This window comes from Sturnus vulgaris, chromosome Z (genome assembly GCF_052056855.1).
Source record: "Sturnus vulgaris isolate bStuVul1 chromosome Z, bStuVul1.hap1, whole genome shotgun sequence".
In the NCBI taxonomy this organism is placed as follows: domain Eukaryota; kingdom Metazoa; phylum Chordata; class Aves; order Passeriformes; family Sturnidae; genus Sturnus; species Sturnus vulgaris.
This window is the reverse complement of record NC_142283.1, coordinates 62838485-63966584: the sequence shown is the minus strand read 5'-3', so window position 1 is coordinate 63966584 and position 1128100 is coordinate 62838485. Positions and strand designations below refer to the sequence as shown.

General features: G+C 37.3%; 8 protein-coding genes and 2 long non-coding RNA genes across 17 annotated transcripts; 4 read left to right on the top strand and 6 right to left on the bottom strand.

Annotated features, from left to right (window-relative positions):
* The first annotated feature begins 27859 nt into the window (after window positions 1–27859).
* On the top strand, window positions 27860–100314 carry LOC148219880 (uncharacterized). 4 transcript variants are annotated; one of them, XR_015799348.1, is made up of 7 exons: window positions 27860–28095; window positions 63513–63647; window positions 70485–70712; window positions 85162–89977; window positions 91639–91777; window positions 92056–92117; window positions 98215–100314. It is a non-coding gene; the product is annotated as an uncharacterized LOC148219880 (long non-coding RNA). The 4 variants fall into 4 exon arrangements; XR_015799349.1 differs by lacking the exon at window positions 70485–70712 and having other exon boundaries at window positions 27862–28095; window positions 85162–86459; window positions 89770–89977; XR_015799350.1 differs by lacking the exon at window positions 70485–70712 and having other exon boundaries at window positions 86216–89977.
* Window positions 100315–178803: 78489 nt separating this feature from the next.
* On the bottom strand, window positions 178804–184672 carry PLK2 (polo like kinase 2). The gene is made up of 14 exons (XM_014881823.2): window positions 184375–184672; window positions 183849–183956; window positions 183568–183684; window positions 183253–183382; window positions 182885–182972; window positions 182515–182610; window positions 182113–182311; window positions 181876–182023; window positions 181362–181459; window positions 180592–180715; window positions 180113–180353; window positions 179890–180019; window positions 179693–179803; window positions 178804–179572 (listed from the first exon to the last, which is right to left on the bottom strand). Exons 1-14 carry the CDS (start codon window positions 184588–184590, stop codon window positions 179381–179383), a joined length of 1998 nt encoding a protein of 665 aa, XP_014737309.1. The 5' UTR covers window positions 184591–184672; the 3' UTR covers window positions 178804–179380.
* A 61509-nt stretch (window positions 184673–246181) lies between these two features.
* On the top strand, window positions 246182–371977 carry RAB3C (RAB3C, member RAS oncogene family). The gene is made up of 5 exons (XM_014881801.2): window positions 246182–246288; window positions 255862–256089; window positions 307017–307135; window positions 355988–356112; window positions 367484–371977. The coding sequence occupies exons 1-5, from the start codon at window positions 246265–246267 to the stop codon at window positions 367669–367671; spliced, it is 684 nt and encodes a 227-aa protein (XP_014737287.1). The 5' UTR covers window positions 246182–246264; the 3' UTR covers window positions 367672–371977.
* Window positions 371978–402060: 30083 nt separating this feature from the next.
* PDE4D (phosphodiesterase 4D) lies at window positions 402061–756647 on the bottom strand. 4 transcript variants are annotated; one of them, XM_088157223.1, is made up of 15 exons: window positions 756277–756647; window positions 500648–500839; window positions 488401–488437; window positions 486216–486289; window positions 485390–485439; window positions 448865–448977; window positions 419220–419313; window positions 415402–415574; window positions 414312–414410; window positions 414057–414221; window positions 412302–412401; window positions 408522–408676; window positions 407913–408035; window positions 407277–407459; window positions 402061–406723 (listed from the first exon to the last, which is right to left on the bottom strand). In XM_088157223.1, exons 1-15 carry the CDS (start codon window positions 756645–756647, stop codon window positions 406310–406312), a joined length of 2343 nt encoding a protein of 780 aa, XP_088013349.1. In that variant the 3' UTR covers window positions 402061–406309. The 4 variants fall into 4 exon arrangements, with proteins under 4 accessions (XP_088013349.1, XP_088013350.1, XP_014737280.1 ...); XM_088157224.1 differs by lacking the exon at window positions 756277–756647 and adding an exon at window positions 652294–653426; XM_014881794.2 differs by lacking the exon at window positions 756277–756647 and adding an exon at window positions 532473–532900.
* Window positions 756648–756903: 256 nt separating this feature from the next.
* On the top strand, window positions 756904–774941 carry LOC148219879 (uncharacterized). The gene is made up of 3 exons (XR_015799670.1): window positions 756904–757006; window positions 757111–757214; window positions 772150–774941. It is a non-coding gene; the product is annotated as an uncharacterized LOC148219879 (long non-coding RNA).
* A 184670-nt stretch (window positions 774942–959611) lies between these two features.
* On the bottom strand, window positions 959612–978032 carry DEPDC1B (DEP domain containing 1B). Its single transcript, XM_014881802.2, has 11 exons — window positions 977924–978032; window positions 977215–977480; window positions 973168–973303; window positions 970856–970983; window positions 967957–968087; window positions 967015–967062; window positions 966432–966572; window positions 963140–963306; window positions 961493–961669; window positions 960646–960831; window positions 959612–960330 (listed from the first exon to the last, which is right to left on the bottom strand). Exons 1-11 carry the CDS (start codon window positions 977969–977971, stop codon window positions 960169–960171), a joined length of 1590 nt encoding a protein of 529 aa, XP_014737288.1. The 5' UTR covers window positions 977972–978032; the 3' UTR covers window positions 959612–960168.
* A 3051-nt stretch (window positions 978033–981083) lies between these two features.
* On the bottom strand, window positions 981084–1013443 carry ELOVL7 (ELOVL fatty acid elongase 7). Of its 2 annotated transcripts, XM_088155895.1 has the most exons (9): window positions 1013271–1013285; window positions 997090–997187; window positions 993219–993307; window positions 991110–991300; window positions 988788–988868; window positions 988207–988263; window positions 986402–986507; window positions 983473–983609; window positions 981084–982226 (listed from the first exon to the last, which is right to left on the bottom strand). In XM_088155895.1, the coding sequence occupies exons 3-9, from the start codon at window positions 993280–993282 to the stop codon at window positions 982023–982025; spliced, it is 840 nt and encodes a 279-aa protein (XP_088012021.1). In that variant the 5' UTR covers window positions 993283–993307; window positions 997090–997187; window positions 1013271–1013285; the 3' UTR covers window positions 981084–982022. The 2 variants fall into 2 exon arrangements, with proteins under 2 accessions (XP_088012021.1, XP_014737295.1); XM_014881809.2 differs by lacking the exon at window positions 997090–997187 and having other exon boundaries at window positions 1013271–1013443.
* Window positions 1013444–1035339: 21896 nt separating this feature from the next.
* ERCC8 (ERCC excision repair 8, CSA ubiquitin ligase complex subunit) lies at window positions 1035340–1063906 on the bottom strand. The gene is made up of 12 exons (XM_014881806.2): window positions 1063745–1063906; window positions 1061686–1061781; window positions 1061437–1061538; window positions 1053390–1053513; window positions 1051751–1051832; window positions 1051049–1051117; window positions 1048475–1048541; window positions 1047104–1047207; window positions 1045928–1046052; window positions 1043481–1043678; window positions 1037264–1037350; window positions 1035340–1035703 (listed from the first exon to the last, which is right to left on the bottom strand). The coding sequence occupies exons 1-12, from the start codon at window positions 1063819–1063821 to the stop codon at window positions 1035635–1035637; spliced, it is 1200 nt and encodes a 399-aa protein (XP_014737292.1). The 5' UTR covers window positions 1063822–1063906; the 3' UTR covers window positions 1035340–1035634.
* A 59-nt stretch (window positions 1063907–1063965) lies between these two features.
* NDUFAF2 (NADH:ubiquinone oxidoreductase complex assembly factor 2) lies at window positions 1063966–1120260 on the top strand. The gene is made up of 4 exons (XM_014881812.2): window positions 1063966–1064226; window positions 1098051–1098140; window positions 1107072–1107112; window positions 1119181–1120260. Exons 1-4 carry the CDS (start codon window positions 1064100–1064102, stop codon window positions 1119436–1119438), a joined length of 516 nt encoding a protein of 171 aa, XP_014737298.1. The 5' UTR covers window positions 1063966–1064099; the 3' UTR covers window positions 1119439–1120260.
* On the bottom strand, window positions 1120247–1123118 carry SMIM15 (small integral membrane protein 15). Its single transcript, XM_014881813.2, has 3 exons — window positions 1122893–1123118; window positions 1122721–1122777; window positions 1120247–1122042 (listed from the first exon to the last, which is right to left on the bottom strand). The coding sequence occupies exon 3, from the start codon at window positions 1122013–1122015 to the stop codon at window positions 1121791–1121793; it is 225 nt and encodes a 74-aa protein (XP_014737299.1). The 5' UTR covers window positions 1122016–1122042; window positions 1122721–1122777; window positions 1122893–1123118; the 3' UTR covers window positions 1120247–1121790.
* Between the last annotated feature and the right edge of the window lie 4982 nt (window positions 1123119–1128100).

Here is a 1128100-nt window from a genome sequence, read left to right as displayed (position 1 = left end):
GCAAGATATTCTGCATGTCTCTGGCTCTGACCCCACAAGAAACTTCTTCCACCTCTCCCATGATGTCACGTACACCCAGCAAGCTTTCCAGAGAGAATTTAAAAATTGTTGGTGTTCTCTTCAAATCATCAAAATTACCCACAAACTGGACCTGCCTGTGCAGTTTGGGGCTGGAAGCCTCTTTAGCAGCTTCTGACTTCTTCAAGGCAAAACTCACTTCACAGTGGGAATGAAGAAGGCTCAGCATGTGCACAGCATGATACTCCCCTGACCCTTGTACTCACACACAGTCAACCTTGCCTTTGTTTTTTGCATAAAAACATAGACTTGACATCCATAATTTGCACCAATCTCCCACAACTCTCCACACAACTTTCCACAATAATTACTGGACTTCTGTAAGAAACATAAGGTATACCTTAATAATTAAAAATAGTTAAAATGTTAATTTACTGGGAAAATACTGCTCTTAATGTGCAGCATCCTTCAAACACCTCTGGGCCAGATTACTCAAAAAATTAGGTAAGGAATACTTACTGAGATATTCCTACTGTCTAGTTTTAGCCTTTGGATTTAAGTATTTTAAACTTTCCTGGCACCTATTTCTCTCCATTAATTACAAGAAGAACTCCCCTGTCATAAAGGTATAAAAAGAATTATACCTTTTTTATGTACTGAAAAGAGATACCTTTGTCAGATTAGAGTTATTAAGAATTTGAACAGAAACAGAACTCTGAGTGCCTGAAAAACGTCTCTGATCAGTGAAGACCAGTTCCTTCAGGGCTTGTTTTGAGAGGAACTGAGTGTGAAGAAAACAATCCTGAAGAGATTGGAATGAAATTCTGACCATAGCTAGGAAATGATATAAAGTCTTCCTACTTGATAAAGACTTCCCACATAAACAGAATGCCATTCATATCATTTGTTATCCTCCCACAATTGCCAAAAAATTCAGCAAAAGACAAAACAAAATAATGGATCAACAACAGATAGCAATTCTACTGCCAGTCTTTATGCTATTTACAAACTAACTCCAGACAGGAATTTGCATGTGACAGACTCAGGCAGAAGAAATTCAGATGCTACAAATTAGGCCATGTAAAAGATTTGAGGGATGTTTAATCTCTGAATAGGTGTTTTTTTTAAGCAACCTCCAAACAAAGGAACACTGCTCTATAGGCTTTGTCTTCTGATGATAGTCTTATGAAGGCTGTGGTAGGCAGTAGACATAGCACTTATTCAAGGTGACAAAAACAACTAGTTGTAGGATGAAACTGGAAAGCAAATGTATGATAAAACACGGAAAAGCACATGTTCTTGCAAAATTTCAGTATTATCCAATGCAAATTTTTAATAATAATAATAGTAATAGTAATAATGTTGTTACACAGAGAAACTCCTTCTTAGTAAATGTCGATTTGAAACTGAAATGAGTTGGAAACCTAGCTGTAAAGCAAGTGAGCCAGAGCAAACTACTAGCTAGCTATCAGTCCATCAGTCCTTAAAGTATTCCAAACATTCCCTGGAGGCAACAGGAAATTCTAGTCCAAGACAGTAATCCTGAAAATAAAGATATGTGCAAAACTGGCTTACCACACTATTCACGATTGATGTGCCTGCCTCTGTGATTTAACTGCAGGTTTGAAGACCTGCTCACCACCCAGACCTGGTAAAATTTCTATATTGATTGCAACTTGGAAGTAAGTGCTGTTTTTACTGTTGTCATGGCTCCCTTCCCACTACATATCATCATGCCATTCACACATTTAATTAAATACATTTCTCCAAGTGAGTTCTGATTACAAGGATAAGACAAATCTTGATGCATTCAGCTGGTCCAGGGTGATTACTTGCATTGTCCATGTTATTAGCAACAGTGCACTCAGTATCAATCTGGTAAAAGTTGCAAAATTTTATGGAAGATTCCCTTAAGAGGGAAAAAATTATATTCTTCTTTTTATTTCATCTTTTCAAGGGCCATTAATAGCCTTTACAGTACCTTTCTTCCTTTCTAATTATTTACAATATAACTTTTTTTTCTCCTTGCCATCATCATTATTACTTGATGATTTGAATTATTCTCACATCATTACTATTAGGTTATTTGAAACATTCTCTGATTAATATAGAAACTCCTGTTTACTAAACTTCTTCAATGAAATTAGAGTGTTTGCTAATCTTCTTAAATTATGGATCCAAACCTGGGGAAATAAAGAAAATGGCGAAAAAAACCCTCTGAAACACCTAAGAGAATAAAGGAAATTACAGGCTTGCATAACTTAATTACATAATATTACTGATCTTACATAACTATGAGAAGATCAGTGGCTGTAAAAATGCTTCTAGCTGAGGGATTCAAGCACAATTTAAAAAGGTTTGACATTGTCTGCTTATTCACCTAGCTCTGTGTGGCAGGTTTCAACAAAAAATTTCTGTGAAAAAAATCTGGAAAAATTACAAGAGATGATGAGATCAGGTGGACCTGGGAAAAGGTTATTTACCCAGTTCTTCATTACAAGTAAAGCTACATTGCCAAGGTCTGGAATACAGATTAATTTTAAAGATACCTGTTGTGATTACCTCATATAAACATCAGTTTTGAGAACAAAGGCAGTTCTCAAAAGCCAAAGATTTTATCATTCTTCTATGTAAAAAAATAATTTGTGTTTTGTTACAGAGAACTAACAGCTGGAGCTACCAGTCAGAACATTTTCAACTAAACATATAACCAAAGAGCTTCACTGGAGTGAAACTTATTTTGGAGAGACACATTAATTACAAACGTTTTCACAGGAAGTTTTAGGAGGTCATGGTGCCCCTAGGCATCTTCAACAAGAAGGGAAGGAGAAACAGACTGTAAACTTTACATGTGCTAGCTAGGGACAAGTAATTCCCTTAGTTAATATGTATTTAAAGGATTTTGTTATTTTTGTTCTGTAACTTAAAAAAGAATACTGAAAAAGAATTGGATTCTACCAGCCCTTTCTACTAATACCTATTTCTGGTGGGATTTACTTATCAGCCAAATAAAAGGCAAACCTTCCACAGCTGTAACCACAGACTGCACGGCAGAAAGATGCAGGGTAGACAAAGAGCAGAAGTGTTGAACAGCAGCCCTCTGGTCTGGCTTATTGTCCTGATTTCCTGATTTCCCTCCTCACTCAGCCATACAGTCTCCCACAGCCCTCTGTGATCTCAAGGAAAAGCAAGATATTTGTTTGCCAAATAGTGCTACATTAACATGGAGATACTCTGTTTAAATGTGAGTATTTGACACAAAAATCCCACAAAACAGGGACAAAGCCAAATTTTAACTTGATGGTCATTGCTGAATGCCATTTGGAAGGTGGGTTCTGAGTGTAGTGCTGCTTACCTTTACACCTCCAGTCTTCTTCACTAAGTTCTACTTCAATTAAACAGAAGATTCATAACACGATAAAAGCTAGTTAATTTGTAAACCCTAGTATTTTTTACCTTTTTTTTTTCTCAGTGACTGTGGGAGGTTGACATTATCAGCTTCCAAAATTATGGACCAAACCTATGTATCTCTCAGACCTGATTTATGGCCAAAACTTGATAGAGTTTGCAAAAATGAGTCTTGGAATGTACATGATCAAATTAACACAATTAAGATGAATTGCGCTTCTGAGCTTAGAGTTCATTATGTCAAAGCAAATAACTTTTGGGTCAGGTGGCCTTCCTTAAAATATATATAGTATGAAATAATCTTGTAGCTTTTCATGGTGATAAGAAGACAAGATGAAATAATATTTGAGAGCTATTCTTTCATGAGTGGAAAGGATAACAGGGAAAAAATAGGTTAACATGGTTAATAAAATATATATAGGAGTGGAACTATAAAGGGAGTTGATATTTTCTACAAGCTATTTGCAATAATATTAAAATGTACTATATGAAATTGAAATGTTACTATGAATTAATGAAGTCCAAAAGCAAAGGGACCTAACAAACAGTGTGCTGTATAGACTCTTTCAGTATGTTCCATGAAGATGAAATTGTTTACTGAAGAGAAATATCTATGGCCAGATGAAGGTCAGAACATAGGCAGTTACACCAACGCACCTTTTAGAAGTTTGTAAGCCTAGCTACTGGAGGAGGGAAAGCCACTGAAATAAGAGATACAGATGGAGAAAAAAGGGTATCCCTCAAGAATATCAGACATACAAATGTCCTAGGGAGACTCCCTAAACCGAAACAACAGATAACACAGGCTGCTAAATCATGCTTCTTTAAAAGTGCTGTGAAAAGTCATAATAAAGTTTCAGCAGCAGCATTAAATCTGCTAGAGAAGTGGCACCTTCTCATCTCTGGGAATTATTTTTACATGTTTGTTTGTTTGGTTTTTGGTTTGTTGTTGAATTTGGGCTTTTTTGGTTACTTGTTTTGGTTTTTTGGGTTTGTTTTTGGATTTATTTAGGGGTTTTTTGTCTCATTTTAGGTTTGTGTGTTTTGAGGGTTGTTTGTTTGTTTGTTTCTTTTAAAAATAGCTGACACCAAAATATACTTTTACTCACAGCATTTAGGTCTGACAGGGCATGACCTGTTTCTTCTACCATCAGTTCAGCTGAAATGAAGAAACTGATTCTGCTTTGTATAATATACAAGAATCGCTACCACTTCAGGTTAGAGAAAGAATTGGAGGGTGTGAAAAGAGATCTGGTACTTTCTCTTTCACTGTGATCATGCTTAGTAGCTTTAGTCAGCAGTCAAGGCCTAACAGCAATGAGAATTAAGATAATTTCATTAACAGATTATTTATAATCTTAGACTTGAATTCTGCTGTCACTTTTGGGTATGCACTGCTCTCCCATTGAAGACATTTTCATAAAGTCACTAGTACTATTCACATTAAGATTAAGCAGATATTGAAGAATAAATAATAGAACTAGGACACTGGCATAGTCTTTTGTGTAATCACAAATGACAGTAGTTCTGACAATGTTCTATAAAATACATGGACAAAATTTTAAGCAAAGAAAAGATTGACACTGAAAGCCTAGGTCACATCTAGATTTTGTCAAGCCCTCTAATTTTACAAGCACTTGAAAAGCTAATCTCTCTCAGTGTCAAACACCTGCCACATTTTTTAACACATATAATTGGGTATCAGGTATCACGAATTATTTTACTGAAAGAAACTGCTGTGAACATATTGTATGAATAAACAAATAAAGTGTGACCGATATGGCTTATTATTTTTTCTCTTAGGGCACAGGTATCTACACAGGATGCACAGGCACGGGTATGTGTGGAGGAGACACAGGCATGGATGTAGCTCTCTGCTGTCTTACCAAACAACCCCTGATTTGGCCTTCAGGTGCATGACCCATCCCACTGGAGGGAGTTCTGCTTGTGCAGACCCCTTACTGGCTCTGCAGCATCAGACCTTCTGCTGCTCCAGTTACATCTGAATTACAGGCTCAAAAACAAATGGCTGAACAATGTCCTTTTTGTCTTGCTCCACCTGAATTCCTTACCCAACCAAATTGTCCAACACTTTGCACTAAGACCACTGCCTTGTGGCTCCCTAAAATATTTACTTCTCACAACCATGTCATTTCTTGTCTATAATAATCTTCTCAAAAAACAGCCATTACAAAGCCCTAGTGATATAGTAAAACACTACAAAGATTATAATTAAGAAGTATGTGAATTTATATTGTTTCCGCCTATCAGATAGGAGGAACAGACAATTTACTGGTTGCAACGTTCATCACTCTTAAGATTTTGTTAATACAGAAATTAAGAAAGCAGCCTAGAAAACAAAATGGCAAAGCACAGGTAAAAATCTGTCATTACCATAAAAAAGATTATTTCACTTAGAGAGAGAAATTCTCACCAGTTGCCACTTGTGCAAAAAATATATATAATTAATAAATAAAACTCAGTGTTTTGAAAAGAAGGAGAAAAATTTAGCCAAACCAAAATAAACTAAACATACCAAACAAAAATCCCCAACCCTTTAAAAAGTAGAAGGAAAGATGTAATAAAATGAACACTTAAATATTTCAGCAAGAGTCTCTTCCTGAGTAAAAAACAAACCCAGGCTTACGACACCATAAATGAGAGTCACAGAAAGCTTATCTGAGAAGACAGAGACTAAATAAAGGTTAAGATGACCATTTAGCCGTGCATAGTGATATCAAATCCTACAGAACTATAAAATGCCAAAAAGGAAGAAATTTCGTATGGCCTAGCCATTTTATAGCACAATAGACTAAAGAAAATGAATACATTTACAAATAACACTGGATTTTCAAAGTTCATCAGCATGTCTCACATTGATTTCTTTTATCTACCAAAATGAAAACACAATTTCTGGAAAATACAGGTTTCTGAAAAACACAGAAATATGCCCTGAACACCTGTTTCTACAGTATAAAAAAAACAAACTTCAAACAAAAGCAAATCAACACCTTAATCCCTCAGGTTAAGGGTTTTTTCCCAAGAATAAAGTAAAGAAATTAGATGGATCTGAAAAAATGAGTTTCCCTCACATACAAAGTCATGGAAGAGATCGTAATGAAAGATACCTGCTCTTTCACTGAAGCCATGCCACATGCCTTTCCTATAAACTGTATCTCAGAAAGTTTGGTAAATTACAGAATAACTTTGATATTGCATCAAATAAATGAAAAGCTTTCATTAGAGTGTTTTACCTGTTTTCAGAATAGAAGGTTCATACAAACCACGTCTCTGAGTTACTTTTGTTTAAACACCAAACCCTAAATATATGTTTTACAGAAAGTGTAAAACAAAGAGAATTAGCAGTTGTCTAATACCATAGTAAATGAGAGCAGATGTATATGGAAATTCAAGCAAGAAGAATACTCCCATCAATTACCAATGGGTAAAATTCTTGAACTTTTTAAGCCATTCCCTGTATTGCTAGTAGTCCACTGCAATTTTCCTGCTCCTTTTGGCCCAATAGAGGTGTACTTGGTACATTCATACATTCTTCTGCTACTTTGTCTCCATATACTAAACCCACAAATATTTCTTATATTATTTTTGAGCTCCTCCACCCAGGATGTGGCAAATTGAGACATGTAGGAGCACAAAAGACATTTATTTTTTTGGAAGAATAACAGCTTTTCTCTTACAAATGAAGCTGACTACCAAGCTGAAAAGTGACACTCATTTTGGAATTGCTGTGAAACTTTGGTTTCTCTAAAATAAAGTTCAGCCTCAGCAGTGATCCTATCAGATGCAAGCACAACATAACAATTAGAAAATGAAGTGCATTTCAGCAAGAGGAGTTTGAGACTTGTGAACTGTCTGCATTAAACTGAATGTTTGTGAAAATATCGCAGCATAAATTCAAATTAAGTGTGCCAGAGGGACCTTCCCCGGCTCTGTAAACACCCAGTCTGTAACTTCAGGCATGTCATCAATTTCAAAGGCTTTCAGGCAGGGATTTTGTGGAGTCTTAATCCCATAAACCGTTTTTACCTCATGTGTAGAAACTTGATTTCACTTCAGAAACAAACCTTCAAAAAGATGCACTATTTTGTGTGTACAGCAAATTTGATTCATTTGACTTTTCTTATAGCTTCTGGGCAGCACTGAGCACAGGCTTTTGGGATGATATACAATCACAGGGATGAAAGGCTCCCTTAATTTCCTGTTTTAAGAATCCCTTGGGGGAATATGTATTTTACAGCTGAAAGAAAGTCATGTAATGTCAGCACCTTGACTTCTGTGCTTCCCTAGAACAGTGTATGCATTGCAGTTTGATCCAACATCAAAGATGAGTTGAAAAAGCCATTACTCACTGTCACATTCCCAATGAAGAACTGCACTAAAATCAAGGGAAAGTATAGCTTGTGTTCCCTTGGTAATACAGTCTATTCTTCTTTGTCTGCAAAAGTCTCACCTCTGTTTGTGTGTCAGGTGACCAGAGGCCTAAATATTTGCCAGTACATTAAAAGATTCTGTGTATTTGTGGTCATTGCACGGCCTCAACCAAAGAAACTTCAGCTGATGGAGTAAACACATATTTTTAGGTCCTTCACTTGGCTTCAGCTATGGACACAGCGCAGAAGAGAATATGGGTAAATGCTTTTTATAAATGTCTTAAGAATTAATTTTGGCTCAATTTTCCTATTTTAGAAATCTTCTACACAACACTGTGTATTGGCTGTCACAAAAGTCTCATGGATGGTTTCACCTCTCTATTGCCTCTTTTTCCCATGCCCTGCAAATGCAGAATGAAAGAGACGAGATGTTTCTCTGGCAGCACTGGTGTCCCTGGGAATGCCTTAAGGTGTTTGATCCTGCTGCTGCCAATTCATTTACATGATATAATACTGCTCTCACTCGACAGAGGAATTTGCCACTTTTCTTTAAGCGGCTACAAAGCAAAATAAAGCAAAGTGAATTTTTCACAATGAGAATGGAAATATATGTCCAGAGACTCTGTGGATCTACATCCTTACAGATTTTATAGGATAAGGCTCTGGACAACCCAAGCTGACTTTACAATTAACCTTCCTCAGATCAGTGGGCTGCCCTAAGTGCCACCCAGATGTCCTCTCCAAGCTAGGGTATGCTATGATTCTGATTGTTTAAAGCAGCATTTGCCAAATGAAGTGTGCAATTCTGCTTCATGCTGTGCAAAGGAAGCAAGGTATTTATTTTTAACATGAGGAATTCTTTGTGTTATGATTGCTGTGACCTTAGCACTTCTCTGCTGCTTTAGTATTATCCCAAGTAACAATCACCAGGGTGAGGAACTGTGTTAGTGGGTCCAACATATCTCTGAAACTGAAAGGCTTCTGACCACACAGTGATGGCTACAGCAAGTAAAGTTGCCATCAAAAATTACTTTTGTAGAATTCTTCGGAAGTTCAAAAAACAACTGGTTGCCACAGCCTGAAAAGACTGAACACTTACTGTCTGAAGGAGTATGAAACTTTCAAACTTTGTAATGGTGTTACAGTTATGAAGCAGTGAAAATAGCATGGCACATTTTCCTATAACAACTTAGATCCATTTTTGTGCACAATGAAAAAGAAAATTTTTGTAACAGTGAATGTCTGAGAATAGTGTCTATTTTTCTCTACAATCAGCAGTTATCATCCAGCTATGTGTAACAGAAGCCAGAATTTATAGAAAACAGCATGAAAATAACCTTTCCTGAAAAGTTAACATTGTTATTTTTCATACCTTGAGTTTTGGTAGCTATGAGTATATTTTCACTTCCAGAAAAGAGTTCTTGACCTGCAAAACTTAGTCTGAAGGAAAACATACACAAAGCTCAGGAGAGACAAAACATTACAGTTGTGTTCTTGCATTTGAACAGTGTACTTTCACCATTAAAATATTAGTAAGTGAATAAAGTAATTAACATAACCTATTTAGAGTCACAGCAGCCATGTCTGTATTCTTCTGCACAACGATACTAGAATAATGGCTTACTGCATAAACTCTCTTAGTCTAAACTTGCATTATGCTCACCCTTTTTGGATGCCAGCCCAGCCTTGGGTTATTCTAGGTAGAATACATTCCTCTGCAGTTTGCTATCTGGGCTAAGTTTTCTAGTATAGTACCTTGCAGCAGCCTGGTGACTCTGACTCTCAGATTTCTCACAGCTAACTCCAATATGTCTACCTGATGATCTGGGAATATAAATCAGGCAAATTTGCTACTAGATTTTCAGCTATTGTGCTCACCCAGGAAACAGTACACTTTTGGTGGTTATGAAATGAACGTTGAGGAAATTATTTTGAAGTTGACCTAAAAAGCCACTTTCATAACCTGTTCATGAAAATGTTTAGCCAAATGACATTAAATATTTGAATTCTTAAAACATTTAATTTTAAAAAATATTTGAATAGAGCATTGTTCTACTCAGTAAATCCTGGCAATGAAAGAGTGCTTTAGATTTTTGTTTGTCTTGTGTTACCTAATTGCTTGCAATGAGCTCCTTATCTGCAACTGTATTGATATATTCTTTTTGAGGAAAATTTATCAGTGTCACATCAGTGACACAGGAAGTGCATTTCATGCATGATGGTTTTGACTTTAGGTGAAAGAAGCTGTATAGAATGCAGACTTGGTCTAAATTACCTGGAAACTTCCCACTTGAATAAATTGTTACAATCTCCATTTATAGCAAAGCTATAATTGCACCTCAGCTTTTATGCTGTACAGAGGAGCAGCTGGTGGATATCACCTAAACCACCTGTTAAGCTTCTCTATACCTGATAAGTCCTTGATGTTGGAACTTTAATCTACAAGTATCAGTCTGTAATAAAATTGTGTTTTCTAACTAAGCATTCTGAACTGCTCTCATTTGTAAACTTACAGTGAATTCACTATCATTTCAATTTCACTTACTTTTATCTTGCTGGAGCATTCTAAATGCAATGTTTTGAGTGAATCTACTCTAAAGGTTTTAAAATGGTCATTAAGCACTTTTTCCACTTTTTAATATGATTAGATATAAACATATAGTGATAAAACAGTCTTTGAAGGATTGAAGTTCTGAATGACCCAAACATACCAAACCAGCAATTTTTACTATCAGCTGAATGAAAACAGTAGTTCCTTTCTCTGATGCAATGATTTTCAGCTTTGAATTTGACACCCATAAAGTAAAGTGAGGTATCCTTAGAATGATTAATGCTGCTTTCAAAAGAAGTACTCTAGTAAAAAGTGCTTGTGAGGATGTGTTATGTACACTGAAAGAGTTTGTATTGTAATTGTGTCATGTATTTGTACAGTGCTGATAGATCATTTCCTTTGGAAACTTAAAATTATATAATACAAATAATAGTAACAGAACATGCACTTAGTAGGTGCAAAGGATAAAACTATTGCCCCTCAGAAGACAGAGAAAACTTTGACAGTGACATCACTTAGAATTTCACTCAGAGAATTTTTTGCACCCTAGATCAACTACAAGCATTATTTACAATAATGTAATTGTGAGGTTCATATTTTAAATGGCATGATTGCACTTTAGTTGGACTATAGGTTGCCACATAATGCTTCAGTCCACAGATTACTGTTACTTCAGAAGGTTCCAGCTGAACTAGGTGCTATATAGTATATCATACTATCTGAAGTAGTTGAAAAGAATTTATCCTGCTGAGAATTTTATGTGGGCATATCTACACACCACTGCAATCTACAGGATGGACACAAAAGAGGACCATCCCCTGGGGATTGGCAGAGTCTTACTGTGGCTCTGATTCAACCTTACAGCTTTTCCTTTGGCTGAAATATTTTATGAGGTTTCTGTTCCTCCCTTTCACCTTTGTCCAATTCATTCTGTGAAAGAATATGGGTTAAATTAAGCCATCCAAATAACATTTTGCTTTTGAATTTCATTTTTTTGAAAATAATAATTTCACTGATTGAAAGGATTCCATGATGAGACTTCTCATTCTGACTAATGGAGTCAATAGCATCCTGATAATGGAAACAAGTAATTCAGGAAAAAAGGTAATGAGAAAGGCTTAACCAAGCAAGATTTCTGGAGAAAATGTCTGTGGACTGATCTCTCTGATGTGGGCATTGTTCATATGGAAGAGTTTGAAGAATAGGGTGATTAAAGCAGTCACTGAATCTGCTTGCAAATAATGCCTCAGTGCAGAACACAGAAGATGTGTTCTTCTCACTGGAAGTGTGTCAGTTTTAATACAGCTTTAAAGTAAACTATTTTCTTGGAAAAACTGTAGGACTGTGCTACATTTGAAATACTGCCTTTTTTTTTTAATGTTTATTGTCATGCTACGGAAAAATAAGTAAGCAATGGGATAAGATAATTTGCAAGCAGAGTTAATAGTGGAGGGAGGGACTATACACATGTAGAATTAATACTGGAATATGCTAGAATACTTTAAAAGACCTATGTGAATAACACCACCTCTTAAATCAGAAAACATTTCTGTTAATAAGTTCATAATTGTGTCTTGATTTCATGAAAAAATGGAGAATAGTTTAATAAATGAATGGTTTTGGTTTAACTTTGTGTGTCTCTAAGTAGTTTAGGACTTGTGCTGTTTTTCACACATCCATTGCGAATAGAATTGTATTTTTTTCATGCTCCAAATAGAAATGAGTTTAGAAATTGTTATGGCTGTAATGTTAATTTATGATGATGTTAACTGAGCTACTGAAGATTTCTTTGTAATATAGAATTTACAATACCAAGATAAAGATGAACTTAAAAGCACAGTTTTAAGTAATCCAAAGAAGATAATGTTTATTCTCATTAATATTTGATATTACCAAGGCAAAAAGCAAGCAATCAGAATCATGTGTTTCTTCACTATTTAAAATTCTTAGAATGAAATTTGGATTTTAGACGATCTCCTTCTTTCTGAAACGCACCAATGTGTAAACTGAATTTGTAGAGATTATTTCTGTTTTTAACACCTAAGATGGATTTGACTTCTTCAGCCAAGTTCCAATTGCTTTCTGATCTTCTGTTCATCTAACAGCTCTTTCTTTACTAACAGTTTATATGCCAAAATACTTTGAAATAGGAAAAAACCCTCAAACCAAACCAACAAACCCAAAATAAAAAAGAAGCAACTGATGATAGAAATTATACTGTGTGAAATTCATGACTCCACTGAAAGGAAAATTCTCTCTTTATGCCTTGGAAAAATATATATTTCTATATTAAATAATATATAAACTGAATAAAAGACATTGATGCCCCTACTATTAACAGAGTACGATTAATTGATAATTCAGGCAAGCAGGCAGTCACTAACGGAAATACACTGTGGTCGGCCTGCTGACAGTTCTGTCCAAGAAACAACAACCAGAAGTGGGTTCTTAGTGCATCGGTTCTTTATAATCCTAGTCCATGTAAAAGATGTAGGAGCAGCACTGGAATGTGACTCATGTTGCTACAGCTTATTCCTACAAAACCAACATTGGAGACTAAACCTCAATGACAGATATTGGGGCTACACAATGCATTAAACACCTAAATTCTTCCAAGCAAGACATTTCCATTTTTATAAGTTTGATCTGTAGCTGATGTTTCAGTAGTGTTTAGGATTACCCCAATAGAATCCTTTACTTTAAAAGTTGTAGCTTTATTCAATTTAGTTCATCTGATCTGAAATTTTCGATCCTAAAGATCTGAATCAGTCCAGAGCATGAGAAACACACCCAAAATACTCAGTCTCTGAGAAAAAATATAGAGTAAAAAAAGTCTTCCCCATGCCAGAAAATTCTGAAAATTCTGGGAACATCTAATGGCTTCTATTTAATATATGGCAATTCTCTTGATTTTATACTAAGAATGTGCCTTGTCTTGTGCTAAAAGTGTCCTAGATGCTATACCTGCATATAGCTAATTCAGAAATATCTGAGAGAATTTCCTAGACTGTAGGATACTACGGGTGGTAGACACTACTGATGCAGGAACCAGATCAGAAACAAGGGACACTGTATTGCTAGAGTTTTCTCTGACGTCTTTGTTTCATGCAGACAATGAGACGTAAACCCCAGACTCAGAGGAAGAAATACAGGAGGCAGGTGTTGGAGAAACACTCAGACTGTACAGAGAGTGGCAAGTGCCAGTTGTCTTGAAACTGTAAGAGAGGGGAAATAAAAAGCTAGGAAGAGAATGAAACTAGAGAGGGAGAACAAAGACAGAGAAAAATTCTGAATCTGAAGCACATCCATGTGAAACATGGATCTCATAAAACAGTAGCATGAACGATTGCCAGGGGAGGCAGACAAGCCAAATGAAATCACATGGACTTCACTCTAATGAGGAAGAGACTGGGACATGGATGTGAAAACTATTATCATGATAAGTGTCCTGAAAACACAACTGCAACACATACTGTTCTTCTAACATATCCCACTGAGCATTTTTGGGTCTGTGTTACCCAGTGCATTAACGTATAGATGTCAAATATGTGTTCAAATTTCAAAGCACAGAGAACATGGAAAGAATGTGTGGAATATCCAACACTGCTGGAATATAAGTATAAATCTGCTAAGAAATTCTTCAGCTCCTGGAGACTGAGATTTGCATACGTTTATTAAATGTAATTAAATGAAAGCTAGATGCTGAAAGGAGGGAAAAAACCCAAACCAAATCCACCCATGACTCAACCCTTTGCCATCAGTGTAAAATGATAGTTATGTTTCCATAGAAATAGAAACATCTACTCACACTGCATGTCAACTAACACATCCAACTGTTTGACATGACTTTAGTTTGCTATAGCAACCATATTTATACTGGTTTATTTAGGCTATAAAAAATAATTCAAAATTATACCCAAGGCGTCATAATTTGAATTTCATTAATGTTTTTGTAATATTTTTAATGTTTTGTAATAAAAATGTTTAATGTTTTGTGATATTTTTATATATCTGATAATTGAGAACTTGTTAGGATTGAAAAGGCAAACCTCTGAACAGGATCCTGACCATAGTGTCATAGACACTCAGTAACACCCCAGGCTACAGGATGTGCATTCTGGAATAATGAGTGTGTTGTTGACATGACAGCCATGATCATCTATGCTCTCTCTACAACATTATCGAGTGGAAAGGCTGGTGCTCAATGAATTTACACTATTGTGTGTATATAGGCTATCTTGTACAGGAAAACTTGAGGGTTATGAACAGTTATGACTTCATCTCAGAATGTAAATCTTTAGGAGGCACAGTGATCTACAGATGAACAGGACTGTAAATCAGATCCTTTGTTATGTGAAGAGAGAGTTGCCATACAGCATACATTTCCCTGAAGACAAGCACCTTAATTTGGTTTTGGAGGGGAGAGTAGACTGAAGTATTGAATTACTTTACTTTTGGTTTGGGTTTTTAAGTTAGGTTGGAATTTTTTGTTTGCTTGTTTGTTTTCGATTTTCTTTGGCACATATGATCTTTCTTGTCAACCATGCTCTTGTATGAATGAGTATATTTCATATGAATGACAGCTCTCCAGTAATCCCTTCTAATGTCTCTGGTGCAGCAGAACCAGCTGTTACTTTGCACTGTGTTCTCTGCAACTGCAACTAGGGCTAGGCAGAAGTTTCACTTTGAGTTTGGCAGATTACTTCACTGCCTAAACCACTTTTGCACCACTCAACCTGCTTCCCTTCACTGAGACTTACCTAAACCATTTAAAGAGACAAAGGTGTTGTTCATTCATTGCAATGAACACTTGTTTTCTCCCAATTTGGAGGGATTCAGTAGGTAATTTGGTTTTACAATGATTCCTTTTTTTTTTTTTTTTTCAATTTCATGGAAGTTTCTTCAGCTTTTTAAGAGAGTCACAAAATGATGGACCTTTGGAGACCATATTGCCCATATTGACCTGCTCAAGCAGGGTCACCTTGAACATGTTGCTCAGGACCATGTGCAAACAGCTTTTGAGTATGCCCAAGGATTGAGATTCCACAACATCTCTGGGCAACCTGTTTCCATGCTCCCTCACCCTCACAGCAAACAAATGTTTCTCCATTCTCTGATGAATAATCCTTCAGGTTTCTCAGCAAGAGTAAGTTTGTGTGTATATATACACATATGTATACCTATGTATGTATAGGTAATAGAATATTTGTATATGTAATAGCATACACTTCCAAAGATAGGGCTTATTTTCTCAATGCCTTTTTAGACAAAACCAAATGCTGATTCGCTGAATCATCTGAATACTTAATACTTGATAGCTCTTTAACTCCCTAAAGCCAACTTGCAAAGCCTCTATCAATGGTCTGCAAAGAATTCATTAGCCATGTCAGAACCATGAGAGAACTGGACAATCATTAGAACATTGCCCTCAGGATCTTGACCAGTGGTGCCCTTAGGATCTTGATCAGTGGTATCCTCAACAATATGAGTGTGCAAGTGCTCAAGAGGCAGTAGACAATCAGAGATTAGAGAGCTCTGTAGATGGATGTTCTGGATTCTCCAGTCCTCATCATTCTGCCTAGTAAAGAAATCACTGAAGTCCCTACTCCAGTGTGGTTACAGGTAGTAAAAGCTTAAAACTATTTTAAAACTGAGTGGATAAAATCACTCAAGATTTTATACGGAGAACTTCTAAACTAAAATATATTCCTCTCCTGCTAAAAACACCAGGCCCAGAGTACTGAGGTCAGTCAGCTCCAGGGAACTTGGCCCAAGCTGCACAGGACTTGGTCCCAGATTTCTTCAGTATTTTATGAATTTCCAAAATATTTTAATAAGTTTTGTGGTGGACAGTGGCTGTAAATGAACAACATGCAAGTAGTGTTACAGTCCCTCTAGGCGTGATTTTACCGTATGAAAATGAGGGGTTTAATGCATTCCCGCAGTGTAGTATGAGGGCAGCTATGTATGCTGGACTAAAGAAAAAGGAAAGTTGCAGAATACTGGAGTCAGACCAGATGCAGGCCTTTTCATTCTGCCTATGGGAACAGTCCTTGGCACAATACAGCTCCTTTGCACAGTTCTTTTGCATTGTCACAAAGACAGAGTTAAACAAACCCTACCTTGGGGCATGCTTGCAGTTAAGCATCATGGACACAACTCTCACAGTTAAGCTTGCTCACCAGCCCAATACAAAGCAGCTCACCTAATGGTGTAAAAGGTTGGCATTTGACAGAATAAAGCAGGGAAGCATCAGTGGCTTCTGGTCCCTTTACTATAACATTTCCAAAGGATTTACTATGTACAGAGTACTTAGCTAGATAGACTGTCATGTGGTTAAATACAGACTTCCTTGTATTTTTTTAAGTTGCTCTGGGTGTAGAAACTCTGTTAGAAACCCTTGTTCTGACAATGAATGAAAGAACTGACTCCAGCTGAGCAGTGGCAATTTCTTCCTTTCTAGGACCACAGTCATTGTACTGTTCTGAACAAATCTGGCAGCTGGCTGAGGTCTTTTGTTCCTGCCTACATCTTTTCTTCCATCCAGTTTCTAGTGCAGTGCCACATGGAAGGAAAAAAACCTCTGAAGAGCACAAAATCAGCATTAACTAAGTATAATTCATAATTATTCATGGTCACAGATTAATTTGAAGATAAAAAGTGTGTGTTCTACAGAGATCATATTGTAATTCTACACTTTCCTGAGATGTATGAAAAAATGTTATATTCTTCCAGCCATGACCTTAACGCACATGTTTTTTAGCTAATGTTGCTTTATTGTTTTATCCTTGCACTGTCTTCCCTGGGGGCCTGAATCATTACCAAGCTGAATGTTGCACCGAGTGTTTTCAGTAGATTTTGTGCTGGTTCAGTGTGCTTATAGTAGCCAGCCTGTTTTCTGTAAACAGTGGTGAAGGTAATTTTGTCTTGTTACCAAATAGACATTCCTCTTTTCTCCTGAGCAGCTCTCCTGGAAAACAACCCAAGAGGTTATAGAGGGAGAGGGAGGTGGATTCCCCTAGACTACTCTATCTGACTCTGTAAATACCTCTTCAAAGCTGTGGATCTCCAGATACTTTTAGCAATGTCCTTCCTTGAGTTATCTTGTTGACATGCCAGACGCCTGGAAAAGGCAGTTATTTAACCATGACAATGATACAAATATTCAGTTAATGTTTGTAAAGCCCAGATAAATCTATAGAGAAAAGCACCATAGATTGGTGTACTGGGTGCAGATTTCTGCCTAGGATGTAAGCTATTTCACCATTTGGGCTAATTTACTTTGTTGTCCAGGACTCCATGCCCTGCAGATGTATTGTAAATAGCCAGTGCTTTGGTAAGAAAGGTGCCTTCTCAAAAGGCCATTAAAGAAAGGTCAGGAAGGGACAGGACTATACTAAGGGATGTTTAGAACAAAAAACAAAAGTAGCACAAATGAAGAAAACAGCCTAGAGTGTAAGCACACAAGTTGTTATTTCAGTTTATATATGTGGTTTTGCTGGAGTGCTTGGAATCATTACTATCCTATTACAAATTGAAACATTGAGGCATGAAGGTCATGTTACAAATAACTATTAATTTTGAGAATAGTTCTCCTCAGTCCTTAACAAGGCAACATATTTTTTAGGGTAGTGGAAACCTCTGTGTTGCATTTTACCTGGCTTCTTGTGTGTGTCAGAAGTATCACAAGCAGATATACACATAAACACGTATTTCTAACACAGATTTTTTTTAATAGGAGGTTCTATTCTAATTTAATGAATTCACATACTAGGTATTATTGCAGGTGAAGAGATGATTTCAGTCTTTGTCCCTTCTCTTGGACGTATCTATGGGGTAACCATAAGCTGGACTTGAAATTTTTGCCATGGCTAGTTTTGGTTCAATATGGAGTTACTTTGTCAGGAAGTCCCAGAATATGAGATGATGATTCTTTGGTTATTTCAGAGCTTTGTATTAATGCACCAGGCCCTCCTCAGTTTCTTGCAATACGTAACTTGATACAAGAAGCTCCAATTACATATTTCCTTCTTCTGCTTTTGAGCAAGTGGCTCAGGATGACACTGCATACTAGATAGAAGCACAGTGGAGCTGTGCTGGCAGAAAAATTGGAAAATTTGTAGTGTCAATAGTTGCCTTCTGCACTGAACCTGTGAAATAAGAAGGGAGTCTTCTTAGGAGTAGCTGATGTCAGACAGGCACTGGAAACAGATGTGAAATTTTCAAAACACAAGCTGTAACCACAGACGAAATAATTGTATGTGCAAAATGTAACTTCTCACTGTTCTCTTAAAAATGCATCAGCAGGCTGCATCAGCCATGCAGGATAAAGCAGAATTGGGGTATAACAAAGAGGCCAAAAGAGCCAATCCTTTATATTCTTTGGCACCACAGCACCCGTGGCTCCTGCTCCAGGAGGCTCTTGTTTACATTCATAAGCAAAATTTTAGTACAACAGTTTACAACCCGTTACCTGATCCATCTTGCAGCATGGGCTTACCTGCAGAAGAGGCAGTGCCCAGCACTGGATATAACTACCAGCTCTCCCCTGTTCTCACTGAGATCATGTAAGAAGGAAAGGAAGTCATGGGTTTCTTAACAGTCTTCATACAAACGGCTGACGTGTCAGCTGCTGAAAAGGCAAGTACCATCTAATTCCAAGAAATTGATCCTAACTACAAAGATAAAGAAGAGGCTTAATTTTGCTGCCTGTTTTTCTATGAACCAATTCACTCTGAAAAATAAAATAAAATACTGGTCTAACTATGAAAATTTGTGATTTAGCAGCTCCAAGATAGAGCACTGACTTGCAGTCTGCAACCCCAAATTTATAAACAAAAAGCTGCCTCACTAAGTCATTAAAATACAGATATCAGTTAATAAGAGAATACTAATTCTTGAAACTATAGGAAAAGGAAGAGCTAGAGCAAAGTTGCAACATATGCTGTTAGAGCAATAGAAATGGGATAATAACTGATTCAGATGGTTTTTTTCTTTTTTTTCTACCAAACATTGTTGTATTGCGACTACAGAGGGGTTTTTTCAACAGAGAAGTTACCATGGGTGATCTACATCCAGGAAATATATTCTGAAGCAGCCTTTACCTACTTCCCCTCTTGACCTATCCAACCTTGATATAGTGCATAGGTAGAAGATTTGGCATAAAAATTGAAAAATATCATCCTGATTGCTTACTGCAACTTTCATAAACCATGTTGTGAGAGTTCACACACCTACCCTCATCCACCCTTTCAAAAAAAATATATGGAATAGAAAAGAGAGACATAATTCACAATATTCTTTGAGAAATACAAGCATTTTTGTTATGGTTAGGAAATGTAAGTTATGGGATATAGTATCTGGTGCTGTATTTTGAAGTTTTCAGAAGAAACATATTCTTAGATCATTTGGGAATTTATACTGGATCCAATCAAATAAATGCATTTTATAGTAATGAAATAAGTGCTGAAAAATAATTTGGTAAATGTTTATATATTTAGTATACAAATGATGGTATCACCATCGTTTAGCAATAAATAAACTTACCTGTTAATCTTGCTACAAAGTAAGCAAAATTATGTTACCTAAAAAATTAATTGTGAGTCTAGGAGATCAATTTAGGGACAAAAAATGTGTTTATGTCAGGTGTTAATTCAAGGAATACTACTATTCAGTTTCCTGACCAGCATATAATAGACTTTACTTTCAAACCTTCCTGTTGGCAAGATATATCCTCATGCCAATGCAAACATTGCTGAAGGAACCCTTTATTTTAGTTAAGAGAACTACTAAAGTAAACATTAACCAGTGTTGAGATGTGTGACATACTTCTCACACTCTTCAGAAAAGAGAACTCCTGATTCTAGTAGTAGTCTGGGAAAATGAGTTACTGAGTTGGAAGCAAATGTCTGAATATCCTCAGTGGTCCAGTAACGTTGTACATTCCCCTTTATACAAAGGCCTTGTTATTTTCAAAGTTTGACCAAGGCAAATTTTCTAAGAAAATATATTTTAGAAACTGTTTTCAGCCTCTAGTGAGTGAAAAGTTCATTTGTTGTGAATTCTCAGTTATTTATTCTGTGAGCATTACTTGAGGTTTTGAAGAAAAGAGATTTGACGAGTAAGTTGAGGAGCTCTGGACCACAGTAAAAGTTCAATTTCTCTTGGAGGTTTTCTTCCTTCACCGTGCTGCATACTGCTTGCAATAATAGAAATAATTAGTCTCGCTGACATTAGCTAAAATACACAGATACTTAATATTAAGTGTGTTAAATCAGACCAGTCAGGCCTCAGAAATTATCAGTTTCACCAGATATAATTAAGTGGAGCTGAAATAAAACTTTTTTTCCTTACTCTGTTTTTGTTAGTGGGTATTGGCTCATGTTATTCTATTGAAAGTGGGTTGTTTTTCAGCAAAGAAAACAAAATTTAAGGGACCAGCGAGACAATGAGAAAGGAGCATGGACTTAAGAATGAGGACAGGGCTGGTGTTTGGACTGGATCACAGACATTGTGTTACTGTCCTGCTTCAAGTGCCCTGAGGACACTGAGGGCTACACAGACAATTCTGTTCCCCAAAGTCCAGACGGGCCCATCTGGGCTATTCAGAGTCTTGCAGACCCTGTGGTCAAGAGAAAACATCATTAATTAGCTCTTCCCCACCCACCTTCTTCCCTTAACTCCCATTCAAGTGAAACACAGACGGATAACATCTTCCAGAAGCTGCAGAAATACACCCTATATTTAAGTACATTTTTCAGAGATGACATTTGACATCTCTGTTTTAAAGACTTCAACTTACAATCAGTTCATTATTTCTCTCTATAAACTGTTCGTCATGTCTAATTGCTCCTCAAAGACCTGTCAGGAATTTTCCTTTTATTTAAAGGTTAAGTTTGTCCAACGTGACTTTTTGCCCTTTAATTTTTTATGGCTTTTTCTGCAAGATTTAAAATGTCCTGACTGAAAAACCTTTCCATGTACGAGCAATTGTAACACACAATGGTCAAATCACTTCTTTGCGTTTACTTTGATAATCTGGAAATGCTGGTTTTCTTAGGATTAATGTTAAAAAGCTTATATGTAGCATCAGTTTCTCTTTCAACCCATTTGTGAACCAATTAATCCTTAACAAGGTCACTAAGCTTGACCCTGCTTAAATCAAGATGTTTTTATCTTTGTAAGTGTGAAAGTAAAGAACGCCAAAAGAAAATATTAGAGTTCTGAGGACTTCATAGATAGAGATTTTTGTGCCTATTTTTTTTTTCTATTTAAAGTAATTCAATTTTAGACTACATTTCTGGTGGAATAAACAAATAGTACATTCTTTTCAACCTCAAAACCTATAAAATATCTTTTCTGGTTTTTGTTTAGGCATGGCATTAAAATAAAAAAATCTTTTTTTTAGAGAAAAGTGAGAAAAAATTCAGAAGGCCAAAGATGGTGTGAGGGCTCTGACCTGGAACCAAGGAACATGTTTTCCTGGACATCCTGTCTCTCCCTCTGGGGATAAAGATATTTTTATGTGGGTTCAGGTTTGAAAATTTGGTCCCTGTTTCGCAAATATGCTCATGGTGTGATGCAATTTCTATTTCTTACCAAGCATAACATCATTGATATTGAAACATGTCAATAAACAAAAAGGGAGTACACAACCTGTTGTCCCTGTCAGAAATACCTGGTTAATTTGTAATAGAATCCTCTTTTAGTCAAACTTTCCCCTTCACATGGAGTCGTGGGATTTTTATGGGGAAGAAGAGAACAGGATCAGAATCTTTTTTAGTTATTCCTTCTTTAACTCTGCTGTACCATGTGATGTTTCTTCAGTCTCATGTAGTGTGCTGCTCTCTTCTCTGTGCTCAGTTTTGAGTGTTCTCTGAATCTTCACCAGCTTATCCTGTAGTTCTCTGGGTCCTGCAGATATTGGAGGTAGTACTTTAGGTTCCTTACAACATAGAGGATTACAAATTTTTACTGCATCACTAAAATTCATCACAACAATATAAAATCAAGAAGCAGACATTGAAATGGGCAGATTTAAAGTACTCATTTGAGCATTTCCCTTTTATTAATTTTACTATGGCAGCATTTGAAAATGCTATAACTTGTGATTCTTCAACAATTTGCTATTCTATGCCACTGGTAAGTGAGGTCTTCAGGCAGATAGACACAGAAGAGCTGATACTAGAACCTTTCAACCCTCTCAGATTTTGTAGGAATATTACAAAATGGTTTTTTTTGCTTTTCCATCACTATGAGAAAATGCTTGCAATAGATTTGTGAGAGGAAATGTTCAGAGACCATTAAGTATCTAACAGAGCTGACTGAGAAAAGCATTGCTCCTGCTGCTCTGCTGCCATAACCCACAATTGTGGACTTGGTTTCTCTGAAGCAGAGTTTGCTTCTCATACCAAATGATATGATAATTTTCTAACACTAAAAAAAGTCCCACTAACTCCTAGACCTGATAAAAATCCTGCAGTACTCAAGTGGAAGTTTTCCCTTCCATTTTAGGAGACTTTGGACAGAATTAAATGCAGCAACCTCCTTTCTGTAGGACAAGAAGCACAGTTTAGATGTATACTCTGAAAAAAGATAATGAATTGAATAGCTGAACTATTTAACCTCTGTATGGCAATTGTTTAATTTTTTTCAACATGCAATTTATTTTTCTCATCATTTCTCCATTATTCACTTCTAGGAAGCTAATTTCATCTCTTATGTCTTCCTCATTAAATTTAAGATCAAATATGTCAAAAGAAAAGATATTCACTTGATTAACTAAATAATAAACAAATACCAGGCAGCAAAAAAACCCAAAACCAAAACAACAATAAACACCTTAAAAACTCCTTACATTTAAGATCACATTAGATAAAGGTTCATTTACTCCCCATCTCCTACTCACTCCTGGACTATATCTCTCCACATTACAGACAGATACTTCCATTTAAGAAAAAGGCTAGTCTGAAACTCATTTGCCAGCAGTTTCTAAATATTTTATAAATGGAGTCAGATTATCTTATGTGACTATTAAAAAAGGTTTCTATTGTGAATATGAGAGTGAATGCAATAAATTACAATGGACACATCAAATTGAATTAGGGAATTGTAGTAATTGAAATAACTTGGAGAGAAGATTGGAAGGATCTTGGAAGGAGGATTTACATAAAGTATTATATGTTTGAAGCAGAAAATTATAGTTAGAACCATGTTTTCCCTTTTGGGTGACTGTTACATGTTTCTGTTTCCCCTTCTTGTTCTTCATCTGTTTATTTAAGAAGCATGACAGGAATGCTCACACAGAAATAATAATCTTCACTAGAAAACTGCTGTACCCTCACCTCTCAGGAAAGTCAGTTGATTTGGAGATTAATTGAAGAAATTTAGGAGGTCACTAATGTTAAGAGAGTTATGAATAAATCTTGAGCTGGTGTTTTCCATCAGGAGTGGAAATGGAAATATGGATGGTTTGCATTCTGGACAAAATCCTTAATTGAAGATCTATTGGGTATTTCTTTTTCCTTAGTATTAAATAAATCAGTTGCAATCACATTATTTTAGTGGCCCTGTTTCACCAGGGGTATTCTGCTACCACAGGCAGAGATAGCAGAGAAATGACTAAACATAGGGGCTGAGAAGAACAGAGCTGCTGAGTGCAACCAGGAACATGATGCTTCCATACATGCTAAAAAGTAAGGGCTTTAAAGATTACAACCCCATTACAAAGTTTATATGCCTCCAAATCGTTGTAATTAGAGAACAGGCTTCAGAATGGAAATTTTGCATGTAAAAACCTTCACTCTTCCTATATCCTGTCTTAGATACCTAAAGCTTTGCTTGGTCCAGGTTTGGGGACATGGTGACCTATAAATACTTAAGGAACTAGAGGTTTCAGCACTGAATCTAATGCATGGTGACTGTGGAAATTCATGAGCCTGATGTCTTAGTATTTTCCCATGCATGGCACTTGCCACCCTTTTGTCACTTCACTGTTTAACAATCTACAGCTCAAGCACACCAGCCAAGCAGCTAAGTGGGTACAGTGGACATAAATCATCTCAAGGGAAGTGGGCACAGCTTCTGGAAAGGTGAAGCCAGGATCATAAAACCCCAACACAAGGCAGGATGTAACCCTTTGCTTTTGTTCTCCACTAAAAACATAATTCAACATTTGTGAACACAGAAAGCAAGCAAGACTCTTGTCTGAGGTTTTGAAGGTCGAATGTCTGACCAACACTCATCTCAAATGAAGGAGTTGTCAATTCACAAGAGCTATGGTTATATTTCCCTCAGACCAACTGTCTTGAAGCCTTTCATTTTTAAATTTTAACAACAAGAAAGAAACACAAATAATTTTTCCAATGAAAATTAAATTTTTCAGAATTTGGAACTGGACCTGTTCTGATAACTTCTTTCCCTTTCAGATTTAGAAACCATACGCATTCATTAGATTTTCAACAAATATTTTGTTAATAAACCCTCCTCCAGTGCCAGATTTGAGTGGATAACAATGAGGAAATTTTGACAATGACAGTAAAAAAAAACCACCCAGAATTTTAAACAACAAATCTGATTACATTAACCGCATGCTTCCTCTATAAAACCTTCATAGCAAGTGGGATTAGTAGCACTATTATTTTCAACAGACTGCAAGCCTAGAGGAAGAAACAGCTGTGCATTTGGGAAAACGAAAGAGCTTTCTGTACAGAGAAGAAAGTACCCAATTCAAATGCACAGTTCAAGAATGCACTATAGGTTAAGGTTTAAGTTTTTTAGCTTTTCATTTCAGTTAATTTGTTCTCTGTCATGTGACTTGAGCTGAACATGTTGGCATAAATCCATTGCAGCTTATCCTGTAATTATGCTCCTCACCATAACTGAGGGAAAAAGCAGCCTGCTTTCTTGAGAGCTGCTTGAGTAACAGCCCTTAATGACAAACAGAGTGTATCTGAGGGGGAAAAAAATGAGTCAAACTGGAGGGACATTTTCCGCCGTCAGAATTACTAAAGGTCAGTTAAGCAAAGCAAAGCATCTCACTGTTTCTTTGAATTTAGATCTCCTCTACTTAGTTGTCCTTGAGATCAAAATGACATCTTATAAAGTGAAGGCTGATATTTCCCTGTTGATGTTTCTCATGTACTTTAAAACATGGTTAGCACTATCAGCTTCATGCTGAATAAATCAGGTGAAAACCTCGAGAAAAAAAGCTGGTCAAAATGCTGGTGGTGACATTATTTTTTCATCACTGTACCTTGTTTAGTTCACCCTGAGTTTTACATAATCTGAGTCTTTACCCACAGGTCAACTGTTTAAAAAACTCCCAAGGCCAGTTATGTATCACTGGCCACGTAATTCCACTTAGTTTTCTGTTGGATGTCAAGCTTATAAAACCATAGATCAGGCCAGGATGTATCCCTTCCTGTTTATTCTCTGCTAAAGGCTGGGTTAAATGATTGTGTATGGAGCAAAGAGTATTTTATTTTTCAGTTTAGGAGATATCATTTAGGAGATATCACAAACTCTGATATCTGAGGTCATAGTCAAAGAGACCTGAAATTACCAGTTTTTCACAGGCTTAATTCATCAGATTAGATTACATGAGAGATGCACAGAGATTGCTAATATGTACCAATGTTTTTCTTGGTGATTACGCTTCTTTTTTTCCACATGGATTTCCACTCTCAGCAACTCCAAGACTGGCCAAGCCGTGTAGATATTAGTAACAGAGATACCAATAGGAATGTATAAAGGACCTTGTGTAGGTACAGAAATGTTGCAAAGATGAACTGAAGATGTAAACAAAACTATTGTTACAGACATAATGAGTTTAGGATTAGTTTACAAACTAAAGCTCTTGGTGACACTTCTCTTAAATGTGTAATTTCATACTTTAGTCTTGGGCTTTGCCTAGAGGCAAAATTCTTCCTAAAAAACTGCCAAAGTATATTGCCTAAGTTCCTCTGGTTCTTGTCACACCATGCTTTCTTTTTGCCAGCCTTGGGGGAAAATCTGTGGGCACTGGCCTCAAAAAACTAATTTCCTGACAGTAGGTCAGTTCATGTACATTTACTTGCCCTGAATGTGGCAAAAGTTACTGCTATTTAAGAAAGCCCAAATTTCTATTTTATGACTCTGCATAAGCTCCTGCCAGGACATGTTGCCAATGTTTGGCTTCAAAAGGAGCGCTGAGGCCAGGAAACATGGAAACAACAGTTCCCAGTGGGTAGCAATGTGTCTCAGCAAAAGAACTGGGATAGAAGTGACCTCTCCTTTTCCACAGTTGTTAGGTGAGATATGCTAGCACACACTTCCTGAAACCCACAGTACTGAACAACATAGTGAAGGCCAATTCAGCTAGAATGTTCCAATAACGGATGGAATAAACAAAATATGAACCTGAAATAATATTTTGAATATTTTGTGAATATTGTATTTTGGTGAAATATTAATGACATGACTTGAAGATCTTACTCCACCATCTTGAAATGTGAAAATATGGATGGGACAACTGACCAAGATGTTATTTCACCACTGGCAGAAGTAAACAGTGTGGCCACTATTTTGGGGCTGGCAAGTCTCATGCCAGTGGTGGGGTCATAACAATATGAAGGCAATGAATGTTATTCTCTCTTCCATGGAAAAATAACTGAGTTTGCACAGAGTACCTTTCAAAGCTGGTAAGTGGGATTATTAAGGTGCATTTCTCTTCAGCCCTCTCAGTGCAAGCCACTACACAAGATTTTGGATTGCTTGGAGAATTCATGGATCTCTAATTCAGGATGCTGCCAGAATCATGATTTTGATTACTATCACAAATTTGCAAAAGGTATTATATAAATTAGGATATTTGGCCAGTAGAAACACAGTTAAGAAAGGGGCAATTCCTGGACAACTAAGACAGGTTCCCTATATTTATACTTACATTTATATGCAATACTTGTACATGTATCAAATAGTATTTTTCCCTCAGCTTTTTAGAGTTTGTTGATGTTAAAAAAGCACACCAGCTGCTGAATTGAAGTGAGAAATCCCAGCTTCAGATAGTTTCCTATCAGCCTTAGTGACTATAACTATCTCTTGTATACCTATTATAGGTAAGTTTACCTATAAGAATTTGAATGAAGCTGATGCTGTAATTCGTCTCTTTCATTATCTACATTTATGTCCACATCATCAGTCAGGTCTTTTATCTTCCCCACTCCAGGTGACAGTCCATGTCTTCCATGTAGATATGACTGGGAGAGAGAAAACTGGTAAGTGTGTTTTCATGCCCTTTTTCCTGATTGGTGTAGGTTTATGAAAATATAAACTACTCTTTTCTTAGTAAGCATTATTCTCTTTGCTTTTTCAATCTGGCACTAAAACTTCTGCTTGTTTAGACTTTTCTCTGCAGAATTATTCTGCAAAAAGGAACAATAGGCCAAATATGTAAAAAAATTGGTAAGTCAAGAATGGGTGGGAAACCAGTAATTGATTGTCAAGGTAAAGAATGGTGTTATGAGTCAGTCCGCTGCAGTTTTAAATGATGTTGCAGTGCTGCATATTACAAAGCAAGAGGAAAGATCAGCAGCTTGAGCAGGTGGAAGATAAACTCCCAGTTATCACATGCAGTGTGAGATTTTTCAGATGGACAGCATGATGGGGCTGCAGAGGCAGCACAAGAAGGTTTACACCTGGAAGACACCTTGGTATTTGCTTCTCTTACTGGACGCTGCGACAGCTGATGTAAGTTCCTTTATATTTTTCTGATACTATGAACCTTGTAAAAATGAGTTACAGGAAGGAGTTAGTTAGTAAGTAAGTTAGTTTAGTAAGGAGTTAGAAGAAGATAAGTGAAATATTTACAGTTGCTGGAAGGAAGCTATGCAAATATTTTGCAGTAGCCTTTGTAAAAACAGCAACAAGAATTGAAGACTTAATGTCCTGATTATTTCAGATTTTCCCTTAAATACTTGGCTACAAGAGATGTAGTCACTGGTAGCTGGCAACCAGCTTTAAACTTGGGCTTTAAGAGAGTTCATGGTCTTCTGAAGATTAATCAATTAATCAGAAAACAACAGCAGCTGGAAAAAAAAGGAAATTCTTTCCTTGACTTCACCTTTGCTTCATTCTCTGCAGTATTGTACAGCTTTCTTGATATTGCATTCCTCCCACAACTACTTAGATCTCCCAGATCCACTGCATACATTGTCCTTCCAGAGCTTGAGTTTTGCATCGCTGTTTCCCCTACTTTGTTTCAAAGCTGACCCAAGAGTCTGAGGTGTTTGTACCATGAAACAGATGCACTTTGAGGCATAGCCATCCATGGGGCTACAATTCCATAAAAAACCCTGTAAATCCATGGAACCAAAAGCAGAAGAGTCGCTAAGTGGGGCATGAAATTCTTACCAATATCATCTGGGCCATCTGTAGTTACAGACGGTTTCTCAGTCAGAGAGTGATAACGAGGTGAAAGCTACCCCTGTCCTCCCCTGGACCTCCGTGGGCTGCCTTGCTTGTCACACGGTGTATACAAGCCCTCTGCCTTAATGGCTGCTCCTCAAACTGCAATGAATGTGAAGCAAAAGGCAAAATGTTGCAGTTGGAGAGTGGAGATCCTTATATGTGTAACTAATCTACTTTGGGAGATAAGCTGTTAACTTGAAACGTGTTTCACATCTATGACTTGAGCTGCAAATGCATGAGGATTGATTTAATGTAGGAGTTTACCTCATAAAAAGAAGCTGCTGCATGAGTCTCAGAGTGTTAGCAACACATCAAGGTCAGATACATACAAGAAAGGTAGACACAAAAAATAAATGGAAAGGGCCTAGTCTCGAATTATCCGGCAGCAGGGGATAAATTGTTTAGGCAGCAGCATGCTGAGGTGTATAAATCTGAATATGCTACACCCTGAAAAGATTGCTTTATAGATCATCAAAAATTTTAAATAAAGTCTACATATGCGGCATGAAGAGCTTTTGTTTTGATATCTAGAATGCTTTTTGATACTTATGAAAGAAACTTTTCACTTGGTAGATTAATAATACAAAGTGAGAATAGGAAAAAGAAATATCTAGTGGTCACACTTGGTGTGGTGGAGAAATTCAGCTTCAAGGAAAAATTAGGGATGTCTCCATGCAAAATTTAAAAAAAGCCAGTCAATTCCTCAGAAAAAATTATCTGACGTAGAACAATTTTCTACTTGAAGTCTGAAAAAAAATCTCCGTGTAAGGAGTCTAGACTGAGGGAGGAGTGAAGAAAGAGTATTTGGAAACAAGCAGAAAAATTATGTGGAAAGAGGTGATTAGAAAGAATAGATTGTTTTAAAGAAGGGCCCCCAGAGACTGGAACTGTCTCACTGCTATGCAGCAATGATTTGGTTGCTAGTTATTATTTGATAAAGGCATGGCCAAGAATGGGTTGCTCTCATAAAAGATTACATTGTGTGCTCTGATCTTTGCTAACTTCTCCATTTGCATCAACTCTCTTGACCAAGGAGAGTTTCCCATCAGTCATTTTCTTAAGTTTGTGTTCCTCATGCAAATATGTGTAAATGTAAAATGAATTGGCACCAGAGGGAAAACATGTGAGTAGGACTACAGAGGCAGTACCCAGCTCCAGTCTCTGGTCCCACATTAGCTTCTCTGTCTTCCACCGAGCACAGGCTGTGAGCAGCAGCAAGAGCAGTGCTGCCCTTTTCAGTGAGCCTTACTAAGCCAGGCCTGGGCTGGAGCCCTGGGCCCAGTGGTGCTGGGTAAAGCTGCTGCACACCTGCACTGCAGCATCCCCTGCAACACAGACCTGCCAGGCATCAGGGCAGCAACGTCCCTGCAACCTGAGCATCTGACTTCACACCCGAGCCAGAATAACTAATGCTGTTAACTTGTCTGTCAGGAGGCCATTCTGATTCAGTCTAGCATTTGATGGCAAACAATCAGTCCTCTCAGGGTTGTGCTTCATTTGTCGAACAACCAAACTATTGTTAAACTTTGTCTTACCTGAGGGGAGCTGAGTTTCTCAGAAAACATTTAGCTGTTATCCAGGAAATTAAAGTTTTTCATAGTATCTGAATAGCCTGAGGGAAACAGGGATTTTATTTTTTTTTCCCTACTTCACATGCCACATCCTTGGTGAAGAACGTGACAACTGAAAAACTAAAAACAAGCTCTCATTTCTGATAATCATAAGTGCCTCTTAAATCCAGTGAGTTACAAACAACTGATATTTATTTAGTAGATGTGACTTGAAAAGAACGGGACTGCTGGAATTTTCTTACTGAAATATTGCCCAAGAAATTTGTATTTCAGCTTTTCATGTGGCTTGATTATTTTGGTTTTTTTTTTGTAAAATACTTATTCTGACTGACCTCTAACAATATTAACCACTAAAAGTTATTAAATTACTTTTCTTAGATACTTTAAAATATATCAGTTATTAATTCCAGCTTAATTTTTCTGTGGACCATTGAAACTTCTCCTGCAGTTAGCAAAGTCTTATGTCTGTTTTTTAATATAAAGTCCTAGTATTTTTAATTGCCTCCAATTACATACAGGGAACGTAAGAACACATTATGTTTCATAATACTCCTTATCTCCCTGCAAAAATTTAGGGAAAATTATTTTGTTCTAAATTTGTAGTCATGAACTTAAGACTGACTGGCATTACCTTCTGGATTCCATCAATCTAGATCAGAATTATTTCCATTACAATAGGTGTGTTAGAGAATCATAATTGTCTGAGTTGGAAGGGACCTTTAAAGGTCACCCAGTTCAGTTTTCAACTGTTTTAGCAGAATAAGGAGCTATTTTTATGCACATTCATCTTAAGAAAACAAAATATTCTGATTTAGCTGCATATTTTAAGGCTAATTGGTCTAGCACTGATCTGCTTGAAGTCATAAAAGATCAAATGGTTGTAGTAGCAGACAAAAGTGATTGCTGGCATAATATTCATCTGCCTAGCTAAGATCGACAATAAACTACTTCAGATATTCATTTCCTGCTCTATTTGTTCATCTATTAAGTGGTCTGCAGCTTATTTCAAGACATTATTGGATTATATTAATGAATGCACATACAGTTAAACAATGCATGTTTGTGTTCATGTGTATTAGCAAAGAATAGCAGTGTACCTTCTGTTCCATCCAGTGTATTATACTGCCTGTACCCAAAACTGAGCCTTTGGACTCTTGCCTTCTACAAGTGAGAACACCTTAAGATGCACTTATATTCAAACAAATGGTATCCTCCTTCAAAATAATATATTTTCTTCATAAAAAATACTCTTATTATACATAATGATTTGCTTCGTTAATTTCACAGGAGATGAAAATTTTAAAGTCCTATATTTTATTTTAAAAATAAAATTTTTAGCAGCACATCAGCTTTTCTGTTTGTGTATGCTATATTCTGATTATATTAGTACATAAAAATGTAAAATGTCCAAACCACAGACAAAAAAAACATATAAAGTAGAAAAAAAATTGCTTTTAATCTTAATAATAATGTAACAGACTTCTATGTTACTGTGGAAAGAGAGAATATTACTGATGAGAATCCTCCACTAAGAGAATATATAAATATTACACCCCCCTGATCTATTACTCTGTATCATAAATAATCTTTGGCCAATCTTTGACCAAAACAGGCAATGCTTTTCCTTTCCTTCCAGAAACCTGGAGCCCTGTGCAGAGTGGCCATCAGTCCATCTTATCTTCTAGTGCACTTGCTCAATGCATCTCGTGTGAAGTCAGCTATGGTTAGATGCAGAAAGAAATCTAAGGACATATTTTTCAGTTCAGATCTCTAGTCTTCAAAGATGAAGATTTGGCCTTTGAATTTGATTTAGTCTTTGTTTCTTACTATTCAAACCTATATTAGTTGACAAAAAATTAAATTTATTTTCACCAAATCAAGTCTGTTTTGCCTATCACCTTGATACATGATCGCCCTGTCTTTTCTTTGATCCATGAGTATTTTCATCTCTCCTGTCATTTTCTCTCCTATCCTGTCCATAAGAGGGTATAGGAGAGCAGCTGTGCATGTGTCTGGCAGCCAGGCATCAACCCACCACAGCCTCAAGGTTCAGTATCTGTTCATCTAAGACAATATTCCATAAAAATTTGATTTCCAGGAATTCTTCAAGAAATTTCAAAAAAATTCAAGAATTTTCTTTTCCCAACGAGGCATGCTGCATTTACATTTAAGCCTCTGAATTTCTTTAGTCAATATGTTTTACTACAAATTAACTAAAATCAAGCCTATATTTAAAAAACCTATCTTGTTTCCTTCTGAAGCAAAAACTCTTCAAGCATTAAATGCTTTGCAGTTGCTCTTTTTGCCTCTTTATTAAATAAGCATAAAAAATTTCTAGATCTCTTTGAAAGGCACTATCTTATGGCTGAGACAGCAACAAGCTCACATTTATGTCTTTAATTATTAGAGGTAGTTTGTAAAATTCTAAGACACAAAGTTTTTCATAGTTGGAAATGAGTCATCCTTTTTTGATGACTAAGTACGGAATACTCAATAACTATCTTGCTTTCTCTCTAGTATAAGGCACAGTTGATGGAAAAAAAAGGCAATTATGTGATGAAAGTACATAGTTAAAGATATTTCTGTTTATATATTTATCTGAATATCTACTGTTAAAATTCATAGTCTGTTTTTAAAGCAATGTTGTTGTTTTCCACAGCTCACCTGATCTGTATGCTGACTGAACATTTAAAAGAACAGAGTTCAACATTTAGCTGCTGTAAAAATGAATTGTGTGAGGGTAATAATTATGCTATCAAGTCAGAAAATATCACTTCTAATTTTGTCTTGCTAAAAGCATTGGATGGTGCCTTAGGCAAAATACCCAATACCATCATGTTTCCCTTTCCTCATACAATATCTGAATAATGATCTTGACATGGGATATTTATTTGGGAGACTTTGTTCAATTTGAAAAGCAGTTTGATATTCTTAGATAAAGAGGATGATTTGAATACAACCAGTTTTCTCTATAGTAATAATGGCTCCTATGACAACCACTTCAAAAAGACTAAGAATGTATTAAGAATGGAATTGTAAAAGTTCAATGAATTTGTTAAACACGCATTTGCTCTTATTTTTCAGAAGTCATAATTCATCCTTACTATGTAGTTTTTCTAGCTATCCTTGGTAAACCTGTTGAAGGTGCATTACCAGTACTGTCCTACTTTCACTTCTCTCTTCACAAGGTTCTCTTCATACCCTATTATTTTATGTTACCATGTCATTTGCTTACTCAGTTGGCTTCAGGGCTCTACATTTTATCTGTGACTTTTTCAGCAAATGCAAAGAAGGAGTCTTGTAAAACATAGAGCAGCCCTGTCCTACATAGCACAGGTATTTGCTGAAGATAAATAGGAATTAGCACTACAGATATGCTTATATGTTGATAAAAGATGGGTATACCGGTATAAACTGTCTCAAGTAAACAATTATAACTAAATTCTGAATCAAGTTCTGCTCCTAGGACATGGGTTCACCAAACCTGGGGGTTGTAGTTTGACCACTAGAAAAAGGATCAGTGACCTTCTGTTGGTGTTAGTGTTTAGGAGATTTATATCTGTGTCTAAAGAGGCCTATCTGCTGCACCAGACTGCACATACATTAGAGCATTGGGCAGCTTTGATCCAGCATCAGCTGCAGGAGGATAGACACAGCTGCACAGTCAGCTCTGCTCCTACCTCTCCTTGCTGGGAAGCCCAGCAGCACCATCCCTGACAGCTCCAGCACGGCTCACTCCACCGGGCAAACTCCAGCTGAGCTCAGGTGTGAAAGCTGGTGTCTGGGCTTTGTGCTATGCAGCTGCTTATCTCTGTGATTGAGGATGGTAAGTTACTGTCTGCAAGTGTACAGGAAGGATGTACATTGCAGCACATGTGAGACTTACAATTTCGGAAAGAAACATCTAGTATCCCAAACTTTTTGTGCCCTAAAGTCTGGGTTTTAGCAACAGGGAAGATATCTGATTTTCCCGTTTGTCCATGCTGGTAAATTTCTATGGTATTCCTGCCACTAAGTATACGATATCTCTTTTTATAATTAAGTATCTGATAACAATTGGCATATAACAATAACTTTAGGAAATACAGAGGCCCTCTGTACCTTTCTCTTTAGAGGGTCAGAGTAATTCTCAGTGTTGCACAAGATTGGTAATAGTGATCATAGTACCCACAGAGTACATTTAAAACCCCAATCAGCCCACTAGCATGGGGTGGGTTAGCTTTTTAAATCATCAATTTGCAGTTATATGTTTTATATATATATATAAAAAATAAAAAAGAATGGAGGGTTGGCAAATTTTTACTGGGACAGACACATTAACCTAACCAGTGGAATGAGGGTAAGCTGAAAATTTGGATTTGGGATCCACAAAAACAGACTTCCCAGCCAGCTGTGCAGATCAGATATCATTATGCACACATGACACATGTAAAAGTGTCCATGTTAGAATCACTCCCAAAGCATTTGCACTCATATTTTATGCATAGTTTATAAGCCCTCTCTTGAGCACATAATTCTGAGACTTAATTTTAAATTTAGAATTTTAAAAGAAATCGTAATTTTTAAAGAGATATTGTCAATTAGCTCTGGGCAAAGTTCTGTAAAACTGATTCCAGAAAAAAATCGTTTCTCCAAAGTATCTACAATCTACCAATAGAGTAAAAGAAAGGAACAGAGCATTTATCAGAAAAAAATGAGATGACAGAAGTCTCCAAATATTATAATTTTGAGGACCAAGCAATTTAGGGCCAAATATTATATTTTTCGTAATGTACTTCATGATTTATAATAGTACAAACTTTTTTTAAAATGTGGGTTTCTTATGACCATTTGTCAAAGAAAACAAGAAACTTTGAAAAAGAGGATGGAAGAGGAAAAGAAAGGTCTTTTGAAAACATTTAAAATTTCTTGAAAAGTTTTCCAGTAAGTGAAAGGCTGTAGGGTCCCTCTAGGCTTGAAACTCTGATATTTACATATTTTAATCCTGTTGAATGATACAAGAATTATAAGTGGTTATGGTAAGACAGTTATGGATAAAGAATTTTTATCGTATTTTAATGAAGGTAAGGAAATATTTTCAAGGGCATGACTCAGGATTATACCCCAACTTTTAACTGATTCATTTAAGATTAATTACATGATATACTATGCTTCTTTGGAGATGCATTTTCCTATATTTTTTAGGAATTTTTTTTTCTTTTCTGTCCCTTCCTTTGGAGGAAATGAGCCCTGAGAGGCCTTTCTGACTGTGATAACATTAAGGGTAGTCACTGTCAGACTGCTGCAGCCAGGCAAAAGTGAGTTTACCAAGGGAATAAGGCAAATATGAAACTGAGCTTGGATTATAAATAATCTGAATCCACCAAAGCTCTAAGCATTGAGAGACATCTGCTATTCATGCTTGCTTAGCAAGGGTTGACTGAGTTCAAGATTCAGCATAATTGCTGGCTTGCAACGTTGGAAAAACATACAGCAGACATTTCTTTGATTCTATGTTTCTCATATTTCTTCCCTCTCACCTAATGCTGTACTCTACTTGTGGACCTCAATGACACAGACTGACTAAGAGAAACTTGGCTCAGACTGCACTGCAGCAAGCACAAAAAGATTACATTGCATTCTGGTTCTTGTACATATATATGTGAAGCCTTTGCCTATTATTTAACATTGTAAATTGGTAGCTAAAGGAAAAAAAAACCCTTCCATGAACAGAAAAATAAATTAGTCAAAGATTTACATTCCCATCCAGAATGAATACAGATCTGAGACTAAAATGTGATAGGAACATGGGAATTGCCTACTTAATGCAATATTCACTCACTCACTTGTAGTCAGTCAAAATGGTAGAGGTTGCTTTAGAACAGTGCAGCTGAGAAGAAGAAATGCATATTAATTTTTCTACATAATGTTTAATTTTCCAGTCAGATTTTATTGAAGGCCATTATTAGGTTTATAACCTGTAGCAAAGGTTAAAGTCTGTAATCTTTATAACGGAAACACTAGTGTTTAGTGTTCACTTTCCATTTGTCATTTTTGCTGTTTTTTCATCGAGCTCAAGTGGGATTCTTGATACTGATGACTGAAAACCGATTTGGAAACCAGAGGCCATCTGGATGATGCACTAGAAGGATATTGCCTGGCAGGCACACAGAAAAATGCTACATCTCAGTTCTTAGCATCTACTAGAATGTGATTTACCCACTTTGCCTTTTTCTCTGTTTCATCTCAGACTTGAATCTGGCAGCTGCTTTCTCCAAAAAAGCCTGAAATAGAAACTAATGTCTCATCTGAAAATTACTTCAATTCCCACCTCTAATGCTACAGCATTGTAGCCTCTGACTTCAGCAGCTGAGAAGACATCAGCTGCTTAAACAAGATCATAACTGAAATCTAGAAAAAAGTGCAAAAGGTTAATAAGCGAAACATTCCAGCCTTAAGGTCTGGTAATTTTCCAACTGCCAGGATCAGCAGCATATTGGGGGAGGAGTTACTTTTCTAGAGGATGCCTCTCTTATGAGTGTATTGTGCAAGTATAGCTGAGAAGACAGAGAAGGTGAAAAAGCATAGGCACAATTCTGCAATGGCACTTGGGCAAAACTTGCATTGGCCAAAGTATATTTTCTGAAAACAGGTTGTTGTGCCCATAAAACAGACACCTATTCCTGTAGTCATTCACAGATAGATTTCAGATTCAACAGGATGGAAGGAAACTCTGGCATGACAAAGCAAGTTGTGAAAGGCTTTGGCATGTGATGAGTGACAGATGTATCGGGAGAGCTGCTGGTGAAGTGGCAACAAAGGCAAAATGAAACAGCCTCTTCTTACCATGGCATTGAAAGTTTACTGAAACACATCACAGTCTCTCTGATTGTGGTCAAAACAGGTCAGTAGGACTCAGATGAGCCAGGGTTCTGACACAGTGCATTATCTCTCATAAATATGAATAGTAGCATTCTCACAGCATGATCATTCAGAATATTCAATTGCTTTTATAATTCAATAATGATTCAAAATATATTTATATGTGCAAAACATTTATATAGTGCTATTATACAGTCTGTACTACAAGAAATTAAATCAAAGGAAAGAAAGACTGTGTCATACAACATTTCAAAAACAAATGTTTGAATTTAAATTTAAGATTACTCATTGCCTATCCTCTCTGTTCTAAGCATTTGACAGCACTCTTGAAAAGAGAATATTCGAAAGTATCATCCTGTTAATTCTTAAGGAACTCTGAAAAATCGAGAAACACGTTCCTGATCAATTACCAGATAGAATCAAGAGAGTATATCTACAGAATTGACTTAATACATTAATATTACGGGAAAGGAGGTATCAAAACATCGCTCTAATGCATGAATGAGTTAACAGCACTGTCTCTGTCTGCCAGTGTGCAGCCAGATATAGCAATAATAAACACTTCAGAAGCTTATGTAACATTTTCTGTTAGTGTAAGTGAGGGAAGAGTAGGAAGGGGCCACACCATAATATTACATTGAATCACTAAAGTATAGCAGCTGTTGTGCATAATTAATGTCCCAAGTAAGCAGCAACTATTTAGCTCCACTAACACTGGCTTTAACACAGCTAGTCAGGACTGCAGATGATTTTTCCAAAACGTCAATAAAAGTAGTTTGATTTCATTGTCACTGCTCTCCAGACCTGCTGCTAGAGGATAAGTGTTAATTGGACTGAAACAAGCATATATTGAGGTTCAATCTAGCACATAAAAATGTCAGATTAAGTTTCAGTTTAGCAAGGCCTAAAGCCTCACTTTAAGCGCATAAAAAAATCCTGCTGAGTCCTGTGGCACCACAAAATTGCTCAAAGTTGAGCAAGCTTACTTTACTTTAAGTTCTAGATGATAACAAAGCTGTTGTTAAAAAAAAAATAAATAAAAGAGGAATGTAAAAGAAGCTTCATTCTGTTGTACATTGTTTATGGATCTGTACATATCCGTATGATCTGCCAAACTGGGGAAAACACCGACCCGGATTAGTTTAATGTCTAGTCATGCAACAGAAATAGCATAGCCAAAGGAATGTTAATGTCTCTGACCTAACTATTTTCTTTGTTGCAACATCAGCAAGGTGCTACTGAAATAATCTCAAAGGTATTTTCAAAGGAGTGGGGTGATGCTGTTTCAAAATCTCCTTAACAATGTCCCTGCCTTTAGCCATACCTATGAAGAAACTTCAGTGCTAACTCCTGGAGCCACACCTCTCTATCAAATACCAAAGTACTTATACTTTTGTATAATAATAATTAAAATACAAAAATGCATTAAAAATCTTACAATCCTCCTCTATTTCTTACTACTGGCATATTATGATTTTAAGGGAGCCTGGGAACAAAATGAAATTGTCTTGGTAAGATAGTTCTCACTTGATTTCTAAATAAATGTTTGCTCTGTTTGCAGTCTGCATAAAACTTTGGGTAAATTTTAAATATATGAAATGTGCACTGGAATGGTGATTTTTTATGTACATCTTTCACTTTACTTCAGTGTCAGATCTCCAACTTATCCTAATGTTTAATTGAAAGGAAAGAGAGTGTCTTTTTCCTGAGTCACTAATTGATCTTAAACTGGCACAGACTTTTTAATATCAGCCGAAGTAATTGTAACTTTGAAATCTAAAACAGCAATAAACTTTCTTTTCCGTAACACAGTATAAAGAAATTATGGACAGTTGTTAAAAGCACCCAAGTGGACAAGTCCATCAAGGAGCACTGCATTGAGGGGAGATCTGCTGCTCACATTCATAGCCTGAAGACTGTGATGCAGTGAATGATGCATGCTTAACATGCTGCAAATTCTGAAGACAATTTTTGTTCTTCATCAGTCCACAAATTTTGGTTCTATATCTTTAGCAGGGGCTCTAACACTCACTACAGTGGAGACACTGCTTATGAAAAATGCAGGGTTTTTCTTGTTGATCAGCACAGTCTACTATGGCAGCCTAGATCATGGGCCATGAAACTATCATCCTCATTTCCATGAAATTCCCCACGTACTTCCTTTTAAAGAATGTTTTAATTAAGTTGAAAATTACAATTAAAATGTCATCTGATGTTATAGTCTGAAGAAATTGTAGAAAGTATGTAAAGGATGGGAGGAATTTAAAGGAGAAACAAATGAAATGAAGTGTTTCTTAATTGTCATAGCTTTAAAAAAGAGCTTGGAGATTCCTAGCTACTCAAGTATTATTTAAGAAGAGGTCTTATAGAAAGAACAATGTTTTTTCCTGGGCTGAAGACTTCAGTCAGGTATTTTAGACAATCTGATCATTCCTCAGATTTTAAGGATGTTTATTTTAATTCTATTAATGCAGATTACCTCTGGATTTGCACAGCTTCTTAAGAAAATAGAGAAAGAAATTTTAAAATTATATTTTAAGCTTCCTTACCTAAGACATTAAAATTATTCTGATCTGCAAAGCATAATATTAAAGTACTGAACGTGCATATTTCAGTGTATGTGAAAATGATCTGGGTAAAATTTGGCCGTGTGCTGAGCACAAGCCACTGCATCTGTTAACTTAATACACATAAAAATAATGCTAAATATTTAACTGAGGTATATGTGCCCATTATAGATTTCATACCACTATTTGTGAGTGCAAATATTTAAAAACTATTTAAACAAAGGAGTGACTACTCTGACACAATACAAGCTGACCAAAGCGAGGAAGATCAAAGTCTAAGAGTCAGTCTGTAAACATGAGGATGACATCTGAGACCAGGTACGTCTCTATCTCAATGTCCAGCTTCTGCTAGTTTGTACATTTGCATGTTATAATAACCTTCCTTTCCTAAGAGCATGCTTTCACACCATATATATGAGATAAAATATTATGTGTGTATACAAATAATATGCATGCATAAACATGCAAAAACATGCATAGTATAAAATTAAAGAAACCTTTCCTTTGCCTTCCTTTCTTTCCCTTTCCTACATCACTTGCACTAGCATGATTCTTTTGACTCTGAAAAATGAAACTGCTTAATTATCTAGAGGACTTGAATTAAGGCTTAATGGTATTAGGTCTGAGCAATTCCTTTAAAGAATCTAAACAACCAAATTCCGCTGGTAGGCATAAAGTATGTTATTACTTCTTAATCAGACTCTTAAGAGTCACCTGCTTAGAATACTGTCTTAGAAGTAGAAAACAGGAGACTTAAGGTCTGTATTTTTCTAAATGAAAGTTTACTGATCTGCTGGTGAGTTGGAAAAGACGTTCTGAGAAGTCAAGATGAAAACAGAGAAGAGGGCAAGCCTATATAATCTAAACGGTTTCTGTCCCTGGTTTTGTGTAAATATTATAAAGGGAAATTATTCAGAGAAGCAAGACTCCGTTCAGTAGTTTTGGAACACGTATCTGAATGCAAATCGTGGTCATCTGCTCACTGATTATTTTCACTTTTTATTATGTTGAAAAAAAAGTAATAGTTAATGGCTAATAGCACGAGCAAATTAATTTCACCATTCTAGATGTGTTTTCTATTTACATATCTCACTACGAGAAAGATGTGTTTCTCCACCAGTGCATGGGAACTAGCAAGCCTTAACTTCCATATGTAGTGAAACAGTGGCTTTTCCAGGATGTGATACCCCACCGGATGTTTACAAGAAGAACAATGAATTAATCTAAAAGATACGTTTTGTATTTTCCACCTAATTGTTCTCAGGCATCTATTTTTGCAACTAGTAAATTGCAGATTTAAAAAAAGAAAGAAAGAAACAAACAAACAAAAAACCCCACTCCACCTCCTTCATCCCCGAAGTAAAACAAAACAAAAACAAACCAGAAAACACGAAACTGTTTAGAAAGCTTTTTGGATGACTTTTGACTTTTGATGTGTGAGCAAACTGCTATGATTCTGTTGCCACACTTCTGTGTTTACATGAATTACTTTTTCTATGTTAACGAAGTGGGAGAAATGGTGCAAGAAACACTGAACCAAGCACTTTGCTATGTGAAGCACAGCCTAGGAAAGCACTGTGAAAATTACTCAAACAATGCAGGTAATTCCTATTCTACCACACCTTTGTTATTCCAATCCCAATTGCCTCTTGAACAGAGCAGTCAAATTGCATCGTATTTTGCAACCAGACTGCATGCCCAACAGACAAAGATGAGATCAGACTCTGGACATTTGTCCCAGGTGTTATTTGATTTTCAGTCTCCAAGATGTCCTCGCTTTTTGAGTAGTCAATCACTCATTGTAGCAGTTTCACAGGTGACAAAATGAAGCAGAAAGGACAGAAAACTCTTTAGGCATTTTAGTCCTTTCTGTTAGAATGAATGTATTAGATGTGCAGTGGAATTCACAAATACTAACTCTTGGATCAGTACTGCTATATTTAATTCATTTGGGTAACAATCAGTCTTCTAGGCCTGCTTTACAATACTGTACTACAACCAGTGGAAGAGTCCTGGAGACTGAGAACATCTGTGTGGATGGATTTTGCTTTAAATACAGAATATGGATAGACTGTAATTCAGAATTCAACTTTTAGCGAAAACCAAAACTGACTCAGACGGATCCAATTCTTTATTTTGCAAAAACCAAAAGCAAACAGAAATAGTTTTTCTTATCCTCCTGTCTGAGGCATTTAGGAAAAGCCTTGCTTTTCTATAGGTTCTACAGATGAGGAAGGATAGAAGCGTATAGAAGTCCCTTCTCAGACTTAGCAATTAAACAACCTTTCCCATTGCATTACAAGAAAATTTTCTATATCCTCCCTTCTTAAAGAAACTCAGAAGTTGAGAAATACTGGCTGCTCATACCTGTGTCATGTATCGTGTACATTTTCTCAGGCAGTCATGGAAGTCATGGTAGATACTTATTTATCTTCCAGTTGATATCCATAACAATAAAAAGATAAATAAACAGAAACCAAATAGAAAACACTGTTCAAGACTTTTTGCCAGTTTCAAGGGCGATTATCTTTTCGCACAGAGTAATATGTAAGTATATTTTCCCAACATTTACTTGACCATAAATAGCAGCAACTATTGCAGAAAACTAAGAAACATTTTAACTTTTGAAGTAATGGCAGTTCTAGTCTTTCCCCTGCCCACAAAAAGTAGTTACATTACACTGAGATAAAACCTGTGTCATTTCACTAACCTGGCAGCAAGATGTGTTTCTACTCCTACTTCCTGCAGATCATCGTGCTTTAGCTGCCAACACTGTGCTTCTGGTAGTATTTCCAAATTTTACTGATGTATATAGACATTAGAATATATCAGAGAAAGGATTAGTATATATTAAGTACTTTCATATATAGGCTATAAGTACTCTTGCATGCAGTGAAAGCACAGGATCATAGCCTTTGGTGTTACCACTGAGAATTAGCAGTAACAGACCATAAGCTTTGTAATGGATTTGTAAGTCTTCAGGAAAAGCAGGCTTATCAGGCCTGCTAAATCTGAACATTTAATGGCCAGCCTGCAGTTCTGGTTTATTTGTTTTAGCTGTGACAGTAATTTCTCTAGCTGATCAGTAGTCTGTGTCTAATTTATTTTCCTCATTATCTTTGTGTGGTACAACCACAGTTCTATATTGCTAGTGAACAAACAATTATTCTATAGAGAATTATAGGTTTGTATCTCTAACAAAATGATATGGTGTAAAGAAATACAAGTCTAGAATTATAACAGAGACCTTGAAAACACTGGATGCAACATAGTGCAGTGCAGGAATGTGATAATCTTGACAATAAAGACCTCCTCAGCTACAAAAAACTCCTTGATGATCAGTTAAGGAATAGAGTAACAAAGAAAACAAAGGAATAATATTTAACATACATAAAAGCAATGATATATAATATGCTTGGAAGAACCACAAGGCGTTGGAAAACACATAAAAGTAGGGTGGATACCATAGCAAGGTAAAGAAATCAGCAGTATGAACATCATAATCCATTTGGCAAAATACTTCAGATCTTGATAATTCAACATAAAACACTACCACCACCAGAATGAAACCACTTGCCTTAGGATCAGGAAAGCAGCAGTCAGGTGAGCATACTACCAGGAGAAGGAGTGGAAGCTAGCAAGTGTATATTACAATTTCAGCCATATTAGAGACCTTTTCCATATAGAAACATTCTAACTTAGTTTTCTTTAATTTTATGTTATATAACAGGACATGGGCTAGTATTAATTAAATTCCGATGATTTCAGGTGTACGAACAGGAAATTGTTGACTGTGTATGCTTATTACATATGGTGTTCTTCTTCCTCTTAGTCTATAAACAAAATTTGTGTGTAACAGTATGACTGGTAAAAGTGGGACCGTGCTGCACCCAGTGTTGCAATGCTGCTGTTCCTGAGATGGTTATCCTGGAGTAGGCATGTGTTCATCTCCTCTTTGGAATGCACCAGTTTATTAATTTCAATTTGCGACCAACATAACCAATATCATGAAATGTAAATGAGACACTACACAGCTCAGTGCTCGGTCTGGTGCCTGTCATGATGAGCACTTCTGAAAGCATCTTCCCTGTCAGGGCCCTCCTGAGTGTGATGGGGAGAGGAATTGCAGAGGCACTGGGCTACCTCTGGAAAATTCAAATACTAGGAATGAGAACAGGAACTCTTTCATCACTCAGCATGGGAAGATGGGTCAAGTTAGCTGACTCACAGGGGTCCTGGCCCTGGGTTGAGGCTTGTCATGCCTGGCTACAAATAGATGGCACAGCTGGCCATTTTCTATAGAGCATTGGGTCATGCACGTGACTTGTGGAAGACTTTAGCATGCAAAAGTGGAACAACCTTCATTTGCCTAGGAAAAGCTCAGTTTGAACTGTTATAGAGAGCCAGGGTAGAGTTTTAGACACCATGGGAACCCCTTTTCTTGTCCTTTTCTGCTGGGGAGCAAAAATGCTTGGACAAATTGCTTACTTTTAAAACAAAAGTAGTCCAGAGAAAAGCTCAGAGCTGCAATAGAAAAATATTATTTAATGCAAAATCCCTCAATCCCCTCTTTGTAGAGTAGTTAATAGAAACTTCCTATTGGGAATGCATCCTAGTTTGTCCTGAAAACTAGTCTGGGATTCACCTGCCAGTACCCTATCTGACCTAAATCAACAGCATACCAGGAACCGTGGCCACGGTAGGGATGACAACACATCTGTGTCAGACCTATGGCGTGACTACATTTCATTTACTAGCATAGAGGCAAACACTGAGACAAATTCTGCACGGATTGATGCTGCAAGCAAATTCACTGGGCAAAATTTTTATCTTCTCCTGTAGTTTAGTCAAGCCAGGCTAATCTGCTGGCTTCTGAGCTTTTCTGGCAATATTAGCCATGCAATAAAAGGAAAAATGCCTTAACATTTATGACATACTTTGCTTCAAGTCTGAACGTTCTGCTTTGCCATGGAAAAGTGTAAGATGCATTCCAGCACTGCAGAAGCAGGGATTAGCTATTGCTCATCATAGCAACTTATCTGTCAAAGCAGAGGGGTAGAAAAGCCTCATAATTTTTTTTTTAACTTAGATACATCTGTAATGTAAAATTTCTTGTGGCCTTTTCTTTGTTTTAGCTCAATTCATAGAAATAATTCTGATCTTTACACAACCCATGAAGATTAGAGAAATTACTCATTCAGGCACTGAAGGATCAAATTTTTATTTAGTTTTAACTCCTGACCTCAACAGCAGTGTTTTCAGAAGTGCATTTTTAAAGTAGTTGTATTTGAACACATTCACTCTGTTATTTATGTTTATAAATACAAGCACACATCTTACAGAAACTTCTTTCTGACACTGGGACTTTCCACTGTCTGACCTGAGAAGTTCTACTTCTGTTCCTCAGGGCTGTAGAGAGCCCATGTCCTCTGTGAGTACTTACAGAAGGAAATTGTAACACACATCTTAGGTTACATCACTGTGATTCACCTGTCCTACTCAGGCCACTATTTAACTGGATAGCTGCAAAGCACTGGCATGAATACAGCACCTCATCTGTCCTGCTACAAGGGAGTAAAGTTGCAGCTCCCTTACAGAGAGCGTGGTGTGTCTTTACCCTTTGACCCATCACTGCTGAGTCTGGCCAGCTGTATCCTACCTTTTCCTATCACACCTCAGGGACACAGGAAAGGCAGCTATCCTCGAGTGCCTAGCAGTGTAGTACAGACCCACGTAACATGGTAATGTTATCTTCTAATATTTTCAATTTTGTTGATATCAACTAAATATATAAGCAGACCATGCTGCATCTAACACATCATCCCTTTATATTTGGCAGCACAGACTTAGGCCCTTCTGTTGGCAAATGCCAAACTGTGCTAGAGGAAATTCACAAATATCTGAATATCTGCGTGGTGTTTTTCTACGCTGTAAGCAGTGTGGAGCAGGACATTCGGTGGCCAAAGGCACAGAGAACCTGATCCACAGCCATTTTTCAATTCTTGTAAATGGGAATCATCAATTGATGTAGATCTATAAACCATGGAAGAACTTCTATAGGTCTTTGGATAACCCCACGAAGAGTGGCTTTACCAGGCAAGATAAAGCATCTAGAATATCTTCTGAATATTGGAATATTTTCTAGAATATGTAGAATATTTTCTGGAGGTAGAAGGATGGGCACAACACCTTGGGGCTTTGGACAGACAGCTTAAATCATTTTACTAAGAATACTGATATGTTAAAAGCTCCTAGTCTATAAAAGTCTTTGGAGATAGACCACAGGATCATGAAAGCAGCTCAAACACATCTTTTGCAGCCCTTTTCTCACAGAATTGTACAAGCCACCATGACAGAGTATACATGCTCCAAACTTGATAAAATGAAAAAAATAATAAGCATTGTGATAAGCATGTGAGTTTCTTACTCCTTCTTTTAGAAAATAAATAAATAAGGGTACCAAAAGTATGAAAATGTTTTTGTTTTCATTAATTCTGTTATTTTTAAAATCAGATGTATCTTCAAAGGATATAAAGCTTGCACTTTAAGCAGTAAATCAAAGAGCATTATCAGTGCATATGTATAACACTTTAGAGTAAATCCTTTATCATTTCTGATTCAGAGTTATAGGGAACAGACCCAATTCTCCTATCCATAAATTCCTTCTGATGGGATGCCACTTATCTATAATAGCAAGATGCTTTTAATTAAAAGGAGAAAGATAAATTGAAATGATACCTCATGTCTGTTATCTTTATTACTCTGAAAGGCACACACAATCTTTTCAACTCTTGCCAGCCCAGATCACATTCTTAGTAACCAGATATGTAAAACTTAAAAATAAGTGTTTTTGGAAAATTGTCTTGGCCACATTTTTTTTTATTGAATTCATATCATCATTGTACTTTTACTTCATAGCTGAAAGAAATGTAATTTAACCAGGATAATATATTATTATCTAAGGCAAACATTCCTTACAAATGGTGAAGTCTGCATATGAACTGCCTTTCTCACTAACTTGAGATGAGTGCCAGGCATCAGATAATAAACCAACAACAACAGTAGCATCAGCAACGACAACAACAACAACAACAACAACAACAACAACAACAACAACAACAACAAATCTAGGGAATTTCTGTGAGCATCTGCCACATTTAATACTGTCAGTTTTTTATATCCTATTTATAACTCAGTGATACTCTTCCAAACTACCCATATGAAGACAAGCCATGTCATTAAAAGAGAAAGAAACAGTAAAACTTGGTTTTTATTTCCTTTTGACTTAGAAGGACTCTGTGCTTCCTCTGCATCAGTGCTAATAAAAATCCCCATTCTGAAATGGGAACACAATCTCTCTTTTCCTTCATTACTATCACTGGAATAATATTTCAAAACACACAGGGAACATGTGCAAACCGACTAGTGAGCCCCGTGTATATAATCTGCTGGAGTGCAGACAAAGAGAAGGAAATTATTTCCTTATAATTCGCCATACCAGCAGTATCATCATACATCTCAGGAGGCACACAGGGAGCATGCACAGAGTCTTTGTAGAAGATAGCATTTGCTGCTTTCTCTATAAAATGCCCAAAATACCAGGAGAATGTAGAAGAGCGTACACCCTTTAACGACCAGGATAGGCATTAATGCAGTCATCCAGGGAAAGACTAATTTTTTTTAATGGCCTATTTCTGACAATAGAGGTAGACAGGAGACTCAAATATTATAATTTGCATGGTCAATAAATGCTGGTTTTGATGTAGGCACTTGAAGGAAAATCCACTGTTGTGTGTCTTCACCACATGAAGAAGAAAGCCAAATGCACTGATCCACGTGCCTAAGACCCCAAGGGGTGGTGGGAGGTAAGGGGCAAGTCAGTGTTCAGCATCCTCTATTTTTCATCTCCTTATTCATCTCAAATTGCTGAGCTTATTTTTAAATGCCCACCTCGTCTCATAATTTTATCAGAAACCTAAAAGTATTACTTTAGGTTTAGAACCCCAGTCTGGTAATCATAGAGATAAAAGCTATATATAACGCTGCCTGGCTTGCAGCCCATGTAAATAGGTAAAATATAGTTTATCCCAAGTCATAAAAACAAGTACAGCCAGTAAAGAAGGGCCTGGAGAATGATAGCTAGAAAACTCAAGGTCAATTAAAATAGTGATGAAAAATTAACAGAATGAAATATTTTGTCCATGTAACTGATAAAAGATAAGGAGAGCTAGAATAGCCTTTGTATTCAAAGAGATGTTCTAAAAAAATTCAAAATCATACATTCACTGTCCAAAGAGAGTCATGATAGTTTGTACCAGGCTGCCTTCTCACCCAGTGAATTTAGGTTGAATGCAGAGCTGAAATCAATACTGAAGGCAACACTCTGTACTTTGAAGACCACTGTGGAAATAGGTTATTACATCAGCTTTGGTATTAAGTTTATAACACTCAACATGAAAGAAAGCAAAAATATCAAATGAAAATTCTGTTCAGTATACAAAGCAATCTCTCCCATTTATGGAGTTTTTACCTTTGAACCCAGCTGAGGCAGCACTTGAAAGACCGCTCTCTTAACTAGGGCAGCCAAATATCAGACTGTCTTAGAAAAGGAATAAATGGAGGGCTTGGGGCCTAGTTGTGAGGACACCTTTAGTGTCTTTTATTCACTATATTCATAGTGAATAAAATTCAGAACACTACAGAAAGCAGATGACCCAATTAACCACCTCTAGATATATAGGACTATTAGAGATATAAAGGGCTCATACTTGCCCTCTGCCCAGGTCAAGTGTCAATTCTGAAGATTACCAAGGACTTGCACAAAACTAGTTTGAGTTATTTGTTGCTCTCTACAAACTCAGTGTCCAGTAGCACACCTGAACTATTTTTCTGCCAGCCGATCCACCTGGAAACTTCTGTCCAAACAGAATTCTGGTATTACAACCTACTTGCAGCTTCACGGTGTTTCTCATTGAACAAGAAAAATATGGATTCTGCCTCTGAGCATTCAAATGAGACTGTGCATTGGACCAATAGGTGATGCCATGACTTGCCAAATTTCGCATCACGAGCAATTGCTTTTCTGTGATCTTGATGTCTGCTGCAGATAATGTACCTAAAGTTTTATTCCTGGCATTGGTTTTCTTCATATTAGTCTGTCAGTCTGTACTATTGATTATTTTCTTTTACCCACACTGGTGGGTATATCGACTAAAAGAAGCAAATTAATAATTTGCAATAGATAGTAGTGACCCTTAAAGTGGCTTGAAGCCCATAATGCCAGAAATTATCTCGATCCACAGAAAAAAATGGGTTTAGAACTGCTGCCAGATTTACAGGCTTGGGACCACAGAAGCCCAAGTGAAAGCCTACCCTCTCTGTGATATGCTTAGAGCATTCCTACAGATATTAAGGTGTAACACAAAAGGAAGCTCTGAAAGAATATGATGGCTTTGTGTAGAAATTATACTAGTGGAGCTCCAGAAGCATAAAACACTTTGAATCTTGGGAATAATGTAAGGAAAAGAGTTCAAGGGAGTGGATTGGTGTTGATCACAGAGAACAGCTGAAAATTAAGGAGAAATTTTCAGGCCATGCAACAAGGAGCCAAGTATGGCAATGAAACATGACCAAATAAGAAGGTAAAAAAGGTACAGTGATAAAGAATGCATGAAAATGGGAGGACAGAGAAACTAAAGATGGAAAATGAGAGCACTGCACAAGAAAACAAGCATTAAGAGAAAGACTGAAAAATAGCAAACTGAAAGGAATATGCAAATCTAAAAAAATAACAAATAAGAATCAGGTGGCATTTGCTCCCAATTTTAATTTTTAACTCTGCTTCTTGCCTTAGTTCAAAAGTAAAAGAGAGGAAGGGATATTTCTCTCATCTTTCTTTCAAGGTTGGAACTGGCCAATATCCCTCTGGAGGACTTGCCTATTCTGTTCAAAGTACTGTGACTACCTTCCTGCTCCTAGACAACTGTGAATTATGCAAACCCAGTATTTTTATGATGTATGTAGAGATTATGTGCAGACCACCAGCAAGGCAAGAGGAAATGTCTATGCCTTGGCTTCTAAATAAATCCTATGTCATTCAATACATTCATCAAAATCACTCTTTTAAGAAATGAAACTGAGAAGATATGAAATATTGATGTATTCTTACATGAAAAGGGACTATCAGTGGTAGATAAATCATATATCTTGCACTACTATCATTAAAAGTGTTAGATTTGACAACATGTTACAGAGCTTTTTTCCTTTGACAATTGCAACAAATCTGTGGACTTAAACCTTAGGTCACAACTCAAATCTCAGCAATTTACAGATGCAGCTGTTTCCTTTTGTTATCAGTAATTTTTATCTTCCCTTTGAAGTTAATCTATCCATCAAGTTGTACAAAGCTCAACAGGGTTTTCGTTTGCAGAAAGGACAAAGCCCTGTTTTTTTCAGTATTAAGTTTGGCTTCATTTTAAGCTTTTTCTTACTGATCGTACGTATTTGGTGTAAGTAGTGAGTTGCAGATCCTCATGGAAAGAAAAAGAACAGCTTTTGCTAATCTTTTCAAAAATATAAAAGAAATCCAAATCACTTCTGCATTAGTGGTCTTCATGCTAAGCCTTTAAAATATTCAATATGATATAAAATTTTCTTTTCTCAAGCATGAAGAGTAAGGAAGACAGAAGTGGATTTATAATTGTTATCTGCCTTTTGGGAAAAATCTTTGTTTTAAAGCTGGAGATATTGAATCTGTTCAAACAAAAAACAGCCTTTTTTTACAACTTCCTCTGAGCTTTGAACAATTTTTTTTTTTTTTAAAGTTTCAAGTACTTTGGGTTTTGATGAGGTTTTTTTGCAGTTTTCTTTGTAGCCCAGTGCTGGCATGCAGAGGAGACACACATTCACCTTGGTATTTTTTTGTCTTGTAAGTTAGTAGGAGTTAGTAGGACTGTTTGGTGGTATCAAGATCGCTTTTACTAAATCCCATTCCATTCCCTTTTCACATCTCAGTTTGCATGTTTTGTGGGAAATAGGGAGTGTCTGTAGGCACAGAACAATGATACTAGAAACAAAAATGGAGAAAAATACAAGAAAATGAGTCAATGAAAATACATTTTTGAAAGTCTATTGTGTAGCGACACATGAGAAAAAAGGGACATTTAGCCATTTTATTTCTTAATTTACTTTAAATGTCTTGCAGTTTTGTGCTACAGAAATGGATGCACCCTCCTTACAGTTGGTTTAGGATTAGCTGATTTGCTGCTCATTTTGTGCAAAAAGAAGGTTTTACTTCAGGAATGGCAGAGGAATTTTCAGCAGTTTTATCTTATGTGAGATGCTAACGGAAATATGAAATTTTGCCGTGAGGTCAGAGCTTCTGAAGGAAACATATTAATTGATCTTCTTGGCCCACCTACCATCAAGAGGCAAAATAAAATAAAAACAGTTCAACACTGTTTTTATTCTGGTTGGAATTGGAAATACAAATTAGTTAAATGAATGATGTATTAAAGTGCATCCTTAGATAAAGCAAAGTTAAACTGGAAAGCTGGACAAAAAATGTTCAAGGCTGAGGTAATGGATATGTGAACAAGACTGTCCGCAGTCTGAGTCAAAATCCTGTGGTTTACCTCTTTTTCATTACATCATTTAAATGTCATGGACCACATTGTTAGCAGGGGTACTATGATTTCTCAGTGTAAGCAAAAGCCTTAAAACTGAAAAAACTTGCTGCTGCATACACTTTGTATGCTCTGGATTTCCAGTGTATCTAACACAGCTAGAAGTTGGTACAATTTAAAAATAATAAAAATGAAAGATAGATCTCCTCTTACCTAAATAAAATCTCATTATTAAAGTGAAAACTTCTGAAAATCTTCTTCAAACTGGTACAATTAGCAAAATGAATGCATTCTAGAAGAATATGTCAGTATTTTTTTGACTGACAGAGAAAAAAATCTTTCCTGATTCAGTAAATAATGAGGAAGATCCAAAACCTTACAATTAATAATAAGTCATTTTTCTCAATTTCAGTAAGTTTCTTCTGTGGGTTAATATCATTTTTGGAATTAGTGAACATCAGGTAATTAGAAATGCTATGCAATAAATCTGATCGCTCTCACAGTCAGCAATCAAGGCTCCTCAGCCTAAAACCAGAGTAAAAGTTTGGACAGTAGATTATTTTCTTTGGGTTGCAGATGTCATTACAAACTCCTGTCACCCACTGATCATCTCTGAACTGGAAGTAAAATGAGGAAGAGCAAACATTCTTTGCTCATGCAGGAGTTCTGCACCTTGGGACCCTTTTGATAAGCCCAAGTGTCTCTACTAGCCTAAGCATCATTCAGTCACAAAAATAGCTTGCCCTTTCATCCCTGGGAAGCAAGTGATCTCATAAAAATGTTCACAATCTGCTACCACCCTTCAGGGACATGCTTTCAAAACCAGACACCCAGTTCAGGCTCAGAAAATCTTTGGGCTCTGACTTACTCTCAGAATGCAGCTTTTGTAAAGCATGCAGCTGAGTGCCAGAAAGCAAAGGCTCTGTTCCTGAATGGCTTTTGAGTTTCTGCACGGATTTCTGCAAATCCACTTTGACTTTCTGTACCACCTTTAACTTAAGTTCCACCACATATAAACACAATACAATGCTTATCTACCTCACTTTAAGGCTCCAGATTCTAGCATGGGATAGCATCAAAGGCATTCATTATGGAAATTACTGGACTTGTGAAGACAATAATTACTTATTCCTGTTGCACATGTCAAAGTCTATTGCCAAACATCAGTGTCCAGGAGTGCTACTTGGGCAAATCTGTCTTTACTACAAATGATTCTTCTCATCTACCTTCAAAAAATACCAAGAGTTATGCAAGTAACCTGAGATTCTCCTGGGAGATTTCAAATAGAAAACATTCTCTAATTTTTGCATGAGTGTACTTTGCTGACTGCTTCTACCACAGTTTTTTGGCTTTTTGTTGCTGTTTTGTTTGTTTGCTTGTTTGTTGTTTTCTTTTTTTTTTAATAACATTTAAAATTATTGAGAAAAAATAATTTACAATTATCAGGGAAAATAAGCATACTTGTTTTTAATAGTATAAATAAATTGCTTGAATTCTGTACCACAAGTTAGGCATCTACATTAGTATATCTCATGATCTTCAGCAACAACGGCTGCTGCACTCAGGGATTGCTAAAGCATTTCCCTCACAAGGAATGGTCTCTATGCAAAATAAACAGTCAATAATCAGATTGGTGCTTCACCTGTCCATGCTGAGCACTTGCTTCAGTGACCTCATTTTACTCCTGCAGATGACACCATCAGAACGAGCATTTTAAGATTGCTTAAAGAATCATGCAAAAGTACCAGTAAAAATAGTTTAATAGAAAAGTGTCAGTATGACTTAGTTCATTGGCAAGGTTCACTCTACTACTTACTAGATGGTTAAAGCACACTGAGGAAAAGCAAACAAAAATCCAGAGTCAAACAATTCAATCCCTCAAAACAACCAGTGGAGGAGGAAAAAGGGTGTGAAGAGAAAAAAAAAAAGAATAGAAAGGGTAAGGATAAAAAAAGAATATGGCCTAAAGAAAGATAAAAGGGAATATGACCTCAAGGTCCAACTTAACAGCACCTTAAACTTACCAGCATTTAATTTAGCTTATAACTTAAGCTAAATGGTTTAACAAAGGACTCATACAGGATTTACTATACCACAACAGTATCTTACTTACAGGCCTAACTTACAAATCTGAAGTACTTTGAGAATCTAAGAGAGCAGCATTTCTTGTGCATTTGGTACAGAATATGCACACTTGCATGCACACAGACACAAAGAGCCTGTACAAGGTGAAAATTTCCCCTCGAGGGTAGTGAAATACCCACTTCAGATGCCTTTGTGAAGGGTGGAGCCTCAGGGAGTCGGGGGTGTCACTGTTCAGGGATCTTCTGAGTGCAGCAAACTTGGGAGTTCCCTGGCTCTGAGAGGCCCCGCTCAGAGGGGCTTCACTGGTCACAGCTGCTGCTCCAGGGGAGCTTAAAGGGTCTCACTTTGGAACACTGTTTGTAGGGCTGCAAGAGAGGGGGCTTTGATGATAACAATGTTCCATTCTGGCCATGCTTTGGGATGGAAATTTTATTTGAAAGTCTGAGAAGAAAACACAACATATTATGCCACTTGGGTTCTTACTTAGGGAAAAAAGTTTGCAAGGCCGATCATTTAAAAAAATGAGCAGGAGCTCATTAGACATCACAAGTTCCTGTGAGTAGACAGTGTTTCTAATAAGCTCAAGATGAGCTCAGCCCGGATACTGCTCATCAGGATCCATTTTTAAAATTTCATCCTGACATTAAGAATGAGGAATGTATCATAAACACAATATTTCAGTGCATGTTACTCGCACAGAGTCATATTTGTATGATAAAAAGTTATTATAAATTTTTAAAATCGTGTTTTAATGGCACTTATTAGTCTGTAGACATATATAATAGTATGCTAATGTAATAAGAGAAAGGAACTTTCAATATTGTTATATTATTAATATAGAGAAGTAAGTGGCCTTAGTGTTTTAATGCTTGTTTAAAACTTAGAAGATACTCTGATAAATGTTTTGGACAAAAGCGTAAGTCTGTGACAGGTCAATATAAAATAACCTGTTCATCCTACACAAGCTGCAGTCTAAAAAACCACAATTTCCAATATAGTACCCTTTATATTGGAAAGACAGGTGTCCCAATGGCATGTTTTGGTGAAAAGTAACATATGCTCTACAGCATTGACTGGAATTCAGGACACTTAGGCTGATATTCATCTTCCTAAATTTTAGTCACCTGAAATTTGGACTTGTGAGTCTAATCTAGTGACCTTGGACTCTTTGCATAATCAGTGGAGAAAACCAGAGATATAGCAATTCATTGACATATCAATTTTAGTATGAAATATGCCTTCTTCTGAAGGCAGTTTCTAGGGTAAGTAGCTCAGACCTCAATATTTAAATTTTATATGTTGAAAGTTAGGGTAGAGAATTGTACCATTTGTTAAAATTACCTTGTCCAGCCTGAGTTTAAGAAAAACACAAAAAACCAGAAATTGAAAAGTGCTGTCTCATGTATCTAGAATTTTTCATTCTAGATTACCAGCACTCCATGAAGAATTATGGAAATAAATTGCCAGACAAATCTACTGAAATATCTTCAATAGAGTTCTAATAAAGTTCTTCAATAGCGTTCCAATTCTGTCTAACTGTAAAGAAGCCTTTTATCTTACAGAAATTGCTTCAATAGATTTGCAAAAAGCTATCACAATACTTCTCACTTGTCATGTATTAGGAAGAAATTCTGATGTGAAATATGCTGGTATTTTTTTTGCTGTTTTCCTGCATAGATGCTGTCAGTCACTTTAGAGACAAGACTCTTGTCAAGACACACTTTGTCCAGCTACTGTGACAATTCTTACAGTATCATTTTTGTCATAAATACATCATTGTCAATGCAATTACACAAATATGAAGTGAGATTATTGTGAACTATGGAATCACTTCCTTCCTCTATCTGTTTGTAGTATCTATGACCTAACTCCACAAGAAAAGGCACATTTGTCCTGAGGACATCAATGAGTAGACAGTGCTCTGGAACCTGTGATGTATTACACAGAAAAAGTTCCTGTATTGCTTATTTACATGATAAAATAAAAACATAATAATTATTTTGAGATATTAGAATATGTTTTTAAACTGCTGTTGGTATTCACATGTTATCTCTCTCTACTTGTGAGCCATTGATAGATAACAAGTTTTGGATTACTCAGTATATAAAAGACAATAAGATATGAAAACAAATCCATGTAAAGACCAGGTGAGGAGCTACTGAAAGGTAGGCTGCAGAGAAGAAAGTCAGATTTTCTCTGTTATGCACCAGGATAGGGTAAGAGTCAATAAATGCAAGGTGGAGTGAGGGAAATTTCAGCTAGATGTGAGGAAAAATATGTGTACTCTCTCAGTATACGAAAGAGGAGAGACTGTAGCATTTCCATGCTCAGAGACAATCAAACCCCATCTCCAAATCATCCTGAGAAATCTACTGCCTGTTTCCAATTTGAGCAGGGAGGGACTGCATTCAGTGACCTCTTCCAACATGAATTACTTTGTCATACTACACTGTCCATGCCCATTCACCCACAGAATGGGTGCTTAGTTTGAAGAACCCCGGCATTCTTGAAAGATTTATGAAGATTTTAAAACTATTGGTTTACATGCAGATGGAAGAACTGTGCACCCATCAGTCTTATCCAGTTCAAGAATGTAAATTGTCCTGGATTGTCTGTAAAATATCAGGGCAAACATAATCAAAACAGCATCAGTGTCAATGAGAAAAAGAATCCAATAAATTATACATGCAGAATTACCACAAACTGAGGGTTTATGCCTGAAGGATCGATTAGTTATTGTTACATTTTATGCTTAACTTGCATTCAGATTAAGTGTAAGATACTCACTAGAGAAATATCAGGATCAAAACTGTCTGTATAATTACTGTACATGTCTTTTTATAGTATGAAGATGAAGTTTAAAAGGAATTTTTAATTAGGTATAACCTTAGTAATTTAATGTAGCAATTACAATCCTTAATGGAACACAGTATTTTTCTTTTGAATCCCTTCCCTTTCCTTGCACTAATGGGATGAGAAAAGGGGATTTCTTTTTTATTTATTTTCCAGTTCTTTTTTGTATATACTTCATTAATCAATGGCATCATAAATTCCGTATTTAACAGTGGTGGTTTTGGTCTTTTGTACCAACATTTGTATTTGCGAAACTTTAGATTTTCACCGTGTTATAGCATACATAATAAAATTAAGGCATGTTTATATTTGCCAGCTTGGTAATATGTAATAATAAATTTTCATTTAGGAGTAGTAGGATATGCAGTGTGAAGTGACAAGCTCTTAAACTGACAATGACTATTATATCTCATAGGAAAACCAAAATTAGATATGACACATATTGAAATACCTGTAAATAAAATATACTGTGTTCTGTACCATAAAATATTTTTGATGAACATGCTTGCATATTAAAACAAAAAAATGCTACACACATTAATAAAATAGTACGTCCAAAAAGATGACATCTCTGTCCTTATAAGGACTAGAAAGTCAACAGATTTTATATAGAAGGGAAACTGAGAAAAAGAAGTCACTAATACCTTAAACTAATCGGTTTGAATTTTCTGTTTTTCATCCATATTACAGAATTTAATTTGGAGTTAAATCTATTTGTGGTTACAAGTAGATTTTTTAAAATTGCTTTCTTCCTCAGACTAAGTTCTCCTGTCCACAACATTGTTTTGGTTCCTGTCAGGTGAGTAGAGAAGTGAGTTTGCTTCTCTCTGCTCTTTCTTTAGTTTTGCTGAGTTTACAATTTAAACATCTTTAAAATCTCAAAGTTCATTTGAAACTGTTTCCATGGCATATTCAGCCTCTTTGACTTTACAGAGATATTTTGGTTGATGCTACAGTTTCACTCACTTTTACTACGGTTATTTCACACAGTCATTGACTTCACATTTTATTAAATCCCATTTAGTATTATCCTCTTAAAAAGAATTATTATGCAATCAGGTTATATGGCATTTTTTGGCTAGTGTGATGGTTATGATATCAATTTGAGCAAAATCTGACAGTCCTAACATGATCTGTAACATATTTCACACTACCCCAAATTATGAAGGCGGCTGCTGAAATAGCACTGCCAGAGAAAATCAGAAGTTTCTGTTGGTGAGCCATATTTCAATTTCTAATATATTAAAAACAACTTTTACATGAAACACTTATCCATGAGACAACCTGTAATATGTAGAATTTCTAAACAAAGATGTGCAGTAGAGATGGGGTAAAAGGTAAAGGAAGAAAGGCCTGAAGTCTGCACTTAGAAACCAAAGCTTGATCCACATATAGGGTCTGTCTGTAAAGGAAATTAGTTTCTGGAGATAATTTAACTCCCTTCCTTGTGGAGCAAGAGTTGCAGAGAGTACAATCCTCCCCATCACTATTCCTTACTGTTTCAGCCCGATGCACATTCCATTCCATCCAATCACACAAAATACCTGATGTCCTTGATACAGGAGCCATTCACAGGTAGGGGATATTTTTGCAAAAACAGTGCTATTTTGTGAAGAGGAATTTATGGTTTCTTTATGACTAGAGAGTAGCTGCCTAAATTATTTTAGCTCGAGCAGAGTGTTTTAAAATACCTAACGGCTGTTTGTCCACTGGCACTCAAGTGAGAATACATCTCCTCTACCATGGAACTGCATATGTTTTCTATGGAAATGTGGGATTAGAGAAAATAAGGGATGGGAAGGGGCTGCACAGTGCTCAGGCCTTGTCACTGCACAGACTCAGGGTGGAACATGCACCCAACCCAGAGCTTCGGGCTTTCCATAGCCTGTGCTTCAGCAATGTCCCACAGCACTGCTGAAAAACTACAGAGGTACATCTCACTACCAAAGTAAATCCTGATTATCCCAGTCCCTGCAGGTTTCGGGAAAATTATCAAATATCAAGAGCTGGCACTTTCACCAGCTGGGTAAACACAACCATTTTCTAATGTGATTTGCAATGCAAATACATGTGGATTTCCATTCTTTGCATCCTTAAGCACTGAAAAAAGCACATGCAAATATTTAAATTCTAACGTTGAATTTTTCTCCCGTTCATTGAGTCCTGCACTTTTTATACTCAATTTGTGGAATTAAAATGTTTCCAGTGTCTATACAGCTACTCAAAACACCACCACACAGTGCATCTGTAACAAATTGCACAAGTGGAGCACCATTGTAATTGTCACTAAATGGATTACCCTTTTCATTTGTGAAGTGTACTTTAAAAAGAGGCAAAATGTGAGAAGAAAGAACACAAAAGAGAGAATTTAATTAATTTTTTAAAAAATGATACTGGGTCAGATCACTGATGTGGAAACTCCTGTAGTCTTTGCTGTGTAATCAGGGGATTTCCCAGCAACCTAGCTGTCCTAGCTGAAGGTGAGCACAAGGATATGAGGAATGAAAGAACAAAATTGTTCCTTTCTGCTTTCACTTTGAGGATTTTCATAATCTTCATTGAAAGAGCTTCGTATACAAAACACCTTCAAGGATGTAAAAAATTTATTATTAAAGGAGAAGGAAAAAAAATAGAGGAAAAATAAAATGTAGCTTCTGTGACCTGCTTAAAGCTAGGTAGTAGTTTTGTGGTAGAGACCAGACTGCAGCCTAGAGTTCTCATTTAGGCTAAAACATCTGAGTAGATGAGGGCAAAGAATCGAAGTGTTTGGGTCATTTGGAGCAAAACCAGCTGTACTGGGAGAACATGAGGGACATGAAAAGATGAAGACAGTAAGGGAAAGAAACAAAATTACAGTGTGTTTCTGCAGGTAAAATGCAAGCTGTTGCCAGTGCATAAGTGCATCTGAGGATGATAGCATAGCTCAAAGGCTCTGTTTGGGGGGAGAGATAAAATGGAGAACAAAAGTTCTATGAGTAGGTGTCAGGCAGTAGTAGAGCCAGCATCATTGTGGGGGTGAGTATGAGTGTCAGCACTGGGGAGCATGAGAGGGAGGATTATGAGGAGATATGATTTTCACTCCAGGAGAAAAAATATTAGGCAAACAAAGAGAAGCAACAGAAGGCAAGAGGAATAGCAGGGAGGAAATTGGGACTGTGTGGTTAGGTGTGGGAAGAGTGTGGTCTGCAAAAAGGCTGCTGATGAAAAAATACTAATAATAAAGAAATTAACTCAAAGACAAATCACAAATCAAAGGAAGAAGAAGCAAACAAAGGTATCCCTGTAGAGGAGAAAAGTAATGCTGGAATGAGAACAAATCTAAGAAAACATAAACATGAATGAGAATATTATGAGCTTGCAGCAATCTTCAGAAATTATTCCTTATAGTTTTTATGTAGTTATGCAGGATTTTGAAAAGGCGGATCTCAATCTGCATAGAAAATATCATATAATATTTGGGTCACAGACCATTTCCCTGTAGCACACTGCCTTTCACATTTGCATTATACAGTCACATTATGAAATACAAAATTCATCCCCCACCACTCATTCACAGTACCTACAAGGAATTATCTATAGCTCTTATATATTGAGTTTTCTGAGGCAATGGGGTCTCCCTCCTAGAGCTATGTACCATTTGGGTGTCTATTTAAGGAAGACAACATAACTGAGATACGCATTTCATAAGGGTACCTAGGGTGGAAAGGATGACACTGTCAAGGAATTTTAATTTTTTTAAATAACTATCAGAAGATAGTCACTATCTGTGATAATTTTCTGTGATGAAACAAGTAATTTCATTTGTACAGACTTTGTGATGACAGGCAATTTCAGCAGATACAAGGCATCTGCCAGCATTCTTCAGGATCTTCCTGACAAATTGCTTGCCTGCAGAGCCATGAAGAGCAGGCTTCTCCTGCCAGAATCACAGGTAGCAGAGCAGCAAAATCATACCTCCCTCAACTCTCTCTCTTGCCTCTGAGAAACCGCTGTGAAAACCAGAGCACCATCAAGGCCATATCTTCCATGTGAATTCATTGCCTGTTCTGTTTCCCCTTCTCTGGCCCCGCTGGGGTGGCTGCCCCACCCTGCAGCTGCCCAGGCTGGCACTGGGACTACCACAGCAGGAGCAGAGTCAGCTCTTTCTAACAGCAGCTTAGGAAGCACCTGTTTAATTGTGCTGTGAGATTCATAATTGAATAGTTTTTGCTGTTTGTTGGAGATAAGATTTATTTCTTCACATTTTGGTTTTATTGGGGAGGGACTATTTTCATTGTTACTCTAGAAAGCCGGGCTCATTTCTCTGCGTTTCAGAGCAGAGGACATTAAATACCTGTGCAGCATGTAATACGTTGGGAAGATCAGGCAGTAGCTTAAAATTGCCTTTCTTCTTATGGCACATAATGAATGGGATCTGCTCCGTCAGTCCTTGGGAGGCTACAGAATTCAATTACTCTCCTCTATTTCAAAGAGCACCAGCAGCAAGATACTGCCTCCGACACGGTGTTACAGACAGATTTAAGAATGGAAAAGACAAAAGGTATTTACAAAGCATTTTATGACTGCTTTTCAGCTGTCCTTGGGCATATCCTTCAGAAATGGCTATGCATGTATGTGATGCTAAATGGTGGTGCTGCTTCACCTGAAGGTACTAAACTGTGTACATGTTTCCACTACAGGGCAAGGCTAGCCTGAGACATTCAGTCCACAGGAAAGACATTTTCTCTGTAAATCACCAGCAAATGTCAATGCTTTTACAATTTTAACAGTTGTTAAAGGCAGAATCTCAAGGTCAGTTCGAAATGGAATCAAATTTTACTGAGGATTAACATTTGTAAACAGCAATCTTTGAAAAACCTGTATCAATATATTTTGAAGAAAGCTATTTTTTCCTATGAAAAGAACACATATATGATCCCTTAAGGCTCTTTATGGCTGATGGAGTGTGCTGAACCTGAGCAGAAGATAAATAAGTTGAATTTGAGATTAATTTCTGAAAATGCAAGGCCTACAGCCATTCATGTTTGTTTCAACAGTTGCAATGTAGAGAAAGTCCAGCTCCTTTGAGAGATTTTAGCACGAATATGAAACTTGGTAGTAAATTTTATGGTTCTATTTGCTTTGCAGCATAACTTAGAGCCCTGTTTATTTACTTGTACACCTCACTGTGACAGACACGAGTAATGAAAGAGGCAGTGGCCCCAAGAAAGCTTGCACTGAAAAAGACAACAAAATCGCCTTTGCACGCTGGAAAAAACAAAATATTCTCAAGACCTTAGTATATAATGAGAAAAGACAAGACAGATTACTAAAACGAGAAAACAAAACAAAATAGGTGACACTGTCTTTTTCTTAATAAAGTGTTTCACTTTCAGAATGACATAGTTTTTAACCTTCTGAGAGGAAAGATGAGACATTCAGATAATTCACCGTGTAACAGGAGCAGCTGTTACAGCAGGCCAAGGAGATGCAAGTGGGTGTGGCAAATATCTACAAAGTTGTGTGAAAATCCTCTTGAGAGAATAGAACCCATTCCATCTTTTAAAAGTATTTTAAAAATTTAAGTGTTTTAATTATCCTCAAATTATTTGTATATGCATGTATACATCTGTATACATGCCTCTCATACTTTATTGCCTTTGAATAACAAGAAACAGGATCAGAGAATTGAAGCACCCATGAACTGGCAGAGCATATTTAGGAGAATGACAGGGAAGTCCATTTCATTGGCTGGTGGGGATACTTGAGGCAAAGTTTTCACTCCACTTGAAAACTTGCACTTGCATTACTTTTAGACAATGGTACTTTTCAGCAGCGTGTTGGCATCCCATAACTCTCTAAGTTTTTTGGTAGTTACACTATGAATTTAAAGAATATATGACCCAATAAGTAGGTTTTATCCTCTCCTTCAAAAACAGAAATCATAAGGTACATGCTATTCTTTGCAACAATCACCAGCTGAGCCCACCATGCTGCAGGCAGACGTGTGTGAACTAAGTAGAGATGTAGAAGCAGACCCTTTATGGTGCAACAATATGACTCAGAGCCCATTTGCCACAACACATGATTCACAACAGTGAAGCAGAAGTCTTCAAAGGCCATGAATACATTAAAAAAAGAAGTCAAGTTTTCTCTTCTGTCACCCAATCAGTCTAGATCTAAGTGCTATATCTGAACTAAGCAAGTCACACAGAGCTGAGGACACGCCTGTTTATCTGTGTCTTGTGTACCTATCTTGACAGGGCACTGAACCTGAGAAGTTGGAAATTCCATGGTCGTATATTTTTAAATAGCTCCCAGCCAGGCAAGTGGCTTTAGCTCATGAGCACCCACCCAGATAATTATCCTCTTGGCAACATCCTTTCCTGTGGAACACTCAGAGGCCTGCTCAAACTGCATGTGGTCAGGGGTCTGAAGCTGATGTAAAGACCCTCACCTACATCCTCTTCTCTCATCTCAAACTCCTCAAAATCACAGGTTTGCACAAAGTATGAAAACACACTTATGACAGTCCTCAGTAAAATAATCGGAGGATGACTCATATAACTCAATCTTATCTTTAGAAGAAAAATAATGACAAACAGCTGACATTTCTGGGGCTCTACAAATCCACCTCTGTATTGGCATCAGTCAGGCTCAGGTCTCTAGCTCATGAGAGCCACTTTGCCATATCTGTGTTTGGAGGCAGAGCAGATGCCCATGATGCAGTATTAACTGTGCTGGTGTGTGAAGTCTGGCAGGAGAATAAGGACATCTTCTGTATCAGCTGTAAGAGAAACTGGAGTCTGATCCAGAGGAACCACAAAATTGCCTTATGTGGCAAAGCCCTGACTTAGAAAAGTACAGAAATAAATGCCTAAGTATAAGACTAATACATAACAGAAAGAAAAAACATGGAACTAGACAAAGCATAATTCATACACATGGGAAATGCATGGCATCACATATCTGGTAAGAGGACTGAACATTAAATACCATATTTGAAAATTGGGTGGTTTATCTCAAGTGAAATAGGATTTTGTTTAATTTTTGTTTCTCTCAGAGCTGGGCAAATTACATTTAGTCTCCCAAATGTGAACAGCAGTTTTAAAACTTAGCTGATCCTAATCCTCTTCCATAATTCTTCTCTGCCCTAGATATTATCCTATGACCTCTTTGTCACAGCACTTTAAAAATGTGCAACTGCCGAACTCATTACACTTTGGACTGAAGCATGAATGTGTATCAGCTATTCTCGCTGGCCTGTAATGCTCAGAGGTCCTCTCTGAATGGTAAGTTACATCTCCCACAGAGATTGAGTGACTGAGACAAAAAATACAACAGTGAAATTATTTTTTAAGTTATTTTAGGCCTGGGGAGAATATCTTCTAGTTACATCAGCATTGGACATGCTGTAAGAAACACACTAGAAAGAGCTGGAACAGCATTCAGCCTCATGAGAAGGGAAAGAAATGGAAATAGGACAAACGAATCCAAACCAAACCAAAATCTATCATATCTGTGCCTTTTGTCAAATTTCATTTCCTTTTTTTTTACATATGGAAACACTTTTCTCTGAACCCCATGCTACAGCTCCCTTGACATTGTCTGTGGCATACATTTTAGTAGTTGAAAAGCCACTAAATTTTATAAGACTGGTGATGCAAGGCGATTAGAGACCAAAAGGAAAGGTTCGTGAACCGTAAGCAGTCAGCCTCACTTTCACAGGCAGTTATGACAGAGTTTGGTTTCATGTGAAACCTCCCTTCACATCCAATTAAGTCAACCTAGAGCTCTTTGCTGCCTTATCATACATTATGAATAAAGAAGAGATAAAGAAGACAGAATCCACGAAAGTAAGGAAAACAAAAAACAGTTATAGAGAAAATGAGCATTTTCTGCAATCTGACACTTGTCACAAGTTGAGTGCCAGTAGTTTAAACATTTCTCTCTCAGACCCTAGGCAAACTGAAGGTGCAGCCCACTTGAAGGGCCTCAGAAGTGAGGAAAGGAGAGAGAAGAGCAAAGAAAACAATTCATAGGAAATGTTCAGCTACCTCTTAAGTGGGGGAGCATGCTATCCTCAGGCTTCTGCTGTTTACAATAGATGTCTCAGAACCTTTGGGGTTACCTGCAAAAGCAAACACAGAAAGTTATGAGTAGGTTCTGCCCAGAGTGCACACTGGCAAATAATCATAGCCAAAAGAGGTAATAGGAGAGGGGAAAGTCCCGCCCTCCCCCAGAACAAAGGAACTGTTTTACAATGGAAGTGCAATGGAAATGCAAGAATAAGCTGAGAAAGAAGTTTCACAAGTGAAACAGTCCAGTTCCTCAAGTGAGTGATGCTAAATTCACTTCTGCACTTTGTAAACTGAATTAAAACCAGAATTATTAACCAGAGGGTGATTAATCTTCTTCTTCCAAATATGAACCTCTGAAATTTTAACTTTAATATAGGTGAAAAGATCACACAAGCTAAATGATTGGTGTGGTTTAGTGTGGCAGGCAGCTAAACACCACACAGCTGTTTGCTCACTTCCCAGAGTGGGATGAGACGGAGGACTGTAAAAAAGGGAAAACTTGTAGGTTAAGATAAAGGCAGTTTAATAGCATCTAAAAAGAAGGGAAAATAATAACGATAATAATAAAAAATATACAAAACTTATTATCTACAATGAAATTAGTCACCACCCACTGACTAATGCCAGTCCCCAAGTAGTGAGCTCCCACCCACAGCCAGCCTCCACCAGTTTTATTGTTCAGCATGATATTGTATAGTAGGGAATATACCTTTGGCCATTTGGGGTCAGCTGTCCTGTCTGTGTCCCATCACACCTTCTGGTGGTCCCCAACTCTTACTGACAGGACAGCATATCAAGACTTAGGGAAAGTGCAGCTCAGCAACAACTAAAACATCAGTGTGTCACCAGCATTATTGTCTTCCTGATTGCAAAATACCACTATACTATCTACTAGGAAGAGCACTAGTTCTATTCCAGCTGAAACCAGGATAATATTCCCTCCTTACTCTAAACCATATATGTCATGCCCAAATCCTACACTTTCCAATACATCCTGACTAATCATCACCTTTCCTGTCTTTTCATATACATACAGATATAGTTTCATTAGTCTATGGGTAGTCTCGTGGAGAAATTTAGTCCATGAGTTTGGGCTCCATCTGTCACAGCAGTCCTTCAGGGCAGGAAAGATGATCTCTGATGGATGCTGAAGCCAGTTCTGGTTCTGTCACTGCTGAGCTTGTCTGGTTCTGTCATTACTGAACTTTCATTGGTTTCATCAGAATTAATTTCTCATTAATCCAGATAATTCTTACTGCAGTAATGTTGATATGGCATATAGCAACCATAGTGGAGATGAAATACAGTATTATGCAGCAATTAACATCTTACAATTCAAATAGTTGTCCAGTCTTAGCCAAAATCAAATCCCCATGAGGTACATACCAGAGTTCCCGACCCTCCTGCATACCCACCAAGTGTACCCAGGTCCTTGAGCAAAAGAAGTCCTGTGGATGGATCTGCCACTGCCTGAGGCAGGAATAACCCAGAGTGACTTCCCCAGCATGTTTTTAATGTGCCCTACAGAACTTCATCCCCTTCTATAGTATGTGAATTTTTATTGGGCAGGGCCAGCTCAATTGGCAGATCACCTAGTGTTGACTAACCAGGAGGCTTTTGCTAAATTTGCATTCCAATATTTGAAGGCCCCAGCAGTCATTGCCCTCAGTGTAGTGTTAAGTCAGTTATATAATTTGATTTTCCGTCACTTGGGTGGATCCTGTTTGCTACCGGTGACCAGTATAAATGGCATAGCAAGTGACTGGCCATCTGTCCCCTTAGATTATGGGGGCTTCATTCTGCTCTCTGTCCCTGTCTTTCAGCTCAGAGAACTCTGTACCCCAAAAGCAACTGCTCTGACTATTAAAACTCAGGCAAAGAGGCATTAAGTATCTCAGCCTTTTTCTTATTTTTTTACCACAATTTTTAACCCCTGCTTCCAGTAAAGAATGAGATTTTCCTTAGTCCCCCTTTTGCTGCTGATGTATTTGTATAAACATTTTAATCATCTTTTATAGTGGTAGCCAGATTAAGCTCTAGTTTAGCTCTTCTAATTTTCTCCCTGCACAACCTCACAGCATCCTTGCAGGTCTTCTGTTTTGCTTGTCCCTTCTTCCAAAGGGCATGAATACTCCTTTTTTGCCCAAGTCCCAGCCAAAACTCCCTGTTCAGTCAGGCTGGTTTTCATCCCTGCCAACTTGTTTTATGGCACCAGGGATGGCCTGCTCAAAGCAGCAGCCCAGATGCTCTGCTTCCATTGCTGTAATCAACCCCACAGGGCATTTGCCAACATCCGTGAGTCAGTAGAGATAAAACACTGCCTCCTTTTCTCAGTCAGCAATATCTAAAGCCAGCTGGATGGCCTTCCCTTAAGCAAATTGGCTCTATTCACCTTCTGCAGCAGTTTCTGGGACTTGTCATGTAGTACTCCATACAGCAGTTTTCTACTTCTGATGCTTTCCTACAAAAAGACCAATTAGTGAACAGGGCATAATACTTCTCATTTTCTGGTAGTTTATTATACATTTGGACATCATCAGCACACTTCACCTCCTCTTCTGGCGATACTTCAAAACTTTGCCTTCTGTCCAGTTCATGATCTCTCTCCAAGATTTCTGGGCAACTGAGGTTTCCTAGTTGAGCTTGTGTGATCTCTATCCTTTGAACACCCAGCCCAGCACTGGCAGTCAGGATGCCAAGAGGAGCTACCCTTGAGTACCAATCATTTCCAATTCAATTCAAATCCTTTCTCAAGCTGACAGCACCTCTTTTTCAGTTGGAGTATAATGGACTTCACATCTTGTGTATCCTCAAATCTCAAAACCTAGGGTTTAACCTTGGGTCTTCCCTGGTGCTTTCTGAGAGAGACTGCCAGCAGGGTTATTTTCGCTGGCCATGGTGTAGGACACATATCTTACATCTCGTCTTCACCAACTGACCCAAGGGTTACTGTATGATCTCCTGTTTGATTTGTTCAAAATCTTGTTGTTGCTCAGGGTGCCACTTGCAATTTGAAATTTCTTTTTTTTTTTTTTTTTTGGTCATTGGATAAAGTGGGCTTACAATCAGGCTGAAATTTAGAGTATGGTCTCTTAAAAACCCAGAATACTTGAGAGAGCTTGTGCTTCCTCTCCGCTGTTTGGTGGAGACATTGTTATTTTGTTGATTACAAATCCAATGGCATTTGTGATGTTCACCTTGATGTTGGATACTAACAATTTTATTCATAAAAATTGGATGTGAAGATTCCTTGAACTTACTTCACTTTGTAGCAAAATCATATCATCTTTCAGAAAGGCTTGGATTATTTTCTTCTCTTTTCTAAAAATTTCTGTTGCTGTATTTCCCCATATATATGATCAACATATTGCAGGTGTTCCAGAGTTTCCCCCTTTTCCAGTGCAGTCAGGATCAGTGCATGGCGGGTGGTGGGCTTGTGTTTCCACCCCTGGGGCAGTAGGTTCCAGGTGTACTGAATATTCCTCAGGTTTGATCAACTATCCTCCATGTGTACTCTTCAGCTTCTGGTGCTCCCTAGTCTCTTCACATGTGGTGCATCATGAGGAGTTGATAAGTCCTTGACTTAGGGTAAATGCTGCTCAGCAACAGCTAAAACACTGGTGTGTTACCAACACTATTCTAGTCCTAAATCCAAAACACATCATTGTACTGGTTATTAGGAGGAACATTAAATCTATCCTGACTGAAAGCAGGTCAATGATCATGTCAACTAAACTGTGTGTTTTCTTCCAAGCTAGTGACCTTGGTAGCTGTTCAAGTCCACATTGAGGGAAATACTTTTATGAGAAAGTGTTAGGGTAAAGGGGAAGGAAAAAATGTAAACAGCTTTACTTTACAGCCAATCCATAAAATAATAGAATTCCATTAGCACATCCAAAAGAGCAATCTGAAAAATACTACAGCAAAAATATCAGACAGAAGGTGTTCAGAGGCATCAGATGGATACCTCAGGATAATATATACTTTAATCTTTATAACGTCTCCAGAAAAGAATTCTAGCAGCTGATTGTTGATATGGTGCTAATATTTTTGAGACTGACAATCATATTAGTACCAATCCTTACTTCTATGAGGAACTTCATCTGAATAAATAGACGGAAGCATTTATTGAAATGGACATATATGCATCATCCTCTGTCTGCCCTCTATGTTTTAACCAAGTTTTCCAATTAGAATAGTACTTATTTTTATATCCTAACTCAGAAATATAAAGAAGCACAAAGATGTCATCAGAATGCCTCAGGCTTCCTCACAGAATTGAAAGAAACAGTCATCTCAGCAAAACTCTCTTTTTCTTCCTTCTATTGATTTTTTATTTTAAGAAGCAACAAAAAGCAAAGCAATTTCTCATTCAAAGTATGGTGCCCATGCCTCAGTTTTCAGATGATATTTTAAGCTGTGCTGCTGTTTGCTGTGTTTTAGTACATGTCAGTGAATCTTCATAGCACTAACACAGAAATGGGAACTTCACATCAGGTCTGATACTTTACATCAAGTATACAGAAAAATGAACAACTATTTTGTGTCCAGATAAATTCAGATATAAGAAAATATAGTTTCTTATCTCGATGTCTCTGCAGCCTGGATTTCTCTCTAATGTGAACATAAGATGACATGATTAGTCAGGCTTTAATAGAGAAAAAAATTTTGGTTCACACACAGAAAACACAGAGGGGGCAGTGATGATTAGAAAATTGCAGCAGGATAGAAGAGGACTTTTTATTGTTACAAGCTGTCTGCATATGTCACCAGAATCCTCAAGAATTTATAAACATTCAAAAATTTAAATTGAAAGTATTGTTTTTTAATTTCTCCCTTTTTTCTCCTTTCTTCCTTTCTTGCTTTCTTTCTCTCTTTCCCACTTTATCTCTCTCTCTCTCTCTCTGTATCTCCCTTTTTCTCTCCCTTTCACTTTTAAAGATATTCAGGGTTTACCTTAACCAATAAAAGCATAATGAAGAAAAGCAATGTGAAAAAAGGGAGTGAGACTAACCTTATTCTTAAAATTTTACCTGTATTTTAAAATCTGGAAAAATTGTAGCACATGTTTATTCAGCATTTGCTGCACAAGCTTTCTATAAATATTACATTTAATATGTCTTGAAATATTCTCTCATGTACATATTAAAAGAATGTAGTGTTTTCAAAATTAAAATTATTAATTTGGATATAAAAAGTTAAGAGAAAAATTATGATAATAAAATTACTCACTACAATTTATTTGGTAACATAATTTGGAAGAAGGCTATTCTAATGAATATATGGTCATTCAGCTGACATCTACATCAGCACAAGCTGTGACAAAAATGGACTACCTTCATACCACAGAACAATATGGATAATGCAATAACAGGAATTTTAACTGCTCAGTAAGTTAATGAAGCATGATAATGAGACTTTATGAAAGAAACAGTCGTCACTTGAATAAAGAATTGCAAAAACCAGGAAAAATTAAGAAAATGACAGATTATGGCAGCAGAACAGGACAGACATCACATGCTGTGGGGCAAAAAAAATAAATGGATAAAATGCCAAACTAGATTTGTGGATGTCTTGTGTATATATCCTACTCTTCAGAATGTGAGAGCATGTGTATAAACACTGAGTCCTGATAGAAAATTGCAACTTGTCAGCAACTGCTGACAGCTCTATACAAGAACATAAAAAGCAGCAGTACTTTGTTCCTGTTAGTGAGATTATGGAGGATTAGACTAAGAACACTTCTTGTTGGAAAAATATTGCATAATTCTTTTTCTTTTACATGTGGGACATTTTAACTACAGGCCTTTTTAAGAACTTGCTAAGCTAAATTCACCCTCACAACTTTAGAAATATAATACAAACACTGAAAAAAATAATTTTGCTTCAAGGCAAGCTTGCTTTGTTGACTCTAGGTGAATGTCTGTGAGGCATTCATTGAATTCAACAGAGTTGCATAAATCACAAATGACAAAAGGTAGTGAATCTAAGTCTTGGGAATATCCATTAATTTTAAAATATAATTTTATTTTGATGTTTCAATTTTAGGTGGTGGGATGGATGAGCTTGTTTTGAAAATGTGACTTTGTGTCCCAGGGAATACTTCAAGAACCAGGCATGGGTGCCCAAGAACAGCAATCGCTGTCAGGTACCTGTTCTCACTGAGCAGAGACCAGGTCCACTGCATAGAGCAAGTGGGCAGAAGAGCCCTGACCTGAACCTCTCCTTGGTTTTCTTTTCCTGGCAGCAGATAACGTCCATTGGCTTTACACCATGGTATGCTATCCTTTACCCTACAATGAGCCCTGGTTTTCCTCCAGGACTGCAGATAAGATTGTTAATTAAGGCACACAGCTATCACATACTACTTAACTTCTGTGTGCACTTGAAAGAAATCCCACTATCCAACCCAAAACCTTCGCATAAATACACCTGCAGTTGTTACCTTTGTATAGACTTGAAACAAAAGGTATGAGGTCAATGTTGCACAAAAATCATATTGAATGTGAGCAAGTTGCTACCCCAAACACTTTTCACTTGAGAGCCAGGACCAGTCCCACTTGAGCAACTAAAAGTGCTCACTGCATCTTAGGCAGGGCAGCGGGCCACAACAGTGTTAACTCCCAGTTAGTGGGGCAATATTGACTCCTCAGGTCCTTTAAATTCTTTGTCTTTTGTCTGAGTTCGCAGGTAAACATAAATTAGAACTTTGCTAGAAAACAACAGACTGAATAACATAATCAAAATATCTAAATAAAAACATCACTATTGTAACATCTTTAAATATTTCATGGCCTGCACCTCTCTGAATGGCTAAATTTTATCATGAATAACAGTTTGGACTGTGTTTTCAGAAGAGAAAATTAGTTTTCCTGTGCTACCACTGGCAAGAGACTAAATTCTTTTTGGAAGTAAGGAGCACAAGACAAAAGGGGAATACAAATGTAAACTGGTTAAAATGTAACCCTCCTTTCTTCCCAGTGATACATAACACCCTAATTTCTTTCTACAGCTTCACACAGGCAAAATCTGACCTAGAAATCTTTTGATCAGAAATGTGATTAAACTTGTTTAAGAAAAAATTGTCTTTAACGTGTCTTTTCTTTGCCTGATCCAAACTGCTGAGAGTTCTCTTCTGCCAGGAGCAAGAAGTCCCCTGATCTACTTAAGGAGTCACTCCAATGGCCCTCAACCACAATCTTAACCTCTGTGGACACAGATTCTCATGCAAGAATGACTACACTTATCTCAGCTGCCACCCAAAACTGCAGATAAAAGGAAATCCTTAACCACTGTATGATTTAACTGTAAAGATCTTATGTGCCTTATGGCTCTGCTAAGAAGTGTTTCAACCTTGATGATTTGAGACAGTTCAGCAACTGATCCAGGATTCACAAGCTAATTTATCTTGCTTCCAAATTTCACCTGGCAACTGTGTGCTTTGCATGTGCAAGAGTGCTACACAAAAGATGGTCCCATTTCTCTTTTATTCTGGATATCTAGATGGCTACAACTCTCACCTATGACAGACAGGATTCCATTAATTTTTAACCCTCTTAAGGAGACTTACCTATCTGTTAGGCAGTAAGGTACTCATTCTGGAATGAGTACTTTACTTTTCTTCCTGGAATTGTTGCCAAATTTGTACTACAAAAACTTACACAAGAGGTAGAAAAAGTTGAAATGTGTGACACTGAAAGCTTCATACCATAAAAAAGCTGTTACCTAGAATCTTTTTCAATGAAAACTGGTTCATGCTAAACTGGCAGTAGGACAGAAACTAGAAGTCACCATTATTGACCGTAACAGTTTGAAACAGAAGCATGATTCCTTTGCCATTGCTAAATATTTTTGACAGAGAATTAGTTGTCATACTTCAGGAACATGCTTGTGGTTGTGAATACTGAACAAATGGAACAGGTCCCTTACATGCCAGTTGAGTTGTGAAAGTGTCAGTTTTAGCTCTCTGAGACTCACCCCTCTTTTCAGACTTGCTCCCATAGGTGAATATTGTCTTTCTTCTTGGAAGCTGGGCTTTGCAGACAGCATTCCTGAGCATCTAAGGTTATATTAGTACCTTTCAGATACATGCACCCATGTTATCCTTAGCTCTGCCAGCTCTGCACTCCTGAGGAGTATTTTCCAGAGGCACCACAAGGGCTGTGTTAACGCAGGATCAGTTACCTTTGGCACAGCCTCACGCAGATCCTGTGATACAATTTATAGACCCCAGGCAGCAAGGCTGTGCCACTTAGCAGGTCAGGAAACTGCTGCACTGTGTTTCATTGCACCCAGGTAGACATGTCCTAACTTGCTTATTACGTTTCATAATAAGTCAAAGAACCCACTTGTACTTTGTGAATTCCATTAAGTGCTTGGCAGGAAGATGCTGTTGACATGCAGCAGCAGATGAAACTCAGATGTCTGGAAGGATTAAGACCCTTCCTTGAGTACCCATCACACCTCATTCCTTACAGGGGCAGTGAAGGGGACATACTTTCACATGTAGTGCAACAATTCTTCTTTTTTACATGGACGCTGTAACTATGGTATTTAATGAGAACTGAAATTCTAAATTTGCCAAGTTTTTATCCGTTCTTGTTTGCACACTTAAATGTCCACATCTAGTAAGGGGGCATTGGCCTCTGGGGCAGGGAGTGATCATGTCAGATGGTAATTATGTTAGCTGTCTCCTGTAGCTGGCTGACACATGAAACAAGATTTCCCTTTATCAGTTCCTACTTTGTCCTGGTAGGTCCAGTCCTTAGATACAGCCCAAGCTAATGAATGACTTTTCAAAGCTTAGCTAGGATACCAAGAGTTAGGGGAAGGGCTGAAAAGCAGAATAGAGTAAAAGCTCAAAGGTTTGATAACCCATAGAGTTTATCTGGAAGGAACTTCCACATTTATTTTTCTAATTATTATGTTGTTAGTGTGCTTACAGATGATAAGACAGTAAACACTGCCAAGAAATTTACACAATTCCAATGGAATTCAGATTGCAACTGGCACAGCAAATCATTCATAATAACACTGAACTTTTCGATGTTGTCTGTACTGATGTCATTTTCCACATACAAGGCAGTGGAAAAAGGTCAGAATATAATTATTTGAAGTAAGCTGACCATGTCACATTACATCTTCTACGTAGTAAGGTTTAATCAGCTCCTCTGTGCTGAGACTAATGTTTGTAAGGGCAAACAAGAATATATATGTGCAGAATATATCTCAGCTGTGCAACCACTTGTTGTGGGAGGAAGGCAGCACAAATTTCAGCAGTTCACTTTAATAGCTGTTGTCACAATTACATATTAAATTTGGAAAATTTGCCTTTGAAAGCATCCTGAGAACTACTCTATGAACTAATTCTGAAGCAATTATACAAGACAATTAATAATTTTTCTTTATATGCCTTATTTTATGGGCTTTGCTTTTTGCTTTATTAATTAAAGGCATTTCAAATTTCTCTACAGAAAAAAAAATTACATTTTAAACAATGATGAAAGTTCACACAACTATTTTCAGAAAACGGGTACCAAACATTTACATCAGAAAATATGTTAATTAGCCCCTATATACCTCCATATTTATAAATCATTTCTGTATTATTGCAAATTCAGAATCCTAAAATATATTCAGCTTTAACTCAGAATATTTTGATCTTTACTATGATTTTAATACTTCTGCAAATCAATAATATTTTCCAAGTTGAGTGCAAGACTATGCTGCATGGGTTTGCAGTTTTTTAAGTGTCCTACACTATGTAGATTGCCGTTTCAGCAGATTGCCCCTCTCTACTATTACTGCACTCTCATAGTTCATAAATATTTGCAGTAAAGTCGACCCTTTAACAAGCAGTACTATAACAGACTGAAGAACAACTTGTGCAGCAAGAATACTTTGAAATGAATTTTATATCATCCATAATTTCATTAAACCTGAACAAAATGTCATAATAGCATGGGAATAGTACGGAAACAGCTCGGTAGTTTTGGCTCTGAGCTCATAAAATGCAGTCTAGTAAAAAGAACTCTCCTGACATGTTCTGACATGATGTTAATACAATTACAAGCATCACAATATATAGAGATAGGAATGTGGCAAGTTGAAAAAATTTCAAGTTTTTTTCCCCCTGGAGGAATCAGACCGGTTTTTCTCTTCCTGGCTTTGCTAAAATTGTCTTTGGAAATTGCAGTAAGACAAAACCTTCCTTGATTTATCCACAAAGGAAATAAGCATCCAGAAAAACCTTCCCAGCCAAAAGAGCAAGTCATTCTACTACTCGCTTCAAGCATGTCCAACTGCGGATCTTGGAGATGCTTAAGAATTACAAAGTAGAGAATAAACGCATTTAGTGCATTCTCCTGCCCTGTCCACAAACACTTCCTCTGTGTTGTGGCAAGCCTTTCTTATTTTTACAACTGCCTTGTATGGCTGTGTGAAGCTAAAGTGCAGCCCTGGCACAGATCTGCCACTTCCTATTATGGTCATTTTCTTCTCCGACAAAGGAAGATCTGTGGCACACGTCCCTGTGGCATCCCTGGGATGCTCAGATATCCCACTGGCAGAAAGCAGCTGCATCACTACTGAGCATTCTGTCTGATGAGTCTGCTCAGTTTTCTGCATGAATAAAATCAAACATGGCAGATTAAAGTCCCTTAGTTGCTATTTCTTTCATATTGGAGGCTAAATATTGCAGTGCTGACAAATACTTGTTTCTTTCCTGAAAAAGACCAGATTTAAGGGCCAAGCTGTCTTCATTCTCAGCTATGCAAGGCTTTCTGTCAGCAATGAAGTTAAGGTATGACATAATGAAAATTACGAGGATAAGTCTCTACTTCAGTGTGATAAGAAGACTTGCCTGATGCTCTCACGTAGTAGTGCTTTTACAGATATTTTGCTGTGTTCCTCAACGTTTTGGTTGTATTTGAACCACGTTGCTGCTGCATAGAAACTAAGAGAGTTTTTTATGAACATACTGCAGTGACAAGCAGGGACAATGATAATTTGTACTGGCAAATGCTGTTTGAAGCATCACCCCATTACCATATAATTATATACCTGTCTGCAGACATCCCTCTCCCCATCTTTCACATAGGTCTTTTTCCTCTTCCTCCTGACACTATCTTCTCCAAAACCACAGTTCTGTTGTAAATATCCTTCAGTCAGGACCCTTGTGAATCCCAGGCCACAGGTCAATAAACTGGTTTACAGCAATACTCTATGAGCAATGCTCAATGAAAATTTAAATTTAATTCGGTTTCTCTCCTGGACAAAAAGCTTCATGAATTATCAAGCTGAGGAGGTAGGTATTCAAACTGTTAAACTTATTCAATAAAATTTGGTTAATAAATTTAGTCAAAATATTTAAAATATTTTTATGCTTTCTTTATGCATTCAAAACAAGCAAAACAAAGTTTTATAGCAAAACAATTCCCCAAAATTCACTAAATTTAAGTTTTTCAATTGACGACAATAACTGGATCAAAACAGTCCTTATTTGCACTTTTCTATTAATTATAAATGCAAGTCTAGTGAGCAGTAATCTATCTCTATAGGAAATATTTGTACTCAGTATACAACACAAGGCCAAATACAGTATATCCCTAGCTTAAGGTCTAGTTTCACTTCTTTAATTTTTCAATGCTTTTCAGGGTAGACTTCTAAAATTCTTTGAAGGAGATTTTTATTTACTCATGGCTTTGTGATCTACCTGCCTTCCTTAGAAAGGTTCAACAAAATGATTTTGGAATTACCATCTTAAAATTTACAAAGCTTTTAACCGTTTTCTTTTAAAATTGAATGATCATAAAACCTTTGAAAGATAATATACAGTTCACAGAATACCTTTCTGTAGATTTAGAATTTACCAGCTTTGTGGTTATGCAATGGAATGAATCTTCATGACTTGCAAATGCCAGGAGTTTTCCACTTCTGATGCACAGTCACACTTCCCAGAAATCAGACACAATAATAAATAGTGTATTTTCATCTCTCTGTCAATGCATTCCACAAGGGAAGTGGAGCTTAATATTCTTATTTTAAAGAGAAAGAAACTGGAAAAACTCCTTAGGGCAACAGAGTTGCCCAGATCACCATCCTGGAGTGTGGACCCCAAGGAAGCAGTCCATATCTGAACCCTTCGTGGCACAGTTGTTCCCCAGAACTCTGGATTCCTTACTATGTTCCTCCCACTCTGGGGGATCTCAGTAGTGTGTTATGTTCACATGATGCTCAGGGCTTTGCAAGACCTTTCCTGGGTTTACCTGCATGACAGTAATACACTTGGGTTCATAGAGTGCTGCACCCCTGCAGCCTTAGTTTATTTTCAGACCACACCAAAAGGGTATGTGTAAGTTAATAGTTTTCAAAAAACAGGTTTTGGTTATTGCTTCTTTTTAAATAAACCATGTTCAGGATGCCTTCAAAGAATATTTATTAGATCTAAAGGCAAAGTACCTCATCAATTCAATCCAGACATGTCTCAGGCAAGCTATCACACCCAGATTGGAGTTCCCAGCAAGAGAGATCTGTTCTACCCATCTCTGTGCTCAGTGCATACACACATCACCTGATGTAGACTTCACTGCACAGCACTATAAATCAAAGAAGACAGTGGGTGTTCTAGGACAGGAAGGGTTGTTTTCAGTGAACACCTCTTCCTGACTGAAGGGAGGTGAGCAATCAGAACTTTGTCTAGAAGAACAATTTTGCTCATTCAAATAAATGTTCCCTCCAGGCTATTGTAACTTCTGCCAGGAACTGATTCATCCATTGACAGGCTTTTGAATCTGGGTAATGAAACTGCAATGAAAAGAGAGAAGCTTCAGTGTTTTTAAAAAAAATAAAGGGCTTCTTTCCAGGTTTTTTCCTTCTTCCATTCTCTTTTTGCAAAAGTGCATTATGCCACGGAGCAGTTATCAAACTTCTTAATAGCATTAGACAAATGTCTAAAATTAAATACATCCCTGAGAAAGGCATAGTGTTGCAGGTAAAAACTAAAAAAAAAAAAAAAAGGATATCCTGCTCCAATATTTGGTAGTACTGAAAACAATTTTGAAAACTTCAATAATTTATTTAGGTCCAACTGTGCACATGTAAAATTAAAATATATAATTCTTACGGAAATTTTTTCTGGATTCAGACCATTGTTGACTACTATGAAGAAAACATGCATGCAAAGGTATGCTTTGTTTAAAATGAGTACAGATTAACAAATAAATAAAGGTATCCCTTTCACATCTAGAAGAGAACCAAAGGATAAATGTTTTCAAAATCTTTTTTTCTGTGTAAAAAGATGTTGTGTTAACCCTGATGGAAAAAGCTTGTTATCCTCAATGCCAAGGAAAGAGAAACAACATAATAAAACCTGTAAGGAGAATACAATATGTAGGCATTTCATCATCACGAGGGCAATGATTCATTTGAAACACAAACTCATTTTTGACTCATGGAAACCAAATATGCTTTGCTTTTAATGCTGTAAACTACATTACTCAAAACAACAATCATATTTTACATTTTGATGGATCTTATCATGACCTTTCTATCATTTCTAATAGCTATTATGGTGGGATTCTCTCTCATTATAATGACATTTTAAATCACACTAAGCATCCAAGCACTTCAAAATGATCATTGAAAATTGGTCATTATTATATTTGCATTACTTGTAACGGAAGTCAAACTTGAAGAACTAACTTTTTAAAGCTTTCAGTCAGTTATTCTGTCTAAAGAGATTCAGTTAAGAGCACATTCACATAAGGATGTGTCCAGGCACACTCAGCACACAAACATTCCAAAGGATGTTTTAATTCCACCAGTCAAGTATGTGGAAGTAACTGCTCTGTATATATCTCATTTTCACAGCCCAATGGGAATACCACAATCTGTCCTGGGCAAGTCTCAGCTGGTACACAAGCAAATATCAAGTATCAGTGTGAAGACAAGCTGCCAGTTATAGCCTTTCATAAACACCTTTTAGACCTCTGTCACATTTCAAAAGCAGCAATGGCTGAGTGGCATGGAGCTGGTGGAACAATCTGCTGTCCTCTCCATAGATTTTGTCAGTTCTCCATGCAATGCTTCAATGGCACCGGCCAAGTTTAGGAGATTTGAGAAACACAGCAAAGAAACTGCAGGCAGTGTCATAAAGCTTGCAAAGCAGGAAAGTTACTTAGGTCATCTATGCATTGGGCAGCTGTAATGACTCACAAATCTTCATTGCTTTGTTTACCAGGAAAGTGGATACCTTGGGGTGCTTAAGCCTGGCACACACCGCTTTTGGAAGTAATGAGCCACTGCACAACCCAAGAAGGCTGCTTTTGAAAAAAAAAAAGCCTTATGTATACAAACATGCAATTTCAGTGTCCCAGGGTCTAGGACACTCTGATACTTAAAAAAAAGAGAGACACACAAATCTTTCATTCATTCTCCAAGCTCTAGGAAAGCAAATTGCAACAGAAGTTTCTCTGTAAAGTGACTAATAGGAAGAGAGTCTGGCATTACATAGGCATAAGCGTATAGGATTTATTAATTGTTATTAAGAAGTGTCATCACTGACCCACAATATTTAGGTCACCCAGACAGTCCTAGCACTCTCAGAATATTGATGCTACCTTTCTTTCATTCATATTTTATATCTAGAGTTAGGCTCTAAGCACCTGAACATCTGATATTAAAATTTTATCGTCCATAACTTAAGTTGTTCAGAATAATTTCTTCCTCAGGGGACATTTCTTGAACAATATTTACTCTTTTTCTACAGTTTCTGAATTTACAGAAATGTTTATTTACCTCTTGACCGAGCAAGTTATAACCCTGGATTTGAATTCTCAAAAGGTAAATTATTTGGTGGAACCTTCCTGTTCTCCTACTTTATTCCACCAGAAAAATAATTTTAGCAAAACTTTAAAAGCATCTTTATTTTTTTACTTTTCATTTACAGTTGCTTTTGTCTTCCTATCCTTAAAGAACAGAAAGCAAAGGAATATATTTCATTATAAAACTGTACCATTTCAAAATACAGTTTCAATGCTTTACCACACTTTTACATCCTATACTATTTCCATCAAAGTTTCTTTTTTTCCCTAACAGATGTAACTATCAAAAATTTCTTTTCCATATATTGTCAAATGCTAATCAGAGAGGAGAACGTTTAAACTAAATTTTCTGTCATGGAAGGGAACTAATTAAATGGGATTTAAAATCCTGATAATTAACTGTTATTTTCATGTAAATTAGTGGCAACAATACACATGTGAAGCTAATATTTTAAAAGCATATATACTATAAAGTTTCTACTCCCTGGTTAAAAAAACAAAATCATATATTCCTCTTGCAGAGAAGAAAAAGAACCTTTTGGTAACAGCTCCAGTATATTTCATATTAAATATTAACTCATACTTATCAATATCTGCCTTAAAATTTCTGAGTAACCTATAGATTTATTTAGTTAAAAATATAAAATACCATTTAACATCTCAGGCAAGAACTGATTCCTCTGAGCTTGTTCTTTTTGATAAGTCTCTGTTTTTGTCTCCTGACACTTCAGGTAAAATCATGGGCCTAGTAACATATTTCACAAAACTCTCTATGGATTTCAACAAATCTAAGTATATTAATTGCCAGTTTGTCCATTCCCTCATAGAAAAAAAGCCAAAACTACTCTATGTAATTGTCATGACTGTGGATCTCAACCCATCTGTGATCTCTGACAGGAATCATGTCCCAGCCATGGCAGGTTACTTGACTGCTGTGAAATTATGCAGCTGTGTAGTGGTGACTTCCCAAAGTCACCCTAGCCAAAGCAGCTCTGAAGGAGTGCAAGATAAATAACCACAAGTGAAAGTGAAGGTGAGACACCTCGTTAAGGACTGCAAAAGAAAACTCATGGAGAGTGGATAAAAACTGGATTAACCAACATTATTTGAGCCAAAAGAATAGAAGTAAAAGCTATGAGCTCACCACACTATTTCTTGGCAGAGGTGATGCATGGTGCTGGAGCCTTTAGTTCTTTTTTCTCAGGAAGTAAGGAAGGGAAATATATCCTACTATAGCACTGTTATTTGCAGTCAGAGGTGTGACTTTTTGCACCTAATACCTCTAGAGTTGTGCTTTTAAGAAAAGAAAGGAATAAGTTTCAAAGAACACTGTTATAATTGCATCAGGCAGGGTAATTTTATAAACTGTTTTACATGGGCACATTTATGTTTTTTGATGTTAAAACAACAGCACTATAAAATAAACGGACTCTTCCCCCTTACTCCTGTGACAGCTGAAGGACACCTGGTAGCAATCTGTACAGAAATGAAATATTTTACACATACCTCTTCCCTGTCCCTGGTTAGCTAGGGAACAGTGTTGCATTTTTCGTAGCATGGCTGTAGGGAGATAAAAGATGTTCGTGGTTTTAGGACATTATGCGCCAATTATTCAGAGACTATAAATGAAAATGTTCATCTGAGTGTATTATACAGCTTATGGATGTCACAGAAATCATGTACCATTTAGATAAGTAGTGGAAACAGACTGATTGCAGCAGTAGAACATATTTTTATATATGCTCACATTTTACATTTTTGCCATGGACTACTGATAACAACTGCAAGGATCACTGCTAGGTCAAATATCATGACCTACATGTACTTTCAGGAAGGTTAACAAGATCAGCAGGTTACTGAATAGCTCAAGTATTTCTTTCCAGTGCAGGATGGAAACAAGAGAAACTACAGAAGGCCTAGAGATAGGAATGAGGGTGATTGAAGAGGGATTCAGAAAGACCAAGGGACACTACAGCCCCCCTTAGGCTCTAACAGAAAGGGTGCAATACTCATGATGAAGATCGTGTGATGTGATGACTCGATAATTAGCTAAGTACTTATTTCCTCACCCACATTCCACAATCCACACTAACCAGAACAGCAATTACATCCACTCTTGGTCATATTCCCAAATAACCAGTATGAGGAATAAAAAATGCCATAGCATTTGAAAAGATCTGCACCTTCTTCTATTAGACTTATTTAAAATGTTTCCTTTCCGTTCCTGTAAGAGCTGGTTACCATCTATAGAGAAGCACTATCATTTCTAGTCATATATTCTCTTTCTTCCATATTCTGTAGGGATGAAATGCAAATGGAAGGAAATCCATAATCTTAGGACAAGAAAGGGGTTTTTTGTTTGGTTGGGTTTTTTTGTTTTGGTTTGGTTTTGGTTTTGTTTGCTTCTTTGTTTTGTTAGTTTTTTGTTTAGTTTGGTTTTGGTTTTGGTTATTTTTCACTGTCCAGTAATCAGAGACAAACTGCTACAGTGTTTTTTAAGTAATTTGTCTCTAGCTGCTGATTTGAAAACTGTGACTTTGCAGCCCTAGACAAAATATCCTGGGATGCTGGCTTCCATATATTTACTTTGTGAGCTAACACTTACCCTCTCTTTCACACTCATGTGTCTTAATACAATGCCTGTACAGCACTCACAACAAAATTACTGACATGAAGACCTTTACAGACTTTTGGCAGAAAGCTCAAATACAGAGATATAGAACATGGGAGGGTAGTTTTACGCTCTGCAGGAAGGAAATGCAGACAACTGCCCAGCAGAAAAGGACCTGGGGGTGCTGGTGACAGTGACAGAACATGAGCCAGGGTGTGCCCAGGTGGCCAAGAAGGCCAATGGCATCCTGGGCTGGATCAGCAATAGTGTGGCCAGCAGGAGCAGGGCAGGGATTGTCCCCCTGTGCTGGGCACTGCTGAGGCCACACCTCGAGTGCTGTGTCCAGTTCTGGGCCCTCCCTGCAAGAAAGACCCTGAGGGGCTGGAGTGAGTGCAGAGAAGGGAACGGAGCTGGGGCAGGGTCTGGAGCACCAGTGCTGTGAGGAGCAGCTGAGGGAGCTGGGGGTGTTTATCCCAGAGAAAAGGAGGCTCAGTGAGGAACTTACTAGTTTCTATGACTACCTGAAAGGAGATTGTGCCCAGGTGGGGGTCATTCTCTTCTCCCAGGCAACAAACAATAGAACAAGAGGGCATATCCTCAAGCTGTGCCAAGGGAATATTTAGATTTGACACAAGGAAGAAATTCTTCACAAAAAGAGTGTTTAATATTGGAAAGGTCTGCCCAGGTAGGTGATAAAGTCACTATCCCTGGAGGTGTTTAAGTAAAGACTGGATGTGTCATTTAGTGCCATGATCTATTTGACATGGTGATGTTCTAACATAGGTTAGACTTGATGATCTTAACAGGTCTTTTTCAACCTAAATGATTCTGTGAAGTTCTCCTAAAAGTTGGCTGAAAATCAGCCTACATTATTCCAGTTAAGAACCAAAGAAAGTGCCAGTTTCAGGTGTTTCTTGATGAAAATTGTAGAACCATTTATGTTGGAAAAATTCTGTGAGATTATTTGTCCAACCTTTGACTGATCACCACCTTGTCAATTAGACCAGAGCATGAAATGCCACGCCCAACTGTTTCTTGAGCGCTTCCAGGGATGGTGACTCCACCACTTCCGTAAGCAATACATTCCAAAGTTTAACAACCCTTTGCATGAAGAAATTCTTCCTGATATCCAGCCTGAACCATCCCCGAAACAGCTTGAGGCTTTATGCCCTTTTCAATCCTAAAATCACAGACAAAACCAGGAGGCAGCTTTTCAAAACTCAGCTGACAGGCCAAAGTAAAAATGTTTGTAAACAAACTGTCCATTTTTATGTATAGTAGCTAAGCATCTTGAACCCTCTTCCTAAGCTGTTCTAACAAAGAATGAATACTGACGCAACTTAAGCAGATCGGGCTGCGAGATAAGAGTGCTCTTGGAGCAGCTGACCTTTTCAGAGAGCCAGTCAGCCGGAAGATGAGGAGTTATGTAGCCCATTTACATCTGCAGGGTTAATGTGATTTTCATACCAACCTGTATTAGAGAGAGATGCAAAACAATGGTGCGTCTTAGCAACCTTAATTTGAGCCTGACTACAAATAAATCTATCCTGAGTTTTTCAGCAGACTCTCTTGGTTTTGTAGTGGGCAGTGCCATAGATTCAGGCTGGGTTTTTGGATCAGTTTTTTGAAGACTTTATGTTAATTTTTTTGACAAATGGCACCAACCATTTAAAATATGTGCATAAATCAAACACACAAATATATACGCACACACATATGTATATATAAATTTTAGCTTTTGCACAATATTTAAAGGATAAAAACAATAATGAAATGCTTAGCTGTACTGTTTTTTATTGACACAGTCTTCCTGTTCCTATGACTAGTTTCCTCTAAGGAAAATGTGACGTGTTGGATGATTTCCCATTTTCTCTTCAGACAGGAAGAATACAGGCCAACCAGCATTTGGATTTTCTGCTAATCTTTAGTCACTAAAGAACACCTGCAGCCTAACTGTTAGCTTGTTCTGGTACTCAAGGTCTCTATCAAAACACATTGTTCAACAAAGGAAAAAGTTGACGTTACACCACCTGGGAATACAGGGAAAACCCTAATTTTTATGTAGCAGTACAAAAGAGTCACACAGAGCAGAGGAGAATAGCAGAAGCATAGAATCATAGAATTATTTGATTTGGAAGGGAATTCTAAACGTCATCTAGTTCAAACCCCCCGAAATGAGCAGGGACTTCTTCAATTAGATCTAGCTGCTCAGAACCCCAAGCAGTCTTGAATTTTTCCCCAAGCTTGAATTTTTCCAGACACTTGGCAAGAATGACAAAAGAAGTCTGTTTGTTCTTCCTAACCTAGGAAGACAAAAAAAATCTTTAAAAAATTTAAGGGCATTACATTGTGCTTTCATTACAACAACAGTAATACTACTGCTGCAATCTCCAAGAAGAAAGCAGGAGGGAAAAATTTTCCCTCCCACTTTTTATTTCATCACCAGGTTGTTTAGTTACACATGTTAAAACATATCTCATTAGCTTTCTGATACAATGAGATGCTGTTGATATGATCAAATTGCAAACAAATTCAAGGAAAAAAACCAGGTACCTAGGAATTCCCAGAACACCTCCATAAATGATTCTGCACCACAGAGGATGAAATATTCTCTGCTCAAACACTCTGGCAGATGTTGGATCTTGGAGATACCAATAATATAAAAGAGCACATGTTGATATTACACATTTCAAAGCAGTTGACCACATTCCAAAGCAGGAATGTGTCTGGACCACAAATTCACTTCAACAGAATTTCATACTTGTTGAGGTCATGTTTTTTTCTCATGCCTTATCAATATCATAACATCTGACATCAGCCACTGGCGGGTTTTCTGTCATACTTTAAAATCTATAGGCAGAAAACTTCCTGGAGTTTTTTTTTTCTTGACCTTCCTATCTCATGCTATGAATTCATTACATCACTGGGGTTTTTATGACAGTCTGAATCAAATTATAAAGGTGATGCAGCACATTATAGTAGAATATCAGCACCTGAATGAAAACTTCCAGAAAATAAAATTTAGCATCAGGATTACACTAAAATTAGGAGAAGATGCAGGTAATTAGCAAGTCCAAATACTCCAAAATGTTTTTCGAACCTCTTAAAGTTTAGAGTACATTATAAGCATAGGTAACTTTAGTTAAGAGCAAAACAATTGCTTGTTGTTTATTACAATTTATTTCTTCTTCTTTTCTTATCTTACCACATTGTTATGCTGATACATCACACAAACATCATTCTTCTACTATTTTTCTACATCTGTATTAAACTACACATCGCTTCTTTTTAGGCTCTGTGCTGAAGACATCTTGGTATCTTCAAATGGGAAGAAAGAAATGGATAAATCCCATCAGAGGGAGGTGAAAGCCTTTCATCAAAAGAAGTAGTGCAGGATTGTCTGTTCAGAAAGATACATGAGATGAATACAGTACTTCCAAGGAAGTTGGTGATATTTTCACTATTAGACAACACAGAAAGAGTGGGAAAAAATGTCAGGGTGATGTCATTTGCATGGGATTCTGCACGTGTGCAGAGGCTGACTAGAGAGAAATCTGACTGTGGATGGAGGGAAACTGCAATTCAGACCAAGGCCTTGCCCAGAGGAAGGTTTCACAATAAATTTGAAGTATTTTGTAAAACTGACATGTCTGAAAATAACTGAGCAAATATAAATTGGCAAGGTTTGTTCTTATTCCTCCCTCCCTGCCATTATCTCATTGCATGACTCTTAGCCACTGTACATAGTACCTCAAATTGCCTGCTCTGAAACGCAGAAAGAATGTTGGCCTTTTCTAAATGTCTTTCTTCACAGCTAACTATTTTCAGAACATATAGTTATTGAAAGAACCAAAGCTCTTTCTAAAAAAAAAAAAAACAAAACAAAACCTGAAAAACTGGCAAACAAAAAACCCAAAGAAGCACAAGGAGTTTCGAAGTTGTTACATAATACTCAAAGAGGTGTAAATAATCAGATCTCTCTTATTTCCACCACAAACCTTGTCTCTGTCTCTCCAGTGACTATCGAGAGAGTCTTAATAGCCAGTTTAATGTAGATACCTAATGCAGACGACAGCGTGTCTCATTTGTCAGGAACTGAAATGAAGACTTATTGCTTAAAGACTGCATTCTAATGTAATATTTGTGATTCTTCCATACGTGTACCCTTATTGTACCGATAACCATGTATTTTTAAGTAAAAAGTCCTCTTTAATCTTCAACCATGATAGTAGTGATGGATTAGAAAACAAAATAAAAAAGACCTCACACTGATGTCTTTGTTTCCGTCCTGACCTGAGCAGAATTTATTTTGCTTTTACTAATTGTTGTAATCTCATTTAATTTAGGTGCCTTCGTGTCGCAACTTCTTTCTCAGAAGTAGCTTCTCTGCTGGCCTTTGCAACTGCATTGCATTTCATGCCACTTCCTTCCAAGAGCCGAGCTTCTGCAAGGGGATATTATGCACTTTCAAATTCCCACTGTCAAGAATTGAACACACTCTTCTGGACACACAATTAGAAAAGATCTGACATCTGCTTCTAAATGTGGGCTTGATCCTGAAGTCCTTATTTGAGTGATGCTACCAGTGAAGTCAGTAGAAATTTTGTTGAAATAAAAATGTAGATTCAGGTTTCTAGACTGCAAAACTATCATCTATAAATATATATATATTAAAATATATATATATAAATATATATAAATAAAATACATAAAATAAATTAAAATATATAAATCTATATTTAGAGGCACTGGGATTATATAAATACAAATACATGCAAAAATATATATGCATGCATGCATGGGTTTTGCTGAGTAGATGGAGATTGTCAGAGCTAGGAGCTAGAATTAATCATGCAACTCCCACTGATGCAGTACAAAAGCTCCTTCAGCATCACCTACTTATTTTTCTGATTTGGTGAAGCTGTGGCAAAGGGGATGTTTCACTGGTGTGAAACATTTTCCTTTAGCTGGTAGGTTAAAGCAACAGAAAAAAGAAAGCAAAGCCTCAAGGGAGCATTGAGAAGTGGGGAGTGGAGGCAAACAGACAGAAAGCAGCATCCTGACAGTGTCTCACAAGGGAAGAAAAGCAAGTCTGTCAGCAGTTCCACAGAAATCCATGGTCTCTAATGTTCCTTTTACCCTCTTATTTATTTCAAATGATACTCAGCTTCCACTGAATTCACATTTCATTTATTTATTTTAATATATTTATATAGTCATAGCCATTGTCTTTTGTGTAGACAGATGCAGTTATTTGCCCATTTCACTGAAATGCAACAGATTATTTACCCTGTAAGAAGTAACTTTCCCAAATTTTGTAAGTTTCAGAAGACTGATTTTTGAATCCATATAATTTAATTCAGTTCAGTAATTGCATTTTCTTTGATCTACAATAACATGCAAAGATATAGAGACACCATTGTTAAAAAGTGTGACCTGTTTACCTCAAGTTTCCTACAACGCATACAGGACGAGGCATGATTTGTTCAAAGTTTAGTGACTTTGCAGTCCTGTTGACTCTGACAGAGCAGAAGGGCAAATGACATTCAAGTCACGTTTTTTTGAGTGAAGAGTAAGACCTTTGCACCATTGCAGTTAAGTATGGTTTAGTATCCTTTAGCCACTGTGTGGCACAGGACTATCTAAATCTGTACTGTGCATCTAAAATTTGAATTGTCCCAGCTTGAGTACAATAAACAAGAGAGGAGCAATACTGCATACGCAGCCTACATTTGCCTAATTTCAGATCCTACACACTGATATATGACTGTTTTTAGAGCATTTATTTTAAAGTATTCCCGAATATCATTCCAGTGTTGGCTTTTTATTTTTACTTTAACCTTCTTCCTGTAGAAGGTTAAGCATTTCTTGCCTGTTTCCTTCCTGCTCCCAAAAAATAGAAAGGAAGTGATTATTAAAAAATGGTTACCCAACATGAAAATTCCTTCAAAGGAAGTGTGAAATTAACCAGTGCAGATAGTGCACACCACCTGCTATTGAGAAATAAAGACCAATTGAATAGCTTCCAGGTAAACACACTTGGTGCACCGTCTTTTTATATCTGTCCACTCTTTGCTAGTAAATAGGTCTTAAATACACCCATATGGATTCTGAGATAATTTATTTTTGCATTTGTATCAGTGACATATTGCAAATATTACCACTTCATAAAAGATAGTTGAAATTCTCCTGACATTCTTAGGAAGTTCTTCTTGTTAGTTTTCCTAAATTAAATGCATTGCTTAAGTAAAGGCAGAACACTTAATGTGTTTCTGTATTGTCACTTGGTTCATATTTATGGTAATGAGGATTTATCAGTTCTAGTTCTTTGCATAATATCTAATAGTATTCCTTATCCCTTGGACAGGCTTGCTCCTAGTTTATGAGGCCTGTGACATTTTGTTTCAGTAAACTCCAGTGCAGACAACCTGTCAAGTTGGTTCCCAGGGGTTTAATTTCTGTGTTGTTAAGTAAATTCTAAGTACATGAAAAAAGGAACCAAATATTTTAAGTTATCCACCATTTCAATTAGTAATTTTTACCATTAATTGTATTTTGAAAGGAATAAAACAAAAGCCCTTATGATGTTTGGCTAAAATATTCTGTATCCTTTGAGTGACTTTTCAGTCACAGAATTTTAATTGCATACCACAGAAATGTGTACTTTATTTTTCAATATCTGTCATCTTGTTGCCATTTTTCAGTGCTTTCTTCTGTTGCAGACAACTGTGAGTAGGAAATTACAATGCTCCATGCTACAGCTTATGATTACAAAAAACCTGGTGGAGCTAAACACCCTCATTTTTTGAATAACAGTCCAAAATTGCATTGTCAATGTCATCATCTTCACACAGTACCTTTGCATAGGACAAGTTTAAGTAAGCCATAACTTTTTTGAAATGCTATTTCACTTGCACAAGTAATGTGATTTTGCACACTGCTTTACTAGATTTCACTAATTTATTGCAATGCAATGCACTAGGATGAAGGATAGAGATCCCTGTTAAAGGCAAAAAAAAAAAAAAGGAAGAATCTCCTATGAGATTTTCAAATGCACTGTTGAAAGAAAATACACAATGAAATATTTGGGAACTTTTTGGTTGTTGGGGGGTTTTTTTTGGTTTGTTTTTTTTTTTCTTCTTTTTTTCCCAGAAAATTAAATACCCCTTAACTTAAAAAAAAGTTAAAAAGAAAGATATTATTCGCCAACATATTCAGGTCACTTAATATCATGAGGTGGTGTCTAATGAAAAAAAAAAAGGAAAAAAGAGAAGAACTAATCAGTGAAGCCGTTACTGGAAATATCCCAGCTTAAGAGGAAAGAATAATGAGAATAATACACATAGACACTAAAATTCCTGTACTAAGAACTGCATCACTTGGAAGTTTAGATGTATATTATTCCTTCATTGTACCCAAATTTTCTGAGGATTCCAGAAGGCACACTGAAATTTTTCATTATTTATATTACAAACTTGTTTTTAACAGTGTGAAAGTACCAGAATTCCTTACCCTCTTACAGAAAAGAACTTAGGCAAAATAGATTTCAGCGTTGCTATGAGGGGCTGGAGGCAAATTACTATTTAGATCCTATAATTTTATCTGCTATATCTTGAGTACTACCTTCTGAAGCAGGTAACAAATGTGTGTACCTGTACATCCAAAAATACAATCTTGTGCTGGATTCTAGATGCTGTGGCTAAATGGAAAATCTTGGACTTTTTAAAAGCTAAAGCAGCACACTTAAAGCAGTTCTGCTCAGCCAAAAGACTACAAATGTTTAATAGATTGTGCAGCAAGGCAAAAGTTCTGAAACAGATTAGTTCCTGTGTTACTTAATAAATGACAATTTTTATGCATATACAGCATTCATGAAATTTTGTTCCCTCTCTTGCTGCAGACCCTACTCCACACCAAATAGCACAGTGAGAGGGAAGAGGTGCCATGTTCTCTCCAGGCTGGAGCATGCAGTGTACTGCTGATTTTCCCTTCATCTCTACAAAACCCAGAGCCTTTGCCAAGCACCTTGACGAGTCACATTGTCCTGGTGCAGTGGCCAAGTACCCTTGCCACATCTGCCCCATTAGGACGTTGACTCTTTACACAAGGTTGGTGTGGTCTGCTTACTGCCTTCGCTCAATGTAATGCAGTTTGACCAAAACAAAGCCCCTAACAGATTGTATTCAATGATAGTAAAGAAAGTTTCATCTGCAGCATCTGACTTCCAGGCTCTGGATGAGAGAGAGAGGAAACAGGCTATATATCTTAAAGCTGGATAACCAACAGCAAACCAGCAAAAATGCTTTGGTTGTCTTTAGGAGATGGAGAGGTAAATCATGTATCATTATCACTAAGAATTTGCTGAAGGGAACAAAAAGATCTGCTCTGGCACACAGCCTGCCTGCTAGCTGGGATATTTTGCTGTTCCTCGCTGAGTGTTCTGCTTGTGCAACGCCTCCAAGTTTCCCCTACGTCACTCTTAGAGCCTGTTTCCTGGTCACTTTGGCCTCTGCAGGAAGTTGGCAAACCTCTTCATGTGGATGCTTATGTGTCAAAATAAATTGTCCCCTCCTATCCATCCACCCACCCACCCATTTAATAAATGTGCAGGATTTCCTCCACAGGGAATAGGCAGCCAATAAATTGCATGTGGCAGCAACCTCCACATTTCTGTGACTTAGACACTTTCCCCACAATCACAATGTGACAGCCTGCTCACACATAATGCCATCTTTGCACTAAAAACACACCTTACAGAAATAATTTTTCCCAGTTACTACCTCTTGAGCAAATACCACCTTTCCCAGTCATTCTCCCTTGACCATGTGGGGATTGATCCTATAGATTCAAGAAGTGGGTTCCAAATGGATACATTCTCTCTTTACCTCTGATTTCTAGTAAATATTCCAGTTTATAAACTGCCAACAGACAAAGACCAACTACCCTTCCCTCATGTTCCTCCCCAGGCTCCAGAGTCCACAACTAAAGCATGACTGTGCTGATCTCAGTGGATTTTTAACTTAAGTAATGGGTGAAAATGTCAAGATTTATGCTTATGCAGAAGGAAGGTTGCCTAACATGGGATTAATTTGACTATTTTTAGTAATCCTAGATATTTTATTAATGGGTATTGATACTCAACAAAGAAATCAGGTAATTCTAGCACTTTAGTGATTTCATCCTAAATTAGAGATAATATATTATTATCTCTAGTACAAACTTGTCTCCACTAGCTATAAAAAGTCTGGATAATCTGCAGGTCTGTACAGTGCAGGCAAGTAAGACTCTTGTGTCTCATGGCCTGTATATAAATGGTTAAACAAATACTAAACAGTAGGCTAAACAAAGAGACGGCATACAGCGATTCAGAGCATATGACTCGATTTGATGCTTAGATTTGAGAGCAGCCAGTGAAATGATTCATTAATAGCAATGCAGCACTTGACCCACTGCCAAGGAAGAGTGGGTGGTCTCTGTTACCAAAAAATCATTTGAAGAAGTTCATTCAGTCACTGAGAAGTTGAGCAGACTAATGTAATACTGGTGTATTTTAGACAGACCTTGTAGATCTGTTGCCACTAGTAAGAAGGGTCGCAAACAGGCCATTCTTTGGGCTGAATTCCAATGACTGCAATTTCTGCATATCTCCACATGTGAGTTATATTCATGCAACTGTGACTGTTACAATTTTGCAAAAACTGCCTCTTTAGTTTTTTTGCATTTTATATGCCTATAAATATGTTTTTGTTTTTTGTATGCCTAAATTCAGTAACACAGGAAGTTAATTTATAATCTGAAAGTGTACTTGCTGCTTTATATTCGGCACTGGAAAAATGGAAGTGAAGATAAAGAATCCTCGTCCAGATATCAAGTTTTTATTTGGATACCATCCTAAGTGGTTCTGAAGGGTGAGTATATAAACTCCTCCTAAAAACAGTCTTCTAAGAAGAAAACTTTCCAAAATAGGTCTTTATAAAGTTTTGTAGCTAGACTTTTTCAAACATGGACATAAATAATTTATTATTTAATCATTAACTATTTGATATCTGGGAACAAACTCCTTAATAAAATGTTCTAGTCTGGAAATACAAGATGCAAATAAAAAAACAGGCAGGATTAAATAATCTATAAACAATTTGTATAATGTAACCCTCGTACTGAATACATTCTGCTTTATCTTACTTAGTTCCCTGGATTGGAATAGGAAGTAGAAGGATATATGATGAAGAGAACATCCTGGAATAAAATGTGAGTGAAAATAGAAGACTCAGAAGAGTCTTCTGCAGTGGGAAATGGGAAAAATGAGAATTAGAGATGGACAGAGTAAAAAACATCCAGACATTAATCAGTAGCTAAACTAAATCAGTCCTGTCACCAGTGAAGAGGAACTGTTGGGACACCAAACAACGGTATTAACTGGGTGGTATAATTTGCTGAAAATTACTGTTAAAGTTCAAATTGCTCATTCTTTCAGATGTATCCCAAGCAAATTTCAAGCCAGAGAAGAAGTGCAAAAGATACTCAAATGTGTTGAGCAGTGATACCCTGCAATGGTCCTGTTGAATCTGATTAAGCAGTCACCTTGTGGAAGAGAGGGGAAACAGGTGTGAATTTTACCTTTCAGAAAACACACAGTAGTGAGCTCTGAAATTGAGATGCAAATATTATTCTCATAGATTTAGTAACTGAACACTGCATTACAAATGATAGCCTGAATTTGCTTGCTCAGGGTACACATCAGTCAGGATTTCCAGCCTAGAGCTGTCTAGTAAGTAAATCATCATGGAGAGTCTCATGGGAGGAAAGCACATCTTCAATTCCTAAAATATCCAGCCTCCTGCCAAGTCTGTCTTAGTGCTCTTAGCTATTTCAGTGAGTGGAAGGGATCCTGGTGAGAGAGACATGGAAGAAACACATCTCACAGAGGACTAGTTTTTAAGACTCCAGAAGATGGTGTAAGAAAGGGTAAGACAGTGATTTGACCATTTGGAAAAGTTGTGCTGGTAGTCACTTTAAGGGAAGAATACTAAGACCATAGGATAATCTTGAAAGAAATTATCCACTGGGAGGAAAATACAAGGTAGTTATAGCTAAAAACAGGGAAAATAAGAAAATGCCTTGCTTCCCCTGTAATTTGACACCATGGAGGAAGTGGATTTAATTTGTCCAAAGTTCTTCAGATCTTTCTATTTTCAAACAGTCATAGATTTTTGTGTGGTTTAGAGTTGGAAAAAAAAAAATCAGAAATTCAGTTACTTCAGTTGCATTTTCCAGCCTTTTATAATCCCAGAGTCTTAGGATAACAATTCCTGTTTTAAAAAGAAACTAAACTCCTCTCAGATTGCAGCCTTTCTTTCTGCTACAATATACCAGATCTCATATTTAGTGACCTTCTTAGTGTGTTGCAAGACTTCACTTCCCACATACCCAGCATATTTCCAGAACAGTTGGAACCCTAATAATTGCATATTTCTGTTCCATGATATAATTTTCAACCGTACTATCATAAAGTTAACTTTCTCTAATTGCTGGATAATCTGATCCAGCATTACTCAAATCCAACCTTTCTCAGAACTTCATATGAAACTCATTAGTCAGCTAAACTGTTGGAATCCCAGACAAGCTTTATTAAATTTAGTGATACTTCTCTAGACTTGCAGTAGTTCATGAGAGGGTCTCATCTGGCATGAAATATCTACTGCCTCTTAGCTTTGGGGCATTGTAAGTTCTAAATTATTGTCACTGCAGGTCTTAAATAAGGGGAGCAGTCATGCTTTGTGTGACAGGAGTAAAGAGCAACAAAAGGAAGAGGGAACCCTTGAGAGCAGGGTGCAGAAGAGAATTATGGGGAGAAGTTTGTGCCAAGAATAACATACTGGTTAGGAGGCCAAGGGCATGAGTGGAGTTTCTGAGATATCTGAAAGAGAAAAGACTCCATACTCAAGTGCAGCTCTACCATCAAACATAGGGGTTTTTTGCTTTTCTGGGAGGAAGGCTCTCTAGCTCACTTCCACCACTTCGATTGCAATGCCAGCAAACGCCTAGTTAAACTCAACTGTTTGTCTCTGAGGGGCTCTCAAAGATGGAAACATTTAGATCTTAAACCAAAGAATAGTAACATGGTTGCTAGCATAACATTTTCTTGGAACTGTGTGTCCAAGTCCTGTTTTCCATGGTGGAGCATATCCATGCGCTATACACTTGGCACAAAACTATTTCTTTACCTAGTTTTGTTTGTTTGCTTGTTGTTTGTTTGTTTGTTTGTTTATTCCCTTTAAACATGATCAATGTTAAACAAGATCATGTTAAACATGATCAACGGAAAAGGAGCCAAAATAAATGTAAGTCTTTCCTGAGAGAGGTTCACATTTTTAAACTTTGTAGTTGATTTTAGATGAGAACATCTGCCTTGGACTCAGTCTTATGAAGGCTGTCACCCTTCCGAAAGGAATTCCTGTTTCCCTTCCTTTCACACACATATGCACTGCCTATCAGGGTATGTAGAGGAACACACAGATCTGTGTGATTAAGAAAAAAATAAGATGGCCTGTCACTCATCATATCCCTTAGATTCAACAGAAAGGAAATTCATTTTAGTGAGCATTGAAACCAAACAATAGCAAGTCTGCAGCTGTTTCAGGGGTCTGATGTCAACAGTGCTATACACATTTTTATCTCATTTGAGATTTATTGAAAAAGCAGAGTGCTTGATAAACAGTGGCTGACAAAAACGAAAACAGATTAGCTCAGTAAGTAAAATGGGATAAGAGGAGAATTGTGCCTCATATACTTTGGAACCTATCAAAAAACATCAATTTATTATAAAATATTAGCTAGATGAAAAGAACATTTCTGTTAAGATTTATTCAGAGTTACATTTTCTTGTCTGTGTATAAGAATTATAAGTTTAACTTTGAGGAAAATGCCATTTTTTGAGATTTGTTGTATTTAAACATGTTAGAATTTAGAGTAGTTTCATCAGTATTTATTCATCTCCTTGGCTTACAAACCAATCTCTCCCTCTCAGAGTGACAATGTTCAAAAAAGAAAAAAACAACCACTATTCTTTAAAGCTTTCAGAGATGACATAGTAAAGGATTAGTTATAAAATCTTTCTGCTTGCTTTGTAATAGGCAGTATGATCCAATTGCTTTTTCTATTCTCTACATGGGATCTTCCTGTTTTCTTTAGCTCCCACACTTCTCTTTTTTATCTTCTATAAAAAATCCAGATGGCTAAGACTTAGGACAGCCCATGCCTGGTGACTAATGCCTAATGCAGAGGATGTTACGTTGCCTGAAGAATAGGCAACGAGTAAACAATCAAAAGATTGTTTACACTGTCTGCCAAAGAAAAAAAAAAGGAAACTTCTGAAAATTACTTTCACAGCATCCAAATCCCACCCTCCCATTCACAACATTCTTTAACACTCCGAGGATCTTTCAATGCTCTCCAATATTCCTTAAGAACAAAATGCTTCAGGGCTACAAAATGCATGCAAACCAGCCCCTCCCCCTCCCCTCTCCCCAAAACATCTAATGTTTATCTGTATAAAGGGATTTTCATGAAAATATGCCATAACGGACAGCTTATTTAAACGTGAGAATGGTCAGCCACTGGTCAAACTCCACCCAGAGTTCAGCACTGGGCAGTAAGTGGACCACCTGGTAGCACTGCAGGAGTCCTTAGACATGGAGACGAATGAGTCTGCTCTGTCATGTCCAGTCAAGAGACCAGGAACCAAGGCAGAAATGCAGAGTCTACATGAAAGATTGTCAGGGATTAAAGATTGGTGAACTGTGTGAGTTAAACCTTCCCACGGAAGGGAGTGAGAGGGGGAGGGAGGAGAAGCTTACTTCCTCTAAAGGATCAAAGCAGAAAAGCAAATCCAAACTTGTGAACAAAACGCAGTGCATCATCTTAAGATAAGTCTGTGTTAATAAATTAAATTGCACCAAAGAAAATTTCTGAGTGCAGTGCACATTATCAAAGGAGTTTGTGACATGGTTTTGACTTAAATGAAATATTTTCTGATATAGGACCATACAGGTTGGCTGGTTTTGGCATCTGTAGAGTATACGTTCAAAAGAAAATCTGTCCATACAAAGATGACTAATATCTCATGAATAAATATCTTAAGGTAGATAACACCAGAGAAATAAGGATTACAGGTATTACACCTGCTTATAAATATAGTTGCAATCAAGAGATCCTTACATACTTTTCAAAGTGAAAATATAATACTAGGATTTACAGATTAAGTCAGTTTGCAAATTTATGCTCCATTGAATGGTTAACATAGGCAATAAGCAGCACTATAAATTGCCTAAAAGATTGATGTCATGTTGGAAACAGTGGGGACTAGCACAAATGATAAAAAAGAAAAAAAAATTATGGCAATTAATATGCCATCTGATGTCTTCTCCTCTGGGAAATTAAAATTAAAAGGCTTATTACATGATTTTTTCAGAAATTATATTCCTTTGCAGTTAGCTTTTATGTGATACCCCCTTTAAGGCAGCATATACTTCATGGAGTCTGGAGACGTTTTTTTCCTCCAATTACTAGCCCCTGCTCAGGAAGAAGATATTGGCAGTCAGTCAGGACCTCTGCACCACAAGAACAATATTCCTAAGAAACAATGGTGGCCACCCCGTGACATAGTGACTTACTGGGAAAGTTCTGGTCTTGGTTTCTAAGTTTGGACAAGTAAAAATAAGTGAAGTATATGTTACCTGGAAGATTAAGGAAAACAGAAGCAATGTTTTCTGCCACTGAAACAGCTAACTGTTGCACAGTTATCTCCAAACCCATGACAATATGAACGACAATGATCCCAACTGTAAATGAGTAACCAAGCAGCTTTTGAAAGGAAGAGAAGCATGTTTATTTATCATGGATTGATTGCATGTTACAATACCAGATAATGCTATCATACAGATAGCAAACATTCCCTAATTGCTACCTCATGAGGTCGGTTTTACTGCTGAGGACACAGAGTAGGAGCCAGAGGATATCCAGGCGTGGCAGTGCATCATAGCCTCCCATCCAATGGCTCACTCCCCGTTTTACCCCTGCAGGACGGAAAAAGGTAGGCTGTGTTCTCACAAATAGGATTTTGGAGAACAGAACAGGTCTGTGAGCACAGGTTGCCCTCATTTGCCTCTGCACAGTGCTCACCCTGTTTACCTCTAAAAGCTCACTGTCTCAAAGGTCCAAATTCTTCAGTGCAACTGTAACTGCTTTGCAAAACAAAGAAGCCTTCATCTGGTTTATAGAGCCCATTAAGAATTTTCCTTATGTAATGCAAAACTCAGGTAATCCACAGACATGAAAGCAATGCCTTTTCTATTTGAACATTTCACACTGTTGCTAGGGGAGCATCTGAGGCAAATGGGCCATGGTTAAACATCTCCTGCTCTTAGAGATATTTGCTTCTTACAACTTTCTTCAGGCAGCTCCACAGAGTGCTAGAATCTTGGACTTGGCACAAGTTGTATCAAGGAGTGAAGAGTCGGAAAGTGAATTGCTGCCACCATTTTACTGAAGCATGACTTAGTTGTGGGGCAGAAGGGTTAAACTCCTGAGTGCCAAATCTGCACCACCCAGATCATTCCAGCAGGCTTTCCACTCAGAACTGCTTTAGGCAAATACATTTTAATTTCCAAATGTTTTTAATGGATTTGAGCAGCAACTAAAGAACAATGCTGCTGAGTTACAATAGACATTAAAATACCATACACTCTGCTGCTGGTATAGCTTTTGCATTCATTAGTCATATTTCTACCATGTTTGATTGTGCTATTACTATGTTCTTTCATGCTTTTTCCAGCAGTTACCTATAGTTACACCTGATGACAGTTATTTTTCCCACTATTGCTTTTCTAGTGTAGAGTCCGAAAAGGCATTTTGCTTTGCTATATGTAATAAAACATAAACAAAGTAAAAGAGCACAGAAAGGATCTGCCCTCTAAAAAAACATGTCCCTGACAAAGGAGTGGAAGTGAAAACCTACCATCCGGCACTTCCAAAGATGACCCTGGATCAGCAGATACATCATATACAGAAGATTAATATCTGTGTATATCTATTTTTTATGCCAGAAGACAAGAAGTACTAATTGGAACCATTATGTAAAACACATAATACACTCTATAAACAGTTTTGTTAGTGCAGGATTTATTAACAAGGAATTTTTGCTATTCTGAAATTTAAATTCTTTATTGGAAGACAGCAGACTATTCAGAAGTGGAATCTTCCTCTAGGATTCAAGAAAAAGGAAGTTGAGGTTTCTCAGGTCTATGATGCTGTTATTGTTATTATCCTTTCCTATTTTCTCTGACAGGCAACTTGTGGCAACTCCTCTGGAGTCCTAAATCTGGTTTGATGACTACAGAGAAGAACGTCAGTGTTGAGAAGACTAGAGCTTCTTTATTTAACTACAAGCTTGATGACCTCTTCTTTGCAGTATCTGCATAGCAATTCCTAATACAAGAGAAATAAAGAGGCTTGTAGCCCCAGAAGCATCAAGAGAGCAAAGTGAAAGGTTGAAGGAGCACATGGGCACTATGGTGCCATACTCCAAGCTCAGAATCCTCTAGGACTGATGGGTTCTTATGCAGAGCAATGGCATTCTGTTCCTTGAGACACTTGTGTATGCACAAGCCTGATCTTTTTTTATCCTTTAAGCTATTGTTCTTGATACTGAAGGATATTTTCACCATCTTATATTAAATATCAGACTGAAGTGCTTCAACTGATATTCAGGGCTGTTCATAGTTAATACAAGGCATCACTGAATCATGGGAAGAACTGAGGTTTGATGTCTCTCCCTTCATGAGACATTCAGTCAGCTGAAATCTTTCTGCCTAAACCCAAAATGTTTAAGTGCCTTTAAATCAAATTTAATCACTTATACTACTGAAATCCAAGACATTAACATATTTACATGTGGGGACTCTTCAAGATAAAATAAAATTAATTTCATATTCCCAAGAGAAATTCAGGCAGAATAAAATCCAGTTTCAATATTGTCCCCAAACAATTAAAAAATCCAAATCCTCCCACTGACACAAACCATAAAAGAAAGTAAAGACTACTATAAAAGAAAAAAAGAGAGAAGAGCATCACAGTATGTATTAACTTTGTGGTCTACTATATCATTTCCTTTAATACTTTCTTCAGCATTAGGAAATTCAGTCTAATCACATTTCACAGGTGGCAATTTAATACTAAATATTCAAAGTCTCAAAACATGTACAGTCCTCAGACCCATATTATCAGGTTTAAGTAAAGTCTTACAGTCCTAGAGCTTAGATAGTGTCCTCCAGGTCAGAATAGAAGCCTGTGTTATTAAATAGGTCTTTTAAGATCAGCACTAAATTACTTCTTGAGTCTTCTGGGGAACTTGTCTTTTAAGGTGTCCTTTAAACCTTCAGGTGTCCTTTAAACACCTGAATATGCTTTTTATCTGATGATGTTATGTAAGCCCTCTTACACTTAAAACAGTCATGGATAGTTTCTAAACATAGCTAGTGTGTCCAAATATTTATATACACTTTTAGGAATAAGCGATGCAAAGGACACTGAGAGAATAGAATAAAATGGAATGGCATGGAATAGAATAGAATAGAATAGAATAGAATAGAATAGAATAGAATAGAATAGAATAGAATAGAATAGAATAGAATAGAAATATAGAATATGTCAGTCAGAAGGGCTCTGCAAGGATCATCCAGTTCAACTTCACAACAACTTCAGGGTTGACAAAAGCCTATAGCATATTAATTAGTGCATTGTCCAAATGGCTCTTAAACATTGACAAGCTGGGGCCATCAATCACCTTTCTAGGAAGCCTGTTCCAGTGCTTGACAACCTTCTTAAATTGTGGGGTGCAGAACTGCACTGAGCACTGCAGGTGAAGCTGCACAGCACTGAATACAGGCAATAATCCCCTCTCTTGTGGCAGGCAGTGCCATGCTCAAGGCTCCCAGGATGCTGTTTGCCCTCCGGGCTGCCAGGGCACACTGCAGGCTCAGCCTGAGCCTGACGTTGACAAATTCTCCCCATGATAGTTCCCATGACATTTCCACAGGTAAGATCCTCATAATTTCCAAAGATCTTTCACTGGCATCTTGCAAACTGGAGGAAATGAGGAATGGCTATACCACAACCTCTGGGAATCTTCAGATCAAAATCTCCAGTAATCATGGCCATTAACATCTTTCAACAAAATGCCATTTAATAATGATATCTTTGGGAGATTATCTGAATTAATAGGTCCTTAGGGGGAAGATAAAAGACCAAACCCAAATAAGTCCATGATAAGCACTCAAAATATACATAGGCACTACTCAAAAACAAAGTGTTAAGGAGCCAGTGGCAGTAGCCATGTGTATAGAAAGACATAGACTTTAAAATAAATATATATGTTTTTTAATTAAAATAGCATTATGATTATTTTGTTCCAAAGCAGAGAAAAAGTCAAGCAAATAATTTTTTCCTTCCCAGTTTCCTGTATGAACTGTCTGCACAGATTTTTTTCCAGTAGACTGAAAATAAAACTGATGGGAATATTCCAGGTGGGCAGCAAGGGGTCAGCTTTTGTGTCTTCCAGGCAAAATATTGTGTTTTCCAAATACTTAAAAGGTCTCCTTGGGACATTTATGTGTTTTTTAAAAATGGGATTTTCAACAGAATATCAAGGGAAATTTCCATTGCATTATTCTGTACACAGGAGCTCAGAAAATATTCAAAGTAGAATGGTTTAAAAGTGCACCCAAGAAAAAATGGTGAGGGAGTGTTTGAAAGGAATTCCTTCTGCTCCTGCTGAATCAGTGCTGTCTGACTGCTTCGAAGAGCCTCTCTGTCCCCAAACTCACCTGGCTTGTGAAAACATTACAGCACAGCTGCCTTGCTAAAACAGAGTGGGAAGTATCATTCTGCCCCCTCTGGCTCCAGCCACAACCAAGAATGGGGAGCAAACTTAACTTTTCCAATTCTTATTCCCCTCCTCCTTTCCAAAAAGGACAAAACTGCCAGGTGACAGTCTATTTCACTGAATCAGGCCGCCCAACTCAACATCCAAATGCTTTATTTGATTCCAGCCAAAACAAAACCTTTGGAGAAGATAAGGTTTTCTATGAAAATAGGTAATCAACATTCAAAAGAAAACATCGAGGTTCAACAAATATGAGAAAAAAATAGAAATTAATGTGCCAGTTATAAACCCATTATATGACAAAAGCCTGATGAAAAAGCAGTAGGCCCTATAAAATTGGAAATTAAGCAAAGATCATCAAGGCTACCTAGAAAAGTTCTAAAAGCTTCAGACAGAAAAAGAGTAGGAAGACTGGATAATTTACCTACCGAAGAGATGGCAGGTATGAGAAGGGGTATCAGCAAAAGGGCATAATGGAAGTCTAGGAAGTAATGGGTAGAAGGGAGAAGGTAAGTAGAGCTTGACTGTTCCTTACCTCTTTACAGAACACATTTGTATGAAATTAAAATACAAGGTGATAGACTCAAAGCAAACAAGATCTTCTTCAACAATAGACAGCCTCTAGGCATAAAACCTTATAAGTCATGATGGTTTAGAATTAATTTAGGCCAATTCAAGGAAGTAAAATTATGCCTAGTAGCCTTCAATCACACGTTTAATGCTTCTGTTGCTTAAGGGAATTTCTTGGTCACAAATTCCTAGAACACTGTCCTTTTCTTGCAGCTTCCCTGTCGTAATATTGCTTGGTACTGACTCATGGCCACCTGCCAAGACAAGTTCAGAGAACAGAGGAACTTTCTTGTATGTTCAAACAAAAATATAGGGTATTGTAAAATAGCAGAAAAAAGCTTTTCTGGTACATTGGTAACCCCTAGTTTTTCAGCAGTGGCAATATGACTACAGCCTGATTAGACACCTGTAAAATACACTGACATTCCTTCCATAACTTTCAAAGGGATTCTAATTTGTGGATTTATACTATCACACTCAGAAACACATGTAAGTAAACACTGAAATAGAAATGAAATAGATTTATGTTGGTATTCAGTTCTCTGGCCTGCAGCCGCTAAAAGCTCAGAAGAACAAAGTAAAATGGAAGCTGGCTCAAAAAGGGAAATGGTTTCTTGGAAAGTCCGTTTTTCACCTCACAATGTTTTCAGCCCATTACTTAACAACAAACAATCCAGAAAGTGAACTTTGTTCTGTATTATCACGCTGGAGTTTTCCCATGTGCAGCCAAAGCAAGCTCTAGGATCCCAAACGCTGACTGCATATTGATTTTACAACAGACTGCACATACTTCTGAGTGCACCAATAACGGCTTTTACTATCAACACACCTCACTTTCCAACAAAGTTAGAAATAAAACCTTAGTCACCTTTCAGCTGAAAGATTTCTCCACTTTTGACTGTTTCTGATTAACCAGCTCATCTCCAGATGCTTACAAGTTACGTACTCAGTAACTACACATCTGATAAACAACAGCTCATTTTGAGATAACATTTTTCCTTTCAGAAACAGTTTGCTGAGTCACTTATACCCATACCTCTGAGAAAAAGCATAGTGGATTACATAGAGCCGTCCACATATTTAGGCTTTCACAACTATGCGTTTTATTGCATAGCTGTCAGAGGATAGCAATTTTCTTCTCCACACTTACTTGCCTACAACGGAAAACATTCTTTCAGGCTGTAGTAATTATCATTATCATTAAAAAAGTCTCGCATAATTTAGCCATGCAGGGAACTTGTGTCCTCTTTTGTCCCAATAAACCATCTCTTTTCACATGAATTATTTCACTTTACTGGATGAGACACAAACACATACCATTCCTAGTCTGGAACTGTATTTATATTTCTGTTCTGCATCTGCACAGTGCCTATTTGAACCTGGATGGCAGTTCATAAGAAAAGTGAAGTTGTTTTTATTATTGCAATAAAAGATAAGCACAGCTCATCAGCCCCTAAACATCAGAAATAAAAGCAAATTCTCAGTAATTTTGACTGCAAAGACAATTTCTTCTGCAATGATACAAGTAATTTAGCTAATAATTTTTAGCTGTTGCTCATACTGGCTTAATTCCTGCCTGTTTATCCCAGCTATATAGTACAGGCATGAGAGCAGTACAGGAAAGAATATATGTTTTAGGAAAGTGAACACACCTCACAATATTTCATGTTCCCAAGACACCACTGTGGTCAAGTTACAGATTATTTAGCTGTCCTAAGAACTTCCCTGACCTGTGATAACTGTGGCTAAAGTTTATCTCTCATTTCCTGCCCTATTCCCCACATCAATCCCAGCTCCTTGTTACACTGTTCAACACTAAAGTCAAGCTATGACTGTGTCACAGCTAAGGAACTTTGTGACAGCTACTGCTCCATCCTTGAGGCTGGCTGCTTCCTGCCTTTTCCTCTCTCACGTCTGGCATGAGTTGAATGAATCTCAGCACTATTGTCTAAATTCTGTGAGCCTAGAGACAGATTTACTGCTCAAGAATAAGCCCCTTTCAGTGAGACGAAAAATAGCAGAGAACTCCAAAACTACCTAATTTACTTACTTTCACTTGCACTCCATTTTCTTCACTAGAAAATGTGTCTATCACTTCACCTCTTTCCCCATGTGTCTTTCGTGGCTGTATAGGCTAGAGCATTCATTAAGTTTTCAGTTAATATTTATTGTCTGCCAGCTGTCCCTGAGAATATATTTGCCTTCCAGCAGGGCTGCCTTGAGCTCTCTAGCACCCCTTTCAAGCATCACCCTCGCACTGAACTGTGTTGCAATCATCTAAGGGCAGACTGTCAGTTCATAAACATCCCAGTTTCGAGGCACCAGAATTTTTTTGCCTTCATGAAAAGGAACCCGAAGCCAGTAAGTCTGGTACTGAATTGGAAGGCACAGCAGAGTGCATGCTCCTTTCAAAGTGGAAGCAGGCTCTGGCAACACAGGGGATTTATAGCTGCCTCAGCTAGTCAGGCACTGCCTTGCCCTACAAGCGTGGTCATGCTGTCTTCTGATGCCACATCTAGCATCCTTAGCCTAGCTCAGCTCCACAGCCTGCCTTGTTCCTAGATGTTTTGCCAAGCAACCTCTGAATGAAAGACCCTCTGCACGTATGACAGTTCTACACATTTAAAATCCAGACTCGGTTTCACAGGTAGACTGTCTTGTGTCCTGCAGAACTGGTGACTGTATGCAGGCCCAAGCACACACCTTTCACTATATCAAATCAAGGGCTTAGGGCACACTATATAGAGACAGAGAATTACAAGAAAATGTGTAATGAGATATAGAAGGTAAAACAAAGGTTCCAGGTTAATTGAATTCAAATTAAGAGTATTTTAGGCTGTGATTTTTCACAGGTGTTCATGTGAGCATGGCATCTGAATCCATTTAGAATTCAGTGTAACTAAAAATATCAATTTACATAGGCCTTTTTAAAGATTCCAGGATCCACAGACTTGTTTTCACCAATAGCAATTTTTTCCACATCAGTTTTGACTGATATTTGAATAACAATCTTCCTAGACTCCTCATTGTCATCTAGTACAAGAAGACTGTCCAAAAACATAAAACACACAGGCTGCCGTGCACAGTTACAAATGCAGTGAGCCTCATTATTGCAGAAAAGCTTACCTTATGTAAAATGCTGTAGAGGAGCAGATTTTTCTTGGGTAAACAAGCAAGAAACCCAGAAAAAAAAGCTGTAAACCCTAAAACGGTAACTTTCACAGTGATGGCATATGTCTTATTTCTGTACAAAATGGCTGGTTTATGTGCCAATCAGATTTTTAGATGCAAAGGCAAACTGTCATCTTTTATCAAGGAAGGGGAAAATTTTACCTGCTCTTTGTAGTAGAAGAAGAGACATGGAGCACACAAATAAACAGTCGTAGGTTAAAATCTACACACAAAGCACTTCTCTCACAGAAATCTCATGTAGAGGATGCACACTCATGGATGTGGACCTCAGAGTAAGGGAATTGATGGTAGGTGCAGCTGACCCACAAATGGCTACATGCACAATGCAGCCCAGAGTTATTGTTCATTATAATTGCATTAGTTCCTTTCCTAATTGTTGGGAGTTGTAGCAAAGTCTTGTTTACATGTGAATTCTGTTCCTCTCTTATTTTATTTTGCACAGAAATTTCACATTACCTCCTTTTTTCTGCATCCTTAACAGAAGCCTGGTTAGTAGGAGTGGCAGCAACATATTTTTTCTTTGAGATGAAGTTGATGAGATTAGAAAATTTGCTACTACTCCCATTCAAAAGTTATATTTGGATGTCTCTAATCCAATCTCCTTGCAGAGCTTGTCCATTTGCTTCACACGCAAAGGAGACCAAACCTAAGGACTGCATTTATACACCTTAAATACCTAAAGCAGCTCTCATTCCTGAATCACATCATCCAAATAAAATTCTATAAGCCAATTAGAAAATCAGGGTGTAGAAACACTGGATCACAGCTGCCTCTGGATGGATAGATAGAGAGATCAGCAAATTACTTTGCATAAAGCTTGGCTACACAAAAAATAAAGGAACCTCACAGGAAGTACCAAGATAAGAATTTCTCTAGGACCATGCTGACAAATTTTATTTTGAAATGTACTAAAATAGTTTTAAAATATCTTATTTATTTTTCTCACTTTTTTTCCTCTGGATTTTGGTTTGATTTAGCTAACTGTGGGGAGGTGGGGTGATTTTGTTTGGGTTTTGTTTTTGGAGGGAGGAAGGGAGGGGATGTTAGCTATAAATAATACTTGCAAAATAATTCCTACTAATTTTCTTAGGCAGATATTTTCTTAGGCACTTCCAAGAGCAAGGTAGCTTTGGTATCAGTACCCAGTTTTTGCCTATTAGTTTGCTGAAGATTTGCAAAAACATTTGTGTCCAAGTACAAACATATTCAGGGTGACTCAGCTGCGATTTTCCACAGCTACTATTGAATTTACATGCAAATTTGGAAGCTTGTGTAAATAGTCAATGAGCTCAGGAACTGAGGAAGAATAGAGCGGGACAGTTGCATATTTGCCTGAGACCAAAATCCGTGCATCATGAATTCTGCCCGAGTCACATAGTCAGTGGGAGTTGAGCCAGTGGCACTGGTAGCATGTATCTCTTCAAGTAGACAAACATCCTACTGTGTCCCCATACTAGCAAACTTACATAAGCAGGCAAGATGTGATGTTTATTCCAGTAATGTGTCGTTCATCCTGACTGTAAAATAGGGTTGAAAATAACTTTCAGAGCAATCAGTTTTGCATACTAGACCCACATATTGTGCTCATTTTAACTACCACATTATTTACTTCTAGTGTATTTACATAGCATCTTTCTGGTTGTATCTCTCTGCTGGTGAGCACAGTTAAACAAAAAAAAAGGCTGTGACCTCATTTGCAGTCTCTCAGAAGAAAAATACTTGCTAGCCCTGATTATTATCCTTGAAACCCAATCACAAAATATTTAGCATTGTAAATTTCTGTAACAAGAAATCTTGTCTTTCAAGATTTTGAAGCCATTCATGGACCCAGGGAATACAAACTCCATGTAGGGAAGCCCCATCACATGTTTAATCTACATCCCCCACTATCATGAAAGCAGCTTCCTATATCAAGAGCACATCTGCTCGCAGAATAAGGTCCACAAATTAGTGATAACATGTGCATATAAGATGTGCATCTTGCACTCCTTCAGTAGCTACAGATGAATGTGTGCATTTAGTGGGGCTGCAAGAAGAAGTCTGTAGCTCAGTATAGCCCTCAGGATCTCAGTGATATGCTCTGGAAAAGCCAAGTTCCCGGCCATTTCCTCAATACTTTCATCTAGCAGTGCTCCATTTTGAGCATGAAAAGATGTGAGATTAAAAAAGAAAAGCAGAAAAAGAATGAGGAGGCAGAAGGATGATTGTTGCTTGGAAAAGTAGCACTTCTTTTCTTGGAAGGCTTGTATTAAGGATGCAAGAAAATTGAGATAATGTGAAATCTCCGTGGGAAATGAAATAAAGAAGGGACAGGACTCCTTGTAAACAAGGCTATGCTACAGTTCACAGCAATTATGAAAGGAACTAATAACTCTGAGATTAGCTCAGCCGGTGAGAGCATGGTGCTAAAATCTCCATAGGCTGCAGGTTCAATCCCCATATGGGCAGTTTCCTTATATTTGGATTTGATGACTCTTGTCACTTGGAGCTCCTTTCAGCTCCAAATATTCCGTTATTCTGTAATACAATGATAATGAGCAATAACTCTAAGTTGCACTATGCATGTGGGTCAGTTGCACCTCTCATTACCCTCAATCCTTGCTGGCTTCATTGCATTAGAGTTAGAACCTGTCACATTTTTTTTCCCACAGCCATGGACCCTTCCTGGGAGAAAAAGCTGAAAAAAACAAAAAAATAGTGAAAACTCACAACCCTCTCCCAAAACAATTGAAAAAGAAAATGAAAACTTTCCACCAAACTCAAACCTTCCACCAAAAGGAGAAAACTGAAAGAGGAACTAAAGAACCTGAAATGATATAGTTCATATATAACTGTCAGGATAAAAATGCAGTACATAGCAGATATAATTTCAGGGCATGAACTGCAAAAAGGTTTGGTGGCTATGACTTTCTTGTGAAAGATTGAAGTTTATGCGACTGTGAAGTGTGCCTGTCACAAGGCCCTATTCACCCTTGGTGCAGCTCCAAACTCATCCTGATGAAGAGTTTTTGGTGTCTGCACCAGCTCTCTCTGTGGCATGGCTGAATTTTCTTCCCATCTGAAAGATGGTGTCATGCACTTTTATACAGATTACTCTTACAGAGAGATAAATTCATGTGGAAGACCAAGCCCATGGAGCTTTGCACTGGTAAGAGTGCCATGGTTGTTTTGTTTTCTTAATTAGAATTCCAGAGTCCAGAAGTCTACATTAATCCCCCACTAAGGCACATGACAGTCAAGCATGTGTACGTGGCCTCTCAGTTTTTGAACTGAGTGCTCAGATGGAATAACACAGCCTATGCTGACCTTAATAAATGTAAATATAGTAACATATAATCCAATTGTCAGAATGTAGGACCTCTTCTGCTCTGGCCATATCTCAAATTTGCTCTTAAGAAGATGTATTTAATCTTTAAAGTAATTTATTATATATGTTAGAAGTTTCCAGTTTGGTCACCTTTGTCAGGTAATGTGGTGATCACAACATAGAGAAATCTGCTATTTGTAGCAGATATGGCTTCAGCAATCTAAGATGTTACTGACTTCAGACACTTAATTCAGCCAGGCAACAGGAGGTGAATGTTTGCCTCAGATAGGCCTTGTCTCACACTTAATTGATATGGTCATTTCATCTTAATCTTTCAGTAATATACAGGAATGAATTATGACTGAGAAGATTATGCAACAGCAATTCTGAAAGTGTATTTATGAAGACAGAAATATCAGTAAGAAATACATTTTGGACAACAAAGGTAAGAGGATGGAAGTGCCTTGGGATGGAAAGGCCTTAACCCAAAGGAGATCACAGTTCTAAAGGCAGACTGCTTCATGAAGATATTTTGGAGTCAGCAGTCATAAATAAAATAAATTGCATCCCCAAAATATTAAAAACTAGCTTCTAATGCAACAGCTACATGCAAGCTTCTTGAGCAGATTTTCTCAATTTAATATGCTGAATAATATTTCGATTAAACAGTGCTCAGGCATCATTAACTTTCTCTTTGAACTTATGAAAGACTTCCTTGATTTTTCTTCAGGCCAATCACTTTCTGAACTAGAAGCAAACAACTTATAACAAAAGGTGTTTGTGTACAAAATGACTAGAACGTATGTATTCTTATAAAGTTAAAGCCTTGGTTAATAAATTAATCAACTCAAAAAGTACATCAGTGTGGTGGACAGGATGAACAACAACAGAAAACCTTGAGATCACATAAATAAAATTTGATTTGCTATATGGTCGACAGCAGAAGTAGTACATGTCATGACTTCCATGCCTAGTGAAGCAAGTTTTCAGAAGCTTAAAAAAACAGATGCCAGTTTTAACTATATATACTAATGTACATTAACTTTTGAAATATACCAGTTGAAGTAGAGTGGAGTAACTACATCAACAAAATTAAATTTAAGATTCCCTTATAGGACTAATCCTATGTTCCTTTTATCAAAGGATGCTTTTTCACTGGTGTATTTGTTTACTGTAATGCAAATGGTAAGTAATAAGTTTGTGATATAATACTCTGAACAAAGGATGTAAGCTGCTCAAGTTTATATTAACCTTAAACTTTACTAGAGTAATTTTTGTTTCTTCAAATGAGATTAGAGAAAAATAAGAACAGAAGGAGTTTTTGAGATTGATGTATTTTATCACAGGTGATTCCTCTGGTATCCACCAAAGCCGAATTCTTCTTTTCAAAAATAGGGCTCCCAAGAGGAGAGAATCTCCAGCTTCATCTAACTGCCTATTAATGCAACTGCCACACAATGTCTTCCACGTCTTAGTGACCTTAATGTGTGACTGTTAACACAGTCAGAACTGATCCATATAAATGGATGATGTGTTCACATTTTTGGCAGACATAAGATTAGAAAATAACCCATTGCTACTTGAGAAAGGTCAAACGAATTGTTTGGCATTGTAAACCAAAGTGATAAATAGGTCTTATGTAGAAAGGAAAGAGAATTGTAAATCTCATTTTCATATTTCATAAGCAGAGCATGAAATTATTAATAGTGAATTTTCCATTCAGTTTTTTGTTTCCTCCTGCAGATATCTGATGCCATGACACCATTCACTAAAGTTCTCTCTCTTTTTCTCAGATTCTTTTCACACCAGACTCACTGTTTTTAACTCAGGCAATTAATGCAACTTTTCATTTTGGGTGCAACCTCTCCCTCTCAGTGTAGGGCCAGGAAAATACCAAATAAGCTTTTACAGAAATGTTAACCTCTGAGACAAAAACAGTAGTGCATTCTCACCAATCTAAGAAAATCTAAAGGTTTTGTTCACTCTTTTGTTCATACAGTTTCAATGTCTGACAATCTGAAAGCCAGTTCCAGGGCTAAACAAACTATAGTAGCTGGTCAGATGCAATTTTGTGCTTCCTTTATCCGACATAAGCTTTCACTATGAATCTATAATAGCACTATAGAGTAAATAATCTTCCTACCAGCTTCTACTCAAAATTAAATTCCATTCTGCTAAATAGCCTTATATGTCCAAGCAGTACAGATCTGAATCTTCATTTTTGCAATGTTTCCTGGTTATTCTTTATTTACTATGGAAGAAAAAAAATTAGAGCTGTGTGAACATTTAATTGGCAGAACTGAAAAACATTTATGAGAAGTTTCAGAATATGAAATTTTGCTAAGACAAAACCTAAATAATTTGTACCTCTTTCCAAAGTTTACTACCTATTTTGTCATTTCATAATGAAATTTTCAAAACCCTAAGGTGCTTTATTTAATATAGCCTTTAATAGGATTAATTTTCCCTTCTAAAGGAAGAGATCTATCTCTCTCACACAGGAATATATGTAGTAGTATTTATTGCATATGCGTGTAACACAGACTTGGGACAAATTTCACAGGAGTAGGAAAACATTATGCATGAACATCCTGGTTTTCAGTGCTTTGCCTTTGTATAGAGACTGGCTGCAAAAGTTTAGTATGCTCCATTTTCTTTATACTTTTATACATGGAAAACTGTTTCTATTAATTTTATAGCTTGTGTGGATTTATAGCTGTTTTGAATTAGTTTTTCTCATTTCACTAAATTTCTATTCAGGTAGAATCCATACAATCTATGAAAAAGAGCACCCAGGCATAAATCTGTACCAGATTATCTGAATCTATTCTAAAAGTACTTTTAGTTAAGCAAAGACAAATAGTGTAACGACCAGCCTTTAGCTGGTTGCAATGCTTTTATCTATGTCGTATCAGGAGTGGCCTTCTAGAGAAAAAAATCTTAAACCCAGTCATCCACTAGGATTTGAAACATCATTTATTGTTTTAACACATAGTTTACCCTTCGGACCTCCCATTTGTCTTAACGTTACTTTGATCTTTGAGTGAATGTTTCCACTGTATCACAGTAAACCAAATAATCTTTAGAAGATATCATGGTTCTTAAAGAGGATTTAAAAATTGACTAACAGGTTGCCCAGCAAACTACATATGTCTGGAATGAAGCTAATCTCTAGTTGTTACTAGGTAGGAAAAATCAGTTTGGTTTCATACCCCAAACTCATGGTAAAACATGAGTGACATACATAAAATATTTATGTATAAATAAAACTAAGAAAGTTCCTGTTCAGTAAATAATCCTATCACATTGAATCAGTGGGGCACTTCCAGTACAGCTGTCTTTTCTTTCAATCACTGATTTTTTAAAATCTAAATTATTCTCTTCATTATGTATACATATATGAATGCATGACTGTGCAACTACGAATGCAAAACTATATGCATGCACCCTTCCACATCTTTCTTTTACACTGCTGATATTAGCATAGGTACTAATGGAAAAAAATAACAGTTATCATCAGCCCATGCTCCTAGTCTGTACTCTTCATGGCCTGACATAATTAAGGTACAATATCCAGTTTCCTCATATAAGAAGTGAAGAAAATGCAAGAATTTACTATGTTCTACAGCTATACCCAACATCAAGGTCTTAGGTTAGCTCAATTACAATTGGCATATGCAGCTAGAGTTTTCAAGACTAGAAAAGCACTGCCCATGTATGAACAGCAATCTCTCTATATAAGCATTTTAAATTTTTCTTCCTTTGTTTTTTTTTTTTTTTTTTAATGCCAGAGAAAACCAGGTCCACATTTGATTTGGAAACCTATACAATTATTATTGCCTTTTGACTGCATTCTTTGTCATGCTGATTGCATAAAATAAGGAAAAATGTGTAGTAAATGCATTCAGCCATGATTCGAATGAGGGCTTAAAGACCCTGAATGAATCCCTGTTCATCAAGGCCTGAAAAAACAATTAACAGTGGCAGTATTCTGTAAGGGCTATTCTCTTTTGATTTTTCTGATGAGGTGAGGGAAGGTGGAAGAAGTAAAGTGCAATTTGATGGAACAAATTTTTTTCCGAGAAACTACTGATGAGTTACTGGCAAAGAATGTGAACCATTTGAAAGGTGACAGACTTCAAGCACACTACAGAAACAATACATGAGGAAGAATGGCAAGTAAATATGATAGAGAAATTAAGGGGATGGTTTAAGTATTTAACACTTGAATGAAGCTTCAGAATGTTTTCTATTCCTTAAATGGTTTTCATATAAACTCCAAAATGCTCTTCCATGTAGGAAAATACGTGTTTTATTCTTGCTTAGATCTATGTAAGTTATGTATTGCTTACAAATAGCTATTTGATTTCAGTTTGATTAAGAATTTCCCTGGAGTTTCCCCACAGAGCCTAGGGAGCTGCTCCATTCATTCCCCTCTAACCTTCATGTGAGATTGTAGGTGTTAGCAGTGCTGAAGCAGCAGGACCCATAATGCAGGGCTTCTGCACATAAGTGTGCTTTAGGAAAGCAGTGACCCCTGCCCAGTCTACTGGGTTTGGCAGAAGGATCATAATAATAAATTGTCACATACTATTCAGATCAAACAGGACTAAACAGACAGTCTGGTGGCAGTAACATTAACAATCCAGAGCCAAATACTACATTTTGGGTCAGAGCTTCTATCACCATTGATAAGAACAGAGGGTCACAATGTGAAGTAAATCCACAGTGGCTGTGGACTTTTTTGTTTAAAACAGGCAATGAACTTGCACATTCCTCATCCACATAAGATCTACTGTTTTAGACAAACCAAAGAAAATGAAAGAATATGTTTGCTGGGAGGCCACAGGTAGTTTCATGCCAGGTTTAAAAGACCTTGGCATCAGATGCAAAGTGGAAATCAAAGCAAAAATAAATAAAAAAATTCCCTTGATCCTTCTAGATGAGCTGCTGCTGACACTGATGATATAGCAGCATTCATCAGCGTCTTTAGGAGGAAGGAAATCCCCTTACCTCTGCTTTCACAGAGCAACTTTATTAAAAGAGCACACAGAGCCACAGACATGACTCCTACCCAGCACACGCCTAGAGTTAACTGTTGTATTTTTGCACTCTGCAGTTTTGAGGTCAGGCTGTTTCTCAGTGGTAGCACAGCAGATATGCACTGGATATACAAATTCATAGTGGCAATTTTGCTCAGCAGTCCTGCATGATACCTTCAATTTGTAATGAAGAACTTGGGAAGTAGGTGGTTTGTTATCTGCTATCTGTGTAAATGTGAGGTTTGTCATTCTAGACAAAGAGTCCATTCCATGGTTAACTGCAATTCCAGGACTATACTTCCAGGACTTATTTCTTATGGTCAAAGACTGTGCTATCATTGCTCTTCACATTTAATAGTCAGTAGGGCTGCAGGAGAACCACACCAAAGCATAATTACATAGAAGCCTTGAAATGGATGCTCACTTTTAAAATACAATATTGTCTTACTAATATTTTACTCTAGTATCAATCTAACTTGCAATGTAGATTAGGCAGTGGAAATAAAATAAAGGAGAAAGATTGATTTCATAGCCTTAGGCTCAGGAAATCCAGACTTCTCTGCTTTGACTTTACTGATAGGAGATATCTATATAAATAAGTTCACAAATCCAGAGATTTAAGTGTAGATAAATGAAATGCTCTGATGTCAAACCAACATTATTTCTATTCTGTCAAGACTTGTGTATTCACTGAAATAACTAGAAAACCAGTGTACTATAATGCCATAAAATAAGATAGATTACACTACACTTTAATTTGGAAAACTTCAGTAAGTAGAAGACTTAAACCCTAAGGCAATTCAAGTACTTTAATGCTATATATTTTATTCGTTATTGGAAGGGAAAATAGTGAGTCATCCAAGCTGATATTTTCCACCACAGACAGGTTTAAACTTCAGAGTGAACAGGTCTATAACTGAAAGTGTTAAAGAAACAATTTTCCGTTAAAATCTACTACTAAATTCTAATTATTCCACATAATGAATTTCCTATGCGAAAATACAGATGTTAGAAAAAGAGCATTTCTATGCATTTAGGTTGATATCCTGCATCCTACTTCATAACAATGTAGAATCTAGTGGAAAACGATATTTAATTATCAATACAAAGGAAGCTTACACGAAGAGGTTTTCTAGACTGAAAACCTGTAGCTGGTGATGTTAAAATGGATTAAATTTGAAAGCCCACTGCACAGAGGAGATTAACTGGTTGCAATTGGTCTGATCAGTCCCATCAGATGTATGGTAGACAAGGCTGTTATTTTTCACTCTATAACTGGTAGATCCCAGGTAGCATCAAGCTCTGTCTAACTTAGAAAATTTAACATTGCACTTTTATGAGTGCATTTTAACTGGTTTAGTAAAGGCAGATAGGATCAAAATATTTACCATAGGTATTGTGTTGTTCTATATCTGTACGTCCATTACAATTTCTGAACAATCAATACAGAGTATTATATGAATGTGTCTATACTTGCACTAAACAACACTTGACTATTCCAGCTGTAGACAATATCTTGGAGGATACAAAGTAGAAATTTAATACACATATGCAAGTTTTGGCAAAACATGTTGTCATTATCACACTCCATAATGCAAGACTTGAGCTTTGAATTATTTGTCACTTAGACATATCTATACTCTGTGCAATAATACAGCAGTTTATCCCTACTGTCCTTGAAATACTGTAGGCTTAGAATTTCTGTTTAGGAGTAGAAACGCTAAAGCTAAGTACAGAGCAAAGTGGACTTTTTCCACATAATTTCCCTATGTTTAGTGTTCTTAGTTCATCCCTCATCTTTGAGAGGGGTAACACAGCCCAAAGGAAACAAGAGGCACCAGGAAAACAAATTTATCATGGGCAAAAAAATCTTTCTTCTTGATGTCTCCATGTGCAGTATATCTCACTTTATGAGTTTTCAGATATAACTAGTGTTAATACCTACTTTTATTACTTTTCTCATTCTTTTAAGTACGTGCTGTAGAGACAAATAACAGGTTCCTCTTGGTATTCATTTCTGTGGTGACAGGAGTCATCCAGACTCCTCACTGGCCATGCACAAACCCTTTGGGAGAGAAGTTACAAGACAGAACCACAATTCAAGTGCACTGTGGTTTGTGCAGTCCTCTTCACTTGTGGCAAGAAGGCAGGAAGGCTCAAATACAGTTCTGGTTTGCTGGGGTTTAGCAGCCTGAAGTAGATTTGCTGATGATGACGCTTATCCAGTTCTTCATAGTACAACTGGCACATTACTTCCCAATGGGAACTTTGGAGAAGTAGAACTTTTGTTAACAGCAATGTATTGTTAAGATCACTCTGCCTGCAAATTCATCAGGCTGACTGCTCTTATGCTCACCATCACCCCGACTAAGCTCCCACACCTTAGAGAGAACAGAAGATAATGGGCCTGGGTGAATACCTAAGTGTCAACACATCCATTTTTCATGTGTTTTTACTTCAATGTTAACACTCTCAGTTAAATACTTTTGTGTAATATAAGATTTCAGGTACAGGCAAAAATTTAGTCAATGTACATTATTACCTAGGTGACTACAAATAAGCAAAAATTAAAAATAGTTAGTTAAATGAAGCAAAAAAATAAACAATGAGAGCTGAAAAAATAGGGCAAAAAGGACATTTCAATACTAAAGTCAGGACCAGGCATGGTAAAAGCATTTGAACAAGGGCATATTTGGAAACATCAGTAATTTATATATGTTAGCTAATCTGATTTAGGTATGCCAACAATTTTTCAGGTCATAATAGTCAACCGTATTGGTTAAAAAATATAATCAGATAATGAATATTTTTCATTCTTTTAGTTTTCCTTAGCATCTTTAATCCATCCAAGAACCATTTTTCTATGCCAGGTCTTGAATTTAGATTACATCGACAGGTGATCTCATTCATTAACAGCTTCCATTCTATCTGCATAATGACACTCAATGACAGGTGTGTCCTGTGCTTTACTGTCAAGTAAAATTGCATTTATATGCACAGTCTGATAATGTAAGGGTATATCTAGAAATCACTAATTCAGGATGGTGTCATCTCTCTGCAAAATTCTGCATTTGAAGGTAGAAATGAATATATTGCCATGTAGAACAAAAAACAAAAAAACCACAACCCCCCAAAACAACAAACAACAACAACATCACAAGGCAAGAAAGGACTGAAACTCTAAAGATCTTGCTAAAAACTTAAATATTCCCACTTAGCTTGCTCTCCTTCATTATTTGCTTGTGCTTTTCAAAGCTATTGTTTTTCAACACCATCTTTTCTCTTAAACAGATATAGTATACATTAATTTCCCAGCTGTCATTCCTATCACCTTTCTACAGTACCAACCATCATTTTCACCTTTGTTTAGTGTCTTGCTAGGAATCTTTTGTCATGCCTATAAAGATCTTTTATGTTTGGCATGTTCTTGTTTCTTTATAAGCCAAATAGTCTATAATCTGAAACTGAAAAATATTCACTTATAGTTTAATGTTGCTAATTAAAATATCAGTTGGGATCTCAACACATTTACAGATGTGCTTCATTTTGACTCCAGTGAGACTCCTCCCAAGGTCAAAATGTTCAAATTTAAGTGAAATAAAGACATGGAGGGACCTATTCCACCACCAATAAATCCTTTGGCAGGCCTTTGCTTTTCATGCCATTGAGTGGAAGAGACAGAAAAAAACATATTAAGAATTTGTCCCACTCACCCGACTATTTGGTATCATAGAAAAACCTTAATCTCTTGGCATTACTCCAGCTGAGATAATAATTAAATATTCGCTGAGACAAAGAGAAGGAGAAAAGCACTTTCAGACTCAGTGTTTAGGGCACAGTTGGGAACAAGAGATTCCACTCTCTGCTTCACTGAATATTTATTTATTTATAAAGCAGAGCATCTCCCAAGATAACACTAAGAAAGATCCTCTCAAGAATAGATAGCAACCTGCAGATTATTGCATGATGAAACCTGGATTTAAGTCTCTGCCTCTTATCAGACAGGGTAAAGATTTAAAGCTCAGCCTTTTGTGATCATCAGAGTAGTCCAAACACTGGGCAGTTGAGTAGAACAACCCTAAACATCAGTATGATGCCAAAATCTCAGCCTTCTTTGGGAGTGCTTAGCTGGATGAATTTGCATCTGCAAAAGATAACAAGAGCCTTAGACTTTCATCAGAGTGTGGCCTGGTACCTCCAGCTAGCAAACATTGTGGATAAAAGTCCTTTTTCCAGCAGAAACTTAGGGACTGAACACTTAGGCAGCAGAACCAAGTACAGACAACCTGGCTTAAATTTTACCATATTGAATCAGTGATGTGCAAAGCATATCATAAAAAGAAGACATGTTTTGACATACTTTTTTCTTTTGTAATTGGATATCATTGTAAGAAAATGTGAGGATTTATTTCAATATTTTCTATAAGACCTGAAGTTTGGCTTCCAAGATTGGTCTGATAAACATTGAAACGAGTTTACTACATTATTTTACATAAATCTCTGCAATTTTTTTAAGTGGCAGCTTTCAGCTAAATGCTTTGTCTTCTTATCCATCCCCTGAAAAAGTAGGAAAATATTGAAATATTTGAATTTTTTTCTGTTCTGGAGAACAGATTAAGAAAAGTTTTTATCAGATACTAGACTCGAATCCTCCAGCCTTTGCGAGCACACATTAGATGTAAAGTCATAGAGATTCCTAAAAGCGAGTTTAAACTGCAAATAGAAATTTTTTGTCCTTTTTTCCTCTTCACCGTACACAAGCAGGTTTTAATCATTTTCTTCAGAGGCACCTCAGAGAGAAACAAGATTCTCATCCCATCAGGATAAAAAAAAAGCTGTTGTTTGCACCAGTGCAAATACCCGTGGCCTGGTTAAAATAAAAATCTGCTGCTTGAGCTGAACTTTCTTTTCAACAGTCGCCCTATTGGACATAGACAGCACAAAAACAGGGTTCCTTAGCATAGCAGTGCACTCTGTATTGATAGCTCTAGACAGAATTATGACTAGAGCCCTGTAGACTAGGGATCCTGTGTTCCTGGTGAGGCAACCAATTTCCTCCCTGTGCTCAATCAAGCTCATCAAGTGAGTCAGATTTTTTCATTAGTATTTCAGCACAACCTCAGGTAGATTGATACATAACACCTCTACATAGCTTATACATGCTCTTTTTTTTCCTGCACTGCTATGTGGGAGTAATGCTGTCTTTTCCCCATGGCTTTTTGTGCAGCTTTGTAGTAACCTAGGCAGTAACAGATGTTTTAAAACATCTAAAATCTTCTGACTTCCTCAGGCACAACAGAAATCAATATATAAAGAATGACCAAGTTCTATTTGATAAAATGTTTTACCCAACCTTAAAAAATACCACTTCATACTGTATGTAACATTAACAAAGTATTTTAAAGAGAAATTCAGTTTCTCTACTACATATACTGGAAACATGCACCTTGATTCACTGAAGAAAAAGAAATTCTAGGAGATGCATGCTGGAAAAAGTGAAAAGTTATATATTGTCAAAGCAGTTTACAATTTTTAGAATAAATAGTTATAGTTATAGTTATGTTATAGTTAAACTATAGTTTAACTATAAATAGTTATAGTAGTTATAGTTATAGTTATATAGTTATAGTTATGTGCAGCAAAAATCTACACAATACCTTCTAATCTTTTGGTTATTGTGTGAAAAAGAGAACTGTTTGAGAATAGACTTATGTCTATTTTTATTGTACTTCAAGGCTTATATCAAACCAACGAAAAGGTAAATGTGAATTAATGAAATGCTAAAATAATTCTGTCCATCCTAGGCAGAAAGCAGTGCTTCCTAGCACTTCCTATCCAAGTTCCACTGTTACTGGATTCAAGACTTATTTATTGTTACTGTAAAAACCAATAGTAAACCATGACAATCAATGTGGAGAAATGATGTGCAGCTGCAGCTGTGAAGATACAGCCATAAACCCAAAAGAAACAAAGGGTGAAGCAGGTTAGAAGTCCCTTGGTACATCAACCTGCTTGCTGGTTTTGTCTCTTAGCAGGTAGTGTTACTCTAGTCAATCCAGCTCTCTTACTGTTACCTGTGTTCTCAGTGTGAGCACTAAGGATATGACAGAGGTGACCTGCAGCAGGTCAGTGTGACTCCAGTGTGCTGGAGGCTTGGTTGCAGAAATAAAGGTAGAAATAAACACATGCGTAAAGGTCAGCAAGGTACAAATATATTTTGAAAACAAGCAGTGTTTTTCATCAGAGTCAATTGGAAAGCTTTAGCCTCTTTGAAAAAGAGGATCCAAGAAAGGAAAAACTGTAGCAAAAATTTGAGTCCAGCTCCCAAAGTAAGTGAGAGAAATTTCCAGGTACAGATTCTCGGTCATACAAAGGGTTAAAAATTTGAAAGAGGCAGGTACTAAAATAGTGCTAGAAATCAAAATACAGTAATAGACTAGTGAGAGATTTCACTCCTAGAGGAGAAGACAAAGCAGCTATGACAGGATATGGGAGAAAAGAACAAGACTCACTGGATCATCTTCTGATGTCAAGAGAAAAGAAATAAAGAGAAGCAGAGATAAACTGAGCATGCAGCCAAAGCCAGGACAACACTGACATCAAGGAAATGTGGTAGAAAAAACTCTGATAGAAGTAGTGGTATAAAAGTAAAAATTATTCATGAAGATCAGAAGGAAAAATTCAAGAATGTAATTTCAGCTTAAATACTTCTGAGCATCAAGAGCATGTCAAAGAATAAAGTGTGCAGAAAGAAGTGCAATATCATCATAGGGTTCTAGTTCTACTTATCTGTGGGAGACACAAAATAAGTCTAGTGATGCAGCAACTCAAATACCTTCTTAGACAAACTTCCTAAGAAATAATTGGATGAAATGAAAGGAAAGTATTAAAAAATATACAACAGTTGAGTAATCTCTGAAGGTGGAAGATAACTTGCATGAATTTAATGAGAAATTAAGTATCATTCTAGGGAATGGAAATATCAGAAGAGGAATAGTGTCCTACAGAAGAGCAGATTTCAGTAAATAAACTCTGCAAATTTGTAGGTCATATCTCTTGACAGTTTGGATTCAAGGAGCACTATCTGTAATCTAGGAATATATACAGCAGCAAAATGTGACACCTCTCCAAATATAAATAGATAGGGTATGTACTGAGAGTGTCTTATGGCACTCTTAAGCCTACACTTAAGCCCCTAAGACCTACAAGGAAATTTTGTATTATTTTAAAATTGAAAACAACTTAAAATTGAAGGTAGCCATCAGAGCCAAAGCATGTGTTTGCATAAAATTGCAAAATACAGATGATCAAACTTTCAAGTATAAGGACATATTAAAAATGAAAAGTTCCACAAATATATTAGAAATGGGAATACTGAAAGCAAATTCTTAGATCACTGAGGGTAACATCTTGATACAAGTGTTGAAAGAGCCAATAAGGAAAGGTGTGTTACTGGAACTTGTACTGACAAACCAGGAGGGACGGGTTGAAGATGTGAATTGGGGGCAGCCTTGGCTGCAGTGACCATGAGACAGTGGAACTTGGGACCCTGCATGGAGGAAGGAAAGCAGTAAGCAGGACTGAACCCTGAGCTGCAAGACAACTTCAGCCTCTTCAAAAACCTTCTTAGAGGAATTCCATCATTTAGGACTCTAGAAGATAAGGGAATCCAAGAGAGCTGGTCAGTATTCAAGCATCACTTCCTCCAAGCTCAAGACAGTGATCAAGATATCATACAAAGAGGGCAGGAGAACTGCATGGATGAGCATGTAAATCTGAAACAGAAGAAAGAAATCTATGGAATGGGAAAAAAGGGACAAACTTCATCAGAAGACTACAGAAACATCTTTAGAGGATGCAAGGATGCTAGGAGGAAGGCCAGGGATCACTTGGAATTGAGTCTGGCAAGGGATATCAAGGACTAGAAAGACTTCTAAGGGTACATCAGCAGCAAAAGGAATACCATGGAAAATGATGTGGTACAGCTGCTGAATCAGATAAATGTCATGATGAGGGAAGACACAGAGAAGACAATTGCTGAATGCCTTCTTTGCCTCAGTCTTTACTGCTGAGGTCAGTCCTCAGGAAACACAGATCTTAGAGGTAAGGGAGGGAGGCTGGAGAGGATTTCCCCTTAGTTTTGGAGGGCTGGGGGAAATATCAGCTGAGGAGACTGAACACTCACAAAATCCATGGCTCCTAATAGGATATACCCGTGGATACTGAGAGACCTGGCAGATAGATGTTGCTCTGCAGCTCTCCATCACCTTTAAAAAGTCATGGAGACCTGAAGAAGTACCCAATGACTGGAGGAAGGCCAATGTCACTCCCATCTTCAAAAAGGGCAAGAAGGATACTATTGACCAGTCAACCTCACCTCTGACCAAATGATTCTGGAGGTCATCACCAAGCACGTAGAAGAAAAGAAAGTAATTAGGAGTAGTCAGCATGGATTCCCAACAGTAAAACAATTTCACTGCCTTTTTGATAGCAGGGTAAGAGAGGCTGATGATAGGAGAGCCGTGGATGTCGTCTGCCTTGACTTCAGTGAGGCTGTTTGATACTGTCTCCCATAACATCCCTATAGGTAAGCTAAGGATGGGTGGGTTAGATGAATGGACAGTGAAGAGGCCCACGAGATCCTGGGGTGCATCAGGAAGTGTGGCCTCCTCCCCCTCTACTGAGCCCTGGTGAGGCCACATCTGGAGTGCTCTGTCCAGTTCTGGTCTCCACAGTTCAAGAAAGACAAGGAGCTACTGAAGACAGTCCAACAAAGGGTCACAAAGATGATGAGGGGTCTACAGCATCTCTCTTATGAGGAGAGATCAAAGGAAATGGGTCAGTTAAGTCTTGAGAAGAGCAGGCTGGGAGGCTCATTAATGAGTGTAAATATCTCAAAGGCAGGTGCCAAGAGGATGGTGCCAGACTCTTTCCAGTGGTGTCCAGAGACAGAACAAGGAGAAATGGCCATGAATTAAAACAGAAGAAGTTCCAGCTCACCATAGGCAAGAATTTCTTTCCATTGAGCATGTTGCTGGAGCAGGCTGTCCAGGGAAGTCAAGAAGTCTTCCCTGGAAACATTCAAATTCCGCTTGGATGTGTTCCTGTGTCACCTAGATGACCTCACCTTATTAGGAGTGTTGTACTACATGATTTAAATAAGTCCTTTTCAACCATAGCAGTTCTGTGATTCTGTGAAATTATGACACATGATATGCTTTCTGCTCCAGTCCTGACATATATAGTTACTCTGTATGTAATTAGATAAAAGACAGCTATGGACTTCTCTTTATCCCTAAAAGGCAGTTATTGATGAAAGTCTCTTTGGAATTCGTTTTTGTATTTATGATACACCTTTTCTATTATGAAATCACTAAAAGTATACCTAGTGCCACATAAAATATTTTGGATGTCATTCAATATTATATGTGGCAATTGGTATACAAAAGCCAGAAGTCCAAATACTGATCTAAGAAACATAATGCAAAATTTTCTGTTCAGTCTTGTTTTACTCTTTTATCTCAATACTCAATTTTTTCAGTGTTTTACAGTAATTGGAAAATTAATAATTCTCTATAAAAATCTTAAGGTTGCTTTTATCAACATCATACACGCTACTAAAATTGTATTATGGTGTTTATGTTTGGATACAGCAAGAGGATATGGATGAGGTTGAGAAACACTTGAGTGACTTTAGAGGAAGGGATCATAACTAACAATGAGCATAATACTTTATAACAAATTGCAAAATTTACTGGAAATCAGGAAAATTTTCCGTGTCTATCACATGGAAAGAGTAAAGTACAGAAGGTCAAAACTATTTAATGTATGTTCAGTGAAGTAATTGCTGTTCAGTCACTTTTACTACCATGACATTGCCCTCCTGATTGCATTTCTCAGGGGAAGACTAGTACAGAAGGACATGGAACAAGAAGTAACTTTCCCTAAAAATGTACAAAGTAATTTGATATCCATTTTACTGGCAACTGTGAGGATGGATTGATTGAAAATGCATCTAGTAAATGGAAAAAAACCACTCATTATTGATGTGCATTGTATTTAACCCACTCTCCTGAAGTCACTTTGCCTCACTTCATGTTCCAGTCACATTCCCACACAGCAACAGCCACCTGTTCCAGGGAGCTCGCTTTTGTTTACCACTGTTTAGGGCATGTCTTATTGTTTTAATATTTTCCCAGTATTAACAGATGACATTAATACAATAGCGAACACAAAGGGTGATCCCTTGACTTATCTTTGGCATTAAAAACTGTAATCTTCTCCACATTAACTAGTAAGAGATAAGGTCATTTTAATTGAAATGAAGCCAGGTTGATTTGTAATACTTCAATGGTTGCAGGCGTTTCTTGGAATTTTGCCTTTTATTTTTCTTTAGGAGACCAATCCCTACATACTACTATCATGTTGAAAAGCAGCAGCCTACCTAACTATTCTCAAACGTTATCAGCCTTCATACTTAAGAGGATTAGGAATATATAGACCTATTTTGACAAGTGGTGCCTATTCATTATTATGGCTCATAATCCATCGGAAAAGTTTCTCACGGCAAATGAGTTTCCTGAAAAAAGTGGGACAGGCAGGAAGTGGGGGCAGAAAGAAACACACTCTAGTAGCACCTACATGGCTTAGGAAAGTTCATTTTTTCTTTGCTGCAAAAATGCACTAGACAGTATTACTTTCCTATTCCACACCAGGGTAAAACCAAGATATTTGGAAACAATATGAAAGACACATGTGAAAGTCCTTATGAGAAGTACAAAGTGATTGAGAGAAGCCTAATCATTGGGGATCTTGTTTGGGATGCAAGAGACCCGGTTTTAAGTCCTTGGTATGCATTATGTACTGGCATGACTGTCTGGTCCCCTGCTTCCCCAGTAACTGTTCTAACATCTAAACTGATCTGACAAGTTGTGACTGAATTTATCCCATGCAGTTCTAATTGTATAAATAATTGAATGCTTTTTGGAGCAGAGATTTGAATCTCATTCTTCACAAATGGGTACTCTTAACTGCTGGACGGTACAGTTTTTTCTCTCACTACTTTTCTCTGATTCAATGAATATTCAATATTTTATATAAAGTGGAGCTGTTCCAAGAAGAAGAACAGAAGAACAAACTGTATTTTCTTTAAACTCATCTATTTTCTTTGATTAGCTGCTATGCTGTATTGGGCTCCCATTAAAAAAATCTGGCTTGGCACCATGCAGTCTATCAAATTCCCTTCATCCTCTTTTGAAGGGCCTTCTTTACCCATTGGTTTTCTAGTGCACCTTATCTTGATATTTGGTCAGTAAATTTTTAACATTCTCCCCCCTATGTTTTTGAAATGCCCCCACTTTTTATGAAAGTTTTCATTTTCACTGGCAGATTTTTCACAACTTTTTTTGTGATCAACGTTTATTTTCATTACTATGTGTGCTGTTGGCCTACAAAACAGGGAAAGGAACAAGTGAAAAACTTCAGTTGAAAAGAAGAACAGAGGGGAAATTGTAAGCTAATATGACAGTACTTCAAAGTGCAATGAATATAAAGACTAGAATCCTCCTTTGTTTGGCATTATTTATCATAGAAAAACTCCTAGGTGGACTTTGGAAGCCGTAGGAATAAATACACCTTTAAAAATAGAAAGTTATAAAAAATAATACTGAAAAAAATATGGTAAAGGAGTAATATTTATTCCTGGTAAAGGGGACCAAAAAGAAAGCCTGAAACTTTTCCCTTTTAGAAAAGGACATTTTAAGGGAAAAAAATCATTAAGACAGCGTTGAAATATGGACAATGCTCAAGAAATGGAACAGAAATCATTAGTGTGTCCTGTAGCTAAAGTGTAGTTCAAAGTGATTTATAATTCTCTTATCCTGCTTTTAAACAAAGTCCTTAGTAGAAAAATCTAAAGTATAGTCTTCGAAGTTATGACATACATAATAAAAAGACTGATTAGTGAGACTTTTTGCTATTTTGTATTAAAATAAAACAATATTAAAAAAATCAATAGAAATAATATCTCAGGAGAAAACTCAGAGAGTGAGAAACACTATCAACAGGTTGGAACAACATACACTTTTCTAGTTCACAGTGTAAACCAAGAAACTAGTCAATTTTATATTTCCTTGAAATGCAGCTATTACCAGCTTCATGAGAAAGTCTTTGAGGAGCGAGTCTTCTGTACCCACGACATTTGTATCAGCCCAACAGTCTTGCTCCTGTGTCACAGTTGTCTGAAACACGCAAATCATTTCAAATTCTGGTGTTTACATATTATACTATACAAACTCTGGTAGTTAGTATTTCTTAGAGCTAGATATGATACTCTACTGAGATTTCATAAAAACTATAATTTGAAGCATTCTGTTTATGCTGTTGCACCCATATATCCTATTTTTCAACTTCTTTTTATTTTGTTTGTAGAGTTTTGAAATGCCTGGGTGACCAGTCCCAGATGTAGGAATCCAGCCCTTCATTTGCTTGACACTGATTCTAAATGCTAAAGGGTATCTGAGTCAGTCTTCCTCAATATGTGGCTGCAGTAAGTACTGCATGTAAATAAAAAAGGTTAATGACATACCGCTGAATGACTGGAATCTTCCTTGTTCAGAAAATTTAAACATTAATACACCAAATATTTAGGCAGCATTTTGCCTCACTCTGAAGTGAAAATTCACTGAAGCTATTCTTCAATCCCAGAGAAATTAGTAACTTGTGGAATCTATACCTTTTGCCTGAAATAGTCATATAATACAGTTCAACTTGTAAGAATGAAGCCATTTAAAAAAAAACAAATTCTTCCAACTCTCAAATTCTTCTTTTCTACTCTTCTTACTATGTTATTTCCAGGTGCACTTAGTACAGAAATCCATCAGATTCAGACAAAGACAGTTGTGGTTTTGGTCAGTGAGCTGGCCCAAAACAGAACACTCCCATCCATCATTGATCACTTTCTGATCATGATTTCCAGCAAATTAAAGTTCTACATTCTGTCTGAAGAGTGAAAGGCAAGTTTAATGGCTCTACAGAATTATATCAGAAGCCATTGTTCACTATTTTCTTATGTTTCAAGTGAAGTCTTAATTATGGTATCACAAGGCATTATGCCAAGAATGCCATTTTGTTTGAGCAATCCCATTATCCATGTTTTTGCCTTCTGTGATTCAGCTAGATTATATTTTTTCAATTATGTTTCCATTTCCACTGTCAGCGGTGATGTAATTCTATTTGTACTCTTTTCCATTACCATTTCTTGGTAAATGGATTTGTTTGAATATTGCTTTTTTGTTTACATTTCATAATTAGCAAAAGAAATACTCCAGTGAATGAAGAAATTTTAAGTAAAACCGATTTTCCTTTGAAATATTATGCATATTCATAAAGAATTCAGACTTTTTGGAGGTTATAGTATATATATTATTCAGGCTATTTGGAGTTTATATGAAACTTAGAATAGATATTCTAAGGAAGATGTAAGGAATAGCTAAAACTCTTCTCTTTACAAGAGCAGAGTCTAATAGTTGGTAGCAGAGTAAGTGGACTTAGCTGCTGTCACATAATGTATTTGTGATGCTTTTACACTTCAGGTCAGTGGATCAGTGCAGCTGAATTATACCCTTCTTGGTAAAGAGCCAGGACTGAAGTATAGAGGCTTGAAAGGCGCAAATAGAAAAAGTTACAGAACAATGTTACACTGAGAAATGCCTATTAGCCTAAGTACTAAAACTGACAAGACTACAGACGTATCACACTTTTTATTCTATCAGACTGTGGTTTTTCCCTCCATTTTATCATCTGTTTTCTTGTGACTCTTGATGATGAGATAGAATATAAAACCTCTACATCTAGGAGTGACGAGGACACAACATAAGACACATTCAGAGAGGCATTTTTGATTTGTTCTTCCCAGGCAAATCTCAGTTGTACCAGTGGAAGATAGGAGATGCTGACATCATTTCCTGCTAAAGCTTCAGCGATGGAGAGCAATACAGTGCAGAGCTCTCCACTGAGAACTTGACAGACATTGTTGCAAGAAAAATAATTCCTTCTGTATTTATTGACTTCTGTTGAAACCTTTCCATAACAGCAATTTTCTCCCTTTAAATTTCAGTGGAAAGGCTACTTCATTTTCAGTAAGTTATATTTTTTTAGGACATGAAAGTAATAAATTTTCTTTCCTGAAACGACTTTACTTATTTTTCCATCTCATTTTATTTTTAAAAAGACTGCGCCTTGCATGCTGGCTCATTCTTCTTTTACAGTGTAAAGAAAGATCAGAAAAATTCCAAATTCCTTTTTATTATTCCATGTTTCATCTGTTTCCTTACTTAAAGTAATAAGAACTGTAAAAATATATTCTTCCTGTGAATATATGCACATATTCCCAGATATCAAAGGCTGAGATGTGGTCTGGAATTTTGAATGACGCATAACTTGACGGGACGTAAACTGTAATTGCTGTGTTGTAACAGACAAACTATTTGTCTGGTGCAAATGCTGCTTCCTCTCTTATTAAGTTGGCTGCTGCTTTATACTACAGGCTACATTCTGGGGAGAGGAACTGTTCAGCTTCTAGAAGCAGACAATCATTTATTCCTTTAAACTGTTAATTAAAATACAAACACAATGGTTTTTGAATCAGATTTAGCCAGCATTATTGGTTCTGGGTTTTGAAATGGAGATTGTTGTTGGCAGCTGCAGGCTGCACACAAAAAGTTAAGACATAAAAGACTAATTTCTTCTCATCACATGGAAGTGCAAATTACCTCCTTTCTTTGTGATGAACCAAACAAGCTGCTTAAGCTCTAGTATAAAACTGCAGAATTAGGCCAACCTACTGGGATAATGTCAGTGTTGGAAAATCAGCAGTATATGTGAGCCCCCAGTAAAGGCAAAGCAATGAATAAAAATAAAACAGAAATTAGTAATATGTAAGGCTTTGCACCCAAAAATGCTCAAATGTTATCATTTAACACAACATTATGTACTTTCCTATACCTGTTTAGTGCTGGAAATGCATGTGTGTGTTCGTCATATACAACAGAACTGTTGTTTCCTGTTGCTGGGATTACCCTTATAACATTCAAAACCATAATTTTTCCTTGTTTTTCAAATATTCTAAGAAGGATAGTGTTAAAGCATGTGCACAGACAACCCATTAAATCATATAGCTGGCTGAGGAGACAAATAACTAATGGAAGAAAGAAAAATACAGCAAATACTCATTTGAGCTCTTAAATTACTGAGTTTTGGGGGTTTTTGCATTCTGTTGTGCTTATTTTCCAGTAGTTATGGGTGAAATTGAGATACTTGTAATAAATATTTACTGGAATATTAAATTTGAGTGGCAATATATTAATAAAAATATATTTCAAATTGATATTTATTATATTCCACAGCAAAATACAATGGAGATAAAGAGATAAAGCTGCACAATTAGCCACAGCACGCTTAATTTGGAATATTCAAGAGCAACTTTGAAATAAATTTTAGACCTTTCATAGGGTAAAATGTCAAATGCTTTCATAGCCATGATTATTCCCAAAGAAAATAAATTAACCACACTATTTGTCTCCGAAGCAAATTTTTAAATTTTCAAAATTTATAAGGTGCCATCTGTTATGGAACATGCAGTCTTACAAGTAAGTCTGTCACCTTGTTTTTAATTCCAATAAGTACAGAAATCAGTGTCTTGTGTGATCATCTGTGCAATAGCTCTAAAGCTGTTATTGCTTTCTCTATAATCTCTAGGGCTGTACTACATGTGTGAATGTGGGCACTGTGCATGTTAGATATCCCATGGAGTGCAGGTTCACCAGGGATGGTGCCGGTTTTCCAATTGCCCTGTGTTGTTACTGCCAGGCCTGTGCAGGTTCCCCATGTCATTAAAATCCCTATGCCATTAAAGACATCACTGGACCCCTATGTATAGACTGCCATGGTAGAAATCTGAATGATCTAATGTCCAAGAATGTTAAAAGTACTCCATTCCTTATATACTTAACAACATTTTATCTCACATGAACATCTTCACCCCCAAAGTGAATGCTGGAAATTATTCTTCTACATTAGCACCAGCAATATTTACTGCACAGAATTCCTGCAACACAGTATAAGAATTCTCCAGACAGCAGGCCTTACAAGGACTTTACAACATAGTACAGTGAAGTCTTTTTGTGGAACAAGTACTTAGCAAAGTTGGCACAGACTAAACATCTCCATTTTTTGTCTGAACATGCCTTAGAAGGAATGATTTCTAAGTCATGCAGCAATTAGTTAAGGCATGTGGGTGCAGATGTACTTCGGCAGCTCTGAACGTGGCATGTTGTTGCGAGCTCTTCTGTATTTCAGCTTGCGCTCACACTAACCTGAAACACTTATGTTCAGTTGTAAGAAGACTGAAAAGACTTTTTTTTTAAAATCCAGCATTTAAAGGTCAATATATAAAAATCTCAATCATACATTTTAACACGAAAATCTAAATACTGAGGATAAGAAGAAATCTGGTATTTATTAGTTTAAGATTTATTGGAAGAGTTTCTTTAATTATTGAATTATTAAAAATTCATCTGGGCATATAAAATGTCTTTGGAGGAAACATAATACACAGGAACATAGCTAATATCCTATTGCAATGAAGTGGTAGAAGATAAAAAAGGCATGAGACGAAAGCATGCAATAAAGTTGAGCTATGAATCCAAAACAGAGTATAGATAACTCCTGACTGTTTAACAAAGCACCACACGCAGGACCCTTTCTTCAGAGACCTCCATTTCTGAGCCCTACTCAAATGTGTTTGACTGTATTTCTTGAGATAGCACAGGTCTATACATACAAGCCTTCAGCTGAGTCAATGACACGAGATGTAGACTGTGCAGGCAGGAGGGCTTGGATCAGCAGGCAACATGAGCCATCCCTCTTTGCCACTGAGATGATACTGCGAGGAATTGCTTTCACATTGCTTGTGAAGTGGTTCAGCTAGCCATGACTTACCCAGAAAGACATGGAAGTGGCAAAAGACAAGAGGCAAAAAGCCCTTAAAGGGCAAAAGTAGAATTCGATGGGTAAGGTAAGTGAGATCAACTAGCAAGAGAGATCTCAGGGAGGACAAGGCTGAGGAGAGAACAGGAGGAAGGCAGCCAAGCAGTAAGAGGAAGTGAGTTTCCTAGGACAGAGCTCTAAGTCGTGCTGCTAACCTCTACTCCAGGAGAACAACCTGGTGCTAGTTCTTCTTCTTCTTTGTGTCACGAGAGAGAGGGTAGTACTTTTGTGCAATCACGGAAAACACTGATTGAGTAACAAATTTAAGTTGGCATGAGTCTCTGGAGATCAGCTAGTCCAAAGGTCTCTTCAGTAAGGACTAAGTGCAGGATCAGGTGATATTCTAGTGTCTAATTGTTCTAATTAGCAAGAACTATTTTCCCTTTATGTCCAGCACGACTTTCTCTTGATATAAATTGCGACTATCACCTCATGATTTTTTGCTGTGCAGCTCTGAGAAGACTTAGTCTCTGCCTTATTTCTCGCCTTTCTTTAGGTTGTGGAAGATTGATGTTGGATGTCCTTTCCCTTCTCCAGGCTAAACAATTCCAGTTCTTTCAGCCTGTTCCTATCTTATATGCAGCAACCTCCTAACCATTCTGCTAGTCATCTGACAGAATTTTTCCATTTGCCTACATATGCTCTATCAGGGGCCCAGTATTTCAGAAGGAGACTTATGTGTCTAGTATAGAGGAAATAATATTTTTAATCAATCTGGTGTCTACAATCTTGCTTATGCATCATAGTTCATGGATAGCCCTTGATTGCTGACCCACCTTCAGCTTCTGTACCAGGACCACCAGCTCCCCTCCACAGAGGTGCTATCCAGACAGTCAGTCCCTGGCCAACACTGACACATGCAATTATTCTACCCAAGACTGCAGGACTTTGTTTCTGTAGAACTTTCTCAAGTTCTTTTCAAAGCACTTCTTCTGCATATGGTTCCCTAAAGAGCATCCTTGCCCTCCTATATATAATTTTTTCCCAATTTTGGTTATACCTACAAACTCAACAGAGGGTTTCCTCTGCCCCAATATCCAGATTTATTATCTCTTGCTGATGAAGATGTTCAATAGTAGTGCCTCCAGCATTGCCTTCTGAGTAATACCACTTGTGATTGGCTGCCAGTTAAAAGGGAAAGTAGGAAAAAAATTACTTCATAGTACTGGAACCTAATTCTGATTATATGTAATATTTTTCACCCTTTTCTGAAACCCTCTCATCTGCTGTGTGTCTTTTTTTTCCTTCCTTGTAGTATTTCTGTCTCTTCAGGGTTTTGTTTTAGCTTCCAAATTACAGTAGATATCTAAAAAACATCCCACACCTGACATAGCAGATCTTATTCACTGATTGAGCAGTTGTAACAAAGAGTCACACTGTTACGCAACACAGAAAGAGAAAATTACACTAATATTACCTAGTTTTGCTAAAGTGAAGGCATTACCTTGAAAATAAACATAAAGCTGATGCTTTTTGAAGTACTAATGAAGCTGAAAGCTTTTCATCTAGAAGCACAGAGTCATATAATGGTTTGGGTTGGAAGTGACCTTAAAGATCACGTTTTTCCAAGCCCCCTGTCATGGGCAAGGATTCCTTCCATTAGCCCAGTCTACTCAAAGTTCCATCCAACCTGGTGTTCAACATTTCCAGGAAGGGGGCATTCACAACCTCTCTGGGCAAGCTGTTCCAGCGTCTCACCACCTTCACACCAAATATATTACTTTTATCTAATCTAAATCTATCTTCTTTCCACTTAAAAACATTACCCATCATTCTGTTTACAGCAGCTGGTGATAAACAGTCACTCTCCATCTCTCCTGTAGGAGAGTACCCTTTAGGTACTGGAAGATATTCCAAGGTCTCCCTGAGCCTTCTCTTCTCTAGACTAAACTACCCCAATGCTCTTGGCATGTCCTCAGAGAGAAGATGTTAGAAGTTTTATTTACTTCCAAAACAAGGCATTTTCCAGCATTATGCCAGCAGACAAAATTTTGTTAAGAAGGATTTACATGCTGGGAGAACATGAAGAACAAGGAAACATATGCTTAAAAGTTTTGATTCAGTCTACCACTGCATGCATCTATTTCAAGAATTGTTGTTGAAAACAACATAAGTGGTTTAATGCACTGACATGACCAGAACTTCCAGATTTTCCAAGATCCTTATTATTTCTGTTTATACATAACCTTCATCCAGAAAACATCCTTTGCTTCTTTAAGGAATAGTTTAGTTTGCCCTAAGACTGAGGGAGATGGATGAAGGGGAAGGATAGGGAAAAAATGAAAGTTGTTGTTCTGGTCCCTGAATTAAATCAGTTGGCATAAAATGAAACCAAGCCTTAACAGCCTTTTCTTGAGGCCTGATCCTTTTGTCTTTCACATTTAAGCCTCTCATCGTGAGCTGATGCAGAGAAGAAATTTAAAGACACGCTAATCCTCCCTTTAAGGTTCATGCCAGGAGCAAGAATATGGTATGCAAATCTGCACACAGCAGAAAATAGAGGAAATATAGATCTCCAAGAAATTTCAGAGACATGAAGTGACAAAGAACATTTGGAAAACACTTGTTTGTCAGTGCAGGAAACTGATATCCTGAAAGTGCTCACAGGGAAAAAGATTAACAGAGGTTTCATCCCAGAAGTAGTAAAGTTTCGTAATACAAGTGGCCAGTTGCACCTACATGTGTTACAAGGAAAAAATGGAACTTAAGAAATATTTTTAAAAATATACATTTCCAAAGGAAAAATTGTATATCATTATAATTGCAATTCTAATAACTTCATATTGTTACATATCTCTACTTGGATACAGATAGGTATCACAGAGACCTCACTGTCTTGAAATTATCACAAGCAATTTGCAGCAAATGTTGGACCAAACTCATTCTTGTGGTATAGGAATGGTAGTTTGGAGCAGTGTGGTCTATTGGTATCTTCCTCGTGACATTCAAATTCTTGCATCAGAGATTTAAGTTGGCCAGTACCAGAATCAAAAATGTAACTGCCTTCTACCTTAACTGAGAGGATCCTTTTGACCTGGGTTTCAAAATAATTTTCTCAGTTTTGCAAAACTTGAATCCACAAAAAACCAAATCAAACCAAACCAAACCTAACCAAAACAAAACAAAACAAAACAAAACAAAACAAAACAAAACAAAACAAAACACATCAAAACAAAACAAAAGAAAACAAAACAAAACAAAAAAACCCAAGCCAAAGCAAAAAACCAAACAACATCAATAAAAACGATAAGAATAAAGACAATTTTATCATCTAACTAGACCAGAAAACCAGGAAACATTTTCTTCTAGTTATAATGACATGTGAAACTAAGGTACAAACTGGTTTAACAATCCATCATTTCATTAATATCTATTAAAAAAGGTCTAGCGGCAGAAAAGAACTAGAACAATGCAATGGTTTCAACTATCTATATATTTTGAGAAAGTAGGTCTAGTGGGAATGATAAATTGCGAAGTTTTATGGTCAGAACAAGTATCGATAATTCTCTCCTGATGCTTATAGACCCTGACTCTGATTGCCTCTTAAGTGAGTATATCTGGCATATGCTTAGTCCATTACCCAGCTATCTGAAATACTAAGCACAAAAACCAGCACTGCTATTTTAGAGTAAGGAAGGAAAACAGGGAAAAGAGAAGAAGGAAGAGATGGGACCACAATCCAAGTGCCATCAAACTGTCTGGGAGTGCTTAAGCAAAGGCAACCTAGATTTTGTAGCATGTAACATTCAGAAGTCAGCTTTCTAAAATAATTATGTTGTGATTTCACCCCAGACAGCAGTCAAGACCAGGCAACTTCTCACTCACTTCCCCATAAGCAGGATCAGGGACAGAAGGTAGAAGCTGGAAAATTTGTGACTTGAGGTACTGAAAATGTAATAGGGAAACTAAAAGCCCTGCACACAAGCAGAGCAAAACAAGGAATGAATTTAGTGCTTCCCATGGGCAGGCAGGTGTTCAGCCATCTCCAGGACAGCAGGGCCTTGTCACATGTAATGGTGACTTGGGAGGACAAACTCCATCACTCCAAATGTTCACCCCTTTCTTCCTTCTTCCCGCACTTTATATATTGAGTATGATGTCACATGGTCTGGAATATTCCTCTGGTCAGCTGGGGTCACCTGTGTCTCCTCCCAGCCTCCCAGGCACTCCCAGTCCCCTCACCAGTGTGGCAGTATGAGAAGCCTGGGCTCTGTGTGAGCTCTGCTCAGCAATAACAAAAACATCTCTATATTGTCAATCTTGTGCTCAGCACAAATCCAAATACAGCCCCATGCCATCCACTGGCAAGAAAATTATCTCTACCCCAGACAAAACCTTCACAATATAAAAGAACAAATTTTACTGCATATATAGTCATCTAGATTTATTTATTTATTTATTTATTTATTTATTTATCTAGATCTATTTGGCAGCACTTTAACCCTTTATGGCTCACTCAGTTTCTTCATTCTTCATGATATCATCACAAATCACTTAGATGAGCCAGGGTGACCTGGTTCTAAGGACACATGCATCAGTAAACCCACAACAACCTGAGATTCTTTCTTGCTTTCAAGACAGTCTCACATGTTGCCACACAAAATGTTCCCTTTTAGATCCTAGCAACACTACATGGCCATTGGTCTTGGTTGGAGTTGAATACAATCAGTCAAGCCATCCTAAATAAATTCCTCGGTTTTTACATTTTTGCTGGTGTGAGTGACCGAGCAATAATTCTGCTTCTGTGTTCCTGGATAGATCCTCAGTCTTGCACTTTTTTGGAACTGATTGGGCTGTCTACATATGCAGCACTGACACTGCAGGCAACCTGGAGTAGGAAGGAAAGTTCACTCTCTTTGCCCTACCAGTGAAAAGAAGACCTTTCAGAGCATATTTCAGCTGCAAAAGTAATAACTTGCAAGCTACCTAGCACAATTTTTATTGTACAAGTTAACAAATTTAGTTTAAAAACCCTGCAGTTACTTATTTAAGGCTTGCCACTAAGCTGATTTAGCTTTCTATGAAAATATTAAAATTCTATTCCCATATAAGGAGCCATAAGCATGTAAAAGGTGTAGAAAAACCTCACTTAACAGATATCCCATATGATTTAGCACACGCAGTCCAATGTAAAAGAATTTTTTCAGGATTAAAAGAGTTACAATAGCTATCTAAATTAGCAAATTAATTTCTAGTCATGTATGCCACATAGGACATGACTTCTGTATTATTACATAAAATCTGTATTTAGTGGAGAGCCAAGAAGAGAAGCTGCTCACAACAACAGCTTTACGATAAGATCACTCTGGTAATGTGTTGACTGCACAGGACTTAGTGAATCTACTTCTTCTCCTTTAGAATGGTGATGATTCAAAATTCTAGGTTAACAACACCTTGAAAGAAACCTACAGCCACCAGCAGGTAAATCTAAAGCTTTCCACACTCAGTCAGGCTACCCCAACCAAGGGTAGGAGATATTTCTACTAAAGAAAAACATGCTTGTCAGAACTGGAAAGTGTGGCACATGCCTCTGGCTCCAGCTCAAATATTACTTTACTTGCTCAATGAGGCTTAAGGGGAAGGCAGGCAGGAGGAAAAGGAAAAGGGAAAGGAAAAGGAAAAGGAAAAGGAAAAGGAAAAGGAAAAGGAAAAGGAAAAGGAAAAGGAAAAGGAAAAGGAAAAGGAAAAGGAAAAGGAAAAGGAAAAGGAAAAGGAAAAGGAAAAGGAAAAGGAAAAGGAAAAAAGAAAAGGAAAGTTTAATAGTTTCCTATGTTATTGATATAAATTTAGAATGATCAGATATGGCTTAATAATTTTGCTTCAGGCAAGCATTTTTTCTATGCAATGTTTTTCTGAACTGGAGGATTTCTTTTGGGGAAGGTCTGCTGTATATGGTTTCAGCACTGCCCGTTGTAATGGATTGTGTAATGGGGAAGAGAAAGCAGTATCTTGAAATACCACCATCCCTATAGCACAAACTTCTGCTACTTCCAACTCCTTGAACTATACCAAATATTAAATCTCTACTATACAGTAAATTACTATTTTTAAAATAAATTGGTATTAATATTAGTAAGTAGAATATCTCTACTAGAGGCATGTCATCAGTTCAGGATGCTATATAAGGTAGCATTTAAATAGGTTTATTCTTCTGTGCATGTTCCAGGACTTCTGTTTCCAAATGAAGTTCTGAAGGAGTTAGAAATTGTGTTTATTTAAGAAGAGTGCCCATGGACAGAGGAGTGAAAGATAGTGTAAGTTGAAGTACAGTGTAATTTCTCTTTTTTGATGTTGCTGAAGAAAGCACAATTATTAATAGATCTTTTGAAAAATGTCTTTAACTCTGACCTCTTTTTAAACATCCTCCCTCTTAGCCAGTTTTGGGTTAAGGCTGCTGCAATAATTTGGGACCGTCTCTAAGCCACACAGGATTTCTCAGTAGCAGTGGAGAAAAAGCAGAGCCACCAGACTCTTTCTCAATACATGCCCTCTTACTGCAGCTGAATTTTTTAGCAGTAAAAAGCAGTCCTGGCAGCTCTTGGCATAAGCTTTTCCCTAAAAGACAGGGAAAAGAAAAAGGAGATAGGTTTTTTTTTAATTCTCAGAGAGCTGAGTGGAATAGCTGTTACAGAGTTCTCTTCTCACCCGTCAGTGTGGGAAAGTCAGATCTTTACTTAACCATTCCCTCTGACACATAAACACCCCCTCTTACATAATATACATATATAACATTAATGAACTGTTTAATTTAAAGCTAATTGAGTCTTGTCCTCTGTTTAGCCCTGTGGATTATCAAATGACAAGCTCGGCCTGACCTTTTCCCAAAACCCGGTTTGTTAATTGCGACAACAAAAGGAAAAGGTTTACATTAGTTTGGAAACACTCCGTGATTAGTTCTGCAATAGTTCTGGCAGCATCCTGTTCCTTATTTGATCACCCGTTTTTGGCCACCCCTTCAAGAAATGTGAAACAGGATTAATTTCCCTGACTATAAATGTCTACACTGTAGCCACCTACATCAGAGCTAGTCATCTGGACTCCTTGTGTAGTGGGAGGAAAGAAACAGCAATTTTAAAATGCAGTCTTGCTTAGTTTAGACATCTCTTTTAGAATGAGATGAATCACTCTCTGCATGCATTTATTTTTCTTCATTTGCTAGAAGAGCTATGAGATCTCAAAGACAACTACGCTGTAGATTTCTGAAGATGAAGTGAATCTCATCCATCCATTATTATGACAGTCCTTTGTACACAGCAGTTTGTGCTCTAATTATTTTTTATTTAATTCTAAGACAATGTTTTAAAGTGCTTCTGAAGTTTATAAATTGTAAATATTTTTGACGTTGTGTTTAAATGTAGTTAACATACTGAAATGTTGTGCAAACTCGGTGAGGAAATCAGTGTTCCCATTTCCACTTGTAATTGTAATCCTTCAGCTAGGCAAGGATAGCTTAAGCAATGCAACCAGCTAAGGATATATGCAATTATCTCAATATAAAGAACTCATGTCTTTTATTCTAGACCAAGAATGGAAACAATAATCATCCATTGAAATAAGGCATTATTACATTAGGAAATTATATTAATTTTACTGAGTATTTATTACATATAATTATATATATGCTATTATATATTTATTTACTATGCATATTAAAGCTACCAGATTCTTCTAGTGTTACATGTTTGTGTAGATTAGGCTTTAAGAGAAATATATTTTAACAGCATCCTTGAACATTTCATACCTCTGAACTTCTCTAACTTTTGGTGTCAACAATGTAGAGCTCCTTCTCCAAGTGAGCAGACTTTCTTTGTAGTGATTGGTGGGGGATGCATTTTGACATCTTAAGGAACAATCCATCTGATCTATTTTACATACGTACTATAAGAAAAACTGAGTCATGCATTGAAAATGTCTGTTTCTTTTCAGTGGCTGTAGTCTTACAAAAAGTAACAGTGCTGTACATTTCTTTCTTATATACGTCTGATTTTTGGCAAATAAATACCACGTCTCTGTTTTCCACAGTCCTTGCCTTTTTTGACCTTGTCACAGTTCATGAAAAACGACCACAGTGGGACTACTTGCACAGGCATACCACTATCATTATTTTAGGGTACCGTTTCTGGTATGATTTTGACTCATGCTAAACAGAAATCTTCCAAGAGATGACAACAGACCACCGTCCTCCAAAGACAGTTTGAATGCAGCAATCTCTCATTTTGAAGCCTAAGAGGTTTTAAGCCTATGTAGGTGAGCCGTGTGACACCTGCATCTTTGAGGCTAGAGAACTCTATCTTCAAATACTTAGGCAACAAGGTCACTGTGTTATCAGGGCACAAGTTGAAGAGCTGCTTTCAGCCAAGTTTAATATCTAACTACTTCCCTGCCAAAGATGAAAGTTACACACCCACCCTGTGTGCTAGAGTGCTCACTGCACACAATGCAAAGGAATAAGCTCAACTTTTCAATGTGGAGTGGTGGATTATAGTCTGTGACAAGATTTTCGTTTATGGTATTCATAAACGATTTTTATGAAGCATGATGAAATGCATTATCACATTTAAAGTGAACAGATTTCAAAAATGTCATTATGCCTGAGACTAACCTGACAACTATGATTATTTGTTTTATTGCTGGTATTTCTAAAAAATAGAAAACTTCTGTGTGGTAACATTGTTCTGCTGGGGTTTTCTGATTGCTGCCTGAGAAGACCTACACAAGCACGTATTAATTGTCATCTGCCTTTACAAAATTTAAAATTTCTGTCAATTTCTGTTCCCACTTTTCACATTTAGAGTTGTAGAGGAGTCTACCATGGAGTAAGCCCTGCCCCACACCACCTATACCTCACTTTATACCTCAAGAACTAAACACCAGCCTAGAGACTTCCTGGCAAGTAGCCCCAAAATTTGTGCCTATCTTTGCTGGTACAAGTGCTGAGATCTCCAATAAGTAAGTTTTTAAATATGAAGGTTCAAACCGTGAATATATCTAGAAATTACATCTGTTGAGGTGAAACATTAAATGTTGGAAAATGCCTGCCTGCACTTATTAAGAAAACGGGAATAAAGTAGAGCTGTCTGCACTCTCTAGTTTTGCTAGTACAACTGGACTTATTAATTCTTCCAAGTTTACTGGCCAAGAAAATCAGTAGCAAATTTTTATAGCTGCAAGAACGCATTACAGAAAACAAGTTAGCTTCCCTAACTGTGCACAGTTAGTAGTGGCATAGCTCTGCCTTAGTTTTGACTTAGAGTAGAAAGCAGAATTGCTGTTTAGTAATTTTTCCCAAAAGCTAGTGACGTTATTGTAAACTCTTCACATGGACATTAAGTTCCTAAACCAGAAAATTCTTGTACTGTGTAGGATGCCTACCCCGTGGGACTTAGATTTCCATCCTTTAGGCCATAGCATATACAGAACTTTGAAATAAAACTCACATCACACATATATCAGTTAATTTCTTTAGCAATCCTGTCTATGCTCCAAATTCTATAATAACTCCATAGTCTGAATAAATAAGGTTTTTATTCCTTTTTCAGACTGGGAAGCAGAAGACATTTTAAGACTACAAAATTTTCCCATAAACTGCACTGCCCAAGATGTTAATAAGGCCAAGACAGAGACCTATTTCTTAGGTGATAAAAAAGGAAAGGACACAATGTCAAATATGCACCTTCTGTTCAAATGTACATTCATAAATGGTTCAAATAGGACTCATCCAACCAGCTGAACAACTGTGAACCATTCAACAGTGAAGAACTCTTGTTCTGATAGCAGTTATCATAAATTATGTCATGACAAAAGGAAGCTACACTTAATAGCTTAGTCCAAAATTGTTACATCAAGCTCCTACTACGCAGTTTTGTGGATGAATAAAGAGAAAAAGGAGAGGAGAGAATGCAAGGCAAATATTTTTTCTCCATAACTTTTCAAGGTTTATTGTAAAACAGCTTTAGGTATGAGGTATTTCACACATGTGCTTCTTGTATCAAACTGTCTTCTAAAATTTTTATGCCGATTTGTCCCACAATGCAATTACATTGGTGGTCTCTCCCGGTCTACACTAGTCTATAGTCAGTCTACTTCTTGGAATAAATAACTCTGATTTCCTGAATGAAAAGCTTTGATGGCAAAAGGAACTTTTCTTTAATTATGGTATCTTAGCCTGATGAGGATTTCTGCTGTGTCAGTTAGGATATCAGATTTAAAAGCAGACCAAGACAAAGACTGTGCCAGCTTCTCCATTTAAAAAATGTATCTTGAATTACTCGTTGCTTCCTGAAATAGTTTGGGTATAATTGCCATAGGCTAGTTTTTGCCCAGAGCTGTCATTTTACTTCAGGATTTCAGCAGAGACTACCTTTAATTGTGTTTTAAATTAGAGAAAGCTGAAGGGGAAAAAAAATAAAACACTACTACCTATACAGTAATACATTTTCATTACTGGTTAAGGGTCTTTGAGAAATAGAAATATTCTGGGAGAAAAAAAAGTAGTCTTGAGCAAAGAAAAAGTCTTGAAAACTATTTTTAGAAAAACTGATGGTGATGTTACTGAGTTACACAGTGTTCAAAATTATATTTGGAGAATTATTTGGGTTTTATCACCTTTTTGACCAAGCTGGAACTGTGTGTGTGTATGTGCAGTTAAATTAGCTGATGGGAATATCTCCAAGGAATGCATTAAATGGGATCAAAATCAGGAAGAAAAAACATCTGTGTTTGCTGCCCATGTTCTTTACTCTTGGAAAGTTCATGGTGGGAATTGCATTAATATGTATTCTGAAGGCTATAAACCAGCAGAGGGTGAAATTATGATGTAATTTTCATGAACATATAATAAGGATCCTCTTTTTGCCATGTGTATTATCACAAGCAAATTCTTATATAATACACACAACACTTCATTCAAGCTCTCATACAGCACAATTGCATCTTTGATTAATTCATGAGCATTGTAGCTGAAAGTCTACCCAAAGAGTCTTACAAAACAGGCCTAGTATAGGGGAGGAAATATTTAAGTTAGAGAATCTAAGTAGAATTGTAGGACGTGTATATGGTGTCCTGCTGCAATTGTGTGTGCAATTTCCCTCCTACTGAAATCATAGAATCAAAGAGTGGCCTATGATGGAAGGGACCTTACTGATCATCTCTTTCCAGCTTCCCTGCCAATGGCAGGGATACCTTCTATCAGACCAGGTTGTTCAAAGTCCCATTCAACCTGGCATTGGACACTTCTAAGGAGGGGGCATTCACAACCTCTCTGGACAGCCTGTTCCAGTGCTTCACCACACTCACTGTAAAGAATTCCTTCCTGAAGTCTAATCTAAATCTATACTCCTTCAGTTTCAGTCTATACCCACTTGCCCTGTCTCTACACATCCTTGTAAAAAGTCTCTCTCTGGCTTTGTTGCAGGCCCCCTTTAGGCACTGGAGTATGCCATAAAGTCCAAGCTCTATCTCACCCCTTTTTTTCATAAGAGAGATGTTCTAGCCCTCTGATCATCTTGGAGGCCCTCCTCAGGACTTATTTCATGTCCTTCTTGTGTTGGAGACCCCAGCACTGGATGTAGCACTGCAGGTGGGGTCTAACTGGAATTGAGTATGAGGGGAAATCACCTCCCTTAAGCTGCTGGTCATGAAGATTTTGATGAAGTCCAGTATATGATTAGCTTGTTTTGCTGTTTCCCACCCACTAGAACAGAATTTCATTAAGATGAGGAATTTAACACCCCTCACTCTCCAAATAAGTTTCCTGGAATAGAAAAATAAGTCTCCAAATGCTGAAACGATATCTTGAAGCTATAATAACAATGCAAATCCTATTGCCCTAAAAGAAACAAAGTCAGAAAACAAGATTCTACAGGTTTAGCCTGCATAAACCTGCCTCTAGCCTTTCATACATTTATGTTCTATGGGAAAATCCTTCTGAGCATGGACAGGTGATTATCCGTCTTGGAATACAGACACAGTCTTGGTAATTAAATTTCTAACCAAACATCCTTCCATTCCCCACTCCCTCAATTAAAGACAGTTGCTCTACTCTTCTTTTCTGGAGTCCATCATGTTTTTCTATCCCCAAAAACCTAAAAGTGTTCCAAATATCAGAGATCAGTGACAAAGAAGAAGACAAAGGCTCCTTTTAGGAACAAATCCCAGTCACTTAACCTGCAACAATGTATGATCTTGAGATATTCGTTTGTCCCTCTGCAATATGTGTGTACTTGTAACACATCAAGGTTATGGCCTTGCATATAGCTTTTTTGTTCTTAAATTTACTTCTAGTTTGGTTACTCCTCCTTATTAAGTCCTCTATAAATGGAATCACTGTGTTTTTCAAGCAGAATTGTAAGAAATACAATCAGAGAGTGTACATGCTGCTTTGGAACAAGATGAAATTCACCCATGAAATTCAGGGTGTAGATAAAAGTTTCGGAAGAAAATATGTGAATATTTCTGCCAGAAGTGTTCGAAGTAGAAAATGATGGCAACTATTCATCTGTTAAATATCCCAGTCTCAATCCTCAGTCTTGACAAATAGAAGTACATCATAGAGTGACTGGCACCTGAACAGGCTGTGAATATTTTCAGAGACCAATGTGAGATCTTCAGAAGAATGTGAGATTCTTCATGCAGGAGGATCCATTTTTAAAGTTCCTTCACCCTAGCTTCAGTCACTGCAATGACTGTAAAGCACACTGAGCTCTGAGCTGGATTATGAAGATATTTACAGATTCCCACATAAAACCAGTGCTGCAGGTTTTTAAAAGAGATTTTTCATTTCTTTGCTTCTAATGCACCCAATATGATAGAAGCAACTTTTCTTGCTCCCATTTTGGATCACTTCAAATGCATATACAGAAATTCCATTTTAAAAACCTCCTTTTAGGTGTAAGAATCTGTCTTCCTATTTCAGTACTAATTGAAAAATGTTATGATCTTCCCATAGAATCTGAATTACAAAGAGAATTTGGCCAGATCAGTCTTTTGTCTCGTAACACACCCAAAATATGCACAGATGCCTCAGGCTTGCACACACCCTGGTCTGGTTTATTATTGCAATTAAACACTAGACCTGTCTACACTTTTTTTATTATTTATTTGTTTTTACTGAAGTTTTTTTAAAAAACAAGCAGTATTAAACTTTAATTTGCAGTTTCAGATATCCCCAGTCTCAATATCATAAATCAACATCATAATGCCATAGAGGTGAGTATAAAAGAAAAGTGCAGACAGTGTCTAGAGGCTCTCCTGAAGCTGGAAAAACGGAAGAAATAAAATACAGTGTCCATGCACTTAGCTGACAGTGGCTAATTTTCTGTCTGGAAAATAGCTGCAGTAGAACTTACAAATGGAAATAAACATAATTAAATTCCCTAGGCACTCTAAGAGAGTTTTGCCCAGTTTCACAGGGAATGTTTCCAGCTCTTACAATGTATGGAACAGCTACAAATGCAACACAGTAGCTTTCTAAGGAGAGTGTGTGCCCATATAAGTTCAACTCTTTTCAATGATTATTCAGCAATACTTAATTGAAAGAATAGATCAAAAATTTTATTTTTTCAGTGTTAATGGCACATCTGGGCTTCTATTCACAATGTCAGAAAGACACTGTTTGGGGAGAGATTTCTGAGCCTTACTTTAATACCCAGAAAGCACTCTGGTATACATTCGAACTGAGAATTTAATATACAGAATGATGAAGAAAGCTTTAATTAAAAGTGTAGTATGAGAAGAACGACCTTGGGTTAGACAAATATCACTCTATTCTCATATCCTTTTTCATGCAATGATGCTGAGAGAATGCCCACCAAACCTAAGAATACAGTAAGTGTACTGTGACAGTTCACACCCTGCTCCCCAGTTCCAGTTTAAGGCACTGCCAATTCAGAGCTATTTGTCCTCCTAATTAATATCTTCTGATGGATTCTTTTCTATGTTTTCCCTAACTAGTTTCTGAAAGCATGGAATCTTTCAACAATCTCACTGTTTTACGGCAAGATTAAATACATGTTATATGGACAACTATACCCTTTTCTTGAAAGTTCCATCTGACAGGCTTTCTCTTGCCATCTTGTTGGCAGTCATGATTTTATAAACACTTATATCTTCCTTCAAATGTTTATTCCCAGGCCAAATACAGCTAGACGATATATGTATGGGATTTCTTGCTTACTTTCCTGCTGTTTTCTGTATTTTCATTTCTCTTAACCTTTTTGGGGTCAGTGGGGCAGGTAACTGGATCTGTAGGGAGCTTTCGAAGAATATGTGCATCACGGATGTTTTGTGTGTTTGATTATTTCTTTTCTAAACATTTTTATTTATGTAGGCTTTTTCTTTGCTTTTGATTACTATCAAACACTGAGCTGAAGTTCTCAATGAGATGTCTACAATGTCCTCAAAATACTTTTTTGTAAGTGACATTAGTTAACACAAATATTTTCATTATATATAGCTTCTCAAGACCGTTTCCTTTAACACTTTACATTCCATTTATCAGCATGTAGTTTCATTTGCCACTTTACAGTGCAGCCACTCATTATGGAACTTTACTGTAACTCTTTGGATCACCACACATCCTCCTATTCACCCTGTTCTCAAATTATTCTTGACTATGTTAAAATGGCACAGCATTCATACTAGCTTTTTATGGACTATACTGAGAAAATGCATCCAACTGGGAAAGTCACAGTTTCCTTCTATCTTTTAACTCCTTAATTTAGCATATAATAGGTCCACAAGAAGATCTCTTTCCATAACACTATGGTTTCCTTAAAAGGAAGAGAGGAATTGAGCCAAAAGCAATGTTTCAAATCCAAATAAACATTATTTCTGCCAACCAATTCACATCAGCAGTTTCTTCAAAGAATTAGGATATAATTATTAAATATTATTTCCTACACAAAAGAAGTAGTAGCTATTTGCCATCATATCATATCATATCATATCATATCATATCATATATCATAATCATATATAGTAATAAACTTGTTAAATTATCTTAGGTTTTAACATGTTTTTTTTCTGCTGAGTTAATTGGGTTCTGTAGTTCCTTCCACCACTCCTGAAATGTTTTTAAAATAAGTGGTGTGTGAGCCATCTTCTAATTCACTGGTAGCAGAGCATTCAGTGTAAGGATTATTTAAATATCACAGTTGGCACTTCAGCAATTTTACAAGTGAGTTCTTTTGGAACTCTACAGAGAATACCATCTGCCTTAAGTAATTAGTGTTCATTATATTGATTTATTTTAGAATGTCTTCAAATGTCCCTTTATATGAGACAGTCCCACAGTGTAATCTTGGAGGCTAATTAAGCTGATTCATTAGAATACATTACATATATCAGAAAGTAAAATCCCTTAAAATTCCTAGGAACAATGGATGCAAACCATATGCATAGAGCAAGTGACTGCATCTTGGAAAGTTACTCATGAAAGGGTTGTAGTGGAGATCCTGATGGAAAAGCAGTACACCTCACTCTAATGCCAAAGACATCAGTAAATTAGCTACTAATCCTACCCTTTGACAAAAAAATAAAAAAAGAAAAAGAAAAAACAGAGTCAGATAGTAGGAGTTAAGACAAAAATCAGAAGCTGCTAAGTAGGAGCTAGATTGAAAATAGGATCTACACAATTTTACCCTATGTAGAACGTTAGCATGTTACTAGAGTACACCAGTGTTGTTAGATGTTTTGTGTCAGCTCTGAAATATAGGAAAAAGTAGAGGAGAGTCAGAAAAATAATCAGAAGACAGGGAGAGACTCCATTTCCTCACAAAGAAAGAAATTAGTTATTTAATAGAGATCCAGTGGAGCTAAGTATTCCCCCCTATTTTATGTTTTCAGAACAAGTCATAAAGCTTTTTCAGTACATATGCTTTGCTAAACTTTAAAAGCTACTAATCTCTCCCCCATTTCTGTCTGTAAGATATAATTTTTTCATGTGGAACTAATGAACTTAACAGTTACTTCAACATGTTTGAAAATTATATTTTTTATGCCCCAAAAATCCCATGTTGATAGCACAACAAAAAAAAAATATGGGGGAATATGGATACATCTTGATGTCAGAAATTCTGCAGTCCTTAAATAAATACTTAAGTAAGCAACTCAGCTGAAAGTGTCAGTAAGCACTAAAACAACCCTGAATTGCTGCCGACAACCTGATACCTGTGAGACTGAATCCTTTTCTCTGGTAGAGATTTATTTCTTTTCAGATCACTTGTCTCTCATGCACTATTGAATGTAAGATCAGTGACAGATTGACTGATTGAAACAGGGAAGAGAGAAACATCATTAAACATTTAAATCATTTTCTGGGTCATTTTGGAGGACATATCTTGAAGAGACCAGGCTGTCTTTGAAGTTGAAAAACCTGCCATCATGCCGCAGTTGAGACAAATGCTTATTTTGATAGTTTGACTTACATAACTGAAAAACATTTTTTCTTAGAAATACTAGTGCAACCAAACCAAATGATGCAGCTATGGATCTTCAATTTCATTGTACAAGTATAGAAAACACTCTACAGACTAACAAAAGAAAGCTCATTCAATACTTACAGAGGAAGAAGTCCTGTTGATACCTCATGTTATGTTGTAACTCTTGCCAGAAAAAGCTATTTTTGCCTGCACATGAGGTCTTACACAACAAATGAATCACAGGATTTTATAGGAAAATCTAGATGCACAAATTTCATAAATAAGCGTGATCTACACTTCATCAACAACATGAGAACAAAATCATGGCTATGATTAGTGTCAAGCTAACACATGAATTTTCCGAACTGCAGGTGACTAGAAATAAACTAAATAAACGAATGAGTCTCAGTCATGTGTATTTGAAAGCCAAAGTTTCTCCACATTTACAGCATTCAAATGTGGACATAAGAATCAGGTCTGGGATGAGGTTTTGACTTTCAAATTGTTAAATGAAGGCCTGGATCTATGCAATGGATGATTAATTCAGTTAATTCAGAACCTGTCCTCACTTACAGTTGTGTGACTTTAGATGCTGAATTTCCCAGTCCTCCTTTTGTCAAAGGCTGCAATTAACTCCCTACTGAATGGTAATACAGCATGAGAGCAATTGATCTGCTGGCAAGGTATCAGTGCAACATATTCTGCTTCATTCATTGATGAGGCACAGTAGGGAGGTGAACACCAGCCAGCAAAACTGGCTGTGGTGCCTGCCCCTCATGTGATTAGGACAGAAGGACAAGAATGAATGGACAGACAGAAATCGGATCAGCTGATAGTTTGAGGACATGTTGTCCCACAGCACTGATGGGACATGCAAGCCAACAAAGCCAGCTGGGAGAGAAATCTCTACCAAAGGATATTTTCTCACACGTCTGATGGAGTTCACTAGGAAAATGGATGAAGCAGATTTACCTTTCACATAGACCATAGAAAATCCCAAAGTTCCTAAAGCGTGCACCCTACCTGCTACTTTATAAGCAGTGAGCCTCTCTTGGCACTTAGAATTTGACAGGGGATCTCCAGTTAGTTTTGGACCTCATGCAGAGCATAGCAGCGCGTGGCTCTCTGTACAGCTATGTTACTCGAGCCCTTTCCTTTTACTCTTTCCTTCATAGCCTTTTGTCAGTCTCTTTGACAAAGAGACTTGTACTGCAGTGTTGCTCAGTGATCAGAGACAGGCCTCTTCACAGAAGCCAAGTTTACACCAAGACCCTGAACCCTGTCCATGGATAACTTTGCAGCATATCACATCAATCTAGCTTGTACCAGAGTATCAGAAAGATAAGGTACCCTGCTCTACACAGAACAATTCACAATATCTGTCATTGTACTGGAAGAATGTACACTAACAACCTTCTTGGTTAGAGCGTTTCCACTTTGCTAAAAAACTTGTTCTTAACAAACACATTCTTAATCAGCAGAATGTCTGTTACTCCAAACTTTACCCATAAGATTACTTCTATGTGCCAGATCCATAGGACTGGCAAGTCCTTTAACCCCATTTCTAAAGTCCATGATGTCTAAAAAATTGCATGTTATAATAGCAGTTTTTTCAGTTATTTCTGTCAGGTAGTGTGCTCATACACGACAGGACCAGTGAGATGCACTTGTGTCAAAGCATTATGCAATGCTACATTTGTGCACCTAGAGTTTCTTTTGTGCTTCTTACATGTTGAGTATGGTATGTTTAGACTCTGATATTTACAAGTTCATGAAAGGAAAAAGTCTTCAGAGGACTACCATTTCATACATAGCAACAAGACAGTGAAACTGACAGTTTTAGCATCTCTGACAGATTGAAGATATTTCATGGTAGGATTTGGGGGTATATGGGGCATATTTTCTTTATGGGTATATATTTTCTTCAACAGAGTTAACTCAATCTGTTTCAAAGCTCTCTCAAATAGAACTCCTATATCAGTATTAGCAGTGCACACAGCATGAGAAACATACAAACAAAAAATGTCCAGCATTTGTATAAATGCAGAGTGGAGAAAATCTGCAAAACAGTACGTGTGCAGGTGGAGATAGAGGTTCACTTTCAAGAAAATGGGGGAGTAATATGAAGAGAAATGCAATTATATCCTAAAGCAATCACCTTGTTCTTGTGAAATTCACTCTTAAGGAAAAAATTAAGTGCATCATAATTTCTCTGAGTTTGTAACAACATCACAGTAACTCATGGTGCCATTCTAGCTCACTGCTCACTTGGTCTCACAGGCCTACCAGGCAACCTGAAGTCTCAAGGGCCCTTGGAATTAAAATGTCTCTAAGTTCAAGGCATATCAGCACTCTTCCAACAGATCTTCACTAGGTAATTACTCATTTTAACCACAAGACTGCTATTCATAATACCCATAGGTATCCTAATATTCTGAATTTTAGCTGATAACCATATAAAAAATCTGTCCTTTTGCTAAAAAAAATTTCTCAACATTTTGCTTTGGCAGAAAACAAATTTGGGAGGGCATGAAAAACATATTTATTACTTGTAATCCCTTTGCTCTAGTGACCTGTTTTTTATACGTTGTTTGACTTTTCACAATTGGTTAGAATACAGCATTACTAAATGAAATTTTTAACTAATCTAATTATTTATCAGTAAAGGACATCTAAAGATGTGTCAGCAGAGCCATACCTCAAATCAATGGGAGAACTTGAACTTTGAACAATGATGAATATCAGTTGGTCAATCCCTCAAGAAAGTAATTCAAATGAGAAGAGAAAAAAAATGAAATTATCTAAAAACATAATTTCTTCTAAAAAACATGTTTGAAAGGTATAAGTTTATATTTTTTCAGACACCTTGAAAAATGACATTCACTCTCTTGTGTTTAAGTTGTGTCAATTCCCTCAGAAATCTGGTATGTTTCTACAGGAATGGCAAAGGACTTGAATGTGTTGGTGGGTGAGAGGCTGGACATGATCCGACCATGGGCACTCCCATCCCAGAGAGCCAAACGTGTGCTGGGCTGCATCCAGAGCAGTGTGGGCAGCAGGGCAGGGAGGGGATTCTGCCCCTCTGCTCTGCTCTGCTCTGACCCCATCTGCAGAGCTGCATCCAGCATCCAGCTTTGGGCCCCCAGCACAGGAAGGATGTGGAAATGCTGGAGCAAGTTCAGAGGAAGCCACCAAATTAACTAGAGGGAAAAAAGCATCTGTCCTATGCAGAAAGGCTGAGAGAACTGGGTTTGTTCAGCTTGGAAAAGAGAAGGCTTCAGAGTTACCTAATAGCAATCTTTGAGTACTTAAAGGGAGCCTATAAGAAAGATGGAGAGAGACTTTACCCAAGGGTATGTAATGGAAGTATTCAGACTGAAAGACAGTAAATTTAGGTTAGATATTAGGAAAAGTTCTTTATGGTGAGGGTGGTGAGACATTGGAAAAAGCTACCCAGAGAAATTCTAGATGCTCCATCCCTAGAAATGGTTGGATGGAACTCTGAGCAACATAGTCTAATGCAAGGTCTACCTGCCCATGGCAGGGGGCTTGAAACTAGATGATGTTTTAAGTCCCTTCCAAACTAGGCCATTCTATGATTCTATAATCCTATGATTTTATAATTTATTTCCTTGACACTTTTCAGTCACTGAGATTGGCAGTCACATGGTAGCTCTAGAAGAGCTACAAAATGTTAAGATGTTATTGAAGGAAATGCGGAAATGAATAGCAAAATCAGACCAGCATTGTTTTAATTATTTTATTTTTACTGATCCCAAACTTTTTAATAATATGCCATCTGTTATGGGATAGTTCACAGAACTGCCTTTTAAAGATTATATCAGAAAGTTTTAGCTGTAGTAACAGAATTATCACAAGAAGACTAGAATTCTGATGTTTGAGCCCATACTGAGCTCACATTGCGCTATCAACACTGAAGAGACAAGTTTTACAATGGGGAAGAGAGTAAGCAGTTAGGACGCTCAGTGTTAAGAAGTATATTAAATTAATTTCAAAAATAAGTAAGTCTCACTACAGCAAACTGCAAGCTATTCTGCATGAAGAGGATACATCCCACTCCAATTGAAGCTCTTCTACAGAGAGAACAAAGATTCATTGGAGAAGAAAACAAGTCAACACTTCTGTATAGGAAGACACTCTTGCTGTCCCTGGCAGATGTGAACTGTGCCTTCCTTGGGTGCCCAAAATATTTTTCTGCATTTTTATCAGTGACTGTTCAGCATGAAATCAATCTGTCCTGAGAAGAGACCTAGGCCTCATGATTTAGCCTCCCCGCCCTATGTACAGACTGGAACATGATTCTGTATTCCTGAAGTGATAGGTTTGGAAGATTGGGTTTGTATCTTACTCTATCGAGTTCTGATTATCTATCAGGCTGTCAGGTTCTGATCCTTGGAGGATGGAGGAATGCCAGAGATCACTAATGAAGATTAAAACCCCATGATGACACACTGGATTTAAGACATGTTTTTGTTATCTTGGTCCACATGTGAGTACTCCAGGTATCTTTTGTATCCCTACCCTGAGCAGAATATCATCACTGGGAGTTCAAAGGTCCGTCTATACAGTACTGATACTGCGTGTAAGCCTTTGGATTCCCTTGTACCATCAGGCATGAAAGATAAGTCTTGCAATGCTGAAAAGGAAGTCAACCTCAGTCACCTTTTGAAATAATGTCTCTATGGCCATAAAACAGTAGGTTCATTAAGAGATTATGGTGTCTGAATAGACAAAATATTTCTTTTGGTAATAAATATCTCTGTAACTGCGCATATCTTCATTTTTGTGAACAACAGAATGTTTTTGAAGACTTGAATTTTGATATCTGAATCTGCAAAATATTAAGTTCTCAAAACAACATACCCACAGGCTTGCAAAATACCATGGTTTTAGTTACAAACAGGACAAATCCAAAGTTGCATCTACCAAGAAGTATTGAGATAGCAATACTTTGAAAACTTGGAAACTGCAACATTTCAATAAAAAACTAATACCATATTAAATGCTACAGCTTTCTAATCCAGGGATTGTTTTGGAATATTTGCTGACAAGGAGAGTATCAGGACAACAGGAGCTCTTCTGCAACCCTCTTGATTCTTTATTTTAGTGTTATCCATTTGGTAGACACTCGGCTATATTTAGGTCAGTCAATGCATGGAATAATTATGCTCTGAAAAGAAACATTCATATCAAAAAGGGAAACTGCCCTATTTAACTATGGTTGAAAATAATTAAACAACGTCAGTGGTAAGGAAAATTTCATAGCAAGCAATTGTAACAATGATAGGTCATGCTCGCACAGTGAAAGCTTTGACACAAAGCTTTTTGTCACTGTTAGCTCAATGGAGAGTTAGTCACTCTGTATTAGTAAGCACTTGACTGTATGATTTCCTAACAGAAGGTCCAGGACATGTCTGAACAATTTTTAAAATACTGAGCATTCCTTTTTCACACTGCAGAGCCTTGGTTCTTCCAGGAGGTGGGAAGGAACATGCAGTGCAAAGCTGTTCTGGTGCTTTACAGAAATACATATAGATATGGATGTATTTCTAATCTGTAAGAGTTCTCCAATTCTGATTTCCTTAACGGTATGTCAGGCTTCTCCTAAAAATCTTTATGTCTTATAACTCAGCTTGAAAAATACAATGCTGTGTAACAGCTGAGAAAGTCCCAGCCTGGGCACAGGTCTCACTTTCACATTTAAACCAAATACTAAAAAAAAAAAAAAAAAAAAAAAAAAAAAAAAAAAAAAAAAAAAAACATATTAAAGTGAATATTCAGTGCACTGAATTCAGAAAGGAAGTGCAGAATTCACAGAGAATTCTAAATTAGATATTGAATGCCATGTCCAAACTCAGGCATTGAAATAATTTCTACAGCAGACCATCTTCCTGTGCAAATATTGCCTCATTGCATATACATGCATTAAGGTGGAAACAGAGATTGGGTTGGGCTTTGAATCTCTACCTGTGTCTGTAAGAATCTAGTCTTTGCAGCTCAGACTCCTTACTGTTGGTCAAATGCAAGTAGACACTGTACCACTCATTTCACCAGACCTAATGGTAAAGTAGATCTAGCAGATCTAAGTAGTTCTTACCCAGATCTACAACCAAGTTAAGTGATAGGCTGAAGTTTTCCCCAAGTTTGGAAAAGTGTAGCAGAAAAATGGCTATACTTTACTAATTATATCCCCCTGAATTATATGCCATGAAATGTTATTTCTGTGTGATTCTCTTCCCACTGCGTGCTAGAACCTGCAGAGAAAGAAAGGGGTGGTGGCTATGCCAGCACCATCCTCACAAAGGACCCCACCACACAAGCCTTCCTAGCTGGGTAAAGTCTATTTTTTTGCAGTATCAGGGTGGCAGGGACATGGAAGAGTCCTTCATCTGATTAGTCTACTGCAAACACATACATTCCAGGGTTCCTGCATGCAATACAATACAGATGGGAAGAGCATTCTTCGGTTTAGTCTCAAAAACAATCTCCACCATAGCATCCTTAGGTACTTCCTAATGACACATCCCTAATTAAACAGAGGTTGAAACACATGAAGAAATGACAACATAACAACCAGGCTTGTCACACTGTAATTTTAATGAAAAATAAAGGGTTGAGAGCAAAATATTCTATTCTGGACATAGAAAAAATTCTTCTTAAGCTACAGATATTCAGGTTTTGTGCCTCATCTTTCTGCAGGACATTTGCAATATGTTTCTCTGCATCACATCCTTGGCTTTTCAGGTAAGTTCTCCGTATCTGTGCCTTGTGATGTGCACAGAGAGCTGAGTCTATGAGGATGAGACTTCAGCTAGTACCTGAATGAATGTCTGGGAAATTTATTACTTAATTTACATACTGCTTTTTAAAATAAACAAAATCATTAATTGTAATTAAAATGTGTGTAGAGCAGCAAGATTTTAAAGAAATATGTCTAGAGCTATCCAAGCAATCTTTCACATGGCAGCTAAAATCTTGCAACTTACCTTCAGTAAAATGAAATGTTACTGACATTTAAGATTATTTTGTACCTTTGCTGCAAATACAGAGTGATCATGCTACAAATCTTTACATTTGAATAGATATATTTGACTACACTGGTATCAAGGATAATAGCAGTAGCCTCTGTTAGACTTTTTAATTAGTGTGGTTATCTTCAGTATCCATCCAGGATACAAAATGAAAGGCATCAGAGGCCTTCCTGCATATTCAACACGTTCTAAAGAATGAAAGCTCAACTGTATTTTCAATGGCTGGAATTATGATTAGGTCATCCAAGTGGAGAAATTATAGATGCTTCCAGGGAATGTAGCACTGCTTACTGATGCAAAAGAGATATACCTATAAAAATTAAATTTCAATGACCGTTTCAAAACAGGCTTTCTTTTTGATGTGTAGATGTGACTCAAATTTGCATGAATTAGAATTATCCTTGTGGTATGAAATAATCCAATACACCTTTATCTAGGAAACCACCCACCTGTAATATTGTGCAATAATAAATCAAATAATTGGAACTTTTAAAAGGATACTGTTGGCATAAAAAAACTTTTGCATTTGTCATATTTATACAGTTTTCAAGAAGAACTGCTTCTGGTTTTTTCAGTCATCATTATCATAGAAAATACATGTGTTTACTTATGTCTGATTTTCTCCTTGTAGCACAATTTCTGCCATGTTCACATACTTCTATCAGTATATCTTTATGGCTGAGTGATAGAAATGTGTACTTTTTACTGCACAACTTAGGAGACACAGGACAGAAAATTTAGCCCAAGAGGGCCTGAGAAGAAGTCAAACATTAAGAAACTGTACCCATTTACTCACCATTAAGGCAAGATAACTCCTCACTGCCTCTCACTAGTGTTTCCCTTGAGACCTCATATGCTGTTTTTCAGTCAAAAATTACCCCAGCCCAACAATGCTTCTCCCACATTTCTCTCTAGTTGTGGAAGCGATGAGGAGGGATAATATAAAATGATTGCATCAAGTCCAGACTGCAATTTACACAATGAGAAATCCCTTAGGTTTCATTATGGAGACTTTGCATGCCATCGTGGAGGCATTAAGAGCCATGGTGTATGGAAAAGGAATTTTTCTCAACGGCTTTTTCTTTCAAGGCAAGTTACAACAGATACCCCAGGTGCTACATTCGAATTTCAACACTGATTCCCATGAAAGTTAACCACAGTGGAATTCCTGCAGTAGCAATTGCATTCATAGCACTTAACCAAGATGCAAAATTGATACTGTAAAAAAAATTTGCTGAACCTTTGGACAGTTGGTTAGCTAAGCATATTTTATATATTTGTTCTTCTCTTTTCCCCATCTGCAACTACAAGATGAAATATGAGACAAGGTAAAAATGTTGTCTTGCAGTGTTTCTGATTCTGATGTAGCTCATAGAAAACTATCTTTAGATTGTGCTCCAAAGAATTAAAACCAATTACAAGTTACAGGATCTTAAGGAAGTTTCTAGCAACCCAAACATATGAGAGTTTTGTAATTATCAGATGCCCAATGGTTATTAGTGCTTTCAGCCCCTAGAATAGGTAGAGGTAACCTCACTTAAAGCTGGCTCATATGCCATGCTGCAGCTGTAAATGGTGGTAATTGGATGGTCATCCAAAGAGGTTAAATTTTTCTGTGCTCCTAAACACAGTTACTTCTAAGTTAAAACTCTATGGGCTGTAGTCATATTGATCCACAGACCCCAATCACTTGCACAGACTGAATAAGGCATTTATGGTTTGTTTCAATAAACATACATTTAGCCAACAATATGATTTCTGTCTCCTCATAGTCCCTCATGGATTGAGCGGATTACTCTGATTTTGTGTCTTTGTTGTGAAAAGAAGACAGAAAAAGTGAGGGTAGAAGAATTTATATCAGACATCATAATTAACTTTCAAAAAGTGTGTTACATTTCCATCTCCACATCAGTGTCAAGTGATGGGATTTAAAGGTGTCAGATAGAATTAGTCTAAAAGAGGCATGAAAAATGAAGCCTTATGCAGAAAGGCATGATAAAGTAGGGAAATTAATACCCCAGAATTCTTTCCTGCAACTTGTGCTTTGTCTGGCAACAGAATGTAACATATTTAGCAACCTGTAGGAAATGCAGTGGCTGGCCACAAAGTTTTTTGTTTTTTGTTAAACATTAAAATATATATAAAGAGAAAGAAATAATTTAAAGAAGGTTATTTTTTTTTTTTTTCCCTTTTTTTAATGGGTTAGGGCTGATTTGCAAACTAACTGAACTAAATGCTGCAACGAAAAAGGGTCTGGTCCCAGCCTTCTTTCTAAAACCTATTTAAGAGGCAGGTGTTAAGTAGGCTGTTGAAGCTACTGAGTGCATGACAATTAGCGAGTAACAGCATCTCGCTTTGTTTTTCTACCTTTGTTTTATTTTTCATTGTGCTACTATTCCAGAATCACAACTCCGGATCTTCAGAACTTGTTACAAATGTTGTTTGGGAATACAATTAATGAACAAGCCAAGGACACTCCCGTGCCAGACAGCTGTTCCTGTGTCTGGGTTTCCGTGTCATGGTCACATCAACAGATTTAAACTGTTGGCAAAGTGCCAGTTTCACATTTCAGCTTTTGCTACTATGTTTTTAGATATGATGGTATAGGAAAGAAGGATGTTTTGTAAAAATATAAGTAAGACATAACATATCTTATAACGTTATATCCAAGTAAGGTATAAAGAACTTCTGTTGAGTCCCTTTCTCTTCCTACACAAAATAGGTCATTTTATATGGTTGCTTTTCTAGATTTTAATCTCTCAGGCTGCTGTCCTGCAAACACTCATGCATGTGATTAACTCTGACTACCCACATGCGTGAAGTGTTTGCAGGATGGGGGCTTTAATATGTTGTGACAATGTCATGGGGAAAGAATCTAAGTGGCAATATGTGAGGAGAGCTGTATAACTGAGGCCATCAAGAGCATGCTGTGTTAACCCTGTGGAGACCAAGATTTTGTTGTTGACTCCTACATCTCCCTGTTCCAGTCGTTCATATTATACTGTGTTTTGCTTCTGGTGATGTCAGAATCACTATCAAGAAGCTCAAAGAAAAACATGAGGAAGCTTATTATTATGCAAATTTTTGTTTTGAGGATCTTCTTCTTTTCCCCAGTGGCTTTCTGTTACAAATTGACTTGGGATTTACCCTTAGGACTGTGTTGGTGTTGCCTGCCTATCCAGAATGGCAGGACAAAGAAAATCCATTGTTTGACATTCCTGAGAATTGACATGTGCACAGTGAAGATTGTACCTCCTGCATTTATGCAGCACAGTGCTACGGCCTCTTTCTCTGTCCATGATCCCTTGTGACAGAAGCAGGTGGTCTGCAGATTAGGGCAACTCCCTAATTATTTGCATGTGGACAGAAAGCAAGAGAGAAGTCACTGTGCTGAGTTGTGCCTAATACTTTTTGAACCCTGCTTTAAGGCATTTTCCTTAGCTGCACTTTAGTGCCAAAACAACATATCTTGCCATAGGACTAGTCCCTACAATGTGAAGACGAGAGGCATCACATGCAAACTGTAATGGGCTTACATGTATCCCAACTAGGAAAAGGTAGCCATGCTTTCTCATGTGCTAGAAAAGATAAAAATCTGCTACTTATATACCAGTTTCAGTCATATAATTTCACAAAATAATGTTTTTTTAGAAATTCTGCAGGTTTTTGTTTCCTATAATAAATGTTATTACTTTTTGTTATGGATTGTGCTTACTGGACATACCATACATGACTATCTCTTTTCTTTCAAATGGAGGTTCAGTGTTGCTCTCCTCATCTCAAACATTGCAGGAGAGTAATTTTTCATTTTAATCACAATGTAATAAACCTTGGAAAAAAATTATAGGTATATAGGCAGAACTTGTAAGAAAATATCGAAATGTCACTAGGAAATGGAGAGAGGGCAGGCCATTAGCATTTCTTCCTAACCTTTGCTAGTACAAGGGACAATAAAAATCAGCTTGTTTTTGTAATTTAATCAGAGTAATTCAATAACAGCAAAGAATATAAGTACTAGAAGTATAAGTAAAACAAATTTGTCTGGTTAAAATTGGAAAACGGAAAGCAAGCTATCATAATTCTAGCAAGCCTCTTAAATAACTCCCTTCTTCAACAGATAGTGAGTGCCTGAGGATATCCTGTAATAATAATACATTATCAACTGGCTTACCACCAGTTTTCTGTTCTGTCAAAAATTCAAACTTTCCTATGAAATTACTTATTCACTCTGGGAGTGCCATCACAAAGATATTACTAATGTCAGTAATGTCATTACTACTGTCAGGTCCATGTAAGCCATGGAAAACCAAGTGATAACTTTATCGTAGTCATAGTTCTGCACTGAAGTTATTGGGGTTTATAAAACAAGTTCTGTAAGTAAGGAATGGAAAAAAAGTGGTTCCCCATGGCTTCCGGTAATGTGGATAGATTCTTTCCATGAAAAAGCAAGATCTCACTGTTGCTCTTCCTGTTTTCAAAATATTTTTTGCTCATTTGATTTTCAGCTAACAAAAATGGGATATTATAACACTGTAGCACTTCTGCCAGTGGGATAAGTGGATTGTGTCTGAACATGTACTTGAGCCACTACCTCATAACGGGAGACTTTAGTCTCTCTAAATACTCTACATCACTATTAAAATAAAAAAAATGGTGCCCAAAACATTCAAAATTGTTGGAAGAAGCATACTATACAAGCTCTATTACTTTTAGAATTAAGAGTAGAAGACCATAATATCTCTGTAATTTTTCCATATGGTTTGGTATTTTGAACTTATATCCATGGACAAGAAGCAGAACATGAGAAAGAAGAAAAAGCATGTAAAAATATATTTCAATTGCTGCACAAAAGACTGAAAATAATTCATTGCACTAACTCACAACCACAGAGATCTAATGAGCACCAAAGATATCAGTCTTATGTAAATTAGTGTAGGGTATATCTATGTATCTCCCAAGAGTGCCAGTGCATAATGTGATCAAAAATCAAGGTTACTATTTGGCCTAGTATGTCTCAGGATATCTAATCTATGAAGAATTGAAAATTTGGAGTTCAATCTGGTTAGTTTTACAGGACTGAGCCATTGAATATGCTGAGTTGGAAGGGACCCACAGGAATCAGCAAAGTCCAACTCCTGTCCTGCCAAGACATCCCCAAGAATAACACCATCTACTTAAGAGTATAGCCCAAAAACCTCTTGAATTCTTTCAGGATTGGTGCTGTGAACACTTTCTTAGGAAGCATGTGCTGCTGCCCAATCACTCTCTGGATGAAAATTGAAGTTGTTGAAAAGTGTTTTTCAATAGGTCCTTTCAGACTTGGTTTTCTCCCACTAGACAGTCAAAAGCTTCTATAATTCAACCATATCTTGAATGTCCCTAATTTCTTATTTTGAATTTCCTTAATATGTAATATGGTCTATGACAGCAGGGTCTATTTATTCACAAAAGACAAAAAGTGCTTTCTTTGACCACAGTCAATGCAATTTGGTCAGATGGAGAGTTGTTTTGTCGTGGATTTTAACTGAATAGAATGAGGTAATGAATAGTAGAAACACTTCAGCACATTCACAAAAAAATGTAGAATCTGTGATGCAAAAAATTCACTGAATTTCATTTCAGAAACTCTATATATTTTCTGTTTCATATTTAAAAGATTACTCCTTCTGAAGTCTTATTTTTTAACTTTTTTTTAACTTTTTTTTTTCTAAGTTTGTTTGCAAACCTAGACTATTTGTTGAAAGATACTGGCATTTAAAGTCAGACTCTCAAGAGACATTTTACACAATGCAGTCTAGGATGAGGTTACGGGTACTGAACAAGTTGGAACATTTACCTGATCCAACACAGCTCAGATAACATGTGGCTGAGAAGACACAGAGTTGCATTAGTATAGTCCTACTGGAGCTAATTTATCTAACTCCTGTCTGCTAACTAATTAGGGTGTAGTGCTGTGCTGACAGTTCTGCATCCATTTCTGGAGTTAGCTTAGAAACCTCTGCCTTTACTGAGCTAGAAGGTGAAGACCCTGTGATATCATTTCTAGAGAGCACTAGTGTTCTGCAGTGTCCTATTCTTAAGTTATAATTCATCATAGATCTTATCATATACTTAAGTCTTGATACCAGATGATCTTTTGTTTCTTTATTAGAGCCTTTTATCACTGAAACAGGGATTTTGAAAAGACATACAAAGATTAAACAAACTACTACTTTCATACCGTCCTAAACATTGTTTGCACAAATGGCCGGCAATACTCTTGTAATAACAAAAGTAAAAGAACTTGGAAGAAGAGGCCTTTTCTCACCTTCATTAAGTTTATGTGGTATCCTTTTTGGCCTTTTTACACATCGTCCTTCCAGAAAGACACCAGTGAATGTTACACCACCTCTACTCAATCCTCTGCCAATATTTCAGGCAGCATAACCCATACCAAGCTAACACATCCTCACTAAACCAAAAAATACCCCACAAACAAACAAACAAAACAAAAGCCCAAATAAAAAAAAACGAAAGTTCCCAACTTGTATCAAAAGTCTTTTGGGTCAAGTCTTTTGCATGAGTTTTTTTAACACAGAATTTTACATCCTGAGCATCACATATGAAAGATTTTGTCCTAAAGAAGGTCAGACTCTGAAGACAACTGCTCCCCTGTGGATTATCTCTCTGTAGTAAAACCTTCAGGGCAATTATTTTCTTCTCTCCTTGTGCTTCTAACTTTAATTAGAGTTTTAGTAAAATGCAAGGCAAGTCTCCCTTGCACAGATATGTATACTCAAGCCACCATTAAACAAACTAACTCTAAAGCAACTACTCTGTTAACAATTTCATACACCTTGGTTCATTCCCAGCTCTGAGACTTGAAGTTAATGGCTGAAATTCACCAGCTGGCATTAGCCCACTTCTAAAGTCCCTCAGTGTTCCAAATGTAATGATCACATCCTAGTTGACTAATTCCCGTGCCATTTTCTGGAATGTTTTGGTACAGAGATAACTGGCTTGGGTTAAAGGTGTGCCCAAATCTAATTATCTAACAGTAGGAAAACTGGAGTTTCAGTGCCTAGGACTGCTGTCTATCACTTTTTAATTTAACTGTACAAAGCAGTCCAACAGTCTACTAGTGAAAACACAAACTTCTGGGCAGGTGTATTTACACTGTCTGGCAGGGCTGAGCAGTCTGAACTGAACTCTGTAGTGCAGCCACAGAGTGGTTAACCAGTTGCTTCTTAAAAGCACTCTAAGTTTCTGTTGTGTAGATAAGATATGCCCTTGTCTTGTTGCAAGCACTGTACGCTATCGGAAAGGAAATGGCAAAGACACTGTGGCATGAGTGGCCCCATGACATCCTGCAATTTGTACTCACAGCCTTCTCTTAAATGGAAAGTGCCAAGTGTTATGCTTTTTTACCTGACAGGAAAGACACTGGAAGTCCTTCTGTAGTAGATTATATTAAGTATCCTTGATTCCAGACAAGATCAGGCTCTCTGCAGAGGTTCTGCCACTTATGTATTCTGTGATTGTACAAGAGTGGCACAGTAACAGAGCAGTCCTGTGGAGATTGTTAAACACTTCAAATAGCTGTACTTTCTTACACAGCGGAGAGTTAGCATTGCGGGCACCTAGATGAACTACCTAAGAGGTCTTTTTGCAAGACTGCCATGCAACAGTGTTTGTATAATACTTCAGTAATTATCCCAGAGCTCTCTTTGGCCTAAATCTTAGTAATAAGTATGGGTTATTAAGTTATGCAGACTGTTCCCTGTCATAGACCATGACCAGCACCAGACACTGGAACAAAGAGGTCTGAGAAACCCTGTTACAGACAGTGGGGGAATAACTTCTCCAATAGGAAATTTCATTCCACTCTCAGGCAATTATCAGTTGACTCACATTCTAAAGGAACAATCTTTATATCTACCCTAAAAAACATAGCATTGTGGATTATTATGTTTGTAGAACAGCCAAGTGGCTTTTGAATTTTCTCCAAGTCTTGGCCTCACTACATCTTTTGGCAAATAGTTTCCCAGGCTGAACATATTTTCTCTTTCTAATTTATGCTGCAATTTCAGTATCACTGAATTCTCTCCCCCATGGCAAGTTCCTTGATTAGGAAATAGGACCACACAGTTTACTTTCACTCAGCTATTCCTATCTCTACCATCTCCCTAGTATTGTTTTCTTGCCTAAGAATTGATGACATTTTCCAAACTCTAAAAGGAAGTTATTTCAATAATGCATACTTCTTAGGATATGTCACATACTCCCTGTAGCTCTACATAAAGAAGATTTGAAAATAAGCACCATCTGTGTGGATGTCTCTAGATTTATAATAATCTAGAAAGAATCAGAGATTTTAAACAAGGGGTTTGGGGTTTTCTTTTTTATATATAATGAGGAATCTTGCATTGAGGCTCAAAGACATCTGGTTTTGGGTCTTATTTTAGTTGTCTGCTCAACAATAATTGGAAGAAATAACAATAATTAGCACTCAAATTTAAAAAAGAGAAATTATTGAAGATCAGTCATAATAGAATGTTCCCTCTGTCCACATGAATATACTATACAATGTTGGTCTTTGAATGTAAATCTAAAATGGAAAATAAAGAGAATGTTTTTTAAAAAATTACAATTATACATTCTGCTTAAGGGAAAAAAAACCAAACAAACAAACCAGGACTAGACAGGATTAGCTTTGCTCTTTTATTTTCTCCTCTGCAGGCCTGGTGACAGCAAGAGCAAAGTCTGTAATCCCTGCTTGAATATAAACTTCGAAGCATTTGCTGACACAGAGAAGTGACCTCAAACAGCTCCTCCACAAGAGGTATTTTATACTGTTCTATTCTTACAAGTGCCTGTTTGAATGGCTATTTTGGAATTATTTCTCCAAAGAGAGAAGTTTTTAAATGTCATTTTATTTCCTTTTATCTTTCAACTTTAAGAGTATAACAGCATAAGAATCCATGAAATGTAATCACAAATAGCAACTCTTCAGATAGCATACTACCAGGCAATTTAGCATTTAAGGCTAAAATTTATCTTCTGGATCTAGATCTGGTTGCTGAGAAGTTCAGCTTTATATCCTTTTCACAGCAGAGCATAGTTTCTCTACAGTAGACCAGTTTTTAAAATAAAGCATTTATGAAGATCAGAATCTAGTTTTCAGTGAATGTTGTTTATAAAGAGCTGGAGCAGAGAGCAATGATAAAGGAGAGGAGGGGCCTGGTAGGTAATAAGAACCTCTTGGACAATCCTATTTAGGTCTTATGGCTGTAGGCTTTAATCTATCTTGCTATAAGTTTCTAAAGTGTCAGACCTTAAACTGAAAACACTATGCCTCAAAAAACAAAGAAGGATATCTTCGAGGACAAAAACCCCAGGTATCTAGGACAAAGTGGGAAAGAGAATAACATGGCAAAGATAAATGCACTGTCCTAATGCTGCCACCGAAGGGGAAAAAACATCTCTTTAAATTCAGGGGGAAAAAAATGAAAGAGACTTGGGTCTCTTTTAGTTCATATCAGCATAAAATGAACAGAGCCATATAAAAAACTCAAAGATTTAGCGTATAATGGTTTATAGTCTACTGGCAGGAAAAAATTCACATTCAAAATGCTGACAGCTCATATTACTAGGAGTCTTTTCAGCTTTTCTTTTTTCTTCTTCTTTTTTTAGGGGGGGGAGACATGCATTTAAAAACTTTCAACAAATAGGAAAACTTGCTGTCATGTTTCATTCATGTTTTTGCAAGCAGAAAGTACAGAAAAGTCCAAACGATCAGCGAAAATTTCATGGTGATACAAACACATCAAAATGGAAGGAACTAGACGTTTTCACAGAATTGTAATTTTCTATATGTAATAGAGTTTGGGTGTTTTTTATTTAAGCATAGATGAAGTGCTGATTTGCAATCTAAAATTGTGGTAAATTTAGTAGAGAGATTGAGACTATTTTAAGATTATTTGACCCATGACACCACCATGTTTTTTTAAAATAGGTATTTACATTGCTAGATTAATGACTACTGGTTTTTCATCACTTTACCTGTTTTTCTCTGCAATGCTTTGGCATGCAGAATATGCATGGACCTGAGGTTAAATTGAATCAACATGCCATATATGTGTAGGTATTGGTAAAATTTCATTTCGGATGATTATATATTTCAGAACAGTTCTACAGACCTCAGAGCAGTACAGAAGTCACAGCTTGTACCGTCTTCATTAAGTGCTAGATGAGGAAAAGCACAAGGCCAGCGTCATTTTCCTTACAAACTTCACACACACTCTGTCCTACTGAAAGGGTAGCAGCAATACTACTGCTTACTAGGTGCCAGAAGGACTGAGCTCAAACAGACTAATCACTGAAATTTATCAAGCACTCAACTGGATCTTGCAGTCTTGCTGGGCTCTGTGCTACTGATAGCCATATCAGGCAGTTCACACTGCTTTCTTTACAGTTACAAGAAAGGCCACAACAAACAATACTAATTGCCAAATTGTTAAGTGAGCACCATCAACATGTTCTCTAGGCTGCTAGGCAACATTGTCATCAAAATATCAAAATTCAGGTGGAAAACACCTGCAGTGCTCTAGACTACTTAGCATGGCCCCCAAGACTTCTGTGAGCCACAGGAACCACTGATGGAAACACGGAGTTTGTTTTTATGGATGTTATATGTGAATGGGACAGAAAGAGGATCTGCACAGATGTGAGAGGGAGTATGCAGCACCAAGTAGGGTTGAAAGAACTTTGACCTCGTCGGCTAAAGGGTGTATCTGCATGTGGATCACTGAAAAAAAAAATAAAATACCATGTTTATAACTTGTGTTTCTCTACAATGATTATTTTTATTGTTTGCTTTTAATCAGGCTTTCCCATCTTTGTCAATAATTCATTTTATAGCAAAGTAGGAAAGTCTTTATCAAGGAGGTAGCAGACTGCAAAGAATGCAATATATAAATAGAAGCATTTCTGGCCTATAGGAATCACTGCAAATTAGTGATAGTTTCAAGATTCTTGGCAAGAGGAGAAAATTGGTCATCTTTTTTCACATTGTTCTACAGAGAGTAAAATCTGGTGAAATAACATGGGCTTGTTAGTTTCAGTTGATAATTTCTATCCTTTTCCCAAACTGTCAAATCAGTCAGCTAAGAAATGCAGTGGTAAGGGTATAAGAGAATAATACAATAAAGGGAAAAAATATTGCAATATATTTTTAGACAGGTGAATAAAACAAGGAAAAAGTCACAATGTACTATTGAATAGAAGTTAAAGAAAATATGTTCATTCCCATATGGTACTTGAAATCTATAGCAGAGACATCATGTGTTTTATGAGTAAACCACATATGAATTGAAGAGTTTCTTACAAGAGGAATTTTTCAAAGATAATTGCCAAAGATAAATATCAATTAAAAAAATTACAACACATAACATTAAATGAACTATTTAATTGTCCAACTCTTCATCTAGAGTAGCTATTTCAACTTACGACCAATGAGACAAAGAAATTTATTATCTCAAACAGACTAGGGACTGTTCATCCTGAGGAACTGGTAAAGCAGCCAGGAGGAACAATCGGCCAGCCTTGGTCACAGACACAGCACTTTGTTTTCCTCCTCCTTTAGAAATATTCTGAAATTATCTGAAATTAGAAGCCTCAATTATACCCAAATTTTAGAACAGAGAGATTGACTTTATGCTGTTGCTGTTTTTCCTGAATTCTGGAAAGTAATCAGAAGTCAGCTCATTCAGCAAAATTAAAGCAGGAAAGCAGCTCCTGAGCTGCTCTTTGTGGTCTCATGCCACAGCATCCACCAGACTGGAAGTGGCAGCATAGAACTGCAGCCTAACAGCTCCCACCCAAAGATTATAGCCCAGATTACAACTCTACCTGCAAAATGCTTCCTTTGCTACCAACTCATAGATGAGTAGGCTTAGCATTGCCTCATATGTCCAATGGCTTCTATACAGTAACTTTACTGGGTTTTTCATATACTGTTTTGTGTTGTAAAGGAACTGACATCCCAGTGTAAACAGCCAAGAACTGTGCCTAGTGCAGCACTAGAAAGATCAAGGATCTGCTGAGTGCCAGGCCTGGTTTCTGTCCAAATAAGCAGTGTCCAGATTGCTGTTTAAGTAAAAGAACATATGCACTGCTGCATTAGATGTTCACATTGTGTTAGTTCAGAACACAGCAATAAGATGTTTAATTACTTTTGGGCAGAACAAAAAAATATGTTAGCATATTTGTCATTATACTTTAAATAAGATCGAATATTCATTAAACATGCATAGAGGAATGTAAATTAAGTTAAATTCTCACAGGTAATTCTCAAACGCAGGCCTTTGCCAATCCAACCAAAACCTTTTGCCACAATGCTCTGTTGAGATTAAATGTACATGTAAATTAATGGTTTTCCACTGCCTCTGAAAAACAGCAATTATGTTTGCAGAGCAGTTAGTATTTACTTCTTCTTTTGCTCCTGCTGCCACCTTTTCATCCCTACAAATCAGGTTATATAAATACGCTATGTTCTTTTTTCAGTCCAGCTCTCTATAGTTTTTGCTAACAGTCTACTTTCAGTACCAGTTACTTAAAGCATTAGATACTTAATAAAATCATTAATTTTTCCATTTTGTGATTTATAATCTATTCAGATTTCCATAAATTGACTAAAAGATTCATGTTCTTTCTGTGTACTCAACCATGAAGTCCTGTGTTAAGAGGAAAAAAAAATTATTTAAAATACTGCATTTAGAAGCTAAATCTTTTCTGAAGCTAGCACCATGTATCAACAAAATAAAACAGGCAGCTATTTTACTTGTAAAATCTATGTTGTTATAATTTATTATGTATATAGCTTCATTAGTAGACAGGATGCTTACAGATGCGTTTTCTCAGTTTTCTTTTGGTTTTTCATGGCAGTCTACATAACAAGGGCAACAGGCAGTTTCAACCCCCAGCTTATGCAAAAGCAAGAAGTTTCCTTACTAAATATCCTTTACTTTGCTAAATTCACATTGAAACTCTACAGTTTATATCTACTAGGCGTAGCATGCTCTTTGAATCTGCTGTGTTCTTCACTAGGAGTTTGGTTAGAGAAAGACTGACTAAAATCTTAGATTTTTTTCACAATTTTGGCTAACATCCAAAAAGAATGTTGTAGAACTAATCCTAGCCCTGAGACAATCACACTATCAAGTACGACAGATAGAAAATTATGTTTTTTTTGCTCAGTTTGCATCACTTATGTCAGAAGATTGGTCGGTTTATCTCTATAATTATTACAAATATAATGTCCATGAAATACAGGAAATTACAAACAGCCTCACATTTCATAACATACAATATTCATTTAGTTCACAACTATTTCTACAGAAAGGTGCATGGGAAGACAGTGGTAAATGGGTCAGGGAAGGCGGAAAAGTACTATATTGGTGCTGCTGCTGTAAAGAATTACTTTACTGTGACACGCTTCATTATTCATTGATGTCAGTTTGGCACAGGGAAACTATCAAATGTGGAAATCTGACCTAAAAAGCAAAGAATAAAATATGAAGTAGTTTACCTTTACTTAATGAATAGCTGTATTTTAGTACAAAAAAACCCAACAAGCTTTTAGGAATAAAATTATTTCTCATGTTGGAGAATGTTAATTTGTACATTAGGGTAGCTCCAAAAGATCCAGACTGTTAAAAACAAGACGCATATACTGGACAGAACACAAAAATCATCTGTATCTTCACAGATAATATGATGCTACAGTAGATTTGGCCTTTGAAATATTGCTTTATTAGTACAATATTTTTTATAAAACTCACAGCAATGTTTATTAAAAGTCTTTAAAATTCCTCATTCTATTGTTTGTAAGTATCAAATAAAATAAATATCAGCTTGTCTGCCATAGCAGGAAGCTTAAAAGTCAGTGGCAAGCAGGCCAATTAATTTATATTCTGATCATGTAATGAATGTTTGTTTCAAGCTTGAACCACTCAAATGTAAAAATTAGACACAATTTTTAAAATTACTTCAAATATTTAAATCAGCAAAAAAAGGTCCAAAGTAGTCTGAGGTGAAAACTTTGAAATAGATTAAAGCATTAAAATACTGAGCAGTGTTCAACACTTTGTTGTTTACCACACATGTGGCCCACAGTCCCACGGTAAGGAAGAGGACAAGGCACCTCTGAAAACCCGTTCTAACCAGGCATAGAACTTGTCAAGCTCACCAACATGGAATACTGAAAAGGACAGGTCTTAAACTTCGTACTCCTAAAGGACTTGGACAATTTTCCCCAAACTGCAAAGAAGTGTTTCTGTTTTCTTGAAGGTAAAGAGATCTGAAACTTCACTTCAAGGTAGTTGCCTACAGCAGCCTTTCTCCCAAAATTCTGCCAGTAGCTTCCCTCTCTGTGCCAGTAACTCAGCAAACCAAGAAGAGCCAGACTGCTGGCTATCAATTCAACATCAGGTATCTATCAAAGTTACCTCTACCACAAGTTTCTCTACTGGCTTCAGATGCTGACTTTGTACTTACTGAGGGAAGACTTTCCTTCTTCTAAGTGCAATTTTGTCCTTCTCTTGTAGAAAGGACTGTCAAGTACTGGTATGGATTGGATAAGCAAAAACACTTCATCATAATAGGTGGCTCAGTGGAGCATGGTCCACTAGCATGGACTGTGTATAATTCTCCACACCTAATAGCTCTGGAGCAGTCCATAACTAGAGAAGTTTGACAAGGCATGACAGAGAATAGAGAAGACTATTTCCAGTCTGTGAAGGGATAACATGCTTGTTATATTATCTGACTGGCAGAAAGAGAAAGAAACCATGCTGGCCAGCATCCAGGAATGTCTATGTAGGTCTCCCGTAGATGCTTTCACAATTCAGCTTGGAACAATGCTGTGCATAGCACTTACGTGCCAGATTTAGCAGGGAAAGATTGTCTAATTTTCTGCAATGATCCAATTCTACTTCAAATACTAGCAAACCAGAGAAGCAAATAAGAATGTGTGGTAGGCAAACAAACCCAGTGATTTCTGAGGAACCCCAGCAAGTTCAGATGCAGAAGAAGCCAAAGGCTTTTGTATTCAGATCAGAGATGTGTGATCTCTTTGTCGGTAAACTACAAAAACTAAAGAATAAAACACCAAAGTAAGAATCAATCGAAATGACAAGGAAAACACCAGATAAAGAAACACAGAAGAGGTGGGGTGACAGCCATGCTTCTTAGATCATTCTACACAGTAACAGGACATTCTGTATTAAATGACCAAGTCTTTCTTAGAATAATAATAACCATTAAAAGCCTCCAAAACCCAAATTTAAAAGAAAACCAAAAACCTCTCTCACAAAAAAGACCAAAAACCACAGAGGGATTTCTCATATGTCACAGTAACTGCCATTTTTCCCCAATGCTTAGTACCCCCTTTACCTGATTGACACTGAGAGATAGAGAATTAACTATATTTTCTGTACAATAATTCAGAATCAGATTACAGTAGTGTATGTTTGTTCTTAGTGGACTTACACTTGAACACCTGCAAATGCTATGCAGCTCTGACATAAAAAGACAGTTCTTTTCTAATTTTAAAATTAGATTTTTTAAATTGTCTGAATAAAATAACATTCCTTCAGAAGAAAATAAAAAAGAAAGAAAAATTAAAAAAAAAAAAAGAAAAAAAAAAAAAGAAAAAAAAAGAAAAAATGGAGCTAAGTTCAAAAATACTAACTTCCATGTAACTTGTGTTTTGGTATCAAAAAGACCAAAATATCCCAGAGGGCTTTGAAGAGAGAGTCACAAGACCTAGCACAGGAATAGAAAGGAAACAAGATTTATCAGGAATTTGCACCTGAGTGAGAATTTTTATTATCAGACAAAACTTCACATTTTGAATTTAGACAACTATTGTCTGTGTGAGTTCAGAAGCTCTCCACATCACTTTTTCATTCTAGGGAAAAAGGAAGGAGAGTCCAAAATTAGGAGGACTAGTAAAAACTAGGAGCATTCATGAAACAGATCAAGTGCAATCAGCAATCATCACTCTCCAGAGCTCAGAAAAGGCAAGTGTCATGCCCCATAGGAGATGGCAAGTTTTATGGTAGCTCTCTCAGATTTTCACAAGCCAATCTTTGAATCTTTCTTCCAGAACTCACCCACAGCATATTCAAGCTATGCTATTGGCGTGGGAGTGGGAAAGTACATTCTTTGAAGTGTGCTCCCAGGTGGTATGCATGAATGGAAATTCGCACTTCAGAATTTTACATTTGTTGCAAATTTAAGCACTTCATGAAAACGCTCTACATCTGGAACTAAAGATTTCCGAGTTAGTGGCAGAGCCAGTAATTTTACATAGATGGGCACTCTAGGTGTGATCACCACTGCCCATTCCAAGCAGCCTGCATACAAGCCAGATCCATCCAGAAGCCATATAGCTATGCCATAACATCAAAGTTGTTTTGTCAGAGCGTACTTGGGATGACAGCTACAAGAACCACATATGCTTTCTTTTGACAGGCTTGGAGCAAAAGAAACGTGAGCTCAGGTCCATCTGCTTCTGCCCATGAAGACATCTTCTCACACGTGATGTCTCTGGACTTGATCATGCTTTTTATTTAGGTTAATGGTTCACTGATTTTATTGGTGTCAGAGCAGGCCATATCACCACTTTGCTGTGTCTTGTTACCCAGGCGTGTGGCTTGGTGGCCTATGTTACTTTCTTTGCTAATGACAGCAGCCTCTCTATAGTGGTCCAACAACAATCTCTGTTTTCTCCATATCATGCCCTCTGCACAGAGTGTCTCTCCTGAGTCATTCTGCAAGTTCATTGTCCTGAATTCTCTTAAGTCCATTCCCAAGAAATACTTCTTTCACAATACACTAATAATACTAGCAAATAGGACATACACCCTAATTAGAATAAAACAACAAACAAGCCCTCTTAACTGCATTATACCAAGGACCATCCCTTGGTAAGTGACCATATAATCTTATTGTTGCTCCTCCTGTCATTCCTCACCTCCTTACTACCCAACAATTATTCTGTGTCTATAATTAGTTCACACTGCTGCAACAAGAGATATTAACTCACCACCTTGGGCCTGTCTGAACATTTCCTGAAATCAGAAGGGTTTTGCAGGGGACAGCAGCCACTGATAGCAAATGTTTGGAAACCCCCTCAGGAGAAGGGATCTTCTGTCCTTTTTCTTCAAAAAGACACTTATCTACCCCCAGAAATCATCATCACTAGTTGCATTCCTGCTATCTCAGGCCCTTATTTAATGATATCTCTGACAACAAACACAATTTTGCTTTCTCACTGGTATCAGTGAGACTATTAAAGGTAACTCAGGTGAGCATGATTTACCCATAATAAGTACCTAATGTAATAAGATATGTCTATTACATTTATATTAAGTAATAATTTCACATCCCTTTATTTTTCAGAAGCATTCATCATAGATTCCTTCTTAAAATGAGACCAGTTAGTCAAATTCAGCCAAAATGATGAAATTTATTTATATTTCTACATTTCTTTATGGCTCCATTCAGAAAATAAGTAGATTCTATACTGAAATTTGCTGTGCAGTACCTGGAATATTATAAGGTTTATTCTAAATTTAACTTATACTCATGTTAGGGATTTAATCACCCCAGGAAAACATTAGTAGAGTTATTCTACTTGTTCTGTGTGCCTGCTATAATTTTACTTAGTAACTATTCTTGAAAGCATGAGATTTAAAGGACTTAGAGTTTTATGGTTGTTTTAACTCTGTTCACTAGTAGAAAACACTGGATAGCTGACTCATTGAAATTACAAACATGAAAATGGTCTTTTTAAAGGCTGTAAAAGACAGAATTAATTTTTAAAAATAACTGAAGACCTTTTAAGTGTTAGACAATGCACTGGTTACATTGCCCTCTATTTTCTAGTTTAAAAGAGACCAAATTAGCTAAAAACAACATTTACAAACATCTACTATTGACCATAACTAGAATTGCAATGTATAGTACTCAACCACAGGAAATCATAGAATAACAGGATATGTTGAGTTGGAAAGGACCTACAAGGAGCATTGAGTCCAGGTCCTGGCCCTGCAGAGCACCATCACCAAAAGTCACACCATGCGAGCAAGGTATTGTCCAAAGGTTGTTAGTACACCATAAACTGGATACACAATTACAAGATCACTTTTTGTTTTTCCAAGACTCTGGTTTCAATAAGTCCATAGCATAAATCCACTGTCTGTGGAAAGAATCAGTGTTAAGGAGAAAATGCCATGTCTGTCTATAGGATCCTTCCATGGCTTTGGTTGCTTTTTTTCTTTTCCTTGCCCAAAAGCAAAGCCATCACTAGTTGCAAGTTCCCTCCTCTTCAAGTGCCTACTTTTAGACTCCAAGACCTGACCTGGAGAAATGCTGAACATTCCTCCTGAGGAGAAGGAATTGGCACCAATAAAATCTATGAGTGTTTGAGAAATACTGGAGAAAAGGATCTCAAGCTGATAAACAGATTTCCTCTGTGTTCTGTCTTACTTTTGTAAAATGGATGCACTAATGTTTATCCGACAGCCATATTCCACATAACAGCCAATATGTTAGTATCCAGGAATAATTTCAAGTGGAAAGCCCTGCAGAAGAACACATAAATACAAAGGAGATACGCCATTGGGATGTACAGCACTTGAGGTATGAGTTGGATGGGTACAACTTTTAAGAGGGGGAACCAGACTGTAAATCAGAGAGACAATGATGCTACAGACTCTAATTTTGGGCAAGATTCCTATTCCACATTCTTAAGTTGTTACCCTTTTCAGATAACTGTATTTCCAATGTCCACACACCTCCCTGAAAAGTGACTATATCACCAGCTGCTTGTCTGTTCAAAATGTTTAGGATTATCTGAGTTCAGTACAGTACCTGCACTGTTTCCTTCTTCACTTTAGTTTGTGTCACTGAAAAATGGAACTTTGTACTGTGCTTTTACATCTGAAACTATATGAAAAGGTAAACCTGAGACAAAAGAAGTAATCTATAAAAAAGACACTAATTTCACTTGTGAACAAATTAGGAAATAGAAGTTTACTTCTTTTTTGCTTTTTATGCAGATGATGGACCTTCAAATGAAAGCAGTAATGACCAAAAAGGCAGAAAATAAACCATAGTGGAATACTAGGACATGGGAAGCTCTTTCCATTGAGTAGTCCAGAAGAGGTACTGCTTACTAAAGTCACAAATCACCATCACTGCTGAAAGTTTAGGCTCAGAAAATCAGCTGATAATTCTGAAAATGTCACCCATACATCATACATCTCAGGCAACAACTGCCATATCCCTGGTCACCCACCCCAAACACCCCACATAATCCCCCATCAGTCAGGAGCAACTTCATGGAAACAGAGTGTTTTAGCTGCCGTGCCTGCTGTTTAGTCATTAGACCTCTTTCCTGTGAAGACTTCCAGCAAGGATACCAATTAATGCAAATGGCTTGTAATTAACAGTGATGATTTTTGTAACGTGGATACCTTTTCAGTATGAACAGGAATGAGCCACCAACTCATTTCACATGAGGCAACCAACAGGAGGCAAAGATTTGCAGTTAATAAAGGCCCATGTGAGAACGAAACCAGTGACTCAGAAGAGTAATGCATTGTCTTGCAATACTGGTCCCTAGTGCTGGCACCACTAATCTAAGTGGATCAGATCATTGTTAATCCTTTGTTTTACTGAGAATGTGAAAATTCTCTTAACACTTACTTCACATTTGATTTCCTCAGAGATGTGTGTAATAAATGTGCTGCCTCCTGACAAAGCACCTTCTCCATTACTTGGAGGGGAATTCACTCTCTCAGCATGCCTTTTGTTTTCATCTGTTCAGCTCCAATCCTGTCTTCTCCTGTGAGTAGGATGATGCCTGCTTCAACTGCCTTCACTTTCACACTGCTAATCCTCCATTTGACCCACTTTAGTACTGCTCTCTTGGCTCTTCTGGCAACACATGTGGAAAGGCTGCTGATATGTAAGTTCAAGTCTCTCCTTTTTCTTCTCAGCTCCATTTAATGCGCCCAGATTTTATTTTTTCTGTGATTTTGAATTTCTGCACCTAACTCATTCCCAGCTGTGTCTTGATTCCTGTTGTTATCTTTTCTCTGGTCACAACACTCAGTATTTCACCTCTGGTCCACACCTGCTTTTACTGCTAGCAGAGCATGCTGGCCATCTTCTCTGTCATCTCACATCCCCTCAAACAGCTTTCTTTGATGCAACTCATAACACCAAAGCTTACTCCCCAGCTCCAAAAATATGAGCTCCCACTTAGTCCTCTTTATTGGCTGATAATGATCCATGATCAATTATCATGGAACAAGAATCCTCTGCGGCTTCTAATTGCTATTACTTTCTACCTCAACGACCATTCCCTTCCCCTCCCCAGGTTAGCGACTGACTTCATCTGTTTGGCAAAGGTGAGTGAAAGGGAGGCTCCCCACTGCTGTGCGGGCACCTGGGGCCTGCTCTGGCCCTGCCTGGGGCTGGCTCCTGCAGCCAGAGCCATCCTGGGGCAGCACCTGCCCCTCCGGGCCTGCTGCGGCCCTGTCTCGGCCCTGTCTCAGCACTGCTGCGGCCCTGTCTCGGCCCTGTCTCAGCACTGCTGCGGCCCTGTCTCGGCCCAGCTCTCTGCTGACCTGCCACACCTCATCTTTTCAGCTGCCTCCTGCCTCGCTGCCACCACTTCCTCCACAACATGTTTGCCCTGGGGGAGAGTTCAAAATGGGGCCTCTGCCTCTCAAAATATCCTCTCCACCAGCTGTCCCAGCCAGGCCTCCCTCATGTTTCCATCCCAGGTCTCTCTCCCCTGAGTCACAGCTCTCCAGCACCTTCCCTTCCTCCTAGTGTTTTGAGCTCCCTCACTTTTTCCAGAATCCCATTGTAAACCCATGTTCCCACATACCCCTTTTGCTATGACTCACCCTCCCTAGCTAACCTTCTAATTATTTGCAATTAACAATAACAAGAAGGAGCTGACACTAAGTAGAGATGATCAGATGTGAGGATGAGTGCAGTGCAAATGCTTAGAGAGACAAAAACAGCACCATATACTACTGAATAATCTTATAATCATTCTGTGTGCATTCCTTTTTCCATGACCACTGCATGACACTATTGTGCTCTGTGTCCTTTTATGAGATATCCAATCTTGGTTGGAAGCAGAGGCCATCCATTTTCATTTCCACGGGCGCTCATTATTAACTGAGGTAAGGGCAACTGAAAATCAGACTAGCTTTTAAAATTTTCAACGTAAAGCAACATCAAACATAACTGTTGCAGCCTGTGCTAATATGTACTACAAGGCGTTTAAATTACCATGAGCTTGTCTCAGCTGCCTTGGATTTCCCTGCACTAAAAAGTCCAGCCTTTCCTGTTCTGCTCACTTATTGCAACTCTCATGCATCTTTTACTGCAGCTATTCATGACTTAATGCAATGGCAGGCATGAGAAGCTGGCCTTGAGGATGATATGCAAATTGCTTTTTTCCCTTTCTATAGAAGATTAAACTTGCTTTGTTGGCATAGCCTTGCTTTCCTTTCTTCTGCTCTTATTGACTTTCCTCCTCTGCCACATTCTACTTTACAATGCATTATGCTTCCCATTTTTCCCATCAGGACCAGCATGCTTAATCCACTGGATCCAGAATCCCACCACAAAAGCCTTGTTACTTTCATTCCTCCAGTGAAGGCTGTTCCAAAACAATAAAACTACATTAAAATTTATTATTTGCAATAAATAAGGAAAAATCTTATAAGTTATGAATCAGAGGCTACTTTATAAGTATAAGATATTATACGTGTAGAATTTTCATGAGTTTTCAGAGTTTACTATTAATCTGGTTCTAATGCTTGTGTCTGTGGAACCAGTGAAGCATGACCAGGAGCAGGTGAGATCTTCTGGAGCTGGCAGTAAGAAGTAAGATTGAAAAAGTGACTTCAAAGCCTCTTTAATTCATGGTGTTAACACCACTGCTGTTGGGATCATTTGTGAAATACCAGAAACTGAGTCCTGGTATTTCACAGGAGAAGAAAGGTCCACAAGAATGGTATCCTAGACAAACAGGTTCTAAAGCATTATTGTGTTACTTTAGCACTTTGGAGCACTTTGTCTAGGAAGACCTAGTTGTGTGATAGCTTATCAGCCTCAAAGATCTCAAATCCAGGAAAGCAATTTAAACTAATTGGTATTTATTCCTCAGGATGGGGAATGGGACAAAAAAAAATGTCCATTTTTGCCTAAGAGTCTCTGTGTATGGGGAGACATGCAGCCATCCACTCACTTGTGGATAATGCTTGATTCATCTTTTCCTTTATGTAACTTTTGAAAGCATCAGCAGAAAATGAGCAGTCATTTTCATGATCATTCAATATATGTAAGGAAGGCAGAGTGTGGATTAGTCTTCATTTCTGGCCTGCCACGAAATACACCAGTCTACAAACTGCCAAAGTGCTGAGTGAGTTCATTCATGTCTCCCACCCAGAATCCTTAGTGGAGGTAACTGTGAAATACCTTATTGCTTTTTTACCTCTGGAGAAAAAGTGTTTAGTGACTCTACCTGGGCCAGTTTGCCTCATGTCGATTCCTTTAACCCTTTTATATTTTCTGAGGATTAAGGCATTTCTTCCAATAGTAAGCAGGAAAGGGCATTAAAAATGTCAATCAAGATAGTACCTTACTTCTGTTCAGATCACATCTACTTCTTATGGACAACAGAAATTTTTTTTTTATTTTACCAATGATTTCACAGTAGAGAAAAAACCCGCAATGATTTCAAGTGTAGCAAGTAAAATAGAATCTTTCAAATCATTTGTGTTCCCATATCTAAATTAATTTACGTGGATAAATCCCAGAGCTAAATCTTTACTTTCTGTTATCCTAATTTCCAAATACCATGATGATCCATGATATTTGTTTCCAAATATATATATATTTACATGTATATGTAAATAGAGTTTAAACTCTTGATTTGTATGTTCTAGTCTAACATTGTGGCAATTTAATCAAGGATATTTCTGCCACTATTGATGTTCATAAGGCATAAAGATTATAAAATCAGACCAAAATAAAAAAAAAGCAATGGCCTATGGCATGCATTATTCTGGTTGATTCCTCGGGTATGCATCTAGTTGGGGGTTCATCATTACCTATAAATACCTATGCTTTAAAAAAATTCGAATTTACATCTAGAATCCATTTAATCCAGCATAAAATTACCTGTTATAGATCAGCAGCTGATATGACTATTCTCAGAAGTAATGAAATAGTTTTAAAGTAAGAGACTATTTTTCTAGTTTCCTAATAACCTGGAGAATGTTGGGAACTTTATTTGATATTGCAAAGTAGTATATACGCAAACTGTTTTCTTTTATCTCATATGTATTATATATAGGAACTTAATGAAATGGAATAATTTCAGGAAAAGATTATAGAATGCCCTAGAGTACTTGAGTTACTAGTGGCATCAGTGGGTAATGCATTTTGTTAATGCTGAAGCACGACCTGTTTGAATAATTTTCGTGACTTGTTTGCTACCAGATAAGTGCACTCAGTCATACAAGTATGTATGCATACTTGCAAAAATATATTTCCAAACTTCATAAAGATGTTTTGATTAGACTTCAACTGCATTTTTTCTTGTCAATGTTATTTCATTGTGTCCAGCATTCATACTTGACAAACCTTTGTGCTTTCACTTAATCTTTTAATCCTCACATTTCCTCTCAAGTACATATACTCCCAAACTATATTTTATGCTGTATTTTCTCTTGGTTTTGATGTAAGAGATTAGAACAATTGCTGGACCAGCATAAAATGCAGATCTTTCAAGAGAAGGTAAGACGGACATTTGTCCATATCTTTACTTGTGTCATAAACAAAGACTGAGATTTTACTTTGTTAGGGAAAAGAACACAACAGAAGCTGTATGTGTGCAGCGGAATTAGGTAAGTCATGGCCTCTCAGGAATAAAATCAGCCATTATCCCTTGAAGAAAGTAGACAGCTGGGAAGCTGAATTCTGCTCAATATATAGCAAATATATATTTAACTTCACTGAACTGCCTAGAGTTACATTAATGAATCCATCTGAAGAATTCAATTGGGTCTTCCTGTCTAGACTTGAGAAGTAAATAAATATTACCTAATACATGGTATTCAATACAACAAACCCAATCACATTTTTACATACTAGCTGCAAGATGAAGCAAGCCAGTTATAAGTACTCTGCTCACCATTTCAGATTGACATCTGTACTTTGTTTAGTCTGTGTTTTATCACTCTGCTAGTTCCTTATATTCTGCTGCTGTGATTGATACACTGACAGCAATTTATGTCTTTCAGAAAAGGTCTCATTCAGTTATAGGAACAATAGGTCAAGTAAGCAATTGAACTGCTTGCTGTTGCATCAGAAGAGTTACTTGAAGACAGCTATGTGTTTATACAGGTCCAGGTGCTATATCTAAGAGAAAGAAGCCCAGTCCACAAGTGAAACAATTTCCCCCTGCCTGGGGTCCATGATTTCTCTCTAATTGCACCTACTGGCATGGTTTTAACTGACAAATGGCACTGCCTACATTTTTGGAAAGCCATTACTTATATAAGTGGATGTTTAGAAGTAGTAGGATTGCAGAAAGCAGCAGGCTATTCCTATGTTGGTCTCAGCTGTTTTGAACTGCTTTACAGAAAACTTAGTGTACACCATAAATTGCAATTTGTCTTAGTAACACTGGTGGTTGTTTAAAGTTATCAGTGGGAGAGTAAGCCCAAAGCTGACACTAAGTCACCCTTTTGCTTTTACTTTACTGGCATAGCCATTTAACCAATGGTAGAAAAAGACAAAATATAGCTCAGCAGGGGGCAAATGATAGGTATGGTCAATTCATGCTGCTGCTGAGGTATCAGGATACTCAGCCCCTTGATAAGAGCAATGCTCTCACAGCAAGTAGAGAACTCAGCTCTTTATCCTTCAGTCCCCTACAAAGTATCCAGGAGACTTCTTTCCAGTAAATAAAACATGAATTTTGGGATATAAGTATCTGGAAGAGATACATACTTTTGTTTTAAGCCCTTAGTTATTGTCCTAAGTGCCAAGACCTACATCATTAGTCTGTAGGCTCCAGCAGTAGTTGTTTTAGGATTGCAGCTGTAGTCAACACTATCCATGTTGGTGTTTGTGACTGCAAGAGGGCATAGACACAGACACACCTGCCTACCCTCTCTATCCAGACAGGTAGCAGGCTTTTTAAAAATAGCATTTAGAAAGAAAATCTGCAAAATTTTTTTTTAATGCAAAGTAAAGCATGCTCAGTCATACTGGAGAAAGAGTAGAGATTCAGATTTCCATTCTTTATTGCCAACAGATTCATATTTAAAATGCAAAGATCCAAAAAAAAAAAAGTAATAAATACTTCACTTTAGGCTGTAATAAATTAAAAAAATTAACAAGGAATGCACTTTGCCAGCCACAAGTGTGGGTATTTTTGAAAAATAAGGAAAAAAAAAAAACAGTATGGCCATAGTTCACAGTTAAGCAACCAGAAGCTGCTTGTTACAATTATCCCCAACAACGGAGCTCTCCCTTCCCTCCCTTTCCAGATGTGTATTCACAGTTTAACTCCATCAGAGATGCTCTCTTACTGAGCGAACAGACACACTTTGCTCCGAGTTCAAGTCAAATATATCTTTAACACACATGAAGCAAGGAAAACTACGATCCGAAGAACTCCTTGTCACATTTTAGTCCAAGAAGTAGGTTTAGGCTTCTAATAGATGTGTGCCCAGCACACTTGGACAGTCCAGTTTTCGTACCACCACACATCCATCATCAACATACTAGTTGCTCCACTATCTCCACTGTAGATTCAAACAAGAGAGTCCATTTGGTTTAACAGAGTCAGTTCCTTCAGTTACATCGCTGCAGCAGCATATTCAGAGCATATTCCATTCTGTGTTTTAGCTCCAATGAACATCCAGAAACCAGAAGAGTTGTCAGACGAAACGTTGTGGATATCCTGTCTTCATTTATATAGGTAAGAAGATATTCCTCACTTTGATTGCAAATTATGACTTTTGTGTGATCATGGTAGAAGTTCACCTGTAAAAGAGAAGGGAGTTGCTATTTATCTACTTTCCTCTCTCAGTTTTGGAGACTTAGGTAGTTTTTTTGCAATAAAGTATTTAAAGACATTTTCTCTGGTGATGCTATCACACTTACTTGAAACGTGCCATCATTGAAAAGCATCATTAGTGCTTTATCAGATTTGAGCCACTGTAAGAGATAAAGCCTGGGCCGGCGTACATCTGTTAGGCTGGGCAAATCTCCTCCCTAGGAAAGGGAACAGACTGTATTAAGCACTCAGTTCACATTTAGTATATTTTTATAGCTCAGGCCTCTGAAGGTGCTGAACTTACATCCATGAGGTTCTCCTCCATATAGTGAGAGAAATACTTCAGTACAGTTACTTGGCTAATAAATTGTTCAGGAGCCTCTGTGGCTGAGAAGACAGAGCATTGGCCTAGTTCAGCATAGTAGTGCACTGTTCTGAAAGAAAAAGGAAAATAAGAAGGTTAGTGATGAGAAAAAAAATATTTAATGTTTAAAATGCCTTATCAAGTTGTTGGCTTTGATTCTTACTTTTTGTCTGGCAGAAGGCTCATATGTGCCCCATTGTTGAAGAGGACACCAACAGTGTGATCTGACAGCTGGTATCCAAAGCCATACTTATTGGAGTAGTCCACCCATTTTGTAACCCATTGGAAGGATGCTGTCAGCTGTTCTTTGGGATTGCTGTCAGCTTCTGGCATGTTCTCCAGACAGCCTCTCAATACTCTTGCAACTGTATCAGCAACACTTCCCATGGTACTATCTTCCAAACCTGAAAAGGAAGGATTATTAAACTGACAAGAGCACACAAAATTTTCATTCTAAATCTTTCAGTTACCTAGATTTTAAGAAATCTAGCCTTAATGATTTTCTAATTTATATTTCTCAAAAATACTGGCTTTTACAATATCAAAAATAAGATGATAAAAAGGTGTTTGTTTCAAACTGTTAAGATATGAGGAAAATAAAGGTGGGATTCTGACTTAGAGATCACATTTTGTTGCACTTACATTCACTGCTACTGCTGCAGCTTCCCAAAGTTCCTCTGACTATCATCCGAATGGAGTCTCCAATCTGCTTAGTTTCTGGCAATGCTCCTGGCTTCACCACTGTTGTGATAAGAGGCTGAATCTCCTAGAAGAGATGTCAGGCATGTAAACATCAAACATAACACAAGCCAAGGCTTATACACAAGTTTTGCATGGCTCTCCTGTTTCTCAACAAATGAAACTCTAGGGAAACTGGTACTCATGTACAAAGATCGCAAAGTACAAAGAGCTGCCGCTAGACTGAGCTTAGAGCGGCACACCAGGTCTTTCCATTCTTTAGATCTTCAATTTGCATCTCACAGGCTATTAATCAGTTCCCTGCTCTCCTGCCCTAGCAAGGGAGCAGCTGTGTGCAGGTCTGAACACCAAATAGTAAAAGACAGATTTCAGCAATTTATTCTTTTAAGAAGCCCTAGTTAATCATGAACTGGAGATCTGTATTTGGAATATTGAGAAATAGCACCTGGCAGACGAGTTAACGCACAGACAACAATGAAGTCTAGGCAGATACTATAATTACTCAAAAGCCAAAATTTATAGTCTTTATAGTCTCCCTACAAAGGCTACCATACCTTTGTGATGCTTGTTTAAGCCCTCTTAAAGTAACTCTGCTAATCATTTAAGCTTGATTATGCTGCGTACAGCCCCAGTTCTGATATCCAAGTCAAATATAATTTTGTTATAGCTACTCCACCCAACTATTACTGGATTTAAACTGCACTTGCATATACCTCATCTGTCTTGTGTTTGGGGGCCTGCTGAGTTATCGATGTCTTCTTCAAATCATGTCTGAGCTTGTAGATTTCTTCATCTTCTTTAGCTAGCCTGTCTGCAATACAGGAAAAAAAATATTTAACCCTGAATCTGGAAGTGCTATTGAATTATAGAAAGCATAGCAAGTTCGCTGCAGAAAACATATCGTCTCTCTCCAGCAGCTTCTTCTAAGCCTGCCATAATCTCCCAGAGAAATGATGCCATTTTACACAAATCACGTAAGAGACCAAATTCCAATAGACATTACAAACTAACAGATCACCAATATAGATACGGATGCTATAAGAAGCATTTACATATGCAAACTGGCACAGGTGGGCGGCAGGACTACCATCTATACTTAATAAGAAAAGAGCCAAAACCAACCCAGGAAAGCTCCAAAACAGATAAAGGTGTTCTGTTGGTATCTCACAGATGTACACTAATATGAAGCGGATGCAATAGAGATAAGTGGTTAAGTTTGAAACTTACTATGTGTGTCGAAGTATCTGGCCTTATCCTTTTTACCCCCAAAGAGAGCAGCAGCTGCTTTTTTGAAGAAATTTTTAGCAGGACTTGACAAATGGAAATCAGGGACAGTGTGACAACAGCTTGCAGAAAGTCTATCAGGTGTAAAGCCCTGTGGAAATGCAACAAAAAAAGCTTTAGACCACAGAGTGCATTTTTGTGTGGATTTTTTTTACAACACTGATGGCAGACAGTACAAACCTGTAAGAAAAATTCATGCCGAATTATTTCATCTAAACTGGGCCGATCTTCAGGGTTTTTTGACAACATGCTAGCTATTAAGTGTTTTGCAGGTGCCAAGAGAGATGATGGCAAGCTGTATCTTGCTTCCCTTATACATCTGTATGTTTCTTTAAGATTTGTAGTCTCAAACGGGGGTCTTCCCAACAGCATTGTATACCTGTTCAAAGGCAAAGGAAAACTACTTTATTTTACAGCATACTTGTGTCTATAGCCACAAAACAAGGCTTTGTCTGTCTCCCAACATGAAGAATTTCTGCATTTGAGCTCCACATGTACAAAAAGCTGCACCCCCTTTGAACTCTCAAAAGCCTAAGCCAGTGGTAAATATATATTACATTTCAAAGGCAGGGAAATACTTACATTACACAGCCTAAGGCCCATATATCAGATTCACAGCCGTGCCCTTGTTTGTTGAGGACTTCTGGAGAGAGGTAATTTGGTGTGCCACATATTGTTCTGAAAAATCAAAGACGCCAAAGAGCTGGTTAGTATTTCAAACAGAAAGAGGAAGGAGCTATTTTTCATAGGGTAGGTTTTCCTCTCAAGTTCAGACAAGAATTTGAGACATCTAAAGAGGAGCTGTAGGAACTTTGATAGCATAGATGATTTTAATTTTGTCTTCATGATACTGGAGAGGCAGAAACTAGCTTTTACTATGGAACATGACTTCTCATTTTCCTATGAATTTAGTTTCATTTACTACTAGACTATACATTTTTGATGCTCTTACCTCCTCCTGTGCTCCAGTGGTTCCAGCCTAGCTGCCAAGCCAAAGTCACCCAGCTTCAGTTCCATGTTCTCATTGATGAAGAAGTTACCTGGCAAACAAAGAAATTCCAGTTAATCCATCTCTAGTAAGGTAGGAATGCATTCGCCACAGGTGCTGAGTCACTCTGTTCTGAGCCAAAAGCTAGGCAAGATTTTTTTTTTTTTAATTAGGAATGTTTAATGTCATCCCTTAAAGCACCATGAGTTTCCACTGTAAAGACAGACTAAGCTGATTCTACTAAACAAACTATCACCATAAAAGGATAAAGTGGTACAATGCTGACAGGGCTAGAGGAGTGTGTTTTGAAGCTGGCAATCTAGAGAACTTACCTAGTTTAAGATCCCTGTGTAAGATTTCCTGTTCATGAAGATACTTTAGCCCTGACACAATTTGCCTGAGGTAGTATCGTACTTCTGGTTCTGTCAATACCTTCCTTGCTTTTAAGATGTGAGCCATTGACTGCAGAAGAAAAACAAAGGCAGAAATGTCACTGACAATTCATGAACAAGATTCACTTTAAGCAAAAGTAAATAGGTACATAGAGAAGCAAAAACTAAAGCCACAAAAAATAACTTTTACACATCACACATATAAATTAGTTGCAAAGGTAAGTAAATACTGGATTTCTCCCAGTTGATGCTCACCCTTCTACTGCAGTATTCCAGAAGAATGTAAATATTCTCTCTGTCTTCAAAGTAGTGGTAAAACTGCACAACGTGTCTATGATTAAGCATTCTGTGCAGCTCAATTTCTTTATCAATCTGAAAAGACAAGATAGTGGGAAAGAAAAAAGGTGTTGTTAGCCTTACTTCCACAAGGCTGAGTAGACAGCTCTATCAGAACCATTTCAAGAAAAGGGATAGGCAATCCAGCACACAAAGAGTTCGAGAAGGGGAAAAAAAATAAAAAATTAATGCATACATACCTTCTCCCTTTGATGAGGTTTTGCTACTCTGCTGTGAGGAATGATTTTTGCAGCATAAACCTTATTTGTTGTCAAATCTGTCATCTCGTAACACTTGGCAAATCCACCCTAGAGAGACATAGAAGAAAAAGGCAATTAGAGCAAGTATAAATGCAGTCCCGCACTTAGTCATTCACCAGCTCATGTATTAGTCAAGAAGCGCAACTTCCTTAGCAAAGGGCAATTTTCTAAGGACAGGTCCTGTGTTCGTCGTCTGTCGGAAGATTCGCGCTCCCCACTCCCCGCATGCAACATCCAAGTCATTCCCGCGGCTCGCCCGCGCCGAAGGCAGGATTCTGGGGCAGTACGGGCGCTCGGACACACCGCGCCTGGCCCGGGCGGCGCTGGGCAGCTGGTGGGCGGCAGCGCTCCGCTCTCCGGGAGAACGCAGCCCCGCAGGGAAAGCGCCGCGCTCCGCCGCGAAGGGCGGCCAGCTGGGCACACCGGCACAGCCTCGGGAGGGCACGGGGCTCGCCGCGGCCATTACCTTTCCGAGCACCTTGCCGCGGCAGTAGCGCTTCCCCGTCGTGGGGTCGGTTATAATCCGGGAGACCTCGGCTGCGGGGTGGCCGTGCTGGTGCGGCGGCTCCTCCGCCTTCTTCCTGCGCGACTCGCCCCCGGCCGCTCTGCCCGCCGCCGCCTCGCAGCACTTGGCGGCACCGCCGCCGCCCGGTGGGTGGGCGATAGTCCGTAGCAGCTCCATCACCGCGCCCTGACGGCTCCGTCCTGCCTGCCCTCTTCGGTCCTGCTTCACCCACCCTACCCTCCCCACCCGCTCTGCCGGCGACGCCGAGCAGCTCCCCGGCTCGCCCTTTATAAAGCGAGTGGCGGCTCCACCCCACCTAGGCTGGGGGGCGGTCCCCGGCCGGACTCTGCTCCGCCCCGCCGCGGCAAGGCCAGAGGAGAGCTGGGCAGCGCCGGGCTGCCCTGTTCCGCCCTCCCTTGGCGAACTGTGCGGCGGGAGCAGAGCGGGCTGTGCGGAGAGAGCAGGGGCTGAACCCCTCCTAACAGCGGCAGAGGCTGTTCTGGCCGCCACCGTTCCGTGTGGGAGCTCGACATAGACAGCTTCAGCACAAGATGTGCTTTCCTTGCTCGAGGATGGCTGCGTGCGGGGCGGTGGGGGCTGCAGACGGGCGGTCCGAGCTGTGCCCGGAGGAGCAGCCCCGTAACGCGTGCCTGATGCTGCACGTGAGAAAGGGAAGGAATTTGTCCCACCTTTGCCAGAGCAGCTCCACCACAGCAGAGACATGGGGCCAGCGTGGAGCTGAGCCCCATAGGCTTGCTCAGATAGTGCATTCAGATGGCGTTCACTGGAATGAATGCCCCACTGCCAAGGGGCCACCATGTCCCTCCCTTTGTAAGAAGAGCTCGTGCCTAGGGACACCCCCCACAGATGTCTGACAATAGTCAGCTCTAAAATCTCTTCATAAGCAGCAAATAAATTAAGTTAGAAGGCACCTGAAGGCAATTGTAGTATAGGGCGTCTGTACAGACAATTGCTAAAAGGTGAAGCATAATCTGGGAGAAAAATATTGAAATGTGAAACAGTTTTGCATTTCTCCATTCTGAAGATGCAAAAATGCCAAAACTCATAATTTTCTTGCTGCTACACGTTTCTGAAGTAGTATTTTCTCGTTGAGAGACAAAATACTTCTACCTGCTTTCATTGTGGTAAAAATCATAGACTAATTGATTTAATAGGAGCGACTCCCAGAGCATGTAACTGTGTAAATTATTTCGGTGTCAGTCCCTGAAAATCTCTGATTTCACATCATAAAATAAGAGAATATACTTCTTTTAGTGTCAGCAGCAGGATGCATGCCTTAACAGAACACACAAAGTCGCCTCAGCCAAAACCAGCAAAAGAGTAGAACAACAATATATGTTTATTTGTTTCTCTCCATAGGTATTGGTTTATGTAGGTAACAGTGCCCAAGTGGTAAACATACTGAATTGTGTACATTCTTCTTCTGCCCATCTGCAGTTTTAATGGGCATGTGCTGCTGTATTCAGGTGCCTTCCTAACTCACTCTGCAAAACCTGGTCAAGTCACATTAGTATTATTAATCATTAACCATAGGGGTAGAGGTAAAAATAAAAAGAAGGGAAAATTGGGATACACAGACGCTGTTTAGTCCTGTGCCCCCTCAGTCCTTTGTCTTACAGGCATTGACTTCTTAGACAAATGTTTTTACCCTCACATAACCTCGCCTTCTCCAAATTAGTACTCGTTTTTGCAAAATAAGTTACGAATAATAAACGTGATTTCTCTATGCTTTGTTTAGTGCCAGTACCTTGCTTTGGTCTGCTGCGCTGAAAGGCTTTTGTGGAAAGGGGAAATAGGCAGAGTAGAAGTACACGTTTTCCCTCCTCTGGAAAGAAGTGGTACTGCACATGGTAAAAAGCAAACGTAAGAAAAAAAAGCTTTGTCTGGAAAAGGTTTAGGGAGGATTGTTAAGCTTGACTTTAAGAGGACACAAGCGCATGGCTAAAGCTAAGTACACGAACTGTTCTCATTAGCAGGACTGGCACTATTTGTTCTCACCTACTTTGCTGAAACAAAGTATTTAAGTGGTGTTCCCTCTGAGTTAAAAAAGGCTGCAAGGCTGTCCGGCTGTCCGATGCAGCAGTTACTCCAAGACTGATTCTCCCACTTTTGCATAGGGAGCATTTACCTAACACTTACCTGAAGGTGCCAAGTTTACCATACTATTTATTGGGAGGTTTTACAAAGCAAACTTGCTTTCTTCTAAAGGTGATCTCTTGGATAAAATAACATTACAGTAAGTGTTTGAAACTGACCTGTGTATATCTTGCAAGGGAAAGCCATCCTAGCCTGTGCTCTGTAATCTCCCACTTTTTCTTCCAAATTACATTAGCAAAGTGTTCAAATGTACCTGCAGCCTGCACAAGAAGCTTATTTGCAAGCTGGCTAAGATAGCAGCAACTCTGTAGCCAAATCAGTATACAGCATTGCAGTTTCCCTGCCAAGAAACAGGACAAACCTAGCCCAAACTCAGGCCTCAGGCATTCCTTCTGTCTCTGTCTCTAGTAAAAAAAGCAATTACGTATTCGTACAGCTCCATTTTGACACAAGTATACAGCTGTTCATAAAAGCCATATTACTGAGGGTCTGGGGAGACTAGGTGTGCATAAATCCCTGGTTCAGATGAGGAATGGGAATTTGTCAGAGTGAGAAGCTCTCTGACTTCAGGCTTGTGGGAAGAAGGTCTTCTCAGGAGCTGCTTATTCTTACCTTAACATTATAAAAGTGAGGTGTTCACAGACTTAAATTTCCAGAGAGAAGTGCATTAAATCCTGGGTATCAAACTTCATGAATATCACGGGTCTTCGTCGCTGTGTTCATGACATGATTTTGCCAGGGAAACCAAAGCTTTATATGAACCATATATGACAACACCATATACGTGGCTTCCAGATAGACTCTCAATGAACTTTCTGAATTTTTGGTGCCACTAATACAATTTTCCCTACCCAGTATGCCCATCTAAGCCAATTCAAGTATGCCTCTACAGGTAAACACACAATTCATACTGGACTCGGGTGGAAGCCCCCAATGGTTTGGCAGGCAGCTCTGACCTTTTACCTGGCTGGCTTCATCATTTGATTTCTGCTATCAGATTAGGTGATAGCTCTCCTGCCTCAGGTAAGTTTTGGGTAGAACCGTGTTTTTCATTTAGCTGGTCATGGAGTGCCCTCAGCTGTTGAAGAGAGGTTATGGCAGTCTGCCCTAGAAGGAGCGTACTCTACTTAAAAATGGGACAAATGAATGAGTTCCACGAATAGTCTTCACTGGAATACATATCAACATATATAAGCAGCTTACTTCTAGAACATCACCCTATGGAAAATGTGTTATTAAAATTGGGGCTTTTGCACTAAGTTCTTCGTGATCCTTTGTTACTTGTCTTGAGTCTATTGCTAATCTTACTTCACTTTAGTCTTTATTGATTAACTAAGTCTCATTTCTCTTCTTGGTTTATTACTGTCTTGGTATAGGGAAAATTTGGTGGAAACTTCTGAATGGGGCTTTTTAGAAAGCAAATTCAAGTGGCCTCTCCCTTCTACCAGTTTAGGAAGTATTTCCTTGGAGAAAAGTGGAAAAAACCTTGTTTATTTAACCAGCAAAGTACTTACAAACATGAGAAAAATAATAATATGAAACAATGGAACCTCTCGCTGTTCTGAAGAGATGGCAAGTTCAGAAAGCCCTTGTTGTGGGGCGTAGCTCTCAGTCCCTCCTGTGCTGGAAAATGCCACATCCCGGCCCCACTGGGCCACACGTGGGCTCCCGCTGTTTGCTGGGTTTTCGGTCCAAAGCAGGGCTGATCAGTTCCAAGAAAAAGAAAAGCCACAGTCTGGGGAACTTCACTGCCTCAGCCAGGTAAAAGCTATCTAAAAGCCAAGGAAGGAGAGCTGTCTCCTGCACAGCGAGAGAGAATGCGGGGGAGCCGCGGCTTCGTGTCCCCCTTCGCTTCTGGAACCTGCCTTAAAGGTGCAGAACTTAAAACAGGACAGACAGCTGGGGATACAAGCATCATAAAGTCACCCCAGGACAATTACCTAACTTATCCTCTTAATTTTCAATTCCACACCAGCCTTCTCTGACACCCCATACAGGTCTATATGTTCTCTGGTTTTGTTTTTCACACTTTCTCTGTTCTCCAGGGCTCTTGGTTTTGTGTTTCCAGTAAAGTACTCATTTCTAGGGTTTCTAGCATAAAACAAATAAAGTATAAAACACATAAAAGCTGGACTAGCTAGGAAATTAAACATTTGCTCTGATGCTACCATGCAGTTTCAGTGTGTCACTTCCTTTACAGGATTTTATTGTCATACATTGTTCATATAGACAGGTATGATACCTTTTGCTCTCCTTGAATCATTGCAGAGCTAGTGCAGAGCACTTGTTTCTGCTATAATTCATCTATTTTAATTTTCTTTGTTTGAAGCTTGGCAATATTTCCAAAGACCTAAATTCTTTTGCAGTTTCGTTCGAAGTGATCTACTAATTAAAAAGCAGGCAGACTACCAAGAGCTTAAGGCAATCATATGTTTTCCCAGAAAGATCTCCCAAGAAGAGAGGAGGGTGTTTAGGGCAGTGGTCACACAGGCTGTGCTAGCTTTTAATTCCTTCTGGGGTGGTGCCAAGGTCTGTTCCCTCCCTGCCTGCTTAGTGTAAGTTCCCTGGGACTGGCAGGAAGACAGGCTTGCAGTTGTAGTAGCTATAGGACCCCGTATTTGGTGCCCAAAGACACAAAACTCTATTTCTTTGAATTTAATGCATACTTACATGGTCAACATTGATGGAGGACTCAGAAAAAGGTGTTCCTCCAGTGCAGCAATAGAATATGAAAGTAATATAGCTCCAGCCAAATGTCAGTGTCAAGTGAAGACAATGTCAAAGAGACTCATCTTCCTCTTAACCCTCACCACTCTCTCATTCTTCCCCCGTGCTGCCTGCCTGAATTAACCTGCTTCCTGCATAAATGACTGCTAGGTCCTTTATGCAACTGTATTGATCATGCAGAAGGAACAAAGATCTGTGTGATGATCAACCTTCATGCCCAGCATTAGAAACACTTAGCTTCAAACCTGAGAAACAATTGCAGTAGTGTGTTGTGCCCTAAAAGAACTGTCTAGAATCTTTTGTGTTGGCGTTTTGTTTTTTTTTAATTTAGCCCTTCTCAATGCCCGAATATCTTACACATAAAACCTCCTTGTTAAAGGAAATAATGCCAAAGGGTAGTCAAAATCCTCTAAACAGAAAAAACAGGTCAGTACTTCAGTCAGTATGTTCCCTTCCTAATCTTCCTTCCCCTTTCCAATTTCAGTCTTCAAGTACTGCAGGGTACAGGACAGGAGAGTTGCTTACCAATTAGGCTAAGAGCTTATTCTCTTTCTGTGGATAGAATAGCTCCCTAAACCTGAATGGCAGAAGTCAGTGTTACTAGGGCTCAGATAACACAGACAACATAGGAAGTTATGAGATACATGATGATATATGTTGTAGGTCATCTGTCTCCATGATGCTCTCTTCTATCCAGAAGAACCATACTTGTTTCTTATGTATGTTCTGCCAGTAACTAGAACATGCACAGGCCACTTTTGGTTATGTATTGTGAACATGGAGCACAAGGAAAGAGAACATTTATGAGATTGTAAACTTTTGTTGTCTTATTTTCTGTAATTAACTAGGGTTGTAGAACAAAACAGATGCAAAGAATCAAATGTTCTGTCAAACAGGTGTACCAGTCATTATTCCTAACCCTCAATAGTTGCAGTTAATGTTCAAACAGAGCAATACAGTGATGCATGTCTTAATAATGATTGGATATAGAGAAACTCTGGGAAATTAGAATTGAAGGTAAGAGAGTTAAGAGTCTTCAAAAAAATGAGTTACTGCATAATTAGATATAAACCAGCCCTCCCTATCAGCTCTGTAGGTATGAGAGGAGCTCATTGCTACCAAAGCAAGATGTGCCAGAAGCAATCCTGAATAGAGCAGAATGGAGATTGCTAAGGAAGAAAAAGTGGGCTGAAAGCTACCATTGTCAGAGGCAAGTGAAGCAATCGACTTATCTGTGAAAGAAGGGCATCTTGTCCTCTCTTTCTCATTGGGATTTTATTAAAGTAAATTAACAATTATTGTCTTGAATAGATTTATTCTATACACTGCTCTAAGATAAAAGCAATAAGATTTAAAAAAACATGTAGTAAGGAGACTTAACACCATATGTTATAAAAGTTTTGACGTGAGAGAGACATATATTCAGAGATTCTGTGGAGAGAGAACCACACTTTTCCATAAGTTCTTTTCTGTCTTACATCAGAAGCTTTTCTGCATTTCTTACCTTGTGTTATAAATTGATATCTCTGGGTTTTTTTCAAGTAAAAGTACTTTCTACTTTTATGTAAATATTTAAAAGTGGCTGGCTCTAAATTTAGTTTATTTGAGTTACACTTGTCCTGACTGCTGATCTGAAGAGTTGAAGCATGTCACTAGCAAAGTCAGTGTACCAAATGAAAATGCTGATCAATGGCCTCTAAGGAAAGTTAAGACATCTAGGAAACAAAGACATATATAGTCTGGTCTGCTGGCCTCTTCAAGAATAGAAATGAGAGCAGGTGATATTTAAGACAGAATGGATAAAAGAAAGGATGAGCAAAAAGGATGCCCTAAATAGCTAGATGTGAAAGTGAAAATCCTCACTAGATTTTTTTCAGCAGCTCACTTTGATCCTTTCATTCCAGCATGCTTTTCTGATTACAGCTATTGTTAACATCAGCCACCCAGGGAAGGTAGGTAGGCCAGTGGCATACTTTTCTTTTCCTGAGTTTATCTGTATGGTCCACCAATGACCAAAGACCTCAGGCAATTATTGGACATCTGTATTTTAAACTAGGGAAGCCAGTACATTGAATAAAGCTACTCATCAATGGAAAAAAGCCCTACAGGCAAACATATTTGACAAATGCAAATACAGACAGAACTATGAGAAAAAACTTGCTGGCAAAATGATACATTAGCAAGAAGGTTAAATATTGCCCTCTGAGCGTGGGGTATCTGTTTGGGTGTTGTCACTTCCCTGACAGACTAGACACACACTGGGGAGTAACAAATCTGTATACCTCCCAGCACCTCAGCACATGTTTTTCTGCACATCTGCGCTGAGAGGAGGCAGTCAGGACTGCCCAAAGGGAACAGAAAAATTCAGTTCCACAGACTGATACAATCATTTTTTCCAACACAGGGGACATTTGAGGAAAATTTTAGTTCTATCAAAGGTTTAGTTCTATTTCAAATTGACATTTTATGTCAGTTTGGGTTCTAGGTTCTCAGTCAGCCTTTAATGTTCTGTTTACTTGACTTGGGGCAGTTTTTAATTTTTGAAAACCATTATTATTGGCACAGATAACCATAGCAAATTTATCGTGTAATACATACACCACATTTCCATGTCTGAAGTGCATAATAATGCCCCAGAGCAAATGGAAAATAATGCAGGAAGATAACACTCAACAAAACTTACAAGGTGAAAACAAGAATACAAGTAGTTATTGCAGCTCTGTGATGCAAAGAGAAGCTTTGGCATCTGGCAAAGGGTGAGCCTTTGGAAAGGAAGTAAAACATTGCAAATACAAGTTTAGAAACAGGAGGTGATAGCTCGGCCTACAGCTTGGATTATTGGATTTTTGGGATGTGTCTGAGCTAATTTTAACTCTCATTTCAAGTAAAGCAGATCACTTCCTTCAGTGAATGTATAGCAGTGACCTTCACAGTTTCTCCTATTGAAGTGAGGTTTCTCCTATTGAAGTCTGCATTTAGCTTCAAAAGTTTCTGCTTCTATTTTTGACTTTCAGAGCGGCTGGCGTGCTAAAAGATCTCTCTTTTTAGATATGTCAGCTCAAGTTTATGAAAAAATATTATCTCTCCCTTGTCTGTCTCTCGTGGCAGAGATTCTACCACTGGAAGTTTCCTGATTTTTTCTTAGTTATCTCATTACTGTTAGCATTAGATAACAGATTTAAGATGCATAGAGTCAACCAACCCCCAGCTTAAAGAGACATGGACAGTTTTCACTTCTCTGTCAAGTAGTGACAGAGAGTCATGATTAGCATTCCAAATAATACCAAATTGATAATTGAAATGTATGAAGGAAGTCATCCAATAGACACTTTCATAAAACATATCAATTTTTTAAAAATCAGAATTTTGTTTTACTGCCCTTGGGCTCCTTGGTGATGGTACTTCTGGTTTGACGTATGGTAGTTAGGGAAACGTGGCTTCTTTTAGAAGAGCAGTCCTGGTTCAGAGAAGTAGAGAATAAGCAGTCATGAGTCTTGTTCGTCTTCTTTCAGCAGTAAGACAAGCAGTTCACACTTTACAAGAAATGGGAAAAAGGTCGTCTAAGTGGAAAACAATGTGATGAATGTTATTTTTTAGTACCTTAAAGTGCTTTTAAAAGTGCATCTGTGGTTGGAACAAATGTTTTCAAACCTTCTGCAGCCCTACAGGCTTGAGGAGGAGTGGCTTGAGAGTTCAGCAGCAAGGGACCTGGGGGTGCTGGTGACAGTGACTGACCATGAGCCAGGGTGTGCCCAGGTGGCCAAGAAGGCCAATGGCATCCTGGGCTGGATCAGCAATAGTGTGGCCAGCAGGAACAGGGCAGGGATTGTCCCCCTGTGCTGGGCACTGCTGATGATGCCTTGAGGAGCTGGAACAGAGGCTACACACAGAGTTGAGGGGACTAAAATGGGTATTTATTGAGAGGCCTACAAAAGCCACCCCTAGCAGTATGAGTGCCACAGCCATGGCCCCTGCCTGGATGGCTCCAAGATGGAAGCAAAGGAGGGCTTGGTCACGAGTCCTCACACATTTAGAGGTTTCAGTCCATTTGCATGCAGGAGTCAACTATCCAGTTAATATTCTCAAATAGGGAAGTTTCATCCTCCTTGTTTGCTTGCATGTCCACCCTCCTCTTTTCATGTTGTTTGTGCTTAGGGCTTGAAGTTTAAAGATGCTGTCCTTGAGTCCCTAGCTGGAATCAGACTGTTTTGTCTTCATCAGCAAGCACAACGGAAAAGCACATCCAAGCAGAACAGAACAGAAAACTTAAAACTTAAAGGTATCACTGAGGCCACACCTCGAGTGCTGTGTCCAGTTCTGGGCCCACACCTCTAAAGTGCTGGTCTGTGCTGAGAGGACAGCAAGGCTCATGAAGCAGGTAAAGATCATGTCTTCTGAGGAATACCTGAGGGAGCTGGACGTGTTTATCCTGGAAAAGTGGAGGCTCAGGGAAATCCTCATTGCCCTCTACAACTGCCTGAAAAGAGGTTGTTAGTAAGGTGGGGTTCAGTCTCTTCAACTATGCTTGCAGTGAGAGGACAAGAAGGAATGGCCTTAAACTGAGAGAGAGGATGTTTAGGTTAGATATTAGAAGCAGTTTTTTCACTGTTAGGATGGTCAGGCACTTGAACAGGTTGCCCAGGGAAGTGGTGGAGTCACCCTTCCTGAAGGTATTCAAGAGGTATCTGGAACTGGTGGTGAGTGAAATTTAGTGGTTTAGAGATTACCAGCAGTAGTGCTGGGTTGACAGTTGGACAAAATTATCTTGAATGTCTCTTCCAACAATGATGACTTGAGGATTCAGAGTTATCCTGATTTCAGTAAGACTAGTCCCCAAGAATGTCTTTGCACAGAAAGAAATAAAGCATATAAACTACTTCATAAGTTTCTCTGATCAGGAAGTGCAAATGCCCCAATTTATATGCATTAAGAACTGCAGTGGAATTCATTAGACCCAGACTTGTCTCTCTCATGTAAATTCAATATCTTCCCTTCCCTTCCCTTCCCTTCCCTTCCCTTCCCTTCCCTTCCCTTCCCTTCCCTTCCCTTCCCTTCCCTTCCCTTCCCTTCCCTTCCCTTCCCTTCCCTTCCCTTCCCTTCCCTTCCCTTCCCTTCCCTTCCCTTCCCTTCCCTTCCCTTTTCTTTTTTCTTTTTCTTTTTCTTTTTCTTTTTCTTTTTCTTTTTCTTTTTCTTTTTCTTTTTCTTTTTCTTTTTCTTTTTCTTTTTCTTTTTCTTTTTCTTTTTCTTTTTCTTTTTCTTTTTCTTTTTCTTTTCTTTTCCTTCTCTTATCACTGGGTCTCTCTTTATGATTGTTGGGTATCCTCTGCTTCACTGATTTCTCAGGTTAAGATGACCTCCATGACTCAGCCTCTTGGGCAGCTCTCAAACCATCCTCTACTGCCTAAACCTTACCCAACAGTCTTGGGATCTTTCCCACTTTCATTAATTCGATCTGTTCACTTTGCTCTGGCACAAAGCTTGAAGAGCACTACCATCTTTTCCTGGAGAGAAAGTAACACACAGAAGAGTCTTGAGAAAATGATAAAACCCGACTTTTCAAACATCAGGAAACAGAATATGTGAAGCAAACAGCAAATTAAGCTTATGGTGAGAAGAGGGGAGAGTAACAAATAGTATAACCAGTGGAAAGAACAAAACAATACAATAAATACTGAAGAGAGACTAAATCAGAACTTGTTGCTTTGCAAGAAGCTGATGCCATGGACTAAGCTAGATGTATTTTAAATTTGGGATCAAATGGGTGATCAGTCATCTTGCTTGAAGTAACTCCTAATCCCTTTCTCCCTCACTGCACAATATTTTCAACAGTCCTCCTGTTATACTGTGTCAACCAGCATTTACTGAATTACAATGAATTTAGAAGAAGAATATTATGATGAGAGAGAGGGCACACCTCAGTGAGCAGCAACAGGCTCAGGAACTGGCAAACCCTTTGTTCTATGAACCTTAAATATGCAGCTGCTTTCTCTGTGGGCATCATCCAGTTCCTCATGAAACAGCCATTTCACTAAGGTGTGGATGCTGGTGAAGATGATAGAAAACAGCAGTTTGAGTTTTTCTAAACTACTCAAAGGAAAACAGAAAGGAAAAAATTAATAACAAAGTTTAGCACATGGTGTTGTAAACAAAATGAGTGTGTAAGGAGCATGATGCTTTAGTAAGAACACGTTTACAAAAGGTGTTGCTTTCTTGACCCAATGAACTTATTACATTCTTGATTCAGCAAACCGGTCTATAAAAATGTGCCTATTCCTGCAATAAATTGCTTCTTCTGCTTTCTGGATAAAGCCTATGTTGCCGTGCTTTTTCACTGCTCTCTGGCCTTACAGGAACACTAAGGGAGCAAAGCAGTGCCTGTGAGGGAGTTGAGCTTCTCCACATAACAGTTATGACAATGCTCACCAGCTGCATTTTCTCTCAACATTTTTGATTTGGTAATGTTCAAATTAGTTACAGAGGTAAAATCTGTCATCTGCTTTATGATCTTATGAGAAATTATTAGCAGGTCCTTTCTTAGGGACTGCAAAAGACAATTTCTTTCAGAAATTAAAGGTGCATATCTATAGTTTTATTTTGTTGCATGCATGTTTTGTGACTTAAACCAGTATTTTCCTCTCAAACTATTGAGAAATCTTTGTGTCTGCAGAGTTGTGCTGACCAAGTTGCTCAGGACATCTTTGTTACATTGCACCAGGGCCAGAGGGTGTGTGCACTGCAACTTGGGCACAGCTCCCCAGATATGAAGGGTATAAAAGAATTGATCATGAAAACTTCTCACTGTTTGGCGTTAACATTGGCTGAGTTAATTTTTTGAGCAGTGGAGGAATAGGCTAGATCTTCTTGCTGGGTGAAAAATATTCTTTTTTACCATTAAATAGGACCCTGTTTGAAACAGTATGAGTCAAGAATAACTAATGATATATGCTCTTTCCGTAGCTGTGTTGAGCTCCAGACCAGGTAAATTTCTGGTCTTTCCTTCAGGCATTGCTTCTTCCAGGTCCACAGTTATGACCCACCCTCATCCTCTCCCTGCAACTGAACTGATGTACACTGCCACCATTCAGCTGGTTCCTCACAGCTCCATTTCCTCACAGGTCAACAGGCTTTGGCCAGCAACTCCCAAGATCCTGCTTAAAACATGCTAAAAAATGCTTTTGCAGAAAAAAATAAAAAATGCATAATGCAAAAGGAAAGAGAAGAAAAGTATAATAAGAGATTCTGCTTGTGTTTTTTATCTAAAAGTAAATAGCTCTAATTTTTATGCCCACCCTTTTGGGGTATGAAAATCTCCAAAAAGAGTTATTCCCACTCCCCAAGAGAGTGATTCAATCTGCAGATTCCCTCTTAACAACAATCTCCAACGTTGGACTTAATGGCTTTAAAATCAGCTGATCTACGATGTCTTTTTAAGTGTTTCCTAAGAGGAATGTAGGACAGTTCACCTGCAGCTCCAGGTGTATGAAGCTCTCCTGTTGCGTTTCCTAGATACATTGTAAATGGTACATTCTGTGACCCCTGCTATGCCCTGGAGCTTGGTCCCTCTCCCCTCCTGGCCGTACAGGGCTGGCTGGGATCCAATTTCTCCCTGCCCCCCTTTCCAGACCCTAGAAAAGGTCTGTGCCCCCTGATCTCTCTCTCTTTTCCCCTCTCTTTTCCCCTCTTTTTCTCTTTTTCCCTTTTTTCCCCTCTTTTTCTCCCCCTCCCTCTTTTCCTCGCTACCCACGAGAAATAAACCCTGTAACTTCATCAGGGGAAAGAGCCTCCTTTGTTATCTTATTTATGTCCATGAGGCAAGGGCCCAGGGAAACTTCACCCTAACACCTGAGCTAGCCCGGAGGAAGGGTGAAGAACCCCATTTTAGGGCCAAAAAAAGCCTCACTCTCCAATTCTATTTCCCAACAAGTCCTCATAAGTACATAGTTCATCATAAGTACATCCAGCTACCATTTAAAAGCTTAACATTAACATTACCCTTAACATGTAATTAAAAACTCATTAAAGCATGCCACAAAACTCTACATTTGCATAAACTCACCCAGGCACAAGAATTTAACCTCTGCTCAGATATAAAGAACATACAAATTCTTTTGAAAGCCAAAACTGCAAATGCAAGTAAATATTTCCTCTCCCACCAATGTGACGAATATACTTCTTTATTTTTTTTCCCCGGAAGTAAGTGCACAGGACAGAGCTACTAGTAATTTTCTAAAAACTGTCTTGCCAGTATTTGTCCCAAAGATATGATGAGTATCTCTGTTAGCCCACCCTTCTCTTCTGCATCTCATCTTAAAGCATAGGTATTTTCAAGGTGAGAACACTAGAAATTTCTCTTTCTCAGCACTTTCCTCTGAGCAAGAGAGCCAGACTTCATTCTCCCTCTCTGGCTCCAAGAAACAATAAAGGAAGGTAGGCAGTTTAAGCAAAGCTTGAATATTTCCAAATGCCTATTTCCAAAATGGAGCCCAGTGTTTCTCCATGCTGTGAAGCACAGATACATGAATAACTGTCGGTCCAGGACTGGAGGAACACCTTATGGCATCCTTAAAATGAAAAAAATATTCCTATGATAGTGTGGTGATGCTTCTCCCCAGGCCACTCTGTGATGTCAGGACTGCTTGTGAGGCCTTCCTTGATTAATAGCTCCTGGACAGGTGGATCCCCTTGAGCTCATCAGAAGCTGTCTATTCCCAAGAACTTGCCTAAGGAGCTCCTGTTTTCCAACAGCGAGCCTTGGAATGTTATTTTTTGTCTGAATGGTAGCCTGAGTGGGACAACGCTACTGTTATTTGACTTTTGAGAAAAAATTTTGGCTTGGATTGCAGCCAGGGTACTGATTGATTACTAAAGCAAGTCATCTCCCAACCTTGTAGGCAGTGGTCCTGAGTGAGGCACCTCAAACCCTCTTAGGCCACAGAGAACTGTAGCTAGCAATCTCATCTTTCTGGGATGCCTCCCAGAGCTTACCAGCTCTCAGTGTTGTGAGACTCAGAGTACTGTTGCCAAAAGATGATGATGAGACCTGGTCTGACACCTCTCCAGTCCTCAAAGCTCAAAGCTCAACCCTTGCCTGTTGGGAAATGCACAGGCATTTAAAGTATTTCACTAAACTCAATGGGAATTTTTGACAGGTATCTTTGTACATACATATATATATATATACATATCTCTCTGTGTCTGTGTGCATGCATGTGTGAATTGATTTAAACACCAGATGGTAAGTTTAGTATGATTATCCTCATCTAAGTTTTTTATCATTACTGCAATGCTTATAGTAAATCCTGTTGAAACTTTTCATAAATGTTAAATTAGTCAGTAATTAAGGGCTGCTAGATCCCTAGTTCACCCTCAACCTTTGCACCCCTGGTCTCTGTGAAAACTGTTCTAAATTGATTCTACTCATCTTTTCCCTTCTGTTCTTCATCTGTGAAGTAACACAGTGAATCTTTCCGTTGAACTTTGTCACAGTTCTTAAATCTTTATTAAGCCTCCTTTTGCTGACACCTTTGCCAGTGGTTCTTTAAGGTACCTAGATCACTCTATTAACAGTAGTCAAAATACCATCTAACTTCCTGAACTCAAATCAATTTCAAGGCATGAATAAATACCTTTCATTCTAACTTTTTCTCAGCTCTACCTCTATACATTCAAGTGGAACATTGCACTGAGAGGCAGAACATGTTCTGCTCCCCACTAAAGCAGATAGCTCCCTTCTAGCTACTTGGTTGGCAGGTCCGACAGATTAAGGTATATTTCTACTCTCAACAAGTTGCTCATTCTCATGTAATTAAGTCTCAGTGCACATGGGTCAGATACATCTCAAATTGTAATGCCTCTAAATAGTTCAAATGATGTTGTCCATCTCTTTACATGAATTATATAAACTGTGACTGATTATTGACAAAGTGACACAATAATTTACTGTCTTTTCATAGTCAGTAATAATTATGTGGACAAGGGAATACTAAAGGAAGTCTTTACAATTGCACTAAATGGTTTGTTCTGTATTCCCCCAAGTTATGGTGACGGTTTCATCTTCCCCTTGCCCCACCCCATCAGTTGTATCCCATTAGAAAGGGTCCTCCCTAACTAGGTTCCTCCCCTTCCCCTGAGTTTAAAAACTCCTGCCATCTTCTGTTGCCCCTCTCTTTTTCCCTTGGAAGTGTTCTGCAATAAAGTGGGACCGTGGTCCTGGGAAGAAGGAGCCTCCTTGTCATTTGCCTTTGTCCTTGTGGGTATTCTTCATCTCTCATGGTCCGGAGCTAGCTGAGAGGACCCGGGGAGAAGGCAAACCAAGAGTTGGCGTCCACACGGGGCCTTCCACGACGTCTGAGACCCCACATAAAGGCTGGAGAGCCACATGTGGATTGTATGAGCCTTTGGACTACCAGTTACCTTGGCAGCAGAGAGTTGCTTTTTGTGCAGCAACGCCTACAAGGATGGGCCAGCAGCCTGTCTCAAGCCCAAGATAGCTTGGCTCGGACAGAGAATTTTCTTTGCAACAGGTCCAGCCAGACGAGGGTGAGTACCCCTCGCAAGTGTTAGCCGGGACCCCAAAGTAGCCCCCAGTTGCAGAGGGGGTGGGGTCCCGTGGGGCACCACATGGTGGTGGCGTGCAGTGGCGGCATGTGAGCGGCGGAGTGGCGCAGGCTGCGGGTGTCGCGGTGCCACCGGCATGGAGTGGCACGAGCTGTGCGGTTGTGGCACAGCGGCTCCAGCGTGGCTGGCGCGGGGCAAGCGGCAGTGCAGGTCCCAGGGGGACGGCAGTGGGGCGCAGCAGCTCAGTGCCGGTGCAGCGGCGCAGCTGGTGGCAGTGTAAAAGCCACGCTGTGTGCCGGTGCACAGTCTTTTCTTTTACCCCAGCATCACTCAGGGAGGAGAAAATGTGGACAATTTTCAACGCTTTCAGTTTCTGTTTGTGTTTACTGCAAAGAAAGGTAGATTTGATAGCACAGACTGCTTGCAACATCAGGCGCCGGCCACGTGGCGACCCTTCCATCTTACCTTTCTTCTTCCTGCAATCCCTTTTATCCAAGTGTCCACACCTCCAACCCTTTCCCATCCCACAATTCCTTCCTTCCCTTGGACACCCCTTCCCCCTTCCTCCATGTTCCCTCCCTGCATGATGTCATCCTGCAATCCTGGGCAGCTCCACTGCCTCTCCTGTTCATATTTCCCATGCTTCCCCTCCTGCTTCCCATGGAGCGGGGACTGGTCCCCCTCCCTGTTTCCGCAAGAGGGGTGGGCCTCTTCCCAGTTCCCATGGTGGTGGGGGAGAGGGGGGAGGGGACTCCAGGTGAGGAGACCCCAGGGAGGGGGAGACCCTGGGGATCAGAACTAGGAAGAGGAAACCATACCCTCAGTTGCTCTTGTCATATATTCTGGTAGGAGAAATGGAACTAGAAGCTATCAGCCCTTCTCCTACAAAAAATAAATTTGCAAAACCCAAAGGGAGTTTGGCTGAGGCAGTGGGATCTTTAAGGGAATGGTGAAAGCTACTTTAACATCAAATGAATTAGTTCTGGCTGACGTCTGAGATCTCTTCCAGTGTCTCCTAACCCCCTCAGAGTTCGATCTGTGGGAAAGCACTTGGAAGAGATGTCTGAGGGGACTCCTAAGGGAGCTTAAGCAAAGCACCCAGGGTGCAACAGATGCAGATGGGAATAACATCACCTATGAACATCTACGCAGTGAGGGGAGTGGGCTTAACCCCGATGACCAAGCTCGGGTGTTATCAAAATTCATTCTAGACAAAATCTGTGGAGCTGGAGAAAAGGTTTTTAACCAGTTACCAACAGTTGAAGCTAAGGCTAGTTATGTTAGTATTAAACAGTATGCCTCAGAAAATATTTTGCAGTTTGATGACTGGCTTCATGCACAAGTAGAGAGGCAAGTAGATGACCCAGTGGTACAGGAAGAATTAATTAAGAGATGGCTCAGAGAAATGCCAACAAAGCCTGCCACAGTGTGATCCTAGGACTGCCTATCGATCCTCCACCTACACTAGCACAGATGATTGAAGCATGTGCCAAGAAAACGGAACTGTTTAGTGCACAAGAGAGAAAGCTGAGACTGGCAAACCCAAATACTGCAGCAGCTGTAACACCAGGCATAAAGAGGCAACAGATTGCACCAGAACAGCTTCAACATGTCATCTGCTTCCAATGTAATAAGCCAGAACACTTCATCAGAGACTGTCCTCAAAGCCAGTGCAGAAAAAGAAAAATCAAAAACAAGGAACAGCTAAAAACCAAAAAAACTAAGGCCAGAGTGTGGACCTGCCCCTCGCCATGATATAAATGCAGTGGGCTCCACAGTGGGGAAAGCCTTTCTCATTAACAAAAAAGGGGGAGGAAGAGAAGTGTGGTGCAGGACAGCAGAAAAATAAAAATGAATATTGCAGTAAAAAGATGCAAAACCCTGAAGGAAATGAGAAACGTTTGCCTAATAAAGTTTGGCATCCTCATGGGTGTTTCAGGCTTGTGACTACCAAAGCCTTTCTTTTCAGGTCTACCCATTGGGCAGTAATTGTACCTGTCAGATGACTCAGGAGACTTGACGATAAATCACACAGGACTGGACAGTAAGTATTTTCTTACTGGGGACACCACACACACATCCATGGAGACTGAGGTGGTTCCCATGACCATCAAAGGAGACATAACTCACCTCATTCTCCTGGTGCACTGCCCTCAACCACTCTTCTATTTGGCCAAGGGGCAAATAATCGCCCAGGCCATTCCCATTCCAGGGGAGGTCCTAGTAGATGAAAAAGCACCTGAAGTCTACTGGGCAGAAGTGGTTGGTGAGGAAAAAACCATTATGGGATGCAACCTAACCGGTGAAATAGACCATCTCCACATGGAAGAATTGCTTGACATGGGGACAGATGTGACAATCATACCTGAGAGGGTATGACTGTCACACTGGGACTTGCAACCCGTGGCTAGAAAAATCCAAGGTGTAGGAGGGGTCATATTGGCAAAAATCTCGAAAAACATTATACAAATTGAGGGGCCGGATGGGAAATTGGCCAGTGTCCATCTGTTTGTCATCGAATACAAGTGGGAGAAAGACACCATGTCCCAGTAGGGGTCAAATTAGTTATCCCTGAGACCCCCCAGGATTTTTAGTGGCAGCACTGTAGCTGGATGACACTCCAGTTTGGGTAAATCACTGGCCACTCAGTAAGAGAAAAGCTTGAGGTGCTCGAAGAGCTTGTGTGGGAACAATTAACCAGAGGCCACATAGAAGAGACAACCAGCCCTTAGAATTCCCCAGTCTTTGTAATAAAGAAGCCAGGGAAGGATAAGTGGCAGCTCCTCCATGATCTCTGGGAAACAAACAAAGTAATTGAGGACATGGGGTCCCTCCAACCTGGGATGCCTTCCCCAATGATGCTTCCCCAATTGCCAAAATTGGCAATTGCCTGTCCTGGACATAAAGGACTGTTTCTTCCAAATTCCCCTACACCCAGAAGATACCCCACAGTTTGTCTTCTCAGTTCCTACCATCAATAGAGAAGCCCCAGTGAAGCCCTACCACTGGAAAGTATTGCTGCAGGGCATGAAGTGCAGTCCTTCTATCTGCCAGTGGTACGTAACTTCATTGCTGTCCCCAGTGTGTGCCTGAAAAAGGGAGGCCATCATCCTCTGCTACATGGATGATGTGCTTGTGTGCGCCCCCGATGACTCCATACTACAACACACATTTGACCTAGTGGTTAAAGTTTTAACCTCTGCTGGATTCCAGATGCAGGAAGTCAAAGTCCAAAGGGTGCCACCTTGGAAGTACCTGGTCTTGGAGATCACTGTGCTGACTGTTGTTCCGCAGAAACTGGAAATCAATAGTGATCCCAAAACCCTATCAAATCTCCATTCCTTGTGCGGTTCTTTGAACTGAGTCAGGCCCTGGTTAGGCCTCACCAACGAAGACCTAGACCCCCTCCTCAATTTATTGAAGGGGGAGAGAGAGCTGGTTTCTCCCAGGGAACTGACCCCAGAGGCAAAAGCCGCAATCAAAAAAACAGAGAAGACTTTGGGGCCAAGAGGCAGGCTCATCAGTATCAGCCTGAGCTTCCTTTCAAATTCATTGTCCGGGGAAAGCTGCCACACTTGCATGGTTTGATATTCCCATGGATTGAAGGCTACTTAATCACAGAGTGGGTTTTTCTCTCTCACTAATGATCCAAGACCATCACCAAGCCACAGGAGCTGATGGCTCAGCTGATCCAGAAAGCCAGGATAAGACTGCGTGAGCTGGCTGGTTGTGACTTTGTGTGTATTCACCTCCCAGCCAAACTTCCTGAGGAGGGAAAGAACTCTCCTGAGAGACTGACCAAAGAGATGTTCGATCACCTGCTCCAGAGCAATGCCAACCTCCTCTGGACAGCTACAGTGGATAATTATAGTCTATGCCCAGTCACACCAATTGTTTAATGAGGAATTCCACCTCATTCCTCGTGAGAAAAGGAGCCGTAGACTGCTCAAAGCTCCCACAGTATTCACTGACTCGTCCAGGGTGTCCCACAAGTTGGTGATGACTTGGAGAAATCCCCAGACTCAGCATTGGGAAGCTGATGTTGAGTTTGTGAAGGGGTCGCCCAAGGTTGCCAAACTGGCCGCAATTGTGAGAACCTTTGAGAAGTTCTCAGAGCCAATTAATTTGGTAACTGACTCAGCCTACGTGGTGGAGGTAGTGTTCAGGGCAGAGCAGGCAGTTCTTAAAGACATCGAGAATAAGCATCTCTTCAGGTTGCTCTCAAAACTAATTTATTTAGTTTCACTGCTATGTAATACATGTAAGGTCACATACCGTTTTGCCAGGTGAAATCGCAGAAGGGAATCATGAAGCAGACTCCCTTGCTGCCCCAGCTGAAAAGGCCATCTCCCAGACATCTTTCAACAGGCAAAGCTGTGTCACCAGTGTGTCATCACCAGTCACTGTGTGTCATCACAATGTGCCAGGTCTGATCCATCAGTTCCAACTAATATGGAGTCAGGCTCGAGCCATTGTGGCTACCTGTCCCAGTTGCCATCTCTAAGTCATGCCATTGCTGAGTATTGGAGTTAACCTCTGAGGCCTTGGGAGCTGCGGAGGGTGGCAGACAGACATCACACACATTCCCAGTTTCAGTCGCCTTATGTTCGTACATGCAAGCATTGACACATATTCAGGTGTGGTTTATGCCTCTGCCCACACACGAGAAAGGGCTGTGCATGCCAAACAACACCTAGTGCAAGCCTTTTCAATGCTGGGGATCCCTAGGGAAATTAAGACCAACAACGGCCCAGCATATGCATCCAAGAAGTTCCTAGAGTTTGTCCAGCAGTGGGGAGTGGAACATAAAACCAGCATCCCCCACTCCCCCACAGATCAAGGTGTTACTGAGCATGCCCATCAGACACTCAAGCAAGTCCTGGCTAGACAGAGTAGGTCAACAGTGTGGATGTTACCACAACAAAAGCTCTGCAAAGCCATGTTTACCATCAGTTTTCTAAATTGTTCATTTGAAAATATGAGTCCTCTGGTGGTACGTCACTTTAACAGCAGTGATCAGTTTAAGTTGTCTCAGCGTCCACCAGTCTTAATTAAGGACCCAGAAACTTGGGAGACCAAGGGCCCTTATGAACTTGTTACCTGGGGGAGTGGCTATGCATGCGTATCCAGCCCCCTCAGGGCCACGTTGGATGCCCCAAAAGTGGGCAAAACCTTTTGTCCCCAAAAATCCAGCTCCAGCAGAAGGGGATGGAAAACAAGTAACTGTTGCTTTGAAAAGAAGACGCTGCTGGAAAGAGGAGAGAAAACCTTCCTAAGATCTGGTTACAGTCCGGCAGACACACTAACTTTTAATATGCTTTAAAAATGTTTGGTTTTCCTTTTAGAAAAAAAAGCTACCTCCCACTAAACCTTACAATAAGCCCTATCCAAGTTGTCATCCAGTTTGTGCTAAACAGTCTAACAGCCACGTGGATCATTCCTTAGCCATGCCAAAATATCTGGGTGACCCTGGCACAGCCACTCCAACAAGAAAATGTATGCCTGTCCACTGCAGCAGCAAGAGATCCTATGTCTACCTGCCTGGTAGGGATTCCATTGCAGGCTGGAGAATATCCAGTCAGCTCTGACACACATATGCCTAACCCAGGTCTCAAATCACACAACATCCAACAACTCCAAAATCGTAGTCGGCGGGCTGCAATGATTAAGAACCCTGTAGCGGAGTGGCTACAGAGTTGCCCAAAGCAGCTCAGGAGCCCTAAGAATTAGAGCTATTGGGTTCCTCCCCAGCACCATACTGCGTTCACTTCACCTTCAGCCCGTTATCTAGCACTAAAACCTTTCACAACATACTGCAATATCGACAGGAATTCATCGCCAAAAAGTGGTGCAATATTCTGAGCCATGTTATAGCAAACAATCCCTACCATTCATGTCCCAAAAACCTTCCTAAGGATCTTTTCCTGATTTGCGGAGTTTGGGCATGGGCAGGAATCCCATCTCGGCTTTTAGGAGGGCCGTGTACCATCGGGCGGTTGTCCCTGTGAGCACCCAATCAAACCTTCATCAGTGAATGGATTCACAAAAACAATTCGGCCCACAAAATTCAGAAGAGAAGTGCTGACAATTTGGACCTGAATTGTAATTCCAAAATTTTTCATTGATCCAATTCAAAAAGAATTGCTGCTTCCCTATTCCTTCCGTGGGTTGCAGCAGCCAAAGCTCTAGGCGAATTGGGCCACCTAGAGTGCTGGGTGGTCAAACAGGCAAACTTAACATCCACTGCCATCAGCTTTCTCCTAGAAGATAAGATTACCAGGCAGGCTACATTCCAAAATCATGCAGCTATAGACTTCCTCCTGCTGCTGCATGGACACGAGTGCCAGGAATTTGAAGGACTTTGTTGCCTGATCTTAACCTCAAAAGCTCCCAACATCCACCCAGCCCTCTGTGAAATGAAAAACTTAATCAGACAAGTAAAGCAAGAATCTGAAGGCTAGTTCAATGGACTGTTCAAAGGCTGGGGACTCACGGGGTGGTGGACTTCAATAGTGAAAACAATTCCGTCAATTTTGTTCTTTTTCTAATAGTGTTGGCGTTTGGAGTTCTACGTTGCTTAATTTTTAATGCCATTAACAGTTTAATTCCTATTACCTCAGAAGTCAACCACTTGGAGTTAGTGGACCAAAAGCAGTCTAACTGGCCTGCAGATCATAAGTGGTGGACAAATTCATACTCTGAATCAGAGTAAGCTTGACTCCTTCTTTTAACTTTATTTAAGAAAAAAAGGGGAGGCGTTGTATTGTGCTAAGTATTTTGTCTTGTATCACAGGGTTTGTGATTGTTCTATTGCACTAAATGGTTTGTTCTGTACTCCCCCAAGTTAGGGTGATGGTTTCATCCCCCCCTCGCCCCTCCCCATTGGTGGTATCCCATTAGTTAGGGTCCTGTTCCTCCCCTTCCCCTGAGTTTAAAAACTCCTTCCATCTTCTGTTGCCCCTTTCTTTTTCCCTTGGAAGTGTTCTACACTAAAATGGAACTGTGGTCCTAGGAAGAAGGAGCCTCCTTGTCATTTGCCTTTGTCCTTGTTGTATTCTTCATCTCCTGTTGTCCAGAGGTAGCTGAGAGGACCCAGGGAGAAGGCAAACCGACAAGGGCTAACTTCTAGTTCTGTTTTGAATGTCTGTCTGTCTAAACATATTTGGTGCTCCAATAGATCTCATATGGTTTAAGATATACAAGGAGAAAAAAAATGCATACAAGTTAGAGGACCTGACATAATATTTGAATATTGGCATCAGGAAGACATGGTACAGATGGAGAGGGACAGTGGATTAAGGGACCCCATGTCTTGAGTCTCTGTGTGAAACTGGAGTAGATGGCATTAAAAGGGATTACCTTTTTAATCTGGGCCCAAAACAATCATAGCAGTCACAACAACTATTCGTACATGTAATGACCTTAACAGCTTTTTTCACCTGTGTTCTCAAGCACTTTGATAAATATTGACTAACATAAACTTGCAATATTCATGCAATATCCCTTGTTTGTCAAAACAGACCAGTTTTAATGCATGTTATTAAACAGGTGTGATCTGAGAAGATAATCTCAGTTTGACGAGTGCAGTCCTGTTCATTGAGGTGGATTATAAATGAGAATGAGGACTGGAGCATAACCATCTGCTTTTAGGTGTCCAGTTTTGGTGAGCTATTGAATCCAAAGTTTTTTCTCATACAAACATTAATCAAAGCTCCAGTACCCTGTGGTTTTATTTGTTTTGTGTTGGGGGTTTTTTGCCCATTTCTTTGTGTTTTGATCAAAAACTTAGCAGCAAAAGTTATGTCACTTTAGAGAAAATTCTACTTATCCCAGCATGACAGACCCACTAAGAACTATATCTTCCCTGGGAGGATGAACTTGGTGATTCCCATTTTAGGACCTTCTGGGCACTGCCACTCCCATCTTTCCCTCCCTGAAGCAGCCAGCACAGAGGCAGTTGAGATGGCATTCCTGTGAAAGAAATTTTCTGCTACATCAGTGGCAGGAGGGGAAAGTAAAGCTAAAGTAAACATTCTTTTTATTATAAGAAAGTTAAAGCAGAATAGAGACTATTTTTAGTAGGCAAACATTTGCACACTGACATAAGAACCTGTTGTTAGGAGATATACATTAATATTCATAGTAAAATGTTCCTTATCAGGGTTCTCGTTGTTCATCATCTGCATTTTAAAATGGCATTTTCCAGCTTGTTTATTGAGCTCTTTCCTTCCCAAATGTATCTGTTATCAATTACAACTGGAAGCAATAAAAGCCCAAGGGCACAAAGAACATTTTCCAGTAGTCAACCACTCTCCTGGTAACAACATTCCCCCTATATTGCATGTCTGTTTGTGATGTCCAGCAGTTTGCTGCTACACAGAAATAAGAGATAAAGCAGGCTTAAACATGATCAATATCTTATCACTGAAGACTACAGCTTGCTTTGTTAAGAAAGAGAGGATATTCATATCTTTCTGATGAAATTTGCAGTAAGAAAAGTCAGTTTAGATGATGTTTCAGAAATACAATAGGTATAACAGCTAATCTCTATTGTCTCTGTACAGACTCACAGAAGGGGCAAGGTTGGAAGGGACTGCTGCAGGTCATTTGGTCCAACCTCCCTTCTCAAATGGAGTCCCCTAGAGAATATGGCCCTGAAATGCATCCAGATAGCTTTTGAATATCTGCAGGGAAGGAAACTCCACAGCCTCTTGGGGCAATCTGTCTCAGTACTCAGTCACACTCACAGTAAAGAAGGGCTTCCTCAAGATCAGGTGGACTATTCCTAACCACCCTCTTGTCTTCCCTGTGCTTAGAGATGGCTGCTAGGATGAACACATTCCATGACATTCCAGAGACTGAGGTAAGACTGAATGGCCAGTAGTACCCTGGGTCCTCTCTCTTGCCATTTTTTAAGACTGAGGTGACATATTCTTTCTTGTAGCCTTCAGACTCCTGACTGCTATGAGCTTTCAATGACGACTGAGAGTGATCTAGCAATGACACCCCTGGATGAAGTCCATTAGGGCCCTTGGACTTGTAGATGTCAAGTTTGACTAAATGGTGTCTAACCCCATCCTCCTCAACCAAACGAGGTTTCCTCCTTTTGCTCCAAACCTTCTCCCTGATCTTCTGAGGCACAGATTATCAAGGGCTGGCCTTGGCAATGAAGACTGAAAGAAAGAATATACTCAATATCTCAGCCGTCTCTGCAATCTCTGTTGAGAGGGATCATGTTTCATTCAATTTCCAGTCCACACTTTCCCTGGTATTCCTTATGTCGTTGTTGGATTGGTAAGGGAATCTGGAACACCAGTTATAGTCTCTCCTGTATTTCCATTTGAAGGTGGCTACACAGAAAGAAACAGATGGGATGAATCTATTAATAAATAAGCACCTTGCATGCTGCTTTTCAGACTGAACTCACTTTCCTCACTAAGGGAGGAGAGTCTGCTCAGGAACTAGCAGGGCTCACTATCAGAGCTTTAAACCAGGTGTGATGGGGATGTGGGAAAATATCAGACTTGTCCCTGGCAATCTGTGGGATGATATGCAAAGGTTAGAGAGACAGGGTGCTAGTGAGGTTCCTCTGTCAATGACTCTGAAATGTCAGTGACTCTGGCCACACTGGAACACTTGGAGATGAGCCAAGGACTCCCAAGGTAACAGAAGCCAACAGGGAAAGATCAGGGAGACATATGAAAGGGATTAAGAGATGTTCCTCTAGGAAGGTTGACAGCCCAGCTGAGGCTGAGAAGCCCAGCTGATGTGCAGTTGCTAAAGAAAGCTGGAAGATACATGTTCATAGAAAGCTATGATCTTCTTGCTATTACTGAAGCTTAGTGTCCCATGACTGGAGTGTGACTATCAATGGGTACAGGCTGTTCAGACGAGATAGGAAAGGAAGGAGAGTTTTAGAGACTGAAATAGTTCATGCCTCAAACATTGATATAGAGCTTTGCTCATTATAACAAAAACTGTATAAAGGAGCTGCATCCAAAGAAGCCTCCTTGAAGATATCTGGCTGAGACTTTGGAATGAAAGTCAAACTGCTGAGATTAGGTAAAGGGAAAACCCATTCTTCAATCACCTGAAACAAACAAGTAAACAAGGAAAAGAATGTGAACCAAACCCTGCAGCCGTGCTAAGAATCATCTTTCTCTTGCTTCGGGGTGGGGTAGGCCGTAGCTCACAGACCAATATGCTGGGAACTGGTTTGCACACATTTCCCCCCCAGTCGAGGTAGGGGAAGGAAATTTGAGTGTGTTGTAACCTCTGTTCAGGATGGGCTGTGAACGCATCCTCCCTTACACAAACTGGCTATGGACCCTCAATCCTTAAGAATGCCACAGCCACAGGACAGCCATGGGAGAGGCAGCTTAACTGGATGCCTTAATTTATCAGAGGCCTCCCAAAGTGCCCCCAGAGTAATTCCTGAGGCCTTGCACCACAGGACTGCACATGGTGCAACAAACCCAGAGTCTGTTGTAGAGACAATGGCAAACTGCCCCAACCCCCAGGGAGGTGCCTGGGTTTTCCTACCTGGCCTGAGTATATTTACCCAACAGATTCTATGCTTTTTGGGGGGGACCTTCACCAAGAAGCTGGAGAGGATTAATGGAACATCATTGGGATTCATGGAGCAGTGATATTTTCCTTATTCTGTCTCTGTCAACTCCCTCTGCCCCCCACCCCCCCACCCACTCCCCCTATTTTCTATTTTTTTCTTTCTTTCTATCTCTCATATTTACTATCAAATTATGCCCATACTATTGTCCCTGGCATATGATTTCATTTGCACCCTAATTCGGGCAGAGGCATTTCTAAGAACTTTAATAACCAAATCCTGACAGGGAGGCAGAAGGGTTGCCCTCTACATCACGAGTGGGATTGAGTGTGGAAAGTTGTGTCTGGAGAACAGCCATGAGCAGATTGAAAGCCTGTGGTGAGAATCAGAGACCAAGGTAAAAAAGGGAACCTTGTGGTTAGCATCCACTATGGGCTGCCTGTCCAAGGGGAGCCTATGGATGGAACCTTCCTGCTCCAGTGGCAGGAGGCATCACGTTCACAGGCTCTTGTCCTGCTGGGGGACTTCAACCACCCCAACATCTGCTAACAAAGAAGCATTGTGGGCTGTAGACAATCCAGGGGACTGCTGGAATGCATGGAGCACAACTTCTTGACCCAGGTATTAGGCAGCTCTACTGGAGGGGTTGCTTTTCTGGACCTGATGGTCACCAGTGCCAGTGAGCTAATTGGGGACATCAAGGTTGGAGGCAGCCTGGGCTGCAGCGATCGTGCACTGGTGGAGTCTGAAGTACTGAGGGATATAGGTCAGGTAAGGTGTCAGATTAGGTCCCTGAACCTTAGGAAAGCAGGCTTCCAGCTTTCCAGGGAGATAGTCAGTGGCATCTCCTGGGAGACTGCCCTCAGATACAAGGGAGTGGAATGGAGCTGGAAGATCTTTAAGGAAATCTTCCACAGAGTGCAAGAGCTGACAGTCGCCAAGAGCAAATCAGGCAAGGATGGAAAGAGACCAGCATGGCTGAGTAGGGACCTGCTGGAGAAACTGAAAGGAAAGAAGCAGATGCACAGGTAGTTGAAGCTAGGACAGATGTCCTGGGAAAAGTATAGAAACAAAGTACAGTTGTGTAGGGATGGGGTCAGAAAGACCAAGGCAAAGCTGGAGCTGAACTTGGCAAAGAACACAAAGAACACCAAGAAGGGCTTCTATGGGCATGTAAACCAGAAAAGGAATATCAAAGAAGGAGTAATGGCCCCTGTTGGACAAGGCTGTAAAACTCTTAACAAGGATGAGGAAAAGGCAGAGATACTCAACAGTATTTTTGCCTCAGGCTTCAGTGATAGCCTCTTTGCACATTTCTCAAGTGGATGGACAGTAGGATGGGGATTGGGGGAGCAAAGTCCCTCCCACTGTAAGTAAAGATTGAGTTTGTGAGCACCTGGAGAACATGAATGTGAATAAGTCAATGGGACCCAGTAAGACATATCCCAGAGTCCTGAGGGATGGACTACTTGGCAGCTGTAGGTGCCAAGCCACTCTCCATGATATTTGAAAAGTTATGGCAGTGAAGTCCCAGGAGACTGGAAAAGGGGAAACATTGCACCCATATTTTAAAAGGGTTCCATCCAAACCAGTGTGGTCAGCAGGGAAGGAATTCTGTCTCTCTGTTCTGGTGAAACACCACTTGCAGTGCTGCATCCAGCTCTGGGGTCCCCAGCACAGGAAGGACATGGAACTGCTGGAGCAAGTCCAGAGGAGGGTCTGAAAAAAAAATCCGAGGGATGGAACAACTCTCCTATGAGGAAAGACTGAGAGTTGTAATTGTTCAGCCTGGAAAAGAGAAAACTTCAGTGTGATCCAATTGTAACCTTCCAGTACTTGAAGGGAACCTACAACAAAGATGGAGAGCAGTGTTTTACAAGGACATGTAGTGACAGGACAAGGGGGAATGGCTTTAAACTGAAAGAGGTCAGCTTAGATTGAGTATTAGAAAGACTTTGACTGCAAGGGTGGTGAGGGACTGCAACAGGTTGCTGAGAGAAGTTCTGGATATCCCATCCTTGGGAGTGTTCAGGTAAGGATGGATGGGACTTTCACCAATCTGATATGGGAAGATATCTCTGCCCATTGCAGGAGGGTTGGAACTAGATGCTCCTTAAAATCTCTTTTAACACAAACCACTCTATAATTCTATTTGAAGAAACCCTACTTCTGATCCTTGATATTCTTCGCCAGATTTAATTCCAGACGGGTCTTGGTCTTCCTCATTGCATTTCTGCATAATCTATGGGATCAATACCCCTATATTCATCCCAGGTGGCCTGTCCCTGCTTTCCCTTCATATATATCCCATGCTTATGTCTGAGTTTTGGCAGAAGCTCCCTTTTCATCCATGCAAGCCTCCTGCCCCTTTTAGTCTCTTAGGTGCAGTATATAATTTAAGTCAAGGAATTCTCTGTGCAAGCATTAAAGATTTAAATGCAAGCATGCCTGGTCAGTTGCCACATGACACTGGCCGTAGGAGGCAGCTCAGACAGGTGCTGTTCGTGGGCTTGATAAGCTCGCTTGTGTTTTTTCTACTGATTGCCTGCTGAAACATACAGACCTGTCTTTTGCAACTGCAGCTTTTAATAAAATAAGTTTATTTAGTAAGGAGTAAATATTCTTGATTAAATACAGAGCTGATAAAATGTTTAACAATAACACAGACTTACTCACCAGCATGCCTCAAATATAATAATTCTATTTGGAGCCTATTAAGGGCATTTTATGTGTTTGTCAATTAGCACAGTTAATGTTTTTCAATTAGCAATTAAATAATTATTACATGCTTGCAAAGTAGGCATATAGAGAAAGAGAGCTGGTGAGCAGGCAAGTTGAAGGTGATGTCTGCTATAGAAAGAGGGTGGGGGGATTTTTTTTGGGGGGGACTTTTTAGCAATGTATTGGTGTGTGCTCTCAGGTAGACTGGGTTACATCTATGATAAAAACTTTGAAGAAGGAAAGAAGGATGTAATATTTCCCTAAGGCAAGTGAACCTTGGAGAAAAAATACTTCTGGTTACATCTAAGTCCTAATCTAACAATTTCTAAAGTGCTTTGTTTCTCAGAATGTGCTAATACATGGGGTTTTTTTCTTCTTTTGACGCAGAAGTGACTCATAATCTTTAAGACGAGATGATGTTTGCATTCACAGTATTAGTGTGTACCCTGCATGAGAATAAACATGGTAAAATAAGCTTTCTGTTTGTTTTCTGTATAGACTATGTGTAATGAAGGAAACAGAGAGAAAGATACATGCTGTATCAGTGACTGTTCCAGAATAGCTTGATTGTTTTTACTGTTGCAGCCCAAGTACGTAAGTTGATTATCTTGATAGTACTAAGAAAAATCAAAGATACGATGAGACTATTTACCGTACTTCAAAACAACTGGGTATTAGACTTTCTAGCATCTAAATGAGATTGTGGGAAGTGGGAAGCAGATTTTTTTAACTACCAGCAGAACCTAGCAGGATGGTCATGTCTCAAAACTGGTTTATCTGTTGCCTTCTTCAGAACCTTGATGCCAGAAGCCAAAACCTTAGTGGCAGTCTGCGTGGTACTTATAACCAAATGCACTTTCTGTTATCAAGGATGAACCTAGAGGTTTGAAATGGACAAATCTTGCTGAAATACAAAACTAGCTTTGAGCTTAAACAGTGCTGGTTTATTCTTTCATAAATATTGCCACGTTGGTTGTTGTGGAATACGTCTAAGGCAGGTAGCTCGGTGTGCAGCTGCAGATTGAGCTCTGGGTGGCAGGAGCCTGAGGCAAGAGGCAGTGAACCACTACTGACCCTTTGCAGAACAAAGGGCATGGGGACTTGTGACACCAGCCCTGTGACTGGACACTTAGAGCACAGCAGGAGCCTAGGATCCCAGATTGTCACACACTTAGACTGTGAGGGCGTATAAGCTTAGGATCTCATTTGTTCAGGCCTCCTCCTTGGAAATATCAGCTTGGGATGTTATGCTGTTGTTGCACCATGGTTAAATTACTTTAAGGATCTAGACATGAGACTCTGCTATGGGAAAGCTGGGGCTGAGTGACAAAACTTTGTCTGATGGTGTGAGAGCTGGGTGTGTAGGGAGCTAAAGTGGCTCCTGGATGGTCAGACAGGAAAGTTTCCTTAATATGGCAGTAGCATTCAGAGAGTTTTCCTAGATTGTCTGGGAGTTGCAAAAGCAGCATCTCTTTTTCACACTGTGCAGCATCATGATTTATTGTCTCTGCATGGTGATGTTGAATCTAAGAGTATTTTTTAAAATGGTGTATTATGGCAGGGTAATAGTTGGGCACAGAATCATAAAGCAATTTGTGTTGGAAGGGACTTTTAAAGGTTACTCAGAGCCTAGTCCAGCTTGACCCTTAACACTTCCAGGCATCTAACACCTTTCTGAGCAATGTACCATTGGGGGTGCTTCATCACCGTCATAATGAAAAATATCCTAGTTTAAATCTACCCTACTTAATTCAAAACTATTCCACTCTGTCCTATCACAACAGGCTTTACTAAAACATGAGTCTCCATCTTTCTTAGCAGCCTCCTATAAGTAATGAGAGACTTAATAAGTTTTCCCTCCAGCCTTCTCTTTTCCAGGCTGAATAGTCTCAGCACCCTCAGCCTTTCCTCATAGGAGAGATGCTTCTTCCCTCTAATCATCTTTATGGTCTTCTCCGGACTCCCTCCAGCAGGTCCATGTCCTTTCTGTGCTGTGACCCCAGAGCTGGATATAGCCTTGCAGGTGGGGTCTCACCAGAGCAGTGCAGAGGGGCAGAATCTCCTCCCTGCCCTGCTGGCTGTGGTGCTTTGGATGCAATCTAAGATACAGTTTCTATCATCAGGTTATGCGCAGTTTTTTTTATACCAGTGTCCTTCGAGTCCTTTTCTGCAGGGCTGCTCTCAATCCTTTCTTCCCCCAGCCTGTATTGATACCAGGGTTGCCCTGACCCTGGTGCAGCACCTTGTGACCTTGCTCAGTGTAAATTGGTTCACATGGGCCGATTTCTCAAGTTTGCTCATGTCTCTCTGAATGGCAGGAACAGCTGACTTAACACAGATGACAAAAGACAGCTTTCACTCATGTGAGGAGTCTTGGTTTGCTCAGTGCTTCAGTAGATATCTCTGTGGTACAGACATTGAGTCACTGCCTTTGCACCAGCTTATCTTTTCAGGGAAGAAACAGCATTACACTGAGGTTCCTGTTTCAACTGGAGTGCTCACATTTCTGCCTCTTACCCTGTTTAGGGCTTCTTCACTCTACTGTTGCAGGTTGTTTCTCTAAGATGGTAGTCACGGTGTGAACTTTCAGTGCTCTCGTAGCATGGTAACAGAGGGATTATACGGATAATGAATTAAAGCATGAATATTGATACTTCTACGCTGCAGACACTAAATTCATGTTTTGAACTGCATATTCTGCTGTCCTGAGCAGTTTGTGCATTTTGTTGTATTTAATATTTAAAAAACCCAACCCCAACCCCTGAAACCCAATAACCAACACCAAAGATAGAGACATAATGTTAATTATTTTTTCTTTTTGATGCAAGGGCAAGGTTGAATATGACTTACCAAACTGTAGAAAGGAAGTGCATAGCAAAACAAGAGCATAAATCTGCATCACAAGTGCTAGGCTAACACATTATCTTTCTATTGCTCCTTCTCTGAATTCGACAAATTCCATTTTGAATAAGTAACAGAATAATGTATTGTATTAATTTATGTTGTAGTTGAAGCTAGGCAAGAAAAACATGGATAAATTCAAAATTTTTCTCTGATTTTCTGATACAAATATTCCTTGAGGAACTGTCTCTTATTTTAAGTAGATTTAGTGAAACCAGTGTCCAAATCGAGCTGTCTATTCTATTAAAGTATTTTATATGCAATAGTTCAGGCATAACTAGAATGTCAGATGTCACTGTTACTGTGCCAATCTTGCATTGTGATGCTTGTGTTGTCTTCACAAGTTAAGAAAGCAGCACATAACCCACAGATGATATTTTTTCAGCAAGCCTTAAATGATTTAAATGTATTGATCACAACAAGCTGGGAGAGGACCCACCACATACAACCTTAAAGCATCTTCACTAACTGGAAATCTTATTCAAAACTGCTCCAAACTCTCTCTTTTGCAGAACTAAACACTGGGTGGACAACAAGATCTGCCATTCAGGTAGGGTATGGTGCCTTGTTTGTGTTCCACATGGTGCACAGGGATGCACAAAGTAACTCCTTCGGGGAGTTGTCAGACAATGCTGATTTTCAGTATAAAAGCTACCAGATGAAGGAGGCAGAGAGGGGAGCACTTACCTCACAGATCACTTACTGAAAGTGGCAAACACCTGAAGCAGCAGTTAGCAGGAAGAGGTTTTGAAGCCACATTACAGAGCAGAAGAACTGTAATCAAAGAACGTCAGTGTCTAACAAAAGTAACATTTGTAACACTCAGATGTGTAGGGTTTTTTTTTTTGTTGTCATAATACAATGAATTCTCTCAGTGGGATTTTACAGCTTGTGAGCATTCAGGGTCCTGTGGATGTGAGTTTACCCTCCCACAGTGTTATAGAGGAGTGTTTTTTGATTTTTGCTGTTCTGAGCACTTCTTCACAAAAACAGCAGTTGTATGACTGAGGACCACTTGGACAGGTTTGAGAGTGAAATGGAAGTTTGTGAAATAATGGATATTTTCACAAGAGGAGAGATAGGATGTGCAGAGACCATCGAGATCCAGAAGGTGGATCAAGGATGACAGAAGGTGGGCCCCTTCCCGCTTGACCATGACAGGCTTTGTGCCACGTCTGGCCAGCCTTCTCATACCTCCACTTCATGGTTCTCCTGAAGGAACAAGTTGTAAGGAAGGCCTTCCTGACATTTCAGGCAGTTATTTAATCTTCTAGATAGAAGTGGTTTGCGTAGCAGCTTTCATACCAGGTAGCATTTTTCTGATATCTTATTTCCAGCTGACCTCTGAAATAGTCACATATAAATAATCCACTGTTTAACACTGGATCCATACCTACACAATGATTTGGTGTTTTCACCCTGTATAGGTGAAATTCGCTCAATTTGGGGCTTTTAGGGTCAAATTGTATGAGGTAGGACAATGTTTACTTCAAAAAAAGGACAGCTAAGCCTGAAGGAAATAGAAAGGGCTTGTCTAAACAAACTTTGTACATAGCAAAGCATGCTGTGTGTACTAAACAAATCAGAGAGAGAAGAAATAACCAATAAATGAATCTGAAAACTTTTATTGTGACTCCATTATTTTGTTTGCTAGTTCAGTATTTTGCCAGACTTCTACAGTGCATGAGAATATAGGTCACAGATCAAAAGATGATTTTTATTGAAAGCTTGTGTCCATAATGCCTCCACCTCCTCTGCCGCAAATGGAACAGAAGGTACCCCAACACAGAAATCTTTGGTTGGGAAAACCAGGCTACCTGAGTGGTCTTAATTAGGCAGGAAATGAAGGCTTTATCATATGGCTATTACAGAAGATGCAGTGTATGTTAATCATGCAATGTTCCATTTAGCAGAATTAGTAAGTGCCTTACTTAAACTTGTATTAATTAAAGAAATAGGTAAATAATCAGGAAAGAGTTGCTAGGAGATTCTGAAGTCTAACATATTTCAAAATATTGTGTTCATTGGAAAATTAAAGAGTATAATACATGAGCTCCTGTAACCCTTTCAAATGCTACAGTTCTCCTGCAGCCCCTTTTTTAAGAATTGCAACACTTGATACTTGAGAGGTCCTTCAATAGCTACAGGCCCCGTAAGAGCACCATAACCTTTCCTGGGCCTCGGCTCCTTCCCAATTCATGTTTCTAACATTCCTCAGCACCCTAGTCATGCCAAGTACCAGCCCTTCACAGGCATTTTCAGTGCCAATCAGTTTAAAAGAGAGAGCGAGATCTTCTTTTACAGTGTATGGTGATTCAGCTACCTGCCCACATCATACAGGTGCAATAATCAGTTGTATCTCTATTGTTAGTCCTTTTATAATGGCAGGAATTTGCTGTTTATCAGCCCCTGCTCTTCCTCCTAAAACACCCTGGATGCAAACACCAAATCTACTTTCTGACATTACCATATACTTAGCAGGCTGATCTGCAGCTCTCAAGAAGAAAGTTTCTTATTCTCTCCTTAAATAAATTTGATAATTGTTGCAAATATTTATGTGTGAACTTGCTTTGAAAGGAAAAGCTCCCTGCAGGGGAAACTGAGCCCAGAAGAATTGATGGATTCAAGATGGAGTCCTGATGCAGAGCTTTGTGGTTTGCAATGGCTATGTTATTTATTCACAAGCAGCTTCCAAGTCTCTGATTACTTTGAAGTCATTGGCAACTATGAAACACAATTAGAGTATATGAAATATTCAAGTCTTTTATTTCCATTGGGAATTTTTCTTTTTTACTAAACCCAGCAATGACCCAGATTCCTCATCGGATTTATGTTTGCTTTTGTTGCCTGAGAGCTGGAATAACAACTACAACTTTTTGGTGCAGATCATGAGCCCTTTGCCCTAATTCTAGATGTTTTAAAAAATTCTAACCCCTTGCAGGAGCGCTTTTATGAATAGTGAGCAGGACAACTGTGCCAATTACATTCTTTGGTTTTGCTTGGCAAGTGGAGAAGAGCCAGTGATATTAAAATGGGCTTCCATTAATTCACCCTCAATTAAACTTTGCATATTCCCCAGACTTCCCTACATTTACATCTACAGATGGTACATGTTTGTTTGCTGCTGAAAGACATAAATAAGATTTTAATCTCCTCCTCTTGTGGAAATTCACAAAGAAATATTGAACAAAACAGTATTAGTTTTTTTTGTTGGATAGAAATTTCAATAGAGCATTTGAAGACAGTCCCAACCTCCTTTTTCTCAGTTTTTAATAAGGTTACAAAATGACTCAGATTTAAAATTATGACAAGGACACACCTGCTCTGTGACAAAGTGTGATATGTAGTTTGACCTATCTTGGATCATGTACTTCAGCTGTGTGGCTGCAATTGTTCCTTTTGTATGTGCCTTCCTTTAGGGTAAGGGAAAAATGGAGCGAGTTTGTTAAAGCTTCAAAAACCTTAACAGTGAAGAAGACCCACTTTAATTGGCAGAGTTTTCCTAGCTTTCAGATCATAGGCAAAGAGTCTGAGGCAAACATCTCATTTCAGTAGGAGATTGTAATGCTAATAATAAAACAACAGAGCAAAATGGGGTTAGGAAGGAAATAAAAAAAAAAGTGTCTGACTACCAAAAGCAAATATAAATTTATATGCTTTCCCCCTTATATACTAATATGAGACAAATTAACAGGCATCCACTATAACTTCATTTTTCTGGTTCCAGAAAAAGTATACGTAGCATGGAAATAACAAAAAAATAGGATTTTAGCCTAAAGATCAGGGACTGAAAGGATGGCCAATTACTGCTTATCTTTCACAACATTTTTCACTCCATGACAAGAGCAGTCCTGGTTGAACAAGCACTTTGAGGGCTCTTCCCTTCCAGTGTCCACTGGCAAGTCACCCTTTGGAGAAATACAAACATCTTTTTCCATGGTCTAGGATATGGAATACTGTAAATATCACCTAAGGGTGAAGATAAGGGTGAAAGAGGCAAGTAGTGACATTTTTAATGTGAGTGCATCCAGGGTGCCATCTGTAGGGCGCATTTCAAACTTGTGCTTTATGGGAGAGCTGTAGTTGGTAACACTGAACTAGGACCTGTTGCAATTAGGAGAGTATCAGTGACACTGAGACTTCTTTGCAGGTTAGTGTCTGTCCTATTCAGAGACAGGTACTGCTAATTCTTCTTTAGCCTTTCTGTTAGAGCTTTTCTTGTGCTCAGAAGTTTGCTGCAGTATAAAACCATCATTCCCAACCCAATTTCTGGTGAATATAGAGAAATATGTCTAATTTTACTGCTTTTCAAATATTTTAAGAATGTTGTGTTGTCTCCCACTCTCTTCTTGGTTAAATTAATCTAGGTTTTTTTGTTTTTCCTCACACAATTTCTATACCCCTAGCAGTATTTGCTGTCTGGACCCCTCTGGTTCAATTCAAAGATGCAACATCAATTTTCCTGGAACCAGACTATTACAGGACATGATTTTCCTTGCATTTGAAAGGAAAACCCAGAGTGACTTTCTGCAACAGTGCACTTAGCACTTTTAGCCATTTAAACCATTAGCCACTTAAAATCCAAGAAATAGGTGCGGGATTATTATATCCCCTATAATCTGCCAATTACTGTCATTCCTACTAAGAGCCATGCTAGTAATTTAGTTTCTGTAAAGGACACTGCTAATCCAGCAGACATACAGAAAAAAAAGGACAGAAAAATTTCCACACTGAAATGACAAAATGTTACAACAAACAGCTACCAGATTAGAAAATGAGAATTTATTTAAGTATATATATATATATATATATATATATATATATATATATATACACATGTAAGTCCATCATGTCATTTTGATTGTGCTTTTTGGAAAGAAATGGTATTTATGAATAAGAGAATTTTACTGAAACCTTCAGGATTTCACATCATGGCTACCATAATACCTTATTCATCTGGTAAAGCATATGCTGGTTTTTAATAAGTACTGCATTCAATGTGATTCTTTCTCTTTTGGACAAGGAAAGAGCAGTCCTGGACTGGAATGACCAAAATATTTGATCAGAAATAAGTAATAATGGTTAAAATTCACTTGCCTTTTTGTAGTGGGTTGACCCTGGCTAGAGGCCAGGCATCCACCAAAGCTTATCACTCCTCTCTGCAGCTGAACAGGGGAAAGAAAATATAACAAAGGGTTCGTCATTAGAGATAAGGCTGGGGAGAGATCACTCACCAAGTACTGTCACAGGCAAAACAGCCTAGAATTAGAAATATCTGCTCCAGCACGGGTCTCCTTCAAGGACTGCGGGTGGATCTCTGTATCTCTTTGGGCTGCAGGGCTACAGCTGCCTCGCTATCCTCTGCACCAGGGGCTGCAGGGGAACCTCAGCTCTGGCCTCTGGAGCAACTCCTGCCCCTCCTTCTGCACTGACCTTGGTGTCTGCAGGGCTGCTCCTCTCAGACATTCTCATTCTGCTCCTCTCTGGCCACAATTACATCTGTGTAATAACATTTTTTTTTTAATATCTTAAATATGTCATCACAGTGGTATTGCCACCATTTCTGATGAGCCCAAACTTGGCCAGTGGCACGTCTGTCCTGGAGGCAGCTGCCTTTGCATGGGGGAAAATGGAGGAAGGTTTTCACAGAAGCCACTCTTGAAGCCCCCCCAACAATGAAAACCTCAACATACAAACCCAATGCAATTTTCAACTAAAAAGCCTTTTGCAAATGAGGGAACATTTAAAACAAGGCTAACAGAGCTAGTTATTGTTTTCTTGTTGCTTATGGTTTCTTCATACACTTTTTGGGTAACTCATTCAAAGGCTGCCCCAGAGCAGCTGTCAAGTAAGATCATCATGTGTGAAAGGTTGAGCTTATATCTCTTATCTTAATGTCAATAATAAAAGCAAGACATGGGCTCTGTTTCTACACTTTGACCTACGAGACATTTACATCAGATTTGTTGACTTTTGTATCTCCGTATGATGAGTCCTATGGGTGTTTCAAAGTGCAGTGAATGCCCTTCACTTCATGTAACAGTGTCTACCATCCAGTAATGACATCATGAAGCCTTTCTCAGACAGGTTTATCTGTTTTGTGCCCCTTGTGTTTTTATTTTCTTCCTCTCTTCCTATTGCTGATCTCACATCTCAAACAATACTAGCCATTTTCTTATGACTTTTTAGCACAGAGGAAGTCATCTAAGTCTCTTCTGTCGTAGAAATATGGGTCAGAGAATTCTACCTAGTGATGACACATTTAGCCCAACTTCTTGACTTGCTGGGTTTAATGTGGAAAGTCAGCCAGTGTTGATGCTTGTTTCCTACCACTTGGAATTCTCTATATCCTGTTATCTCCTTAAATGTTTAATTGTTCTTTCTGCTAATCTTGCATTACTCTCAGTTTGAGCCTTGCTGACTACAGCTTCATAGTTCTTACATCTTGCCTTTCTCATCTATACTGAAATAAAGTGCTACTATCAGCTGTCTTTTAGCAATGTCTGCAGAGTGCAGACGTTGCCCTGTTTCTCACAAGCTAACTCAATTAGGAATCTGTCAACTGTTAATAGAAAAAGCCTCATTTTTTTGACCTTTCTAAAAAGAAAGGTCTTCTAACTCTGCATGATTGAGGGGTGTTAAAGACACAGGAAGAATATATAAGGGAGACACATATGTATAAAATACTGTGATGACCTTAAATGGCAAAACTCAGCCTCTGACCTTCCATAGTGCTCTGTCACATGTGGAATAGCATCAGCATCCTATGGTTCAGAATCCTTTTACCTTTATTTATTAACACTGCGTGAAAGATGATAGACAAAGCATAATCTTAAAGGGCCTGATGTTTTTATACCTTAATAGCCTGAGTTACAAGTTGATTTTAATATAAGAGAGCATCAGCCACTAGAGGTCCTTCATGACTAGGAGACTGGCTGAGCCAAGAAACCGTAGAGTATCCCTCTGCTTAGATTTAGGACACCTGGGGGGGAAGTTATAAACCACTCAGTTGAGAAGCAACATATAGACTGTCATTATTAGGTACCTCTGAGAAGATCTGGTCTCCAAAAAAACACCCTTGAAATTAAAGTCCCTTCACTCAGGCATATATTTTCATTCCCTTCTCTTCATCTAATTTTCTCAGTTGCTTAAATTGAAATAGGAAGGCTGATCTTTTATACTGCTTCTGGTGTTGGTGCCAAAGGCACCTTGTCTACAAAGCAGAAGGAGACCCTGGGGTCCAGGTGGGAGAAGCATCAACAGGGAACATAGGTCACACTGCTGTATGTATGTGCCTTCCTACTTCAAACAGACAAAGTAGATTAGGTTAGATCTGCCACAAAAGAGGACTCGGAACTGCAAATATTTATTGTTAGTGCTTAGATGGAAGAGTAAAAGAGTAATTTCATGGCTCTTTCTGATGTCTTCCCAGGAAAGAGGATTCACAGTGAATTACAATAATTTGTGTTACTACTTTGCCAGACTTCCAGTAGGAATTGTTGTTTTTTTGGTTTTGTTTTTTTTTTTTTTTTTTTTAATTTATTTTGTTTGATACTTTTCGAATAAGTCATATTGTCAGCATATGATGCTGGTCCAGCTCTCAACTCTAGAGAGCAGGGCTTGGGATATACTGATATATTGAGAAAAGTGGTTGCCAGAAGAAAAATGATCCTTTGCCTTGTAAAAAGTCTAATATATTCTGCAGATTTGCTTCCTGAAGGTCAGTAGTGATGCCTGGCCCATTGCCTCTTTTCACAACATCACACAGGACAATTAGGAAAACCTGGTGCTGTAACCTGCTGTGTTTTTAAAATATGTTTGTCTCTATGGCAATTATTTATCACTTCTGTGGTCCTTGGTGTTATAATAGTCACACAAAAATTAAAATAATCCCAATTGGAGAATTAATGACATTTCAAAGTTATAGTTAAGTGAGAAAGGAGTTCTTTTAAACAACTCACACCTTGTTCAAGATCAAAATAACCCTTTGAAATGGCCTAGCAAAACTTTGAAAGGCTGGTAAGATCAGAAGAGCTGTCAAGCTACCCAGATGAACAACAAGCAGCAGAAGAGCTATGTGTTATTTGGAATGTTAGAATGTATGAACGATAAAGTCAGATCTCACTGTTCTAACAACACCACAAAAGAAAGCAGATCTGTGTGAAGGAAGGACACTAAGTTTTAGAAGGACAAGAAACACATTATTCAGTAACACTCTATGTAAGAAGTTGTAATGAATAAAGGATCCTGTCTAGGGTGCACAGACTGTGAGCTATAAACAGAGTGATTAATACAGAGAGCCTCTTAGAGATTACCAGCTTTAGAGCTTTATAACAAACAAACTGTTCTGTGATTGTGACGTGCCCAGCTTTGTTTTTCATTAGTCTGTATTCCTTATTTACACTTTTCAAAAGAGTGTATTTTAAAGAGAGCCTTTTCTTGTACTTGCCTATTAATGTGATGCACCAGATGCTGGCTGATTAGCAAGGAAGATAAAATGTTTACTACTTTGCAGAGTAATTGGAAGAAAACAGAAGTCACAAAATGGACTATGACTTGCTGAGACATACTGACTGAACAGAAAGCAGAATGTCAGTGAAAATGCGTTACTGTGGGGAGAAAAGAAAAGCAGACAAGGGGCTTTTGATACGTTCAAACTTAATTATAGAAGAAAAAAATCACAGTGGAGGATATCTATCAGTGTTTTGATTTCACTGCAATGTACATCTATGCATCTCTACCCCAATCTTTCTTTTCTTTTTTCTTTATTATGCTTTTCTTTGCATATATGAATTTGCAAAAGGGGAAGGAAAACTTCTGTGAAATATTTGGGCTGCTCTCCAGTTTTCCCCCTAGATTACCATGGCAGGGCATAGTTGGAGGGAAGGCATGAAAGAGTTGAAGGACTACCAGCACCCCTGCCCCAGCCTTGCCAGTGAGCATAAAGCCCTTGGCCACTTAGTGCAGGAGCTGTGACACATCAGCCTTAATGATCAGATGTGGCAAACCTGTATATGAAACTTATCCTGAGCTGAGAAGTATTGGTGCCTGGAGGGGAGTCAGCAGATCCCCAGAGAGTTCCTGAGGTTCATATCTCAATGAAGGCGGGGGCGGCTCTTGCACTTTTTTCTTTGCTTTATCAGGCTGTGACCTTCTGAGGGACATTTTCCTGGAAAATCAAGTCGATGTGGCCTGATGAAAATTCAGGCCCCTAGGTGATGGAGTGGACTATTCATTCTCTCTGTATCATTATAAATCCATCTGTGGCTTGTCTCTGCTGTGATTTTCCGCTGCAGGCAGACATGGTGCTGTGAAAGAAAGCCTGAGATTTCTCCATCTTTTTCCATCTAAGTCCTTATCCCTGCTCTGAGTGTTTCTGTGTAAGTCCAAACTATGAAAGAATGAGCACAGATTAAGGGTGTTTGAAGTCTTGGAAAATTTCCTTTTTTCCTTTGGACTCTTTTTAAACAAAAGTTGTGGTGAGGCATGTTAATGTTGGGCAGAAGAACTAGGAAAAATACAAATCTTGGCCTGATGAGCTCATAGAAGAGAGGTGACAATATCTCGTATAACACTTGCACAAAATAATTGTTACATGGTCGCATTGTGGACGAGAGGAAAACAGCAAGATTCACTCTCTGTAAATAAAAGTATTTTTGGGGATCCAGTATCTTAATGGATTTTATTTTTCCAAATCAGTTTGTACAAATGTGTATATTCAGAAATATTTGCCGTACCAAATTGCATGGAATGAGTACCAGAAAACATTATTAATAATCCATGTCATGTACCCCAAAGTGGCAAAATTAAGGTTGTCTGTACAATATCATTCAATCTCTTTGTGTAGCTGTATTTATGATAATCTTCTCTATTTCAGACTGCATGTGTATTTTCCACTCTCTTTGCATAGGATAGACGTAGGCAGCACTCCATTAATGACCTTCCAAGTAGTAATTATACCCCACAAGTCAGTCTGCCCTGAAGACAATATAATGAAGTTTCTCCTTGCTTTTCAATAGCACTTGTCAAATTACATGAACCTGAGTAACTTACCAGAAAAAAAAAAAAAAAAAAAAAAAAAAGTAGAATTTAGCCTTACATTCCAATTTTAGAGCTGGTAGGACAAAGGCTCAGATAAGAGACCACGCACTTTTTTTAATTTTTTTTTTTTAAATATAAGTAATCTCAGATCTTTTAGATGTAACCTAAAGAAAACTAGCACTATTCAATTCCTGAGACCTAGATGGCTTTCTCTAGAGTCAGCGCTACTGCTTAGCATATTCTGTATTCATGAATTTAACAGATTGTCCTGGGGTGACTCTGTCATGTTGAATTGCATCCCTATTTGTCTGTTTAGCCCAGAAATAAGTTTTATACATTTAAGGCTGGATTTGAGAGTGAAGGAGTGGGGAGGAGAAGCGGTGGAATGTCTGAGGCGGTTGTTTTCAAAACACAGAGACAGAGTTCCATCGGCTCGTCCTCCTGCACTGTGTCACCTGGAGAGCAGAGAGAGCTCTCCTTCGCTTTTAGTTAGTTTCTGACTAACTGAAGCAGAGAAGTTCCCCGGAAAGTTTTTTTTTCCCCCTTTTTCCTGGAATTATTTGAGCCTGCTCTGGACTGGGGGCCCGGGGGAGCACCCGGAGCTCGCACCTGCGGCCCCCGGGGCCTGGCCTGGGCAGCGCCATTTTCCAGACTGAGCCGAGCTACCCGCACAGGAGAGAGACTTTCTGAATTTGTCATCTCTGCAGAGCAGCGAGAGGTTTTCTTGTTCGGTATTGGGGTTTGTGTGCTGGGCAGTGCTGTGCCTGTAGAATAAACAGGTTTTTTCCACTTCTCTCTGAGGAAATTTCTTCCCCAACCAGCTGGGGGAGGGGCCGCTCAGGTTTGCTTCCGGGTGGCCCTTTGGAAGTTATCTCCCAAATTTACCCTAAAACAGGACACAGATTAACTCTGTTAATAGGTAACATTCAGTTTTGACAACATCACAGCCTTACTGGGGGACACCAGATTTTTAATACATTAAACAAGAAAGTGTAACATTATTTTGAGATACTTTCTGCCCACAGAAACTGAAAAATTTAGCAGAATTTCACAAAAATTAGAAGCTGCTGACAACTGTCCTAAAATGTGGGTGTCTGGCAGTGCCAGGATAAGCTGTCAGTCCCATTTCCTGCAAGTGCAGAACTTGCTGTGAAGCAGCAGGAGTAGCTTAACTTCTCTCATTATCTTCTTTCTTTCTTTCTTTCTTTCTTTCTTTCTTTCTTTCTTTCTTTCTTTCTTTCTTTCTTTCTTTCTTTCTTTCTTTCTTTCTTTCTTTCTTTCTTTCTTTCTTTCTTTCTTTCTTTCTTTCTTTCTTTCTTTCTTTCTTTCTTTCTTTCTTTCTTTCTTTCTTTCTTTCTTTCTTTCTTTCTTTCTTTCTTTCTTTCTTTCTTTCTTTCTTTCTTTCTTTCCTTTCTTTCTTTCTTTCCTTTCTTTCTTTCTTTCTTTCTTTCTTTCTTGTAAAAGAAATACTAGAAAAGGAGAAAAAATCAAGAGTGTGATCAAAATATTGATTGCTCTTTTATCATAGTCCTGCTAGACCCTTTCTGGGTAAGTCACTTAAAAAAAACTTGCTGCCCATTGTGAAATCCATGGTTGCTAGGAAGGAGAGGATACAAAGGTTTTCATTTACAAGCTCCTAGTTTTTATCTCTTCAAATTACTGCAGCTGCTAGAACTGAACTTTGATAACTCGTTTCAGACTCTTCAACTTGTGTTGACATCTGTTCTTTAAGGTATTTCTTTTAAAAGCAAATTTCCTTCATATTCTTTCCCCAAGGGCTCAGATTTACATAAATCAACAATTACTGAGAATGGCTTCATATACAACTATATTTTTGCATTCAGTAGCAATATTATGCCTACTCTTTATTGATAAAGCTATCATTTAATCAAACAGTCTTCTAAGCAACATATTTAATGAAGAGTTAAAAAACCCCACCAAACCCCAAACTGTTATGCAAAGTCCCTAATGATCACCAATAGCTGTTACGTAAATGAAAGTGTGTTTGTTGTTGCCAGGATGCGAGCTGGAAAACAAAATCAGGCAGTGCACTGAAAAATTGTAGGAAATTATTTGGGTTTAAATTCTTTACGATCAAATGAATATAAGAATCTTTTCAGACTATCTTTTAACTGTCCAAGTCTTTTGGCTTTTTAAATGATAGATTCTGACGCTTTCATGGTTTTCTATTGCAAACAAATTCTTTGTCTTATATTCAAAATTCTTGATCAGTGTAAGGAAAAAATGGGGGATTATCCATACAAAACAGAGCTAATCATCTTTACCTTTCAAATTTTTGTGTTTCAGACCACTTCGGCATTGTTTAATGGATGGTCAAACTGCCTCACAGGGAGTTAAAATCTGCTGTTAATTAAGCTCTTTAAAATATATTCCCTTTTCCAAGAATTATTGAGATACACTTCAGGTTAAAAAACATGCACTAAGTGTTTTCCTGGTAAGTATATTTTGAGCTAGAATGTGATTTATGTCCTTTTGCATAATGGTTGTATTGAACAATTTTGGCTGAGTGCTACTGAGAAAATGGTGTGCACACTATTCTGCCTGCTCCTCTGTAATTGACTTCCTGGATTTTTTTGCAGTGAGAAATGATTCAAAAGATTTACTGTGCTGCACACCTTTAGATACTGTGGCTAATTCAGGCACAGGCCCGGAAGCCTGAGAGGCTTTCAAATGGCACAAAGGAGGGGCAGAACAAAGGCTCAGATCTGAAGCTCAGCCAGGAGGGGAACTGAAGTTTTGTAAGGGTTTGTGGTCAGAGGAAAGTCAAGGGAAGAAAGTAATAAGTATGGACAGCAGAGAACTCTCTGTGTAGAAGGTCAAGCTGCAAGTGCAAGAATCAGTGTTTAAATTAGGAAAGTAAATCAATAATGGAAAATAATAAAGATAGCATGGACTAGGCAAGATTGGAATTTTAAGAGTTATTAAATTAATTGTGATGAAAAAAGTTTGATAAAAGGTGTGCTTACCTTCCCTTAAGGTACAAAAGACAATAGGAAGATGAGTTTGTCTAATTAACAGAACTAAAAAAACATAAGTAACTGGCATCAATGTATGAAGAATGAGTGTAAAAAGAACATATGAAGATACTGGATGAATGTGGTCAACCATAAGAAATGAAAGGAGTGACAGCAGTCAGTGCAATCTGGATTGAACTAGTGATTTGATTCAGTGCTTTACAAAAACTTAATTGAAAACTAATTAAAAGAGCTGTGTTAAATGAAAAGAAATTGTCTTCATGTCTGTAAAGAAATAATGGTGGCAGGAGGGGGAGCTACTTGGATGAGAGCGTATGTTTATATGTGGGTGTGTGAAAAACATTCTCTTCCAAAACGCTGTTATGGCAAGCCAAATTTCAGTTCTTTGTTAATGATTGATCCAGGAGATGGAGCAATCTTTTAACAAGTACTGTACTGGCAAAACTCCCTGTGCACATTTAACTTCCAGTAAGAAATTAATAAACCCAGAAAACATTTGCTAATACATTTGTGAAAAACCAATTTCCTAACTAAGGTTCACTAGAACAGTAATTACTCATGAAGGAGAAATGAGACACCACATCAACTGCAAGAGGAGAAATAGAGGAAAGGTAGTTAGTATTAGGTTGCTGCTAAACTAGTCATTTAAAACACACGAAGAGAAGTGGAAACCCAGCCAGTATAGACTTGGATGATATGTTAATGTATTTTCCCAGTTTGGAGTTTAATGTCATTGATGTTCCATGAACATCAAATTTCTGTGTTGAGATTCGTTTCTTGATCCCATTTAGCTACAGAAATATGATTATTGGGAGGGAGAACTGAGAAACACTGCCAAATTGGTCAGAGGGCATAGACATGTTCAGAAACTGAAGAACTCTTGACTGTTGAGAAAATATTATGATGTGAAACATCTACGAATAAGAACTTCAGGTGAAATATTAATATGTCAAAGAATTCAAAGATGCAAGAGGCAAAAATGTCCACTACATTTGATTTCCACTGGCTGCATAGTGTGAGATGGAGGAAGAGTTGCTACTTAGGCCTTTTCATCACAAACTTGGAAGAAACTGTATTAGGAAAGGAAAGTTAGAGAGCTGCCTCAGTGAGTATTTAAAATGTGATGTGGTGTCACAGTACTAATATCGATCTTTTAATAAACTCATTATAAAGAACTCTGAGTAAGAAATTGGAAAATGTTCTAAAGTAAATACTAGGGAATATTCTGAAGAAGAGAGCAATATGAGTATTTGGAAGTAACATATGGCAGCAGAAGGGTGCAAATAGAACTATTGATGATCTTAATTAACATGAGACCTGCGTATTTTGAGGGTACATTTTCAAGATAAAAACATTTGTTGTGTAACTAAAGTGTAGTGAACGCTAGCAGATACATTAAAATTGTATTGGAGATTAGGCTTTGGTTTAACAAGTGTTTAATTTTGAAACAATGTAAACAAGTTGGATATTAAGATTGAGTCAAATATAATGGGCGGCCGTAGCAAGTGTTTCTTTTCCTTTCTGTGCATTTGGGGATTTCTATGCAGAAGCTAACTCATATAAAGCCATAGAATGATTTAGTCATAAATCCCTTGTGAAAGAGATCTCTGTGGTTTCAAAGGGGAAAAAATATGAACATGAATTCTGTAAAATTCTGCTGATTAGAAGAAAAAAGAAAATAGGGCCCAAGTAAACTTCAAAAGATGCTGTCTAGGAGCACAAACATGCAGAGCTCACGGAAACTAGTGGAAAAACTATCAACTTTTATAGGCCTGAAAATAGTTTAACCACCTATCTGCATAAACTCTTGAACTATTTCAAAAGCAGAATGTCATATGCTTTTTAATTCTCCTTGTTAAGAGAATAATCTCTGCATAACAAACAAACCAAAGGAACTGAGGCATATGAGAAGTCAAGGGACCAATTATGCCAAAAGCATCTTCACAGACATTGACGTTGATGATTAAGATTTTGACAAATCTTGTCCAGAAAATATTTCTATCCTGGAAGTCTGACCAAACAAGGATGAAGTAGCATGAGGAAGCAGTGCAAATTATTTTTAATGTCAAAAAATCCTTAGTCAAAAAAGTGGAAAGTCATTGCTTAATTTAAGTATGTGACACTAGCACAGGAGTGAGAGGGGCTCATCGACAGAGGTCTTAACTAGCCTGGAAGGGGGGAAGGGACAAAACCAGGCTCACTAGTCATGAGCAATGGGATGGTGTGCCAAATCTTGAGGAAATGAGCACTAACAGGAACCCCCAATTTGCATCACTGTGTTTTGGTTATGAAGTACCTCATGTGGAAATGTTTCTACACTAATGCATGCAAGAATGGAACAAGAAGAGGAGCTTGAGGCTTCGGCCCACTCCCAGAGATTTGACATAAGTGAAAGCTGGTGGCATGAGTCCTATGACTGGAGTGCCCTGTTGGATGGTTTACAGGCTCCTCAGGAAGGACAGGCAGGGCAGAAGATACACAGAAGTGACACAGTATGTAGTGGAAGGGGTAGAATGTATGGAGCTCACAGGTGGCAATGGCACAGTTGAGAACCTCTGGGTAGGAATCAAGGTGCAAACAATTAATCTGGATGTCATTGGGGAAGTCAACTATAGACCTCCTGGCCAGGACAATGGCACTGATGAATTGTTCTTTGAGGAAATAAGAGATGCTTCCATGTTAAAGGTCCTTGTCCTTTTGGGGAAATTCAACTTGCCAGAAATCAACTAGGAGTGTCACACAGCTAGTACAACCTGAGCCAAAAGGTTAAAAAAACCCTGGATTATAACTTTATTTATGGAACAAGTCCAAAGGGAGCTGACTCAGAAAGATGCTGTCCTTGATCTACTGCTTGTCAACAGGGTGGATTTGTGAACAAAGTGGAGATAGGGGCCATCTTGTCCACAGCAACCACAAAGAGATTAAAATCTCTGTTGACATGAGGAAAAGTGCCAGCAAAACCTCAACTCTGGACATGAGGAGAGAAGACTTCAGGCTGCTCAGGTCATTAATAAGTAAAGTCCTCTTGGGAAGAAGTTTCTGCAGGTGCAGGGGTCTGTCAGCACTGATCACTTTTTAAACATCACCTCCTTAGTACACAGAAACAAGAAATTCCCAAATGTCAGAAGTCAAGCAGGCAAGGCAGAAGGCCAGCTTGGCTGAGCAGGGATGCTCTCCTGGAAATAAGGTAATAAGGGAAGGTGTCTGCCCAGCAGAAGCAAGGTCAGGTGGCATGGGAATAATACAGAAATGCTGCTCACCACTGCAGAGAGAAAATTCATGCAGCCAAAGCTCAGCTGGAGTTGAATAGTAAACAGCAGTGTAAAAATCATTACAAGATGAGGATGGTCACTTCACAAGCAGGGGCTTGGACAAGCCAGAGGTGTTCAACACATTCTTTGCCTTTTTCTTCAACACAGATGAAGGACTAATGGGGTCTCAGCATCCTGAGCTGGAGGACCATGACTGTGAGAATGATCAGCTCCCAGCTCACCCTGAAATTGTGCAAGATCTGCTGCTCTGGCTGGATCTTTACAAATTTGTGAGGTCTGATGGGATTAATCCATGAATCCTTGAAGACCTAGCTATGTCATTGCTAAATCTCTCTTGATGATTTTTGTGTGGTTTTGGGAATCTGGAGAGGCTGCAAATGACTGGAAGCTCTCAACCTGAGCTTGTCCTGATTTTCAAGAAGGGCAAGAAAGAGGACCCTGGAAAGTACAGTTCTGTCAGTCTCAGTTCAGTGCCTTGTAACATCATGGAAAAAAATCATCCTGGAAGGTATTGAAAAACACCTGAAAGACAAAGAAGTCATTGGTCCCAGCCAGTATGGCTTCATGAGAGGAAAGTCCTGCTCATCAAATCTTATTTCCTTTTCTGACAAGGTATTCCACCTAGTTTATCAAGGGAAGCCAGTTGATGTGATCTTTCTGCATTTCAGTAAAGTAAATACTGTCTCTCACAGTGTTCTGCTCTGCTCAGCACCTGGAGTGCTGGGGGAAGTTTTGGGTACCACTGTATGAGAAAGACATGAAACTATTAGAGAATGCCCAAAGGAGTGGCAGGTACTGATCTCTTCCCTGAGTGACCAGTGACAGAACCTGAGGGAATGGCCGGAAGTTGTGTCAGGAGAGGTTTGGGCTGGATATCAGGAAAAGGTTCTTCACCCAGAGGGTGGCTGGGCAGTGGAACAGGCTCCCCAGGGCAGTGGTTACAGCACCAGCCTGACAGAGTTCAAGAAGTGTTTGGACAATGCTCTCAGGGTGTGACCCTTGGGGTGACCTGTGCAGGGCCAGGAGTTGCAAGTTGATGGTCCTTGTGAGTCCCTTCCAACTCAGCATATTCTGTTATTCTGTGATTCCAGGAGACACCCACCAGCTCTCTGGGCAACCTATTCTGTCACTAGATAGCCAAGTCGATATAGTGTAGCCTGTATAAACTAAGCATTCACTCAGTTTATATAGGCATGATTCCTTCCTTGAAAATTTGTAAACAAAGCAAACTCTTAAACTGGGTTCTGAAAATTAGTGTTATACAGCATTTGAACACTAAGTTCAGGATCCTAGAAAGAAGAAATTGAGGAAAGTCACCACTGAAGGATAATAAGATTAAAACACTTATGGATTTTTTTCCTCCAGTTATCTCAGTTTCTAGAGGAAAAATCTTCAGCAGAGAACATTTTGTAGTGCCATAAATTATGCTTTTTACACAAGTTAAGAGCTTACTTACCTACTTAATATTTTCTTGTTCACTGCTCCAACAAATTTCTTCTTAGCAGCTAGGACAGAGTCAGCATTAGAGGTTGAGTTGCAGCCATCCAAGGCACACAACAGATAAATATATTTACTGGACACAAGTACATATGAGAAGTCAATTCTGATTGCATGGGATGAATGATACGTGGATATATTAATGACCTTGCTTGCTAATTTGCTGAGAATTAAGGCAGTGCATATAAAGAAAATATTTCACAGTGTTCAAGAATACTAATATTAAGCTACGTTTTCATTTCCTGCTGGGTGAGGACATTTAAAGAAGCAGCACACACAGTCCAGCACTGTTTAATTACTTTTTTTTCTATACATGAGATCTGTGCTGTTGACACTGTTTCTTCAGAGAAAGTAATTGACAAGGGACTTGCCAGCTTTTCCACCCGAAAAAATCAATTTGAAAGTAAACTCAAATGTTTTCTGTTAACAAATGAAGAAAGACATGGTAGAGGAAAAGGAGTAAGAAGAGTCTGTGAGCAATCTGAAAGAACTGTATGTATTAGCCAGCTCAGATGTGACATCAGCCTTTACCAGAGCTCTGGGAAGAAGTGGGCAGGAAGGCAATGTGGAGGATAAAGCCTGTATTTTAAAGTATCCTAAAGAAACTAAATTTTCCTGCAGTTGCTCCATGAGGCTTAAATAGCCTCCATTCTCTCCTCAAAACAATTAGGTTTTATGTGGCAAAAATATACTCATACCACTCACATGTTTATTATAGTGTAATGGCTTGGCTCTGACCCAAAATGAGCTCCCCTTTTTCTTAGTCATCTATAATTACAATCTTAGTCAGAGTAATTCTAGAAGAAAGGAAACATAGACTTTATTTGTGTACCCAGTTGTCCTGTCTTCAAGTAAAGTGAGTTTAAATGATACATAGTTAATATTATTGTCTTTGTTTTATCAAAAATGTCAGAAAAAAATTGTGATGCCTACATATATATTTTGTAAGATATTGCTGGCTTTATGCTAATAGTAATCAATATTTTACTCATCTAGCATAAGCATTAATTTATTACCTTGAAACAGACGTTTATGGTTTTTCTTCTGTGTGCAAGGGAAGATTTTTAATACACTCTATAGCTTAATCTTCTTGTCTTCAAATAGTTGAGATTGTAACAGATATACAATACACCTATATTATTATCATAAAGGAAAAACTCTAAACAAATGTTATGAATCCTCTTTTCTACTTCTGAATTTAGCACAGATACTGCAACCTTCTGTGGAATAAACACAGCACAGCTAATAGTATTGTATAACATAGAGCTGCCAACTCTGACTTCTGTCACTTAAACTGACGACCGCAGATATAAAATATAAATTAAAACTTCTCTTGTGTCTGTTCAAAACTGCATATATGTGGTCTATATGCAATTCTGGTTAACACAGAGAAAAATCTCCCATACTGAATATGCCTTTAGAGCCCAATTCTGACTATACTCGATGCTTTTACCAAGGAATGACTGAAGGTGGTTATCAGGGAGAGATAACTTGGAAGATTCATGAGGAAAGCCCAGAGACCATGGCTGGAGTTTACCATTTAGGCCAAAGCTGCTGAAGGAAAGTAGTCATTCTTCCTTGTGCCAACTGTGCTCCAGTACTAAGCATGTTTTATTGCTAAATGTGACTGTCTGCTAGAGAGTGGTGAAGGAAGACAGTAACAGGGCTTCCTCCAGAGAATAGAAGGTGCAATTTATTGTAGAAATACATACATTTTATAGACTACTTCGCTGAACCAAGAATAGGATCAACTCATTGGTCAAAGGAAGGCAACACCTCTTGTAAACATGCTTTTATCAAAACATCACGTCTTACATGCACTGCCTGTGTCCACAACACCAGGTGCAACTTTATTATTAATCCTTTCCTTTCTGTTTTCCTTCGAGCAGCATGGGAAAACTCACATTGCCGATTTCCTTTGACTCCAGTATCCACAGTTAAACACACTCGACAAGATTTCCAACACTGCCTAGGGCCTGAAATATTGTATAAACTGCATGTTAAAACCCTGGTGTGCAGAGCCAGGGACTTTGGGAGAGCAGACTACTTCAGGTAGCTGAAGTAGTCTGAAGTAGCTTTGCAGGAGCAAAGAAAAGCACATGCTGGGTAACTAGATTTGTTTTCTTATGGGAAAGTATTATGAAGCATGTGGCACTAGTGTAAGTATTTGGATTTGAACCTGAGATGGTTTTACTTATGATGCATGGCATTTATAAACTATGTTTGTTGTCAGCTTCAACTGGCATTTTTCGTTTCACAAAGCATTAAAGCAATTCTAAGCAATAATCTTGAGTCATGGAAAGTTTGTAAGAGCTCTTCTCTCTCCTGGAAATATGTGTAAAGTGCTCACCAGTTCCTGGGAAGGAAAGTTTCTTCCTTTTTTTCCTTATTACTACCTCTCATCCACATACAGGAAGGCAAACACAATCAACTTCTTCCTGAAGTCATTGTAAAAAATCAATTTCCCCTTATTGTCCACTTTTACATGAATTTCCAGTGCCTCAGTTGCTTATGATGTTGAAGTATGTGTTTGTCAGTCTCGTTGTTATTCAGGTCTGGGCACTGCACCAGTGTATTTTCCTGAGCTTTGGAGGCAGCTCAGAGAGATTTCTTGAAATTCTTTCCTATGACCACCCCCCGTTTTGGTAAATATTGTTGCTGCAAATCAAATAGACTATATAGCAACTTTCTACTGAAGAATAGGAGCAGGAGCTTTCTCTGTGATAAATCTTGACTCTAAAGCCAGAAAAGCTAGCTTTTTGAATGGCTTTTGGCGTGGCTGAGTCAAGAGCTGCTACATACATGCAGTGTGTTGATTGATACATCTGCTTTTCGTCTGTATAATAGGAGCTTCTGTTGGCTCTAATCTTCACTTCCTGATGCATTGCTTTTAGAAAGCAACATTATGTTTGTTCCCTGTGTAAAACCTACTGTTCATGCAGTGAAACTATTCCCATTTGAAAAGCACATGCTGCAAAAGTAATTAAGCACCCCTGATAGAGTTTACATGGATATAGGTCTCAGACAGAATGACAGACTCAGCCTTCTCATTATTTCCAGTAGAAATTAAATCATAAGGTTTAAAAATACATGGAAAACAAGTTTTCTGCTTAGCTACACTCCAAGCTGTTTGATACTAGAATTTTAAAATAAAATATAAAATATATGGCGCTTTTTTTCATATTTCTGTAGGTAAAAAAATAAAGGCCATCTAGGTCTAACACATTACTTTTCTCCAGCTCTGATCAGAGGAAGCCTTTGCACTGTCTTCTTGCAAGCTATTAGAGCTCAGAGAAATGGTGCCAAAAGACCAGTGCATGAAAGCATGTTTGTCCCAGGAATGCATTTTTCCTTCCTTTTTACTGAGGTCCGACACTCCACTCTGACCACCCTAAAAATACATATTTGAACAGTAGAGGTCTTGATGTAATGCTTTGCCTGCGTGTCCATAACCAGAGTGTTTGTTGCTGTTGTTGGTTAACTGAACTTTTATTATATTTAAGTAGTTGTTATAGGGCTGGAATGATCTGGTATACTGGATGAATGCAAAAAAGTTGACATTACCACATTCCTTACGCTTTTCTTTAAAAGGTTGATGAGTGAGTAATTGTGAAGGCAATCCTAGTGGCAAATTAGATTAGCATGCACAAACTTGCATTTCAGATTCTTGAAACTAGAGCCATACGAACTTGTTTTGTGTTTCTAATCAGATGAGAATATACTGTACTAAATCTGAGGAAGCAGATACTGCCTAAAGTAAATCCTTCCTTCTGAGTGTACCTAAACCAAGAACATAAAGAGTGGTTCTTAAGTTAGAGGAAATTGTAAACACAAACCATCAGGCCCTGATAGAAGCTAACCAGAACATCTCAGTGGTAATTTTTGAACTGTGTATGCCATAGAGACTTTTATTTTCCTTCTGCTATGCAGAGCAAGTAGCTAGACTTTGATAAATATTAAAAAATACAATATTTTATAGAATCTTTGCATTTTCTTGAGGTAATATTTTTACTTGTAGTTATTTGAACAAGCAAAATGCTGTCTGAAAAGCCGTACCAATGAATACTAGAGAATTCGAAGCAAGATTAAAATTTTTTGCCAGCACAGCCTTAATCGTTATTTCTCTGCATTTTGTTACAGTTACCAGAAATATGGGCAGAAGCTTCTCAGAGAATAGAGTTCCAATTGAAAAATCAATTTATCTTCTTCATCATATATAGACATATGCTTCTTTAGGAGTAACTGTCCACTTATTTTTCTGTTCTTATTTGCAAGTATCTCACTTTTGATGGATCATAATATGCATAATTTTCAAAGAATATAATCTAATGGATATTTTTTTCTTCCAACTTTTGGTTTTTTTCTGTTCCTAACGTTCCTATCAGATCAGCAACTATGATGAGATAACAGTATTATCTTATTCTATGAGAAAGGAAATAGCGACCAAGGGACTTTCTGAAGCCAACAATGTGTCAGTGGGAAAGGCAGAATCCAAACCTACTTTCAAGCAAATTTCTGACCATGCTTACACTTCCATAACAAGTAGCTTGGCATTTTGATTGCACTTGTGAGAATGTATGCAGATTAGACTGCAATTAGGCAGGCTAAAAATGAGAAACATGGAAGCTGACTGTAGTGAGAGTTTCTCTGCACTGTGGCAGGGTATGGGATCTTTCCCTGAGGACTGTCTGTTACCTCTCCTTGCTAGAAAATGCTACTGCAGAGGAACAGCTAATGAAATTACTTGTGACCATCATCGGCTCTGCTTGGAAACTGTCCTGCTCTGTAAAATGTCTTAAAATGGCACGATGGTTTCTGCAGTGAATATCTAAATGCGCACTCTATGGCCAGCTGCCAGAATTTTGCTCAGTAGCTTACGCAGAAATCATGATGACAGAAATGGGTTCATTTGCAAACATCAATCCAACACATCCTGTCTTTATCTACCTGCCTTTATGCTCTCATTTTCTGCACAATTTGCAAGTTCCAGAGCACTTGGGACAGACTGTGCAAACAGACTGATTAATTCCCTTCCTGATTAATTCCTCCGCACCCTCAGCCCTGCATACCAAATGAGCATGCCCATAGCAGTGCCAGGCACAGTGAGCTAAACCAAGATACCATGGCTGAACTTGCCCTTAGGTTAGATGTTCGTGTTCTGTTGTCGTTTTGGCAATGTGTGTACAATTTTGCTGTAAGTAAAAGCAAGAGAAGGAAACAGACATCCAAAATATGAATGTAGCAGATAGATCAAGAGGCAGTTGTAGATATTTGAGACGGGATGTGATGATTTCTCTGAAACAATGGAAATGCTTCTCTTTAATGGAAATAATGGTGACCTAATGCCAGAGGCTACTGCCAGCTCCCTAGCATGATAATGTACTGCATGTATAACAAGGAAGACAGGGAGCTGTGGAAGCATTTAACTTGGAAATAAGGAGTAAAATGCAGATATGGCAATATGTCATTAATCATGTATGGATTCTGCCATCAACATCTCTACTCTGGTGAACAAATTACTATCTGCTTTTAAAGACTCCAAATAATTAGGAAGTTGATCTGATATTAAAGGCTGAGTTGGACCTCCTTCTTTGGTTTTGAATTTCAGCCTAAGTTTTCAGACCTGAAAGAAGGTGAATGCCTCTAACTGAAAACGAATGAAATCTACAGGGGATCAGCATCTCACGGAATTACATCACATTTGACCTCCAGAGGCTTATTCTTAATATCCCTGATGAAATAGGACTGATGTCTGAGTAGGTCTCATGATTGGTACTTTAAGTACCTATGCAGAATAGCAAATCAAGCATTGATTCTTTTTCTTCCTGAGTCATGCACAGCTAAGGGACCCAAAAATAGCTATTAGGTTGTTTCCTGCCACAACAGCCTCTTCTAACACAGCTGCATAGTATTCATGGGAAGTACTTGATAAAATCACCATGATATCATTAGCAGCACCGGTGTTTCTGTCTTTAAATACTTTTCAGAGGAGAAAAAGCAGAAAAATTAAATTATATTAGAGCTAGATGTGAATATATTTGTTTTCTCATTCATTTTATATTTCTGGCTGAAATATATACAAGCTGACTATATGTGGTTCTTTCAACTGTTTCTTCTTTTCACCTTTTTACCTAAATCTATAGTTACTATAGCAGAAACTTTCAAAATAAAGTGTAGTGAACTGTAGAAGAATTAATGAATTGTAGCTATTCCTGTAATTTACATTAATTACTGGAAGCTTTATGCTAACATCATGCTGAGGGAAGACAGACAAGTCAGATGCAAAATGAATAAACACAACATCCACACATCTCATTGACTGTGTGTATATCTGATAATACTGGTCAGATTCTTTCTTTAACCAAACAACCCATCATCAAGAATAGAACAAAAATCAGACTACTAGGTTTGAGAGCCTAAACCCCATTATATATGGCTGCTACTTCCCTTGACCATTCTGCAAAATCTTAAACATATTAATTCATTACACATTTGCTATTATGCTGTTTTAAAAACCCTGTGTTTTCTGCAGTGCAGAAATTATTTGACAGGACAAACTGTGTGAAAATTCCTATGAGAGCAGTAGTCTCAGATCCCCTCTCTCTCTAGGTCATCTGATTGATCTGAGCTGTTGTCAGCACTGAGCCATCAATGCCATCCAGTGACCATTCAGATTGGTGATGTGGCATATCACAGATCTGACAAAATTATTTTGGTTGCCATGTTTAAGTATTTCTCTGCTTTATAGAAATTGATGTATGCTCTTTTTGGCTGTCAGAGCTTTCTCTTGTCTAGGTCAGATCTTGTGAACAATGGTACAGAAATGCATGCTCAATACAAGAACCATTCTTCTGACATATAGAAAGCTTATGTTGATGACATTTCACCATGAATAGAAGTCCTGCTGCAAAAGCATTGCATAAGAAATACATTTGCCATGTAATTTAAATGCATTTTTAAATTTGACTATGCATACACTGCTAGTAAATATCTCTACATGTATCTCTACATATAAATATCTCTACATGCACAATTTCAAGCATGGACTTTAGTTCCATAATTTCTATAATCTTTAACCACTATCTACCCATCATGATGAATACACATCACTTTGAACTCCTCTTGAATGGTTTGCAGACTCTAAGTGTTAAGGCCCTTTTTCATGAAACAGCTGAGCAGATATTTTTAAGATTTTTGAAGTTAGAGTTGGTCCCAAAATCCGTGCCAGAATACATGTTACTGCTGTCCTCAGCTCAGGTGGCATTTTCTCCTTTGCCTGAACAGGTCACTAGACGTGCGGGTGCACAGTGGTGTGAGTGCTCACATTAGGTGGTGGTGAGCCATGAGTTAGATGTCTCTGTTCTTCAGCCCCAGGACACACAGCATAGGGAGATGCCTTCAAAGGGAGGAGTGTGAAATGCTTGTTTGATCTCCACAGACCCGAGTGACTTAGTGCAGACAAGATCACGGTGCTGTGCAATAGAAAGTGAAAAGCACAAGTTCTCCCTTTTCTACACAGCAATGAAACCATTGCATATACACTATGAGGATGCATGAAATGCGATGGTGCATGTGGTGCTGTGACCCAGTAGCCATGGCAACAACAGTGCAAAGCCAGATTAACCCAATGCTCTTTTCCATCAACAGCAAAACTGAGGTGATTTATGCTGGTCCTTTATCCACAAGATGAAAAGCTGCATTTCAGTTCTGTGTTACAGTTCTAGTGGTTGCAAAGTTTAATAGTGAATAGACCAGCAGTATCTTCTGTTCTGAGAATCAGAAGAAAGAAAAAATAAAAACCATCCCTGACAGAACTGTTTGCTTGTCTTTCATTGTAATGCAGGCCTGTCAAGTCTCATGTGATGAGCATCAGACTTGTTCTTTTAGCAAGTGCTTTCTCATTCCCTATTGTGGCATCTCCAGTTCATGCATCAGCAGTGTGCTGTCATGCCGCCTGACGTGTGAGCCTGGTCTGTTGGGACTTTAAGGATTTGCAGAATCTGCCAAGGTCACAAACCCAAGTATCTATACAGCAGTGAAGAATTTTCATCTGTTGCAAATACAACATGCTTTACCCCATGACAAGATTCTATGTACTTTGTCTGTCTTCTAGCGTGACAAGAACTCCCCATAGAGTTTTATTTTCAATGGCTGCGTATTGGAGATCTGTGCTTGAGACAGATCTTGTCTCAGTGCCAAATCCACTATCAATTTCTAGCTTTATTTCAGTTCGTATTTTGTTAATTTATGCCTGCCTTCTTGATGAAATAATGTTTAAAAATGGAAAGAAACATTCCTGAGATCTCTAATCACTATTTTCTTGCTCTCTACATTTCCTGTCTACCTAGTCAAAAGATCTCTTACTTTTTTAGAAAAGAAATATCTAAAGAAGGCATACCTCAACATGTACATTTTACAATGATAAGCCAGATTTGAAAACATGACAGACTGAACTTGCTTTGTGAAATACATGTGACTCCCGTTCTTCTGTTCTCTGCATCCAAAGTCCAATCCCGGGATAAGTCAAATGGCATGCTGGAGTAAAAGAAATACTGTTTTCTAAAAGCTCAGGGGAAAAAAAGAAAGCTATTTGACCTTATGAAAGAGAACATGACAGAAAACATTGTCAAGTGGTATTGATCTTTCATAATGGCTAGAATTATGTACCTAATAAGAACCTTTATTTTCTTAAATCTAAAATTGAAAGCATTTGTATATTGATCTAAGAATTACAAGAAATTAACTATGATACTTAGTTAACCGTCTTTACCTTAGTATTCTCCATATTAACTCAGATTTCTTCTACTTCTGAATCTTACTTATTTGCTAATATTACAGCATGGACTACACTTTGAAAGTTTTGAAAGCACAGAGAATATTTTCCCCCAATACATGCATTGGATATATATTGAAGATACACTGCATCTGTGTTATCTTTACTTATGTAGACCTCTAGTGCAAAACTGAGAAACAGCTTTGTTAATGTCTCCATCGTTTCAGAGTTCACGCATTCAAAACAACTCACTTGGTTACAAACCAGCTGCCTCCTGTCGCCTTTATTATTACAAGTTTTATTAGATTTCATATGCAGCTCTGAAAGTTATTGTTTATCTTCCATGTGCTGTAGAAAATTGTTTTGGGCAAAAAAACCCCTGTGTTACAAAGATTAAAAGATGTCCTAAAATCACACTGTTCTACATCTACATAAGTCAGATTGACTGCATGAACTATCCTTATAAGCAGCATGTTCATTCTGAGTTAGCTTTTGTGATGACGTATGTTATTTGAATAACTTTTTTCCATAACCTAAGGAAAACTAATACTTCTCTTTAGTTTCAAGTAGCAAATAATAACCAATTTGTTCTGTGAATCCTGTTTGGTATGGGGGAAAAAAATAATTCCTGTGAGAGTAAGAAAACAAATGTAAAGGAGGTAGTATAATCAATACACCCGAAAGTCTGAATTGATGTTCGTGACTTCTCGGTGTTTATACTACTACATCTCATTTAAAGAATAAGGTATTTTACTAAACTGGATCCCCTGTAAAAGTTTTCACCTGGTGAAAATACCTAGTTCAAAGAAATCATGTTTAAAAGTGAATTTCAAGTACACCGTGCTTCAAAAATATTAACATATTGTGACCCAGTGATTATTAATCAACAGAAAAAGTTGATCCATGAACACAGTGCTCTGTGCACAAGAGTATTCAGGAGTATCATCACAGCAAGACACTGAACTACTAGGCTTGAGGTACAAAAGCTTGCTTGTGTCTAGTACTATACTATTTCATTTGGTCTATTTCTCTCTGGTACAGTCTTCAAAAGCCTCTGAAGAAGACAGAAAGAAAAAGATAAGTTCCTGCCAGACAACAAAGAGACAAAAACGGAGTAATAAAATATTATCCCAGTATCATCTCTTCAACCAACACAAAATGCAAAATGATGCAAGGCTGGATGGAGCTCTGAGTAACCTGGTCTAGGGGGTGGAGTCCCTGCTCAAAGCAGGGGAGTTAGTACCACATGACCACTTCCACCACAAACCACTCTATGATTCTACAAAGTCAGTGTTATTTGTGTATTTTAATGAAATTTAAAATTAAAGAAAGAAAAATAAAAGTATTGTTTATGCATATATCAGTTTACTTTAACTTTTTCACTAGAAGAAAATAAACTCCATGCTTTACAAAAGGACATATGATAATGTATAAGTAACACAGCTTTACTGTCCATTAATAGTTGCCTGTATGGAGAATTTAGGAGTGACTGCTTCAAGACTTCAACGCTAAGATAAATACAAATATAATTGAAAGCTGTGGAGGATGTTTGTCTTGGGATAAATTTGGGAACCTGGCATGATCTAAGTCCTAAATTCCTAATGTATCTGCAGTAAATCTACTTTAAAACTTCAATATAATAGTAAATGCATAGTAAATGGATTAGTAAATCCATAAATTCCATAATCAAAAACTTCTCTGAATACTTGAATCTACTGTTTCAAATACCTATTCAGCTAGGATTTAAAGCGACATTTCCACTTTATGAAAAACTGTAGTTTAATATATATTCAGGATTATGTGATATATTTATAATACTTTCTAAAACCAAAACCCCATGAAACAAAGCTTTCATAGGAGAAAAAAACTCTCTGTTTTTTCCCTAACTGCAATTGATAACACATATAATATACCCTGTTTTCAGGGGGAAATGAGTTGTTACTCATGATTTTTGGTAGGTATTCACCTAAAATCAGTAGTAAAATTAAATTGTAGACATTATGAAAACCCAAAGGTGGCTATTAGCACCCATGCAAGTGGGTCTAAAATGCTGAGCAAAATCAAGATACCTACAATGGTAGAGAGAACAATGTTCTGTGTTTCAAGCAGGAAAGAAGGGTGACCTCCAAAAAATGCACCATGTCTTTGAAAAATATTTACTTCATCTCTTTGTAGTATAGAGGGGTAGGTATAAACAGCTGCAAATGAAATTTAAAAATTGCAAAGCTAAATTTCTTCTGGCATACACTTTAATTCATATTCATGTCTCTATGACACAATTTGTTGGTGTCCCAGCTGCTATGGATGCCTCACTTCATGCAATGTATATCACTTATGTAAAGTGACCAACAGGGCAAATTGCTGTTTCCACTCTGCTTCAGCCACCATTGCTGCCTTCTCCTGCCCTTTCCTCTGCCTGGGATGTGTCCAGCTCTTAAACCTTGGGCAGACATCCCCAGAGTCACCCACGGCTCACCTTCACCCTTTCATTAGAGCAGGACTTACTGAATCTTAAATCTGGTTCCAACACGCTTTATTCATTTTTCTACCCTCTATGGACCCGTCCATTTTGGCCCAAGGTAAATATGGACTCTGCATTAGACGATGGTGTTATGCAAAAAGTGCTGGGACAGACATTTAAAACATCTTCGTGGATGACTAAGCACTACCTCATCATGACCTCAGTACGGACATCAAGAACGGCTGCCACCACCCAGGAGCGATGTCCCCATGTCCACGCGGGGCTGTGGCCATGGCACTGCTTCACGACACGGAGCTGCCCGACCCTGTTTGCCAGCGATCGGGCAAAAGCCAAGCGAGGCAAAAGCAAGCTGGACAGGGGATGGGAGGAGGAGACAGCCCAGGGATCGTCATTGTGCACAGCAAGGACACTGACCAGCAGTCCTCAATATGAAAGGCGCTCGGCTGCCCGTGGCCAGCGCTGGCTGTGGGCCACGGGGCGCGGCCGTGAGAACGGGACCAGCCCGAATGCGGGAGCGGGATAACGGGGCGGGAGCGGTGTAAAAAGACGGGAGCGGGATAACGGGGCGGGAGCGGCCGCAGAGCGGAGCCTGCCGGTGTCGCTGTCCCCCTGCCCGCAGAGGGCGCTGTGCGGCGCCGCGCCCAGGCCCGGCAGAGCTCGCTCCGCTCCACCGAGCGGCCCCCCAGCCCTGTGAGCGCTGCCCGCGCTCCCCCGGCCGGCGCTGCTCCTCGGGCTCAGGGCGGGCTGGCAGGGAGGGCAGCGCATCCGCCGAGCCGGAGGTGCCTGCTTCGCCCGCTCCGTTTTCCCTTTCCGCCTCAGCACGGGCACAGCGAGCCACACCCCCGCCCCCACCGCGGCGCCCCCACTCCCGGTCCCGCCGCCCTCTGCGGCCCCGAGACGGGATCGCGGAGCTCCGCGCCCGCCGGGCCGAGAGCTCGGGCCCGCCCACTCGCTGCCTGGCGCCGAGCACCCCGGGAGCTGTAGTCCCTTCTCCCAGAGCCGAGGGCGGGGAACACTGGCAGCCGGACTACCATTCCCGAAAGCGCACGGGAGGGAGGGCGGGGCGGGCCGGGGGCGGAGCGGGGACAGCTCCGGTGCTGATCTCGGCGCGGGTTTGCCGGCAAAGCCCGGGCGGCGGCGGCGGGTGTCGGCGTTCGGGAGCGAGCGGCAGCGGGCGGGCGGCGGGGCCGCGCCCAGCGATGAGGCACGAAGCGCCCATGCAGGTCGGTGCCCAGGCCCGAGCCGGGCGAGGGGTGCGGCGGGCGCGGTGTAGCCGAGAGCCGGGACGGGGCAGGAGCCCCTCCGCCCGGGCCGCCGGGCCGGCTCTGCTGCTGAGGGCTTAGGGTGAGGATACCCCTGGCGTGTAGGGCCCGGGGCGTGTGAGAGGGGTCGTGTCCCCTGGAGGCAGGGCCCCTCGAGGGACAGCGGGTGGGTTTCGAGCCACTCTGGGGCACATCGAGCGGTGTTGTTCAGATGCTGCCCCTCGAGCGCCGGCCGCAGTTCTCCTGAGGGTGACTGTCTGTCCGGTGTTGGGTGATGGTGTTGGTGGGACCTGGACCGAGGTCCTACCGAAGTGCGCAGGAAGCTGGCGTGACGCCTCCAGCTGTGCAGCCGTGGAGCAGCTGTCCACCTGCACCGGGGAGAGGTGGCTCGTGGCCAGAGCTGGGGCTAGCAGAAAGGGGCCCATTTTCAGCGGTTTGTATGTATGGAAAGATGTAATACCCCTTAGCGCTGGATCAGCAGGTGCTAGACAGATACAAGTTACATTATGCAGAGTTTTTAGCAGTTTCTGGGTTGTTATCTCAAAACATTTTTTGCTGGTGAACTGTATTCAATTGTTAATTGTGTCCTGTTTTGTAATCCCATGCAGGAACTCTGGAGCCCCCATACTATACATTTGAATATATAACTCTTTTTCAGTAGAGAAGTGGATTGCTAACAATCATTTTATGATCAAGTACAAAGAGCACTTTTGCAGTCTGTTGTGATTTAAGTTATGAACTGAAGCCCTGTTAGCTAATGTTTTTCAAGCTGGATATCTACCCTGGCAGTAATAAAATTTCAGGCTAAGGGTAGATCTGCAACCTTTTGCCTGCTACATGTATGCATCAGAAATGTTTATGTCATATTTTCCATTTTTACACGTTTATTGATCTACCGAAGACACATTTAGTATATATTGGCTTTGGAGAACTTTTCATTAAAGGTAATTTTGTTAATAAAGGATGACAATTGTAGATTGGTCTCTACTATTTTTGACATTTTTGACAGGTTGTCAGATTCTCCAAAGTTTTTCAATAGTTGTGGAAACAAAATGGTAGTACGACATCAAAAACAGAATATAAAGAGAGGAGAGTTCAGATATTTTAAAAAAAAGAAAATTTTACTCATCAATCAGAGAACAGATTCTTGGGTTTTTTTGAGATTGTCAGAACAAATAGAATTATTGTTGAACATAATTGAGTAAAAGTCAGCAGAAATGCATCCTCAGAATAAAAAGAGGCAGCAGAAAGCTATAAACCCCCAATAAATTCCATATTTTCAGGACTGCTGACATGGTCAAACAATGTCTATTTTTAAGCATATCACATTCAAAATTATAATCATATGCATCTGGATTTTTCCAAAATGTGAAAATGAAGTCTGGCACACAGACTGATTTTCAGTTGTAGTTTCTGTAATTTTTGGGTTTTTTTCTTCTACTTACATTATTCCCATTATACCCATATATTATTTCTATTACTGATTCCAGTAAAACAGTTTTCTGGTGTGGGTTCTTCTGCAGAATCCTTTTTTCCCCCAACATTAGTCTTATACAGTTGAACCTTTTTCAGATAGGGTTTAGATTGGCTGAACTAACTGCTAGATTTACTTTCTTCAGCTATGTGATTTCCTATTGCATGAAACGAATGTAGTTGTTTTGCACACAGCAATTTGCAACAGTCTGTTACAGAACTACCATCTCTGAATTGTAGAGCAAGAGAAAGTGATCAAGTGTATGTCTTTTGATCACATCAAAACAACTCAGAGGAGAGTGTAAGCACATTGTTTTATATTTCCATCAAGCAATAATTTAAAAGAAAAGTAATATGTTAAAAGAGTTTAGCAGGATGAAAAAAGGGCCTGAGCACTGTCGCCATCTTTCTGTGTTTGTGAGTTCTTTGTTTCAATCTCAAGTTCATGTCATTTCTCTGAAGTCAGGAAGGGCCAACAATTACCAGAAAAATAGTCCTTTCAGGAAAGACTTGTCCAGTGAAAAAGTTTGTTGCTGTCATCTGCTGCATTTGGATCACAGTTTGTGACAATTTTTCATTTCTTTAGCCATGCTTTTAAAGAACAGATATAAGTCTGTTCATAAGGAATGCTTATGGCTGTGGAGGAGTTTTTAGTTTAAAAGCAATGAACTTTCCTTTTTGTGAAACACTGAATTCTTTATGGTTTCTGCATATTATTTTAAGAATTGGTCTGAATTACTTGAGATATCCATGTATCTTTCTCAGTAATGTCCCTAAGGATTTCATGATACTTTGAAAAGTGCAGGTTCAGTGGGAAATTTTCAGATATTCATGCACCAATTCACTCACTTCTATTCTTTGTCTGATTGTAGCACACAGATCTTCCACATACCTGCACTTTGCCAAAATACAAAAAGAACTGGAGTTTGGATAACATGTTTTTAGTGTTTATTAGGTCATATGGACTTTAACGGTGGCAGATTGTAGAGAATGCTAGAGAAACACTCTTGCATTTGCCAGGACATCAGATCATTTTGAAGACGGCTGAGGGGAGAAGAAACTAGGAAGTGGGAGATAATTTGTAAATTATCTCCTTTGCCAAGGAAAGAAATTTAAAAAAATTTCTTTAGTTTTTCATATCCTGTTGTCACTTGCAATAGGTATGTCTAGACAAGGTACATTTATAGTCAACACATCCAAACACAATGATGAGGGGCAATTACAAACCAAAATGCTGCTTACAGATATTTAAGAAGTTATTATAAAATTATGATGAAAAAAGGCCAATAAAAGCTATTAGATAGAAGAGTTTGCATGACAATTCAGCTCCTATTGCTCAGCAAAATCATTAGATATGTCAGTGTTAGTTCATAGTAGAAGCACTGGCATACAAGAATTTGCCAAGCCACTAAGTCCACGGAGAAACTTACATACACCTTGATCTGGCTACATCTGGAGTCTATAGTCCTCCTTCTGTCACTCCTCCTTTTTGGAAGTGTACTGTGGAAGCTTGTTCCCTTGCTGGTTAGATACTTATTAACCTCCAGCTCAGAGGTACTCAATAGTTTATACTATTGATTACGTCCAGTGTCTGCTCCAGTATATGTCAGTCTAAATAGTTCTCATTGCATCATGACCAGATTATTATCCAGAGAAACAAGCTCATGTTTTGGTTACTGTGTTTTTGTTTGGTTTTGTTTTGTTTCGTTTTTAATTCTGTCATTAGATAAGCTCTTTCTTCTAATCTTCCTGTTAACCTTTCTGTGTGTTTTCCCATTTGAACTTGGCTTTCATAAACACACTTGGTCAGAATTGTCACTAATACTGTCTCACCAGTGCCCTAGACAGTGGCATTAGTATTTCGCTTAGTCTCTTAGCCTGATGCAGTTTCTCTGGCAAACAAAAAGCTACACAGTCTTTCCTGGTCTCATGACCCTAAGTGCTGCATTAAATAGAGTAAATGGCAGAAGGCTTTAGCCATCTCATTTTCATTCTTTCATATTCCCTGGTAAATATAAATTTATTTATTCTTGAGTACCTGGGCTAACACAGCTTTTATTTTTTCTTTTCATAGCTGCACTATTTTGATGGTCTCCTAACATCCTGTGTTATAGTAACCCACTTAGGATTGTATCTCTGGTTTTGCCACTATTTGAAGATGGGGTTTTTTTACATTCTGCCTAGAGTGGAAATTAGAAATACGCTTCCTGAGGTACCCTTTTCACAGACAAAGTAAATTTAGGTTAAAGGAAGATAAATGAGGGATAATTCGCTAGCTAACTACTAGAATCTAGTTGTTAGAGCCTTCCATAACTGCTTTTTACTCATCTTACATTCTACTGTCTGAGCAGCTCCTGGCAGTGTTACCCTATTCATGCTAGTTTTGCTGATATGAAGCAAGTAGAGCTTCTCTGAAGTGTTTTAGACCTAACATCTCAATATCTTCTTGGTATTCCCCAACTTCGCCTTTCAGTGTTCTGCTTAAAATAACCCTTTGCATTTCTAACCACGTGTTTCTAATTGTGTACATTTACACATATACATTATTCTGACCTCATAATACCTTGAAGCAGATAAGCTTTTCCTGATGCTGCCAAGTACATTAGTTTACAAGCTGTGCTCTGCAGATGGCTGGCAATCAGTAAATTCCAAATAAGTGGCCAGTGCATTGTCTACTGAACCCTGTTAATTCTTATTAATTGGTTCAAAAATAAATGATAAAGATTTGTGAGAATTGGCTGTGATCTGCATCTGTGGATATCAATGTATTTGTTAAGATCACACCAAAAATACAACAGAGTAAGCAGCTTGCCCGAGACGTAGAAAAGAAAACAAAAGTCACAGGATGCCTCTGAAAGAGTTAAGATTAAAATCCAGTCCCTAGATTAGTCTGATATTTCACCTTAAAAGTAATTATTTTCTTCATGACTAGGTTATTTGTCACAGTGTTCTTATACATAAGGATTTTGGTAACATTTTAACTACTCTGATGAAGTAAGTTGATCTACACGTGAAACACAACTATGTGCAGTGAGTGTCACTCACCTGCACATCCTACATACAGTTTGGTAAGTTACAGACATTGAATTTTTCCACTGTATTCCATTGTTTCAATTTCCATTGATTATGTTTTATGAATTACATTTTACAAAAGACAGAAAGTTCACCTCACAAAAGGCTGCATATGCAGGAAACTCTGCTACTGTATAGAAGGAAATAGAAGTGTGTATATTTCTACCCTGTATATAGGAAAGAACCATTTATCTTTCCACTGCATCTATGTATGTACAAACACTGGTCAGTCAGTGCTGTTTCACTCTAATCTGAGCAAAGTGATTTATTTAAAAGGACCTGTTACCCCACTTTCAGGGGCAGGCTGTAACAACACTAGACAGAAAGTGTTGCATTTTGAAACAACTTTAAGTTCGCTAATCAGTCTCTATCTATCCTTACTGTACATAGAAGCAAGACATTTTCTCTAGACTTACTGTTGATCTTTTCCTTTAAGACATGACTGTTATTAGAGTTTTTAAAAGAAAACAACATATTTGCTAAAGGTGTGAAAGAATGAATCTCAGTGTTTTCAATGTCAGGTTTTCTTGCCTTTTGTACCATATTTTCCAGGGGCAAATCATCCTACACTAAGCATGCAGGGTAGAGTGCATATATATGTGCAAACTAGTGTGCAGGCCAGGGAGGTCACAGCATCCTTTGCTGCTGAAGTAAGAAAGCTGTTCCAGTTGATTCTGTCCAAGAATGAAGCCTGCCAAGGCATAGGGAGTCACATAGCCAAATGTTTTGTTATGATCATGAAGGTGGCAGGTAAACACAATTTTTCTGATATTTGTTCTCAACCCTGCTCTATTTTCATCTCTTGTTTTGGGATCAAGGAAACAGCTAAACATGAGACTTGGAAAGCACCTGGATCTGAACAGAAAATTCTGCTTAATGATTAAACTTGCCTATGCTCTTAAATAATCCATATTTAAGGAATTTAGAGACGTGCTGTAAGCAGGGAAGCATACAAAGCTATCCTATATTTGTCCTTGCACCTTACTCTAACTGGCAACATAACTCTTCCTGGCTTTGATAAGGAGTAAGCGTGTCTATAGGTCTTCTGTTCATTGTCTTGAGTTTAGACTTCTCAGTTGACTCTCAAGTCTGTCCTAAGTACTCTAGGAAATGGCTTGAAACTGCTTTTGGTGCTAATGAAAATAACCCTGTACATTTTATCTTCAATTTTGCTAAATAATGGCAAAATTGTACTGAAAACTCAGTGTGTTTTGTTGAAAGTGATACTCGTTTAATATATCCATTTAACCTTTAAGAAAAGAACTTTGTCAAAATAAAGGTATGCATTTTACTTTATTGGAAACAGACTATCATAGCATTAGTGAGGTTTATTCAGTTCTCATTCGTGTATGTAGTGTTTAATTACAGGTGGGAACACAGCATTCCTAGTGATTGCTTCCAACATAATATCCAAAGGCGGTACATAACATCATCACGATATTCTTCATATTTTACAAATGCCTCCAATAGTAGAGACAAGTAGGGTCAGGAGTGAACCAACATATTATTACCTCAGGAAGTACATTCAACACTTCAGGAAGTGAATTCAATACTTAATTTTTAAGTCAGAAGCTTACATTTAAGAAAGAGAAGCACTATAGGTTTATTCAAAAAGTTCAAGAGGACCAAGCATATATATTTCCCTTACAGTCAGCAGAAATACAGATATTCCTTTAGGGTACCATTTAGGTTGTGAGCATAGTATGGATTGTGCTTTGAAGAACTTGTCTCTTTGCTTACTGCAGAAGGAGCGAATTTGGGAAGTAATGGCAAAGTCTTAGCAACTGTGTGGAGTTTGATATCTCTTTACACTAGAGTAGGCTTATTTGGGTTTTGTCAGGAGAAAGGATCACTATCAGTAGCCTAGGGAGACTGGCTCACTAGGCTAAAGTTAGTCTCTCCAAAGAGTTTAAATTATTAGCTCACTAATCCTTTTGGAAAAATCAGTCCTTTCATATTCCTTTCCTATGCCTTTTGCCTCCTGTAGACATACTCTCGTCCCCAAAGTAAAAATACCTTCAATTCTGTGTTCAACATGCTTGTAATTCTGCCAATGATACTGCAAGTAAAAAGTAAGTTTACAGCACAGTGAAGGTATTGGGGTTTTTAGTTTTTTTTTCCAGAAATGTTAAGAAAACTGCTGCATGAGTAATGCATATAACCTCGCTAATATAGAGGAGCACTGAAATATCTGTCGGTAAAGTCCGTATTTAAAACTATCCACAGGAAACACATTATTACTCAGGAAGGCTACACAATGTACGTGGTCTAGCAGGACTATTATTAGAATCCAGGTCTCCTGATTTCTCTGCTCTGCTCTGAATCATAGTGTTAGTGTTAGGCATTAAAGTACATGGGGATGAGTCGGAAGCTTCACAGAACTCAGGGCTGCAAATGGATGAAAGCTTAAACCTCTTTTTGTAAATCTTAGCTGGTTGAAGAAGCTATGTGAAAGGCCTCCTAGGAGATAAAATCAGGAAAGAATATGATATTCTTCCTTGCTACAAGGGGTAACTTCTGCTTTCAGCTAATACAACAGAGGGGAGCCAGGGCTGTTGAACAGGCTGCTGTAGCAACACACGATGGTCACACATCTAGCAGCCATAGCCACTGCAGTCTTTGGTCTGATATACATCACTGACCTCTTGTTGCAAACTCTACGCAATATCAGCATGCCCTGTGTTATGCTGCTTTATACAGACTTGTGAGTAGACTTGTTTAATCAATATTTGATTTCCTTTTTCTCGTGTTCTAAGCAAAATATCCCCAAATAGTTATACCATACGGGACAGTAATGAAAGTTTCTGTCTTTTGTGTAGAATAATAAAGCTGAAGTAAATAGTAATGTGTATGCTTGGCAACATTTAGGTTTTTATTCTAAAGCTTCTTTGTTGCATACCTGTGGAAGAAGTGAATAAATATTAAGGCCAATGCAAACACTCAGGTTGCTAGTGTGTAGGTACCCAATACTACGTTTAATGAAGAAGGTAGTTCTGAAATAAAATTCTGAAATCAAACATTCCCTACTGTGTAATTTATGAAATATAAATCTGACACTGAATTTTCTATTAAAAACTTGCTACTTTCAATGTCCTATACAGAACTTTTGGTCACCACTCCTACATTCTTCTTCAGTAGCCCAGAGAAGCTGGCATAATGTTTTTAATGCTATGAGATAGCAGAATTATCTAAAACAATTATACAGTACCTAAAATGTTGAGAGTGTGTGTTAGTGCACAGCTGTCACCCTGGTTTCAGTTGTCCTTTCTGATTGTCCAAATGCATTCTGAGATGCCTAAATTAGAAAGCTTTCATATGAGCTGCTTTTCTGTAAGTCTTTATGTTAGGTTATGGCATCTGTCTGTTTCAAATGAGCATGCAAAAGTGTTGTTCCTAAAATTATCATATTCAAAAAAATTCCACAGACTCCCAAAATGCTTGGTCATTTTTCTTAAAAACTCATCTGAAACACTCCAAGTTCTTTATTTTTGCCACTTGTTTTTAGGCAACCTAGGTAGAACTTTGGTCAGGTTTTCATGCAAATCTCTGCAATTTTCATAAAAACCTAAGGTGTACATTTTGAAGTCCCTAGAGCAAAATTAGTTGCTCTTTAACTGTATTCAGTAATTTGTGCTTATTCAAGTGTTTTATATGGATTAAAAACTGTATTTTAAGGACTCAGATTTCAAAATGTTCATGTCATCCAGCAGGACCTTGATACATTTGGGAGATAGGCCACTGCAAACCTCAGCAAAGCCAAGTGCAAGGTCTTACACATGGGTCATGACAATTCCAGACACACCCACAGGCTGGGCAGAGAAGTGATTGAGAGCAGCCCTGTGGGGAAGGACTCGGGGGTGTGGCTGATGAAAAACTCACCACGAGTCAGCAGTGAGTGCTCCCATCCCAGAAAGCCAAGGGAATCCTGGCTGCGTCCAAAGGAACATGGCCAGCAGATTGAGGGAGGGGATTGTGCTGCTCTGCTCTGCTCAGACCCCACCTGGAGCACTGCATCCAGCTCTGGGGTGCCCAGCATGATGACAAGGAGTTGTTAGAGCAAGTCCAGAAGAGGGCCAAGAGGTTGATAAGAGGACTGGAGCACCTCCCCTTATGAAGGTAGGCTGAGCAAGGGGGGGCTGTTCAGCCTGGAGAAGAGAAAGTTTTGTGGGACCTCATAGACACCTTCCAGTGTCTGAAGAGGCCTAAAGGGAATCTGGAGAGGGATTCTCTGACAGGAACTGGAGTGACAGGGAAAGGAGGAATGGATACACAATGAAAGCGGGAGATTTAGATTAGATATTGGGAAAAAATATTTACTGTGAGGGTGATGAGATGCTGGCATAGGTTGCCCAGAGAGGTTGTGGATGCCCCAGCCCTGGTGGTGTTCAAAACCAAGTTAGATAAGGCCTTGAGCAACCTGGTCTAGTGGGAGGTGTCCCTGGCAGCAGGACTGGGACTAGATGATCTTTAACAACCCTTTCAAACCTTAATATTCTGTTTCTCTAACTGCCACTTATGATGATGTTGCATTAGTTCAAGAATTTTAATAGATGTAAAACTTATTGAGCTTCTGTTTGGAAATACACCTCCTGTGTCAAAATGAAGCATTAATCTCTTATTTCTCTTTTATTCTGATGAAGTGTCATTGCATTTTCACCTTCTATTCATCACATTTGCTGAAAACAAGTATTTTTAGAGATATACCCAAGAACCGTCTGGATTTTTAGAATTATTATTTTTTTGTTTTGGTACCAGTCACCAGTCCTTGCTACCAGAACTACTACTAGATATAAGAATCACAAATAATTATTAGATGTCTGTGAATTTCTTGAAGTTCACATTGAAGCATACACATGACTAATTTTTCAGGAAGATATCCTTCTTGAGCTTCACTGATACCTGGTATGGAAACTCCAATAAAATCTAAACGTTTCAATTTTTTATGATAAAAGAGACAATAAAATATTTCTTTTTTATTTTTAATTACAGATGGCATCCGTTCAAGATTCCAGATATGGCCAGAAAGATACATCTGACCAGAACTTTGATTACATGTTCAAACTGCTCATTATCGGCAACAGCAGTGTTGGAAAAACCTCATTTTTGTTCCGATATGCTGATGATTCCTTTACATCTGCGTTTGTAAGCACGGTTGGAATCGATTTCAAAGTAAAAACAGTTTTCAAAAATGAAAAAAGAATTAAGCTACAGATTTGGGTAAGCTAAAATATAATTCTATGAATTAAGCAAACTGTAGTAGTTTTGATAGCATTTACACAGCTGCAGGTTTGCATTGAGTGTAATAACCCTTATATATTTAGAGAGAGAGCATAGGAATGAAATAGCAATTAATTATTTCTTGTATAGTTTTTCTGTCTTGAATATTAGAGTGCAAACAGTATTTTTAAGGTATTGAAGTACAGTTCTTTATCATTAATTAAATTCCTTTTGGAAATAATACAGGTTGACACATATTATTATCTGTGCAGTGAGCTGTAAACATCTGTGCAATATGTAGGCTATTGAAAGTGATGCAAGTACCTTGAAATACCAGTTTGGGGATCTGGTGTCTTCCCTTAAAAAATTATGAATTCATGTAGGAGCTATTATAGTGGATATATAACAGAAGGCATAATTTTTTTGCTCTGTCACGCTGATCACCTGAAACATCTTCCGTCTTCTGCTGAGGAAGGAAACTTGTGCAAAGAGATAGTGTTACCCAGGCATACAAACTCCCTCTTTCCCTGCCTATGTCTAAGAGACAGTAGAAAGATGCCTAGTGGAGAAAAATGAGATGCCAGGGAATAAGTTTCCTTTCCCACAAGCTCTCATCAAAAATAATTGATAGCTAAAACTTATTCCATCGAATCATAAAATATCCTGAGTTGGGAGGGACTCCACTCCTGGCCCTACACAGGATCAACACAAGAATCACTCCATGTGCGTCACAGTCCTGTCAAAAACTTCCTGAATTCTGTCAGACTTGGTGCTGTGACCACCTCCCTGCGGAGCCTGTTCCAACACCAACCACCCTCTGGGTGAAAAACCTTTTCCTGATATTCGACCTAAAGCTCCCGTGACACAGCTTCATGCCATTCCCTTGGGCCCTGTCACCAGTCATAGAGAACAGAGATCAGTGCCTGCCCCTCCTCTTCCCCTCCCAAGGAAAGTGGAACTGCACTGAAGTCTCTCTGCAGTCTCCTCCAGGCTGCACAGACCAGGTGACCTCAGCTGCTCCTCATACAGCTTCCCCTCAAGGCCTCTCACTAGCCCTGCATCTCTTCTTTGGATGCTTTCCCATATTTTTGCATCATTTTTGTATTATGGTGCCCAAAACCACACACAGGACTTGAGGTTTAGCTGCCCAGTGCATGATACCTTGGAGTGGCTACCTAGAACAGATGCTAGACAAAGATAGGAGAGTAAAAGCGGGTATTTATTAAATATTACTTATTTATTGTACCTTCAATAGGTACACCTTGGGCAGTCAGAAGCCTCTAAGAGGCTACAGCCAAGATAGATGATGGTCATGAGTTTTTCAGACATAAGTTTGATCCATTTACATACCAGGGGTTAATCCTCCAATTATAGCTTCAGGTAATGAAGTTATATACCCTCAGTTTGCTCCCTGCTCACAACTCACTTTTGGGGTCTGAGACAGTAAGGTGTCCTTGAGCTTCAGGCCTAGGGAAATTGTTTGGTCTGACCAGAATCTGAAGACAGTAGCTAACTCTCTGTTTAGAGTTATACACTAAAGCAGTACAGAATTTGAAAAGTAGAAAAGCTAAAACCCTAAGGCATCATTCCCCCCAAAGCCACAATTCCTCTAGGCCAGAGGAATGCAGAGCAGAGCAGGACAATCGCTTCTTTTGCCTGACTGTGCCTCGTGCATGCACCCCAGGACACGGTTGGATTTAGGACAGATTCACTGATGCTTTACATTCCCTATTCTTGTGTGATAGGGTGTTAGTAAAAGGAGAGGGAGGAATAGCAAGACCTTTAGTAATGTGGAGCTAAAGCTTCAGATCCTCCTGGTGTACATGAGGACTTTGAGCAGTGTTTCCTTGTGAGACATTTGTAAGAGCCTTAAACCCCAGATTTTCTTGTTTGTTTGTTTGTTTGTTTGTTTTTTCCATGAAAACAAATAATTTAGAATTTGTTTAATGATAGGTGGCCATTAAGTCTCAGAAAATCTTGGTCCAAATCTGACCAGTTCATCTAACATGATATAAACAGTAAATAAATTGAATATTTTCTTAACATAGTATTATGGAGAATTTTCCCAGGGTTCGATATACTCTATCTCATTAGGCTTCAGCCCTAGGTATCTCAAATAATTTATTGTTTTATATATATATATATATATATATATATATATATATATATATATATATATACACATATAGAACTTCAATAGCATGCTGTTTTCATTTAGCAGTTGAATGTTGGAGATCGCACTGATATAACCTTACTATTTTTTTATAGTGGAGAAATAAAATTGTGTTCATAATAAAGTTTTTACACAGTTCTTCTTTTAATCACCAATCATCTTTTAACTATTATAGTAGATTTTATTCTTCATGTGTTTCCTAGCAAAAGCAGCAGTGTTAGTTTACAAGGTTTTCATGTGATTAGTTTGACAACAGTATATTTTTCACCTCTCCATGTCACAAATTGGTGCTTAGCTCAAAGCTGTCCAGTGATCTAAATGTGTTCAGCTCTATCACTGGTGTAAATGGGATGAAGCAGCTGTATTCTTCCCAGTTCTAGCAAAATGTGTTTTGTTGTTCTTTGCATGGCATTAACATCAGAGTCCAAACAGGCTCTGACAGTTCTTGCCTGAAAAAACTTGCAACCAAAATGATTGAAACAAACCCAAACTCAGAGCATAGAAGAGACCTTCCTGCTTTGTGAGGAATCATGTGCCAGGATGTAGGGTTAGAGACAAGACTTCACATCAAATTTTCATAAGAAAGGGTTTTATCCCAGCCAGCACTGCATCTTTATTTTTGTTGGTGGTTCCTTTTTCCACCCCCCCCCACTAAATTTCTAATGCCAGTTCTTAAAAGGCCTTGTCATTGCTAAATTAACTCAAATAGAAGCAGCTCACTTATAGCTGTCTGTGCTTTTTAGATCGAGTGTTCTGTGTTGGCGCATTGTTGCAGTTTAGCTTGCTAGTAAATCTTTTGATTGTTGCACCTCTGAGACCTTCAATAAAATCAGTAAGGGATCTCAGAAAGCTATTCTAGTGCACAAAATCTGAAATAGAGCACTATTACCTTGTCTCCTAAGTTATACCCAGAGTAGAATTGCTCTTAATAGGCATTGCCTATATATAACTTTATATATGTAACATTATATTATGCTTTGTTATTACTTCTGGTTATGCAAATAACATTCTAAAATGAATAGTGCTCTTGCAATATCCATTTTCAATTCATATATTCATTTATAAAGACAATTTATATTAGAATGTGAAATCAAATGAATCATAGCGGGTATGATTTGATGTTAAATCTGAGTAGAAACATGGGGTTATAATACATGTATGAAGTTATAACACTTCCCTCAAAATCAGCAACAAACTATTTGGTGGCATCATGTGTTAGCTGATGTTCAGCCTATATGAAATAAAATACTATTGAAAATCTCACAGTTTTGTAAACTCAGAATAATGGAAATGCAGCTTAAAAATGTGTTTTGAATGACAAAATCAGAACTGAATTACTTTGCCATGTTCTTAAGCGAAGAAATACATGGAGTTATGCTGCTCTACTATTCTTGCTTGACAATAAAATGCAGGAATGTGCAAATAGTAATGGTGTTAAGTCACTGAAATTCCCTATCTAGACACACAATCAATCCAAACCAATTTTCCTGTTACAATTTTGTACATATTCTTCTAGGTTAATGTTCCTGTTTAATAGTGCTTTCAACAAGATGCTTTGTGTTCAACTTCAAGCCTGTTGGAGCTTGCAGATTCCATCAGAATAAGATAATAAGATTCTCATATGTTTACCCGTGAAGGTTACAAGTTTGTTTAAAGTCAGATGAGCACTCAAGGAAGCAGTCATTTTTTAATAATAAAATTCACAGTGTATTATCACAGATGAACTATGAAGGGTTATCAGATTGAGGTAGGTGCTGTTTACATATTATGATGCCCTGAAAGTATTTCCTTTGAGGTTTTTTCTTGCTTGGAGGTAATAGTGTCTTATTCTTGAACTGTCTTCTTTCATTTTTTAAGTCAGGGAGGATGGGGCTCCATCTAGTCCTTGCTGTAATATTATTTTCAAAAGGTCAGAAAGAGCCTACTGGGAGCACTGTAACATTTGCTTCTTTACCTTCTGAGCCAAACATCTTCTTTCCACAGTAGTTACTACTGGAATTGAAAAAAGTTCAGAGTTCAAGTGCTATATTGGTTGGAATTCACGCATTACCTTGTCATAGGACCACCATCTGTCCCTGAAATTTTGTTTCACAGCACATTATAAATGTGAAAATATCGTGCTTTACCTAAAAAAGTATTGATTCCTCCATTGAAACTATACAAAAATTTTGTAAAGAAAACTTGTCTGTGTGCAGCACATACAGACACAGGATAAAAGTCCATTAAAGGACTTTAGGATGTTTTACAGTGTAAAATAATAAAAAGTGATATATTTTTCCTCAATTTGGTTTTGAATTAGTAATATTAAAGGAACGAGCTGAAACTAGAAGGCTATAACATTTTCTCACTTTCAAACTTACACTGAATTTTTAAGAAATTATTTCTCAATATTAATTCAGACAAAAATGCATTATAACTAAAATAAGTAAAGTAATTAAAAACTCAAAGGTGTGTATATCAGAAAATAAAAATCTTTTAATTCTATCTGTAGCTGTGGTACTATAAAGCCTTGCATTACTTTTGTGAAGTGTCAATGACGTAGTACAAATAACAGCCTGCAAAAGTTTATGGACAAATTATGTGCTTCTTTGAACGGTGGAATTTGTTAGCTAACATGTCAAAATAAACCACAGAATAGGAAGAAAAAATAAGGAAAAATAAAGTCCAGATACTGGCTCTTAGAAGAAAGCATAAAATTTGCGAAGACAGGTCAACATATTTTACTGACAGTTTATCCATACCTCATCTCTGGTCGTTTTTAAAACTTACTTAATCAGAAATCTCAGTGATTTCAAACTGATTTCAGTACAAATTTTGTCTAAGGAATAAAGCATCAAGTTTTCCCTCTGTGATCTGTTTATTGCACAGAAGAGTTGTAACTGCATTCATACAGCCATATCTGATTGTAGCAATTTGGTGGAAATATCAGATAAGACCACTGCACTGCCTTTTGCTGCTTAGATGGCTTTTCTCTGGGACTAGCTGTAGACTTCTAGGAGTAGGTGCAATACTCACATAGAAATATATCCTCCTAGAAAAGACATGATAAGAGCTGCTTGTGTCAGCATATCCGTGTCAGATGTGTCTGTGACAATTTCATTTGATACCCAAAATATTGCTTCCTTCACATCAATAGCTTCTATAAATCATCATAGGGCTTAGACACAAAGTAAGGAATATGTTTTACAAGCTGATTGAGAAAATGCAATGTTATCATTCAATAACTAAAACTATTGTAACTGTTAAAAAATAATCTAGAAATATTAGGCACCTGTCATTCTCTACAAGCTTCCTAACAGTCCTTTAGCAATAAAGATGTCAGATTGAAAAAAAATAAAGTGCGTGTGTGTGTGTGTGTGTTTCTGTTAGAAGGGTTTGTATGAGTACCAATATTCATGAGAATTGCCTTGATGTTGACGTCTTTGAGGGGTATCCTGCAGTAACTTTAAAGTGTGGAGGCAGTGCAGTATTGCAGAAACACCCTGAAACTGACTGAGGCTGTAAGAATCAGTTCAAGAATCACTAAACACATTGTTTCAGTAGAAAGATAATGAAAGCTGAAGCAATATAAGTGGAGGCAGGAGTAACATGTGGAGAAAGACGATAGAAATTGTAGCAAGTATTTCATTGCAGGATTTTCAGGTCTGACTTTGCCACATCTGTCTCATCTGAATGTTTTTAATTCCTATGATAGCCTCTGCAAACTATATTTCATTATTCCTTTCTCAGCTGCTGGTGACAATGTGTAGCTGCTACTTTGAATATACAGTCTTTTTAGATGAGGATAGTAAATCTAATATTGAAAATGAAACTGCCTCACCGCAGCATGAAAATCAAATACGTATACTGTAATACATCGGACAAAGTGATTTGAAGAGAGTAATGTAGAATCATGGAATGTGCTGAGTTGACAAGGACCCATCAGGATCATCAAGTCCAACTCCTGGCCCTGCACAGGACACCATAAGAGTTACACCATGTGCTGGAGAGCATTGTCCAAATGGTGGTGTGACCACCTTCCATGGGGACACCATTCTGGTGCTGGAATTTGAGGTTTCTCTGGATTCAGCTGTATTAGTAAATGAAACATTCTAAGATCTCCTTTGGCACTGGTATTCGGCTGGTATGGAATAGTTTTTGTCCATACGTTTAAACTCTTTCAGTCGCAGAAAAAAGAATGGATGCATCCAGATCTTGTGCTGGGAATAGTCTCTGTCCTTTGCTAAATCCAGGGCTCTGCCCAGAAGCTGTTAGTGCTTGCAAGCCTGGGTCAAAACTGTGTGACAAAACATGCTGGCAGTTTCATAGCATAGACAAATTTGATAGCCTTGAAGTGCTTCTTCTCACAACTTAATTTGCTGTTGCAGACATGGCCTGAAAGGGCAGCAGCTCCAGGCAGACATGGGTGGGGCTGGCCTGTCCACTGCAATAAGCAATGCAATATATTCACAAATGTTGGTCAGTTAGAAGGTTCTAAAAAAACATTCCTGAGAAAAGATGGTTAATGAGGCATGTCATTTTGACAGATAGAATACAATCTCTTTTTGGACTTCTTTCCTGTTAGCTGAAACAAGGGGAAATTCTATGAAGATTTTGTTTCATTTTAAGATGCCCTTCAACAGGTTATCCAGATGTAGTTGGAAACAGTGTGCCTGAACTATTTAGTTTCTCTTTTGCTTATTTCTATATTTCTATATTTTAATATAAATCATTGAAGAGCCTGAAAGTTTTGGGGTAGGATCCTATTTCACACTGCAATATTATTTCATATGATGCTTCTTACATATTCATTGAGAGTACTTCCACTTATGTGGAAGTCATATTTGGTATGCTTTATTTCTCGGAAATAGTTGTGAAGTTTATTAATCATTATTTTTGCTTAATTATTTTTTACCCTTATATTTCATTGCATCTGGAGTTGTCAACAACAAATATTTAAAATGTGTATAGTCAAAGGAAAGCCTATTATAGTACGGAGAGAACTATTGTATTCAGATCTATCAGAGAACCACCAGGCGTTTTTAATCTCTGTATAAGAGTCTTAGTTAATTTCAGAAGTTGTATATTTCCTGAATTTAGGGATTATTAGTGCTCTCTTTACCTTATCCTGTTTATTCTGTATTCTGTTTCCTGTACTTGTTCTTCTGCTTATTTTAAAGTTGCACCCATGGATCCAATTCAGCTACAATTTTCCATTGTCTTAGGTAGGTAGCATAGAAAGAAATTGTTGAAAAGTTCACTTTCAGCCAGTCAAATGGTAATGAACTCTAGGAACACAGGACAGTTTGTCTTTTTTCTAAACTTTAGTACATACTGGTAATTGAAATAATCTATATAATGTATAAAGATAGAAATAACTAGTATAGCTTAAATATTAAAGGCATCAGAGCAGAGGGAAATATAAGCAGAGACTGGAAAGATAATATGTGTCCTGCTATTTGTTTGGCTGCCATTGCTCATATTATGAAGCAAGATGTGAGAGAAAGCACCAAGAATCTAGTGAAAATGGGACCAAGAGTTTATGAATTAGGGCACCATAAACGGTGTGAAAAATGAGATACTATATGTGATGATTAGTATTATTTATTTGCACACTACAAAAGTGCTAAAAGATGTGATGCTGCAGTCCTTTGCTAGAAAACCCAGAACTGTACTCATTAAAATTTTTTTGCAAGAAATGCTGCCTTGGGAAGTATTGAATATGTAAAACTATAGATGCATTCATTAAAACAATACACATCTTGTAAAACTAACTACATTTCTTGTATGGTACCAGGATTCAATCTTCAGTGCCAAAGACCTTGGCAATGTAAAAGGTATGTTCAGCTCAGACTTCAAATAGCACATGCTGTACACTTTGTGGGACAGGCCATGTTGGCCAGTGATTGTACTTTTAAAAATTCATATGCTATTTATTTAAAATGCAGCACTGGCTGTTTAAAGATTTATGAGATACTACAATTTTATTACTATTAAGAAGTGCCTGTCTTGAGGGTTTTAAACACTGTCTTTAAACCCAACTCAAAAAAAAGGATGGTGACAATAAGTTCAGCACCCTGTCTAGACAGCCCTGTATCCTGATGATGCATGCTTGCTCTAAAATGCACACTAAAGTGTTTGCAAATTCCTGGCCTCAAATAGTTCAGAGAGGAAATTTGACATAAATTTTCACTTTAAGTTTCACTATATTTCTCAATATTCCAGCCGTTTTTTGAAAGCCTGCTTTAGAGTCTTGGGTCAAGGATTTTACTTTTTTACAAAGTCTTGTGCATTACAGAACCCTCCAATGCTTATTTCACATTGCTGGACTTTAAATATTCTTTGACAAAGACTCCTGTTATTAGCAAAATGATACATATGTATTTAAAGGCCTATCTTATTTGGAAAGAAAATGTGTCATTTAGCATAATTGAGATTCCAAATAAGGCTTATCTCATTGCTTAAGTTGAAGCTTATGTGGGAATTCTTTAAGAGAAACTTAGCTAGTGTAAGATCCTTTCCAGAACACTTTTATATAGTATGTCTTAGGCAGTTTTCTTCATTGGACTCCACGGAAACGCATCGTGCCATGTTTTAGGCCAACAAATCACCAAATTGCCACACTTCAAGTAATTGCAGCTCCCCCTAATCTGTGACCATGAATGCCTTCTGGTTTTTTCAGCTGCCTTTGCCTTCTGCATAATGTCACTAGCTTGTAACTGTTAGGAAGCATGTATCGGTGGAAGAACTGTCATGACCCAGCGCTTGCACACACGCAAATATCATATAAATGTTACATAGTCTCCCTATGTATTTCATAGATTTGTAACTGAATATCAAGATTTTTCTTTTGCTTTTTTTCTTTTGTTTGTTTGGTTTTTTGTTTGTCTGGTTTTTTGTTTTGTTTTTGTTTTCAAGAGAGTAGTCAGGGTGGGACAGAAATAATGAAAGGAATGATTTTGCTGTGATAGGGATCTGGATCAAGAACAGTTACATCGGACTAAATTTAAAAAAACAAATAAGCTATTTTAATTGTACAAGCTCGACAGAATTCAGAGAAGTCTGACAGTATACTTTAAACTGTCAATTTAACTTATACTTACTAAGTTATCATTTTAATAAGCAAAACTAAGCCTATTTCTGAAATTAATGTTGACAGCACTTGTGTGCTGTGAGGTCCCTTGAACCACTTTAGCAGCAAATTTATAACATCTATACAGCTGCAGTGAATCTACAAAGAAAAAAAAAAGAAAAGAAGCCCATACAGGCTCTTTGCTGAATTTTAATGAGATTCATGTTGTAGATTAAAGCAAAATGTTGCGCTCTTGCTGTGCAGTTGTTGCTTTGAAATCACAGGACCAGAGCCTTGGACAGAAGCCATAATGTAAATACCATGAAAATGGGAGTGTAGAGATAGTATTTAAAGCTCACTTTTGCCCTCTCCTGCTGCTCAGTGCAAGCTGTTTCCCTGTGCTATGTTAGAACATCTTGAAGTCGTTCTGAAATCATTCTGGGTTGAAAGGGGCACAAGTGACTGGGGGAGGATATGGGAGTCACACAAAAGGAACTCATTTTTATTTAATGCTAGTCAATCTGCATTTTGTACAGGAAGTAAGCTTAGGTGCGTTTTTTAAGAGCATAGAGCCATCAGGGTCACTGTGTCACATGAGGATGTTTGTAGTAGCTTACATATATAATGGGCAACGAATGTAGATTTTACATGTGAAATTATTATATCAAACAAAACAACATCTCTGGAGAATTTAGCTCTGTATTCACATTGCTATTTCTTGGTCAGATAATAGAAAGTGGTTAGTATATCAGTTGCAATTTTTTTTCTATTAGAGAAACTTCTTTTTCCACTTTTTTTTCCTTTCAATGTAATCGAAGGCTAATCTCCTTCAATCTTTCCTGAATAAACATCTTGTTCTTTTATAATCATCTTAGTATTTTCTGGTTTTAACCTAGATTGTTTTATTACTCACTCTTCATAAACAAATTCTTTCCCCAGTTTTTACCTGTTATGACTTTATTTATTCATTAATTGCAGTTTGAGAAATACAGAGAATTTTACCTCAATGAAATGTCAATAACTCAGATGGAAGTCGTCAATGGTGTAATTTGCGGACTTGTTTACTCCAAAATTAGTGTGCTATCTATCTATCTATCTATCTATCTATCTATCTATCTATCTATCTATCTATTTATCTATCTATCTATCATGGTAGCTATATATACGTATAGAGAGAAAGTTCTTACTTTTCTGGCCATCAGGTTATTATTTATATGTATTCATAAAAAAAAAAAGGAATTTTTGCCTGCCACAGGAAATCAATTTTTCTCTTGTGACAGCAAAAATGAAACTCAGTGGGCCCTGTTGCCCCATATAGATTAGTTAGTATTGACTTTGGTTTATTTTATTTAGAAATAAAGCCCACTTTGCAAAAAACGAATATGAAGTAAACTCTCATAGGGGCTTCTGGTTTTCCTTTATAGATTTGTGATACTGACTACCAAGGACTATATTTGTTCATCTCAATGAAGCATTCCAGAATGAGCTGAGCTTAATAAAACACCTAAAATTAGGGCATGTACATTCTGCAATGTCCTGAAATCTTTTGGGACTGCTTATTTCTGACTTCTTCTCCAGAAGTTTTTCAAATTCTAGTAATTTTACAAGACTTCTTAACAGCCATTAGTGCAATTTACTTCAAGAGCAATTTCTTTGGAGAATTCTGTGATTAAGGTTTCTAGATTTTAATGGATATGATCATACATGATATAGCATCACCTATGCTAACCATGAGCTAAAAAGATGAGAGCTGAATTGTGAGAGTATCTCAGCTGGCTTAGTGTAAATATAAGATTCTTCAGCTGTATGAACAAAAAGAATCAAGGTAATTTCCTGGAGAGCACTGACTTCAGTACTGGAAAGAAGAGTGGGTAAGGAACTAATGACAAGCTGTTTTGACAGGAGAGGACATCAGACTTAAAATGCATTGTGTAAAGGTTTTAGGACTCAAATAGTTAGTAAATTTAATACATAGTAGGTATACACTGATAATGATTGTAAATGATGTGGAGTTGGAATGTGTTACCAGTATAGAAGAGGATTTGTATATCATACATAAAAAAGCCCTACTAGCTTTCAAGTTTCAGGTAATAGAATTGGAATTTAATTTAACAATATCAAATTGGGCACATCAGGAACAAGATTAAGAAAGTACTTTTAAAGTATAAGTTACTTAGTTAACTGCTGAATAAAGATATGATCTGGGTATATGAGAAGACAAGGGAATTCCTACTAACCATTCAAGGGAAAACAGTTAATATGGCTTTTGCTTGTGCCTGGTGAAGTATATCCAGAGGAAATAGGACTATTTCATTATCTACTGCACTGAAGATACTTCATATGGAGAAAAAAGCTCAAACTGACAACAGGTAAAGAAAAAAACCTATTGTACTACATAGAGGAACTAAAGGAAATAGAAGGAGACAAATAATGTAAATTTTTGACTCCAGGAAACAAAGGCAAGACTAGTACTTCAGTTTTTTATAAAGCTTGTGGTTTGATTGGTTTTGTGTGGTTTGATCTGGTTTGGGTTTTTTCCACAAACACACTTAATTTTGTCCAAAATGCACAATCCTCCACTGAGAAACCGTTTCGATGAGAAAAATAAGCAAGCCCATTACTTACATTATGTGAATGTGCTAAGGAAACCTGTAACAGGTGAACAGGATATGCACTGATCATCTGTATAACAGACAGAGTTATTAATGATTTGACTTAGAAAGCTTCTGTGGATTTGGGCTGACAGGTGGCACTTGGACCTTTCTGAGTGCTCACAATTTCTATTTCCCTAATCCTGTGCTTGTATGATATTTTGAATATGGTGGTAGTCTTGTATAGAGTACCTAAAGGATTCAGGTATTTGCCTTGCTTCTCTTGCTCCTTGAGACAACAACATTTTTTCTGATCTTATTTAGATCAACTCCCTTTCAGAATGTCCATCTGTCAGATACTAATAATGCTTTCTTCTCATAGCACTCCGCTTCTGACAGTTAAATTTATTGAAGGGTTCCAAATAGTGTCAGTAACTAGCTATATCCCATAAGGTAGAGCTGGTAGTATGTAGCAGAATCTCAACAGAAGCAAAAGCGATCAGCAGGAAATCAGTTTGATCTTTGTACATGGTGTGTCTGGTAGACAAAGAAACTTACTAAACAGCTGCTGAGTGTGAACATGTCTTTTGCCATGATGCAGGTAGTATGGAATCTATCAAGGCAGAAAGACATTAAAAAGATCACATAATGGCAAGGGCTTTGGCTGGGAAATGGAAATGCTGGGATTGTAGCCAGTATTGTGCTAATTAGAGGAGAAGAAAGAAAACAAAAGAAAGATGTGATGGAAACATATATGAGGACTCCTGTGAAAATAAATGTCAAACCTGAAGCAAGATTGTAATTAGGATCCTGAGGGATGAAAAGACCTTACAGAAAAGTCAGATAGTCCAGGAAAAATGCCTCTGTGCTGCAGATTATGAATGCCATTATGATTGTGCAGAAACAGGAACCTTAAAGCTAAGTGGAAGAAGTGGTGATAGAAGATGGCATTTGTACATGGAAGAAGAAATGATAGATGGCATTTGTACATAACACTCTTAATTGGGCTTCAGCTCTGGAGATTAAACTTACATACACTTAGAGCTCATTTTTTTTCTTGCTCTAATTGGAAGGCTAAGGCACCCTAAAGAAATAACCTGTTTTAAACCAGCCTTCATAATAGCCAGTCTGCATGAGAAGAATGAGCCCATGATTTTAAATGGATAGAAAGAAGAAAACATGGAAATCTTCATAAATTTTTCAGTCCCATACATGTAGATAAGCAATGGCAGTTCTTCGTAAAAGTTTATGTGAAGTAAAAGAAGGCTGGGCAAACTCATGTTGAGAGATACTCACTGAGAGTATTTTTAGACACAGAAACTACTTCTAGCTCAGGAAATCAGAGAGCAGTGTGTGGTTGGAGATTGGAGGCATGTTAAAAAGGACTATCATATATGTCCACTTTGTTGCAATTTTCCCAAAATATTTAATAAACACTATTAGAGAGGATCCCAACTAGCTATAATGTTTTTCATTTGACCCAGCAAGACTGGCCGTACATACAGGTGTATTATCTACAGAACAAATCAGCTCTTTGCCTTCTCCCAGGAAAAGCTTCCCTGCTTTTTATGAAGTTGTGGTTCCTCTCTAGAAAGTGCAAGATAATTCAGTCATGGCCATTTTAGTGCTCAGGCCTCTATTATATACAGATGAGTCTTAATACTTTGAAAATGATGGGATCCAGGGAAATAGGGAATTTGCCTGTCCCTTATAACAAGGATTTTTATGAGCTGTGTGGTAGTAGTTCACAAATGATCACAGAAGAGGTTGAAGGTAAGGCAGGGCAGGACTGCAGTCTTTTTGTTTCTTCTTCTTTCTTGTTTTTCTGATGAAGGGTGCAGAATCAGGAACTGGATGGATTCCAGGAAATCTTCTGGTACTACCTGTGCTTTGATTCCCATTTTTAAATATTGCTAAGGGCTAGATTTTTTTATTTTGTAGTGTCTAATATATTGCATACTAGCTTTATTTGCTAAATTGTAATTTTTTTCTTTCTTTTGTAGTGTCAGATATCTCAGACTATTTCTATCTGAATTCCTTTAGAAATTCCTGGCTCCTGCCTCCTGTTTGGGCCAGTGGTGTCCAGTAAGACAATCAGACAGCATCTGTGGAAGGAAAGCAAATATGAAATACATTCTCACACATGTAAGTAAGGAAGGAAAATGAGGGAAAAGCAGTAGTCTACATGGTTAGCCCAGTTAGTACACACATACACTAATACACTAGCCCAGTGTTTTTGTCTAGAAATATAAATTCTTGTGGGGTAGCTTGGAAAAATAAGTTGAGTAAACTTGACTTGGAAAGCCTTATTTATCCTGTGCAAATATAGGGACAGTACTGTCTCCCACCTGACTTGTATTTCTCTCTTGACCTCTTAGTTTCTTTTTCATCTTCCTTTGTATAAACTGTGAGGTTCACTCTGACCACTACACAGCCCTTGGGACCTAGTCCTGTGATATTTTTCCTTTTGTGTTGCCAGTTAGGAAGTGAAAAAACTTTGCACGACTTTCCTTCTCTGGATATAAAATAATAAATGAATATATACACCTTCTTTAAGGGTGGGAGATATTCACGCAAGACTGAGTTAAGTATGGATCAAGAGACTGTTTTATTTTGAATATATTCTGGCTGTCTCGGTTGACAATGATCAACATACATTCATCTTAGATAATTTTGTCTCAGTTTAATCACTGTGCAAAGCAGTGTTGCCAGCACACAGTATGCTACCACACCAAAGTTCTGAAAGATGAAGCAATGACACAGAGGTACAGCATGACCATCCTTGCATTTTTAAGTTTGGGGAGTTTTTTATTTGGCCTTTGTTTTTTTACTTGATTTACTTATACTTAATACAGAGAGAACATGCAGAGCACCCAGTGCTTTGCCCTAATTTACAGACCAAAGCAGATAAATTGCTGAATGTAAATCTGTTTTGTTTTTTTTTTTTCCTTCTGTACATAAGGTCTTGAAAAATGGGGCTCTGTATGCCAGAAGAACTCACTTTCTTACGGATATTTTTATCCGATCATGTAGAAGAAAGAATGAGTTGCCCAAATATAACTTTCAACAGACCTAAATTAATGTATATCTCCTGTGAGAACTCAATTTTTCAAAAGTAGCATTTACCTTCTACTACAGTATTTCTCTTGAAAGCATACAGTTAAATCCAGTGATATTGGAATATCTTCTTTTGTGTAGTTATAAACGTGGCCTGTTTAGACTAGAATTTTAAATCATGGAAGTTTCTTTTATTTTACAATTTTTAATCCACATAAAATGTCCATTAGTATATTTTCCACTGTTTTGTGTCAGTGACTATAACTATAAACCTAAGTAATGCAGGAAATTTTTTTGTGAATATCTTATGGATTTTGACAGTACAATGGTTTTAAATATAGTTGACTGTTTCATAGTTTTTGATCACATATAGCTTTAATCATAGAAAAAATCCTCCTCCATGGAAATCATTTCCAAGACTGAGAGAACTAATGTTGGATCACTGTGATTCATCCCCTTGGTAACCCAAATTGTATCTCAAGGGCTGCCAGACTTTTAGCATTTAGGAGATTAATTGACTCTGTTTTCTGTTTCTGAAAGGGAGTTTGTAGTTGGTCTTTGAGTAGGTTAGGGAAAAACAAAATAAATTTAATAGCTTTTAATGTCCTTGGAAGTCTTAATTCAAGTGATTGACTGTACTTCATCTAGAACCAAATCACCTGTAAATTAACTTAGCCATTAGTGCTTAGTGATTATTGTGATTAAGTTAACAGCCACCTTATATCAAAGTTGACTTCTAACTAGTATGTCAGAAAAATTTTCTCTTACACAACTAAATTGTTTCCTGGACCTATGATGAGATTTTCCCCTCATACTTCTAAATCTGGTAAATTTATGGACAGAATTTCCAAACCTGATGATTTTGAGTAATTCAAACAAAAAAATATTTCAGAAAAGCATACAGTAGCCACTTCTCGTTTAACCTGTTCTGAAATTGTAGCTCTTACACGAAACAAGAGGTTTTCAGTTGGTACACAATTGGTTCTCAGTGTTCCCACAACGTGAAAAGCGCCAAATTAACAAACAAGTTTCTAGATGAAGATACAGGTGTAAGATTAGAGAGTGGGAGAAAGGGAGGTAAGGTAGAAGTGGAATCAGAAATTCAAGATCTTAATAAGCTAAAATTTAGATACCTGTCTGAAGTGAGTAGTCTAGCATGGCTCTATGAGTGGTAGCCAGAAATATCTATCTTCAGAAGATGCTTTATTCTATACTAAAATGCATCTCTAGTTCCATATAAAATTTTTCTTCGCTGGAAATATATGTTCTATTAAACAGAGTGTCCTGGTTTAGGGCAAATTAGGGAGGAAACCTCTGAATGGGGTTTTTTTTAGGAAACAGCCTTAAGCAGTTCTTTCCTCAACTGGTTCAGGGAAAAATATTTCAATATTTAATATAATATTCAACACTAACTAACCAACCAACCAACCAAACAATTTAAATATGCAAACATCATACAATCACTCTAACACACAGAGAAAGAAGTGGACATAAATATAGTAAAATAGATGCTTATATTTTTGATGTCTAAGTCACACCTTTATCAGCTGAAAAAAAAATAAAAAGGAGGCCTTTGCCTTTATCAGCCGAAAAAAAAAAAAAAGCGGCCTTTGACAAGAACAGCCAGTGGATCAGAGAATAATTTCAGTTTACTCGTGGCTTTTCAGAATTTTTGTGAAAATCAGCATGCTGCAAATTGATGACCACCAGACCACTTTGGGCAAATTATGAATGGCACAAATGATATGAAGGAGACAGAATTGAACCAACAAATCATTGTTATGCCTGTAGAAGCCTCCTTTAGTTGGATGCCATTGCTGAGATGATGCCAATAGTTAATAATATTAGGACCCTTTTTTTTGTTTATTAGAACAAGGTGCCTTTGTTCACATTCTGAATTTCACTGTCTGGTGGAAAAAAAAGGATTTTTTTCAGAAGGAATACTAGGATGAATGGCAATAATTATCAGTCAGGAAATATTAGAGCTCAAAGATGTGAATATACCAGCTTTATTAATTTTTCAGAAATGGTTTGAGAAAAAGCATAGGCATCAAAGCAGAAATTCCAAGTGAAACAATAAATCCTAATCCCACATCTATAATGTATATATAGATGCTTGCATCCATTTTAGGGGGAAAATAGAGGTATATTGATTATTTGATCTGATGTCTCTATGGAGACCAAATGATTGTCTGAATTTTATTTTAATCATGGATGTTTATTGGAAAACCTTTGCTGCAGAATCCAGAATATTCTAGGAAATCTATACTTTTTGGTCCAGGAAATGGTGCTGATGCTATAATTTTTACAAATACACACCAATTTGTTTTGGTGCAAGATTATATGTTTCAATCCTTTGAAGATAGGTCGGAATAACTTTCATAATAACTGTAACTGATAGGTTTTAAATCTTCTGTAGACCACTTATAGTTTCCAAAGATGTTTATAGAGTCATGGAATGTTTTGGGTTGAGTATTTGGTAAGAGACCTTAAGGATCATCTAGTTTCAACACCTTTGCCATGGAGAGGGATACCTTCAACAAGGCGAGGTTGTACCATCCAGCCTGGTATTGTTTTGAAAACTTTCAAGGATGGGGCATCCACAGCTTTTCTAGGCAACCTGTTCCAATGCTTCACCATCCTCTTCCAAAATAAAGAATTTTTTTCATGTATCTAATCTAAGTCTGCCCTTGTTCAGTTTAAAGCCATTCCTCCTTGTCCTGTCAATGTCTGACCTTGTAAACATTCCCTTTCCAGACTTCTTACAGATTCCCCTTTAGGTACTGGAAGGTACAATAAGGTCACTTCAAAGCCTTCTCTTCTCCAGACTCAACAACTGCAGCTCTCTCAGCCTTTCCTCATGAACAGGTGCTCAAGATCCCTGATCATTTTCCCTCATCTATGCTTGCTTCAACAGATCCAAGTCCTTCTTAGGCTGGTGGCCCCAGCTGGGACCTGCCCACACCGCTCTGGATGCAGCCCAGCACACTTTTGGCTCTCTGGGCTGTGAATGCCCATGGCTGGGTCATGTCCAGCCTCCTATCCACCAGCTCCCCCAAGTCCTTCTCCTCAGGGCTGCTCTTAATCCATTCACTACCCTTCCTGTATTTGTTGGGATTGCCCTGGCCCATGTGCAGGACTTTGCACTTGGCCCTATTGAATTGCACAAGATTCCCTTGGGCCCTCCTGCCAAGCCTGTCCAGGTGCCACTGGATGGCATCCCATCCTTCAGGTGAGTCAAAAGTCCCACTCAGCTGGGTGCCATCTGCAAAGGGTCCACTTGATCCCAATGCCCATGCCACCATGTGTTGTTTGTGACTAATCCTTCCTATGCAGAAAGAGGCTGTACTTGACATTTGATATTTTATAAGCATTTCTGGGCATGATTTTTCATAAGAAAAAGTTATTTTATAATCAGTGACCTATAAACAACTTGCCAAGGAGTTTGTATGATTTTTTAAGTCTCTTAGTTTTTGATTGGTCAGTTTTTATAATGCTTTTAAATATTGTCTTCTTTTCCCAAAATATTCAACAAATGTGTATATTTTCATGTTTGGAAAAGGACAACACAGATCCCAATGGGCCAGGGAGAGAAAGGTCTTCTGGGGAAATACATTAGATCAGGAAAGAACTTTAGAACAGACTGGCAAAAATTTCTTTGTTTTCTCCTGTTATTTAAGGGGGCAGAAATCTGTGCTTCATAACCATAGCTTTGGAAAAAGATACGTAATTAGTTTTCTCAGTAGCGAGTTCTGCTCATCAATCCATTTTCTCATTTGTTTATATTTGCCAGAGAACACTGTGTAATGCTTGCTGCCATTCCTCTTACTGTTAATTATCTGGACTGTAATTTAATTCTCCTTTGTAGTGTTCTGCATTAGAAATCTTAAATAGTTTATTTCCTAAAAGCCAGGCATTTCCCTTGAAACCAAGCCAAAATTTTGCAGCATGTGACTTAAGTAAATGAGTTGCATATGATACCAATAATTTTGGTTTTGTCTCTTTCAGTCTATAACAGGCTTTGGGAAAATCTGTACTTTTCCATGTCTTTTCAAAATTATTTCTGGGGTTCTTCAAAGAGAGGAGTCATAAGTAATTTTTGTGATTTGACTTCCATGCCAGTATGCTGCTTATGTGCATGAAAATAGCATGCTTGCCTCTACCATGCACAAGGACGTGTTCAGAAGAAACTCAGTACTTTGTCTTTGTGCTCCTTCCTGTTGTCAGTAGTTTCCAGAATTGAAATCACTTGCAAGTGAAAATCTTAATTTTCAGCTTTAGATCTCAGTTCTGCATCCTCTGTGAGAGTGATTCTGGCTCACACAAATAGGACTATTGCAAAATAGTTAACGTGGGCAAATAAAGGCTGAAAGACCCTCTAAAGAGGCGTCCACATCTAAAATCATTCATCTTCCAATGTTACCATCAGTTTATCTCATGGCTAAATATATCTCTCTCTAGTAGCAACTAATTCCTAGTGGCAGCTGCTGTTCTCAAATCACATTTTGTACCCATGTGCCTGTAACACATGTAGTTAATTATGACAAAGGACCTGGAAATGTTATTATAGTCCAACCACTCAGAAACCCTCATTAATTGTGTGCAGGGCTACTTGTGATTGGTTACATTGGACGCTGAGGATCATCTGTGTACTGTTGAGTCTGCATAGAGCATTGACATGTAGAAAACAAAATATCTACATTTTACTCTGTTAAGGAGAATATTGCCTGAGGATCTTCAAAAATAGGAGAAAAATTCATACTGGTATTTTGGGAGTGCCTAATTTGTGGTGGAATATCTGAATTAGTGATCTTAGATGAGGGCATATGTTCCTTTCTTCTTGTTATAAAAAATTATCTTGTCATAAAAAAATTACTATTATTTGTGAGGAACTTTAATGCTCCTTGAGCTCCCTACTGAGTTTTTGAGAAAGGAAGGAGGTGGAATAACATTAGGTGAAGGGCGCACTTACAGACATCAGAAACTTTCTGCTTTTAACGGCTGAATGTCATGTCTTCAGGACTTATTAGTCTTCTTGTTTGTACACACATCACCTATTCAGAGTAGGCTGTGGTGAGACCTTCTTTTTTCAAAAAAAGAGGTAAAAAAGTTGGAATAAAGTTAGATAACTTTTACTTAAAGCATTTAGCATTTCTCCCTAGATCTTTGCTGTAAAGAAATGCTAAATGCTAACAGTGAAACAATGGATTCTGTAGAAGTTAGGAGTAGCAAAACAGTGTGTAGGTTTTGTGCTAGCTTTTTGCATAGGGATAAATATCATTCTTGTATCTTAAAATGATGGCTTGATATCATAGCATGTTAAGGGACTATTTAAATAATAAAAAACTTCTAGCAAAATTCCCAAAGATTTCCTACAGAATAGAAGTAATTTAACTGTTTTCATGCAAAAAAAAAAAAAAAGAAAAAGTGTCTGCCAGTTCTTGTGAAAAAGAGCAGCTAGTAAACTGGAAAATCTCATTCTTTCTAGAAAACAGTCATTCAGTAATTTTGCATTCATGTCTTTTGCTTTGTTTTCATGTGTTTCTTTCCCTTCTGGCTTTCAAGACTTCTTAGCATGTGATTCAATTTAGTTTGGCACTTCACTGTAAGCTAAGAATGATTGTTGTGCCTCATGTTTTTCCTTCTTAAGGGCCAAACTCCACAGTGGTAGGAATTAACTGGAACTAACAGCACTAATCATCCCCCTTGGATGGATACTAGGAGCAGCTGATTTAGTCTGCTCCATTTTCAGTAATTAGCTCATTATTTTCCTTCTCCTGTCATTGTTCTGATATTCATTGGATCTCTGCATTTGCAGTGACTGGATTTTAAATAGGGAACTTAGCACAGATGAAAGGTCACAGCTAGTCATTTTAAAATTATCTCATTTTTAAAGCACAGCTCTTTGGTTTTTCTATAAAGCCTCTCTGTCACTGGGGTATGATTTGTGTGAACTGTGAATGACACAGGTACATTTTTGTATTCACTGTCTTCAAGGAGGCAACAACTGGAACAAATCTGGTGTTCAGATGCTTCAGTGCTACTGGTTTCCAGTAGCAGAAAGTTTCATGGTGCTGTTGAGCTTGGGACAGCAATGTACAGATATTAGTGCAAAGCTGCTGTCAGCTGGGAAATAGTTGTTTTTATCACCTTAAATAGCAAAATCAAGGGATAGTGTTGCTGAGTATGGTGCTGGATGAGCCTCATCTAGCATGGGTTGCCTTTCAGTGGTTAGGCAACTCCTTTAGGTTGAAGTGGAGCTGGATTCCTAAGCTACTTTCATTATATCTTTTTAAAAGATAAAATCAATTTTATATGTTGGTTGACTTAAATTATTCCATACAAAACATATGTATATATATATATATATATATGTGTTGTGTGATCTTTAATAATATTCATACTATATTCACCATTGATGCTGCTGGAAAATTTGTAGAAGATTTCTGTAGTGTCAGGAACTTTATTAGCAGGAGCACAAACCTCTTAATTAAGCTGCACACATGACACTATGTTTTCCCTGCCCTTCCACCTTCCCCATGGATGACATACTGAAGCAAGTTCAGCAGAGGATCTCTGGGCTGCCCAGGAAGCTGGAGCTCTTGCATTGTAGGCAGAAGCAGTAATTTGAGCTAACTGGAGTGTGGTAGGTTTCAGAAGGACCTCAGAGCATCCTTCCCATACATGAGGTATCAGACTCTATGTCACAGAATCATAGAATTGTTAAGGTTAGAAAAGACCTTTATGATCAGTAAGTCCAGCCATCGACATTCTGCCAATAGGAAATATATATCTTTGTATAAGGAAATGTTTTTCTCCACAATAGCAACAGTAAAGTAGTGAAACAGATTGCTCTGAGAGTTTGTGCAATCCTGTTTTTTGAGGCTTTTCAATATCCAGTTGAATACAACTCTAAGTAACCTGATCTGTTCTTAGAGATGACCCTACATACAAGTGAAGGCTGTTAGATGATCTTCCAAGGAGCCTTTCCAATCCGAAATAGTTTATGGCCCTACAATTAACCACAGAATAGAATTGAATAATTGATCAGTCTGCAGCTGTGATTTACTGCAAAATAGTTGCTGCACTGGAATTCAAATTCTTGTGGTGCTTACAATTTTGTAATAAATTTGTGTAAAATTGGAAGGGTAATTACGAGTGTTATCTTCTTTACACTTGACTAAAGATTTATAAGAACTACTTGGTATGGTTCTATTGATTGAGGAAGAATTTAACTATGTATGATCATGCTGCTAGTAATAACAATATCACAAGAAGTACCTTTGTCTTGGTTCTAGCTCTGCTATACGGACAGTTTTCCTGTGGATAAAATACAGGTATGCCAGCAGATCAGCCTCTTGGTTTCTTATGCACTGTGTCCTGAAAGCCATGGTAATTTTGCTCTGCAAATCAGGTCAAACTTGGTATGTGGAGAGGAGTAAGCTCTATTTATTTTACTGTCAGATGGGTCCAATTAGCTTTGCAGTGATACACTGCAAATTAGGTTTGACATGATACGCAATGAGAGATTAAATTTTGCTTTCTGTGGCCATACTCCTTCATATACTTCTGACATCTGTGGAATAAGTATTCTGGAGATGAGCCTTATGAATCTTTTGAGGTGTTATAAGTGAGATGTACTACACCTCTAACCAACTGTTGCAGTAAAATAAAATCAATATTATCAACAGAGGCTTTGTCAGTTGATTTTGCACTGCAGTAAAACACTGGTTTTTCAAAAGATTACATAAAAGCAACAAAATAAAATTGATTAAATAAAACCATTTTTATCAATGTAAGCTCCATCAGTTGATTTACACTAACAAGACATTATTGCCACTTCAGTTTCTGGGCTGCATGACTGAAGTGCATATTAAAAAGAAATACTCTAATTTTCAGCTGTCATGGTTATGTGTAAAGGGAGCAATAATGACAGTGGCGTGCCTAATCATATGAAAAACAAAAGTGCAGCGAGAAAAGTATGTTTGCAAGTGTTCAGCAAAATGTGCCCTGAATTTAGCAAATTCAGCAGATTAAAAACTGAGATTTGGCCATAACAGTATAGGATTGCTGTGACTCAACACTATTGCAGGAGATCTTCTATATACCCACCAATATCTGAGGTTCCTAAGTTTAGATCACAGATTTGTTGTCAAGCTGTGTGTCCCATGGTATAGAATCCAGAGAGTCAGCCCACTTATTACAGGCTGTCCTGAGAAAGCCTCTGCTGTGTGCTGCTGTACTGAAGAGCTTGACTCCACCAGCAGTTCTTGTCTCAGCCCTTTCTTTTCCTTATGAGATGAAAGGAGGACCCAGGAAGCACTTGCAGTGTTTGAAGCTGATGGAATAATAACCTCTGAGAGGGGACCTTGTGGCACTCTGCCAGCAGATAGAAGGACAGAAAGCAGCTTGTGATAGGAAAAGAGATAAAGCAGAAGAGTAGAAAGAGTTGTGGGAGCCAAAATTTATTGCCCAAATTTGTAAGATTCAGAGGTGTGTTCTATATGATGTATGTCATGTAGAGGCACTCAACTCCCCATAGCAACCAACTTGCTCTTATTTATTTGAAAGTTAGATAAATACAACTTCTCAGATCGCCGTGTCACTCATGCTGATTTCATTGTGTTGGCAGCCAATATCAGAATAAAATAATAAAAAGACACAAGCTTAGACACAAAGATCTGTCAGATACGGCTCATTAGCTGGCAGGTCAGAAAGCCTGGTTCTGTGTCCAGCTTTGTCACTTCCTTTTGAGAAGGAAGTCTCTCTTTGTCTTTCTTTGTCTCTCTGCTTGCTTGTGCTGTGTGTAAGATTTTCTTTAGCAATGATCTTCCAGCTGTCTGCTTGATGCAGTAGGTAGGTCTTTTAACCAAACCTTTTGAACTGACTTGTCCTTGCAGAGCAGAGAAGACGTCTTTCCCTTTTTTGTTGTATTTTATATTAATAATCAGGTTTGGATTTGGGGTTTGGTACTTGGGAAAATCTTAGTGGAGGAGAACAAAAATTCATTCTCTACTCAAGGTGAAATATGGATGATATTTTATAATTCTGTTAATGCTCTTCTGTACAGGAGCTAAAGAATTAAGAAAAATATCAATTTGTTGACATATTGGTCCATTTCATCAAAATTTGAAGAAGTGTTTTTATTCACCTGGTTTTTGTCTATAGGTTCCTTTCTAAATTCAACATTTCTGTAATGTGAGATAGAAAGCTTTCTAACATGTTTGGTTGGCGTATACCTGCAAATTTAATAATGTACTATTTATAGCATGTATATTGCATATGGAGTGCATATTGCATATAGAGTACAGGCAACGGCAGTTTCACAAAATCTGTGGGACCACTGTCCCTGCATCCCTCTCCAGCAATTGTCCTGATGTTTCTTCTTCCATCACCTGACATCAACATGAGAATTGGAATATTTTTTCTCTTCTCATCTTCATTTAAATTATGAAGTTGAATGTATTTCACACATTTAAAAAACATGTCTGGGAAGGTGCTTGTCTGATTGCAGCAATCATGATTTTTATTTTAAAACCTAATCCCTCCTTACAGTACATATAATTGGTTATGTATTCAAAAAAAAAAAAAGGGGACTTGGTAAGAAGAACAGAAGAATACCAAAATACTTGAGAAGTCAGACTTTCAGCACAAAAATTGTAAATGTGCATACAATAGCAGTGAAAGTTTAAAACCACCTGCCCTGGCTGATGAAGACTTACTTCTCTGCTAAGATTGTATTTACTTTCCTTTCTTGACTCTTTATTTAAAATGGATTATCTATAGACTTATTTCAGGTTAGGGTATTTTCAAAGGCATTCATGTTGTCTTTTGTAGTGGCTTATGTAGATGAAAATGCCGTTATTTAACGTTTACATCTAAAAATATTCTTTCATAGAAAATATTTTCCAAACCTCTCACACAGTATCAGAAAAAGGCCTTTTTTCCCTTCAGACTACCTGAATAATTTTTAGTTGATTTGAAAGCAGTTAAAAATGGGCTTTGTCTTCCCTTTCTTTCCACTGTACAAGGGATCCTTGGAATTAAAAGTATTCAGTTTTCTTACCTCATCTTTTTACTCTAAATATTTTTCTATATTATCTTTGTATCAATGGAGAACTACTATTTTTTTCTTTTATGAAACTTTTAAGATGTTTCCCTTTTACCAGTAGATGCAAAAACTGCTTTTCATCAAGGCAGTATTATTCATGCTGATTCATCTATGCCAGTCAGTTTTGAGACCGACGTATTTACTGATGATAATGCTGCAAAAAAAGGTTTTTTGGGGACAGAAGGCAAATCCCCCATTTTATCGCATTGGTTCAGATGCCAAACGTTCCCAAGGACACTAACAATACAGACCAGTGATATCTTTCAAAAGCTACACTTGGTATATATATTTTTGGATCCAGAAATATATTCTGTACAAGCCCTATTCATAAATACGTGGAATGCATTCTGGATACTTAGAGAAATTCATGTTCACTATGATCAGAAATATGCTGTAGGCTACATTAAATCTTATTCCCTGACTTATGCTATCTGCTTTTCAAACAGTTCAGGTATATTCTTAGTGACCTCCACTCTCTGCTTGGCAAACATTATTCCATGAAGCATGACTGCTGAAAAAACTAACTCAAAAATTTATTTGAATTCTTAAATGACTGTCAGTGTAATTCTGGCCCCTGTGCTTAAGAGTCACATAATCATAAAATCACTTAGGTTGGAAAAGATCTTTGAGATGACTAATCCAGCACTGCCAAGTACACCACTAAACCCAGAGGGCCACATCTATATGTCCTTTAAGTATCCTCAGAGGTGTTGATTCAACCTCCACCATGGGCAATCTGTTCTAATCTAAACCTCCACAGCACAACTTGAGGCCATTTTCTCTCCTGTCACTAGTTAACTTAGGAGAAGAGAGTGACCCCCACCTGGCCCCCCTCTCTTTCCAGCCGGTTGTGGAGAGTGACAATGTCTCCCTGAGCCTCCTTTTCTCTGGGATAAACACCCCCAGCTCCCTCAGCTGCTCCTCACAGCACTGGTGCTCCAGACCCTGCCCCAGCTCCGTTCCCTTCTCTGCACTCACTCCAGCCCCTCAGGGTCTTTCTTGCAGGGAGGGCCCAGAACTGGACACAGCACTCGAGGTGTGGCCTCAGCAGTGCCCAGCACAGGGGGACAATCCCTGCCCTGCTCCTGCTGGCCACACTATTGCTGATCCAGCCCAGGATGCCATTGGCCTTCTTGGCCACCTGGGCACACCCTGGCTCATGCTCAGTCACTGGCACCAGCACCCCCAGCTCCTTTCCAGCCACTCTGTGCCAGCCTGTGGCACTGCCTGGGGTTGTTGTGACCCAAGGGCAGGGACAGGACTCAGCACTGGGGCTTGTTCAGCCATGATCCAGCCTGTCCTGATCAGTGCTGGAAGTTTGTAATCGTGGACATCTTCTCTTTCTGACCTTGTTCTCTTTTTTTGGCTTTGATTTTGAAATTTTCTCGGTGGGGTTTTTTGTAGTTTGTTTGTTTTGGTTTGGGCTTTTCGTGTTTTTTGGGTTTTTGTTGGGTTTTTTTTTTGGGTGGAGGGGAAGGGTTTTTTAAAAAATTTTGTTTGTTTGTTTGTTTGTTTGTTTGTTTTAGGGGGGTTCTTTTTGTTTTGGTTTGTTTTTGTTGTCGTTTTGGGGTTTTGGGGGGTTGTTTTGTTTTGTTGACTTGTTTTTGTTTTTGCTGTGGTGTTTTTGCTTGTGTTTTGTTTTGTGTTTTTGTTGGGTTTGTTTTTTCCAGAAGTACTGATAAAGTTCTGCTTTTCTCAAATGGTCATTTTGTAATCAGGACATGACTGAAGACACAAACGTAGCAAAGAGAACAGTGCCATGGTTCATACATTAGCAATCTCTCCCCACACATATTCCTATCATGCTGCATTTTTTTTCATAGCAGTGACATTTCTTTCCCCCCAAAAAAGTAGTTCAAGGGCATGTGTGGAAAAAGCAGGAAAAAGAGAACAGGAACAATTGGATTCCAACTAGATGAAAGAACTTGTTTATGAGTAAAAATTTTCACTATTGTTCCAGATCTGCTTGTCAGTAATTAAAAATGGAGGAAATTCCTAATCTTTTAATTAATATATGAATATATTAGAGAATTGAATACTAACTCTGCATGTACAGATGACCATCTCCACTGTGAACTGTTATGCTTTAGTTTAAATGGAAAAATAGATAATAACTCTACTAGAATATAAATGTCTCTGTGGACAGTGAGATTACAATAGTTGTCTTTTTGGCATAAATGAAAGTAAACCTAATTATTCATGTCCTGTGAGTGGCTGAGATGAACAGGAAGCAGTGAATCCTGAAAATTCTTCTGATACTCAAGACAGAAAGTCTCAAAGATCAATTGATGTTTTTGTTTCCCTTACATTGCAGACCCACAAAGTGAATAAGAGCCCAAGTTTGGATTTCCTAACTTGATGTAGAGCCCAGTAAGTCTCATGCTGGTGGGTTTGATTCTGCTGACATAAATGCCAAGACATCCTTCCTGGGCAGCAGAAAGAAGAGAGGGTTTTCTCTCACAGTCATGGCTTCCTGCAGGATGCAGTAGGAGAAGGATGGTGTATTAGCTGGGTTATAGCTACAAGATTATGAAGGAAAATATTTCAGGGGAAATAACATCACTACTCTTCTGAGATAGCAAATCTGATTCAAACCACAGAGGAACTACTGAGTTTTAATGAATCATAGGTTCCTATTGGCATATTTGTATCACAATTTCCATATCCCATTTTGTCTGTCATGAGTTCCCTTTGAGTCCTAGGTGGAAAATACTTTGCCTTACTAAATTCCATTAGATACTTTCATTCTGTTTCTATGTTAAATTTAGGTCTCTCTTCTTCAGAGCATATAAAAGAATATAAATTAAATCAGTTTTAAAAAACCTGCATTTTACCAATGTATTATTTATTAGATTTCTTCACTTCATCCAGTCCTACAGGACTGGAACAATGAGAATCTAGATTTATAAAACACTTTTTATCTCTATACTTCTATAATTTCAGAATTTTCATGTTGCAACTCCTAAGTGGTACATGAAACAACAAGATCATAAATACGGAGTGCAATTCTCACAATTAACTGTGTTTAATAGTTGATGATTTAAGGCAAATAACAGACTTTTTTAGCTGGGAGAAATCACATGAGAGTTGTGACAGTTTTTCTTTGCTTTTCATCATAATGAACTCTTCACTAACTTAGCTGTTTTACATACTATGGACTAAAGGATTGGTTTCTCTATGCTACTCTATGGCCTAACGGCCATTTGAACTGTAAAAACATTATGTACAATACTACCTGGACATTCTCTGTCGTCATGACATGTGCAACTACTTTCTGCTGCCAGCAGTCCAAATGAACCAGGAGCCTATTTGCCCTTAATCTTTTGCATATGGTAGACTCAAAGGTCCTTTTAAATGACTAGTTAATATGGGGCATTCTTTTCCCTTAAGGAAGCCAATGTATGGACCTTAAGAGGAAACAGCATCATTCTTTGAAGTGAATGAAATAAGATATGACGTTCTCTTTATAGAGCATCCTAGTTTTATTACAGTAATAAAAAGAAGCTCTCAGAAGAATAATTTTACAATGCTTTGTGGAACATGAAAGCTCTGTGCCATTAAGACTCTCCACGAGACTTTAAATCAGCTGTCAGCCTTTTCAGATAGCTTCAGTTGGCATTCCTAAGCAGCTGACAGTCTAGCAAATCCCTGGCCTGTATCCCTGATTTTGTTTCCCTGCTAATGTATAACGGAATCACAGCTGTTTTCTATTGTTATTCAGCAAGCTGATAGTCTTTTCAGAGTTTATTTTATTGCCCCTGTCTTTGGGCAAAAAAAAAAATCCTGATATGAACATCAGCTTCTGCACTTCTAACAGCAGTATGTGCGTTCTCTGGGTGACTTTGTAACCTTTCTTCTGTCATGCCTGCTGCAAGCAGAGGAACCTGTGTTATTCTGTGGTTGGCATTCCTCTTGTTTTACCTGTCTTCAAACTGTATCTTGCCTTGGAGCTTATTTCTTACACTTACATACACTTGCGTCTTTACTTCTCCCTGTGCACTTAGCCTTGTTCACTTAGCGCTCTCATAACTCTTTTGCTTGACCTTCTAGATTCTCCCTACGACCTCTGTTCAAGTCGGAGGATAATAACACTCGAAGTTTCCCATCCCCAAGTGCTAGCTTAATTTGTATTTTCTGCTAGCCTCCAAGTCCCAACTCAAATCGTAACTGAGGATAAAAATCAGAGCATGTCAGTGTTTAAGAGGTAAAACAAGTTTATCAAATTTGTGTGGAGAAGGAGTGTTTACATTCATGTATCTACGAATTGGCTAGATATTCATTCTTCTTCAGGCCTTTGTATTCTCATAGCAGCAAGCCCATAAATGTTCTCAATATTTCTTCTACAGCTTTGTCTTTCAGTCCCAGCAGGACCTATGCAAGAGAGTCTTTGAATATGGATGAGCTCTTAAGCATTTTCAGTACACTTCAGAGCTTATTTTAGACCAACTTCAAGTGGAACATCTAATTCATGTCGAATTGGGGTAATGCTGCAAGCACTGTGGATTTCTTAGCATACAGTACTCTGTGTACAGCACTGAGTATTAAATCAGAGTCATGACCACACCACTGCATATAGAAAGCACTGATCTTGTATAAAGTTTCAGGGTATCAAATTTTGCTAAATGTTTGAGATCCCATTGAATGCAACAGCTTTATATCATATCTGCCCAAGTTACTCTAATCTTAAATTAAATCAATAATGTCTGTCATTCTGCAAGTTATGTACAATCATGATGTCAAATTAATTCGACATAAAGGTACATTCTGGGTAATTGAGTAAAAATTTACCAAATAGCCTGTTCTGGGTCTGGATCAATTTTATACTTCCATGTGTTCTCTTATATTTGTGGTAGCATAAATGTCATTAGCAAATAATTCAGAAGTTCCTAAAATATAGCCAAAGAAGACAAAATTTCTATCAGAATCCAGTTCCCCCAATGACTTCATGTATTTTAGAGAAGTCTTGATTAAACATGTTTTATTTAAACATCACGCTATAATACACCAAAAGACTACCTTTTTAGTATTTAAGTTTATTATGGAAAGCAGTGGAAATGTATTGAATTGTTACTATTGTTGGGACACAGACAAATGCAAAGAAGATGTGTATTTTCCATACTAAGGCAAATAGTTTATCACCTTCAGGGGTTTTGCTGCAAAACAAAAACAACAACAAACTCTGATAAACAAAACAAACGAACGAAAACTCCCCAAACCCTCAAACCAAAAAAAGGTTTCACATGCATATTATTATCTTAATATTCCTTAGCTAGAGGTTTCTTTCATAAAGGAAATATAGGCCTTAGATATTTCAGTTAAATTGCTATAATATTAAAGCTGAGAATTGTGTTGATGTGTTTCTCATGAAATTGAAACAGTTTTCAGATTTTTACCTATGAGCTTTTGAAGACGTGCTGAATTGAAATAACTCACCCATATGTAAAGGAGACTGTCTAAATCGTTCCACTTCCTTAGCAGGAAGCTATGGGTAGATAACTTAGAGCGTGAAGAAATCAATCCTTGTCTCTGCTCACCCTGACCTAGTTTTTGTATGAGTTCAGGATACTGAGATGTTAATTTCTTCCTGGATAGGTGCTTTCTGATTTTCTTGTCAGATGACTTTCTCAAGATAGATAATGTGGGAATATTGGTACAAATATTTGTAATTTCTCTGATGTCTGTCCTACCATATATGGCTAGTTTAATGGCTATGAAAGGCTCTTTCTTTAAATGTCTGGTGTTAAATAATTTCACTAGTGATTTACACAACAGACAGTAAATAAGTGGTACTTGACAATTAAAAATACGTAATTGGATCTCGATAATGCAAATGTTAATGCAAAAATTGTTACGCAGCTCGCCTGGCACAAAAATTCATTGGGAAAGTAAAGAATTAAAATAAGTGTGTGCTTTTCTGCTAGAATTCACATTAAGTTGATCTCTTCTTAAATATCCTAAAAGAATAAAAGATGCAAAGCAGTTGGTGTTGCTTCAGTTTGTCATCACTAAAATTATTCTGAAGATACTGTAAGCCTAATTCTACAGCCCTTAAAAAATGATCCATCTGTTGCAGCAGGCTTGAGGAGAATCTTGCTAGAAATCCATATAAATATAAAACCTTGCAATAACTCATGGCAAGAAGGAAATTAAACATGTAGAGGGAGAAAATTTTAAATAAGATAGTCTGCCTGTGCCAAGTTTATAAACATAAATATTTAAAATTCCCCCCTCTGAGTGCTAGGGCCTCCACAAAGAGGAAAATGGTGGACTCTCAACTTCAAAAACAGAGGTAAGTATTCTTTTTTAATCCTGTCAGTTGTTGCAGACTTGGTCAGTGCTTCTTTGACATGTGTTGACTGTATGGTTTAAATCACAGAATTTTCACTTTTTGCTGAATGGGTAATAAATCTCTTAGTAACTGTTAGAAGAACTATACAGAGAAGTAACAAAATAAACACAATGTAAATGATGAAAATCTTCATGCTAAGAATACAGAATATCAGCCTTGAGGGTCATGAAGAAAACCAAGAACCAAGCTAATGTTACCTGCTTAGCTCAGGTTAGAAACATTAACTTGTTCTGTGGGCTTGAAGTGCAATTCCTATGTAAAGTGTGGAATTAAAATGACATAAATTAAATATGTTACTATATTTACTTTTCACACAGTTCCCTTCCTCAAGGCACAGTGTGGAAAAGTACCTATTTGTAATAGTTTAGAAAGAAAGCTGTGAACCAAATGAATCATAATAATTGTCTTATGATAGTTTACATATATGTAGGAAAAAGTAGCTTCCTTTATTGCAATTCATTTACTGGACTCTACAAAATAGTGACTTACAGACCTCTTTAGCTCAGGCTGCAATGCAATGCTTGGTGTTTTAATGAAGTAAATATCTGCCACAGGTCAGAAAGCAATACAAATCCAACAGAAAATAATAAGAAAAATGACAGATTTAAGAGTTTGTCTTCCATAAAGGTTTTGGGGTTTTTTCATCCCTAGTGTTAAAAATCAAATTGGTATTTTATGAGCAACTCACATTTCTCTAATGTACAAAGAGGTTCAGCTCATAAGTTAGTCTGTTTAAAGAATAAATTGTGAATTTCTATGCTTAAACAGAATAAGCAGCTCAAATGTCCTATTGAAAAACAGAAGTTCCAATAACTCATATCTTTGTAAACAGTTAAAATAGTGGTCTCCTTTTCCTTTTCTTTTTTGTAAGCTAGTGGTGCTGTCAAATATTCAAGATCTACTCTGCTTGTTCTTCCCGATTAAATTAGGGACTGGCTCCTTCTACTTTTCTTCTAAATTTAAATAACTATGGTACAGTAGACATGTAAGCTATGGGGAAAACATTGCCAGTTTCATAAAGTGATTATAAAAGAACTCTATGCAAAGGTCAGTGGCTGTTCACCAGCCTGTAGATGATGGGACATGATACTGGATTTTTACTGTTAATCTGCAGCAGAGTGGTTTATCATTATTTTTTTTAGTGTTTGTATTTATATGAATTTATTATACAAGTCATAGCATAGAAATATAGAACCCCTGAAAGATCATCTGGTCCAACCTTTCATGTAAAAAAGAGTCTAGGTTTGGTAAAAAGTTAAATTGTTAAAAACAAATAGATGGATTGAAAATGCAAATGAATTTTATTATAGTTATTATTTTTAATTTTTCTCTGTAGGATATATAAAATAGTATCAGTATTGGCAACAGATTTTTTAAAAAGCAGATGTCAGCAAAGTCTAGCTCAGAAATCCATTCCTCTAACTCAATAAAATGCATTAAAACATTGCTAGATATAAGTGCCTTCTACGTTCTTTATCTCTATGTTGAATGACCAGTTTATTTCTAATCTATGGGAGTCAAATTCAGTGCTCACTGCTGCCAAGAGCAAGAGCCAGTGTTTTCTTCATGCAAAAAGTCCAACCTGTAGGCTCTGGAGATAAGTCTTGTGTCCGGGCTTTGATCTCTTTTATGTCCTTCCTGGATCAGTATCTGTGAGGTTATCATATAAAAATTATGACTGACAGCATAACCACCACAGAACTGAGGTTTTTGTGAGAAAAGTGGCAGTAGCTGCAGTGTTTTGTGCTGAACTCAATCCTGTCAGCACATCAAAAGCCATTGTTAAGGGAACTCCTTGCAATTTAATTATCTGCATTCCTAGTTTGCGATTTCCAAATATATTTACAATAACAAGACGGTCGTTTGACCAAGACAGTAGGGGTAAGTTATACGCAGGTATAATTACATCATTAAGACAACTATTAAAAATGGTAAAGTGGGCACATATGTTGTCAGCCAGGCAAGAAAGGTATGGATTGCATACATGACATTTGAATTCTCTATCATTCATGTCCACACAACAGTAGTACAACTGAAGAGATAGTTAATAGTCCCTGGGTTTTCGGAGAGAGGTCATAACCATGTTTTTTGTGATGCATCTACAAAAGAAAAAGGGTAGTAGCAAATACTGAAGTATTAACAACTAAATCACTACAAAACACATAAACGTGTGTTTGAATATCCAAAATCCAAATAGATATTCGTTATATACACAGCTCTTATTAAATGTGGGGAATTTCTTCAAATAGGCCATCTTTTTTGTGTTCAGCTACACATGATGTAGTTCAAATGACCTTACTTACATTAATGTAATTTATAGATTGCCTTCTGGCAGCATTCAGCAGGTGTTGGAAAGACAAGACAACTCGCAATTAGATCATTTTCAGAGCACCGTATCATATGACTCTAGTTGCACACTTTTGCACAGAAAATGTGATTCAGAATTACAATATTGCTCTTTATTTGCAGTAGTTCCCACACTGAGCTTCCTGTTTTTCAGGGTGTGCCCAGCTCTGGCTCTAAGCAGTGTATCAGTGTGATACTGACTAGAGATGGTAATGAGGCACTTCACAACAGGAGATTATGTGAAGTCAGAGGCTAACTTTAAGCACTACAGCAGAAGTAGCAAGAAGCTGAGGTGGGGTAGAGCTAAAGGTCGAGCTAAGGAAGCTGCTTCATGTACAGTACAAGCAGACACAGAGAGAACGAGATGCAAATAGAGTAGTGTGGTTGAGGGAGTGGATGAAGTGCCATAGCTGTAAGCAGAAGCTGGTTACGCTCTGGGGATGCTCTTCTCACTCAGTGCAGTGACGTGTGGTGAACAGCCAAAGCGGAGCATCCTGCTGGCCATAGCCAAGGTGACAAATGCTGCTTTGTCACCTGTGAGCAGTGGCTGCCAGTTGGGACAATAGATACTGAAAATGAAGACGGTAACTTCCAGCAAGCCTGAAGGCCTAAGATGCTGCACTGGAGCTGAACCAGAAAGCCTCAGCAGCAAGAAATTTACGGATTCCCTTTTTGACAATAGGTCTTGAATTCACTCTGCAGTACATCCTCATTACTGTGTCTGGCAATTACTTTCTGAAAATATTAATTTTAATGATAAATTTTTAATTTTCAGCAACTTGGGTACGTGATTCTTTTGCTTTTCATTGAAACATATGATCATCCCCCTAAAAATATGCAGCATTTATGATCCCTGTCCCTGCATAAGAAAAAAGCTGTTTGAATGTGATAGGTTTCTAATTGGAAAAGATGTCATGATTGACTCTTAAAAACTTTGAAATGTAATATAATCTAATATTAATCTAAATTTTTTGGTGAAGTTTTAGATTGAATTGATATAGAGTGCATTTTTATATACTAAATGTCAGAGGACATTATCTATGCTGTTGTGTCCTAATGACATAGATCCAATTTATAAATTTATTCTGTATGATATGTAACATATAATACACAGAGTAATGCAAGATACTTATTAGAAAAAGTTATCTATATTTACAGAAGTAAACATTTTAAACTGTATCTTTCATAAAATCCAGTCTTTAGCCCTATGTCAATTAATTTTTAATAATACTATAAATTTTTTTTTGTGTACTAATGAAATAACCATTGCAAGTCTCTGAGAATTAATGTAAGTAATATAATAGTATGAAGCATCCTTTTTTTCCCCACACAGTCAGGCATTGTGTTGCAATTGCTGAGGAAAGACATAGAATGATATGATACAGCAGGTTTTACTGATTTAGGGGCACATGATGCTATGCTAAGGATATAGTCACTACTCATAAAGTTGGAAGGGAAGAGAAAAACTGGCACAGTGACAAGAGGTCTTGGATTTAATATTCTGTGTCACTCTACATGGATAATTCTTTCAAGATATTTGTGTTTCAAACACTCCACCTGGGAGGTATGCAGTTGTTCTGTGTTCTGTACAGATGAACGGGTTATAAATGCACAGAGGAGCCTTAAGAGTCAAAGACAGAGAGGGAAAACACATAATATTTAAAATGCAATGTATAGGAGTTGTATTGAGCATTGAGAAAGAAAAAAATGCAGTCTAAAGAGATTTTTCTAGTTTTAGTCTTCAACCTTCTGTTATACAAATTAGAGAATTAAGATATAAACAAACAAAACAACTTCCAAACAATTCTAAACTTTCTAAATTAAGTGGGGCTTTAATAAGAGACCATAATGGAGTATGAATTATCTTAGGTCATCAGTTAGGACCCAAGTTCCTTTATTGTCACTAGTGTGTCCTGACCTCAGACCCTTGCTCGTGCTTCCTGCCACACTTCAGTCAGTCCAGACTTCACTAGCCCAGATCATGCTACCTGGATCCCGGGGTGATGGTCAGCAGAGAAGAGAGATATCTGTCTGGGTGTCATGGGTTGAAAGTATATCACCCCTCTTAAACATTATATTTCTTCCCTATATGTTTTCTTTGGTAAGATTTAGCCTAAATTATCCTGTAAAAAATGGAACTGACATTTTAATGCTTGAATCAGTATACATTTGTTTTTTTAAAGGAGGGTTTATATATATAATGTATAATTGCATATAATAGATTTGTTACTAAAAACTTTTCTGATACACAATGGATTTAATAGGTTATTTTCAGCAGTGTTTCCAAAGACTTGTTAATTCACAAGATGTTCTGATAAAATACAGGATGACTATGATGTTACATTTATTCTATTTTAGATAGGCATATGGCAAGTCTAATAAAAGATTTGAGGGCAGAGAGTAATTTTTGTGGTTGGTAATTTTGCTCCAAGTTCAGTTAAATTGTTCTGTGAGATTAGGATCCTTCTTGGATGTATGAAGTGACTAAATTGAGTGTATTTTGTTTGAATTTGTGATTTAAAAGTATTAATTACTTATTGATCGTATCTACTATTTCTGTATATTACGTAAAAAAGTACATGTTGTACTTTATTCTGAAGCTTCCATGCTGGAACCACATGAACCTCTTCAATTTTCTTGAGCAACTAATGATGACTTATGGAGCTGTCCTCATTTACAGTTTTGAAGACTAATTGCCTAGATTACTTAGGAACTCCTGTATATTAGAGAAGTTTGGGTTCATAATTTTGGGGAACATATACTTCCTGCAGCATCCAGCAACTTTGATGGTACCTGACCTCAAAGAAAATGTAATATGAAACCAAGAGATTGTAGTATATCCATCTTAGACAAAATTATGTGTCACAAAGATAACATTTTCATCACATGAAAGATTAAAAGGAAAAAATAATATGCTCCTCATAATCATTTGTTGCCTCTGCTCATCAGTAAATGTGACTGTGAAATCCAAAGCAGTTAGGTTTAGGAAAATTAATAACCTCTGTTTGAGCTGTGGGCTGAAACACAGACCCCTGGGACACTATAAGGAGCCCTCTAATAAACAACCCCGGTAACTTGTCATCAAAACAGCAATCTTTGAACATGCTTACATGTGAAATGAGCAGACTTTTTTTCCCATCACAGTACGGTAGAAACTATATATTAGGAAAAAGCTGTAACTCTCCTTTCTGGGATCAGTTCTCACTTTGATCTTTATTCAAGCCTCCCCTTTGGCTGTCAGTCTGCCTTTTCAGTCACAGAAGCATTTTGTCAGCTGATGGATGATAATTCAGTTATGTCTGCACAATGAAATAGCATGTTCCACAATTTAATTAAATCAAGGTAGAAAAAACTTCTAGTTTTTATCTGGGATCAAAGAACACATGGTTTAATGTCTAATAATGCAATTTCCAGTTAATATGCTGGTCAGTGATATGTTCAGTGAACAGATTACTGGGCTTTCTGTCCAAGTTGCAGCAAAGGCAGAGTTTTCATCAAGGAGAAATACAAGTCCACCGAAAAAGGTGTCTTTTGCAGTGAAAGAACCCTCGAGAGGCATTGTTAAGGAACCTGGATTATGTTCTCCGCTGTGTACTTAAAAGCTGCTCTATCAGGGGATTTATGGGCATGGCTCTTCAAATAATTTAGTCTAATCTGTATTTGGAAAAGATTCATTTGATTTGCTATCATTTACATTTAATTTTATATTTGTTTTTCTTTGGTAAATCATATATGAATTCAGAATAATTTCAATGTTTTCGTATGCTTGCATATCTGATTCACACTCATGAATTTAGCTCTCCTGTTAGGTAGTTCTTCTCTTTATAATTAATAAAATGCAAATGTATAAAGAAATAATTATGGTGAAGTATTCTTCCCTCTCCTCATGCTTTGAGGAGGTCAGTAAGAATTCTAGGACTGTAGGCACAAATTTGCAATGAAAAATTTGCTTTCTTCTTCCCTAACATAAAGGCATAATACATAGGGCAAGTTTACAAAAAAACACACCTCTTTGTATCACAATAGGAAGAGTGGAATATATGTGATTTTTGTTATATACATAGGGACATATTATACACATGTACTTGTGAATTGCAGTATGTACATAGGAACACTCACCTTTGAGACTATATTGTTAACAAATTAGGAAACCCTACTCCTACTCCTACTCCTACTCCTACTCCTACTCCTCTAAAGCAATTATTATGTGAAAGTTATAAGAGTTATTCCTGGGAAGGAATGGGATAGAGATGTAGTAGAATATGGTGGCTTTCAGGAACCTATCTCTCAATTTTACTGATTTTTTAAATTACAGAACAAATATCACAGTGTATAAATTAAAGCAGTATTCTTGTGATCAGACATCCACTACTGAAATGTAGTCAGTGGTGCACTGTAGGCAGCAAAGCCCTTTGAAAGTTATTTACACTCAATTTGCTTTTAGACTGTTCTTTGACTGTATATAAGCCCAGTGTCTGGTTTTGAAGTAGCTAGTGCTTTAATGTAGCTCTGATTATAATTATACTTGCTACAGATTTCACAGCTGGTCATTTTTCTGCTTCCATTAGACAGTAATTTCCTATTCCTTTATGATGCATTAAGACAGAATAATTCTGATTTCTGAAAGAACACCTGTCTTTCAAGAATCACAGCTGAAGAATAACACTAATTATGGTTCATCATATATGATCTAAATCCTACCTCTAGAAATTATTTATACCAGTGCATTTATTTTATCGAAATATTTGCATTCAAAACTTAAAATAAACTATGGCCATTATTCTGCCTGATAATAAATATGAAAATTATGGAATATTTAGGAAGGAATTGCACATTTCACTCTGGCCTTCTACCCTGACAAGTCTAAATCTCTTCATTGTTTTGATTTGGCTTTTGATTTAAACTCGTGTAATGACGTTGCAGTTTCAGGTTTAATAGGATTCTAGTCCTTTACTTATATCAGCATAAATGGTTTTGGTGTTTTCTAAAAGGTTAATTAATTTACTAATAAGAATCCAATTTTTCTGTCTTTACATATACGTTTTGTTACCAAAAATAAAATTAAGAATGGATATGATGTAACTATGTATCTACAAAAGCAAGTCTCTAATTGTCTTTTGCTTGAAAATTCCATGTTAATTGATCCCATAATTAACTGTTTCACTTGCTTAAAAAATACAGCAAAAATAAAATTTGCACTGTGAAATTAAAAACACTGTGAGTTCTTCAGAAAACTGAGAGAGCTATCTGCTTGGATTCTAAAAGGATCTGTCGTTTTTGGGTGACACATTAGAAGTGAGTCATCAAATAATTGCGTCAATTCTAAGGTGTATAATGACGGGGCATCTCGGGCCTCTATGGATGTTGTGCTTTATAAGCCTGCAAATGTGAACCCAAAATCAAACTGGGATAGCCATGTTTTCCATATCCAACAATCTCTTTCAGGAAATGCTCTTATGATTCTGTTACTCCCTGGATCTCTACAGCTTATGACCTCTTTCTAGAGGAAGTTATTGTAAGATTTTAGCTTTGATGTGCTTTGATCCAATTACCTGCTCTAATGAAATTTTTCACACAAACATAAACTTAGCAAAAATTGATTTGAGTAATCCAGCGTTTTCCAGTGAAATAACCTTGCATTAAAAATCCCAAGTGCTAGTATTATTTCTTCAGTTAGTTTAGCAGTTAAATAACGAACTTTTGATATGATCTTTTTCTTTTCATAGGGTCTTATTATTTACTGTCTGTGACTCATAGCAAACTGCTATTCATATGTAAAAGGTAAACATGTTCATCACTTATAAATGATAAATAATTAGCAGCTTCACATTTTTTTCTGAAGTTCTAAGTGCAAAATATTAGTTTTACAAATTTTTGTAAACCCTCACCTGTTTCTTTAACTATATCTAAAAAATTAGATTTTCTTAGAAGTCCAAAGATTAATGTTTACTCACCTAATATTTGATTCTATTATGTGATTACCATTAGTCATCATCCAGCAAAGCACCTGAAGCTTGAATTCTTTATAAAAATTACTTTGCTTCATCAAGTTTTTTGGAGATGTCTCTTCAACTAAGTGCATTAGCCTACCTATGCATTTATAAAGTTTGTGACATACTTTTTTGTTAAGCACTGGTCTATATTCTCTTGTCAGGTTCAATGAACACTTGTAAAACTTCTAAAACTTGTAGTGTAGAGGTCTTGCTGCTCTTGCATCAGTTGCGTGGTGCTTTTCAAAATATAAATATAGCAGGAAAATTTCCTAGTTAATAACCTTCATCTTTGATACCTGTTCTTTGCTTCACTTATTGCTCTGTTTATTGAAGAAACTCTTGAATAATATTTCTTTCTCTCCTGGAGATGAGGTCCATAGTCCCAAACCTGACAGAGTTTAAGAGTCATTTGGACACTGCTCTTAAGAACATATACTGTAGCTTTTGGGCAGTCCAAAGTGGGTTGATAGTTGGTCAGTGGTCAGACAGTTGGACAGTCTCTTCCAACAGAAATTATCATGGGACAGTCCTTTCCAAATGAAATTGCTTTTGCCTTTGCCTTTTCCCTTCTTTCCCCTTTCTCTTTCCTTTCCTTCCATTCCATGCTTTAGCAGTTATGCTTTCTGGTAAGACTGTTTTTTCTCCAAAGTTTGATTTTAAAAATACAAAGTCATTAGAATTGCTAAATATGCTTATGCATATGCTAGGCACACAGTCTCAAGCAGTCTGACCTAAAAGAAAAAGAGAGACCAAGGGCCAAATTAAACAACAATTTAGATTATATCGGATTTAATTATGCCACTTTATGCCAGAATTCCCTACAAAGAGAATGCAAATATAGGGGGACTGTAGTTGAAATAATGCAAGATGCGTAGATTAATCACACCTGCCATATTTAACTTCTTTTTACAACTTGCTATTTAATAATTTACTGTTTCAAAATAACAAAATAACAGACATGATTGGTGGGTGTGCCTTAAACTGTGTCAGCTGCTGACACGTTTTCATGCTAAATAACTATTTTCTTGTTAGAATAACCCATGCTCTCTTCAATTACATGTCTCTCATCAAATACCAGGACAATAGAGAAGTATTCTAAGCATAACCTTTTGATATGCAGCCGTAGTTCAGAGGTATTTATTGACAAGCAAGAGAACACAATGTCCTTTCTTTTTTGGATGAAAATTAAATATTTTTGGACAAAACCCCACTCTCACATCATGTAGTAGATTAAGTTGTTGGCTCTATTTGGCACCTTTAAACGTTCTTGCCTTAGAGAAGAGAGCAGTGCTTATAGTGTATCTAAGAATTCCATCTTGCTTTGATGAGGTTTTTTTGTGTCTTCAATCCAATTTAGTTTCCCCAAATTAATAGATAAATCTTATGTGTAGATAATTCTAGCAACATATTGATAACCAAAGTATCTTTATGTTATAGGGAATGTGTCCTCTTAATTCTTCCACAAGGAAACGAAAATAATTAAGGATAAGGAAAAATTGTTTTCCATCATTTTGCAGTATTTGTTCATTTAAAGATTGTCTTTGAAAGAACTAGAGTAGTTATTCTAAGTCTAAAAAACTTGGAGCCAGATTCTTGGTCTTCCTTGCATCACCTTTGTATCAATAACTGTCTGAAAGCAGCGGTGGACTCCTGTGCAGTAAAAAAGACATCATGAACTGTTGGAAAACAAAGGAATTAAAAGTGGAAGAGGGAGATTGGTGGAGAGTGTCCTGAAAACACACCTCACAATAGTTCGTGTCAGTGGAGGGAACAGTCCCAGGAAATACATGAAGGAACTGTGTTGCTGGTGGAGAGAAAATGGTGCATTCTGTGTTTTTGATACACCACTGGTGAAGTTCTTCAGAAAATACTAAGTGCTTTTTCAGCTGAGGCTTAGAATGTAAAATACCTGCCTACAGTGTGATAAACAAAGAACTTCCAGAATTTCCTTAGTTACCTTTATGCCTGCCCCAGGAAACAATGGTGCCACAGACACAGAGCATGCAGAAGTTACCTATAGATCCTCCTACAAGGAATCTTCCAGACAGCTCTAAAGCAGCGTTTTGTTGCCAAGGTAGAAAGAAATTGTTGTATCACTGACCACACTTTTGTTCAGCAGGTATTCTAATGCACAAAGCTCTCTCTTTTACCAGCCTTCATATAAGTTCTGGACGGGATTGGACTTCTGCCATGCCCGAAGCCTTCCAGGAATATTGCATTTATAGTTTCTTACTTAAGTAGGTAAAATGTGTCTGGTTCTGTGTTGCAAATTGTCTTCTTTCCTTTTTATAGATTTTAAATTAAAAAAAAAATGGGAAAAGTACAAGTTCATACTAATTCCGGGGAGTCTTTAAACATGTTTTTAAAACTTAATATTCTGACTAGAAGTGCATTCATTTATTCCTAGGGAGGTTTGGAAGGTTATTAATATTTAATAGGAATGTTTCTCTAATTTGTTCCAAATAAGACAAACTTCACTGCAGATTTAAACACAGAGGTTTATCACAAGAAAAAATAGAGGTGGGGAGAGTCTGACAAGAGTGCTTGGTTTATGGTTTTAAAATGTCCTTTTTACTATGAGGTCATTTTTCTCTTAGAGTTGGAGTGTTATAAAACTGTATTTCTAAAAAAGACTCAGAACAAAATGTGCTAGGCTCACTGTTGTCATGAGGAGAGAGTTATTTTCATAGTTCTCAATAGCCAAAAGATACTTCTAGCTAGTGACTGGACAAAGATTTACATAATATTGTAATATGATGGCACTGTTATGCAAATTTTTTCAGTACAATGGGCTACTAACATAGAACTGTTATGAAAATGACTGGTCAGACTTTTTGCTATCCATGGATCCCAATTCATCCTGAATAGTAAGGGTAAGTTAATTAAATATGAGTAATGAATATTAATAGAGAAAGCTGTTAGAGATGCAGAATAGGACTGAATAATAAGGGGAAGAGAAAGATGAAAGGTTATTATTTTGTGAATAGAAAGGTCTAAAGAGAAGCAGTTAATCAAAAGACTTTATATAACCAAAGTACAGAAATGGGAAGAGGACTGTACTCTGGCATTCCAATATCCCTCAACATTGTTCTTTGTTTATATGATAGCAGTCAACTTGACTCCAAGTCTGTTAACTTCTAATATGGATCAGTGTTTTTTTCTGCTCGCTGAAAAATGAAGGGCATCTATGCCTCTGTATGTTGCATCAGTGGATGAAACAGCTCTACATCTTATTTTCGTAATAGGAATAGACATAGGTCTCAGGGCATTAGGAATGATTTTTCCTAACTATACCCATCCTACTGTAAGTGTGACTGCCACTGTTTAGTGCCCAAATTACCAAGTGCACTCTCGGAGCATAAGGACAGTTTCTCTCAAGTCTGAAGTCTGTCTCTAGTTGATTATGAAGCTTCTAAGATTACTGTTCCTTTTAATGTTATCATAGATCTTATATGTCTTCTTCTTTTAATTCCTTTTCAAATGTGGGTTGTTCTGATCCTCTCAAGCTTTGCCAGAATTCAGTGCCAGATGTCATCATTCTGAAATGATTTTTGTTCTAGTAAAATTTTATTGATAATACATTAATCTTGTTTGTATTAAAAAGGTTTTGTGCTTTTTTTCATTATGCACCAGGACTTTTGGTCTCTAAATATAAAGACTAAAAAGTACGATCTCAGGACTGGGAGCAAGAGCTTTAAAAAACAAAAAATGACAAAACTAAGAATATCACATTTTTTCATGTGCTACTTCCCATCTGGTAATAACTGCCTGTAAAACAAATATACTTGTCACAGCTTTGCTGGTTTTGATTGTATAGAAATATTTTTTTCAGAATGGATCTCTGTTGCTTCACTATTTTTGTGGAAAATGTGAGGAAATTTTTGCAATCTGATTTACAAGTATTTCAAAATAATACAAATAGAAAGGTATTATCTCCTTTTTTCTGTAGATGTAGTGACAAGCTGCATTCCAATATTAATTCTAATATTTACCTTTTAATGTGACTTCTAAAATATACTCATAATACTACATGAAATGAAAATTAGATTTTATAAATTCATTATTTCCACTATGTGGTTTTGGTAGCAGTATATAACACTTTATTTTGTAACACTTTGCATAAAATAAAAAATAAAAAATAAAAGATCTTGAAAGCAAAGGCTGAGTATTTCCAGAAAGAAATTATTCTTAAGACTTAACATGAAGTTTGGTTAAAATATAAAGGAGTACTTTAATTTTAGTTTTACTTTTGAGAATAAGGCTGAATTCTACTGATCTAAAGCATGTCCAGTGATGGACAAGAGGAATTGATCCTTACATCCAGCAAATTAGGACAGATGACAGTCAAAATGAAGACAGGACCAGGAGAACAGGACTAGCTACAGCCTGTGTTGGGAAAAGAGGGCGGCGTGCACTGAAATGGCAGTGGAGCTCAAAAATTAAGGCCAGAACTGATGGCAACTGAGGTCAAGTTCCACTGGACTAGAAAGGCAACAGTGCTACCCTGCTTTCCTAAATTTTGTGCTTTAGGAAGGCATAATAGTTGAACTGCAGAGAATGGACATATTGTGTGAATCTTAAAAATAAAGGAGAGAAAAGGAAGAGCAGGAAAAGAGAAAATTTAAAATTATATTAATTTCAGGCCCAATGAGCAGCTCCATAGATGGAGTGGGAGAAAGTTCATCTGGCAGCAAAATACTTCTCCAGTGCCAGCCCAGACCTTTCTAGGAGCCAGTCTCTTAGTTCAGGCTCTGCTGTACCTTTGTCCTGCCAGGACAGCCTCCCCAGGCCCCTTTTCTTGGCCACGTTTGGAATAATGCCTCTCCCCACTGCTCTGACCCCAGATATTTCCAGCTAGCTTCCAGCTAGACCTGCCATGTTTCTGCATTCCTCCTATTTGCAGAAGGAACTGTCAGCTCTGATTTTGAGGTGAGTTCTAACGACTAGCACATAAGGTTAGCAGGTATGTGTTGCCAAGCTCAGTAGCTGGCTTTTCAAGATGCAAATATATATCTATATATATTCTTTTTCTACAAATATATGTACACATTCACAGATATATATTTATACACATATAAACATGTGTATACAGATATATATATATAGATATATATATATATATATATATACGCATAAGAATATAAAAGAAAGACTCTCAGGGAAACCAAAGCCATGAGAAATTTGGAAAGAGCTACTGACAGGAAATAGGTACATAAGCAAAGACTGAATTGTTAGTACACTGCGTTGCATCTTTGTGTATACATTAGCTAAAATAAGTGTTCTGAACTGTGTTTTCCTTTCCTTGTTGTAAATGCTCATCTGCCTGTGTGTCTATGTGCATAACAGTCCCTGTTTAAAGTGCTTTTTGTTGAGAAACAGTGCTCCTGGGATAATCAGCTCCTTCTGCCGCAGCAGCCTTTTTCCCGGTCCTCTTTCTCTATGCCCTGCCCAGTTGCTACTCATATAAAACCACAGCTGCTCTTCCTGGGTGGTTAGCATTAGGCTTCAGCTAGGTTTTCTCCTCATCTCAAGAGGATTTTTGTAGAGGTCATCTTGAATAACTTTTTTGGATTTTTTTTTTGTTTGTTTGTTAGTTCTGAGGGGGGTGAATATTTAGGTTTTGGGGATTTTTGTGGGTTTTGGCTGGTTGCTTGGTTGGGGGTGGTTATGGCTTGTCATACTTTTATTTTTACCCTTCTTTTTCCTGAGAGACCAGAAATACCCGCAGAGAGATCAGAAAAATTAGAGAAATGCCGAGTCTCTTTGATTTGGGAACAACAGCAGGAAAGAAAAATTAAACTCATTAGGGAGCTGAGGTTCTTGATTGCTGTGCCAGTTTTGCTTAACAGAAAAATTCGGCCTGCAAAGTGAGGATTCACCCAACTCAATCTTCTTATTTTGTCTTTCTATTTGCCTTGCCTTCAAATGGTGTGGATGTGAAACAGAGATATAACCACCCAGGAAATCCCTTTCTACTCTTGCCAGGTTTATGGCACATAGAACAAGCTGTATTATGATATAAGTAAAACTTGTAATGAGGAAATGGATCTGAAAAAGATATTTGTATAAAGAACAAAAATGCAGAATCACTCAAGCATTCTAAAAAAAATTGTGTTTTGCAGGCTGAACTCTCATGACAGGCTCATTAAAAGTTCTTGCTGCCAAATGCTGTTTGTTTTCACCTTCAGGACTGTGTTAGTAATGAGCAACTTCTCTTGCAGGTCATTTACATAAAGTATTGTTCCTGCCAGTGGTGCAGTGCTAGGCGAGCATGAGAGGGAGGGCGCACAGCAGATGAATTCAAGTGTCTGATTTAGCCCTTTGCAAAAAGACTGGTGTAGTCTAAGCTGGAATGGCACATTCTCGATGAAGTCTGGCTTAGCAGGACTTAACAATAGGAAGGGTTTACTTCTGTTAAGTTAGATAACTGTACTTTGTAAGTAAGATACTAAATAGTATCTCCAGGATTACCATCAGAACTTTGGTTTCTATTTTGAGACCTTCCAGCCCCCCAAACTCTTAACTTCATGTGAAACACATGATTGCTCTTGAGTCAGCTAGCTTCCTGTCCTCAAGTGTTTCTACTTTCACAGATGGCCATTACAAGGTATCTTTCCATTCCTCTGGGAACACTGCTGTCAGCAGCTGGTGCATTCCCCATACACTCGAGCCTCCAATGATATAGCAATGCCATGGTAGCAATAAAAATCTGTAGGAAATTTTCAATAACATTATTAAAGAGAGGAACATAGGACAAACACTGATTCACTGTAAAAAAACCGAACATATCTTTTCTTACTGTTTTATGTCAAATTTCTCAGCTATAATTTTAACTTAAATGAAGAGCCAAGGTACTATAGAATTATTTGTCTGCCTACCATTTGATACATATATGATCAGGAAGAATGAAAGGACAGTTGGCCAAAAGCATACCAGATTGCTGTCTTTATCAAGAGGCAGAACCAGATATTTTGCTTTCAATCTATACCATTCTTCTTTCCCTATCTACAGATCTGTGCACCCTTTTCAAGACCTTTACTGATAGAAAACTTCACTGTTCCTTTCAGTTATTGAATCGCTCACAAAAAGCAATTAATTTTTCTAATATGAAATCATACATATCAGGATCTGGAGCATAAAAATATTTACAGATTACTAATTTCTATTATATGTGAAAATAATCAGTTTAGAAAAGAAGCCCAACAATGCATACTAGAGGTATCCAAACATGAAAAGGAAATCTGTGCAAGTATCAGAGTCTTCCAAATACTTAAGACTGTGGGATATTGGCCAGTGTGTTGGTATATATATATAAAATATATATTTATGTATTTTATTTATATATGTATGTATACTGCATACAATGCTCAGAAAATGGACAATTTCTAAAGTACTCTGACCACTAAACCTTATAATAATGTGATTAATAATTAAAATCTGATGCCTACTAAAAAAGATCCTCAAAGATAGGATCATCTAACCAGAAGCTAATGGAATAGTGTAGCTGTATTAAAAATTGAATTTATGGAGGTGAATGTAATATTTTAAAATATTACTTGTAGCTGCTGGGGTTTGTGTGTGTGTTTTGTCTAAGATTTGTAAAATACCTCTTTTTATCTTTTGTATGTGGTAGTTTTCATAAAGCGTTCCCTCACCCTCATTCATTCCCCTCTGCTTTCCCACTTGCTTAATGAACAGTCATCTTTTCTTACTAGACATTAACTACATGAATGAAGAAGTCCCCAACATGATCTATGTGTCTTGTTGTCTGCTCATCAAAGATAAAAATGAACTGCCTCGCTTAAAATTCCAATCAATAATAGACCAAATTTTATTCTTCCTCAGACTTATTTTATTTAGTTTGCTTAGAAATAAACACCAGTTAGGGCAAATACAGATGTTATATTTTAGAATTTAAATCTAAGATGTCAGTTATCGGATTAATTCTGTGGTCTTGCCAAATAGACTAAGATAACATAGCAGCAGACAGTAGCCCTACCTGAATTGGAAAAGGTTTTCTTCAAGTACAAGAATGTAACAGTACCTGAGGATAGAATCATAGTGACATACAACTATAAATATGATAAAATATGGAAATCCATTCTTTTCTGCTTAGTTCTTCCTTAAGAATAAAAGCTAATAAACAGAAAGGCCATGTACATAGTTATATTATATGTTTCAAATAAACAAAATTGGAGTAATAAAATATAATATTTAATATTAAAGTATATGATTTTTTTAGTGTGCTATCTCTCCTGTCAAATGATATTTGAGTTCCTTAGTGGTCATATGAAAGGACCTATCCTTAGGGTACTTATGGTGATCTTCTTGTCTGTATACAAAGAACACGCTTATGAATGTGTGGAACACAAAAGTTTTGAGACATTGGTTATTTATATTTGGGTTCATTTCTTACATGATCATAGATACATTACTTCATAAATTTTGCATTGGGTCTATTAAAATTTTGATTGCTTCTTCATAGTAAGTGAATATAAAATAATACCAAGAGGAATGTGAATATCTATATTTGGAACTAATGTACCCCCCTTTATTAATGGTCATCCATCTATGTCATGTCACTAGAATATCCCTTTAGAAAATCTTTTTTTATCATCCTATTAACATAGCATTAGCTATGAATTTAGAATTATTAATTAGAATTTGAGAACAACTCCAAATACCTGGTTCCTCCCCAGACTGACACAAACTCAATGCTTGGGTCTAGACGAACATCTGTCCCTAAGTCAGTCAGTGTTCGGATCTTTATCTGTAGCTTCCTGCCCTTTTGTGTAAAAGAACTTTCATCTTGATTTGTCATCCATTAAACTAATTTTTTATTTTCATTATTTATTTTTATTAGCAAGAGTTCCTAAGCCAATCCTACATAGCTTTACACTGCACAGAAAATAGTTGGTATCTTGGACAGAAAGTATCATTGACTAATGGCTGTATTGTTAGGGCTTTTCACTCTTGTCTGAAGGTGGGCTTCAGTGAAAACCACCCAGTGCAAAATCAGGTTGTGTTTGGTAAGAGTAGCCTCCTGCTAGTCATACTATCATACATACTAATCAAACATCTCTCTAACTAAAAATCAAGCAGATAGAAACTGATACAATTTGTTCAAAAATCCTCTCTCTTCTGTACAGGCTGAATGCTTGCTGTGGGCCATATTTTGCTTCTGTCCCTCCCAGATGTTTTGTCTAATAACAAATCAAATAAATGAAACCAACAACAATGACAAAAAACCCTACAAACCCAAACACCAAATCAACAAACAAAAAAAAGTGAAAAAGCTTTTTTCATAAATGAAATATGCACAGGCTTAGTGCACATCTTGATACCTTAATATTCAGGGACACCAGAAAATCTGGGAGCAGCCATCCAAGCTCCAGACCACAGCTGGTAGAGGCTCAACCAGTTCAGAGCATAAGCAGAAGAAGTTCAGGTCTGTCTCACCTTTCCAACAAAGACGTAACCTAACTTCATGTGAGATCTGCTAAAGTCTAACTACTACTTCAGCTTTCCATCTTGAACCACTGAAACTACATCAAAGAAGCAGCCACTGTAAACCAGGATGAACAGGAATCATGAATCCTACCTAATGTTGTTTCAGTAATGACCTTCAGGTTTTTTTAATCTAAAGGTGTTTTCTGTTCCATGTAGAATCTCCTTTTCTTATTTTATTATTTTATGATATGAATGATATATTTGCAGAAATGGAGGCCCACCAAATCTATTTTTCTTTTGTTTACAAGTGAATACTTCTAGCCTGGAAACTATTTCAGAAAACATACCAAATATGTTTGTTACTGGTTAGTCTTCTTTGTAGGAAGGTAAATGAAATAGATTTATCTGTTTAGTAAAGTAATTGATTTCCTAGCTATTAAATTTTTTTAAAAATTATTATAATTTAAATAAATTTTCAAAATTAAAAAAAATTATATGTGCATAGATGATCTGCTAATTGCAGGATTGCATTGACATATGTCTCCTGTAATATTAATATTAATGGCTTAAAAATTTTAAATAGGTGTGCTGGAACATGACATAGTTATGCATTTGCTGTATTTCAGTTATTGCTGTTGTGTCTCAGTTTTAGGGCAGACATAGGTGGTTGTATCATATAATCAGAGAATATTTAGTCCCGTTTCTTAGTGAAAGCAGCCCTGGAGATTATGTTGTCCAAATGGCTGCCAAGTTGGGGTCCCCCAGAGCAAGTGACACAGGAACACATCCAGGTGGATGTTGAGTGTCTCCAGAGAGGGAGACTCCACGACCTGACTGGGCAGCCTGCTCCAGTGCCACCCTCAATGTAATGAAGTTCTTCCACAAGCTGAGGTGAAACTTTTTGTGTTTTAGTTTATGGCCTTTGTTCCTTGTCCTGTCACCGGGCACTATTGAAAACAGTCTGGTACCATCCTTTTGGCACCTGTTTTGAAATATTTATATTATATTTATAAAAACATTAATGAGATCTGCTGCCAGCCTTCTTTTCTCTAGACTAAACACTATGCTAGACATTGTATTAAATATATTAAAAGCTAGTTGCTATCCTGAAAAGTTTTTAATAGAAATAAGGAAGCAAGGAGGAGGAGATAACACTTACATTTCTACATTTCTTGCTTTAAAAACTGTTGATTAAGATGAGGGAGAAAACTGGGTTGAGGTAAGGGACTGATAGCAAATTTCTTTTTTTTTTTTTTTTTTTTTTCCCCAGATATCATCCTTGTTTTAAGAGCACTGATCTTCTTTTGCAAAAAGCTGTGTTGGTGCTTGTTGACATGAGCACCTGGGGTTTAAAATCACAAGAACAGAACAATTAGACATTGTGTTTTTGTTCAAGATGTTTCCTGGCTTCCAGCGCCGTCCTGATGTTGTAATGAAGGTCCTAAGGATGCTATTTTTTTCTAGCATTTTTTCCAGATTTTACTTCTGTGATTCTGAGAAGATATAAGGCAGGAGCAGAAGAGAAAGTTCTTACCCAACTCTCAGGGTGAATAAAATCAGTCACTAATGACTCAGGATATATGGGCTGACAGTGGGCCATGCCTTTCTGCTATTCTCCACTCTCCCCTCATGACAGAATTGATATATCCCTCCTATTATGATCCAATGCAGAGTTCTCCTATTTCTACTTATTTTCAAGATTACAGAGTTGTACAATAACTCTTTTCAGAGTTTTCTTTCTAGAAAAGGAAAAAAAAAGTTGTCAATTTGTGTGCAATGTAAAAATTTGGTTTGTTATTGTTTCAGGACACAGCAGGCCAGGAGAGGTATAGAACAATTACCACAGCTTACTACCGGGGTGCAATGGGCTTTATTTTAATGTATGACATCACAAATGAAGACTCTTTCAATGCCGTGCAGGATTGGTAAGTAAAAATTGGAATTTATATTAATAAAAGTACTTAGAGAGAATGTGTGATATCACTTATCTGCTGTGACAGTGTAAATTGTTTTGAAAAACTTATTTCCAAATAAAATGCTCAAGCATTCTTATACCTGAATATATGATGGTCGGGTTTTTGTAGTCAGGAAAGACAATGAATATTTTAAAATGTTTCACATATAATTAATTGCAGCCATTATGTTTTCTGTAATTTCAGTTCATGTACTTTATTGATACTGCTAAAACCAGAAACATGCTAATCTGGAGACTAACTGCTAAGATACCAGAAAATGTTCCCATGCTTTATTGAAAAAAATGAGATACCATGTTTTGTGGGGCATTTTTGAATTTAATTTTTATCTGTAGCTGGATATACATGGTTCTGTCAGTCCTGTGCATCAAATGTTAAAATGAGCAAACCTTCTCAGAATAGCAGAACCCCTAGAATGGCTGGAATTTGTATTACCTGGTGTTATGTGAATGTCCAGATGTCTCCATAAAAGTGGAGATATCATTTTAATCTCGCATGGGTCAGTCAGCATCCAGACAATCTAAAGCTTTTTTTAAGTAAAGCTGACATAAAAAGAAAGCCAGAGTTTCGCTCAATGTTTTTTTGTCCTTTACAAGTTTTTTTTAATATTCAAGAGCCTTCCAGCAGTTTTCTGAGTCATGTGTGCTCCACATGCTCTCTTGCATGTTAGTTCGCATGGGGCAACTCTGTTTGAAAGAGAATTTTGTTCAGAGTTTCTGTGATTTGCTCAGTATATTTCTTTGGCTTTTTAAAATTCATTTTAAGATACGTTCTAGTGTGTACTTCTTCCAGGACAGACAGAATCAGAAGCATGTTTCACATTTAAAATATAGTAATGTTGTGATACCTGTTTTAATAGAAATTGTTACACAGCATTAAACCATCCAAGAAAAATAATTTTCTCTCTTTCATACTCTTCTACTTATTATTGTGGTAAGAGGTGTCACAGAATTCATGGAGCACTTTCCCTCTCAATACCTGGAGATTTTCTTGGTCTGTATAACATGAGATTGGTCATTTATCACTCTGAAAATAATAACTGAAAACCTTAGCTTGACTCTGCTGCAGTGAAATGGGATCTTGGGTTGCCTAACATTTCCAGTTTAGGCACCAGGGATTTAGTCATTCACGGTCATCCAGGGGAAAGGGGAAAATCCAGGCTGTGTCCCTGCTTTTCTCTATCAAGTTATCTGTATACCTCTACACCAAATTGCTCTTATGAGCAACTCCTTCCATTTTTGAGAGAATCTATAAGCTTGCATGAGTAGTATAGATGGGATAACTGTTTTTGGACAACTGAACGTGTCTGAGTTGAATGAGTCTCTGTTTGATACTCCAAGAGGAAGGAACCTTTGCTCCCTGAGAGTTGTTATGACAAAGGGATGTTTTGCCCGTGCTGTACAAGCTGGAAATAAGGAGTAAGTACTTGCTGTTACATGTTTGTGACTACTGCACTGTTCAACAGCATGAGGCAGACTCTCCCACCTAACAGGAGGTAGCTGAAAGTGTTATAGCTGCTCTTGCAAATGTTTAACAAAAACTGGGAATCAAGGAGTACACCAAGCTGAACCTGCAGATGTGACTGCCAATGGCACTGCTTCCTGGCCCTGCCAGATGAAGCATTTTCTTGCTTTGCCCTGCTTTTCATTGTCCACGGGCTGATTCTATTCTAGCGCTGGGTTGATAATGTCTTGTCTATTACCAGCTGTGATCTGAAAATGTCATTGTCCCATCTCCAGGCAAACCAGATGGCATGCCATGTATTATCTCTCTTCCTGTAACACAAAGACTTCTTTTATAGCAAGTGTAAATATGAGTACATATTATTAATTTTTCCACCTGTTTGTTTTCCAGTCTCCTAGATCTGTTATGTTTGGCACTCTTTGTCTCCTGGTAAAAAGTAACTAGGCTTCATGCTAATTAAAAAGAAAAAATTCACCATAACATGAAGCAAGAAAATATTTAAACGCTATGGAGTTCTTAAATAGATTCATTATGAAATATGATTTTTCAATCATTTTTATCTAGAAGTTTTACAACGAGTTGACAGCTCTTATAGTAATTTGGTGGAAAAAAGGGATTGTAGTATTATGTGTTGAAAGCTACTGAGAAGTCATCTGCATGATGAACGACAGATATGCTGAGCGCTTCACTTGTCAGGATGAGACATAGATTTGCCTGTTATTTGTATTTTTAATGCCATAAGCCCAGTTGCTGTTCTGCTGTTCTTCCTTTTTCTCATTACTCCCATCTCACACCTCATAATTAATTTTGATCCGCCCTGGCTTCAATTTTGATAGTAGTTGCGCAGCTTGATTCTGAATGTGAGAAAACTTAAAGAAAACTGGCAATTACCAATGCTGCAGAAAAGCAAGCATGGCTATGTGCAGGTATCTCTGTCTTTGTGAAAGTTACAGGAGGAGAGAGCAGGGGCTTTTAAGTCCTTTTGGGGATGAAAGTGCTTTTCTCTGTGATAAATGTGCTTCTCTAAGCAGTTGTGCCATTTCATATACATGCACAACAGGTCAAATCCAAGTTCAAATCACATCACATCAGCTTCAAGGCTTGATCTAGAAACTGCACTGCAGTCAGGACAATGAATCTACAGGTACCTTTTAGGTTTGGATAAAGCACTTTGGTATAAAATGTGTTTTGAGATGATTTTTTATAATAAAATCTATTTTTGCAGCCTGAAATAAGACTGACATTTCTCCTTTTTAACTACAGATACAGATGAATAATAGTTGTACCTCTAGCTGCCATATCTAGACATATTCATGTCAGCATAAATCTATTCAGCTGTGCAAATTATGCAGCCAATGTTACTATTAACATTTTACATTTAAAAAATCAGTATCCATTTTATCTGAATCAATTAGCACCTATATATGTAACATGTAGCCAAGAATTCAGAGAGAGTGAATTTGTGCTGAAAGTCTGTCTGCTAGCAAAAGCAGCAAATCAAACATGCTTTGACTCAGCAGTTCTCCTATGGAACTCTTCCCAGGGTCTGAAGCTGCTTTTACTAAGAGGCTTTTTCTTTCAGCAGTACAGCAATGCTACAAGATGTGTACCTTGAAGTAGCTTGATGCACTTTGGTTATGCCATCCTAAAAAGATGAAGATTTGGGGAATGGACGTATTTCCTTTAAATAGGAATCACTTGTAGAGCTTCATTTTCTGCTTGCCTGGGTTTTAAATTAGAAAAAGAGTATAACCAAATAACCAAAACTTCTCATTTATCTGAATTCTTAGGACAGTATCCACACATTTCAAGAAAGTGGCCTAGTGGGACCTATTTTCTTTAGAAACTTCTGATTAAATTTGAAGGGGAAGTTGGTGATTGTTGAGAGTGGCTTGATGAGTAATTTTTAGTTCAACTGAAATGTCACAGAGCTTGCATTAATTCCTGTTTTATACTACCACCTGTAGCATCTACATTTGTTAGCCTTTTCCCTCTATACATTTCACTTGGAGGAGCAATACCCCTTTTTCATCTTATGTTTCAGCCCACATAAATTGTGGCCTTTATACCAGTGGTCCTTTATGGTAGAAAGGAGAGAGTGAAGGCTTTGCATTGTCTTTGCCACTACTACCAATCAATATGCTGAGTTCTGTAGAAGTTCAGGGAGATAATTGTCTCTGAGTTGAAGTTAAACCTGTTTTTACAAATACTTTTCTAGACATCTAATGACTGAACTGGAAGGGATTGAAATACCCTTATACTCAGCATGTTCCTAATGCAATATCTTACCTAGGGCAGAAACAGCAGGTATTTCAAACATCATCTAAAAGGCTGAAGTTTCATAAAACTTTTCCAGGTTGAAACACTAGATGTGAAACTTCTCTAGCTCTGAAAGATGGATGAGGATAGAGCACATGGTATATAGTTTTTTACACTCACTCTTAGTTGCTCCTCCTCACCTGAAAATGTTGTCCCTGCTATAAATGTTTGTCCATCAATATCTTTATGGCAGTCTGGTGACTGTGAAGACACTGCTGTGGAGGGCTCCTTTGTGCATGGATTCAAAATTTGAGAATTTCATATTGCTGAAATCTCAGATTCAGAGATGCTTCCTCAGGAAACACATAAGGCTGAAGGAGTCTTAAGAGGCTCTGAGCTATTGATGATCTGTGTTTTGTAAACTTGTTAAGGTGTATGAAATCAGTTTTTCCTGCATTTTTGGCTGAGGTGTGTGAGCAGGGAGGAAAATATGCTAGGAAACATTTTGATTACCCTCACCCTTTAAAAAATATAGCACTTGTGAAAACTTATATGATGGATGTTTTTTAATGTCCCTGTTGGAAAGATTATGGTTACAGATCTTAAAGAATTCAGAGGGTCTTCCATGAAATACTTCTTCCTTTTCTTCCTTGCTTTTTCTAAGGTGTCATTTTAACTGCCCCTTTTTCCCCTGCTGCAGACTGCTCAAGTCCTGATCTTTGAGAAAAAATCAGCTGTCAGAAGATACTATTTCATGAGGTGACAGAAACTCAGTTCCCAGGACACAATTTGTGATTTTAAGAACATCACACTGTTTACTTCTGTATTTAGACAGAAATTATTTGCAGACTTTAGTACCAACCAATATACTCAGAACAGCATGAACACTTAATTTAATTTCAAATTAAGAACAGAATTAAATACTGATTTTGCATTCTTCATCTGTTCCCTTAACACATGGGAGGTAGTTACTGGGAAGTGGGTCTAGGCAAAGACTATAGGAATGCCATAAGATAACAACAGAGCACACTCTGAGCTCTGCAATATTACTTTATACATTACTAGAAATATATGGGAAGTGTGGGGGGCTGGGTATTCTTGTGATATACATATCTTGATTGAATTTTTCAAGGTATCATTTTAGATGGTTTTAAAGTAGAACCTTATAAAGAGTCTATGCTACTGTCAATTCAAGATAACACTGAGAATTAAGGCATGAAAAATATGAAAGTTTTCACTTTCACATGGCATTTGGCTCCTGGATTTACTAGATATGTCAGTAGTAGATGTCATTCTACAACAACACAGTAGAAAAAATTCTTCAATTTCTTTGAACTTTTTCTGTCCATTCAACACCTCAACTGAACTGAAAGTTGGCAGCTACAACTACAATGCACTAGAAATTGGGTGTTTATGTATTCTGTTGTGCCTTGCAATGGGAGATATGATGGCATTTTTTTTAATAGTCATTGAGGGAAGAGAAAAAAACAAATTGGAAAGGACGTTAGCATGTTACAGGCAAATGTAAGAAGTCCTCAAAGCAAATAAGCCATTAAGTTAATGTCAGCACTGCTGCACACATTTGTAAAGGGCATATGTTCATACCTTCTAGCTTCCACATCTAAAATTTTGTCTAATATTCATGCTTAACACAAGTTTGATATACAGACAGGCTACTTTTCTTTTACCTCTCAGTACTGAACCTAGTTCTATCATTTAAGAAAAATCCATTATCTGCTGTATACCAGAGAACAAATCTGGAAAGTGCCTCTAGGCAAATTTAGCCTCCACCTCTCTTTGCCAAAGCACATGAGCTGTCATGCAGCAGCCGATGGGGTCCTGAGGTCAGACACGGAGGGCAGACACGTGCTGTGCTACGTGTGTCAGCACCCACGCGTGTCCTCGGGAGCCCTGTCCCTGGGAACGCCGCGGGGACACGGCAGCACCGTGCCCACTGTCACCTACACGCCGGCTGAGCGTCTGCTGTGGGGCTGGCAGCAACCTCAGCACGGCCACACAGCTGGAAAAATACTCGCATAGTGGAGACCGGTTTTGAATGTGTACACGGCTTCGGTTGTATTGCACACACACACACACACACACACGCATATATATATATGTATATAAAAATATATATAATCATCTGTGCTTGATATCAACACATATTTAAGCAGATTCCCTTCAGTTGTTTTTGACATATTAGTAGTTTTCAGCTCCTTGAGGAGCAAGGAGTTGCATGCTGGTGGATAATTTCATGTCATTCTCCTACTTAAAACAAAAGACACACAAATTATATCCTGTGGAAAAAAAGAAAGAGTGAAATTTATCACATTTTGGTATTAGCCTTTCATTTCTATCTCTTTCATCTGCACAATAGATAAGAGGAAAGAGAATGGTATTATTTATGAACTTAAATATAAGAAACAAACATGTATTTTGCAATTTGAAGTATTGATAGTAGTTGCAATTACATGAAAATGTACCATTTTCATTTTTAATGCTTACTATTGAAAATGTACTTTTTAATGCACAAAATAACTAAAATTCTTTTCACTTTTTATCTTCACTCATACTTTAAGAAGGACAAAGACCAGTGACAAACTGGATGTTTTTTCTGAAAAAGAAATTTTCTAATTTAAAAATTTGATTAAAAAATTGTGAAAAAGTTATTCTTGCTTCAACAAATATAGTTTAAAATCTGTATTCCAGACCAGTTTGCTTAGCTTAATTTGCTACAGAATTCCTGTTGTAGGAGATTGCATACATGAAACAGATCTCTGAGGTGGCATCTAATCTTTTCCCTCAAAAGTCTGTCATCAAAGTTTGTTTCACAAATGCTAAATTGGTGCTAGCTCAAACTGCCTGAATACTTTCCAGTTTTAAGACCCACTTCAATGTCTTCTCCCAACATATAGAAAAAATAGTGTCCCCACATTTCAAACTGAAAGGCAGGGCATAGCCCTGGGTATTTGGGGAGTAGCATATACTGCAATTGCGTTTTCCTAAAAGATGAAAGAAGCATGTATTTAGTATGGAAGGGAGAGAAGATCTTGCAAATAGATCATTTGGGGAATTTTTTATGGTTCTATAATTTTCAAAAGATCACTCATGATAGACCAACAAAAAACACTGTGTCATTCAAAGTATTTAAAAGAGTCATGGAATCATAGAATATGCTGAGTTGGAAGAGACCCCTGGGGATCAAGTCCAGCTCCTGGCCCTGTGCAGGACACCCCAAGAATAAAACCCTGTGCCTGACAGCATTGTCCAAACACTTAAATTCTATGTCAGGCTTAGTGCTGTGACCACTTCCCCAGGGATCCTGTTCCAAAGCCCAACTACCTGCTGCATGAAGAACGTGTTCCTGATAAACTAAACTTCCCCTGACTAAGTTTCATGATGTTTCCTTGGGTCGTGTTACTGGTGGCAGTGGTGAAGAGATCACTGTCTGCCCCTCTGCTTCCCCTCATGGACATGTTGAAGACCACAGTGAGGTCTCCCCTCAGTCTCCTCCATGCTGCACAGACCAAGTGACCTCAGCTGCTCCTCATACGGCTTCACTTCCAGACTTTCACCATCCTCTTGTCCCTCCTTTGCATGTTCCCTAATAGCTTGATACATGCCTTATATTGTGCCCCCAGCACTGGAGCTGAGGCTGTCCCAGAGCAGAGCACAGCAGGACAATCCCCTCCCTTGCCTGGCTGCTGATGCTGTCCCTGATGCCCCCAGGACACGCTTGGCCCTCCTGGCTGCCAGGGCACTGCTGGCTCAAAGTTTTGGACATGCCATAAAGTATTACCCTCTCTTACCATTGATGTTGCCAATGCGTGACTTCAGGAAAACTCTTCATTAAAAAGACAAACATATACCTGTTTTTCTAAAGGCTTTTCTTGATAACATTTAATATTAGAATTAAGCATCACTCTAGCCTGAACTACTTGCTTTGATGAAGACACTCATATTTTTCTTCCTACTGAGACCTGAATTTAAATATGCATGTTATAAATAGGTATTTCTGCAAATCCTTATCAAAGTGGTTTGTGTCTTGAAAATAATAAACCTTTGACTTCAAAGTATAATCCTCATGAGAAAACATTTTCTGTAGGTTTACTTTCCAAAAACTAATTCATGCATTAGAAAAGTTAATCAGGAAAGACAGATGTTAAGTTTTCATGACATTTTTCATTCTTTCCTCTTAATGTCCTTAAATCATAGAAAGAAGCACATTTGTGGAACGAAAATTTTTTTTATGTGGTTCTTGGTCCTATTGGCTCTTGGTCACACTTGCTCTTTTCATTCATTTTGCTGTGGGACTGAGAGCTTCTGTAGAATGTTTTACACCACTGCCTTAAACTTCCTTCACAGTAGATATGACATTTTCTTAGATTCTAGGCATCCACTCAATATCAGGGTGCTTATTTTGCTGTCCTCAGCTGCATCAAACCCTACTAATGCTACCTGTGGGAAGTCTAACAAGAAAGAGGAGTAAATACTGACAGCGTTCCCTCAGGGTGTACTATGTCTTTATTTTCCTGCTAATGTGAGCTCAGGCAGTACAGTCAGTAACTCACTGACAGCAATCACACACCCAGGTCCTCACTCAGTCACCAGCTGGTGAGTGCTGCTCCTCAGTGGAGCTTCAGAATTTAGTCACTCTTGACTTCCACTGGACCTAACTGGCTTAAATAACTTCACATATATATATATCTATCTATATGTATTAGCTGACATGCTAGTTGATTAGGGCAGCTGTTGGCCATAACTAGACATGAGCTATTACCACCACATTGTAGCCTCCTTGTTAGCACCAGCTGCAGGCTGGAAGCTACATCATGAGCGTGGCTGCACCTTCTCTGCAGCTGCCACCCCTGCAAATAAGGGCTGAAGTTCTGGGAATTGATTTCTTCTCTTCTTGTTGTACCTGATCTGTGGTAAAGGAGGCTGCATCACTCCTTTCCTAAGACACTTTTCCTCAGTCATGGAAATGTGCTGGTCTGTCTGATAGAAAATGAGTAGCGTCTTTTACCTGGGAAAATGTGACAAACTAGCAAATTATGCCTTCCTCCTACCTACATTTGGCAAGAGGAGAGGTCTGGCTTAACCATCCCCGTAAACTTGCTTTGTTGGACTGGAAATTTCACAGTGGAGATTTATTGTGCAGTTAATGAGGTAGTGTAAATACTCAGCCATTGAGAGAACTGTTGTTCAATAAAGGAGGTGTCTTCCAATCTGTACCACATCCTGCTCTTCTTCAGATATGATCACTGAGAGTTACACTGAGGTGGATGAAAGAAAACCAGATGAGTAGATAAGTATCTGAATGCTGCTGTGATGATCTTCTGTCCATTAATTTAGATTATGCTAAGGTACTCTTAATGAGATTTTCAGTTTTGTCTGTTTTTTCCTATGATAATGCCTTTATTTATTTTTCAAAAGGTTAAAGTGGAAAATACCTCTGACAGGCTAGTGGTGAGCTGCTGGAGTTTATAAAAAAGATAAACAAACTTAGAGATGGTAAAATATAACAGTATGCTAAAGAAGGTATATGAACACTGAATCTAATATTTAGCAATATTATTGTCCATTTTATAGTTACACACTGCCAGTAGTAAAAGAAACAAACCCTAGTATACTGTAATCATCTCACAGTGTTTATTTTTGTTAGCAATAAGTCATACAATCCTGTGACAATAATAGTTTTTATTGGCTGAGCAGTAACTAATGCACTCTTCTTATCACCCTCTAACTGTATGTTGACAGAGTTACACGGTTGCTCAGCATTCCCAAATGAAAACTCCGCTGCCAGCCAACAGCACGAGTCCAATCAGTGACTTAATAACGTCCCTGAACAGTTTCCACTCTCATCTGAAACTGCAAATTATTCACTTTTCTCAATACTCTAATATTCTCAATCTGTTACTCTTCAGAGGAATATCATGATCCTTGTACCACAGGCAAAGCTTGAGATTTGCTGATGGAGCTATTTTTTTGAGGTTTCAATTTTGCAGATGTCTTCTGTGGGTAGGGATATCTCAGTAGCATTAAGACAGCAGTTTCATTCATGCAGCCTGTATGATTTTTATTCAAAATCTCAAAACCACCAGACTGTGTGAGCCAGTAGTAAAGGAGTGTACAACTTTGTGGGCAGTGTGAAGTTTAACTGAGTCCCTCTCCCTCATGAACTTTATCACTTCTGCTCCCCTGTCCCCTTCTTTCTTCTGCACATGATTTCAAGATGCCCTGTTTTGAGTGTCAAGCCTTGGCAGTTGTGCAAGTATATTAGCTATGTGAGATACAGTCTGTATGTGGGGGAGTACAGCAAGTTTTATTGAAATTAATCCCTCTGGTCAAAAATTGCCATTAATGTTCTTGTATTGAAACTCAAACTGCAAAGTGACACAGCAATGTAACCTGTTGGTAGTGGTTATTTTCAAAGCATATCCAAATGATAGGTGATCTAGGTTGTCTTTTATCAGAACATTGCAACGCCTTGACCATTAAACTAAGGCATTTGTTGTGAATACTTGAAAGTGAAGGTTTTCAGCCTTTTTAAGTTGTTTGCTTCCTAATCTCATTTTTTGTGCTATTATGCTAATCATAAAATTCTTAATTAAGAAAATATTAAGAAAACAAAGCTTTAATTGTAACTACAATTTAGTACCATCGTCATTCTGCCAAAGATCCCTAAAAGAACTTTTGCTTTTAGTGTCGGGTGACAACATGTTAAAGACAAATAAGCATTTCTGATTTGGTAGATTTATGAATATAATGTCATTATAAAATAAGAAGGGAAAAAATCTTTTCATTCCAAATTAAAGTTTCTACTTATTCCTGGTGCTTGCTCATATTTTCTACAGTGCAAGAGGCATTACAGTCTCTTTAAGTAGAACAAAAAAGTCTGCCTACTATTTGGGCCAAGATTTTAGATGTTTATTAAATATTCTTTGGCTGAAAACACACTTTAAAAGCACTGAATTTTTCCAGATATTGTGAGATACACTTGCAGAACAGGCAATAAAAATTGCACCTTCAAGGTCACAAAATGTTAAAGCTCCCCACATGGACCAGAGGAGGGACTGCCTTTTTCTGCTTTAATCCTTCTCTGCACTGGCCACCAAGCAACTGAGGACCATTTCAGGGGCTGAATATGTTGCAGTTGCCTTCGGCAAATAATGCAGCACCACAGAAACCTGTGACCAAGCTGAGATGTCCCAGGGAGAGTCTGGGATAACAGTGTCCAATACACAAATGTAATTGCTTCACCCATACTTGGATATCATGGTGCAGCGCTCAATTCTGCATACAAATTATTCTTGCAAAGTTATGCAGTTGTCCCTGAGATTGGACCCGGACACGTTGCTTCAGCAATTAAGGACTGACCATTGCAAGGGGTCAGGCAGTGACAGCTCAGTGCTAACGTGTGAAGCATTTAATCTCTACATCATTGCTTCAGCAGGAAATTGACAGCTATAGTTTTATTGGAGTTGGGGATACGGTTTTATTTAAGTTAGGGAGAGGGAAGAGGGGGAAGTAGAAGGCATTGGTCTGTGCACAGGTCTGGGAACAGCAAAGAAAGCGTGGAAAAGCAGATACTGCTGCACAGCAGATTAGTTTTAACTCTATCAAGGACGGTAGTGACTTTATCTCCTTTCTTGATACCACTGGGATTTTAAGAAATCAAACTAAAAGTTGATTCCCACATGAAAACCCAAGTGTACGTGTCCAGTGTTCTCAGCAGGGAAGGTTTTCCTAAGCTCTTCTCTTCCCTCTACTTGTAGCAAACATGCTCTGCCATAAGTTCACATCATTAAGAGCTCCAAGGAGTAGAATAAATCAATGTTTTTTTCTTCAATTGCCTTCTCCTACTCATATGATAAATCTCTATTTACAGAGCTTTGGACACAGAAAGTGAAAAGAAAATGTTATATCAATTAAAAAGCAATTCATACAGAATAGCAACCTTGGAAAATCATAACACTGACAAAACTAATTTCAGGCCCAGTTTGGCAGAAAAATGTGCATGACATCTTCAGTTTTTCTATATCTGCATGATATCCCTAGTTTTGTTTTTTAAAATGGGACATTCAGATGATGCCTGGAATGGTCTTACCTAGAGAAAGAGTGCAAACAATACTAAAAAGATAAAAGCAGATCTATTTAATGAAGGGCCTTCAGACATCAAGGGTAGACAAAACCTCCCCAAAGGGCTATACCCAAAATGGACAATGGTCACAAGTTTTTCAGACAGATATAAGTTTGGTCTATTTGCATAGCAGAGGTTAATATTCCAATTACAGCTTCAGGTAATGAAGCCGTATACCCCCAGTTCACTCCCCCTGCCCCAATTCACTTTTGTTTATACTTTTCAGGGCCTGAGGCAGAGGGTGTCCTTGGTTCTCAGGCTTGCAAGGATTGTTTTGTCTGTCCAAAGTACAAACAGATCTTACTAACACTCTATATGGAGTTCAGAGTTATACACTAATGCAGAACAGATCTGAAAAATATAAAAGCTAAAATCTTAAGGCATGGAGATGTACACTAAGCAAGAAAATGAGCATCTGTCACCACCTCATCTGTCATGAGGAGGTTGTTTTTTCCCATTGTTCCTGGAGGGGAAAAACTCTATAAGACATCTGTATTAATCAAACACATTAAATTTTCTTAGATATGTGTGCACATTAGCAGAGGAAAAGAGTACTAAAGAAAGCAAAAATAAAGGAAAAGCATGACGTAAATTCTGCTTCAAAACAACACTGAAGAAAGAACAAGACTCTAGCAGTTTCTTTTGCTGGTCAGTGAGAGGAGCCTGTGTATTATAGCTCACTTGTTACAAGCAAGGAAGCAACAGAACTGAATGTTACAGCCTCTGGGAGAAAGGGAGAGAACAAAATATGAGCCAGACAGAATGGATGGGAATCCAAACCCTCCTTTGATGTAATATTTAGCATAAATCCTTTCAGTATAACAGAGCTGTGTGTTACAGCCTCTGGGAGAAAGGGAGAGAACAAAACATGAACCAACCAGAATGGACAGCAATGCAAACCTTCCTTTGATGTAATATTTAGTATCAGTCCTTTTGGTTTTCCCTCCTTGGAGACAATCTGCAAACACACCATTAAGACTCAATGACAAGAAACCTGCACCTGCAATTAAAAAAAAAAAAAAAAAAAAAAGAAAAATAAATACATAGATTAAAATTGTTTATGTAAGTTGTGGTAAAGTTGAGAGAAATAACAAGTATTTAACATATATATATATGTTTTATTTATATGTATATAATATATAACTTTTGTATTATATTTTTAGATGCATAAATTGAAATTATCCATTTTTGCCTCTCTCCTTATTTAGTACATCCTTTCTAATCTGCATATTTTCTGAGCTTTTAAACTACAAATGCTCAATTCCTTGCATAGAAGTTAAAGTTATAATTCTAAGCAGATTTAAAGACATTTCCTTCATGGATCAAGGAAAATCAGTATTGGTAGTTCATCAGCAATACAAATGCTTATTCAGTTTTTATAATCTTCTCAGAATTTTGTTGTCTATGCATATTTGAATGACAGAATATAGAGAAGTAAGTAAGAATGATTGGGAAACGTTGCCTCTAGCAACTCATACAATATCTGTTAAGAGAGATTTATATTCTGAAAGTCATGGGTGTTTAAAATGACTTTCCAGTCTCCATGGAAACTCTGCTGAGTTAGTTACTGCAGTCACAGCTTAGATATATAAACAAAAGCAAGGATATGATGGCTTGAGGGAAAGTCTGTGTCTATCTGAGGTTGTTAAAGGGCTTTTCGTAGTGTCTACCATAGTAAACCAGTCTTCCAATACAGCGGGCTGTTAAATATCCAAAACCTAATTTTTTAAGTTAAAGTTTTAAACATTAAATTGTTAATTAGGTGTCTTCAATTTGCTTTCCCAGAAGAGAAGAACTTTCAGGACTCATATTTTCAAGAAGTTTGGGATATGTTACAAGCTCTTTTATGAGACTATCTAAACTGCAAGCTTTGAGCTAAAGCTGAATTTGTTTTAATTCCAGTTCTATTCTCTCTTTCTCAATAAAGTCATACAAGGAAATCTATTCAGAACTCACAAGAGCTGTCCTGTTATCTTTATTTGAAGTAACCCAGGAGGAAGAAAGGAACTGTGGAAGAGAGTGACAAAACTGTGATTCTCTTTAAGATTCCAAAAAGTGATGCTGATCTACTGAACAAACAGGTAGTCCAAACAGAGAAAGTGAATAGTCTGAGGCTCTGTCCCTTTTTTGGAAAAGATGGAAAAATCCCAAATAAACAGAAAGGAAGTGTTTAAAGAAGGCATGTGAAAAAAAGAAATAGGTTCTCTAAGTCAGCCAAGGAGAAGCAAAGATGTTTGTCCAGAGTGGTAGTTATGTTGAAGAGTTGGGTTTTTTTGTTTGCTTTTGGTTTTTTATTGGTGGTGGGGTTTTTGTTTGTTTGTTTGTTTTTCTTGGTTTTTTTTGTTTGTTTTGTTTATGGTGGTTTTTTTGTTTGTTTGTTTTTGTTGGTTTTTTGGTGGTTTGTTTTGTTTTGGTTTGTTTTTTGGGTTTTTTTGGTGGTGATTTTGTTTGTTTGTTGTTTGTTTGTTTTAGTAGAGAAGGACTAGAATGCAATCATGCATCCTTCTGAACTTTTGTCAAGCCAGGCCCTGCAGCAAGTAAAGGGCAGAAACTCTTGCTGAGGGCTACAGTATTTGCAGTGGAATGAGGATCAGAGATCTGTGGGAGATATTGCAGGAACCTGTGGGAAGCAGAAAATGCCATTAATCAGGGGGAGTTGAGTGAGAGCTGTAGAATGAGGCAGTTTGAGCACCCACTGTGACTGGGATGAAGCAGGCAGGCTCACACACTAAAAACACTGGGGAATGGTTGCTGGAAGCTTGTCTTTGTCTGGTATTTCTGTTATTGATGTGCATTTAATTCATACATCCCCTCATACTGATTTCCCTCCTTAGTCTCTACTGCATCACTCTAAAAATAATTTTTACTGTTTTCTGGCTATCATCCATATCCTCTGGGGTTTTTTCTATGTTAGGTTTTCTCCTGAGTCCAGAACACCAAAATCTTTTTGAGAAGCATCTTCCAAAAATGGAAGATTTATGGAATTTATCCCCTCCTCATTTAAGTGGTGAAAGACTTTGTGGGAAGGGAAAAAGAAGGAAGGAAAAAGTCTTTTTCTTGGAAGAAGAATGCTGAAGACTGTTGAGACACCATAAAGTAGAAGTAGATTTGTAAAATATATTTAAACAAGTCTTAAAATTGTTCTGTTTTCGCTTAAAGTCTGCCAGAACCCACTTGTGAACAGATGTCTTGCTGGAAAGTTTCTGACACAGATTTTTTGCATTTCACTCTGTTTTTTTTATAATAAATTGCTGAAATTTACTTTTCTAACTGCTAAGGTAATCTTGAAAACAATGCAACAAAAGACCAATCTGGAGTATTTCAATATTGATCTGGTATATTCATACCACAAAGCAGATGCTGATAATGCTAGTCCTTTCTCCACAAAATTGTTTCCCAAGCTCTGACAGCTAGTAGGCACTTTCAAAGCACACTCAAACACAGCTTCAAACAGCAGAGAACTGTGTTATCCTAGAAGTGCAGGAATGGCTTGGAAAAGCACAGCTATCCCAACTTGTATGGGCAATTCCCTACTGTAAGAACATTGTCAACTCTTCTCCCAGGGCAATAATAGCCCACACTGCTCTGAAGGAGATGTTACAAGTACTAGCGTTCATCCCTTGAGTTACTGAAAGCTGTGTGATTAACACAAAAGCTTGTGCTAAGCAGTATGTAGCTTAGTGCAGTTTATATTTCCATGAGGTGTGCAAAGTGAGGACAGCTGGACACTGTCTTCTCTGGCCCATTGTCATATACAGAGGAAATGTTTAAGTTTGCTTTTATGGCTTCCAAACTAAAGCTTCCTCATCTGGAGTTACCTTATTCCCCAGGCACAGACAGAGTTTGCTAGCTTCTCTTGCAGCTCAGCCAGACAGAAAGAACTGAACTAGTGCTTTGAAGTGTAAAGTTGCACTCTATGCACATGTTGGATTAAAATACTATTGTAGGACCCCACAGACTGCACAGATCCCTGTCACAACTTTATTTCCTGCAGGTGATTTTTACCTTTGTAAAGGCAAAACTCTTCTGGTGTGCAGCATTCTCACCAATATACAGGATACTGAAACCAACTTATAGATTTATTTAATAAAGATGTTGGAGAAAATTAATAAAAATTAAACTTTACAAGCTGCAAGACCTGTCAAGGTGAATTAACATGTCAACTGATTCTTGTTTAGTACAATACGCAAATTATTACCTTATTCTATGATGTATATATTTGCATAATCTATTTCTCTATTTTCTATGCCTAGTCACCTTTTTAATAGTCAAACAGAGTCAACACTGACCTCTTCTAAACTTGGACTGACTTGGACTAGAATCTTGATTTCAATTTTGCAAAAAAACAATAATTTTCTAGCAGTAAAGGCCATAAGGATGTGAATGGCATGATGAAGTAAGTATTTTGATATTTGAATATATATAATTTTTTTATTAGGGATTACTCCTATTACTATTAACTAAAAACTAACAGGAAAATGGCACTACTTTCTTATGTGGTAACATTTCAACAGAAGAACAACATGGGAATCCTGGGAAAGGAAGAACTTAATAACAAGAATGTTTGGATTCACTTTTCAGCATTATTAAGTCATTCATTCAACACAGATTTCATAACCTTCATTTTTAATTGTATTGGTTTTTTAAGTTTTTTGTTTATGCTGAAGGCATTGTTGCACCTTCAAAGGCTGATTTAATTGAAAACTATTGATTCATTACATTGGTTGCTGTTCTTTTTTTATTTTTTCTTTTCCACAATTATGGCAAGTCCCATACACATAAAAACCCGGTGTAGAGAGAGCTGAAGTCCTCCACACTTAAAAATCTGGTCTTAAATATATTTTGCTTTTACTTTTTCAGCTATAACTGAGGCCATCAAGGGTGGAATCAGCCAATCCTTCTTAAATGACTGCCTGAAATGTATGAATGCTTGGAGTATTCCTTATTTAATAATTATAATTTAATCAGCATTTTAATATTTTAGTTGATTGCAATTTCATGATTTATTATTTTAATTGAATTTTACATTCTTAAAAATCCTCAGGAAACTAAGGAAATGACAGGAGAGAATTTCTGTAAAGAGTGTTTATGTACTTCACCTTGAAGTATGTTATTTGCTTCTGAGCCTAAGCAATGAAATCTGCTGGGAATGTCCTCTGGTTTTGTTTAGCATCTAAAGCAGGGAGGAAATGGGCAGGGGTGAGGGGAAGCAAAAGCGTGAAAAAATTGAGATGGAATCTTTGCTGTTATATCAGGTGGCTATTTTTTTGTGCCTTTTTTTTTCTGATTAATTTCTGTTTACATAAATGTGTAAACCAGCATATTTGGTGAATGGAGATTGTTTGAGTGGGCTCTGGCTTTTGGGAAGACAGCTATATAACAAAGAAGAAAAAAGCCTGACTGCAAAATAAGAGGTCCAAAGAAAATGTCTAAAGAATGAGCACGGGGGGGTGACATGTGCATTAAGAGTGAGAATAGTGAGAACTGTACTTAGGAAGTATAGGAAAAACATAGTAAGAATCCCTCTTTTGAAGAAAGAGAATTAAGAAATAAGGTCGTTCTGGTGGGCTTTCATCAGGGCAGCAGCACTGCCTGTTCTCATTCCAGATACTCCTCATTTTGTGAAACTCCCATGTCCCCATGGATGTCTGACAAGCAGTGCACATTTGGTGGATTTGTGTGCAAAAGGGAAGTGCTGCTCTGCCCGCAGGGCAGGGACCATTTTAAGCCGGAGCAGCTGTCATATTTAGAAGCCGCAAGAGTTTTTCTGCTCAGCCAGGGCAATGCCAGGACTGGCCAAGTTTCCTGGACTGGCAAGCATGCTTGATGCCACCACCAGAACTTTAGACCTCTCTGGAATGAGGCTCAATAATAAATCAAGGTGTAGATGAATTCCAGAAATATTAGAAGGAAAAATGTCATGTTCAGAGAAAAAAAAAGTCAAAATATATATAAAGCTGTGAAGATGAAAGAGAAAGATAAAATAAAGTGGAGCTGAGCCTGTTTCTCCAGACATGTATTCCTTTGTTCTGTGTATTAATTCATTGCAGCAGCAGTGAATATAAATTTATTTAACCACAATATGTAGTCATGTGTCTGTAACTCAGTGAACAGCTAGCAAATGTATTATAAGCTAGTAACACAACACTGGAGAGTGTGTTGAGCAAAGCACATCCAAACATTTGGTGTCTTACGCACATTAAGGAGAGAGACAGTGGGTTTTAAAACATCTAGAAAAACTGTGGCCAGCATGTTGCTTTCCGTGGTAATCAAAAGGATGTGGCCACATTCCTTCCACAATGACTTAGGCCATTTGTAGATCTGCATCACTACTGTTCAATTTTTTTATATACCTCACTGTTGTGAATGAGTGTGATGTGAAGGATGCAAGGAATGCATCCAGTGTGCTTCCTTGTTATTTTGAAATATGTATGACTGTTAAAGGAGTACTAGAAAAATTAGCAGTGGAACGCCATTTTTCACTATCTGGAATTGAAGAAATAATTTGGTTTCATCTCTTCAGCTTAAGCAACTCTGCTTTTGATGTGCAGCCTGTGCAGTATCACTTTTCCCTGATACATTTATACATTTCAACATGATTTTTGATGTTTCTGATTTATACCGAGTGATGAGGGGAAAAAAAAAAAGACTGTGAAAGAATTGGTTCAGAAACATGAAAAAAAATCTGTTTTACAAAAAATGTATACAACATTGACAGATGTTCCAGGACAGAAAGTGTTAATCTTCAGTGAGACAGATTTAATTAAAGTAATAGAAGCATATGAGAATGAGGGATCCAAAATATTGTACTTATGCTTATATGTCAATATATAACAGGAAAAGCAGACAATTGAACTTTGGGACATTATGAACTGCAAAGAGATTATAGCCTAATTGTTGACACTTTATCCTTATGAATGATTTTTATGATGGATTTTCAAACTCTTTTGTAATAGTGTCAATAATTATCTGGTCTGAACCCAACACACACTGGAGAAGGACAAAGAAATAAATGCTCTGATAATACCTTTAAGCTGTGCTCTGCTAGATATGTGTCCAGTGTTTTAAAGACAGGCAGATCCCTGCACACAGATAGGGAGCACATCCTATTAGACCAGCAGCTGGAATCATCACTAGGCTGGGAAAGTTCTGATTCTGTGGCCAAACCGGGAAAAAAATAAATTTAGTCTGTCTGAGAATCTTTATACCTCCAAAAGAATATTGTTACCCGAATAAGATCTGAAGGGAAGAGGAGGGAGGGGTTGGCGTGAAATATCAGAGTGAAATAAATATTTTGTTCTCTCTTAAAACTGGAAACACCTTTTGGTGAAGGGAATTGTGTGATTTGCAAAAGACTCAGTTTTGGTTTGTTTCCATAAGCATAAAAATACCTTTTTTTGCATTTTAAATGTTTTCAGACACTTACCTTGACAGCCAAAAATATCCACTTTTTAAAAAATATGTGTGTAATATCACAATCTCAACAGCAAGTTTTTAGAAGGAAATTCTGAGGCTTATGATATTTTTAAAGAGAATGTGCAAAAATATAACCTTTAATAGATTTCCTAGGAAGAAACATACCTTGCCACAAACAAATCTATCTGTTTTCCCTGAAAATTACTAAAAAATATATGGCTTCAGAAAATATGATCTATACAATGACCTTAACAATGACTCTTAAGATTATGTTATCATTAGATATGATGATATGAAGTAACTTCATGCAGTTTGCAATAATTTCCTTCACTCAACAGGTCCAGTTGAATTTAATTTGGTGAGTTCTTTTGCTTTGCTTTCTTTCTGCTCCTTACCTTGCTTAGAAAGCTTGGGCTTTCAGTGAGGCCAAGGAATATAGAATAAATACACCCAGAATAGTTTGGACTAGATAATTGATATATGCACCAGGCAGGAAATCTGACTGCTTCTGGGATTTGATGTCATGTCCCAGTGTCATGCTGCATTGCATTGCATTATTCAGACATCCAGACGATCTAGGAGGTTCCTTAAATTAGTAACACATGGTGTGGTACACATGTACTCCATCTGTATTTGTGTGTTTATCAACCCTATAATAATTATCCTTTTTCTTTTTCCTGCATCCTGAAGTTTAATAGAATATGATGAGAAGAGAAGATTGATTTAGTTACAGTTACCCTTCTGTTGTTAATGCACTGCATTCGAAGTCTTCACAGATCTGACTGCCAGTTGTATTAGGCTTCATGAAAAAATGCCATGTAAAATGTCACTTCTCACAAAAAAACCCATAAAACTTCAGAAATGAGATGGCGGAAGACAAAATAAAGCTAAACATCTGCCCTTGTCTCAGGAACTCTGTCTGTAGTTTTAAGTTTTGTAATGGGACAGGAAGTAGCTGTTTCTATAAACATCTTTTTAACCTATATTAATTACGTAGTTATTTGAAAGAAGATAATATATTGACCAGAATGTTTTTAGTGTTAACAAGTACTTCATATACCTTGGAAACAAATTCTTATTGAGGAGATTGACATCCGTCTTCACTTTTGCTTTTCTGTTCTCAACTATTTTTCTTGCTTCAAAGGTTTAGTGGTATAGAGAAAACAAACTAATGCATTTAATCAGTAAATAAAGATTCAGTGTTGATAGTAAGATCTTTTTCTATATACTTTGCATATATAGTTCCACCTTAAATCCATACAGCAGTTGGAAATAGGTCAACACTTGTTGTTTGATGAAAGAATGCAAACCTGTTTCCAGGGTAACCAATCCCATCCTCTACAAATCTCTGCTGTGCTTCTACCTGTTATGTGAAGCTGAATGCTTTTTTCATTTCCTGAGGTATAGCTTGAACTTTAACACACACATGTACGCACACACCACATGCTGCTTTGTTTCCACTGTGCCGAAGGAGACAACAAAAGTAAATAGGAGTTGGTTAATATTTAAACTGTTAATGCAGGTGTTTCAGTAGCACATTCATAGAGCTTTTGTAAGCGGTGCCAAGCAGCCCTTGAACAAACAGCTTTTACAGGAATGGCAGATTAATTTTGGATGAATTTCTGGGTACCTGGGTATCAGGTCATTATCATCTCCTTTTGTTCTCTGCTAGGAGACATAGACTAGGAAGGATCTGTATTCTGTGGAGAATAATAAGGATGTGTCAATAGAGGCAAATTATATTCAGTAATACCATTTAGTGCATAAACTGCCATGTCTCTATTGCGTTAGGCAGGTGCTCCACACATCTGCATGTAAAGACAGAACACTTATTTTAGCAAGATTTCTTTGAACATTCCAAGTGCATCTACACACATTAAAACATTTTCTGCAAAGGTTCAGAAAAATAACTTTTTGTCTCAAAGTTATGTTTTCTTTTGAGACAGTATCTTTGAGAGAGTTGGAACACAAAATACATGGCAGTAGAACATAGAAGAGTCGAGTAAAGGAGATATGTAAGACACTAAAACATGTCTTGCAAAAATATCTTCTTTTATCTAGTAAAAACTGTGAACATGATACCTGACTGATGACATTCTGAATATTCCCACTATTTTAAAGAAAACATACTGAACTTTATTTTTCTTTTGCCTTGTTTATTTACATATTGACCACATGGGATGTTTAGAGCTTCCTAAATGGATGAGGGAGTAAAGTTAAACAAAGTAATTGCTGCAAGATGAAAACTGCTCCTGCTCTGATCAATAGGAAATGTATTAATTTTACAGCTGATTTTTAATGGAGGACTTAATAATGATATAGAACATTGTTGGTCTACTAAACTATTAATCATATTGTATACTAGTATTAATCAAAGAATGTCTATCTGTCTTCAGTTATTTCTAATGCACTTCCCTGAAGCGTGATACACACTTCTGGTTTAGCTTTCGGAAATTTAATTTGTTATCTGAAATGTGACCAATTGTATCACCTAGATAAATAAGCTTAGACTCCCCGTGACAGTGTTTCAAATGAAGGAAATAGGCAATTCACTAAATTCAATTCTACAGCTGCATGAGTGAATACACTGTTCTTCCATGCCTTGCATTTAGTTTTTAACACAGAGGATGATCTTAAGCTTCAGTTTGAGAGTGTTCTGGTTCCAGCCAGGACCAGGGCAATTTTTTTTGCAGTAGCCAGGAGGGTCATAGCTGAGACATGGCCTTTATTATGTATGAGCTCAGGTTATTGCTGGGGGAGTCTCTTCTGGGGAGGAGGGATTCCTTCTGGTGAAGAAAACACGTTGGAAGTAGTTGACCAGCATTGATATTGATTGGTTTGTTTGGGTTTTTTTCCAAGGAATTTGTTTTCTTTTCTTATACCCTCTCTCATTAATATTTTTGTTCCTGTTCATTTTCTCATCTCATTTCTGTTTCCAGTAAATTGCTTATCTCACCCTGCAACCTTTGCCTTTTATGTCTCCAGCTCCACTGGAGAATCCCATCCCACTGCAGCAGGAAGCAGGAGGTGAAGGGGTGCAAGAGACAGTGGTGTGTGGTTTTGGAGAGTTTCATTGAGGGCATTGAACCTAAACCACAGCAGGGAGGAAGTTATGATTAGTTTTCTATTGACAGAATTAGGAGCAGAAAGCAACTGCCATAAGTAAACATCACGACCTGATATTGCTCTGGGTAACTCTAATGAAGGTGACCTTCAGATGCATTTACCTCTGTAATAGAAGGTGTGCAGAGTTTCAGTGCATGGTCCACAGCTTGAGAAGCAGTGAAGTCAATTCATGTTCATTTTATAAAAAATCACATTTCTCTGCCTCTTCTGTAAAATGTCTTTTTACAGAAACATATCTGCCTATATCATCAGGAACACAAAATCCAACATTTTACTTTGGCACATTTATTTTAAAATTATTTATTTTGATTTTTTTTTTAATTAAATCTGTTCATATAGCCATGGCCTCTTTAGGTCTTTTATAATAGCCTTACACATTTTGGCCACAGGACACATGTTATTACAAAACTGCTTATTACCTTGGTCATACAGAAAAATGCACTTTTTGTTTAGTAAATTCCTTTTTTAGAGAAGTTTTACTGCTTACCAATAAAGATTTCTGTTGGTAAGTACTAAGGTCATCACTGGCTGAGGGTTTTTTCACTTTTGATCTCTATTTATATTTCTAGTCCAAAGTTATTTTTTCTCTGCTCATATCTAGCATCGTCAAATTCTTAAACGTCTATTTGCTCTCTGTAGGTCTTTCATATTAATCAAGGTTCATTTGTCTTTGACCCTTCAGATCTGTGTAAATGTAAATGATTCAGCAATATAATATGCTGGGTTTTTAATAATAGAATCAATCTCTCTTAGCTTCGAATCTCTCTTAATTTAGGTTTTAGTCCAAGCTTGTCACCAAGTCTCTATTGATAATCAAATAAGAGAAATTGGAACCTGAGACAGTTTATAGTGATTATAGAGTGGATTGAACTGCTGTCTGTGCTTAGACTGAGGAAGGACTCAAAGCACCTGGATTGCACTGGATGTCTAGGCTTTCAGATGATGAAGTTAGAAATATTGAATTCTAGCCTTGCCTTATTTTGTTTTGGATTTAGAATTGCTCACAGCTCCATGTAAAAAAACCAAAAACCCTATATAGATATTCAGGATGAAAATATCTATCTGAGGTTACTTTTTCTATTTTTTTTTTTTTTTTTGCATCTGATTGGAGTTTTAAAAAACATTTTAGAGTATTCTCTGCTGTGACTTCATCCACCATAATTTCTAAATTCAGATTAGAATCTGAGATTAGAATCCTTTATTATTTTTTTCCAAGATTGTAATTCTTTGTTCTATCTTGTTTCTGTCCTCCACAATCTCCTAATTTGTCTCAAAACTGTGGCATTAAAATGTAGCAAAAGTCCAGAAAATGCTGAGTAGAGTGAATAATCTTTGTTCTTTATAATGACTCTTAATTCTGTCAGGCATCAGATTTGTTTTGTCACTTTGTAACCTGCATTCAGTTTTTGATCACTGCAGCCTGTTTCCTTTTCTTTAGAAATACCATCTAGGCAGCTATCTCAAAGCTCATATTTATACATTTTCTCTCTTTTTTCCAGAAGGTAGCACCTTGCACTCACTTGTATTGAATTCCATCTCATTGATTTCAGATTACTACATCAGTCTAACAAAACCATTTAGAATTCTGATCCTGTTCACTGAAATTCTTGCAGATACTTCCCTCCAGCGTGGCCTCTACAGAATTAATCAGTGTGTTTCCTATTTTGTCATCCAGATCATTAATATGGCAAATGGAATTGACCCCACGTTCAGACTGCCTTTCTAGCTTCAGTGAATCATTCTTAGCTAATCTGAAAGCAAGTTTTAAATTTTAAATTTAATTTAATTTTTTTAAATTTAATTTTCTTTTTCAGCATCTTCTTTGCATTTTTACTTTGCTGCTGTACAGAAAATTCCTTTTACATGTTAATCTTACTACAATCAAAAGGAATCTCAGTCCTTTCCTCACCTGTACCTGCTGGGTTATTTCGGCTATCAATAAAGGCAACAAAATTGGTTGGGACCATCTTTTTATTGATGTAGCAATATCAGTAACACTCTTCAGGTGTTTTTTATTTCCAGGCATTAAATGGAATTATTTGCCTGTAATTTCTCAGCTTCTGCTTTTAACTTTTTTTTCTTTTTAAAAAAAATATTATTTCTATTCATTCCTGTGTTAAAATTCTTGGGTACGTACTCTAAGAGTGCTCAAAGGTAATATCCAATAATTTAGAAATCACTTCAACTTAGTGCCTTAAAAAGAATCATGCTCTCCTGACTTAAATATGTTTGTAAATATCCTGGACATTTATTATCATCTTTGCTGTTTTGATATGCATTTCTCTCCTGTTATTAATCTTGTATTATGCATGAAAACTAGTCTCTATTTTAAAGAATAAATAAGGTACCAAGTATGATGTATTGAACACTTGGACTTCGTAAGGCTATCAGTACAGATGAGTTTCTGCTTATTTCTAATGCATATATAGAATTTTTATTTTGGTTTTTTTTTTAATATTCCCTCCCTTCCCACCTAAAGGTGCTCATAGGTTTTTTCCATGTAAAACACTTTTCTGTTTATCACCAATCAATCAAAGGTAGTTATTATGTGGATATATTCTACTTTTTGGCTATTCTGGAAAAGAAATTGGAAGCTGAGCACTTTTATTAAGGAACACCAGACTCCCCATGATGCACTACCTACATTAGGGACAATTTTATGTCTTTAGAGACGCAAGTGCTGTGTTTAATTTTCCAAGTAAAAACTGTATGCCCGAGTGATTGAGAATTGCCTCATTTGCTATTTTGTGAAACAATATGCAATTTTTACTATAAAAAGTTCCTATACATTTAATCTTAGACTCATAGGATGGTTTGGGTTCAAAAGAACCTTCAAGACCGTCTAGTTCATACTGTCCTCTGTGGACAGGAATGCCTTCCACTAGATCAGATTGTTTAGAGCCCTATCCAACTGAAAGCCCCATATAGCATGGCCATCCAATCCCAGGGATGGAACATCCACAACTTCTCTAGGTGCCTCCCCACCCTTACAGTAAAGAATTTCTTCCTAATATTTAATCTAAACCCTTTCTCTTTCAGCTTGAAGCCATTCCCTTGCGTCCTGTCACTACATGCTCTTGTAACAAGTCCCTCTCCCATCTTCCTTGGAAGTTCCTTTCATGTGTTGGAAGGCCAGCATTAGGACATCCTGAACCTCTCTTTTCCAGGCTGTACAAACTCATCTCTCTCAGTCCATCCTCACAGGAGAGGTGATCCATCCCTCTACATCAATTTGGTGCCCTCCCTTGGATTTGCCCCAGTATTTCCATGTCATTCCTGTGCTGAGGACCCCAAGGCTGGGATCTCACCAAAGCAGAGCAGAGCAGAGGGGCAGAATCCCCTCCCTGCCCTGCTGCCCACACTGCTCTGGATGCAGCCCAGGACAATTTGGCTCTCTGGGCTGGGAGTGCCCATGGCTGGGTCATGTCCAGCCTCTCACCCACAGCACCCCCAAGGCCTTCTGGGCAGGGCTGCTCTGGGGCTGTTCATGCCCAGCCTGTGCTGATAGTACGGCTTGCCCCAGTCCAGGTGTAGTACTTTGTGCTTGGACATGTTCAGTTACATGGGCTCACTTCTCCAGCTTGTCCAAGTCCCTCTGGATGACATCCCATCCTTCAGGTGTGTCAACAGCACCACTCAGCTTGGGATCACCTGCAGATCTGCGGGGGTGCACTTGATCCCTCTGTTTTCGTCACTGATAAAGATATTAAATAACTCTGGTCCCAGTACAGAAGCCTGAGGACACCACTTATCGGTGACGTCCATTGGGTCTCTTGAGACCTTGACCACAACCCTCTGGATGAGACCATCCAACAATTTCTTATTCCTCTAACAGTCTGCTCCTCAAATCCATCCAATTTAGAGAGGCATATTTTTAATTAGCAGATATTCTTCACAGAAAAAATGAATGAGTAAAATGCATTGATAAAAATAGATTTTGACTGAGACTAGACAAAATGGCCATACTCTGTACATAAATTCTTGGCACAATGTTAAACCTTTGAGATGACTGATTTCAAAGGCTCTTGCCAAGGGATATCATAAAACAGTGATGGATATGGGCAGGACAACAATGCCTGGAATAGTGTGTATTGCTCACTTTTCTGAGAAATACTTTTTAGGTCTGCAAAACTTCATGTTTTAACAAAGATAATTTGACCAAAATGCTGGAAGAATTTTACATACCAATTATGACAGACTTGACATTGGTGCCACATCTATTGTCATCAGTTTTGCCCTCACAAGTTTCTCTGTGTAGCAATGTTATAACCTAAACAGAAATACCCGAAACAAATAATTTTGAAAAAAGTCCACATATGTTATATCAAAATATTAATTTCAAAATATCCTAGTCCTCCTACAGAAAATCTCTTTTGTTTATGCATGTCTGTTCCCTAAATCAAGTGGGAAGGAAGGAAACAGTCATGGCTGAGCACGAACCTGCTCCTCAGACTGAGGAATAGAAAAGAAATGCACAGCCAATGGAAGCAGGGACAGGTGACCAGGGCAGAGTACAGGGATGTGGTTCAGATGTGTAGAGGGGACAAGGAAAGATGACCTGCAGCTGAAACAGAACTTGGAAAAGGATGTGAGAATAACAAGGGATTTTATGAGTATGTAGGTCAGAAAAGAAAGGCCAAGGAGACTGTATTCCCTCTGATATACAAGAAGAGAACTGGTGACATATATGCAAGAGGCTGAGACAATGAATGAGTTCTAAACCCCAGTACTGGCTAAAGTTGGGCTTTCCATGTTTCTCAAGTCCCTGAGCTGGGGGAGTGAAGTCCCTCTCACTCCAAGCAAAAGACAGCTTTGCTTCCAGTTGATAAAACTGAATTACTACAAGGACACAGGCCCTATATCCCAGAGTTATGAGGCAACTCTGATGATATTGTTGCCAAGCCACTCTCCATAATACTTGAAAAGTTACAGCACTCAAGGGATGTCCCTGGGATAGGAAAAGGGGAAAAAAAGTTTATAAAAAATGAAGAATGGCAAATCCAGGGAACTACAGAGCAGTGAGCCTCCACTCTGTGCCTGGGAAGATCATAAAGCAGATCCTCATGGAAACAATGTTAAGGAGCATACAGAACAATGCAGACATCTGAGACAGCCAACACCACTTCACTAAGGGAAAATTATGCCTGAAAAATTTAGGCCTTGTAGGCAGAGTGGCTTCAGTGGTCAGCAGGTGAAGACTGATAGATGTCATCTACCTAGCTGTCCTTCCTTAAGTCCTTTGACACAGTCACATACAACATCCTGATCTTCAAACTGGAGAGATATGGGTCTGAAGGGTGACTTCATGGACAAGGAATTGGCTGGTTGGACAGAGCCAGAGAGTTGCAGTCAATGGCTCTGTGTCTGGATGGTGGCCAGTGGCTATCTTGGGACCAGGACCCTTTAATATTTTTATCAATAACAGAGACAGTGGGATCAAGCGCACCCCCAGCAATTTTGCAATTGACAGAAGCTGAACAGTGCAGGTGATGCAAAAGGACAGGTTGCCATCCAAGAGAAATGGACCACAAGAACCTCATAAAGTTCAACAAGGCCAAGTGCAAATTGCTGCACCTGGGTCAAGGCAATCCCAGACATGAGTAGAGAGTGGAGAAGAACTGATTGAGAGCAGCCCTGAGAAGGACATTGGGGTTCTTGTGGCTGAAAAGCTGGACATGACTCAGAAATATGCATTTGCAGCCCAGAAAGCCAATTGTATTCTAGGCTACAGCCAGAGTAATGTGGCCAGCAGGATGAGGGAGAGGATTCTGCCCCTCTGCTCTGCTCTGGTGAGACCCCACTTTAAATGCTGAATCCACGTTTGGAGCCCTCAACATAAGAAAGCCATGGACCTGTTGGAACAGCCCAGAGGGTTCAGGGTCTGAAGCATCTCTCCTATGAGGACAGACTGAGGGCTTGTTGATCCTCAAGAAGAGAAGGTTCCAGCGAGATCTTTCAGCAATTTTCCAGTACATAAAGAGGGGTTATAAAAAAACAGGAGAGCAACATTTTGCATAGGCATATAGTAACTAGACAAGGGGAAATGAATCTTGAATAAAAGAGGGAAGATTTAGATATTAGATGGAAATATTTTACCATGAACGTGGTGAGACATTGGAACAGGTTGCTCAGGGAGGTTGTGGAGTCTCCATTCCTGGAAGTGCTGGATCAGGTTTTGAGCAACCTGCTGTAGTGAAAGGTGTCCCTGCCCATGGCAAAGCAGTTGTAGCTAGAAGATTTTAAGGCCCCTTCCAACCCAAATCATTCTATACTATCATGAATCTTCACATAATTAGTAGAAAAAAAATTGTATTATCCAAACTGAAAAATATGGAGATCTGACCAAATCCTTCACTTTTATACAAAAATCAAATACCAAAATTGCCAACATGCACACGGGATGGTACAAGTTGCATTGTAATTGTCATGATCTAAAGACATAAGTAGAGAGACATTGATATGTAAAGGTGCTAATTTTATAGAGTCACTCAGTGTATTTTTAAGTACAGAGAAGACTTTGAATTGCCTTGAATAGTCTGAAGGTAGGTAAGGTAGGCTACAAACTGATATGTTTAAAAAGCACAATATTGTCACAAATATTTTTTTAGGGAAGGGTTGTTGAGCTGAAAAAAACCAAAATTGTCTGCTTACACAACAATTAAATCAGAAGGACATTCTCCAACTACATATTTGTTTTTTGCTGTAAAGCACCCTAAAAGTGTTCTGTCACTGAACTAGTCCCTGCAGGATGTATTTTGCTGTGTTTCTCTGACCCCATTTCCCCTATGAGAAATGGCTGAAGAAGGCACTGACTAACCTTACAATTTGTTCAAGCTTTCCTTCTTAACATCTTCAGAGAGCATCATGTTTCTGCCGTGCATGCATTCAAAGACTATTAAACATCCTTTTGTATTAATCTACTGTTATTTGCAAACTTGTACCTTCAGTGTTTTGGGTTTTTGTAAGAACTGCTTGGCTATGGGAGGGTTGAAAACATCTCTATTATGTACATTTGTCAGAAAACCTTGATTTATTTAATTATGTACCCAAGTAGACATCTACACTTTTTGTATAGCAATTGATATTAGATTTAATGGGAAAATTACATGTTGAAAAAAATATTCATTCCATGTAAAATGCTGAAGTCTGGGGGAAAAAAATTAAATACTCTTTTTTTTGAGGCCTACAAATTTGTAAGTCATATATGCTTTTCTTGGACAAAATTATTGGGGTTTTTTGGCTTCCATCTGCTACATTTAATTTTTTTTTTTTTTTTTATGATTTGCATCCATCCATTACAACAAGCTTAGTTAAGACTTTTGGCTTGTGCTCATGGGCCCTAAACTGGACATAATTTTGGCTTGCAGCTAAGACACCTAAAAACCCAGAGCAGTCTTTCATCCAAGTACCAGGCAGCTGCATTCTACTCAGTTATTCATTCCACTGTAAAGGAACAGAATAATTTTTTTTTACATTTCCAAAACTTGAAAAATAGCTGAACAATTTTCAGAATGACTATGGCATGCATCCATCAGTGAAACTGATAAATTAATTTCTTTTAACTCAAAGTAAATGCAAATGTAATAATTATTTATTATAGGTACATAGGACATTAACAGTTCACAGGACACAAAATTTCCAATTTCTATGTCATACTGTGTGTTTTTTATCAAGTCTTGTTTCTATCTCAATGCTGATTTCATTTATACTTTTCTGTGCCAGAGAGACTGGAACTGAGCATCTTGTTCCAAGCAAGCTTCTTCAGAAAAGTTTATGTATTGGAATTACTGGGCTTTTACACTGTAAATATCTCCGTTTAGGCAAGATGGAACCTATTCTATGTATTTAAAGACAGAAGACAGAGAAACAGCCAAAACAAATACTCCCCCCCTCCTCCAAATGTGAAGATTTGACTTCTGAGAAAATGCAAGGAGTTCTTTGTGTAAAGATTTCTTTTGGGAATAGGTTGGGCTTATGACATTTGGAAATGTGAGAAATAATAATATTTCCTATTTAATTTCTATTGTGACCTCAGCTTTGAACACATTTTTGTATGTAAAGAAACTGCATCAAAGATGCAAAGATGCCACTCCTACAAAAATGAAAAAATAAATAAACCAACAGAAATACCCAAAATAATACTGCTGACAAACCCATGAAATTAGCTAATGACCTTGGGCAAGAGGATTTTTTTAGTATTCTCAGCTGTGTTATACATGCAGCCAGCATCTTGCTTTGTTATTTAACTGTTGCAGCATATTGAACACTGGTTTTTGTTAGGCACCTTGCAATGGCACTTGAGGTTTTTCCTAAGTGATTGTAATTCATTTAGACTTTATTAAAGAAGAGTAGTAGTACAGATTATCCCTTCTAATGTGCATGTTTTAAATTTATAAGCACTAAATTTTAGTAACCGTGACTCTGTTCATTCATTTTGATTCCTTCACTCATGCAGAAACGTCTCAGTCATTTTCCATCCTGACTATCTGACAGGGATTTTCCACATGTTCTAATTTTATGTTATTTTCCACAATGTTATTTTTAGTGTTTCACAGTAAAATTGGAGACATTGCTGCTCTTTTTTTCACCAAATGAAATGTTGATTTTCTTTTGGTCTTGTGTTTCCTACCCAGGTCTTTTTTGATAATGGCATTTTAGGGCTTGTACTTTACTGATTTGTTTGGGTTACTGCACAGTCATCTGCAATAGCCTGAGATGTTACTTCCCTGCACCACCTATCTTTAGCTGCTCTTCCTTTATATTGTTGCTATACACAATTCAGCAGGACAACACAGCAGCTCAACCAACTCATATCCCAGATTTACAGTTCATCCTCAGTTAAATTAATATATTGCTGTGGGTGAAAATATCTGAGAAAATATCTATTATGTTTAGTCTCTTACACTAAACCTCCAGCAGAAAAAGTACCTAGGTGATTGGGATTTCATGTGTCCAAATCCTTGAACTTCTTTTAAAAGTTCCAAGATTTTAACAGTCCAAAGAAAGTGTGTCAACCAAATGGCTCACAACTAATAGGGAAGCAATTACTGAACTTCATTAATTCTTTTAGAGTGCTTCAACTGCATATAAATTTTCCATCATGGTTTTTGTACAAAAGAAATCTTATTCTATTTGACCCTGTAGAATCGGACATAGCATCCTTGAAAGTACAATAAATATCAAGAGTTTACATTCTGCTTTTATTTTATTATCAAAAACGTAGAATGCTATGAATTGGGGTGTGCGTATGTGTATTTTATGATGCCTACATAAGCACCCTATATAGCTCATATTCAGCCTTTAGCGCAGCTGTTTCTTTGTGATGCAGAGAGTTGTTCCCTATTCATGTGTAATAATAATTTCATATACAAATACTCATGAAGTGTCCTGTTTCCATGAACACAATAGAAGCAAACAAGAGCCAGAGTGTTCATGTGCGTCAGTATGTGAAATTTCCCCATCTTCCTCCTGCATCTATATCTGGTTCTGTTTACCTCTCTTGCTCCTATTTGCCCCCAAGAATGAGACAGCTACAAACCAATACTATATTGTATTTCCATGTGCTGCTCTAACCTGCAGTCTGGCTTAGTCCTTGGCCTTTTCTTTAGTGTTTGCAGCTCTCTTTATTATTGTCAAGTCTGATGGAGTATGTGACATACCATTATGTTAATCACTGCCCATTACTACAAAAATAATTAAAAATAAAAATTCCTGCCTGAAGGAGTCTGAGTAAAGCAGGAGCAGAAGCATACAGAAAAAACACAGGATGCCAGTAAACCAGTAAGAAGTAGTGTAATAAATCCAGTCCTAGCATGCCAATTGGCTATTCATTGAAGAGGGACATGACTACAAGGGTTATTTATCAGCAGAGATTTAAAGGAAGATAATATAGTGCTGCTTTTTTACAAAGGACAAATTGGGAGAATGTATGGAGGTTACTATTAAGATAATGAAGCGTGTTGCAATCCAGGCTTTTGACTCACATTGGTGGGGTTTGGTGGCATCTTTGCATATAAGAAATGTGAGGGTCTTTGTACAGAAATATTCTAACCAGTAGCAGTTGTCTGGGATGTCAGAAAAAGAACAAAATCTTTCTTCCATCTGTTTTCTTTTGTACTTAAAGATTGAGCCACATCATGTCAAGATCATTTCAAGGTCAAATATGTGGATGTTTCACGTCTGAATAAAACATACTATGCTGAAAACCCTCAGGAAGCCATGAAAATGAGAGGCTTTCAGTTCTTCCCATGACTTGTGGGCAAGATAAAAAGGAGGGATGATTTACTGTTTGAATCCATTTAATGTATCTGTGAGAGGTCAAGTAGAGCATAGCTCAAGCCATTATATGACATTCTAACTGATAGTCCAAAGACAGATTTATAAATCCATATTGAGACAATATCAAAAATCAAGCTAGTTTAGCATAACTCAGCACCCAAATTCACAGCTCGGGATAGCATTACTCCAAATTTTAGATGTCCTTTCTCTGAAAGTGTCATCAACTTTGAAGCCTTGCAGCACAATATACATTGCAACCAAACCAAATCCTGTTAGGACACTACAGTTGACATCTGACAGTAATTTATATGGTAATACTTCAGATTACAAACAAAAATACTTCTTTTCCTCTTATCCTGAGTCTGAGAATGAAGAGTTATGATGTGTCTGCTTTTTCTTTGACCTCTTGATCAAAGGTGTTAGACCTCCTGCTCCTCACAATGAAGCCTAGGGACTACCTTTGTGCTACCTTACTCCCTGCCATGAATCTGCAGAAAGCAATCACATACAGGATTACATTCAGAATATAGTAATGTACAGGATTACAGCCCAGGTCCTGATGCTTGCAGACTGACGCTAACAGAGCAAGCAGCACTGACTGTTTTACCATTAATCTTTCAGCTAAAGATCTGCACACAAGGCATGTGTGTGCCTCACACCTGAGGTATAACTTGGGAAAAAAGCTGTACCACCTTTCAGGATCAGGATAAAGAGCATTGTCCTCAGTTTCCTTTTATGCTGGTGTAGTGCATGGTCTCTCTTCTCTCAGCCTTTTAGCCTTTATACCTGCATTAACAAGTATTACGCATTAATTTTAAAACCCTGAACAAAGGTGAGGGATAGAGGCCTGTAGGAATCAATTGTGCATTACCTATTGTTTCTCTGCATGAGGCTTTTATAACATAAGTCATTTATTTGATTGCTAGGTATGCTTAAAGTGGTTGGCTAGAAAGCTTTGAACTTCAGTGAAGTAAAAGAAGCAAGCTGTTCATTTAATCAGCACATTTAATTCATCCTGCTTTGCATGCTGTGCCACACTGTCTTCTTTCCATATAAGGATTCTGTGGTATCTTCCTGCAGCACCCCTGCCTCTCTTCTGCAAGCAGCCAAAGATGGCTTTGTGCATATTGCTTATATATATGCTATAGGCCCAACTTCTTTTTGGTGTACAATGTAGCAGCTACCTCCTTCTTGTATATCTCTTCTTTTCAGGTGAGTTGTTTATATTCGAGGTTGCTTCTTTTTTTTTTTTTCATCACACTGACTGAGAGCATGTTCTTAATTTATCTTAATTTTAAATATTTATCTTTGCACTATGTGACTAAGTGGGAAGTGAATCAGCAAACTGAGTTTTGGTTATATTAAGAATTTATATCATTTTTAGGTGTCTTCTACCTTTAGATATTTCATTTTGTTCATCACTGGTAATTAATCAGATTTCTCTTTAAGCAGCCATTGTTTAGAGTGCAATGAGGATTGTCTAATGCTATGCAAAAAATTTAGAAAAACCTTCAAAGAAAAACTGAGAGGGAGGAAAGATTTTCTAATTTAGCAATCATATTATAGTAAAAAAAAAAAAAACAATAGCATATTTGTTCCGTGATGTAGTAAGATTAAGGCTATCTATTTTTTCTCACAGACTCACTCACTCACACGATACATAAATACGTAACATGTAATTTTCAAAGAATTAATAGTACCTTTTGTGTCACTTTCAGGAGTCTTTTTCTTATTTTTAATGTGGTTTACCTCATATTCAAAATTGTTTAAGTGCAGTGAGGCGCTTCAGAGCCTTCAGAGATTATCTAGCACAAATGTTAAAAAGGTACTTGATTATCACTTAATATCTCTTCATGCATCCCCCTTTTTACTCAACTGAATGGCTTTCAGATAACTCATAATTTGCTTCAGTCACATCCTCTCTTCCATTCTAAGTCCTTCCCCTGCCAGATGTCCAGAGAAAGAAGTTAAAATTTATTTATGAAATGATTGATCTATTCAGCACTGCTGTGACAAATGGGAAAGGAGGATATAGATTTAAACCTTGTTCAAATTATCTTCTCTTTTTCCAAGTAGAAGACTGAAGCTGTCAAAGCTCACCTGGAGGTCAGGGGTTTGCCATGAGGAGCACTAGGTCCATGAGAACAGCCCATATATGCTGTGAATATAACTCTGCATGCCCCCCAGGAGCTCTGTGGCTCTCAAGAAAAGAGACTATCTCGATTGCATTGCAGTTGAAGTAGTAATTCAGTTGCATTCTTCTTTCCCTCCCAAGCCTCCCACATCTGTGCTTCAGGTTGGCCTTGAATTGCATCAATTCCTTTATATGGACTATCTGTCTGAGAGAGATAGTCATCATTTATGTCTTTGAACACAAGCCTTGATGAGACTATACACCCTGCTTGAAATTTCTTCTCTTTTTTAATTTTTTTTGGTTTGTTTTTGTCTTTTGGGTGGGTTTTTTTGGTTTTTTTTGTTTTTTGTTAAAGGAACACCATTGATCTTCTCTTCACCCCTTGATGTGTCCCACTGGCAATTCTCCAGTCTTTAAACCCACAATCCATTGTACAAAAGTCTACTCGTACAGGGCACCTTGTGTCTGTGAGCAGAGCTATCAGCTAAGTCCTTGCTTTAGAGGACAATGTGGAGGTGACCTTTTAGCCATCTTGGTTAAATCTTGAAATCTACCCTCACACTGCAGTAAAATTTGGCAGAGCCTGGAACTGCTTCCATTTCAGTCAGTGTCTGTGATCTGTGACCCCCATGCTTACAGGGTTAAATGACCTCATGGCAGCACACATTGCTAAGAAGACAGTGAGGGGTAATTGAAGTTTTTGAGGTGTAAATGTTTTATACCCAGCGATTTCTGACTCTAATCCCAGCAGATGCTGTTTATACATACAAAGACATGTAGAAATGAAGCCAGGTTTGCTGTAACCTCTCATTCATCTGTGAACAACAGAGACCTCACTTCCAAATGTTGCTATGCAGATTTTAGCCTCATTGAAATACAGGAATTTTTCTAGATTAAATTAGCCAAACCCTCTCTTTGTTGGTTAATACCATCAGGCTTTTCAGATTTTTTTCTCTTCCCTTTCAATCTTTCTTAGCTCTTCTGGTCAGGGTAGGAAAACAGTTATTCCTCCAGACACCCTCACTGTGATTGAGGCACCATTTTGGGCAAAGGGGTCAAGTGATGAAAGGAGGCTGGATGGCAGGAGGTGCTTACCCTTCCACAGTTCTGCCATGCATACAGAGGTGTACTCAGCTGACCTCTGTTGAGTCTAACACAAGCCAAGCCCTGCATTTTTACTTCTTTCTCTTCTCCATACCTTATAAAGTCCTGGTCACCAACTCATTCGCAATTACTTGTTTGAAATTGCAGAATTTAATTTCTGGCCATGCATAGGAAATGTTTTATTCTTTTGATCTTTCAGTACATTACTTCACTCTGCTCCACAATACAGAGAAATTCTCCTGATTAACTTTTGATTTTCTGATGCTTGTCCTTATAATCTTTCCAGACAAAGATTACTGTCTACTCAAACACCTGTTTAATTTACATGGTTGTGTCCTATGAGAGGGGTGTTTACCCACTGAAGTCAGTGACGAAATCCCAATAAAACAACATTAAACTGTTCTTCTTTTTTTTTTTTTATCAGAAATAAGCTGTAACCTTTGAAATATGTTAGTGAACATGGTTCAAACAGTATGCTTTCAAGACCTCACAGGCAAAGTGAGATAAACTTTAATTTTTGAAAGTTCAACATGAGCCCTAGGAGAGCGCTCTAGCTTGTTGAAATGCCACGGTGTTCAGTTTTCAAGAGTATTAAAAGGTTTTGCATCTAATCTCCATGTTTTGCTATTTATGCCTGCATGTGTTGCTGTTAACTTCTGCAATACTCAGGATTTTCTTTAAATCTGGCTTTTAGGGTCAGGGAAAAACACTATATTTTTGTTTTCAGAACTGTGGTGGAGAAGAAAATTCAAATATATACTAACTAGGGCTGGAGAGGAAAAGAGATACATATATATTTACTTATATGTATCTATATACCAAGTCTTTTGATTTGTGAACCATGTAGCAGCACTACTGGCATTCTGAATGAATACACAACCCTTTTGCCTCCCTTTTTCTAAAAGAAATCTTACTTTATTTTTAATCCTAGAAAAAAATCTGAAGTCTAATGCCTCCCTCCATCTTCTGTGAGTCAGCAGGAATAAACCTGCAGTTTACTGGCTTGCAGTGTGAGTCAGCAAGACAATTCTGCCACCCTGTGCCAGATAGGATGTAGACAGGGAAATGGTTTTCACTGCTGTCTTTGGCCACTGGCAGCCCTTACAGAATGAATTTTGATCAGCAGTATACCCCAAAAGCAAAATGTGGTCAGACAAAAATTTACACTCCTGACATCAAAGGAAAAAAAACAAACTACCAATCCCCCCAGAACTCCAGTACTATTGTGTAACTCATACTCACTGAGTTATCAGTTAGCATCAGTTAACAGTGAGATTAAGATAATTACTATTTTGCCAATCCAGTTCCAGATATCTGTGACAAAAGTCAGAAGCTCACATGTTCAACTTGGAACTAGGCCACATTTCAAAATTTTGGATCTCAAATCCCTTATGTTTGCAAGTATAGCCACGCAGTGAAATTACTTCCAAAGAGATATGGTTGCAAGGACACAGTGGGAGAATCAAAATTTAATGCCTCACTATGGTTCTGAACGTTTCCATTGCTCTACTTCTGGAGGATAACAGGCTAAACAACCTTAAAGACAAAATGCTGCTGGGATTTATATCAATTTTTTGTAAAATAATATTAAAAGAAGAAACATATCCTTGATGTTTCAGTAAAACAATGCTGTCTCTCTTATGAAGAAGTAAAATAATTCACAATTGCCCTGATACTTGCAGGCTTCATGAATCCTTAACAAGAATAGTTCATAATAATTTATCACAGGTGGCTTCAATACCCTAATAAGATTTTTCAGTAATTACAATTAGGTATGGCTTGTTTCAACTCCATCTCTAATACTTAAAAATAGGCATTTCAGGAGTCGATTTATGTGCATATAAGACTGAGTTGTTTATAAAATAGTTCATGCAAAATACCAAATGAGAAATATAATCCGCAGTTACCTAAGACAGCTGGACATAAGAGGAATAATAGAGTTCATTTAAACTTGAAAAAAAGTGCAAGTTAAAACAATAGAGAAAATGAAATCCAAATAAGTGAATTTGATAAGTGAGAGAAACTTGGGAGTCATTCCTCATGAAATAAGTAGAAAGAGATGAAGAGTGATAAATGTGCAATGCATTTCATAATGAGATTTAACAGTAAAAAGTCAGGGTCAGCTCAGAGTTCCTAAGAGCTGTTTAATCAGAAGCTCCTTAAAATAGGGATGTCCTGTTGGTAGATACTTTCTATACATATTGTAAATATGAATCTGGATTTGTTATTTAAATGAAAAGATGAAAAAATAAATAACCCTCTGTGATCCAGCTCAATGATTGCTATAGAACTCTCAATACTGGTACAAAATAAACCAACAAACTTGACCATGCCAAGAACTCCACTACTCCCAAAATGCCACTGTTGGGTAGGTTCTCTTTGGGGCTGGAGATGAGAGGCTAGTCAGCGATCCCAGCTACAAAAGCCTCTTTGGTCGGCAGTGCAGTCCAGGGTTAGGGGACTGTTGTATGTGCAGTGAAAAAGAAATCATTATATACAAGAATATAGCACTAAAAGAACTTGTTCAGCATCAGTATTGCTTGCTTAACTGTATTTTTTTAAAATTATTAAAAGCCCATCGCTGCAAGAAAGAAAAACAGAAAATGAAGATGCATATGTATCTGTCTGTGTCTGTTTCCTTTTATATATAGATATTCTTATATATAAGAATACAAAATAGCAAGCAAAAAAAATTAAGTGACACCAAATTTCTCATTTACTTGAAAGTGCAATATACTCAAGCAGATGCTGTAGTTGTTTTAGTAAATTTCTTCATACCTCCCTTGTTTTATAGCTCTGTTTTTCAAATACCAGAGCTAGGATCAGCTGGATTGATTAGGGTCATTACTTGGAATTCCAGCGACAGTCTGGGCAATCAACATAAATTGGTGATAAAAAGAATCATTTATGTGGAAGCATCTGGAATGTGAAAACAAGGGGATAATCAAAAGATGTGCAAGTGCAGTCTGTATTTTGCCTTTTATTGTTTCCATGAATATTATTTTCCTATAAAGACTTTTTTCCATCTCTTTTCAAATCCCTATTTTTTGGATTGTTTTCACTGTGCCTGTGTGGTAGCAGCTTTGAAGGATGGTAATTTAATGGTGGGTTTCTCAGTGGGGAGAAAATTAAAATGTACAGCCTTTTGTCTGTGTGGCGAGTTGTTAAATCACTTCCCACAATATGACACAGCTTGTGGCATTACACATGACATAAAAACTCTTCATTAACATGTGTCCTACTGTGAAAAATGTTCTGTATTAGTTGGTCTGCCCATAAGTAAACCTTGTTGTAAGAGAGGATTTTGTGTTCCTGTGAATAAGAATTAAATATTGAGATGTACTTTTTATTGTTTTATCTTGACAAAAAAAATAGAAGGAAGTTGCTTGAAAGATCTCTTTGCCCTTAGTGTCTAACACACTATTTTTATCTATTGTTCCCTGTTTTTGTAAATATCCACTCTACTTTTCTAAACAAAAGACCTGGAAAACCAGTATGTAGTACACACGAGAAAAGGACGAAATGCGATTGACTGACAAGGAATTTCCTCTTTTATGAATTCTGCATACCTTCATCCAAAACCCACCTTGCCTTGGATTAGATTATGGACTCCCCCATAAATTCTGTGTTATCTGTCTCTGTGACAAAACAATCTCCAATGTTTGCAATGTCAGGGCTTTTTCTCTAAAGAGAGGGCCATCAGAATTCAAGCACAGGAGGTGCTGGGGAGGAGGGATGCAGAGTATAGTACTAACTTAGAGCACAGTCACTTTTATTCTTATTAAAGCATTAATTTCATACTGGGGTCTTGCTACACTGGTTTTGGAAAGCAGTTTCAAGGTGTATTTGACAGCTGTGAAAAAAGCAGTTTGCAAAGATTGCCAAAGATGCAAAAACTAAGGACATCTACAATTTGATTAATGCAAATTGAATATGCCCTGTAGGCTTCTGATCCATTGTTGTAACACCGACTAAAGAGAAGTATGTAAAAATTAGAGTTTAAGCTTAATATCTTTTGCCAACAATATATTAATTTGATATCATAGGCCATTATTCGATGGATTTGCATTTTAATGTCAGAAAATATTTTTCAGACAATAACAGATGATTGATACTCTTATTTGAAACAACATTGTACAGAAAAGGCACCAAAGCTAATACATAGACTCTTCAAAAAATATTTGTATATTACATGAAAGATGAAATGTAAATCAATAAAGTACTCAGCAGAGAACTCTGGGTGGGAAGTCACTTCCATGGGCAGAGTAGGAACAGCTAGAGATGGTTGTCTAGAAAGACAATTCTGATTGATGAACATCTACAATATCTTACCTTTCATCTTAATTACCACACATAACTGTGTAATTATTAATGTTATGTCAGTTCTTATTGCATTCTACTAAATGCAGACCCAGAGTGGACATCGCTGGGAAAGCATATACTTCCTCATTACAATTATGCTAATGGAATATCCTCAAGAATAAATAAGAATAAATGTCATAAAAACACAGAGAACATCAGCTCTTACATCTTTAGCTGTTATCCCTACTTTCCATTTTCTTTTTTCTTTTTAGGTAACTGAGCTTTTTGCAAAATGCCTTATTTTCTTGCATAAGATTTTAAAAATGCACATATTAAAGATCAGCTCAGTTTTACCTCCAAAAGAATTGGATTAATTTTGAATATCTTTACAGCCTGTCAAAACTGAAATGTAACACGTGGTTTTCTAAAATGAAGTTATGGCCTAAGAAGCTTGTAGAAAGGTTATTTTTCATTAAAGTAGAACCCGTGATGCTCTGGGTAATGTGCAGTTTTACTAGCTTTCTAGCAGATAATGAACCAGAAATTTGTTAGTGTTGCATCTGTCATGCAGCTTCTGCATCATCAGTCTATCTTCCTCCGAGGAAAGGTTAAATGTGTACCCTTTCTTTACACGGTGTGCACTCTTTGGCTCTGCACTAGGAAGATAAAGCCTGTCAGAAGAAATGCTGAATAATTGACATTGTTCTGGTTTCTTCAATATCAGTGTTTATTTCACAATCATAAGACATTTTTCTTCATTTGCCCTTCAATCCAGACGGAAAACACAGTATTATAAACAACAACTGACGCATCAAATAGAGTCAGTCTTGAGCAATATTCATATTGCTGCTCAATTGCAAGCATGAAGGGGTTGATCTATCCCACTTTTGCTATTTTGTGTAAAGGAAACTTTCCTGTCCAACCATCCAGGAGCCACAGCTGCCCCACCTGGGCTGGCACCAAACCCTCTTCACAGCAGGTGGCTCCAGTGACCCTGCAGGCGCCTCGTTTGACTCCCTACACACCCCACACTCACACAGTCAGACCAGGTTTCCTCACTGGCTTTTCCTACCTTTCCATAACAGAGTCTGAGACATCTGTATCCTTAAAATAATTTAATCATGGTGCAGTAACAAATTAACAGCTCGAGCTGGTACCTTTCAGGAAGGACCCCTAACAAAGACGTGCTGGGCTTTTATACCGTCAGAGTCTAAGCTCTCGAAAGTCTGAGGTCATCAGTTCCTGCTGTATCTGACTGTCCAGTCACCTGGCTGACACCACAAATTCACAGGCCTTTTGTAACGCAAAAAGTATCTCAGGTTTACTTTTCCTTAGGCTCCTGCCACCCAGAGTACAATCAGCAGCTCGAACTGCCCTGCTTGCCTAGCTACCCACACTAAACTTATCCTTAGCACATCCACGTCTCCTCAGATCCTTTTCCTCTAGCTGTTTTGTGATACTAAGGCTGGAGTAAACTTATTTTTCTCATTTTTGTCCCCCTCTCATTGCCCTTCTCCATGAATTTTCAGTACTTCTGTGTTGCTGGGATATCTTTGCCTATTCTCTATCACGTTACTAAGCACTTGCAGTTAGTGGGTGCCAGTACCATCAATGAAAATAAACATCACAAATTCAATATATCATGCATTCTGGATAGAAGTGAAGATGCTAGAATGTCACTAGATTTTAAACTCTCCTTGAGAATGATTGAGGCGCAATTTCCCCATTCTGGTCACATGTTCATCTACATTAGCTTTTTATTTTGACAATTATTCCCTTCATCTATTGCTTGCCATGGTTTTCAGCAATGGCTTCAATAATTATTAAGGGGTTCATAAATGCAAGAGCTAAAACTATTTATATTAGCCACAATGGAGGTTTTATGGCCTGGAGGTAGAGCACACCAGAAAGATGGAGCAAGTAGAAAAATTTCAAAAGTTGCAAATATCCAGATTTTCCTTGTCAGTAGAAGAGGAAAGATCCTGAGCTGTTTCCTAAAGATAGTTCTATTTCTGTGTATGACTCCAGCTATTCATCAGTTCAATTAAAATCTAGCAAATGTTAGCATATTCTTTTTATTATTAATACCATTATTACTAATTATTTCTAGTATATTTGTTAGCTGCAAAGGGGTTCCGTGGAGATCCAATGCTCCAGACTCGGGAAGCCACCAACCTTTCCAGAGAGAGGGTCCCACAAGGGACTGCCTTCTAGGGGTCTTCTGGCAGGTCTCCTAGCCGCTGGATAAGCCTCAGTGATCAGCTCTGATGAGTGATTTCAGCTCAGTGATTCCAGCTCTGCATGCCAGGCCATCCCAGGCTGACCCAGGGACAGAGAGACAGGAGCCTCGTGTGCAGATTCCACAGAGATTCCTTTATTATCCAGCAGCTCTGTGGGGGGAGCCAGGGACGACGGCTCCCTCAAGAACTGGGGGGAAAACTGGGGTTTTTATGGGGGAAAGCAAGGGTGGTACCAAGGGGGAAAGCCCAATGGGTTACAAAGGATTAACATGGGTATTAGGGCATGGTGGGATAACAGAAGATTTTTGGGGATAGCTCACCATGATAAGGGAAGATGTACCAACCTAAGGAGCATCCTTCCAGGAGGGTTGAGACAAGCGAATCACAGCCCATTCAAGGGACATCCCATTCAAGGGACATCCCTCCAGGGCAAGGCTGAGGGTGGAGCCGTGGCAGGCCTATGGGCCTCCACATATATTCCTACTATGTCAATAACTGTGGCCACAAAAAGTCTGGTATTCAAGTACAGCAGGACCCTTTGTCTTGTTTTTTTGCTAAGACTTTTTAACCTTAGTACTCTCTTCAAAATCCCAATTAGAGAGCAGAGTTGGGGTTTTGGTTGATAGGTTTATATATTGTGAGTGGCTTGTCTCCCACTAATATTAGATTATTTACTGCAGAACAGATTAAAAGCCTTAGGCCACCTCTCTCCCTGCCTTGCCTGCAGCAAGGTCTAAGCACACAGTGCAGAGCAGCTGGTACAGAGCCAGATTCCAAATGGCCATAAAGACTGAGCATTGCAGTCATTTAATGTATCATACAGAATAATCCTACATATGCCCCATCTTCATCATATCCAAAAGATAAGTGTGAGAGACACATGAGATAGGTAAACTCTGAGATGCTACAGCATTCTTATGGCACATAACCTATCAGTATTGCTGGGAATCATAAGAGTTTAGGAGACCTAGAGGGCATGGGAAAAAGAATAGAGCATATGGTGTGCATTGAAGTGTAGAAAACACTTGGTTGTACGAAGGAAATCTCAGACAAAAAGATGGCTTGAATGGGAAGTGTGTCAGAGCTCCTCATAGACAAGGAGGGTGGCAAAGGATTCATGGCATGATCCCATTTTCGGAAAATATGTGAATGACAGAACTTCCCCTTACCATCCCTGTCTGTATAAGGGGTTGGAGAGGGCAGTGGTGTGTCTTCCCTCATCACAGGATGGACACTAGGGGAAGGAGGAAAGAGACCCTTTCTTGCTTCGATTACAGAAGGAAAATGATGTCTCCTGTCAAAGCTGGAGAGCAACCCTTCGTGCTCAGAGAGGCATGGACACTTGGCACTAGCAAATAAAAAACACTTGGCACTAGCAAATAAAAAAAGGAAGTTCAGTTGGGGACACTGAACACTTTTGGAAACCCCTCCAAACTCACAGTTGCTTCTCTGATACTGCCTCTCACCAAATAAATAAACTGAGAAAGAATAGAGAACCTGTGCTCTACCTCAGATCCCACCACTACACTGTGACCTCTAATATTTCCGCTAATGGACTTTGCAGACACCATGCTGTAGATAAAGACAGGAGAATTTTAAGGATTAATCAGTGGACTCAACATAACAGTAACTTAAAAAAAAACCAAAAAACCAAAACAACAGAATTTTGTTTGGAGGTAGAGGTTTCTTTTTCTTAGTTTTGGTTTGTTTGAAGTTTTTTGCTTAGGTTTGGGGTTTTTTAAATTTCTTTTTCCTGGCAAGATGATGCACCCTTTCATGAATCAAAACATCAGAAGTACAACATGCTTCCTGAACTTGCTGGAATAAACATTATACATAGTCCCCTCTGGAGCATTTTCTTTCTAGTGGTTCTCTTGCTGTCTGTGCATTTGACTTACTACATAATTGATCTAAAAAGCCTGTGCTAAGCAGCCTCTCTATGGTAGGCAAGCGTCCTTGGAGGACTTGGTCATGAATAGATTGAGGCTATCTCTAAAAATTCATATTCCTGGTATATTTATTCTATGGAAATGTCTTTACTGAATACATTTGCTTGCCTTCTATGCAGTCTATGGGTGAAAATACACTAGTGACTATTTCCGGTCATATGAATATTTGTCCTGGACATAGGTGATTTAGTAAAAAGTGATTATCTGAAGAGATATTAAGAGTAAACTCAAGTTTGCCAGCAGTGGGTACAAATACTAAGTGCAGCAAACAGCTGGTTTGCTTTCTGTAGCAGTTTCTCCAGGAAACAATGCATTGTTACCCAGGCACAGCCAAGTTAAGTCTGAACTCAGGGGAAAATATATCCTGCTGGATCGGACTAAGAGGGGAGAAGCTGCTGCAGCTCGATACTCCAGGTCCAACCAGTAGTGAGACTGAAGATCTATTCTCAGCAGGCCATGTGCACATAACTAACAAAGGTGCAAGACATATATATATATGCATATATACATGACCATATACACACACCTTGCAGACAAAAACACTCCGGGCCACCCAGAGTCCTCCCACAAACAGCAAAAGCATCATCATCCTTACAATGCTCCCCTCCAAAACAGTGCAGCATCGAGGTCCACTCGTATGTATCTGTGCAGACATGGCTCCCTTCATCAGCTGAGCTCATAAATTCAGTCTGCCCAGTAGCTGCCCCTGAATCCCAGTCACCTCAGTTTCTGACATCTGGACATAAGCCTCCAGTGTTGACTTGCAGTGATGGGTTTCATGCCAGTGGGGCTAGGACTTTCTTGGAATAGCCCTGGAAGGGACCTGGATGTGGTGTCCAGGTCTTTTTCTGAGTCCTAATTTGGTAACCTGTTTTTGTATATTCCTCCTCCACCAGGCTAGTGGACATAGGCTTTGGATAATCTGATGTTTCCTGCAATAGGCCTGAGAGCAGCCAGGGCCAGGATATTACTTGGGCTCTCTCTCCTGCCATAATCTCTCTATGCTTCTTTTGGATGTACAGATAAGCTTTTATCACCTAATCTCATGTGAGCAGTCCAGTTTCCACGGCAGTAACATCAGAGCAGCTCCCCCATATTGCTCTGTGCTCTCTACCTTGGCTTCTAGCATCTCAGCTGCCTCAGCCAGCTGGGGCTCTGTGTTCCTGAACCCCACTCTGTAACACTGTGCAAGCTGACCAAGAGCACACAGAGGCCCCCTGCCACTGTTGCCTGGGCAGTTATTTGAAGATGTCACAGTTTTAAGATAAGCCAATAGCTTTGCATTTATTGGCATTCAGCAAGTGCTTTTCTGACAAGGGGCTGGTAGAATTGTAGTACAGGGAGAACAAGCATTGGTCATGGGAAGTAATGAACTATTGCAATCTGCCCCTCTAGAGTCTACACATTATAAAAATTCAAGTATGATGCAGATTGCCTGCCTACCATAGAACTAGAAAGGGTGAAATTAACAGGGTAAATTACTATTGATGTACACCAGGTCACTGAGAATAAACAAGAACTGTCCTTTTCAGCTTACTGCAAACATCATCTTTGCCTTTTCATGTCTTCAATCTTCCTGAGGCTGAAGTTCTTTACAAGGACAACTGTTTGTGTTTTGGATTAAGCAGAAGCCTTGATCATTTGAAAAGTCATGTATGCAAGGAACAGCAAAATCTCTTTTTTTTTTTTTTTTCAAGTAACCTATGTGTTGGTTTTGGTGGAGAATTGTGGGAATGAAAACCTATAGAAGCCAATAGTGGAACTATATGTCTAATAGAAAACATAACAGTGATAAGCCTATCATTTCCTTCGAATCAATCTTCTGCTGATGGGGTGTTGGGTATGAATACATTTGACTAATTTTCAGTCAGTTATATTTTTGTGCTACAGAGTCTCTTGCAAAATGTAAGCCTTTGGATTTGTTTGCAAGGACAAGATCTCTTCCTGTTACTTAAAAATATAACTAGAAGATTAAACAAAAGCAAGACAGATTTAAAAATGTCTATGGATGAAATAAGTTGCTTGGTAATGAGAAGAATTTGAATGCACAGATTTTTAGTTGTAGAATTTAAAAAAATCACATCTGGCTGCAGTAAAATGAAGGGATCTTACATTCTTAATGAAAGAAACTCATGAAAAGCTCTGGAGGCAAAGTCTGTAAAACACGGGTGAATGAATGCTCTTTACAGCTGTGTGATGATATTTCTTCAGGCTGTATTTCTTCATCAGTTTATTCCATTTCAACTTTACAGATTATGTAAGTAATTCCTTCTGCAAAGCTTAATATTTTACTGTATATTTTGTTTTTGAAATGTATTTGATTTCCTGCTGACATAAAGAGAATAAATTGGCTCCCAACTAATAATTGTGCAGAGCTAAGCTCTTTTAGAGTCCTTAATGGACTAACATACTCTGATATTTGAGGTACTAGTATTTGCCAAGTTGCTGTGGTGACAAATGTAATTCTGGTTAAAAAACAAAATATTAATTCTACTTTGCTTAACCACTCACCATGATTCCAGAAGCGAATTTCACCATTTCTGACAAAGTGAATGCATATTGTCCTTTTTTTCTAAGAAATGGTAACTTTAGTAAAATATGAGTATAGGGAAGTCTGCCTTCTCTTTGATCACAGTACCTTACACCTACTCAAATTACTATTAAAACAGATTTAAGGTAGCACAGTGTCCACTTCTTGAAGAAAAGATCAGGTCAGGCCCAAGGGAACGCTCTGTAGCACAAAATGTCTGGGTCTTCCCTCAGCTTCTTTTTGGTCATTGTGATAAAGTGAAACGTTCCTAAAGGCAGTGATCCTTCACTTCAGATTTCTCTGCCTGGCACTGCAAATCCATCAGACATGGCCTAGAGGTTCTTTGACTCATGCATGGAAGCTGTAGGGAAGGGCAGTGGACCTAGGGTCACAATGATAACTATAGCATCTTTTGCCCATAGCCATCCCTCTGGTTTTGCAGTAAGCAAAGCCAGCTGGGGAGATTTGATCAATTTTATGTCTTTCACTAGAATCAATTGTCAGACTAGATCATTATTTTTTTTTTTTAGCATACAGGTTTGCAGGCAGGGGTCTCAATGTGTGGAGATGACGGCTGTGTTATGAGAAGGGGTCACTGGGGAACATATCCATGCCCTACTCATGCAGATCAGCTTCCAAGACATTCAGGTCACAAATTTTTGAAGCTATTTCATCTTTTGTCCAAGAGACTTTGAGAAAAAAAGTCCATGATATGCCACAGGATCCGTTTCCAATGTCCTCTCATAAATGTGCAGTTATAGAAGTTAGCTTCTACTCTATTGCAATTTTCCTAAGCACCTGGTATTTTCCAAGGAGGGAGGGAGGGAGGGAGTGAGGAAATGGTATGGGACAGGCTGGCAGAAAAAGGTATGCTTTCTCTTTCTCTCTCCATTGATCATTTAGAGAAGAAATATCCATATCCCATCAAAAACTTAGAGCTTAGAGCCAGACATAATCACGAGTCCAAAACAAAGTGTAAGTTCTTGGAGTAAGTCTCCTGCTTCCTGTGTTACCTTCAAGGGCAAGAACTCTTCCTGCTCAGAAGGTGGTCACCAGCAGCATCATTCTTGGCTGAGCCTGAAGCCAGCCATGGAGCTTTTCTTCTACAGAGCAGATCTGGGTACCAGCAGAATGGTGGCAGGCAGCAACTGAGAAGTACCACAAGTGTGGTTCTAAATCACCCATTATCTGCTCACGTTCAAAGAGAGCACTGTAAGCTGTTTCACTCACCGTCATGGTCCCTATGGCGTTTCAAGGCCTCAGATACTTCTATTCAGCTGCAGTAATGGTTAAGTCTTGTATAATTTAAATGGAAGGTAAATCAGAGTTCAAACACAGTCCCTGCCCATGGCTTAATGCACAATGTAAGTATTACTGACCTGGTAGATCAAAGACATGCAGATGAAATGTGCCAGAGAGAAACAACAGAAAGAAGACAGACTAATTCTGAAATTTTTAAAGTTTGCTGCTAAATTTACATCCTGATCTTAAAAGATAAGGAATGAATACATTGCTGATTTTTTTTCAGAGCTCTGTTTTTAGATTACAAGGTTTGTATTGCAATGTGAAAATGGAAGAAAGTACCATCTCTTCTTTCTAAAAGTATAGGAAGAATGTTGAGAGCAGAAGAAAATATTATTTTTTGTAAGCAAAAGTAAAACCTGTGTTGATAATATCTCCATAATAGTAATGCCTGACAGATGATCCTTAGTTCATTTTAAATTTCTAGTTAAACAGAATCATGTTACCGTAGTTGTTCAAATCAGTATTGTCTCTTTGTCTTTTTGCAAGTCTGTTTGAAATTGACTTAAAGGGAGTTTGCGTTGCTTTAACTCTTCTCTCTCCCTTTCTCTTTTAAGGTCAACTCAAATCAAAACGTACTCTTGGGATAATGCCCAGGTTATTTTGGTTGGAAACAAATGTGACATGGAGGATGAACGAGTAATCTTCACTGAGAGGGGAAAACATTTAGCAGAGCAACTTGGTAAGAAAAGACACAACAAAAGCTTTGTGATTGTTTGTGAGAATGCACAAATAAATTTCATTCATTGCTACAGTACTTGTAAATACTTGTTCAGGACACATTCATTGTAAAGGAATAGTCACACACACACTGCTTCCCTTTTATTTCTACAGCCTTTATGATATGGAACAAGGAAACAAGCAAATAAAAAACCCCAAGCACTGTCTCATCAATTAAAAAAAAAAAAAAAAAAGAAAGGAAAAGGAAAAGGAAAAAGAAAAGAAAAGAAAATGAAATTTTAAAAAAAGAGAGAGGGAAGGAGAAAATGCAGAAAAAAACTTACAAGACCTTTGACCTTTTTGCAACTTGAGTAGATTTGGGTTATGATTAGCAATACCAATAATCCAAATATGCTGCTGTCCAACTCCTGTTGCTAACACTTCATCCACTGATCTACTGTACAACCACAGAACTGTAGATATGAATTTGTTTCATAAAGTCTCCCTCTGGGAAGAAAATTCTGTACACACAGAAAATTGCCAAGCTGCGAGTACCTTTGTTCCTTCTATTTCTATCCTTTCATACCATGAAATGTTTTTGAAGTGACACTGGATAAACCTTAATGGAAAATCTCCAGAGAATCATTGTAATACTACTACCAGACTCTTTTCTCCTTCAAATTTCCTGATCTCTGGAGAGTAAGCTCAGCAGGTGTGTAAATCAAACTCTGGCATTGTTTGAGGCCAGTTTATACATGGAATCATAAATTATGGGCATAGGTTTGCCATTTATTTTAAAACTGTGTGTGGTAAAAGCTCAGTCTGGTCAAAATATGTGTAACCAAGATTTTCTTGTCACTATTGCTATATAGGTAGGTATACGAAAGGATGTTTTAAGAGGAGATCTAATCTCATGCTGTTGGTTCTTAAGTTATGTACATTTATAGGTCAATGACCTTATTTAAAAAAAAATACTTTTTTCTACTTGTACAATTACTTCTACTAGTAAACAATTTCATCAGAATAACATACCTTTATATTGCACCTCTTTTAATAAGTGTTGATATGTGTAAAAAAACTCCTTGAAAGAATACATTAAAGATTACTATAAGTTAGTCCTTGAAAGGTGACAGGAAATATTTAGCAGAAGGCTATATACAGAAAACTTTCCAATATTTTTTGAAGAATTGAGTTTCTCAAACTTCTTACAACAAAGCTGTTAACAGAGGATATTTGTCTTTGCAGAAATACCTGTCATATTTTTGCATATATTTTTCTATATCTATTCTTCCAATTTATAATATATAGTCATTGTACTAGGAGATAGAAAAGTGTATTCATGGACAAATAGATCCCAAAAATTTAATTGTATACTTTTACCACAGATTTTGACTAGGTGCTGAAATGTTTATCAACAACCATAAATTTTCACTGTAGAGTTTGAGGATTTTTAAAGTCACAAAACAAATCTGAACTTCTATTCCTTGAACCATATTCCTATATATAAAAAACATGCAGTGAACTGACAAAGCATCCCCAAGGTCATGAATTTATGAAGACAAGAAGGAACTTTGCATGTTGTACAGTGAAGAATCCTCAGATGTAATAACCAATGCTTGAAAAAAAATAATAAAAGGGCAATGAGATATATATCAAAACAAATGTTTCAGGCTTTAAAGCAAATTCTAACTCCTGTGGTTTAAAATTCAATCTTTATGGAAGAAGATTATCCTCTATTTCCATATTTATATACTAAGGGGATTTCTTTTCTCAGATATATATCCTGTGTCTGTCTCAAGGGCAGATTATTGTGTTAGATAATTTGTGTCTGTGATCCAGTCATTTACGGTAGTCAGACTGCACGCACAAATGTTTACATATTTCCTGTACAGCTGCAATCATTTCTTAAATCTGCCCAGAAGCTGGGTGAGGTGGTGTCAGGAAGAGCAGAAGAAAGATTTTCCTTTAACTGCAGTAAGTGCACTGGCCATGCTGGCTGGTTTGGAAGGCACCCATTGTGCTTTGCACATGGGACTGTCTTTTGTTTCTATGGCAGTAAATTGATAACATCTCTTACAGACAAATATTAAAAATAACAATATAGATTTTTCTGTCCAGCCAGACATTTCAAAACTGTGAACTCAGTGTTGATCACAGTCACAAGCAAATACGATTTATGAGTGCTGCACAAAAACTGCATTGTGTCACCTTCAGTTCTCAAGTGTGGTTTTATTTTCAGGCCTTGTTTATTTGAAGTCACTGAGAAAATGAACTCATGCACCTTCTGGGGTGAATATTCTAAAGGTCCAAAAGAGCACTGGTCATTCAGCCCTCTGGGAAACATGGTGTTTCGTTGAGAATAGTGTTATTGGAAAATGGGGCCTCCTTTTGGCTCCTGACTTCTCTGAAATGTGTGATCTTAAAGTTTTTTACAAGGTGTTATCATTCATTTCTTTAAATCTCTGTGCTGGCTTATTTCTCAAGTGCAACCCAAACAAGGGGTTTAAATGAACCAGCAATAGGTCTCATTACTGGTGGAGGAGGTCTGCTGGACTAGTCAAGAATCCTGTGGTACCTCTGCATACCTTTCTCATGGCACTTCTCAAAGTTCACAAAAGAATGAATGGTTAGGAACTCAGACTTGTCTTTGAGGGAAAACTACAGAGCGTTTATGAGGTCAGTATCTGTCTTGTTTGCTTTGAAGTTTTTTTTTTAATTTATTGTTAATAACATGACACAGGCAATACCCCATGGATCATAGCTACAAGCAGTGTAGTAGGGTAGTAGGTGCTTTGTGAAAGATGTGAACTGGCAAATATGCAGTTTCCTTTCTCTGACCATAGCAAATTATATCTGGGTCTCAGGAGCTGAATGCAATGCATTTATATTCAATAGGCCTTTGGTAATTTTTTTCGGTGGATCTGTACAATGATGTCTTTGAAACCATATAGAATCATACCACCCACAACATCCTTTAAATATGCACAGTTTATCTGTTATCTACTTCTCCTTTGAATTGGCCCCCCAACATTTTTATTTTCTTTTTCTTCACTGTTGTATTCTTACATACAGTGTACAGTTGTTTGTTGTTACCTGCTCTGTACCTCTCTGAGTTTCAGAGAGCTCTGTCATAATCCTTTTTTCTCCATATGGCAATTCACAGAATCTTTAATTGTTCCAGGCATAAAGACTCAAAGACTTGCATTAGTCATTCCTTATCATCCTATTCAGTATTTTTTTTAAGTGTTTTTTTCCAGAAATCAGTTCATGGTTGTTTAACACAATAATATCATTAAAAGATTAAGGTCAGAATGAAAGAAAATAGATGAGATCAAATAAAGTCACATAACTTTTCCTCACATAAATATCATTCCAAGAATGCGTAGAAATATGACGACCCAGCCAATAGAGAGAAATAATTAATGCAAGGTTAGTATTGATTTGGTAATCCCAGCAAACACATTTAAAGTTTATTCAGTAATCATTACCAAAAAAGGGCATAGAATATAATTCTTATTTTTTTTGTTTTCATGAATATTTTCCCTCAGCAGTACATGGATTGGCTATGGAGTGAATAGAAATAGAGTCAGCATTTAAATGCTTTAAAGCCTTTTATTAAAACAGTTAGAATTTCTTGCAAGTAAAATGCATGCACTCTTGCTAGCTGAATGAATTACACAGTTTTCTGAGATACTGCTCTCATTCCTTTCAGCAGAACTCATATATATTCATAAAAGTTTGGTGTCAGTTGTCAGAAGAGAAAAAAAGGAGTAACTCACAAATGGCTTGATGTCTTGGTTCTTCTATCCATGGTCTGTATGATATATTGATATTGTTATCTACATTCCAGCTAAGGATTAGCAAGTAGAGGTGTGCACAAATCTTTGAATAGAGTCTGAATAACTGCACAGGCAAATGGATAGTTGCATATGAGTTTGACATACAGTTTTTCCATTTATTTGGGACATTCTGCTGTGCCTGTTAATTAGATACATCAATTTTTATGTGTTCTTTGGTTTCTCAGGTTCTTCTTATACTTTGTCATCCAGGATCAGCCATGGCTGGGGGCGTTCATCATGTCTAAGCATGCCCTAGGTTGCACTTGCCTGTTTTCTAAATTTATCCTGGCATGCTATCTTCCTAGAGGTCAACATCCAATGTCAGAAAACAAAATGAAACAACAGGCCCTTTCTGGATGAGCTCTCACATTCTCTTCTGCAAGGGGCAGCAGAAACCAGCCCTCACACTGTATTCAGGGAACCTGCAAAGGCCTCTGAATATTATGTGTGTCACGGTCAGCAGTGCCTCTGACTACAGTGCACCTCCACAGCTTGTCACTAAGAGAAATAGTAATTTTACCACTCAGATGTAACTACATACCTTATCTCCATATTTTCTCTTCTCCTTTGGGTGACCTCTTCCTTTAAGTCTTTTCTTTCTTTCTTTCTTTCTTTCTTTCTTTCTTTCTTTCTTTCTTTCTTTCTTTCTTTCTTTCTTTCTTTCTTTCTTTCTTTCTTTCTTTCTTTCTTTCTTTCTTTCTTTCGTCCTTTCTTTCGTCCTTTCTTTCGTCCTTTCTTTCGTCCTTTCTTTCGTCCTTTCTTTTCTTCCTTTCTTTCTTTTCTTTTTTTCTTTTCTTTCCTTTTTTTTCTTTCTTCTCTTCTCTTCTCTTCTCTTCTCTTCTCTTCTCTTCTCTTCTCTTCTCTTCTCTTCTCTTCTCTTCTCTTCTCTTCTCTTCTCTTCTCTTCTCTTCTCTTCTCTTCTCTTCTCTTCTCTTCTCTTCTCTTCTTTCTTTTTTTCTTTTTTCTCTTATTCCTACTTTCTTTTTTTTTTTCTCTCTCTCCCTCCTTCTCTTGATTCCCAGTGCTTTCAAAATAATTTCTACCAAAAACAAGAAGAAAAATTCTTACTTCAAATAGAATCATCCTTCCCTGACTATTTGGTTTTCATTTTGTTCTTGGCTCATATATTTATGCAGGTAATGGTTTTGCCAGGGAGACAACAGGGACACGATTGAGCTGTGATTGCATTTCTTCAAATAAAACCATTGAGCATGCCAGTAAGCCTGAAAGGGGGGCATTTGTTATTATTGTTGTCAGGGCTTACAGAGGGTACTATTGTTGGACTGACCCAGCCTGCAAGAGCAGAGCTGATGCTGAGATGGAGCAGGAACCACTGGTTTCTGAATCCTTCCAGCGCTGGAGCACAAGGCAGCAGGTCCTCAGCATCAGGACCAGGGTGCACCTTCACTTGCCTTGGGGTGTGAGCCCTGGGGGCTGACACATACATTAGGCACCAGTGGGTACTAGGAAGCTGTGAGTTTAGGCACTGAAGAGCCATTTGTAATGCTGCAATTTTAGCATGTAAGTCAGGAACCAAGTGGGAACTGACATCTCAGCACGCAGTTTGCTAGAACAGTAAGTTCTGGTTTGCCTCCATGGCTGACTGGAGGCTGTGGTGCACAAGGCAGGGTCACCCACAGCTTAGAGAGCACGGACATATGGCTGCATCTAACTTTGCATTAAAAATGAAAATAATTGGGTCGTGCTACAATATGCGTGTTCAAACTTCCATCCTTCACTGCTTTTTAGCTCTTTTTAACAGCCAAATGTTAGTTCCAGGGGAAAGAGATAGACTGACAGCACTGACAAATACCAGTCTTCTTTTCAGTTACAGCACAGACAGGGTATTGGCAGAGCAATTACAGGCTCCTGTTCCCAGGATCTTGTTTTACTGGGGGGAAAGCCAACCTGCCATTGCTTTCCCATACTGGCAGCTGCATTACAGCAAAGTTATTTAATAACAATGAGGAGCAAGGGTTTGCTCAACCTGTAAACACACAAAAAAAATCTTTGCCAGAAATCTAATTTATTGCCCAAATGCACTCATTTAAAAGGTATCTGGAAACTGCAATCAAAATCAATACAAATTTACAAATAGTGGAATTTATATGAAACCTTCTGTTCTGAAAGACTGGAAAATGAGATGTTAGCTAGAGCATGACCAGTGACTGCCCCTTGGGTCTGCCACAGCTGACAGTCCTCCTTTAGCTCTATTTTTGTTAATAAATTCAAGCATCCCAAATTCTGGATAAATACCTTAGCATTTCTGTTAATAATCTTTACCTTCCTTTTAATTCTCTGTCTAGAATGGTGGTAAAGCACTGGTCTTCACTGAGATAAAATTAGCAGAGTCCTGTTCTGAGGCTTAATGTTTTAATAATTTTCTTATCATAGTCCAGCACTTGGGCTTGTTAGGACAGCAGAGATCCCATCCTACTAATTTAGAGAGCAAAGCACAACAAACCAGAACTGCTGCCATAACCAGACAGTGGCTGATGTAGGAGATATTTTGGAGAGCAGCAGTGGTCTCCAGCTACTTTTTAGCCCAGTTTCCTAGGAGAGGTGACCTTTGCAATCATGCCATATGTGTCCTTTCTCTCTTTGACTAAAAGATATTGACAGTTCTGAGGAAGTGGACATCTGAGCAGAGGAGAAAGGTCTTGCAGTTGTCTTGATTGACAGACTGTAATGTGAATGTAAAACTTACTATTCATAGCAGGCAAGAAGGTAAGTGCCTGCCAGTGCTTCCTCAGAACTGCCCACAGGATACAATTCCAAGAAAATAAGCCTTATTAACTCCTCTCCTTTCTATATAATAATATTGCTAAATTATTAATTCTCATTACTTTCTGGAGTTTGCCTTTTACATCCCACTCTTACAAAGGGAGCAGCTTCTTGCAGCCATTTCTTGCTCTGATGATGCAGTCTCCAGCTACTCACAATTTTGGATTGAACAATACACTGACAAAAGCAGCACTGAGGACCACGGTTCAATCTTGTCTTCATGAAAATTAGAAGGATAGTTATTGACAGAACATACCCTTGTGGATATCTGTAAAATATAACATCTGGGCTGATAAATTAAATTTTCTTTGTTGTAGACAAACACTCTGAAACCAAAATGCCTTCCTGATGAACTGGTGAAACATCAGCATAGGTCTTGTCTGTATTGTCTGTGGAAATGTGCTTGAAATTTGCTGTCTAGCCTGTGCTCTTGATGTCATGTTTTCTCAGGAAGATGAGAGGGTGCAAAATCTTCTTCTCTTTGCATATTACTCTGCTTTCTGGGCTTTCTTCTTCCCTGTGTTTTGAAAGCAGACATAAACAAGTGTTAATGAGCAGTCATGAAGGAGCCTCTCCAGAGCCACCACACATGTGAGGCAGAGAGGGTACCAAGTCAGTAATTCTGGCTGTGTGTATGATCCAGGAAAGGCATCTAACTGTTCTGTGTAGGTGAACAACAGCAGCAGTTGCCAGTGCCCTGTCTAGCTCTGCAGGAGCTGCCAAGAGCTTGCCAGCTTTCTTTGAGTCAGTGGTAGAGAAAGAGGGAAAGAATCAACAAAGAAAAACAGAATTAAACATAAAATAGGCATTTAAAATATGGTATTGCATGTTCCATATACTTTTTACATATATTCAGGCAGCACTTGGATGTTTTGGATTTTCTGAGTTTCAGCTCTGTTCTGCCTTACCTACCAACTTACCTCTTGGGCTTGTCATGTCTTTGCAATAATATCCTTTGCCTCGCCTCATCCACATCAGCAGTACAGATCACCACAGGTGGTGGGAACATGGTATGCTTTGAGCTCTGCTTCCCTGGGCATCACCAGATAGCTGCCTTGTTTCATACTTATACCCTCATGGAAAATGTTTTCACTCCATTAATAATGAGCAGTGGAAAAAAAACCCTGAAAAAAGTATTGAAAGTCATAGAACTTAGGCTGTCATACACAGGGATTTATGAAACTTAGGGTGTTTAAGAGCCATTAGTAAAATAATTGCAAGATGAGTCAGGAAAGAAGGAGGTGTCATGAGGAAAAAAGAACTGCAAAACCTTCCATAACAGAATGAAAACAAACAGAATTCAAATGCTGATTCCAGGCACACTCTGCTAGAAAAAATTCTGTACAGCTCCTATAGAAACTGTTCCACAGGGAGGGTTTTGGTCCAACAAACACACCAGCCAAAACAACCAATCTAAATTTGTTGGGATATCTTTCACAAGGTAGCACTTACATGAGGAATTGAATCCCTTGCCCAGGACATTCAGTTGCTGTTTGGGTGGCTAAAGGGGCTCTCTTGCAATGGTCTCTGTAATGGTGTCTTTGTCTGCATCAGATGAGATTTTGAACCCCTGTTCTGCTGAATTTTTGGAATCTGTCTGGTCCTACTTGCTCAGTACATACCATGATGCTTTGACAGTGATTACCACAAACTGTACAAAGCTTTTCTTAACGGTCTTAACCAGCTACAAAAGATTGCTGTGTTTCCATTTCTGCACCTAGGAGAACAGTTTCCATGGAACATCTACAAATGTTTCACCTGTGTGTAGCTGCATCTGCTTTACTGCAGGAACTGCCTGGAAGGAGCTCACATGTATGCCCCCTTCTCTTCTTGGGAAGATGGATGTTTATTTGCACATCCTAGCATATAAATAGCACCTATCATAGGCCTATACACAGCAGGAGCTATTTGCCTAATTTCCAAGACTGTCCAAAATGACCATCTGTACAGTTTTAGCAAATAATAAAGCATTAGTTTTGTTGTAGAGGCAATTGGGTGCTCAGCCACTTTATGTCAAGTCTGTCCATTGTGTCATCTATGCATCAGAGTCCAGCCTAAAAGGTCCAGGCAATTAATGTCTAAGGTGATGGAATACCATCATTGCCTTATATCCAACTACACCACTGCTATGACTGCAATTTTCTTCTTATATCAAAATCATATCTGAAATTCCATAGAAATCACCACTGCTGTACTTTATTTGAATCAATTATTTTGTGCTTGACGCTCTGTAACCCTCCATTTGACTTGGAGAATGGGTGTCTTTTCATGTTTTTTCAGTATGTTCTTATGCAAAACATCCTCACCATGATAGTGAGCCTGTTTTCTTGATCTTATCCTTGTTACAGTATTTCTTGGCATGGACCTCTTCTCTTCTTTGTGACTTTTCCTTTCATTTTCTGCTTTTCTCTGTCCAGGTCTCTTACCTAGATATCATATCTGCTATTTCATTTTCTGATATGCTCATTATTCCATCTTTATTACTGTAAAAACTGTTATACTCCTAAATGTTCTTCAGATTTAGTGTTCTTCCTATCCTCTCCAAAGCTTTGGTGTAGCATTCCCCCATTGTCACTCAATCCTTCTGCCCTGTGGTTCTGCTTATTCCTCTGTGGAACAGCTGCCTTCCTCCTCCTTCCTGTGGAGAAGAATCTAAGAGTTGTGGAAGATTCTTGACTGTGTGGTTGGGCTAGAGTTGCATCTGGGTTTCAACACAGCATACTGAAATTGTGGAGGATCTTCCTTTCCCCAAGCACCTCCCAAATGATCTGAACAGCTTTGTCCTGCATGGAGCTCTGCAGGAGGGCCAAAGCCACCAGCAAGTGATGCTACACTGGCTTTCCTCATTTTCCTTCTAGTTTAGAAGAAAAGAAATGTGCGAGAAAAGCTAAACTAAAGCAATATTATATAGATTAACACTATATCCTTGTATGTAATTGTAGAAGGTCTTTATTATTCACAGTTTTCCTGCTTTGTAGAGAAATGTGCAATGGAAAAGTTTATATGGCAATGTATTCTCATACTGGTGAGTTTACCCTTACACTTCTTCCTGATACTAACAGAAGTCATATGACCAAACGAATCCCTGTACAGTATTTATAGCAGTCGTTATCTAAACTCCCTATGAACACTAGCTTTGGCCAGTACTTAGCTCCTACACATTTAAACATTTTAGTACTTTGTGATACTTCAGTCCAGCACCCTTACACAAATTAAAAATACGAAAAAATTCAGGGCAGAGTTGAATTTGTACATTGCTTATTACTTCTTGCTAGGTTATCATGCTAAGCTAAATACAATTATCTCCAGTAATTCTAGGGTAGAACTCAAACTGCAAAAGCCTCATGGAAAACAGTTATAGGACTGAATGTGTAGATTACATTCTGTTTAGATGGCATACTGAATACATAATACTATTGTGACCAAAGTACTTGCATTTAAATTTCATGTGGCCTTTCAAAACACAATAAAATAAAACATTAAAAAAAAAACCAAACCAAACCACCAGAACCACAAAGATCTGTTTTCTGTCCTTCTGCCAGGAGTGTCAAGTAATTGAAATTTTCTGACAGGGATTTTTCTCATAATTAAACACAGTGGTAATTGCACATTAATATTTAGATTTAATCAGAAGGAATCAAAATAGTTGTGCAAAGGCTAAGCCAGACTGTTGTAAAGGCTTCTGTAAAACTACCAGTGAATCAGATATTTTATAAACTATTTCAATATTGAACCCATAGGCAGTGGAAAGACAAGAATGGAAGAAAGTTTTGAATTATCAGGGGACAGGTGAACAATGCTATAACTGGGGAAAAATGTAGAAAAAGTCCTATAAAATAATAAATGAAAGAACACAAATGCTTTGCAAAGGAAACAAGCACGTGGGAAGACCCAGCATTAGTAGAAGTCTTCGAGGTTGTAGGCTGATGGCCAAGCTGCAAACCTGGCCTAGATGAATGAGACACACGTGGGAGGTGAGATGTGCTGCAAATGGGGACAGAGAACATAACTTAGGAAAACTGTCTCTGGAGAGCTCAGAACAGCTGTCTCTTCCCCATAAAAACTTTCAGTGACCCTTAGGGCTAAGGAAAGCTCTGTTTTTTGCCTTTGGGGTAATCACTGGTAATAAATAGATAAAAAGTCCTTCTATATAAATGAATTAAGATGTTTTCTTCCTTGCGTGTATTTCTGTTTTTTGGTTTTTTGTTGCTGTTGTTGTTTTTTAATTAGTCCTGTTTGTGGAGTTGAGAATCCCTTTGATCTCATGGATTCACATCTAACTTTAGTAAATATCAAATTGCAAAAATATTTTCTTGTCTTGCTTGGTACTTTCCCAATCATTATTTTGTATTTTGGCACCACCTTAATAGCACAATGGAAATAGCTATTTCCAACTGAATAATGCTCAGAGGAACATAATAGTGAGAGATGGAGCAGCAGATTACTCATTCCCAATGGCTATAGGGCATTCCTAAAAACAGGCATTCCTCTGAAACAGGTATCAATCTTTAGATTAAACTGTGTTGAAGTACAGTTTTTCTAAGGGAATATATTTGAAGTGGTTGTAACTTTATCTAGCCTTGTATAAAGCCAGAAACACTAGTGTACTTGCTCTGATTGTGTTTTGTGTTACAATTTCAACTGCTCTTCTTTCATATGTGTACTCTCATGTGTTTCCTTTCTTCATGTCTCTTGCTCAAGAGAAGTTTATATATTTATTGGAGATACCGAAATATGCCTAGGACATTAATATGTTGTTTATTTTCTTAGGATTTGAATTTTTTGAAACAAGTGCCAAGGAAAACATTAATGTCAAGCAGACGTTTGAGCGACTTGTGGATATCATCTGTGACAAAATGTCAGAAAGTCTGGAGACAAATCCCACCATTGCTGCCAGCAACCAGAACACACAGCTAAAGGACACCCCTCCTCCACAGCAGCCCAACTGCAGCTGCTAATGCAGCTATCAGCAAAGGCAGCTCCAGTGTGTTCTATTGCCAACAGAGTATTTATGAATGGTCTATATGCCTTTATTTATACTGTCTTATTAATTTATTTGGGAGAACAGTCTTGTTTTACATCAAGCTGTTTGGATATGCATATGGGGATAGAGCAGTTTTTAGTCTGAAAGCTGATCCATATTTTAGAACTTGGCTTTTGCATGCAGGGTGTATATTAACTTCTCTTTTCTTTTTACTGTTTTCCATCACACTTCAGCTGGTGCCATGCCCTCAGACTATGTTTGCCTATAATTGTCTCTCGCTTCGTCAGTTTCAAGCTATATAGTTGAATCTTTAGGGTAGTGGTCAGGGTGTTTTGAGCTAGCTTCCCAATGCCACTTGCATATTTTCCCGACTGAAAATGAATTTAGAAGTATTCCTGTAGTGAGCCAATCCCTCATTCTGTCCAGATCACTTGTACAAGGAGCACTTCCTGGAGCACATTGCCTTGGCAAACCAACACTCACTATGTTACACATCCTGGCTGATTGAAAACTGCAGAAATTAGAAGGAAGTTAGATCCTGGGCCCAAAGCCATTAAAATTCCCTGTGAATTTCCAACTGGATGTGGATATTCAGTCGAGACTCTCAGAGATATTAGGTACTTCATCCTGTTTGGATAGGTAGTGTATTTACTTTTACATAGGAGCTGCATGTCTATCTAAAATTTTTCTGAAACTGGACTTAATTTCTCATTCCATCATTATGGAGATCCCAGTCTTACCTACCCCTGTCGTAAAAGGCTAGTTACCTCCTTCCATTTCTGCCTGCATGAGACATTAACCACGTAGTCCTATATTATGTCTGACAGAGCCAAATCCATTGTGTTTGGTTGTTAATAGCCAAAACCTGCCTTGTCACGTGGCTGCATGCCTCAGTTTTCAGGAATTTCCCATTCAGTCACTGAGACAGCTACCACCACAGTGGCTGCAAATGACTGTATTTTACTCAGACCTATTGCAGAAATGCTGATGGTGTCAGTGAACTGAAGTTTGACCTCATTTTTTCCATTTATTTTGGCAAGAGAATTGGTATTTTTTAAAACTTTAGGAGTAATAAAAAATTGTCAACATTTCTAATCTTAGGCTGAATGCCTTGAAAAGATCAGCAAAAGACTGTGAAAGGAGCAGAATAAAGTACAAATAAAGTACAAATTATTTTATGATAAACTGTTTAAAAAGTTATATTTCACAGTTTTTACTTCTCTAGTAATTGGTAGAAGATTCTTACATCTGTGTCTTGAAGTACTTTGTACAACTTCTTTACTTGAAAGTGACTTTTTTAAACTAAACAGTATAATTGAAGAAGCACTGATTATTTTATTTTTCCAATTAAACAGAATTTAAGACAAGGTTGACATTTTTTAAACTGTCAGCAATAGAAAAAATCTGAAAAATAAAAGGAAGTAACACATAGTACACTGAATGACTTACAACTGCAAAAAAGCCTTCTTTACAGTTTATATTTTTTGAAGGTAACTTATAGAACTCCTGATACACACTAAGAGAAAATGGCCACTTAAAAAAAAATCATTAAATAATCTAAATACACTTTGGCATAGTAGAAGTTACTACCAAACAAGGCATATAGACACATGTAAAATAGATATTCCAGGAGGGTTCTACCTGGGTTGCCAAATGTAAATGAATTGCTACTGTCTTCAGTCTGGGTATTTAAACCATGTCTGTCCTCTTAGCTAGTTTATTTAACAGCTGTTTCCCCTGGTCGACATGGAGACAGATTTGCATCCATCAGGAGAAAGCACCCTCCTTTTAGAGTGGAGAACCAGCCAGGTGGAAGAGGTATGTGCTATCCAAACCGTGATCCTGTCTCTCTCAGGTCCTTTTTTCCCTCCCCCATTCAAGACAGCATGTCAGCTAAGAGTGCTGAGAGACTTTCCCTCGAACATTTTCACCCACTAGGAGCCAGATGATTGGAAAAAACAGAAGTGATACAAAGTTGAGCAAGTTTCATTTGAGATGGCTACTGGGCAGTTTTCCATGCTTTTCTTGTTATGACTGTGATTCCTGCTTGAGAAGAAGGAGCAGGAAAGCCTTGAGAGAGAATTTAGCTTCAACTCTCAAGTTCTTTGGACAAATCTTAGGTGGTATTATTAGTCAGAACCATCTGAGGCAAGGAGGGGAAAGACATAATCACATTGTCAAGGGTCTTGGGCATATCTTGAATCATGCAGCATGGCTAGAAGTGCAAGTATTCTTCCAGCTTTGCTCTGTGATGTTTGATGTTAGATGGTTGTCTCCTGTGCACAATGCACTAAGGAAAAATTACTTTAAGGTGTCCCTTGCTGCAGCCATACTTTGCTTGTACTCCATTGCAATGAATTTAAGACCCTCTCTGCCAGGTTATGACCATTTAGACTCTAATTGGTGGTAGAAATACATTATTAGCATATATCTTTTTAAACAAATTGAGTGGTAGATAAATAGTTCTTTACATAATGGGATTAATTAATTGCTTCACATTTTGCATCAGGGGTCTGGGCAGAAGAGTAACAGCAAAATCTAAGGCGAACACCTGCTTCAAATTTCTGAGGCATTTAACCTGCTAGGCATCCACATATATTTGGCTTCTGCATGAGAAGGGGTGGCTGGAAGAAGCAGCTCTCAGAGTAGTGATGTTCCTTAGAGTGTTAAAAATGTGTTAAAAAGAAAAACTCATCTGAAATACAGCAGTAGAATGAGTCGATATCTAAAATCTCCTTGAAACTTTGTGCCAACACTCAGATATTGTCATGGAGTTCAGAGTTAGATTAATTTTTAAGATGCTCATATAAAATACTTGGAGTTTTTCAAGATCAGACTGTCTAAAACACTGGGAAAACCACTCAGCCCTCTCAGCTGACACTGTTTTGAGTAGAAGGTTGGAAAAGATGGCCTGCTGTGGTCCCATTAAACCAAATTTATCCTATCCAGACTTTCTCTGAACTTGAAAATATGTGGAAGTTCAAGCAGGCTTTTTCTTTTCAGTCTGGGTTACCTACTGTTGGAAAAGTAAGCTTGGATTTTTCATCACAGATTGGCTTTTGCAGTCACATGCTAACGAGAATTACTGAGTTTTCTGCTATAAAGTTGGTCACATTTAGATCATGAGCATCATGATCTCAGTACCTCTCTCAACTAGAACTTGCCTTTTGTAGAGAAACAGTGAAGACAGAAAAGTTTTTGAGAGCTAACTCACTTTGCCTTCCCCAAACGTTCCAAGAATTCTGAAGGGCCTAGCAGTGTTAGAATTTTCATTCTATCTAAAATGAGGCCTTGGCCTCCTATGGGATAGAATGTTAAATAGCAGCCTGTGTCTGGTTCAGCTCCTCTTGACTTACCTTCTAGAAGTGCAGTTTTCTTGAATTCAGGTAGGCTGAACATTTTTGAAGAACCTATCACAACTTGGTCAAGGGCCTAAATTTAAACGATCAATGCATTTTTTTTCATATATATCCAGTAGTCCCTGATTATGAGTTCCTCGAGGAGACAAGCAGGTTTTGATTATATCCCGGATCTATCCAGTAGAGTGGCACAATTCCTTCAAGTACCAGGCTACAAAGCACCATATTTTGTGATGGGAGAGGGGAGGGCTCAGAGGAAAACTGGGATAGCAGAAACAAAACTACTTTCCGCCTCATCACAAATATTAGTATAAAAAGTTCTTACACACCTTGCATTAATTTATTGTCACTTTCAACATAGAATTAAGACTGAATGTCACAGCAAATCATTGGTCCAGCCATAGATACCCCCTTCAGCTGAGATTTATCCACTTGGTGAGATACAGCAGTTGATACATAGAGTATGTTAAACTTCTGAGAGATGAGATGCCTTTGGCAGAGAGTCTGAGCTCCATAGTGCCAGCTGAAGCTGAACTAACACAGCACAATCCTTTTTCCGAGTTTTGATCTAGACTAAAGCTTATAGCAGCAGGCTAATCCTGCGCATGGGCAATGCACCCGCCTTATCATGCTCTGACAATGTGTTGCTTACTGCACCTTCAAGCTACTGGTCAAAAAATACCTTGGGAGCACCCAGGAGCATGGGGATTGATTGGTTCCTGTGGTGCACCAACCTGCCAAACAGCTAGCCAGCCCGGCTGGGTTGAACATTCAGATGCATGTTTTTGGTTATTTTAAGAGTTCATGTTCACAAGTTACAAGTGCAACTGACTTAATACTGTATGTGTTATTTTTGATGATGGTGGTTAGTTTATTTAGACTTGTTCATTTGGTGATTTAAATAAATATGAACTAGCCTAATTTTCTGTCAAAAAATACTCTTTGAACAGCTGCGTAAGTGACTGTTACCTGGAAATGTTTGTTCCTTTGTGCTTATACTTAATGCAACACCTAAAGAAATTACCTGAGCAACTACATCTATGTGGCCTTTTCCAGAGCATCAGTCTGAAAGATTAAATTTTCTTCCCAGTCTGCTCAGCTCTGCATATTCAGCTGTACCACCTGCATCTTCTTTATTTTAGAAACGAAGTGCTATTTCAGGATGCACAACATTTGCTGGAGTTTGAGCCTAACTTTAAGAATTATTTAAATTTGTCATTTTTAGGGAAAAAAATAGCAAAAGCTCTACATTTGCTGGTTATTCATTTGTTTCTTCAGAGCAGACAAATGATGTTGTAATTGCATTCCAAGAGAAGCCCCCTTACAAACTCCACCCCTCCTGAGCTACTCTTTTCTATATTTGTTTTTTGAGAAGTAAGTTTTATCATTTAACTTTTTACAGGCACCAACTAAATTTCAATTGTGGTGACAGACCAATTCCTCCTTGGCCTGTTTCATAGAGACTCACAATGTATGAGCCTAGTTCTTCTTTAGCATGACAGATTTAGCAATGTGAGACCATGAGTTTGAAGCCTCACTGATACAACCTCATGGGGTTTAGCAACATATCCTCACTTATGCCAACAGGGGAATAAGTTGTGTTAAGTTGCACCATTGATCCATACATTCTGACTCCAGATTCTCCAAGGCTGATCACTTGTCCAGTTTCATTTAAAAAGGCAACACAATTCAATTATTTGAATGAACTTTATCAGTTTTATTTAAGAGTAAATATAGTTCACATTTGTGAATTAAGCTTTCCCCCCCCCGCCCTTTTGTTTATCCATGGGTGTTCAGTGAAGCAGAATTTGTGACTACACACGTATTATATGCACATATATACAGTAGTACATCTTTGATACTCATTCATTTCCCACTGTTACTAGTTTATATTCAGTGCCACCTTCCCCAAATTTACCCTTAAATTGTCTTTATCGCTGGAAATCAGATGTGTTACATTTGAAGACTATAGTTTTATTAACCGTGGTTCCAGCAGAGGTAGATGGCTTGTCATTTGTACAATAAGGTACTTGCTATCTGATCTGGGGGAAATGCAAAAGTCCTGATTTTCTCATAATTTCCCGTTCACCTTTAACACACAGAAATATAAGTTAGATAGAGATTGTTTACCACTTCTGGTGATAAATTTCCTCAAGTAATTCTGACATGTACCTGCAACTAGTGATATATGAAATGTTTGTGCTGTAACTCCTGTTTGGTATTTTGTCAGTAATGTCAGATGTGTTGTGACTCAGTTGGACCATCACAATGTGTAACCTATATACCAGTGTTCGTGTATTTCAATTGTCCTAAGTGTTGCATGAAAAAAATGTTATAAAAATAGATATTTTTTCTATTTTTTAATACCTCAAGACTGAGGAATCATGGGCCAATAAGTGCAATATTTAATTATTTACTCAGTGTATATAAACTTGTGTGAAAGGGAGAAGCATCATGTATGTGTGATAAGCTGTTGATGATGCCTGTGTGGCTTAAGATTTCTAGTAAATGTACACGTCTTGTAGAAATATTATATAGTAAACACTTTACCAGTGTAGTGTAAGAATATTCTTAAGTAACTTGAACTATTTTTCATATATGAGACTATGGTTAAAGATATCTGTATGTTTACTGCAAGTGCATGTCAATTTTACTTTTAGAATTCTGAGTGTCCTTTTCTGAGAATCTTCATGTTACACCAACACTAGTGGGACAGGCCTTCTGTCAGAAAATGCTTAAAACCATTTATAAACTGTCTGCCTATATTTTTAAAACATGTTCTCTAGAAGAATTGAAAGAATCTCTTAGAGCTCAGTATTTATGGTGAGTTAATTATTTATTCTTATAGAGTCAGTTATGTGCTCTGTCTGCCTGTAATGCATAATATAATGTGGACACCTTTTCTTTTTTCTGATACAGTTAACTCATAATACCTGAAATAATAAATAGGGTACCAAATATTCTTGCAGATGATTTGTCAAACTTCTCTTGGTGCCCCGGTTTAACATGTTTCAAACAGCTTCAAGGTCACAGTCAGCAGCACAGCAGAGTGGAAGGTGACCTTAATTGGTCACTTTTGACAATTCTGTAGATACTAAAGGTGGAAGAGACCTCCTTAAAGATACTGACCCACATTCTTCACTCCAGTTTTACATGGCCTTCAAGAATTCAACAATTCCTCTATTAGGTGTAAAGCTGAGGTACAAGTGGAAGCAAAATGCAGGCCAGAATCTAGCCATGAAATTAAAAGGAGACGTCCAATAATTTATTTATTCTTGTTTCCTTGCATAATTCTAACGGTTCTCTAAGAACATGAGCAAGGTCATCAGTACTCAGCAACACTCTTGGGTACATTTGGAACCTTAAACCCTGAATCACTGCTCTGCCATGGGTTCCCAGCTGTGCCCATAGAGCTTGCAGAAAAGCTCATTCTGTTAATTCTTGCTAAATCTCTGGTTTCAAAGCCATGTGTCATCTGCACTGGGAATTTGCTAAACAGAGACAGGCCACTGAGTCTGGGCCGTGGGGAGGAGTTGGGGAATTGGTTTTGCCAGACAATTTTCCTAAATGTATATTCTTTAGTGCCAGACTAAAAGATACATAAGTAGATTTTTAGTTTGATCTGATGTGTTTTTGTGACAATGTATGAGGTTGAATAAGTTATGGTTTGTTGCATTGTTTTGGTTTTTATGAATTTGCTTAATCTGGAAAAGAATGAAATTCTAAAGCCTACTGGAAACCATATAGTGGGTTTCCTTTCCAATGTCATCAAACACATTCTCTGAGAAAGCAAAGTAACCAAATTGCATTAAGTAGCACATGACAGTACTTGCAATGACGTGAAAAGTCCTTAAAAAAACTTTTTTTGTACCTAATGCCATTAAAATTTCTGCAAAATTATATAGACCAGAGTGAAATGAAGATGTATGTAGATAGAAATCTGGGATTGCTTAATATAAAAAGGAAATTCTTGGCATCATTGTTGCTGAGCAACAAAGTAAGAGTCAGAATATGAGGTACCACTAAAATGGAAATATACAGCCTGCTACAGGACTCCCTGAACTTTTTGTTAAGTGACCTGGCAGTTCAAGGGCTGGCAGATAATTTTACCTAGCTTTTTTATAATTGCTCATAGACGTGATTACATGCACGATAATAAATGCTTACCTTGATAACATGTAGCTGTTCTGGTTCTCTCAAACCAGCTTGTTTGCTGAACTGTTCTTGAAGAAAAATTAAAGTAGGTGTTTAGGATACCTTTGTAAGGGGGTGAGACTCAATATCTGCCTTCTCCCCTGACTCTTACTGCAATATAGCTACTGTGGTTTTAAAAATTATGTTAGCTAAAATGCTGCTGGGTGATAAATTTTGTGAATCTTCTCCATAAATCCATGGAAACTCTTGTCTGAATGTTCAGTACAAGCTTTATCCACATGGAGAGTTCTAATTCTGTGCAGACGTAGCGACCACGTGTATTCCATTGGATATTCTGTTTGTATGTGATTTCTGTATACCAAGTGGATTTTGCTTGTTTAATTCTTTTGCTGAAAGTTTTTTTTTTTCATTTTGCAATTACAATAAATATTCAAGAGACTATATTCACGAGTATCTCAGTTGTGGTAATGTGGTCTTACATCCCACCCCTCTCCTGTTATTTATTTGCTTTTACTTACTAAAAGTGGAAAAAATAACTTCATTTTTGACTAAATGATCAACAAAGATACCACATCTGCAATAATTCATTTCACTAATATCCTCTCAATAGCACTGATGACTGTAGCTCTGTATGACTTCCACAGAATTTACTGGAGACATTGCCCTAATAGTCTGAAAGATTTTTTAGACATTTCCCTAGCAAAAGCATGCTGCCTCTCTGCTGACCCCTTAAAATACGGCAAAGCTTCTTCTTTTGATTTTTCACTGTCTAAACGTTTAAATAGTCTATGTGCTTTTTGGATTTTTTTTAGTTGATCATGTAATCTTAGTTCAAATTCACCATCTCAGTTGTGGTGGGTGGTTATTTCATACAAATTATGATGTTATCACTGTCCAGTTATTGCTTTTTCCAACACTTACACACACAGTTTCAACCGTCCTGGGACTCCTGAGTTTATTTTCCCTCCACATAAGTCCTAATCTTCAATCAATCTGTTGATCAGGTTGCACCATCCCCTGTTCACCCCAACTCCAGTAAGCAGGTGTCTACTTACAAACTCCTTTAGCACATGTCCCTTCTCACTGTTCTGTGTTCCAGCCAAGTCCCTCTATTTTTTCTGGTATATTTACATCTCATCTGCAAAGTATCTCATGACAATTGCTTAATTTTCTCTCAACACTGAGTCCTTCCTTGCTTATCTTTTGTAATTCTGTATCTCCAGACTGGTTTTTGCTGAAGGGTCTATTTGTGCAGCTCACTGCCCTCACTCATAAAGCAGCATCTCGTTGTAGAATGACTCTTGTCATCAAATCACATCTGAGAATGAAACTCCTTCATTTCTTCCAGATATTGGCAAATGTAGTGTCTTTTCCGTCTACCTCGCTCATTCCATTGCTCCCTGAGATTGGCCCTAATGTTCTTGCTCTGTGTATTAGGGAGAGTAGGAGACAAGAAAATGAGGTGTAAAAGAGGAAGGATAGCAAGGAAAAAACAGATTATTTCTGATGGATACCTTGGAATGAGAGAATTTTGAATTGATTTTATTTTGAACATGATGAAACATCTAAAGAACTAGATTATGGAAAATCACATCAGTAGATGAGAACAGTGATTTACCAGGATGAAACCTCTCTCAGCAATAGAGTATTTCTTGCTCAAGGAAGACCATTTTTATCCCATTTCGAGTCCGAAGGCTGAAGACAAAATGTTTCTAACCAGAAAAAAAAAAAAAGACATAAGAAAGGATGCTGGAAAGGGGAAATGTAAAGTGACACAGAACAGTTTCCCAGCTTTGCGTAAAAAGGTCAACCAAACAGAATATCCCAGTGAAGTAAGAGTGGGTGGCTTAGCAATGTGATCCACCAAAACTGAGACAGACAAACTCTGGCTTACACCCAACTGACAGGACTCAGCACAGTAATGGAAAAATGAGATATGTTTTTTGTATAGATTTGTGCAAAACTTGAGCTGCAAATTGAAAAACAGAGGTGCCTTCAAAAATCTGAAGTGTCTTTCTACATCTGTGTATCTGTTGGCACTAATGCAAGATCCTGAAGAAATTAACTGTAAGACAGATTTGTGGCTTAACTCTCTCATGTAAGAAAGGGATGTGCTTTAAACCACAGTGAACACAGCTCATTGTGGCAGGCACAAGCAGCAGAAAACTGGTATGAGGTTCTGCTCTCCATGATATCCCAGCCAGAGGGTATTCCATTGGGCCTGGTGCTGGAGAAGCTGGAGGTGCTGAAAGAGTGGCAGGATGAAAAGATACTCTGGCCCTGGTAAAAGGGAAACCAAGCAGTTCTGCAACCCACTGCACTGCAGTGGAAAATGAGACAGAGACCATTCCACCAGTGGAAAAATTATGTGGAAGGTCCAAAGACCATCCAAAGTCCCACTTGTTAGGAAGATAAAAAACATTGTCTTGGAGAGTTAGAAACTCTGGTATTACACTCTTCATTTCCCAACAGCTACCCCTGGGGAGGCTATCTGGAGCCTTTACAAGCAGCATCATGGTTTCCTGAGGAGATACAGCCTTTTCCTCATGTTCAAGTACATGTGAAAAATGTCCTTGGACTGCCAAATTATCACCCCTATTGAGACAGTGCAGCTAACCCAAAGCAACTTGGCCAGGTGCAGACAATCAGCACACTCACAGCAGAGCAGCCTCACTCTGGGGTCCCTACAGGGTGTTCTGAGGCCCGAGGAAGTGCATAGTCTCTTGTTTCAAATCAATGCTGTGGTTAGAAAATAAACATATGAATAGCCATAGAACATCTGGGGATATCATACAGAATATCTTCCTCTAACCAGACTCTAGAGATTTTAAAGTTTATATAGGCTTCTAGGAATAAAAACACTCTGCCCTGCTTTTCTTTCAAGAAGATTTGCCCTAAGAGATATATTTTCATTTTTACTGTTTTCTTTAATGCATACCCAAGCAGGAGAAGGCTTAGCCCCTGACCCCAGCAGCACCAGCCCCTGTGCAGGCCAGCAGCACAATGCACACAGCCCAGCCAGCCGTGCTCTGCAGCCAGCAGCTCAGGCAGCATCTGCTCAGAGTCTCGGGTGGGACCTGCCTTTGGGCCATCTCTTTTATTTCTGCTGGGGAACACCATAAATTGCATGGAAAATAAAGCCCACTTCAAACTGAAGTTTCTCTCTTCAGTAATTAACAGTAGGGAGATGAGTTTTATGGCATCTATGTGCATGAGGACACATAACCATTCGAATGCTACCTACCTGCTATGCAGAAAACCACAAAAGTTATACTCTATAACTGTCAACATGGAACAAACAAATGTTGCTTTGTGTGTATGCAGGATAAAAATATTTATCTAACATTACTGACAAGATCGTTAAATGGCTTCCTTTATTCTTGCAGGGAATGGGGAGCATCTACCAGGATGAAGGTACTTACTTGGGATCCATGTCAAGTCTACAGGAGCACACACAGGATTTCAGATACAGCCATTCATTCATTCCAGGAATTCTATGCCTTTGGTCTGGCCGCTATCTGCTTTTATGCAGCATTATATGAATGCTTTCTGTGCCACGGTATTAGGAAACATGAGTATCTAGTCCTGGGATAAACATTTCTGTCTGGAAATTGTCTAATTCCTCTTCTGCATATGACCCCCAGTTTTCTTCTACTAATTATTTTCCTGAAATGCAAAAATAGAGATTCCCAAAGCATAAGAGGAGGGATTTCTTCCAATTTCCTTAGCAGATAATATTTTCATTATTACATTTCAAAGGAAGCCAGAAAGGCAATTTATTAGTCTGCTAAGCATTCTCTCTTGCCCTACCAATCTTGGCTAAAGATAATCCATATCTGCACAGCCCCATAATAATCACTAATTCAGAGTGGCAAGTGCCTGGCCACTGTTAACAAAGAAAAAGGGAGAAATCACACAGCTACATTTTGGAGATGTGCTGGCAACAGGTGACCCTCCAATTGGACTCACTGGTGGGTTGGGTAAGAAGCCTTAGTGTCTCAGTGCTAAGCAAACAGACTCTGTCTCCTCCATTCACTGCTTATATTCCAAAGAGAAACTGGTCATTTTGTGCTGGGATTCTGGGAAGTGAGGTGTTGTTTTTGTTTCTTGTTGTTTTGTTTTTATTTTGTTAGAGTTTTTTTGTTTGTTTGGGGTTTTTGTTTTTTGGGGTTTTCTTTTGGTTTTTCTTTTGTTTGTTTTGGTTTAGTTCAGTTTTTTGTTGTTGTTGTTGTTGTTTTGGGTTTCTTTGGTTTGGTTTGGGGTTTTTTTGGTTTTTTGTTTCTTTGTTTCTTTTTTTGTTTTGTTTTTGGGGTTTTTTAATGAGATCACATAACCAGAAGAACAATTCATTGTACCAGGAGAGCTGTGGATAAATGTTGTACCCAAATAATATGCTACAGCATACATGCCTGATGATCATGACAGACAAGCCACAGAGAAAAGGAGCTGGGCCTGTATGGTTTTATTAATCACAGATACCATCTAAATCTATTTTCAAGTAAGAGCAATGGAAACTTTGATTTTGTGGACAGCCACATTTCTGGTTATCTGTTTGCCTTCAGCCACCCTTCATAATGCAGGCATGAGGTTTCTGAGTACTTCATTTTCTCAAAGGTGTTGCTTCAGTGCAACGGTGGGGAATCACACAGCTAATGGTCTCACAGTGCTAGAAGAAGATATGGGGAAAGGGAACAAGGAGGGTGTGTCTAAAAGAGTTGCACAAAGTCTTGCTATAAAGGCCATACTCTTCAAGAATAGGAATAAAGTTAGTAAATCAACAACAGCCGAGACTTTTTATCCATTTTAGCAGTCCAAGGGTTTTTGTCTAGTCAGAGCCCTGATACAAGCACTTTGTAAATCTTGCTGTGGGTCCTACACCCTGGGCTATGCATACCTAGGTATAGAGATCCCAGGGGCTGGTCAACACAGCTTGCTGCTGGAGCCTCACTCTGTTGTGATCCAGTCTAGTGATCCACGGCTGTGATCCATGGCCAGATTTCAAACTAGCTGTTTCAGCTTAACTTTGAACTGCCTAGTAATGACAGGTTCATCTAAAAATCTTGATTTTCTTCCTTCTTTTTCCTTTTCTGTGCACTGAAATGAAAATCAGAGGCCAGAAATATCTTTTAATTCACCATCTTTTCTGGTCTCACAGCAAGAACCTTGCTTTGTGTTATTCCAACACCCCATACAGATGCTACAGGGTAAAATCTTCGCCAGCTGCCTTCCAATCCCCTTTCCCTCCGCCCCTTGGGAAAGAGCAGTGGGTGCCTCTGTGTGCAGCTCCTGATTGCATTCGATAGCCCTCTAATGTGTGTGTGCTGCAACAGCACCGTGCTGTGCAGTGCAGCTGCTCCCCACCACCTGGCAGGGACCTGTCCTGTCACCTGTCACCTGCCACACAGCAGAGCATTTGGCCTTGGGAGCAGTCTTTTGTCATTTCAGCTTTCATGGGAAGTAGTTTCAGTTCTTAAGCCACTCACTCAACCCCAGGCTGCTGCTCAGCCTGGTAAACAGATTGACCTACTCCATCTTGTGAATCCACTTTTACCATTATGTTTATCTCTCTAGTTGAATGTCAGGCGTGAGAACAAAGCCTGACTGCATTTTCTGGCTATGCATTACCCCATTCATTCCCTGCAAGACACAGAGCAAGCAGGCATGCAACAAAGTCTGTTGGTACAGAGGGGCTGATCCCTAAGACCTGCTCTCCTACTCAGGGCAAGAGCTAAGGTGAGGGTTCAGAGAGCTTGCAATGCACACTGCTGCACAAGTCACAGTGTACAGTCGCTTTGACTGTCCTCCTGAGCCCTACTTGACAGTGGCTGGATATGAGGCACTGTGCCCAGGTAGCCAAGAAGGCCAATGGCATCCTGGGCTGGATCAGCAATAGTGTGGCCAGCAGGAGCAGGGCAGGGATTGTCCCCCTGTGCTGGGCACTGCTGAGGCCACACCTCGAGTGCTGTGTCCAGTTCTGGGCCCTCCCTGCAAGAAAGACCCTGAGGGGCTGGAGTGAGTGCAGAGAAGGGAACGGAGCTGGGGCAGGGTCTGGAGCACCAGTGCTGTGAGGAGCAGCTGAGGGAGCTGGGGGTGTTTATCCCGGAGAAAAGGAGGTGACCCCATTGTACATGAAAGGAGGTTTTAACAAGGTGGAGGTCAATCTTTTCTCACAAGTTACGTGCAACAAGACAAGAGGAAACGGCCTCAGGTTAGCCAGAGAGGATTGGGCAGCATTAAAGATTTATTCGCTGAAAGGGTGGTTAGGCATTGGAACAGGCTGCTCAGGAAAGTGGGGGTACAGCAACCCCAGAAGTCTGCAAAAGACATGTAGATATGGCACTTGAGAACATGATTTATTGGTGGACTTGGCAGTGCTGGGTTAAGGACTGGACTTGATCTTAAGCATCTTTCTCAGCCTAACTGATGCTATGACTCTATTCTGTGATTCCTGTGCCTTACTACACCACAGCCGTGTGCTGGAGGACAGGCTGTACAGACGAGTATCGCTATATCCTCGGGACAGCGCAGCTCTGGAAACAAAAGGAGTCATACCTTGCGCAGGTTGCCCAAGCCCTGTCCCGGCGGTTCCCGGGATAATTCCCGCCGGGAGCTGCCGGGCAGGGACGGCAGCAGAGGGAGCGCCGGAGCCGCGCAGCGCATCTCAGCCCCCCGGCCTCGCAGCTGGGGCGGCCGTGCCCCCTTTGTACTTCGTACAAAAGTCCCCGTGGGTCGTTCCCTGCAGCCTGCCTTTACACGTGTGCCTAGCTTTCCTCGTTTTTCTGCTCCGAGAGGGAGGTAGGAGGGCTGTGCTGCCGACGCCTCTCTTGGCCACGATGTGGCGACAAGGATTTTTTCTTAGCTTGTTGCCGTCTGATTGATCCCTGGCGTGTATTCTTATCTGCTACTTTTAGCCTTCGCGGATCCAAGCGTGGGAAAGATTTCTTTCTCCACTCCAGCCCTTTCCTATTTTTCTTTTTCCCATGCGTACCCCATCCTGCTCCCGCCACAGCACACATTTTGGTGGCAGCTGCTAACACTTTCAAACTCTGCATTTAATTAAAGACTTCAATATTGTCATTCCTGTAATTTCGCAAACCATGAGTTTGACTCCGGGAAAGCTGTGAAATAGGCGCCTAAAAAGCATACAATATGTTGGCTTCATCCCCTTCTATTGTCTGGTACATAGGGTTCCTTGTCTGTACTCCAAGTGCGTCTGAGATGTGTGTTTAGTGTGTTATGAGTTGCTGCTTAGGTGAAGGGCAGAGAGAGCAAGGAGAAATACTTCATGCTGTCAGCTCTCAAGAGAAAAGGAAAAAAAAGCCTCTAAAGAAAAATTATCAAAGATGGTCTCCTTCTATCCCTTGTGGGCGCCCTAGTCTGCAACTTCCCATTTCAGCTCAGCACCACAGTACTGCATCTGCTTATAACACCTCCCACATTGTCAGCCTTTCTGCAAGCACCAATGACTAGAAACTCCCTGGAGAATTAGTGCCAAGAGACTCTTTAATTGTTTCTTACCAACCCTAAGGTAAAAATTTATAGTTCCATTGCCAGAAACAACTTGGCATTGACAAGTTCGGAGGCTTGCTCAAAATTCTGCATTTTTTTCAGGCAAAATGTTAGTTGTGCATTTGCCAGCACTTCCAGATGGGTTCACAGGGCCGCCCTAACAGGCCTTCCTGTTCATGTGCTGCAATTCAGCCAGAAGCAGGGGCTGCTGCAGCACAGGAAAAACACCTTGTTGTGGCCTGGGAAGGGGGTTGGAAGGCAGAAAGAGCTTCTCACCCACAGCGACTACAGAGGGTGAAATACACCACTTTAATGTGGGCTCCACAATGTACATTAAACTGTTTGTATGAGCAGAGGTTTCATATCTTTCCCTAACATCTTTTGTCCCCACCTTCTGATCCCAGGGTAGGAGTAAGGCAGAACTGGTTCCAGGGGTGAAGCAGGAAACATCTTTTTCCTTGAAACTTAATGCAACTAATTTTCTAGTGGAAAAAGTATCCTGACATAACACGGTAAGAGGATTCACCAAGATAGCAAAGCAAGGAAATTCTACTCAGTGTAGAGGTCTAGCACACTATGAACTACCTTAGCTTTGCCATTTGACGAGGCTACAGTCTACTAAGATGATGACTTCTACTGCTAGTTCACATGATGTTATTGAAGTCCATACTTTCTGCAGTTTCTTTTAAAACCCTAGCTCTAACAGTAGCTCTTCAGAATGCTCAAAGAAATGTTGACGTCTTCCCAAATATTTATTATGCAGGTAAGTTCCCAAACCTCAATTTTAAAAGCTACCACACAGACCCACTAATGAAAGAGCAGGAACACTAAATGTGTCTCTCATTGCCCAGGAGAAGTGGGCCTGTTCCCAACTTGTGCTTCCCTGCCTGGGGAATACACTGCATGGGGATGTGGAGAGATTAGGGACAGGCTGGCCCTACTCTTCACTGGGCACAGACTGGACATCTCAGGCTCCTCATCCTTTAATCAACCCCAGATAAGGGTGCCACCAAGTTTGAAGGCCATGGACAGGCATTTACATTTAAATAGAGGTTTCTAGCTTTGACAGTGAGCAGAGCTGGCTGCAAATTCTCAGTTGATGACTTCCTCCTTAAAATATCAGGGGCTGCTGCCCCATTCCTGTATGGGAGAAATAACTGATCCTCTGCTCTCATCCCCCACACCTAAAATGTGTCGCCAAGCAGCTAGAAGGCAAGGTGAGAAGATGCTCAGTTCAGACAGATGATGCACAATTCTCCTGCCCTCATTAGTGAGCCATTCAAGTTTCTCAGCCCCAGTCTCATGGTGTCAGCAGGAAAGGTGGCTAAGAACACAAAGGCTCTCTTCATGTGGTACCTGGTGTTGTGTCCTCTGAACCTCTCCTTCATACAATGCAGAAATATCTCTTAACAGAGCCACATGCAAAGCGTGAATCCCAGTGTTGCATTCCAGAGCCATCACCTCCAGAAAGGATGGCAATCTGATTTCTGAGGGTTTTAGGGGAGGAATATGTGCTCTTCCCCTTTGTGACTAAGTGGAAGAGAAGGATGGCTGAGGAAAGGGCACTGTCAATACTGTTACCCAAAAATTTGCTCATAGAGTGGGGACAGAGGGCAGAATTTATGTTCCATTAAAGCTATGGGTTTCTCCCTCCCAATCTTCCCCATCATTTCCTCATTCATTTAAAGATGCGACTCATTCTATAATCCTTTTCTTCCCAAGGGAGACATCCTGGCGTAGCTCTGCTGTGCGGGGACTGTGTTCTCAGATCACAGTATTCTGCCTTAATATGCCTGCAGAAAGCAATTAGGAGAAATGCTTCAGCTCTAATTTATATAGCAATGGCAGTAATCATTGCTCACAGGAGCATGAAGCATTAAAAACAGGAAAATAAAAAACCCAGACATGGAGGCAGAGCAACTCATTTGAGGCATGAGTTGGCCCTGCAGTGGCTTTTCATGGAGGGCTGCTGTGACCTGCCAAGGGACTTGCCATGGCCACATTCACTCTCTTATGCCCCTCTTTTGTCTTGGCTGTCATTTGCTTGCTCTACTGGCCAAGGCTTTGCCTCTGAATGGTGTGTGTGAGAGACAGCAGTGTTATAAAAATCAATAAAAATAAAAAAATATAAAAATAAATTTCCTAGCAAGCCAAGAGCAGCCTGGGAGAGCTCATCCCTGCTCCAAACAGACCCTGGTTCTTCCATCTCCTACAATTTCCACCCTCTCTCACTTTCTCAGTTTAAACTGACTGGGGAGGTCCCACAGCAAAGCAGGGTCCCAAGTGCCAGACAGGGATAGGTGCTTGCAATTGTAAGAAGCAGCATGGCAGGGGTTGCAAATTTCGACCTTACTGAGACATCTGGAAGGGAATACAGCCATTATTAAGTGGCTGGATGGAGGAAATGGCATATAAGAATTAGGAAGTATCAGGTTCAGAACAGATTTTGAAAATTTGCAGACACTGAGTGGAAAGTGAAAACAGTAAGAAAAGGTGAAACAGAGAAAATGGATGCAATTTCAGACCATGGAAGCATCTTACCTTTCCTACCAGGAAGTTCTGTTGCTGCTTCTTTTTGAACAAGAGAACATGCTGCCCTGGTGCCTTTCTCAAGGGGAAGTAGAGCTTTGTAGGACAGGGAGGGCAGGATGATCAGAGCTAAATATTGCATGACCTGTGGTCATTCACATCCATGTTCTGCACCTGTATTTCATGAGAGACCTTGGGAGCCTGCTGGTAGTCCCTGCAGCAGACATACCCCAGGGACAGCACCAGTGCTCTTATAGGGTCAGCTGCTCCCCTGCTGCCTGCCCTAATGCTGGGTAAAAACTACTTTGGTGCAGAACCAGAAATGTAGAGGCCCGTCAGTGACCACACAGAATATTGCGACACTGTCCACGGATCCCAAGAAGCTGGAGAGCCATAAAAATATGCTGGACTTGGTAACCACATCTGCAATGGGAGCATGATCTGTTTCTGCAGGAATGCCTTTGTTGATGGCCAGAGCACACTTGTACAGTCCTAGAAAGTTTTCAGTCAGCAGCCCCTTCCAGCAAAATCCCGAATGGCCTTACAGAGTGAGAGAAAAAATTCTTGTCATTTTAGTGGAAATCTCTTCCCCGAACTCATGGGTGTTACTGTTAGCTCTCCCAAATTCTCTTAACATTAAATCACACTCTGACATATGGAGGAGAAATGAATGTCTGGGACTTTCCATGGGGATCTTAGAATGGTTTGAGTTGTAAGGGATCTTAAAGATGATCTAGTGTCAACCCTGCCCCATCATGGGCAGGAACACGTTCCCCTAGACTCGGATGCTTAAAACCCCATCCAACTTGTCCATGAATATTTCCATAGATAGAAGAGCTGATGCTGATTCTTGTCCTGGATCCTTCTAGTTCCTTCTAGAACTAGAATCTGCACAAGCAGATTCCCCTGCCCCTTCCCCCTGGCTCCTTCCAGCAGGTAGAATTTGAAGTGACAATTGTCTAATGAAAATAAGGCTATGACTATACAAATAAAATAATAAAATAAAAATAATTTCAAGTATCTGCTTTCAATCTTATAAATATTCTACAGTCTTTTTAATTCTTCAGTACCTCGGCTGAAGACTCTTTCTCAATTTGTATTTTAGGCTTTTGGAGATTAAAATTTTACCTGTACTATAGCCACTTAATGCTCATCAAAAATGCCACTGTTTTCAGGTTTAAAACAGGAGGAATTCCACAGTGACAATATGTTTTCACTGTCAAGTTACTGTGATGACTCTCTCTGGAGCATGTTCATAATGTGTCACATTTTTACCTTTCAGCAATGTAGAAGAGCCTTTGCTTCTCTGGCCCATCACACTTGTCTGAGGGCCACCGCGGAAACAGAAAAGCAATTTTTAGTATAATCTAATAATATAAATTTACACGATTTAATGAAATACTTGTTGAATGCCAGGCACTTCCCATTTTTTTTCATTCATATATGATTTTTTTCCAGCTGGTTTTTGGGTTTTTAAAAAACTTTTGGATGAGCAGGGCAACAGAAATTAAAGTCTGCTGTTACAACGTGCTATTAAAGGTTATCTTGCTCCTGCAAAAAGGTCAGAATTTACACAGAAGGAAGACAAAAGCAGCAGTGTATATAAATAGATGTGTTCAACAAGTAATAGCAATTAACACAGTACAGCATACATGAGTGTTTAGTAAATGTGTGAAGACTGATTCACCTTTTAAATAATGTTAAACATGAGTATCTCACTAAAAATTCAAAATTTTCTACCGCAATGTTGCCAGTTCACAATGTGTTATTTTCAAGAAGGGCATTTTAGTGCTGCTGCATGTAGGATGAAATCCAGCATGTGCAGGCTGGTAGGTTACTTGCTTCAGAACGTGGTAGTGATACAATGGCTAACCACCAGGTCCTTATTAATTTAAATTCTCACTCTGCTATTTATACACATTGAGATCCGGGGGTGTGCCTCAGGGCATTTTTGTTTAAGATTTAGGAGAAAGAGAAAAGAGAAGAGAAGAGAAGAGAAGAGAAGAGAAGAGAAGAGAAGAGAAGAGAAGAGAAGAGAAGAGAAGAGAAGAGAAGAGAAGAGAAGAGAAGAGAAGAGAAGAGAAGAGAAGAGAAGAGAAGAGAAGAGAAGAGAAGAGAAGAGAAGAGAAGAGAAGAGAAGAGAAGAGAAGAGAAGAGAAGAGAAGAGAAGAGAAGAGAAGAGAAGAGAAGAGAAGAGAAGAGAAGAGAAGAGAAGAGAAGAGAAGAGAGAGAGGAAGGGAAGGGAAGGGAAGGGAAGGGAAGGGAAGGGAAGGGAAGGGAAGGGAAGGGAAGGGAAGGGAAGGGAAGGGAAGGGAAGGGAAGGGAAGGGAAGGGAAGGGAAGGGAAGGGAAGGGAAGGGAAGGGAAGGGAAGGGAAGGGAAGGGAAGGGAAAAGACATCAAAAGCTGAGCTCTGAAGAAGTGCTGCAAAAGCAAAGAGGGACACAGAGAGAGAGAGAGAGAATTGCAGGTGGGTTTGATGTAATCAGATTTATTTTAGCTTGGTTTAGAGGAAGAGAAGGGCTTTAGTAATGACTAATGAATGACTGCAAAAAGTATTTTGTGTACTTCATAGTCATCTACCTATTCAGTCTTCTGCTACTCTTGTGTTGACTAAGGTATTGGTATCATGTCAGCAGCTTTCCAGACAGGTGTCCATGTACTATCATTTCAGAAAAAGCTGAAGCTATTGGTGGTTTCATATTATATTTCTGGTCAACCAGAAGCAATCACATTAATATTACTGTTTGCTTTATCAGCTTCCTTCTATGTCATAGAGCATAGGATCAGGTACCTGCACCATCAACTTCTTTCCCCAAGACCATTTACACCAAAGCATTACCTCTATATGCTTAGTGGTGACCCTCTTGCACTCCAAAAAGGCTTTCTAGGAGCCCACGCTGTCACTTAGTTTAAGGTCCACAAAGATCTTCCCCCCACAGAAATGCTCAGATTTAGGGGGGATTTATACTCTTTATACAAATAAACCCTGCTCTAATGGGCTGCTAAGCAGCACTGTGACAGCTACACTGACTGATTCCTCTCTCAGCATAGAAACCTGGACAATGCATAATGCAGAGGCTGGAGGTGGGACTTCCTTGTCCCACCAAGCACCCTTGTGCCCTTGCTCAGACACCCAGGAGTTTTCCTGTCTTACCAGCTCAGATAGAGCTCCTAGATATAAGCGAATTTTATATATGGAGATGATAATTAGTAAAACAATGAATTATATTGCAGCTGGGAAGTCAGTCAGTCCAGCTCTGACAAAAATTGCCCTCTAGAGAAAGAAGTCTCTTCAGAAGAGACAGTTTCTCCAAAAGAAAGAGAAAGCAGTTTGGAATAAGAGCTTAAAAGAATAGTATCCAACTACTTGAATATAATGCTGGAAGATTTTCTATTTTAAATCAAACTGCTTTGAGTAACTACATGTGAGTAAATGAGTGGGGAGCAGGGGATTTTGGTTCTTCTTTGCTTAATGACACTGAACCCACAAAGAATTCCTGCCTCCACTTTCAGTATCTACAGTGCTTCCTTCACCAGGACTGACAGCTTCCTTCCCCACCAGATCACATCACTGGCTTTCACCAGTGGATTCACATGTTGCTTTGTTCATGTGTGACATGCTAACTAGAGACGTTTAAAACAGGCATTTATGAGTCACTTGCTATTCATCTATGCTATCAAAAAAACACAGTTTGAGTACATAAGGACATGAAATAAACACTCTTAAAACACTGAATAATTTTCTCTGACACTATCAATCTCAAGTTGAAAATGCTGCAAGTTCCTGGAGCAGTGCAGCCTGGTTTTATCAACACAAGCACATCCGAACACAGGTCAGGGCTATTTTATATTCCTCAGCATGACAACTTCGACCAGTACCTCTGGAAGCACGAATCACATCTCAAGGCAATGTGCCCAGCTTCCCACAGTTGACTGCTGGCCTGGAAAACCACAGTTTTCCTACTCACATGTTTTCCTACTGCAGGAGCTGCTAAAAGGTGGAGATATCAACAGAGGAAAAAAAAGGGAGAAGAAAAATACCTCTCATGCCCACAAATGTGTGTATTTTTGGATTTCAGCTTGTTTTCACATTAGAGCACACATTTTCAGTACTTACAGAAAATAATTTCTTTCATAAATTAATTCACTGCAGTCAGCTTCCTGAAAGCAAGCTTAAATCAGTTTTCCATGGCAGGCATTTAAAACTCTCCATGTTTCTAAGCCTGCATATCCTCAGGTAGAAGAAAAAAAAATCCTTTAGGCATGTAACTGCACGTGCCCCATGAGGTCTGCATAGCAAGATTTTTACTTTCAATTGACTAAATTATGTTATGACCAGGTGGCACTGCCATTCCTTAATGCAACATGTGATGCTGGTTGCGTTGGAGGTGATTCAATAGAGGCAATGAGCTAAAATTATAGCACGCACTCTCTGGTTCCTGTTGTTCTCATTAGGAGCCGAAATTTCCAACGTACATTTATGATTCCGGTTACAGGAGAGCCAGATGCAATTTGCACCTGCGTAGGAGGTACAGGAAGAACAGTGCTCTGCTTACGTCTCACTTTTAAGTGTTTTGAACAGCTTACTAGTTTTTACTGATTCTTGGAAAGAATCACACCTATTTGTGAAGAAAGCAAAGCCACTGCACACACGGTGGTTTACAGTGGTCCTGCCAGGTGACAGCACAGATTCAGACCTAACCATGGCCTCCTCTTGAATGTGGCAAAGATGTCAGCTTCATGTCCCTGTTCTGGTCCAAACATCTTAAATTTCTGGGTGGAACACAGGATTGTGGCCAAGCTAGAGACTTTAAGCTTTTGCAGGGTATCAAGAAAAATGGACATATCAAACCAAAATTTCTTCTTGCTTATGCTTGTTCATAGTACCAAGTCTTGAAAGAAGCAGGAACTTAAGGCTATGTCTTAACCTCATCCCTTTGCATATTCTCCATCTATTCAAAACTTTCAAGTGCTGGAAGAAAAAGTTGTGAAATAAATAGCCTCTGACAGAATTTTTGCTTTCATACCAGGGTACCTTCTGTATGGCTGAATTAAAAGCCTGGGTCAAGATGTAATACTGCTGTGGAAAGTGCCTGAGTGCCTGAGTCTGTTGTGAAAAAAGAGTTTGCAAAGTTGGTCAATGGATGTTAACACTGAGGGGCTTTGGGAATAATCTTTTCTCCATGACAGAAGGCAGCTGGGCCTGGCCAGTACCAAGTGGCCTGGACATGAGCACCCCAAGGCAAATCTCTGCCATGGTCAGACCAATAGTCATATGCTGCAGAAAAATGGGGAAAAGAGGTGCTGTAACAGGGGACATGCTGGGACAGGCTGGTTGGCTGCTTTAATGGGAATCACACACACTCACTGAGAGCTGTGCATGGCCTGTGCAGGCAAATGAGGTTTTGTCTCTTTGCCTTGCCCTGCCACTTCTGCTTCTATACAGATATCCATAATCATTAGATGTCACAAGGACAAAGCAGAAAACAGATAGTTTGTTTTCCCCTCACCATTAAAAAAGACATGAGTTCATTAGCTTTGTTTCATTTCCCCTTTTTTTTGGGATGCTACATATACCCGTTCAGAAGCTGGAGGTGAGAAAAGAGGATGGGAGGTATCTGTCATTGCTTCAAATGGTTTGGCATTAACATGTCACCAGCATATCAGGGGATTCATCAAAGTCAGGAATAGCAGGTGACTCACAGGCAGTGTCTGTGCTTTTGTACTTGCCTGGTTCAGGTAACATATTCACTCATTTCGATTTTGTGTGTCATGCAAGTGAGATGGGGGCTTTGTCAAGGCTGAATCTGGATTTGGCTGTTGGAATAGAGCGTCCACATGGTGCAGCTCCCTGAGATGTGTCCTACTTGCAGTTCTGAATGGCTGCACCCAGGACACTGAAGGGCACAATGTGCATTTTCCTGGGAGGAGCATCCATGCTCCCATAGCTGTGGCTCACTGCATGGATACATCCTCAAAGAGCTTTGTTCAATGGTTTATGCTGCACAGTTCCCCTCCTAATACTTGGATTCTAATCTAGGTCTGCAAACTTCCTTGTTACAGTGGTAGCTGACAGAGACTGTGGGAAGAACTTTGTGCCTTGCAGTCACTGCTTTACAACATGCCTGAAGGAAAATGGAATATCTTTTCTCTCCATAGCCTCTATCTTTTCTGCTTTCTTCTTCAGTGTGGCAGATGGAATCGTCTCAGAGACTGACAGGATTCCCCAGGGAGTGCCTTGCTCTGTCTCAGGTTTAAGTGACTTATATATGTCCTGTGTTCCTGGTAGAGTGATCTCTGCCAGCTCAGTAGATGCCTGTTCATTTCAGCAGCAAAGAACAACATGTATTTTCAATACTGTCTCTAATTAAATAGTGGAAGGCCAGGAGCAGCACTAAGGCACCCAGAGAGTATATGGCTACTACTGCATTTCCCCATGTTCCAGGTACTGCCCAGTCTGCAGAGGAAATTCCTTTGGCTGGGAGATCCCTCTATGGGATAGGGCAAAGCCCTGGGCTTTCTCCACAAACCAGAGGAAGACAGTTTGCACAGCAGTCCCCTTCAATTTTTATTTACTTTTCTATTGCTTTGCAGGACCCTTCCCCCTGGAACACACACCAAGGCTCCTGTCAGAGCCTGATGCCCTGTGTCCAGGTCAGCCACTGCCCTCAGACACTCTTCTCTGCTTGAAACATTCCTGTGAAGAGCTCTCTGAAGCTATTCAGTGATCCCACCTACATTTTGGTGCCACATGAAATTCCTTGCTCAGACCCAGTCAATGGAACCCTTAGCCAGGCTAGAGGGAGAGCCTGGATTGACTGCCGGCAGACAGCAACTTCCCTCTAGAAGGAGAACAAACCACTCACCTCAGTCACTCTTGCAGACCTGCTTCTGGAGGGCCTGGGCACAGCACTGCCACCTAGACAGCCCACAGTAAGGCATCATGTGGGCATATAAACTTATTTTTTCCATCTTAGCCCAATTCTGGTTGTGGCTATCTCTCCAAGTGCAGGGTGAGGAGAGGTAGAATCAAAGAGGGCTTCATAGCATGGTCCAAATCCTATAACCTTAGGTTTAACAGGTATCCTTGCAGTTAGTAGTAAACTTATGCCCTGTGTCTTCCAGACAAATGCAAACAACATCATTGCAGACAGATGCTCTTTACACAGATGCAGCTCAAAATATGAGCTTGAGGCCATCCTTTTCCAATTGGACCATCAGGCATGGAGAACCAGCCTTAAAAAATTTTTACACTGCTGGGTTTCCTTGATCCATGCCATGATTATACCTGGGCGCTTGAGTTTGTTAAACTTTTCTACTGTGCTGATATCTGTCAAGCTCAGCTTTTTACCTTCTTTTTTTGGTTGTTGTTTTTGCCACATTTCCCCAAGCAAAGGAAAAGTCTGCTGGGTGATTCAGTGTAAGATGTCTTCCTTGGTCTGATGGACCAGAGCCTCCTGCTCATAGGACAGCAGAGAGCCTGTGTGCCTGCACAGTGACCCTTCCCACTCCACCCTGCACAGAGATGTGCAGGACAGACTCAGTGTGGAAGCAGCTACACCTACCTGATATGGAGGAGTGTGTGATGACAGCAAACCATTCACACTGGGCTGGCTGCTACACTCTCTGGTGAGTGTCATCTCCACTGTTTGAAGATGACTTTCCTGTGCAGAGACACAGGAAGGGAGCAGGCACCAAACATTCGTTGCTTCTGTGCACATTTCTGTGTCTTTTCACAACTCCACCTTCAGTGTCAGTGTCATCGGTGATGCTGGGCTTTTTGTGGCAGTGGTTGAGTCACAGGCAGTGTTCCCTGTGGGTGGCTGTGCTCTGGGAGAAGTACCTTCCCAAGAGGTACAGGAGGCAGGTCAGAGATCCCACATGCTCTGTGTGTACTTCACCCAGAGTAATCGGAAGGAACCAAACACTTCCTGCAATCTGGAGTGAGACAGCTTATGCTTTGATGAGAGAACGGGGCAAAAATCCTTTTGCTTAAACGCTGTAAGGGTTTATTTTTAATGCAGCATCAAGGATACACGTTATAGTTGAAAATACCTGTTTTTGAATGATGTTTATCAGGAAAGAACATCTGAGGAGGTTGTTTCTGGGAAACTCGGAGCCAGGAGAAGAATGTTCGTCTGTTATGTATCAATATCACCCACTTCAGGTATCCATTCCAAACAACATAATATGGTAGAGGTGCATTGTCTCATCCTAGCAATAGCAAAGAGAGCAGAACAACCTTCACAGTGCTTAACCAAGGAAGCTGAAAGTGTGAGAATATCAAGATGATGACATATGAAGTACACAGAAATAAACCTAATGGGACCAGGGGAAAACAACAGTGAATATTCCAGCCTAAGAGGAAAGGACACATGTGTTCAGCAAAGTTGTGAGCACAAAGAGTTGCTGAGAGGAAAGATGTGAGAAGTGATAATGAAACGTGGTGAATATGATGAACTGCACTTAAAATACAGTTGACAAGTGGCTTAGTTCTGTAGAGCTGTGAAAAAGTGGATTTGAGGGTGGTCAGACTGAGGCTGTAGCCCCTCCTTTGACTGCAACCACTTCCAGCTCCTCCCCTCTTCCTGGAGGCTGAGAATCACTTTGGGAAATGGGTTTTGTTGCAGCCTAGATACTGGAAGAGGAGGAGATTTCTAACCCCTTTTTCAGTGCCTGGAAGGAAAAGGAGGTAACAGGCTTGTGAATGGGAGCGTGTAGGCTAGGAAGATGAATATGCCTCTAAACAGCCACAGTGGCAGGCCTTTGCCCTCTGCTCATAGCACAGGATTGGCAGGACAAAACAAAAAACACTTATTGAAAGTGCCCCAGCTAATATGCATTATTTGAGCCAAAGTGGGTTGGAGTAAACATGGCTTTGGGCAGCAATGCTGGAAGTAAGTCCCTGGAGAAGAGTAGGACAGGGGTCTCTTTACCACAGTTGCTGCTACGAGTTCAAAGCTTGCACAGGATCCCCACTGATCTCCAAGAAAATTACTGACCATTGCAGATGAACAGAGATGAAGAGATGCAGATTTCGTGTTTTGACTCAGAGTTTTTAAGATGTTTTTAAGATCAAAACTTACTGCCAGTAAATTTGTCATTAACAAAACGCACAGACAAACAGCGACAGAATTCTGCAATTTTGTTCTGTTTTTATCAAAGAGCCAGCTCTGCTTTCTCTCTTAAGAAAAAGAAAAAGAAAGAGAAAAAGGGAAATAAATAAAAAGAGGAGGGAGTATTTTATCACCCTCTCTACCCTACACAGCCAGCCTCTCTGACCACTTGGTCCTCTCACTTTTTTCTGCAGCTAGGGTGAGCCTTGAGCCAATGGCTGTGTGAACTTACTCTATTTCTCTAACTGTCAAATTTAAATTCTATTTTAATAATTGAAATGCCACTATCTGTTTGATCCTTGAGACTTTCCTGACTACCTCAATGTGGAGTATATGACACGCTTTCAAAGAGCAGGCAGAGTTGTCTCTGTTGCGTGACTTCCCCATGGCTCTGTTACTGTGAGCCATCTTAAGGAATGTCTGAGCTGTGTTCCTCATATGTAGCACAGGAACATCTGAGCTTAACAGATGTGCCTCTGTGAGTGTGTGCGTTTGTTATTAACTGTGCTTGGCTACATAACTGTCTTAAGTCTTGCTTCTAAGCCATGTGCACTTTGCTGCTGATATCCAGAGCAAGGGTGATGGTGCCTCAGGACTGTGCTCATGCCCCAGCTCTCTGTCCCCTGCAGCAGAGCTGGAGCTGTGGGAACAGCCACATCAGTGCACAGCTCCCCGCTGCAGTCTCTGCTCCTGTCAAAGGTCATGCCAGTCAGAGCCTGCAGGACTTGCATTGCATCTGTCAATAAACATTCACAGGTCTCCTCTTGCTGACATTTTCGCAAGGGATGTCCTTTCTTATAGGCAGTCTGACCAGACATTCACCCCCCTCCCCGTAACTGCTGGAATTGCTCTAGGGCATACCCACTAATTGGCTGTGGAGGGTTCCTGTTTTCTGCAGAGCACAAGTGCTGCGCTAGAAAAGCATATTCATCCATACATTCACGCAGAATTTTCTCTTTTAACCAGTATATCTATATCTATATATATCGATGTGGTTACTGTGCTGCAAAGTGAGGGAAAAGACAGTAACACACACGGACCTCTTTTGGGGAAAAAAGGCCAGCTTTATTGTACAGACAACCCGTATTTAAAGTGTGTTATATGCAGCAAGGATAGGACAGTAGTTCATTGGACAATTGGGACAAACATCCTCGGGACAGTACCTCAGGATGTATCCCACGGGAAAGACACCAGGTGTTAATCTTTACTATAAATTCCACTCTGTTTTTCACTATGTTATCACCTTGGGAGACTTCTTCCCTAACTGAAGCTGTAGTCAGCTTTGTCAGCCTGGGAATGGACCTGAGAGTCAGGAGAAATCCAGGCCTGAAAAGAATTTCCAGGCTGTAATTACCTAGCTCTCTAAATCAGATCTATATCTGTCTATATCTATATCTATCTAATCTATCTATATCTATCTATATAATCTAGTCTATCATCTATATCTATCTATCTATCTATCTATCTATCTATCTATTTATCTCTATCTGGGTGCATATGCATCTATGATTTTTCACACCAAGCATAGATTAGAAGCACAATAATCTTCCCTAAGGAGCTAGTTTCAAAAGCTCACTAAAGTATTAGTGATTTCTGTACTGTAAAATCTTTTCAGAAAGCCCGAACTTGCAGACATGCACAATCACCTCCACTGAACTAAAGCTTGTTAACTGATTTCCAGCAACCAACCCACCATGTTGACATGGGTAATTGCTCAGAGTAATCAGACATTAATTTCCCTCAGTATTGGAGGAACTTAGTGAGACGAGATGATAAAATAAGTTGCAGAGGAACTAAAATAGGATCCTAATCTGCCATGCCAGTGTTCACCACTGTTTTCCAGGGCCTGACTTACTCCACACAAGCTATCCTGCAGACATTCCTCCAAGGACCCTTTTCCTCCCTGTTCCAGGAGTGTGACAGCAGAAGGTTCCTCCCTCACCCTGTAAGTATGCTGTGGCCCCTGCGTCTCAACACTTGCTGGATGTTTAGTTTTACTGCTAGCCTAGAGATGTTCCCATCATCCACCATTTCCCTCTGTGCTTAGATACTCACTATAACATAACTCCTCATCCAGGATTATGTTCGTGTGCACTTCCATGCATCAGCCATTCCAGAGAGATATCTGGGTGGGAGCTTGCAACCAGGCAAGCAGCAGAGCCAGGTACCTTTGGCAAGTGGGTCCAGAAGGCTGCAGGGTGGCAAGACACAGGCAGTCCTTATTTTGTTGAAACCAGCCTCATGAAAAAACTCGGGCTTTTTTAGCTGTTATTTAAGAGATGCTCAGAAACCTTGCTTCCCTCTCCTCTAAGAAGCATGATCGTGCTGCTGTGCCAGCCGTGCTGTAGATGTCAAGGTTGTGTTCCCTATTGTGTGTTTGTTTTCTGTTCCTGGAGAGCCTTCATGTCACCTTCACTTCATCTTGTATGGTGCCTTCACCTTTTGTCACCTACCGCTGTTAGTTACAGCAAGAAGCACAGGTTTGTGTTGCCTTCTCTTTCACACCGAGCAGTCCTTCCCAGAGCCTTGGTGTAAGAGCAGCTGTGTGGATCTGCAGACATGCCCTTTGGCTGTGACAGAAGATAATGCTGCTGAGCCCCGCTTTCCCACTGTATTAAATATTAATGAAGCTGAACATAAGAGCAGTTCATCTGAAGTAGCACAAAAAAGAAAGGAATGATTCATACCCGCCCTTGCTAATGCTTTCAGATTTGCTGGATTTCCAGTGGCCCAAAATTAAATCCCCATTCCCTCTCTTTTCCTTTCTAAATCAGCTACAAAGCTCTATCCAGCTAGAGGAAATTTCAATTTATCAGAGGCAGAGTGGTCTCTATATGACACCATCAAGTCACATACAAAACAGTCCAATAGCGATACCTGGAAATGCAACATGGGGTTTTGGATAGTAAGTCTACATCAAAGGGCTTTCTGATCTATTTTTCACAATAGCATGCTGTTCTGTACTGAAATGAATGTGTAGAGATTAGCATATGCTCAAAGCAGCATTTTCCTCCCACTATGAGCACAAAAGAATCCCACTGCACCGGCCAGTGACTGGCTAAGCTGCTCCTCTGCAGTGCTGTGGCAGCAGGATGTGCAGCCCAGGGTTGTGGCACAGCCAGCAGCACCCCTGCTTCGAGGGTCCCTGCAGGGGCATGACCTGTCCCCAGTGGGAATGCATTACCTGCTGCTGGGTGAAAGGGGTTGGGAGGGTCACTGGGATTTCATCTCCATTCCTCCTGAATCCTGTGCAGCAGAGGAAAGTTTGGGTAGCACCATGAGGATACCTTTTGCTAAGAGGAACCAAATTCTGATGTCTGGTCCTCAGGGAAATACACCATTAGTGATGCCAGGGAGAGCTGCAACTACAAGGAGAGCTGCAGGACTCTGAAGAAGTGCATCAGAAAATTGTTCAAATTTATCTGAAAAAGACCCTCCAACTTTTTAGGTTGGCTGTGGGAAACAACAGTACGGGTATCCCAAAGCATCACCCTAGCTGCTGTGCCACAACCCCCACACTTATCTCCACAAAACAGTGCCATTGATCTTGCTTGTGATTTCCACCACTCTCCAAGTACAAATCTCTGAGGATTCTGCAGCACATCAAAACTGTCAGAGAAAAATCCTGCACCACTATGCCCAGTTTCTCCAGCCTGGCAGCTTGTGCAAGCTGATTGGCAGCAGAGGAGCTCCAGGACTCCAGGACTGGTGCAGCCATCTCACAAGGAAGCAGTGCTGAGGACTCCCACTCCTCCTGGCTGGTGGAGCACTGGAACCATCAAACCCAGCAGACCAGAGGGTCTGAGGCTTATTTCCAGCTTACTCACACACAGAGGCTGAATGGTTCTGCCACAACGTATTTTTAAAGGGAGTCCCCACTAGTCTCTCTGGAAAGCAGCAGGCCTGGGAGAAGCACTAGAAGGTATGAATATCTATGGTAGGAATTCTGGTGAGGAAAAAATGGACAATGGTATCAAACATTTCTAATGAAGCATGAACTTGAGAGTTATTTTACTTACCTGCAGGGAAAAGACACCAAACCATAACTAGTTCAGTTAGAAGTCGTGCTGCTGAAGGCTTTTTCAGCTTTGACAGAATAATGAATAAATTGAATACTAATGGTGTTCATTATTACTAATTAGTGACTGTGGAGGAGGGTGCTGAGACAGCCCATGTCCTGTGCCCCTGCTGGGGACACTATCTGTAGATCACGTTTGCCCTGACCTTGCCATGCTGTTGAGTGTTGCAGATCAGAGGCTCCAAACAGTGTAACACCCCGCTCCCATTTGGGAAAACAAGATTCGAAGGCCTTTGAAATTTACAGAATGTGCCAGCTACTGCTGGCTGTCCCCAAGCGAGGGGGCAGCAATACTCCATGGCAACCCACAGGAGCACTGCAGGTTTCTCTTTGGGGCAGCTGCCCTTGACAGCACCTGTGAGAGTTTGGGGGTGCATTTCTGCCTCAGGGCACCGGCAGTTTTCGGGATATCCACCCTTCCAATGGCTTCAGAGCAGCTGCATGCTGCATTGAGCAATGAGCACCAAGCCCTGGCTCTGGCTGCACCACTCTGAATGCAAGGAGCAGCTGCAGAGCCCGGAGCATCCGTGTGTAACAGACCCAGCTCACAATGATGGGGCTTGGCTGTGACTTGTAGCTCCTCAATCTTCTCCAGAGCAGCACTGGCTGTGGTTGAGACATTCCTTGAGTGAGGGCTTTTTCCTTGCTTTCCTCGTGTTGCTCCCTCTCTGCCCTCACTTCACCATCCCATCCACTGCTTCTCAATGTGGAGGTCTTCTGCACAGGAGAACTTCAGAGGACACAGTTGGAGGTTGTATCCCTGCTAAGAATAATCTCTTTTTCAATTTTTTTTTTCCTTTTTTTCCCAAATATTTCCTTAAAACATTTCCTCCTTCTCTCCCCTCACTTGCTTGTTTCCCCGAGTTTTATAGTCCCCTTGAGGAAACCCCGGACAGACCACTTTTGATAGGTTTCAATGAGATCTTGTCTCGGTTTAACCCCAGCAATCAACTAAACTCTATACAGCTGCTTCCCCACAAATGGGGCTGGGCGGGAACCAGAAGGGTAAAAACTGGAGAACTTGGGAAGACAAACACCATCACTCCAAATGTCCCCCCTTCTTCCTTCCCCCACTTTATATATTGAGTGTGATGTCACATGGTCTGGAATATTTCTCTGGTCAGCTGGGGTCACCTGTGTCTCCTCCCAGCCTCCCAGGCACTCCCAGTCCCCTCACCAGTGTGGCAGCATGAGAAGCAGAAAAGGCTTTGGCTCTGTGTGAGCCATGCTCAGCAAAAACAAAAACATCTCTATATTATCAATTTTGTGATCAGCACAAATCCAAAACTCAGCCCCTGTGAAGATAATTAACTGTACCCTAGACAAAACCAGCACAGGGTAAAGTAACAAATTTAAGTTCTGAAAAGATTTGGCTATTAGTTTTCTGGAGTCTCAACTACCAGAAGATTCTGAGAATTTTAAGCTAACTTTAACTGTCTCTGCCCAGCCCCATGCAAAGATGGCTTACAGGTATTTGCTGCCTGCCAAGTCTGACACATGTACAAATCTCGACATTGTAGTTTGACTACTACGTGCTGCAAAACCTCTCTTTTGTTCCCCAGATTTCTTCAGATAAACAAAAACGGTCTCTGCTGCATATTAGAGATGGTGATATTGTAGGCATCTGAACTCAATGGATGTCAGAGAAGGATGGAGGTAGGACTGGAAATAACATGACCCATGATCAATTCTGATCTCAGTATTTGCTGTCTGCCCAGCTCATTAGCTCTAGATAATTAACACTATCTGGAGTCCTATGTCTTCTCCCTCTTGCTTTCACTAAGGGCTGTTTACTCAGGTGTGATGTCTCCCACGCTAAGGGCTTGTTTATCTGAGACAGCCATCCCACATTTTTAGTCTCTAAAGCTGAGATTAAATATGCATTGTATCAAACAATTTTTAGATTTGTATATACACATCATTACTACATAAAAAGTTTTTACCACCACCACAGTAACTTCAAAGAACTCAAAATATTTGCTTTGCAAAAAGGTAAAAAAGATACAGCTTTGTACCCAGGGAACTGAGACAAAATCAAACTCAAACTCAGTTCTCCTAATGTCCATATTCAAACTATGGGATGTCTTTGATAAGATGAGATTATTTTAGTTGGAGAGTATTTCTCCCTGCTCAGGTTTTGCTCCCAATTTGTCACTCTGATTTCTGTTTGGACTTCCTATCCCCCTTTATTACTTTTGCAGATTTCTCAACCAGTTTGACAGGAAGAAGCTAGAGATTTTCTCTATTCTTCAGACTAAACTAAATTGAACTAACCAAAGGCTTTTATAACATCTTTGAACTTTTTTGACTTTTTTTTTCCTGGAAAAACCTAAGCAAAATTAATCACAGCTGGAGTGAAATTGGACTGATCGTTCCAGTAAACACTACGTGTGCTAATAGCTGTGACTTTCATTTTCCATGTTGCAGAGAGATTAAGCCAACAAAGCTGCAGCTATTCAGACTATTTGTCTCATTAGGAAGTAGAAGAGTCATTTGTTCATAAATACATTGAACTGCCACAGCAGCAGCTGTCTGCACTGAAACAGGGGATACATTCTGGTTTTGCTCTGAAACTTCTCTATTCTGATTAATTATTTCCATGTGCAGAGACTGACAAAGTAGTGCCAGAGGATGTAGGAAGGAAGACATGAGCTACTGCTGCCAGCTTAAGGCTTATGCACGGCTGTGGTACTTGATCTGGTTACTGAAAAGGTTTTAGCACTGTCAACAATAATTTGGGACTCCTTCTTCCTTGTAATAATAGCCATGATGTATGCAAGCCATTTTCTTATTAGGGCTGCTGGAAACCTGTGAGGAGGAGCCTGACAGGAGTGACAGACATCATCTAATTTATCCATCAACTGCAGCATCCTTCATCTTCCCCACACAGCACTTATCAGCATTTTCTGACACAAAGGTGTGAATAAAGAGGAGTCCTAAGAATTCATTCTCCTTGCAAACTAACCCCTTAAGCCAAAGAAGGATGTAAGAAACTTAACGGAAAAAAATGAACATAGACATTTTTTTTTTAAATTCAACCAGGGACTATTTTCAGTTAAGCAGAGAGTCACACAAAACCTCACACTGATCCTGAAAGCTAGGTACCAAAAAGGTGCCTGAAAACTCCTTTAAGATTTGGACTCGCATTAAAACCATATTTCTTCCGCAAGAAAACACTATAATTTATTAATTTCTTTTTATCATTCTTTTGGAACAGAGATTTTGACAATGTTTAATTGTGGTACACGGTGTTATTTTTTGTTTGGCTTGGTTTGGTTGTTTCTTTACAGTATCCTAGCATATTGCTCCTCTAGACAATCTCTAGACATCTAGTTTTTTTAAAGCTATTAAAGCCAGTGGTAAACTTTCCTGAAAACCAAGATTGTATGCCTTTCCACTATAACTATGAATCACAGCTTTGTGGATTAGGTTCCTAAAAAATACAATACGTGATTGATTTGCTCACATTTATTTTGTGTTATCTATGGGAAACACTATTCTGACAAAATATGGTAATCAAATTCTTCTGGAAATATGTTTTCTCTTAAGCTGTCAAAACTATGGGATGCATGTAAAAAAGTTAACTTTAAAAAAAAAAAAAATCAAATGCAGTAACTAGGCAGAATCAACACATGCTTTTATTTCCATTGCATATAAAATTTCATATGAAGGTATTGATGTACAGTACTAACCCATAGGCTGTAAGAGAGGCTAAGAAACCAGTGAAAGAATAGCCATGTGCAATGTTCACACAAGTTGCCACTCTCAAGACATCCCCAAAGAAAATACCGAATTAAAACAGTAACAAGAAATTGTTCAGGATTTGTTTTTGTAGTGTCCCTTTTAGACTATATAAAACAAAAGCATTCGAATTCCTTTGGGCCAGGGCTGCTAAAATCTACAGTTTGTGTCAAAAAGGAGATTCTGTTTTTTCTTGGAAAAGAATCTCTCCTTTCATGAATAAGTCGCAAGTTACAAGGGCTGGGCATCACTGGAATGGAGAAGAGGTATTTACCTCACTCTGGCAAATTCAATGATACCAGCTCTGAGTTCTCTGGAGCAATGTGACAAGCCAAACAGCAAGAGTTGCTCAGTCCAACCTGCAAACCTAATAGTAGTGTTATTAAAACATCTAAAAGTCTGCTGCTCTTCTGGAGAGCTAGTGCACTATGCTACACACACCTGCACAAAGCTTTAGCTACAACTATATAAAATAAACTTTGGCTACTTGTAACACTAATATTGGAAAGCATTTCCAAGACTGAAGTTGTATATCCTACTATGGATTCTGCTTATACAGTGATCATTTGTGCTACTAAAGAAGAGACATTACAGACAATTGTAAAAGTGTATGAGTTACACCCTCTTAATTCTGATCATTCAATTTCACAATATGCATTAAAATCAAATGTTTATTAGAGATGCTTTCCAAAGCTGTTTCAGTGCAGGTCAGCACTGAAATGCAGCATCAATTATTTATCTTTTTAGGAACAAAAAATGGCTGCAATAATCCCCAGTTACAGGCTGTAAAAAGATATTCGGAGACAATACAATTACATTACCAGAAGTCTGCAAAAGCTTGAACTTCCAGCAGGGTCAAGAATGAAAATTTATTGTAGTATTACACATATTAGCTCGTAAGAGTATCCCCCATCAGTTAGCAACTAAAAATATGGTAGAAATGCCCAGCCCCAGCCCCAAGGCTACCTTACTTTCAAATGCAGCTAAACAAGAAAATATTGTTTAAAGTTAAGGCACAGCCCTGGGACCAAAGACCTGCAGCTTTTTAAATCGATATATCTTTATGTATTTTATACTTTTCTTGAATCTTCCATAAACGAGCTCTATGGTGACACTGAATATATTACAGGAGAAGAAATGTACAAGGAATATGTATACACAATAGTCATTCTCTCACCAAGAGTTTCCAGATACAGCAACACCACCCTTGACAAGGATGATGTTATAATAAGAACTGATAATTTACAATTAACATTACAGTATGTACATTACAATAAATACATGGTTGTAAACAGAGACAAACAAGACTGTATTACAGGTAAGGTCATTTGGTGAGAAAAATGCATGGCACAAAAAATAAATAATGCATTTGAAAAGAACTGTCAAAGCTTTCTAAAAATCCTTTTCATTCAAGTTTTTAAACTTCTGAATGCTATTTGTTCTATCTATATTCTTTCTCTTTTTTAATGACACAAAACAATTTAAGAATTTAAATACAGCATTACAGAGTACAGCAACTTGCAAGCTAAAGTGTACTGTTATAAACAAGGTGATTTTTCTTTTTTTCCTCCCACTCAATATCCACTCACTGTATGGTTTTATGGCAAAAATATTCACAACACATAAAGCCACTTGTAAATTGTATTTTTTTAAAGCAGTGTACAATGCTAAAACACACTTTGGCAAAAGAGGAAAAAAAAAAGATTGTACAGTGCATTATATCCCCAACTCTAAGAAATGGTATAATTTTCTATGATTTGATTGTCCACATGTACACGTGTATATCTCACAATATGGTTTTATGTTTATTTACTTTCCATTAGTGCAGAAACAAACCTTCCAGGTCCTACTGGTTATTCTGAAATTTATATTGCTTTTCCACTACTGAGGCTCCAGGCACTCTTGGGGGCTGAAAGGACTTTTAGATGGATCAGGTTCAGCAAGAAATGATGAAAAAAAAAATTAAAAAAAAAAAGTCAAAACATAAAAAACCCCGTGAGTTATCTTCATTCTTTTACTCCTTCTGCGTCCTTTGTGCTAAGGCCCTGTGAGGGCTAATGGTAAAGAAAATTATGACCTGGATATAGAAGATGCAAAATTTATTTCAAAGTTGAACTACTAGCCAATTAGTTTAAAAACGGGTTTTTATTCTAGACTTCTGGTAATTCAAAAGTACCTGCATTAATTTCTGCAAATTTGCCGCAAAAAAATCCAAAGGGAAAATAATGGTTGCTGCTATCAACTTTTGTTAGGAAATTATCTTGATGTTGTCATTTCAACAGAATTTTACACTGTGGGAGTCTGCTAGCCTCCCTAGGCAACCATTTCCCATCTTCTACACTCAAAACTACAGTTCTAATGAAGAGTAAAGTGGAGGAAATACAAACTTCCATGTGACCAAACTACAAGACTGAAAAATGAACTCCTACCTCCCTTTAGCTTTCCAAGTTATGGAAGCTTTCAGTACCAATCAAACTGAAAGGTAGGATTCCTTTAGCACAAACCGGATAAAGCATGAAAATATCTAAGATTGAAATAATATGGAGAAAACTACAACTCTGATGATGCACTGCTCACTTACATAATAATATAAAAAGACAAGACTGGCCTGGCTCTTCCTGCAATAAAGACATTAAAAAATAACACTAATCGTTATTTCTATGTTGTACATCTCTCAGATTAGGTTTAACTAAATAGCTAACCAGATTAAAAGTTACTGGGAGTCATAAATTGGAAATATTACACTAATGCTTTTTTGTGCACCAGAACAAATATTTCATACATTGTATTATTCTGTTCTGATGTAGCAGTCTATAGCTCCCAGACAAAAGCAGTCTGAAAAACCTTGTTTCAGAGGAACAAATTTTTTTAGAATAGCAAAAGAGGTGCTTTTGTACTGATGACAATTCATTACTCTTCTACAGGCTCTGGTCCTGTGAATCCTAGTGTAAGTAGTCTCAGCTGGTATCACTGGGGACACTTCTTATAGTAAGACAGAGTTGGTAGGATCAGGCCACTATGAGGGTAAAAGCACTATATAAGTCCACTAACACATCTGGGAAAGTTGTGATGAAAAAACAAATTAAAAAAAAAAAAAGCTATCATACTGAAAAAGTTTTATGTAACAAAGAATATTCATGGAACTCACTAATATATAAAATAATAGACCTTTAAAGTTCAATATTACCATGATATTCTAAGGTGCCAAAAAAAAAAAAAAAAAAAAAAAAAAGAGAAAACCCTTAGAACTATTATCCAGTGTAGTACAGATTTGTACTAAAAACGTGTAAGTTACTCTCTCAAAAAAAATAATAACAAGTGGCAGATGAAAGTGGGGTTTTTTTAAAATATAATACCTTGGTATATTTAATAAAAGTAAGTTCTAGAAAATATCTCTCTTTCACATATTATACAAAATGGAGAGGTTAGTGCAACCCACTGGGTCACATTTTTTCAGTCATGTCTCAGACGATTAGAAATTAGAAAATTATGCAATTTTCACAGCTTATCTTCATGTTGGTAACAGAATCCATTTGTCTCCCATAATTTTTTTTGAATTTGTTTTCCAGTAGGAACCTCAATGTTTTTTCCATCTTTTTCCTCTACAAATGAACATTATCCAATGTCTTACAATATAATACAATGAATTCAAAAACTATCAAAGCACACCAACATTTGTTTGGCAGGTGCTACTCCTCTGAGAGCACTTGCTTTATTTGATGGAATCTGCCAAATTATTAAAATGTAATTTACGGATTTCTCCCCCTGCTTTCTGATGCCATGGAGGTGAAAATTCTGGTTACAATATTCCTGAGTGCCAAACTGAATCATCAACTTCAGTTTTGATCAACAATCATCCTGGCAGATTACACCAAGTTCTGACAATGGTTGTTGTATGTGACATATACTTCGAAAATCATTACCTACATTAAAAAAAAAAAAGCCAAAAAAACAAAACAACAACAACAAAACAAAAACAACAAAACAAAAACAAATATAAAAACAAAAAAAGAAATCCAAAACAAAACCGAAATTGTCCCAGCCCCATCCTCCACCCCTCACCCCCCAGGAAAACAAAAAAAAAAAGGGAGAGAGCACAAGAGAAAGAGACTGTATTTTCATTGTTATGTGTCAGGAGAATGTTCTTCTACCACACAAGGCTCTGCTGTTTGGTTCTCCTCCTCTTCCACTTCTTCCCCTACTTGTTCATCAAGAGGAATTTCAGTGGATTCTGAATCCTGGGTGCAAAGAGTCTTGGAGTCACTGAAGCTGGTGTCTTCTTCCACTTGACTTCCACTGTCCTTTTCGGTGTCTGACTCACCATCTTCCTCCAGTGTTAGTTCAAACTGGAATTTTTCAGTTTGACCCTGCTTTCCCTCTTCTTTTTCTTCAGGTGCAGGAGAGGGACTTCGAGGGATTGTGCTCTGGTACCATTCTCGATTGTCCTCCAGTGTATCTAAGATATCCTGGGCATCTGGGTGAACGAGATCTGCCCATGTCTCCCACAAAGGATGAACAATGTAATCTATAAAACCCACCTGTTTCAAATAAGACAAGAATGTGATTATTCACAGAGAAATGAATAAGTCATGCAAACTATGAGAAATACAATGCTAGGAAGAGACACAAGATACATTGTCTTTAAAGACGGCTGAAAGGAAATCATACTAGTTTATATAGTAGATAAGGTCTTTTACTTTTCAAAAGTCTGATTCAGGATATTGGATGAGGGCATGGAAAGGATTTGTTTTCAAGTGAACTACTCATGCCAAAAAACTCCACTGCATCTAGTGAGCCAAATATCTGTTTTATATTTAATTCTGTTTTCGAAGGAAACCCTAATCAGCTGTAAATAATCTCTCTAGGTGTGTCTGCTGCTTTTCAGGTTAGGACAGAGATGGAATCCCTTCAGCAAACATACTGCCATGGACTATATTTTCACAGTAAAAGTCTCAACTTGCCTCACTTACTATTGAGGACCTGAGTTAATTAACTCAGAGGAAGAAAAATTGCATTCAGAAATTAATCAAAACATGACTATGTAACATCCTTTTCCTCTAAAAGATTTGACTGCCTTATCAAATCAATTACCTGCGATTTTTCTACAGATGCATTGTGCTTATCACACATGGGACTTATCTCCATTCCCCTCTCTCTTTCCCGGTCTCCCTGACGGAAAAATTCCTCCATTATTCTGTCTGTCCATTGGCGGTAGAGATGGAGTGGCTTGGTAGGGTTGCTCAGATCTGCACAGTGCACCATATTCTGAAGAACCTAGAATAGATTGAACACCCGTGGTGTTATTACACTGAATAAAAGCATCTTCTTTTTTATTTACATTTCTGGTGACTGTAAAATCTTTAAAATACATGTAATGCAAGGTTTATTCTAATCAGCCAAAACTTATGTGCTTGTGTGCTTTTCACACTTGCAGTAATAGCTATGAATTACCTGGCTTCTGCTGCTTCTGCCTCTATAAAGGTCACAAAATCCTTGTGAGAAAGAGGATCACTTTTTTATAATTTGACAGGAAGGCCAAAACTCATGTAGTCCCGAACTACCCTAGCACTCTGTTAGTCTCCCAGAGTCGCTTAGACCAGAGAGGAAACAGAGGGAAGCAGTGAATCATGGTGTGAAAGAGACAGCTCTAATCCATGCTGGAGAATCCAGAGGACAATGTTATTAAGTATGTGATACAAGTGACCATTTTCAGGTGCATTTCCTTACCTGAATCCTGTCTGAATAGTTATCAAGAAGCAGGACACCAGAACTGGTCACTTTTTTAGTTTCAACCATAGTTTTTAAATCAGCCAGTAGATTCATATGCTTAGACATATCTGTTGCAAGTACCTAGAAAAAAACAAACAAAAAATGAAACTGTGTAAATGATTGTACTGAGGTTTTTTGAAAAATAACTGAACATATAAATCATCAGTTTTGGAAGGAGCCCATAGCTTCTATGCCTTAATACATAAATATGAGTCCTGTATGTTAATTACATTTGGTTCTCATACTAGTTATTTTAAGAATATGAGAAAATCATTGTTCAGCGTTCTTCAGAATAAACTGATCAGCCCAAATTTATTATTAATTGAGTAGCAAATCTCTAACAGCGATGTAGAATGGGATACATGTCAGCACGAAACAGAATTGTATACCTTCTAGAAATGCATAGAAAGCTATTGAAACTTAAAAGCCCACTGTTCGTGTTTGGGTAAGACATGACAAAACTTTCACTTCATTGTTTATGGGCCTGATGGCATGTCATTTTTCATAAGGTGCTTCTGGGCTTTATTATTCAATGTGCTAGTTCTACGGAAGACAGTCTCAACTCACAATGTCAATGACCATTTTCCTCAATGATTGTCTCTGTTTTTTGGTCAAATTCTGGAAAATGTCACAATTTTCTTCCTGCAGCAGCTTGAAACCCACAGCTAAGTGATGATTCTCCAGTACTGATGAGTCATTGTACATCAAGGCGAGTTCAGAATCTGCAATAACAATTGCAGGGCAGAAGGTTACTAAAGCCTGCACTTCTACCAAATCCCTTAAGATTTTTTTCAAATTCATTAGATGCATAACATGATTTACAGATAAACTTTTAGTAACAGCCCTAAAAGTTACAGAATTATTGACTGACTATCTTACTAGGTCAAGCCAAAGTACATTGAGCAAAACAAAGAAAAGGCTTTGTAATGACACATGTATATGTGCCTGGAGTGGCAAATTAGAAAAAATATAAGAAAGGTAATTTTCAGAATAAATTTTCATATCTGCATGAAGTAGCTTAGAAAATATTATATGCATAATATATGCACAAACACATCTCAACTAAAACACACTGTTGTGTTGTCTTCTCATGCCTCTCTCTGTCACAACATCTAAAATTCTATTGCTAGTCAAGTTTCAGCTTTCCAGCACTTTGACCTGGGAATACACAGCAGAGGCTTTTCTGCAGGTCTGCTGCAGAGCATACACTTCTTGGTTTTCAAATCATGTCTTTCTGCAGTTATCTAAGATGCTCAGATGCCTAGCGAACAAGGCTTACAGTCATTAGTCCATGACAACTGAAGGCTGGTAGAATGATAGCAACTATGCTTCTGTCTTTTTCATGTAATGTCGTGTGGTGTGAAGCTGCAGGCAGTGGTCTTGCCTGCTGCCTTGTGTTTGAGCCTGGCGGGTCCCTGGTGCTGTCTGTAATATTGCCTTCACCAATGGAATTATTCTTACCTCCGTCACCCCACATGGGCGTGAGAATAACACACACTTTCCCAGCCAAGCCTGTGCTAAGGCACACCTGAAAGGTCAGCCTAGACCTGCTGAACAGACAGCTCTGAAAAATCAAAGCAGTTACAAAACTTTCTGCACAGCTTTAGCTTTAACCCAGCAATACTGCACAGTCAGCTTGCATATGCTTTAAGATACAGCTTGTGAATAAACCTATCGCAAGAAAAGTCAAATACGTTTTCTGCAATCATACTTTTCATGTGCTATATTAGCTTCTATTTATTACAGCTGTTCTAGCCTATGTCTAAACATATATCAGTCTATTCCACTCTTTTCTTCTTTTATAGCAGCTATGTTTTAAAATGCCTCCGGTTCAATGGGAGGCCTCTAAAAGCTTTGATCTTCAGATGTCATTAATCTCATTATCTATTCTCCTGCTGTCTTCCTCTCCTGCCTTGAATAAATTGATCTATTGAATCAGGAAAGTCTTCCTCTGCCTTTCCTTATCCCAAAGGCAGCAAAACTGTAACAGCAGAAGTAGAAAGAAAGCAAGTTTGTAAAATGATTGCTCTTTCATCTTTCACAGAACACATACAAGGCTTGCATACTTGTTTTTCTTATGCAGAAAGCAGACTGTAGTTTATTTTCCTTTCAAACAGCCTTCTGATTTGCTGCAACTGCAAAACCCTCCACATTGCCAAAACACTTTGGAAGAGCTGGAGCTACAGATACAGCTAAAATTCACTCAACTTCAAAATGGATGTAAAAACAGAAGAAAGTTCCCCCTTGGTAATGTCTATAAAATATTATAAGATTCAAGAATATTTTTCTGGAAGGACAGAGTTACAGTGGTAAAATAAGCATCTCCTCTGATGCTAATATACTTCATTTTTTTTAATTCTTTAACAGCATTCAAGAGGGATCAGTTTAGTTGACAACTCTGTAATAGACTTTAAATAAGAAAATAATAGAAAAGTCACAAGACTAATTATAAAAAATAAGATGGAAATATGGCAAGTATGTACATACTTTAAGTGACTGAGTCTATGATGTTTTGGGTTTTTTTTAAATGTATTCTTATATTTAGTGAAATCTTAATATATTGTTCGGTTCACTGGAAAAACAAAATTAGATTGGATGCAAATTATCTTTTGAAAATTTTGGATTTAAGAAACCCACATTAGATGATCTTTTTCTATCCATCCCTGCAGTTTCTTCCTTGTACACAGAAAAATTTTTAAAAAAACGTCTCTTTGTTTCTTTCAGCCTTGCAACAGCAGTTTCAATTAGTGTTGTTACTTGACTGACACATAAGCCTCCTTTATCAAAAGCAGAATTGAGAAAAACAAGATATATTTTCTAAGCTGATAATTAGCAGCATGAGTATGACTCCTATATTAGCTGAATTTCAATCTGTCTAACTAGAAGTAAGCCTTATGCACCACTACTCATCTCTTTGACTAAGTCAACCCTCTTAAACATAAACAATTCATTGATTTCCTCACAGAACCTTGGAGCCACCACTATAACCTGGTACTCAACTTCTGACACAACAAGCAAAAAAACTATACTTACATAAGCCCACTCTTAAGGATCCAGGTATTATACACACTGTTTTTTGCACAAAGCTTGACTCTGCCTGTACTACACTGCTGAACTGTACTGGTCCCCAGTAAAGCACAAGAAATCCAGAGTCAATCTTAATCCTCTTCCATGTGGGTGAGTCATCAAAATCAATTTCATTATAGGGTGGCCCTTAGGCCGTTGAGACAAACAAAACTAGGTGCAGGCTAAACTGAAGTGCGTGTCTTGTTTGAATTTTCAGCAGCAATGAGTCAGAGGAGGAGCTCCCTTCTTCAAACTCTACTGCTGATTTGGAGTCATTCTATTTTAACACCTGTGAAATAGATTCGCCCATGTGCAGAAGTGACAGTATCTATAAACGTGCAACCAGATGGGTCAAACATGTAGCCCTAGATATGTTTCCATTTCTTTTGCTTTTTCTTCTTCTGTGCTTGGATTGTTAGTACTTCTCAGTCAGTTATCATAAAAGGAGAAGTTGTCAGAGAGCAGAAGAAATAGCACAGTATGATGGAACTTGTACTGACCTACAAAGGGCTACCCACTGATAATAGTGACTAAGTCAACAAAATCCAAGCAGGCTGCCAGGGGGGAAACAAACCATTGAGTAAATGTGTCATGATCAGGTTCAATAAAGTTAACAGTGTTTTCTTTCAGCAGATGAATAAGGAAGGGATAGAGGTTCAGCAATGCTGCAGACTTCAGGAATGCAGAAGTACACTGGGTTTCATATTTGGAGATCACATTAGGGTCAAAAAAAACCAAACCGGTTTATCATAGTTGCAGAAACAGGGTGAGGATATTCAGTCTAAAAGGCATGAGAGATTAAAAGTCAAGTACGGGATCCAGGCAGAGATTGTCCTGTCTGTTTGCTAAAAAGAAACTTGCTTTTCTGCTTTCTGAATTTCTATCCTTGATCATGTAATATGCTTCCAATATAAACACATAAACTTTTGTCTCGTTTCTTTTTTTTAAAAAAACCAAACCTTCCTTCATTCTCTTCCTAAAACTTTATCTATGCAATGTAAATCAACTATATTTACAGAGACAACATGCAATACATGGAAACATTGCCAGGTTTAGAGTTTGTATCTTAGTAATTCTTCCCAGAGGGTAATATGTAAACTATTTCTAAAGTTACAAAAAAATTAAGCAATTTCAGGTTTAAAATATAAACATTTTAATATAAACTATTTATTGAGAAAAGTTAGAGATAGAAGCAAACAAGGAACGAACTGTATAATTTTCAGGTGCTAGGTGCAGACCTCACAGCTAATTTTTGAGAAAACCACTAAACATCAAACTTACTTGTGTTGATAAGAAACTGGTTTGAAACTCCAGGATGATCTACATCATGTATTGCACTGGCAAAAATTGCTGCAAGAATCTCCAAATCAGTAAACACCGCCTAGAATATAATGAAAGAGAAATTACAATCACCAACCACTGAAAATGGGTTTTCAATACAAAGGACTCTACTTTGAATCTGGATGTGAACAAGCAAAACACTTTTGAAACATATCATGACCTCCAGAGACTTTACACGCAAACTATCAACCCTTTGTAAAATCATCAATTATGTAGAATTTCATAAATATTACAAGTCTGACCAAAGGAAAGTGATTTGTATTTCATACGGGGAGCGTTACTAAACTCTGTCACAACTGAAGTATTTTCATCTTCAGTCTGTAAATAAAATCACCTTTTTAGACAATTAAGTACAGGTTTCTAAATTATAGCACAAGTTAAAGTTAAATATTTCAGCTTGACCCCTGTATACTGTCCTGTACTTGAAAGATGCACATCTCCTATATAATGCTAAAGGACACAGTGACAGACTACACACATCTTACTTAGAATTTATTGCTTTTCCATTTGTATGACATTATTAGGAAGACAGGAAAAGATGACTGCGATGGACTTGGAATGTCACTGAGCCCAGTGCCCTGTTGTCAGAAGCACCCACAAGATGCAAATGCTTTCAAAATTGATCAAGGACAGCTCTGAAGTGCATAGACCAGCAGTGGCAGTGGGAAGACATTGCCATTTCATTGGCTAAACCTCTGCTGAGAATAAAGCCATGGAAAAAAAACTGATCTGGGGAAAAAGAACCACCCACAGTTTTACTGATGTTCAGCTGTATGGTGAAGCGAGTGGTGTTTTAAGAACATTATCTGATCTTTCTTCTTGAGAGCAAGAAAATCTTTCTCAAGAGATTTCCAAGTCTTTGAGGATCCAAATCTGTCAATAGTCTCGAGGTCCATTTATAACCCTCTTCTCAAGAAGAAGGCAAAAGAGATGTATTCAGTGACATGAAATATTGACCATTATAGGTAAGAATCAAAATGCAGCCCTTCTTGAAAATGAAGGTAAATCCTTGCAACATAATAACATTTCTACTGCTTCCTTTACCTGAATTTTTCTAACCATTTGCTGGGATATATCAACTTCAACATTTGCTATGTTAAGACCTGAACTGTGCTTAAAAGAGGGAAAATCTCCATCTTTCACATCCCTCTATTTCATAAATTTAAGAACTTTCAAGAAGAGACTTGCTACAAAAAGAACAGAATAACATTTTTCCCCAAACAATTATGAAATGTTTATGGGGTGGGTAAAAAAAGAGATAATCCAGTGAAAATTTAGTACATGTTCCAATCTGTCTTAGAAATATATACAAAAGTAGTCTTTCCAGAATAAACTTTTCTATGAAATTCCACTTATGTGGTTCTGTAGAGTCTCACAAGGGAAATAACTACAGAACAGGATGTAGCATAAATAATGTGAGGGTGGAAACAAGATATGCATTGTGTTACAGTGAAAAAGGTTATGACAGCAAAATCTACAAGATTTAAAATGAAAAGACATGATATTTTCTGCACAATATTTACATGTAACTCTGATCCTCACAAAATATCTTAAAAAGAACAGAGCTCATTAAAGAAATGCTAAGATTTATTTTAAAATCATTGCCGAAACTAAGACTCTCAGTCTTCTAAAGAAGAAGACTCTCAGTGCATTTCCTTCTCTCACGACTGCCACTTTTCTTCTTCAGTAGTTTACCTCTAATGCTGGGGTTGACAGTAGGACATGGGTTGACTGAACGACATCTGCAGCGTGAATGTTATTGTGGTACGCCACATCTGCATGGTAATGGTCTTCCAGGGTCATCAAGTAAGTTATTAAAGTATCTACTGGAATCTTGAAAGTTTTTAACAAGTCCCGCTCCTATGAAAGTAAAGGAAAAACAATTAGATTTCAAAGCACAGAACAGTCTCCAAGATAAGAAAAAAAAGCAGCATGACTGCTCCTACTTGCCTGAAAAATAGTATGCATGATGACAGTCAGAGGTCTGTTTCCAGATAACTCTGCTACTCTGAAAACTTGAAGGCCCCACTTGTTCAAATCTTCAAGTTCCTAGAGTAAAACCAAGCAATGAACAGGTTGAAACCTAACACAAAAATTCCTGGAGTTTTTGAGAGACGCAAATATAAGCAGAAGACTCATTCAAACCTGGATACTGTGCAAGTTACATGCTAAATTTTGCGAGGGCTAAACTCTAAACTCTGCAGCTGCTACTAATCTTGCAATATCAGAATTTACATCTACCCATTTTTCAGATTTTACTTGTCTGAGAAGGAAAGATTGCCTCTTAAGTGGATTGCTCCAGAGGGAAAAATTCTACAGCATCTTGAATGAGTTTAACTGACACACTTTGCTAACTCACTGTCCATTGACAACAAAGTTCAGTGAGGAGAAAACCTCCAGAGAAATTGCAATTCTGCTGCTCTCACCCTGGTTCTCAGAAACACTCCTCAAATAAGATTCCTGAAAATGTTAGGATAGGCATATTTTAAAATTCAAAACTCAATCAAAAATATTTTTTTTACCAATTTTCTGTTATTACCAAGTAGTTAGCTGCTGGTGCAAAAAAACCCAAGAAATTTCCTTAAAAAATAAGAGAAAGGATGTACATAAAATGATACAGATAAAAATAGGAAGGGTAGCTCTAATACTATATACCCTTGTGCATTATTTAAAAATAATGCTATCTATAAATTTATTATACATTTATGCATTTATCTATACATAATCTATACATTGCTATCTATACATTTTCATTCCTGTGACATCATAAAATACGTTTACACTTCAATCTTCAGGTATTTATAAATAGGCAGCTTTCTTAATATATACACATATGATAATTTATATCCCATCTTCATGCTATAATTAACGCTTATGGTCTGATTTGTCTTTCTATTCTACTCCAACAATTTGAATTATTTCAAGTGATATCAATGCATGGTGCTGCAGCTTGAAATCAATGTATATAAGCAGAGGATGGAATAAAACTCAAAGGTCCACACCCTGTTTATAAAAAGTCAAGGATATATATATTCGATACCTTGGCAAGGACATCTTCTTGGTCTGTTTTAACTCCAAACCTGGGAATACTGGAATTAGTTAGGCTGGAGCTGTGCATGAGTTTTTTGACTCCACTGATCTGGGACATTGGCCTCTTCTTTTTCTCTTTCTCTTTCTGTGTTGGAGAAGGGATTTCAACTTCATGTTGCTTGTCTTCAAAAGAATGAACAAAAAGAGAATAATTTATAAAAGAATTAGAAATATTATAAAATTCACTATTGAGTTGCACCTTATGGACTTTTTAATTCTTAGAAAAACTTCTTTTAATATTTTGCAATAGATTCTTTCTATCAAGATCATTAAACCCATGAAAAGTTAAATATAGACCTATACTTCAGTACAAGCAGACCTCTTTTACTCAAATTGCCTCATTATTTCTGAATTGGCTTTAAAAGCAACTTGTGACTGTCTGATTACCACTTCTGCCATATCCCTAGTGCTGTAGAAAGGGTCAATCATCTCAGTCTAAAAACGATATTACAACCTCACAGGAATACATTTTTCAAGAAAAACTAATTTTGTTTCTTTTTTTTCAGGAGTAACATTCTCTGAAATTGTATTTCAAAAACTGTCCACGTGCGTCCTCATGTAAACCTTTAGAAAACTTTTTTAGGACTCGAAGGATTTTCAGACTTGTGGACTGGTCCTGTCTACTAAGACTGTACAGCTTGGAAAGCCTTTTGCCAGCCACATCTACGGGCACTTTGGACTGCTGGCAGTTCATGCCACCAACACAGAGTTTCTGCACTTCCCAGATAGAGTCAATAATCGTGACAAAACAAGTGCTTTGTTAATCTCTGAATTTTGCTGTGGGTTTCTGCCCCCACAGCAGTATCAGCAGCATCACTTAATAAAATTTATCAACATGTGCCAGCAAAACTTTAGACAAGAATTAAACTGAGAGTAAAGTATATTTAGGCAACTGCCATAGGATTGCTGCAAAAACAGTATGGGGTTGTGAAGTATTGGAAATATCTGCCCCAAAGAAATCCAAGTTAGTATGGAGGGCTTTTCTGACAAAACTACTAGGAATGTGAATTATTTTTTGTTCCTTTAATTAATACTGTATTTCAATCTAGAGTTTAATGACTCCCTTCAAATTATCTCTTTTTTTTTTTTTGCTGAAATGTATCTCCACCTTTTCTAGACCTCAAGGAATATACCAATAAAAGCACAGAAATCCAGAAAAGATGTTTCTGACATGGGGCATGAGCCAAAACAGCTAAAAAACACCTTAAATCAAAATAAAATTTTAAAAGAAGGTAAGAAAAATTGGGATTTTTACATGTGCATTTTTTCCTTTCTGAGATATTAATTTCCAATACCAACTTTGAAACCAGATGAGGTTAGCCAGTCCATTTCTAATTACCAGCTTGTTATACGTTTGCTTCTTCACTTTCTTTTCTCCTTTTTAAATTTTTTTATAACCCTTTAGCAGATACATTTAATGGACATCTCAAATTCCAAACAAATTACAATGAAGAAGACACTTTGGAAATGTCACCAGGTTGTAGCCTGCAGCACTGAGTCTCCCCAGCACCCCATCACACTTCACCACTCTCGTTGTAAGGAGGAAAAGGGGAGGTGGAGCACAGCAGCCCTTGTCTGGGGCAAACTGACAACAGATGAGGAGCTGTGACTTGTGCTTGTGCTTTGATGTTTATGGTTTCAGTCATATGCACAAAGTTTAGACCCATCAAACAGAGGCTCGTTAGCTGAACTGTCAGGCTAACTCAAGTGAAAGGAAGTGTGTGTCTGAATGACTTAAGATCTCCAGAGAAAATCCATGGGACTGCCTCTGCTTTTGTATTTTTGAGCACACAGGCCTGTGCCCATCTCAACATCCAGAAAAGACAGCTTGCCATTTTGACCCTGTTTAAGCTAAGCTCAATGACAGGTTCTCAAACATTTTCCATTCATAGAAAACAGGGTAATGGCGCTGAAAAAGAAAAACGTTGCATATTATTGTACACAATGTAGGACCCTTATGTCTCGTACACAGATTATATTTCTTGTCATTATAAATAACTTCAAACATTCACATAGCCCAAAAGGAAAACAGTTTGGGCTTGTGGTTGTTGTTGGGTTTTTTGGTTTTGTTTTTTAATAAGAACAGAAAACTCTGTTTTCTCATGACACCTTTCTAAATTACAGATGTGAGAAAGTTTGGAGATGTTGAGGAGACAAGTTATGTATTAAAAAGAAATTAGATAATGAACTCATTAAATATTTCTAGGGAGGGAATTTTTCTCTTTACATAGATGTTCAGAACCTATATACTTAGACTGCATATTTTGAAAATATTTAAGCAATATATCTGTAGATGAAGTGTTTTCCTTATACCTACTATTTTAAGTATCCAGTTTTTCATGCAGACAGAAAACAGTGCCCATGGTCCAGTAAATTAGAAGTGATTGACTTTCCAGCCCTCTTTCTGCTCAAGACTGAGATCTCAAGTGAAAGGCTGATGGATGCATTTCTTTACTCTGTCAAAGTAAGTCTTGAGCTTTCAAGTGAAAGCAAGCAGAAGCTGGCATCCCAGTCTCCACAGCCTAAGTGGGTCATCCTTTCAGGCAACTGCACACTGTGGTTTCCAGGGCATCTGAAGCTGGGCATTACTGCTTGTCCATGATGGGTTTATCCTTCTCCCACTGTCTGAACCCCTGCTGTGCTGCAGCAGTTGGCACAATACTGCAACCGTGGGCCAGCTGAACAGACACACTCAGCCATCCATTTTGGACAGGGTGATAGGATAACATGTACTTTACAGAAACCCCACTTCATTCAAGAAAGCCACAAAAAGCACCAGCTATGGTATATGACACACAATAAGATGGATCTTAACATGTATGACTGTCACTTTTTAAAGTACTTGTTATCCTCACTTAGATGTATTTGACTGTGCCTCTCTTATTACACCGTCTTTATGAACCAAAGGTATTTTGCTCAAAACATATTTTAAGATTGGCATAGTATCTTTATCTTCATGTTCAAAATCATCAATATGGAATGAAGTTTTCTTGATTTTCATTAACTTTAGGAGGAAAAAAGTAATGGTGAAGGAACCATGTTCTTTGTAATACTGTGTTGGGTTTTTGTTAATGCTCACATCCCAGCATGCCAAGATCTGGAGTTGCAAAAGTCTTCCTGGAAAACGTCTGTCCAGATGTTTATTTAGTCACATGCACTTAACTGTGCATGTGCAGACAGGGAACACCAAAATATCTTAACTGTTTGTTGTGAGATTTTATGAGGTTACATGTGCTTCTAGCACACTGAAACCTCTGCAGTAATTCCAATATAGGAAAATATAGTTGTAGAGTTCTCTTTAATATATGAATATATATATAATTACCACTCTGAGATTAGCCCAGTTGGTTAGTGCATGGTGCTAATGAAGCTAGGGTTGTGGCTTTGAGCCCTGTATGGACCATTCACTTAAGAGCTGGACTTGATGATCCTAGTGAGTCCCTTCCAACTCAGAATATTCTGTGAATCTCTGTGATTCTCTATAATTCATTATATTAATTTCTTTATATGGTAGCAATATAGTAGTTGTAATATGTACATGAATATTTATCTGTAATTACACACACAGGGAAATCACATCCACAAATTAGCTGAGCTATGAGGAAATGGATCTAACCTGATCTCTCTGCACAAATGCTGACAATATGCTAAATGCACAGTTTCTGAAAGCAGAAATTATTATGAAAAGCCACTTGCTTTTAGGTTCTAACACAGCCCAGAGAGATACAAAAACTCCTCAAATGAAAAAAAGTTAACTTGTAATCTTACCTAAGAAAGTGTTTGATATATATTCTGAGACCTGATTGCCTGACCTGCTCATTTCAGAGAGGTGGGTTAGCTCACGATTGAGCATTCTTTTAAACTGGAAAAAAAAAAAAAAAAAAAGTTAAAAGTTAGTTACATCAAGATACATTTTAGTTGGGATAAGAAAATGCAGTCATTTTATAACTGGGAAAAGAACATGGCATTAAGAATATATACTAAAATAAGATAACGGTTAAAGCAGAAATCCCATGTACCGGCAATGTACCCAACCAACTGGATTGGACAGTGTCATTCTTAACCTCCTGAAATACACCACAGTGATTAAATAACTTAGGTACAGTGTCCTACTAGTAACTGAAAATTCTAAGGCATTTGTACACACGCAAGTTAAAATATTGTCTTTCCAATTTTTTCGACTTTAATTTGCAAAGTAAATACAAATGTATTTATGTAGGAGCTGTCCTCTACTAGTTTTACCACAAGATTTGTAAATTAATATATTTTTTTCGTTTTTTGCAATTCATTAGGTTACATTTCAAGTCTCTAATCATTAACCTATTCAAAATTATTTGACAACGTTATTTGATATTGCTCCAAAATATCTAAATATCTTATTGATTTCATACTAGTCAATATGAAAAGAGGTAGATTTTGTTATCTCTGGCCTAAAATTATTATATTCAACCAGTCCAATGACTTGATCATTCAACTACCTCAGAAAACCTTAAGCATCTCCAAGAAACACTGGGGTAAAAAATACTCATATGTGGAAATATTTTCTATTTCCCTCTTAGTTAGCAATTCACTCTAGGCACTCTATAGGATAGAAGCACATACTAATATTCCATGAAATGTATAATTAATTAGGTACACATCACTGAGCCTTTCTTGATTCCTTCTAGATTCCAGGGTGAAATGATATCCTGTGGTATTATGCTTGACAGGTTAATGGCGTAATACAGCCCTCATTGTCTTAGATGCATTTTCATTTACTATTGCTCTGCCTTGATATTACCACCAAACACAAGGCAGCAATACTTACTAACAATTCAAACTCTTGCCAATGAAAATTAGCATGCATCTGTCACTATTGAATTTTGCCTCCCATTGTGCCATCCTTTCATTTTGTTGTTAGATTTCTCAGTCATCTTTTATCTTAACAAAGCCAAATTTTTGTACCACTTTCAGAATCACCTTTTACCTTGTTCATGCAGTCATGACTATTTGTTATATCAAGGAATAACTACCCTTAGAGTATATACATGTAAAGATTCCTCTAAGTTGAAGACTGGTAATTTATAGTCTGTTCTTCAAAGGAGATAAACCACTGTAGTAAATATTAATCATCCCATTTCCATCCCACTGGAATCATCAAAGCTATTTCTTCAAAGTGGCCTTGCATAGTGAAAGGTGTTCTTTTCTTCACAGTATCTTTGTAAGCCACCAATTACCATATTGCTCACAATGTGCCCAGCAAAATTACCTTTAATAAAACATTCTAACCACTAGCCACTGCATTTTCCTGCCATCTTGACATGTCATCTGCTCAGGAAGTTCCAGAGCTACAAAGACTGAATCCTACTTTAGTCACAAGCCAAAGGCTCAGCTTTGATCTTAGATATAGCCATGTGCTAGGAAGTGCTCAACACATCTGAAAATTAGAACCATACTGCAAACACAGCTACACATACTATGAGAACTACAGAGCCATGCATTCTAGACAAAACCAGTCTCAACCTCTTCAGCAATGTCTAATGTTTGCACCAATGTCAAACGTTGACAAATCAAACCAAGCTTACAAAGCAATAAAATGACTGGTACAAAAATCCCAAGCCCTTTTTTAAAAGCCTGTCTTTAAACTTTTAAACACTTAACACACTTAAGTCATGCTTATACACTTTTTCTTCTGCTCCCACAAAAGGTGAGAAACTGTAATATATAATACAAAAACTGAAGATGTCATGGAAAAGCTTGTTTCCAGATGGCACCCAGAGACTGCAGCTTCAAATTAAATATTGTGTATAGGAATCTTAGTAAAATGTCAGGAGTTAACAAAACAACATAACTTCCAGGCATGTCATCAGTTTATCCATTATTACTTCAATATTCTCTCTTTCCCAATTTAATTAGCTAGTTCACTGGATCCTAACTTCAATAGATCCTCATCTGCCTGGTTGTAAGTAAAGCTGGAAGTAAATCCTTCTACATAATGCCCAATTTGATGACACTGTTTCTGCTGCAGAAAAACACTAATTGTGTCATGTTCCACACTCTGGAAAAAAAGACCATCTAGCCACCACTGGCATGTACTATGCAGGAAGTCTTCTTAGAAGTTTCCCAGCTTTGAAATAGGAACAAATCAGTGTTTGCAGCTACCTGACACAGGAAATAGGAAGGATTTTTTCCGCCCTCCAAATAATAAATATAACTGCAGGGAGTGGGTAGAGAGGTTTGCTATTGCATACTGGGAATCGTCTTATGGAACTTATGTTCTCTAAGAATTTTCAGCTCAGTATTTGTTGTATGAATATCCACAAATGGATAGGTACATAAAAGTCTTTTCTAATGCTATGTTCCCCACTAGTCTGATGGAAACCCTCATCTTCCCAGCTCCCATCATCCCACATGTCAGTAGAACATAAAAACTCAACCATCTGCATGAGAACTGCAGAAAAGTCTGTGTTACTGCTGAAAAAGGGTGTAAAGTAAAACAAGTCCCTCAGCCTCTGCAAGGCCTCCTACTGAGAGTAAATTCAATTGGAGATGCCTTTGGCTTTGAAGAACTGTAGCTGCATGATTTCCTCATAGTCTTTCACATGTTGCTGACGCCACAGGACCAAGACTTTAATTGACATTTATTTTGAAAACTTCTGGACTAAGCAGGAGTTTAGAGAACTGTTTTGATTTTCTAATTATCTGACAAAGCCTTACAATCGTCATTGCCATTGAATGAGATGAAGCTGAAGACCATATGCAGACAGCAGTTTCTGATGCAGAACAATAATGCTCTTTGAGAATATTTAAAAAATCAAACATGGGAGACAAACAGCAATCAAGACATGCAGGCATTCTTGTTGGCTATACTCTTTTTCACTGTATCTGTGCACTGCTCAATGCCCTTATGTTTAATAAATTGTCTTTGGAGGAAAAAAATCATTTTTCTAAGAAAAAAACCTAATCAAAATAGTAAAACCAAATCTAACCCCATTATTTTTCCCCAATTTTACCTATTTCTCAAAGATTTAATTTAGACCCAAGTGCACCCATATATAATTACTGTTTCAAAGATCCAGATATTTACAGAGCTCTGCATAATTACTTTACAATGAAATTTTGCCTTTCCTATGGTTCCTGCAAGCTCTTCTTGCCAACCAGAGACGTTGGTTAAATCCAAGAGCCAACACTGTTTTACTTATCAGGAAACACCCCTAAGTGCTTGAAACTTGGCTAGGATCCACAACCTCATAATTTGGCCTCCTGGAAGTAACACTATGCATATTATGTTCAAAACAAGTCAAACAGGACATAAAACGACCTTGTTCCTAACAGGAATAAATATTAAACATGATATTTTGGATGAGAATTTTGAAAATTTGAATCCAAATACTTTCCATATTCACAAAAACAAATCATAAAAATCAAAACTCTTGTTATTAATAAACATTTAAACCATACACTTTATGATATTCTGAGCTCAGCATGGCGAGGAAGCAGAGGTTTTTGGCTGATCAATGAGCATATTGTATTCTTTCTCAGAAAGAAAGATTTTCACACATCCCACTAGGCATTGTTAGATTGAAAAGATGACACATACATCCCTTTAGAATACCACAGTCCTAGACTATAGCCTTAGAAAATCCCCCTGAAAATGACCTGACTATAAAATGTCCATTAAGTCAATTATACAGTTCTTCACTGCCAAATACTGATGTCACAGGAATGGAGCCATAAACTCTTAAAAAAAAAAGTCCTGAAAGTATTTCCTTAAGCAGAATTTTTAAAATTTCATTTGTTTCTATCTATTTTAGATTTTAATCTCAGCTGGGGTTAGGGGGATGGGGGAATAAGAAGGTGCAGAGCCCTCAACACAAATACAAGCAGAGCATTCAAATAACGTTAAAAATTTCCCTAAAGTGAAAAAGGTAGATGTGCACCTTTATCTCCCTTTATAAACCTAAGGAGTCTGCTGTAGCAAAAAGTGTAATATATGAGAATAAAGGTACATACATTAAAGATAACGAACTGAGAACAATCTCCTAAATTGTGTTAACTTCCCAAGAAAGGGTTTGTAGTTTAGGTTTGTTGGGGCTGAAGCCAAATGTGTGCACATCTCTGCATCTATATTACTGCTGTCAGCCGAGGATAAACAAACACGGAGGAGTTTTTTTAAAAAACAAGATACTTTTCTGATGTCAGCAAAGATACACAGAAAAACACAAACTTTTAGAGAAACTATGTTCCCAGATGGCAACTAGAACATCGATACATTTTCAGGGAGAATTTGAAAGTATGTTAGAAAGAATCAACGACTCTGAGATCCGAATTGAGTTGATTCATGGCCATGAATAAGTTTGGGCTGCGTGCTTTATATATATAGGGATTACTGTTTATGCTTTAGAAGATTTTACAAATTTTGTAAAAGTTTGTGAAAATTTTGTGAAGCTTTTGACTTAATAACAAAGCGCTTAAGTAAAGAAGCAGCCAGCAGCTACTCTTTCTGTAGATTTCCTGCAGCAGCAGGATCTCCCAAAAGCTGCTGCGTCCCGGGGACTGTAAAGAGGCTGCCTCCCCCCAGCCCTTGGCACCGGTACTGAAGGTGAAGCTAGAGCTAGAAGGAAATCCATGGACCAAAAAGACCAGTCCTGCCTGGCATTCTGTCATCCAGTTCCAAGTCCAGTGGAGGCTGGGGACAGTGACAGGGGACTCTCATAGCACTGGCTCCCAAACCCCCATGGCAAAGATCCCAGTTTCAGCTTTTCTGGCTGCCTCTTTTCTAGGTAACATTTCTAAAAGCTTGCGTGAACAGAATACATCCACGGAACATTCAATTAATAGTTGGAACATTCAACTTACATAACTATGTTTTGCTTCTGAAATATCTACCAATGTTATTTTTAAAACATGTCTGTATCTCAAAATGAATAAACTATAATATATTACTAGATTACAAGAAAAGCTTGTTTTCTACAATAAAACAAAGAAGGAATTTTAAATAAGTCAGCCTTACAAATTAACATAAAGCTTCTGTTTATACTGCTTATCAATGCAAAATTATCTCTGATTTGAGCAGCATTCTGGACACATAAACAGCATTCTTAATAGCTAAAGGTTTGGGTTGGAAGCCCATGGGTTTAATTAATATCAAGGACAGGCACTGTTTTTCATAATAAGCTACAGAAAGGCAGATATCTCTAAGGCTATCATTGTGATAGTGGTGTTCATTTTTTTCAGTAAAAGATACTTAACAAAAACCAGGGGTGAACATTCCCATTTCCCAAAATACAATTCATAGGAGATAAGTACAGCCTGAAGTACACACAAATACGTGAATAATAAGGGATAGAAACATATACAATGTTATATCTGATATTACATACAATGTATTATCTGCAAATAAGATATTTCAATCTTCAGAATTTCATAAATACTCTACATAATTGTTTTGAATGTCATAAAAACCAGAACATCTTTGCTTCTTCTCACATTTTTCGTCACAAAAAGCACTGTAATAAAACCATGCTCAAACACGACTTAGCTTCTTAACTGAAATCATTGTCTGTTGACAGTATAGGACACTCTATACAAAGGACATTTTTTCCCCATATGTACTCAATTACAGCTGCCATGGTCTCTGCTAAACTTCAGTTAGAAAAAAAAAAGGTCTATGAATTCTAAAGGCTAAACAGTAAGAGTGAACTTTTCTCTTTTTTTAATTGCTGATTGCATTTTTCTGATTTAACAAGGAGAAACATGACAGCAATGCCTAGAAATGCAGGAAATACTTTCTAGTAAATGATGATAAATTACTTTTAGCTGAAATGCAAAGCAATTTCACCTTATTGCTTTGTTGAACAAGAAAGGAATCTACCTAGCTAGCATAATAGGATGAAATTTCTTCACAGGTGACTGATCAAAATCCTTGATAAAATATTGTAACAATTCAGCATCAGCTGAAAATACTCATAATTGGACATAAACTTAAATTTTAAAAGACACATATCTATTGCAAAAGTAGGTATTAAAAAAAAAGAAAGCATAAGAGATTCAATTGTGCAAATACAATGCTTGTGTTATTTTTAGTCATTTAATTCCACATATGTATTATTTAGTTCAGGAAAAATCAGAATTTCTTTAAAAGAGAATAATTTGATACACTTATTGTATGTCAAGCACAGGATGATTTTTTTTTAAATTTTTACACACTCGACAACGATCATAAAAGTATAAAAGCAGCAGCATTTTTCTAAAGCATGAACATAATTTTTTAGGGATAAACCAAAGCTCAAATGTGGTTTTCTATTAAGTGAATTTCAGTTCTGTGTGTTGACAGGCATTCTGATTTAACTCCTTGATGCAAAACTTTTCTGTAAAAGAGAAAAAGCTTTTTTAATTCCCTTTTCTAGCAGTATTGCCATTTCAAGCTAGTTCACACTGCCCCACGTAACAATATAGATCAGTATTAGAATATGGCAATTTCCAATATTTTAATCAATGAGCTGTCACAAACACACAGGCTACCAAAAATGCTGTGAAAGTCAGTGTTCCTAATTTCACCTTTCTTCAGAGATTAAAAGCAGTATGAGTCATGCATCCATCCATTATCCTCAGCTTCTTTACTCATGTTCTCTTCTATTGTATAGTCTCTATGTTTCGAGGTATTTGGAGTTTTTAAACCTTTTAGTGGCTAGAAATAGAGTTTTATAGCAACCTTTTTCTGAAAGAACACAAAACTGTTCTGAATTTCTTTGGCTTTAGACTTGGTGTTATCGTTCACTGAAACAATATTATTTTAAAAGTCCCAGCACAGTTTCTAAGAAAAGACTATACTGTGCAGTTCATTCTTCTTGCTGAACAAAGGATTGATTTTTTACTTCAAATTATTAATAATCATATCACCCACAAATCCTCATGCTATCCAGTGATCATGCAATCATGCACCATAAATCAAAGTTCTTAAAAGGTAAAACAAAATCCTACCTTTATGTAGCCCCAAGAAACTGAGAGTAAATAGTTTGCCTCAGGCATTTTTGATTTTTTCAATACTACCAATATAAGCTTATCAGTTCTTTGCTATCTGACACTGCAAAGACTTTCAAGAATAAAGATTCCTTCTTTCCTCTCCTAATTCTTTTTGCTGCTCTTCAGGTTCTCAGCAACTGTGTGCTCAGGAGGCATACTGAAATGAAATCCAACCGTGTGGTCTTCCGATTGTATAAATGCCATTTGTGAAACTCCAGGCATTCAGAGGCAACGTTGAAGACACATATTGTACGAGCTGAAAAAATTTCTGAAGAGCTAAGGATATGCATATTTCCTGAACACCAGGACTTAATGAATAATGTATGTCAAGATGCTCAGCTGCTCAAAGACTTGCTCTATCAACAGCTACCAAATAAGGACCTGAAGAGGAAGCCACAGACAGTGGCAGCGATCCCTCCCATAGAGCCACACTAGCAGCCAATAGTGTGTCACCCTAAAAGATATAAATCCGCAGGGCTGGTGTCATGATGTACAGTAATTTCTCATTGGCTGATGTTGGGGACTCTCCCGGGCACGGGATATTTCTTTTTCTTTTTTTTCTTTTTCTTTTTTTTTTTCCCGACAGCAAATGCCCTTTACTAATGGCATCCCTGCCTGCAGCATTCACATGCCATTCAAAAATAATTGGGCTAAGGTCGCATCACTTCAGCAGCATTTACCAGTTTTCAATGGACACACCATCCAAGCAGTCAAAATTAGTATTGTGTGTATATCCGTCTGGATTGCCTAGTGGGTTTAATTTTTAATATGGAAGAAAAATAAATTTTGAGGTGTTTCTTGTGGGGAAAAAAACCCAGCACAAATAGATCAACCTCTTTTCTTGAGCAGCTCATGATGTACTTTAACAGTAAAAATTTTTTTGCTTTCATGCCACCTACATTAAAAACTGATCTACCTCAGACTATTGGGCCAGGCAGCTACTTTCTAATGCTTTTTTATTTAATGAGATAAAAGCAGTTACTATTAAGCTAAAGCAAGTCATGTGTCTTACAATTCCCAGTAAATGTTAAGCTTCCATGGAGATGTAAGAAGTGAGATAATAAGAGTCCTCAAATTCTCAATGTATTTATTCAACTTTTGCTCTTTCTGCCTCAGCAGATTATTATAATCAATTACAGCTATACATCACTGAAAAAAAGAAGGGATTAATTGAAAGTGGAATGTGTCAGTGAGCTGACTCAAGCATTAAATAAAAGATCCCACCATCTGCCACTCAGAGACCAAAACTTGAAAGGAGGAATACATTATGGCCACGGCAGGGGGGCTGGAACTAGATGATTTTTAAAGTCCCTTCCAACCCAAGCCATTCTACGGTTCTGTGATTATCTTGCTCCACTCTGTGCAAGGCATATGCACTATCACAGCAAATTTCTGAGTCTTTGTTGCATCAAATAAAGGGAGAGTTACCTTATATGACAAAGGGCAAATGCCTAAGGACAAGCTGAATGAGATGCAGTGCTCAGCCTAATCCCACACTGCTGATTCACTGGAAGATGCTGACCGAGAATGATAAGAGAGGTTTTGGCTGAAGTAGTCAGCAACACTAAGTGCTTCAAAAAGAATTGAACCTGTAAGAATCAATAGGGCAAAATATGATATCAGGAAATCTCTTCCTTACTGGAGAGAAATCTAGAGCAATGTAACAACTGGATACAATCAACAGATTATCAGTTCTTAAAGTATTTTCATGTGGAAGGCATAATGATTGCCTTAAAATAGATAATATAAAACATTTCTGACACATTTTAATATTTACAGTTATATTTGTTCTGGATCTATGAAGCTAGATGTATATAAAACAGTTAAGTTTTGAAAACAAATCTGGGGTTACTAGACACTCAGCAAGACATTAAAAAAAGTCAAAAGGTACTTTTAGAAAATATTTCTCCTGATTCTTCCAGCTCAGCTTCGTAATGCTGAATATAAAGCTTCACTACATCTGTGTTTCATTGTCTTCTGATCATCCACAAGAGAGCACTGCTGCCACCTACCCAGCATCAACAAAGAGGTGGAAATATGATGCCTTTCTTCAGGAGGGAATTTCAAGCATGACTTAGGAAATGGCAAAATTAAAATAAATTTGGCTACTTTAGGAATGAAATATGTGAGTATGAAATTTGGTTCCAATAGGTAGTATAAGACACAAGAAAGTCAAGTTTTAAATACTTTTCTTACTTTGCTACTAAAGGCTGTTACCTCATGAAATATTGACAACTCTTCTCAAAGAACTGTTCCCAAAAGAAATTGATTTAAATAAGGAATATTTAAAGTGGCTGGTACGTAAAGTACACCAGCTGTTTAACATGTATTTTAAAAATCATAATTTCTTTTTTCTCCACTAATGTATCAGATAAAGATACATCTGTAAGAATTACTGGGTTACAGTTCGTTGAATTTATTGAAGGATGGTTTTTATTAAGTTATTAGTTAGGTCATTTTAATACAAAAAGAGGAAAAAGCATTTCCCTCCAAAGTAAATATATATTACATCAATTCACTCTACCTGCATATTAACTATATTGATAACAGGAAATTACACCTGATACACACTGCTTATTACTGACTTGTATTATTTTTTGAGGACTCACAGTCTCAACCTTATAAAATTAATGATTGTTGTAATAGAATTTAATTGTATGATGTCACTACACCAGCTCTGATTTAAAGGAATGGTTTTGGCTGATTTTCCTCCTGAATTCCCAGGTTGCAATCATTGAATAACTAGATTTAGAGGAGCTTATGGTAAATAGATGAGTGAGTGGCAAATAGCTGCCCCCAGCTAAATACCTAGAGGAGTTCAAGACAAGTAAAACAAAATTCTTGTTTTCATACAAATATACATCCACAAAGATAAAACATGGGGGAAGAAGGACATAATGACATTTTCTACAATGGTTCCAATCAAGCAAAGTATATGGAAATTGGAATGGTGCAGTTTGAAATTATAGTAAGTCAGTAATAAAATAATTCGGGGGGGGTGAAAAAAAGGGAAGATTTTAATGAGCACTGTTACGTGTTTTGAAAGAATCAAGACAATGACCTTGAAAGACAGAAAGATGATGAAGTCCCTTAATAGCCTTAGCAAATGTTAGCTATTATTTAATCAATGATTCTGGACAACTTTCTCCAAAGAAGTAATAAAAAGAGGTGACAGAGATCCCAGGAGCTGCGATGTTCAGTTTTAGCACAATTTTAAAGACTATAAAAATGTTAATTTGTGCTAATTAAAATTTGCAAGCAGGATGGATGGGTAAGTTCAGGCCACTTCATAAAACCCCAGTCCTGGGTATAATGACAGAAAAGCTGATATGCACATATTCCATGTTTTTGCTCAACACAGAACTGAGACATAAAAGTATAATTAATGCCAGTCAGTATAATTTATGTATTTGAACATGTAATATTCTTGTACTCTCATAGAGCATTTGATTTATTACTTTAAAATCTTTTGCAGCACCACTCCCAATGTTGAGAGAAGGCATATTGAATGGATGAAGAATCTGATTATAAACTCATTTCTAATGTTCATAAACAGGCTGTCTTCATCTAATGGGACTGTTTTAAGCAAGGTTTTGCAAGACTTGAAACTGTTTTATGGCACAAAACTTCTTCATTGGTGATCTGCAATTAAGTCACCACCATGAAGATTTCCAGTGTGAAAATCTCCTGAGAACAGAAAGAGTTGAGGGGAGGAGTGGCTCATGGGATAAACTGTGGAGGATGTGAAAGTCACCACCAGCAGCCTCACTTGTATAGAATCTTGACATCATTCATATAAACTGCAGTTCAGGGAATTTAACTACAGACACCAGCAATAAGGAACATGGTTCATGACTAGATAAACTACACTGAAGAAAGCAGGAATACTGAAGGCTTTGTAAAGTCACAACAGGCATTCCATATTGATACTCTCACCTGCAAAAATCTGTCTCTTCTGTGACTAAATAAAAAGACAGGCTCTAAGCCTCTTTTTCTGGCAACACAGGTAATGGAATGGTGCACACAGCTTTAGTGTATCTTTTCCTAATTGCTATTGTGTCAGAAAAAACCCTTGCAAATATTATTAATGTGACAGAGAAAATCTTCTGTAATGAAAGAAAAACCTCAGTCTATTCAACTTAAAAGCCTACAGATACTGTGGAGAATCATGACAATAAGAAAACACAGCACACCAGACCTGATCCTCTAGAACCAAGGAAGAAACAAGAAGCAGTGGAAGGCAGCTGAAACGGCTTCAAACCAAACAAACTCTACCCAGCCCCTCAGCTGGAGTGCTGTGTCCTGTTCTGAGCTCAGGACAGGTGAGACATGGGACTTCTGGAACAAGTCCAGAAGAGGGAAACAAAGATGATTTGGGGACTGGAGCATCTCTTTAAAATGAAAGGCTGAGGGAGCTGGGCATGTTCAGCTTCAAGAAGACTGAGAGAGGACCTCATCAATGTACACAGTATCTGAAGGGAGCGTGTTAAGAGGATGGACCAGGCTCTTCTCAGTGGTGCCATGCAACAGGACAAGAGGAAATGGGCAGAAAATGCACAGATGCACAGAAAGTTCCCCGTGAACATGAGGAAGAACCTTACCAAGTGGGTGACTGTGCACTGGAATAGATTGCCAGAGAGGCTGTGAAGTCTCCCTCACTGGACTTATTCAAGCCTCATCTGGATTCAATCTCATGCAATGTGCACCACGATGGTCCTGCCTGAGCAAGAAGGTGGGACCAGATGACCTGCTGGGGTCACTTCCAACCTTGTTCTCTGATCCTGTGATTCAGTTGCAGAACTTTTATGAGCTGTTACATGGGACACTTACTACGTTGGTCTTTCCTACTAGAGATAAGTGATGGGTAATGCAAAAACATAATTAGCTTTGAGGGAAGATCAGTGCCCTCAAATGCAACCCTTGGATTGACTATGAAGTTGCACCAAGAACATTTTGAGAGGCGTCTGAGCATCAAGTCTGAATACAAGTGTTCTGGATGTAGTGCATATTGTCTAGTAAGCAGAAAAAAGTAAAGCAAAGAAGTAGATATCTAAGCAGACCATCAGTTTTAGCTTTCAAGGCTGTATGCATTACAAATAAAAAGACAGCCTGAAGAAATCTCGTAAGCCAAATGAAGAGCCTATGAAAACATGAAAAAACAAGGCCCATGGGAGGTGGTCAGAACTCAATAATCTTTAAGGTCGCTTCCAACCAACCCAAACACTTCTATGTTTCTATAATTTTTAGACTAACCTTCACACACCAGAGAACAGCAATAATCACCCGTGTCAAATCCAACTCCTACACATCACAAATGCAGGCACCACTGTTTTCACAGCATTAGCCAGCTCCATCTGTGAGTTGTGCTGGTATGTACACCACCAGAAAGCTTCCCCACAAAATGGAGAGTCTGCTCAGTGCTGGAACACCACAGCAGAAAAGAATGGTCATTTCATCCTGCAAGCAAGAGCATGTGGATGGACCCAGCCAAAATCCAGAGCCAGACTAGAGGAAGCAGCAGGACAGCCAGAGACAAGAAAAGTATGCTGAATCAACCAGCCTCACCAAAATTCTCTTGGTTCCACATAAGACTCCCTGGCTAGGAGAGAAACTGTAGGATTTAAGCAAAAAGTCCCAAACAAATAATTAGCAATTTTTAAAATACGAGAATTTGTTTCAACTGCAGCAGCCAGCTGCCACACACTAAGTGAGCTGCAGGTACAGAGACAAAGCTGGGTTTCATGTTGCTGCCAAAAAGAGATGAACTCCACTGGTGTTGAGAGCTGATGACCGTAAGTGGAACACGTCTCCAGTTCTTTTGAAGGAGTCTCAGTTTTAAGTGTGCTAACTGTAGCATGATTATAATGCTTCAAAAACATTTTCTTGGAAGCTTTCTGCCTGTCAAAATCACATTTCTTAAAAATTATGGAATAGCCTATGCTGGGTCATTTTACAGATCTTTTTATCTGGAATACATAATTCTTACACATAAAATATGAGAATTTTATGTTGCTAAACAGACTGAGATGATGATGTTCCTCTGAACTATTTTAGGGGAGATATGTAGTAAAACCCAGGAGCTAAGGTGTTTAATAAAGAGTTAGGCTCCCTTATTATTTTAAATTTAAAAAAAAAGAAAAGAAAAGAAAAAAATTAATACATTCTAATAAAATATGTAATTCAGTATTTGTATTTACTGCCCTCTAGTGATAATAAAAGCATTAGCCATGAATATGTAGGAGTTTTAAGCTTTTTTCAGATAATAAATGTCACAATGTGGTTCACTAATTTTCAACCATAACAGAGCAGGAGATTTACAGGTATTCTCTACAGCTGCAGTATTTTCAACAGACACTCATGAGCAACTGCAGAGGCAGTAGAACAACACTGCATTTCAACTCTTATTTGGGGACCACTGTCAATCTTTTATGCCACAATATATACTAATCATTTTCTCGAAAGTTTTCCACATAATGACAGAGTACATATGCATGTAATAGTCTCTAAAAAACGTCCCACGCTAAATGGAGCTTAATTTCAACAAATATTAAGCTTTTTATAATATTCTGCTATGTGTTTATTTTCCCCTGAATCTGATCCTATCAAAACTGTAAATTACACAGAAACTACTGTTAAAAGCTAATTTAGATCAAAGAAAAGTTAACCAGGATGTCACACACAACAGCTGCAGTTATGACAGTAGATTTGAGGAGACAGAAAGCAGGAACAAATAGTTGAGATGGTTATTGCTCTGAGAATATTGGCAACTGACAGATCAATGACCCTAAAAATGCAGAATCGTATGAGAACCTTATTTCTATTTTTATATGTAGATGCAACCCACAAGTAAACAAGCACCCCATAAGTATTTACCATAGCATACTCACAAAAGAAGTTTATACCCACATTATGCACTTTTGCAGACAGCTGTATCTAGGAAACATGCAAAGAGGTGTAATACTTAATTCAGAGAGCTGCAATGGCTCATTTATCCTAAAACTATTATACAGCTATACTAGTACAAAGCTCTACAGGGATTCCTATTTCATACAGAAAGTTGGTTTGCTATGCAAGAACAAACCTCAGTGTTTTACAGGTATTGCTGGATTAGTCTTACTTCTCCTCTAACATAGCATTCTTATTTTAATAATGTGTTCCTACTGTAGGCCTTGCCGAAGTCAAGCGTTCACGTTCATCAGAAATACTGTTGAATGGCTGTAATTTCATGCTAAAAGAAACAAGTTTTTCATCTATCTCTGTACAGCTGTGAAAAAAAAAATTCACAGACAAAAGCAGAGATTTATGGAATACGAAGTGATTACTAACACTGCGAAAAGCTCAATACAGGTCTGATAAACATGCCTTAGCAAATGCCCATAAATCACACACCGTAGATACCAACATTTTGAAAGCAAACTGCAAGTTGTTTCATGCAATTTTGTTGGTTCGCACTCCAGTTCTTTTTAAACCATGGCTGTTGTATTTCTTATTAAGGTGCATATGATAGCATCATTGCTCTTTCAAGGAAGGTTATTCACTAATACTCATTTCAACATGTCTTTTATACATTTCATTTGATTATTTATTTAGGTGCTTTAAATGCACCTATAGAGATTCACAAAATAATGAACATCTATTCATCTGGAACGAGAGAAACAACTAGTCTCATCCATTACACCCTTGTCTCATGCATACAGGGAAATAAAACAAAATTTCATGCTTGTTTTTCTGTGTAAGTGAGCATTTCACCTGAATGCCTCTAGGTAAAATTAAGCAAACAATCACAAACCCCAAGTGATTTCCAGTGCCACAGTCAGGTGTACTGTGAAGTTGGGTTTATGGGTCCACATGAGGGAGATGGAGACATGATAACATAAGCAGGTTAAAGGCAGCTCTGTAGTTTCCTGAATAGCAATTATTACCTCTGTGATTTAAATTGCTCTTACAAGAAGTCTCAGTGTTTTTATGAGACAGTTGGTGGTATATCCATGTTTCCTTACTCCTTGTCTATTGATACAGTGATTTGCCTCTCGTCCTACACACAGAAACAGAGTGCCTTTGGGGTCTGTGCCTTCTCGTGGGGTGGTGCCAGTGCAGCTGGGTCGCGCTGCACCGCGATCACGCTCCGGACCGGCCGCTCTGCTCCATTGCCTGGTGCCCAGTTCATCAGCCAGGGATGACTGCACACACAGCCAGGGCTTACAGCCTCACACCAGGCCATGCTGGGGCATGCTGGACAGGTGCTGATAAGAGCAAGCGACACACGCACACCTGACGGCGAGCACGCCTCCCTGTCCCAAGTCACCATGTCCCCTCTTGAGGCTCTCCATGAAGGCAGACCTGCAGCATCACTCTATCCCAAGGGCGTTTTGCTCCTTCCTACTCCAGAGAATAGGTTGTTGTGAGACAGAGGTACTAACCCAGAGCCACTCTGGTGCTACAAGGCTCACACCTCACCAGCTCAGAGTCCACGGGCTACAGCCAGAAGCCCTTCCAAATACAGACAGTTTTGCACCAGCTTTTAGCTAAGAGAGCTGCAACTCACAGAATCCCGACATTTATTAGTCTCCAACACAGCCATCACAACACTAGAAATTGTTTTGTAGGAGCCCTCTCACCTGCATGAATTTCTCTTCTTTTTGTGAAATTAATCTAACACCAAAGCAAGCACCATGACTATGTCAAGTCACACATATGAGTACAAACTTACGCATTTCTCATTAGCATTTGTAGAAATGGATTTTAGGTAAGAGGCACCCATTTAGTCATCCTCCAGGGGTCTTTTTCAATATTTTTATATTATTTGCAGATGTAGAAAATGCTTTTATGCTAATTTTTCTACAAGAATAAGTGTTGCTCCAGAGAAATCTCAGTTTGACAACAAATTCATATTTACAAGTAAATAGTTTGATAGTTAAATCAATATCTCCTTTTGAAATACTCAAATGTGGCTTGTATTTAGCAGTTTCCACTATGTACCGTAACACTGTTTTTACGCATGGTCTATAATCAGTTAATATTCCGTACCTAACAAACATTAAAAGTGCATTCGTAAAAAAATAATTAATATACTTTAGCTTTGATAATTTAATTCACTTATGAACTAACACAGCACAGAAAAGGCTTAAAGAAAATTTCATTTAAAATTAAAAACCTCTGTTTAATCAAAGATAACCCACAAATAATCACTTCTTTTCTGAACACTAAACTAATGAATCTGGCCATTCATACAAAATTTGAAGTGAAAAGTAGATTAAAAAACATGAAAGTAACCTCACATACTGGAAACTGATTAGGCTCCACCAACTGAGATACAGCATTAGATTGAGGTATGTTCTCTGATGAGCTCGCAATATGGATACAAAATACACAGACATTATTTAAGTAAAATATAATCTATTAATCTTTCATTATTATTAGGTATTTTAACAAGAAGCAATGCATCTTTTATATTTCAGTCCTCTTAAACAGATACTCTTACATCTCTATAAAAATCATCCCTAATTTGAAAAGCATCTTAAAATCAAGCAAAACCAGTAAGCGCTAAGTAGGCATGGCATCATCATCTTTGCCTCACATTTTCATTTGTTAAAAAAAAAACAGCCTGGGAAACTTCGTCTGCTTTTTTGACCATTTACACTGGAAAGACCTCGGCAGATGCAGAAAGACATCAGCCTGTCCAGTTACATGGGCACCCATGCAGAAGCTCACTTTTGCCCTGACAAGGATAGAAATAAAAATGCTCACAATCTGCCTCTAAATAAACTTTCTCCAGTCTTCCAAAGAAGCTCATGTGTAAGAGCTGATGCTATCAGCGCTTTATCAAAGTGACAACAATGACAAATAAAACCAGCTTTGGGCTCCATTCCCAGCCTGATGAAATCAATGCAGACTCTCACTAGCTCCAGATAGTTGAATTCATACAAAGTGTTAAAATGTCCCAGGCAGCAGGAGTGATGCCCTGGTACATTAGTTTTGCCCACCCTGGTCCAATGCCATCTTTTGTTCAATCTCCAAATCAGAGGAAAAAAATCTGAAAGGGCATAATAGGTGCAGTTCATCTGTGCAGGACTGTAAAGTTAACCAGGAGTTTATGTCTCATCTAAAGCAAATTCTATTCAAAATGAGATGCAATATTCAATACCCTCAGTGAATATTTAAGTTAATTCTCATACTCACTTCACACGATTGATATACCTATATTGTTAATTACTCCTTAATTTACTGCTACACATGTAAAAATCATAATCCTAGCTTTTAAAAACAATAAATTTCTTATTTTTAGACTGTTTTCTCTGTGCATTAGGTGGTGAGAATTCCGAATATTACCCAGTCCAGTGTAATCACAACACATATTTTCATTACTAAAACAAGGATTTGCCTTGGCTATTGTCTAGTACACGACTATATTAGTTACCTCATATTAAAATATTAGTATAAGTTCTAATACCAAAGTCCCAGATCATGATTAGAAAATTTTCTGAGAGAAAAAGAACTATGAAGCAAAGCAGAGCTATATGTCCAAGTGCGAAAACAGACTTCACAAAGACCCCTGGTAGTCAAGAAGAACAAGTCAAAATGGATCTCATCCCTTCCAGTACTGCTACCTATGAGTCCATCACATCAGCAACAATCAGCAGACACAGTACAGGTCAGTGTGACTCTCACCATTTAACAAAATAATGTGCAACACCAAAGGTAAGACAGCACTGCGGGGCAGGATGTGAAAAGAGATGCGGGAGAACAAAAAGATTTGTATACAGAATGCTATTTCACGATAGCCATGACACTGTAGAAGGAAACAAAGAAAAAAAAACAAAAACAAATCCCATGTAACTCTTCCCTCAAGAGTAATTACGGCACAGTTTCATACTTAGCCACACCATTGAAATGACGAGTTGTAATAAGATTTAAAACTCAACATCTGTTCTCTCATTCTGCCTCTGATCAGTAAGGCAGCTTTAGTTTTCTACAACTGGGACATTTTTCAAGCTCTGATAACAATTTCAAGAACAAACCAGAACTGCCTATGTACATCAGCATGCTTTTATTTATACCACATCTATACAATCTAAAAGACACATGAGCACAGGAATAATATCTAGCTGAAAAGACAAAATACCATAACATAGTTATCAAACTCTTTTTCTTCCTGCAGAGTTATTTTATCCCAACAGCACAGTTGTATTTTCTATTATCATTCCTATAACCTATCTTTCACAGGCCTGGGAGAAAAAGATCTAATTACAGATGTATATTCCTGACCACAAAAAAAATTGCTTTAGCCTCCAAATGCAAATACTTGTTTTTGCACAAATTTTTAGAGCACTTTATCACCTTGCATTTAAAATTTAGCTGTTGCATTTTTAATAAATTTATGTACTGAAAACTGCTAGAAATGCCAAGCTCTGACTACATGTAAAAAACTTCTTTATCCTGAAACCTTTTCAGTAACAATCAAAAAGAGCTGCAGAAAATCCATCCCGGATAAAAAATGCACATCAGTTTTTACTGATGATAAGAAAGGGGGGGAAAATCTACCAAATTTCGAAATGCAATCTTACCTGGATCCAATATTCAGGCACACAAAACTTTGGCCATGCTTCAGTGTACAGGAAAAATACAGTTATTTTACTGAGAAATCTGGGTGTTGGTTTAAAGCTTATGTAGCCCAACAGATATTCAGTAATTTGTTAAAAAAAATTCATCGCATTAACACTTCTAGGACTAAACACGCTTATAAGTTTTCCAGCTAAAGCTACCATTGCAAACCAAAAATACTTAATTTAAAGGCACTCTTACAGATTTAATTTCATTTTTTTGGTTTTTTTTCAAGTCGTTTTCCTGCAAGCAGTGTATAACAGAAAAACTCTGACATATACACACAGAATAGCTTTGTAAAAGCATCAAGGATATTTCTGGGTTCTTGCTGCGACCCCATAGGCTGCATTCACTACAGAATGGCACCCTCATCTCTGCTTGTTGCCTTGGCCATGACATAGGTCAGGCTTGCGCTTTTTCCCCCAGGACCTGTTTGTTTAGGACAGGCCCAGGCGCTTCCTATGGTGGTGCCTGGATCAGCAGGGCGAGCATTCACAGCAGCAGCAGCAGCAGGAGCCGGCACTCTGCCGAGGAGATCAGCAAGCAGCAGAGGGCAGAAAGGCAGAGGAATCCGAGCACTCTCCCTGCAACACCAAACACAAGGTCTGCTTCGACACACATTACAACTCATGCGGAAAATGCATCCGGATTAGGCTGCAGAAGTGCTTGTAAGCTCCAGTTCTCTGTGGCAGCAGAAGCTGAACAGAGGTGAGGTAAGGCTAAGAGGGAAGAATCCCAGATAGGTGCAAGTTTAGAAAGCAAAAGAAACACTGCATTTCGCGAGGTCTCTAGTACCTGTCTATCCCCTGGTTCTGAGATGCTGCTATTGAACCTCAAAGTGAGCAGTTTAATTCAAATAACAAGAGCTCGGTAAAGAAGCATCCTTGCAAACATGCTAATAATTAACCTTCAAATATAATTATTTTATAGCGTGTTTCATTTGTTTTAGCTACCAAACTGAAAACATTAATTCATGTGTAGCTGTAGAAGATGTCCCTTTGTGCATGGAGAAAGCATGGCCAAAACCAAAGTGTTTGAGACTCTCAAGAGACCTGTGCATATTTTTTTGCCACCAATGCCCCCACAAGCTTTTTGTGGCCACAAAGTTTACCAACAATAGTTAAGAATCACACTTCTGCTGACATACTCAACAACACCAACCACCTGTAAAGACAGCCGTAGTACATCTGCGTAATCGTTTCAAGAAGCACAGAACAATTTTTTTTTTTAAAGTTATCAAATCTTTAAACATACAAATTCAAATGTTCCTTGTATTTGTCGTTACTTATCACAGTGCCAATAAAGTTTGGCAAACACATCAACTACTCAAAACATTATTACATGTGTAAAAAATGTCTGTGTTCTAGTCTGTCTTGGCAATATTTCATTAAAACATACTCTAAGATGCTCAGATCCACAATGCCTATCCAGCAGCCTGCTTTTTATTTGTTTCTGTTCCATAGACTCTTTTTTTTAGTCTATTAGTGTAAGAGCACAATCCTGCTATTTCTTTTATTCTTACGCTAAGCTCTACACTGCCTTCTACTCAGAAGGCAGTGATGAAGTTTGTAGAAATACTGCTAAAGAGCATGAACCAAATGAAAGCTAGGATGTTTATCCTTCATTTGTTCTGATCAGCTCTGAAAACTTCCTTAAAAATTGCTCTTCATTTTGATGACCCTCTGAAGCACCAAAGGGGAGGGGGGTGGCAATATGTTATAGAACGTCATTGTTTCTTCATAAAATAATCTTTCCATTTATATTTTAGAATGTTCAATATAAACCAATACACTGGGGAAGAGTAGGAAAAAATATCTGACACCTTCATATCGAGTCCCTGCAACTTAAATAACTTATTAAGTACAAGCTGGTGCAGGGGTTCAGAATCTCCTGACGAGTATCAGTATAGAACAAGAAAATCATATTTTACTATAAAATTCTACCTACCCAATTCAGATTCTTCGTCTCAGAATTCGATTTATGGTAACTAAAGCATCATTCTTGCTATTAATTTTACTCTTGGTCATTAGAAAGACATATCTGTTATAAATATTAATTCTGGATCACAAAAATCATGTTTATGAAAATATTAGTATCTCAGCTGGCAGTGTGAGGTTGTCTGTAACCCTGGGTAAAACTACTGAATTAAGGCTGCACAGACAACCTTGAACACAAATCAGATAGCTTGGTTTAAATACATTAACGCCTGCTTTTACAGGTTCTATAAATCATGTTAATAAATTCAATTAAAACCTCACAATTAAAACCACATCCTTACATGCATCAGAAAATACTCCTGGACTTACAAATCTCAGGACTGTGACTGATGTAGTGGAATGGTTGGGAGGTTGCAGTTAACCATATGTATCTCCTGTAAGGCTTGGTTGTTTATTCCAGAATAAAATTAACATTGCCTTCATTTTGCATAAACCAGCAGTCTTTCCTATTGCAATTCTGAGTAGAAGGTTTAGTTGACGATATTGTCTTGTTGTGGGATCTTATACAAGTGTTCAACCAGCTCATTTTCATCAACTGGCTATGTATTAGTGGACTACACCTTAATAAAAGCAGCAAGCTGTTTAAATTTTGTTTCTAGAGAATCTTGTAAATAGGCCTGACACATTAGCTTTATTCAGTGCTGCTCCACTGCTGGTGATTGGAGAGGATACTATTGTCTGTGCAGCTCCTTTTCAACACCTGGAGCAAGCAAACAGAGAGAACAACAGGCAGAACTCGAACTTGCCCTAGCACAGCAATGTCTCCCTTGGCTGTGGATCCAGATGAAGCAGCAGACCCCCATCACAGCACACCATGCCCCCAGGCACTTAACAGGGCAGTCACAGGGCAGGCTCACCTCTGACCTGCTCAGAGGTGAACAAGCTCAGGAGGCAGGTGCTGGCCACCACCCTGGTCACGTTGTTTCAAGGCAGGATGAGTAGCATCACTTTCCATCATGCCTTAGCTTGCCCAGATTCAGTTTTGCAGCTCACATGGGGTTGTGAGTTAACTGGGATCAATTTCTACTGAGATAAGCTTTATTAAAAATACAAAAACAAACAAACAAAAAAATCATAGACTATAATATATAATATACTGCAATATACTTAATCCTGCAGTGAGTCTCCTAAACATGCAGAGTTTTAGCAGATTACACCAAAACCCCTACTAATATAACTGAAACAGGAGAACAGTTTCTTAGTACAGTGTCTCTATGAAACAAAGTCTGAAGTGAAATTTCAGCAAATACCACATTTGTTGTACCAAAACTTCATATAATAGGAGAAGCTGTCTCTTATTGGAAACACAAAACTGATTAAAAAACAAACAAACAAAAACAAACAAAAAACCAAAAAAGGCAAAAAAAATCCCAAAAAACCCAAACCAACCAATCAAACAAAAAAACAAAAAAGAAGGAAGTTATTAGATATTCATACTCATGAAGAAAAGAATCTTTTCATGTAAGAGTTTTAGAAAAGAATGATACTTTTGTAAATGCCAAAAAAGGCACAATGATGTCTGCACTTTAACTAAATAATTCAACTCCTGGAAAAATTTCATAATTTTAAAATCCATTTTGGTGGTTGAAAATAATGCTGTTTTCCCACATTAAACTGTAGTTATTTACTCTGAAACATTTTGTCTGTATTTTTCTGTCCCATTATGCTAAAGGAAAGAATCTTTCATACTGCAGTATTTCCTATAATTAAAGAGGCTACAAAAAAGGTCTGTTTGTATGTTGGCATGGACCATTTGTTTATATTTATGGAAAAATTTATCAAGTTACTAGGGACTGGGAAGGTCTGCAATCTTAGAAGCAACTAAAAAGCTGAAAAGTGTTAAATAACAGCAACCCTCAGAGAGGCATAATGCCTCTTTTACACGTCTTTTACATCCAGGACCTTTCAAAAAGCAGTGAATAAGAGATGCAAAAACCTATTTTTGCTCGAAATTTAGCATACAAACTGAATATGTGAGATTAAGAGTTCCTATCTTGGTTTTGAGCCTTGTTCTTTCTATCAACTGTTATGTCTATGAACTCTAGGCTCCTCTCCACTGGATAATTCTGTTGGAAAAAAAGTCCCAAAAAAAGTGGAAGGGTCTGACCCCACCACAGACTTAAGATGTTTTGAAATTATACTTGTCATGGCCTGAGGAGGCCAGTGATTGCCATATACAGGGAGTAAGGGTTGCTTACAGCTCAGTTGCCTTGAGCCTCACTCACCACATTTACTTCAGTATCCTGGCAGAAAAACTATGTTTCATGATTTTTCTTATTTGGCAGCAACCCCATATCCCCTATGAAAGCAGCAGGATTTGCACAGAAGAGATGCAGTCACAGCTGAAGTGGCACCACTACTCCATCCACTTGTTTCTGAGAAGATAGAGGTTGTCCAGAAATCATAAGGAGGGGCCGGTGCAAACCATCTGCAGGAAAGCAAGTTTCACCCTTTATCTTGCTGCAGCACATCGTTGTACAATAAATACAGCAAGGAATGTGTTATCTCCTTTTATTTTCTATATGCACATATATGTACACCTCACTCAACATTGCAGTTACCCGAGGGCAAGTCTGCTCTCCAGAAGCATGAGTAGTCTTACATCAGAGCAAGTAAAGTTGTGTACAGGGAGATCCACTCAAGCCCCGAGGTCTTAAAATCCTTTCATGCTGGCTTCAGTGAATGGAAAGCGAGCAGTCTTCCTAGAAAACCAGTCCTTCCTTACTTCCACGATACTCTTGCCTTTTTCTTTTGCTATAAAGTACAACAATACTAGGGAAGCCACATAAGTATGCATTAATTAAATTTCAGGCTTGCCACTTATCAGTACACCTTTACCTTGTCACTGTACAAACTGAAATCTTTAATGAATAAAAATTTTCCTGATGCTGCACTGAACAAGCAGTTTTTTGCTAACAACTGCCCCTTAATCTTTATCACAAGCAGAAGTCTAAAGAGCTAACCAAATCTTCAAATTTTCTTACAGAGATCTGAGAATTTAAGACCCAATTAAACTATCATATCAGGCAGTCAAATGCAATGGCATTGCCAGACATTATATAAGAGGTTTGTCACATAACTCATGAAAACGACAAATTTCTTTTCTACTGTTATATTTCCAGTACTTATTTTATATGTGCAGTAGCTAACCCAAGTGAATGACCGATGTTTAAATCCTCTCAAGTGGATATGACATATTATCTTGTCCCTTAACTGGAAACAGGTCAATCTAAATGGTCGCTGTGACAGAGGAGACAATTTTACTCCGGCTGAGCTTCCACATTTGGAAAAACCATTGCAAAAAAATTATGCTTTTACACACAAAAGGTAATTTCTGAAGACAAGCTCCTTACTGTGCCATGAATCTGACCCCAAAGTTGGAAGCAAGAACACAAACAAGACAATGCTAAAATCTAGCCTGTTAACAAAAGACTGAGTCACACTGATTAGTTCTAGATGCACCCTATCTAGGGCGATACAAAAGCACTGGCCACCAAGCACTTAAGCTTTTTCACAGAAGAAGACTAAGATAAAACAGATGGATTGACTAAATCAGAAGTCAGTCTGCCATCAGTTCCATTTATTCTGGGTCTGGGTAAACTCAGAGAGCTACTGTCAGCCTGGGGTAAAACAATAATGCTTCTCCATTCAGTGGGGGCTTTTGTGATGAGCTGCCAAGGGGCTCTGGCCATGCTTTTTCCAACCCAGTGAGGGTCACACACTGGAATGCTGGCAGCACAGCTTTCCTGGGAAAACACAGTGAAGGTAACACAACACCACTGTTTGAAGCATTTTAGAGTTTACATATGGTCCATTATTTGACCTAAGTAACAAATTCAGCCTCTTTCTTTCCCCAGATATTATGTTAGTCAGCTCCCCATTACCTGTGTGAGCTTTTTAGTGTTGAAAAGATGAAAGGAAAAATACTTTTTAACAGCAAGAAGATGTGATTACAAACCCGCTCAAATTAGTAGAGGAGGAAATGTAAAAAAAAAAAAAACCAAAAGTAACTGAGCAGATGATTTCAAGTTGCCTTCAAATATCATTTTAGTTTACATTAAATATTCACAGATAAGTAATCATTTTTTAAAAGGTATCATTAATATTATTGTTTGAATGTACATAGTGGGTGACAAGTACAGGACTATAAAGGACTGTAAAGCCCTTTGTTACATCAGGGTAGGCTTTGGACGTTACTTGGTTGATAAAATTGATGCTTTGGGTATTTTCAAGTCATCAAAAAAATCTCAAAATTAAAAACAAAAAAAAACAGCACTAGTAAGTGCCTGTAAATACTACTCTAATCTGTAATCATACTGGTATACAAGGCTGAATCATGATAAGAAAACCTATACTTAAAAAGTAGATTTGTAGTTAGCGTGGTCTGACTAAACGAAATCAGAATTTTATCGGCTCTGATACCTGATAGAGATTCCTGGAGAAGGGTATTCACTTGCATTTGCAGTGGGAAAGAAGTAGACTATAAAGACATCTTCTAAACTCTTGCTCTTTATTAGTTATTAGCAAATCCTGCAAAAAACATCATCTGCAGGAGGGCTAAAGCTGAAACAAAAACGACTCAGTTTGAAACTTTTCACATGTCTAAGTTCAGATACTTAGACACTTAAGTGCACCAAACAAGAGATGCTTGCAAAATCACGATTACAGAAGTGAAAACACACTTTTGCAAACAAGTTTGATTATACATACTCCTCCATGTTTGACTAATCTACAGATAATGCTATCTAATAGAGAGCAGTTGCTACATCCTTATTACTGGAATTTTTAATTTGTGTATTGTCAATCACAGAATAACTCTCAGATCTATAAACTAAGTAGTGCTAAACTGCATACTGAGAGAAGACGGTTTTTCTCATATTTAAATAAATTTAAATTCTATTAAATTTTTCTTTAATCTTATTTAACAGAAAAAAAAAAAAAGATCAGGGTGCTATTCATTAAAAAAGCTGTTAAAAAGACAAAGAACCAAAAAATCATCACTTGGAAATTTTAAAATACCATTTGCTTGTATATGTGTATCAAAGTGCTGCAGCATCTAAAGTTAGAAATAACGATCAACAAGCTGGTAGCTTTCTAAACCCTATAATTTCAGGAGATATTGCTCACAATTCAGTTTAGCAAAAAGTGATATGAGTTAGGATCTATGGAAATCTGAATAGTTATATAGTGGCATCTAATTATTCCTTGGGATCCTATCTTTAATGACCCAGATTTGTAAACTATTTCCTGAAATTATTTTTTATCTGTTCAAGAAAGCATTACTCAGAAAAACACAGCAATACTACAGTCCACTGGCATTAGGCAATATTAAGAGTCCATGATACAGAAAACCAGAAACAATTCTCCAAAAATGAAAGACATTTTAGTCAATTTTCCAAATTTAAAGGGCTTCTTATATGTTTGGTTTGGAGCCTTTCAAAACTTCAAAGAGGTTCTAGAGGAGAACTAAGGTGACAAACTTCCTGCACTTTTAAAAAGCTGGTTTTCTCTTGCTAGTACCCAGTTTCAGAAGCTAGCAATGTAAGTAAACACCAAGTACTGTAAGATTCATAACAACACAGTGACAAGTGACAATACAACTACATAATATGTCCTCTCAAAATCACATTGATTTACAAATTCTGCCTATGGGTCCACCGGAGACCTATCCATCAGTTATTTCACATGCAATGGCTGCAGGCATTTGGAAATCTTTGTATCATGGGGATGGCTGGGAAATGGGAAATCTTCTGGATATTACAGTCATACTGAGGTAAAGTAGGCAGCCAAATAGCACAGCAGGCTTCCTACAGAAAAGCTCTACAGTCTGTTTTCAAAGTTTTTGAGTAACAGTTAGTCCCACAACATGCCAGGGCAGAGGTTGTGGATAGCGCCCTGTCACTACAGTTTTAATCAATTTTAAACATGGAGAAGAAGGATCTTCTTCTGTATCTATGTCAGTCCACTTTCTGTCATCCAAAGCCGAGCTGGCATACCATAGACTACTGCTAATTGAGCATGAGGGGCATCTAAAAAAATCCCTAGACTGAGATATACTAATGCTTGTCCTACACAAGCATTACAACAGTAAAGGGATTCCAAACAGATGAAGCCAACAGTTCAGACTGTCTACTCACTGCACAGAGAGGGACTGGAGGTAAGACTCACTCTCTGGATTACTCTAAGCATTCAGGACATGAAATACTGCTCCCACACTGTTTCTTTCCTCTACTTCAGCAGCCTTTCCACAATGGGCAAAAGTTCCTTCCTAGTACAGAGTTCAATTCTTATGCCAACCCTTATATCCTGCATGTGTTCACATAAATAAGGAAAACTAATACTTATGAGAATGCTGTTGCATACAAAATAAAGTGGAGAGAAATAAGTAAAGGAAATAGCTGAAAGTCCAGGGGAAAACAGACCAACAATCAGTCAGTCTTGTGGGTTGGTTCTTCGAGAAACCCAGACAAAAGGAAAGAGATAAACGCAGTGAGAAACTATGTTCTTCTGTACTGTCAACATTATTTTTCTTGACTTTCTAATCTGATTTTACAGGACCTACTCTTTAGATAGAGAACAGAGGACTCTTGCATGTTCATTCTGTACAGAAGTCTATGTTCTCAGCCTTGAGCAAAGCTTTTCTACTTCAGTTTCTCAATAGACTAAAATAGTGTAATTTACCTATATGCCTCACTGAGAGGTCAAAGTTTGCAGTTATATTACAATAGGAGGTATTGTATAAATGCTGGGTATGTTTCAGTAATCAGAATTGAAATTATTCTTTAGTACAACCTGCTGTACCCCTGAAATGAAAATCCTCCCGCATTAATTTTTCTCACACTATTGTACAGTCTTGCTGGTTCACATTCAAGATTGTTCACGTGCTGGTTAGTGGCACAGATTTACTCTTTGTTGTTGTTGGTTTCTTTTGTGGGTTTTTTTTTGGTTTTTTAAAAATATCTTATCAACCGAAACAAAAACCTCCCAAATGAACACTGAAAGATGACACAAATTTCTATACAAGATGTTAGATTTCCAAAATAAGAGCGAAAATGCTTACTTATTCAAACAAATACAAACAAAACATAGTATCAAACTCAGTAGCACCTCTGAGTCTACTTATCGATACAAATCATTTGTCAAATTTTATTTTTAAAATGTCCTCGTTTTGTAAAAAATTGAATATACTTGGTAAAACTTTGAAAACATTGATTTGCAATTAATTTTACTTCATTCTAGAAACAGCTTACCTCACTCTTCATCAAATATATTGTATATCTTATCTATTATAGGGAGTTAAGAAATAAATACTTGAAGAAAATGCTGCATTTTGTGAAAGAATGGTCATACAGAGATCACAATTCAGGAAATCGACAGGTGTCCAAACTTGTTAGCAAGGAAAGACCAGGTTGCATGGGTCGGTCTGATCTCACTCCCTTTGGAAACAAAGTCTCAGATTCTTATAGTGCTGAAACAACCTTGTAAACCCTTGACTTTGTAACTTACCGATGCACATACAATAGGAACTGAGTAAAAAGATCTTTCAGCTGCAATAAAAACTGAAAATGCGGTTCTGAGAATAGCATAATGCCAGGCAGGTAACTCTTAAAACAGAGATCGAATTGGTGCTGGGATTCTCTAACACCAAGAAAAGCACAGGGAATACCACATCATGGGATTAAACTGCACAAGTGTAATAATACTTTATATCTGCAGGCACACTTCAACAGGAACTGAAAAACAGTTAATAAGAAAGAGCAGATACTTCGTAAGAGCAGTCAAAACAAGACAGTAGAGTATTAAGAAGGCATAAGCTGAGTCAAAACAACTATTTTCCAAATTAAAATATGAATTACAACTGAAATGGTTAAAAGATACTAAAATATCATCAGCTGCTTTTGCAGACATAAGAGCAGGAAAATTAGCCTGTTTAAGTAAAGCTTTCTTCTCATTTCTATTTGTACAAGCTGCTGTTCAAGTACTCAGTTGATGAAAAATATAACAATAAATTTTGAAGTAACACAGCACTTTTATTAATTCACCTTCAAAAAACTAACTCCAGAAATGTACTTGCATATTCCCTGCAAATCAAAATCAGGAAAGAAAGTTTACTTATAAATGAAGGATGTGGACTTATTTTCAAATTGCAAAACCAAAGCACATACAGACCATAGCAGATCCCGGCAGAGTTCCCAGATAATGCAAATCCTCAGCTTCCAGGATGCGAAGGGAGTGCGCACTCTGTTGCAGAAGCACACCTCTGGATGTAGGTGTCTATTGTGATGGCACTTTGGTTGAGAGCGTGTTCTTTCATAACAAATAGCGCTCTGAGAGCTGTCATCATCATTGTTTACAAATAGAATTCACCATACAGCTCCTCTGGGCTCAAGAACTATCTTTATCACCTTTCATGCTACTTTCTACACCGTTTCTAGGAAAGATCCCTAATTCTGTATGGGGTTCTGTGAAAAGAAGGAGCAACTGAAGAGATAATTGCCAGCAGCCCTGAGCAATCTCTTTATGTTTTTAAACTGGCACACACAAGAAACCAGTGTAGCTTTACAAGACCTGCACCACTTCCACAACTTGCACTGAAATTAAAAAGAATGGTGTATAAAACCACAACAGAAACCGCCCCCGCTCCCAAACCTGCGTTTGGCCACTGCTTGCCCATGTCAAGTTTCTGCGCCCGGGGCCGTTCCAGCTCCGCGGCCCCTCCGGCCGCCTCTGACCCCGCGCAGCCCCGGCTGCCGCGACCCCCGGCCCGCGCAGGGGCAGCGGGGCGGCGGGGCCGAGCCCGCGGGCTCCTACCTTGTTCGAGGCCATTTCGCTGACGGAGTGCCTGGTCTGCAGGGTCTCCAGCTGGTCCAGGCACCAGTCCAGCTCCTCCATGGTCTCGCTAGCCAGTTTTTGGTAGGCCTCCTCTGCGAAAAGACAGGGAAAGGCGCGCTCAGCCGGCAAGCGTTTCACGGGGCTCACGGGGAGCGGCAGCGCGCCCATCCTCCGCCGGCCGGTGCCCGGACACGGGCGCTGCTCCCTCATTCCGCCGCCGCGGGCAGCGGCTCTGCCGCTCCGCCGGGCCGCGGAGACACCGGGGCAAGCAACTTTGGTCCTGCCGGGCTCGCCCCTTGCCTCGGCTCGCCGCCCGCCCCGGGGCCACCGCCGCCCGCAGCGCCGCCCCCTCGAGGGAGGCGTCGGGCTCCGCTCCGCGCCCCGGCCGCCGGCGGGGCAAGGACGGCAGAGAGCGGGGACACGGCTGCCGAGGGCACCCGCACCCACCCACAGCCCGCCGGCAGGGCGCTGAGCCGGCCTCCCCGTCCTTCTCTTACCTACCCACCGGGGCACCATCAGAAATTAATTGGTTAACCTTCATAGAAGCGTGGGGAAAGGTATAAGAGCACATGTAAGTGTTCTGAACAACGCTGGCCCGCCGAGGCGCCGGCTGTCAAAGGAGTGCTCAAATTACTGCAGTCGTGTTTGTTCTATCCCAAAGCCTGTGTGTGTGTGTGCTAGAGCAGGCACAAAGTATTGCATCTTGGCTGTAAGCACAAAAGAACCGATGAAAAAGTTTTGGAACTGGACATGGGAACACAATATGGGAAATGAACCCAATAATGGCATGGAACACCATGGTTTAACCAAAACTGCTCAATATTCAATTGTAACTACCTCTCTTGCAGAAGTTTCGGTTACAGACAGGAAGACATACCCTTCTCCAATAATTCCCCAACAACAGGAAATCTGTCAGTATGCAAATAATTTTAGAAAAATAATCCTACATACAGAGTGCAAGTGTCACCTACCAAGCCTGGCTATTTTTTATTCTAATGTAGATCTGAAGGCAAGAATGCTTCTCCACATTGAACTCAGAGCTGAGTGAGTTTTAGCCCAGGTGTCTTGCAAGCTGTGTATCTGAAACATCAAGTTTTGAAACTGCTGGCATGAACACATCTGGATCAGCTACATGCAAACATTCTCCAAGCAGAGAAATGTTTCTTTGGTGGGCTTGTTATGGACTTCTATAGCATCTCCCTTCACCTGGTTCACATCTATAATATCTCTGTTGTTTCACATCAAATTAACCTTATTTTCCAAACATCAGACAAAATCAGGAAAATAAATTAATTAAAATTCCTTTTCAGATAAAACACCCAGCATGGACTACTGCTAAATAGCTCAGTGCATTACTGTACAACATCCTGGATACCAGACCTGTATCTTTTTATGTTTCCGAGCACATGCTCAGAAACTTCAAGTTCCTTCACAACTTTCAAACTTTACATACTTGTGACTATTGCAAAAACACCCCACAATTTTGAATAAAGTTCACTTCCATCTGAAAAAAAGGAACACAAGAAGAAGTTTCAATTGAGATTAATTGGCAGAACAATGTAATGAAAATTTTGCAGCACTTGCCACTTCAGTAAACACATTAACCAACACTTAACAAAAACCATTCCTATTAGATTGTAAACCCTGTCATTCAGATGCATACTTACTACAAATGCTGTCTCATCCAAAGGAATTCCCTGGCCAATAAATTCAGGATTTCCAGCCTGTTTATCTATCAAAAGAGAATCCATGATGGTCTATAATACAACACACATCATAGATCACTAGTTCTTGAACAGAGTAAAACAAATTTGTATGATGTTATTTTCCTGCTAGCCTGAAGCCTGCCCAACAGCAGTTCTTGAAAATCAGATACTGGGAACCATGACTTTGTTAACAAGATCTTTTTTCTTAACATCCCTTCTAATATTTAACAGAGTATGTAGATAAAGTTTTTTTCCAAGAAGTATGAAAACAACAAAATAAACTCAAGAGATACAATATTCAGGTAAAACTAATAAAATGCTCAGTTTGTTATAGATTTAGCAAAAATATATACATTATCAATGGCACCTTACATTCAGGAATCTTTATCTACTATTCACCTTCCCAGCACATCTCAAAGCACATTAGAAAGCAGAATCAATCACTCACAAGTACCTCACCCTCAGGATGCTTCTCACAATCTCCCACTTCAGACTGCTACACTTCAAAGAGTCTGTGACTGCTGTGGGGACCCGACTGACCACTCAGGCTAAGTAAAATTCTGATGGCCAACGCTAGGCTTAAGACTTGCTGGACTTGGCACCTCCTGACAATTCTTAGAACTCAGAGCTGTCAGACCAATCTTAAATGGAAATAAAAGGTTTTCTAAATGATGGCAAAGTACCCATCAAACAAGCACACCTGCAGTTCTGAAGGGCAGAACAACCGTAGGAAAGCTTTTTTCTGAACCGTACCAAAGCTCTAAATTTGGCCCACACTTTTGTTGTTATACAATGTGGTGGAAAATGTTGAGGTTAACAGCTTTTCAAGTATAACACTCTGGTGCCACTAAGCTAAGAATAAAAGAATAATTATCAGCTGTGCAGCTTTGAGAGCCTTACAACACTGTTTCTGACTTCTCTGTTACTTCTAAGATAACGCCCTGTAATTAGATCCAGGAGTGATCTACTAATCTTTTTTTTTTTTTTTTTTGTTTTAGACACATGATCAAGCTTCCCCACCCAGACGAAGTCCTAAAACATATTAACTTCTCTAAATAAGAGGCATCTTGAAATGTCAAAGGTTCTTTTTATGTCTCATTAGGCCTTAATATGAGGAAGAGAACATTTTAACACCAGCTGCTTTTAGAATTTGCATGTTATTTTGTATATGCTTTTAGAAGAAAGGAAGTGACAGCAAGTGTTCCCTTTTCAGTTTACAGATTACAAGTAGTTCCAATGTATGTAGCTTTCAGTATGGTACATAGAAAAAAAACCGAAAACCAAACCAACAAATGAAAGGCTAGCAGAAAGAAAAAGCTCTACCACAATCATTTGGCACTGCACAGCTATTTTTTTAAAGAGTGTTCTACTGTCTGTGTTTATAAAAGACTTGATTCTTAGCACAGTGCCTAACACCACCATAGATGGCTGCACTTTAATTCACATCATTATTTGGGAACAATTTCTGTTCAAAAATTTTGAAGGGAAAAATTACTATATGGCAATATTTATGTACAGTGTCCACTTCACACAATGGTTTGTCATGATTTTCATGTACGTTGTTCTGCTACTCCTGGAGAACAAAAAGCAATATTACACTTTTCTACTCAAGTAGAAAACCACTCAACTGTATTTGCACTAATCTCTGCAATATTTTAATGAATTTCAGCAAAATAAAAAAAATGAGTACAGATTCTTCATTATTGTCTGATCAGTTGAGATCATCTAAGTGATGCAGAGACTGGAAAAGAGTTGACTCAGCAACTACAAAGTGAAGGGCTTTGACCACTTGCCTTAAAATGGGAGTGTCTTGGAGGCAAGACAAGAACTCTGCTGAGCAGTGATGTGATCCAGATCGTCTTGGCATGTGTACTGTCTTTTGGAGCTGCACACCACTGGAAGAAGCTCTGAAAACCTCCAGGCTATTCTAAATGAACTGAAGAGCTAACCAGAAATGGAAAGTCAAAGAAGGTGTGCCCTGCCTCATAATGCTGAAAATAAACTGGTAACAACAAATGAAAAGAAAGCTGAGGTATTCAACAAATTTTTGCCACAATCTTCATTTCTCTCTTTGCACACCTCTTGAGAGGATGGACAGATAGATGGGGACTGGAATAGCAAAGTCCATTGTAAGCAAAGATCGGGTCTGTGACTACCTAAGGAACCCTAGATAGATAAGTCTATGGGACCCAATGGGCTGCATCCCAGAGTCCTCAACTAAATAGCTGATGTAGTTACCAAGCCACTCTCCATGATATTTGAAATGTTATAGCAGTCAGGTGAGAAGATCTTTGTGACTGGAAAAGAAGAAACATTGTGCCCATCTTAAAAAAGGTTAGAAAGGAGTACCCTGGGTACTACTGACCTATCAGGGTTACTTCTGTGCCTGGGAAGATCATGGAACAAGTCCTCCTAGAAGCTGTGCTAAGGCACGTGGAGGACAGGGTGGTCATTTGTGACACCAGCACAACTTTACCAGGGTCAAGTCCTGCCTGACCAATCCAGTGCCTTCTCTAGAGGACTGACTGCATCAGTGGACAAGGGAAGGGCTGTGGATGTCCTGGACTTCTCTAAATCCTTTGACATTTTCCCTCACAACATCCTACTCCTAAATTACAGGGAGATGCATTTGAGAAGTGGACTGTTAGATGGATAAGAAATTGATTGGATGACCACATCCAGAGGGTCGTGGTCAGGGACTCAGAGTCCCCATGGACATCACTGACAAGTGGTGCCCTCAGTGGGACCACTGTTATTTAGTATCTTCATCACAGACATAGACAAAGGTTTCGAGTGCACCCTGAGCAGATTTGCAGGTGAGTGGTGCTGTTGACACACCTGAAGGATGAGATGTCATCCAGAGGGACCTGGACAAGGTGGGAACATGTGGCCTGTGGGAACTCCATGAGATTTATTAGACGAAGTGCTTGTGCTGCATCTCGGTTGAGGTAATCCCTGGTATCAGCACAGGCTGGGCATGAACAGCCCCAGAGCAGCCCTGCCCAGAAGGCCTTGGGGGTGCTGTGGGTGAGAGGCTGGACATGACCCAGCCATGGGCACTCCCAGCCCAGAGAGCCAAATTGTCCTGGGCTGCATCCAGAGCAGTGTGGGCAGCAGGGCAGGGAGGATATTCTGCCCCTCTGCTCTGCTCTGCTGAGATCCTGGAACCCTGCATCCAGCTGTGGGGTCACTAGCAAAGGGAGAACATGGAACTGCTGGAGCAAGTCCAGGAGAGGCCACAAGCATGATCCACAAGCATGATTAGAGGGATGGAGCACCTCTCCTATGATAGGTGATAATTTGACCTGGTATAATTTAGCCTGGAGAAGTCTTTGGGGTGGCCTAATTGCTGTTACTTCCAGTACCTGAAGGGAACCATAAAGGAAGATGGAGAGTTTTTACAAGCAAATGTAGTGACAGGACAGGGGGGAATGGCTTCAAACTGAAAAAAAAGAAAGTTTAGAATAGGTATTGGGAGGAGGTTTTTACCACAAGGGTGGTGAAGCACTGGAACAGGTTACCCAGAAAAGTTTTAGATGCCCCATCCGTGGAAGTGTTTAAAGCCAGGTTGGATAGAGCTCTGAGCAATCTGGTCTGGTAAAAAGTGGCTTGCCCATGGCAGGGGTTTAGAAGTAGATGATCTTCCAACTCAAAACATTTTATGATTCTATGATCTACTGTGAGATTCAGACCCTGGACATCATCCCTGAATTTTCTGACCATCTTTTTGCCCTTCAACCTACTGTAAGCTTGAAGTTTGCAGCGACAGAATTACAGAACCAAAATTTTCTCTTAAACTACATTGCTACAACATTTCAAAAAAATCCTCAGAGGTACAAATCAAGATCTTTTAATGTAAATGAGGATGTTCATACTTAGAGACTTAACTGATGACCTAAAATTGAAGTCACTGATATATTTAGTCAATATTGATAGTTTCTATTAATTATAGCCATGTTAACTCTTATTTAGCACAGAAATAGCATCCATTTACTTACAACTTAGGTTTTTTAATATCTTACTGAGAAAATCACACATATTGTGAGTTAAAAGGCTATCTTTGTCAAGCGTTCACATTTCTCACTGCTGATAAAAAGTAATTATGAAAGATATTCTTGTTCAACATGTAGAAATTTATGCACATCTCTCCACAATCACAAGTAAACCAAAATACACCTGATCAGATTTTAGAATGAGCATCTGAGAAAACCACTCAGCTGCAGCAGGTTTCTCAGCAAGTGTCTTTATGGTCCCGCTCATAACACTCAGTTTTTCCCTGCTAGGAATCTCTCCAAGTTTCTTCTTCAAGTAAAGAAAATTTCCTTGTACCTGTTAGTAGCCTCACACATACAGACACTGTGCCCAAATGACAAAGACATACTGCTTTATTTAAGTAGCACTAGCTGTAGGCTGTGAAAACTGCCTTATCTCCTTGAACAGAGAAAGCAGAAACTTTCAGGGTATAATAGGATGAAAATGATAAATTCCAGTTATGCCCAACTTGTCAAAATACTTGATTATAGTTACATAATAAAAAAGGAGTGCATAAAGAATTTGTATGAACAAAACACACATTAAATGAGGATCTAGGAAAAAAGTAATTTTTATTCCTGAAACAGTTTTTTATTTCTCTCATGGTCTTAGAACAAACCAAATATCTCATGTGACAATATCTCTGTATACTACGATTCTATGTCAAGGACAAAAGGATGAAAAATATGTATTTATATTGTTATGAAACCAGGTAACAGGAACACTGCAGATATCTAGGAAGAAGTTATTGGGCTCTTGGAACAGGCCTATAACACTTAGTTTAGAGTAAATAAAACACTTCTGATTCCTTTAAATAAAGAACTGTATCATTAGGCTCTCACTATGTGGTTTGGTTTCTCTGTGTGGGACTGCTAACTTATGCTGGCTTTTTTTCCTCTAATAACTTTATGTATTTCTTGGAAAAAAAGGTCTGGAACAAAGTTACTCATAATGATATAATTTGCCCTAAAGTCTAGAAGAATTTCTGTATGAGGTATTTGCAAATTATCTAAACAAACAGTCTCGAAATGCCATAATAAGGCAGAATATCATAAAGTATCTTCAATTGAAGCCAAGCAGGAAAACATGCCTTCAGTACAGACCATATATTTAAATAATTTACTGCCTCAATGGCAAAGCACACCAAAATTTTGCAGTGTGAATGTTTAAATTCACTCTTTGCTATTATCAAATATCCAGCAAGGCCAAATGAATGTTCTTTTGTTACCACTCATCCCTACCCAGGGCTCCTTTCCCCTCTGACCAATTTGGCAAAGTACTAACACATTCCTTACTCCACTGCCTGTAAGAATTTGCCAGAAGGACCACTGTCACTTACTCACTGGCAAAAAGAAGTACGCCTTTTCATCAAGCAATCAACCTTGCCCAAAATGAAGAAAAGAGGGAAGCTCTTGATTTTCAAGTAGCTCAAGTAACACCATGTCCTTTTAATGTATTTTTATTGCTTCCTTTTCATGAACAAACTCAATTTTGAGAAAATGTCTGTTTCTTTTTCAAATCTTTTTTTCTCCCAACAGTTGTGAGAGGATTGTGTCAATTCTTTTCTCTTGTGGACAAGGAGTTCAGTAATGGATCCATTGCTCAAGTTGCTTTCTTATTCTATTTTTTATATAATAGAAAAAAATATTTCTTCTAGTGGAAAGGATATATTCTCAAATCAGTTTCCCTTATAGCTGTAAGCCAGTTTTTTCCAAGAAGGATACTGCTGTTGATTCAACATAATAAGAGCAGTGAAAGATTTCAAAGTGGAACAGAATCAGAGGCAACAGGCACAAACTAAACTACAGGATGTTCCCTCTGAACATTGCAAAACTTTTACTGTGAGGGTGACTGAACACTGGCACAGGTTGTTCTGTGGAGTCTCTATGCTTATAAATCTTCAAAAGCCATTGGGACATAATCTAGGCAACCTGCTATAGCTGGCACTGCCTGGGCAGGGGAATTGGACTATGTGGCCTGCAGAAGTTCCTCTCAGCTTCAACCACTCTGTGATTAAATTAGCAATTAAAAATAATAAAAGCCACATTTTTGTAAAGTGTGTGGCTCAAATGGCCATGGTGTCATGTTTGCAATAGTCTTCGTCTGTGCTAGAAGGGATCAAAGGATATTACATTGTTCCTCTCAGGATTTTGCTGAAGCACTCATTTCCTATATACTATACGGATGTCATGATGAACTCAATACAAATCACTAAACGTAAATGTACAAAATTTCGCTATTTAAAACATCAAGTCACAGTTTTGTTTTCCTGCTGTATTAGGACATAGAAGCCAAACACGAAGAAACAGCTCAAGTTTTTGTTAAAAAGTGCCCATTAGAAATCATCAGTTTCACTTTTAAGCAGATTAATATTGTTTTTGCCTGAGACGTCAATAGCTCCAAAACCTAGAAACTCTTCTGTAACAAAATGTTTATTATCAACTGGAACTTGCTTAGATCAAGCTGAAATGAGAAAATTGGGGGTTCCATCTGGGAAAGAGTTTTATGTTATCAGTTTGGTTTTGAGTGTCCTTCAGAAACTTTACAACTATATATTCAGATATCACTGTGGAATAAAATAAAAAGAAAGTAATCTGTAAACACCAAAGCAAATAATTTCCTTAAGCTTTTGTGTCTTTGTGTGTTTGACAGCTAAACTTCCTGACACGCAATGGTGCATACTGAGCTCACACTATATTAAAAAAATATAAATGTCAAAGTTTGAAAAAAGCTTAATCTGTCTTTGCCAAAAAACCTGAGTAGAATTCCTGGTGTCTGGTAAAGTGGGAAAACTGAAGGAAAACTTTTCAAAAGTTAAGGCATTCACTTTGGCCGTTCTTCAAATAAATCCTTTGGTTTCTAATAAGAAATATGTTCAAACTACATCTGGGTTTTTGTTTATTTGTTTGTGCGTTTAAAGACAGTGTTAATAGGCTTTTCTATAAATCCACCATTTTTACATGGTTTATACATTTAATACATGGTTAATACATTTAATAAATCACTACCTTGCTATCAGATTTAGCTGGCAGGGGTCAGGGATTTTGAAAGTTAATAGGTGGCTGCTGGTAATATACACCTATTTCCTAAGGGAAGCATTCTAAAATGTCTAACTAATTTTACAGAGAAATTATATGAAACAGAGATGCATGATATTGATAAGATAAACTAACTTAACTGATGGAAAGAGTGAGCAGATAGAGAAAGGCTTTATCTCAGAATCTCAGACGTTGCAGGAGAGAGGAAAATTCTCAGCCTCGCCCCAGCTATGTAGCAGGAAGAATGCTTTCTTTCCAGCAAAGCAAAAGGAAAAATACAAGAACACACAACTTCAATCATCTTCATTCCTGAAAGCAGAAGAAAGGGCAGTAGCATGAATGAAGTTTCCCTTCTTTCCTTTTGTGAAACTGCTCTTCCCTCCATACACAATTAGCTGGGTTGTATTCATATAGCACAGAGAGGCTACACTTTTGCACTCTCCCCTAAACTAAGAACAGAGACAACTGGTAAACATCTCTTTTAGCTTCAATATTTATTTAGGTTTAAAGTCTTTTTCCCAGGTCAGGTGGTGTCTGAACCAGCCTTTGGGTTAGCAGCACACTCCTTATCACTGGACTCTCATGCCTGACTAATGACATTGGAAAAATTTGAAATTCTTGTCTGAACGGATACTCTTGTCAGATTATTCCCAGTGAATATGTGCTCAATCAGACCCTTACTCTACAAAATATACAGATCATCTCCTCCATCTCGTATAAAATTCCATTCTTCTCTATGACAGTGCTGAAGAAGTAAATAATCCTTTTATCCTTTTGCCTACAAGGTATAAAACTGAGATTGTGGATAAACTCTGGTTTCAGTTAGGCAATTCTAATGGAACTTTTACTATTGTCATAAATATTTTTATAATCTCCATGTTGTAGCATAACTGCTTATAAATATATTCAAAATATTATTCTACAAGTACTCCAGAGACATATTTAGGATTAGATGGTAGAAATCCATCAAAACTCTGGGTCTTCTCCCCGAGTTTTTTTTCTCTTAATGTTCTTCTGATACAGATAAATAGGAAGCTTCTCTCCTTCCAGGCCTGCAAGTGACCACTATAATTTTTCTTCATATTTTGCTTATTGTCAAACCACAGGGCAATATAAAAGACAAAGAACATAAGTAACAATCAAAACAGAAATTTTAAAACCCCAACCCAAGTAATATGTTAATATGATGGAAAAAATTGAACCATAGAAGTTATCTTTTTTGTGGGTTTTTTTTTAAAGAAGGGATAAAAAATAACTAACAGTTTTAGTCCCAGTAACAACATTCATAGGTGGACTTCAACATTTCAAGAAATTGCATTTTAAAATCAAAATGAGATGCTCTGAGATCTGGGGGCCAGGATCTTTTCTCCTGAAGAATTAGAGCATCAGCAGCTGATTAGAGCAGAGCTCCCCTACGTGTTGCTGGTGAAATCAGTTCACGCAAGGGAAATACAAGTCTTCCAAAATTTTTTAGGGAAGCATAGGCATTTAAAATGTTATCAGTCGTCATTTAAAATGTAGATATTGGAAAGTAAGATACATATCATTTTTAAACTATATTATATGTCTTTTATATTTTACAGACTGCAGTTCATCTTTAAACTTGTGCAAAAATGCACTAATTCCAATTGTATGTTTTGAGGGAAGAGAGACTGAATAACATGAAAGAGGAAAGTGATAGTTTGAAATCAGGTGTTGCATAAACTAGTAAATAATTTTAAACAGGACTGGTAAAGACAGTGAAAGAACAGATTGAGAAGATGCACAATGGGATGGGTAAGTGACATTCTTCTTGAAACAAATTTAAAATACTTCAGCGAGGGTAACCCAAACTCATGCATCCTTTTCATTGTAAAAGAAGCTTATTCAGTTTGTGAAGATAAGATAGATCAGCAATGAATGTCTGAAAGTTACAGGAAAACAGGGAAAACATGTACAATCTGCTTAGTCTCTACTGTGGACCTCTTCAATAAAGATTTATGCTAAAGGTACATAGAAGAAGAATCTTTTAGGTTTGTATGTCCAGGTTTTGGTAGCAGGGGGGCTGCAGGGGTGGGTTCTGTGAGAAGCTGCCAGAAACTTCCACCATGTCTGAAAGATCCAGTGCCAGGCAGCTCCAGGATGGACCCACCACAGGCCAAGGCTGACTCTGTCAGTGACAGTGGCAATGCCTCTGGGATAATGTATTTGAGAGGAGAAAAAGGTATTGTGCAGAAACAAATTGTGGCCAGAAAAGAATGGGGTGAGAACAGGAGTGAGGAGCAGCCCTGCAGACACCAAGGTCAGTGCAGAAGGAAGGACAGGAGTTGCTCCAGGGGCCAGAGCTGAGGTTCCCCTGCAGCCCCTGGGGCAGCCCATGGGGAGGCAGCTGTGCCCCTGCAGCCATGGAGGAGACCCACGCTGGAGCAGCTGGATGCCTGAGACACAGCTGTGACTCCATAGGAAACCCGTGCTGGAGTAAGGTCCTGCCAGGGACCTGTGACCCTGTGGGGGACCCATGCTGGAGCAGGCTGCACCTGAAGGACTGCAACCTGTGGAAGTGAGATGCTGGAGCAGTTTGTGAGAACTGCAGTCAGTAGGAAGAGCTTACACTGGGGAGGTACACAGAGAAATGTCTCCCGTGGGAGACATCCCATGATGGAGCAGGTGAAGGAGTCCTGTCTTGAGGAAGAAGCAGTGACAGAAACAATGTGTGATGAACTAACCATAACCTCCACAACCACTCCCCAGCAACACTGGAGGAGAAGAGGTGAGGAAATTAGGAAAAAAGCACAGGAAGTAGGGGACAAGGCGGAAGGGTATTTTTAAGATTTTGAGATTTAAAGATTTGGGTTTTAATTCTCATTATCATATTTTGATCTGATTTTTTAGTAAACTAAACTAATTTTCCCAAGTCGAGTCTGTTTTGCCTGTGGTGGTAACCAATGAGTAATATCTTCCTTGTCTTATCTTGGTCTGTGATCCTTTTGTTATTTTTTCTCTCCCTACCCAGTTGAGGGAAGTGATAGAGCAGGTTTGGTGGGCAGTGATGTTCAGCAGCATGCACATCAGGCTTATTGTACCTGCCAGAGGGAAGTTCCCCATATGAGGAGTTAAAAAATACCAAATATAGTTATGATGAACATTTTATTTGATTGTTTTGGAAGTCATTGCAGTAGATAATGAAATTCAATGAAGAATGTAGGAGCTGATTGCAAAAGAATATGATTAAGTATAAAACAAGAAGAGATGCTCAATTTGGTCAGACTTCAGAATGAGACAATGAATTTTTTGAAAGGAAAAATGTTATAAAGTGAAGAATAGCCATTAGATTATAAAAATTTTCAACAGGAGAAGAACAGCAGCTAAAACCCCAGCTCCAATGAAATCTTGTGCATAGTCCCACTGCCTGCAAAAAGCAAAAGTTTCACTGAAGAGTTGCTCCACACACTCCTCAGGAGCGATAGAAGGAGAGATGAATAGAGGTTGTAAAATGACAGTGGTGGTTGTGTTTTCTTTTTTGATCTCTTAAGGTGTGGCCTCAGCAGTGCCCAGCACAGGGGGACAATCCCTGCCCTGCTCCTGCTGGCCACACTATTGCTGATCCAGCCCAGGATGCCATTGGCCTTCTTGGCCACCTGGGCACACCCTGGCTCATGGTCAGTCACTGTCACCAGCACCCCCAGGTCCTTTCCAGCCACTCTGTGCCAGCCTGTGGCACTGCCTGGGCTTGTTGTTACTCCAGGTTAGGATGCAGCCGTTGGCCTTGTTTAACCTCATATTGTCAGTCTCAGCCCATCTATCTCAAAAATCGCTCTGTAAAACCTTCCTATACGACTACCCAACATGATGTGGTCCCCAAAATTACTGAGAGTCCACTCAATCCCCTAATTCATGTAATCATAAAGATACTGAACAGAACTGGTCCCAGCTGTGAGTCCTGAGGAACACTACTACTCACCAGAATCAGTTAAAAACTGACTATTTTAAAATAAATGTGTATTCATTAGAAATAAACACATAGCTAACTAGAACAAGTAGTTGAATGTTCTGCCATTAGAAACATTAAATCAGGCTTTGATTATCAGGTAAATTCTCTTAACCTCTGTGACACAATTATTGTAGGGCTCTAGATTGCTTCTTAATGAGTTTCCCAACCTGTTTTAACCTTAAATACAGAAGAGTGTTCTGATTTATATTCCATTTGGTCCAGTGTAAACGTCATCCCTTTTCTTTAAGGCAAGGAGAGTGTTTTTTACTCAGAGGTATAGTTTTAACACCTTGTCCTCTAAATCACAGTATGCCTCTGCAAAAGAAATCATAGAAAAACAAATGGCTACATCTTAGCCAATAGGTAGTCATCAGATTTTAATAGTTATACACTGATTTACTGTAGGTGAGGATGTGGCCTGTTTATACAAATGAATTCAAACTCAGGAGTGAGAAGATAAATCTGTAAAGTTAGTCCAGCAAGCAGGAGAAGCCATTTGAGTTTGGACAAGTAGTCAAGGTAACGAAATGTGAAAGGCAAAAATGAGTGTTTTACATAATCTACAAAGTTACCTCGCACAATCCTTAAAACAGATCATTGTCAACACAGCATTTGTTTCTCAAAGGAAAATAACAGTCGCTGAGCTTGGTTGAGTGCTGATGGCTCTGTTTGCCAGGCATAGGAAGCTGGTGAGCTGCAGCTTGGGCCACCCTGGATGTGTAATATGAAAAGCCACAGGGTGAGGCCATGCTCGTGTACTGTGTGCTGCAGAGCTCAGGGCAGGGATGTATGGGCTGTGTACAAAATCAGACAACCTGATTTTCTTCTCTGGGATGGTTCAGTGAAGTGAACCACATGCACCTTACAGTCATCAAAGTTGTATTCTTTACCTCCTGCCAGAGATGCTTCATAGATTGACAGAATCATGGAGCAGTTCAAGTCGGAAGAGACTTTAAACGTTGTCTAGTCCAAACCTCTTGCAATGAACAAAGACACCTTCAACTGGATCAGGTTATTTAGAGCCCTGTCCAACTTGAATTATTCCTACAGAATCCTGTAAAATTCTGGCACTTTCTAACTTCTGGGATTCAGATGATCTTTGCTTTGATTGTGGCTAGGTAAAGACCAAAGTAGTTTAAAGTCTTTGGGCTTTCCCTTGAGGATAAGGAGAACTGCACTTTCAATCTCTCTCATCCCTTCAAGCTGAAGGAGAAAAATATCAGAGCATCGTCTAAAGGAATATGTATAGATAAAGGGTAGGAGAAGCATATTAAAAGTGTTTGGAGACAAGAAAACAAGACAGATTCAACTGACCAAAGAACTCTAATGTCTCTGCATGTTACAGATGACAAATTTGAACTGGCAGAAGCCTGCTTTTGAGAACACTGCTAAAGCTTAATAAATAGCATGTACATAAGGATATAACAATTCTTTTACCAATCCACAGAGACCTCCACAACTACTCTTGCCATCTACCTCCATGCGCCAGCAAAGACGTTTTAAGATTTAATAGAAAGCCACAAGAATGACTGGCAAAATATGACAGTCATTAGAAAAAAAAAGGAAAGCAAAAAGACTCAGATTAATTTCTTTATATTCCAAAGATAACTCAGTCCATAGCTGGAAGTGACAATCTTTTCCTCAAGTGCTGCATGTAGCCTGCTCAGTAAATACGTAAGGAAACAGCCCAAAGGAAGCTCAGCTTGCTGCTGCAGATTAATGAAATGCTTTGAACTACAGTCAATATGCACATCCAAATTACATACTGTAATACAATATTTGAGCTGCTCCACACAGTAGAAGCCAATTATTCCAGGCAAGCAGCCTCATCATGCCTTCCAGCTGCCCATCCTTAACATGTGGAATATTGTCACATGAAAAGAACATAGCCAAAAATTCTGTAATTCCTTAAAGATGAAGATCAAGTGGAAGAAATACTCAATGTTTTTGAGTAAGACTTAAGTCTTACTGGAGTCATAAGACTCCAGTACATTTTTCACATAAAAATATAATTCATCTGCTCACAGGTGTTATCAGTATAGCTTTTTGCAAGCAGGAATAACAGCTGAAAATTCAGTTTAGATAAACTTATGGTGCCTATCAGTCTAATCACTTTTTGTTTTACTACAGAGAAATAAAGTGAGGCAATGGGAAATATGAATTACATTACATGAAAAAATCAAATAAATACAATTTTTATAGACTTGTAAATTTCTACTGAAGCTTGGTTACTAGCTGGTTCAAGGTGGATTAATTATTCATACTATAGCAATGCTAAAGAAGTTAAAAAACTGAACTTCAAGTCTCTCTGATATTTACTGAAGAACATTGCATTAAGACACAGTCCACAACCTAAAGTATCTGTATTCCAACAGAGAAGCACAGAGATGGAAAATAAGTTATGAAATCTATACCATATACCTTGCTTATCCACAACCATGTCCAGATGCCAGATATCTGAAATTCAGCTTGGAATTTCACCTAGGAATCACACTTATAAGTAATGTGATTAAAAATGGTTCTCAGGTACCTTGTTACCTTCAAAACCTTCTATTTTTTCTTCATAAAACAAGAATCATTTTGGGCCACAATTTGACTTGCGTCACCAGTCACGTGAGAATAATTTTGGGGCAAAATATAACTTGTGGCTAAAGTTAATGCAGTAGTGATGGCAAGCTCTAAGAGAAAATAAAATACATATCTAACTCAAGTATTCCACAACATTGCATCACCAAGGGCTATAATACTTGAATGACAGTCAGTGTAACCAAAGGAGCAAAATGTTATGCTTGGGACGAGAATAAGTGTTCCATTTATATCTGCTCCCATAAATAAAAATATAGGAAGTTTCTGGTTGAGTCTGCTTGGGAAGCAAATTTTCAAAAGTAAGATCTGCTTGCTTATCATGAGAAAAACTTTACTATTAGCAAAACAGTTAGATGGAAGAAGAAGCTAACAATGGAAGAGAATGTGAGAAGAAATGCAATCTCCCTAGCATTCAGGAAGAATATGATATATTTGCAGATGGCTGTGTGCTAACAAAGGTCACGTTCTGTTGGTGCAAAAGTCATCAGCCATGAGTCCTGCATCAGGTCGGGGGAAAAAAGCCAAAGTTTGGACAAAGCAAAAAACCCACATTGTTGCCACATTGTTTAACACGATAAGGAGGGCTGTGCAATAAGCTCTGTCAGAAGATGAAACCTCTTACTAAGAAGGAAAGGAGGTCAGATTATAATGCTTTTAATCAACATCATCAACACAACAGAAGTCCTGAGATGCTTGGGCTATGCAGCCACAATGTGACAGAAGAGACAGTTCTATCATATTTCTTTTAAATTCTAAATTATCATTCCATCAGAAACAGATTAAACTTATTTCATCAAAATTCCTAATGTTTGCTACAGTTTGTTTTATATTTAAATATAAAATTATATTTTACAATATGTTACTTAAGCAAGTATGAACTTTTGTATGGGGTAAGGGCACACTACTCAACAATGAAGGCCAAGGCCAAAAGAGAAGTGTTTCTTGGAACCAGGGATTATATTTACCTACTCCATCACAAATGAATCTCCTACCTACTGAAACTGGTCCTGAATTACGTAACTGGAAATAGAAACTTTTAGCATCCTATAACAAATTCCCAAATTATTCAGTCTTAATACATAGCTGAAGCACATTCCATGCAATTAGTAGCTCATATTTGAAATTATTTTGGAAATTTACAGACAACTGTTACCCAAAAGGAAAACGTTGTCATGGTGAGCTCAACACCACTGTATCTTACATCATTATTCCCACAGATGAGTGCAGCAATGGGGTATGTCCTTAGATCCTCACACTTGGTGATGTCCTGAAAAAGACTAAAGTTAATTTTCCCTTCACTCATATTTTCTCTCCTACTTTAAGATAAATTAGAGCAGTTTTGGCTTATTCATGATTTAAAATAATTCAGACTACTTCTGTTTACTATTTTAGATGCAAATTATTCAGCTAGTATCTTTAACAGCTCTAAGTTACTCCAAAATTCGGCACTGAGTTTATAATTTTCTTACTTTGTTTTCTTTCTGCTTTTTACATAGACATTGGTTTATACTCCCTACATAAAAACTACAAAGGATTTCACTGCCCTACTCAACTTGACAAATACCTATTGAGAAGAACTTCACAATCTGCCCAGATTAGAATTTTAAATCACCATATATAGGCTGGTGCAAGGACACTCTATTAAAGTCTCTAATATGCAGAAACATTTCAGAACCACTCATCCAAATTCATGATATCTGCAGCAACAAAGTGCATGAAGATAGTCAGTGGTGAGATGTAATGAAGAAAAAAAAGATGTGCCTCACACTATCGTTTAAAGGTTTGAGACCAGAAAGTTGTTATGACTGTTCATCTGCACACACAAATTTAGTCTGCTCTACCATGTCTTTCTAACTCAGTCACAAAAACACAGAATAAGCTGAACTGGACAGCACTCACAAGCATCATGGAGTCCCACTACTGGCCCTGCACAGCATCATCCTCAAAAATCCCACCACTGGTAAGAAGGTTGAAAGAGTAAGGGATAATAGATGTCAATAGACTTCAAAGAGAAAGCCAAGTTCAAATGTAAACAAATGTAAAGCACTAGAAATAAAATTTAAATTAGTACTTTGCAGTGATGTTAAGTTGCAGTATGATGTCAGGCCTGAAGACAACAAAGTACAGGCAGAAAAGTGAGGGATTTTTGTCCAAAGTCCACAAGAAAGAACTGTGTCTTTCCAATGAAATAAACCAAAATAAAATAAAATAAAATGCAGTACCCAGGGCAGGATGCTTATTATTTTTTAAGCTATTACTCTGTAAGTGGCAGTGTATTCACTTCTTTCTTCTTCTTTGTCTGTTGGAACTCACTGACACAAAAGGGATATTTTTGGTACAGTTAATGTAGCTCCATGCACATAATGTCAACGAAACAAAAGGATGTTATTGATTTTGTGGTTTCTTTCCAGTTGTGTTTTTGATGTTCAGATAAAGTACCTAGGAAAAGCAGTTTATTCTTTTATCACTAAGTTAAACTCAAGTATGACCTTTTAAAAACTCTCTATAACAACCTTCATGGATGCCTAATAGTTTTTTATTGTTGAACATTTCCTGAGCTATTCCATTATTTCACTGAATATACTTACATAACCTGTATACTTCTCTTTTATTTCATACCCCGTTTTGCTATTATTTCTCTTATTGGAAATTATGAAAAACTCATAATGACTTACAAGGAATTCCTGTATTTAACGATCAGAAGTCACAAATAAACATTAAACATGCAGTTTTATTCTTAGAGTTTCCTTGAATTCGAAGTCAGAGCTATTTAATAGCAGCACAGCCCTATCCATAATTATCCTTAAACAAAGTCACCAAAGAACTTTAAATTGTTCACCTGGCTAACATGGAGGCATAGCCTTTCTAATTTTTCTCAAAATATTGCCCAAAAGACCCTAGATTTTATTGTTTATATCGATTAGGTGTAACTTACTTTATGCTTTAAAGCCTATTGCTTTTTCTTTTCATGTTGTTAGCATCGATTTGCAGAACCTAATAGTTCAGCCTTGCACAGGCAAATCTAGAAAATAAATAGCTCCTCTTATGAGCTATTACATGTGTTAACCTGATCAGTAGGAGACCTGTAAGCGTCAATGCAATTCCAGTAAAAGTAACAAAAGCATCATTAAGGTAGAAAGAAACATGTTTATTAGATACTTCTTAGAAACAATTTCAGGGCTTGAATAGGAATATACCCAGCAGGTGCTTCACGGCAGCAGGATTTGGCAATTGGCATGGCCCAAGTCATAACTGCCACCAAGAAAATAGATAACAAAATACTTTTAAACTTTGTGAAAAAATGAATATAGACCTGATCTCCCCAACTTGCTTAGTCTCTGTATGCTCACATTATTCATAACATCTGTCATATGGCTACTTCTTTTCCAATGTGCCAAAAATTATCTGTTTGCATTAGGGTTTAAATACTTTACAAGCTGTTTTCTGATCTCATTCCTGACTCAGCCCTGAGATGTTACTTGTCTGGTCCCTTCATGTTTAAACTGTGACATTTGCAGTTCTACTGCAGTTTCACACATGCAGGATCTCGTCTATATGTTAGCAAAGCTATGCCATTCTCATCAAAATTATGCCTCTATGTTCCAATTGCTGTGATGTATCTAAAACTGCCAAATCAAAGATTTCTGCTGTTTTGCATCAACTGCCTCATGCCAAATAATGCCATCAAAGTGTTTTTCTCCCTCATAATTCCATCATTCCTTTCTTCTGAATCTACCCATCTATGGCCTTCTTCCTTTACATTTTAATAACAAAAAAAACCTCTTTGAGATGCAGACCAGCAGTTTTAGCTTATCAGCACAAGTCCTCACCTAAGCCTGGAGCTCCTGGACTCAAACATCTTCAGAAATACTGAGAAATCCCATTTTAAAAAGTTGATTAGCTGCAACAAGCAAATTCTTCCAGTACTAAAATATTTACTGTTTTTCAGACTTTAGCTGGAACAAGTTAGTCCTGACCCTGCAAATTATAATCAGGTGACAAAAATATATCAGCCTAACATCCTTAGTATTTTGACATTTTCACACAGAAGGTCCAACTAACTTCACTGCCTCTGTTGCTGCCTTCCTACCTCTGATTGTGTAACAGAGGATAAATAGTTAACACCCAGATTTAAAACTAAATCTTCCAGGACTGTCATGTTAAGTGTTAACCTTGTTCTATATTTAAAAATCTGCATAGGACAGAACTGGTGGAGAGCAAAATTTTCTGAAACTGACTGTATCAACAATATTCTTTCACAGGATTTTCTTTTCTAAAAAATAAGTAAATTTGTAAATGTTAATCCTTTAAGAAAAACTAAGAGTGTTTTTCTAAGAATCTGATTCTGAAAGGTAGCAAAACACTATTGTGCTGTTGTTTTTCAAAACGTCATTGTTACCAGAGGTGTTGCAGCATGAGAATATCCAGGAGGCTTGCAAGAGGCACCAGTTGCAAGAAATCTCCTGTGCAAACTTCCCTGAAGTTGACTGTGCCACAGGAGCTGTGCAACATCATGCAACAGTCCAGGTTGGAGACAGTGGACTGACAAAGACCATGATACTGATATTCTGTAATATACGTCACTGCTGGATGACTGGTCCTTGGAAACATAGTCAGACCTCTGCTTCTGTGACTAATGTCTTTAATACGTGTTTTTAGTCTAATTGAACTATACACTATAGCACTATACATAGTAGCTGTGTAAATTTTATTACATGAAATGATGTAAACACAACCACTTCCATTCCTTTTAGATCTTGTACCTTTATATCAATAAAAGTAAAGTCCTTCATTGTGATATTTTAAGCACATTTATCATAAATGTGAAAGATAAAAACTTATAATGAATATTTATAATAATAATAACTACTAGATAACTAATCTAACTAATGATAACAGCTATCTAATTCAATAATTCACATGGTAAATGTTACAATTCAAGGTAGAGTAGTTCAACTTATTTCAAGGACAGCTCAATTACAATAAAGTTACTGTATAATAAATACTGTTATAATAAAGTTACTGTAAAGTTAATGTACATTGAAATAGTTCTGATACTGTCTAAGGATTCTATATGGTAAATGAAATCAGGTCAAGCACCAAATAAAGGACTACAGCTAATACTACTAGCATTGTCCTTAGCTGAGTTATTTCATGGGGCACAGTATCTAAATGCAGGAAATTTGTCATTAAAGGGATTTGGAAAATCCCTTTGGAGAAATACAGAAAGCATTGTAAATTCTCTGTCTCTTTCTCTCTTTTTAATCCATAATTCTCTTATTTCCAAGATATTTTGTGGATTACTGAGCAAATAGGTGTGCTATTAATACACAGTATCCAATGCATGATGTATGGGCTAAGGCTGAAGAAAACTATAAAAGTAACTAGGAAAATTAAATAGGAGCTAAGCAAACTGAGAGTGTTTTACAATGGTTGATGTGTACTCAGCAAACAGGGGCATTCTCATTTCAGGGCAAGCACTGCTCTCTGGGAAATTAGTTTAAAAGTGTTTCATTTAAGTGAATTCATGTCCACATCCATAAGGCTATAGAAAGCTAGCCAATTTAAGCAGCATTCAGTTATAATCCAGTTATAGAGTGCCACAGTTAGACAGGCACAAACTGTCTCTTCCAGCTACATTTCCTAGACTATCTCATAAAGTATCTGCTTTTAAGTCTGAAAATGGGAACTGTTTCACATTGCTAGCAGGAGGTTTTCAGAGATCACAGTGACACATCCAAAGTCAACAGAGGGAAAGGCACACAGATTTAGAAGATCCTCTAAGCAGACGTAGGAGAAAAGGAGTGTTTTTGATCACATGTTAATGTGCTAGACAAAGGAAATTTGCCTCTTTCCTGACACTATTGTATAACACCCTAATTAATTACTCTAGGGTGGACTTGAAGAACAGAATTCTCACTCATTGCACAGACTCCCAAGATCTTCGGAAATGTATACCTATTCCCATATATGCCTTATGTGTAGTGTATAACTAAAGCCTAAACCAGAAAAAGTGTCATCCTACCGATGCTGTCTCATTTGAAGCCAATTCTTAAGCAGGTATTAAGGAGCAGGGACACTAGAAATACCAAGCATCAAAAAATGAATAAAGCCATAAGTAATATTAAATGGAACAGCTACAAATATGATGGAGTTGAACAAGATATTTACTTGCAAATCGAAAAGCACATCTGACATCTGATTTTTGATTTGACACTTTAAAGAGAAATTGCTGATGATTTTTATGACTTTATAGGGATATTGAGGAATTAGAGTAGTTGAGTTAATTCACTAGTTAATGTTCAAGGAAATACAAAATTATTTCTACATTGTATGAAAGTGCATCAGTTACTATCACAGAGTATTTTTAAGGTGATTCCAATTAAGACATTTTGTTTTCTTCCCCATCAGAAGCACAGATTTACAGGAGCATCTAAATCCTCTCCCTCACAGATCCAACTATGAAAGGTTAAGGGAATTGGGATTGTTCAGCCTGGAAAGAGAGGGCTTCAGAGTGACCTTATTGTGGCTTTTGTTTATATAAAGGCAGCTTACAAGAGAGATGGAGAAGTGCATTTTAATACAAGCATAGCTCTAAACAGAAAGCAGAGAGGTTTGCATCAGATGTCAGAAAGAAATTCTTTACTGTGAGGATGGTGAAGCATTGGAACAGGTTGCCCGGAAAAGTGGATGCCCCGCTCCTGAAAGTGTTCAAGGCCAGTCTGGATAAGGCTGTAAGCAGCCGGGTCTAGTCGAGGTGTCCCTGCCCGTGGCAGACAGTTTGGAAGAAGATGATATTTCAGGCGCCTTCCAGTCAAACCATTCCCTGGTTCCACAGACACGACCACGCAGATTGCAAACACCTAAGAACTCGGCTCCAACGGCGGGCCGCTTCGGTGACACCACTCAGGCTATGTGTTCCCTATGTGGAATGTCACCGGGCACAGCCCGCGTCAGGAGGGAGGGGGCAGAGGAGCTGGGCTGAGGCTGCGAGCGCTCCTTCCCCGCTCCGCAGCCCCGCTCCCGCTGGGGTCAGTGCCATCACATTCCCGGGATGTGCCCTCCGACCTGTCCCGCTCCCGCCGGGGTCAGTGCCATCACATCCTCGGGACGTGCCCTCCGACTTGTCCCGCTCCCGCCGGGGTCAGTGCCATCACATCCCCGGGACGTGCCCTCCGGCTGGCTTCGCCCCTCCAGCCCTGTCCCTGCCCCCGACAGCGCCCATCCCCGGACGAGCCTCCGTTCCTTTACACGGGTTACGCGGATCGGAGCCGGCTCTCGTCGGGCACCACGGGGAGCTCAGTAGAGAGCCGGGGAAAAGTTGTTTTCCTACAGGCATTGAAGGTTTGAACAATGGGGCTTCCAGCCGAAACCATTCACCCCGAGGGGCCGAGTCTTTCCCCTTCCATGGCAGTGGCGTGTCACACCTAGCATCTCTGTTTTCGATGGCATCCCACCCGACTACAGCAGCAGGAGGTTGAGAAGCACCTGGCACCGTATGGTTATTCTGGCACCGTGGGTGATGGGGTCTGACAACTGACACTCCTTCCGGAGTATTTAAGCTACATGGATGCAATGCTTGAATGTTCAACATGATGCTGGGAAAACCGTGTGGAAAAAACAGGCATTAGAAGTGTGCATGGCAGCTGTGATGCCAAGGCAACTCATATGCAGGCAGGGTATTGCATCGAACTGCAGCCGCTGCGTTGCAGAAAAGAAAAGGGAAAAATAACTTCTGAGAAGGTCTGAGATAAAACACATTCAAATCCTGAACTGGTGGGAAAACCATGGGAGAGGAGGACAGTGATTAGTTTGTCAGACTGGCCTGATGATATCAAGTCTAACAGGATTTACACTGAAATCTGCAGCATCTGCATAGTGTGTCAGTCTGGTATGCCCCTCATAACATGGGATTCGGCTGATTGTCAGTTATCCTTACCAGCTCCTTCTATAAATGCCGCAAATTGTCAGTTCTTACAAGCTTTCCCCTCCTGTCCAAACCTTTACTATGCATCCATACCCTCATGTGTGGTCTATACCTCCCCAATATACTCTATACATACTGATATGTACAAAATCCAACAAACTCAATTTTATAAAATTACCCCAGTTTATGTCCTTGAATCTAAAGCAAAATTACCCTTTGAATGAAATGTATTAGCATCATTTAAGCCCCAGGTTTTTCACATACTAATACCAATTTCTGGATTATTTCTGATTTTACAGTCAGATACATTTTAACAAACAGTTTGCAACTGATGTACTGTGAACGTAATGAAGCATTAGCACTCCCACCCACCCAAAAGTGAGAGGCAAATGTTCAGTCCTAGCAAAAACACTTGAAACTCCATTACTTTTCAAAATAATTACAGCTGTTGGTCCTGTATACGACTTCAGCCCACAGAGTGGGAAGTAGCACTTTGGTGGACTTGCAGAGGCAAAGCATAACAGACTGGCAGACCTGTAGACACACATGCTGCTGCTTAGGTTCTTGCATTGCTTCATTGTAATATCTGCACTTCACAAATATTGTTGCTACTTCTGTTTTAAAAAGCTTTTCTTCAAGTGGATAGTTATGCACGGATAAGGAGATAGGAAAAACATATAGAAATTATACATGTTCCTTTACTGCTAAGTAAGCACATCATTCATTTCAGATGCTTTTTTTTTTCAAGGAAGTGAGTAAATCTGAGAAAGCAGTAGGACTCAAAAAGGTTGAATTAGAGGAAAAAGAAGTGGAAATCTAGCAGCATTTTCTTAATATGATGGTCATATATTATTCTTGTTCATGATGGCAGCTGTCTCTTACAAGAATGAAGACAATGTAAGGGAGGAAATAGAAAAACAGAGCCTATCCTATATCTACATTCTTCGAAATAGTGATTCTTCTTCAGAAGGTCAGGTGAGTTATAAAATTGGCCTGCTGCATCAACAGGATTAAGCTACAGTTGCCCTTTGCTTTAAAAAGACCGAAAAAACTGTCAAAAATGGTTTGAGGCAACTAGGCTTAATCCATTTACAGACAGCTCCCTAAAGCCATGACTAAATTCCTCAATTTTTAAAATTGGACTGTTGTTGTCGTCACTGTTCCAACCACAGCAATAAAGGTGCAAATACAGACCAGTCATTGCCTTTTTCAATGAAAACAACTCTAATGCTACCAAGAGGAGAGTGGTGAGAGGACTATTATCATTTATACCACCTTATAGCAAGGTGAAAATCCAGAGAAAGAGAAATAGAAAGAAATTAAGTCAAATCTCGGCCAAGCCTGAAAAATCTTAATCAAATTCTATTCCCTGCGATTGTTACTTCAATTCCAGACTGGATAGTCAAACCAAGAGCAGTACCAGAAACGAGTTAAATGAAACCCAGATTTCCACTCATTAAAATATATTTTTAAAAAATGGTTAAGATTCGTGCACAATAGTCAGTGAAAGAATCTTGGAAAACAATGTTGCCTGAATTCTCTTTACATTGAATGCAATAGTTTTAAGATCCAGTAGAACTGTCAGCTCTGAATGTGGAGTTTTATGGGAAACGTCCATTGATACTGCCTGAGATGACATCAAGACTCTCTGGCTCTGGGAAAACAATGTATTTGCCTTTGTGTATAGATGTCAAAAGAAATTCAGAAGTTATTGAGAGGTTTCTGAGTCTAAGCTTACAAAAAAAGTATTCTGATTGTGTAACTCTTTTAAATGAGATAAGACTTTTATTTGTCTAGGATGTAGAATCCATTTAAAATCATCAATAAAGCAGCAAAGACTACCAGAAAACAGACTCTACACCATATAAAGTGATTTGTCTGTGCACTAACAGGAGAAAAAAAAAATTTACAATTACTCTTATTATTACAAGTTCTTAAAAAATGAACTTGTAATGATTTTGAGTCCAACGTGAAAGCAGTAGAATATTGAATGGGCAGGTAACTACCTATACCTATAATTTACCTGTAAAGTAAATATGTACAGTATTCAGGATGGGATAACAATATATTAAAAATTGAAAACAAAACAATTTTAAATTTAGAAGCCAGGTTATATTTTTTTAAATCAGAATTAGTAGCCAGGGGATATTTATTTCCTCAAATGTAATTTTAGCTGTGTGTTTCTGATAAATGCAGCTAACAGACTCATGCACAATGACAACCACCATGTTCTTTGCCTTAGGAGTAGCCTTGAAATTCCATTTCCATTTACAGCTGTAATGGACTACAGTCTGTTGTGCTAACATTTCCACTTCATAGGAGAGCCTGACATTTATTCTCAGCTACACATTTCCAAAGTGTTAGTAACACTGAAGCCATGTTTTCATACTGCAGGAGCTACTGTAATGGTGAGAAGCAGAAACTGAAGCCTTGAAATATGGCCAGATAGAAATAGTGGCCGTGTTAATATCATGAATAACATTCTCTTCATGGAGAAACTCTTTACAGAAGAATACAGTAAGCAGAACCGCTTCTGACCTCCCCTGCCCCGTTAAAGGATAGTTTCTGTTTCCGGCCTCAGTAACAGAACAGACTGAAGTGAACCAAGTCAAGAACACTATTTTCTGAGTCCTGTTTCTCTGCTAAATAACTTCACAATTAAACAATAGATGTAGGAAACAATCTTTTTCTGTGAAACAGTTCATGCTTTAGTTGACTATGCCAGTTGCACAGACTAAAGCCTTTGTTAATGATCCTGACTGTCACCTGACTGTCCATCCTCCAGCAACACAGCCAGCCACACAATACAGAGACAAGTCTGAGAACTTCTAGAAGCAGTTTCGTGAAAAGGGCAGTGGCTAGTATGGACTTTATATATTTGATAACTTTTATTTAAAGCTGTGCTGTTACTGATGCTAGGGATCTGATCATAGGTAAACCAGCTTTAATGTGCTAGCCATGAATTTGTGAGACTGTGGGCTTCAGCCAGGGGATTTACTAACACTGAGCATTTATCCTGGTGGATGAAAGTCGCACTGTACTTCATTTCTGTTGGTGTCTGCTCACTAAACAGAGTGAGCTGAGGGGTATGTGCACATAGCAGTTCTCATTTGCAAGGCTGCCTGAGAATGCACTAGGGAAGCTCTTTCCCTGCAATGAAATATTAACACTAGTTTCCAAATAACCCAATAACCTAAGCACTACCAGATGAGGAGCTAATCAGTAACTCAAACAGTAAAATGGTAATCTGCATTTTGCACTAACTTGCTGAAAAAATGTAAAAAATTACACTAAGTACATTTTATTAGGAGAAAGATGGATATTTTATGGTGTATTTTTGACTGATGGAGTTGTTACTTTTAAAGAACTATATATGTTAAGAATATTTTATTATTGTTTGATTTTTTTCTATGGAATTTTAAAATACTTATGTGAACCTTTTTGTTTTGCAAAGGTGATGAGGCCATAGTAGATGTTTTATAATTCGGCTCTGCAGGATTGAGATGTGACTGGAAATAATGCTTGCAGAACTGACCTCTCACCATCAAAGCATACAATTTTCCAAAAAAAATGCACATGAGTAAACATGTACACTATGAAGTAGAAATATCTATTTATTTTAACAATCAATCTTTAAAGAAATTCTTGGAGAATAAGTGCAATTTTTATAGCCCTTTTTTAATAAAGAAGACTAACGTGTTTTTTGGAGAAAAGAATTTTCAAAGTAGAACTGGCAAGTATTTTAGCACTCCATGTCTTACCACAAACATATTTGTTGAAGCAACATTTATTCGTTTGAGCATCAATTCTGTGTTTCATTAGGTATGTTTAGACAATAGTATTCGTGGAACAGAATTGTGCCCTTCTCTTTTAGAGTGTGTACTGAGATTACAAGGAGTCTTTTTCTTCCTAGTGTCTTCCCACACCTCCTAAGAAAGTAACTTACACAACAGAACACAAAACACAAAACAGAATTCAAGGGAGTGTAAATCTGCAAGGAGAGTGGAACTGCACTAGACCAAAGGAAAGTGTTGTAAAAGACTAATTGGTGCTGCAGTTTCAGATTTTGCTCAGCAAAGCAAAAACTCACAGATTTCATTGTGAGAATCAGCAGAAACAAGGCAGATTTTGGTTTCACAATATCATACAATGAATATCTATGGCTGATAGGTAACATGCTTACATACATATCCAAGCAGCAGAAGCATGTGATAACTACATGGTTTAACCACTTGACTGTTGTTTCCCCATGTGAAAGGCATATGCACAGTAACTAAGTCAGCTGCTTGCTGTTTGAAAATACCACCTCAAACTGCAAAAACATATATTGCTGGAGGACTAATTGTTCTCTTCTCACCTCCTTTATGTGATAGGTTTTCAGAGTTGAAGCTTGAATGAGGAATGATGAGATTCAAACAAACAGAGGAGATTGTGATGAGATTCATGAAATGAAATTTGATAAGATTCAAATCTCTTTATCTTATATCTGATATGCAAAAAGTTTTGAGATTCACCCCCAAATCCACAAAAAAAAATAAAAAAAAGAAAGCCACTAGAGAAGAAATGTATTTCTGCAGCTGAAATGCTGAAATAGATCATACATACAGAATCCTTTCTGTTCAGGAAAGAGAACGGGCAGAGAAAGGGCAGAACACAAAACACAGTTTTGGAGTCAGTTATCATTTGCCATTGTTTGTATTAACTGAAATCTAATTTAAAAGAATGAACCTACGCCAAATTCTGATTTTGCTTTTTCCCTTTGAAAAACAGAGTTCAAACTCAGTAATATTAATAGCAAAACCAACCACAGATATAGTAATGATAACAACAATATTAAAGACTCTTCCCCAAACAAATACTGTTTTCTTTCCCATTAGTTGCCTACCGTCATCTGTTGGACTTTCCCAAATCCTGCTCACAACATTTAGTTAGCTGAGCTTTCCAGGTTTTTAAACTCTTGATTGATTTTCTCCTTCATTTCCATGGCACAGACTTCTTAGGCTTATTATTCTAGTCATCTTTGTACTCCTTAAATCAATAGTTCTTACACTATGTACACTAAGTAAGCTATTAGCATATGACTTACTTGGTACAAGGGGAATTTGTAAATGCTTTATAATCCAATATTCACTTCTGTAATATGTTCCTGATTTAATTCACTTTTTTTTTAGCATAGTAGTAAGTTACATAGTGGCAAAATTCACTCACTTGGATATTATCCTACCTTGCTCATTGCAATTAAGAAAAGAATAATTTTATTTTTATCATAATATCCTATGATTTAAGAGTTAGAGCCTAAATTTTCGTCTCTCATCCATATTTTTTATTTGGCTTAACATTCATCCAAATTCATACCTAATTTAAATGTTCAAATATAAATATCATTGCAGAAATTAATGTAAAATGTGTGCAGAAGGAATAATTAATCAGATTGGCAATTTTATGCTAGCATTTTAATACAAATATTTGGGAATAATTTTTAATATTTCATAATAACTAAAACTATATGCATGTGACCACAGATACTTCATTAGCTCAGAATATCATCATAAGGGGAATAAAATCAAGACTTTCCTAGTAAAAAAAGAGTTTCCCTCTACTCAAGATAGAGATGAATCCTCTTGATGGTGAGCTCATTAAGGACTAAGAAAAAAGCATATAAATTTTACAATTCTATTAACAGAAAGCAAGAGTTATTGAGCTATGAAAACCTATCTGACTACTATGGTTTGGGTTTGATTAGGAAATTTTAAAGTCATACCCTGGCACATTTAACATTTCAAGTGAAAGTTCTCCAGTAAGAACTACTGGCTCTTCCACAGCTTCCCATCATTCCTCCTGAAGTCTCTAAGTCAAATTTTCTCTGCAGCTGATGATGCCTTGAGGAGCTGGAACAGAGGCTACACACAGAGTTGAGGGGACTAAAATGGGTATTTATTGAGAGGCCTACAAAAGCCACCCCTAGCAGTATGAGTGCCACAGCCATGGCCCCTGCCTGGATGGCTCCAAGATGGAAGCAAAGGAGGGCTTGGTCACGAGTCCTCACACATTTAGAGGTTTCAGTCCATTTGCATGCAGGAGTCAACTATCCAGTTAATATTCTCAAATAGGGAAGTTTCACCCTCCTTGTTTGCTTGCATGTCCACCCTCCTATTTTCACGTTGTTTATGCTTAGGGCTTGAAGTTTAAAGATGCTGTCCTTGAGTCCCTAGCTGGAATCAGACTGTTTTGTCTTCATCACCCAAGCACAACGGAAAAGCACATCCAAGCAGAACAGAACAGAAAACTTAAACTTAGAGGTATCACAGCTCTTCCCCAAAAAGTTCCTGGTAGCAAATACTTTAGAATATTTGGGACTATGCTAGGCCACCCATTGCTGGTGACTCTCATGCATGGTGACATCAAAGCAATGTCCATGGGTGAACTCAAGATTTTGCATAGGCAATGTGAGGGTTTAGGGCCTCTCAGAACATATGGGCTCCCCAAGACATCTGCCTGCCTCCCCTGGCTATAGAGAATGCATGTGGTTGTTCAGAGGGACTTGATACCAACTGGAAGGATGAAGCACAGGGGCATGTCTGAATGCATGACTGGATGCCAATCAGTTGCTTCCACGATGACCAGTTCCCACTATCAAATATTTTCTGAGCTGAGTTACCTAACATTGGAAAAAGAGATCTTTTTGCATGAATATGTTGTAACCTTCACCTGAGATCAGAAGACTGAATTTTAGGCATTGCTTTTTCTTGAAAGTTTTAATCCTAGTTCCTGAGAAAGTGCAGTAGGCACAAGTGGATGTTCCTACCACAAGAGCCGGAATTACACCTTTCAGTTGAAGATGAGTCATTTCACAGAATGTAAAGCAAAATACACGAGGCCAGACAAAGAAAATACAAAAAAGGGAGGCTTTGTTGTAGCTTATCTCCAGGGTTGTCTGACCATGGCTTCTGGTCGCTCTGATTCAGTGCTGTGTTCAGGCTCCTTACTCAGGAACCTGCATATAATAAAAGCAGAACTTATGCACTTTAACGGGTGATTTCAGTGTAGCCCCTAACTTTTAAATGAATATTCAGGAAAGTGAATACACTTGAATAGGCCAGTTTCTCAGTAATCTATTAAAGGAAAATATTTCTACTTTCAAAGATATCTTTTAAACTGGACAGGTGAAAATGTATCCCTGACCAGAAATGTCAGAAGCTGGATAAAGATGTGAAAGGAAGGTACACTCAGACTGCGTCCAACTGTCATATCAGAAACCACACCAACTTCAGTTCTATGTTCTATATCCATCAGACAAGGGACAGCATTTGTAATAGGAATGAGAAAAATGACACAGGCAAGAGTCCTATTTTTCTTTCTGATTCTTCTCAGCTTTGTCCTAAAAACCAAACTACCTTTCACTCTTTTCAGTTGTTCTGCTGTTGTTATGAATACAGTACATACATATTGGGGTCATGTAGTGTTTTCAGCTGTGCTGCACTACCAGTGCCTGGAAGTGGCACAGGCTGAAAGGAGAAGAAGCACATGAGGCTTGTCACCTTGTCTCTCTTTCCAGTGAAGTGAACAGTTTGGGTGGAATGGTGATATAAGACTTTTACTGGTGCAGCAAAACATGAGACCAATTTGAAAATAAGTTAAGATTTGCACATCAAATTAGTCAGATTAGCGATGTGGAGATTGATAATGCCTCTCGTGTTTGTTTTTTTTTTAATAGATCCCTAGTCTAACTCCAAAATATGTGAGTCTGTAACAAAATCAAGGCTCTACTACACAGCAGTCTTATGAAAAAGTAACCTGAAGTGATAGATGAAGATAACAAACAGAGGTCAGCCCTATGATGCATTCTGGTCTCTATGCACTTTAATAACCACCATATATTTCTACTGAAACAGATTGTTGAAAATTTGAATTCATACACAAGGGCCAAATATTGTTGTCTACATGCTGTAAAACATCTACCTTTATTGTCTAATTTTTGATTCAAGCAGTTAGTTTTAATTATATTACATTCTTGCCAGGAATCTCGTAAACTATGACTTATATTTCTTTATTTAACTTTCTGTTTTATGAAAGCTAACAAATTTGCCTATCAGGCATCAGTGTTGAAGAGCACTATTCAAATATAGTGTTCTATTTTGTACCCTGGTTTTATTCACTTCCTTGAAAGTGAGATGATGCAACATCCTATCTAGTTCAAAACCATGTCAGTCCTCTTCCTGCTGTTCTGCCTTAAGAAGGTTAATCACTATTTTACAAATCCGTGGATTCAAAAAGAGCCCTACATAGAGCTTTCATTAGAAGCCTTTCAGTTAGAAAACTTTTGCAACGTTAATTAAAACTCTACAAAACAAGATGAAAAAGCATTCAATACGCCTTCATAGTTGTATCCTGTTAAACAGTCTCTTCCCTAAACTAATGCGGCTGAACTGGAGACAATACTTTCTGAAAAGGAAAACCAGTTTACTAAATTTCTCAGTTTAAGCAGTTATTTTTTTTAAATTGTAGCACATGAAAATGCAGCACCAACTATGACACAAAGAAATTATTCCTGAATGCAAGTAAATATGGCTTCATTTATTCATATCAAATGCTCACAAACTCTGCATATGCAAGGGATAAAGCTGCTATTCAGCCCCAAAGATGAGGAAGTGACTGTGAAAGTGGGTGGGGAGCAGACTCCAGGCTCTCTGATGCCTTACTTGTTAGCTGCATACCTTACTTCCTATGGGTCAGGGGATATATGAATGAATTTCAGTTTGAATGTAATTTGTGTCCTGTATCTCACAAAGCAATATGATTTTGTTTGTGTTGGGGCTAACAAGGCTATAAGTGAGATAACTCTCTGTTTGGTTATCATGACCTAGATAAGGCCTTTTAATGATTAACTGGGAAAAGTACCTGATGTAATTATGGCTGTTTTCCAAATCTGTCTTTTTTTATGAAAAATATTATTGATTGATTAAGAAAACAATATACAGGTCACTTTAAAGTGCTTTTCACCTTAATGATGGGGAATTGGTTCAACTCCACTAAAGCTGATGGTTATCAATCCTATATTCAAAACACTTGCTGGAAAAAATGTGAGCTTGTTTTTCAAAAATGAGATAGCTGAAATTAGCTAAAACAACGGACATCTGCATTGCTACTTGATTACTGAACTTAATGGATCAGATGGAGGGATTTCAATGGAAGCTAAATCTAAATATTCCCTGGACTGTGAAATATAAATTTGTTTCTTTTTCTCTACTATTAGAATTCATAGAATCATAAAATGGTTTGGGTTGGAAGAGACTTTAAAGATCTAGTTGCAACACCTTCCACTACACCACATTGCTCAGAGTCCTTGCTCAAACACTTCCAGGGAAGGGGCACTCAGAACTTCTTTGGGCAACCTGTTCCAGGGCCTCAGAATTTCTCCCTAGTGTCTGCTGTAAATCTGTTCTCTTTCATCTTAAAACCAATTCCCCTTGTCCTGTCATGGCAAACCCTTGTAAAGAGTCCGTCTTCAGCTTTCTTGTAGGGCTCTTTATGTACTTGAAGGCTACAAAAAATCACCCAAGAACCTCCACTTCTCTGAACAGAGCATTGCATCTCTATCAGCCTGTCCTCACAGGAGAGGTGATCCAGCCCTCTCTGATCATCTCTGATCATGGCTTCCTCTGGACTGGCTCAAGAAGGTAAAAATCTTTCTCATGCTGAGGGTCCTAGATCAAGATGGAGCACTCCAGGTGAGGTCTCACACAATGACTTCAGCAAGGCCTTTGACACTGTCTCTCACAGTATCATCATAAGCAAACTCTGGAAGTGTAGACTGGATGAGTAGACGGAATTGAAGTATAACACTGGCAAGCTCAATCCTTAAGTCACAGATAGTTTCGGTTTTTTGAAAACAAAATTTGTATTTCACTGGTTATGTTAAGAGAATTTCTACCAGTTTGAAATAAAACACCAGAAAACATCCATACTGACAGAAACTCCTCTTTTGGTTGAAGTACAGAACAACAAGCACGAGGGAACTGTTCAGCAAACTGTTATCCCAGGCTGGTCTCAGTCATGAGAGAGAGATGGCACTTGTAGGAAATTCATATCCCTTTGAAGACTTCTAACAGAAGTAAGTTTTCATCTCTTCTTATTCATACTGACTATAGTTAAAAGTGATCTTTACATCCTAAAGCAAACATGAAAAGTGCCATCTAAAAATTCTGTTGTTGCATGAAAAGGTCCCATGTCCTACCCCCTAATTTGTCTGCAAAAGGAACACCCAGCACGCTATAGCATAGCTGTCTGATAATGAACATGACATTGAATGTCATTGATATTCATTAGCTTATTTCAACACAGTTTCCAAAACGGATTAGTGGGGATATACTGAATAGAAAAGACTTTATTTTGACCACAACTTCTACATATTTATGTTGAAAAATGACGATACATTTTAAGACTTCCATGGTGGCTCTTGCTTCTAAGAATTTGAACATATGATTCCTGTGCTGCTTCACTTCTTAATGTCATAGTTTCTTAGTTTTTTGCTAAGGTATGCTGCCACAGATTTATGCCTCATGGTGATTCTTAAAATAGCAAACAAGAGAATTTTGTTCTTGCTTTTTTAGTTACTTGGCTTTACCAGATTGCTTTCCATGTTTCCTTTGTTGGTACCCCCATATCTTCTGCAGTAGTTCCCTTCTGTGATTGTCCCTTTCCTCAGAGAGAACCTTCTCAGAGTCTTCCAGGAAGTTTAGCAACAAAAAATCTCCATCTTAAGTGTCTGTTTTCTGGTTTATCATCAATATAGCTTAGTGACACTGTGCCTTCCAGTCACCTAGATTGCTCCCTTGCCAATAAATTCTTGCTGAGATTGCAAACTGAGCCATCTGGATGACATGATGAGGCTCTACCCTAGCTGGAGCATTGTTCAGGATACTCCATGACACAGATTCTGAGAACAGCAAAACCAGCAGGATTTCTCAGCAGGAAGGATCTGTATCAGCTACATTTTGAACATTCCCCACAAGAATTCAAAAAAACTTAGTAGCATCTGAAAAAGTTTTCAGTTATTCCGTAAAATGTAGCAGAAGTGTTTTTAATATATCTTACTTCTTAACATATTGCTGTTAAGATGTTTTACTAGGATTCTATATGCCCCAAGAACAAACCTATGCATATTTCTGCACCTATGCCATGAAATTTGTTGCCATGGAAATATCAAAGCCAGCTTATAACTAAGAACAGGCAAACCCTTTCATGCAAAATAATATCCAGCCTCAATTTCCATTCAATAATCAAAATGAATTGTAGCCATTATGATACTTTATAGTGGCTTAATATCTATGTTATATTATTAAAGTCTTTCAACCACTTATATCCAGTGCACACAGGCTCTAGATTATCTGGTTCAATGCATAATTTGGGCACAGCAATTCCACCAGCATCTCTGATAAATCAGACTAAACTAAATTAGATTAAATTGCCCTTACTATTTTTTGCCTTTTCTTGCTGCCTTTGAATTTATTGGCAAAGAAGAATTTTATAGATTAATTGAACAGCCGACTGTAGTACTTTCTTTCTAAACTTTAAAATTTCAGATGGTTTATGGCTGATTATATAGACTACAGTCTGAGGATTAACTGAATGGAAAACTTCAGATCAGGGAGAATTTAAAAAGAGCAACAGCATCTTCCAACAGAGAGTGTCTTGGGTACTGCAGTCTGAACAGCTTCTCCTGCTGCAGAAAAGAAGTTGACCTCAGACAAATAGCTGTGGGAGAGCATGTAAGGTAGTGTTCACATGCATGCACATCTTCTCTTCTGGATATAATTTTCTTTTACTGTCATGACTTTCATTGTGTTATTGATTTTCTAAAGTTAGTCTCTTGAAGTTAAAGAAAGAGCCCTATTTTTGGGTATCTCTGTCTCCAGTTAACATATTTCTGCTAGGAGACAAATCACAAAATCAAAAATAAATATGATATCTATAATGAAAAGGTTCATAGACAGCAATTTGAAACCAATGCCCAGAATTATCTCTTCTAGAAATATATTTTTAAAAGATCATGAATATCATTGGCCTACATATATATCTTTATCTTCTTTCTATTATTTAATTAACATGATGCCTTTCTGCTTATAAAATAGATTTAAACACTTAACCTTCTGTTTCCAGATGAGCCCTACACACAAATGTTCATATTATATGAAGTCCTAGAAGAATAAAACTGTACAGAGCTGCCAAGACTGGGTCCTTTTAAGGTGAGAGGTTAACTGAAAAAAAACATTGATCGTAACACATTCCAAGGCCTAAAGGCAGAAAGTATTGAACAATGAAAAGCCACACTGCTTCTTAAAATTGCTGAAGTACCACTTTTTCTTAGAGATACAAATGTATAATTTAATTAAGAAGATGAGGCATTTTGAAAATTATAGAAAATTGCATTTCTAGTTGTGGCTTAAATGATAATTTGCCTGTTTAGTAAGTGTTTGTATACTTTCATCAAGAAGAAAAGCAAGTGCTCTTTCACTCTGACTTTCTGATAGAGAAAGCAACTACCTGTAAAATTATACAGTGTGAGCTGTGAATTAACGTGATGTAAAAAATATGGTGTCCAATAAAGAGTATTTCCATAAAGACATCCAAGACCAAGTTATCATCAAAATAACCAAAAGCAGTGTGGGATAAAATTTTCCAAAATATTAATGTAATTTACAATGTTAGTCTTGTTTTCAAGTAAATGTTTCCTTAGAAATAATGCCATCTTAAAAATATTTTTTCTTCGTACAAATGTCATAAAAATCAGATTTACAATTCTAAATCAGAAAATTCAGTTTTGAAAATTTCTCCTCATAGCATAAGCACTTTAAAAGTGAAGACTTTGTGTCTGTATAGCTACAGAACTCTATGTCCCTAAAAGAAAGATGAATGGATTTCTCATATCAGTTTTTTCTACTAGATTTCCTTGCAAAAGATTACTAATGAATGTATTTTTGACACAGCCACAAACTGGTATATAAGGAAAAAAAAATTGGGAAAGAACTTAAATTAAAATTGGAACAATAAAACAGAAATCAGAAGTTAACAGGATAGAACACTAAAAGTCACCAATTTGAGTCACTATGTGACTCAAAAACTCAAAATGTCTTTAATAAAACACATATAGGGATATGAAGCAATGTAAGGATATGAAGCAATATATGTTAATCATTATAAAATGCATTTCTCGGTTAGATTTTTTTATAAATAAACTATTCTTACCTGTTATAGTTGCTTTGTTAATAGATGGTTGGCTACACATGGGTGATCTTCTATTGAAAAGGAAATGAGAAAAGGTTTAAGCCTGATAAATTCACTGATGACTGAATCCTTGAATAATATAACCTGAGAATTTATTTGGGAACTCCAGGACAGAAATATTTTAGGAACTTACAGGTTTATTAAAAAACTGCCAAATCACATCTAGAGCTATACATAGTTTGAAATGTGACTTATAAACATATGCAAAGACATTATTTTCTTTGGGATTCTAATTCCTTCTAGGTCTCCAGAAGCATTTTTTGGGTGAGGGAAATGACTTCACTATATTTGCCAGTGTAACTAACAGTAGTGTTAACTGTGATGCTGTAACATGACTGAAGAGGTATTATATTTATAATGCCTAATTTATGGTTATGCACTACTGTGGATAGGTAGAGTATCACTACCCTGGATGAGTGAAGCTGAGTTCTAGGTTCAGATCATGCAAGCAGATCTCAGTGAGTGAAAATGCCTACTCACTGTTTCATTTACAAGACTCAGACTGTGCCTGAATGATCATCTTTGAATGATCTTACACATAAGACTACTTTAGATAAAATCGTGTAACTTGAAAAAACCTACTCCAAGTTTATGCAATTAGAAGGCAAGGGGGCTGTTGTCTCAGCTACCAACTATAACATCTTCATGGGATTAATAAACTTATTCCTCATCATCATTTATGCAGGTTTGGTGGCACAGACTGAAACCTGTAACATTTATTTGTGTTCTCTAGTTTACATTAAAAAAAAACACTGCAAAAAGTTCAGTGGCCAAAAATGACACTCACTTGCTGGGTGCCCGGTCCTGTAAATTGGTTAATGCAGCAAAGTTATTCCGGACAGTACGCAGGCTGGCCAGAACCTGGAACAGAAAAAGGGGTTTCAGTATAAATTTCTGCAAAAGTGAGACTTATCTATCTCTGCTTTGCTGAAAGAAAATGGAAAGCATGTTGAAAAACCACTGCAAAAGGTTTCCTCGGCTGGTTAGTCTGGAACCTTTGGCTATTATTTAACAATAATATGTCTGTAAAACAAAGGCAGTAATTTATTTCTATTTTTTGTTCCCGTTATAAACAACTCATTATCTGTTTGAAGGCAGGCTGACTTGCAGGGGAGGAAAGTTTTTTACATAATTCTACTTATTTATTATAAATAACAATAAAAGCATTTGAGTTGGGAAGATAATAGCCCATTCAACCCTAATGCTTCATGGATAAGAAATAATTACAGAATCTTCATTTGCAGTTCAGTCCCCATAAACTCCAAAGGACAAAGGGAATGAAATTGTCTAGAATACCAGGAAAAGTAAAAAAGTAAGAGTGTCTCCTCTGAGAGGCACGGATGATTTGGAGACAGTGCAGAAGGGCAGAGAAAGAGGAAGTTATCCCCTGAGAATGAGGGAAAAGTCCCCAGGCTCTTACAAACTTTATGCATTGGGGAAGACAACATAGATGAACTACTTCCTTTCTGGACTTAATTTCATGGGAGATAACAGACAATGAACGTAGTGGGGAGGAATGTCTTCTTGTTATAAGTGGCATAGGCACTCTCTTCCAAAGGCAGTTGGGTAACATGCAAAAAATTTTTTTGAGGAACCATGAGCTGATTTGAGCTAGGCTGAAAATGGGAGAAAGCAGCAACACTAATCACTGTTATGTCTTTGCAGAAGTTAACAATTTTTTTTCTCAGCCCAGACTGGGCTGGGTTCCTGGTAAATCCATCTGAAGAATAACAAAAGCAGCAATGGGAAGCTGGCTTTCAGAGATCTGAGTAGAGGAATGCACAACCCTCTTTTCTTTTCATAGCACCTGAAATGCATACAGGAGGTAAGAATGGAGTAGGACTCTGAAGAAAAAAGAATAAATTAATGAAAGCTTGTAACAGCAAGTATTTAAGGACTAGCAATGACTGGCAGTATTCAAGTCATTGGAGGAAATTTCCAAATGAATTAAGATAATAAAAAACACATTTGGTTAACTAAACAGTATTTATTTGGTTATGTTTTTCTTTCTGAAAGTCAGAAAACAAACTCACTTATTTTAAATTCAGTGTCGATTAAAACCAATTATACATGTCATCAAATCTGCATGTTCAGGATACAGTGGAGATTTCAGAGTATTTTTATAAAAAGCCCTTGCTTAATCTTTTCTCTGCTAGTAAAAGATGGTGGTTTTATTCATATTGACTTGATTGAGTCTTATAAACACTGCATCTGTTTACAATGTAATTAAATATATAATAAACTGTTAAATTAATATTCTTTCAGCAACTAAAGCAACCTGTACAGTGTGTCTGAAGCTGACACTTTATTCTTACTTGAGACTCCTGTGTGACTCAACCTTTTGCTTTCCATCCACCTTCAATCACATATGACTTCATAATTACAGTGATTTGACTATAATTCCGATCTGTTTTGGAGTAACACCCATCATCATGAGTTCAAGGTATAGCAATGCTAACCTTTCATACTTTACAAGGCATCTCTATTGTGAAAAATTGTGGCATTTTTATCTGAATTATAAAGAATTTTGGGATGGTATTTTATAAACTAGAATCTGAATAGAAAAAGCAAACCTGGTTTTGTAGAGGAACATAAGTGTTCTGGGTAAAATGTATCTCATGTCTAAAAATCTCATTGTATTTAATGCATAAAAGATGTTCAAATGGAGAAATTGCAATTAGAAAAATAACATAATAACAGGAATCAGAAATTTGTCTTAATCATGACGGCTTGCTACAGTATTTGGAAGGAGACCAAAGGTATTTATCATGCTGTTGCACTTCAACTTTTCAGATAAGCAAAAAGTGTTAAGAAAGAGAGGTATATTTAACAGAGTGGGAGATTTATGACTTTATATTAAAACACTTTTCTTGTTTCAAGCATATATAATATCTACAGCAGAAGACAACTATTTGACCATTTTGTCTTTAAATTACAAGGCCATGTGAGAAATGTGGCAAAGCTGTGCCTACCTGAGCAAATGGTGTCACAATCAAGTCATCTCCATGTCTGAAAAAAATAAGCAGAGTTGTAAGTTAGGTATCACCAAAAATTTGCTGCTTTAACAGAAAGATAATCAGGTTTTACAATGCAGTATAGGTAACTCCAGCTTTATTCTTCTGCAATTACACTCTATTATGGCTCCACACATTCTTTGAAAAGCAAGTATCACCTTAGTTACTGCCCAGCTGCCTGGCAAGTCTATGGGAAGGCTGACAGACCAGCCACTTTCTGTGCTGTGCATTGGGAAGGTGACTGACCATCCAGCATTACTCTACAGACATGTCATCCCAAAGGATGGAGGTGAACATTCCAAAAGGGACTCCACTGCGGGCTGTCACCAGGCTTGTGAGGATGGAACAGGTGGATGGCTGGACAGCGCACCATAGATGAACAAAAACATCCTAAAACTTCCAAACTGGCTGACACCTCTGTAGTTAGGGGGCCTGTGACCAAGGGCATGCTGTCACTGTGGAAACCTCACTTCCATGGGGAGGGATGCATGGACAAGGTGCCCAGATGACACACTGTAGGGCAAATGGCAGGAGGAGAAAGTAGGGTTCCTTCTCTTCAGCATGGAAAACTGCTACTTGAAACGGTTGTCAAAAACTACAGTCCTGTAAAGTAGATTGATGGGCATAAAAGGAGCATCTGCAGCACTGAGGATGTAGAGTCAACACATAGGGAAAGGGAAAATTTGCCATTTGCAGTATATGGCAGCAATCAAGGTGAAAATAAATTTTCCAAAGACAAAAATACGTTTTTAATTTTCTTGTACTTCCCTGCAGTAAATTTATCATGATAAATTACAACTTGCAACTTCTAACAGAAACTCCCATTGATTTGGTGCTATTTTAATGTTATTTAAGTTTAAGTATAAAATATGAGTTTTGAACATTGGATTTCAAGTCCATGAAGATCTAATTAGAAAAAGGCTGATAAATAGAGAAATGTGACTTGTGTTTGACTTGCCACAACATTATTCCTATAATCTATATACTGTCCACAAGACAGGAATGGTGTGCAGATACTGCAAAAACCTAATTAAAAAGCAGTATATGCAATCTGTACCACTATACAATCAGTCTGTAAGGATGAAAAAAAACACCCCAATATTAAAGATGATTAGAATGTTAGTATGAATAGTATGTTAGTGGTGTGTTAGTATCATTAGAATGAAAGTAACTTTGTAGCCATTTTTATTATCATCTCTGTTATTCCTTTTGCAATAAAAGAATGGATTTTTAAACACCTTGTGGATGAAATCTGCACTTTGAACACAGTCTTTGCAGGAGTGGTTGGAATAGAGTGTTGCTTCAGGTGAAACCATAGGCCCAGACTGGATGGAAAGCATATAAACCTGAGTCTCAGAACAAACCAAAAGAATCATGTCCTCCATGGGAGGAACTCGGAGGCTTTAATTGCCCAAGGAAGCCAAATCCAATCGGGTACAATAGACATGAATCAGCCCTGAGTATTAACAGGAGAGTTAATGACCAGCTGGGTTTAGTATCTCTTTATGTTTTCATTGGGTCAGGAAAACACTGGCAAATACCCTACACTATAATTTTAGATAAGGGTTGCTTAATGAATTACACAAAGGCTTTAGAAGAAGATAAGCCAAATGCCTCTTTTCATTTTTTTTATCCTGTTCTGCATTGAAAGAGAGTGTGACTATGCTACTTCACTTCCAGGAAAATTATGCTCTTTGTCTTCGAGTTCTGTGAAATGGCATTATCTGATATGTGACAGCTGGCTTAAATGTTTCTCGGTAGTCCTTTAATTTCTTATGTTTTATAAAGGATATTTTTGTTATTTGTGTAGAGCTACTCCATTTTTTGCTTCTGTTTTAACACTTAAAGGGGGCCCAGCTCAAAACATACCACCATTTTTTAGTGATCTAGTCTAATTTGCATATATTGAAATTATGAAGGGGCAGAATTCTGAAGATGAAAGTGTTTACAAGTAGCAGCAGCACTACACAAAAACCAAAATATTCAATTTTTTCTACCTGTAAATAAGACAGTGAAGACATGGAGATAGTTCTTTCTAGCATGTCAGTAGCAAACACTGAATGCCCAATATAGTACACAAATGCACAAAATATTCACCAGTGCCTCAAAGTACCAGACAACTCTTGAAACATAGTCACTAGAAGTTATGTTCAGATTGGCAAAAAATATCAAAATGAGATTGTCCTCCTCAAAATCTCTTGTGGGATTCTTTATTGGAGATTATACTTCCTCTTCTTCCTATTTAGCCTCTGTTTGCCACTCCTTGGATGCTGAGGCGCTCATAAAAGGCAACAACAGCTACATGTTCTTGGCTTTCTGTCCTGGAGGATCTAGTTTTCTTTTATGCAAAATAACATGATCCCACTTTTCTCATTTTTAAACTTAATTCTATTTGAGCTGCTTCTGGACTGCATTTCACTGAAGAACACTGATATCATACTGTAGCTTGTTATTTTTTAGAAGAGACATGATTAAGTAGTAATTTAAAAACTGAAATCAAGCCAGGACTTACTTTTCACTTTTCAAATCACTCTTGTGTCAAGAGCAACAATTCCAGATATTATCATTATTTTAGTGAATCTGATACTGAAAGTACAGATATCCAAAGCTTTAGCAAAACAATTTAGCACTCACCAGACCACTTGCAATTGTAAAAGGTGGTCACATTGGGTCAGAAAATATGAACAAGGTGAGAGTTCAAAAACGGAGCAGACATGGACAAAGAAGCTGTGGTAATTTTTGTACAGAAAAGCAAGAACATATGATTCAAAATGCCATTGATACACAGCGTACTACAGCGTAATAAACACTACAATGTATAAGTGTCCTCCTGTTTCTAAATGACATGGAAGCTGATGGGTGACTCTTGCTGAATTCTAGACAGGATAGTGCCACACAGAAGCAGCATTAGGGTGTGTAAATACTACAATATGTCACAAGCTTCTAACTACAGACAGAGGTATTAACCATTAAAGTTAGAAGAAATTGTCCACATCAGTGTTAGATTCTCTTAACTAGAATGTCTGGCATACTTGTTCACATCTTCATTTTTCAAAGGAAATACAGGTTTAAGAATATTTGGACTATTAAGAAAAAGAATAATTTTCACATAGCCCCAAAATTTAAAATTATCAGTTCTCCACTGCCATAGAACATTGCTAAAACATGCTCCAGCCCACATGATATGAATAACTGTAACATGAAAAAAAAAAACCCTATTTTCTTTAGCAGACCAAAGTTTATATACCACATTGCCAGATGTTAGCCACAATAAAGTGGTGAAGCCTAGACTTCTGCAAATTTCTGTCTTTTTTTCCTAACATTTCCTATATGACACTTGAACTCTCATCATATAACCTATGCTGATCCCCATCCTGAAGAAGAGATGAAAGTGCTGTATTGAGTCAGAAGGTAGTTGAACATGTTCAGTACAAAAGTTCTGCTTCCTTTCCTCAGGATTGGCATCAATTTTTCTCTTCTATCCCAATCACAGAATGGTAATTAACTTTTCCCTTATTAGTAAGAACTTAGGGATGAATCGGCAGACCGAGAAGCAGGCAGGAAGATTAACACAAGGATAAGACAGGGTGACTGCATAACCTTTACCTCATAATTAGACTGTCACAATTTAATATAACGTCTAATAAGAGAAGTTACTAGAGATATTCTGCAGACCTATCAGGATACAGTTAAGAAAGAGTGGATGCTTTTTGTAGTAGTCAGAAAAAATTCACGACATCCATTAAGGAGAAGGAAATCCCAGGCTTTAGAAACCACGAGGAGAGTGGAGGTTTGTCTTTCTAAAGGCCACAGTAAATACAGATTAAGTCTTTCTAGGTCTCTCTAGACTTTCATATGAATACCAACTAACTGATCTTGAGGACATGCATTGAAGTTGTCAGATATAAACAGGATAAATAGGAGCTCTGCATTATTTGGCGAGGAGAAAAACATACAACACATATTCACACCAGTTTGACACAAATGTACCGGTTTAAAGTATGATCTCCCTGGTTTGTAATACTCCTCCACTTGAATCAAAACCTTACATATATCCCCAGGAAAAGTACTGGCTGAGGATGCTGGTCAGGCCTTAAATCCAGCTGGCATAGTCCATGTTGGATTCTCTGGCTAAAAACTTTGGACATACATCATTTGAAAGAATAAAGCTACCAACTGAATAGAAAAGCCCAAGAGGACAGTGGCTGTATGGAACCTCTGAATGAAGCTCCACATCAAGAGCTGTCATGAATTTATGAACATTGTCAAATGAATTTATTCCATTTTTAAAGAATGCACACTGTCTATATACAATGTAAAAAATAAAAATAAGATGGATGCTACACAAAATATATGGCAGGTGCCTTTTGCAGTGTAAATATCTAGATTTGGATTAAACATAGCATCCACTCATTTCTTTATACATGGCTACATCAGACTTACTGTCCAATAGCATGTCTCAGGTTAGATGAAACATTTGTGTTTTGTTTGCATATACGCCGGAACACAATTATACCATATAAAAAAACCACAAATGAAAGATGGAGAATAAGCTGGTAGAGTACCCTAACTGCCAGGATTTTCTTTTCTGTCCCAATAAAATGTCATATTTGAAACCAAATATGCACACACAAAACATATGAATTGGGTATGCTGAAGTAATCATATTGCTCAGATTCACATTTTAGTAACAATGAAAGATAATTCTAGGTTGCAACGTGTGATAGGGCCATGGAAATATCATGTAATGGTACTAGCCATGAGAAACTGTTCTTTGAGGACAGTGAGCAGCAGTGGCTGCCTGCTCCATGCAGCTTGATCTTTATCATCATCATCTGCATTTGGAAAATACAAACATATTTGCAAAATTGACTTTGTGAAGTCAGAAATCACAGTGCTCCAAGTCAGCTTATTCTGCAGGAATAGTGCTTAAGTCATGTCATCTCAATTTTTAAAGACTTTGAGAAAAATTTTCTAATCCTGAGATGGCTTAGGCCTTGCTCAAAAAGCCAAAACTAAATGAGTGTAAGTGGCAGCTTTTAGAGTTTTGCCCACACTATGAAATGTGGTAACAGATTTTTCTAGATAGCCAGTGGGTTATTAGTAATTTGCATGTTTTTGAAAGGGTAAACACAATCTGGGGGATGATCAACCACCTCAAGCAGGAGATAGAGACTATGGCACTGAGAGCAGGCTGGGATTTAAGGCTGAGAGAACAAGCAATTAAAATTGATATTGTAGCCATGAACTAAGAGGAAGGGGTTGTTTTTCTCAGAGCATTTATTTATTTCTGAGAACGTGTACATAAGAGAATTGTTAAAAATGAGCTACTTGAAGCCACAGAAATTAGACCCTGAATGAAGCAGACTCTCATCAACTATTGTCTGAGTGTTTCAGAGCACCACAATTTTCTATAACACTGTGTAGTTATGTCCTCCTGATACATCTGTCTAATTCAGCAGCACAGCTAGCCCTAATTAGTATAAAAGTATTGCTGCAATATTGGGAGTTCAGTACAGTTAATTTAATTGAGCTTAACCAGATGAAGGAGGATTGGCTCAGAAAAGCCACAGCACCTGAGAAGTCCATTATCCCAGCCAAAAGAAATGCTGGTTATAGTAATTCTCCTTGGAGTGTCTAACTAAACAAGTGAGATTTAGAGAGACACATTAAAGGGAGAAAAACATTCTCCAGCATAAACATCACTTGTAAAAACTTCAGATATGTCTTTCCAAAGACCCCAATTGACTTCATAGGGAGCACAAATCAAGTTAGTCCACTATGATGTCAATGAAGAAAACAATTACTGTCTGCCTTACAATCAGATATCCAAAATACTCAAACCAAATGTGGATTGTTACATTTGGCTAATACGCATATGTTATGTACTAAAATACCTGGAGTTTTCCAGATACAACTTATATTTTATATAAGAAAATACTTTAATTTTTCATGTCATCTTTTTAGCATCTCAGGTCCTGAAGATACTCTTGATTAGGTGTGAAAGAAGCCTGTGAATTCTTGGAATCTACCCTGTTGCAGTCATCAGTGTTAGGTTACCCAAACTGCAATCTTAATTCAAGCTGAACTGCGTTAGCAGCCAAAATTGGAGGCTCTCAAGACTTAGAAAGACAAAAGGACCATGTCTGTTACAGACTAAGGAACTGGAAAGGAAGAGTGTTAACAATTCTAAATCAGCATTTTGAGGTTTAATCCAGGGACTATCTGGCTACGTGTACACCGCACTGTGTATCAATAGCTCCCTTTCACAGTGCCTCTGCTTTTGACCAGATTTAAAAAAATAAAATAAAAGATTTTTCTGGGTGACAAGAGATATTTTAGGTCTCTGTAAAAGCGGTCTGAGCCAAGACTCATCAAATCCAGAAGCTTCATTCAGAATTGCTGGGTGAGCTGGAATCAGAATTGGCTATCTCAAAAATCCAGGAAGTATTACTACTTTTTCCCTATAAAATGTGCTGTAGGAACACTACACTCCTTCTTCCATCTACCAAGAAAGCCTCCTAACACCTTTGGAAAAGTTTGAGGACCATCAGGACCTCTTATGTCAGTCCCAGCTACTTTGCTCACAAGCTTAAACCTTTTCCAAAGACACTGCACTCACACATCTGACTTGTGTAATCTGCCTGAGGAAATCATGCAGGTAGTGATGTAGTGGACCATCATAATAGGATGCCAGCATGATTTCTGCAACATAAAAAAACACAGACAACTCAAGAAATCATTTATATTGTACTTCCCTAGTCATCCACCAAGCTTCACTGATTTAATTTATATAGCAGACCATATAGATTACAGGAGAATGGTGGCCAACTGAGCAACATGTCTCTATTTATGACAGAATTATTCGGTCCTGAAGGGAAACAGAGGATTGCCTTGCCAGAGTGTTTCACTGTTGCAGGTGGTTTTCCTTCTAAAAAAGCCGGGGGGTCACTGAGGCCATGGCAAGGGAGAAGAAGCTACAGCAGCTTGGGGCTCTGCGTGTTGAAGGAGAGGCTGGATTAAGCCAGAGAAGATAGGATTTTGAATTAGAAAAATGCTGGACTCAATCAGAGGAGTCCAGGCCAACTGAGCAGTACCACTGTTGGACTGTTCATACAACCACAATCATAATTTAACTGTATCAAGGCTGAAAAATAAACAGGCATCAGAGAATACAGAGTAGTTCTGTTTTCTTCTCAGGTTCAAGAAAATTAGTCACTGGGTTTGCATACATGACTTGAAGCAATCAAGTTAGTGCCACTCAACCTGTTACTATTAGGGACTTTTGATTGCATTAGCTGACACATAAACTCTTACCTTGTTGCAATTGATAATAAAATGTGTTGCCTGGAACTACTTTTAATCACCAGGTATTTGGTACCCTGCTTGTCCCTGTCCCACATGTTTAAGTGTTTAAAACTAATATGGGTGCTGCTGAAGAATAAGACCATATGACTTTCCATGTGAGCCTCCTACTGATGCAGGTTGAAAGCTTCACTCTTTAAAAGAAATAGCAGAGATGCTGAGAACAAGGCATTCATGCAATGCAACCCAGCCTGAGAGAGCTAGGTATCAGCCAGCCACAGATAGTTTCAAGGTTTATTAAAAAATGGTCCCTTAACAACACACAAAGATCCCTACACGTACGCAAGAAAAAACAAGCTGACTTCAAGAAAACAAGAAAAAAAATCAGATTGTACACTTTCAGGGACTGAACTCTACAACTGAGCATTAATGCCATTAAAAGAATTCAGAATGTTCAGTTTGTGCCTGAAGGGTGGAATGACAGCTAATGTTCTTCTGGGTTTTGAAATAAATTTGACCTGTGCACTTAGGTTATCACTGAACTATAAAAGCAGTCCAAAAGGAATCTCCGCCCCCCCAAAACATTCAAGTCCTTTTTACAAAGTTGTCTTTCTTCACAGTGCTCCCATCCTTCAGTATTGCAGGCATACAAAAGGCACACATCCACCCTTCCCCTCCACAGCAGATGATTGCTGCAAGCCCAGGGAGTACTGGTGTTGTGAGATACCTGAAATCCCAGCTAAGAATTGGCTTTGGTATCATATTTTTAAGAGCATGCCACCTGTGACTGAAAAGATGTAGGAATTGTCTGTTTTGGTTGTGACTTCAGTAGTAACTTGTTATTTTCCTTCAAACATCCATTATTTCCAGAGCAGGGAAAAAAGAGAGTAAAACATTGAGTGTTTAAAAAGGAAGTGTTTTTTTCAACAACTGAGAGCTGTATTTGGAAAATTGTAAGTTTTTAGCAATCTCACACAAAACCAATCGTGATTCCGTATTGCTTGAAAGTAAATAAATTTACATTTCATCAACAAAAATTCTCCCCTGAATAAAAATCAGATAAAGTCTCCTCAATGCAAAAATGCTTTATCTTTGTTTTCCAATATAACTGATTTCCTGATCAACAAAGTTAACACAAATTTATTATTCAACTTTAAGCTAGTTGCATTCTAAGTTGAGTTCTTTGTTTTGAATTCCACCTGTAAAATTTGTTAAACAACCAGAAATGACAGTCATTGCTTTTTTTTCCAATTTTTTTTTTGTTTATAACTAAAAAAAATTGTAAATAACCTGCAAATTACTTAGATTAATTTAAGCTGCAACCTAGAACTTCATTTAAGGATCTTAAAAACAAAAAAGCAAAACACAATGAAGAAAAATATATGCCTGTCTTTTCCTAAAGTGATGGAGGTACATTTCTTTCTATAACAAATAAATGTCTCAAGTAATTTAATAAATTTTTAAACTAAATATTGTTTCTAAACAGAGTCACACATTGAAAATGATTCCTAAAAGATGTTTTTAGAGTAGCCTGGACTTTGAAGTTTAACTGTCCATATTCAGCCGGTAATACCCATGATACAGTTATATCAGCAATTCCTAGGAAATAATATGATACATAAAAGGAATTTCAGTTGCAATTTTTCTGGAGAAAAGACAATTATTTCTAATTTGTTAAACTGAAGTTCAATTACTCATCTCAGTAAATGCATGTCTTGTCTGTTGTCCTAGAATCCTGGCTAGCACCTTTCATGAAAAAGGGTTTTTTTCTCCATAACTTAAGATTCGTAATCATAATCTTTTATTAATAAAACTAGGCCTTACTGTCTCAGAAACAAAAGAATAAGCTTGCTTTAGATTCTTAGAGGATAAGAACAGTGACAGTAGTTATAGGGAAAATGTCCTGGAGTAAATTTTATCAGCTTGATGCTGCTGTCTTCAGAAGTTACTGTCAGAGTAGCAGTAGGTTGTCCAGCTCATGGAAGGAGTGCATGGTGGCCATTCAGCAGATCCCCAGACCAGTGACCCTGCAGTTCTCCACAGTCAGTATTTATTGGGTTCTGCTCCTTTTAAAACTTTAAGTAAGTTTTAATAGAAATAGGCAAATTTTGTTTAAGAATACTAGTTGGAGCTTATAGTGATAAGTTGATGGAAAAAACAATGCTGAGCTTCTCTAAAGAAGGCTTTAAAGCTCCCCCAGCAGTTGCTTTTTTATGAGAGAGGTTCAGTTGGCCAAGTTCTGAGAAGACCAGGAGGCTGGGTCTGAGCTGTGTTCTGAGAGCTTGTGGAAAGGGGAGAACAGAGTTAAACAAGAGGTCATAAGATGTCTTCTTACTCAGAAGACACAGTGGGGCTTGGACAGACTTCTCTACTGAGAATGTCTTGGTCCTCTGGTCTAGACTGCTATCCTCTGGTCTACTACTAGAATCACAGGGTATACATGTTTTCACCCTTCAGCGTGGCATAAAACATGGGCTGTGATGCAGCAGTGGACAGCTTATTGGCTTCTTTTTCTAGGAACCTATTTTTTTAAACTGATTAGAGACCTGGGTTTTGCTAGAACAGAAATTCTCTACTAATTTGATCTCTTGCTCCATTAACCAGGGCAGTGATCCCTTAACAAAAAGGGCATAAAAAGTGTTATCACTTCTACCTCTTCCTGCATTTGCAAGTTCTGGGCAGCTTCAGGAGTTCAAACAAGTCAGCATTAAGCAGTCAGGCTACCTCAGCAAGACATCCACACAGCTCTCTGCTTCAATAATGTCTTCAAATATAGACCTGACAATTTTTCCAATAATGATTTTGCACATCTTTCATCTAGATACTACTCCCTTTCTCCTCTGTGTTGCTGTCGGGAATTTTCTCTGTTGTTTGTTTTGGTTTTTTTTCCACATTCTTTATTCTCCTTCCCTTTAAACTTGCTTTCCTGTCTTTCATCACAGATCCTGAACTGTAATTTCTCATATTGTCTCACTGCCTCACTCAGTTACTTCTTTTTTTCTTGCACATCCTTATCTGTGCTGGAAATCCCAGAGAGAGGCTTCACAACACACCTGTGCTCATCTGCCTTGGACCTTGTGTCTTCCTGTCTGAACTATTCACCTCTCCAGTTCACAAACTTTACCAGCTTTTCCTAATCTCTTTATATAATCTCCATGTCCTGCTTTTATTATTATAAAAGACCATGTTATTTCTTCAAAGGGATAATTGAAACAATACTACTGACCCCCACTCCATTCCATTTTATGTGCTTTTCCTTTCTTACCATCAGCTGCTTTTTCTACCTAACTGAACCTATAAAATCTATCAAGATGTGAGGTCAAATAAATTTTAAATGTAAATGTGTTTCCAGAAAAAATTGAAAGGAAGAATAGAGAAGGGGGAAAGGGGAAAAATGTGTGCTGTTTCAGTAATTATATTGTTTATCCAGTTTACTGCCATGTGCTGAAATATTACCAAAATTCTAGGAAATTAGGTGGATTATGAGTTCAAGAATGGAGCACTAATTGAATTTTTCATTGAAATGACTCATCTAAGCAACGGAGTCAGCTGGATTGTCCTCCTGAATGTAAAAATCTTTACAAATGTTATCCTGGTACAGGTGCCATACTAAAAGCTTGAATCTCCTACCTCTAAAAAAAAGGATATCTGTCAGAGGAAGATTTGCTGGAAGGGGTAAGCTATTCCCAAGAAAAATGCTTTTTTTATATAACAAAGCAAGATCAATTGCTCTTGTTCTAACCTGTTTTGTCTCAACAAAAACTGGTCATGCTTGGTACAAAGCTTAATGTGTATTTCAATTTACAGATCTTAACTGAGTCATAGACCTTACACTAACCCTCTCTAAAGGCAGGAAATTTTCTTACCTTGACACTCTACATAGAAAAAGCGCTATAATTAAACAAAATATCAGTTCTAAAAATTTTATAGGCTAAAAAAATAGGAGTGTTCATTTATTACGTCAAGTTAAATATCAGCTCTAATTTCACTCATTATTATGAAAACCCTTATTCTTTTTTGTGCCTACTCTTATTATTTAAGGGAGATATCTATTGGTCTTTGCTTCATTAAAAAACAGCATTCACTGTAGTATTCTGACAAACCTGATCCTTTATTTTACATATATATTTGAACCATAAGTATCAATTTGACCATAAAATTTGGAGCCATATAGGGAAGAAAAACCCAATCAAACAAAAAAGGGTTATTAATTACTCTTAATTAGAAGTGACTAGGAGATGAATCGTTTAAATATTTTTGGCATCTTACAAACAGACAAGAGATTTGCATCTGACTTCCACTACACGTGAGACTTGGGGTTCACACATATTTGAAAAGCATGACTCAATAGCAGAACATACATATTTCACAGAACAGTGAGAGAGGACAGAATAAACTTAAAAAGGTAATTTGTTAGAATTTTGTCTTTTAGTTAAGAGGGTATTTGAAATAATTTGTTCTCTATCAAATATATTATTTTCTGCCAGCTGCTAAATCCTTTCTCTAGAAACCTAAAACACCCCAGTTGTAAATAAATGGAATCTATTTCTTAAAATCATGAAGAAGCATAAATTGAGTTTGTGTTGATTCTCTTGAAAATACCTTAAGAGTCAGAAAATAGTTCTCCTTAGTGTTTTAGTACACAAGTATTGACTATCATTATTATTCTGTCAAAGCTAATAGAGTGCATAAACATGTCAAGTACATCCTCATGATATCCTTCAAAAAGCTGCAGGAACAAGTGTAATCTTCATTAAAGAAATAAACAAACAATTTCCCATTACTTCACTAGCATAAGTGATTACAATTTGATTTTTAAAAAAGAAAAAAAAATCTTTTGGCTGCAAAAATCTTGACACTGTACAAATTATAGACTAATAGTATTTTATAAGGTACTTACATATCACTGGCAATGGAGGAATTCCTGGACATGGACTTTGGAGACAGATCATAATCACTGTCTGACCGGTAAAGGAAAGACTCCCTACGCTGACTGTGGACAAAATTTGCCTGAAGAATTAGCCCTGACCCAGGGCTTGTCATGGGGTCCAAGGGACTTCGTCCGGATGATGTACCATTGTCTACATCGAAACTGTGAAAAGAAGAGAAAATTTTTTATGTTATTGACCCAGGAATTTTAAAATTTAATAAACACCCTTCTGAGAAATTATCACAGCTAATTGCTTCTTGATAGTAATGGAGAAATAAAGACCTGGTCACATCCACTGCTATGAAAAAACACAAGTCACGTAAGAGAGATACTTTAAAATTACTGATAAACAAAGAAAATCCCCAAGTCTGAAGGAAAATAAAATTGGCAGAGAAAAATCCTATGTTATTAGAAATAAAGGAAGCTTTATGCTTCTCTGCATGTAGAGTATCCATGAGCTCTATACTAGAGGGAACATGTTATTTCATTATTTACTTCTTCAGGTCGCATCTCTCATGAGCTGGACACCAATTATCCTGTCTCCCACTGCTAAGACAGCTCAGGGCTTTTTTCTTATTGAGTACCTGATCCTAATATTTTGCTACTACAGAAATATTTCAAGTACATACTTTATCTTGTCTCAGTAAACAAAGAGCCAGGATGGCATTGAGGCATATGTGTGTGCTTGAGCACATCTGCCTGCATTAGATTTGCTATTTTACTAACAGATGGAAGCAGTGAGTCCTTTGTTAATGGCCAAGCAACAAAACCTCTGTAGCCATTTGTGTCTTTGAACCATACAGTTTAGATTCAGCATTTGTTTGCTGTGTGTGCTATGAAGAGTGGTAAAGAGGCTTATCATTCCTAGAGAACACTTTTCTCACGAAAGGCTGAAGGACGAGGGAACAGAAAGAAAGAGAAGGAGAGAGTAGATGCTGTTTTACATAGACGGTAATGTTTCCACAAAGGTCTTTGAAAATCAGTGCAAAGACCTTGAACGGGAATCTGCAAACAATTAAACACTGGTACAGGGTGGGTGGTGCTGAGAAGACGTGCTCATGGCAACGTGTGGAATGGAACAGCTGCATTTGCTACTGTAGAGAGGCTTTTTGCAGCATGTGGCTTCATGTTGGGATGTCTTGCACTATGCAATCTGAGAGATTACAAATGTGTGGATTAGCAAGGCCATGTCTCTAGGCTCATTTGCCATACTAATGGGGACAAAAATAACCCTGCTAAAGCATTTAAAAATGAGGGATGAGCACAGGATCTTTCATATGATTTTTTAAACATAGATAAGCACCACATTATGCATTTTTGCTGAAACCATATAAAGTACCCATTTTGAAAATGGTGTTCATTTGAAGGACACCCGTAGGTTTCCAAATACAGCTAATGACAGGAGAAAAGGAGTGCAAGTCAGCTGTTGATTAGACTTTGGCCTAGCACAAGTGTCACAGCTGGTATATGCTACTCTGTACCAGCTTGTTTTACTTCCCATTGACCCGACTTTCCAATGAGGTTGCCACTTCAATCCTTTGCTGAAGTGACTGCATTCCCATGAACTTTTCTTCCTTTTTTAAATGAACTTATCAAAGAAACATATACCACTTATTCTGATACAGATGCACACCACCTGGCAAAGGATGTATTTTTGCCTCATAATTTATTTCATTGTTTATTTTTTACTTTGCACATATTTCTGGAACTGCAAGCTTACTGTCACATTCAGATTATATTCTTTTCTTTGTATTCACCACTTATATCTTGAATGTAGAAAAGCAAATGTAGTTGGTTTGTTAGTTTCTCTTTTTTAAAAAAATAAGGGCAGAAAATATTATTTAAAAAACTTCAGGAGAGCATAGTAATTTAATTCTCTTCTCATTGTAGTTTTCAGAAAAATTGCCTGTGAGTAAATCCAAATACATAAACTTCTTCTCTGGACTGATTTAATTTGATTATGCCTGTATACTTTCTTCTGTCCTACTGCTTTATCAACCTCACACTAAGAAAGCTTAAACCATGAGACATCAAATGAAGAGTTCTGCCACCAGTCTTCTCGGTGATTTTGGACTGTGCAGAGCTCCTCTCTGCCTTTCATTTTCCCTATTTTTGCATCTTTGTGATGACTGTAAGATCTGTTCACGAAGAGTATTTGAGAATGTATTGGAAAGGTCAAAAGGGTTACAGTAAAATGTCCTTTGCACCTTGTAGTGTTGCTAGATCATAACCACATTACCATTGTTACTAACATGACTACTATTACTTGTAGCCAATCAATATCTTTGTAGCTTAAATTCCTAAGTATTGCAGGAGCAAAAAATTATCACAATACTAGTGAAGGGTTTAGCTCATCATATCCAAATTTCCTAACATTTATACTTCATTAGCTAAATAACTTTTTTCCTCTTTAGACAGCTTCAAGAAAACACAGACTCTTGATCAATACATTGTCTGTATATTATGTTTTTCTATTGAGGGCAAGAGGGCAGATAATTCCTGCAGTATTAGGTAAAACAGAAGACTGTTCTCAGTAAGACTAATTTCTGCAATGGCAGTGTCATTTCAAACACATAAAATTGCCTGGGAACTTTCAAAAGTTAAAAGCTGGATATAAATAAATAAAGATTAATATAAGTCCCTCTCACAGGATGAAAATTTTGAATAAAGAGTTAATACTAAATTGATTTCTTTAACTGTGGAATTTATTACTCAAATGAGTCAAAACTATTCAGTTGAATTAAAGTAATATGGTTTTATTTGCAGTTTTGTTTTATTTTCTTCATTCCCCCTTTTGTGGACATAATATGAATATTATATTACCAGTCTTATTTCTTCCAGTCTGAAACTAAGGCAGACTTCTACAAATGATTTCACTGTCAGATTATAACATAGTGAATTTTTAAAATTTGGATGTCTGTTAGGTAGAACTGTAGTTTCGCCAGCTGGGGGAGGTCCTTTGGTTTGCATCACCAGGTAACCACAAGGTTGTGCAAGACATTGCTGCGGCGAGATATTTTACCCTGTTGTACTCCGTGGTGACCACTAGATGGGTGTAAAAAGCAAAAAACAGGATCCAAATGCATCAGCTGGATTTGCCTCGTGCTGTTCCAAATAAATGTCTTTTCTGAAAATATGCGCCAAGAAAAAAATTGTTCAGTTCTGCAGACAAAGAGAGTGTAAATGCAGAACTGTTTTTTTTTTTTTCAGAATCCTATGTTTATATTAAAAATATTCTGAAATGTTATAGTAGTTAAGTGTCTTATTTAGATCTTTCTGAGACATTTGCCAACACTTTCAGATACAAAAGCTTGTGGAACTCTAAATCGAAAGAAGACTTATTACAATGAAAATCATATAAATTGTTTCTTTGTCTGAATCACAAGTCTTTATTTTTAAGAAACTGTACTTCTGAGTACACTATATAAAAAAAAAAAAAGAGAATCAGAATGGGGAATTGAAAACTTTCACACCAGTTCTTTGCTCTTTGTTGTTGCATACACTGAAAAAATCAAAGGTTTAAGACACAAAATAGGACAGGATCTTTAACTTGCCTGAACAGAAATTGCAAAATGTCAGTCGTGTTTGCTTCATATTTATCTTTTCATTCTCAATTAGTTTAAGCCACAGCAAGAATATGCTGAGAATTAGAAAGAACAGAGAAACAGAACAACATCTTCATGGAAGTTGTTACTAAGGAGGACCATCTCTTTTGCTTTCATTTCACAGGCAGTAAGTGGCAATTTAAGGGCAGAATTTTACACCATTACTCCGCAGCCAGCTCTGGGCACTTTGCATAATGCATGCAACTGCCTTTGGTTACAGGAGCACTTGGCACAGACATCACAGAGTTTTATATGTTCAAAGAGCTTTGCTGCAACTCTGGAGATGCCAAAGCACTGAAAAGTCAATGATAATTCAGCAACTTTCGTGTATGCATTTTGACAAAATGTTTTAAGGCATTAGTGGTATAGTGCTTATCTTTAGAGCCTGTCTTATTCGGTGTTCAATGCTGACAAACTTGACATGAGATGAAATTCAGAAGTTTTTTTCCTTGTTTGGTTATTCATCTTGTTTGTACGTCTTGCCCACTTTCTGTCATCCAGGCTCTGTACTAAAATGGGGACAAAACTGAATGATTTGTAAACATTCATGGCTGATCTTCCCTGTGCTCCCTGTGCTGTGCACAAATAACACCACAAGCAAACTTCAGGAAGATTATTAGAGACTAGCTTAAGACTCTATGTAGCAGCACTCCTTCATTGTTAAAGACTGCACAGCTTCTTTGCCTATTGAAAGAAACCGTGGAATTCCTTTTGAGTCCCTAAAAGTGGTTTTGTACTCTCTGCAAGGCTGCTAAAAGAAAAAATGTGGAGACCTGTATATAAAATATAGACTTTAGTTATATAAGGAATAATGGCATCATAATCGCTATACCCAAGAGTTTGTAATTAAGGCTGTATAGAAAATCTTAGTGTTGGGTTTCCTTCATACTGAGAGCTTAGCACTAATCCTGCAGCATTTTGGAGGGTTTATTTTCTTTATTTTTTTTTGTTTTTTTATAATGCTTTTATTTTAGAGAAATATGCAATAACAGGAGAGAGAAGGAAATAAATTTCATCCTAAAATGAAGAACCTACTAGACTTTTTAAGAATGAAAATTGTGCTCCTGCTATTCCCCTTTTAGTGTCTTCCCACTTTCATCTTATCTTGGAAATTACAGGGAGGGAGAGCCAAAATAATTGAACCTCTTGGGGACATCTTATCTTTTAAGGCCATCTTTAGCATTACAGAGAGACAGGCAAGTTCTAGAAGAGCAATATTTTTCCACCATCAAAGGAGTCAATTGTACTAGTGTCAAGCAATCTCTCCAGCCATCTGTGCTATGACCTATATACACATCTCAATGTCCTCACTTCCAAGAAGTCATGTCCTGTTTTTTCACCTGGTAGCACAATCCCAATATCACACAAAATAGGTGCATTTGGTATAGCAGCTGTAATTCACTGAAATTATCACAGAAGACCTGCCCTGCAGCAACTTTCTTTGAGTAGGATCTAATTTAGAGTAAAAGCAAGGTAATAAAACCATAAGGTTCCAAGGAAAAGATAAACTATTTATTGTTTTTGCCCCAGGACAGGAGCCCATTTCTGAGGAAGGAGGCCCTAGCAACTGGAGAAAGGGAAGGATTGGATGCTGCCTTCAAAAGCAGAATCTCAACATATTGCTTAGATTGCTTCACATTTAAATAAGCAGTGGCTCACCACAGCTCATGGCATGCACCATGAATATGGAGGATTGTAGAGAAATGCCACAGTGTGGCTGTAACTAAGACTGCTTTGTGATTTCACTTGGGCCTTTTTATTGCTTATTAATAAACTAAGCATTAAATCGTGACAACAGCTGACCCTTTTCTTTTTGTCAGGTAAAGTTATCCCTAAGTGAGAGATTAAATTTTAGAATTTTCTTCATCATAAAGAAATAAGTTTTCACTAGTCTATTCCAGGCATACATTCTCAGAAGATTTTAGATGTTGAATAGGCTAACCGGCAGCATCAGAAAAATCAAGTGAAACTAAATCAGGGGATTTACATAATTGAATAGCAGGCTAAGTCTTTGTTTGAGATCTTTCAAAACATTTCCTTACTGACAGTGATGCAGAAGAGTCAACATCTGGTTTTCTCTTTCTTTCTGTCTTTTCCCCCAAGACTAGCCAAAAATCCCCCAAACAAACAAACAAGCAAACAAACAACAAAAACCCCTCAGTAAAATGATGGAAGAAAAAGATAAATATTTGTATTAATATTTTAGAAGGAATATAATACCTACTCTCTACATTTGAAGAAAAAGTAGTTTATATGTGAACTGATTTTTTTTTGTAGAAAAATTCTTCTAAAATTTGCCTTCCATTACTTAAAATATTTCCAGTCAATTGTACCCAAATGATATTAAAAGGAATATGTGATCTAAATCTGAATTTTCATGTACTACTGTAGAATTCAAGCCAACTATCTGGTTGTGGCTTTGAGTTTCCAGTTCAGCAATTCAGAAAGCAAGCCCTATGATTAACTCCATATTTAGAAGTGGTGTGGATAGATTTTCCAGTATCAAAATTCCAAGCAAAATAATAAAATGTGACATTTTGTGATTTTTATTTAGAAGTAGAACTTGGCTTTTGCTCTTGGCATAACTGTTTTTAGAAACATTTGAGTGTAGAAGGCTTAATACTAGGTCTAAAATTACAAGGCTTATATTAAAAGCCCAGGAAACAGACAAATATAAGATGTGTAAGACAAAAAACAACAGTGAAGCAGACTGGTTTGTAAAAACTGGTCAACTCAAATATGTTAACAAAGGAACTCCGACTATGTATTTACCTTCTGTGTCATGTTTTTCTATCAAGCATCTCAGGAAATCCAATCTCTCAAAACAAACTGCTTCATGTTTTGTTATGAAGTTTCCAGGCAAGGAATTTCCTGTGATGACTATTCAATTTCTTTGGTACTTTAGCTTTGAACAGTTTCCTGGTACTCAACTGAAGATGTGCCTTCCATAATATCACCTCATTATTCTTAATTATATCTCAGTGGTCTATCCATTTGGCATGAAATACTTTTTAAAGGCACCTCTTAAATCAAATTGCCTGTTTTGCTCAACCATACTGGGATTCCCTTTGTTAATCCCTTTATTTTTTTTCTCAGAGAGAATATCATCCCTCACCTGGAAAATTTCATTTTCTAAACTTAGTCTTTGAGTGAACTTCTTTCTACTAAAATGATGTTCAAATAAAACGCCAGAGTCCAGATCCTTTCACATGGATTTGATGTTTTGATGTTTCTTTGAAGCTGAAATAGTGGTCTTATTTTAGTATAACAACAATTCAAACAAAAACTACAAGAGAAATGAAATGAAAAATAATTTCCAAGAAATGTGGTAATCTATTCATGCTTTTAGTGTATTTAAGTCACGTTGTATGGTTCTTCTGATTTAACAGACCTAATGGGACGAATATTCTTACTTTTAGATAACAAAAAAAGCCACCAAGACAGTAACTCTTTTTCCCAATGTCTCTGCTAAAATCTGTGGCAGCTTGAGATCTGAATGAGAAAATGTACAGAAAATGTTGAAGAATTAGAAGTATTTTGAGCTACCTGAGAATAAGAATGTTGAAACACAGAACCACTTGATCCAGGCATGGGAAAGACTAGGCAGCAAGCCCTAGGGTGCTCCAAGTACCCCACAAGCCTGCTGGTCTCTCCCACCCCCATGTGCCATTGTTGCAGATACACTTCAACTACATTTCTAGGAATGCAGTCTCAGCTGGAGTGATGGTTTTCCATTCTATTACTGTTATTATTTGATTCCAGTCTATCTGTCACTATTCACTTAAATCATACCATAATCCTATGAATTTATGATTCTATGATCCCCAGGGATGGAGCATCCACAACTTTCCAACTTGTTCCAGTGCCTCATCACTCTCACAGTAAAGAATTTTTTCCTAGTATCTAATCCAAGCCTACTTTGTTTCATTTTGAAGCCATTCCCACTTGTCATGCCACTACATGCTCTTGTGACTGGTATTTCTCCATCCTTCCTATAAATTCCCTTCGGGTACTTGAAAATTGCTATTAGGTCTCCCCCAAATCCTCTCTTTTCCAGGCTATAAAAACCTAACTTTCTTAGTATTTCCTAATAGGAGATAGGAGGTGCTCCATCCCTCTGATCATCTTGATGGCCTCGTCTGGACTCCCTCCAGCAGCTCCATGTCCTTCCTGTGCTGGGAGCCCAGAGCTGGATGCAGCCCTGCAGGTGGGGTCTCAGCAGAGCAGAGGGGCAGAATCTCAAAATAGCATTGATTACACCAAAGTCCAAGAGACAAGGTACACTGATGTACCCAGATTCATTGAGAACACCCTCCACAGTATAGTTTTATCCAACCTAAATGTGATGTAAAGCAACACTTCAAACAAGCATTGCAAGGCCCTGGCTTAGACCACAAGGCCTTGTCAGCTATAAAAGTAATAAATTGTTCTGGACTTATTCCAGGTTCCCAATTACAAAACCCGAAACCTCCGAGTTTGTTCAGTTCAGCTATCAACGGTGCCAGCAGTGCCCACAACCGATGCTGTTGCCGAAACTCAAATTCATCAGTCATTAGCAGCTCTCGTCCATCTGCTAGGAACCCAACGAGGTCCGGTATCTGTAGAGACACATGAGTATCCTCTGCCTGTAAATAATAGTGTTGAAGGCCTTTCCCATTGCCCAGTGGTCGGATTTTTATGGTATACCTTTGTTTCAGCTCCTTCCATAGTGACATGCTTGCTATAGTGAATTAGCGCAGGGGGCAACTCTCTAGTTACAGAAAGTGTTAAGAAGTTTAATGTGAACAATGCCTTATGCACACGATCATATGGGTTTGCGTTTGTGTTATCGGAGTCCTTCTGTTTTTCCAGCATTTCCTTCAAAGTCTTATTAGCTCTTTCAACTATTGCTTGCCCAGTTGGGTTGTGTGCAATACCTGTAATATGCCTAACACCCCATCTTAACAAGAATTGCTTCACCCTTTGGCTGTCATATGCAGGACCATTATCTGTCTTAATACCTTGTGGTACTCCCATTACTGCAAAAGAGGAATGTAAATGACGGATCACATGAATTGCTTTTTCTCCTGTTTGCAATGTGGCCCAAATTAAGTGTGAAAAGGTATCCATTGTAACATGCATATATTTCAATTTTCCAAAAGAGGGCACATGAGTTACGTCCATCTGCCACAATTCACATGCTATTAACCCTCTTGGATTCACTCCCAGTCCTAGTCCTCCACTTTGGTGGCTATACTGATCACAAGCCTTTACTATTCCCTGGGCATCGGCCCAAGACAGGGAAAATTGTCTCTTTAGCATTTTTGCCCCCTGGTGAAACATCTCATGACTAATTCGGGCAGCTTTAAAGGCATCTATGTTATTATTGATGGACAGCGTCACCAGATGATCTGCCCTTTCATTGCCTTCTCCAAGTCCTACGGACAATTGGCGACTTCTAATATGAATAATACAACATGGCTTTGTACGCTGTCCTAATGCTTGTTGCACCTGCAAAAACAATCTCGTTAACAGTTCTCTTTTTGACCCCTTCACGACTGCATCCTCTATACATTATACCACACCTACAACATACAAAGAGTCAGACACAATATTCAGTGGCTCATGTAACCATTGCAACAAGGCCCAAACTACAGCTTTTAGTTCTAAGGTTTGCAAAGAATCCTCTTGAGTGCCATTCATAACATAGGGCTGCCATTCGTCGTCTTGCTTCCAAACACAGGCAGCCTTTTTTGTTTTTCATCCAGCGTCCGTAAACACTGTGATTGCCTTGGTCAAAGGTGTCGTCGTAACAACGGTTCGAGGCTGCCATTGCAATTGATTGAGTGTATGGATAACTGGACTACAGGGTGTTTTTGCTATCACATTCCCTGTATACCCCTCTAGCGCATACTGCAAGTCTGTAGAATTGGCAATCAGCCATTCTAGAGTATCTTGACGCAATGGTAGCCAGACTTCTGTCGGTTCATGACCACTCACATCTACACATCGCTTTCTGCCCTTAATTATAAGCTGTGCTACAACCTCAGTGCGTTGAAAAATGCTTCGGGGTGGAGTTTGGGGTGGAAACAACCATTCCAATATAAGTTCCCTAGTACTTCCCCTTTTTTCTTTATCAAAGGGCACCTGTAAAAGTAAGGTAAAAGGATCAGATCGAAGTGAGCTACAGAACAGAATAATGGGGGTAGAGGGGAGACATCGATCAACAGAAGCATGAGTCAACTTATCAACAAGGCGTTGGAGATGGTGTTGGTGGGTAGGCGTCCAAGCAATCGGGGCTCCCGGGTCTGTTCCCCGTAGCAGAGCTGTTATTGGGGCTGTTTTGTGAGTGAGGATTGCTGCCGGCATAAATAAAACTGGAAATGGAAACGGAATTTACCGCGGCAGAGCGGCTGCTCTTAGCTATTCTCTCTAAGAGAGGAGAGGCAGTGCCTGAAAAGCTGTTACACAAGCTGATTACCTGGGCCAGGGGGCAAGGTTACTTTAAGGCGCCACCGCTTCTGTTTGCATACAATGAATGGAGGGCGGTGGGTGACCACATGTGGGAATTGATGATATTAAGCAAGGATAAAGATATTAAGGACTTTAAGACAACGTGGCATCTGACTATAAATGTGCTCCAAGGTATGAAAGCAGAAACCAAAGTGGCAGCTGCGGCCATGAAAGCCTTATCCCCTGTAGTCGATCAGCCGGGTCCATGTTCAAAATCTTGCTCAAGACTGGCCTATCCGCTCGTCCAAGGTAGTGCCCAATTGCCAATGAAAGGGATTACGGGACAACCATGTCAGACTGTTGCTGATTTGTTACCTGGCCAAGCAACCAATATCCCAATACTCTATCCACCCTTGCCGGAGCCACCCATGCCAGCCCCTGTATCATCGCCTGCCCCTGTACTGCCATCAGCCCCACCGGCAGCTGAACCAACACAATTAGCACATGCGCAACAACAAGAGCCGACGGGGGTCCCGCTTGTCGCCCACCTGACAGCGATGTGATTATGGCCAAATCCTCTAACTCAGCTGTCAATCCTTCCGCCATCCCTTTGCCACCTGACCCAGATGACAGTCCCTCTGATGATATGACTTTCAAGAAAATAGTGGAGGAGTTAAAAAAGGTCATGGACAAACTTGACCAGCGAGGCCATAGAGTGCTGAGCTTATGGGAGAAAGCGCTGCATGCCATACCAGAGCATGATGACATAGTGGGTAATGAGCCAAGCGCCCCTAAACACTCAGATTCTACACGAATGCCTACTTTGCAAGAGGTCATTGAAGGAAAGGCCGTTTTCCCATGGACTTCCGGAGCAGCCTGTCCGAAGCGCTGGTCCGGCGTAATTAAGGACGCTATAATAGAAGGAGGATGGATACCATTCCTAGTGGCATGCCCCATACTTAGGGACAAGAATGGTGGTGCTGTTCATTATGAACAACATGAATGGAAGGTGCTGCAGCAAGCAAAAGCTACAATTAAAGACAACGGCCATAAGTCTGAAGCGGGGTGCGCTTTAATACGTTGGTTACATACCGCCGACTTAAACATTCCCCTAGACTGTATCAACTTAGCTCGTATCCTGCTGTCCCCCTCTCAATACTTGATATGGCACAGAGAGAAGAAGCTAGGTCACAGAAGATATGGTTACACTTACCCTGTGATTAGTGGCAAAGATCTTTTGCAAAGAGTACCTGTGACAGAAGGTGGCCAGACTAAGCGTTCGTGGTTACTCCACACTACTCTCCCATACCAGAAAATACAGCACAGAATCATAGAATCATAGACTGGTTTGGTTTGGAAAGGACCAAAAAATGATCTTGTTTCAAACCACTTGCCACAAGCTGGAATACACCTTCCACCAGATCAGATTTCTTAAACCTCCATCCATCTGGGCCTTGAACGCTTCCAGGGATGAGGTATTCACAGTGTTTCTGGGCAACCTGTTCCAGAGGCTCACCATCCTCACATTGAGGAATTTCTTTCTAACATTTTATAAACTTATCCTTCTTTATCTTAAAGCCATTACCTTGTCTCTTGCCACTACATTCTCTCATAAAATGTCTCTCTTCAGCATTCTTTTAAGGCCCCCTTCAGGTACTGGAAGATGTTCTAATGTCTCTCTGATGTTCTAAATGTCCCTTCTCTTCTCCAGGCTGACCAGGCTCAGCTCTCTCAGCCTGTCCCCCTAGAAGAGGTGCTCCAGCCCTGTGATCTTCTTCATGGTCTCCTTGGACTCATTCAAAGGGGCCCAGGTCCTTCTTAGAAAGAAGATCCAGCGAGCCAGGATGTGTGACCATTATGAAAAGAGGATCTGTAATCCTCAGGATCACTTAGCTCATAATTATTAAATCTTTGCACCTTAAGCAACCCTTTCTTCAAAACTGCGCTTTGAAGAAAATGGATAAGGCTGTGGACTGTAGACAGAAAGGTCCAAAGAGAAGCTCTGAAGCCCAAACTGTAGGGACCTTGCACATAAAAGATGATTTGTTTCACCAGTACAAGGTGCACATAAATATCAACATGAAATCAAGGCCAGCTTCAGAGGAGGGTGGACAGGAGACAGCTGGATAAGAAATTGCAGTTGCTTCTTTAAGTATGGTTCTAGATTGCCCATGACAATGAAAGCTCTAGGTTAAGGACACATAATTATGTTTGATTGGAAGCATTTTTTTTTCTCACACCATTTTTCTCACACCTCTCATTGCAATAAGCAATTCCTGGCAATAAATCACAACTGAATTCTACTTCCACAACAATTTGTGTTGGGATATGTTAACAAGAATTGTCACTGAAAGTGAGCTATATATTTTGTAAAGGGTGAAAGCTCAAGGTATTAAAACCTTCAGAGTTCTAAAATTTTTCACCTTGGTTTAGCAAAATTGTTTCATCCTTTCCACTTCAGTTCATTTCAGTTTTTTTAATTCTGGGTATTGGATTTATTTTCTTTTTTTTAAGTTTCTGGTTTTCTACATTGAATTATTTTTATTTTATACTGTATTTTTGTATTTAGTTTACCAAATGTGCTAGATTTTTTGTAGCTTTCTCTTCCCTTGACTTCTACTGAAATACCAAGGTGTATGTAGTGATTTAAGTTCTGGAAGTTTTTGCCACATCCAAGAAACCTTTAAAGGGAAACAAGTTCAGGACCTAACCTTGGAAGACTGCTGAGTTGAATTATCTTGTTATCTTGTTATAGACACACCTCTGTGAGATTCACATTTTAAAATGAACAAACCTCAGGAAAGCTCTCGTTCCCTTCTGGCCACAGCACAGTTAACACCAGCCCAGGTCCCTTCACGTGGCCAGGGAATATTGCACAAGATGAATTATCTTATGCACTCACATGGGTGTTAGATCCTGGGCACATTTACTGAGTGCATGTAATGTCATAGATAATGCCACTAGTCCAGAGCAAATTATAATCTACAATAATGAATCGTTTGGGTCTTGTTTTTCCTGATTTTTAGGGCATTATTTTAATGTTAATATATTATTATAACACCTAATAGCATTACCTAGGTGGGCTACCTGATGTTCCACATTATAGAACTGCATTTCCTTGTTGCTAAATTACTAAATTGTGCCCTGCAATTTTCTTTCCAAGTTTTTAAGAGGGAAAGAGGGTCAACTGTTCATACAAAGTGGCAGAGAAAAAAATATTTTTTTATATTTAAGACATTCTGGACACTGTTTAGTGAGATATTCTAGTGATTCATATTTTGCTGCACAAAGTAGGGTTTAGCCAAGTGTCTGCAAAATGTTGTATCTTTTTACTGATTCTGTGAACCTCTTCATAAGTTTCAAAACGTTATAAGTATAAGCCAAGCTTAAGTCTGTCGCCTCATGTGTTAGCATTATTGAAAAAATCTGAAGTGCTACTGTTATACTTTTTTTAAATCTCCAGTCTTCCTTAGAGTCCCAGAAGACTCTGAGGAAGAAGCCCGGCTGGTGGGGTATTTTTGCCTTTCACTGCAGAAGACAGGTACTGTTTAAAAGGCTACCAAGAAGTAAGAGTGATTTTTTCATCAGGAAATGGAAATTATATTTTTTCTATCTGCAAAGCACCTGATAATGAACCAGTTACACCAACTTTTATAATGCAAGTGTTTTTCATTCTTGATGTATCCATATGCTTTAGCCATCACCACTCACAAACACAGATTGCCTCAGAATCTCTCAGCAGCTACTGCTCAGGATGGATCAAAGGTCCATCAGATCCACTGTTCTCTCTCTAGGACTGCTAAAAGTGAATGCCAAGGGAAAAGAGTAAGGAGAAACAAGCACAATTTTCCTTGTAACCCAGCCCCTCATCATTTGCTCACCATTTCATTGAAACAATGCTCTGAATACAAGAATTGTTCCATGCCAAAGAGATCAAAAAAACCAAAGTCCTGGACATCGCATTTTGAATGTTTGAGTTAGGTAATCCTTTCACTTTGATCTCTGTGGTTTAATATCTATTAAGGATGATAACAATTCCTTCTATCACAAAGGTGATATGAAAATTAATTTAATCATCTGTGAGAAGCAGTAAAGTGTCACAGTGGTAAGCAGCACAGAAAAGCTAATGAAAGTATTACAGCTGCTTTTACAATATATATGAGCAGCAGATTGTCAATAAAGCATGTCACCATATAATGAGAAGCAAGAAAATTATAAAATACTGAATATCTCATTAATTGAGTTGCATTTGTTTTGAGTATTCAGTGAAGTAAAAATAATATTGAACTATATATGTAAAGTATAAAATTATTTATGCATGGGACTAAACCAAAGTTCCAAATTCAAATGCAATCTTTGCTTTTGTGCTTGACTTTTCAGTCATAATAACACGGATATAAGGTTATTGTGTATACATTTGAGGACATGTTGAAGACCCTTACATTTACTATTGCTTATCTCCAGTTTTCTATTTCAGCCTGCAGTAAGCAGCACTACCAACAGCTGTTAATGGCAGACCATCAGAAATATCAGACTTCAAAGGCAGTGCTGCAGGTTTGCCTTCTAATGGTTAGTACACAGATGAAGAAGAACACATTCCAATTTGATTATAATGCATGTTCGATTAACTTAATCTTCTTCTCATCCTCAAGATCATTCATTCACAGTCTCATTTTGATTAACTACTACTGTAATATAAGCATGTTCTTGTTTCTTGTGTTCCTATATTGTCTGTTTCTACCAGTCACTGTAAGATCCCTATTGAGCACATGACTGTGGGACTATGAAAGCAAACGTGACAAAGTAAAACCTACAGAGCAATAAATATAGTGCTTTAACTATTAACAAAATAAAGAAAATAATATGAGGTGTAAAGTTACTATACGTATTCTACAACTCTCATTTGGTAAAATATCCAAATGAACAGAAGTCTAAAAATGTTCAAGGACTATTAAAAAAATAACTAGAAACGAGAGAAAAACCTCTAACACTGGTTGTTATAGTCGTCAGATGCCACACACAGTGCTAAGCTAAGCACGCCTCATCAAAGAAATGAGTCTTGCTCTGTGAAGGAATGTAGTAACAGAAATGCCAGTTTACATTGCTTGTAGCAAGGCATTTTTTCCCATAAACAAACCTACAAGCAGATTATATGTAGTTAGTTGAAAGAGAAGCTGAAAAAAATACACTTTTTAAAATAAATGTAGGCGACCTGGCAAGCCAAAGCCGTTAAAAGTCACTGTGTATTGCAAAACAATATCTTCTGTGCAATTCTTCTCTCAGAGCAGAACTAAATCATCCTATTAAAATTTACAACTCAGCCTTGCCCCATGCAGAAATATATATCTGTAGATCTAGCAAGGCCAACTAAAAAAATTCTCATTAGTTACAGAGTTACCTATAAGCACAAACCAATTCCATAGAATAAGATTTGTGCTCCAATTTGCACTAAAAATTTGGAAGGAGAGATGATTGCTTTCTACTGTTCTTGTCCATCAACCATCCTCCCTGCTGTAATAATTCATTTGCTGCCATTCTCCATTGGGCAAAACTTCCTGCCTTTTCTCATCCTTTCCACAAGCCCTTCCCCAAACATCAAAAGAAATATTTTTAAACTAACAAAATCATTGCAAAGTCTGGACAGATCATAAGAACTGAAGTATAGAGTTTCTTAGGACAAAATTATTAACATGACATATGTTTAGAAGTAGGAAAAAAAAATCAAATGCATAAGGGGCATCTTTTGTATAAAGAAATTAACCGTTACCAGGAAAAATTGTGCATGATTTACTTGACTTACTGCAAAAAGAGTTGTCAGGCAACTTGATCCCAAAAGTCTATTTTCCTGATCCTGATGTCATTACTAAAATTGGGATAGGACATGCCATAATTGCTGGCGCCAAGGAGGTGATTATATCACTCAGGAAACATTAGAAAATGCACAATCCAAGAGAGCAAGGAGAAAGTCCACTATCTCTCATCAGTCCCTACAGCTGAAAAAAAAGTCCCTGTAACATCGTTGCTTTTGGAACAACGTCTTCAACTACTTCCCCCCTGCCATCTTGTTAAGCCACCCTGCGCAGTGTTCCCAGGAGAATGGACGATTTTGCGGAACAGAAGGCAGGTTGGAGCGGAGCGGCGGTGGCAGCGCGGCCGGGCTGGCGGCGCTCGGCGCTGCGGGACGCGGAGCGCGCCGCACCTGCAGCCGCCGCCCTGCCCAAACACCACCTGCCAAAAACGCCGGCACAGCCCTTCAAGGAGCAGCCTTCAGCAGGCAGGAGTGGGCTGCCCAGGCAGCTGAAGGAAGGACAAACTGTCAGGATATCCTTTGTTACTTCTGTGGGAATAAAGTAGGAAAAGAGGATACAAAAACCTGTTCTCTGGCTGGATGAGTCATCCTGACTGAATCATTTTATCTCCCTCTGTGCTTACATTTCCCTACCTGCAAAATGGAAACTTTGTGCCAAGAGTTCTGATCCTTAAAAACAAACAAAACCAAAATAAAATAAATTTTAAAAACTTCATACTATCAAAAATTAATACTAATATATTTTAGTAGGAGGAGTTCAATTTAGTAGTAGGAGTTTAGGAGTACTCACTGAGAGCAGTAGAAGTATCAGAAGCACTGTTTGTAAGGATGTATCAAAAGCAGATATAAGAGAAAAGGAGAAATGCTTTTCCTCATAGAAAATATGTGAAGGAATACGAAGAATAGAGGACTAACTTCTTTACTTGTTTTGGTACATGTGTTTTTCAAGATCCCCTCCATAGAAATGGAGTGGAAAAAGAGACTAGATCATATATTTCTGTAACATTTCCATGTAAAAGAAGGTAATAATGGAGAAAAGAAAAAAGGCAAACAAAAAACCACCCTTTACTAAATATTTATCATAAGAAATTTTATGAAAAACATTTAGAATATAAAGAAGAAAAGCTTTTTCACTTCAGGTGAGAAGCTGATTAGATTTTTATAAAATGTGGTTTTATTTTCTGCCCACAACATGTTGTACTTCTATAAGACACAGAAAACCATTCTGAATTCTCCTTCCAGACAAAATTAAATGGTTTGTTTGGTTTTGTTTGGTTTTGGTCAGAACTTAAACTTAAGAAAGAACTTAAAAGAAAAGAAAGAACTTAAAAAAAAAAAGTTAAATGGACATAAATGGACAATTAATTCACCAGCGGAAACATTACTGAGGTATAAAGGAGAAAAATCTGTCAGTGGCTAAATATGTGCTTAGAATACCCTACTACACAGCCCTGCCAGAACAGCCCATGGGCAACTATCTCCTCATGGGTATCTTGTAGTTTTGCATTAAGGAAGCCTGGTCAGTGCATATCTTTCCACACTATCTTTTTTTTACCCCTCCCAGCCATGTTTTTTGCCCACAGAGGAGAACCTGCATATCCATGAGAAAAACAGGCTATCAAAAAAGATAGCAGGTTTGTGTACTATTTCACTCTTTGGAATTTTTCTTAGATTGTTAAAAGTTAAGGCAATGAAAACAGAAACTAATTTATAACTGGCTTCTTTAATGTATTAATGAAGTAGCATTAAGTAAATACAGTTTTTGCTAATGAACTTCAGTGTCAGCATAAAAGTGCAATTTAGTAAGCATAAATTTTCAGAATATTCATGGGTTTGTACAATTTCAGGGATAGCATGTGTGAGCAATTAAATGTTCAACTAAAACAAAATAAATTCCTCAAGGAGTATTTAAAGTAGAGAAGGAAGACAGAGAATTTTTGCTTATATTTCAAATATTAAAGTTCATACCATTCCCTAGCACCCAAGAAAGTGAAATAAACAATTATGGGAATATCTGTATCATTTAAATCTTCAAGAACTATTACATTCTGCAGCAATGTTTGTGATTGTCTCTCTATTTCATCCTTTATGGGAAGCTAGATTTAATTTATTTTCCAAGCACCTGCAATAAAAAGTATTGCACAAGACCTGATTGTGCAAAGCTAAATTTCAGGAAATGGGTCCTTTAAATTACCATCAATGAATACAGTGTCTGAGGATAATTTAACATCAAATGAACTAGAAAGTAACTCTGAAACCAGATGCTGGTTCTGAGCCACACAGAGATAGCAAGGTCAAAGAGGGTCAGAAGTCTGCTCTCAAAATCGTTATTCACCAGGATTTTTATGGTAAAATCCTTGACAAGATTCACACATTTGAAAAGAAGGAGCAGCAGGCAAAAGGGGAATGGTCGGGATGTGTGGAGAAGGGAGAAGAAACGACAGAAGATCCTTACTCTGCAAGCTCATCCCTTTTAGGAAATATCTACCTGCAGCAAACAAAATTCTATTTATCAATACTTCTTATTAAAGACTGGAGAAAAGAGATGTGCTAGCAAGAAAAAGCACATTCCAAGAGCTGATAGCCCTTAGATTTTCTTCTTTTGATAAAACAAGGGACGTGCTATTTCAATTAATATCATAATTTTATTATTATTTTATTTCAGTGGTCCCTTCTAAGAATTTTTGAAAGCAACTGGAAAGTTCTTGAAAACTAACTCTCTCTTCATTTTGTGATGCTGGATTTCCAATTGCCAACAAGTATTTATACTAAAATAAAATCTTATGTTGAAGCACAAGCCCAAATATTACCATGCTCAACGCCTCAAATAGAAAAAAGGAAAAATGGAGAAGACAGAAAGAGCAGCTGGCCCATCTGAATGTTAAAAAAGATACAGTGTTTTGCTTTCAATTACAATGAATCATACAGAACTTCTATTTCTAGTACCAGGAACCCATAAGAACATAACTACTGGTTAGGAAATCAATCAGTTTTAGGTGATGAAGCAAAACATTCTAAAGAGCTACTGGAAACTGAAAAATGCTTGCTTTCCATCTGTCTAAACCCATGTAATGACACATATGCCATGCTAATGGCATGAATAGAAAGTAATATTTTACTTTTGAAATAAATAATTGTAAGAAAGTTATAAATGCACAATATCAGTAACAAAATCATGCGGTTATCTTACTAACATGGGGAGAAACTGTGGGGGAAGGAAGTCTTCCCGTGGTGGAAAAGCTGTTTGGACAAGATGAAAAGCTGTGATGGCTTTACAAAATGTCATTTCCTAGTTATTCATTTCCAGCCTTTTTCAAGAATGGATATTCCAAGGAGAAAAATACATTGCTTCACAGCTGTGAACATCCTACTTGCCAAAAATGCAAATGTAATTACTATCTGTAAATCAAAGAAAAACTGTGGCACTGCTGATAAATATGAGTAAGGCCCAAACCCTGGAATGTTCACCTAATCCCTGGAAGTCTTCAGGGCTGTGCTGGATGGGACTGTCAGTAACCTGACCTAGCGAGGGAAAGGTGTCTCTGCCCATGACAAGGAGGTTGCAGGTCTTTAAGGTCCTGTCCAACACAAACCATTCTAAGGTTCTATTGCTTTATGGAAATGAAGATCTCTAGAGATGAAATTCAGACACATTGGAAAGGGCCCTGTGTGGCTGTTTGTAACAGCAAGAAAATCAGTTACAAACCACTCATAGCAGGATCACAGTTGTAAGAGAAAAAATCCTTTTAATAGGCAATTGTGGTATTTGAATCACCACAAATGTTAAGAGTTTATGAAGGCTGACGCCACCACTAGGAGTTCAAAGAATGGTTCCTAATGTTTTCCCAGCTCACGTCTCTGACCCTTAAAGAATGGAAAACATATGTCAGCAATTAAGTCACTAATCATACTGTTACCAAGCATAAAAACAGTGCCTGTGCCAATATCAACTGAGTCACTTAATATGTTTTCTCAAATGCCCTGGACTCTACATGGCACCAAACCTAAACAGTCATTTTGGTCATACTGAAACCTAAGCATGCATAAAACTTTCCTTAACAGCATGGAGTTCAGAGCAGATGACACTGAGGTGACTATCATGTCTTAGCTAATGTCAAAAGGGACATTAAAACAAAAACCAAAACAGAGATTAGCTTGGCCAGTGTTCCCTAGAGGATAAATAAAAAAATAAGGTTTTGCAGACTAGGCTGCAAAGGTCACAGCTTCAATATCACTGAGCCAGCCAGCATCACTTTCCAGCTCATTAAATGAAGGGTATCTGAACAGTTTTCTTGAGAACCGACACAGAAAAGGTTGAACTTTTGAAAAGTAATTAATTATGCAATGGTAGTGCCTATCACTGATGATCAGCAAACTTAGACCAAGGGGTCCCACTAGCTTTGATTCTCTCATGCCTTTCAAAAATATTCTAACTTTTAAAAGACCCCTTATGCTATGTACAATTCCCCTTGAATACTGTAAATTCTCCCCCCAACCCCGTGTCAATTACTCCTCGATTCTTGACAGATTTCATCTATGTGTGGGTGAAAACGAAAGACTATTACCACAAGGATTTCCTGTAATAAGAGTGGTAACAACCTGGTACACAGTTTTACCGTCTTTGGGTTCTAAATCACAGATTTCTTTCTCTTGCGAAATATATTTTGAACTTTCAGCAACTTAAGGCAGACAAAACTATCAAATCAGGACATAAATATACTAAAGAGAGGGAGAAGGGAACAATCTAGTAAGCTCTTTGGACACTGTCTTCCAGAGCTAATACAGTAGTTGTAGAAACGGGCACTGAACATCGAGCAGAAATACTGAAACTCCGGAGGTATTGGGATACTTAGAGTGCAGGTTTTGGTGTATCATGAGTTGCATACTAGGGACACACAACAGTTCAAATTTTTGAAGTCTGTTTTCTAAAGCGCAAGAAAATAACAGAATTATGAAAGGATATAAAGACGGAGCCAAAATGTTCACTATCCAAGACACAAACCACAGAACAGACAGAGTGACTTGAGCAGAATGTTTTTCCCCTTATCACAGGAAAGGCACACATCCACTATCTCATTATCTTATTCATGCAGAGGTTTATACTGCAGAATAAAGGCAGAAAAGAAGTCAGGGAAACATCATTGTTATTCAGTCTGGACAGAAACAAATCACAATAGTTCCTGACACACACCCAATTCTCCTTTCAGCCCTCTTCTGTTGATAAAACACAATCAAGATTGGTTTGACTTTTTCAGAATCTCTGAGAAATTAAATTGTGCAACAGTGGGTATTAAAGGGTAAATGAACCTAAAGAAATTTAGAAAATTATGGAAAAAGAGATAGAATATGAGCCAGGAATGAAAAGCTTTCAAGACCCAATTGTCTGCTGCTGTAAATAAGCATTTATACTGTAGATTTTTTTTTCCATTTAAATGAGCAGTTGTTCCCAAGTAAACAAGATTGCAGGCCTGAGCAGAGTATATTTGAAACCACAACCTGTATTACTTGAATTGTTTCATGTCCAGGTAGTTGAATGACTGGACAGAGATAAAAAGAATAGAAGGAAATCAAATTATATTAGTTTATATATTTCAATTTCAGAATTCAGTAGTATTTTAAGACTAAAATAATGTAAAATTGAGGATGGCACAAAGAAAACCTGAAAGCCATTTGGAAGCATTAACAACATTTCCATAAATGTTCCTTTCAATCTAGCTGCCAACTGCAAATTAGTTTCAAGCCATGTTTTACAGAAGCATGCGCAAATGGAATGGTGTTTGTACATTTTTAATTGCTTTCACATCACTGAAAATGATTTCATGAAAACTTGGGCTACAATCAAAGTGGGTGGGAAAAGGGTCTTCAGCCTCCAGCATCAGCAAAGGATCCCTTCAGGGCCTTAGTTCCACTTACAGGCAGTAAGAACATATGGTGTTTCTTTCCCCCTTTTTACTCCTGAACTTCTCAGGGTAACTCTGTTTGGTAGCCAAAATAAGCATGGAAGGAGCGTACCAAGGGACTAATATGGCCTCTGCCACTAAAAAACATCTGCTGGTGAGTATAAACAGATATTCTACCAGCTGAGGTACTGATGTTACTGCTGTTCTTTCATGACCTGACATTTTCATTTGTCGTAGGCAAACATGTTTCATTTTACCCTTATTGGGTCTCTCAGAGGAAGCTTAAATAGACGTCTCACACTCTTACTACAAGCGCAGGCCTGCTGACTTTTAAATGTTCATCTTTTACTTCATCATATTTCTCTCCACAAAATACCTGCCAACATTTTTTTAAATACAGTTTCAGATTTAACAGATGAAAAATAATTTGAAACCACACACAGGAATTGGACAAAATCTATTCAGCATCTGTGAAACACTTCAGTTTATCAAATGTCCTTCCTCTGTATTTCCTTTTTCCTGTGTACACTTCAACACCAGCAGATAAAAGCACTATCACACCATCTTTATGCAAAACATGCAAAGTAAATATACATATGAATCAAGAATAAAAAGTAAATACACAAAAAAAATTAAAAAAATATCTCAAACATCAAAACTTTGGCAAAACTTTAAAATTTTTTTTTTTAGATCACACAGGGAAAATTAGCAGCACAGGTTTGCACAAATGTCTAAACATGAAGGTCAGGCTTCCCAGAAGTCCCTGGGGAGAGAACTCAGAGGAAAGCTGGGAGTCCCTGTCTGTATTAGGATGTCATTTCTGATTTTCTGAACAGCCTCTGGACTTGTATGAATTCCTGTGTTGACTATGCAAGCATAGGTGAAAGGATTGTCTTAAAATGGTAAGATTATAAAAACAACAGATCTTTTCCTCACTTTTTAATTTGTGAAATTTACAATTATTAAATCTTTAATTTTTAAATGTGAGAGCTGAGAATGTTGTGAGACTATTAGACTTGAGTGTATAAAAATTATTCAAGCTATTGTGCTTCCAAGGGGGAACACAATAGAAGATTGATGAAAGAAAGATTTTTATGAAAGAAAAATATTTGACTGGAACAAAAGCTAGAATCGGGAAAAGAGAAAAGGTATTTATGCATAGAATTTAATTCAGACACCTCTTAGGATGGCATGCAATGAAATCAGCAAGACTAAATACTAGTAAAACCAAGAGGTTCACCTATGGAAATGTGATGCACTACACTTGGTCTTAGAGAACATCAGGAGTGCAGGCTTAATCACAATGTGGCTTCTCACACTAAATATAAAGATATTGTGAGAGGAAAATATATTTTTTTCCCACTGGACACACGTGGAAAATACACGAATACAAGCAAGGAAACTGTAAGTTACACTGTATAATATAGATTATATATTTCAAGTAGATATGCTCATTTCCACAAAAGGACTTGACCGACTTTGTGGGCATTACACATCTAAAGTGCAAATATACTAAAAGGATTAAACTGATTCAAACGTATCTGTATTCATGATACAGCAATAAGGGTGTCAAACAATATAAGAGATGTTGAACTAGGAAGGATGGAATCTGGAGTAATGCAATTGCTCAGTTTTAGACACAAAAATCCTACTTTATATCTGGAAGTTTTGAAGGCTAAAATTGAAACACATATATTTTTTTATTAAGTGAAGTTAACAATATGAAAAGAACAGTTTTCTGGCAGTCTTGCCAGAAAATTTAATGGCATTCAAATGGCAAAAGCTACTTCTAACTCAGTCGGAAAGGAAACTCAGTCGGACAGAAAACGTGCAAATGGGAGGAAGTAAAGGTAAACTGGTTACAGTGTCAGAACCCAGTAACAAGGCATATGTGGAGGGCTACAACAAGAGAAAAACAGATGTTGATTAAGTCAAGGAAAGACCACATATCAAATGAAAGTACAGCTCACAAGCTTAAAACTACTAAATGTGGAAATGTCTGAGACAATAAAGATGATTATGAATATAAAGCTCTGAGAAGATGATCTTATATAACTGATCTTGTGTAGGAGATGCTTCAGGGCAGCAGCACCCAAAGAGCTTTCATAGTGACTGGCTGCGCACTTCTCAATACACCCCTCTTGAAAGAATTTCCGAAATGCACTCACTGTAATCTGCCCTGGCGTGTGAGGGGGTGGATGCTGGCAGCAGCTGTGAGAGGTAGAACAGACCAGCAGCCCGTGGATCACTCGCTGGGGCTGCACAAGCAGCCTGTGACAGTGTCAGAGGGTGAACTGGCCCTCCTGCTCCAGCACCAGCTCCCAGGGCACGACTGCAAGCACCAACATGCAACTCTTTGCCAGGCTTTGCCTTGTACTGTAGGAATGTAGCATTTGTGTCCCTTTTTTTGAAACTTGTTGTGGGTGCACGCTATAGGAGAGATTTTTTAGTAGGATATTATATAACTGCATATGGGAAGTTCTTCAAAATTTAGATAATTAACTAATATAATTATCCTAAAATTGAAACTTATCAAAAAAAAAAAGGCCCACAAAAATGTTTGCAATTGTTTAAAGAAATTTAAGGATTGATTTAAGAAATACTGAAAGGTTTTTTCATAAAAATTAATTCATTTTTTTTCTAGACTAAGCTGAATTTTTATTCAAGTAGTTTATTTGAATAATGATTTTAAATTACTAAAGTGCAACAAAGCACAATGTAGCTACAAAACCAATTTTTTTAAAATTGATCTGTGCTGGATTTATTTTGAGAGGTCTGACAAAGAAAGACAGTAATCAATGATTCTGAAACAACCACTTTTTTTTAGTGCTTAACCCTTTGATAAAAGGGGAAAAGTATTTCTTCAATAATTATTGAGAAAATTATTTTTAATTGGTGTGTGAGGTTCTGAATGTACTAGTATTCGAGTGTATTTATAAAGGCACCAAAAGGTGTAAAACTTGCAAATGAAATCCTTGAAAATTAAGTCAGATGAACAAATCTGTTTCTGCCATTTACCTTCTGAAACTATTCTGTCTTTTTATACATTATAGTTCTGAAAAGCTCTCGTGATTTTTGATGAAAGAAAAAATATTCAAAAAACATTCAAAATATCATACTGTGCACCTATCTGAGTCATGAATCTTCACAGTATCAGCAATGGTACCAAATAAAGGAGTGCAGAAATCTGGTTCTGCTTGTGTAATGTGAGCTAAGAAGCATGTTCTAGTGCATATTAGCCTGAATTAGAAACCACCATAGCTGAAATCTGATGGGAATCACGATAATGAGATTAAGTAATTTGTGCTGTCATTGGAATGATGACATCATTGCTTAGTGATTTCATGGCTGTGAATTGACCTCACTTTGACTGCAAGGTTCTTTCAACATTATATTTAGCCTAAGTAGTCGGTTTATTCTTGTTGTTGTGTTCTTATACTTCCATACTGGACTTCCCTTATTTTATGTGAATATTATATTGTAAGATAATAGTACAACTACTAAATATGAAGGCATGTATCAGCATAAGATAAATTAGTTGTATCTGAAAGAATTAATCTGTCTATATATGCACACAGCAGGTGTCCACATACAAGTTAGATTCCCTGTATATGTATTACTTTATGTTGAGTGGTGCTTAGGCTGATAAAATCAGTGATATCAAGAGGACCTCTTTTTCTGAGACAGATATCTAAAATATGTCATAGAATGTCATACCCTGAGAGCAACTATTTCTCTCCACCAAGAGGTTACTAGATCAGGTATGATAAAAATCTGTCTAGATGAGCTGAATCCCACATGTTATGCCTTACACTGTAATTGTGCTTCTCAGAATGCAAGGTAGGAAGAAAGATAACCCTTCAATATGGAATTAAATGCAAACAAGTGACACAGTGTAATGGAAGGCAAGGGACAAGACTTCCATCACGGCATCACAACATTGATCCAGGTCAGGAGTACCTTCTATCCTCACTTGAACCAGCTGTAAATGGGCTTTTGGTTATTCAGGCTGAGCTGTCAAGTGAACTCCCCACGAAACTTGCTGTCCTCTCCCTTATTTTACACTAGGGACAGCTACCAAAGTGCTTCATCATCTTCACTGGGCCTCATGGCTGTTAGATTTGAACAGAGCTTTGTCCACAAGCTGACAGCATACCAGATGTGCTCAGGGAGAAGGTGTGAGAACTGTGCAGTAAAGACAAGATTATATTTTCAGGAAAATTGAAAGTGGATTGTTAATACACTCGAGTGGCAGAGGACTGTGTGGTTGGTGTGTGGTGGAAAAAGAATTTTACATGAGTTTATCTGGATGTAGCTTGAAAGAAAGCATATTGGAGGAAGCGCTTTTCTTTTCTGGAGTCACACTTTGCAATTTGTTCTCTTTGGCATGGCTTGCAATGTTTGTTTGTTTTAAGAAACCCACATTTGTTATTTCAAGACAGGAGTTCTTATCACATTAATGTTAAAGTAACTGGATTTTATGTTGGCAAGTCTAGAGCTCTACAAAAATATGGAGATGGGAACATGCCAAAAAAATAGCTAAAAAACCAGTAAAAATTATTTAAAATCACTAGCTCAACTTGAAATGGCAGTCAAAAAAGCTAACAGCATACTGAGCATCAACAAAAATGATGAGAAAAAAAAGCAGGTTTTAAAAAGGCAATAATTTTGCCACTGTGTGAGAATTTTGGTGTGCTCCATTTTCCATTTCTACAAGAAAAGGCTGAGGATTTTATAAGTGAACACTGCAGAAACATGAAGCTGTTGGATAAGTGAATGCAGACTCTTTCATGAAGTCCTGCAATGACAGAACTAATTTTAAAGCATAGTAAAGAAAGTGTTTCATGTGGTAAGTGGTTTCAAGTGCTACATAGGCAGAAAGGCTGTCAGAAGGTTGAAGGGGAAGACAATTTATCACCAAATTCAGTAAAGAGATGAGGCAAATCTATAGGCAAAAGGTAGACAGATCTGAAAAAAAGGCCAGGGTGAACCCTGTAACATCCCTAATGCAACACCAGTAAATACTGGGCAACATTATGGACTGCAGAAACTCCACAGGGATCCAGGTATTCCTGCTAAAGGTGATGACAGAATACTAGGTTAGGAAGACTATTGGCCAGGCCCATTAGGACATGCTTTATTCTGTTAGAAAATAGACTACTTGATAATTTCAAAATCCACCACTACTTTGTTAACAAAACTGCATATTTCCCTTTCATTTTGTAAAAATAACACTTTTTAACATATCACACTCTGTAAAATAGTGTCATGCAAGACTGTGCAGACTTCCTCATTAGCACAGAACAATAAATAAAAGCATATTTACCACCTTGAATTTCTATGGCTGTCTAGATTTGAGGCCTATACTGCTTATAAAAGCCTATTTTTCTTAATGAAGTCACCTATGAAGTCCATCAAAGTCAGACTTCATATTGGAAAGGTTATCTATAGCTTGCAAGCTTTCCTCAACATTCAGAAATTCTATTTTACATATGATACTAGTACTTCAGTCCCTGCCTACGAGTTTGAATGGTGTGCAGCTTGCATTGAACTTTCCCAGTGCACTCTATTCAATACCTTCAAATACTAAAACTGCTATTGGATATTATGTGAGGTCCCAACCCTCTTTTGTTTAAGAGCAGTTTTGTAAGATATGGCAACAAGGGACAAGCAATATCAATGCCTTACAAAGACAATCATAATACTGGAGAGGAAAAGAAATTCACCCAATACAGAAATAAAAAACCTTAACCTTTTAGCAGCCAAGTTATATAAATGTTGTTGATATTATTCACAGTTACATTTACCTATGTTTACATTCTCTGCCCAAACATTCCTTCAAGGAATATTGAGGTTTTGGTGTTGATCTCATCAGCACAGGTATTCCCATCCTGGAAGTCAGTATCTAACTTTAAATATAGGCCTGATAATAATAACCTAGACCTATATGACTCATTCAGTGTCATTTATTGAACGTATTCATCATCATTGTAATGGCAACAGGCTTGCTAGCACCAAGGGATTAACCATGGAATTGAATTGTTTTGGGATGACCAAAACAGTGTGATCTGGCCACAGTTTTCTCCTGTCAGACAGAGCTGCCAAAAGACTGGATCACACTTATTGCAGAGTTTCACTTCACGGCACCTTTAAGCCAGGAAGCCAGTGTAGCTACCTGAGGTCAGCATAGCTGAATGTCAGCTTGTTTGCTTATTCTAGCTCTTCTGCCCCAGAAATTCACTGATGTCAAGCCACAAAAATTTTACTGTCTCCATTCAACAATATTTTATTTAGCAACCCTCTGTGATCCACATATTCGGGGTCAGAGAAAGTCCATATAAGAGATCAGTTTTGCCCCACTTATCTATAAATCTGTCATAGACTAAGAAACCCATATTTGACAACATCTTTCAGTAATTTCCAATATATTGAACTTCATCATTTTGCAGACAAGCAATATCACCCACTGCTAGAGCTACGTAAGAACAGACGCATTGTTTTGCATAATCCCACAGACTGAATTGTTGAAGACCTCTGCTCTCTGGGTCACTTGACAGGCTGTGCCCTTTGCACATCAACCAACTCCAAGTTCCAAAACCCAGAAAAGCCTGAACTGGCCAACGTTACAAAAACAAAATAAAACATAGTGATGACAACTCATAAAGTAAACAGGTAACTATCTCTACTCACATGACGCAGAAAAAATTGTGGAAAAAAGCTGACAATACTCCAGAGCCCTGTAGCTCTTTTGGCTAGTTATACGTACAGTAAAAAACAACGGCAGCTCTAAAATCTAATCAGCTGCACCATTTTCAGCCAGTAGGTTCTGTCCAATAACCAAGGCTGCTTGCTTGACTTGCCATCAAGCAAATATTTTCAACTTCTTATTTAAACTTCCAAAATTTTAATTCAGTTCTTCCAAATAGATTTCTTTTAATACATTCAAACTTTTCTTTCATTACAAAAGGAAAAAATCAACAGAAATATGTCATTTTCAGTGGAACACTACTATTTTACTGTTCAGATTCAAATAATCAAGAAAATGTAATCATATTCTCATTTGGCTGTCTCAGCCAAAGTTTAACTTACTGTGATTTCCTAACTTCCTTGTTATTTCTTCTCTGGAACAAAAAGACACAATTGTCTTAGTTGAAAAGTCTGCACAATCATTTGTCCCTTTTAGTTTATTCTCCAGAAGATTTATGGTATAAAACCATACTTCACAATAACACCCTGAATTGGGGAATGAGTGGGAGTGAGTGGTAGAATTGGGCAGCACTAATGTAACAGGTAATAACCATTATATAAGTCACTTTCTTGTTCTGTATAAATACCAACCATCTGCTTTTACTTCAGTCACCATAACATGAGAATAAATTTACCAAGGCACGTTGGAAAGAGTTTGCCTACAGACCCTACCATCACACTTAACAGCAGCCATCCCCAACCCAAGCAGCTTTAAAGGGGAGGCATCAGCACAGCCTGGGCTCATCTGCATCTGATTGAACTCAGCTGGGGCACCCATCATAGCACCACCAGTGGAGATACCCTTTGATTGCTTTCTAATATTGATACTGAAAAGGATATCATGCTTTTATGACAGATAGGCTTTTACACTGAACTTACTGTACCTTTGGGACAAAGAGGGAGTCTGATTTCAGGGCATCAAGAGCAGAGGTTTCTTTGTCTTATCTTTACACCTCTTCTTTCTCTGGCCTCTGTGTTGGGAGCCTGGTTTCTGATCTTCATAGGAACTTTATTCACATGAGAAATAGAGGAAATCCTGGGATCATCTTTTTGTATCAAACCCTTGTAAGAGGGGTATGCACACTTTAAAATAGTCCTGTCACTCAAATCCCTGTGTTTTTGACATCCATCCTGTCCTTCCTCTCAGGCACTCCTGCTCTTCTAACATAGAGTGAGATCACTATGTCAACGGATTCAGAAAGGAGAATTATGCTCTTGCTGTCTTCTGGCCAGAACACCTACCAGTGCTTCTGATTTAAACCCCAATTTAATTTGTCCCTAAGCATTAATATTGTGGCAAGATTATAGTGCTGCTGTTCTCTCTCAGAGAACTGCAGGAAGGTGCTGACCCACGGATACAAACCCACATATTCAGGCAATAATGCACACAAAGTGAAGTCAAGCAGATGGTTTGGAAACTGGTCCCATTCAGGCCCACCTTGAAGGCTGCTGGTGGGCAGGTGGGCAGGTGGGCTGGCCTCAGGTGCCCCCTCCCCGCAGGCAGCCAGCAGCTGAGCTCCGTGTGGAGCCAGCAGCTCCCTGCCATTCTCCCTTATCTCCACACTCCGTTTTCCCTCTGGCTGGGACAGGGCCTGCCTGGCTTTGCTCCACACTGCCACGGAACAGCACGTACCCTCTCCAGCAGCCTTCAAGAGTCTCCCTGAGAGCCACCTCTGAGCTCAGGACGTGTTCCCAAACAGCAGGGTAGCAGGGGACTCCCAGCTTACAACCAGCAGAACAGGTATTCTCAGATATCAGATTAGCGCTCTAACTAAAGGCAACAGCAACAAAAGGGAGGCAGGAAGGTATTTTAGACAGAATACTTGGTGTTCAAATTAGCTTGCAACTATCAGTTACAGGGTTTTTTTTTTTCTTTTAAACTATTTTATTTTCCTGCGAGAATTAATGGAGGCAGTCAACAACCAAAAAAATTTAAAAAAAGAAAAAAAGGCAGACTTAATCAGAGGTACTGATTTATTTGCATAGTTGTACGTAATAGCTAAGGTATGTATGTTTTAGCTCACTTCCTTGGAGACACCCTGCAGAGTGTAACACATTAGCGATATTTAGTTTACTAACATGGTATTGCATTTTAATAAAGACATAGAGATACTACTTGCTGCATTTTCAGCAGAACTCTGCCTTAGCCCTTTCTGAGAATAAGTATATTGAGCAGTGTACTTGTTAAATTTTCTTTTTCTACAAAATGGTTTCACTAAAGGATAACTGGAAGAAATTTCTAACTGCTTTAACAGTAATACTGACATGCCTTTAACTCAGAGCCAGAACTATTTGAGACATAAAGGTTTCATAAGGCTAATATTCAATTAACTGGATGTAGTTCCTCACAAAGAACTGTTTTTAGCTACGAGTCTATCCCCCAGTAACACATCTGCCATTATATATTAAAAAAGGCTATATTTTAAAATACATCTTTTATAACTGTAAAATATAGATCTGAACAATTAGTCTATTATGTGTTTATTAACATTATAGTGGTTTTTTTAAGATACAGAGAGAAGAACAAAATGTGGGACACATTAAGATAGTAAATGGAATTTATTTCTCATACTTAATAGAAAACTGTCCTGTCAGTGCCTATCAAGTTTTAAAAAGCATAATGTGATGCTCAAAAAGCATAAGGAAAAAATTATTCTAAAGACAAAGCTTTACTGTTTAATAACTGAAAGAATTTGCAAGAAAATCATACAGACAGATCAATATCACAGACTACTTCAACTCCTCTAAGCCTCAGAGAGCAAGGGAAACACATGAAGCATAACACAGCACAGTCTCACACATGCTGCTACAAAGTCTGCTGCTTCACAGGACACATCTCTACCAGTCAGTCTATTTATGCAGCAAAACGACATGTAAGCATCCCAAAATAGCTCACACAAACTAAAACTTCATTTTACTCTCCAGCCTCCAGTAATGCAAGCTTTTTGTTATGATTTTCATTCCTGAAATAAGTCTTTCTCTTACTGAAAAAAGTCCTAAGATTTTTAAAAGGTGTGTCTAACCGTAAGGATTGAACCTGACTGCTGAATGGGTAAAATCTATGTAATGCACTTTACGAAAAGTATGAAAAGGGTTCTCTTTTTAAAAATATACATTGTATTTTACAACAAAAAACTGCAAAATTTTGTTTCTTACTAATACTTGTGCAACTCAACAGCTGAACATCTTCAATAACCATGCAAAATCTATCAAATCAACATCAAAGCCTGTGACTTTCTTGGGACATAACTCTGTGTCATAATAGGAAGGAGAGCCTGAAAGAAACAAATGAACCACATTACCACATTGCGTCGGCAGTCCTTAAGGAGCTGGTAGATCGGGATCTTGGCTTCATAACAATGCTCATTTTGAAAAATTCCTTCAGTATTACTAGCAGTCAGATGTCAGTTGTCCTTAAAAAACTCATTCTCAAAGTACTCCATTTCAAAGTATTTTTAAAAATCCTCTGCTTTTTAGCAACCTCCACATCTGTCTCGTGTAAAAATCCAGGCTGTAGAGGAAGAATTCTAACATGCTGCAACTCCTTCCTTTTTCATGCTGAGTTTACTCTAGCACTGTGCTGTTCGGAAATGACAGTGCTTTTCTCTTCTGTCTTGTATTGCCCTGGGAGGAACTAGTCTATTTTCAACCTATTCTCCCTTCAGGTCACATGAGAATGAAGGCAGCTGAAAAGAGTCCCTATCTCTTTCTTGCAGTTTGATAACAACAGGTTTAAAGGTCAATAACATTAAAAAAACAAAGCAAAAACAAACACACACACAAAAAAGGAGAAGAAACAATACTTCTGGATAATAAATGAAAGGAAAGGATGAGTGTAAGTTACAGTAACATTTCTGAGTTTGCAGGGAAATTCCACTTACAGACATGCTAGATAAATTAGTCTCTGTGGAGTAAAGAAAAGAACAAAGATCTTTTTCATTCCAAATCAACTAAAACCCTTATCCAGAAATGTAATTCTTCCCTTACTCTTTTTCCTAATGCTCTCTCTTCTTTCTTAGATACTGTGAATAAGTACTATTGTCTAACTTCACAAACCAGAAAGTATTCCCTGTTTCAAAGACATTCAGAACTCTGTGGGGAAGTTAAGCAAAAATTAAATTCTTTGTTGACTGTTAAAGTCAAACACACATACAGATAGTGATTGTTATTAATCACTGAAGGACAAAATATCTTAGTTGAAGAACTTTAACATGTCATCCTTTCTACTGTATTGCATATATCTTTTCCTGTTATAATAAATACATTAATAGTTCATGCTTTATAAAAAAAATTGCATTTATAATTTCTAGCCAAAAAATTATCATAAAATCTTTGAGAGTTAATTCCTGTGTTGATATATTTGGCAATTTCAGCATTAAAAGAGGGGAGAATGAAGCAAAAAACCAAAATAGGGATTATATTGTTTACTTTATAAATTTTTGAAAATGCTCTGAACAGTGTTAGAATTGGTTTTAAACAGAAAGAACAAATTTATTGCTGAACAAGTGTTTACATGCTTAATAGCCATTCCTTTGCAGTCTCTACAAGTGTTGCAGTACCTTATTTTGGATGGTGCATCTAGGTTAATAATGAAAACACTGAAGATTGCACTAATAAAATTTATATAGACTTAGCGAGTAGAAGGAAAAGATGACAAATAGATTATGTATCAAAAGATCAAAAAATTAATCATATTGGAATGCGTGTAAGGCTCTCTACAACCTTTGCACTTTATTTCATAACAGTACAATAAAATGCATTACCAACTACACTGTATATCACCAGGAAAGATCCTAACTGCCCTGGAGGCTTTTGCCAGTGATCTACATATAAAGTGATACGCAACAGCAGAAGGAATGTTAATAATGTTTCTTGTTCTGCATTCGGTTCTTCATGTTTTCCATGTTTTCTATGTTCTCTCTCAAATATCACTTAATGACTTGCAAAGCACCTTTTGTAGGGGTCCTATGGAATCAAAAAGTTAACTTCAATGAATGGAGAAAGCATCTGTGGTAAATTTAGCTCAAAGGGTCATACAGTCATAGGATCTTTAGTAACAGTTGGATCTGTCACTGTGGAGGTCACACATCTATACAAGTGCACATAAATCAGACACCATATTGTGAAACTTTTTATTCCTTTAACAGATGTAATGGGTCATGAAAAAAAAAATCAGATTAAATAGAGATCCTTGACTCTGTAACAGAACACCTGGCCATTTTTAAGCTGTTTTTATTTTTAGTTTTCTTGATTATTTATTATTTATAAATACAAACATTATTCCAATTCTATGTAGGAAAACAAAATTTAGTAAAACAGAGCTTTTGACTAAGTTTATTGCAATAGCATGCTGAAATGGAATACTCAAAGACTATTTCTGCTTTGCCACCAAGTAAATATCTCTGGATGGTCTGTTTTCAATAATGTATCAGACAAGATGCTCCTTCTTACTTGTAGTTACTAGAAATATAGCTAGAAATATTAACATATTTAGATACTAAGCACTACTATAAACACACTCTAGTTGCAGGTACTCAAATATTTGAGTCACTGTTTTCCAACAGCAATTCAGAAGAAAAGTTCTCATGGGTCACAGTTCTCCATCTCATTAACTAAATACTAACACCTACTGCAAACCTGCTTTCTTTGTTAGCCTCCATCCTCAGCTCTTTAGAAATAAACTCCTGTTCTCCAAGTGCCGACCAACTTCAACTATTATGAAATATATATTAAGCAACCATACTTCAGGCAGCAGAGACTGCCTTCAGGGAGCAACCTTAGAATCACAGGCTTCCCACAAAAAAAGGGAGTCTACCAGTAGGAAGAGGAGCTCAGAGACCTCTGGGGAATATTAGTTTTATCTGAAATTCATCAGTTGACTTTATGGAAACTAAAACAAAGGAGCTCCTTAATATTCATTATGAGAAAGGCCAGCCTTTTTCTGGAGAGGTTTCTAGAGAATTCATTAGAACAACTTTGGCAGTTAACAATAGCTTCTCATTCATACATAAAATCTGTTGTGCTACAATTAACATCAAAGGCAGATTTGTCTAAGTTTTACATAAAGATAAGAGCATACTAGTCCAGTGTGTTCACAGAAGATGGTATAGCATTTATTTTTGTATTTGGCATGGGGTCAAAAAATAAAAACACTCTATTTCTCTTAATTTGAAGAATCAAGAGAAAAAAACAATTAAGGAGAATTAAGAGAATAAATAGAGAAATGGCCACTGTTTAAATAGCTGATTTTTGCATGTAATCCTATAGCTTAAAAAAAACCCCCTAACAAACCCATATTTTTTTCGTTTTTGGAATCTTCGTTTGGTTTTTTTTTATCGTGGCAGGAAAAAGGCTTTGGAAAAAACGTCTTGTTAGGATGCCATCACATTTAAGGAAAGTGTTGATTTTATAATTTAAAAAAATGAAAATATTTAAAATTAATGAAAGTAGTAAAAGATGGAGACATTCAGTACCACTAAATATAGTACTTATAAAAGTATCAAGAAAAGCAACATCTTTTTATATGCCTGTATCATTAATCGAGGTTTTAGCTGTATAGATAAAAGATCTAAGGAAAAAAAGATACAGAAATAAAACACCATTAAATGAAAAGTGTGCTGGATTCAGCCTACTTTGAGCATGCTTACACCTTAGTTGCTTATCTTCAAATTAGTAACTAATTTAATTAAACCAGTGCTACAGTGCAAAGAACTGAATATTTAAAGAAATTGCCAAAATTAGGGAATGAGGTACAGGACTGCCTGTTCTGTTACATGCTTAAGGATATCTCTTTTGTGAAGTTATGGAAAACTTACTTAAATAGTCTGAGTTTTGTCTTCCTAGTTTGTAAAACAAGGATAGCCCACATAACGCTGCTTGAAGAGTAGTTGGGCATCAAACTGATGATAAAAAACATTCAATAGGTGTCAGGTTACTATTGCTGCTCTATGCAAGCTGAAGAAATGAACTCACAACCTCAAGCCTTCAGACATAAATAATGACTGGGCTCTTAAGTGTGGCATTTGGAACACACATTAACAAATGAAAGCTATAAAACAATCTGCTGCCTTTTCATATGCAATCTTAGTCTCACACTGGTTTCTTTTCAAGTAGGATAACTAAAATATCTTTAAAAACTTGGAGCTGGGCTCATTCTCTCAGGACTACACCTGTTATTTCTTTTCTGCATCTGGTCTTGCTCACAGTTTGGATCTTTGCTTTCTTCATATATATTTTTCAGTTTCCATATTTATATGAAATATAGTTTTCAATAAAGAATATGCATTTAAACTTGAAATCAACCTTTCTAATCTGCTGGAGCACACATTCCACTGTACAAAACATTTTTTCACAAACTAAGCACTACACCAACTAGTTTTGTGAAACTCTTGAGTTGCACAGTTTATTCTAGTTTATCCACGATTATCCTCTTATTGTCCTGTACTGCATAACAAGCTGAAGGACAGAAAATATTAACAAGATGTTCTTATACTACCTGCATGAGTGGGCCTGAGAACTAGTAATGCAGGTGCAGGTTCAGGAGATGTATCTTTCAAAACCAAGTAAAAGAAACAAATTTTTGACCCTGCTGCAGATTTTGACAGTGTTCAACATAGCAAGTGATTTTAAAAACATTTTTTTAGGGCTAGAATTCCCTAAAACTAAACTTTTCCCTTCATGTCTAGGTAACAGACACATAACTGCATAAGTAAGACAACTAAAAAATGTAATGATAACTAGAGTGTAGCATTCATATGGATAAGAAAAGGCAAACCAAAGGGCACAGCAGAAACATGGTGCATGTCACTGGTGTTTCCCTTCTGTATCCACTTATATCTAGCTGCCTGGATTGAGCTACCCAACTTATAAATAAATATGGTTTACTAGCTCAGTGTAAACAAAGTTACTATGTGCTCTACAAAAGCCTTACACAGAATCAAATGTGCAAAATTCCTCATAGATTGCATGGCAGAGAGGGTCTTCTGTAAGAATACCCAACTCTAATATGATGCCTTGTTTGAAGACGCTCAGTCTGTTTCCTTTGAAGCTGCCAGGTGCTGCTGCCATGAGCAATAAAGGAGATATATGTCACAGAGAGGCCTGACAGTGACTCGCTCCCTTGCATAGCAAAGTCAGGTTCTTGATACATGTCAGGCTGAAAATGTGTCTTTCTGCCTTTAGTCCTGCCTACTTTTAATTTGATTTAATCAGTTATGCAATTAGAAGCTACCAACCTCAGTACTGACCATTGCCAAGATTCCATTGCAGAAATAAAAATAGAACCTGTGCAAAGCTTCATTGCTAGAGATTAAAAAATAAAATAAAAAGAGCTAATTCTTAGGAGTAGGAGAATACTTCTTTTCTCATAAACATTATATTCTAGGTAAACAGTGCCATCAGTTATGCTGTGGTCTATGGTTACGTCTGTCATTAAGGTTGGAATAAATGATGTCTGCTAGTGTTGAATGAATGTTGTATACTAGCAAATTGCCTAAAATCAAATACTACCCTACTGGAAGACTTTGGACTTCAGCTGAGTTAAGGCTACATAGAGTGTCAGGAATTTTTTCTCTTTTTTTAAAAAATAGACTTAAGAAATCTCCCCAGATTGAACCACGGGTATGTCTATATATATATATATATGTGGACACATAGACATAAAAATATGGGTTGTATTTTAAAACAGTCTTTTTTTCAGATCTAAATGGGCTTACTGCAGTAATACAGCACTAATTACAAGGTTAAAGGAAAAAAATCTATCAATCTTTCCATCAGACCTTCTGTTTTTGAACTATTTGCTCCACACAAACTCGGACTACAATTTCTTAGCTAAATAGTTGCTTAAAAAATAAACATTGGTGGCTCATACTCAACTCAGTAGGGAGTTAAGCAGTAGCTATGGTTTCCAAGAGTAACATACCAGCTCTTTTAGGCAAAAAAAAAGGTAGACTAACAGTTTTTCCTCTTTTTTTTTTTTTTTTTTTTTTTAAATGGAGCAGTGGCTGCTAGGAAAGGACTACTTTTACAAAGATTTCATGATCAGGTTTGGTCCTGGAGAAAGTTACTCTCGAGTGTCAGGCTTATTATCTGAGAACCATTATATTTTCTAAGGCATGCCCTCTTTCATCATCATCTTGTTCAGAATAATGGGAGAGTGTGAGATTAACAAGAGAAGGTTGGAATACTTTTAGGAATACCATCATTCCAAGATTATGCATGTATATCAAGAGTGCACACAGATCACTGTTTCAAGCAAACAAAACTTGTATGTACAATCTGAAAATTTATACCTAAATTTTAAGTATTTTAGCCAGTCTTATATAGTAAAGCATGCTTTTTTTCCCAATTTTGTCTTGTCTAGAACAAAAATCAAACATTAACGGAAAAGCTGCCCAACCCAGTCATGCATACTCTAAAATGAATGTTTCTCTAACATTTTGTCTTTTTGAAAATAATCAACTTTTACTGTCAGAAAGTCATCCTGAAAGCAAATCTGAGGTGAGATAACTACATTAGTGTAATGGAAGAGTTCTCTGCAGAACAGTGGAGCGAATTTCTCCATGTCCTTCACTGGAAACTTGGCACCCACAGGTATGGGACCGTGACCTGAATGAGTCAGACATGGATAAGACTTGTTTTGTAGAATGACATCATCCATACTTCTAAGTTCTTCAGAAAAAATGCCAGGAACTAAAATTAAATCTAAATTATTCATTATGTTGCAAAGTCTTCCTTGAAGAGGAAGTATACCTCTCTATCACTTGTGTTTCAAAAAAAAATCAACTTGAATTTGTATAAAATTTGCTAGTCATGTTTCACTTCTGTTTTTTTTTGAAGTATGGAAAACTCCAAAGATTTAATCTAGCTTGTATGAGATGAATAAAGAAATCAAAACAAAGCAAACATTTCATATGAACACTCAAAAGTACAAAATGTGTTTGATTTTTAATGCAAAACTGTCAAACTCAAAATTATGTATTTAAAAAAGGTGCAAGTTACTGGAGAGCTTCTACGAGAACAAATGAAGGTTACATTGAGAGTACATTACTTGTCATGAATTATTCACTGAGAGTTAAACAAGGCACACTAAGAAAGGCGTTTTCTCACTAGCCTTAAGCTGCCAGAGGATTGGTTGCTCATTTAAATTGGTCAGCTAGGCTCCTGCTAGAGCCAGCTCTGATAGGCACTTGCTGGGGTAGACTGTTTCCATGATTCAGACGTCTATTTTAAGACAGACAGAACCGCTCCTCTCAGCTGTCTGTCTATCCTTCTGTGGACCATGGCTTCCTGCCTATTTTATTTTAGAAACCTAAGTTTTGGGCAATTCAAGACATACTTGATAAATTCTATGGTATGGGATAAAACCTGTAAGTTTATATAACATGGGGATTGAAGATTTTTTGCCTCTCTACTCAGGTACTTGTAGCAATTGAAGTGAATGTAGATAGGATTAATTTTTTTCCTTTTATAGAAATGTAAACTTGACATATTTCCATATTTGGCCTCACATCTTATCATATTTGGATTGTGTGAGATGAGCAATGCCAAGACACCACTGCCCCAATCCATATTTAATGTAGTAAAAAAAAAAAGCTGCACTTCTGACCTCTCCCCCTCTTCCTTCCCAGAGGGGAAAAAGCAAAGTGATCAAAAGGAATATCCATGTATATAGTACAGCAGTTATGCCTATCTCTGAACATTCATGTAAGACCTACTTCTCCTGAATATTCAGGCATCTGGAGGGAGAGATACAGTATGTTCTGATAGTCATTGATTATAAATTTCTTCTCAGTTTAGGACTAATTTGTTAGATCTATCTGAACTCTTTATTCCATACTTATATGTTTGAATTTCCCCTTATTCAACAATGTACCAGGCACAAGAAAACCATGTTGCAGTACAAATAAATCCTCAGCAACACTGGCTGTAAATACTACCAGAGACAATATTAGCCAGAAACTTCATGTTCTTGTGGAAATATATATTGCCTAAATTGGATGCAAGCATTTCAGTATAGCCAGTGCATTGCCATGGATAATGCCTCTTTTCCCTTCTATGAGTAAGAGATACTTTGTGTGTCATCAAGCATGGCACAGCTTAGCTTATTATTTGGATATCCACTGAGGAATATTTATATGTAGACCTCAACATATTTCCTGTAGGAGAGCAATTCTGAGACTAGTACAGTTTTACTTAATACCTAGCTGGTGTTTTACATACTCTAATGGTAGCCTTCTAATATAGCAAATCAATCTATTTTTTTTACTAGATGGTCTCCTTCAGTACTTGATTAGCAAAGCTATCTCTATTTTTAAAATTGAATTCAATCCAGCTAACTTCCTTGTAGATATATGCTGCTATGTTAAATGCAGAAAGAGAGATTCTCTAACTAAAATAAGACGAAAAGCATCAAATCTTCCTCTTTCTTTATTTAGGGTGTTCTTTTTTCAATTAAATGGCGTTCACCAACTTTACAACATATTTCCTTAAAAAAAAAAAGTCATAGAAACAAAATGGTTGGGTTAGAAGGGATCTTAATTATCACCTATTTCCAACCCTTCTGCCATTGGCAGGGATACCTTCCAGTGGACCAGGCTACTCAGAGCCCCATCAAATCTGATGAACAAAGCCAGGAAAAGGGCATTCAAAACTTCTCTGAGCAACCTGTTCCAGTGCCTCACTACCGTCTGAATAAATAATTTCTTTCTGAAATCTGATCTAACTCTCTCCTTTTTTTTAATTTTAAAACCATTCTCCCTCGTTCTATCACTATCTGTCCCTGTAAAAAGCTGCTCTCCCTCTTTTTTCTAAGTCATCTTAACTATTAGATGGCTGAAATGTGGTCTTCCTGGAGGCTTCTCCTCCCCAGGCTCAACAACCCCAACACTCTCAGCCTCTCCTCATAGAAAAGGAGCTCCAGCCTGCCCATTATCTCTATGGCCTCCTCTCGACTTGCTCCAACAGGTCCTTCCTCTGCCAGGAGCCCCATAGCGGAGGCAGCACTGCAAGTGGGGTTTCACCAGAGCAGAGCAGAGGGGCAGAATGCCCCACCTCTCCCTGCCAGTCACGCTGCTTTGGATGCAGCCCAGGACACATTTGCCTTTCTGGGCTGCAAGGGTACATGACTGGTGGGTCATGTCCAGCTTTCCAGCCTTTAGCACCTCCAAGTCGTTCTTGGCAGGGCTGCTCTCAATAAGTCCTTCTCCCAGTTCTGTATTCACATCTGGGACTGTTGTGACTATGGTGCAGCACTTTGCACTTGGACTTTTTAACATCCTTAGCTTCTCATGGTCTCAGTCGTCATGCTTGTCCTGCTGCCCCTGGATAGATCTCATTTTTCTTTAGTGTCACCTGAACTGCTCAGTTCCTGTCACCCTCAAATGTTCTGAGGGTTCCCTCTGTCCCACTGCCTCTGTCACTGATACTGAAAAGCATCGGTCCCAAGCCAGCCCTGAGGGACACCACTCCTCCCTCTGGGCATAGAGCCACTGACTGCAACTCTCTGGCTGTACCCATCTCACCCTTTTGTTAGTCTACCCTTAAAATCCAGCTCCAAATCTCCAGTTTGGAGTTTATGATTCCATGAGGAGCTGTGTTTAAAGTGCTCAGAAGCCCAGGTTGATTACACCAGTTGGTCTTCACTTTTTGATCATTGCAGTCAGTCCATCACAGGAGAGCCCAGAGGTTGGTCAGGCCTTTTTTGTGAAGGCCTTTGAGTGAAGCCATGGCTATCTTGGTTCACTTCCTTGTCTTCTGTGTATCTGAAAATTGCTTCCATGAGGATCAGTTCCATGAATATAGAGAAAAAAAATTGCAACAGTTCTTATTTGAAACAATTTATGCAGCATGTCTAACAGAATGTGTTCAGTGTTGGTTAAGACCATATGGGCTGTATTTCAGTGTGTTTGCACAAAACCTACAAAAACTAGAGTCAGCCCTTTTAAACTACTGTCAGCATTTTACATGTAACTTTGAAGGCTGGTTTGTTTGGTTTCTATTACATGTCTAAGGGAGGATTAGAAAATAAAACAGACTGGCATGAAAAGACATTTCTGAATTTTTTTTAATTATCACCTGAGATTATCTATGAAACTACTGAAAAACAAAAAAACCTCTAAGACTATGTGAAAGCTTACATGAAGTCTCATTTATAGAGAATCTTGGAAAAATTTAATCTACAAATATTGTAACAGTGAATTTTTTCTTTTATAATAATTCACTATATTAAAATTCAGAAAATTGTTTTGCATTTTATATTGCTAACATTGTTAAAGCCATCTACTAACATTAAATTTTGGCAGTAATAATATTTAAATTTACATGCTCATACACACATATTTAATAACTTATAATTTAATTTGAACTAACATTCAAATTAGACTGACAGGTTTACAAATCACAGCAAGATGCACATTACTTTCTCTGGAATACGAAGTTATAAAACAATGGAATTTATTTTTGCTGTTTAAGCAATTTTGTATGTGTAAATGAAGTCAGTCTTGTAAAGTCAATCCAGCTGATCATCATCTAGATAAAGTGACATTTAAGAAGAGAGAAACTGGCAGAGATTTTTTTCCCTTTTGCTTCTATCCGTTGTGTTCTGTTACTTTGGTCAAGAACACAAATAAATTATTCACTTTTGCCATTTATGACTTAAAAAAAAGTCTTGGCATCTAAAACCTTTCTCAGTTAGGATGCCATTTTTGCAAAGACAAGGATGAGCTAAGCTGTTTTGCCTAAAAAGTTTTCAATCTAATACATATTGCACTGACTGCAGGAGAAAAACTAGGATATCTTCAATATTTATTTTAAACTGTATATAACAGTGTTGATAAATTTAATAATGTTATGAATATTTGAAGCTTAGTAATCCCATCTCTTTTCTTCAAAGTCCTCCAAACAGTGTGTTGGAAGTTCTCCTGGTTTGCATCTGCACTGTGTTTTCCTTCTAGCATGGCAGCTTTCCCTCCAAGCACTCTGTTGCTTACTTTCTTTATGACCCTTGGACACATGTTTCAAACACTCTTAATTTTAGAGAAAGCTCTGTGCAGAAATCTTTATTCTGAAAAAGCTTACATAGAGTCATTTAGAGCAACCCCTAATTCTGGCAATATTCTTTCTCAGAAAGGCATCTAAGGGAAATAAAAACTCAAAAACTTTTCTAATAATTAATAAATTTTCAACTACCTAGAGCCACAGAAAAATATTATTTTTACTCAAGTAAATGAGAATTTGAAAACCATGACTACTAAAAGTATGATTGCATTTCTCAGCTTCGGAGTTCATGAAAAGTTCATGTCCTCTTGTCTGAGGATATGGATGGGGTTTTTTTAACACAGACCCTCTGCATGCCCAGTCCCAGCAAATGAAGCAGTAGGATCTCTGGCTGGGTAGCCTGACACTGCTGCACATCACTGGAGGCACAAAGGGAAGAGGCTGAGCTCTCAGGAATGCAATGTGCCTTCAGATCCACTCATTCACAGCCTTAATAGGGATGACCACAAATTTCTGAAATATTGGTCAGTAGGTACTTGTACTAAATATCAGTGCTTAACTCCTAAAATGGTAAGGATGTTGGAGAAGAATTGTTTTTTCTTTTCAAAATAAAACTGCCTGAGTTCTGTCCTTCTAAGATCTGAATGAAGGTTTTCAAATATGTAGATATTGACAATTAAACCTGTGGTGCCAAAAAAAGTCAGAATTCAAATATGTTAATGTTCTAAATTCTTAATCAATGGAAGACATCTATGGAGATGTCAGATTCGCAGAAAAAGATGTCTCTCAAAAAGTGATTTGATAATGCTAGAATAAAACAAACCTACAGGAAAACAAAACAAAAAAGCACTCAAGAAGAAACAGATGCTGAAAAGGGAAAAATAACAGATCTGTGGAGGACAAAAAGAGAGAAACAGCATCTGTAGAATAGAAGGTGACCAGTGGGATCATAAGGGCAATATAAGATTGAAAATAACAATTCTATTAATTTTTAGTGTCCAAATGACAACTTTCAATTCCCTGTCTTGTCCTTTGCATATCACATTGAGGGATGAGATACAGCAAAGCTCCTCTTGTTCTTGACCTTCCTCTAGTGCTTCAGAAAGATAATTCTACATTGCAGAACTTGTCTATTTCGATTCACAGGGTTTCTATGACAATGCCCAATGCAGGGGATAAAGTATATTACAGTAATGAGAATCTGTGGATTTTCATTTAAAAAACAATATTGATTAAGGTAGCCTTGAAGATGCATTGCATTCTTAATAGTGAAAAAATTCTACATGAAAAACCTCATTTTGTGGGTATAAGACTTCTGCCTTTAAGCTCTGTCAAATCCTTCTGGCTTGGCTTTGTTTTGTTTTTTGGAGAATGCCATTTTAAATAGGCCTCTTTCAACTCTGTAAACCCCTTAGCTAAGGGGCTTGCAGAGCATTAGAGAAAAGAATTTTTAAAAATGCACTGGAGATTAAGAATAATATGAGTAATTTCCCCGACAAAAAATTCTCTTCAACTCTTATCAACAAACAAAATCTTAATGAAGAAAAGCCATTGAACATTAAAATAGTCAAATAACTTTTCTAAACAATTTTTAGGCCTCTCCTATAATACAGGCATCCTTTCATGCTTTATGTATCCTGGGTTTGGTCCAGTTTTAGTTTGAACATTAAACTTATTTAATCTTTTGTCTCTTGCAGCATGTAATTAAATTAATAACTTGAACCTTTCTCTCCTTTAAAGATTTATCCACAGATATGTGGAACTGATAGAGCTTCAGTAATTCCAGTTTGTGGTGTGGACGTGCATCTCTGGTCTAAATATGAATGTGCATGACAGCACTACATTCAAAGTTATCCCACCTCAGCTCTTTTAAGAGAGGCCCTTTTGATAAGGTGGAGCAGCTACAATGGAGTGACAGAACCTGTTGCTCTTCCCTTGGTAGGTATATGAGTCAAAAAAGTAGTAATGTATGTAAGTTTTTTCCCTAAAGTGGAAAACATTACTCATACTATAAAAAAGTACTACTAATACTATCACAGCTATAATTAAATTAAATTAAATTACTACTAATAATATCACTGCTAACATCAATGTAAAAATAATAATTTCCAATAACACTTGACTTGCTTTTCTTCAGTTTAGACTTCAGATCTCACTTCTGCCCCTATGATTTGTTGTCTTACTCATGTCTGAAATCAGTCTGGGATCTCTTTCAGGCTCAGCTGATGGGCCATTATTCCTGAACAACTAAGCCTTCCTACAGCAAACATGGCTATTAAGTACACAAAGTGGTATTAACTGCTCAATATATTTAGTTTACATGACAGATTTTAGGTACACACACTGATTTTTTACTCTGCTACAATTGATTTATAAATTGGAGTTGATTATCACTAACACTTTCCTGCCTCATTTTGCATTGTAACTTCAGCAAACACTGACTCTAACCACTCAGTAAACTGATGGCTTATTTACACCATTAGGGAAAAAACCCCACAGCAATAATATATCATGATACTCTTTTTAAGTCAGTTTGCAGAAAGACTAAGATAGAAGCCTCACCAAACAAACGTTTCCTTGTGTTTAAAAAGCCAAAACATATAACTATCAAGATTAAAATATAAAATAAATAATGAAGAATGAACCAAAGCATCTGTAGCTTTTGTAACCAGGTTTGTAGCTGAATGAACAGCTGGAGACCCTCTTCACATCTCAGGGCTGTCATTTTACATGTGTTCCAAAGTCACTACTCTCTCTCTCAATAGATAAAAGTTGGAAATGCAACTATACCCCACCATCTGTAGTGAAGTATTATGCATTTAAATTTTGTGCTAAATGATTCCCTAAATCTCTTGCAGTCCATGTATTTCCTTGGTTTGAATCCACTTGGGTTACTCCCCCTGATATGTCACTTTCCCAACAATCATCTCAGCAAGATAGGTTCAGTTCAGTTAACTTCATTTCCTGTGGCTCTTGGAAAACAGTTTTCCCTGTAAATTTACTGGTATAAGTAGCAAGAAGCTGAACAATCTCAGAATTTTTTCCTTGACCACTATTTTATATTTTTTACTATTTTATACATTAAAAAAATCTCACAAAACATGCAAATCTTAAAGTTGAACCATATGAAATGGACATCAAAGAGCCAATACTGAAATTATTTTTCCTGTACTTTTGTCTAACACACCAGTGGACCCTAACTGCAGTGTGCTACAGAACATTCTTCATGAATTTGAGTGCATACCAAAGTGCAGGAAAAATTCATGCATGTCTCTTCTTTTTATAAAGTTCTGGAATATTCATCATTGATCAATGTCTTAACATTTTAAAATCTAATCTGATTAACATCTTAAAATCTCTTTTAAATAGGCCTCAAAAATGTTTTTTTTTTTCGTTTCTGAGGGGAAAAAAATGCAAGTTTTGTTTTGAACTAAAAATGGAAAAGAGCAACAAAAACTTTTGTTCCTTATCAGCAAACACTAACTCTTTGTACCATTTCAAAATGATGGAAGATTAAATGCAAGATTTCAAGGTGATGCTTTACACAAACTAAATTTTACAGCATTAACTAATTCACTTTCCAGCAGTTCTAAGAGGGGGGAGCTGAAACAGTACTGGTTTACTGCCTATTACTCCAAAGTGTACAGACCTACAGATACATGTGGAACGGGAATGTTCTTTTGGTCCTGTAAGCTGATATTCTAGGAAATTTCAGTGCCTGCAGGCCACTTGGGTGGCCTGAATATCATAGCAAGTAAGTTTTTAAATTATATTTCCAGCAGCCTTGCTTAAATGGTATTTCCTTCATTAAAAAGTTCTTTAGAGAGCCTTTTAGTTTTTGACATATTTTTGATTAAATTTAATTGACAGAGGCATCAACAGGTACCTTGAAAATTATGAATATTTGCCAACAGGAATCACAAACCAAACTTTTTATAGTGATACTAAATTCACCATGGTGGAATAAATAAATGCCATTGCAATTACAGTGGCTGTGAGAAATACAGAACTGATAAAAAATAATTTAAAATTTTATGAATGTGGTTTGAGGCTGGAAACAGGAAATTTCAGTGTGCTAGCACCACTGGCCTGCCATGTTTGTCTATACTAGAGGTTTGCCACAAAAATTTGCCTTGAAAACTGTAATGAAACTTTTTTATGGCTTTAACTGACGTCTGCATCCAGGTTCTACTGGTCACTGGCAACCTGGGCTGGCTCTGACCTATGCCTGGCCATTACACATATTACTAGTTGTTTATTAGATAAATACTTATAATGGGTTAATTTATATTACTGGAAGAGGAATCCATATCCTGCTCTCTTGAACTCAGCAAGGTGTAACCATGGAGGTAACTCGCCAGGGTAGAGTGTCACCTCCAGGAACTCCTGTATCTAAGGAGCTCCAAATGTTGTTTTGCTATAGACAGACAATACAGATCAAAAGGCTCTAGGCTGCTGGGAAACAATTTCAACCCTTCAAAACAGAAAAATGAAAAAAATTGAACTGCAGCAGTATGATGTAGGTTTTGCTACCGAGTGAATAGACAGAGGCCTTACTGTCATACCCTGAGTCTTTCATTGCATGCTATTCCCCCCCAATAATTCTTTTCTCCTTTCAGCTCTTTGCTCTAGAGTTTCCTGTCATGATGCCAAATATATCCTGTATATCAAATCAATAAAAGTTAACTCCGTGACTCCTCTGAATTTTCTATAGTTAAGTATTTCTTAAATTGCAACTCTGAGTCCACAGGTATGGCAATGCTGCGGTAGAACCTGGCATTTGTGGATGAAAAATAATATCAGATTGTTTCAAATTTTAACTTAAAGTTGTGTTGACAAAGCCTAAGGAAATCACTAGATTATTATAAATACAGAAAATAAAGATATCAATTTCTCTATCTTCCTGTGATGAATGAAAAAAATTTTTTTATAGATATCAACCAAGTGTTAATCTAATTGCCAATGGTAAATGAAATCATAGTGTTAGTAGATATTCTTAGTGACACAAAAACCAGAAAGAAGGTAACTAAAGCAGGCAAATCGTTGCCAGAAATAAATTCCCAACGCATGGCAGGAATTCTGCAGTGGCTTCAATTAATGGGATAACAACTATAATTAAAAACAAAGGTTTAGGTTATACACAAAAATATGACATACAGGTGAACTAAAGATATAAAAATTATTGAAGAAAAAAATCCCATTTCTTAAGGATGTAGAACAACAACGTCTTTCTAACATTACATTCATACTTTTCTTCCCTAGAAGATCCAGTATAAATGCAAAAATAATGCTGCTGACCAAAGTTAGGATAAGCACTATAGGACTTGAAGTGCAGATGCCCAATAACAGTTTATATCGTTACCACAAAGTGTTTTACATTTTTTTCCATTATTACCACAACTTCTAACAACTTCTAAAGCAGCTGTTTTGAAGTGACTTTGTAAACCCAAAGAGCTGGCATGAACAAGCTCATGTCTCACCGAAACAATATGTTCTTGGAAGCAGTTTTATCCTTTTATAGTAATAGAGTGTATGACATTTAACAATGAATTAAATGTTCCAGGATCAAATAAATACATTGCACCAAAAGGAAATGTTATGTAAGCCATTTAGAAGCATAATGTGAGCAAATATTTACAATAAATTGCTAATAGAATCTATCTATTTCTCTTAATTAAAGTTAAGAACCTGGTGAACTGGAGATCAATTAGACACTTCTACACTGCAATAAATCCTTTTCAATGCATCTTCTGACTGCTTTTTATCCTCTTCATTTAAACTTACATTAGCTACTGTAAAGCATAATCAGATATAATATTAATATAATATTAATTCATATTAATATTATATAATAATATTCATATTCACATAATAATATTCATATTCACATATTAATTCAAGTTAAATTGTCCAAATTATAAAATATCTTCTTGGTCAAAGACCAGATGTTTCTTTGAAAGGGTGAAGAGAGTACAAATCCAGCAAATCTTTCTTTTAGTGGAAAGAACAAGCACAGCATTTTTAGGACTGTCTGCTCCTTTCCCTACTTCCTAAAACAGTTGCATTCGATGGCTCAGATATCTGCATCTTGGAAGAATGTCAGGGAAGAAGAAACTGACGAGTTTTGCATGACAACATTAGTCTGGGTGAATTCCTTATATTGCTGCCTAACAGCTCTCTACTTAGAACCCCATAAAAAAAAAAATCAGGGCATCACAATGACCACTCAGGGTCACACATCCATTCTGTGCAGTGAAAACTAAAATTTTAGATAACTAAATTTTTCAGAATGTGGATGTCAAAGTCACACTATTCTGCCTTGATACCCTGTGAAATGGTATTTCCAGTCTCACAGACTAAATATTTTCCTTAAAGTTTCTGGAGTCCAGGTTTTAGATTAAAATCTCAACTGCATCTTAAGAAAGCTTCTGGCTTTTCTGGTTTTGAGAAATCCTATAAGATTTAGTTGCTTGAGGACAAAGGAAAAAAGAAAGGCTTTTTAAAGAAATTCCTGTTAATCTCCCAGATATAACTAAAAGTTGAAGTTGACTGTACTGTAATATGTGCAAGCAGAAAACAGTATAGTCCTGTACAAAACTGTGATCAAACCATTTTAATGCAGAAGAAAGGCTGTAAACCCTTCTTGGTTTGAATGCTACTGCAGACCATCGGAGCCCTGAAGCAAGGACCTTTCCAGAAGAGTATTTTGCCCCTCATATTCCATTCCAGGGAGTAGGAGTGGCTAGCGTAACTGACATGGCCCCGCCACAGAAGCACAGAATTAACCAGGTCGGAAAAGACCTTTGAGATCATCAAGACCAGCCTATGACCTAAAACCACCTTGTCAACTAAACCATGGCACTGAGTGCCACATCCTTTGTTAAACACCTCCAGGGATGTGGTGTTTAACTACTACTACTTCCCTGGGCAGCCCATTCCAATGCCTCTCAACCACTCCTTCTGTATTTTTTTTCTAATGTCTAGCCTAAAATTCCCCTGACACAGCTTAAGACTGTGTCCTCTATCCTGTTTCTGGTTGCCTGAGAAGAGTCTGACCCCTACCTGGCTACAGCCTCCTTGCCATGTCACATCATCTGGTGACCGTTCACCAGTTGAAAAGATTTGAGTGGTTTTATTCACTCTGCAGATTCAACCATGGAAAAATCAGGGCCCTCATATAGTACTCACTAAAATCAGAGAAGTTAGCACTTTTTGATAGCATCAAGCTACCTAAAAAAGAGGTTTGACATCAGGTTTTTGCAAAAACATATAGTTAGTGACTTTCAGCATTTATAAGGCAGTCATATCATTATATTATTAGATGTTTAACAGACACTATCTGTATTACCATATGTTAATATGTAAGTATTACATTAATTTTTAGGTTAATATAATGTGCATTTAGCAATCCAGACTGAAATTTATGTACAATATAAACAAAACTTTATATGAAGAACTGTGACAGCAAAACTTAAACCTTTTGTATATCACAGACGCATCTGTTGCTCTGTATGTGAGGAAGAAATTTTGTCAGTATCGTGAAAGAGATTTTTCATGACATAAAACACTTTGCTGTTGGCCTCAAATATAAATTAATATATCAACCATTTTATCTTATCTGTAAACAATAAGTACTATTTTGGCATTAATATGTGCTTGTATTTGCATTGTAAAACCACTGTCTAGAATTCCTTTTGTCTACTATGATCCCGAGCAGAGTTTATCATAAAACAGAACTACATGTATTTTTATGCCAAAATAAAATAAGCCTCATGTCATGTTCCGTGTTCCAATTTACATTTTACTGTGTCATGTGAGAGAGAGCTTAAACAAAGACTGTGGCCAAGAGACATGGAACAAACACCATTTGCCAGCCACTTACATGGTAATTAAGACTTCCTCATTAAGGGAATCATCTGGATGCTAGGATCAATGTTAAGAGATTATATTCCCTTTTTATCTCTTCTTTTTTTTTTTCTCTCATTTTTTCTTTTCTTTTCGTCTTTTTTCTCCCCTCTATTTGAAGCCAAAACATTTCTTCACAAATCAACATTTTCTTTCAGAAGGTTCACTAGATTAATCACATATGCTAGACTAGTGTAAATTTCTTCCTGATTTTCAGGCACTTCTCTTGAGGAACTCATTTAGATACTGCATGGCAAGTTCACTGGAGTGTTTTTCTCATATGATGCTTAAAAGAAACTTAATTTTCTCCTTTGCCACCAGTAGAAAGTTAACTCAGTAGAATTTACTTCCACTGTTCTAGAGACATAACCCATTTTCCAAATTATAATTTCTCTGATTGTTCAGTCCCCGGGGTTCAATGGAGTGCAAATGATGTTGAAACATTTGAATTAGCCTCCAGTGCATGACATAAAACAGATTAACCTTGTTGCTTAAAATAAGTTTCTCTGAGTTTCCAGTTTAATGTCTGCATGACCATATTTACATTTCCTTTTTATGCCATGAGGAAGAGCAAGTGAAGAAAAGTGATGCAATGGGGTGGTTACGTAGACGTTTAAGCGCATTTCACATACTTAGGAAAACCAAGTAAATTTAAGAATGCATCCATACCTATTAGTACATAACAAGGTAAAAAATGTATCTATTTAACGGTGCCACATGATGCTTGTGCCTTACACCAGAACTGCCTGAGCAGCAGATTCTGCTCCATTTGCAATGATTGCTTCCCTGCAGCTGCCATCTGAGTTGGATTCACAGAGTAACTTGTGGCATCTATCAAAGAAATGCACATGTAGCTTCAGCTGGAGTTATAAATTTATTTATTTGTTTTATTTGTCCCTTTGCATCACATACATCTGTTATAACAAAAAAAAAGTCAGGCCTCCCTTCCTCCACCTGAAGACTATTATATCCCTTTTAAATAGTTCGGGGTTTTTTTCTATTTCAGGTTTCTTTTCTAGCTAAACAACTTCAGCTAGCATTCATAAGAGCTTATCTGATCCCAGTGTTTGTTTAACTGTGTCATTTACTTTTACAACTGCAACAGAAATTTGTACCAAAGCCTATGAAAGCTAAGTCTCTGAAGAGCCAAGTATTGACTGGAAATGTTACAAAGGTAAAACAAATAAAGGAAAACCAAGTTCATGCAGACAAACAATAAAGTAAGTGCTGCGTATTCAGCTTCTTCCTGGAAAACTGATAGTTCATACAGCTCAGTGAAGGATACACCCACACGCGTGTGTTTGTGTGTGTGCAGACTGTTTATACAGTACATATGTATATAGTGATCAAGTGTATGGGTATGCTCATTGGAAACATCTGCCTCCTTCTACTACTAAATCCACCCATTTTTTCAGCTGCATGCATTATGACATATTTCCTGAAGGACTCCCTAGCCTTCTAAAAAGTCAGAAATCCTGAAGAAGAGACAGTATATAAAAGAAAACCTGAATAACATTTTATACTTCCTTATTTTGAAATAAAAATGTTCTTCCCATACAAAAATAAAAACTTTTTACTACAAGGTTTTGGTTTTTTCTTTTAAAAATGCAAAATTTCCAGTGAGATTTAAATTCTGCCTACTGAATTGATTCTTGTTGCCTTTACACAATACAGTGTCCTTGTAAACTTATCTGAGAAAAGAGAATGGGGAGAGATGAACTAAAACGTACACGGTAATTGAAGTAAGACTACCTGATAGAGTTATGAACACAGAATATCTAGCCTGGCCAGCACAGACACCACCAGGAATGGGAACTTATTGCTTACCACTTAAAACCAGTTAATCAGCAACTCTGTTAATCTACATCAGAAATGAGATAAAGGGGAAAAATAGAAGTTTCATAACGGATTTATTTTTTTTTCTATGTGAATAGTAATATTACAATTCTAGACTATTTGCCCTCACCAGAAGCTCTGTGTTTGCTTCTGGTCATTCTGCATTATAAAGAGCATTGTGATAGGAGGAGATGTTAAGAGATTGGCCCCAAGAATGATATGGACACAAAACTTTTCCATGTGAAAAAATTTGTTAGAAAGCTGATGAAAAAGAGTGGCCTACAAATATATAAAACAACAAATCCTTTGGTCACAGTGCTTCTACTATAGGGAAAATTAAACACCAGGATGAAGAAAATCTTGTACATTGCATCTTGTACATCTGTGGAAGTGAGTGTCAAAAAATACTGCAAAAGAGAAAAATTCAGCAATTTTTTTATTGTATAATGATCAACACTTACTGTGAATAAGTAAAATACTTAGAATTTCCAGGCTAAGTAATACAGACAGTAAGGAGAGTTCTGGCATACTCATAGGCAGTGAACTACCGAAGATGTTGAGGAGATTATCCCTCAAGGAAGATTATACTGTAATCATCAAGTTTCTTACTGTTCCCATTCAAATATTTGCTGCTGACTGCTGGCAGAGACCAAGAGCTGGATTAGCTTGCGTGGACCACCCATGTGCTGAAGTATAACTGCCCCTACTGCTAAGGGCACCAGAATGATATTTATGCCAGACCCCTCTAGGTGGGCAGGAGCCTCTTTTTTTCACTCTTATTTTCCTTTATTGCTCCATGATGAAAGGTGCTTTAGAGCATTAAATTGACTTTCAGAATATTAGAGAAGTTTTCAATTAACACTCAAAAATTCCTCTCATAGAGACAACTGAAACAAAAAATGACCTGGAGATTACTAGGTTTCTAGGGTACAGAAATAAATTGGATTTACTAGTTCCAACAGGAAATGTCAGTTTTCCATTAAATAAAAAAAATCTATTCAGATTCACAATGGAAAAAAGCAAATTCTAGAATGCCATAAAATAAACATTAATATGTTACCCTTGTACTACTTTTCTTATTTAACGAGGTATCTAGAAATTAATTGCAACATTTGGACATGGTACATGCTGAACTTGCGTCAGCTTGTTCCTGATGTATTCGGTATCAGATTGAATGATAGGTCTATTTATAGTGCTCCCAGAATTTGTGATACATCAGGGAATTACAAGCCAGATACTTCTGACATTTACATAAATATTCATGGATATCTACAATTTGTAAATCAAACACAGTATTTCCTGGTGCTTATGGTTACTGCAATCTAATCTTTTTCTGCATCCCAAGAGATGCTGGTATCTGTGCCTAGCTCCAGCTTGAAGGCTGGCTTTGTGTGGGGACATTTTAGCCACAAACAGAAAAGACTAATCAGTTATTTATTGTAAACTGTAGCAACACTAGTCAGCATTACCTCATTGTGCATGAAGGGATATTTCCCGTGGCTATTCATAGAGGATCTGGCTTTGGCTCTCAGAACATACTTAAGCATAAATTAAAAAAAAAAAAAAATCTTAATTAAAATACCTATAGATGGTTTTTGTTTATTTCACACTAATTAAATAACTTCCAAGATTTGATGCAGCAAGAACCACAAAATTCCACTGAATAAGCACTCAGGTAACACTAATCTGAAGCAGCAATAAGATGCTGACAGATGTAACCTGTCCGACTGTGACAGATTCATTTAACCTATCTTTGTCATGATCAGCTATGTCAAAAAAGTTTTAATCAAAAACTAAAACTTATGAACATGTTACTTGTTTGCATTGCTTTTTGGGACATAACGACTGGAGCTTGACTTTCTGAGCTGTTAGGAAATGGTATTGAGATTCTATATTTATTCACTATCAGAGACTGTAGGCAGTTTTCACAAGGATGTAAGTCTGCAGCAACACAAAGAGTTAAGCGTGATTCACTTGCAGCTGGTGTCTTAACTGCTACTTAATCTGACTAGCAATGTGCCTTGCTATTTTGCTGCTTTTCCCAAGACTTCAAGTCAACATTGCCAAATGTCTGAATTGTATAGATGATATTTTGGCACATAAATTCATCTAAAATAAGTCTGAGTGAGGTTGAAAACATCCCTTTAGTGGTGACATGGCATTCTATGAATTACATAATATGAACAGCTAAATATGAAATCAAATGTGTGATTCACCATTTCACTAGAAAAGTTCACACGTACTCATACAAATATTTTATTTCCCTGAAAATATTGAATGGCTGGTCTAATAGAACTGAGATATTTCCAGTGAGCTGGGACTGTAATGCCTAATAAATAAAATAATAAATGTTAATCTGGTTTCTAATTCCATTTCATCACCAAGCTTGTAATAACAGAAAGTTTTAATATTACACTCTTCTCACTAAGACAGCTTTGACATAATTAAGAAATCCCCTTAGAGAAGGGATTCCTGGAAACTGCTGTTTAAGAGAGATATACCACTTTCCAGCCCAGTTCCCAAGAGTTTAGTGGCTTGGAGTACAATTATGTGGCAGGAGGGAATCTGCCTCCTTATGTACAAATGCTGTGAGCAGCTGGCTGCAGAAGTGGTGTTGGCAGTAGCTTCAGCTACATGACTGTTCCTCTAGTCCAGGGAAATATGCCAGATGGCAGCCAAAGAGGAAAAACAGAAAGAAAGCAGAACAAAAGAAAATCACATCACCCAACAAAGAACCTCTCTTTCTTTTCCAGATGAAGGTATAAGTGTCATGATTACTGTTTTAGGAAGCGTACCTCCACAGCTAACTACTGAAAATGATGTAGATCTAACAATGCAATAATTTAACAAAGTTACTAATTATTTGATTTCTCAATTGAATGTATCCTTATTGACCATGCCATTTCTCCATAACATCCATTTTATTTTGGAGTGTACCATCTCTACAAAATTGTTTCCAAACAAAGGTTTTACTCAGCAGATAGTCACTATGCTTTTCACAAATGGTGAAACAATTTACATACAGTGGAAAAAGACTTAATCACCAGCCAGGCAGATCCTGATGCCTCTGGAGAATCTTCTACGTGGTCCTGAGGACCTGTCACTAGGTCAGTGGGAGGTGAGTTTATTATCTAGCAGGACTGAGTGTCATATTACATGTTCTTATTCATACATCTGAGTTATGCGCAGGCAATTTTGATAGGTGCTTTAGTTCTTCATCCATGTGTGACAGGATTTAGAGATCATGAAAAAAGCTTCTTAAGCTTCTATCTCTATTCATTCTTCAGAAGTTTCAGGAGGCTCTAAAGCATAACTATGCTGCTATTAGGGTATAGTTTCCATAGTCACATCTCGTGCTATTTTCCTGAGTAAATCTAAAATCAGCCGGAAAACCATATCCCTATTTACATGTCAGTAAGGGAAGTATCCTTCAATTTAGAGAGACTCAAGACTTTGACAGAAAAAAAAAGGAGAGGGGAAACAAAAAAGAAAAGAGGTGAATTTATCTGTGTGGTCTGGAAACAAAATAAAGATGTATACTTTTTTTTGTAAAGGAGTAGTAGAATGTTCATCTTTCCAAGAACAAAGTGGGTACATATCCCTACAAAACTAAAGAACTCTCCTCCTCCAGCCTGCAAGAAGTTATGTAAATTGTGAAATGTTTTGGCAGTCTCCTGAGTCTCCTCTCTGCGAAGTACTCACTCCTGGCCTTGGCTCTACATCTAATGCTGTGAATATTTGCATTTCTAGTGTAGAGTGAATCATAAGTGTATCTACCAGCTCTTTTAGTCTACTTCTTTGTTTTTGTTCAGTTCAATTTGCTGAAGTCTTAAGACATGGTTTATTTGATGGGACAGGAGGAGTAAGAAGAACTCTAAGTGCATTGCATTCTGGCTCTTCCTAGAAAAATTGCATTGCTTCATTTTTCCCCTAGTCTGGGAAAACTTGCACCAGGCTGGGTCTTCTGTTACCTTCTGAAAGCACTTCCTGATGAGCAAAGAAATTCAATTTGCTATTTGTTATAAGGTGGCATTTTGAGTTTGCCTATAAGGGGGATCCATGTATCACAGAATTACCCAGAAATTAAGTATGTAAATTAAAACATGATGGTTGTCTAATCAATTGATTATGAGTATCTCACAAAAGAAACATTCTGGGTTTTGCCAGAATGTATGAAAAGAAAATTTAAATTATAGCAAACTTCACAATTTAAATGGTTTGCTGAACAGTGTTCATCATGGAATGGATGGACAGCACTATCAGATACACAGTTTTAGAAACCAAAGTCCCTTGACATCAAATGGTTGAGTAACGTGAGCAGAACTGTCGGATGACATAAACAAGGTTATTAAATTACATAAGCACTGAGTACCGTAAAATTTTCTAGTAGATTTCTAAATATAACCTACAGTGTGAATGAAGCCATGGCAGTGACATGGCAATATATATATTAAGGATTTTTTTCTTCTCTTAGAGACTTAAAGTTAAATTAAACAGTAGCAAACAATACGGATCAAATTCAGTAATACAACTATGATGCTTTTTTAAAAGTTTATCTTCAACCTCATCCCAATTCTTAAAAGCTCCTGAAAAACAAACATGTAACACTCTAGGGTAACACAAAATTCATTCACACCTCTGGACTTTAAATAAAAGTTCCTGGGTTTTTACATTTAATTAACAATTTTAAATTTTATTTTCTCTTTGCTATATTGAAAAATTAGAAAATGTACAATATGTACATATTAATGAAAATAATCAGGTCCTATATTAACATGCTACATGAAACCTGTTTCTTTTTCCTTTTAAAGCATTGAGATAGATAGATAGATAGATAGATAGATAGATAGATAGATAGATAGATAGATAGATATAGAATTCGATATAGATATATTGATATAAATTTGTAAAAGAAACATAAGCAGATTAATTTAAGCAAAAAAATCCCTTATAATAAGATTACTTAAGGGAATCTCAACTGAACTCTATGATCTAATTTTGAACAGATACCATATTTTCATTTTCTATTATACCTTTAACTGTTATTTTTCTTTTTGTCATAAACCTAGCTCCCTCTGTATGAACAGACTAACTTGTACAAAAGAATATACTGAGAGAAGTTGGACAGTACCTAGCCAGTTCTTTTTGACAGTATTCACCTATACAGTGTTTGCTATCAGTAATCTTACATAAAGCATTTATCCTCTGAGGCATTTTGTATTTTATACGTGTGCAAATAAATTTGAATGTTTCATTGGTTAAAAAGTTATTATTAAGATGGTATGTAGTAAGTTTTCCAATTAATTATATACAAATGGGAGGATCGTAGGAATTTTTACTTGATATATGAATCTGTTATAAATAAATGGAAGGAAGTTGAAAAACAAATATTGGTTCAATGGCCAAAAGTAATGTGACAAATAATGGAAATCAAACATTGTTAGCACTATTTTTAAGCAATACTTTAGGAAAAAGTACAATCTGTGTCTTTTCGTCATTTGCTATACTTACTTTCAAAAATGTTTAACACAAAAATAATTAACAAATATGATTTTCTGTCAAAAGCCTCACAACTATAAATATTAATTCAGGTATTAATTCGGTATTCTATATCAATGTGTCGTATTTTACTTAAATATGCTAACTTATAATAAGTACTGAGAATACTTAGAATTAATATATTCATAAGAACACTGACATAAACCTTTTCCCCCAGCTTGGTGTTCCAAAAATATTCAAAGTTATCATTTACTTGAAAAGTGGAGTTTCATACACTTCATGATCATTTGTTTACAGTATTTTTTCTTATACAGAAACAATACCTTTTTTCTGATATATCATGTTCAGCAAAACCTTTACAAGCTCAAGAGAGTCACAATTAATAGAAGCCATTACCAATTTTCTTATATATTGTAATCCTCTAGAAGAATAAAATAGATCCACAGTTGCAACTATTACCACTGTCAATTTCACTGTAAGCCACCGGAAGAGATACCTGTAGGACTTCAAAAAGCGAAATCTCATCTTATTTCTTGGAGATGGACGAGGCACATAGGCTCCGGAAGGATCCCACAGAAAGGCCATGGGAAAAGCTAATTCTAAAACTGTCTAATAAGTATATCCCTGAGGGGACACAGGACAGTAGTGCTGGAAGTGCCCCACACTAATCATGAAACACTTGTAACTGTGTAAGGGTACGTCCTTTTCCTATGGTATGCTTTGGCAGAGATGTGGCTGGCTGAGAGCACAGGCTAAAAGGATAACTGGGATTTCCTGCTGTGTGAGGCTTGCCCTTTGCATAAACATCTCCTGTATTCAGGGCTCTTATCGCATTATTCAAGTGAGAACTCTTATGGTAAACCCTTAGATAGTTACAGCAGCCACTAAAAGAGCACAGAACTATGGAGCTAAGAGAGACCAGAAATAGCCAATGCTCTGATTATTCACTGCTGCCCAGACAAAACCCCTCAAATCCTTAACAGTCTGTTGAAAGTACTTTTAATATGGGTTATATTTGAACAACCTGTTCACGTTGACATCAGGCAGCTGAGAGTATGAAGGGGGGAAAAAAGACAAATGAACAAAAAACTACCCCTCAAATTAAAATCTACTGCATCTCTCAATGTCTGCCCCCAGCACAGCAAGGAGCTAGTAAACAGGGAGTAAAACTGCTGCTGGAAACACGATCATAAGTCCCTCAATTGCCTCTTAGTTTAATTTTTAACTCTTTTCAAGTGTGTCTTCCGTCCTCACAGTTTCTTAAGAGAATCAATTTATAACATCAAGCAGCTTTCCTGAGAGGGTTTAATGATCTACAAGAGATCAGCCACTCTAAGAAAGTCTGGTAGATAATTTTCAGGCCTCTTCGCAGCTTTTCTCAATGACATTATTCCTGTGCTGAATCACCACTAGTGATGATGAGAATTGAACTCAGTTCCTTCCTATTTGAGGTCGTTCCAGTTCTTTCTGTTGCTTGTTTGGTTGGTTGGCTGGGTTTGCACTTTTTTTTTTGTTTTATTATTTATTTTTATTCAAACATCAACTCTTGCATACAATTGTTTCAGCCTACCTTTAGTAGTGCTAAAAGCAAGTGGGATCTCTCAGCACTGGTAGGCAGAGTACTCTCCCCTTCCAGTGGTCTTGAAACAAAATAAATTCAGATGTTTTTATTCATAAGAAATGTGATCAAGAAGAAACTGAATATTCAGCAAGAGCAAGGTTAAAGATTAAAATTTAGAATTACTCAGGGCTTTACCAGAAAAGTTCAGAGACTTCGAAAAATTATTTTCTAGGGATACATTATGACTATCCATCAATTATCTGATAAAATGTACTGTTTTCATGGTAGAGTGTACTGTGAGTAAGTACATTCTTCAGAAAGATTGTGAATGTACTATAACTAGCTATATTTTTCTCCTTGGAGGAAACGTTTCTCTCCTTTTACACTGACAAATGTGCTACAGCACCAACTGACAATATCTTCACATCATAAGTTTCCAATATATGGGATTCATAGGTGAAAGCCTCAAGAAGGCCAAAAGTATTTTTTTTTATTTAAGCAGTTAAAACTACAGACTATATAATGGAATTAAAAGAATGTAGCAACAAATTTTCAAAATAATGAAATTGTAATCATTTCAACGGTGGTTAGTAAGGTGCCTTCTGAGTATCATAACTATGGTCTTCTTCAAAATCATGATATCATTAAAGTCTGACTGATTAATAGATCACTTTAAGCATGCCTGAATAATGCTGAATATGAGCATTGCCAAGATCAATATTTCTCTTCTGGCAAATAAAGCCAGGGTAGGCTGGATTTTTATAATTGTATCCTAAGTATCTTAATATTGCCAGGTATTTTTCCTTTTCACATTCTGTTTCTAGAAAGAATTTTGTACAACACATTAATATGGCAACAACAGTTGCATTTTTATTTCTTTTAATAAAGAAAACTGAACCAAATAATCTGAACACAATTATTGTGAGTTTTCTTTCCTCCTTATTTCCTTTCCTTCACTGTGGAACTAAATCTTCTAATGAAGGCAACCACGATAAGGTCATAGAAATAAGCTTCTTATAAGATTACTAAAGACTAAATTTATACCTTGATATCAGAACCACTTATTGTCACTGTGTAGTGGCTTGCAGTAAATCACTGCACCCAAAACAAGTCACAGTGCTTATAGAAATTCAAAGAAATGAAGGGGCAAATAAGTCTGTAATACACCTTGACTTTTACAGAGAAGTTTTTAGACTCTTTCAACCATTTCCCTTTCCTAGAAGCACTCAAATAACATAAAATTATTTGGCATGAAGTTGCTGTTTTTCAGAAGAGGCTTTTTGGAAAAAATAGCTCAATAGTGTGAGTAAACAAACTCATAGTTTTATATAAAAGAGGAATAATCAATAATTGCATTCAGCAATAATCCAGACTTCTTATAGAAATGAATACTGTAATAAGTTTTCTGATTTCAACTCTTGCTCTACATTTTTTGACAGATAGTGGGATATAAGCCCCACATTCCTAGCTGGTCAATGGTACTCCTATAGAGTGCTATGATGGCTTCAGGTCTACAGGATCCACAAAAGGTGAATTTTTATAAACATTTTCACTATTCTCCCATATATGTCAACTACTACTTTATATAGAAAAGTTTCATATAAATACAGAACAAAATAATATTTAGCATCATTAAAAATTTGAAATTTTAATAATGAGCACATAAACCCACAAGAAATTAGATTTTATTTTGATCAGTTGAAGTCAGGTAAGTGTAAACCTCCTGTAAGTAACTAGGTCTGGTCATAAGCATAAATACCCTCACAGACATGATATACTTTCCTATTTTGACAGATAAAGTAGTGGTAGATGTAGGAAGCAGAAGAAAAACCTATGAGGATACTTTTAAGCTCCCTTTGTGGCTCCTGCACAGTCATGCTCCTTCTCTGTGCAGCCATCCCAAAGCCTGTATCCTCTGTGTGGTTCTAGTGTATGCATAACTGTACTTTGAGAAGAAGGATGTTACAGTTCCATTGTGACAACAGCAATGGCACAGCTGAGTTGGGATATACTGGTCAAACAAAAGGAAAAGAAGGAACTGCATAGAGAGTTGAAGCTAGGATGGGGGGCACAGGAAGAGTATAGAGAAGGACGATTATTTAGGATGGGGTCAGAAAGGCCAAGCAAGGCTGGAGCTGAACTTGGCAAAGAACACAAAGAACACCAAGGGCTTCTATAGGCATGTAAACCAGAAAAGGAATATCAAAGAAGGAGTAACGGTTCCTGTTGGACAAGGCTGTAAAACTGGTAATAAGGATGAGGAAAAGGCTGAGATACTCAACAATATTTTTGCCTCAGGCTTCAGTGATAGCCTCTCTGCACATTTCTCAAGTGGATGGACAGTAGGATGGGGACTGAGGGAGCAAAGTCTCTCCCACTGTAAGTAAAGATTGGGTTTGTGAGCACCTGAAGAACCTGAATGTGCATAAGTCAATGGGACCTGTTGTGATGCATCCCAGAGTCCTGAGGGAAATGGCAGCTGTAGGTGCCAAGCCACTCTCCATGATATTTGAAAAGTCATGGCAGCGAAGTGAAGTCCCAGGAGACTGGAAAACGGGAAACCTCACACACATATTTTAAAAGGGTAGAAAGGAGGACTCTGGAAGTATCAACCTGTCAGCCAGCACAGAAATGACATAAACCTGTGGGAGCAAGTCCAGAGGAGATCACAAGGATAATAAGAGGGATGGAATACATGTCCTATGAGGAAAGACTGAGACAATTGTGTTTGTTCAGCTTGGAAAAGAGAAGGCTTTGGGGTGACCTTACATTACCTGAATGGAGCTACAAAGAAAACACCATTCACAAGAGTCTGTAGTGACAGGACAATGGGGAATGGTTTCAAACTGAAAGGGAGTGGGTTTAGATTAGGTATTAGGAGGGAGTTCTTTACTGTGAGGGTGGTGCAGCAGTGGAACTGATTGACCAGAAAAGCTGTGAATGCCACATCCATTCCTGGACGGAGCTCTGAGCAAACTGGTCTAGTGGAAGGTGTCTCTGGCCGCGGAAGAGGGCTCACAATCTAAATCATTCTGTATTTCTATGGTTCTCTGATATAAACTCTGCCGTGTTGTTTAAAAAAATCTTATTTATCAACAACTGGAAACTCAGAAAGAGTTCAAACTGAGGTCATTACAACAAGCAGGATGGTTTACATTAGCATACAGCATTCTAGAGATGCTTCTCTCGGAGTTATTCCTCCTGTTTTCAAATGCTATCTTACGGTTTAGTTAGACACCTCCAAACAAAATGCCACTGAATTTTGTATAGCTAGAATCAAATATTTACCCACTATTTCAAGATACATCTTGCACAATTCAAATTATATATAATTTAAAAATATTAATGTAAATTTTGTTATGGACTAGATATTTTCCCACCTTTTTCCCTTTCTGTTTTCCTATCCAGACAAATGAAACACAACCCTCAAAGAAAGAACTAGGAGGGAACAATTTTAATATAGGATAAACTTACATTCTAATTTTCCCCAGAAGAATGGTAGTGTTTAGTTTCACATAGGGATACCTCAATAGAAGTTTATGGTGGAAAGCTAAAAATATTTAAGGCCTAGAATAAAATTGTTTTCTAGATTCCATTTAGTCTTTAGCCAACTTCAAGCATATTTAAAAAAAAATTCTAACTTCCATTTTTTATGTTATTCCTGTTCAGAATATTGTAATTCATAATAGAGATATTTCCTCTGTAACAAGTATCCTTAAATTTGAAGTATTACTTTTTCAATGGAAAAAAAACCAAAAAGGGTCACCCTAAACAAAAATCCTAGCCATATCTGATTAAGTAGACTGAAAACCTGAACTTTTAACTCCCTCAAAAGGCAAGCAGATTTCCTTCAGTCTTTCATTTTTTCCATCATTCTGGTCTATTTTAACGGAGTCTGAATACATATTATTTTTGATACCAGCTTGGACCTATTAAAATGTGCAATGCAAAATAAATCACAAGTTATTTAATTTGGGAGAAACTATCAAGAAAAAGGCATGTTCTCTCCATGCTTTCTTAAGTTTAATAATCTATCCAAGACTAATACCTCTTTGCACATCAAATGCTTTCTCATTATTATTAATTATCATCCCTTCTTATCTTTAGTGCTTAATCCTGGAGTCCTTGTGTCTGTGAAAAAATTCTGGCTAAAATATTTCTTTAAGACTTTTTTTTTTAACAACAGTTAAGTGGTTGGTAGTAGTGACACTACTCTTGTGATTGGAGTATCCATAAGAATCCTCAGCTAAGAATTTTTTGTGATTTATAAAGAGTCAGCATAGCGTGTAGTCCTTCTGTCAAGAGGGCTTCTGCCACATCTAGCCTACTACAATTGTGAATTCAAATAATTTAATTATCTTCCAGATTCCCGTAAAATGATTACACTAAAGGGTAAAGGGTTAAAAATTATCTAGAAGGAAGACATACAAATACGCATACACAACCATGCACTTACACACATTCATTTTGTAATTAGGAAATACACAATAATTCTGAAAACATCATAAAATAGTTGAGTTCTAGTGCTAGTTTTACAGGTACGACCTGATTTGAGATGCATGTTATAAAGGGTTTTGTCTCATTAGTCATAAACTATTTGTGGTCTCTCATATATTTTTTTTGGTGGAAATTATTGTAAATAGTGATTACCAATTTAAAGTGAGAGGAAGTTTGATACTCTTGTCATTGTCACCAGAGTCATTTGATGAAGCTCTCAGAAAGTAAAATGACTATGTCTGTGCTGGAAGCAAATCACATGAATAGATAAGTGTATGAAGGATTTTAAAAGTGTGAAATTCTTTCCTACAGATTAAAGTACTAATACTGGAGAGCAAGAAGAGAGATGTCAAAAATGTACCAGCCTAAACAGATAGCTCTTCCATTAGTCATGCATACAGACAGTATCTATTATAGGTGACAGATATCATCAAGAAGGGAATTTCAGAATGAAAACCAGGAGAGACCTGAGCTCAGAAATAAGTTATTTTAATAATGAAGGTGTTAAGCCATGCAGTAATGTTAAGACTATTGAAATATGTCTGGCAGAGTTTTAATGAAATTCACACATTTACTGAGCAAGGTTTTTGTCTGAGTTTCTGTTACAACTCCTGCAGCCTGTGTAAACACATTATCCTTGGTATGCACTATTCTGGGTATCTGTGGACATTATACAAGCATTGGGCACTATCTTCAGCTTACAGAGTTACAAACTACAGAATTCTGTAAAAAAGCACAATTGAAAGTTGTTTGTTTTGTTGTTTTTTTTTTAATGGTAGCCAGATGAAATGTGTCATAGAAATGCTGTTATTCTTGGTAATTTTCCAATAAATTTTATTTTATTTATTAAATCTACATTTACAAAAAAATGTTTTACCTAAGAAATACGTGTTGTAGTCATTGCTTTTAAATCACTGCTGAAATCAAAGCTTTTCTATTTATCTGTTCTTTCAAAGGATGCTGATAAACTTCAAGGACAAATGGCGTCTCTAGAACTACTGAGGGACCTAATTTTAGTACAAATGAAATTGAAGAGCTTGTGCAAACGATTACCAGGCACCTTTGACTCATGTTTGGAGCTAGCTTATTGAAAGGGGATTTCACAGATAAACAAAATGTATATTCAGCAAATTACCTAAGAAGCCTTTCAGTTTTTCTTTAATTCATCAAAGATGTGTGAGAGAATTATATTCATTCCTTGCCCTGAACACTTAAAATCCCATGTTTTTAGTGGGATTTTAAGATCTATTTGGCAGGAACATATTTACTTCTAGGTGACTGCAACAGAAGCAGCATCAGAGTCACTTAGATCAGAGCTAATTTGAGAAGTGCATTAGGACAAGGGCAAAAAATGGGACAGCTCTGGACAGTGCTGTAATGCAAAAGAAACAAGCTGTTTGTAGTCTACTTTTCAGTTTACTGAATTTGCTGTTAACACATATAAGAAATCCTAAGTGATTAATTATTAATTAAGTGATTTTTTGTAAAGGTGGAAATAAAGATCCTACTTCAATGCTTGAGCAGCAGAAGACAGAATTAGCTGCCAGCAAGACTTGGGAAATCCGAGTCTTAAAGTCTGTGCAACTCAGTCCTGTTTGTCTGTGTGACAGTGAAAAAGCATGGATCAATTCTCCTGCTGCTCAGACAGGTACATCCATCTGTCTTTTAAAGATGATGAACAACATTTATAAGTAAATTCTTAAACAGCGATTTTTGTCTTATCCATCAGTCTTATTCAGAAGAAAAGAACAATCAGAGAAAAGGCATTAGGGCTGCCCAGGACAGACTTTTTAGGGAATTAGCAAACCATGGTTTACTTTTATACTCCAAGAAAATATAGCCTGTGAAAATGAGTAGAGTGAATTGGCAGCCAACATGGCAGAAAAAAATACTGGAAAATCCCAGAAGTGGTGCCTGCAAGGAAAAAGTGGAGACAGCTCTCTTGTCTACATACCTAAATATTGATTCAAAATTCAGACTTCCCTGGTGTTGTTAAAGGCTGAAAGGAACAAATTGACTTAACCAATATTCTACAAATTTAATATTTAAAAACAACTTTACAATAAAGTGTTCAAAAGAACACATTGGGCATCTATTTTGAGTGTTTCAACAAAAATTATCCCTCTGTAAATAGGTATTTTTTCATGCAGTGAAAATGGAAGTTGAAGAAGGGAATTTAGATGTTTAAACCTAAACCTAAAAGGATTTCAGTACCTGAATTAGGATCAGAATCTTGCTTAACACATGACTCTAATGTATAATAATAATAACAATAATTCATAATTTATAGTAATGTAAATGTAATAAATTTAATTTTGAAACTAGGAATTATATTGCAGGTAAGAAAAAGTATTATATTTAGTTTTTAATAACATTTCATTATATTTATTCCCATTCAATTTCTACTTAAGTATATGAAAATTAAGATAATTATATTTAGAATTCATTTCTTTAGCTCTACTAACTTATTTAATTGCACAGTCCCAACACAAGAATTATTATATTAGATGATAAGAACAGCTTATTTAGATTTTATGTTGAAAGTTATATCATAGAGTTCCTAGAATAAATTATGAAAATTAACTTAGGAAAAGAATGAAAGAAGTAATGCTTGGCATTGCAAGTAACTCTAAAAACTGAACTGATGTGAAAGTAATATTAGATCGTTTGTTACTGCAGATGATTGAAGAAAACTCATTAGTAAGAATTTACTGAAATATTCTTGACAGAAATTTTAAAAATTACACAAAACTATAGTGTAATGATTTTGATCACTTCACATTGAGAGCACATCAAAACTACATATAAAGTCATGAAGATAGCAAGTTACACAGTCTAGGACCACCTGCTCCAACCTCCCTGCTTGAGCAGGGAGGTTGGACTAAAGGATTTCCAGAGGTGCCTTCCAGCCTGAGTGATTCCGTCATGCTGTAAAGCGGTCTCACTTTTAATAGGTTTTGGCATCATGAAAGTGATGGGATTTCAGAAGTGCTTTAACATGCTTACAAAGCATTTCTCCCTCTGTAGAAACATGCTTTCATGCCCTCTGGTGTTCAATAAAATAAAAAACATTACTCTCAGAACAATTACTTCTAAAGTAATAACAGATCCATAACCAGGTCATTTTCTTCCTTTGGAGGGGCTAGCTGCCACCAGATGTGTCTGTGTGGTGAGCTCAGCTGATCTTTAAGCAAAAATGACTGTTTTGACCAGCTGCCTCTTGGCTGCAGTAACTCCAACACCTCTCACACATCTTCATTTTAAGGGTTGTCCTAAACTGGAGGAAGTTCCTTCCCTAGATTCTTAAGGGCTTAAAACCCTCAGAAAACGGGAGTTAGACAGCGTTTTTAAGGGAAGCACAATTCCTAACACTTAAAAATGTGGGCTGTGTAAAATTCAAAGTGCATAACATATTATTCAATCTCAACACTATGTGACTGTAAGGTAACAAATAAACCAATCTAAAGATGATTGCAGCAGCAAGGCTGACATATGCCTCTCTTCCTAGTAGCTGGGGTTGAAATACATTTTTTCGTAAAAACGAAAAAGCAGCAAACATCTGTACTTTACTTTCTTACTTACCTCTTCAATATTTGAAATTGTGAGGAATATTGGGACTATGTCCAATACACAATTCCCATACCAACTGCTGACATCCATGCCTGGCATGAATCATAACTTAGAATTTAATTCAGCAGCTTGTGAATAAGTCCATCAGTAACAGTTTGTGCTCATTAAGGAAGGATCAAATCCTGGGTGTATGAAATCCAAAAGCCACACATTTTCAAGTTATGACATGGCTTAGAGTTTGATGGTGTCTTGCCCAAGGGCAGCTTTTTGTCACTGGCCATTTGATGTCCTCATGCATACAGCACTCCTGGCCCAGTGGGAAGAGGCACACAGACACCTCTCAATTCCACCAAGGAAGCCCATTATTTCAACAGCCAGGGCTAAATCTTCCTATATAATTAAAAAATCCCCAACCAACCCCGAAGAATTTCACTTTCCATGAAAAAAACAATCTAAACCCCAAACCTCATTGCTTCTAATAGCCCTCCATCCTGTCTGTTACTAAAAAATGAATGGAAACTGAAGATTAATTCTAAACAAACAAAAAAAAAAATCAGTTTTAGAAACAGATTCTGAAATAAAGACAGTAAAAACTTCTTTTCCTCTCAGATCCTGACAGAACTGAAACAAAATGCCGATTTCCTTCTATCACATAAATTTTTAAAGTGTTCTTTTGATAATGAAAATAGGAAAAGAACTATCCAAATTTACCATGATATGAAGATGCAAGACACAGACTGCCTGTAGAGAATTCAGATACAGCCGTTCATCCACAAATATTTTCTTTCAAATTAACATGTGAATAATAGATTTATATAAAAATTAGACTAGAAAGTTGGAACAGAAGTAGAACAAAGATCCAAACAGACTTCTTTTTATTCTTTTCAGAAAGAAAATATGAAAAACTATCAATGAGAATACATGGAAAAAAAATTAGCAGCAGACATTCCCCAAACAGATAAATGCAGTGATTGTACCTTTGGATAACCTTTGTAAAAAAGTTATTTATCAAGCGTATTTTTCACATTATATTTCAGGTTGTAAACTCAGATTATCTTGCACTATGATGTCTTTTACTTATTTGTACAGCATATATATATTTGTACATATATTTGTTTCTTAGTTTCACACAGAACTTACAGAGAATACAGAGTGTGTGTGTGTGTGTGCCTGTAGTAGCAGATAAAGCCCTTTCTTTATTCAGAAGTGAAATAGCAATATTGTTTCATGAGGAGCCAAGGCCCGAGAGAAGAGCAAAGTGCCAGTGCTGGAGTTAGGTGCATCTAGCCAAAGGTCTGAGTATGCAGAAGATCTAATTAAAGCCATAGGAAAGGAGAAGGAACGGGCTTCACACAGAATGATGTAGTACTCTGAGAAAATAAGGAAAGATGGAAATCTACCAGAATAACTGTAAAACCAGGTTGGAGTTAGCAGACAAGGGAGGAATAAGAGATGCTATAAGAAGCACAGAGATGACAGAGGAAATATGACTGAAGAAACCTCTGGTTTCAAATTCAAATACATTTCTGGGGAAGGGAGGAGGTAATTTCTAGTCTAAAATACTTTTGCCATTTTTTTTTTGTCTTTCTAATTCCTGGGAGAAACTGCTACATTACCATATACATGTTTTTGGTGAGAGAAGAATTATGTATTCTTGCAGCCAAGAATTATTTTCCCCTTATAACAAAGTCTTGGTGAAAGCCCATAAAAAAATCTAAGCTTTTCCCGCAGACTTGAAATATTTTACATGACTTTGGCTGCATACCTTGGGAATCTGTACTAGGCTTTTATAGGTGCATTAACTAATACAGAACATTTATTCATGCTAAAAATAGAAATTTGGAACCAAATTACTAGTACTTTAAGAGCACAATTATGTAGAAGTTGTGATTATATATTGTATAGCAAGGCTGCATTTGAAAAAAAAGTTGAGTATTATGCTGATTTGCAAAATTGGTTGCCATTACACTAAAACATTTTTGTCGTCTTCAAAGTTCTGAGAAAATAAAATATTTAGTTGAATGAATAAAGACATTTTGGAAATTAGTGCAATGATATTTCTGTAAATTGACAGTTGACTGTAACAGATGAAGCTGAGTCATCAGTCAACCATGGCTGAAACCAGGAAATGCAGCTGTAGAGTACATTGATTTCATGTCTATTATGCTGGAAAAAAATCTTCAAGACATTTTACCATTTCTAATTAAATTTTAACTGAATATAGGTAATTTAGTATCACGTCACAATTTTATTTTCTTTACAATAAAGACTTAGCTGATTGTTAATGTTTCTCCTCGTTTTCTTATTTTGTCAATATTTCTCCTCATTAGAAATACAGATATATAAAATATTTTCAACCATATACTTTTCTGATGGATTTACTTTAAGAATCAGCTGCAATGCATCTTGTAATTGGATATAAGTGAAAAATTTGTGATTTTCATAAAATATGAGGTTTTTTCTGTCTGTAGAGCTGCCTTTCCAATACTGAGACAGATTTGCTATGTCTGTCCACTCTGTGCATTCATTGCCTTTTTCTGGTAAAAATCCCAAACCTAAAAGTTTTTCAATAGTGTAAGTATTTTGGCAGTGTCATGGATAATCCTGCCCATCTGAGATCAGATAGGCAATGTCACCACCAGAATAGGTGTGAGGTGCCTGGCTCACCTCATGTTATCACGTTTTAGTCATTTGACAACTGCAGACACTACTGAATGAAGTCAATCCCATGAACTCTGCTGAGCTTTCCTCTCCAGTTTTAAGAGGTGAAGTTCCATCTTGCCCCAAAATTATTGCACAGGGATATTGATATAGCCATTATTTGAAGAGAATAATGCTTTTCAGCTAACATCAAAGTAAAAGACAAAATGAAACACTGACAATTAAGTATTAATGCTGCAAAAATTTGCTAGTTTCTCTTACAGCATCCTGTAAAAAAGCAACAAATTCTTCACAGGGAGGTTCAACCTGATTTGAGGGCAACAATAATTTTGAAGTAGATAATTTGTCTAGTATTTAAATAAGATCAACTAATTGTATAATCATCTTTTTAAATTATCTTTTAAATAAGATGACCTTATTTAAAAGATAATTTATAATTTAGTGAAACTATTTTCAAGAGCAGCTGTTAGGAGAGAAGAAAGAGTGCCCTGGCATTTGAAATTTGAAGTGTACCTGTGTTTTTCTATGTGATTCATCTGCTATGGTCTGGTAACTATGACTGATATTAAGCCTTCTATTTTAACAAAAATATTACAGTCCCTGTCAGCAAAAGCTTCTTATGCAAATCAAATAATACACATTATTTTTTTAACATAATTGCCTCCACTCATAATTACATTTAACAATTTAATTATATGTTCATGAAGACCCGCAATGCAAAACATTTAATTTAAAAAACATCAAACCAGGACAAGAAAAAATTACTTTGTTTTCCAGGATTCCAATTCAATACACACTTAAGCATCAAGTTTAATACAGTATCTCAGAAATGTTAGCAATTGGCTTCTGTGAAGGGAACAGAACATTGGAGCCACTTGATGTTGAAAGTCTTATTTCTAGCTTTTTAATTCAAAATGTTTTGCACGGCTTTGTTTTAGAGCCTTGGAACTATGTATCCTGCTGTGCAGTAGACCACTTTTCACTTAATAACACTCATAATATGACATTGGCCACTTAGATTTATGTAACTGCTGTATTTTTTACAAAACTGCCTACCACATGACAGAATGAAAAAAAGTGGTAATTCTGCACTTTTCTGGTGACTGTGTTGGGAAATTTAGTGAGCAAAATGGAGAATCCCTTATTCCATGTCTACAATAAACTCACACATCTTGGCACTGTCTCAACAAGCCTGGATTCAAAAATATTTAAAAGAATTGGATTAGACAAACTCTTCCTTGTCCTTTGAGGTCTCTGTCTCTTATCAGTTACTGGGGGAAAATACTAGTTTACTACTAGACCTTTTATTAATCCAGTTCTGCTTATCAATTTAATATTATTAATACAGTTAATATTCGTTAAATTTTTATGTTATCTTATATTGCTTAAAAAGTATTCACCTGTCTTTATTTCGTGCAGCTAAGATGCAAAGAGGACTTCTTGTGTTAAAAGAGCACGCTGAGAATTAGACTGTGTACGTACACAATTAGCAATGTTTTCAATTATAAATACCTATTTCAATTATAATATACTTATTCTTGAAGAAAAATCAGGCTAAATGAAAATGCCTATGACTATGAAAAACACCTTTCTCCTCTCTGTACATTGTGCATTTTGCTACAATCTGTAAGGAAAGGACCTCATATACCTTTTACCCATTGAAGTCTATGTCATTCTCTAAGATGGAGCTGCAGAAGGGAAAATAAGTATGGATAGATAAGACAAAGCTATGTAGTAAATACAGTGGGAAATTATAGAAATTGAAGATTGACCTTATTATTAAGGAAATTGAAGGCAGAAGAAGAAAAAGTCATAGCAGTTACATTTTCTTCATATTCTGGCTACCCGAGTTAGCTTTGCTAATGCGCTGAGTCCATAAACAGATGAAGGTAAAGAAAGCTTTTTGAGAACGATTAAAGAAGTTTACTACAAATTATAAAGGCATTCAACCGATTACACAAAATTAAGAGTGAAACTTTGATCTTACTTTTTCTCTATTCGGTACCCATTTACAGACAGAAAGCAATATTAACCCCTCATCCGTCAGTTTCCATTGTGAAGAAAAAAACTTCTGCTGTACAGTACTCATCTATTTCAGAAATGAACCACAGAGTCACACACTAGGTGGAGGGGTCTCAGAAACCATCTCTCCCAATCTCCTGTTGGAAAGTGGGTTATCACCAATACTGAATATTCCAGATATTACCTAATCTACTTGAGTCTGAGAAATTTCAAAAGCTAAAGATCCAACAGAATCTCCATGTGTCAGATGGAACACTGCACTACCCTCACAGTTGGAAAAAAAAACCAAAAAATAAACGTATTTCAAAATCAGATACAAAGCCCCAAAGTTAATTTGTGACCATTGTCCCTCTTTAGAACACTGTTCATGATGAAGAACAGATTGCTATGTCAGTGTTTGCAACTATCCTTCTCTAGCTGTTATTAGCCAGTTACTACTAGCTTCAGACTATTAGACTCCTCCTTAGTTCGTCTTTCCTACTTGAGTAAATTTAGACACCTCTTTAGTCCTCTTTTACTGGATCTCTGATGGCTTCTCTAAATCTTTCTTTAATCGGAGTCCCAGAACTACGGGGAGTATTTCAATAACTCAATTTCAATTACTCAATAACTCAATAACAATTTATGAAAATAACTGTTTTCATTGAGCTGCTGGCCACAGATCTCCTAATGCATCTCAGTATGTAGCTTGTTTTGTTCATGGTGAAAGTGTGCTATTAGTTCATATTCAACCAAAAATCTCCAGGTCCATCAAAATTTTCAGGTGCTTTTCAGTAGAATTTCCGGTTAGCTATTTTCTCTTTACCTGGGTTATTGTGACCCAGCACCATGCATTTCTCCTTACTGAACTTCATAAGCTTAGCCCAGTCCTCCTGCCACTCACGTCATGAATTCCTGCCATTTGTCTTGTTAGTCACTTTCCTTTTACCCCACAAATCAAAATGCTTTGCTTGTTTTGGAATACATATAGTCTTACCTTTATTTCATTCTTTAAGTCCTAGAAGCTATTTATCCAACAAGTGGAGTCTGAATTAAAATACTGAATATTTAAAAGTTATTAATCTTTAGTGCTGGATTTTATGCTATTTCCAAATTATTTTGAATTTAAAAGACTGAATGAGAAAGTTCAAGTGAACATCAGACTAACATACAAGCAGTGAATCCATTTTCCTGCAATGGTAGTCAGATAAAAAGCTGTTTAATTCTTTAAAAACTTACACATGTATTGGCAGCAATCCATATTCCACATGTGCATTTAAACCAGAAACTCTTAACTATGGATAATAATTTTTCATTCTTAAAAATGAAATTTCTATCTTCAAAGATAATTCTAGGATCTCCAAACTTTCCTCTTTTAGTAAACAGGATCTGAGGAACTTAAACACTCTCACAGCATCATTTCAATCTCAAAATGGATCCTTTTTGCAGCAGTCAATATACACACAGAGAGCAAATGCAGCAAGCCTCCATTTTGTAAAACTGAAATTACACGATATTCTTCTATAGAATTTTTTAAAATGTTGACTTCTCATCCGGTGTCCTACATTATTTCTGGTAACTCAAGAAACTGTTCTAGATATCTTTACCTGTTCCTACTGCAAATGATGGAGGATGAAAAAAATCTATTGTTTCAACATGAAAACAATTTGCCTCACTTACTTTCAGTTATTTAAAAGTTCATTTAATTTGAAATATTTTCATTAGTTTGTGTATAGTAATGAACAAAAAGGCATTTTGAAAATGTGATTAATTTAATTTAACTTAAAGTTCAGTTTTGGACAAAACTTTCGAGGTGCCCTTCTCTTTTCAATTCTCACAAAGGAAGTTTGGGTGATTATTAACAAAGATGCTTTGTTTTTAAATAACTGGGTTGGGAGCTGAATCACAATCCAGCTGATTATTGTAGGATGTGGCTGCATTAATTTAATTTCTTTTGCTTGCTCAGTCCCTTTTCTTCAAGCTTCTAATCTTAAAAACACATTATTTTTTGTAAAAGAAATTACAATCCATACAAAAAGAAATTTAATTTGGCATTATGACTATCAAGGCTTATTTTCATTTTTAGCCAACACTTTTAAGCTCTTTTCTTCATTGTGGAATACTGGATTACAGAGTATGTATTCTACACTTATCTTGCTACAGTGGAAATCAAACACATAGTGTTACTTCTTACTGTAAGCACTTTTTTTCACACAACTCGTTATGCAGGGATTATCTTTCCCATTTTCCAAACCATCATCTTGTTGGCCAGTTTATTACTCATTTTTAAATTCTCAGTACACCTGGTTCTGTCATGCCTTGCCAATGAAGGGTTGGGCATGGGACATTGGTTTTTCTGGCTCTTTCCCAGGTGTGGGAAGAGAGAGGAATTGGCCTAGGAAGTGAGTGGCTTTGCTCGAGCTCTAAAATGCCACAGCATCAAGGAAAAGACTAGTACAGTACTAGAGAATCATGATGGACCTATCTCAGATGAATTGTCATAAAGTTTGCTCTTTCTCATAGAGACAGCATATTGTGCTGTGATAAATCACAGACTATGCCCCATTACAGCTGTCATCTTGAGGAAAGCACATTTAGTGACAGTCTTGGTATTGCCTTGTGTTTGATATTTCCTTTGGGAGATTCTATTTTGTGATAAAGAATCCACATTCCTAATAATTTTATTTTGTGAAGTTGAATGCTATTCCATACAACCTTGAAATTGCTCTTTTCAGCAGCTCAGATCTAGCTTCCTTTTGATAAGTAACATTTCTTCAATAGATGTTTTATTTCAGAGACTTGCCATATCACACATTTCAGCAATAATCAGTACTAAGAATGTCTACCCCATACATTTACTTTCTCATAAATAAAACAATAGCTTATCTCAAAGTTCAACAACGGTATTTTTTATTATCACTACTTATTATTGAGTCATTGTAATACCTAGGAGCCTTCAAAGTGACTTGGGGCTCAAGGTAATTAACTGTGAACCAAGAACACTTCAGCCACACCCAGGCTTTTATATTCAAATAACTATAATGTGCCAATCAATTAACCAATAAGAAGGAAAAATTTATCTAAGTTTATTAAAGTTGATATTTATGTTTTCACTTTTTTTTCCCTTCAAGAAAATACAGCCTTTTATAAAGCACTTTTATGTACAGCTTGAAATTCGGCAGAAAATCTTTGGGTTCCCAAACTTTTCTGATTAAACTGAGTATAATTGAGAATTATCTATTTCTGCAATATCTCATAAGCAGAAAATACATTGATATGATTGCTTTCACAGCCCAAAAAGATGTATTTATGATCCACTCTAATAACAGCAACATTTTAGGAAACACTGTTAACAAGTATCAGAATGGTAGTGTCATCTGAGTGATGTTTAAGTGACGAGAAAAAGCATTTTATTAAAATGTTTGAAGAGACACTGAAGTCATTATGCCATATTCTATCTCAAGATTGTTATAGGGCTTAATCACAACAGCACTAGAGCAGATGCAAATGAAAAATGCATGTGAGCTGTTGCTGTAGTACAGAGGACTATATTTGTTGTGTGGAAAAATCCTGGAGAAAATTTGGAGTTGTTTAATGAGCCAGTAAAGCATAAAGGATATTTTTTCTTCAAATTATTATATCACCAAACAGCCACCTGCAATAGTTCACTGATGAAAAAAAGAGAAAGAAATCTACCAGCAGAAGAAAGCAGACTGATCAGAAGTAATTGCAAATACAAGCAATTATATGATTTATAGATTGGAAAGCATAGTATTGGAACCCATTTGAAAATAACTAACAACCTGTTTCTTTTTTTTTTTAAGGCAACTTAGCAAAATCTTAGCTGTAAGAAGCAGCAAAGAAAATTAATTTCCATTTTAGGCCTACTTTAGATTGTCAAAACAATATAAAGCAGATTGTACTGCAAAGAACTCCATCAAGAAGCAAGTGACACAAAACTCAAATGAGTGAACTTTATCTAGTTCTCCATAACTGAGAAAACCATGACAGAAATAGCATGAGAGGTGCATCAATATCATTTCTTAAAATATAGTAATAAAGAGCAAAAATTTAGCAGTACTACTAGTCCTTAGTAGGCATTAATGAAAGATTAATCCCTCATACCTAGGCATCTAACCCAAACTAATCTTTTTCCTAAAATAGTAAACAACTGAAAAAGTCTTCACATTGTCTTAATTTTTCTACCTAAGACGCGAAGTACATTTGGCTCTGGAATCAGGCATTTGCAAACTCAAAGGAGAACATGTGGAAAGCAAGTAGGGATGGTGTCTAAACTTCTATTTTGCATCTATGCAACTCCTCTAATGTTAATGGCTGATATACACAATCATCAAGTCATGAACTTGCTCCAGAATGCAAGCATCTGCTTTAAACTTTCTTGGTTTTGATGATTTGTCTCAGCCATAAAACTGTTTAAATGTGCATTTCCATTACTAAATTTTTTAAGAAAGGAATTTTCCTGTCTATTTGCTAACATGCATTGCTGGTCATCCTTTACTTCTTTGAAGGTAATTGTTAGCTGATGTATCTACTAAGTTTTTCTAATGGCTATTTGATGTTGCTTTTATTGAAACATACTGACAGGTTAAGGAAAATATACAACTGTACGACTTGTTTATATAAACCATATATCTTATAATTTATCAAGATGCCTATAAAGTTACTGGAGAACTTCCTAAAATGTTGGATTCTTAGCAGTGAATATGCATGTTTTAAGATCACTGTATGATGGATATTTGCCAGACAAATTATAAAACAGACAAGGAGTATTAACAGTAGCACCAAAAGAAAAAAAAAAATGGGACCACAGCATACAAAGATCTTTCCCACAAGAAGGAAGCTACAGCTATAAAATTCAGTATTGGAACATGTGAAAATATCTTAGCTGAGTTTTTGTACAAGGGGAAATAAAGGGACAAATTCAAACCTACTACCCAGTTCTCAAACAATTTTTGAAAGTTTGCATCAATTTCGGCCAAAATTACTAGTCTAGAGAATTTAAATTTATACTATACTGGATCAGTTTCTGAAGCACTGTGATCTCATTAGCAAAAATATCTATAAATTAACTTCTTTTGGAATTTCTTTGAAAATTTTTCAATTACATTAAAGTAACTTAATGCATCTGCACTACTCCCTTAAATGATTCATATGCCCACGGGAGAGTTAGTAGCTGAAAAACAACTATTAATTATTTTTTATACAATACTGAGATGAAATTCAGGGGTATGTGAGCATTGGGTCTGGCTGAGACAGAGTAAGTTTTCCCCATAGCAGCCCTCACAGTGCTGTGCTTTGCAGTGGTACCTAGGAAGATGTTGAAAACACACCTGTTTTTGGGACTGGTGGGAAGTGCTGGCACTCACAACATGCCCTCTCTGCATCAGCAAGCTGGGGATGGGCAAAATCATGGAAGGGTTATTCCATACCATATAGATTTGCTCTGTATTAAAAGCTAAGAGAAAGAACAAGGAAAAAGGGCTATTTACTTCTTCATATTTGTCTCCTGAAGAACCCTCTATGTCTCCTGAAGCCCTGTTTTCCAAGAAGTGGCTGAACATCATCTACTGGTGGGAAATTGAGAACAAAATACATTTTTTCCTTTAATTCCGCATAGTCTCTGCTTTTACTTCATTAAACTGTTTTTATTTTGATCTACAAGGTTTTCCATCTTATTTTCTGTCCCTGCTGTTCTGCCGAGGTAGGTGCTTGGTGGGCACCTGGCATCCAGCTGTGGTCAACTCATGTTGGTAAAAGTAATAAGTGTTCTGGGCCACATGCAGAATCCCCATAGCTGGCACACAACCACTCTCCCATCAGATAAAAGGCTTCATGTCGACTGATAACTGCTGTCACTCAACATGTCACATATGTCACTCATTATAGTGCTGCCCATTATTGACCCCATGTTTAAACTTCCCTTTGCACATTCCTATAGCCCATCACAATAAACAAAGCTCAGTCATCATCTCAGCCCAGTGATAACTGTGATAGCTTGTTTATCCCATTCTCCCTCAAATACTTCCTGTATAGACCATTATCAGCCATATTCTACCTCAGATATTTGAAAACAATGAAGGGTGAGGGGAGGAGTGTTAATGGCATCATCTTAGTGTACACTGGCTAATTACTACATCGCTGTTAGGAGACTTGGTTACAAGTATATTAGGAAATACATATGCTTCCATTGCTGCTTCTTGTATTATGGTTTTGCATTTTTGGAAGGTTATAAATAGAAAGGTTAAACTTACATGGTGTTCCTGTTTATTAACCAAGTTCTAATATTCTAAAATATTTCTTCATGATGAAGGAATAGAAGTGACTAAATAATTTTTTTTTAAGTGTTACATTAATTCTGATGATTATGGCTTGTAAATAAATTTGTAGCAATATCCTCTTATGGCAAATAAAGAAACAAACACATAAATAAAAATATAAATTGTTTTTTGACCCATGTAAATGCAATGAAAACAACATTCTTTGATGAAAATTTCCATACCACGCATTTCATGGAAAGGTGTCTTCCTTGCTCTATTATAGGACTGCTCCCTGCTCCTGAGCATGCTTTGTCATTGTTCTGAAGAAGATACTGAGCAGCTTGTATCCAGACATATTCTTCTTAATCTTTCTCAAACTTTCGAGTTGTCCTTTTCTAATCTGAAAATCTCTAGTCTTTGTTCAGTTTCTCAGATGTTCCCAATATTTATCATGTTTGCTATATTTTTCTGTAGCTCTTTCAACGATTTTTTTTTAAATCAAAATAAATTAGAGCAGCTAACACTCAAAACATGGCCATAACATAACTATAAATAACAGCATAAAGTTTCCTTTTCTGTTCCTTATATTTTTCATCATAACTCTAAAAATGCTGACAGAATATTTTCAGGGAGCTATTAAAACACCGTTTTGTTTCCAAATGGAATTTGATAGTTCAGAGCCCCAAATTTTTTTTTGTGGGTTGTTGGGGGGTTTTTTTGAGCACATGTCTTAACCTCATATTTATCAGGTTTTATTTAAACTTGTTGTTCTGTTAAATATTCAGCACACTGAGGTCCTTTCCCAGCTTGTTTCTGTTGGTGTATTTGAGATGCAGTATCACCACTATGTTTGCTAATCATCACAATTTACAAGTCCTCTCCTAATAGCTGTCTGCAGAGCTGCCCACCTATTTACACTGTTTCTTCTTTCTAAACACTTTATGCTTATCTACACTGAATTTTATCTGGATTTGATCTCAGCTATGACACTAGGGCTTTTGACACCTCCTCAGATTGTCATCGAATGTCTTCCTGTTTCACCACTTAAACAAAGATCTCCAAAAAGTTCATATAATTCACCCTACTTGACATTAAATGTTTGTTATTTTCTGAAAATACATTTCAATTTAAAGATGGGCACTTATTTTATATTCATTTAATCCAAACCACCGTAACTGCTTTGCTTGCAAATATCTCAGGGAATAGTAGCATAATGTTTCTATAGTTTTCCTCTATATTAGTCCAGTTATCCTGCTAAAGAGCATTACATTGGTTGGTCATAATTTGCCCTGGTCCAAAAGGCCTGTCAGGGCTTCTGTTCAACTTAATTTTCTGCTAGGTGCATATAAAATGATTGTGTGATAAATCCTTAACTAACCTTGTCATGAAGACTAAGACTATAAAACATGCAGCTAACTTAAAAAGTTTTCCTTCTTCTTCAAAGCCAGACTGTTGTGTAACTTTTTAGTTACAACTCACAGGCTAAAAGTTTCAGCTTGACATTCTGACAGACAATATATAATCTAAAAGACAGAAATAGTAGAAGATACGACTACCTCATTAAACTGGACAGTAAATTAAGGCTCAAAATTCACACATGGCTAGTGTTCAGAAATTGATTCACAAATAGATCAAACATCTGTTTAATTGTTATGAGCAGAACAGCTGGCTGAGAGCACTGAGAGTTTATCTGATTTTACTTTCTGTATGTCTGTCCAAGCTCTCAAATAACACTAGTTGAGACTGAAGGTAACTTTTTTCTTCTGACTGTAAAAGGGAAGAGTTGTTACCAAAGATCAATAGATATCAATATATCAATAGTATCTCTCCAGAACTCATTGCTACAACCAAAAAACCCAACTATTTATTTCTAAACTACTTTGAAGCTCTGTTAATCATTGAAATTAATGAAAAAAAACCCACTGCCATCATTTATTTGCTGGACTAGCTCCACCTTTGTTCAGATTGCTCCCAAACCAAGTAAACACCATCCAGGGAAATAGAGAATGAGGCAGAAAAATGAATGGAATTTTACCATAGGAATAGCATTGTAAGTCAGTTGAGGGTCTTCCTCAGTTTGCCACTACACTTTTTTGATCACACAATAACCTACTAAAGCAGAATCTCTTTCAAATGCTCCAGAACTTTAATTTCAAAAACAATCTACCCAATGGAGAGTTACAATAGGGAAAACGGAAAGATTATGACAAGTTTCATATGATGCAGCAACACACTTTAGAATTGCATCAAAAAAAGGAGCAGCTTTTAAAGAGCATTTTAGACAAAATAGAGTACTAAAATGTTGCAATACATGATCTGCTTGGGAAATGAAGTTGCTCACACCAAATGAGAACAGAACAGAAATAAATTTTAAACAGCAATTCAGCTCCCTGGTTTGTGTCTGCTTGTGCCACAGATTAAGAAGCACTAATGACAGGGTTTAATGCTCAAGTTTTATAACAATATCTGACTAGACAAGTGCTCATTAAATTGTCACTTCCAGCTCTACGAGACCACCAAAGCACTGCATTAACAGTGTGCATGATATATTGTATTTAAAAGAAAAATATTTCTCCCCTACATGTTGGATATAATTTCCCTCTGGGGTTCGGATATGTTTTTTTTTTTCAATTAAAAAAACCAGGTCTTCCTTCCTGGAAGAGGATGAACTTTGCATCATGGTTCACCATATATTGGGACTCTTTGATTGTTTCATTCTGTTTCTATGGACATGAAGATGTAACTAAACTATTGCCATTAATCTAAGTCACAACCACATCGTAATTGGAATTTAAACATTTAACAGATACAATTACAAACGGCAACTGGCTTGGTGATTTCACAAAACCCCCTATTTGTACTCAGGGGCAAGACAATATCAGGAACAGCCTTTGTGCTTCAATTGGCAGTATTGCAATTCTGAAATTTCATCTTATTTCAGAACATAATACTAATGCAGAAATTTCAAGTGACACAAAATTATAAAAGGCTTGCATATAGGTTAATTGAAACGTATGTGGTATTAGAAACCTGAAATATTTCTACTATTTGTTTGGGATTTTTTTTCTTCTTATTAGCGTGTGGAAGCCTTATGATATAAAAATCTAAAATTAAAACCTCCTTTGATACAAACATTTGCACATTTCTTCCTACAGACAGTATGGAATTACCAGTTTGAAAATCTTCAAGGAATTTGATGTTACACATTTCTGTAAAGATTATTAAATTTCAAGACACACTGGGAAACATCCAGCTAGCACGACTAAAATAGAGAAATGCTTATCTTAATTCTGGTAACAGCCATGAAAACAAGCATAACATCATTTCCAAATATATGTTTGTGTGTGTATCTATGTAGAAGGTTTATATGTGCACATATAAGTAAGTGATTGGTTTTTTTCTCTAAAAAGAGACATCAAAATTTATCAAAATAATTCATACAGCTAACTCCACAACCTCAAATTGTCTACCTCTCACCTCTTGAGTTCTTGGTTATGCAAGATGCAATTACTTCCCCAAGTCATGATATTTTGTATTGATGACAAAAACCAAGTCAGCTAGGAGACATCTTGCATGTCAAGCAACACAGAGTGTGATCTTTGAGAAAAACTCTTGTATCTCATACATCCACTGAAAGCAAGAATAAACAAATGTTACCTAATGGCAAACAATACCCATAAAAGTTCTTCTGTCCACACTCTGCACTTTTTTTCTATTAGCCATGAAAAGTCTTTTTTGCAAATCCTCCCTCAGAAAGACTGATTTGGGGTGTTAGGAGTTAGAAGCATTCTCAGTGACCCAGTCATCTTAAATGTGGCATGGTTTTCTTCAAGTTCTGGCTTCAAAGTTACAATAAATATTTTCTTTTCCACTACATAAATTCTCCCATTTGCCTTAATCCTTTTAAATAATTTGAGTTCTACTCTCTTACAAGTTCCTAAATAATACTTGGTATGAAAAAACTAATAATTATATTTTGGTAAGAAATTCTTCACCTACAATATTTACAAGTCTTGCCCCAAACTATTGCACTGAAAAATGTGACCCATATGCATTTTGTGTATATTTCAAATTAACTTGCACATAGAACCTCTTCGCTCTGAAAAAGTCAGCAAGTAGTCCCAACTGTAAAAAGTATGATCTTGCACTGTTGTTTAGGAATTTTCTAAAGAAGGTGAAACAACAAGTAAAAAACCAATGAAAATGTGGAATATCTTCAATTACTAATATTATTTTGTTTTTAAACTGATTTGGGTTTGAGCTGTCACAAAAGGAAGAAGAATGGACAGTCACACAACGCATCAACCTCTTACAAAAATGAAGACCAAATTATTACATGAACTATAATAAAGGGTAAAATCTTAACTAGAACAGTTATTAAACAAGAGAGCATCATCTTTCTAAAATGCAGTATTGCAGTAGCTTCCAGATTAGTGTGATACATTAGAAAGGCCATGGAGATGGAGACTGACAGATATATCATATCACATTCAGCAGATGCTAGCACCAGCCTCCATAATTCTTCAAAGACTGCTGAGATTGGAATACATTTCCCACTCTTAATACAGTGTAACAGAGGAAATTTCTCTGGCTTACAGACAAAAAATTAATCACTGGTTATAAAATCAAGTTATGCATTTGTATAAGACCATTTGTATTTCACTGTTGGTTTGTTTTTTCTCGCCAGTATATCACCAGCTCTGATGAAGCTATATTGATATGTACTCAGCAAACATGGAAGTCTAAATGATGGGGAATCATCTACAGACCAGAGAAATAAACCCTTCTAATACCAAAATCAAAATTCAAGATTTAGCATGCTATCTTAGGACAGGAAAATAAAATCTTGGGAAAAATTATGTATTACACTGATTTTTCAAAATGTAAACAATTAAGAGGAAATTAGATTTTGTAGCAAAATCATGGTGCTCTATAAGCATTACATTTAAAAAGCTCTACAATAAAAAGTACTTATTAATGTGGTTACCTTTTAAACAGTTTGGTTTTTTTTTAATTAACATCAGAAATACAATGGAAAAGGGCTTTTTAAAGTATTTTTCAAATGGAGAAAGATTTTCATTACGCTTTCCAATTGATTTTTTATTCTCCTAGTCAAAATTTGTATTTTCTATTTAAAATCTATATTTAATCTGGTAATTTCAATAAAAAGTACTATGATATATATAAGCACATGAAGGATATTGGACTATTAATATTCATTTCACCTGAAATTACTTTTGGTTTCTGCCGCAATAAACAAGCAAAAGGTTGTTTCAGCTTTTTTGCTAAAATATGTAACAAATATATTCCAGAGGAAAGGACACAAAATATCGAATGTCGCAAACAATGCACATAATATCTAACAAATTGGATCAAGAAATTATTTGTCACTGGTCAAATTCCTGGTATACTTTTCACTTGAAATTTAAAGACAATAGCCTTAGTTACCCATATTTAAAAACTAAGTTACCTTTCATGCCTGAAAAACTTTCTAAATATTGATAACTGCACATACATACAACACAAATATAACTTTCTGCTATATTTTTTCTGTTTCCTGGTATTGAATCTTTTTCTTTTTTCGTAGCACTTCTCTTCCATGACTCAATATTGAATACACAAACAGTGAAATGGTTTTTATAGCACACCCCTTCTCCCCCTCTCTCTACACACAAGCACAGAAGGTTTAGAGGCAGCAAGCTGTAGACAGTGCAAACACTTTGCTGAAGAATAATAAATTATCATACCATATCCTTTGCTCATTAATATCAATTGCCTTGTTATTAGCATAAGATGACCCGTGAGTGCAAACATTCTGGAACCTAGCCATTTTCTCCAGAGCCAGGTGATCACAGCTAGATGGTAAACTCATTTTATCCCAACAGAAGCAGCACAAGACTAAGTGCCCAAAGGATGCATTCCTGGGAAAACTAGAAACAAAATGTTACATAATCAACATGACTGAAGTACGGTGCTCCAAAGGAGCCAAGCTGTCCTGTGCCTGGAAAGGAAATGCTCCTCATCTCAGCTGCATCTGTCACCCTCATGGATGCAGGAAGTTGGCTGCTTATTTCCAACCAGTCATGCTCCAACCAATTACTGATTAAGCAGATAAAGCAGAAAGACACTCAGGAACAGATTTCATTGGATTTGGGCACTAACTCTAACAGTTTTTTGGTTGTTTTTTTTTTTTTGGGGGGGGGGAAGTGACAGACCATAAGCATGGTTTAATCAGTTAAGTCTAATATCTGAAAAAGCTACAGACTGAATTCACTTTGAAGAAGCAGGTTGGCCCGAAGAGATGTTTTTGCATGTATCAAAAGATCACAGAGGGAGAAAGAGGACCTACCCACTGGTAGACTTGAAAAGAACAAATAACTTTCAATATTCACGATGTGAACTCAGACTGATTAGATTTGCTGTACAAATTATTTCAAAATTTTATCTCTATGAAGGCAAAATGAAGATAATATAATTTATTATATGTTTTATGAAGTTTTATAGTCTGAGGTATTTTTCTTACTGCATAGCAAAGCATTCTCCACGAATACAAAGTAACCAAATGTGAACAACTGTCCCTGAAAAACAGAAATAAAAAAAGTTGTTTTTTCATATCTATAAGACATTTTATACAATTCTACAGTGCACAATTATCTGTGGAATTGCCTTTTTTTATGAAACTACATCTACTTGGCCTCCACTATCTGTCTCTGTGCAAAGCTCATGGAGGTCCCAACTACAAAAAATCCGGAATACTACTGTGCTACTTTCATACACAATGCATTTTACACTACAGGATGATAATCTGAGGAATAGAAAATATATTTATGTTCAGCACAGAAAAAAAAATATAGAGAACTGGAAAACCGGAGGTACTTTGTACATATCAGCAACTCAATCTATCTGGCTGGTATTAATCCTCTTGAATTCTCAGCATTAAATCAAAGGAGGCTGCAAAGGTGGAAACCTAACAGGAAACAAGACAGAAAGAAAGATAAGGTACCTTGTGAGAATAATGGACACGGGGCTGTTCCCAAAAGGGGAATACCCTATGCCTGACTCTACAGGGGATGACAACATTTACCTTTCCCAGGCTGCAGTTCACTACAGAAGGAAAAAGAAGTGAATGGCAAGAATATGCCCAATATACCTCAGTGAAAGCAGACAGGTAGCAGAGCTGTCCAACAGAATGGTAAGCAGGATGCCTTGCCTTGGAACCACTAAAAGGAAGTGGAATCAGGGGTTCAAAAGTTCAGATGGGTCAGGGGGATGCTCTGGCCTGCAATCACAGTGCAGTGCTCCATGTGCTGCCAGCCTCAGCACCTTGCTGGAAACATAACCAATTTGTCATGGACCCTTGACAGGTGTCAAAGCCCTCACAGGACTTTGTCAGATGATGAAAAAAACAGGCAAAAGTTGGACAGTCATCTATACTGCGTGTTTTTCTTCCATCTAATACAAACAAAATAAATGTACTGCATAAGACTTTTTATAGGTTGTTCTTAGCTCTATTTTTGTCCTGAAACTGTTTTATCTGTATAACTGGAGTATAATTTTGCATGTACAGCTATTATAAGATTGCATTCAATCCAGGTAAACTTTCTATTGCATTAACACCCACTCTAAGGAAAGAGGAGTCCATTCTCTTAGAAAGATGAAAATATGACTGATGCGAGCTGAAAATCTACACTAGTCTTTTAAATGTGACATAAGTATAAGGCTAAATCTGATTCTACTTAGGATAGAAAATACCAACAGTTTAAAAATTCTTCTCCTTAAGCTTTTTACAACAGAAAGCTAAAATAAATAAACATATCTAACCTAAGCCTCAAGCAGCCATTCTCCAACATGCAAAAACAGTTATTATGAAGAAAAAAAACCTGAACTAAAATCAAGCAAGCTGAATACCCTGCCTATCACCTCTTTAGGTAAGAAAAAAAAAGAAAGAAGAAAAAGGTAAGGAAAACAGGCAAATCTAAAAATCATTTAAGAAAAATCAGAACAAATGAAAATCTGAGGGTTTTTTCCTCAGTTGTGGCTTGTTTATGGGTTCTCGTTTGGTTGTGATTTTTGTTTTTTTTATATTTGGGGTTTATTTAAGTGCAACTAAAGTTGGCTGTAAACCAGTATTTTTATATATGGAACAGTTTCTTTCTTGTTAATGAAGGGGAATAGTTTCTTTTCATTTCATAAAGGGTACACACGCACAACTCTAAATATTTGTTCCAGACACAAAATTGATTTAATTTATGCACTGAAGATTCTTCACGGAAGAAGGAATTCAAATGAGCACAACAGCACCTCAGGAGCCATGCCGTGTCAGTAAATTCTCCATTGCAATGCTGACGCCTGATGCACCCCAGCCACCAGGCTGCTCTCAGCAGCACTGGACTGGAAGAACTGGGAGGCTCCAAACTTCCTCCCAGTCATCTGTCTTGGAGGCCATGAGAATTTACTGGGAAATTTACAGCAACCAATATCTTCCCATCTCATGCTCTGTGGTCATATATGGGATGGAACATCACATCAGCTGCAGAGCACTTTCTACAAATCTGAACAGCCCGTTGGACAAGACTCTCTTTATCTTATTTGGGTAGATTCAAAGTATGGAGCTATTATAATTTTAAAGTCTCACTGATATCAGATATGCTCCATGGAACTTGACTTTTACCTGAGATCTCTTTTGTTCCTCAGATAAAGATGAATTTTTGAAAGCAATACACTAAACACATCTTCAGCTTTAATACCTTTTAAAAGTATGTAGCCAGAAAAAGTGAATTTACTTTGACATAAAGTTTGCAAAATAATGTATGTGCAGGTAACTAGACCATATTTGAATTAATCTCAAGGGAAATTTTAGTGGAACAGTTTAATATAAGGATATATCAAGGCATTTTGAGATTGGATTGACTTTTATGGAATTCTGGCAGAAAAATTAAAACCACTTAATCTTGTTATCTTAAGAGCAATCTAAATTTTTCTATGAAGACGTGGTCTACAGTATGTTACAATACTCAAAAATTCTCTAAAATCAACATTTATGTGAACTAAATACCTTCAGTTTTTCAGTCTGATATATTTAAGTTTATGTAAACTTATCTGAGATTTTACTGTGTGGATGGATATTGATACTTTGGATTTCCACACAGTTAAATTTAAATATCTCAAACACATGAAAAAATTAAATGAAACTTAACATAGTTTGGGCCCAGAATATAATTAAAGATTCAAGTATTACTCAAAAATCTTCCTATTTACTTGACTTATGAAAGGTTTTTCAACACTTTTTTGAATTTTAACATAACAAAACCTTTATTTCTATTATCCTTTATTCATATGCCCAAGTCTCAGTGAAATGTAGAATAGTAACCACGTGTCTTTTGAGGAATTACATTCATTTTGGCATATGGTATATTCGTATTATTATTTTATATACCAAATTTTAATAATGTTTGCAAAACTTTTAAAAGTTAGTTTCATTTGTGTTTGGCACCAGGAAATAATTAAATATTAAAGAATAATTAGCAAAATCTTATCTTGCTATATGAGACAAATGACAAGATTTTGACTCCTATTACTCCTATTACTACTGCTGGATTGCAGAGTTTTACCTAGATGGCTTCAGCCAATGTCATGGGCTTCAATAGACTAGAGAACATTTTAAGGAAAAGTCAGGTGTTCCTCACATTCACAGCCCAAATATGTGAAAAGATTTTTCTTCATCTATATAGTGTCAGTTTCTATCTACTGCCTAGACCTTTTCCTTGTGACAAGAATTTTTTCCCAGAAATATGACTGACAAAGAATTGACAGATGACATGAAAATAGTTTGGCAACATGAGACAATTTTTTCTGAGGAAGATATGGTCTGTCCAGAATACAATTATAATTAAGAATCTTCATTTATAGATTAAGAGACTGGACAAAGCTCCCCTTCCCATAATTGTTTTGAAGATTTTTCCTTCAGATATGTATATTTATTTGTCTAAATAACTATTTTAAATATTGCCGTTGAACATTCCATGAGTGCTGAATATGCACAATTATTTAACTCTAAATGGAAAGGCATAAGAATATATCTTCTTGATTGGTGAATCAAGAGATTTTTAGAGCATGAATTTCCTAAAAAAGTACTGCTAACTTATTTTAAAAGCAGACTATTTTTTGGATTGTCCAAAACTATTTACATGTGCTTTTTATCAAGTGCTAATTGGTAGTAATCTGAGAAAGTATACTAGATGTCCTACAGAGTACCAGCCAAAACAAACACACAAAAAAAATTCCTACCATATGGGTCATATAATAAAGTTGTGAATAAGAACCAGAGTTATGAATAAGAACTCTTGCTTACACTACTGCACAGATTGCATAGGCATATTGTGAGTCTTTCTGTTACATATGGAGATAACGAAAATGGTTTTATATAGTCTACATCAAATACATACTGGAAAAGAACCCCTGTGCAAAGGAGTGAGACAAATATTCAATAGTGGCATACACTTGGCTTCAATTTTTAAAGTTTAAATTCGTCTTACAAAGATGGATCTGGTTTTAACATATGCTCTTTTAACTCTGCCAATACACTTTTGCTATTGAAATGTAGGGGTACATTCTGCAGCCCTTGAAGACCCTTTTTTTTCAATTGACTCCTACACACTTTTGCTTCCCTTTATCTCATTAAATAACGCAGGGAATCTTTAATGAAGAGCTTCTATTCTCTAGCTCACATATCATTAAGTCATTAGAATAGCTGCAGTGGGTCCATTCAGCTCAGCACTCCATGCAACAGTGCCCCAGATGCCTGCCCTTTACTTGGCATGCATCTTAAAAATAAAACAAAAAAGGTTTGAAAAACTGAATTTCAGCTATCTATTGCAAGGAAGTCATATTCTTCTGACTGAAAAATTATTTAAGGATATAAAGTATCTGATTACTAGACGCAATTAAAAAATCAGGGGTTCTTATTAAGTTCAGTCTGCAAGCATAGATAGTGTCACTGTACATAATGTCACTCATTAAAAGACATTAATGACATACTGCAGTAGTTGCACAGCAGAAAAATTCTGTTTATTCATCTCACCAAATGAACATCTTCCTTGAACATTGGCTGCTACTACTATATTTAGAATATCAAATTAGTATTGCCAATGTTGTTTTAAAAGACATTTTAGAAATGTTAGGTGTTGTTAATATGTATTATTTCTGTGGCATAATAACTACAAATTTATCTACCTAGGATTAAATTTTATATTTTGTATAGATTATTAATCAAATAATTTCTGAGTCCATTTTTTAGGTATATACCTCTGTTCTTTTTATTTATTCTATTTATTTATTCTGTTTTATTTACAATGTTGTCCTGATTTCAGCTGGAGTAGAATTACTTTCTTCTCAGTAGATGTTACAATGCTGTGTTTAGGATTCAGGTGACCCAAACTGACCAAATGGATATTCCACACCACAGAAGTCATACCTAGGATGTAAACTGGAGGGAGTTACCAGGAAGTGTGGCTGATCTGGGTTCAGGAACAGGGATCTGACTCAGTAGGTGTTGGAAAATAGTATTGTGAACCACTTGGGTTTTTTTCCTTTTTCTTATCATTGTTATTATTTAAAATTTTTATTTTATTTTATTTTCCATTATTAAAATGTTCTTATCTCAATATACAAGTTTTACTTTCATTTGCCTCCCCCCCATTCCATTGGGAGGGGGGAGGGGAAAGAGAAAAGGGGTTGAGCAAGTGGCTGCATGATGTTTCATCTGTTGCTGGGCTTAAAACCATGGCAAATGTATAGGTTGTACCTCATGCTGTGTATTAAACTACAGGTTTCCATGGATAAATAATTTTAAAGAATGATCAGAAATGATCCATCAGAAATTGTCAGTTTATAATGGCTATGACTTCTGGTTAATTTTCAATTTCTTTTTTAAAATTTTATTTTATTTTATTTTATTTTATTTTATTTTATTTTATTTTATTTTATTTTATTTTATTTTATTTTATTTTATTTTATTTTATTAACACCTCCATGAATAAAGTGGAAAACTGTGCTGTCCTCTCTAACACTGACCTTATGAAAGTTTTTTGATTCCCATAGAAAAACTCTAAGGATATCTCTAGTTGGTATAAAGTCACCTCTACATTCAATAACATTTTAAAATTTAGTGTGGACCTAACATTATTCTTTATCTCTTCCCAGAATGATATAACCAGGTTGACTTAAACCTTCCCATAGAACAAAACAAAATAAAACAAAACTCCCAGTGATACTGTCCATATGGCTGTCACACCCCATACAAATCCCACAAGAGAGAGAAAGAGCAGAAGGATGTGACTTCAACTTAACATAACTACTGGAAAAAATCCTTTCCCGAAGGAAAAGCAGTCTTAATTCTTAACATTGTCTAGGAAAAGGAGGAATTTTTGCTGTAAAAACAGGGTGATCTAGCATAATTGCAGGATGTAGCTTGATATAGATTCAAACAAGCTGAGTTCTTCTTGCTCTGAGAAATTTTGACAGTACCTTGTTTACAGTACTCTTTACTATGATATATCACTCTAAAGAGTTAAGGGTTTGCTAGGGAATCAAGACTTAAATATCTTTTCCTTATGTTTTAAAAGAGAACAACTCTTAAGACGCTGAGTGTCTCACAACAGTTTTGACTGTGCCACAACCTGTCAGCTGAGCCTGGATAAAGGTACATGTGTGCACGAACACATAACTGAGCTGCCTCCAGCTTCCCTCCTGCTCTTGTTGTGAGGATTAGGGTGCCCATTCGAGACCCTGGTGAACTGGTTCTAGTTATTAACTGAAAGAGCAAAGAAAGAAGTAACGTTTTGCTAAGATGAGTATTCAAACTTCTAGAATTAAAGATTTTATTCCCTAAGAATACTGATCTTTACCATTAAAAGTGCCAAGCGCAACATCCTTAAATGTAATGTCTACAATAGTGATGTTTGCCTTTAACCAGGTTAAATTAAATTTATCATGAGATCCTTTTTCCCCTCTTGTGAGAATGCTAGACATTAATTTGTAAGTATTTTGGTGAGCAATGTGACCAAAAAGATGTCATTAAAAACCCTCACAGTTTTTTGGGGGGCAGTCAGATTGTTGGTTTGCAAATTAAATATTCAAAATAAATAGTATATATTTTTGCCATTGATCTTCCTCTATCTGTCAATAGAAGAGCTGCTATCAGTTTACATGTTCAGGTTACTGTAAAGATAAATGTACAGACCCAGATATTATAATGCAGAACACTAGAAAAATGAACAAGGGAATATTTTTTTTTACCAGTCAGGAGTCACAATGCTCCATAGCCTGTGGGACAGAGTTGCTTTTTTAAAGGGCAAAAAAAATGTAAGGGGACTCTCCTTACAGCGAAGATAAAACAAGAAACTGTCCTATCAGTGTCATTGAATACATAAGGCTAAGGTCCTATGTAAAAGCTCACAATTAAATATCTGAAGACTATCAGTCCACGTATGTACATTCAAAATTAACTTTATTAGATAAGGACAATTTAATCCTTTATAAAACTAGAATTTCAAAGTTTTCAACATATATATGTTTCTTAATGCTTTTCTTTTGGTATGGAATTATAAATATTTTGTAGCAGATGAAGCAAATTGAAAAGATGAGAAATTCAGTTGTGAAAACACTGTATAAATCAAAGTCTGTATACAAAAAACAAATCCCCTTTTTTTCTATAGAGATGTTATAAGCACTTTAGCTTATTCACTATGATAGCTGTAACACTACTCTGTGCTGCACCAACCACATTCAGTAATGGACTCTTCCTTGATACCATCATCCCAATTCCTGATCTCTGGTACAAATAAACTTCAGGCACTGCAGAAAAAATTACATGCTGATTTGCAACTGAAATGAATGGAGAATCTGCTTTCACACACAGGGACACATCTTCTGTGTTGCTGCATGTATTGTTACAGGTATGCCATTATGATTTGCTTTTTATAATAAAAGAACAGTTTTATTTCTCTTGCAGGAAGTGCTGGGTAAGGTTTTCTTTCCTTTTATCAAAGTGTTTAAAATAATTAGTATTTAGTCATCCTCTCTTCCAATATAATGGATGTACCTGTTTGTATTCTATGTCTATTATGGAAAAGTTCTGATTTCTATCATGATGGAACGCAAGCTATCAGCACTGCGTAGAAAATATTTCTTTACAAAATGGCTTTATTGTATGAAATGAGTCATACTGCTTCCTGGGGTGAGATGCAGAACAAGAGTTAAGGAGAACAATACAGTCACTAAGTATTTGCAAATATTACTTCATGCTCCTTCCAAAACCAATTAGCATATATATATATATATATATATGTGTATATATATATATATATATATATATATATATATATATATAAATTACGTACTCCTGTGTTATCAGAGACTTAAACTAGTGGAGAAAATGAAATAAATCTCCTCTGTAGTGTTGATGCTGATTAGTGCATTATAAATACAAATGCTAAGGTGACCTTTGCCAACACTTTAATGTTTTCTATGGCTTGAGGTCAAACCTGAGAATAGCACCAGATGACAAATGATGCCCTCTTAGGTATAATTGCAGCAGGTAAAATGCCAGGGAAAAATTTCAGGAACACTGCCTAGCAAGCCCTAAGAGCAAGTAGGCAAGTTATTTTCAAAGCTGGAGTTGGGCTGGAGTTATAAAGACCTCAATCTCTTTTGTTTTATATAAGTGTCAGTGTAGATTCAATTGTGGACAACTGACAGAATTTACCCCCTCAGGATGGTGGAAATGAGGAGTGCCAGCATAATCAGTCACACTGTAATGCCACTCTTAAATCTCTCGTGATCCCATCAACTTTATACATTTGACACAGCTGAACATCACGCTGCTTCTCAGAACATTTTGAGAACTGCTCTGTCTCCAAGATAGACTCTGAGAGTCTTACTTGAATGTGGATAGAGCAAGCCTTCATTTTGATAGAAGAGATACTCAAATATACACTCTGTGATCATAGCAGGACAGAACCCTCTGTGTGAACTTAAGAGTCTTTTTATCTATTAAGACAAACTTGGTCACTTCCCTCCCCCTTCCCCCCCAGAAATCACAGAGAAGACTCTCTACAGTGTTGTACTTTTGATACACTAAAGCATGGACGAAATTAAAATTTTGCAGATGTTGCCGATTAATTAGTACCTTGATTTCAGTGGAGTTTTGAAGGTACTTTAGTAACCAATTTCAGTTGATTTTGCTGTGAAGGGTCCTTTAGGGAGGTTTAGCCATTATTGTGCTCAAAGCCTTTGCTTGCTTCCAGTTCAGGAAATGGTCATTTGGAAATGAACACTATAGAAAGTAGTGGTGTAAGCAGAGCTGTCTGAAAAAGGCCAAAATGAGACTGCTCATGAATCACAGGGAACTGATTTTAAGTTTGAGGAAGGAACACAGTACAAAGTACCTTCTTTGGAACAAAGCATGTAATAGAGTCAGTTGTAGTGGAGGCTTTTGGATGTCATAATAATGTGAAATCAGACCTTGGAATAGCATGAGCATAGGGTGAATTTGTACTCTGAATATAGTCACTGTACATCATAGTTCCATTTCAAAAACAAACATGGTGTCATCTAAATACAGTTTCAGAATATGATGGAATTTTCAGTTGAGAGCCCCAGCAGCTAAAAACCACCAGAGTCACAACGGTTTATGTCTGACAAGTCATTTCCGTGCCAAATTCTTGAAGCTGAAAATGCTAAGGTGTAGAAGAGGAAAGAGAAAAATTTTGCAGGATAACATCACGGTATAGCATAGTGGTGTACAATTTATTTGTACAACACGCAAGATATCAAAATATGGTTTTTCACTTTGTAGAAGACTGAAGTATTTACAAACACAGGACAATTTTTTATTTTGTTTTCTGGAAGCCACCAGTGGACCAAAGGCTGGGGACAGCAAACAGTATATGCCCAAAAGATATCTGGAATAGGGGAGAAGATGGGGAATAGAGCCATGCTGATAAAACAGGGCAGGTTGTGCTGAGTGAAAGGGCAGAGAGCAAGACAATAAAGACCACGTCCACCCAAAAAACTCAGAAAGTTTCCTGTGCATCTCTGATGACAGGGTGCAGATTGGCATGCTGGACTGTCTGTGTTTGTTCCAGGTCCAAAATGAAAGAAAGCAAAAGCACACAAATTGTAGAAGCCAGGAAACAGGCTACTCTTCTAGCCCCAAAAGGTGAGCAATTTAGAAAAATTTATCAAAGGATACTACCTTCAGATCAGTCACAAACCCAAAACTATATAGAAAAACACAGGTCCTGTAATTTCCCTCTAGATACCCTGCATTTTCTATATGCAAGAGTGTCACTGCACCAAGATCATCTATCTCTATAGTGCAGACTTATTTGTATTAGGATTATGCAGGAGTCTGAGAAAACTATATTATGTTAGTGATTTTACATGCATTCCAAATATGGAAAGTATGCAATAACCTTAGTTATCTGATGCTATCTCCAACACGTGAGAGTACTTGCCTCAAACAGAGATAAGAATAAAGGTTTTAAGCTTATCTTAGAAGCAACAACACAAACCAGGTACATTTCCATTTCTGCTGTCATCATCTATAGCACATGCTACCCATGATTGCTCCTCTTTTATTAGTCCATTTGTTCCAAAACAACAATTTACTACTTCTGTCCTTATGACTTCGCAGCTTAAATTCCTGTAACAGCCTGTTAGAAGATACATTATTTGCTTTTTTGAAGAAAACATTCTCAGTGCTTCCATGTCTGTACTATAATGCAATAAGTATGGGGATGACAAAGAAAATGTATTCAAAACCCAGTAAAAGCCCACTGTATGCTAGACAACAAAGGTTGCATAAAAAAAAAAAAAAAGAAAAACAACCTCAAGCTTTTAAGTCAATAAGATTCTGCTACTAAATACATGCTTTGCATACAGTTTTCCCTCAGCAGAAAGAACGGCTGCATATCAAATTGGTTTGACAAAGCATGTTAGGAAAACATCAGCAGAAGTGGCTCGAATGTAAAATGCCAATATTTAAATCCAAAAAAGATTGGGCTAAAAAAATTAAAAATTAGAAACAGCTCCAAAGCATGCTGCATTCTATTTCAGCTTGCTCTGTGTTTATGAGAATGCAATTATGTTTGCACCATTTGTCAACACTGTCTTTTGTGCATGCATGAGGTACTGTAAGGTATTATGTGTATACACAAGATATTACCTAAATAATACAATTTGCACAGTTGAATGGTCCTTGCAGAAATAAATAAAAGATCTTGCTTGAAATATGTCTGTTTCTTTATTTTGCACAGTACAAAAGAAACTCATTTTACCTTCCAAGCCTCAATTCCTTTCCTCTCAAGGCGCCCTTTCTGAATGGTTCTATTATTTGTGCCTTGAGGATGGCAATACAGAGATCACAGTAGGCAGTTCTCAACAGGCTCCTTGTCAAAAAACTCACAAAAGTCAGATTCAACCTAATTTTCTGTCAGAAAGCATATAGTACTCTGCAATTTGCTAGCACCAGAAAATAAGAGGTTGCCAGGCCCATGTGTCATGGCTGATTTTTACTATACCACAGAACTTGCTCCTCTCCCTCAAAGGATGTTTTGAATTACAAGAATCTTAAAGTTGTATGGAATGGATACTTAATCACAGGTGTGTTTTATACATATTTACATATGATGTATTAGTCTGAAGAAAAATACCGTGGAACATGGTTTTGAAAGCTTTACAAGACTTTACTGGTTATTTAAATGGTTTTTCTTTTTTCTTCTCACCAGAACTGCAAAGCAAAATATTTTTTACAAAAAAAAGAGGAAAAAAAATTCACTTTGAAAAAGTTTCTATTTCATGACAGCTTAGAACAAGATATACTATTTTAGTATCTTGAGCAGCAAAATCTAGAAACAATTTGCATGAGATTTTAAACTCCTTATATCTAAGCTTTAGTGAATTTTCTAATTTCCCTATTCAGCTAATCACTTGCTATGCTAAAACACTCATAATTGCACCCTACAGGTTGATTTGGTAACATACTCCTTTTCAAACCATTTTTTGCCTGAAGTATGTTATGTCCTATATGTTTGAAAAATAGCATCTATTATTAAAAGCTTTAAAAAGATGTCTTCATCATAATATTAGCCATTATTTTTCTCCCTGATATTCTCAAAACAAATACAGAAGTTAAAGATCTCAGTACAGAGTCACTATGTAGACTCACCAAGAAGTCATTAAATGAACATGTAGAATGTGAAAAACCCAGCATGTGTGTTTTTTGATTTGTTGTTCTTGTTGGTCCTCTAATCTTATTTCATTTTCTTTTAATTAGAGGAATATCTTACCGCTAGATTAAATAATTTAGTTTATAGACAAAAGTTTGCATTTACAATAGACATTACAGTCTCCTATTTTCAGTAATCTGTAACATTGTAAGGCAATATACCTCTATTCTGAACTTCTTTAGGTGTTAAAAAACTGAATTAGGCATTGTTAAAATAAGAAAAATATTAAAATACTGCTTCTATTCTTTTTACTTTTAATCAAGATGGAGGTGTTTATCCATCATTCCAAAAATTGCAGTAAGTACTGTTTAGTCTTGTCCGTTTTAGCCTTTGAATCTTTCTACAAGTAAAATTTTTTGAGCTGTTTTAATTTTCATTTTCCAAATTATCTAGCTCAAAAATAATTCATTTAACTTTTTACCACAGTTTCAGACATATGTATGTGCACTTTTATGTTTGTATGTGTGTGAACACGAATATTGTGAAATTTAATGTAGGTAGTGCATAATTAGGCAAACTAAACACATACAAGATTACAATTAATAGTTACTTTTCTGATACGTTAGAAAAGCTGTGGTGCCTAGCAAGCACAAGAACTTGAGTTTTGCAGTGAAACGTGTATCAATTCACAAGCCAGTATGAGTCCTGGAGCATTTACCAGTTTGACACTGGTACTACTAATGTCAGGTAGATAGGTGAGATTCATCTCTGCTAGCATGTCAGCCTTCCATGGTCATGCCTAGGACCCCTGGAATCCCCTACCACCACTAAGGTTTCATTTGGAGAATGAGTCCAGAGGATATCACCACATTAAACATCTTTGGTTAGGCCCTGAAAAGCACTGGAGTGTGAGATTCGTGTTTCTGCTGTAAAAACGTTCGTAATTATCCTCAGTCCCCTCCTCTGCTGTTTTTCTTTTTCCTCTCCTTGGCCTTCTAACTAAAAGTTATCAATCCCAGCCTGGCTAAGGGTGCATTCTTCATTCCTGTAACTGTAACTACAATGGAAGCTATCAGTAATGTCGTAAAAAGCTTCAATTCAGCACAGAAAACCATATTTTGTAGAAGTTCAGAAGGCCATCTGTTCTACTGCTCCATCAAATGGTTGTAAGACAAACTAAAAAGAACCACAGTTAAAGGCATTTTCCTCTATTTTTCACTTTTTGCTATTGCCTTGTAATTGCCTTGTTTCTCTTCAAGGAATCAAGATCAAATTGTACCTTAGTAAGAGCCTCATTACTGCTTCAGATACTTTGTGTAACACCTTTTACAAAAGGGCAGTTTCCTCCATCTTTCATATGAGCCAAATAACTTTCAAATAGAGAGATTTCTGCCATGAAAAGTCTCCGGATATGTATTTCAGCCTTATAGGAAAGAGAAAAGCCTTTGCACTAACAGTGTGACCCCAGACCCAGGAGGGGAGGCAGTGCTGCCTGCAGCTCACCTGGGCAGTCTGGCAGTGCCACCAGCATTTCATGAACAGTTTCTCTCACCAATTCTACACAAAATAATCCTCTGTAACAGGTGCATTACTTCAGTTGAAAAAGAAAAAAATAGTAGATGAGCATGTGAACCAAAGTAAATTCTTACCAAGTAGCCCTTCATTTCTGCTGTCTTGATTTTTACCTCTTTCACTGAACTTCATGAAGGCAGAGAGGAATGTTAGGAAGGAAAATACAGAGAGTACTTACCTAGAAAATAGAACATTAAGAAAGAAATCATTAGAACATGGAAGCTTACAATTTTTACTTATATCAATAGAATGTAAAAATACCTACAGAAGCCCTAGAAAAAAGTGTTTCTCCTTAGGTATTAATATACTATTTTTTATGTTATTGCACAATTAATGTGAAGTTAGCACATAAACATACATATAGGGCATTGTGTTTCTTTGGATATTCAAAAATATTTCTGAATTTTGTCAAGAATTTTCTTTCTTATAATACTTAAAATTTAACATAGAACGTATTTTTGCCAGCTTCTGTACAAAATATTTATGTCTTTCTGTGGACCATATAATAAAAGTATTTATTTCAATTACTAGCTACAGCCATTAGCTTCCAGCACATATTTTTGTGCAGTTGAATTTAAAATTAGTTTTACTTTAGTATTATTGAATATAACTGTATTTACTAATATCAAAACATGCAAGTAAACTTTTAGTTCTCATATCTTCATGGAAAAAGTACTTTTTCATTCATTGTACATACAAATAGATAAACTTTTAGATAGACTAAAAATTAAATATTGAAGGCATTTTATGATCACTAAAATTTCTTTGCTATTAAATTCTATGAAAAATATTCATGCCACAAATGGAAAAAGATTATAAAAATTACTTGAGTTATAGGAAGGAATACATAAGAGCACACAAAAATGCTCTGCATTTCAAATATGACTAGACCACCAGGATTTTTATCAGCGCCCAGTACAGTATTTCTCTCTAGTCTTTAATCCAAATTGTGCTAACAATAAACAGTAAAGAACTAGAATTTTTAAAAATATCATCTTCAGTAGTCTAAAAACATGCATGCCGTCATCTCAGTTACATTTGCACAGAAACTCCCGGCCAAATAAAGCTCTCCACAAGTAAAACACTTAAAATCAAAGAAAAAAAAGGCCTTATTATTCAGTACTATTGCATTTACAACCTATTATGCTTTCAGCAAAAGTACTGTGAAGATACGATTAATGCATGTCTGAAAGCTCAGTCCAGAAGTGACACTTAAGAGTCTTATGAGGAATACAAGGCTATAAAAGTGAATTTAACACACATTAGAAGCCATTGCTACCGTAAAACACTTTTATCTGTGCTTTCTTATTCTTCATTTTCCTGCCCTGTTTTTGAATCTCTTTTCCTCAGCAAATACCACACTCACCCCCTGGTGTGGTTGTCAAGCCTAACACCTGGACTCTCTAGACTTCATGATCTACCTTCTCTTAGTATTGCCAACTAGACACAATTAATGAGATTGCAAGCACAAAGTAATCCAGATGTCAACCAATGACCAAGGCAAAATGAGGAGAATAGCAGAGGGGAAAAGTTATTTGTTAGAGGTCCTATAAATTGTCATGATACAATTGTGTGTGTATGATACATTCCTACAAAGGCTGTCATTATATTTTATTATAAACACTGTTTTTTTCTATATTTAATAGTTTTGCTTAATGATTTAGAAATGGAAATTAATTAAAAAATTCTAGAAGAAAAGTGTGACAATGAACTTGTTATTAGACTTAAATTAGAGCTCTTACAAAATTAGTTTGTATCGGATATAACTCTTAGGGGAAAAAAACAGGAGTCAAATTTTTTTGTGGAATAGGCACAGCATTCAGCAGAAAATAGGCTGAAAAAGACCTTGAGTGGCTGAAGGAATAAATATTATTAACGAAATTTCTCAGTACATGAAGGGTAAAAATATTTGCAGTCAGGAGAACCTAACAGCTGACACTTCCAGGTTTTACATCTGTAAAACTTACATTTTCACTATTTGTCAAAATAGGTTTTTAAGACATCACTTTTGCTCCCATTACATCTATTCTTTTGCCCTTAGGGGATAGCAGAAATAAGAAATTATAAAAAAGTACCTGTGACAAATGCCACATGGAATATTTTCATATTAAGACCAAAAGAAAGATCAGTAGCAGCAAAAAACCCTTCATTTTAAAGTGTTGGGTTTTTTGGTTTTTTTTCTGTTTTAACACATTCAGGCAGTATTATACTGGTGTAGAGTACAGCTAACTGTGCCAAGCAAATAGATTTAGATACTTCTTCAGACCCTGAGGATCAAAATATGAGCACATCCCTGTCTGCTATCCTAAAATAGCACAATCTATCTCCCTCTTTCCTCATGCTTGTTTCAGTGATAAAAGAGCTGCAAAGAAGTTCATAGAAAGTGAAGATTTTATATATCATCATACAACAAGCAAAGAGGTTGGGGTACTTGGTTTAGCTTTAATTTAGCTAAGGAGGCTATAGCGGTTATGTATAAAGCTAGAACATTCATTATTTTCAAATAGCCATACGTTCAAAGGATACCAGCTTCTGACAAAGATTTGTAGGTTTGCTTGTTGATCTACAGCAGCAACAATTCATACCCTGCTGGGTGCTGAGCAGTGTCAAAGCTTCTGCTAGCAGACCTAGGTGCAGGAGAAACTGGAAAGCTGTGCTGTGTAATTGTATTGGACAGAGTCAAGCCCAAGTTAATATGTTCCCTTTCTCAGTGGAGCTTATTAGCCCAGGTTAATGTGTTAACATCCTCAGCGGGGCTTATTAGATTGTCAGCTAGACTGGCTTTATCTCAGGCACTTCAGACTGTTAATGGAGCCATCACAGAACTTTTCCATTGACAGTAGGAAACTGGGGAGAGTTGAATGGAGGAATGTCTTGCTGAGACATGTGGTCAGGAATGGTGAGTGAACAGGGTTCAGGAATGGTGAGACAGCAGGGATAAGGGAAGAGAGATAAATTACTGTACTCAACTACCTATGGGAAGGATATAGAGAGGTAAAACTGAACTCTTCCCAGCCATTCATAGAGATTAAAGAAAAAAAACAGTCACATTTTGCACTAAGTAGTATTTAGAATGTTACAAGGAAACACAAGGAAAGAATAGCCTTCAATAGCCTTAGGATGATTAAGAACAGAAACCAGCTGGCCATAACTCCTGTGGAATCTCCACTCTCTTAGATGCTCAAAGCTTCAGTGATGAAGCCCCTGGGAAATCTGATCAAACTTCAGTGTCAGCCCTGTGGTCAGTAGATGATTGGAAGAAACAGTTTAGAGAGAGGCTTGCCAGATTAACTGATTTTATGATTCAATTATTCGAACTCTGTAGTTGCTAGCAACAATATTGTTTATAAAAAGAGAATAGAAATGAGAAGGCCGAGATATTCTTTATACGTTTTTCTTTCCTTAATGTGAGGCTGTGCATTCATCAGCTGTAGCATCACTCCATGCCCTCCACACAGAAGGACAGAATTTTATTTTCTATATTTAAACAATTCTCTACACTTAAACTACAAATGTCCTCTCAGAACACATCAGTATTGTTAAAAATTTCCTGTTTCATTAAGTAGCATGTTATAAAACAGTTTTGAAACTCAGGAAAAGGAATTAGAAACTTCGGAAGAAGCAGACATTGTTATCAGTGTCCTAGTGGTACCTTTTAGATTTGTACATAAATATTTAGCTTTTGACCTTTTTTAATCTAATTCATGTGTGATTTGTTTTTTAGATACCTAGGACAATTTTGAAATCTATGTAAACTTTCTTATTGTAGCTTGTACTTGTGGATTCTGGGCCAGATTCTTTCATAATGTGGTCTTGTTGAAAGAATGTCATGGAAATAACACATAAGAAACAAAACCAGGGTATAATATTATTAACAAAATTGAAACATTGCTACATTGAATAAGTATTAAAAATATTAAAAGAGTTATTTCATAATGTTTGTCTACCATTATTTATTTTCTCAGTCAGACATGCTCCCTAATGCTGTATGAGAGGGACACATCCAGGAATCACTTTGGCGGTTACTATCTGCTTGTTGATATTTGTATATATCTGCAGATGGAGGATGGAAAGGATGAGCTTCTGTTATCACCTGTATGAAATTATCTGATAGTTCAAATACTGCAGCCAAAATCATCGTAAAGCCCAAAATTACATACAACTTTGAAAGAAGTTCCATCTTAGTAAACCTATTTTGTTTACATGCAAGAGCATGTACATTTATTATGTTCAAATGTTGACATTGAAGGATAGATTCATGGTGGTGCTGTTGCAGAACTAATTAAAGCCACGGCTGGAGGAAAAATTACAAAGGCAAGAAGAAATTTGGAGCAATTTTAGTTCCTCCCCCCAAATACATTCAAATCCTCTCAGCCTTTTTTGTAGAGACCAGATGAAGTATAATTTGCTTCTCACTAGACTGCAGAAAAATGCTTGGATAATGACTATTTGAAAACCGACTGCTATATGGTGCTGCCACAACACACACAGCATTAGGTCTCCTTCTACTCTTTCATTTGTTCTTCTTAGTAAAGGAGATCAAAGATGTCCAGTCTGAAAATAATGGTTCTCAAATGCTGATGGCAGACATTAGGCAGAGAAAGTTATCTTTGCATGCTTCTGCTTTTAGTTTATGACAGCATAACACTGATAGATAGAGGAACACACAACAGAAGAGCCATATATGGACTAAGATTGTATGAGTATTCATCATGAAAAGAAAATGTTATTTACTGTCTACAGCAGTATTTCTACTACTCAATACTGTTTTCTTTCCTCATCACAAACACTTTCTGTCGTTTGTATACTTCTCTGTGCTTAGTTTTGTGTAAAATCACTTCTTTCAGGTCCCACAGGAATCCCGTGTGACTGTGTGGAGTGACTGCGAGTTGCAGTTCTGGCTGCCTCTGATAATCTCGCTTGCTGTGGCAGCTCTGGTGCAAGGGACATTAGGCCGGCTAGGAAAGCCTGCTTCCCATACCTTCCAGGTAAGGTAAAGCAGTGATGAGGTTTCAGCTATGAACACATAATTTGCACACGTATTTATCTGAGCATTAATTATGGGCATACCTTACTGTGCTCCCACTTGAGCATTATGTAGGCTTCTAAAATCACATAATTGAAAATCATGATGGCTAGAGAAGAAATGTTTCAAAGAGATTAATTAAAGGATTTTAGAGAATTGTAGTATTGAATTGGCTTCCATCTACTGCTGGCAAGCCTTCTTCGCCACTGCAATTCCCCTCTTCACAACTTTCTGTATGTTTAAAGTCTGGATGTGGTAGTTGTAATTCCAACAGTCTTCAAACGCTTCACTGAAAAACATACCTCTGGAAAATAAATACATGTAGCTGACAACCTAATCTCATAGCTTCTTTTTTAAGATTATATATTACTTTGTGCATAAATATATGCCTATTTTAGCAGTAAAACACAACTAATAAGAAATTTCTGATATATTTTGCAGGACTTCATTCCAAAGAAAAGAACATGTGATTCACTATATTTTAAGGATTTCAAAAGTTGCTATGGCAATGAAAATCCTGTGTTATTCTCAGAAGTTAGAAAAAATGGCCAATGATATCACCGACATGCAATCAAGACAACAGAAACAGTATTATATTTGTTAAAGGGAAAGAAAACAAAAAGGTTCTATACATCAGAAGGTATGGATGATAAGATTATGCTAGTACCATCCTCATCCAAGGACACCACATTTTCCAATCAGTAGTTATTTTGATAATGCCTGTATCTTTTTCTCAATAATGTTTACCAAGGCAGGATAAAGAAGTTTTACAAGAGGAACTGCTGTTGTATTGCTCATAACCAGTGAGACAGTACTTCCCAGAAATATGTTAAGAAGGGACGAGCAGCTGAATGAATTGCTGGAAACACTTAAGAAATAAAAGACACAGAGCAACTGCTTCCCACAAGTCCCAGCTGCACCAACAAGTATGTGATCCATTCTATCTAGCACCAGATCAAATCTAAGAACGAGTAATCTAAAGTTGTCTTACAATACAGGGGAAAACAGTTCTCCGTTTAGCAAAAGCTGCCCAGACAAACACTTCATAAGTTTAGACCACACCACTAAAAGGCTAGTTCTGCAGTAAATATTCCTATTTGTGGCTGGTCAACTCCTCCACCACCCGGAGGAGTCTTACAAGAAGAAGGGATAGGCTACATTCAAATAGTGACAGAACAAGGGATAATGATTTTAAATTGAAAGAGGGCAGGTTTGGATTAGAAATTGTCTTCTCAGAGATGGCTGAAGCACTGGAGCATGTTGCCCAGAGACACTGCAGATGCTGTATCCCTGGAAATGTTCAAGGTCAGGTGAGATGGGGCCCTGAACAACCTGATCTAGTGGGTGACATCCCTACCCATGGCATAGAGTTTAGAACTAGATGATCTTTAAGGTCCCTCCAGTCCAAACCATTCTGTGATTCTGTGATTCTAATTCTCATTTATATGCATCCTGATTTCAAACTGTTTAGAGACTCCAGAAACACTTGCACTTTGTAGGGCACTGTATTATGAAGAGTCATTGATATAAAAACTGATGAGCATTCTTTAGGATTATTGTGAATATAAACGAAACACAATAAATTTTTCTTATAATCTTTATACCATCACTATAATTTTCTTTTCTTTTTTTTTTTTTTTCTGGGCAACTATTAAAGAAACATAAGGAGAAAAGTTCCCTAATTCCAGGGTTTACCAAATCATCCAAGATTTGTTTTGAAAACATTTGCTTTGAATCATTTAACATCTTAATTACAGATGCATAGAATACAAAATACATATAGCCTTACAAGTTTTTAACTTACTCAAGGCAGAAGTCAGTAATGTAGAAATAATGATTGGCAAAAAAAAATTCACGGTTGTAACTGCGCCCAATTAATTCAAAGTGACATTCATCCCTGTCCTTATGTATATCTCAGAATAGTGTTTATTTACTAGCAAAATACAGTTAGTTTAACTTCTCATTTACTAAGAATATTAAATTTTTCCATAATAAATGTCTTGTAAACACATTGCTTAGATACATAAGAGATACATAATAGTTAATTTCTGATCCATAGATTGAAATAATAATTGGTGAATGTTACAACTGCATACAATACACATTAAATATAAAGAGATGCAAATTTATATCTAGAAATACTGAATTCAACATGCACTGCTTGGCATCCACAAGCTGATCAATTAGTGCTGTAAAAAAATCTGGAAACTGGCTTCTGGGTAGCAAAACATCAAAATTACACTCCCTAGAGATTATCTGGTCTTCACTAAACTAATTTTCACTATACTTTCTTCTTAGCTCTTAGTTGCAATACACAAACACTTTAAACTAATATGAAATATTAAGCGATTTTCTTAAAATAGGTTAAAAAAATAAAAAATATCCTTGGACAAAAAAAATGTCTGCTAGCACGGTTAGTGAAAACTTTTAAATAGCTATTATTTACAGATGCCCCTTTACAGGTGTATTTAGATAGTTTTTATGTAATGCAGAAATCTTGTAATAACTGAATGTAATAATGCACTGTCTCTGCCTGTAACAGAATACCTGCTTGTAACAGAAAATTGTATCACAGTATCATGAGGGATAAAACTAGGTCAGAAATTGCATTCTGTAGTTTTCAAATAAAAATAAGTAAGATTTCTTCCCTCTTTCATCAGAGAGGATATCATGTAAAGCACAGTGTCCATGTAATCAAAGATTTCAAAACAGCAGTCACACTGAGAGGGTGACCTGAAGAAAAGCTACCTTTATACTAACATTTTCTGCTTCCCCAGTACCCCACTTGAAATCTTTTTTTTAAAAGTAATTAGATACATATTTGCTCTTCTGAAATGTGAAGTCCATGACTGTAAACCAGGAAATCTGTTTGCTTCTTGTTTCTACCCAGTAAGCTTGCATAATCTGGGGCAAATTGCTTCATTTTCTTGTCCTTTAATTTGTATGTTATACTTCAGATAGCTGTCACTTCATGTAAGAACGAGAATCGAGCCTTTAAAATAAAATCTTTACTGAAAGTTATACAGAGTTTTTGTCTATCAAGTGTCAATAATTAGGGCACCAAAACCATTCCATCTGTAATATCTCATGTCTCTTCATATTAAAGCACCCAGAAGATAAATTCATTTAAGATCTATGACTGAAATATCCTTCACTACATTCTGATAAATATTTTAACCTTTCTGCAGATCTACCCTCAATACCCACATACATTAATTCCAGTCTAAAATTTGCATTAAAAATGCAACAGATCACATATTTTCTCCATCCTAAATTTCCCAAGAAAAATTCAGGAGGTAGTAATCACCTGTATTCAATATAGGTTTTATTTAATCCATTATATACGGTGTCTTCTTTTAGTACATGTACATAAAACTCAGAACAGTGGGATTGAAGGGAGCTCTGGAGATCCCTACTAAAAATAGGGCAAAACCCTGTGATGTTTTAAGAAAGAAATGTGGTAAGTTGCTGGAAGGAAGTCAGATTTTTAGTGCTTCTTCACTCTCATTGGAGTTCCCATAAAATTTCTATGGATTACTTGTCCCAAATAGCAAATCAATCTATTTCTCCCTCAATGCTTAAAAAGATACCTCCAAACATCCAATGGAACACAGAGCTGCTGTACTCCTGCTGCTGCTTTCATCTTTTGTTCACCTATAAATTCCATTTAGCTCTTGCCTGCATCCAGTAGAGCAAGTGGAAAGAAGCAAAACTCCAAGAAGTTTAACCTTGAAAATTTTAGTGTTTGTTGGGAAGAGCCATGATCCTGCAACTGGACCTACATGTTTTGGTTGGACCACCTCTGTCTGGATACACACCTGTATCACAGAACCATAGAATAGGCAGCAAAATGGCTTGGGTTGGAAGGAACTCTTAAAGGTCACTCAGTGCAACCCCTTCAGCCATGAGCAGGGACATCTTCAACTAGACCAGACAAGGCCCATCCAGCTTTATCTTACATGTTTCCAGGAAAAGGACATCTACCATCTCTCAGGCCAAACTGTTACATTGTTTCACTAACCTCATCCCAAAATATTTCGTTTTTCTATCTAGGTTGAATCATACCTCTTTCAGTGCTGTCTTTTCTTTCAAGTTCTCACCAATAAACCAAATATGATTTGCTCCAGTCCTCTGCTTTTATGAACACTTGGAAAAAAATAGTGCTTCCAAACTGCAAAATCAAGTAGACTGTCTTTGAATATACTTGATAAGATAATACAATTTTCTATGAAATAGAAATTTATTTTATTTTCATTGGTGTAAGCTATTTTTGCAGTGGGCACACACTGCCTACATATACCACATTTGCCATATTTTTCTGATACAACTGCTGCAATTCCAAACGTAACTGAATATACACTGAAAAATTCAAGTTTCATTTTAAAACTATTGTATTCAAACAACTAATTGAAGACACTTTTGTCTAAAAGTAGTTTCAGAGAAAAGGACGTTCAACTTAATTTGCAAGAAGTTGATGAACACAAATTTCATTCCTCTGAATTTTTGTCTAGTGGAAGAATAGGAAAATCAGAACAGTCTTTGCAGAGTTTTGTGAATCACTATTTGTGAAAATTCAGACCAGAATATAGATACAAAATCACATGAGTATATTATATAGTCTTCTTTTTACACTGACTCTCAGGTTACCTTTACATTGCAGAACATTAAAAGCATAACATATAAAATGCTCCTTACCAGAAGAATACCCACGGAAGATAACTTCCAAATTGCTTTCAGCATTCCCAGTGCCAATGATGCCAGGTTGCCTCAAAAACTGCAATTTGCTTAGCTAGTTTCTGACATCTGTGAGGGTCTCATCTCTCTGAAATTATTTCCAACTAAAAGTTGACCATTATAAGTTTGCAATATCAGGACCAGTGATTACTAGAATTCTCTCATTTCTAGGATATTTTTCATGACTTTTTTTTTTTTTATGACAAGCATAAATGTTTATTTCCTATTAACTTTTATTCAAATTCACAACCAAATCAGCTGAGACTTTCTTGGAAGTGTTTGGAGTTATTTGGGACTGATTGGGAAAGCCCTTCTCTTGCCACAGAAATTCTAAGCTTCTTTTCATATTTTCCTGCATGTCTTGTTAAACAGTCTTTAAGACAGATGCCACCTGCGCCCTGAGCAGCAGAGTGCCTGTTGCCAAGGAAACGACACCCTTCACTTGCATTTTCTTCCCTTCCTCCCCCTCTCCTTATTCACATGCCTCAGCACTAAGGGCAAATAGAAAAAGGCTTCCATGATATGAAAAAATAACACCTTCAAATACTTGCATAAAGTAGAATCGAGTTCCAATAATATCAAAAAATTTCGAAGTCCTATTAGCAAAACTGCAAATTACAGATTGTGACTTTCCATTAAAATTTTACTTTGCCATAAATATAAATATATGCTATAGCTATATCCTATATACAGATATATAGGATATTCATGTGTTTTACACTCCTTCTACAAGCTGACTGTTGATACTGCTCAGCCCTACACATATACACATAGAAATAAACATACTCTGAAGATGAGCTGAAGAGGATACTCTGAAGAAAAAACCTTCTTTACCATAACTACCTGTGGCTCAGTGGAACTCACTTAGACTGATTACAATGGGATGCAAACACATGTAGAAAGATTTTTCTTACCTGTACAGTCAAGATTCAGTAGTCAATTACTTGCAACAACAGCAAATCTTAGTCCAAATTTAAACAGTTAAGCTGGATCAAAGTAAACTCTGTATTCTTATCATAACAGGTTTCCTACAAGTTCCTTGTTTCCCAGTAGCCCACTCCTATTTCTCCAAGCACCTAAACAAGAGGTGAAGCAACTTGACCTGCAGATGTTTAACTCCATTTTCCTAGAGCCAGAGGAATACACCTGCACACCATTATCTCACAGTATTTTTTTTTGGAAACAAAATCAGTTCCCAAAATTGTAAAAACAAAAACAGAAGAAAAGATGAGCCCGGGTTCCATTTAGTCATTAACACAAAGCCACAGAGAAAAAAACAAATGCAGAAAAGGACCCAGAAATGGGCATCATTATTCAGCCCCTAGAGAAACCATAGCTTAACTATTCCTGACTGCAATAATAACTGCATCCATTTCTGGCTCCAGCAGATAGAGCAGGAATTGCAACCAGACAGTAAATGTTTTCAAACTTCAATGTCATTAAGAAATAGCAGACAGAGATGCTGCCAGGGCTGTGGGTGCACCAAGCAGCTATGCCTGCTCTTCCCAGGCTCACTCTCTCCCCAGGAACTGGTCCAGTCCTGTTCCTCACAGCCCTTCCAACATGTGAAACCTCACAAATAATTTGCTTCAACAGCTGAATGCGCAACTCAGAACAGCATCCTGCTGCTCCCCACTGCTGATCAGGGAGAAGGAAGAGAACAGTCTTTTACTATGAGGAAATTTTTCCCAAAACTCTCCTGCCAAACCTTTCCATTTTCTCAGTTTAAAAATTAACAAAAGCAATGCCTCTATTATTAATAATTTAGTAGAAAGCAGATCTCATTTATTGACATGCCACATAGTGTGCTCAGGTATTTTGTACCTGCAGGTGAGGATTCCTTCAGTAAGAAAGGAGATTATCCCAAATAAGAAAATGCTGCAGTTGTGAAGGGTCCTACATCAGTCCTCTTCTGCAACAGAGTCACGGTGCTTATACTTAATGCTTTAAAACTAGTATCATTTATTCTGATAATTTCAAATTTGGAAGAATTTTGTAATGGTAAATTAATTTAGGATTTCCTCCAGAAATCTGGAACAAAATTAATTTCTCAAGCAGAATTTAATGGAGATGATCTTCTTAACCATACTTTCCCTACTGGATCTCCTGGCATACTGCATGATCTCCTCCAGCGATGGCAACAATAAACACCATTGGTGTGCTCAGATGGTCAACAGAACTTTACAAAATTAATACCCTTTACACATGATTTTGTATATTTAATTCTTCTAATAAACTTGATTATTAATGATTTAGATACTCCCTGCCTATGTTTTTTAATATTTTTATATGAACGGAATATTGTGCAGGTTGATTATATTTTGGGTTTATATTATTTCATTCTAAAATACCCCAGATGAGTTAAATAAATTAGAGTTTATTTAAAGGGTATTTACGCTTAATGTTTTGTTGGTCCTTCCATTATAAGGCCCTATGATGACAATTAGAAAAGGATTTAAATCTCCTTTACTTTGCAAAAATTTAGTTTACAGAGAGAAATAAGCAAACTATAAGCTTAAGTTAATTCTTAACATTCTTAAATCCTTAACAAAAGCACAAAGAAACTATTATTTCCATAAGTATACCCATACGAAAAATAATATTAATGATTTAAAGAACAGTATAATCACAAATTTTGATCCCATATTTTAGCTTGCCTAACATAACAAAATCAACATATGTCAATAAAATTAATAAGCACAATACCAGAGTATTTCTATTAAAAACTTTTATCAGTTATAGATCTAATTTATTCTATAAGTGAAAATATCTATGACTAGAAGTAATATTTTAATATAGTTCCAAAACCATTAGCTTACAATTCTGTAAAAAGCATTGTCTTTCCTGGCAATATTTTTCTCAGTCACAGAAGATGAAAATAACATGCTAATGACCAAATAAACATGCCCAAGCAGTAATTTTATTTACTTGCTACTTTTCCTCTTCAATTAAAGGAAGATTTATTTTTTCTCCCTAAAGTTAACAATGTTAACAGCCTTTCATCACAAACTATAGATTGTCACAGCAGGAAATAATACAATCAGATCCAAGTAACAACGCTATCTTTTCTTTTTCTTTCTAATATATTCCAGTCCTACCAGGAGGTGATGTTGAGAAGTTGAAAATAATAAGAATAAATCTGAGTGAACTATGACATTGTGCCAAATTATCTGCTTATAGGTGAACAAAACTCCCCCTGAAAACACATCAATAGATATTTTAGTCTTTTATGATAACAGAATTTATTCTTATGATGTAAAACTATGCTTCATTTCTAATGCAGTATCTCACAAAATGTGCCAGAGTTAGAGAATAACAGTGACATGAGCATATTCTACAAAAGAAAAACAGGGCTTCCTTAATGCAGCACATCTTGAAGCATTGAAATTTTTTAACTCTGCCATACTTCAACTGATGGATTAATACAGCTCAGAGGAATGTGTAGATAGGGTCCTAACACTTAGTGTGATTCAAAGGGCCTTGGGTATGATTCCAGGGCGTTCTAACATTTTGTTAATTTGGAGGTTTTTGGGAAGTGGTGGGAAAAGTAGCCATTTCCTTAGCACAAAAACTGCATGTGTACCGAAGAAATTGTATCCTACTAATGTAATAGCAACTTTATGAATGTTTTCAGGTCATCAAATCCTTCAAGACTTCTTTTCTTACATTTATCAACAGCACTGAGCCACAATTACAGCTTTTTCTTCTTGTTTTTATTTTCCAAATATGACAGTGGATTATATTTTCCAAATAAGATGTGTGAGAGTTCTCAGGGTGTCTGAAAACTTAAATATTTTTGCACAAGGTGTCTCTTTGTAAATATATATGAGGTTCAAAAGTAGTCAGCGCCTTCTGCTTATCTCAGTACATTTCTTGAGCTCAGAGCACTGGTGTCTCCCTGTTCCTGGCTTTACATAATCCCGAAATTATAGGAAAATTCAGGGAATCCCAAACCAATACTTTATAAAGGAAAAACTATCATTTCACAAATAAAAGTTGAATGGTTTTATTTCAATATTTAATTCTTCATCCTTTATAGGAGCATAAATCTTTGCTCTGCTGCATCAGTTAAGAAACCTGCAGGACTTATCATCACAAAATTCTGTCTGAAAAACAGTCAGGATCACAGTTTCAGCCTTTCAGCTCCATGCATTACCAAGGATAGAGCCTACTTCTTCCCTTCAGAGATAAAACTTTTCAGCTTAACTTTTGTTTGCCTTAGTAGTGTCCCTGATTTCTCAGTCTGGTGGGTTAAGAAGATTGTAAAGATATTTTTTTACAGAATAGGAAGTCAAGTAATTCTGGCAAACCCTGAAGGGAAGAAAGCTCATCAGGGCATTTAACAATATCTATTATTCTAACAATACCAGAAAATGTCCACCAGCCAAATAAAGAATTTATTTTTCCATCAATATTCTTCCTGGAAAGGCTGCTGAAAGAGGAGTATAAAATTAAATTTCTTGGCTTCTTGATTGCCTCTCACAAACACATTATGGAAATATGCATAGCATCAACTCAAATACCAGTATTTTCAGAAAATATATTATCAGGGAAAGAAAAGAAGGCAAATATTTAGCATATAAACCAGCATGATTTTGAAACAGAAAATAAATTTTCTGGAATTTTCTTATGTCTTGATCTTCAGAAATAAAGAATTCTTTTCTTTCTCACAGATCATGTCTATTACCAGATGCTTAGGTCAGGTACTAGGGGTAGTTGGATGTCTCAAAATTTGTTTCTCAAAGAGAAGTTTTCCTTTTACTGTTTAAAGTAGAGACTGGACTAGGCATCATGACAAGACTAACACTTGGCTTTAAATTATAAGCACACAAAATTAACATATTTAAAAAATCAAAGGCTTTGGAATCCTAACGCATTCAGCCTAGTAAAACAACTTGAAATCTTCACTGAAATCTTCATGGAAATCTTGCATTGACTGCCAGTTCCACCTATATCTTTCAGACAATCATTTATAAGAGTTATTCATTAGGTGGCGAGGAACAAATTTCTTGATCTGACTCAGCCTGCACATATGTAAAAGAGAAGTGAAATTTAAAAGAATAAGCTGTTTGGCAAGCTGTAGTTAAGCCAGCCGCAGAAATGTGAGCGGCATCCTGCAGCAGGGGGAGCTCCAAGACCGGCTGTGCGAGCCAGCCTTGCTCCACAGCCAGCGTGTGCGACGGGAAAGGAATGCAGGAGAGAGGGATTTGACGGTGAAACTGAAGTCAGAAAGCATTTTCTGAACTATGTGAGAGAGAAATAGAAAACAATTCACTGAGGGTATCTCAAAACGTGATCCCACATACAAGACATTATCTTACGGATTAGAATTTTTAGAATATAGCATGAAACTATTAGATAGCTCCTACTTAGAACTACATCCTGAGGTAGGGAGGAAGTGAAAGTCAGTGACAAACATGAAAAGCATTTTGACAGATCCTCTAAAAGAAGAATTTCAGAAAAGCAAGCTCTTTATTTATCAGTGATTTCTAACACCAACAAAAGCATGTGAAGAACAAATATCTTCACTTTCCCCATATGCTTAACAAATTATTTGTATCTCAGTAAGCTACACTAGATTTTTTGAGTGTCTTCATGTAGATTTTGCCCTTCTTTAATTATTAATTTGAACATTTCTTTTCAAGACTTTTTCTTTTTTTTTTTTTTTTTTTTTAACTGTTTGTTTTTGAACTGCTTGGGTTTTGTTTGGGGTTTTTTTATCATGATTATTGTCTTACTCATTAACCATAGCCTTGGGCCAGATAATAAATAAACAAATAAATAAATGAATCCGAAGGTTTAGCTGTTTAAACAATTATATAGATAAATCTGAAATTTGATAAAGTTCTCAGAATTTGTCTGCTGAAACCAAATATTTTACGCAAATCCTAAGTGAGAGTTGTAATTTTTTTCAGAAGATCATGGCCACAGGTCTCTTTCTCTGCAATGCCATCAACCCTGATTGCAGAGCTAAAAGCAATACAGGGCTACTAAGAAACCATATGCATCAGAGTGTACTAAGAAAAAAAATATTAAGATCTGCATAGTTTTTTTAAAAAGGAAAAAAAAATACAAGGAAAAAATAAAAAAAATAATCTGCCCAAAATATTATCATTGTACCTTTTATAATAAACAAGTTGTCACTGGTGAAAACTTATCTGCATCAGTACTGTTGGTTGGGTTTTTTTCTAATAGTGTATACTGCATACAATTCTATTACAGAGAAAAAAATTCAATCCTCAAAGGGGGACATGAAAAAAAAGAAATTAAAAAAATTATAGTAACAAAAGACTTTTTGATTTACGTCAAAGCAAAAGAAAATCTGACACAATGACAATCAATTATCGGTTGTTTCCATGTTAACTAGATAATCATTTACAGATTTCAAGGAAATATGTAAAATTTACAAAACTGATGAACATCTCAGAATAATTCTATGAAAAGCAACAACAATTATGAATAGCAGACATTGTGAACACATGTGTAAGAGGCCAATGACACAGAGAATCTATTTATTAAACTTTCTTGTCCTGGAAGTGTCATTTCCTAGCCTCAACAGCTATGGAAACAGGGAAATTGCCACTAATTTTTGGTCTGTAAAGAGTACTCTGTGAAGTGCCTTGCATATGCAGGTGAGGGAACTCCTCACATGGACTCTGCAGTAAATCAGTTCGCATTTGGAAGCTTATCTAGCTGTACCTCTCCTGGCAGTAAAATGCTAATGCTAAAATCTTAATTCTAAAGATATTTGGCTTCTTTTGAAATCCCCTACTGCACCTGACCCTATATTAATCTCACAGCAGGAAAACACACAGATCAATTAAAACGTTTATCTTTAATATCTTTTATAATTTTATTGCACTAGAATGTATACTATGGCCATTGCTGTTGATTCTCTAGGACAAAGACTCAGATTACAGTCACTGTACTTTTTTAATAACTCTGAAAATTTTATTTAACTGGTAACCAGAGACAGTGAGTGGTTCCATAATTCTAGTGCTAATGGTTTTTCCAACTTGAGATTATGCAGGACTTCCATACAAAAATTATGACTTTTCAGTTGAGGTTTAACAGCTTTCGTTTCATCACTGAAGATTTCTCCTGCCTAAACCTCCAATGACTAAGCCAGGATGTCAGGTACCATGCTAAGTCTTAGTAATAGTCATCTTACTCACTTTGGGAAACTACAGTTGTATTGAACAGGTAAGAGCAGTTCTGCCACTAAGAGATAAGCTACCACTTTAAAAATAGAGTTTACAGAGCCTGAGAGAGACATGACATTAACCCTGGGCCTAATTTACATGACACATTTATTTTCTTCCTGAGAAATCATGTCAAAAAGCTGTTGATGAGCAAAAAGTAGATGCTGCCTGTGCTGGCCTGCAAAACACTTGAAAGAGTGAAAGGACACAGTTCCCTCCTTAACTCTGGCACAGAGCTGTGATTAGACAATAAATTTCCTCAGTATTCCCTCACCTTCTTTCACAACATTCTATCGCATTTTCAAGACTGTAACTTTCTTATTAGGAATAGACAAGTAAATTTGGCTTTAAACAGTAAAAATGAAACAAAACAAAACAAAAAAAAAAAAAAGGATCTCTCACATATAGAAAAAAGACTGAAAAAACAACATTATGAATCAGTGGCATCAATTTTCTAAATTATAATTTATATTCCAGTAATTTCTGCAGACCACTGTGTGTTACTGTACTTAATCCTCTGCAAATATATGAGAATGTTGTTCTATCAAAACCTCTAAAATTTAAAGGGGAAGAATACAGAAAGTAACCGGTCAGCTGGACAAAAGAATCAGAAATAGAAATCTGATAAGCTCAATTGTTTTATATTTTAGCTATTTAAATAATGAAATAACTTCTCAAGTTTTTCACATCAGAAAAAGAACACAGTCACAAAGAACTACTAAAACTCAAATGCTTTATTTCTGTGCTGGAGATGGGAATATTCTGAAATTAAAACCTGGTAATGAAAGGTGTTAGCGCTTACAGAGCCATGGAGTTAAAGATATCAGATGATTGTGTGAAATCCATTCCCTCCCTCGCATATGGATGAAAAAATCCTAGAAAACCAAGAAAAATAAAAGAACACTAAAAAAATGCTGTGATATACAGATGTGCGATAATGCACGTCCAAGAGAGAGAAATTGCCACTTTAAAGATTGCATTTACACCTTTTTGGAACATTAAAGGTAAGCTTAAAAGGAAAATGAGTAAGTAACACAAAGTATATCGTCAGTTGTTCAAGAAATTTATGCCCTTTTAATAGGTTTCAGAGTGCACTTGAAATAACTTCTTGACTTTATTGGTGTTGGTTTCAAGCATTAGGCTATTTTTCATCAGCCATACCCCACTTAGTTGCATTGCACCAGTGGTCTGGGGTCTTAAATAAAATAACTGGGTACTAAGATAAAAAACGTTTTAATTCATTAGGCAATCCATCACAGGGAAATAAAATGGGAGATAAACTGCTACAAGTCTAAGTTGAGAGTAAGGAACTGAATAATTGTATAATCTTTCAGTTCTGTCATTAGAGATTCTGCAAAGTTGCTATAGTTAGGCTTGCACAAACCTTTTTAAATTTTTTTTCATACCCAATTTGGTACACCTTTGCACTAAACATCTAATGAATGCAGTGGCTTTGCTAAATGAAGCAATACACAGCAGAAAGAGAAGGAGCAGTTATATTATTTTTGATGCAAGGTAAGTTCAAACACCACTTTAGAATATGATTCTGTGAGCCTGACCAATATGAGATGTTTCAAGACTTCCCTGGATTTTCTTATCACAGTTTGTCTCAATCTCCTAAGATTTATTGTGTTTAAAAGTGACGGTAGTTTTCCATGTTTGGCCATACAAATATTTTTCTATTTCGTTCCACTGAAGAAACTTGAAATATATTTTCATACACTTAGCCCAGAATCAGCCTTCTAATAAAAGGGACTGAATGTGACAGAAAGGTAATTGCACGTATTCTGAAGTTAGCTGCCCTTTCAAATCACTCCTATTGCATACCTGAGCCTGCCAGATGCTACTGTATGCTGGAGCCTGCTGCCCCAGGCACAGGGGACTGGTGGGAAGTGCAAGGATTCACCAGCTGCAGGATGCTGTAGGAGGGGCACATTTCCACTGGGAAACTGACACTTGGCAGCCTAGTAAAAAAAATGACTGAGATACACTACTGCTACCCTCTTACAGAGCAGCATGACTTTCAGATGAAGGGCAAAGCTGGTCCACATTGTTTCATTACTATCTACGTTGTTTTAACAATACAAGGTTATTATTCTTTTCTGCAGAACTGCAGAAGCTACAATAGCAAAAATCTTCAGAGTAAAACCTAAAATGTCTTCAACCCGACAGCTAAATCTTCATAAATTTGTGTTCAGAAATGGTTTAGGTTCATCACAGTTCAGAGTAATATGTATCACAGAGTGTAAATCAAATTTGGTTAATTTTTCTTTGTATCTTGTTGGCTATGTTGTATAACGCTTAAATAGACCTATCTTGCACTTATAAGTATCACGAGAAGTTTAACAGGTTAATAGCAATATTTTAAAATTCCGCTTCAGTGCACTGAAAAGTATGAACTCCTATCTGAGTAATTTAAAAGTCTTCATAGCTTCAAAATTCTAAGCACATTCTCTAGCCAAATGAAGCAATATTTTTCTGGCTACTCTTTCTTACAAAAGGAGTAGGTAAATAGCTGCTGAGTTAACTATAAAATATACTGCCCGCATGATTATCACCAAACCAAAGAGCACATTCACACACCCATATAAAAACAGTCTTTAGTGAATCTATCTCCTTATTTTCCGATTAAATAGTATCAAGAACTGAAAATCCTAGTTTAGGGAATATTTTATTGGCCATGTCAATTGGCTAGAATTTGTTAGTAACTTGCAGCACCCAGGGTGTACATAAAATATGTACATGAAATCTCTCCATCATTGGCACTGAAAGTTTACAGCTTGTCATTACTGTACTTTGAACCAGTGACCTACTGTGACCCTAAAGAAACACATACAAAAAATATAATGCAAAATTTTTGTAGAAGCTTGCTAATAATTTTCCCATTTGTAATACCGACTTCAAAGTCTGTTGAAAAGCTTTAAAGCACTGATTAACATTTTTCAAAACATAAACAGGACATACTTCTTTCCCATTTAATATAATAGAAGTATTGTCATTATTAGGTATCAAACCATTTAAAAAGAGTGGCGAAATAATGACAGTGGAAATACTTGGTAGAGAATCATCAGGAGATGGTGAAATCTACCCCAATGTGCTTGTGTCTATGACATCACATCACTATCTGAAATATTATTTCGATAAGTGATTTTTTCTTGACCTGCAGAATACCAGTGAGAGCACAGGGTATTGGAGAGGGCAGACAATACCAATATGGAAAAGAAGGACCCAGTTTAACTCCAATGCAAAAAGTAGATCACTAACCAAGACTCTAAAGGATAAGATTTTAATAAGCAGACAAATAGCTTAAAATCTTGCCAGATCATTATGACTTTCTTCGGCAAAATAACCAATCAGATACAGGTTGGAACTGAAAGCTGTAGGTTTCATCTATTTTGAGTTTAGCAAAACTTTAGGTAGTGCTTTATGTGATGTACACAGGATTGAAAAATATATACTTGGGTTAGATTTAATTAATATTTGACAGAAGCAGATACCATGGACAAAAGTAAATATGGAAAAAAACCTGTGAAGTAGTAACACCACATCTTGAATTAGACTGTATCATGTTTCCATTACTGTCTTGAAGTTAAGCATGAAGTGACTAACAGTTGATTTTATAAGTAGAAAAGGAATGAAAAACATTTAAGACACATGGATTAACAAGCTATTGATATTGGTAACCTGGACACTGAGAACAGTACTGTGAAAAATAGACTGATTGATTATTCATCTTTCTCTCTGAGTTTAGACAAGAAGCTTGCATAATTTGGAACCAGGGTAATTTGGCTAGATGCTATTTTAAAGATAATGATGCCCAATACCTGAAATATATTTCCTGCTCATTGGATACTCTACACAACAGATCAAATAGGTTACTTAAAATCTTCATAAAGTTTCTGGATGTATGTGATCCTGCGTCACATAATGATTACATAATAATCTCTTCAGTTACCTTTATCTCTTTAATTCTGATAGAAGAATTAACACCCATTAAATTCAATTTTCAAAGTTATTTTTCAGGCAATCAATGTGATAGCTAATTTAAGAATAATGGATGAATATATTAAATATTAAAGGAACACCTGTAAATTGGGTGATAAATTGAGTAAATTATGTAGATAATCAGAAGTTATGGAAGAGTAAATATATGTTCTTTTTCAAGTTTAAAATGATAACTGTCAACATTTAGCCACCTGAAGGGTCTCCCACTGTTATCAGCACCTTTATTTTTCTGTATTAATACTTGCTTTAAGAACCATAAACCAACACTCTTAGCTGCTGAACACAACAGCAACAAACTTAATCCCTATCTCCAAATCCTTAGACTCCAAAGAAAAGAAACTGAATTAGGCAGACGCAGATAAATAAATGCAACTAAGAAAACAAATTAAGATAATGGCATGATATTGGTCAGCATGGTAGGGAGCAGGCATAACCTATCAGAAGTCACACAATTGTTTAGATTTCTGTATGTTGTGATACTAAGAGAAGTATAAAGACTTACCTAAGAACCCGTGCAATATTTATCTACAAAGCAGATAAGTTACTTTATTGAACTTAAATGGGTTTGGTTTACATTCAGCAGACAAAGGATAGAAGTGAACAAAAAAAAAAAAGAGAAACAGATAGGCAAATTAATTTTTCATTTCCATTTGACTGCTTCTGAAAACTAATACCTTTTTTTGGACTCTCTTCAGACTGTTCTCATGGAAAATTAAAATACTGACTGCCAAGCAAGGCACTGGAGATTTTGATTCTCCTCTCCAGTTCAGGTACATAACTTCCTGTATCAAAATCAATAGGCATTAGACACTTAAATGCACAGCACTATGGCCAGAATAAATTATGCTGAGCTAAAGGTCACAGATCTCAGGTGTGTTAGCAGGCTGTATATGAAAAGAGTTGTCCTTTTGCCACTTTATTTTTTTCCTTAATTGCAGATATTCATGATACATAAATTTTTCTTGTGTTTTAGTACTGTTTAATAAGTGACCAGGTGATAATTTTAGATTTGGCCTAAATTTTCGAAGGAGGGTATGCTGACAAGTCTCTCAACTATTACTATGTGGACACCACTTCAAAATTCCTGATTATACATTCAAACTGGAAAATAAAATGTAGGATAGTGTGAGAAGGAATGTAAAGATGTGACAGACAACTATACACAGAAAACAAGAATATGAGAAAAGCTTACTTTCACTTTATCTTCTTATGTAGAAATAATGAAATGAAGAATTCTTTGAAATACTCATTTGACCTTTGCAATTCTTGCTGAAAAAGTTCTCAAAGAAATTCTGGTGAGGCTGTGAGATAAAGGCATAGTCTAAAAAGTAATGGAGCTAGAAAGTATCATAACTAACAGGTGAAGGCCTGAATTTAAATTGAAATGTGCTTATGTGACTTCATAAATCACAATGTCAGAAGTAATTTTTTTTGTTTTTTCTTTCTTTTTCCCCTCCCAAATAGATGAATTCAAGTGTAGATTAAATTGCCTTTAATTCTTTATGATTACAATCGATTCCTAGACCATATAGGCATAAATGAGTATGCTATATTTATATATATTTTTTTTAAGATAACAGAATCTAAAGAAAATAATAAAGTTGTCTAAATTCACAATTTTGCTAGTAAAATACAAATGCCAAGAAAGAGAAGTGTTTCATTCCAAATACTTTTCCAGCTAATTAAAAAAAAAATACAAATTCATTTAAAAATAGAGAAGTCTGTGAAACATAATAGAACAATATGAGGAAACCCCCCTGGCACCAATTTACTCAGTCTAGGACTATAAAAGGTGCAGAGAACCCAAGCATACATCCTGCATGTGGTTTTCCTTGGCATTATTTACTTCAGGAAATGTTCCTGCCTGCTGTATTAAAGTCTGGCCAGTGTTCATGCAGACCACTGGGATGCAGGATTATAATGAAATTCTTAACATTTTAAAAGGCACAAGAAGCACAAGAAAGGGATATTTGCTCTACAGCTTGCATATTGTTCTTCAGACAGACCAAAGGAAGGAAAATCTATTCCTGCTAAATAGACTACAACAAAATATGGCACTTGCTCTATAGAATAATTATGGTGTCCACGTTACACATACTGGAGCTGTGTATAAAATCACTAGTGGGTCAAACCAATTTAAGCATGCTACTAATGGTTTAAAAGTGCAGAATATTTTTAACAATTCTTTGTATCTCTAAAGAATTTGTCTCAAACACTTTTTTAAATCCTCAGCTATAAGAGATCAATGAGAAAGCTTATATTGGCCTCAGCAGGATTTGATTTTTACCTCAGATTTTCATAGAAAAATTTAAGATATTATTTACCACTACAAAATCACAGTTTGAAATTTCTAAGGTATTTTCCTGTAGAATGTCACCAATCACGTATGGTTACACCATGTATATATGTTTGAAAGCATAAGGATTTTCAAGATTCTGACACAAAGCATAAGACAGAGAACAGCAGAACTTCTGGGGTGTACAGCTCACAGACTCTATTTAAAAAGCCTCTATTCCATCAATGTAGTTCAAATTTCCTTTCAGGATTCACTCAAAATGTCAGTTGTTCCCAAGTAAGAAACAATCCTTTCCACACAAACTCTATGAGAAACTAAGAGGGGCCTTTTCAAGCAACAGACTGTGGATGCTTTCTGCTACATTTTCCAGCTGTCATTTCAAAACCTCACATTCTTGGGTTATTAGGTAATTGCCTCTACGTCAGCTAGTCTCTATTCCAGTGTAAAGGTGATTTCCATGCAAAACAAGTCATCTACTCGGATTATTTTAAAATCAGAAATTATTGCTCTCAGGGATTTTCTTCTTTAATGAAAAAACACCATTATTTAGCTTATTTTAAAAGCATTTTGTTAAAGCAAACTTCACCATTAATTGTCATTAAAATCTGAAGGACTTCTTGTTTCTCTTTCAATTTTAGGATTGGAATTTTAGGAAATTAGACCTGAATTTTAGGATTTCCTCCATAAACATACTTTTCCTATTATTAAAGTTACTTCACAAAGAGGGCATTTTTACTTCCATTTCTTTCTTTTCGTAGAGAGAGAAATTCAAAATTAATGCAATGTATTTTATATAATTTACAAGATTTATGACTTTTAATGCTGTTTCTGAATTTTTTGGGGGAAGAAAACGCCATTTTCTCCAGAACATTTATATGATATATTGAAGTTCTACAGATACGGTTAAAGTAATTATCTTAATAAAGATTAGTGTGTTCCCATTCAGTCTTTTTATTTCTACTCACCAAGCTTGTCTCCTACCTAATGTTACTTTGCAGTTCTTTCTTTTACTGTCAAATACCTAACCCTTTCTTTGTGCTGAGTTTCAGATATAATTTACCTTTAAAATTAACCCTTCCCAACTTAAAAGGTCATTTTCATTCATGAAAATGGTGGTTAGACAATTACAAGGATTTCAACAGAAAGTACCTCATCAACAGTAGTTCCAGTTTTGTAACAAACTGACATGGATGTGCAAATATGCACATTTATTGTCATCTTCAAACTTCATACAAAGAGACAGTAGTACTAATTGGCACATTTTTCTACAAAGTTGCAGTATTTCTGCAAAGTTGTTAGGAATTTCAATGTTCATCGCATCACTAAACAGTATTGCCAAGACCTTGAATTTCTTTCTAAAACATCAGCTAAGAAAATAACTGCAAGAATCTCAACTTTTAGTTACACAGCCTGTTCCCAAATTCTCCAGGGGAATTTGAAAATGCAATGCAGCTCTGAGCCCATTCCATGACTGCAGTTGCCCACTGCAGCTGGCCACCGCAAGTAACAGTGGGGATCCAGGGAGGCACAGGAGTTGCCCAGGCTGGCATGACAGGGATAATCTGCCAGGGCAGCACGGGCTGCTTGAACAGACAGCACGTCCTCTCCTCTTCTGCACACAGGCTGCATCACTCATATGACAGTGGAATGCTGAGGAGGGCTCCCTATGTGAACAGTGACCCTTTTCAACAGCAAATTTACTACTACCAGCTCCTCACAGACAACAGCCAGGGAAGCAATTTCATCATTCTAGGGCGCACAGTGCAACTCACCAGCTGGAACATATTACAGTTTTTGCTCTGGAATGACAAACCTCATCTGCATTACTGAGGAACCTCAAGCATCAACCCAACAGCAAAGACAAGGATTTTGGGGGTTTAAATCTAGCATTATTACAGAAAAACTTAGGAAATATTTATTTTTAATTTTTGATCCCCCAAGGCTAAAATACAGTTGATTAAAATTAGTGAGTTCCTGTAGTTTCTTTACATAAAATGAAGGCATTGCTACACACTACAGATTTAATTAGAGAAGTTCCTCTTCGCTGCTCAAGTTTTTACCACTCAAAAAAAAAAAAAAAAAGAACATTGAAAACACAGTAGCAACACAGTCTTGGTTTACTAACTCACTCATCCCCACTTCTCTCAGAAAATGAACACCCAATCTAATTTTTGCAACAAATATTTTTTCTCCTATGCTAGATTGATAAAAAATTTACTTTAGTTGAGTAATACATTAAAATCAGTATTTTGTATTTTTCTAGAATCAGCAATAGACTTTTCACAGTGTAAATTTTCTTCCAAAAATTAGAATAACAGGGCATGGCAAATTGGTAACATGTACAGACCGAGACCTCCTTCCTCTGTGAGACCAGTAAAAATACTGCTGTATGAACCAATTACCTGGCTGTGATGCTAGCCCGCTGCACAAGCACTTCTGCCAAGTCTTCAGCTCCAGCTACTGTGCACTCATTTTTCAAATGCCCAGGCTCAGTTATTTATTCAAGACAGCTCATTTAAACAACTAAATAATTGGTGGAGTCAGACCACATTTGGCCTCCAGCATTCCTTGGATGTCTGACCTCTAGAAGTGCACAAAAATTTATTACAAAATGTACAAGTCTGGAGTGGGATTGCGGCAGCTATTTGCCTTGACAAGCTCTCTGTCAATGCCACTTCAGGGGTGCTGTCAAATCCAGAAAGACATTTACTCCACTTTTTTTAATGAGATGAGCAATAACAGAGCCACAATAGCTTGCAAAATATCCAATACATTTCCTTAAAATGCTAACCAAAACTATTTAGTGACATCTTAACACACAAAAAATGGGGTTTTATATCTTTTTCCATGAAATAGCTTGTAGGGCCTTTTTCATAGTAGTAATCTCCCATTACACCTATGAGACAGTACTTCATTTACTTCTGCTGCACTTTCTTACAAAATACATTTATTTGATCAGTACCTTTTTTAAAAAGTCTTTCTTTCATCTACATTTTTCTTAATATATGCTTTTGACGAAGATTTATCACTTAGTGTATGTAAAACAATTCAGAAATTGCTCAAAATGCCATTTTCAGAGTAACAGTAGAGCCATACAGGTAATGTAATTAATTTCAACACACATTCGCAGACACAGAGGAGCACAGAGCCACGATGGGACAAGTGATACCCCAGCAGCCCAGTCACAGAAAGGGAGTCCCCACCTGGCCCCTGCCTGGAGAATTGAACAGAGATGCTTCCCCCTAGACCTTACAGACTGAAGGGTTACTGCCATGGGGCATGGAACAAGTTATGGGATTTCAGGGAAGAGAGCACTTTGGTTTAGGATTAGATTTTGCCTGGGATGTCCAGGGGAGAAGCAAAAGTGGGGGGAAAGACAGATAAGGTGGTTTGCAGAGAAGTGAGCATGGTAAAATAGAGGGACAAGGGGTTAAGGCAGGTGGCTGGTTCCTTTGTCTGACTGTGCCCTGTGCCAAACCCCAGAGTCTGTTCTGTCTGCTTATTAAAATGCACATCCTACTCCTGGGAAAGGGGCTATCCATTCTATGCCAAAGTAATTGCAGCCAGACAGTGTGTATTTGTCAACAACCATCGAGACAAGCTAGCCAGTGAGTAGTCTGAGTGGCCCGGGAGCCCTGTGCTGCACCTGGAGAAGGCAGCTGGTAGAAGATCGTACAAGTGTCTGAGTGGAAGGCAGCAGAGCCTGCCAGGGCTGGGTCTCCAAGTCTGGTCCTGAGGAGATCCAAAGTGTGTGTGGGTGTCCATGTGCACACATGCACACTGACAGACATGAGGAAACCAGAGACCAGCTGCTGGACACATAACTGCTGGGGCTTCAGGCCAGCTCCTGGAGGGAGGGGCCACCAGCACATGTGTGTCCCAATAACAGAGTCCTTCATGTTGATCAGCCAGACGAGGACATGGGATGCAAGCAGAGCTGTTTGGGCTTGCCTTGAATGCCAAGTGATTCTAGCTGTGCTGATACGTGTGGCCATGACCATGATCATGTGCTTATCAGTGCTGCACCCCACTGAGCGCCCATGGGGAAGGCACACTCAAGCTGCATCCAGGCTGGTCCTGACAACACCAACCTGCAGCACCTCACTTCTACTAGGCACGGCTGAAGATACAAAATCCATGATCATTTGAAAACTGTAAACCTTTAAGGCAAAAAAAAAGTTACATCCCATAAAGCTGGAAGGACAATTCAAAATTGTTTCAAGAACAAACATCAGGACCAGTGGAGGACAGAAATCCTTGATGCAATCAACATTCATGTTGCTGGAAACGTTAGTATCCATTACTAACTCAGTAAATAAGTATGAATTATTTACTCTTTGTTTTTAGTACTATAAAAGAAAGAAGAAAAAAGAAACTGTTCAATCAGATGTTTGGTGGATGGTTTCATTTGAGCTGTGGAGGAGTTTTCAGTAATTAATAGCCAGCTGCACATCCTGATATAATGCCAGATGGGTCCTGCGTCATTAAGCATTACTGAAACAAGTTGCTATTTATCAGGTAATGGTCCAGGAAAATAAATCCTTCGAAAAGCAAAACAGTTTTCTTAAGAGGCAAAGATGTATTTAAGGATTAACGTGGTGGTCATTTTTTAATTCCATTTAGGAAAAAAGTAAGTCCATAAAATGTTTTCTTGTGCAAATTATTCATATAAGAGAGGGTCAGAAACTAGTACCAATCTGCATTTATGATTCAAAGTAAGTTCTTTTGACAAAATGAAAACACAGTTGATAATTAGAATTCCTTGATATTTCTTTTAAGATGTTACTTTTTAGTTATTTATAGATTTGCCTAAAATTATTCACCCAGCTAGAAACTTCTATATTGGGTATAAACCCTAAGATTTTTCATTATTGGCATTGTAGGCCTGTAAAATGAGATTTTTGAGCTCCTGTGCAATTATGGGGCACCTACTCCCAGTTACATCCACGCCCTTCAAAGATGATCTCCACAAGCATCTCCCTCAATTTTGGCAGTGCTTAGCTCTGAACTTTGAAGCTAGATTAGCAGAAAGAGCATTCCCAACTGCAAAAGAATTGATTTGAATATATGTATTGTTTTGTATTGTATATATTGTTTTGTATTGTATATATTGTTTGTACTATTGAGGTAGTAGAAATGCTGGATAGTTAGTCTCTGAATACTGCAACTTACTTACTCCACATTAATGGACAGTACTTCATATTCCAAATCCCTATCTGTAGAATAGACCTGACAATATTTTGTCAGTGCTGTAACAGCACAGCTTTAAATCTTTTTAAAGCACATAGCTTCTACAATGGGAAGAGTTCATGAACAAATAGGCCTTTTCAAATCTGGTGCAGATTTTAAATTGTTTATTTTGAACAAGAAGTACTGGGTTGTCGACTAAATAAGAAATATTGGGCAACAGCCAAGGCAGTGAAGGGATAAGGTGTACTGTGGAAGCTACACTGAGCTTTTGTGCATTTGGAAAAAGTAACTCACACACATAGGAATGCCAACTTTCCAGTCACCACAAGTTGCAAATTACCAAAATTGTAACATTTCCTAATTTTTTTTTTCAAATCTTCTTATTTTTAACAAGATTAGGTTTGTTTTCATGCAAGCTCATAAACCACAGTTTTGCTCTTTGTTACAAAGGTGACTTATATATGATGCTAAATTTATTCAAACAGCTGCATGTGAAATCATGCCTTAGTATATTCTGTAAACTTCAATGAGAGGAAACAGGGAGTCTATTAAAAAGCCTCTTTGCAACTCTATTTGCATGTGCATAACAAGTTCATGAGAATGTAATTGGTGATTTCCACATTCCCCATCATAAACGTTTTGAATGCTTGAGATTTACAAGATACAATTGGCTTGGTACAGTCAGGAAAAGTATTTAAAAACTTTGAAATACTTTTGTAAATGTAAATATTTCAACTCTGAATCAGACTAACAGTGTTATGTCCCACTACAGGGAGGTACATGAAGTAAGGACAGATAATTGTTGATAATGACATTGTCTTCACAAGTAGGTATAAAATTATAAAATTTCTGGCCTTATATTTCTATTCCTGCCTGTCCCTGGCTATCAAGGGAAATAAACACAACCAAAAAAAAATTCTCTATAGGATAAATGACAAGACAGAAAAAAGAAATTAACTGTAAAAATAAAATTTCTACAATAAGAACATTTAAAATAGTAAAAAAAAGTCCAAGCAGCTAATAGTAATCTTTGCAATCAGTTACTATCTTTCCATCTGACCACAGATAAGTAGAAGGCAAGGAACTGCATGATATCCAGAAATTTTTAAGAGATGTTTTTCTCAGGCTTATTCAGAAGAGGGCGAAACAAGGTTAAAGGCTGACAAACAATTGCCATCAGCCTCAAAGAGGTTTCTTTTTTACATTTGATTAAACAACTTATTTAAAAAAAAACAAGAACATGAACTATATTTTCTTCAGTGAGAAACCGATGATATCTAACAGTACCTGGTATTCCCTGACTGTTTCATAAATCTAAATTTCAGTGAGTAACCCGTTCAGAAGAAAATATTAAACTATATTCCAAGTGAAAAGAGAGGATGTTCTCCATACAACACGTTGCTGTTACTTGAGGAATTTCCTGCCAAAGGATATTGAAGATGAAAAGGTCAACAAAGCTTCCAGAAGACACTAGAGAAAAGCTTAGGAAATAATTGAGCTGAAAATAATTGGAGATTGGGAGACTATTTGTAGGAAGTATCATGTTGCACTTTCTCTTGTGAGCATCTGCTTAAAAGCTTGAATGCCAGTCTAGAGGTACCATGGGTTTCACCCATTACATCCATTCCTAAATTATCGTTACATGATATAACCAACCATACACAATAAGATTGAAATAAAACAGTTTCATCAGGACCAGATGATGTAGTACGAGCTACAGAATTAGAAAGTAGAAGTTAACCTCCAGGAACCCACAAATTGTTTTTCCTTCTTGTGCACTTCACTCTACCTTTGAATTTTACATCGCTCTTGGCCCTGAATCTGGATTAAACTCTTCGAGGAAGAGGTTACTTCTTACTATGAATTCCAACAATGTCAGCTATCAAATCAAAAATTTTAATCTTAATTATAATCTTTAAGTTCAACTGTAATAATAACAATTTTTTAAAAAACAAATGCTACAGGTGAAATCGCTTCCTGTGCTTCCTTTTATCCCCCTGTAAATTTGGTAAACAGAATGTTACTAATTACCTTTCCAAAATGAATTTCGATATTCTCATAGGAAACACAATATTAAATAAAAAATATTTACCATTGAAATGAAATATCCTAGTAAATACAGAAATAAAACAAATAAGGAAAATTTAAAAAAACCTTTCAGTTCTCACATGCAAGAAATATTTTTAACAATAAGCTACCCATGCAAAGATAAAACATGATGTTCCTGATTTCTCTCTAGAGTAGCGTTCATTATACAACTGGGCCATTATTAGCTAAAAATGAGAGAAGAACCTTAGAATTGCAGATCCAAATTCCAGATTTCTTAAGACAAAACTATTTTCCTACTTCTGCGAAAAAGATGTTGCACGTTACTTCCCACCTTTTCCTCCACTCCTTTCCCCCTGCTTCCTCCCCATCCCCCTCATCCCATCCCCCTGGCCCACACAATAGCAACTTCTAAAGGTATGAATTCTATCATTTGGAGACAGAAGATTGGAGGGGAGCTCAGGGGGTGGAGGTGGAAAGTGACATTCCTATAGTTTAAATATAGACTAAAATATACCTTTGGCATTTAGGTTACAAGCTGTCTTGTATCTTTCTAGCTCCAACCCTGACAGCCAGAGAAAATCACTGTATTATCAAGGGAGATTTGGGAAATATTCAAAATCTACATTTATCTATAATCTTCTCACATGAACTGTCACAGAAGACAGTCTGATAGCCTAGAACCTTTTGTGGTCCTTCCCAAATGTAAATCTAATGTGACTTGTGCAACATCATTATATTCAAGAATTGGTGTCAAACATATCAAGCAAGCTGCTAAGATGAAGACAGAATTGAACAAAGCTGTGTTTTTCCTCAGTATTTGAAAGAGCTCTATTAACCTCTGACACATACTCCTTCCTGTAAAACATACTATAAAGCCCAGTACTTCATATCTGCAAATTCCATATTGCATAGAGTGGTCACAATACCATATTTATATTTTTATGGCAATAAAAAATCATTACAATTAAGATAACAGATTTTCATTACAGGTATTTCAACTATTGCTTCCAAAGGAAGGAACTGAAATAAAGATAGATATTAATACTTCTGTTACTCTATGTGTAAAATGAACTTAAAACCAGATATGGCTTTAGTGCCCTTATGACTGAGAAACAAACAGGATGCTTAATGGAGCATGTGAAAATGAAAATTTCAAATATTCTGTCATGGGGTTCTCTTAATCCTTTCAACAGTTTGAAACACTTTATTACTTTGTATAGCTCTTATGTTCTAATTTAGTAGGAAAATAAATAAGAATTGAGAGAAAATCGCAGTAAATGAAATTGGGCCCTTTAGTATGCTGCAAATATATTGATACACTTGAGATTTATAGGCCTTCTCATTCCTCTCAAATTTTAAATGAATGTGTTTTTGTTGCTAATAAACCTAGCCTGTTCTGTTGAAGAAAACCATGATGCAGAAAGCTACTTCACGAAAGTACATGGAAAGAACTAGCCTGAAGATCAATGAGTTTCATCTCTTAATGGTAATTATAAAAATTTGGTTGAGAAACACTGTTTCCAAGATATATATAAAGTGGTAGGTAAGAAAACCTTAAAGTGACTAATGAGGTATAGAAGTCTTTTTTTCTAAAAGTTTTTCTGCTTATCTGAAAATTTCAAGAAATCCATGTTTGACCAAAGCAAAGCACAATAAAAATCAAAACATAATTAGTCCTTCTTTCTTAGTTTAACAATATCATATATCACCTCTTCTGGTTGAGCTGGAGGCAGAAGCATTCCTGCCATCTTAAGAAAAAGAGCTATACTATTTTCTCAGGAAGAAAAATTCCAGCCAGTAAATCCTACCTTATATTTTCAAAACTATTTCAGCCTTCCTACAAGTGCCACAGAAAAATGAGGTATTTTAATTTAGTTTATTTGTATGCAATTTTTCGTTTAACTATTCCTTATTTCAAAGAGAGAATAAAAGGTGCTACTTCAAAATTAAGCAAAAGATCTTTGTCTCTTAAAAAATAAATGCTACATAATGTACATTTAACCATTTAGAACGATCACCATCAAGCTTGATAATGCATGGATTTCTATTTAATTACTCCCTCAAAGTGCATTCTGATCCATAAGAAAACTTGGTTTATTGCCTACTAATATGTCCCTTAAATTAAAATATAAACTTGGAGGATACCAAGGGCTCTTATCTTCTGATTCCCATCTTAAAAAAATACGTTTTCAAAAAGAAGTCTGGGTGAAATATAAAATGATAATTTCTTAAAAATAATAGATGAGATTTAGTGAAAATTCAAATATTTTAACTGTCATAAGACTCTAAGACTTGTGAAAAAGATCTTCCCAAAGCATTTAAGCCACAGAGTAATACTGGATATAAAGTTTTGTCAAGAATAATTAGTGTATGAAAACAGAGGCCACTGTCTAATTTATATATAAATTTAAATGTTTTATTTTATGACTCATGTAGAGGGCAGACTCAACAAAACCCAAAATATTAATATTAACATTTAATCTATTACATTAATTATCAGCACTGAAAAGAAGAAAATAATGTACTTTAAGAACCCTCCTGAAACACTGATTCACAGAGAAAAAGCCAGTAGTTTCAGAATGGTATCAGAGACTGTTACTGATTCCATCTCTACACTTTTAATGGGTATTATTAACAACATGTAATTTTAGGCTAGTGAGTATGTTGTGAAACCATAGCTTCAAAACTATTCAGAATGCTAAAAAAAAAGAGAAGAGTTTGACCTCCAAGAGCTGCCATCCTTTTACAGAGGACATCATCATGAGCAATAAGCACACTGTGGCTTTGGTGAGTGTGAGCCTCATGTCTTCCACCTCACATGGGCCATTGAGCTGAGTACTGGGCTGTGGGACAATTTGGCTTTTTCCTTGCCACAGCATAACAGCTAAGGACTTTAGGGAATCCCTGAGAACACAGCAGCTCAGTCAATATGCTCTTTCTCGTATGCAGGGAGGGGGCCACTTCCAGGCAGAAACCCTAATGGGACTTGGTGTCCTGTTTAAGACAATAAAGCACTGTTTGACACAACATCTTTTGTTTCATATTCCTAAAAGGCAAAATGTTTATCCTCAGGAATTTGGTTTGACATTGAAAAGTATACAATGAACTTACTAATTTTGGTGATAGCTAAAAATAAAATAATTCTGGACTATCATAATAAATGAAAAGCTATCCAGACACAGTTTTCAAATTCACAATTTGGAGCTGGGAACATACAAAATAATGCCTTGACTTTGACAAATATTTAGCAAGCTCAGCTCTCTTTGACTCATGTCTATACATTCTAAAATTAGAATTATTTTGCTGAGTCCAAAAATCAATCTCTTGTGCCAGCAAGTGATTTTTTTAAATTTTAGGTTTTTTGGGTTTTTTTTTTTAATCCCTGAATTTTTAATTATGCAAAGATATAATTGAATTTTGTGTGATAGGGATCTGGATTATTTAAAATACTTTTTAACCAAGATTTTTCATTCAAGTATGTTGATTTCATTAGATTGGGATTCAGATAAAAAAGAAATTGCAGTGAAAGGAAAAAATGAGAGAACCCCCACCTCATACGCCAGAGTAAAAAGTGGGTACTAATTTAAAAATTGAAACCATTCTTTTTCATTGTCCTCACCCTGTCTCAGTATGTTGTTCTGTGCTCAGCAGTGTGAGTGGTTGGAAAGATATGATCATGGTATCTCAGGCTGAGGATAAGAAATAATTGGCTACTTCAGCAGTAACACATATCAATTTAAAGAGAAATAATTAAATGCTAAAGAAATATAAAAATTCATTTAAACCCTGTAAACAATTGCTAGAGACAAAGAGAAAAAGAAGGGGCAAGGAAAAGGGGAACAATAATTCTACCTGATGTTTAATAATTTTATAATTATAAAACAAAACTCACTCCAAAAAATCTCAATGTGAGATTCTGTCCTGCAGAATCAAGCCTTAAAAAAAAAATTAGTTCACTAATTACTATACAATTTTCAAAGATAAATTTAAGTGGGTCATTTGAGAACCATGACACAAGTTTTCATTGCTGCCATTAGAATGCAAAGAATATTTTAAGATATCAAAAACTATTTTACGGAACAAAAATATCAGGTATGCAGAGTATTTTGCTCCTACACTCATGGCAATTTCTCATATACCTTTTGAAAACATTTTTCTGAACAGAAATCTATCAGAGACAGCAACTACGTTGTAGTGCTTCTGAAAATTATTTACCACTGGCACAATTTTCAAATTACCCACATTCTCTGCTTTTAAAGAATATCTAGAACATCACTATCTCACCTGATTCTTTTCATAACCTAATCAAGCTTTCCCCTAAATTTACCTTGAGTTTTTGGATTTGCATTGTAACAATTATCTTTTAGCCACTTCAAATTAGAGTTCTATTTATTATTCAGTCAGACTAGGTTCATGACTACCAGAAAGCAAAAGAACATTTACTATGGAAGATTTTACTTCTCCGTACATTCCTTGTAGCAATGTACATTTTATCCTGTTAGCAGATCCATAAGATTATTGTGTAATTGATATTATCAGTAATATGACAGTACTTTGGCTTGAAGTTTCGTTTTTTCCTTCCTGACTGTGATGAGAACACAGGTCCTTTTTTACCAAAAAACTTAGTCCAGAAATCTGCACATGATCCTTTTTTTAGTAAGATGCGAATGTCAAAATAAAAGGGCTTAATGATGGCACAGTTGAAGTCCAATTACATTAAAACAGGTGTCTGATGTGTTGCAAAGTGAAAGATATCATTAGGACTAGAGAAAAAGGAGAAGAGCAGTCACGTGGGTCCTTAAGAGTGATACCAATAACATTGGTGAAAATAATAGCTGCTGACGTGTCAATGAAATTAGCTACAGCAGAGGTGGATTATGAGGCACTGAAATAGTACTCTGAGAACTCAGAACTGACCTATTAATCACATACAGAGCTAAAAAGCCCTACTGGGTACTAAAAGCTCACCAATGAGAATACAATTCACTAGAAACTTTCTGATATTTATAGTCACAGTCTACACACAAAAGTAGGGTATGTGAGGAAAAAAAATCATGCAGTAAGTATTCTGAAACTTCTGCTGAAGGTATTTCATCTTGATTGAGTGGGGGAAAAAAAACCACACCAAGAAAATAAGGTGAGATGCTTGCTAGTTTGCAATTTTCCAGAAAGTGTTTTCTCAAGGATCTACTACCCTTAAAAAATTAAGGAGAGAACATGCTGTACTAGGTTCTAGCAGCAGTCATGTTTTCTATCCTGTATGTTATTGGTATCAGTGTTCTATAACGCAAGATGTGCAGCAAGAACTACGTAGAAAAAACACATCAGAGGTACTTATGTTGTCTTATGAAGAAAAGATGTATGTATTTAATAGGAACTAAAAGTAACTCAAAATATGATCATAAAAATACTGCAAACAATATTGAAACGTGAAATGTAATGCAAATAAGCATCAAATGTACTAAGCATTATTGAACAAATAAAAAATAACGCATTCTTAATTATGACTCAAATTACATGCTTGAAATGTTATCTGGAAGCTGTTGAACAAACACCTTATAAAAATCATCTTTTAAATCATCTATCCTTTCTGTCTAGTGTTGAAAAGCAAAAACAATGTAACATATTGCCAAATACTCAAGCTAAATCAAAATAGAAACTATTTCCAAAATTGGATGAGACAGAAAAAACATAGTATGGTTGTCACTCTATTTCAGATATTACATTACAATAGGATATGCACAAAGGAACTAAAGTGATATAAAATTTCACCCAAATAATTCATGAATAATGTAAGAGAAAATTGGACTGTCAGTAAAAGATATACAAGTTCTTATTAGCAGTTTAGCATGTTAGCAAAAAACCCCTAATATATTACTTTAGGTTACTTAGTTTACTAGAAAACATTAGAATTCAGAAATTACAGAAAAGTATGCATTTTTTCTAGGCATGGAATACACATAGAAAATCTTCAGCAGAAATAATAGAATTATTAGATTTGTGATGCATGGATAATAAGTACAGTGTTTACTTTTTATTTAATAGATTAGTATCTTGAGACTATTTTAAAGAGATATTTCATACTGGATCAGGTTGAAAATACTTGAATTATACAGCATAGTGAAATTGAAAGCTATCATCAAAGTTATGTTCAATTATAGAAAGCAGTTGTGCTCAGTCATGTTAGTTTTTTTGATCCAAATAAGGTGTGAGCCTTAAGTCTTAAAGGATTATAAAATAATCTAACAAGGAAAAGGGAAAAGAAGTTTGCAAATAATACTGCTGAAGTAAATAGATTTTTTATTTGGTTATCTCATTAAAAAAAAACCCTTAAAATCAATTTGGATTATTCATAAATTATTTTTAATCTGTTTTTCACACTGAGATGAAAAACCTATTGAGATAAGAAGCTGCTGCTAGGGGCATCATAATTTATTAAACAGCTGTGCCATGAGACAATAGAATCTACACATAATTGCTTCTGCTGTTTGCTGATTGCCCTATTCACCTTGATACAGAACCACTACAGGAGCATTCTGTGTAAAACGTAAAATGTCTCAGCAAAAAGAACTGCAATAAAGATCTGTTAAGATTACTATGTGGGCTAGTACTCAGGGCATTCTACAAGTCTGTGGAATGTGAGAAAACGAACTCTGTATTCTTGCTGTTATTTTTGGTGGACAAGGATACCATTAGAACCATAAATGCTCATCAGAGCATGGCAGACTGCTCCAGTGCAGAACCACCTTTATCCAATGAACTACCCTTTTACACATTGAAATTACTAATGCAATTTAAGCCGAAAGTTCTCTTGGTATTGATGGGAACCAAAGAATGGTTTTCAAAGAATGCCTTGGTGAAAAAGTTTTCTACTGCTATAAATCCTGCTTTCAAATGTTTAAATGACTTTTTGAGCGTTCTTCATAGATCTATTATTACACTAAGAATATATTTTGTTCACAGTTTCATCATTTTTTCCTTGTTTTCGTAACTTTAAAAGTAGCTGATCACTAGCCTGTATTAATTCATTTTTGAAAAGGTAAATAATTCATACCTTATTTTTAAAAATATACATTATTAGTTAAAATACAATGAGAACTCAAATGCATATCAAGTATAATCTAAAATATACTTAAATAATAAGTCTACACATTTTACATATCAATTATACTTACTTATATGAGCAGTTGCATCACTAAAGCAATGTTACTAGATCCCTGTTATTCAAAAAATTTAATCCTCAAAATGGCAGGGAAAAAAATGCAAACAAACAAAGAAAGCAAATGCAAAAAAATCCCCAACCAACCAACCAACCAACCAACCAACCACCAAAAGAAAAAAGTACTTAAATGAATTCATTCACCAAAATGGATTTTCTAGCTGCCCTGCTGTCACAGGCTCCACATTGTACAAACCTCTTCACAGCTATTTTTAACATGCAACAGTCAATTTTGTCATGCCTTTCTCCAATATACTACTGAAAGTCTGTTCCAGAAGCCAATTAAACCCCATTGATTTCTTCTATTTTGCCAACACAGCTCTAACAGAGAAATATTAAAAAATCCAATGATCTGTAGCTAAATCTGCCTAGCCATGTTGGTTAAACTTGCCCTTAAAACTCTGCAACAATAGAGGACCCACAGGCAAGACACTTCTTTTACCATCTCAAGCACATTTCTATCAAGTGTTGCTTTTCTAAAAACCAAGTTGTTTTTTGCTTAACAAGAATTCTCTTAGACTCTGCCATCTCCTATCATTGCAGATATATATTTAGAATACAAAAATTATGCAATATGTGCCATTCTACTTCACAGTGCATGAGGAATTCTCATGTTCAGTAGTTGAAAACCTATGTGCAATAACAATATATATCACTGAACATATTTGCACACCATTCTTTTATTTCCCTGTCCTGCTTCTAATGCAAAGAAAAAGAATCCAACGGTATCATTTATTATTTTCTCCTGATAAGGAAACTGCAGGGATTCATAATGGAAAGTCTCGCTTGAAAATCTTTGACTGTAGCTACCTAAATGTCATGTAGTCAGGTGAAGTCCCTAGTGATTGGAAAAAGGAAAACCTTGCATCGATTTTTAAAAAGGGTGAAAAGAGGACTCTAGAAACTACTGACCTGTTAGCTTCACCTCTGTTCCTGGGAAGATCATGGAGCAATCCTCCTAGAAACTGTGCTAATGTTCTCAGAGGACCTGGAGGTGATTCAAGACAGCCAGCATGGTTGGCTGCCCACCAAGGGCAACCTGTCTGGACAACCTGGTGGCCTTTTATGATGAAATGACTACATCAGTAAACTAAGGAAGGGCTATGGACATCCTAGACTTCTGTAAAGTCTTTGACATGGCTCCCCACAACATTCTTCTTTCCAAATTGGAGCAAGATGATTTGATGGATAGATTATTTAGTGGAAATTGGCTGCATGGTTGCATTCAGAGAGTAGTGGTAACCAGCTCAATGTCTGGATGGAGATCAGTGATGTGTCCCACAGGGATCTATACTGGGACCAGGACGGATTACTATCTTCATCAAGTACATAGTAGGATCAAGTCTGTAGATGATTTGAAGATAAGTGGGGCCATTGACAGGCCTGAAGGATTGAAAACCAGCTGGAGAGACCTGAACAATATAAAGAAGCAAATTCATGTGAATTTTAAGAAGTTGAACAAGGCCAGGTGTAAAGTCCTGCATCTGGGTTATGACAATAGTCAACATCAACAAAGGCTGGAGGATAAAGGGATTGAGAGCAGCCCTGCCCAGAAGGACTTGGGGGTGCTGTGGGTGAGAGGCTGGACATGACCCAGCCATGGGCACTCCCAGCCCAGAGAGCCAAACGTGCTGGGCTGCATCCAGAGCAGTGTGGGCAGCAGGGCAGGGAGGGGATTCTGCCCCTCTGCTCTGCCCTGCTCTGCTCTGCTCTGCCCTGCTCTGCTCTGCTCTGCTCTGCCCTGCTCTGCTCTGCTCTGCTCTGGTGAGATCCCACCTGGAGCAGAGTGTCCAGCTCTGGAGTACCCAGCATGTATCAGAAAGACATTAACCTCCTGGAGTGAGTTCAGAATAGGGCCATGAAGACAATCAGAGGGGTAGAACAGCTTAACTACAATTAAAGACTAAAAGAATTGGGGTTGTTCATCATGGAGAAGTCTCCAGAGTGACATTATCATGGTTTTTCAGTACTGAGAGGGGGCTTATAAGAAAGATGGGGACAGAGCTCTTAACAGGGTTATAGGACTAGGGGTAATGGTTTTAAGCTGAAAGAAGGTAGACTCAGTCTAGAACTAAGGGAGAATTTTTTTGTAATGAGGGTAGTGAAATATTGGAACAAGTTACCTAGGGAGGTGGTGGATGTCCTTTTCCTGGAAACATTCAAGGTCAAGCTGGAAAGGGGCTCTGAGTAACCTGATCTAGTTGAAGATGTTCCTGCTTATCATGGAGAGGGTTGGACTAGCTGACCTTTAAAGGTCCCCTACAACCCACACCATTATTTGATTCTATGTGATCCCCCAAGAGACTCAGAACACCAAAAAAATAGGGCCATCCTTACTTTTTTAAGACATATAAGCACATTTGCAAGCTTTATTCAAAGTATGTCCTAACAAACATTAATGATAGTAAAAAACTTATCCAGGATGCCAAAACCTGTTTTGATATCAGAAAGATGATACATCTTAAAGCCTGTAGCACTCACTGCTGCTACAGCAAATCTCATTCCAAATGTATTGATGTCCTCAACTTACATTCCTGAAACCTAAAACTGAGGCATCTTGAGTACTCAGCATTTTTAGAGCACTTCAAGCACTGGAGAATAGCTAGAAAAGTAGAGTAAGTTTTTACGAAATTTAGGAATGCTTCTAACTATTTCATTCTGTATTTTCTGCCACTGACAGTTAAAATATTGAGCACATTTTTGATAAGGAAAATATTACATTGCTGTTCGGAGACGTTCTGGTGCTTTCCCGATGCTATCTCTTACCTACACTATTGATAATGCAGAAGGATAACACAACTAGACTAGCCTGCCGTTCTGTAAGGACATTACTCTTCAAGAGTTCAGAGGCATCTAAAGCACTTAAGATTTATATGAGGGATCTTGAAAGTATTCAGATTATGATGCTAAGAGATTAACATCTGTGGCTATGAGAGATGTGGACTAATCATTACTGAAGACTCCATTCTGTCTGTATTTCTGTCCTTAACATGTCTACACGGATAATGCTTGTGCTGTACTATTTCTCACCCATGTGTAATAACAGATTTCAATGGCATCATTGTCACAATACACCTGAACTGCAAGAGTAAGCTGCTCCATGGAGAACATGAAACTTAGGCATTTCTGTCTCCAGTAACACATCAGCATGAGCTCAGTTTGAAGGTACAGGAGGCAGGAAGCACTGAGTTGACAAATAGCTCTACAAAGGCTTTGCCTGGCCACTGCCAGGACTCAGAAGCCATTTCCATAGGGTTAGCACAAACTGAAAGCATTATCTAACCAGGGCTGTTTTATAAAAGACCTTAAGTTTTAAAATTCTGTCATCTAAGGTTTGGTTGAAATCAGACGACAGGTTCCAAAGCTATAAAAGGGAAGAAATAGATCATGTAGGTCTCATTTCTTTAAGAAACCAGGAAAAAAACCCATATATAAATACTTAGATAGATATAGATAGATTAGATAGATATAGATATAGATATAGATATAGATATAGATTATATAGATAGATATAGATATATAGATACATAGACATAGATATAGATAGATAGACACAGATAGACATAGATATAGATGATATAGATATATGAGAGTTTCAAAGCATTTCTTCCTGCCTAGCACTCTGTATCTGTTCATTTGATTAAAATCCAGTAAAACACCTATGAATATATGGGAAATATATGGCATTTCAGGAAAGCAGTGAACTTAAACTCACAGTCACAAGTATGCTTGTGTATTTTATATTTTCCAAGTATCAAAATCTTTATTAAAAGTACTTGATAAGGAGATATGCTTTTTTGCCCTTTTTTTTTTTTTCTTCACATCAGGGGTATGGCAAAAATTAAACATTTTAATGAAAGCTGCAAAGAGAAAGACTGAAAATTTGCAAGCGCGTTAGTTTTCACCAGTGATTTATTTTTTTACTCTTAATACAGATGCCACTATCTGTGTGATCAGCTATTTCCTATATACAAGTTCTAAAGACAGATTCTGATACATTATATGGTATTCTGTTCCAGGAAGTACTTTCATTTTGCCTCTCAGAATTATTTTTTTTAATATATTGCGTAATAAATGAAACAACAGCCTGAGCAACTGATCTCCTAGTAGGATTGCATGCAGCCATGGTTCAAAAATGTTCATCATGCAAAAAACCTCTTAAAACTTTTATTCACAGTCACTTTGCAGGGGATAAGCAATGGTCTAAATCATCTTCTCTAAAATCCCTCTTCTACTTCATGGAACAAACAAGCGAGCCTCTATCTCATACAATTCCTACCTTATTATGACTTAATCTCTGATTCCTGCTTGGTTGCCATAAATAGGTAGATATTAGCTCAGCTGCAACTCAGCATGCATACCTTTTTGTGACTGTGGCATTCCCAGTGGCAGTTAGCTCACCACAAGCCACATCTCCTTGCAAAATGAAATCCTAAAGAAAGAAATATGATTAGGCTTTGAGGATTATACAGTGTATAGAGATTGCACTCTTCCTAAAGATACTGTATATTATATAGCTCACCAATGTGTGCTTCAATGACTTAGCATAACAGCATTTAAAATTTGAAAATACTTATTATACATATAACCAACATAGTACCTTAACTCTATTTTTATCTAGATATAATGTGAAATATGCCAAACTTAACCCCCCAAATGTTGGAAAGGGTAATTTCAGTATTTGTGGGCTGGATATTCAAAATACAGTTGAATTAGAAAGGGGAATACAAAACCAAAAACACAGCAGTATTTTCCTTGTCTGGGCAATTTCTACGATTATACCTTCACAGGACAGGTTACTCTTCTACAGATATTCCAGTTACTCAAAAAGATGAAAAATTCTGTGGGGGAACTGCACAACATCTGCTGTACTTTTACCCTGAAGAGCATTCCCAAGACATTTAAGGTGAAAAGTCCAAACAGTAACAAAGAAAGATGTTGATTTGTAACCTTCCCGAAATCTCCAAGATTTCGATGTTAAAGACAAAAAAACTACACTCTCTTAGCATTTGAGACAACCAGTAAGTAGGATATGTGGAAGGGCTGAAGTTATGTCAAAAATTAAGTGGATGTAGGATTGGGTATGTCTCAGCTTGTACATGAAAATATGCTTTTCTGTATTATACTATCCTAACATTCAAGGAATTCATCTCCCCATTTTGTCCCAGGTGTTAATTTTTTCAGCTCAAAACTCTAAGTAGCTTATGGAGAAATTGACAATTTTTATTTCACCTTCTGTGTTGGATTCATTTGAAAACAAGAAGACACTAAAACGATGACATGATGGATGCCAGACGAAAAAACTGTCATACAGTAGAATACACACAGAAGTCAAATATAGCAAATGAAATTGTGTGGCTAATTTGGAATTAAAGATTCAGACCCACTGCTTCCAAATCAAAATATTGAAGAAAGTCAAAACACAGAAGTCAAAAAGCAGTTAGAGGCTATGTTTGTTAGAACAGTTATGCCATGAGACCTATTGCATGAAATGATACTTTATAATGGGCAGGGAAAAGAACCAGTGACAGACTTCAAGACAGTTGCTGGGAATTTTCGGGTCCCCCATTAGTTGAAAAGCATTGGATAAAATACCTCTCTCTGAGTTTAAGGATTAAATAAATTATCTGAAGTGGAAGACTAAGTTATTTAAATGCCTAGATATAAATAAGGTGATGAATGGATGCAATCAGATGTAAAGCTTAATATATTTACTTCTCACACTGACTCTATTTTAGTAAATAAACCTGCTAGAGAAGGACGGTATGATTTGTTCCTGGTTATTTCACTAAATACAACCTATTATAATTGCATTTTTAGTCCTGAATATGTACATTTTAGTTTAGCTGAGCATTGATTTCCATACATTTCTGAATTTATCTAGGTACTGAATGTGACATGATACTTGTTCCTCTCTCTGAATTTCTGAGAGTGGATGTGGATGACATGCATCACTCCTTTTTAGATTATTGCTCTTATTCTGTTAAAGACAAATTATCCCAAGAAGTAACAGTGGAAGATGACATTCTTAAATTCACAGACCTTGAAAACAAAATTTCAAAAATGGCCTAAGACACATAAAATCTTAGACCTAGAGAATGGAGTGAGAGCCACTTCGAGAAAAGAGACTTCAGGATATTTATGAACAAAAAGCTCACTGTGACCCAGCCATGGGCACTCCCAGCCCAGAGAGCCAAACGTGTGCTGGGCTGCATCCAGAGCAGTGTGGGCAGCAGGGCAGGGAGGGGATTCTGCCCCTCTGCTCTGCTGAGACCCCACCTGCAGGGCTGCATCCAGTTTTGGAGTTCTGCACATCAGGACATGGAACATGTTAGAGTGGATCTAGAGAACGGCCACAAAAATTATTAGATGGATAGAACATCCCTCCTGTGATGAAAGGCTGAGAGGGTTGGAGCTGTCCACCCTGGAGAAAAGAAAGCTCTGGGGAGATCTTTCAGCACCTTCCAGTAACTGAACGGGACCTACAGGAAAGCCAGAGAGTGACTTTTTACAAGGACACAGACAAGGAAGAATAGCTTTAAACTGATAGACGTTTAGGTTAGGTATTAGGAAGAAATTTCCTACTGTGGGAGTGGTGAGGCACTAGAACAGAGACTGTGGACTCCCCTGCCCCAGAGGATTTCAAGACAAAACTGGATCAAGCTCTGAGTAACCTGGCCAAAGTTCCTGCCCATGGCATGAAGGTTGGAGTTAGATGAATCCTCAAAGTCATTCCAACACAAACCATTCTGTGATTCTACGATTTTTTATATCAAGATAATTTTTTACTGGTCAATATTCAGTAAAAATAAAAAAAATAGCTACTGAATCCAAATCCACCAAACTAAATCTCTTAAAATAGCAGTCAAAAACACAGTGAACTTACTATTTTTAATATATCTCAAGTATTTATTTGTACACTTAATGAAAATTGCACTGCAATCGATGACTAAAAGATTTGATAACTAAAATTGGGTCACTTCCTTGAGGGCATTCCTTGTTCCCTGAAAGCATTATTTGCCTATATAGTTGGATACTGCAGAGGGGCAGGCTGTCACAGATACAAAGGCAAATAAAATCAACTTTTACAACTTTTTTTCCTAGTATCCATGTGCATATACCATGGGGATCTCCAAGCTTGATGCTGCTACCACTACCAGAAAGGCTATTTCACTATGAAGGACTTGTCTTGTTCTGAATCTCCATGATATATAAAAAATTAGCTGTACTTTTTTTTTTCCAGTTTAAAGGAAGTTAAACCGAAAACTTTTTCTTGTTTGTGAGTAACAGAGAGAATACTGACATCAACAGAAAATAAATTGCTCTTAAAAAACTGATGGTTTAAGAATGTGACTTTTAAAATCTGTTCGAATAAATTTGTAGAGAAAAATAAATCCATTAATAATGTGAATAAGACCCATGAAAGGAATGGAATATAAAGTGTTGTGACACAACATGGAATTTCTTTTTTTTTTTCTTAAATTGTTCTGAAGATCATGTTTTTATTCAAATACGCATAAAGCTGACCTTAGAATTTCACCAAATAACTGTTTTGCCAAGGCTAGCATATTGCAATGGACACACAAATGTTCTATAAGAGTTACATCTATGTGATAATTCATATGATTTAAACCTCAGCTACTGAGATAAAAAATGTATCCACATGTCAGATCAAACATTTGGTAGTGGCTAAAGCTAAGAATTTTGCAAATGTTATAGAAAACTCATTACATAAGGAGCTAGATTTCATTGCAGATGAAAAGAATTAAAGTCATCTCTTTTCACCTCTTTAAGAATTATCTGTTTTCATGAAGGGAATAAGCCATCATCTGTCATACCAAAGTAAACCAATTAAAAGGAGACAATATGAAATAAAACAATCTAAACTGATTGCTGCAGACAATTTAAAATATGAAGCCATGCCACTTTAGAAAGAAAATTAAATCTTCCACATTTTTTGTAATGTTACTGAGTAAAGTCATTCAGTAAAATTAAAATTTGTGATACAAGTAGACTAGAGATCATCTTTTTGAGAGATTAACTAAGTCAAATAGAACTAAAATAAACAGATTCCTTCACATAACTGAATATGAGACTTGGGTATACTCAATTTCACTATAGCTTTCCAGAGGTTGAATATCTTTAATATTCAGGGAATCGTTTTATTCAGTTCACAATAGCAGAAGAGCTTCTGCCTAAATAAGGCAAAATACAAATTTTCAAACCATTTTTCACTACAGATTTTTAAAAGGAATAATAAATTCTCAAGGTAATCTAGGAATATCAATTTAGCTAGTTGTAAAATTAGATAAATAAATGCCCTTTCTTTAATACTTTTATATTCTTCAGAGTATAAATCGATCAGACACTTAAAAATAGTTTCTTAAGAAAATTTATTCATTCCTTTTTCAGATGCTGTGCTTGATTTTATCCACTCCTTTGAAGCCTTTTATTTCGTGCCCTCCATTTTTGCTAATTTCATGGAGTGAGTCACAGAGGGAAAATTATTCTGTTTATTAGCATCTACTGACAAGTAGCTTTTACTGGAAATATTCTTGTATTTTGTAATGGTTAAAATAACAATTATCTTAAATCATTCTGCTATGATCAAAGAGTTAAGTGAGTCACAAAAAGTATCTAGCATCATGTACTTAGTTTAGGTTTCAGCAGGCAATACTGAATTAATATTAGAACAAAATCTGCCATTTAGTATAGTGTGTCCCTGAAAGCTAACTAATTCTATTTTGATGAGATGAAAGTACAAGAAGCTTCAAATTATAATTTTTTACCAACCTTCTTAATTTTTTGTCAGCTTTCAATATCTTTTGTTCTCTCTCCCTCTCTCTACTCTTCTCCCTGCCTACAAACACTGTGTGGAAAAATATAAAACAAAATAGTCAATCTTCCCTTACAGACCTGGACAATTCTTTGGCTGTCTATGAATGCCTAATGCATGGATTTCAAGTAAACCTGCTAATTTACCATTTTATTTAACACTACAATTTTTTTTTTCCAGTAGTAGCCAAATTCCTCAAACGAACTCCTCTGTGAATAAAGACCACATCCACTAAACTCAGGCCACAATGTTTAGAACCAATATAAGCACCCACTAACCTACTTACAAAAGACTTTATAAATGAAACCGCATAAATAAAAAATATGTAATTAGCTGTACTTAATGTAACAGTAATTTAAATGGGTTTGAAGTTTTATTAAATTGCACCTAGTAGGTAGTGGTGCAGGGTAGTTTTGCTGTGTGAAATTGCAGTATGGATTAACTGTTCCCAAAGGGAAGGCACCTCTATGTAAGCAGCTGAGTGAAAAGACTGTAGAACTGCATGAACACTCAACAGGTGTTTTATGAGCTTATTCAATTTATTTTCTACTATTGTACTCTGATTTTCCAAGAAGATATAAATCGGGATTATATTAAGTGATAGCAAGACGTTCTGCAAGTTTACAGGATGCTTCAAAAAATTACTTTCATTTATCCTGAAAATGATGGGTTAAAATATGTTTCCTACTTATAATGAGACACAGTGCGTCTAAGTGTTTTCAAACCAAATCGACAAAACCAGCAGTACATCAAAAGGATAGAGATAGACAACAACAGCTTCATTTGCAGATTATATGCTGAGGACAAAAGACCAGTAGACAGGACTTGGCAAGATCCACATTTCAAATATAAAAACCCTTAGTTTGAGCCAGTTGTGGTAATATTAATATAATAGTAATCTGAATACGCAGGTTATGTGATCTCATTATTCTGGAAAAATAGATTAGAATCCCAACAGCATACTCATATATCTAGGACATCCAAATTGAGAAATTAGAGTTAATATTAGCTCACATGGTTAAATTATCTCACCTGAACAGATTTTTTTCCTGCAAAAGTGCCATAACTATTATACGGAAAACTATAGAGCACTTCTGTGGTAAGGGGTGTAATTTACATGTACATCTACAGATACATACCTAACCCACCCACTGGAATGATGGAAGGCTTAGCTGAGTATGGTATCTGGAGTACTTTCAACTTTTCACATGCAAATATTACAGTGAGTAAAATAACTGCTAAAAAAACCCAGATGAACCCTTGCCCTGCTTCCAAAGTGCAGAAATTATTTCATCTCTTATCTGATATTGAGCATGCTGAATGCTGGTTAGATGCTACTGCGCAGATAAGGTTTTATAAATACAAAGGAAAAGGCTTAAGATATCGTAAAATTAAACTCTTTGTTTCAATCCTACTACATCTCACTACATTCATACCAACTTGAGAAACAGGCTTCAACTATGCCCAGAGAAAATTTACACCTGCCATTGAGCGTAAGAAAACAGGGATTTAGGTGACCTTTCATATTTAGCAGTACTGTCAAAATCTACTATTCAGAGACCAGAATTCTTCATGCTTAAAAAGATTGCTTCTAAGTTTAAGAAACCATTAACTTATTTCTTAAAGTCACATTTAAATCCAGATTTCCAAAGGATAAACTGAGATGTTCCTCTGGTGTTTTTATGTTAAGTATAAGCTATATGAAAGCTAATTAAATACTATATTGAAATGCAGTCAGGAAAGAAGCCTTTTATCTTTCCCCACTATAAAATATAAATAATAAATTTCTTCTAGAAAAAGCACATGAATAAATACTGCATGAAATATTTTGGTTAGAAGTGAAGAGTTATGCCATGAGAAGGGCATAGCACTGGTCAGATTCAGTTCCCCATAACAACTTCATGAGCTGAGGTGACTCATCATATCCTAAGAACACAACGAAAAGTTGATTTCAGGAATTAGCATAATATCTTCATTTTCCATCAGTTTTCTTTACAGTTACACATTCTACTTTTATAAACTGGAATAACTTGCATAATAATGGAAAGCCAAACCATTTTGGCTGGCTGAAAAACATGTAGCATTCCATAAGAGGAAAAAATTTAAAAAGTGGCTCCATTATTTTAGAATGTTGGTAAAAACAGAACATTGAAATTTATTAACAATTGCATTATTCAGGGATTTACTTATCACAAAATCATTTGACTTGGAAAAGACCTTGAAGGTCATGGACTCCAACCTTAAACTGACCACCTTCAAGTAGACCATAGAACTAATTGACATATCCAGTCATTTATTGAGCACTTCAGGGATGGTGACTTCACCATCTCCCTGGGAAGCCCATTCTGAAGCTTAACAACACGGTTCAGTGCAGACATTCTTCCTGATGTCCCAGCTGAACCCCCTAAGGCCATGTCCTCTTATCCTGCCAGGTGTTTCCTGGGAAAAGAGGCTGACCCCCAGCTGGCTGCAATCTCCTTCCAGGCAGTTGTGAAGAGTGATAAGGTTACCTGTGGAGAGTGATAATGTCACCCTTTTCTCTGGGATAAACACCCCCAGCTCCCTCAGCTGCTCCTCACAGCACTGGTGCTCCAGACCCTGCCCCAGCTCCGTTCCCTTCTCTGCACTCACTCCAGCCCCTCAGGGTCTTTCTTGCAGGGAGGGCCCAGAACTGGACACAGCACTCGAGGTGTGGCCTCAGCAGTGCCCAGCACAGGGGGACAATCCCTGCCCTGCTCCTGCTGGCCACACTATTGCTGATCCAGCCCACGATGCCACCTGGGCACACCCTGGCTCATGGTCAGTCACTGTCACCAGCACCCCCAGGTCCTCTCCAACCACTCTGTGCCAGCCTGTGGCACTGCCTGGGGTTGTTGTGACCCAAGGGCAGGACCCAGCACTGGCCTTGTTGAACCTCACACCATTGGCCTCAGCCATGATCCAGCCTGCCCAGATCCCTCTGCAGAGCCTTCCTGCCCTCCAGCAGATCAACATTTCCACACAGCTTGGTGTGATCTGTGAATTTACTGAGGGTAACAACACCCTCATTCAGATCATCAATAAATAAACTGAACAGGGCCAGTCCCAATCCTGAACTCAGGGAAATGTCACTCATGACTGTCACCAGCTGGATGTAACTCCATTCACAGCCACTCTCTGGGCTCCAGCCATCCTGGTTTTTAACCCAGCAAAGGGTGCACCTGTCCACTCCGTGGGCTGCCAGCTTTTCCTAGAGAATGCTGTGGGAAACAGTATTGCAGTGGGAAATGCTTTCTTGTAGCCCAGGTAGGCTACATCCACAGCCTTTTCCTCATCCACTTGGCAGGTCACCTGGTCATATAAGGCAATCAGGTCAATCAAGCAGAACCTGCCTTTCCACATCTATGTTGGCTGGGCCTGACACTCTGTTTGTCCTGCAAGTGCCACATGATGGCACTCAAGATGATCTGTTCCATGACCTTCCCCAGCACCCAGGTCAAGTTGACGGGCTGCTGGTTCCCCAGATTCTCCTTCCAGCTCTTCTTGTGGACGGCCGTCAAACTGGCCAACCTGCATGACATCCCCTGTTACACAGCACTAATGATAAATCATGTTAATGGTGATAAATGATGATACTACGAAGTTTTTGAATAAAGAGTTAATGAAATTAATAAGAGGCAAAGCGTAATATGCATAACCATGCGTTTGCATTGTTTTTCATTTAAGTATGTAGAGCAGTAATAGTCAAGTAAATATGGGGGAATTAAAAAGGAATGGAGAGAGGATTTTTTTCTTTTATCCACTGCCTTGATAAGCAAACTAAATTTTTTCAATCTTAATAGGCTGAAATTTAATAGAAAAGGATGAACAGTCACAGATTCTGAAGTTAAGGGATTAACTTGTGGATTAATTTCAAATCTTTGTCATTTTAAAGGCAGACATTCTTTTTTCACTTCTATTATCCTTATGGTAAAGCTAAAAGGCACATGCAGAAGTTGTTTATGCAATTAAGCAAGCTAAAATTGAATACCATCTTTATTTGGTTTGTCATCACAAATGCAGATAGAATGCAATGGAAAGGAAAGCCAGGTTACATAACTCAGCAGTAAATATTTTTAAAATAATTTTCAGTCTCAATGGCAGTAGGCTGCATACTGTTGATACATAATTTATGATGTATAGTATGTAATGTGATAAGTAGCTTAAAAATCCTACTCCTCCAATTTAGGCCTAATTTTATCCTCACCCAGGACATCACTTGCTCCAACCACTGTACCTCTTTAATGTATTTTTAATTTGCTTCTCTGTAATCCAAACTCTGAAACAGTTTCAGACAAAATACCTTTATTGCTTACTCCCGTCTCAGTTTTGCAAGCTGTTTAGTCTATTCACATTATAGCTACACCTATCTGTCTGATATAGTTGTGCTTCCAGTCATACTGTCCAGGAACATATACATTTTATAGTTGCTTTTTGCAGGTAGTCAATTCCTACCTATTGCTAACATTATCAGGAGGGTTCAGATACTGTAATTTTCACTACATTTACTAAAGCTTATGGGTTCCAAATCAAATTCTGCTCTCTAAGCCATCACTTTTTTGCCTGTTCTTTCCCTAAATCCAAATAGAGGGCCTAGCACAGAAGACACATCCACTCCCTTGGCTTGTTACACAACATTAAATCCTGGATATTCAAAACAATAAATTGTATTTCAGAAATACATTTTTATTCACCACAACACATTCTTCTCAAATTCCATGCATGACAAGCAGGAACTGGCACAGGAAGGCATAATGCATGTCTCTAAAGTACAGAAAATACCTTTAATATCAATGATCTAAAATGTTTGGGTCTTCATGCTCATAGAGGCTACAAACTTCACGAAGCATATGACAGAGGCCACAGGACACCTTTGATGTGTTGTACCACCATGGAAGAAACATTATATAAAGATGATCAACTAGTATATGTATTAATAAACATAAAACTATTTGTGTCCCATGAAAGATATTCTTTCTTTTATCTTCACTGTCATCCTTTAAAGGATATCTGCAAGTAGCATGAGAGATTACATATATATATATATATATATGTATGTATACAGAACACTTCATGATAATTTCTATTCCCAAGAGAAAAGGATAGCATACCTTACAGGTATTGTGTGGATTTTTGAAGGTTCAGAATGAAACAAAAAGCAGTGACTGGCAACTTAACATCCTGACACTCAAAAATCCCACTTACAGACCTACTGTAGCATGAATAAGCAAACTTGCCTATTCTCAGAGAGCTGAGATGAATGACAGCATGCTAAAAGCATTTGCATTCTAAATTAAGGCCTGTGATTAGGTAAGCACAAATGCAGACAGAAACCATGGTATGGTTTGTATTCAGCTAAAATTGCAAATCTAGAACATATAATTATCTTCCTATGTCTTCCCATCAAACACTTCTGCTGGGCTTCCCCAGACAATGGGCTCACATACTGTGACAGACAGCAAGGGCTGGCAAAGAGCAGAAAGGGAAGACAGGTAACCAGCTTTTAGAGAAGATGAATAAAAACCAGACGGTTCGTTCCAAACGTCTTTCAGCAGACTTCACCGTTCAGGTCTGAAAAATGCTTAGTCAGAACATTAACCTGTGGGTTAAGGAGTGCTTAAAACATTTCTCTAAGTTAATAAAAACAGAAGTAAACCACAGGCTTAGAAGACAATGGAAGCGGTTTCCCTGTCAGGTGCGGGCACACCTGCAGTGTCCTTTCCAGCACACTCTGCTAAAAAAAACCCGCCAAAAAAGGAAGATGAAACACATCCGAGACCTCGCTATTAATTTTCGGAGGGACGTGTTATGAAGCCGGCTCTCAAAAGGCTTTACAGAGCCCGGAACGGTGTTACGGCAAGGCGCTATCAGCCGTAATTAAGAACACAAACCGCGGCGCCGGCAGCCGCGCGCGCCCGCTAATTGTCCGCGCGGCGCCGCCCCCCGCGGTGACGCGCGGGCGCTGCCATTGGCGGCGCGCGGGCGGTGACGGCGCGCGGCCCCGCGCGGCCCCGGCGCGTCCCGGCGCTGCCCGCGCACGGCCCGGCCCGGCCCGGCAGCGCTGCCCCGCACCGGTACCGGCACCGGTACCGGCACCGGCCCGCCCGCACTGCCCCGCTCCAGCAGCTGCACAAAGGTGCTCGCCTCCAACGTTCTGAAACACTCAGTGTCTACCCGAAGGGCGAAAGTTGTGTGGGGAAGTATTTTTGCCTTAGCTAATAATCTTCATTAAGCGCTAACCAAGACGCTAATTCCAGCATCAGGAGGAAGACATGACGCAACAACCACTGGTAGAATTTATAAGCAAGTTGACTGCACTGTATTGCGAGGCAAGTAGAAAGATTTTTCAGTCAGGAAGAACTATAGGTGCCTGTGATTCAAAGAGGAAACAGATGTTTTAATGATGATAAAGGGATTTTAATGCTATATGGTTGTCTTTCAAATGACCACATTTGAGAATCTCCCATACAAAAACATTTTACAGCATTTACGCATATCTTTAATAAATGATTACTGAATTGCCATATGAATGAGCATTTTTTCAGGTCACTTGAAAGTATATAAATAAACAAGTTCCAGGACAAACAAAACATAGGGGAAAAATATGCCTTCGTTATTTTCTTCAAATCAGGCTAAGAAAGAAAGGTGAAGAGCTGTTCCTTTGATACAGGAAGAAAATACATCACCTTGCTCAAAATACTTATGTAAGAAAACATGACCATAACAATACAATTTCTGTGACTTGCCTATTTTGCAAATATGAAGTGCTAAACTCATATTACTTCATCACTACTATCTCTGTCTGATTTTCATTTTTCTCATAGCTCTGTTAGTCCTCACTTGGCATTTATTTAGATAACAACACAGCATCTAGTCATTGTCACAGTATTTTGCAAACAAGCATTTTGAGTTTAACAGTCCATAATGTGTATTGATTACTCACCATATCCATGAATGCCTCCTAAAGGGGAAATTATTCACATGCATCATGTTCACAGGTCTTCCAACATTAGTTTTTGTCCTTGTCAGACTGACTTATCTGTTATGGTATTCATAGATGCATGCCAGAACAACTGCATGAGCAGTCAACAGCAGGGATTATTGCAAGAATTACTGTAATCCACAAAAATAAAAATTCCCAGGATCCAGTGAAAGACTTCTCACAGGGTTTTCTAGGTACACGTCCATCCATTTATGCATCACTTGCTATTTTAAAAAGAACATTAAACTAATCAGTATAGAGAAACTGTTCTGACAATGCCAACAGTTTGCCTTGATAAAAATCCAAGTGCCTTGACTGTGAATTAAAGCATCTTCATATGCAGCATTTTGGACAGTTGGAAAAGGTTAGTTAAAAGATAGTTTCTTGCCACCAGTGCCAAATCAGTGTTTAGGGAGAGATGTGTAACTTCAGATTGCTTTGCCATGTTCAGAAATGAATACTGCTTTTTCTTCTTTCTTAGACACATATTCATCAATGATCAATTTAATGCAGTTTTCCTTTCTTACGAGCCTGGGGAACAGGAGGATGTTTAATAGCCTTGTATACAACAACCCCAAACTTCTTTCTCAATTTGATACTGTGACTTTGTTTCTTCAGCTAAGAAAGAAGGAAGGAAGTATGCTTTTTCCACTCCATAGGACAGGACTACAGTTAGATACCCTCAACGGATATGATCATGTCAAGATCAAATTCATTTTTGCTGTTTAACCCCGTAATAAGGCTGCCTGCTCCCTTTAAGTGAAATGACTAAGCTATTGACTCTCACTGCAGAGTCTAGTTCTGTTTTGATATTATACTGTATATAAACCCACGTGCATCAATTTGTACGTTGCAAAACGAAAGCAAAGCTATAAGTCCCGTGTTACCTAAGCATTCTTTCACTGCTGTCCTTTTTTCCCAATTCAGCTCCCAGACAGTAGTTATCACTCCTTACGCTCTGGCAAACATCCTCGGGAAGATTCTTAAGCCCAGGCTACAGAGACGGCATCTATTTTGAAGCAATGCAGAGTCAACAGGCTCACACTTCCCTTTCCCGGACCAGAATTTCCAGCCTGCCCTCGGGCTGCTGGTCTCCTTGGCCAGCAGCAGCAGCAGCAGCAGCCGCGGCAGCCCCGGACAGTGTCGGACTGCGTGGCACTGGTCCTGCAGCAGACTGGGCTCGGCTGCGGAGAGGGCTCTGCCTGGCAGAGGCTGTGCTGGCGTCAAGGGGGCCCTCTAGGTGGGTTCTCCCGGCACCGCGCAACCTGCCCTGCCGCTCCCACCCGCCCGGCATGGAGCGCAAGGACGGGGCACTAGCGGAGGAGCCTTCCTTAGGACGGCCCGTGCCTCCAGGGTGACAGAAAGCACTGAAAATTTTGCACAGAAGTGCAAAAATCTGCAGGAAAGGAGACGCGAGGGAAGCAGAGTTCACTATGTTGATGTGTACTGAGATGTAAAAGATTTCTGGACTTTTGTACTTCAGCATACCTAGGACATATATTGTTTGCTTGCCATTCTTCTAAATGGTTTACACTGTACTAAGGTTTCTTAAACTCCTAACAACCCCTTTCCCTTTTGGACAGGAAATCCTGCAGTATGGAAGCCAGCTGCAACTTCAATGACATTAAAACATGTGATAAGACTTTGTATTTGATTAGGGTGTGGGTGAACTTGCGAGTAACACGATAAGGTATTGCACGTCACATTTGTATAGATCCTATTTCCTTAAGATCAGTTCTGTTGCTTGTCACAACCCTATTCTACAATACCCCAAATTAGCCCTAGTAGAGTTGATTCTTTCTGAAGAAAGAATAAAATATTGAAGTACTTGAATGTCACAGTGTATTGACAGTGAAATAGCATTTATTTCAATTCAGTAATAAAAAGGGAGCCTATACTGCCGCACACATTTTTATGTTACTGAATATTTCTAATATTAGTAAAATAATATTTGTAATAGTATATTTGTAATAGTAGTAATATCAGTAATATAAAATACCATTTGAAGACTTAAAGTGCAAAAGTACAACAGATTACAAAATTTAAAGGGGCTCTAGCATCATTAATGTTCTACTACTCTATACAGAAAGTGAGAAATTTTTTTGTCATTTAAGTACAACCATGCTAGAAAGCATACTCTGAGAGTTAGAAATAATGAGAATGAAAATTAGTATTTTTCACTAAGATGCTGCAAAATAAAATATATAATCATTCAGTAAAGATAAATATTTAGTATGACTTTAAAGGGACCAGGCAAGCTGTTATAACTATGTTCATGCTTTATGTAAAAAGCACTCCTACACCACAGCTCCTGATTAGTTTGGGAATTTATACCAGAGACATTTGAAGAGAATATAAACAAAACTCTAAAAGCTGCAACATCGCATGATTAATTTGAATAGGAAAAAAAATCTATTTCATATCTACTCCTGTTGTCTATTGCTTTCTCTAAGCTAGATAAACTTATTATGAAATATTAACTGTAGCAAATGCTGCACCAATCTGCACCATCATTACTATTTCATATTGCACTTATCTCACTGCATACTTGCCCGATCACTCATAGGCACTGACATTTTCAACACTAGACTTACATAATGACTTGTACTATCTTGAGAAATAGCTTCTCAGCACTGACCTGTCACTTACCACATTTGAAATCTGTGAATGAGTCTACTCTGCATATGTGTTACAATTTCTCTGTTTTTCTTTAGTGTTAAGTTCAGCACAAAGCATAGCACCCATTGACTCAGCTAATTTCATTCAGAAGCAGAGTTGCAGAAGGAGTGTGGGCGTTTACAAAGTTACTATACAGTACTACCAACCAGTTAAAGAACTCACCAACAAACTCGAATGCACAATATATGGGTTTTCCAGAGCAGGGATAAATTAAAGCTAGAGACTCTACCCAGCAAAATAGGTTGCCTTGTGAAATTCTTCCTGTTCAAGCCGATAATAACTTGCCAACCACTCTGCATTTAAAAAACAAAATAAAGCAAAAACAACAACAGCAACACAAAAAATAACAAAAACAAATAAACAAAAAAAGTTGGAAGCAGATTTTAATCTGATTCTTTGCTTACCAGAAGAGTGCTCTGACCACTAGAATGTAGCCTATTCAACAGTGCAGTCCATCTTCCCCATTCAAGCAGAATGATTGACTAGGCATGAAGAAGTTAGAGGGAGGATGACATAGACACAGAAGTCTACAAGTCATTATAACTCTTTCCTGATGCAAAGGAACCCTAGATTCCAGTTCTTATACAAAGCATTCTTAAATATTAAATTAATCGGGACAAAGTATGTTTGTAGCAGGAACCAGATTATCCAGAAGCACTTCTCACTTCCAATAATAGTTGCATTGGACTACAGAGTGTGAGGATCTATCCTCTTTCTCTCTCTTAATAGTCTTGGGAATCTTTCAATTCTTGTTGCCCAGAGATCTATCTAAAGAGGGAGGATTAAAGAATGTCCTACAAACTTTATTTTTAATCAGCCTATTAATACTGCAAAATTGCAAACACCTTTCCATTCTGTTTTTTGGGGAAGGAGAACCAAAACCAGGGTTATTGGCATTTCCATTTCCATTTCCATTTCCATTTCCATTTCCATTTCCATTTCCATTTCCATTTCCATGTAGTCTTCCACAGCACTCAGCTCTTTTCAATTAATAGCCACACCAGAAAATTCACTTAAAAATTGACTAAGGTCTACGTCTGTTGAACTGAAATCCCCTAGAATATTTTCTCTGCTCCTCTCATAGATGCAAATGCATTAGCAGATACCAGAGGAAGAGTTTACCTTGTGATATTTCTGGCCATTATCTTGCAGAGAATGGTTTGGGTTTGAAGGCACTTTTAGAGGTCATTAAGTCCAAACCCCCTGCAATGACAGGGATATCTGCAACTAGATCAGGTTTTTTAGAGCCCTGTCCAACCTAACCTTGAATGTTTCCAGGGAAGGGTCATCTACCAGTTCTCTGGAGAATCTGTTCCAGTATTTCACATTGTAAAAAATTTCTTTCCTACACCTATTCTGAATCAACTCTCTTATATTTTAGAACCTTGCATCCTACGTCCTATCGCTGCATACCTTTCTAAATGATGACAGTACTAAGAGAGATAAGAAGTGTTAGATTTTTAATATAAAACTCAACAAAAACAATGAAAATACATAATACAGACATACACATCCTAAGATAAAAACTGCACCGGGGCATATAGGACTAACATTTTTATACTTATATTGACTTATATTACTCCAAATTTTTCAAAGACATCAGTTTAATTTACTGCATCTTTCAATTTTTACAAAATGGGGGCAAACAAAATTAGATCAAATATTTTGTTTAAAATACAGTAGTACACAGGGCAATACATGTATCTGGAAAGGTCAAGATAATTCTTAAAGCATGCTGAAAAGCAGTCTCCTAATATGAGTTCACAGAAATTTCATCAGTGTCATTGTTAAATAATAATAATGACCAATGGCAGATTTTTTAAGACTATGCAATGAGCTGGTGACTTAAACTAGTAGATTCTGGAGAAGTATCAATTAAAAAAACTTATCAAACTTTTTAATTCCATAAAAAATTTCAAAATGCCCTCCAAGTAATGAATGGTTGTGGAGCATGAAATATGCCACCACTAAAAAGAAGAGTTTCTGGAGATCAGCTCCACTGCATGCAAGAAATACATTGCTAACATAAATGACCAGTGCAGAAGGTAATTCCAAGCTTTGGGAAGAAGGCTAAAATAAAAATTCTTATTAAAAAAATAAAAGGGATAATATTTTGCATGCAGTTTTAAGGGGAAAAAATTATAAAGAGATTATTTAAAACAGAAGGAAAGAACTGAAAAAAATTAACAGTCGCCTAAATTCTAATATGTATTCATCTGCAATATTATAGAAATATAACACAGGCTGTGAAAAATCTACTTATTTGAGATTAATTTCTATATTCTGAGTGTTAGGATGCCATTATTATTTATAAATTTTCCATGAAGACCACATAGATTAAAATATCAGTGTGGTTAATGAAACGGTAAGAAATGTATCCCACTGCACATTGGAAGGAAATCATCCAAATGATAGGTCTTTTGTCATACAACTTCTTAGGTCCCCACCAGTTGTCTTCAGTCATAATAGCATAGAAAGTAAAGACACAAATTCATCTCATCACAATCCTCATCAGATTGAGCAGATAGACCCAGTGAGCTCCTTAACATATTTTAGACTTCTTTGCTCAAAATAAGTGTTATATGAGTGTGTGTGCCAGACAGGAAATTTAGGATTTTGTCCTGTGTTCTTCTTCTGCTCTCTGCCCTGCAAGGAAATTAGTTCTCTATTGGACCCCCTTCTGGAGTAAGGAAACAAGATATTCAGAAAGAAAAACCTGTGCAACTTAGAATCACTTGCTACAAGCAGTTCAGATAACAGTAGTTTGTCTCTAGTCTTCCTATACAATCTTGTTACATCCCTACAGACCTTCCACCCTCAGATATTTTCATGACGAATCATAAGACAAGCCACATGCATTTGGTGTCATGCTGTAGAAACATCATCCCAGTGGGCTCTGACAGAGCCTCACATGATTTCAGACACTTTGAACTGAAAAATGACAGAAAATTTGTTTCCTGTACCCAGAGAAGTCTAAATGAGCACTATGCAGTGGGGAAATAACCCACATCACATAACTTTCCCCGAGGGCTTAAGAGCTTAGAGTCATAATTATCTCATTGAAATGACTGCTAAAAGAGAAATCTTCAAAAACCATACAGTTCACTTTTGAACAACAATCATGAATTAGGTAATGTTGCTAAGAGCTTGCGGCTATCCCTTAAGAACAGAAAGAGCTTAGTTATCAAGTATATTTTTGTTCTGAAAATGATGTGCTGAACTATAAATGTAATTTGAGCAGAACATTCTCCATCCAAGCCCCAGCCCTTTTTGAAGTCCAAAGAATCTTCAGGTCAAAAACTTTGAAAAATGAATATTTAATGCGTCTTCTATTAAATTCTTAGCTTGTTCTGTGTCTCACTCTTTTCCTTTCAATTAGAGCAAGAGATTTTTTCAGGTAATCTCACTTTAAAATGTAAAATCTTCTTAGGTGTATAAAAAATAGTTATTTTTTCCTCATCTCATTTGGTAAGCATCAGATGTTGTTCTATTTTTGTTGTGCCATTTATATGTCTTATATCTGATATAATAAAATCCTTAAGGCTCCATAGATTTAAACTGGCAGAAAAGAAGTGGGGTGGAAAAGAATGCCAGGGCATCTCAGGGAGATTAAACTATCTTTTGATCGCATTTGAAGATAAATAATCTTGCTGTGCTGAATACCACTGATTGGTGATACCTGAAGAAAAATACATGTCCTTCATAACAACATACTTCCCTAGATTAAGCACCACTGGTTTTGCTCAAAGACTTACTATTGCATAAGACAGGGTACAGATGCCTTAAAGATCATTCAAGAAATATAAACAGAAACTTTACATCTATGCAAAAGAAATGTAAATAAGAGGTAGAGATTATTTTTCTCTCTTTTTTCATTGTACCCTCTTTCCTACCCACCAATTGACCAATGAATCTTCTTTGCCTTAAAAAAAGCAATAAAAGCAGCTATTCTATTTTGCTGGCAGAATATATATTACATATGTAATTAACAGATTAGACTTAACATATTAAAATGAGTGACAGTTTAGACCAATGTTTATCAAGTTATTTTGCCTCCTATGTCCTAGATATCCTAGATATCTTATTTTTGGCCAGAAGCAGAGCTTGAGCTCTCTGTAAGGAAGGATATGGGCCTAGTAACATTCTCTCCGTTTGGATGTATGTCTGCTGTGAAACAGAAAGTTACTTCCATTAAAAACAAATTCTAAAATTTTACCTCAGTGAAAACATTAGATATGACCAAAATTCCCAAAGACTTTTTGGCAGCGGTTATTCAAGAAAACAAATTGTATGTTTTCTCAACTGTAAAATGGAAACAATGAGAAAATGATGACAGTTTTTTGTTTATACAGTGTTAGCAAACTGAGGTCAGATTAAATACACTTCCAGAAAATAGTCATGTCCTGTTCTATAATATGGAGATTATTGTACTTATTTTGGTCAACTGCATTTCAAATAGAACACAGTTCAGAGTACTTGAATCTTAAATGACAAGGCAAGATGAAATTTTATTTGTTAATACTTTTTATTTTACTTTTTTTACCGTATCTGGTAATGTTCGCATTGCATTCATTACTCAGTTGCACGTTAGCTTAGTGAAAATGGCTTCTTTCTACATTACCAAGCATCATATGTTATTCTGAACAGAAGTATATTTTGTAAAAGGAATGATAACTACCTGAAATGAACAATTCAGTTATGATTTACAACAAGAAATGGAGAAAAACTACTTTTCTTGGTAGTTCATGTGGAATCTTACTCAGACATACTTTTTTTTTTGACACTTTCCTATCTAGGTAGTTTCTCTTCTGGGATAGGGAAAGAAAAGCAGTGGAATGTAAAACACAAGACAATGCCTTATTTTTTGCTGAAATGTCATTTCTCCTAATATATCTTATATTTCTATCAAGTATGCTTTTCTGATGTCAAATGAACAGTTCAATCAGTTAGTTTCAATTTATAATTTATAATATGGTTTATACATTTGAATAATCTTCTTAATAATCTCAAAAAAGCTTCTTGAAGATCTAAGTTGTAGATGACCAATTAGAATCAATAATAGCCCATTAAAATAATTCTGTTTTGTCTGGAGCTGTTTATGCATCAAAAATTTTTCTTGTTCTTTTTTGGATGGATAAAGACATACTGCAATTATTTTCCTTTTAAGAAATGAAAATGAGTATTTTCTATGTGAGGATTCCTAAAACTTCTTCAGATACCTTAATGAATTTTGCAATTTTTACTATTTTTTTGTAATGAATAGCCTAGATCTTTCAGCTTTCTATCAAATTAGAATCTTTGATACAACTTTTCTGAGGAAAAAAAAAAACAAAAATTACCCACATTACTGTAATTTCTTTCTCAAATCAGAAGATGAAGTTTCATATTTGAGAAGTAATGTACACCAATTAATGAAAATATTTTTTTTCATTTGACATGATTTGCCTTGGTTTTATTGCTTTTAATTTTATTTATAAGCAAATAATTTCTGCCTGTTTGTAACTTAGTCATCAATAAATGTTTTATGTCAAACCTTCAGGCCATGCAAAATCAAACCATTGAGATTACATCATAAAAAAAGGTTAGCAATTATGAAAGTAATATAAGTAGTGTTGAGTCACTGAACTTGCCTTTAAGTTGTGGTCAACCTATCTCATTACCATCAATAGACTTTCTGTTTTCTTTCATAGTTTCAAAAAATTTCAGGACGTCAAACATGTAAGCTTTACTTTGCCTCCTACTGAACTACTGCAAGATTCTTCTCTATAGTGGTAGTTTCTTAACACTGAGTCATATGAAATGTCACTAGTGCACTCCATGAATAAAAGCACTAAGTGAAATATTTGAACTCTAGTGGCATTTTACTTAGGAAATAACATTACTTTCTTACAGTCTTTTCTTTCTTCTGTTCCTACCTCCTAATCTTCCTTAAAGTTCTTTATTTATACTCATGTTTTCTATTTTAAATAGCAATTTCTCAAGTAACATTATATCAAAGATCAGCTCTGTGAGTCCACCTACTGTTTTGTCTGAAAAATAAGGTTGCAAAGAGCAAATTAATTTAGTAAACACATAACAATTTTGTCCAATTTTAGATTTGTCTTGATGACTAGTAACTCTTCAAAAATCTTCAAAAATCTTCAAAACTATTTTTTCTTTCTTAAATGAAAAAAGCTTTCTTCTTGTCTAGATCACTGCTGATATTTTAAAATACAAGTAATATGTTTAATATTATTCTGTTCCTGATTTTATAATCTTATTAACAATCCCTACTATAAGAGTGAGATTTCCTGTACCAGTTCTTTCAGTTTTTGAACAAAGATCATCCAGTCCCCTTAACTTAAGAGCATTATTGCCAGAGATTTATTTCCAGATAAATTGTAATAATTTAGATTTAAATACCTTTGTTCCTATTATCTATCATGTCTGTCTTGATGCTTAAAATAATTTACCTTATTAACACTATGCACCCTCTGCTTTCTGTTCATTCATTGAATATTGATAAAGAAATTGATGAGATTTATCTTGTCACTATTCAACCCATACCATATTTTACAGATTTTTCTATGCAACATAAACATGAGAAGTTTTAAGTTTCTCATAATATCATCATTCCTGGTACTGATTCCAGGAAATATTCATCCAACACACTTTTTTTGCCTATGTGGGTCATCTTCCTTTTCATGTTCAGTATTTTCAATTCATCAAACTGTAATTCCCCTGCCCCTACCAGCGGATGTACAGGTCCCAGAGAGCTAATTTCTGCCAAGATGATACTTTCTAATTTTCTAATTGTCTTTCCCATACGTCTCTATAACCAATTCAACAACCTCCAGGGGTCTGCAGATCACCTTTCATGCACAAATATATAATGCTGTCCACCCACCTTTACACACATGTACTGATAAATAATTCTTTAGACAGGAATTATCATTATAATTACCTTTTGTACAGAAGTACTATTTTTTCCCTTTTTGTCAGATGCGGCCAAAATATGAATTTGTAATTGTGTATTCTATGTCTGGCACTTTCTAGCATTAAGTGACAACTTGTATTCTGACAAAGATAGATATATTTGTAACTTGAATTAGAGTACAAGAACTAAAACTCATAATTGAAAAGATATTGAAGCTAGAGTCAATTTCTTAAGTAAAAGCTGTTTAAGAATTAACACCTAAATTAAATTGCTGAGTGCCCAAAGGAAAGCTAATTCAGATAACAGTTCTGTTTCTCAGCTACATATAACAGGAGGAAAAAAACCTAGACTTTTTATAATATTAAGAGATTCTCACTGTCCCAGGAATCATATACAGAAGTTGCTCAGATATATATGGCCAAATGAAAAATTGTTTGTGCATATGTAGCTGGGATGTAGCTATGGATAAGTACTTAATCATAGAATAGTATTTTATAGCTACATAGAACCACAGATGCTTAGGGTTATTGAGAAACATAGAAAATACAAGATCTTTATCTCAAACAGTTTGCAGTCCTAATATAAGTAGAAAACAGAGGGAAATTATTATTCATTACACAGAGAAGTAGACTAAAACGTTCTTAACATAAGCAGAATAATAAGCTGATTATAAAGTACTTAATGAGATTTGTAAGATGAATATGGGCCAGTATTCCCTGTATACAAAGCCATTCTTAGTTTCTTTTTAATTTATTATTTAAAGGAGTACAATAAAGAGCAAACATGTGACAACCTAAGTAGCAAACCTCTCTGATTTGCAGATTGAAGTACAAATTTGCATGAGATTATAGCAGACTTTTCTAAAGTTTGAAGTCCAAGTCCTACTGAATTTATATAATTAAAAATGCTGAATACTCCAATGCCATCCATGGTGTTAACCACTAACTGTGTGACTGAACAAACTGGGAAGTTCTGAAGCCCCACTGATTATTTCCTCAAATATATTTGGGAGAAATGGAAGTCTTCCCTCACAATATACCTGAGCCTTTTAAAAGTGTAATGCTTAGAAACTGCCACTTTTAGGAAGCACACAAAATATTAAAACATGCTTTGTTTTTCCTATATGCTCCCAAAGTTTTTGAAGAACAGACTCGTAAATTGAGAATCTCTGAGGCAGACAACAACTTTAGGTGCTTTAGACAGCTCAGCTACACGCTCATGTCTTGCCAGTCTACTGAAATATTCTTCAGAGAAATCCCTCCATTTTGCAAATTATTTAAGTCAGATGAGATGACAAAATACAATAGGACCCATACACTTTAAGTCAGACATATATTTTATGTCTTTGCAGGATCAGTTGAATCTAGGCCTAGCTCCCATTATCCGTGAAGACCAATGGCAAGGCATTGCACTATATCCTATATTTACATGCTAAATTTTAGATCTAGTCTAGGGAAGTTGAGAATTAAATTATTACTGCAAAAACAAGACACCTATTTGACATTTGATTTTTTTTCTTGCATTTGATGACTGAAAAAAGGTACAAAGGCAGAGATGTATCATTGGTACAAAGGCAGACATGGAAAGGTCCAGTCAGAAGATTAGGTCTCTGAAGTCAAGCCCTCTGGTCACTAGCTAGTAACACTTGGGAAATTTGGAAAGCTCTCATGACATAGATTGCTTTTACAGTACTTTGCCAATATAACCCATGAGAAACATGAAAACTTTTTAGCATTATGGAAAGCCAAGGTAGGTAGCACTGCTTGAACTATAAACACTTAGTGGGTCATGCTGTGGTTGGGCCATAGTAACCACACTGTTTTTGCTATTTATTCAAAAATACAGATATTAAAACAATGCCTTAGTAATAAATATCAAGTACAATGTAGACAAAATCTAAGAGATGAGAATAAGAGATTCATCAAGAAAACAAATGCATTTAAAAGTTATTTTCCCCTAAATATACATTTTGCAGGCTTACTTTTAATTAAAGTTACTAGAATACTATTATTTCCTGGTAGTTGATAAGTAGCCACAATTCCTCTAAAATCAAGTTTTAAAAGCTCTTACTTATAGGTGCATTCACATGAAATCTCCAATAAAGTTGAATGCTGGATAAATTCACTAAAATTGAGAAGAAAGAGAGCATGCTTTCAGAGTCTGTTTTGCTGATGTTCCCTATTTTCAAAACTGGACAGATAATTTTTAGTAATTAAATGGAATAAAAATACCCATCAGAATAAAGTCAAAATTTTTCCTGAGAAGGTGATCCTCATAATATGTATTTTCTGGAGTATTCTGAGAAGGCTCTGATTTTTTTCTCTCTACACCTTGAAAGCTTCTGTGTATGAAGAAATAGAACAGATGTTATTAGTAACATAGGCCACACACCAATTTTTCTGAGTAAAAGACATTGTCCTTAAAGTTGGATAGGTTTACATTCTCAAATACTCTCCCTCAGTTAATGCAGGTAACTGAGGACAGCACCATCTCACTACTCCCTGCAAAATTATAGTGAAGTTATACACATAATTTCTTACTACCTTCAGGATTTGCATGTTAAAATAATGAAACACTAGGCCATGCCAAAAGTATTTATTGTGTGAATTAGGCAGATAACTCATTGTGGAAGTGATCTTTAGAACATAACATATAAGACAGAAGCATGATATGCTTCCTATTGCATATACTACATTAAAATTGAGAAGCTACTGAATGACTTCATCGAGAAACACTGCTTTAGGTTGCCAACTAAATAAACCTGCTATCAAAATGTGATATATCATTACAACTAAAGCCTGATGCCAGCATCTGAGTATTTTATATCTTCTCACAATGTTTTGTCAGGTACTAACTTTAAGCTTGTTCCAATGCTGAAATAAATAGAAAATTGTTGCTTTACTGTTTTCTTCAATTTATTAATGTACTTCACTGACATTTTATCCAGAAGACTATTACTCTCCGTAAAATATACTGTGGAGAAAAGAATGCATGAATTTCATTTCTTGTACTTGATAGGGGTCAAACAGATCTTTTATATTATTTTCTAGATCTCTGTTATTATGACTACAGGTTTACCACTTAAAACAGCAGAAAATTTTCAATTTTTTCAAGTGAGTTTGAGTTGGAAAATGCTTGGCAAAAATGGTTCTAAACACTCATTTAAGTACATGTTTATACTCTAAAAGTAAAACTTAGACTACTTGAAAAATTAAGAGGGGTTTTCCTGGCTGTTGTTTGATCACTTGAAAGGCCATGGTGCAATACTTATTTACTAAAAACATGAATACAAGTTTTGATTTCCCAAAAGAAAAGGTGAAGGCCAAACTAATATTTTCAAAACTAGGAAAATAACAAAATTGCCTAAATTAAGACTGAACATTTGAAATTGTCCTCTGAAGGGCTGGCTAGTGAGCAGCTCCACTGAATGAACAGGAATTTGCAAAGCTCAGATGCTGAAATAAAAGGCTAATTGACTATGCTAACACTGAAACCCAGGTTTGATTTTTTTGTTGGAGCATGCTATATTAGATTAGCACAGAAATGATACCCAACATAAAATTGCCAGTTGCTATTACAAGAATTAGGTAGTTGTTGTAGATTTCTTATAGATTTTCACAGAAACTATGACATCTGTACAGAAGTGAATAGTAACTAAACCCAAGATCACCTGCTCCTCTTTTCAGTCTAATCCTTAAAAAGCAGTACAGAAATGGTCATGAAACTCCCAGTTCCATTTTTTGAACCGTAGATACCTCTTTATGCTTATTCTTTAGAGAGCTCAAACCTGAACTTAGATTTATATTTCCTATATGCAACAAAAATTTGAAAATATCTGACCTGAAAACATCTTTAGATTTACAAGCAATGAAGTTCACAGGAAATTTTAAACTTATTTTACAATTATTATTCTGTTGTAGCAATAACTATTTAAAATAAGTAGTCATGTAGTCATTGTAGCATAAACATATAGCATAAAATCCACATTTTTCCCAGATGTCAAGAAGCAAAGTTATGTTTAATTGAAGATTTCTAAACTGAGAGCTGCTGTAATAGACCCAAATGGAATTTCTGATGGTAAATCAAGAGACATGAAATCTTGTCATGTAAATTTTCTATAATGAGTCCAGCATGTTTAAAATTTTTACTTGGAGCCACTAGTGATTGCAACTTATCTTGACATAAAAGCATGTTTCAAATTATTTTATGTAAATTTATTAGAAGGTAAAAGGCAGAAATTGAAGTTCAATGAAACATCATTTTACAATGTATCCACTGGCTGAAATATTCTTATACATTCAATTCTAGGATGTTCCATAGGCTTATGGTATATTCTGAATCCTCAATTTACAGGGCCTTTCATTCCGTCTTTTTACATTTCTCTGCACTAATATTTCAGCAGTATACAGATATCTTCTACACACATGGAATTATGTGTATATATGTTCCTATACCATATAAGAAACCATTAGTAAGGTTTTTATTAAAAAATATGCATAAATGCTGTCAAAAAGGTTGACAGAAAGTTCCAATATATCTTTTTTTTATTTTAGTATCTTACAATACTTATCTATCCTACACAAAGAAATCACTTCCAAAGAGCACATTTTCAGTCTCATTTAGATTTCTTACATCATTTTGCAAAGATTAATTACTCTTCATAATGTGTTTTAAAGATGTAAGGCTATCTGTGAGTGCCAAATATAATTAATCTAGTTAATACACCAATAGTGCGTGTAATAATGTTCAATAATAAATGCCTTTATGATACTTATATGAGTGTGATGGCCAATTGCAATGAACCCGTAGAGTGTGCTATTTTTAAACTGTGATAAGCTTCCTGGAAATCATTTCATCACCCTTCATGAATTTTTTTAAGATTCTATATGCAATATTAGAAACTGGACAAATATCTGAACGTGTTAGGAATCAGTACTTAAGTAGCATTTGACTAACTAAAGACTTAATATACAATCAGCAGGATTTTCATGTGAAAAGGAATATGATTGAAAATACTTTTAAACATCAGCTCTTAATATATTTCTTACCAGAGCTGAAGATCGTATAGAACAGCAATTCTTTATTTTCAGAAAGTAGTCATGGAACTGGGATCTCACATCCATATACAAAGAAGATCCTATGGCAGGTAGCAGTTTTTATTACCCAGGCAGTTAACACCACACACCTCAAATTATTTGATAAAATTCCAGAATCATTTGATAAAATGTCTTTAGATTTGGACAAGAAAATTTTATGGAAACAAGCTTCTTCATCTGCTCTAAATTTATTGTGATACTTTAAATATTGGTTATGGAATCTTATTACCCAGATGACCCAGATGAAGTATTTAGACAGGCCCTCTTTTTTATAGCAATAAAAAAACAGCTGCCATAAGATGCAGTATGCCTTAAAGACCCATATTTTAGCTATGAAGTTGGCGGCAGTATTGAAACCAGATGTATTCAGTCACAACTAAAATCATCATCATGCAAATACTCATTATAAAATATATCAATATGTAAGATTTTTTAAAAGTCTAAAGAGGTAAACAAATACTGTAAAATTTGAGGCATGTTCTTAAGGAAGGCTTAATGATATGTTCTTCTTCATGTGCATTTTAGATAGGCATACATTCATTTTTCTAGGAAAGATACTTTTTACATAGATTCCGTAATTTTTTTTATTGTTTGTAAAAAGCTTGTTTCCACACAATTCAATTTAATTCCAGCATGAAGGCAAAGAAAATATAATTACAGATTTGGGGGACAAAATTATTAGTTTTTCATATAAGAACACTCCCTCCTCCCTCCAGCACTAAATGTCTATATTTTTCCTTTGAAACTCTCAAAAGTTCTAGGAAATAGACTATCTTTTTGAGTTTTGCAAGTATTCATACTAACTATTTTGCAAGTGAGTACATATCTGTAGAAATATCAAGGAAAAATCTGGAGGAGACAGATTCTCTGCATTCTCTGCAGTCATAGTCTATCTGTATACATTCACTAGAAGTTGTGTAACTTTCAGGTCTCTAGGCAATTTATAGGCACACACACCGCTGAAAGTACTACAGCACAACCATGTTTAAAACTATGACTGGACTGTCTGGTAATTAGCTCACAAGCATATTGAAAAGACAGCTCCTAAATAATAACACATTTATTCCAGAAAAGCAATGATATGAAAAAAAACAATGTTTAAAATAAATTATTAACACACAAAAGTAGAAGCCCTTACCCATGATATCGAAAACATTCTGGCAAAATTGAGCAAAGCAAGTAAGAAGGTACTGTAAAGGCATGCAGCAGCTTGTGGCATGTCTGTAAAAATGGAAAATATAAATTGGCTGTCTTTCTTTTGAAGAAAAGTAAATAAATTCTTAGGAAGATCAGTTCTGGTTTACTGCTGGTTTTTGTTTGTTTTGTCTAGGTTTTGTGTGTGTATGGTTTGTTTGGTTAGTTTGTTTTCAATGTAGAGAGACAAGCAATGCTTCACTGATCAACATTTATACTGAGCTGAAGGTCAGACTGTCAGCATTTCTGCAAGCCCATATATCTGAATTAATAATTGTCTTTCAGGTACTGGTGAGCTACAAAATCATTACAGTGCCATTTGGAATCATGGAGGCATAAAACAGACCAGGTTGGAATGGACTTCAGAAGATCACCTTGTCCAATCTTTCCTGGGGAAGGGATCTTGCATTTGGTACAAAAAATAAAAAATAATTTTAAAAAAAGTTACAAAGCAGAATAGAGAAGCTGGAAACAAAAAATCTTTTCCTATTGTTATTATTATTGTCCCCTGGAATTCTCTGTTGGGTTTATAAAGTATTTCAGTTCTACATTTTAAACCTGGGAGAGATCACTATAGGCAGGAGTTTTTAAAAATAAACAAATGTCAACAAAGTCTAGCTCATTAATTCTTTCAGTTATCCCAGTAAAATGTAGTTTAAACTTTTCAGTTGCTTTCTTGTTTTTTTCTTTTGGTTTTGAAGGGTTTTTTTGTTGGTTTTTTTTTTTTTTTTTGTGGGGCTTTTTGAGATTATTCATTTTAAAATATCTTTATATATCTTCCTAACTTTGTAGAGTAACTTTGTACAGTGATGGAAGATTGTCAAAACTTTCCCTGCCAGGTTAGAAAGCATATAAATATTAAGTATTTTAGTGCTGTGTTTCTCAGGTAGTCTTTCCACACTCAATATCCGATAATTATTTTTAAAATTATCCAATAATGTCCTTTATAGGATGTAGTGTGGTTTTGTCCAACAGGGTCTGCTCAAAGCTTTGGTGCAGGTAAATTGCAGTGTATGCTGTTCCATTTGGACAATAAATTCAATTCCATAACAACACCACCACCAACAACAACAAAAACTTCACAAGGACAAGGTGAAACTCTGCCATAAGGCTTTATGACAATAAAATATTCAGGTAGGAATACCTTACTAGCTTTAAATATAAAACTGTTCCTATTTAGTCCTTTGATAAAACCTGTCCTATAGAAGTCTTATAGATGGCATAAAAATATTCTCCATACTTCCAAATACTTCTTTGAAACACCTGTGGACTGCACTTTTTAAAGTAATGGTATTGAGAACTGGTCAATCTTCTGGTTGCAGTCATCAAAAAAACTTGGACACAAAGATTCAAATTGTGAGTTTGTCTAGCTCCACACTCAGACCTTTTGATCAATAAACATATAGGAGGAAGACTGAACTTCCTTAGCTGACAGCAGCGCTGTCACCTGCAACACTGCCAGCCTCAGCATGGGCTGTATTCACACTTCAGAAACAAAGACAGCCCATGAGCTGCCAGGCTCCGGAGCTGCAGTCTCTCCATAGCTCTTTTCCAGACCACTCCACCTAGTTCTCTCTAAGACAAAATCAGGATAGGGTCCTGAAGCAGTTCATCCTGAAGACGAGTTCCAGCAGGTGATACAGACCAGAATGCATCAAATTTGCTTTCCTTCGACCTACACAATCCTCCACTGCTACCCTAGAATTTTCTGTCCCCAAATACCACTAAAGGCCTTCATGCCTTTAAAGAAAAAAGCCCAAGCCACACAGTGTAAAATCAAGACTTTGGTGGGCTGCAACACCCTGTGTTATAATTTCACTTTCAATTGAATGTATAAAAAATAATTATTATCTTGCTGTCTTAACAGTATCATGTAGGGTCCAGAGGGAATTCAGAGCCAAATGCTATGCAAAGACAGCCCACTGTAGGGTCCTGAGCAGCATGGGCCACTCTGTATCATTTAATTTATATATACACCACACCCAGTAATTAATTCATTTTTCAGGACAGATGGAAGATTCCTTCAATCCTTGTAAAGTTCATTCTTTGAGGACAGTCTGACCAGACAGCTGTGAAATGGCCTTAGGTCTCAATCCAAAATGCACTCAGAATATTAGGCAGAAGATCTTGATACTTGGGATAAAAGTTCTTCAAACACAGAGGAGACTAACTCTCCTAATTTTGTTGGAGGAATTTAAATAAATATTTAAATCTTAGAAGTTTAATGTAATTTAAATTAGCAAATGGAAATAATTTCAATAATATCAATATTTCAATCACTGATTGAAAATTTTTTGTTTGCATTTTTCTGTTTTTTTACCTGAAGAAATATTCATCTCCTTTAAAGTTCACACTTATTTTTACTAATCAAGATACATTATACCTGTGTATATTTGAAGTAATTCCACAGTTCAGTAGACATTTATTTTTCATATTATCTCTATGATGTTAAAATATTAAATGCCACCATTTTAAAATTTTATGACAAAATCTTTTATTCCAAGTTTCTGGAAAGCCACTTTTCATTGAAAACTAAAATTCTATTACAATACAGAGCACAGCACTTTTGACTGCTTGTTGTTTATTAGGGTTGTTCTTATAGAAAATAATCTATATTCTATAGATACTTAAAGATAATAAGTGGTGAATATGGATTTCAACTAGTATGCAAATAATTGAAAGACTTCTTTGTATCCTTCAAGACTTCATAACTCATATTCAGTCTTGAGGGTGTTTAGAGGACTCTGTGGTTGGGTTTAGTTTTCTTAAAATGATTAGGAAAAGAAAAAGAAGGAGAAGAAAAATCATGGCTGGTAAAGCAAAAAATCTAATCAGATTTCCAGTTTCATTACTGACAAAACAATTTGGCAAAATACAATTTTTAAATCACCCTTTTTTTCCCCTTCAGCTGTGAAGAATAAGCTACTGCTTCTAAAGTCCAATCTAACTTTTCAGCACACCGATTTTAAATGCTTGGTCAGGAATTAGGATAACTTTAACTTTCTGCAAGTTTTGACAGCAGATGGAATAGTAATGAAGCTACTCCTTCTAAATACCGTGGTTGAGTTTTTTGGTTTGGTTTGGCCTTTTTTTTCAATTTTTTATTTCTTGTGACATGGAAAGAATACTATAATCTGCAGTAGTATGTCTTGCCACTATAGAGGTCTTTTTGGCATTGTATAAGTCTACCAGGATGTCAATAACATGTTGCCAAAGCTTGAACAAGACTCTTAGTGTGTCATCACGTTTATGGACTGGCATTCTTTTAAAAATGGGTCTTTGCAAATTGTTTCATAGATGAGTCTGTTTTGATTCTAAACTTGGGGACACGATAAACTTACTTGAAATGCCTGACAAGAATAGTAATACTGTTTTCTGAGCAAAAGTCCCCAAGGCAACATCTTTCAATCCAAAACTACACCTAGGACATGTTGTAAAAATTTTGTGAATAAATCTGTCTGACATCTTTTATAATGTAAAGAAGGAGGTGGAAACAGGAAGGTTTTTTAACTAATATTTCCTGGCATGAAATAGTTTATTTCTTGGACAATGTAAAAGACTCATTTTATGTTCTAAGGTAAGCAGCTTCCAGTAGTGCTAACTTATACTCTGGTGGATGTGTAGTGCTAAATATATTTAATAGATATTTCAGTTGCTGGGGGCTGAAAATGTATTTCCAGTTACGCTTAGAGATTTCACCACATTCTATCCATTTTGCTGTCGCTGCTTCATATTTTTCATCAACTGAAACCCCAGATGTAAAATTTCACAAGTTTGCAAGTACTTTTTTCATGATAAATCAGAGGGACATCAGAGGGAATGCTGATATTAAATCATATTATTTGAAATACTGTATTTTAATTCTTTTGATTCAGAGATTCTATGCTTCTTATGCCTTTAGGCAATTGCTTATCTTTGTTTGCTGACACAATAGAAGTAATAGTTATAAGATGCATTAACTTCTGTAATTTCATCCTTGATACTGTCAATAAACAAATTAATACTGGATTTGCAAAGAAAAGGGTATGTATTCTTTCTCCTTTGAAAGGAACTAAGTACATTTCTTGCTGTTCTTCAGTGTAAAGATATATTACACATTCTTAAATATTTTGGGGCAAGAAGAGAGTAAAATAGACTAAAATTAATTTTAAAAAAGCAGGAGTTAGATTTTAATTATTACAATAGTAAGGAGGCTACAGAAAATCACAAAAATCAAACTAATAGGAAAATTAAATATAAAACAAAAAGATTTTGACGACAGACTTTTACAGTATTAGCTTAAGAAAAACACTCAAGAGAAATTAGCCTTGAGCACATTACATAAATTCATTACCATTACATAAATTCATTATCACCTCAGTGCTGTAGATTAAGTGGTCTTCCTCTCATTGGTGACTAATGTTTTTCTGTCTTTACCCTCTGCTGCTTTTTCCTGTAAAATTGTTTTAGCTGGTGATGGTCTTCACTGAACCTTGACTGTGCCTGCCAGCCAAATGGGTTCCAAATAAAAAATAAGATTAAATAATTAAATGCTGCATCATTATAGGTTCATACAAAGAGCAAGAATGAAAGTCACCTGTCCAGGCATAAAACTGAATTTTTTTTTTATTTTCCTATATTCCCATCTTGCTAATTAATGTTTCTGCCATGCAGAGGTGATAAACCTCTGCTGGAGACAGCTGTTGTCTCTACTGTGGCCACTGTCTGGAGCTGGGGGCTAGGTGTGAGCACTGCTCGGGAAGTGTTAAATCATCATACCCCTGATTCCACCTGTCTGCTATAGCTTGGTCAGATGATGAGTTGCCAGTGCTGTACCTGCAGTGACAACTCACACATTGGCTTCCAGATTTGCCCACAAAATCTGCTGCTGTTGCCTTGTTGATGCAGCAAACCTTCAGTTTTAGAAATTTTGAATGTATGGTTATTTTGGTAGGCTGCCAAACATTTCTGAGGAAGATAGTCAGCAGAAGGAAAAATTATATTTCAAGCAGTATAATTAAGTTAGCACTGAGCAGAATTCATCAGAAAGAGGAACTTCTCTATCCAGAGTGATTTCACACTGCTGTATTTTAAAAAATCTTGGGTGGTTTTTTTGCAAATATTGGAGAGATGAGAAACTTATCTTATTTTGTAACTCCTTGTATAACACTGTGGCTAATTCAGAAGCAAAAAAAATTAAAAACAGCAGAAAATAAAGCTGTTGCACTATAGGTTTTATAGAAAACCTGCTATAGAAAATTCTCAGAATATTCAGCTGGAGATTGGGAAGAAACAGCAGGATGCTGATTGCAGGTTTTTGCTCATTTTGATACCTATGGTGTTCTCATTTTTACTATTCTACATTCTTGAAATTATAGTCCATACTAAGGTGGTGAAATCAGAAGAAAGGGGACAAGGACAAAGCATGTTAAGCATTAAAGGAGGTAAAAGAGGATATTTTGTTTTAACCTCATTATCTATAAAATGAAAATTGGACCTGTTGCCCTGCAGATCATGAAAGGCTATACAGACTGAAGAAGTGCTAAATCAGACTGCATGCTTAGGTTGTGTTTTCAGGAATCCCAGTTATCCCCTGCTAAAGGAATCAGCAGTGTTGTGGAAAATGCATGTTGAATCTCAATGCTGGCACATGCAGAGGAAGAACTCGTACTTCATCTTCCTATATCACAATTAAACACATTTTTATATATTTCCATATTGGAAAGCATGGGGAAATGGCTGTTCACTGTCACTTACATTTTATGTTTATAAACTTAGAAAGTTTGGGTTTTTTCCAGAAATACAAAGGAAATATTAAAATTCCTTCTCCCCAAGAGCCAATTCTCATTTTCCAGCCATATCTAGTTATTCAGGGACCTACTTTTGCCAGTGAAAGCACAAATTATTTTAAATTGTTAGCTCTCTCTTAGAGATGCATATTGTTCTCATTTTCTTTTTCCCCTTATCTAGACAAACTTTTTCTCTCCTCGTTGCTAAGTGTATCAGGCATCATTAGTAGGCACACACAGTACTTGCAGTATTGTAGCATACTGTTTTCAAGGTAGCACAGCATTAAATATGCCCACCAACAGTTCACTGTGTATAACATTATATTTCATACAAATCATTTTGAAAAATAATGTTGACTAGTTAATGACAGTTTCTTTAGGAAAAAAAAATCTATAGAAACTCCTTTGATGCATTTTATGTCCCTCACCATGTCTACTGCTCCCCTTATTTCAGTAGGGGCTAGCACACAATATCCCACCTACTTCAGCATGGTCCCCAAACTGAAAAATCATAGAGATCTTTGATGTTAGTACATCTTGCCATTGGACTGTACATTACTGCTTGTCATCTTGAGTGACCGACTGATGAATCCAGTACTGGATAACTGAGAATCATAAGATCACAGAATCATTTAGATTAGAAAAGACTATTAAGATAATCAAGACTGATGGCTAAACCAGCATTGCCAAGTCCATCACTAAACTATGTCCCCAAGGGTCACATCCACATGGTTTTGAACATTTTGAACACTTACTCCACCACTTTCCTGGGCAGCCTGGTCCAATGCCTGACCACACTTCAGTGAAGAAATTTTTCCTAATACCCAATTTTAGCCTCCCCTGGTACAATTCAAGGCCATTTCCTCTTGTCTTATCTTGTCACCTGAGAGAGGAGGTCGACCCCCACCTGGCCACACTCTCCATTCAGGCAGTTGTGGAGAGTGACAATGTCTCCCCTGATCCTCCTTTTCTCTGGGATAAACACCCCCAGCTCCCTCAGCTGCTCCTCACAGCACTGGTGCTCCAGACCCTGCCCCAGCTCCGTTCCCTTCTCTGCACTCACTCCAGCCCCTCAGGGTCTTTCTTGCAGGGAGGGCCCAGAACTGGACACAGCACTCGAGGTGTGGCCTCAGCAGTGCCCAGCACAGGGGGACAATCCCTGCCCTGCTCCTGCTGGCCACACTATTGCTGATCCAGCCCAGGATGCCATTGGCCTTCTTGGCCACCTGGGCACACCCTGGCTCATGGTCAGTCACTGTCACCAGCACCCCCAGCTCCTTTTCCACTGGGCAGCTTTCCAGATACTGTAAGTTTATAGGGTTGCTTGACCCTTGCTGGATGCCAGGTACCCACCTATCACTTCCCTGTGCCAGTGGACAGGAGTGAGAAAATACAACAAAAGGCTCATGAGTTGAGATAAAGACAGGGAGATATTACTCACCAACTACCATCACAGAGAAAAGAATCTCAACTTTGGGATATTACTTGAATTTATCAACACTCAAAATCAGAGCAGGATAATGAGAAGTAAAATTAATCTTAAAAATATCTTCCCCAATCCTAACCTCCTTTCCGGGGTCTACTTCCTCCCCATAGCAGCACAGGGAGATGAGGAATGGAGGTTACTCTCCGTTCATCACAGGTTATTTCTGCTGCTGCTCAGGGAGAGGAGTCCTTCCCTTGCTCCAATGTGGAGTCACTCCCAAAGGAGAGTTCTCCCCAGACTTCTCCAGCAGGATTCCTTCCCACAGGCTACAGTTCTTCATGGGTATCTACCTGCTCCCGTGTGAGTTTTCTCATGGGCTGCAGGTGGATCTCTGCCTCCTCATGGGCTGCACCAGGGGCTGCAGGGGAACTTCAGCTCTGGCCCCTGGAGCAACTCCTGAACCCCCTTCGGCACTGACCTTGGTGTCTGCAGGGCTGCTCCTCTCACATATTCTCATTCTTCTCTTCTCTGAGAGTGACTACAACTGCATAATAACTTTTTTTCTTCTTATGTATGCTATTACAGAGGTGCTACTACCATCTCTGAATCGTTTGGCCTTGCCTAGCGGTGAGTCCATCTTGGAAACAGCTGTCATTGACTCGGACATGGGGGAAGCATCTCATAGCTTCTCACAGAACCCGCTCCTGTAGATTCCCCACCACTGCTCCCACCTCACTTCCAAAAACCTGGCTCTGCAAACCCAATACAGCCTGTGGCACTGCCTGGGGTTGTTGTGACCCATGGTCAGGGCCCAGCACTTGGCATTCTTGAACCTCACACCACTGGCCTTGGCCCATCAATCCAGCCTGTCCAGATCCCTCTGCAGAACCTTACTGCACTCCAATGGATCAAGACTCCTGCCCAACTTGGTTTTGCATGCAAACTGACTGAGATTGTCCAGATGATTAATAAAGACATTAAACAGAGCTGACCCTGATACTGAGCCCTTGGGAACTGCACTGGTGACTGACTGCAAGCTGGAAGTAACTCCATTCAGCTCCACTCTCTGGGCTCAATCATCAGACAGGTTTCTAACCAGTGCACAGCACACCCATCCAAGCCATGAGCAGCCATTTTCTCCAGGTGAATTATATGGGAGACAATGTCGAAGGCTTTACTGAAGTCCAGGCACATAACACCCACAGCCTTTCTCTGATCAGTTGAGGGGGTCACTCTGTCATAGAAGGAGGTTAAACAGGACCTTTCACAAAGCCCTTCTGGTGGAGCCTGTTTCCCTGGGTGTCCTGCATGCGCCTCGCGATGACTCCAGATGAGCTGCTCTATGACCATCCCTGGAACTGAGGGCAGAGATGCACTTCCTGTACCTCATTCATTTCCAAAGCACACAAGTTTCATTCTCTCCAAGCACTTGGCTGTTTGACTGTCATTATGCAAAGAGGACAGTCAAGATCATAGCATTGTTGTGGGAAGGATTTGCTACAGAAATATATGAGGGTTTGGAACTTTCTTTTAAAGGAAATGCAGGCTTAAGGAGAGATCAGCACTAGATGTGTTCATAATTTTTTCCATAAAAGGTAACTAAATACTTGTCTTATAAAAATATACACAAACGGCCTCATTTTAATTTAAATAAATATAGATTCTGAGAACAAACATGGCTGTTTCATCTCCAGCTATCAAAATCTAATTGTTTTGAAAGATATATTGTTTTCAAGTTCAGGTTCTAACAAGAAGAAAATTGCTGAGTTTAAAAGGTTCCTACTGATAATCCATTTTCATGCTTATAATCCCTAAGAATTTAACTCCTTTTTTGTTTGTACAGTGCCATAGGCTTTCATGGCTTAAAGTACTATAGCTTATAATTAGCTAAGCTATGTCAGATACATGAAAAACCTCCAAGGCCAGCCTGAATATAATAACTATGCTGATATGTTCCTCATTAATATAGCAACGAAGTAGTAATTTTACTTCATTTTTGAGTCTGCAGAGTTACAGATTTCTTATTTATAGCAAGCACTGTAAGGAGGTATGATACATGCTGGAATGGAATTCAGTTCAAGACATCAGCAAGTGAAGGTTTTATCAAGGACACTAAAAAGAAGGACACTCAAAAACCAAGGCAGCAATTTAAGAAAAGAAAATAAAAGCCATGGCTATATTCCAAACCCACTTTCTTATTACTGATAGGTTTGAAAGATGTTACTGGCAACTACCAGAGATTATTGAATGTGGCCTGTAACCCACAACTATAAAAAGCTAATTCCAAAGAGTGTTTCAAACACTTTTGGGCTCGGTAATAAGGACAATTAACCGAAGGCAAATAACAGAGATGAGGAACTGTGAGTTTCTTACCAGTATCTCTGGTACTGTGAATAATTGATTAGAGAGATGTTAGCACTTCTCTTTGACACTACCGAGAGAATCAACTCTTGGTCAAAGTCATGACCTGAGCCACGCAGTCCAGCATTAAGAAGTCACACTCCCAACCCACACTTTTTTTTTCCCCATTCAATCTGTTATTGAAAATAATCACACTAAGAAATTCACCTAGACGTTGAGGATAACTTACAACTCTGAATCTTTTAATTTGCAATGATACCCATCAGTTTCACTATGAAAATTCACTTCAGTTTCAGAAGGAAAATTCTACCTCTACATTTTTTTTGCCATGATAGACTTGACATTAAAACTCATAATGTAAATTGCAACAAATAATACATACAGAAAATAAAACAAACATTGATTTCTACATTATATAACATAACTTTACATGTGTTTGAGATAATATATATTTAAGACGAGAAACATTTTAGAAGCAAAAAAAATATATTACAAATATAAAAAATAATAATGCAAAATAAAATATTGTTACAATTGTAGTAGATGGACTTCTCCAAATAATTTGAAAACATAACTGCCAAATATTTGAAATGCTGCTAACTAACAAATGCAATAACCAGCACAACAACCTGTTGTTCACATTTTGTCTTGAAATCCATTTAGAAATAAAGCCTTATAGAAACTTGAACTTAGCAATTCTTTCATTGGAACAGCTTCTGATATTTTTGTTTGATGTTCCTATTGAAATAGCTTTCTGATATACCCTTTGCATCTGCCTGCTATAAAATAATTTTGAAAGTCACAGGGCTTTTTTCCATAGAATTTAGAAGATAAAATTAATGATATGGTATATAAAATCTATAAAGTAGTTGTTTTAAAAATAACATCTTAAGATAAAAAAATAGTCCATAATTTATGCACACATGCATTAGCCACCTAATTTCACAAAATTTCAATATGAGGCTTATCTAGTAAGGAATAGGAATTAATACACTGTATCTTACGTAAGAAAGTGGAAAACAGAGTTAAAAATTCTAAGAATTTGCTTTTATAAGTGATCAAATTGCCCTTATTCGGGAAAGACTATTACATAGATATCTAACAATTTTTTAACATGAATTATGGCTGTGAAAATTGCAAAATTCCCTTTTTATAATAATGTTGGGCAAATAATATCGATCAGAACCAACTACTTTCTTAATGAATTTAGTACACATCAGCAAGAAAACAGTATTAACCTGTAATTACTTATATCTTTTATTGACACACTGTAAGACAAAAAGACTAAGACATTCACTTAGAATGTGATTAGGGAAAAAAGAAAAGGAAAATAGAAAATAAAAAACTGAGCTCTGAAAACGAGTTGGGGATATTTGAAGTAGGTGATCTTTGCACACCCTCATGTCAGATAGAATAAGATGGTAATGAGATCATCTCAAGCAGCTTTGAGAGAGCTTAGCTGCACTTTATCTTTGAGACAGACACATTGAATACACCTGAATTACACTTGATCAATAAAGATGCCTTTTCATCAGTAAGGCTGACCCAGACCATAGAGTGGGTTCTTCCCTTAGAGTTCACATTCAATCCAAAAACAAATCTCCTAAACATCTGCCAACAACATATTCCCAACCATGCCCCTGGGAAAAGATTCACTTTCTCCCATTGCTGTAATCTGGTCACTCATCCCGTTCTTTGCTTTACTCAGAATTTTTGCCTAGCTGTCTTCATGCTGTGGTTTCGCTGACTTTTTCTCTCTCAGACTCCCCCCGTCCCACTCATCTTCAGCTATTCTCTGCAATGGTACAAACAATCTGTTCTCCACAGCTTCATCTATTCAGTGTGAAGTAGTTAGAGCAAGGTGAATGGGCAGCCTTCGTTCCTGCAGTCAGTGCACAGAACTTTACACAAAGAGGCAGCAAATCACAACCAACAAAACAAATTATGCAAAACATCTCACTTCCTTTAAAGTACAAAACTCTCTTCTTTATAACCCGTGTTATCAAACTACATATACTCACTGAAATACTGGACAACTTTTCAAACGTCTACTAGCAATATTGTTGAGAAAAACAATGACATCTAGTGACAAGACAGAAAATCACAACTCTGTCTTCCCTGTGCAGAACTAAATGAATACACATTCACCTCTAATCTTGTGGCCACAACATACTCCCTGGAGCTTCAAGATGAACTGCTTTTTACGTAAAAAACAGAACAAAAGGAAAAACAAACCAAACTTAAATTGTCTTGCTTACCTGAATCTATGTCCAGCAGCATTCAAATGCACAACATTTTAATTTTGCAAAGCGTCTCCCAGACTAAATTCGTACACACTGGCTTGTTCAGAAAACAGTAAATTCTAACTTGCACTTGACAGACTCTTCTTTAAAACTAGCAAAAATTAGTGTTCTATTTATATTCATCCATCTTGCCCACAGTATAGATGCTACACTAAGAAAGTTAAGAATTTATATTATTCTGCCCACATCATAGAGAATAAGATATAAACTTCATGGTAAAACTGCGATTATGGATTTAAATAGATGAGTTCAGTAACATTAGTCTCTGTATTTATTTCGAAACAGTTGAGGTTTTCTTTCTCCAGAAGGCATAACTTCCCTCATAGTGTCTAAGACAGTGAATGAATTTCTGGGAAATAAAATTTGCACTTGAATTTCTGCATATCAGTTCTTTGTAACATTGCTTGTATACTGTGGAACATTTTCAGCTTTTACTTTACTAACTTGAGAAGATAACATTTTGTAAAACAACAGCTGTATTATTTAGCAGTCCATTTTATGTTCTATTAATTATGTGTTACAAAAAGGGCACCGAACATCACATCATTGTAATGTAGGTGGCTCTGTTGTACCATTCTGGAACTCCTTTCCAGCTGTCCTTGATGGGAAATTTGTTATAGAAACCTATAGTTCTTATTTTTATAGGATCTACATTATACAATGTGTTCTATATTTATCATCTTATGGTTCTTCCTTTTTTCCTGATTAAATTTAAAATTAACTTAGAAGGCTGTTTCAGTAATGATACAGTAATTTGTCTATTTCCTTGTTAGATAAAAAATGCACATAATATACCAGGCTATTTTAGTTCAGGAAAATACTGGAGTATATTTCTGCAATGTGTCTTTTTATCCCAATAGCTCATATATAGATATATATATGAATTCCATTGGGTAATTATGAAATTTAGACATATTTGCAAGTGTGTTCTGAAGAGTAACACAAATGAAAATTTACTCAAATTTTGTACTGACCTTAGATCATCTTTCTCCTGTTATGTATGTAAAAAACACTGTTAGAAATTCCTAAAAACAGGCATTCTGAAATAAAAGATTTATTTATATGCATGCTTGTTCCCATTAAAAGAAATGGGCAAAGATGTTTTGCCTTTTGAGTCTGCACCAAGTTATAAAGAGAGCATCTCTACAGGGATTAAAGTAATTTGTAAACATATCTCATTTCATTTTAATCCCACACTAAGAGAGGCACCAAAGAGCTTTGGAAAAGCAATCAAAACATCTACATCAGTAAATTCTTACTATTAATCATAGCTGTCAAAATAAGGATTCTAGTTTAAAGACTTCTCCATCTACTCTGTTTTCTCCTGCCTAAACAACGAATATCTAGTTTATAATAAATTAATAAATTATTAATAAAATAGATTGCATAATTTAGATGCAAAAACTATTGTTTCTAATTACAATGGAAAACCTGAACCACCAACTTGGCTGAAGTTTAGGATGATGATAAAATAATATAGTATTAAAAACAACTCTAATTTGCATAGCAAGAAATAAATTTATTTACAAGAAATTATACTATAAACTCCATCTGTTTTTCCACATTAGAAATAAAGTATGAAATATGTAACTGTAGTTGCAAAAGATGAAATGGCTTATTTATTTACATGGTCCATATAGTTGTTCAGGGTGACAACGTTCTATATAACCCTTTTTTATATATTAGACCAAACTTAACATTTCAGAAAAAAGCATAATTTTTCACTCATTTCAGAGTTCTTTTTCTATATGACCTATGTTATGGTGCTGTTGTTTAAGGAACATAAGCATGTTCTCTTCCTGTAAAACACCTTAACAAAATCAGCAAATTAGATAAAAGCCCACAGTTCAAGGTTGCATCTATATTTGAGTTTCATTTTGGCTCAGGAGTGCATTGCAAAACTAGTTCACCTTTACCACTTCATTGTGCATAGCAGAGAAGTCCTGCAGTACGTAAGTAAAACATAAAGAAAGTGAGACCAGAAGGTAGGTACCAGGTCTGTGTACACAGTGCTCTGTGGTCAGTGGGACAAAATAAGAAATAATCTCAAGTACAAGCAATGTAGGCACTGTTTTATCAGTACTGACTGCTTGAAGCTGCAGTAACCTCCCTGTTATACCCTATTTGCCAGTTAAATTACAGCCTAAGAGGTCTTTACGAGATCATAATCCCTCTGAGCAAACTTCCCAAAACACTGAGGGTGTCTAAACCTGCACTGCAGAAAGCACAAATTAATGTCTGTTTTACCACATACTGAGATTAACTTCTTAGTAGAAGAGTCCCTAATACCTATGCTGCATGAAGTGAATTCTCCAATCTTCCTGTACACTGATCTAGGAAAACTCAAAGGGATGTGGGTATAGTCTCCTCCAAGCCTCCAAAGAGAGCAGGTCATGCTTTGAGGACAGAGATACAGAAAAGAGTAACTGACAGATGATTCTGTATATGAATTTCTAACATGGAAGAGTAGAATTTGGGAATTTTGCTAAGAGTAAGTTGGGGAGCATGTAAAAAAAGGAAAGTGAGTTTGCCCCACAGAAAATCAGTGGAGCCCAGCTCAGTAATTCACATCTTCAACATATATAAAATATCTGTACAGTTCGTGTAAGTCTATTGGTTCCTGAATGTGCTGCTGCTTCCTAAGGCAGCGTATGTATAGACAGATATGCATCAGTTGCAAATAGAGGTGAAAAATGTCATTTTTAGTCTTGCACCTTGCAAATTTTCTTAATTTATTTTTCTATTTCCTAATAAGAAGTGAAAATATAACTTCTGACAATACAGCATTGTCTCGTACAGCAGTACGAGTTCTTAAGCAGCTCATGTACCTACATATAGTCCAGAAAATGCTTCATCAGAGTTACTGGAATATAAAAATGCTCCTACCCTCTGTGTTTCAGCTTTCATTCATGCCTGCCACTACTATAGTTCATAAAGGCCACAGACATTTCATCATTATACAAGATTTTTGTGTATCATTTGGATCATGAGGTATTTCATAATACAATTGTATCTATGCTTTAGATCACAAATACTCAATAAATTTTAAAACTACATATATTTATCAATTTCCAACCACTCAGGGATAAAGTGGTTTATAGCATCTTTTAATACAAATATATAGACTTGATGCAAGTCTGCAATTTCTTTTTTTAAAAACAGCAGCATTCAAGGCAATTCGTTTGACTTCAGATTTTTAGTAGAATGAGAGTAATGAGCCAATATCATCGCTAGCTGCAAACACGGCAGCTAAATCACTTACAGGGTTTTGTACTTGAGTTCTAAACATGGAAAAGTACCATGAATATTGCCTTACTTTGCACTCATCTGAAGCGTTTCTTTTCAAAGAGGACAAGAGCATACTTGTTGGTGTATTCCTACAGATCTCATGCAAAGTCCGGAGAACACAGCAGAAAGATTTAAGTACAAGTGACAGTAATTTCTGATGAGTTAAAAATCTCAGGACATTAAAAGATTTTGTATGTACTCATTGGACGTATGAATTTACAGACGCACACAATGCAAACACCCAACAAAACTACATACTTCTTCAGAAATAGTCTGTAATGTAAAGGGCAAATAAACACATGTACATATTAGCATCCAAAAAATTCCAGTGGATCACAATATTGTACTCACAGATTTTATACTGACAAAAGGTTCAGCAGAAATATATTCCTAGATTTGCAACTTAGACTCCATTCGTCATGAATAGCCAGATACAATAAAAATATTCTCATATCAGCTTTGTTTTCCATTTTTCCCTCTTAATTTTGGAAAGTCACAACTTTTAAGGTCTAAAAGTTCTGCTACCTATCCTACATTCAGATTTTCAGAATAAATTGCAACAGAAAAATATTTTGTAAAAGGTTTTAATCACAGAACTAGACAAGGTTAAAAATAACAGCTGTATTTCTAAGCAGGTTATTAAAAACATTAAGAATTGGGATTTTTTACACAGTTTTATGTTCTAATTTCAGAGAATGCTACCCTGAAATTCTAACTCTTGACAGTATCTCAGCTCAAAAACTTGTAAATATTTAGCAATAAATAACCTTATAGATTCACTGATCCAATTTTTCAATTCCACATTTTGCCAACCTTTGACAGAGTAAAAAAAAAGAAACAACATAGCACAAAATTTACTTGATCAACTTTGCAAAATATCAGTCAATAATCAAATTGAAACAATAGTCCTCAAGTACACAGTCATGTGACATATAATGGACAGAGGACAAACATTAATAATCTAACTCTTTAAAGTCACTTCAAACCACTAAATTGTGAGGCATTCTTTTGTTTTCAGCTCTTGCAGAGACGAGGGGGGAAATAACCAAGAAGAACACAGTAGAAATTTCTTGATGTGTACAAACTTCTAAGCTGTGAACTTCTTGCTTGAGCTTAGACATAGGTTACCAGAACTGATCCAACTGCGTCTAAACTGTTGTATGCATAAGCCTTAATTTAATAAAAATTTAAAAAAAAGAAAAGAGAAAAGAAAAGAAAAGAAAAGAAAAGAAAAGAAAAGAAAAGAAAAGAAAAGAAAAGAAAAGAAAAGAAAAGAAAAGAAAAGAAAAGAAAAGAAAAGAAAAGAAAAGAAAAGAAAAGAAAAGAAAAGAAAAGAACCCAAACCAAAATACCAAAACCAGAAATTGCAAAAACAAAAACCAAAAGCCTCCAAAACAAAACTCAGTTAATCTTATGATCAAGTATTTCTATTTCTGCATAGGGCTGTTCCATACCCTAGTAGTGCTGTTCTCAATTATTTTGTTTTGTTGTATATAAATGTTTCAATTCCTTTGCGTCTGCAGGCAAAATAAATCAGTACTCCACAGCAACAAAGACGCCTGAGCATTTGTTAGGTACAGAAAGGTTTCTGTTCATACTAGAGTTAAGAATGTGATTTGATGCTAAAGCTCTGTTATGACACTGGGAAACGTAAGACATTAATTTATTTCACACCATGCTTTGTTTGTTGTGAGCTACTTTTGCACAGCAAAACACAGTGTCAGGATCCAGATCAGACTGAGCTATATTATGTATTTATGAAATAGCAGTGAAGCTACAACTGGGTGTTGTAATGCTCTGCCCAGTAACCTGGTTACAATAGTAACTGGCTTTTCTTTTTTCTTATCTATAACACAAATGCTCCACTTTTGCCAACCTAGGAATTTTGTGGCTCCAGCAAACATGCCCATCTGTGCATGATGTGCATAACAAAGCTGGAAAGATGTGTGTATACTCTTTGTCTTTATGACTTTCCTTATCCCATTGTATATCAATGATATACAGCTAGAACAGCCAGAACACCATCAGAAAAAGGTGGCAGCAAAGATTTTAGCCCAAACTAAAACTCCAAACAGCAGACATATATATCTTAAATTCAGTCAAAACAATAGACAGTCCTGCTTCACACGGTCTTTTTATTGTAATCATTACACTAGCTTTTGAAAATTACTTACATCAAGTAAAAAAAAAAAAAGGTTCTACAGATCACGATTTTCCCTAATAAAAAATAATGTTTAATAAAAATATTATAATATTTTAATAATAATAGTAATAGTAATACTAGTAATTATGAGAATACTACTAATAATAATAGAATTAAAAATCCAGAACACTCAAGGATTCCTCATAAGATTAATATTATCTTCCAACATATATCCTATAAAAGTCTTGGCAAACTGAAAGCATGCCTGTTGTCTATTGCTGTGGAAACTTCCACCAATATGATGCAAGTCTAAAAGCTATTACACAGGCGAATTGTATGAAGTGCTTAGTACAAATTACTGAATATATCCACAGAAAACAAAAGTAATGTTATGATTTTTTTTTTAATATACCAAAGAAGGGGGGGGGGGGGGGGGAAGAAAGAAAAGGAATACAATAAATAATTTCTTTGTCAGTTCTTAAGAATCTCAAAATAAAATTGAAGGCTCTAGGCCTGCACAAAAGTCTACATGAGCCTGAAATGAGTTACTGATAATATTAATATGCTGAGGAGCACTGAAACCTTATAATTGTTTAATTATATATAAAATAATTACAATTTTTAATACTGTGTAGTTCCAGGATTTTTTGTTGGGTTTGGTTGATTTGTGAGTTCACTGAAATAGTTCAATAGTGTGTGTCAGCAGGGAGTGGACATTCTACCTACACAAATATGTCAAGAAACTCACTTCTGAGCCACATGTTATCTCTCCTTTCACTTGTGTATCAGAACAGAACAGTAAATGTCCCTAACGTTTGGTGTGGGTTTACAAGACAGTGTTAATATTATCAAATATCTTTAAACATGAATTTTTGTGGTAGATTACTTGTTCTACTCTATGCTATAGTACCAAGTTGGCTCCGCATTTAAAATTATTAATAATTCACAGCTGTAAGTAAACATGTCTTGTGGCTGACATAATGGAAAACAGGAGAGTATTACCCTGCTTTTGTACCAGCCCAGGTGCTGTGTTCTGGGTTCTTACCTGATCAACTGAGGTCTTTGGATTACCAGAAATTAAGTTTTTTAGCCAAATGACTCATATGAATTCCATGGCATCAAAAGGACTTCAAAATTATTTGCAAACTACATCTTTTGCCTAATGTAATTGTATTAGAATGATAGAAATCATAGCAAAATTAACCAAAAAGCACAAGCACATATTTTCTATATCAACTTCTGCAAGTTTAGTTGTTGGGTTTTTTGCTTTGAAACATTAAAATTAATGCTTAAATATAAGAAAAACAGAGTTTCACAAAGCATACTCAGCTTTACAACACCAAAAGACATAGTTTTGAAAGCCTGCCAACAAACTGACAACCTAACTGTGCTATGTATGAGATATTACACAACAAAAAAAGAATTATGAGCTTAGTATAGTTAAAGAACTAATTTGATACCATTTAACTTACATTACTTGCTTTCTTATGAATTATAAAAACTGGAAAATATGCTATAAAAATAATGCAAATATTCAGATGGAAAATAATATATCCCAGGAGTTATTTTTCCTCAGTTTAATTAATCAAGGGCTTTATAGAGTCTCCATTTATTTTCCTTGTTATTTATAAAATAAGGACTTCCAACCAGCCTGAGCCTGGCTGCCTACCTACAAATTTGCAGCAAAATAAACATGAGCTGAGAAACTATGACCTAAACATATACTTGATCCTCCTGTCACACTTGTATTACTTGGCCTCTTTTAAACATTGAAATCTCATGTGCAAGATGTTGTCTCTCACTGTCCCTTTGGTTCTCAGTGTATGCAACAAAAGATGCAACTACCCAAAGCAAATTATAAGGGAATAATTGCTGAATATCGTAAATAAAAAAACAAGGTTGTATTTTTCCTTTCACTGTAATTATAATTTATACATTCAGTCTGATAATATGCATTCAAAGTTGTTAGCATTCTAAAACAACCCTTTCTGTTGCTTGTTTTCCTTCTGCTCAAACACTGGCAACAGCATCCATCATTTTGTATTCTTAAAAGTAAGAGAAATTAACCACTTCATATGCTATCACCAATGGTACACCCATTGGAACACAGGAGCAGAGTAGATAGGCATTTCTGAGAGCCCACAGGGAGTCCTACTGATGAAACTGCTCATGAGCAAAATAATTCTTTTGTCAAAAAGCGGGGGGGGAAAGAATCCTAATACAACTGAACTAAAGCATTTTTATTATTCATGTATGACATTCACATAAAAAAATAATCATCAGACTTTGCACTGTGCAAAGTCACATGAGCAGGAGAGGATTACTCCTCTAAGTCTAATAGCAAAATATTGTCTATCTCCACTTCAGAAAGGCTTTTGAACAATGTCTCCCATAAATTCTTCAGAAAGAATCTAATGGGGCATGGGCTGGATGAGTAGACAGTGAAGCAGACTGAAAACTGGTGGAATAGCTGGATCCATAGGGTGGTGATCACTAGCAGGAAGCCTAGTTGAGGCCAACATCTAGTTCTGTACCCTAGGCATTGGCACAGGATCCAACTTCACTCAGTATCATCATTTTGAATGGGTGAGAGTATATGGGGTGGAGCATACCCTCAAGAAGTTTGCCAACGACTCAGAACTGGAAAGTGTGGTTTATACACCCAGAAGTTCATACTTCCATCTAAAGGAATCTCAAAAGGCTGGAGAAACGGGCTGACAGAAACCTCTGCAATTACACAAGGATTAGAGCAATGAAGGAGTAGCTGCTGGGAGTCACCCTATTGGAAAGCAACTTTCCTTCAAAGACCGGGGGTCCTAGAGAACACAGGGTTGAATGTGAGGCTGCACTGTGCCCTTATGGCAAAGAGGGGTCATGCCCTTGGGCTATGCTGGGAAGGGAGTTGCCATCAGATTGAGAGACGTGATCCTTCCCTTCTGCTCAGCACTGATGGAGCCACCTGAGGAGTATTGTGTCCACTACAAGAGAAATATTTAGCTCTTGAAAAGAGTTCAGGAAAGGACCATTAATATGATCAAGGGTTTGGAGCATCTCACATAACAATAGACTGGTAAAGCTGGGACTGTTAAGCATAAAGAAGACAAGAAGGGTATGGGTTGCAATATCAATCTATGCAAATATCTGCAGGAATGTTATAAAGAAGATGGAGCCAGGCCCCACCTAGCAGTGCTGAGTGACAAGATCAGACACAAGGGATACAAAAACACAGGTGGTTCCCTTTGAATATCAGGAAACATTTTCTTCTTGCTGTGAGGGTAAGCATAGGCACAGGTTGCCTTGAGAGGTTGTGAAGGCACCATCCATGGACAAACTGAGGAGCCCTCTGGAATTTGTTCTGCTCAACCTGATCTAGGTGGCTTTGCTTGAGAGGAAGGTTGGACTAGATGAACTTCAGAGGTTCCTTGTACCCTAAACAATTCTGTGGGTCTATATAAAAACATACTGAGCAAATAAGTCCAATTTACATTTAATAGAGAATAATTCATCTTTCTTGCATAAATATATTGATAAATTATATAATTTTAAATGTCTTTTTTACAAAACTTCATATACTTGACAAGGAACTTCTCTTTTTTGATGTCTTTTTAACACTAAATTTAAATAAGTGACTCAAAAAACATTATTTATTTTTTAAAAAACCCTCAAATTTTAGCAGTTGCCACATGAAATTATTATAAACCATGAAAGTTGTTTTTTTTAAAATCCCATTAAAAGAAAACCTGATTATTTTTCAACTCATTTATGTTCTGCAGACTACTTTGCACTAATTGTATACTTTATTCATCTTCCCCTGCAAGCTTTTTTTCCTCTAGAATATAATTTCTCTGTGGCCCTTTTAGCATTTCTAGAGTAGCACTGTAGCCCTTCTAGTATTTGTATAACAGCTGAAAAACAGTCTCAAATTTGACAAGGGCAAATCAATTATTTTTTTTACTTTGCTTACTAATGATAGTCATTTCTATTCTCAGGAAAAAGCAAATACAATCTGTCTTTTATATACAGAAAGTGTTATTCTCTTACTCTTTTTCAACCCTTAAATACAAAATCACTAAGATTTTCATTATAAAGCATATGCTCTTAAAAGTTTGAAAGGTTTCTAAAAGCTACTTTACGCATAAATGTCGTCCATATATGCACTTCTGTTTGTCAAAAGTTGCGTCCTATATCATCAAAAGAACAAGGGATGGTAGGAAGAAGAAAGCTCACGGTGTAGTTTCACACCTTATGGTATGTTTGCTACATGTAAATGTTCTGCCTCAAATGCTGCCCTAAATTGCTGCCTAGACCAACAGGAAATTGCTTTCAGTTCTAGCATTTCTGTATGGGCTGCTTTTTACTAAAGTCAAGCCAGCAAGTAGTTCAATGAATATTGTAAATTAGCAAGGCATGTTATCTTTCATACAATATTATAGTATAATGATTCTTTAATGACAATAATGGAATAAAATATATATATACAATAATGGATTTGTTTCAAGTCTTTGTTCTGCAAATAATAGGGACACATTACCTTATGAAAAGAAATCCAAGTCACAATTAAACTTTCTTTAAAGACTGTAATTATAAAATCTACAATGCTTCATGACTCACTTTTTTCACCAACATATTGGTGGAAAACTGCTGCTCAGAAAATCTGAGATTACCTCTATATAGTATTTTCTTTTCTTTTTGCTGCAGTGATCATAAAAAGACACACGAGACATGACACATGAGACAGCTTCATAGGTAAATCTGCACTGAGGAGGTAGGGCGTGACAGGCAAGCTTAGGTAACTGGGCTCTCTCCAAAAACTAAATAGTTTATCATGCTCACCTACTTAATTACATACCTAATTCTAATTGTCTAAAAGCAAGGGATTAGTTTTTCTCTCTCTCACTGGTGTTAACCATATCATTGTCTCACACTGTTTCTAACACTGTGCTCTATTACTGTTATTAATGCATTCTAGTACCACCACCGGCATACTCCAAGTATTGCTCAACCAACATCCTTTATGAATTAATTCTTTTAATCTCTAAAGTTGCTATACATGTCCTTTACAGCCCCAAAATAATTAGCAGAGAATATACTTATATTCTTAACAGTGACTTGCACCCTCTGAAGCACATGTTTCAATTGCCTGTTGTAGCTTCTTTCCTGATAAATTTGACAACTTCATATTATGAACTATTTGCACTGGTAGTCCAAATGACAAACTCAGCTTTGCCATAAGCTTCCATTCTCAATCACAGAACTCTAGACTGAGCTCTAGGATGTTATATTTCAAAGTATCTGTCAAGCCAGAATGTATAAATTGAAGTTCTAGCAATGCTAGGGCTCAGGCCAGGGAAGTAGAAGCAGTGTAGTAAATAAAAAACTGAATAACTGACAAGTCTTCCTGGGGTTACAAGTTTTTACAAGTTTATTGCTCTGTGATGTTTGCTCATACGCTCATTTTTACTATGCAATAAATAAGAAACAATGCAATATGGCTTTTTTTTCTTAGTAAGAGTCAGTTCTCACATTAACCAAGGCTCTGCGCTCAGTGTGAGTGATGACTTTTAAAACACAATACCTAGGCTTGTCCAACAAAGATCACTTTACCAAAGAGTATACTTTAATGATACTTTTGATTGTAAAAAGAAAAAACATCCTCCCCTTCAAACCACTAATTTTCCTTCTTTTTCCTTTCTTTCCTTCTGCTTTACTGCTGGAAACACCCTCTTAATGAGTGACATAACTTAACCTGGCAAGACTTCAGGTCTGCTGTGGGAAGTGCAATGAGAATCACTGCAATGCTTGTCTTCCTTCAGTTCTCATCATAATGTCCCATTTTTGCGTTCTTACTTAGGACTCAGCAAACTTACAAAAAGACTGCAAATCTGCTCTGCTCAAACACATTTCTGCGCAGAGTAAAAAGGAGAGAGTGAGGCTAAACCCTGTCACATTCTTCTCCTTAAAGTCGATGTAGAATGTCTGTGCAAGTAGCTACTGTCAGAGCGAGACAGGGAAACAACAGCAGAGGAGAACCAAACAGCAAACAGAACAACTTCCAAAATGCTGCACAAAGAGCAACAGTGGTGTCACAGATTTCTGAGCTTGTGGCTAAATCTGATGTATAGCTTTATATTATTTAATTGTGTGCAAAAGAGACAATAGAGTACAGGAACGTGGGGCAGCAGTGACAAACATAAGGAAAACAGGGAACATCCCGGTAAATTCACATGGTGATTCACTCCACTATAACAGAAGCTGAAGTCATAACAGCTCGTCAGTTGTTAATTTTTAATCAATTGCTAATTCAGACATTCTGAACTGGCAATAAATTTTTCAGGATCTCTCAATCCAGAATATCCTAACTGACATAAACAATATAGATTAAAAGTATGCAGCAGCTATTGCTGTTTTGTGTTGCTTTATCTTAAAACTGACTTGCAGTAAACATATGCTTTTTATATACCTATAAAGATATAAAGATATAAAGCTCCATGAATCCGTAAGTCCGCTAGGTATGTTTCAAACTCTATTTTAATTTTTCTACATGATATATTTAGCCTATACTTTAATCAAGCTATAGACAGTCAGGTGAAGAGTGTTAATTAGTTACAAAAAAACCCCAAATATGCACAAAAAATACCAAGTAAGAAGAAACATAATTGATAAAATTATGTCATTTAATAAAAGACAGATATAACTACATGAACACACAAAACCATTTGAAATATTTCCAGAGGAAAGCAGGTAGAAATTCAGTGAATTCAGTTATCAAGCAAAATTTTAACCACATTTTATGCTTTCTGAATAGATTAAATGTTGTAACATAACACTATCCCAAAATGTCCTCTAAAGTGAGAAAACGTGATAGTTTTCAATAAAATTCATATCATAAACAAATAATCAATGATCACAAAAAATCTCTACTCATCTTTAATCAGCTTAAATACTTGGAAGTTAAATTCTTGGGAAATTATTTTCATCTGACAGCAGGCCACTGCCTGTTTGCTGATCTTTTCAATAAGAGCTACTTTTTTGTCTTACACATTTCTGATGCATATCACACATGCCAAGTTAAAGCACCATGGGAAACAGCAGTGGATTTTACATTATTCCAGCAGAAAAATAAAAAAAAAAGACAGCACAGTCTACACCTGAACCAATTACCAATTACCAATTCCTTCTTAAACATTCTTACTCTGACTATTCAACAACAATCTGTTAACAAATGCAACATAATATGCCCATGCTCTAAAAATACTGAAAATCTTCCACTTTTTAATTATTTAATAACAAGATAAATTCCACCTAGGCAAGAGGGACAGCATGGTATTTTCATTTACTTTCTGCAGTACCAAAAAAGGTTAGTCTGAGCAATAAAACAAGACTAAGACATTCCCAAATCTCTACTATTAAGCTTTACCAGTGTTGTGTAGTCCCACCCAGCTTCAACTCATACCTGTACTAGGTTCTTGGTCTTAAATACAAAGAAATTTATATATATCCTTTTAGGATAGAAATCAATCTAAGTAGAAGTCATAAATGACATCAACCAAGTTATCAAAGAGTAAAGTACTAGTTAAAAGTAATCAAACTCTTTGAGTTCTTGGTAAAGGTTTGCTAATAATTATTCAGGTTACTACAGGCACCTTTTGTTTTCCTTTTTCTCAGTATAGTTTGGCCATTGGTAAAAGTAACAAAGCATATTAATATATAATGTTGCTTCCATTGAAAGCAAGTGTAAAATCTTTCAAAAGAAGAATTAGTCAGTGTTCCCATGGGATGAGCAATGATAGCAATTCAACAGAATTTGAGGCTGATGAAATACTGTCTATTTTGCAGATAAACAATATTCAGGATATATGAAAATGACAGGCAATTCATTTGCTTGCAGATGAGCAAGAGATGTCATCACAGGGACTATTATTAATTACTGAAAAGCATTAAAAGGAAAGGAAGGATTTCCTGCCTTTGATACTGTCAATTTCCACACTTACGTATTGGGGAATAATTTCAGTTGTACATGATACCACTGAATCCATATTAACAGTTCTAAAAATATCCTTTCTATTTGGGAACCCTCCCGCTAGCACTGGCTGGACACAAGACATACAAACTCTCTAGTCACACACACATGCACACAGCCTCACTGGGCTGGAGTGTAGCTGAGTTTTTGACTCTCTGACAGAGGCTACTAAGAGGTGCTGATGGAAAATGTGAAAATAGAACTTCAGAACAGAATGGCATTTCTCTCAATATGTCCTGTCAGTATATGAAAAGATGAAGTTATGGTTGAATACATATAATCATTGTGTTGAACAGCTCTCAACAGGCTTTTATCTTCAGATTTTACCTAAACATATTTGATCTCACATATACTTTGACATTCACATAAATAGCTTTATTATGCTGAGAAAAAATAATTTATTTGAAACCTGGTGACTGATCAGTACTGAGTGACCTGGTTCTTACATGAGAAATAGTAAGTGACTTTTTCAGATTTCCTCATTGTCTCACACCTGTGCATATTTTTATAGAAACCCAAGCTCTTTTCCAAACTGAAGCACCTTAGTCTATCTGATCAACCTTTGTTTTTTTTCACTATTTCTTTTTGAATAACTCCTAACAATCTAAGTATCTTTTAAGACTCCTGCTTAGTACCAAGTTGATCTATTCAGATAATTACCCACAATGATTGTTAGAACCCAGGAGTGCTATTTAAGATCCACTGTTAGCTATGTATAGCTAAAGGGTTTTTTTACCCTCTTGTATTCTTGTATTTATTGCCAATGAACTTTCTTCAACATGTTTCTTTGCATGAAATCACTATTGCTAGATAGCCTTGACTCTAGGAGCTCTTAAAGGGTACAATATAAAAATCTACTTTGAAATCCATATATATAAAAATAACTGGATCACGTTTCTTAGATTTGCTAACTCATTTTAAAAAATCAATTTTTTTTTTAAATAAAAAGGAAAAAAAACAAATGAAACTCCAATGAAACAAAAGCAGAAAACTCAACATATCCCCTTCTCCCCCACAAAAACCCCCAAATCCACCACTCCCACTAACTAGTTTTGAAGGATGCTTTTCTTCTATGAACGCCTACTACACTAAAAGGGTTTTTTTCATTCCAAAAAGTTTCTGGAGTTTGTTCAATACAGAATTAAGTCATGCTTGCTAGAAATACTCTGGATTCTGCAAAAACAAATCCTCCTTCTCTCTTTAAAATCAATTCTATTAAAAATACAGCATCATGTTTGCCACCAACTGATCTTTAGGTAATAACACTGATCTCACTGACAGATGGAAGAAATAGTTTTATGGATTTGAATTATTTTGGAAATACTGAAAGAAAAACGTCTGGACACATAAGCTTAATATTTTTTTTGAGCAGTTATTGGTCTCTGTTGGAAGCAAGCATTAAATTCATCACTTGCAAACAAAAGTTCTCCTGCAAAACAGCCTAAGTTATTTTTTTGTGAACTGTGATAGAAGAAAAATTGGTTTGTTTTTCTTTTTCTGCTCTTGCTTGAACTTTTTTGACCTTTTTTTAATCTCTCAATCATTTATCAGGTTATATATCAAATGTTACACACATGAACACCGAATTATTTTCAAAAGGTGTTACAGAGTGGGCTAGAAAAAGCCCATTATCTACCTGTGTGAAACCACAAAACCCGAAATAAGCTCTGATAAACTGAAGGTATGTTAATAACTTTTAGGTGTTGCACAGTATACTTTATCCAACATATGACAGAATTTACACCTCTTTAGAAACACTAATACTGGCCTTTAATATTTTGAATTAGGCTTGATCAAGAATAAATCACAATGCAGTTAATTTTTGGTCATTTAGACAGGTATGCAGGGACCTAGAACTTAAGTCAGCCCTGTATTCTTTTTTCTTCTAAACTTTGCTGGACTGAAAAATAACAGTTGTGGAAAACCATTCTTTTTGTCTGGACAAATATTTCAAAGAGTCCTTGATTACAAAAATAAAACTTTACTTAGAAACTGAACATTATCAGACATTAACTACAGCTGTTTAAGTAGAAAGATCTAGTCTTTAAAAATAATTTGCCCAATAATAAAAAGTTTGGGTTTATTCTTTCCACCACAAATGAATTCATTTTTTGTCTTTTTTTTTTTTTTCTTTTCTTTTTGGGGAGTGGTGCAGGAGATGGATACTTGGCACAAAAAATAGCTAATTGTAATTAAACTATAGAGGATACACTTGTCTATCATGGAGACTAAGTATTAATTACACTGTTTTCAATAAATATTTTAAATTATAGGTATTGAAGAGTTAACAGTCCAAGACTGTTACTTCCTTCTTTAGCAACTTCTTTGGCATAATTTGCCAAAGTTTGCCAAGCATGAAACCTATCAGTTTTTCAGACAGGATATTGATATTATGAATGTTGGAGTTAGTTCTATTTTTCATTGAAAACATACTGCTGATTAACAGAACTGAAATAGTCCTATATTACCTCCACCTGAAAATTTACTTCGAATTTTTTCTGCAGTATTGTACTGAAATGTAGTAGAACTAATCACATTTTAAAAACCCACACACAGTTAATGGGTTTACCAATGTTGTGTTCTGCTCAGTATATATTCTGTTCTGAGGTATCAAACACTTCAGCAGGGGAGAGCTAGGGCAAGCTGCAAATGAACAGGGATATTTCACTTCAGTTTCCAGGCAACACAGGAAAGTAATGGCTATGCAGCATGCTGCTCTTTGTTCCAAAAGGTGCTAGAACTCATAATTACCATGCAGTTTAAATATAAGCATTTGCTTCTTCCACCTCATGTATTCCAGTCCTTCTCCCTTTTCCCCTTTTTTCTCTTTTTTGCTTTTTGTTTTTTCTTTTTATTTTTTATTCCATCCCTTTTAGCCATGTTGGAGGACAGACTATTTCTGAATTAGTGTCTGTGTGTATAATCCATGTAGCCACTTCTTGGAGTAAGTGTCTATTACTAAAATGATATTAAAATCAAATGGTAGTCCAGAGAAGGGCCACAAGGATGGTCAGGGGGATGGATCACTTCTACTAGGAGGAAAGGCTGAGACAACTGGGTCTGTTCAGACTGGAAAAGAGAAGGCCAAGGGGTGACTTAATTGCAGCCTTCCAGTACCAGCAGGGAGCCTACAAGGAAGATGGAGAAAGAGGGCAAGGGGCAATGGCTTCAAACTGAAAGAGAGTAGGTTTATATTAGTACTGGGAAGAAATTCTTCACTGTGGAGCTGGCGAGGCACTGGAACAGGCTGCCCAGAGAAGCTGTGGCTGCCTTATCCCTGGAGGTGCTCAAGGCCTGGCTGGAGCAAACTCTCAGCAGTGTGGTCCGGTGGAAGGTGTCCTGGCAGGAGGACTGGAACTAGATGATCTTTAGATTCCCTTCCAACGCAGGACATTCCATGATTGTATGATAGCCACATAACTTTGCCAGTTCTGAACTTGCTCCCCTTTTGATTTAGGTGGATTAGAAAATGGAGAGGAGGTAGACTTCTGACAGAGGGCATTTAGTAGCTTGAGCATCGGCTCAAGATTGTTTCACGGAACACTTAATTTAAAGGTTTACTTTAAAATTTACTTTAATCATATTGAACAGTAATAAGGATACTCATCCTAAGTTAAAGTAGTCTGAATTTATTTGGTGAAAATTACCTCCAAAAGAAGTAATAAAAACAAATCTAAAATATTTGTTATAAAGGAATTTGTTTAAAAGGAATAATTTCATTAGAGAGCAGATAAAACTAATATTTTTATTTTTGTTTACTTCCAGGGGTGTTCATGTTCACTCTTGTAGTTCCATCACTGGAAAAACAGAATTTTAAAACTTCTTTAACTTCTTCAAATTTACCTATGTTGCTATTCAAATATTTACTTTTAACCAATTTCAATGATTTTTGGTCACTACATATCTGAAATGCGTATTTCTGTAGTGACACACAATACATAAGTACTTGCATGTTATAGTGTATATAAAATTCTGTTTAAAGGAAACAAGCTGAGCTTCTACTTCCTCTCCCTAAATATAGCTATGATATAAATATAGCATCTATTATAAACACATGGGTTATAAGAAAACAGTGATTACATGAGACTATTTATTCCTCAAGCAGCTATAATTCTGATTTCAGCTGTGGAAGAAGACTTGCTCAGTGCCACGGACAAGGTACCAACCCTCCAGGCAGCAACACCTCACTGCAAAGTGATCTCCAACGTGAGTGGATTAAGCAGCCAGCAGACTGCTTCTGACAGCATACCACCCACACCCTTCCCTGCATGTTCAGACCTGGTCCTTCCCTGCATCCACGGCCTCCAACTACCCAGAGCACTGCAGTTCAAAGAACAAAAAAGCCTCACAGCTCCGGTGTTTATGCTCTGTTCAGCGACTAAGAAGAATCAGTTTGCAAAGAGATCAGTTATTTTGCCATGTTTCTGTTAATTCAAGACATTCATTCTTCCACACAAATAAAACAGAACTTTGACACTGGACATCTAAGCTGGTCAGAAACAACAATAGATAGATTTTGTTTTCTGAAATAAGTTGGTTTTGTAATTGGCCGGTTTCTAAATGGATGGATAATTATGATAAACAAAAAAAAATCAAAGCTTTACAATATACTCATGCAACTTTAATACATACAAAAATACTCGCAGGTTAAGACTCACTTCAGCAAACTCAACAAGACAATTTCCTTTCATTACTCTTTGAGATGTAAATAGATGGCTTGGGCTTTCTGTCTTTCCTTTTATGTATTCAGCTGTTATGTTTCCCTTGTCTTTCATTCCTGATTTGACCTTTTTTTTTTTTTTTAAATATGCTCATTTTATGATTGCATGCCTGTCTTTCTGAATTGCCAATAATAAATGTTCAAGCATTTGGGTATTTTGTTTAAGATATAAAAAATGTAATCTACATTCAAAAAGAATATTTAATTTCGTTGTTCTTAGTTTTTGGACACAGCTCATTTTACAAAACAATAGTCTTAGCAAAATTAATTTGATTTCTTTTAGCAAAGCTATCATAATATTTTACCCATCACTCCCTCCACATTTTTCACAGTAAGGAAATGGTCAGCATGACATTAATTTCCTATTTTTTTTCCCACAGAGTGAAACAGCAAGGAGAATTTCAACTACATTCAATTTCCAATAGCTAATTCCAGTTTGCTATGGTTAAATTATTTTTCTTTTAAAATGGATTTTAATTAATTCTTTCTATTCAATTTTTTAGCTCTAGAACAATCCCTGTAGTTATTATTAGTAAATATTACAACAGGACTGTAATATTTGCATTGCTTCAGTTTGAATTTTATAATTAATAAAGATGTTTTTGCTACCATAAAAATAGTCCTAGTTTGCCCTGGAAGAAAATATTTTGTGCTTCTAATGTCAGTAAAATTACTATAAGAATAGGAATACTTTATTTTATCTTCTTCTCCAGTTTCTGGGTTTTTTCAGAGCTGTATAGTAAGAATAATTTCTTTAGACAATTTCAGTGCATGTTCTGCAAAATTCAGGGGTCTTACAGGCCTACAGGTGCAGAAGTGGCACATATGAAGGTCTCAGGAAGGTTATAATGTACCTTACAATATACAAGAGGCATCAGAATGAAAAGATATTGTTTATTTTGCCATAGGGCTTTTAACCCCTTATCAACAGAATGAGTCACCACCTACACGATAGACATTTCATGGAAAACAATGCCATGAATAAAAACGTTGGATTAATTACTGCAGTTGTGAGTATGGAAATACATACAAACAAGAAGCAGAATGTAAAATTAAAATTAATTAAACCCCCAGAGAATTTAAAAATTATTTGGACTTTAAATTTCCACATTTTAATTCTTTCGTATTTAATTTGTATGTCTTTTTTTCTGAAGGTGATTTTTTTTGTATTAAGATATTTCAGAGAGAAACTAGAACCCTGCCCCTTTAAAATGCAAAACTTAAAAAAAAAAAAAAAAAAAAAAAAGTGAAATCACTAGTAGGTAAGCATTATAGAAACATGCAAATATCAGTCAGGAAGACTCTGCTGGAAAAAAGCCATCTTTTTTTGATCCTGAATAGTTTAGGTAACTTTCAAATAAAATAAATTATATTGAAAATTAAATATTTAAACATTCTTGTTCCATAAACAGTTGAACGCCTGGAAAATACAATTCCACAAATACCAAAAATAAAATAAAATTTAAAAAAATTAAAAGCATAATTTCTGCAGTATTGCATAGTCACCCATCTTGAATACAATAATAGATGTCTAATGTACTTAGTCAGATATGATGTGGCTCCAGTATCCCACTATTAAAAAATTCATTCAACTCCCTGTAAATCCCTTCTAACATAAGTATGGAAGTTAGATACAGTGCAGCCAAGCCTGCAGAAAAGTAATGAAGAAGATAGCATAAAATAATGCAATTATTTTTAAATTTAAAAATGAACCAAAAAGCCAAACCTGCACTCAGAAAATGCCTGCAGGAAAGGTTATAAAGGTAATAAGACAGGCTCTTAAGTGTTAAAAATGCTAAAATTGTTTGTCCAAGCTGCCATAATTTGCCCCTTGTGTACAGCACACATAATGACAGACGTGCTTCTTTAATGGTGATCACGACCATCTTTTCCATCAGACCAGTAATATTTTGGGTGAGTAGAACAAACGCATTTTCCAAACAGAGAAAGAGGCAGAAGGGCCTCAAACTGAAGGGTTGCTCCTCATGTTTTGAAGACACTGGAAACTGTAATGCAAAAGACTTTGGAAAGTGTAATGTAAAAAAGGAGACATACACACTGTGTAAGAAGGAGCCACTACTTTATAAACCAATGTTTGACATTTTCTCCACCACAGAGGATGTCTGTGCCTTTATCAAGCAGGCAAACTTTTGCACTGACTTCTCTTCCTGTGAATCAGACACAGCTGAGCTTTGGACTGCATAGTCAAGGTTAGTGTGGCACATATGAACTGTTAAATCGGATGACAACCAAGATAAATTTGTTTGGATGTATTTGTCACACTCAACTACAATCACAATTATATGTCAAGAACCCCTAAAGCTTGTATTGCTTTAACTTTCTGCTATAGTTAAAAAGTTCAAAATTGTTTTCTTAGATTCCTACAGTATCTGGAATGCTGACACTGTAAAAAATTATAAATTAGTATTCATATTCAAAAGATGAAAATTTAACATTTTCTTTACCTGTAGGCAATGACAGCATTTCATATTTCTCAATATTTTTTCCAATATTTTCCAAAACAGTCTTGAGATAAATATTATAATGTTTTATGACAAGTATTTAGAAATTAGGACAATATATTATAAACAACTTTGTTGACTCAAAAGTATAGCAGCGGATGGCACAGCTAGGTTTAAAACCCCAGAATATTTTTATTCAGTCTCACAGCATAATTAATAATGAATGATTAAGTGTAACACTATATTCAAACATATGAATGGACCAGAAGCAGGTTTTACAGAAATGCTTCCTAATCCTTATCCGAAGATTTTACACAGAAATATCAGCTGTAAGTTGCCAGCATAAGCACTGTTGTAATAGTCTTTTAATAGAAAAGCTGGACTTCTCTTCTTGTAGTTACCAGCAGGAAATTATTATCCAGAAATATTTTTTGTTGTAGTTTTTTTATTTTTTAAACATTTAAATTGATTTTGAGTATTACACTTTAGTCTAAAGATTATACTGATTATTTTTATTAGTCATTGCATGAAGATGCCATGGTATTCAAATACCATCATTTTAGGGGAAACAAAATTCCTGAAAAGGCAAAATAACTTCAAATCAATACCAAAATCCATCATGTTACATGCAATCATGCAACTATGTCAGGATGAGTATGAAAGCAATTAAGATTTCTATAGAACTACTGATAAATTAGTAGTTATTATAGCACATAGAACAGGGCCTTTTTACAGAAAGAGTCATCATTTCTCAGTCATTAGACTGGATTATAATAGGCAAATAACAATTGTGTTTAACAACTTCACAGGAATTAAAATATTCTGAAATGAGATGGTCATTGATGTGGCCTGTATTGCAACCTGTTTGTCAACATACTGAGACATTATTAGTCTTCTAGAAATCAGAAATGAGTCAGGCAATTTTACTGGCTTTCAATCAAATGACTTTCACATACACCCAAGTATTACAATTCTTGTTTTTCTCCAGCCTTCCTATACCTCAAATCTTAATGCTGCTGACAAGGCTCTACTCCTAGGCAGTTAAGTTTTGTGTCGTACTCTCAACAAGGCTACTTCATCTTTACACAAATGCCCTAAAACTTTATACTTCCAGTTGTTCATCTTGAATTCCTTATCCAAGACTACTGTTCCTCATGAAATCTTTATTTTACTGTCAGCAAAATATAATATATTTAAGCAGACTACGTTGCAAAAGTCACACTTAAACAGTAAGCACTATAAGTTATTATATGGATGGAATTATGTATTCAAAAGTATTAGTTACCTTTGCAGAATCTATATAAAGAGCTAAGCCTACTCCAAGGTTTAAACATCCTTAAGAGGATTAACTTACATTTCATGTAACTATTTTGTTTTACAAATGAAGACTGTATCCATTAGTAACTACATCACCTTGCTATTGAAGAATTTCTTTCACATTACGTACACTAAACTCTGAAAAAGCCATATTCTCTTCTGATGTAGGCTTTCTGAACTTTCCAAACAAGTTTTCTAGACTTCAGTTCTTGCACAAGCTAGCATATGATGCCCTATTGATTGTAAAGAAACTACTCCTTTGTAATATTAGGTGATTTCCATTTCAAAGTCATTCTTTTTTGTCTTCTTTATAACTCCTTCTGTGACAACTGAAGCATAATGTTCTGTTACAGAAAGGGTGTGGATGGAAACAGCAGCTATTGAACAGCTTAAGTTCATAGCACAAGATTATATGAAGAAAACATTACCAAGCAACTTTTACAGGTCAAGGTCACTTCATGTTTTTACCTGCCCTTGCCATTTTAACAATGATGTTTCATGGTGTGCATTCAAATAATTGGGAATATTTTTACAGTACTTTTAAACATTAATAAATTTATTTTGCTTATTTCTGATTGGTTATGATCTTTGCACTTTGGACAAGGAAGTAGCAGCTTGTAGCAAAGACACAACACACAAAATATTTTTGATTTTGTAAGGAATGTCTAGAGCAGTTTTTAAATTAAATGCAGCACATAGTCTGGAGAACTATATAGGTGAGAATATATGGAGAAAAAGGCTTCCTTCCTTGGAATCAGTAGGGATTTTATTTTTATTTCCCCTGCCTCATATGAAAAAAAGGCCTCATGCCAGAAATGGCACTACTCCTGCCCAGTATATCCACAAGATTTTCAACAGATGCTCCACAGTCCAAAGTGCTTGTGAAACTCCTTTCTGAAGCCGACTATTCAGAATCTAGTTCCATTAACTAATTAGCAATTAATTATTAAATAGTCACACCTCAACTATTCATTGGACATAAAGGTTGAATTATTTTTGTTTCACAATTTGAAACGGAATTGATTAAAAATAGATTTACTTTTATTGATCTACTCGCAAAGATTCATAAGACATGTACTTTAAATTCATCAGTACAGAGTTAAATTTCTACCTTGTTATATAATCTCTGAAAGAAGCAGAGATTGTCAGCCTCTGGAAAGCCTTATAATTAAAAAACCCACAACTGTTATGTGAAGAGCAGGACAATGTGATGGCAGATAATTTGAACCAAGAAGAAAAAGGAAGTTACAACAACTTATAAAAAAACAATCTTGACAAAGATTCTGTAGAGAAGATTTATAATTGTGAAGACATACTTTCAATTTTTTATGTTACATATTTTTTGAACAAAAATACTGACAAGGTGTATTCTTAGGAAGTACATTCATTCAGGGCTCTTGGTTTACAAGCCAGATTAAAAGATTCTCATACAAGTCATAAAAAATTTGAATAATTGCCTGAGCAAAACCAGGTTAAAATATTATTGCTAAAGAAATAGCAAAAATATTTACTCTTTTTTTTTCTCACAGAAAGACTTACATGTAATGAAATATTGGCTACTGTGCTTCTGAAAGTATGGTTGACATGATGCTGATCTTCTTAGTTGGAATAATGGGTTTCAGAACACTATTGTGAAGAGACAGCAGTACATATGATAGTGTTCCAAGTGAAGGCTTCCAGACTGGAGCAAAACTCCACAAGATATGTCAGAAAGATATTTTGATAATGTAAAAGAGAAAATTAGAATAATTGGCAGATATGGCAACTGAGTATACAGTGAATTTACCAAAAGATGAGATATTGAAACAAGGCATTCCTTGCTCTCAACAATTTCTTGGAGGTTAGGTGGATGGGAAATTCTGAAGCATTTCAAATTAAATATTTCAGTTACAGTAAGTTGGCATTTTGCAATATTATATCAGAAAATTTCCCACAAATTCTATCTGAAACCTGTTTTCTTCTGTTGAGGTAACTTCTTACACACTGAAAGATTCAGTCCAATCTTAAACTCAACATGGTTCAGTATTAGTGTTACTTTTCAAATTGCTTACAATGGTCACATGATGGGATTTCATTTTTCTCATAATTCACTTCCCTCCCCACAATATGTATTGTTTCTACTGGCAAGTTATTGTTGATGAAAGACCAAAAATTTGAAATTGTCACAGGTGTTATGCTGTACTAGTGCCACTGGATAACAACAACTCTTGTGTGGCTCTGGCTGCAGCAACTCCTCTAATACATAGACATAAACACAGACACAGACATATACATCATATGCCTTGCACAACCACTGCAGACAAACATAGCAAATGCCGTGGCACCAGTCCCAGCCAAAGCCACAATCACCAGTGGAGGCTGTGATGCTGCATCCTGCTTCCTCTGGAAGAGGAAGAGCTGTCTGGACCAGTGACCCACACATCTTGCTGCTGTTCAGCTGTGGCTGCAAGGCAGTCACCTCCCCCCATAAACAGTGTGCAGCCCAGAGCCTGGGAATGCTGGGCTGCACACCAGGATCGCCTCCTGAGCAGGAATGTCTGCCCAGGTTACACCTCGAAGGTGAGTGATTCCTCGCAGCAGCACATTCTCAGGAAGTGATAAACTGCGTGCTAAGCTTTGGCATCTCAGCTGAGTGACACATAGGATTGATTTTGTACATATAATGCTTCAGACATAAACCACTGTCCAAGTCTGCGCTGCTAGGATTGGATCTAGCCCCACCTAAACTCCTCTCTGAGAAGTTTACAAGCAAGGGGGGCCTGTCTGAAACTCATGGCTCAATGAATGGGCCTCCCTGACAGCTTTGCCTGACTCTGCTCTCTCTGCTATAAATAGTCGAGCGTACCTGGCCACTGAATCTTGTTAAAACAGTCACATCTACTGCTGAAATTTGCTACATCAACAAAGTTACAAATATTGTAACTTGTTTCTTACACGTGAAGTGCATGATGGTATTGTTAACGCACTCACAGGAGAATCAAACTGAAGGCTCCAGACAGCAACTGTTAGCCACATAATGTGAAAAATATTAAAGCACACAATGAATTTTAAAATGGTCATCTTATAGCTGGCATAACAGCTCTCTCAGACATACCTTGCATTCCTTGGAAACGAGTGAAACATTCTGTTGTTCAGAAGTTTCAAATATTTCTTCTAGGGTAAATTATTTTTTATGAGGTGAATATAGTTCATTGTACAATCATTTCTTAGACATTTTAATGAATATTTTTAGTGATCTTACTGGATTTCTACATTTAATTATGTGGTCTATTCTATTTCCCATGACAGCATGCATTTACATAAGTCATTATTCTTTTTTTTGATTCTGTAATGTACCACATGCTATGATTGTAATTAACACCTTTGGAGAATTTAATCTCTATCATACAAACGTGCATAATAATGAGGAGGTCCAAGATGCAAATATTTTAAAATAATTTATATTTTATTGCTTATTATGTGCTTATGAACCTGCAGCAGATTTTAAAGGTTCTTACAGGTCCGTATTAAGACTGGTAATACAGTAGCTAATGTGTCTGATTCATCATTCATCATTCACCCCATCCCAAAAAGAAAATAATATATGCTACCTGTGATTATTTGCATATATCTGGAAGACTCATACAACATTAAAATGCACATCAGAAATCTGTATTTATTTAATATGGCAATATGCATTTTTTCAGATGGAGATAAATTATAAAATTTATTTTGAATAAAAGTTATTAGCTACCTTATTCTATTTTAGGGAGGGGAAAATATATAGACAGATATTCTTAAAACACTTTGTAGAGATTCATTATCTAGCACATTCTTACTTATTCTGGGGATTGTCAGGTTCAGCAGATGCAGATTTATGACAGCCGTCCAATAAAGCATAAACCACAAAAAAGCCACACAGATATATAAAATCCACAGTTTACATGCTAAATCACTTTTTTCACAATTATTTAGTTTGGGGTTTTTTTTTTTTAATTAGCAAAAAGCTATCAAGAGATTATCCCCAGAGATAAATTAGTGCATTGAGGAGCGCTATGACAGTTCCTGGACATTCTAGCTGAAGTTAGTCTGGTCCACAATATATTTAATTATATGCCATTCATTTTTATATTTTATGACACCTTAAAGTATTCCAACTTTATTTGAACAATAAAAGTCTGTTACTAGCAGCCTACAATACCTTTACTCCACTATCAGGAATACACACCTGTTAAGCATTTGTTATAGTGAGATCTAACTGATAAGTTCTATGCTATAGTTAGAATACTTAATGAGTGTTGATAAATTTGATATGCTGAACAATACGAAAGAGATGTGATCACTAAGAAAAATACAACCTAAGAAGAAAACAGGTTATACTTAGAACATTATAAGACAACATGGGTGTTTATGTATTAAAAAATAAATTAATGAAATAGAGTATATCTTCTTCGAGAGTATATCCTTTTCTTACATTTCACCCTGTGCATGTAAGTTTTACTTTTTTTTTCTTATTAATTCTGTATGTGTCCCTTTTTAAACAACTGAATACAGAGCTAGTGAAAGCAAACCATGGAAAATAACAGATAGGAGATACTGAGCATTTACTGAGAGGGGAATATACAACTACGAGAAGAAAAGTTTTCTGCTAATATGAAGTGTTAGCCACATACTGTCATGACCTGTTTGATGATGGAGAAAGAAGGTAAAAGAGCTTACTGTATTTTGAGGGTTTAGAAGATGGAAAGTCAACACACACCAGATTTACTAAGTTTGCTATATAATATAATATAGTATAATACAATATGTAGTATCATACACTACACCAGACAGCAATAAAAGTTTTACAAGATTATTCCCTAAAACTCCGCAGTGAGAGCAGATGACCAAGCTTCTCTAGTGACTAAGATCAAACATTATGAGTGAATGAACGAGTGAAAGGACAGGTCTGGCAGCACCCCATCACAACAGAGAGACCAGTGCATATACAGCCCAAGGAACTTGACCCAGATAGAGAACAGTTCTAAGCCTACACATTTTTCCCAGATCAGGACAGAAATCAGCCTTCTGCAAACGTTTCATTGCTTTTCTGAATAAAGTAGAAGTCTGATAGTACTCTGCTGGCTCCACTTAATAGTTGCCCCTTAAAGGACTGGTAGCTTGACAGACACAGGTGATGAGACCCTTCTCGCAATCCTCTTTCTCACTTAAATGTTAACTGATCTATTGTTGGAATAAACTCTTGCAAATTTTAAGCTCAGTATTCTCCTGGATGACCAGTGGAAAAAATCATGTGTAGTACTAAATGGAACAGAAGAATAAAACATCCAAAAGGTCATGAAATACAGTACAAATGTCACAAGAGGAAAAAAATGAATAATACCTACAAATCTCAAAGAAGATGAAGCTCTTCAAGAATGCATGAAAGAAAAAGCTAGCTCATTGTTAGACTGTGCTATATCTATTGCCATGACAATCTAGAGACAATAACTACTTTAAGAAAAGGGAAATAAACTTCTGAGTATTTTATAACACATTGGAAACTTTAAGGTTATGTATATGGAACTTATGAAATTCTTAACAACAATGTACAGAGGACTCAATACTCCAGATGGAGGGAATTACAAGCTTTGTAATACAAATTTGAACTGTCATAAAACTTTGGAAATGTGTCAAACTGCAGAAAAAACAGGCAGGATCCCATGGGATGGGTCAAGAACAAATAAACTTTTAGAAAACCACAAATAAAACAGTAATTTACTGATGCAAAGTGAAATTGAAAATAGAAAGTTTGCAAAATGCAGCTCAGAGTAATGCAGTAAGGAACAATGTGGAAGACTGCTTGAGCCTAATAGGCTTGTGTTACAGAGTAGGCTAAAAAAACTTGCAGCAAAACCTGCTGAAACCTTTTGCACATTTAAAAAAAAAATTCTAGAAAACAGATGATATCACATTGCAAGAGTACAATATATCAAACCTTTACAGTCATATATAACTGCTTGTGATACAATTAGAGTAAGATAAAATAAAAATTTTGGGATGCAATTGCACTTTAGCAAAGCAGTTTTAGGTTTTGAGGTAAGTACTAAAAAAAAGCAGAACTCCAAGAACTCTGTTTCACCTCTGCTAATTTTTCCCAAATTCTGTCTAACACAGGACATGCTACTAAAGACCACAGGTCAGAAAATAGCATGGTCCAGGCATAGTACTTCAGTAACTAGAACAAGGCAAGCAGGTCATAAGCAAGAAAAAAAGGCTCAATCAAAATGGTTGAGATACATTTTATTTTGAAAGAAAAGGAGAGATGTAACAGGTATTTTTATAAATGGCAATTCCTGTACTACCAAATCTAGTCAGCCAAATGTAACATTTTTTCTTTTTCGCTCTTCCTTGCTCAGTTATTTATCCCTGTACAATAAAAACTTAGAATTTAGTCTTTGATTGCTCACTGATCTTTTTGAAGTGACTTTCAAGTTCCTACCCAGTACTGTGAGATCTCTTTTAACACAACTCTTACTTGAGAAAATGTATCTTTGCCATTTCTTTCTTTATGGAAATATTAACTTCCTCCTCATCTGTCTTTCTTCAGGTCTGAGCTGTGTAGAAGCAGTATTATTTCTCTATGGTAAATAAATTTGTCAGCAGATAATATCATTGTGCAGCATTCTTAGCTTACCACAAAGTATTCTGTAAAATATCAAAGGCCATCATGTTCTCAAAGCCTTTTCTTATTCTCTGCCCCACTAACCTATGCAACCATAGAAGCATGCACCCCCTTATGTAACAGAATTTCAAAAAGAGTGGATATGTGGATTGAGTTGACTTATACAACAAGATGCTATGTCTCCGTGAAAATACTGTGAATTAAATTATTTCCTGGGAAATATTTATGCATCTGTTATGATTTTATATATTATGATGTTATGCATCTGTTACTTTACATTTTATCTAAAGTCGTTCACATATTTTTCTAGAAAAGGAGTGTGATAACTCAGTCTAAAAAGTCTGAAAGAAGGGAATAGAGTCCATTCTAATATGCCAGGTGTTACCTTGACTAAAACTTTATGCAATACTGGTGATCTGATTTAGAAAGTGTGAATAAATTTATGTGAGAAAAACAAGGAAGTAGTAGAAGAAATGGGTATTTTTTTACTTTAATATGAACAATTAAGATTACATAGGCATATATGCACTTTATCATCATAGAATTCTAGAATATTCGGAGTTGGAAGAGACCCAGCAGGAACATCAAGTCCAGCTCCTGGCCTGAGGCTGGACACTCCAAGAGTCACACCACGTGCCTGAGAGTTAAACCCAAATGGGATTTTAACTCTGTCAGGCTTAGTGCTGTGACCTCTGAACTGGGGAGGTCTGTTCCAGTGCCCAGCCACAATCAGGGTAAAAAACGTTTTCCTGATATCCAGCCTAAATATCCCTTGGCTCAGCTTCAGGCCATTTCCTTGAGCTCTGTAACTGGTCAGAAGAGTGAAGAGATCAGTACCTGCCCCCGCATTTTCCCTCACAAGGAAGTTGTAAATTGCAATGAGGTCTTCCCTTAGTCACCTCCAGACAGAACAAATCAAATGAACTGAGCCACTCTTCACATGACTTCCCCTCCAGACCCTTCACCATCCTTTTGGCCTTCCTCTGGATGCTCTCTAATAGCTTACTGTCTTTTTTTCAATTGTGGCACCCAGAGCTGCCCCCAGCACTGGAGATGAGGCTGCCCCAGAGCAGAGCACAGCAGGACAATCCCCTCCCCTGCCTGGCTGCTGATGCTGTCCCTGATGCCCCCAGGACACGCTTGGCCCTCCTGGCTGCCAGGGCACTGCTGGCTCATGTTCAACTTGCCATGGACCAGAACCCCAGGGCCCTTTCCATGGCACTGCTCTCCAGCCTCTCATTCCCCAGTCTACACACAGCCCTTGAAGCTGGAGCTGTGCAGCACTTGCCCTTGTTAAAACTACATCTTATTTGATGCAACTCATTAAATTGGTGAATGTCATCTTACTCAAGCAATCTCCTTTTCTTAAACTCTATATGAAATCTCATCTCCATGCCAAACAACTCCAACTCTCCAAGCCTTTCCTCACAGAAGTGTCCCATTCTTTTGATCACTTCTTTGTCTCTTCTCTTAACCTGCTTCAACAGGTCCATGTAATTCCTCTGCTGTGGACCCCAGAATTGCATGCAGTACTCCAGGTGGGGTCTCACCAGCATGGAATAAAGGGATAGAAACTCCTACAACCTGATGACCATGTTGTTTGGATGCAGCCCGTATACATATGGCTTTCTGTAGTAGTTATTCACTTACTATCTTGGATAGTTATCTGCTTTGATGTTTCTTCCTTTTGAAATTACTTCCATATGCCAAAAATATAACTACTTTAGTTCCTGAAAAGCACTGAGTAGTGAAGGAGAGGAAAATATAGGTATTAAAAATCTTTTAGGAAAATTTATACGGAAAGTTGGAAGAAAACAGTAGTGATAAAAAGTATATTGATTCAGTACAATCAACTTCATTCTGATTTCATAGCTGAAATGCACTGAACCAGGCTGTGTAGAATCACATCAAATTAAATATGTTGCTCTTCTGCACTCTACCTATAGGTAACACTTACGGTTTTGTTGTTTTTTGTAATTAGCAGTAAAAGTGCATGAAAAGATATTGTGCAATAAAAATGAAGACAAACCTGGTTTTATGGGTACACTTATGACAGTTACATTCCTGAAACTTAAAATGGCACACTTTGCCCATATCTATCTAAACTATTTCTAAGGCATCTATCATTTTCATATCTGAATGCCAAAGTCAATGTAAAACATTTACTATGGGTGGGGACAAACGCTGGCTAAATTCAGATGAAAGTACTCCATTTAACTGGGCACATACTTGTATTTATACAGTCACTAATTGTATTAAATGCTGAGGTTTGGGGGTACATGCTTTAAAATAACATCCAAAGAGCACAAAGCCTTGAACATCAGGAAATACACAAAAGCTGGAGAGGGAACAGTTATCAGAGGGGAACACTTACACTGGACCTGTGAATAACAAATCCACTTCATATAACTTAGAAGAGAGGCATATATCACTACTTGCTGTCTCTCAACACACACACAGATAAATCACAAAGGCCACAAATACACTGTCCAAAGTTATACACAATACGGAGAAAACCAACTTCTCAATCATTTTGTGTTCACTTAGAAGTATTAAGGCAGCAAACAAAACTCAAAAAAAACAAGCACATGTGTTCCATGACTTCATCCTTTCAATTAAACAGATATAATTTAGTTGCTATGTTCCACTGACCTTACTATCCTGCTCCAAATATTTATGTTTCTTGCTTTTCCTCCCTTTACAGAAAGGAATTTTTCATAGAAAATTAAAGAAAGCTGACTTTCCACATGAGTTAACTAAGAATGTATGATTTAAAATATCTAAACATCCTTCCACAGATCTTTGGACAGTGTGTGTATGTGAGAGAGAGATCACACACGCTGGATGTCCACACAGATGGGAACTGACAATCTCTTTCCCTGATCTGAAAGCCTTCTCTCCTCACAAATCACAGCACGTGATCAAGATCTGTCCTGCCAAAAGGCCTGAGGTAATCAGCACATTTAAAAAGCTTTATGAAGAGCAAAGCAAGACAATCCAGAAACTGATTTTCTCAAGCACATACCAGAGGTCTTAATTTATCTTGTCCATGTCCAGCTGTAATATATGCTGTGGTGTCATTATATTGGTGAGACCTTAAAGCATTATGAATACTTTTACAGTAATACAATGTAAGACAGATTTGTGAGGAAATGTAATTTAGGTTTGGGTAGAGTTTGTTTGAAATCCTGGCCACAAAATTTTCAAACACTTGTAGTTGCTGTGTTTTTTTCCTACAGACTGTAGACTCACATTGTTTATAGACTGAGAGGAATCCAGGCTAAAAGTTCAAGATAACTAGTTTTAATTTCAGTTTTAGGCAGAACTAACATTCTCTGAAATTGTAAGATATTCAGAAACTTATCCAACAAAAATGAAGGCCTTATGCATCTCTGCCACTTAAGCCCTTCTATTTCAACACTGAAGGCCATACTTTTTCCTCTCTGAAATCCCAAAAGTAGCAGTTTATTTTTCAAGTATTTGAATGAATTCAGGGGTATAGATAGAGAAGAATAACAAAAAAAGTAGAGAGGGACTTGTAAAATGACTAAAAGTGATAACCCAGTTATTACCGTGAAAATACAATAGTCATGTGATAAAGAAAATGCATTTGGTGTCAAAAGTTCTACAACCCAAGCCATTACAGAAGGTGAGTTATAGACTTTATGATAAAAAAAGGGGGAGAAATAGGTTTCCAGAATGATTCATTAAACTCCCACTCACTTTTTGACTGTATGTGAATGCTGTTTCAAAAGCTTGAAATCAGGGAGCTAGGTACAATCTAAATTAGGGGGTTTTGGCACTCTGTTTCTGTGGTGGCTGTTCAGCGTCACTGCACCACACAGCAATATACTTAGTGTCATACATTTATTTCTTATGCTACCGATATACAAAATCTTCTAATCACCAGAAAAAAAAAAAAAGAAAAAAAAAAAGAAAAAAAAAAATTAGTGACATTTTGCAAAGTCAGAACAGCTTACCAGCTTACTGGTGGTTTGAATAATATCATGTTGTTAAAAATTTTAATGCCTGTATGAACAGTGCACTAAAAAAAAAATATGTATGATATACATGAATGTATATAGAAATATGTATGAAATACATTAATTCAACAACTTTTCTAAAATTCCAAAACCGATTACATTAGAAATACAAGATAAATAAAGAAGAGATGGCCATTACTACAGTGGGCCAAACTAACCCCAGAATGGATCCTTCATAGTACAACATTTTGAATTAAGGTTACAACTACTCCATTTAAAGATACACTCTTTTTCTGTAAGCTGTCTAAAGTGCATTACATGCATATGGAATTAAAACCACTATAGCACCGACGTAGCCAAAGTGTACAGAAACCACAGGTCTATCATCAGTTTTCTGACTTAATAGCCAAGTGAGGACATACCAGTAACTACAGACATGATAATAACAAATAAATTTTGTAGGCCCTTCATATGCCTGTAAGTCTGATCATGTATGTTACTGCTTTGTGACTTCAGAAATACTATTCTTCGCAGGTTCTCAGGTAATTCATTGTAACTTGCAGCTTGACTCTACTTCTCTTCTTGCTGGAAAAAAGCATCATTACTCTGATCAGCCCATCTCATAAATCATAACAATGAAGTATCGATTTCAGGTCTAGTATTTCACATATTTGGGAAAACCTCAAGTGTTTTCTACACTCATCATGGTGAAAAAGTCATTCTTCAGAAACTTCAGAAGTGCATTTAAACAAAATTTCATTTTTTATACTGCACGAGCATGAAAGTATTAAGTATTATTATGTGTCCTTTTACGTTGCCCAAATATGTTTTTTAACTTCATATCTGTCCTCTTCATTTTTCTGTCATATTGGACTGCCTGCACATGCATAATCACACAATAACCTCCCTCTCTAAACTTTCAGAAATTTTTTTCATTTTACATTGTAAGCCAGATCTGCCTGAATTACTTTTTTAACCTGCACATTCTCATGTATAGAATGTTTTATAAATTATTTAATACAGAACAGCAGCTGGGATTTATGCATAATTGTCAAAGAAACATGAAATATCCTGATTTCATTCAGTTTTCTATTTTACATATGCAGTATCTGTACAGGTTGGTTTCAAAAAAGTGTTCTTAAATTACAAAAGCACATGTTTTTTCTCATGCTCTTCAGGGGTAAAAATATTTTATGCAAGAAGTACTTTAACTACATAAATACATATATAGTACAGATTTAAGCACACTACACAATGTGCAATGCACATACCAATCACATAGCTATAGTGTAGATCTAATTTCAGACAAATTAAGATAAACTTCAAGAGCATATTCATTTGCTGCTTAGAATGCATGACTTATTTTCTTTGAACATTTTTCAACATCCTCCTTTCTTCATACTACATTTTTGTAGAGAAATAATGGAGGGGGGGAGGGAATAACTCACAAGCAAAAAACCCAAACATCTCAGGACCATCAAAGCAACACGAATGTGTTTTTGAGTTACAGTAATCTCATATATAACATCTTTTGAAAGAATAATTTTAAAAGTAATGAAATAATACTGCTGTTTTACAGGAGATAGATGCAAAAATTAATGTCTTTTTTAGATTGGATCACAAGCACATCTAAGAAGTGATCAAGTTACCAAAGAAATACTACTAGTCAATCATTTACCAAGGGCTTCCCTTACCATCTTTCCTGTTTATTCTAGCAACTGCTTTAATAAAAATCACTGTTTCACATGAAATATCTATTTCTATAATTCTTCTTTATAATGCCCTTCTTCATTAGAGCACTGTTAAAAGATAAATAGACTTATGTTATTCTTCTAAGAGGCCAAAATTATTAATAAAAAAATAAAATATTTTCAACAGACACATTAAAGAAAAGAATTACCAAGTCACTCTGGCCAGAACAGCATAAAATGAAATAAGTACTTTTTTTATTTTGGAAGGAGAGGAAAGAATGGAGCTGTAACCTAAGAAATCAGAGGATATTTGGCATCCTTTGTACAAGGAAATATATTTTTTCTTACTTCATATTAATTACTATTTTAAACTTCTGGACTGCAATTAAGCTTAGCCACAAATTAGACCTGTCTCTTTCAACCAGAGAGATTCATGCAGAGATCAACTAAGAAAGAGAAGCACAAACATCAAGGAGATAAATATTCCATGAAAAAAAAATTAATATTTTATCTCAACCACCTCAGTGCTTACCAGGTATGTGCCACAGTGAAACGACGCTGTTTTGGTATGTTGCTATTTAAAAACATCCTTCTCAAGAGCCTGGGAGAGTTTCGAGGAGAAATAACTGGACATAGCCGGGGAGAAGCAGGTGAAGATTTTTGAGTTGTCCTGGACTTTTCATGTTGCAACAGGTTTTCCCTCAGGGTCTTCACAAGATCTTCATTTAGCCATGGATTTTGACTGTGTGTATTATCCACTTCAGGAACAGGCAAATTCTCCGAACTTGTCTTCTGAGCCATGTTTCTCAAGTAACTTTGTTATTAAGGTCTAACACAATCTAATGTTGGCTTAACTGCTTAAAATATTTCCGTTCTAAATCAGTTCCCAAGAACTGTTCAGAGACCCTGCACCAGTTCAGCCTATTCTGTTTTCAACATGGTGTGCCTGCCCTTAACGTCTTTCTATAGATAATGATCTACAAAGGAAAAAGCAAGCTAACTCCTCCACAGAAACCGATTAAACATTACCACTCCTTTCACAGCCCTGCTGCCAAAGATCACTTCTGAGCTATCATAGCAAGTGAGCATGAGAGGAAGAAATTGCTTTAGCACAACCTTTATCAGAGCTGTAAAGCTGCCTGTTAAACTATCGTAACTAATGTGCTGCAGCTGCTTGAGTGACTTCTGGTTATGTACATAAAAAGTGCTGGAGGAGGGCTTAAACATCAGATGTGTGCTCCTTTGTTTGATTATTCTTTCCTTTGCTTATTCCTGAACCTTCAGGGAGATGGAGAGGAAGAGAGACTCCTGAATAACCTCTTATGTTTTTTCAAGGATCTACCATGTTTGTATTTGTCCCCAGGAAAAATTCAAGATTCCAAACTATTACCTCTTAAGCTAGAAAATGCTACAATTAAATAGTGCAAAAGGGCTTAGTTTCTGCCTTCTCCTCCCTGCCCTTAAGCCAGTTTATCACAAGCAGTTTCCAAATGCATTTAGGAAAGTCAGATACTTGCTATCATGTATTTTCAGAAAAACAAACCCAACATTTAAGAGATGCACAACAAACATGACTATGACAGCTACTAGTATGTGTTTAATTAGATATTCTTATTTTATTATTTTCATCATAATATTACCAGTGTTTGAACTAAAGAATGCCTTTTTTCTATTTACAGATGATGGGGAGATAAAATAGCAAAAGCTATTCAAAGAGAACTTCCAGAAGATAAAATGGCAAAACTACTTGCATTTATTTGGTGAATGCATACAGCTAATAAATTCCATATTAATTTTCATGTAATTATGCAAATAAGATATTGGTGCAATTTTATGATACAACACCTTTTTAAATCAAACCTGGGCCTTGCACTTTTTTTCAGTTTTAATAAAATATCTAACTTCATTCATTACAAAAGACAAAGATTTTATAAACATGTTCAACTGTGCTGATAACTCACTTATAGGAGATGAACTCTAATAACAGGAGGCAGGTGAAAATTTGCTTGAAGTTTTGTTTTATAGCAACAGTAACAACAACAGTCTTTTCAGTTATAACCATACTTCCTGTTCATCCTACAGGAACAAAGAATCAACATTTTGTGAGAGAATTCTCTGCAACAGATTTCTTTTTAAAATCAGAAGACTGGTTTCATATAATTTTCATTGTTGCAGTATATTGTTCCTCTTATGCTTTGTCTCAGAATCCAGCTATCCTTTGTGAATAAGAATTTCCTTTGAAGCACACACATCTTGGCTTTCGGTGAGATGAAGGGCATTTACAATTGCATGACCAGGTGTGAAAGGCAAATACTGCTCCCTGTTTCACAGCAAAATCAGAAATCCTGCAAAAGCAGCTTTCTCTCACAATGGAGAGGAATCACCTTTGTACTTAGCACTGAAGCCACAATTCCTGACGAGGATTATGAAGAGAACATCGTGATGCTGACAGGAGTAGATCAGAACAGCAGAGGAAAGGTCAGCTTACATTAAGAATGACATTGCTATCAGGTGCCAACCCCATTATGTAGACAAGTTTTAACTGTACTGCGTCATATGTGAAATTTGATAACAATGTACTTGCAAATTTAACTCAGTATTGAACAGCACTACAGAATGCAAAAATCACTATGCATTATATCTTTGTGTATTTTTCTAAGGTTTTATAGAAAATTTAATCATTATATAAAAATTAACACTGACCAAATATAGAATAAAGCCCAGATATTATTAAAAGTTTAAAAACCACAAAATTTTAAGCTGTTTCATTAAGAATAAAATTAAAACTGGAAATGAAGTGTTATTTCACAGACAGAAAAAGAATTTGACTAAATCATAACTAATACATAACTACCACAATAACTGCTTCCACACCTTCTTGATTGGAAGAGCAGTATACACAGAACTGGTCTTCAACAAGTAGACAAGATAAGAGCATGATATATTAAAAGGCTTTTAACTGGAATGTTTTAACAGTCTCTGTTAGACTGTTTTTTCTCTACTTAGTAAAATGTATTAGCAACTGCATAACAACTCCAAGTACTTATTTTAAATAATGCAGTCTGTACAGACAGAGTTCTCTTCTTTTATGCTATGAAATACTGCCATCTGATGTCTATTCCAAAGCATAGTCTTTTTGGCTATATAAAACTAGTCAAACTGACCAATTGGAGATGAACAATCAATGACACCATTAACATTTATCCTGGTGGGCCTGGAATCACATTCTAAGGTGTTCTGTATTTCAAAGGTAATTATGAAAGATGAAAGCCTTAGTCCACAGATCAGCAGTTTTACTACCCTTGTTCTTAAACTAAGTCAACAAGGGCCTTTCACACCTTGCATTACAAGTGGGCTTGTTACATTTTCAAAGAGATAAGATATCACGTATACAGAACAGCAGGATAAATCTTTTTAACAGAAAAAGTGAACTGTCATTATTTGCATGAATAGCCAATGAAAATGCTTTTCCTGCCTGTGTTAGTAGGTTACATTTCTGAACACAGATGATCATGTTCCAGATACCTCATTTTGGCATATGCCTGCTCATCTTCCTCCTCCTTGCCTTCAAAGAAAAAAGAAAAGCTATGAAAAGTATCAAGCATGCTCATAAATTTAAGTTAAAGCCTGCAGACTGATTTTATTATAGACTAGAAACATGAACAGTCTTTACTGTAGTAAAAAGTAGTGTTCTAACTTCCAGCAATATCAAATACACATTACTAGTGTTAGACAAAATGCCCAGCTTAAGAGTCGGGAACTGGGGGAAGATAAAACAGAAAAATGGCAGTAGCATGAGGGGTTTATGAAAGTACTAGAATAAAGACTTGTAAGAAAACAGTTCCAAAAAGAAAAAATAGCATTTCCAGTTTGCATTAAAAAAAGACAATGATGTACTTCTTTTTCTATAAAGATTGAGAAACATCCCTACTAGACTGTGTTTTAATAAAAACATCTCATTTTCTTACAAAGATCACCAAAATTATTAATAAAATTTTGAAAAACTTCTTCAAGTGAAAAACAGAGCATGAAAGCATAGGGTACAATTAGAAAACTTCTCTAGAGGTTTGAATTAAGATTACAAAAAAATGTATTTTTACACAGCTTTATTCTGATGAGTTAATTTTCTGGGCTCTTTGCTATTGAAATGAAATCACTGAAAATTTCTATTAAATTCAATTTTTTAAAAATTATTGGATCTTTTGAAATAAAAACATTTGAGAGCTGATACATACCTAATTTCCAAAAGTTAATACTGACAGTGCTTTAAGCATATTGTATGTCCTATTTAAAGGCAACGACAGTTAAATTTAATTTTGCAGATTTTGTATTGTCACATCTCATAGGTAAACGTTACATTAAGAACAGATGTAATTCTGCCCGCTATACATTCAACTAAATCATTATAAAGCTCAAGACAAAAGCATAGAATCTCCTAATAAAGGAAATTCACTACAAAAAAATCTAGAATTGCCAGTTGCTTTTATTGTCCTCCAGTGACAACCAAAAGATACTAAAAATTAAGATTAAAATTTTCAATTCTTTTACTTTTCACAAACTTTCCTAAGAAATATGTACCTTATGAAAAATGTACTTTTAAAAAATACAAGCTTAAAGTGCTTACTTTTCTGTTAATTACAAAGACTTTCTGAGCAGCAGCATATAAAAAGAATAAGTTAATTGGTTCTGTAGAGAATACTGTGCAAGATTAAACAAGTATTTGATCTCACATAAAAGACACTAAACAAGGATTTTAAAGTACTTTCTTTGTACAACTACTTTGAACACAGAGTATGATAAACTTACTTTAATATCTTTACTGCTAATCAACATATAAAACCTATTATTTGATTGTGTCCGTTTTAAATTACCTTGAACATAGTTTTTCTTACTAGACAATAAATGCAATCACTTGGAAGGAGCAGAATATTTTTTTAAATCTTACTTGGGACTGAGTAGAGAATTCCAAGCACATAGGAATGCAAGCCAAAACCAGCCCTTCAATGTGTTACTGCTTTGAAAGCAAGCAGATCAGTATCACAGGATCACAGAAGTTGATAATGACCTCCCCTGACCAAGTCCACTCTCCTGCTCAAAGCAGGAGCAGCTGTAAAGTCAGACCACACTGAGGTACTAGAGCACCTGAGAGTGGCACAGAAGTGGAGAGAAAAGAAAAAAAAACAGAGGTGGTTGTGAAGGATGGCTGGCATGCCATGGTTTAATTTCCTGAAGCAAATAACATAATACTGAAGGAATGGGGTGACGGAAGAGAATTGGTCCAGATAAAGTAGAAAATTAGAATCTTGGATGACAAAATTATTCTTATTTGGAAAGAGAGGTTAATAAATGAATTGAGGAGCATAGTAGTGAGGAAGAAAAGGATAAAAGAAGAAATTATCAGGTGATAGAAATCTTAATCAAATGTTACCTGTCAACATAATCCAAAGTGTGAAAGTGTCATAGTGCCAAAGTTCAACACCTGTCAATTGTCACACTCTCAAAGAGATGGTATGGTATTTATGGATTTGCCGAGTGAAGGGTAATGTTTATCAGACTTTTTTCTAGCAGTTACGTCTATGGCCTGCTGAGGAGACCGTAAGTACCATGCAGCTGCCAACAGGTAACTAAGGAGGGGACTGGTTGCACTTAGCACAGAAATGCCAGGCATCCACCAAGAGATAAAACCTTTAATAGACCAAGGTATGGGAAACACATGCACCTCTAAATATTCAAAGGAAATTCTAGGCTGCTGTTTTAACTTTCTATCTTTGATCTGAGTACATTTTTAACATCCTAACAGAACAACAGTACCTAAAATGGCATTAAAAGACCTTCCAAAATCATAATCAGATACACATACATTTACAAGTATATTTTCAGAAGAGGAACAGTACACATGAAGCTGGTTATGCTATGTTTACCATTATAATAAAACCATTTGCTGTCACTTAAAATTCTAAAACACTTCCACTCTTGAGAAGTTTCTAATAAAAACTTTTTCAGAATATCAGCTCAAATTCACTTTGCAAGTCAGCAAAATGTGACTTCATCCTTTTTATTTTCCATGTTTGTGAATATTGTCATGATTCTACATTAAAAAAAAAAAAACACAACACCACCCCAAAAAAACAACCAAAAAAACCCAAAAACAACAAAACAACAAAACAAAACAAAACAAACAAAAAACAACAACAACAACAACAACAAAAACTAAAAAACCCCAAAACAATAAAACAACCAAAACAGCACATATCATGGGGTATTACATCAAAGAACAGGCAGAAATGTTAGGCAGCATTTCTGCAATGCACAAATATATCTGATAAGTATTAGTTAACTCCAAGGAAAGGACTTGGCCCACATGAGCAAAGAACAATTACAAGCATAAATGTCTTTGAAGAGCAGTCCTGAGGAGAAGGGAAAGGAGAGGTCAGTGGAAAGGACACGGCACAGAAGGAACCATGCTGAGTCCAACCCCCAGTCTGCGTTTTACAGGGATATATACTTCATTTAAAAGCACAGCAGCTAAGCAAGTTGTTGGTTGTAATCCTAGATCTCTAAAGACTCATGACAGATATTGTTAGAACCTTCAAAAAACTATTTAGCTTAACCATAGGAGCATAATTTTGCCTATTGATAGCAGTGAATGTATCACAGCTTCGTAAAAATCTAAGGATTATGAAGTATCATAAGTACTTGGCAAAGAGTACATCGACATTCCTGATTCCTTAACTTTAGAGTTTATTTCTCAAGCTAGCACAAGCAATATGTCTTACCAAACAAGATTTAACCCAGGCTCTCCAAGCATGGTGGTTAAGACAGAATGTAATGCACAAATAAACAAGTACATTTCTCTGAGGTCAGACACATGCACAGAGAGTTTACTTTATAAGGAATCTACACCATCTGCTGTATTTCAAACAATTTTTTATTTTGATCATGCACTAAAAGCTGAGAAGAATTCAAAGAAATATTTATAAAATTGTGAGTAGAAGAAAAGAAAAGAAGTCCAAAAGTCGACAGTAAGACTCCATAACTAATTCATTGTCTGGAGATAAGCTACTATTTAATGGCAAAAAAGTAAGGTATTAAAAGAGGAATCATAGCTATTTAACAGGGTTTAGTATCACAGGATGCCTTAGAGCCTACAGATTCCTTTTTAAGCTGCTGAACTTATTAATGCTTCGGTTCAAACCCATTATTGTAAGCTGGTTTTTAGAAGTCTGAACTTCCTAAAATTTTGAGTAGAAAATAAAATGAAACATTAAAGAATAACTATTCATACAATTCACTTGGAGTAATTCCTGTACCTTTTCTATAGATGTTAAGCTAGCCACGTTGTAGATTTGAAAGAATTGGAATGTAAACAACTCAAAAGATTTTCTTCCACAATGTTATTAAGAATTAGCAACCTGAAAGAGTTTCAAGTGGAAAAAGTTCTTTCCCTACATGGAAAAGCTTGGGATTGTGATACTTTAAATGAATAATACTTTTTCCTTTATAGAATTGTCCCAGAAAGTATGATTTTCAGAAACCTCTCTGGAATCAACATGAGGTATTTGTGTGCTTGCCAATTCTATAGTGTGTCTTTCTTAATCTTAAGTAGGACTTCAGTAGGCTCCATAAACCTTTTATTGAAATTTAATTCAACAGAATTCTTGCAGAATTCTATTCTGCAGCTTTAAATACTCTTACTTTTTTTCTAAATGTATTTGGAAAGATACCTTAAAACTCCTTTTGGTTGCATATACCATATAAATGTTTTTGTATAGTAAGAGATCTGTTTTGTGTGATACTAGAGCATGATGAACAGTATAGAAAGCTAGTATATAAAAAATGTCTTGGAGAATAATGGAAACAAAGTGGGTATATTAGTGCATCTATATAGAAATATCCAAAATAATTTATTGAGGTACATCTTAGGGTAATCGTAATTACAGAAAAATAAAAATATATTTAAATATAAAATATATGTATTTAAATCTGAAATATATTTAAATATTAAAATATATTTAAATCTTCAGATTTAAATCTGTTACCAGATACTCCAAAGGACTGCAGTAGTTTGTGAGGTAAAGAAAACTAGTATATCTAGGCAACAAATATAATTAGCAGAGCTTTAAAATCACCTTACAGACTTGCCAAAATTATTAGTATAGAGAGTTTTTTTCTGAGCCTATGTCTACCGACTTCAAATGGTGACAGACACAATCTCGAGAACTAGGACAATGAAATAAGAAATCATCAGTTCTCTATCACCTCCTACAGGAAAAATTCTAAACCAGAGGAAGTTCTTAAAGCAGAATTAAACAAATCTGTACTAGTACTTCACCACTGATTTAAGGGACACCCATATTTTCAGAGAAGTTAAATGTTTCAAACATACTTGTCAGATATAACTGTAATCAAAATGTCTCTTTTTCATTTATAAAACTGAGGGCAAGAACAATTGTCAGATCTTTATAGAATACATTAAATATTTGTGTTACATTAACACCCCTGGACTACTGACTGAAACCAAATCACACTAACTTGATAAAAAATTAAATTAAAGAGTTGCAATTGCGGAATCCAAAATTCTAAGCTGAATTTTAAATTATATTTTCAGTGCTTCTGTAGGATATTCTATTTAATATTAGCAAACAACACACATAAAGCTCACTAAAAATAACATTTGCCAGCAAGTTGAAAAGGAACTAAGGATTCAGTGGGATTTTTCATATGAATATAAAACATTAAATCTATTAACTGAAAGAGATAATCCAAAGGACAAATCATAAAGCATCTTGATGTTTGTTTAGTTTTCTAATTCTGCTGTTTGTTTCTTGTTTTCATAATGTCTGGGAGTTTTATTATATTTGAGATAATTAGATATCATCCTAAGATAACTATTAAGAATAAATATTGAGTCTATTTATATCTTGACCATCTGAGGCCCTAGAACCTGAGAAGCAGGGAAATGAGGATGTGGATGAAGGTTCTTCTGGTATGGAGGGATCACCTAGGGCAGAGCAGCCTACCCCTTGCATCACAGCCTCCTCAAATGTGAAGAAAAGAAGGGTAGTAGCCCCCTTTTTAGAGGAATGGAGGGCCCAATATGCCAACCAGACCCAACCCACAGGGTATTATCACTGAGGCCCAGGTAAGAGACATCACCAAGAAACTTCCTAGACTGGTACAGCCCATGGATTATTACCCTCTACTGGTTTTCTAAGTGAGCAGTGATGAGGTCCCAACAGAAAGGCTGTAGACAATCAAGATAGAACTTAGGGTCTTGGGACAACTGGTCAAGGGATCTGGAGAACATGCTGTATTCTCACCTGACCTGCCACTTGCTCTGAATGATGGGGCAAGAAACAGGATAATCAGGTGGAAGAACATCTGGCTTTGAGATAGGTGCTACCAGAAAACAACTGAGGTTTTGATCACAATCAGCTTATACAACAGTGAGCCTGTTGGTAAAAAATGGGGCTGTATCAAAGGTAGTAAAGGATCTTAGCTGACAAGCTGGCAGGGAGAGAGAGATCTTAAACCAGATTTGAAGGGGGACAGGAATATTGCCCAGTCTCGAAGAGACAAGATTTTCAAAGGGGAGAGCTGTAGTGACCACCCCAGTAGCAAAAGGAGGCTCAAGCAAGCACAAGCAGTGAAAGACCCAATTACCTAATTACCTCATTACCTAATTAAGACAGGACTCTGAGGCATCCCTTTGCAATCCAACTGAGAAATTGACACAATCAAATGTAAACTAATACTTGAAGCATGGGGAAAAAACAGGATGATCTGTGTGCAATCACAGGACTTCGATCTCATTGTGACCAAAGGAGGTGATTCTACTCATCTACTCAGCCCTGGTGAGGCCTCACCTGCAGTGCTGTGTCCAGTTCTGGCTCCTCAGGATAAGAGAGAGACATGGAGCTGCTGGACCAGCTCCAGCCGAGGGTAAGAAATATGATTAATGGACTGGAGCATCTCTCTTACAAGGAAAACTTGAAAGAGCGCTGGGCCCGTTCAACCTCAAGAAGAGATGACTGAGAGGAGAATTTGTCAATGTATACAGGTATGTGACAGGAGGGTGCCAAGACGATGGACCAGGCAATTCTCGGTGGAGCCAAACAACAGGACAAGAGGCAATAGGCAGAAACTGATGCACAGAAATCCCATCTGGACATGACTAAGAACTTATTTACTGTGCAGTTGGCGTACTGAGCACTGAAACAGGTTGTCTGGAGAGGTTGGGGAGTGTCCCTCACTAAATATTCCAGAACTGTCTGGACACAATCCTGTGCCACATGCTCTAGGATAGCCCTGCTTGAGCAGAAAGGTTGTAATAGATGAACTGCTTCCAACTTTTACTGTTGTGTGATTTTGTCACTCTAAAACCAAAAGGAAAAGAACCCACTGAGAAAAAGCTACGCTCTTCCTGAGGTTATATTATTTTCATTTCTAAGGGAATGGTATCTATGTCTATATACCAGAAGACAGGCAAGGTGATTAATTGGAAAGTGTGGAACCTGAACATATTGCAAATGGTATTCAATAAGGGATAAATACAGTCCTGGCTTTGGCTGGGATAGAGTTCATTTTCTTTCTAGTAGCGGTACAGCGCTCTGCTTTTGGATTCAATATGAGACTAATGTTGCTAACACACTGGTGGCTTTAATTGTTGCTAGTAGTGTTTATTCTGACTCAAAGATTTCCCTGGTTCTCATGCCCAGCCAACAAGAAAGCTGGAGACACACAAGAAGTCGTGAGGGGACACAGAGAGGTCAGCTGACCCAAACTGGCCTAGGGCTCATACTATATGACATTATGCTAAGTACATTAAAAAAAGGAGGAAAGATGGCTGGAGGCCACTGCTCTGAAAGTGTGCATCAGTCAGGGAGTGATGAGCAATTGCACTGGCCATCACTTGTTTTGTGTGTTCCAACTCTTTTATTATTTTTATAAGCATTATTATTTACTTCCTTTCTTGTGCCATTAAAAAGTCTTTATCTCAATTCATGAGTTTTCTCACCTTTACTCTCCAATTCTCTCCTTCATCCTACTCATGGGATGGAGTGAGGGAGAAGCTGTGGGATGCTTAGTTGCCAGCTGGCATTAAACCATAGCAGTGCTAGTCCGATTTTCCATGCTGCAGCTGCCATTTTCCCTCTTAATTTTTGTCTTCTGAACATAGCTAGAAATTAAAACCTGCAGTTCAGATAATAAGCAGAGGCACAGCTGCAAGTCCTACAGTATGGAACAAGAGAAAGACTGGACTTGATTAAAAATGTGAGCCAGGTTTTAAAGTGGAGGAAGCAAAGCAGAAATTAAAAATAGTAGGTTTTGTTCAATGTATCTTGAGAAAGAGTGGCAGGGAAGAAAACACCATGTTTACGGGATAAAATTAAATTCTGGAACAGAGAAAAATTACACACAAGAGTTGGCAAGATCACCCCAAATTCAAGGAAAGTGCAGATACTTAATCAAATGTAATTATTTCAAGTAGCTCTCTAATACAACCGGTGATAATTCAACTCAGTTGAACCATATCTGCTTGTAATCACTGGTCAGTAGAAAAAGTTTGATTCACACTTTCCACCTGAAGGGACAAAGTCTGTACATTTCAAACAGAGTTAAACATGTTGTTCCCGGTCATTCTAGGTAGTACTGGAAGCACGGAATATCTTCACCCAGCAGTTCTTTTCCTCACAGGACGCTAATCAGTTCATAGAACTTTATTTTTTTAAATTAATGAAATTGGAAGCACCAAGGGTATAATTTCTTGTGCACACTGAGTTAAATTCACTGGAGGATGGGAGGAATGACAGGTCAGCTCTGTGAGAGACAAAGTAGTAGGCACTAGGCTGAAACTGTAAAATCTGCTTCTAGCCGAGCTTCTCCGAGTGCACTGCAAATAAATACTGTATGGCAAATATGGCCACTGCAGAGGCAAGCTGAGCAAGTATATAGGCCACATAGGAACCCAGACAGGAAGAAAAAACGTAGTACCTGAAACCTACCTAACACTTATTAGCAACATCTTCTTGACCTTTGCTTTAAATCTTGTTTTGCACGGCATTTAGCAAGAAAATACTGTCTTGCACTTTGTGGCTATTCAGTGACCTGCACCACAACAGTTTAACCATTCTTTAGCAGTGAAATTACTAGTAGCTTTTAACCAATAATAAAAGTTTTCTTTCTCTGTTCAAACACATTTAGTCTTAAACGCTGATAAATCTGAATGTCTATTTTTAACCTACATCCCTAAACTGCTACAAAATCTGAGTTTTCTGTATCTGCAACAGAGAGCTGCAGTTGTGACAACACCTGACTGGGGGTAGTTGATAAGTGAAAGGCAAGGCTGCTATTTGGAACATAAAAGTATTTTGATGCCAGGATTGCCAAGGAGTTCAACAATGATTAAGTGCAAAATGTTGTAGCTGGAAAAGGATAACCCCATGCAGTAAGTACAGGCATTTTTCTGTCTAGCCAAGGAAAAGCCACCCAGAAAGGACGCGAGGTTTCTGGTGGATTGGAACTTATTTAGTAAGCTAATAAGCTTCCACAGCATGTCCTTGCAGTAATGAAGGCCACATATTCATCTGTATTAACAAAATTGTTCTCAGCAGACTGAAGGAAATTATTTTCACCATCTTAAGACCACGTGGCAAATAGTATGGTAACTTCGGGGCATCTAAGGGCAAGAAAGACACCAATATAATGGAGCAAGTCCAGAGAATGACTCAAAGATGAGACTAAGAAAAGAAGGTTTGTTCATCTGTAAGAGAAGAATAGTTAGTTGTGACCTCAGCACTGTCTGCAACCACTTAATAGGAAGGTGTAGAGAAGAGGGGGTGAGACTTATAGCAGAAGAACACATATATATAGGATAAGTGGCAGTAGATAGAGATCATGTTATATTCTGACTGGATGTATAAAAAATAATTCACATGAGGATGGCTGAACATCGGAATATGCTGTCCCAAGAGACTGTAGAAACTCTACCCATGGAGATACTCAAAATCCACGTAGGCAGTGCCTGAGCAACATGCTCATGGCAGGAGGCTGGCTAGAGATCTCAGGAACACATGGTACTCTCTGAGTCTGCATTCTATCTTATCACTCATTACAACGGACCAGAGAGTTCTTAAAAATTAATATAGACTCTCATAATTAGGTTAAGCCCATGATAAAGCACTGCAAATATATAAGAAAAACGTAATGCAAGCAAATACAGGAGAGGCAAACTCATCTACAAGAGTATGTCCAAGGAAAGGAAATACTCTAAATATTTTGTTCTGTTTTCTGGTTTAGGGACTGGCATGACATGAAGCTAGTGGGGATGAAGTTCAAAGATTAACAATTCAGTTCTTTATGTAACAAATAGTTGACCTCTGGAAGTCTTTGTGGAGAGTGGGTACATACAATAAAAGTTTGCATGAGCTGAAGGGCACACTAAACAAGTTCACGGAAAAAAAAGCCACGCCATATTGTTAATTCAATAGGATCCACATCCTGCATAGAAAATTCATAGATGAAAATGGCTGGGAGATGAAAATGTCTTAAGTAGGCTTGTGCTTGTGCTGTTCTTAAACTACTTCTTAAAAACCTTTTTCTTAGAAATTTACCTATGGAGAAAATCACAATCATTAAAGAAATTCTGGACTTGATGAACCATTGCCCTCTCCAAAAACAACTGTTCTAAGGAAGAGAGATACAGTGCTCACCATTTAATAGTTAAAAGCCATGGTAATATGCAAGAGCGAAAAAAAAATTTCTGAAATGGAAACTGCATAGATCTGAAGATGAGCAATTTTATTTTAAACTTCATGTGGAATGGAAAAAAGAGGAGGAACAAATGCATTCAAGATTATGTTTAGGAACAAAAGGAAAAACCTCAGTTGAATAATAAAAATAGATTTTTTTAATAATAGTATTCTATGGATTACACCAGACAGGAAAAATGAGAACACCAAAAGCAAACAATAGATACCCAAAGACATGAAAATAAGGATAAGGTTTGCTTGTGGATCAGAAAGTAAGAGTAAGGAATTTAGAAACATGCATAGATTTTCAGAGTGCAGTTTTCACAAAAAGTCTTTATTGCAAGCCTGAAAGTTTAGATATGCTGAAGTATCAAGAGATTAAAAGAAATATTAAAATATTGTAGATTTTTGTAAAATTATGAAGAATTGATGAAAATTTATAGTGATGAACCCAAATAGCTGAATCCCAATTGCTATTGCAAATGCCATTTCTTATAAATTTGCTAGTTTTTAGTCACCTTCAATTCTGAATGGGTATGAAGTAAATTTATAAGTGAATCTGTATCTATATTTTATATGAAATGAAGTTATTTCAAGGGAGAAAACACTTCGATCTCAACTTGCATAAAAAATGATTGCTGGGCTAAAAACTAACAGTAATGTAATAATTTTCAAGGAAACACAGCAACTTTCAGAAACATCTAATGGTAATGTTATAATCTTTTTAAAGTGTCAGTTGAAGAGAAAGCATTTTAAAAGTCCATTTTCCCCTCCCATAACTGCCATATTAAGAACACTGCATAGCAGGAGAGAAGTCTCACCTTTAAAAGTATTTAAGAGGACTGCTTTAAGAATACAGAAATATAGTATAAAAGTCTCTTGAATACACTTCTTACAACATAGCCTCAGATTCTTATATACTTCTTATCTTCAACTGTAGTAAGTGTATGCTAATTCAAATCCCATTCTTCTGTCATAAAGAGAGTGAGTATTCAGTTAGTTTGTCCCAGACTGCAATTAAGGAAATTCCATTTCTTGGAATTCCATTCTATTAATGGGGCATATACCACAGTAAAAACCTCTTTCCTAACTTTTTTCAACAAATTCCAAAGTTTTCATACTTAAAAGAGACAACAAGTAGATAAAAGAAATCTTTCTCTTTGCATATGACAAAGACCACCTTTCACAAATACCTCTTTATATTTTAAAATAAAATCTGAACCATTGAAAGGACTTAAAACACATATAGGTAGGTTATCTTTACAGGTTATGAAAACTCATGCAGAGATAAGGAAATTGCCTTTATAATGCTAAAACACGTGTTAAGTCCTTTTATTAGTACTGATGAAAGAACTTCTAACACTTTTAAATTGAAAGAAAAACAACAAACAACCAAGTTGCTATTCTAAAAAAAAACCACTATTAAACAGTTCCAGAGTGTAATTTCTCTTCCAAAAGCGCAATTGCTGCATATTCTTAGTCCGTAATTAGGTAAGTAACCTGTAGTTGATGCATCTCTTTTCTTTCCCAGCACCAGGAAATAAAATTAGACTTTTTTTTCAGGCACTAGTGTAAAAATACGGCTGTTTGCCACACTGTGCTGCAATCAAATTTATTTTTTAAAGGTTACTTTTCTGGCAAAAGAAATATTATTCAAATACAGATTTACAAACACACACACACACACACACACACACACACACAAATAATTTTTAAAAAAAACATATTCCTGAAGCCCAAGTGAAGTCTCACAGATAGAAGTACAGACGAAAAATAAGAGTGGCCTGAAGCTGTGCAGCCAAAACAAGTGAAGTCACCAAGTCCCGTACACTGTCCTTTTTTTCCCTGAGACTCTACAGATTGCGACCACCGTGCATGAAATGAAAATAGCATGCCTCGTCTTTACATATAATCCCATGTTGCATTATAAAGAAAGCAAAAAAAATCAGAGATCTTGATTACTGCATTTTCCTCCACCGTCCTGTATCGTCTTCGTATTTGCACTAACATAAGAAAAAAACCTGCACGCAGCAGCATTTGCTCCCGTCTAACAGTAGAGGGGGCCCACTCCCTTAGAAAAACATCCAAGTTTTGCCTCGACAAAGTCGAATTCAGTGTCTACTACTACTACTAGTGAAATGGAAAACGTGAAAAAAACACTTGCAAGCATATTATCGAAGAAAGTTACTGTGTATTGAAAATCAACAGTTATTTAAAATCCTCACAAGCTCTGATTTACTGGGAAAACCCACCCTAATTTTACCTAAATTGTTTGCGTTATATAAAAACAGGCGGAGAACGTAAGTCAGAACAATAAAAAGAAGGAAAGGCTATAACAACACACAGTTACCACTACCTAGGGTAAACGTGAATTTCCTACCCAGAAAAAGGATTGATTCATTCGGGTTTGTGACACTTTCTTAATTAGTTGCTTCAAGAACACTAAAAATAAATAATACCATGACCCCATATTCTTTAAATTAGTTTAGTGGCACTGCAATGATTAAATCAACTGACCCTCTGATTGATCCCACCAAGGATCCATAGAAATCTTTCTAATTCTTCCCACTGAAAACTTAATTGCCATTCCCCAAAATACAAGTTGCAATTTCTAATTTTTCTATTCTTTATTTTAATTACACGTACTGGAGTAACAATCTTTTTATTTCTCTACCATTATAAGTAGTTTACAAATTTTTGTTACTTGAGCTGCTTCATTCACATATATTTAACCTAACCCTATACAAATAAACAAAAGAAAATAACCTACAGATACCTGCAAACTATTACCATTTTTAAAAACTGAGGTGTGATTTAAATACTAAATTTGAATACTAAAATTTAAATACTAAAAACAATACTTTTTTTGTTTGGCATTTAAATTTCCAAACATTACCCTATTATTAAAAAAAAAAAACACAATAAAATATGTCCTCTTTTTGATTGGCATATTGACACCCTAATAATAGCACTTATCTATTTTCAATGGTTGAATTTCTTTGTCATCAAATTACAGTGGCAAATATTTTATAATAATGGAATCTCTTAGTTGTTTCATGGGGGAGGGGATAAATGTTTTACTAAATATATTTAATAATGTTCAAGTTAGTTCAGAATAGTTCTTTGAATGCTCCAATGAAGCATCACAAGCAGGTTACAATGGAGACCAATCATAAGCAGGTACAGTGGTAAGGTACACTACTAATACACCAAAAAAGGGCTTCAATATAATATTAAGCAAGTTTTCTTGTAGGAAATAAATAACATTCTAATTAGTACTTGCACTTTTGCAAGATCATGATTAAAATGTTAAAGACAGAGTTTGTTCAAATGAAAAAGTATTTTGCACCCAAGCTCCTCTTGGGTATCTCTTTATTCTTTTTTATCTTATAACACACACAACCTCTTTCTGGGACACTACTCAAAGTTATAGCTGTAATTCACTCTATTAAGTCAGCATATGACTTTCTTTTCAATCTTCACAGGAGAATACAGTGTCCCCCATTATGGAAGTTAAAATGCCACATTTCCAAACCAGCCCCAGCAGCTAGTTTTCAAAACCAAAACTAAATAAATTACACAGATACTTATGATTTTGGCACACCACTAGAAACTAACCAGTTATCCACATAGTTAAAAATTAGATAAACTACAAAATTGATTTTACAGGGAAAGCTTCATAAGTAATTATGTATGCCTGTGTGCACAGGGTAGTTAGGCAGTTAAAAGGGGGTTTGGAAGACATTTGTTCACACATTAAGCACATCCAGCTCTCAGAATATGAAGCAAAAACAAGATCTTATAAATGCTATTAATTTTTTATATGGGCATCTATTAGTCATTTCTTACATAACATAATAAACATTTTTACAGAAATCAAACACCAAACAAATGAACAAAATCAAAAACAAACAAGAGAAATCCAGGCAACCTAATGGATTTGGTCATAAAAAATATATGGTTTTGCTGTAGATTTGAAATAAGGGCTAAACCAAATAAAGAAAAAAAAAAAAGGAGGAGGAAACATTCAACTGCCAAATGACAAAATAATTGCATTGAAATAATATTTTTTAAAAACCTAACTAGTAGAGAACCGAACTTTTCATTAAACAATAGATGTCAACTCTCCAGCAGAATATTATTTGCTATGGATACTCAGAACAAATTTATTTTAAAGTTGCTATAATGTGGGAAGCTGGATTCTTCTCTGCTGAAATTAGCTCCAGATAAATTTTTTCCTCAGAACAAAGTACTGGTACAAAGTGCAGAAAAAAATTACACAAAACTCAGATGGTCAGAATGTTACTCGACTGTAGATTAAGATGTTCACTTTTTGAAACGGGGTCTCCTTTCTTCTCAAGCCATGTTATTTTACCTTTTGCTGTGAATCAGCCTTATCATTTGCATGGTAAAACAAGCGAGAAAGATGTGTCAGCTGAAGTTATTCCACCAATCTCCACAGAATCCCAATTAATTTACAACGGAATTAAAACCAGAAATTAGTATATTCTATATCATCTGGAGTAAAGGAGGCAGCTGGAAGGTAGATTTATTAAACCTGCCCTGAAATAACGTTCAAGAAATTCTACAGGTGTAATTAAACAGGTATCCCTCTCTTGAAATTTAATTTTATAAGACAAAGTTTATAAACATGGATAGAGGATTAACTTTAACAACTACATATTTCTAAATAACCCTCAATACTCTTTTTTAGCAATTATGGAAGCCTGGGATTTTAGTTTTTTCTTGGAATATTTTCTATAAATCAAATTTTCCATTTTGATATGAAGAATAACAATGAACAAATAATTTAAATAGAACTTTTTCAATTAACATTATCCAAAACAAACCTCCAGCTAGAAAGAAAAGGGTCTTAGGTTAAAATATTAAATATCATGCAACCAAAAATATCTCAATATGTTTAGTCTGATTATGTACAGTACAGCAGTTGTGTTAACAAATGTTGATTAAGAACTTAAATCTTAAAATCACAATTACATTTTGAAGAAATATTGAAATATTATCAAAGCTCTGTATAGAGAAGCATAAAATTATTTATGCTGCAAATATTCTAGGGAAGTGATGGACTGCATCCTCTTTTATCAAGAACAAGCTTTACTGGATGTTTCCTGTAGTTGTAACTTCAGAAATTGATCAAAAGTTATATTAAATTAAATAGTTTACCAGTTAAATATTCTATTCTAAGGATTTAAATTGTGTGTCAATTATTACTTTCTGAAGTAACAGCATTCTGCTGTCGCTGTTATACTTCCTGATCCAATTTCAACGTGTATTCTCTGTTGCCTACTTTTACTTTTTCAGAACTGCTAACTCTTGTTTCCTGGAGTCAGCCTCTGCTGGCTTGAAAGGAAATGACACAGAGCATTCCACAGTCATATTTCTTCTTGGAGTGGCCTGCACAAATAAGAAGGCAACTCCATGTACCTTGCTACTTAAAATATCTTTAAACTCAGAAACTCAAGGCATAAAATGGTATCGATTTGCCAGTAGGAGGAGATACAGATGCTGCCTTGCTGCTCACTTTCCTACAGTGTGATACTGAGTTTGGATATGCTTCTGTTTATGACTGCAAATTGTACTTGTGTCTTTTTTTATAATTTTATTTATAATTTTAGATAGGGTATAGAGATATTTAATTTTTTTCAAGATTAAACACTTTTTTAAAAGCTCCTGTATTCTTTCATTCACTTTGTAGTTGACATTAAATAACAGTTTCCTAGAGGAAATTTGTGTTACACATATGATTACACAAGTATGGCTTTTTATGACAATTAGTAACGATAAGAAATATTTTTAGAGTATTGAGGAAAAAGGTATTCAGCTTGCATATGCAACATGTTACTATGCCCAGTGTTCCCAAGGTAGTCTGGCAATGCTGAATAGATGTGAGAACAAATAATTCAATTGGATGCCTAGAGCAGACAAGATTTCTCTTGAAAAATATGCCACCTGTCTTACACTACCTGTGGCCATTATCTTCACAAGCTGTCTGATAATTATATTAAAATTATGAGCATATATGAATGCAAAAATAATATTTTAGTTTTAGATCTACAGAAGTAAACAGATATAGAAATCTATACAATGATTTGAATATACAGACATATACAAGTACAAAAAAAAATTCTATTATAGAGTGAACTTTAATTCAAGGATGAGATACTTTGCACATATAAATATGGGTCAGCAATCTTTAAACTTCTAAAATGTTAATAACAAAGGCAGGCATTCCTGCTGCCCATATATGCCCTTGTCAACATCACAGGCTGTAAGCTACTGTTGTGGCAAAAGTATCATTAAAATGTACAAAGGCAATAAACAACAGAAAGTGAAACATACAAAATTAATGTAAGAGAATATTATTCTGTTTTTATTCCTGGCAGCTGAAGCTTATATACTTTTTAATAATGTGGAAAGTTATCTAAAATTTGGCAGTATCTCCAAGTAATCATTTTCATTAAAAGCATTACAAACTTGTTTTTCATTGAGCTAGAAGAATAATTACTGTCAACAAAAAATGAAATGTTGTAGTGCACATGACCTTGTACGATAAAAGTGTTTTAAATGGCAATAAACACAGTCTGCGGAAATGTGATGGTGGTTTTGCTACAATATATCTGTGAGGGTTCTACTTCTGTATAGTAATGACAAATTATCATTTCAATTTGTTCTGTCAGGCTCCTGTCAAATAAATGGCAGGTTGAACACCAGAGATTAGAGTCAAAACTTTAGCAAAATTGATTGTACAAAGAAAAATAGTAATGACCCACAGCTTTTTTCAGCCAGCTGTATTGCCCCAAAACCACAAAAGTTTCATCAGAAGAATAGTAAAAATTAGTAAATTGCACTGTTTCAACCATTTCAGTATCTCTACCTCAATTCCATAAAAAATAATCCAAGCACATAGTTTGAATTCAAAAATATTTGTTCTTGGTAAGGTGTCTTGATTATGTTTCTTCAATGATGAACATGACATAGGCCTAACTAGATTACCATTATTATAGTGCTGAAATATTACAGCTTTAAGTGAAAAAAATATTAAAATTTTATATAGGCACTATGGGAAAAAAAGTAGATCCATTCATTAAAATTCTGTCTCTGTCTTCCTCAAAGATTTTCAGTACCTTTTATGTACCTGTAGTCATAACTTCTTGATATCTGACCTTGAATTTTATCATTTAAAACCTGGGTTTAATTTTACTGTGTTCTAAATCACCCTGTAGAATTCGGATAATGTTTCATCTTTGTTACTATTCAAGGGTTTTCTTAATCTCAATTTAAAACTATCTGCAAGAGCTATACATTGGAGATACTCTACCAGAAATTAGCTGAAATTAGTTTTTGACATTGTCGGTCGGGTAGGTCTTACTCGGTGTTATGCTGATTCTTCACTAGTTTAAATTTACTAAATCAGAGTATATATAGATAGAAGTCAAACAGCTCAAGCAACGGGAAGAATAAAATGGGAGGAGTTTGTTAGCCACATTTATTATCTCATTTAAAACTAATATTAAATATATAAATGTGAAAAGAAAAATAAAGAGGGCAAATATATTATCAAGTATCAATCAAGATATGCTGAATATCCCACAGAAGATCGTTAAAGAAACAACTCACACATGAGAATTTCTTCAAAGAGATTTATCATCAACAAAGGTTTGCAATGTAGTATTCTTCAATCCTTTGTATAGGGCGACATCACCTTAGCTGTCCATTCTGAAGTATGTGACACTCTGAGTACTGAGATTTCTAAATTGCACTACAGCAAAAATATTATTTTTAATTAATCTGAACTACAAATTACAATTTTTGTTATCATTTCTACCAGATAGTATTCTGCATACCTTTCCTTTCTTTAGGGAAACACAGGATTCCGAGTGTTTAAGGAAATATGAGTCATGCAATAGGCTGTCTTCTACAGAGCTGCACATATGAGTTTATTGTAAAAAATATTAGAATTCAGTAATTCATAAACTTCTACGATTACAAATACATTGTATCATCACTCTTACATAGACTCTTAATATTAAATTCTAGAAATTTCCTCTTACTTACATGATGGTACCTAAGGTACCAGACTAAGTTACATTTTTATGAAAACTATAAAAGGCCTGGGCAAAAAACACAGCTGTACCTCATTTCACTGTTGAGTATTTCACAGTTTTCTGCTACACCCTGCTATGGAATGACTAGATCAACATGTAAGTGACAGGGCTTTCACTAGCCTTTCATTTTACAGACGGTGATAGAGCAGAATTTAAGCTAACTACTTAGAGAAGTAACCTCTGCCTCCATAGGTGTCTTCCTCTGTGATTGGAAACCTAGAAAGTTTTCCTCGGGAGATTTGCAGAATTTGGGGATTGTATTTAAAAATATGGTAGGTAAATTGACTCTATATAAAGCAAAGCAATGAAAGGTGTACTCCAGGTTAGCTACTTCCTCTCCACTCTTCAGACAGCACACTTTCTCTCTGTGCTAAATAGAATACCACACAGTAGAAATGATGGCATTATTTGGCAAAAACTACCAGCAAAACAGGGTAAATGTAGATATCCCTGCAAACACACAATCATAACTAGTTCACAGCATTTTACAAAAAACATATTTGTGACAAAAAAAAGAAAAGGGTGTACACACTGGATATCGTAACATACTTAGGTTTTGGAAAAGGGCAACTCTTTTTTAAAACTGTCCATCATCTTGGACTTCACCCTTTAATTAAGAGCATTTCTGATTGCTCTTCAGATAGCTAAAGTGTGGTGTTTTTTGGTCGATTCTACATTAAGTAGCAAGGAAGTGAAGAGTGATCAAAGCTGACTATCAAACAACAAGGTGTAACTCAGAAAACAAAACACATTCACAAATTGCAAAATTGTCCATTTGCCTGCATCTTTAAAGGAGTTCTGTCTTTCTTGTGAAACTGGGGGAAAAAACTGAGAACAAATTATCATCACCACATTCAAATGAGACTGGGACTTACAGTTTCATTTCTTATATGCAGAGCCATATATAAATTGAGTAATAGGTAACTTGGCATATAATAATACATAATCATTGAATAATAGATAGCTTTACAGAACTTGTGTTTGATACCATTCTCTGGGTAGACCTCTTTTATGGTCTCTAAGGTGAAACTTAAAACATAGATCTGATGTATGTTCCAGTTTTCAGTTTCCATATTCAGTTTCCAGTTTATTTGTAGGAATTCCCACCGCAGGTTAAGAAAGTAAGAAGGATTTTCCTTTTTTGCTCATCACTTTGTATGCAAAATAATCAAAGCAGGAATAGAGAAAATCCCAATATATCCCCAATTTACAATAATTTAATTTTACAACCATATTTATCAATCCTATTATTTATACAGCAACTGCAAAAATAAATTATATATATGGAACTTGAGATTTATCCTTAAGGAAAACAGTTTTGCTAGACTTCCTATTTAAAAATTGAAAGTGTAGAACATCATGTCTGTTAAACCCAATTCTCTATAAATTGGCTTCTGATTTATTTTATTTCAATTTCTTCCTAATATATTTTCTAACGTGTTTATATAATCTCCATTTTAATAAAGGTGTAACAGTTATAATTAAAGTACATTGCTTAGTCTCAAGATATTTTATATTTATTCTATTATTACTAAGTTTACAATTTTCATTATGTTCTATACAGAGGACTTCATACAGATAGAGATAATGAAAGCAGTGAAATTACTCTTAATATTAACACAGAATAGCTATTTGTACAGATATTTAACTTAATAGCTGTTTGTACAGACATTTAACTTACATTTACAACCTCTCTGTTGCCGGTCTTTTTATATACTTTCAATAAATCACCAGAATCACACATACACATGAGGATAAATACTCCAACAGCCCAAATTTCTGACCTTTTTTATTTTTTCATTTGGAAGAATGCAGTATTTCCAAAGGTGAAGCAGACTCTATGTGAAGAATAAAGCCTCTAAGAACAGTACTATATAGAATTACAATCAGGTATCCAAAGCCTAAATGCCTGTTATTTACCCATTGCATAGAACTGCATTAACTAATTGCTGGGAATTAAGCTAATATATAAGGTTTATATTGCCACTCTCCCAGTATCTAATTGTTTTCAACCCTAACCTGACAGAAAATGTGGAGCTGCAGTTTTTCCAGTTTTTCAACTATCTTCTCCTCACCTACCTAGTGAGAAATGATTTTGTGTTAATTCTAAAAGAAACTTTTGTAGAGATTAATCTACGCAAAACTAGAATATTATTTTTCATGTCCTTCCATTTTAGCTGGCAATCATTGCGCAAGTATTTTTTGAATCTTCAAAATGGGAGTTTTGTGAGGGCTTTATGAATAATTGAAGTACTTTGCAGGCTATAACCTCTGCAGAGTGTGCTAGAAAAATCTAGGTTTGTAATCCCAGTTCACTGTAAATGAGTTACTTGAAGTTCTTTCCCCAGTCAAGTGTAGGGAAATACCTTTTTTATATTACAGAATTAAAAGAAAAAAAATTAAAAGAATCAGAGAAAAAATTAGATTTAATTGTTGCACAAATATCTAGTACTTCTCAAAGTACCCCTGATAAATCAAGTTCACAAACTTCCTCTGACTTCTAGGATATTAATGTTAGACAAGAAGGTCTAAAAGTGATGGGTTTGACAAAATAAGAGGATGTGCCATAACGTGATAAAATGTAGTAGTGTAGGAGTCTCATTCTCAAACAATTGAGTGAGATATTTGAGGACAATCATCACCCACGTGTTGGTGAAACAACAGACCTTCCTGGCAAAATAAACATACAGTTTCACTGGAATGCTGAACATGCTATGAAAATATCTGGAGCTACGTTTCTCTTTTACTGCTAGACAATTTCTAGACATGCTTGGAGACATCCCTCAGGGCTTCTTTTCACATTTCACTTACATCTGGATAACAGCATAAGTATCATTTCATATTTATCTAAAATAATGCTACAGGACTCCTATATATAGGATTATGTAATATAATAAATATTTTTTATATGTTTTATATATACACTATAATATATATCATATATCATATATATTATATATTTTTAACATATATATATATATATATATATATAATGTATAATTAATATGTAGTATATAATACTATAACCCAAAAATACCTAGAGAAATATATAGGAAATAAAAGACACCAAGTACTCGAGAATACATATGCTTTTGAGCCTATAGAATTCCCAAAATAAATTCATATGATGCACATCTCCCCCACATATGGTTGAGGTTAGATGATGCAAGGATGGTTCAGCCTGGAAAAGTGGAGATTGAGGGGAGACCCCATTGCAGTCTGCAAATTACGTGTGAGGGGAAACAGAGGGGCAGGCACTGATCTCTTCACTATGGTAACCAGTGACAGGATCCAAGAGAATGGCCTGAAGTTGTGTCAGGGGAGGTTTAGGTTGGATATTAGGAAAAGGTTCTTCCCTCAGAAGGTGGTTGGGCACTGAACAGGCTCCCCAGGTAAGTGGTCACAGCACCAGCCTGACACAGTTCTAGAAGTGTTTGGACAATCTTCTCAAGCACATGGGATTCCTGAGGTGTCCTGCACAAGACCAGGAGCTGAAGTCAAGGATCCTTTGGGGTCCCTTCCAAGTCAGGCTACTCTATGATTCTATAAACTAAATAAAACTGAATGTAGTTGCCTAGGAGTATGAATACATTCTGCAAGTGATACTTGTTCAGGACCGTCCTATGTAAGGCAATAGGTGCACACCCAAACAAAAAATCCTTTTTCCAGATCTCAGCTGCAACTTTTGCTATTCATCTGCAAAGATACTAACATCCAGATTCTTATCAATTTATATCTACTTTATTCACACAGAACACTGCTGCAAAGAAAATTATCTAATCTCCTGTTGTTTTTCCCCACTTTCTATAGCATCAAATAGAAGCTGCTCCTTTGAAGATTGGTCATTAGTTATCCCCTCCTTATCTACATCTTCCTCTGTGAAAACTCCTACTTCCAAATCAGCTCAGGATACCAACTCGCAATTAACACTTGTCAAGTTTTCAAACAAGTTGAAAATGTTTTCTTCTTACAGCTAGTGAGAAATCCACCAGAGAGTAATTTGCTGAGCTAACCCATTACTCTCCACTGGAGTGACTGCTTTTCCTTGATATTTGCAAAATATTGATAATATTCTATATGAAAGTGACTTAAAGTTATTAAGCTTGACCAGTAAACAATTCAGCATGGAATCAACTTAGGTACTGTAGATTTAATTGCAAACGCATCCTGCCATACATTGAGCCTATTGAGATGACAGGTAATATCTACTATTAGCATTTAATAGAAAATAATCCTTCAATATCAAAATTAAGGGCTGACATCTGAAACAGCAAAAATATCAAAGTATTTTGAAACAAAAGCTACTTAAAATTAGCATCTGCATCACTTACAGTACTCATAAATTTTACTGGTGTTAAATTTTAATATTTTCCCAAAGGTTGGTCCATTAAGTTCCTTCTAAGTAATGAAAAAAAAAGGTGATTTTATCTGACTCCACCACCTTCCTCCCACTCAGATACCCTTCTGCTTGTCCCAAGAGGCAAAAGTGCTCACAGATCATACAGAAATTCATAAAACTCAGAAGCATTTATAAAATCAGTGGAAGCAGAAATGTAAGTTCATACTATTTAAAAGCTGTACAATGCAAGTACTGTAGAAACGCTTTCATTCTGAGAATAATCAGAGGGTGATGCTTTTTCAGTATCATCAATATCAATATATCATCAGCATCAATATACTGATATTTTTCAATTACATTGTTTCAGGTAAATACTTAAAAACTGATTTCTTGCTCTGATCCAATATTCCAAGACACTGCAGCTGAGATGATTGTCCCCACAATTTTAAGTGACAAGAAGGTTTATCAATGGAAGGAAATATTCTTGTGACACTTTTCTTATTCCGATCTAGGCTAAGTTTCCCATAAGTAATGCATCTTTTCCTTGCATCTGCAATCTCCTTCCATATACCTAAGTCTAGAATCTTTGACTTATTACAGGACAGTTTGATTTTTGTAATGACTCATCATTCCATCTGAGGCTTCAAGCTACCAAAACTAAGGCAATGGTAGCCTAATAACAAATATAACACATAGAGAGGCTATAAATAACCGTTTTCTTTTAGTGAGTCAGTTTTGAAGGTAATATACATTTTCTGGCTTCTAAAATTTAATATCATGTCTCAATAAAAGAATGCCTTGTATCACTTGGAATACCCAGCTACATTCTATTCATGCAAAATTAAATTCATGCAACATAGAAGATGCCAGAAATTAGGAATTTTTTCTAAGAAAACGGAGAAAAAATTGAGCTAGTTTCAAAATGTAACACCTAATAATGTAAAAAACACAAGATATATCTTACATATTTTAATTTTCACCTATGTAACATTTTTATTAATCAAAACAAATTTAAATGGTGTTCAACCATATGTTTATTATAATAGATGTCCTATATAGCAAATAAATTACATATTTAGAATATATAAATATCATTAAATCTTAATTTATGTAGGCTAAATATATTTTTTATCCACCCTAGTTTATCTTACCTCCTTTGTCTGGAACTCTGGAACTAATGGGGGAAAAACAGTTCATGACCTTCAAGAGAAGGGATAGGCAATTCAAGAGGACTACAACATCATGAGCCTATACGGAGAGAAAGTTAGAAAGGCCAAAGCCCAACTAGCACCTAATCTGGCTACTGTAGTAAAAGACAACAAAAAATGTTTCTAAAAATGCATCAGCAACATGAAGAGGACCAAGAAGAACTTCCAGCCTTGACTGGTGACAAAGGTTGAGGAAAAGGCTGAGGCACTTAATGCCTTCTTTACCTCAGTTTTTATTAGTGAGACTTGGTTGTTTGGGTACCCACCCTGTAAACTGGAAGACATGGAAAGGAAGCTGAATGAAGCCCCCACAATCCAATAGGAAATGGTCAGCCACCTCCTACACCACTTTGAGCTGCACAAGTCTATGGGGCCAGGTGCTCACCAGGCCACATTCAAGCATTTACCTGCCATCCAGCTCAACTGGGCAAGTCCTAGCCGACTGGATGTTGGCAAATCTGATGCCCCTCTACAAGAAGGGTCAGAAGGAGGACCCAGAGGACCCAGGGAACTACAGACTGATCTCGGTCCAGGGAAAGTCAAGGACCAGATCATCTTGAATGTGCAGCAAGTGCTGCACACCTTGAGAACAGCAAGTGCAATTGGACAATCAAGGGGGTCGTGAACAGCCAGCATGAGTTCCTGGCATGGGCCAGGAAAGGCAGGTCCTTCTTGACCAAGATAATCTCCTTCTACAAAAAGAAGACCTGCTGAATAGATGCGGGAGAGGTTGGGGATGTTGTCTGCCTGGCCTTCAGTAAAGCCTTTGACACCATTTCCCACAGTATCCTTCTCGAGAAACCAGCTGTTCAAGACTTGGATGCCTCACTCTTTCCTGGGTTAAAAACTGTCTGGATGGCCAGGCCCAGAGTGTGGAGGTGAACATACCCAGCAGCCAGTTACCACTGATGCTCCCAAAGGGTCAGTATCAGGGCCAGTCTTGTTTATTGTCCTTATTGATCATCTGAAAAAGGGGATTGAGCGTGTCCTTAGTCACTCTGCAGATGACAGCAGGATGGGCAGGATTATTGATCTGCCAGACGGCAGGAAGGCTCTGCAGAAGGATCTGGACAGGCTGGAACAGTGAAACAAAGCCAATGCTGTGAGGTTCAACAAGGCCAAGTGCTGGATCCTGCTATTAGGTCACAGAAACACCATATAGAGCACTACAGGCTTGTGGCAGCATAGCTGGAAAGCTGCCCAGCAGAAAAGGACCTCGGGGTGCTGGTGACAGTGACTGACCGTGAGCCAGGGTGTGTCCAGGTGGCCAAGAAGGCCAATGGCATCCTGGGCTGGATCAGCAATAGTGTGGCCAGCAGGAGCAGGGCAGGGATTGTCCCCCTGTGCTGGGCACTGCTGAGGCCACACCTCGAGTGCTGTGTCCAGTTCTGGGCCCTCCCTGCAAGAAAGACCCTGAGGGGCTGGAGTGAGTGCAGAGAAGGGAACGGAGCTGGGGCAGGGTCTGGAGCACCAGTGCTGTGAGGAGCAGCTGAGGGAGCTGGGGGTGTTTATCCTGGAGAAAAGGAGACTCAGGGTGACATTATCACTCTCCACAGCTGCATGAAAGAAGGGTGTGGCCAGGTTGGTATTGGCCTCTTCTCCTGGGTAGCAAGTGAGAGGACAAGAGGAAATTTTTGGAGATTAGGAGATAATTTTTCACCAAAACGGCTGTCAAGCATTGTAACTTGCCCAGGGAAGTGGCTGAATCACCATCTCTAGAGGTTTTTAAAAGACATGTAGATGTGGCCCTTGGGAACATAGTTTACTGTTGGACTTGGCAGTGCTGGATTAGTATTTGGACTCAACAATCTTAAGGGCCTTTCCAATCTAAACAAATCTACAATTAAAATGCAACACTAAAAATTCTCTGGATTTAATCCAGTTCTCCTTTCAAATCCACCAAAATAACATAATCACTGCAGCAGATTTTATTAATGTGAATTTTAGGAATTACTGAGAAAGCAGTTATTTTAACTACAGTTTTCAGAAACACTTTCAAAAGTTTAGGACAGCATTATAGAAATTAAATTATCTTCTTTAAAATACATAAAATTAAATAAAATTAAATTAAATAGGGTGAACCAATTTAATAATATATAAATGACAAAAAGAGACATTAAGTATGTTGAGGATGAGATAATCACAAGTGAAATTAAAGCTGAAAAATCCAGCTGGAAAATTAAGTATTTTGAAAGTAACTTATTTTTAATCTCTGTTAACATCCTTAATGTTAATATGTTCCATGTCATAAACTAAAATAGCTATGTAAGTCCTAGAACAATGTAATTTCCTAGAAGCAAGGAAACAGGTATATGTTTAATACACAATTGGTTAATCATCATTATTACCTAGTATAAAAGCTAGGAAAGCCGAATTCAACATTTCCAAAATACTCAATATCAGTCAGTTTTGTATGTTTTAATTTCTGCTCAAGACATGCAATTTTACACATATATAATGCTAAGAACTTTGAAAACAGAACGTTAACAGTACCACAGTCTGTCTTTAGGCATATCTTTTCATGTTGAGGCATACATATTCACAAACATATTCGCTATTTTTACAGAGTTTTCACATATGGGGTAAGAGTTGATCAGCTGGACATATATCCTTTCTAACAGGCAAGAAACTACAAAAGTGGGGATCAGATACTGAAGAACTTAGGTCTGTTGTACTGAACTCTTTGCACTTATGAAACCAGCAGAAAACATAGGATATCTTGGCATCTTTATTAATTTTTCTACTGAAAATGGGATGCTCTACTCTAGAAGTCATCATTCACTTTAATTTTATTTTGGCAAACAAGCTATTCCAGGGCATTTTAAATAATCGCTTGCTAAGGTTTTAATACACTCCACTCTTCAAAACATGAAGCTCATATTGAGATATTCATTATGAATCTTCATTGATTATTTTAATTTAAGGTTGTGGGATTGCAGGATTTTTTTCCATCTATTTTTTTTCTGAGCAGCAAATTAGGGTAAAACTGGAGAATCAAAAATCTAGACATAAATTTAAATAATTTAATAAATTAAATTAAAATTCACACGTCAGCACATTTGAGCTAGAGTAAGAATGGGGCTAAATGGATACTAGAATTGTTACTTGATACCCTGCATTTAAAACATGTCCAGTCTATCATATCACATTCCTAATGGCTGTAAAGCCTGCTGTTACAGAGCAGCATCTTGAAAAAGCTTACATTTCTTACCTGAATAAAACTATACAGATAAAAGGTGTTAGAACCATTTGAATTGTATATTGCATAACTCTCTTTTGAGCCCCCGTTGTTTGGGGGGGTTTTTTTGTGAGAAGGGCAAACAAGTGATAAAGTTGGCTTTGCAATGTTAAGGCTCATATTAATCCAAGTCTTTTAGTTCTAACAGGAGCAGTTTTTTCCTTAGAAATAAACATGTAAAGACAGCAATGCTCTGGGACCTCTTGGTGTTATCACCTCCCTGTTGAAAAGTCTAAAGGAAAAAAGTTTACTGAAATTCGGACTTCAAATAGTTTATTACACATGGCTCTTGGAAGGAGAAGTAGACATGGAAGTAGAAGTGTTTCTTTTTCACTATCTGGCACATGGCAACAATACATTACCTAAAACTTAATGCAAAGTATATAAAGTAAGAATTTAGGTGATTATGTTCTGTAATTTGAAATAAATTGACATCTACTTAAGTGTAATTTTTCAGCTAATATCCAATATATGCACCAGTAAAAATTTTTTAATATCATATATTTGGAGGACGAAAACTACATGTATGTTTCAATCTGCTCATTCCTCTAATTTTCTGTACCAGGTTAATTTCCTAGTTCTTTCAGTTTTGTTACCACTATCCCAAACTAAGTTTTTTTTTTTTCTCTGACCTGTGCTTCAAATTACACATCAAGTTTCCTTACTCTTACTAAGAGCAGCTATAAATTTAACAAAAGATGGGTTCTTTACATAGAATCAACTACTTTAATTTGCATTCTGGGCACCAAGGTTTTCTAAAGCAATAAAAAAATATTTGCCATATCTGATCATTTTCATCTTTCTTGATCCAGTCATTAATTTTTCAACCACATTTCTTCTCATTAAAAGTTAAATAGGTCTAAAATGATGTAATGTACATTCTGGACAAGTGTATAGACTTTTACAGTTGAAATTTTGCTGATATAATTTTGCTTCTAAGTGTGATCCATGTAAGGATTAGTCAGTTTTTTCCATCCATTGGATTATGCTATATTGCTGCATTATCTAATAGACATAAGAATTTCACAATGAATAATTTAATTATTTGTTTTATATTTCACCCCAAGCAAAGAGGCACTTCAAGTTACTTCCTTGGTTTGTTTCCTTCAAGTATGCATTTCTCAATAAAAAAACCCAACCAAAAACTATGTTTTATTTTTATACTACCATGCATTTATATACACTAACACTTCTACTACTATAGCATCAATGTTTGCCTGTTATTTCAACGGGACTATCAAGTCAAGACTACTAAATGTTGCATCAAAAGTTTTAGCAATCTAATAGGGCATCCTACAAACACTATATAGCATGTTACTTGATGTAGATAAAGCTGTTTTGATTATAGTAGTTTTTCATGCTTCATGAGCTCCAAGGACTTGGGGATATCTACTTGGGGATTTGCAAGAACACACAACTGGTGGAAACTGTGGAACTTCAGCTTTAGGTAGCAGTTTTATTGAAGAGCATTTCAGATTACTGTGCATTAAAAGACATTTATGATAGACTGCATTCACGCCGTTGGGAAAAAAATCAGTCATCAAAATAGGATAAACATACAGAGGCATATCTTGCAGGACACTTTATACATGCTTCTTTATGCATATCCAGCACAGCGCTGAAGGCTTGGAACAGTTTTGGACACGTTATATAATGAAAGGTATGGATTAAAAATTGAAAGAGTGTAGAAGAAAGGAACTAGACCATGAAAATACGGGAATAAGAAAGAGAGAGAAAGAGGAGAGTAAGAAAGAAAGAAATGAAAGAAAGAAAGGAAAGAAAGCAAGAAAGAAAGCAAGAAAGCAAGAAGGAAAGAAAGCAAGAAAGCAAGAAAGCCAGAAAGCAAGAAAGCAAGCAAGAAAGAAAATATCTGCAACAGGTATAAATTATTCTGCTATGAGCTCTCTTCCAGCTGTGAAATCTCTCTCATTTTTAGGATTCTAAGCCAATAAATGGATATTTTTGCCATCCAGTTTTAAAACTTCTGTGTAAAAGGTCTGCTATGCCTTTAACAGAAAGTTACTTTGAAATATTGTATTAACTTTCCAAAAGAAAAATACAATGCTAATAGAAAATCCTCCTTAATTCAAGGAAATCTGATAGTCTTCAGGAGATCAACATAGGAAGCTATCTTATTTGTACTTTCCTAATGATATGTAGAGTTTCTGGTAGTATAAGGTGGGAGGAAAACTGCATTGCTCAGAACAATCTCCTGCCATACACGTAAACTGCTCTGTTGCCTATGCTAGGAAAATTTATATTTTCCAGCTGAACGGCCTTCCTGTTACTGATAATAACTGTTAGTTACAGTCATTAAGCATGACTGTAAATTTATTTACTTCTTAAGGAATGACAACAAATTACTGCAGAGATATATTGACAGAAGCTAGTGAGAACACTGGCCAAAAAATGGTGAAACTTGCCAGACAGTTTTAGTGAAGATTTAGTGGTAGGCTCTGTTTCCTCAAAACAATTTCTATTTCTCTCTTCCAATATCTTTGTTTCGTAGTGTCCTCAGAGTGTTCCTAGTGGTAAATGCTATCAGTTTCTTTAGCATTTTTATAAGTCACACTAAAGGAAAACAGAAATTCAGGTAATAACCTGAGTAATTTGTATTTTATGCTATTCAGTATTCCTTGCTTACCGATGAAAATAAAAATAGATCTTCAGTGAAATTTTTGTAAAGTTAAATAGCCCGGAGGCATTTTTCTGCTCATATATAGGAAACCCTATAAACAATGTAGATATATCAAAATACCTATCTTAACTGTAAACTGTTTTTATTCTCAGCCAAGCACAGATTATGCCTAAAAATTCCTAGAACATTGCTGCACAGAGAAATGGATTTGCTGATAATCTAAGTTTTGTAAGTAGAAAGAGGGAAATTAAATGAACATCAGTTCCTGGAGCACAAATGTACATCCAGCTGCCCTTTATATCATTATCCTGCCATTGGATAGGGCATTACGAATGTTTTATTTGATGTTCTCTCAAGTGTTTGAGAGAGACAGAGAGAGAGAGGGAGAGAAAGAGCACCCACAAGTGCATCCAGAAAAAAGCACCTCAAACCTGTGGTGGTTTTTATTTGATATTATATCAGTGAGTAAAACTGTTCAACAGAATGTTTATCTTCCTTCCATACACTCTGTCACTAGTAGCATGTCTTTTCACTTCTATAAAAAGTCCCTTCACTCTTTCTTGTGAACCTAACTTTGCCTTGAAATACTTGATATTTTATTTCCTAAGTGGAGAGAAAAAATAATTTAAAAACAAAAAATGGAAGTTTATGAGTTTAACCTAAAATTATGAGTGTAGAGGTAATAATTGAAAACAAAGATAAACAACTAATTATCTTTCCAAAACAGTAAAGGTTATTTGAATGGCAGCTGCTCTGACTCTTATTACTTTTTATGGTGACCTGATGTAAACAAGCACAAATGTGACCACATGCCAAAATACAGGTCTGAAAAACCATAGTTATAACTCAGTAATGATAATCCAATGGTTTCTCAGTTCCAGATCAGACATAAGATTTTCATCCCTCTGTTACAACATGTCCTAGAAGAGTGGAAAATTTACCTTTGCCTCATGAGCTCTGTATTTAATATAAACTTATTATTAATTTAACCCCTTTAAATTTACACTGTTGGACTTAATTCTCTTTGACTGAATGGGTTTTGGTTGTCTTTGCATGTGTGCGTTCAAACACACATCCAAATGACTCTTGGATGTTTGGAGGCTTTTATTACCCCTCCTCATATATGACCAAGCACTCATTTTACACTACTACTTCTTTGTGTGAATGGTGCTCTATGACTTTGGTTCAGGAGGAATAACTAAATCAAGCTAAGCTCTTATTACATATATTTTGAATTTTCTAGTGACTTTCAAGTCCTCAAAGATGGTAGATTTCTGCACTTTTTTTGCCCTATAGACTTCTCTTGAGGGAGATGAGCTTATGAGAAGTTTTCTATACTGTACTTTTTTCCCAGGAAAGCCAACTTTTGAAACATCATTTGGAAGAGGTTATAACGGCAACAGCAAAAAGAAAGAAAGTAATTGGAGGTTTCAAGATCCACTTTGCAGTCTCCAATTTTCATGGCATTGTGTCATGTAATAACTGAAACCTTAGAATACGGGAAGTAACAAAGTCAAGCTCAGGAGTCAGAGGCACAGGTTCAAGTATTGGACCTGGGATTTTTGAATAAAGTTTGGTTTGCATTATTTTAATTTCTGGAATTACAAGAGTGGATGGATAGCCCAGACAAAATCATTCCCATCATGCTTTCTTTTTCTGTCTGGAGCTGTATATGGCCTTAGATCATCCTGGCCAAGCCAGGAGGGGCAAGGGTGGAAATATTAACAACATCTCAGAGAGATATTAAAGTCCTCAACAATTTGACTGGAAATCACGATGGTATTTTCCTGTCTTTATTCCTCCTGGGTATTCTTGCAGCAGAAATCTCTCTCTGAAATCAGAGAGAAAAGATGCTAAAGATCCCAGACAAGGAGAGTCAGGGGATAGTCTATGCAAACTAATCTACCAAAGGAATCAGTCATTCCTAGAATTACATATGTAATATATGGCACTTGAAAACAACACTACGAGCACTAGACTTCCCAGTAAAGCTGTGAAATTCCTATTACACATTTGTGAGACTGCACCAAGGGAACTATGCTACCTCCCTGATCAGAGAATGGATATAAGGAAGATGGAGTGAGTCTCTTGGAAGTGCACAATGATATGATGTGAAGCAAAGGACCCAAGTCAGAACATAGCAAATTCTGACTAGATATTGGTAGTGTTCTGCCATGTAGTGGTCCAATCCTGCAGCAGTTTGTCCAGAGAGACTGTAGAACCTCTTTTCCTGGGAATGTTCAATAACTGAACTGAACTAAACACCGCACTGGGAAATCTGTTCTCAATAGATCTTCTTTGAGCAATGCTTGTACCAAGTGACTTACAGAGGTCCTTTCCATGATTCCATGATTATGTAGTGTTATATATCCATATTTTCTCTTTGGCCCTTTCATATTTTTTTGCATGTACTTAACTCAGCAGGTGGATTTGTGTAATTCATCATCAGTATGTGGTTATTCTTTACTGGTCTAAAAGATACTTTACAACTTTGGCACAAATACTGTAATGTAACAGTGTAACACAGACTTATTTAAAATAACTGTTAGGCAGCCAGGCACATATGCACAATGGCAGCCAAATTACTAAGCTAAAGGGTTAGTCTGATATTTCCACAGCAGGACATACTAAGTCATTGGGAACACACGGGAGACAGGACAGATACCTGTGAAAAGAATTTGGGGAATAAACAACAATAGCTACTAATAACTGACAGTTATTGCTCCCTTTCTGTAACCCTTGCTATATATAACTTCAGGCCTTTAAGCATCAAGGAAGAGATGCAGGTAACAGGATCAAAATAAATATTAACAGAATGTAAAATCGTATCTATACATTTTTATTCCTCTTAGCAAATGTTATTGTCACCTTGCCACATTTAAATATGCAAACTAACCATGCATTACTAAATCTAATTTCTGATTACTGAATCTAGTTTTTTTGGATTACCAGAAGAGCTTTGGATTTCATTCTGAAATGGCAGATCCACTCTATTTCCAAAAAACACCGCTTGTTCTAAGAAATAACCTGTATTCTTATTCACAAAGAAAAGCTCAAAGCTCATCTTTTCTAGATGTGACAAATACTTCATACTGACTATAGCAAAGGAACATTGACATTCTTCACATTGGCAAGGACCAACCTACTTTCAAATCACCCTATCAACTGATATAGAGTGGTGTTTATCCAACACCCTTTTTCATGAAACCTTTGCCTTCCAGTAGCAAAAAAATTCATTCTTGGAATTTGTCCATTGAGGCAAACTACTTAACAGTCAAATGGTATTGCCTTGTTCCCCTGTATGTGCCCAACTTCCTCTCACATTCATAATTTTAACATGAATCTCATATATTTTCCTGCTAGCTCCAAAGTCTTCTCGAAAGGAAGACTACAATGTAGTTAAAATCATTTAACTCTGTTCAAGATTACTTTTAAACCTACTAAGGTTCTTTTAATGTTTTACACAAAATTTCCATCTAAATTACTCTTCAGCTACACACCTGGTGTCTCCACAAGTTTAGAGCATCAGCTGAGCACCACTGACCTGACACCATGAGTTTGTGTGTTCAATGGACATCTTCACTAATACTCAAATAATACTGTAGATTAAAACCTATTTAAAATATAGAGATACATTAAACAGTTATGTTAATTTTAAGGTAGAACTTCATATGACTTCATCTTTAGAAAAAGTGTTTACATCCTGATTATTCACTGTTTGATTATGAAGAGATTGTCCTGTTAAATTATCAGGTGTATACTCATTAAATTAAGAAATCTGAACCATTCATTCTCAGCAACATTAATATTAAAATATATTTGAATATGTGAATTTTAAAAGCTCATATTTTTACAAGTTCCAACAGCGTGAAAATTAATGCTACTCATATAGTTCAGATCACACAACTCTAACAATCAGAAAATGCAAGCCTTTCACAAAACAAAAATAACACCCTCAATAATCACTTATTTAAAATATTGACAGTAGAAGTTTCTTATTTCATTTATCTCTATGGACAATTACAAAGAACAGTAATTCAACAATGTTTACTGAGCTGTAAAATTTATTTGTGTCTTTGAGGAAGTGCTACCATATGCCAATTATCTTAACATCTTGGATGCTAGTACTATGTAGTAGTAAACAAAGCAATAATACACTGCCAGGCAAGTAAACAACAAAATTCTAAATTAGAAACTGCTACTGAATTCTGAGAATGTTAAGTTGGAAAACACTCTTCTTCATTTTCCTTTGTTTGTGTGGAAGTAGCTAAGACATAATAGATCAGGAGAAGCTTTCCAAACCAAGTAGGAGGAAGGAATGGGGCTTAGGATGGAAAGAGGTATGCATTTTATTGGAGAACCGAACAGATTCGCAAAGACTCCATTATTTTTCCAGAGGCTCTATACACAACTATAAAGTCAAAGAGTTTATCTATCTAAATTATTAGAGTAGTATACAATATCCCGGACTTCAGAAAGTCAAGAAACTAATGCATAAATCTCCTTTCTTCTCCTAATAGAGAATAAAGCCTCTGGGCAGCTGAAATACTATACAGCTTTCAATTTTTAGTGTTATTTTGGTTTATTAACTATTACTGAGTGGTAAAAGGACAAGATTGACACTTCAAGAAAAATAGCCATACTTTAGAGCAATCTTCATATGTAAGCAATGCAGTAATGAATGCTACTTGGTCAGACCAGATCCCATACATGAAATGGAAACAGGGCAAATAGATTTTTTTGACAGCAACTAATTTTAATGGTCACTTATGAAAATAGTTTTTTAAACAGACAGCAACAGGGAACACAAGGATTACTGGCTTGTTAAATCTAAAGTTGCCTCACCATTGTGCAGATGTTTACATTTAAACACTGATGAGAAATTGTTTTTGTGAAAAAGCCTAGACCAAAATAGCACTTGAGATAAAATTTAAAGAAGATCTATTGTAAAATAATAATTGTCTGGGAAACCTGACAAAAAGAAACTAAGAGACCAAGATTTATTTTAAGGATACAACATCCTGGGAAATTCCACGACTAGTGGAATTGGGCCTGATGGTGTTTGTTCTCTAATTTTTCCAGTCTGAAATTCTGGTAGTGAGAAATTGAACATATAAAGATAATATGGTAAGATTATTTAATTGATATATAACTAAAAGCCTTTAAAAATTCTAAGTTTTTTTTTTAAATAACCAACTTGTGTATATAGACCATGTAATAGTGCTACTTATGTGTGAAGAGGTACCTGATATTTTTTAAGATAATCAGAACAGCTTTATTCGTTATACAGAATATCTTGTATTATTGACTGGAAAATTATTTGAGTTGAAGTATTCATTTCCCAATTCCACTACTACTATTCATTATTACATAGTACCTTTTATTCTGTGATCTAAAAATTCACTTTAGCATGAACCTGTAATTATCCCGTTTCTTTATTTCTTTTACATATGAGAAAACATTGTCAGAGAGAGATTAAATGACTTGCACAAGACCACACAACAAACAACTGGCAAAAACCCCCAGATCACTGATATTGTCAGTCATCTTCTTGACTATCCTGGTTTTTTGTACAGCTTTTCTGTATATGAATTCAAAGCACTTACCTTCACATTGAAAAATGCAGGAATAATCTTGACTTTTAAGCAAAATACATTAGTCGATGATCCTGATATATTCTGCTGTGTAATGAAATGCTACTGTATTCCTTGAAGGAACTACGGTACTGTTCTAAGTAAGTTGAGTGCAAAGTTAGCAATGGTCATGAAGAGACAGAGAAAGCATTAGAAAGATTATAAGCAGTACTTAATAGCACAAACTACAAGCACATAGGCTTTTTAACTAACTCAGTTCAGAATCTTTACTAGTTGATTTTGCCTTTTAAATGTTAATTCTCTACAGTTTGAATAACAAAGATGTACTAGTCAGTTCTGACTCAAATTTTAACATAGGCAATTTCTCCTCATTTTTTGGAAAAATGTAACTGTTAGATGTTTTTAAGTTCGCTACTAAACTTGAAAGAGAAAATACTTCGAAGATGTATAATTGGATTATTAAGTGTCATTGATAATTTTCATCGAGATTTTCAGAATTGTGATATGTTTAGAGTAAAATAAAATAAATTCTGGAAAAACAATTATATAGATTTTATTTTTTCACATTGAGACATCAGTGTACAATATTACCCCTATCTACTGATACTTTTCCATACTTTTATATATGACTTTACCGAGTTCTAGATAGTTTTATACATTATATTCAGACTAATTTGAGGTCTTCTCAAATACAAGCCTGTCACTTTACACCATAATAAATCCATAGGAATCCATTCAGAACTGCTCTTTTAAAGACAGTTTAAACAAGGAGAAATATTAAAAAGTCAAAATATGAAAAGTGGAATACTTCTAAAAGGACAGGTGTCTTTCATAAAAATGTGCGGGTTTCTGTAAGTCACTGCTTTTACAAGAATGGTAAGAAAATATTTTACTGTGCTTTTTATGCAAAAAAGGGGGGGAAAAAAAGCAATTGAATGAAACTTTGAAATTAGTGTCCTGGAAAGAACATTCTTTTTCTGATACTTCTTGAATATAAAGCAATTTGTTACAGTTTGTTTTGTGTTTCCATAACATAGTTGTTTGCTTCATTCAAGATGTTTTACTGTGAGACTTCATTCTAAGAAAGTAATTTTATTATATTCAACTACTTCGCTTTGCTTTACTACTTCCAAAAGGGAAGCATATCTGAAGCATATCTTTATTCTAATCCCATAAAATTAAAATTAAATCCATTGACCTCAGTTAAGCAGTCTGTCTTGTCAAAACAATGTTTTTGTGCTAATAAATAGAATGAAGGTTTAAAAAATATATACTTTTCATATTGAATTTTTAATTCCTATTTAACTAGGTGTCATACGAATTGTAATTTAAAATGGCCCTGAAATCCTAATAAAAGACATAGTATGTGTACTCTCCCTTTCCACCTTGACTTAGTAGCCCCTCAATAACTAATTACCTAAGGAATAATGCTGAATATATTCAAGCCAATCATTATGATTTATAAAAATTAAACTTTTTTGCAATTAGAAAACAGAAATTCAGCACTTAGTACCTGAAAGTCAAAAATACTCCACTCCTAAAAGATTTTTATATAAAAGAAACAAGAATGTATTGAAAAAAACTTTGAATTGAACATTTGTTAATTTTTGAAGCTCATTGTTTTTTTCTCAAATCTTACATGCTGAAAAATTTAACATAATTAACTTCAGACAAGCATGAGTTCAGAGAAGTGATACAAATGTGTAGCAACAGAACTGTGTGAAAACCAAAGATATTAAAAGACATATTTAAAGATAACTTATTTGAAAATACAGTTCTAAGTTACAATTGCTGAATTTATTTTTTTTTTCTTAATTATATATGAAGTGGAAATGAAGTTACTGTTAGGTAGAAATAGAGCTAACACTGCCAGAGAATATTCAAGCATGTCTTTTTCAGATTTATGGCCAAGGCTCCATAATAAAGAATGCGGTGTGCACCACAGAAACACACAAAGCAATCTTCGTTCAGAAAGGATTCTATTATTTATTCATCAAGCATACCACGCTATAAAAATCTGATTATCCAGGAAATCAAAAATCTATATAGTACCTCAGTATCAAGTATTGTCCCTCTGCCCACCATTCTCTCCATAAATCCTTTATTCACAATGTCTGCTTAAAATTCAAGTGCAAGCGTGTTTTTCTCATGAAAGGAAGTGGTTCCAGCTACTAAAAATGAAGTCTGAATAATAAATGGATTCTTCAGATACAATATCTTTCTGATTTTGACAGAGAATTTGATTTTAAAACATACGCCTATTACAGCCATCAAGGGTAAAATAGGCATTGGTAAGCTACACACTGAAAAATAAACCCACAGCTCATTTAAAGGGGAACAATAGACTAGTAGATGACGGAGTCCTCCCTCTGGCTAAGAAACCATTAGCCTATTTTCTCAACTAAGCCCATTCAAACTAACTGGACCCTAACCCTGGATTTGCCAGGCTGTCTCCCACCCCCCTTCAGAGCTCTCATTATTTCAACTTTGTGAGAACATCACACGAATTGCGTCCTTCCCGCTCGGCAGCAGCGCTGAAGGCTCCCGGGAGCGCGGGCAGCCGGAGCGAGGAGGGGCAGCCGGGGAGGCAGCGGAGCGGCGCCGGGCGCAGGGGAAGCGCGGCCCCGCTCCCCGCCCCGCTCCCGGCTCCGAGCTGGCACAGACGCCGTCCCGCTCCCACCCACGTGTTTCGCGGCCGCTTTTCCACCCACAGACAGGCGTGGACGGGACGAGGCGGCGCCGCCTGTGCCCCGGTCACGCCCGCTTCAGGCGAGCCCTGACCGGGGGATTCCTTGCAGCGTCCCAGCCCGGGGTCCCCGGCACGGCAGCGCAGCCCGAGCCCACCTCCCTTTAAGGAGCTTCCGCAACCGCGGCGTGCCCCTTCCTTATCCTTGCCGCAGGAGGAAGGGCGGCGGGCCGGACGGGGGTCCCGCGGTGCCCACCCCTCAGCTGAATCCCGTCCCCGCGGCCCCCCTCACGGCGCCCCTCCGCCGCACCCCCCACACGCGCGGCCGCGGCGTTTGGCCAAGCCCTCTCCTACCGTCTGAGTCCCTGGAAGGAGGAGGGCCAGGACATCCGCGATTTTTTCAAGCCGGGCCGGTGGCCAGTCTCCACGGCGTAGGAGGCGCGGTCCATGGCTTGGCAGTAGAGGTACCGCTCCGTGTCGGAGTAGCCGCGGTGCCTGACGCGAGCCCCGGCCAGGCAGCGGCCCCGCGAAACTGGAGACGGCGGCGGCTGCCCGGGGTGCTGCTGGTGCTGGAGGAACTGGTGCTGCCGCAGCTGCGGTGGGTAGTGCTGGTCTTGCCGCCACAGATGCTTGGGGGCTTTGAGACCCCCGCTACCGTCGCTGCCGCCGTCGCTGCCGCTGCCGCCGGGCATCGCGGACAAGCCGCTGCCGCTCTCTGCCTCCATGCTGCCGGCGGTCGGGCCGCGCCGGGCGGGCGGGCAGGGGCGGCGGCTGCCGCCTTCCTGCGGGCAGCGGCGAGGAAACTGTGCTGAAAAGTTGGACAGCTCCTGCCGCGCCACCCCTCGCCCGAGTGTGGGAGCGGCTGGGGCAGCCGCGCCGCCGGGTCTTGACTGCTCCGCGGGAGGGGAGGCGGGGAGAGGGGGAGGAGGAGGAGGAGGAGAGGAGGGGCTGGCATCCCGCTCAGAAATATTTAAAGCCAGGCTGGAGGCCGGGTGGGGCAGAGCAGACCTGCCTGGGGGCTGTGGTCGGGAAGCGGAGGGTGCTGGGGTGTGAAGGAGGCGGGAGAGGCGAGACGAGGATGCCGGTAGGGCGCAGGGATGGGAGTGGGACCGGGAGTGAATGCGGAGGGGCTCGGGGCCGCTGGTGCCGCAGCCTGCCTCCCCTGAGGCTTTCCTCTCCCTTCCTGAGGCCGTGGCTGCTGGCCGGACAGGACTCCCTCCAGAGGGACTCTCACTGCCGGGCGACAGCAGGTGGCAAAGTTGCTCACGCCCCTGTTCACCGAGAACATTGAGGTGGGTTAAAAATGGGTTCTAACTCCTTAAACTACCCCTCTCGCCACCCCTTATTCCCTATATCCTGCTTCCAGTTCACATCAGGTTCAGAAATCGTGTTTCCCAACTTGAAACCTTCCCCTGGTCTTCGCCGATGAGTAAGCTCCCTCCCCACGAGGAGTAAGACTGGCTGCAAATCAAGGCGAGGAAGGTTTAATTATAGCGATGCTGAGCCTATAGAGAAGCTTTTATATGACATACCACTTGCTCCAGGACATAGTAACTGCCGCGGGAAAAAATTATTTAAAGTTAAAATCCACAGAATAGGAACTTTATACTAAAGTGATCTTTTTAATTAGTTTTACATTTCAAATTCTTTTCTGCTTACACACAGCCAATAATTCACACTGGAAGGGAATTGCATTTTTATTAAGTTTCTTTTTTTCTTTTTATTTTTAAATTTTTTTTTAAAGCATTGATATTTGTCCTGTGTGGTAATATTCTAAAATGTAGCTGTTTTTCGGGGCAAAATTATAATCTCCACCTTCCTGATAAAATTTGAAAAGGGCACATGCAAGTGTTCATTTGAAAACTAACCATACAAATTTGTTTGGTCCTTCTATTCTGTTTGCCAGAGTATCAGTACTAAGAAAGAAAGCATTGCAAAAATGTCTCCTACAATATCGTTACAAAAACATGCATTTCCTTCTAATCAGTGTTCATCTACTCATTAGACTGTTCTGATTAGCTTCATGCACAACTTCTACTTTCTCAGTCATAAAATTGGTCTTGCCAATCTTTTTCCCTTTCTATCCCAGATCTGCAATTATTTTAATCCTCATACATCTTTCTCTGAACTTAATTTCTTATTAATGCAAAAGTACACTTATGCCAATTCTTTATTGTGTTGATGTATTTTTTCCGTTCTCCATCTTAAAAGTCAGCCTTCCTTTATAAACATATAGTTCTGCAAAAATTAAGACTCACCCTCCAAACATATACATAAAAGATTTTGTTGGGCAAAACTCCCAGTCTGTGTTCCTTTGAGCCCTGAGCTCCTAGATAATCCTGGAAATGATGCACCATCCCTTCAGGTTTTCTCTCCTGCCATAAAGAACTGTTAGTTTCAACAAAAAGTCTCCCAGAAAATAATAAATTGAAATAAATAAGTACCAGAAAAGAGCCAAAGTAGTACTTCCATTGAAGGAAACTCGAGCTTGAGCTCACATTTATCAAGTTCTAATTCTCCTGCTATTTATCCAGACATCTAAGACTATATCCAAGCCAGATCCATCTTAGATCCTACCATTTTCCCAACTATGTCAGGCTGTGGCAGTTTTGACAGCATGTACAGAAGACAAAAGTGGGACAACAAAAAGAGAGACTCAAGTCAGACAACAGGAGAGAATTACACCCAAAATGTAACAATGGGGATAATTGCATTGTGGAATATAGGCATATAGGATGCAATTCTGTGAAAAATTCAGAGAAGAGGAAATAACTTTTTATCCTTGTTAACATCCTCTGGGATACTGCAAGGGGACTGTATTTCACAATTGCTAGTTGCCTCTACCTTAAAATTAGACAAAACTTTTGTGACCAATTTCACAGAATCACAGAACTACCATTTGGAAAGGCCTTTGTAAGATTGTCCAATCTAACCTTAAGCTCACAATGGGTTGTCATCAATACTAGATCACATCAGCCACAGCTTTCTCTGAATCTAAAAACCCTTCAACAGAAATTCGTCGGCCTCTGTGGATGGTCTGCTATGATGCTTCACCACATCCCTAATGAAGACAATTTTCCTGATGTTCAATCTGAACCTCCCAATCAGGGGGCCTTGCCCCTCATTAAACAGCATGCCACCACTTACAAGACCTTAAATTTGTTGTCTTTTGCAACTAATCTTCCCATAGCTGCAGGCTCCCTTTAGATTACCTTTTACCTCCTCTGCACCAGACTCAGCAAGCTCTGTCCCTTCAAGCACTCATCACTGATCATGTTCCCTTGTCCATCCTGGTCAACTCTTCTGGGTTCTCAGCGTTTCCATTCATCCACTGCAGTCACTTTGGTACATAGTTTGCTTTATTTATGATGAAAAGTACACTGTTCAGCTGTTGCCCAACCTACAGTCCACTGAAGCTCCCAGATCCTTTCTAGTAGGGGCACGATCTAGTCAGTCACTTGCCAGCCTGTGCTTCAGGTTATTCTGACTGGGTACCCGACACTACAGTTCAAAAAGGGCTCTGGTATCAGCCCGTTGTTTACCACCTGCCAGCCAGATTCTGAAAGACCATTCTCTGCACTTCAGTCCTACCTAACAGTCTGTTCATCCCATTGAGAATTCCTCAGTTTCAAAATTAAAATGTTTTGAGGCATTATTTTAAAATCCTTACTAAACTGAAGGTGTATTACACCCACTGTTCTGTATGCTGAACAGTCTTTTCATAATGGCACAAAATCAGGTCAAATACAAGTTATTTGCCCTCAGTAAATCTAAGTGTTGAGTAGTCCTGACTATATTCCTGCTTTTACAGGTCTTGATATAGATTTAGAAGTGTGCTTGTAGCTTTCCAGCAACTCATGTGAGATCAGTAAGTCTATAGTACTTCCATTATTCTTCTTATCTTTCTTAAGAGTGGGTGTAGCAGTGACCTTTTCCCGGCTAACAGGGACTTCCCTTAACCACCATCACTTTCCACAGATAAAAACCAGCCCTATGGATGGTTTGACACTGGCATTGCATTTTGGCAGTGAACTTACATTTGAGCTCATAAGGCACTTTTGGTATTCCCCATTCAATCTCAGAGTTTGCCAAATGTTTTTAGACACCAAGTTCAATTTGACAGATAATCAAAGAATATTAGCATTTAAAATAAAAAAAAATTGTCTCTGAGAAACTGAAAATACAGCAGAAGTACAACCTCCTGTACAATCAAATGCCAGTATTTGCACAAGTAGAAGTTGCATTAGAATTAATCATTAAATCTACATGAATTCTTTATTTTTTCTGACTATTTTGGTTTGGTTTTTGTTGTTGGTTGCTTGGGGTTTTTTTTTTTCTCTTTTATTTTTCTGTTTGTGGTAGGTTGTGTGTGTGGTTTTTTTCTTGTGCAGAAATCTTACTGTAGCTTCATGCCAAAGAGACTTCATAAAAGTAGTCATTCTTTTAAATAACAGCATTGGTGTATTCCATTTGACTATCCATTTTACAGTATTAAAAATAATGTGGTTTTGAATTTACAAAGTATTTTTCAAAAACATTAAAGACACAAATAGAATGTTGCTTGCTATAGTATTTCACAAATAGAATCTGAACCATAGGGCACAAGACATGGCACAGTAAAAAGGCCATGTATAAAGTATATGTAAAAAAGTATAAGTATGTTCGGACGCTCTTAAATATCTGACTTTCATTTCACCTGCCAATCTTTTTGTATTTAAATTTTTAAAATAACATTTCTATGTCCAGTTTTTTGTTACACCAATATGCTAAGACCATGCAAGAACATTTACACAAAATATTTATACTTCCCTGCAAAATACAATATAAATGGAAGCTAGTTGTTTTATCTAAAAATCAAACAGACAAGTAAAAAAGAACATATAGTATCTTTCTGTCAATATTTCCTATATGAAATCAAGACAAATATTTCCTTACTTGCCTACCTTATATCACACAGAATCCTCAAAAGTATTAAATATGATGACAACTCAATAGCAATAGAACAGTCTACATTTGAGAGTTGTAACTGAAAATTATTTAGAAGAATACCATTCTTTCCATTTTCCTAAAATGTGCCTGAGCCTCCTCACAAGAAACTAGAAACTCCTTAGTAAGTTGAAGCTCAAGTATAAGAACTACTTCTCCAGCCACACCCAACTTGAGAGCCTTGCCTTATCAGAGCTTTTTGTGTACATGATACCAAAATGCATGAAGATTCACAAAATAAGATGTAACATTTTGCCTCGTAAGAGAATGCCATTTTAAGTTATTCTTTACCTTTCAAATATTTGTTAGAAGCATGTCCTTGATTTCAAGAAGTACTTAGAATAATAGAAAGAATTGCTCTCAAAAAATAAAAATTCTGTTTGCTTTTGTAGCTTTGTTGACAAAGGTTTTGATAATATTTTCAAGGCTCTCTTCAGCTGATGGTGCTAGTATTCACAGTGTACTAGATAAACTGCTATATCACTTACTCCTTCAGAACAACATTGCAATTCTTAACAGACATTTGTGACAGTACCGCACTAAAGAGAAGTATTTCTGACACAGAAAAAATAATGGAGTCCCTCTTATTTTTTACCTTCATTTCCTGGTGTAATAATGACATGCAATCCTTACAAACCTATGTCTTTTATTTTTGGCTGGAATATAAGGGAAATATATTACCTACATGCAATAGAAAAAAAATCAAAATTGAGATAGAAACATATCATTGAAGGAGATAACAATATATTAAGGAGATAAAAAGTAGAAGTAGATTAGAAAGGAAATTATTCAGCTATTTAATTAAGAAACTAACAATATCCACCCACCTCATGTCAGAGAAGATGCTTTTTTAATAGTTTACAGACCTTGTAAACCGTGGTAAAGTGAGAGGAAATACATTGCATCATCTCTACAACAAAAGAAACAACGGTAACACCTGAACATAGATGACAATAAATGTTGTTCAGTAGAATTCACCACTGATTTCAGCATGGATATTAGTTCTGTTATAATTCAGTGCAATGGCACTTAAGAAGCTGTACTATATTTTACATACACAGATTCACTGAGGTCTTTTAAGTCCAATAAGATTGAATTTCAGATACAGTGGAGAGTCACTAGCTGTTCATATAAAATTTTGTATCACATCTGACTCATAAGACTGAAACACATTCCTGCTGCTAGCAATGTAAAAGGAATTCAGCAGATCATCATTCTATAACTCAACAGAAAGCATGAATTATTAAAAAGGAAAAAAATGAGAGCTTTAAAAAGTAGAAGACTGAGTAAATATAGAATATTTTATTAGTTGTGTGACTTTAAATCCTAGAAAAAGAAAATATTAAAATAATATACCCATATAGGTATCACACAATCTATTTGTAGAATGTTTTTTACATTACACAAACTTTTTTGCCATTGCAGACAAGGGACAGTTAAACTAAGATCGCTGTTTCTGTTTCAATATGTATTCTGAAATCCTATTGCAGAAAGAATAGTCTAAGAATAGACCAATAGTCTTTTTTTGTTGAATGGCTTTTGTAAATAATGGAACAACTCCATAATTCTACTGAAATTACTATTAACATGATAAAGAGGGGAGTAATCTAGAACTGTATAAATATGCAGGTTTGATTCTTATCACCTATTAGGAAGGCTGTTTTTCCAGTTTGTGAAAGATATTCCTGCAGGTTGCTCCATGGGGATTTATTTTTTATATAGTTTTAAGTCAGGAATAACACTTCCCAGTTTTGAAAAAAAAAACAGCATTGCAATCTGATTAGCTTCTATACATAAATGTAATTAAAGTGCTTTATTTATTACCCTACAGGTGATATTTTTGAGTGTTTTTTAACTTTTCCTGTGTTCAGTCACAATGGATTCAAAGATCTACTTAGAATCAGTGATATAGATACCAAATTAATTTATAGTATAAAGCAAAACAGAAATCATATCCATTTAAGTATTTGCTACAATAAAAAGTACTACATATCTTTCAAAATCTGAATATAAAACCAAAGCTAACAATTTCCTGTGAGCACGGTTTATATTTCTTACGGAGTTTATGCCAGGAGGATGTTTCTTTGAATTTATTGACATTTCAATTGTAAAAGCATTGCTTTTCTGTATAGATTGTATTCTTGCTTTGTGTATTAAAGCACTGAGTTCAGTCCAGTGCAATACATTCATCATAACCCAGCCACAGAGAAATATCGTGACATACAAAGCCAGCCCTCTTCTTTTATCCAGGTAGTTTAAAATATGTAAAGTATGTAAGAACCGAGTATTTGATAGTGCGGTTACATGGACAGACAAAGCCAAAGCCAAAGCTTTGACACCCCCAGGCTGGTGCAGCTCTACTGATGAAAAGCTGAGTTGACTGAGATGAAAGGCATTTTGCACCCACTAAGTTCACAATTTCATGTAACCTCCCACTTGGAGCAGTGAGCAGACTCACTCTATTTCAGAAGTGTGCTAAAAACCACAAGCTCAATTCTCCCCAGGACTACATAATTATTGAACATAAAAGGTGACAGAACTTAACATTTACTTGACTGCCTTGATTTGCAGCTGGAGTAGGAAACAGCAGCAGTTATTACTTTGCCAGTTGGATAGCACAAGAGCAAGAGGGGAGGGATTTAGCACAATTAGTGCTCTTCCCATTGCCTCTTCTCCACTGTACCACAGCAGCAGATTAAACAAACCATAAACCTTGGGACACCCTCTGTGGAGTTTCTTTTTATGTAGCAGTAGGGGGTGGTTCTACGTTGACTGAAACGTTTTTCCAAAGTAGTTCCCAGATAATACAGCTACTTTTCATCAGCCCTTGATCAGGAAAAACATCACTGATTGAGCACTTAACCCATTTTGAACAAGGTTTGAAGGATAAAGATACTCCTGCAGTTTCTTTTAAATTCTATCAGTTGAATTAGTGATTCGCTCACTTCAAACAAAGGTCCATAGGTGGCATCCAAAATATTTGTTAGGTTTACACTTGTATGGAACATGGTGGCTTCAGGTTTCAGGGGTTTATGAGCATTTCATTTCTGTAAGACATAATTGCACAGCTTGAAATCCTCTTGATTTTATTCTGACTTCTGACAAACACGAAATCCTACCAGTTTAAAAAATTCCCTTAAATCTAGTTTCACTCAATTCTTGGAAAAAAAAAAAAAAGTATGAAACCATACTGAAATAACAAACACTAGGACAAAAACTTACAAAAATCCCAAAACCTGGAGCACTCCAGGCAAAATCCAAGGCAGGTGAGTGTTGCATGGTTTAAAGTTTTAATCAATCTCTTTCTAAAGCTGCTAGAAAATTCAAATTCTAACTGCAAAGATTGAGCTTCTGAATACAGATCGATAAGCTATTTATTCAGAGCTAGGCAGTATAATTCTAGGGGTCCTTTATATTACCAAAGCTGTATGTGAAGCTTACTACTCGTTGTCTTAATGTATTTCAGAATTTCTAATCAGAGTTTGGATTACTGAACCATCCCTTATATCTGCTATTTAAATTCTCTTGAAGATACCAAAAACCAACAAAAAATAGAGGCTACTTCATATTTCATCAATTCAACTGAAGCAATATTTCTGGTACGGTTAATGTTGAAACAACTATTTTAATCAGATACTTTTCTCTCTTCACCTCTTCCATTTCTTTAAACTCTCACTTAGCTTTAACAGTTTAACAGTCTCCAACTTTATCAAGCAAGATTGAAAGAAAAGGTATGTTTTTAAATTAGCCTTAAAGTAGTCACTTTGCAGGAATAGCAATACATGTATTTTGGCTGAGTATTCTCAGGTAATAAGAAGGCAAATGAATGGAAAGGTTCATGCCAATAGATTCCAGTTAGTTACACTCAAGCCCTCCTAAAAATATATATTATCTTATTTGTATTTCTAAATAAAGCAGTAGATCCTATAACCATTACTAGAATTAATAATATAGTTAATTTTCTTGGAAACAGCATTCAGAATGAAATGGCATTCATCTGTATCATATATTTCTGTTACTGGACTTACTTAACATGTATCTAATCTTAACTTTGTCAGATACAGACCAGAATTTCAAAATATAATGCATTTAAACTAATTAAAGTGTAAAAATCTATAACAGAAGAGAAACTTAATATTTTTAATTATATATTCAAGAATAAGGTCATTTTTTACAAAGAAATTATTCTTAAGCAAGCAAGTCATATAGATATAATTTATCTTAACAAATTACATTTCCAGTAAAATACATCTTTTTTTACTTGCTTTTGGTCAATCAAAAATATTAAGAGTTTGAATAATAAAATGTAATTTTGCATGTTGATGGATTTCTTGTTATTTAAATGAAGGATAGAGGAGAAAGTAGCATCCATTAATGTGTGTGAGTATAAAAACTGGCAATGTAATTTCCCTTCTGTAATTTTCCAAAATAAAGGTCTTTATTGAAGGATGTTAACTTCAAGACTAAAAAGGGGTTAAAAGCATTATTTGTCAAAATTGTCATTTGTTACTTGTTCATCTTATACTTGCTGAAAATACTCTGATAATATTAATGGCTTTTTTTTCTAAGCTTAAGTCATATTGGTTTGATAGTCCTCCAGCTAAAACCACTAGGAAGGTTTTCTGCTGTCTTCATTGAAACTTAGATTGTTCAACTCATATTTGAGCTACAAGTGAGCGTTATTTAAATTGCAGTACTTGCCTGAAGCCTGTATAATGTATCAAGTTTAGTTATACTCTGAAAATATGAAATTCATTGGCTGAAAATTCTGTCACAATTGTCAAATTAATCACTTGCATAAGAGTACTGCCCTCCAGAGACAAATGTGAAAGATCTCACAGGCAACTGTTTGCACAGTAAAATGCCATGTTTTTCAAATTACTTCTTTTACAGAAGTTGTGGAATGTTTTTATCTGATCTTATCACTTCAGCTAGCACCCACCCATTTTCTTCACCTCCTCCTTTCCTCTCACTAGTATTTTCAAATGGAGAGAAATAAAGATTGAATTATTAAAATGTACTTTTCCATGCTTTAAAAAGAAAAAAAAAAAAAAAAAGTGAGCTTCTGCTTGATATTTGCAGAATTTATAAACCTTATAGGTATGCTAGCCAGGTTGTCACTATCCAAGGCAGCAATCCCAAAGAGAGAAACTCTGAAACCGTTCCCAGCTGTGTATCTCCTGGGACAGTGTTAACTGAAACACTGTTACCCTGCTTCTCCTCCAGCTCATCAGCAGCTTTACTGAGGCAGTAGTAGACTTACAAAATTATTACCTCTTTTAGAGCTCTGTGACTACATGCTGCTTGTACTAACATGGCCCAGTGCAATCAGAATGTGTTAATTTTGTACTCAAAAAGAGATTAAGATGGGGTCGAGGATACTGGAAACTATCAGTACCCAGCTGCTATTGTGAGAATATGATTAGCACCTCAGAATTAAGGAGGAGCTTTTGGAAAGTTTCGTCTTTCCATTTTTGTTACTAGCGGATTGGAGATTATATGTCTCAATGTTTCTTTAAAAGAGAACTCTTTAAAGAAAGAATGTTCACATATTCAGCATCATGAGAGTATTCTTGAGCAAAAACAGCACCTTTCCATGCTCATAAAATGTTGCTAATGAATACTTTCCCAAAAGTGTGTGTGATCTGTATCCTTGTAAGAAGCAACAAATACTGCAATATCTACCTACAGAATAAATTAAGTACCGGTTTATTTTCTTGCAATGTGAAATAACAAAAAAATTATTTCATTAAAACTTGGGGTTTAAATGCAAGCAAACACCTCATACATCAGGGAATTAGGATTTCGAGCGCCACTGATCTCTCAGGTGATGAAAACATCACTTTTGATCTTATTCATGATAAATACCTAATATTAATTTAATGTTGAAGTAAAAACCACCACCAGTAGCCCAACACTCATGATTTCTCTGACTGAGAGATAGTGCTCAGTAAGAAATTGTAATCCACTTACTTCTTTTATTAGTAAAATAATTGCTGGCAGTAAATGCTGTCATAAAACAGGTAGTGTTGGGCAATTTCAGTTGAAATTATTGAGACAAAAAAAAAATCCAACAATAAATTCTAAGTGAATTTTATATTCTTTTTTCATTCTCTTTCATTGTTCTACTGCTATTAAAAATATTCTGACTGTTTCCAAAGCATTTTGCACATTTGTGCACATTTTGCACAACACAATATGTTGTGGCATACCCTCCTAATTCTCAGTTAAGTGCCTTGTATAATTGATACATTTGTATTATGTAACTATTAAGCATCATACAGGTCTTAATTTTTTATATGGAAAATGCTAGGAGAAGGAGAAATTATATTAATTAAACCGATTTCAACAATGTAATTTATTAATTTTCTATTAATACCAGTTCCCTGATACTCCCTGTTAATTCAGTCATATTCTATGCACATTTTATTAGCCTTGACAAAATGTATGAAAATGGTAGCATAGCTTTTCCAGGAGATTTCTTTGCTTGTCTTCACCTTGTTTCTTGGCAAATGCCTTACCACAATCAAGCTTGGCTTAAGAATTTGAGTTTCTGTGTTTTGCAGAGTGAGAGGTTTTCTCCAAATATCTTCCAAAATTTTTCAGGAGTGCAGGCTATTTATCTAATAACCTTCCTAAGTTTTCTGTACTATTTAAAGTAATTTTAATTTTTAATTAAAGCAGATAATAATTACTGAATTCCCTGTGTTAAAGCTGCTCGTCCTATCACCTGGAATCAAATGAATGATCAATAAAATTTGTTTTGTTTTGTTTTAGCTTTTTAAATTGGATTTTTAAATAAGCTTTAAAACCAAAGGAGAGCACACAATTTTTTTTTTCTCATTGTAATGCTAATAGCATCTAATTAATTGGTGCAAAAGAAAGTAACAATTGCTACTGCTGCGTTAGAGGACTCTATTACTTCTGTTATCCTGCACTATCATCATGGATCACTGGAAAGCATTCTACAGTAGCTTTGCAAATTTTTTATTTAACTGACTATGCTGACACTGAGACTGAAAAGCAAAGATTTTTTGTCAGTTAAAGCAAAGCTATTCAAAGGTCTAAATTAAAATTAAAAAGTTTGAGGCTTGGATGTCTCTGACTTCAATTACTTTTAGCTACACTACTGTCAATATTTAAACTGAAATGCCGAAACCTCAAATGCTTTTTGAAAATTGCAACAACTGCATTTGTATTTCAGTTTTCTATAATACATGTTCTCTGACATTACTGTCCTGGTCATCTCAGACTACTTCTGCTCAATATTTAAAATAACTTGGACAATTTAGTGTTTATTTCCTGAATTTTTTTTTTCAACACAGTTCAAGGTCTTTCTCATCTTTACTTGGGCTTTGTTAGACTGCTCTCACTAATATTTTTAATATTTTTTTTTTATTGATGGAGATTTTTTTGAGGTTTGAGGTTTTATTTCCAAAATTAAAGATGTATCAAGGCTAGGTAAAACAACACAATATTGAATTCACTGTCCTCAAATAAAGGGGAAACTCTTACATCTAGAAATTTCTCACCATTTCATAAATTGCAAATTTCACATCTCATCTGTCTACATCTGTTATGTAAGCTCAAGCAAGGAATAATGGCTCTTAAATTCAGCTTGCAATTGGAATGCTACTTATAGTTGACTTGAGATTCGGGATGCTCAGGTTCTATTCAGGTTCTATTCAGAAATGGAGATTCCAAAAACCACAACAGACACGATTTGATTACATACTAAGGCTTTTGGAAAGAAGAAAAATCCTCTGAGGTCAGGTCATCACAACCATAGAAAACTTTCTAATACAAATTCAATATTAACTAATATTGAAAGAAATATAACTCTCAAGTATATTCATCTGTAGGGATAAAACTGTTCTTCAGGCTGGCAGCTTCTACTTTATTTTGTGTAAATCTTCTCTAAAGTACATGTAACCTTTGCTCTATCCAGAAAACCAGTAACAATCATCTGAAATATAAGCATGTTAATGAAGAGCTTAAAGATTTTTAAACTACAGAAAACCCAACTTTTCTTGATTTATGTTTCTATCTTAATATTAGGGGTTTAAAGGATTTTTTAATATCTCCTTCATTTTTTGTGTGATTTCCTTCTCTACTGCATTATAAATATCATAGTTCTATTGATTTTAAAATAATTGCTATTCACTTCAAGTTAGCTTGTAATTTTTACTTAACAGAGAAAATCTTTATATTCTTTTTTTCTCTATTTTCATTTAAGGCTAAATTTATGGAACTATCTCCAGAGGAAACCCCAGATTACTGATGTCTTTACATTAATCTCCCACACAGCTTTTAGCACCTCTGTGTAGGCCGCGTCCTGTCACCACTTAATTAGAAAGGATTTTACCACCATCTCTTCATGCAGAAGAATCAGGCTTTGCAAGAATGTTCTAAATCAAGAAATTTTAGCATCAAACATAAACATGACAAGACCATAGTTATTGTCAGAATTTACACCAATTAATCTGTGAATCAAAAATCACAATTACATACAATTGATGCAGAAGGGAAATTGCTACTGATTCATGCATACATAATAAATGAAGCATTTCAACAACATTTGGGGCTAAAAATTTTTTTTCATGTGTTTTACTTTTGCAATTATAGAATATGATTAGACCTTTGACTGTGGAAAATAACAACCATGACATCAAGTTTTACTTCTGTTTATTTAATACCTTGCTGTAGTTTTCTCTCTATAGCTATCAAGTGGTGCTATTCACATTTGCACTTATGTTACTTATGAAAACCCTGACAATTCATTTCCTACAATTGCACAAAGCATTAAATAGTTTTGTTAACATAAAATGTCTTAGAAACCATGGTACTCAATATAGCATAAGTTACTGATACACATTTTGCAATTTACTGTATGCAGTCTACTCTAAGTACTCCATCAGTCATGCCTGTGTCCAGAGGTAATAACTTCAAAACATATTGAACTCAGGTGTTCTGTTGAAGATAAGGAACAGTTACAAATATGGCACAGAACATGAAAGACGGCTAATTGACATTGTGGCAGGCTAAGAAAAGCAGAATATGTGTGGTTAATACATGTCTTAACAGTTTACAGAGAATATAATAAACATCTGTAGGAATGGAAACATCTGGAGGAGAAAGGAGATATGACCTGAAACAGGTTAACAGAAGGAAACTAAGGAAGGAAATATTGCACTATGATTGCAATCAGAGAAAGACACAAAAGACACTGAAAGACACTTTTCAGACAAAGTTGTCATAAAAATCCAATTGCTTGTATATAAAACTAGATAAAAGGACCTAAAAATCCACACTGCTGATTTGTCTCAACTGAAATGTCTCAGATTCTACTGTTCAATGAATTTCTGGTCTTACACAGCTATCAAAAATTATCTTTATTTTCTGTTAAAGATATGCAGACCAGTCTGATGTGTCTGATCTGATAAGGCCATGGAGTGTCATAATGAATTCTTTTATTGTAAAGGCTATGAGGTTCTGTATCCATCTAATCACACTTTTCTCATCATCAAGCTGTGGTATTTAATCAACCTGTCACCTATATCAGAAAAAAAAGAAAAGAGATACCTTTGAATTAAAGAAAACTATGGTTGAAATGGTATGTGGCAAGAGAGAACAGAATAAAACTATTACCTAGCCATTACCTGAGATTGCACAGAAATTTATTTTGTTGAAAGTAGTAGCAGTCAACCAAATCTTACACTATCACATGGAGTAGATAGTCTGTATTCAGGAGTTAAAGCAACAGACCTAAGAAAAAACATCCATAAAATTTATTCAGTGCTTGGAAAGAGGTAAAACTAGAGTTACAGCCTTTCAGGGCTTGGCCCTTCTATTTCCTTTTCTATAGCAATAGCAAAAACTATCTGTCTATATATTTTTTCAAGATATATTTGAAATACTTTCTTTTAATATCCACTTTATAGACTATGTCTTTTAAAGAAGCCAATTTTATGGAAAGATAAACTATGCTGATTCTTCTGAAGAGGATCTTATTAACTTTCTTTTCAGAGATCTAATGTCCAGTCTTTATCTGAAGTGAAAGGGAAACCAGAAGATAATCTGGAGTCTTAGACTAGAAAAGGAAAAATAAAGTTAGTAGTTGAATGAATTTACTTAAATAACTGTTCTCAGAGAGTACACCTAGTGTGAAATATGTATGTGGAAATCGCTTTCTATGCTAGATCATTTCAATGTATCATTTTGATTACAAATGCAAAGAAAACAACTTCCTGTTTTCAGAAAATCCCATTTATTTCCCTGTGTTGCAAACTGGAATATTATTCATTTTCTGCTCTATTAATTTTCCACTTTTTTTTATGGTAATCAAAGAATTGATAAATAAATTCAATAAATTCAAATCTGACTTTCTCCATTTAAGCTTTATACTTAACAAGAGATAATACTATTTAAATTGAAAAAAAAGATCCATAGTGAAAAGAAAATGAAGTTTTATCGGTAAGAATACAAAATTATCTTTTTCTCTAAATAAAGTTTCAAGAAAATTATGTCATTTAATGAAATAGCATTTTGGTAGAATTTTTGCATTATGCAAATTCTTTTTCCATTTCAACAATGTGTAATCCTACAAGTGAAATGCCTTATCACAACTATCTAAATTATTCTATGTATATCTGGATGTTATATTTTACACTATTTAAATATCAGTCTTGAAAGCTGTTGGATGTTCAAATTCCGAAGTGATATTTGGAATCGGCTTTAATTGCATAATTTGTTAATAATGTGAACTGTTTCTGGAAACATGTTAAAAAGATACAAATCACAAAACAAATTAAGGTCTTGCTATGCACTTCCTTACGTATTAATTGAGCTACGGTTATCAATAGTCTGAACATGGATGAAATTTCTGCAGAATCAAGCTGAAGAAATGCATATTATTAACAGAAGGCCATGGACTAGGAAAATTTACTAATTACTAGGTTATGTGATCAGAGGCTTCTCTCCACACAATTGTACTGAAGAGATGTAAGAAATGCTGACAACCTCTTTATTCCCTACATAGCCCAGACCCTTTCTTTGTCTGTGCAACTCCTTGTCACTTGCTAATTTAGAGAAAGAATCACAATTGACAATAAAACCTGTAAATCAGTCTTAACAGAGATCATACAATAGCAGCTCTGCATATAGACCTATAGAAATATGTAAGTACTCATAATTAATGTGTTTCTGATTTGATTTTCCCTCTTGTGTGTTTTGGCTGCTCAGAGACTAGGCATCATTCTTCATAAAACCACACCAGGTGCCTCTGAGCTGCTCTGTGCATTCTCTCAACGATCAACCATATCCTTCTGGACCAAGGCAGCTCGGATGAAATTGTCCCAAAGACTGGATTCACCCACAACTTCTGGCTGGATCACCCTTTTGAAGTTATTTTTTTTTTTTCCCTTAGCTTTATGTGCCTCTGACAGTCCAGTTTCTTGTTTGTATTTATACACTGCTGCTATGGAGATGATTGATATGTCAGTCAGAGCGAGCCCAACACATCATCACTAGTGAAGCTAATCTAAAAGAATAATTTTCAACATGCAAAAAAATCCTTGTGAAGATGTAGTCCTCTGTCTGGATAAGCTTTCTGATTTCTTTTGTCATCTCTAAATTGATGTAAATATGACATATTGAAGAAGTGTATATTAAGATATTATTGTGTTATGCATTACTTTTCATATTGTACTATCATTGGTGAATCACTATGTTCAAATTTGCACAATTTTGAATAGTGTGTGGATTTGGGTTTGGTTGACTGCCCAAAGAAGTATTTTAACAAAACAACTATTTCACTGATTAACTACCCAAAAAACCCCCAGACAACACCTCAAATTTACAAATCTTTTAAGAAATATTAATAGAATAAATTGACTACTTATGTTACAGAAAGTAAAGCTGTGTTAATGAATGCCCAGCCTTCCCCCACCACATTGAAACCTTAACCCATTAGGAGCAGTTTTTACTTTTGAGATATCCCTAAGAAGGTGAGCAATTGTAGCTGTATTGGCACCAATAACCATCTAAGCAGATGAGTGTTCAATAGACTAAGAAGAATCATCAAGAGAAATAATTTAAAGGGGTCATTTAGCAAATGACCTGTCTCTTTAAAAAATCAAATAAGCTATGGAACAAGAAAACAGTCACTCCTACTCTATTAAATACAAAGAAAATTATGCAAATGCAAAACCAAAGAAGAGCGTGTAGGCATATTAAAGGTCTCCCCCTTTTATGGAATTCATAAAGGAATTTAATAAAAATTGAATAATAATACTTTAATCAAAAAAATACTACATAATCAGCCGTTGACTTGCTTTCCTCTAATATGATGGATAAACTGTGATTAAGGGCTTAGAAACAATAGAAGGACACCAAATTCGTTGAACAGAGAATCTCTGACAAAAAAGAAGTGCAGGTAGTAGAAGAAATAAATTTCCAGGGAGGAATACTGAAGTATCTCCGGGCTTTTCAGGCATGGCACCACTAAATCCAAAGCTCAAGATGAACCTGGCAACTGAGATGAAGGATAACAAAAATGTACATCAAGACAAAAATAAGAAGAAAATAAACATGGGCCTGCTGCTGAAGGGAGTAGGAAACCAAGTGACAAAGCATGTGGAAAATGCTGAAGTATCCAAACCATTCTTTTCCTTATTTTACTGGCAAGGTCTGTTCTCAGGCCTCCCAGGTCAACTTGTCCAAAAGCAAAGTTTGAGAAGGAGAAGATGCCAACCACCGTGGGGAAAGATCAAGTTAGGTTTAAGTTCCTGGAACCACATAGTATTGTTTCAGATTTTTTCCAGTTGTCTACTGCTTGAAAGTAACTGTTTCAAGATACATATATTAAACAATAATTATACTTTCTTTTCTAAACTAGAAAATACATGCACACATAGACTATTCATCCGCCATTTACAGTAACATCTGTTTCCAGTCTATGCTATATAAATAATTACATCAAATTGAAAAACTACAAATTTTACCATTGTTGATTAAAAGACCAAGAGTTGATCAAAATTCCAATTTTTTAAAAAGGACTTCAGAATAGTTAATGCTGGACTGTACACCGTACCTGCTGTCCACTATGTCCTCCACCTGGGCATCAGATCGAAATCATTCACTTAATGCTAGACATAAGGTTAAAAAAATCCTTTAATTTGGGAGATGACGGGCTGGAGGTAATTATGTAATCTGAAGTTATCCCCAAGTACTAAGAAATACTATTATGCAAGTAAGGATCTGCCATCTTCACAGCTTCCTTTCATCTCTTAAGCACCAAATCAATCCAACTCTTGCTAATAGAATTTTTTTATATTGTTCTTAAAAATTATTACAGGATACATATTTCACGATAGAAAATGTGAACACTGGTCACAAGAGCAGAAGACTCTTAAAAGCCAGAGCTTGGATTCCACAAACATTAAAGCTTCTAGCATCCACTTAACCTCAAGAATTCCCACTGATTTTTCCCACTGAGAAATGTGTACTTAAATGCTGACTCAGTTTTGGTTTCCACGATAATTAAATATAGTTTTCTCCATAGATACTGCAGTCAGAGTTGGTGTGACTGAGTCAGTATGATAGAAACACAGGTTCAATGTTAGTCTGGATGCATAACGACAGCAATGTGCTTAACTCCTACTACTAACAATTTAAAACCTTCCAAGACCTGATCAGTAAAATTCTCCCTGACATAGGAGGTTTAGTTTAAAGGTTGAGATAAATGTAAGGCATGTTTTTTTTCCCCCAAGATCTATCCTCAGCTAACAGGTAGAATAAAGAAGACACAAAAACAGGAGTCAAAAACTCTCAAATTCTCTCCATAGTTTGATTCCCGGCTTGTTCCTTAGCCTTGGCCAGTTGCACTTCCCTTTTGTATGCAGGTTTTCCTATACACAAAATGAAAATAACTGTGTTTTCACTAATTGGAAAGGTTATCCAAAGTATCGTGAAGATTTTCTCATGTTTATAGTGCTTTTAAAATACAGAAATACATAATAAAAACACTAAGAATTCTTGTGTTGCTCTTCATAATTCTTTACTAGCAGGTGACTCAGGGACCACACATGCTGTTGAATAGAGCCTAGATTCATGAGAAGCTTTCTGAGAAAAGTTACTACTTGGCAGGCTCAAGGTTAATTCTGAGTTTAAAAATAAATGAAATAACAATTTTTCACTTCTTTTCTTTCTCTCTTTCTCTTTCAGAAGTATCCAAACCATCGTTTCCACTTATTTTCACTACATACACTATTCTACTGAGTTGCAAATAAGTAAATCCGAAGAGCAGCTTTTTCTGGATTTTATTTTTATTGTGTGTTACTCAGCTATGGTCAGATCTTATTGCTTTATGATCTCTCTATAACACTTCCTTCCTTTAAACAATAATGAAAATTTAGCATCCTAGCTTTTCTTTTAGAAATATTTTTCTGGTATAGTAAGTGAATAACAGCAAAATTATGGCTCAGGATTCACGTATGTCAGTTTCTAACATTTGAAAAAGCTTTTCTTGCCCTGAGTACAGAGGACCAATTCTGGTATTTGAGGTATTCTTGGACATGAAGAAGACAATGAGCAAGCAAGTGGTAGGCATTAAGACATATTTAGCTTGAAATCAGATTGATTCTGTATCACCATAGTATCAAACTTACAGTGATGATGCTAGTAACAGTTTGCTAATATTTATTTTCAAAAACAGATATTAAAAATTTTAAGTTCATCTTGAAAGGGCCTGGGGATAATTTTAAATCAAGCTTTTATCTGATTTTCAATACAGAGAGTGTTGATTGCCTCTTTAGTGGATAATAAAACACAGAAGTTTTAAGTAGTATAGTGACTATCTAATCCACAGAACTTAAATTAAGGAAAAACATAAATTAAGACAGAAAGAACATTGCGAAAAAGATACTTCAGAAATTAGCTGTTGTGTAAGTTATTCTTGTAGCTCTCTAGAGTTTCATAAACACACTAATATGCACACTCTGAGTTGTACATAAGCAATACCAAAGCAATCTAAAATAGATTTTATGTTGTACAATTATAATAATCTCTCCCAAATGATGTTTGAGCAAAGATTAGGACAAATAGTAAGAAGAGACAGTATCCATACGAAATCACAGATAACTAAATGAAACACCAGATTATTTTATGTATTTTTTTTTTATTAAAGCCCTTTTAAGGACCTTTTGATTACAAAACAACTTTTTGCTTTCAAATAATGATTTTAACAAAATCTTTAAGTGTTTGCTATACTCTTATTCTGCATGCAATAGACATGACATTTTCCATCAGAGTTTGTCAGTCACGTGTTACAAGCATAGTCCTTTTTCACTGAAAAACCTATTCTTAAAAGGCAAAACAAAGAAATACTTCAGTCTCTGACACCTTGGATCTGTGCTATGGAAGGGGAAGTATATGTGCTATGGCAATTCACAGTGTTCAGTAGGGGGCCATGTCCTATCCCACCTTCTCATAACCATCTCTTCTTTGGAGTAAGACAATCGAGAGACTGTTTCCAGAGCAAAAGTGACTGAATAGACTTTCGCCATATTTCAGGGAGCTTCAGACAAATCTAAACCATCATTACAGAAAGATTATCCTAAATCACGAGTCCAAGTGTTTGAAAGAAGTAATCAAATATATGGTATCACACATGCTACATAATGTAAATATTTGCTAGAGTATAGTATCAGGGTGGGAGCTGTGGCTATTGGTCATATATAGAGGTAAGTAAACTTCTGAAATAGTTATAAAATAGGTAAGATAAAAACCTGAAATATCTTCAAATAAGTAACTTTCCATGCATAACAGGCCCCTACCTTTAATACCAGCTACTTCGGAGAAAGAAAAAGCATTCTACTGTCAATCATTTCTTATCTGTGCATCCCATATTAAATGCCATTATAGCTGTTGCTTTCACCAAAGTTAGTTAGTTACTTGAGGAAAACTGGCTAATACATGCACCACACCCCAAATAGCCCAGGTATCCGAGCTTACAGTAAAATATCACAATAAATATTATATATATATAGGTTATTGCTAAAAAAATAAAAATAGGAAGAACTGACATATTAAAAGCAATTGTATGCCTGTTTCTAATCTTTCCCATAGAAGGTCTGGCAATTATTACATTTCATAATTGTAAGGATGATACCAGCTGCAAGGTCAGCCTATCAAATTTTAAGTACTTTTTCTTATAGTACAATAAGAATTTTTTCATGGGATACTTCAATAGGAGATATAAATCCTTCATCTTAACAATAATTTTTATCAGGGTTTTCATTTAACCTGGATTCAAAAAATAAAAATCTGGCTCTGTGTGTGCATGGAAGGAAATTATAAGGGTGAAAGAAATGGCAAGGCATTGTGATGTCTCACAGTCAGAAGGGTAAGAATTTACAAAGTATGAAAGGTTAAGAAAGACATTACTGAAAGTCTGCTTTCCAACTTTCAATCTATGCTGTTGGATTTTGTTTAATCTTTTTAAAACATAAACTTTCTTTTAATTCCTCGACAAAGCTAACACACAACCAGAAACAATCCTATGACAGCACAAAGAGAGCAAAATAGGGAGAGAACAGGAGATTGAAAATGGGAGTGTGTGCACACACATGCATATGTGCATGTCCACAAATAGAACCCTTATTTTATTTTAAAAACTATATCCACCATCACTGTTTTTAATTTTGCATATTGCAGTCACTTAAAGCATAAGGGCCTTATAATGCTATTTTTTTTAATCTTTTAGTATTTTCTCTCACAATCATATATTTATAATTTAGGATGTTTTCAATGGTGAAATTCTTCTGCTTTAGAATGAGTTTCTATCACCCAAATGCTTTTCTACCTTCATTTACCTGCTGAAGACAGAGAATCCTCACATCCACACTTTGATTCCCTTTCCTCAACTTCACATTTCAAAGGAAAAGGAGGTAAGCTGCATTTCTACAGACATAATAGGACCCCTAAGTTTATGTACTTTCATGCAGATGAGAAGACAGATAAAAGGATAGCTTTCTCCAGCTGTTTGGCTGACATAATAAGCATATAAATGGGAAATTCATAGCTGCTTGAGAGAGGGCTAACAACCGAAAAACAGCACTAAACATCTAGAGAAATTTAATTTCCTGAACAATATTCTTCCTGTATCACTGTAATTGCTCTTTAGCTAAGAAAGAATCATATAAGCTAAAGATTATATGTTACAAAGTATGATCAAAATTACAATGGCTTTTGCTGTTGTGTTTAGATTTAGTTTATTTGTTTAAACAGCCCAGCAGTTCCATTCAACAATCTGTCTGCTGTTTCCCTGTCACTCTCAGAATAAATCTTGTTTTGCCCAGCTTCAAAATCCTTCAATTCCTACCAACCACAGGAATAAATGGCATAGACAGGGTACAAAGCCATCTCTTACTGCTGAGGAGAGATTCATACCCACAGAGAAGCCTCTCAAAGAAGAAATCATTCTCTGAGTACAGCAGAAAACTATGCATAGAAACTACAATGTTTTAGATATCTTGAGTAACCTTCAAACTGTCTTTCTATGGTGTATTTAAATCCAGCCTAGAAAATAACGCAGTCTCCAGAAATTTATACTCACTTAGCTACTTTCATCAGACAATATTTTTCATTCTTCTTTCTAATCTTTCTGATGTATCACATCAGGATCACAGCTTTTTTTCTTACCAGTCGGTGTTACTAGAAGTGTTGCACTTATTTTCCTTCCCTATCTCAGACAATCTTCTCTCCAGAGTCCATGGATAAAAATCAAGACATCAATCTATCATCAAAACATCACTAAATTTCATTACATTTAACTCTCCAAATAATATTTTCATTTGTAAACAGTCTGGATGTTTACATGCTTTTATGGATGTAGTCAGTATTTCTATGAGCATATTCAAGAATGGGTAACTTCTTCAAAAAATAAAGGTATCTAGGAAGAAATAAGATATGGGAAGTGGTATTAAATTCAATATTAATATTAGCTGGCTTTTTGGCTAAGCATCCTAATGAATACTTATGGGTTTACTCATGTACTACAAGCCCTACATTCTTTTCATAACTACATTATTCAGAACAGAGTATTCTCTCAGAATATATGTTCTAAAATTCTTAAGAACTGCATTTTAGCTCTCAGTGTGTTCTTGTAACCTTTTCCTTATATATTATCATGTCACCAAATAGCTGTGCTGCCTTCACTTTGTAAGCAAAACTTTCATCCTAAACACTTTATATTTTGGAAAATAAGGACAGAAAATCATATGTTATCAGAAAATTTTAGAACAGGAAAGTTTACTTTAGAAAACATGTATTATATGAAAATTCACAGATGTAATATCAAAAAAACTACAATAGAGATCCCTATAACCATATGATTTCAAACCATTTATGTTACAAATAATGTAGATATACAAGAGCAGGAAAAATCCCCTCAGGATTTCTTGAAACTAGTTTAGAAATTGTATAATTTTTTTAAAATTCTGTGTATAAAAAACTCCTTTCATTCTCTACCTCCTCCTTCCCTTCATCACCATAAATGGTTAATCAAGCCTCCAGAAACCTTCTTTCAGAATATGAAGTATTAATAATGACCAGAAAAAATGTTTCTTAGGGCTTGTTTTACTACATATGACCAAAAGCTTTACAAGTAGTTTTACCAAAATTGTGTCAAGCACATTTACAGACATTTTATTCAACTTTTTCATTTAGTGGCTTTAGAAAAGAAATAGACTTCTTTACCATAAGCAGCATCCACAGCCCTGTACCTGCCACAAGGAATGTTGAATAAATAACAAATTGCTGGATCTTACCTGCTAGACTCAGCAGCTGTAATGGCAATCAGAGGAGGTATCCTTAGTGGAAGAGTAGTGGGCCTTGGCATAGTCTCAGTATCATTCTTTTTATCCCAGTCTGCCTGTTCTAACTGCCTGAAAGCCAGAGGAGGAAGCTGAATGTTACGGGACGATAATCTCCGCACGAGATAGGGCTCCATTCCCTGGGATGGCTCTTCATCCTCAGTGCTGCCATGCAGAGCTTCTTCTGAAACCTATGATGAAGACAAAAAATATCCACCATATAAGAAAATACTCATAATGTTAAATTGATAACTCTTTTATTTCCTTTCTGTACCTTAGTTTCTAATAAATATTATTTGCTCTTTACTATCATTATTGAGAAAGTGAAAATGCATGACAAAATACAGTAAAAAATGTCAATGATTTAAAGAATCTGTGGTTTTAAAAGCAAAGAGAAAATATTTTTTTAATGATATTAGCACACTGCTATCTAAAACGTTTATTCATACCTCTATAAGGAACGAAAAGCTTTGTATTAGATTAATTTCTTTCCCACCATATGTGTGCTTCCCTGCGAGTTATCTAACTTTTGGAAGAACTGAGGGTTCAAAGACTGATAATATTTTTTTTTTTAAGTAGTAATCTGAGATTTAAAACTGTATGCCTCTTGACTAAAAACAGCAGAAACTTCATCTTATATTTTCTCGGGTGTCCCAACTCCCGTCTTTTTCTTGCTCACAGTAATCGCATGCTAATAGTAAGAGCTGAGCATATAAAGCAGCCACCATAGATCTTAGAAGCCTCTGAAGGTGAGGCTCTAAGTAAATCTTATATTTAAACATTAGTACACATTATTTTCAATTTAATCATCTAAAGATATGGTAATATTCTCTGGGTCAAAGAAGAATGGCAGATGATTCAATAAAGAAAACGCCAACTAGTAATGATTTAAAGGGGAAAAAAATTTGCTCTGAAAGTTTCTGAAACTTTTAGCAAACAGCTTGTGAAAGAAATTCTCAAAAAGTTTACGTTTTGGAGAGAGCTCGGTAAGGGGTGGCTATGGGGGTGGCTCCTGTGAGAACATGACAGAAGTTGTTGCCACGTCTGATAGAGGCAATACCAACCAGCTGCATGATGGACACACTGCCCAGCCCATCTGCAGTGGTGGTAGCACCTCTGAGATAACTTATTTCAGAATGGGAAAAAAAACGTTGAGCAACTGCAGCCAGAGAGAGGATTAAGAACATGTGAGAGCATCAGCTCTGCAGATGCCCAGCTCAGAGGAGTAGGAAGGACAGGAGGTGCTCCAGGCACCAGAGCTGAGGCTCCCCTGCAGCCCATGGAGGTCCCTGGGGATGCAGAGATCCACCTGCAGCCCTTGGAGGAGACCCACACTGGAGCAGAGGGATGCCTAAATGGAAGCTGTAACTCCGTTGGAAGCCCTTGCTGGAGCAGGTTTGCTGTCAGGAGCTGTGAACCCCATGGGAACCCATGCTGGAGCAGCCTGTTGCTGAAAGACTTGTGGAAAGGACCCATGCTAGAGCAGAACTGTGGCCTACAGGAAAGACTCAGGCTGGGAAGAACCTTCTCCAATGGGAGAAGGTGGAGGAGGGGAACAGTGTGAGAAGTACTCCCCTGGTGGAGGAGAGAGCAGTGGAACTAACATGATGGACTGCCTGCAGCCCCCATTCCCCATCGTCCTGCTCTACTTGGTGAGGAGGAGGTAGAGAACTTTGGAGGAAAGTTGAGGCTGGGAAGAAGGGAGGGGTCGTTGGGAGGTCTTTTAAGATTTAATTTTATTTTTCTCACTAACCTGCTCTGATTGGATTGCTAATATATTGAACTTCCTCGGATCAAGCCAGTTTTCCTGTGATGCTAACTGGTGAATGGCCTCTTCCTAGCCTTATCTCAGCCCCTAACCCTTTCATCATACTTTCTCTCCCCTGTCCAGCTGAGAAGGGGAGTGATAGAGTGGCTTTGGTGGGCACTTGGCATCCTCCAAGGTCAACCCACCACAGTAACATTAATGAGAGTTCCATTTATACTTGGAGCTGGAGCAGTTGCTGTAAGCAAATGGTTCCAAATTTTTAATCATTAAATCTTAATTAATAATTTAGCTATTTTTCTTAATTCAGCTGCAATATAATTTAAGAAAACAAATATATAAAATGGTATGCATTAATGCAAATACTCTGAAGGAAATCCACAATAAAATCAATCATTCTAAAAATACTACAAGAATTAATGTGTTATAGTCATCCAGGGAGAAGTTTAACTTCATGCTTGTTTTTTCAATGTGTACATAGTGTATATTTAAGACAGCTGAATAAATTAAAAACAATAATTAAATTAATTATAGCTCTGCAAGAAATGAAAAATGATGATATCAAAGCTAAAAATAGTCTATCATACGAGGATTTGATGAATTTCACCAGTTGGGGTTTTTTGGGGCAATTCCAAACTCCATAAAAATCCTGGAATTGGAGCCACGTAAAATAGGAACTAGATAGCTGAATTGAGAAAGTGAACTCACTGGGCAGCTTCTTCAATTCCTATTCAAAAATTAGAGAGGTAGAGGAATATGATCTGAATAAAGCCAGAAAGAAATGGAAAAAATCCAACACAAATATTAAAGCCAAGCTTTGGAGAAATTAAATAAAAGGCACCTAATGTTTATTTCTGTGACAATTAAAATTAAATCAATTTGTGGAAAAACTGGCCACCTATTTAAGTTCAAATGCTCAGGCTCTAAACCAGGAAATGTTCATCATAATGATTTTATCCATCTTGGGAAATAAAAGAGAAACATGTTTTGGTATATTTGCCTAACTTTTCAGCATGGTTTTACAAAGCACTATGTGTATTAACAGAATTTTAGGCAATTTATACCAGTATTCCATCATCAAATTGTTGAGTAATCACAGCAAAAGCCATTGCTGTCATTGCCACAAAACTGCTCACTAAGAATGAAAACCAGGCTTTGGCATGGCAGGTGTGTCATCTGCTACATAAAATGATCCAAGTAATGATTGCTGATAAAAAGAAAACAAGAAATAGCTCTGCTCCTGACATTTTGTTATCTCTGAGAATGTACAAAAGTAAAAGAAAGTTCCTGTAAAGTGTCTGTTCATGAAATCAGTTAAATGGAACATATTAGGCTTTCTTTTTTACCTTAAAGGTCTGGAAGACTCTCTGTTAATCCCTGCCCTGTAACCAATTAACTGAATTCTAGAACATGGCAACCTTTCAGATACCAATTAACTTCAACATTTTTTGTCCAGAGCAGACTCTAGGCTGGGACATTTAAAGTGTCTGTTTGCTTTTTACATTTTTTCCTGGTTGGTTAACTTAATGCTCAAGGGATCATTTGCTAGCCTTCTAATTAGCAGGCATGTTTCTTAGTTCTTATCAGTAATTGCTCATTAGTAGGCATAGATTTTTTGTGCAAAAATAAGCCATTGTAACCTAACGAACAAAAGTCAGCCACATATCACAAGTTTGCTGGAAAATAGAAACAGCCTGAGAAGTCAAAAAGTAAAGAGTCCTGACACTGAAATGCAGACTGTTTTTTTCTGCCACTTCTCTGCAGACCACTTGACACACTTAACGAGATTATCTATTTCTCACCTTCCTTAGTGTTTTGTTAAAATATTTTTTAAAAGCATCATAGTATGCATCTCTAACAGTGTAGTGTCAGTTCTTGAATCATCCCTAACCAACCCACCCTAGCACAGCTTCCCATTCTTTCCAATTGAAGCTCAATCTTGTGACATGGATCAAATGACTGCTGGTATCCTAAAGTTTTTCCTTTCTCTTCCAAGAACAAATAGAAAAACATGAAAGTACTTTAAAAACCCAGTGCTGCAGTCATTCTTCTAACTTTGACATGCCAGCACAGCGCTCTTTAAAAGAATACTAGTTGGGGGAAAAAAAGAGTACAGAGCTTGTGTTCTTGCATTTCAATGTCATGTCCAATAGCAGAATTGAATCATAAGTTATCTGAAAAATAGGCTAAAGTAATCACCTCAGTTTGTTTACCTGCAGCCCAGAGGCATGCTGAGTACCAAAGAGCCAGAGGCTCATTGGAGGCTTGACACCATTTCTCCTAATGAATAATAGGGTTGTTACTGTCCCACCTACAAAACAACTTCTTGACTCAGCTCTGTGACTCAAGACTCGTTTGAGTCAGAAAATAATAATCTCTAATAATTCTACTTACATCTGTACAAAATAATTTACTCATTTACAACAGAATGTTTTGATAAAAATGCCTAAATATTATTTTTATGCTTTTACTTAGAGTAAGAAATAATGATTTTATGCTTTATTAAAAGATGACGTAGCAGTATTTACACTTACCTTAAGTGTTCAAACAGTTCCTCTAAAACCACAGTGGCTAGGTACTTTGTGTTTTACAAATTAGTAATCTATTTACACGACACAAAGAATAGGTGCTGGCTTGACAGTATTATTATCTGGACTTTCTTAACTGCTTTACTCTGAATGTTAATGGAGCTGGCAATGCTTTCACCATGCCTAGCTTCTATACTTAGAGAACTGACACAATTCCCATCGAGCTATGAGTGTGTTTGGGATCCACAACAACTATTTATTAGCATAGCTATTTTAGATCTAGATTAAACACACTACTCTTCCTTCAAGCAATGCTCTTCTTTCCATTCCTGCATTTTCTTCACTTCTTCCTCACCAGTAACTATTTAAGTACTTTGAAAATATAACTCAAGGAAACTATCAAACCAGTAAATGTTCTCATTCTTGGATTCTCTAATTTTTATTAAAAAGTAAATGAGAATATGTTATTCACAGACCATTTCAATGATGCATTTCTCTGTGACTAGATTTATTGCTATTCATTACTTGCAGTATGGAAAAGGAGAAAACAATGATGATTCATACTCCTAAAATCATAGTTAAATAAAATTAATTTTTATTCTGTCAGGCAATTCTTTCCTTCTTTTGTTTTTTTTTTCTGATGAAAATAGTTTTAGTGAAAAAAGCCTCTATGTATGTTCAGGATAATTTTTTTGCTATATCTTTTTTCATGTGGTTTAAAATAATTACACCATTTAAAATGTGATTATGCATCTCAGCATAAATTAAGTAGTCATTTACATTAAAATATTAAAAATTTTTAGTAATAATATAGTTAAGCAGATTGAAATAGTGGAATTGTTAATAGTACAAGGAATACCCATGTTTATTCCTGGTATGAATTTAGAAGGATCAAAATTATATACTTGAGGCAAATGAAATTGTTTGCAGGTCGTCAATGTGTAGAGTTTTCTAAGGAAAAAATTGTTTTCATTCAACAGAACAAATTATTTTTACAGTAAAAGTCAAAAAAAGACAGTTAAGAGTCCTTTATCTCCTTTAAGAATAACGAGTCCTGGGAAGCACAGGAATTCTGAAAGAACTGGGAAAACACCTGTTCTAAGAGAGCAAATTAAGGGTCTCAAATTGCAGTAGAAGACCTACCAATATCACACAAAGAAATAAATCATATTACTATACAGATGCAAGAATAATCCAGTGGGTTTGACTTTATAGGAAACATCACCTCAAACAAACTATTGTCATTTTGGTGGTATATATAACAAAGTTTTGTAACACACAAACATGAAACTGCTGACAAAAATAATGCTGTACAAATATGTCTGTCTCTGAGGCAGAGACCCTGGGAATTTCCTACCAGGCTGTCAGGTTCCCAAACTCATCTGCATGAGGTTATTCTCAGCTCAGCAGAAAAATGAGATCTAACTCAGTAAACACTCCTTGTTCCTGAGCTGCATTCTTAAGAATCAGAATCATTTAGTTTGGGAAAGATTTCTCAGATAATTCAATTGTAAAACTAACGCTACCAGGTCCAAGAGAAAACCACATCTCTAAGCACCCCATTTTCACATCTACACCTTCTAAACACCTCCAGGGATTATGACTCAATCATTTTCCTGGACTGTCTGATCCAATGCTTGACAACGCCTTCAGTGAAGAAATTTTTCCTAATGTCCAGTCCAAACCTCCTGTGGTATTTCTTGAGGCTGTTTCCTCTTGTCCTGTCATTCGTTTCCTGGAAACAAATAGGGTAGGTCTATCCCTGTCTCAGAGGTTAAGTAGATCTACCTGTCCCAAAAATTCAAGGCTCCAGCCTCAGGACTTAGTGTACACCTACAACATCTTCAGCCCAGGTGCTGATATATTAGACTGGCTTTTTAGTCATGCACTTTGACCTGAAAATTTCCCACAAGCTCTTCTTTTTTATCTCTATTCTTCTGACAGCATATTTTTTGAAAATTATCTTCAGATAAGGACATGCTCAGCAATGAAAACATCATGCCAAAAGCAGGGAAAAAATAACTGAAGCAAGTTATTCAAAGTCACGTTGATGACATAGTTTTGAAATTCAGATCTGTTCATATAGGAGATTATGCCAAGAGTACTGCATTCTCTGCTGCACATGTAATGAAAACCCTGTAGGCAAACAGACCTAGGTTTTGTGGGCTTCAGTAAGGCAGAACTAGTCTCATTTCAGCTTCATGATGCACTGTCAGTTGTGTAAGAGGACCTTATTCAATAATAATTTCAAATCCTATGGAATTCATAACTAAGCTACATAGTTGTCAGAATGTTCCAAAAATTTTAGTACAAGATTTAGCCTTTTAATTGTGCTTGAAAGATCAAGAAACAAAGGCTCACCCATACTTGCCTTAAGTGTATAGTTACTGCTGTTATTAAAACGTGGGGTTTTGCTATTATTTGGAGTTCTGTGAAGTGTACTCAGGTATACTCGCCTCTGCACGGGAAGGAAGTTGAGATGCACATGTACAAAAAAGCAAAGTTCCTAATATGGAAAAAAGCTTCTTCCATTCCATTAGCTAAAGAAAAGAGTTATGTGGCACCACATACGTCAAATCTTTCAGGATAAGTGAAGCAGATATTTTACTTATCTCTGTAAATGCACCTTTAAGACAAGGACATATGAGAGGAAGATGGCAAAATATTTATGTTTTCATTTTTCTTTCAGATCCTGAAACACGTGACTTTATTGCCAGAAATACTGGGATGAAGTCCTTTCACTGAGCCAACTTCGGGAAATAAAACTATTTTTTATAATTTTTTTCCCAATAAATATGCTAAAATAGGGTCTTAACATTACAAGCACATTACAAAATGTTAGGACCCCCTGGTAGTGAAGCTTTATTTTAAGACATAGCCATAACAAAGTAGTGTATGGAGATCATTTGTTTCCCAAAAAGGAAATTAATATTTTTTAATGAGAGTCCAGTTGCAACTCCTAGAATAAAGCTTTACCCACAAATCTTTACCTCCTATTTTTCTAATCTAAGAATCAGAGTTATCTAGCAGGTCATGTGATTGCTTAGGCATAAACTCTAAAATACAGTTTTGGCCTCTCCGTATTTCCAGTACATATTTTGAAAATTTTCAGATTAGATATTGCCTCAAGTGACATTGCCAAATGTGAGCTCCATGCATTTAAACTCGTCCTTTAATACACCCCTCCACCTCTTCTGCCCTGTCTATCCCTCCTGAACAGCCTGTAGCCATCCAGCAGGGCACTCCAGTCAAGGGACTCATCCCACCAGGCTTCCCTTATGCCAGTTATGTCAAATATTTGTGACTGGGCCAAAGCTTATGTACACTCTTACATCCTCAGAAATGCAAATTAAAATACATTCACCTCAATATCACTGAAGTTGTGTCTTTTTTTTTACAACATGCTCTACCCTTGTTCATTGTTATCTTCCTTTGACCACACAAATATTGGATGACTGAGTTTTTCAGGATATTCATATATCTGAAATTGCAATTTCCCTGTTGCCACAACTAATGAATAATTTTTGTAAAAATTACTGTTACCAGCATAAGAAATTAGCATGTTCTAGGGAAGTCTGGATGAAGAAAAAATATGTAAAAAAATGTTCCTTCCAGCAAGAAAGGATAAATGAGGCTAGTTTCATGATTATTGATTACATACAAAACAAGCTTAGGAAACTTAGCTGCTGGAACAAAAGGAACATTACATGAAGAAAAGATACAGACTCATTTCTGTAAATGAGTTTTACCAGAATGTATCTTGCGACTTACCTGAGAAAATCTTTGTCAAGCTGAAGAAAAAAAACATATAACCCACCAGTAAGTATCATGCATCCAAAATTATCTTTTTTAATGTTCTGAGATTTTTCAGATTTCACAGATTTTTCAAAGGCTGAGTTCTGGATTAACCTGTCTCCCTATCCTCTCTCTGTGAGTGGAGCTGAATGACACAATAATCTTCCTAAAGGGGGAAATAAAGGGGGAATTTGCAGGGGAAATATTTTTTTTTAAAGAAATAGGAGTGATATTAAAATATCTTATCTTTTACAAAAGAAACTACAGAAAAGAGGAATATTTGAAAATTGCGTAACTGAAAAAATTATCAGTTTGAACAGAGATCTCTAGTAGCACCAAGAGAGAAAAACCGTAATTTCTGATCTAAATGTAATCCAGCTAAACCATATCTATTCTTGCTTTCATGAGGTTCTAGAAACTTGTAAATCTACATACACTTTCATAAAGTTTTACAATTTTATAAAATTCACCAGCCTTTAAAAAAAAACAAAAAACAAATTTTAGGAAAGCAGATGAATATCTAGCATTAACTTACTTGAAAGGTTTCATTTTATTAAATAAAAACCTGTCAGAGTTAGTCTAATTAAGTAAAATAATGCAAAACAAAATAAGAGAATATAATCTTCTGTAATAATGCAATTATTCCTTGTTGTACTTAAAGCAGTATTCCTACAAGATGCTGTACTGCTCTTGGCTGGGGTAGAATTAATTTTCTTGCCAGTGGCTGGCATGGGACTGTGTTTTGGATTTGTGCTGAGCACAAGATTGACAATATAGAGATGTTTTTGTTATTGCTGAGCAGAGCTCACACAGAGCCCAGGCTTCTCATACTGCCACACTGGTGAGGGGACTGGGAGTGCCTGGGAGGCTGGGAGGAGACACAGGTGACCCCAGCTGACCAGAGGAATATTCCAGACCATGTGACATCATACTCAGTATATAAAGTGGGGGAAGAAGGAAGAAAGGCGTGAACATTTGGAGTGATGGAGTTTGTCCTTCAGGGTCACCATTACATGTGACAAGGCCCTGCTCTCCTGGAGATGGCTGAACACCTGCCTGCCCATGGGAAGCACTGAATTCATTCCTTGTTTTTCTTTGCTTGTGTGTGAGGCTTTGGTCTTCCCTATTAAGCTGTCTTTAATTTCAACCCACGAATTTTCCAGCTTTTACCCTTCCAATTCCCTTTACCATTCTGCTGGTGGGGGAGTGAGCAAGCAGTTGCATGGTATTTGTTTGCTGGCTGGGGTTACACTGTGACAGACACTAAACAACAAGTGGAGAAATTGGAATCAAAAACTTCTATATACCAAAATTTTATTTTTCAAGTTTTCCAAGGTATTACTTTAATATTATGCTTTTATGGTCAAGGATCAGAGCTGCCTTATAGTCCAGCTATGGTTTAATGGGGAAAACAACTTCATCCATCTTGTTGGAGTATACTTCTTGCATTTCAAGCTACTTCTAAGCAACTTCATAAGCAGGGCAGTACTAAACTTGACTATATATCATTTTGAAGACATGAGTGTTACTTTTAGAGAATGTTAATATGCAGTTCACTTAATCAAGAAACAGTGCAAGATAAATACACTTCTATTTTACACTAACAAGAAATATATTACAGAAGCTTCTAAAATCTTCATAATGTACTTTGAAATTGCAACCCAAGATAGAGAACTCATATCCTTTTGCTTCACCATGATTAAACTACTGCATGAATAACACTTTTAGTTATTATTTGTTTACCACTGTTGGCTTAAATTTTACTAGGGTGTTCTGTTTGCCCAATAGTACGCAGTCCCCACCAAGAAGTTTGTATTCAGAACAAATAAATACTTGATTCTCTATTCAGAATAAATAAATATATCCAGTTTTAGTTCTGTAATTTAAAAAAAAATTATGAGCACCGCAGCTTCTTACCTTGTTTGACACAAGGAGAGATGGCCATACATTCCGTATTAATTCTACACCTATAGAAATAGAATGCCTATAATTTTATGTAGGGAATATTTTGAATAATGTTGTTGCAGGACGACAGACAGAGAAATAAATTGCAATTTATGGTGATTTATTAAAAATATTGCAATTTCTTGTCATCAATAGCTGTCAATTTGTTGAAACATGAACTACCAAGACCATCTTGCTCAAGTTAGATGTTTATATTCTATTAACTAATAATATTGCATATAATCATTGCAATATAATTGCAATATATTTTTGTATCTTATTGCATATAATTGTGAAAAACATAACTTGACAAGTGCAAGTGAAACAAAATGCACACAAGGGAAGTTGTAATTTCAGGATGGTCCTCCTGTGCTTGTATGTCATGATTTCTTTAAAAAAAAAAGGGACCTTCACAAACTACTGTGTCAATAAAAGTACATGGAGACCTCTGCTAAAGACATATTTGATAATTAGCAAGGCACTGCCATATCTAAATATTCAAAACAAAGACAGGAAAATTAAAAAGTAAAGAAGAAGAATGAATAAAAGTCTTAAAGCAATTCACACTGAGAAGCAGAAAGCCAAACAACCATCCAAATATATTATTTTATTAATAAACTCAACAGTATAAATTTATTACTATAACCATTTTGTCTTCACAAGGCTTATCTTCTTGAAAAATCAAAGTAAAGTTTAAATACAGTTAAATTCTGGCACTTCCATCTACATTATTTAAACTCAGATCACTTGAACTGCCAAGGCATGAGTAGAAATTTAAATGAAAATAGCATTTGAGATTGTGATCTTATAGAGAGGTCGGATAGGGCTGCTACCTCTCTGTGTCCATGCTTCACCAGGTCACGAATATTGCTTGAATTAATTCAATCATAGCTCAAGGTAAAAACATGATATAAGCCAGTTCCATAACTAGAACATCATGCTGACATTTTATATAATATTGCACAAGTACACTCTCTTCCGAGAACACTTATGCCATCAGAGTTGAGTAGGAAATTGGTTTTGTATACTGCCTAACTGTTCCATCTCAGAAATCTTCTTATTCCATGACACATGAAAAGAAAGTTCTTTCAAAGTTTTCATAAAAACACATGGTACAAGATGTATGTGTTCTCTAACCTTTCTCCTCAGAGTCAAATAATCCAGGACACCAAAATCTCCTGGAAACCAAATCACCCAAGAGTGAATCATCTAGCTTGGAAGAATTCTCTGGACGTCATCGAGTTCAAGCTCTGTTCAAGCAAGCTCAGAGAATAGTTTGCCAGGACAGTGTCAAGTCAGGTTCTGGACTTATCAGTAGGCTACTCCTCAGTCTTTCTGGACAACTTGTCTCCTTGTTTGACCATCTCACAATAAAAATAAAAATAAAAATAAAAATAAAAATAAAAATAAAAATAAAAATAAAAATAAAAATAAAAATAAAAATAAAAATAAAAATAAAAATTATTGTTTGCTGTTGTTGTTATTTTAAAGATACATAGTTAATACATTAAATTTAAAACTTTCAAAAGGTGTTTTGTTGTGTTCAGATGAAATTTCATATATTTTAATTGTTAATATATGCCCATTGCTTTTTGCATTGTCACTGAGCTCTACTAAGAAGAAACTAGTTCCATTATGAATACTCCCCCAGGAGGCATTTATTCACATTGATAACCTCACCTCAGAGCCTTCTCTTCTCCAGCCTAAACAGTTGCAGCCCTCAGCCTTCTCCTGTGTGTCACATGCTGTTTCCTTAATCATCTTCATGATTCTTTGCTGCATTCATTTAATGATTCATGATTTTCTTGCAGTGAGGCATCCAGAACAAAACACAGCACTCCAGATATGTTTCCAGTAGGGCTAAGTAGAGGGAAAGGATAGCTCTGCTTGAAAAATTAGAAGTGCTTTTACTAATGCTGTCCAGCATCCTCTTAGCCTTTTTTGGTACAAAGGCATACTGCTGCCTCATGCTGAGCTTGTTCACCAGGGTGCCCAGGTATTTTTCTGCCCATCTTCTTTCCAGATGGTGATCTCCAGTGTGTACTTTGAGTAGTTTGGTGTTTTCCCTCTTATTTGTTATCAGGTCCCATGACCCATTCAACAGCAGACCCACATTTTCCCTAGTCTTCCTCTCACTGCTGATGTACCTGTAGAAACTTTTCCTGTTGCCCTTTTGATCTTTCTCCAGATTCAACTGAACATGAATTTTGCTTTCGTAACCCCATCCTTGTATATGCTCAAACAGTACTTCTATATTTTACCTAAGTCATGTGTCCTTGCCTTCCCTTCCTGTATGCCTCCTTCTAATGTTTGAGGTTATCAGGAATTCAAGAGTTCTTTATTGCATGCAGGCCTCCTCCAACAGCTTCTTGATTTTCCCTTTGTTGGCATGTACTCTTCTTGAGTTTAGACAAGGTAATCCATGAAAATCAAACAGGTCTCCTGGGCCACTCTTCTCACCAGGGCTATTTCCCATTTCTAGGAACCCCCTTAACAGGCCAAAGCCTACTCTAGGAGCTGTTATCTTTTTATTTCTCTTTTCTCTCCTCTCATGATCCTGAACTCCACATATTCCACAGCCTTTGCAGCCAAGGTTGCTGCCCACATTCTACTCCTCTACAGGTCACCTTGTTTAAATATCAGGTCCACTTGAGAGCTTCTCCTTGTTGGTGCCTTGATTACCTGCATCAGAAGTTGTTATCAAAGTACTCCAGAAGCCTTCTAGGTTGCATGTGCCTTCCTAGAGGGTCCTTCCACAGGACAAATACCTGTAAATGTGAGGCTTCTTCCAGTTCATCTTTGATCTACTACCTCTTCTTGACATCTAAAGAACATCCCTACTGCAGCACCACTGAAGTTGGTCTGACCACTAACCCCAATCCATAAGTTTTCAGCTGGCTCATTGCCTCACAATATGCAGAGATCCTTTCCTTTTTTCCTGCTGCTCTCCTAAATGAAAGGCTGCTTTCCTCCTCTTTTCCCTTCTTAAAGAGCCAGTATCGATCCTTGACAGCATTTCAGTCATAAAACACAAGGACTTCACTCCCCTGCTGTCCTCTCAGAAGGATTTCACTGAAGTATTGGCTGTACCAGGGTAAGCCTTTCTCAATTTCTTCTATTGGAAATGAACATTACCTACAGCTAATTACTCCTGAAGTGGGTGGGAAGAGACGTACACTTCATCTACATAGATAAGTTACAGACTAGTTCTTGTTCAAATTAAATATAAATCAGAATAGCAGAATGCATGTGGAGAGAAAAGCAAGGAATTGAATTATTCTAATGAGAAATCCAGTTTTGTATCCAGGGTAATCTTCAGTGAATGACTCATCAGGTCTTGTCTACATTTGTATGGGAAGTTTTAGTCTTCACAAATTGTTTTCTAATGATAGAAGTAAATTAAAAATCACACCACACACATGTTATGGGATGCTGAAAATGCAGGCTGATACTATCAGCGTCTACAATAATGAAACAGTGTCATAATGTAGGACATGCTATTATATAGAGTGAGTTAAACAGTTTTGAACTTGCCTGCAATGACTTGGAAAGAAAGGAGTAGTCTCCAAAAGTTGCATAAAGCAACAGCAACTACAGCAAGATTCACTAGAGGTGATGCTTCAGCAGCTGCTCCCTGCAGTAGTAATTTCTACAAAGAAAAAATAACTTCTTTTTTCTTTTTTTATTTTAGTAGAATTCCATTATGAAGAAAGCTATACCGCTCTAAATAATCAATTTTCTATGAGAAGAAAACTACACTGTTAATCTGCTTAATATGTCTTAAACTCTGTGAAGTTCTGACATGTTGAGTTTCAGTATTTAAAAACCCACAAAATTTGGTTCATATTAGAATGCGCTGTAGGAGTTGATCGTCCAGAATTTTTATTTAGCAGGAGGTGTGATGGGGAACACAGTGATACAGGGAATGTTTCACTGAGTATCATTACAGTGGGCAAATCCAGTCAGCTCCTGCTATGGCAGTAGAGAAAGCAGCACAGTCACAAAACTGCAACTTTCCTCACAGTCCAGACAAGAGTAGATAGAATGAGTTGGACCCATTTGCAGGCACCAATAAACCCTGTCCCTGCCTTGATATAATGCAGGTTTTAGAGGCCAAAACATGGAGGGGCAATAAAGAACAAGCAGCAAATATGATATATAATTGCTTGAGTTTTGTGCAGTTTGGGGATGGCAGTATTTTATGAAGGCTGTCTGACTTGTGATGGGGAATCCTTCATTTCCAGCACCTCTTCACTGCCTTTGAACCTTGCCTAGCTGCTCAGGACTGGAAAAGGTATGAGGTAGTAGAGAATAAAAGGAATTTCTCAACCTGATATGTAGACATGTATCAGAGCAGAACCTCAGGAATCCTCAAATGAAAAAAAAAGGTTCAGCTTTTACATATTAGACTGAATGATTCAGCTCAATAGGACTCCAAGTAATACTGCTGCTCTGTCACGTCAAGGTACTGAAAATTATCACCATTTTAGGTTACAATACTTTAATATTTTATATTAGACTACAAAAATGCTTTTCTATCTCTTAGTATCCACTGGCAAAATACTGCAATTTTAAAAGATCATTTGTAGTTATTTTCTGAATAATCTCATTCATTTCTTTGGGGCCACATAAAAATTCTACTAGCTCATCTCCTTAGGCACCCATGCATATGTCATGCTTCTTTCTGTTTGTACTTCATATTTTCTTTTGAGAACCCTTAAAACGAATCAGCCTGTCCCTGCTGAAAACGTGTACAATTTTTCTCTACTATAAATCTCTTTCATCACATTATTTCTTGTTCTGGTGTTCTGAATTCTAAAAGCAGTGTAACAGATGACTCATCATCAGCTATCAGTCATTGTCATCTAATCACGTATTGAATTTTGAGGTTCTTTATTAGAAGTTCACACTTTACCTCCCGTTTAATCTTAATTCTTATTTTGAACTACTTCTAATTTATTTTTTCTGTTTTCATTATTAAACTGCAATAGTTTAGTGGCACATAAAATCACTGATGTCGAAAGTTATTACTCTTTATGTATAAAAGCCAAATTACTCACCTGCATTCATATTTTGAATGCATTCAGGATTCAGTGCTCACAAAATACCCATACCACTAGGTGACTGTGCTGTTTCTTCTGTATTCATGTTCATCTGTTGGCTTTTCTTATGGATAACTGTCTGTTTTTTTCAAAAACATCTGCACTGTGCAAGCATCTTTCTTTTTGTCAGTTTGTTGAATATTGCTCTTTATATGCAAATAAAATCCCCATAAACTTGAATTTCCTGATCTTGATTTAACAGCATATAGAAGAATACACATTTCCAGGCCCTTCTCCTTCTGTCCCTTGACTTGTATAAAAATCAATGACATTCCTTCTCCACCTGCACAGCTTTAAAATCATGCTAGATTTTTCTTTCCAGTCTCCATAGTAAATATTCTTGTGGGAGTAAGTCTTATACACCCAAAATTATTTTGTCACGTATCAATGCATCCCTAAAATTAGTAAAATTACATCCTATTGACACTGTTTGAAATTTCTGACATTCTAAAAAATAATTTATTTTTGCTATTATCTTTTGTGCAAAGTTTCTCCCTTCGCCATTTCACTCCCTCAAGATTATGCCATTTATGATTTATGAATTTTCATGCTTGCTCTTTGCTTGGTTTAAAATGGACTACTGTAACATCATTTCTAGTTAGAGAAGTAAACATCATAATCTTTCTTTTCTTTCCTGTGCAACCATGTTAACTCATTATAGACTCAATCTTTTCTAAAATACTTTTAATAATTATTTAATTTGTTTAAGTAGTCAAGTTAATTTTGCTTAACCATTTCAGTATACCTTTTAAGTCTTCACTTGTACTGCAACCTCTTATCGTCAGACTGCTTCCATACAAATGATGACAATCTGTGACTTCCAAAAGCATCTCCAAATGCTGAATTGATAATTTCACATTATAAAAAGCATTCATTGTTCTAGATTCAACATAATTTTTATATTACTGTGGATATTTTCATGAAGAAGAGGTTGAAACCTGGTGAATTTTTATTTTAAGTCTTTCTTGAGAAGACACAGCAGGTGTTACTGATTTTTAATTTAAAATATTTATCTCTTAAATCTTTTCCAAACCTTGCCAGTTTTTATCATTAGTCTAACTGAGTGTATTTTCATCAATTTTTATGTACTTTAAAACACTAGCAGTAATAACTTATGATTGAAAAATCTTTAAAATCAAATAATTTGTTCCTGGCACTGCTATTACTGTTTTCTCCATAAGATCTGTGACACACAGGAGAAAAAAATTCAGCTTTAAATGTACTAGCAAAAGAGCATTTACCTTTAACAAGACCAAGTGCTGGATCCTGCTATTAGGTCACAGAAACACCATATAGAGCACTACAGGCTTGTGGCAGCATAGCTGGAAAGCTGCCCAGTGGAAAAGGACCTGGGGGTGCTGGTGACAGTGACTGAGCATGAGCCAGGGTGTGCCCAGGTGGCCAAGAAGGCCAATGGCATCCTGGGCTGGATCAGCAATAGTGTGGCCAGCAGGAGCAGGGCAGGGATTGTCCCCCTGTGCTGGGCACTGCTGAGGCCACACCTCGAGTGCTGTGTCCAGTTCTGGGCCCTCCCTGCAAGAAAGACCCTGAGGGGCTGGAGTGAGTGCAGAGAAGGGAACGGAGCTGGGGCAGGGTCTGGAGCACCAGTGCTGTGAGGAGCAGCTGAGGGAGCTGGGGGTGTTTATCCCAGAGAAAAGGAGGCTCAGGGGAGACATTATCACTCTTCACAGCTGCCTGGAAGGAGAGTGTGGCCAGATGAGGGTCGATCTTTTCTCCCAAGTAACAAGCAAGAGGATAAGAGGAAATGGCCTCAAGTTGTGCCAGAGGAGTTTTAGACTGGAATTAGGAAAAAGTACTTCATGAAAAGGGGTTGTCAAGAGTTGGAGCAGGCTGCTCAGGGAAATAGTAGAGTCACGGTCAATGGAGATATTTAAAAGACGTATAAATGTGGCACTTAGGAACATGGGTTAGAGCTGAACTTGGTAGTGCTAAGTTTACAGTTTGACTTAATAATCTTAAAGAGCTTTTGCAACCAAAATGATTCTATATTTCTCTCTTCTTTAATAATATTCTGAAGCATAATCCTGGAACTCATGTTTTGCTCCTTACACTAACAACAGTACAGTCATTTCAGTCAGAATAGAAATACACCAAGAGGAAGATTATGTTCAAATAATAGCAAGGTATTTTTTCTAGCCTCATCTGGGAATTGGTAAGGGGGGGTTATTTAAGTTAAAGACAAATTGAAAAGCACTGGAACATAAAAATATTATTTTCCTATTGTATAGCCTGAGAGTTTGACTGTAACTTCTCATATATTTGTAAATTCTCCCTTAGTGGTGATTATGAATTGTATATAATTCGTACATCTACATATGCACACAGAGGAAAAAAAAATAGAAAAAAAAAGTTGCAAATGTCATATATTTAAAGGAAAATCTATGCTACATTTATCAAATAAACAAATTAGTATAATTTCCACATTAGACCAGACTTTTGGTTAATAATTTCACGCTTGGTTACTGGTCAGCAAAAAAAAAAAAATCTATCAGAAGCAGGAGCAAAGGAAATCTGATGCCTCTAAAGTCTTACCTAACCCTATTTAAAAATGTCTTAAACACAGAAACATGAAGTTTTTATCCTTTTAAAATTTTCTTTCATTCTATTTCTTCAGCATTAATTGTTAAAATTTCAGATATTATTCCAGATATACATAAAAAGTAATTATTATAATCCAAGTATGTAAAATTTGGGGTTGCAACAGTATATTGTGACAATTAATTATGGATTACGTTCATGTATTTAATACCAAATTCCTGTTGTTTGTTTTTGTTTGCTTTTTTTTTTTTTTTTTTAAATCCAGGCTGCAGTCATTTTCATTTTGTAATGCAAGTCTTAGTTCTCCAATAACTTTTAGGACATGGGGTAATCAACAGTTCAAATGATAGGTCCTGGTCAAGATCTCAGCAAATCTTGCCAATTTGAATCACTGATTCACATAGCATTAATATTTTTAAATAGGTCTGTATAGCTACAAGAATTACTAGCTCAAGATAAATTCTGTGTTTCTAACTGCTTTAAAATTTAGATTGATTTTTAAAATCTATGAATTAATTTTTAAAGTATTCTATTTTTACAGGAATCATGAGCAATGTTAAAGTTATAGACTGACTGGATTGCCCTGCGGTGGAACCCAAGTTGGAGGCACCCCTGAAGAGTCTGCTGGCCTACCAAATTTCCAGGAGTGGTTTTGACAGTTACCATGCCCTTTATGTGGTTTTGCTGTACTCTTGACACCTTTACCAAACTATTTGGCTAACAAGTATCATGAGGAGCATCTGAGGGAACTGGGGTTGTTTAGCCTGGAGAAAAGGAAGCTCAGAGGCAATCTAATTGCTCTCTACAACTACCTGAAGGGAGGAGGGCATAATGAGGTGTTGGTCTATATTTTATCACAGGTAATAAGTGATAGGACAAGAGTAAATGTCCTGAAGTTTCACCTCGGGAGGTTTAGATTGGATATTAAAAAAAAATTCTGCATTGAGAAGGTGGTGGAACAAGCTGACCAGACAAGTGGGGGAATCACTGTCCCTGGAAGCATTCAAAAAAACGTGTAGATGTAGTGCTTAGGGACATGGTTAATGATTCTGTGATTCTATTTCACTAGAAAAAATTACCTCACTGTACTCTGAGTGTAAACCACCATGTAGTGTTTTTGGGAAAGCTCATTCATGAATTAGCACTCAATTCCTGGTGTCATCCACAATAAGAGAGAAAAATGTTAATCAGTGATGCCCTAATTGCTTTTCTTAGATGTTCATGTAATTATATGAGCCCTCTAAGCACTCTAAGTACTTCAGTAAACTTAAGATGATGAAATACAGGAGGAAAATAGACTTTAATAGCAAGCATCACTTCAGAGGAGATAAAATGCCTCTGGAAAAAAATCAGATACTTCCACCTAAGGAGTCTCCTGTTGTCAAGACAGGACCATGGGAGTTAATAACTCTGTATAAGATCCTGTAATGCTAACTACAAAATTTAGTAAGCATTCCAGCATTAATGAACTGGAACAAAATATCTTTTTATGCAATAATTGTGTCAGTTTACTGATATATGAGAGGTTTTCTATAAATTCCCATGAAGTTCACGAAAAAATAATAGAAATTCACACAGAAAATTATAGCCATCCAAAAACAATAACAAGAGACTCCCCCAGTGCTGGACATTTTCTTTGTATCTGAGCATTAAAGTTCATTTGGCTTGTCAAATCATTCTCTGCTTGAGGCCCCTCGTAGAGAACTTTATCATTAGGAAAGCTAACACCACAAGAAGTTAATATCTATATTTTCATTTTGAATCTCAAGATCTTGAAGTTTGAGGCTTGGGATGGGTACACTATGTCTCACTGAAAATATCTGGCTCTGTGTAATCATTTTTTTTGATCAGTGTTTTTCCTCATAGGATAGTGAGCTCCCTGTACATTCTCAATGTTAAACTATTTCTAAATGGATGATCAGCAATTTTATTACCTTCTACTTTTGTTACAAAAAGAATAAGATTTTCAGTGAAAATGTATAATTTAAAATGATTGATAGAAACTAACCTCTGCAAATAAAAGGGCTTTTTGGTGAAAATACATCACAATGCATAGAAAACATATACCTTAGCTCCAGAAGAAGGCAATGTCTGTGTTACAGAAAACCTACCATTTTAGTCAAATTAATGGGTGTATGCAAATAAACTGCAGAGCTTAATTTCTGCCCCGTGCATGTTTTCCATTAATGTTTAGTTCCTTCAGGCAAAAAACTTTATGGCACCAAGAAGGAACAATAATTCACCTCCACTTTTACATGCATAGTGTCTGTAGCACTTTCCATGAATCATGAGAAGTATTGGACTGGTGCTGCAGCATAGGCATAGGTCACAACACATGGATTTTACACAGCAACTTCTTTTTCCTCCCTTTCTGTATGGGATAAAAAGGTTCTCATATGCTCTTGATCACCCAATTTCCCGCTCAAAACAGCTCTGGGTTATTTCAAACTGTACTGTATCATCTTGTAGTCATATGATGCTGTCCAAATACTGCAATCCAGAAAAAAAAAAAAAAAAGGAATTATTAAAAATGACTTAGATCCAGACAAAACAACTGAGGTAGTATATCAGTATTTGTACTCTTAAACAAAAATTGGTCCTGCAAGCACCTCTGCAACTCTAGTGAACTGAAGGTGGTGAAAGGGTTGGAAGGTATGTCCCATAAGGAGCAGTTCAGGAGCTGGAGTTTGTCTGTTTGGTGAGAAGGAGGCTGATGGTTGACCTCATGGCTCTCTGCAGCTTTGAGAAGAGGAGAGGTGAGAGGGAGGTGCTGATCTCTTCTCCCTGGTATCCAGTGATGTGACACATAGGAATGATTCAAAGCTGAGGCAGGGGACGTTTAGACCAGACATTAGAAAGCGTTTATTTACCAAGTGGGTGTTATAACCCAGGAACAGGCTTCCTAGAGAGGAGGCCAGTGCCCCCAGCCTGTCAGTGTTTAAGAGGCATTCGGACAAACGCTAAGGATATGTTGCCCTTTTGGTGAGCCTGAAGTGGTCAGGCAGTTGGTCTGGATGATCATTGTAGGTTTCTTCCAATTGAACTATTCTTATTCTATCGTATTCAGGGAGCAGATCTCAGATCTAAGGTTCTGTCTTTGCTATTTAAGTCCATGTAACACAAGGACTTGTGCCAAAGGTAACCTTATATTGCCAGAGAATTTTTTTTTTTTTTTTTTGAGTGAGTGAGTGAGTGAGGTTTTTTTTAAATGGGGAAGAAGAAACCCTTTTATTAATCAACAGGACATGTAGTTTTTTGATTAATTGCCTCTGAGAAAAAAAATAGTATGAAAAGCCTAAGGATTAGGGGACAGAAATCCAAAGCTGGGGGCAGGGTTCTACAACGTCAGAATCTGAAAATCCAAGTTCTTTTCTATTCAGAACAACAAAAACAGTGGAAGAAAATAAACCCTAATTTATAATGGCATAATTTTTCTTTACCTTTATTTCCTCAAAAAGGTTAAATATGAAGCAACTACAGATAAAATAAAGTGGTTCAATATTCCTTTTTTGGGACATACTAGAAGTTCAGAAAAAATATTTAAGTAATTATGAAATTTATGGAAAAAATCCTCAAGTGTAAAATGAACATATGAAAGAGTTACGTGTAGCTTCTGTGCACCTCTCAGCATTTACCCTTAAACTTCATATGAATGAGAGTCACTTGGGCCCTCTTCTTTATATGACTTATACCTTGTATGAATTCTCTTTGCTGTACTACCTATTGCTACTGAATGTTGTGACAAGATTATTAAATGTATGATACATCCTACTGGGTAATAAAATAATTTAGGAACCACAAATTAATCATTAGTAGCTGTTTAAAACCACAGTCCTCCAACTGGCCTCATGTTCCTTTAGGGAGTACTTCAACCCATACCTAATCCCAATTAAATCTTGCAGACATGGTAAGTGACTGCTCACTTCTCCATCTAAAATTTGAGCGTTGGGCTATTTTAACTTCTCCCTCTATACTTCATAACTACTCAAGTTATAACAAGAAATAGACACTGTAGCTATTACCCAGTGTTTGTACAACTTTAGGACATTGCTAAGATGTGAATGTGAAAAAGTCTTGAAAACAAGATTTCAGATAGGCTTGACATGGATTCCACTGGCTAATGACATGATTTCAGCATTTTTCAGAATACAGCCCAGTAAAAACGCAATGCATGTCTTAAGACTGGAGCAATTAAAATGCCTTAACTAACCACTGACACTCAGTAATTTTTGTCAATCAATCTTTACAGCTCTTTTTTGTATCTTTAAAAATCTTCTGTCTTTCATCTACCTTTTCCTGCTTCCTAAGTTGTTACTAATTATCACTGTTGTAATGTTGGATTTTTATCCTGAAGTGTTAACATTTGCAGCAAGTGTGTACATGCAAGTTATGTGCAAAAATTAAACCTTACATTTATATTTTCCTACCCTAAAGTTTATTTGGATTCTTGAAGGCAACATTAAAGGAGAACTCAAGTGTGGAATATTTGGCACAACTTTTACAATGTATGTTTCTTCAAAATATTATTTTCAAGGTCATTCATAAAACGGTATTGACCTTCAGCTTCTTCATAAAATCTATTTGAGCAGGCTTCAGTGACAGATTGATTCAATTTTTGTTTAGGATATCTGCATAATTACTGTCAAACACAGCAAAATTACCTGTCTACAGGTACCAGTCTACAAAATTACCCACTACACTTATATTTTTAATTGATTGATTAATTCATCAAATAACTAAAAATGTGACCAGGTTTTCAATTAAAAATATGACTATTCTTACTAAAATATTACAGATAGCCACTTGACAAAGAATTGGAAAGTTAAAGGCCATGATTATTTTTCTAACACAAGCAATGGCATAAATTAAAATAATATATCACACAGAAGGATTTACATCTGTTTAAAAAAATTATCAATCTAGAAAGTTCAGCAATAAAAAAAATTTGCCAAATTGATTTGATTATATGGTAAATAGAGTCCTGTTTTTAATACTTCCACCTACCAATAGTAAATATATATGTTTAGTATCTCTCACGAGAAAAGAAATCTTGTAGAACCAGCGTGTCAAGTAACCTATTAGACAGCAGTTTGCTTATAAGGCATGAATGGAGTGCTTTGGTCAGGAATTCTTCTGACTTTTTTCATTCTAACAAAACTTTCACCTTCCAGATCGAGCAGAAGGCTGGTTGTTCTGTCTGAAGGCCAGGGGAAGTCACGCTTGAATACCTGAAAATGAGTTCTAAGGACACCCATCAACACCCCCACTCACAAGTTTGAGCCAAGTTGCTACTCAAATTTCTATCATGTTCTGAGTCATGCATTAAAAAGAAACAGCAGACAGTTGCCACAAAGCACTGATTGGAGACTAAGGCAGAAAGATTACCTATTTTCATTTCCACTGAGTACAGATTTTCTTTGCCAAATGCTAGTAAATTACAAAGCAAGGTGTATGCCCTTGGCTTCTATACAGCATGAACTGAAAAGAACTGTTTTGTGTCTTCACAGCAAACGCCTCCCCTTTTTTAGCTGCTCTGCCAAGTTAGCAGACATTTCTGCCAGTTCATTTTCTAAGTATGTTTTTCTGATCCTTGTTTCTTTTCAGCTGCGCACCAATAATGAATGGTAAATACTTGAAGCAAAGCCCATTGTTACTATTCATGCAACCCAGAGCAGAGGGGGATAAAACAATGTGGATGTAACGCTTATCAGGATGCCCTCAGACTCCACTGTCATGAACAGATGTTTTCCCTCTGTACACAAAGATCATGTACTCTACCCTCCCAAAAAATAGTACCACCCACAACATAACACATCTGAGCATACATCCTTGCATTCTGCACACATAAGGCTGAATTCACAGTGGTTTGAAGATTTATTTTAATTGCTCCTTTTGTTACAGCTTGATGTTACAAAACTGTATTTACTACCCTTTACTTTCCTATACTACCTGAATTTAAGAGGATACAACACTGAAATTACCTTCTCTTCAATTATAGATGCTAGAAAGACAATAGCTTTAAATTAAGCGATTGTCTTTTTAAAAAAATCAAAAAAGAACAAGAAAACACAACACTTTAAAAAAAAAAATAAGTCAATGCTTTTACAGTATGAAAAGTGCACACCTGTACAAGAAGAAAATACACTCATCTAACTCAAAAACTTGAGAAGCAATATTTACAGAACTTAGCCTTTTTTCTAGACTAGCTTTTAGACCAGTATGCTTAGGATTATGCAAATAATCAAGGGTAGACCAAAATAATAGATAAAGCACTATGAAGAAAGGTGTACAAAGCAGTTAAAAGTGGAGTTCTGCTATATGGCATCAAATTCTGAAAGAATTAAGAGCAGTCCAAGGTACCAGGACTCTTAGTGCAACAGAACCAAGTGGAAACAAAATAATTTTAATGAATAAATCATGTCCAAAGTAGCAGTGAAATTTTAGGTAGGCCAAAGAAACTAGTAATTCAGATGAAGAAAACTTCCATAGAATAAAATAATAAAGGATAAAATAATTAAGTTAGAAGGACAAATTACTCTCTATAATTATTTCCCTGAAATAAAATGAGCTAAGCAAAATCTTAATTTATTTTGTTATTTCAAAGAGAAACAATACCAGCTGAAGCTGCCCAAGAGCTCTCAGCTGGTCAGAGAATGGTGCTAATAATGCCATGGTTGTGTTTTTATTCCCCATATGGGCCATTTACTTCAAAGCTGAATTGATGATCCTTGTAGGTCCCTTCTAACTTAGAATATTCTGTAACTCCTGTCTGTTACTCTATAACGCACCTGATAAAATCAATAAGTTTATGCTCTCTTTCCAAATTATATCGATGTAGGAAGAACTCTCTTCACAATGGTCACACAGTCCCAATTCCTGATTGATGGAAAAGGCAGAAAGATTTCACATTCCCCAGTATTCACATCAATTCTTTAGGTTAGGGGGACTCTTTTTTTTAATCCTTCCCCTGTTAAAATACGTTCAAAGAAGTTATAACTTCTGCTCCTTCAGAGAACATGCTCTGTTCCAGGAGGGTCCACAATGCATATTTTGCTGCATTTCCATGATTATGAAAATAGTTGAATTTGGCTTCTGCTACTCTCTTCAAATGAGTGAGTGTTAGAAATTGATGCAATTTAGATGCCAATCAATCTAATATAGTTTTATTGTATGAATTTGCTTTTATTTTACTTATTAGAGAAAACTGGCGGTGGAGGGGGGCAATGCTGAGGAGGATATTGTTCATCTGAGTTTTAGAATTACATTTTGATGCCTCCATGAAACAGTGTGGTATGAGCTCACCACTGACCCTCAAATAATATGCACTGATGCAAACCATACTGTAAGGTAACAAGCTGTGGAAGATACTCTTCGTATTTTATTTGTTATGGTGCAGAGAGGAAATTGGATCGCCAATCTATAGAACTGGAAAAAAGCATCTAACCAAAGCTGTCACTCCTTCCCTTACATCCACTCCTCCTGCTGAAACTTCAGTTATAATGTCTTCATTCTAAGCCTGTGAAATGCATTTTCTTGGAATCACAGCTAGCAAATTTTCTTTAGCAACATCCATGCTAAGTAATGCAATCAAGTTTATGTTGTATTTGTATATACACACATACACACACACACACACGTATACACACACAAACACACACATATATACATATATATATATATATGTATATAGGGTTATGCAACAATTCTACTGGGAATAGCATCTGGGCATAATGGTACTTGAGTGTGGAATTTAGAATTTAGCTCATAACAATTTCTGTCATCGAACAAGCTTCTGTACAGGAAATTCCTATTAGAACATTCAGTTTTTATGTGATGAGCCCTAGTCTCCTATTTCTGGTGGCCAGACAAAACTAACCTGTTCAGTCAATGAATCATAAGCCTATGATTTTATAAAACATTTCATGTTCGTAAAATTGTATTATGGAAAGATTGCAGATCAACATATGTGAACAATATGCGCATACTTTGTCTGTTTGATACACTTATTATATTAAATAAGACAATTGAGTAGTAACACTTATTATATATTAACTTTTCATTCATGCTCCAATCAATTTATGTCCTATTTGAAGTCCTCTTTAATTTCTATATTCCCTTTTTCCTTCCCAACCTGTAAAACCCACATAAACTAATTATATATTTTCCTGTTACTGTTGTGTCTCAATTTCATACTTAAATATAATAATATTCAAAATCCCATTATGTTGTATGTATCTCTGTCTATCATCATAGTAGAAATGAGGAACAAAGGAGCAAAAAAATTGTAACTATGCTCTTAAAAGAGCATATGGGTGGCAAAGACTTCCATAATTTGATGAGAGATTTAGTGGAGCAAAAGCATATATTTATGAACAACTTCAATATGCAGATTCTTCTTGCCTATGTTATAAAAAAAAATTTAGCAACATGAAAGCTAAGATCATAGTAATGATAGAAATAATGTTTTCAAGTGCTGAAAATATTTTATTTCTAATACCAAAGGTTTTCAATGTTAAATGAATCTTGCCTAAAAGATCAATTTCTGTAACAGCCAAAAGGGGATCTGTATTTCTGGAAATGAAGCATGAACAGAGAAAAAGAGAGATGAAGAGAATTTTTCTTTTCTTTTTAGTTAACCTTCATAGCATCTTTTCATTCTCTTTCTATCTAAAGAAACTTAGGTCTTGCTTTACTGACTTCGTACCTTTTCTGGTTTTCCCTTTCATTCAAAGGAAAATTGGAGGTCTGTAAGTCTTATCCGAGCACTAAAATAGTTAAAGTTTCACACAGAAGCTGCAGAGGTTGGGCCAGGCCCGGGCCTTCGGGGTGAGGGATGGCTGAGATGTCAATCAGCCTTTCTGGGGCTCAGCTGCAGCCCACACTGCCCATGGCCACCCCTGCTCCCCAGACAGGGCCCGGCCCTGCCCATGGCCACCCCTGCTCCCCAGACAGGGCCCGGCCCTGCCCATGGCCACCCCTGCTCCCCAGACAGGGCCCGGCCCTGCCCATGGCCACCCCTGCTCCCCAGACAGGGCCCGGCTGCCTCCCCCAGGCCACACGGGGCTGGGTGGGCTTGGCCCTCCCGAAGCAGCTCCAAGCCAGCAGCAGGAGCCGGGCCAGCCCCGAGCCACGGGGGAGGAAGCCAGGCTAAGGTCTTATCCGTGAGCCTTTCCTCCCCGCGGCCATCGGGTCCCCTGGTTTACAAATGGGGCCCAAGCGGCCTCCCGAGCCGCACCCTCCCCGCCCCCAACATGGAGCTGAGCTCGGGCCAGGCCGGTGTTACCTGCTCAGCCACTGGAAATAAAAGAGAGTTTTTCCCAGGTTACCGCCTTTAAAATATGTTTTCATGAAGCGAACTAACTTTCTCCAATTAGTTTTTTAAGTTGTTAATCAAACTAGCCCTTTATTAGTCACATCAACTTATAGAGGAAGTTTTCATTGAGAAAAATTTTTTTGCCCTTCCCCAAATAAAACCAACACAGAGGGGACCTGATCAATGTCTATCAGTATCTGATGGGAGGGTGCCAAGAGGATGGACCAAGCTCTTCTCAGTGGTGCTGAGCAATAGGAGAAAAAGCAATGGGCAGAAAGTGACTGGCAGAAGTTCCACCTGAATGTGAGGAAGACCTTCTTTACTGTGCAGATGACTCGGCAATGGAACAGATTTCCCAGAAGTTGTGGAGTCTCCCCCACTGGAATCACTCAAGAACCACCTAGATGCAATCCTGTGCCTCATGCTCTAGGGTGGCCCTGCTTGACCAGGGAGATTGGCCCACTGCAGTCCCCTCCAAGCCTACCCATTCTGGGATTCTGTGATGTAAATGAATTCATTACTCTGAACATGTCTATTTCAGCATAGCAGCACCACTGTATAAATAAATATAGCAAAAACAATAAAACAACTTTCTACAGATAGAAATACATCAAAACGCATCAAAAATCCCAGATCATTTATCCCTGAGAATCTCACAAAACTTACATTTTTATTCTTTCCCTTCAAATTTAAACACTTCAGTGGAATTTATTGCCTGATTTACAGAAAGAAATTGCTTCAAAATAGAATAGTTCGTGTTTGTCAAGTGAATGAGCTATCTACTTGGGGGTTTTTTACTGGTAAATTAATTTTCATGGGAAATAAACATAACTCTATCACACCAATTAGTGTATCATTTAAGCAGGTGCATTGAGACCAGGATTTACACCACACTTGCAGACGCAGAAACCATTCAGCTGTCTGCAAATCATTAATCAAATTAGCAACACACTGATTCTCAGAATGTACACATTCCTTTTGCACAACTATCTGACCAAAAAAAGCTAAACAAGAAAAATAATATAGCCTCCCTAAAAATAATATAACCACCGTAAGTTCCCTGCTAAAACCCAAACAATTTGGGCAGTCGAAAGTACTGTAACCAGTAAGGGAAAAAGTTATTTCAGTAAGTGTTCCCATGTGTTTAGTGTATACTTGATGCACAAAAAATATCCCTCATTGAAAAATTTCTTCTTATCCAATATGAACTATTTGAAAATTGTTTTGTAGGGTTTCTAAAGATATTTAATATGTTTTTATTATACATTTACAATTAACTCTGATGAAAGATCTTATCGTGTCTAGCAAAAGAGAGAAAATTTGGTGTCTTCTTGTCTGAGAACATGACAAAAGGAAGATTATCAAAAATACTTAATAACAAATTTTGAAGACAACACCAAGGTTCATTCCACTGGTGTATTTCAAAAGCCCTGTCATCACTTCCCCACATTAATTAATGAAAACGTATCAACTAAAAACCATCCACGATTGTCAGTTTCATATAGTCTTATATATATATAGATTTATGACTTATGTAGTCATATTCATATAATCTTTATGAAAAGTTAACAACACAAAAGCTTTGGCATTGTTGGTTAGAATCAATAGGATTCCCTGAGTAGTTTCTCTTCTCAGATAGCAAAGTTTGCATATATCTTAAACAGAAAGGGGGAAAAAAGGCATCTCAAAGTCTGAAATTATGAAATTAACTCCTTCCTAGGGAAATATTATGGCAGAATATTTGCATTTATTCAGCCTTCCTTCAATTGCAGAGTATTCTGAGTTTATGGTAGCTGCTTTTAAGGTTCAGGCTAAGGCAGGCAGGCAGGCAGGCAGTGTAGTGAAAAATTGGATGATAGAGCTGGCTACATATCTTACAAATTTAAAAAACACTTGAACAAGTACCCAAAGAAGAAATAGCTGCCAGCAGTTAAAAGTATTATTTCTCTTTACATCCTGTTTGCTGAGGTTGCTACTCACAACACTGGTGTATCAGCAGAAGGGAATTTGTGTTGGCAACCAAGTTGCTTCAATGCAGAATTTAGCATTTAGGCCATGATTCATTATAAGATGATGGTCCTTAGAATTAATAATTTAACTTTTATAAAATTAATCCCTGTGCTGGGCATAAAGCTTATCCTACAAAGATATGCCAAGGCCTCCAGAGGTGATAGAAGCCAATAGGTGAACACAACCAAAATATTTCAAGGGAGTTAAGGCATGTTCTTCTGAAAAGGTGACATGGCCAACAGCACAGCTAAGTGCCTCTACACCAATGGGTGCAGATGGACAACAAACAGGCAGAGCTGAAAGCCACTGTGCTGCTAAAAGGCTGTGAACTAGCTGCCATCTCTGAAAGCTGGTGGGATGAATCCCATGATGAGTGTGGCTATGGATGGCTACAGGTGGTTCAGAAGGGACAGGCAGGGCTCTCTGTGGGTTGCCCTCTACATAAGAAATGAATGGATTGTGAAGGGCTCTCTCTGAAGAACAGCCACAAACAAATCAAAAGTTCATGGGTGAGAATCAGAGGCTGAGATAACAAAGGGAACCTTGTGGATGGTCTCTGCTAGAGGCTGCCTGATCAAGGGGAGCCTGTTGACAACAACACCTTCTTGCTCCAGCCACAGGAGGCACTGAGCTCACCAGATCTCATCCTGCTGGGGCACTTCAACCCCCAACATCTGCTGGCAGAGAAGCACAGTGAGCCGTAGGCAATCCAGGGGACTGCTGGAATGCACAGAGGAAAACTTCCTAAGCCAGGAAATGGAGAGCCCTGTCAGAAGGGATCTGTTACTGGACCTGATGGTCGCCAGTGCACGTGAACTCATGGGTGACATCAAGGATGGAGTCAGCCAGGGCTGCAGTATACATCACTGGTGGAGCCTGCAGTCCTGAGGAATGTGGGACAGGTGAAGGACACGGTCAGGATCCTGAATTTCAGGAAAACAAACTCCAGCTGCTCAAGGAATGTCAGTAGGATGACATGGGATACTGTCTGAAGGACAAGGGAGCAGAACTAAGCTAGAAGATCTTTCTAGATATTTTCCAAGTGGCACAGCAGCTCTTGACTCACAGTAAGAAATCAGGAAAGGAAGGGAAGAAACTGGCATGGATGAGACAGGCCTTGCTAGTTAAACTAAAGAGGCAAGAACTCACATGACAGGACAGGTAACCTGGGAAGAGTATAGAATGCTGCCTGGTTGTGTAGGGATGGGGTCATCAAGACCAAGGCACAGCTGGGGCTGAACTTGACAAGAGACGAGAGAACACAGAAGGCTTCTACAGGTAGGTCAGCTAGAAAAGGCAGGTCAAAAATTCTGATGAACTTGGCTGGCAAATTGGTAAAAATAAAGGATGAGAAAGCTGAGGTACTGATAATATCTCTTTCCACACCTCTTGAGTGGGTGAACCTCAAGGTGGGGATGGGGGGAGCAAACTCTCCCTTTGTAAGTAAAGATGAGGTTCATGACCACCTGAGGAACCTGAAGGTACATAGGTCTTTGGGGCCTGATGAGATGCATTGCAGAGTCATCAGGGAAATGTCTGATGTAGCTGCCAAGACACTCTCCATGATATTTCTGAAACCATGGCAGTCAGGTGAAGTCCCCAGGTGACAGGAAAAAGGAAAATATTTCATCAATCTTTAAAAAAAGTGAAAGAAGTGCCCTGGGAACTACTGACCTGCCAGCCTCCCCTTCTGCTTAGGAAGATCATGGAACAGATCCTCCTAGAAGCTGTGCTAAGGAGGGCAAGGAGATGATTTGAGATAGCCAGGATGGCTTCACCAAGGGCAGATTCTGCCTGACAAACTCAGTGGCCTTCTATGATGGACTGACCAAATCAGTGGACAAGGAAGGTGACAAATGTCATTCACTTGGACTTCTGTAAAGCCTTGGACACACTCTCCCTCAACATCCTTCTCCCTAAAGAGGAGAGAGAGAGGGATTGCATTAATGGGTACAGTAAAATCCTGTCACTGGGAATATGTTGGTAAGAGGCCTAGCAGAAATAAGTTTGGGCAAAAAAAGTAGGGAGAAAAAAAGTAACAAGATTTTAATGAAACTCCATGCTTACAAATTTATTTACAATAGATTCTAATTTTCGAATTACTCAGGGAATAAAATTACATACTGAGTGATTATGAAGATATATTGGATCAGTGTTCAATATGGATGCGATTCACAGTCAACATTTGCATTTTGTGGGTAGAGTGACTACAAAGCACATTAAATTACATTTCAGAAATTCTAAAATTTTAATATCATTAAAGATGGTCATTTTATTTTACTGTAGATAAATATCCTAAGTTGTTTCCTTCTAACACAGACATGGAGCTCTGTCTCATTTTTACATAGGCACGAAAGTGAATATGTTCCTTAAGAACATGGAATGAATCCTTTATAATACAGGATAAGTTGCTTCATTCTCTACTGAAACAAGAACTCTGAAATGGAGGCAAACATTATTTTTCTTATAATTTTAATTTTCTCCATGAAGGGCTTGAAAGAAATGAAAAATTAATTTGTACAGTGTGATAAGGCAATTCAAGTGTAAGATTCCAGTCAGGCCTTGCAGACCAGATGGCTTTTAATTTTCTGGCAATGATGTTGATTGGAAGCCAGGATGCCAACTTCTTATTTTAATCAACTTTAGGCAACTGAGGGTTTTTTCTAATCATAGAAGCAGCTGCATACTGGAAGCATCTCAGTATCAATATTACCTTGTACAGTATATATTAGCCAGGACAAGTACAACTATAAACAATAATCTTAAGTAAAGTTCTAAACCACTGGTCACTACTTCAAAAAGTCCAAAAATTAAAATTTTGGGCTTAATGAATGTGCTATTCTTCACTTTTCATTTCTGCAACAAAATTTCTAAAAACATAAAACAAATAGGTAAGAATTTAATGAAGTTCTCTTTTTGGCATATTTTTAACAGAGTATACATAGAGTGTTATTTGTGTTAGCAAGTTAATTATTTGTTTATTCCTTTCAAATTAAAAAAAATGTAGAGGATTTATCTTGCAGTAAAAATAATGTTATAGTATCAAATTAGGAACTATTTATAGAATAAGAAAAACTATGAGTGTATTTGAAAAGCCAGAAATAGGATTTTACAAATAGGCATAATTTCAGAGGATATTATTGGAAGAAAGAAATTAATTGAAATTATTTGAACAACTTTGTTTACCTCTTATTTTTATCCTAGGATGCTTGGAAAACCAGAAAGGTTTTTAATTGCCTAGCTGGATTATCTTCTTTGGCAAATTTTGCACATTACTATGATAATTAATGTAATATGGGATAAATATTTGTCATGCTTGCAAAAATGATCAATGTTATTGGAAGATGTACTTAGTTTATCCTCATGTTATTTTGTCACAGGCCAGAGATATTTTTTCCCCTCCTGGTCTATTATTTCATATTTCTGTAACAATAGTAAAAGAACTCCCCATTCCTAACAGCTCTAAAGTCAACACTGAATATCACAACATACAGAAGACTGTGTGTTTGTAAGCATTAGCAAATAAATTCTATATTTGCTCCACATAGAGCATTTTTAATGCATATTATCTTATGAAAAGCCTTCTAAGGTACTGATGTTTCTTGGAATGGACTTCAAGCAAATACCGGGTTGAAAGAACACAATGAAGGGAAGTGACTATTTTCTTCTTCTTTCCTTTTCCTTTTCCTATCCATGGAGCTGGATATGAAGTGTGCTGAATCCAGCTTTAAGCCTACCCAGTGCAAGAGGCATAAGGACAAAATGGAGAGAGTCCAGAGGAAGGTGGGGTCAGGAGCTGGAACAAATGGCATTCAAAGGGGAGGCTGAGATAGGGGGCTGGTTTGGTCTGGAGAAGAGAAGGCTCAGGCATGGGCAAAACTCACTTCAGACCTCCACAATCTTGAGAGTGACTGAGAGAAGGGGTAGACTGCTTCTTCCCAGGAGTGCCCACTGAAAGGTCGGAAGGCAATAAATTGCACCAAGGGATAACCTGTTGGGCAAAATGGAAAAACTTCCCAGGAGGATGTCTACTACTTTCTAAAGCTATGCATGGGGGTTAGGGGATTTTTAAAGTTTTGAATTTCAGAACTCATTGGTAAATCCAGCAAGACTAGAAACACCTATAACTTCTGATTTCATCTTCAAATCACTCATTATTTTTTATCAATGCACTGCAGCAAGTCCTCCACCAAATCACCAAACTGGAATTGAGAGACAAGCCTAGTCTGAAGCTTTGACTTTAAGTGTTTCACATTTGATTTCCTAGTCTTAAAGCTCTGCTTGTTTTTTCCCAATGTAGATAGAAAAACATAAGATCAACATCCTGAATTATCAGAAAAAAATTATCAGCTTATGGATATAAGTCCTCTGGGTCACTTTCCTCATTATTTAGTGCTATTCTTGAGATATTTTCTTTTTGAGCTATTATAGACTGAAAAGTCAGTAAAGTTTTTCTGTAATAAGCAATTATCTTTAGAGGAGAATTACATATTATTCTAGAAAAGAACATTTATGATTAACTACTGAACTGGTAGTTAGCATTTCTTTCATCTTACTGAATAATGCAAGAGTCAAGATCATTAAATTAAACATTAGACCTTTTTGCTAAGGTTGTGGTATTATCACAATATTATCACAGCTATCAGCTACTCATGACTCTTGACTAGACTGATGAAAAATAATGTAAATAGCACACTGTAGCAGCTAATCTGTGTCTATCACATCTCTTTGAACCAGCAGTTACTTAGATGGACTGAACTGAAGTCCGTCTGGCAATAATTTGTGACACTTTCAGTACTGCAGAAAAGAGATAACGTTGTGTCCACATGCTTCACATTTAAACATTGCTACTTTAATAGGTCTCTGTTCCATGACATATTAACTATCTAATAGCCATTTCCCTTTCCCCATTTAATGCTTTTCTGACACTCCCTTATATTCCTTACTATCAGAAAATCAGACACATGGCAACAGGATATTGAAATTTTGTCCTGACTATTGTCTAGAAACAATTTATTTGTGACTAGATGCTTCACTTACTGACTGTCAGGACTTTTAGCTCTAATTGTTTCACTTCATATTGCCCTTTTTCACTATCGGATTTTTTTTAAAATAACTTGAATGCCAGTATTTGTTAACAAAGCTGCAGTAAGTGTTTATAAGACAACTAACTCTCAACTAGATCATGTCAAATTTCCTTCTTTTTTGCTAATGGATGTGTGGTGCAACATTCATAACTCTGTATTATGATTAGAATACTATTTTAACCAAGGGACAACATCAAAGATACTGGCTTTAAAAATTGCAAGCTAATATCAGTGATAACAGAAATACATTTTTCTGTGTTTACACAATCTTTTTATAGGTTAATAGTGATAGTTTTAAAAAATAATATGGTTTGAAGACTTTTCTTATGTTAAGGCTTTATTTACAATCTCCAGCATTCAGCTGGTTTGTAACTCAGATCAATTTTATTTCCTCTTTTAAATATGACATTACAAAATATTTGGACTGCAGATTAATTAATGCATGTTCTATGAAAACATGCTCATATTTGCTCATTGTGGATAACTAAAGAAAAAAGGTATTAAACAATCATCCTTTCAAAATGGTAACATAGTCTGTGAATTGGAAAGAATACCAAACTAATCAAGGTTTGCTTGAGTAAAAGAAGTTTTCTAGCAGTTAAAATTGTGAGGGTAAGAAAGTTAAATATTTAAAGGACTTCATTGTGGCAAGATAGTCCTGTCCCTGCAGAAAGCCTGTGTGAAAGTGTATCCCATATGTGCTCATGTACACAAGAGCTGAACCACTGAAAAATGTTGAAATAACCAACAGGTGAACTGCCAGGATTAAAGTGTCGGGTGGATGTGGATTGGCAACGTAACACTGAATTACTTTTAGGTTGGTGAGCCCATGATACTTCGGGCCATCAGGGAGGAGATGCAGCCTGTATGTGGGCTCTGTATGTGTTGACTTGCTTTAACTGCAAGTCAAGCAATTACAGACTGTCTTGTATGGAGAGTGATGGCTGAAATGTAAACATGGGGATGCCTTGCAGCATCCATCCAGCAAAATCAAACAATGCTGTTAAAAACTACCTGGATAGCAGTGGGAGAAGGGATCTTCAAATGCTGGGATACTCGTTGAGTTAAAGCTGCCAGGCTAGTCAGCCCTTGGGGTCTGGTGAGTGAGCTGGCCCTGCCCAATCAAAGTTTTTATGTACTGTAGTAGGAGGATGAAGTTCCTATAGTGCACCTAGAAAATATTCTGAGGAAGTCACTCTGGGTTATTCCTGAGTCAGGTAGAGGCAAATCCATTTGTGGAACTGCTTTTACTCAAGGACATGGATAGACTTCACGGGTAATGTAGGAGGATGAGGAAATCCATTGTGTATCCCAAAGGGATTTGATTTTGGATGAGAATAGCAAACTAATTACATTGTATTCTGTTAATTACTCTAAAATATTATATACTATCACTTCTCTTGGACCTAGAAGCATCTCTTTCCACCACTATGGATATGGGGATCTGAGTTCACCTCAATTTTGGCCAACATATCAAGGGTATTACTGTAAAAGTCATCCAGATAAAGGAAGGATGAACTTTGGTGAAACTGGACTAGCACAGTGGTGATGGAATCAGAACTGGCTTCTTTATGCAATATTCTAGCACCACATACAATTTTTCCTGAAAGACTGCTAAAGCAGTTGGAGCCCAAAATCACTCAAAGAAAATAACTCAATGGACATCTTTTAGGGCTGACCCATACACTTATACAGTGCATTTTCTTTGTAGCAGCTGGTACCACTACTGTGTTTTGGGATTAATATGAGAATACTGTTGATAATTCACTGATCTTTTATTTGTTGCTAATTAATGCTTACCCTAAATCAAGAACTTTCCAGTATTCAGTGCTCTGCCCATGTGCAGATAAACAAGAAACTGGGTTGCAGTGTGGCCAAGGAAGCTGACCTGAACTGGACAGAGAAATATTCCATACCACAGGACATCATGCCTAGTATACAAAACGAGGGGAGTTGGCCAGGAGGAGCCAGTCACTGCTGGAGGTTGGGCTGGTCATCAGTTATCAGGTGGTGAGACCTTGTGATGTCTATCATTTATTTATCTAGGGTTTTATTCCTCTCTCTTTTCTATCTCCCTTTTCATTACTGCTAGTAGTATATATTAGTTTATTTCAATTACTAACCTGTTCTTCTCTCAACCCACAGGTCTTATATTTTTCTGAGTCTCTTACCCATGGTACTGGAGTATGGTGAGAAGTGAGCTAAGAGCTGTGTGGCAGTTAGTTTTCAGAGAGAGTTAAAACATGAGGTCAGTCATTAACAGGCAACCTTGTACAGGCCTGTCCAGTAACAACAAAAAAAAAATGTCCAGCAAAATATTTAAAATAGGTTTTTAAATCACCAGTTAATACTCCTATTGTTGCCTAACTTCTTACTGTTGCCTAAGAAGAAAAGAAAACAAATGGTATAAGAATTCTGTTTTTCATATGTTTTTGAAATGTTCAGGTTTGTGTTGCAATAATAAAAAATAAAATGAAATAAAACCAAAAAACTTCTTAAGGTTTTTCAAATACTTTTTCATGCTTTCCACTCTTGAATTCTCACATAAAGGAGCAACAGAAAAATTAGCAGTCTACTAAAACTCAATATCAGTGAAGTAGTGACAGATTAACTCTCTATGGATGCTGCAGAAGCTGGTAAAAGGACCAATAAAAAAGGAACACTTCTGAACCTTTCTGGTAGTTTATTTTTATTTGCTAAACTTAGAGAAACCTCCAGCATCTCTTCAGGCTAAGCTAGAAGAAATTACATAAATTAAATCAGCTATACTAGTCTACTGTTTTACTGATATTATACATATGCAAGAAAGACAGATTTAGCAGAAAGTACAGAAATGCAATCTCCCCTCCATCACAAATAGCACCACTTCAAGAAAACAAATAGTTTTGTTCTGACAAAGTCATCATACTTAAATTCAGGCAGCAACCAGGAGAGACTAATCAGACTCTGGATAGCAGCAGGATTTCTCTAAAAGTACTGCACTGGTTATTTCAGCTTCACTTACACAATATTGATGGCATTATCCTACTTTAATTCCTTTACTAATAACAAATGTAGCAATTTTTCATTTATATATTTCTATGATAACTAATCCAGGGAAAGACACAATAGGCAGTCTTGCAATATTAAGTATGCATATTCTGACGTCTAGCATGCTGTATAATGTGTGCATTCCTCCAGCGTGGGCACCTAAATATAATTAGTAAGGCTACTTGCGTACACACACCTACAAAAAAAATGAAATAAACATAAAAATTACTTTTCCAAATATGTTATCCTCTAGAAGTAAAATCCCATCATCACAGCATATGTATTGTCCTTAATTTATGACTTGCCTTTTTATGGACATCTGCTGTTCAAGAACACTGTGATACCATTCAGCATTGGATAACTTTGTTCTTCCTATTTTTATTTTTTTTTCATTATACTTGATCCAAATAAAAATGCTTTCAATTTGCAAGGAAACAAAGAAAACACAAAACAAAAACCAATTCAGGTTTCCCATTGTTACTTTTTAGCTCTGGAGAAAAAAAAAATAGGGTATTTCCATTGCTGGAGGAACTTGTATAAAACCTGTTTGTGTTTATACGGATTGAGGGTCACTTTGTTCAAGGAAGGAAATTGAAGTGAGTAGCATAATATATTGTAAATAGGACCTGGATTCATCTTCCTAGATGGCAACCATACTTCCAAAAAAAATTACAGTTTCTTAATTCCCAAATCTTCCAGTTTCTTTGTTTGCAAAGCAGAAGCCAAATACTTATGAGTTCTGCTACACAAAAGTTGTACGGTAGATGCTCAATCCACCATAGTCAGTTCAGCTCAGTTGAGACACTTAATTTTATTTGAACTGGTCACTGAAGCTCCACCTTGACTGGATTCATGCTAGTAAACTGGAGCTGAAAGTCTCTGTATCCAATAATCTTCCAAGAATGTCAAGTGTTATTAGACTTGTCTTAACAATTTCTCGTCACATAGAATGTACTAGTAAAAAAAATAAATTGACAAACTTATCTGTGAAAACTATATTTTCTAGTGGTGATAAGGAAGAGAAAATTTATGCCCTCATCTCCTCACTCTGTTCCAGGTATTAAGGGCTATATTGAACTGGCTTTCAGCACTTGACAGAAAAGCTTAAGTTCTTCAGGCTTCATCAAGCATGAAAACAGCATTCCAGTGCAAGCCTTGCCATTTTGTGCTACCATTGAATAACATAACACAATCTTGAAATCTCTACGAAATGCTACTGAAAAATAGTTTAGGAGTTAAAAATTGTTGAAATGCAACTTTATTTAAAGGAAACTGCTTCTGTAGTTTAATTTTATACAATTGAAAATTTATTGTACTTTTTCTAATGTCATACATTGACAATTATTTCTTATCTTGTCCTTGAGAGTTCAGTATACATAAATAATACATACACACTTCACAGGCCATTATATGCTGTAATTATCTTTCTGTGATTCCTATCAAAATCTCCTAGGACAAGGAGTGACATTTTTCAAGGTAGATTCATCCCTATATATAAGTTACACAACAGCTGAGGAACCAGGTTGTGTCATAGATAGGACCTCCAAGAAGAATTCATCTGCCTTGGGAGATTTTATCCTGGGATATTTTTGGGCCTACAAGCTGGCTGGCTGCCTTTCCCTTATTCCTCTTGACTGTGACAGGATCAATGGATCCACCTGTATCTTTTCTTCTAGCATACTAATAGGTCAAAAAATGTTTGAAAAAATATGCTGTATGTGTCACTCTCTTCTAATATGGGGTTGGTTCCTAGAACTAAATGAGTGTTTTCATTATCTATCTAAAGTCCATTTAGCACTGTTTCCTGGGTACTATCCCTCATACTAAGACCTAGCTGCATTTTCCCCCTGGTCAGTGCTGAGGTAGCGTGACCTGAAACAGCAGCTGAGATACTTTAAGAATTTACCATGCTCTACTCACCTCCTCTTTCTGCTCAGTGTCACTTCACCTTTCAAGTGCTGTCCCAAGCAGTACCTAGCTAGCACTTACAGGGTGGGGCAGAATAAGAATTGTCACAAGCCTTAAGAGAAAGAAAGACACTCAAGTACAGGCTCCTATATGAAACTCTGCTTGGTGACTTCAGGCCATATGAACAGGACTAAGGGGTGAGATTCTCACACACCATAGCCTCCTACCCACTGTCCCCAAAGCACTGTTTTCTTAAACAAATTAATAGTTAAGGTCACACTTATGATCCCTATTAAAAAAAAACAAATTGGAGAGCACCTCTACAGATTATCTATTATGATATCCTTATCCCATCACATCTGGCTTCAAAGTGAGGTCTGGTTGTTCAGGTGGAATTGGGCACACCTTCTTTTCGGACATCCTCCAGACTCTATGCACAGCTCTTGCAATTGGTAGATCACCCCCACAGGAAGAATTTCTCTCTTTTGCCCAACAAATAATCCCTTGGTGCAATTTATTGTTGTTGCTTTTTGATGTTTCATTGGGTATCTCTGAAGAGAAACAGTTTACCTACCCTCTACAATCACCCTCTAGACTGTGGTAGTCTGATGTGTGCTTACCCCATGCCCAAACCTTCAATTCTTTATGCCAACCCAGCCCATCTACCTCAGCCTCCCCACTAAATGCCATTTGCTCCCGCTCCTGGCCACACCTGTGGCCTTTCCTCTGCTGGATTCTATTTTGTCCTTTTTCCTCTTGCACTGGGTATGCTTAAAGCTGGATCCATAATAAATTCAGAAATTGCATTCATGAGCATCATTTCCTATTCTTACTACCCATTTATTCTGATGTTATAAAAAACCACATTGTCATAATATTAAAACAGCTTTTTTTAGGGTAACAGCAAATTAGCAAAAAGTTGCAGCAGCAACTACTAACATTGAAGCACTCTGATCTCAGTAACAGATACAAAAAACCAAACTGTAGTGACCCTGACTTATTATATTATATTAAACCTAAACTCAAAATATTATGTTATCCTGGGCAGTAACTTTGAATTGCAATGGGCAAACAATGGTGTGGTGAGTTCAGCACTATTCACTTCTTTCCATCTGTGCTTAAAGAAGCCAGTGCCTATGTCCTTTATAAATGGTCATAGATATGACAAAAATATGAAAAAGTGGATTAGCTATCAGTTAGATATTAAATAAAAAATGAAAGACCAACATGTAAAAAAAGAATTATAAAAGTGCTTTGCAAAAGAAATCCCAACAGCAATTATATTCAGGTCCAATTAAAACTAATGTTTTAAGAAATAAAACCTTACAAAATCCTCAAAAAAGAATTTTAGACTGCAGTCCATAAAATGCAAAATTTCACTACAGTATCTGTTTGTAAAGGGGGCTTACTGCCTTTATTTGGCTTTACATTTCTTGATGTATCACCTGGACAATCTCAGGGTAATTGTAGCATTTACTGCTGTGGTCTAGTTGACAAGGTGGTGATTGGCCAAAGATTGGACTTGATGATCTTAGAGGTCTTTTCAAACCTAAATGATTCTGTTTGATTCTGTGAAAGAGGTCGTCAAACTCTTCAGTCTAATCATGACATCCATAATTCTTGTACATATTTTGTGTCCTTTCCTCTTCCTATTTCTTACTCTTATTCATTGTGTAATGCTACATTACAAACTCTCCAAAACAGTGTTTGCCTGTTTACAGTTGTTCTGCTACATAAGTAGTGCATATGTCAGATTAAGTACAGAATACATAAATACTGGTTAATTGTATTATGAGTGTTTTTGCATATTAAGCCTGTGTTGGTTTGTTTACTTTTAAAGATTTCTAGTCTAACAATACTATCAAAGATTAATGATGACATGGAAGAAAATCACTTGATGTTGAAATTACCAAATCTGGCTTAACCATCAACTGTGTCAATGTGTATGGAAAAATCACTAAAAGTGTCACTATAGATTGCTGATTATTGGCTAAGTTGAAATCCGTAGCAATAAAGGATACCAGATTCTGACCTCAGAACAAAGAGAACTCTAGAGTTGTCGAAAATCACATTGACATAAAACTGGGGGAGTTCAGAACTTATTTTACTGAGTTTAGGCAAGGATTTGAAAAAGGAACAAAATAAACAACATTCACAATCAAACATGTATGTATCAAGAATGGTCCACAGTAGCATAAATGCTACGCCTTTCTACTGTTATGTTTAAGGTGAAAAACTGGAGATTGATACTACACATCTTTTTCAAAGACCATTAGGATGTACAACTTATAGGAAAACATGAGTTGCAAATTGTGCTGAATTAGGATACAGTACTTATGATTCTTAGTGTCTGAAGAATCAGATGGTAAACCATGTGTAAGACTGCTACACTTTGATTCATTGCACATTTTTCCTTTTTTAGCCTTTATCCTAAAATTGAATACAGTCCTAAAATAGGTGCTGCAGCCAGAACAATAGTACTGCTGTGCAAAGCAGTGCAGGGATCCAATGAATATCAGATGCTCCTGTCAAGCAGGAAATGTGCAGTTACAGGAGCATCTGCCACCCTGCCCTTTGGAAAGAGGGAAATGACATAGAGTCAGTGTCTATGAATATTTCAGGAATTGTTTTAAAAATAATTTTAGTTTATAGCTATGCACTGCGGCATAAATGACACAGGTATTGGATCTTACAATATTAGGAATAGGATGTGGCTTCTCTGCATGAGAAATATCACAATCACAAAAGGATTCCCCAAACAAAAAGGTATGACAAACAATCTATGCATATTAATGATTTCATCTTGTTCTGTTTGGTTTTGTCTACACTGATTTAAAGGAATGCTTTAAAAATTTGGAGGAGTTTCACTATTATATTCCGTGCTATCAGAATTTACAATGCAACAGATTCCAGACACAGACTTCAGCCTGCTGTAAGAACTTTAGCAATGAATTTTATTTGCTTTTTTATTTCATAATATTCAAGACAAATAGTTCTACTTCATGAAGGAGAAATCCATTTCCAGTGAGCATGTCTTTTAAATAGTCTATAACTTGATCTTGTTGTTTAGTATTCTTACCACTTCTTTATTCAAAATAAAAGGTTTTATATCCTTAGCACTCTGTAGGAAAAGCATATTGTATTAACAATTCTAAACTTAACTTGACAAAATAATTCTCTGCAGATGCATTCTGTATACTAATTTTATTTTAGGAATTAACATTTAATGATAAACAAAGGTGTCTGTTTGTACCAGCAGGAGTGTGCCAAGTGATAGGAACCTTGTGGTCTATATAGAAAAATCTGGAGCTATATTTATAATAAGGAAATAAAAATAGCAAATTTATTTTTAAAGAATAGTTAAATAAACTTTTGCTGACACAGATGATGTTGTTCTTATTTACAAGCAGCTCTCTTTGTTTTACTGTAATCAAATTCTATGCCTCAGAAAATCTATCTTGGTGAAAAGCCTCTAGTGCTGTCATGATTAACTGTAAAAATAATAAAAACAAAACATGCACAAGTCAGGAGCCAGGAGTTATATTAGGCAAAGGCTTACAGAGGCACTCAGAGTGAGGGTGAATACAAGGCCCTCAAAGACGCACTGAAACACGTTCTTTCCAGAATATATAGAATTATCTATTGAAATTGCTAGGGGAAAGTGTCTGAAAGAGTTTTAAATCTGAACTAAAGTTCTTATTTTAAAAATAAACAGAAATTGAATGAAAAAATATTTTTGCAAAACGCTATCATCATGCAAATTGCAGAGGTTCCATTTTTAATGTAGTACTAGTCCTGAGCAAAAAAAAATTGTTTATTTGAGTTCTTACTGTACAATCACACAAAATTTCATAGGTCTACCAGTTCGGAGCACTGAGAGCCCTTCTGCCTCACATTACATTTACTTTGCAAACTGAGGACTCAATTTTTAAATATTTATCTACATTTACTCCTTGATTTGTCAGACTGCAATAAAAGTAAATGTAAATTAATGGAAAGTGGTTTCTTCATACCCAGTCAAAACCAGTAAAAGCCAGTGAAAGCCAGTGAACTGGATCATCTTTGACAGTATCTTTTGTATATAAAGTAAATATAAAAATTGTAGGGATGAATCATCAAAGGAAGATGGCAAGAGTAAGGTTCAAAGCAGACAAAGGGACAGAAATCTGCATACAGCTGGCTGAACCCTGGAACTCTACTGAATCTATTGCAGATTTAATTTTTATGTGTGTTCAAGAAGAGACTCAGAATATCCACTCATAGAAGTGTAATGCAGTGAAGCTTCCTAATGAAAGTTTAGGAGACATGATCCTGGCTAAATGATCCTATTTTCTCCCTGACACCGTTATTCTTACATCAATGTGCTTTAAACTTAGTTTTTGGTAACGCATGACCAGAGTTGATGGTAATCTGTAGGTTCCAATTTTTTCTCTTTATTAACTCTATGCAGCCATAACCCATCTCCCTCCCAGAATTTATTTACACAATTAGATATCAAGCAAAATTATTCAGTTTTAAAAACCATGATTCCAAAATCTGACAAACTCACCTATGCTGGCCAAAGACCCAAAACATCATCTCTTGCAGGCAAGTGAAGATTTGTCGAAAAACCCTCAAGGCTCAGGAAGTATTACACATAATGGTTCTGATGGGCAGGAAGCCCATTCAAGAGTGCTAGACCTCAGGCTGATATGAAAGCAGATCTCAGTGCTCTTGAAAACTATGGATTAATGCTACTTGTTACATTCAAAGTGCTCCTAAAATCTCCCCAAAGTGCCTCTTCCAGTGCACTTACTGACTATCTGCAGCACTAAACACATTTAATACTAAACTTCCTCTTGATATATTTTGTTGATCATTAAAAATTGTTCCAAATGTCCTGTCTTGCAAGTTGTATCAACTGACTCCAGAGTGTAAATTCATCATTGTGGAAGGGGAAGGGAAAAAGAGAAACTCCTCAAAAAGGAGGAAAAAAAAAAGAAAAAAGCAGAAAAAAAATCAAAATTAAAGATCATAACTATCCATCTCAGAGAAATGTTGCTGTTTATGTGCCTTCCTAAAAAGAACAGACCTTGAAGTTAAAAGCTTTAACTTGAAATATTTTATCAAAAGTAAACAACAAAAATATGAATGTACCATATCTCTTTGAAAACTGACATGTCTGCTTTTATGAGGGATGCCATAAATAGTTATTTTAGTTCAGAACAAAAAATCCTGAAGAACTCATCAAATGTGACATATTAAGCAAGAAAATAGTGCACACACACAGGGAAAGGCAATGCTGGAGGAGCATTTGAAGCTGGAGAGAAACTACTATATTGTGCAGAGCCCATGAATGAAATGCAATACCCATAGTGGTCATATTTACTGAGCTGGGTATTGACATTTTGAATATTATAAAATGCTCTTTGAATTTCACATTAAGATAAGAATAAGCTTCCTACAATGTTTTATTGTAACCTAAAGCAATTTTAAAACTTGCTGGACCAAAAATTACTTCAAAGATGAAAAGATGCTGTTGGGATGGGGTGGTTGATGTTGTTATTTCCTCTGGGAGTTTCTTGTTTGTTTGTTTGTTTGATTGTTTGTTTGTTTGTTTGTTTTGTGGGTATTTTGTTTGTGGGGTTTTTTTGGTTGGTTGATTGGCTGGTGTGTTGGTTTGAGGTTTTTTGGGGAAATAGGGCTAGGGTAGGGCTTTTATGTTCATTTTTATCCTGAGTAGCAGAAAAATATTGAATAACTCAGCAGGCAGAAACATGAAAAAGCTGGTAGAGATAAAAACACAATAGAAAATAAATCCCTTTTCCTAAAGAGAAAGATTTTGTTACATTGTCCTGTTTTCTCTTGAAAGGTATGCCAAATGTATCTCTTTTGAATCAGAGACATATCTTCTAACTCTACCAAAGATATTTGAACTACTTTTAAATAGTTCACACAATGCAGTCTAAGAGCTCCATAAAATCTTTCATTGCATCAGTCATCATGCATTACATAATTTCAGAACAACCACTACTGAAAGGCGTTGTCACATAAAACCAAACACAAATCCCAGCAGAGGAAGTAAATCATGTATTAGGAGTTACTTCCAGTTTCCCAGAAATAAATAAACAAATTTCACTAAAAGCAGGGGTGAATATCCAGGGCATGTGCATTTATGTTTACCCCTCTCATAAACTAAACTCTTATTTTAAATTTTATCAGATAAAGAAGATTATTTTTTTCAGAATGAAGACACAAGATCACATTGCTTTCCTAGTTTCAAAGTACTTCCTCGCCTAAGATTTGATTGTATTAGAGCAGCTACTTATATAGACTTATATAAAAGCAAACATGTTTGGCTGCAACATTTTCCTCCACGTCTACAATCAGAATGTGTAGACTTTGCTGGAAAACCAAGTGTTCAAGTAGACAAAAAAAAGTCTGATGCTGTCTTAATATCACTTATTTTCCTCCTCTTTCTTCTACTCCCAATAGCTTCTCAAACACCTGAAAATAAAGGCCTAAGTGGAAAGAATCTAAATCTAAGGAAGTGGACAGGAAAAACAGGTTAACACAGACATCGGGAAAAGTTGTGGCTATTCATCATCTGTATGATTAAATGTAACTTCAGTCTGGACATGAGGTTCTTCATCTATTCAGCCGAGAAAGGAGCACACTCCCATTTTAGATATTCTGAATTATCCTGGAGGTCTCCTAATCAGAGGGAAACACAACTCCTAGACCGGGATCTGAGCAGATTACATCTGGTATTAAGAGTACATCTGGCCTGACAATTGCCCTCTTCATATCCCAAAAGTGGCAGCATTCCAAAAAACTCTTTTTTGACATACAAAAGTTCTCTTTATCTGGAAGCTACAAGAAAAATTTAGAAAATTTACTTCACCAGAAATTGTAAGTAGCTTGTCAGGCTGACTAATGCAACTTTATTAAGAAGCCTATCAACTTCATATTCTGTAAAGTTGGAAGGTCTAACTGTCCGTCCACTGACAAAAACTATAAAATGTTCCTTTTTTAATCTTGCTGTTGAAAATTCTAATAATCTTCTTCTGTCACCAAATTAAGCCTTCTACTACCCCCACAGCCATTTAATTCCTCTCACAAAAGTAATCTATTATTTGCTCCAACTGACCTATTTAGAAGTTTGCTTTGACATCTCACTTTCCTACTGTCTTATACCTGAATATCTAAATTTCTTTATAGCCACTTAATTATTTTTAATTTTGGTACTGATATTTCCTTCAGTTTAAGCAAAGTTTTATTTTCTCCTCGTTCCCAGACTTTATTTATCCATTTCTATCACTGCTAATGTCTTCACTAAGAGTATTCAGCAGCATGACATCATATTAGTAGTCCACATCATATTTCTCCCAATATGGACTAACTTTTCACTAACTCAAGTAATGAAAAATGTATAATATATTCCAGTTGGATGGTTTTCCATTATACAGTACAGTATTCATTCCAGTAGTAGAAAGAGCTTGCCTTATGTGTTCTAGAATCCCATTTTATTTTTCACAGCAGCCTCATGTTAACACATAGTCCATCTGCACTCTGCTAAGAGACTGAGGTCTGTCTTGTCTTTTGTACTTTGGAGTTAGTAAGCCTTCAACTTATAGCAGAAATATTTGTAATTATGTCCCCTGTGTGCATGACTTTTCTTTCAAGTTATTAAATTTCTTTATATTTCAGCTAGACCACTAAGCCAGTAACATCTTCACAGGAGATAGTCATAGACTTCCATTTATAGATGATGTATCACGACTTGAAATAAATCAAGTTGACCAAACCACAAAGGAAATCTTTGTGTAACCTCCCACTAACATTGTAGATATCACTTCAATAAAACCTGCTGCCTGTCCTTTAGATAATTCTTTGTCCAACCTTCAGTTCTAAAACTGATTATTGTCTTCTCCACACTAACTAATCAGCACATTTGGGACATCATGTCAAATGTTCCAATAAAGTCTGACTAAATTAAAGTTGCTGCATTTTCTTATCTAGAAAATGAAATAAATAATTATCTTAAAGCATCCTATTGAAAACAGTGATACATTTTTAAATTTTTCTGGTTTAAAACTCATATTTTTTTAATTTTACTTTAAAGCATGCTCAATGAACTTTTGGATGCCATAGTCTGCCCACCCTAAATGACAGTAAGCAACTAATGAGCTTTTTAAAGCCATGATTCATAAGGAGAATAGATATCAGGCACAGCAAGCAAAAATATCTTTAAAAAAACGCACATTCATTTTGGGCAGAACTATTTCTCAGACATGACAAGAAAGAAGAACATGATAAGAAATTAGAGGTATGTTTCTGCATTTTTATACACTTCAGACTATCTTAAATCAATCTGTAGAGGCTTTATTGTAAACGAATATTTTTAATCAAAATTTGAAATATTTTATGGGAGTTTTTTCTACTCAAAAATATTGCTCATGATTTAATACTTTTTGATTCAGCTGAAATAAAATTTTCTTGCAAGAAAATAATTAATGAGCACATTTTTCCGATTCAGACATTTTATGACCTATACAAAAAAATTCTGATCCAAATTACTTTAAAATGTTTGTGTACTCCTTTTCACTGCTTTTCATAGGGGTTCCAGTACACCACATCACTCTTTGCATGATACTACTACATATTTTCCTATTTGAACATGTTTCTATACATGGTTAACTTGAAAATTCTTAGGCTTATCTCAATGCTAGGAATTCATTGTTATAGCTCCTTAGGAATTTTACCTCAAGTTAGTAATGAATACATTCCACACAAATTCCGTTTAGACATTGCTTTGTAGGAAGTTTTATGTTATCTGTAAAATTTATAATGGTACATGTCTAGAACAGTCAACTTCTTTTCTGATATGGATAAATGGGGTTTGAAATACAATTAACTTTCAAGTTACAACATAAATCGACAAACAACAATATGTATAATATCACACATACTTAGTTTCCATTTTTATCACTCACAGGTGTTCCAAATGCTTCGTAAGCTCTCGATTTTGTTTTAGAGAAGAAAGCCCAGGAGAACTAATTATATTACCCCACAAACTTCAAATAGTTAGGTTTTAAACCAAGTCTTAGATTTCAGGTGGATAAAAAGGCCACAGCTCTCTGACAGCTGTGAAGGAGATACTTAATTAAATTCCACTGGCCTGTCTGAGCCTTATATTGAGTTAGAGATTAATATACAATTTAAATTGGAGAACGGCCACTTCTCCAAAGTGATCTTTTGATTGAAAGGTATTTCAGTGGACTTTTAAATTCAGAACATGATGACATTACTAGATTTCCAAGAGAAGACTTATTTAGACATTTTTAGAGTCGTATTTATGAGAAGAAAACATAAGACTCAAGGGATAACTAATGCATATGTATATTAAATTATAATTGTTTTATAGCCGTATTTGCTTAACAAAACTATTACAGCCAAATTATATGATCGACTGCAACACAGGCAGTGCATACAGCAGGCTTAAATCCATGCTATTTGATGCATGATTTAACATCAGTGAATAAATTGTCAGAATCAAACTACAAATTAAGCTACTCTCTTTGGTAACCTTTATCAAACTGCATGAGGTTCAAGAGTTACAGACTGTCCCTTTCTTATACAAGCAATGACATCCTCATAGTTTTCATCCAAGCAGTGGAAGGAGAGAGATTGATAGTTCCATCTACTCAGTCCAGCTTAGGGTACACAAAAATCTAACTGTTGCTGCAGTTACTCAGACCACTGTAAATGTACCACTCTACTGATGAATAGTATTTTATATCACTTCCAAACTTCACATTAACTGTAATGAAACAAAGGGAAATGTCAATAGTTTTCATCTACATGACAGTAGAAATGTCCTCCTGTGTCAATATAAGGACACAGGACTATTTTCACACTGCCTTACCACCGTCACGTTCAATAACAGCTGGTCAAGCAGGAAGAGCTTCAATGTGCTAAATATTGCACTGCCATATCAGCAACTTATCCTAAGGTCTGACTAAGTGTAGGACACAAGGAAGGCCTGCTCCAAAACCAAATTTCCAAATGTCTTCCACAACAGATTCCTTTCTGCAAATATTAAAAATTGAAAAATGGAAAACTTGCTCGGAAGAGGACAGAATTAGGGCCTTAACATTGCTGTTATCAGTCTAGACTCTTCCTCTGTTTAAAAAGCTAAAAAATAAAAAATAAAATCAGACATGACTTATGGCATCATAATCACCCATTTTACATATTTTTTAACTTAATATCCCTTAGTTTCCAAGCAATGAAGCGATTTTACTCCAAGCATCTTCAACAAAACTTCCATAAGGTAATTCCTTTAAAAAATCCCAAGAAAATCAGATTGATTTATTTAATTTGTTTTCCCCTGGAATAATCAGCATAAAAATGGTGTTATGATGCCAAAATACCTCATCTAAACTGTGGAATCATTTCAAATCCTAGACTTTTCCCTCACTGCTTTCAATTCTTCTTTATGCTATCAATCTCACTGGTCATACACAGATCTTTGATCTCAGAAGTGTTATATTTTAAAAATATAAGCTTCAACAGCATAAAAAAAAGGATTGTAACTGTAGGCATATGTACAGAGATTTCTGCTGTTGAGCAACAATAAAATGCATTCTTTGTGTCTACTTCTAAAATTTTATGCAGCTCTTAAAACACAGATTTACTGTTTGAGCTCTGAGTCTCCCAGAGCACGGACAATCACAGAGTAGCACATTCCTGGCACTACATACAGTACTTTACAGACATAAAAAGTCACTGTAACTCAACATTTGGGCAGGAAAGTTTCCTAAGAATGTTGTTTTCACCTGAGAATCTGGCAATTAACAGCTAACATGCAATTTCTCACAGACAATAAATAAATGTGCTTACAAATGCAATCCATTTTACACCCACTGTAGCCATTTCATACAACTGCATTACAAATTTATATTTTGTTGAGATTCATTCTTTAAAAAAAAAAATTTAAAAACTCCATGTACTGTGGGGAGAGGAGGAGGAGGAGGTTGATGGTTTACCATTTGGATAGGTGTGACAGATAAAGATGTACAAAATCTGGACAAAATCTGTAGTGCCATATTGCAGAGTTCAAGGTAGATAAATTGCTTATCTCTGTCCATAGCAGCACTCCATACGTTGACAAAATTTTCACCTATTATGAAACTTTCCCTGTACAAACTGAGTCACATAACTAAAACTTTAAGGTTTTTTTCCTTTTACAGAATTTAAGACTTCTGTAGAAATCGTATGCAAGTTTTCAAAAACTAATCTCTTAGAAAATCGTATGTATCTTACATACAGTTGAAAATGTTGAGGCAGAGCTCTCTAAAAAAATTACCCATCAACAGGAATCATTCCACATTTTTACTCCAGGAGAGGAATGAAAACAAATAGCCATAGCTCCAGAAGGCCTGAGCTTATAAAGGAATTTTTTATTATTTACATTTTTCTTTGCTTATATTTAGACTGCTTGTTTCATATTGATGTTCCAGTAAGAAATCCCGACTTTCAAACATTTTTTTCCATCCTTCTGCTTATCAAATGCTATACTAAGTATAGTATACCTGTACATGTAAGATACATGTATCTTACCATTTCTAGCTTCACTGAAGACATAGATTCCCAGATTCTATTCTGTACTTTAAAACGTGCACTCTTTAGTGCTTCATGAATAGAGAAATGGTTAGAAATACAGTTTCTTGTTTGAGTCTTTCCTTGCTCCTGTTTACGTACCCAGCCAGCAAATTAAAATCTTTCCTACACTATCATCCTGTTGGGCTGCCTGTAACCTCTGAGCACCAACCAAAGAATAGGTGCCTTCAAATATATTTGCTCCTGCTACTCTTATGTCTATAATTTCGGTTTATCACACCTCTAAAGAAAGTATGCTAACAGTGTTATTTCATAGTTTCTTGGTGATGCTGTTAATGAACTTTACCACTCATAAAATAGATTCTTACATTAGAAATAGATTTTGATTTTAGTAGTGCTGGACATCTGTGATAGACTCCTGCAAGGGAAGAGTACCAAGATAGCATTTTGATGAGATTTCTGTGAGCACATTTTATTATGCATAATTCTAATACCAAACTTTTCACTTAAGTTGTAACTGCGAACTTTTGACCTTCATGTCAACAAAGGTAAACTGAGCAATTCCTTCCCTTCATAATTTTCCCTCTGAAAACACTTCTGTTACACAAGTGTTTACTTCAAAGCTCCAGAAGGAGCTACTTAGGGCAGAGGGCCATGGGCTGTCATGGACAGAAAAAGGCAGAATGGAGTGTTAATGCTTGAGGCAGTTGCCACTATCCTTGACACACAGCCTGAAGCATACACCATTGTATTGGAAATAAGAATAGCAAATAGGATAATTCAAGAGTTGCTGTACTTTTATACCAACCTACTTTTATTTTGCTTGGTTCTTGGTTTCCTGGAAGAAAGCAGAGAATATTGTACACTAAAACTACCACAGGAACTTCTGTAGCTTTTATTTTTAGGTTTTTTAGACTGAAAAAGATCCACAAACTGTGATGCAAATTCTCCATGTAAAGCAACAGTTTTCTTTTTGGTTCATAAATTGTTTTCTAAGCTCATGTAAAACTCCACCTGCAGTGCTGCATCCAGCTCTGGGTCCCCAGCACAGGAAGGTCATCCATCCTGCCGGAGCGAATCCTGAGGAGGGACACCAACATGATCAGGGGGTGGAGCACCTCCATACAAGGAACGCCTGAGAGAATTGGTATTGTTCAGACTGGAAAAGAGAAAGCTTTGGAGCAACCTAATTGCAGCCTTCCAATACCTGAAGGGAGCCTAGAAGGAAGATGGAGATGGACTTTTTTCAAAGGCATAGACAGGACAAGGGGGGATGGTTTCAACCTGAAAGATGGTAGGTTTAGAGTAGATATTAGAGAGAAATATTTTATTGTGAGGCTGATGAGACACTAGAACCCAGTGCCCAGAGAAGCTGTGGATGCCCCATCCACAGGTGAAGGCCAGACTGAATGGGGTTTTGAGCCCTGGTCTAGTGGCAGGCAGATGTTCTGACTCACGGCAAGAAGTTGGAACTAGATGATACTTAAGGTCCTTTCCAACCAAAACAATTCTATGAAAATATTGTCAGTGTTTCTTTAACAAATGTATGATCCCTGGCTAAGAAGATAGTTTTACTTAGTATGTCCCTGCTCTCACACCACCATTTTAAAATTTAACTTCCACTGACATTATTTCTTTCTTATTGCCTCATAGATGAGCTGGTAGGGCAAAATATAATGTTGTATGGACAGCATTTATACATGGTTGTATGTCATGGTTCTTTTAGTAACTGCATGTTGTCCCAGCACCCATTCTTTAACTGAGACTGCTCTTGACAGAAAGTCAGCATGCCGGATCTCATTATAGATAAAGCATAATGAAAACGATGAAAAACCAAATCTAAGTGTGAAAGGGACACCATCCTTATACCCTGAGGTCTCACATATCATTAAGGTACCATACCAGAGCCATGGCAAAAGTAATAAGTTGATTTTAGACATATTTTAAACTGCACTCTACCAAGCTCTGATGATTCTTTTCCAAAGCTTCAAGGAATATTGCTAAGCCAATAGCTGATCTTCTTGAAGGAGTAATTTTGTTCCAGAGGAAAGAATGTCATTCAGCTCTGTGAAAGTAGTACTTTGGTCTACTTAACCATATGATACTTAATTGTACTATTTTTCCTTTTTTTGTATTTTCCTTAGTGATGCAGTGATGCATGAATTCCATCGTATTAATTCTCTCAGTTTATGCACCACAGATTGTTTGCAATGTTTTGATAGACAGAATAATATTCTCTCCCAAATTCACTACTCTTACTGAGGTTTGTCTATTACATCTCTATTCATTGATTAAACCCTAGAACAATATAGTGGAATTACTTTTTTTTACTTACTTTGCATTTACCATTTAGAGGGATTATTCATGGAGAAACACAACTAGAAGAGAGGTTAAAGTTTAAAATGGAATCACAAAGAGAAACTAGAAGAGTAGAAGGAATTGTTATGCATTGAGGAATAGAAAAAGAACATATGATTAACTAACAAAAAAGATGAACAGAGACCTAGTACTTGTGAACACCGAGGAGAAGAAGGGGAAGGCATGATTAGGATATAAACAGCCAACGTATTTCTTTCCAAATTTGAATCCCATTTTATTGAGATTACTCTGATGAGCACTGAAATCCGTCAGGCAGCAACTCAACAACTAATGACATCGTGGTCAGCACAAGCTAATTAATTAGTATCTATTTCATAGTAATAAGATATTTTTAGAGGGGAAAAAAAGGTCAGGTTTTCTTTCCTGCTTCTATATGCAGACAATTTTCTACAAATAAAAAATCCTGTAGTTTAAGAAAGCAAGTGAAGGCTTGAGGCATACACAGCCACAATTGATCACCCAGCTTGCAATTGAAACAATCAAAACATGGCTTTCCCAAGGATTTATGCAAGCCACACTTCATTCACTGTGCAGCACAGGAGACTGATTATATTGCTATGACAATATATAAGATTTAGAGATTCCAATCTCTACCTCTGCTGCTGATAACTCATACAAGAGCATAGTGTAGTGGATTATTTCATGTAAAAAGAGCCCAGGAATAAAAGAATAATAAGGTACACTCTCACTAGGAAATGAGGAAAAAAAAGACGGGAATTTCCTATCTCCAAAATAAATTTTGTGAAGACTGGAGGCAGCTCTTAAGAATTCCGCATCATTAGCTATTGGAAAGCAATGTTGCAAGACAACAGTGTTTAACTAAACTTGGTACACAAAGTAATTGAAATAAATTAAAGAATTTTAATTGTTTTAATTTCTGTTCATCCACAGAGGAATCTCCAACTGCTGACTTGTAGTTGAGTAGATAACATCTGTTGTCTGTTATTTTAACTACTTTAATTAAATCCTTGTGCCGAAGTGCAGATGAAGAGGAAGACACAATCATGAAAATAACAGATGTTTGTAAAATAGCAACAGTTCTGATCAGACTTCTGATGAATTCCTGATTAGGAAAATGTAAATGGTTAACTGGGACTGCTTCACTACACACTGTACTGTGCAACCAAAGAAACCAGAGGATAGTTTGGAAAACATCAAGGACTTTCAGTAGGGATATTTATGGCTTCTATAACGAGGCTCAAAAGTTTTTAAAGCTTTCCAATTATTTTTATCAGCTACTATTATGTAGAAGTCTAGGTAGTAACATAGTAATTTTTATTTGATCAAGATAAAATGCAAAAGGATTATAAAAGACTTCTATTTCTATGTATTTTTATGAACTGAGATTTTTCACTCTGAAGTGACCCCAAAGGCACAGGATGGAAAAGAGGAATTACATGGATAAGTGACAGATAGCATTGTTGTTTCTCCTTTATATAGAGAAAAACTGCCCCTTTAGTTTTTCTAAGATGTGATTGAAGATGCAAGAAAGCAAAAAAATGCTAGATAACATAAAGAGAGAGATGCCAAAAGAGTCTGCAAAGCAAAGTGGATGAAGGTCTGTGTACAGCCATAAAACTATTCTGGTTTTTGTGATCACGCATCTCCTCTCATAGGTTTTATGTTAGAAAACCACGCATTCTGAAAAAATATTATTTTTCAATGCTTTATCTAATCACATTTTCCAATGTAGTTTCTCTTTTTCTTTTTTAAAACAACCCCTTCCTGTAACAGAGGGGCTGCTGTTTCAAAAGAGGAACAGAGAAATCCTAATTTACTCTCTCAAGAGAGGATCATTGAGTAAGAATATTTGCACTGAGAAAACAGTTTTATTTTGAACAGAGCATAGCAAAACCGTTGTGACTTGCTCCTTTACTCTCTGGATTGTGACACTGCACTGAGCTGGTTTATAATAAAGAGAATAATAAGTGAAAATTATTTCTCGAGGAATTTTCAAGAGCAACAAGAAAAAATCTAGCATCTCATTTCTGAAGCAAAGACATCAAAAACAAGGCCAGACATATAGATATATCATAGATATGTAACAATTTAATCTCAGTTTTTCCTCACTATCTGTCTAAATTTCCTTTCCCATCCTAATTCATTTGTTCTTATTTTATTTTTCAGAGGCTGTTGTTACTAAGCAAAATCTAGGTCTTCACATGTGTCATGTAATGCAGATATTGATCCCTGGTAAAAAAAAATCAATGATATGCAATGTTCTGCTCTAAAAGGAGATGAAAGTTTGCTATTAATTGCCATTATTTATGAAGAACACGCAGAGAAAAAGATGTAGGCAAGAGTGTCACAGCCTTTGTCTAAGTTCCAAATTGCATTGGTAGAAAACTGTAGTTCATTTACCTAATGGAGGAATTGGACATTATTGCCTTTAAGTATTTTCAAAAGTTCAGTTATGTTTTGAAATCAATTTTCCCAAGGCATAGCAATTTAAAATGTGCAAGAAGCAAAATGTGTATATTAAAAAAAAAAGGCCCCATTTCATACAGAATATGATGATTCTTTCAGTCCTTCATCCAAAAATATTATGTATGCTAATTCATTTCTTTAAATCATCTTGTAATCAGTTGTAGTTTGTACTTATTTAAGACCATTCAAATTACCTGTGTTTCTTTGAGGCCAGATTAAGTGTTTCTTTGATATTGCTGCACTGCATTTTTCAGGTGAGCCCTAATTTATTTTTTTTTTCACTCTGTTTTTGTTACTGTATTCTACAGCAAAATGTTCAGATGAGGTGTTGCAATATTCCAATCTGTAATATCTGGTAAAAGAGCTAACGGAATTTGGCTTAATTTGCACATGGTAACAGACTAATTATTTTGGACATTGCACCATTGAAGGCACTGCTTTCTGGATCTTAAACAGGAAAGGAAGAAGGGTGGTCTGACATCCTAATAGAGACCTAGAAAATGCTCCAAAAAAGTGGAAAGGACCATGAAAAAGCTATAGGCATGTGTCAAAAGCATAAGTGAAAGCTAACAGCTGGGAACTCACATCGAAGAAAAGCCTGGAAGTTATACCTAAGAATGCATTGTGTTCAGGAGGGCCACAAATCACAGTGAAAATCATCAGATTCAAGGGTTCCCATTGTCTTATATAGTTATAGAGAAAAGGTGAAGTGATAAGTAATTAAGTCTCTAGGCAATTTATTCTGACTTTAAAAAAAGGTGGAGGTGGGGGAGGGGGAATGAGAACAGAATACAGTAGCAGAAAAAAAAATCTGAAAAATCAAAATCAAATAATCTTCTAGAACTTATGATATGAGATATGAGATATGAGTACTAGCCCTAGAGCAAGTCTGAGCCTCCTTTATTTTTCCAGCTTAAGACTGACAGGGCAAAGGCAATAAATCACAGCCTTTTGGAGGTTTCAAAATTTAAAAAAAAAGACGTCTTTGTTAGGATTTCCTGAAAGTGTGGGACAATACTTATAGGTTCTATGAAGAGACAAAGGGAGTTGTGTTGGGAAATTTCCAGTTATTTTGCATATATAAATGTGAAAATTGCAAAAAGCAGAAGTGGAATATGGAAGGATAAACTGCAAAATTTGCTTCCTTTGACACCTCTCTTCACAAAGACATGAAAAAAAAAAAGCCAATAGCCCTCTTTTGGTCTTTCAGGAACATTATTTAAGATCTATCCCCAAATATTCAGCTGCTGACCAAAAAATTTCATCAAAAATCTTGGAAACAGGGTTTTCTCCACTTTGAAAATCAAAATCTTTACATGAATCCAGTCCCAGTTCTGAAGGAAGAACTTCATGGAGAGTTTTGCTGCACAGACTTTGCTAGAGATAATGCTGCTTATCTCTTTCTGTTAACTATGTTCTCAAACTGTATTGAATCATAGAGTCAAAGAATTCAGTGAAAAGCAGAAATTCACCAGATCTTCAACACATCCTTCCTTTTCTTTAGCTGGGTTTTGCTCCAAAATATAATAAAGCTTAAAAAGCAGAGAGAAAGAAAAGAAACAGATAAAACAGATATCCCCAGATTCTGCAGCACTGAAAGAAATAGGTGAGAATCATAAATTTTAACCGGCCCTTGCATGGATAATATTAGGCTTTTCAACCTCATGCCACCAGATGCATCTGCTCGGGGGCTACAGATTATGCAGTTTCACTGTTCATAGGCAGTTTGCTGTGTTCTTACTGAGGTCCTATGTAAGGTAACAGACTTCAAGTTCAGCAAGAGAAGCCTCATATTTCATAGAAAAGCAAGTTCTATATTAGCCTTTTTCAAAACCAGATTTTTTTAATGGAACTTTTTATGCGCTTAAGGAACTCCGATCAGGTTCTTTCTTCATTAAGGGGTTCCTAATGGGCATACGTAGTATATGCTTTCTGCCTTTCTAGGCTCTCTATGTATGTGTACAGACAGGTATGCATACATAGATAAAAGATACGGTATTATGCTTGTGTTACAAAGGAAAAACTGTACAACATTCAGAAAAAATCTCATTTTTTTACATGCAGTCACAGCACTTTCTGAAGCCATTGCTAAAGAAACAAAATAGAAATTGCAAAACTCAAGAGCAAGACGATCATCTAAGAGTTGAAATATTAATTCTGGGATATATTTCTCTTGTCAACCTACTCAAGTTTTAATACTACTCAGCTGTTCATTGTTTTTAATTCTTCATGTCTCCTGTTGCTGTCAGAGGCCAAAGAACAGTAATCCTTGCCAGGGAATTATCTGTTTTTTCATAACAACTAGTAGGAAGCCATTTCCATTTTCAACAAAAACATCTAGCAAATTTTTCTGCCGTTAATACAGTATTTGTTCCTCTAAAAATATTGTCCATGTGACTGCTACTTACCACTCTTTAGTATTCTACGTCTATCATACTTCCAAAGTCTTGAAATTGTATATTTCTATTGAAAATATTTAATATTTATATTATACAAGAACCTTGTTATGCAGGAGAACCTGAACATCCATTATCCATTGCACTCTGACAGATGCATAGATAATGACAATAACTACCTTCAATTTAAAATGACAAGTGAAAGAAAAGTAAGAACAGAATTTACATTAAAAAAGGAGTTACACAATATGGCATTTCCCTCCATATATAATGTGTATCAGTAACATGCTCATTCTCCTGTATCCCTCACTCTGTCAGCATCAGCCAGCCTTCTCCTAGGCACCATTTCAAAATTTAGTCTGAAAGAGGGAATCAAAAGATGCAGTGTTTGCAAACTGAAAGACTATCTTCATATTTAAAGAGAGGAGAGAGTCTAGAAACTCAGTCGTGGATTAGAAATGTACTGTAATAAGTAAGTGAGAAGCATAAGTATGGAGATCATTAAATCTTTAATATTACCCCATTTTAATTACATTATACACCACCTTCATGCCTTTCCTTTACTCCTCCCTGACCACTAGCTGCCTTCAGTGTGAAATGCAATGTATAAAGTCCTTTATTGTCTTTACTCCTAATTTGCCTATTCCAGGGCTCAGTAATCTACCCATGTTTTCCTTTTCTAACCTTTCAGCCTTTAATTTGATTTAAGTTTACACTCTTTAGGTTGAGCATATTTACTTATAGAGTGAGATCTTCAGGGGTTTTTAATGCTATCTTCACCACTGTAGTAAATTATTTCAAAGGTAGGAGCAGCTTCCATCAAACAGTAAAAACAAAAGGGCTGGATGTGGTGTCAGATTTAGGGTAATTACTCTGAGGAAAACACAGAATGCAAGATGTAATTCTGATACAAATCATTGGCATCTCCCAGTCCTTCCCATGGGAGAGGGCCTGAACCAGACACTGTGCCTCTTCAAGACAGCCTGAAATCAAGCACTGGGTGGAAAACCTGAGAGCATAAATGTGTTACTGAGAAGACATAACCTCCCAGCAGACAATCATTGCTGCAGATAGGAAGAACTTGGACAAGGGACGCCAATGACACAAACGTGCAAGAACTCCAAAAAGTAGAGACTTAGGTGTAATTCAGGAGTTTGCTAGCATAGCTGAGCTATAAAACTCTCTGTCAGACCCACTCTCTCTCAAACCCACTGATCAAAAGATTTTTTCCTGTTGATGTCATTTGTACCAAATAAATATCATTGCCCCACGGATTATTTTTTTAATCTGCATAATAGCGGATGACATTTGAGTTACAGATTAGGATTTTTATGTTTATTAGCACATGAGTGGGAGTATTTTCATGTTCCAGAATGGTGCAGTTATGTCTCAAAATTTTAAGTTCTGCTCAGGCCCTAGATAAGGAGGTAAGCCTTGCTTCAAAAAGGCTGGAGCTTAATTAGGAGCGTAGGCAGAAGATGAACTGGGAGAAGAGTCAAGAGAAGAAAAGAGAGATTTATGACAAAAGTATATCTATTAATTTCATAAATATCAGTCAGAAGGAAGAAAAGTATGGAGAATAGATTTTGAGATCTGAACAGAACAGGGTAGCTGGAAACATTAGTCAGAACTTCCATGAAAGACTGGAGACAGTGGAAGACTAAAACAAAGAAATCCAGAATGAATGGGAGGAAATGAACACGTGCAATATCTTTGTCAAGAATAAACGAGTGTATTCCTATTATAGTACCTTTCGTCTCTTTCCAAAAGATAATCCAACCACAAAAAGGATATTATCAAGTGCATGCATGTGAGTACAGTAAATTAATATAAAACAATTAATTTAATAGGCTCCAAATCCAGCTATTGTTTCTCAGACTGGACTCTCACAATAAGCATTAATTACAGGCCTCTCTAGAAGGAATGTTTGAAAAAAAGGATGAAAGCTGTGCCAGGCATTATTTACTTTCTCTTAGGAAATTCTCTGCACATAAGCTACTGCTTTACATAAGGAAATATACTGCCTAGAATGTCCATTTTGCCAGTAAAACAGTGACATTAAGGGAAAAATAGGACCACTGTATGAATTTCAATTTGCCCTTTAGCAATGGCCCACCTTTGCCTTTTCTATCCCTTGTTTCATTTGCAAGGGCTGTAATACAGATAGGGAGGTAGAAGAAGGCAAAGAATATGTAATGTAATTGCTTCCCATTAATTAAGAATGGTTAGTCCAACCAATCTCCCTCTAAGTATCCTTGTATCAGATAACAAATGGACCTAAGCATTGGTGATGAGAGAAAAATCAATTTGTTTGTAACTAATGCAATTTTATTATGAAAAATGCTTCTGGAACACTGCAAGTTTGGCTGTTGACAAATTGCTTACTTAGAACTATTGACCTAAAGCAAGAATTTCTGTCTGACAGAGCTTCACTGTGCCAGAATAGGGCCTGGAAGAGCTTCTTTGCAATTCCTTCACACTCTCAGTGAAGAACTACATCACTCTACTTTTTGGTAATGAGTGTCTTACTGTGTTGCTGACTAACTATTCTAGCTGGTGAGCAGAGGAGTGTAGTGCATTTGTCTGGGGTAGGCAGGACGACATTCCCTACAGGAGTAGCAGACAAAGAGCCCTTAGCCCTTGTTTTCTCTGAGACTCGTACTGTAAGGAGAAATGAGCATAGGAATACAAGAAGTGCACAACTTTTCTTCAGTCCCCCACATCATAAGCAAAGGTTATGACAATCTAGCCCTAAGAACTTTGGAAGTAAACATCTCTGTGAGTCACCTGTTTGCAGCTGTCTGCCCTCCTTTGCACTTCCCTATAGGTGCTCTGTTGCACCTATAGGTGCTCTCATGCCTGCTTTGCATTCGCCTGATTTACCACCACCACCTCCCCCTGCTCACAACTTCTGCACACAGCTAAGCTCTCAGGATCTTTCCTGCAACCTCTCTTTGGAAAGCATTCCTTTTGGAGGTCCACTCTTTTTTGACCCCAGTGCTTTTGGTGTCAAAAAAACTTTAAAAGAAAAGTTTTGATCATAAAATATGAGCCACTTTATCTCCTATAAGTGATCTGTAGCTTATCCCAAAGCTATCATTGCTGAAAAAATACTTTTTATATTTATGAATTCAAAAGTCTTGCACTTCTAGGCTTTTACAGATAATAATAAATTAAAAGACAGACAAAACACTCATAAAGTTCCAATTTTGCTTTCTGTGCTCGCTCCTTTTCTTTTGTTGTTGAAGCTGTTGAAATGCCACGGTTTAAGCAGACCCAGTTGCTAAATATATCCTCTTTCTTGGTTCATTTTTTTGCAATATATCTACTTTCAGATTTCACAAGGATTGACTCACTTCTGACACAATGTTCCAAGATAAAATCCCACACAGTGTGACATTCAGACTTCATTCTTGATACTAGCATGCTCATCACCTGAAAGTAATCTTACTTCCTCTAGCTGACCAAATATGCTCCAATATTTTCTCTCAGAAATCTAGTTATAACAATACTTTTTATTATAGATGCTGTACTAACTGTCAGTAAAGCTGTATTAGTTTCACTGGAGATAGGCTAGAAGTCTGATTTTAAAAGTATCAACAAATATATTTCATTATGCTTTTTGATAAAGAACAAATTATATTCACATATGCAAAGCTGTAGAAATAGTGTGTGGAAATACTTTGTCTTGCTTACGCAGTCATGAAAATAATATGAAGCCCTTCTGAAACACACCAAAAAATCAAGTTAACTGTTTTATTATAAAAAAATATTCAGAAAAAGATCTCATTCTGTGATTGATCAGTACTAAGACTCCATTCTTTACTATAAGTAACCTTGTGGTGGAGAGGGGGTGGAAATGTAGGAGGAAAGCAAATTACAGGGAGAGAGAGAGGGAAGGAGACAGGGAGAGACAAAGATTTAGCTGTCTTTTCAGATGTATCAGATGATAAATCATGGAATTATAAGCATTAGACCACCTAGAATATTCTAAGTTGAAAATGCTGGAAAAAGAGGAACAAAAAAAGTAAAGGAGGAAATAATCTAAGAGGAAAATTGTAAAAGAAATAAAGAGCCACCTAAGAATACCTAAGGAAAAATATTAGACAAATAGTACACATAGACTGAAAAGACGTGAATGCTGACATCATCACCAAATGCTGTGAATAACACTGAAAGAAAGAAATTACTACTATATAAACCCTTTTCACAAACTATGGAGCTAAATGCAACTCCATAGGCTACCAATAAAAGAATGAATAGCAATATTGTGCAAACTATCAGAGAGAGTGAAGGTCTAGCAGAAGTAGACATATTGTGCCATCTGAGGATAGTTCAAGTAATGGAACAAAAAATATATAAGAAGTACAGTTAATAAATATTAACCACATATTTTTATTTACAAGATCACTTGCAAATTATTTTAACAGTACTAGACATATTTTATTGTCAGAAAAGGTATGGAAATATTGAAGTATTTTTTACCAGCAGTTTCTATTATGCTGCACTGTTAAAGCTAGCTTCATGATGTACAGTGAATTCTATATTTGGTGAAAATACCCAAATGTTCACACATATCTGCAGGTTCATCTTCTATATTAAGTAAATTATGTTCACTGACATCTGAAACCACTGAACCAGCACCTTGATTCCTATGTTTCCTAAAAGGATAAAAACTTTCTTGGAACATATGTGACAACATCCCGTTAAACAAAAATAGAAGTCATATTCTATCTTTTTTTAAAGATTATTCAGTTCAACTGATGGCATTTTTACTTATTCACCAGTTGGTCTTTTCATGAAATGACTGTTCTGGCCGACCAGGGATGACTTTGACAATGAAAATTCAAATTGACAAGCATACGGAATGATAGAAAATTTGATATATGATATGAAATTTTTGGCTGTGCTCAACAAGTCTAATGAGCCTTCTCCAAAATAATTTTCTTCAAATAGTTCAAATAATTTCACTATTCCCCTACAAGCAGTAGTCAAAAAAATATTTATGTAGAAGGACACTACATAGCTTAATACAATTTCTCAGAGATTATGTATTTTGCAATTTCAAAACAGCAAACAGTAGGAAATATTCTATGTACCCAGTTCAAAGAAAAAATAGTTGCAGATGGTTCTAATTAAGTTCACAGAGCAAGATATGCTAGGATTTAACACCAAAATAAGGAAGTTTATTTTGCAGGTTAAAAAATCTCTTTCAGAATCTGAAATATCCAAACCTCTCTGTTTCAGAAGTACTCTTGGATTCAAAGAGATGTATATACATAGGACAAAACACACGACAGAGACCAGAAAATAAGCAAAATTAAGCCTTATCTGGATCTATGTTTATACAATTAGCTTATTTTCTCATTTATCTCTTGGAACATTTCACAGTCAACATTTTGTTTCAAATCAGGTGCAGTCCCTGACATCAGAGCAGGGGCATACATTTATAACAGGGTACAATGTAGACATTATATAATCTTGTATTTCAATGAATGCTCAAGAAAACACTAACTTCTCATAACATTTTAAGAAATAAACTGCAGAAAATGAATGTGTCAATTGCAAAAAATAAAAGAAAAATGTCACTCAAATCATACTACTATTCAATAATCTTATCTCTGGGTCTTGAAGACACGCACATATTTATTAAGGTTACACATATAATAATAGGGTACAAGTAACAAAGATTTTATCATTCCACCTCAGAAAGTGGCATTTGAAAGGCTTATACAACACAGAAGTAGTGTGGAAGAATACTGATATTGAATAAAAATGCAAGAAAAAGAAAAACTTCTACTTACACTCTTGCTCTTCCCATGTAAACTACAGGTACTCTTATTCATGGTGACCAGGACCAAATCAGGAGTGTTTTGCAAGTCAGAGGTGACGTTTTATCCCTCAATCATCCAAACAGCTTCTATACTGCAAGAAATGAATTTATATAATTAAATCAAAAGCCTTTCAAGTTGTTCAAAATTCAGGCATAAGACACTTCATCAATGTATAGAAGCCGCACACATTCTAAGATCCACCAGAGCAAGTGTTTTGTTTATCACTGGATCATTCCACACATAGTCGCCCTGAACCATACAGCAAGCATATCTGTGAACAGATCATGCTTTCCAGTCAGTAAAAAATGCATACCAACTCAAAAAATTGTAAAAGATTACATGCTTCTGATTGCGGACTTTTTGCCGCAATTATATTTAACTAGATGTTGGCAGCATTGTTTGTAATAATGCAATAAGGCTTATTGGATATTTTTATCCAGTTTCACAGTCTAATGGCATTTTTTAACTTATATACTATTCAGACCATGGCATATGCTAAAAATTCAGAGCAAGAAGGTCATCTAGAGTAATTTTCAAATCCAGGAGCCTAAGAATGCTTAAACCAGCAGTGGAGTACTTTCATATAGTTATCAGAATTTGACAAATTTGCCACTGTACTAAAACAATAACTAAGCCAAAACCCCTAGCAGCTGATGATGGCATGGTATCACAGCTTTGAAAAGAAGCATTCGTCAGCCTCTGGCTACATGCGTTGCAATAATCATGGAAGAATGGAATTAAAGGGAAATTCAGATGCTCTGAGATCAGGCAGTTAAAAGATTTATATTCTCATTTGAGCCAGATACATCTCTGCACACATTTTTTTCCTTAGCTCAGCCTGCCACAGAGGAGATAAAGTGTAATTTCTGACCAACAGAGATGCTACAGTAAAATCTCCTGACATAACATCAATTATATCAGCAAAAAATCAGTATCCGCAAGAGTATCCCTGTGTTACTTTTTCAGCGGACACAAAAGTAAATAAATCATTGCTCAACCTATTCCAGCAATACACACGAGAGAAATACACTTAGTTAATTAAACTAGTTGTTGCATTTAGCAAAATTCTTAGAAGTCTAATAAAATATCTAGAACTATGTATGAAGTCAAGGTACAAGTTTATGGCTTTAGCTGGGGAAAGCAGTACTAGCACATTAAATGGGGGTCAAATACTTATTTTACATATTGCATGACTTTCTGTCCTAAACATTTTCAGGCTTGTTTCTATAAACAACCACAATGCATGAGTCCATATCACAGCCAGAAAACAGGAGAGTAGAGTTCTTAAAATTTTAAAATAAAGGAGAAAAATGCAGGCTATTCAGTAGGAGGTTGAAGAGTGGAGAGGTAACTTCTTATCCTGTGCACATTTAATTGAAGAGACTGAAGAACATTTCCTAATCTCCCTTTTTCTGTGGGTACAATACCTAGAATTTACATTTAACACCACAAGAAAAGACCTCACTGAACTAGCCCAGAGGTATTTCCAGCAGCCAGACTTATGCCATTTATTGTAACAGGGTCATGAGTCATAAAGACAGATGCCCTTCTTCCAGACCTTACAAGCTTTCCAAGTTTTCAATAAAGTATTAAGGATTTTACTCCAGTTGAACATGATATGTCCAAAATATTAGCCAAAGAAATAGTGCAAACAGAAGATATTAATTTTGGACTACAAGCTGTACAATATATATAAACTTTTTATTTCATCACTTTAGTCATTAAGCCTAAACAATAACAATTTATAGAAAAACTATAAGCACAACTAAGAGTAACAAAAAAACTAGTGACTTCAAATTGAATATATTTTTTAATATTGCTTATTTTCTAAATTATAGAAGACAATTAAAATATAAGTGCTTCTACTGAGCTTGTTGCTCAATTGCAATTTTTTTTCTTTTTCTGAACAGGTGATTAAGAGATGGCAAAATTAATAAAAACAACTAGCCCTTATGATTTGTTTTGAACTCTAGTTTTCACTACTCTTTCAAGATATTTTCAGGGTGTGAAGTTCCATCAGCAAAGTGGCACATTCATGCAGAGCAAAATATTATCACTTCAGGTTGGAAGAGAAATTACTAGAGAAATATCATAAGAGGATGAATAAAAAACAGCAAAAAATTCTGACACACTGCTTGAGCAGATTCCAGGATAAATCAGGAGGTTTATATTCTTATGACATCTGGGATATTGTTGTTTTTTATTTGTTTGTATGCGTTTCTGTCTCTTTACAGAAAAAGCATATTTTCTTTAAAGACAGTTATAGAACACTGCAAAATAGGAGTTGCTGCACAATTTGATGGACTTACGCTCTCCTACTTGCTAGATAACCTCACATTTGTTTAATAGTATTTGGGTTTTTTTAAACACCCTAAAATTTGAAGCAGAATGCATCAAACTCTCTGGGAAATTCTTATGCCATTTTACTACATATGACTTTACCTTGAACAATCCGTCCTGTGTGCAGCAGCTTTCCATCCACCCTCTAACAGGCTTTTAGCAACCAGAAACTAAGATGAAGGCATTTTCTTCCATCAGGAACTGACACTCTGCATGCCTATGTGTTGTGTTTGTTCACTATCATATACGATGTTTAAGCTGGCTTATTTTAGGCACCTATATAAAATCTGAGCAAAGGGGTTTCAATATATAGATGTAAAATGAAGTGATTTTGGGGAGCAGACTGCTGGAAGCTGGCAAGATTATAGTCAGTAATACTAAGTCTAACTCTAGGATCACCTGTGTCTGCATCAGACCTGTGTTTAACAAAATACACTAGACTTAAAGGTTTTCTCCTCCTTTTGGATTGACAACAATACAATATTATATACTTAATCATTTGGAAATATTCATGATCTAGAAAGATTTTCAATGGTGAATTGGGTTGACAATCACTGCCTAAAATCTTTCTATAAAAGTTGCAACAAAGATTTGAGCTAAAGCTTAGTCCCTGTTGCCACCCAACCTCCATTTACACGAGTGAGATGAAGAACTCATACTAATTACCTCCAACATGTCTCTATTTCTGAGCAGTTCTGGGCTGGTAAGGTAGCCAAATTTCTTTCAGTTAAATAGATAGGGAAAAAACACATTATCATACAGGACAGAGAGCTCTTGGATGATCTTCTGTCTCTCCAATCTGCTGTAAGAAAGCTGCCATTTCTCTGAAAAAATGTGTTGTTTACAGACTTTAATCTCAGAGCCAAGCAAAGCACACACACTTTACAACTGAAGATAAAGATCTGAAAAGCCTGAGCTTATATCTGCAGAGCATGACTCATTCAGTGTCCAGGACCACTTCTGGAACACTTTAATGTGTTTTGTATCATTTTAGTTGGGCTTGTTTCCCTAGCACAAGCAAAAGAAAACAGAAGAAATTTTTAAATAGCCAAAAGAAAAAAGCGGAGACATTCCAATGAATCTGGTAAGCTTCATTGAAGAAATTTTCCAAAGCAACAGGCTGTGAAAGACCTAGACAACTGGAACAGATGAGAAAGAAAGGCAAAAGCTTCATCAGTACATGCTTTCTCTATTTTCCCAGTTATGACTGAGTAGGAAAATGCAGTAGCTTATAGGCTGAGACATGAGAAAGCTGTTATTGAGAAAGAACTGTGCAAGTAAACACTTGAATATTCAGATATTCCTATTATCATGACATTTGTTCCTGTAAATATCTTCTAAAGCATAACCCAGAAATCAGTCAAATTTGCCTAGTTAGACTAGCTTTTCCCTCTTTTAATTCAATGATATATTTTCTATATCATTTGCTTCTCATTTTAGGCATTTTTCAAAACAATTCAATATTCATAAAGCATTTACACTACATTTTAAAAAATTAGAATTGGCATGAGTGTGAACATTCCACTTTACACATGGCTAAATACAGAGTAAGCAAGCCTATGAATGTCGTACCAAAAATCTTGCTATATGAGTTTAAAAAAAGACATTAAAACCTTGTTTGCGTAATTTCTACTTTCCTTATATTCTCCAAATTTAAAAACACTACAATAAAAGCCAATGTTTTAAAACTATATGGAAACTACATGTAGAAATTTATTATAGACAATATTAGTATCTCTGAAGAGTGCATAAAAATGGCCTTTAAACTTGTCAACTAGACTGAACTAAATCGTAACCATTTAGTATTTTAGTGGGCTTTTTAAATTTCCTGTTCTACAATAACCCCTTCTGTAAGCATGAATGAAACATAAACAGTCTCTCTCCAGTGGAGAAAATGGTAATTTTGACATTGTTCCAGGTAACATCAACATTTAAATTCAGCAGGATAGAAATAAACACTTGCAGGAGCAATATTCCTAAATTTTTCAAAGAAAAATAATATTTACCATTACGTGTTTTAATAACATCACCAATAATTTTACTGTCAGTCCTTGACTGTTAAGTACTGTACTCTTTTGGTGATCCAGTGTTAATTCCCAAGATATTATTGAACAAAATTAAGTTAACACTGCAGAATTACTTTCCCATAAGTTTTCTCCTACATTTGAAATACAGGTTATGAGAACTACTTTTCAGGAAACACTAGAAGCCTAAACAAAAGAGTATGTTTCCAGAAGTTTTTTGACGACATATTGCTGTATGGCTATAACACGAGTATCAATGCCAGACAATTTGGAGGACTTGTTACTAGAATATCATTAATCACAGGTATGTATCAGATAATGTACTGCCTAGCAGGATGCTGGATTTTTAATACTGTAAAAAATCTGTACCAGTTTATAAAGCACTGAGGAATGTAAAGATATTACTATTTTTTCTATTTCTTTCCTTGGATATCATAAAGCCTCATTTTTGGAGACAGAAAATATGATTTTAGTGAATACAGCATGACCTCTAGAGAGACACTTAAATCCACTTAGTGCATTTTTTTTCTTTTTTTTAAAGTAACTTCCATTCATCCCAGGGTAAATGTCCAGCACTTACCCCAAAAAATGCCCTATAACAGATAGACAGAGACGTGAAAGCTGTGGAAATTAGGTTTTGAATCTGGGGAAGGGATATGAAAAAGCAATTTCTGTTAAGAGTATTTCCACTAAATATATTTTCCTTATGACTGTATATTTGATAACTTTGTTTATAAGCTTATAGACCAGTTGCTAGTATTTTATTCATCTCTTCTGTGTTAGTACTGAGGACTCAGCTGTTGGGTTGGTCTGATTCAGTGCTAGAGATTGTATCAAGAATGAACAAAAAAAACACAAACTTTTCCCAAAGTACATGCAGTCCTGTTATATGTACAAGGTTAACTTTTCTCACAAACATTTTTACTGTTACACACGCAAAAGAACATTTTGTGTCCTGACACTACACACCACATAACAGCACTGACAAGGTCAGGCTATGCTAGTCCCAGGTTTATGCCTGTTGGGTAATGGCTGTTCTAAGATTGCATTCTTCTTCATGGAAGAACTGGCTTAAAATAGCTGTCATACTCTGCAAGTCATCCAATGTGCCTGTTCTCCTAGCACTGAATGGATATTTAACAAAGATGGGTACCCTTCAAGATGACAGACCAGAACGTCCTGTTGCTGAACACACAGGCAGTCTTGGCACATATGCAGCAGCAAAACAATCTCTACTTCATATTCTGCTGGTTTCCACACAGTTCCTAATATTTCAGCTTCTTCCTTGACCTCTGAGCATCAAGCTATCGTGTTCATACAACCGTTTGATTTTGCTCAAAGACCGTTTTCTACACAGTGATATTCATTCCATCATACAACTTCAAGCTTGCTGTGCTCCCACTGACTCCCTCACTTCACATTTCATTTTAGATTTAATCTGCTATTTTATCACATTCTGCGGTTTTCCGATTTTGCATAGTTGTCTTTAAAGGCATTAATAGCTTGGTATTACCAAATTCTTTTTTTTCCCTCAAACCCTATTTAGCATATAGAACAGTGCAAACCTCTGCTTCCTGGTTTGCCCATTTAACCTGTTTATTTAGAAATTTCTTCTACTATTATCTAAATCCAAGGCAGGTTTTAAAGTCTCTTTTAAGAAAAAACCCTATCATAAAAGACTTTGCAAGTTCTCCTGTGTTACATCTTTGATAAACTTTCCTTTTATTTTACTTATTTCCTTCCAACCTCTCTAGCTGACTTCATGACCTAGAGGAGGTTTCTTAAAATATGACTATATCTTTATACCTTTGTTTCTATTGCCCTTTTTTGGTCTTTCACATTAGATTTTTATATGTAATATTTCAAATTTTATAATGTGGTTTATTTCTCTCATTTGGGCAAAACTTCATGATTTTGAAGGATATCTTTGCATCATCCTATTTTTTTCCCCATGACAGGTTTCTTTCACTTCCCAAAAAATTGCAAACTTTATATTCATATCCTCTCGGTTGTTTTTCTTGGGCTTCTCCAAGCTTTTTACATACACACACACACACACACACACACACACACACAAAACGTATAGAACCATGTCATTTTTCTCCTTCACTATGTCTAATAATCTTGTCACTGTTTTTTCCTTTCCAATTTCCTATTTGATAAAAATTTTCTAGCTCTACTTTTCGTTAAAGGAAATACCTAGGGGAATGCATCATTTTGAAATGTGCTGTTTTAGAATTATCTTCCTTCCCAAAATCTTGTATTTAAAACCTCAGATAAAACTCCACCTCAAAGGGTTTAAAATCTTAATACAATCTCTTGATTTGATATGTTGCCTACTTCCTTTGAGGTTCAGATAAAGCTTATTCCTCTAAATAGAATTGTCCTTTTCTAAAGGCATAAATTCCTTGTTCTTGATTTTCTCATCCACAAGATGAAATGTTGTCCCTCTGTTTCTTCTTGCATTTTTGTATGTAATATGGAAAGCTATGGAAAGCACTTGAGAGAATACCACTGCAGAGATGGAATATTACTTATACAAGTTTTGAAATCTTTTTCTGGAAGTGTTCGCGCTTTCCCCATCTCTTCATATACTCATTTGAATAAAGGATAGCAGTAACACCATTTCAGATAACACAACCACCTTTTCTTTTCTTTCTATAACTACAACTCCTAAAATTTACTGAGGCAATTCTAACACAAAAATTCACATTTGATACCTTAACTTAAAAAGCAAATATATTTAAAAATCAGTATACTATCCAGTTTAAAAATGTTGTTGCTATAAGGCATCAGTAATTGTCTTCTGCCTTCAACCCATGACATGCATTTACATTATGATCTTACAGAGCAACTCAGTGGCTGTATAATGAATGGGTTTTGTTTCTTTTATGGGCAGCACTAACTTTCACCTGTGCCTTGAAGCACTATAATTTCTTCACATTTTGTGCTTTTCTAAAACCCATCATAATTTTCCTCCTTCTGTTCACATTTGCTACTGCATATATTTCCTATTTTTCATAGTTCAAGTTTATTAAAAAATAATCCCTTTGCCCCAAGCTGCTCAAATTTACCTTTTCAGGGCATTTTCAGAGAAACTGGTCTACACTGCAGTGGTGGCAAGGCATTGGAACTCTGAATTTGGCTTTGTATCAAGATATATAACAGGCTGCATACTAATGACTGTTTAAAGAGAGCTGTGTGATCCAAGTGACAAATCCTTGAAACTTGCTATGCAAGGCTAACAGTTGTGCCATTTAAGACAGATGTTTGCAAGTAAGATTCTTCATGCAGGTGAGGGCTGTGAACAGATGAAGAGATTTCTTAAAAGCTGGAAGTAAAACCTTTATGTATGATAATTTTCTATCTCATATTTGGATAGAACTTTGCAACAGAAGAGTGGAGTAAAATCAGGGCTGGCAAATATAAGCTAAGGGAGCAATTGGGTCAGCTATGAATTTACTCTTTTGTCTAATAGTGAAATGATAGTAGATTTTGTAGACTAGAAAAATCTAGGACATATTTGCTCCAAATAAACCTCCTGCTTTATATTCCTGTCACATACCAATGACTGTCAAGGTCAAATTGCTAATCTCTGGTTCTTGAACTCAAAACACAAATACATTATTAACAAGGATCTTGGCATTCATGAATCAAGACACACATCTAACTTTAGATGATCTTATATAATTTACTTAAATTATTACAAAAATGAGAGGCATATTACTCTGAAATTACTTCAGGTGACTGAAATTGAGCTGTCCCTATGTTTGACAAACTTGAATTTGAAAGGTAATTATTATATGATAGTAGACTGAGAAGGCATATAAAATACAAGTTTATGTCATTCTTTCTTTGGCTGGATTTAATTGAAGAAGATTGGAGCTCAAATCAATTTGTTTTACCTGCTGTTCAATACTTTAAAAAATATACATTCTTTTAAAAGAAGTTCTAGATTTTTATTACAAAAGAAGTTCAATTTTCTGCTTATCATATTTACAATCTGTCAATGGAAGGCAACTTCCTTATGGAAGAGGAGCTAATGTGATCAAAAACAGTAACAGAAGAATCTTCACAGGGTAGATAAATAAAGCTTCTTGAATATACAAGTAATTAATTGTCTGTTTCAAAAAAAAAATGAAAATATTCAGATTAAAAGTATTTGGATGACATACAAAAAAAGGGAAAGAACATTTGAAAAGAAACAAACAAACAAACAAAAACATCCCCAAACACACCTCTAGACAACAAATGAGAAATCCAAGTTTTCTCTATGTCCAAGGTCTAGTCTAGCATTTTGGATTTTCCTAGCTTTTTATCTCTAACTGGACAGCAGCTTTCAAAATACAGCAGGCACTAGTTTCATGATGTCATAACTTTTATCATCCCAGCAGTGTAGATAAAATCTCTTTTCAATCACAACAACTTCAGGACAAGAATTTGATTTTAGATACAGCAAAGATAAATTTAAAACTTTATCTCTACACACTCAGGAAAGGCTAAAAGTACTTTTATTTGATTGAATTTTTCTCCCTCTTCTGGCAGAAGAAACAGAGCAATTGAGAAGCTCCAACAAAAGTCCTCAGGAAGAGAGGACTCAAGTTTGCTGTTTTTCTTACATCTCTTCAGGACGGATAGGCAGTATGGAAGATGTGGAGGGGTGGCATCATATGTAATGGAAGGGTTAGAATGTCTGGCACACTTGGCAATTGCAAGTTGGCAATGGCACAGTTGAGAACCTCTGGATAAGAATCAAAGGGCAAACAATTAATCTGGATGTCATCGTGGGAGTCTACTATAGACCTCCTGGCCAGGACAATGGCACTGATGAATTTTTCTTTGAGAAACTAAGGGAGCCTTCCAGGTCAACTATCCTTGTCCTTATGGGAGACTTCAGCTTGCCAGAATTTAACTGGGACCATCACACAGCTGGTGCAGCCTGAGCCAGGTGATTCTTTAAAGACCTGGATGAAAACTTCATGGAACAAGTCCTAAGAGAGCTGACTTGGAGAGACACTTTCCTGGATCTGCTGCTTGTAGGCAAGGTGGATCTGATGAGCAGGCCATCTTGGCCACAGCAACCACGAAAAGATTGAGTTTAAAATCTCTGTTGACATGAGGAAAAGTGCCAGCAAAACCTCAACTCTGGACATGAGGAGAGCAGACTTCAGGCTGCTCAGGTAATTAATAAGTAAAGTCCTCTTGGGAAGAAGTTTCTGCAGGTGCAGGGGTCTGTCAGCACTGATCACTTTTTAAACATCACCTCCTTAGTACACAGAAACAGGAAATTCCCAAATGTCAGAAGTCAAGCAGGCAAGGCAGAAGGCCAGCTTGGCTGAGTAGGGATGCTCTCCTGGAAATAATGTAATAAGGGAAGGTGTCTGCCCAGCAGAAGCAAGGTCAGGTGGCATGGGAATAATACAGAAATGCTGCTCACCACTGCAGAGAGAAAATTCATTCAGCCAAAGCTCAGCTGGAGTTGAAGCCACCAGAACTGTGGGGAACAATATAAAGGAGACTTTTCAAATATATTAATGGCAAAAGACAGTGCGGAAATAACATCAACCTATTACAGGATGAGAATGGTCACCTAACAAACAGGGACATGGACAAGGCAGAGGTGTTTAACACATTCTTTGCCTCTGTCTTCAACAATAGACGGCAGACCAAGGGAGTCTCAGTGCCCTGAGCTGGAGGACCATGACTGTGAGAATGATCAACTCCCAGTGACTCTGAAATTGCACAGTGTTGGCTGCTCCAGCTGGATCCCTGCAAATCTATGGGACCTGATGCAATTCAGCTGAGAATCCTCAAAGAGCTGGGGATGTGTTCGCAGTGCCTCTCTCAATGGTTTTCGAGTGATCTTGGGACTCCTGAGAAGTGCCAACTGACTGGAAGCTGGCAAACACTGTCCCAGTTTTCAAGAAGGGCAGGAAGGAGGACCCTGGAAACTACAAGCCTGTTAGTCTCACTTCAGTGCCTAGTAAAATATGGAAAAGATTATTCTGGGAAGTATTGAAAAACACCTGAAGGACAATGGAGTCACTGGTAAGAGTCAACACAGCTTCATGAGAGGAAAGTCCTGCTTGTTGAACCTAAGACAGGGCAGCTCACCTAGCCAATCAATGGAACCAGTAGATATGAACTTTTTGGACTTCAGGAAAGTTTTTGATACCATCCCTCACAGTGTCTTTCTGGACAAAATGCCCAGCCCACAGCTGGACGGGCTTATGAAATGGGCAAGCAACTGGCTCCCATGTGGGGTACTAAGGGTTACAGTGACTGGGGTGACATCAGACTGGTGGCCTGTCACCAGTAGGGTTTTACAGGTCTCCATCCTTGGCCCACTTCACTTCAACATCTTCATAAACAACTTTGACATGGAACTCAGAAGAATACTCAGTTTGATGATAATACTTAATTGAGAGGAGCTGTAGACTCCCTCAAGGGCAAAGAGGCCCTGGAGAGAACCCTCAATAAATTAGAGGGCTGAGCAGTCATGAACTATATGAAGTTAAAAAGGGTGGGTGTGGGGTTCTGCAAGTGTGGCAACCCTGAGTATATGGACAGGGTGGAAAGTGAGAGGCTGGATAGCAGCACTGCAGAAAGGTCCCTGGGGGTGTCCTGGTTGATGGCAAGTTAATCCTGAGTCAGCAGTGCCTCGGCAGTCAGGAGGAATATACATGTCCTGGGGTCAGGATCCATGCCTGGCATCAGGCACAGCATCACCAGCTGGGAAAGGGGAGGGGGGTGGATTGTCCTTCACTGGTCTGTGCTGGGCGCCCTCACCTCGAGTCCTGTGTGCAGCTTTGTGTGCTCAACTATAAGAAATAAATTAAGCTGTTAGAGAGCATCCAAAGGAGGGCAACAAAGAGGGTGAAGGTCTGGAAGGGAAGCCATATGAGGAGCAGCTGAGGTCACTTGGTCTTTTCAGCCTGGACGAGAGGAGACCAAGGAGAGATGTCACAGTGTTCTTCAATATCTTCACAAGTGAAAGGACTGATCTCTTCATTTCCATGGCCAGTGAGAGGACTCAAGGAAATAGCATGAAACTGAGTCAGGGAAGATTTAAGTTGGACATCAGAAAAAGGTTTTTCACCCAGAAGCTGATTGAGCACTGGAATAGGAACCCCAGGGGAGTGTTCACAGCACCCAGCTTGTCTGAGTTCCAAAAGCATTTGGACAGTGCTCTCAGACATATGGTGTGATTGTTGGGGTGTCTTGCAGAGACCCAAGAGTTGGAATGGATGATCCTGATGGGTGCTTTCCAGCTCAGCGTGTTCTATGATTCAATGATTCTAAGAATATGTTTTCTGAGTTTTAGAAAGAAACTGACACGTTCAGAATGTGTACATCCACTGGCTGACTGCACAAGAACATGCTCACCAACCCTTAATCATAGAATGATTACTACATTGATCCCTGTGGGCAAGATACCAGTTCCTTATGGAAATTCAGACATGAAGAGCACTGACAAATTCTTCACTGGTGCCTTTATGGCAAAACACACCAGTAGCAATTTTATAGATAGGGAAACTTGTGAAATCTAGGTACTCCATAGATACCAACGGGGAACAAAAGATGGGGAGCCACACTTTGGGCCTTTATATGGACCTGTGACACAAGCAACCAGCCCTGGCATTTACATACTGAGGGCTTAAAGTTCTTACTCAGATATCACAGTAGAGATACTGCTAAATTTTTTCATAAAGAAAATGTTAGGAAAAATTAAACAAAACATAAATAAATAGCAAAACGTGGTTGCAACAAACTCAGTAAAATTACTTTTAAGTGCACCTAGATGATGATGCACCTAAGTGCTGATAATATTTCTGTAAGTTTATCCTTTGAACTGAATATGTTCCCATTTACACTGTGGCTACAGCAATAACTGTGATAATCACCTACAGACTGCAAGGCCTGGCCCACTGGTTAAACCTGCAGCAATGCAGGCCTGGCAAAAAAACCCTTGCCTTTTATTGTGTCTTTGGCATTTTAGAGGTGTGAGTTTTTACAAATTGGAGAAATAACGTGAGTTTATACTGGTAAATTCGTTAGGATTAGGACAAATCTGAAATACCTCAGACTTGTACATAAGAAATGCAAGCATATGTGTGGCCATAGTTTCCAACACTATGTCATTCTATGTCTGAATAATTAAATAATAGGAAATTATATCATCAAGCCTACATCAGGCACAGAGCCACGCTTGTTTTCCTATCCTAAGTGGATCTTTAGAAAATAAACAAGTATAATTGTACACATTTGACATTCTTCATTAGATGTAATCTGCTCACTACTGGATGAAATCATCCTGGTACAAAATGTAAAATTGAACTTTAAATCTATAAGTTTAGGGTTTTGTATTAATTTCTACAATATTCTTTAGTGTTCAAGGAATAGTGTTTTGGGATTTGGTGAGGATTGTTTTGTTATTCCACCAGTCAAAGTAATAAGATTCTTTTCTTACTTTAAATTTCTCCTTAAATATCAGGTTTTCTTCAAAAATTGTGTTACAAACCACTGTTACAGTAATCATTATATGAACAATGCACAAAAACTTCTGCTTTTCTGAATTGTCTTCATGTCCAGCAATATATGCATCACCATCTTACTAAACTAATTCAGTATGCCTATTTTTTCATTATCTAGCTATTGCTAGACCAGGCAGTGTAACAAAGATCTGCAGTTGTTTTATATCCAATTGTTAACCACTAGAACACATAGTTTTAATCAAAACTAGTTTTCAATTCTACTGCTTTCTATTTTGAGAGCTCAGTCTGTGAGGCCTGTTATATTTTTACATGTTTTCATATATTGGGATACACACATATATTTGCCTGTGCAAAAATACACACATTTTGCTATATTTATAATGAGTGGGAGACAGAATTCTGAAATGCAAACACAGCTCTCATTCTATTTAATTAGATTATGACTAAGATAATTTGTGTGACTATGACTTCATGAAGCGCTTAAAGAGAGGCCATAAAAATTAGCAATACTTACATCCAGAAGGGATTTAATTCACAGCTCAAGCAAAACACATGAAGGTGAGAAAGCATCTGAAACCATCTCATCCAGAAGAAAATGTTTTCCCAGTTAAATAAGAGAAGCTACATTGATCAGGACTTTTGAATGGATAATTTTGCATCTTTAGATTTTAAATCCTTGGAGCAAAGGATTGCTCACAATCCATTCCGTACGCCACTTCTGTCACAAAGAACACAATTTAGGTGGCATACTTATTTTAACAAAATATCAAGACAAAAATATTCATAATATATGAATTTGTTCCTAAGTCAAAGTTATAAAACTTATCAAAATTGCAGCTCTCTAGGATATGAGATGGTAAACAAGAACACTGAGGTACACTTTAATTTAACTCTATTACGTACAATAAAGGAAAAAAACCCCTCGACAGTTATACAAAGGAGAGATTGCAACCAAAGGGAAACATCCTATAAATGCTGTAATTTATGAGCACACTTTAAAATATGTGCATACTTAAATTCAAGAAAAGTATTCCTTAAAAATATCATTAATAGTTCTGACCTTTAAATCGAAAGTATAAGAATACGTATGCTACACAGAAAAACTCATAGTAAATTGGTGTCTTAGGTTGCAATACAGGATGTGACCAAAAGTATGTATTCTATCACCATCTGTTGAAACCAGCTGGGACTGTGATCCTTATCTCTGTGGGAGATATTCCCTGCTAATGGGCCATCTATTAAAATAGGTAGGGCAGTCATCCTTACCTTTTCCACAACCCATCCTTCCTCCAGGAAGATATCATCTGTTAATGGGCCATTGAGTCCCACTGCATGACTGATAAAATTACATCATCCCATTGGGAGATGTTCCAGCCAGGGGAGGAGCCAAGCCTTTCCTACCTAGATAAAAACTGAGATCTGGAACACCAAGACAGCCTTTGTCCACTGGATCCCAGAGGAAAGAATAGACCCATCTACATCATCACTGGACCTTCAGGGGAAAACTGCACCCTTCTACAGGATCATTGCTTCAACAGAACCACATCTGTCACTGCAGGAGCACTGCAGCCACCATTTATAGGGACTGCTACCAACACCCTGACTGACAGGGTGTCAGGTTGTATTCTGACTCTGTCAGTGTTTTGGGGTTCGTTCTCTGTAATACTGTATTTCTATTTTAATTTTCCCAGTAAAAAACTGTTATTTCTATTCCCATATATTTGCCTAAAAGCCCCCTTAATTTCAAAATTATAACAATTTAGAGGGGGGGGGTTTACAGTCTCCATTTTAAAAGTTTGCCCTTCTTGACAAACACCTGTCTTTCAAACCAAGACAATTAGTTTCAACATTGTCATGTATGTTTAAAACACAGAAGATAACTTCTCCCATATGTAAATATAGAATGTGTTCTCTCCTACTTAATGCTCTGTCTTCCTCATCTCTGCAACATCACTTTACAGAGCAGCATACCTATGTGATGTTTGACATTTTAGGGACAATAAAATAGCTTCATTTATTTCCATGCTGCCGTTCACTAAATCTACTATTAGTTTATGTCTTTGTTGCCATTCTCACTTTTTTACATTGCCACAGCATAACTTTTCATAGACTTGTATTACAAGAAATGTCATTGATCAGCTTTCTAACTGATCTGGAGTCTGGCTTCTTCTAGTTCATTGTTTTTGTCTTGTTGTTATTTGACTTCCTCTTGTTTTCATTAGCTTCAAGTAGTTGTCCTCCATTTCCATATTCTCAACTAAACCCCACTACTTGGTGTTCATCTGAGCTGTATTTTAGCTTTCTACACAAAGAAACTGTAACAAAATTACCAAAAATCTGGTAGGCCATTAGCATCTTGTAATTCACCTCCCACCAAAGATTTCTGGGAAATACTTCCTACTGCAGTATTCACTGCTTTGATTCAGTCTGTAGCTGCTCATGGAAAGCACTGCCTACTTGTCCTTACAAACCTGGGGGTATGACATGCAGAATCAGCACAGTAGTGTCCCTTATTGTTTTTCCTTCTGTTATTGTCCATGGAATTTCAGCAGATCCTATTCCTTCTGAATTCTGAAATCCAATCCAAGCATACATATATTTGGGTATATTATTATTCCTGTCAAATTATCCCACAAATCTCTGTTATGTCAATTAAAATATATATATTATAACTATAATGTTAATTGTGTGCCTTTTTACTTTTATCACTTCTTCTTCATTTCTCACTCTTTCTGTATTAGCAACCAGGCTGATTAAAAGAAAAAAATATATAAGTAAAGACAGACAATAATAGGATGTGTGAATAAGGACCTTAATGCTAAACATTTCACAAATTTTCCTTCAAGAATTGAATATTTTTAACAATTTTTATCCCCCAACTGATTCAATTTCACTTTGCTCTATGGTAAACTTTTCTCTGGGACCTTTCAAAGCTTCTTTCTCATGTCTAACTTATATCTGTGTAGCAGGATAAGCTTTTAGAACAGCTAAATTTTAAGGAGACCTAACAACTGCCACTCAAAATCAAGTTTCTTCTTGTTCTTGTATTAGCACAACTGAATGACACTAGAAACATCTATCCTTGCACCTATGTTCACCTTGTGCTATGAATACCAATAGAGATGAATTAACTATTTTTGGGAAATTAGAAACAAGTAGAGAACAGGGTTGCTGCACCTTCTCTGGGATCCACAGGTTGGAGTCAGTTAGCCATAGCAATTCTTTGCTCAAATTAAATGAGCCAAAAATATACAAAAAAAATCCAAGACAGCTCTGCTGTGTACAGCACATGATTAAGAAAACAAAACAAAACCAAAAAAAATTTATTACTTTGTCAGTGTCCTCTTTTTGTGGATCTTCAGGGATTTTGTAGTGTAGGAGCTAGAAATACCAGATACAAAGTGCAGCAAATGCTACTACAGGTAGAACACAAGGTGGTGAAAAATTAGAGAAATAGCTTATGATTTAATACATCAGGGAAAAGCAGGAAAAAATATTTCTTTCCTTCTTCTCTCACAAAAATTATTATAACCTCTGGAATACATACTGATATGCTTATGTAAAATGCCTGTTCTCAGAAATAGTAAGAACACTAATAAGGGATTTGATGATACATTTATTGACAAAAGTGTAGCAAACTATTTTTATAAATATCTGATTTTCTATTTTCAAACTATGACTATGACATTTGCAAGTAGGATACAGCCAAAGATTTATAAATCATATCCCTGAAGGAAAAGCTTTATAATAGTATCAGGATTTTTTCATCTCTGATGCAGTCCCAACTATTCTTGCAGGTGGGTGAGAGATCCCTTCATTTAGCTCATCAGAAAAAAGTAAAATTCAGTACCTTTCCTCAGAGGTCTAACTCCCAACTATAAAACTATTTAATACATCCATATCTTTTTCTAAGCCTATGCTTTTTTGCTTTGTCCCGCCAATCTTTAAAAGCACTAGCCCCCTTACTTATTTAGTAGCCAAAGTAATTTGTCAGCTTCCATACCCCATCTTTTATTTAGTCCATTCTGCAGGCAGACTTTAAGGGTAGTGGCTTCCACTGATTAAAGAAGAAAAGGTGGTTCTCTTTCCTCTTGCTGAATAGAAGGGTAGCTGCTATACCCATGACACTAACCTGTTACTGTTCATCACAGAAATTCTAATGGTAATTACTTAGATCCATGCACCCTCTTTGTGTTTTCAGGCATCTCTAAATATTTTATTCATTATTTGTTTCTTCTCTTACACAGGATGGGCTCAGGTGAGTTTCTTCCCCAAGACATTTGTGTTAAAGTTGAGATTATACTTCCTTTTTCCAAGTCCATTCCCTACTCTTTAAATATCTGAGCATGATAGCAGATCAGAAAATATTAAAAAGATGCATGATACACATGATTTGGGAGTAAAAGTAAATATTTGTAAGTCTGAAAATAAAAAAAAAACACTATAAACACAATCCAAAACCCTAAAACAGACTACACACTTCTTTTCCCAAAATAAACAATGAGCCCAGGCCCTGCAGATGGTCCTTGAACAATGAAATGCAGCTGAAATGTTTAGACTTACTTCCTTTAATTCCTTTTTTCCCCCTAGTCCTTATGTTATATTTCCTTCCATTCATATTACAAAAGATATTTGAGTTTCAAATCATAATCATTGTCACCATACAGTTCATCTAATCAGGCTGTATCTCATCCTAATGCACACAAAAAGTTTCTAATTGATCTGGAAACAATAGTAACATCACAATCAAGGAATTATGGCCAAAGTTCAGGCATGATGTGAGACTAGAAATTATCTGCAAGTGGATGCTTGGATGCTTAGGAGTATAAATCTCATTGAGAATGAAAAACCCAACCACGAAAATGCAAACATATATTGTCATAGATTATTTCATAGCTCATTGTACAATACAGCCTGACTATCACTATTCTGTCTTTATCCTAATTGAGAAAAATACGGGTTATGTCCAATCCATAGCTAGCTTTGGTCCTCACATTGAAGGAGATTTAAGTCATTAATTTAAACAGAAGTATTTAAATACTGGTAGTTCATCTATTTTCAAACGATTAATAATAATTAACATTTTAAATCAAGATTTACAAAGGTTATCTTGAAAAGGAACTTAGCTAAACTAAGGAATCAAGCACATCAATAGAAGTCAAATACATCAAGCTCGAAATGTCCAACACACTTTAATTAAATCACTTCACTTCTGTATACAAGGCCTTTATCTAGCATGCTATCTGTCACCAGACAAAAGAGGTGCCAGCCAAAATTACTTTCTCAGGGATGCACACAGGCAGAGGTTACACTGATTGCCACCATCAGCCAACCATTCCACCCCGCAGGCAAGATGGAGTTAAAGGTTCTTGGTGTGAAAGGACCTTGAGAACAGAAAGCCAAGCTCTGGGGAGGATGTTTATGGCAGGGACAGACATGCACTCTTGGAGTGCATGGAAACTGTTTTGCAAACCAGAGCCCTTAGTGCAGCAGACTGGAAGAATTCACAAAACTCTAGGAAAGGAAGTAATGGCTATCTACACTTTACTAATCTCGGACGAAGTAAAACAAATGTCCATGAGCACTGAGAAAGCTTCATTTTCAGTTCTTTCATTTTGCCTTGAAAATAGGAAGGGTGCTTTTACTGTGTATTACTTATCCCAGCTAATGTGGCAACCATAAGGGTGGTAACATTTTATGCTACTTCACTGGAATACAGTCTGACATTAAGTGTATCCTGCATGTTAGAGTCAAGGAAGGGACTAAAAATTACAATTAGAAATAGAGATGGCATGGAAATTTTTGCATAAAATTATTTATCCACAATTTTCTCTCTTTTTTTAAATCATGACTATAACTAAACAAGCAGAAAAACTGCTCAAAATTATCAGATTAGAAGTCCATGTAAGACAGTCTATTTGTTTTTCACTAGTAAACACCAGATGTGCATGAAGGAGCAAGAGAATAGATTATGTTATCCTTGCATATTCTCGGAGACTTCAGCAACTTCCAGGTCAGGAACAACATAAGCCAGAATAATGTCCTGGTATTCAAAATGCCTCTGGTACATTTGCTTATCATAAATTAAATCGCTTGAAGTTTGAATAAGCTGTATCAGCTAGAAAACTACAGCTATATTCATGCTTTTCAAATAAATAAATTTTCACTTCAAAGAAACAATAAACACAGGTAATAGATTAGGTCCCTTTTAACATTCCATGTTATAAGTGCTTATTTTTCTGCAGTGTATATAACTTTACAATGCACAGAATAACAAAACATAAATGCCATCCATTTCAATTTCTAGATTATAAAGATAACAGCTGTATTTCACTTGAAAGTACTTTGTCTGTGTTGAAGAAAGAAAACAAAATTATCCTGGCTTTATTTTAATATAGCAATGTATTGACTATTGTTACAGTATATTTATAACACAAACTGCCTAGAAAAAAAGTGCAAAAATAAACATGAAAGCCTATATCACCCAATCAAAAAGTTATTTCTTAAACTCAAATAATTTTTTCTATTTCTTCTTAAGGGCTAAAATGAAATAGGATAATAAGAGTAATTGAATATATTGGTTAAAAAGAAAAAAGGTGTAGTAAAGTAAACGTTATGTGATTTTTTCCTACAGATTCAAATAATCACTACTCTCTTCTATCCAATTTAGATAAATAAATGTCATGCTACATTATAAGCTATTTGAATCTAAATTGACTGGACTGTAAAAATGTTCTCTCTAAGATTGGTGAGTAATATAATAGAGGTAGTATGACAGGTAGAAAATGCAGGCAATGGAAAGTCATTACATTTGTCCAGCTGAAAGGCTTTTGGAATACATAATGTCTTTTTCTCCTTAGAAAAATATGTCTACTTGTTCAATGAAGAGTGAAGAGGAGAATGCACTGAGGATTTGATATTTGTCTTTGAAGAAACCTTTAATATTCCTCATGAGACTGCTTCTATCTTTGATCTTCTCTCTTTGCAAAAATTTTCTCATGATTGAAACAAAGAGATCAAATCAGCAATGTGCCACCTTGAGAATAGCAAAAGACCCACACTAATTTACTGCAAAAGTCTTAACTAGATGTGTAACAAACTCTGGAGTCTAACAAGAAGAAATAGGAAAGCCTATGTCTCAGCTTGGTGCATTTCAAGTGGCCAAGACAAAAATAAGCCAATAATTCAGGAATTAATACTCACGCTTTTGAACATTTTTTATGACTGTAAAAACCAGTCAGATCAAAGCCATCAAAAAAAAAAATACTGATTTAACAAGTGGAAATTAAACTCTCGTGCCAACAGAAACAGGCAAAACACACCTGAAAGATGATACAAATTAAAACATGTATTAATGTCTTAAAAGACCAGCATTGCAGTGGAGGTTTATAAAACGTTGAGCACCTTGTGATCCAATTAAGACAAGAGAAAAAAAGAAAGAACCCAAACCACACAAAGCACTGTAACTGTAGAAGTATAGAAGAGAATCTTTATTAAGTGGCACATCACATAAAGTCTTCATTCTTTACTTCTTTTGTTAATGAATTTAAGTATAAAGCAGTAGGAGAAATACTTGGTGTGGATAATAAAGGCCAAAATCACATTTTTATTTAAAAAACAAAACAAAACAAACAAACAACAACAACAACAACAAAAGAGTATCTAAGTGTTAATATAAGACATGATCACAAATGTCCCACAGAAGAAAAAAGCTTATAGAGGTCTAATGTACGGCTCAATATGTTTTTAGCTGAACTTCTCACAGTCTTACTAAATGCCAGCAAGCATTTCTGAAGCAAACATATTTTTCTTTACGTCACAGAGAGAAAATGCTGCACAATAGAAATCCTTGCAAGCCTTGGAGGTTCTTTTACTAAAAGATGATTTAATGCAATGTCTAAAAAAATTCCAAAATTTATTTCATTTCATTCCTATGCACTTAATTGGAAAGTCTTTGAAGACTATAAAAACTTTATACACATGAAATTTTTTAAAAGCATCCCAATATATTCTCCCTTTGTCTATTTTTATTTTAAAACAGCTTACATCACTACAAAATTAAAAATTATCATTCTGGTCAAAATCAATTACCTGCATAATCCAAAGGATTGTGTCATTTAATTGTCATTTAAATGACAAGATTCACTCTTAAAATACCAAAGTTTGATTAAAATGTTGCCACATTGAAGATTCCATGACATTCTTAACAACTAATATTGCCATTGACAGCACTCAAATTCTATAAAAAACTTACATTCCTCAATCATCCAAATTTATTTTGCTTCTGTGTTTGGCACTTTAATGCTGTGCCACTTTCAGTCTTCTCTAATCCACTTGATTGAACTCCTTAAGTCTTGTCATGTCAGGTCATTTTGCCCAAGTATTTTCTAATTTTTCATTATCCTTGAACTTAAGTCTTCATAATTCAAAACAGCACTCCACTAACTCACTTGCAAATTGAAAGATAAATCGAGTAGGAAGATTGGCCTTGTTACAAATCTAATCTTAGAAGAATATAATATAGTCTGTATCTAGATCATTCTTCAAGCAGTTTCACACAAAGCATCTGTGTATTGCATGAGGCCTGGAAAGCAAGTATTTTCCGTTTTGGGATAGAGACAAATGCAAGACACCTAATCCAAGAGCTCAGGTCTCCTTACTCCTGTGAACATGACTATATGAAATTACATAAAGCATTCAGTTTAAGGAAAATAAATCCCAAACAGAGCCCTAAATGATGAAGGATTTTTTATAAATACTTGTTTCAAGTATTGGTTCAAACAAGGAGTTTTATATCCTTATTTTATTTCAACAGATCTATGGCATTTTGAGTGATGAAAAGTGAACAGGACCTCAGTTTCACACTTCTGTCATCTCAAAGCAGTACTTGTATTGATGCAATGAAAGTTCCATATTATTTTGTAACATTGCATTTTGGCAGGGTTGAAGACTACTTGAAATGGCAGGTAGATACCCTACACAATTCAGCAAGTCCTTAAAAATGCATAAAATTCAGAAATTGTGTTACCGACTTTTGACTAAGCATGAAAACCTTAGTCTTCTATTCTTATCTCCTATTTTGCCTGATTATGCAGCTGCACAGTAATATGCATTGTCTGATTGATATTGTAAGTAGTAAAACACGCTTGTGCAGCAAATGAAATATGCAGCAATATATCAACAGAAAAGTTGAACAGGGTTTGATGGTAAGGCCACTCATCTGTACGTGCATCTGGAAAGATGTAGAAGCTCAAGAAGTGAAAAGAAGCAGCACAGGGTCATATTAGAATGAGGAGAAAGTGAGTCTTCCTCACATCAGTACTCCAGAATAAGTGGCCTTTGGTTCTGGAGTTTCCATCACAGCCCGAGTAAAATAAAGCCTCGGAGTCTGTGACCCAAACACAGGAGTAGTCATTCTCCTTTTTGCAAGTGTTGCTGCTTCTCTTTTCATTAATATGGTTTCCAATAAAAACACACTCAAGCCCAGATTGCAAATGATATATAGGAGGATGATAAGAAAAATTTATTTCAGCAGTTCTGTGATTTAATTTAACTTTGACAGGCTCAAACTGAAAGACTCAAACCACACAAAAGCATGGCCTCACAAGGAAAAACAAACAAACAAAATCAAGCAAACAAACAAACAAACAAACAAACAAAAAACTTACTGACTCATCACTAGCATGATAAATACCATTTATTGAAAGGCTTTAAGCAACAAGCCTTTATTTCCTTCGTATATCCTTCTATTTTTTTGAAGGGTGACACGCAGTGTCATGATTACATCATTTTTAGGAGGTGCCCTGCGCAACTATTATCATATTTTTCTAATTTATCTTCAGTATGCTGTCACAATACCCAGGAGGGAAAAAAAGACAAGAAACTGATTTTTTAGAGGAGAAAAGGGGGTTAATTCCATTTGTGTGAAACTAAAGAACTCTGACTTGACATGTAATTGTAGAGTAGCTTAAAACAAAAGGGCTATTTAAAAACCAATGAAGTACATTGTATTTATCATTGCAAGCCTGCCATGTTTCTATTTATGTCCTTTCTGCCCTGAAATGCAAGATATTTGGTAGAAGATAAAGGAAGGATCACAGGAGCTACTGTTCTTCACCCTTGCTTGTTCCAATCTTTCTGTGCAGGCCCACGAGTGCTTAGCTGCACTGCTTCTCAGTCCTCCCTGACATTTCATAAGAACAGGATAATAAGAACAGGACAGACAAGTGTACATATAGAAATAGATCATGAATTGTTCCACTTTGTAAACCAACAAGGTATGTACCAGGGCATGTCATGAGCAGTCTCGCTGGGAATCTCAGAGAACAATTATGTGGTCACAAAGAGATTAACCATAGATTATTTTTAAAGCCTCAGACCACTGCACAGACTGCCACTGCACCCTTCAAAGAATGTAATGTTTGCATTCATTTTGTTCCTCTTCTTCAAGAAACACTAAATGTCAACTATGAAATTTTCTAAGTGGCTATTGAGTTTTCAGTGTAGAAAACTAAGTATTGCTGTATTGACAAAGCATCAAGAAAAGAACATCTTAAATTTAAACAGAATGTGAATTCTTAAGGTGTTGATAGATTTTTTTTAAGTATTTTTAGAAATATTGATGTAATAGCAGCTGTGTAGGTGTTCATTCTCTGTCTTCCATTTAAGTCTCTCTCCTGAGAGATTGACAAATAAAGGCCTGCAACATTTTTCAGATTAATGCAGTTTCTAATATGATAGGATTACCACTTGCCACACTACACTAAAATAATGCACATGCAGCTAACCAGGCACAGCCAAATCACTTAGATACCACCTTAGAGCTAAAAAACTATTTAAAACAGTGCTGTTGTCCTTTATGCAAGCTATATCTTACAGCTATGAAATGGGCCTATTTTCTTCCTTTCTTCGAAGATATTAAAATGATAATTAAATAGAGAATGTTCACTGCATAGATAAAACTAACTCTCACATTATTCAAATAAATTAGGAATTCTTGCTGAAATTATAGAGGGACCCCCAAAAAAGATAAATCAGTAGGTTAATTATTAATAAACTCCACTGTGCATTACCATGAATTCTTGAGACGGGGAAGACACCACTTGTATTGTCTGAGAAAGAAATAACATTTGAGAGATTCTGGATTAAAAAATAAATAACTATAAAATATCAACACTAGTAACATCAGTCTATATACCTTAGTGCATTTAATATACAAATAATCTCACAGACAGAATGTGGTTAACATTAGCTGCTCTTCACTCTAGAGAACAACCTATAGATGGGAAGCATATACAGCTACAATTTCATTAGTTTTTAAAACAGTAATTTGAGGAAATCCCTTGGCCTCTCTAATGTCTCCCTAATTTTAACCCCTTCAAGCTCATATCTGTGCCCACACCTTTACTCATTACTTGTACGCCTTAAGTCGTAAGCATTATCATTAATAACATGGTTATTCTGCATGCAATTCCTTGATAAAGGAGCCAGTTGTGTTGTTTGATATTGTAAAATTAATGGTAGTTTCAGCTTAGAGAAATGAGTACTCACAAGCAAAACAGGAATCCATGTACCATGTTGGATTTTAAGTAGGTGGAATCATCAAATGCTCCACTTACTAACACAGTGAACACACGCTTTTCCAGGGAAACAGGGTGGGAGAAAAAAAAAATGAGAGCACATCTGCAAGCAAGAAAAATCCAGCAAGTTCCTGCCATTTAATTTGTCTCCCCTTCATTTACAGAAATATCTCATTTTAAACCAAGATATGGACAGTATAGCATTCCAAAAAAGAATTTTGTGTTAGAAGAGACCTTTAAAGGTCATCGAGCTCAATCCCCCTGCAATAGGCAGGGACACATTCAATTAGATCAGGTTGCTCAGAGCCCAGTCCAACCCTCTTTGGACAACCTGTTATAGAGTTTCACCATCCTCACTGTAAAGAACTTCTGTTTTCCCTAGAGAAAACATTTTTGCAGGTGCTGGAGCTTGCATTTGGTCGTGAGAGGTGCCAAACTATTGTAAATGCCCTCTTTATTTTTGGTATGCTATACAAGCTGGCAAATGCATCATGCTTATGTAAGTTAGTAAACTATATTCAAATTGGCAGTAATTGAGATTCTTCACAGTATGTAATGCAAAAGTCACTAGGCCTGTGGGAAGGTAAATGAGATCACTGAACTTAAACATCAATTAATATTTGGGCATATGAAAAAACCACCACACAGTTTAGCACAATTTGTACTTTCTGTTCTAGAGAACCTCAGACTGGACCAGCAGGAATACTACAGATTTTTCAGAGGCATTTCACTTCTGTCGTGTATGAGAGTTTGCACAGTCGTGCCTAATCAATCATTTCCAAGAGCACTAGCTGAAAGCATCCACTATCTTGAGTATCAATTTCAACCCCAGAAAGGGTGAAAGGAAGGTTCATTCAGGTCAGCTATGCATAGACTATATAATTTAACTGTAGTCTCAATATTCCAAACCAAATTTGCAATCCTCTGCTGTAGTATCTGTTGGGAGACCTAAGTGGTACTTGAAGCAATCTTCTCATATTAGGGAGAATTGGAAAGAAGTGACTCCCTGAATCTAAATAGGTACTCATAAGCGAGTCACCACCCTTTTTAGGCAGAAAAATATGTTTAAATTTAAGTAGACCACTTAAGTGCAAAGCACTGATGTGATGAAGTGTGCCTGAGCTGACTACTAATTTCTTCCTTTGTTTCTTACTTTTGTTTTAACCTTACTGCCATCTGCTCATCACACTTGAATAACACCAGGATGTTGAACCCATGTTTAAAAATGTGTTGAGGAATCTAACCACTAGGAGGATCCAACTGCCATTAGATACATTCAACCTACAAGTGAAAAACACTATAATGTTGAGTAACTATTGGGATATTTACTAAGGAGCACATCCGGTTAATCTTAGTTGAAGTTTTTATTTCAGGTTGGATAACTGGGTCCAGTGTAAGACTTACTGTGGACTGCTAGATCTTGTGTTATGAGGGTGGGATTGTATGTCCTTAATGGTTATGTTGTTTATACACAAGGCTATTGCAAATATATTATGTACATCCTTTTAGCTCCAAGCTTCTAATCATTGTATAACTGCAGCTGTTTATCAATAAATGGAAATAATCAATTCCAGACCAACTTTTGCAATAAATAGCTTTATCTTCTGTAGGCTCATTAGTCCAGCAAATGTACTGAAAAAGGCAGTAAGGTTTGTAAGTTACCAATTACTGTTTTGAAATCCACTCACTATGAGCTCTGAGCAAAACTCTAACTTTGTGTAAGGAGACCAATAGGAATGAACTAAAACATTCCTCTGGAAAGCTATACATGCTTCTAAGGAAAGTAACTTCTCTTCACATGTTCTTATATGCAAACCAGTGGAATTTGGGGAACCAGCTACCACCGAACAGCTGAAGAGGCTCTCTTGGCGAGATAGTAGGATATGGCTTGCATCAGGTAGAATTCTAGGACAACAGAAAGCAGTACTGGAAGAAAAGATGCAACTTTCAAACAGATTGGAGAGACACCTCAAACAATTCCATCTGGAATAGTCCAGCTAAGCAGCTCACTACAATATCAGCACTTTTACTTATAGCCCCAGGTTCACTTCCTTTACTAAAATATATCTTGACCTTTCCTTCCATTTTCTAGATATTGAGTGAGGTCTGATTCAGGTCATGCAAACAAATAACATCTATGCAGGCACGTTAGCTGAGATAGGAAGGAACACAGTGAAAGGAAGTGCTCTTCTTAATTGTACCTTTCTAATGTAATTATGCTACTTAAGAAGATTAACGAGTGAGGAAGTTACAAAATGCTTATCATGTTAGTGCTGATTTTTCTTATATGTCCAACTACAGGCACTATCTCATTAAAACAACAGAGATGAATCAGACCTTGCCCATGAGTTTAAGACGGTTTAGCAACTACTATAACTACAAAACTATTAAAAGGAAGCTTGTTTCATTGCTGGATTTTAGAAAACTGAATTAGATCCCTGGTATTTCTCTGTTGTAGAGGGAGTGCAACAGAAAGTCAGATTTTTCTCTGTATTGCAGTTTATGAGTGTGCAGCACAAACATAAACTTACTATCTTGTTAAGTTTGTAAATTGTCTCAGTTAAGTCATTTTGATGTAAGCTGCTTTAGTTTTCCCTTTCAGAACTGCTGGCCCTTCATTAAAATTTAACAATACAGCATATTTTATAATAATTAGTTACATATATTTCTCTACTAAATGACATTAATAGAACTATTATAATCAGCTATGCTAGTTTTCTAAATTACAATAGAACGTCAGGCTTCTTGTGCTTAAATTACTAAACTAGACAGCTTCAGAAGCTGAGATTAAAAGGTTACAGTAGAACAATAATTTAGGATACAGGACATACATTGCAGGGGTTTATACATACAAGGTGTTAAATCAATCAATCAGGCAATCAATCAATTTCCTATTTCCCCTCTCCACCTCCTTATATTCTTTTATTTCACTTGTTGAACAGGCGGGCAAAAACTGCAACCGATGTCAAAATTTCCTTGAACTATTTCTGACTCAACAGTCTATGATCAAATACTTTTGTCTTCACATGTAAACAGAATTAAATGAAAACATTGTCAGAATGCAACTAGAAGTTCTTCACCTACAAACACATTCAACGTTCATTCTGAGTCATGTATCTTAGGAAAATACAATTTCTCTTCTAAAAATACTACTTTATAATAATTTCTTTTAACCGAGGTATACAAAGCACTTGTTTAGCAAAAGGTAATCAAAGATTTTATTATGTTCTTCCAATAAAAGTAACTTCTGTAGAACTATAAATTGAATATTAAAACCTTAGTTTTCAGCTACATACCAGAGTACCATGAAGGAAAGAGAGGGAAAAGTTCTCTTTATGTAGCTCAAAGGTTGCTATTTTGTATCTATGGCAGTAAAGACATTAAAATGTCATAAAGAATAACATAAACGAAATTTTAATCTTAGGGGGAAATTTAACAACTTCAACTACCTTTCCATTTGCAATTCAGCTGACTCTGAAATAAGTATGGCCTGTAGATGTACAGCTGGTACTAGTGGTAAGATTTCAAATGCTGGCAGTTATGGGAAATATTAATTTTACAATCTGGCTCCTATGATTCCTCTGGTAATTTGTTTCACGTCAAATTACTATCAAATTTTAATTTCTGTTCTATTGGAAACATATTTTTCCTTATGGATGAGTCTTCCATATTTAAAAAAAAATAATAAAAAGTGCTTTTCCCTCCATTATTGAAACGGTTATGTAATCTCTTGGTATATCATCATCTGTAAAGAAGGTTTAAAACTCAATCAAAATGTAAATTAAGTCTTGACAATGCAGCTACAACTGTTACTCATGAACAAAAGACAAAGCTAAGTTCAGCCACAAGTGAAAATATTTGAATTTTAATTGAATTTGTAATTATTTTCATTGCCATCATGAATAGCATAGTAAACCAGTACTGAATAAAGCCAAATGCAGATACACCTGTTCAGTTATCAGAATCAGTTCATAGTTCAAAGGGAAAAAAAGTAAAAGATAGCATTATCTTCCCAATTGCTTATGTTCCCTACTACATTTTCAAAATGAATAAAAGGAATCTGTTAATAAACAATTACAGGGGAAGACAGAAATCTAAATCTGTTTGTGCTAGCAGAGCTTTCTGCCACAGTGTGATATAATGACACCTGAAAAGAACAGGATTTATCTATTACTGAAGGTTTATCTCCCGTTTTGTGTCATTTTTTACAGAATCTCAACAATCTAACTTCCTTCAAAGTTTGCAAGAAGAGTACTAATTAATATGAAACTTTTTTTTATACTGGGAAAATTTAAATATTTTAAATAGGTGATAACATTAATTTCTCACAAAAAAAGTCATGCAGTGATTACAGAAGGCTTCCATTTAATTCTTCATTTGTGCTTTTTGGCAAGGACAAGAATCTGTGAGCAGAATAGGTTTAGCATATTCATGCCTCAGATATGTCTTATTCCCAGAGTGACTTGAAAAATATGAGCAGAGTTAGGCTGAGATAAGAATTGGAACAGCTGAAGAAAGAGAAGTATTTTTTGTTGACAATATTATTCCCTTTTATTAGCAGATCTGGCCCAACTTACTTGCTGTTGACAGTATTTGTAACCCCTCATTTTAGATTTCTAAAATATTTGACTTTTTCAAAACCTTTCATTTTAAAATACAACACAATTGCACCAAAATAGGGATGGGGGAAAAAACAAGCAACCTTTTAACGTTTAAACTGGAGAAAAGCAAAAACACACTTGACTATTATTTCCATTGAATGACCTTTTTCATTTTTCAGGTGTTCTAAATATTCCTCAGAAGGGCTAGGAATTAACAGACAATAAGCTTTACGTTAGAAATTCCTCATTTGTTATTTAATCTGTATAGTTAATACTTGTAATTTAAGAAGAGTGCAGAGGATGCCCACGTTATGCACATGTTACACGTGTCTGTCTGAGGGGTGTAACTGTGGTGTCAGGTGCTGGCAAAGCCACTTAGCTCTTCCAGAGATCCATACCAAGTACTTGAGGGTGGAGGTGGCAGAACACTTTGGTTCTCCACACCAAAGGAGCTTTAAAGGTCTCCTGTCCCTGCCTCTCCAGCTCTGTGTCACTGGAGTTTGTCTCATCACAGCTATGCCAACAAAACCCAACCAACACAACGTGACTCCATTTCAAACCAGATCACTGAAATGACTAAGGGTGCCTTTCTCGCCCCACATGTGTGTTGTGGGGGGCTGTTTTATTCCAGATCATTGCAGTGCAGTGCAGTGGATTGCAGACTGGTCTCCTAAGGCAGCTGATAGGACAGTAAACTTCTGCCTAGGGAAAAGCTGGCTGAGGTGGGATCTAGCCCTCAACTCGTTTTATTTCTACTGCCAACATTAAGTAAAATGTGGATGAGAATTATTATCCTAACCTTCTCCAGCTGTATAGTATGACTGGATGCCTAACCTGGGCATCAGAATCAGACATTTAAAAGGTGGTATGTTTTTTGACTACCTGATTGGTTATGCTTACAGACAGAAAATCTGAGTTATATATAAAAGCAGGGTCTAACCAACTTCTCCCTTGCAACATTGGTCCCTTAAAACTGAGTTTAGTTAGAAAAGGATTTTGATGAGCTTCCAATGAAATTGAATGCATCAAAATTTTGCTCTATACCCTACATAATCTCTGCCCCATAAAATGAGGATCAGATGCTATTCCCTTTGGTCAGTGTGGAGTAAAAACAAAGCTGAAAACTTATGTCTTCTGACAATTTTAAAATCCAAACTCATTCCAGGTACTTACTGGCCCAGAAGTAAGAACTATATTTCATAACCTACCTTCATTTATGTAAACAAAGTCTTTTTTCACACACCATTATTCAAGATGCTATATTCAAGAGGCTGTGAATCATGACACTACACTTGGAAATTACTGCAGTGACCTTAAAGAACGCAGGCATTTTATAAAGCATTTTTAAACGGTGTTATAAACATTCACAAAAGACAAAAAGATTTTCTGATGGCTTTACTCCACAATCTTAATACTATCGAATGTTATTGCATCTCTTAAATAATTTGCCCTTTAAAAAAGTGTTACCTTGAAATTTCAATTTACCTGTCCATTATTAACTAAAGACTTCGGCATGAGTTTTTTTAGCATAGATCAGAATAAAAGACTGAACTTCAACATCAAAGATATTTAACGAATTGCTAGTTGCAAAAATTACCTACTGAGAGCTTTGAAAACTTCAAGGTATCTGTATTTCATGGGTTTCCATGATTTTTGCAGGGATAAGTACTTTTTGAAGTTCCAGAAATTGCCTAGCTCAGTCTGTAGGTGTCTGTGGGACTTTCGATAAAGAAACTTGTCTCCTGGGGAAGTAGTAACTTCTAAAAAATGGGCATAGGGTATTTTCAGAGTTTTGAAGTAAATGTCCAGATGCATGAGATTCAGACTTTTTAGTATGACTCAGCATTCATGGAATATTGACAAATGGGTAAAGAAGACATCTAAGAGAAACACTTTCTTTTAGATCAAGATCTATGCCTTACTAAAAAACAGAATGTATAGGACAATTTACTTGAACGACATTGTGAAAAAACTCCAACATTTTTAAAGTCACACTTGTATTAAAATGTTGTAGACCGTGCCCAGGGAAATGGACCTATTTATGCTCTTTGGAGTTACTTTTCCATGTCTGTTGTACTTGGAGAAAGACTAAATTGCTTACATGCAATAACCACAGAGAAGCAGAAAACACTTAATAAAATGTAACATAAATTAGAGTTATCTAGAAAACATGTTTTGGTTTTACTTTAACTTTGTTTTCTGATTTACTTGAGTTAAATAAAAATTTTTCTTCTAAATGTTAGCATGATAAGCTATAGACATGATAACACAGATTTAATGATCTAACATTTAATCTGCTGACAGACTAAAAATGAAAGACAGTTTTCAATATTTCTTGTTAACACAGTCTAGTAAGCACAATAAATATTTGCCCTTAATGAGTCACTTCAGTGTTTAAAACATAATGAAATGCAGAGGTGCCAATGATGTCTCTTCTGCAGCTTTTGTCTACAAAGAGTTAGTATGAACAGCAGCAGAGACATAAATCTTTGAGAAAGGTACCAGTAAGACTAGAAACTGAAAAGCATATGTCAAAAGTAATGCTTCCATGTGTTGTAACATGCAAAGTTGAAAATGCCAGCAATTTGGTGTTATTATTAAATTTGTACATGAATTTTGTGCTTTGCACCTGCCTCAAAGGCAAAAGTACCTACTCAGTTATTCTTAAAATACAATGGGTGCAAGAAGGAAAGAAGGTGTAATACAACTGTGGCACAAGATATTGGAGGACATGAGCCTACTTCCATGGAAATTTACCAACATAAAGCAAACAAATAAAGAAAAGAAAGACAAAAAAAAAAAAGAAAATCACAAAATGCAAAAATTATGTAGGTACATATTTGTGAAAAACTGCGACACATTTTTCCCCTATTGCTGGCATGTTAATTCTTTTTTTGACAGTTTATCTTACAAAGTTGCAGATCAAAAACCTCAAAAGTTTTGGTTAATAATTCTATCAATTAATTACAAAAAAATTCAAAAACCTTAACAATATTTGATATTAAATCAAATCCTGAATATCTGACATTGTCAAATGGCAAATCTATGTAACTTAATTTAGAATAAATTTTAAAAATAATTACTTAATATCTGAGGACTTCTCACAGTTCTTAAAGACAACCACTGGCAAAATACCATTCTGTGTGCATAACTGTGACTCCTGAGTATATACTATACTTAAATGCAAGTGAATTTTCTCTGGATTTAGTGAATTGATTCACAAATATGGTATTAGGAAGAGAATGGAAAAAAGGAAATTGAATTCCACAATGAGTGCACTGACATTACCACGATCATCTAAATAAACCACTATATCTGGGGCATTTATCTCTATGCAGCAGGAACAGCAAGAATGCCTTTTGTTCACATATTTTTTCTCATGGCTTATCTGGACCCTAAATTCCCATTACAGACAGTGAAACTCCCAAGACTGATTTATGAATTAGAAATATATATGCATCAAATAGACATAAGCAAAATGTCTTTTTTAGATTTGCATAATTCAGACTTGCAAAGAAATCGCCAGCCATAACAGTGAATGGCCCACTGGTGTCTTCAAGTCTGTTGCCTCAATATTTAACATAAATAATGTTTAAAATAAATGGAATATAAATAGCTGAACATCTTTGCAAGATTGTGACCAGTTATGGCAAAAAGAATTTAATCCATATATTGCATTTAGAAAGATAAAGAGCTGATATTAGGGAAAGTTTAACAGCATGGAAGACAGTGTAATGGAACACATTATGTGAAAACCCCTTCTTTGGAAGGCTCCTAATAAACCTCTTTTTCAAGTGGAAATATAGGTACATCTGCCTGTGCTGAGGGACAGCAGCAGAAGCTAACAAGTTCTTTTCCAAGCCAGTGACTACAGCATAATTCTGTGAGCTAGTGAGATCCTGGGCAGATAAGTGCTCAGTGCAGTGGAAGTTCCCTACACATTAAGTACAGCCCAACAAATTCAGACAGCAAAATGAACAGTGTTCAACCTTAACACATAGGAGTTTTATTTTCACCTTCCAGTCACACACAATTGCAGAGCCTCTCAAGAAAATAGTTTAAGCACTCAGTTATAGCAAGCAAAGGTCTGCTTCCAAGACTACCAAAAGAATCAAGGACAATGCATGGAAGTTTATCCTGTCTTTTCCTGGTTCATGACATAACTGTAAAAAAATACAACGTGCAATCTGAATTAAAGGTTTTTAGTATCTACAAGATGATGAGATATCAGAGGGTAACAGTACTATATGCTGAGTTGGAAGGGGCACAGAAGGATCAGCCCTGGTTCAACCCCTGACCCTGCATTACATGGGACACCCCAAGAGTCATGTCTTGTGCCTGAGAGTACTGTCCAAATTGTTCTTGAACTCTGTCAGGCTTGGTGCTGTGACCATTGCCCTGGGGATCCTGATCAAGTGCACAACCACCCTCTGAGGGAAGAAACTTGGCATGATATCCAGTCTAAACTTCCTAGCACAACTTCCGGCCATTCCCTCGGGTCCTGTCACTGCTCACCAGAGTGAAGAGATCAGTGCCTGCCCCTCTGCTTCCCCTTGAGAGGAGGTTGAAGACAACAATGGGGTGTCCCATCAGTCTCCTCCAGGCTGAACAAACCAAATTACCTCAGCTGCTCCTCCTAAAACTTCCCTTCCAGACCTCTCACTATCTTTACTGTCCTCCTTTGGATGTTCCCTAACACTTTAACGTCTTTCTTATATAATGCTGCCCAAAACTGCCCCCAGCACTCGAGGTGAGGTATATACACACAGTCAGCATAACCCCACCCTAGTCCTTTAATCTGTCTTTAAAGAAGGTGGGGATGAGAGAAAACCACCTCCCCGCCACCCCCCCCCCAAAAAAAAAGCCAACCACAACATATCACTCCCAAGTGACTACATCCCTAGTGCTCAGCTAAGTACAGGCATCCTTGGTGCACAGAGATAAGAAGGAGTTTTCTTGACGCAGGTAGGGGTTACTTTCATAGTTCAGACTGATCCTCTGCTCATACACTGATGTTAGCAAAAGTCTTTAACCCTAGCATTCTAATCATACATATATTGTATATGTTCTTTGAGATTCCACAAATGTAAATAGAAATTAAAGTCCATATTTTTCCTTTGCATGAGCTCCAAATGATCCATCTTTTGGTGAAGAGGCAGATATGTTAATTGAGTAAAGATGCAATTGAATTATGCTGACATAATGATCTGGTACAATTCCATATTTTCTGAGCATTGCATATTTCACTGCTTGTCTTTACTCACTTCCCACTCTGCTGCCTACACCTGAAGGCACTTTCTAGTTCACATGCAAGCAGCATTTAACCCTTCATTCCATGCAGAATTTATTTTTCTTTTTTCAGACATCTCACTGCAATACTCACAGCAAAGGCCTGCCACGCAGGCTGCCAGCTGAGCAGAGCTGCACAGGAACAGGCTGGGTTTGCATGCTTAGTTAGAGCTTCCTTGTTGCAGTCCAAGCATTATCCGTAACTCACAGACTGTTCAAACAGCCTTGGCTCTCATTCCAGCTCTCTGATGAGCAGGACATAGAAGTGAGTCAGCTGTCCTTTGGGAGGCTGAACGCCCTGTATATGCTGTTCTTTGGATGGTGATTCACATCATCTGACATTTAATCACTGAGACCAAGCTCTGACCCAGCTAGTTACTGCCTCTCTTCCATTTCAGCGCAATATCCAAGAGTCTGATCTGTCTGGCCATGCAGCAGAAGAGAGCAGAGCAGTGTAAGCACAAGAGGGAGCAGTTATAACTGAAATACCTTAAACACCTCCTAAACCAGTCTAAAACTCTCTCAGAAAAGAGTGCAAGTGACAATGAAGCAGAGTATCTAAGAGCATAAATAATGTCTCCCACAATTTTGAATGTGGCTGCCAAAACTCCCTGCTTTCCTGCCACTGTACTAAAAGGTTTGACCTTTCATTTCACCATTATTTTCTCAGCAGGAACTTCGTGGTTTTATACTTTGAAACACTTAGGACTGAAACAGCAACAGAATAGATACATAAATTGCATCTAGATCAGCGTGTACAAAGTATTCCAAACATACGTAGTGCCATGGATGGATAGGCTAAGAGGAATCTTGTATTCAAAGTCCAAAAATCTATTCAAGGCTACATCTGAAGAATCGGTTATAACACAGGCAAATGCCATTGCTCCAGTGTTGCAAGAGACATAGCTAAGTAGGAGTAATCATCTTTAATCTCTATGACCCAAAAAAATTAAAAATTTAAAAAATTTTAAAAAATTAAAAAAAAAAAAAAACAAAACAAAACAAACAAAAAACCAACAAAAAGAAAACAAAAACCATAACTAGCAAGAAACATGAGGGGAGGAGTTTTCTGGTTTGAATCATCAAAAACTACTATTTTGGAGGGTGCTGCTTGTGGTGAAATTTGGTTTATCTTTCATTTTAAGGATAAAAAAAAATTTACTGCCAAGTTCCTAGGTCACTACAATCTGTCACTCTCCACACAGTCTTTGTGGCTCTGCTGCACCAATCAATTACAATTCTTACCACTGAAGCTTTGTTTCTGGAAACCTGCACTATGTAGCCCTCCTGCTAAATGTCTTGAAAAAGAGGTGTGGGGCACTTTGTGGAGATTTGTTGGTGGTGATGGTGGTGGTGGTGGTTTGGGTTTTTTTGTTTTGTTGGTTTGGTTGGCTCGTTGGTTGGTTGGTTTTTTATGATGTATATGCTTGGCTGCTCTGATTTATCTGTGGTGTGACATTTGGGGAACAGCCGCAGTTCAGCTGTTAGCAGCTTTCTGCAACATTCGCCACACTGTCCCCTTTGATGATACATGCTGCTAAATTTGACTGCAGATAAACCTAGAATGCTTAAAGAGCCTTTTTAGTGAGGGAAAGGCTCCATAGTTTCAAGCAGAGAATGGATGGGGCTGCCAACAGTTCCATTCGTATTTATTTCTTCTGAAGGAAAGCAGGCCTCCTTTTTTTTGGCAGGTAAACTCCACATTTCTTTGACAAAAATCATATCCCATGCTTTTCCAGAGTATCCAGAGTTGTTTATTTACATATCTTTCTGGTTCTTTGAGATCTCTCCAGAAGCTCTTTTGCCAAAAATCGCAAGACAAGATTAGTTTTCTTCTTCTCAGAATGCCAGCTACACCTAAGAGATTTTTGTCCTGTCCAAGGTCCTGCTTACAGTCTATGCAAAACATTACATCAAAGATTCAGGTTGACTGCAGCATTGCCCCATATACAAAATCGGTGAAAAGGAAAAGTGCATTTTTGCACACAAGAGGATGAAAGAGCAACACTCCTTAGTTTTTCATTAAATAACTACAAAAAAACCCAAAGAAAGACATTTGCTAGACTTGCTTTCAGTACTGAGACCTGGAAATCAGAAATTTAAAACTATCAATTCATTTCAAAGTGGCCTGAAAGCAGTTCTGTGTTGGCAATTATATTTTGTAACTGTTGAATTAGGTCACAGTAAAGTAACTAAAACATTTTTATGCAACAGTATGTTGCATCATCTTTTCCTGAGCTGTTGCACTGACAAGAAACTTCTCTGAAATTTCTGTAATCACTCTTTCTATTTCTATGCAACAGAGAAATATGTAGAAGATTAGGTACCCAAATGGGGTGAACCAAAAAACGATGTCTTTCAGGGGAGCAAAAAGGAACACAGACACTTTAGTTATGAAACACAACCAGTACCTTTCTGATGTTTTGTCCTGGACTTCGAGGACCACATATGCACTTCTATCCTCTACTACAAGACTTTATAAGAACAGAATTTTAACCACACTTGTTCAACATAATGCAGATCACACCAGCTTCATTACATCTGTGATAAGAGAATTGTCTGATTATCTGATAATGATTCTTCTTTCACACTTAAAAAAACACAGTATGCTAATATAACTCACATTTGCTTTCTGTACATTTAAGCTGCCTGGTTCAAGGGAAAGCCCTGGAAAAAGAGTCAACAGTATCACAGGACACTCTACTTTGACATGGTTTGGGGATCTTTTGGTAGGGGTTTTTGATGAGTTTTTTTGATTACAACCTATTTAAGCAAAGTACATTGCTCATTAAAATATTTCCAGCTATTTCCTTCATCCTTGCCCTTTAAGAAAGTATTCTATATTGTTTTTGGATTAGGATGGCAGAGGATGTGTGTTCAGGGTCACTTCTGACATAACGAAGGCCACACAGCTGATTAGCACACTTGCTGCACTACGCCCACGCTCTGCCAGTATCTGTCTGCTTCATAACAGCCTGGAGTGCCTTGGAGCAGCAGGGAGCTGCCAGAGAAAAATCACCAGAGAGGCCTCATGGGTGGCCAAAAGGAAAAGATAACTTGAAAATAGACAACTGAGAAGTATAGAGTAGTTCAAGATTGGACTAAATTCCAATTTCCACCTAGCAGAAATGAAGGTTTATATGTAAAGGGACACACATCCTGCAGAGATAATTTCTGGAGTGTTTTAAAGCTTCCTAGTAAATGCAAACACTGAAATCTGTAATCTTTTATTCTATTGCTACAATTTCAATTGATTTTAAAAGCGCAAATATAGAAGACAACACACTAGACACTTTCACTTCTGCTACGTGATGTTAAAGTGAGTACACTGAAAATAATCCACGATCTTACAAGCACACTCTCAGTTCACATGAGAGGCGTCCTTTCTGTCAAATGTGCATATTCTGAACTGAATCATCACCATAGTAAAGGTTTTATATCCAATTTTGCCAAGATATAAGGTTGAATGACTCAAGGAAGAACATTTTTTTGTAGATTGCTCCACTAGCCGTGAGAAAAAAATGAACTGAATGCTGGAGATTCTAGTGAAAAATCTAAAACTCATTCAGGGAACGGATTGTTTGTGAATATTTTTATAGCAAAAAAATTCAGTGGGTTTTGAATAAAGCAAGAAGGAGTTCCCACACAGAGTAGTTCAATAGCTCTACTATCAAACAAGTTTATTAAATTTACTTAATAAGGCAAGGTACATATACACAATCTAAAAGTATTTTTAACAACATTTCCTTTCCATTCATCCAGCTAATACAATACCAGCTGTCAGACATGAAAGCTACACACACTTTACATACATACCTATAGAAGATGTGAGAGTCAGCCCTTTAAACATCTCTGCTTTTAACTCTCTCTTAAAACTACCAGTTGAGGAGTGAAGTGATACAGCACAACAAAACCCAGGACTAATGTCTGTCATGGATGGAAAGTAGACACTCATATCAGCTGATAAGAGATGCCTGAACATTTTGAAGATTTTGTTGAACCCTGAAGGAAATGTCAGTGCAAAGTAGAAAACACTTTCAATCGAAGGTTCCTGAATTTGAATGCTTACAGATCTGAGTAGCACAGTGACAGCCAAAGAGAAAAAAATCTAGGCAAAAGAGAACTAGAATGAACAAACAACTCCATTTATAGAAAGACCTCAAATCTTCAAGGCACTGACATTAAGATTTGTGGCCCTCACCACCTGATGAAGATAAATTTTCCAGTAAACAGGAAGTTTCAGTGAACAGCAAGAATTTCAGTAGGATCAGTATTATCTGTGAATTCATATCAAGTGCAGTCATTCAGGTTAAAGAAATGGGAGATATCCTTTGATATTATCAGAGATGTGGATTTTAATGGTAAGATTCAAGTAAATGAAGGTCCCACCACATTTTAACAGACTACAACCACCTGTTAAATTTTTTTTGAAAATTAATCACTGCCATTGCTTCAGCTCCTCAGATAATGAGTTTTTCAGGGACTAGACAGGAATCATTATGTGTAATGTATTTCCTGGCTGTTGAAGGCTTAGGGACATGCTAAGACAGAGGCACCCTGGTGCTAGCCATCTCATCTCGCTGTGACCACAGAGAGGATGAAGCAGGTCTAGTTACCAGCTGCCTGTCTCCTCAGATATTAAACACTGCCTACTTGCTGATACTTTTTCAGTCACTTCCACCTTGGAACATACTCATTAAAACATGATTTCTGACAATCTGAGAAAACTAAACTGCATCATGATCTACTTACACTGAGATGGCTTACAAGTCAATCAAACTTTTGGTGCGGGGCATTCAAATCACTTCAGATAGCAACTATTTGCCTTTATTTTCTTTCCTTTTTTTTTTTTTAATGGTCTAACTACCCTGTTAATTGTTGTTTTTAAAATCGACATTTAAAAACTCAAATTTAAGTAGTTTGCAAAAAAAACTTACAAAAGTACCACCAAATGAGATCTTGAGCCAATAAAAAAGGAAGATTGTTACCTTAACTAAAGTATAATCTCTCCTTCCCACTTCCAGAAGACATACAGAAGCAGAGATAGCTTTTCTATCCAAACACAGAATACAGTTCATAACAGGAATTTTTTTGTCTTCGTGACAAGATAACAGCTGCAGCACTATTATAATGCTTTGTCACTTCAGTCAACTTCAGATTGCAAGGCCTTTCCTTTCTACCCAGCAGAAAATCTGTGTTTACTTCCACCCCCACCCTATACTAAAAGCACAGAGAATGACAGCCAGAGTTTTCTAGATTCATTTTCTTAAAGGACAGAATGGTGGAAAAGAAAAGTGCTTCTCCCCTTCCCCCAAAATAATCCCTGAACTGGCTTTGATTTAATAATTTTTCAAGTTCTTATGGTGCCATTTAAAACAATTTAGAGTGATTTTTTTTTTTTTAATAAGTACTACTACCCCTGTACCAGGCAAATTGCTCTTAGAGCATTTCCAGAGGACTACCAAGTGCATCAGACAAGTTGGCACCTGACTTGTGGCCTGGGGAAAGGAGCTCTGGTTGCTCCTTAATTCACCTATAGACACAAGGGGTTGCATAACAGCAGCTCCATCTGGTGTTTAGAGACTGACTCATGCTGGCAGTGATTGTCAGAAATGGGTCCCCTCGAGCACTATCTTTTTTTCACTTGCCACTTCGGAAAGGAGGAAATGTGGTTAACTAGTAATTTAGGCAGCATCAAGTGCTTGCAAATGTGTCTTGAAAACCTTGTAAAAATTGTTACAGTTGTTAGTATTGTCAGACTGTCCCAGAAAGTCCTTACTAATAAAGTAGAGCATTAGCAAACAGAACATATACCCCAAACAGTCTGGTGAAAGACACTGTGCTGAGGGGGTACATTTTATGTAGTAAAAGCCTTTCTTAAAAATATTTCTCCTTCTCACGCTCTTATTCCACAAGTCTCCATCACATTTCTAAGGTAAAGATGAAACAGTCAAGGACAACTTTATACAAGCTGCTTGACTGAGTCTGAAAGGCACTGCTGAGTAGTAACAAACAACATTGCATCCCAGAATCCCGAGGGAATTGACTGATGTAGCTGCCAAGCGCTTTCCACGGTATTTGACAAATCATGGCAGTCAGGTGAAGTCCCCAGAGATTGGGGGGATGGAAACATTGTGTCCATCCTTAGAAAGCAGGGCCAGGAGCTGCCGGCCTCCCCTGTGCGCCTGGGAAGATACGGAGCAGACCTTCCCAGAAGCTGTGGGAAGGAGGATATGGAGGGGATTTGGGACAGCCAGGATGGCTTCACCAAGGACTAGTTGACCAGTCCAGTGGCCTTCTGTTTTGCAGTGTCTGCATGAGACAAGGAAGGGCTACAGATGTCATTTATCTGAATTTCTGTTAAGTCTTGGACATGATCCCCCACATCATCCTTCTCCCTAAATTGTAGGGGAGAGGGTTTCAATTAATAGACTATTCAGTGGATGAGAAATTGGCTGGATGGTCACATCCAGAGAGTAGTGGTAATCAGCTCAATGTCTGGGTGGATATCAGTGACAAGTGTTGCCATCAGGGGTTGGGACCAGTGTTATTTAATTTCTTTATTAGTGACGTAGAGGCACTGTGTACACCTTCTGCAAGTTTCCAGATGACCCCAAGCCAAGTGGTGCTGTTGACACCCCTGAAGGACAGGCTCCAGAAGGACCTGGACAAGCTCAAGAAGGAGGCCCATGTGAATCTCAGGAGGTTTAGTGAGGTGCAAGGTGCTACACCTCATCAAAGCAACTCTGGTATCAACAGAGGCTGGGGGATGAACTGATCAAGAGCAGCCTTGCCAAAAATGTCATCGGGTACTGGTGGATGAAAAACTGGACCTGTCCCATCAGTGTGCACTCACAGGGGGCCAATAGGAAAGATGGGGACATGGAGACAAACTTTTTTATGGGGTCTGTTCTGACATGACAGTGGGTAAGAGATTTAAACTAAAAGAAGGTTGATTCAGTATAGATATATGAAAAAAAATTTTTGTGGTGAGGGTAGTGAAATGGTGGAACAGGTTGCCCAGAAAGATGGGGGATGCCCCATCCCTGGGTCATGGAATTCAAAGGCAAGGGTCATTCAAGGTCAGGCTGGAAAGGGCTCTGAGCAACATTATTTAGATTAAGAAGTCCCTGTCCGTTTCAGGAGAATTGGACCAGATGACCTTTAAAGCCTTTCTCAATCCAAACCATTCTATGATTCTATGATAAGGAACAGTAGGCCAGTCTCCTAAAATAGGCTGGTGTTTCAAAAACCTAACACAGTAGGAGTGTTGTGAAATTGAGGTGTTCATGTTGCAAAGAAACATGAACATGTCTGAATTCAAAGAAAAAACTGATTGAAAGTGTCAATAGCCTAGTTATTACGTTTAATAATCAGAACCAATAGAATAGCAGTAAAATTTAAAAGTATGTTTAAAAAAAGCAAAACTACATTCAGATGGAGAGTTGCTAAGCATGAACACAAAGTGAAATTCATGCAAGACAATATGGTAAAAATTAAGGACTGTGTGCTACTACTGGCAACACGGTAAAAGTTAAGGACTGTGTGCTACTATTGCCTTTGTCTCAACTTGTGGTGTGTATTTATCATTTTTGTACAATTTAAAATGGACCTTGAAGCAGAAACCAAGAGTGGCACTTGCATAAATAACACTCTGCAGTATCTGGATGTGAGTATGGGACATGTTGAAATGCTATTTACCTATTTGAAGAATTGTTATATATTTCCTGATGCATCAACACACAATTTAGCAAGTATCTGCCATAACTTAAGGTATTACCTATACCTGAGCTGGTTGTTACCACCCATCTAACCCAACCTCTCAACAGTTTTGTCATTGGAAGGGATGGGTTATGGGGCACTCACAATTCAGGCCAAGTAAGATAGCTCAGACCACCTTCAGCAGGTGTTTAATCTTGCCCAACTGATTTACTGAAGGCAGTTTTACAATCCCTTCATTCAGAGGCAGACTTGGTGATCAGTACAGGAAACAAGATGATGAACAACAGAGCAGGAGTGTGGATCCAAAGGCCTGCATTTTTGTTCCTGAAACCTCTAAGACTACAAAGAAACTCACTAGAAGCCTAACTTTGACAGGACTTGGGTTTACATGGAGAGCTTTGATACTCTTTGTGGATTCTGCCATATTGCATCACAGAAACAATTATGGATCTTTTCAGTATTTTCAAGGTTAGAAATAGCCCAGGAAAATGGATTCTGTGTTTCTATGTTTTCTTCAACTCTCTCTTTCTCCCCAGTTTTTTTTTTTCTTTCCCTAGTTTGGCATGGAAAAAGACAGGATAAATAAGCAGGAGAAAAAATATGTCAGAAAAGAAAGACAAGAAGGATTAAATCTTCCTGAGCAGGAAAGGAAGAGAGAGAGAGAGGGAGAGAGAGAGAGTGGGAGGCAGAGAGGGAGAGAGAGGGAGAAATCACAAATAACTTTCTGATTCAGTATGGATTATGAATGTACTTTATTCCAATTAAGACTCCTCTTGAAGGAATCATTTAAGAAAAGGTAACATTTGTTTCACCAAAGAGGAGAATTCAAATGCTGGGCACCTGGATGCAAAAGATCCATGCTAATTATTTTCCTCACAATACTGTAAATTGTCACCATTAAAAATGATCAAAGATTACAAGTATGCAGTTTTTCAACTGTTGCTTGTGGCTGCCATGAGATAGCTTCTCATCTTCGATCTTGTAGGAAACTATTACTCATCTCCATGCCTGAATGTCTTTAAAGTTATAAAGAAACCTTGAGAAGAATTAAGACACAAAAGCACAATGCAATTGTGTAGTTCCATCTCATTTTCAACTAACTTTGTATTATTAAATAATGTCTGTCTCAAAATACTGATTTGTTTCAATCACTGTGATCATGAGAATCCATAAAAACATTTTTCTTGCTATCTTGGTTAGGAGACAGGCAACAATTCTTTTTTTTTTATTTTCCAATTCCAAAACTTGTCATTCTTTCACAAGTTGTTTTCTAACACAGGTATTTCTTCTGCAGCTACACAGTGGAAAAATCTCATTCTACAAACAACCAGTTAGTGTGAAAATAGCTTGGAAATAGTGTAGAACAAGATAAAAAGAAGGAATGCACTTTAATAGTTACCTATACAACTGGAGCTGTATTTTTCTGACCAATAGTGGCTTTTTTCAAAGTTGCAGCATTTTTTGATTTCGGATAGCTTAGTGCTTCCTCCATTTTCTTAGCAAAGGCTGATTGAATGATTACTTCCTTTCACTGAGGAGAAATGAGTCTGAATTGGTGCCATTCTTTTCTGCACTGGCTTTTTCAAAAATTGAGATACTTCACCTTGACTTACTTAGAATCATTTCACAAGGAGTCTAAATTGCTAGAGCTAATTTTCTGAAGTCTATATGATATAATATACTTCTTGTCTAAAAAATTAATGTTTATTCTGCTGATGATGTCGCTTCTTCAAATGTTAGCTGCTTGGAAACCAACATGATTTCTGCCCCCTTCCCCACCCCTAGGTCAGCTGCTTCCCCCCCACACACACCAGTACCTTTGAAAACAGCCTCCTTTTTCAGATGCGACAGGTCATTTTCAAACATATGCTATGGTTAATAAAAAGTCACTTTCATTCTTCCTGTTGTTCTGCTCTGTAAGTTTTTTAAAGGAATGCACACTTTGCAATTTTTATATCCTTGTCTATAAACAATTCAAAGTATTTATGGCCAAAATGATGTTGCATTGCAGTAAAGTTATAAAAAATTGTCACCTTCCTTTTAATTTTGTAAATTCACAAACAATACATTTTTCTACACACTTTGAAATACACAACCCTTTTATAGATATCAATACAGAATGCTTACTCTGAATATATTAAAATATACAAGTTAATCAAAAGCAAAAAGCTGAAAAAAACCCAAGTGGTTGATATATTTATCACAGTGAATATTCAGGAATAGTAGCATTGATTTTATAGAAGTCAAGAGAACACTTGACACAGCACATTTTCAATCAGTATTCATAGGAAATATTTAATACTCTTGATCTAATGGATACAGAAAGATTACAGTGCTTCAGGCCCACTGAGCAAGAAAATAAGGCCTGCAATCTCCAGGCTAGCAAGTCTACGTTTGAAGCATGAAAAAATTAATGAAGAGACAGAGTAAAAAAAAGGATGCCAGAAAAGACAGAAGCATAGATTTTAAACAAGTGTTGAAAGTCATCTCAATAATATTAAACACATATAAGCAGTGTTCCAGACAAGCCTTGGATATGCTGAATCAACTCATTTTAAGTGAGTTGTTTTATAATACAGCAGATAAGTCACAATCTATATAAAATCATTAGTAACACATGTAAACTAAACTAGAGAGGGAGAAATTTTCATATAAACCATAAAATCTTTTAAGAATAAAAGGAGCATTAACTTGCATCTGTTATTTTACATTAGCAAGGCTTACTTTGCTCATGTAGGGATCTCAACGGAATGAGGAATGCCGGCCCTTTCTTCCCACCTTGCCAGACAGACATTGTAGCACAAATATAATTACATTAAATATATATATCAATGCTATCTCCTACCAGCACATTATTACCTTACCTAACTTGTTTTTACCCCATGTGCCTTTACAGTCCATCATATAGAAGTACAACAGCCACTGTTTCAACACTCTGTAATGTCTAATTGCTTGTACCTGTCACAAGCTGGATGCTAAAAGAATGTGCAAGGACTGCAGGAAGCTGACATCATGTTGAAGGCCCTACATGATGGACTTGATTATGTTACTTAAGTAGTATCCCTCAGAGTTTTCACAGAATCATCTGCAATCAAGTCTAAACTTTGACTGATCGCCACCATGCCAATTAAAACATGGCACTAAGTGCCACATCCAGTGATTGCTTCAACACCTCCACAGATGGCAACTCCATCACCTCCCTGAGCAGCCCCTTCCAATGCTTCTTCACAGCCCCTTCACAGTTCTTTCTGTGGAAAAATTCTTCATGCCCTACCTGAACCTCCCCTGTTGCAGCTTGAGGTCATTTCCTCTTGTCCTATTGCTAATTACTTGGGAGAAAAGATCGACCCTCATCTGGCCACAGCCTCCTTCTAGGCAGTTATGGAAAGTGATAATATCTCCCCTGAGCCTCCTTTTCTCCGGGATAAACACCCCCAGCTCCCTCAGCTGCTCCTCACAGCACTGGTGCTCCAGACCCTGCCCCAGCTCCGTTCCCTTCTCTGCACTCACTCCAGCCCCTCAGGGTCTTTCTTGCAGGGAGGGCCCAGAACTGGACACAGCACTCGAGGTGTGGCCTCAGCAGTGCCCAGCACAGGGGGACAATCCCTGCCCTGCTCCTGCTGGCCACACTATTGCTGATCCAGCCCACGATGCCATTGGCCTTCTTGGCCATCTGGGCACACCCTGGCTCACGGTCAGTCACTGTCACCAGCACCCCCAGGTCCTTTTCCACTGGGCCTGCCACTCTATCCCACCTTATGGCACAGCCTGGGGTTGCTGTGACTGAAGTGAACAACCCAACTCTTGGCATGTTAAACTTCATACCCTTGATCTCAGTCTCAGGCTGAGTGCTTCAGCAGATGGATAGACTACCAGAATTTCCTTCTTAACCTTTGGTAAGAGCATTCAGTCAAAACTGAAAGTATGTGAAGATAAACCTGAATAATCATGTTCTCCCTCTTTTGCTAAAAACACTTTTGCCTTCTCTAGAGGGAGAAAAAAAAAGATGAATCTGCAGGCAGTAGAAATCATTAGAGAACTTCTTGTTCCTCCACTACCTATTGCTATGGAAAAATAAAAGTATGGTCTTGATTCAGACAAGTATTACCAGCACAAAATCACATGTACGTGGATTTAGAGTGTGTGATAAGAAAGTAACTTCACTGAAGTAGTTTCTCTACAGCAAGGCATACATACAGTTATAAAATAATCAGTAAACAACTTAAGGAGTCACCACTTAAGGAGAAAAGAATTTGAGGCTACTTACCAAGTGCTGTTTTATAGTACAGAAATGCTACTACTTTAGCTTAGAAATACATGCTTAAAATTTGTTTTCTTCTATTTGAGTGGTTCTCATAGAAATAGGCTTGCTAGTCATTTGGGAGGTTTCCTCCTAGTTTCAGCACTTACTGAGCCTGCTGGCACAGAAACCCTGACTCCAGCCAGGAGCAAACTGAGACAGAGCCTGCATATGCAGCAGAAAGTCATCATCACTAACCACAGCCACATGCAAGCTTCTTATTCTTCATCTTCTCCCCCAGGAAATCTATGCCCTAGAGCTGACTTGTTTGTTTGACATGTGTCAGGTTAGATAAGAGGAATATCAGTAGATTTAACCCTCCGGTGCTGAGGACTGGACTCAAAAATCAGGGCTGCTTTACCATGACATTAGCTACCAGCTGCCTGAAGAAGGTTGTCATATTCACATGCAGGAGAAATTAAACAAGAGTCTCAGAAAGTAATTCATGATTTTCATTTAGCTTAACCATCCTTCAGAAATAAAATAGAAAATGATTCCTTTAAAAGCTATTTAATAAAAGTATGCAAATATCATATATACTAAATAAAACAGTTTAGACATAAAAAGTGATAGTAAGACAGCTAAAAACAAACCAATGTTAAATGTTACCATGTATAAGTAAACTACTTACACTACTACGTCTTTCTTCCTTTCACTATTATATTATTCTGTTTTGGGGAGAAGCGGGGTGTTAGGGGTTTTGCAGAACCAGGTGGATAAATGGTCACATAATAAGAAAATGTTGTTATATGTCACTTGGCTTTAGGGTCTAATTCTGCATACTTTTTCACATCTCTTATACTATCAAATAAAAGCTGTTTGGTGGCCTCTGGGAAATGTGTGGAATACCTTAATCCAGCCATCATCCTCTGGTTTTATAGTTGACACAAATTAGCTAGCAGACAAAAAGGCCAGCTTGTTTTCATTTAAGACCACTGAAGGCAAAGGACTGCACAGAATTATAAATCTCTTTAAAATCTGTTCTTTGTCAAAGACTGGGGATAGAAGGCAGTGGTGAGGGAGACAGGGTGTGTTTGTGTGTTGAGACTTAGAAGTGATATAAAAAAAAAGAGAACTTAGAGAACTTGGAAAACTTGGAAACTAGTCCCACATTTCCTTATGAGTTTAGTCATTTGAATTCTTTGAGCTAAAGGTGATCATCAAAATCCCTAAAGCTTAGATAGTCCATGCTACTTGCCCAGGCAAACCTAAAGGCTACAAAGATAAAGAAGGTTATATGAAATATGAGAGCATACACAGGTTACTACATGCATGGATTTTGAAACCAATTTTTAAGCTAGCTACTAACAAATTCAGGAGGAAAAAAACAGACTCGTAGGTATTCATTACAAGGACTTCCGCCCTTAGCAAGAATTTTATTGATTTTCAAGTGAATATGCCCACAAAGCTGATATTATAGGAACTATTTTAGGACACATAGAAAACAATTACACAGTTCCACCGACAATATGCTGCAGGCATACTGCTATGGCAGCATATCTCAGCAATTGCTGTTATCATACCCGTTTGGAACACAGATATTTTCTTCAAGCTGTTAACCCAAGTGTATCTTAGCTCTTTCCTTGCAAGTTTTGGGAATAAATACGTATAATAAGTCTCAAAACTGCACATGTTTAATTGTATTCTAAGTACAAGTGCAGAAAAAAGTAGCATGAGCATGCATATTAGATAATAAACAGCATGAAATTTTGTATTTTAATAAGTATAGTATAACAAATCATGTTACTTTCATCCATCAGAAATAAAGACCCTATTGTTCATACTGCATTCAAAATTTTATTTATATTAAGTAACTGGGAAGTTATTCTGCAACCCATAAAGCACTAAAACACATTTTACTCTGAAATATATATATATACATTTGTTGTTAATTTTATTGGAAAACCCTCCAGAAGATAGCATCTTCCTGAAACACATTATGAAGTGACAGGATATTCACAATGTATTAAGGACTAGTTAATAGGGCCTGCAAAGCAGCAGTCCTTTATTCATCAAGTGGTGGGGACATTTTTTATTTAGAATGGAAAAAATCTACTCATTTATGATTTTCCTTGTTTGGGCTTTCCTGGAATGAACCCAAAACAAATCAGTTATTTGGAATACAAACTCCTAGCTTAATTTGCAATGCATATCTCTATATCAGAAGCTGGGATGCAGTGTCAGAGAAAGCATTGTTCTGTACATGCCCTTTGGTACTTCTCTGTAAACATCCACTTCAGGCCACTGTCAATTACAGGATCCAGCAATCAGCAGAGTTTTAGGGAGACTGAGACTTTTATGACTAACAGATGGCACCACTGACACAGGAGAAAAGAGAAAAAGGACAAATGAATAAAAAGTAATACAAGAAGGAAACAACAGGGAAAAAAATAATATTGATTATTTTTATTCCTGGAGCTCTTCATAAATTTCACAAAATCACCTTTTTTTCATAATCAGTTGAACTACTCAAAAAAGAATATACACTTGCACCTCTAAAACTGGAGAACATCTAAGAAAGATTTTTCCTCCTCCAGAAGTTGACATTATCATTACCTAGGTGAAACTTCATAAAGTACTAAAAGTTTAAAGCTGAAGTTTTTCCATCCTGTAATAAATTCTATACAAAGTAAGAGGATAAACAGACAGGTTCAAAATATAACTTCACTACCCTTATCTAGATTATCTAGATATCTTCCCTCATATTACATTCACTCAACAGCAAACAAATCACCTTACATAGATTTATGTTTGCTTTTTTTGCTCACTCCTTTGTCAGCCATGAAATTATGCTACCAAGTGTCATTGCACAAGTAACAATTCTTCATCAAACAGAAGAATTATGAAAGAGAGGTCCAAAAATGTATGTTCAAGTGAAGATAGATCTAGGAATAGCTGGATTTGCCTATATTATCCCACAGTGCTTGTATCCATAAGTGCATATCTCGTGGCTCCTACATTTAAACCTTTGGTCCTTCACAACCATTCACACTAGAACAGAAGTATTTGATGTAGTCTTTAAAGACTGAGAAGCACCTAATATAGAAGTTTCACATGTCCTAGGTATTCATGTTCCTCTCACCACTGACCTTCAGGACTATGCCGGATGGAATGGGAACCTCAGGGGCACTGAGGCAAGGCAGACAAATAGAAATCAAACAGCCAGCAAGTATTCAGAAGCCAGTCAGTACTGCACCATGCTTATGTCAAATCTGAAGTAATGAAAACACAAAAAGGTAGCCACCTCAACTGAGACAGCCCTTGGCCTTCATGTTTTGCATTCAACCTGAAGTTTTTTTCCAACTTGATAGTGCTAATTGTTGGTTGATTGACAACATTTTAGCTTATTTTTCCTCTACTTCTTAAACAGAGTTCCCTTGACCTATTATCACTCTAATGTTCCAAAGCAAAACAATATTTATTGAAGAAGAATAAGTAACAGAAACAAATTGTTCCATGAAAACAAGATTACATGTATGAAAACAGAGTAGTAAAAAACTACCCCTGCAATTTTTTTATCTGAACCGAATTTTTTTAAAGTGATAACTCATCATCAGAAAGAAAAAGCTTTTCATGCTGATCTGGTAATCTTAAGAGTGATAATTCAAATCAATTTCACCAAGAGTTCAGCATGAAATGTAGCAAAGTCCTGTGCTGACAGGCAGTGGTTAGTAACTTCAATGTAATATAGAGGTGCCAGCTAGAAACCCAGTCCTAAAGGTAACGAGTTGTTCTATTAAGAAATTTTATTTATTAATTTAAACTTTTTACTTTACTGACTCTGAATCTGTCAAGTTATGCAGCTGAAGATAACTTGTGTGGGACAGACTTGCCCCAGACTATCTTCCGTGTTCTTCTCTCAAAATCCAATATACACCAGCACCTTAGAAACTCAAATATTTAATGAAATCTGAGCTGAGACTTCAGGGAAATAAATAAGTTCATTCCTCTGGCAGTCCAATAGCTTTTATCTTCTCTTACAGAAAACATATATGCCTTCCCTGCACACACAATCTGGTTGAGACATCCCTGGTGCACCTACTTTTCAGTGTGAGCTGATACTGATACCAATTTCTATGAAGAGTGTAATGAAAGTAGTACAGTTTCAAATCATCCATCCAACTAAAATATTGTAATAAAGTAACTAGAGGTTAATAAATCTGTCTTTCCAGTAAAAATTTGAAGCAGTTTTTGCATTTAAAAGTCCAATTTTAGAAAAGTATCAGACTAGCTTTACCTTGTAAATAAAATAAAATACTAAATAAAGAATTTTTTTTTTTTAATTCCTAGAAACAGCCAATTGGATGGACTTGGAAGTGCAGTTTCTCTGCTCTGATTCAAAATAGCTCACTTACAGCCTTTATGATGTCTTAAGTGATAAAAGTTCTTAGTGAAAGACAGCAACTAAAGACTATTCATGAAAAATGCAAAAATCCACTAACGTACATGTTGATATATTTCATGGTACATTTCAGACCTCACAGTGATTTTACCTAGAAATATATCTTGGTCTACTGAATGAAAATAAGTACCAGATATAAGGATAAAAATGCAGTCCTTATCAAGCTAAATTCAAAGGTAAACAGGATTCTGTACATTTCATGAATATATATATATCAAAGCCATGCACATCAACCAGTGGAAGTGGTACAGCTACACTTTCACTGTCCTATGATTTCTTCTATATTTTTAAAACAAATTAATCTGAATATTATTTGACTCTCCTGATTCAATATTCTTAATGGATGAAGTTTTCAATTTATAAATTGAATTCTTTAAGTTTCAGATCACTAATGAAGTTGTATTTAGAAGTGTCTTTCTGACCTCATATTACAAAGTTTTACCACAAGAGAAAATTACTTTGGGAAGAAACATCATGAAATTTTATTCTTCCTGTACTTGCACTGAGCTGAACAGTAATTTCTCTAAAATCTTATATTGTGATATCAAACTGCTGGTATTTAATATTGAAATAATGAGCACGGGATTTTGACACTCAACCCGAATGGTACTTCAGTGGGCAAAGGTCTTAATACTAACCAGTGCAAGTTGAATGTTCAGTTCAAGCAGTTCAAGAGTTCAAGTGTGTCTAGCACAGAGGATTTAGTAATAATCCAGCAAAAATGTGTGAGTGAAATTTTTATTACTTCATATTCTTCCTGAGTTTTACAAATATTCTCTCCTTCCTACAAAATCATCACAGTGCTATGTCCAGGAGGTAGAAAGAAAGGAGACAGATACAGGTTTTAAAATAACTTTCATCTCTATAATTCCTTTGGAAAAACTCTTTTTTATATATATTATTGATTGATTTTTATCCACTTTCTCTTCCATCAATGACAATTCTTACAATAGTTCCTTTTTTTACAAAATTAGGTCTCTGTCTGCATGTTAATAATGTGAAGACAAGAGTCATAGATGATGCTGCAGTAAGAAAAAATAGCTGAAAGTTTAATATAGGAATGGAGGTTATGCAAGACAACATGTCATGTATCAAGTAGCAGCAATGCTCGATATTCACTGTTGAATGCAAATTAATGAATTTGAATAGGATTCACTAGAAGAGATGCAAACAAGTGGAGACTGTCATATTACCATACGTTAAATGTTCACTGCCTCTGTAGTCCTAAACTCAACTTCCAAGAATCTCAGCTCACTGAGCCATTCAAAAATTCCAGAAAACAGCTTGTGCATACAGCAGAAATTATAGGTAAAGGATTTGAGAAAAAAAAATCCTATCCCAAGTCATCATGGTAATCAAACAAGCAAAGAATAAAGCTATGACTAGAATTAATTGAGAAATGGGACTATTCCCAATGTTTCTAATGTAACAAAGGAATTTTTATTCAAATGAAATATAAGCACTTTTTTCTCTTCCCTTGAAAAATAAAAAAGGAACATTATAAGAAAGAGCAAGAAAAGACACTGTCATATAAGCACACAATATAAGGGAGTGAGGAGACATTTTATTTCATATTAATTATACTCTCAACAGCAAGTCCAACTTTTCCTTTTCAGTAAGTGAATCTCAACACTAACCTTTGCTGCTGCCACTGTTGTACTCAGTTGATAAAGGATGAGGGGGAAGATTGATTGTTGTACTATCCACAGGCAGGTTACATAGAGGTTAGATCAAAATCAAATTTAAGAAAGCAGCAACAGGTATCCAAGAAAACGGGTGAAGGGTTGAATGATAAACAAGTTTCTAACGGTTAAAAAATAATTTTAATTTGCTGCTCAGATCTGAGAGATTTGTCTTTTTTCAAAGACATCCACAGTAAATAGCCACAGATTTGTGTCCAGGGAATCTTACTTAGAGCCCTTCTAGCCCGACATTATAGAAGATGCCATATTAACTTACAGTTAGCATGACCCCACACAGAAAAAAATACTTAGAAGCAGAAATAAGGAAGCAGTAAATATTTACGACAAAATTGAAATAATCCTGTTCTAAGCATGGATTTGAAATCCAAAGCCTTTTTTTTTTGTAGCACCTCCAGAATTACTGTGAAATTTATCTCACAAAAGTCTATCAATTCTGATTGATTTAAGGAAGTTATTGCAATATTGAATACCAATCACAGGATATACAAAATTTTGCTATCTAGGGTCAGATTGCAAAGACTGCAAAATTTCTGTAAGTGGGAGACTTGGAATACTCATTCCTAATGGTTCATGGGATGGTCACAATAGAAAAGCCAAAAACCAGGTTTGTTCTGTCTTGCCTGTAAGGATAGACAGGGACAGAAGGAGGAGTGCAGTAGAATTTTCTTGAAGGAGACTGAAGTCTATTCACAAAAATAAAAAAAGAAAATGGACCCAGGAAAATGGAAGGAAAAGGAAATTCCAGAGACTGAGGAGGTCAAAGAAGAATGTTATGTTTTAGAAATGTTCCACACACCATGAAAGACCTGAAAATTTGAAAGGATCCTAATTCAAAGTCCAAATGGCACACAGAAATTTGAACCAAATAGATTGAAGAAATGGCAGACATATATGTCATTGATTTATCCAGTCTAAAATGAATCTAAAATATTTTAAATAAATCACTCTACTTCAGTGCAAAGTCTTTATTTCATTTAACAGTTTACTGTTCCTGAAAAACACAAAACAGAACGATCCCAGTGGGATGACCTGTCCTCATAGAGGCGTACATAGGAGCAGCCCGGTTCTCTCTGCCGCTGGTCCCACTTCACAAAGGGATGGAACAGACTCACTCATAGAGGACAAGGGGTAAGTGGGCAATGTGGATTTCGTAGTTATGGGGCTGATGCAAAACCCCAGGGAATTTATAATTCCAAGCATGCAGCTTGCAGACCTAATAGCAGCCTGTCAAAGTACCACTGGGAGATTTTGAGCAGAGCTGCAAGAGAGCACAAACACCGTTTTAGTTTGAACATGGTCCAACTGACAGCACATGGGCCGACCGACCTTGCTGAAAACATCCTTCAGCTCAGTCTTTTCTCTGATCAGTAAGGAAGAACCGATGCTCAGTAACCAGCAGCCAATTAACCACTCCCAAACCTACACATGGCTACCTGCTGAGAACCCAGACAGCCTGATACAGAGCAGTGGAAGGGGAGAGTTAAAGACCCTCCATATCACTGTGTCAGGCAGTATGCGGAAACTGGAGAGCAGAAAACCAGTGACTCCACTGCTTTCACTTGTCAATGCTGCACAAGGCACTGGAAGGTGAAATTAATCCTTATAAAATTCTTTGGAAATGAGAAAGGATTTTTTCCTTTGTTTTATTTTAAATTACTTGGGAAAATGTGCCAGCACTGCCAAGTGTCGCTTAAACCTGTTTTGGAAAAAGAAATCACTGAGTGGAAAATGAGAACAGATGAAATGCAAGGAAATCATGCTTATTCTGGTTTGACAAATTAGAGATGTGATGGCAAGGGCTTGACAAAATCACTATTACTTATCAGGCTGATATCAGGCTTGGAAATTGCAGTATTTCTCCTACAGAAAGAAAACTTGGATGAGAACTGTTTTAATGCTTCCTGAGTTCAAAACAGACTTTTTTACTGCTGAAAGCCCCCTGTAATGCCTAAGAAATGGACTCTATTTGTCATATAGCCTGAGAACAAGCATGTGGTAGTGAATAAATTGTTCTAGCATTCCCTTTCTGCCCAAAATGTAATAGAAAATGACCTTGAGTCATAAAAAAAAAGCTATGAAGATCACACACGTAAACCTATCTGGTTGAATTACCTGGACCTCTGCTAATGCTGTTGCATCTTACCGAGGGATTATCATATGTAAAATAGGTTTTGTATTAGATTTGGAACTTTCTGCAAGAAAGTTTCCATATAGAATGAAATAGGCAAATAGGCATCTGAAAGCTTCCAAACTTGGTGGTGCTATTATCCACCCACCAAGTTAAATTACTAACAAAAGAAAAGAAAATACATAACACTTAGCAACATCCTAGACAGTTTCCATAATTTTACATATCACAGGATGAATCTGGCTTTGTGAATTACTGTTGTCATGGCAGCAGTGTCATGGTCCCAGAGGGAAATAAATCCTCCTAACAAGTTGTGACAAACCAGCATAACAAAGATCAAAATTACTTCAATCTTGCTCAAGGATTATCGATTTATTATTTGAAACTCAAAGTCGTTACTGAAAAATCACTACTCTCTCTTTTTTGGGAGCGTTTTCAAGAGAAGCATAGCAGATAACTAAGATTTTCTTTAGTGCAGATTTTCTTTTTTATTTCCACACAGCATAAGATTCAATTTTTAAAAGTAAAAGAAAGAAGCTAAAAATAGGCATTTAGTTTATTTAGTTCTGGTTGATTTGAACAAACACAGCCTATTCTGGAAGAACTGGAAAGAAGCAAAACATTTATTTTAAAACAGTCCGATATTAAATTTAATTTCTCATTCATTGCCAGTGGAAGATCTGCTTGCAGAAGGAGGTAGGTAAGACAAAGCTTGTAACAGACGTGTTTTTACATAAAATATTATCTGTATGATTCTGACCCAAACAGAAAACATGTATGATTCAGGAAATTCTACATCTCTTTCAGCATAGGGACGTCTTGGAGTGTGTCAGAAGTCAGAAGAACATTAAGAAGAAGCATTATCTGTGCTTGTTTTAGTTCTGCATCCTTCTCAGATGTTCTTTCACCAAAACTGAGATGGGAAACTAAGATTCAGATTTCAGGAATTTTCCTTTTCCTTTTTTCCAGCAATTACCAGTTGCTGGTCCTCCATATGCACAGCCACAAAAGTGCAAGACAGAGTCCAAAGGTGATCAAAAGAGACTTCAAGGGACAATCTTTGAGGGAATTAGATCCTCAGGATCTCTGTTTTTCCAGGTGCAGGTGACAACATTGACAGAAAACAGGTGGACTCAGACTACTAACAAATGACCCTGTGACCAGTGTAACCACCAAAATTTGGTGTTCTTTGATAATGGGATGGCCTACACGGCACCAGATCTGCTGAGTTAAAAAAGGATTCACATCTCTCAAAAGGGAAAAATCGTCTTTGGCCTAGACTTGTTTCTAGATCTTTAAATGAGCTACAATGGGAGAGAAGGCTATAATGGGAGAGAGGGATATCATTAGGTTTTGTAGTGATAAGGCAAGTGATGTCATGGCCACCCACTCATACTAGTGAGCCAGAGACAGCAAGAGGTGCCTAGAGTCTGGAGAGGTTATGCAGGTCCAGAGGAAAACATCTGAGGCACTGCACCAAGGAATTCCAGACACTCCAGACAGAAAGTCATAATGCACTCAGCTTGGGAAATAACCAGGAGGAACTAGAGACCTGCACTGCCCACACATCTCTGATCTTATTGGCATCACAGAAACTCATGGAGCGTCAGACTGGAAAGATATGAGCTCTTTGGGAGGGACAGACAGGGGAGATGAGAAGGTGGTGATGCTCTCTATGATAACAGAATGCATGGAACTCCAGCAGAGGATAGATGAGGAGCTGAATGAGAGTTTATGGATCAGGGTTAAAGGGAGAACAGGGACAAGTGATTCTATAGTAGGTTTCTAAGGCTGCCTCAACAGAAGGATCAAGCTGATGAGGTCTTCTACAGAAAGGAAGCCTCATATTCATATATCCTGGTTCTCGAGAACTACAACCACCTCTGTTGGAGGGACAACACAGCCAGGCATAGACAACCCAAGGAGTTCTCAGAACATGATGATAACAACTTCCTCCACCAAGTGATAGAGGAGCCAATGAGGAGAGGTGTTGGGTTGGACCTTTTTGTAACCAGCCAAAAGGGGCTGGTGGGAAATGTGAAGCTCAAGCACAGCCTGGACTGTGGTGACCATGAAATGGTGGAGTTTGAGATCCTTAGGACATAGGGGAGGGCACACAGGAAGCTCATAATCCTGGACTCCAGGAGAGCAGATTTTCATCTCTTTAAGGGTCTCTCTGGTAGAGTGCCATGAGATAGTGTCCTGGAAGGAAGAGAACCCAAGAGAGCTGGATGATATTCAAGGATTTTCTCCCCCAAGCTCAGAAACAATTCTTCCCTACAAAGAAGAAACCAGGGAAGTCCAGAAAGCTTGGACAGATGAACAAGGACAAACAGGAGGCTGAAAGAAGGGACAGGGATCCCGGGAGAAATACAGAAAAATAGCCTGAATATCAGGAAGATTGTTAGGAAAGCAAAAGCACTGGCAGAAGTAAACCTGGCCAAGGACATCAAGAATAACAAAAAAAGCTTCTCTGAGTGTATCAATGATAAAAGAAAGACTAAGGAAAATGTGCTACACTCAGGAAGGATATGCAATACTCAGGTACACAGGACATGGAGAATGCCAAGGTAGTTCATGATTATTTGCATCAGTGTTTTACCAGCAAATGTTCCAGCCACATTACTCAAGTTGCAGAAGTTGAAAGCAGGGATAAGGAGAATGAAGAACGTCTGAGGAGCCTGAAAGTAAAAAAGTGTGAAGAGATACATCTCTGGGTCCTGAGGGAACTGGCCAAAAAAGTGGCTAAGCCACTCTGTCATACTTAAGAAGTCATGGCAGCTTGTTGAAGTTCCCATTGACTGGAAAAGGAGAAATTAACCCCCATTTTTAAAAGCAGAGACAAGGAAGACCTAGGAAACTATATGCAAGTCAGTTTCACCTCAGTGCCCGGCAGAATCTAAGAGCAGATCCTTCTGGAAACTACACTAAACCACATGGGAAATAATGAGGTGATTGGTGACAACCAACATGATTTAACTGAAGGTAAATCATACCCTACAAAAATGGATTTCTAGGATGGAGTTACAGCAGTAGCGGATGAGGAAAGTCCAACAAATGTCATCTACCTGAACTTGGAAAGCATTTGAAGCTGTTCTGCAAATATCATTGTATTTAAGCTAGAGAAACACTAATTTGATGGATGGATGAAAAAACTCAAAGAGTTGCTGTCAACAGCTCACTGTCCAAGTGGAGACCAGAGACGTGTCATTCCCCAGCAGTCAGCATTGGGACCAGCTCTTTTCAACATCTTTGCCAGCAATTTGGACAGTGGAATTAAGTTCAACCTCAGCAAATTATCAATGACAGCAGGCTGTGAGGTGCAGTTGATACACTTGAGGGAAATTATCCCATCCAAAGAGACCTTGACAGGCTTGAAGGGTGAGACCATGCAAATCTCGTAAAGTTTAACAAGGGCAAGTGTAAGATGCTGCACCTGGGTTGGAGCAGACCCAAGCACAAATACAGGCTGGGCAGAGAATGGGTTGAGGCTAAGCCTGGCAATACAGGCTTGGTATTTGAGGAAGAAAACCTGAGTATGAGTCGACAATGTGCACTTGCAACCCGGGAAGCCAGCTGCATCCTGGGCTGCACTAAAAAACAGCATGGCCATCAGGGTAAGGGAGGGGATTCTCCCCCTCGATTCTGCTCTGGTGAGACCCCAGTCAGAGTGTCCAGCTTTGCCGTCTCCCACACAAGAAAGACATAGACCTGTTGTAATGGCTGAAGAGGAGAACCACTAAGTTGATCATATGGCTGGAGCACATTCCCTGTGTAAGACTGAGAGACTTGGAGTTGTTCAGACTGAGGAAGAGAAGTCTTCAGGGAGACTTTTATAGCACCTTCCAGTATTTAAACAGGCTTGCAAAGAGAAGGAGAAGGGAATGTAAGACTAGGACACAGGAGATGCTCAAGGAGGGTAGGATTGGATTAGATTACATATCAGGACGGAATTTTCAGCTATAAAGGTGTTGAGGTACTGGAACAGACTGTCTGGAAAGGCAGGGGACTCCCTGTCCCTAGTGGTGTTCACAACTGGGCTGAATGGGGCTCAAAGTAACTTGGTCTCATGAAAGGTTCCTAGTCCATGGGGTTTTGAAGCTAGCTGATCTTAAGGTCTCTTCCAACCCAAAACATTTTATGATCCTATGATACAGGGAAAGATGGGCCTTTGACCTTTGTCTCTACTGACATTTCAACAAGATTCCAGTATATGAATTGCTTGCTGAAGTTATACTTTATTTCTCTAGAATAGCCCATCTGGGGTTAATCAGACTTCTCTTCTAAATGGCCTTCTGTGGTGCAACATAATCACTGACATACTAAATTAAGGAACGGTCATCTCAAGGTAGAGGTCATGTAAAGACATAATCTAAGAACTCAATGCAATAACTCAAACATCCAGGAAAACCTGGCTTAACATGGAATTGATTTGATATTAAGGACTTAGATTGTTCTGAAGCTGAAACAAAATATCCTCAAATAATAAACATGTTGAATATTGAAATTATCTGTATGGTGAAAATCCTTCATTTTCCCAATTGCACTCCTAATTTAATTTACTTTGATGATGTCTCATTCCCCTCAAAAGCCATTATGACTACCAAAATGTTATTTCTTTTGGCAATTAAGAAAAGTTAATTTCATTATAGTTGAGGTTGAATATAATTATTTTTAAATTAATTACTTATTATTCCAAATTGAAAAAAGTAATTAGCAGTGATAAAATAATAATATTATGCTTGTAAAGATATCAAAACATTTTTTTTATAATTCATTGATTCACAACTATACAGGAACCTTTTCTTCTCTGCCCTTGGGTAGTGCCTAATAATACTTAAGATAATTCTTGTAACATCATGCCACTAGTCTGGCAGGTCTTTTGGTTAAGGTTAAGGAGAGTCTATCTACATCAGATAGAGATGTCCTGTGATGATCTCTTCCTGCTCAAGCCCAGCTCTGCCACAGCTCCTTCTTCCTTGGGTGACTCATTTGCCCTCAGGCTCTGAGTGCTGCTGGCTCAAAGAAGAAATTGAGCCCCAGCAAAAATTCTGAGAGATATACCTGCCCCAGATTAACAGAACAGCTGTTTTGAAAGGCTAAATCAGAGATGAAGCCTCAGCTGATGTTTTAGGCTTCTGTTCAATACTGCCAGAAAGGGAGACTCCTCATAGTTTAGCTAGAAGGCTCACCTTGTGAGTCCTGTGCTCAGCTGACACTGAGTAAGACTCAGCCATGTCCCTGTTTAAGTCTCCATTTCACTCAGTTCCCTGCTCTGACAGCGCAGGATTGCAATCAGAGGAGGGGACTTCCTTCTTCCTTGCCCGGCCCATGGATCGTAAGTGAACAGTCTCCCTCTGAGTTTTCCTAAGCTACAGCAGACAAAAAGTCACAATGCCTTTGCTTCCTGACTTCCTCATGGAGTCACTGGACTGCCCAAACCTTCAGACGTTTACCATGACTTGTCACCCTCCAGGTGACATAGGTGTAACGAAGCAAGCAGACTTTTAACAGCAATCATTTTGAAAGACATCTCAGCTTTGCTCCCATTCATCTGTGGCAGGTTTCTTTATTGATACATGAGTCAGAGAATCAAATGTGCAACAGAGAAAGCAAACAGCTGTTGAGTACATTTGGAGAAGGGAGGGAGCAGGGAGGAGAAAGGATGGTGGAGACAGGAACCATTTAAATTGCAGAATGAGCCAAAAAGCATGAAACGTATGAAATGAAGAAAATTGTCACAGCAGAGTGAGCATCATGGAGCAGGAACTTATGCTTCATGAGCAACTGATAGCAATGGACTGAGAGATAAGACTGAACCAAAAGGAGAGGGTCCACTGAGTGCAAGAAAAGTTGCAGACGATAATTTATGTAAAGTTTTACATTTCTCATTTAGGGATGAGTATAATTCTCCTTAACACAGGAACAAGGAAATTAACCTTACAGAATGTTGTACAAGCTTCGCCTCTCACCAGAACTGAAGCTTTCTTGTGCACTTCCAATCTTGTTGTTTTCTAAGTGCTCTATGAGCTGTCATACATTTAAATGCGATATTTTATCCTGTTTCAGTCCAAAAGCAACAAATCTGAAGTCTCACAGGAAGGATCTGAGGATGCTGGCAGCAGTGATGTGGCAGATATTACTAAAAATTTAGGAAGTTTGGGCAGAAAATAGTTTCCTCCCTGAAGAGCAGGAGGGGACAGACGAAAACATAGATAAAATTTGGAACTTAATGAAGAATAATGTGTAAAGGAATTCAAGTTAACAAGAAAGAAAGAGCAGGAAGAAGTATATTAAAATAACCAATCTGCACAAGTACAGCTGAAGTGTCAGTACGTTTCATTTGGTTTCCAATCTATTTGTGACAAAGTTTAACTTTGAGCATCTTAAAATATGATAGTGGTGCCAGTCTAGACAACACATCAGCCTGACATCTTTATGTTTGTTTTTATCTATATCATGTTTCGGTAACTCAGTCTCTGGGGTACTATTCCTGATTACCTCCAAATTGTTATAATCTGCAAAGGTTATTGAACTGTACCCTGCATGTAACAGCAGAAGCTATACTTCACTGAGTATTCTGAGGCTTAATGAGTGTTCTTAATGAGCTTTCAAAGATCAAAACAAAGTAACTACCTCATCAGCACACAGGAAAAGTGAAATTAAAGTAGGGAATCATTACGTGTGTGGGTGATTGTTCATATGCATTAATTTCATCTGCCATTTCTCTACATGTTCCTTACAGTTCTATAATGAAGCAATTTCAAACCAGACATTTAAGGTTACATCTGCAGCTACATTTTAAAACTACTAATTTAAAATTCCAAAGAGCCATGTCCATCATTTCCAATTTCAATTAAATATAAAAAAATATTTATAGAGACAGTTATTGCTGCTACCATTACACTATGGCAAATTAAATCATCTGCTAGATATACTCTAGTTGATCAAAAGAATTAGAGTCAATCACTTGGAAATAAGGGAGTGAGAGACCCATAAGCCTGGCAGTCCAGCTTAGCAATATTATGCTAATTTTGCATCATTTTCTTCTGGAAAGAAACACTGCTGGTTTTCTTCTGGAATTTTTAAATGTGACAACTACTATAAAACATCATGTCTAAAGGTTTTATTTTTCTTTCAGAATCTTTTATCATGGTAGATCTACTCTCAGTTCCATATTTATTTTTACACAGTTGATTTTTCCCCTGCATTTCCTGTTGCATGCTTTCACTAAGAGACTTCAATATCAAGAATCACCATACTTTTCCAAACTGGATACTGTCGTGCCTCAGTTTCCTTGCTTCTTTAGAATCGATCTCAAATCTTCAGCTGAAGATGCTGAATTTCACTACAAAACTCTCTTACCAATCATAAATTAACTCTATCCTTTTCTTTTGTGCATGCAGCTAAATCTTTTCCTGCTTTAGAACCAGGCTTAACAGCCATTCTTGACTTCCTTCTGCTCTTCATCAAAATGCTCCAAGACTGCTGCCAACCCAGTTTCTAAACTTCAGGCTGAGTTTGCTGCTGTACAGAAAATTTCTTGGTTCCCCATGTGGCCTGTGGTTGTGCTTGTGTGACACAGATGCTTGGTTGCTTCACACAGAGGACTTCCCACCCCGGGTCCTTCTAAGTCTTAGTCCACACTGGGTGAAACTATTGGCAGCATATCACACAACTGTATCAAAAAACGAACCTGAAGGAAAAAATACATTTTTATTCTCATCACTAAAAAAGCCAGGAGTGCAAAACTGAGGAGAATGCAGTTACAGATGAAAAAAAATTCCATCCAGAGGCCTAAGAAGTATGAGCTATTACTGGGACACTTCTCTAGGTACTAACTAAACTAGTTAAAAATTTTTCAAGTAGGTATTTCATCAAGGAAAAATTACTATGTAGAAATTTATTCATTTCAAAGTAAGTTTGCTTCAGAAAGGCATTTTCAGAGCTAAAATACATTTTGATATAGCTGAAGAATTGCTTTGACCTTTTTAAAAAAGGAACATTTTTATCTGCCATTCAACAGAACTCATATTATTATAGTTTTAGAGAACATAGAATTATCATTAAAACGGAAACAAAACATCTCATGTCACCTGAAAGGAGTTTCCAGAGTTTGTTTCACTGAGAACACTGAAACATATTGTTTTCATTAGATTTGGTGACAGACATGACCTTTTTCTAACTGTGGATTTGCAGACAAAAACCAAGTAGTTTTTAACCACATAGTTCAAGTCTTCATTGTGCCAAAATACACCGATGAGGGAAGCTCCAAATATTATGCCCAATACCAATACTCCAAGCATTAAGGATCCCGCCTGGCTTTCCAGAGCCTGTAGAAAGAAGGCATCTAATGCTGGTTTATCAAGCTATGGCATATATTAAAAGGAGGATCCTAAGTACGTGCTACTCATTGCATTCATTGCCACATAGGGGTGGCCACAGATCAGACTGGAGACAGTAAAGTAACTCTGGCTCAGAATTCATGAAACAACTATGGTTCTGAAGCAGAATGCTGTATTATTTGCTTGCCCATATACAAGACTACTGTTTTACTTTAGCTGACATTTATCTTTGTGATATTTAAGGTTTTTGGAAAACAATGGTTAACTTGAATTTAACTCCTTCAGTAGTAAAACATGCAAAAAGCATGGGAATATGTGAACTGAGTCTATAAAAATATGTGATTTAATGTAACAGTTGGGAGTAATTTCTAGGTATTTGTTTTCAAGACTTTGTTTTGCCAGAAACATTCCTGGAATTTGAGAGACAAGGATGCTAGCCTATGCATACCTACTCCAAATAAGGAAATTTAGTGACTGAGAGAGAAAGACTGTTAGTGCACAAAGAGACTTGGCCTAAAATAAAATGTTAGTTAAATCTTGGTGAAATATATCCTTCCTTATTTTGCTGGTAGGAAGAAAAGAGGTAGGTCAGAGCAATGAAAAATTCCTAAACATAAAATAAAGTATCCAGCTAACAAAAATATCTTTTAAAGGTGAAAAATTTTAAAGGTGAATATCTTTTAAAGGTAAGAAAATCAGAAACATATAGATGCACATGATTCTTGGTAACCAGGAGCTTTAGTTCCCAGCAAAGCCAAAAGAAATCTAGTACCCAACAAGAAGCCAAAGCAGTAGGAAAAAAGCCACCAGGAAAATCCTTGGGGAAAAAACAAAACCTTAAAAAAGTCCATGGAGCCAAGTCCTTTGAACATTCAGAGGTAACTGTGGCCAAAAATTCCCAGGAAATGATTCCTTGTGCTCCTCACATTCTGTAGTCAAACTAAGTTTGGGTACATTCCTACAAAGCAACACTCCAAACAGCCTTAATAATAACTGCACTGATTCCAGCCCAAAACAGAGCCATACTGGACTTGTATACCTACACAAACTAGTGCTTATCCACCTGTACTTTCTGAAGTAAAGGGCATTTGCTTTACAAATATACCAGGAAAAATATTGCTATTTGATTCCTTTAATCTGTTTTCAAAAGGATAAAAAGAATGCTAATGCAGAGTGGGAGAGATGAGAAACAAGGCATATGTGTTTAAATCACTGGAAGGTTTGGGTGATGTTTAATATTTACGGCCAAGCAGATTGCAGTATTGAGCTACTCATTGCCTATGGAGTCTTGTAAACTCTTCTGGTTTGATAACACAGCCTTTGTTTCTGAATGCTTTTTCAACTCCTGGGCAGCTAGATGACTGCTTTTCTTCCTACATCAGATTGGAAGAATGATGAGCATCTGAATACCACAAGGCAGTAAAAGATAATCAGTGTTGTCCTAAGATAGAGGCTGTGCCAGCAGCTTTGACAACAGGTAGCCACTGCACGTGCTTGAAAAAGAGAGCCTAAGTTAATAAAATTCACCTGCTGGTCCCCAACAGGGACATGTTAATATGCTCCAGTGTTTCAGAGGCTCTCACAGGGGTCAGTTCCTCTCCTGCTAGGACAGAACACATGGAGAACATTTCCGTAATGGAATACATTAAGCACAGTATTAAACTTTGGAGAGCTACAGCTTGCTTTCCATATCTATCATGGGTCTGCTCTCATCACAGAAAAAAAGGAAGCTATCCTTCTTGTCTGTTCTGAAGTAAGGCATGAGCTGATGTTTTACCCAGAAAAGAAATAAACAGAAAAAAAACAATCCTCAGAAGAGAGGACTGCAGGTCAGGATGATACTGACCACTGAAGTGTGGGAATATAGCAATGGGAATGCTGTACTCCCAAAATTGCACAGTGAGGGGGAAGGAGGAAGTTGGATACTGCTTTGCTTTGAGACATATATTTATCTAGTTTGTCAAACTCCGCAGCTCCTTACTACCCTGTAGATCCTGAGGGGGTGGATGGAAGGATGTCATGACCAGCTTCACAAAACTCATAACCTTTCTGAGAGACAGACAATGATGTTCTGAGAAACGGTCTGCATCTCTGCTGAACTCTGACTAATGGGACAAGAGCTAATATCAGCTCATCCAGCAGGGTCAAACAGTACAGATCCAGGAAAAATTTACCCAGCAACTGGTGGAACAGAAAGCTCAGAAAGTGACTGTTACAAATGAAACTCCAGTTCTGCATTGAACCTTTTTTTTCAGCCCCCTTAGAAAACCAAATCCAATATCTGCAGCTTTGACTGCAGAATTCTGCATTAGGCCACTCCAAGCCAAGAGAATTCTAGACCTGAAAGCCGGAAACCTCTCAAAACTGCAACCACATTAAAGCAGGAACTTTCATTATTACATTCCTATACATTTAGGGAATGCCTTTTCACAAGTATCATCCAAATTAAAACAGAATCTTGTTTTTATCCACCAAATTGGGTGGTGTTATAGCAATAACAAACATGTCCACAGTGATACTTCTAAGTGTTAATGTTAGTAAACATTAGCTTCTCAGAGGACACTGTTTAAATTAAAAAAAAAAAAAAAGAGAGAAAAGGAGTTTATGCAAGCTCTTAAATAGACATTGTGGGAGAACATAATTTAAAATGATGCTTCAGTGTCTTTACACACGTATATTATCAAGGTTTTTGTTTTTTTAAAATGAGCTGACACGTTTACTTTTACAAATCTTGTTCCAGCTAAGCGACTTTCTTAGAGCATTTCCTTTTACATACACTTCTAAATAAAGCAGTCCTCTGCTCTGCATCTCCCTTGATTCTTATCAGTTGCCTGAAAATGCCATATACAGTCTACCCTGGATTTTCCAGGCAAGAAAGTACAAAATCCCTAATTATGACATGTCTTAAATCATAAGGATCCAAACTGCTCTTAGAAGAAGTAGGAAAAGTAAATAAACATCAGATAATATCTGACTGACAAAACATCTAAAATCTGTCTCTGCCCCATTTTGCAGTGAATTAAGAACTATACTGACACAAACAATAGTGACGTGAGAGAATAAACTTCTTAGTGTCTAAGATTAGAAATGCAGATTTCTTCTTTTCTACATTTCTACATTGCACCTAAAGGTTGTATTTGTTCTTATTTCTTTCACTTAAACACTGTGGTCCCCCTGTGAGCATTAAGGTTTTGTCAGAAGTTTATCTCTACTATTGCATTTCAACATGGACAATCACCTTTACTCCACCTTAACCGTGTGTCTCCTGTAAAACAGTAGGGGAATATTTTGGGGGCAATACCAGTCTCATCCCTGTTATACCTCGGACAAATTGAGGACCATCACTCTTGCTATGGAGGAAAGCGGAGAAATCAGTCTGAGCTCTAATTCTATATGGTGTTCTTGATTATTTTCCCAAGTAATGGCCTCAGATGCCCATATAAAAATACAAAGGGACCCAAATACTTTCACTGGACAGCCTCAAAAGGCTTGAAATATACAATCAATGATTATTATATAAATGAAAGGTTTTTCCTTAACCCAGGCAAATAATTTAACTATGATGTGCCTCAATTTGTCTTATTAACTTAGGACTAATAAAATATGTATAGGGACAGGACGTCTAAAGAAGATTAATGCTTTCAAAGCATAAAACAACCTTAAATTAAGCAAACCTTATAAGGGAACAATTTTATTTTTGTTGATTATGTAATTTACTGTAGAATTCTTCCATTCAGAAAGATACAGTATTTCCATAATTAAATTTTTACTCTAAATAGTGGTTTAATTTTTAATTTTCTATTGAAATATAAGGTTATGCTTTATTGGATGGAAGATAAGTTCTCTCAATTTGTGAGATTTGTCATACTTGGCCATAAATAGCCTGAGCATATTCTCTGAAAAGTACCAATTTTAACTTACTTTGAGGAAAAAACAGAGAATCATGTGTTATTTTGCTAGCCTCCTATTATAAATCATTTTGTTATTGTTATTGCACTCCATTTTAACATATGGTAATGAGTGTGAAGGGTAGCACGTGAAAGTAAATAAATATTCTCAAATTTTCTCTGCAGAATGCCAAGTTTACTTGAACTATTCTTATTCATGTCTGATATATTAAAAAGTCAGTGAGCAATGCTAGCTAAGCCAGACACACTTGAAGATGAATTATTAATAAATTTCAGGGATTTTTCTATGAAAGATGCATAACAAAACCTTTGAACTGTCAGGAAGAGAAATATCTTCAATTTAAGGGCACTTTTCCTATTTAGCTTCTTGCATGTATTTTCCCAATGTACATAATGACTGTCACAATAAAAACACATTTAAAATTTAGCTAGGCACTTACTTGTGTAAATACACAACTAATAAACTTTTCAAAGGAAACAGGAGCATAAATTCCCTTTGTAGTTTTAATCTTCAGATACCTTGAAGTGTACAAAAGATGGCCTAAAATTTTCTTGCGTGGGTCTTCATGTTTAGACATTTGAAATCATCCTTCAGTACTTAGCTAAAGCCAAGTTTAGAAAACTTGCCCCATTAAGAAAATAAATCAGCATGAAACATTAGTGTACTTGAGCAGCTTTATATACCAGGCTCTCTTGTTTAACCCTAAATGGCATCATCTTGGCAGGCATGCCCACTCATAATAAAATTTCTTGGATGAAGGATAGCTATACTAAGAAATGCAAAGTCAGGGAACACAGACTGTAAACAGTAAGTTGCAAGTTCCCACTGCTCAAATATCCTTATTCTCATTTTTGGTCAACAAAATCCACAGCTATGTTTTAGTGCAAATGTCACCCTTTCTTTGAAAGTGTTGAAACTGGCAACTGAGTCATCTTTACTAGCTTATGAGTCATATTTGATTTCTACCTTGCAATTAATTTGAGACAATTTTTGTTTTCACTCTCTGCTTCCTTTAATTTTCTCATATTGAAAGTAAAAAAAAAACCTTGGGTTTTATTTTAAAGGCATATTTAAAGGAGTTATTGTTTCTCAGCTTCATTACAATTGTGCATGCTGCTTGATGTCTGAATTGCATTTGCAGGGTCCTTTTTGCATCTTGGGAAGTCATACTCACTTTCTTAGTTACTGATTCTTTGTTCTCTGAAAGTTTTCTCCATGTAGTCAGCTACTGGTCATAGGCTAAAAATCCCTGATTCTTTGTACTGTATCTTTCATCTTCTCGAATGCTCTCACACAGTTCAAATGTTTTGTATATTCTCTACTACCAGTTTTACATTGCTCTTGCAAGATTTATTTGCTCCATTACTGACATATCCTCGTGGATCTCTCTGCAGCAGTACCTTGATTTCTCACTTTTGGCTATTTACCACAATTACTTGTCCACAGCCTGTAAGGACAGCATCAGAAGAAGCCCTGCACACATATCTATAACATGTTTACAATATACATTAAACATACAGTCTTGTATGTATGTGTACTCACACTATCCCACTCTCCTCTCAGAAAGAGCCTATTGCTCGCCTTCTGGACTTACTGTCATTTTCACTGTATTTTACAGAAGCTCAAAAGCCCCATTCAACGGTCAGTCAACAGAGAATCACCTTGAAATCCACATATCCACATTTCCGGCTGAAATACATTTGTTTCATTTTCCATATTGTAGTATTAGCTACAGGTAGCTACCCTCTGGTGCACTTTGTCTAGCTTTCACCCCTCTCCTCTGGCTGTAGTACAGGAGCTGCCTTCAAGGCCAGGTTGCAGGATGAAAATAGGAAATTTACCAAATAAGTTTTTCAGATATGCTGTTTCTAAGAACATATTATTGAAGTGTAAGTCTAAATGCGTAGGCAGTTCTTGTAAAGAAGGGGAAAATAAGAATGATTCTATCAAACAACTTATTTGAGCGTTTTTCATTCTCAGTGCATTTAAGTAGAAGGCAGTAGTGGAAAAAAAATAATTAATCCTGAGAGCACTTGAGTGCTCTTCACTTCGGAATCTATTTCATAAGAAGAGAGGTGATCATGCATAGATGAATAAATGTCTAGAATTCCCAGAATACCACAGTGCATGGCTTTAGCAGATGACACCATTCAACCCATAAACGTATTTATCAGGGCCTGAAAAGCTTGGAACCCTTTATTTGCCCAGCCGCAAAGCCTACATCTGATAATTTTGAAGACAAACTCTCAAAAGAGGTGTTCAGCATCTCCTCTGAGCCCTAAGTTTTGCTCATTTAAATGCTATAAAATTTTCTTACAAATAGTGTCACTTTTGTTGTAGTAATTAGCACCAAGTAATCTGAAAAAACAGGAACATTCTTCTCTAACAAGTTTCTCCCAAGTGAACAGTTCCTTCAATTTTCAGAAATATCCCACTAATAGAAAAAAGCAAATATGCTGGTTTTTCTCTCTAGCATATCTATTTTACCCAAAGCATTAACCATAGGTGGTGAGAGGGAGTCTTATCTGGACCCTGGAGAGAAGGAGAAAATCCTGACTCACATCCTTTATTGAAACTGACAAGAATAAAATGGTAAAAACCTCCAATAGAATACAGTCAACATCAACACTATTGTCTATAGCAAAAAATATTTAAGATACATTTATATATTTTTTCTAAATATAATACCGAGAATCAGTTCACAAGAACACTGTATATAAACTTAAAATTAATTTGTGTCTTGATGCAATCTGTCATCCAAAGGCCAACACTTTCATAATTCTCAGTTCTGCTAGGTCCTGGTTTCCTTCCTACAGGTGCTTTTGTTGCTAAATAAACACCAGCTAAGACAGTTTCACACTTCAAGAGGACTCACAGGAAGCCGTAAGCGTAGCACTGCAGCACAATATTACACAGCTCTTTATTGCATCCTGTAGGTTGTGACCCTTCAAAGAACATAATAAATATAGTTTGAGACCTACTGCTGGCACAGGTCAAAGAAACATACTTTCCTGAATATTTAAAGGGTAGGGCTGGAAGGGGTTATGAAAGAAGAGGAAGAACTAATGATTCAAATTATAATCACAGCCTGAAACATTGCTGCTTGTTAATTATGTTATCCTAGTCACATTGTTCAGCAAATTTACTTCATTACTCCAATCCTATCAAATATCTTATTAGGTCATGGGGACTAAATATTATTTCCTTTACTGTTATTTGAGACTTGACAGAAACTTCAAATATCTTTGAAAGGACAATTTGAAAACATTTGACAAAAGAATGCAAGGGAATACTCAAGAGACTCCCTCAGAGCGTCACTATGATGGACTGGTTGAGGTCAAAGGAATGGACTACCCACATAGGAGGAAAAGATGAGGGAATGGTCAGCTAGTGTTTCCCAGGGACAAGAGAAGGGGCAAGGGATAAGAACTGAAACACAGACACCACTGAATATTAGGGGGGTGACAGAGCACAGGCACAAGTTGCCCAGAGAATCTGCAGAGTTTCCTTCCTTGCGCATGCTTGGAAAGGCTCTGCTCATGGTCCTGGGTAACTGGCTGTAGGAGGGAGGCCCTGCCTGAGCAGGTGGCTGCACAAAGTGACCCCCACAGGACCCTTCCAGATTCAGTCATTCTCTGTGTTCTATGTGGCTTCCCCAGTGGAGTCCTTCCCACATGACAGAACTCAGAGAAGCTGAGTCAAGGCTCTTCTTTGCACCAAGGAAGTCAGCAGGATTCCCCACTTCCATGGTCCCACTGCCCCAGTGCCAGGCCCTTGTGTTCAGAGTCACAGGAACCTGACCTCAGGTTAAACCATCTCCACCAGGCCAAAAAAGAAAGACAAGGTCTTCTGAAGCAAGGTTTTGCCAGCTTTATGGTATCTTCTGTCCTCGCCTAAGCCCTGTGACATCTCTGGGAATTGTCTGCCCTGGCACTGCCGTCTCTGCTCTTACTGTGGCTTTTAGTCCAGAGCCCTGGGGAGGACACACAAGGCAAGGATGTGGTCCTGTGGTCCTACACCAGGAGTGTTGCATTTGGGGAGAATATTGGCTGGGTAGGGCTGTGGTTCCTCACAGTGGCTGTCCCAAAATGGGCATCAGTGGCACCTCTGGCCTATTCCTCTGCCTTCCCAAACCCCTTGTGCAGGTACCCTGTGCTATCCCAAGTCATGCTGACTTTCCAGGGAAGAGGAATGATAGAGGCAGTGGAGACAGACCTCAGGATGTGTTGATGACTTTTTAAACTTCAAGGACGCCCTTGGGAGGCCCTTACCTCCCATCTCCCACTGCCCTCAAGGGCTTTGTTTGCATTTTGCTTCTGGTGCCAGGAAAGATCAGGCGGGCGCTTTGCATCTTTTGGCAGGACATGCTGGGGGTGCCAGGGAGGCTCAGGGGCAGAGCAGCTCTCTTGCCACAGCCAGGACCAGCAAGGGGCAGCAGACACACTACAGGGGTGGCTGTTCAGGCAGCAGGCACACTGCAAGGGTGGCTGTTCACCAGCACAGATGGCCCAGGGAGACTGTGAATACTATTCTACTGAGGGGGGCACTAGCCCAAATACATCTAAGCACAGAAACAATCCTACCCACCTACCTATTATTGTGATAGCACTACAGCAAGCTCTCTGAGACACTTTGGCAGCGAGAGAAGTGGCCTAACATAAAAGAAAAAAATCCTGCAAAACTTTCTTGCAAAATATAGCTGAGGCACAGGTAGTACCAAATATTTATGGATTAACTCATAAACTTTAGAAGAGACTACCTGATGATATGAGACATCACTGAAGGACATTGACTTCCTCCCAGCTATTGATTTCTTTCCATGACAAAGACATCTGGAAAGATCATGGTGCTCAGTCTTTTTGTTTGACTTTCTATTTTACACTCTAGCAGATTCCAAAGGCCTGTAACTTTTAATGTAAACACATAAAAAATACTCTATTTACATTACCTGCTACTGTACAAGAGATTTATCCCATGCGTTTCTACATCTAGATCCCCATTCCATTGCATTGACAAAGAGTTAGACAAAGGGCACATTGAGATTAACCTGAAAGTTAGAAATGCCAACATCTGTGCAATACACAAACATTCAGTAAAGGAAGAACGCAAGTAAAGAACAAACTAGGATAGGCAGTGCTTACACTCCACCATAGGTAAATATCCAAGTATTTACTGCTCCATTCTTCTCAATTTGTCAATGTGTATTTTTACTATAGAAATACATACGAAGACCTGAAGGGCTTTTATCTTTTTGTCAACAAATAGCAAGTCTGTTCCTTCCACAAGTACATGCCTTAATGAAAATAACCTTTAGTCTAAAAACTATTTGGGAACAAACCTGGATACAGGTTCCTTTTCTTTCCTGTTTTCCCCAGTTTTTGCTGCCTTAGTCAAGATTCCCTGTTATTTGTTGTAGATCACCTTGATTATTTTGTAGACATAGTTCTGCATTTGTGATAACTGGGAGAGCCTCCAGGCAATTCTCTCATTCCAAATTTTCTTAAAAAATAATGTTCAAACTTCCCAGCTTCCATTGTCTGAGAGCTTTTTTGTTCCTGATGTGAAAGAAGGACATATTTTTCAGAGAAAAAAACTTCTGAAAGAAGTTATTTACCCGCCAAAGAAAGTCTGGTCTAGGCAAGCAGACTGTGACAGGCACTTTCACATGCTGAACTTAATTTGGAAAAATATCCTGATAATAAAAAAGAAAAAAAAGCAAGGAAACCAAAGTACAGAAATGTAAAGGGAGCTACCTGACCGGACATGGATCTGGCCAACCCAGTCGAGGTAAGCAAGGAGATTGGGCTAAATGATATCCAGAAGAGCCACCTAGACATGACTACTCTGTGATTCTCTCTATTGCAATTAAAAGCAAACAGGAGATTGTAAGGCACAAAATATGATAAAAAGAATGTATGATTTTAGGTTGCACATGCAACTTAAAGTGTCATAAGCATTAGTCAGTTGTTCAGCAATACATAAATTCTCTTAAGGACCTGAAAGAACTCTATGTATTTTATATCTTTCAGTAGCTTTGACATTTATTTCAACAGGAAGATTCATTCCTGACTTTGCTTTGGAAAGGAGAAGCTGGATCTAGGGAGCTGTCTTCATAAATCTGTCTTTATTTAGCCAAACTATCTATACAGTTTCCTTTCATCATTCACTAAGTATTGAAGCAGGGAAAATAAAATATTATTTTTTATTTTTTCAATGGTTTTTAAACAAAACTAATGCAAGTATCATAATAGTGGTACTTAATATTTTAATCATTTATATAATGTTATCATTTACATATAAAAGAATGGCTATGAGAAATTAAACCTATAAGCTTCAATTTAAAACTTTCACTTCTTCTAAGTATCTTATGAAGAGTTTTTAAAAATTCTTTTCAATTCACAACCATGTTTTCATTTGAGTTAGCCTAAAAATATCTTTTAAACAAATTTGCGAACGTTTAGATTAAAAATTAAAATTTGCTCTTTAAAACATGAGGGTGAAAACTTCCTGCTGTACGGGATAGGCCCAGTATGTATCAGCAACATATTTCCAAAGAAACAGAATTAACACCAGATGAATGTGGAGCAGAGGGGAATGCTAATCCTGATTTGGAAAGAATCCTTTAGAAATTCAGTGTCCAGATGGTCAGCTGCATCTCAAGCCGGGCTAATGCTGGTACACAGATATGCTTTGTCAGACAACAGCAAACACACGCCTGTCCTGGCTCAGGGGTCAGTGTGTGAAGCACCTCCCAGTACAGAAGGCAGCAAGGCAGCAAATGCTGCCACAGCTGCAGGGGCTCCTCACAGTGAAGCTGCTGCCATCTTTCCCAGCCCCACCGTGACTCTGGGCTGCACCAGAGGCTCCACACTGCTCCCTGAAGACACTGATGCCTGGGCATCCTTATGGGTACTGCCACGCAAAGCTCGTGAGATAAGGACTGCTAAGAACCCTCCAGCTACACTTCTTAGATAAAAACGTCTTTACTCTTTTTCTCATACAAACATATTTTCAGTTGCTGGTAGATTTTGCCAATCTTCCTTTGTTTGGAGTGAAATTTCCCTTAACAGATGTGTACTTCAAACTGAATTTTTAGGATACAGGTTAACTGAAGAGCTCAGTTAATATGGAGAAAGCGACAAGAAAATTTGCATAAGTGAAGCATGTAGGAATGTGCTTTTACCTGCCTCTGCAAATATTCCTAAATAATAAAAGATTCTCACCAGAGACTTCTTCAGGCTGAAAAATAATGCACCAGAAAACCTGAAAATAGGTCCAGAATTCCGGTGTCCGTAGATGGGACTGTCCCAGAGCAGCAAATGCAAATGAAACTGCTGATCATACCTGCTGTCTTCTCCCTTCATGAATCGTCTGCATAGGAGTAACTGACAGAAGCAGTCCTAAAATTTTTCTGCAGTCTCATGTTTTACCTGCATTTTGCTTTCAAAGATTTAAATTTAAATTAGCACGGACTGGCTGCACAGCATGTCACAATCCAGCGCTGGTTTATATTTCTTAAAATCTAGTTCCATGTAAAATCTTATCATGCTACTGGCTTTGTTTAAACATTTAGAATTATCAAGGTAATTTCAAGAATGGATTAATATTACAAATTATTTTAGCATTATGCTACTTCTAAAATAGACTATTTGAAATTTGATGATTAATATGGTTTTATATAAGCTCTTTCACTGAATTTTATTAGTAAAAGAATAATTTAATTCCAAAATTATTGTTCAACAGTGGATGACTTAGAAATCTGAATGATGAGAAAATGAGTTCAAGTAGCAACTAGGGAAAAAAAGAAGAAGAAAACCTATAAATTACTTATAAATTGTCATTCTGTCATAATTATATAATGTGCCTTCCAAATCGGTTGGCCTTAAATTCAGTCACTAGTGAATATCTGCTCATCACAGAATACAGCTTACCTTGTAACATTTTCAGTTCAAGAATTTGCACATAAATTGGTACCTGTAAGATTTGGTTATTCAATAATAGGGTTCAGATTTGGGTTCAGATTTTTCTGACCCAGGGATATATCTGTGTGTCATATGTTTGTGTATTTGTATTTATATATTTAAAGCCTGTCTGTTCATGGACTAACTCTCTCAAACAACATAATTTCAGATCTCCTAAGCAATCACCAATCCAAATTTTTAAATTTTTATTTAATACACGTATCAAGCAATTCCCTGAAACAGAATAATAGGTTTTTTTCTCCCACATGACCCATATGAGAGAATAACTTTATCCAAACTAAAGTACATATATAATATTGAATGGTTAGACATATAATGGTGTAAATCAAATCAGTAACAGACTAAGAAAACACAAAATGCTGAAAAAATTCCTGGACATTAAGTTGTCATGGGTTATCTATGATGAAAAGAAAAGAACCTGCAGGCTTTAATATAAATATACTGGGAGGTACAAAAGCAGCCAAAAAATGCGTTCTTCAAACTTTTCACTTTTAGTGAGTGTCTGAAATGCATTACTAACCCAAAACAGAAAGAAACTACATTAGCATGTAATTCCAAGCAGGTAATTCTACTGAAAGCCATCAGCTCAAGCTTAACTTCTTGTTTAAACTTTAAAATATTTTGTACCTTCTCCTTTTTTGCTATCTCTATATGTTATAAACATAAACAATGTGCGAGTTCATATACAGCTTCCCCTGCAAAGTCTCAATCCAGTGCTTAACTCACAGTTCTTTTTGCACAGAACTCCCAGAGCAAACTTGCAGCAGGGCAACTGAAGCAGAGAAGCAGCGGTTCTGGAGCCACAGCTCTGGGCACTCTCAGGTCAGCACCAACTGTGCCCTCACACACAAATTTCGTACAGAGCATGCAGTGGGTTCCCCTGGCAGTGTGCATCCTGCATGTGCAGTCTCTGCTCTGGAGAGAGCGTTTCCTCTTACCTGTGGGGTTTTCTTCACGGACATGACCTTCATTGGACAGCTAGAGGTCTGCTGGCTGGGGAGGACCTGCCTTTCCAAGCAAGGAAAGAGCAGCTGACCAGGAAGCTGGTCATCTGGTGTAGGAAGCAGGCTGAGGAGTTACCCAGGCAAAAGACAACACGGCAGCTTGATGAGTAAACGCACTCGTCATACCTGAATACCCAAAAGCTAAACAAAGTGTGGCTGGGGGGCCAGTTTGAACCCTCGACCACAGGAACCACAAACATGTTTCCTGGCACTGTACTCTGCCAGCTAACATGGTCTGGAAGGTAGGACACAGTGGGGCTTTGTCCCAGTAGGAAGAACAGAAAATTTTTCACCGTGTCTGTCTCCCCCAGCCTTTACTGTCCTATGCTGTTGTTTGATCTTTAAGGACCCTCATCACCAGACTCCAGAGCATATTGAACATATCAGATTTCACACTATTCAAATTTCACATCCAAGAAATTCTCTGCATAGAAGCAAAATTTCAACATAATTTTTGATACTTTTCACAAGTGAGGTGAGTATGGGGAGTAGAGAGAGAGAGATAAATAAAAAAATGAAGTCTGAACTGGTTTAGGACCACGAGACACAGAGCTGCATAACGTGGGGGAGTGCATGGTCCTAAGTTCATAGGGAAATTAATACCTGAACTATTAAGGATTCTAACCTTTCAGTCCTGCAAACAGATCTCAGTTTTAAAAAGAAAAAAAAAAATTACAAGAGCAAAACAGACTTTGCTTTCTATCAGCAAAGTACGGTTATAATTCCTAGTGGTCCACTTGCAGCAAACCATGACCATGAAAGAGTAAATTCCAGGGAGAGCAAGTATGGGGTTTCTTTCCCAGAAGAGGCCATCCTAACACTAATACAACTGACATGCTATATTGCTTAGTATCTCTGAAAGTAGAAACTTCAATGAGCCATGAAAACCTTTTAACTTTGAAAAGCATCCTCAATGAAGAGGGGAATTTTTAAAGTAATGCTCAACATAATTTGGATAGATCAAGGGTATCTAAACCCAGGGATTATATTAAAAATCTTAGAATCTTAGCCATGACTGGGAAGTACTTAGAATGATTTTATCACATGTTAATAGCAGAGTTTGAAGGTGATATTTTGCTCTTAGCTGCAATAAGACTCACTAAGAGACAAATTAACAATCAATACCTGAAGCTAGAGGAAATAATATCCAAAAGTAAGCAATTCTTTCTTCATTGAAATGGCACATTCAGACAGTAGATAACTTAAGAAAAATCAGATCTTTTATCCTTAAACATCATCTTCAAATTTCTCAGTCTAATACACTGCAAAAGTAGACATTTCCTGGATTATTTTCTACCTTTTACCCTATTCATTTCCTACCCTTCCAAGCATGCCAATTAATGTTGCTAAATAACATACAGGAGACTCTTTTTTTGCCTTCCTACTCTTGCTGGATTTTCCTATTGCACTCCAAACCTGAACATAGGAGGCTATATTCATCCCATGGCAGTGATGTAACTCTTTTCAAGTGCTACATTTTCCCTGGATTTTTAAAGCCATCTTTCATCATTTCTCCTGCACAGAAAAATTACTAGACTGCTGATCATTCTATATTGCATTTTTTGGGAACACCAGACTATCTCTTTCCATGGATTATCCTATACATTAGTATTCTCACAGCTATGCATATGAAAAAGCAATTCAACCTGAATATTTGAATAAAAGGCCTTTGTGTTATTTCTGTGAGAAGACTTCAGGAAATTATTTTAGTGATCACAATTTATATTTTCAGACTTTATTTTGGAAGTACCTGTTTTCATCCAAAATAAACTTGAAGAGATTATTCAGAGCAACAGATGCTTTTTCAAAGGAGAGATTTATGTTTAAATAAAAATTCCCCACAATGTCAATTAACAGGGCATTAGGTGCATTTTCCTATAACTTTTAATTTTCATTACATTCAAATCATATTGATAACTGGTGTTGTCAGGCCTCAGCTAATTGTTTCATTTACTGCATGCACACATGCTGTGCTATATCCACTAACTGGGAATCTATTATAAAAAAGGTTAGTGATTAACAACTTCCCCTCTCTTTGTAATTAAATATCTTGATAGGAAGCATCCATATGGAAATAACAGAGGCAAATAAAAGACTCTATGTTCCTGGAGACCAAGGGCTGCACACTTCTATAAATTTCATATACAAAAAGGCTGGAACAAGGCCAGGCATTTTAATGGTCAGAAATGGGTGGATGTACAAATACGTTTCTGCCAGACACCACGTTTCACCACAAGTGCCTGGGACATCACAGATCTCACCATCTGTTTACATGGATGAGCCACAGATGTTCATACCTCCACATGAGCTGAGTCCAGAAGCTGCATACAGTATTCAGATTCTGAAAAGTGCAAATATTAGAAAACTCAGCCCTTGATTTAGTTTTTAAGAGGTTTTTCAAGCATAAATTTGCATTTTGTAGAATTTTTTTATAAAAATGATGGTTTGTGCACGTAAATATCTAATCACCACACTAATTTCATATCAATGTATGCACGTACTGAGTGCAAAGAAAGTAGAAAATACATTCTCATACAAATATATCTTCTTTTCTATATCAATTTAGACATGAAGCCAGAAAGAAGAGACAGAAGGATAGGAATCAGTGCAGACTCCTTGGCTATAAATTAATGAAACCACAAATCTTGACATCAATGCCCAGAGCTCAAGAGTTTAGGGAGAAGATCCCTAGATAATAAGACAAGGAATAGACAGACTAATTTGAACATCTTAACTGTTAGATATTTATTTAGAATTTTTTGATGTAGATTGAATGAAATTCTATATTCAAGGTTTAAAAACAGCAAGCAAAGTCAGGATCAAAAAAATTCAAATTTTAATTGTGCATCTAAATTGTTGCACATGTACAACCACACACTAACTCTGGTCTGCGGGTAAATCATCATAAATTATCATTATGTAGTACTTTAAACACTGTAATAAGGCATTTAATGTTAAAAAAGGTCTTATGTGTTCAAATTTCTAAGATAATATGAAACACTGTTATTTTTAATTGCATTTGCAAAATGTGGTACTTTGGGAGAAATATAGTTATCACCAAGTACTGATTGAGTCACATATTGAAATTCGTCATAGCAAGATCAGCTGTACTGCTTTCCCCTACTGTGTCAGACATTTATGTACTGCAGTCAAATGCAGTTTTTCTTAACTAACCAGAAAAGATTTGGGAGAACTGTTCAGGATAACTACAACCGCAGACAAACATAGATTCGGTTAATCACACTTCACAGCATGCACATCCCTTATGTTCTCAAAATTCTGGTTTACCAGTGAAATGGAGTATAAAACAGCTTTCAGGCTTTGTCAGCTCAATTTATACAGCAGAGTCCCTTAATTCCATCTATATCCTTTTCTGTCACAGGCCACAAAACCAACTTCCACCTTCTTCCACTTCAATTCCTATCTTACCATCAGACCACATCCAAACACTCATCAAATACAATTTTTGTCATCCACACCTTAATAAAAAATTTATACACAGCTAATTTCATACATATAATACACAAAAAGCTGCTTTTATCCCTTTAGCTTTTCAAATCCATTACTGAACTAAAATAATTTCATTTTTAGTTTGGCAAACTACAAAATACATATTTTCAGCCCTTATTCAAGAGCTTACGACCATGAAAATTCAAAAATATTTTGGTCTGCTTTGTCAGAATTGGAGATATAAATGAGATCATATTTAGAATATGATGCACCAAGGAAGCTAACAGACCGTCTGCAGACTGAAATTCAGATTCCACGTTACAGCAAGGTTGAGCTTTGCTAGGTCTCCAAATCATCATGACAGGTAAAACTTGCTAGCAAATTATTTAATGCAGAAGACACCATCATTTCTCATGCAGAGAACAGCAAGTTCCAGCGAGCCCTGAGAACAGCATGTTCTCTGCACACAAGCCAGGAGCTATGCTACTTGGGCAGAATGTTTGTGTTACTGCCTGAAAATGTAAATACATCTGTAGTCTACTTTGAGTAACAATACTTTCATTCAGGCAGAGCAAGTGGGGACACAGGAACAGAGAATTACTTTTTCAGATGCACAAAACTCAAATCTTCACACAACAAAACCAAAGCAGTTCTGTCCTTGATGCTGAAAATGCAAATACCTGCAAACAATAAGGCTTTTCCATATCCATACAAAAGTAAATTTGCACCTACTATGAACATCCACACATTCATCTTTGAGGTATACTTTATTATCAGTAGGTTCACTGCATAACTATCACACAGAAAGTTTCTACAAAGACAAAATTACAGAAGTGAGCCAAAACCTGGTTTGGTAATGTGATTTAAGACTTTTTCTTTTTCTCTGGGCCAAATTGCATCACATACTTTATTTAATACTATAAATCAACACTTTTAAGATACTGGTTGGAACAGCTAATTTTCATTTCAATATTTCCTGTTATTCCCTTTGGTTTCTTCCAAATGTAATAGGAACTAACTTATTTTTCCTTCTAGTCTTCCTTCTTTCCTCTCTCTCTTTGCACCCCTCATTCCACACTTTTCAGTCTGCTGGATGATCTACCAGAACATACAGACATCAAAGATGTATGCTCATGTTGTTTTAAAAGGATACAAGGAATTGTTGTACTGACATGATTACACTCTCTTGCTTGTTTCCAAGACCATTCGAATGCTTAATGATCATCCAGAAAGAGGCCAAAATATTTTCCATAAAAAAAAGAAAAGAAAAAAGCTTCTTCTTTTTTTTTTTTTATCTTTACCTATTTATTTGTTTTTCAAGCTCTGGAACAAACTTTATAAGTGCATAGTTAATTTTACTAAGACATCAATGTAAATGAAAGAAGAAAATGTTCAGTATACATTTGGCTACGCAAAATTCTGTATCTTTTCTTGTGAATGCAAAATTTCTAGTTATAAACTCTATAATGTTTTGTACGACAGATTACAGTATAGAACCATGACAATACAGTCACATAAATACATTCTTCTTTGACCAGAAAGTATTTTATATCTGCAAAATTGAGGTATGCAGAAATATTTGTTTCAAAGACAAACAGCACCACACACAAAGTCACTTAATATTTTCAAACAAAATTATGTAGCTATAGCAATAGCAACAGAAGGCCCTCTCTGATTCTCTACTAACTTTGACCAGTGCTTAATTCCCAAGACTGCCATGAATTACTGAATATGGGCTAATTGTTGCTGACATGGACACCTGCACTCACACTGAAAACACCGGATCTTCACGTTAAGGGGGAGCTTCCTTATTTTTACAAGTTCTTTCAAATTATGTAAAGCATTTGTTCATGTCAACCTTAAATTTCAGGAGGCTAACACGCATGAATTTGACATGCTTCAGCCAAACGCCAGTACAAACAACAAAGACAGAAGGGCACAGGGTAAGTACTATGTAAAACTATAACTTTGCTGTCCTCCTTTTGAAGTTAAACTCCCTTGCATTTATAAAGAGCCTCTGGCATATTTTAAGCAAGGTTGCAAATCTGAGACTCTCTTCTAAACTCCTGAGAAAATCTTTCCAAAGAGTTCTAAAATTCTAGATATCTAGCCTTCCTAAAGTAGATGTAAAATATTGCAAGAATTATTTAACTTAAGAGAAGACAAAAAGATTCTTTTAAGTAGCATCAGAGGCCCTGAGCTATGAATTATGGGAGCCTCTAGACAAGAAGCATTAAAACCTTCAGTGCAAGCTAATTCTGGCCTAATTAGCTTTGGCACAACGCACCTATACTGCTTCTTGGATCAAACAGGTGTCCTAATGTGGGCCTTCACTGCCTCAGGCCCTTGCTACAGGTATATATAATACAACATCACATTGCAAATATATTCCAGAATTTCATTCCTTCTTTAGCTGTTGACCTGCTCTGACTTGCCCAAGGTTATGTTTAAGTTGTGCACATACCCATCTTGTACCTACCACCCTGTTTAGTTTATAATATCATAAGGGCAAGGACTTCCTTTCACTACTTGTTTGAACAGCATCCAGCACAATAGGACTTTGATCCAGCCTGAAGGCACTGCTTGTGATATGTTAGATTCCAAATATCACATATAGAATTTTGTCTCAGAATTGTCAGCAATCCTTGTACGTGGATACAGCACATTGCTCACCTTAGAATGGCAGCAAACACAGTATCATAAGAAATTCATTTAAACATGCAAGTTTTTTTCCCACAGTCCCTCTTTTTTTGTTGAGCACAGAAGTAGCAATGCTCAGAGCTAAATAACTTGACTACACTAAAAAAATATCTTGGTAGAAATAACTTCCATTCAGATGAGACATGGTAAGTCATGTGGCTGTTCAGACCAAAATACCACATTCTCCAAGTTTAATGTCTCACCAACTTAATTTCTTGTGCTTCATACATGTCAGAGGAACTCTGCTGAAACCAGGTTACATGTCTAAGAGAACTTTGGATTCTTATTTCTTATTCCATAAATGTCATAGGAATTAATAATTTATAATCTAGTTCATGATCTCATTTAATGCATATAATTTCAGTCAAACTGACTTCACTGTGCTTTAGGTTTAATATCACCAAAAGGAATAGCATATCTACTTGCTTTATCTGACCATTATGGTAAAGTTGGCATAAGTTACCTCAAATATTATCTGTGCAATCAAACGCCTTGTTGAATTTCATAAAGCTATTTAGAGGAGCTAAGCTATTCACTTTGCTGATCGTCATCTAACAAAAATATTTGAGACAGAATCACCATAGTGTTCACTTTCAGTTTGTGATGGTTGCTTCAGTCTTGCAAGCATCTGGGCATTACAATGCAAGACATGCAAGCAGCAACACTGCTAAAATTACATTTCTGTTTTCTTTTTCAGGGTTGAAAAATAATTTCTTTGCCAGCAAAAAAAGATATCTAGAAAAGTTTTACAAGGGCATTTCATATACCCAGAAGCAATAATATATATTAGAAAGAGCAAGGCAGCTGTCTGAAGAATACTTGCTATTTAAAATTATTTAGTCATAAAATTCCATCTGAAAAGCTAAGACGTCAAAAATGAAAACTAATAAGAAAGAGCATAGGTTTATATCTTGCTAGCAGAATGTCTGTGCTCCTTGGTATAACCCAAGCTATTTACCAGCAAACACTAGTTTTATTACACCACACAGCAAAGGGATATTTCCAGCGGAAAAAAAAAGCAACCTGGAAAGTTCTTTGCATGGACATGCGTTTATAGCAATGACTTTGATCTTACAGCATTTATGAGAGAAGTGTAGAGTGTTTCCCTAGCAGCTTCCTAATTTCTGATTTCAATCTGTTGCTTTATTGTTTTAAACCTGAGCTGTGCAGAGGTAACCCTTGACAATCTCAGGAAACTGACAAGGGAGTCGCTGTGATAACTCCATCTGATTAAACCACGGATCCTGTCCAGCATTTCCCACAGGTTTCTCGTTCACTGTGGGTAGAATTTGCTTTTAAAAGTCTGAACTGCAACATGCTGTCATTTTGCTTGCCACTAGAAAATATCTCTAGAAATTAAGGAAAAAGTCACAGCACTTAAAATGGGGAGGGGGGAAAGGAGGGGACGGGACAGGGACGTGTTAAGCCTTGCAGTTGTTTAACAAGCTAGTTGTTAACACTATCCTGCCTTTTACTGATGTCTATTCTTATTTAGAGGAGATTCAAGGGGGGAGTACGAAAGGAGTGGGGATTCTTTACCATATTACATGCTCAGAATTGTGTGCATTTCTTCATTAGTTCTACCACAATTGCTAGTATACAGTATACTTAAAAATGTGAGACATGCCACATGTCTTATTAGGAACAAATGAGGTGTAATGCAGCACCCCTATATTTTATTATAGAAGAACAAAAGCTATGGGATCAAGCAGCTTATTTCATACGGGCGTGAAACCCAAAGGCATTGATAACATGTAACATCATGAAGCTGCTTTAAACTTAGCAAAAGAAGAGCTACAAAGTTTACTTACCTGATCTTAAACAGCACAGAATCTCAAAGTCAGCTGCTAGTGAACTACTTCCTAAACACAAGCATTCTTGTTTACAGTATGTAATTAACAGAGTAGAAAAAGTCAAAATTACTCACAGAGTCCTGGCGAGGCAATAGCAAACTATCTAAGACAGGAAATTCCAGTGCAATATTATAAAACAAATAGAAATGAACATGCATAAAGTCAGGAACTGACAGGCCTCTGGATTACTGCAACTGTAGGAATCATGCTCATGCATGCTGGGCTATAATTTATGAAACGGAGCCCAGGAAACAACCAATCACTCAGCTTCTCCTAACAAGTCCAACTGGCTATGAAAAGCTGGAAGTGCTGCACAGAACAATGAAGAGAAGCTATCCCACATATTAATCTGCTTATCTAGGATTGCCTTCTGTGTAGAGAGAGGGAAGCATGTAAAAAGGAGAGGGGGGAAAAAAATCACAGTTTCATCGTTAAAAGAACAGAATAAATTCCAGTCAACATGAAAATCCTCCATTGCAGTCTGAAGGCTAGCACTGTAGTCAAACATTTGTAGCATCTGCTAAAACATTTCAGAAGACCACCATCTTCCTTAGCAGTGATTATTTTTCATAATACTGGAGAAAGCTGTAAAAACTGGATTTATATTTCTTATGCAATTGTTTCACTGTTCTGCTGCTGTTAATTTCATGTTACTTCTAAATGTGAAACATCCTTCCATAAAATCTGATTAGAGTAAGATTACTCTTTTTACAGATGGCAGGTGGCTTCAGAGCATTAACGAGCCATCCTTCCTGGAAAGCCATCTGCATGGTCCTAGGATTTAAGATTTAAAAGACCATCATTTACAAGAAAGAGGCACAATAGACATGTCTTCAATTAATAAGCAAGAAAAAAAAATTTAAACAATATGAACAGACTAGAAATATTAAAGTATATTAGAGCATATGGAGCCAAAGTTTTTCTTCCTGGGAAATTCCATGGTTTGACCAATTTGAAATTAATATTACTTTGATTTTTTTTCTGGTTAATAATCTAATGAAGTGCTTTAGATTAAGAGAAAGTAATTTTTTAAAAAATATATTAAATATTTAATATTAAATAAGCATTGGCATTTTTATTAATATAGTTTGTTTTATAAAGTAGTGTAAAATAAAATGTATACTTTCATCTAATGAAAAGTATAGGGAAATCTGTCAAGATAAAAATCTGGACCTTACTGAATTATCTTTCTATAAATACATCCACTGAATTCTCTGTGTTGGTAAAAATTCTACTATTAAAAACGTAATAAATTATCCTCAATACATAAAAAAATACAGTTGTTGAAATGAGCTCTTGGCCTGTTTATACAGAAATCCTAGTGACACTGAATGAAAATAAGCTGATAATCTGAGTGAGTTAGCATGAATTTGACAAGAATGGAAATCATGTAGGTTTGATTTGTCCATCTTTAATTCCTTTTTAGATAGAGTTATTCTTTATATTCCTTTCTCTTTCTTCTTCCACTTGCAATACATGCCATAATAATTTCTGAAATCTCCTGGGCAAAATACATTTCATAAGACAGACTCCTGTATTTGCTGTCATGATACTATATTTGACAAATTCTACAGATATTTTGCAGTTTTAGATTCTATCCCAGAAGATAGCTGGTAGCTGCAGATGACCATCTGAACCACTGTCCTGCTGGGCACCATAACTTGAGCTAGAGACACAAAAGCCTTTAATCTCATGAACCACATCTTTTTGCATACCTAGGCAGGTTCCTCCCGAGATTTATAGTCTACTGTAGTAATCATGAAGTTTTTCAGCAGTGCATTCTTTTAAATATGTCAAAAGACATATTTTAAAGGATACATTCAAAAGATGAAAACTTATAATGCAAAAAGAAAAGAAAAAGGCATGCTGAAAGTGAAAAATTTGTGATATATGCTGAAAGAGTAATTCGGTTGTGTTATTTCTATTAATTAGAAAAAATTCTCAATGTGAGCAACACATAAAAAAGAATAACTTTGTTCCAAGTTTCTACAATTCCACCAGGACTAAAGAGCAGCCATGTCCAAAGAGCAGCATTTGCAAGGGCAAAGTTGAATTGATAGCATACAAATAATAACAAATTTTTTTAAAAAGGGATAATATCATACAAGTTAACCTATCAATTTGAAAATATTCCAGTCACATATATGGGATGCATACAAAATCTTCAGTTATCTATATTCATTGGCAACCTTGCCACCAGCCCATATTTCATTTGACAAACAAAATGGTTTCACAGATTTGGAACTTAGTTACCATTGCAAGACATGTCTCTGATCTGAAAAAATAAACCCTATAATTTTCAATTTCAGCTCCCTGCTTTCCAAAAATAAGGAAAATACAGCAACTACCAGCTGATTTCTTTCTGTGATGACTGAGGAATAACCTCCTACAAAGAAAAGTATTTGCTAATGAAAGAGGTAAGTTAACATATATACACACATGCTAAAGTGCTTCTTCTCAGATTAATTCAAATAGTGGTCTGCCTTTCCCCCCAAAACAGGCTTCTGTTCCTTCTCTCCCTTCTAACCAAAGACTTTGTGAAAGGCTTTGGTTAGGACTGGAATGCCTCCCCCATATCCGTGTCTAAAACATTATTTTTACACCTTTTGCTTCTTTTAACAACTTTCCCAAATAAAATGCAAATGTGTTACCTCTAAGTCTTTCAACAAAGAAATGTACCACAACTCTCAGATACATCTTCAAAGAGTGACAGTCTCTCGTTTTGCTTCTCAAGATTACAACGTGTATTAACTCCTACCATTTCCACCAATGCAGGATTTTACATGTAATCTGACACCCACATTCAGTGTCCTGAAAACAAAATCCACTGAGTACCACAAGAAATTGGTACCATTCCCTTATTTGCTCTATAACTGTGGACTGTGTCACATTGCCAGTTTATTGTAGTTCAATTTAAAATCAAATAACTTAACCGAAATAATATCTGCACTTGAGAAAAGTCTTCACTGAGTAACTGGATTGTCTGAGGTAAAATAATACAGTTAATCCTTCAGTACTTAAGATAACATATCCTTTTTTCTATCTTGTTAAATTATTCTTCTCCATAATAGGAATTTTCTGCATGTAATTCATTCTTTCTGTACTTGGCCTCCTTTCAGAACTCTCTGATTTATTGTGCTTCTGAGTCTGCTACACTGATATCAACTTCACATCACCTAATAAAATCAGCACCCTTAAAAGTAATGCATTCCTCTGCCAGATACAGTTTTTTAAATGCTTCATCCACAAATGATTTTACTTTGCCAATGTTTGAAATTATGTTAGCTGAAAACATTTTAAAATGCTATAGCATACAGCTTAAAAGGAAAACATCAAGCAGTAACTTCAGCACTTATCTGCCTGGAGGTTAATCTTTCTGGCAAACTGAAGGGGAATCCCATTTTCATACATTAAAGTGTCTGGGCATAAGTAGACTGATTTGGCTAGAAGAGGCAAGCACAGCCTAGATACCAGTGAGGCAGCTTGGAAGGTACAGCTGTCTTTATGGAAAAATGCTGATGGGAGGCACTTCATTCCTCATCTCTCCTTAGCTAACTTGGGACCAGTGAAAAAAGGGTCACTGCATTTCTGAGTGGCAATGAGGTTGTCCAAAAGAAGAATGCACAATTATGTTAACATGCTGTTTTTGACTGGATTTAATTTTCCCCATAATAGCTCGTATGTATTTATATGTGGGATTTTTGCTAGAAACAGTGTTGATAACACAGACAAACATCAGCTATTGCTGAGCAGGGCCTACACGGCATCAAAAATGTTTCTGCTACTCACTCACCTCACCAGCCAGGAGGCTGGGGGACACAAGCAGTTAAAGGAGGGACACAGCTGGGAAGGCTGGCCTCCACTGACCCACAGGATATCCCATTCCTTATGGCACAGTGCTCAGCATAAAACGCTGGGGGTAGAAGAAGGAAAGGGGAGGATGATTGGAGTGATGGTGTTTTCCCAAATCACCATTAAATGTGATGGGATCTCTTCTGGAGATGGCTGAATGCCTATCTGCCCTTGGGAAGTGGCTTTCCCCATTGCACCTTATGTCAATCCACAAGTTTTCTCACTTTTGGTCTTCTGATCTTCTCCCCCATCCTAGTGGGAGGTGAATGACCAAGCTTAGTTGCCAGCTGCCATGAAACCATAACAATTACATTCCCATATATATAAATTTTCTCAACCTACTTTTGACCTCATTGTGGATTTTGCTGCTCATTCCTTAGATTTCACATTCTTTTATTTCTGCAGTTCCATAAGTGTCTTGTTGATGGCAAGGTATTTGCAATTTTATTAAATATATGTATTTGTATTAAATATTTAATTTGTATTAAACATTTGTATTTGTATTAAACATATGCAGATTTACTTGCTCTCGCAAAATGCATTTGTGCTTGCCTTTCCTAGGGTTACTCACAATCCAGGAAGTTCATAGGGAAGTTATTGTTACCAGTTTCGCACTGTGGGCTAGCTGTATAAGCTACAAAATCACCCCTTGCAATGCACACATAAAATATATGGACAGATAGACATATTGCTATCACACCCTGCTCTAAAAATGGCAGCAAAATTCTACATGTTAGGGCATATATTGCAGATATGAACAATGGAACTAGAGATCTACAGGCTACCAGAGAAACTGTGACTGTTTATTCATCTGATTAATCAGCAGATATAATCTGCTAGTGAATATTACATGAAGAGTAAGTTTGCTCTGGTACTATTTGGGAACAAACACTGTGTTCTGAATGAGTTAAGGTATAAGCAAGCATGCAGTAGTTTAATAAACAAGTTGTTCATGTCTCCAGATGCTGATTCTATTTGAAACAGCAGCATTGCCAACGAACACCAGGTCATAACATTATTTTGTACTCTTTATGGTAGTATTGTGGAGGAAATCATTTGAACTGCACACAAGGAAACATGGAAAATATTCAAGGAATGGAACATATGATCCATGAATACACATCCTACGTCAGAAACAGAAGGACTTCATCCAGCATGTAACTCTATAAAGATTTAGTAAGACGAGATATAATAGAATGTGAAACTCCTGCTTACCGTAAACAAGAACAACCTTTAGTTCAGGTTATGTTATGTGTCTACAAAAAACAAGCTGAAGAAACACTAAACACATAGCAAATTTTTTTGGGGAAATAAAAAAATAAAAACCAAAAATATACATAAATTCATTTAGGAACCCAGATATTCATCTGTCCTACTTCACGTGCACATGAAAAAACTCAGCCAGTGCTAAAGTTGTTACTAGATGCACAGTTAACTGGTGAATTCAATATGAAATAATAGAAGAAATTTTGAGTTCTGCATAAAGGAAGAACAGAGTTGTACAGTTTAGCTGTATTACTAGAGCATCTTAAGCCTGCATAAATATATTATACACATGTGCTTGTATTTTGCTCAGAATGGAGATACTTTAGGACTTCAAAATACTTCTAAACCAGATTGGTAAATATTTTTATTTCAGTAACTCAATCAACAAGTTATTACTGATTGTGTTAATAGAATAGTTGCACTAAGACTGACTAATTCAGCTCAGATTTGAAAGTGAGATATATGGGATACTTAGTGGAAGACATGCCCACCATCTCCAGGAAAAAGGAAAAAAAAAACAGATAAAAAAGAATAAAAAATAAATTGGTTTTATTAGAAACATTATTTTAATAAAGCATAGATATAGAACTCATTTCACATACAAAGAATGGAAACACACACACTCCATCCAGCACCTATTAAATAATATAGAAGTGTAGTTTCACATATGCATGTTTCACATATGCTGAGGGAGACACAATATTAAGCAACTTTCCCATGATCACTGTGTCTGGAATTGAATTCCATCTTCTGACTCTTAATCCAGAATTTAAGCCAAAGATACCCATCTCCATCCCTATGTACTGCAGCAAGTTACAGCTTAAACTACCTGTGAGGTCATAAGGTTGTATAAACTGCTTCTGTAGAACTGAGCATCCAGCATGTGTAGGATCAGCTCTATGCTTTTTATTACCTGCATCTCAGAGCAGCACTGACGAAAGACTCTTAAATCTCATTTGTCTGCTGGAAAACAGCCACATTTAGACTAATGAAAGGCTGAAGGCAAGAAAAATAAGTTCACCCACAAAGGCTGGTACATGAAAGTAGAAAAGTCATAAAATTATTCCAGAAAGAGAAGAAGGTATGGAGACAACCTTATAAGTCTCATTAGCTACGGACAAACAGACTTGCACAGATCCAAAGGAATCTTGATTGAAGGGACAGGCTCACAGAAGACAGATATGTATAAAAAAAATGTTTTCACTTAGATATATTCTTTCTTCCACAGAGGTAAGAAATAAAGAGATGGAAGAGAAACTCCATAATCCAGAGAACTAATTTTCTCCACAGTAACTAGTAACATCTGGTCAGAAATGAAGAAACTGTTTCCAGGAGACTAAGAGAGCATGTCTTTAAAAGAATGATAAACCTTATGCTCAGACATATGCCAGATAAGCTAAGAAAGCAGCTCACTGAAGTTCAGAACATAGCAGACCCAATCTGCTTGCCATCCTGTTGACAAACCTTGTAAATATCCAGCTGGGGAAGCCCTACAGAACTTCTATTTTCTCAGTCCCAGAAAAGTCTAGAACTTGTACTAGAACTTGTCTGCATTGACAATCAATCTAGGCACTAGAAAGTTTAAAAATGACAGCTGTACATTTACGCACAAAGCTGATGCATTCAAGTCCCAGAATGGAAGGAAGTTTGGAGTCCTTTGAGAAGGGATTGCAACGGTGTTAGAAACTAGCCATAAAACTATAAAACCTGGCCTTTCCAACTTCTGAGACTAGGTTTCAGAAACTGCAGTATTTTGTACAGCATTTTCAGAGGAGGCTTTCCTTGCTAGGAGGAAAGTGATTTGTATGTAACTTCCTAAGTTTATACTAAAAAAACCACTTTGCATTACATCTGCCACTCTAAAACTTACATGATGGTTAGGGAGTTCTGATACTTGCTGGTCTACAAGGCAGAGTAAGCACAGAAGCACAGTTAACATTTAAAGATATTACTGACAAGACCAGGAACTTGGTAGCTTGTTGGCATGGATGGATCACTGAGGCCAAGCACTGGCACTCAGGGAGTGAGAATGAATACTGAAGAATTAACCCAGACCCTATCTCTCTCCCTGTCTTAAGCTGGGAATATCAGGCTTTTATTTCATTGCTTCCAGTTGGGTAAAGTAGAAATATCTGAACTCTTTGTTGTATGTTGATATCCTATAAATAAAACAAGGTACAAAAGACTAGGGAAGATTAAACCAGCATGTTTTCTGCCTAGTGCAATTCCCAGAGGTGGCGTGAGTCAGGAGATGCATGCAGAGTGATATTAGGAGCAGAGAGAAAAAAAGTAGTTTCTGAGACCCCCACCAAGTCACTGGGACAGAGAAGGGAGAAATGCAAGGCTGTCAGGAAGAAAGTAAAGTTACAAGTCAAGGGAGAAGAGGAGGGGAACAAAAAATAGTCTGCACTTTACCTTTTTTGGGAGCCCCACAAGTTCAATGGTAGCGAAAAATTTGTAAGTATCTGGACTATTGCCCCAGTCTTTCTTTTCGCCCCCTCTGGCAGTCTCAGTATTCTCAGTGAAGCAGCAGCTGTCACTCTGGCAACAGCAGTGTGAACCCAGCTCACTGAGTTCATACGTGCAGTTATTTTAGCACATTGCCTTTTTCTTTCTTCTCAAAAAACCCCCTGGCAATTAAATACTTTGGATATCTCAGCTAGATCTGGATAAGATTTGAGTGAGTAGAGAAAAAAATGCGATAAACAAAACAGTTCTCTCAGTCCTGGTATTCTTTTTCTCAAATAAATGTTGTGAACAAGGATGTAAGAGGTTTAAGAGGAAGAGTTTTCTCTCTGGTGGGAAAATATTAGGCAATCAAGTTGTAAGCAGAGCAGGTCACACCATTGGTTGCAAAACACTAACTGAAAAGAATTGTCTTAAGAGCATGAAATAGTTTTTAAGAACTACCAGTGTCATCTTTAAACCAAAATCAAATTTTATAACCCTGTGACAGGCAAAACAATGCTGGCTCTTCCTTTCAACCTTTCTTCTGCCTTTCTCTGCTCATAAAAAACAATAGCCTGCAAGCTGAGTTATGGTTTAAAACACATTCTGCTCAATTCATCCTTTTTTAAAGTCATCACAGTATATTCCCTGTCTAGACATAGATCATACATAGCCTTTTCTGGAGATTTTCAACTCATATAAAGTTGAAAAGTTCAGAGAGAACACTTGAACATCCTGTGTCCTCTTACCCTTAGCCCAAAGAGAGGCAATTTCTTTCTGTCTTCATAAGTAAGTTTCAATAAATGTGTAAATATAATGACCTTGAGTGTTGTGCGTGGTTCTGGGCCCCACAGGTTAAGGACATTGAAGTAGTCAAATGCATCCAGAGGAGACCCAGAAGACTGGTGAGAAGACTGGAAAGAATGTCTTACAAGGGGGAGCTCAGGACTTTGGGTTTGTCTAATTTAGATTCAGGGAGATTGAGGGACAGCCTCACTATTTTCTACTCTTCCTGAGAAGAGGAACCTGAGTTTCAGGTGCTGTTCTCTTCTCCTTGGTGTCCAGAAAGGCTGTAGAGTCTCCCTCTTTGGAGATATTCAAAAACATCTGAATACCCTCCTGAGTAGCGTGCCCTGGGGGATCCTGCTTGAGAAGAGAGGGTGTACTAGCTGATCTCCAGTGCTCCCTTTGAATCTTACCAATTTTGTGATTCTGTAATGTGTGAGATTGCTTTAAAGCTGAGCCAGGACAGATTTAGACCGTACATTAGAAAGCATTTCATTAGCAAGACGTTGGTCAGATCCTGGCGTAGACTTCCTGGGGAGGTGGTTGACGCCCGCAGCCTGTCAACGTTTAAGAGACATTGAGATAAAGCCCTTAAAAATATGCTGCAGCTTTTGGTCAGCCCTGAAGTGGCCAGACAGTGGGACTGGATGCTTGTTCACAAAATGACAGAGTCATTTATATTGAAAAAGACTTCTACAACCATCAAGTCCCACTGAACACCACCATGCTATCAACTAGACCATGGCACTGAGTGCCACATCCAGTCTTTCCTTAAGCACCTCCAGGGACAGCAACTCTACCACCTGGGCAGCCCAGTCTGATGCTTAATCACATTTTCTCTGAAGAAATTCTTCCTTATGTCCAACCTGAACATGCCCTGGCACAGCTTAAGGCTATGTCCTCTCTTCCTGTCACTGGTGGCCTGGGAGAGGAGGCCAACCCCCAGCTGGATACAGCCTCCTTTCAGGCAGCTATAGAGAGTGGTCTCCCCTGAGCTCCCTTTTCTCAAGGATAAAAAACCCCAGATCCCTCAGCTGCTCCTCACAGGACCCTCTTCAGACCCTTCCACAGCTCTGTTACTATCCTCTGGACTCACTCCAATGTCTCATTGTCCTCCCTGAATTGAGGGGCCCAGGACAGGGCTTAAGTGCGGCTTAACCAGTGTCAAGCACAGCAGGAAAATTTCTTCCCTAGTCCTGCTTGCCACATTATTGCTGATCCAAGCCAGGATGTCACTGGCCTTCATGGCCACTTGAGCACACACCAGTGCATGTTCAACCACTGTCAGCAAGGATCTCTAGGTCATTTTCTGATGGGCAGCTTTCCAGCCGCTCTTCCCTCAGCCTGTAGGGCTGCCTGGCCAAAGTACTGGAGTTACCACATTATTGTGTTATTGTCTTGATATTGTCAATACCAAGTATTGGTCTTGTTGAACCTCACACTGCACATCTTGCCCAATGTATCTCACTTGTCCAACCCCCATTTGCAGAGCCTTCCTGCTCTTCAGCAGATGGACACTCCTGCTGTACTTGGTGCTGCCCGTGAAGTTACTGATTTACTCAGTCCTTTCACCATCCAGATCATCAATAAAGACTTTGAACCAGACTGGGCTTAACACTAAGCCCTAAGGGGACACCACGGTCACATTAGAAGTTCCTTTCAACTGAAACAGTCGGTTCTATTATATTCTACAGAAAGTAAAGGCTTTGAAATTGTGTTAGACTGAAACTTCTTTAGTTTCCATAGCAGTGGAGAGCTATGTGGTAAGAATGGCCACATGTCAAACTCAAGTTGCAAAGAGTTTGGGATCCTCTCTCACATGGGCAAGTAGGAAATGCCAATAAAATAGTGAACAGCTGAAAAACATCTCTCCAGAATGCATTTGAGCACTTCAGCAAGTGGTGGATCAGCAATGCACCAAGACAAAGCATCATGGATTATAGCTCCCAATTAATTATTTTCTTCTATTATTTTATTGCCACATCTTAAATCCACATAAGCCTCCAGCATTAACCAGAACTTGCTAGAAAGAAATCCACAGCTTAACTGAAGCCTACTAAAAGCCACATCTTTTAGTTCCAAATGCAACACCTCACTCAAAGGTCAGTTGATGATTCTCAGTTTTTCTGTTCAAAGACATAACAAATAATTGTTCCTTTTTCTAATTCTCTCTCATTATATTATATATATCAATTCTACTCCTTCACCATCTATTCTTCTGACAATTGTCTTTATTCATTTCTCATGTAGTAGCCCTCCCAATATTCTCTCTAACGCTACATTATCAACATCTATATTGGAATAACAATATTGTTTTCATAGTAAATTATTATATATCTTATACTGAAGAAAAAAATGTCCTATCCATCTAATAATTCTCTACTTCTACTCTTTGTAGAACTGAAAAAGGTTCTCATCCATCCTCATTCTCTTCACCCTTATATCAGAGTGGGGTGGCCAACACCAGGATATACCGTCTTCTATAGTAATAAAATAATAGAAAAGCCTCTTTCCACACTGTCAGAATTTTTGATTTGCACTAAAGGACCAGCAATTTGAATGACAGATAGAAGGACTTTTATTTCTAACTGAAAGTCACTTTCAGAAATTCCATGTATTTCTCTTTTTAAGCTTGGAATAAGTAATTTACAAGCTACATCATTACTGTTAACATTGCTGAGTCCGATCTTTTTGGTAGATCTTTTTTAGCACTTTTATTATTTTTCCCTGTTAGTGTAAGTTCCTTTGGCACAAAAGGCAGCAGTCTTAATAGTTGTCTTCCTTGTGCTATCAGTTTCTCAATCATCATTGTGATAAACTTCTTTTTTTGGACATTATTAAATTCATCAAAGGTTATTAAGTTCCTGGATTCAGTGTTGTTCATTTTTAGAGAGAGTGTACTGGCTAAAGTCTTGAAAAAGTATTATAGTCTCTGAGATTCTCTCCATCACTCTTGGAAATCTATTCATCCCACTTGAGAGACAGAATAATGACTAATTTTGTTTTATTGTCATATACAATGAAAACTTAACCTTTGCATTTGAGCACAGGTTGAGTGAGAGAAATTAGTCTTCAGGGCATCTGTGTAATCAGCCCCTAAATGAAATCTGAAGCTTTAGCAGTAAGGAAGACCATTGTCTAAGTCTGGTACTAAACCTTTAACCCTGTTTCACATAGCACAATAAGCTATTTGACAGTAGACAATGAAAGTGCAGAGACCTTTATAGAGTTGGATGAGTTCAAGAATTAGTAATTTAGACTGTTATTTGAAGTAGAAGAGCAAAAGAGTTGAGGGATGTGATGAAAATTTCACAGAATTTCACATAATTAACAGAAGGCATTCAACTCAATTTAAGAACATCAATTCATATGCACTAATTTAAAAATTCTGAGTTGCTTTTTAAGAATCAATTGCCACTTAAAAGTTCTTTGGCATTTAAGACCATATATCATATATATCATATATACAACAGGCTGACCTGTTTAAGATGGTATCTCTCCATTGCAAGTTCTCTCTCTTTGGTAAATATATGTATATAGTTTATCAGTGTACAGGTAAGAAAACCAGATTACAAATTAAACCCTGTGTGAAGTTGCAAACAAGCCAAAGATTTAAAGTGATTTTAGGAGATCTAAAGTTTCTGGATATACTGCTTTGCTGGGGCAGATTGCAGTACTAAGGTCTACAGGGGTGGTTTCCATAAGGAGATGCCAGAAACTTTCTCAGTGTCCCAGAAACCCAATGCCCACCAGCTCCAACACAGAACTGCTGCTGGCCAAGGCTCAGTATATGAGCAACAGTGGTAGCTCCTCTGGGTTAACATAATTAAGAAGGGGGAGAAAACCTGCAAAACAGCAGGAAAGAGGGGCAAGATATGAGGGAGAAAGAGCCCTGCAGACATAAAGGTCACTGGAGAAGGAGGAGTAAGAGGTGGTCCATGTGCCAGAACAAGGATTCCCCCACAGCCCATGGAGATTCATGGCAGAGCTGAGATACACCCTGCAGCCCATGGAGGGCTCCACACCGGAGCAGGTGGGATGCCCAAAGGATGCCCAGTGACTCCATGGAAAGCCCCTTCTGGAGCAGGCTCCCAGCAGCACCTGTGACCCTGTGAAAAGATGAGCCCACGCTGCAACGGGTTTGCTGTCAAGACTTGTGACTCTGCAGGGAAACCACTCTGGAGCAGGCTGTTAATGATGGACTGTGCCTAGCTGGAGGAACACATGCTCTAACTGCTCATGAAGAACTGCAGCCCCATAGCAGGGATGAACATGGGAGCAGGGGGAAAGGAAAATGTGGGGATGAAGGAGCTGCAGAGCTCCTGACCGTAATTCCTATTGCCTCTTCCTGGTGCATTGCTGTCAGGGAGGAGGTAGAGAATTCTGGAGTGAAGTCAAACCCAGGTAGAAGAGAGGGGTAGGGGGAAGTTTTAAAATTTGTTTTTGTTTCCCATTACATTACTTTGGTAACAAATTCAATTCATTTCCTCAAATCCAGTCTCTTTTGTCTGTGAGAGCAATTGCTGAGTTATCTCCCCCTGATCTTATCACAATCCATGAAACTTTAGCTATACTTCCTCTCCCTCGTACAGTTGAGGAGGGGTGTGACAGAGATGACATCTGGCATCCAACCATGGTCAACCCACTAAACTGGAGAACTATATATATATATATTTATATATATGAAGCAACAGAAAGTAATTTTTTTGAAGATTATGCATATAAGATGAGCAGAAGCCGTATGGTCTTGACTGGATCCTTATCTTTCCTCCTAACAGAGGAAACACTTTACTACATACACACAGACATAGAAATAAGATACTGTAATTTCTAGTCAATATGAGGAGAAATTTTCATGCTAGACCATGAATGTTAATTATGTTGTACTACAAAACACCAATTTCTGTAATCACTGAACATTTCAACCACCTTTCTGTGGCCTGTTTTTTTAGTAGTAAAAGAAAACAGAAGACTGTTGCTACAGACTCCTTTAAAATAAATTGCTACAGTATGCAGAATGCTACTCAATTACCCTTAGACTGTGCCTTAAGCACCTCAGGTACAATACACAAGGCCAGGAGGAAGGGTCAGGGTATTAAAAAAAAACAACATAGAAACAGAAAAGCTATAGATATCACACGGAAATGTTATGACCTTGATTTTTAAACAGATTCACATAGATTTGTCCGACAAGGTAAGAACTGCCAAGTGGGTAGTCTTAGGGAGCCATTGTCTGTCCTCTGAGCCAACAGGGCTCTTTTTAAAAACTGAAATAATATGGTGACTTTTGAAATATACAGATTCTAAGAAAGCTATATTTACAGAGAAACTCTGATAAATACTGTTGAACCAGATTAAGTTTTATGATAATTTGAGAAAAGTCTACAAGTTGATAACAATGAATTTTGTATTAGAGTTCAACGTGGTTGATGGCTCACTGGAGATCACATTGCCCATGAGGCATATTGCGAGCCACAAGTAAGGGCTTGCAAAGCATCCACAAGAACCTCTCTGCATATTCACCAGGCAACAAAAGTAATCAAATCAAATTCAAATGGAGAGCAGTAGGTTGCCAACTGCATTCTACAGCCAGTCACAAGTCAAAACCAGTTTGTGGTCACATCCGTGTATCTTAAAAAGCTAGCAATGTGACAACATAATGAAACAATTGGCACAAAACGTGCAAGCTGCCAAATGTCAGAAAGTTAAATTGCTTTTAGGAAAGAACAGAGTAAGAACTAAGAGTTACAGTACCACTTTATTTTCTTATCTCTTCAGTTCTGATCACTTAGTAATAAAGAAGATACATCATAAATAAATGGGAAATAGGAAAGGCTACCATAGAGTTTAGAGGTGCTGACAACCCTATATATAAAAACTGACTTAGAAAACCATGGTATAAACTCCCTTTGGATAAGAGAAAATATATTTTCCCATAAGAAGTACCCCAGAACCAGCGGACACGTATTAAAATTGAAAGGCAACAAACTCAAAAGGTTGGTTTGTGGTTTGTTACTACATTTTCAAATTTAAGTGCTTAGAATCGCAGAAGTTGGTAGGCACTCATTGGGATTTGGAAGGGACACAGAGAATCATCAAGTCCAAATTCTGGCCCTGCACAGGACATCCCAAGGGTCACATCATAGGCCTGAGAGCATTGTCCAAACGCTTTTTGAACTCTTGTCAGGCTTGGTGCTGTGACCACTGCCCTGGGGGCCCTGTTCCACTGCCCAGCCACCCTCTGGGTGAAGAACCTTCTCCTGGTATCCAACCTAAACCTTCCAACACAACTCCAGGCCATTCCCTTGGATCCTGTTACTGATCACCAGAGAAAGGATCTGTGCCTGCCCTCCTTTGGATGCTCTCTAATACTTTAATAACTTCATTACACTGTGGCACCCAGAGCTGCCCCCAGCACTGGAGGTGAGGCTGTCCCAGAGCAGAGCACAGCAGGACAATCCCCTCCCTTGCCTGGCTGCTGATGCTGTCCCTGATGCCCCCAGGACACGCTTGGCCCTCCTGGCTGACAGGGCACTGCTGGCTCATTTTCTACCCCCATGTCACTTTCCACAGCTCTTCTTTCCAGCTTCTTAATCCCCAATCCAAACGTACTTATAGATATATAAATATCAATAAAGGTATTATATGACCAATGTGAAAGTTTAAATAACTTTCCATTTTTCATATTCAAGAAAATAGCTCTTCAATGAATACTCCAGGGAGGAAAATATTTTTTTTTACAGAAAAACCACAATGTAATGAATAGGATTACGAGTTCCTTTAGAAATTATCTTTCATTTCTGGTATATAATACAAGGGTTTTTTTCGTTTTTATTACTTGTTCTTTTAAAAAATGAGGCAAAATCATCAGTGTTGAAATGTGTCTGGATATTTATATGTAATTTATAATATAACCTTTTTAGGTGTCAGAATGGAAGAGCACTGTATCTTTTCCTCTTTAAAAAATATTGTTCAGGTTACTTGGCAATAAAAATGTTAGACAGTGTATTCTAGCCAGATGACCTTTAAAGCATATTTATTTGGCTATCAGGCACTTTTCAATATGTATGGATTTGGCACTAGACACATTCTTACATAATTCCTCTTTCTGTAATACAGATGATGACGTTCAAGAGCGACTGAAAAGAAATAAACAAAAACCCCAAAAACAAAACAAACAAAACAAACAAAAAACGACAACAAAACCAAAACAAAACCCCACAACTTTACAAAAGTAGCCTTTGTCAACGATCAAACCACAGCTTTCCCTTTACTGAGTTTCCTGCGTCTCACCTTAATGCCAGCAAACATCAGCACAAAAGAATGATGCATTCTCCCAGGCTAACAGTGGACTGGAGAAGGTATCACTTATTTAAATCTACTGCCTTTTTCCTCAAAGAGCTTAACAGCTGGAAACTTGTCTTGCCCTGATAAGCCAGTGTAAGCATGCATTTGAGATAGGCTTTTTAGATTAAAAACCTGCGTGATTAATATTGTAGGGAGTCTAAATAAAGAATATTTATTCATTCTCAATTTTATTTATAAATAAAGAAATTGTTCAATGAAAATTATCTACCAACTTTAGGGACAAACTCTTAAATGTTTTTAGTGATTATATATGTCAATATCTTAATTGCTGAAGGATTTATCCAATGTGAGAGACATTTGAAATTAAATCTTACTAATGAACCATGTAATAGGAGAGAAGAAAGGCTTCTGTTTCATTAAAGAAAAGGACCTAGGTAGTCCAGTATAGAAGGCAACAGCTAACATAGGTAAAACAATTCTTGTTTTAATTAAGAGTAATGGCTCTCTGACTCAAAAAAAAGGAAAAATTTGAGTTTTGGGAAAAAAAGACTAAAACTTTATAAACTTTTCAAGTACTACTTCATACTGATTTTAAGATTCTGACTTAAAAGTCCACTACAACATCTTTGTAAGCATTTTTAGTAGTTACCTTTTTCCATCAGTATAAAAAATAATTGGCTCCCAAATTCTAATCCAGATTTCTCTGGGTTGGATTTCTAATTGATTTAGTTTGCTATGCTTCATCTCTTAGACAATGAGATCCTGTTACTAAAATTTCTCTCTTCATAATGATGCAATTGTCTCTTGAAATATTCTGAATGTTATGCAGACCTTTTGTTAGAAACATCATTACAAATTACACAATAAATTAAAAGGGCATATCCAGAAGGAAATAATGACATTTAGGCATATTAGATGAAAATTCTCAACTTTTATATAGTACAGAAGATAAGCCTTTTTTTTGAAACTTCAGCTCAAAGAATGCACACTTAAATCTTTAGAACAAGCTACCCAGATTGAAGTAAAAAAAAATTGTAGCTCTGTATACATGACAGGCCTTATCCAGGACAGTTTATTAGGATTCCTAAATGTGCTTGCCAAGAAAGGGATTAACCAAGACATCAACTAGCAAACAGTTATAAAGAAATACAGTCACTAAAGACAGAAGTGTTCACAAAAAAAGGAGGAAGAGTGAATTAATTCAAGAGACTGTAGTCAGAGAGGCAAAGTCAGTTTGGGTTTTTAAGATGAGGGAGGCAAAGAATCCATGGGGTGTCAGGGGAGCAAAAGACTTGTTGCAAGGACAGAGTTGTAGCACGCTGGGGTTAATGCTGAGCAGCTGTAGCTGATGTAAGTTTTCATGCTTGGACGTTAGACTAGAAGAAGTATGAATCTCACTGGTGTGAGGTTCTGGATAAAAGCTTATCTATTTTCTGAAAGAACGCAGTGGAAACAGAACTTAGAAATAAGTTCTTGCTCTTTTCGAAGGTGTGGCACAAGCCTGGCACACACTGCAGCCCTGCAAAGACAATAGCATGGTGCCAATTCAGTGAGATTCATAGGCAACTGCTCCAAGTAAAGGAGAACCCATGTGTCAGTAAAAATCCAAAGGATGATTAATGTAAGGCATTTTGAGCACTACGAACAGTGTGACTGTGTAAGATTTTAAAAAACGAAAACAACATTTTGCTTCTTTACCATCTAGGGCAATGCCTCATAGCTTCCTGTAAAATCAGGAAAGCCTGCAGCAAAATGATTGTTTTCCCAGAATTACAGTGCCACTGCCAGGCCCCCAAAGATATAGTGACCATGCAGAAGAGCCACAATATCTTCAAGACTCCCCCGAAAAAAGATGAAACAGAGCAGAATTCCTAACATAAGATGTTTCAGCAGCATTGAAAAGACTAGAATTGCACAAAATATGGGAAGCTTTCTAAGACCCTCCCAGAGTGCAGGCAATGACATAGGCTCATTGAAACAAGCATCATTAAGGTGTGAGAGAGAAAGAGAAGGTGGAATAGGGTGCATAAAAAGGAAAAGAAAATCCACAATACCAAAAGATTGCATGAGCTACAGCAATAATAGACTATACTTTAAAGAAATAAAACATGAGCAAATCCTATGCAGTTTGTTATTCATGTACAGGTCATCTTAACGATACTTCTTTGATAAAAAACCAAACAAAAATTGCTGTTATTGTCATATAATTTGAACTTCTACCTATAATAAGACATCATTGTCATACTTTCCCTGCAAAAGAATGGCAGTTAGAACCTGGACTGATTTTTGTCTTTTTGTAAGAACTTATAACCAGTTCAGTTACAACTATGAGTGTTAAAATTCTTAGACTATTTGAGCGAAGATAATGCCCTGATCAAGGCTTCAGGAACACAAAACCTGATATGTATTACCTACATGATAGCGTACCCATTCTCCATACATTTTTGAGGCAGCTGTAGAGTAACAGCAATATGTTCCCCACAGACACCGACAGATGATTATGAAAAACAACTGGTGAAAAAATTTCTAATTTAACCCACCAACTTTTATCTCCCAAAAAAATTTCACAAAAACAACGTAAGAATTACCACCTGTTAAGCTTTTAAGGCAATCTGAGGAAACAATAGTCCTACTGCTATGAAGAGTTCTAAAAAGGGATCCAGAATAGAAAGATATCTCTGCTCATGGAGACTACCCACCAATCTCTTTCTTGAAACCCACAGCAAGCAAATACAATTTAAACACAATTGCAAAGCAAGAATCCTTACAGAAAATATTTTTTGCGATATATAGAAAGGCAAATACTTACAAGACTAAACACACTCTTGATGGCATATTATTTCAAATTCCCTCGTATTCTTTAGATAGGGAAATACATGTGATACTGGAAAGGTTCAAACAGTGGAGATATGCCTCTAATCCTAACAGTAACACAGAACCATTCGTAGCTTTAGCTTTGTTCCTGAAAACGCTTAGTACTTTTCTATTTCTCTCTTCAAGTGAAGTTGCAAGGGTTTTCCTGGTTACAGAACACCACATGGTTCTATTATTGTTTATTGCAAATTAACAGTCTTTTTAAAAGTTGCATGAAAGATGCCTCCTGAGCACATGTTAGCTTTCAGCAGTTCTTCACAAAGAACTGTTGGACACCTTTTCCCTCCCACAGTTTTATATTTCATTTTGGCAAAGACAGAAATATGTTCCCAGTAGAAAACAACCCTGCCAACTGCTGGCCTTCAAAGAGACCTATGAAAAGAAGTAAAAGATAATAGGCTTTCCTCTTCCCTGATAAGTCCCTAGCTACCCACAGGTACACAACTCTGCTTTGCAGGTTTTCTTTTAGTTTAATATTCATAAGAGAATATCAAACTAAGCTAGTCTCATTACTGAATCTTTTTGATTATCCTCTTGTGTATTATTTTAATTTCTGTTGTTTATGTAAAAAGCTGAATGAAACCATAATAAATACTAACACTTCCAGAGAATTCCCACATAACTATAACAGACATCTTTACAACTAGAAAAGGCTCAGCTCTTTCCATTTAATATTAGTCTACTGATTTGGCCCAAACAGTATCTACTTTCATGCCTCACCTTTCTACATGCACCTGCTTTTTACCCCATCGCCTCTTTGTATTAACTGCAACAATTTCACTTATTTTTCTAAACTTGCACAACCACAGAAAAGTTAATGATGGAAAAGATCTCCAAAACCATTGAGTGTAACCTTTGGCTAAACACCACATTGTCAGTGAGAAAACAGCACTAAGTGCCATGTCCAGTCATTTCTTGAACACTTTCAGGGAGGGTGGCTCCATCACTGCCCTGGGCAGCTTATTCCAGCGCTTGACCACCCTTCCAAGGAAGAAATTCTTCTTTATGTCCAGTCTAAACATCTCCTGGGACAGCGTGAGGCTGTGCCCTCCTATTCTGGAAGTTGTTGCCTGGGAAAAGAGCCTGACTTTCACCTGGCCACAACTCCCTTTTCAGGCATGAGCCTCCTTTTCTCTGGATACATACCCCTTGCTCCCTCAGCTGCTCCTCACAGGAATCACTTTCTAGACCCTTCTCCAGGGTCTATGGCCTATTGCAATGTTTCAAGCTAACACTCACAAGGTCTTGTTACTCTGGTAAGCAAACAAATGCAATCACAAATTCATACTTAGAGAACTTGATTAATGAGAAACAAGTTAGGACTTGGAATTACAGAGGTCATACGCAGAGTCTGGTCCTTATTCTTATAACAGAACATGTCTAAATGTTCGATATATTAGCAACAGAAAAAAATGTGAACGCTATGCAATTAAACTCTGCAATACTATGGTTAGGCAATTTCCAGTTTCTTTTAGCCTGCAGTGACAGTTTTTTGGCAGAAGTTTGTGGTTACAAGCAAAAAGACATTGTTCCCCAAGCAAAGACAGTCACATATGTTGAAGAGCGCTTCCCACCAAAAGTATACACTTTGGAGAATACATGCTCAAAAAAGTCATCCAAAGCTCTTCCTTGAGTTCATGAAAAGGGATGATTCACAGTTTGTGTCTTTGTCCTCTATCTGGAACATGTGAAGGGCCTTCTGCCTCTTTTGCTAAGCACTAGTCTCAAGACAGCTAGTGCTGCATGTAAGCCTTTAGACTGGTATCAGCAGTGTTGGTTAAGCCCGCTCTTGTCTCTCTGCTGGGACAGTGCACCAGTCCCAAGGCGGGGCAGCCGTGCCTTGTGGTACCCACTGAGCATCACTTTCAGGACTCCTCACACACACGAGCATCTGTGTAATTCCTTTGCCTGGACTAGATGGCAGCATACAATATCCTTCTTTACTTTCAAAACAAAAATAAAAGTAAAGAATGATGAAATTTGTCAAGTAATATAACAGTGACAATGCAAAACAGGGAAATCCACATGCTTTCTGTGTTTAGCAATCAATGACCTCACAAACCTGTCTCTCCTATGCCAACACTGGAATCCCTTCAAGCACTACTTTTGGCTGCTCTTATGTGTTAATAAAGTACTCCAAGAGACAAGGCTTCAAGGGAAAAATTTCAATTATATACTTTGAACTATTATTTATATAGTTTTCACTTTCTTATAAATTCATGTCCATGCAGGGCAAAACAATGTAAATTCTTACTATGTTGCTGCCCACTCACAGTAATTACCCTTGTCTCTGCTTTGGCCTTCAGTTTGTCAGAAATAATAAACAAAGGAAAAAAATTTCTGCTATATGTTAGAAATCAATCAAACTTTTGAGGACAGTATCTCTCCTACTTCCATGTCTTCTACTTAAAGACTTTGAGTTTTTATATAAATATTTATCCAAAGTTTGTTTGGTGCTTTTTTTTAACTTCCTTTCAGCTATTTAATGGCTGGGTACCCCTCTTATGTTTTCTGTGTCAGGCTGATTTTTCTCTAACTGGAACAAAATATTTTTCTGCACGTATGTCAAAGCACTTCTTGAATAGATAAATACTGAGAATCAGAGAGAATTTCAGAATACAATATTTCTTTTCAGATATTTCATTTTTATTCTAGGTATATTTATAAGTTTGCAACTCATTATAATACTCTTTCAGAGACGGCAGAATCTTTATTTATCTCATAAGTCATGTACAATTACCACTTCCTTTACTTAAATATGTTTATGTGTAATTTTTACTAGGGTTTTTGCAAGTTAAATATACAAGTGAGGTCATCCAAATGACACCCAAGACAATAATCTGTAAATTTATATTCGAATTAATGAGTTCATCAAAAATTTCTGGTCAGATATCCTTTGAAATTTCCTCTTTCCTAAACACATATTTCATATACTTATGAGGAGGAGACAGTCCCATACTTGCATATTGTGATTCCCAGCTTCAGTAAGAATAATTAGCATGCCAAGCTTTCTCAATAATTCCAACTCATACCCTCCATTTTAATTATTTCAGACAATAGTTTTCCCATTAACAGGAATATGAAAAAACTAACAAAGTCAAGTGAAAAGTAAAAAAGAGGATTGCAATACTTTGCTCTGAGAGTATAAGCTTGACTTTCAATTTAATTAATTTACTGAAAAATTAAATTAATTAATTTACTGAATTTAAAAGTAACAAGGGAAAGAAAAAATTATATTTTACACCAATATTATAAAAGTGATATTATATAAAAAATATTTTATTCCAATATGGAATCAAGAGTCTAAATAAAGATATTTTCTTAATGGAAGCCAGGTAACAGTAGTCTTTCAATATTACAGTGTTTTTCAAAACAAAATTGGAATAAATTTGAATTTGATCAAATAAAGCTTTAGAGAAAGAAAACTTCTTCTGATGTTATAAACCAAATCTATTTTGGTCCTTCCTTACACAGTTGACACTGAAATACTAGAAGTCTTTTCTTCCTTTGGTTCAATTTCCTGACAAAAAGGGAACTAAAACCTGCCAAAATTTTCATTTATGTTCTTAAATACTTGTAAAATAAGCATACAGGTAATCTAGAATAAATATTTAGTTATTTTATATCAGTAAATATTTTGCAAATATTATTAATATAATCAAACACAAGCAAGTATGCAGAACATTTTGGGAAAACAGGCAGTAAAACAGGATGTCTGGCTCAAACCTTGACTTCCTCCTTTTTCTTTCCTAAGAAAGTGAGAGCACTGTAAGAAAGTGAGCACTACCATGGTAAGCAGCTGTACATCATCACAAGCTAGCTGGCTACATAAAAACACATCCCAGTATGAACCTGAAGCTCCTGGAGGACCCCACTCCAGAGGCTAAAGGAGGATGTGGATGGGAAGCCATACTGGAGTGGGCTCCTGGCAGGACCTGTGGCCCCACAGAGAGAGGAGCCCACTCTGCAGCAGGACTTGTGGAGAGGCCACACTGAGCAGGCAGTTCCTGCAGCAGAACTGCACCCTGGGGGAGGGACACACACTAGAGCAGTTCGGGGGTGCTGTATCCCCATAGGACAAAACCACGCTGGAGAAGTTCATGGAGGACTGTTTCCCATGAATGGAACCCCATGATGGACTGAGAAGGAGTGCCAGAAATGACGTGATGAATTGAGTGCAACTCCTATTGCCCATCCCCTTGCACCACTGGGAAAGAATGGGTAGAAAATTTAGGAGTAGAGTCTGGAAAAAAAGGGGCAAGGTGTTTTAAGGTTTGGGTTTTATTTTTTCTCATTATCGTTATCATTATTTGATTCGATTGGTAATAAATTAAATTAACTTTCTTGAGTCAAGACCCTTTTGCAGTAATTTGTGAGTTATCTGTCCCTAGCCTTATCTAGATCTATGAGCCTTTTGTTATCAGTCCTTTGCCCTCCCCAGTAGAGAAAACAGAGACAGACCAGCTGTGGTGGGCACCTGCCAACCAGGCAGGGTCAACCAACCACACTCTCCTCTTGCCCCAAAGTAGGAAAAAAGAAACTGGGTTTTGCCAGAAAAATAGCCGCTTTGTTTATCTGCCTCACTGTCTACCATGCTCTGTTGCTAAGAACAGAAATGGGTTGATGCTTTCTCTGTTCAATTCTATGTGTGGAAATTCAGAAATGCATACTGGATAAAAGCATTTCAATCTTTTGAAGATTTAGGATGTGCTTGGTTGACAGCATCCCAGAAGAACCTAAGAATAGCAGTGTATTTTAATTCACACCAGTTTCTTGTTTGAAGTAAGTGTAAGAATGAGGTAAGTTTGTACAGCTGTTCTGGATGCAGACTGAAGAAGTTGCTAGCTGAGGCTTGCACACTGGTGTGACACATTGAGAAGCAGCCCTCTCATTCCAAAACATACCAGGCATTTCTGCATTGTGTTCTGCAAAGGTGTGGAGGGCAGCATGGTGCAAATATCTCAGTGCTTTTCTGCTTAGACAGTCTGAGTTCAATTGTGTTAATTTTAGTTTACCTGGACCCAAGCTAAGTTCAGAGCACCTGTTCCTGTACCTACTTCTGTTTCTTTTTGCTAAAGGAAGGCTTATTAAATTGAAGAGTTTCTCACAAATCTGAGTGCTCTATATAACAACAAAAGTACTCACTGGGCAACAGTCATTGTGCTCCGGACAAAACACTACTTATTAAGCTACTAGAGCCAAGAGCTAGGAAGAACATAAATGATAATTATTAATGCAAAATTATTTCATAATAACCTTTCTTTTGCACACCCATTAGGGTAGGGCTTAATTACAAAAGCACATATTGTTAAGTGCACAGGCTGCTCAAAACATTCAACACTATTTTCATTTCAATAGGATGGACAGGCACAAGAACAACATCGCTGTTGCTGATTAATATTAAATAGAATTCTTTGTCTTAATACTGTGGTTTTCTAATCTCCAGCAGACAGCACATTCAAAAAGACCGTATTCCAGTATTCTGGTCACAGAAAATTAATAAAGCCTTTCGTTTGAAAATTCTTATTTTCTCTCTCTAATTGGAGAAGATTTTTGTAAGATAATACTCTGACAGGTTTTGGCTGGTTCGTAACCAGCTTTTGCAGAAGATAAACATAGTAGCTGCTCTTGCTCCAAGCTGACCTTGACTCCCTAATGACAAATGAAAAAAAATCAAAAAACAACAAAACAATAAAACAACAAAAAACCAGAGAAGAATGGAAGAGGTTTTTAAAGAAAAGCAAGCATTAAAAAGCAGAGTGTTTATTCCTGAGACTGATTTCCACATGCTGACTAGCTGCTGCAACAGACACATGATATGTTATCAGCCACTCCAAAGCCTGGCAATATTGTTCTCATCGCAGGGTCTCTAACGTCTGAAAACCAGCTGCAGAGTATACAAAAAATGTAGCAACAATAAAGGAGTAAAACATCTTTGAGCAGTTCAAAAAGTGAACTGGCTAAACAAAAGGCAACAACATGTTTTCCCAGTTCCCAATGTCATGCTCAAGTCATTTAATCATCTCTTCTATTGCAGAAGACTAGCTGCAGCCTTGACAATAGTGATATTGCATGTTCAGTTCTACTGTTTACTGCTTTGGTGTCAGTTCAAGGTACAGAGATTATGCTCACGCAGAGCAAAAGGCAATTAAATCAAGCACTCCTGAGACTGCCAATTGAAACTGAACTTACAAACGAGTAATCCAATTTAAGACAGGACAGACACTGTTCTTGAGGAGGATTATGATCTGAGTCATCAAGTTTATAAAAAAATTAGACCTTTATTAGTATTAAAGAAACCACCACTGATCATTGAGATACAAAATGGGAATAGCATTGTACAGTGTAAACAAATCATTGGTGCTTTTGAGCTGGAGGGTATGTAGGGTATGAACACTGTTTTCCCTCAACTCCTTAACTTCCAATTTTTTAAGCATCACAAAAGAAAAAAGGCTGTGTTTGTAGGTATTTGAGAATACCAAAAAGGCAAACATTTGAAACTATTTGTAAAAATTTCATAAAATTATTAACATTCCTATTACATAAATACAATTTTCACTGAGATGTTTAAGTCATACATCTAGCTACAACACAAGAATATCACATCAACTCTAATTTGCAGAAATGCATTTTATAAAACAAAATTCCAAAGACTTGTTAAAATAAGATCTTCAGCTTTACTTCACTTCTCTGAGCATACGTTTTCAAAAATGCCACAAGGCTGACCTCTGCTGGGTCATAAATATTGAGCATCTGAAGTGGCACACAAATATTAAAATTTTATTGGGCATGAGAAAAAGCAGGAATTTTTTACCATCTCAAAATGTTTTTCATAGGTCTCAACATGAAAAGGACATATTCTTCACAGTCTCTCACAGGAAGTCAATATGCTGCAAGTCATTGTAATAAACAAGAAACTAATGATCCCACTACTTATTTGCCGACTATTTGAATATAAAATCAGCTAAAGGACTCAGAACTGACTTTTATGAAATTAAATTTAAAAGCTAGTACTGCAAATATCCTTTCAAATCACACAAGTCTTAGTCATTCACAAGGCCAGATCCTCACAAGTGCTCAGGTAAAAGAAAGGGAAAAAATACATTACATTGTGCCTTTTATTCACCTTTTGGAGTCTGCCTAGAAGTATCAAGGTCAGTTCTTCCTCTATTCAGCAGGAAAGCTCACGAATGATTGCCAGAATCTTCTCTATCAGTCACCACTAAAGTTTCAAAGCATCTTGAAGTGATTTTAAATGACAGTTATCAAGTGTAAAAGATTCACAGAAAGATGCAGCAGTACACAGCCTTAGACAGCCTTAAATTATCACCTATGTTACTATAACTCATACCAGCCACCAGATCACACTTCTATGTACCTTACTCTCTGCCTCAATCCCAGGCAAAGCAACTGCAGCATACCAGACACATACCTTACCCTCCTTGACCAGACTACTAGGCAGAGCAGAGATGATTTCCATTATCCTTAGAAGGAGTCATGCCATGGCAACTCAAAATGTGACCCCTACTTGCCATAAACACTAGAATTTAACTAAAAACAAATAGTAACTAGTCTGGTTTACTTTAGTTGCCTCAAAAATAAAGAGAGGAATGAAAAATCAACTGTTTCCCATCACTCCCTAAATATCAAGCTACCGACTGAAGCTAATGAATGTAAATAGATGTGTGACTCGCATAACAAAATCCATAGCATGCAAACTGAGGAGCTGTGAGATTTTGTCCAGTCTTCTACAAATGATGAGTCACTATACTTACCCTTTTCTCACTATGCCTTTAGCTCAGTGACTTTGCTTTCAGTAAATATCTACCAAAAATGTCTTCTGAAGACACAAGAAAGAATTAAAACTAACTGTATTCCATCATTCAATCTGAACATAAAAAAAAATCCCAAAACACATCCAGCTCCATCTTCTACTCAAAGGGTATTATACCCCCTTCTCAACTCAAATTTGCTCCTTGTAAGTATTGCTTTATTGTAATGTACCCCACAAGACAATCAAGTGAACACCTGAACAAGCTTGACAGAGTTTAAGAAATGTTCTGTGATTATGTTTTTTTTTTTCTCATAGATAGGAAAGACTAGTGTAATGCAAATTCTTGGTTGAAGGAAATAATTCCAAATACTCATCTTGCATAATCTACAGTTTTATAAAAGCTGCAAAAAATGCAATTCTCTAATATCAGTACTGAGTGTAGAGGTCACATGAGATGAGTCATCTGATTTTATGTAACAATCTCCAATTTAGACTGTCAAAAGCATTAGCCCCTTTGCCTCAGCATTATGTCAGGAAGTCTTGTTGACTAAAAAAGAAACTTTTTACAGACCTGTGATTTTCCAGAACACAATCTTTCCCTCATTTTTTTTTTCTTTCTTATATGACCTATATATCTTTTTGTTAGACATTTAAGCTAGGAGTGACCATTTTGGAATTTATTTCAAACCTGCACTGTTCCATATTAATGCCTCTGTTGTTACTGAACTATCTGAAAACAACAAGATAAGACTAGCTAACGATGCAAACAGATTTTTTATTTTTACATCCTCAAAGAAAACCAACTGATAGGAAAATATATTGATTTAATGCAAAAAACTATAGGGCATCTTTCCAACATGATCCCTTATCCATACATTTAGGCAGTTCTTAATCGTTAAACACTTACTGACATTACCCAGGAATAATTTTTTCAGATGCTACTAAATGGAATGCTATAATGAGCTTATTGTATATACAATATTTGGCTATATCCTTGGCTCCATCAGTTCTTCCAAGGAATCCATAAAATACAGATAAGAGCTAAGTGTACTGTTAATTTACATAAATCTTCTATATAAGTAACCCACTTACGTTAAATTTTCTGCAAAACCCAACAAACATAAAATAAATGTGTAAGCTCCATCACTAAGGAAAGCAAGTTTGTCATGCAAGAGTATGTTCTCTATAAAGAATTAAAACAATGCACTTAATAGACTTTAGCTCTGTGGCTGTACTTTAGATTTTCCCACTAAAACTCTGAATAATTTTTTCCCCATTTTGCCCAGCTTTGCTATCAGACTCATTTACTATTGGCTATTTGGATCATTCTCAATTATCCTCTTGAAAAATGGTGTATATGACACTGTTCTACTACAGTCTACACTCCACACTGTCTTTGTCAGGACGATCAACAGATTTTTTTCAGCTTTAGAGACCAAAAGTTAAAAAAAAACGCAATGAAATTGAAAATTACTGTCTGGAACCAACACTGCTTAAATATTCTGCTTCTTTCTATTACTTTTAAAAAAGGACTTCACAAACATGTACCAGCTTCCTTCTTTTTAAACACACACTAAATCTTCTCGTTATTTAATTTGCTTAGCAATATTAAATGTGAGTTAAACACATAAACAAGAACTCACGAAAATGAAGTTATTTCACTTAATTTTACATATTTAGTAAATTTGTCAATTCCTTTTAGTCAGTAGAATGTAACACTCACTTCTGAAACAAGCTTTATATAGGAAGAGAAAATGTCCTAGATACACAACTATTCTATTATCTGAGATTCTGCAGAAAAATCAAACTCCAAAACTGACATCTAATACAGGAGGAGATGTTGATTTAAAAATATCATACTGCAAATCTTTGGAAATAAATTTGCAGTAAAACCGATATTATAGGCTTTCTTTTTCTGAAAAGCTTCTCTCCTCCCATTTCTGCCTCAAGATTAATGAATTTACGAAAATAGTGTTAATGCGTGCCAGCTATTTTGAAGTATATCAAAAATTCCAAAGTAATAAAATACCTACAGAGTTGTATCTGTGAGTTTATGGATTTTAAATCTAAGATATATGAGGTTATGTAGAGCTAGAATCCTAGGCTCTCAGGAAACCAAAAATTGTGATCAAGAAATAAAGCTGGTTATATGAGTTTCAGTCTCTGTGAAAGAAATAGATGCTCTTGCAAGGGAAAACATCTTCTTATAAAAGAAGGCAAAAAAAGCTATGACATATGATCACAATAAATTTAAAAGTGTGGTGTATTAACATACTATCTTCTTCACTTTAGTTCCTGTCTCCATCTAGTAGAATATGAAGGCAAGATCACACAGATATTGCCTAAGCTTCCTCTGATATGAAGTAATAGCTGAAAATAATTTCAGAAAATAACATTAGTCATCAATCATTCTCTGTAGTCTTGAGTGCAAACAGCTTATATCACAATCCTGGCAAATCAATCAGCTGTTAAAGAGACCTTTCACAAAATATGAGCAATTAAATAATCCTTACATATTAGGAAATAAGAATGGCAGCTATCACTCAATTAAAAGCACAGGACTAGATTAAACGGTTTTGCAGATGGCTGATTGTTAATTTGGAACAAGCCGTATTTGTGTAAGGAAAAAGAACAATGTTAAGCAAACTCGGCTCCCCTCTCAAGACAGGAAGAAAAATACCATTATCTCCTCTTTGAGGAAGTGCTGGAGCAAAACTGTCACAGATGTGTCACTAATAACCAGTAGGTCAGGAGAGATGTTATGCTCAAGGTGGAGTAAAGGGTGAGGGAAAATAGATTGCTCAGCAGGGGGCAAAGAACACAGAAAAAAACCAAGCCAAAATCAAAACTATACCAACCAACCAAACAACAACCCCCCCCAAAATTAAAAAAAAACAAACAAGGAAAAAACCCAAAACAAAATCACAAACAAAAAACCCCTCACACAGGATAATATTTCTGCTCAAAGATCTTGCTCAAAAAGTCTAATACCACCTTGACAACTAATAGTTTTATACTAGAAGCTTCAGTACTACAAAGTTAAATATCCAAATTTAACAAGAATTAGCTCCTACTTACATACAAGATTACACCAGATGCTCCACTTAGATGACTATCATAGGTTTAACCAGACCAAAAAAGCAGCAACGTCTTCTGCCTTTATTGAATCTTCCTCCTGATCTGGTTTAAAATAATGTCAGCTAGCCCTCCATTTAGTAAGGGTCTTCAGAACAGTCACTAGGATAAGCAAAACAAAGTTTGACTTGTGGGCCTCATGGGTCAAGGCAAATAAACCCAGGGGACGCCATGATGTTGTCTTGGCAATATCAACGCAGGGCTTTAACACAGAAATAAATGTTAAATTTCTGAGAAAGTTAATGTCAAAAGTGAGGTTTCTTTTGCCTACAGTTTAGGATTACAGAATCTCTTTTTCCTGAGATATTTTATCAAGCTTACCGTCTTCTCTGAATTAGCTTTCAAGCTTAGTTTTTCTAAACTGCACCCTGAAAGGAATAGGCAAATTTACCTAGCTAACATTACTTCTGTGCTCCTACCCTATTCATCTTGCTTATTTGCACATGGTTCAACTGAAAGGAGTCATACTCACATAACTTCTGTTACTGAAATAAGCTTTTCTAAAGTGTCTCCCAGGACAGGAGCACAGTTAAAATCTAGTCTGTGAGATAATGATCTCAAATAAAATTCCCTCCCTACAGTTCTTACAAGTTTTTCAAAGATATTTTGTATTTTTCACAGCCTTGGGAATTGTGAGCAAATGGACGTTTTGGGTTTTTTTTTACCATAGCCATGGAACTAGATCTCTGAAACAAAAGAACAATCAATTCATAGAAACATATGGGTCATCTTCAACTTCTCATCATGAAAACTAATTAGTAAACTTTAATTGCTGTTCAAAATAGACTCAGGAAGGCTACATTTTTTTTAACTAACATTAGTGAAAAATTCAACAGGACAGCAGAAGGCTTATTGGCAGACATTAAGATTATTTCAAAGGTCAGATAGGTTGGCTTCAACTTCTCTGCAATTTAGGAAGTGATGGCAGAGATCACTTAGAATGGGTTTTGTACTTTTATGCAAGACTTGCTTCCAACCAGCCTTACTCACTATATTTAATGGATTAGTGAAGCAAACAAAATATATGTGACTAGTCTAGTTACAGGCAAAGTTTGACAGCATGTAAACATACACAGTATACTATGGCACATCTAAAATTTTCTCACATTTGAAGATCGAGCACAAAAAGTTAGAAATGGCCTCAGACCAATTTTAAAAGGAATTTTTATATTTTCTTAATATTTGAAAATACCCTTCTGTATCAAATTTGCTTATGAAAAAGACTATTGATATGAAGTCCAGGTATCTCTGTGAGAACAAATCATGAAAACATGCATTGTTCAATATCACACTGCCCAAGAAATAACCCAATCTATTAAAGCAACCACCTTGTAATGTACATAATGAAGCTTATTAACTGTTTAGGAAGTTAGCAAGGTACAAATGCTGTCAATGCTGCATTACATTTTCTACTAAAATGTCAGAAATTTGTTGAGATGTCAGCTGTCTTCTCTCTGGCATAGACGACCCTGACATTCAATAAGCTATGAAATGCTGTTCTTCAAATCTCTAATGGATAGCCTGAAATCACGACTCTAGGTGCATGCAGGAAAAGGGCAATGCTTTAATAGATAATAAAGTGCTCTCAGAACCAACTATGTAGTATGTACAATCAGGTTATAGGTACACTAGATTTCATAATGCAAAACTAATCAAATCAATAAATGCATGAACACTACAATGTCATTTCAATATTTGAATTCCGTTTTTAGAGGAACCTCAAGGCTTTAAAATTTTCTGATGAAGTATATTCTATTGTCGAGCACCCAGCTTTGTACAACAATACACAGTAAGAAAATAGGGGGAAAAGGCTGCATTGCCTATCAGAATAGGTCAACATTACGTCAAGTTAATGGAATTTCAAAGGAAGCTTGCTCAAGCTGCAATGCATCATATGAATCAGAAAATTGAGAATTAGTTTTCAAAAATAAATCTGCCACGTTAGGGTCAGCAATGTTAGAACCTGCCCCTGAGGCATGTTAACTGAGGTTCTTGTTAATAGATCCCTCAGGGCAGACTAGAGTGACACAGCACTGAATGAATGGTGGGGTTTCTATAAATAGATATATAGACAGAGAGACAACAGGTTGATTTCGGAATACTTTGGTTAAAATGGAAAGGAAGTACATAGCAGATTTGGTTATTATGTATATAAATATAGCAATATAAAAGTGACACCTGAGAAAATATACAAGGAAAATTAAAAGAAAGGATAAGAGTATATAGTGATAAGGAAGATATCACCACCCTGTGAGACCTGATTGCTGCAATTTAGACGTCCAGTGGTTGAAGTAACGGTGCCAGTTTTGATCCATCTGGGGTAGAGGAAATCCCTAAAACATGTTCAGGTGGGAATGTCCAGGTACTTCTCCTCAGGGAGGAGTTTTACGATGTCTCTAGTAACAGTGTGGATCATGTGCAGTCCCCTGGTGGCACGCCCAAGAAATGAGTCTGGGGACAAAGACACGACCCCTGTTTGTCATGCCAGCATAGTTGAGCCAGTTCTGCCTTAACAGAAGGGATGAATACCCTCAGGCCTAGGTGTGAATGTCCCTGTATCTCTCAGGATGGGAGAGAATTTTCTACCTGAGGCAGTTGCATAAAGGAGGAAATCGGCATGATAAAAACCCACATTGCAGTATCCCACATTGCAGGATCTGCTTCTTGGAGGTGTTTTTCCTTATCCGTCTCAAACCCCAGCTTGCTGCTACACAAAGGTGCGTTTGCCATGGTCAGTCTCTGGTGATGGGTGCTCATCCTCTCTGCATCCAGGCTGCTCTTATACAGGTTAGAGGTTTCAGAATCACATACCCAAAACCACTCCCCCCTTCCCCTGTGGTTGAGGGGTGCAAACAAAGCGCCTGCTGCTTTTGCAAACAGCTGACTGGTTGGATCATTTTTAATATTACAGTTTCTCACAAAAAGCAAAGCAAAATCCAGTGTTTCATACTTAATCAAGCATGTACAGTAAGTTAATTCCTCACACAATATGTGTACAAATACAGTCTAGTTTATGCAAGACACTCGTTTTCAGGGAGGAAAAAAAGCTGTTGACTAGGTACAAAGAATACAGTACATACAAATACATTTAGACCTTAAAATGATAGTCAAACCAAACCACAGCAAGTGTACATTATCACCCATACATAGAATAATCCCCTTGAGTGTGTGGTGGGTTTGTTTGTCTAGGTTTTTTTTCTGATTTTGTTGCTTGTTTTAAAGTAACAGACATTTAAAAAAATAATGCTTTACAAAAATACTGATAATGATTCACATTACTACAACCTCAATAGTCTCCTCTTCTTTCAACATTTCCTATGATTTTAGAAGTATCCCCAGTAGTTTTTTTGAGTTACCACGTGCTGTTTAGGCTCCTTTTACATGTGATCCATTGACAATACACTGTCTCTGTTCGTTTGCTGATGTATTTCAAACCGTTTACATCCGAAAGCTTCTGGTTCTGTGAAATGGTTGAAAAGGCTTTTTTAAGGCCCACATGAGTAGTGGTGGTTTCTGTTTAGTTTTTTCAGGAAATAGCATCGCTTCGGTTTCAGGGCTAGGAAATCGTACTCTGTACACTTCAGGGTAAGATTTCTGAAACTAGAAAGGTACATTAATTAAAATAAAGAATTTGTTCAACCATATACAATAAACTATTAAAGTGAAGCTTGCATTTCTGAAGCAGGGAAATTATTTCTCTAATGGACTTTCTACACCTCTATATATAAAACAAGGCAATATTTCTGATTTTTGTTGATTCATCACAGCATACTTGTTCTAAATTATTATAAATCTTGAAATCCCCAAGTGTAGACACTGTTTTCAATGTCAGTATTTCTCTAGAAGAATATATGTCTAAGACTTGATAAACCTTTTTAAGTTGAAATTAGAAACTGTGGAGAAATTTTTATTTACTTGCTTGAGCTTCTTCTTTTTATCTTTTACAGATATTTCTTTATTCATTACAATTTCTTCCAGCAAAGCTGCCAGTGGTTCTTGAGAGCCAGTTGCCCTTTGGTATTCAAATTCACCTGCAGTGATTTGGTGACAAAATGATGGAGGAGGAAGTGCTGCACCACTATCAGCCCCAGCATGTCTTATCTGAAGATACAGAAAAAAAAAAAAGAGTAGCTATATTTTCTGCAAAATACTTGCATAAACTGGCTTAATCAATTGACCACCCCAAGACTTTAAGTAGAGGAAATACTGAATAGACACTCTAAACTGTAATTATTATCTCCAGCCCTAACTGAGTTCCAGTAAGTCAAAAAACATGACACAGAGGAAGCCTGTTCAGCTCTTGAAACAAGTTTAAAGTTACTTTTCCAGTAGAAAATAGACAAAAGAACTAAAAATCATCATTGAACAAGAACAAAATATGATATCAGGAAACAGAAAGATGAAAAAAACTAAGCAAGTAAAGATGGTTCCAAAGAAAAAAAAAATTAGAACATCAATGGAAACACTTTATAATTATTCCATCTTCTTCACCACCACAACATAGTTTGCTCCTTCCATGGGAAGACAGTGGTAACAAACAGGACAACATATTTGAGAGTTCTTGTCTCTAAACAAATTCAAGATTTGTTTAGCTTCACTTAAACACATAGTTATGGTTGAATACCAGCAGTCAAAATTAATTAGCTCTTCAAAAGCTAACAGACACAGAACAAAGCCTTTTAAGAACTGATCTTCAGAGAACAAAGGATAAATTCAATCTAGAAACAAAGAGACATAAGAGCTTTTTTCACTAGATACTTACTTGGACTCTCTGGAGATGTACAACATGATCCTCTATGGAAGACTTTAAAGCAGAAGGAACACTTAAGATCTCTTGATAATTATCCATGAGAAAAGATACTAGTTTAGTAGCAAGAAGTTCATCCAAGTCTATTTCATCCTTTGAGCAGAGAATACAACGGGAAAACACCTGAACCATCTGAGGAAAAAAACCCCACATCGTTAAAATGTATTCTTCTGTTTGGGAATAAGGAGTAGAGAAGCACGCCACATTTAAAAAGTGGTCTTTTAGAACAAATATTTTAACATCACAATACTTACTATACTTAAAACATATCAATATTTTTAAAAAATATATTATGTATGGTGACATTATGTGCATGCACTGAAGATTGCTCCTGCCTCATACAGATAATCCAATCCTGACTTTAGATATAGAATAGATGAATTCAATTTTATACTCAAGACTGTGTCAAATAGCCACTTCAAATGGCTATTTAAAAAGGGCATACGTATTTAGAGATTTTTTTATTTTAAATAACACAGAAATTTAATAGAAATTAGGCACCAGAGGGAAAACTTAATACAAGTATTCTGAAATCATCAAATCAAGTTTCAGGTCTAGTTAATTTCATGTAGTCTTGTGCTCAAGCACTTGGTTACAAGAGTTTCCACTTGTGCACCAGTCACTTGTAACATCAAAATCACAGAAGGCAATAAATAGTTCTGACATGTACTATATACTACATTGCTGAATTAAAACAGTACAAAATATTCAGACTTTAAGGATTCACTTCTAAAAACATTTCAATTACAACAATAATTTTAATGAAAGACGACTTACAGGTAATTATAACCTTGGCAGTAAAAAATTCAATTATTTTAATCAAATACTACTCAGAGTTCACTAAAAACTTAATTGCTGTGGAGTGTGTTTAGATTTGTGCATGCTGCTATAGGATTTTTACAGAATGGCTCTGCAGCTTAGTTTTTCATTGCACGTAATTTTCAAAGACTTTTAAATTAATGAAAATAAATACACGTTAACTAGTTGGAATTGTTAAGTTATGCCTCATAACTTCGTAAAAAAATGTTGCAATATCAGTGTAGCGATATAGTGATATCACATATCACTATGGTCCTACAGAAGCATTAGCAAAACCTAGGGCATACTTTAAGAGAGTTGTGTGTGGTGAAAAAAACCACAACTACTGAAATAGTTGGGATTTTAATTTTTTTGAATGGCTGAAAACAGGTAAATCAGAACATTCAGCTCCATATTTCTAGCTATGACTGAAACAGGCAGTCTTTTTCATTCATACTGTCTGCAGTGATAAAGAACAGAGACCTCATCTGGGGTTTTTTTGGTTGATTTTGCTTGGTTTTGGGAGTTGCTTGTTTGTGCTTTTCTTCTGCTCAGTAGGGAAATCAGTGGTGATTTAAATTCAAAAGGCAAGGAAACCTCTAAATTCTGAACAACTTCTTTGTGTGCTCATAAATTACCATGAAATCCCACTTTATTCAAATTCAGATTACCTTTCCAAGTAGCTGGCATAGACAAACCAGTTCCTTTAACAAACAGTGTTTTGCTCATACTCTCCAGTAAGAATCTTTAACCTGTGCTGCTCCAAAAGCCTATCCAGACCTTTTACCTTACACTTATACATACCAAACTTCTGGTCCTCACTGATTCAGAAAGAGGTGGCAAATCCTGGTTTAGACTAATTCTTGCCATCATTCTCACCAACAGTTGTAGTCTTTTTCTATTTTCTGGTGGCAGTAGGAGACAAGACATCTGAAGAGCTTCTACAGCTTTGCTGGGTTTTTGCAGCAGTCCTGGTTTATATGAGATCAGAAGGTTGGGGAACATTTCTCAGTTATATATTTCTGTAATATTTAACATAATATTTCTAAATCTAACTCCCAAAATTCCTTTCTTACTCATCCAAGATTGCCTTAGAACTTCATTCCCCAAGGAGACTAGAAGGATATCACTAGAACTGGACTACTGGGACTTATTTAAGTTTTTAGATTTTCTTCTAATGCAGTGGAAGACATTGATAGTCATAACCAACAACTCTAGATATTAGAATACATGAAAAATTACAACATTTTGTTTCATCCTTTGCTCTTTTATTACCTTAGCACTCAACATAACTGAATGGTATGCACAGATACAACAACCATGTTAAATAAAATGTTAAGTCTTTAGCAACCATCAGAGGGAAAGAAAATGTGCATATGCATCAGTGATAGCTATAACAATACCAACACCTTTAGACATTAAATCTATGCCTAACTCTGCTTACAGACTCTTGAGAAACACTCCAGAGAGCATGATAGAGATATTTGAAGACTGGACAGGAACAGAAGAAAGTGACAGTAGTTTAGGCACCTATAGAAAATCACAAAAATATCATCTTATTTTAGGTTCATAAGGCTCAGCCAAGGAAGCATCTATTACAATTTTGTCTAAACAGCACTAGTATCAGAACAAAAGTCAGGAAACAAAAAATCTGCATGACTGAAATCGAGCAGCAATTTCTGTTAGAAAATGAACAAGGAAGAAAACAGAGACCTTTTTTTTTCCATAGGACTATAGTAGTTGGAAGACATCTCTGGAGATTATACAGACCTCTCCACATGCCCAGAACAGGTTCATCTACAGGAAGATGCTCAGGACTATGTCCTCTCAGGTTTTGAATAGCTCTGAAGACAGACCTTCCACAGCCTCTCTGGTCAACTACTTCCACTGTTTGATCACCTTACAATTAAAATGCTATTCTTTATGAAAATGAGGTTTCCTGTACTTCTGTTCCTGCCCATTGACTCTTACCTTGTAGTTGGTTATGACCCACAGAAGCCTGGCTCCTTCTTTACTCCTTCCATACCAATCTTTTATACCGACTACTTAGATTCCCCCTGAGCCTTCTCCTCTCCAAACTAAACAGTCCCTATCATCATTCTCTTCCCACATGACACATGTTCCAAGACTTTAATAACTTTTGGTTTGTTTCACTGGACTCGCTGACAAGTGCTGAGGAAATGTCACTCTCGACTTACCAATGCATTTTATGCAGTTATGGATGCTGCTGATATTCTTTGCCTCAAGGACACACTGCTGGCTCATGGTCATTAGTGTCCACCAGCACTTCCAAGTCCTTCTCAGCAAAGCTGCTTTCAAAGCAGTCACCCCCAGCATTTACTGGTGCATGGGATTATTACTCTCTAGGAGAGGACTTGACACTTCCCCTTTTCTGAATTTTATAAGATTCCTGTTTACCCGTTTCTGCAGCCAGCTGAGGTCATCCTGCATGGTACTACAAGCTTCTGTTGCATAAGATCCTCTTACCCATTTTAGTTATCTGCACGCCTGTTTAGGGCACTGTGCCCTTGTTTAGGACAGAATGTGCCACCATTCTGGTCATCAACAAAGTGTTAATCATTACTGGCCACACTACCAGTCCTGGGGTGCTCCCACTGACTGACATCCAGACAGATTTCGTGCCACAGGTCACAATCCTCTGACCCAGCAACTGCACCAATTTCTGAGTTTACCTCACTACCCACCCACCCACCTATCCAGCCTGTGCCTCTTCAGGTTGCCTATAGGGATACAAAGGAAGACCTTGTGGAAAGCTTTACTACTCTCACCATAAATAGTATCCACTGCTATCCCCTCATCACCATTTTGGTCAACTTCATGGTGTAAAATATGCAAACTGTTCCTTATTGAAAAAGAAGTGTGGGGTAGGTAAGACATTCCAAGGAGACAGGTAAAGTGCTGCAGTTCATTTTCATAGTAAAGCTTTTTCTAACTTCAAAGGAAGATTCGGCAAGCATATTAATACATATCCTTAGAAGAGTAAGGAATGATTCCATATTAACATTCCACTTTTTTTAAAGAGACCAGAAAATTAATGTTTGACTTCTTGAAAATTGCACAATTTTGATTCATTTCCAAATACACACTGGCATGAAATCTTTTTTCTTATTTTGACTTTTACAAAATACTGTGAAACTAAACTAGTAAAACCTGAAAGAGGTGAAAAACAATGGCCAAGCAAACAGAAACAGAGTATGAAAGCAGAGGAAAAAGTTTTAAAGATATCAACAAGAGTTGTCTAAGATAAATATGTCAGAAATTGAACTATATTCAGTATGAAGCAAGACTGACAACTCACAAAGTATAAAAATACTAAATTCCAGAAACAAAATTATTATTATTCTGGATTCCTTTTTCATCTGAATAGTTTACTAAACCCCATGGTAGTCACACAGAAAGCAGCTCAAAAAACTAATCTGCTACAAATTGGGCTTATTTTTCAACTCAATTGTTCTTCCTGAATTTTGATTACATAAAATGTAATCAAATGTTTTCTCATGTACTGTTTTTCAGTAAGACATCTCTAGCATCAGAATTGTCAATTCAAATATAATGTGAACCCCCGAAAAGCTCTAATTAATAACTAAACCATTTGCTTCTTTAAAACACTACATTAATTAATGTCTTTTCTAAATTTAAGCAACAAAGTATTTCAATTCCTTTCAAATGTCGTATTTCCAGGGTTAAAAACAGTGCTTAAAGCCCTAATCCTTTCTAATCTAGACTTCACTCAAGCAGTTTCTAAAAGCTTATGAGAGTTTTTAAGACATTTAAGCATTTGTAAAAAAAAGAAAAATCTGTTAAAATCCATCTGTTGGGTGCTGAGCAATGAACAGGGGCCTTTAATATTATGAAGACAAGCAATGAAAGACTTGAACATTATGTGATCAAAAAGATACAAAAAATAAAACCAGCATGTGATATGAAATAAATTTATATATTAAACTGTTCTCTATGTAGAATGGGAAGGACAGGTCCTAAAGAATTCATCTGTGACAGTATTTAAGAAAGGTAAAATAACTCCAGGATATTAACGCTAAAGAATACTCTTTTCATTACATCCCAAACTACTTACCTAACACACTAACAAAAATATCAAAAAAATGGAATGTGAGAAGGGGTTCTTTCATCTGGCCAAAGTAGTCTGCTATAGTTTTGAAGACATCTCTTTCAAAGCCTGAGTACGTAGGCTGCTTCAGATCTGAACAGCTTGGCCCTACACAAAACAAAAAGGAGCAAAAAATAGAGAGAACATTGATTTTTCAGCCACCAAGTGGATCAGTGTTTTCTAATCCACCTTATTAAAATAGATTATTAGAGGGAAAAAAAAAAAAAAAAGAACAATAAAGATTTATTCTTCAAAATAAGTGAAATTTTATTGATCTACTACTGGACTGATCTATTCCCAATAGGTCTAGTGAAGATACAAGTAGAGAAAAAATATTAATAGATTTACATAATTTATTTAAATAAGCTACACCGGAAGGAGAATACATGCCAACAGGTCTTTTCCAATTTTCTTTTAGAAAATCATCATAATAAAGACGGAAAGTGAATAAAACCAGGATTTAATAGAGCAGTGAAGACAGTCAGTTCAATTTATTTTTTGGAGTTGTGGGTTGTTTGTGGGATATTTTTTCCCTTCTGAATTTACTTACAATTTGCTAGACATTTCATTGCGGATAATATCCAATGAGGTAGTTCCTCTGCACAAGAAAGAAACAGGAATTAAAAGGAGAAAAAAAGAAAAAAGAAAAATATTCAACTCTTAGACAAAAGCAAAGCTGAAAACACTTTAACATGCTCCTCCTATGCAGTAAATCAAGTGACTCCAGAGGCAAGCTATATCTTAATGTAGGTTCTAGCTTGAATTACATCTATATTTCATTACCTCCACTGCTATCACAGTCACGCATTCTGCCCTTGCAGCTCAATCAGCAAAAGAGATCATATCACAAATCTTTAACCTACTAGAATAAACAAGCTCTAGATACAGCCCTCCCCAGTGCTATACAGTGAAGTGTTTACTGTTTCAATATCATACTTAATTACTCCACAAATCTTATGAAAAAGATAGTAGCAATAATACTGTGATATATCAGAGCAGCAAAGACACTTGGTTTTTTTCTCTGATGTGCAAAACAGTTTTAAACACCATATTATCTTCAAAACACATTGTCTGAAAACTCAAAACTCTCTCAATGTACATTTTGGGTCTCTCACAATTTTTAATACATTTTTTCCTTCATGTAAACACTCCAGTCCAGGTAGTTAAAAGGGTAGTGACAAGAAAGTTACCTTGAAGTGATTAATATTCCTATATTTATAACTGGTAAAAAGTTGTTGCTGTTTCATATTCATTTTTCAACCCTACTAAAGCCAGAATATGTTTAAAAGAATAAATATGAAATAAACCCTGACTCTTACTACTGGGATATCAGAGGAGAACAATAGCATTTTACTTTGTAAGTACTTTAATTTTTACAGATGTGGTCACACAAGTATAAAGCTGCAACAGGATATTGTAGATTAGAACTAATACTTAAATCCCAGTAGATTACAATATAAAAAAATTAAACGAAAATTTCTAAAATACTCACTTGACTTGTCCTCTAAAGTGACAATGCCTTGCTTATTGACATTATATACATTTTGAACTATATGTTTTGAATTCACAAGTTTTGTGTCTAGCACTTCATCCAGAGAATCCAAACCCAAGACCTTTTGTAATCTGCAAAAATACATAAACACACAGTTCATACACCATCTAATCTGGAAAAGGCAAACATGAAGTATTAGGATACAATTCGGAAAAAAAAAAGGAGACCTTCATTTCATAGAGAATATCTCCAGTTGGATGACAGCCATAATGATCATTCAGTGCAACTCCTGTGCCTCACAGAACTGCCTAGATTTATAGAAAATCCTAAACTGGAAGGGATCCCCAAAGATCGACTCCTGGCTCTGCACAGCATAACCACAAAAATTATATCACTTGCCTTAGAGCATTGTCCAAACACCTCTTGAACTCTGTCAGGCTTGATGCTGTGACCACTTACTTCCCTGGGGAGCCTGTTCCACTGCCCAACCACCCTCTGGATGAGGACTCTTTTCCTAATATCCAACCTAAACCTCCCTGACACCTTCAGGCCACTTCCTCAGTCCTGTCATCGGCCACCACAGAGAAGAGACCAGTGTGTTCTCCTCCACTTCCCATCACAGATTGCACTGCAATGTCCCCTCAGCCTTCTCTTCTCTAGGTTAAAGAAGCCAGGAGACCTCAACCACTCCTCATGTCCCCCCCTCTAGACCCTTCACAATCTTCACAGCCCTAAAAAACTCTTTTTTCAGTACCTAGGAAAGTTTTAGTAATTTTAATACCTAAAACTATATCGTATAACTAAAAGCACTGCCAACATGCTCCTTGAACTCTGTCAGGCTTGGTGCTGTGACTACTTCCCCAGGGAGGCAGTTCCAGTGCCCAGTCACCCTCTGAGTGAAGAACCTTTTCCTAATGTGGAGCCTGAACTTCCTCAGACACCACTTGATTCCATCTCCTTGTGTCTTATTGCTGGCCACCAGAGATCTTCCACATCTCTCCCCACTGCCCCTCAGGAAGTTGCAGGCTGCAATGAAGTCACCCCTCAGCTTTCTCAAAACTTTTGGTGATTGTACAGCTCTTTATCCAGATCTCATGGCAGGCCCTGTCTACCCCTGAAGGAGTCTGAAGTTCTTTCTAACCACTTAGTATCATGGACAAACAATGTACATTTGATTCCTGCATCCATATCATTTATAAAAACATGAAAGAGCACTGGTCCTAGAATGGAGTCCTGCAGAGCCCCACTGATGACTGCTCACCAGAGATAACCACATTTACTATAATCCTTTGTGCCTGACCAATGAGCCAGCTGCTCACCCAACAATATTATGGACTTATCAAGCTGCATGCTGGACAGTTTACCTAGACGGAGATTGTGAGAGACAGTATTTAGCTTAACTTTAAGCAAAGTATAAAGCTTTGCCTAAATGCAAAACAATCACATCAGATGGCTTCCCTTGGTTAACTAGATGGGTGACCTTGGAATAAAAGAAAATTTAATTGGTTAAGCAGTATTTTCTCTTTCTGAGCTGTGCTGGCTATGACCAATGACTGTGGGTCTCTCAAATATTTTTTTATTAAAAAACAGAACAACCCAGAACAACCTTTTCCATAATTTTTATGGGCACTGAAGTGACACTGACAGGTCTGTAATTACCAGAGACTTTGTTTTTTGCTTTCTTAAAATTGAGAAAATCTTTACCAGCTTCCAGACAACAGGGGCCTCTCCAGACTCCCAAAATAAATGAAAAAAAATGGAGAAAGATCCCGCAATAATGTCATCCAGCTCTTTCAGTACCCTGGGATGAATCCCATTGGGCTTCACAGATTTAAACACATCCAGCTGGAGCAGAAGGTTTCAAAGAAATTCAGGGTCAGCCGTGAGTCTCACCATTCCCACAGTCCTGCTCTTCCAACACAGAGCTGTGGGAGTCTCAGTGTCAGTTATCAAACTTAAAGAGGCCAGAACTTCCTGTCAAGTGAATGCTATTGCCCCCTGATCAAGCTGTCAGGGTTTCAAGCATCCTTCCACACAATCTGCTGTGCCAACCCTGTTTGCCCACCCAGGTCTTTTGGTTGCTAGAAGCTCTACAGGAGGCTTTTTGTGAAGGAGTGGCTTGGCCACCACTGCCGCGGTCTCATTTGACCAGGTCCTGTCAGCTGCTAACATGTGAGCTCCAGGCTACCAGAGGGTCTCTCCATTCCCCTGAAGTTTCCTTGGTTCAGGAAACCCAGGAATACACATGGACTAAAGCCCTCTGCTGCCCATTGTGCTCTCATCAAAACTGCTCACCTCAGCACTGAGTGCATTATGTCCAGATAATGTGCTAGGTTTCCACTAAAGTGATCATCAGTAAGACTTCAACTAAGCTGTAATATTAGCTAGTCTATATTAATTTTTTTCCTCTGCAGAAATAGTCCAAAGCAATCATTTTAACTTTGCATAGGATGTTCCTTCTGAATACAGTAAAGAATATATGAATCTCAAAGCTTCAGCACTCAATTAGCTACTCAATTTATCTCATACAAAGTATTGTACATGCCATTGAAAGGTTTCATAGCACTTCTACGTAAGAGCTTTTATTTCCTAGCAACAAGAAAAAGAGACAGAGAAAAAAGGTGATTAAACAAGACAAAGCCCACACAACAAAGACTTGCATAACACAATATGCAAAAGTCAAAAGGTACTAAGCACAGTAAAGTTTTTTTTGCAGATTTTATTTGTTGAATTTGTTAGCCAAATAACAAGTGGTAGAGTTAGTCTAGACACCATGGCTTTGAAGGCAGCGATGAAAAGTGAGTGGGTGAAATTACAAGCGTTACCAGAGAAGACAGACAGGACTATTACCTACTACACAGTTTTACTATAACAGCAAGTGACTCACAAGTATACTCACCGTGACAAAGTCATGGATTTCCATATCTCTTCTATATTTGTTTGTGTTAACTCTCTGCGGAACACAAGTTTGCATGCTGGTACTTCCCCAATAGCTATGCTGTGTCGCTTGTACCACATCTCAGAGTTCTGAAATCACAAAAAACTCTCCTCATTAACTGGTGACTTTTCAAGTGTTAAACAGTATAAAACGTTTATAGTATAGAATTGCAAGTGTTCCTAAATTCCAGTCTTTAGGATGCAAGGAAGTATTTTAGAGAAATTAAACATTTTCTCAATCCTGCACACACATCTTTTCTCAATTCCATAACTTGTCCAAAGTTGAAAAATTATGTGTGTCAGAATAGTCATTAAAGTTCAGGAGTCAATGGCCTTTAATCCTATGTTCAGGTCCTATCCATGATTAAAATCAGTTCATGTACCATTTTAAGATTAAACATAAATTTATGGAAAAGTTATTGGAGAATTATGAGATACCAAGGATTTTGAAAAAATTAATCCTTTTTCAGTATATACTGAAAATAACTAAACAAAGTTCAATAACAGGTTCTATACATAAAGAAAGTAAAAGCAAATCACTACATCTGAAGGCACCCATCAGATGGAGTCCATCATTGTAATAGTCTAATGTAAAGCTGAGAATGCAGCAGACTATCCTTCGTGCAACCTTCATGTACAAGCTTGATTCTTGAAGATTGTCATCAAGGTATTAACAGGTGGACATAGATTGCAGCTTGTATCAGCAGCATCCTTTCCAAGGCAAAACTCCCAATCATTCCAGTTCTTTGATTTATACTACAGACCAGTGCTAAATCACATTTAAAAGTATTCCCTGTGATCACAACCAAACCACAAAATGCACTCCAGGAATGCACTTAAATATTCCAAGCACTAATTGTCTGTCATTCCATGGCAGATTATTCTAGAGCTAGTTGGAAGCAAATAGCACCCTCTGAAATTAAGGGTATGGTCTTCCACATCACTATTTCATGACACAGACCCTTGCTCATCAATCCACGCACAGCCACCAAGTGCTCAGATTGATGCTGAAGCTATTCAAGGTACCACCATTTTCAGCTGTCTACTTCAGCATTCCAGTGGAAGCTAGACCTAAATATAAAAGAGGCAGCAGAAATAATCTTATACCTTTGCCTCACAGTCCACAGTATTAATCCAAACTGCCAATGGAAGAGATTTTGAGTTATGCCAAATTCTATGCCGTTGCATCTGAGTCAGATGCAGAGGCAGACTTTTGCTAATTTTAATCAGGCCAGGATGCTTGGATGGAAATTTAGAGCACAGTTGGAGGCCATAACATATTACACCTTCAACAGATACTTGCTCAGTAACTAAAATACTCTCTTTTCTTGTCTTTGACACCATCTTTTCTTCTATCTTACTCTTCTACCTACTATTGAAGTTCTAAGGACCATGTTTTTCCCCTTCAGAAGGCTTGTTGTACATGAAGAGTGCACTTGATTTGCACACAATTTGATTGTAAATATGGAATAACATTCATTCAGAACATTTAGATGTTCAGCAAAATGGTAGGAGCTGTTTTTCCAAATAGACTGTGGTTCATCAAGAAATCTAAGGCCAGAGTCCTGCTCAGAAGGACAGTAATAAAAAGGCAACAATCACCAAACAAATCTCGAATTCACAAATTTTGAGAACACATACATATAACATACACTGAAGGAAGAGCTTAGAATACATATAGCTCCAGAAGCCTAGTCTTTTACTATGTCCAGGTGAACAGTTGATACAATTTTGGTTTACTAATAAAAGTAAGATTTTTCAACAACATTACAAAGGCTGGATCAATCCAGATAAGCATGAGGTAGGATGATTTTCCAAGCCTACAAAATGACAACTGAAAAATCAGGACCACTTCCCCTTAGCCAATACATATTCCTTATGATAAAGGAAATTGAATCAATAACAGCCTTATAGCAGCTAGGCAGGTTGTAATACTGTATACACGTAAAGTGTCCAAATGAGAGTTACAGTGTGACTATTTTGTCTTATAATAAATGCCCTATTGGAATTAGTGCAAACTGGAATGAAATATGGGAAAATACACCCATGCTGAACTCAAATTGCTTAGGACATTGCAATGTGTAGCACAAAGGGCACTAAAAGCTTACTTCTCCAACAAATGGTAAGAAAAACTTGACAAAATTTTAAAATAAAAGTATTTAGCATTTAATTTTATAAGCAAGCATTTTGTGACACAGTGTAGGTAGAGGTCATGAGTTCAGTTTTGCTTTCCAAATATGCTTTTGTCTGGGGACATAAAACTGGGTGCCTTACCATTGCGATGGATTTTACTGCAATGTGTTCTTGAGAAGAGCCAGCCTTCATTTCATTCCAGTCTGGAAATTTAATTACTTCCTTTCCATATGAAGGTTTCTTTGGATATGACTTCAGTGGTGAGGAAGGAGGAAATCTACAATTAGAAAACATTTTTAAAGGAAGGAGGAAATCTACAATTAGAAAACATTTTTAAAGTCTCTGAATGCCAACTTAATCCCTATTTACCAATGCAAAACTGTAGTCAGCCCTCACATGCAAAAATACAACAAATGCTTTGGACATTCACAGCCCAACTTAGACTGGTGTTACATGATATGTAAAATATTGTGGAATGTCTTGTTTGCCCTCCAGCAGCTGCTCCAGAACAGTTCAGGTCCTTTGAAGCTCCTATGGCATAGCTGAGCCTTGTGTGAATGTCTGATATCCCAGTGCATCTCATACAGCACACTAGCTGTCTTTGCATAGACAATAACATAGGTCTTCACTAGAAGATGCTGATTCTGCTGAAAAAGCTGTGAGTATGTTTTCCCCCATGTCAAGTGCGTTGTTAGCATGCATTCCCTAAAGCAAAGCTAAATATCTAAGTTGCACGACTAACACTCAGATTTAGTTAAGAGTGCATGCAAGTGTCCACACAAAAGTTTTGCCCACATTACCAGTTTCTTCTGTGTTTACATGCTTTCTGTGCGAAGATCATATCCTGCAGTTCTTTCCTGGAGTCTTTTTCCAGTTGGTTTTGCAGGTAACTATTTGACTTCTTAAGGCATTTCAAGAAGTGCCTTAAAGGAATTAGCAGAAATAAACCCTAAACCAGCCCTTGTAGAAAAGAAGGAAAACAAAACTATCCAGCTTGACCAGCATCAAATTATTGCTAAGCTGAGGTCAGAGAATGTACAAAGGAACTAATGACAGCATATCAGAAAGACAAATCAGTTAGATAGCAACACCTTTTCAGACTAGCCCAGATCCAACCTTGTCTACTTTGACTCACAGGCTTTAGACGCTGAGATTCTTGATGCATTAAGAAACTGCTTAAGACTCACTCACTCTTTTAAATCAGAATGTAAAGTCTCCGTGACTTTGCAACAAGAGCTTGTACACAGCTGGATGGAGTGCACATGTATCCTACCTGAAAAAATGCTTGAGAAATCCTCAAGTTTCTCCAAAATGTCACCCCATCCTATAAAGGCACTTCAAACATTCCGTAAGTTTTTAATTTAAATTTGTGTTGCAGTTTGGTCAGCCCAGTACTGTTACACTGAATGGTTAAACGCACTGATTGTTTCAACCACACACACTGAGCACATTCCGCAGTGCTGTTCAACAGCACAGCCGCAACACAGGGATATCACTTCTGTCAGACAAACCCTCAGAACCAGCAGCAAGCACCTCTCTCTAATCCTGCAAGATTTACTCTGTTTTTTAATGGTAAGCCAGACTAGACGGCAAATGTTCAGCTGTTGAGTGCTCTCAACCATTTTTCAGATATTCATTATTTCTTAAGAGTTTATTTTTAAAATAAAACATACCCATATATCTGCAGCCTTTTTCCTTTGCCTTACACTATTCTCAGTAGTTTCCTGTTTCTTCTCCAGTTCTTCACAATTTTTAGCTTTGTGTCATTTGCTGCCCTGATTCACAACCAATCAGTAAAAGAATAAGTTCTCACAGGCAGAAAAAGGAGGTGTATTCCCCTTTCTCAGGTAGCATTGCAGCAAGATCTAGATGGAGAAGGACTAAAGGCACTCAAAGCGAAGGACTGAGGAGCACACCAAGGCTGACACATCAAGATCAGAACTGGTCATAGCCAGCAACACTCTTTTTATAAAAAGAGAAGGTAGAGATATCTGTGTCCAGAACAAAGGATACAGAACAAGGTCAACTAACAGTGATGTTCCTGGTGAGTTCCTGACAAGTATTACTGCTGAATTCCCAAAAGATTGCTATCATTGCAAGAGTGCTAACCCTTTTGCTTCTAATAGAGTGGTTTGGATTAAAAAAAAAATGTGTAAAGCCCAATAGCTTCCAAAACAGTAACTAACTTCTCATTCATTATTGTAAACTCAACTGAGCCAGTAGGTAAGTCTATTTTTAGAATTCACATTAGATCTTATCTTCACATTTAATACTTGCCAAATATCCTCACACAAATCAACTTTTGGCAATATTTCTTTTGCATACTCTGTGGACGAACAAGAGCAGACAGCTACACTTACATGTGAAGTTAATGAATGACACAACTATGCACCACGGTGTGCAGTAACAGCATGTTAACACATAAATTTATACAGAAGGTATGAAGCATGTAAGTATTTCCAAAGTAAGCATTGTCAGTAGAATTGACTCGTACCACTACCTCCATTAGCACTGTGAGGAGAAAAAGACCTCGTATTTTACAAGTAGCATTAGGAAATTCCACCAGAGGGAGCTGCCAGGACATTGAATACATCACTAAAATAGGCTGGAAAAACAATGTTTAGCAACTTTAATAGGAGAGAAGCATGGTTTGAGACTTAAAGCTGCGAGTAATGTGTATGGCTTATTTATGCACCAAGCCCAGTGAGGAAAAGCTGGCTGCAGTTCAAGATGCATGAAAGGTATGCATGTTTAACTGAAAAAAGTTCAATTAGTAACTTAGTTATTTTTTCAGTGGGAAGGGCAGAAAGAACATCACAACAAAATATATAACAAAAGAGATCTGCTGTCCAATATACAACAAAAGAGATCTGTTGTCCAATAGCAGATCCCTAGGCAGAGCATGCAGAAAATTAAAAGAACAGAAATATTTCACCCAGCCAACTTCCACAGACTGCAGCTCAGTAAAGTCATGACTGAAAATACAAAGAAACAAAAGAACAAAATAATTTGAATATATACTCGTGCTAATGCAAAATAAACAAAAAAACCCCACTGCCACACAAACACGGCAAAACCAAACCAAAGATATAAAGCATAACACCTGCAGTTAATTGCAGTTAACCCCATATTAAATCTTTGACAAGAATGAAGGCCCAGAAATAAAAAACTAAAGATCAATAGAGCAAAATGAAAAATTGACTTAATACATATCAAGTGGGAATTCAGTACTATCCATTCCCCCAAAGAGAACATTAAGAAATTGTTACCTAGAAATTAATATGTAAAATTTGGGTATGTAATAATAACTATAATAAGTAGAAGCATACATTTATTGCTAACCTATTTTCCGTAACGTTTTGCATAACAAGAACTCCGATTCCCTCAAAAGAAGGTGCACGATGATTGAAGTTACAAATCCATACTTGAAGTAATGGTCATCTTTATAATACTTCTGCACCAAACAGGACACTACAAGATGGTACAAATTCAGAACCTGCAACTTCTGTCCACCCAAACCTTAACTGAGGTCACAAGAGGTCAAATAATCCAGTCCAATAATGCTACGCTTTTATTACAAAGAAATTTCTTCTCCTCTGTTAACAAGCCATCAGCTGAGATGCTCAACAGAGATAAGTAACCAACCATCCTTGAGGATAAGAAAATAAAGCTTTGTCCCTTGTTCATCTACAAACCAAGGAGCATAAAAAATGGTCACATCATAAATGTCTTCAACTCAGAAGACCTTTTTCTCCTCTCAGAAGTGGAACAGCAACCAAAATAGTCAGGAGGCTGGGGTGAAGGACATTTGGAGCTGGATGACCAATGGCATTCTCACTTCCACCTGTGTCTTAACATGTACCCTCCCAGCACCAACAAATCTGATGTCTGCCATCAGCAATCAGAAAACCTTGTGAAAGCTGCAAAAGCTTTTGCTGATATTCAAAGAATGTAACCGAATATAAGTGACTTTCAAGAAAATTTCAAAACAGATAAGAAAACTGAAGTCAAACATTAAATCATGGCAGTTACCCGTTGCTAAGTAAATTAAAGTCTTTAAAAGGAAAAGGGAAAAGCATGTCAACACCTTTTCAGAGGCATTTTACAAAAACACTGTGAGACATGAGCAAGAGTTATCATACTGTTTCCCAAAAAACAAAATCTTTCTGTCACCGTATACAGGCTTACCGATATAAATGACCATCGTCTTCAAAGTCCTCTTTGCCCCACCTTCCTTTAATATCTTCGATAACATGATTTTTCAAGAATTTTTTAAGCAGCTTAACCGTTTGATGGCGAGTCACTTCTGGGCCAAAGTTTTGGTTAGAGCCAAGCAGCTCATGCAAACAGTCCACTGCCTCCGAGGCTTTGAAGCAGCGCTCGTAGCTCTTGAAACGACAGCGATGCTTCCGTAAGGGCATCCCAGCTCGGAAGAGCTCGATTATCTCGTTCCACTGGGAAAGAACAAAGCCAATCGTTACGGGAGCTCTACTCTCAGGTTTTCCTGAGGCCAGAACGCAGCCAGTTCTGCAAGCAGAACTACACACCTTTTCGACCATCTGCGTTCACAAGAACATGGAAACCTAAGCCTAAGATTTAAACTGTCGAGACCCGAGAGCAAACATCAATTTTAGGATGCTGAAATATTTAGAGCCCCATACTACCTGCGGATCTACGGATACGGCTCTAGCCTCTCTTAGGTTTTACCGGCACAAAAGGCTGAGTCTGCCCCTCCGCCCGGCCGGGCTCTGCCCCGCACCAGCCCCGGGCGCCCCCGCCCCGCAGAGATGCGGCCTAGGAGCACCGGCCGGCACCCAGGAGGCCCGAGAGCGAGTGGCCTCCGGGGCCAGAGGCACGAGGGGGTGACGGTGTCCGGGATGGCGACGGGGGCACTCACCAGGCGGGTGGCGCGGTACGGCCCGGGCCCCACCAGCCGCGGCTCCATAGGCGCGGCCGCGCCGGCTCCGCGCCGCGTTTGAATCCGGCCGGGCGCCGCCGCCTTCGCCCATTGGGTGGCGGGGGCAGCACGTGACGGGCCAACACCGCCCTTGATTGGCGGGGCGGGGGGGCGGGGCGGCCGCGCAGGGGCGCGAGCAGGGAGCCGAGCGCGAGGGTGGCCCTGTGGGGGGCGCTGCTGTCGCCAGGGCCGTGTGGCGGCGGGCGCTGTCGCCAGGGCCCTGTGGCGGGGGTCGCTGTCGCCGGCGCTGTGGCGGCGGCCCTGTGGCGGTGGGCGCTGTCGCGGGAGATGTCGTAGCCTGCGGGCCCTGGGGGCAGTGTGGGCCGGTGTACCACGGGAGCGTGCCGGCTCTTCGCGGTGGTGCCGAGGAGCAGGACAAAAGACAACGGGCAGACAACTGATGAACATGAGGAGGAATGTTGCTGTGTGGGTACTGTGCACTGAAACAGATTTCCCAGAGACGTTCTGGAGCCTCCCTCATGGAGATAGTTCAGAACCATCTGGACTCAGTCCTGTGCCATGTGCTCTGGGATGGCCCTGCTTTAGCAGGTAGGTTGGACTGGGTGACCTGCTGTAGTCCCCTCCAGCCTGGCCATTTGACGATTCTGTATGTGGCAACAAGTTAAACCATGTCAGGAAAACATTGGCCAGTGAATTGCTGCCCCAATAAAGAGAACACAGCCTTGGCATTAACTAAACAAACAAAAAAATCAAACTAAAAAAATCCCTCCAAACCCTCAATTTGAAATGTTTTTAAATTGTTTCCAATCGAATTTTTTGGTAGATAATTTTGTTTTGAATTCAGGCAGTGTGTGGGATGATAATTACTTGCAATTACATTTGATATTATTCCTAAAGAAGACACGAGCTGATGCTGGTGCCATAGAACTCATGGAGTTGTTGTATATCAGCTTTTTATGAGCATTTTAAAGAAAGGATGATTTGAAAAGTAAATAGGAACCTCCATTTTTAGGTAGGAGATTTTTGATACCAGGTCACCTATCCTGGGCAGGGATGCAACTGAAACTCCTGTGATACCTATTACAGATGAGCTAACTGTCAATTTTTAGGAGTCTTACAGGAGAGGAGTAGCTGGTAATACCAGTGTTTCTTTGCCATCAGGTTTAAGGAAAACAAAATTTTAGCCCCATTCCCCTTACTGTCAGTCAACCTTCATGGATTACTTAACTGACTGTTGGACTCTTCTTTCTAGCCTAACTCAAAAGTATACACTTCAGTATGTGAGATGTACAGTTTTTAGGTTGAGATAAAGATTGTGTGATTCTCACATTGTGTGTAGGAGGACAGGATTTGTTTTGAGCTGATGTCATTAGCACAGTTACACTATATGCATCCTCTGAGACTGCATCCATACAACTTCACTGTGAAATGCTGGATTCTCTTTCTCCAAATGCTTTATTACTCACAGAAGACTAAACCACTGTACAAGATATTATGCAGCGGGAATCTGAAATGGCACTTGCTGACAGCCCACAGTATGATTAGCATCTCCAGTTTCTGCTCCTGCTTATTAGTTTTTAATCTCAAACAACTGACTGTGAAAGCCTTGGCTAATGTACAGTTGCTGGAATTGGAAGTTGTCCTGGCTCCTTTCTCTCCGGCACCTGTCCACATGCAGCACTCTGTAGTTTTGACTGTGCATAGTCTCAGCTCCTCTTTAAGCCCAAGTGAGTTTGAAAAATCAGTTGCAGATCTAGCTCCCAAACCAACAAACAAGTACCTGTCCCTTCACACCCAAATGCAGGATGCATTCCCACAGGCATATTTATGGGCCACGGAAGGAAGTATGATTGCAAGATCATTACCAGCACATTGATAACCAGCACAGAAGTCATCTGCAAGGCTACAGAGGAATTCCTGTTTCCTTGCACAAGAAGCAGGGGGTACTATTATCCAGTTGTCTATTACAGCCTTTCCCTCATAAGGCCTACATTTCCCAAACACATTTGAATGTGCAGGCTCAAGAAGACCTGAAAAATACAAATTGTCCCACTTCCTTCATCAGTACTTATGTAATAAATGAATATCTATATATCTATATATCTAGATATATATATAGATATATAAAAAGAAAACATAATCCTTCCCTTCTATTTGAAAAAACAGCAATAGGTCTCTGTCCTTAAGGAAAGCCCCCTAACACTGGAGGCCAGGGGCATACATACAGGCCAGAGGTGGCTGGACTTGAGACTTCGAGTTAGTGATGAACTGCATTTCCCACCAAAGAGATGTGGTCCCTGATCAGCATCACAGCGATTTAGGATCTTGTGATAAAACACCTCTCTCCCCTTGTACTGCCAGGGAGCTAGGAACTGAACACTGATGATTCTAGGATCAAGCACCTAAAAAGGCAACGTCTGAATTTAAATCTCAACTCATCTCAATACTTTGAGCTCAACTTTCAAGCTGCCATGAGAGCTGACAGCTACAGAGATTCAATAGTGAATAGATAAAATATAAAATATTTTTTATTTACTTTAAAATACGTGATGTAATCGCTGAAGAAAACATTTGCAACTCATGTCCAGTTTACATTCCTTTAGCATTTACAATGCACCATAAATGTCAGTAAAATAAAAGTGTTCAAGTAACAAAGCTTACTCTCTTGGAATTGTACAACAGGGAGGCTATTAAAATCTGCCTCAAAGTTTTCAATAATTGAAAATCCCACAGATCAGATAAAATCAAAAGCAAATATTGCAAGTTTCTTTCTTTTTGGTGTTGTAGAATGTTTAATGGTAATATTAATCTAAACAGATTTAATTCCGCATTTCCAGGTCTGTTGTGTGCACTAATTCCTTAATAAACTCATGCAGTACGAGTGCAACTTAAAACAGCAAGTTCCTTTGATTTCCAAACAAATGTGACCCTAACAATCTGCCTAACCTTGGAAAACAACATACTGGGTTAATTCTGCACAGAGTGGAGCCATGCTCAGTCATCACTGCCTGCGCCATTTTCAGAAGATCAGAGAATGTCACATTTTTTTCTCTGGTTCCAGACAAGACAACTGGAGTAACTTTAATGTTGAGCTGATAAAAACAAGCTGTAATAATAAAAACAACCAAGATGACACAAACTCTTTCTAGACATGTATTTCAGTAGATAATGGAAATGGAAGAAAGTAGAGTACAGTACAATCATGGTAGGCAACATTTAAGCTTAAATCATTAAATGAAAATTCTTTTACATTTTATTTGAGTACTAAGATTTTGGCTATTGAATTAAAAGATTCCATAATCCTCCTAGCCCCATTTCACAAACAGCACAGGCTACCAATATAAAGTATATCCATAAACACATTGAATAATAAGTGTATTTGGCTACTACAGTGAACAAATCAGTAAGATGTTTTGATCACTATGCTACAAGACAATTCAGATAATCCCCATATTAGTAGCTTTCCAACATTTACGATAATGTTCAACTGAGTAGAACATGAAATGAATTCAGTTCTCCTAGTAAAAGACAGTATATCCAAAAATCTTTGATCTTCAAATGAAACGCTGTCTTAACAGATTAACATACAATCCTTCCTTTAAAGTAATATAGTTTATAAACAGATGTAACAATGCTTATGTATTAACTATATTAATATGCTTTAGAGTCTACAAACAGTACTTACTGAAGAATCATTCTTAAAATAAAATGCAGCTGACAGTCTTAGCAACTTACAACATTTAAAGTGAAGTAATTTTTATCCCCCTCAAAGTGTGTTCAAAGTACTCAGTACTTGTCATACACATTTTCGTTTTTCCAATTATCTTTATTTTTGTGCATTTTTAGATAGAGATCATCTATCTTTTTTTTTTTTTTTTCATCAGAGATCCACAGTTCTTCCCCACTCCCATGTTCTGAATCCCAAATAACTTACGGTAAAAATACAAATTCTGTTTTGGAAGAAAACATACAAAATATACACCATGTAGTGTGCGCACCTAAACATCTTGATTGTCAAGTAGTGCAAGTTTCCCCTTTGACATATACACTTCTTTGGTTTTAGAGACAAGAATTTCTTTCACTGATCTTTGCTGATACCATTTTTTGCCATTTTTGGCAGTCTTTGTCCCTTGGTGTACGCATGGTACCAGAAGTGGAGAAACAAGACTAAAAACATAGAGCCATAAAGCCAAATAATAAACATGAAAATTGGATACTGGTATGGACAATCATCCATGATGTAGATCTGTCCTATATGGACTGTAATCATAATAAACTGGACCTGGAGGAAAAAGGTGAAGAAAGTAAGTACTTTTGAAATAAATTACAATTTTACTACAGAAGTTTAAAAAATTTCAACATAGCTTGTTTGCTAAAAAACAGATAGTAGGGGTGGAGTGAGGGCAAAGCAAGGAGCAACAGGGACAACAATACAACTTCTTCATGTGACACAGATACACCTTTATAGCCCATCTCCCCAAAATATTACTCCACTGAAAAACAGGTTTATGTAATAAAGGAAGAGAAATTCTGTGACAAACTAAGGAACTCATAGTAGGAAAATAGGATTCTACCCTGGCCAGTTCAGATAAGAAGGAAGGAGGCAGACAATGTTTGTCCAGTGACAAATGGGAGGCTCCTTTAGGAAAATTAGGAAAAAAAAAAAAAGCAACCATTACAGGGTTAGGAAACAAGAATTTCCACCTTCCCTGCACACTAGCATGTGACAAAAAGACACTCCACATGAACTCCAAGCTAATAGTCCACTGGTAGTGCCTCCAGGTTAAAAAGTCCAAGTTAAAAATATTCAGGCTACATTGTTCAGAGTTGCACATGTTTACATGAAGTATTCTACTAAAACCAGCCCTGGTACAAGCAGACAGGATGCTCCTTTACCTCCTCCATCAGCATCCTTGCTCTTTCTAAGCCAATTGTTTAGCCAGAAACTGAATTTTGAAAATCCATCTATTAAATGAGGTGGGCATGAAAAAGCACTCAGAAGAGCAACCTTTTGAAAGTGAATGAAACACTTAATATAATTACTGCAAGAGTGGCTTTTAATGCTCTGGGCTGGAGAGAGGCAAATTTTCTAAACACAAACATTTTCTATGAAAGAACATCAAGTTCTAAAGAAGTACTTTTTCCCTTTCCTAACTACATGTTACTTGTAGTTACTAGTTACATCTGGAACCTGTACATAAATTATATTTTCTTGGTGTAAACTTATATTTTGATACTTTTTATACAACCAATGAGTCTTGTAAATATATTTACCAAGTACTGCATAACTGGAAAAGCTTATTTGTCTAAATCTGTGATTACAGTGAATGCTGAAGTCAGCAGATTTAAGTGTATTACTGTGGAGAGTTCACACCTTTTGTTATCCTCAGTTGAAACATTAGTAAATCTTATACCAACTGTAAATTCCACACACGGGCATAACTAAGAGGAAAAATTTATTGCATCAAATCTGTGTTAGCTACAATCAGTTTTTTTGAGAGGTACATATGTCAAAGACAGTTACTCACAAGTTGTATAGTTGTCATATACTTTTTCCACCACAAATATTTATGATAGGCTGGTCCCAAAGAACAGATTCCATAGTAAGTGTACATGACAACATGCACAATACAGTTCAGCAAGGCATGAAATGTTCCTAAACCACCTGTAGAAAAACAAAACATAGTAGTAGTATTACAGCAGGTATCTAAAAAGCCACTGTGGTCCTAGCAGATTGCCTTCAGCCAGGGTATGAAAAACATGTACCACAAAATCTAGACTTTGACTAACCCTCAAGGTATTTTACCTGAATTGCATTGATACCAGTTCTCATGGATCATATGAGTTTCTTGCCTCAGAAAAGGTTTATCTAAGCATTCCCAAAACAGCAATTAAACCAAGCTGATCTAATAACCTGCAAAAACATTTTAGTGGAATTTTTTGTTCTTTGGTTTAATTTTTAAATTATAGTTTATTAAAACATATATTTGATAGAGACGGAAAACTTAGTAGAAAGCTTTCCTCCTGTTTTTTGCCTCCTTTCTAGATATCACGATAAACTTCAAGAAGTTGCAGAGAATAAGTAACAAGTTTCTTCTCAACACATATTTCCAGATTCCCCAAGAATGAAATACAGTTTCAGACACTAAGTTTTCGTAATCATGAACCAGGGTCTCACAAATCCATTGTCCATCTCAAAACATACTTAGAGTAAATAGAGCCCATATTTATGACTGTAACTGGCAACACGTGAGCATTTCAAAGCACGGGTAAGGAAACAGTTCCTTCTCCATTGGATTAACCATGGAGCTACACGATCCTGCTCAAAGTAGCTTTATTTTAACGAACGCAAGAAATTAGAGTTAAAAGTGATCCAAGAAGCAGCAGACAGCAAAGTATTTCTAAAAGAAACATGGACATGGAAACAGTGATCATCAAAAAGAAAACAAGAAGACATAAAAGGAGACATTTAGTGAGAAAAAGAGTGCCATTTTCCCATTTAGAATCATTCAAATTAAAAATAAAGCATATTTTGTGTTTTGAGTAGTTCACACTAATCTTCCAGCTTGAGAAGGCATAACTCCTCCAGCTGTGATTGCAAACTTTCTTTGAAACTTAGCTATTTGTATTTTTAAAAATAATTTGAATGTTCTTACAGTTCAAATATACATACTTTTTTTTGGCTTGTGCAGTGAATATTCAGAAGAAAAAATAAATAGCTAAAGCAGAGAAAAAAGGAACCTACAAAACAGTACAAAAATATGCTCCAAAAAGCAACACTATACAAAGCATCATTTTATAATTCTCTATTTATATCAGATCAGAGAAAAAACAGCATCTCCATCCAATACTGTTGGGTTTTTTACAAACAGGTTGAAAACTTGATAATGCTGCTGTTTAGAAGGACAAGCACTGATGAAACTGAATACAAAATAAACATCAGCAGGACTGAAATTCTTGGAAAAAATTAAACTTATCAAACAACAGTATTTGGAAAGATAAGTGTAAAGATAAGCAATAGAGTTTTTGGAATAAACACAGCTCTGCATAAATATGAGGGACTATTACTAGCAGAGGACAAAATTCTTGCACACTTTGCTGAAAGTATTTGTCAAATTATCACATGGGAAATTTGAATCTATTGCAAAATCAGAAGCCTGTAGCTGGTATACTGATCCAACATCTAGATAAAAAGGAGAAAGTTAATCACCTATAAGTGGAAAATTTTCAAGGTTGAAGAGGAGGGACTGCTGTTTGCTGCAGTTTTCCCTTTGCAGACCTATAAACACCTTGGGGTGTATGCTGAGATGAACAGTCACAGTTTTATTATTAACTTAATACCAGTCACTCAGCAAGATTTGAGAAATACATAATCAATCCACCACCTTCCTAATAACAGAAATTCAACAAATACAACAGAAGTATATCCATTTATACACAAGGAAAAGCTGTACACTGGAAAGGTTTAAAAGGTCTACGAATTTTCTGGAGTGCTTTCTGGACCACTTCAGAATAAAAAGAGACATAAAATAGACAATAAGGTATCAGACTGAAAAGCATTGGAACAACTGCTTCATCAATTCATCACCAATTTTCTGGGACAAAAAAAGAAAAAACACAAAACATGTTTCCAGGTAAACATGTATGAAACCCCACTATTTCTCAGTAAAAATTCCTAAAAAAGTCTAAACTGTCCCAGAAATGGATTTATAAATGACTGTACATTTCTCCACTCTGTGTTTTTCAGAATATTCTCATGGCAATATTCTCATATTTATTAGTGGTGCACACTTATAAGGAAAATGCAAAGACACACCAAGCAGGAAAGGAGAAAGTGAAGGTAAGCTGGTAGTGGTCAAAGAATTTAAATTCAAAACAATTCAAATCTGTTTCTTTTATAAAGTAGGTCCAGAAAAATATTTCTGTAGTTTTGTGAAAGCTGAAATAGCAGGTGTAAATAAATCCCACATATATTACCTAAAGCCAGTAAAAGCAAATGCAACAAAGACCGAATAATTTCTCAAACAGGAAAAAGAAATGAATGCAGTTCTCCCCTCCAACTGAGTTCTAACATTGTAGGGGGTAAAATGGTTATGAAGTAGTTTCAATAGAGTTATTCGCTTCATGTATCTCCCCTAGCACTTATGATTTTTCAATGACTTCTCTCTTTCATGTAATGATGTTCTTTGCTTGTACCCAGCTCTCTTCTCTGCACCTCTTCTCCCCATAAGAAATCAACACGGAACAAAATATCATCAAATAGGAAAAATGAGTAATCCCCACCCATTTAAATAATTATGGTGATCTCAGTTGTTCCATAAAATACTGCAGAAGTCTAAATTTAAAAACACTTATGTTTCCAAGGTGTTTAATACTGTTTCTTTTTATTTTGTCTACCATAGGTAACTTTCACTACCAGAAGATATGTGCAACTGTAACTCCACTATTTCTCCATACCTGCAGCAAATTTGACTCCAAACCACCAGGTCCACGGCATAATGGAATGATGAAAAACATGCAAGAATGTTACTTGGTTGTTTTTCTTACGCAGTACAAAAAATATCTGAAACAGATTTTAATGAACACAATGTTACTGAAGATAATCAAACCCAACATATTTAAAGAAAAATGTACACATCGATGCTGGTTGCTCACTACTACACATTTAAAAGTTCTTCACAGTTACAGTATTTGGAGAAGAAGGAAAACTGAGTGAGTGTCTGGCTAAGCAAACTAGTTTTCAGAAATACTTAAAACCAGTAAGTAAAATCCCCCTGTGAAATCTCAAAAGCCAAGGCAAGCTTTGAAACCAGATGTCAAAGGTTGAGCCATCTCCTACATGTGCAACAAACTGTGTAAGATGGACTAGCTTGGATTGAGAAGTCTCTACAAGCATCATATTTTAAGTCCCCTGAACTATTAATGAAAAGCCATTTGAGAAAATTAACTGAAGGACTAACAGTTGAAATACTATGTTAGAGAAATAGCACTTTTTTATGAACTCTGACTTAGCTACCATTGGAAAACATCAAAATTGTACAGAATATATGTAGGTATTCTTAATTAATATTGACAGGCCCCATTTTAAAGGACAGGCATCAAGGGAAATGTTAAGAGAAGACAGCAAAAAAAAAAAAGGAGAAGTCAGGTCATAGAAAGGGTAGTATTAGATACAGAAGAAAAGATGTCTAGTGTGCCAGAAAAAACATTTGGAATCAGCTGATTTAAATACAGCTAAGAAATTACTTTTACAATAAAACAAAAAAGCTGATGAGAAACAGGTACCTAATTGTATTCAAACAAAACAAATTAAAAAAAAAAAAAAAACAGGCTCGGGACTATTTATAAAGGAGCACTATAACCTGTGGCAAATAAAGGCAAATAGAGGAATACACTTGTCAGGATTTTCCTGTTTTAGCATTCCTGACACTTGCATTATCATTCCATTTGGTTTAGTCAGTAAGATCTTCCAGTGTTGAATTGTGAACATTTGCAGATGAAAAGTCAGACAGCCAGCTTTGCTCAGAGGATGCAGAACATCCTCACTGCTCATGAGTCAGCTCCTGAACCACCACTATTGTGCCGCAAACAATAGGGCAAATAGAACTGCAGCTAATTCCAATACTCAGAAGGTGGTCTGAAAATATCTCAGTCAGTCCTATCAGGTGCCAGTCTTGGGAAGATGGCTGCTGGTGGTGAGCGAGGTCTGCATTCTGCTTCAATGCATTGCTGCACAGACTTTCTTTGAAAGAGGTTAGACTGCCAGCCTGGCATCATACATCTCTATAGTCACAACACTCAACCTCAGGAATTCAGAGGAAGTAGGTATGGCAGTTTTGTCCTGCATTCAAAGCTGTTGATCATATTAATGGGGAAAACAAAATCTGAAGACAATGTAAAAAAAAATATTCAGCATGATCAACTGATTTTTATCTGCAGCATTGAGACAAGCATTGTCATAGCATAACAGATTAGTGTACTCAGCTGTTAAACAGAGAATTTATCCAGACTTTCTAAATATTTAAAGGTGTATTCCCTCATTAACATTTTTCCTGATAATGAAGGAAGAACATTGTAAAAAGACAATATCGTACAGAGAGATAATAGGGGTAAACATGATGGTAAATATAAAGGTATTCTAATTATTGACGACTGGAGGACTAAATAAAAAGCAACTTGTATCCTCAGCCCGCAACAGCACTAGTTCTTCTGCTATGAAAAGGAAACAGAACCACTTCTTTTATTAGGCTAGAAATACTTACAGTGTCTAATAATTCAATGAACTTGGAAAAGAAGTAAAGCCAACAAGTTCGCACCATCTGCAAGAGTAAAAATCAAATTATCAAACCAAAAAAGTCATAAACAAAACCGAGCAGGACAAATAATTGTCTATATAAAAGAAAGTACTGGGCCAAATGATGTTCCAAGGTTGACAGAAATATTTAAATGTGTAGTTTGATTGTTTTTTTTAAAAAAACCACAAAACAATTTTTAAACTTAAAGGAATTTTAAAAGCAACAAAAACAAGCCAGTGAATTTCTTGCCTCTTTCTTTCTCCCAACCAACCAACCCGTCCCTCCAGTTAACTCATGTGCTCTACATTATGCAAAAGGGCATTTCTATTTAGTGCATTCCATGACAGTGCATTCAAAAAGGAGACTGTTCAAGAAGCATTTTTAAAAATAAAGTTAATGTGTAACACACTACTTTGAACAACCTGGTCTAGTGGAAGTTGTCCTTGCTCCTATCAGGGGTGTTGGAACTAGGTGATCTCCAAGGTCACTACTAACCCAAACTATTTTATTGTTCCACGGCAACAATTCACCTTTGTCTTTCAACTTACTCTTAGAGCTGTCGGTGACCTCGAGTAGTCAACAATGTCACAACGGAATGAGTATCCTGTGGCCCAGCCTGACATAAGAAACTGGAAGAAAGAAAAGGGCAAAGATTAACTTTACATCTTTTGAAAAATTCATTAATTTTGGATTACTTTTGCAATCACTAAGCAGGAGGGGAAAAACAATATTAAAAACACCTTAAATCAGCAACTTTGTCAATCATCTACCTGTGTGTGGGATAGCTACCACAAAAATCCTTTGCTGTTGTAGATTAATGAATTTCTAATTCCAGGACCACACCCATAGACCAGAATTTTCTTCCTACACCCATTATTTCATCATTAGTAACTGAAGAGAAGAAAGAGATGCATCTCAAAACCAGTTTAAAAAACAACTTACTGTGTAAGACACAAAACCAAATACTAATCTTTTGAAAATTGCTATCATGGCTAACTATCTTCATACAAAAAAGAATACAACACAGCATCTTAATCATCTTAATACTCTAACAAAGCCAACAGCAGAAAGCCATTGCTAATTATCATTAAAGACATGGAACAAATCAATATGCATTATGTATATTTAATATAATAATTTCTAAAATTCTGCTCAATTAAACTTCATGTTTCGATTAGTTTTTCACTCATACGAGTGACGAGAAACTACAACTGAGAGCACACACATGACCACAGGACTATATGTAACAAATATAATACAATATACTCTTTTCTCTTGGAATATATTAAAGTTTGGACAAGAGTAACAATATTAGTATTATACTTGGCTTATTCTATTGGCAGCCACTATGACATATGTATTTTATATCTTTGTAATGCTTCTCATTATCACCATCCAGTCACACATGGCAAGAGCTTCACCTCTCCTAACAGAAGCAAGCTTTTGTCCTTTTAACTTCCTGAAAGGACTGATTGCTTTAAAAAAACATGTTTTTTGGAACACCAGCAGAGCAGCACAGTACTAAAATACCCACCAAATGACTTGATTACAAAAAGGGAAAGAATCAGTTTCTTGCTGACCACCAGACAATAGCAGAAATTCAATTGGTTACATTCTGTCCATGCACTCTTTCATGAAATTGTAACATGGAAGTCTTGACAGCAGACTTATTGAATACCATGCCAGTGATAAACACTAACAGAAGTTTGGTTTTTTTCTTCTTTTGTTTCTTTGTGGGTTTATTTGGTGTGTTTGTTTGTTTCTGAGGTTTATAACCAAAACCAAACTTTGAACCCATTTCAAAAGGAAATTTGGCAATTTTTCAAAAAAATGTCTAAATAGCAAAAATGTTTATCTTGCCCACCACTTTCCATACAACAGTCATGACACAAAGTAGCTGCTGCTGCAGTGCCTTTAGAGAAGAAGGTAGAAGAAGGTACTAAGAAGGTAGTTCACTATAACTCATGATAAAATTCATTAAAATTAAGCTAACAGGAACATACTCTGCCAATTTGGCACAATAATCTGACAACTATTTATTACTAGTTTGCCAAACCTGAAATAGCCACACAGCCTGAGAGTCAAGCACAGGGCCAGTAGTAACACAGTGATGCTTCACCAAGCAAACATGTACGGCTGTCATTCACACAATACCATCAACAAATAGCTACACTTCAAAAAAGCCCACCAAAGCTCACCAAATCCCAACAAATAAGTAAAGCCCAACAGCAGCAAAATCTCAACATTGCTTTTGAAAAAAAAAAAAAGAGAATTTGCTATTTTGGGGTTGTGGGGAAAATCAATGTTAAAGATATTCATAATTTGGGCTTGAGAGTGAAAGCAGAAGGTTTTTTGTTTAAAGGAGTTTCGTTTGTTCATTTAAAGGACAAAAATGCCTTGAATTAGATTTTGTTAACCTCTATCATTGATTTCTGTCATTTAAAGGCAGATCTAATTGAAGATTATTTCATAGCAGACATACTCTATACAGTGTTTGAATCATTGTCGTCCTTGCCTCTTAAGGGCAGGTTGTCACATTATCACCTAGTAGGACAGAAACAATTACAAGATACTAAGAAAAGCATATTGTCTGCTTTACCTGCTGCAGTACAAAATATTTAAATGATGAAAACTTTAAACTTTTTAAATTATGTATAATGACACAAAATGTTTCATGTTATCTCTTTCTGGGTATGACTTATTCCCTTTTTCCAAGAGTTACCAGTTTAGCACACAGCTTGGAGGAATATAATTACTTCCATGACAATAATATTTGAGAATTGCAGTGTGGGAATTATATTAATAAATTCATTAAAAGTTAGTTGTTAAAGACATGAAATATATAAATACATTACAAATGTAGCACTTACTTCGTAAGTCATATATAAAGAGAGGGCTACCACACTAAAATTATAAAACGTCATGATCTGCCTGAGTTCAAAAGGTTTTTTATTTTCCATGAGTTTGGGTCCCAAGGAAGTGACAAAATAAACGTAGGTTCCAATGATAAAAGTTGTCGGAAAAGGAGAAGACATGAGTGGCCAGCCTTCCAGTCTTGGATCTATAGGTGGTGGGGGAAGAAAAAAAGAGATCAGATATCTATAGAACTTACTAAAACAGGTACATAAAAGTATTTAGTTCTTGATGGTCTAGTTTTTTCTGTCACCAATCATGTTTCAAATCCAAACTGACTGGATAACATCATTTAACCCATGTAGGATTCAGGACTTCCTTCTTCATATATAATTAAATGGACACACAGAATCATGAGTGCCATGGTTTTCTTTCGTTGCAGCACGACGAAGTACACATTTTCATACAACAAGAAAGTTATAATAAAATAAGCAAATGTTGCAAGTTACTCTATAGTTATGTCAGAGATCTGTATTGCAGAGGCACCTCCTCCTAAGCACACCCATTCCCTCTCCCTGCAGATGAGGCTGACAGGTACTTCATCTGAACATCACCATGATTCCATTGCACCCTTTTGTGGTTCATCACAGAGTCTCAGATCACCAAAGACTGCCACATTTCTCCATAAGCAGGTGAACCTCATGCAATTTTTATTTTTTTAAATTTTCTTTTTCACTGACTTTTGGAAGATTTGGTTCAGAATAATCCCAAACTTAACTCCTGACTTAGTAAACTGTTGCTTTCATGGTTTGCTGCTGTATTTTGAGGGTAAAATTATACCACTGTTATTTTTGTCAAGTGTTTAATTCATAGCTAAATGTTTCAAGTCAGCAAATTTTCAACCCACAGCATTCAAGCAACCTTTCACCTCTCTGATGTGGTTAACAGGCACTGGAAGTGTAGAAACAGATTGAGGAGGAGAGCACATTACAATGCTGCTCACAGCTTGTAATGTGCCATTGCTGCTGCCCACAGACCGAGGGCTGTGACCCACAGCATGAGGAATCTGCTCGTGTGCACTGCAAGAGAGCCACCATCTCTTCACAACTGACTGTTTTTGTTGTATCCTCTCTTGCCCTGCTCCTACCAAACCTTTCCTGCCGTTCTTTCCAGCCTGATCCTGAGAAAACCATGTTCCACCACTAACACTATGACAGAAAAAGCCAAATACAAGCACTGTTTGTTGGGCATGGAGATAACTCAGGTTCTGGAGTCATGGATGCTGCAGCAGAAATGCTCTCTCCATCCCAATCCACTTCACCCCATGAGTCATACTGATTAAACTCCCTGCTCACTTGCAGGCTGTGCATTGACAGAACAAGAAAAGTGGTGCTCAGCTACGCTAGAAAAGATAGATCAGTAATCTTATCTATCAAAACTTAACCACTTAATTTTTTTCCAGGAATCGGCTAATCCTTGTCACTATCTTTCTACCACAGTGAGAAACACTGAAACTGCTGCGTCTTAATCCCAAAATTGAGGTCTTCCCTATCAGCTTTTGGTGAGTATACAGAGTAAGTGGCACATAAAAGCAAAGCGTGATTACTATCCCTTACTAACTGCAACAAGAGACTAACATTCTTTTTCAAAGAACCACTGTGACAGAGCTAATTACTCTGAGGATTAATTCAAAATACTGAAACTTATCAGGGCTTGTGGTTGTTTTTTTTTTCTCATTTTGCAAAAGCAAAATGCAGTAATGAAATGTGCCTGCATTAATTAACTGATAAAATGTAATTGGTAATGAAAAAGAGTTAAAACTATACATTCAGCACCATAGGAAAAACTCAAACTATATATTCAGGCAACCAGAGACTGACAGGAGAATCACTGTTTGCACTTTACTTACTCAGAGTTTATATCCATAAACTACCTGAGTTTTGTTTACTTCCTATTTTAAAATGCAGAAACTAGACTGCCATATTAATAGGTAACCTGGCAACTCTTACAAATATTCACAGGATGACAAAGCTACTTCTAAGCTGATAAACAGCACATCTTGCATAGCTACACATTGCTATTCAAAATTATTGGGAGTTAGTAAGTTTTAGATTTAAATGACTCACCGGCATCTTTAATCCATTCATCATACAGTAATATAGCCTTTGATGTCAGATTGCTAAACGCCATTTTCACTTGATTTTTATGATGCTGCCTGCAGGAAACAAATCAAAACAGAAATACAGATATTTTTTCAATAAGGAAGATTAATAAAGTTTTTTGGGAAAGATTTTCAGGAAACAGAGTGGTTAAAAAAGAGAAAAGGCTAACAGAGCACCATATGTGAAATACAGATCAGGAAGCATTAGCTGGCCACATCCCACTATCCTTGAGTTTAATTTACAGCAGAGCTGTTATGAGCAACAATATGATTTTGCAATCTCTACATACAAACCAGGTGCTTCCGTGCCATAAAGTGTTATCTCAAGAAACTGTGCTATGGTTAACCATTACAATTTAGAGGTAAATATGAATAAAGAACAGATGCTCAAATTATTTTTTATCACCATCTCCACTTAAAGTCCAAGCTACTGATATATGAGGAAATTCAGCTTCGCAATGTTTATTATTGAAAAAGAAATTCAAAATAAGAGGTATTTCTAAGGTATGTGGGAAGGAGAAAAGGTACCAATATGTCAGCATACTCCTTTTAAATACAATAATTAGCCATGTTATAATTGCATGCAAATACCACTCTGATGAATCAACTGTCTCCACACCAGAATCATGGAATGTCATAGCACCAATGGCAATACCATTAACCCACAAAAATTACCCAGCACATCCACGTTGCATGCAGTACCTCCTACTTAGGTCAAATTTTTCAGAGAAGTATACCTATATGAATACTGACTTTTGCTCCAGAAACAAACCCTCATCAGCCCTTTCCTTGCCTCATTCCCCCTAGAAAATACATTTAAAATATCTCAGCATATTTGTTGGTGTTTTTCCCCTACCCACTCAGTGTCTCACTTTACTCTATGAATTCTCTCAATATCCCTGTGCAATCTTCACACTGTGTTCACCTTTATTATTACTATTTATTTATTATTTCAAGCTGCAGCACAACTTAATAACCAACTCCCTTCCTCTGGCAGCCCTTCTGCATCTCCTCCAGGTTAAGCCAGCTGCAGGTTGAGAGTGACAGTTCTTCCCTTCATTATGGAAATGTATCTGTCTCCTCAGATCACCCCACTGTCATCTTCTCATTTATCTTCAGCTTAACAGTCCAGAAAAACAATTTCATCCTTATTTCCACTTCTACAAGTGTGAGGTTTCAAGGGACCTCCAGGTGCCTCCTGTACACACAACACTGTCGGGCTACTTCTTTTTTTATGTAAAAAGCAAAGCGGCTAATAGTTGTTATAAAGTTATTTATTACAGAAGCATATCAGTCTCAAAAGCAAGAACAAAGCAAAGCAAAGTAATGGCATAAAGCAATGGCAAAGCTGCAGTGGCAAAATGCAATGGCAAAATGCACATGGCATAAAGCCATGTCATAAAGCCCCAGCTCTCCCTGATGCATGTTCTTTTATAGAAACTTTACAACTAGCTAAGACACAAACTCGGACCACTACTCCTTAACCTATTAGAATTCTGGTTTCTTAGCATGCCAGGCTATGTATAGACTACCTTCATGGCCTATCTTGTTCTACCGAAAAATGTAAGCACTATCCTTAACTCTAACTCTATTATGTCTGAAGCTAGGTTCTTGGAGCCTCTAAGGAAACACGAGCATGTTTTTCAACCTTCACTAGAACATGTACTACTTCTCAGGCATCTAAGACCTTTTGCTTACTAAAAGCACTTAAAACTTATTCCATTTACTTACTTATTTTCACTCTCTTATGTTACAACCTAAATCTTCACCTCTGCCTTATAAGTGAGAGGCCTAATATACTTCAGTCCATCTAAAGGTTTCAACTCCATCCCTGCATTCTGATCTCTCCCTGAAGGATTCAGAGAAACTCCTGACTTACTGACTCCAACATACAAGTACATGCTGTTCACTGCCATTTTGCAGGAATTTTTAGCCACCCTTCATTGCAAGAGACAACACAGACAAGCCTGCCTCCATTAGAGTTCATCTTATCTACCTCATCTCCATTCTCATTCTACTACCCACTTGTTTTCCTGGTTGCACTTCTGTTCTGTGTCTCTGAATATCTGCAACTACCACCAATTTCACATTTGGAAAATACTCCCTCTGCAAGTCTCCTTAAAGTTCACATTTTCTAGAAATATCATCCTGCAACATCAGCATTTCCCAATTCAATGTCACTACTTTCATACTGACAATTTTCATGCATCCTGTATTCATATTACAATATTTGCTTCAGCACTCTGTGCTGATAAAGGTGCTGACAAAAGGGGTATCCTCTTTCTTTACTAATGGAAACATGAGGAGCATTTTTGCTTTTTACACTAGCAATCATATGAGAGAAAAGATTTTATGGTTAGAGGCAAATTATAAATATTTGTGTCACCTTGCTCCATAAGCCAACTATGGATGATATCAAATACACGTAAATCCAACCCTGTCCTGAACACCAGGTACTTCAGAGTGCTCAACTGTGACAGCCAAGCAATTCAGCCATAACTGGTGCTGGAGAGCAGCCATCAAAAATGTTTATTTTATAAATAACTATTGTATTAAATTGTTAGGCCGATTACAATAAATTATCCTTTTAATCCAGTATTCTTTCAGTTTCAGACACATGAGAACAGTGTGTCAAGAGAAAAGGCATGACAAATTGAAAGTACATCATGCAATGGTTATAACAGAACTCTACAAAAGCCCACAGAAACCTTGTGCAGTGCTTGGCTCAGTTTTTCGACGAATATATTCATCGAGTACAAATAATTATATTATATTTAACTGGTTCTTTGGTAAGAAAAGTAGCTTACTGATTTCACTGCCACTCAGCTTTCCCACCCTCACATTACTGGCACTCAGACTGGCAAGCTCAACATGCTGACCAAGACTAAAGTTAAACAAGAAATCTGCTTCAAAACATGCTCTTAAAAACCCAGAAAATTCAGTGTAGCTTCTGGCATTAAATCAAACGCCATTTAATATCCTTGTATTTGGTTTGCATAGGCAAGCTTTGGTAGTGGGGGGGGCTACAGGGTGGCTTCTGTGAGACGCTGTGAGAAGCTTCCTCAGTGTCCAGCAGAGCTAGTCTCTGGTGGCTCCAAAGATGTATGTGCCTCTGGCAAAGGCTGGCCCAATTAGAAATGGTGGTAATGCCTCTGTGATAACAGATTTAAGAAGAAGAAGAAAACCCCAATGTTTGTGCAGTTGTAATTGCCACCAGAGAGGAGCAGAGTGAGAACATGAGAGGAGCAGCCCTTGCAACCCAAGTCAGTGCAGAAGCAGGGACAGGAGTTGCTCCAGGGGCCAGAGCTGAGGTTCCCCTGCAGCCCCTGGGGCAGCCCATGGGGAGGCAGCTGTGCCCCTGCAGCCATGGAGGGACATGGGGATGCAGAGATCCACCTGCAGCCCCTGGAGGAGACCCAGGCCACAGCAGGTGGATGCCAGAGCAGGTGGAGGAGGCTGTGAACCCATGGAGGGGGAAGGCCACACTGGAGCAGGCTGTGGCTGAAGGACTGCACTCCATGGAAGAGTGACCCACATTGAAGCAGCTCATGGAGATCTGTTGCTCGTGGGATGGACTCACACTGGAGAAGTTCACAGAGAACTGTCTCCCATGGGGGACACCCCATGCTGGAGCAGGGGAAGCACTCCTCTCCCTGAGCAGCAGCAGGGACATGTGATGAACTGACCATAACCTCCATTTCTCATCTCCCTGCACTATTCCAGCGGGAGGAGGCAGAGCTGGGAAGGAGGGAAGGATGGGGGGAAGGTGTTTTAAGGGCTCATATTACTTCTCATCATGGTGCTCTGATTTAGTTAGTAATAAATTCAATTATTACCTTTAATTCGAATCCATTCTGCCTGTGGTGATATCTGGCAAGTGATCTTTCCCAATCCTTATCTTAACCCATTGTTGTATTTTCTCTTCCCCGTCCAGCTGTAAAGGGGAGTGAGAGAAAGGCTTTGGTGGGCATCTAGCACCCAGACAGGGTCAACCCACTACAGTGGGCTCAGGGTGTTGATTGTTACAACCTCTTACAGTTGTCATTCAACAACTGCAAACTCACAAATAGACAATTCTTTACATTTACCCACTTGACTTCTGAACTTCACTTTAATTTTTGCATCAGAAGTCAAACAAACATGCTGTCAACATTTAAATAGCAAGTCTTAAACTTGCTAGGCATTGAGGCCAAATGCAAGACTGTTATCTGGAACTGGACTATTTCCAGTAGATTTCTTCTGGTTGTAGTAGAAAGGCAGATGATGAAAATAGTGAAACTGGCCCTAGCCATACTGATGGTGAGGGATTTATCCCACCTCTTCTGACCCCAGCACTCACAGCCCCTCTTCCTTTAAAACAGTCCTCAAAAGTTTAGGCAGCAGAGGGTCTCAGCCTTCAAGATTTCTTTTCTGTTCACAGTCCAGTAAGATGAAACTCCACCAGTTACCAGACTTCTTCTGACTCAGGAGTCCAGTAACTTGAGAGAAGGATTTAGACAGAAAGCAGCCCCAGCCTCACCACTCAATAGTGACTGATCAATTAATCTGAATCTAAGGGTAAGCAAAATACAGTAAGTTAACTCCAATTATTTTTAGAAATAACATCTGCAAGAAAGACAGTGCTGTTCAGAACTTTCCTATGGTTAAAAGGTTCATTTAAAACCAACTTTTACATATGACATTACTATTTCACTTTCAATGTGCTTTACAATTTACCTGTTTTCCTAACTAACTACTCAGTTTTCCTTCATAAATCCACTTCTGTGAACAACAGTTGACATTAATGTTAGGTTCTCAGAATAATTTTTTTGTTAACCACCTACAAAGGGAGAGTTAATGGCAGCATGGAAGATATTTTGTCTTACTTCGTTATAGTCAGTCCACACACATTCATACACACTGGAAAATAATATGATCAAGACTTGCCTTTTTTTAATAGAAGAGTCAATAAAAAAGGAAATCACATGCCTACACACCAGAGAAACAACTAGCTCGTGCTTCATCAGGAAAAGACAAACCATTTTTGAAAGAATGTATTTTTATAGTACCACTGTCTTGGCAAGAAGTAAACTGATAATGCTCTGACCATAATGGAATCTTTCAAAATGTTTGGCAGTTTTGTAGGTTGGAGAAATTATTTTTTAAGTGTGAGACTGTAAAGTGGTCACCTGAAGGGTCAAAGACTTGAGGCCAGAGAAGGCCATTTGCTAAATACACAGTTTTAGTTCTTCATGCTGTAAACTCATCTGCCCATTATGCGTTTGAACAGACATAGTTGAGTCAGGAGAACATACATTTGGTTTACCTACTTGATAATGTACTTACAGAATCAGTACATTAGCACTTTTACTTCCAATCTTCCCCTTTCTGCTCATATTAAAATTTTAAAACGCATAAAAATGCATACGAGATTGTCCAGTTTATAGCAAACTCTCAAAATTAAGTAACCTTAGCAGACTCATTTTCAAAATTGGATTATTTTGAACGACATATTGCAAACAATTCACATAAACTCAAAAATGTAGTCATATAAGTAGTCTGCCCAGCTTGAAAAGTTTTAAATAACAAAGGAAGTCCCCTCAAACACATGCAATTGGAAAATAAGTGTCAAAATCACCTCAAAAATGTATGCAAGATATTCAGCTCTTCAAAAGAAATAAGCACTACTTTTCTTTTTGTCAATAGAAATAATACTGTGCACCTAAGTTCAAGTCAACATAATTTCTGAAGACATCTTTAAATAAATGTACTGCCACCACTTTAAGAAAAGGAGATATAAATGAAGCAAAGGAGGAAAAGGTTTGTGACAAAGAGCAAAGTAATCTGCTGTGCTCTGGTTGCCTGTGGCTCAGCAGGCAGCTGGAAGAGCCCACTAACTGCAGCAGAGCTAAGGCATACAGCTTGGCAGAACCAGTTCCAAGTTAGACCATTACCTTTACTGGAGAGGCAAGGGCAGATAAGATTGTTTACACCAACAAAAATGCCACAAATTCTACAGCAAACCATATGAGAATGTCTGATGATGAGAAGTGGTAAGGAAACAAGCTGTTGCAAGTGCTCAAGTTCACTTAGCTCACAAAACTATTAGTGATTTTGGTAATTGGAATTACTGATATGCCTCAAATATTTCTAATTTTTAAATGAGAATAAGAAGTTTCTCACATTCCTTTGCTTAACCCACATGAAAGATATTTGCCATTCTTTATGTTTATTTATTCCCCCTACATAGTTTAAAAATAGTAAAACAGATATCAAGATTTGCTTTTAAATAGTAATTTTACAACATATTTTCAAAATATTAATGGCTACTAAACAAAATAAGTATACAAAAGAACTTCACAAAAAAAAAAAAAAACCAAAAAATCAAAATAAAACAAACACCCCCTACAAAAAAAAAAAAAAACCACAAAAAAAGAAGAAAAAAAAAAAAAAACACCAAAACGAAACAATCTAATGTAAGCTCTGTCACTCCAAAAAACAAATTTTCAATTCAGTGTGAACTTAAAACACTTAACATTAAAAATTTACATTAGAGGAAAAAGATTATTAAAAAGACTGACAGATTCTTTTACAGTGATCCTTTAGGAAATGTCTGGAGATGATGAAAACCCAGTGCAGAATTCAGTGGTCTAATTTCCACCCAAGATGGGTCCCAAAAGCCAAGTTTCTGGTGTATCACACCTAGCCTGATAAGACAGTGATGAGCATCCAATGATTCTGGAGGATCACGCACCCTGCAGACCCCACTGGAAGAGGTGGAGAGCCTACAGCAAGCATTGACCCATGCAGGTCTGATTTCAAAATTATAGCTTAAGAAATGGCAGTAATACTGGCTTACATATCCAGGCACAATTATGAAACTTTCATGTTTCAGAATCACTTTGTATACTGTTGTTAATTCTGCTCTTGAAGTTCAGAAGGTAATTAAATTAGGACGTTTCACAGATGGTATCTTAAGATTTACCTGGGAAATACTAGCTCTGCCCTTCCTATTTCCCAAGGCTGTGTGTTACATAATTGCAGTTATTTTAACTACATTACTCCCTTATGTCACATGGCAAGCAACTACAAACTGCCTATTATATTACACAGATTACTCACCCATATTCTGCAACAAAGTTTTAAAACCTACCTGGGTGTCACCTGTTGTTAAGAATTTTGCTGAGAGAAGTTTCTGTCACCTTTTCCATTTTTATGCCTTCTCTCAAACATCCAGCACAGTTTTTGAGAGATTCATCTCACATGCAAGTTTGCTACATTCTGCTTAAAATTAGACGGCTTTTTCCTTTTCGATAATATTGCTTATAAACACTGCCGCTGCTAGATGACAGTGGACATCCTAAAAGCAGATTACTGAGCCTTAGAAACTTTATTATAACATCTATTTATAAAATTCCTCACTGCAACTATTCAATAAGATATCTAAAGCTTATCTTGTGTGGTCGCCCATATGAATTTTTTACATAGCACCTCTTTATTTAATCCTTTGCTTTTTAAACTAGCATCAAATCTGTTATTCACCTATGAGACTAAAGTACCCTAAATAGCAGAACTAGTGAAAAGAGGTTTCATTTCAACCACACTTCACATTGGTTTCCTGTCTGTGGGAAATTGATTTCCCATTCTGCTGCTGTGTAAACTAAAGACCAGTTTGTATTTGCTTCCACACCTTTCTATAAATTGTTAAAAGAACAGGTACTGAAGACTTCACAGCAAAGCTGAACAGTAACAACAGACATGGAAAATCCCCTTCTTATGGGAAAAATTTCAGGAGTCCAGCCCTGCTTTGTACTCAGCTCCCAACCAGAATTACATGGGCACTCTCCTGGATCACATACACTGAACCAACCACCAGTGTCTGGATGAGAAAGGCCCCCAGTGCAGCCCAGTCCCACAGCATCACTGCCAGGTCTGCTTCAGGCAGCTGCAGATAAGCCACAGCAGTTCACCAGTCTAAATGAAAGCTTAGGCTTTGAGAAAGAAAAAAAAATAAAAAGATATTATTTCTCAGTCAATTCAGACTTGAAAGGTTGAACTGGCTTGTGCAAAGGAAACATTAAAACTCACAAACTGAAATGCCACAGGAAGGGATAAAAGTGGGAATTACAGCCCTGTCATAAATCCCTTTAAGCTGATAATGAAGTAATGTAGGGAAGCCACATTATCACCCAGTCCTGCCTACTCATAGACTATTTGCACTAGATCCCTAGTCAAGAACTTCACATGCTCCACCCCTAAAAGTCATCACTCTCTCCACCAGGGACACTCTACAAGATGAGATGTGAAGCCATAAAAATTATATTCTGCTACAGTAAGGCAGGAAAAGACCTGTCATCACCAGTATCTTAAATATCTTAAATATATCACCTGAGGTTGCAGGGATGCATGTGAAATGATCCTCAGAACTAATCTCCTACATCACATAGAAAGACTTATCAAGTCTAAATAGTTCTTGCAACCATAGCCTGGAAGGAAGTTTCTTTACAAGTCTGCATCCAGTTATCAGTTTAAATCAAGTTACCAGTTTAAATGAGACTCTGGGCACAACTCTGAAAAAGTTTTCAATTTCACTTAGAACTTGAGCATCCCGGACGTCAGTGTACCTTCACCAATATTCTCTCCCTATACTTCCAATGTTTTAGAGAAAACTAAAAACATTAGCAGGGAAAAGTTCCTAAGACTTTAACTTATTTTCGGTGTTTGCTTGCCTTTAACAAAAGCTATTTAGCACTCAAATGTTAGCCATCCTTCAGCTTACTGGTCTCACCTACCTACTCTGCTGCAGTGAGTGGCTCCTCACACAGCTTAGAACAGAAGCTCTTCTCCTCGGTGCCCCAGTGCACAGCTCACACAGCTTACTTGGCTCCTTTGAGTTTGTCCAGCTCAGTGGCACCAGTGCACAACGTCACCTAGACCTGCATACACAGTGACTCCTGTGGCACACACAGCACGACAACTTTCACTTAGAATTCAAAATAAGGTTGTTAATGCAACCTCACTTCCATTAGATAATGGTATATCATTATCCTTATCAAAGGCCTTTGGTAATGCATTGATTTAATAACTGGGCCATATCCGACCCAGGTTAATATCATCCTTCCTCAAAGGATTTAGACTCTCCTTTTTCTTCCTTACCTTATTGTGCAGCTAGGAAAACAGAATTTCAGATTTTCATTAAAGACCAGATCAACTAAGCTTTAGGTCACTTTAAACAGACTTTCACAAATCACGACCTAAGGGCTAGAAAGCAGTGGTACAATCTAGTATTTTCAGCCGTGCTGCACAATCATGCTAACTCATACCCCCTGTGCTCCCTGCTCATTCATCTGCAAGCCAACATCTTTACAACACACAAAGCTTTCACCTATTCTGTTTGTTTTTCCTGTACAAACAGCTATGGTAGAGACAGTTCTGATAAGGATACGTAAGAATTATTTACAGCTGTGGTGTAAAGTGTATACACATCATTAGTAACCAAGTAAAACAGAATATAGGGCTCTGTACTGAATTAGAGGGGTAAGGACTGCTATTTACCTGCACTGCAAAAGATAACACAGACTGGGTTTTTTAAGCTGCCTAGGAAGCACATTTTTAACACTCAGTTTATAGGTAAGCTCCGAAAAGAGAGAGGGAGTGCAAGTGCCAACTAAATACTTTGAATGAAAGAGATCAAGGACATGTAATGTCTGAGACTGTTCCCTTCCTTTAACAGCAAGCTGAGTCACTGAGTTAGCTCCACCATATTGTCTATCCTAATTTACAGTTGAGAGTTCATGCATATGAGTTAATATAAGGCTCTCCTACACTGAATTAATCACAATAGAAGCAGTTTGCTACTAAGGACTTGGTTTGTGTTTACCCACCTCTTAGTAGAATAACAACATTAATTATCATTAAATAGTCACAGTGGGGGTCACTTAATGGAAGTTAAACAGAAACAGAAAAGCAGAGCTAGACTTCAGCTTCCAGAGCAGACTCCTTAAAATAAAAGGAAACAGGACTTGTTATATAGGTAGCATCTTGCTAATCTAGCCAATGTCAACAGAAACAAAAAGCAGAAAAGGCTTTTTATTTCCAAAGACATGTCATAACCAAGTAATCAATGGCAATGTACCAGTTGTTATTCAGCACTAGGAAAAAAAATTAGACCATAATTTTCACCTGCGGTAGACAAAGACAGGTAGACAGGACTGTCTTTGTAAAATGAAAATACATCAGAAAGGAGTTTTATATGAAGAGGGGATTGAAAAATGTTAATAATTACCTTAAGAACACAATATTCACCTTAAGAAAAAAGAGGTAAGGAAGTGAAAAATATTCGTAATTATTGAAGGAAGAGGTGTTTTTCCACAGTTACATCTTGTGTATAGCATACACTCAGCTCTTGTCACTGTAGTTGCCATGGCAAAACAACATTGCAAAATCAATGCCATTTTATGGAATTTTTATTGCACCAGCTCTAACCTTGCTGGGTTCAGAATATTAGTAAGTAGTAACACTGATAACACCCGTGCAGAGTTACAACACACTATTTTGTTCACCCTCTAACACAGCAATTTACAATAGCTGAACTGCTCCCACACCACTCTCCCATGCTGACGCGCGCTAATTTGCTTTACCATTGTTTCCCACTGCCTTGCACTTGCCCAACCTACCCACCCTCTGCGTCCTGGGCCGATATCCTAGGCAGCAAAATAATGCATTCCTTCTGCTTCTATTTTGCTTGCATTGCAGTAGGCAGGCATAAATTTTAAAGGCAGCTGACCTAGAACTGACACCCTCCCTTCCCTCCCCCCTCTTTTTAAGCCACCATGCAGCAGAGTGGACATGCTGCTGAGCACTGTAAACATCAGCAACTGCACCCTCCCTGCGAGGCTCTTCCAAGAGAGCAGGAACCAGCTGTGCTGGCACCTTTGGCAGTGACCCGCACAGCACAACGTGACCTTTGGGAAGTGTGACACGGGCAGCAGCAGCACAGTGACAGGTAGTGACAGGCAGAATTTCAGAGTGACAAAAGCCACTTTTAAGGAAATGTGCGAAGTGCTTTTTAAACTAAAGTCTCAGAACATTCCTCCTACCCAAGAAAGCATGCTGACAGTATCGTTAAAAGAGCTGCTGCTCACAAGTTCAGTCTTGGCTTTTTGGAGCACTCCAGGAAGCAACTACACTGTCACATCCTAAATCTTTCCAGTCCAGAGCTGGTAATTTATACAGCTGCAACTGCAAGTTTCAAATCACTGAAGGATATGCAGGGAAGTATACAGGACGTAGGTTGTTGTTGTTTAAATTAACATTCTTCAGCATGATGAAAGGTTTGGTTAATCACTATGAAACATACTCCTGAGTATTAGCATCAGGCAACCCACGAAGTCATGTTATACCATTGTTTGGAGACTCAGGCCTCTCAGTCAGAACTACTAAGTACAGCAGTAAAGCCAATTTCTCCTGGCACTCCATTTTTTATTTCTGCATCCCAAAGAAGATCTCCACATTAAAAAAAAAAAAAAATTAGACTGACCAAAGTTACTGTGGAAGGGAAAAAGTGAAACACAGTTTCTGAAATGGAAAAGTCAGATGTTTCTATCATAGTCCATACTCAATGGAGGAATCACAAAGGGGTGGAAAATGGAAATGGACAGCAGAGAGACATCTGAAGTTTAGGGATAACTGGAGGAAGTGACCCCACTCGAAGGCTCATCTTGAAGTCAAAGCCACTTGCATTGTGATTATATGTCGAATCCAGAGATGAATGCATGGAAATTAGTATATTATAAACCCCCATTTGATTCTGTTCAAAATTTGAGTAAGCTTTGGGCACCACTCAAGCCATCTTGCATGTTGCTTACACTGCTTGCCTGATAACTTTCTCCGGTGTGTCTTCCTTTTGAGATGACTCACCCGTTGGAGGCAGATCCAGTTTGACAGCTTGGGCACATGGGGTGAACAAGAATGGGAGCACCTTTGCTTTCACACAGTGCTAGCAGCAGTTCCAAAAATACTCTTTACCACTTGCTATGCAGATACCCTTCTAAGGACTATGGAACTGCCTGACTTTCAAAGGGTTCCAGCAACAAACTTGGAGGTCAGAACTCAACAAACAGTACAGAATAGGAATATTTATGGTTGCCTATAAGCATTAGAGTGAGGAAACATCCAGACACAGTAACCCAGGGCAGTCAATGGCCTGTGGAGACTAAAGAAAAAGGTTGTGTGAGCAACACAATATTGCATGGACAGTATTCAGAAGACAGCCTAATCTCAACAGCTTGCATGAAAGCAAAACTATCCATCATCTAAAAACATTAACTGGCTTGATCAGCAAAAGCATCTAAGAAGTTTTTTTAAACCAGATCTTGTTATAAAAATCCAACTTTAAAAGTATATCAATTTTTCATTCAAATTCCAAGAAAACAATATGCATGAGTTTGCAGAACTCTGTTTGCAAAATGCAAAACAGAGGCTGATATTATGGACAAAGATACATTAATCACAATACACAGCTGTGAAGGCATACTTCTGCTCCAGATCTAGTTATCTAGACCTTAGTTCCTTTGCTAATGGGGATTTCTAAAAGTCTTCATTATTTTGCACTTTCTGGAAGCTCAAGAACAGCACAAAACGCAGCACTGTGCAGGGCATGAGTTTGTAACAGCAGAGCTTTTTAAAATCAGCCTAGAACACCACACAGCAACTTTATAAAGGAGCAGAATCAAACAACACATCCATGCACAAGTTTAATCACAGGTATGTAGTAAGGATTTTTCATCTGTCAGTATTTTCCTCTACCACAATAGAATGCACTTTTTACCATCTTTCCAAGCATTTGATGACCACCCAGGACCCCAAGACACCTCTGCAGTTTAAAATACAACAGTTCGTCCAGACAGCATGTAGGGATGAACCAGCTATGTCTGGCCAAGGCGACAGCACTTTTTATTTTCTCTTTTCAATCCTGAAAGATTGCCAAACATAAATAGCTTCAAAAATAAAAAAAAATAAAAAAGATAGATGCCATCAACAAATGCATTAGGCAATGGATGTGCAACATCAGAATAACACAGGAGACAATAATACTTCCAACAAAGAAGCTTGGCAAGCAGCAGAGTACTCAGCCTAATACTAATGTTCCTTTAAAACATCAGTATACTAGAAACAGACAAGTGTCTAACAGTCTACTCAGCATGCCAGAGCATTAAAACAGAAGAAAACTGCACTGTCTCCAATACAAAAGAAAATTAGACTTACTTATAGCTATGCACTTAAGTAACCAAAAAAAAGTCTTAGTATTTTTGACATACAGGTTTCAATATCTTGCAAATGAGGTCAGTTAGTGAGTTTGGTTCACTCTCTATGTTCTCAGACCCCAGAGAAAAATAGGCATGTCTTCTACCAGTCAACACAGCAAAGCTGTAAGCAAAACTAAAGTGTTGTGTGCTGGTTCAATATTCCAGTTAATACGCAAAGCTAGCAGACCACACCCTCCTTTCTGAACGTAAAGCAACACCGTAGCCCTTAACAAGAACGAAAACATGGTTTGCTTCTACTCTTTCTGCCTCACTTCAGGATGACTCTATTATTCACATTTAAACCAATCTATTTGCTTTCACACACATTCTTTGTTTTATATATACATTATTCAGGTGCAGGTTCATCCAGCTGACCATATCCAAGAAGTGTGATGCGATCCCACTGACCGGAAAGGAAGACTGGATCTCTTCCCACTGCAGTCATCTCAAAGAATGAGCCACGGTCATATGATTTCACAGTCTGTAAAAGTGACTCCCTCACTTATCACAAAAGTCTTTCTAGAGTCAATAAAGTTTTGTCTGATGCTTCAGCACCTTGGATGAATGCAACTGATGAAATATCACACTTTACAACAATATGTGTAAAGTCTCAGGATAAAAGCAAGAACAGCAGATTGCACAATTTCCACACCTCCAGAGGCAATTTTCCATTTCATTCTTTTAAATGTAGTTCAAATGGGGTATATGAGATGTTCAGTTTTAAAACAACGTAGCAACTTCATTTCAAAACTGGGAAAAATTGCAGAGCAAACCAGAACTCAGCATGGTCCAGTCCATGTTCAGGAACATTTTCTCGACAACTTTCTGATAAGCTTCCCTAACTGATCAAGTGGATCACTTCAGTTTATGAAAAGCAGTTTCAGGATAATCTGAAATTCAAATGGAAAACACTTCATCCCATAAAATTTCAAGCAGTCATTAAAGGACTAGTTGAAGAGAGGCACAGGGGATTCTAATGGCACCTGTATTTTATATTCCCTTCTCTCTTTCTAAAATCTGACATGTTCCTAGTTAGAAGTTAAACTGAGTGAACTTTCTGAACATTACAGCTATGGCATGAGGCTGTTCACAGCCTTGTCTCATAGTTTTTCCCCTTTTCATGTAAAAACAAACTGAAGCAAACTCCCTAACAACCTGACTTGTTACAGAACAACAGGTGCTACAGAAACAATGTTGTCAGCACAGCAGAAATAATGAGTGATTGTAACAAGGCTTATGAGAAGTGCACCTTACAAGGAGTTTTGTGAAAATTTCATTTCAAAGTTGACTGTGAACATTTGAGTTTACTTTATTATTGTCTTGGCTTTGGTCGACTGTACAATTCTCGTTCACAAGAGACAAAGGGGGACAGGGCACTTCCAAAGTAATAACAATACTAGTAATAATTATTTAATTAAGCTTGCCACACTCCTTCTACAGTTAAAGACTAAAAGGTGAATTTTTTTCTTCAGCACTGAACAAACAAGCTAGAACTCTGACTACAAAATGATAAAGAAGGTATTTAATCTGGATTTTTCCAAGTGTACATCTAAACAAACACAAAAGGGACTGTTGTGGATGTTAAGAATGCAAATACTGTAAAACACACTATTGTCTTGCAATATACCTGAGTCCAAGTAATTTTCACTTGTACAAAAGAAAACATTGCCAGCTACTGCTTCTCTGAACTGACTACAGACATTTCCACTTGCCCAACCCCATCTATTCATAATGCCATATGGTAAACCAATACTGCAGTATTTACTTAACAGAATAAATGAGCACATCTGACCAACAATCCTGATAATCTTAAGGCTTCAGACAGTATATTTTCATGAAAAACAATAGAAAAAATTTTAAACTTCACTTCTTAACAGATCAGATGAAAAACAAACAAACAAGAAAATCTATGTGCCATCTCAACTAACTTTCGTGAAAGAAAGAATACAGTACCAATGGGAACCATTCCCATACTCTAAAAGGATACTGAGAACCACTGAATCAGGTTTTTGTGACTTTGCTTTAAGTCATTTTATGACTGATGATACAATGCAAATTATTTCCAAATCAACAAACTGATCTTTGTGAGTCAGACTCCAGCAAGAGTCGTCCCCTTCTTTTGTTAGAAAACAAAGAACAAAAGGAATAGAGTAAGCTATATTTTTATCTCAGGCATAGCCATAAACCCTGAATGCAATCACTAGGATAGGAGCATTCTCTTGAAATCCAGCCCATGAGATGCTTGTTGAAACTTAGCAACTTTTTGCACAGTACATCCTATTTCTTTGCACAGGCTTTTGCAGTGCACTAGACAAAGTTACACTCACGTTTACATGCATCCAGTGAGGCTTTGCTTTAAAAAAAAAAAAAAGTCTTTGAATAGAGGCTCCAGGCACAGAGCCCAATGTGCAAGGCCCATATCAATATAAAACATAATCCAAACTACAAAGAATTCACAATACAATTAAACACAGGCAAGCAGCATGTAGGAATTCATAAAGCTGCTACAAGCAGCTTCTCTTGAGCACAGCCTGCTCAAGCAGAGCAAGTCTGGCTGTTTACAGGGTAAGTTGGCAATTATAAGAGCACTTTTAATAGTAGCAATGTAATTTTCATCAACCTCTCTCTCCATTACTCATACCTGCTCCTGTGTCACCCTTGACTTCTGCTGGAACAACTATTTTTCTGGCTGCATAATAAAACAGATTGGGAAACAGACCCAGTGCAGGAGAGCAAGCCTCACAGGAAAAGAAAGAGTATTTTTTAACCCAGACTGCTTCCTCAGTGCTTCTTAGTACCAGCTTTCACCAATAAATACTCCAGCACAAAAGAAAAGCGACACAAGGAGCACGTGCAAAGAAAAGCATAATAGAAGGAATAATAGACATGTTGGTGAAACTGCAACATCAGCCTAAGTAGGTATCACAAGTGGAGTGGAGATAAGGGTTGATGTTTGCTGCTTTTACCCTGGCACAGTTAAAAGGGGCAATCTGAATACTACTGCTCCTAGCAAATAAAATGATTCATGGACACCTGTATTTGTCCTCCTTGTGACATCTGTGCCTCTCTGCAGGTGGAAGACAGAGTTTGTTTTGGGCTGGATAGGCTTTATAAGTAGTTTTTAGGAGATTTGTGTGCTACCTTAGGATTTTAAAATTAAATGCTACTGAAATTCAATTCCTCAGACTCTCATCAAGAACCAAGATAACACTTAAAGACACTTAAATGCGTAATTCTCTAAGCTGTGTACTCATCTCACATTACGCCATTCATGAACCACTTACAGGTGTTTTCTAGTCAACATCTTCAGTGATAAATTGCTGTACGTAGCCACAGTAAGCAGACAGAACAAAAATAACAAAAATATACACAGAAGAAAAAAAAAGACATATTGATAGACACGTTGAAAGCGTTTTACTTTGTGAATCCAGTAAAAATAGAAAAACAAACAAACTGACCAAAACCAAAACCAAACAATTATTCATTATTTCCCTGTCAATGGTCAGCATTAAACACTGAAACCAAAGACAAGAAAAAATAAGAGACATCTGAGTTATTCTGCTGTCTATCAGGGTAAACTCATGTACTTTTTACCTTTTGGATTTCAACTAAATGTCATATACATAGAATAAAATTCATAACTGCTACATGACTGGCAACTTTGCCAAATTTTGGCAAACTGGAAATGTGACAACAGGCACAAAAACTACTGCATGACCCTCTAGCTTTAGCGGTATCATTTAAAAGAAACTGTTTTTAAAAAAGTACAATCAGATTTTCAAAATTGACTACTTGTTTTGTTAATTCCTTAGTTCTAATAATCTCATATTTTTGAGGAGTAAAAGGTTTCGTTTCCACCCTTCAGGCTGCATTTGCCCTCTACATGCAGCACTCAGCCTCTGTACTGGGTGAGATCCCTGGGCACGCACCGGGGATTTGCTCCCTAACACGGTGCAACAATGCAGAGTAATCACTCAGCTTCCGGTGCAGCTTCAAGCACAGACCAACTTCCCTTTAAGTACTCAGAAAGGCCTACCAAAACTGGTGTTTGAAGTTAACAATCCCTAAACTGCAATAGAGAAAAGCATAACTAAGTCAGCCATTTCTTGAATCTAATACGTACTTGGGCAATGGGAAACTGATACAAACACTGCCCGTGTGTGTGCCACATGTTGTGACTCCATCAAGGAAACCAGAATAGTGAAGAGCTGGAGTAAGGGACAGAGAAATAGTGAGAGGAACAAGTATTTCTTCCTTTTCAGCTACCCAGGCTTTGAGAAGAAGCTTAAAGTTTCAGATATTCATTAGCCTGATGTGAATATGAGCGTTGGGCTACAATATTATTTGTATAAAATATGCTGTGCCACTGAAGATGTCAACATCCCAGCTATTCATATCTGCCTATATACTATAGCTCTACTATCCATATTTAACAAGTTGTCCTTGATCCACTTCAGACAAAACAACATAGTTGGTCTAAACCCATAACTGATAGCTAAACCATCTTATTTCAACTAGGGCAGACAAGGGAGCTCACACCAGCCTCCACCAGGAAAATTACGGGGCAGCAGCCTGTTACAGTCATGCTGAGGCAGTCATCAGGCAGGGAGAGAAGCTGCATGAAGTCTGCCAAGATAGATCCAGAGCACAACAAACATGAATTCACAAGCAGCTAATGAAGATCCAGAAAGGGGAACATGGCACAGAGGTGACGTCCTCCCAATTCCCTCGCCCCACACATGCCTCCCATGCCCATCCCATACACTGCTCGTGCTTATGCCTTGCTCTGCATCTGCCCACACCTCCAGAAATTTATGTGTTAGGCAACCGGGCCAGAGGAAGAGATAAGGCAAGTATTAACCGAGACATACTGGGCAGAAGCAGCTTCAAGAGGAAGAACAGAAGTCCATAGTAGGAGGGAAAAAAAGGATTGCCAGTTTATTGCAGCGGAGAGAAACAAAACCAGGAAGGGCAGAGAGAGGCAAGGGGTGCACACTCAGCAAAAGCCACTAAGTCACGTCAGGGTACAGAACCATCCCTGATTAGTTCTTTTACTGATATGCAACTAGTTGATAGGTATTTCATGGTATTTGGTGAGCTTCATAATAGGTTAAATCCTATTCGGCTTGTCTCACTTGACTAATCTTTCCCAACACATTCCATGAATATTGCTTCCTGTACCAGAGCCTGTCTTGCTCTACCAGTAAATACTTAATGGAAAGATCACACGTTATATTGAAATACCATAAAGTTTCATTACTCCCGGTATTTTCAATAAAGGTGATGCCTAGGAAGAATTTCAAAGAATCATAGAATGGCCTGAGTTGGAAAGGTCACCTAGTTCCAAACTCCTGCTATGGCCAGGGACAGCTTTCACTAGACCAGGTTGTTCAGAGCCTGAGTGCGTCCTGGGCAGCACCCCAAGTGTTGAGCAGCAGAATAAATCAGGCACCATGCTGTTCCCAGGCTGCTCCCAACAACCAGAAAAACTTGTTGAAACTTCTCCCACATGTCAGTGTTCAGTACAGACCTACACATTGAGCTGGGAAGAACTGAACTACAATGAAGTAAGAAGAGAGTATTCATATATGATTGTAAGTTTTCTGGTTTATCTGAACAGCTTTTGTTAACATACCTGGACTTCTTATGCGAGCAAAGAAAAAAAAATCAGTAAGAGCTGGTTTGCAGTCTCACTATGACTTTCCAAGCATGACACTCTTCTGTCTTGGTGACAGCAACACTCAAGACCCAACCAAAGTTTCAATTCAGAACGTATTCAGACATTAAGTGTCCACAAACTTAAAATTCTCTAACAATATATATGACACCTACAGTTGTAAAGGCCAAGTCTAAGAGGCTGCTCCAGTGCAGCCTCATCAACCTTCCCCAAGCTGACACTGACCTGCCTCCTTGGCTCTCGGCCTCACCGGCGATGCGGCCGGTCCTTAGGGACCGACCTGCCCCACATGGCAGCAAAGGTATCCAAAGAGGAGGAAGGCAGCAAGCCAGCCATCCACCCTTCCAGCTTGCCAGACAACCCCTGGCTAGACATCACCCCTCCAGCCCTACATTTTAATATCAGCATCTTAAGCACATGGGCCACACCTCTTCCCTGACTGTGTCCAACCTTCACCCTTGAAGAGAAAGAAACCTCAGTGTATTGATGCGTGCTCTTTGGGAGCAAAAGGTGTGGGAAGGAAAGAGCATTTTTCAAGAGTAAGGTCCCTGATGCAGTGGGGCCATGCACATGCCACGATGTAACTTGTTCTTCAAGACAGGAAGGTGAGCTCTGTTCATGTGAGACATAGCCAGCGGCCCTTGAGAGACAGGCACCAGAAGGTGTGGGTTTGGAAGATTAGTGCCAGATGCAGTCAAAGGGTTTAGGGGCACAGACACGGTGCGGTGTAGGGCACAGACAGAGAGCTTGGAGCACAGGCACCGCAGGGTGAAGTACACTCAGTGGGGCTGGAGTAGGAAGCACCGCAGGGCACTGCCTGAGACTCTGGAAGTATAGCACAAGTGGGTGCAGACAGGGAGAATGACCACGGATGCAGGTGCAGCCCGAGGACGAAGGTGGGGAGGAAAAAAGCTCAGCGTGGCACAGCAGGGGTTTGCGGGAGAGAGAAGAGGTACGCGGGAGCAACCAGGGAGTCTGAAAGGAAGGTGGGGAAGAGGCAGCCCGCCACCCATCCCGTGCCGCCCAGCCCTGCACGCCCCAGCGCGGGACAGACCCTGCGGAAGAACGCCGAAGGCTCCTCTTCCCAAGATCACCGCGGTGCCCGCGCTCCGCTTTCCCGCTCCCGGCGGATCCACCCACGTGGCAGCAGCGCGCCCCACCTGTCCCCGCACCGCCGGGCAGCAACTGCGCCGCGGCACCGCGCGGCCCGGGAGGGCGCGGAGGGGGCGGACCGGACCGCCCCGCCCCGGACCGCCCCGGACCGCCCCGGACCGCCCCACACCGATCCGCACCGCCCCTCCCCGGACCGCCCCATCCCGACCGGGACCGTCCCGGACCGCCCCACCCCGACCGGGACCGCCCTGGACCGCCGCACACCGAGCGGGACCGCCCCGGACCGCCCCGCCCCGGACCGCCCCGCCCCGGACCGCTCCCCCGGCCGTCCCGCAGTGCCTCCGGCAGCGCGCCGGGCGTCTCTCTGGACCGGGGTTCAGGGCTAAGGGTTATAAACCTTCGTGAGCGAATTCAGAGGAGGCCGCAAGGGCGACCCGAGGGTTGGAGCACCTCCCCTGTGAGCAAAAGCAGAGAGAGTTGGGGCTGTTCGGGCTGAAGTCTTCAAGGTGATTTTATAGTAACTTTTAGTGCCTCAAGGAGGCTGTAGGAAAGATGGCAAGGGACTTTTAACAAGGGCATGTAGTGATAGGACAAGGGGGAATGGCTTTAAACTGAAAGAGGGTAGGTGTAGATTGGGTATTAGGAATAAATTCTCCCTTGTGAGGGTGATGAGGCACTGGCACAGGTTGCCTAGAGAAACTATGGATGTCGCATCCCTGGCAGTGCTCAAAGCCAGGCTGGAGAGGGCTTCTGAACAAGCTGGTCTAGTGAAAGGTGTCTTTACCCATGGCAAGGTGGTTAGAAACAGGTGCTCTTCAAGATCCCTTCCAAGCTAAACTGTTTGGTGGTGCTGTAACAACTGTCATTCTAGCTGTTGTGATACTCACTGCTGTGATGTTGAGTAGTTCTCCAGATGCTTCTAGATCTCAATCTCACTAGCATGGAGGAGGGAAAACTGATGTGGCTTCTTGGTGCAGCTTTGGGATCCATGGCAACTAAGTGTCACCCAAGGCAACACCAGGAAAATGTAATAACATTTCTTTTAAAAACAAAACACAACCGGTCAGCTTTGGCTCACTGCTTTAGGGAACACTCCCAATCCAAAAAATGCAGTACTCCTCTCTTAGAGGATGTCCAGGATGACAATAAATGTTCCCAGTGATTCCCATCTAGAGAAGTATGGGGTACAAAGAAAGGTAACTTGGAATTTCTAGTGTGTAAACAGGTGCTCCATTTTAGTTGGTCTATCACTTTAGTCCACAAAAGGCTAGAAATTACAGCTTTTTGAGATGGTTAGCAGGGAGATGATTGCTTGAATCAAAAGACTGCAAAAACAAGGAGTAGAGAGAAGATAGGAAGGCAAATTGAAGAAAAGAGGCAAACTTATTTGATGATGTACAGAAATGCACAAGATGAAGGATTTGTGAGCTAATGCTGTGAAATGAATACATGGTCAATGTCAATGCAGAAATGCATAAGGAATCTCTGAGTTGGAGAACAGCAAGAAGCTCAAAGCTCAAACCTGAAGAGGCAGAACCAACACAGACAGTTTGTTAAAAGTGTGGAAACATCATGAGAGGCTGAAAAATGGATGGTGGGATGTGGAAAACATAGCTTGTAGCAGAGATCCCGCAAAAGCTCCATAAAACTGAGTGATTGATTAGGGTGGGGATTAGGAGGAGGATCTTGTCCTTTAGGACTTGCTACCTCCTTCTATTGGAATTGTTAGGATTATGACAAATGATGAAATCCCCAGGCTTTTGAAATAGCATCTTAATAAGATCATTGGGTTTGGCCAAAAGGGATATGTCAAAATATGATAAACCATTGAGCAATACTGTATGTCTCACCTAGGAGGGGAAAATCGCTTAACAAAATTAAATAATCCCCTTTTCCTTCAGAAGTTAGAACCTTTTTTTTTTATTTCTTGGTTCAAACCCCCTTTTTTTTTTCCTGAAATATTGGGCAAGAAAAACCACAAACAAACCTTAGGAACCACCACAGAGTCCTTGGGAGCCTCAAGAGCAGTAAGTCTTGACTTTGTCCAGAGGGATGTGGCTTAGCCAGCAACTAATATTCCTCTTGTGTTGCAAAATCTGTTCTGGCATGCCTGATAGGCCTGCCTTGGCAAAGACTAAATGTGACACTGGAGTGTATAGCAATAAAAAGTAGGTTACCTGTAGGCTTCAAAAATACACAGCTGTTGTCATTCATGCAAAAAAGAATAGCAAGACAGAAAACAACAACCAGATGCAAACTAGCAGCTCTAACACGTTTGATGCCAACAGTGTTAGCATCAACAGTTTTTCTTTCTTTGGAGCCCATAAAAAGAGTAAAAGTCCTCGCTTTCCATGCACTTCAGGAGGAAAGGTAATTTGAACCATCAAGCAAGCCTGTGGGGACAGAAATAATGGGAGAGGACAGAAATAATGGTTGACCTGTTCAGGGCAGGTAAATCATTAACATGCACCAGGAAAAAGGCAGCATAAAGCAGACAGCTGTGCCCTAAACACACAAAGAAAACCGAGACACACAGCAAGTCAGAGACATTTACATTGTAAAAGAGGGAGGTAGCAGCAGACAGGTTTTCTCAGCTCTTACCATGTGAGAGCTGCACATATTTACTGTAAATTTAAGTAATGTTTTAATTCCCTTATATGCCCCATTCAAGAATAGAACAAGAGATAAGCATATACTCTGGAGATAACCCAATGGACTTTACAGGATGCTAAAGACATAACTACTGGTGTATGATGAATGAACTGTGCTTGCCATGAATAGTGATGGTCAGTGCTTTACCTTATTTTTTTACCTTACTAGAATCCAAGTAGCTCATATGCTTCAAGAGTCTTTTAGAAATAAGTACTCTCTTGCGGCTATATTTGAAGCCTTCAATAGCTGATCAGCAGGAGAACCACAGGAACCACTTCCTAATCCAGCAACAGTGTTAGGTGCTTTTGCTGACACAGTACAAAGTAGTCATCCCAAGAACCCCAACAGATACCTGCACACCAATCTTGAAGAGGTGCAAGGGTAACCCAAATTTTGTTTGCAAGCTTTGCTTTTCTGGCGAACACCTTGTTTGCCTGTGCACTTGTACCAGTTTTCTGAGTCACAACTGCCAAAGTGTCCGAGGCAGGTTCTGCTGCAGGTGGCCAGTCTCCCACAGCTGTCACAGCATTGTGTAGGGCAGCTGGACTGACAAAAAAAGGACCTCTGTGCCTCTTCTCATTTTCCAGTTGGAGTTACTTTCAGAATTTTCTTACTGCGTGTTGCAGAAAATATTGCTTCTTCTCCTAATCCTTGGAGCCAGAACAGTGCCTTTCATTTAGCTGAGGCTTTCTGATAATTTTTCTACCTAGGTCTCTTCCAGAACTCCATGGATGGCCCCTTGTGTAATGCTTGCAGTGACTTTCCAGGAGCAGTTTCCACACCACAAAGGAATTCTTCCTCAGACATGCATCATCAGTTTTGCTGTGGGACAAGGTAAGAAGATGACTCAGTCCTGCTCATATCTCTCTGGATGAGCTGAGTTTTGCAGGGAGGTTTCCCCCTCCATCTGGGGACATACATTGCAGATGACTGTACAGAAGTGAGTAGTCACTGCTAGGTTTGCATGGCTTCTTGGCAGAACAAAGACCACAGGGTACTCCACTATTGTCAAGTCAGCCTGGTTCAATAGTTATGTGCTGACCTACATGTTGGGTTCCAGTTTTGACATTTGAACAATAATGAATTTGATGAACTCTTGCAAATACGACAAAGCTGTTCAGATAGAGAACCTTCCATGTAAACCCATCTATCTCAAGTAACAGTGTTAAAATCATTAGGTCCATAGAAAATTGTTTTGTATCTGAGACTGATGCTAGGCAGGAGTAAAGGAGAAGGTGCCCCAAAAGTAGGGTGAAAAATACTATTGCAAAAGTATAAGAAATAATCTGAAGTATATGAAAAATATCATTAAAAGGGATGTTTAATAGAAGCAGTGTCATTGTGTTATACACATATAATATATATATGTAATATATATTCTACTATGTAAGTATATATTTTAAGCTTTCTGCATAATGTATATATACGACACGTAGAATATACTGTATATACAAATAAACTTAGAATACATACACACACACATTATGATGCACTTTATTATATACACACTGGGCTTCTCAAATGAAAACTGGTAGTGACTCACCTCCTCAGAGTGCATTGCTTGGATGCAGGCTGATTGCAACTCAATCTATACCAGGAAGGAAAATTAAATCACCCACAAAAAGTGCATTGCAGTTAGGCAAAGAAGCCTGCTTGACCATAATGAGAAAACCAAAGCACACCTGGCCAGACTGTTCCCAAAAATCACAACCTTGCACCAGCAGATTTTTCATTTTAGTCTGCCCCATGTCTGAAAATGGTATATGGAAAAAAGAGCTAGACGGTGGCTGTTCTGCAGCCTACATCTTGCAGCTTTTCACAGCTGAGAATTCTAATTCAGATGCTATCTATCAACTGTTTTAAATCTTTCATAAGTCAAATTTTCCCTGTGTGTGTTACTGACAGTGATAGGAGCAAAAGTTTTATCCTGTAGGAACTCACATAGACAAAGCTAAAGGAAGCAGCAATCTTTTTAGGATGCCAGAGGGCTGTGGGACCTGTTTGCTGTTCCTGGGCCAGAACAGTGTGCTATAACCACAGTCTTATCCATGAACTGGGCGCAAAAACATGTCTGGAAACACAAGTTCATTTTAGAGAGCACTCCAAAAGGATTCTAACATGTGTCATTAAAAAACAAAACAAAACAAAACAAAGCAACAACGAAAAAACCCACCAAAACCAAAGGTCAACAAATAAGTGAATACTGACTTCGAAGAACACCTGCACTGTGCTAGTTAGCCAAGCTGAGAGGTGCATGCTGTGGTGCAATCCCACATGAATGTGTGTGCTTAGAGCTTAGGAAGATCAATGACAATAAGCTACTAGTACATGTTATACCATCTCCAAATCAGAATAATCAATGAGGATTTTACTTGATTAAAAGTTTGTTTTGGGCTTTTAGAAACAAGTGAGTTAATGAAGCAAGCAAAGATAAACCAATATAGCCTATGGAAACTCTTTGGTGCTAATGAAGATGTACCTGTCTGTGTCATCCCCACATACCATGTGCTGCACAACATCTGCAAGGCTAAGGAAAAATAGGATCTTTGGTGTAAGCTTGAGTAGCTGCTACTTTGCACTTTAAACATGAAAGAGACAGACTCTTTATCCAAGCAGCATGTGGTGACACAGAGATGTATAAATAGCTGTCTTGCTCTCATATAACTTTCCTATTTCCTCACTAATGAATCATCACACTCTAAAAATTCAGGGGCTGCCATGTTCCTTGAACTGGAGGGACAGGGATGCTGTCAAAGAGTTCTCTCTCTGCTGTGTTCAGTGTCCGTGCAAAAGCTTCAACTAATTTGCCACATTGCAGACGTTTTGCTGTGAGAATGCATTAAAAAGATGGTACACCTAGGTGAAGCAATGAGAACCAACCTTCAAATCAAAGCCCTTTGGTTATTTTGTTTGTTTCATACTCAGACCAACAAGGCTCAGGACATAACTTGTAAGGCAACTGAGCATCACAGTGAGAAACAGAAATCAAGAAAGCTTCTGAGGAAGCCATTGAAAGCTTACCTCTCTCTATTCAGAAACCAACCATCTACTTTTTTCTCCATATTCTCTCTCATATTTCTTATGCCACTGTCCACATAAAAGGATCCATAAAAGTCACTAAAGTCACTAAATTGCATAACCTTGCTAACAGTGAAGCACTTTCTCTTCCCTTTCTCTGCCAGTCTCTGAGATACGAAGAAAAATGAAAGACCAGAAAATGGAGCTTTATGATTAATTATAACAAATCCATAATCCATTCTGCCTTGACAGATATGACATTACTCAAGGAATGCAAAACTACAGTAAAATCATACCAAGAAGTTACTTTCTAAAATTGATTCTTGATCACATTACATGCACGTAACAATGCATTGTGGAAACCTAATCCTTTAATGGATTTTTACTTATTTATTTATTTATTTTTATAAAAACATTCTGCAGATGGGATTGGGAAGAAAAGCAGGAAACTAAAAGTAAAGAAATGGATAACCAAGGGAAAGGGGTATTCAACACATTCCTGGGAATATGTTACAGTTATGCCTAGCTGTAGTCCCCATCTGATTTTAGACAAAGAAGATTGTATTGTTTCTATTCTCCCCATGACAATTATGTCACCTCTGCTTGGTAAACAGGCCAGAGATTAGGAAGTTACTTTGAAACTGAAGATATAACTACTAATGCTCAAGGAAAAGTAAACCATGGGAAAACAGTTGAGACAGACATGCTGTTCAAAAAACTTAGAAAAGGAGCTATAGGCAAAATATGTTTCAAAGGGAAAATAAGCACTGCTTCTTTTTAAATTATGGTTCCAATAAATTTAGAAGTGACCAGTTTATTAAGTGTAAGAACTTGCTAATTTAGATTAAGTTTCAGAGAAAATGCTATGAAGAATAGGCTGGAAATTTCAACTAATATTTAATTGTGTGGCATATAGTTTGAACTGTCTTGTCATGGCTGTGTTCCCCACACTAACAGGTTGCTATTGAAACTGAGAATCTTCACTGGCGATATGCCTGTGAGACAATTCCTGAAAAAGAAATTGCATAAGCTAATTATTAACCGATCAAACAGAAATCATTGTTGTACTTCATGGCTAATGACACTTCTGTGGTCTCCTATATATGTAAGACTACTACAGATCAGGCATTTGAAATTAAGCTTTTGAAATTAAGCAGAAAGAATAAGCAACAAAATAAAACCAACTAACAAGCCCCAACCAAAACAAAACAAAAAACGTGCCCAAACAAACAAGAGCAACATTCTCCACTCATGTATTTATTTTTCTAGCAGTGTTGCAAAAGGCATAATGGATATCTTTTCTTATGATGTTGAAACGTGAACATCCAATGGCTTTCCTTTATGAAAAGATGCATTGTGCAAGCCTGCAGCTACATCTCCAACCATTATAGTCACAAACACTCAAAAAGTCACAAAAACTCACCATCCTCCAGTACATGTTCAGATGGCAGATGTGCTGCAAAATAGTAGTGGCAGTCACAAAGAAAATGCTGGAGGAGTCATAAATCTGTTTTAATCTGGAGAGTGAGAGAGCATCATATACCATCCTCAGTCACAAGGGCATTCATGTTTCTCTTCGGAGTGAGGAAGACATTGATCAGAACAGTCAGATAAACTGCATGGTAAGATCTTATAAGGACTTACCTGAAGCATCTTAGACAGATTTTTTTGCTAGGACAAGTCCCTTCAGATAATAAACTGAAGCTGTGCAGGACAAATAGCAAATATGGAAAATGTGTACAACTCTGGATACAGGAGATGACAAAGATTTCATCTCACCCAAATAAAAACTCTTTCATGCCCAGTTCTGCCCACGATGTTCTCCTTCTTCAGCAACAAGTTCATGCCATGGAAATAGGCATCAAGAATGTAGTCCTTTCTTTGGTGCTTTTTAAACATCTCCAAAGGGTAGCAGAGAGTTTTAAGACCTCAACAAAATAAGAGGAAAATAAAACCACCTGCTCAAATAGCTGATATGTACTCAGCACTCACTTACATAAAACTGTTTCTAGCCTTCTCCAAGCAAAAGATTCTGATCCTATTTACACACTCCTGACCAGCTAACACAGCCATGCATACACCTCACTGTCTTTTCCTCCATGTGGTAGAAGGTTCTGTAACACAGTGTTACAGAAACTTTTATTCCTGCATTTCTTGTTGCATCCCTCTTTTCTTTAACTTTGCAATAAAACCTGACATTTTCACAGGAAACAACTGATCCACCACAAAGCAACCCTCAAATGAAGACATGCCTTCATATTGTGACTAAAGTTCTCCTTCTGAAGGATATGCATTTAGATATGCATGTCATGAGAGTTCACATAAACATGCCTGAACTCCTTTTATTCTTCCCACCTCAAGTGTCTGTAACCACAGCAATAATAAATCCAGAGCAAGGAACTAAAGCCTTCCTCAAGGACTGAGTAAATTCTCTTCAGTCTGCCTAGCATGACAAAGCTGTGCTGTACTTAATATGCACCATGCCAGGAGGAGAGGTGACAGGAGAGGAGCTTGACCCCATGAGGTTATCAAAGAGTTGCTCACGCTGTTATTTGTCTGTGCATCAATCCACTTAGGGGATTTTACTGGCCTGACTTTGTTATCAACTCAAGCAAAAAAACCCTGCATACCCCTTCACAGGCCAACACAGCTTCATTTACATTGCCATTATTATCCTTGATCTTCCAGACATCCATGAGAATCTCTTTAAAGCAGACACTACTAGCAGGCAGCGCTTCTGCTGATAGAGATGTGACATGCTTGCAGAGATGGGCTAAGTAGTCTGATTTTTTCACAAAGTGATTGAAATTCCTTTATTCCATTCCACTCACCAAAAATGGTCCTTGGAATATTTCAGAACAATGAATTTTATAGATAAAGATGCTACTTAATCTGTTTAAATGAGGGAAGCAGAGTTATCAAACAATGAGGCTCCAAGCTTAAATGTATGACTAGTTCCATGACTAGAAAAAGATGTTCTGCCTTGGAGAATCTGGAGCCTAAATCAAGTAATGAAGAAAGAAAACTCAACAAACAGACTTGTGAAACATATAGTCTTAGAAACCAAATTATTTCTTCTGAAAAAAAAAAAAAAAAAAAAGACTTAAAATGCATCAGGGCATATTTTTGTTAGAGGATATATTCCGGGCCTATACTGATGCTGAGAAGATTTTCCCAGGCAGACTGCTGTCATATTTCACAGCTGCATCTGGGGACATGTTAAGCACCTGCACGAGGCACCATTATATCCTACAGTGCGCTTCATAGTAGTGCTGTATTTATTTCTCTCCTCCTACTTCTTCTTTACTGTTGTTAAATAGATCTAGAGTAAAATGTGAAACTGGGAATGTGGCTTCATATCAAATGGCAGAGAATTATTTCACTTTTAGGTGTAGGTGGGAGCTGAGAAAAAAAATCATAGAGTGGTTTGGGTTTGAAGACACCCTAAAGATCATCTAGCTCCAATGCCCCTGCCACATTCAGGACACTTTCCACTAGACTAGATTTCTCAGAGCTCCATCCAACATGGCCTTGACACTACCAAGAACGGGGCATCCATAACTTCTCTAGGCAACCTGTTCCAGTACCTCAGCAGCCTCACAGCAAAAAATTTCTTCTGGAGAAGTCCTTTTAAGGATGCCTGTTTTCATTCCTCCACCCATTTTGACATGCCTTTACACTCACTCTAGAGTAGCCACAGGCAAAGCAATGGGCTATAAGAACACTTCAAACAGAGATTAGCTGAGATCAATGCAACTGTTTGCAACTGAATCTTATTTTAAAATCTCAACATTTCAAAAAAAAATCTGAGCTTCCTTGATTGTTACCTCTGCATCAGTCTATGGATTGCTATGGAATAATACATAGTCTAATGTTTTCCATATGGACACATTTTGGGGGCTAAATCTTCAGGGAAGTGTGCAAGTCCTACATTCATAGACCAGTTCTGCACCTGAGGTGCTTTTTTCTCTGTGCATGTGACAGCCACAAACTCAAAAACGATAGTTTCTAGACAGAGCATAGGAAAAATTCAGTACTTCTAGAAGTTAAAGATTTCTCTTAAACTGGATAGCAGAAAACTAGTAACTGATTCTACTTGTCATTTCTGTGATTCTGACATGGCTTCTCAAGTATTTCTAAAGAATATTCTGAAGCTTCCTCTTTAATCTTTTCCCTTCCTGACAACTGTTGTTTTATAGAGAGACTTACTGCAGTTGAGGTATTATATTAATTATATTTGTTGTTCTCAACTTTTCTGTTGAAAGATGCGGTAAGAGAATAAAATGGAAATTCTAAACTTAGGTCAAGATTTTCAGAGACATTTCACGTTCTTGAATGCAGCTGAAATGCTTTTTGGCAGATATAATGTAATTGTTACCAAAAAGAAAAGGACAATTACTTACTGTTGCTTTCTAGTCACTCTTTCCATTCTTAAGGCAGCCTGCCTCTGTCAGATACCAAAGATATGGAGAAGTTACCTCCAAGCACTTTTGTTTTTTTCTGGTGGCAAGACTTTCATATAAGAAGCCATACAGGAATTAATGCTCTTTGTCAGGATATGCCCCCTAATCCTCTGGTCTAAGATTCTGCAAATTGCAGAGAATACGGAAGGAAGTTATCCTACATACATAGAGAAGTTAATGTGACAACCACCACAATAACAACAACAACAAAAATTAAAAATACATAAATGAGAAAAGCCAACAACATTCCCTTTCTCCCAATCTCTTTCTGATTATCAGTTGAGTTACTTCTTGTTCTTGTATATCTAATCTTTGTCTCTTCTAGGGGATCCATAAGCTTCCAGATTACAAATTAATATACAATAAAAGTAATTACTTCTAATTTTAAGGTAAAAATCAGATAGCCACTTGAAATTTCACTGAAATTCCTAAAAAACCCAGAAATTAGCAGTCTGGTCTAATTCAATCTAAATGGTGAAATGGTGTCTACCATGATTTTATTATGACATATAAATAAATATGTTAATATCACTAAAAGAGGACTATGCAAAATGCCAAGTGGAAATTTCTCAATGACATTGGAAACTGCTTTTCACCAACTTGTGTACAGGAAAAGCCAAAATATCTGTTAATCCAGGTAAATTCAGATACAGTTGTAAAGGTTTGAAAATTTGAACTACGTTTGGCACCTAAATTCAACAACATTTTGGAAAAAGCCTATCAACACCAGGGCATTGAGTTTTCTTGTCTGAAGTAATACTGTGTGATCTAAAATACTAATTCCAAAGCTTTGCTTTTCCAGATGCACATGTACATCATTGTATAGGGTTTGCATGTCTAGGTTCTGATAGCAGGAGTGGCTTCTGCGAGAAGCTTCCCACATGCCAGACCCAATTCCAGCTGACTGCAGGATGGATCCACTGCTGGCCACAGCCAAATCAATAAGGCACAGGAAGTTTTTGTGTTAATGCACTCAGAGAAAAGCAGAGTGAGAATAGGAGAGAGGAACAGTTCTACAGACACCAAGGTCAGTGCAGAAGGAAGGACAGGAGTTGCTCCAGGGGCCAGAGCTGAGGTTCCCCTGCAGCCCCTGGTGCAGCCCATGGGGAGGCAGCTGTGCCCCTGCAGACCATGGAGGAGACCCAGGCCACAGCAGGTGATGCCTGAGAGGAGGCTGTGGCCCTGTGGGAGGCCTGTGCTGGAGCAGGGTCCTGCCCACCCATGGAGAGAGGAGCCCATGCTGGAGCAAGTTTCCTGGTAGGACTTGTGACTCTGTGGGGGACCCACACTGCAGCAGGCTCTTCTTCAAGGACTGCACCTTATGGTAAGAGACCCACATTGAGGCAGTTTGTGAAGGACTGTAGTCCGTGGGAGGAATTTATGACGGAGAAGGGTCTCCCATGGGGAACACTCCACAGTGGAGCAGGGGAAGGAAGGACTCCTTTCCCTGAGCAATGACAGGAACATGTGATGAACTGACCATAACCCCTATTCCTTTTCTCCCTGTGTTGTTGTGGGGAAGGAGACAGAGCTGGGAAGAAGGTAGGAGTGTGGGAAGGTGTGCTCATTATTCAGCTCTGATGTTTTTAGTAATACATTCAATTTATATCCTCAAGTTCTGTCTGTTTTGTGATCTATGAGTGATCCCTTTCCTGTCCTTATCTAAGCCGATGAGCGTTTTATTTTCTCTCCCCTGTCCAGCTGGGGAGGGTAGTGACAGAGCAGCTTTGGTGGGCACCTGACATCCATCAGGGTCAACCAACTAAAAACTACTAAAAAGCCCTTTTATGTCCCTTACCTGGGCCTGATTTGCTGTATTCATCCCTTTCCCTCTGTGCACAGGTACTCATGAAATCCTCCTCTGTTCCACTCTGAAAGTGCACAAGCTACTGTGAGAAAACTCAGTACAAAACTTTAATACAATCAAAATCACCAAAAAATGGTGTCACTGAAAGACAGGTCCTACACTCGTTCATGGTTAGGGGCAATCGCGGCTTCCGACATTATACGGCACGGCATTAGCCTGCTTTTGTGCCTTCGTGTCAATCTGGTAAGTGTGAACAAGCTATTGAAGCATTACAATAGGGTGTAAACAGCGTGGCAACATGGAGTCAAATGTCAGAGAAGTGCGTGCTTTTTCACAGATGCTTTACTGGTTAATCTTTAACAGTTAAAAGGTTTTTAGATTAGAGTTTCCAAGAAAACATCTTATTTTTTCAAACAAGCTACAAAGAAAGGTGGAGAGAATAGTCTAAGTAATGCAAAAAGGGAAATAGATAAAGCAGGAAAAAAAGGAAAGTAACTAGCGCAGATGTAGTGGAAGAGTTTACCTACAAACTCATTTCATTATGCTGTATTTTATTTTAATATCCTACCAAGACATAAGAAGATTTCCATTCATGAAGAGCAAAGAAGCAATCAAATTTTGCACCAGAGCTCGCTTTCTTGCCATTTGAGGAGAGGGGACGCAAAGTAAATTTTAATAATTTTGAATTCTATCACCCAATTGCCAAGAACATCCCTGTACCCGACTATACTGTCTTTAACAGCCCTGAGAGATTCAAAAACTGCAGGCAGGCAGAGATGGCAGAGCGGTAAACAGGGCTAACTTTCCCTGATTTTGTCATCTCTGGTAATAGCTTTGTCTTCTTGAATAGACAGCTCTGTCTGGAATAACATTTAGTGGATTTGGAATAATACAGAACGTTACTGGCATTTTTCTGCAGAGTCTAATCAAAGAAATCTCAGTTTGTGTAGCATGAGCTCAGATTTTATAAGATTTGGGAGAACTCACACTTTCCTCAAGACATTCTTGACAATAGCTTTTAATAAAGCCATGTGTCTCTGTCAAGTCACTGTAAAGCAATGCTACTTAGCCCCTCTATTTCTTGGCTAATTATCCCATAACAATTTATAATAGTTTATAATACAATTTATTGTATTTATAATCTGTGAACACAATAAAATACATTTTTGCTTTTCTGTTAGTGTTTTCATCCTTTATGAAATCTTTCATATGTTTAATGTGCCTCTGCTAAAAGTATTCAGTGGTGTGAGAACTGAAGGGGTTAAAAGCTTTAGGATAGCAGAAATGAAGAGGAGTGGATAATATGATAATGAAAAAGAAGCAAGGTCTAATATTTGTCAGCTATGGTCAGTTGTCCATTCTCTGGGTTAACACTGGCCTGGGACACCCACAACAATGGGATGGCATGAGATGCTGCTGAAAGCACAATACAGAACCATAAAGCAGTAATATCTCAATTCTGCATGGGGCAGAGCTTGCAGCTTGGCACCATGGAATCTTCTGTCTTGGACATAGTGACAGGAGACAAGGCAATGAGAACATCTTAAGAGAAATTAATTCAGTTTGGACTAGTGAAACTGGATTTGAATGTAACAAATTGAATTTGCATTTAACAAATCCTGATGTGAAAGGCAACAATATTAGTTTGGGCAAAGAAAGAAAGATCATCTACAAATGAGTATAAACAGAAAAGCTGATGGTTTACATTGCAAAAATTATTATAAAACTGAGAGATACTTTAATATAGCAATTAGTAGTAGTAGTGATGATGATTTACAAAGATTTCTATAATACTCAGCTATTCTTTTATTTAACTAAGTCTCTTTAGATAAACTAGACCTTGATTTATATTATCACTTTTGTATATGACTGCAAGATTTTAAGAAGCTGCAAGGGTCTGGGGAAAATAATGAACACAGATCAATTATAAAATGAAAAAAAAAAACTTAAATACTAAGTTTTCAAGACAACATTTTTGACTGACTTTAATGAATAAAATGGTCCAAGTGTGAAAAGCAATGAGCTGCCAGTTCATAGAAAAATATTGCACTGGATCCAAGCGAGTTAACAAGCAGCCAGTCTGATTCCAGAAAGTGCATGTATATGTTAATACTGGGTTATAAAACAGCTAGTGAAATCTCCCTCCCATTTTCCTTACTCTGTAGTATATTTCTGCTCTAACACAGTCAAATGTCTTTCAGATCAAAGTACTCATGTTCTTCTGCTCAAAACACTATTTGAATTAGCAAACCTCTGTATGCACCTAAGCACGTAATCAAACGGAAATCAAGAAGAAAGGGGAGGACATGCCTAAGCACTCCCTAGAGAGGTTGGGTGATACTTCAAAAGCAAAGAGAACTACCCATTTTAAGACAAGCTTGATGAATTATATTGGATGTATAAAGGATTGAGGACTTTGGTGTAGGCAGGACAGGATTATTTCCTGGCTTGGAGAGTTATGTGGGCATGGCTGTGTGCAGCAGAGAAAAGAGATGCAAATTAATAGAAAAGATTATGAAGAGCCTGCTGGGGAGAGAGGAGACAGGAGCTAGGGACCATCAAGGACCTGTATTTAATTCACCCTAGATAAAGCAATGGAGATAGAAGGAAGATGGAGCAGTGTGAAAAGCCTTGCTTTCACAGCTCCCATGGCCAGATCCCCATGCAGCAGGACTTTCACCCCCAGGTCTGGAAGATCAGGGCAACACAGAAGTAAGCACTAGCCCTGGTGATGCACCTCCGTAGCATGGAGGATTGTTGAACTTGCATACCCTGTATATCTTGTGGCACAAGTAGGATTCTACTTTTTCATCTGTAAACTAGAATAGCTCCTTTGTTTCTTCTATGCGCTTGTTTTGTCTGGGGTAGAGTTAATTTTCTCCACAGTATCTGTCATGGAGCTGTTTTGGATTTGCACTGGAAACAGTGTTGATGGCACAGGGATGTTTTAGCCGTTGCCAAGCAGTGCTCACACAGTGTCAAGGCCTTTCCTGCTCCTCACCCCACCCAACCAGGGAGGAGGTTGGGGGGACACAAGTAGCTGAGAGGGGACATAACCAGCACAGCTGCCCACAACTGACCAAAGGGATATTCCATCTCATATGGCATCATGCTCAGCATATAAAGCCACGGGAAAATGAAGAGTGGGGAGGAGCATTGGTCAGGAGTGAGCAATTGTTTTTATTTACATCAATTGTCTTTCTTGAGTTTTAATTCTATCTCTTTGTGGTTTGGTGTTTTCTTTGGTTGTTCTTTTGTTGTTTTTTTCTTCTGTTCTTGTTTTTTTGTGGGATTTTTTGTGTGTGTTGTTTTTTTTCTTTTTCCTTTTAATTACAATTTATAATAATAATTATATTTTATTTCCATTATTAAGTATTCTTACCTAAACCCATGAGTTTTCTCACTTTTACCCTTCTATTATCTGCCCCCCTCCATCCCTCTGGGGTGGAGGGTGTGAGCAACCAGTGGTGTGGCACTTAGTTGCTCTCTGAGATTAAGCCATGACACTAATTTTTCTTGTGCCTTAGTGTTTCAGCAGCCTTGTAAACTACTACCTTTTGACTTGCATAATTCTTCCTCTTTCTGGCAGGAAAAAAACTTTGCTGGCACAGTTTTCAAGGCTACTAGAATATATAATCAACTTTCTTACTGATATGAGATGTACCAGTAAAACCTTTACATGTTTAGGGCACACAAAGCAAGCCTCCTTAAGTAGTGAAACCTACAGTCCAACACAGGAGAATTCTGCTAAGCAGAAATATAATTCTTACACTGCAAGATTCAGCAATTATCACAGGTATCTACATTTAATATAGAAGCTCATTGCTGAGTGTTATTTAAATTACTTTGATATACTTCATTAGTCAACCTAAACTTCAATAGTTAACCAGAGTGGCAGAACAGGATGAAGCAGCTATTTCAAACCTTCATTTAGGCCCTCAGGTATATTAGCTGTCTGCAACACAATTAAGTGTTCTGGAAACTTACTTTATAAATAATGATGAATAGTATTCAGATGTCAAAATTCCATGCAACTCTAGACTACTTTTTTTCTTGGGAAACAATTTGTGCACTACCCTGAGAACATGCAATACATTCCAAGCACATGCCAAATGTGGCCATTTCCCACAGATGCTCAGTCTAGGGCTCCTGTTGCAGTAGTGACAGTTCAAAGCCACTGAACAGCATCAAACTGAATTCTTAGCTTAACTTCAACTCTCATAAGCCATAATTTACGATTCTGGTACCAAAATATATTCTCTGGGCCATATACTACCCTGGAAGAACTAGTGATGGGGAAAATCTATTATTTTATAAAATCCCAAAACATTTTTTTTTCATCTTTGCTAGCATGAGAATAATCCCCAGTTGATTTCCTGCGGTGTTACAGAACAGTGTGGGAGGTGATAGCAACAGTAATTAACTGTTGAGCAACACAAGACACTCCCTTTCTAACTGCCACAAAACATGAGAACTCGATATTCTTAACATACACCTACTCTCTGGTGTATCTTTTATCACAGCAAACATGGGCTTCCCAAACAGCTACGTTCATTGTGTCCTTTGACACAGTGTACCTACAGAAAATAGGAAAGAAGCATATCAACAAAGCGCCATCCCTCCGGGTGAACCAGTGCAGTGCCCCCGGGCAGACAGATTAGTGTGTGGTGGGGCTGCTCACATCCGTTGAATTTAACAGCTTTGTGTCACACTGCTGCCTGCAGAACAGACGTGCCCTAAGCCCGACAAAAGGATTATCTTTTTTTCTCTTGTCTCTCTGTTTTCTTCCCAGGCTCCCCCCTTTCTTAAAATGGCAATGACATGTTAAAGATCCATCATATAGACGAAGATCTATTTGTGTGGATGAAATTAAAATACCGTAAGCAGGCATTAATAGCTATATTTCTTTCAGAGGCCATCCTGAGCTACTAAAGAGAAGATTAAGAAACAGCTTTAAATTTTATATACAAATGGAACTGGCTGGCTACCAAATTTAAGTTTAATTCTTGTCAGTGACCTCCAGCAAAATTATAATCTATTTCTTCATTTATAATGATTATTTATTTTGAAATAACTTTTCTAAAAATATGATTCAAAATTTTCTTAGAAGGTTTTAATAATTCTGTTGGGAGCTAATACCTTTTGTTAATGTAAAGTAGTCAATTCAGTAAATGCCTTGCAATTAGAAGCAATAGAAAGAGACAATGCTCATTATTTTGGAAATGTGAAGAGAACAGCAAAAAAAATCTTTTAATAGGCCCCTTTTCTCTGCCTCCCATGTTAATCCATTTTGTATTAAACAAAGGCATATACGTATCATTTTTGTTGCTGAATACATTACCTGGTTCTTGCTTAAACATGTTACTTTAGATTACAAACATATGGCTGTAAAAATAACTGGTTGGACTGATTTTAACTGCTGATTATAATCTCCATTTCGGCATGAGGAAATTTATTACAAAACCTGTTTAGGACTGGAGATGTATCTCTGCCTCACAGCTCTAAGAAAAGGGTGGATTTGTAATCTTCCCACTGTACAGATCTCAGTGAGTATCTGAAAAACTCCTTAGCACAAAGCTAAAATATGTCACTAAAAAGATACTGTTTTTTTCCTAACTTAATTTGAAGGCAAATGGTGATAAAATGAAAATTAGGAAAAATGCCGTATGCTTATGCAATTAAACTATTCTTTCATGTGTAAATAAAATGCTTCCTTAATAGCCCCAAATATTTTCTTTTCAGTCTTTTGGGTTCAATGGAATTTGGCAGGACTGGGCGTGGTTACGGGTTGCCGGCATGCTGGATGACATCGGTTAGTTGTCATCTGGGCAGAGCATGTGAGCTGGTGGGTAACGCTGACTACACACACAGACACGATTAGAAGGGATGAACATGTGGGGAGTAGTTATGCACCTGTTTGAATTCCTGGCCACTCAGTCATCCCTTTTTATCCTCCATTTCCATTATTTTTATAAAACAGACTAAAAGAAAACGGTGAAGGATTAAAGAAGGTATGTATGATCATTTCATAACTCATCCTTAACCACACAAAAGGATTTTATTGATATGTTTTACATACTTTTTATTATAACCACTAACTGCTGACCACTGAAACTAATATACTGCTTTCATAAACATCTCTCAGGTGCCAAAACCTCAGCACACATTTTGGTGGCTAAATATGCAGCCAATTTCTTTAAGGACTACTTTAACCATGCTAAAAAAGCCCCATATTTGCACAGATGCTGTTGTTTAACTGATATGCCCATAATGTGACTAGGTATTGCAAACTTTATGTGTACTAAGCTAGCAGTAAGCTTACCCATTCACTATGGCAGATGCTAGGCCAGTGTGCACTAAAGAGCTTACAATTCTCAGCTACATGAACCAGACTCTTGCCTCCATGTGACAATGAGGTAGGAATAAAACCAAGAACTATCCATCAGTGGTACCAAAGCAGTAGTATTTAAAATACTTTTATATCCTGTGTGCATAGATATGTGTGTATGTATACATTCAAGGTAAGATAGGAAGTATAATACAAGTATTAAAAAAAAAGAGGAAGAAAAACATAACAATCAATCCTATTGAGGTTGCCAAATCTGAGATTTTTTCAGGTTTACTATGACTGGATTCTAAAATTTTGGGTCCTAAGCTGACTGAGGAAATCATTCTTGCCTAAAAGAATCCCCAGATGTCTCCTGAGAAGCTGGACTGACTACAAACAATGAAAAAAAGGTAGCAAAGAAATCCCTACATTTTAAGACTTGTCAGTCTGTGTGCAAGAGCCAGTACACAGAAAAAAAGGCCAAGGGAAGTAAGCATATAGTGCTAATTTGTTATTCCCACTACTTGGGAGATAGCTATATAGAAATTCTCACGTGCTAATGCTTTCTTCCAGATCTGTCTACAGGAAAAAAACAAGAACGAGGTTTTTCTTGGTTGTCTTAGTATCAGATACTTTCTGAGCCTCGTAAACTAGGCATAAATAATCAGAGTTCTATCTTACTACCTCCACAGAACTCAACTTTCACTTAAGCTGAAGGAGACTTGTCTTAGGCTCTTTGTATTTCTTCAGTTGGACTAGCTCAGTCTGGCACCATCTTCATTGTTTCCTTACGCTCGAGGAGAAAGAAAACTCTTTGATCTCTTGTAAGAACAAATAAATTCTTCTCCATCTTTTGATACTTATTGTATCAAGCTGAAATAAAAATCTCTGCCTAGGCAGACAAAGTCTTCTAAGCAATATTCAATTCCCAGAACAGCTTGAAAAGATTAACTTCTCTAGAATCCAAGATTAGATTCTCTATGTTAGCTGATACAGTATGAGTACTAAATCCCAGTACCACCAGTGAGATAAGAATGCAGTTCATTGCAGCCTAAGCTCTTTCCTTAAACTCTTAACCTTTACTACTCTTAACAGCACGAATCCAGCTATGAGCTAGTTGTCTCTCAAGTGAATAATTTTATACCAGTATGAACAGAGCACCCATTTTGACATTTGACTGGAGTTTCGGATAGGTTTTTTTTCTGACTGATGGTAAGGATAGGAAGCATGATTAAGTCTGTACTACTCTACTTGCTCCATTTCAGATTCTGAAAGAGTTTTGATACTATAAAAATTCATGCCATAAGCATATAAGCAGAAAGGCATAAACAAAGGGGAAAAGTCAGATTTAATTATAACATTTAACTTGCACACAAGACAGAGATTGCAGTTGCATCTAATAGTGTTGACTTTGTACTTAGCTCTTGGCAGTGAGAAATTGTATACAGTACACCTTCACTACTCTTTAAAATTTTTCATTTTGAAGACACCAGCACTTAAGTACAGCCACCATAAGAATGCAGAAGATATAAAATACATTTTTTTCTATAAAAAGCTTAAAAAATTTAACACAACTACAGAAAGAATCAGTGGAGGAAAGAATAGCAAAAATACCATTCGTCAAAGTAGAATATTCCCGCAAATTGCTGTTTGAGATGCTGGCTAGTACCAAGAGGTTTTAAACCTCACAAACTAAACACCATATATCAGCAACTGTCATTAGGTAGAAGGCTTGCAGAAGCTGGGCTGTAGACTGTGTCTGGATTCTTGCCCATATGAGAAACAGGTGTTTCTCATTTCCCTCATCAGAAACACCTCTCCTTCTAGCAGAGGACATCAGTTAAGAGGGAGAATAATACCACCAACTAATATCAGAAGAGGATTTGGAAGGACTCCTATGAAGAAGATATTAGCTGCCAGTACATGCAAGAAGCCCCCCAAGGCAACTAATTTCTATGTTCAACTGTTTGAGACACTAAACCTAAAGGCATCTGGGTAAGAAGATACTTGGACAAGTATTTCAGAGCCCATCTCTTCTTGAGCTGAATCTCACATTGCATTAATTCATGGTGCAACTTAGGCAAAACCCTAAAGGCATCTGGGTAAGATACTTGGACAAGTATTTCAGAGCCCATCTCTTCTTGAGCTGAATCTCACATTGCATTAATTCATGGTGCAACTTAGGCAAAAATTGGCATGCAAAAGGTTATTTGGCGATAGTGCATCAAATCCCTCTCCTGATGAGTTCTGAGAAATGCTCCTTAGGAACAGCACCCAGATTAAGCCTCTCTTAACTTACCAGTAAAAACACAGTCTGTTCCCAGGAATTCACGATGTCTAACAAGATCCTGTGTTTCAATGAACAGCCCTGGACACTTTTTTGCCTGAGTAAGAACCCAAGTGGCATAATATGTTTTCTTCTCAGACTTTCAAATAAAATTTCCATCCCAAAGCATGGCCAGAATGGAACATTGTTATCATCAAAGCCCCCTCTCTTGCAGCCCTACAAACAGTGTTCCAAAGTGAGACCCTTTAAGCTCCCCTAGAGCAGCAGCTGTGACCAGTGAAGCCCCTCTGAGCGGGGCCTCTCAGAGCCAGGGAACTCCCAAGTTTGCTGCACTCAGAAGATCCCTGAACAGTGACACCCCCGACTCCCTGAGGCTCCACCCTTCACAAAGGCATCTGAAGTGGGTATTTCACTTCCCTCGAGGGGAATTTTTCACCTTGTACAGGCTCTTTGTGTCTGTGTGCATGCAAGTGTGCATATTCTGTACCAAATGCACAAGAAATGCTGCTCTCTTAGATTCTCAAAGTACTTTAGATTTGTAAGTTAGGCCTGTAAGTTACTTGTTGTGACATAGTAAATCCTGTATGAGTCTTTTGCTAAATCGTTTCACTTCAGTTATAAGATATGTGGCATAATTTTTGGTTTATTTTGGACTGGATTGATTGACTCTGGATTTTTGTTTGCTTTTCCTCAGTGTGCCCTTAAGAGTGAACCTTGCCAATGAACCTCGTCATGCTGTTGCTTTTATAATGGACCTGTTTTTACTGATACCTTTGCTGGTGATGCTTTAAGCAATCTGAAAACATTCTTTAGTGACAGAGACTACATTATGTCTGAAGCACAAACTAGTGACTGAGATGAGACAATAACCCTGCAAAACTCCTCCCTTTCAAAACAGAGCAGGCACTAGGACCACAAAATGTTTTAGATGAAAACAATTTGGAAGGATTACATTCAATATTTTTAACTTGAAATGTGATCTACTCTCTGCCTTGTACTCTACCTCAACCCTGTTGCTGTCCTTCACGTTTGCTAAGGATGTGTGATTCATATATAGAAGACTGATCTTAAAAAACTGCTAAGAGGAGCAACAAAGTATCTAAACTAGTTTCTATTCTTAGCTTTCTGGGTCAGTTTCAGATATTAGATGATAGAGTCACCATATAAATACTTTAACGGAGGATCTCAGTTATACCTCTTTCTAAAGTGAATACTATATTTATGGAAAAACATGCAAAACTGAAAATGCAAAAACCACCAGGCACAAAAATCTGTTGACTCCCACAGCACATAAGCATTTGAAAATTGATACAATCTGCTCCACCAAGACAGTGATAAAAGTAAGTTGGAAGTATTTCTGAGCTAGCCTTCTTTCATGGAAAATACTCTGTATCATATATCTTGGAAATTAATGGGTTATCTCCTCATGTACTAATGATAACAGAAACAATGTAATTTTGAGTGGTCCCAAGGGCTTTTATTTTTTCTTTATCAGCTGTTCAACACTGAATAAAGTATACCAAGGTGTAAGTACAAAAGTCGGCAAGTATGAAAAAGTAATCCTTTGGATTTAACTTTACAGTGATGAAAAAACAGAGAGAACAGTGGAAACTTATTTCTGAAAGACCTTGCTCTAACAGAACTGTACCTAAAATCCAGTTGTGATAAATCCAACAATGTTAAATTCTGTAGATAAAGTCTGTGAATGCAGTGCCTGAATGGCAATTTTATATCACCTCATAATTTAAATTCAGCCTTCGTCATCACTGCTGCTCCATGCGTCTTCATATGCTGGATTTAAATGCTGTTGAGGCAGAGACTAGAGAAAATAAAAATTCTCAGTATTTTGCTTAATTAAAAATACTATAATCAAGTAAGGGTAAAGCTAAATGTACTTTTTAAATGACTGCATGTAGACAAACTATTCTATCTCTCTGGAGTACTGGATTATTTCTAACTACTTTTTTAGACATTCTGCTGATTACAGACATGATATCCTTGTCATAATATCCTCGGTCTATCATAACTTAGCACTACAGTTTCAGGAAGTAGTTCTGGCTTCTATCCACGTCCAAGAAATATTTCTTACCTCAGCCCCACTAGGGTCCACCTAAAGGGTTTGTATAGTTATGCAGTGCACTGAATCACAGTCGTGTAGGGTAAATTTTTTTTCTTGTTTACTTCTATTCTGGGTTCAGATTCAGTACATACAAGCACTCAAATGCCTATTCTAGCACCTGAGAAGAAGCAGGAATTAGTGGCCTGTGGACAGCAAAACAGCTTCTTACAGAGACAAGGTCCATCTACAGCATATGCAAACAGCAGCTGTAGTTTAAAAGGTTTCAAAACAATGGCATATATTACATACTGCCACTATGTCAAATTTAAAGGAGTAGTTCTAACCAGAGATAAATAAATAAACTTCTTGCTGTGGTCTTTTCTTCAGACTAAAAAAATTACAATTTATTCACATCAAAATTTTCACAGCAAAAATATTAATTTCATGTCAACACATTTTGGGTTTAGGGTATCAAACCTTTGGAACTATATTTCTCCTCTCTGCTTAAGTGTAGGAGAGTTTTGAAATACAAAAACGTACAAAAAGCAAATGTTACAACAATTTTACGCATCTTATAATTTCCCCATCTAAAATGGAACAATGCTGAAATTTTAAAAAGTGGAATTTTCATATGCTATGGGCCAAAACCCTTATTTTTCAACATTAGGACAGTTCACCAGAATCTGATTCTGGAAATTATTTCAGTGCCTTAAAATACAGACTGTTTCCCACTCAGGCTGTTCACTGAAATATTTCTTGCCTCTGAGAGAGAGATAGTACTCTGCTGGAAAACAGTCATACGTATGATCTTCCCTGCAATCACTCTGAATGTCTTGCCTTGGGCATAAAAATAAACTTATTTAGAAACTCCTTTATTATATTTTCACATCAAAAATATTTGCGTATGAAGTGTGGTATCCCTAATCTTACCGCTTAATACACAGTTTTCTTTATATCCTTAAACAATTTAAAATACAATTTATCACCTCTATAATTCCAAAACAGGACAAACTGCAGAAAGCAGTTTGGAAATTAAAGAAACAGAATTTGAAAGACCCATAGTCAAATGGCATTAACTACTCTTAACTAAGTAGGAAGCTAGCAGCCAACAAAAGATTTCACTAGACTATAAGAGAAAACATCTTCTAAAAACCCTACCAAAATCAAAAGATCGCACAAAAGTAATAGGTGATTCTCCTCTAAATTAGGAATTGTTAAAAATGCTGATGGTGAATCACATATTTCATACTGAGTTTCCATACAACCTGCCCAACCATAACAGCAATAAAGAAATACAGTTCAAACTCGAAAATTCACTACCTTTTCAGATATATCATCAGGAACTGGTTCTCGTGGAGCTGGTATCCATGCAAGGATATTGCAGTCTTTGCTACCACTATAAAGTTCCTGTAAAAAACAAGCAGAAATTACTTTCACACAAATTTACTGAAGAGTGACATAGATACCATACTGGCAGAAAAAAGGTAGAGAGTATTATGTAAAAAAAGGCAAATAGTAAATTTCTAACTTATATTGTAATCTGAATAAGTAATATTTTAAATAATATGCCAAAATAAAACAAATGTTTTTATGTTTTTTCTCAGATTGCTCACCAAAACAGCAAAACCCACATTGAAATGAACTTTATTGCTTAAACACATTTTTTCTTCTTCCCTCTCTCTTGTCTCCTGAAAAGACAGCTATTTTAACAGTTAGGAACTTTAAGAGATTGTTTTTGGAGAAGTTAAAAAAAAAAACTTAAAAAAAACTACACAGACCAAAAAAGGCAAATATTTAATCATAATTAAAAAAACAGGAATGAACTCAAAAGAATCAAGAATCTAGTAATACACATCAGAAAGGAGCGTATGCATGGAATAAAGAAGTATAAAATGTAGTTTCAGTACTCCTAGGGAAGGAAAAGAACAAGTAAAGTACAGTGTGAAGCTTGTACCCTGTTGGGAAGACATAGATAAGAAAGACCAATTTATTGCCTTTACTATAACTAACTCTATTTATTACGGAAATGACTAAGGACTGAGATCCCATTGCACAAGGCGCCCTGCAATACATGGCAACAAACTGTCCTTACCCCAAATAGCTGTAAGCCAAATATATCTTCATTTTCTTCGTTCTGTACTAAAGGAAATACAGACTTCTCTGTCACTTTAAGATGAGGAAATTTTGCTGGTGAGAAATACTGACACCATCTTTGCAGTAAATTTTGCACCTATAACACTTGTATTTTCTGAAGTGCTACTTAAATGAACAGGTATGAAGATATTCTCATATGCCTTCAATATTGAGTTATATGCCTGCCTATTACATTTGATGTATGACAACACTTGAGTGTTGTCACGTATTTAAGCTGCCTGAATGAGACATATAAAATTTTTTGTGGTATTCAGGTTGACAGTATGAAAGCCTTGCTTTAAGTATGCTGGCTTTTATACTTAAACTAGCAACTCTGCATAAGTTCGTGTTATGAGTACATTGATTCAATTTAAGCTCAATATATTATCACAGGTCTGTCTTTGCAAGAAGTTTCCTATATAATTTCTATATAATTAGAACTGCATGAATTATGTTGACATTTGGTGCAGAAACTTAATGCTCAATTTCTATACACATTTATGTGGGCAGTCTTATTCAAGTGAGCTGCCATACTTTTCAAAAACTGATCCTACACATGAAATTGTTCATGCATAAAAAACATTCAAGATTAGAGTTTACAATTTTAAGAGAAATAACCATCCTACTTACCTTGCTTAAAAGAAGGTATGTTACACCAAAGTATAGGTCAATTTCTACTTTAGTCAGCAGTACTCTACTTGGGCCTTCTGTCTTTGACAGAATATAGAATCTCACTAAGAACTTCAAAAGATCTTTCCATGCCAAAATAACTCCTTATGAGCAATGTCCCAGTGACATCAGCATACTTCCATTTAATTCTTCTTACCACTTGTCTCACTTTTTGATTGTGGTATGGCAAGATCTTCAGTTAATATCCACTGCATTAAGCGATACTTACAATTAATTTTTACTACCTAAACTGGTGACTCACACCATAAAAGAAGAGCTAGTGACCTCTATGTAGAATTATGGTACAATACAAGACAGACACATATATTGCTCTACAAACACGCTCTATGCATGTTTATAGTACAGTATACAGAAAGATTGCAAATAAAACCTGATTTAACTTTCAGTTAACTTTACATAATAGCCTACTACTGGATTTGCCAAATACCTTTGCAGATGTCACTAGCATACTTGAATAGTACGAGCAGAAATAATTTAAATCACAATTGCTTCCTGTTGCATACCTACTATTTTATGACATATTATTCATGTATGATGATTTACGCGATTTCTTTTTCTGAAAGGGAAACATAGGTCATGTTTGTTTATTTAAATCATTCTAAGCAGATAATATGGCACACTGGTATCTAGTGTGTTAGATCCAACTGTAAACATCATCTAAGATATTGCACAATGATTTTCTCTTCCACACCACCCTTGAAATTACTGACCTCCTATTAAATTAATGCTTCTTATTAAAGGGCCAAATTCTGCAAGCAGTCTAACACCTTATTAACTTATGTAAGAACAGTATAGGCAAGCAATAATATAATGGATTTTATGGCTCTCTTCCTAGGATCAGAAAAGCCATACATATACACATTAACTAAAGCTCACACCATTCCCTGGCGACAGCCCAGTACCATACCTGAAACATAAAAGGTATTCCACACAAACATGCTAATTAGTTTGGATAAGAACAGATAAAGACTAGTATAATTGAATTTCAAATAGCTAGCTGCTTGATTATCAGTGATCATTTTTGATTATATGGTTCCAAGCAAACAGAAGACACTTCTCATCTCAAATACATAACTGGTGCAAAGTTTAAGTTTCTTCTTAAAGCCTATTCTAGTTATGAAGTGAAACAAAGATAGCAATTAAAATACACCTAATGAACAGAAAGAACATGAGAGACTGACAGCAATCAATATCAGTAAGAAATTCTGAACACAGAAAAAATAGTGAGAAAAAGCTAAGGACCAGACTCAAGGATGGGTAGGACACAATCACCAGGGTTAAAGACAGCAGAAAAAGTTTAGAAGACTGTTAATATTAAGAACACTCTTAACAATGACAAAGAATACTACATGGAAATGGCTGAAACTATAGAAAAGATCGAGACCTTGCCTCCCATGAACACAGTGTAGTAACATCCCATTAAGTGCTAGCAAGTAACGAAAAAGTTACAAAGCCATCTGCTACATATTTCACCAGTGTATACATAGCATACATCAGAGAGACTTAGAAGAACCAACAAGGAAAATTTCTGGCTTGCTTAATTAGGTTTCGATAGGCACTTAAAAATTCCAAAGCTGAAAGTGAGCTAACATGCCATTCAAAGAAAAGACAAAGAAGACCAAAAAAAAAAAAAAAAAAAAAAAGTTGAACAATATAGACAAGAATGAACTGACTGTACAGCAGTGAATAAATTCGCAGCACGTTGATTTAATAATGCTTGAGACAGTAAAATAGAAGACGTGACTATAAATTTTACAAACAACATTACATTCTCAGGAAAGGAATTTTACTGGCAAAATCATAATTTTTATTGGAATTATATGGAGACTGGTCAATGCATTTAATTGTTTCAAGACAGGATAAGATACTTGGAAGTACACGTGTGAACACCGTGAAAATAAGAGAACCACTATCTTTGCAGTTGACATCCCGATTAGAGAGTGTTGATTTGGCATGGCCTCGCTTTTTATTGGCGGGGGATGGCTTCTGTGAGGAGCTGCCAGAAGCTCCCACCATGTCTGACAGAGCCAATCTCTGATAGTTCTGAAGATGGACGGGCTGCTGGCCCAATTGGAGAGGGTGGTAATGCCTCTGTGATGACATAATTTGGGAAGAAAATCAAAACAGCTTGCACACACAGTTTTTTCGCAGTGGTGGTGGGGCGCCATGGACAGCACCATCCTGGTGTGGTCTGTGGCAAGCCCTGCCTGCCTGGCTGCCCTGAGCCTGCCTGGCTGCCCCAAGCCGGCCGTGCTTGCCCCGAGCCTGCCTGGCTGCCCCGAGCCGGCCGTGCTGTGGGCACAAGGGCAGGGGGGAGCAGTGGCTTCTCCATGCTGGCATCCCGCACGAGGAGAGGCCTCAAACAGCGCCTTCCATGGCAGGGCTGCCTGGCCAGCAGTGAAAACATGGCAAGAGACTCCCCAGCACAGATCTAGAGATGAACTTCTCAGCACTGAGAGATCCCGCAGCAATCTTTGCATTGGCAGAACTTGCTGGCAATGGTACCTAGGAGCAGCAATTTTTCTTCTAATCAGAGGAGGAAGTGAGGATACGTGAGGGAAAAGAACATGGTGACACCAAGGTCAGTGGAAAAAGAAGGGGAGAAGGTGCTCCAAGCTCACAGCCAAGACTCCCCTGCAGGCCACGGCGAGGCCCATGGTGAAGCAGGCTGTTCCCTGTAAAGCACAAAGCTGTGATCTAGTAGGAGACCAGAACAGAAAGAAAAGGGCCCTGCTTCCGGAGAGAGAGAGAAGGCCCTTGCTTCCAAAGCAGAGCAGCCTAGAGGACTGCACCCCGTGGACTTGTGACCCACCACAACAGTTTTGGGAGGGACCCCACGGCACAGCAGAGAAAAGACTCCTCTCCCCGAGCAAATGGAAGATCATCTCAAGTGATGAATGGACCAACACCCCCACGCCCTGCCTCCCTGCACTGTTGGTGGGAAAAGAGGGAAAGGCTGGGGAGAAAAAATGTTTTAAAGGCTTGTTTTACTTCTCATTATCCTCCTCTTACTCTGTTAAAAATAAATTTGCTTTATACCTTTAAATTAGAAACTGTTTTGCCCTAAGAATGTTTTTCTCCCAATCCTTATCTCAACTCCTGAGCCCCTTGCTAATCTTTTTTTCCTCTCTTCTTTGCCCATCCTTAACTAGGAGAAGGTAAGCCAACAACTCTTGTTGGGTGCCTAGCATTTGGCCAGTGTCAAATCATGACATATAGCAATGTTGTTTCTCAGACTAACTATTTAATACAACTGAAAGCAAAACATAAAAAAAAAAAAAAAATCCAGTCACAATTCTACAGTATAGAACTGAACTCTGAAAAAGGGTGCTTCTGAAAAAGAATCAAGAGTCACATCAGATAAGCAAATGAAGTTGTTGACATTACAAACTTCTAAATACAGTGACTGATGTGCACACGAGTGATCCTATACCATGGATGCCAAGGTAGAGACACCACATGTAAAATGAGTAAATAATGTTTTACAGACAGACCTAATTAGCCTCACCTCTTCAGTTTATTAAATATAAGACTAAAGATAACTTTATATAAACACACCAGAAGTTTTGCTGGGATACTACTCTTGAAAAGACAAAAAGCTTTTCAAGAACATTCTGGAAAAGATAAGCATTGGCCACATGAATATTGCAGTTGATGTATCTCACTGACTATTCATATCAGAACTGCCTTCCAGGTCTAGCAAGGCTTATTAGCATGGGGTCTATCGCATGTCCATAATGTGTCCATAATTTTCAGTAAAGTCTGTTTGAGTGATAACAGTCTCAGTGGTTCAGTCAAAGCTACTCAAAGCAGACACTACCAGAGTCACTTCCATGACGCATTGTATGAGAAGTCATGAAAAGGTATCTACATGCCTCTTCTGCCTCAAATATTTCTGCCTGACACTCAGAAACAACAGGCAAGGAAGGAGGAGCTCTAACATGAAGTATGATCCTTAGGACATGAGAGCAAGCTATGCAATGGCCTGAAAATCCATACTATCATCCATTCTTCTCTTGGCACAATACATGCCACAATATGAACAATCTGTTGTAAAGTATCTCACTGTTATTTGTCATCCTTAAGTCTTTTATTACAAGAGGAAAGTACACCAGAGGGGGATAGGTAAAGAAAGGAAGGCAGAGAAGAAGAAAAAAAGCCTGACAGTACCACGAGTCCTTGTAATGCTATGGTATTTCTCAGCTGAAATGTTCTCTGATTAATTTAAGAATCTCGTGATGTTGTCAGCACTTTATCCAAAGTGTAACTACAGGCATTTGAGCAAGATCACCTTATGAAAGTACTTGAGAGCCTTCTCAGTACTCACAGCAGTACTAATGCACTTCACATTCTTTCTTACTGTGATTAGTCTCAGGTATCTCTGGGAAAGAAAACTCCTCTTCAGTTTTACAGAAAACAAAAGCCTTCCTGCATATGCTTTTTTAATGACTACACAAGCCAAAAAATTACTAAAGATATATTGAGGAGTTACGTATGTGAGACAAAACAAGCAGTGGAAGGAACCTAATGCAGAAAACATCATCCAAAAAACTTGACGAAACTTTTCCTCGATGACATGTAAACCACAGTACTCCCTTTAATGATCTTTGATTAAAGCATACCCCTGAAAAGTGAAAGCTTTTATAGTGCAAATGGTATGTCAATCTGCATAAATATTTCTGTTCCTCTAGAATACTTCTTGTATTTTACTTACCTGAAAATGAGGCTGAAATACACAGCAGTTGACAGTACTATAATGCCCTCTAAGCATAGTTATCAGTTCTCCTGTGAAAACTGTATAAACAGCAATGGTACTTCCAAATGGAACAAAGGCAAACTCTGGATTACAGCCACAAGAGATGGCAAATTTGAGTCCTTTCCTACTTTCATTACAGACTTTGCCATAGTTCACCTGCAAAATGAGAGATGACATAGATTACACAGTCAGCTATTAAGTAAACCCACAGGAAACTCTAAGAAAAGGTCTGTTTTACTTAATGTTTAATCCTCAATAAAATTAATTTTGGGTTATATTAATGCATCTCCTGATATTTCAAACTAAAGATGTCTATCAAGAGAATTATTTTTATGTTCAATAAAGTTTACTCTTTAATATCAATTTTAAGAAAGGGAAAGAAAGAAATGCCTAAAAATTAGCAATTCCACACTAAGAAATAGGATTTGCAGGCCAGATCTGCATCAAGCACCAAAATCCTCACTGGAATTAGACTTGGTTCAGGAATTACCACCTGTTGTGGTTTAAGAACGGTATTTTCCAATTCGAAGTAGCAATAAAAACCTAAACAAGTAACAGCTCTAATATTAGTAACAAAAGATATGAGACGAGGAAACGATTTAGAAGTTCAACAAAAGAATATTGGACTGTTTTCTCCCAGCATAGCTTTGATAGAAAAAAATTCAAAGACCTTACTGATGAAGTATAAGGGAAGCCTTGCAAATTAATAGTATAAAAGCACCTTATTAACACCTGTATTAATGTCTCAAGGTAGAGTTTTATAGAGTTTCAAGCTCTTGGCAAGTTTTATACAGATAAAAATCTCACAAAAGATTGAAAGTGAAGTTTCCAAACTTAATATTCATAGAAATATATTCATAGAAACAGTATAGCCTTCCTCTAAACAAATTTAATTAAAACAAAACATTACAATTTTGACTATTTTTTTCATTAAGAAAATGTGTTGTGTTAGAATATTACCTGATGAACTATACAAATTTTTCTCAGCTTACAGTCAAAAGATTTCACATTGTGAAAGTGGGAATTTTTTTTCTGAACTCTAGACTTCAGTTTTAGGTAGGTAGGGGGATTTAAGATTAACACAGAGAGTTTTGCTAACTTTGTACACAACAGTGACATTGTCAAAAGAAAATCATAGGTATGGCTTAATTTCTATACCTTTTGAAGATATTTTAAAAAAATTATTTAGGTCAAAAGGACGGGCCAGTCAGGGAAATAAAAGGACTATAGTGTGAACTTGTATTATTTGTACAAATAAATATTTGTTTGCTGATGACTTAAAATTATTTTAAGCAATACCTCTGGGCAACGTGTGAAAATACAGTACTCTGGACAACATAACTCAGGACTTGAAAAGCACTGGGTCAAGCTATTCCACCAGATTAGAAAACTGTAAAACAGCTTATGAAACAAGTCAATGAACTAACAGGCACAGAAAAACAAAAAAACCCAGTGACCCAGCTGGTAATAGGTGAGTGAACAAACTATTATGTACTTTGCTGGTGGTGGTGATTTGAAGGCAGAAAGATGTCTGTTTATGAAGTGTTGAGAACAAGCTGGCAAATATGGGTAGCATGGAAAGAAGTCCTTTTATTTAAATATCTATAAGGAATTATTATTTCTCTGTTCTGAAACCAAGCAGTAGAATTAAAAGACTTCGGAGGTATAGAAAATTTTCTCTTTCCTAATAGCAATGTCAGACCATAATTACAGCTTACTAAAATTCCATGGATACTGACTTACCTAGTATGTTCTTTCAAAATAAACAAAGAAAACAATTTTCTTTACTGAACAGAAAATTAAAACAAGAACCTTCAGCACAAAAGAATCCACAAGCCATTGGAAGGAGTGGAACAGCAGTAGAGGTTTAAGATATTTCTCACTCCTCATTCCTGCTGCTGTGTGATTACAACACAAATCTCAAAGGATGGATGAATAAATACTTTTAACACTGCCATGCAACTCCACAGGAGAGATTCCACAAAAGCAGAAAAAGAGTTGCAGGAAAGCCAGGCAGCCAGTGAAACTCTCAGGTATGGCCAACTGCTCTATGGATAGTCCATTGGCAACTAACAGTTTAAAAAGCCCAAAACTTTCTACCAACAGTCACTGCTTATTAAAGTTTTTATTCCTGTATGAAATGTTTATAGTGATATTCACAAATTCATAAACTTAGAGCTATTACATTCAATCTTTAAGTAGATCCAGGCTTCTTTCATACTCTTTTTCTTTCTACTAACTAGAAGAAAAGAAAAACATTTTCACCAAATCTTCTAGTGATGAAATTGAGCAGCTACATCCTTTAAAAAAAACCAATTCCAACTTCTACTGACGCCCGCACAAATTATAAATCTCCGAAAATCAAGTGGAAGTAAAAAAGCAACTGAAGTTCCTTGAAAACTTACTAAGGTATTTTCTCCAGTGGAGCTGTTCCAGAGTCGCATCCGATCATCTGTACCAATGGTTAGTAGATGAAGTCCATCATTTGTATAGCATAAACCATTAACTCTCCCATTGTGAGCAGTATTTGCTGCCAGAAAAAAGAGCTCAGGTATAAGGCTTCTAGAGAAGAATTACTACTTTGTGTACATCTTTACATCTACTACTCTACTAATGTGGGGCACTGGAAGTGCTGTTTAAATAGCAACATTTAGTTAAAAATAATTAAATTTTTTGTTTAGAAAAGCATCTGGCCAGCTAACAGCCACCAGCAATGCTCCTCAGGGTGCAGTTCAAGGGCCAGATCTGTTCAATCTATCATCCAGTTGCTGAAGCCCCTAGCCTGTGTTCAAAGAGGCATTTGTACAGTGCCCTCAACCACATGCTGTAGCTTTTGGTCAGCTGTGAAGCAACCAGGATAAGGTCTCTCTGTATTATACTGCAGTACCTAATTTATACCTGCCTTTTAGGTAGAAGTATGTAAAACTGCTTTTTAAAGATTTTATTAGAAAATAATTATTTCCTGATACTGGTTTAGTTCATATACATTTCAAAAAATTAAATACCCTAGCCTATAAGATTGATATTAGATAACCAAAAAAATAATCTTGAACCTGTCAGACAAAAATAAAATTGAAAAGTAAGATGTTGTGATTGAACAAGTCAACGTGGTATTCAAATGTATAAAATGGCACCAGTTATCTTGGCAGTTACATCGAATTTTGTTATTAATTCAACAATATTTCTCCTTTTTTGACCAAGTACTAGCTTTCTTTAGAACATTTTACTCTCAATAATTTCTTGAATTGCAATCAATTTTATATGTATATAAAGGCTAATCCACAGTATGAATGAATTCTTCCACTCACAAAAAACATAACAGAATTTTCCTTTTTTGAGGAAAGCCATTTAGAACAGATACACTGCTGTTGTTAAGCCAATCCCTCTAAAAAACGTCCCAGACAACAAACACCAGCTCTATAACAGAAGTAACTAAACAAAGCTGAACGGCCTCTGTTATGTACTATGTAACAACTGGATTATCACTTCTCTCCTTGCTGGTCTTCGTATTCAAAACATTCATGAAATATAAGAATGATTCTAGTCACATATGAATTACCACCAGTTATATTTTGCATTACCTGCCTCAGAAGATGCTTTGGACTTTTCCCCATTGTGCTGATCAAGTGTACTCAGACACCCAGAAGCTCTCCTCACATCCCATAATTTTACTCTACCATCAGCACTAAGAAAAACAGATTTGCATAAATTAGGGAAATTGAGTGCACGACTCAATTCAGGACAGCTCAGGAACTGTCTTTGGTCAACTCACTTGGCACTCACCTTGGTCCAGCAACTATTCTGAACCACTCATCATGTGGGCACACTCAAGTCAACAGAAATCCATTAAAAATATTTTAAGACAGACTTCAGACTTTCATTTACATGTATTAATAACTTTAACTGGTATACTATCAGGACCTAAGAGTGAATCTTCATCTATTAACACAATACACTGTCTCTTTGTTTATAATATAACATCCTTGCATACATACACAGCATGGGAATAAACTTGCTAATTCTTCTGTTGATTAAACTGTAGCTACACACTGCAGCATTGTCTGTAATAGTGGTCTGAGAATTTGGGCTTTTGTTATCACAGATATTTTGTATGACTGGTACAGAAGTTGTCCACAAGCAAACAATTTTTCATCTGTTACAACAGGACAAACAACAATAAAAACCCTACAAACAAACAAACAAACCTCTAAACAACACACTGTTAAAACATATTCCAACTTTGATAAGCCTTTCTGAAGCCTGACTTCAGAAACCAAAGGTCTGCAGATCTGGTAGCTTCACTAATCTTTCTAGAAAACATTCCACTAAGCTTATGAAATAGCTATTCTTCTCTGCAAGAGAAAAAAAAAAACATGGCATCTAAAAAGCGAGAAATGTCACACTACAATCAAAAGCTAACATACATGAAAGTTATAGAAAAGCCAAGAGGACTTTTTTACATTAAAAATGTCTGGACAGAAAACAAAAAAAGCCTACAAGTATCAACATACAAAACATATTCACTGAATTACTGTGCTTGGAAAGTTACATATGCTAAACTACCCAAGTTATTCTCTTTCATGTAAGTGTCATTACCATGATGGTAACTTGAGCTAGACATGTTTTACTTTATTACAACACAGATTAGAAATACACACACTAATAAACAGTAAGAAGTGAGTATCTCCTTAGTATTCTACCATTTTCCTATACCAGTAGTTACAGTTAGTATTTCAAAATTCTGTACAAACTTGGTATTAAATAAGCATGATTTGTACAGCTCTTCAGGTTTCATTTTTCTAGGGAAAAGCTATAAAATTGTGAACCCCTAAAAAAAATCAATGAAGAAAATTAACTCCAAAAATGCATTTGAATTAAATCTGCATAAAGCATACATAAAATGTTTACTGACCAATATTCCAGTGCATTAAACAGTTTAGCAACATCCCTACCTTCCTGTTGCCAAAATATATTCGTGACGTGGGGACCAAGACACTGCCAATACTTCTTGTCTGTGACCTAAGAATACATGAAAAAGCTTATTATACACACCATTTAATGCAAATAACTGAAAGCTAAAGCAAATATTTAGCAGTATAGGATTCACCAAGCCAGAATAATTATTTGAATTGCAGCATAAATTTAAATTTTTTGAAACTATAATACCTTGGGACAAAAGTTATTTCTTTCTTCTTCTTCCTTGAGTGGGATTGCAGTGAGCAGAAAGTGATACATACAGTATTACATGTGTATGATTTTTAATAATAAAGATGGTTTACCTATGTAAGACACATTACAGCTCAGTCAGCTTTTTGTGCAGCACTGGCATTCTCATACATGGAAGCAATGTTCCATTTATTTTTCTTCAAATCCTTTAATAATGTTCAATATAAACCATATCTACCTTACATACTTAGAATTAAAACTTCACTCATTTTTTCCTCTAAGAATTTTGTCCTGAATGTGCAGTATTTTTTCCCTTAATTATTAAGGTATCAATGAAGCTAGTGAAGGGTGTTGAGCACAAGTCCTGTGAGGAGCAGCTGAGGGAGCTGGGGTGTTTAGTCTGGTGAAAAGGAGATTTGAGGGGATCTTACTACTCTCTAAAGCCACCTAACAAAAGCTGTATCCAGGTGGCAGTCCATCTCCCAAGTAACATATAACGGGAGAGGAAGCAGCCTCTCCAGTTGCAGCAATGGAGGTTTTGATTGGTTATTGGGAATAATTCCCATACTTTCCAAACAAAATTCTGGCAGGAACAGGCTGCCCAGGACAGTGGTTGAGTCATTATTCGCGAGGATAGGCAAAAGATGTATAGATGCGGCACTTAAGAGACATAACTCAGTGGTGGATTTGGCGGTTCTGGGTTAACAGCTGGACTCAATGATCTGAAAGGTCATATATATTCATATATATACATATGTATATATGTATGTATGTATGTAGACGTATGGTTTTTTGGTTTTTTTGTTTGTTTGAGGATTTTTTTATACACACACACACACACACACACATTTGAAAACTTAAGTTAAATAAATACAGATAATGGGAAGGATAAGATGTCTTAAATGGAAGGACTGTAATCATGCTTCATGTCATATCAGAAACATATTGTTGAAAAATAAACTAAATCATACAATACAGTTTTGCTAACACAGTTTAGAGGTGGGGTGAACCACCTTGTTCCTGGTGCATCTTCTACTAGGTGCTTTCCCATTAGCTGAATTAATCAAAGCACTGTAATGACCAGGATAACAGGAAAAACCTCCAAGATATAGGTACTACAGGATACACTTAGAAGGCTCAGAACAGATATATTTATTGGAATCCATTAATTAAACTACAGCCATGCATATACCTCTATTTCATTCGTTAGAGTTAGGCTATGTGAAAATATGCATAAATATATAGTCAAGACACTACTGATTTGCAGTTCAGTAAATAATTACTAGATTATGCTAAATCAATAACATATTCTCCTTCCACTTATTCTTCCAATATTGTACTTGAGGAAACAGGCAGTGTACAAAGACACAACAAAGCTTGTGCCTGGAAAGCATTAACTCTTGTGCCAAAATTAAGAAACCTTGATGAAATCAAGCAGGATCTTCGGAGAACTTTTTTTGTTACTGCCCTTTCTGGACCTCTTGGTTCTAGAAATAGAACAGGACATGCCTGTTGTAGCCAATTCAGTTTACAGAAGATTGATGGCTTAAGTTCTGCATCACAAAAAATCACCTAGGCTCGTTTTAGACTTAGGTGGCCACTTAAGAAATGAAGAAGCATTTGCACATTGCTGTCTGACTTAAGGCTTCCATATAGTTTGAAGCATGAAGATTTGCCTCATAATTTCCTTCTCTTGAGCATATGTATATATAATGACACTCCAAAAAGTACACATTAGATAAGGGCAGTCAAAGGCAAATTCTCATTGAGTGCCAAAAGTAAGAGATTATGGAACAATAAAACCTTACATTTAACTGAATTAGGCAAAACCAAAAGATTTGGTAACATCTTTTCATAGAAAGTTTGTTCCACAGAAATCAGAATCTTCTAAACAAATCCATTCAAGCACCTCCACGGGATATTTTGTTAAAAGCAGTGAAGTTTCCTTTTTGTTTTGATAGGGATTTTTTTCTGGCGGGGGGGGGGGGGGGGTGGGGGGTGGGGGGTGGGGAGTTTCTGTTGTTTTACTTGTTTTTTTTTTTAATTGACCACTCTATAACCCCCCAATCCAACGACTACATGTAACCATATAACAAATAGTAATCAGTTTTGATTAGGCCATGTAAATGGACAAACATCTGTAGTAACTGCTCATTGGTTAATGTTTGTATTCTGCAATTCATTAGCTCTAGAAAAACACCCAGAAGAACCTTTTGCTACTGTGTAACTTTCACAACCGGCTATAAATAAAGAAGTCATATTACTGACAAAGAATACATTGTATACAGTGTTTCTTTACAGGACTTGTTTTTACTCAAAGTAGTTATTGTTTAACATTTATGTTTCAGACTAAAAAGTACCCTGCAGAATGTGAGAACTGGATCCAGACTTCAAGTCACAGAGCTGTACTTTGGGGCTTTTGGTACCAACTGTAACAAAAGAAACAAAGACAGCTAAAAAACTCCCCAGCATTTGAAAGAACAACAACAAAATATTCTTAGCAATGACAAAAAAAATAGAAGCTAGAAATGAGCTAGTTGCTCATTCAGTCAGAGCAATGCTTCTATTAATAGATTTACATTTTCAATCCAAACAAATTTACCATGTAACAAACAAAATTTAGAAACTGGAGGTAAACAGGACCGTACTTGGGAAACTTAAAAATACCTCTTCAAATATTTTTTTGCTAAACATAGTTAAATTGTGTACATGTAGGCAATACACAGATCTATTTACAAAATTTGCTATATTTGGATCTAATAACCTTTAAATGATAACTTATGTAATGAAAGAATTTAATTATAGCTAAGAATTTTATCCATAAGGAGAAGTGATTGATGCATTATTTCAGAAGAACTAATATGATACTCTCATTGACATCATCCAACTAATGGATAGTATTTTATTTTGCCAGTAAACTTACATCTTATGAAGACTTGATTTATTAAAAATAAGACAGAGTAGAAGAAAAAACCCAACTGAAATATTACTTCCTTATTATTATAAACCTTATCTATTTATCTATATCTATATATATCTGTTTCTTAAAAACCAATACATACCTGCTATTAAACAATGCTTTGTAGCAACTGGAGACATGTGATGGCTATAGACTGTTCCCTCAAAGTGAAATATATCTGCAGGCTGATAATAAAAACAATAAATTAATTACAATGCAAGTATTTTAGCAGAATGTAAATGCTCACCATTATTTTTTCAAGTAACAGTTACAAATAAGACTAATACAAATATTACTATTTTATGTCATTGCATAGTAATGACAACTCTCCTGGTTAGAAGCTAGATCACACAAATATCACAGAGTAAGCCTGTTTCCAACAGTAGGACAACACCAGAGCTCAGAGATGACCCAAGAGACAGACCAAGAAAAGTGACAAATGAGAAGCATGAATGGAAATGATTACAATTATCGAATATTAATAAAAGCTAGTAAATAACAATATGGAAATAATAATATGGAAGTAGAGTCAACAGGAAGAAGGCACTTAAGACTAAGTTTAAAGTCTTTTTTAATTCACAAATACCACACACAATTTTCAATTCCTAAAAAAATAAAACACTTCCATATAAAACTATTATCTGTCTCATGAATGTTTAAAACTAATGGAACATATTTATTTTAATAAACTTAATATTTACTTTAATAAGTACATTTGCTTCCAAGTAAACTGCTTTTGTTATCTCATTCTGAAATACTGCATATGAAAAATCTCATAAAACTGAGTTGTCTGTACTTTCAAAAACACCATTTAGTGGCAGAACAGGTCAATCAGTAACCTTGACATGTACACTGTGTCTTTAAAGGGATGCTCACAGAACTACCAAACTATTTGGAAATTAACTGTTTATGAGAAGATTTGGCAACTGCAAACATAGTATTATATTAAAAAAATAATAATAAAAAGAGCTAAAAATTTGTTCCTTCTTATGTCCTTAGGATGACAGACCTCTTTTCAAAAAATTATTTCACTGTGTGTTAAACAGCAGTCAAATAGTATCAATATAAATCCTGTTCCCTCTGAACATTTACATATAAATGATACTATGAGTCCATGTAAATGTTCAGAGGGAACAGGACAAACTGCAGTCATGAATTCACAGTTCAACACAAGGTGCGAGTCAAAGCAACATAAATCCTAAATAATCTGTTTACCTTATTGTCAGTTACATTGGTCAGCATATTTTTAATGGTTTCTTTCATTCTCTACTGATTTTTAGAAATCGGGTCTATAGTGCTTACAATAGCAGAATTTTGGACCTGGATCCTGCACACCAAGACCACCAGTTCTTCTAAAGCACTGGTTATTAGACACTGGTTACTAAAAATAAGTTACCCTGCTGTACAGTGCCATTAGACTCAACAATCCCCAAGAACAAACTGCAGACTAGTTACCCAGCAAAAATTCAACTAGCTGTATTCCTGTTCACAGCAAAAGCAGAAAGGAACTGTCCCAAGGGTTCAAAGCTCTCCTACTGTTTAAATATTCAGGTCTTCAGAAATGGGAAGGTACACACCAAGGTGTACACAAATGCCAGGACCACATGACCCTGCTGCTGCACCCACAGTTCTAACAAGTGGCTGATTTTCATCTTCAGGATGAATAGTCCTGTTCACCTTTGCAAGAACTTCAGATATGCAAAAAATAAAATGTACACAAAGAAGGTTGCAATCTCTCTTACTTGTAAAGTATTTGTATCCCATATTTTCAAGGTTTTATCAAATGAGCTCGATGTAAACATGCCAGTGTCATGAGGATACCACTGGACTGTCTCCACACTGAATTTATGTACATCAGGATGACTCCTAAAATTAAGGAAAATATTCCAAGTGGTTAGTTTTGGTAATCGTCTTGTAGTTGTCTTGGTATTTGATGACAAGTTGAAAACATGAACATTTTTTTAAATTTGTCCTGAGGTTTTCAAGAACTATATTTGTTGGCTTGATTTTCATTCAACTAATACTCATTACTCTGAAGAGCCTTCATTTCAAAAAACCACAGATCATTACCTTTTCAAAATATAGTAACTGTAGCATATCTCAAAACACTCAAAGCATAAAAATGTCTTTTGAAATCTTTAATTTGCAATGTTTACGGAGTTTTTGTTAAATGTGATGACCTAACACTAAAAACTATTTATGCTTGTTGGAAATGGATCCACTGAAAAATACAATCACACATACAGTTCTAAATATTCATTTGTATTAGAGAATAATTACAGCTACAAAGTTATTGGCAATCCCTGTCTGACAAAGTCACCAGAGAGTAATAGGCTAAGTTACTGAGAGTCATTTATATTTGCATTCAGAAAGGAAAGAGGAAGAACAATAGGAAACTTTAAACTGAACTGTGGATATTTAGAGACTGCAATATAACTAATAATTAACTGTGGTAGAAAGAACAGGCAGCAGAGCCAATCTTGACAGCTCCAGGATACAGACTCAACTGACCAGGCTCTGAATAATACATGTCATTCAAACACCTGGTAGATGACTCATATGTGAGCTGGATTCACAGGGATCCAGCTTCAGGGGCCCAAAACCAGCTGTTTGCTCACTCTACCCTCTGCATTGGGATGAGGGAGAGCAAAGGGTGAAGTTGTAAAAAGTTGCGGATTGAGATAAACACATTTTAGTAAGTGAAATGGAACAAATCAAAACAAACACTATGCCCCTGGGAGAAAGAAAGAAAGAAACAAACAAACAAAACAAACTCCCAACTAATGAAGTGATGCAGAAGTAACCCCTCACCATAGACTTAGACTGCTGCACATCACATTTTATGGTATGGAATGCCAGTATGTCTCCGGTCAATGGGGGTCAGGTGGTCCAGCTGTTTACTCATAGCCTACTGTCCACCCCTTAAAGGGGCAGTGAGGAATGGTAAATGCCTTGACACTAACAAGCACTGTTCAGCACTCACTAAAACATCAGTGTGTTATCAAGACTGATTACAAGCCCAAAACATACTACTATACAAACTACCACGAAGAAAATTAATTCTATCCCAGCTACATGCAGTTCAACTGGCTCCAACTGCAGCTAGAAAAAGGCTCGTGAGATTTCTTTGCTTCAGCTCTTATCTTTGCATTGTTCTATCAAACATCCTGGCCTCCACAAACAATATTGCAAACAGAGATGCAGATCTTCAGTACTGCCATGGGTAGAAGAATATGTACTTCTGGGTGTACATACACCCGGCCTAAATTTGTCTACAACAGCACTGCATGAACACTACCTTTTATAGGTAGGAGTGGATCATCACAAAAGAGAACGAAAATCAACACCTTTCACCTCTGAAAATTAAATTAAAGGAATTAAAGGAGACATCTCAACAGGATGTTGAATTCAAAATAACTAAATGCACGACGACAGTCTTCCACACTGTTCTCAGCTATGTCAAAGTGTAGTGAATTATGCTGAAGGGAAAAAAAACATATACACTTGTTCTTCTAAACATGAGTGTTCACATACGTTTAAAATATCCCATCCAACACTTGTGATCTGTCTTTGAACTTTCAACTGAATAAGGGCCTTCAATTCAAAATTGCTGAAGTGCCATTTTAAAAAACTCAGCCTTCTATCGAACTGTTTCCTCACTCCTATAACATTGGCTCTTCCTTAGTCAAGAATACAGGTCGACAGTGAACGTTATTTAACCCAACATGGTCTCTCAAATAAGTTAAACTGTTGATGCAGAATAATGTTTCCACAATCCAATCAGCTTGCTCACTGCTCCTGAAGGTCTCTTACACAGGATGAACAGCATGGCTGCATAAACAAATCCTCACTTCCTCCAGGCAAACCAGGAAGGATATGACTGGCATCCTGGGAACAGGATGGGGAGTTCTAAATGGTGTAGACTCTGACTTATTAAGGAACAAAACTAGCCACAATAAATAGTGACTTAAATAAACTGAAACACCCTCTATGATCTTCCTTTTTTGCTTTGGGAACTCCTATTAATGGTTTCATATTATATTATATTATATTATTTCATATTATATTATCTCAGTGGGAGGGAGTTAATGAAAAAGACCATCAATTGATTACAGATGCATTTAGCATAGTCCAAACTTTCTTTAGCTCTTACTTATATCCAAGCTCAACTATGGATGCACTGGTGACAGCTACAATCACAAGGAATGGTGAAGAAATCCTTACTCATTGAAATTCAAGAGGAAATTTGGGATAATGCCATTGAATTTCAAAGAAATGCCAGTTCTGCTGGTACTTAAGTCAATTTTACCTACAATCCCATCAGCAGCACAGACACAGCTTTTGTGTTAACAATACACAGTGCTTCACTATATGATATATACCCAGTCATTGCATTAGGATTAAACCACAACAGAACTACACTCATCTTCTGGAGCCTAGAGTATAGGCCTGAAGACATGGAAATAAATGGGAGACTACCAACGCCAACATGTGCACGGAATGAGAGCAACAAGGATACATTTGTCAATGTAACACCCATCAAAATCCAAGGCAGTTGTCGGGACACCAAGCAAAATATTTCTCATTTTGAGATTCATCCTAATGAAAACTTGGAAATGGTGTATATTAGTAAAGGACACGCTTTTATGAGATCCTCTTGTGATTGTGTGTTTGTGGATAACATTGCTGTAGACACAAATAATCATTCTCATATTTGTGCTATAACTTTACGCCAACATTATGGAATGTAATTTTAGTTAATCAGCTCCTATTGCATTATATTAAAATATTAGAATCAAATTATACTCTGATTCAAGATTGCAGGCTACTCCCACTGGTATGAACGTGCTGCTGGTAAAGAAATTGTTACAGCATGAAGAGCTGAGCTGCTTGTTGAAAACAAACCCCCCAAAAATGGACAACAGACTTTGTTTACTGTCCATCATGATGTGGAAGAAACAAATCACATGATGGAGTAGGTGAAGAAAGTGGTGGGAGACCCTTTTTGGATGGTCACTAAAAGCTACCAGAATTCTCAAAAGAGTGCTTCACCCTGTTGTCATTTTGCTGATGGTAACTCTTTCACATTTTGTTCTAATAATTATATCGTATGTTAAGGTTTGGATAATTATGAAACAATTAGTCTACTGGCTACCCTCACTAGTACCAGATAACTACACACCAGAAATTTATTGGATGATCTGCACTGTATAGAAGTGTGAAACGTTCTCAAATTCTGTTTGGATATTGTGAAGCTTGAGTGAGTAGTCATGGGTTGATTATGTGGAAAGACAGCTGGGGGTAAAATTAGAGGAAACTGAGAAGTTATTTTTACATCCTAACAGAAGCTATAATGATATAGTGAAGTGCAGTTGCTTCTTCTGGATGGAATGTGGTATTACTGAAAGCTATTCCACAATGATTCCCCACACAAACAGCCTGCAACCTCAAGCATCTGCTAATGGGGATGAAATGGGGGGTGGAGCCAAGACACCATGGCCAGGCACTGTTGAAATCTGTGCAGGGAGGGGTATTTTCTATCTGATAAACTATATAGCACCTATCCACCAAGGAAGACAGGAGATACCTTGCTGTTGAACCAGCAACTGTCGTGAAATCACTCTCCTTGCATGAACTCGGTTCATTATCATCTAATTGTAATACTAACAGAGACCTCCATCCTAAAGTTCAGAATCACAGAATATTCTCAGTTGGAAGGCAGACACTAGGATCATCAAGTCCAACTCTAAAGTGAATGGCCCATATGGGAATCAAACCCACAACCCCTAGCATTATTAGCACCATGCTCTAATCAACTGAGATAACCTCAAGTTACCCACCTCCAGAGTAAGATCACCCCTCATCGAGCAAGTGCTCTGCACTTCATTGACTGTATCTTTAAGAGCAAAGGGAGAGAATTTTACACCAGTCAGTAACAGAGGAATAGTACCTCAAGCTCCAACTAAACATAATGGAATAGTTTAAAAGTAAGTCAAAAATGGTGAAGTTAGGGAAGATTCCTTTGTAACTTCTGGGATCAGCCAACAAGGTGATCTGTCTTCTTCCCCAGAGGAATGCCTGTTAATAAGAACCTTACTCTATGTGTGTTGTATTAGGGATTAAATCTTGTCTATACATTGGTCTGAACATGTTTTTGCAGTCAGAAACAATCACTCGCAGGCCTCAAACCTGAACTTGTCACAATTTTCTCTTATTGATAGAGAATGTTATTCCTAAACTAGAGTGATTCCTTCATGGACACTGGCACTCAATGGCAGTGGGTAATATACTTGAATAAACTGGGAAACCTCTCTTATGCTGTTGGTTGTGTGTCCCTGAACAAGTCAGTTGAAACACCCTATGACCCAGCAGTGAAGGGTCCCTGTAATAGGGTGCTGAGGGGCTGGCTGGACACAAAGGTGTCAGCTTTCCCAGGGGACTGATAGGCTAATCTAACACTAGGGTTTGAGGAAATCTTCCTTTTTCACATGACATCTATAGATCTGATTTTCATCTGAGCTAATAAACCTTTCTGCTCACTTGGGTTGCTACAAGGCAAAAAAGACACCTTTAAAGAGAGTTAGCCTGAAGAGAGTATCACTTACAATACTGAGAGATACTGAGCAACTTTTGAGCTTAGTTTAATGGCTTCTGCATTGCGCTTCCACCACTGAGGCATATCCTAAAATGCCCTGTTACTCTGGTACAGTGCTAAAAGTCAACAGACTTCATGCATCTACCTACTCAGAGCGGCATGCTGGTTTCAGCTGCAGTAGAATCAATTTTCTTCATAGTGCCTAGCATGGGATACATTTTGGATTGTGATAATCAGAGCTGGTAACATGGTAACAAAATATGCCTTTGTTATTGCTGAGCAGGGCTAACAGAGAGCCAAGGTCTTTTCTGCTTTTCAGGCTGGTGAAGGCATTGGGAGTGTCTGGGAGGTTAGAAGGAGACACAGCCAGGACAGGTGACCACAGATGACCAAAGGGATATTCCAGACCATATAACATCAAGCTCAGTATATAAAGTTGGAATGAGAGCATTTGTCTTCCTGAGTAACCATTATGTGTGATGGCACTCTACTTTCCTGGAGATGGCTGAAGCAGTGAATTAATTGCTTAGTCTGCTTGCATTTGCAGCTTTTGCTTTCCCTATTAAACCATATCAAACCATAAGTTTTCTAGCTTTTACCCTTTTGATTCTCTCCTTGAGAATCTGGTAGGGGAGTGAGCAAGCACCTGTGCAGAACTTGGTTGCTGGCTGGAGTTAAACCATGGCAAGTTAAAATCTTTCTTACCTGCAGAGCCAGGAAATCAACCTTGACTAAGAGTGAGCTTACTCCTCGAGAGGCATTTCTATGCACTGTGCAGAAAAATTTAAAGCCACAGAACTAATTATCTGGGTACAGTAACCGTAAGTGCACTGTGCATGACTGGACTGTCATCAATTATGCACAAGGACAATCATAATTCACAGGGCTAAGGAATGAACTAATAAACTCTTGAGTAGCTCTGAAGGAATCATCTTTGATCTGGCTAAGCTTACTAGTGGCTACATGTCATTCAGCCTAGTTTCATGTCTCAAGATGTACATTATCCCCCGTTCATTCTATATAAAGTATTTTCATCCATTACTCAAAATATCCAAGCCTTTTCTACCAAAGACAAATACAGAATTAATTCTATGGATAATAGGTCACTGTCATTCATCCTTCCTAGATACGTTTTGAGTAGTAGAAACTACCTTAAAGATAAGCATTATCTGCATATTATCTAGAAACTGGTACTGTTTGGTTACTCTCAAATGCTGGTTTTTGTCACAGGACAGCATGAATTATATGAAACCAGGTAAAGTTCTCTATGCTGACTCCCAGGAAAACAGGGAAAGTTTTATTTTTATATTTGCAATAGTGGTCCTATATTCTAGATGAGAAACAAGGGGTAAATCACAGCCTACCAGCAAGAATTCTCTCTTTTGTTGTTCCATACTACTGGATCATCAGCAAGCCCAGTTCAGGGTCTATTCAGAAATAGGCCCCTAAAAAGGGCCTCTAGCAGGAGCTTATCCTTTAAGCAACTTTGAAACCAGACCTGTGCTCTGCCTTGCAAACCTGGAAGACAGTCAAACTTTCACAGCATGTCAGCACTATATCCTTCAAAGACAGGAGCTAGACAGTCAGAGGGAAAGTACTTCTGTAGGATAAGTTCATTTATTAAGTCAGGAACTCTGAAAAATGTTCCAAATGGCTGAGGATATATATAAACTGTAGCTAATTACTTACAGTAAGTATTTATTTATGCCTCGAGTGATAGGAAATAAAAGACACATCTATGCAAATTAACACCTATTCAAAAAACAGGCAACCAACTAACCATCTTCTTAAACAGAGTCTTCAAGGATGGAATATTTCTACTGACCTAACTGAAGTTAATAATGGCCTGATTTTAGCACAGATTTGACAGCTTTTACATTGAGCCTTCTTAGCATGAATTTCTTCAATTTGCTGCATCTGTTTCAGAATTTATTTCAGTTTTGAGATTTGGGGGTTTGGGGATGTATAGTAATTATATATTCTTAACTACAATTTAAAATACTTTTGTGCAAGAAGCCCAGCCATCAACACTTGTTCTGTTAGCTATCTTCTAGCAGCCTTTTTCTTTCTTATGATCCAAGATATTATTAAGGCCTTTTGTTGCTACAAGTCTGTTCTGTTCTTATACACCTGACTCATGAAGACTCTGACTCCTAGACCTCAAATAATTTGTAGACTGAGAAAAAATAAGGGGAAAATGCAGCTACCAATCTTTTATGAAGTAGAATATCTCTTACTGTGAGTCTTAGGTGAAGTTATAGCCTACTACACAAGGTTATTATCCAAATAAAGGAAAAAACAGCTTTTGTTAGAAGATTTAATGTCTATAATGGAAAAATTTGTATTGCCTGCAGAAACAGCCTGACAAATCAATAAAGGCTTTGACTCTTTATAAAGATTACACACAGCACGGCAGTTCTTTAGAAAAATACATCCTATTTTTTCAGTAACACATCTGTCTTCATTTAAACATGTTCTTAAGAAGTTTTGTATAAATCATTTCTGTACCTGCTGAACACCTGACAAACTAAAAACAGCTACTAGTAAAGCTGGAAAGAGAAAGAGGGAAATAAACAACTGCAAATAGGTATTAGATTATTTTCCAAACAGATGAAAAGGATTATGCAAATAATTGCATAATTATCTTGTTTAAAAGCATATTTAGTCAAATATACGTACTAAATATCTTTGGGGAATACAGGGAATATTTCTACAGCAGTACCTAAACTTCTTTCTCAGTTACTGGCATAGAGGCATCAAATTTCAACATGAAACAGTAAGAAAACTCACAGGTGAGAAATCATGAGTTAGAGGAAGGTTTGGGTTTTTTTCCCCAGTCGTCTTTTTCTAGTGTTAAAATCTGAGGTTAGAGTACTAGGTCTGACTAATTTTTGTGGTACCTACAGCAACATAAGACTGTCTAACTTCAGTTTCCATATAAGTACAATTGATACCCTTCATTTTAACTTTTGAAACTGCTACAGAGTTGCGCAAACAATTCCAGAGTCACTGTGCATATATTGTAACTATTAGACAAGACAAATCAAGAAGAAACAATTAGCTCCTGCTACTAGCCTTCAGAGATTTCTGGCAGTAGTTTTATCTTAGAAATAAGAACAGACATCTGTTTACAAGTTTAATTCTAGCCACACGAGCCGTAACATATAGTTTTAGAAGACTTTCAGAGTTCTTACCTTCCGACAGAAAAAAGTGCTTTACATGTATAACTTGGTTTCCTGCTCAAGTTTTCAAGGTCATAAAGTACAATAACGCCATCTGATCCACCAGATAACATGCTGAAAGTGTTCATAAAGCACAAAAGTTAAAACGCTCATAATCTCAATATGAGCAATATAATAGTGTTCAACAAGACACAAAATCCATAGTACCAAAACACAATTAATTACTTATGTACATTTTTACCAACCGAAGTATATACTTACTATCTTCCCTCAACAGGCTCAATATCAAGGGTGTTGATACCACTTCCGTGTATTCTTTCCACATCTCTATCTTTATTTAATTCCAAACTTAGAACCCTAACCACAAAAAAAGAAAGAGAGATGAACAATAGGAACAGAATTATTAAATGCTATTATGTAGCTCTGAACAGCTGAAACCTAGTTTCATGCTTCCTCAATGTATTTAACTCATCCTTGCTATTTTTTTCAATAACACAGAGATAGAAGTAAGTCTTGTGAAGTTGGCAGAAAAAAATACTTTGTTGTTTGGAAGGTACGAGAGAAATAAATACGTAAAACAGGCTCAAAGAAAAAGCAAAATTGCATTTGGGGTCAACATATTAAAAAACCCTAGGATGTAATTTAAAAACACTAAGAAAAAGAAAAACTAAGAAGCCTGTAATCACAAATACTGGCTACTTTGAAGTTCCATCATGTAGCATCCTTTTAGGCTTCATCCTGCTAGGAACTACGGACACCTAGTGGACAAAGTAATTTAGTTTATCAAGGTTACAGTATTTCCTTTAATGCAAAGTTTGTATGCTACATTTCCTGCAATAAATAAAAACTAGAGTACCCCCAATGATGAAGCTCCCAGGACAACCTTTCTGACCTGTAATTTTTAGCTTGTATTTTTGAATACATTAATACTGCATAGTCCAAAAAGAGAATCTGCTTCATTAAATCATACTACCTAATATAAAATTTAGCCTTATAACACAATCACAGCTTCCTACAGCACCATTTTGTACAAACCACAACAAAAACATAGCTAAGCAGGTAACTGAAAAGTTGTGAGGCAGAGTGCCCCTACTCAGCTTCAGCTTAAGGGGAAAAAATCCTGATATGAGAACCATAGGCTGCTACAGCCAGGTCCCCAACATCAAGTCTGTACACATGCTATAAAAGCAACAAATCATTTAAGCTGTCTTAAACGATGTGAAATATAATCATGCAAGAATTCACCTAGAATAAGAATTCTGACATATATAAGATCCCCAACTTAAAATCCTTTAGCTCCAGATGGAATTTTAGGAAGCAAGAAATCCCCCTGTGGAAATGTGTTAAAACCTACGACTTCAAAATGCAGCTATAAATAAAATGCACTTAAGACTAGAGATTTCTTTTTTAAGTCAAATTTAAAAAGTTTAGGAAAAGAAATGCTAAGCGGACAATTGTTCAAGTAAGGTTAAGTCTGCCCAGTGTGTTACTGCTCTTAACGCTGTGTGCTACATGCGTGCTGAGGGCATAGAAGGACATAACTGTGTAGTCAAAACACACGCAGAAATAAGTTTCGTGAACTACCAAAGTTCATTTCCATTTTAATTATTTGTTTTACAATGATACAGCATCATAAAGCCATAAATCACCAACACAGATCCGGAAGTTGTGTAACCGAACTAAGGTAGGTTTTATTGGATTTATCTTGAAATATATCTGCAAAGTAGATTCTCTGATATTGAACAAATATCACATTTTATAACCTTTAGCAGGAATATCAACAAATCCGTCTATGCTGCCACCACTTCCCACAAAAACTACTAGGAATACTCCTGCATCTGATTCTCCTTCAACCTGCCAAAAGGCCAGGTTTGCGAAAAGGAAAGACGAGCAGATGAGAGCACAGGAGCATTACGAGCACTTGCTTCCCCACAAGCGGAGCACAGCCGCACGCAGACTGAACCCCCTGGAGGAACCGTGCCGACAGCAAGGGCAGTAACTCCGAGGGGCAGGGAGGGAGGCACAGCTTATTGCGCTGCGCACACTCCGCCCGGGCTGAGTACAAGGTACACAAACACCAGAGCTGCTGAGCCACCCGTGCCACCACAGCCCCGCGGGGCACCCCGAGACGAGGCGTGCGGGCACGCAGCTCCCCCGCCCCGGGCCCCGCTCACAGGGCAGCTGCGGCAGTGCAGCCCTTCACCCCGCCCTGGGCCGCCCCAGTGCGGGCCGGGCCAAACGAGACTCCGCGGCAGGGCGGAGCCAGGAGCTGCCGCTCCGGTGCCTCTCCGCGCAGGGATACCCGCCCCGGCCCCGGTACCTCCGGGTGCGCTCGGCCCGGCGCAGCCGCGCGGGGTCGTCCAGGCCGGCCTGGCGAGCAGCCATGAGCCCCAACATGGCGGGATGGCCCGGTCCACTCTGCACCGCGCCGCCATTTTGTGGCGGGCGCTGCCGGGATTGGCTCGGGGCGGGCCGGCTCCCACCAATGGCCAGCGGCGTAGCTGGCGCGCCGGGCGCCCATAGGCGGGATCGGACCGGGCAGGGCGGCGCTGCGCACCGGCAGGCGCGAGGTGACGGCGCCGAGAAGCGGAGCGGGCTCCCTCTGTCCCTGGGTCCCCGGGTCCCTGTGTCCGTGGGCGGCGGTGGTGCCGCGGCCTTGCCGTCGGGATCCCGGCATGAGTCGCGCCTGGCAGGCTCTCCGCGCTCTGCGGGTGCGGCTCGTGGGACCTGCCAAGGAGCTGGTGGGCACTGACCAGTTTGGTAACAAGTACTACCGGGTGCCCAAGCACGAGAGCCGCGCAGGTACGCACCGCGGTCGCGCCAGCGGCTGTAGGCGGGCGCGGGGGGAGCCGTGCCCTGCTTGGCCCCTCAGCCGCTCACCGCTATCCGCTGCCGGCAGGGCGGCTGGACGGCCGCTGATAAAAAATTACAGTGGCTGAACAGTAGCGCGAAACAAAGTGCCGCTCCTCGGGAAACACGCGCGGGTTTCTGGTGCTGTAATGCCAGAAAAACCGTAAAGCCGCTCTCTGGAGAGTTTCAGAGCTCAGCCTGTAATAGGTAGGTAGGCAGGCAGCAATTATTTGCTCTTCTTGGTAATTCGGAGCGCTTCTGCATAAGCTTATAAAAGCTAAAGTCCAGAGAAGCAGTGGAGCTGGGAAGGGTCTGGAGCACCAGTGCTGTGAGGAGCAGCTGAGGGAGCTGGGGGTGTTTATCCCAGAGAAAAGGAGGATCAGGGTGACATTATCACTCTTCACAGCTGCATGACAGAAGGGCGTAGCCAGAGGTCGGCCTGCGGTCTCAGGCAACCAGTGACATGACTAGAGGAAATGGCCTCAAGTTGCACCAGGGGAGGTTCAGGTTGGAAGAATTTCTTCACGGAAAAGGCTGTTAAACATTGGAACGGCCTGCCTGGAGAAGTGGTGGAGTCACCATCCCTGAAACTCTTCACGAAACAACTGGATGTTTTGTGACCAGCATTTGTTTAAACCACTTAGTGCTGTGGTTTAGTTGACATGGTAGTGTTTGGTCATAGCTTGCACTTGGTCTCAGAGGTCTTTTCCAACCTAACTGGTTATGTAATTTCTGTGAAATTAATTCTTACATGTGCATTTATTCCACTCATAGAAAATACTTTTCTAGGTTTCTGCCCATGTTCCACGAGTCCAGATGCCCTTATGGTCTATGGATATGCTGCATTGTATAGTTCATGGAAGGCAGGTTCCCTGAAGATGGCCAGGTGCATATGCTAAAATGTTTTACAGTCCTCTTTCCTGGACAGCCTTTATCTGCTCACTGTACTCCAGATCTTGTATGACTGCATCAGGTAGAGCATCCTGTGAATGCTTTTTATTCGTTATTCTGCAGAGAAGCAGAAGCAATAAGTCTGAGTCTGTGCAGTTACTTAATCAGTACACCTTCTCTTTAGAAACACGTAATTTTTGCTGGAGTCATGTTCCCTTTAGAACAGTTCCCCTGACCTGTTTTGCCGTACAACTTCCTGAACACCTGATAGTGACTTAAAGCAAGTGTCAAACAAGAATCTGGGAAGAGATTGTGAGCACCCTTTTTTCAGTAGTGTGGTTTTTTTCAGGGTTGATATGCTGTTGTAGTTAATATGATTCCAGGTTTTCTTGCTCTTGCTTTTAACTTTTGGTCTTCTCACTGCTGGGATTCATGCTGACTTTGAGGAGTCTTTGTCTCCTCGAAAAAAGGCTCTGTCTTTTAGCAGCAAGAAACAGTGAAAAGTACAGTCAGATTTCTTCTGTATGATTGCTGCAGTGTCAGTTCCTATTAACCAGTTAAAATTACTACTTCTATCAGACATACTGGTAGTTTTCTTCTTGACATTAGAACCTATGACTCTTATTTTCTGTGTATTTCTTTCTGTGCTTTAGCTTGAGCTAAAAAAAACCCTCAATCACTCAGCATCAGCAAATGACAGAACCCTGATAGAAGTAAGCATGCCTTCTGCTAACAACGAAGACATTTATGTGATTTTTTTAAATGAAAGTGTTCAAATGTTGTTTTTTATTCTGTTGATTTATCCTATGTTACAGTAGTTGACAGTACTCATTATTAGACATAATTGACCGTGAGATGTGGGTTTTAACCTTAGTCATTAAGGAGAGAGGGAAATAAGTAAAATGAAAGCAGCATCAGCTTCAAAAAATTCTGAAAACAGATAGGAAATACTCCGTGAGTGTCTTATGAAGAATCAGTGAAAACTCACATAGGACGTATCATAGTTGTACCTCTTCCAGTGGTTAAAAGTACAAGTACAGATTACCCTAATGTGGATGAAGATCAGGAAGTATAGCAATAAATTAACTGGGCTAAATAATAAGTTTTTAGTGACCATAAAAGAAAAATCAGACCCTCCATGAATCATCTTAACTGGTATGAGTGCTGGAAAACTAGAGGAACAAGTAATATCTTTTAAGTATATTCACAAGGTAGTGAGTGAAAGCTGATATGAAATTAACGGTTTGAGAAGTTAGGTTAGTATCAAATTTTTTTCTTCTTGGACAATACTTCAGTGTTTTTTGGATCTTTTTGTGTGGTAAATTTAAGAATATGAGCTATGAATTTGCTATGCAGGTACATGACAGACTAGCAATTATTCTTGGAATAGTCTGAAATGCTGCCCTGTCAGATGCAGAGAATCCACCACCTGCCTGTTAAAGGCAGAACTACTCAAAAGTTTTTTACAAGGCATGTGGATGAAGAAAAATAAACTATTTTAATTACATTTGGAGGTCAAACTGTGCAGGAGGAAATGGGAAGTAGCTGTGAGTATCTCGTGGCAAGTCATTGTCATACAATTCAACTAGGGGACTGGCTGGAATCAAAACATACCTGTTTATAAAGAAAACATATAATTTATTGGTTAAAGGGTTCTGAGAACATGGATCTACACAACTGAGAAGTTATCTGTAGTACAGCATGTATCAAAGTACTGTGCTGTTAGAAATTTCAGTTCTGTGACCTCTAAATTTGGATACCTATTTTCTTCCTCCGTTTCCAGCTGACAGACTGTCATCCACTTTCCTTACCAGATGGACTTCCTTATGAATGTTCATTACTGTTTTAAGATACAGTTCTCACTGACCTTTGTTTTTTAGGGTTACTTGGATGTAGGAGATTCTATTTCCCCACACACTGGTAACTCATTTTCACTGTAATTTATGCCTTTACTTCTGTGAATTTAACATCCTTGCAGTGACAGTATAGAAAAGATACGATGTTTCATCTATTCCAGAGCAGGAGAGTATGCCAGTTCTCCCTCAGGCTTGTGGCTGAGGAGAAAAGTCATTCTGACACGAGTGAAGTGATTACAGATGGTTGTGCCCACTGTCATGGGTGGTGGTAACTAACTGCCACTCGCAAGATTTTTGAGCAGCATCCTGTGCTATACAAGCAGGGTCACACCTGGCATTTGTGGGCTTTTATAACTTTGTGAAGAAATTTAAAGATATGGATGGTGAAGGTAATAGAAATTGGGGAAGGTCTATAGAAGTTAAAATGTACACAGAAAATTTCTGACAGTTTTAAAAATAAACTAGGAATTTAAAAATGCTGAGAAAGCAATGCTCTCTTTTCAAGTGTTGTACATTAGGAAGACCTGCTGCATATATAATTCATGGCTCCCCCAGTATCCTAAACATATAGAGACTAGTGCAGGATTGGACCAACACTAGAAAGAAAATGAACTGTAGAGGAAAGCAGTGAGATGTTGTGTGCAGGTTTCACTGCAAGGTCACTACAGTGTGTCTGCACCATGCTTTGCTGTCTGCCCTATGGATTTAGGGAAGACTGAGTAGCTCTGTCACAGTGCTAGGCCTGATGTGCTTGATCCCTTTGTACTGTACTGAATCAAATATTGCAGAGAGTGCAAAACAGACAGGTCTTGCATTCTCTGTCTTTGCTTAGACAGGGTAGGTCTATCAGGACATGCTGGGCTTTATTTCAGGCAGACATCCCACCTTAAGCTGGAGGTGAGAGTCAATAGTGTAGGTAGTGTCTATGCCACCTTCTGCTTTGACTAAAAGCCGTCTGACACCTTTCTTTTGGCCTGCTCTGGTCTTTGGCAGGGGTTTGGAATAGAAATAGTAGACCGTGTGATGCAAAGACTTAATGTTTTCTTTCTGTTAGTTGTGATTTGTGCTCTTCTATACTGAACTCAGGGTCCAAAACGCTTAACCTGAGGCCTTGTCTATAGTAGTAGAGCAGGGAGTAGTAGAAGGAGGTCAATGTATACAAGTGGTTGATGCTGAGTTTCCTTATATCTCCAGCATCTGTGATTCAGAGAGTTTGCTTCTTAAATTTAGTCTGTATTCCAGGACTGAGTATCTGCAATATAGACTCAGAGGGGTACAAAATTTTTAGGTATATGGTGCAGGTACGGCTTTTACATTGTCACAGCACCTAATATGCTGTTATTTTTTGAAATGTTTTATAAATGAGGACTTCTTCTTTAAAAAGCAAGTTATGAACTCAAAAATTACTTTGAGGTACAAATCAGCACATGCTAAATAAAGGCAACAAAGGATTAACTACAAAATCACACTTGCTTTGATTCAAGTCACTACAGTAGATGTAGTCTCATCAATATCCTAAGGCCTTGGATGTCCAGGTCAAACTCAAGGTGTGTAGCAGCTTTATGCTGAGACCATCTTTACTTCTGTCATCATAGAAATGCTACCTTGCATTCCTGATTTTGCGTGTCTCTGAGTGATCAGATCCGTCGGAGAAGAGCCAATAACTTGAATGGGTTTTGTTGGGATGAAGGGAGTAATTGTGGAGATTAAAGAAGTGTCGGTGATGTGTAAGTGCTAATTTTAACATGTGTTTTGCCTTCATTCAAAGTGTTCTAATGAGTAATAGCAGAAAGATATGAGTTAGCAAAGTGTTGCAATTCTCTGGGGTGAATATAGAAAGGATTGGCCTCTTGAAGCGGAGGTGAAGACAGATGTAAAATAATACTGTTTCAGTCTGGTTGTCTTATTTCTCTTGAAAAAGAGAAAGTGAATGTTTAAAGTACCTAGACTGTAAGAGTAAGCAGTCATTAGATTCATTAGCGAAATTAATGGTTAGAAATAACAAAAGAGTTAAGAAAAGTTTGAGTGCTAATATGGAGGGAAAAGATCCTGTGAAAGTAACTGTACTGTTAACAGGAATATGGGAGAACTCAAAATTAGAGTAGGTAATTTCCTGAAATCCTGGAACTTGAGACAAGATACACTGTTTAATATTTATCAAGAACTTTTATCTTCAAGTAGGGAAAAAACTATCATCTTGAAAGTCAGGTCACGCCTTCAACAACATAGTAAGATGGGCTTATTTGAATGTAAAGATGGTTCTGTATTTTACGACATTCTGTAAGTGGTGGGTTTTTACAAGATCACCTTAAAGTGATGACAGTGATAAAATACAGCTACACCAAACTTGTCATGAGAGGAACATCCAGCATAACTCAATAACACTGAGATGACTCTTCAGCTGGTTGTGATAAAAGATGGGAATAGATGCCTGAGTAGTAGTGATTGATGACTTATTTCAGCATCTTGGACAAGTATTTCACTAAACAGACTAGATTTATCAATATAAGTAATTTATTTTTCTTATTATATAACATGCTGCCAGGGTATTGCCATAGCTTTGGTACATGATTGTTCTTGCAGTAGAACATGGAGTGGTACTTAGAGTGTTCATATATTTTTAATTGAAAAACAAATTCCTCATACAGTATATGCATTTATTGCAACCAAATATATCTTGCTGGAAATAGCTGATTCCATTTTCCATTGAAAAGAATTTATATAGACGCTTAATTGCCATTTTAATTTAAAAATGCAGGACGATAAAGGGCCCTAAATACTTATACTTTTTAATTTTAATGGTATATAATTTTTTCTTCAAAAGGCTGATTAATGAGCAGGTTATATTTAAATTTTTCAATATCTTAATTTGCACTCTTGTGTATTGTAATGATGAAGAATTAAAATGAGCACTGTAAAGTACCACCATATGCAAATTTTTATAATAAATGTAGGTCATCATCAAGAGGTCAGTTTATTTCAAAGATTATGTAGGAGTGTAAAAAGCGTGGATGAAGTTTTAAAGATCTCTTTACGGGAGCAGCAGACTCAGGTTTGATTTGATTTGGACCTTCAGCTAACCAGGAATTGCTGGAAAAAGCATGAAGCATTCTGTATTCCATAGGTTTTTATATGTTGCACAAGCTTTGCATTAGGGGCCGTATGTGGCCTAAGCTTCTGAAGCTATGAGCTTTAAGGAGGAAAGTGGTAAGCTAAAGTTTCTCAGTACTCTTATCAAATACCATGGAGAAATACATGTGGTATTAGCAAGTTTCAGTGGTAAATTTTGTTGCTAGTAATTGAATGCAAGCACTGACTTCTGTGGGAAATATTTTCTTCATGTGAAATGCCTGCTCGTATTTGCATAAGCCTGTATCTTGAACACTAAATTCTCAATAAACCAGAAATTAATAAATAAAGAAGAATCTGTATAAGGAAAGGCACTAAGTAATCAGTTGCATTATATATGTATAAATTGTCCTATATCTGATTTTATCCAGTCTTCAGTACAAGTATGTACACTTTTTAATGAAAGTTAGAAAGATTTAAAGTTCTGTTCGGTCTAAAGGAATCCTCCATGATAGTTTTAGTTGCTGTTTGTTTTGTGTTTTAGGCAGTGGTCTGTCACCTTCCTGTACATCAGAAGTTTAGAGTAGAATTTCTGCTTTCCTTCAAAATCTTTTATAAAACACAGCTTTTTATTGGAAACTAGATTGAAACATTCCTGTAATGCTTTTTGAGGAATGGCAGAGAGTGGAAGAAGCAACAAACCTCCAAAGCATATCTTCAGAGATAAAAGCTATGGTATTCTTCTGAGTCTGAATGTTAGCTTCCTCATTAACAGGAGTGAAATCTGAGGAAGAGATAGAAACTGGTTGCGATTGTATGGAGCATTTGTAACCTGATTATTGAGAATTGCAGATAATTGTACATATTACAGAACGTTAAAAGTAGTTTCTCAAGTTAGTTTTCCAAATGTTGGTGGAAAGCTAATAAATTTTAGTTTTACATGTCCAATGTTAAGATGCTAATGAAACATAGAATTTGAATATTGATTTGTGAATAGAAAACCGAATTTTAGAAGATTTTGTTTTCTTGGTTATGGAAATTATTCTATGGAGAAAGTGAGGGTTTGTTTTGTTTTCCACATACAGACTCTCACACCACAGTTTGTCCAGGTGGTGGCAATGTTGTTTCAAAAACAGAAGAGCAGCAGGTACCGACAGCTCTGAGTGTTCCTTTAAGGAGAGATTATAGAATACAGAAACATAGTTCTAAAATAATTGTGTGTATGTATGTTTGTTCAGAAATAAAGCTTGCACTGCAGACTGCTAATTTCTAGGACAGTAATTCTGGAATGACAAAATAGCTTTTCAATCTAGGTGATACTTTACATAGCAAAACAATTACATTTTGAAGAACTCACTGCAGATTATAAAAGCATTAATATTTGGAAAAACCCATGTTTGTTTGCAGTGATATAGAATCAGGAAGGTATGAAAAAGACTTCTGAGTTCATTTAGTATAAACTCTGACCAAACACCATCATGTCAACTAACTTATAGTACTAAGTGCCACGTCCAATTGTTTCATCAACAGTTCTAGAGATGGTGACTCCACCATCCGTTCCAATGTTTAACAGCCTTTTCCATGAAGAAATGCTTTCTGATGTCCTGAACCTCCCCTGGTGCAACTTGAGTCTCTTTCCTCTAGTCGTGTCACTGGTTGCCTGAGGCAGGAGGCCAACCCCTGGCTACACCATTCTGTCGTGCAGCTGTGGATAGTGATAATGTCTCCCTGAGCCTCCTTTTCTCTGGGATAAACACCCCCAGCTCCCTCAGCTGCTCCTCACAGCACTGGTGCTCCAGACCCTGCCCCAGCTCCGTTCCCTTCTCTGCACTCACTCCAGCCCCTCAGGGTCTTTCTTGCAGGGAGGGCCCAGAACTGGACACAGCACTCGAGGTGTGGCCTCAGCAGTGCCCAGCACAGGGGGACAATCCCTGCCCTGCTCCTGCTGGCCACACTATTGCTGATCCAGCCCAGGATGCCATTGGCCTTCTTGGCCACCTGGGCACACCCTGGCTCATGGTCAGTCACTGTCACCAGCACCCCCAGGTCCTTTCCAGCCACTCTGTGCCAGCCTGTGGCACTGCCTGGGGTTGTTGTGACCCGAGGGCAGGACCCAGCACTGGGCCTTGTTGAACCTCACACCATTGGCCTCAGCCATAATCCAGCCTGCCCAGATCCCTCCAAGAGATAACACTTCCATCCAGCTTGGTGTCATCTGCTAACTCAGACAGTGTATTCAATCCCCTCATTGAGATCACCAGGAAGGAAATTGAACAGGGCTAGCCCTAGTACAGAGCCCTGGGGAACCCTGCTCGTGACCAGGCACAGCTGGATGTAACTCCATTCACCACCACTCCCTGGGCTCACCTATCCAGACAGTTTATAGCAAGATAAGTGCATCTGTCCAAGCGACAGTGCCAGCATTTCCAGGAGATTACCATGAGACACAGTGTTGAAGGCTTTACTGAAGTCTGACTAGGTAACACCGCTGCCTTTCTCTCATCCACTAAGCAACTCACCTGGTCATAAAAGGGGATCAGATTGGTCAAGCAGGACCTGCCTTTCCTAAACTCATGCTAGCTGGACCTGATCCCCTCATTCTGGATGTGTCATATGACAGCACTCATGATAACCTGTTCCATGTTTTTCTTTTAGCTGCCAGAAGCAAACTGGCAAGAGGCATGGTATGTTAATCTCTCTGACTTGAAAAACGAGGAATAGCAATACGTAGTTATGCGGACAGGTACTAACTTGCATATTATCTGGCCATTGCTACAGCCAGGTTTAATCTTCAGTGTGTATGTTGGTATTAAACTGAGATGCTGATCTTGTTGAATTCTGCCTGCTACTGTTAGCATTCATATGCTGTATATCTGTAAGTTCATTAATTGTGCATTTGACTTGAAAAGCTGTTTTGATTTTTTCAGTAGTCGTGTGTGAAGAGGTAATGGTTTGAGTGGGTATCTTTTTTTTAGGTTTCTTTGACTGCCAAAAAAATCAGGTAGTAAAAAATAAAATTTAAAAAAAATTCCCAATAACTCTCTTCTATGGTGTATATATAGAGAAAAAGGTGGTGTAGTACTAGAAAGATAGGTGTTTTTAATAGGTAGAAAGATCTTAGTAGTGTTTTAATGGCGATTTGAACAGCTGACACCTGTAGGGCTGAGTGTGATCATTATATCAATCAGGATTGTTGGCATATCATCATGCCTACTTTGTGACTAAATTCCATGCCTTTTAGTTTCATTATTCTTAAATACAAGGAAAATTTAACTTACTTTTCTGGTTCCAAAAGATAAAAAACCAATCATTAATATGCATAAAAAAATAAATTTGAAATCACGTTGGGAAATGAAAGAATAGATTTTACAGAAGAGAGTGCAAGTATGTCAGTAGCAGGTACAGGGAACTTTTTTTCTAATATGTGTATATAATTAATTTCAGTGCATTGTTTACATGAATTTGGGTAAACAAGGTTATAAATACTGTATGCATTCATTGGCACTTGTCATTCTAATGTGAAAATTTGCAGTGTCCGTTTTTTGCAGGTACCTAATTTGGTGCATCTTTTTTTAGGAATTGTTTCTTACTGTAAAATAAGAGTGCAAATAAAATTAAGCATTTAAATAAAAGTGGTGGGACTACCCACCAGTGGTGTCATTTTAAAAAAGAAGATAAAATGACAAAGAGCTTAACAAAAGAATGCAGTTGAGAAACCATAAGGTTAAAAATAGCTGAGTAATTTTGGCATGCTACTCTATGGGCCACTTTAACCTTTTAATGTTCTCCTGAAGAATGGAGAAGATGGTAATGAATTAGGTCTGGCTTCTGCTTTGTGCAGTAAGTTTCTTGTGTTCTTTGTAAATCTTTAAAATAATAAAATTTCTGTCACCAGAGGCTTTATAGTTTTTAAGGTCAGATTAGCTGATATTTGCTTTGAGGAGAGGGAAGAATCAGTTTCATACTCAGAATCTGAACCCAGGGAGTGCACAGAAAGGTAGAACATTGAGAAATTAATGTGACAGGTTGAGGGAGTGGAAATTATGAAACAAGGAGGTGAGAAGTTCTAAGTGCCCCTTGTTCATGGCCACATGTGTTATTTCAATAACAATATGTTATTAAGAATGTTATTTGAAATAACATATAGCAATATGTCATTTCATCCTTCTTGAAGTGAAGGAGTGATTTGACTAGCCTCTTTCAACTAAATGATCTGGAGACACCCTCAGCAGGATTTGCAATAAGTATGAAATTTAGAAGAGGTCAAAGAAAAAGTGGATTCTGACAGACTTCCAGAGCCATGGTCAGTGCTGTAGGAACTGAAAATGTCACTAGCTTTTTATTAAGCCCAGGTACTGATTGATATTTTGTGTCTGTAAGAGGGATATCAAAGTCCAGGATAAAGAAAAGCTGGTGCAGACAACTATAAACAGGAAGATAAAATGGAAAGATACATGGCAATATGCAGCAGGATGTCCACTGAACTTAACATCACCATAGATGTTACTGAACAAGTGATATTTCTTCAAGTAGAAGTTATGCAGCAGTGGGGGAAGATGTTGGAAAATTCTTTCAATTTTAGCACAGTAATGTATGGCCCATATATTTGTGGTTAGTGCTTAGTTTTGTACCACACAGTGCTTAGTACAAATACCAGAGATCAATGTGGCCTTGTGCTAACTCCCTGTTGTGACTAGTAAGTCTTGTGACGCCTAATGCTTCATTGTTAATTTATATTAGTGATTAATATGTACTAGTTGATGTCTTAGTTTTGAGAACAGAGATAGAGTGCTGGAGTAAAGAATGATAAGAGAAGTACATCATGACCTGACGACATATTTGAGATACACTCAAGGAAAGAAGATTCATTAGAAGATCCGTGACCGTAAAAGGGAATTTTGAGGAATGGAATGTTCCCAAATGACCATAAGAAGACCCTCAAAAGACTCGTAGCTGCATAAATTTGGGCTACAGGGGAATCTCTGTTTTGGAACACCTTCTTACCCTTGTTCTTCACTTTACTTTGGTGTCTGCAGAGTTTTACCTCTCGCATATTCTCATGTTTCTCTGGTTGCAATTCCATCTGTGCAGAAACTTTTTTCTCCTTCTTAAGTGTGTTAAACCAGAGGTGCCACCAGTGTTGCTGATGGGCTTGGCCTTGGCGGATGGTGGGTCTGTCCTGAAGCTGTCTGGCATTGCCTCTGTCAGACATAGGGAAGCTTCTCACAAATTCTCAGGGAAGAGAAGCTCACTGTAGCCATTCCGTTCACTAACAGAACCTGCCACACAAACCCTATTGATATATATATGTAAATGTGTGTATATATATCTATTTATTTATTTATATATATATGTATATATAAATATATATATATATATATACACACACACACAGACATATATATATATATATAACAGTGACTCGTTATTATAGTTAAGGATATGCCCGTTTAACAGTTGTAACAGGAAGACATACAATGTAGTGAAGAAATTCAGATAAGCAAATTGAGCTTTTTCAGATCATGTTTTGCTCTCTGGCTTATAATGTGCTGCCCAAAGACTGATAGCAGTCAAGGTGAAGGTTCTACCTGAATCCGGAGGAATTCATCCAGGCGTATAATTCATGTTTGATTCATATAGGTTAGCCATGGAGGTTTGATTAGTAAATTTACTGCTGCATTGTTAAACTAAAGTCAGCTGAATATTGATATTGTTTCTCTGAATGTACAGTGCATAAGAGGCATTATAAGTCTTGTCCTAATTCAGCATCTCCAGTACAATAAATTAATACTCAGGGGAGACTGCTGGCTACTTCTGCTTGTTCTCCTGTAAAGCAGACCTTCTGATTTGGAATTGAGGAAAGGAGAAATAAAGTTCCCAGGCACTCTGAGTGTCAAGATCTGTGTTTTTCAGTAGGACTGCTGGCAGTTATCTGGAGCAGATGCATCGAGTAACAGGGTACTAAAGGAACACTTGCTCCCATGATTAGACATCACGAACCATTTAATTGCTAACAGTAGCAGTTGTGGGCGGGGTGGGGACACACACACACACACACTAAGGATAGTAGGTGTTGTCTACTTGATGGTTCTGCACTCTCACTCCAAGTGGTCTTTGCTACTATTTCAGGCTAGCACAAAGCTAGCCAGGCACAGCAAGTTCAGTGTTAGCCTAATTTGTTTGTATCTAGCAGCTTTCCTTGTTCTCCTATCAACAAGCCTTCATTTTGTATTGAAAGAAACTAAAAAACAGATAATCCTGCTTCGTGCACAAGAACTTCATTGGTGTATGAGAGTTGTGAAAGGTTCAGGCAGAGCAAGAAAGAAACCACAGAGTTGGTTATTACCAGGAGGCTACAAAGACTTTCAATATGCCTGAAAAGTGCTAGAGTTGATGTTTAGCCATCAGACCTTATATACTTGTACTTTAGAAGTGTTGGCTTTTCCCTGTATGTTAGCTACAGTGCTGGTTAGTGTTGTCATCACAATATTGAAACAACTAAAGTTTCAGATGGACTGAGCCTCAGAAACAAAAAAAATTTGGTATTGTGCCAGCAGCCTCTAATTGTGGAACTATGAATGTTCCAGATATAGAGACACAACTTTCATAAGCAGTTGTAATGTATCTTTTCCTATTTTTACTCAGTTAGGAAATGTTTGTTAATAAATGATGACTTGATTATGGTCAGAATCATTTTTATGTCTGCTCTTTTACTACATAATTTTTTTTAAATGCAGACCTTGAATGGTTTTCCATAAGAAATGAGACAAAACTTATTCTTTTGAAGTCAATGATAGAATGTCTGTTATCTCCCAGAATGTCACTTTTTGCCATTTTTGCAAAATACCTATTTGAGAGAATTCTGTATTTAAATGGCAAATTTAATGCATATGGTGTGTTCTGTTGTTTAAACCAATGTATAAACCCAAACTGTAAATACTATATCTAGGCAATATAATAGAAACAAAGAACTCTAAAACTGCAAAAACGTAAACTGCTACTGGTTTCATTTCCTACAAAACTACTTGGCTATATTAAAATTATCATCCATATTTGTTTGTGTGATAAAGTAAATCTCTGATCTGAGAGTTAGTAGAGTCTAGTATTTCTGCCAAAAAACAGCAGTCCTTTTCCTTCCTCTGACTGCTCATGTCTGCCTTCTAATACTCATTACAAGTGTTTGTGCAGCCTTGTGTTAAGTCTGTTGCCAGTCTAACCTAGTGTGCTGATTTTTTTTTCAGCAAGAGGAGTTACTTGGTCTAGTTCATGGCACAAGCTGTATAAAGAGCTAAAAAGCATCCAGGAAGGAGAACAATCCAGGTTGGCTACTTTCTATGGCTCCTCTAGTTTGAAATGCTAGTTGAACTACTAATCCTGGTAATTCTAAAAAGTCAAAAGCTACATTTTTACCTATTTGTGGAGATTTGCAAATACTGGTATTGTTTTTCTTAGTTCTCATTTGTAATAGCAATAGAACTTTGTCACTGTTGTCTTATACAAAACAAAAGTCTAAATCAAACCTATGTAATGATTATAAAATAATCAAAAGAGCAGTTTTAGAAATAAGTAGTGATTAGTATCTTATCTGTTTGGGATTTTTTTTTTTTTTACTACTCCGTGTAATAGTTTGTATCTCTATAACAGTTTCTTCAGATCAAAATTGAGACATTTTTCCATGCTATTAAAATGCGCTTGATATTTCTATATGGATATTTTGTAATTTCAGGGAAAAAATTTTGCTTAGTCTATCCCTGATTTGAGAACCAAGAATCAGTATCCATGAGTATTGACATTAGTTCACTGTAACGTACCAAGACTTCTTAGGTTGTTCCTGAAATAATTAAGTGGGAGATGACAGTTAGTTTATGAAATTAGCTGGTTTTGTGACATTTTCGTCATGTCAAATTGAAAAGACATGCTGTGTAAGCAATTTGTGAGCCAGAGCTGGAATACAGGCAGCTCTGGATTTGTGTCTGACCCAGATACGTAATAGCATGGGAAAAAAATAAAAAAAACCTGGAGCCAGAGTCTGTTGTGAACCTGAAGGTACAATGAGGTTGACTGTTGATTAGCATGAGTTTGTCATTGATGGAAGGGAGAGATCTTATAATTCATCCTTTACCTTCTCTTCTTCGAGCTGACAATAGCATTAATGAGAACTGTTGCTAAGCTAGTTGAATTCAGCTTAAAAAGTTGAACATGTGGTTGCATGAGTTAACAAGGTGGGATAAAGAAAGAGGGTGGAACCTTTGAGCTTAAAGTGGGGTGGGAGACTGGTGGCTCCGGGTGGAGGAACCTAGAAGACTGCCAGGGGAACACCTGCTTCCTTATGTGACTTACTCCTTAGTGTTTCAATAGGATTACAGATGAGATTGTGATTTTTGTTTTCTCTTAGATTAAAACAGATCTCTTGTATGAGAAAGAAGTGGTAATGTTTGCTGAAATAGGAAGCTTACTATGATCTGTTGCTATGATTACAGGGTTTTGGCCGGTATATTTAACTGTTTTTCAGTTCTGGAAGAAGCCATTTAACCCTGTCACGAGAAGAGAACATTATAAAATTGAGTATTTTAGCAAACTTTATAGAAACTTTTTGCCGATGGAATGTCTGCTATAAGTTTTGTGTGGTCTGTGCAGATCCTGTACAATAGTCAGATAATGCTTCTGAGGAGGTCCTTGTCCATTCCAGACAAGGACTTTCCTCTGAGGAAAGCAGAGAGGAGTTAGGAAGGCATAGTCTCTTGCAGAGCATATTAGATTTTAGACTTTTGCAAGGCGAGTATTCTCAAATGTGACTAACTCTAACCTTTGAAACAGACTATAGGTATTCTCAAAGAGGTGTAATGAATTAGTTTCCAGATTAATTAATCAGTTGATTGATTTCTGCTGCTCTATTACTTCTGTGCAGCAAGACAATTCAGAGTCTGTAAGCCTGATTCTTCCATTTCCTTTGGTTGTTCACATCTTCCCCTCAATAAAAGAAAGTTGGCTAATGCATATCAGAGTTAGAGGTCTTGAATGCCTAGCCATACCAGACTACCAAAATAGTTTCAATGTACCAGAAAACTGGCAAAAAATATTTGGTTTGTTCTGGCTTGTTCTGTACAACTGGCTTGTTCTATAAATCACAAGTTAGTTGTTGTATATTATTTTCTTTAATAATATTGAGGTAGCTGGTGAACAGACTGTTGAAATAAACAAATAATCGTGTGTCACCCAAGCACCTTAGAGCCATTTACAGTTGTGTCTAAAAAGGAAAGAGGGCTTCAACTAGTTACACGAACTTACCTGCCTCCTGAGTGACAGCTTGGCACTCTGTCTTACTATCTGGTTTTTACAAGTTATGACTGTATCTCTGAACTTTAGCATGAAGGGTAGTCATCCAACTATCTTGTAGTAATACATTTGTAAGTTATTGCAGTACATAAGACATCAGGTCTTTAATATTAATTACTATCTCATGACCCAAAAAAGACATTGAGTTTTACCACGTGATTGATTAGGTTATAGGTATTGTTTAGTTGGCCATGAAAGGGAGTCACTTATGACAACCAGTATGGTTCTGGGGGAGCGACAGAGTAGGGGCAAACACTCATGTTGTTCTACCCAAGGGGAAATGGAGATCTCTCAGAGCTATTGTGCTGGTTGTCCAATCTAAAAGGTGATCTAAGTTTTCACCCTGGGGGCCTACTGTTATGAAAATCTTACTGCTGCTGTTCCTGGACTTTACCATGAAGAACTTTAGGAAAGTAGAGATGCGCTTTTTTGAGTTTCCCACCTTACCTCTCTTTTGGATAAGAAGAAAGAATCAGGTGGTGGGTGAACATGGAAACTGATTTCCAAGCATTTGTGTTAGCTACTTCTTGTTAAAATTTATGAATCTGTTCTGATGGAAAAACTGTTATGTTGAATGTTTTTTTGCCTCAAAATGTTTCCAAAGATTTCTGCATCTTGAAAAGGTTGGTTTGAATTGTCCTCAAAAGTCTAAAATAGCAAGAATTTTGGATATAAACTTAGTTTCAGACTGCTTACCAACATCCATATACTTACCATGCAAACTGAATGCATTCAGTAATCTAGTTTGTGGTAAATGGTTACAGTATGGCTGGTACTCTTTATGAGGGGTTGTAATGGAAATACCAGTACAAAGTTACATTACCTCTGTTAATCAAGACAAAGGAATTGGGGATTAAAATACATCAACTTGCAGACTCTGTCCTCTTTTGAGCTGAAAGGAATTGTATTCCTTCTCAAGTGATCTTGAATCTCTACCTATATTATCCTGGCGTAGAGCACATGAAGGGAATCTTTTTCTAGTAGCAAGGTGGCATAACATGAAGCTGGACTACAACTGTCTAAATGTAAATGGACAATTAGGTGGCAATAAACTGCATGAACTAGAAGAGAAGAAATTGATAGTCTGTTATAGTAGGACAGTGGAAACCAAAGACAGACTCAGTGTGATGCTGCATCCTGTTTGAATATGTGAAGTGCAAATGCAGGTCTTCTTTATATGTGGTTGAGGGAAGGAGATAAATTTTACCTGCTGTTCCATAAAATTGGTTTTGATTTTTATTTCTTCTGTTGGCAAACATCCTGAGATTAGATCTGACTTCAGTGTCTAGCTTCTTGGCTCTTTAGGTGTAATAGATATATTAGATAAAATAGTTAGGTATTACTTTATGATAAAATCAGTGCTGCTAGATCATGTGTTCTGATGTTATCAAGTGTGGATTTATGGAGGCTTGTGGTTTAACTCCAGCCAGTCACCAAGTCCCATGCAGCCACTGGCTTCCTCCCCCACCAGCAGGATCAGTGTAAGAAGTGAAGGGGTAAAAGCTGGAAAACTTGAGGAATGAGATAAAGACAGTTCGATTGAAAGAGTAAAAGCCATGTATAGAAGAAAATCAGCCATCTCAGGATAGCAGCATAATGGTTACTGAGGAAGTTAAATGCCGTCACTCCAAACATCCTCCCCCACTCTTACTCCTTTTTGCCCCCACTTTATATACTGAGCATGATGTCACACTATCTGGAATATCCCTTTGGTCAGCTGGGGTCACTGTCCTGGCTGTGCCTTCTCCCAAACTCCCAGGCACTCTTATTCCCCTCACCAGTGTGGCAGTATGAGAAGCAGAAAAGATTTTGGCTCTGTGTGAGCTCTGCTGAGCAGTAACAAAAGCATCTCTATATTATGAACCATGTGTTCAGCACAAATCTGAAACACAGCACCATACCAGTCAAGAAAATTACCCCTACTCCAGCCAAAACCAGCACAAGGCTACTGAGTGGATTATAGACATCTTGACTCATACACTGACATTGCTCAATGTAATGCAATAGCAGTGATGATTCTTTGACATTTTTCTGTAAGCCTCCGTTACTATATCTTTCTCCCTTCAGGTGTTTAAAAAAAAAAATAATAAAAAAAAAGTAATTTAGGAAATCTCAAATATTTCATTCTTCCTTACTGCAAATTCATTATCTGTAGATGCCTGTTTTCCATCTTCCATATTCTACCAAACAAAATAAATACCTTGCAAAGAAGCACCTTCTTCTGAAACTAGAATAAAAATAATAAAATTGGAAGAACAGTGAAGTTCAGTTTCTGCTGGTGAAATATATTTGTTTGTATACAGTTATTTCAAATTTTTGCTCTAATAGTAGGAAAACAACTGCTGTAGAACTTCAAAATTTTCTGTACTCCTGAGGAAAGAACAAGAGCAGTATCTACTTTTATTTTATCTTCCTGGATATTGTGCCACAGTTTTTCCAATCTGTGTTGTTTAAATTTATTTTCAGATTTTTATTATTCCTGTGAGCCATAACCATGTCTTTCATCTCTATTACCTGCTTGGTCATTGAGATGGAAGGATAACTTTTATCCCAGGTGTTTAAAGTTAATGCCTAAGAAAGGTACTCTAGATAAATATGGATAGTAATGGCCATCTGTATTAGCAAAAACACTCATGGTAGAAATTTTATACGTCACATCAAATAGAAGGTAAAAGAAAATTTGAAATTGCTGTGTGGATATGGAGTTCTTCCGTTTAGTGAAGGAGACAGAAAATAGATTTTGCTTGATTGATACAGACCCATATGTGATAGAAGTCCACCTGTATCAGGCTATAGAAAGAGGAGTAGAGTACAGAGGAGACTCTTCCTTGCACAGGAGTTTGAAAACAAGTACCCTGTAATCCAAGGGAAAAACAAGAAACCTTGTAGAGGGTCTAAAGACGCAATTGAGTTCCCACAGTTCTTGACTAGACAACCAATCTTTGCAGCAGTGTTATAAATTCATGAGTAGGGTGGGATGATATGCCATGTCAAAGGAAAATTATGTTACTCTAGTTGTGCCAGAATGGCAGTGTGGAAAATCAGGAAAGTCTTACTGAAAATACCTTATGCAGAAAGAACCTACACATTGGAGAGAAATGCTGAGTACCAGAAAGAAAGGAAAAGAATTTATCATGAATGTGTGGAAAGGGAGGATAAAAAAGGAGGATAAAAAGGGAGGATAATAAGATGTGGTATAGACATGCTAATTTTTATATGAAAATTATACATGTATTTGGAGGAGCCAGAGAGAGAGAAAGATGGTAGGGAGGCAAGACTAAACTCTTAGTAGAGAATTTGTTTCTGTGTATAAGATGGGTGAACATTGATAGGAAACTCAGCAGAACTGTGGAGGGTGCTTAGCAGTAATTTGAATAAAAAAGAAATAGTAAAAGTGATTGGAGTTATGTTGTGGTATCTGTACTACAAATTCAAGGGTGTTTGTGTTGCAAAGACTGCAGTGTCTCCAGAGGTGAAACACAGGAAGACAAGCAGGGATGAAGGACAGGCAGTACCATGAGGCACTTGCCTTGTAAATACTGCAAGATAATTATTAGTTACATATTTCTGAGAGTAGCTGTTAGAACAATTGTTGTAAATGCAGTCGTGCACTGGAGCTTTTCTAGCTCATCTTGCTGATGCAACAGAAAAACCTGGAAATCAATGAAGTAGCATAGAGACAAAATGTAACTGTAGCGAGAAAGGGTGTGGTGGTGAGTTTTTTTTGAAAGCAATATTATTGATGGACTGTATAGAGGAAATGTCATGGAAGTCCAAATAAGTAAACATTGGCAATAAGATGAGAAGTGGAAAAGGATTGGATCGAATCAGAAATTTTCCTCATAACAAATATAGTTAAAAAATAAATGGAACTAAAAGGACTGAAAAGTTTTTAAAAGCATTATTTGGTGGGAGCTTTAATGTCGGATGGTGATGGCTATTTGTGATTTGGTCCATTTATAACTGGTTTTGGAACCAGTAGAACAGTTCAGAGGGGCAGGTGAGCAGAAATGTAGGGGCATTTGAAATTTAGAGGAGTCTATCTGCTGAAATGTTTTGCTGTTTGTTTCATGTGCTGTCTTGGTTTGACACTAAAGGTGAACACTCCAGAATGAGTTGCCTCCCTTTATAGGTTCAACCAATCCCACCAATAAGAAATAAATATGAGTAGATACAAATGAAAAAATAACAGTTTACTGACAAGCAGAGCAGCAACGGTCAAGAAATAACAGCAAATAACCACCAGACACCAAATTGCTGAATCTCACAGACTCCTCCTAAACAGAGACACAAAATACCATTTACCCATGACAACTACCAATATGAAATACGTGTGTTTTACCTCAAATTAAACCACTGGGTCTTAATCTTTAACATTTCATTTAATTATTGCATAAATGTGTCATGTGAATAGTGATATCACTCAATCTCTACAGCACTCATTATTTTTGGGATAGTGCACCTCTTCTTAGAAGGCAGTATCTTTCAGTCTAATTTGAACTATATTTTAGGTGTATTTTAAATTTTAGGTATTGGTCCAGTTAGCAAACAATAAGAAATTCTATCTGCTCAATTGTGTAGAAGAACATTTACTTTCTGAAGCACATTATAATTTTTAAAACTGACAGCATAATCTCTTGTTTTTTGGGTTTTTAAAGTTTTATTTATACCAAGGTGACTCTTGGTACAGTTCTGATTCAGAAAGAAGTGATTTTATATTTAAAAGTAATCTATCTCAAATTACAAGGGGTTTTTCTGTCATTTGTGTGGCTCTGCAGTGGCCACGCAAATTATGGTATGTTTGTTGTATTCACTAGACTTTTCACCTACCTCCCCCTCATACCCTCAAGCTGTGAACAGTGTAGCAACCACTGTGCGTAATTTTAGTAACAATTCACAAGTAGCAATAACATTTTACCCCTTTTGACTACCCAGCTCGTCTGTAGCCAGCGTATCTGAATAGCTGCACACGCCTCTTTTTCTCAGGATTGTTTCCCAGGCGTGTTCTGTAGTTTGCCTTCTGTCGTGCTGAAAGAGCTTGCAGATGATGAAGGTAATATTTCTGTGAATTTAGAAAATTTTGTGTTCTTGGATGGCAGTTTGTCATTGACTCAGTATTGCTTTATTTTGAGTGTTTTCAAAAGGCATTCAGATTTTTGAAGAGTTGTTGGCAGACTGAATCTTTTATGTTCAAGTTCACACAGTAGGGTAAATCATCACTAATAAAGTGTTAATATTTTAAAACAATTATGCTATCATGAAATTGTATATAATAGAAATCCTCATAACTGCTAGTGAAATTGAAACAGTTTATAGGAGATAATTTCTAGGCGAGACTGGATGATCTGCATAAATAAGATGGCAAACTCTTGGACTGACATTGGCATAATGGGGTTCTGATGCATTTTGTAAGTGAACAAGTGTGGATGCAGAGATTTTGAAGTGTTTCTTTGAAATACTGAGCCATTTCTGTGCAATGAGGTTCAAGAATGCATTGGCTCTGGATTAGAATCTGTAAGTATATATGTCTGCCCGTTTTATCTAGTTGGACTAAATGAAATTAATTAGTTCAACTAAACTGGGAAGAGGGGACTAGAAGGAAGATTGAGCTGACTAAAAAAAATAGTGGCATTGCTAATTAGGAAAAGATATAGCATAAGGAAGTTGGCCAAAAGTATAAAAAGTGACTTAGAGTTGGCTCGAAAGAAAAGATACAAGTGGAGACATCTGAAGATTTGTGCAAATGTGATGAGTAAAAAATGGCTGAAGATGAATGAAAGTATTTAATTCTATGTAAAGAACCTGAAACTTGTTGTAAAATGAAAGACAGAATGCGAAATATATTTAATGTGGACAGTAGAATTATTACTCATCAGTATTTTTTTTAAAGTATCATAAGGACCTAACAAATAGGATGTCTGCATCTGAAAAACAACAAAATAGTGAACTAAAAGGAAAGTAATTGGTAGTTTCTTCAGTGTAGTATTAATAAGTGTTTAGATCGTATGCTAAAGTGTTTCATAGGTGCTAAAGAAAATAAAACGATGAAAAAAATATTAGAAGACAGCTTGCCTGATGGATGTATAAGATATGACGTTGGATTAGTCTAATAGCTACTACCCTGTATCATAGATAGGACTTCTGCTGTTTTCTTTCCGAAAAATATGGATCTCCTCTGCTTGCCTCTTTTTTATTCCAAAGGTGTAGAAGGCCTTGGACAGGAGAATCCATACAAGGAAGTCCACACTCCTGTTTTCCTTTTCAATGCTCTCCTTTCAATACTTTCTCTGTTGGGCAGTACTCTGAACCTGCTATTTGTGATGCAGATTACAAGAGGAATTAAATTTAGAGAGTCTTTAACGTCTCTGTCTGCATTGTTGACTGCTAAATTCTCTAAAACTCATGCCCTTCAGGGAGGGAAGTTTGTGTAGAGGAGATGCAATGTCATAGGAAACAACTGTGAAACAGTTTTTTGATGATAGTTGATTAGCTGGTTTTTTTCCCTTTGTCGAGAGAAAATAGGCAAATAACAAAGCAGTTTGAGCTAATCTTTGAGTAAGTGAAGGAAAGACATTGAAACTTGTGCTAGTTTCAGTGGGGACTTGGAATGCAGTTGTAAGTATTAATGAACACGGAAGGCTAGTATTTGATGGCAGATACCTATAAATTGTTTGGTGATTATCTTTTTCCTTTTACATCAAGCTTTAGAGAAGTCTTGTAGTGTGCACTCTGCCTGTTTAGGATCTTTCAATGATTCTGAATTCTTTTTGTTGATCATCTCGTTGATGAAAAATGTTTGAAAATTACACTTAATGCATAGAATAACAGAAAAAGGATAATGTTTGCTTGATTATGCATTTATTAGCATAGCATCACTCCAGATGAGGCTTTCGAGGCTATCATGAATTGTGATTTTGGAGGTCACAATTGGAGCAACATGAGTATTATTACAGTTTTCCTAATGGTTCAAAAGTCTGGAACCACAAGCATTTCTGGAAACCTGCACACAGATTTCTATTATACTGAGATACATTTTTTGTGAGGCTGTTATTAACCGTGTTTCCTTTTAAAAGATAAACCTTGTGTATATTAAGGGTGATGCAGTGTTATTATAGATGCCATTATCTAAGCAATGCTTATAGAATTCTATAAATGAATCAGGTTTTGCCTGAGGGATAAAATGACATTTCCATTCACTTTTTAATTTCCCTGGGACTTTACTGGGTTAATATGACAATTTTTCTCTAGGGATCCATCAGCTGATGGAAGTACTGTGATTCTGTTTCCTTCTCCCTCCATGGTAACAACTGTAAAGCTTCTTTTTTCTCTTTTTGCTGGTGTCCAAGTGCTTTTACATAGGCTTTTCCTGAGAGAATTTAGGTACAAAGTTGTGGCACTGGACACCAGACATTTGCAATATTCTTTGTGTATCACCTCCCTACTTCCTTGTAAAAATGCCATAAACTGTGAAGGCCACATAGAACATATAAGAGTTCATGTTCCCAGAGCGGATGTGTATTTTAAGCCTAAGGTGAATCAACTGACTGTCCTCCAAATAATGCAGTTTTAACCACTGCATGTGCTTGCTTTGGAAACTATTTAATGTTTGCTTTGTAAGACTTGGTTAAACTTCACACCAATTTTCAACAAGATACTTTTCAAGTTTTTTGAATGGAATTATTAGGTTACATAGGCTCTGCAATGTAACAGAATACTTTGAATGAAAAAGTAATGGATCTTTTGGTTTTTTATTATTCATTTCACTTTTTCCTGCTTCCAGGAAATGATTATGCTATATTTTAAAAATCAGCTGTATAATGTGGTAGTGCTCCCAACCTTTTTAAGCAGTCTTGCCATTTAGAAACTTTTCTAGTTGTCTTAAGAAGAAGGTGAGAAGAAGGAAATCTTCTAGAAGTTCTATGCATGTGTACGTAGACGGTGTTATTAAATTAAGAGCAAAGCTTTTATTGTGGGAAGAAAGTAAAGCAATCTACCGGTGATGTACCTTAATGACATAAAATTTTTGTTTATTTGTGGTACTTCTGATACCAAAATGTAAGTTTAGTATCATCCAAGGTTGTATTGGAAGGAAAAAAGGAATCACAGTTTTTCAGTGGCTTTACAGTGCAGAAGATTGCATTGGGGAAATGATCATACTAGGTTTCAAAGGATGACAGTTGGGTTTGTATTATTGTGGGTTTTCTTTTATGCAGTTTTGTGTGGCTTATTAACACTGTTTTCAGTTTTCATTTACTTCCCTAAGTTTTTAATTACTTTGGTGTTTTCAGTTTTGGTAGGATGCCTAGAGGTTAGCAAGCCTGACTCCACACATAAATTGGAAAATTTTGCACTTTAACATATTCAGTGGAAGTTTAATCAGCTTCCTTTGGAAGTGCTTCAGCACCCTGCACTTTTAATAGTGTCATGGCCTAGAACTTGGAAGATGTGGATAAAATAAAAGTAATTGTTTTGAGAAATGGTAGTGTTTTGAAGTATTGCAAAATAAAGTTAAATCCTAAAGAGGACAGTTATTATACAATGATTAATACAATTAGGAAAGATTCTTTGTTCCTATGTTTCACAATTAGTACAAACTCGTATCAGTAGTACTCTCAATATTTTGGGAAATAGAACTAGATTATCTTGTTATGCCTACCTTCCTTTCTGGTAGGCTCCACAGATAAAAATAACCAGACAATGTTTAAGAATCTGTTAAAATGAAAGCTATTATAATACATGCAGTAATTACTGCTCTTACTACCTACCCGAGCAGAATTTATAGCTAAAACTTGTGACTTGTGACCATGTGTGACAGAGCATCCGTTTCACTATACAAAATTACTTGTATTAGAGGAGACATTGGTTTGTGTCTTTGTTTTGCTGTTAAAGCTAATAAGTATATGACAATGTAAAAATGAAAGTATGAAGATTATTTCATCTGGATGTTGTAACTCAATGAAACTAAATCAGAGTTCTGTTGAAATAACATTTTCAGCAAAGCTGAGGGGTGTTTTTGTCATGCTGAGCAGGGAACATTCTAAGAATAGCAAGTTTATAAGGGTCAGTTTAATAAGTGTAGGAAGCCTAGTAACTTTCCTCTGAGCAACATGCCCCTCTGAACTGCCTGTTTGCCAGAGCATAAGATTTCACCTAACTAGTGCAAGTCCCTCTCCAGCTGCATACCAGCATTCTTTCCTTGGGTGTTTTTTGGAGACTAACCTTATTTTTTTGCATAGACTAGTGCTCTTGCATGTTTATTGGTTTTTAAATCAGTGAATTTTACTTAAGTTTAAGAAACCAGTCAAAGAAAGTGTATAGATCAGTTTTGAGGGTCTGGAATTGTGATCAACCCTCAGGTCATTCCAGTTGGCATAAACCAGAATGCAGGGCAGGGAGGGAGCAGAGAATGGGGAATGACTCAGCTGAAGAAATGATGTAGTGATAAGAGGAGTAGAAATGATAAAATGATAAAGCCTTAGTATGTTAAAAGTCTTTTGCAATGGAATTACTCTTTAGCTCACTTTTAGGTTTCTTTCCTCATTCTGATAATGAACTGAAAGTTTGATGTATACAAAAAGAAGGTGCCCATTTGAATTTTCTCTAAACTGACAGTATTTTGTTTTTGAATGTGGTATTTGTACTAAAACATCCAATACAGTGTCATTCTTGTCAGTGATGGTGAAGTGCAGTTCAGTAAACCCTTCACCCATCCCACCACAATATTTATACCCAGAGAGAAAAAACCAGAAAGTCAGTTATTTCTCAGCTACATGAATAGATAAATCATTAACAGTGAATTTTTATTACTTCCTTTCTATATAATAAAGAGACAGATTAGTCAGCTTACAAATTGGTAAAGCAGTATTGTTTTATATATTTCATGTCAGTGACTACAGAAGAGAGAGATAAATGTTTCTCTAAAGCAAAATATTTGAACTGCTAATATACTAGGTAAGCTATGTGTGCCTCCTAAGGTACTACAAGAAACAGCAATTGAATGAGAAACTTTATTTTGTTTTATTGTATTCAGAAAACAGTAAACAGTTCAAAACTCTACTACAGTCTTGATCTTTGTAATTTGTGCATCTATTTTCTGTTTTCCATCAACATTTAATGTAAGTTGGGACTTAGAAGAAAAAAGCTATCTCTATGAACTATTTTGGCACCATAGGAAATTCTTTAAATTCTATTTCAATTGATTTTGGGGGGTTTATTACTGCAAAATACAGAAAAACTAATAGCAGGTTCAAATGAAAATACTGATTTTTGAGTATTTGGAGTGTTTTGAAGGCCTACCTATTTTTCTTCTAAAAAGAAAAAATGGGATTTAAAAAAATGTAAAATAAAAAAGAAACATAGGTTTTTTGTGGGTTATTTTTAACCCTTTCAATGTCAGTGTTGAGATAATGAGGGGAAAAATTACTTGTCTCAATCTGGCAGGCACTATATCTGGGCTGGCTCTATTTTAGTGCAGCTCAAATTCTAACATGAGAAAATTGCAGAAATTTACAATTCAAAGTGTGTTTCATCAGGGAGAAATCCACAGATTGTTTTGACACTCAGTTAGAAATTCAGCATGAAGATGGACGTCTCATGAAATTTGCAGCTGCTGATTGAATTTATATTTCCATAAAGGCCATCAACAATAGCAGCCTGCAGGGGAAGTGGAGGGGGGGAAATGACAAAACTTGTGAGACTAGCATTTTTTCCTCAGCCCTATAGTAACAAATTACTTGTAATAAGCTCCTATACTGACCACAACTGAAGAGAAATATAGGCAGTCAGGAAGGAAAGATGTTTCAGTTTAACTGATTTGAACTAAAAATGCCTGAATTTTGATGTTTAAATATACATGCAGTCATCTGTACAGTATGTAAAAGGCTATCGTAAATCAGAAGTGTCCTTACACTGAAGAATAAGACTTACTGATAATTGCAGAAGGTTTCTCCTACATGTAATTTATTTGTATAATAAATTCCCAGGACAGAAAATGGATGGTATTGAAATATACTAGAATAGGTTATCTTTATTAGGGGTGAAAATCTCATCTCATCTGTGGCATGCTCCCTCTCATTCATACACATACACAGATAGGCTAGAATGTGTAAGATTTGAATGTATTTCTCTGAGTAACAAGTCTCATTATGTTGGTCTTCTAAAAAAATAAATATGCATTCACATAAGGCGAATTCATGTTATCAAATCAATTTGTAAGAAATGCCATTGAGACAAATGCTATAATAACAAATATTATCTTCTTTGGTTACAGTATTTTGTATATTTTTTGTGGAAGACAGAGGTCAGGAGAAAGAAAAAGTGAAATATTTCTGAAGGATCTTTTTTGATAGAAGCAGTAAAGCAGTATCATTGTTGTCAATCGGTTAACAACTTTGTTTCAGAATATCTGTTTATCTTACAACAGGTATGTGTGAAGAGAGAAGTTCAGTTATGAAGTGTTTTGTTTAGTCTTGCTGTTAAGAGATTTCTGCCTGCAGCTCTCAGTGCACTGCAAGGCAGCAAGACACACCAGGTGTGTGTTATAGTTTGTAGTCATAGTTTGTAGTCCGGACTGGTGCCATCCTTTGCTGCAGTTAAGGAAGTTGAACAAACGCAAGTTTTGAGGTCAGTAGGCACTCAAATATTGCAGAAACTCAAAAGGGAGTTCCCACAGCTGGATAATGCACAGTTGTGGTTTAGTGTGGTGAGACACAAATTCACGTGGCTTTGGTATTTACGAATTAAAGTGCTTGTGTGACATCTTAATATCAAGACATGGAGATCATATATCTTAGCTGCTCGCACCAGAGAAGAATAAGTTAGAATGATAATTAGGTTAATTGAGCAACTTCGCAATAATGAAAATCTCTATGAGTGTCTTTATTTCTGAGAGTTCACATTTTAGGGATTAAATTGATAAAGCTTAATAGAGTAACTTTGTAAGTTTTGGTTATAGTGTTTATAAGTATCAGAGCTTGTGGTTTTGGTGGCTGTAAACTCTGTATATCAAACACTTGTATTACAGTTATTACAAGTTATACAATTCTAAAGGTCACCATCCAAAAGTGGTCCTTCTTCTTTTCTTTCTCTGGCATCAGGGTAAATGGTTTTTGTATAAACTTACTGACAATTATTCAGATAGTTGCATCTGATGCAATACTCTTAAATCAATGAGCACTCAAATAGGTATTTAAGTACTTGATGTTTAGGTACTTACACACTGTGAAAGCACACAGACCCCAGCTTTTTTCTGTTTAGTCTACAATTTAGTTGAGCTGGGACTGTGAAACTAGAACAGGGAAAACTGTCAAAATGGACTGTATGCATTTGTTCTTTCTAACTTGAAGAGAGACGACACAAATTCTGAGAGTTGAGTAGAAAAATAAAATAAAACAATTTGTTGACTCCAAAGTAAAAAGCTTTGACTTAACGGTTAGTCCTTGTTCTCAGTTGTTGCACATTAAGTCTTTTTCTGCTTAAATTAGCTTTGAAAGCAGATCAGGTATTGCTGCAATTCCTTGGGCTTTTTTTTTATTTCTTCACCACCTACACCACTCTGAGCCCACCAAAATCAGCTAAACTATTTCTCCAGATCAGTGTTACTGGAAAGTACCTTAACTAATGGGTGCATGCACGCAAGCCAGCTTAAAGAAATAAAATTCTGAAGAGAGCTTCAAAAGTAACCTACCCATGTCAAGCTAGAGGGTAATCACAAAAAAAAAAAAAGAAAAAAAGAAAAAAAAAGTACTTTACCTAACTTTTCTTCAGAAGTTGCCAGTATTCTTTAATCAGTATTCTTTAATCCTTCAAGTGCAGTACAGTATTAAATGTAATTGTGTTCAGACCTTGTGTAAGACTGAACTTTCTTTGCAAATCTCACACCTGTAATCCTTTTGTAAAATTCACTAAAATATACAAAACCCCAAAACATTATTACCCTGGGAATGTATGTGCAGTTAGTTGTAATAATTCTATTTATTCTGGGAAAAGTGGAGATGGTAAATGAGGTTTTGCAAAAGATTTCTAATTGAAATGTAATGAATCATCCAAACCAGTCCATAACACTGCTGTGTTGGGTCATACTGCAGAATGTTCTTCAGGGCTGTGACTTTCCATTTTATTTACTATTCATATCCTTGCTGTCATTTACCCTGTTCTCTTCCCTGTATTCACTGCCTTTTTGTTTATCTCCCTGCATTATGTTTTTATTTGTAAGAGTACAAGTTCTTGTGTGCTTTCTATCTGCTTGCTAAATTCGCTTTATACATGCTAAGTTCCCATTTTAAGCCATTTTCCATACATTTACAGAATAAATTCTGCACCTCATTCTAGGATTTATTCACATTTTGACAGTAATTGGTAGAAAAGCATTTCTTGAATCTGATAGACCAAAAGAAACCAAAACAGCAGTTGGGAGAAAGCTTCTCTGACAGACCACTGAGCTTTCCATCAACTCTCCGAGGAACTGTCATTTGTGCTAGTACCATTTTCACTTGTGTTCCCAAAAGAATGTAATGTTGCATAATTCCAGTAGTCTTATTGCAGACTCATTTACAAAACAGTGTTTCTTTTTAAAGGCGTGGTACGTATGGGGCTTCACAGATGAGGAGGAAGACATAGGGCTAGCCAGTGAGCAGGGAGTGGGAACTGGTGACGCTGCATCCTGCTGCCAGATTAAGGGAGCTCAGGGGCTACAGTGGCAGGGGATATTTAGCAGAGGGATTTGTCTGTCCCTTGAAGGCATTTGTTCCTTGAACAAATGTTACTTTATTTAACTGCCAGAGTCTAAGATACAGCAGGTTTTCTAAGCATAAGATTTATGTGAACATATATAAATTCCATAGGCACTGATCGCAGAGGAAGTTACTGACTTTGTCAGCTGGTAATTCTTTTGGGAAGCCAAAAGGGACAGTGATGTTTGTAGTGTATGTGAGTCTTTTTCTTTGACAATACATGTTCCCAAAAAAGGAAGCAATTTACCTGGCTTCAAACTTTCAGTAGAAGTCTGAAGAAACGTATCTTCCTTTGGGAAGAAATTAGTACTTGCAGACAGCTCTGGAAAGCCAAATGTATTGCTGTTAAAATGTGAATAGAAATAGCAAAATTGTAACACGATTTTTGACCATGAGTGCCTGGTACTTACAGCTTTTTTGGACTTGCTGAGCCAGCACTTAACAAGTTTAATATTGCTTGATTGCATTGCTTTAAAACTGGAAATCAGTTTGGAAATAAGTTTGCTGTAAAACTGGAAATTGGTTCATTTCAGGTTAATGGAAATCAGAACCATTGAACATCTGTGGCCTTGCTGCTGCTTAAAAGTTGAAATGTGTTTCTGTTATGATTTTATAAAACATAAAGCATTTTAGATGATTTCAAGTTTGTTAATTATTGGAGAAATAATAACGTCTGTAATTGAGAAATGTTAGGTGCAAATACTTAAAGTTTTTGTATTTCAGAATACTGTATTTATTGTACGAATGAATGTTCTGAACTGTTGGAAGTTACTGATTTGTCACATAGCAAAAGTTAATTAACCTCAAATAAATCTAGATTTGGGGGGAAAAAGCATAATTCTTTGGGAAAAAGATACTATTTTAAAATATTTGTCTTTCCTAAGATGAAGATGATTATTGCAGAATCACTAGAATTATGAGCATGAGGTAGTATGAAGACAGTCATCAGTGAACAGACTCCCTCAGCTAAGAATCTATGCAAAGGGAAGATAGTGGCTTTTACAAATTAATACTCACCTTTAAAGGGTTATCTTTTACAACAAATTTTTTCCTTTCTTCAGTGGAGATGAAAACTCTTGATCTTGCTCTGACAGTGGTGGGCTGCTCCCACAGCCTATGGATACGTAAATCTACATTTGTTACTTCTAGAAAAGTAGTTCTTCCTCTGCCTTGTATGAAGAACTGCTCATAGTTCAGTTGCTTTGATAATTTAAGTACTGCTTCATATTGAGCAAAAACTGCAGTTTATTTGGTGGTTGCCTAACAGGAAAGAAATGGGTGACCTGTTCCTTGAGTGTTGTAAGATACCGCTGAAAAAATTTTTTAAAACCTTTGTTTTGAGTAGATGAAGTTTATGTTGAGTTGCTGGCAAGGAAATAATAGGCTGTTAGTGAATGAAGTACAATTTAATCTTTTCAAAGTACATAGCACTACAGTAAAAAGGTATGCTTTAAAAATGCTTCTTTCATGAAGCTTAGAGCACTGCTGTGCAAACTGGTATTTAGGCTATTTGTCTTAAATTCTCAATGGCTGCATATTCAGTCTGCATATTTAAAAAAAAAAATCTTAGTGCAATGTTTCTTCCATGGACTCTTAGCATGCAGGCATTGCAAATCAGAAAGCCAAAAGAGTCCTGGTCTGGAGTTCTTGTGAACATCCGATATTTATTCAGTTTGAATGAGAATTCTTACCGTCACATAGTAGTGTGTGAGAGGGAGATCCTATTTCCATACAATGCTGATATTTTATATCTGGCAGGGGCTCTTGTTCAGGTAGCTCAGTTCAGGTATCAGAAATATCCAGTTCCCTGTTGCTATTCCCGTTTCTGCTCTCACTGATTATGTGTGCCATACTTTGTTTAGCTGTATACATTGTACAAACTTGTTTGAGTGTTAGCAGGAAAAATTTTTCAAATGATGGTTTTATAAACAGTGAAAATCAATCTAGGACTGCTGAAGATCTTTAGAATAGAGTGTATACTTGTGGGGTTTTTTGACATTGTCATCAGAATAGTAATAATTTGGTTATAGAACACCACTATTTTGGGATTCATTCTTTATTTTCACCTGGAAGGTTCTTCAAAGGTTTTTTCTAAATGTAAATACATATAAATAATATTTAGTGAGTGCAGTGGATTAATAAGGATATTTTGCCTGTAGAAAGACTCTTCCTTAGAAATTAGTGAAAAACTGAAATATTAATTTGAAAACATCTATGCATATCTATTGTTAACCATGGGTAGTGTTGTGAAAATATAACTCGGTTTCTAGGCTCCTTAGTCTACAGATAAGGCAGGCTATGCCTTTATGTTTCACTGAGTATTTTCTTTGCTGGCTTTGACTATCCGCTTCTTATGCCAGCAGGCCATAAAGCTTCTGCTGAACACTTTTGTTTTGCGGGTTTTATACAAATTCACTTCAGTCATGACGCGTTGGTTTTTCGATAGAGGAGGACTGAAAGGTTTAGAGAAAATATATGAAGTAAAAAAGTATATGAATGTAACATATGTAAATACTGTATCACTTGCTGAAAGATCTGTAAATTACTTGGGCTTCTTGGCCCTTTTTCTTGCTTGAACTGCAAATCTTGGCTACTTTGCTGTTCAGTGTAAAGGATGTTGGATCTGATATTCTATGTGAATATTCTGTACTTCTGGTAAATTCTTCCTGAAGGGACCTGCTTTTTGTTTTAAGACACAATTGGGTTTATTCTATTATGTGTATAATCCCAGTTTGAAGCATTAATAGTTCTTCAGTGTTTCTAACATCCAGTGGTCACATGAAAATGAGGGTAATTTTGAAGTTAAAACTGTTGTATTTGTGCTATTTTTAATTGCTTCATATGTGTGCCCTTACAAGAGAAGTTTCTTGCATTGCTGTAGAAAAGATCCAAGTATTTGTTTGAAAATATGGGAATGAATTAATAGGAAGCAAAACAGTGAATAATGTCAATCTTTAGTATGAAAAAACCCTTCCCTAAACTGTAAAATGTTTTAATTACATCTAAAGAGGTCTCAATGTGATCTTCCCTGCAAAAGCCTATGTAAATTATTTGTCAGTGGTGGTCTGCCTGCCAAAAAAAGCCTAGGGGACAAGGCAAATCAGGCAGTTGAAGTTAATTAGTGTCATGTGTGCACCACAAAAGCAGAAAGACTTAAAAGCCACCAGCAGTATTCAAAAGAACACATTTGGGACATAGTTTCTGAGTTTGGCTCTACAGTGTGATTTGACTGTGGGATCTGGAGGATGAATTTTTATGTGAGTTTTAATGAAAGCTTGCAGCAGAATAAGAAGTGGAATATTTTGTTAAATAATACCAGTCACAAGTTGTGGTGGCAGTGGCGGTTAGGAAAACAGTTCTTCACTATTCTTTCTAATGGTGATTTGTTCAGATGGTATAATACTTAAATTATGGACAGTTTTTTAAAAGGTGCTGTTCTAACAGTAAAGTCTAGTAACTTTGCAAGACTGGAGAAGAGTGGTTTTTTTCTGAGACTTGTATAGGATCAGCCCTAATTGGATACCTCTTCGGTTTTTCTGGAAATATTCTTTATGGGAAGAAATTAGTTCTGTAGTTTTGTTTTGCTTTGTAGATAAACAGTGTAAAAAATTAAATCTTCCATGGTATTGTTGAAAAAAGATCATGTTACAGCAAGGTACAAAGTACAATTTCATCAACCTATAAGAATTGTATACTTATAAAACAAATAAGTATCAATCATATAACTTTCAAAACTGATTAAAAATACCTAATTTTAAGATGAAAGCATTTTACACAATATTCTTTGCCTGATGGCACATCTTGAAAGAATAAAAATATTGCATTGCTTAAAAATAAAATACAAAGCTGAAGAAGAATCTTAGAGAAGGAATTTCAGCTTATATACAAGTTCTTATTTTACTGTATTAAATACTTAATGATGAATAAAAGTGTGGAGTTTAGCTACTAATGGTTCCAAGTCCCAACTGGTATCAGTTTTAAAATAAGTTCATTTGAAATACGTGTTGAAAGCATAGTGAAGGAATGAACTGCATTAATCACTTCATTATGAAATAAAATATTTTATGCAGATGTACTTCATGTTTCCTCAAAATGTCGAATTTCTCCGTATCAGCACCCCAGGAAGAGAAAAGGCTGGTAGAAAGTCCCTAGGGAATACTGTTAGCTTTTTCTCTATGAGGGATGGGAACCTTGCATATATTTCCAGTACCTGATAATTTTAAAAGCAAATTAAAATACTCTTTCTCCATAATATCTGGCAGTCAATCTGCTGTGTACCGCATTACTGTTTGAACTTTTTAATTCTTCTTTGGCAATAATAGAATCGGAATGTGGGATGTAGATTCAGGTTCACCACACTGCCTCCCCTTTTAATATATTGAATATTCCCTATCAGATTCTTACCTACTGGTTTTTGGTTTTTAACAAAAAAAATGCAGTTGTAAAAAATCTCACAAGCACAAGGCAGTTGCTAATGATTGGAGATTATGTGGCTGCTTTGCAAACCTAACCAGTGAGCTTTGAGTGCTGTTTTTTGTCATCAATAATACAAGTCAACTTGGAAATAAAACATGGAAGCTTTTCTTGAAGTTACTGAAATATAACGTTTCAGATTGTCATCTAGATGATAATAATTTCCTCAGTATTTTATCTTTTGTTTTCATCCTGTGTGTCATTGCACTCGTGAATAAATGTGTTTCTTTCAAAATGATAAGGTGATCAGCAATTACAAATTTATAGGGAAATATATAATACATAGTATATATATATATTATAAGCATAATTACATATTTATGTATTATATATTATGTATTAATATATAAATATGTAAAATTATATATGAAATCTGTAATATAAATATATATTTTTTCTTTATTTATTTTTTCTGCTATAGGGCAGATTATACCAGAAAGAAGATTTGTAGAAGCAGTAAATCGTGAAGCGTATCAGTATCAAATTGGTGACTTTCCACCAGAATGGGAAGGTAAGTATTTTGTTTTTATTTCAAGATAATTTTACACTGAATTTAGGCTCTGTATTTTTAATGGAAAGCCTGACTATGTAAACAAGTAATTTGTTATCTTTCATTTTAGGTATGACACTTTTATTTAACTGCATAACAATTATGAATTCTTAAAGTAACCTCTTTAAAAATAGGATAAATTTTGTTTGAGAAGTCAGTACTTAATAAAAGTAAACCCAAAGTGGAGATGACTCATTCCTGTTAAATGTGAAAGTATTTGTGCCTGTGGAGGATCTGAATAAGCAGCACGAAATGCATTAAATAATACAAAACTTCCTTATTATTCCTTCACTGCAGTGTTGATATGTAGGTTTAGTAGTTGACCGACATATTGGAGGCACAGTGATGGGACTGCTTTTTGTATGGTGTATTTGGTTTCCCACATTCTCACTTGTGCAATCTAGTAGAGAGTTGGAGAACTTGTTAATAATTAACCATTTTGTCCAACTGCTACTGAGTTACATTCTTGTCTGAAAATTTGGGATATAATAAAATTTCAGGGAAGCTTGTGCATTTCCTTAGGATTAGCTGATCAGCTCTTGGAGAAAGAGAGAAACAAGAGAAGCAGTATGTGTTGGTCTTTAAGGTTGGTAGGTGCTTGAGCCAAGTGTGGGGTTAAATGTGTCTTGAAATCCAGGACTTTGCAGCATAAGCAAGGAATCCCTGAAATCACCCATCACTCAAAATGCTTTTTGGAGACAAAAATATGTAGGCATCTCTCAGAAGCCGGTAGATTTAAAGCAAACAGAGTTTAAGCAGTATATATTTAAGCTCTGGAATTCTTTGTCATTGACTATTCTGCTTGCTGGAAGTTTGTGTGAGTTCCGAAAGAGATTAGAAGTATTGGTGGAGGAAAAATTGGTTTTATACACAGATATTACTGTGGTTTAATTTGTCAATGAGCTGCAAATTAATTAAGTCTACAACATGTTTTGAGGAAATGCCTTAGTAAACTTGCTTTACCTCATTCTTTTTTTCTTTATGCTTGATGCTCTTCTGTGAGGGAGATGATACTGAGCAAAGAGAAAACTTCAGGCCCACTCCCTTCATGGAGTCAGTAGAGAAATAAAAAACATTCTTGTCTTGTACTATCTATCATTACACTAATTCCTAGGATTTTTACTGTGATCAGCTTAGGCTAGTATTAAGAGCTGAAAACTTCTGAAAGGTATTTCAACACTACTGGCAGTGTTTGCCAACTATGGTGAAACTACAGTATCAGCAGTTTCTGTTGTCTACTGCTGCAGTACCCACAGTGAGTTGTCAAGTCTTGCTCTAATTGTTTCTGGTTCTTTGTCAGTCCAAGAGAGCTATCTTCTGAAGGAGAGCAGCAACCTCTTTGGCTTGTCCTAACTAAATCATCTGGTGATTGAATAGATGAATGCTATTTATCCATCTTTCTGAAGGTCTTTTTTCTCATCCAAGGGTTCCCTAGCCATCAGTGCTCATCTTAGTTCTCTGTGACTGCAAACACTGCACCACAGACACCAAGAAGCATATACGAAGCTTCAGGTAACTCTGCTCTCCTGTGAATGAGTTCCCATCCAGGACAATTCTGCACTTGGCTGGAATTAACAGGAGCACAGCACAGACAGTAAGAGTACCTCAGATGGCTGTGGGCTAGTTGTCCTTTCACAAATGGTCTTAGACTGCAGTATTCAACCAAATTGCTATACAAAGCATTGCTTCATGCTGTTGGGATCTGTGTAGTACTAAAAAGCCTCTGCTATATTCTTCTTCAGAAATTTAGCACAAATCCATATGACTTGACATTGTGGTGCCTGAAAGGTTGCAGATTTTTGGGAGGTTGTGTGTGACAAGATGTTGAAGTCAAGTATCATGTACCCTCATGGGCATATGGACTTACCTAAAAAGCTGCAGCTGCCAGATCTGAAACACACTTTTCAAATCAAGGCATCCTGTTCAGTTTTGTTTGAGAGAAGAAACAATTAACTAGCCAGTCCTGTTTTTATGAGCTGTATTTACAGTTTGATTGCCTAACTTCCTCATTTTTGCAACTGTGAGGTTTTCCCTTTGTGATATTGTCAGCAAATACAAAGAATTCACAGAGGCAAGGAAAATTTGCAGATTGAGTAATCTTTTCCTCTTAAGTACTTGTCCTGATTTTGACCAAGGACAGAGTTAATTTTTTTGCAATCGCCAGGAGAGGGTGTGGCTGACGGGGTGTGGCCAGAATCCAGATGTTATACAAATACCACCTCAGGTTATTGCTGGAAGTAGGGGAAGGGAACTCTGGCTTCTGAGATAAAGGACGTGGCTTCGGGTTGGGAAAAAACATGGCTGTGGTCATCTCACATCATCCTCAGTGAGCATTTTGCATGTTTTGTATGCTTTTACTATTAGTATTAACATATGTTTGTTTTCTTATCTCATTGCTGTTTCCAGTAAATTGTTATCTCACCCTGTGATCTCTGCTTTTTGTGCCTCCCATTCTCCTTCCTGGCCACCCTTAGTGGGGAAAGGTAGAAGAGGAGGAGCAAGCAGGCAGCAGTGTGCTTTTGTTGGAGAACTAAATTGGGGAGTACCATTCCTCAAACACAACAGTACTGAATTTCTCTAGAAAGAAGAGATGTATGCATACTTTTTTCCCCTGATGCATTTATTAAGCAGAATGGGTGTCTATGCTTCTGAGAGGTGAAGATGGGAATTCTGGGAAAAAGGCTAGCCTGTACTTATTTTTGTCGTCCAATGCTAACCTTTGCAAACAGTTTTGTGGATGTTGAATTTTAAGAAGCCAAAACTGATACGTCTGCTCTGGGTATAGAAGCTGTTCAAAGAACTATTATATCTTTGCTACATATTGTGGGGTGTGAGGGATATAGGATGCTCTAAATTTCAATTCACCACTACTTCGTTTTTGCCTCCTATAAAAGAAAAAAATCTGAATTAGTTAAAAATAAGAAGGAATGAAAAGTGTAGATAGTTCAAATACTGTTATAGAAGCCAGTTATTGAGTAAAAGCAGTTTAATTCAAGATTTTTAGACACTCTTTGCTGAAATGCTCTTTAAATTTCTGTCCCAATTTTTTTCCTCTTTAAAATTGTTCTAGAAGTTTCCCAGGCCTACAGGACCTGTTCTGAACTTTCCCTGTGTGTCTTCTGTCCAGATGCTTGAAAATTTCCCAGTACATTCTTTCTATGGGTGTTCATGTTATAATTCGTGCTGTTATGGATGCTGATCATTCCAGCAAATAGCCTGAGACTTTGCAGAAGTTCTAAAATTCTTTCTGTTTCCTCTGAACAGTAAGAGATGAATATAAGGTTAGAAACTTATTTAATATTTCTTACTTTGTTTTCTCTTTGATCTTGGACTCTGCTGGGCACACACATCTCCAGGGCCCTCCTTTTCAAACTCTGTGTATGTTCTTTGACATCCATGTCCTCTGCTTAAGTTTTGGCTAGGTCTCCTTCCTATCCCTCTCAGGCTTTTCACTTTTAGGACTGTGCTGAAGAGTCCGTTGCCTTATCTCCTTTTCTTGGGACCTGTAGAGAGCTGCTTTTATCTGTACTGTTTTTGTTCTGTCAGGACTCAGGTTTTTTTACTTGTGGACAATTCTTAATGGCCACCTCATTTAAAAGCAGTCATCCCAGCACTCTTTCTCTTTCTTTGTTACTGTGCACAACTGTATGACTGACTATGACTAGAAAAAGAAACCTCTTGTGACCAAAATTAATAAAAGTACTGTCCCTGGAAATACTTGCAGGCATCACTTGTCTGAGGAGAACTTTCACAAAACCAGGGACAAAGGATAGTGTAAGGAGTGGGAACAGGCTGTAGAGAAGTTGAACAAGGGGCCAAGTTAAATATCATTCTGTACCTAAGACATTCCACTTGGACAGCTGGTAACCTAAGGAACGGATTCTGGTGCTGTTTATCAAGTTCTAAACATGTAGTAAGGTAAAGGAAACCAAGTGGAAAGCTATAAAACATCATCCGAATCACAGATGCAATCTGTGCAAAATGATTTTTTTACTCTGTGTACTGGTCCTGGGAGTTTACTGAATACAAGGCCAAGGGTTTACTCCTGAAGGAGTTGTCTGGAAATTTTATCCTGAAGATGTTAGTTTTAAGTGCTCTGCAGGATTGAATTATCTACATTCTCAGACCTGTGAATTCTATGAAAAATTCTGAAATGTCCATTCAGGCTTTTGTAAAACTAAAATAGAATCCCTTGTGTTATCCTTAGTGTTAGTTCTTTGTACACATAAAATTAAATTAATTTTATTTTTTAAAATTTAAAAGTATATTTCCTCTTGTACTATAGTTTTAAATTTAGAATGCAATCCATATGTATAATACAAATATTGTCTGATTTTGTTTTGGTGAAGTCTCTTATATTTTACTTCAAAGTGTGAGTGCCTACTTTTCCTTAGGCAGTATGGATGCACACAACATATAATGTTTCTGTATTTTGGTTCTGAATGTTCACCTACTGAAGAATGTATAATTTACTTCCTCAAGACATGTCAGTAGTGCTCATGAGTGCTCATCTGTACATACCACAAAGATTCAGGAGATGGCATGCTTCATGCAGCATTTTATTGCCATCTACTCCTAATCTCTCTTTTCTTTTTCTTGGTAACATTTAGGGATTTATGGGAGTCTTAATTTGCATGTTCACTTTCATGGTTTTGTAATGTGTTATCTGCCAGTAGGAGTCTTAAAGTTCTATGAAAATTTCATGCATACTAGTAAGAATGCAAATGAGTGCTGTTGAGAAAGAATGCAAATGTCTTAAGATGGGAAATGTCCAGCTTACTTGCAAAATTCCTTTTAGACAGAAGTGGAATTAGAATGAGTGCATCCAGATAAAACTGAAAGCAGCAGTTTTAAATGGAGGCAGTAATTCATTTTGCCAAAGCTTTGGGGGGCAGATATTTTGGTTGCACTCAGTGCATACATGTTACCTTCTCTGCCAGGTTTAAAACATCTTGGCTGACAATAGTGAAGGTGTTTTGTTAGCTTAGGGAATGGGAATGTCATGTAACAGTTCTTCCCAGCTATAACTGTCAGCTTTTAATTAAGTATACGCATATTTGCATATGTTGTTCAAATAAAATGTAATAAAGCACCTACCTACCTTGTTTCCATCCACAAATATTTGACTATGGTATAAAGCTGTTCAGTAATTTAAAAGTGCATTCACCAAAGGTGTAATGCAGATCATAAAGAAAGGTGCAAGAGCTTTTTCTTTACTCAACTGTACACACAGATATATTTCCCAAAGAGAATGGAGATTATATAATCTTCAACATATTGTTTACTTGAATTTTGTTCAACCTAAACATCAGTAGGAAATTGGTTATATATCTGTACACCTTCATTTTCCCTTTGCTACCATGAATTTCTCGTACACCTGAGTTATGAGGTGTTGGTGCTTTTTTTGAACCGTGTGTTGGGTACGAAAACTTTATTGATTACTTAAAAATCAAAGATATGAAAGACTTTTAAAAATCCTCCTGTCTCAAAGAGAACAACATAAAAACTGGTGAGAATTTAGTAGAGTCCTCCCACTCTTATCCCCAAGATTAAGGAGTGGTCAGGTGAATTATTAGTAAAATGTACTTTTAAAATGACTGATAAAACTATTAGATGCTAAAGTGCAGTGTGCTAAAATATACTGAAATCAGGTGATGTTTGCTTTTAAGCTCGTATCGCATCTTGACCTTTATGAAGAATATATGAGAAGTGGATTGGCACAGAGGAATATGATAATGTTAAATCTAACTAACTTCACCTTGTGGTTATAAAAAGATTTTAGTAAATTCTCATACTATAATCCTCCCTCAACTACATAGCAATGAAGAAATCTTTCATTAAATAATGGCTTTCTTGTGCAGTTCATGAGAGATATTAAAATTAATTTACTTGTAGTAATTCAGAAAATAATATCAATATTTGTGCCAACAAGTTTTATATATCATTAAGCTGAAAAATATTTGTACTCCTGGCATTTATTAGAAGAAAGGAAGATTAATAGCCCCAATAAAACCATGTCTTCAAGTGTTGTTATAACAGGAAAGAAAAAGAGCACAGTGTTAAAACTGTATTCATTATTAATGTATTTAAATAGATCCTGTCCTTCTATGGTATGTTTGTTATGAAAAGTCTGCCTAAATTAAGGTTTGTTTCTTTGCTTTTGAGTGTTGGTACTGAGTTCAGCTAATGAATGAAAGTGTATTGTGTAGTGGTCCTTACTTCACCTCTGTTCAGAACATATGTGCTTGCGTTGCCTTCGCTGTTTTGTTTGCAGCTTTTTAGATGAGGTAGGTAATTAAATGATAAAATCATGTACTAGAACTATTCCGTTCATCTGAAAATCATTAGCTAAATAACTGCTAAAAGTGACAGGCACTCTTGAAAGAAAATATATTGTAATGTTTATATTTCAGCAGTACTTTCTAACTGCAGCTTAATTTTTGGAGTATTTAAAATTCTTTCTTTAGGGGTCAGTTAGTATAATCGTTTGTAATTAAAATGCGGCTGATCTTTTAAGAGAATACTGGAAATTTCAAAAAAATTCGATAAATTTTTCCATGCTGTGGAATTGAAAACAGTGGTACTATCCTTCTATAGTGCTTCTATATACAGAAGCAAAGCATGGCAAGATAGAAGATGATATTTTGTTGAAAGTAATTTGTTAAATTTTGATGGTTTAAAGCTTTATTTTTTTATGAGACATTTTGAACTAGTATTTTTTTTCTCCAGCTGTATTTTTTATTGATCAGTGTCTAGTATACACACTTTTCTATATCTGAAATCTCTACTACTTTTTGCTTTTTTTTGAATGATGTTGCTAAGTATTTCAGTATTCTGGAACTGTTGCTTAGTACAGACAAAAGTAACTTCTGTCAGGAGAAAAGGCTTGTATGACAAGATTTTCCTTCAATAGCATGGTTGGTTTTTTTACAGAATGTATGCAAGGCTACCAGCTGAGAAGTGACAGTCTCAGTTTAGTCTCTCATCTTGCCAGATTTTGCAGTTTGAAATCCTTGTAAAATTTAAATGTTTGTAAGTGCTACAGGTACGTGTAAAAAGTTCTCTAGTTCTATAGATTTAATAGAAAATCACTTCGTTGTATTTTGAATTACCCTAATGAGCTGGTTTTCTTTCCAGTGACATAAACCTTGCAGAAAGGGTGATGTTGATGTTCATAGCTCTGTCATTTATCCACAATGACAGAATTGGATCTATTTTTTGTTAGGACCACTGAGAAGAGATGTCAGGGACTGCTTTTAAGAAAAGTAGTTTGAGAAAGATATTTCAAAGTACATATCTTCAGGAAGTGGCATCTGATAGTGAAGAACCAAAAGTATGACCTTGCTTCATATCTTTACAGTTATTTTACCATTAAAATTTACTATCAACCAAGGCTGCTGGCCTCGCCATCCTGGCTAAATTCCAAGCTATTTTACTGTTTGTTTCCCTTTGTTCATATATTAATTGGAAGCTGTTCTCCCTAAAGTCAGTTGCATACTGCTGCTGAAGCCATGGTGTTTAGTGTTTCACCTTCTATGGAACTGCATTTTCAGAAGTGAGATGATGTTATGACTCTGTGCAGGTTCTAGTGTCTTAGGCTTGTCTAAATAATTCCTTGGTTCCGCTCAAAATGCAGCACAGATGGTATTAGAAAATTAAAATATGGAATAGTTACTTCTTAAAGCATTTCTGAAACTTTATAGACGGCAACAAGTGAGGCCAGGAATTTGAGTGTGTTATAGCAAAATGTAATTTTTGCTCTAATTTTCAAGCATAGTAACCAAAAACTTAATTATCAAAACAAATATATGAAATAACATTTTGCAGTGTCTCAGCTCTTGGAAGTGGTTTTCCTTGTTTGTCATTCTTTTCATTACTGGCTACTTGCATTCTGCTACTGAGTAATTTGAAAAATTTGGGCAGAAAAGACAAATGTCTTTGAAGTATCCAACCAATTGTGTGGAATAAAAAGGCATGAAAAAATGCTAGAGTAGTGCTATTTCTAAAAAGTATTGTCAGGTCATTCCTCTAACTAACGTCTGTAATAGCTGGAGCTCTCTCTTAATTCATTGACTGTACAAAGTGCGACCTGTCAGTGTCTGCAATGGAGTGTCTGTATTGTTGCCTCCTGACAGTCCCAGCTAGCAGGAATGTTAGTGATGGGAGTGGGCAAATGTCTTTGGATCTTGTTCAGAAAGCCTGAGCAACAGGACAGCTGTCATCACCACTGCTTTTATTCCTCCATTCCTCTGCTGTCTTTTCCAGCATGAATTAACTGCAGTGGAGGATCCTTCCCCCAGTCGCAGTGGGTAATCCCACAGAGCCACACCATGTGCCTCAGTCCGGGCTCTGCAGTCCCGCAGGCAGGGGGCTCTACCTTTCATACCCGTAAAAGAATTCTGGTAGGAGCATTAAAAGGTTACTGCATTACCTGGTAGTAACATAAAAACGTTTTCAGCTTTAAGAGTACCTCAAGCATGTACAGGAATCCTTTTTTTCCAGAGTGGTCTGAGGCTGTTCTTACTTTCCATCAGCTTGTCATTTTCTTAGGGTGTACCTTCTCTGTGTTGCAAGCTCGACTATAAGCCTGTGCCATAAGCCCTGTTTTTTAAGCCTTATTTTGACGGCTGAGGTGATATGTAAACTGTGCCAAAGGTCTCCAAAAAGAGGTGGCACCATACCCCACGCCTCCTTTCTCTGAAGACTAAGTATTGAAACAGGAAACAACATCTTGTGCCTACATTTTGGGAGATGACAGATTTGTCCGGTTGTGGTGAATTCTATTGTAATTTTTTTCGTAAATACTTTCTTTCTGTTAAAAATTCATAATAATTTTGCGTTTTAATACTCTTTGTGATCTTTGAAATAATCCATTTGATTTTTTTTTTCCAGCATGGATAAGAAAAAAGAGAGAAGATCCACCCACCATTGAGGTGAGATGAAATGTCTTTAAATTTGCAATTGTTGTAATGAAACTACCATCAGTAATTTGTAGTGGACTCATCTGTGCAGTAATCTGTCACTTGTGGGGGAGAATTTAGTATGTTCCTTGCCTAATTGATGAAAATACATACTGACTAGATATCTAACACTTAGAAAAAAGTAAAATAAGTGGAAATATAAACTCGATTATTCCAGTCATTCTCCCTGTGAATTCTTTTAAGAAGATATACATACGTTCTTTAAGATAATCATAACTGTTGAAGAGTCTCTTCAATTAAAAAAATTCTTAAATTACCGCTACAGCTTTTAAATTAATGCAAGATTTTTTTCATAGAAGCTGATATTAAAATGTGGGTTTCAAACTCAGCTGCCAGTGGATTCATCAAAACAGGAAAACCAATTGCACTAGCATTTTACATTGCTGATTCTACAGGGAGTTGCAGCTATGTCTTTTTCCATAAGAGAAAGCAGAGAAATGTCCCACAGTGTCTTTCATGCTGATGAGTTTGTAAAGAGTTTACAAACAAGTCTGACTGCTGATCTGGATGTATGCAGATGCATGCACACACATACATGACTTTCCCAGCATTTCTATTACAAATTGCTAAGCACCAGCTAGGAATGAGAGAGAAGACACTGTTTGCTGCAGAAGATTCAAAATTACACCCATGGAGGCAGGTACTTGACTTGCATCAGGAATAACTGTGTCAAGTTCAGACCCATGAGGATAGTGAAGATACGTGGGCATCTCCAGCTGTTTGGTCAGTGAGATCTTCTGGAATGTCCTGGCCTGTGTAAAGTTGTCCTGACTGTCTGTGCGTTGAGATGACCTGGGGAAGCTTGTCAGCTGAAGCTGACAAACTGTATGTAACTCATTGAAACAAGCTCCCACACAACATACAGCTTTTCAACTAATTCTCTCTGCCTCTCTTTCACACTTTACACTGAGGCTATAGAGACAGTAAGGGCTATAATACACCCAAGAATGAAAAGTTACCAAATTCAAGTTCAATTTATCCTTAAACCTATGCAGGGAAGTAGTAAATATGGGTTTGTTTTTCTATTTTTTAATTTTTTTCCCTTCCCTCTCCAATCTAGTTACTTACATAGAGCCATGGAACTGATGCAACAGTTGTTCCATCTAAGTTTGGACTTATTTTAATTACTTCTGGCTTATACCAACTGTATGCAAACAACTTTTATTGTTGAAATTACCACTTACTGTGATACTTGAAGATGGGAAGTGTTGTGTCTTTTGTTCTATCATTTCTGTGAGCCAGGCTGCTGTGATACTTGCTTGGAGGTAACCTGCTCTGAGGCAAGCAGCCTTGGGTCTGGAATTGATGCAATAAAACTCCTTCTGGTGCTAGAAATGTTGGTTCATTTTTGAAATAGGGAGCAAGAAGTCTCCACAGGTGAGAAAACTGTGGAACAATAGTGTTCTAAATATTTCACCTTCCAGAAAAAGCAGTTTATGGAGAGTGAAAGATTGCTGTGATTAATGATGCAGTCAGAGTTACAGGACGTCTTATATTTTTAGTTTTGTGAGGTAATAGATCTGAGAAATAATTTAACAGCTATGTACTCTACCTGCAGGGCTGTGCATTGACCGTATCACGGAGCAGAAATGATAAACTAGGAATTTGAAAATAGTTACCTTTTCAAGTGATTTCTAAATAGTTTTTTTTCCTGTGTAAGAAAAAGTAGTTCAAATATATATACATTAAAAATTCTTGCTAATATTTTGAAAAGAGTGCTCCAGTCATATTTTTAATATGTGCTAGTAAAGCCTAGTTTTTTTCTCTGTATTACAGAGAATAGTGTGGGGCACTATATATGATCTACTTTTCTCCTAATTGGAAACTGGCACAGACCCTTACATCACAATATCATTGTAAATATAGTTGTAGTAGTGAAGTTCATATAGCATATTGTTTGGTCCCTATTTGTAAGGCTAATTTGCGTTAGTGTTTTAGCTACATAAACTTTACTGGCTGCTATTCCATATTATATTCCCCTTTTGACAGTAAAGATGGTAGGGTTTCATAGCTGTTTGACAGCTATGAAACAAGGGAATATTTGTGGCATATTCCATGTTGAAACTCTGTATAACAAATCTCCTTGTTCTTTTATGCATTTCTCATGAGACCAGACTATTTCTGTAAAAGGATGTAAAGCCCACACATTTTGCATTTTTGCTTTAATGACATTTTGCTGTCAACATCTTATTGTGACAAACCTGAAGTTCCTAAAGCATAAGTTTCCGGAGCTGTGCCAATGTCCTACCTTTGCAGTCTGTAAAAATACTTTTTTTTTTATTGTTTTCCTTTCTTTCCTGTCCTTTGCCTGTCATTTTTCTTCTTTCTAACATCAAATGACATATGTTAAATTTGTTACCATTTCTGTTCCACTTCTGTTAGCCTACCACCCCTCCCCTTTTAAAGCTTATATATGAGATTTTTTATATTTGTCTATCTTATCTTTTATTAGACCTTGGCTATTGATAGTACAGGTTGCCCAAGTGCTCAGCACAGTTGTTGTATATGTACAGTACATATACTCCATAATAACAATGAGAGTCTGAGCTTGAATATGTATATTTTTGCAGTACTGTAGCATCCTTTGTATGTATATTGAGTATGATCATACATGGTTGGCTGAGGAAAATCATTACCTTTATTCCTGTGCAGTTCTATATTTTAACCAGCTTAACGAGTGATTCATAACAAAGTTGACTAATGCATTTCTTTATTTTATATATAGTAAACTAGCTGTATGTAGCAAGTGTTTTGGCAAATAGGAAATATGCCATTGTCTAGGGACCTTACAGTTTTAAATTAGTTAAAATGTTTTAAAGACTGCTAATATTAAAATAATTTTAATCAAATGCTATTTTGATGAAGCAGATTTAATAATTTATCACTTTACATGCACATTAGTTTAATGTTGTCAGAATTTATTAAGAAAAGTTATCTTGAGATATAGCAGTTGTTTCATAGAAAGGATGTTCAATGAAAATTATTTCTTTAAGCTGATATTCCCTTCCATTCTTTGAGCCATAGTCCATCTTCTATATAGCTCATTCAAAAATTTCTAAAGTAAATGTAAATGTACTGTCTTGCATATGCTCCTGCCTCCCAGTTTTTTCTTCTGGATACAGATTTCTCTACTGACTTTAAACATGTCATCTGTGTATTTTGGATTTTTCACATCTTGTTTGGGAAGGAAAGAAAATATGCTTGTGAAGACAGGGAAGAAACCTTCTCTCTTCAGGCCTTTCTGTGCCTAACTTCTGTTTGAATTTTTTTTAATTTCAGAGGGCGTCAGATTTGTAGAGGCTTTTAAAGAATTCTGCCATCTATAACACAAGATATCCAAATATATTTAGAAATCTAAACCTTATTTTCTACCACAACAGATCTTACAGCTACACACTACTTCTGACAGTGTCCTGAGGTTCAAGGGTGTCTGAGAAACTTGGCATTGTTTAAGCCATGTCTGTAGAATGGAGACAGAAATAAATTTGCAGACTTTCTTGGGGTATCAGAAAACTACTGAGGAAACTTGCAATTATGGCCATGCCAAGAGAAACTGGTATGTAGAGAAATGTGGTTTATCTCTGAACCCACCAACGTGCTATCCTGAAAGCAGTAGATGTGAACCTATAGTAACACATCTCTGTGCACACAGATCTTTGTAATAGATAGCACTTCCCTGTTGATAAAGATGCTGCTTCCTCTATAGCACACACAGGGCTGCACAGCCATAAATCTCAGTTTGAACTGAAACCTCTCTGTTGCTCTGTATGCATGTGTGTGTTACATTGATATTTCATGGGAAGAGGAATTGTTCCTGTAATTAGCATCAATGTCCTGAAAATAGTTTGAAATTGAAAACGACAGGAAATTACTGCTTTTCTCATGCAGTATGCACTTGTTACACAGTAATAAAATTCAGTGAGTTCTGAATTGCACAGTTGGATAGAAGGCGAAATGCTAAAAAAAACTTCTGTGATGACACCTTTATTCTTTCAAACTATTTCTAGGGTATCCATAATTATCTGTTTTGGCAAACTCCATGTCAAGTGAGGAAAAAACATACTTCAGGGAGTTGTAATAAGCATAAGGTTTCTTCCTCTCAACCCCCGAATAATCACATTGAAATTAAATTCTCTTTAGTTCCCACAATGTATATCCACTCTTCCCATTTGTTTGATCATAAGTATTACTTATTTGAGAGATGGTGTGATCAAAAGTAGGCTCATTCATGTAGATTAGTTTACACAGAATTTGCATTTCTTTAAGGAGAATGGAATGCATTTTAGAAAAATGCTTTGTTTGGCACTGTTGGGATTGCATGCTATAGTTTTGCCTCTGCTTTCAGATGCTTCAGTTGAGAAGTTGTAAAATGAGAACACATTGACATGGAGATTGTACATTCTTACATGGAAACTAGGGCTTGGCACATGAGTAATTTACTCCTGAAGCCACCAAAAGCTGCACAGTATGACCAGCAGTTCAAGGAAAAAGTATTTTAAAGGCACAGGGATAAACGTGTCTCTGAGCAAAATATATCCCACCATTGTCCAGAATCACAACCAGGATTTGGGCCATATTCGATAACTTAGGTTGCACTAAATAGCATTTTGCATAGTAAATTATGCATGATTCCAGAGAGGATTATTATTCAGTGCAAAAGGGCAGTAAAATTTGATAATATAAAGAACTGAGCTACAAATACCTTAAATAGAAGGGACTAGTCATAAAAAGTCAATAAAAACATAAATTGAGCATTTGCAGAAGCCATCATCTTTCAGACTTTTTCCTCTTGTTCATTTTAACTTTCTCTTCAAGTTTGAAATACAACTGCTTGTCAACCTCCACAGAGGAGTACTGAGGCACTAATTTGGTCATTGCTTCCAGATTGCCCATGCTGCAGATTCCAAGGCTGCAGAGGGAAGAGCTGCTGCTGCTCTTCTGCTCCTGTCCCCGTGGAAAGGAGTGCATGGAGCACTGGCTCTGATTCACTGACAGCACAGCTGAGCGGGGGGTGGAGGGCGTACCAGGAAAAGGGCTGGTACAGATTACATCATATGTAGGCTAGGGGAAACAAGGACCAAACTGCAGCTGAGGCACAGCTACAGCTCCTTGTTTGCTCTGTGGGCATCAGGGTTGTGTGTTGCCCTTTATTCAGGGCAGAGTGCCAGACTAGTTTTTGGGTTTTGCTGCTTCTACAGTTTCATTTGTAATCTTCAATATATGTGTAGTTCTAGATAAATATCTTTGCAGAATTGTAAAAAATAATTCAGGCACAAAGCCCTACTGTCTCCATGTGTTGGTGACACACTTTACAGTCCGATGTCTGTTCCCTTTGCCTCTTGCTACATGTGCTTGCCAAACACGTGTGTTACACTGTAGTGCCCTATAAAATATGTCAGCTCATGCCAGGGATTCTGTAGTTCGTATCTAGCACTCTAGTACTTCAGTAGTAGTAAGCACTGCTTGTCTGCAGATTTAATTTAAACAAAAATTACTATGAGTTATGATTAATATTTAACTGATTTAGCTTGGTCGTAAATGTGGTACTAGCACTGCATGTAAAACTAAATATTGTAACAGATCAGAGATTTGCTCAAAAACAGAACCTGCGTAGAGCAAATCTTACATTGATTTGATTAGCATTTGTTTGTTGATGGACCAAGGATATTTTTTGTTTATTCTTTACAAAATTAGCAGTCAGTTGAGTTTGATTGAAATAGCTATTTTGGCTAATCCAGATAAGCCTTTCTATTTCAAATTGTCCTTTGTTTTTACCATGCTTTTCATTTACCACATTGTTTCTCATTCCCAAGCTGGTACTGCTGGCCTCATCTTCAATTGCTGGCTTATCAAGACCTGCCCTGGATAAGAACATTCAGTGCTTCCCAAAGATGAGGTCCTCTCTCTACCTCCTACTCTTGAAATATGATATAATAGCCAATTATTTAATCTCGTCTATTTAACTTGTCAAACTGGAAAACGGAGTTTAGTTTAATTGCTTGACAATACTCTGAAAAATAGTGATTCAGCTTAACTTCTAGCATTTTGCCTGAGTTTCAGTTAATTTGATGATGAAGAAAAATTCTGACATATTAAATTGTCTTACCTCATTTTTTTAAATACTCCGCCCAAACAATTTTCATTCCATTTTTTATTTTTAAGATTTTTGTCAGCCTACAGGTGTGAATTTTTAACAGGCAGAGTTCGAAGTTCAAGTTCATTCATGATTAAACACAAAATATTCAAACTAGACACAAAATGTAAGTATTCTATGAATTGCATTGTCTACAGTTCAAAAATCATTAATCTGTCCATCTGTTTCTCAGTTCTGGCATCAAACAGGAACTAGCTAACATGATTCAAATCAAGAGAAATCGTGAGTGTTTCAACTTACATAACTTGGGAATTTGAAATAGTTTCTAAGACAACATAAAGAAGCTACTTATTTCTAATTTAATCAAAATACAAACTTATCTGAAATGTGGCATTTTTCTCAAAATTAATAATAAACAAAGCCGCCCTTGTAATTAAAGGGTTAGGTCTAGTGTCTTTAGAAGAGCTTCTGGAAAGTGCCAATCTTAAAATACCCTTTAAACCCTGCCCCTTAGACACTGCACATTGGTACTGCATATCTGCATGTACCTGCATCCGTAGAGCTCCATCCACAACTCTGTGGTCAGGAGTTGGAAATCGTTTTGTGGGAGGTGAGTGCTGGGGTGACTATGGCTGAGGGCCAAGGGGGATACAGTGAGGGGAGGACTGGTTCCTCAGGGTGTGAGGTTCAGCAGATGCTGCAGGGTAGAAAGGCCTCAGTACTGCTGTTTGCCTGTGGAGAAGAAGAGCAAGAAGTGCTCAGCAAAGACTGGTCACTACTGAGCCAGACTCCACTTGAAGAAATGAGTGTGTCTAGTGAGCCGTTTTTGGTACTCATGACATCTTCCTCCTAAGAGGAACTAATTTTATTCATTCTGTAAGGCTACTAGTTTATTCAGGAAGGGCAAAGAAGTGACAATATGGGAGTCTTTGAGAGCAAAAGAACAGTGCATTCCAAATCTTGGCCCTACAAGCAGGTCTTCCAGTATAGTTAGCTAGGCATCTAAAATCCTTTGTATTTTTCTCCGTATAGGAGTAGAGGTGAATACAGTTTCCATGCCACCAAGGATACTTTGTGATACAACTCAGCTGCTGGAATTACCTGAGAGTTTTGAAAGATACGTAGTTTGCAACAAAAGGGAAAATTTCATGTGGTGGCAGGAAATGCAGCCTTCTGCAGAGACACCCTCCGAAGACAGCAACATGTCTTGAGCTGTGTTGCTCCTAGGAGCAGGCCATCTTTTATTCTTTGATCATGCAGCTGTTACCAATACTAAGATGTCAGATCAGGCAGAAGGCAGCAGTTTTGTGGATGAAAAACAGCTGCCTCAAACTCCACAAAGGGCTGCTTTGGTATTTCCTTAATAACAATGTTCTTCAAGAAAACCTTAGACATCAGTTTCTTTAACTCGGCCTTCCTGAGGGGAGAAGACATACAGCTCCAAACATTAGAAGTGTTAAAAACCTCATACAACTTAAAATAATCACCAAAGCTGGACAACCTGCAGTGATAAAATGTCTTGTTTTACTTTCCACCTATAAATAAACTGCAGAACATGCAGTTGGACCTAGGTCTTGGCATATCATGTGTATCCTATTCTGTATGCTGGGAGTTGATACATTTCAAAGTGAACATCTGCATGTGGTGATTTCAACTGCTTTAAAATATGGCTGGATATCTTAAGGCTTTTTTTGTTTTGTTTTGTTTTGTTTTGCAGCATAGCCCCAGTTCTTAGAGTTTTCTTTTAATAAAAATGTTGAAGGACATTTCTGATACTCTTAAGATGCCATGTACTTCCTGAGAACTGCTGGTTCAAAGAGCTTATATAATTTGTACAAAAAGAAAGTGTTGGAAGAACGAGCTAATCCTTAAAAAACTGCAGGTATATGTTCTCCGGCTTGGATAGAAAGATTCTGTACTTCCCTTAATGGTCAGAGCACATTACATGTTCATGTACTTATATTTTAGCTGAAAACTTATTGGAGGGCAGTTTACAGTAAAGATAGCCATCTTATAAAATACTGTGATTCATCATGGAGGAGAATATAAGCATTCTGAACCTGACAATGTAACTTAAACAAACAAACAAGGAAAAATCCCACAAACAAACTAACTTTTAAACAAACTAACCTCAATTGCGTTTTATAACAAATCAGACAGTAAAGGATAGGTTAGCAATGGAGTCTCAAAGTGAGAATGCCAAAAATTAATGTGTACATTTTCTAGTTGAAAAATTTTGTCCTGGTAGGTCGTTTAGAGAATTGTGAATAAGTCACTTCAGCTTGGGGTGGTTTTTTTGCAATTGCTAAAAAGAATAATTTCTCATGTTGTTTTGGTTTTTTTAAGATCCACTTTTTCATTTTACTGTATCACAATTATAATTTATCCACTGAAAGCTGATTATAAGAGCTTTCTTTGAGTCTGAAAGCCAGAGAACAATTATATATCAACAGGTAAAATTAACTTACAGCATTTGGCATTTAGTTACAGCTGCTCTTACCTAAGATAACTTTATGTTGAACTAATCACTTGAAGAGATTTTAGATTAGTAATAGTTGTTCACAGTAAGTAGGTTATGTTTGTATTTTAATAAATCACTTCCCATTGTTTAGCAGAGACAATGATGCAGTCTTTAGTTATCACAAAGGTGTTTGCTTTAGTTGTTTCTTAGTAGTGTTTAATACAAGCACCGTAGGAGTAACCCCTTGAAATCAATAAGATTATGCTGGATTTACATAGGCATGTGGTAAATAAGGATAGAATTGAGAGATGCCACAAAGAGGTTTTGCTGTACTGACTGTTGAAAATTTGATCTTGTAATGCTTGACAATATTTCTACTTGAGCATGTGAGAATTTTCACCCCTCTTCAGTTTGCAAATCATTTATGTATTACTTTCCATTCAATTTCCATTTGTATGCAAAGGATTCTGCCTCTGCTCTGTGTATCTGTGAATTTAAGTACAGAGGCAACTAAGAACTAAGAAAGGGGGTTACTTTCCATCATACTTCTAAGATAAGGTGTATTGGGTTTGTGTAGCCAGGTTTTGGTAGTAGGGCAACTACAGAGGTGGCTTCTGTGAGAAGCTGCCAGAAGTTTCCTCCATGTCTGACAGAGATAGTTCCAGCTTGTTCCAGCATGGATGTGCCTCTGATCAAGGCTGGGCCCATCAGAAATGGTGGTCATGCCTCTCTGATGACATATTTAAGGAGACCTAAAAAAGTTCTGCAGAGTTGTGATTGTGCTCAGAGAAGAGCAGGGTGACAAATATGTGAGAGGAACAGTCCTGCAGACACCCAAGAGGTACCTGGGAATACAGAGATCCACCTGCAGCCAGGTCAGAGCAGGTGATGCCTGAGGAGGCTGTGGCCCTGTGGGAGGCCTGTGCTGGAGCAGAGTCCTGCCCACCCATGGAAAGAGGAGCCCATGCTGGAGCAGGTGTACTGGTAGGACTTGTGATCCTGTAGGAGATCCATGCTGGAGCAAGCTCTGCCTGAAGTACTGCACCCCATGTAAGAGGCCTACATTGCAGCAGTTTGGGGAGAACTATTGCTCATGAGATGGACTTATTTGGAGAAGTTCATGGAGAACTGTCTCCCATGGGCAGGATCTCATGATGCTATAGGGGAAGGACTCCTTTCCCTGAGCAACAGCAGGAATGTATGATGAACTGACCTTAACTTTCATTCCCTGTCTCCCTGCACTTGCTAGGGAGAGAAGACAGAACTGGGAAGGAAGGAGTGGTAGGGGGAAGGTCATTTTAAGATCTTACTTTACTTCTCATCATCCTGGGATAGGATTGAGTCTGTTTTGCTTGTGATAGTATTCGGGGTGTGATCTCTCATAGTCCTTAACTTGTGAACTCTTCATTATATTTTCTGTCCTCTGTCCAGCTGTGGAGGGGAGTGGCAAGCTCTGATGGGCATCTGGCATCCAGCCATGGTCAACCTCCTACATAAGGTTTTCTTTAATTATTGTCTTTTAAGCTTTCTTAGGTGTTCATAGTTATTTCAACTCTTGGCAGTATCGCATGTATTTTAACCCCTGAATTCCTAACATAGTATCATGGTCTCTTGCTCTCAGAGGAGTGTCCTGGTATAGTTTAACTCTTCCATATACTTGTAATCTGGAAAAAGAGAATTCAGCCTTTTCCTTAATTCTAGAGGCCACCTCTATCTACATGGATGACTGGAAGGTGATAAGAAATAGTCAGCACAAATTCACTGCAGATAAATCATGCTTGACCAGCCTGATTGACTTTTATGATAACACAATCACCCGGATGGAGGAGGGGAGAGCAGTGGAACCTCGACTTCAGCAAGGCTTTCGACACTGTCTCTCACAGCATCCTTGTAGGAAAACTCAAGAGGTGTGGACTGAATGAGTGGACAGGAAGGTGGTTTGAGAACTGGCTGAATGGCAGAATCCAGAGGGTTGTAATCACTGGCACAGGGTCTAGTTGGAGGCCTGTCACTGGCAGTGCTCTCCAAGGTTCAGTACTGGGCCCAGGGTTGTTTAACTTACTCTCCAGTGACTTGGGTGAAGGGACAGCAGGTTTTCTGGGGACACAGAGCTGGGAGCAATGGCTGGTACCCCAGAGGGCTGTGCAGCCCTTCAGAAGGACATCGGCAGGTTGGAGAGATGGGCAGACAGGAACCTTCTGAAATTCAGCAAAGGCAAGGGCAGGGTCCTGCACCTGGGGAGGAGCCAGCCCAGCCACCAGCACAGCCTGGGGCTGACCTGCTGGGGAGCAGCTCTGCTGAGAAGGACCTGGGGGTCCTGGTGGACAACAAGGTGTCCATGAGCCTTGTCCTGGTGGCCAAGAAATCCAATGGGATCCTGGGGGTGGCATTAGGAGGAGCATTGCCAGCAGGTGAAGGGAGGTGATCACTCCCCTGTACTCAGCTGTGGTGAGGCCTCACCTGGAGTGCTGTGTCCAGTTCTGGGCTCCTCAGGACAAGAGAGACATAGGACTTCTGGAGCAGATCTAGCAGATGGCAATGAAGTTGATTAGGGGACATTTTTCCTACAAGGAAAAGCTGAGGAGAGATGACTGAGAGGGGACCTGATCAATGTCTATGAGTATCTGAAGGGAGGGTGTCAAGAGGATGGAGCCAGGGTCTGCTTGATGATGCCAAGCAAAGAGGACCAGAGGCAATGGGCAGAAACTGATGCACAGGAAGTTCCACCTGAATTTGAGGAAGAACTTCTTTACTGTGGGGTTGACTGAGCACTGGAACAGATTGACTGGAGAGGTTGTGGAATCTCCCTCACCAGAAATAATCAAGCACCATCTGGATACAATCCTGTGCCATGTACTCTGGGATGACCCTGCTGGAGCATGGAGGTTGAATGAAGTTGGAACAAATGACCCACTGCACTATTTTCCAACTGATCAATCTGTGATTTTGTGATTTTAGTTACTTATTTTGTAGTCTTGCACTTGCAGGACCCCAAAAGTTGCACATCTGTTTGTCCCAAAACTGCCCTGAGGCACAGGTACCTAACACCACAGGCATAGTGAATTACAGAAAGAGATGCAAATGATAAATAGGTGTACATATCAACTCCTACATAGGAAACAATGCAAAAAATAGCCTTATTTTTAATGTACTTTCACATTCGTTGATGACCATATTTAATTTCTTAATTTCTTCTTTTTGCTCCAATAGAATAGTGGATACCACGACATAGTTTTTCTTCAACAAGATGATCCAAACATTAAGAACCTTCTAAAACAGGGTTGAATTTGCAGTTGTAGAAAACCAACCAATTTTGGTTTTCTACAAATTTTATTTTACTTTAATACCTGAAAATGTGGGTTATAAAATTAAGAAAAGAAATGACTGTTTAAAATGTTTTATTGCAACACTGTGTATTGCATTTTGCTTCTGACTAATCTAATTGTCTTTCTACTGTGTTCTTAGGAGATTCTTAGGAATGAAAATTATAGAGAAGAAATGAAACAGAAAGTCAAGGATGTGTCTGAAAAGGATAAGCTGCTTCAGGCCAAGGAGTATGAGCAAGGACTTATTGCTGAACCAAGTCATACTCAGGTTAAAGGCCACGCATCCGCCCCTTACTATGGAAAGAAGGAGCCCTCACAGGACCCCACAAGCACTGCAAATACCTTCCAGCCAGGTGCCTGGATGCCACCAGGCAGTGATAATAGTAAAAATAAATAAGCAGTTTAATGGACAGGTACTGTTAATGGATAAATATTTTAACAGACACAGCTGTTATATACAAGAGTGCAATAAAGTAGTATTAAAGCAGTTTCAGTTACTTTTGCAGAACTATTCAAATGGGCTTAATGATGATTAAGTATTGTAAAGTTTTTGGGTTTAGTTCAAAACAGGGTTTACTAAGTTTGGTTTTGACAGTTACTGCTCATCAGTTACTCTTGAACTCATAAGACTATCTACATTTTCTTAAAGTCTCAATTGTTTTCTTCCGTGAAGACTAATTTAGTTTTAAAACTGTTCTTGATGTAAGAATTGTAGTCAGTACACTTACATTTTCCCAAACCTGGGCCAAGATGTCTCTTCAGAATAAATCCCTTGGCAGTGCCAGTGTGCTTTCCGCTGGCAAGCAGATGGAAAAGTTGATTTTATTAGCGGGAATCACTATGACACTACATTGATTACGCACTGTAGTCATCATAGAGACATTCTTGTAACTTAAAAGAGCCAACATATTTGAATGTTTGACTTGCAGACAGCAATTTTCACAGGGTAAAATCAGTTAAACTACATGTAACTGCTATAATAGAAGCTAGAAGTACTTGATAAAGCTGCTGGAAAATAACACTAGGTCTGAGACGAGGAACTGACATGAGTATTTAAAAAAACAAATTAGTTTTTATTCCTGGTGTATCCATGGACTTCCCTAGATGGTCAGATCATTTTGACCAGAGTTTAGATACATAAAATGTGCAATTATTTGCTCAGAGGTGATGTTTGAGAACTTCGATTAAAAATAAAGACCACACAATTTTTTTTTAAAAAGTATCAAATTTATTTATAGAGTGTATCCCTCATCAGTTCTCCTCCCTCTGTTTCAAGCTATGTAGGTATCAAAGGTCAAACACATACATATTTGACAACACTTCATACAAAACATGGAGACTTAATCTCACATATTTATAAAATGGCCAAATGTCAAATTCTAATATTGCTTGCTTTCACCAACAAAATTGAAAGGGGACCAACTTCACACTTACTTAAAGTAATTTCAGTTAGACTCCCCACTTCTGATCCCCCTTGGTGTCAGCCAGCTCTATAGGTCTCTTCATTTGAACAATGGTATTGTTTTAAGGTTTTATTTTTAAACCTGACCAAAGAGTAGCTGCTAGAATGCACAGCTCCGTGCTGCTGTTTAGAAATATGTGAAACGTAAAATCTTAATGACTGCTACAAGCTCTTTGAACTAGACAACGTAGAGGCCACCACAGACTATTATTAAAAAGTTAATTCTGTTAAGAAGAGATTAATTGGAAATAACGTTAAATAATTTTGATGTATTTAAAACACAAACCTGAATTTTTGACTATGTCAGAATCTTGCAACCTGTAAGGCAGCCAAGTTTCAAGGGGCATGAGAACAAAAGCCCTACCTAAACTCAAATCTTAGATCAAAGGTAGCCAGAAGTTTAGCAGGCAGAACTACTGTCACAGCTTGTGCATCATCCTTGCACAGCCATCTGCTATAGGTCTCTGGGACTCAGAACATTAGGCCACCTGGGTCTTTGGTCTCACCCCATTTATGGCTATTCTTTGAGGCAAAAACAGTTTATGAAGGCAAAAACAAATTAGTTACAGGTGGAGCATTCAGGTGATTGTTGAGGAAGACCAAACAACAGTACTGTATTTTTCAGAATATGAATGCCTTAAGAGAAATGAAGCTAGTAAGAACAGACAATCAGTTTCCTAGAACTTGGCCTGAAGTTAAAGGCTGTTGATGGCTCGTAGTTCAGGAAACAGGAAAAGATAAAGGTTGGTTATTTCTGCAGACAAGCACCACCATCAAAGACACTGCAGCAGCCACTGTGGGCACACACAGCCATATGCAGTGACCTTAAAGGAAATCAGTCATGTCTGCTATCAGTGCTACAGCTGGCTTGTCTCTACAGCCCTGCTCAAGGTTTGCCAAAACTTGCATTTCTGTAATCCAGTTTATTATTCACATTTTCCCCTAAACTTGACAATTTTCAGACACTTGTTACGTCATAGATCAACTAAGAGAAAAAAAAGTGATCTACCTCCAGAACCACCCAAGAGGTTAATTTTTTTTAACTTAACATGCAAATTTAGAAAAGCAACCTGCACTAAAATACAAGTAGTAAATTTAATTACTCTAACAAGTGTCACTTGGGCAAATTTTAACACAAATCATCAGGAAAAAAATACACTGGAAGTATTAAATTTCATACTTCAAGAAGTAACAGGATCAAGTATCAAAGGACAGTTACAACAAAAATGTACAAGTATTTAATTTTAAAAATTGATTCTTTGCACAAGGAAGGCCATTTTTGCCCATTTAATCCTTCTTTGTTCGTTTGGCTTTTGCAATGTTCTCCTGGCGTTTCTGCTTCTTCTTTTGCTCTCGTTCCCGGGCCTCAATCATTTTTGCAAGCTTCCACGACAGTGCTGCACTAATTACAAACAGTGGCGTGAGAGCCAGGATCACAGTCGTGAGAAAGCCGTAGGGGTCCTTGGCAGCCCACTCCACGATGTACTCGGCCCAAGCCTTAATATCCAACATCTTTTCTGTTTTCCTATTGGGAAAACCCTGTGGAGTATTAAAAAAAAAATCTGAGTACTCAGCAAAATAAAAGCACATATACACAAGACCAAAGCACAGGAAGTTCCACCTTCAGGTGTGAAAGAACAACTTTACACTGAGAGTGGCTTAGCACTGGAACCGGCGGCCCATGGAGGTCATGGAGTTTTTCTCTGGATACACAAAGCTCACTTTGACAAGTTCCTGTGTCACCTGCTCTATGTGACCCTACCCTGGCAGTGGGGCTGGACTGGATGATCCCCAGAAATCCCTTCCAACCCTAACGATTCTGTGATACCAAGTACCATTTTAACATCAATTGTCTTTTTTCAACATCAAAGGGCAAGACCATTTTTGCTAGAAGTTAAAAGCAGTGCATAGCGTAAAGCACTGAACCTATGTTAAAGTTCGGTGTTTATAGAATAATTAGGCATTTAATCCAATAGAGCTGCAAATTCTACCAACTGTATATTGCTAAAAGGAAAAAGAGTGCGGTTTGCGGGTCTCTGAAGTGAAGAAAAGCCGGCCGGTTGGTTTATCTCTCTGTAGGTTTCACCACGGAGCCCCGGCAGTGCCTTGGGTGCAGAACCGGCGGCCTTCGGCCAGCCCAAGCGGCGGCAGCGGTGCCGGCCCCGCCGCGCTCCACCCTGCGAGCCTCCCGCCCCAGCGCGGCCGGCACCGCCTCACCTGCGGTCCCGGGCACGCTCCGGGCCTCCCGAGCGGCGGAAGGGCGAGCCGAGCTCCCTGCGGAGAGAACACACGGGCCGTGAGGGGACGGCGATGTCCCCCCGCCGCCGGCGCCCCCCGGGCCGAGCCGCGCCGCCGGGGCCGCCCCCCGCCCGCCGCTGCCCCGCGGTACCGCGGCCCTGGAGGGCTCCGGGATTCCGAGCGGAAACAGGAAGGAGGATCCTGCCCCGCCCAGCCCGGCCGGGCGGGAGCGGCGAGCAGAGCCCGCCCGCCGTGAGGCTTGAGCGGCCCTGCTGCGCCCCGTCCGCTCTGCCACAGCGCCGGGCCCGCCCAGAGCCACCGCGGGGCGGGTTCTGCTTTTCCCCGGGCCCGCCCGGAGCCACCGCGGGGCGGGTTCTGCTTTACCCCGGGCCCGCCCGGAGCCACCGCGGGGCGGGTTCTGCTTTTCCCCGGGCCCGCCCGGATCCAGCGCAGGGCGGGTGCTGCTGCCTGCAGAGGGCCACGCGGCGAGGGAGGGGAGGGTTCGTCAGCCCATTGAAAATAAGCTGTAAACCGGGAAGAAGGAGTTTCCGAGCTACCTGGATGGGTCGTTCCCGTCATGGAAGAGCCTCTGGAAGCTGGCGTGCCGCTCGCAGCAGAGCTGGGAGCCCCGCGGTGGCTCCGTGCGCTCGCCCGTGTTGGAGCCGCTCTGTGCGAGGAACGATCAGGAGCAGACGGCGAACACCCTGCCAGTACCTCGGCAAGATGCCACCTGTATGTCCCGGTCCTTTTGGAACTGCCCACCCGCTCAGGTGGGCACACCGTGGCTCTTCGCATAGCCACTGACTGTTGCACTGACCCACTGGACTGACTCCAGCAAACATGCTCAGCTGATCTACATTTATTTTGAGCCTTTAACATGCTCATACTGAAAAATCTATTAAAAAAAAAAATCATGTTTTGCCTTTGTGTGTTGCACAAAGCCTTCTCCCTTTGCACAGAGACGCATATGTGAATAACAAGTTCGTTATGTTTCCAGTGCAAGGAAAAGTTAGATTAAGATATTAGGTTAATTCATTAGAGGACCTTGCGATCACTCAAATTGTATTAAACAATTCAGGATCAGTTCTCTGTGCTACATCAGCAAATGCCACCATGGCAATCTGTTTTCATATATATTTTCTTTATGTGAATATTTATATTATTTCAAGGGCAAAAAACAGACAAAAATATATTTTGCTAAATAATTATTGACAGGACACCTGACTAATAATCTAGATTGCTTTAGTTTCAGTATGTCAAATGCAACTTCTTGCTATGTGGAAAATTGTAGTATTTGTGTGTTTTTATTAAAAATCTGTCTGTTGTGTTCAGCCTCTTGTAATATCCTTTGAGGATAGGATAGGATAGGATAGGATAGGATAGGATAGGATAGGATAGGATAGGATAGGATAGGATAGGATAGGATAGGATAGGATAGGATAGGATAGGATAGGATAGGATAGGATAGGATAGTTCTTTTGGAAGCTACATATAACTGGTATCTGATGCAACTGCCTGGCCACTTCAGGGCTGGCCAAAAGCTACAGATGTTGTTAAGAATTGTACCCTGAGGAACACCACTGGTGGCTGGTCACCAGCCAGATGCAGCCCCAGTCACTGCACCCCGTGAGCTCTGCCCTTCAGCCAGGTCTTCACCTGTCAACCCACTGTTGAACTACATGTCCAGAAGGATGCTGTGAGGGACAGTATCAGAAGGCTTAATCCAAATTTAATCCATTATGAATCTTTAATAATTCCTAAATCCAGGCAAACTATATCCATGTCCTTTCCTTCACCCAGTTGGCAGGTGACCTTGTCATAGAAAGGTATCAAATCAGTCAAACAGGACTTTCATTTTGTGAAATTGTGTTGATTCTGCCTGATGATTGCATTATTCTTTAAGTGCCTTTCAACTGCAGCCAGTGTGAACTGGATCCTGGATCTTCCTTCACACCCTTTTTGTACATTGGAATAATATTGGGTAGCTTCCAGTCCAGGACCCCCAAAGACTCCAAGACCTTTGGGAGCTGTGTGTTCATGTATCTCTGTAGCTGTGTTACTCAGCCATTTATGTGGGCGTTAAAACTATTAGAGAAGTTATGGGTCCCTGTTTGGTCTGTAGTTTGTAAGTCTTGACAAAATATAACAATATCAATCTATTGGATCTTAGATAATGTCTCTGAGATGTTGTATCTAATGGTATCACGATAAGGAGTTTTTGTGTGCTGTGTAGCTAAGTTAAAAGTAGGTGGGCTATTACATAAGTATATCCTATTTCTGGTAAAATTGTGTATTAGGCTAGAGGGGACAAAGTTACATTTCTGATGCTTGAATGTCAAATTCAGATACAACTTCCAAAATAAGCACGGACTTAGTCAGCAGCTATGTACAAGGTTTTTAAGATAACTACTGCAAAATTAATTTCCAGTTCCCGTCTTTCACATAACAGAAAGTGTCTCATCTGTGTGTCTTTCAATATTTTCTCTGTCTCATTGTTTAAAGAGGAAAAGTATCTGATTCATTGTGGCAGGGAAGAAAAAAAAGGCTGGGATTTTTAATTCACTTTTCCTAGAAAACAGATCTTATGTAACTACTTTGCCTGCTGTCCTTCTCCCCCTAATGGCTTGTGAAGCTATTCGCTTGTTTTATTGACAAAGTAGCAGAAATCTTGTATGTAATAATTTTGCTGCTTTTAAGATCTGTGGAAACACATGGCTAGGTAGAGAAGACAGGCCCAGACTACCACCTTGACTGAAAGCTGCAGTGCATCTTTAATAGGAATGAAGAGGTGTTATGGGAATTGCTGCCAAATGGCAGTGGCTTACACTTTAACAAATTCAGAATAATTCTACCACAAGGCTGTGGTAGATCAGGATACTTGTTTTGGTTTTCTGAATTAGTCAGCCGTTGGAGTTAGGTAGTCAAACAGAGAACAGGAATTTCAGAATTAACTACAGCTTGCACAAAATATCACGACTCTTGGTACACCGTCAGAGTACTTTAAAAGACCACATTAAACATGTGTTTATGTTAACCGTAGTTTTGTCACTGAATTGCTACTTTGCAAATCTGCACTTTCTTTTGCATTTAATCTAGAATTCCTTTAAATGACCCTCTTCTGTTATTTATAATAATGTATATGCCTGTGTGTATTCTAAGACAGTAATTAATTTTGTGTCTGTCCGGGAAGGATCCACTGATGGTAGTGGAGGGAGTGGGCAGGGAAATGGAAACAGCACTCCAAGAATCCAGAAATAATAAAATAAGATAGAATGCTGGGAATGCTATACAGGCATGTAAAATGGGAGAAGTACTTGCATGAGCACAAAGCCTTTCTCACACCAACAGTGAGTGAAGGGTCTGTGAAGTGTTTGGTTGTGTGTGGTGAAGACAAGTTTGAGTAAATGTATTCATTTCACTCAGATGTGTTGACATGTATCAGTAGTCCAGAATCTTTCTATATAAGGAAGCTGCTAAATACTTCCCTCGGTGTAATCTTTAGCTACTCTTCTCTCATTTGTACAGTCTGAGGATAAACTACTTCATTGAAGCTAGTTCTTTTCTACATACAGCATGAATTCTCTGGTAATCCTTATGTATTCTTATTAATGTCCCGGGCAAAGCATAGTTCACTTGCTGAATATCTCTGTTTCTAGAAGAGCTAGGTGGAATTCTTGTGCCATTGCACAATGGTGGTTTTTTTTAGGAGTTTTGTAAAGTAAAAAGACTGTTTGTTTTTTTCTCCAGCCTGTTGAATAGCTAAGCTGTGAAAGTTTTATTGGCAGTTTTTTGACCATGTGTGATACATTCACAGTATGTGCTAGCCAATAAACATTCTGGTTTTTTACAACTGTACTTAAGCCAACAAAACTCCTTTGCAGCACTGGGGATTAAGGATTCTTTTTCTGCTACAAATTTTTAAGCACTTTCGTGTTTCATGTTGAAGTGGATTTTCCGTCTATCTTTGTTCTGCAAATTGAATGATCAACCCAAATATTTGTAGTTTGACTATCATTCCCAACAGTTACGTCTGAGTATCCAAGACAAAAGTGGTGAAAATCATGATTAATACTGCTGCTGTACTAAATTAACTTCAAAGAACCCTTATAAATTGTTCTACCCCTATATATATTCAAGGACAGGACATGCTGGGACAGTGCATGAGCCAAAGATTAACATGCTGCATGCTTTTGTATTTTAAGAAGGTAGCAGAACATAGAAGTACTTTTGACTAATATTTGATTAAAGAACGATCAAATGCTTCTGTGCTCTAGTGTATTCATTTATATAATAGCATTGCTTTTACTACTCTTTTAAAGAATAATATAACTGAATAACTAAAGTGTATCATGCTTCACTCTAGCCTTCATTTGTTCCTCTTGTAGGTCTTATTGCAGTTCAAAATGGAAAAAGAATTATCCAAGATAGAAAAACAAGCTATTCAAATGGTAGGGATCTTTCCATCTCCTGGACCATTACTGATTTCTGTTTGTGGTCATAACTGATGCAGGCATTAGCTGACCTAGAATTAGGGATTACATTAAAAGGAAGGAGAAAAAAAATCATTACCAATACAGCTTTATAAATCTTCAGATCTTTTCCCAGAGGTAATTTACTGTAGCAGCTCAGATAAGAAACGAGAATCACAGGATAATATACCAGCTGTGACATTAGGCTTGGGCTAATTTGGAAAACTTTAGCCATCTCCACAAAAGTCTCATCTCCATTTCAACAAAGTTGAAAAGCACTGGAGAAAGACTGGTGCCTCTGGCCAGTAATTCAGGCCCTCCAAAATGCAAGTCATTCCCTGAAGCTGCCTGCTTATGCTCACAGACCATGGAGGGCCCTAAGGACTGAGGATTAAACAGCTCAGTGAAATGCCAAATTGAAGTGCAAGGAACACAAACCAAACAGCATATCTTCCAGTGAATCAACTCCATATATAGTAGGTGCTAATATTTATTCACCTTCTTAAAATACTTTGAGGTTCTTGAATAAAAGAAGCAGTGTTAGCATGACTATTAGTTGAACTTCTAGGATTCAGATTTCCATTGGTTTTGTAGATGCTTGAGGTTAACAAGCAATTTATGTCTGTTATAATACTGTATGCAAGTAAGCATTTTAAATACAACCTTTTCAAGTTCAGGAAGCAAGGTTTCATTTCTAAAATTCCTTCTATTTATGTTCTAACCCTGATCCTGTTTATAGATGTTGGTATTTCTAGTGTGCAGCTGGAATCTCAAAACTGTGTACAATTGAGTTAATTTTTGTGGCTTCTTCAGCAGACAAGAAAAAGTTGAGAAAAGTAATTGACATTTAACTCTTAAATGACATCCTTTTTTAACTTGACTGATGTACA

Coding starts and splice junctions, on each gene's coding strand:
- PLK2 (XM_014881823.2), bottom strand. CDS start 184,590: ATGGAGCTGCTACGGACTATCGCCCACCCACCGGGCGGCGGCGGTGCC. Junction 183,383..183,567: donor TGGAATACTGCAGTAGAAGG/GTGAGCATCAAC, acceptor TTTCTTCTGCAG/TCAATGGCTCACATCTTAAA. Junction 181,460..181,875: donor CAGATACTTCGACACACATA/GTAAGTTTCAAA, acceptor CCTGTATTGCAG/ACAGGCTAGCTAAAGAAGAT.
- RAB3C (XM_014881801.2), top strand. CDS start 246,265: ATGAGGCACGAAGCGCCCATGCAG. Junction 246,289..255,861: donor GGCACGAAGCGCCCATGCAG/GTCGGTGCCCAG, acceptor TTTTAATTACAG/ATGGCATCCGTTCAAGATTC. Junction 256,090..307,016: donor GAATTAAGCTACAGATTTGG/GTAAGCTAAAAT, acceptor TTATTGTTTCAG/GACACAGCAGGCCAGGAGAG.
- PDE4D (XM_088157223.1), bottom strand. CDS start 756,647: ATGGAGGCAGAGAGCGGCAGCGGCTTGTCCGCGATGCCCGGCGGCAGC. Junction 419,314..448,864: donor GCGAAATGGCCTCGAACAAG/GTAGGAGCCCGC, acceptor TTTTTTTTCCAG/TTTAAAAGAATGCTCAATCG. Junction 415,575..419,219: donor TATATCAAACACTTTCTTAG/GTAAGATTACAA, acceptor ATTCTTTTGAAG/ACAAGCAACATGAAGTTGAA.
- DEPDC1B (XM_014881802.2), bottom strand. CDS start 977,971: ATGGAGCCGCGGCTGGTGGGGCCCGGGCCGTACCGCGCCACCCGCCTG. Junction 977,481..977,923: donor CGTACCGCGCCACCCGCCTG/GTGAGTGCCCCC, acceptor GTTCTTTCCCAG/TGGAACGAGATAATCGAGCT. Junction 967,063..967,956: donor CACTTTAGAGGACAAGTCAA/GTGAGTATTTTA, acceptor TTTCTTGTGCAG/AGGAACTACCTCATTGGATA.
- ELOVL7 (XM_014881809.2), bottom strand. CDS start 993,282: ATGGCGTTTAGCAATCTGACATCAAAGGCTATATTACTGTATGATGAA. Junction 988,264..988,787: donor GGTCACCGACAGCTCTAAGA/GTAAGTTGAAAG, acceptor TTACTCTTGCAG/ATGGTGCGAACTTGTTGGCT. Junction 982,227..983,472: donor ATATGACAACTATACAACTT/GTGAGTAACTGT, acceptor TTTTTCCTCCAG/GTCCAGTTTATTATGATTAC.
- ERCC8 (XM_014881806.2), bottom strand. CDS start 1,063,821: ATGTTGGGGCTCATGGCTGCTCGCCAGGCCGGCCTGGACGACCCCGCG. Junction 1,061,782..1,063,744: donor CGGGCCGAGCGCACCCGGAG/GTACCGGGGCCG, acceptor TTTTGTGGTTAG/GGTTCTAAGTTTGGAATTAA. Junction 1,043,679..1,045,927: donor CCACTGGAGAAAATACCTTA/GTAAGTTTTCAA, acceptor CTCATTTTGCAG/GTGAACTATGGCAAAGTCTG.
- NDUFAF2 (XM_014881812.2), top strand. CDS start 1,064,100: ATGAGTCGCGCCTGGCAGGCTCTCCGCGCTCTGCGGGTGCGGCTCGTG. Junction 1,098,141..1,107,071: donor CTTTCCACCAGAATGGGAAG/GTAAGTATTTTG, acceptor TTTTTTTTCCAG/CATGGATAAGAAAAAAGAGA. Junction 1,107,113..1,119,180: donor AAGATCCACCCACCATTGAG/GTGAGATGAAAT, acceptor CTGTGTTCTTAG/GAGATTCTTAGGAATGAAAA.
- SMIM15 (XM_014881813.2), bottom strand. CDS start 1,122,015: ATGTTGGATATTAAGGCTTGGGCCGAGTACATCGTGGAGTGGGCTGCC.